We start from the raw sequence: 1,060,528 nt of genomic DNA on the forward strand, positions 1-1,060,528 counted from the left end.
TCGCCTGGAACCCAATCACCTCTGAAGACACCATCCGCCTAATGAATTCCATCCACTCTGGCTCGCCAACCGACCCATGTCCCCACCACATATACAACAAAGCAGACTCCATCATCGCACCCCATCTCCGTGATGTCCTCAACTGCTCCTTCAACTCTGCTGCCTTCCCAGAAAGTTGGAAACACGCCGAAGTCAGCGCCCTCCTGAAGAAACCCACAGCAGACCCCTCTGAACTTAAAAACTACCGCCCCATATCCCTCCTCCCATTCCCAGCCAAAGTCATTGAGAAAGCCGTCAATAGCCAACTCGCCGCCTTTCTCGAATCCAACAACTCCCTTGATCCCTCACAGTCTGGCTTTGGAGCCAAACACAGCACCGAAACCGCCCTCATCGCAGCAACAGACGACCACTACTGGACAACGGAAAAACAGTGGCCCTCATTCTACTCGACCTCTCCGCCGCTTTCGACACTGTCTGTCACAGCACCCTCATACAACGCCTCAGCAACATCGGCATAAAAGGAAAAGCCTTGGACTGGATCATCTTGTTCCTAACTGGGAGAACCCAGAAAGTCCAACTTCCCCCATTCAAATCAGAGGCCACCGAAGTCATCTGCGGTGTACCACAAGGTTCATCAGTCAGTCCCACCCTCTTCAACGTTTACATGAGTCCACACGCTTCCATCGCGTGCCAACTCAACCTCAACATTATCTCCTACGCTGACGACACCCAGCTGATCCTTTCCCTCACCAAAGACCCCAACACCGCCAACACCAATCTTCACGAAGGCATGAAAGAAGTAGCCATATGGATGAAAAACAGCCACCTAAAACTTAACTCAGACAAAACGGAAGTGCTCATCCTAGGATCATCCCTCTCTGCATGGGACGACTCATGGTGGCCTTCGGATCTGGGCTCTGCACCCATACCCACAGACCACGCACGTAACCTAGGCTTCATCCTAGACCCATCCCTCTCGATGACCAGACAAGTCAACGCCGTCTCATCCTCCTGCTTCAACGTACTTCGTATTCTCAAAAAAATCTTCCATTGGATCCCCACCAAGACAAGAAAGACTGTCACCCACGCACTGGTTACGAGTCGACTAGACTACGGAAACACCCTCTATGCCGGAATTACAGCCAAATTACAGAAAAAACTCCAACGCATCCAAAACGCATCAGCGAGACTCATTTTGGACATCCCTCGCCAAGATCACATTACCGGCCACCTGAAAGACCTCCACTGGCTTCCCGTCAACAAGAGAATAACATTCCGTCTCCTCACCCACGCACACAAGGCCCTCTACAAACTAGGACCCGAATGCCTCAACACTCGACTATCCTTCTACACACCCACCCGCCAACTAAGATCCTCCAATCAAGGCCTCGCCGCAGTTCCGCGTATCCAAAGATCCACCATGGGAGATAGATCCTTCGCTTACTTGGCGGCCAAGACCTGGAACTCACTCCCCACTCACCTCCGCCTTACACAGAACCACATCTCCTTCAGAAAAGTACTTAAAACCTGGCTATTCGATAAATAATGAACCCACTCCCCAAGCACCTTGAGACCCTCTGGGTGAGTAGTGCGCTATACAAATTCTTGAACTTGAACTTGAACTTGGACTTACTGCGTGGTTGTGCCGGCTACCACAGTCCACTTGATGAGGATTTGGGCATATTTCATGAAATTGCTGAAACTTTCTGAAACTTAAGGTACTGTTACGATTTTAATACTTTAAAGGATTCAAAGCGGTCCCCTTACCGATTCTCTTGGCCGTTGGACATTGCTCGCGCTTACTTCACGCACTGAAAGCTTGATCGTCTCTTCTCTCTAGCTGTTTCCTTGTGACGCTGCACGCAGTCACGTGATTCTGTGTTGGAACTCACAAGCTCTGCTAAAACGCTTCGTTTTACGTTGAGACGCAACATCGCGGCAATTTTCAGTGTATTGCTTAAAATCTTCACAGAGGGAGCGCTTGCAGTATTTCAATTTAAAGCGCTAACCAAGTGCGTTTTCAGCAAACATAGTGATTCGCTCACTTTAAAGCAAATTATTATTATTCTCTGCTTTACTACTACTTCAAGTTCAGTGATTTGCACACTTTAAAGTGCAATTACTTTTTATCCTATTCAGTGATTTGCACACTTTAATTTCAATTGCAATTCCATTCATCTTTTATTTTTCAGCTATACTATTTTATCTACTACTATTTGTACAACTTGTTTTTATTACAGTGATATTCTTATTATATTGCTATTGATATTAATGTTTTGTTTTAAATTTTAAAATATTCTTTATTATTTAACATGGCTCCTTCTCAAATTTGCAATCAACCTTCAGTATTTCTGGAAATTCCTGGAAAACCAAAGTTGCGTTGGAAGAAATGGTTAGAAACTTTTGAAAACTATATTGTTGCAATTGACGTAACAAAGTTTTCTGCGGAAAGGAAAAAAACTATTCTTTTCAGTTATTTAGGAACAGCTGCAATTGAAATTTTTAAGAATCTTGAACCTATTGCGGCACCAGGAGGAGAAGGAGATGTTTGGAATGTATTTTTAGAAGCTGTAGCGAGACTCGAAAAGCAGTTTGAAGACGAACCTAAAGTCATGATTGAGAGACATGCTTTTCACAAGAGGAAGCAATTTAGTGATGAGTCTGTTGAAGACTACATAGCGGCTTTGAGGGTATTGGCTGCTAATTGTGAGTTTGGAGCTTTTGTTGACCTCTCTATCAGAGATCAATTTGTGATTAATTGTTTTTCTAAAAAAGTGCAAGAAAGACTTTTGGCGTGCCGCAATCCTACTTTGGGGGAACTAAACGATCTAGCCAAAGGCATTGAAAGATCTATAGAATCTTCCACAATTATTGAAGCAGAGTCTCTTAAAGGTGCAAATGTATCTTCCATTTGTTCAGTTCAAACTCGAGGGAAGAATTATTTCAAGACAAACAGGGAGTCTGGTTTAAGTTGTTTCAGATGGGGTTCTAAATCACATTTAGTGAATTCTTCTGATTGTCCTGCACTCAAAAAGAATGGAAAGGGGCGACCACTCGGTCCCCCCGAACGTATGGCAGGGTGCCCGGATCCCCCCGGGAAACCATTTTGGGCGGGGGGCGTGTCTCGGCTGGTATGCCCGAAGCGGCGTAGCCGGGGCGCGCCTTTTTCCGCCCAAGAAGGGGTTGTCCTAGACACCTACACCGTTGGTCACGCCCCGTAGGCGTACCAGAGGAGGGTACACGCCCTCCCGAAGAGGAATAAAAGGAGCAACAATCCAGAGAAGCATCCTCTTGTTCCTGTGCTTGGAAGCTGCACCCTCTCGTTGCACGTGAGCCCTAGACGGAACAAGGAGCAATTTTGAGAACTTGTAATTTTTGTGTTTCTCTTCCAGGAGCCTTCTCTCCCAGCGTCTGCGGACCTCCGGATCCAGGACCTCGTCGAGCAGCTAAGCAGCAAGGGTCGAGTCTCTGATAACGATGCCTGGCAAGAAGGTCGGAAAGAAGGCAGGGACGGAGCAGATGCTCCGCATGCTGGTGAAAGACATGGCGAACATGAAAAAGCAAATGGCGGCAATGAATAATATGGGCAGACCGAAGAAGGTCATCGGACCAGCATTGCCGGGAGTATTCCCCGCAGGGAGAGGTAAAAGGGCCAGGAATAGGGCGGCAGGGGGGGAGTCCCCAGTTCCCGAGTCACCCCCGGTAAGCCCGGTTAGTCCAGTTGAGGCCCCGGTACCTGTACCGATCCCGGAGGCAGGCCAACCGATTCCGGTAGTAGTTACGCCCACCAGCGAGGAGGAAATGCCTCCTGAGTTGGCCGCCCAGTTGGCCGCATGGCTTGGAAAGAATACCGAGGGTGCAGCGGCGCCCGGAGACACGGCCAAAGAGGCTAGGTTACTAATGAAGCAGTTGCGGCAATCGCGAGATGCTGCGAAGGCGAATGTCCCTCTTGTCCCCTCATAGATTCCCTCGGAAGAACCAGCGGCTGGCGGTGGAAAATCAGCAGGACCAGCTATGGAGTCTGGTAAGCAGCCATTGCCAATGGCAAATGGGGGGTCTTTGCCCTCAAGGAGGGAGAAAGTAGTTCAGCATATTCCTCTGGCCACGAAAGAGATGATTTGGGCTGATAAATATGTAAATATGTTTTCGCTCCTGACTGATCATCACAAGATTGAGTATGTTAAGGCTCAGAAGGATTTGTTGCATCCGAGTGTGTGGCGCGCAAAAATGGCGGGCTTCAGGGTGGATGAGACGATCTCTAATTGGGCCAAGGCCTTTGGGATGTTTACTGCTATTATGGGTGAACGTAAGCCAGAGATTATGACTGAATTAGCCTGTTATCAAACACGTATAATGGATTTCTATGAAACATATGAGGGCGATCAATGGAGGGGTTATGATAGTAAGTTTCGTAAGGCCAAGGAGCACGATTCGTCTCTGACGTGGGACTGTCTCGACTCCGTCTCTTGGCAGAAGCAGCTCTTGCCGGGCACGACAAAGTCGTCCTCGCTTGGCGAGTATGGGTCGGCGCCTTCCCGCCATCAATCGGCGGCGCCCTTTCGAACAAACCCCGCAGGTGATCACCAACCCAGGAGTGGTGGGAATGGGGGTAGAAAAGGGGTTTGCTGGAATTTTAACAGAGGCAAGTGCACGAGGCCACATGGGACATGTAAGTTCAGGCATGAGTGTGCAGGTTGCGGACATTCTTCACACCCGGAGAGTTCGTGCAGAGCCAAGAATGGGGATACCGGGGGTAGAGGAGGTACCAAACAGGTCTAATATCGGCCAAGGGGTACCACTACCTACCCCCTTAGATATCATGGCAATGATCCCCTGGCTAAACGAATACCCTGATCATGTCTCCGCTGGGGTGTTACGGGACGGCTTCTCGTATGGTTTCCACATCCCGGCGGGGGATTTTCGGGGGGACTCACTGTGCAGAAATCAACTGTCCGTTCAGCAGCACCCGATAGTGGTAGAAAGCATGATTGCGAAGGAAGTTGCCCAGGGCCGGGTCGCCGGCCCATATAGGCACCCGCCTGTTCCTAATTTCATTTGTTCACCGTTGGGAGTGGTCCCCAAGAAGGACCCAGGTGAGTTTAGGTTAATTCATAACTTATCGGCTCCTAGGGGTCTTTCGGTAAACGATGCGATTGATCCAGGTGTCTGTTCGGTGCGGTACGCATCCTTTGATGAGGCCGTCGCCATGTTGAATCGCCTGGGGCCCGGAGCGCTGATGGCTAAATCGGACAGTGAGTCAGCATTCCGGTTGCTCCCGGTACATCCTCAGGATCAGCGTCTGTTGGGTTTTGTGTTTCAAGGACGCTATTACATGGATAGATGTATGCCAATGGGTTGCTCCATCTCTTGTGCTTATTTTGAGAAATTCAGCTGTTTTCTGCAATGGGCGTTCACCAGAGCTACGGGCTATACGCAGGTTATGCACTACCTAGATGATTTCTTGTTCTTGGGGCCAGCCGGGGACACGGAATGTGCACAGGCTTTACTTGAATTTTGCAATCTCATGAAACGATTCGGCGTGCCATTGGCACCAGGGAAAACTGTGGGGCCATCTACTTCACTCGAGTTTCTTGGAATCGAGCTCGATTCAGTGGAGGGATGCTTCCGTTTGCCCAGGGACAAAGTTCTGAAATTTAGGGCCTCGCTAGAATTATGCATTAGCAAAGAGAAGGTAACTCTCCATCAGTTGCAGAAAGCGGTGGGCCAGCTTAACTTCGCCCTCAGAGTGATACCAATGGCCCGCCCCTTTTCCCGCTCTATTGCACAAGCCATGGTCGGTCTCAAAGAAGGACACCACCGCACAAGACTGTCTGCAGAGGTTCGCCAGGATATGCGCATATGGTTGGCATTTCTGGCGGATTTCAACGGTCGAGTGGTATGGAGCAAACCACCAGCGTCCTCGGACGAGCTGGGTTTGTGGACCGACTCGGCAGGGAGCGTGGGATTTGGCGCCATCTTTGGTAATCAATGGTCGGCGCAGACATGGCCGACGTGGTGGCACACCAGTGGGCTAACAGGTAACATTGGGTTTCTTGAATTGTTCCCCATTTTGGTGGCCCTGAAGGCATGGCCGGACAATTTCTGTGATCGCTCTGTGGTATTTTGGTCCGATAACATGACCGTGGTTGAATGCATAAATAACCAGGCAGCACGCTGCAAGTTGATTCTGAGATTGTTGAAGGAAATTGTACTACTCTGCATGAGACTGAACGTTCAGTTTAGGGCAAGGCATGTGCCGGGTGTACTGAACCAGGCGGCTGATGCACTCTCTCATTCCCACATGCAGGCCTTCAGGGGTTATCTACCTTCTGCGGATCTAGTGGCGGCACCATTTGCCGAAGCTCTCTGGTCACTCGGTGCCCCGGATTACAGGACCTCGTGGGAGCCAGCTTAGCCCCCAGGACAAGGAAGGCGTACGAAGGAGCGTTTCGTTCCTATTGTGCATTTTTGGGTCCAGCAGGAGGGGATAAGTGGGGACAGGAGGAGTATGTACTGAAGTTTTTAGTAGCACTCCACAAGGCATGCCGATCAGCAGCGACGGCCAATAGGCACCGGGCCGCCATTGCATTCATGGCGCAGGCTTACGGCATTAAGGACCCTACATCGTCCTTTTTCGTTAAGAAGGCACTACGAGGGTGGCAACGCCTCGAGGGTCATGGAGTAGATGAGAGGCGCCCAATTGGGTTAGAAAGATTGTCCCTGTTGATGTCAGTGCGCCCCGCGACATGTTCCTCCCAGTCCGAAGCAGTGCTGTTCCGGGCCGCTTTCGCATTAGCATTCCATGGGGCTATGCAGGTGAGCGAGCTGGTGGCAAGAAATAAGAAGGATGTGGGGAGAGGTCTATGTCGGGAACACGTTCAGATCAAGGGTGATTCAATGATAATCACAATAGCCAGGTCTAAAACCGACCAGGGTGCGATGGGGGACAGTATTGTGGTCCAGCGCATGCGAGGGTCTCCCATGTGCCCGGTGCAGTGCGTTGAGGAATACCTGGCGCAGAGGGCGGTAACATGGGGGGGTAGCTTGCTGAGACACACCGACGCCACCCCACTGACAAGGTTTCAGTTTCAGCGGGTGTTAACTTTGGCAATCGCGGCAGCGGGCTTGGACCCGAGCGATTTTGGGGCTCATTTCTTCAGGATAGGGGCTGCTACAGAAGCTACAGCCAGGGGTCAAAGTGTGGAAATGGTGAAACAATTGGGACGATGGTCCTCGAACTGTTATAAAAGATATGTGCGGTTGCACATGTTGTGAAGCTAATGTCATGCACTCAAGCTGCTTGTCTTTTGTTTCGTTTACAGTTTCGCGAGCTTGCGAGGCGGGGCGGACTGTGCAGTCGACCCGACACCTGGGAACCAGCGGTCAAAGATCACCGGCTGAGGAAAGAGTGGTGTGGGTCGTGGGCCACTCATACGTGAGGCGTGCCGCGGACGTATTCAAAGCAGGTGACATGATTCACGCAGCTGGGGAATACGGGTACAGGGTGACCTTCCATGGAAGGGGCGGGCTCTGTATTGACCGGTTTCAGTGTTTTGTCGAGGAACTGTTAGGGCGGACAAGGTCACCGCCGTCTATAATCATAGTGCATCTGGGGGGCAATGACTTGGTGGCGCTCGGTCGGCGAGTACTCCTCGAGCGGGTTCTATCCACTGTTAGCTGGTTGGCGAAGAGGATTCCGGGGTGCACGATAGCATGGTCACACATGATTCCAAGGAAGGTGTGGCGGGGGGCCCTCTCTGTGTCAGCTTTGAATCATTCAGTAAAGAAAGTTAATAACAAGCTGGGTAGATTGTTTCGTTCAGGACAGTTGCACTGTATTCCGCATGGATGTATCCGGGGGGCTAACATGTATCTCGAAGAGGGGGTTCATCTGTCCCGGGAGGGGAATGTCTTACTCATAGGAGACTTCATAGCATGGTTACGGGGTTTGTATAGTCATGACCTTTAGTAGGAGTGTGGGTCCGGAGAGCCGGTCAACTATCTGGCCTGTGGCGGTAAGGTCATGATCGGTGAGCAGTAATTTCAAGATCCCTAGAGGGGGCGCCACCCATTATGGATGGGAGCACCCGGGGGGAGGGGGCCATTGGCCCCTCACACGGGGAGGCGGCACCCACTAAGTATGGGGTCGCCGAAGGGAAGGCGGTCATAGGCCCCTCCCAGGGGAGGAGGCGGCTCGATGCCCCTCCTCCTAGGAATTTCCCGGGGCCAGGATATCCACGACGGCGGATGTGGTGAACAGTGTGGGGTGGGAGGGGGGTCCACGCTACCTTCTAGACACCTCACACGAGTCCTCGGACGACCACTAAGATGGCGTCGAGTTAAATAAGGGGCCCCCGCTAAGACAAGGGAAATTGGAAGTTGGCACAGAGGTACAGTCCTCTGTGCGACCGACCCTCACACCGTGAGGGGGGAGTTCTGGTAGTAGGGATCTGACACCGGTTACGACCTTGCCATTGGCCCGTAATGTTAGGATGTACAATTTTTATTTAGAAAGTATGCATTTGCAGGATGTTTAGACTCGGCTAGGAGAACCTTTGTATTAGAGATTTGTTAAGGTTAGCCAATAAACGTGACTGCAGTGAAATGTATAAATGAAAAATTGTACATGATATGAAACTGTTATTTTAATGTTTTAATTTTGTTTCATATTTTTAATAAATACGGCCGGGAGGGTAACTCCCTCCCGCCTTCCGAAAGTTCAGAACTGTGTCCGACTTCCCATCCTTGGGGATTGTGTTGGGAGGGGGTGATAGGCATCCCGGCCATATGGTCATTTTAGTTCATTTTGTAAGACTCTTAAAAGAAATGTGAATACTAATACCACAGTCAGTTGTGTTTCTAATTTTGAAAATGATATGGAAAACTTAATTATTACTATTTATGATGATTGTTGGACCTGACATCATTGGCTTGAGTCTCTCCTCCATTTGTTCTGTTTTGCCTCCACTGTTTTCGATGTTTTGCTGGTATATGCTTTGGGCGCTGTGCCACGGCTGATCCGTGCCACAGCGCAAGTGCTCCCTATGTTAAATTGATGTATCTATGGTATCCATGTTTGGCTTATTTGGTTTACTGTCCGTCCCTAGTCTAGTGCACCAGGAGTGCCGGGGCTTGTAAATACAAATGCCGCTCGTGGGCTTGCAGCACGTGTTGTGTCACCCACAGGAGCGGCCTGTAAAATAATGTCTACGGGTCGGTCATTGCGAGACCCACTTACAGTCTACTACTGTCACGCCGGCTGCGCAAGTATACCTACTTGCCAGCCCCCCAACCTTCCCTTGGCTTCATGTTAGTCACCCCTATGGTAGGCCCACGGGCAGGGTGCATTGTAAGTATAAGGTAGGACACGCCTGACCAAGTTGGCATGTCCTAATAGTGAATTACCACCATCTTCGTTCTTCACTATTGCGAGGTAGCCTGCTCTCCATTCATTAGAATGGGCCGCCGGGATTATTAATGCTATGATCCTAGCTGGCTCGGGGAGCATGGTGCAATGTCGAGTTTGGTATCCCTGAACTCGGGGTTTAATTACGCATCCGTTGGTGTGGATGGTTTTTGGACTCTGGGTTCGAAAATAGCACTTTTAGAAAGTGTCTATTTTCTTGTCTAACCATATCTGGTTTCTGCTGGTCTTGCGTGTGTGTGTCAGGAGCTGGGTGGCTCCACAGGTCTGGATGAGTCAGTGTGGGATGAGTGGGACATTTGCGTTGAGAGTAGGGGGGGGGTAGTTGCTGATAGCCTGCCCTGCCTGATACAATGTTGGCTCCACCTCCTGCCAAGCGGCTGATGGCTCTGTGCCTGCCATGGATGATCCTAGCCCCACCTCCTGCCAGGAGGCCGATAGCTCTGCTCCTGCCGGTGTCAATGCTGGCTCCACCTCCTGCTGGGCGTCTGAGGACCCAGCCCTGCTCAGTGAATAGGCCAGGTGCTTCTGCCTGGCTCCACCCACAACAGACCCAGGATGTTGGGAAATTCCCCAGTATGGACAAAGGGATCAAAGCCAGAAAGGGGTATAAGAGAAGGACCCCTGAACCCAGAATTTAGATCACTTCTGACAAGGAACCCTGTAACCAAGGACAAGAGGCCTGCTGATCTAAGGACTTGCCTACCCCTTCTGCCAGTGTGCTGTTTGCTGGGGGGAATCCTGCAGTGCTTCTTTATTTTTGCCAAGGAACCAGGAGAGAGGAATTGTGCGTGTACTCTCACGCTTGCTAAGAAAATCTCCAAGGACTGGAAGAGTACCAGTCTCCTGCTGAAGTCACAGGGCTAAAGGACTTCATCTGCTAAAGTGCTATTTGCTGGAATCGTGAATCCAGCACCTCTGAAAGAGCCAGCAATCTCGACGCCGACGGACGTCGCCGAATCCAGCTCGACGCAGTGGGTAACGGCCCCAGTGTCTCGCTTCCTCGACGACCAGTCGCCGGGCCCGACCGACGCCAGCAGCAACGCCAGTGAGTGGGAGTACGGCTCTACCTCCAAGGGACCTCGTGTCTGCACCGCTGCTGATCACATCAACTGTGTGCCCTCTCGACGCCGTGAGCGGTGCTCACTCTGTGCAACCGCACCATCGACGACGCCTGCTGAGGCCTGATCGACACCCAAGACGCGACGCCGGATTGCTCGACGCCGCTGATCATCGTGTGCTTCATTTTCCAAAGGTACTGTGTTGTTGGGGGTTCGTGTGACTCCGGGCTCGACGTAGCGCTCCTCGCGGTCGACGCCGAACCTTTGGGTTAACTTTGCCTCGACGTCGTGTAGCTCCTGTGTGGGTTACCCTGTTGCTAAGAACTGTATTGCCAAGAAGAAGATTTGCTTTGATATTAAAGACTTTTGTGCTAAAGAAGAACCTACCTTTGAACTATCCCTTTTTCCTTCCCAGAGTATTTATTACGATTGTGTACATTTTGTCGCTATTTGGTCTTGTGCTAAGCCTTATATAAAAATACTTATTTTAATAATACTACTGTGTCGTGTCCATTTGTAGTGTATTCACTTTATTACTGTATGTGGTCATAATTGCTTAACTCACAGCCTCCGAGATAAGCCTGTCTGCTCTGCCAAGCTACCAAGGGGGTGAGCAGGGGTTATCGAAGGGTGTGATCCCCTTGCCCTGACTAGAAAAGGTGTGTCCCTATTTGTCAGAAGTGTATATCTCTGCCAACTATAGACAGCCGGTTCTAACATTGGATGCAGCGGTGAGGATTTGGACCTTGCATTTATGACCCATGTGCAGTGATTAGTGTGCGCTACATAGTGAAAGCAGACCATAACGCAGTCACAATCTAATTTGGAAGATTACTATTTTTGGTTCTCCGCTTTTCTGAAGCTTGATTTTTTGAACACTGCCAGTTTTGACCATGAGTGACAACGGAGTCACTACCCCTGTTGTTGTTCAGGAGGAATTCGACAGAACGAAGATAAACGACTACGGCTTGAAGAAACTGAAATCCTTCTGCAAGCAGTTTAAAGTTCCTACCAAAGGCATCACATTGAAGGAGGAATATCTCAAAGCTTTGGAAGCCTGGTTGGAATCCAGAGATCCCACTGATCCGGTGGTGGTACCGCCAGTGGAAGGGGATGAGGAGGCGCCAGCGAATGGGCCTGAGTCTTCTCCTGGAAGCAGTTTTTCCTCCAAAGGTCTTTCCCCTGAAGAACGAGAAGAAAGGGCGAAGGAGCGTGCATACAACATGGAAATGGCAAAGCTAAAGATAAATGGGCAGTTGGAGTTAGAAAATGCAAGAGGTAGAAGAGAAGCTGATTTGGAGACCAAAAGGTTAGATTTTGAAAGAGAGAAGTTAGCTTTGGAGCGTGATACCAAGTTGAGGGAGTTGGACATCCAGGCTAAGAAGTTAGAATTGAATCCCTCTGGTGGCAGCATTCCATCTGGGCCTGCAGAAAGTAAGTTTTACTTTCCCAAAGATGTGATAAAAGATTATCATAGAAACGAAGATATTGGTCAGTGGTTTAAAGCATATGAGCTAGCATTGTTGGCCCACCAGGTCCCTGAGAAGAATTGGGGAGCGGGGTTGTGGGGTCGCTTTGTGAATGAGGGGAGAGATACCCTGTTAGACATGCCTGTTGCGGATAGGATGTCTTATGCTCATATGAAAGATGCTTTAATGTTGAGGTATGGCCTAACCCCAGAAGAGTACAGACAAGCCTTTAGAGAATGTAAGAAATTGCCTGGTACGACATGGGTTGAATATGTGTCTTTTTTTTGCAGAGCCATGGATGGTTGGGTAAAGGGCAGCAAAGTGGAAAGTTATGAAGCTCTTTATGATTTCTTTGCTTGGGAGCATTTGTCTAATAACTGTTTTCCAGAGCTGCGCCAGCACCTTATTGATAGCAAGATTTCTAACCCTAGAAAACTTGCTGAGGAGGCGGACCGCTGGGTCAGTACCAGGGTCCACAAGGGTCCAGTGAGAGACTCAGCCAAAGGTGGGCAGGGTCCCCAGCAGAAGAGTGGGGGGGACAAGGGTAAACAAAAGGAGTTCCAGAAAGGGCCCCAAAGTAATCCCCAAGGGAACCAAGGGAAGGGTTCCCAGCCTCCCCCTGTGAAGAAGCCAGGGGCCCGACAGGTAAACCTGTTCAGAGGGGCCCGATGACCTGCTACGTTTGTGGGCAGGTGGGACACCGTTATTATGATCCCCAGTGTCCAATGAAGAATTCTAATGCACCACCAAGTGCACCCCCCCGTCAGTTGGCGAGTGTAGCCCTGGGAGTGGAGGAGATGGTTGCCCCTGGTGGGAGGGGTCCCGCAGAGATGTCCCTGGTCTCGCTAGGAGACATGGAAATGGTCCCTCCACCCCCTCTGCCTCGTGACATTATTAAATATAGGCAGTGGGTGACCATTAATGGCCATAGAGTGGAAGCTCTCAGAGACACCTGAGCGAGTGTGACAGCTGTCAAGTGTCACTTGGTGTGCTAAGCCTTATATAACCCCTTAAGTGCTGCCTCGGTGCATTGGCCGACGGCAGCACTACCTCCCCAGTGCTGCGCACGACCATTGGACGTCCATTCAGCACTAGTTCCAATGGACAGCGCAGCACTGGGGAGGAATGTTTAATAGCATCTATGAGGATAAAAATCCTTATTTTTATAATACTACTGTGTTGTGTCCATTTGTACTGTATTCACTTTATTACTGTATGTGGTCATAATTGCTTAACACACAGCCTCTGAGATAAGCCTGTCTGCTCTGCCAAGCTACCAAGGGTGTGATCCCCTTGCCCTGACTAGAAAAGGTGTGCCCCTATTTGTCAGAAGTGTATACCTCTGCCAACTAGAGACAGCCGGTTATAACAATGATGCATTTAATGGCTATATTAGCAGTGTCACTCTTCCTTTTAAGGCTCCTTTAGGGACTGTTTATGTCAGCAAAGTTGGGTTTGAGGCCATGGCGGATTCTGGTTTGCCAGTAACCATTTTGTCAGATGAATTTTTCAATGAAAATTGGAATGGTGTGAAGCTTAAAGTTTCTGACATAAACCCTAAAACGTTTGGTAATTTTCAAATAAAAATGTTGGGTTTCTTTGAAGATTATTTGAAATTTGAAACTCGCCAAATTTTCACTAAAATATATGTGGCAATTGATGGGAAGAATATTTTGGGTTGGTTTGATCTTGGTAAGCTTGGTGTAAATTTATGTCCAGGTTCTGAACATCCAATCCAGTTCAGAGATATGCCTGTTAACAATATTATTGTAGAAGAAGATTCTTTATCATCCATTCTTCACAAGCATGAAAAAGTTTTCGAGGATGTTGCGGGACAAGTTAAAGGATTTTCTCACAAGATTAAGCTCAAAAAGGGTACTTTGCCTGTTCAACATAAGGTTCGTATGGTACCTTTGGGAGTGAAAGATAAGCTTAAATTACATTTAGATGACCTATGTTCTCAAGGTATCATAGAACCTACTGACAGGTCTGAGTCGGTTTCTGCGATAGTGATCGCTCTTAAAAAAAATCAAGATATCAGGCTATGCGTGGACCTTCGTTCACTTAATAAAAACATTGTAATTGAAACTTATCCTCTGCCTAGAATACAAGAGATATTGGCGGCTGTGAATGGTGCAAAGTTTTTTTCAATCATTGATCTTAAATCCGCCTATCATCAGGTAACCCTTGTGGAGGATTCAAAAGATCTGACAGCCTTTATCACTCCGTTTGGCCTATATAGGTTTCTAAGGATGCCTTTTGGCCTGGCATCTGCTGCCAGTGTGTTTCAAAAGTTGATTGAGAGTTTATTTCATGGTCTCAAAGGGGTACAGTCCCAACCCACGTTGGTTGTCCGCACCTGGATCACGAGTCCAGGCCAATGCAGCCATGTCCACTGTCATCTTGAGACATGTGACCAGATTCCCAACATGCACCCAGGCGTCAGGACACGTGCAATGGGTCACATCCAGTGGTGGCTGCAGGTACCCTGTCACTCATCCATGAACGCAAGTGCAGCAGCGTAGGCCAACATCTCCAATGAGCTATCATTGTCCACCACCTCTGACATGTCGTCGACGTAACCCATCAGTGGGAGGGCAATCCTTGTTCTCCTAGATCTGTCGGCTGCATTCGACACCACAATCACATGGCGTTGGTCCGGTGACTACAGGAGATAGGAATCAGTGAGTAAGCCCTCCTCCCCTTGTTCTTAGACAACAGGAAACTCAGTCTGAACTGGGAGGGTCTACAATCGGACAGTTTTAATCTGCCTTGTGGGTTGCCGCAAGGCTCAGCTTTGTCCCCAACACTGTTTAATGTTTATGTCAAGCCACTGGCCAGGCTTGTAAGGAAGCACAGCTTTACCCTTGTGTCGTACGCGGCCAATTCACAATTGGTGACATCCGTTTCAGATAGGGTGGAGCTAACTGCGGCAAGATTCCTTGCCTGTCTGCTGGACATCATGGAGTGGATGAGTCGGAGTTTCCTGAAAATTAATACGGAGAAAACAGAAGTGATGGAATTTGGGAACGGATCACCAATCTGGAGCAACCTGTGGTGGCCGCTGGAGGCAGAGGAATGTCCTTCACCAGTAAAGAAGGTGAGGAATCTTGGGGTCATTCTCGATGATAAACTGAACATGTCAGCTCAGGTGAATAGCCTAACATCGGCTAGCTTTTTCTTACTTAAGACCCTACGGTCAGCCAATCTTGGCCTGATTTGTATCCCTAGGTATAGACGTGCCAGATGGGGGGGCTGTTTACTTTCTAACTGTGCAGCCCAATTGTGGAACAAATTGCCGGTGGCCCTGACACTTCTGTCGAATCTTTCATCTTTCGGGAATATCCTGAAATCTCAGCATTCGAGCGCTTAATAAGTATTTTATAACATTTTATAACATCAGCTGACCTGGACAGATGGGCTGACTCTAACCACTGGACCCAATGTGCACCAAAGCCCAATCGGGTAGTGGCTCAATGTGCTCCCTGTACACGACGACTCATGCAATCTTCTCAGTCCAGTTTCCAGCCAGCATGCCAAACACCCATGCATGCCATTTGCGGACATAACAGTGACACTCTTGGTCGTGGGCAAACAGGGGGCGCACACACATGTCGAAATCCAGGTCAGCTACCATTATGTTGGGGGGGAAATATTCATGGGCCACTCGAATATGCACGAGTGACAATGCACCACAGGCTGAACGCAGGGTATGTCCGCAAGTGGAAGCTCAGCCGGTAACTGATCCACAGCACTGCAAGCTGCAGTGCCCCCAGTGCATGCAGCAGACGTGCATGATACAGGTCCACGAGACTGGAGTCGAGCATGTGTCCGGGATGGTCTGCCATTGCGACAGTGGCTCTGCTTGAAGCGGCACTGACTTGCCCTGCGCCAGTCCTGTGGATGAAATGACACAGCTCGGTGTAATGAGCAGTGTCTGTGTGCAATGGGTGCAGGCCTGGGGTGGGGTGGGATAACATGTGAAGGCCATTTCATGCATGCTAACTACGACTAAGGATTTCTGCATGTGGGATGTGTACACGTTGGTCTCATGTCGGGCAGTGCATAGTGTGGTAGTCGCAGGCAAATGCTATTGTATTTGTCAGGGAGTGCCAGCTACATGCAAGTTCCTGCTCAGAGCTGCAGTTGTGCTACCGCCTGATAGTTCAGACAAAGGACCTTTCATCCCTACAGTAACTTCACCATCTGCATGCATACAGGAGATGAACAGAGGCCTGATATGGGTGTGGTGGGATGTCTTCAACCCTGGGAATCATGGATAATATGCCCAGCAGGTGGAACATGAGCGGCCTCACTGTGTGTTACGTTGCCATACAGCTGCGCCTCCCTCCAACAAGCCCCCACACTTATGTATGCACCTCTGTGGTGTTCCCGGGGGGCGGGACGGGTCCGGAGGGTGGTGGCAGGTGGGGGGTGGTTGCAGTGGGTGTTGTGGCCCTCATGGGTATCCGCGTTTCATGATCATTGTCTCCATGGCATCCGTAGGTCTTCAGGTGTGGCTCTTGGCTGGGCTCCCTTTTATGCTGCAGGTAGTCATCCTGCTTAACACCAGCAAAAGGCAGGTGTTAATTCCCTGCTGCTACCACAGCTTTAACGCCTGTTTTTGGTTCGCTTTGCAGAAATGGCAGTTTGTGTGAAAGTGGTGTTGTGGTTTTTTAGTGTGTTTTTGCATGGAAATGCCTACTCTGCATATCATTAGGGTTAGTTGGTGGTGTCCACCGTGGAGATACATTATGGGTCAGTTATTGCGGGAATACTGGCGATGTCTGCAGTTTGCACAAGCTTGTGAATGGGGTGTTAAATCTATCGCTGCTTTTGATGCGTTAAGGTGTAGATAAATCGGAGATAAGTCCTTGTGAATATCCCCCTTAGAGTTTTCATTGAGTTACTGTTTGATATATTGAGTCCTATTGAGGATAGCTCGATGGTCAGAGTTGAGTCAATTTTGGCAGATAATTTCTGATAAATAGGGAGAAATTCTATTTTTAATGGGGTTTAGTTTCAAAGAGTGTGAGTTCATAAATTTATTATTTGAATTCAAGCCTATATGTAAGGTGTTTATGTCTTGGACAGATGATAGTTTTGTGCAAAGCTGGGTGTCGTCAGCCTACTGGCACAGTTAAATGTTCTTGTTGTGTAGGAGCAATTAGAGAGGGGTTCCACATAAATATGTATTTGAATTGGGGAGAATATGCAACCCTACAGAACTCTTCATGTCAATATTTTTGTTGTCAATGTGAAGTTTTCCAGTTTAACAAGCTGGGATTAACCTTTTAGGAAGGAGCAGAATCAGCTTAGCACCAGTCCCCTTAGGCCAATACTAAGTTCCATGGGGCCATATTATCAAGAAAAGCGATAAAATTATCGCCGCTTTAGCCACTAAAACGGCGATAATGGGATTGATAATATGCCCTTGTGAATTTCCATAAGAGCCCAGGTTAACACCAGAACATGGGCTGCTATGGGAATTCACAAGGACACATTATCAAGCCCATTATCGCCGTTTTAGCAGCAGTTTCCGGCCACTAAAGCGGCGATAATTTTATCGCCGTTCTTGATAATATGCCCCAATGTTTTAAGTAGGACCTTGTGGTCCACTGTGTCAAATGCTTTTTGTAGATCTACCAGAAAGGAGACTTCTCTTTCATCAAAGATACTGTCCATGACATCTAGTATCTTCAAGGGTGCTCACTCAGTATTATTGCCTTCCCCAAATTCTGAATGGATGTTGGAGAGAAGCTATTTGTTGCTGATGTGGTTGTTTAGTGGTAGTGCAACATATTTTTCAAATACTTTTTTTTAGGCAGGGAAGGCTGCTGATGGGGTCTGAAGATTTCTAAAATTTCAGGGTTGGCTTTTGGTTTTTTAAGAATAGAAGGCATTTTGACCAGTTTCAGCATGTTAGTGATTTTGTCCAGAGTTAGAGACTTTTGATTATTGTGAGGCAAATTAGTACAAATATGCTGTTTTTTTCTTTGATTGTGTTGGCTGGGATTTGTACTCTGAAATATGGGGTAGGTTGCATTGGCTGATCATTTTGAATAGCTTTTTACAATTGAGCTTCTGGAAATACTTCAATAAATTTGGTGTTTTAGGGTTAAAGCCTGGCAAAATACCTGAACCGTTCACTTTGAGTTTTGCAATTGTCTGCAAAAAAAGCAAGAAAATTGTTGCATATCAAAGTGGTGGAAGAGGGAATTGTGCTAATGCTTGCTTTCAAGTTTTCTCAAATGAAGATGAATAATGTGTGGGATGTGTTCAGGGAACTGGAGAATAGATTCTAAATGAACATTGTGTATGCATATTTGATTTTTAATTTCTTTCTGTCCCTTTTTAGCTTGGGTTTGGAACTGTCCGAGCTATCTTTATGCAATAGTATTTGATTTCCTTTTAAAATATGTATCAGGCTTTGATGTATCATAGGTTGCAGGCTTGTGCATTTTTTTAGTTTTTCCGTGGCTGTATTTCTGACAATATTGTCAATAGATTTCAAATAGTGGGAGCAGAGGAGATATATATGGCTGATGAAAGTATGATATTGGTTGAAGGTATTACATTTAAGGTCTTAATGGAGAAACGTTTGTAGTTTCGCACAGATTCTGACTTGAATGGGGATCTAGCTGGTCCAGTCTAATTCAATGAAGAAAGGCAGATGCAGCCATCCTTACTTGTGAAAAATAGGTGTGAGCTTTTTCCCTTGCAATGCACTGGGTGGTTAGACATTTGAGAAAAGTTGTGTAATCTCAGTATGTTGTCTAGTCTTCTGAAGAGGTGCAAATATGTGTTTCCCCAGTTCATACTGAAGTCTCCTATGTAAATGTTGTATGGGGGGAGCATTTGGTTGAGGGCACCATATTTGGAGGAAGTGTTCAATAAATTTGGTGGATTATTTGGTATTCTATAAATTTTAGAGTATTTGGTTCTCTGTATACTATTTGAAGATAGATAGTTAAGGAAGCATTAACTGTGCAAACAATGTGCATGCTTTCAAATGAGTGGTATTGGGATTAATCTGGACTTGTGACACACAAGAGATTCTCTGAAAATGACTACAATCTCACAACCAATTTTGACTTCTCTCTCTGACCTCATGATCAAGTAGCACGGCGGGAGGAAGGAGTCAATGATATTTTGCGAGGGGTCATTTATCCAGGTTTCTATCATGCAGAAGAGATCTCATTATCCTTTAGAAAGACAATCTCTAAGCTGTTCGGTATATAAACCATCTGGGATGTACAAGATCGAGACTTTTAGCCTAATTAACCAAGAGTTTTTAAGACTTTTGCCTTCAGGAAAATATTTCAGTCCAGGCGGAATATCCTCCAGGAAATCTGAATACAATTGCAGATTGGTGCTCCAGGAATCTTTGGGATGCAAGCAACTAGCATCTTCATTCTTCCATTTTCAAAAAACTTTTTTCCAAATTCGGTCACTTTGACACACTTCCTTTGCTTCCTTTGCTTCTCGTTTGAATACTCAAGTTCCTTTATACTACAGTTAGAGACCAGATAAACAAGCATTGGAAACAGATGATTTCCTTCAAAACTGATCACTTCAATTAAATTATGCCTTTTACACTTTGATAATGATATCTTCAGTTTTTGCACAGATTTGAAGCCAACGGTCTAGAGTTATCAGCTCCAAACTTTGCTTCAGAATGCTCAAGACTTGCTTTATGAGCTGATCATCAACCAATCCATCTCCTTGATAGTGTGGAAGCTTTCGGGTCAGGCTGAATAACCCAAGAACTTTGGTAGAAGCTGCTCAGCTCATCCGACAATCTTTGGCCCCGGGTACAACCAAAGCATACAAACCAGCCTAGATGGTCTAGAACAGCTGGTGCTTGGAAAGGGGTGCAGATCCTGTTTCAGCAGATATAACTTCAATACTTAACTTCTTAGCTTGTTTAGCTTCCCCAGGGAAGGCTCACAGAACAGTCAATAGATACAGATCAGCACTATCAGCTGAGCATATACGTGTGGTTGGAAAATCAGTGGGTAAACACCCTTTGATATATCATCTTTAAAGAGAGTACCATTTCCAAAACCTCCTCTACCAAAATATAACTCAATGTGAGATGTTAACGTTGTTATCTTACATTTTTTCTCAATTGACTTGACAATTCCTCCTCATCCCTAAAATTTCTCTTTGAAAAACTACCTGTTCTTCTATATTTAGTTTCTTTAAAATGTCTAACTGATGTTAAAGCATTAGATGTCTCTTCTGTTCAATGTACCCCATCAGGTGAATATTTCCAAGCTTTAGACCAACTAAAAGAGTCTTTGGGGAGATTTACTAAGATATTGCAAGGTGTTTGCATCACAAAAGTGACGCAAATCGACACAGAATCTTTTTTCCCCAATTTACTTTCCAGCACTAAACTTGTTTAGCGCTGGATATAACGGAAAAGTAATGCACTCTTTGCATTACTTTATGCCATTGGGGCGTACCAAGGCTGGAGCATGGGTATTCCAATGCAACCACCCAATGTTTCTCACACTAAACCCCAATTTAATAAATAAAGTAGATTGGGTTTAGTGTGAGAAAGCGGCACCCTTTTCAAGTAGGCCCAAGGAAGGAGAATTGCTTTCATTTCTCCTTCCTTTTCCAACTTTCCATGTGTGCTGCACTGTGCAGCATGTATACAAAAAGTCACACAACGCTGTGCAGCCCGTGAGACTGCACTGCATTTGTTGTGTTTCTATCTAGGACCCTAATTCGATATTCCCGATTCATGCTCTTATGTGGTTATAATCAATAATATCCTTGTAAAGGCATAGGAATCATATCCATGTTAAGTAATAGCCCATGCAGTCCAAAGCACAGCACGTCTACTCCCATCGACTCCTAGAAAGCACAATGCGTTCTTTAAACAAACCAAGCCTCCAGCAGCCCTGGGAATCCCCCCTGCTTTTGTTTTGATTTGAACAAGAACTCCTGGAGTCCAGAAATAACTGTTAGTTCATAGTGACGTCTTATGTCCAACCTTACGTCAAACTCTGCACCTTTCAGGTATAAATATACCAACAGTTGCCTTAAGCAAACACACGGTGGTTTGGAGCAGAGCGGCTATCTACTTGCCCGAGAGCCCAGCTGATGCGAGAGCCCACGGAAGCCGCCCCTCCCATTTGACTCACTGAGAGAGACGCTGTCTTTTTCTCCAGCCGAGAAAATCCAGCTCCGGTGTTTCCAGCCCGTGATACCAGACCTCCCACATTCTATTACCAAGGTACGGAGCTGACTAAACCCTTAAGAGAATTCTTGATGCAGATTCTTGGCAAAACAATCTTAACTAACTTAACTTAAACTGCTACTTACTTACTCCTTCCCAAGTATTAGGCTTAGGTCAGGTACACCGGGGTAGGTGTAGTTAGAAGCACCAGTTGAGTACGTTAGTCAATGTTTTTATGTATGTATATATTTTATCCATTTTAAAGTACCATATGGCTAAGAAACCATATCAATGCTTTTACATTATTATTTCATAATACTACTTTTACTGTATGCACTTTACTTTATGATAAGTATTGCAATTGTGGCAATTCATTTCTCTTGCATGAGAAAGAAGACTGCTCAATAAATAACACCTTTTATTGAAAACGCCCGTCTCTCTTTTTCTCTGCACTCTGGTGAAACTAAGTATGCACGGTTGACTGAGTGAAATAGCTGCCTATTGTTTTCACACGACTCTAGAGATACACTCTTATTCTGAGGGAGCAAAGTTGTCATGTTTATGCTGTTGTCAGAAACTGAATCCCTTCTTGTCCGAGTCAGGGAAGTTCATCCCTACCTATTCATTCAAGAAAGTTTCTAGTGACCTCTGAGCTAGCTGGCGCAAACCTAAATTAAGTCTAACATAGTCAGTAGAGACCTAGATGACCTCAGTCCTACGTCTACACTGCTGTTTATGTTATTCCAATGTGCAGAGCTTATTGGGAAAATAGGAACTACACTACACATTGTGTGGCAGGGAGGGAGCATGAGAGCACAATATCTTCAGAGATATGGCTCACTCCTCCCCTTTCCCATGTGCTGGTGCTGATTTCAGCAGCTGTTCACAACACATACACCTTAGCACCATAGGGCTAGGGTGTGTGCATTAATCTAGCATACGTTTTGTACAGGATGCGTACCTTTCCAGTACAAAATACGATGCCCAGACACAATGGAAAGCTTTTCCCACTTTGTAGGCATGCTGCACAATGTAGCACGCATGCAAAGTCTAAAAAAGGAAGGAGGAATGAAAGCATTTCTCCTTCCTTGACCCTATTTTAAAGGGGTGCAGTTTTCTCATGCTAAACCCAATCTACTTTATTTAGGAAATTGGGTTTAGCGTGAGAAACCTCGGGTGGTCTCAGAGGAACGCCCATGCTCCACCCTTGGTATGCTCACATGGCGTTAATTAATGCTTCACCTCACTTTTCCAAAAGTAAATAGGAAAAAAAAAGATTTTGCGCTGAAACATGGTGCAAAATCTTAGTAAATCTCCCTCAAAATGTGAGTTTCAATCTCCAAAGCTCACATGGCTGCTGAAATGCATAAGGCAGACATTAAATTATGGACCACAGTCTTGACAATTGTGTTCAGTATAGTAGGAATCACACGTTTTATTCTTGAGTCATAGAAAATGGCCACGATTGTTCCTATCTTTAAACAAGAATTTAATGGGATTTGCTTTTTTTTATGTCTTCCATTCCAGTAGCCTTTATTATATTTTATATGTAGGCTGCAACACTTAGGCTTGTACTAGATGACTCTCGACTTTGACATAATCGCTTAATGTAGCATGCTACAAAACCTTCCACTGTTAGCAGAGTTCCATAAAAAAGACAAACTCTGGCTGCAGGAATCTGCAGAATCTTAAGCAGTTCTTCCGTAGCATATTTTAAATTGTTTTCCTGTGAACGTTTCTGGTGCTTTCTTTCCATTTTGAAATATGTGTCCAGATAAACATTATTCTACCTTGACCACTGGAATATGACCTCTAGATTGGTCACAGTAGGTTGATATAAAAATTGATTTATTGGTAGTGAATCGTTGTGTTAGATCAGCCAATGCCATGTAAAGTAAAGAGAGGGTGACCTGTAAAGCATTTCTATCGATAATGGCAACACCACTACTTAATGTTTTACACCTGTGAATCTAGTTCACAAGTAAAAGGCAGGTACCAAGTATTTATAAGTTTACTCGACGAAAACTACAGCTGCTTAAAACACACTAAATATAACAAGAAGGGTAGTTGTGTATATTTCCTGCAGGTGGCATAGTTGGACTAGGAATGAAGCCCGATTTCTAAGGACAAATGAATGCCCATATGTACTAACATTTTTTTTTCAAAGTAAAATTTATTCGGCTGGTTAAAGCCATAAAAATACACGGCACAAACATTCTATAAAACAAATACAAACCTATACAGAGATCATATTCTAAGAATCAATCAAAGCCTTAAGAATTTTAAGCAGAGAACTCAGTCTTCTACATTTTTTACAATAATCTGCAAGCACATTGAAAACATTGAATAAACAGTATCTTCATGGCACAGAAGGACAGTCGATCTAAGACTCAAGTTAACCCGAAATTCATAAACATCACACCTCTTTACAATGACCTGTTATTAAAATACAGACCGTCGTGAAGGAGACAGAAAACATTCAGAAAAACATTAGATGAAGAGTGTCTTTCTCAGAGAAGTTGTCACAAGGACAGGGTATTGATGAATCAGGTAAGAGTATCCTTTGGGAAAAGCAAGTAACTAGGGAACTATATTCAGTCTGAATCTAGTCAACACAAAAAGATGGAAAACTTTGTTTACATATAACAGATATGGTTGCATCTGCTGGCCCACTGTAACAAACCTTCTCACTGAGGGTTTGACTAGTTCATTCTCCTCCCTTAGACCTTGGCGTCTGTCTAAAAACTGCTGTTTCAAAACTCTAATAGCAGTCTTGCATAGGGGAGTGGAGGTCAAAAACAGACCAGGGCAGCCAAGTTTCTCAGCCTGATCCTTAATATATTTCAGCCTGGGAATGTGTGAGGCCTTCTCTTGGGCTAAGCAATCTAGGATGATAAGTTGATTTAGATTTGGGGTTGGATGGGCCCAGATTCTCAACCAACGTAAATGCGGCGCAAACGCAATCTGGTCTGAAATATTACCCACTCCCAATTCCTCATGTAAATAAAAAATCGGGGTGGCTGCAGGGACTGAGAGAAGTTTGCACATGAAATTATCCTCAGCCCCTTGGATTTCTTTCACGTCCTTACAAACCAAATGTCACTGCCATAGGTGGCCATGGGGATACCCTTCGCATTATAGACGTTCAGAAGTGCAGCATATGGCTTTGACCCTTTTCTTTTTGCAAAATCAAATGTAGCCCCGGCTACTCTGGCTAAAACATTCTTTTTTGTGCGCGTTGAGCGCACCAGGAGCGTTGGTCTTCGAATAATACACCTAAGTATGGGAACGTAGACACTTTTGTTAACTCGGCACCCTTGCAATAGATTTTGGGCTTGGTAGCCTTCTGTGAGCCTATGGTCATGCCATGCGATTTTAAAAAATTGGTAATTAAATCCAAAGATTCCATAAAATCTATAAAAAAAATTAAAGTAGTTGCTGCCCTCTTACTGTTCTGGAGAATACAACTGTATCGTCTGCGTACAGAAGTGCGGGAATGATTTTAGAACCAGCTCTTGGAGAATCTAAACAGCAAGATGTTAAGGAGTCCCCCCGTTTATTAATGTAGAGGGTGAACAGCAAAGGAGCCAATATGCATCCCTGCCGTACCCCTCTTCTTACTTCCCAAGATTCAGTCAGGCTCCCATCTACATTATAGCGTACCACAGCCATTGTGTTAACAAGGCCAGTAGCCAGAAAAAAGATAAAATCAGCATCTAGCCTCATATTGCGAAGGATCAATCACAGCTTAGACGTATTGACAAGGTTGAATGCTGAGGTTAAGTCCATAAAAGCCAGATGTAAATCCCCTCACTTGGTAACAGTATACTTCCAATCACCAAGTGAAGGTTAAGGCATTGATCCAGGGTCCCTTTCCCCTGCCTGAAGCCATATTGGAGATCAGATATGATGTTAGAATGATCAAGTCAGGCTGTTATGCGCTCCAGGACTACTTTTCCCAGGATTTTAGCTACAGAGTCAAGGAGCGAGATGGGTGTGTAGCATGCCGGATCATCCCTTGCACCCTTTTGAAAGATGGGGATGATGACTGCCTTTGCCCATGATAAAAGAAAACCGGACAAGCAAGGTGCATTAAAGACGTGTGTTAAGATCTTAGTCCACAGTTTTTGGTCTGCCTTATACAGGTCAGTCGGTACTCCATCGAGGCTGGGAGCCTTTCCCCCTGAGGTTGAAGTGATGGCTTTATGGATTTCATCTATGTTAAAAATAAGAGGTAAACCTTCTAATCAATGGACATTTTTTCCCACGGAGTCCTCTAAGTTAGCATCACTGTACATTTTACAAAAGTGCTGGACCCATTTCTCTGTGGGAACTAAACAATTGCTGTTGGACTTTGGAGTATCGGTGAAAAGCGAGCTGTTAACAACAGACCAAAATGTATTAGCGTTGACCAGAAAACTGGCTTGGCTGAGCTCCTCCCAGGCCATCTCCCTTAACTGTTTTTTCCAACTTTGGACCGCAAGTTTATAGGCCTTCTACGAGTCTTGATTAGTGTGGCAGGATATGCTCAGACGTGAGTCCCTTGCTCACTTTGCCACTGGATTCAAGCAAGCCGGGCTGAAGACGGCTGGAATTCCAGAAACCGGTCCTCGGAAACTTGTTTCCGGTCCAGGGAAGATATGGCTTGGCAGTTCGGGCTGGACTGTTCCCATGAGGCACAGGGTCAGACTGATTTGCATATAGCCATGTCTGAACTGGAGTGGCAGAGTGGGCTAAAGAACGGTGATGGATTAAACCCAGATCTTTTGACTGGGAGTGAGTGTTTGATTGATTCGGATACTCCGTCCATCACCACCCCCTTTTGTACCTCTTTTGACCACCATAAGTGTGGCAGGGTATGCTCAGACGTGAGTCCCTTGCTCACTTTGCCACTGGATTCAAGCAAGCCGGGCTGAAGACGGCTGGTTTGCCAGAAACCGGTCCTCAGAAGCTTGTTTCCGGTCCAGGGAAGACATGGCTTGGTAGTTCGGGCTGGACTGTTCCCATGTGGCACAGGGTCAGGCTGATTTGCTTATAGCCATGTGTGAACTGGGGTGGCAGAGTGGGCTAAAGAACGGTGATGGATTAAACCCAGATCTTTTGACTGGGTGTGAGTGTTTGATTGATTCGGATACTCCGTCCATCACCACCACTTTTTGTACCGCTTTTGGCCGCCATAAGTGTGGCAGTGTATGCTCAGACGTGAGTCCCTTGCTCACTTTGCCACGGGATTCAAGCAAGCCGGGCTGAAGACGGCTGGAATGCTAGAAACCGGTCCTCGGAAGTTTGTTTCCGGTCCAGGGAAGACATGGCTTGGCAGTTCGGGCTGGACTGTTCCCATGAGACAGGGTCAGACTGATTTGCATATAGCCATGTCTGAACTGGGGTGGCAGAGTGGGCTAAAGAACGGTGATGGATTAAACCCAGATCTTTTGACTGGGTGTGAGTGTTTGATTGATTCGGATACTCCGTCCATCACCACCCCCTTTTGTACCGCTTTTGGCTGCCATAAGTGTGGCAGGGTATGCTCAGACGGGAGTCCCTTGCTCACTTTGCCACTGGATTAAAGCAAGCCGGGCTGAAGACGGCTGGAATGCCAGAAACCGGTCCTCGGAAGCTTGTTTCCCGTCCAGGGAAGACATGGCTTGGCAGTTCGGGCTGGACTGTTCCCATGAGGCACAGGGTCAGACTGATTTGCATATAGCCATGTCTGAACTGGGGTGGCAGAGTGGGCTAAAGAACGGTGATGGATTAAACCCAGATCTTTTGACTGGGTGTGAGTGTTTGACTGATTTGGATACTCCTTCCATCACCACCCCCTTTTGTACCGCTTTTGGCCGCCATAAGTGTGGCAGGGTATGCTCAGACGTGAGTCCCTTGCTCACTTTGCCACTGGATTCAAGCAAGCCGGGCTGAAGATGGCTGGAATACCAGAAACTGGTCCTCGGAAGCTTGTTTCCGGTCCAGGGAAGACATGGCTTGGCAGTTCGGGCTGGACTGTTCCCATGAGGCACAGGGTCAGACTGATTTGCATATAGCCATGTCTGAACTGGGGTGGCAGAGTGGGCTAAAGAACGGTGATGGATTAAACCCAAATCATTTGACTGGGTGTGAGTGTTTGATTGATTCGGATACTCCGTCCATCACCACCCCCTTTTGTACCGCTTTTGGCTGCCATAAGTGTGGCAGGGTATGCTCAGACGTGAGTCCCTTGCTCACTTTGCCACTGGATTCAAGCAAGCCGGGTAGAAGAGGGCTGGAATGCCAGAAAACGGTCCTCGGAAGCTTGTTTCCGGTCCAGGGAAGACATGGCTTGGCAGTTCGGGCTGGACTGTTCCCATGAGGCACAGGGTCAGACTAATTTGCATATAGCCATGTCTGAACTGGGGTGGCAGAGTGGGCTAAAGAAGGGTGATGGATTAAACCCAGATCTTTTGACTGGGTGTGAGTGTTTGATTGATTCAGATGCTCCGTCCATCACCATCCCCTTTTGAACCGCTTTTGGCCGCCATATGTGTGGCAGGGTATGCTCAGATGTGAGTCCCTTGCTCACTTTGCCACTGGATTCAAGCAAGCTGGGCTGAAGACGGTTGGAATGCCAGAAACCGGTCCTCGGAAGCTTGTTTCCGGTCCAGGGAAGACATGGCTTGGCAGTTCGGGCTGGACTGTTCCCATGAGGCACAGGGTCAGACTGATTTGCATATAGCCATGTCTGAACTGGGGTGGCAGAGTGGGCTAAAGAACGGTGATGGATTAAACCCAGATCTTTTGACTGGGTGTGAGTGTTTGATTGATTCAGATGCTCCGTCCATCACCACCCCCTTTTGTACTGCTTTTGGCCACCATAAGTGTGGCAGGGTATGCTCAGATGTGAGTCCCTTGCTCACTTTGCCACTGGATTCAAGCAAGCCGGGCTGAAGATGGCTAGAATGCCAGAAACCGGTCCTCGGAAGCTTGTTTCCGGTCCAGGGAAGACATGGCTTGGCAGTTTGGGCTGGACTGTTCCCATGAGGCACAGGGTCAGAGTGATTTGCATATAGCCATGTCTGAACTGGGGTGGTAGATTGGGCTAAAGAATGGTGATGGATTAAACCTGGGTGGTGGGTGTGAGTGTTTGATTGATTCAGATGCTCCGTCCATCACCACCCCCTTAAGCACAGGGCTGGCTGCATGGCAAATGGCGATTAAGGTTGGGTATGGAATCCTGGATGGATGAAATGTCATTGTTGTGCTGGTAGTAGCAGTGGTACACACTGGCAGTAGCAGCATATGAAAACAAAGGAATGAAATATTGAGTGGCCTGAGCATAGCATTAGAACAGTACGATAAATAGTACGGTAGAGAACAGTGCCATAATTTGTAGCCTAAGCAGTGCTAAATTATTCAAAATATCAGTACTAGTTGTGTGGAGTATGGCTACTATAAGAAATAGTATTGAAGGTGAAGGACACAGCAGCGTAAAAGCATTAAGCATTCGATTTGTCACGTGTAGGAGGAGGATGCTGTTGATGATCAATCCACGATGGCGCATTCAAAATTCTGATTTGAATGATTTTTCTGTTGCTTTGATCTTATCCTTCCCAGCAAGTGTGTGGAATTATTGTTGTCATTTAGTCACACCTCAATGAAAACCACACTGCCCGGGGGAAGAGGGTTAGGGTTTGAAAATTGGATGGGAATTGGGGTTTTTGGGAAAGTTTTATGGAGAGATGAAAAAAGCACAGCATGGGCAAACAACAAATGAAGATAAACAAATCTTTGGATACGAAGATATCCATAAATCTTTTAAGGGACATAAAGGAAGTGCATGCACTACTGCAGGCATGAAGTTGTTTGCTAAATGGATGGTTAGGTTACTGAAAACTAAGAAGTACTTTCTACAACTTACTAACTATGAAGAAACAATGTGACAGTACAGGGCTGCCGTAATTACGCAATTTCACTTGCCTATCTGCCCTCAGAGAGAATACACACTTAGTACATTAAATTAGTTTTAAAAATAGCAAAGAAAAACGTATACAATGGCTGGAGGGATGAAATTGAAGCAGAGAGCAAACAAATGCACAGAGTCACATTCATTGAAGTTCACAACCATAACATTATTTAAAAGATAGGGAGAAGTGAAGAGGATACTGTAAATGTATGTTGTAGTTGTCCTGTTGATTTTGGGAAGTTGTATGCATCCAGCCATTCCTCTTATTCGCGGTACTCCTCCATTCCATCTGACGCTCTGTCGATCAATCTTGGTGACCAGACACACTGTCCACTGCCTGCCTGGCGGATGCGGAATTGCGGATCGCTAATGGTAATCCTGAGTTAATCATTTTTCTCATCGCACAGGGTAAATCCGGCCTGTAATTGTTGATGGAAAAACAGGAAGTGTTATTAAAACACCACTGAGAAAAAATAATATAAGGCACGCTGTGTAGTGCAAAAATAACACTTTCAGTTTCAGAGACAGTATTACAAACAAGCATCATATCTAAAGTAAGTACTATGAGTCTCCTTTTCAAGGATAGTAATTAGCACACAGCAGGCCAGGGCCATGCAGTCGGTTAAGGCAGGCACCACTGAGTGAAGCAACCTGATGTAGCATACCTCTTTGACACAGACAGACAAAGCATATCTAATTGTATGCAGCAAGCCACATAGCTGCAATTTTTTCATAATCTGCTGTCTGGACTCTGGCATAACAACATTACACTGGCTCGACCAGTCCATACCACGACTAGACAGACATGTAGTTCTGCTGTAGTACTTGCTGTTGACTGGTTTACCTGTTTGTCACTCACGAATTGGCCATAGCTCTTCCATAAACCGACGATGATGATCCATCCATCCCAGTGAGTGACTGTAAAGAAAAAATATATATTATTTAACTTTGATCATCATCACTCATCATCATCATGGCATATTGGCAAACAGTGAGTCCAAGGACATTTTGCATATTGGAAATGGAAAATTCAACGTAGTGGCCCCTGCAGTTGAAGTACAATTTGAATTAAAAATGGTTAAAAAAAAGAGTAGACTTGAGTTACATTTAGTGTGTAAAAGATTAAATAATAACAGAAGACATATGATTCATTTCATGCACAACAAACAAACAGCAATTGCTTTCATCAAAGCCAGACAGCAAATGCTGTCCACTGCATGCCATCTCATTATTCATTACCTGTTCCACTTTTTGTCCTCATCTTGTTCTTAAATTGAAGGGCCGCAGGGCAGACTCGTGTCAATTTCAGAAGTAACTGTCAGCAATCACCATATAGTCACTAATTCCAGTCCCACTTCTTTTGAGGGGACTCGCCTACGAAGCAACAGTTTCTTCATTCTGGGTAACCCAAAAATCTGCCTTGAGGGAAATGGATAGGAGGAGTCTGGAGGAGGAGGACAGAGGAGCATGACTGAGTTGTGAACTTGTGAACTTCAGGATTGCAGACACAGCGGCACCTTCAATAAGGAAATAAGACGAAGACAGTCCTGCTGATGGATTTGTTGTTATTAGAGTTTTGCTGTGGATGGTAAAAGTTGCAAAACAAAGAAAGACACACAGAAGTAAAAGTGAATAAGGAGTCAGGACGGAAAAAAGGAAGTCAGCTTCAGGGATCGATGTCAGGGAGGTAGAGCTCGTCCTCAAACTCTGTTAATTGAGATGGGAGTAGGTGAGCTAACAGAGAGGAACCTCCGTCACCTAAGTCGATGTCCTCTTCTTCCTGCGTGGGTTCACGTATTTTGTAATCTGGTGGTATGAAGTGCTGATTGCTGATTCATCTTGACCATTACCTCAAGTAGTGGCGGGTCCTTTTTGAAGTTACAATGGCACCAGCAGCACTGAAAACACGTTCAGAAGACACACTTGCGAGTGGGCAAAACAAATAATTTAGAGGTTGGTGATCAGTGGCCATTGACCCCTTTTCCCATACCAATACAGCAATGGGTTCTGATTAAGGAAGACCTCTGTTGTGTCATCCAGGTAGGCCTTCACCGTCCACTCAAGGTTCTCCAGGGGTGCTCCACTTTGCGTACCCTCTGTGGCCTTTGCATCAGCACTGGAACGAGCAAACCCTTGATGAATTATCCAATCCGCTTCCGACAATATTATGGCTGGGCCTGGTGCAGGTGAGGATGATGATACGGTTGCTGGTGTAGGTAACGGCTGTGAGGGAAAGTGACTGCATTCGGCCACAGAAGTGGACCTTGAGGCCGGATGGCCTGCTGATTCAGTAGTACTTCTGCTTCAATTTCCTGCTGCTCTTTTTCGAATCGAATGGCTGACAGAGCTAGTCAATGTTTGTACTTTGAAACATCTGCTTCATTAAAAGGAATGAATGCTTTGCTGGCCACTGCCTTTTTGTACTGTGGATCCAGAACAGTGGCACAAATGTAATGCTGTTCTGTATGTAATTTTTTAAGCCTTTCATTGTCAACCAGGTGGGTTAATAAGCTCACAGCCAACTGATATGCGTCTTGCTTGTCAGTATCACCTTTGAACGTTGAAGAGACCGCCTTCAGTTGGTGCTCTAGCATGCGCAACAATGGGATAGCTTTGCCCAAAGCACAGTCATCCCTGCTGACTTCACGTGTGAAGACCTCAAAAGGATGAAGCATGTCTGTCAGGCTTTTAAATAGCTTCCATTCCTCCAAATCTAGCCTCATGTCTTTCATAGTAGAACCCAGTACAAACACATACTCATTGATTACCAAGCACTGCTCAGACAGACGCTCAAGCATGTAGAAAGTTGAGTTCCAACGTGTTAACACCTCCTGGATGAGTCCTCTGACTGGCAGTCTACGGTCACGTTGCATGTTCCTCAGATTCTTCCGGGCCTTAAAAGAATAGCTGAAATGTGTGCAGATTCTTCGGCAGGTGGTGCTGACTGTGTTTTCTTTTTTCAAGAAATCTTGAACAACAATGTTAATACTGTGAGCCAAACACTGCACTTTGAAATAGCCACCATCATTCATGGCCCTAACTATATTACTGCCATTATCCGTGGAAACATAACCAATCATGCACTTTCTTGGATGCTGCCATTCATAGACCTTACTGTTAAACTCCTCCAAAATGTTTACTGCAGTTTGAGATTTCTCCATGGCAAACATGGCTACTGTTGCATGTTTCTGAGTAGCTTGAAAAACTGTGTCCGTGTCAACACCTGCATATAACTTGTCTCTAACCCCAGCAAAAGAGACCCAGTGTGCATTGATGCACATGTAATCAAGGGCTTGGCAACTGGTCCACATGTCTGTTGTTAGGTGGATAGTGTAACCAGCACTCTTCTGCAAAGCTGCCCCAATCACTTCCAGCACATCTTGATGTAGTGCTGGAACCGCAACTCTGGCAAAATAGGACCGGCTAAGAACCTTCCATTTAGGGCAGACTGTTGCCACAAATTCTAGAAAACCCACCCCTTCCATGAAAGAAAAAGGGAGAAGGTCCAGCGCTAACATTTTAGCCAGCATTGCATTATAAAGATGTGCCGTTGGGTGGTTGCGTTCAAATGGCGCATCCGACCAAAACATGCTTTTAATGGTGGTCTGGACCGTTTTCATACGTGATGATGATGATGATGCAGACTTCTTCAACCCAGTTAGGCTCATTGATGTACTTTTTCACATTGGTGTCTCTACCAGACTCTTAGTATGCATCATACATGTTGCTGCGGTAGAGGGTGTTGGCGCTACCACTGCAGTGCTGCTGTCAGGGGTAGTGGGTTAACTAGAAAAAATGTCTGTCGCTTCTTCTCTTCTCCCCTGCACGATCAGCCCCTCGTCACCATCAGATGCAATATGAATGGATACATTTGGATTTGTTGTACTTTTGGCTTCCCGGATCTTTCTTAGGTTCGCCTCTCAAATGATAGTGTGGTGTTTTTGGAGATGACCTCTCTGGCCTCCGGTACCATAGCTAGTACAAAGCTTACCCCGACTAACTACAGTTTTACAAATCGAAAGAACGACCATGTTTCCACCTTTTTGCTAACACTAAAGAAGTCCCAAAGTGGGGACAGGAGATGTCTGCTGGTAGTGGAGATGCTACTTTCAATGCCAGATGAAGTGGAGGATAGGCATGGCTGAATTTGATTCTGTTGTGCTCGTACACCGCCACTACTTGAGGTAATGGAGTTCGAGCTTGATGGAGGTCCCTTCTGACAAGAAAATATGTAAGCTGTAGGTCGTGTTGGTGTAGTAGTTAACTGCGTTGGTGCTGGTACCAATGCCACACCGCCCACATCCCGCTCAGCAGCAAATCGGGATAGGGTCAAAATGTCTGTCTGCTGCTTGCCCGCTGGAGCTGGAGTGACGACTGTGATGACTGGGTCATCGTCAGACTGTTCAACAGCTGCAGAATACACCACTTCTTGTTCGTCGTCATCACCCATAAGTGGAAGCCTTGCGGGAACCTCCCTTTTAGGCTTAGCTAGCTTTGTCGGCTCATGGCGTGCCTCACTCTCAGACTGCATTGGTTGGTTCCAATCCACATCAAGATCATCAGAAGGAAGGGGGCTTGAAGATGAACTTGTAGTAGCCCTCCTTGACCTTTTTCTTGCTGGGGATCTGGAAGACAATGGATCATCATCAGGAGGAGTGGCTTCCTCAGATGATACCTCAGCTTGAATCTCGATTTCCTGATGTGCCCCTCTAGTTGCGCCTTTCCATGCGCCTCTTCATGCGCTTCTCCTCGCGCCTCTCCATGCGCCTCTCCATTCGCCTCTCCATGCGTCTCTCCTTGCACCTCTCCATGCGCCTCTCCATGCGCCACTCCTTGCGCCTATCCTTGCGCCTCTCCATGTGCCTCTCCTTGCGCCTCTTTATGCGCCTCTCCTTGCGCCTCTACTTGTGCCTCTACTTGTGCCTCTAATTGCGCCTCTCCTTGCGCCTCTCCTTGCGGCTTTCCTTGCGCATGTACTTGCGCTTGTACTAGTTGCACCTGTGGTTGTCGTTGCAGCTGCGGTTGTTGAACACTCGTCAGATGAGTTACACCCTGAGTTGATTGGATGCTACTATCTTGCGAAGAGCCAACATCACTGGTCGATGGTGATTGAACAATTAAAGTGGCTGCCTCTGCAGGACTCATGGCCTTGGAACTAACTTGGCGTGGTAGCAGTGAGCCCAATGAAGCAGAGGTGCTGCTCCCAGCTTGGTCCCCGGCGGACCCCGCTGCTGCAGGCGTAGTTTTTTTTCCCCAAAAAAGTGTCTGTGGGCACACCAGTCTCCTTGGTAAGTGGCGCCACTTGCTTCTTCTGCTCCTTCTTACTGACAGTGGCACTGGCAACTTTCATGGTAGAGGAGCTTCGGCCACCTTTTTTTGGGCCCATCTTCTTCAGATGTCAGAACAGCAGGCCGCAGTTGCACGAGTTGCAGAGGTGTCTGTGGCCATACGTTACCTTGTGCTGCACACACCGCAGCAGGACTTCTTCCTGGCACTGATGATGAACGTGACTGATTTGTGGTTCTCTTGTGCACCTAAAAGCAAAGGAAGCCAGAGGAACATCAGTTAAATAAATGTTGTGTTGGACCCGGCCCTTTGGGCAGGTTCACCCCCAGACTTTTTTGCTTTTTCCTAGCCTGTTTCTGGAACCTGGTTGTGGTGATTTTAGGCCTCTGCACACTTTTTCACTGTGGTACAGTGTAAAGTGCTTGAGCTCTCTGTGAATGAGTGGTGAGTGACCTGCCCTCCCATAGGAATGAAAGGGGAATATGTATGCCCATGGTAGTTCCTGATGTGTGGGGAGTGCAGGGGCGAGTTTGGTATGTACGAACTCGTGAGAATGAATGCTGCAAAATGATATATGCAGCATGACTGTGTCTAGTCTAGAAGTACTACTTTTGGAAGTTGGCATATTTGTGTAAGTTGTTGCTGGCGTGTGATTGGCTGGTGAGCCTGGCCCAGAGTGCCTGGGCCTGCTTGTGGATTAACTGTCTGGTTTGAGGATGGCAGGGGCTGGAGAGCCCAGGAGGTTGTCTGAAGTCAGCCCATGGATGAAAGGCAGCATCTGCTGCCAGGGAAGTGGGAGGAGATGGCACCTGATAGTGAAGGGCTGTGCCTGCCTAACTACAAAGCTGGCTCCACCTCCCGCTGGGCGACTGTCACCTCTGTCCCTGATACTGAAGGGACTTCCCTATAACCAGTTCTAGCTGGTTCTCACACTGCCTGCTTCAAAGGACTTCAGAAACTTTTCACTGTATAAGAAGGGGCTGTGTCCCCTTCCAAAATGTTCTTGTTTCTGACTTGAATCTACCAGGGGCGGGCGCTGCCCAGCCCCTGGATGCCTGGAGGACTGCTGGGGGACCCCTCTGCCTTGCCTGGGCAGATGGGGGGGACACTGCTTTGCCCCCTTGAAATCTCTGGGACCTTTTTGCAGCATGGAAAAGCTGCATTTTCCTGCAGGAAGCGCTGTGCTTCCCACTGAGCGCCTGGGAGCACTCTGCCTGTTTTCTAGCGCTTTGGAGTGCTTAATTTTCGTCTGTAGCGTTGGACGCGCTGAGGTTTCTTCCCCGTATTTATTTATTTATCTGCGAGTGCCCACCTTGCTGGTATAGTTTATTCCACGAGGGAGCCCACTCCTCGGGTAATTCAGCCCCCGCCTGCCTGCCTAAGGAGAAGGGCCTCTGCGCTGCCCGCAGCGACCTGGAAGTGGTTGGCCGGCCGGCCAATCCCAGTGCGGCCGGCCGGAAGGGCCCGCCCCCGCAGCCCGGGAAGAGAGGAGGTGTTTGCCGCTTCCCCCTGCCTGGGGGAAGCCTTTGCCGGTGTTGCCGGTCTCCCATGCCTGGAGGGAGACCGGAGAGGAGCCTGACGAGGGAGGAGCAGAGGGGGCGCGGGGCACATTGTTGGTGCCCGCCCCCACCGCAAATCCGTACCGGCAGCAAGGAGAAGCCTGGCGGTGCGAGGAGGAGGGCAGCTTCAGGCGCAGGCGGGGCTCAGGTGTCGTGGAGAGCCCCGCGCTGCCTCAAGAAGAGCCTGCCGATGCCAGGAGGGAGACCCGTGGCCGCCAAGAGAAATGCTGCTGTCCGGAGGAGCCCCCACCAGAGGAAGGAGACCGGCGAGTGGGGCTCTGATCGAGGCGGTTGGGGGGGTGTCGGGCACGCTTTTGGTGCAGCCCCCGTGACCTGGGCCCTGTTCTCCCTTTCTGCTGCCCCAGCAGGGCAGCCCTTGGTGTTCAGAGTCCCCCGAGAGGGACTCCAACAGAGTTAGAACACTTTGGGCGGCCCCGGTTGGCAGAGGGCCGCCCCGACGACCTGGAGCATTACTTCCTTTCAGAGCCCTGAGAGGCTCCGGGGGTAGTGTTGGTCCTGAGCCCACGGAGGCTCCAACGAAGGGGCATATGTGTTGTAAAGAGCCCACGAGGCTCCCAGCCCTATGTGTTTTAGAGCCCAGAGAGGCTCATGGCGCCATAATTGATTTAGAGCCCAGCAAGAGGCTCAGGGGGCATTGGTTGTTTTGAGCCCTGCAGGTCTCCCCCATTTGGCGCATTTTCGGTCCTGGGGCTAGTGAGAGCCCCAGCCACAGATTTGATGTTCCCAGCTGCCCAGCAATTAGTGGGCAGCTGCACCATTTAGGCCTTTCTGTGAATTCCCAGCTGCCCAGCACTTTGTGGGCAGCTGCCACGTTTAGGCTTTCTTTTCTTGAGACAGGCGCTGCAGGGCAGCACACCCTGACATTGAGACTCAGGGTGTCTTAGCCCCAACCAGGCCAGTTGGCCTAGGGACTGCCACAAGTGGTGGCTTATGTAAGTTATGCGCAATGTGATTCCTATGTTTTTAATAGTAATTGCCTACTGTGTGTTTTTGCGCTATTGACTTATGTTCTGGCACCTCTGAATGTGTAGGTTTATGCATCATGTGTCTTCCTTTCCATGCGCTGCACCTCTGAATGTTTTAGGCATCATGTGTCTTCTTGCGCTGCACCCCTGAATGTATTTTATTGCATCATGTGCTTTATCCTTAACACCTCTGAATGTTTTAGGCATCATGTGTTTCTCTTTATTACTCCTCTGAATGTGTTTCATGCATCATGGGTAATGTGTTCTTGTGGATACCCCTAAATGTATTTTATTCTTAGGTGGTTGTTCTGTTTAGTACAGGTGGTCCTAGGGAGGTCCTGGTTCCCTGCGTGACATGCTCCTAAGATGTTTAGGGTTGCGTAGTGTGTACTGACCTGTTCCCAGTAGTTACTGGATGTGATTTATAACTGTTACTTTGTGCTACAGTGATTTTATATTCTTTTATTCTAATTTCTGACAGTATTTCATTTTTACTAAGTGTTGATTATGACAGTGGCCCGTGTGGCCCTGTCTTTTGAATAATCCCATGTGAATATTGCCCTTGCCAGTTGGCACAATGTATATGTGTGATTTTATCTGATGTGTTTTTACAATACAAAAGTTATTTTTATAATAACCTTGTGTGGAGTCTCTTTTGTGGTGTGCCTAGTATGTTGTTGCTGTTGTGCGCTGACGCAAATGCTTTACACATTGCCTCCGAGTTTAGCCTTACTGCTTGTGCCAAGCTATCAAGGGGCTGAGCAGGGGTTATCTTGGCGTGTGACTTCCTTGCCCTGACTAGAATGGTGGTTTCTGCCTGGCTTTGGCGTCAGCCTTAGCCTACCAGAAATAGCCAGTTCTAACATTGTTGGTCAGCGGTGCGGATTTGGACTTGTGTTTGCGCAGTGCCATAGCGACAACTGGCTACATTACAAAACTCTGCAATTTTTTTCAGATAGTCACATGTTTGGGATTATTGTTTTTGATTTTTTTCCTCAAGAGCGTCATTTTCAAATGTGTTCCTGGGCTTTATGTTTAGTGGCAGATGAGAGAAAGTGACAGGGCGGGACGCCAGTAGAGGGGGAGGTTCCCATAGATTAGGAATCCCTTGCTGGGTCCAGTGTCCAATCCCAAATCCTGTCCCTGTGTGGGTAGATGGAAGAGAGGGAGTGTGAGGAGAAATGACTAGCTCAGGTTGTTCCCTGAGTGTAGTGTGTGTGTCTGGATTCCCCAGTGTGGTAGGATCCAGTGGTGGCAGCTTAAATGTGTCCAGTGCGTGTGAAGTCCCAATCCCAGTTCCCAGAGTATGGTGCCTGGTGCTCAGTAAGAGGGTGACAGGTTGTGAGTCAAAGGCAGTAAGGAACTGTCTCACCAGTCTGGAGGGGGAGTGTGTGGATGAGTGGTGTCTTGAACTGGAGGAGTTGGTGTGAGTTTTTTTTAAGGAGCTTGCACATGAGGTGTACCTCTGGTGGTGTGCCGGAGGTCCTGCAGAGGCACTGGACAAGAAGGTGGATGTCTGGCGGTGTGCTAGATGTCTTGCAGAGGCATTAGGAGGTGATTCTAAAAGGAGTGGCTTGAGTATCTGATGACCCTGTGTAGGAGAAGAGGTTACTGTGTAGCCCAGCTAGATCCCAGTAGAAAGGGTAGGGTGTAGGGGCTCACGTCCTGTCTCAGCGGAGTGAGTGTGGGACGGTGTGTCCTACGTTGGCCCGAAACCCTGCCGGAGGGCCTGGAGGGTTCCCTAGGGGAGTGCCAGGTCAGGGGCCTAAGCTGTACATAGGTCATTTGAGGAGGATCTTCCTGTGTCTAGAGGACGGGGAGTGTCTGTAACCAGAACTCCGGCGGTCCTAGTGTTGGGCAGTACCGCTCCTAAGTGGAGGGTGCAGAAGTCCTGGCTCGCTGAGCATTTGACCGTCTAAAGTGCTTGACCATTTGTGGGGCCTCTGGAGGTCGTTCCCTGAGGAGGGGGGAAAACCAGGTTGGGGTTGTGGCCTGACCTGGAAGGAGTACTGAAGGAAAGTGTGTCACTGATACGCCGCTGGCGTGTGCTCTGTCTAGCCAGTGACATACTGAGAATTACCCTGTGATAGGGAGTGCTGGAGGAGAGTGTGTCGCTGATACGCCGCTGCCGTGTGCTCTGTCTAGCCTGAGACATACTGATACTGGAAGGGGGTGCAGAGGGACGGTGTCCTTACTTCTGACCCCGGTGCAACCTGAGGGTTTAGATCCTAGGTTGGGAGATTAGGAAACTTCTAGGTCAAGTGGAATATCTACCAAAGTGGATCAGCTGAAGAGACTGAGGGGGATGCCCTTGCTGTGTGTTCTGGGGCTCACCTACAGTTTGTTGTTTCCACTAAGGTAGAGGAAAGGGGACTTTGCTGTGTGCTGTGTCCCCCCACCTGCTTGAAGAGGGACTGTGCTGTGTGCTTTGTACCTCAGAATTGGAATAGTTTCCAGGTGGTAGACCAGTGATGGAGTGAGGTCCTGAGCTGGTAGGAGAATTGTGTTCTGGTGAGTGCTTCTCTGTGAGGGTGCGGAAACCCAGAAGTATAGGTAGGGTTGAGCATTCTTGCCCGTGGCCTCTGGTCAGCCTGGGGGTGTGGACCCTACGTTGTTGGATCAGTCGTAGTTTTAGCTACACTGGGAGAGAGAGTGGAGAATGGCTATTGTGTGCCAGGGGTTACTACCCCCCACTCTGTGGATTGGTTAGGACTAACCCTGGGCGTAGTTCGCGTAGCCGCACTCCGCGGAGCTACGCGAAGATGCACTTGCACTCCGCGAACTACGCATAACTCCGCGAACATGCGTAGTAGCTCGCTTGACCTGTTCGCGAGCCATTTTTCATCTTCGGGAGCGCCGTGGAACTCTGGAACCTGCTCGACACCACATCTCCAGACGTCGCCTTCCTCACGGAAGGATGGATGAATGCCTCCTCAGCGCCCGACATCGCCGTCGCCATCCCGGATACAAGATCACCCGGAGAGACCGCATCAACCAGACAGGAGGAGGCATCGCCATCGTCCACAAGAACACCATCCGCATTACGACCAACTCAGACGACACCCTCACAGCTGCCGAACATCTTCACTTCCAGATACACACTGACCCCAAGACCACACTCAGAGGCACCCTCATCTACAGACCCCCAGGACCTCGCACACAATTCAGTGAAGACATCGCGGACTTCATCAACCCGCACGCCCTCGCCTCCGCTGACTACATCCTCCTAGGGGACCTCAACTTCCACCTGGAGAACATCAACGACAACAACAGCACCACCCTGCTGGACAACCTCGCCAACCACGGACTCAAGCAACTGGGGAACACCCCCACCCACTACTTCGGACACACGCTTAACCCAGTCTTCTCCTCCAGCAAGTACATCTCCTTCAGCCACTCCACCGGACTCCACTGGACAGACCACAGCTGCGTCCACTTCAGCTTCAGAAAGACCACGGCTCACCACCACCCGCAACAGGTTCCCAGCAGGAGCTGGAACAAGATCACCACCGACCAGCTCACCACTTCACTGAGCCAGAACCCTCCCGCCAGCTCAACGGACCCCAACCAAACAGCCAACAACCTCACACAGTGGATCACCAACTGCGCTGACGACCTTGCACTTCTGAAAAACCATCCCAGCAGGCCCGGCAGCAAGAAAGCCTCCTGGTTCAACGACGACCTCAAGAACTCCAAGAACTGCCATACCCTCGAGAAAGCCTGGCGAAAAAACCTAACTACAGACAACATGACCGCCCTCAAGCACGCCACCCGCTAACACCACCAGCTGATCCACACCACCAAGAAGACAGCATTCAAGGAAAGTCTCGACAACAACGCACACAACAGCAAAAAACTCTTCAGAATCGTCAAAGAGCTCTCCAACCCCAGCGCAGGAAACAACAGCATCATTCCCTCGCAAGACCACCGAACCGACACCCCCCACGACCACCCTCCGCTACTGGACCCCGGTCAGCACCGAAGACACCATCCACACGATGAACACCATCCACTCCGGATCACCAACCGACCCATGCCCCCACCACGTCTTCAACAAGGCCGACTCCGTCATCGCACCCCAACTCCGGGACATCATCAACTGCTCCTTCAGCACCGCCACCTTCCCGGAGAGCTGGAAGCATGCCGAACTCAGCGCCCTCCTGAAGAAACCATCAGCGGACCCCGCCGACCTCACGAACTACCGCCCCATCTCGCTCCTCCCCTTTCCTGCCAAAGTCATCGAAAAGACCGTCAACAGACAGCTTGCTGCCTTCCTCGAGACAAACGGATCCCTCGACCACTCGCAGTCCAGCATCCGCGCCCACCACAGCACCGAGACTGCCCTCATAGCAGCCACTGACGACATTCGAGCCCTGCTCGACAACGGGGAAACAGCGGCCCTCATCCTCCTGGACCTCTCCGCAGCATTCGATACTGTCTGCCACCGCACCCTAGTGCAGCGCCTCAGCAACATCGGAATCCAAGAGAAGGCACTGGAGTGGATCATCTCGTTCCTCACCCGAAGAACCCAGAGAGTCCGTCTCCCCCGTACAGATCCAAGGCCACCGAAGTCATCTGCGGCGTACCACAAGGATCATCACTCAGCCCCACGCTCTTCAACGTCTACATGAGCCGACTCGCAGCCATCGTACGCCAACACAACCTCAACATTATCTCCTACGTCGACGACACCCAGCTGATCCTCTTCCTCACCAATGACCCAGCCACCGCCAGAACCAACCTACACGAAGGGATGAAAGACGTAGACGAGTGGATGAGGAACAGCCGCCTGAAACTGAACTCAGACAAGACGGAACGGAAGCCCTCATCCTTGGATCATCACCCTCCGCCTGGGACAACTCCTGGAGGCCCCCTGCCCTGGGCAGCGCACCAAAACCAACGGACCACGCACACAACCTGGGCTTCATCCTGGTCTCCTCCCTCTCGATGACCAGACAAGTCAACGCCGTCTCATCATAATGCTTCAACATCCTACGCATGCTCCGAAAGATCTTCCGATGGGTCCCTACCGAAACCAAGGAAGATGGTCACACAGGCACTCGTTACCAGCCTACTGGACTTCGGAACACCCTCTATACCGGAACCACAGCCAAACTCCAGAAAAGACTCCAACGCATCCAGAACGCCTCCGCACGACTCATCTTGGACATCCCCCGACACAGCCACATCTCCGGACACCTGAGAGACCTTCACTGGCTCCCCGTCAGCAAGAGAATCACGTTCCAACTCCTCAACCACGCACACAAGGCCCTCAACGACCTGGACCCCAGGTACCTCAACAACCGCCTGACTTTCTACACTCCCACCCGCCAGCTACGATCGACCAGCCACGCCCTCGCCGCCGTGCCACGCATCCGAAGATCCACCATGGGAGGAAGATCCTTCTCCTACCTGGCAGCCAAGACTTGGAACTCCCTCCCCATCCACATCCGCCTGACCCAAGACCACCTCTGCTTCAGTATGCAACTCAAGACATGGCTGTTCGAGCAGTAGCGGACCCCCCTCCCCCAAGCGCCTTGAGACCCTCTGGGTAAGTAGCGTGCTATACAAATATCCTGATTGATTGATTGATTGATTGCCTGCATGCTCGGGATGTGTAGCGCGCGAAGTTACCCATGAGGTTTGTCCCGCCCGCTCGCGTCCCCTTATTTCCGGTCACTACTAACGTGTTCGCGGGTTATTCTGTGCCTGATTGCAGTTTCTGCGTGTTCGGCATCTCGATCTTACCGACAAGCATCCTTGCACACGCGAAAATGCTATTGAGCGCGCGAGAACTACGCTACGCAGCAGTTTGCGGAGTATTCGACAACTTCGCGTTCTCCGCGGAGCGCGGAGTTGCCGAAACTCCGCAAACTCCGCGAACGGAGCGTAGTTCTTCGCCCAGGGTTAGTTAGGACCTGTGATTTGGATGGCCTATGGCCTGGTCCTGGCTGTGGATGACTAGTGAGTACCAGTGGGGTATCCTGGTTGTGTCAGAGAGTTATTGTTTGGAGGTAACCGGGTGGGTTCAGAGTGGCGTAGAACCGGAAGGTGTCCCTGCTGTGCGGGTCCGTGTCCGTGTTTTGTCGCCCAAAGCAGTGAAGCCCATCAGTGGAGTGATTGGTCTACCCTGCGTTTTGGCTTGAAGGGGGTTGTGTTGGACTCGGCCCTTTGGGCAGGTTCACCCCCAGACTTTTTTGCTTTTTCCTAGCCTGTTTCTGGAACCTGGTTGTGGTGATTTTAGGCCTCTGCGTACTTTTTCACTGTGGTACAGTGTAAAGTGCTTGAGCTCTCTGTGAATGAGTGGTGAGTGACCTGCCCTCCCATAGGAATGAATGGGGAATATGTATGCCCATGGTAGTTCCTGATGTGTGGGGAGTGCAGGGGCGAGTTTGGTATGTACGAACTCGTGAGAATGAATGCTGCAAAATGATATAGTACTAGAACAGAGCCACCCAATAGTCCCACCAGGACTGGGTAATGTAAATCATATAAGCTAAATGTCCAGGTAGGAATCATTCACAGTATACATTTTTAATCAACAGTGTCATAACTATGATCACTCAATTAAGGAGGGTAACCAAGGGGTTTCAACAAGAACAAAAGTGAATAGTATCAAAAATATATTTTTATTTTTTCGTATAGTTTTATATATTTATCACTTTTTGTACAGAAATCCAAAAGTCTGGCAACATTAAACCACCGACGTCAAATATCACAAATCATAGGGTGGTATAAAACACCTTTACCACATAATGTGGACACAATGAAAGGACCACATGCACAATCTTATATGTGCAACCTAATTCACACAGTGTTGTTTCAAGTGAATATATACAGTATGGTTGTATAAAAGGTGTTTAGGCGTCGACGTTTCGGTCCGTGTTGGTCACAAAGATCCGGAGGACCATCTTCAGGACAAAAACGTTGCACAGGGGTATATGTAGCAAAAACGCCTCACAGGTCGTTATACTAGTGGCCGCCCGAACCTTTGACTAGCCAAGAGACGCCGGCTCAGAAAGAGTCCGTGTGTCTGCGCTGGTAGCACTCGCGGAAACTATGTTTGACGAGAGACGCCGGCTCAAAGGAGTCCGTGTATCTTCTCCGATTGCACTCATTTCTACTAAGTGCTGATTATGACAGTGGCCCATGTGGCCCTGTCTTGTGAATAATCCCATGTGAATATTGCCTGTGCCAGTTGGCACAATGTATATGTGTGATTTTATCTGATGTGTTTTTACAATAAAAAAGTTAATTTTATAATAACCTTGTGTGGAGTCTCTTTTGTAGTGTGCCTAGTATGTTGTTGCTGTTGTGCGCTGATGCAAATGCTTTACACATTGCCTCCGAGTTTAGCCTTACTGCTTGTGCCAAGCTACCAAGGGGGTGAGCAGGGGTTATCTTGGCGTGTGACTTCCTTGCCCTGACTAGAATGGTGGTTTCTGCCTGGCTTTGGCGTCAGCCTTAGCCTACCAGAAATAGCCAGTTCTAACATGTTACATATGTCGTGCTTTAATTAATATTTGCATATATTTACAACAAGGGGTGGTGAGGGACAGAGTCTCTGAATTAAACAGAATACTCTCACCCAGTCAAGAGATCAGGGCTAGATCCAACACTGTTTTTTAGCTCACTGCACCATCCCAGTTTCAGAACCTGGCTGTATGCAAATTAGTCTGTTCCTGTCCCAGTGCATGATGTGAACAGGGCAAACCAAACTACAAAAGCCAATTCTTACACTGGGAAGGAAACAAGCTACCGGGGACCGGTTTCTGGCATTTCAGCCGTCTTCGGCCCGGCTTGCTTGAATCCTGATGGTGCAATGAGCAAGGGACTCACATCTGAGTATACCCTTCCACGCTTAGGGTGGACAAAAATATTTACAACAAGGGGTGGTGAGGGACAGAGTCTCTGAATTAAACCGAATACTCTCACCCAGTCAAGAGATCAGGGCTAGATCCAACACCGTTTTTTAGCTCACTGCACCATCCCAGTTTCAGAACCTGGCTGTATGCAAATTAGTCTGTTCCTGTCCCAGTGCATGATGGGAACAGGGCAAACCAAACTACAAAAGCCAATTCTTACACTGGGAAGGAAACAAGCTACCGGGGACCGGTTTCTGGCATTTCAGCCGTCTTCGGCCCGGCTTGCTTGAATCCTGATGGTGCAATGAGCAAGGGACTCACATCTGAGTATACCCTTCCACGCTTAGGGTGGACAAAAATATTTACAACAAGGGGTGGTGAGGGACAGAGTCTCTGAATTAAACAGAATACTCTCACCCAGTCAAGAGATCAGGGCTAGATCCAACACCGTTTTTTAGCTCACTGCACCATCCCAGTTTCAGAACCTGGCTGTATGCAAATTAGTCTGTTCCTGTCCCAGTGCATGATGGGAACAGGGCAAACCAAACTACAAAAGCCAATTCTTACACTGGGAAGGAAACAAGCTACCGGGGACCGGTTTCTGGCATTAAAGCCGTCTTCGGCCCGGCTTGCTTGAATCCTGATGGTGCAATGAGCAAGGGACTCACATCTGAGTATACCCTTCCACGCTTAGGGTGGACAAAAATATTTACAACAAGGGGTGGTGAGGGACAGAGTCTCTGAATTAAACAGAATACTCTCACCCAGTCAAGAGATCAGGGCTAGATCCAACACCGTTTTTTAGCTCACTGCACCATCCCAGTTTCAGAACCTGGCTGTATGCAAATTAGTCTGTTCCTGTCCCAGTGCATGATGGGAACAGGGCAAACCAAACTACAAAAGCCAATTCTTACACTGGGAAGGAAACAAGCTACCGGGGACCGCTTTCTGGCATTTCAGCCATCTTCGGCCCGGCTTGCTTGAATCCTGATGGTCCCCAGTAGCTTGTCTCCTTTCTGGTGAAGAATTGGCTTGGTAGTTTAGTCTGCCCTGTTCCCATGATGCACTGGGCCAGGGACAGACTGATTTGCATATAGCCAGGTTCTGAGCTGGGATGGGGCAGTGAGATAAATAACGGTGATGGATCAAGCCCTGATCTTTGGACTGGGTAAGAGTGGTCTGTTTAACTCAGACACTCTGTTCATCACCACCCCCTTTTCTAAATCGTTTTTGGCCACTATAGGTGTGGCAGGGTATACTCAGACATGAGTCCCTTTCTCACTGCTCCATCAGAATTCAAGCAAGCCGGGCCGAAGAAGGCTGAAATGCCAGAAACCGGTCCCCGGTAGCTTGTCTCCTTTCTGGTGAAGAATTGGCTTGGTAGTTTAGTCTGCCCTGTTCCCATGATGCACTGGGCCAGGGACAGACTGATTTGCATATAGCCAGGTTCTGAGCTGGGATGGGGCAGTGAGATAAATAACGGTGATGGATCAAGCCCTGATCTTTGGACTGGGTAAGAGTGGTCTGTTTAACTCAGACACTCTGTTCATCACCACCCCCTTTTCTAAATCGTTAATTAATATTTGCAACACACCCAAAAACAGAAAGACCCAAAATAAAAATTGCAATTCTAATCAAAAATGGATGTTTACATTAATAGAAGAGAGACCACACAGAGAGAGTTGTTACACAGCACTGAGTACCCCTGGGCATAATGGATGAAAGCAAGTCAAACTAGGTGCAGGCCTGAGCACACTGCCTGGCTTCAAAATGGCCCCTTGACCCCCACCCACATGGCCTGGCCCTGCCTGCACCAGGCCTCAAAATAGCCCCCACCCACATGGCCAGGCCCCAACACCACCCCAAAAAGTAGAAAAACACTCAACAATCACCACAATCCAATGCCATCCGTGGCCTCAATGATGTTTAAATTCAAGACACCCCACAGAAAGACTTGGCCCATGCACCAATGAGTACCCCTGGGCATAATGGATGAAAGCAAGGCAAACTGGGTGCAGGCCTGAGCACACTGACTGGATTCAAAATGGCCCCTTGACCCCCACCCACATGGCCAGGCCCTGCCTGTACCAGGCCCCACAATGGTCCCCACCCACATTTCCAGGTTCCAACACCTCCCCAAAAAGTTTTTTTTAAAAACAAAAGTCACCACAATCGATGTTTAAATTCAAGACATCCCACAGAAAGACTTGGTCCATTCACCACTGAGTACCCCTGGGCATAATAGATGAAAGCAATGCAAACTGGGTGCAGGCCTGAGCACACTGCCTGGCTTCAAAATGGCCCCTTGACCCCCACCCACATGGCCAGGCCCTGCCTGTACTAGGCCTCAAAATGGCAACCACCCACATGGCCAGGCCCCAACAACACCCCAAAAAGTTTTAAAAAAACACAAAAATCACTACAATCCAATTCCATCCATGCCCTCAATGATGTTTAAATTCAAGACACCCCACAGAAACACTTGGTCAATGCACCACTCACTACCCCTGGGCATAATGGATAAAAGCAAGGCAAGCTGGGTGCAGGCCTGAGCACACTGCCTGTCTTCAAAATGGCCCCTTGACCCCCACCCACATGGCCAGGCCCTGCCTGTACCAGGCCTCCAAATGGCCCCACCCACATGGCCAGGCCCCAACACCATACCAAAAAGTTGAAAAACACACAAAAATCACCACAATCCAATTCCATCCATGCCCTCAATGATGTTTAAACCCACAGAAAGACTTGGTCCATGCACCACTCACTACCCCTGGGCCTACTGGCTAGTGTGGCTCCACAGGCACCCCAAAATTTAAAAAAATCCACATATAACAGTGAGCTAAAATTCCATGACATAAATTAGATTTAAGTTCAACAAAACTCACAGAAACAGTTGTATCATGCACCCATGACTAACCCTGGGCATACTGGATATTGTGGCTACCCACAATATATATATTTTTTTAAAGTTGTGAAAAAGTTTTTAAATTGTAGTTGCAGCAACTGCAATGCCCCAAACAAACAACACTAACTTACTTGTAAAATCTCAAATCCAAAAGTGATCCAAAGTCCAAAAAGTCCTCAAATCCAAATATCCAGCAGCAGCCACAAAAAGTAATCCTTCCAGCTCCAGATCCAAATGAAAAATGACCAGGACATGGACAAAGCACTGGGAGGAGCCTGCTGGACAGGAACAGGAAGTTAGAGACTCTGAGGAACTTCCTTCCTCCACCCCCCCAAAAATGGACTCCTTGCACAAAAAAGGGCAGCCAAATGTCAATCTGAGGAGTTATTCTGATCAAAACCATCATTTACAGAAGGTTTATGCTGCCTGCGGTGGATTTCTTGTGCAGAATTGCAATGTTTGCAAGTTCGAGAAAGCGGGCTGTTCAAATCTCTGTGTTCGCAATTGTTTACTCCTGCGATGCACGATTGCGGGCCGTTATGACGTACTCGCGCTGTCAAACTCTCGCTGTGCAAGATGGCGGGCCGCGATGACGTACCCCCAGTTGAAAAACTCTCGTGCAATCACGCAGCAAGATCCAAAATGGCGCAGCGCACGCAAACCGGAAGGAAGAACAACTAAGCGAAGTCAGAATCACGATAAGTCAATGCTGCGCGCACAAGTTTGTATTTGTGAAGTGTGAGCAAGCAAAAAAACCTGCCAGCTTGCGAATTGCGGATTTTTGGACAAATTTACGCGGACCGCGAAATTGCCAAAAATCCGCAAATTCCACGAACGGAACGTATTTTCAGCCCATAGTTATTTCAAACGCCTTACATATGAGTGGCCAACAGCCCAAACAACATGTGATCCTGCTTCCCGTGGATGTGTCCGTCTTTGTAGTGGGTCTTTCTGCTGATGCGATGCCGCCACTTTCCCCCCTGCGTGACAGGTTTGAGAAATGCAAACAGAGATGGAACCTGCATCAGTACAAGGGCGAATTGGCCCACTCACAGCATGTGTAGCCGCACATAGCGCTTATAACAATTGGAGGACGACCTCCCAATCCTTTTTACACTGCTGCTATGCAAACCTCTAGCTGTTGCTTCAGTGACAGTCCCTACTCTGAACAAGTGCGTTCCAAAACACCTAGGATCCAAACCTGCCCTGTTTATTGCCATCACCATGACCCTTTTAAACTGGAACCTGGTGAGCGGGGTCCCATCTGCATGTATTAACAATGGTCCCCCCATCATACTAGTTCTCTGTTATAGGAATGCTTCTAGCTGAGTCACGGGTCAGCAAGGATTAGCATGTACGTGGTGGAATACTACCCCTTCGCCCCAGGCTTCTTGATCTGTTTTGGATTTCCTAACAGATATTAGTTAGGTGTCTGCCTGCACTTTTGCATGTTCTAGCTGCAGCGCCCCTTGCAAATCTGGCTTATTCTGCATCACCAACTCCCCTATTCTAAAGGCTCCATAGAAATCCAGTGAAACGGCGGCTCTGAATAGCAAAACCTTTCTTGTAGAGCCATCCAAAGCCGCCAGTAGAGATGTTATCAGCTCTATCCCAATAGGGCGTCTCAAGTCTGGTGCTGATCTCTGGAGGCGTTGCCACCCCTTCAGGGTCTTCCTAACAATGAAACTGTTGGTAGGATCCCCACTGCCCTTAATTTGTGCGAAGAAGGAGATTGCAGCCACATGTCGCCTGGCTGCCACGACTAAGCGAGCCTCTTTATTCTAATTACCTAAATAACGCAGGAGTGCCCCTGTGTCATGCTAACTTTCAGCCCAATCCTTCCCTAAAAAAGCGCGGTAAGCCCAAAACGCCCCTTCATAAGCTTTCCTGGTCTTGGAAGCTAGGCTAGCTGCCACTAGGTTCTGTAGTTGGGGGCACCAATCTGCCAAAGTACTTCCGGGAAGAATGTTGGGGTTGCCTCCGCAGAGGGTAGGTGTTCCCTGAAACCCTGCATCTTGAAGCGAGGGTGTGCATCAGCAGCATTATTAAAGAGCCCCGGGACATGTTTAGCCTTAAACTGTATGCTTAATTTCATACATAACAACACTATTTCTTTCAACAGGCGGAGGATCATTTTACACCGTGCTGCTTGTTGGGTAATGCATTCAACTACAGTCATGTTGTCTGACCAGAAAACCACAGATTGATTACGCAGACATTCAGCCCAAACCGTTAGTGCCACCCAGATGGGAAAAAGTTCCAGGAAACAAATATTGGCTGTCACACCATTCTCTGCCCACCACGCTGGCCAATGTTGAGCCACCCACTCATTACCAAGTATGGCACGAAAATCCCCAGCAGCGTCGGTCCATAAACCTAACTCCGCAGAAGTAGTGGGTGGACCGGGCCACACCACCCTGCCGTTGAAATCCCGCAGGAATGCCATTCAAATACGCATGTCCTGCCGAACCTCAACCAACAGTCTTGTGTGGTGGTGTTTCTCTTGGAGACCTGCCATGGCTTGTGAGATGGAGCATGAGAATGGTCGTGCCAAAGGTATGACTTTTAGTGCAAAGTTCAACTGATCCACCGTCTGTTGTAGCAGATGAAGTGTTACCTTATCTTTTGCCAGACATTGCTGTAATGCTGTCTTAAATTTCTTATTTTTTTCCGCAGCTAACCGAAAACAACCCTGTACTGAGTCTAACTCGATACCCAGAAATTCGATTGTAGTAGTTGAACCTACTGTCTTTCCTGGTGCCAGAGGAACCCCAAAGCCCACATGAGCACGCAAAATTCCTGCAATGCCCACGCACACTTCTGGGAGCCTGTTGACCCCATAAAAAGAAAATCATCCAGATAATGCATGACATATTGATGCCCCATCGTCTGTCTAAAAACCCATTCCAAAAATGAACTGAAGTTTTCAAAGTATGCGCAGGAGACGGAGCACTCCATGGGCATGCACATATCCATGTAGAATTTGTCTTGAAATTCAAAACCAAAAGGTGGAATTCCAGTGGGTGGACGGGCAGCAAACAGAAAGCAGACTCAATATCAGATTTGGCTAGCAGGGCCCCAGGGCCCAAATCCCTTAGCATATCAACTGCCTGGTCAAAGGAAGCATATTTAACAGTACAGATTTCCTCACTGATGACTTCATTCAATGAATTGCCTCTAGGGGCGGAAAGATTACAAATCAACCTGAACTCCCCTTCCTCTCTCTTGGAGACCACCCCCAAGGGAGAGCAGACAAAATTGTGTACAGGGATGTGATCAAAAGGCCCTGCTATTCTGCCCAGGCGTAATTCTTTACCAGTTTTTGTTGCTGCCACCCCAGGATTGGTCCTAACAGAGAGCTGATTTTTGCAATCTGGTGTACCTATGTAATCAAATGCAGGGATTATAAAACCATACAGAAAACCCTCTTACAATGTCCCAGTCGTAGAATGATCTGGGTATCTGTTTAACCAGGGAGTCATAGCCGTTACCTCAAAAGGTGAATGTGTTACAAGTTGTGTCCTCACTTCACTCCTGTTTCTTCTTTCCCCTATACCCTGATTTTTTGAGGCATTTGTACTCTGGGTGAGATAGGTTAGTGAGGATAGAGCATGCATGCCTGAACTTACAGGTGCCTGGGGTCCTGGTGCATGTCCGCTGATTAAAATCCCAACATGTCTCCTTTCGTTCCCCGCTACCAGGAGTAGGGGCAGTGCCTGTGGTTTGGGGTGGCCGAAGGGACTGAGGAGATTGAAATGTCTGACCTCTGTTAAAGTTTGCACTAAGTTAGCAGGCTGTCCTGGCCCAAACTGATCCAACCATGAGATCGTATCAACCCGATCCCAGGAAAGGGATGGGTCAGATGCCTTAGCCTTCCTGAAATTTCTATCATACTTCTTCCACCCTATGCCCCCATATTTGTCATGAGTCATAGTAATCCTACTCTGGTAACAAGCCATCTCTGCTTGTATGTTAGGGTAATGCTCAGCTGTTATGGCCATGAACACTGAGAAAGCCCTAATCAAGTTACTCAAATTCTCCTCGTGCCTACTACGCTTACTTTGCGAATCGCGTAGTAGGCAACATTACGTGCACTCCGTGGGCGGAGCAAAGTGCTCTGCCCAGGGTTAATATAAACGTAACTACCAGACCATATAAGTTCTTTGACTTCCTGCATTACATGCCTGGCCAAATGTTCCCTCCCGGTACGTGACTCACCCACGCCCAGTAATGGCAATGTTACTTCCTTACCTATTGCAACCACTTCAGCTGGTTCCGGCAGCTTCTGCTTCACCAGGCTGCTGACAGGCAATTCTTTGTTGATTCCTAATGGAGGAACCCCACCAGTTGGTTGGGAAAGAGATGGGGTACCCGGCCCTTCGCCTGGTGCACCACCCGGTGTCCCTAACCAATGGAGAACCACCGCTAACTGTGCCACTAATTCCTGTGGGACCTGATTGGCGCCTGCGGGGGTTCCTGATGGGGCTCCACCCTGCGGGGCCACCCCTACAGGGACCAGTGGGACAGGTACAGGGACCACTGGGACAGGTGTGGGGACCATTGGGACAGGTGTTGGGACCACTGGAACAGATATGGGGACCCCTGGGACAGGTATGGGGACCACTAGAACAGGTGTAGTGATCGGCGGGACAGGTGAAATTCCCCCTGCGGAACATCCCCCACAGGTACCACTAGAACTGTGAGTGCAAGGAGACCCTCCCCCGAAGGAACTGCACCTGATGGGCTGGGTCTTTCCCCGACCCGCCTCTAGATGGGGGACTGGCACGGGAGCATATGGTGGAATCTTCCCCTTTTTGGGCCTAGCCCACCTGGGGAGTGGGTCTAATTCCCCCCTGGGCTTGGGGGGCACTGTGGTGCGCTTAGGTCTCTCTACCGCCCCACCCTGACCCTCAACTCTCCCTCTGAGATCTGCCACGCTCTCTCCTATTTTATCAAACTTTTTTCACCTCCTATCCATAGTCACCATCTTGCACATCATGGTCTCCATCATGTGCTCCATGCGTGAGCGCTTCTCGACATGTTTTGCCTTTCTGGCCATAGCCTCTGCTCCTACTTGCAGGGTCATTTAAAATTGCTACACAATAACACTGTGTACACAATGCTATCTGCACTTAAGAATTATTCCTGCACAGAGAGACCCCACAATTTTTTACAGGCCGGGTACCTTGTCCAGGTCCTTACCTTAGCACTGTTGGAGGTACAATAACTGCCCATAAGCACCACGCAACTGGAGCCGCGCCACACCAGCTAACCTGGGGTAGGCGAATAATTTCAAGCCTGTGCGGCCCACAGAAGCAGTGAAAGGCAGGCCTGTCTATGTCCTCTTGGAGTGATGTCCTCGTGCTCCCTCCGATGCGCCACTATGGTGAGTCTTTTTGACCTTGGGCTCTGTAATCGTGACAAGGAGAATGTTATATTACTGACATCAGTGCTCCTAATACAGTAATTATCAAATAATACAACTCTATAAATGCACACCCCACACTATGCAAGAAGAAATGCACCTGAGACTCAAGAAAGTCCCCCAAAATAGTCAATATTCTGTGCCAAGCGACAAACCTCAATTAAATGTGCCCAAAACAGTATGGAATGAGTCACCTTGCTGTCATCAACAAGGCCTGATGCCCACAATAGTTGCCTAACAATCACAATTGCAGTGCTATGTAACTTGCCACTGCTAAAACGTCAATATATTGTGCTCCTTAAACAGTATGCAGACCCTTTTTGGTGTCCCCCCCTCAAAGCGATAAAACAGTTCGTCCAACGCTAATGCACTCGCTCTAAAAATTGGCACCGCTTTTCTTTAAGCTTTACCACCTGGGGATACTTTTATGGCTTTGGCAGGATTTGAACCCTGGCCTTTGAGGGCTGGCTCCACGAAAGTTAGAATACTTTCCTTTGAGCTATAGCTCCTTTGGCGACTTCAGGCTTAAAAGGGGGACTGCTACAGGCTCCCACAGGGAATCGAACACTGGTCTTGCAGGCAGAGCAAACCAACAAACCCCCTTCCCCCGGTACCTTCAAGGCGCACATGTGAACCTTCCTACACCAAGCACTTTTAAAAGTGAAGCGTGGGTGGGATCGGCAAAGGATTCCCTCCATTCTCGCCGCCACCTAGAAAAAAGGATAGCCAGCTGCGGCTCCTTTAATATCCACCGCTTACGTCTTTCGTAGATCCACTCCCCTGCACGCTAAACCTGCCAAGGGATACAAAACAAAAGGAGGGGAACAAACTCCAGCCGCACCGTTCACCCGATGCGCTCCTGACGCCTCGCCTCCTCCATCCAAAAAACCTGTAATTAAAAAGGTAGAAAAAAATTACAGCCTCTCTAGAGGCTGGTGCGAGATGCTGTGGAGCGCGGAGTCAAAGAGGCAGACTCTCGCGGTCCTCAGCCTTTTAACCCCTAATCCGTCAGGCCGGTTCTAACCGGCCTGACCTGCGCTCCTCAGGTGACTCGGAAGTGATTCAATCACTTCTGGGTCACTCTAAGGACTGGGGCCAACCAGCTTTGAGGTGCATCTGTCACTTCATTACTGCGCGACAGGCTTACTTCCTCTGTGATTGAGGGAGGGTGACCAGTGCGCCCGCCATACTTGTGGCGTGGCCGATGCCGGCCCGCCTTTCTCGACTGTTTGGCATGTGTTTGTGGTGGTCTTGCACATCTGGGATTCCAGCTTCGCTCTTCTGCTGCACATTTCACATGCCCGCAGGAGGCTTTGGTCCTGTCTGGCAGGCACCTTGGGGTTAGCAGCAAAGTACAAAGTTCCCCAGGGGGCGTTACACAGTGTGGAGCGAGGAGTAGGTATTATGAATACCGTGACTGCACAGAGGGGTTCCCTAGTCGGAACTTAGAGAGCCTCACACACCCAAGGTAATAAGCGTGAAACACACCCTTACTCGAGGGTGTCCGGTGTCATCATCGGCTCCCTGCCCCTCGTCGGACCGGCGTTGCAATGTCCGACGGAGTCCCCCAAGGGTACTCTTTTGACGGGGTTCTTTTAGTTCCTTGCCGATGGTGGATGTGGGTAAGGATGAAAGAGGTGTAGTCAGTGCAATGGTGAGTGAAGGTGTTAAAAAAGGTAATCAGTCCACTAGCAACTTTAATAACGTGGCTGATTCCTTAGTTAAAAGGGGTGGGAGGGGAGTTTAGAGACCGTAAAAAGTGTACAGAATACTAACTCTACCCCCAAGTGTGGTCAACATGTTTCTCGCCATGAGGCGATTCGTCAGGACCTAAAAATAAAGTACTACACAAAGATAATCAAACAGTGAACTCAATGCTCTATCTATATAAAGAGAAAGCAAATACAACCTCACTGGGTCGGAGGACAAGAGGGCCAGGGGGTCCTGCTCTATTTAGGCGACCTAGAGGTAGGGGAACAACAAAAAATAAACAGAACAAAAAAGAACAGCTTAGGTCAATTGAAACATAGTGACTCAGTGTTCAAATCGTGCAGCGTGACTCTCGTGACGCAGGCTCCACACTGTGAGTAGTGAAGGGGGGTGATGTTAAAAGGGAAGATCAATTGAACCGGGAAATTAGGTGCAATGTCCCTTTTCTGGCATACACCACACAGATGTCACACTAAGGGCTTTACCATTGTGTGTTTATATAAAAAAGAATTTAAAAAAATTTTTTGTGATCAATAGCCGAAGCTTTCAAGATAACACCCCGTCCACTACGGGAACAACAGCAGGCATGTAGCAATTAGTCAAGATCTTACCCTAAGGGGATTGAGACTGGGCCCCGCAGCAAGCTCCCGTGAGGCCAGCGTTTATAGGGTGTGGATACACCTATTGAATGTAAAAGTTGGTAGCTGGTAACTTAGACAGGTGAGGAAGCAGTGAATAGTGGTACATTTAGCAGTAGTATTGGCGGCCCCAGGGAGCGCGCAAACTAATCACCCAGCAGTAGTTCATACTCGTGTCAGGTAGGGGAAATAAAGGCTTACTTTTCTTGATCGTCAAAACAGCCAAAAGATTGGCAGACGCTCTGCTGGACAAAATCACAGCCATAGAAACAACGATGAAGACAGCCGTTAGTAAAAATTCCAAAACGGCCTTCACAGCTAAACTCGCAGAGATTAATCAGGAGATTGCCGATAACCAGGAATATCTCCTTAAGCAGAAATTGTCCAAACTCGAAAAAGATGTGGCAAGATTTGAGAAAGAAAAAGTTTACCCTTACCTGAAGGAAGGATACACCAATAAGAAAACTGGGTACTCCTCCGATGAGAATTCTGGCTTTGAAAGTCGAAGAGGGTCCTCAAGCAGTGACTCTAGTGCTGGCACCACCCCTAACAACAACCGCCAGCAACGGCGCCCCAACTGGAACCGGGGCTTCCATCAAGGACCCATGTTCCATGGACCCCCACAAATGCTGCCTCCATGGCAATACCCCTTCTACCCACAAGGCCCCCCACAATTCTACCCCCAGAACCCTTTTCACGACAGAGGTTGGGGCAGAGGAAAAGGGCGCAAGCGGAGCGGCACAAGAGGGGTACAGTGGCAAGACCAGCCATCGACATCAGCCCCGATGGAAACCAGGAGTACAGCGAGGGGGAGAAGAGCCTAGTGGTCAATCTCTCACACAGAGTTCTCTCTCCTATAGAAATCACTACTCTTGAAAAGGGCTTAGGGTTTGTTCCCACGCCCACCCCGGACAGTTTCACTGAAATATGCGAGATCAAACAATTTTTCCGCAAAGTGCGCCTTAGGGCCTACTTCCAGGACCAGCCTTCCAGTGAGAAAACCGATACGGGTCTACATAACCCCTCCACTTTTACCCCCACGGACGGGATGGTCCCTCCTGAGGTATTGACCTTTGAGAAGGCTGTACTTAAGTCCTTGGAGAATAAACCATGCTCCAATAGTTACAATAATCTGAGTAAAGCTGAAAGACAAGCAGTCCTATCCCTTGGCAACGACACCACCATCGTGATAAAACAAGCTGACAAAGGGGGAGCAACTGTCATACAAGACGCCATTGATTACGACACAGAGTGTAAGCGCCAACTAGCCAACACTACCCATTACAGACCCCTCCCAGCTGATCCAACTAACAGACTAATTACAGACATCTCCAGTCTGATTATGGAAGGCGAAGCCAATAGCTGGATCTCTAAAAAAGAGGCAGAGTTTCTCCTGACGAAGCACCCTGTGGTTCCATACTTTTATACTCTGCCGAAAATTCACAAAGGGATCAGTCCAGTCCCAGGGAGACCCATTGTCTCTGGGATTGGCTCATTACTGGAACCCTTATCCAAGTTTTGTGACGTTTTTCTTCAACCCATTGTAAAGGAAATACCTTCCTACCTACAAGATACAAGAGATGTCTTACGTCTCATTGAGTCAATTGAGGGGCGAGAGGATGTAGACCTACTTCTGACGCTTGATGTTGAAGCGCTGTATACTAACATTCCCCAAGCAGCCACACTAGAAGCCGTAGAATCCGCCCTTATGCAGCAGGAGTGGTCCTCGCCCACCCCCATATCTTTTATCATGGCCTGTGCCAGTATCGCGTTGACGGAAAACTTCTTCCAATATGGTTCACAGCTGTACCACCAGATCAGAGGTACCTCTATGGGTTCGACCTTTGCTCCCAGCATTGCCTGCATTTATATGGCGTCTTTTGAGAATCAGATTATCTACCCCGACTCGAACCCCTTCCGGCAACATCTCACACTATGGCGTCGATATATCGACGACATTCTGATACTCTGGAAGGGCGACCGAGAGAGCTGTAATCAGTTCTGCTCCTGGATCAATTTACAGAATCCCTATCTCAAATTCACTGGGACTGTGTCAGAGACAGCCTTGCCCTTCCTTGACCTCACGATACGGCTGGGACCAGCCGGTCTGAGTACCACTCTGTTCCGTAAAGAGACGGACAGAAATAGTCTCCTTCTGTTCAACAGTCATCACCCCAGAGCACTACGCGAAAATCTTCCTTTTGGTCAATTCTTGAGGATACGTAGGAATTGCTCCTCAAGGGATGATTATAGACAGGAAGCTAACACCTTACAAAGTAAGCTGCTTGACAGAGGGTATCCCACCAAATTGATTCGAGACTCTAGTAAGAGAGCCCTTAACAACCATAGGGAGGCCCTCCTGGAAGTACACCAGAAAGAACGCGACAATCTTATAATCTGTGTCACTAGTTTCACCAGGAATTCAAATTTCATTAAGAAGACAGTGAATAAACACTGGGACATTCTCAATGCAGGGGGCACTGATTTACCCAAGCCTAGGTTTGCATTTAAACGAACAGCGAACCTAAAAGACTCCCTGATACACACACGTCCTAAGAAATCACCTGTTGCTGGACAACGCACATTATGGGACCTCCCACCCGTGGTTGGACACTACCCGTGTGGGGGTTGTGCCGTCTGCCCCCAATCCAGACAGTGCAAAGAAATTACATTCACAGACTCTTTCACCTGGAAATTGACTAGACATACTAATTGTAATAGCTCTAAGTGTGTCTATCTCCTTATCTGCCCTTGTGGAAAATTCTATATCGGGATGACCATGAGACAGGTCAAATTGAGAATAACGGAGCATAAAAGCAACATACGATGCTCCAAGACTCATACGAGACTGTATGAACACTATCTACAACATAATCACCCGGCCGACAGCATCCAATGGCTAGTGCTTGAGTCCCAACCAGCCATGAATAGACAAGCTCTGTTCAGGCTTGAACAAAGATGGGTGCATCGTCTCCAGCTAGACACAATAGGACTGAATGACGCTATTCCCTGGGCGAGTGTCTCGAGGTAGATACCTTCTACTCCACACACCTGTCTACCCCTACTACTATGATATCACCACCTAGACACTCCTCCACGGCCCTATACGCCTGACTAACGGTGCTTCTTAACCTTCTGCCCAACCCATCACCTCTTACTGTAACGGTCCCTGCCATCCCAGTCCACTTTGATCCCCTTTTAACAGAACACCTTTAGTATACTTATCCACGGACTGACTGGGTTGAGTCACGCAGTCCCGACAGCGTATAAACTGCAGTCAGTGACTGGACATTACATTGTACGTGGGGACCATGACGCAATATGCGCTACCATCCGCACCATTGCACTCCTTTCATCCATAATATTGTTTATTGTTCTCTATAAAATAATACTTAATCAAGTACTCCCTGTGACGTTTTTCCCCCTCCTCCCTTCCCCCCCCCTCTGGCCCAATCACATCTGCCTGCCTTCGTGAGATATCGATCTCGAAGCTATTTGCGCTCTATTCAAACATCATTGCCACTCCAAAGATGGCGGCTTTACTGAGCCAATTGAGCGTCCAGCTCTGCCCACTGCACGAGACCGGGTGCTGCGCATGCGCGTGACGCATTTTAGATGCGCCTTTACTCCCTTAAAATGACGGACACCGGCAGACACCTTCACCAGCTGCTCCGCACCCTGACCAGGTGCCGCGAGCGTGAGGGGTAGGTGTTCCGCTACTCCAGTGGTTTCGTTAAGGTAAGCCTCACTCGAGACCGTTATGGCCCCTTGTCACCTTGCAGTATTTACGACGGGACAATTCCGGGCCAAGCTTCATACCATCATACCATCGCTTGGGCCCGCCTGAAATCATCTTGCACGCCGGAAGCTTTTCCGGAGGCAGCGCTGTACAGAGTTCACCTGACTCAGTATGCCCTGCTTGGCTACTCCTCTGACCCACCCCCAGCCCGTCGGGTCTCCATCTCTTTAACCTGCCCTCACCATGCCCGATCTAGTGCTTAAGGGGCTGAGGTTTGTACTGCATCTACCTCACATGCTTTTAAAACTGTCCCTTATTACAATAGAAGTGTTGTGAGTGATATCTCTCTAACATCACATAATGAGTACTGTCACTGTGATTCAGAGCTAATGGGGACTATCCTGCCCAGCCTTTATTTCCCCTACCTGACACGAGTATGAACTACTGCTGGGTGATTAGTTTGCGCGCTCCCTGGGGCCGCCAATACTACTGCTAAATGTACCACTATTCACTGCTTCCTCACCTGTCTAAGTTACCAGCTACCAACTTTTACATTCAATAGGTGTATCCACACCCTATAAACGCTGGCCTCACGGGAGCTTGCTGCGGGGCCCAGTCTCAATCCCCTTAGGGTAAGATCTTGACTAATTGCTACATGCCTGCTGTTGTTCCCGTAGTGGACGGGGTGTTATCTTGAAAGCTTCGGCTATTGATCACAAAAAATTTTTTTAAATTCTTTTTTATATAAACACACAATGGTAAAGCCCTTAGTGTGACATCTGTGTGGTGTATGCCAGAAAAGGGACATTGCACCTAATTTCCCGGTTCAATTGATCTTCCCTTTTAACATCACCCCCCTTCACTACTCACAGTGTGGAGCCTGCGTCACGAGAGTCACGCTGCACGATTTGAACACTGAGTCACTATGTTTCAATTGACCTAAGCTGTTCTTTTTTGTTCTGTTTATTTTTTGTTGTTCCCCTACCTCTAGGTCGCCTAAATAGAGCAGGACCCCCTGGCCCTCTTGTCCTCCGACCCAGTGAGGTTGTATTTGCTTTCTCTTTATATAGATAGAGCATTGAGTTCACTGTTTGATTATCTTTGTGTAGTACTTTATTTTTAGGTCCTGACGAATCGCCTCATGGCGAGAAACATGTTGACCACACTTGGGGGTAGAGTTAGTATTCTGTACACTTTTTACGGTCTCTAAACTCCCCTCCCACCCCTTTTAACTAAGGAATCAGCCACGTTATTAAAGTTGCTAGTGGACTGATTACCTTTTTTAACACCTTCACTCACCATTGCACTGACTACACCTCTTTCATCCTTACCCACATCCACCATCGGCAAGGAACTAAAAGAACCCCGTCAAAAGAGTACCCTTGGGGGACTCCGTCGGACATTGCAACGCCGGTCCGACGAGGGGCAGGGAGCCGATGATGACACCGGACACCCTCGAGTAAGGGTGTGTTTCACGCTTATTACCTTGGGTGTGTGAGGCTCTCTAAGTTCCGACTAGGGAACCCCTCTGTGCAGTCACGGTATTCATAATACCTACTCCTCGCTCCACACTGTGTAACGCCCCCTGGGGAACTTTGTACTTTGCTGCTAGCTCTACTTTAGGACATGTACACTGGACCCCATTAAATATCGTCCTCCTCTGTTCCCCTCTTGTTAAAAAAAAAAAAAAAAAAAAAAAAAAAAAAAAAAAAAAAAAGGCACCTTGGGGTGCCAGGTGGCTTTGTAGATGATGTCGCTGGATGTGAAGCAGGCACAGCTGTTCTTTGGAGGTTGGTATGTGGGCACCATAGAACTCTGAACAGATGAGGTGCAACATGCAGGAAACTAGGGGAGTCTGGTGGGTCTCGAGGATACCAGCGTGTAGTGATTACACTGTCAGGGCGGCACTGGGCCTCTGCATAGTCTCCTGGTGTGAAGGGATTCACCTCGAGGCACTCGTGTACCGGATCTCGTGATACTGGTAAACACAAGTACATCATGCCGCTGGGCTAAGAGGGGAGTGTGGTGTTGGTATATTCTGGGTCAAGACACTTGATCCTCCCCACCTCCGAAATCCTCCTCCTGTGTTTGAGGTACCTTTCTTCCAAGAGCTTTGGTGAGCCATCTTAAGGAGTCTGGAGCTCTCTACCTCTACTCTTTCAGAAGAGACTGTACACAAACTGCACTTTTCAACAACTGTGCGACTAACTGGTCTGCAGTAATTTTTTGTTTAAATCTGTTTTCTTTACTTTACATTTGTGTTAATTCACAACATTTTCCTTACCTACTCTGGCATTGGTGCCGTTTCCTGTGCAAAAAGGCAGAGCTTTAAACAGATGTTGAAATTGACAGGTCTGCCACTTTTTGATTTCCTGGGCTGATTGCTATAAATTTAAACATGAAGATAAGTAGGATTTATCTCATAGGGGGCTCGAGTTCAAAGCAGTCTTTCCCTTTATCTGAAACCCACTAAAAAGGGTGGTCCTTGTGAAATCAGACATCTATAGTGCACATTATAAATATATTTAAAGGCCGCCAATAATTGGAAACTCTTAGGGAAAAACTCACCTAACATTTTAATCATATCCTAACAAGACGTGGGTGGCTGCAAACAGATGTGACTCGGTGATCTGCTGAATACTGATGAAACAGAGACATAGCACCTAATAAATGTCTCCTTTCCTTTTACACAATTTAAGTCTGCAACAACATTATCATAAACAAAGGTTAGACAAGTGTAAGGTATAACCAACGCTAAACATAATGAATACATTGTTAAAGGGGCTTTGCAGGACGAGGCTTTATTCAGGCCTTTTATGCAGTGAGGCATTTCTGGAAACAGGACATAAAACAGAACAAGCCAACAGTCACTTGTCAGGGGCAGTCACAGGATGTAGGTAGGCAAGGCTTTAACACCATCACTGCTGCAGCAATTCCCCTCCTGTGCTGAGAACCTTTGATTACCATTGCACACGACCAGTGTACTGCATGACGAGCTGCACTCGTCATGAGCATCGAAGGGGTTAAGTGGGCTGGGTCCCACCGGTGCAGAGCACCAGCAGTTCTAAAAAGCAGGTGCCGAGATGGGTCCCTATCGGGCTCTCCATTTTTAGATCGAGTATAGAGTCGGGACGCATGCCCTGCTCTGTGAGACTTGCTGTAATGGAGTATGGAATAGAAGCCCTGCCAACTCTCTGCCCATACTTGTCATTGGCGTGTGTCATTGCCCTTCGCAGTGGCGTCACTAAGGGGGTGCGGGGGGTGCGGACCGCACCGGGTGTCACCCCATCTGGGGTGACACCAATCCGGTTACTAACGCAGGCTGGCTCGCTCTGCAGCCTCGCCCTCACCTCTGCTGTCAGTGCTACTTTAGTGTGTGCAAGCGCACACCACCATGGTGCGTAGTTTGTGGGTCCCAGGGCCGTCAATCTTTAGTGCTACCAATGACGGCCCTGGGACAGCCCCCGCGCGCTGTGTGCTCCTGCTCTGACTCATCTTGGCAGTCACGCTCCAGGGAGGAGACGAGACCGACGGCAGCGCAGGGGAGTGCGTGCTAGCTAGAATAAAGACAGATAAAGAATGAATATCGACATCATGATTCTCGGAAGGACATCTGACCGATGGTGTTGTGACCTACACTGCCCCATGAAACAATGCTATATATACACCCTCGGACACCCCTCCTGTGCTTTCTGGAAGCTTCCAACACCACACGAAGATGAAGGCCCTCCTGTTCACTGTGTTCTGTGCAGCCCTGTGTGTGCACGTGGGTAAGTGAGGGGGGCTCCCAGGGGCCTGCAGCACGTCACACCTGATCTGTTAAATGCAGGCTTTCCCCAGTTTCACAAAACGTGCTGCTGCTCAACCCGGCACATAGCAATCCAACCTTGTGTTTATTAAAAGCACTGTTGCACTGCCTGCACCATAATTATGGATTTTTTTTAGATTGCACAGATGCCCATGCAGTTGTATAGCTATATTTCTGTATCAGAATGTACTGGTGCAATTTTGGCACCTATGTATCTCGGTAAAAAAACTGCAGAGGCGACGGGGTCTTGACAGTGTTGTTTTTGCACTTTTTTGGTGCAAATTTCGTTTTTCAAATTGGCAGGTTCTGTTAAACTGCACCAGTGTAATTGTTGTGTTCTAAATGTTGGTGCAAATGAAATCATTGCCTCCCCAGGTCCTCAGCTCCCCAGAGACATACGTGAGCAAGGCTCAGAGATGGAGCCCCCTAGTGGTAGGGGATACATGCTTGGCGAACACAACTATCAGGTTACATGTCAGGGACTCGTTAAAATGCCCTGTTCTACTTGACAGTGACTATGTATCATGTTTAACCTGTGGCATTTTACCCCAGATTTTTTTGTAAGACAACTACATACAATGACACAGTGCTGCACTAGAACTTGTAATACCCTAATATGTGTGTTTCTCCTCAAGAGACCAACATGTCTTTCATCAGTGTGCAAAGTTTTTATCTCACTAGCAAAAGTCTCCCTTCCTTTAAATTTGCGTAGGTCATTACAGGCACTGTCCCCAGTCCTTAAACTTCCACCAATAAATCACTGATTTCAGGGTTGATAGTGTAATTAGCTAAATAGATGTAAAACTGTCACACAAAAATCCAGAACTGGAAGCAATGTCCCTAATGATCTGGAAGGAGGTGGTGTTGTTTCTCCACGCAAACAGGCAATATTAGAATTATCGAGTTCTAGTTGGTGCTGAAAATGGGTGTGCCTTTTTCTCACAATTTAACTAAGAATCTCTTTTCCTTACGACTTGACATTGTCTGGATGCTGGAGTTTATTCTCCAAATAACTTCAAAGGGGTACTAAAGTTTTAATTGTGATTTAACACACCATTCACCAAAGTGTCATTGGCACATGAAGTGATATCAAACACCCTTGAAATTAATGACCTAACAGTAAGTGAAATATGTGATCTTTGCCCCTCAATATTCCCAAGAAGTGGTGTCACTTGATCTTATAAAAACACAACTTTTATAAATGTACATTGTATGGTCCCGTTATTTGCCATCTGTGTCCACTGGCGGACTCGGAGCGGACTCGGTCCATGCGGTAAGTCGTGAGGGGGTGACACCGTGAGTTACCCGCACCGGGTGACACCAACCCTAGTGACGCCACTGGCCCTTCGTAAATGCTGGCTTCTGATTCGTTAATAGGCGTGTTAGTACCGCGTTATCTTCATTTATAACCTCCCATGGCAACTGGCCCCTTTACTCCCATTATTACACGGGTACGTCTTATTTAGTCTGTAAGCACTATTTTCTTTTTTAAGTTTCTCTCACTGCAGGCACAAGGTGCTTTACATACATTCAGCGCTCTCAGGTTGGTGGCAGCTCCTGGGGTTTACTCGAGTGATTCAGTGTGAGAACGAGCTGATTTTCGAGCTACTAGCTCGCCATTCTTGTTTTAAAACGTGTCAGGCCACTGTATGCACGCAGGCATGAATGCGATGTCTGGGAATTATGCATTTTAAAAATTTCGTATAAATTGTCACTTACTTTGTTGGAGCACTGATTTTAAAGCGCCCACTTTCCGCTGCATATTTTGTACATTTCCACCCTTCCTACGGCCTCCCTCGCCCCGTTCCACCGCAGCTGACAGTGCTGTTTGAGTGGAGGGCGAGGCGCCATCTTGGGCTGAGTTTCCACTGAAGCCTGGCCGGAGTTAGCGGTCTAGCGCTTCTTGGGGAGGCTGGGCTGGGCATAAAAAGACACGCAAGGCTGCGCTCTCTGTGAGCTCTCAGGTTGGTGGCAGCTCCTGGGGTTTACTCGAGTGATTCAGTGTGAGAACGAGCTGATTTTCGAGCTACTAGCTCGCCATTCTTGTTTTAAAACGTGTCAGGCCACTGTATGCACGCAGGCATGAATGCGATGTCTGGGAATTATGCATTTTAAAAATTTCGTATAAATTGTCACTTACTTTGTTGGAGCACTGATTTTAAAGCGCCCACTTTCCGCTGCATATTTTGTACATTTCCACCCTTCTTACGGCCTCCCTCGCCCCGCTCCACCGCAGCTGACAGTGCTGTTTGAGTGGAGGGCGAGGCGCCATCTTGGGCTGAGTTTCCACTGAAGCCTGGCCGGAGTTAGCGGTCTAGCGCTTCTTGGGGAGGCTGGGCTGGGCATAAAAAGACACGCAAGGCTGCGCTCTCTGTGAGCTCTCAGGTTGGTGGCAGCTCCTGGGGTTTACTCGAGTGATTCAGTGTGAGAACGAGCTGATTTTCGAGCTACTAGCTCGCCATTCTTGTTTTAAAACGTGTCAGGCCACTGTATGCACGCAGGCATGAATGCGATGTCTGGGAATTATGCATTTTAAAAATTTCGTATAAATTGTCACTTACTTTGTTGGAGCACTGATTTTAAAGCGCCCACTTTCCGCTGCATATTTTGTACATTTCCACCCTTCCTACGGCCTCCCTCGCCCCGTTCCACCGCAGCTGACAGTGCTGTTTGAGTGGAGGGCGAGGCGCCATCTTGGGCTGAGTTTCCACTGAAGCCTGGCCGGAGTTAGCGGTCTAGCGCTTCTTGGGGAGGCTGGGCATTAAAAGCAAATGTGCTTCCGGGAGCGCAGCGGACGGGCGCAGCGGGCGCGTCGATGGCGCGCCGAAGGCGCGCCTAAGGTAAGCCCGTCTGCGCCCGTCCGCGCCCCGGCAGCGCGCAGGGCCAGAGATGCTGCTCGGCCTGAGCCCCAGCAGGCGACCCCCCACATAAGGTATAGCAGAGAAGCTCTCCAATCCCTCAACAAAATCACCTGTGATATCGGCAAGGCATGGGAGGTCCAACATTGTGCTAACATGTCCTGTCCTGTATGCCAGTTCCAACTTAAACCGGACCTTCCCTCCCCATACGACCCGGGGAAAAAAGTGGAAGATCCCCTAATCCGAGCTGCTCTCATTAACGCCCGGTCCCTAGTCAAACACACGGAAGAGGTCCGCGAGCTGATACTCGACAGCTCGCTTGACCTCTTATTTGTGACTGAGACCTGGCTGCACACTCATTGTGCCCCCACTATTGAGTTAGCTATCCCCAGGGGCTTCAAAATTACTAGGGTGGATCGCAGCTCTGGTAGGGGAGGAGGACTGGCAGTTATCTATAGAGATAGATGGTCCCTAACCAAGGAATGTACTGGGGTCATCGAGGATGGGGAAGCATTGGAATTCTCAATTGCCCTCATGCCTAATTTCACCTTGGGCGGGCTTCTCATCTATCGCCCTCCGGGCGCCTTGGGCTCCTTCATTCCATCATTGGAGGAATTAGTGGTCCAGAGAGCGCTGAGATTCCCTAGGTTCCTGCTCCTGGGGGACTTTAACATACACACGGATGTCCCTTCAGCCCCTGGGGTTAGTGACCTTGTGGAATTATGCACCTTAGCACAGCTAAAAATGCAAGGACCGGATGCTACTCATTGTGGAGGCCATTGCCTCGACTTGGTTTATTCCAATTTTGGTGCTATCATCGAAACTCCTTCCCCAGTTACATGGTCGGACCATTTCTTGGTGAACTTTTCCTGGGTAACGGATAGGGCTCGCGCCACAGCGGATAAACATCAGCCCCCCTTCCCCCCTAGGATTAGTATCCCAGCCCTGGCAACCTCCCTATCCCACACCCTGCCGGATAAATCGGGAAATCTCGAAGAAGCTGTCGAGAATTTCTCGTCATGGATCAGCACCTCCGCAAGCCGGTTATCGCTTACCAAAGCGAAGATTCGCCCACGAGCCACCCCGGCTTCCCCCTGGTATACGGATCAGCTTAAAAATCTAAAAATAAATTGTAAAATGTTGGAAAGATTGTGGAGAAGGGAGTATTGCCCGTTAGCAAAGACAAAACTCCGAGCAGGGCAAAAAGATTACTATGCTGCAATTAAGAAAGCCAAGGGAGACTACTACGCAGATAGGATCTTTAAAGCTAAAAATAATAGTAAAGAAATATTTGCCATAGTAAAAAGTTTCACGTCCCCGGTTGCAGAAACTCAGGCAGCCCCCCCCTCGGAGGAGTGGTGTGAAAAACTGTCTACTTACTTTATCGATAAAATAAAGAAAATTCAAGACAGCCTTAAGATCATTGGCTTTGCCCATCCCCCACCTGCTCAGGCCACACAAGAACAGGACATCTCTCCCCCCCTCCTCATTCCTTCTATCGACATAAAGACCAAAGAAGTAATGTGTTCTTTCATAGAGGTTGAGGTGAAGGATGTCTTGACCATTCTAAAGGCGCTGAAATCAGGCTCCCCGGCGGACCCCTGTCCGGCCAGAGTTCTGAGTGGAGTGGCGGAAATCATTGCACCGATAGTCACTGACCTGGTTAACGAATCTCTTTTAACAAGTAACGTACCATCTCAGTGGAAACAAGCCAAACTTCTCCCACTAATTAAAAAACCTTCCGCAGACCCCCTGGCTGCCTCCAACTACAGACCCATCTCTCTGCTCCCTGCAATAGCCAAAGTCTGTGAGAAAGTGGCTTTTCGTCAACTTGAGAGGTTCGTGGAATCCACGGGGGCATTACACCCTGCCCAGTCAGGTTTCCGCTCCTCCTTTAGTACTGAGACCGCGCTAGTGGAGGTCACCGAGGCTATTAGAGACTGTCTGGACGGGGGCGGCAGAGCGGCCCTAATTCTTTTGGACCTCTCTGCCGCGTTCGACACGGTTCCACATGTCCAGCTGATCTCTAGGCTAGAGGACATTGGCATCACTGGCGCGGCTCTCAAATGGGTCAAGTCCTTTCTCACAGACCGTTCACAACAAATCTGGCTCCCTCCCTACCAGTCATCGATTAGCAAGGTGGACACTGGAGTCCCCCAAGGGTCGACTCTAAGCCCCCTGCTCTTCAATGTATACCTGACCCCCCTTGTACATCTTGCAGAGAGTCTGGGTGCTAAAATAATGGCCTACGCCGATGACACCCAGCTTCTCTTCACGTGGGACAAGAACAACCTCGATACAAGGAGAGTCCAATTGTGCCTGTCCTCAGTATTTGCCTGGCTGGCCAAGGCTGCCCTCAAATGCAATGAGGACAAGTCGGAGATTCTCTTGTATGGCCAATTCCCAGCGGGATTCAGGGAATCCATCTGGCCCACTGGATTGCCGTGCCCGCCTGGAAATTGCGGAGTTGCTAAAAACTTAGGGATCTGGTTTGGCGCCGATCTGTGCTTTCGAGATCAGATCTCGAGATTGGCGGGAACCTGTTATGGTACCCTTATTACCCTCCGGAAGTTCTTTCCACTTCTTCCCCAGGAAGCGAAGGAAACAGTGGCTAGAGCACTCATTCTTTCGCGTCTGGATTACGCCAACGCATTATATGTGGGCGCTCCTGATTTTCTGCTTCGCAAACTGCAAGTAGTCCAGAACGCGACAGTGAGGCTCCTATACAACATCCCCAAATGCCATAGTGTAAGAAAGCCAACTTGCGGAACTCCACTGGCTTCCAGTTGCCCTCAGAGTGCGCTTCAAAATCCTAACACTAGCTTTCAAGGCCTTACACGGTCCATGCCCACCATACCTCAGTGCCAGGTTTGCCTTTTATCAGCCCCCGCGTCAATTGAGATCTGCTTCCCTCAGACATCTGGTCACTCCCAGATTTAAGAGAGCCCGTCTGGGGGGAAAATCCATGACGGTTAGAGCCGCCCAGCTATGGAATAGTCTCCCTGACCATCTGAGACATACGACAAACCTTACATACTTTAAAAAACACCTAAAAACCTTTTTATTCAAGCAAGTCACGTAATCCACATGTCTTTTCTTGGCATCTCTTTCGTTTCTGACACTGAACTTCTCTCGCGCCAGGACAGTCTCGACTAGCAGTGCGCGTTATAAGAAATATATAACATATAACATATAACATAACATGTGCGCTTTTTCTTTTCAAGCAGGCGGGACATAGGCGTGCTTCTTTCCAATGCCATAGTTCTCGCATTTATATGCGAGAACTATTGCATTGCAAATATTTTTTTTAGCACTCCCACCATTCCCTACCGAAACCTTACAACCACACCCCTGACAATGGACAGCGCAATTATTTTATGCTAAGGTTTCCAGCCAAGACTTCCAGTTGCCGGACCACCCATCATTTGCCGGCCTATCCTGTGGCAGGAATTCATCGCTACTCTACTCCTCTTCTTTCGGTGTCTTCTACGTACACAAAAGCAGCCTCTTTTTGCATCTATAACCTTCTCACCCCTTCATACTCTCTATCTCACACACTCTTTATACTCTATCTAGAGTTAATTCCCCACTTCATACGCAAACTACGTATCTCTCTCAATCTTACTTTCTATCTATTCTATACAACTCTCACCCTTATCTATTCATCATTCTGCATAGTTCAAATATACAAGTATACTACACACCACAAAATTCCGCATCGCACAATTTGACAACTAACAAATCCAAATTAAACCACATAATTCCACTGCAAACAACATACATCGACTCTACTACAAACAATAAACATGAGTAAAAATACAATAACCTTATAACACCAATAGCTCCAACTCACAAATGCGAGTCCGATTGCATTGCAAATTCTTGTTTAAATACATTCTTACTTTACGCAAGAAACAAATGATCCTCTGGAAACTCCCACTGTCACTGCCTGGAGGGTTTCTAACACTGTGGCATACGTCACAGGCCAGAGTTGAACTCCAACCCACTCAAAGACGTGTCAAACCAGCCGTTCCGGTACATTTTCCCATAATCCCAGTGCGACCCTCAAGAATGTTGCGCAGCTGGAAGGCGGCGTAAATGAGTTTATCGTCACACGCAAAGGAAGGCTTTCTAAACACGCAGGGCTGTCAGTGAGCACCTATTGCCATGGGTGGCGCGGAAGAAGAACCCGAAATGGGCATCGGTCTCACAGGTAAAGGAAAACAACAGATACCCTCTGCGAGCGACCCCCGCTTACTTTAACTCTCATAGATAAGTTTTGCGCGTAGCCGCGGGCCATAGTGCTCCACGGGTGAGTCGAGTCCTAGGGAAAAGTGAACACCTGTGTGTCCTGGCTGAATCCCGGTGCAGCTCTGTATATGAAACATTGGCGTTGGGGGACATCGAATAAACTACTGGCATGGACGACAGACTACATTTACGGGCCACCCTGTTCTTTCACACTGGTTTGCGCTCCAATACCATTTGCACGCTGCCTTGCACAGAAAAGTCGTTCAAATTTCAAACGATGTCAGTGCGTTCTTAGAGTATGAATATTTCAAGAGTTATCCACATAGTGTACCATTTAAAAAACGCGTTTTTGCTATAGGCTGACTTTATTTGCCCTAAATTTTTACTTTTAAAAGCCATCGACAAGTGGTTTGTATTACAGACTATATTTTTTCAAAATATAGACGTTTATTAATTTGAAAGCCACGTGCGCCACCATTATTTCACGTTTTCAAATATTAAACGTGCCGCACCTGCGACGCAAGGGGCTTGCAAATAAGCCCCATAGTGTTTTCGCTTTTAAAGAATTACATCACAGGAAATAGAAAAGTTCCTTGCAATCTACACATTATATTGTGTTCTTGCCAATATACTACATCTTAAGCGCAGTTGTTTACAGCAACTCACGTAAATGACTTCATGATATGTACAGCATTCTGACATAAACATGGACCTAATACGAGATATTTAAAACTATAAAGAAGGTCAATGGAATATGTGGCAATAGTGGTACCAAATTATGTGGCAGGTTGTCAAAATTGAGGAGCAAGACAAATAATGCTGCACTTTCTTTGACAGTATTCTCTATTATGTCATGTCAACATAGTGTCTGGGCAAAGAGTCCACCTCACTAGTAGCAGTTTCGCACCTGAATGAAGCAGTCCGTTTGACAAGATATCCTTTACAAAGTGCCTGCTTCTCAGACGCATTATATGCTGCTACATTTTAATCCGTTTGAACAATGAAAGCATTTTCAGGATGGATTAAGTGGCAATTGTGACAAATTCATAATTATGCCGAAAATCCAGCAGCAGCTAATTTGCATAACTCCAGTGGCACTGACTATAACTAAGCATTTGATTTCTTTCGAATGGGCGCTGGAGCAAACGGCTTGCCAAACAATTGTTTGGTTTTAAGGGGAAATAGGTGATTTAATTGCTATAAAATATCGCCTTACCTGCAAATATTCACAAATATCTCAATGGCTAAGAAATTTGCGATTGGACCTTTCACATCCATATGAGATAAAAACTCAGTATAAACCCTTTGCAACAAGCATCCAGCAGGGGTTGACTTCTTATTATTCCTAAAAAGGATTTTGCCTTGGATGGCAGTGCATAAAAAAGTTTAGGCTTGACTCCCGCTTGTAAACTCAACCTTTTTTTTAACATTACTAAAGATGCACGTCTCTGATGAATCGAAAGAAATGCTGGCCTTTTACCGGAAATTCCTGCTTGACATTTTGATGACTCTGCACCTCTTCTCGAGAACATTTGATATTCATTCTCTGCCTGGTTTTTAGGATATCTTATACGTGGGCAGATGTGTTTTCATAATCTCTATAGTCCCCCTGCATGGTTAAATTATGTTGCTCTTTCCAAACTGTAACACAAAATCGGAGTGGCTGATTTGAATGGCACTAAATGCCACAGCATTTGGATGACAGCATGTTTTGTGTGTAAGACTAGAAGGTCACCTTTGGAGGTCAGTTAAGCACTGTGCTCCAGGAAGAGGGCAAACGTTTGGGCATGGAGCAGTATTATATTTTATCATATTTTTTATTTTGGATTACAAATCCATAAAACATACAGTAAAATATGGCAGCTAGCTCGTACTGACAGTAATAGCAAAATACACATTCCAACATTTAAAACTAAGCAAATGACTTCAGTTATTAAAAACAATCACACCATAAAATCAACATTACAATTAATTTCTTATTGAATTCATGTATTTTAAATTCCTTATTTTAACAATCCCTCATCCAATATTTAAGATTGCAACTTAATATGGTAATATCCAGCTGCAGGATAAAAAAGGAAGCACAGTCCCCAAATATGTGTAGTCCTGCTTCCAACTCGAGCAGGGACATAGTTTATTCTTCTGGTCACTTACGGATAAGCCAAGTGACATGTGAGAATTTTGCCATACCAACCCAGATCAGTTTTCTAGATATAGAGTGCGGGCTCACCTGCTCAACATACTCACCTGGGCCCATATATCTATGTGTACATTAAGCAGGCAAACCTACACTCAATCAATTTAGATTTTACTATTCGGGATCCATACCATTTGTCTTACCAATCCAAGCCACCAATACCTATAGTCCTAAAGGATCAAGGGAGTTAGCAAGAAAATAGGTAGAAAAATAACATTTAGCATTTTATAAATAACCATAAACTCACAAAAAGGTTTAAGTTCTTTTATCTAAGTAAATCTTTAAAATGTTCTGAAACCATGAAGTCAATGATTAATTGTTCTATTAAACTTTATAAAGATTAAAAACAAACATATGCAATACATTTTGTAGAAAATGATAATTAAGCACTTAAAGGGAAAACAGTACAATGACAAACTCACACTTTATAGTTACCTATAATGGTGCGGTGACCAACCCTGGCCACATGCTGAGTCAAAGAAATACGAATCTCAAAGTGCAGTTGCCAGCAGGAAAGAACAGATGCAGACCAGAATCAGGATAGGATACGGACCAAATTGGATCAGGACAGAACAGAACCACCTCAGGCTAAGACCGGAGCCAATAACTAAAGTGCAACGCCAGCGTCACACCCCTCTCTGCAGCCAACAGGCGAACCCCGATTGGGTCATCGATCTCCTTCCAAGAACCCCGATTGGGTTATCAAAACTTCTGACAGAGTGCTCCACCAGCAACTCTGCTCTCGATCACCTATTGAGTGCGTTGGGTCAGTGACATGTCAGCTATTCGGACAAGTCGGACAATTTAACTAGCTAAGCCTACCCTAGTGATACTATTTTCCAGGTCAGTGTACCACCCCCAAATGTTGCAAGTGTATGAATCCCACAATTGTATTGGACAAAGGACGAGGAGTAGTCATCACACCATATTACTATGAGGTAACTGGTCAATCATGTATTCAAAATGTTCCCTCCCATAACTTTATCTTCCCATGTACTTTTATTCCGCCCGGTAGTGAAATATAACAATAAGACATTAAAACATTTTATTCAATTCAGCTTACTCTGGCAGGGTGAGGAGCTCTTGCCATCCATGTCAGATTGGCATGGGTTCAATGCCACAGCTTCAGTGGCTCAGGTTTTCTGTCGCACAGGCGCAGTTTCTCCAAAGATGGAGTTCAGCGGTACATTTAGGCCCAAAATATGAAACATGTAAAAAATAGAAAAGAAACAGTTTTAGAGACAGAATAAAATGAATGCACTGTATACCACTTCTTTCTACTCTATTCCTATTATTTTATTTAAACTATTGCATTAGATGTTAAGCAAAAACAAACAGCTTAGCAAAGCAGCGATGCAACATTCTTGCATGTTAGGACATAGATCAGCCATCTTAGTTCTAGAGCGCAGAAGCAAAGGTTTGTCCACCAAGCATGTCACGTGAGCGTGACAGATGCATCCGCAGTAGAAAATCCCGCTTAGCAGCAGCCATTTTAATGCAAGCAGATTATAGTTAGTAAAAACACATGGTCAAGCTTCCCCTAGATGCCTAATATGACGTGTAAAGAAATATTAACATGACAAAACATGTTAGTTAGTACATTAATATTATTTTCGTGAAGATTGATTACAAGCAAGTCACTTTACGTGCGAAACCTTGCTCCATTACTAGTGTAATTAAGTAGCTAAAACTTTCTTGCTAGATTAATTAAAATTGTTACAATATGAAATACAGTGATAAATAAAATTCATTAAAGCAATAAAAACCTCTTAGTTTGTGGTGTGGGAAGGATCTAAATGCTCAGAAGTCAGTGTCCCGGCTGTAAAAATGAGTGCTATTTTTCGTAAGTAAGCAAGAGGTGGCTTAACATGTATGAGAAGTATGGCAGTTAGCTCTACCAAAGACAATCAGGATTCATGTTGTCTGGGTGGAAAAAGTGCTTTGTGCAAGGGAGAACCCTGTGCAAATGGTGACTGGAGTCAGGGCCGTCTTTAGCGCTGGTGGCGCCCTGTGAGACAATATCTATTGGTGCCCCCCCAATGACAACCTCTGCCACAGATTCCCTCACTAGCACTCTTTAACAGTGCCTCTCAAGTCTCCATAACCACTGTCTTTCAGATTTATTTAGTTTTATAACACATAGACAATCAAATGTGTGTAAATAAGTGTATAGAAAATGTTACATCAGACAGTACAACACGGTGTAGTGTAGGAGTGGCATGCCATCGACACTGGTAGGTAATTACCTACTGGCGGTCACCAGTAGGTAAATAAGGTCTAAGGTGATTTTACCATGTGAAAAAGCCTTCTCCCGGGATATCATGAATCATGTTTGAGAGAAAACTATTTTCTCATGCTTTTCCCACAGAGGTTTGGAAGATGATCTATAAGCTAAACTGAGAGCATATTGTCTGTAAATTCACATTATCTTTCTCCGTCATGTGAGAATGAAGTCATAACATGCATATGTATGCATATATCGAACTCCACAATCCTGCAGTAGAAGGGTCCGCACGAACACCAGCACAAGCAGGTACAGACCACAACGATGGATGGATGAAAAAAACGTGCTTTATTCCAGAATGGGCAGCAGCATGACACGTTTCGTCCGGGGAACCCGGACTTGATCACATGACATACCCAGAGACGTGGGTGATTCAAATACTCTGCACATCTGTTGTGACTCCACCTTCTGACCCTCATAGAAATTGAAGACATACTTATTTGTTTAACCACAGTCTGTTTTCATACATAAATGTTTGGCCAAAAAATACTCTCATAATTTGATAAATCAACTTATAATTTTGGCAATGAATCTTACTACTACTTCGGAGACATTTAAACATATATAACAGTTACAACAATTGAGGGCAAGTGCCCTAAGAAAACATGTGGTATAATATGTGATCAAAGAGGGTTAAAAGGAGGCGATAGGCAGATGTTATATACAATATTTATAAAAAAAAACACACAATTTATAAAGAGTGCTAAAAATAGAAGGTTTGTGCATGCTCATAAAAATGTTAAGTGAGCAAAATTACCAAGAACCTAATCGGTAAAAGCAGCATAGTGTCTTAATGTGCAAAGTGGCAATGGCAAAAAAGTGCAAAGAAATTTCAATACGGCTAATTCATTAATGTACAAATGGCAGCAAGCAAGTTAATCGGATGAGGTGCAAACAGAGATATCTAATAACAGACCCTAGCAGGCATATCAATTTAAAATGTTGTTTTAAAAAAGTTAACACAGAGATAGTGAAAAAATTCCATTGGCCACGTGTGGTTGTTAACTTAATAAAGGAAACATATTATTTACATTCAATATTTGATCATTAACAACCCCTTACGAAAATATCCTCAGCGCACCAAAATTTGGTAAAACCATAAAATCGGTAAAACCAAATTAAAAGATACGCTAAAAGCAACAAATGTTAAAAGCCAAAGTCTAAAAGCTATTACATATTAGGTGCATATAAGAGGAAATTCATCATTCTGGACCTTCATAGTTATCCCAAGACTTAAAAAGATTATAGAAAAAGGGAAGTTTCCAAGATATATAATCAAATATTTACAGAAAATTATGGAGGTCCTCACCCATGTTGAGGCCATTAGGGATTTTGCTATTAAGCAGTACTATGTAGTGGCTATCCAATTGTCTCAGTCTTTTTTCTCTATCCCCTCCCCTCTTTGAGATGGGGACCGCGCCGATAACAAAATATTTCAAATCGTTCAAGTTGTTCTTATGAACTAATTTGAAATGACGCGCTACTGGATAGCTAGCATCGGAGTTGACTATTGCTCGTAAGTGCTGTAAAATTCGATTAAACAGTTGCAATTTCGTACTTCCAGCGTACTGTAAATTACAAGTACATTGTAAGACGTAAACTGCATGGTCAGTTTTGCAAGTGTAATGATTGTTGATCTTGCTAATAGTCTCAGAAAAAGCCTCTTGATACTCTGTGGTATTCACTCCGAATTTGCATGCTCTGCAAGAGCTGCATTTGAAAAAAACAGTTCTATTGGATAGCCAATTAGATTTAATAGTCACTTCAGGGCTTGATTTAACCAGCGCATCCCTCATTGAAGGAGCTCTTCGAAAAGTTATTGCTGGATAATCTTCCAACAGGGGTGCTAGTGTAATATCTGTCATGAGAATTGGCCAGTTAGATTTGACAATCTGTCTAATTTTACGTTCTTGGCAATTAAAAGTGGTGATGAGTCTGATTTTAGATTTCTCTACCCCACCTTCTTTTATTTCTGCTGACATACTGGTAGGGACCGCATAATCTTTAGGGGCTATCAGGGTTTTGATCATCACTTGTTTCAGAGATTTAGTAAGCTCATTTTTATCATAACCCCTAACTAAAAATCTTTGAAATGAATCCTCTAGACAGATATTCAAATTTACCTCATTATTGAAAATTCTCAGAATTCTTAAAAATTCTCCGTAAGGAATACTTTTAATAAGGTGGCGAGGATGGTTGCTCTGGGCATGTAAAAGGGAATTACCTGCCGTGACCTTTCTGTGCATTTTAGTCATAATTTTGTTGTTCAAAATGTACACTTCAACATCAAGAAAATCAGCTTTAGAATTACTTATAGTGGCTGTGAATTCTAGGTTCAAAGCATTGCTATTAATTTCTTTGACAAAATCTTCAGCCGAAGCCTCTCAGCCCTGCCAGATAATGAAGATATCATCTATGAAACGCCACATGTTGACAATTTCTGTGTCTGTTCCAGTCAGACAGCCACGGGGCTGACCCAGAACATGCCTCTCCCACCAGCCCACGTGTAAACATGCGTAACTAGGGGAGAAGTATGCCCCCAGGCCACACCCCGCAGCTGCTGATATACCTCGTTGTTGAATAAAAAGTAATTATTGTTTAGACATAAATTAATCATTTCGACCAGCATTTTGCTATGTTCATAGAATCTGATGTCCCTTTCACTCAAGAAATATTTGATTGCTCTAAGGCCATCACTGTGATTGATAGATGTGTAGAGGGACGAAATGTTCATTACCAGAAACCGATATTCAGGTTTCCACATGACCCTATTCAGTTTATTCAAAAAATCACTAGTGTCTCTTATGTAGGTCGGGAGGGCCTCCATAAAACTGTGAAGAAAGAAATCCACATACTTAGATATTGCCTCCAATAGTCAATTCTGGGCTGAGATAATCGGTTGCCCAGGTATAGGAAAAGTACCTTTGTGGATCTTGGGCAGCAAATAAAGGATGGGGGTGATGGGATGATCTATTTTTAAAAATTCAAACTCCTTTTTGCTGATTAGGCCTTCTCTTTTCCACTGAGACAAGTTAGTGTGGATTAACTGTTTCACTTTATTAAGTTCATTGAAAGAGGCCTTCTTGTAGCAAAGTGGATCATTAAGTTGCCTCTCAGTCTCTGCAATATATTTATCTCATGGCCATAGAACAACGTTTCCACCTTTATCAGCTTTATTCACTATAATGTTTCCATGATTTTTGATTTTCCGCATGAGATTAGAATACTGTTTGTCCCTGTAGCTCCTACGTTTTTGACTCTTTGCCACAACAATATTCAATTTTTTCAATTCCTCAATCATTCGATCACAGAAAATGTCAATGGCGTCCCTGGGCATGACTGGGACAAACGACAATCGAGGACAAAAAGGGCTATTCGCTGCACTACCACTCGTGATACCCATGGATTTCAGTCCTACTTGAGTATTTTCAACAGCCTCCTACTCCGAAGCTAAAAGAGAGTGTGCAGTTTTTAGAGCCATGGTATCAGATATCGCGAACGTCCTACTGGGCTGAGATTCTTGAGAATCTTGGTTGCATGATCACTTCTTTTGTTTAATGTGTGAAATTTCAAGAGTTTCAGTTTTCGAATAAACTTAAAAACATCAATCCTCGACTGCACATATTTGGAGCTGTTTTTGGGGCAAAAGGAGAGGCCCAAAGACAAAAGTTGAATTTCCGCTTTGTTAAGGTCAAGGTCTGTTAGGTTAATCACAGTATTCTCAATATTTTTACTGATATTTTTTTCTTTTTCCAATTTTTCTTCATCATTGCCTTTTTCATAGCTTTTGTCATTTTTTTCATTATTTTCAGTGTTAGTTTCATCATTACCTGGTGATTCATTTATAGTAGTGGTAGGAGGGAAAATGCATTCTCCTGGGATATCATGAATCATGTTTGAGAGAAAACTATTTTCTCATGCTTTTCCCACAGAGGTTTGGAAGATGATCTATAAGCTAAACTAAGAGCATATTGTCTGTAAATTCACATTATCTTTCTCAGTCATGTGAGTATGAAGTCTGACATTCTCAGTAAAACGTGAACATCAAACACTGCAGCTTCCCAGAGTATTCTAAAGAACAACTAGAGCGCTAACAGTCCTACTCATGACAAATGTATGGCACACCTGAAGCCAAATTGATTGGATTAAAGTGGTAACTCTTAAAACATTTAATTTAGATAGGAACCAAACGAGGGGGTTCATTTTGCCATAGAAAGTATGAATAGTGCTGCAGAAAGAAAAATGAGGGCACATTTTGAGTGACTTCTAAAATCCTCTTCTATTTCATTAAACAATTCTGACATTCAGACTGAAACATCCACTTTCAATTCCAGCAGCAGACTACCCTGGTGAGCAGTAGCTTTAATACAGTAATCTAATAAGCAACTAGAGTGATAACATTCTGAATTTATGGCAAATGTGTGACACATCTGAATGCCTTCTTGATGGAATGAAAGTAAAAAACTAAAAGCATTTCCTACTGAGGAGACTGTAGTAAATGAGGAAATTAGGAAACTTCATAACAAATAAGTCTCGCAAGATGGTCACCAGAGGCAAAAGAGCTCAAATGTAGCACAAATATCACCCAGATGTAGCCCAATTATAGCCCAATAACAGAATGTGCCAGAGTGTTCTAAAGAACAACTAGAGTGCTAACAATCTTACTTATGACACTCCTGAAGCCATCTTGATTGGAACAAAGTGGTAACACTTAAAACATTTAATTTGCAAAGGAACACAATGAGGGGGTTCATTTCGCCATAGAAATTATGATTAGTGCTGCAGAAAGAAAAGTAGTGCACATTTTGACTTCTCAAATCCTCTTCTATTTCATTAACAAAATTCTGGCATGCAGACTGAAACATGCACTTTGAATACTAGGAGCAGACTTCCTGGTGAGCAGTAGCTTTACTACAGTGATCCAATGTGCAACTAGAGTGTTAACATTCAGAATTTAATGCAAATGTGTGACACATCTGAATGCCTTCTTGATGGAACCAAAGTAAACAAACATTCAAAATGCAATAGTTCTCGCCCTCGTTTAAGTTAAAGCAATTCTGTTTGTAATTAGGTGGCTTTTTAGCTTTGCTTGTATTAGTGTTTTTCAGACTTTCATGTATATAACATGCATATGTATGCATATATGTATATGTATGCATGCATTTGGCACCCTCAAGTCTCTCAGGAAAATTTTTCCTTTGCTTCCGCAGGTGGCTAAAGAGACAATCGCCCGAGCCTTGATCCTATCAAGGCTGGACTATGCCAATGCTTTATTCATAGGCCTGCGCGGCTATCTTCTGCGGAAACTTAAAATTAGTCAGAATGCCGCTGCCAGACTCCTCTTTAGCGCTCCGAGGAGATCCAGCGCCCAACAGCACCTACGTGAACTGCACTGGTTACCGGTCGCCCAGCGAGTGCAGTTTAAAGCAATTACCCTGGCTCACCGGGCCCTTCACTGCTCTGGTCCCTCCTACCTTGGGAAAAGGTTTGCCTTTTATGTGCCGAACCGCCCTTTGCGATCTGCCTCATTCCACCGGATGATTATCCCGGGCTTCCGCAGAGCTCGCTTGGGAGGCCGGTCACTTTCTGTTAAAGCCGCTGTTGCCTCAAACTCTTCCCCCCAGACCTGCAACTTATCCAAGAGTTTCAACTCCTTAAAAAGCACCTGAAAACACATCTCTTCAGTCCGGCCATCTAATGTACTTTTCGCTTCTGACCCCAGCCAACACCCGCGCCAGGACACTCCTGAGTATCGGTGCACGCTATAAATCCACTATAACATAACATAACATAACATAACATAACATTTATATTTGTATTTATATAGATATGCATTTTATATGTGTTTATATATGTATATATTACCTACTGGCGGTCGCCAGTAGGTAGTTATAGTTAGGATTTTTTTCAATGTTAAATCTCAAAATTCTATTTGGAATAACTTTGGCGCCAGTTGACGAATCTGCCTGAAAATTTCCTCAAAATGGCCTTGTTGAGCTCCGGTCCTTCCCTGAAAGTTTGGGGGGGATGCGTCAAGCGGGGGCCGAGATAAAAGGGGGTCCCAAAACGCGTTTTCCCCATGTTAATTTCCATAGGGCGGTCGACCTCACTTTTAGCCCGAACGGCTGAATGGATTTACACCAAATTTGGCAAAATTGTAGGGACTGGTAGCCCGATGTGCCTTTGCTATGTCTCAAGATATGTGCTACAGTGGATTTTGAGTAATTTAGGTTAAAAAAAAATATATATCTCTAAGCGCGCCCCGGTACGCGCTCCGGGCGCGACACGCGACTTGCGCGCAGAAAGCTGATTGGTTCTTGGGTGTCTGTAAACATTCGAAACAGTCCGGAGCGGCCGCCATCTTGTATCTCGGTAGGATCGAGACACAAGAGGTGGCCAAAACAAAGGGGGAATTGACCATAAGGGGGCAGGGTAGACCCCCCCTGACTCCCTAGGTTTTATGTGGGGGCTTTAAAAGGGCCCCGTGGGGCAAAAAATATATATATTATTTTCGATTTTTGAGTGGGGAGCGCCCGGTACGCGCACCGGGGAGCGCACCGGGAAGCGCACAACAGAGAAAAAAGAATGCCAGAGTTTAAAAAATTTTGGCAATATTTTATAAATGGGAGGTAGTTCTGAAAATAACTTTTTTTATTCTTTTTGTTTTATAATTTTTTAATTATTTTTCTGAACATTTTTTTAATTATTTTGTGTTTTTAAACAATTTTATATTTTTTGGGGGTTTTTTGAGGGAACAAACAAAAAACAGGGAATTGGAAATGGCTCAAAAGGAGCAAAAAAAAGAAAAGAATTACTGTTTTCTTTCCTTGCTGCATTTGTGGTTTTCTATAGTAGTATTTATTAAGGTGACGCTAAGTTCACCATAGCATAAAGTTTTGCCACACAAAATGCAAAGAAATTTGACCTTGCCAAATTTTGGTTGAATATTTGGCACCATTTACCGTTCTTCTGGTCCAGAAAGTGAGGGTACTGAAGAGGAAGTGCTGGCCACAGGGGGTGGCTTGTGCCGAAGTTCCCGGACTTCAACCTGGGCCAAATTATTGGGATGCCACCTCTCCATGTGGCGGATCATGGTATAGTTACCAAAAGAATATTTCTTGGAGGGATTGCCCCTGGAGAGAACTTTGTCATAGATGAGACAGGTGACTTTGGGGGCGTTCACCTTTTTTTGGTCATCTGGAAAAGAAAAAAATTGCCAAATGAAGTGCACTTTGACTTGCCTTTGTCTTGGTTCTTCTGGGAGGTAGACCCTTTGATGTTGATCCTCCTCCTCTTTTTCCTCCTCTTCTTCTTGTCCTCCAAGAAACTGTGGTGGTGGACCTTCTTTTCTGGGTGGGGGGGTGCACCAGCTGCAGCAACAAGTGATGCCATTCTTTCCTCCAAAATAGCTCTTGCTCTCTCAATGAAGAAAGTAAGAATGAGGAAAAAAGGAGGGGGCTTTCATTATTTGTAGAAAAAAAATGAAGAGAACCAATGAAAATTGTTATTTTCAAGTCACATGACCCGATGCCCTTACGTTACACGCTCCGGCGCGCTTAGGTTACGCTCTCCGGGCCGTGCCGCGGAGCACTTCTGGGTGCATTTACGCAGCGCGTCATAAGACGCATCGCGCGGCTACGCGATACGTCACGCTTACGCGACGCGTCACGATGTTATTTTCGATCATGACATTGGCGCTAACGGGACGCTTCAAAATAGTACGCTTTCCGGGGTGCTCACCGGGGCGCGCACCGTAAGCGCTCCAAGACAAATTTTTTTTTTTTTTTTTTTTTAAATGAAAAATTGTAAGGACTGATAGCTATGTCTCAAGATATATGCTCCAGTTGTTTTTAAGAAAATTAACTTTTAAAAAATATATATTGGCCTATATTTGGGCTTTATATATGTTAGAGCCCAAATGTAGCCCAAATGTAGCCCAATGTAGCCCAATGTAGCCCAAAGATGGCCACCAGAGACAAAAAAATACAAATGTAGCCCAAATATCAGCCAGATATAGCGCAACTATAGCCCAATGATAGTATGTACCAGAGTGTTCTAAAGAACAACTAGAGCGGTAACAGTCTTACTTATAAAGTGAGACTTTTAGTTAGGAATTAGCATTAAAAAAACCTTTGAAATTCACTGAAAAAACCATAGGTTTCACACCAGTTATAGTTAGGAATTAGCATTTAAAAAACCTAAGAAATTCACTGAAAAAACCATAGGTTTCACACCAGTTATAGTTCACTGAAAATTTTACTGTCATAAAACCAATGAAATTCCACGTTATAGTTAGTTGGACTCACTATAACTTGAGCTTGCAATGCACTGCTGATGACGTCACATATTACATCACTCATGACATGGTCAGTGACATCACTCATGACATCACTGATGACACCATCCTTGTGACAGAGTTACAGACCTCCTTTCAGTGTAATGTAACCCTTAAAACACATATTCAAAAATAGAAACTAACATTTTCAAAAAAATGGAGATACCCATACCAGTTACAACAACCAATTTAGAAATTACACCATCTATATACACATCCACTCATTCACCAACAGTTCTATATAGTCACTCATACATATACTCACTCATCATATGTAGTGATACACCTATACATCCTGTTACACACCGACAGTCATCCAAAAGTTACTCACACATGCAAATAAACTATTGAACATCCATTTATTTGCATATACAACTATACACAAACTACCACCTTACTTCTAAGGAAACTTACACATACTTACTCACTTAAACAATCAAAAAAAAGTGGAGATACCTATACCAGTTACAACAACCAATTCAGTAATTCCACCATTTACATACACATCCACTCATTCACCAACAGTTCTATATAGTCAGTCATACATATACTCACTCATCATATGTAGTGAGACACCTATACATCCGTTAACACACCGACAGTCTTCCATAAGTTGCTCACACCCATATTCACACATGCAAATAAAATATTGAACATCCATTTTTTTGCATATACAGCTATACATACACTACCACCTTACTTCTAAGGAAACTTACACATACTTACTCTCTTAAACAATCACTTATAGAAACACATACTTATTTAAACAGGAACTCTTACAATCTCTCACTCTCTCATATACTCACTTATATACATCAATACTCACATATACTAGATTAAAACATATCTTGTTACTGATAAAGACACTAGTGAGACAGACATTCACTCACTAACACACACATATACACACTCATCCACCCATACAGTCCTGCACATATGCTGTCTTCAAAACACATACAAACAGTGAGTCAGTCATTGATGCATCTATGTGCTAAGTAATACCCCCACCAATAATAATAATAATAATACTAGTATTTCTAAAGCGCGAACAGCTGCCTCAACTAGGAGGCGTCCCGGCGCTGTGAGGGCATAACAAGAAAGCTAGCTGGGAGTCTGCAGCCTAGAGAGGCACCGAGAACAGCCACGACTTAAGCTGTCTCCTAAAACTTGTTTCTGATTGGGCCTTTCGCAGCTCAGGAGGTAGGGAATTCCAGAGACGGGTCACGTTGGCTGAAAAGGTCCGGCCGCCCAATCTAGCCCTTTTGACTCGCGGCACACTCAGTAGCACCTGATCATTTGAACGAAGGGAGCAGGACTGTGTATATCTAGGCAGACGGGCTCTCAGATAATTGGGAAAGGTACCGTAGAGGGACCTATAGGCCAGAGTGAGAGTTTTAAATTCTATTCTACTGGCAATCAGGAGCCAGTGTAAAGCCCGAAGATGGGGGGAGATGTGCTCTTTAAAAGGAATATGCTTAAGCAACCTGGCTGCCGCGTTTTGCATCGTTTGCAGCCTTTGAACCAAGTATTTCGGGAGACGGCTATACAGGCCATTAGCATAATCCAGTCTTGAAGTGATGGTAGCATGGATCACGGTTTTCCGGCAAGACTCAGGCAAAAGTTTCAGGACTGGACGGAGATTCCTCATTTTGCTCAGGCAGCAGCCTGTGACTTGATGGATCTGGGGCACAAAGGAGAGATTTTCATCCCACTTGACCCCCAGATTTTTTGCCCCCTGGGAGGGGGAAGGTGGAGTACCCATCTCAGTCGGCCACCAGAGCTCAGCTGGAGGGTGACTGCCTTTACCAAAGAAGATCACTTCCGTTTTTCCCGGATTCAGTTTCAGCTTATTAGTATTCATCCAGGAAGCCACATCCTGAAGGCACCAAACCATGCAGACACTCATACTAAAAAAAACATCTAATAACCCATATACACACACATGTAGCTACTCACCAACCCATGCAGCCAGTTATACACAAAGTGAAACACTTTTACAAACATTTAAATATTTAAACATTACTTGCTAATATATGTATTCACTAAGATACACTTAATAAGCCAGTTAACCAATCAATTTTTTTTAAAAAAATATCTTTTTAGACACTTATTTAAACATTTATTTTTCCATCGACCTTTACATATACATATATAAAACATATTTATTTTTTAGAAAGACACACATTCACTGGACGGTGTCATCAGTGATGTCATGAGTGATGTCACTGACCATGTCATGAGTGATGTAATATGTGACGTCATCAGCAGTGCATTGCACGCGCAAGTTATAGTGAGTCCAACTAACTATAACGTGGAATTTCATTGGTTTTATGACAGTAAAATTTCCAGTTAACTATAACTGGTGTGAAACCTATGGTTTTTTCAGTGAATTTCTTAGGTTTTTTAAATGCTAATTCCTAACTATAACTGGTGTGAAACCTATGGTTTTTTCAGTGAATATATATATACACATGCATATATATGTATATAAATGCATATATATATATATGTGCGTATGTGTGCGTGTAGAGAGAGGTGCAGAGGTAGAGGTATAGAGGAAGAGGTGTAGAGTTAGAGAGGTAGAGAGTAGTAGAGAGAGTAGCAGAGAGTGAGTAGTAGAGTGAGTAGTGGAGAGTGAGTAGTGGAGAGTAGTAGAGAGTTAGTAGTAGAATGAGTAGTAGAGAGTGATTAGTAGAGTGTGAGGACTAGAGAGTGAGTAGCAGAGAGAGAGTAGTAGAGAGTAGTAGAGAGTCAGTGGTAGAGTGAGTTGTACAGTGAGTAGTAGAGAGAGAGTAGGAGAGTGAGTTGTAGAGAGTAGTAGAGAGTGAGTAGTAGAGAGTGAGTAATAAAGTGAGTAGTTGAGTAAGTAGTAGAGAATGAGTAGTAGAGAGCGAGTAGAAGAGCGTAGTAGAGAGTGAGTAGTAGAGCAAAAGTAGTAGAGAGAGTAGTAGAGAGTGAGTAATAGAGACTGAGTAGTAGAGAGTGCGTAGTAGTGAGTAGTAGAGTGAGTAGTAGAGAGAGTAGCAGAGTAGTATAGAATGCGTAGTAGAGAGTGAGTAGTAGAGAGTAGTGGAGTAGTAGAGAGTAGTAGAGAACAAGTAGTAGAGAGTGAGTGCTAGAGAGTAGTAGATAGTGAGTAGTAGAGTGAGTAGTAGAGAGTGAGGAGCAGTGAGTAGTAGAGAGTGAGTAGTAGAAAGTAGTAGAGGGTGAGTAGTAGAGAGTGAGTAGCAGAGAGAGAGTAGTAGAGAGTAGTAGAGAGAGAGATTAGGAGAGAGGGAGTTGCACAGAGAAGTAGAGAGTGAGTAGTAGAGTGTGCGTAATAGAGTGAGTAGTAGAGTGAGTAGTAGAGAGTGAGTAGTAGAGTTGTAGCGAGTGAGTAGAAGATAGAAGTAGAGTGAGTAGTAGAGCAAGAGCAAAAGTGAGAGAGTAGTATTGTATTGTAATTGCATTTATATAGTACTTACTACCCCTGACGAGGCATCAAAGCGCTTTTTCGGCGGGTGGCACGCTACTCCCGGACCCATAGAGGATTAGTGTTGAATTAGTATAGTGAAACATGCAAGTACATTTTAGGTGGTAGATAGGTTAGTCAGTTATTTGGATTTGGAATGATAGCAGAAGGATAGAGGATGAAAAAGAGGTGTGTATTTATATAGCGCTTGTTACCCCTGATGGGGTGTTGAAACATGCTTTTCAGGAAGCCCATATAGGATTAGGGGTGAATTAATATGGTGAAATATGAAAGTAATTTCAGTGGTGTATATCAATCAGTTATTTGGAGTGAGAAGTATAGTGGAGGGATAAAAAGGGAAAAAAGGTTTGCATTCATATAGCACTTATTACCCAGGATGGATATTGAAGCGCTTTTCTGGCAAGTAGCACGCCACTCCCGAACTCAAAGGATTAGTGTTGAATATTAGTATAATAAAATATGAAGAAATTTGAGTAGTGGATATGTTATTCAGTTATTTGGGTAGAGAAGGGTAGATAAGTGTAGAGTGAGCAGTAGAGAGTGAGTAGTAGAGAGTGAGAAGTAGCGAGAAGAAGAAAATGAGTAGTAGAGAGTAGTAGAGAGTGAGTAGTAGAGAGAGAGTAGTAGAGTAGTATAGAATGAGTAGTAGAGAGTGAGTCATAGAGAGTAGTGGAGTAGTAGAGAGTGAGTAGTAGAGAGTAGTAGTGTGAGAAGTAGAGAGTAGTAGAAAGTGAGTAGTAGAGTGAGTAGTAGAGAGTAGTAGAGAGCGAGTAGTAGAGAGTGAGTCGTAGAGACTGAGTAGCAGAGAGTGAATAGTAGGGAGTGAGTAGTATAGAGAGAGTAGTAGAGAGTGAGTAGTAGAGAGTGAGTAGTAGAGAGTGAATAGTAGAGAGTGAGTAGTAGAGAAAGAGTAGTAGAAAGTGAATAGTAGAGAGTAGTAGAGTGAGTAGTAGAGAGTGAGTAGGAGAGGGAGAGTAGTAGAGAGTGAGTAGTAGAGTAGTAGAGAGTGAGTGGTAGAGATTAGCGGAGAGTAGTAGAGTATGTAGTAGAGAGTAGCAGAGAGTGCGTAGTCGAGAGTGAGTAGTAGAGAGTAGTAGTAGAGAGTAGTAGAGAGTGAGTAGTAGAGAGTGAGTAGTAGAAAGTAGTAGAGGGTGAGTAGTAGAGAGTGAGTAGCAGAGAGAGAGTAGTAGAGAGAGATATTAGGAGAGAGGGAGTTGTACAGAGAAGTAGAGAGTGAGTAGTAGAGAGTGCGTAATAGAGTGAGTAGTAGAGTGAGTAATAGAGAGTGAGTAGTAGAGTTGTAGCGAGTGAGTAGAAGATAGAAGTAGAGTGAGTAGTAGAGCAAGAGCAAAAGTGAGAGAGTAGTATTGTATTGTAATTGCATTTATATAGTACTTACTACCCCTGGCGAGGCATCAAAGCGCTTTTTCAGCGTGTGGCACGCTACTCCCGGACCCATAGAGGATTAGTGTTGAATTAGTATAGTGAAACATGCAAGTACATTTTAAGTGGTAGATAGGTTAGTCAGTTATTTGGATTTGGAATGATAGCAGAAGGATAGAGGAGGAAAAAGATGTGTGTATTTATATAGCGCTTGTTACCCCTGATGGGGTGTTGAAACATGCTTTTCAGGAAGCCCATATAGGATTAGGGGTGAATTAATATGGTGAAATATGAAAGTAATTTCAGTGGTGTATATCAATCAGTTTTTTGGAGTGAGAAGGATAGTGGAGGGATAAAAAGGGAAGAAAGGTTTGCATTCATATAGCACTTATTACCCAGGATGGATATTGAAGTGCTTTTCTGGCAAGTAGCACGCGACTCCCGAACTCAAAGGATTAGTGTTGAATATTAGTATAATAAAATATGAAGAAATTTGAGTAGTGGATATGTTATTCAGTTATTTGGGTAGAGAAGGGTAGATAAGTATAGAGTGAGTAGTAGAGAGTGAGTAGTAGAGAGTGAGAAGTAGCGAGAAGTAGAGAGTGAGTAGTAGAGAGTAGTAGAGAGTGAGTAGTAGAGCGAGAGTAGTAGAGTAGTATAGAATGAGTAGTAGAGAGTGAGTCATAGAGAGTAGTAGAGTAGTAGAGAGTGAGTAGTAGAGAGTAGTAGTGTGAGAAGTAGAGAGTAGTAGAAAGTGAGTAGTAGAGTGAGTAGTAGAGAGTAGTAGAGAGCGAGTAGTAGAGAGTGAGTCGTAGAGACTGAGTAGCAGAGAGTGAATAGTAGGGAGTGAGTAGTAGAGAGTGAGTAGTAGAGAAAGAGTAGTAGAGAGTAGTATAGTGAGTAGTAGAGAGTGAGTAGGAGAGGGAGAGTAGTAGAGAGTGAGTAGTAGAGTAGTAGAGAGTGAGTGGTAGAGATTAGTAGAGAGTAGCAGAGAGTGCGTAGTCGAGAGTAGTAGTAGAGAGTAGTAGAGAGTGAGTAGTAGAGAGAGAGTAGTAGAAAGTAGTAGAGAGTGAGTAGTAGAGAGTGAATAGTAGAGAGAAGTAGAGAGTGTGTAGTAGAGTAGTAGAGAGTAGTCAGTCAGTGTCAGTCAGTGTCAGCCAGTCGGTACCCCTTGTTGCTACTTTTTCATCCTTGGATGTCTCCTGCTCAGGTACCGGAGGGTAAGGTGGGCAGAACCCCTATTTTTTCTAGTCAGTGTCAGTCAGTCAGTTGGTGTCAGTCAATCGTGTCAATCAGTGTCAGTCAATCAGTGTCAGTCAGTGTCAATCAGTCAGTGTCAGTCAATCAGTATCAGTCAGTGTCAGTCAGTCAGTGTCAGTTAATCAGTGTCAGTCAGTCAGTGTCAGTCAATCAGTGTCAGTCAGTGTCAGTCAATCAGTGTCAGTCAGTGCCAATCAGTCAGTGTCAGTCAGCCAGTGTCAGTCAGTCGGTGTCAGCTAGAGAAGCTCTGCTGACCTGGTTCTCTGGCTCTAAATCAGCTCTGCTGACCTGGTTCTCTCCCTCTAAAGCAGCTCTGCTGACCTGGTTTCTCTGGCTCTACAGCAGGTCTGCTGACCTGGTTTTCTGGCTCTAGAGCGGATCTGCTGACCTAGTTCTTAGGCTATAGAGCAGCTCTGCTGATCTGGTTCTCTGGCTCTACAACAGCTCTGCTGACCTGGTTCTCTGGCTCTAAAGCAGCTCTGATGACCCGGTTCTATGGCTCTAAAGAAGTTCTGCTGACATGGTTCTCTGGCTCTAGAGCAGCTCTGCTGACCTGATTCTCTCCCTCTCAGAGCAGCTCTGCTGATCTGGTTCTCTCCCTCTAAAGCAACTCTACTGACTTGGTTTCTCTGGCTCTACAGCAGCTCTGCTTACCTGGTTCTCTGGCTCTGGAGCAGCTCTGCTGACCTGGTACTTATGTTCTAGAGCAGCTCTGCTGACCTGGTTCTCTGGTTCTAAAGCAGCTCTGCTGACCTGGTTCTATGGCGCTAAAGCAGCTCTGCTGACTTGGCTCTCTGGCTCTAGAGCAGCTCTGCTGACCTGGTTCTCAGGCTCTAAAGCAGCTCTCCTGACCTGGTTCGCTGGCTCTAAAGCAGCTCTGCTGGCCTCTTTCTTTGGCTCTGAAGCAGCTCTGCTGACCTGGTTCTCTCCCTCTAAAGCAGCTCTGCTAACCTGGTTTCTCTGGCTCTAAAGCAGCTCTGCTGACCTGGTTCTCTGGCTCTAGAGCAGCTTCGCTGACCTAATTCTTAGGCTCTAGAGCAGCTCTACTTACCTGGTTCTCTGGCTCTACAACAGTTCTGCTGACCTGGTTCTCTGGCTCCAAAGCAGCCCTGCTGACCTGGTTCTATGGCTCTAAAGCTGTTCTGCTGACCTGGTTCTCTGGCTATAGAGCAGCTCCGCAGACCTGGTCCCTTAGATCTAAAGCAGCTCTGCTGACCTGGTTCTCTCCCTCTAAAGCAGCTCTGCGGGCCAGGTTCTCTGGCTCTAAAGCAGCTCTGCTGACCTGGTTCTTAGGCTCTAGAGAAGCTCTACTGACTTGGTTCTCTGACTCTAAAGCAGGTCTTCTGACCTGGTTCTATGGCTCTAAAGCAGCTCTGCTGACCTGGTTATCTGGCTCTAGAGCAGCTGCTGACCTGGTTTCTCTGGCTCTACAACAGTTCTGCTGACCTGGTTCTCTGGCTCTAAAGCAGCTCTACTGACCTGTTCCCTGGTCTCTAAAGCAGCTCTGCTGAACTAGTTCTCTCCCTCTAAAGCTTTTCTGCTGACCTGGTTCTCTGCTTCTAGAGCAGCTCTGCTGACCTGGTTCTCTGGCTCTAAAGTAGCTCTGCTGAACTAGTTCTCTCCCTCTAAAGCTTTTCTGCTGACCTGGTTCTCTGCTTCTAGAGCAGCTCTGCTGACCTGGTTCTCTGGCTCTACAACAGTTCTGCTGACCTGGTTCTCTGGCTCTAAAGCAGCTCTACTGACCCGTTCCCTGGTCTCTAAAGCAGCTCTGCTGATCTGGTTTTCTCCCTCTAAAGCAGCTCCACTGACCTAGTTTCGCTGGCTCCACAGCAACTCTGCTGACCTGGTTCTCTGGCTCTAGAGCAGCTCTGCTATCCTGGTTCTAAGGCTCTGAATCAGCTCTGCTGACCTGGTTCTCTGGCTCTAGAGCAGCTCTGTTGACCTAGTGTTTAGGCTCCAGAGCAGCTCTACTGACCGGTTCCCTGGGCTCTAAAGCAGCTCTACTGATCTGGTTCTCTCCCTCTAAACCAGCTCCACTGACCTGGTTTCTCTGGCTCTACAGCAGCTCTGCTGACCTGGTTCTCTGGCTCTAGAGCAGCTCTGCTGTCCTGGTTCTAAGGCTCTAAAGCAGCTCTGCTGACCTGGTCCTCTGGCTCTAGAGCAGCTCCGCTGACCTGGTAATCTGGCTCTAAAGCAGCTCTGCTGACCTGGTTCTCTCCCTCTAAATCAGCTCTGCTGACCTGGTTCTCTGCCTCTAGAGCAGATCTACTGACCTGGTTCTCTGGCTCTAAAGCAGCTCTGCTGACCTGGGTTTCTCCCTCTAAAGCAGATCTGCTGACCTGGTTCTCTGCCTCAAGAGCAGATCTGCTAACCTGGTTCTCTGGCTCCAATGTAGCTCTGCTGACCTGGTTCTCTCCCTCTAAAGCAGCTCTACTGACCTGGTTCTCTGCCTCTAGAGCAGCTCTGCTGACCTGGCTCTCTGGCTCTAAAGCAGCTCTGCTGATGTTGTTCTATGGCTCTAAAGCAGCTCTACTGACCTGGTTCTAAGGCTCAAGAGCAGCTCTGCTGACTGGGTTCTCTGGCTCTAAAGGAGCTCTGCTGACCTTGTTCTCTACCACTAAAGGGCTCTGCTGACCTGGTTCTCTGGCTCTAAAGCAATTCTGCTGACCCGGTTCTCTGCCTCTAGAGCCCCTCTGCTGACCTGGTTCTATGGCTCAAAAGCAGCTCTGCTGACCTGGTTCTCTGGCTCTAGAGCCCGTCTGCTGACCTGATTCTATGGCTTTAAAGCAGCTCTGCTGACCTGGTTCTCTCCCTCTAAAAGCAGCTCTATTGACTTGGTTTCTCTGGCTCTACAGCAGATCTGTTGACCTGGTTCTCGGCCTCCAGAGCAGCTCTGCTGACCTGAGTCTCTGGCTCTAGAGCAGGTTTGCTGACCTGGGTCTCTGGTTCTAGAGCAGCTCTACTGATCTGGTTTACTGGCTCTAAAGCAGCTCTGCTGACCTGGCTCTCTCCCTCCAAAGCAGCACTGCTGACCTGGTTCTCTGCCTCTAGAGTAGCTCTGCTGACCTGGTTCTCTGGCTCTAAAGCAGGTCTGCTAACCTGGTTCTCTCCCTCTAAAGCAGCTCTGCTGACCTGGATCTCTGCCTCTAGTGCAGCTCTACAGACCTGGTTCTTTGGCTCTAAAGCTGCTCTGCTGATGTGGTTCTATGGCTCTAAAGAAGCTCTACTGACCTGGTTCTCTGGCTCTAGAGCAGCTCTGCTGACCTGGTGCTCCGGTTCTTAAGCAGCTCTGCTGACCTGGTTCTCTCCCTCTAAAGAGCTCTGCTGACCTGGTTCTCTGGCTCTAAAGCAGTTATGCTGACCTGGTTCTCTCCTTCTAAAAGTAGCTCTACTGACTCAGTTTCTCTGGCTCTACAGCAGCTCTGCTGACCTGGTTCTCGGCCTCTAGAGCAGCTCTGCTGACCTGGGTCTCTGGCTCTATAGCACCTCTGCTGACCTAGTTTTATGGCTCTAAAGCAACTCTGCTGACCCGGTTCTCTGGCTCTAAAGCAGTTATGCTGACCTGGTTCTCTTATTCTAAATGCAGCTCTACTGACTTGGTTTCTCTGGCTCTACAGCAGCTCTGCTGACCTTGTTCTCGGCCTCTAGAGCAGCTCTGCTGACCTGGGTCTCTGGCTCTATAGCAGCTCTGCTGACCTGGGTCTCTGGTTCCAGAGCAGCTCAGCTGACCTGCTTCTCTGGCTCTACAACAGCTCTGCTGATCTGGTTTTACTGGCTCTACAGCAGCTCTGCTGACCTGGTTCTCTGCACTTACGATACATGCACCTGACTTCGCGAAAATATAGTAAAAAATAATATAAGTACAAATATATTATTTTAATGAATATCTTAGATAATATCTTGCCCTAATATGTATACTAAAGAAACATACATATCATTTTGGAACATAATTTTTTTTTGCGGGAGTCCCGCACCCAGCGCGCCCCAGCACATATATGACTTTATGCGGGTCCCGGCACTGTGCAAGCATCTCGTAAGGTAATGCTCATGTGTCGTGAATGTGCGGGAACAGGAGTCGTTGACTGGTCGCATACCAATCGCGCACATCACTTAATATGAAATGTATATGATGTAACTGAAAAACAGGCAGCCGTCGCACACCGTACGTGGATCCTTCACAACTTTTCTAAAATGGCGGCTAGAATCCGCGTCCCCAATGTGATGTGTACACTTTGAGTGCGCGACTCCGGAAATGTGGGAATTTTCATTTTTCAAAGAAATTAATATAAATATATTAAAATAAAAAATGAAAACAAGAAAAGTAATCAATATTTCAGTTTGAATTAAAAAAAATGTTTTGTGCAATTTTCAGAAAAATATATAATGTTATTCAATGAATAAAATATTTATAAATAAACGTTTAAAAAACTGTAGAAAATCAGTACAATAAAAGGTATAACTACTATCATATTTAAAAATTAGCTTTTAAAAAACCTTTGAAATTCCCTAAAAAACCCATAGGTTTCAGAGACGTTATAGTTAGAAATAAGCATTTAAAAAGCTTTGAAATTCACTGAAAAAAACATAGGTTTCAGAGACGTTATAGTTAGAAATTAGCATTTAAAAAACCTTAGAAATTCACAGAAAAAAACATAGGTTTCAGGGGGGTTATAGTTAGCTGACCATTTCACTCGTACCAAACCATAGAAATTCTGCTGTTATTGTTAGTTCTGCTAACCATAACTCACGCACCCACAATACACTGCTGATGATGTCACTTATCCTCGCCGGTGAGGGCTGAAAGCCCGAAACTGGTCCTAGAATGCTTGTTTCCAGTTTGGGGAGAACCTGGCTTGGCAGTTCGGACTGGACTGTTCCCACGTGGCACAGGGTCAAGACTGATTTGCATATGGCAAGGTTCAAACTGGAATGGCATGGTGAGCAAAAAAAGAATGGATTTAAGCCCAGATCTCGGTACAGGGGTGAATGTATGACATTGTTCTGCATTCTGTCCATCAACTGTTGTTTTTGCACCCATTGCACCTATTGCATCATTCATGACATGGTCAGTGACATCACTATTAACATCACTGATAACATCACTGATGACATCTCAAATTACATCACTGATGACATCATCCATGTGACAATCTGATACACCTCATCATACACTAGCATAACCTTTCATCACTCACTGTAAAATACAGAGTACCATATTTGAAACCATTGACACACCAATACCAGTTTCTACATAACCACTCACTGATTCCTCAGTCTACACCACAACTACCCATTCAACAACACAATCATGTATACATGCAGTCACTAATTAATAGAACACTATCAAAATGCACTTATATACATATATAGACATTGACACATCAGCAGTCATCTTAGTTGGTTATGCAGTCATCCTACTCAATCATGAAAAAAATTAATCACACTTACATTTACTCACTTACACAATTATCCAACAACACCTCATTTATTCAAACACATAGTAACTCATAGTTAATATGTTAAAAAATCACCATTACAATTATACACACATTCATATGGTTACTCTCACAATCACTGACTCTTACATATCCTTATTTATATACACCAACTCTCACATACAATGCCTTTTATTTTTGTACAACTAAAACATATATTCGCTCACCAACATACAAATAAATACACTCAGTCACCCAAACAACTGTTTCCACATGCACTCTTAAATCTATTCACCTAGTCAATCAAGCATTCACACAGCAATGCATAGTTACACACACCCCTTCCAAATTCACGCACATTCAGTGTCCCATACAAATACTCACCCAGCTAATCAATAACTAATATACACACTCATGTAGTTAGTGACCAACTGATGCAGAATGTTATACAACAACAGAGACAGTGATGCACACTTTCACATAGTGCAGTTACTAATCCATTTATTAAGTGAGACACTTTTAATTACTCACTTAAACAGACAGTCAGACAGCTACTAAATCCTCCATCCAGACAGTTATATATCCACTCAATTCAATTTCAAAGCTTTATTTGATTATTAAAAACAATCACAAAAGCATACAATATATAAAACACATGCTACAGACATTTCAGTGCAGAAAACAACTCATCAATAATGGGATTAAAAGGATTAAAACACCAGGCTTTTCCTATGTGAAACAGCTTTAAGTAAAAAGGTAGCAGTAAAAAAGCAGATATCTATGGTATCAAGTGCAAATAACAGTTTCAATGCTTGGGCTGTAGTATACACAGAATATTTCTTAAAAACAGGTCTGAGATAATAACGACGAAGGTGCAAATAAAGAGGGCAAATAAGCATAAAGTGCAAAGTGCTTTGCCTGGATAGGCCATCACAGGGGCAGGGGGATTGGCTATGAATTTTCATCACTGGAAAAGCTACTAGATTATGTACAATACCAAGTCTCAGCCTCGTGAGGACAAACTGGTGCGATTGCTTGGTAATAGTTTTAAGGTACATAGTCATGCCCCTGTCTTCCAACGTATTAGAATAATAAAATACATGAGTTGACATTAGGCTGCATTCCGCCCTGCGCAAGTTAGATTTGGTCCCAATAAAGACATTTTTGAGTTCCTTTTTAAGTACAATAACAGCACTATGGGGGTCATTAACAATGTCCATGTTAAAGATTTCACTATAGGAAGATGAAACGTAATTTAACCAGGGAATCTTGCGGGCATTTTCCAAATTGAGACAATCTAAAATAATCCACCTGGTGAAATCAGTCTCATCTTTAACCCAGATTGACCTCCAGACCATTAGAGGTCTCACTCCCATTAGGTCTGTAAGATGGTTCATGCCCACCTCGCTATGGCACAGTTCGTTGGATGCTGAGGAGGGTAGACAAAGGAGTCTTTTAAGGAACCGATTCTCGGTGACTTGTAGTTCCCTGTGCTTACAATAGCCCCATATACCAGAACCATATAGAGCAATAGATACACATCTATGCCTATAGATATTTAACATGCCTGGTATGCGGCGACTACCTAGCTTAGATGCAAAGCGAAAAACTCCGGAGGAGCTTTTGCCCATCTTAGCATTCATGTTTAAAATCTCAGGTGCCCAAGTTCCTCTGCTATTAAATGTTACTCCGAGGTAACAAAATCTGTCCACCACCTCAATTTTGTGATTATTAAAATGAAACGGCTTGGAAAGTTTCATCTGTTTGCCAACGGCCATAATGTAAGTCTTAGAGTTGTTAATTTTCAGTTTCCTCCCCTTGATGAAGTCATAAAAATAGTTCATTAAATTTTGGAGCCCGTTCGGAGTACGCAAGAGTAAAACCGTGTCATCGGCATATAGCAGGACTGGCACAGGGTAGCCACCAACCTGCGGAGAGTCAGCCTGTACCCTCTTCAATTCGGACTCCATAGAATTTATAAAAAGGGAAAAAAGCAGAGGGGCCAGCACACAGCCTTGTCTTATGCCTGACTTAACCCTAATTTTCCCAGTGCATTCACCTGCCTGGCCATAACGGATCTGAGCCGATAACTTATTGTAGAGTCTGGCCAGGAAGTATATAATTGCTGGGGGGGCTCCCATGTCCAGTAAGGTGGACCATAACAAAGTATGGTCCACTAAGTCAAAGGCACTCGAAAGATCAGCGAAACAGAGAAATAGAGAGCCCTGTTTCGCTTTCGTGTATTTTCCGATAAGGAGGTCGAGATTGATACACTGCTCTGTTGTCCCAAGGCCTTTGCGGAAGCAATATTGGGACTCGGCCAGAATTTTATTTTCTTCCACCCATTCCTCCAAACGCATCAGGAGAACCCTACTCATAATCTTAAGGGAGGAATCCAGAAGTGAGATAGGGCGGTAGTTCTTGGCCTCTCCTCTATCTCCCTTCTTGTAGATGGGTAGGAATATGGATTCGCTCCAGGTAGGTGGTGTACTCTCCATGACTGAGGCGTTAAACACCTGTGTTATGAGTGGACTCCAAAGTGTCGGGTTGGATTTATACAGGTCAACCGGGACCCAGTCAGGTCCCGGAGTCTTTCCCCCTTTACTCTGACTAATAGCAGTATCCACTTCTTGTAGTGTAATGTCCAAGGATAATTTCGTTTCGAACATAGGAGGGGAAAAACTGGCGCAATCCTCGCTAGTCGGATTAAAAATTCCAGAAAAGTGTGCAACCCAGTTTGCTTCACTAACCTGGGCTGACAATATAGGGAAGTCTTCTTTTACAAGAAAGGGGCTATTAACCGTGGTCCAAAAAAGTCTACTATCATGCAATATAGCTGCTTTATTAAGAGCATCCCAAGCTTGTTCCCTTAGCTCTTGTTTCCTGCGTATAAGATGGGTTTTGTAAGTCAGTCTAAGGGATATAATAGCCTCCCTGTCTCTGGGTTGTTTAGGGAGTGCCTGCTTAAGTTCCCGTAGAGATTTAGTGCACATACTATCAAACCAACCCACATTTTCCTTCTTGATTTGGCCTTTGGTAATGGTAAGACATCTTTTTATAACTGTGCCTAACTCCACAAAATCAACTATAATACACTCAGGGAGTGCCTCTGGATCCAAACATTTATATATTGCAGCGAACCCTGCTTCTTTGATTTTAAGCTGCAACTTCTCGGAGTTATCCATACACCACTTAATACGGATACCATTCTGTCTACAGGGGGTTACATCTTCGATTATCAAGCGATGAGTGTTAACTGGTAGCCCCCAGACAGAAATCGACATGGTAATAGCATTATGGTCGCTACTTCCAAAGTCGGCAACAATGGGAACCGTACAAAAAGGGACAAGATGTGTAGAAACCAATAAATGATCGATAACAGAGGCTGAATTCAATCCTACAAAGGTTGGGACAGAGTTACCATCAGCATCTGCAGCTGGAGGGTGAATCATAAGGTCCATATTTAACATAAAAGAATTAAGGTAATCACCATAGGGTGAATGAATAAAATGTGCCCGTTTTCCCCATTATCCCCATCATATCCACAAATTCTGGTGAATGAATGAGGACAGGTACGAATATTAAAATCCCCTCCCCAGATGATATCAAAAGGTTTATGAATGCCCTTGCGAATGTTACTCACGGCTAAACCCGACTCCTCCACCACACTAGTATTAGAAGCATCAAACAAGTTGTTATAGTGGTTAATCAGCATAATTACATGGCCCCTTACATGTTCTAAAATTAAAATTTGTGAATGGTGACCCACAGACTGATGTGATTTCATACAAACAGGGAAATTCACAGAAAGTAGAATTAATAGCCCCCCTTTGGCCCTATCCATAATAGACCTTTGTGCCGGGTTGTTATAAGACACAAATCCATCAAGGGTAATATAAGTAGTTACCCAAGTCTCTTGTAGACATAAAACATCAAAATCAGAAAGGATTTTGCTCCAGCCCAAAGACGACGTTTGCCGACTCCAACCTGCAACATTCCAACTGGCAAATTTAGGACCAGGGAAACAGGGGGATGGTTCAATAGTCACGGGTACATTGGAAATTGGGAGCTTGTTGGCAACTAGGGGAACCATCATAGCAGGAGAAGCGGCAGGGACAGGTAAATTAGCTCCCTGCGAGTGTATGTGCACCAGTGTAGAAATGGGAGATGTTGCAGCTACTATGCATTGGCCCATATCTGCAACTAAATTATTATCGATGGTTCCTATTCCCTGAGAGGGTGAGTAAACCGGGACAATAGTAGGAGGCATTACAGGTGGGGGATTAGAAAAAGAATTGGTACCTGATGTTACAACTAGACCATTGTCAGTAATGAGGGGGGTGGGAACTAAAGCTGGGGGCAGTCAGTCAACACCGTCCAGCCCGTAGACAGTTGAATCCATTATAATCATAAAATGGGGTCACCGGGGGCAGAAAGACCGGTCTTGCTTCATACCCACGATATTTACCCCTCCGCTCAACCCTCATCCAATTACCTAGGACTTGGTCATGGTGCCTATGGGTAGGGGGGAAGAAGAAAGGCACTGACAATGTCTGAATGGTGGAGTCAAGAGATCTATTAAACCCAGCACATATGTGTTGAACCGTCCTAGGATCTCGAAAACTCACCGTAATACAATCCCCAGTTATAGATTTTCTGTTTTTACCCAGCCAGGGTACCCATCGCACCATGATAATTTCATTATTAAAATGGGCCAGGAGGGGTCTATTCCAGTTCAACCATTTAATGACTTTACTTTTAAGTGAGTGAAAGTTCTCGCCTTCACCCACCTCAAGAGGGAGAGACACCAGCCATGACTACCATGAAGCGATTGGCCTCAGGGGGCAGATCGGGTCTAAGTGGTCTAGGGGCAGGCTTCTCTGTGGGTGGGGGAGCAATATAGTCATTGGATATAGCCCCATTGGAAGTGGTCGTAGGGTGGACTGGGCCTACTGGTTGCAGAGATGGAATAATAGGTTTGCTATGTTGTATAGGGGCTAGGTTGGCCATAAGAGGTTGCGGAGGGGGAGCAGCAGTAATCACCAAGGGAGGTCCTAAGTTAGCTGGAAGGGTTTGAGAGTTAGGAAGAGGATTAGAGGGAAGGTAAGACTCAGCGGGTCTGCCTCGGATAATAGCCGAGGTTTTCATACTACTTATGGCTGCCTCCAAGATAGTGAGTCTAATCTCCACTTTCTTTATGCTCTCACTGATGGGCAGGAGCAGTGACCTAAGTAAAAATTCCAGATTCCCTAAAGAAGTAACGCATTACGGGGTAATGCATTCAATGGTATAACCCCAGGAGCATTGTCATGGTCAGTGATGTTGGTACCCCTGATAGAAGGAGCTTCATGCACCTCCACTATTGCCCCATCAGGGATGGGAGGGGGCTTAGAAGCTTTCCCGAAATCAGAGTGGGGGATTTTGGTTTTACCCTGCCCTCCCCGCAGCTTCCTTCTTCTTCTGCCACAACTACTTGCTTCAGCTTCGTTTTCCTTGGCTTTACTGCAGTGGGGATCTGAGTGGTTAGATCAACAGCCGTGCAACTGGAACTGGAGAGGGGGGAGGCACTAGAAACCTGGTCAATAGGCAAACAGGGGTTGGGAATACAATCCCGCAATAAAAGAGGGACGCCATCCTGAGATAATAGCTCCTTACTAGTGTTAGCTGAGCCTCCCTCTTGGGTGACAGGATGAGGGATGATGTCTGTAAAGGGCCTATTTTTCATGTTCTCAATAGAGCGACGACGCTCAGCCCTGCGCTCAGCCAGAGAGGTTTCCTTATCCCCATCACCCGGCGCACTAGAAAAATAATTGTCCAGGGTCCCATTTCTGGCTCCCACCACCTTCACAGTAATTCCCTCCATAGCCGGTGATGCCAAGTCCGTCACCTGTATCAAGGTCCAGAATTCAGTACAAAGCAGGCGAAAGAGGGTAGGCCCAGCCCAGCTTACGCTGGCCTACGAGGGCCTCAGAGGGCCCGCCCTTTGCCCGGGCTTCGCCCCGTGCTCGATCCCGCGCGCGTCCCGCGGAACTGAGGTGGGTTTAGTACTAGAGATCTTTGACGTCAGGGGGAGGAAGGGGACAGGAAGAGACGCAGGTGCGCTGATGCCAGGAGCGCGATTCCTGCTGGGACTCTCAGTCCCGCCCCGACACTCCAAGGTGATGCAAAGACGCTCTCCCCAAAGTCCTCGGCACGGATTTCAGTCTCCTTCCAAGGCTAGGTTGTTCAGCAAACAAAGAGTCACGCACTACGGCTGCGAGCGGCTCCCGCGAAGCGGGGGCCGCGAGCCGTTTTAAGCCTGTGAGGGAGGAGGGGGGTGGGAAGAGACGCAGGTGCGCTGATGCCAGGAGCGCGATTCCTGCTGGCACTCGCAGTCCCGCCCCGACAATCCAAGGTGATGCAAAGACGCTCTGCCCAAAGTCCTCGGCACGGATTTCAGTCTCCTTCCAAGGTGAGGTTGTTAAGCAAACAAAGAGTCACGCACTACGGCTGCCACTCAATTTTCAATACAGAATGGTATATATATATATATATATATATATATATATATATATATAATACATATTTACATTTCAAACTAAACTACATTCACTGGATGATGTCATCAGTGATGTCATCAGTGATGTCATTTGAGATGTCATCAGTGATGTCATTGACCATGTCATGAATGATGCAATCTGTGACATCATCAGCAGTGCATTGCGGCATTCGAGTTATAGTTAGCAGAACTAACTATAACGGAGGAATTTCTATGATATGTACGAGTGAAATGGCCAGCTAACTATAACACCCCTGAAACCTATGTTTTTTTATGTGAATTTATTTAAAATAGATGATGTAGCAATCCCCATTTCAAAATCATTCTCGTATCTTGGGGTCCTTTTTGATACAAAACTTAGTTGGGGTCCTCACCTTGATAAAAAGAAAAGGGAATTGGCAAGGGTGAATTCTTCTATTTTTAACTTTGCATCGAAACTGGGGAAAAAACCTAATAATGCCATGTTGAAACTTTACAATGCAAAATCAGTGGCAACTGCCGTTTATGGTAGTGAATTATTGGGTTATGTGGCCGGTGAGCAGCTGCAGATTGTTGAAAAGTCTTTTATGAAACGTCTGCCGTGTGTCCCAGCAGGTACATCAAATTTTGTAGTACATGAAGAGTTAGGGTTGCAATATTTATGTGAATTTTTTTCTTTACGCCCGCTGACTTGTTGGTTAAACTGTGGCTGAATCAGGACATACCAATGACACATTTGATTGTGAGAGATTATCTGTCTCAGGATAAGGCAATGGGCACCCCTTGGTTAAAATATTTGAAATCCAGTTTTTCCAGGCTCGGCCGTTTGGACTTGTTTGAACACCTGAGCGGGATTGTAAAGGGTGATGTGGAGGTAATTAAGCAAGCCTTCCTTATGGACAGAAAGGTCAAAAGAGAAGGAGAGGAGCTCCTGAAACCCAGTGTAAGAAAATGTGTTATGTTAAAAACATGTGAAACGATGGAGCCATATTTGACGGGCTCGCTGACCTCCCATGAGAAGTTCCTGTTAACAATGTTTAGGTTAAATCTCTTCCATCATCTGCTGATTTGACCAAAAAATGATATTTGTAATAAACCCGCAGCATCCTGTGGCTGCAACGGAAAGTCTCCACAGGATATGCTGCATTTTATATTTTTATGTAAATTTTACGAATACCAGTGTAAACGCTATCCGGTAGCTCTTTTAAAGAAACTCAATTTTAACCAGATATGACCAGCATTAATGTATATGCAACTTTTGCATAGTGACAGTATTCTCCAAGTTACTGAATTTTGAAAATTGTCTGTTAAGTTGAGAAATTGTTTCGACCAGTGACGGTCCCTTTTGCTGACTTAATTATCTTTATAATGAATTTTTATGTATGGAATACGCTTTACCTTTGCACTTTTGCACTTTACCCATCATGTTCTATAAGTATCATGTTTTAAATTGTTTAATATTGTATATGTACTTTTATGGTTCGAATCAAAACCGAAATAAAGTCTCTATTGAATTTAATTGAAATATATCCACTCAATTTTCAATACAGACTGGTATATATATATATATATATATATATATATATATATATATACAACCAATGCCCACTCAATTATGAATGAGCCCGACATATGCTGACTTGCCAACAGGATTTATTTGAGCAAATTAAGCAGAGTTCTGGAAACACCAAGAAAAAATTAACAGAGTTCTGGAAATGCCAAGCAGACGCGTTTCAAGCATAGATGTGCGCTTTCATCAGTGCCGGTTCTCGTTTCCCTCTCTTCAGAGCCTCGCACCTGGGGGTAATTAAAGTGTCCTGAGCAGTCTCTGGCCACTCCTTTGTTGGTTCCTCCCCGCCACTGTTTGATGTTGTGCTGCCTCCCGTGCACGTGATGTCTCCAGAGGAATGCTGGTGCTGCGAGTCCAATGTGCCAGCCCATCCAGTGAATGGCTGACAAATGCACAGTGGCCTGACTCACCGCGCTGCACTCCTCCGTTTTCTGCACACAGGGAGAGTACCTGCTGGGGCCTCTGCAGACACGCTGCAGCCTCCTTCCCCGAAATTAAAGTCCCAAAATAATACCATGAGACTTCACGGGGGGTGAGCGCGCTGTATTTTCGTACCCAGTCCAATGCCGGTAACGCCAGTAACAGTGAAACAGCATACTGGCCATAGACATGCAACCAATGCCAATATATATATATATATATATATATATATATATATATATATATAAATATAATACATATTTACATTTCAAATTAAACCACATTCACTGGATGATGTCATCAGTGATGTCATCAGTGATGTAATTTGAGATGTCATAAGTGATGTCATCAGTGATGTCATTGACCATGTCATGAAGGATGCAATCTGTGACATCATCAGCAGTGCATTGCGGCATTCGAGTTATAGTTAGCAGAACTAACTATAACGGAGGAATTTCTATGATTCGTACGAGTGAAATGGCCGGCTAACTATAACACCCCTGAAACCTATGTTTTTTTTTCTGTGAATATATAGTTAAAGTTCTTATTTAGGAAAAGTACATATTGAGAATTTATAACGCAACATCATTGTTAAGGGTTCTCTTTCATAATAAGAATTGATTTCTGAACCCTTTTCACAATATTAGAATAAGGAAGGACTGGGCAAAAAATATGCATGTCGTTATCTGCATGGTACACTTTCTTAGCAGCAGGAATTTTAACCCTCTGCGCTACCTTAGGATGAGTCCAAATTTTCACTAGACAAACCTCTGGTCTCTTTACAGGAAGACAATTAATCACTGGACTTCTCTTGACATTTTAATTGATGTCTGAAAGTTGCTAGAGACCAGGAACAAGGCAGGAATTGCTTTTAAAATGATGAAACACATTTTCAAAAATGACACCCCCACCCCAAGTCAATGCCCAGTGTGGTCGCACCGATCGCACTGCCCAAGAGCGGGCCCTGACTGGAGTACGAGGACTGTGAGCAAGCCGGGGATTCAAGTCCAGTGCAGTGTTTAGTGGGCATGGTGCTTTGACTCCATCATTGGTGGAGACCGGTGATCACTGCTGAGTGTGCTGTGCAGACTGGTAATGGGCTTTCTTTAGGGCCTGGCCAACTCCCTGTAGATTGTTTATTGTTTGAGAGATTGCTAGAGGGTCCCCAAAGTTTAAATATGCTGTTATTGCTTATCTGCAGAGGCGAACCAAAGCCTGATTCCAGAAGGCCCTGAGACAGTGGCAGCACTGATATAAACTAGACCTGCAGAGGCAAAAAGTGTGGATAGTTACTTATTCTGGCTGGCCACACAACCTACAGGGAGCTTCTCCTCCTGCCCTTAGCCTGCATGCGCGTTGGTAGGAAAGCCACCAAAGCAATGTTTTCAGAAGGTTGCAATTATCCTGCTGCTGAAGTCTTTGCCCAAATATGGTTGTGGTTTGAGCAGTGTGCAACTATTTAGTACCATCAATGCATGGGTTAGGTTCTCAAGGGAAGCCTTGCCCTCTAGTGGTGTGATTAGTTTTGACATTTTCCTAGTCACCCTTTGAAACAACTCAATAGTGAGCAATTCTGACCAAAGCTGAGCTAGTTCTAGCTGATCAATGGAATATTTAAGGTATTTTCCGGCTGCTGACTAGGGTTTGTTGATTTCCAGTCAAATGTTGAGATTTATGGTGTTTCTTCAGCGGACTGGAACCTAGAGCATATGTTGGCGAATGCTACACTTCTACTTATCGCTTGTTTGGCTAGAACAAGCTCTAGGATGATCTGGGCAGCCAAGGTGTATCTGGGTAGGTAGATTTTAATGACAGCATTGTCCAGAGTAGTTGAGGCCCTCCCTAGAAAGGCTTTGCTTCCATATGCCAGAGTTGGGACTATCTTCGCCCTGGCTATTTAAAAAATGGGACTGTATGATAGCCCATTCAGGTTCCTGAGAAGTACCGAAACCCACTGCCAATGCAAGCCCTTTCCTCTTTATTTCCTCCCTATATGGTTTAAAGTTCCCTTTATTGTTGAATGTTAGACCGCGATATTTGTATTCAGTGACTTCTTCAACCTCTGTGGAGCTGAGGGACCAGCTGATTGTACAGCCAATTCTTATGCAGCAATTCATGATTTTGGTTTTCTTGGTGTTGATTGTCAGGCCATTCCCTAACACCACCACATTGGTCCTGCTGAAGAAAACCAATTCATTGGCATACAGCAAGTTTGAAAGGGGGATAGTGCCAAGCTTAGGAGGATGAGAATTAACTGAAGCCAAGGATGAAGAGTGGTCTGCCAAGAATATATTAAAAAACATCAGGACTAGGACACATCCCTGCTTAAGCCCTCAGAATATTGGGATAGCCCTGAAAGGTTAGCTCGATTGGCCAGCTTTATTCTGACCCAAGTGTCAATAAAAAGGCTTTTGATTGCTCTTAAAAGCATTGCAGTGCATCCACTTCTTTACCTTTCTTCAGAACAGATTTCGTGAGACAAGGTCAAAGGCTGCTTTCTAATCTATGTAACACAGAAAAATTGGTTGCTTGATTGTTTTGAGGCTTTTGGCAGCAGGGTCAGTACCATGATGTTTTTCAGAGTCCCTGTTCTTTTGTGAACCCTGTCTGATTGATTGGGTGATTGAATTGACGTTGGCCTAGTTTAGGAGCCGTTCCAATAGAAAGGCTATAGTACATTCTGTAGTTTTCAAGTTTTGACTTGTTGCCAACCTTAAAGATTGGGGAGATGATAGACCCTTTCCAGGAGGCTGGAATTGTGGTACCTGACAGAACATGGATGAGTAAAGGGGCCATATGCCAGGCCCATTTCACTGTGTTAGTCTTGTAGATGGCCTGGGGGTTCCATTTGAGCCAGGAGTGCCTGTAAGGCTGCCTTTAGTTATCTTATCCTTTTATCCAAGATGATCTTGGCCCACAAGCTGTCCGCAATTTCCCTCTTTTTGATCCAGCCTGCCCTTCATAGTTCCTTTTTCTTGCGCCTGAGATCAGATGTAAAAGATTAATTTTGTGAGAGCCATCGTACTGCGCTCAGTGCACTTTTGACCTCCCTTTTATTATTTTTTATATCTCTGCTCAAGGACTTGTTCCAAATTTGTGCAGGATGACCTGTTGATATTTGAGCTGTATGGGGGTTGCCTTTTGAGGCATGTTGTTGGAAGGAGGATGTTGTGAATGTTTCCAAGTTGCTTTTCGGAGAGTTCCTATCGCTGTGAGCCTCCTTGAAGTGGTTTTCAGCTTCCTGTTCCAGAGAGCCTATGTTGGTTGCTGACCAATTTACCCTCCTTAGGATGTGAAGGTAGGTTGATACTGGATGGTCTGCACTAGTGTTAGATTTCAGGATCCTTGGTGTCCCAAGGCCTAATAGTCTGCACAGTGGTATAATCGATTTCTTGCACGTTGCTCGATAAGCAGCACAGAAGAATAAAATGTGAAATAGATTCAAAAGCGTTGTTGTATGCTGGACAAGATTTGATAGATTTTTTATGATTTTCCATCTAGGAGTAAACTGTGCTAATGGAAGAGTACCTGTTAGACCTGGCATCTTTGGCGTGTTTTGACCCTATCTTTTTGCCTCTTCCTCCTGTATTTTTGATGCTATGCTGGATTTCATTGTTGCTGATTTAGATGCTTTGGGCACTTTGCCACTGCTATTCAGATTCAAAGTGCAAGTGCTCACTGTGTAAATTGTTATTATGATTGGTTATCCATGATTGGCATATTTGTGTCACCAAGAAGCCCCTAGTAAAGTGCACTGAGTGTGCCAGGGCTGGTGATAACAAATGCTACTAGTGGGCCTGCAGCACTGATTGTGCCACCCACATGAGTAGCCCTAAAATGGTGTCTCAGGACTGCCACCGCAGTGCCTGTGTGAAGTCCGTGAACTGCCATGTGCTCCTGGTCAGTGTCCCCACTGGCCAGGCCTAACCCTTCCCTCTCTGTACACATTGGTCACCTATATGGAAGGCCCAAGGTACCCCCTTGGGCAGGGTGCAGTGTATGTGAAAGGTAGAGCATGTACTTGTGCAGGTGACATGCTCTGGTAGTGAATTACAGCCATTTTCGTTTTTCGCTTTTGTAAGGCTATCTTGCCATATAGGCTATCATGGGGAATGCTGGCTACAGTGGCTACCAGTATATCTTCCCATTAGAGCAAGATAGGACATAAAAGTCTGGTATTCCCGAAATCAGAATTTAATAACACATCTTTCAGGAAAGGTTCTTTATAAATCCTGTGTTTGAGAACAGCACTTTTAGATAGTTGCTGTTCTCTTGTCTGACATTTCTGTGTGCCTTAGCTGGTTTGTGAATTGACTGTCTGGTTTGCGAGTGACAGGGGCTGGGTGGTTCCCAGAGTCTGAGTGCTCCATCCCTGGGCTGAAAAGCTCCATCTGCATCTAGAGTAGTGGAAGGGTATAGCACCTGGGCTTGAATAGGGCTGTGCCTGCCTTCCACAATGCTGGTTCCACCTCCTGCTGGGCGGCTGACGACCCTGCCCCTCTCTCTGAAAGGAAAGGAGAGGCCAGGAAAACAAAGTGCTCAAGGAAGACTCAGAACTAGTTCAGACCGGGCTCAGAGCCCTCCTGCAAAAAGGGATCAAAGACTTCTAGGGGTATAAGTACAGGACCCCTGACTACAGAAAATGAGATCATCCTGGAAACAAGAAGGAACCTCTGCCAAGAAGAAAGCTGGAAGACTGAAGAAGGAGCACTGACCTGCAACTTGTAAAAGAACCAGCTCTTCAAGCCACAATTGTCAATATAGAGGTTAGTCCGGCCCCATTACATGGAAAAAAAGAGAGAGAGTACGAAAAACAAGTAACGAACCCTTGAGTAACAAAATAAGCAACCAAAATAGGGAACCTAAACCCATACAGCTAGGAACAGATGAGACGGCACTCAAGATTACCATAAACGGAAGGGGTAGGTGAGTCATCTTAAAGAGTAATACTCATGAATACGAGCAAACAACTCAATACACTGAACAGGGAAACGTGAAGTTATCTGAAAAGAGTAACGTGGTAACCAAAAGTCAGGCAAAAGTAACAACCACAAACACATGGACCACAAGAATAAAAGATCCCCAATTGGACCGGGAAGGAAACCAAGCAAAAGAACTGGATGAGATAGAACCAGTACTCACCTTTATCCCGGAATACGCAACAAAAGGAAGACAGGATACCCTTAATAGAGGAAACATTATAAAATTAGTTAAGGCAATCCCAGAATTAAATGGAATAGCCTCAAAAGACATCGAAGCAGTGGAGTTCCAACAAAACAAAGCCAAGCCAGACACTGAAAACTCAGTAATTACCTGGATATCAAATGAGCTGGCAGTTAAAAGTTTTGCCCATAAAACAACATTCGAGAGCTGGGGAATAACCTTGCAGCAACATAAACGCCCCAGATATCCCTACCCCCTTTTTAATAGCTCAGTCCATTTAAAGGAGGAGGAATTGCAAATCCCCAAGGTAAAAACGTGCTTACACGCAGCTCGGCCATCGTCCCAGGGAATAACACTAAGGTCCAAGATCAACACCAAAAATCAGACATGGAAAAGCGGGTCCCATTGCAACAACCGGGACTGGTCATGGATTCCATCAGCGCTAAGCAAAAAGAGTTCCTAGAAAAGCCGCAAACTCCACAGTTAAAGAACAAATACAAGTTCCACTCACCGAAGAAACAAACCCGGCAACAATTAGAATATGTTCGTGGAATGTACCCGGGTTTATTAGTATGGAGCAGGATCACCAAAACTAAACATTTTTGGGTGAGCAAGATATAATAATCCTACAAGAGACCTGGAACTCGGCCCACCCAGGAATTCCAGGATTTACTGATTATCACATTTTAGCTGGGAGGGTGTCAAAATATGGACACCCACGAGGTGGACTATCAACTTTTGTTTCACAAAAATGTAATTGGGAACAGGAGGAACTGGACGTAGGGCTAAACTGGGTTCAGGTCACAAAAATCACAATAAAGCCCCAGGACCAGTTACTACTGTTAGACATCTACATACATCCAGACCAAAAAGCAAAAAATGAAAAAATGGGATTGCTAATCAAACTCATTAAAAACCTTCAAAAAACCAAATAAAACAAGCTTGATGATAATATTGGGAGATTTTAATGGTAACCTACTGAATGCCGACAAGGGCAGACCCAATAGGGTGAAAAGAATAGCACACAGGCCCAAACAAGTTCTACTGAGTAACATAAATTCAATGGGCCTAACAATTCTAAATAGCAAATAGAAAGGGTCATCCTTTGCCAGTTATGTTATGTTATGTTATGTTATGCTATTTGTATTTTTATAGCACGCAGCTGCCCCAGCAAAGGGGCGTCCTGGCGCTTTGACAGATGCTATAACATAACACACAATAAAAGAAAAGAAATTAACTAGATACTGGAAACAGGAAAGTTTTAATCGCCTGCCTGAAGGCGAGCAAATCTTCAAGAGCTCGGATGTGTACCGGGAGCGAATTCCATAAACCTGCCGCTAGCACCCTAAAGGAGCGGCCACCCATTCTGCTCAGCTTAAAGCGTGGACAGACAGCCAAATGAAGCCCCTCCGATCTCAAGGATCTCGAAGGCGTATAGGGCGTGAGTATAGTATGTACCCACCTACAGGAGTGGATATATTACATCTACTATAGACTTTACAATTGTAAGTGCCAGTATAACAATTTTTATAGTGGAATACTCAATATTTCAGCGCCTAGAAAGTGATCATTTTCCCCAAATCATACGGATGATAATCGCAGTTCCAAGCGCTGAAAAATTATGTTCGCTACAGGAACAACCAGAAAAATTTAACTTCCAGAAAATCAAGTGGAGGGGAGGAGAAACAAAGATCATCCAGTCTACAGCCAGTATCTTTGTGACTAATCTCGGGAGCCTTGTAAACGGAGACCCTGTAAACAACTGGGAAAAATTATTGGAGGTCCTGAAGAAAAAGCACTTGGTTATTGCAGGGGTGAAAAGAGAGGGAAAAGTAAAACCTGCTCCATGGTTCAATTCCGAATTAAAACTTGAAAAGAGAAAATTAGCCAGGGCACTAAAGACCCAACAAAGATCGGCCACTCAGGGAAACAAACCAAACAATAACGTCATTCGAAGCATGAGAAAAAAATACTGGAAAAAACTATGGGCGGCGAAGGCACAATATAAAGAATCAATCTGGGAAAAAATACTGTTTACAATCAAAAAATCAAACTCCCGAGACTTTTGGGCAATCATTAATGACCTAAACTCAGGCGCAGCATTGCAACAGGACCCCGGAATCGGGAACAGGACCTTGGGAGATTATGTGAAGAACCTTTACCTAAGAAAGGAACCACATAGACACGAAAACAATCAAGGTCCACCAACTAATACCGAACATGATAACCTAAAGTTATAGGCGCTAGTAAAAGAAAGCACGAAAACGCTAACAATGAAAAAGAAGTTTTTTATCAAGACACCCTGACCACCGGCACCCACTTAAAAATGCTAATCCAAAAACTCAAAGCAGAGGGGGTTCCTGGACCAAATGGTCTCCCAAAAGCAGTACTCAAAACCAAAGAAGATTTTTGGGCTGAACACTTAACAATGTTATTCAACCATACTTTCATAAAGGGAAACATACCTGCTTCATGGAAAGGAAACATCATTCATCCAATTCATAAGAAAGGGGATCAGAAACACCCTGGGAAGTACAGGTTGACCTCCCTAATCGATGTCGAAGCCAAGCTCTACGCTTCGTGCCTTTTGGAAGTGCTTCAAGACTGGGCAAAAACCATTAACATAACCCCTAGTTTCCAAATTGGATTTAGACAAGGGATGGGGACCACCACAAACTTGACCACTTTGGGCCTACTAATAGAGAACGCCAAAAAAAAGAATCAACGACTATATGGGTGTTTTGTCGATATAAAAGCAGCTTTTGGTCACCTAAGTTGGCCAAGACTCTGGGGAAAGTTAAGAAAATAAGGGTTGCCGGACAAACTAATAAACGCAATAATCATCCTGTATAGCAACACATGGGCAAAGGTAAAACAAGGGAATTGAACCAGCCTAACAGAAAAAATTGAGACCCAGGGCGGCCTAAAACAAGGCTGTGTCCTAGCCCCCAGCCTTTTTAACTTATACTTAGCAGACATCGGATGCAATCTAGAAAAAATCCAGAGCCACACCCCGAAACTAGGCAACGTTTCAGTTCCAATTCTGCAGTAGGGAGACAATATATTACTACTATGCAACACCCCAATAGGTCTGCAACGCTTAGTAAATAGGTTATTGTACTATTTAGCTCAAGAAAATCTGGAGCTGAACAAAGAAAAAATAAAGTACTACGGCTAGTGGAGGGGAAGAAGAAATTGAACTTTAAATGGACAATTAACAACTCAGTCCTAAAAGAACAGGACTCATATAAGTACCTGGGGATGACCCTTGAGCAAGGGAATTCAAAAAAGAAGCACCTACTTGTATTAAAAGGGAAGGCCCAATCATTAATCTACGCATACAGGCAACTGCAACGAAAAATGGCCGGCCCGAATTATACTCACCTACTAAACATAATGGCTTCACAAATTATACCTACCTTGTCATACGCGTTATTCTCGTAGCTAGGAGGGGAGGCAAAAATGTTAAAAAACCTACAAAACAAAATCTATAAAGTAGTGTTTAACCTACAGCACTCAGCTGCACCCGCCCAATTCCACCTCGAACTTGGCCTACAAAATCCAAAATAGCTGGTCCATGTTTGCAAAGTTGTGTCATAAAATTTTCTCTGCCCCAAGCGAGTCAATGGACAACATCTGCTGGAAGGAAATAAATCATCATGAAAACCAGCCTAATACCACTCTATGGGGAAGCTACCTTAGTACCTGTTTGAACACACTGGATCTACAAGAAGTATGGAGAAAAAAAAAACAAGTGCACTTCTGTAAAGTTGCCAAAGGATCAGCAAAAAGGAATTCCTTGTTAAAAGATAAAAAATCTTTGACACAAAACTGCACCACACATGGACAGTAATCAATTCTTACACCCATCAAAAACCACAGGGATACTTAGCCTCACATTACAACCAACATTTAAAAAAAGCTTTTTTAGCTTACCGAATGGGCATGCAATATTCAAAAGACTTAAGGCCCTTTGGAAACATCAAGCAGAAAGTCCCATCTGCAGACTGTGTGGACACCAGAAGGAAACTTTGATGCATTTGCTATGTGCTTGTCCAGCTCTAAGAATATTGTACCTACGGGCCATCTTTATTACTCTAAAGATCCGCACTTGCCGGATAGCAGTGATAGGCTGGCTAGGAGGCACATCATCTATCTTGGCATATCGGGGAGTTAAATTTATGACCAAGGTAACAAAACTGATACAAGAAATTGAACTGATAAAGGCACCCAACGCCTAGCGTAAATAGGGGTTTAATGAAGAAGGTCTGTGGGGGCAGAACGGACAATACTAAAAAACGTTGATAATGAACTTAACAGTGTATTATAATGGAATAAATACGACCAGTCCTGTCTCTACCCGGGACAAAATATTTATACTTTTACCGTTTTAGAAATTTTTAATTTTTGCCTTGTTCGAATAGTGTAAGGATTTTAATTAATCAAACAAAAAATTAAAATGATTGAAAATAAAAATTGATTGACTGTCCTGCTGTGTGATGCTGGACTGACTTGCAGTTGCTTTGCTGCCTAGGAGAGGGGATGGACTTTGTTGTTGCTTAGTCCCCTTACTTGAAGAAATCTCCAAGGGCCTGTTGTGAGCTGGCTCCCAGGAACAAAATTACTTCACCCTCAGCTTCCCTGAGCTCTGCTGAGAGAGCTCTGTCCTCTGTCCTTCTTAGAGTGCGTGGGCCAGTTGTGGTGCCTCTGGAAGTGGTACTTGTGTTGGGAAGCTGGAAACCAAGATTTGAGAGACTTTGCTACAGTTATTGCATCGCTTGCTTGCGGAACGCATGCCCGAATTGCGAGGAAATCCCCGCCGCTACGAAGGCCGAGACCATCGCAGTGCCTGTTGCCGCTGCTGGAGACATCGCATCCTTCCTTTGCGGGACGATTACCATCGCATAGAGCATAGTCGCAGAGCCTGTCATCGCTGGGTGGGATCCCCGTACTGCCTGCTTGCAGACCGCATCACGTCGCTGCGAACATCGTCGCAGAGCCATCGCATCGAGGAGCTGCGAGTTGAAGATCGCCGTTGAATCGCTCATCACCGCGCCGGAGATCGTCGCAACCCCTACAGATCATCGCATCGTGCCTTTGCGAGAGCAAACTTCCTACGGAACCTACGCACCGGAATCCATACAAGACATCGCCTTCCTCCCCATACAGACCGGATTCGTCGCAACACGTCCGCTGCTGCAGCGGAGCTGTCGGTAACGCCTCCCCAGGGACTCAGGAGCAACGCATCGCTTGTTTTCCACCGCACCAGCTTCTGCTTTGGAACTTTGTCGCATTTAAAGGTACTGTTGGCTAAACGTGTCGCAATTGTGAACTTTTCACGCAATTGTGTATTATTTTTATTGCAACTTTAAGAACTACTTTGCAACCATATTCTTGAACTGTGTATGTTGGATTTTTGTTGTTTTTAGTCTTGTGGAGTTAAGATTAAATACCTTTATTTTTCTAAACTGTTGTGGAGTAAGTTTGTTGTGTTTTCACTGTGTTACTGTGAGTGTTGGTACAAATACTTTACACATTGCCTTTGATAAGCCTGGTGCGGTGAGCGGTCGGACAAATGAGCAAGCGGCTTGAGGACGCCCAGGGGGCCGGACCACCGCAATTCATAGACCGGAGACCGCGAACCCGCTAACTAAGGTGCGAAATAAGGTCTGACATTGCAGCTTGTGTCCAAAGTCCCTACAGCTGCAGCATCCCCCCTGTCACGAGGTCGGCGGCGGCGCCAGGCAGCCTGTAGTAAGGAGCAAGCAGGCTGCGGGTGGGAGCGAGTGCGGGGTGTGGAGCGCAGCCTCGGCTGTCGGAGGCCGCTGAGTGTTGTGCCCGGGAGCACCGCAGAAGCGGCCCAGCCAGGTTGAGAGCAGCTGTGGTGTCCCAGTGTGCCCTGTTCCCGATCCCCTAGCTTTTGACACTGGGACAGAGGTCAGTGGCGGATACCAGAGGGGGTCATACGCCCCCTGCCAGCACTTTCACCAGGCGCTGCCTTTACTAACAGTCACCAACAACCAACAGCGACCAGAATTACTAACATCTCTGGAGTCACCAAGTATTCTCTAAAGAGACCTAAACAGAATCGCCCTGTGTCTGGTCATTTGCGATTTTTCCTAAAGCTAAGACCATGTGCTATCATGACTACAGCCACATTAACCTGGAGAAAGGCACGGAGGAGCACCTCTTACATACGGCATGGCAGGCAGTGAAGGGGTGAGCCTTACCTTGCCGCAATCACTTGGACGCCACGAAGTATCGCCACCAACCGCCCCTACCGCGCCGCCGCCACGGGACTACATCCCCCGGCATCCTTAGGGGCAGCGCGCATCAGTGACGCCACAGCAGCGCCAGGAGGCACATTTAGCAGTGCGACCCTTCGAGTCGTGGGATGAGTGCGGGACGAGCCGGGCGAAGCCCGGGCCAAGGGCGGGCTCATTTTAGCCTGTTCTAGGCCGGATAAGGACAGGACGGGCCATCCCTCTTTCATCACCATCAAAGGTCAGTGAGCAGCATCCTTTTCCAATTTGGTGAAGACCCCACGGCTATTATGTCTGCTTCTCCAGTAACTGGGCGGGACACTGGAAAATCTACGGGAGGTTCACTAATGGGCAACTTGGACAATTTCCTAGTTAGAGTGTCCTCAGCTCTTGCAAAGGACATTGAGCGAACAGAAAAAAGACTGCCCTAGACATTGCCTTTAACAAAAGATCATCCATGGGCTGGGCTAGCCGAAGCCCATTCTCCAGATTTGCAACGGACGGAAACCAATGCCTCTTTAAATTTACCAGGGGGAGGTGAAATGAGCCAGTCCTAGGAAATAACCGGGCCTTTGGTATGTTACCCTCCCAGTCGCTTTATTACAGCGGACAAGAGTTTGGTTAAAACCTCAAGTACATTGTACATAGTAATATTTTGCTCCCTGAAACTAGCTGGCTCACTTAAACAACTTGATGTGGACTGTCATAATTGTCAGGTAGTTGAGTTCTGAGATTTTAATATTCACCCATGTGCTCATGCGTGTCCTTATGATGTCCTTGATGGTCCCCCAAGTTCAGTTCACACGCATTTTGAACATACTAAGCAGGGAGAGGCACTTGAAAACCTTCTGGCCACAACGAATCTGTACGAATCGGCATGTTTCGTGGGAGGTTTTAGGGCTCCTACTTTTAAAGGCACAGACCTAGGCACAGTTATAGATTACATATTTGAGACAGCGCGAATATTAACCAGAGTTTTAACATATAAGGTGGGGACCTCCGCCTTTAGTGATCATAATCCTATGATTCTAGAAGTGGCACTGGGGCCCCATCTAAGTTTCTCTGAATCAAAGATCAAGGCCACTAGGCGTGAGGTGATATCAACGGACCAGGTCAGAAGATTAAAATGGACAAAAGTAGTTCCAGAAACCTTTATGGGGGAAGTCCTGACCAAAGTTGAGAATGAGGTTGCTATATGCCTGGATAATGCTGGATCGAGTTCAATGATAGTGGGGCTTTTGATGCTATCTGTAAACAAATTAAAACCGATTTGATGGTAAACATTCACCCTATAACAATCAAAGGGAAAAAATGGTTTGACAGCAATTTCTCTAGGGCACATTCGGCTCTTTTAAAAGCCTTGAAAGGAAGCACTAGAAATAGGGAGCTTGTCCTGAAGTATTATAAACATGCCATCAGGGACAGGAAAAATCAGATTAAAGAAGAGGCATGGGAGAAACTTCTGTCCCCGGAGGTACTGAGAGATAGTGGAAAATTCTGGCCCACCATTAATGAGCCTTTTTTTTCAGTGGACGAGATTTCTCCACTTGATTGTATTATCCCTGATGACCAATGGATAGCTCATTTTGAGAAGATTTATGGGAATCAGACAGCAGAGGGTTTCCAAGAGGTGATTTTGAATTCAGAATTAGCCCCCGCAGTGGTTTTTCAGGAGACAGAAGTGGCAAGAGCAATTGAGGAGACTAGGAAAAACAAGGCGCCAGGTCCGGATGGGGTTCCAGCGGACCTATTTAAAAGCTTTCCTAGATTTTGGGCCAAGATATTGACAAATGTCTTCAATTCCTCGGGTGTGAATTTTTTCCCTGCATCCTGGTCCAAATCCATCATTATTCCGGTTTTTAAAAAGGGTCAAAGAAATGACCCATCATGTTATAGGCCTATCTCCCTGATAGATTCGACAGTGGAAATTTTAGGCAGAGTTATTCTAGCGAGTTTGACAGATTGTCTTGAGGAGAGAGGGATTCTGTCAAATGCTCAGTATGGTTTTAGAGGTAAAAGAAGCACATTAAATCAATGTCTTAATCTCCAGCTCCTTATTAGCAAATACCCCATAGCGAAAGAGGGCTCCCTCTATGTGGGGTTCATGGACCTCTCAATGCCGTTCGATCTGGTAAACAGGTCGAAACTGTGGCAAATTTTACTTACCATCGGCATTGATTATGCCTTAGTTAAATTCTTGGCTGACCTTCATTGCAGCATGTCAGCCTCTATTCGAGTCACCCAGGAAGGGAGATGTACAAGGTACCTTAACTCAGATCGAGGAGTCAGGCAGGGGTGCATTATGGCTCCCCAATGTTTTACGCTTTATATAAATGCTTTAGAACCCGCCCTGAAGGGAGCTACATGAGACGTCCCGCGTGTAGAAGAAACCATTATACCGGTTCTCCTCTATGCAGATGACGCCCCTTTATTGGCGCGCACTGGTGTTGGTCTAAATAAACTGCTGGATACGTTCGGAAAATGTATGGAATCTTTAGAACTGAAAATAAACACTAAAAAATCCCATGTTATGATAGTGGGGGATCACAGTAGGGAAACACAAAAAACAATATCCTTTTTCTGTGGGAGTGATGAGGTTAAAAGGGTCCCTGTGTTTACCTACCTAGGGATCTTGTTTGAAGGAAAAGGATCCTGGGGTCCTCAAATGAAACATAAAAGAAATGTATTTGCCAGATCTACATCAGCCCTTATGGGATTTTCAAAACGTCTTGGGGCCAGACCTATGGAAGCCATTGTGAAGGTGTATAAGACCAAGTGCCTAGCAATTGCTACATACGGCTCCAACATTTGAGGGTATGGTACACAACATCACCTAACTCAAGTGGTTGAAAATATATTTCTAAGATCCCTGCTGTCTGTACCTCAGTCCACCCCTACTTTTTCTATTCATGCAGAATTGGGGCTGAGTTATGTAACTGACTTGCTGAAAATAGCCCCACTAATATGTTGGCTTAAGACCTGGCTCAGTCAGAAGATCTCCCTGAACCATATGATTTTAAAAGACTGCCTAGATCTAGATAAGGTTAGTAAAATCCCATGGCTAGCATACATTGAATCCACCCTTAAAAAACGTGGTCGTCCTGGGCTTTTCTTAGCACCGGAAACCATTAAGAAAGAAGATGTAGACCTGATTAAAAATGCAATGGCAAACCTTCTTTCTTCTGAAAGGGAGGAATTAGAGCTGAAAAAACCTATGGTAAGAGCGAACTATGGTCTGGTGAGCTCACCTGGAATCGAGCCTTACCTGAAATTAGTTATGCACCCTTTCCATCGGTATTTACTAACCAGATTTCGACTTAATATAATTCACCTTACACTGGGAGATTTCCCTAAATGGGGAATACCGGATGATGCTGAAACTTGTAAGTGCCATAACTTTTCATTACAAGATACTATGCATTTTGTAATGTTCTGCGAGTATTACGCAGACATCAGGAAAAAGTATCTGGTACCAGTGTTAAGGGGAGCAGGGTTTGTGCAGGTTAGGCCGGCACTCCTTTATCTGCAACTCCTGGATAGTACTCAAACCACTTTTCATGTTGCAAATTTTCTAGTGGCAGCGGTGCGTATTAATGGGATGAAGAAAAGAAGATTAGGTCTTATGGGAGCTGTAGCTAGACTATGAAGAAAGATGTGGTTTATTTTTAGACTACTGTATAAGGTATTGCTTGTTAATTTTATTCTCAGCATTTGGGAAAACTTTTCACAGTAATTATTAATGTTTAGCCACATATGGAATTATTTTAGTGTTATAACTGACCCTTGATTGAAGACCTAAGAAATGAAATTTAAATATAATAGATTTTATGGAATTTTTTAATGTTTTGATTGTGAATTGGTATATATGTGCTGAATATTGTATCTGTGCCTTTTTATGATAGTAAGTTATCGAATAAAGTATATGACTGACTGACTGATAAGCCTGACAGCTTGTGCCAAGCTACCAAGGGGGTGAGCAGAGGTTATCTAAAGAGTGTTTCCTCTTTACCCTGACTAGAAGCAAGGGTCCCTATTTGGACAGTGGTACCTACCTCTGCCAACTAGCGACCCCCAGTTCTAACAGTACCATAACTAAACTTCAGTTAAAGCTGCCTTGGGAGAAAGCCTTGTATGGCATCAAGCAAGGCTTCATAAGATTGCATGATCTTATGATCATGAAACTGATCTTCGAAGCTACCGGACTTTACATTTTTGATCTTTCCACCCCAAAGGTAATCCCTAAAGCGGTCCTTAATCACTAGTTGTGGGAGCCTGGGACCTCTTCTGGGTTATCCCAGAGAGTTTTCATGGCTAAAGCGTAGACCAATTTTTTCATGTAGGACAACCAAGAGATTCTTGAATGACCTGTTTTTTTTTAAAAGCTCCCTTATCGGCTGCCTATAAAATTCTATCTTGGTGGTTGACCAAAATCCGTGCCAAAAAACTGGAGGTTTCAACTCAATTGTAAAAAAAATTGGATTCAAGCCCTGTCCTAATGCATGGGAAAGGTAGGGGTGCTCTGTGGTATGTTAGTAAAATGCCACACTCCTCTTGTTAGTACCTGAGTGACCCCAGACCTCTGCACTGTAAAGAACAACAATGTTTACCTTTACTTTGTAGAGTTCTAGGGATGGTATTCAATGATTATGTTTTAGTTTTTTGGTCATCTTAAGAATTGCCCCTCTCTCTTGCAGTAGCTTGAACACACTTTTGTTCATCTCAGCCTTTCAACTTAAGTAGTGGGACAATGTCACCCACAGGTAGATACATTATTTTAATAAGTGTTGCAGGCTTGTAGATTAGTTTGGATAGACATATATGGATTGCGCATCATAAATTTTGTTTTGCTGGCATTCAGCTCTAGCCCATGGTCTGCACAGAACAACATAAAACAATGTAAAATTGCTTGGAGGGCCCGAGGTGTTTTCATGATAAGAAGCATACTGTCTGAAAAAAGCTGTGTGGGTATTTTCATACAACTAGTCGTAGGAGCATCATTGTTTCAGAAGTTTAAAACTTCAGCCAGATCATTAATAAATAGAGAGAAGAGGGTTAGGGCTAAATTGCAGCCCTGTACTCCCCTCTACATCCTAAATGAGTCAGATGACTCCCCATTCTTCCTGTATCTGACACTTACTTGTCTGTTTTCATTGAGCCTAATAAGAATGTTTAAGATGTTTGCTGGTACTGTTTAAGGCTGACACAAGTGTTTGGTCGAGGATTTTAGCACATATTTTTAATGCAGCGTGTTCACAAAGTCTTCCGTCATCCTGGGGAAAGGCAGTCATCGTCCCTATTTTTAAAAAGGTGTAGTTGACGACCCTATAAGTTATAGGCGGATCTCTATATTAGACTCTGCTTTTAAAATTATGGGCAAAGTCATTTTGGAGCGCCTGATGACTTGGTTAGACCCTTTAAAAGTTATTTCCAATCTACAATATGGTTTTAGGGCGGGCAAAGGGACTCCGGACCAATGCCTTAATTTACATTTAGTCATAGGAAAGTGTATGATTGCCAAAAAAGGGAGTACTACATTTGGCTTTTATGTATCTGACACAAGCGTTTGATTATGTAAATAGGACCAAACTATAGCTAATTTTAAGAGATATGGGTCTTGAACCCCAGTAAGTGGCTTTTTATTCAAGATTCATAAAACAACACAGCCACAGTTATATATAATAAAAATGGTGACTTGACAAGCCCTTTGGATGTAAAGAGGGTGTACGTCAGGGATGTATATTAGCTCCCCTCCTTTTTACTCTGTATATAAACAAGCTGGGGGATTTTTTTAACAACTAGCTGTATAGACAACCCCAGGGTTGTTGACAAGAAAATATCTGCATTGTTATATGCAGATGATACAGTTTTACTTGCAAGAACAGCTGTGGGGCTGCAAAAATTATTTGATGGTTTTATAGTTTTTATGGACTCTTTAGACCTTTCAATATATTTTAAGAAGTCACATATAATGTCCATTGGCTCCCGTAAACCCCCAAAGTTCAAATTTGATTGCAAGGGGGTTGAATTAACAAAAGTCCCAACATTTCCATATTTGGGGGTACTCCTTGATGACTGTGAATCGTGGGGAGCACATATTATACAAATAAAGGAATACCTTGACCAGAGCAAAGGGGGCTACCCTAAATTTTGCAAAGAAACTTGGAGCCAAACCTTTACCTGCCCTGTTGAAAATGTATAAAGAAAAGTGTATCCCCCTGGCGTCCTATGGTTGTGATATTTGGGGCTATAAGGAAGGTAAAGAGATTCAAAGAGCCGAAGATACGTTTTTAAGTAAACTATTGGTGGTACCATCCACACCCCGGCGTTTATTTTGGTACACAGTCAAAATATCGAGTTGATAATATCGAATTACAATAATATCGAGTCCTAAAAATCGAAGGTAACAAATATCGACATCCAAAATATCGACATAGAAAATATCGATTTATGTGTGTGTTAATAATATCGAAGACATTAATTTCGAAATATGAAATATCGAAGCTAAAAATATCGATCATCAAAAATATCGATATATAAAAGTGATGTTTTAAAGTATGTTAAGTAATGATATAGTACAATGGTGTCTATATATAATGTAAATTATAATTATAATAAAATAAAATTTAGTTATAAGTTTAGGAGCGGGATGTAGAGTTTATAGGGGATAAGGGTGGGTAGTGTTTTAAAAAAGTATATTGTAATTTTAGAATATAAAAAATGTAATATTTCGCGAAATTTTTAAATTTTGAAAATTAAAATAAATTATGTTAAACTGCGAAATTGTATCGAAATTTATTGATTAGTGTTTAATGTTTGGTAGTGTTTTTTGTGTATTTACTGATAAGAATGTTAAATATAAATGTAGTATTAAAGAATAAATAAATAAATTAATTAACATTTTAGGAGCGGGATGTAGAGTTTATAGGGGATAAGGGTGGGTAGTGTTTTAAAAAAGTAGAGTGTAATTATTGAATAATACATTTCGAATTTTATTCAAAATTTTAAAATTTCTAAAATTTTAAAAATATTTAGTAAAATGCGAAATTTTATATAAATTAATAGATTCGTGTTTATTGGTTGGTATAGTTTTTTTGTATATAGTGAAAAGTATTGTAAATATAAATGTAGTATTAAATATTTAATAAATAAATTAAGTACAATGTTATGAGCGGGATGTAGAGTTTATAGGGGATAAGGGTGGGTAGTGTTTATAAAAAGTATATTCTAATTATTGAAATATTAATTTCGAATTTTCAACAAAATGTTAAAATCTCGAAATTATTAAAAATAATTCTTAAAAACCAAAATTTTAAAAAAGTTAATAGATTGGTGTTTAATGTTTGGTATAGTTTTTTATTGTATTGAGTGAAAAGTTTTGTAAATATAAAGGTAGTATTACATATTTAAGAAATAAATTATTTAAAATGTTAGGAGCGGTATGTAGAGTTTATAGGGGATAAGGGTGGGTAGTGTTTTAAAAAAGTATAGTGTAATTATGGAATTTTTTATTTCGATTTTTAATCAAAATTTTAAAAAATCGAAATGTTATCACATATTTTTTAAAATGCGAAAATTTTTAGAAATTAATAGATTCGTGTTAAATGGTTGGTATAGTTTTTTAGTGTGTTGAGTGAAAAGTATTGTGATTATAAATGTAGTATTAAATATTTATTTAAAAAATTACGTAAAATGTTAGGAGCAGGATGTAGAGTTTAAAGGGGATAAGGGTGGGTAGTGTTTTACAAAATAGTACTTTAAAAATAGTAATATAAACATTGCATTTCATATAAATTTTTTAAAAGCATCATTTTGAAATTATTCCTGATTATCTCATACTAATTTAGTAAATACATTTGTGTTTGACTATGTTTTGTACAGTAGTATGTTTTATGTATAAAAATGGCTTAAATATATAAAATCGTTATTAATTATATTTAATATGTTATATGTTTGTGTTAAAGGGGTATTTTTTGGGTTCAGGGTCAGTTTTCCGTTTTTTGGGTAAAGGGGAATTTTTAGGCCTCAGGGTCAGTTTTTAGTTTTTGGGTAAAGGGGTATTTTTCGGGTTCAGGGTCAGTTTTTAGTTTATGGGTAAAGGGGTGTTTTTAGGGTTCAGGGTCAGTTTTTAGTTTATGGGTAAAGGGGTATTTTTAGGGTTCAGGGTCAGTTTTTAGTTTTTGGGTAAGGGGGTTTTTTAAGGGTTCAGGGTCAGTTTTCAGTTTTTGGGTAGAGGGGTATTTTTAGGGTTCAGGGTCAGTTTTTAGTTTTTGGGTAAGGGTGTTTTTTAAGGGTTCAGGGTCAGTTTTCATTTTTTGGGTAAAGGGGTATTTCTAGGGTTCAGGGTCAGTTTTTAGTTTTTGGGTAAAGGGGTATTTCTATGGTTCAGGGTCAGTTTTTAGTTTTTGGGTAAAGGGGTATTTTTAGGGTTCAGGGTCAGTTTTCAGTTTTTGGTTGAAGGTGTATTTTTAGGGTTCATGGTCAGTTTTTAGTTTATAGGTAAAGGGGTATTTTTAGGGTTCAGGGTCAGTTTTCAGTTTTTGGGTAAAGGGGTATTATTAGGGTTCAGGGTCAGTTTTCAGTTTTTGGGTAAAGGGGTATTTTTAGGGTTCATGGTCAGTTTTTAGTTTTTGGGTAAAGGGGTATTTTTAGGGTTCAGGGTCAGTTTTTAGTTTTTGGGTTAGGGTGTTTTTTAAGGGTTCAGGGTCAGTTTTCAGTTTTTGGGTAAAGGGGTATTTTTAGGGTTCAGGGTCAGTTTTTAGTTTTTGGGTAAAGGGGTATTTCTATGGTTCAGGGTCAGTTATTAGTTTTTGGGTAAAGGGGTATTTTTAGGGTTCAGAGTCAGTTTTCAGTTTTTGGTTAAAGGTGTATTTTTAGGGTTCATGGTCAGTTTTTAGTTTATAGGTAAAGGGGTATTTTTAGGGTTCAGGGTCAGTTTTCAGTTTTTGGGTTAGGGTGTTTTTTAAGGGTTCAGGGTCAGTTTTCAGTTTTTGGGTAAAGGGGTATTTTTAGGGTTCAGGGTCAGTTTTTAGTTTTTGGGTAAAGGGGTATTTCTATGGTTCAGGGTCAGTTTTTAGTTTTTGGGTAAAGGGGTATTTTTAGGGTTCAGAGTCAGTTTTCAGTTTTTGGTTAAAGGTGAATTTTTAGGGTTCATGGTCAGTTTTTAGTTTATGGGTAAAGGGGTATTTTTAGGGTTCAGGGTCAGTTTTCAGTTTTTGGGTAAAGGGGTATTATTAGGGTTCAGGGTCAGTTTTTAGTTTTTGGGTAAAGGGGTATTTTTAGGGTTCAGGGTCAGTTTTTAGTTTTTGGGTAAAGGGGTATTTTTAGGGTTCTGGGTCAGTTTTTGGTTTTTGGGTAAAGGGGTATTTCTATTGTTCAGGGTCAGTTTTTAGTTTTTGGGTAAGGGGGTATTTTAAGGGTTCAGGGTCAGTTTTGGGTTTTTAGGGTACAAGGGTTCAGGGTAAAAATAATTTAAAATTAAATTTACATTAAAATAATTACATGAAATTACATTAAATGAATTTACATTACATTACATTATATTGATTTATATTATTTTACAAATAAAATATTTATATATACACACCAATACTTACGTTGTAATGGTATGCGTTGTAAAGGTACCTGCGTTGTACAAATATGCCCTAATTAAATGGTGATTGGAGTTGGAATAGTAAATAATTAAGGTTTATTGCCCAGCACTTACGTAAATTACATGGTGATTGGAGTAGGAATAGTAAATTAAAAAATGTTGTGTTCTTAACCGATTTACATTATATGTAGATGGGTGTATGAATTATTAATTATAGAGGTTCAGTGTTTAGTATGTACTCTAATTACATGTGGGAAATAGTAATAGATAAAACATTACATTTCTAAAGCTTTGGAAAATGACATATAAATGATTTTGCAATAGGTATACGAAAATAATTTTATTTATTCAACATTTGAAAATAACGACAAGATATAATTTTTATAAAGCAATGTTTCGTTTAAATAATACAACATATAAGCAAAATGGACTTTGAAAAAAGAAATTTTTGAGTACTGCTTTTTATATATATTGAAAAAATAGGATAGTTAACATTATGCAATGTATGATACTATACATACATATTAAAATAATGATTTCTTAATAAAACAGTAAACGTGTTTTTAAAATAATTATTCACATATTTAAATAAAATATAGTGCTCTACAGATCACATTAACAAATGAACATTTTCACAGGTATTATAAAATATTAAGAATCTTGATCAGAACATTTAGATCACAATCATGGACATTTTTAAGTATACAATATTTTTATGTATAATTATTATTATTCATAAATAAGTTTTAATAATAATAATTAACACATATTAGTCATATTGTAAAAAAGTTATAGATCACCAACAAAAACTATATTACATATTTTGCAATATACTTATTTTCATAAATACTACATTAAATATTAAAATATTTCAATACTTAATGTAATAAATATTAAAAATATGTAAACAATACAATAATATTTTGAAAAATAATATATATAGCTCACAATGTAGCATACAAATTTTTGTACATTATACATCATTTATAAACATATATATAAAATATATGGACATTTATAGTAGTACTTTTCACACTTACATATAATTTGGGTCTTTTATTTTGTAACCGCTCTTAGTCTTTTTGCATTATTTTGGGCAAGGGAAAGTCGCGGTTGGAAGCAGGTTCACGTTTGAGTAGGTAAGATTCTACTTTTATATTTTTAAAGTCTTTAAACTAAAAATTAAAGGTAGTCCTTTGTTATTTAGGGGTTGGTAATTAAAGTATGACTATTTAGATATTCTGCAGTGCACTCAATATGTATTTCCGTTATCGAGGCTTTGTGGTATTTCAAGTAGTTGGAGTTTGTGAGTCTGTTGTATGATTTAATTTAAATTCCAACAAATTGGGATGTTATGTTTATATAATATGCTATATTCGTTAGTGTTATGCCGGTGGGATTGTTTCATGATTTTTTTTATCGTATTTTTAAACAGCTATTTCCGTTTCCGATTATTGATTTTTTTTGGGAAAGGAAGTGTGTTTCAGTTGTTAGAACGGAGATGCATAACATTCTCCCTTTATATTTTGAGTTCCCTGAAACATTTATCACATTTTAAGATTATAGTCGTCATTTTCAATGGCATTTCAAGAGTTGTTTTATTGGGATGATGGATACATTTAGCACAGTGAATTCCAAAATATTTAATGCTTTGTTTGATTAGGTCTTTGAGATTTACACACTATATTGTTGGTAAAGGATTAATGGTTATGATGCTGTATTTAAAGGTAAGTTATTTATTTTCGTTATTTTATTTGGATCGTAATAGTATTTAAACGAAATATTTTTGGTAAAATTAGATATTTATTTAGTCTATTTATAATTGTGATTAGAAATAAATTAGACTAAATAAATAATGATTTGTTATATTATAATATGTGTGGTATCATATTAAGGATATTGCTCAATGTTGATCAATTAATTTACTTATTACAATTAGTTTAATGTTTTGGCTATCATTTTTAGATATTCAAGTCCTCTTGTTGTAGGATAGAGTTGGACTTGCTGTTGAAGATATAGATACATTTGAGCAGTTTGTCTAGAGAGTTTTGGTTTTAGTTGTGTGACAGATTGCTCCATTCGTAGTTCCTGAAAGCTTTGTACTTTTTGGATATTTATGAGTAGTTTATGTAATGTGGGTGTTGTACGTCCAGTAGAAGAGAGGAAGGCATTGTGCCAACCTTCAACAGCATTGTTGGTTTTTGCCTCTTGGTTGAGTGTTGGTAGATATACATTCCACCAGGGAATTAAAGATTTAGGCTGGCGTCTGTGGCCTGACCTATGTAGTCTCCCTACCCAGTTGTCCTCAAAGTAATCTAAAAGTGGGGCAAGTCTTTGCTCATTTTGGGTGTAGAAAGGACTTTCAATTAATAGATTGTATTGTTCGTCCACGTCAGTGATTGGTACATATGCCAGAGCAATGAGATGTTTAATTTGGTATGCAAAAGTAATATTTGTTGCATACTCAACACTAAGAGCAGATTTCTGTAAATGTCTCCAGAGACATTGATTGAAATGAAAATAACATCCTTGAATGGATGTGTGTGGGTAAGTTTTTAAAATAGAATTAATCATAGCTTGTTCGAAGTCTATGATTATTTTCAATGGGAAGCAGTCAGATGTTTGTTCTTTTATTTTTTGCAAAATTTCTGTATAAGTTGTGGCTTGTTTGTTCGGTAACAAACAGTATAATGATGGGATACAGGTATTATGATATTGCCCATGAATTGTGTACAATTGGTAGAAAGGTTTTGGGCATATTGAAAAAGTTCCATCCATCATCCAAGTAGCACTTTCTTTCAATTTTTTAATGGTGTTATTTGTCGCAAACATGATTATTCTTTTGTCTTTACTATGATTATCATAAAAGATAAATGGTTCCTCATTATGAGTGATTACAAGGTCTGGTGGAATTATGACTTCCTCAAAAGTTTTAGGAATTGGTATATTGGGTCTACTTGCTTTTTTTGTCCTTGCTATTGTTCTTTTCATTGTAGCAATTGATGGTAACTGACCTCTTGCTTCTCTGGGTACTTTAGGTAGTAATTCTTTCAGAATTACGCCGCTTGGTAGGTCAGATGTGCTACTTAATAATTTGATATTCTCCATAGTGGATCTCACTTCGATTTCTGAGATGTTTGGTGGATGGTTATGTTCAGTAGTATTAATAACACTTGTTTCCCTTGTTGTAGCACGCCCATAGCATGTATTCGAGTAATATTTAGTACATTTCCAGTTCACTTTAAGGTCTTTTTGTTTCTCCTGAGTATAAGTGTAGCCCATATAGCATAATAAAAATTTCCCTTTCTGAGATGTAATAAATCTTGCATCTTCAGTCATTCTTGAGTTCTGTTATCTAGAAAAGTTATTTAAAAAAAATTATGAAAATGTGTAATTTATAAAACATTTTAAAGTAAGCATGTACTATTTCTATTTTTTTACTTACCAGCAGTAAAGTTGTATGTTTAGAAAGTTTGTGTAGTTTCAGTCAGATGTTGTTGTCCTATTGCTAGGTCAGTTGAAAAAAAGTGAAGTCTGTTATAGGATATGTTTCAATGTACATATTTGTTACACATTTGCTAGTCTCTTACGTCACAAAAAAACTAATTACTTTATTAGGATTCCAAAAGAGAAATTTGCAAGATAATACTAACTGAAGTATTAAAAGAGTCAACAATTGTTATAGCATATTCTATACAGTTTAAAATGACTAGTTATGTTTCACTTTTGTACTTACCAAGAGATGTTGAGTTGTAGCAGAATGTGTGTTCTTTGATGTGAATTGTCTATTTTCTGTTCTTTTGAGGTCTGTTTAGAGAGAAAGTTTCAGAAAATTACCAATGTGTTTATATGTAGGAAAAAGACACTTTTTCTTTGTTACTTTGCATAGCATTGCATTGCATTGTTACTTATCTGGTGCAAATAACCTGTGATCACACATGTATTAAGAGTTAAAGCAGAAGAAACATGTTAGAGAACATGAATAGAAATTTTTTTATAAAGCTTTGGCACTTATTTTGTAGAAAATAACCTGGGATAGCAATATGTCTTATGAGTTAAAGCAGAATAAATACATTAGGAAGCATGACTTTAGTACACTACTTGTAAAAATAATTTAAGAAAATAAATAAAGTATGTAGATACCTTTTTATAGTCAAAGTGTTGAATATCTTGAAGTAAAAGTAGAACTTTATGTTTTTGTAGAGTCTGTTTTAAGAAAAAGTACACAGAGAAAGAACATTTTAGTTTAATAATCTTGGTATATAAGTAATAGTCAACAAAACATTAGAAATAATTAATAGAGCTACATCATTACTTACTTGTAGTATTTGGTAGTATCTTCTTGCGCAGAAGAATATAGCAGTTGCTCCCAAAACTGGCAGTATGTGGTCATGTAGAGTATTCCCTGCAAGTTGTATGGATGTTTGTGACTGATTTATATAGGGTATGTGTAATTAGGTTTGCAATCTGATTGGTCACATATGTTAAAAAGAGTTACTATTGGTTAGTTTGAATTTTTTTAAGTCAAACAATTAGCTTATATGTGATTTAATGGTTTATATAGAGGAAGAGAAAAGATGTATGTATGTATTAAAAAACCCTTGTAATAACAATAGTATTTTTAGAATTAGTAAAGAAAAGAAAATAATGTATGTTTGCAATGAGTGTATACCAAAATATTGTTAGTATAAAACAAAAAAAATGTCAGTAATGTTATTTAATAATAGTATGAAAAAATAGTAAAGTATATAAAAATGTGTGTATTACTAAGAATGTAGATGTTTTGGGCTTATATATTTAAAAAAATAGTATTTTTAAACTATCGATATTTGTAGATAGACGAAAATAGAGTTATCGATATTTTAGTTATCGATATTTTTGTTGCGTGCTATATGTAGTATTGAGTGTCGATATTATGGTAATCGAAAATAATGATAACGATATATGTGTAAACGATATTTTTGTGCTTCGATATTGAGTGATCGAGATTTTTGTAATTTTCATGTAAAGCATGGGTACTCACAAACTTTCTCTCGGGGGCCAAATTTACATTGTGGTTTGGGTCCGAGGGCCGCACCGGTGGGGGCGGGGTCAGTGGGGGAGGGGGCGGGGCTAAAGCAACAACAAAAAAACGTGGCCATGAGGTTGAACACAGGTCCCTGCAGTGGACGCCTTCGTCCACTGAGCCACCAGACCCGGCATACACACATCTCTCTTTCTCTCTCTATCTGTTTCTCTCTCTCTCTATCTCTGTCACACTCCCTCTATCCCTCTCTCTATCTCTGTCACACTCCCTCTATCCCTCTCTCTATCTCTGTCACACTCCCTCTATCTCTCTCTCTCTCTGTCCCCCTCCCTCCATCCCTCTCTCTCCCTTTCTCCCTGTCTCCCTCTGTCTCACCCACTCTGACTCTCTCTCCCTCACTCTGACTGTCTCACTCCCTCTCTCTCTGTCTCCCTCTCTCTCCTTCCCTCTCTCCATCCCTCTCCCCTCTCCCTAACTACCCTTCCTCCTCTCCCTCACTCACTCCCCTTCCCACTCTACCTCTCTCCCTTTCCCTCTCTCCCTCCCTCCCCTTCCCTCACTCCCTCCGTCACTCCCCTTCCCACTCTCCCTCTCTCCCCTTCCCTCCCTCCCTCCCTCCCCTTCCCTCTCTCCCTCCCTCATTCCCCTTCCCTCACTTCCGCCTCCTTCCCTCTGCCTCCCTCACTCCCCTTTCCTTACTCCCTCACTCACTCCCCTTCCCTCACTCCCCTTCCCCCACTCCCTCACTCCCTCACTTCTGCTTCCCTCCGCCGCCTCCCTCCCTCTGTCGACCTCCGCCCTCTGTCTGTCTCCCTTTCTCTGTCTCCATTTCTCTGTCTCCTTCTTGGGCACTCCCAAACAGGATGAAGAACCGCATGACCCCCACCACCATATCGGACACTGCCCTTGACTCGATATTGAAGGAATTAGCTGCATTACATTTAGAGCAGTGCAACTCTGTGGCAAAATGTCACCTTTTGTAGACTGCTAACATGACTGTGTCTGCCAGGGCCGAGACAGCTTCCCGCTTCCAGCCGCACCTGAGCACTTCACACGTCTTTAGAAAGACCATTTGCATGTTAGTTGAGCTTTGTTGATTTCACCTCTTCTTAGGCCCCTGCAGCTCCGCTCTGTGGGCGCCGGTTGATTAATTCCAGTGATAGGCAGAGCGGAGCTGCAGGGGCCTAAGAAGAGGTGAAATTCACAAAGCTCCACTAATATGCAAATGGTCTTTCTTAAAGACGTGTGAAGTGCTCGGGTGCAGCTGTGTGTGTGTGAGAGACTCTGCTGCTCTGCCTATCACTGGATTAAATCACCCGGCCCCCACAGAGCAGCAGAGTCTCTCTGAGTGTCGCTGCTGCACCCGGCAGTGATTGCAGACATTCTTTAATAAAAATGTGTTTCTAAAACACGGGTATGATGTCTGCGAGTCCCGCGGGCCGCCAGGGCAGGCTTGCCGGGCCGCCACCGGCCTGCGGGCCGTACTATGAGTACCCCTGATGTAAAGTATAGGGATTCGATATTAGTGATATCGATGTTTAAGACTCGATATTTTTGTACTTCGATTTTTGTGAAATCGAAATTCTGTCAGTGATTAGTTTATTTTACATGAAGAGGTTGGCGTGGGATAAATAGAGGATGGGATAGCAAAAGCCCCTTTGCTATGTTGGCTCAGAGTCTTGGCTAGCCTCAGCACAAAATTAAATCATTTGGTAATCATGGATTGTATATCTTTGGATAGAGCCTTGGATATCCCATGGTTGAAGTATATAATGGACTTGACTTAATAGCTAGTGTGCCTTGATTTATACACCAGGCCGAAACCGATAAGCAAATCTAAGTTTAGAGCCATTAAATCACAGTGTTTGGAGAAGCAACAGGGCCTTAGGGAGGAAAAGGAGCTGATAAAACCAATGGTTAGAAGATATATCACATTACCTTTTTGTATAATCAAGTTCAACCATATTTACTTATTGTAAATAACGTTTTTCATCATTTTTGTTAACAAGATTTCGATTACATTTGATCCCTTGGTTTTTAGCTGATCCACAAGGTTTTGCAAAACAAGGTACTCGCAAACCTTGTCCTTGTGACGATTTTTCAAAACAAGATACCTTACATTTTATCTTTTTCTGTCATTTTTATGTTCAGCTGTGTAAAAGATTTATACTTCCCCTTCACAAAGACTGTCATTTTTCCCAAGTTAGGCCCGCTTTGCTATACCTACCAATGCTATCTTCACCCATGGTTTGTCTTGGTGTTGCAAGTTTTTTATCAGGAGCCATCAGCTGTAGAAAAAAGCTGTTATTTTAACCCCTTCCATGCTGATGACGAACCCCAGCCGTCATGCACTACGGTGCTCGTGTGCTGATGACGGCTGGGGCTCGTCATGGCCCGCCCCTGTTCTTTTGTTTACCGCACAGCGGCGGAAACGGGCCAGCAGGGAAGGGGTTAACTACTATTATTAAATCATCCATTTGTTATGTCAACATGAATGTTTACTGTTATTTAAACTGTAAATTTAGCACGCTGCACTTTATACTACAGCAGTTTGCACGTCACCGAATACCCCCTGTTCTATTTTGTAATTTTAAATTGCAGTGTCTACTATACTGTGAGTACGAAAATCAACTTCTTAAATATTAATATTTGTTGAATTGTTTATGATATTGTGAATGTAAAATTTTGTACTCCATCAGTTAGTAGCCGATATTTTATATGTTATCATCTGCTCGAGTCTGGAATTTTAACTTGTCCTCTTATTGTATATAGTAATATGAATTTTGCGCTATGCACTTTATATGAAACCCTCTGCTCTATCCAATAATTGTAACTTTATTTTTTGGTTTACAACACCTTAAATTTTAATTGTCATTTGTAAAGCAATGTCTTTTTTTTCAATGAAACGTTTCCTCCTATATGTTCACTTTTATGGGATTGATTTGTCGAATAAAGTATCTTTGACTTGACTCTCCATTCTTCCTGTTTCTGACACTTACATGATTGTTTTCATGGAGCCTAATAAGAATGTTTAAGATGTTTGCTGGTTCTCCCATACTTCCAAATACTTCTAACAGCTGGCTTTGAGAAACCATATCAAAGGCCGATTTTAAATCTACGAAGGCAACGTAAAAGTGGCCTTTCCCCAGTACCACTGCCTTCCAATATATGAGGCTAAACCTCAGGATTGGGCCCAAGGTCCTGGTTTTCAGTCTAAATCTAGCTTACAAATCTGAGAGTATAATATTAGTTTGGACCCAATCAGTCAATTTAGCTAGACCTTTCCTGTAGAAGATCTTCTGTAGCTCATTAAATAAACGTATTGGTATATAATTACCTGTATCCTCCCTTTGCCATTTCTTGTAGATTGGGACAATCTTGGCTCAACGCTAGGAGTCCGGTATAGGACCTTCTTCTAATATTGCACTTGATAAAATGTTTAAAGTGCCCAAATATCAGGCTCTGAAGCCTAAAGGTCAGCTGGAATGTAATCTTGACCTGGAGCCATTTTGGCCACTATTGATCGAGTGCTCTAAGTGAATCTGAGCTAGATATTTCAAGACTGTCTACTTGGTTAAGGGTACTAAATCAGCCAGGGCCAATGAGCCCTTTGTTTACTTCCTCAACATTTGGTAAAGAGTGCAATGTTCCAAACTGGTCTACCCTCCTATGCTGATATGCATGAAAAGCAACTGGGCTTGCTGAGAAATGACTACCATGTGCTACAATACTGTAAAATGCCTTTGAGTCTCCTGATGTAGCTGCTTGCGTCAAATCTGCCCAAACCCTCTTCTCCCAGCAAGCTTTAGCTTGCTTTAACGCTTCTACGTAGATGTTGTTGGCTGCAGAGATACCACTCTGGTGTTTGATTTGAGAAAATCTGCAAAGATTTTTTTTTGCCCTGCAGTGTGCATTATACTAGGGGTGTGGCTTATATCTACCCTTCATTCCTCTCCTTGTTTTTTTAGAGAAGATATCCCTCAAGTTTTCAAATAGGTGTTAATTATTAGGTTAAATGCAAAGCCTTCAACCCATAGATGGCTCCTTTTTTCCAGGGCAACACCCACATTTGAGGATACTTTACTTAAATGGTCTGGGTGTGCCTCCACAAATTCCTACTTTAGAGCTTATTTGTTGTTTGATAACACTGCATTGCCCAGGAAGCTAGGACTTATTATCTCCAGGCTGGAGGTAATCAGAACAGTAATTTCTTAGTTCAAAGCATTGTGGTCACTATCCCCTCTTTCTATGACCCTCATGTCTTTCATAGAGGACCAAATATGCAGGTATAGAAATATACAATCTATTCTGCTTGTGCAGTTAAAGCATTTACAAGTGGGGGCACCATCTTAATCCAACATAGATCTACCATTGCAGGCTCTTAACCCTGCTCTTAGTATGATACCCAATAATTGAAGTGCAAAGGTCAAACTTCTGGTTGCCTGGGGGATACCAATTTTTGGGTGAGCCTTTGTGCATCCTCCTCATCAGTTAAATTTGAATCTCTATTAACCAACGGTTCGAGCTGCACATTGAAATCACCTACATATTGTCAATGCTTCAGGGGGGAAAATCACTTAACTGGGCATTTAGGAGCTCTAGAGTAGGTGATTCCCTGTAAACATTCTGGGACGTATTGTAAACATGGTAGATGAAGACACATCAATTATCTTTGCACAGTGACAGCCACAAAAGGTAAGGAGAAGATCCGGGCAACCACTTAATTTGACATTTTACCATCGGGTAGTAATGAAGACCTGGAGGACAGAGTCGGTTGTTGCTGTGATCTGAGAAGGTAGTTGACTGATATGTATAATGAGTCCTTGCCATACCTCATTTTGAGATCTGTGAACAGCTAGCTGCTTCACATATTAGATTATGGATCAAGTGCTTGAGATGAGGGGATTTTCATAGACAAAAGTGTTGTTTATTTTTTCAACCAGCCCAAATCTATATGAAGAAGCTCTATGTGCAGCTGATTTCAAGGATCAAGACATAACCCATGGGTAGGGTGGCAGAGGTGCTAGTTCTTGACTTGTGAAATGTTTTGACACTGGTCTGTCTGCATAGGTGTCCATGGCTCTTGCTGCACTCTCTCCTACTCATGGCTGCCATCACCCAGTCCTACTGCGAAAGCGTCAACAGACCCCAATGCATCCCCACATTACCAATGTTCTGTTCACAGCCCATCAGGAGCATATCTGCAGCTCACAATACGACACCTGTGAGGCTAGGGACCTGCATTGACACCAGCCGCATAGTTATAGCACATGACTGGCCATAAAACTTACTTACTTACTCTCATGATAAATTCATGAGCACCTGAATTCATCCAGTATGACCACACAATCTCACATGAGCTGCAGGTACCTAATAGTGTCCGGTAGACCAGGTAACACTGTATGCATACGTTCACTAAAGATTTCTTAAACGCTCATGCCAGCTAGACATGCAGTTCCTAGGCTCCAAATGGGAAAAAGGAACGTGTAGGCATGTGTTTTCAAAACGCAAAGCTAAACATGAGCTACAGAAGCCGAAGAGAAGTCATACATCCCCATTTCTCGGTATAAAGATATTACCTGTGAGATATAAATCATCACTCAACCACTGAACCATTAATTAAATGATAGCTATTCCATTTGTTTCTGTAAAGTAATAGCACTCATTGGACAGTATTTTGTGCTTGTGTGTTAAAAGTAACAGAGTTTCTAAACCTACATCACCCTTCAAGTGTATCACTTTTCCCCTTGAGAGTCAAAGCCCAAATACAGTGTTCTTGGCATATAAGTGAGCTGAATATTCACGCCCTTCGGTGCCAGAGGTGATAGGCCACACTTGTTATAAAGATAATCCATCACCGCAGAGTTCCCAATGTGTTTGAGGACTTTTTCAATGGGAGGCAAATGTTAGAGAAGGTAGTGCTGGTGTGTCAGTGAATGAGGACTACTCAGATCCTTCCATAGAGGCCTTGGACTCAGTTACTATAATGATATTATGAACCAAAGACCATTTTATTGAGGGATTACCTCTGTTAGAAGGATTTGTGAAGTGAAGCTACTGCTGTTGTTTCTTCCTGACAGACTGTTTCTCACACCATGCCATACCACCCAACACAAATCGATTTCCTAGATCTATATCAACCCAGACAATACATCTTTCCACCCACATAGATTCTTCTTTAGGAAGTTCCTCCTTCATTCAGTAGATTCAGGGTGGGATATTTATCTTTTAGTTGTGAATCTCACCACCTATTTTTCACTGACGGGCTATTACATAATGGTAGAAAAGTATCAGAGTAGATGGATTTGGTTGAAAGCTTCTCTGGCATACAAGCAAGTTGCAGCTACTTAAATCTTTTCAGATTAGCTCCACCTGGGGCATAACTACCTTTGGGACTAGCTGTAGAGGGGTCAGTGTGTGGGACTTTCGCCAGACCACCACCTGGGCTTCATTGACAATTTTCATTATTACAAATTAAATGTGGAATCTTTCCCTGGCCCCCTTCAGGAATACTGTCCTCTGAGTGGTTCACTGAGTCTTGGTCATCCTTCCCAAAAAGTATTAACTCTTTCACCTGCCCGGTGCAATGATGCTGTGGTCTGCATTTTTAAGGCTAGGTCAAGTTCTTTTCAGGAATTTAAATGTATAGCCTGGTAGTTGGGAGACTAATGATACGTTATTTTATTAGATCATCTTTCATTAGTTACCAAAAGATTGTGGAAATCCAACAGAATTGAGCTTTGGAATCCATGTATGACATACTTGGCTACCTCAAGATACAGATTTATGTGGATTTGAGTTTTACTGATGGATTGTGATCACATTTTACAAATGTTTCCTTCTACAAAAAAGAGGGATAACAATACTCCAGGTACACTGTGTTGCTACAAACAGAAGTTACAAAACAGCCCCTGTTGTCCTTATTACCCCAGGTAATAAATGTGCGTATTTTGAGCTGGACCTCTTCCCTCATTTTGTTAGATGGTGGTTAGGATCACTTTTCTGTCTGAAAATTGTAAAGCAGACTGCAATATGGGACTTCAGAATCCTATATAGGGAAAGTAACTAACCCAAATGCTTGTGTGCTCTTACCAGAATTATGCTTTAATATTTTCTTAACATACTGAAGGAAAGGAGGGGATTGTACTTAAGTAAAAGAGGTAGTGCTACAGTAGAGAGTTGAACTGAAATGTGGAATTTTCTTGGGAAAGGCTTTTGTCCAATCAGCAGCCTCTAGCCATTGACTATCATAAGAAAGTCTCCCAGTTCCAAGGCTTCAAAACACAACTGTACTTTGGAAGGAACAGCAGTGGATGAACGTGCTGTCTGCATCCAACAGCTGTGGAAGGAACTGAGGACTAGAACTTGCTTTTAAATGTGTCCATGATTTGGAATCAACCTAGCTTTTTGTCTGTGGTTCCATCTACATAAAAGATAAGAAAGGGCATCCTACCAAACAAAAACCGTTGAACACTGGAATGGAATGAGACTATGCCATGCCCTGGGTGAAGAGTACATTTGAGGTTGCCTTCATGGCGGCCTGTGCCCTGGTACCCATTGGCTATCCTTGTTATGTTATGTTACTGGGTTCTTGTATAATGCATGAATCACCTGGGGAAAGACATCTAACGTTTTCAGGAGGAGTAATTTCTCCGAAGCACTGTTATGTTTAAAACAGGAAGCTTTTCAGTAGTTTCCGGAAGGACTGGAGAGATGTTGATTTCCGCAGCGCCTCAGGTAGCGAGTTCCAAAGTTTGGGGGCAAAGTATGAGAAAGCTCTGCCTCCTGTACAGCTCAAGCGGGTACGTGGGACCATGAGGAGGGCCTGGGAGTTTGATCTAAGGTTACATTCAGATTTATACTTATGTAGCTTCTCTTGTAGGTAACGGGCCATCTCCTTTGAGGGCTTTGAAGGAGAGACAACAGGTCTTAAAAAGAACTCTCTTTTTCACTGGCAGCCTTTGGAGAGCATACAGTTTTTTCTATAAGCCGGTACCTGGGTCCTGAGGCTGTCTCCAGGATTGCATTGCCGCCGTCGTCAGGAGCCGCGCTGGGAGCGCTAGCAGTGGTGTCCCTGTGTTACCACCACCACCACCAGGAGCCTGCTGTTATGTCACTGTTCCTCCCCGCCGCCGCAGTCTGAACAACGAGCGGCCGCCGAGCGGGAGGAACAGGACCAGGAATGCATTGCCCACAATTCCCTGTTTGGGCCCCGCCCACACACACAGCCAGTTCCGAGCCCAGAGGTGCTAAAATCAACCAGCCGGGCTAAGCCCGGGCATAGGGCCGGCCGTCTACGGCCGTCCAGGGCCGGGTAAGGCCGGGCTGGGCCGGGTAAGGCCGGGCTGGGCCACACCTCTGACTCTCCAACTCCTCTGGTCAGAATTTCACCATCACCTGAGTAAAATCGGTATTCTGGGAATTGACAAAGTATGGCACACACCCCAGGAAGGGGGGGGGGAACGTTTGCTACTGATCAATCAATCAATCAGGAGTTTGTTAAAGTGCGACTACTCACCTGTAAGGGTCTCAAGGCGCTAGGGGTGGGGCTAGTGGGGGGTGCAGGTTCCATTCCATCAAGGAGGGGGTCTGTCGAAGAGCCAGGTTTTGAGGTTTCTTGCGAAGATGGGGAGCGATGTTGTCTGTCTGAGGTGGAGCGGAAGGGCTTTCCATGCTTTGGCCGCGAGGAAGGAGAAGGAGCGGCCTCCCGATCTGGTCTTTCTGGTGCGGGGGACCACGGCGTAGGAAAGCTGGGCTGATCGTAGGGTCCTTTGGGGTGATTGGAATTTGAGTCGGCTGTTCAGGTATGCTGGTCCGGTGCCGTGGAGGGCCTTGTGTGCGTGGGTGAGCATCTTAAAGGTGATTCTCGCCTCGACGGGGAGCCAGTGGAGTGTGCGCAGGTGCTGGGAGATGTGGCAGTGTTTTGGCAGGTTGAGGACCAGTCTTGGGGCGGCGTTCTGGATGTTCTGTAGCTTGCGGATGAGGTTTTTGTTTATTCTGGCGTAGAGTGCGTTGCCGTAGTCGAGTCTGCTGGTGACCAGGGCGTGAGTGACTGTCTTTCGTGTTCGAGGGGGATCCATTTGAAGGTCTTACGAAGGAGGCGGAGGATGTGGAAGCAGGAAGATGAGACAGAGTTGATCTGGCGGTCCATTTTGAGCTCGGATGCACCAAAGGGAAGTGTAAACGGAACATTGGATGACTTTTTTATAAGAGCTACTGGAGTTCTTGATAGAGAGATTGCACTGACTGAAAAACGCCTATCACATGAACTCACAGCTGCAAAACGCTCCTCGCTAGGCGACTTGAAAAATGCTGTTACGCTGGTTCATGATGAACCAAAAAGTTTAGTTACGCTAAACTCTAGTGAGAGTGATTTGGATGATAACTTATTACCTTTGGATATTTCCTCATGCAGTAGTTTATCCTCAGGGGCTTCCACCCGATAGCAGCTAGGAAAAGTGTACAGGCAATTGACCTACAAATTACAGCGCCTCCCTGTCCTAAGCAAGTAGGTAAAACAAAGAGGGGAGGGGGCCCTCAACTGGGCAGGAAATCAAAAATTGCTAAATTGTCACCTAAAACACGTGTATCTAGCCCTAAAAAAGCCACCAACAAACTTAACAAACATAACATACGAGTAAAAGGCCTGATCGCTCCAGCTGTCTTGGCCCCTGAAACAAAAAATATCGTGCATCTACTGGTGAAAGAAAAAGAGCTAGAAATGACATTTTCTAATATGACACACCTTTTAAGATCCTTCACTATTCCCCTGATAGAAAGACTAAGGGTTATTAATGGGAAATTAGACGCCCTAAGCTAAGTAACCCTAGAAAATACACGTAAGTTGGACATCTTAGCTCCTCCAGTACTTAGTGAGGATAGTGTGCCTGGGCGTAGTAACACAGCAGTAAACAAAAGTATGCCAGCAACTTGTACAGCCATCAAAGCTGTAATAACAGAACAAAATAAGGGGGTTGACGATGGAACCGTTCAAGGGTTCCTTTGCCTGTAATTAATTTACCGCCTGAGTCATCACCTTTGGTATTAGTCTTGGGGGATGTACCAGTACTGAATAAGGGAATAAGGGAGAATCATGGTCAATTAAAAAATAAGGTGGCCCACTGGATTGCTAACAACACCACAGAGGGTAGCAAGATATGGCATAACATCATAATGGCACGAAGGGTGTCGTGGGTGGGTAAGACAAGAAAGAACAAAATAGGGGACTGTGTCATAGTCAACTTTAATAGCCCAGAACCAGTGGGGAGAATTCTTGTGACGTCATGTTCCAAGTACGGACAAGGAGACAAGGTATTGAGATCCTCCCTCTTGAATACTTCTATAGAGACCTGAACAGAGTAAAACCTAATAGAGGTAATAGATGGGGATACAACAGGATATTGCACCAACAAGCAGCCAGTGTTGGGAATACCCTAGAAGAAGTCATCTACGTTATCCCCATTGGATACACTGGGGAAAGTTGGGTTATGTCCCAGACTTTGAAGGACCAAACCGGTTTGCAGTTCTTTCCGGTCTTAATGACTGTGACTGACTGGGTGGCAAAGAAAATATAGTAACACAGATACCCATTCATGTACCGCAGACGGTGAAGCCTTCTACACAATATTCCACTCTTGATTACAAAACCCAGTGTAATAGAGCAATAGGGGGAGTGCACACGCTGCTCAATCCCACCACGCAGGAACCAGCCACCATTAAAGTAAATTTATTACTGGATAAACCATCTAGGTCTACACCCACTACAGGGGATGATAAGGGCACAGTATCCATAATGGCCGGAAATAAAGAACAGAAGGATGATCAAGATGTTAGTGGGCCTGTTTTAACGACAGACTTACAGCGGGTGAGCCCGGTCAAAGAGAAATTACGGCTAAATCAGAACTCCTTTAGGCAGCGGGGTGGCCAAGTGAGGATTGTCTCCTGGAATGTGTGTGGGCTAGAGAGCAAATTACACAATACAATCTGGGGGGAGTTTGTGCAGAATATTGACATCTTATGCATACAGGAAACCTGGCTCATTAAAAAGAAACACCTTGATGGTTTTAAAACTTTCCATGTCCCGGCAGTGCGTTCTCTGTTTGGTAGGCACAAAGGAGGGATATGTATATATGTCTCCAACATGTTAAAAGTTGTTAAGATTACTACCAGAAATTGTACACATTATTTCCAACTGGTCTCTGTTATTCTAAATCACCAGGTAGAGCTATTAATTGTTAATTTCTATAACAATATGAAGAATGAGGATTTCGCGGAGGTCCTACATAAATTACAGGTGGAATTGAATGGGCATAACCTGCTGAAGGGGGAAAATACAATCTTGATATGGTTAGGGGACTTTAACATGAACATTTGTGACCAAGTAACTTGTGGGTTTGAGGAATACGGAAGGGGGGAAAATGTGGTTAGGTGTCACTTTATGCACTCTGAAAATGTAGATATAATAAATAGTATAATGGCCAATCTCGACTTTGGTTTTGCTAATTTGCTCTGTTCACCGAAGGTTGAATTCAGTGCCACTTTTCTAGCTAGGGGGGCTTCATTCTGTCATTGATTTTGTTATTGTACCAAATAGATTTTCTAATTGCATTGAAGATTTTGAGATTCCCATCATTGGGCTAAGTGATCATCTTCCTCTTAGTATGACTATAAGCACCAGTGAGTTTACTAGCGTTTCTACCATTGAGTCCCTGACCTGGACCTAAAATATCGCTATAGCACGCCAAAATGGACTGGCTTTAAAATGGAGTATAGTAGATCCGAACAAAAAGTCCAAAGAAATCACAACTACGGCTCTCACACATATTATGGTATGTCTGGACGAGAATTCTTCTGATGAACAAATCTTGGAGGCCTATAGCAATATTACTAGTATTATTCAGGATAAATTATCCAGGGCGCAGAGTAATAAGTCAAACAGAGGGTTGGGATGGTTTGATTCTCGGTGTACCAAGGCGTATACTGCCCTCAAGGTCGCCCTAGGCAACAAACCAAGGGAGTTGTTCCAAAGTAGAACAAGATGCTAGAGGAGGTGACCTGGAGGTCAAGCTATCGAAACAAGAAGCAATGCTAATCATCAAATATAACACAGCCACAGAAGGACTGAATGAATTATCAGAGATCTTCAATCTCTAATATTTGTCCGCACAAATCACTCAAGTTGTCTCAACAAACATCTAGAATGCGAATGTGAACTGAGGAACATGGAGTTACGAATAGCTCTCAGGATCCAAACACAAGAAGGCCCAAGTTGCATCCTTCACAATTAAATAACGTTTCAATTACTGCACTGAAATACACAGTCCCATTCATTCATTCTTTATTATGTTTTGGCTCTCAACGAGGGCCACATAAAATACATACAACGAATTCAAAAACTAATACAGTTAAAAAGCATAATGTTCAATAAACATATTTAAATCAAATCCATAGATTGTCCATTGACAGAAATACATCAAAAAGCCGGGTTAAACCAATCCAATAACATATTAATAAATAGCTAAAAAACCTTTAAGAAAATTAAAAATATAGAAGCAGAACATTTCATTCGGAGGCCAATAAAAGGATTGAACAAAAATATTCACATTAAAGATACCTAAACGAAGACATATAGGTTTTAACCATTTAAGGCGCAATGTGCGGAGTGCAGGGCAGATCAGCAAATCATGCATACGATCCTGTATACTCAAATTACAGAGATTACACATTTGAGACGATCCGTACCATTTGGATAGAAGTACATTTAAAGGTAATAAATCATAGCGTAGAAGGAACCATAATCTTCTAATGCCATGGGGCAAATTCCATATAGCATAGGGTTGGGCTTTCTTGACGACATATGAGTTAAGGAGAAGATCACAACCCCCTTTTCCTTGTATTATATTCTTATCTGTCAGAAAGCATAGTTCCCACGATGCCTGTTTTAACAGGAATTTTAGTTGAGATTGTGAGTGCAGGAGCAAAACACTTTCATCTAACTTCAAAAGAGTCACAGCTCTTCTAAAGTTCCTTACAAGTTGTGAGAACTCTTTAAAGTTGCCCAATAATTCATTTTTAAGTAGGGCTCTCATCGTCCCCGGTTCTGCTCTAGCTAGGGAAACCATCCATCTTACCAAGGCACATAATCCCTGCACCCAACTGCTCCTAAGACCAAAAGCGAGTCTGCAAGCAGCCAGAGAGCAATTAGTGTTTAGTGAGGATTAGGATCTTAGGAGTTTCCCTTCAATTTTATGACAGAAATCCCAATGTTTCAACCCTACAAGTTCGATGCCATAAAGTAGGGTAGCGAGGATCTTAGCCCTGTAGACCTCTAGCATGCAAGCAAAATGTCTTTTTCCGGTCGCTAAGTAAAGGTAGTTTAAGCCTTTACCATGGGCGAGGGCTTTCCGAGAGCTATGTTCAATATGAGGCCTCTCACTCAGATTAGCCGCAATGATTTTCCCCAAAAAAGTGTAAGATTTAACTACCTCCAGCCTTTGGCCGCCAATATACCATCCAAAGTTTTCAGAGCGGCACTTCTTTTTCCCCCTTATGCACATAATTTTACTTTTAGATATGTTAATCTTCATAGAGTGGGAAACAGCAAAAGCATAGAGAGCTTGCAGCCTATTTGCAAGACCTTTTGGTGTTAAATCTAAGACGAGAATGTCGTCGGCATACATCAAACAAGAGATAGGGGCCCCCCCTATCACTGGAGCAATACCCTCACAGACAGGCAAGGCGGCAGGCAGGTCCTGCGTGTATAGGGAAAACAAAAGAGGCGCCAAAAGACAGCCTTGTTTTAGGCCGTTTAAAGAGGGAATTCGATCGGAGAGACCCCTTTCACCCCCTTGCAACACCCTACACCAAGTTTCCGTATAAAGTGTACGAACAAGATCTAATATGTAAGAAGGTACCCCAAGAGCTGCTAATTTTCTCCACAGCAATCTACGATCCACTTTATCGAACGCCGTGGAGAAATCAATAAAAGCAGCATAGACCACCCCCCCTCTTACGTGCGCATATTTGTCCGATATCACATGAAGGGTGGTTAAGTTATCTAGGGTGCCGTGATCCCTACGAAATCCAGTTTGTTCGAGTGGCAAATTATTGTTCTCAACAACCTAGTCGGACAGTAGATTTAAAAGACATTTCGCAAACACCTTACGGATTGAGTCGAGGAGAGCAATCAAACGATAGTTACTAGGGCTATCCCTCGCTCCCTTCTTAAAAATAGGGACTAAGATACTACCCCTCCAGGATGCTGGAACCTTTTTCGAATCAAAGCAGGATTTAAACAATGGGTGGAGGATTTTACTCCAGAGAGAGGGATCCTGCTTCAGAACCGTCATGGGGAGTTCGTCCGGGCACATTGCGCCAGAGGAGCGCATATTCTTTATGGCCGTTTCTATTGTTTCCTCCGATGGATACTTAATTACTCCTTCAGTTGTTAAATCAGGGGGCTAACATCCACTGAAATGCCATTCCCTCCATAAAGCTCCTGAATATAAGCGGACCATACATCTTCAGCTATAGGAATTGGGCAAGGGTTTAATCTATTGCCACATCCCTTCCCGATTATGGACCAAAATTCACGGATCTTACCATGCACTGTATCTTCCTTCTCCTTTTTTATTTTCGCTTTTAATCTAAGTCTCTTTCTTTTTAACCTAGATATTTCTTTTTCCCGTTCATCTGATCTACCTAGGAATTGATCTCGGACTAGTTTATTTATTTCTTTGTTCAGGGTGTGCAAGGCACTAGACAGAACTACCCTCTTCATGGGACAGCTAGCCTTTTTCACATCCAGGATAATATTCCGCATAAAACTTTCGAAACTAACAATTTCCAAACCATGCCAAGCATTTAGATCTAATATGGTTTTACATAAAATTGCATGCACCCCAGAAATTGCAGAAGGATTCCAAAAGCATCTTCCGGAGGATGCGTGAAAAGTAACATCATTACTATTAAGAGACCATGATGCTGTAGCCGGAGGTTTTAGAGAAATAGTTAGGAGCATTATATTATGATCACTCAACGTTGTGGGGACTATCACAAGATCCTGGATGCACGGGAAAATGTCATAGTCCGAGATCGCGTAATCAAGGATAGAGTGCCTACAATGGGACTTATGAGTGAATACCGCAGGTACATCTGAGGGGAATCTCCCATTTAAAATAAGCCCCTCAACTACCGATAATTCTTCTAACAGAATCTTCCCTCTTTTATTAGTTACTATTTTGTCTGGAAAGAGGGGTTGTGGTATAAAATGCGCCTCTTCTTTGGCTTTATTTCTAAAGAGGTTCAAACTAGTATTAGATATTTTACAGTTTAGATCTCCTACTAGTATAACTTCTGGTGAAGGTGAAATATTTTTGATCTGGCCAATATATTGGATGACATGCTTCAATAAACTATTAAAACGCTCTTCTGGAGGAATATACATATTAATAATTACGACCGAGGACTTCTTTAAGTATGTAGGGAGATTTGCTATAGTTATAGCTTGAAAGAGGTTACTTGGGTCAATAAAGTGAGAGAATTTCCAGTGCAATTTATTCGATAATAAGCAAGCGATTCCCCCTTTAGCATGACCTTTCTTGGATGGGACGGCCGGCACTTCCAACACAAAGTAGTCCTTTCTAACATCAATATTATTGGTACACCAAGTTTCTTGAATGCAAATCACGTTTGCTCCCAGCGTAAAAAGAAACTCGAATTTCTCTGGACTACTATGTATCCCGGCTGCGTTCCAAGAAATAATTTTCAGTTGGTTGTTAAAGATGCTGAAATAGTTTGGGGTTATCTGTGGTCTTAGACGATAAGGCATTATGCAGCCAGTTCCACCGATTAGTGTCCTCTATTAGAGAAGAGGTCTGAGTCAGTGGAAGTGGTTTTACCTGGGAAACCAAACGTTTCCCTTTTGCGACCCAAATCTTTAGATCTTTGAGTGGTGAAGCAGCCCCATTTTGTCTATCATCCTTTTGAGACATCCTATGGGGAGAATGGATGTACCCAAAGCTGAATATAGGCAGGACATCAATACCTGTACATTGGAAATTCTCTGCTTGCTGTAAAATCAAATTTACAATAATTTTAGAGTAAAATTTGACCCTTATACGTGAGACACTATCTCCCCCTAACAAAGAGACTAACTCAATGTCACTTGATTGGATAAGGTGGAGACTGTCCACCTCACTAAAGCGTTTAGGTAACCATGCTCTGTTTAATGGTAGGTCCACATCAAATAGCGGAAGGAAGTCCAACACACAAGTGTCCACATAAGACGTTAAATCTTTTCGCTCCGGTAAGGGGAATAGTTGATCCCCAGCCCCAGCTGTAAGCGAAAAAGAAGAAGCCAAAGGGTTAAGAGTCCCAAGCTTATCTTGATTAGAGCTCCTTATGTTCAACACTGGGGAAGTATTTAAGCCAAGACCGTCCTTTTGTGGTGGTTCTTCCCTAGTCGTGGGGGGAATATTACAAGAAATCTCTGTGTTTTCCATTTTTTTCCTTTACTTCTTGCTTGTCCACAGAATGCTCTTTTTTGTTTTCCGAACAGAAAATGGGAAATAGTTCTTGTGGTGCTTGACAGTCAGAGCTAGATATAATTTCTTCCTCTATCTCCAGATCCGATTTCATTGCGCAATTGGAGGCAGCTGTTACAGGCAAACCCATGACGTTATTATCATGTACTGGTACAGGTACCTTTATATTGGAATTCTCTATGCGCACCTCTGTTTCCCCCCTTATCAAATTAGTAACATGCGTGGAAAGGGGAACATTCTTCATTTCAGGTGGTTTTGTAATAGAGTTTTCAAGATTTGAGTAACAGAGTCCAAGATACAATCCGAACTGCCTACAAATTTCCCCAATAGAAATAATATGGAGGCTAACAATTGTTCCAGTGCAATCAAAGATTCCGATAAAGGTTTGTCGCCTGCCCCAACAGGAGGACAACTGCCGGAGAGATTGAGAATTGGACTCCTGGAAGTATTTAACAAGTCGGACATATCTTGCCTATTCAATGATGGAGTACTGCTATATAACAATAGCCCGGATGGAGTCGCACCCCCAGGAGGTTTACTAGTTTCTGGAGCCTCAGAACTAACTGCCTTCACATAATGGCCACAAAGTTCAAGGTCAATGGAAAGCAGTGATGAGGCTTGACCATCCATAACATTCGGGGAGGAAGCTTGAGGGGAACCAGGATTGTTCGCTTGTTTATCATCCATGGAAAGTGCGCGAGAATTAAAACCCCCATCCTCCTCAGAATGCACGAGGCAGAAACTATCAATAATTTTCACTTGGGGTGGCTCAATCATCAAGGAGAGAGTATTAGTATCAACAACTTGATTATGACCCTCCTGGATATCTGGAGCTAAAACATCCTTTCCAGCAGCAATTGAGATTTTATCCACAGGTTTTTCCCATAACTCAAAAAGCTGACATTGTCCCTTTAATAGATGGATATTCACTGATTTATTTCGCAGGGGATTAGATTTTGTTTTGGCACAAGTTCTTCCCCCCACCAATCTCCCAGAGCGGAGTTTTTTGGTCATCTTCTGCAAAAACTTCCCACACTACGTCGTTTATACCAATAGTACTTTTCCAGATGAGAGTGAAATAAAAGTTATATAAACACCATAAAATGGATATTGGATTGTACGATAAAAACCAGCTTTCAATCACTGTCAATGTGGCGTCTCAGCTCATCACGCCTCGTGGGATTACTTCATCTGAGCCAATCGGGGTAAACTATAAAACAAATGAAAATAACTGGGCCCAGCTCAGCCTACCTTGGCCACTGAGGGCCACAGAGGGCCCGCCCTTTGCCTGGGCTTAGCCCGGCGCTCCCGCGAAGCGGAAGTGTTTGTCTGTTAAATCTCGCTTTGAGCTGTGGGCGTGGTGCTGGTCCGGGCCAGGTGTGCCTGGGCGGAGGGAGTCTTGGGACTTGTAGTCCCCCGCAGAGAAGCAGGCCACCGCCAATGTACAACCAGGATTAAAGCGCCACTCGCATTCAGGGCGCTGTGCTGCAAAGATGTCTCCCAATTATAGCATGCAGGAAATAGGCACACGGGTTCTCCAAACAATGAAGAGAGCTTCAGAACTCCTCACAGCGCACACGATCTCCGCACAAACAGCTCAGCGCAGCGGCACCCGCGATAGCGGGTGCGGCAAGCTGTTATCGAAGCGCTTGAAGCTGTGGGCGTGATGCTGGTCCGGGCCAGGTGTGCCTGGGCGGAGGGAGTCTTGGGACTTGTAGTCCCCCGCAGAGAAGCAGGCCACCGCCAATGTACAACCAGGATTAAAGCGCCACTCGCATTCAGGGTGCTGTGCTGCAAAGATGTCTCCCAATTACAGCATGCAGGAAATAGGCACACGGGTTCTCCAAACAATGAAGAGAGCTACAGAACTCCTCACAGCGCACACGATCTCCGCACAAACAGCTCAGTGCAATCAAAGCACTCTAAGATAAATCAGAACCAGCCATACCGTGTACCAAACCAAATCTGTTTGAAAGAATTAAGCAACCCAACTAGCAATCTTGCCAAGTAGGCATGAGTCAGTTGAAAGGTTCAGTGTATTTTGGAAAGTGTCAATAGGTATTTATATATGGCGAATATTACCAGGACAAACCGTGAAGAACTTTATTGACAACGCCCACAAAGAAATACACACGATTGTCCTCAGCAAAACTACAAGCCCCAGAAGCCCCAAAGAAACGCCTGGCAGCATAATAGAACAAGATCTGCCGCAGTCGAGCACAGACTGGTTGAGAAAACGCCAGCCTGAGAGAGACATGACAAGGAACTGCGCGTGAGGTAAATCTCGCATACACACCCGTAACATTAGCAGCGCATGGCTGAGCCAGGACAGCAGGGCGGTTGAGTATTCGTAATACCGGCGTCTTCCAAAGGTCACGCAGCAAACTTAGAGCGTATCACAAGCCTTCGCCACTACATCGGTTTTCCTTCAAATGCCACTTAGAAAGCACAGATTAGACTATAATCCTCTGCCATAACTTCCAATTTGCCTGAGATTATATTTAGCTTGTGTTAACTTCCCGCCGATCATTGCACACTTTCAATTGAACCCCCGTTTATTGCTCACTTTTGCAGATTAACTCCAAAAATCAACAAGATATTCGGCACAACGCTCGACGAAGAGCGACTTTCGAGGTATGCAAATTAAAACCGGATATGCCCTGATGCCACCACAGCAACAGGAACAAATCGTAAATAAGACGTTTTATTTATTTATTTGTTGTTACAGGCTTTCCCAAGCCTAGCCTATGGGACAACTGAAACCTCCATTGTGACCCAGCAGAGAGCATTTAAAAGTAAGGACTTACACTTACAATTCACATTCACTGACAGTGCGGACATTCAGATAAGATTCTTATGCTGTTCTTAGATTATTTTCTAGTGAATGAATGTCACTATGGAAGCTATCACATATATGAGAATCAGCTGAGGTAAGAGTCATTGCTCGCGGTCCGGAGTGGGTGCGGAAAATAATTCCTCCTTACAACTCAATAAGACATAGTTTTCTCCTTATTTTTCAGAACCATCAGAGGTCCTGAAGAGAGTTCCTCACACAGGGAACTCGAAACGCGTTGACCATCATTGTGTTAGGCCAATCGGTGCTAATTTAGAATAAACTATTTGCGAACTGTGTTTAACAGTTTAGATGGCCTATTGTGTAAAATTTTAATTGTAAATTTTTTTTGCTAGTTTGATTCTATTGATATTATTTGTCTTATATTAGCTTGCAGAATCGAGCTACTGACTTGTTGAGATTTTCTCCCCTTTCTTTATTTTTCTTTTTTCTTTCCCAAACACTACATCCATGATGCTTAAAAATTGCATATATGAGTATGAATGCGGACAAACGAACGAATGAGTGCAAGAATGTGTTACCCAAGAAAATATAAACTTTTTTAGGAAGGGTACTTCCCCCCCCTTTCTTTCTCTCTCCTGTATATTCAATGTGAATTTTTTTGATAAAAAGAAAGATTTGATGTTTATATAAAAAAAATGTGGTTTTGATTTATAACTTGAAATAGATGGATTGATTCAAATGAACAGGTGTTCTGAAGAACTAGTTTAACTCTGCTCTTCAGTACAAAGCTGTGAGAGAAGTAGTTTGCAGTACTGGCATCTGGTTGTTGTTTCATAATTCTAAGGCTTGGCCTTACTCCAGATAAGCCAAACCCTTTGTTGGTTCACGCTATTTGTAGCGGGAGCAGTCCCACGAGGTTACAAAGGACGAGATAGGATGTCTGATCTTATATATGGTATATAGAACGGGGATTTATACAGACAAACCATGGTTTGTCTTTTTAGATTGATTTAGCCTAGTTGGCTACATCTGGACAGGCAGAGTGTGAGTGAGTTATTGCATGCAGTGTATTTATCATCTTTTTACGTTTTTTTCATTTACTTTATTTTTCATTTTTTGAAGTCAGCTTGTACATATAGTTTCAGTTAGGCACATCAAGCGACGCAATTTTTCCACCACTTGGACTATGTCAGAAAACAAAACCTTTGCGTACAGTGAAGATCATATCCAAAAGCTTATTTGCAATCCACCACTCTTTAGTTCGGCGGCATTGAGCTCTACAGCTAAAACAAACAATGAATCGGAAAAATTAATTAGGCCTAAAAAGAAGCAGATAAGAACGGACCTCCATGGACACTACCTCATACAGCAGCTACGCTCAGGCACCATTCCAAATGGACTAATAGTACGTAATATACCAGTAATCTTTACTGAGGATCCAATATGCAAGAAAGGATACAGTTTTATCTAGACCTAGTGCAGTAGGGACCTTATGGTCCTTACGATCGAAACAGCACAACAGCTTTCAATAGAACAACTTATAGAAATTGAAAAACTGGAGTCAGATATAAAACAAATCAACTCATTATCGACTCAAAAGGCTTACTGGATAAAATTGAGAAAGATATCTTAGATTTCAAGGATTACACTATAAACCAGAAAGAGTCTAAAAGAGCTTCTCCTTGGAAAAGGCCTATCCCTATTTACAATAAGATTTTTACACGAGTGCTAACTCAAGGAGCTATCTATCAGAGTACCAAGGAAGGTCCAAAAATAATTACATAACTTTTTCGGACACATCATCATCATCATCTAGTGGCAGTGAAATGAACAATACTAATAACAGAACCGGTTTCAACAGGAGAGGGAATTTCCACCAACAAAATCCCCAAGCGCAACAACAATCTTTTTTAGGGAGAGGCCAACAAAAAACACGTGGGAAAACAAGGTTCAACGACCCACCATGGGAGATGTCAACACGAACACGGACATACAGAAATTAAAAGAAACTTCTATACATAATTTGTCAACAAAAATCTTAACAACCGTAGAAATACGTGCACTAGAGAAAGGACTGGCTTTCGTCCCTATGAGATTCACCAACTACGTACAGATGAAAACAGAATTCATTGAATTCTGTAGGAAGATTAGGCTAATGACCTTCTTTTCAGGACAACAACTACCTGAAAGTACTGAGACTACGGGTCTGAGGAGACCCTCAAAATACTGCCCACCATCGATTAAAATACCAAAGGATGTCATCACCTTTGAAAGAACCATCCTCTCGGCAATTACAACTCTGGAGAATAAAAGACAAGGCTTCATTAAATATAATTTAACCAAACCACAGAAAGAAGCCCTACAAAACCTTAAAAATGTCCATTCCATCGTTATAAAACAAGCCGACACAGACGGATCAATAGTGGTATGGGGTACCTCAGAATATACAACTGAAGTCATCCGACAACTCTCAGATGTGAATTGTTATAAAAAAATCACAAAGGACCCGACATGTGAATTACAGAGCCAAGTCTTCAAGACTCTCCAGACAGGCTTTGAAAATGGTTTTCTTGGAAAGAAGGAATATGATTATCTTCAAAACGGACATCCTAGGACACCAATTTTCTACGTGCTGCCGAAGGTGCACAAAGATGAACATCAACCGCCCGGACGACCAATAGTCTCGGGATGCGAGTCCTTGTTCGAACCAATCTCAAAATTTGTGGACTTCTTTCTTAAACCTTGTATGGTCTACGTGAAGTCGTACATTAAGGACACGAGAGACTGTATTAACAAACTTGCAATGATTGAATTTGCGGAGCAAAAAGATCTTTTAGTCAGTATGGATGTCACATCCTTATACACTCAGATCCCTCAAGAAGAGGGTCTGGCGGTGTTAGAACTGTATTTAGATAAGCGAGAAAGACCAATGAGAATACCCACAGAATTCATTCTAGAACTAGCAAGTTTAGCTCTAAAAAGAAATTACTTTAAGTTTAAGGAAGACTTCTATTACCAAATCAAAGGTGTGGCGATGGGGTGCCCATTGGCCCCAGAGCTGGCAGTTTTGTTCATGTCCCAATACGAAGAGAAATTCATCTATCAAAACAACCCTTACCACCAATATATCGGATGCTGGAACCAATATATCGATGATATTTTTCTGACATGGAAAGGCCCCGAGGATCAGCTACATAAATTCCACGAATGGCTGAATAATCAAACAGAGGAGATAAAATTCAGTTTAAACCATTCACGCCAAAAATTGCCATTCCTTGACGTTGAAATTTATCCTTCTGAAGGCATCCTAAAACCACCCTCTACAAGAAAAAGACTGACAGAAATAAGTCCCTTCACTACACCAGCAACCACCCGCGCAGCTTGAAAGACAACCTACTAGTGGGTCAATTTTTGCGAATCAGGCGCAATTGCACCTACAAGGATGAATTCTTCTTTCATGCAAGTAAGTTGAAAGACAACTTACTAGTAAGGGGATTTCCCAAAAAATTGTTAAAAAGAGCAATAAAAAGAGCTTGGTGGACCCCCGGGATGCATTATTGCAATCAAGCCAAAAAAAACTACTAGATCGGATAATTTGTGTGTCCACTTATTGTCCAACATCAAACTGGCTTAAAAAAACAGATTAGAAACAACAGGCATCTAGTCCAATGGCTAGATGAAAAATTTAAGGAAATTCCTCGGTTTGCCTTCAGGAAGGACAAAAGTATAGCGAACCAGATTGTACGAGCAGCAATGCCAAAGGAACGAACTCCAACAATGCGGGATTTTGTCAACTTGCCCCCTGTGAAAGGCCACCATAAATGTGGTACTTGTGTGTGTTGTAATTCTACAATAGAAGGAGATCTGTTCAGTCACAAAGGGGTGTTCTGGAAACACGAAAGCTTTACAAATTGTAAATCCAAATACGTCATCTATGCAATTCAATGCCCCTGTCAAAAAATATACATGGGGAAAACATCGCAGGAGATACGTCACCGGATATCCCAACATAAATCCAGAATCAGGAGAAATGTACAAACTTCCCCCCTTGTAAATGATTGGTATACAAATTCTCACACAGAACAACAACCTCAATGGACCGTAATTTCCAAAGTAGAACAAGATGCTAGAGGAGGTGACCTGGAGGTCAAGCTATCGAAACAAAAAGCAATGCTAATCATCAAATTTAACACAGCCACAGAAGGACTGAATTAATAATCAGAGATCTTCAATCTCTAATATTTGTCCGCACAAATCACTCAAGTTGTCTCAACAAACATCTAGAATGCGAATGTGAACTGAGAAACATGGAGTTACGAATAGCACTTAGGACGCAAACACAAGAACGGTCAAGCTGCATCCTTATAATTAAATAACGTTTCAATTACTGCACTGAAATACACAGTCCAATCAAAGCACTCTAAGATAAATCAGAACCAGCCATACTGTATACCAAACCAAATCTGTTTGAAAGAATTATAAAAGAATCCAATCCAACTAGCAATCTTGCCAAGAAGGCATGAGTCAGTTGAACGGTTCAGTGTACTTCGGAAAGTGTCAATAGGAATTTATATATGCGAATATTACTAGGACAAACTGTGAAGAACTTTATTGACAACACCCACAAAAAAATACACACGATTGTCCTCAGCAAAACTACAAGCCCCAGAAGCCCCAAAGAAACGTCTCACGGCATAATAGAACGAGATCTGCCGCAGTCGAGCACAGACGGGTTGAGAAAACGCCAGCCTGAGAGAGACATGACAAGGAACTGCGCTTGAGGTAAATCACGCATACACACCGTAACATTAGCAGCGCATGGCTGAGCCGGGACAGGAGGGCGGCTAATACCGTCGTCTTCCAAAGGTCACGCAGCAAACTTAGAGCGTGTCACAAGCCTTCGCCACTACATCGGTTTTCCTTCAAATGCCACTTAGAAAGCACAGATTAGACTAAAATCCTCTGCCATAACTTCCAACTTGCCTGAGATTATATTTAGCTTGTGTTAACTTCCTGCTGGTCATTGCACACTTTCAATTGAGCCCCCGTTTTCTGCTCGCTTTTGCAGATTAACTCCAAAAATCAACAAGATATTCGGCACAACGCTCGACAAAGAGTGACTTTCCAGGTATGCAAATTAAAACCGGATATGCCCTGATGCCCCGACAGCAACAGGAACAAATCGTAAATAAGACGTTTTATTTATTTATTTGTTGTTACAGGCTTTTCCCAAGCCTAGCCTATGGGACAACTGAAACCTCCTTTGCGACCCAGCAGAGAGCATTTAAAAGTAAGGACTCACACTTACAATTCACATTCACTGACAGTGCGGACATTCAGATAAGATTCTATCTGTTTATTTTATTTTCTTAGATTATTTTCTAGTGAATGAATGTCACTATGGAAGCTATCACATATATGAGAATTAGCTGAGGTAAGAGAGTCATTGCTCCCGGCCGGGAGTGGGTGCGGATACTAATTCCTCCTTACAACTCAATAAGACATAGTTTTCTCCTTATTTTTCAGAACCATCAGAGGACCTGAAGAGAGTTCCTCACATAGGGAACTCGAAACGCGTCGACCATCATTGTGTTAGGCCAATGGGGGCTCATTTAGAATAAACTATTTGCGAACTATGTTTAACGGTTTAGATGGCCTATTGTGTAAAACTAAAATTGGAATTTTTTTTGCTAATATGTTTCTATTGATATTATTTGTCTAATATAAGCTTGCAGAATCGAGCTACTGACCTGTTGAGATTTTCTCTCCTTTCTTTCTTTTTCTTTTTTCTTTCCCAAACACTACATCTATGACGCTTAAAAATTGTATATATGAGTATGAATGCGGACAAACGAACAAATGAGTGCAAGAATGTATTACCCAAAAAAATCTAAACTTTTTTAGGTAGGGTACTGTCCTTTCCCCCCCTTTCTTTCTCTCTCCTGTATATTCAATGTGACGTTTTTTGATAAAAAGAAAATTTGATGTTTATATAAAAAAAATTGGTTTTTATTTATAACTTGAAATAAATGGATTGATTCAAATGAATGGGTGTTCTGAAGAACTAGTTTAACTCTGCTCTTCAGTACAAAGCTGTGAGAGAAGTAGTTTTCCTTTTTTAGGTCGCCTGAGTACCAGGGAGCAGACGGCCGCCGGGCGTCTGAGGTGCTCTTTTTCACTGGTATAGTTACATCAAAGGTTTTCTTCAGAATAGAGTTAAACGTATCAGCAAATCCATGGGATCCTGCTGGGTTTTACTTGGATCTACCCATAGTTGGTTAAAAGCTATGTTCAAGGTTTCCAAAGTACGTTTTTTCCATGGCCTACTTTTACTATATTTCGGTGGTTTCTGCGGGGTCGAGGCGGCCATTTTGGCCTCTAGCTGGAGGGAGAATTGGATCATAAAATGGTCTGTCCATAATAAGGGGAGAGGGGGAAATACTCTTACTCCTTTGGAGTTAGAAAAGATAAGATCTAATGTGTGGCCAGCACAATGAATTGGACCACTTACCCTTTGTAATAAACCGATGTCGCTCAAGATAAAAGTGAGCTTCAGGACATCCGGGTTTATTGCGTTTAAAATCCCCCAGAAGAGTGAAATTACTAGAGGCCAGCTCGTGGATAGCAATATATTCCATCAAATGATTAATAAAATGTGTTTAAGGGCCGGGGGCCGATATAATAGTGCCCCATTCCAGGATGTGGATGGCGAGACGGTGAATCTAAAAATTCCCTATTCCATAATAGTGTCAATCAACGTTGAGAGCCATTGCACTTTTAAGTGACTCTTGAAAGCAATTCCTATGCCGCCTCCTGATTTCCTAGTGCTGTTTGAGTAAATTCATTTGTAATCAGCGGGAATGGCTAGCTTAATAGCGGGGCGATTTGTAGGAGTTAGCCATGTTTCAGTTATGAAACATAAATCGGGGGAGTGGTTGGAAATCCCAGATCTCGAAAGGATGTTTTACCAGGGACTTGACATTACATAGGATATATTTTGATATGTTATGCTTTTAGGTGTAGTCTTTTAGGGGCTTAATGACCGCATGAATGGCCGAAAGGCTTTGAAATTTACATTTTATGCAGGCCACAGGGCCCTCTAGGATAGCGGGGAATAAGAGGCCACAGCAGCTCTCCCCTTTGCACCTACTGGGGGTCGTAGGTCTTATCTCTTGCAGCATACTTGCTGAGTAGATGTGGCAGGTGGGGGATGGGGCCTTGGGGATGGATTGAGCAGCCTCTCCCCCCTCCCGACTCGGTCTGGCGTGGACGGGCGCAGACGGCTTCGCCTTTGACGCGCCCGCTGCGTGTCCGAGAAGGTATGCTCATTTTGTAGGGCAGTATACTAGATTGGCTGCAACAACTAGCCCGCAAACCCAAATGAGCCCAAAGATGGCGGCTTCAGTGGCAGACCTTCAGAAAAGGGGGTGGTGATGAACAGAGTGTCTGAATTAAGCAGACCACTCTTACCCAGTCCAAAGATCAGGGCTTGATCCATCACCGTTTTTTAGCTCACTGCACCATCCCAGCTCCGAACTTGGCTATATGCAAATTGGTCTGACCCTGGCCCAGTGCATCATGGGAACAGGGCAGACCAAACTACCAAGCCAATTCTTATACTGGGAAGGAAACAAGCTTCCGGGGACCGGTTTCTGGCATTTCAGCCGTCTTCCGCCCGGCTTGCTTGAATCCTGATGGTGCAATGAGCAAGGGACTCACATCTGAGTATACCCTTCCACGCTTGTGGGGTGGACAAAAAGCAAGCCGGGCCGAAGACGGCTGAAATGCCAGAAACCGGTCCCCGGTAGCTTGTCTCCTTTCTGGTGAAGAATTGGCTTGGTAGTTTAGTCTGCCCTGTTCCCATGATGCACTGGGCCAGGGTCAGACCAATTTGCATATAGCCAAGTTCTGAGCTGGGATGGTGCAGTGAGCTAAAAAACGGTGATGGATCAAGCCCTGATCTTTGGACTGGGTAAGAGTGGTCTGCTTAATTCAGACACTCTGTTCATCACCACCCCCTTTTCTGAATAATTTCAGTGGTGTGGGCCTGGTGTTCCCGTGTCCTCCTCCAAGCAGCACCTAGTCGGCTGTTCTGGAGGGGCGGGAGGCGCGTGTGCAAGTAAAACAAATTAGCTATTTGGGAGCTCTGCAGATTAACTAGAGGAAAGGACTTCAGCAAAGAGAAAAGTTGTGACCTCCAGAGGACTAGGACAAGGCACTGATGTGAACTGAACAGGACACTACCTTTGTACGTAATATTCCTTGTCTCAGGAAACCCTACCCACTGCAACTCTCATAAATATCAAGGAAGAAAGCATGGCATCACAGATACCCCAGCAATAGTAGTACTTATACAGCTTCAAGTTGTATCTTTTGCCACACCGAGTTTTTGGTGCACAACCCAAGAATTAAGGGGGCCACGAAAAAGTACATATTTCACCTCTTGGAACTTAAGCAAGCTGGTTTTTGAGTGTTAGTAAATAATGAAAGACTCCAGTGGGAAAATATTGCAATGTCATCCCAGAAGCTTAGATGTGTCTTGTCTTTTTCTTTTGATCTTATGGACGTTTTCCATATGAAATATGAACAACTCAGTCATTGAATGTAAATAAATATTAAACAAAGTCCTACCATTAGCATTAATATCTTTATCACTAAACATTTTACAGCTGTTTAAAAGCAATTTCCAATGGTGCTTAGTCCTTTCTCAACCTGTTCACTTAAACTTGGTGTTACCAATTCATGTAATTTGGGTTCTAAATCTGAAATGTTCTTGGCATAAGTATATATTTCCTTGCTTTTGTATGTATGCACAGCAGTGGGTTCATCAGCTTCAATCTTCAGGTGATCTCAGTCAGAGTTTTTGCATCAAAACAGAGGTCTAGCTGGATCTCAACTTCATTATTGTGGAGCCCTTGTTTTTTCCAGTGTTTTGTCATTTCAGCTGGAGGATTTTTACGCTCACGTTGAAGACTGAAGACCCTATTTGTTACAAGGGTGGGTGCTGTAAACCGGCCTTCCTCCAACCCTGCGAAAACTGTGGTCCTCTCCTCCATGAAGTCAGTGGAACTACTGTTACTGGCTCTACAAATGTAGTCCCAACTCTGACCCATCGGACTTTTCACCACAGGACCGGTGGGTCATAGTTGTGGTTGCCCTCCCCTGTTGAGAGCAGTGAGACCAACACCCTTTTTCCAAGCAATGCATGAGGGACACAGAAAATGCAGAATATCTTTCACCATACACATGGATCCAGGTGTTCTTGTTTTGATGAAACAAACTTATACTGTGGTAGTTTGTTTTCTCTGAACAAAGGTTGCTGAGCAGGCTCTTTAAGTATGGTGGCTACTTAGTAAATCTTCAGGGCTATAAAGGGGCCCTTACGGAGGTGGTTTTCTTTACAGCCCAGTGATCCCTCACTAGGCATGGGTGTAGGCATTCTGGGGGGGTGCAGGGGATATACCCCCCCGGATTTTGGAGTGTGGGAGACTCGGGGCAAGGGTGGGGGGACGAAAGGACAAACATATGTTTCCTGATGCTTCCATTATTTGCAGGGCCAATAGCGCACTAAAGCGCTACCGATTATGGCCCTGCACTTGACCTGCTGACCTGCCTCCAGTTATCAGTGACAAATCTGCTGGTCATAGAATGAAGGTGAGTGAGGAGATCCACACCCAGAGCCCTTTTGTGTTAATGCTAATTGTGCTAGTTTCTGCTGACCTCGTTCTGCGTGTGGCAGGTCAAAGGAAGAGTGGAGTTGAAAGCAGTGTTTGCTTGATTGCTGTCTGCATCCTGCTACGCTAGGCAATACCCCCTCCTGATGCTTTGAAGACTAGCCCTGCAGGGCAATGAGAAAGATCTAATGAGGGAAGAGGCCCATTCAGCCTGACACCTGCAGGCCAAAAAGGAGGCTTCCTGAAATACAACATTGTCTAGGATCACACCTTTTAGTTAAATAGGGAAGCCGAGATTAGGCCCATATTTTACATTTTCACTCGCACAATTGAGATTCTAGAAGTTTGTCTCTTTCTTAATGTTTTTAACCTAATTAATGAAGGGTTAGCTTAATGCATAGGTGACAGGGAGAAGCCATGTTTTATTTTGATTCAGAAAAGGGGGTGGTGATGAACAGAGTGTCTGAATTAAGCAGACCACTCTTACCCAGTCCAAAGATCAGGGCTTGATCCATCACCGTTATTTAGCTCACTGCACCATCCCAGCTCAGAACCAGGCTATATGCAAATCAGTCTGTCCCTGGCCCAGTGCATCATGGGAACAGGGAAGACCAAACTACCAAGCCAATTCTTCACCAGAAAGGAGACAAGCTACAGTGGACAGGTTTCTGGCATTTCAGCCGTCGTCGGCCCGGCTTGCTTGAATCCTGATGGTGCAGTGAGCAAGGGACTCATGTCTGAGTATACCCTGCCACACCTATAGTGGCCAAAAACGATTCAGAAAAGGGGATGTTTTATTTTGGGCAGTTTTGCTTGCAATATTATTTATGTTGTTCTTATTGTTACATACTTGCGCATATTGAAGTATATTGTGTTTTTTTCTGTTTTTAATATTCTTGTTTGACTTGCATTATAATTTGTTTAATTCATTTTCAAATTTAAGGAGTACAGACAAAGAAAAAAAATCAACAAATAAAAATAATAAGTTACATGTTCAGGATACATTGTATTGTATTGTAATTGCATTTATATAGCGCTTACTACCCCTGACGGGGTGTGAAAGCACATTTTTAGGTGAGTAGCATGCTACTCTGGAACCCAAAAAAAGATTAGTGGTGAATTTGTTTAGTTACATATAAGATTAGTTTGAGTAGTCGCTATGTTAGTCAGGTATTTGGATTGGGAAGGATAGTGGAGGGATAGAAGAGGAAAAGGTTTGCATTTATCTAGCGCTTGCTTATGTGATGCTAAAGCGCTTTTTGGCAAGTAGCAAGCTACTCCAGAACCAGAAAAGGATTAGTGGTGAATTAATCTAGGGAAAGCCATATTCATTTGAGTGGTGGACATGTTAATCTGTTATTTGAATTAAAAGGATAGTGGAGGGATAGAGGACAGAAGGGTTTTCATTTATATGGCTCTTGTTCCCCTGATGAGGTGTTGTGGCAGTTTTTGTGCTTATCAGTCTACTCTGGAACCCAAAAAGGATTAGTGGTGAATTAGTGTAGGGAAATATGAAATACATTTGATTTGGACGGTAGACATGTTTGTCTGTTATTTGGATTGCAAAAGGAATAGTGGAGGAATAGAAGAAGGAAGGGTCGAGAAATTATATATTTTTTAAACTTTGTGGGAGTTCATAGTAGTAGGATGGGGTTTGGGATGAGAACATGGGAGGTGGAGGGGAACAGTCAGAGGGAAAGATTTAGAAAGGCTTGTTTTGGAGATCTGAATAGTAAAAAGAGGTATGAGATGATGCAAGGAGGGGTTAGAGGAGGGAAGAGTCTAATAAGGGTTACTTTGGGGTTCATAGTAGTGGTATGGGGTTTGAGTTGAATTTGAGAGTGGATGAAGGGGATATATTGAGAGAGGCATAGGGTGAGAAATAGGGTGGTGCATTAAAAGAGTAGTCACTTATATACATTTTAAACATAGACTATTTTAACTATAAGTAATATGTACATGTGTTAAGCATAAATAACAAATATCTATATTGTTAACAACATAATTATTATACATGTTATATACAGAGGGATATGCTGTATATTTATGTTTGAGTTTAGTTGTCATGTGAGGAGGAGACAATTCTTGAGTTGTCTTCTGAAGATAAGGGGGTTATCTTTGGATTTTATGTTTGGGCATACAGAGTTCATAGTTTGGCTGCTAGAATGGAGAAGGATGTGCCACCCATGTTTTTTTCTTGTACGTTGGGATTTTGAGGCAAGGTGCCACTCTAGAGCAGAGGTTCCTTTGTTGAATGCATTTTGTGATTTTATTTCCTGAGGAAGAGCGGTCCTGTTCCATGTATCGCTTTGTGGGTGATACAAAGCCACTTGAATGTGGATCTTCTGGCAACCAGTAACCAATGTAGGGCTTTCAAGGCTGGAGAGATGTGGGCTTGCAGTTTGTTATGTAAGAGTAGTCTGGCAGCAGAGTTCTGAATCCAATGTAGTTTTTCATAGTAGTTAAAGGTAATCTGTGGTAGAGGCTATTGGCGTAATTGAGTTTAGACTGAACAAGAGAGATGGTAGCCTGGACCTTGTGTGGGAATCCCAGGTGGGTAAAAATGCGTCGCAGAGTTGTTATGGTAACAAAGCTTGATCTTGCTAATTTGTCCACTTGGGCCTTCATTGATAGCTTTGAGTCCATGGTCATTCAGAGGTTTCTTAATTCCTTTGATGCTTTCGGTGGTGTTCCCAGATCATCAGGCAATGCAGTGAAATGGTCATAATTTTTCTAATTGCCGCACATGAGCAGATCTGTTTCGGATGCATTTAAATTGAGATGGCTCCATGTCATCCACTGATCCATGGCTCTGAGACAACTGAAAATTGGTGAGTTTCCAATGTCTTTGGGGCATCCCAGTTGAAGGAGTATTTGTGTGTCATATGCATAGTTATAGCAAGTGAGATGAGATTGATTGATCAGTGCCAGTAATGACTTCATGTAGATGTTGAAAATCATGGGTAAGATGAAAGAGCATTGAGGGACCCTGCTTTTGTGAAGTATGGTTTGAAAGAGAATGGATGACATTAGTTCTGTTGTGAAGGTAGGATTTGATCCAGTCAAGAACAGTCCCTCAATGCCAGCTTCATAGAGTCTTTTTACCAGAGTGTCATGGTCAACCCTGTCAAAGGCAGCTATGAGGTCCAAGAAAAGTAGTGTAGCAACCCCATTCTGGCCAACTGTGTACTTAGGGGCCGCAAGTGTCCAACAAGGGCAGATTATGTGTCTCTTTCCGGATGGAATCCCGTTTGGAAGTCTGAAAGTAAGGCATTATCTTCAAAGAATTGTGACATCTGGACGAATGCTGCTCTTTCTATCAATTTGCCCAGGAAAGGTCCATAAGTAATCGGTCGGTAGTTGTTGGGGTTCAGCGGGTCCAAGTTTGTTTTCTTCAGTAGTGAGCATATGCATGACTTTTTTAGTTCTTCTGGAAATATTCCGGTAGTTCAGGAATACTTGATGATGCTTCTTTTTGGAGTGGCAGCAGAGGTTGTAAGTAGAATTTTCTGGAAGGTTTGTGGTGGACACGGGGCAGAAAGGCTGCCAGCAGGCCTCGGTACTGCTTTAACCACCTCCATAAATTAATTGTGTGCAATGTGTTGTATAATCTGTTACGTTTTTTTAAGTGTTGTTTGTCTTGATTGGTGTTTGTTTTGAGCCAGGCATGTTGCTGATTACTGATTTGCTATTTTATCTCATTTAACATATGTATTTCTCCAAGATACTGTTGTCTTTTGTTCTGTTGTGTAGTCTATAGTGGTATTAGGACATCAAAAGCTTCCTGTAGCCACTCACTTAGTTTTTGAACAGAATGTACTGTGTCTAGATCTGTATTGGATGATAGGTATATGTCTAAGTGTTCAACTTAGTTGGTTCCACTGTCGATAGGTGGATTCACGTACGGTGGTTTACGGTGTGTCGCTTAGTGTTGTTTTGTGTGAGAGATTTTGTTGTGCTGGTGTGTGTGTTATGTTTTGTTTTTTAGGAGTTGTGAAAGGAGGTGCTGACGTATCTGTTTTCTGAGAAGATTTTGAATGTAAAGTTCTGTTAATGAGTGGAAGTTGTAAGGTAAAGGAGTGGTGGTGTGTTTGTGAATAGAGAATGTGGTGTGTAAGAGGGGATGAACTAGAGTTGAGTGTTTGATTTGATTACTGAAAGGTAATAAGTGTGGTGCAGTGGAGTGTTGCGTGGTTGTGTTATTGTGGTAAAAAGAAAAGGAGGGTATTGGTAAATGAAAAAATAGAAGGCTGAGTATATGTGTGCTGGTGACAAAGATGGGCCTGTTAGAAGTAATTAGAGCAAGGAGTGTATGTATGGATGTGATATAGTTATGTATGGTGTGGATTTGGATTGTGTTTGTGATGAGTGGATTGGCTATTGGTATAGCATAGAGTGGTGTATTGTTTGTAAATGATGGTGCAAATGTGTGGTAGCTAGTGTAGAAGGTTGTATAGGTGTGGTTTATGGGGATATGTGGTGGGTATTGAGACATTGAACTTGTGTAGGGCTAGCTTGTAGTAAATGGGTGGAGTACATTGTTCTGCGTGTGTTAATCTGGTTGTGTCAATGGGGTAGGGAAGGAGTGAAGGCAAGTACATTTGGGATGCATTTCTGGCCATTGGCCTGAACAGTCTCGAACAAGCTCAAGCAGGCAACTGCACTTGTCCACTCCGCCCTTAGCTTGGACGCCCAGTCTGAGACACCGTGAACCCTAAGCTTAAATAGCCCTAGTAAATGTGTGACCCCTTCAGCCAATGGGAACCCTAATCAGTCACAACACTAGCCTTAAACCATAGAACCAATATGACACCAGCCTCTTACAGCCAATACAGTCCTAGTCCCAGCAGTCAATCGGGCAAGAAACCTTAAGTCCTACGTCCAATAGAAACTCTAGTCCCAGACCTAGTTACAGCAGCAAATCAGGCATGAAACCCTAAGCCCTGCCTCCATAGATACTCTAACCCCAGCCCTAGTCTAAGCAGCCAGTCAGGCACAAAACCCTACGCCCTATGTCTAATAGAAAGCCTAACCCAAATCCTAATCCCAGCCTCAGTTCCAGCAGACAGTCAGGCACAAAATCCTAAACCCTACATGCAATAGAAGCCCAAGCTCCATGAAACAATTAGAAAGCCTAAACCAACCCACTGATTAGAATGCTAACCCTAAGCCTTGCTTCCAAAAAAAATACTGACCTAGGGACCAATCAGAACCCTAGACCTATCAGCCAATCAAAACCCTAACCCTAAGCCCAATAGAAAAAACAGACACAACCATCAATCAGTGCACACATGGAACATTCAATAGTATCTTACATAAGGACGTGGGACCTCAAGCAGCTGAACAGGAGGCTTGGAGCTACTCCTCTATCAGAATCTCCTTGGAGACATCCAGGCTCAACCCACACACTCTTCAGTGCTGCAGGTAAGGGCCTAAACCAGGCTTTTACTGCTATTCCCACACCTAAACAACATACTCTCCTAGCCAAAAAAGAGTGCTACATGCACTTTCTAAACACAGTTTAAAATCTTTAGAGCAGATTACTGCAATCTAAAAGCTAATGGATACTCGAACAAGGTATCAGCAATGCAGGGTTCATAACAATGCATCTGCATAAATCTGCACACATTTCACAAAGTTTCAGGGAAATACAGTGAGTGCAGTCCAAGCCCATTAGAGCGAGTGCAAAAGGCCCTAAATAGGAAAATACAGTTTGACCATCACAGGGGTTAGATTGCATATCGTATTGTAGTCTGTCAGATATTTGTACTGGCAGCACATATATCACAGACATGGAGTGTTTACCCTGCTGTGTGGGTTTGGTTAGGGGAGATCAATGGTTCACAATCACTGACTTAAGCAGCATGGAATCAAACGGTATATAGTGGGCCCCAGATATCTTTGGGTCTCAAAGAAGGGGGTGGAAGCTCCACACATATTCAATTTCTTGTGTTCCAGAGGGCAAATTCTCTTAGCCAATCTTTCGCCTTGTATCATAACTGATTAAGCATGAACAGGAAGTCAATGAACATTCCGTTCCACACAGCACCCCTCCATGTGATATAGAGTGGTAGACATGCACAGGCCAGGGAAATGGCGTACGGAAGCAGCTCAGCGTGCAGGTTATCCCAGTTTTGCACTGGGTTATAAGCAGGGTCACTGGAATTATACTGCAGGAAAGGGCCACATTATGCGTTGGGATAGAGTAAATTATTTGGCAAGAAAAAGCTAATTATGCAGAATAATGCAGCACATTTTTAATAGCATTACTTCATTATTTTCTCATTTGTAAACTTTATAACAATATCTGGACATCAGTTGCACCTCTTAAGTATACCAGTTTAATGCTCAAATGTAGCACTAAGCAACAGAAAGGTGTCCGGTCCAGATTTGCAAAGGGCTTTAGACTGCGTGAATTGCAAAAACAAGACTGCGTGGCCACACGTGTCACTGCATTTTTATTAACCTTTGACCTGCTTGAGCCAGAAACAAATTATTTTTGGGTTAAAATCTGCAGGTTATGAGGCACATGGTGAATTATGTGGCAAATCTATGATTATGCAAAAATTGCAGCGACCGCACAATCGCATAATTCCAGTGGCCCTGTTTATAAGGTTGTCCCAGTCCCCCCCCCCAGAAATGCATTGTCTCCTACAACCCTGCTGGTATGAAAATCTAACTAAGGCAAACAGTTCTCTGGGTAGTGGAGGTCATTACTTCCGCATTATTGCAGACTAGTGGGTCTTCCACCTGGGTCTAAATGATCCCATAAATCTAACTGTAAATCTTTTGACTTGGGCAACGCGATAGGCTTAGAGGGCCCACATTCCATTGATGAGCCTGAAAATCCACTTAGGATCATGTCACCTGTGATCATTGACTGTCGTTGATGCTTAGCTTGTTGACTTTTGAATTTAAAAAATGTATACCTCCTTGACAATTTTGGTGGTTTTACTTATTACGTATTTTTCACTTTAATATATTGTTGTGGGAATTTTGTTGTTTGATTTCTTGACTTAAATTGTGTTTTGTTCTGCTTTAAAGTAATTAACATGCTCTTCTGCTTTACAAGGACCTGAATTATTGATTTGAGTGGGGGCTCATACCCTGCTTTCCGAATTTATTGTAATTCAGGATCCCATAATTTACAATGTCATTATTTTTCTTTCAGATAGTCAAACACCAGAAGCATCCAAAGAGGAATGGAGAATGTTTTCAAGAGAGCAGATTTTCACACTCATCTCATGTGCTTCGATTAACTTGTGTTCATCAATCATCTTCTCCTTATTAGCCCCCTTTTTTCCCCAAGAGGTAAGTGGTTCCTTTTTACAACAAGCAGTCCATATTTGCATTATCGTGTAGTGACCGCACATTTGCCCGCTGTCAAACCATCTTGTTCTGCTATTCATGCTGCTTTTTTTGTGCTTTTGTATCCCCCATGCAGGCTGCAAAGAAAGGAGTTAGCAAGTTCGTTGTTGGATTGATTTTTGGATGCTTCGCCTTATTCAGTTTCATATCTTCGCTGATCATGGGACAATATGTGAGTAGTTTCTAATTTCTGGATGCTATTTCTTGCATATCAGTTCCTCAAATATTTAGAGCTCACCGAAGTGATTTTGTGCACCCTTTTAATATCAATACCAGTAGAAGGTTGACACTCATCTCCAAGCGTTTCTTCTGAAAATGTTGCCATGTGCTGCTATGGAGTTAGGGGAAACGCAAGGACTGCACACTGCATAAAGTAACTGCTTTCCTGGAACCATCTTTACCTTTTAGTCAAACGTCTGCTTAATGTGCTTTGAAACTACAGGCTGTAATGACAGTGCCCGGTGTAGCAAAGTACAAGCCAAAGATAGCACTTGCTACCTCTTGGCTATTCCTGACTGACATTATTCACCTTCTAGGTCTGCAAGCCTCCACATTTGCGGTTGCATTTATGGTTGCATTTTCAAGAATTTAATCCTCATAAATGCCTTAACTCGCACATCGAAACATAATTTAAGTGAACAAATACTTTTGAGAATGTTCATATTTGTACTTAGAATAGGATTAATTGATTGAATGGTTAATTGTCTATTAGTATGTTGTATCAAATGCCAACTATGTGCACTAGTTCTTTACTGAATTTGATTTAGGAAAATAATTAAAAAAATAAACAATAATCACTTGCAAAACATAGATGTCAAATAAAATGCAATTTATAGCGGCATTGAAATACACACTGTGACATTCTCGTTATGACATCACACGAAGTGATCTCCAGACACTCAACATTTGTTAATTTTCCAGGAGGTGATAATATTGAACTTGAAATGCCTACAATAAACAGAAGTTAGACAATAATAGAAAAGACCTAAAGTAGCAGTAGCATAGGAAGGGGGGTGCGGTGGATGCCGGCCACCCCGGGTGCCATCACTGAGGGGGGTGACAAAATGGCAATAATATGTGTTTTAAACACATATTTGTGCCATTTTGTCCAGCCAGGGTTGACAAGTGTCATCACTGAGGGAGGTGACAAAATGGCAAAAATATGTGTTTTATCCACATATTTTTGCCATTTTGTCAAGTGTGGGGTGACAAGAAATTTTCCGTACTGGGTACCATCTAACCTTGCTACACCATTGTAAAGTAGATAGCACTATTAAAGTTTTTATCTATATTTAAAGCACGATGCTGCATTTAATCCCCAAGGTACAAAACTGATCACCAAAAGGGAATGCCACCATAGATGCAACCATCTAATGCTCAAGTCATTTTTCCAGAGTTAGTCTAAAATGCCCGGATCTAAAATCTAGGTCAAATATCATCACTATATGTCCAGGCAAAACTTTCAAATGCTCAGTCAGAAGCTCCTTTTCCCACAGACACAACCTCTATTTAACTAGGTATAGCTTGACAAGGCCGGGTACAGGCTCATAAAAGCATATGTGCAGACACTTCTTTCAGAGAGACAGCTGAAAGAGGATAGAAGAGAAGCAGAAGCAGGCGCAATATAGCATAGGAGTTAATGGAAGACAGAATGGAGGAACGAACATGATCAAAGAGGGAATAGGGAGGGAAAGGGCGATCTATAAAAAAAGGAGGAGGAAGATAAGTAAGTGAAACAAAGGATGCTCATGGTATGGGGAGAAGACAGTCAAATAAGGGAAAACAAGAGATGGAAGTAAATTGTGGAATGGGCGGAGAATAGGCAGAAGAATAAGATTATGAAGAATTTAGGGGCATATCATCAAGGGTCGTCATTAAAATTATCGCTGCTTTTGCGTCCGTTTTGGGATGAAAAGCAGCGATCATTTTATCGCCCTATCTGCATGGACACACTAACGCGTGAATCCATGCTTTAGCTACCATTTTCTTTTCGCCTTGCATCGCTAATGAGATGCGAGGTAGGCGTTCCCCCGAGAAATACAGCGAAAATAATCGCTAAAGAAGGATCTCCCTATCAACAAGGGAATTGATAACCAGCCTAGCGACCTTAAAAGTAGCGCTAGCCGGCTATATCGCCTGTTCTTTACGCCTGCTAATTGTTTCACTTAGCATGTTTAACATAGGAGGTGGATCGTCATGCTAAGTCCACATCTCCCTTTCGCCAATGTTTTTTTACTATAGCTGTTTTTTTTATCGCAGGTAATCCTGCGATATTGCTCCTTATTGCCGCTATTGCTGGGATTTCTATTGCCCGGCTGGTGTTGATAGATATATTGTGTGGTACAGGGAGGCATAGAATAGAACTGTCCAAATGTTACCCACAACTTCCAGAGAGAGGCCTAGGAGTACCTGAATTCAAACTATACTGCATCGCAGCACTATTTTACTGGATGATTGGATGGCCTTGCCATTCTGCCTCCCTTGTAACTGGGTTCCTAGTTGCTGCCCTGGGAGGTGGAACTCTGGCAGAATATTTCCTGGGTGGGAGGTGTTATATGGGCTGAGGTGCTCTGCTGATTGCGGTTTGTGGGCACTATTGTCTCAGATTTCCAGAGCAGAAGACTGGTCTGACCCTTTGTATTCCTCAGAGATTTCTGCAGTTTTAATGCTGGGCTTTACTCGGGCTACCGTGGCAGCAAATCGCCAGACATTGTGCAATTGGGCCATCCCTTTGATGCGGGCTTATTATTGCCTTCTCTGAACTCAGGGAGGAATAAAAGTTACCAACTTGCTGCCATGCAGCGCGTTACAAAATAATGAGTCTCCTTCAGGGCTGAATAAACAACGCAAATAGCACTGACTTGGGGAGGGGCAGACACAGATGGGGTTTGACCTGGCAGCTTTAAGACTAAGCGAGGAAGCAGCAGGGTGGGACTGGCCGTGCTGGGCATCAGGCGTTTCCCCGGGAGGCTGGAGGAGTGGGGGCCAATTTTGCAGGTGGGACGACATATTCAAGTGCTGTTATTCGTCTTTTATTTTCAGTATGCAGATGATGAAACCAGCCAACGCTTTTTACCCAAACATGGGCTTCTTCATGGCTGTAATGGCATACAAATTAAGCAAACTTTAATATATTAACAAATACTGCAATGTATTTGTCCCAAGATACATGTCACAACTGTAAACAGCGAGAATTTTACAGAGAAACACCAAAAAGACGAAGGGAGAAAAAGACAATAGAAATAAATAGAGTGAAGCAAGACCAACTCTATACGCAATGAATTTTGATGATGGAAGGGAAGAACTTGCTAAGGATCTTTTTAAACCCAATTATGAGATGAAACAGGCAGTCTCTAGTGGGGTAACTAAAATTGAAGGGCTGAAATTAAAATTTCAGAAACTAGAAAGGCTAAAAAAAATGAGCTTTCAAAGTGGTGGGACGGGGTTACCCTCAAAAGATATCTAGATAACAAAAAATTCCCTAGAGGTTTGAGGATACTCACGATTCCCAACTGTGTCGATCTCGACCAGGATCTTTTGTCTGAATGGGAGAATAATCTCCATAACTCCTCATTTACAATGATGAGGATCTTGATAGCCCATGCTGAAAGGAAATGTGTCAAACTACAAGCAGAAATAAAGATCCTTAAGGATGAAATTAAACAGCTGAACCTAGTAGAGGCCACTACCAAAAACTATGCAATCCTTAGGGATCAGATTGTAAATCATCAGGCCATCGTTAAAAATAGGAAAGTGCATAAGATTATGCGTGACGACTGAGATTATGATCATGGTCGTATCTTCACATCCATAGCCAAATTTGATAATATCCAGGTTCCAAATACAGATACCCAAACTCCGTCCACCGCTGGAAGCCTTCCAGCATTAGCGTCAGCTCTGAGGCTTCATTGGTGGATGAAGTCAACAGAGATGGGGCTACAGAAGCTGGGGTGCAAGGTGTATTATCCTCGTCTTTTTTAGAGGAGGTTTGTCGTTTCAGAATTGGGAACAGAAAGCAAAGATACAAACCAGGAGAGAGGGGAGTAGAAAATCCGTGGAAAAGATTGGGTTCTGACAAGATATCAGAAGAGTCAGGTGAACAAACGCTAGACACATGTGATGTAAACACTATTACTACCATTCCTCTCAGCACTGTTGCTGACAATTTGGTTGTGAATCTGTCAAATTGTGCCTTAAATGTGCATGAAATAAATGTACTGAATAAAGGTCCTGGATACTGTCCAGTGTATCGGGGCATGTTTACTGATCTCCATGTTGATTTGTGGTAATTTGTGAGACGTGCTAAATTAAAATGTCATTTTTCTCTCAATAACTATGCTATAGTGGTTGTATCGACACCACTATCTGAAGTTAATGTCCCACACATGAAAAATGTGTCTTTGCTTCTTTCCCTAGACAATGACAATGAATCATCGTACGATCATGTGTTAGAAAGTTTGAATTTTAGCGAAAGATTACACTTGTGACAGCGGTCTCCACAACAGAAATAAATTCATGCCCCGGGGTGCACATTTAAACAGTCTAGATGTCTTTCATAAATTGGTGACAAAAGAACTGCACAATCTAGAGGATAGGCACTCAACTAGATCCAGAGGATACCATGCAGACAATTTAACATCACGTGAGAGGGCAGCAATTCAAAATCTCCACTCCAATGGTGACATAATAATAAGGGAAGTGGATAAAGGGGGCAATGTGGTTGTGATGAATAGGATCGACTATGAGAATGAGGTAGTGAGACAACTTAACAACACAGCACATTATACCAAGATTGGTCCCAACCCTTGCAGTATGGCCACCCTAAAGTTCAATGCCCAGTTGAGCCACTGGAAAGAGATTGGTCTTCTATCCGATACTGAACACAAGTTTTTGTCTATCACCAACCCCAGGTACCAGTGCATATATCTTCTCCCGAAGATTCACAAAATTCAGCCCTTCCCTTCAGGACGGCCAATAATTTCTGGAATTGGATCGATAACTGAAGCCCTAGCAAAGTTTGTGGATACCTTTCTGCAGCCACTAGTCATTAACCTCCAATCCTACATCAAAAATAGCACAGATCTACTCAATAAACAAACTTACCTGGAATGTCATGACAATAAGCATGGGCGGAAAATCCGTTTTGCTCGCGGATTTTGCGGATTTTCGGGAAATTCGCAATCCGCGAGATTCGCGAATCTCCCGCCAAATCCGCGAGCAGCGGATTTTGCTTGCACTGCTCGCACTGTTCGGGTGAGTTTGCGGCTTCCCAGTACAACTTCGCGCCCCGCGAATAAGTGCTAAATTGCAGAAATACGATCTTAGCAAAACTGAAACTACTTACCAGGTTCAAAAGTTCAGGCTCATCATTAGTAGCCATTTCCTGTAGTGCTTCCTGAGGGGCCCCTCCAGAGTTCAGTTGCCAGTTGCAACTATTATGTGACCCTGCTCTGAACCTCAGAATAGTTACACATATGCCACAAAGGTCCTGAATTACAGCTAAGGGAGACAAGCAGGAGCCAGGCTGGAAGTTAAAATCCATTAATCAGCCCCTAATTCATTATTGTCAGTTGGGGCAGGGCAGGTGTTGTAACTAATTTTGCAACAATGAAAGCACTTAGCAAGTGCAAAAGATCACTAATCAGGGCGCACTAAGGAAGCAGGTGCCAGCTAAAAAAATATTCTGTGACACATTAATCAGCCCCAAATTAATTCAGGTCACTTGAGGCAGGGAAGGTGTGCTTTGCTTTGCCGAAAATAATGTACACTGGACAACCAGAGGGTGTGGTGATGAAACAGAGGGTGGCATGGGTGGGCCAGAGGGTGGCATGAGTAGTCAGAGAGTGGCAGTGGTGACAGAGATTGGCAGTGATGAAGAAGAGTGTCCCAAACAGGCTGGACACGTATAAACAACAAGTTCGCAAAACTTGCGACCCGACAGGTAAGTTCGCAAATTGCGAAATTGTAAAAACCCTCGCGAACTGGCAGAAACACGGGCGAACACAAAAAAAAAAAAATCCGCAAATTCGCGGGAATTCGCGGATTTTGCGGATTGCGAGTTCGCAAATCCGCAAAATTCGCGAACGCGAGATTCGCAAAATTCGCCCATGCTTACATGACAACATGTGGTTTGCCACCTTGGATGTAGAATCCTTGTACACCTGCATTAAAAAAAGGCCATGGGAAACAGGCAGTTGATCTCTATCTCTCCACTAGACATGCTAGTTTACATGATCACAATCTGATGTTACTAGAGATGATTGACCTCATCCTCGATAACAACTTTTTCTTGTTTAACACCACATGGTACAAACAAGAGCAGGGGACCGCTATGGGTTCAAAATTTGCACCGTCATATGCCAACCTCTTTATATGGTGGTTAGAGCGTACCCGTGCATGGTCAAGGGCGGCCATGATATTATCATTGTGAGAAATTGGCCTGGCATATGATGTCCACTAGTTCTGGTGGGCACCTTGCACCAGTCTAATCAAACCTTATTGATGGTGGTTGTAAAGTCAACCTTATAGAAAGCTATTCTAGTGGTAGCATGAACCAGCAGTCATCAGGCTAAGACTTCAGAGAGTGTATTAAGCAAGTTGTTTTACCAATTATAATCCCTTGAGTACCAAATGAAAGGACACCACACAAGGTATATATCAAATATATATGTATTTATTCTAAACACAACCCCTCTGTACTGTTTATGAGGTCAGAGGTAAAAATACAATACAAGTCTCTCAATTAATATACGATAAGTTGCACAGTATACTGTATGCCCTCTGGCCTCACAAACCATATACTAAGTAAGTGGTATAAGTACCACAAGAGAATTAGAAAGCAGGCCTGGGGCCTGTGAAATCGCTGTGGCTCCTCTAAACAACCAAAGGTTAGGAAGTAGGAAGCCCACGGGCAGTTTCTAAACACAGGGGCGGGTTATCATTGACTTTCTATAGGAAACGTAAAAGTTACAATTAAACAATTTAAGGACACTTCCGGATGGACTAGGATGGAACCCTTTTAAACTAGGACACTTCGAGAGTCAAGACCCACGGGAACACCGGAGTACTTATGTTGCCTCACCCAGGGAAGCCAGGTGCATAGGAGTCTTTTCGTGTCGGGTTTCGTCATCGTTTTCAATGGAGAGCTGCAAAGAAACGCTGCAGGCGACCAGAGGAAAAGTGTCCGGGTAGATCCAAGGGTTTATCGAAAATCTGAAGAACCTGAAACCAGAGGGGACAGAGTCTGGGTCACTAGCCAGTTACCAGGAATGTACCAGGATGGAACCAGGCGATGTTGGGGGCTTGAAGTTGAAGAAGCTTCAGCCATGAGGTCCAGGAGGCATCGACAATGACGAGGTGCTGGATTCGAGCTGTCCTACAAAGGATCTAGTTGACTGCAGTGCAGGGGACGCGCCAAACAATCCCTCAGCTCGCCGTGAGGGGAACGGCTGCCCACACTTTGCTCTGTGCCCTGCCGTGAGGGGAACGGCTTCCTTACCTGTTATTCGTGCCGTGAGGGGAGCGGCTTCATTAGTCATCACTGCGCCATGAGGGAAACGGCTTCGCAGTAATTCCAAGCAACTGCCTACAACTCCCAGTGGCCCAAGGGGGAGCAGCATCAGCCGCACGCCGGCGCCAGCCCTCATAGCACTCCCGCCCCCACGCATCACGGGACGCGCCAAACAATCCATCAGCTTGCCGTGAGGGGAACGGCTGCCCACACTTTTCTCTGTGCCCTGCCGTAAAGGGGAACGGCTTCCTCACCTGTTAATCGTGCCGTGAGGGGAACGGCTTCATTAGACATCACTGCGCCGTGAGGGAAACAGCTTCGCGGTAATTCCAAGCAACCGCCTACAACTCCCAGTGGCCCAAGGGGGAGCAACGTCAGCCGCACGCCCGCGCCAGCCCTCATAGCGCTCCCGCCCCCACGCATCGCGGGACGCGCGCGGGTGCCGCCGGGCTAAGCCCGGGCAAAGTGTGGGTCATCTGTGGCCGTCCGGGGCAGGACGAGGCAGGGCTGGGCCTGCTCCCTGACATCTAGCCATGGATAAGCGCAAGAACACTGTAACTACAGAGGAGGGGGGGAAAAGGCCAAGGTGCCAAGATATTCCGAATCAAATATTTCCTACCTTACCTCAGCTGTGGGGGCACTTACAAAAGAAATTGAGAACGTCGAACATGAGTTGGGCATGTCCCCTCCCCCACCCTTGAACCATTCACAAGACACCGCTCATGTGCCCCACATTCCCCTAGAGCCTGAGGTGGTTGTGTTAAACCCTAACCCGATTATGGTTCCAATCACTTGTCCCCCCCTGGAAACAACCCAGCTCTGCCCTCGCCACAGGATATACAGGCCACTGGTCAAGCACCAAAGCGGAACTCAAAAAGTCTGAAAAAATGGTCCGGTAGCCCAATTATTGCCACTGGGACTGATGTTAACTTTGGCGACCACCTAGAGGCCTTGTTTGCTGCCCGTATCGAGCCTTTGTTGGTGTCCATTGCTAAAGACATCATGGAAACCTTGAATACCTGCCTTGCTGGTTTATTAAAGAAATGTACTTTAATCGATAACATTGTTAACGACCTGACCTTAGTCCCTGCATTGCATAGAGGGGGCATGGTCTCGCAAAGTACAAGCCCTAACCAGGTGACTAGATCTGCTGGCTCTATGCCGCCTAACAATGAGCGGGCCTCAGAAACAGTTAGGGACTCCCGCACAGCTTGTACCACCACAGAGGTAGCTTATTCAAATCCAGGCCACACTGATAGTTTTTCTCATCCGCCTAACAAAGCTTCAAATCGGCAAGCAAGGGGCTGACAAGTAAGATTAGACCTGCCCCCGGTGGCCGCCCCATTAACTGCAGTATTTATCGGCGTACCTCCATTAGTCGAGGGTGAGTGTGAATTTGCTTAGGATCTAATAAACAAGGCTAAAATGTGGTGTGTGAAAGCTTACAGAGGCGGGAGTAACATTTCAAATAGGATCATATTCTCTAGCAGGGTGGGTTGGATCGGGGGACGTCCAAAGATTGTTCAGGGGGACTGTGTCATAATAAACTTCGAAAGCCCCGACCTGGCTGATTGTTTATTTTGGGTCGGTTCAGATATATCAGAGGCAAGTCACATGAGACCGGTGCCTTTGGGTTTTTTCTATCCATCCTTAGGCATCCATCACGCAGACCTTCGCCCAGCCCTGTTAAGGAGGAGCATGACCCCAGTAGTGAGAGGGGCAAGATCAGATGGGTTCACACTAATACATCACCCAAGAAGGGGGTTAGGTACTCAGGCAGTCTCACTTCTGCAGCCAGTACACACACCCCTGGTGGGTGGTCGGCCATCCCTGAGCAATCGTTTTGCCCCTCTTTCGGCACTGGAGGAAAACGATTGACAGTCAGTCTCAATGCAGTCTGTCACGCCTAGGACCTTTGCCCGTGACGAGCCTGCAGTCTGCAAAATTATTAGCTGGAACATAGCCGGAATTAGAGCTAAAAGGGCAGACGTGGCCAGGGTAGATTTTGTAATTGGCCATGACATTATAGCTTTCCAAGAGTCATGGGATACTACTTCCAATTTTTGGCTAGACGGCTTCACTAGCTTTGCCGTTCCGGCTGTCCCTAGTACTGCTGGCAGAGCGAAGGGTGGCCTTATCTCCATTTTCTCACTCAAACTCAAGGGGACCCTAAATATGATCAAAACTAGCTCACCGAACCTCCTAATTGTGGAATGGGCAGTTTCCCCCACTCGTAAAATGATTTTAATTAATTTTTATAATTCTTGGACTAGGAACAATGGAATTGAACACATTGATGCCCTGGAAAATGTTCTTTTTACTTTCCGTCAAAATAATCACACTAATTTTGAGTTTATTTTATTGGGTGACTTTAATATACACCTCTGTAGAGATCTGTGCACCATTGGTGAACATGAGGACCCATTGGGTTCAGCGGCCCCACATTTTGAGCACTCAAAGTCAGGGGAGCCCTTGAAGAGTTGGTGGCAAATTTTAATCTTTTTGAACCCTGTAACACCGAGGGGGGGGGGGGGGTAAGAACAATCACCTATAAGGGTACTGACCCCGGCTCTGTGATAGATTACATCTTTTTGACCCCGGGTATTCTACATAGGGTTGTGTCCTATAAAGCAACTGTCTCGATATATAGTGATCACAACCCGGTGTTGCTCGAGGTGCAGTGGGGTGATTCCATGGGCTCAAAGTTTTCCCCAGTGCTACCAGGGCCAGCTCTACGCCCTGTGGACCAAGGGAGAAGGTTAAAATGGGCAAATGTAGTCCCTGGTCAGTTCACCGAAGAACTACCCCCGAAAATCAAGGGCAATATGGTGATATGTCAGGACCAAAATGCCACAAACCTTGACATTATGGGGGTACAAATCTCTGATGCTCTGACGGTCAAATCAGGTCAGGGTGGTAATAATCACCACAGATGGTTTGACTCCAAGTGTTCAAGAGCCCATAGAGCACTAACGTTAGCACTAAAAACCACCCCGAGAGATAAGGCAGGTGTCGCCTTTTAAGGAAGGAGTACAAGCAAATAATGCATGAGAGGAAAAAGGAAATAAAAAACGCAGCTTGGGAGAAACTACTCTCTATTGACGTTCTGCGTGATAGTACCCAGTTTTGGGCCACAATTAATCAGCCCTTTTTTTCAGAGCTAGATAACGCAGTCAGGGACTGCGTCATCCCCGATGACAAATGGCTCAGTCATTTCGGACAGGTGTATTGCGACACAAATGCTGGAACCCAAGGCTGCTCTTGGGAGGCACCAGAGTCTGCTCCCCTACTCTTTGATCAAGCCGAGGTGGAGAGAACAATCTGGAGACTTCCAAGAACAAGGCTCCGGGGCCGGACGGCGTCCCCGCTGATCTGTATAGACACTCTCCAAAACTATGGGCCAGGGTCCTAACGCATGTTTTTTCTGCTGCAAATGGCAAAGTCTTTCCTACAACATGGTCCACCTCAATTATTGTGCCAATTTTCAAAAAGGGGCAGCGTGATGACCCGGGGTGTTATAGACCCATTTCTCTCTTAGACTCTGCGATTAAGATACTAGGCAGAGTCTTATTGTCTAAATTAAGGGATAACATCGAGAGTAGGGGAGGTCTATCAAACATCCAGTTTGGATTCAGAGAGAAGAGAGGCACCCTGGACCAGTGTTCTAACCTGCATCTGCTAATTTCAAAGTATACGGTAGCCAAGAAGGGGTCATTGTTCTTGGCCTTTATGGACCTCTCCTCGGCTTTCGATTCAGTAAACAGGGCAAAATTGTGGGATATTTTACTGGAGATCGGGATTGATAAGCCGTTGGTGAAATTTATGGCGTCCCTCCATCAGGAGCTGTTTGCAACAGTAAGGGTCACCAAGGAGGGAAGGTGCACAAGCCGTTTTAAATCGGAGCGAGGAGTGCGCCAGGGCTGCATCCTGGATCCCCTCCTTTTTACCATCTATATTAATGGCCTGGGAAACCATCTAGAGGCAGTGGAGGGGGACGTTCCACGCGATTAGGAGATGCAGGGATACCGGCCCTCCTATACGCCGACGATGCAGTCCTGATAGCCCGCACTGGGGTGGGTCTCCAGCGTTTGTTGGATCTATTCGGCGCCTTTATGGGCCGGTTAGATTTAAAAGTTAACGCAAAAAAATTCCACACGATGGTTGTAGGTCTCCATAGAAATAAGTGTAAGTCTAAATCTTTTTTGTGCAACGGTGATTTGGTCTCCATGGTTACAGTTTTTCACTATTTGGGGGTTGTTTTTGATGACAAGGGTTCGTGTGGCCCCTCAAAATTAAGGCCAAGAGTATATCTGTGGCTAGAGCCACGTCTGCCCTTATGGGGTTTTCGAAACGGTTGGGGGCAGGCCCATGGAGGCTATTTTAAAGGTCTACAATACCAAATGCATCACAATTGCTATGTATGGTTCAACCCTATGGGGATATGTGTCGCAGGATATGATCCAAAGAGCATAAAACAGGTTTCTGAGACTCATCTTGTCTGTTCCTCAGTCCACCCCCACCTTCTCGATTCACTGCGAGGTGGGCCTGGACTATGTTACCGACAAGCTCAAATTGGCCGCATTACTATTCTGGGTTAAGACATGGTTTAATCATGAATCAACCCTTAACCACGCTATCCTGACCGATGTCATGTCACTGGACTATGCGAAGAATATACCCTGGCTGGAATATGTGAGATACACCTTCGCACAGCTAGGTCATCTGGAACTCTTCTTATCACCATCCAGTATCAGGAAGGAGGATGTCAATTGGATCAAAAAGCATTTTATGGATAGGGCTAGATTGGCTCGTGAGGAGCAGGAATTGTTAAAATCTACTGTAAGATCGCATTATACACTTTTAATTTCTCCCTCACTGGAGCCATACCTTAGGATTGTAACCAAGCCTTTTCATAGACTTTTGTTAATCAAATTTAGATTTAACCTGATTCACTTTTCCTTAGGCAGCTACCAATCATGGTGTAAACCAGAAGGTGGTCCATGTTGTAACTGTGATAAATTTTCCACACAGGACACCATGCATTTTATCATGTTTTGCAGATTTTATTCGGACATAAGGCAAAAATATTTGGTATCAATCTTGAGAGAGGCCGGCTTTGTTCAGATCAGGCCTGCCTTAGCCTATTTACAGTCTCTGAGTAGTACCCGCATCATATTTTGCGTGGCTAGTTTTTTAGTGGCAGCACTTAGAATAAAAACAAGAAATGTGCCTTCTAGTGGATTTATATCTCCCAATTAATTGTTTCATCCACATGGTATATAAACCGGCTCTTTGTATCGCTTTTTGCTTAAATGCCCTAGCATGGAATTTGTAAATCTATGAAATATGTGTTTTTATTTCTGTATATAAATGTTTTATGCCTTTTATGATTTTTAACAAATCGAATAAAGTGTATTTGACTGACTGACTGACTGCAGTGTTAGCATCCGGATCGGACCCAACAAGCCTTGGCAACCGCAACCCATGCAGGATGTCGAGATTGGCTCTGTTGCAGACAAGCAAGTTCTTGTGGTGCTTCTCCTTTGCAGGGAAGCTGGAGCAAGCCTGGAGCTGCCAGGCAAGTAAGTTAAGTTCAAAAGAAAGTCTTCAGGGGGCTCACTAGCCAATGGGCAAGGAACCGGGAAGATGCATCGAGCACAAATGCAAAAGCGGGGTCCACGGGACACTCGTGGAGTGTGGGGGCCTTTGCTTCAGTGAAAAGTGTGCTCAGGGCTGGGGCTTCTCGTACCCCAATGCATAACTGCAAGGGTACTTCGGGAGTTGAGCAGTTAGCAAAATGCAGGAAGTCCAGGGGTTACAGTCCCACGTCTCTCGTGTTCGCCATGGGTCTCAGCTTTGCTGTGGATGTGGGTCGGAGTCAGAGAAGTCTGGAAGTCCAGTTCCTGTGTCGCAGATTCTTTGGGATCCGATGGGAACCTCGAAAATGCAGATCAGCAAACTTGGTGTTGGTGCCTGTTGGAACAGGGTGGTCACTTCTTGACCACAAGGGAGATGTCTTCCATCTTCCAGTCGAAATGGAATGTTGAAGGCCCAGGATTTATGTTTCAGAGTTTCGTCCAGGGTGATCTAAAGTCCTAGGGACTGGTTTCCTATACTAAGTTTAGGGGCTGGACTACCTTTAAGGTCCCTCCTATGGGTGGACCTGAGAAGGGGGTGGTTACACCCCTTTCCCTTTGTCCAGTTTCGTGCCGGAGCTGCGGGTGAGTGCCCCTGCAACTGGTTTGAACCAGGCTATGCATGGAGCACCTTGTGTGCCCCAGGCAGTGTCTGGAAAAGCATCTGCTGATGCAGCCCTCCCTGCACCAATGCACAAAACCCTGTCTAGGAAGGTGCCAGCACCTCCCTGGACAGGAAACCTATTGTCTAGGCCTCCTCTGCCGGAATTTCGTCCAGCAGCAGGAGGTCAGACTCGTGTCTGTGGCAGCGGCATACATTTTGTGATGCTGGGGCTTTGTTTAACTTTAACCGGGTAAAGCAGTAACTACATGTCTTCTCCCTCTAGAAGGGTGGAATGCTACCCCCGCCGCCAGAAATGGCGGTGGGGGGGTAGTATTCCAAAGTGTTTGACACCTTACACAACATGTTTTGATAAAGCCAAACCAAAGTTAGCATTAACCGCAAGGATTATAATGCACTTAAGAGTATGGCTATATCATAGAACAGCTATAAGGAGATGGTTCCGAAAGCTGCAGAGGAGCTCAGCTCATGCTAGGGCACCCTCTCACATAAAACCAAGCACTCTGCCTCCAGGATTGTCGAGGCCTACCATAGGAGTGACCTATAGGTGTATATGTGTCTATATATAAAGGTAGATATAGGGATACTATATCTAAGTAAGGGGTGATTACACCACCTTACCCAGGCTGTGTGAACAGACCTGTGGTGTCAGTTTGGAAGGCAAACCAGGGGTGGCACAATGCATGCTGCAGCCCCTGGTAGGCCTAAGGCGCACCTATTCCCTGGGTACCTATGGTACACTATACATGGGCCTACAAGCGTGACCCAGTAGCCAATCTGGTATGTACCTAAAGTACAAGGTATCAATTTAGAGAGATAACAGCTGGGCTGTGGGTCTGGTTAGCAGGCCCACAGCCACACTAAGGTCGATAAACCAGAGAATCACAGCAAAAAGTCAGGGTGACCATAGGAAGCAGGCCCTACTCTCCTACAATCATCATCTGGACAGGCACTGGAGTGGAGTTACATGATTACTTTGACTTTTTGAATGGCAATACCCTCAATGTTTCTTTCACCCTACAAATGTCACAAACACAGAAAGTTTTCCTTGACCTGGAGCTATATGTTCAGGATAAGACAATTCACAGTACACAACAAAGGAAAGCGACAGTGGTAAACAGTATTCTGCACTATACCAGCTCGCATCCACCATCCACAAAGAAAGCCATTCCCTTTGGTGAGCTTCTGCATATTCGCAAAAATTGTAGTGAGGAAGCCAACTTCACCCTCCAATCTGGTATGGCATAGAAAGACTCAAGTAGAGGGTCTATGATCTGCGCACACTCAAGATGGCTAACAACAGGGTCCGGAACATCAAAAGAGAAGATACCCTTAAAAATAGACAGCCAAAACGAGATCAGGAAAACCCATGACTTTCATTTATTACCACCTACTCCACCTTGAATCACGAAGTCTTCAAGTCTCTGGGCAAACACTGGCCATTGCTTAAGGGAGTACCTGGGATCAGTCAAATGATCACTGACAGACCCTCCATGACCTTTAAAAGAAGTAATACTTTGAGAGATGTGCTCTGCCCTAGCTACACGTTACTGAGTGCTTCCACACAGAAAAACTGGCTGACAAAACCTAAGGGCTTCTCCACATGTAGCAGTTGCAACATCTGCCAACTTGGTTGTAACAGAATCACCAAATTCCAATACAACACAAACATTGAGTACAGCATTCGACAGTTTATCAACTGTCTTTTGTTGTCTATGTCATTATTTGTGGATGCGACAAGATCTATGTCGGGAGCACGACTAGACAATTAAAGGTTTGCATACAGGAACATCGCAGAGCAGCAATCAATGGAGATACACCTAATGCCAATGCATCAGATGAATGTAAGAGGGACACGGACAGGTGACGCTTCCGCTTTCATGGGATAGAGAGCATTGGGAACAATCAGCGAGGCGGTGACAGGGCTCTGACACTGAGACAACAAGAAGCCAGGTGGATATGCGCATTACACTCATCCAGCTTCGGGCTCAACATTGATAGGGAGATTCACTTCTTCCTTTAGAGCTTCTCACCCTTTGCCTGCCCCAAAAACTTGTGTGCCATTGAAGTTATAATACAATGGCTCCTACTTGTAGAGACCTGATCAGACTGGTCGAGTTATGGTAGGCATTTCTGGGTATTGTTACTGTTTCTAATAACATGACATTTGGCGCTAGTTTGGTGTGACTCTGAGTAACTGAATTGGGGGTTAAATTGATTAACTGTGATGACAATATCATTTCTCCGTTAATATACAAAATCTTTATTCTCCAAAATTGTTTTGGTGCCTCCACTGTTTTGTGTGTTTCCCCCACAACATACTATTATAGCCCTGCTATTTGTCTATGTGTTTATTAAAACGTGATTTACTTGTGCCTCTAACCTTTTGAGGCTTCTTTAAGTCTTTGAACTATCTGACACCATGTGTGGTTTGTCTTCTTTTAAGGATTGTTTACTGGTACCATATTCAGTTTGTTGCTCTGTGTCATTTGCTGATCAGCCTCTACGAAAGCACTGCATATACTGTGTTATGAATGTATTTGCTCTACTATATTGTTCTAGTGCCCTTTCGCTCCTTACTGGTCTATTGCCTCAGCCCTCCTCTTTCTCTTCACTTCTCCTCACACCTCTTGCACCGTGCAAACCATTGTTGGATTAATCCCAGTATGTTACCATCTCTTTCGTTGTTGCTCCATTGGCTCCAGCCCTTGCCATTTTTTCGAAACACAATTGCGCCGCGTAAATTAAGGTCCATTTAGTCTCATGTGGGGTATTATTTGAGTCATGATTAAATGTATTGTGGGTACCTCTTATGTAATGAATTTTGAGGTATGTATACTGCACACGGGAAATTGTGCGTCTTAAACGCGATGCATTTTTGGCTTACTTTCTCTTCTTGGTATACTGAAACTTGCCGAATCCTAGGCACCCCAGCCCGCAACTAATTGTACTCGGAAACATTCTCATGTATCCTAAAGTTGCGCCACAGCTGCCGCCACTGACGTTCATAGAGCGTGGCGCATTCTACTTGCCCTGGTAATCATCACATGGCCAGCAAACGGCATCGGAACCTAACCCTGAAATAGAAAATTGTCTTTCTGGTTCAATCTGGAAAAGCGCACACCACATAAAGGCGGGCTCTAGCCTTTCTAGTTGTCACGCCAAATCCACTGCCTGAAGGAGGGCCATCCGGATACAGCTCCACGGACACGTTGCGACATACACACTATTCGGGTAAGGCAGAGACCTTTAGTTTGGTGCCCTTGCTTTTTAAACTTCTCCTTGTAACACTGCTGCGATATTGTTGCATTAGCAGACGCTTTCTAAATATCACATGGCCCACCATCTTGGACTGCTGGGCTTTGTGTAAAGCGGGTTGGGATAATACCAAGTCACTCGGCCTTATTGCCGTTAACTTATGCTATTTCTTATGAAACCTCTTCCCACTCTGCCTTATTACCTCTCTACATAAATGCTGATGCCAACACCTCACGCTCTGCCTCAATAATGTTCGTTTCTACCATTAGGCAGGACTAGGCGGCCGCCTAGGGCGGCAAAATGGGGAGGTCGGCAAAAAACATGCTTGCATGAACATTTGTTAAATAAATATACCCCTTTTATTTGTGCTGTACTCGTTAGAATACAGTGTACCGCTCGGGAGACTGTGATTAGATTGAAATGTGACAGCTACCATCGGCTAATCGCATTTAGCACATCTCATCATTTTTTTTTCAATAATTGTTATGTTTTCATAATCCTGACATATATATGGAGATCTACACTGCGGTATCTGTAAAAATATGATAATAAAGAGCACAGATTCACGCTTGGGAAGAAATTGTTCACCCCCAGGGTCCGCTAAAAGAGTCACGATTTAGGCTTCATTTTGGAGAGATCTGGACTTACGTGAAAGGCAATACCGAGTGGGCCTGTGAACGAGGTATGTTCATTATTTTTGCGATAATACTTTGTATTGTGCTAAACACTGGTCTGTGTGACTTTGCATTTACATATCAGATTGATGCAACTTTTCAGTCTGCACAGCTTTTTTAAGAATGTATTTCTTTTAGCAAATTCGACAGTACAGTACAAAAAAACCACTACAATTGTAACCATCATCCCAAACACGTAGTAGATCAGGAATATTCTCACTCCCAGGGACCAGTGATTACAGAACAGTTCATTAGAAATTCACCATTAGTTTATCCTTCTTCTCAGAAATGCGCCTCACTCCCCATGATTGCCAATAAGCCCCTACCCCTCAGATTCTTACGTCTGCACAGTTATTTCAGAGTAAACAGAGTCTAAAGATTAGACATCATGTAAGAGTGCTTTTTCGGACATTGAGAGAGAAAAGCGGCAGGAGAAGAGCTAGAAATACGTAGGTGTTGTCGAGCTGTGAACAGTGCCAGACCAGTATGTTTTATGTATGACTGGAAACCCCCCTCCTGTTTTGAGTGTGTTGTCTATATGTTGGATTCTATAACTATCTGGGATGAGGATGTCTAAAATGTGTGTGAAGGAGGGAGGTTGTGCCCTAGGTTTCGGTGATGAAGAGGGCATCTAGGTTATGTTGGGGGAAGACTAAACACTGCGCATTGATAAGCACTCCTCCCACAACACCCTCAGTTGATGCGTATTAAGCAGACAGAAGTATTTACATGCCTGAATCCAGAAGTGGCCCCGAAAAAGATTATTCTGGCATTGCGTGATATCTTGTCTAAGATAACGTTTGCTCTGCCTCGAGAATCTCGCCCCATAATACAGCATACTATGGGTTGGTTAGATTTTGCGTGGGTCTGTGTTTTTACCTGTGTTGGGTGTGATTGGAGGTGGTAGAAGCCAGTAGCTCTACGGTCCTCCCAACTCAAACCTGAGTTAATAACCTCAGAACAGGGCAATAACACATACATAGGCGCAACAATTGACACAGATGACTTACTTTAATATGGATTTGATAGTCCAGACTAGATAAAGAGGCACCAAAGCTGGCCTCTATTCCCCAACACCTGGATGACAGGGGGGGAGAGTGATAGTAGTAAAAGGGAGGGGCGGCATTTTTCAATTCTCGCCTAGGGCGGCAATACACCTAGAAACGGCCCTGATTTTTACGCTGCCGGTTATCTTTTATTTAAACACTTCCCGCTCTGTCTTACTACCGCCTAATAACGCTGCTGGTTATTTTCATTTAATTACCGTCTGCTCTGTCTCGTTGCCGTCAAGTTTGACGTTGCATGTATACTCTGTTTTCAATAGCGCTGTGTGTCATTTGTTATTGGGGCTTTAGTTTCAAGTTTAGCTGTCATATGCATGACTAACAGAAAATCGTTCTCACTAGACTGGAGCGAGCCATTTTTTTACGTGCTTGATTATTTTTTAAATGATACAACGTTTGACAATGCGTGCTGCCCTTAACTTTTCATTAGGAGTATTGATTATTGCCATGCGCCTCTGTACCTTGTTAACGCACTTGTGCCAACTCCCACTAGAGCTATTCTAATCTTTTCAAACCTATTTTCTCGATGGGGAGCGAGTCCCAATATGCCCACTTACCCTTTATACCTTTGATTTTCAGACTGGTTTATTTATAGTTTGTGGCCACAAATGTAATACTACTGTGGCTTGTTAGATTTACTTTGTTTATATAGAAACCCTTAGTTATCTAGCATAATTCACAGATGGGAATGTAACCCTTCTGTAAACTTTGTAGTCAGCAACGGTTATACTATTTTCAAAGTTGCCATTTTTTAATTACTACCTGAAGTTCCTCTTAGGAATGACATGTTATTAAAACCACTGGGACTTCTCCGGTGCCAAATGATCATCATAGGGCAGCACAAATCTGAGGCACTACTCGTGATTTGGTTACGTCTCAGAAACATTGCTCTGACATTTCGTCTTCACTTTTAGGTTTACTCTACGAGAATCCCCTTCCTACCCAAGAGCTTCTTTAATTTTTAAACAGGTACGTCTAATGGACTGTTTCCCAATTTTCTGATTGCAATTATGGGAACAGTTACACTGACATACCCTTAAACTTTGTCTTTTAGAAGTGACAATTCTCGATGCAATATTGACTACGTTTGAATGAATTCTTTCATCCCCAAATAATCTTATTTGGTAAGCCAACATCCGAAGATTCTTACTTTATATTCACTTAGCACTGGGCCTGGTGTTTTCCTACTTACGGGTGATTCACTGATCCTTATGGATGCTGTGAGCAATTCTTTTTCCATGCTTTTAATCTCTGCTCATGACACACGTTTTGTCATTATTTCTCACCTAACAACCACTTTTCTTTGAATGTCGTCTTGATCGTCGTCTTTGCTTCTTTCATTTTTTCTGCTGTTCACAACAGCAGCTTTTTCCCCCTCCACATTGGTCTTGCTTCACTCTATTTATTTCTATTGTCTTTTTCTCCCTTCGTCTTTTTGGTGTTTCTCTGTGAAATTCTCGCTGTTGACAGTTGTGACATGTATCTGGTGACATATACATGTAGTCATTGTTAATATATTAAAGTTGGCTTAATTTGTATGCCATTACAGCCCTGAAGAAGACCATGTTTGGGTGAAACACGTTGGCTGGTTTCATCATCTGCATACTGAAAATAAAAGACCAATAACAGCACTTGAATATGTCGTCAAATTGAATGTTTACATATTGCTCTTGTTATATGTTGCCTCTCATCTAACTAGCTTGTGATATTTTTTTGTGGTCTACAAGCAGCAGGCCACTTGAGGTGGGCAATATACTGTCACTAGTCCTGGTGGTGCAGTCTCCTTGGACCCAGGTGCTTGGTGCTACCTAAATCCAATTTTTCAGGTGGGGTTGGTTTTGTCACTGGGGGCTGGTTTTGCAGCGGTGCTGCAATATCGGCCCCCAGTGACAAAAGCTGAGTGCTTCACACTTGTATCTGCCCCTCCTTCTCCTCCACTCCCGGAGCTGGTCCGACCAAACTGCCAGGGCTGCTTTGGGTTCCCGGCCCTGCTAGGAAGACATAGGCATGGAATGCTCAGAGCAAGACTGGGTGACCATATTCATGCATGCGCTTAACGAATCAAAGAACTCAAGGCTGAAGTTAATTCTGTTTATTTACATTGCTCGTACTAACGTCAAACCAGCCAGATAGCATACAATATTCCTTCCTGTTACAGGAGATTGACCGACATGTGGGACCGGATGCTTCTTTGTATTTTATTGTGTGAAGGCTATTAGCCCCTTATTCCATGTGGAGTGGGTGATTTAGTTCAGAAAAGGATAGGGAAAAGGATAGGGAAGTGTTGACTAGGCACACCACAAGCAAATTTGTTTGGCCTCATGCTTGCTTTATAGACTTGACCGTGTTATTCGAGCAGAGGGGTACTGCTCTTTGCTGGAAATCTCCTTGAGCTCTTCAGGTTTCAGGCTGGAGATCTCATGTTCACAAGTGGGCCCTGACGAAGGAACTGCTCTTCGTTGCTCTGACTTATGAAGCAAGAAAGGAGGGTAATGTAATGGAAGGAGACACAATCTAATGCAATGAGACGCAGTGCTGCTTATATTGAGCTAAATTGGCATAATATACTGATCATTCTTACATATGCGACCATAACCTTACTCACTTTTTCCAGGGTGAATGTAATGTGAAAAGTGCCCAGTACTGTGGAAATGTGTTGTGCACCTTTTTGGTATTGCTGCCTCTTTTGCCATTGCATTAATGATATGAAATCTGCCTGCTGACCAGTTTATTGTTTTACTTAGTTTGAAGATGTGGTTCTTGACAGTATATGAGATAACTGTGCCACATAACTGCTTAGAATTATTGCTATTTGTGGGTACTCACCACAGCCCTTATATCTATATCACTTATGCACAAGGATTCCAACTCTGTTGAAAATTAAAGAAAACAAATTGTCAGGCCTTATCTCGAAGTGAGTTTTGCACCCGGACTCATCTTACATGTTTGCATGATGTCATTGTACCATTTGAGTAGTTGGAGAAGGGTATGAATGAATGAATGAATGAAATGTATCTTATCATGTGCAAACTTAGCCCGCATGGGCGTCAAGGCGCCTACTTCAAATAATACAGCTCGCCAAATCAGACAGCAATCTCTCATAGGTAGGCTCTAACGAAGAACCAGGTTTTAAGAGCCTTTTTAAACAGATCAATTGAGGGTAGGGTTTTAATCTCAATTGGGAGGGAGATCCAGAGCTGAGGAGCGGCTACAGAAAAAGCCCTTGCTCCCCATCTGGCCAGCCTAGTGCGGGGCACTACGAGTTGAGAAAGGCTGGCCGATCGAAGGCATCTTGTTGGAACATAGCGGGTGAGCAAGGTACCAAGTGCATCATCGGGGCCCGCCATCAGTGCTCTCTAAGTCATACATAAGATCTTAAAAGAGATTCTATGCTGGACAGGAAGCCAATGGAGGTCTTTTCTAGCAGTCGTGGCCGATGATGCCATAGGAAGTGCCAGAACAAAGCGTGCTGCAGCGTTCTGCACGATTTGCAATCGATGTATAAGGCCCTTGTTGAGCTCTACATACAAAGAGTTGCAGTAATCGATTCTGGAACCAAGTAGAGCGACTGCAATCTGTTTGCGCGCCTGAAGGGAAAGGTAGTTGCGGATTCTATTTAGGATCCTAATGACACCCCAGCACGTAGCCACAGTCCTGTTCACTTGGAGAGTCATAGAGAGTGAGGTGTCGAAGACAACACCCAGATTTCTGGCTGATTGGGAGGGAGTGGGGCAGGTGCCAAGAGATAAAGGCCACCACTTGCTCAACCAAACATCTTGGTCTTTCCCGAAGACCAAGACCTCTGTTTTATCGCCATTTAGCTTAAGGGAGTTGATGATCATCCACTCTGCCACATGCTGCATGCATGACCCAAAGCTAGAGGCAGATGTACGAACAGAGGAGTGAGCCAGAGATACCATGATCTGGGTGTCGTCTGTGTGAGACACCACCTCCATCCCCTGTGATCTTACTAGTCTAGCAAGGGGGGCCACGTAGATATTAAACAGGGTCGGACTCAAGGCCGACCCCTGTGGCACCCCGCATTGCAATGACTTGGCTGGGGAGAGAAAATTTCCAAGCATAACTCTCTGTTCTCTCCCATGGAGAAAGGAGTCAAGAAGACTTAGGGCCTGCCCAGTGACCCCTGCCTCCCTAAGCCGAGATGTTAGAATGGTGGGAGACAGGGTATCAAAAGCGGCTGTAAGATCCAATAGGACCAGAACTGTGGTTTGGCCACTATCAACTTTGCGCCGAATATTATCTACCACAACAGTGAGAGCGGATTCAGTACTATGATACTTTCTGAATCCGTGCTGCGTGTTATCAAGGTACTCACTGGACTCAAGGAAGGTGGAGAGATGAGTGTTGAGGTGTGCTTCTAGTATTTTTGCCGGGCAGGGAGCAACGATATAGGCCTAACATTTTTAAGAAGACCAGGATCTAAGGACGGTTTTTTAAGAAGTGGCTTCACTATAGCCTTTTTCCATACTGATGGAAAAGAACCCTGAACAATGGCCATATTCATAACTTCCAGCATAGGCGGAAGAATGCTGTTTCTACATTCTTTAAGTTTTTTAAGAGGTAGAGGATCCATGGGAGATGAAGATTTAGTCCTGTCAAGTAAAAGGTTCAGCCCTTCCAGAGAAAGTAATGGAAACTGCGTGAATGATTCGGATGGGCCTTCACCCCAAGTATCCAGACTGGCTATAGCAGGAGGGACATCACTATCCAGAGAGTGACATTGGGCTTCTAGGGAGACATGAATGTCCGAGATTTTACTGTGAAAAAAGTCCGAGATATCATTGCAGAGATCCTGAGAGCTAACCACTGGATCAGGTAATTGCGAGAGCATAATGAGTCAGCGATTTTAAGAAGTTCCCTAGATGAGGTAAGGGAGCCTGTGAGGTTGGAGAAATACTCCTGCTTTTCCATTACAACTCTCCGTTTATATTCTCGCAAAGCGGACTTACGGACCTCCCTATCCTTCGAGTCCCATGATTTCCTCCAACTTCTCTCACTGCTCCTGCACCCCTGTATTTGAGATTTGTTCCAGAAATTGTTGTTCACTGTGCATTCTTTCCTTTGTCTAGTAGTATGGTTAGTCACTTGTTCAATTGCAGTGTTTTCAATGCCATTCGGGTGAAGAATTTCAGGTGGAAAGAGAAATTCAGCTATGGTGTTTTCTGGTGTAGATGGCTTTGCATGTCAAGTCATTCAAGTAAAGTTACCAAATCTTGAGTATTTGGAAAGTTAGATAGTGCTGAAATGAGCAGAAGTGTAGGTGGAGAGCATTCCAATGTTTTGCCGCTTCTACTCCAAAGCAGATGCCCCTGTTTCATTTGCTTTCTCTCCATGTGGTTTGGTAGGTATAGTGGCAACTTGTCTTTGATGAATTAAGGTCAATTGCCATGACAGACTTTATATGTGATACAGAGAGCTTTGAGCATCACACACAGGGAGTCTGTCAATGTACGGATCTAAAGACGTTTTTCATGTTGTACCTCGGATAGATGTGTGATAATGGTTGGACTGGTCCAGTAGACATTTAAACAGTGAGGTGGCATTCTCCTGCTATGATGAGATAGGTCTGAATATGGCATTTAACCCTTGAGAAGAGACAGGTAATAGGTAAGAGACTTAGGCCCAGATGTAGGTAAAATAGATTTACCGATTTTTCGGTAATTAAAAATCGGTAAATCTAAGGGGTGGATATGTAGGAACATCCAGATGTTCCTTTTACCGAATCGGTAAATATCTGTATTTACCGATTCGGTAAATACCGACCGGTAATGCCCCATTCATTCCTATGGGCTTTGAAGCCCATAGGAATGAATGGGGCATTACCGGTCGGTATTTACCGAATCGGTAAATACAGATTTTGACAAGGGTGCAGGGGGTGTCACTTTGACACCCTCTAGCACCCCCAAAAAAGATTCGGGGGCCATGTGGCAGGCATACCTGCCCTAAGGGCAGGTCTGCCTGTCATATGGCACAGGTGTGCATGCACACATGTGCATGCACACCGGAATCGGTATTTTACCATGAAGTTGGACTTCATGGTAAAATACCGATTCTGTAAGGCTTGTGAGACTCAGAAGAGTCCCACCTACATCTCATTGTTACCGAATCGGTAAAAATACCGATTCGGTATTTTACAGATTCGGTAAATTTACCGATCGGTAAATTTACAGAATCTGTAAAATATGTGGCCCTACATACCATTTTGTGAATCTCGGTCGGTAACGGCCGAAAATACCGATATTCGGCCGTTACCGACCGACCTACATCTGGCCCTAAGTTATTAGGAAGTTGTTTTTTGAGTGGAATAGAAGACACACTTCTGAGGTGCTGGATTGATCAGGGGTTCTATCGTAGGTAATTTCCATGGTTGTACGTTTTAATTAATTTTATTTACAGTAATTATCAGTCCTAAAGTTGGGAATGCTTGTGGAAGCACTCTTTTGACTGGTAAAGTATGATAGCATAGCTCAGGGGTCTCAAAACCTTTCTTTAAAAAGATCTACATATGTTCAAAGAAAATTGTCTTGAGCCACTAATATTATTAGTGTTGTGATAGTGGCCGCATCTTGCAAGATTACAATAGTGGCCACTCCATGCATGATAACCAGCGGTGATCACCTCTGTTCAACAGGCAGGGTTACCAGCAGTAACGTTGAATTTATTTTTTCAATTTGGCATGCCTCTGTTTGGGTAATACATTATAGCCAAAGCTGGAATGCCCCTGGCACCAAGGTAATAATAATAGTAATATTAAGTCATTTACCACTCAAATATCAGCATCAAAGATATTTTGGATATCATTTTTTTGCCAAACTTCATGTTGCAATTTCTGGAAAATACACACATTTTCAGTGCACACTCATGTTTTATATTTTTGGGCTACAGAAATAAATGTAACTAAACTAAAGCATCTAATTTATGGCTAGGCTGAATACTGGAGAGGTACTTCAAGGAAGATGGAAAGCTAACAGGAGTTGTCTAAATGCTGGTTGGAAAAGCCTAACATAGCTGTAGCCTCTCAAACCATAGAAGCAAATCGTGCAATACGCTGCATCATCTAGGAATTGAACAGTTCTGAGAAGGGTTATGAAGAATTTGTCAGAATTGGTACTTGTGATTAGTTTGTGAGGAACAAAGTAACCCATTTATGTGTGGGCGTTAAGCCTTGAGAATATTTCTTAGTGGTGCTCAGTGAGGAATTCTAGGATAGGGAGGAGAAGTGCATTAGTTGCTTTACTAGAGGTTATGGCCTTTAGGTCAACATATCCCGGCATAAGCACTAATTTATCTGCAGATCAAGCAGCAGCCACCTTGTGCATGATTTGATGGTGTATTTGTTTCTAGGTGGATAGTCTATTGTTTTACTGTGTAAGGTATGCTGGATACGGATTTCTAGATTGCCGTCTAGTTTGGGCAATAGCAGGGTTTCATTTGGCAGCTTTAAATAGATCTATTACTGTGTCTGTTTGCTGGGAGATGATAAATAGGGAGCAGAAGATATTGAAATGGAGGTATAGATGAGAATATTCTTGAAAAAGTCCGGACAGCATGGTCCAGAGTGGACATTGCCCTTCTTCTGGTCTTGACTGAATTGTTTAGAGGTAGCAGAGTGATGGTTTTGAGGTGGATGCGAATTGGGATTGTTAAAACTCTTGAAATGGGGTTAGTGAAATTCCTTGGCAATGTGGTTGTTGAACATGGGTTGGCAACATGTAGGTGGATCGTTTAGCTTTTGGTGAGGAAGTGCTGTGCAAGTTTGGTTTATTGCCCTTATGAAGAGAATATGTTTGCGTAATGAAAAGTGGGCCTGTGTAGGATGAACACAGATGTGGTTTTCAAGGAACAAAGTGATAACCTCTAGTTACATGCAATAGGGAAATATAGGGACTGGTTAGGATGGCAGTCGGACCAGCTTCCATGGTCCTGTCAGAGGTGGTCCAACCAATGCGGTCTTGTCAGAAACGGTTGGTCTGACCACCGGATTGCGATGCATGCCTCCTCTATTCCTACCAACCACTGAAAGACAGTCAACTCCGACAGCCTTTCTCCGACCGCCAAGATGGCAGTCAGAGAAAAAGATCACTCATAGGGCAGTACAGGGATCTCCTACCCCTGACCGCATTACGATGTGGGTTTATGATGACCCGACCGTGGTGGTCCGACAGCCTGCCTCGAGTCATCGGAAACAATGAATTTGGAGTGCATACTCACCCAAATCAGCTTCTCCCTGACAGTCTCCTGCATGGATATCTTTCTCCAGGCCCCCCTACACTGCGGAAGCTGAACCCTGAATGGATGCCGGAATGCAGGTAAGTCCATAGGTGGCATGTGTCTACATTGACTGGACTGAGTACAGGTCATCACACTCCAGCAATGGGGCACTTAGTGCACAAGGCATATCCCCACATATCCCCATATGTCTTGCATATGTGTCTATAGCACATGATTCCTGTGATTTTACACCCACTTGCAGCAACATATTCGAGGGCATGTGCACCGCCATGGATGAGATCGCCGCTGTAGCAGCGGTTGCATTATAATATGGTGGGGGGAACTTCTCAGCCTCAGCTGTTGGAACCCAACCGGGGCAGTCAAAGTGTCGATCTAACTGGCATCGTAATCAGGCACTATTAGTATGAATGCTAATAGTTAATTAGGTTGTAATGCAGGGATTCAAAACTACTGACAGAAAAGTACCTGTGGGGACAAGCAGGGAGTGATTTGAAAAGAACTAAGAAAAGTTCTAAGTTCCTCGAAAGGGCAGACTCATGTTTTTTTTATGAGGCAAGCCAAAAAAGATTCTGCCCCCAGAACTACTCTATATAATAGTCCCTAATTAGCTCGGTCACTGTGAAGATGTCGGACTAAATTAGGAGCAATGGAGATTTAATCAGGCTCAGATAATCATTGCCTAATGCAATAACCTTTATGAACAGCTCAGTTGTGATAAGTTGAAGAAAAGTGTTTGAATATGGCATTTAACCCTTGAGAAGAGACAGGTAATAGGTAAGAGACTTAGGCCCAGATGTAGGTAAAATAGATTTACCGATTTTTCGGTAATTAAAAATCGGTAAATCTAAGGGGTGGATATGTAGGAACATCCAGATGTTCCTTTTACCGAATCGGTAAATATCTGTATTTACCGATTCGGTAAATACCGACCGGTAATGCCCCATTCATTCCTATGGGCTTTGAAGCCCATAGGAATGAATGGGGCATTACCGGTCGGTATTTACCGAATCGGTAAATACAGATTTTGACAAGGGTGCAGGGGGTGTCACTTTGACACCCTCTAGCACCCCCAAAAAAGATTCGGGGGCCATGTGGCAGGCATACCTGCCCTAAGGGCAGGTCTGCCTGTCATATGGCACAGGTGTGCATGCACACATGTGCATGCACACCGGAATCAGTATTTTACCATGAAGTTGGACTTCATGGTAAAATACCGATTCTGTAAGGCTTGTGAGACTCAGAAGAGTCCCACCTACATCTCATTGTTACCGAATCGGTAAAAATACCGATTCGGTATTTTACAGATTCGGTAAATTTACCGATCGGTAAATTTACAGAATCTGTAAAATATGTGGCCCTACATACCATTTTGTGAATCTCGGTCGGTAACGGCTGAAAATACCGATATTCGGCCGTTACCGACCGACCTACATCCGGCCCTAAGATATTAGGAAGTTGTTTTTTGAGTGGAATAGAAGACACACTTCTGAGGTGCTGGATTGATCAGGGGTTCTATCGTAGGTAATTTCCATGGTTGTACGTTTTAATTAATTTTATTTACAGTAATTATCAGTCCTAAAGTTGGGAATGCTTGTGGAAGCACTCTTTTGACTGGTAAAGTATGATAGCATAGCTCAGGGGTCTCAAAACCTTTCTTTAAAAAGATCTACATATGTTCAAAGAAAATTGTCTTGAGCCACTAATATTATTAGTGTTGTGATAGTGGCCGCATCTTGCAAGATTACAATAGTGGCCACTCCATGCATGATAACCAGCGGTGATCACCTCTGTTCAACAGGCAGGGTTACCAGCAGTAACGTTGAATTTATTTTTTCAATTTGGCATGCCTCTGTTTGGGTAATACATTATAGCCAAAGCTGGAATGCCCCTGGCACCAAGGTAATAATAATAGTAATATTAAGTCATTTACCACTCAAATATCAGCTTCAAAGATATTTTGGATATCAATTTTTTGCCAAACTTCATGTTGCAATTTCTGGAAAAGACACACATTTTCAGTGCACACTCATGTTTTATATTTTTGGGCTACAGAAATAAATGTAACTAAACTAAAGCATCTAATTTATGGCTAGGCTGAATACTGGAGAGGTACTTCAAGGAAGATGGAAAGCTAACAGGAGTTGTCTAAATGCTAGTTGGAAAAGCCTAACATAGCTGTAGCCTCTCAAACCATAGAAGCAAATCGTGCAATACGCTGCATCATCTAGGAATTGAACAGTTCTGAGAAGGGTTATGAGGAATTTGTCAGAATTGGTACTTGTGATTAGTTTGTGAGGAACAAAGTAACCCATTTATGTGTGGGCGTTAAGCCTTGAGAATATTTCTTAGTGGTGCTCAGTGAGGAATTCTAGGATAGGGAGGAGAAGTGCATTAGTTGCTTTACTAGAGGTTATGGCCTTTAGGTCAACATATCCCGGCATAAGCACTAATTTATCTGCAGATCAAGCAGCAGCCACCTTGTGCATGATTTGATGGTGTATTTGTTTCTAGGTGGATAGTCTATTGTTTTACTGTGTAAGGTATGCTGGATACGGATTTCTAGATTGCCGTCTAGTTTGGGCAATAGCAGGGTTTCATTCTGGCAGCTTTAAATAGATCTATTACTGTGTCTGTTTGCTGGGAGATGATAAATAGGGAGCAGAAGATTTTGAAATGGAGGTATAGATGAGAATATTCTTGAAAAAGTCCGGACAGCATGGTCCAGAGTGGACATTGCCCTTCTTCTGGTCTTGACTGAATTGTTTAGAGGTAGCAGAGTGATGGTTTTGAGGTGGATGCGAATTGGGATTGTTAAAACTCTTGAAATGGGGTTAGTGAAATTCCTTGGCAATGTGGTTGTTGAACATGGGTTGGCAACATGTAGGTGGATCGTTTAGCTTTTGGTGAGGAAGTGCTGTGCAAGTTTGGTTTATTGCCCTTATGAAGAGAATATGTTTGCGTAATGAAAAGTGGGCCTTTGTAGGATGAACACAGATGTGGTTTTCAAGGAACAAAGTGATAACCTCTAGTTACATGCAATAGGGAAATATAGGGACTGGTTAGGATGGCAGTCGGACCAGCTTCCATGGTCCTGTCAGAGGTGGTCCAACCAATGCGGTCTTGTCAGAAACGGTTGGTCTGACCACCGGATTGCGATGCATGCCTCCTCTATTCCTACCAACCACTGAAAGACAGTCAACTCCGACAGCCTTTCTCCGACCGCCAAGATGGCAGTCAGAGAAAAAGATCACTCATAGGGCAGTACAGGGATCTCCTACCCCTGACCGCATTACGATGTGGGTTTATGATGACCCGACCGTGGTGGTCCGACAGCCTGCCTCGAGTCATCGGAAACAATGAATTTGGAGTGCATACTCACCCAAATCAGCTTCTCCCTGACAGTCTCCTGCATGGATATCTTTCTCCAGGCCCCCCTACACTGCGGAAGCTGAACCCTGAATGGATGCCGGAATGTAGGTAAGTCCATAGGTGGCATGTGTCTACATTGACTGGACTGAGTACAGGTCATCACACTCCAGCAATGGGGCACTTAGTGCACAAGGCATATCCCCACATATCCCCATATGTCTTGCATGTGTGTCTATAGCACATGATTCCTGTGATTTTACACCTTCTTGCAGCAACATATTCGAGGGCATGTGCACCGCCATGGATGAGATCGCCGCTGTAGCAGCGGTTGCATTATAATATGGTGGGGGGAACTTCTCAGCCTCAGCTGTTGGAACCCAACCGGGGCAGTCAAAGTGTCGATCTAACTGGCATCGTAATCAGGCACTATTAGTATGAATGCTAATAGTTAATTAGGTTGTAATGCAGGGATTCAAAACTACTGACAGAAAAGTACCTGTGGGGACAAGCAGGGAGTGATTTGGAAAGAACTAAGAAAAGTTCTAAGTTCCTCGAAAGGGCAGACTCATGTTTTTTTTATGAGGCAAGCCAAAAAAGATTCTGCCCCCCAGAACTACTCTATATAATAGTCCCTAATTAGCTCGGTCACTGTGAAGATGTCGGACTAAATTAGGAGCAATGGAGATTTAATCAGGCTCAGATAATCATTGCCTAATGCAATAACCTTTATGAACAGCTCAGTTGTGATAAGTTGAAGAAAGGTGTTTAGCAGGGTACCCCATCTAAGATTTAAGAGAGAGCAGAGGAGTTTAGGTTAGGGGCTGATACATTTCTTAATTACAATATAGTAATTTTGCAATGATATAGTGCAGAATTAAATTAATCTGGTACACCTTTATTAATCAAGTGATGTATTTTGGTGGTCTCTTCAGATGAGGAAAGTACAGAAGAAGTATACTGTCAGAGGTCTTAATTACAAGAGTCATTTGTGACAGGGTCACGAGAAAAATAGCAGGATCAATGGTTATGCTCTTTGGCTATCCATACTCAAACAGGCCCTAACAGGGAAGTCACCAAAGGCAGTCTATCCAATCTGGGCATAGTAGCAGGCTGGGTGCTTCAGGAGCAGAGTCAGAAGAAATTCAAGATGCTATGTTGGACTCGGACAGGGACCTTGCAAGTAGCTTTTACCGCTAGGGGCTGGAAAAATCTCACAGCAAAAACACATTCGCTATGGATGTAAGCATTTTGCAAGGGGCAGTCACCACTGGGGGTTTCAAAACCCACATTTTGTGGGTGCCTAGGAGGATAGTGTAGGGAGTAAACCAATGAGTGGGGGTGTCTCTCCTTTATAGGAGCAACAGGCAGGCACACCGGAGGATGGTTGAGCCATCAATGGGGTGCAAATCACTATATGGGGGACAAATAATCTGGGCTTAAAGGGAGCTGGAAGGCGGCAAAAGAAAAGAACCACTTAGGGTGGTAAAACCTCCATATAGAGGGAAGAAAGAGGCTGAAGGGGAGGAAGCCCACAGGGGTTTGATATCATGAGTGAAAAAAGGAAACTATCTGGGGTAGACCTGAGTGGAAGCACTGTTACAGAGGAAAAGAAAGAGACCACAGCGGAAGACTCTAAGACCACTGGTGAGCATGCAAAAGAAATTGTTATGCAAGACGGCTTGATGGGTGATGGAGCCTGCTAGTGGTATGCACCACAGTAGTCAAAACAGTCAAGCGGCGGCACGTGCACAACAAATTGAATGTGTGGGGAGGTTTACAATAGGAAAGCACCACTTGGGACTGTGAACTTCTCTTGGCAAGAAAAACAAATAAGCAGGTTGCAATGAAGGGATCAACCAGGGGGAAACACAGAGCAAGGAATCTACAAGGGGATGCTCTCCTTGTTTTTTGGGGGGGATAAATGGATTTGTATTAACTGTATATGAATATTCCCTGAATATTCCAGTTCTAGATGATTTGTGTTCAATTCACAAAGCCATTTAATAGAATGTGAAGTAGTACTACAGGAGTATTACTTTACATACTCCTAATACCTTTGTAAGATCCCCCACAAATGCACAAATTCCTTCAAACCGACACACACGTTGCAATCCCATTAGAATTTCAAAATAGGTGCCAGTGGCTGGACAGATAGGAAGCTGAAATAGTACCATAAGACATATAGGCCGTATTTGCTGCCTTAAAGTATTTAAGCCCCAGCCCTGGCACAAGCAGCAGATGTGTTTTCTTATTTTATTAGGTGAAGTTTCACAGAGTCCATGGAGCACTCTCCAGTCAATACAGATGCTGCACTCTTTTTTCCCAAGAACCATGAAAAGGAGCCCTGTTGTGATTCACATATTTTCTCTACGGATATTAGCACTAGCATGGAGAAGACACCCAAGTCCTATACATGACAACATTACCAAAAAGCACTTAGTGTGTGAAATCTCTCACAATGTGCAAAGCAACAGAGCCTGTAACACTTTTGGCAAGACTGCACAGTGACTAAAATACATATGAAATGTGAGAAGGCATATTGTAATGATGCATCATTAAATCTATGCATATCAGCAAAGGCATTCGTAAGTCAGGAATGATTTCGCTGACCAGTAACAGCTCTCCTTTCTAGGCACTATCAACACCTCACCCTTCTTTATTTTATTTGCGGTTTTTTATAGAGCGCATCAATCATCCCAAGGGATATCACGGCGCTAAGAGCTAGAGAAGCTACTGAGGTGAAATGCTGGAACTTATGGCTTGGTGAAGAGATACGTTTTGAGATTCCTTCTGAACTGAAGATAGTTGGAGGTGTGTCTTAGGTCGGGGGGAGCTCGTTCCATCTTTTGGCTGCTAGGTGGGAAAAGGAACGTCCACCTGTTCTGACCTTATAAATGCGTTTAGGCTTTGCTAATGCAGATTGGCAAGATCGCAAGTTTCTGTTAGGTCTGTAGAATTCGATCCTTCCTTGAAGTATCGAAGGGCCTGTTCCATGTAGAGTCTTGTGGGCATGGCTGAGTAATTTGAAGGCAGCCCTCTGACGCATCGGGAGCCATTATCATGTGATTTGCTGTAAAGCTAAAGGTCTTTAACCAGATCTAAACATTCTGCATCATACTCAAAAGGTTATAAATGTAATTGAGCCTGGATGTTGGCAGTACTCACTCAAATTGGCTGATTGTCCCTAGGCTGTAGTGCATTGAGGTGAGTCAGCGTACCTAGGGCACAGTCTAGTGCACTGGGTTTGCATCCCTAAAAATGTAATGCCGCACACTGAGTTAGTGCACTCAGATTTCACTGCATGTTATATATTATTTCCCCTATGATGCAGTTGAGTGACGTGGGCTCTTGCAGGTGCCATGTTGTTTGTTAGAATCTCTGTGAAGCAGTGCAGGGCAGTGATAGGAGGTAATGCTTCTAATCTGCAATGCAATGGGCTAAAGTCTCATAGGTGTAGTTCAGTGGGTTGGCAATTATTAGCAATAGCAAAGAAAGCAGATTTGATAAAAACACAACCTCAATATCTTCTTTTCTCCTGATTCTATGTTGGTGCTGGACCTGTGAGTATTAACGTTTACTGTGCTGTGCTTTTTTTCAGCTTGTGCAAATTGGAGCAAAGTTAATGCTTATAGCTGGAATATTTGCATCTGGAATTGCCACTATTCTATTTGGGTGAGTTTTTGTCTTATTAAGTGTTGCAGAATATATATGTAAACATATATATGCATGTATATTTATTGAAAGAACCATGGGTCAACTAATGTTATAGTTAGGTATTTCAAACAAATCACTGAAATTTGCGAGTTGTAATTCAGTGAGCTAATTATAGCAAGCGCTCCCGGAATGCATTGTTATTGACCTCACATATTGCATAACTCATGACATGTTAAATGATATAACTGATTAGAACGTTGGAATTTTGGAAGCTCCATTGAAAACAATGGAGAGCTTCGGGCTTATACTGGCTGGTATAAGCCCGGAGCTCCAACATTCCAAAGCTTCTTTGTGGTTGTGAACAAAGGTTTTAGGAAGCCTGGGGGGATTTCAATCCCCTCGCGCTCCCTGAAGCCTTTGTTTAATTTGTTAGAACATTCTGCCCTCTGGTGAATGTTCTAATGGCCTTATAGCCCTTTGTAGCAGGACTATACTGTCTATTAAAGTCCCGCTGCCTTGTTATAGTCCCTCACCTTTGGCTCGGGCCTTTAATAGCTGGTATAGCCCGCTACGGGGGGTATAAGGCTATATTACATCACTGATAGCACCTCAAATTACATCTTTGATTACATCACTGATTACATCATCCACATATGTGGCACTTAAACACTTTTCATACTGGAAGGTATCAAGGAGCTACACCTAGACCCAATATTCTACCACCTCCTTAGTGCTAGAGGTTGTAGCTAACCATGGGCGAATTTTGCGAATTCGCAATTCGCGAATTTGCACATTCACGAATTCGCAATCTGCAAAATCCGTGAACTTTCGTGAATTTGTGGATTTTTTCTTTTTTTTGTGTTTGCAAGGGTTTCCGCCAGTTCGCGAGGGTTTTGTACCAGTGCGCAAACGCGAACTTACTTGTCGGGTCGCAAAGGTCGCGACCATGTTGTTTCTATGTCTGGTTCATCACAGCACCCTCTATTTCACCACTGCCACCCTCTGGTTCACCCATGCCACCCCCTAGTACATCACTGCCACCCTCTGGTAGATCACTGTAGATTATGGGGGGATAAGCACACCTGTCCTGCTTCAACTGACATGAATTAATTTGGGGCTGATTAATGTGTCACTGAATTTGAGCTGGCACCTGCTTCCTTAGCTGTAAGTGCTTCCTGATTAACGATGAGCTTGAACTTTTGCACCTGCTAAGTGCTTTCAGTTTTGCAAAATTTGTTAGCACACCTGCCCTTCCTCAACTGACATGAATGAATTAGGGGTTGATTAATGTGTCACTGAATTTGAACTTCAAGTCTGGCACCTGCTTCCTTATCTTTAATTGCTTTCTGTTGCAGTGTAATTTTTTTTAACAGGACCTTTGTGGCATACTTGTAGCTATTCTCTGAGCCTGCTGTGAGGGTCAGAGCAGGGTCATAGACTAGTTGCAAGTAGGCAACTGAACTCTGGAGGGGGCCCTCAGGAAGCACTACAGGGAATGGTTACTAATGATGAGCTTGAACTTTTGCACCTGCTGAGTGCTTTCAGTTTTGCAAAAATCGTTTTTCTGCAATTTTGCGGGATTCGCGGGGTGCGAATTTGCACGAGATCAAATTCGGAAGCCGCAAATTCGTGCAAATATACGATTTGTTTTTTAGCGGCGTGTTAGTTTGTGTCGTTTTTTGCGTTTTCGCAAGCCGCTGGTAGAGCAACGACGCCAAGTTACCCTAGCGGTCGTACATGGGCGCGGCCATCTTGTTTGCGTGACGTATTTCCGTTTCCGGGCGCTATGTGTAATCTCGCAAAGTGTGCGGCTCGCTAGTACAAGTTCGCGTGTGATCACAGGGGAAATCTCGCGCGAACTTACCCACGCGGTCGTGAACGGGCGCGGCCATCTTGTTTTTCATTCATTGCTATGGTTCTGGGCATGCTTTCTGTATCCTCTCTCAATCTCTGCCATCCTTTGCTTGATTGAAGTTTTTTTTAATCTATTTTACTTTTTATCTATCCCTCTTTTATTCTAGCACTATATTTTTGTGTTTTCTGCTACTTTTGGTTAATTTTAAACTACTTTTTAAACTCTTTTCTTATCTTCTTACCTATTCTATTTCTTATTTATTATTTATCTTCCTTTCTGCCCAGACCATGGTAAAGGGAGCCAGGAAGCAGCCAGAGAAGGGGAAGGGTCCCGCTCCCGTGCCGGCGTTTGAGGGGGGAGCTAGTGATGCCACAGGAGATCTTCAGCGCGGAGGAAGTGGCCGCACTAGTGTTCTATGTACAGCGCCGCCTCCACAGGACCATCATGGCAGGCGGCAAGATCGCAAGCGGCCACGGGCTCCGGGAGCGCCGGAAGCGGTGGGAGAAGGTGTGCCAATCCATGTATTCTCACTCTCAGGTCTGGCGCACCTACAACCAGGCCACCCTCCGTTGGACGGATCTCCTGGACTGGGATCGCGACTTGCTCAACCTGCTCGGCATAGAGATCCCCGGGCTTGGTGAGTAGTAGTAGCTATTTCATCACTACTCTGTTTTCTCCTGCTCTGTGTGTTATTATATTGCAAATTTTTGTTTTTTACCAAGAGCAATAATGCTGCCGATTACATTGTAGGTAAATTATATTTCAAAATCGTCTGTGCATTTCAGGTGCACTGCTCTCCTTCTCAGTAGCGTTGCTACTATGCTTATTTGTTTTCGATTTTGTGTTCATTTCATTGGCCTGAGAAATTATGTATAAGTGTAGTTTACAGAACTGCGTAATGCTAGACACTAAGGGTCAGATTTGCAATTACCGGCGCATCCCTGCAAAGTAGCAGGGATGCACTAGTAATTGTGCACCAAGCCACCACCACCCATGGTGCGCCGTATTTACAATGCGGCGCACCATGGGCCCAAAACGTCACCGAAGCGTTACGCATCTGTGCCATAAAGGCGGCGCATTTCTGGAGTTGCGTCGAAACGATGGCGCAGCTCCAGCAATGCTCTGGGGTGCCCTATCCCCCCAATGCTGCGTCAAGCCGTACGTCTGCTTCAAGCAGGCACAGGGTTTGAGTGACGCATCATTGTCCTAAAAGTGACTGATTGAAATCCTGTAGATTTCCCTCAGCCACTTTTAGGATGCGTTCCTGCGCAGGAACGCCCTCCCTTGCACCGGAATGCTCCCTGATGGCGCAGGGCTTTACAACGTGAAATATCTCCCATATGTGTCACGTTGTTAATATACGCCGCACCATGGCGCCTCTTTTGTTCTGCCGCTGCGTCACAAACGTCACGCAACAACGGAGCAAAAGAGCCGCAAGGGGCTTGTAAATCTGCCCCTACAGACTCAAGTCCAGTCCTTCCTTTGTACACCTGGCAATAAGAAGAAATAGTGGTGGTGGATTGATAGTATTTTAATGACTGGTTAATGTATTAGGAAACTTTTTAGTGTTGTCACTGATCTACAATCACGATGGAGTTTGTCCGTCACTTCGCGTGCTGCGGACTGCTGCCTGCCAGTCCTAGGCGAACCTTTTTAGTAGTTTGTTTAGTGAGTTACATAACTTTCCAAGTCGACGGTCTGCAAATCAAGCAATACTAATATCGTAGTAGACCACATGAGATAGGTCAATATATCCCGTGGAATAGTTGTCTATTTGCTATTTCGTCAAAATATTTTGTTATTGTTCTTTTGAAATGTTTCATTTGGTTGACAACAATCATCCATGTTTTCGGGTCTTTCTTTCTTTCATGTTGTACATCAGGTCCCCCCAGGGGCAAGAGGACAGAGGAGGAGGGGGTATCGGCTGCTGCTGCTGTACAAGGCCAGGGTCGGTCAGGTGAGGGCTCCTTTGCTGGCCCCGGTAAGTTTTAATTTTAATATAGAGTACCTATTTTTTCCTAGCGTTCCTCATTCGATTTTTTTCTAAATCGTCTTTGATCTTCTTGTAGACTGTATCTAAATTCTTATCCTGCCTCTACTATGACTCCCTGTGGTATTACTAGATTATTCTTATTAGTCTGTCTGTGTAGCTAACTAAGATTGCACATTTGGCAAAAGGTGTTAAACGAAACTCCCATTCTAGTCAGCAATAGCTCTATGCACTGAATGCAGTCCTCTGGGATCGTCCATAATGTCTTTTCAAGTCTTCTAAATGTTTATGCTTTGACAATTACCAACAATAAAATGTGAATGATCACCAAGAAAGAATAAGATACTACATTACTTTTGGTTTGGATAGGAGGACAATCCATACTACTACTGTTGCAGGGACAAATCTGCACAAACAGAACTAAGGGCACTAAATAGTGCATTGTTTATCAATTATAATAGGCAAAGGTAGACTTTCCACATACCTCAGTGATATCAGACTTTGAAGAACCCCCAACCTCCTTACTGACTAGGTTAGTGTGGCAAAGTCTTTTAGCTCCCGAATTCATCGATGATTGATCTCCAATGATGATTATCCAACGCAGGACAAGAGTACGGAGTCAGAGTCCAGAAGTGTCAGAGGCACAGACGCATGCTTGCAAATTGCAAAACCATTTGCTCATTCACTCTTGACCAAAAACCACAGAGTCTATTTAAGTTTTAAAGCTTTATTAAAAGTAAAAGTATTTATTAAAATCAAGCTAGTCATAACACATAAACGGTTGATTAAAAATGGAAAAGTGCTTAGTGATTTATTTCACACATTTATTGTGGGCGAGCCGAGCCTTCGCCTGGTTTGAACTTTAATTTTTCATTTTGGTGCTGAATCGTTGGTCACTCCGTCCTAGTGATGATGATTTGTTCTTAGAAGTGAAGCTTCTGTCTGTTATGAGAAAAATGGTGCGTGTTAAAAAGCAAGCATTCATCAGTTGTGCCAAAAAGTGCAGCAAGACAACACCCTTCCCTGGAAAAAGGGACATTTTTACTTTAGAGTAGACAGTCACAAATTATTAGATTGGTTTCTGTATTCACATTTCTTCATTCCTAGACAAAATACTAGTTAGTGGTGTATGTCTATGACATCTAACATTCTTAAATGTACTTTGTAGGTGGAACATCTGGTGCTGGGCCCAGCGCGGAGGTGGAGGAGGACACTTCTGGGGAGGAGGCGTGCAAGTGCTGGAGGAAACTGCTGTGCGGGTTGCCACAGTTAGTAGCAGGCAGTGGTAAGCTCTTATATTCCTTACTTATTGAGATTGCAGACTGCAGAGTGTGATCTCTGCACGGGTGTAGTATATATGTTCCACAGTTAAGTTACTATACTGTTAAGCAGACTTTCAAATTTAGAACAAAGTTTTTATCAACCAGGAAGTAGACTCCTCTAAATTTACTTCAACTCAGCGGTGAATGTTTTTTTCGAGAATCCAAATCAGATCTGAGATGAACTTGATGGATGGGATGAACGAAAAGCGAAAGAAGGGTATAAGTAAGTGTGGAAGGACGAGCAAGTTAAAAGTAATGATGACTGACAAAGAAGAATGATACGTGCTTGATTGGTGCCCGAGGTGGCTGGGAAGGAATATGATGCATGGCTGGGTGAAGGATGAAGCAAGGATGGGTGGAAGGAGAACAGCCTGGGTAGGTGAAACAGAAGCTGTATGTGTGCGCAATATATGCTTTGGTTGAAATTCAAATGCAAGTCAAGCACGGATGTGTGGCTTGCGGTTTCCCAAATAAAATGAAAAGGTTGTTTTCCCGTGAGAAAACATAAGGTTTGTCCAGAGGAAAGACATGAAGAAGAATGATTGACATATAGTTTGAATAGATGGATGCCTGGATTATGGAATAACTGACTCTTAGATAGCATATGTGTATCTAGAGAGAGTAGATGGTCACTGGATGAACTAAGTGTTACTTTAAAGAGCATGCAACACCGCACCCGCACGTCCGTCCCAGTGTAGGAAAGGCAAGGAAAAGAAGTTGTCATTTTGTCCGAATACTACCATGAATAGTAGCAGTAGTTTGTATTGCAAGCACAGCATATATCCGGCTATTACGATGGCCACTCACTACCTCTGTTAATAAGTTTAGTAGAATTCGGTCATTCATATGTGGATGTATCACTGTTCACTCAATTAAAAGCAAAGCACCTAAAGTCATCCCATATGTAAGCAAATACATACCATGTGCAGTGCCAGATAATCAAATTATTTATCTTCTTCATTTTCCTTTTCTAGTATTCATTGGCACTGTAGGGTGACAAATAAATTAATTAAGCAGTAGCCCTTGTAACAGAGTATTCTCAGTGCCACCCGTAATAGAAAAGTAAGAGCATCACCACCTACATGTACTGGACTGGTACAGTAACGCAAGTCTGTCTCACTCATCATGACGGGCGTCTGTTTTTCTCGGGTGCAAGTTGACTGCGCTGGCATTATGCCGGCTTGCAGAAGTTAACATACCAATTTTGGTAAACAAGAGAGAAGAAGAAGAATAAGACTGGTGTACTGTCATAGTCGACTCTAATGGAGTGAGTCCATAGTGCTCGTAGAATTGATTCCTTAAACTCCCACTAATGTTAAAGCAAGGATGAAGAAGTGGGAGGTTAGATAGATACTGGCCACAATAGTTATGTACTGCGCTTGCAAGTTGCTAGTTCTACTGTGACACAACTTTCTGCTGAATCATTTTGTGTTAATCTTAAAGAGCATTGGTTACAGACTATGTCTTTCTTTCTTCATATAGATGCTCCTTCCAAACTAACAAGGAAGGAGCTGGCTAAAAGGGCCCGGCAACGGAGGCTGGAGGCAACTGTCACCGAATATCGGTGGCTGGTGGCCCAGGAGGAGGGGGACACGCAGTCGACCATAACATCTACCGGGACAGCTGCATACTCCTCCGCACTCCCTAGGTCAGCCAGTCAGCGCAGCAGGTCTCCAGGGGTACGGAGCCGGGATACCGCAGCCACCCGCCACCGCCGAGCAGCAAACAAATCAGCTGCCCCCGACAGCAGTACCAAAAAGAGGTTGCACCGCCTTTCACTTAGGGTGTCCTACCTCGAGCAGGAGCTGTTGAACACCAAAACCCTGCTCGAGACCCTCCGCAAGGAGCATGCCGACCTTGCCCAAAAAGTGAACAGCAGCCAGCAGTAGGAGGAGACTGTCCCTTGCCCCTTTTTTAAAGACTTCTGGGGATGGGAATTGGGAGTTGGGGTTTTTGGACTTTTCACGGACATTCGTTGGGGTTAGGGATGGGAGGTGGGTTGGGTCTTGCGGGAGATTATTTATTTTAGGGATATAAATATACTTTAAACTTTATCTTAGCATACGTGTTTTTTACTGCTTTTGAGGCTGGTGGGTGGGGATTTAACAGTAAGTTTGTTTTCCTGAAACGTAAGTGGCATCTTGATTCAAGTTGTGTAAGTAATTACTAATTGCCCAAATGTTTTCAAAACTAAGTGCCTCTCACAGAGTAAGTGAATTCAATAGTCCTAGCACTTAACTAGTACTACCACCAGTCTCTCGTCTCTCCTAATACTCCATTATACTACCTCCCCCCAAACGCTTATCTTACCTGTAATTTGTGTTTGGAAATAGAGCTAGGCACAGGGCTGGCTGCACGGGAAATGGCGATTAAGGTTAGCAATCCTGGGCGGATGAAATGTCATCATTGCGGTGGTACTAGTGGTGTTACACAGTGGCAGTTGCAGCATATGAAAAAAAAGAAAATGAAACCTTGTTTGTCCTTACCGTAGCATTAGAACGGTACGATAGAGAATATAGCAGGTGACAGTACACTAGAACAGTGCCACAATGTAGCCTAACAAATGGTAAAGTATTGAAAGTATAACTAGTACTTCAGTTGAATTTCTTTGACATTGGCTACTACTACAAGAAATAGTACTGAAGGTGAAGGACACAGCAGCGTAATAATTTGCCACGTCTAGGAGGAGGATGTTCTTGATGACCAATCAAGTTGATGGCGCACATGAAAATCTGCTTTCATTTGCCAATAGTGACTCTGTGTCAAGCTGAGTAAGAATATATCCTCTGATTCCTTCGCCAGCCTGTTGCTATGACCTTATCCTCCCCAGCAAGTGTGTGGAATTATTGCTGTCATTTAGAGGAAGAGGGTTAGGGTTTGGAAAATGGATGGGAATGGAGTTTTTGGGAAAGTTTTGTTGAGAGAAGAAAAAAAAGCACAGCATGGACAAACAATAATTGAAGATAAACAAATCTTTGGGTACAAAGCTATCCATAAATCTTTTAAGTGACATAAAGGAAGTGCATGCACTACTGCATGCATGGTTACTGAAAAGTAAGTAGTACTTTCGACAACCGTGAATGAAAGAATGCGACAGTACAGGGCTGCAGTAATAATTATGCGTTTTCACTTGCCTATCTCTGCACTCAGAGAAACACTTTGTACATTAAATTAGGTTTGAAAAATAGCAGAAGTAAAACCTATACAATGGCTGTAGGGATGAATTTAGAAGCAGAGATCAAAGAAATGCAGAGTGACACTCATAGAAGTTCACAGCAATAACATTACTTAAAAGATAATTAGAAAAGAACGGATACTGTATCTGTATGTTGTTGTAGTTGTCCTGTTGAATTTGTTAGGTTGCATGCATCCAACCATTCCTCTTATTAGCGGGACTCCTCCATTTCATCTGACGCTCCGTCCATCAATTTTGGCGACCAGAAGACACCCTGTCCACTGCCTGCCTGGCGGATGCTGAATTGCGGCTCGCTAATGTGAAGCCTGACTTCATCCTTTTTTTCCTATTGCACAGGCTGAAACTGAAAAAGTGATATAAGAAGGAACAGGAAGCTGAACAATCCACTCTTGAGCTCCAACTGCGCACAGTCACAACCTTACACGAGGCTGACCCTACAGAGGACACGGCACATACCCTTGCACTCCAGCAGCGACTGTACACAGATCATGCACGCCTCACAGTACAGGGACACATTACTGATACACAGAATCGGGTGTACGACGTAGGCGACAAGGCGGGAAAGATGTTGGCCTGGCTTGACAAGAGAGGGGGTAGCTCCAGAGGGATTCAACAGGTGAAGGATGGGAATGGTGCGATGCGGACTAACCCTGAACAGGTAGTGGAAGCACTGGCGGCCCATTTCGAACAGGTGTATACTCCTGAAAGGGAAGTGACCGCGATCATGGCCCAGAGTGCACTGAGCGGAATATATATCCCAATACTGCAACCGGAGGCAATGGCCGACCTAGATGCGGCATTGACCACCGACGAAATACAGCTTGCCATAAGGGCGCTCAAGCCCGGAAAGGCCCTCGGTCCGAACGGCATTCCGGTGGAATGGTATCAAGCACGATCTGAGGACCTTAGTCCTTACCTGCTCAACATGTATGAGGAATGCCGTGAGAAGGGGCTGCTCCCACTAGACCAGAGAACGGCCACGATCGTGGCAATACCAAAGCCCGGTAAGCCTCAGGAGGAATGCTCCTCTTACCGCCCCATCTCCCTACTGAACGCAGAAAGCAAAATCTTGGCTAAACTCCTGGCCAACCGGCTGTTGGCTCATCTGCCTGATCTTATCCACCCAGATCAATCGAGGTTTATGCCTCATAGGAACACTGCGCTAAACCTTCGTAGGGTTCATGGGGTGCTGGCGAGGGCAGACCAGATTAGTGATAGTGCAGTTATCTTGGCCCTGGACGCAAAGATGGCTTTTGACCTGGTGGAATGGGCCTACCTCTTTGAGGTGTTGTCCTGCATGGGCTTTGGCCCGAACTTTATATCATGGTTAAGCTACTATACGCGGCGCCCGTGGCACACGTGGTAGCAAATGGCCACATTTCGCGCACGTTCCCGCTTGGAAGGGGCACCCGGCAGGGCTGCCCTCTATCTCCCTTGCTCTTTGCGTTAACCCTGGAACCACTGGCTAATTGCATAAGACAAACACCCTTGCCTAAAGGGATACAATGGAGGGAGGGATGGGAAGACCGCCTGTCCCTATATGCGGACGATATGCTGGTGTATTTAACGGATCCTGAGCATGGAGTGCCGGCTCTTTTGAACTTATGCGACGAGCATGGCAGGGTTTCTGGTTACACCATTAATTGGAGCAAATCAGAGATGTACGTACTGAAAGGCCAGATCCCGACGCTCGGACCGGACTGTCCCCTGAGACTGGCATGTTCCTCCCTCAAATATTTAGGGATTCATGTTACAAGGGACCCACTTGAGTATAAGAGACTGAATTTAGTGCCACCGCTGGAACGTCTCAAGCAAGACGCTGACTTCTGGGCGGGGCTGCCACTGACCATGTTGGGGAAGGCAGCACTGTACAAAATGAAATCGCTGCCCCGCTTTTTATATATCCTAGATAATACGCCCTTTTCGGTGGCAGCAGGATACTTCAGAAAGGTAGCAGCGGTTGTTTCGGGGCTGTTGTGGGGCAATCGGCCGGCACGCATAGCTCAGGCTAAACTCTGTAGAAGCTGGTACGATGGGGGCATTGCGCTGCCGAATCTGCACTTGTATTACTGGGCAGCGCAACTTAAGCCCATTAATCAATGGCTACACGCCCCGCAGTCTGATCCGGCATTTCAAGCAGACAGGGCGCAGCTGGGCATTAACAACATACTTGCCCCACTCTATGACCGAAGAAAACTGAGACTCCTATCAGGACCCACTAAACTCACTGTGGAAACCTGGCACGCAGCGACGGCTGCGTTAGACTGGAAGGGGAAAATCACCAAACTCACCCCGCTCTGGGATACACGCGCCTTTGGCAACTTGAGAATTAGCAAGGGTTTCTCCCACTGGGATTCCATCGGAATATTCACGGTGGGCGACATGTGGGAGCGGGGTGAAGTTATCTCATTCACCCGCCTGAGGGAAATATACGACCTAGGGCCACACAAATCATACCGATACATACAAATTCGTCATGCCCTGCTCGCGGCCATCCCCTCTGGGTCGACTCTACCTGAGTCCTCCCCGCTGGAGGATCGCCTCCTGACTGACTTTATGGCGGAAAGAGCAACTTCGCTGACGTATCGTAAGCTCCTGAACAACTCGCCAGACCCACTGGCTCCCCTGAAGGAAAGATGGGAACAGGAGGTGGACGCCCTAGATGAACACGAGTGGAATGAGGCTCTGGCGTCACCGAAAGAGGTGGTCATCTCGGCTAGGATGAGACTTGTCCAACTCAAGGTTCTCCATAGGGTATATTACACCAGAACACTGTTACACCGCATCCACAGGACACCACACCCTTTTTGTCTACGTGGCTGTGGGGAGGTGGGCACCTTTTTCGACATGTTTTGGGACTGCCCACGCATACAAAATTACTGGCGGCAGGTGCTGCGTACAGTATCTCAGGCCCTAGAGATTTCGATCCTCCCAGAACCAAGGCGATGTCTCCTAAACGTGTGGGAACCAACTGATTTGCCCAGACATAGTCGACTTTGGGTAACGTTGGGAATGATTGTAGCGAAGCGAGATATTGCTCAACGTTGGGGGGCGGCAGAACTTCCTACGAAGTCACAGTGGTGCATGAACATGGACAAAATAATGATAACTGAAAGGGCGGTGTAATCGAGCCGTGCGTGTCCGGGCAAGTGGAATAGGGTGTGGTCCCCATGGAATGTGTACCGTGGCGAAATCTGTGACCCGCTGCCAGAAGATGATCTATTGGAATCGGATGATGAGGGAGGGGTGGAGTGAAGGGTGGAGAAAGAGATAGGAACACCACTTGGATAGAGATGGGGGTGGGGGACAAGTCCTTCCCCGTTCCGTATTAGATCCCCGGATAATACATAGCAACTTATACTGTCCTAAGGTTCTTCTATACAGCTAACCTGCATTATTCTTTCTCAATGACCGCAATGTGATTTCCTGTTTGTTCTTTTGGTTCTTTTCAAAAAACAAAAAATGAAAACCTCACTTAATTTGTAATGTGATTTTGACTAAATACCTTCAACTTTTTTGGTGATGTGCCCATTTACCACAGTAGCGTACTTAACGCATGAACTTCGTTTCCGCATGGCTGTCAGTGCTGTTTTCTCTTATTCTAGCGGCCAGCCCCTCGGGGTTGTAGGCGACTTGCTGTGTAATTGTGAGAAGGTACAATAAAGGTTTTCAAAAAAACAAAAAAAACGCAAAAACGTTTTTACCATGGATTTGGTCCAAAACACTTGATTCCGATATTAGACCTTCCGAGCTATGCCCTCAGACCTCTGCAGCCACCCGCAAAAAAGCAGAACACTCCCAAACAGGCAAAAAGCAAAAATGGGCCTACCTTCAATTCAGTCCAAATACGCTATGCAGCTAGGCCCTAACTCCCCTTTTCAACCATGGATTTCCTGAAAAACAAATGCAATCAACATTAGACTGTGCCAGCAGTGCTCCCAGACCCCAAAACCCACCCACAAAAACCTGGAAGCCCCCCAAACAGCACCCCAAAGACAGACAAGTGAGCAAAAACGCAAAAACTTTTTCACCATGGATTTGGTCCAAAACACTTGATTCTGATATTAGACCTTCCGAGCTATGCCCCCAGATGCCTGCAGCCACCCGCAAAAAAGCAGAATACCTCCAAACAGGCAAAAAGCAAAAATGGGCCTACCTTCAATTCAGTCCAAATACGCTGTGCAGCTAGCCCTAACTCCCCTTTTCCACCATGGATTTCCTGAAAAACAAATGCAATCAACATTGGACTGTGCCAGCAGTGCTCCCAGACCCCAAAACCCACCCCAACAGCCTAAAAGCCCCCCAAACAGCACCCCAAAGACAGGCAAGGGATCAAAAATGCAAAAACCTTTTCTGCTAACCACTTTTATCCAGTATTAGACCTTCAAAGCAATGCCCGGACCCGTCAACTCACCTGCAAAGAAGTAGAACACCCCCACAAGTGCAGAGTCTTTCTTCATTGGGCGTAATCCCGCCATCTGCTTTGAGGGAAATAGGAGTCTGGAGGAGGAGGAGGATAGAGGAGCATGTTCTTGTGAACTTGTGAACCTGAGGAATGCAGATTGCGGCACCTTCAAATCAATAAGCAAATAAGTGAAGACAATTCTGCTGATGGGCTTGTTTTTGTGATTAGGTGATTAAAGTTTTTTTATATAGATTTTGCAAAACAAAAAAAGATAGACACACAGGAATAAAATTGAATAAGGATGAAAAAGAAAGTTAGTGATTCATTGACTCATTTTCAGGGCTCGGTGTCAGGGAAAAAGAGCTCATCCTCAAACTCTGCGAATTCAGACCGAGTAGGTCAGTTAACAGAGAAGAACTGGTGTCCTCCTCGTCTTCTTCCTGCGTGCATTCTCGTATTTTGTAATCTGGTGGTATGAGGTGCTGATTCATCTTGATCATTGTTAACCTGTCCACATTTTTGGGCGAGAGGCGGGTCCTTTTGGAAGTTACAATGCCACCAGCAGTACTGAAAACACGTTCAGAAGACACGCTTGCGAGTGGGCAAGACAAGTCATTTATACCCAGGTTGGTGATCTCTGTCCACACATCTATTTCCCATGCGGATACGCCAATGGGTCATCATGAACATAGACCTCTGTTGAGTCCTTCAGATAGTCCTGCACCATTGACTCAAGGTTCTCCAGGGTTCCTCCACTTTGCTTACTTTTTTCTGGGACCTTTTGAGAAGCAAACCCAAGCTGAGTTAGCCAATCCTCTTCTTCACACAATGTAACTGTTGTGTCTGGTGCAGATGATACGGTTGCTGGTGTCGTTAACGGCTGAGAGGGAAAATCACTCACTTCTGCCACAGCCACAGATGCAGAAGTGGATTTTTTTGACGGATGGCCTGCTGATGCTGATGTACTGCCTTTTCCTTCAATTTCCTGCTGTTCTCTTTCAAACCGGCTGGCTGACAGAGCTAGCCAATGTTTGTACTTTGTAACATCTGCGTCATCAAAAGGAAAGAATACTCTGCCTGCCACTGCCTTTTTGTACAGTGGATCGAGAATAGTAGCAGAAATGTAATGCTGTTCTGTGTGGGTCTTTTGAAGACGTTCATCGCAAAGTAGGCGCTGTAATAACTTCTCCGCCAACTCAAATGCTTCTTGCTTTCCATCTTTTTAATACGTAGAAGACACCGCCTTCAGTTGGTGCTCAAGCATGCGCAACAATGGGATAGCTTTTCCCAAATTACAGTCCTCCCTGCTGACTGCACGCGTGAAGACCTCAAAAGGACGAAGCATGTCTGTCAGGCTTTTAACTAGCTGCCATTGCTCCACCTGTATCCTCAGGTCAATCATAGGTGTACCCAGTGTAAAGAAATACTGTTCGACTACCGCATACTGCTCATACAGACGCTCAAGCATGTAGAAGGTTGAGTTCCAACGTGTTACCACCTCCTGGATTAGTGCTTTCACTGGCACTTTACGTTCATATTGCAGGCACATCAGCTGCTTCCGGGCCTTAAAAGAGTGGTTGAAATGTGTGCATATTCTTTGGCAGGTGGTCAGTGACTCGCACACTGGACTTTCTTCACTCAAGAATTTTTTAACAACCAGGTTTATACAGTGCGCCAAACACGGCACTCTGAAATAGTTACCCTTATCCATGGCCTTAACTATATTTGCGCCATTATCCGTGGAAACATAACCAATCATGTGTTTTCTTGGGGACAACCATTGAAAGACCTTTGTGTTAAACTCATGCAAAATGTTTTCTCCTGGCTAGTGTTGCATGTTTCCGAGCAGCTTTATAAACTTTGTCTGTGTCAACACCTGTGGTTACCTTTGCTTTAACTCCTGAAAAATAGACCCAGTGTGCAGTGATGCACATGTAATCAACGGCTTGGCAACTGGTCCACATGTCTGTTGTCAGATGTATAGTGTGAACAGCACTCTTCTGCAAAGCTGCCCCAATCACCTCCAGCATATCTTCATGTAGTGCTGGAACCGCAACTCTGGCAAAATAGAACCGGCTAGGAACCTTACATTTAGGGCAGAGCGTTGCCACTAATTCAAGAAAACCCACCCCTTCCACAAAAGAAAAAGGGAGAAGGTCCAGCGCTAGCATTTTAACCAGCTTAGTGTTATACAGATGCGCCGTTGGGTGGTTGCGTTCAAATGGCGCATCTGAAAACAACATGCTTCTAATGGTGGGCTGGACCATTTTACGGGATGATGATGACTTCTTCGACCCAGCTTACCATGACTAACTCGAACCTTACAAATGGTACAAATGGCTATGCTTTCCCATGGTGGGCTACCACTAAAGAAGTCCCAAACTGCGGACTTCAAATATCTGTGGGGGGCGGAGGAGGCGATACTGGGAATGCTAATGCCAGATCAAATGGAGGATGTGTGTTGCCGAAATTTACTACGTTGTGCACTTACAGCACCACTCATTGAGGAAATGGAGGTCGAGGTGGATGGAGGTCCCTTCTGGTGAGAAAATATGGAAGCGGTAGGTGGTGGTGTACTAGTTAACTGCATTGGTGGTGGTCCCATTGCCACGTCGCCAACATCACGCTCAGCAGCATTTCGGGATAGGGTAAAAATGTCTATTCACTGCATGCCCGCTGAGCCTGGAGTGACGTTTATGATGACTGCGTCGTCGTTGTGAGAGTATTTTTCAGGAGGAGTATACGCCACTTCTTGTTCAGCGTCATCATCACACTCCATAACTATGAGACTTTCGGGGACCTTCCTTTTACGCTTAGCTACCTTTGTCAGATCATGGTGTGCCTCACTCTCAGACAGCAGTGGTGGTTCCCAATTTTGATCCATATCATCAGAAGAAAGGGGGCTTGAAGAAGATGTAGACACCATCCTTGATCTTTTTCTTGCTGGGGATCTGGAAGACAATGAATCATCAGGAGGAGTGGCTCTCTCAGATGATACCTCGGCTTGAATTTCGATTTCCTGATGTGCCCCTACTTCGGGAGGAACAACTATTGTGGGCACTTGTGCCGCTCCATGCACCTCTGCTTGCGACTCTCCTTGCGCCGCCTCTCCTTCCACTTATACTTGAGCTTGTACTTGCAGCACTTGTGGTTGTTGTTGCGGCTGTGGTTGTTGAACACTCGTCAGAAGAGTTACAACAACCTGTGTTGATTGAGGGATGCTGCTACTTTCTTGCGATGAGCCAACATCACTGGTCGATGGTGATTGAACAACTATACTGGCTGCCTCTGCAGCACTCAAGGGCTTAGACCTAAGTTGGCGTGGTGGTGGTGGCACTGAGCCCAATGGAGCGGGGGTGCTGCTCCCAGCTTGGTCCCAAGCAGACCCCGCTGCTACTGCAGCCGTACTTTTTTTCCCCAAAAAATGCGGCGGTTGGCACACCAGTCTCCTTGGTAAGTGGCGCCACTTGCTTCTTCTGTTCCTTACTGGCAACTTTCTTGCTAGAGGAGCTACGGACAACTTTTTTTGGGGCCATCTTCTTCAGATGTCAGAACAGCAGGCTGCAGTTGCACAAGTTGCAGAGTTGTCTGTGGCCACACGTGACGTTGTGCTGCACACACCCCAGCAGGACTTGTTCCTGGCACTGATGAGGAACAATGAGGCTGACGATTCGTCTTTCTGCACCTAAAAGCAAACAAAGCCAAAGGAACATCAGTTACATAAATGTTGCATATGTAGCGCTTCAATTAATAGTTTGCAATTAAGCATTTTTATTATACCCACCCCCCAAAATGGAAAGACAAATAAAATGCACCACTGACAGAGTACTCCTGGGCATAATGAATGAAAGCATGGCAGGCTGGGTGCAGGCCTATGGCACAACAAAGCACACTGCCTGGCTTCAAAATGGCCCCTAGACCCCCACCCACATGGCCAGGCCCTGCCGGGACCAGGCCTCAAAATGGCCCCCACCCACATGGACAGGCCCCAACAGACCCTAAAAAATCGAAAAACACACAAAAATCACCACAATCCAATGCCATCCATGCCCTCCATGATGTTTACATTCAAGAGACCCCACAGAAAGACTCAGTCCATGCACCTCTGAGTACCCCTGGGCAAAAGGCCCCAACAACAGCCAAAAAATCGGAAAACACACAAAAATCACCACAATCCAATGCCACCCATGCCCTCAATCATGTTGAAATTCAAGACACTCCACAGAAAGACTCGGTCCATGCACCACTGAGTACCCCTTGGCATAATGGATGAAAGCATGGCAGACTGGGTGCAGGCCTATGGCACAACAAAGCACACTGTCTGGCTTCAAAATGGCCCCTAGACCCCCACCCACATGGCCAGGCCCTGCCTGGACCAGGCCTCAAAATGGCCCCGCCCACATGGACAGGCCCAAACAACAGCCAAGAAAACGAAAAACACACAAAAATCACCACAATCCAATGCCATTGATGCCCTCCATGATGTTTACATTAAAGAGACCCAACAGAAAGACTCAGTCCATGCACCACTGAGTTCCCCTGGGCAAAAGGCCCCAACAACAGCCAAAAAATCGAAAAACACACATAAATCTCCACAATCCAATGCCATCCATGCCCTCCATGATGTTTACATTGAAGAGACCCCACAGAAAGACTCAGTCCATGCACCACTGAGTACCCTTGGGCAAAAGGCCCCAACAACAGCCAAAAAATCCAAAAACACATATAAATCACCACAATACAATGCCATCCATGCCCTCCATGATGTTTACATTAAAGAGACCCCACAGAAAGACTGTCCATGCACCACTGAGTACCCCTGGGCAAAAGGCCCCAACAACAGCCAAAAAATCGAAAAACACACAAAAATCACCACAATCCAATGCCATCCGTGCCCTCCAGGATGTTTACATTCAAGAGACCCCACAGAAAGACTCAGTCCATGCACCTCTGAGTACCCCTGGGCAAAAGGCCCCAACAACAGCCAAAAAATCGGAAAACACACAAAAATCACCACAATCCAATGCCACCCATGCCCTCAATCATGTTGAAATTCAAGACACTCCACAGAAAGACTCGGTCCATGCACCACTGAGTACCCCTTGGCATAATGGATGAAAGCATGGCAGACTGGGTGCAGGCCTATGGCACAACAAAGCACACTGTCTGGCTTCAAAATGGCCCCTAGACCCCCACCCACATGGCCAGGCCCTGCCTGGACCAGGCCTCAAAATGGCCCCGCCCACATGGACAGGCCCAAACAACAGCCAAGAAAACGAAAAACACACAAAAATCACCACAATCCAATGCCATTGATGCCCTCCATGATGTTTACATTAAAGAGACCCAACAGAAAGACTCAGTCCATGCACCACTGAGTTCCCCTGGGCAAAAGGCCCCAACAACAGCCAAAAAATCGAAAAACACACATAAATCTCCACAATCCAATGCCATCCATGCCCTCCATGATGTTTACATTGAAGAGACCCCACAGAAAGACTCAGTCCATGCACCACTGAGTACCCTTGGGCAAAAGGCCCCAACAACAGCCAAAAAATCCAAAAACACATATAAATCACCACAATACAATGCCATCCATGCCCTCCATGATGTTTACATTAAAGAGACCCCACAGAAAGACTGTCCATGCACCACTGAGTACCCCTGGGCAAAAGGCCCCAACAACAGCCAAAAAATCGAAAAACACACAAAAATCACCACAATCCAATGCCATCCGTGCCCTCCAGGATGTTTACATTCAAGAGACCCCACAGAAAGATTCAGTCCATGCACCACTGAGTAACCCCTGGGCAAAAGGCCCCAACAACAGCCAAAAAACACACAAAAATCACCACAATCCAATGCCATCCATGCCCTCAATCATGTTGAAATTCAAGACACCCCACAGAAAGACTCGGTCGATGCACCACTGAGTACCTCTGGGCATAATGGATGAAAGCATGGCAGACTGGGTGCAGGCCTATGGTACAACAAAGCACACTGCCTGGCTTCAAAATGGCCCCTAGACCCCCACCAACATGGCCAGGCCCTGCCTGGACCAGGCCTCAAAATGGCCCCCACCCACATGGACAGGCCCCAACAACAGCCAAAAAAACGAAAAACACACAAAAATCACCACAATCCAATGCCATCCATGCCCTCCATGACGTTTACATTAAAGAGACCCCACAGTAAGACTCAGTCCATGCACCACTGAGTACCCCTGGGCAAAAGGCCCCAACAACAGCCCAAAAATTGAAAAACACACAAACATCACCACAATCCAATGCCATCCATGCCCTCAATGATGTTTACATTAAAGAGACCCCACAGAAAGACTAAGTCCATGCACCACTGAGTACCCCTGGGCAAAAGGCCCCAACAACAGCCAAAAAATCGAAAAACACACAAAAACCACAACAATCCAATGTCATCCATGCCCTCAATCATGTTGAAATTCAAGACACCCAATAAGAAAGACTCAGTCCATGCACCACTGAGTACCCCTGGGCAAAAGGCCCCAACAACAGCCAAAAAATCGAAAAACACACATAAATCACCCCAATCCAATGCCATCTATGCCCCCAAACAAACAACATCAACTTACTTGTGAAATTTCTAATCCAAAAATGAACCAAAGAAAGTCAAAAAGGCCTCGAATCCAAATATCCAGCAGCATCCACAAAAAGTAATCCTTCCAGGTCAAGATCCAAATCAAAGTGACCAGGACACTGGGAGGAGACTGCTGGACAGGAACAGGAAGTTGGAGACTGTGGGGCACTTCCTCCCTCCCACCCCCCACCCCCAAAATGGACTCCTTGCAAAAAAAAGTGCAGGCAAATGTCAACCTGAGGAGTTATTCAGATAAAAGTCATCATTTTCAGAAGGTTTATGCTGCCTGCTGGTGGATTTCTTGTGCAGAATTGCAAATTTTGCAATTTCGAGAGTGCAAGATTGTTGCTGCCCGCCGCATCTACGAGTTTGCAATTGTTTACTCCCGCGATACGTGATTACGAGCCTTTATGACGTACTCGCAATGACACACTCTCGCAGTGCAAGGTGGCGAGCCGCGATAACGTAATCGCGGTTGACAAACTCCCGCGGGATCATGCAGCAAGATCCAAAATTGCGCAGCACACGCAACTATGGAGAAAAACAACTCATCAAATGCTGAATGACGGTAAGTGAACGCCGCACGCCGCAATATTGTATTTGTCAAGCGCGACTAAGCAAAAAAATCCGCTGCGCGCAAATTTGCGAATTGTCTGCAAATTCGCGAGAATTTGCAGATTGTGAATTTGCCGAAAATCCGCAAATTCCGCGAGCGGAACGGATTTTATGCTCATTCTTAGTTGTAGCCTTATGTAACATGCAGGGCATTAAGCATATCTGTAAAAGCACCCACATTTAGTAGAGATTATGCTCTCTTTTTAATGGTATTTTGATTGCGTTGGAAAACTTAACATCTCTGCGGACAGCAATACAATCATCAACTGATTAAATCTTAAATACTTTTAAAAAAAGTGTTTGGTCATTTTTTACCTTAATGAAATGTACTTGGTAAATACTTAATTTTACATAGAATTTTTAGTCAATTGCTCCACATCTATTCTTTAGTCACTTATAAAGCATGTTTGTAAAAATACCTTACACATATTCCTGAAATGAGTAGAATGGTGTGCAGCATTACTTTGCTCACAATTAATCTGTGACTTGAACCATTTTAAGTGAGTCACTAGAATATTATATTTTCTTTGACAATGCGTAATGCCTCAGAATTTTCATTGAAATTCTGGATATAAAACTCTGCACCTTTATAAATCTCCAGCTTAACAATTGGTGATAGCACTACATGACATCTCAGCAATATCAGCATGTGCACAGAAATCCAAAGTTCAATATGTATTGTAAACATGAACTTCAGTTTTGCTCACAGATTTTGTCTACAGGCCTTTGATTTAAGTCACAACCTTTTTGCAACATGCCTCTGTAACTCTCACTGTTGAGCTCAGTTCTACCTTGTTTAAATTACGTACTATTTGCACTTAACATTTTCCTAGTAGTGAAACTGTGTATCATATTTACTTTACCAAACCAAATCAGTCTTGTCACCAGGACTACACTATTTATATTTCAAAGATGCACTTTGACTCAATGTATGCTGTCTACAAATATGGGCCCTTATACACCTTTTTTATTTCCTCATTTGTGCAATAATCTACCAGGAAGCAAGCAAGGGGGTTTTGCACTTTCCTCAGACCGGTAAAGTAGCAAAGCACAAACCCTCAATCTTCCTGTCCCTTGAAGTCCAAACAGGAGAGGACCAGGTGTGCCAGTCCTGATCCATATACCCCGGAATTATTGCAAAATTGCTTAATCATCGGACATTAGAATCAGTGTTTACCTATTCAATTAACTTAATACACCCTTGAAGATACACTAAACTGAAAAATTCTTATCCCCAAAATCAAGCTTCTTAATTCCCTCCCTGCTCTCATCACACATTCACACCTTTCGTAAGGAGTCCAACCACTCCGTTCTCGAAGGAGGGTGCAGAGTTATCCACTTAATGCAGATCTCGCGTCTGTCTAGCAATATCAACATTAACAACAGGTTCCTCACACTTCCTATCCAGCCTGACCCTTGACTCCTCGTCCTCATTCATAACCCCAAAGATAATTAAACTTATGCTTACCTCCAGGTTTACACCCAATACTGCTGTGAGAACCGCACTTACATCATGCCAAAACACCTGGAGGCAGGGGCAGCGGAAAAACATGTGTAGGTCATCATCTTTTTTCTCCACACACTTAAGGAAGCTCTTAAACACCTGCTTGTTCATCATTGTCAGCTTTTTCAGTGACCAATATGCCCTATGTATTGTATACAGATGTTTTTTCCTGAGAGAGGCAGCACTAACAACATACCACATCATAGACATCTATACCTGCCAAAGATTTTGTATGTCCCCCGACGGTAGATCCTTTCTTCAGATCTATGAGGGAAGGATAAACTCCTCTTGTCTGACAAGCACAAACAGCCAGTACCACTCCAATACCTCTTTTTCTGTGATGGGCCTTTTAGAAATTTTCCTTCCAGGTCACCATTTCCAATTTTGTTCTTCAACAGCGATTTTGCTCAGCTAGCCAGCTGATAGTACTTGAAGCTGGAGATGCTCCCATTCGATAATGATAGCAACTGTTCCCAATCCACTGAGGTCTGTCCAGTAAATAACTGGGTCCATCTCGTTATCTCTGCTTCTGCTAACTGGGCTAAGAGTTTGTCCTTCAAGCATTCAGGGTTTCCTTGAGAAGCCCATATTGGGGCATGACTGCTGTAATACGGGATTCGAACTGCCCTTCTAATTTAAAACCATAGCTTATAGGCTGAGTAAATAATTTTTAGTTTTACATTCTTAAAGCATTTTGGTTGCCCCAATTGATACATAACCCCATCCCCCTCTGACTTAGTCATGGCTTGTAAACACGGAGGGTACTTTAGGTGGTCCTTGTTAGAAATGGGATCTCTGGTTGGCTGAGAATTGCGCCAAAGCCAATCAGAGACCACCACTCTAGTAAGGGGAAGGGAGTTACACTCCAAAGATAACCCCTGCTCACCCCCTTGGTAGCATGGCATGAGTAGTCAGGCTTATCCCAGAGGCAATGTGTAAAGAATTTGCCCACGCACACAATAGCAACAACATCCCAGGCACACTACAAAAGGAACTCCACACAAGGTTATATCAAAGATAGCCTTTGTATTCTCAAAACACATTAAAATAGTAAACACATATGTACACTGTGCAACTGGCACAGGCGATATTTAAAAGGGATTATGTACACCTGCCAGGGCCACATGGACCACTGCCAGATCCATCACAGAATGAACTTGGCAAAAGTAAACTAGATCATAAAATGTACAAGTAAAATAGGTCATAGAATGTACAACCAGTAAACAATGGTAATTACTGTACTTTGCATCAGTCTGTGACATAAACTACATTATGCACAGTATCCCACAAATCTAAATACATCAGACCCTAACCGCCTAAATAAAACTCACACTAGGGGTGTAAATCACACAGGGAAGTATAATCTCCCTAACACAAACCTAAATAGGCAACACAACCTCATAATCATAAACCCTATTTGGAGGTTTCAAACAGGGTGCATAAAACATACTATGCACAATACATTTCCTAGCACTAAAAAGCATAGTTAGCACACAAATCACAATAGGGCCTAGCGTCCTATAAATGGAATAATCCCCCTGGCCAACTGGCCATCTACAAAGGGGGCTCAAACGCCCTATGTCCCAAAGGCAGGGCTTCTGCCTAGGCAGCGAAGGTCCAAGGTGCGCCACTGCGCACAACCTAAACATTGCAGCTGCCTACTACTTGCTGGGCAGCTGAGAACAATAACTGGGAGGCTTAAACGATGCAGCTGGCACTAAGTGCTGCGCTGCTGTGGGAGGCCTGGCACCTCTGTGCCACTTCTGTCCCTCTCAGGGACTCTCTTAAAGAATTGCATCTAAACGGTGCAGCTGTCCACTATTTGCTGGGCTACTGTGAAAGGTAAACTGCGGCATTGGCTCTCACTGGCCCTCAGAACGAATTGCGCCCAAGGTTAGAGCCATCTGGCTCTAAAATTGAAAACATGTTCCTAGGAGCACTCTGGCTCCTTAAATACTGAGCCAAACGTTGGAGCCCTCGGGCTCTGGAAATACATATGCAGGGCGTTGGAACCACACGGGGCTCAGTAAATAAATAATGTACCCCTGGGAGCCATCTAGGCTTTAAAAGGAATTGGGCCAAACTGTGGACAGAACATGGTCCTTTAAAAGAAATAAAGCCCACGTTAGAGCCATCTAAGCTCGGGAAATAGTGAGGCCCATGGGAGCCATGCAGGCTTGAGAACAACAGGGCCCTGCGCTGGAGCCACGTAGGCTCTTGAAGTTCGCTATGCCCCAAAAAGCGCCGGAGCCACCGGTGCTGTACATGTAGGTGCTCATGGGGGGAGGCAACATTCAGAGAGAACACAGGCCCCTCTCGATCCTCTAAATCACATGCCCCCTTTCGTTGGAGCGAGCCCCCTATCAGGCAGGGGCCGCTCAGGAAGAGAAAATGGTACTGGGCCTCGTAGGGCACCCAGAACATGGAGACCCACTCACCGGGACTCCGCAGCAGGACTGATCTCCTCTTCCACTGTTGGTCGGGTAGCAGCGTTGCACTGCATTCTCCTCTCGCAATGCGGCAGTTGCTCCATCATCGCCGTGGAGCTCTCCCTCACTCTCAGGAGCCCCACAGCACTCCTAGCACTCGACTCCGTTCTCGTGGGCTGCCCTTCCGCTTCTGTGAGAAGGCCCCCGCCCTCCTCACAACAAGGGCTTGACTGGCTTCCGGGTCGCGCTGAGCACTGGCCGGGGGGAAATCCTTCGTCGGCTCGGGCCGCAGTGGTGAAAAATCGGGTTGGGCACCCGCTTCAGATTTAAATAAGTTTAAAAAGCGAAATTAGGGGTAGGCTCCCTCCAAATCAGGCTATAAAGCAGGGTGGGCTACTGCTATTTGAAATAGCTGCCATAGTTAAATAAAACTAAGCGGGGTGGGCACCCACCAGGCCTGCAGCACGGGGGAATCCCTATGCGAGGGGTTCCCACACCAGGAACTGCTTACAGCGCTGCACGGCACCCCAAGCTCTCCCTCGCTGTGGAAAAGTCCAAGAAGGAAAGCAAAGCGCTCACAGGGTGCTAGGGCAGCCTAAAATCCATAAGGCTTAGAAAAAGGAGGCAAAAAGGATTCAAGACATTCTCCAGGCATCCAGGGGCAGGACAGGGCCCAGGGAGGCAAGCCTTCCCCTGGGCCCCAGCAGCACCACACCCCTGGTAGATTCAAGTAGCAGAAAAAGAACATTTTATTGGGGTCACAGCCCCTTATTTATACACCTTTTTATCATTGTGACACAGCACAGGGCTAGGAGGAACCAGTTACAACTGGTTCAGGAGCACTTGAGCACTTTGTTTTGCCCAGCTCCTCTCCACTATTCACCGGACAGGCCAGGGACATCAGACGCACCACAGTGGGTGGAACCAGCATTGTGGAGGGAAGGCCCATCCCTATTCAGGTCCCAGATGCAACTCCTCCCTCCCATCTACATGCAGATCTCCCTATTCAACACCGGGCAGACCCATCCTGGCTGCTGGAGTCAAGCACACCAGCCAGCCCCTGTCACTCACAAGCCAGACAGTCAATTCACATTCACTGCACACAGAAATGCCAACTTCTAAAAGTGCCACTTCTACACTAGTCACATTAAATATGCACACACTGTCGCGCAGCATTTAATCTCACGAGTTCGTACATACCAAACTCGCACCTGCACTCCTCTCATATCAGGAACTACCATGGTCACACATATCCCCCGTGTATTCTATGGGAGGTCAGGCCAATCTCACCACTCGCACTCCGAGAGCGCATGCACTTTACACTGGGCCACAGTGCTAAAGTGCGCAGAGGCCACAAATCAAGTAACATCATGTCATATTAAAAGGCAAAAAGTTCAGGGGTGAACCTGCCAAAAGGGCCAAGTCAAATAGTCCTGCATTAAAATTCTCATTGCTTTAAACTGGAATGCTTTTCAGTACTGAAACATATCCGGGCTAGCAATTCCTGCTTGCTGTTCCCCCCCTGCAGAGTTTCTTCCACGCAATTCTGGAGGCCTTAGAGGCCCAGATAAAGCTAGTCAGGTATCACTGTAATTTTTCAAACCAAGCCTTCCTGAATTCTAGGGGTATTGAAGCAAACAAATAAGTACATTTCGGTAATATTGACATCTTCAAGATATTTGACCTACCCAAAAAAGAGAGTGGAAGCCCTGCACAGGAGCTTAGTAGTCTCTTAGTCTCACTTGCTCCCTTCTCAAAGTTCAAACGTGCCACAAGTTCTTATACACCTTGATTCCTAGACACCTTATCGAGTCCTTTACTAAATAGTTATTACCATGGGAGTTCCATTCGATCACTTCGGTTTTCCGCCAATTTATCTGGTAACCTGAAACCTCCCCAAACTTGCCCAAGATGTCTGAGAATATTGGAAGTGAGAGTGACAAGTTTATTGTAAATACCATTAGGTCATGGGGTATATCGAGCCACCCTCTTCACCCATCCCTGAAATACAAATGGGAGGATTTGTTGACTAACCCTAATTTAGTTAACAAGTGGCTCAATATAAAGATCAAATAAAAGAGGGGAGAAAGGACAACCTTGTCTTGTACCTCTTAATATACATATCTTCTGGGTAAGGTTCCCGTTCACCAATGTCCTGGCAAAAGGGTTCTTATAGATTATTTTTAGAACCCTGCCAAACGCTAACCCCAGGCCACACTTCTCTATAACTTTATGCAGGAAAGGCCAGTTAACCCTATCAAAAGCCTTTGCTGCATCAAAGTTGATATTCGCCAAGGGGAGACAATTCTGAGTTGCTTTGTCAATTGCCCCAAGTAACTTGCGTGTTAACTCATGAATCTGCCTGTCCTTAATGAAACCCTTCTGATCCGGGTGTATTAAATTATCTGCGACTTCTCCTAATCTTGCTGCCAAAATCTGAGGGAAGATCTTATAATCACTGTTCAGCAGTGAGATGGGTCTGTAAAACTTACAATACTCTGGATATTTCCCTTTTTTATGCAAGAGACAGATAGTAGCTTCCTCTCAAGATATAGGTATAGCCCACCCCTCAAGAAAAATCAAGTTAAACAGGCTTGTCAAAAAAGGTGCCCCCTACTCTTTAAGGGAGAGATAGATCTCGTTCGGGATTTTGAACATCCCCCTTTGCTTCTCTGACAGTATTGGAATTTTCAAATCCTTAAAATACTTCTCAACATGCTCCTTTGTAACTCCTTCCTCTTCTGTGTATAAGGTTTGAAAAAGCACTGCAATGGCCCCCTCTATCTCCCTGTCCTCACACCTAAGTGCACCATGCCCTTCTTACTTAATGGCTAGAATTTTATTCTGGCTTTGCTCTGTTTTTAATTTCGAAGCCTAAAGTTTGTCGCACCCTTACCCATATTCATAGTACACAAGCTTGCTTGCCTTCCACTTCCTCCTAACTACTCCGTCCAACAAACAGGACAACTCTTCCTTTCTTTATCTTATTTCCTCCTCAAGTAAACTAACACCTTGAGTCCCTTGTCCTTGGTCCTGCTTCCTAACTAATTTTTCCAGCTGTTCCAATCTAAGCTCTAAGGACCTTAATTTACTCTTAGTAGCCTTGTTCCTAAATGCAGCAATACCAATTAGCCTCTCCCTTATGACTGCCTTATACACATCCCAGATTGTCAGTGGCACAGTACTCATGCCATTTATATGGAAGTATTCCCTTGTTATCTCCTTAAACCTTATCAACACTTGTTGGTCTAGTAGTAAAGTTCTATCCAACGTCCACCTTGGAGGAGGGCTCCTATCCCCCACTTTCAGCTCCAGATGAACCGCTGAGTGGTCTGACAGATGAGCTGGCAAGTGTTCCGCCATATTGACTATCCTACTCTATCCTTTTACCACCAAAAAATAATCAATCTTAGAAGCATGACCACCCCCTTCTCTTTCCAGACATCCAACAATCCAAAGTCCTGCATGAAACATCTAAGCACTACCCTCATTTGAGGTAGGTTTGGCTCTATGGATGACTTTATAATTGGCCACTATCCTTCCTAGGATCTAATAATAAATTGAAATCACTGGCCAAAATTATGGGGCAGAAAACTCCAACAGCTGGTTATACTGAGATTATAAGAGTAAAGGGCCATCCATGTTCAGACCATAATAGCCAGCAATGATATAGGTTTTGCCTGGATCTTGACTTTGACTGCCACCCATCTCCCTCTGGGGTCCGAGAAGGCCTCCAATTTTACTACTTTCGCTGCTTTCTTAAATATAAAAGCCACCCCTTAACAAAACAGCTCTGGTTCCTACAGATTGAAATATCCACACATCCTAACTTCCTTATTGTCTCCTCCCATTCCGATTTTAGCAAATGGGTCTCCTGCAAGATAATAATCTCACTTTCTGCCACTCACAGATATTACAATATCTTCTGCCTCCTACTCCTTACCCTCAACCCGATTACATTCCAGGATAGTATTCTAACTGACATAAAATCTGGAATTGTTGATTTACTTAGGTCCCTGCTCTCGCCCCTCGCCTAAGATCTCTTTAAACCACAAAATCTGACTTGTTTTTTTCATTTTTCCCCTGTATGTTCCCTTCACCCAGGTAAAAAAAAGTGTGTATCAAAAAAATTGTGAACTCCCCCACCCCCTGGAGAAGCCTCCCTTCCTTCCTTGGGCAAAACATGTTCGCCCTTTGAGGCCCTGCCTGCTTTGGTCCCTACCTCATACCTTCTGATGCGATTTGATCTGATTTATAAATGACTCCACCTCTTGGGGATCTCTAAAGTTATGCATCTGGTTTTGCCACATAATTCTTAGGGAAGTAGGAAAACGCATGTGTGCCATTGCCCCAACGATTTCAGCTTTTGAATGTATTTGCCTATCTCCCAATGACGATCTTGGGTAACCCTGGAGATGTCAGAGCGGGTCCTAAATGACCAATCTTCTTTTGTATATATGTCAGTCTTTAGCGCCTCAACTAAGATCTTCTCCTTTAGAGAATAAGACTGAAAGTTAATTATGATTATCTGCTGGTTTTTCCTTGCCCCAGTTCTCCTGAATGGGTCTCTATGGGCCATTTGTATATCTTTCTCTTATGCTGATGATTTCAAGACAGGAATGAACTCACAGAGTAGGTCCACTATAAAGCTGTTAACATTTTCATATTTCTTCCCCTCCTGGATATTTAACAACATTAAGTTATTTGTTCAGGCAATATTCTCCAGAGATTACATCTTATCCCTGAGATCTTTCTCCCTCGATATTATTATCTTTATCTCATCCTGGTACTCCTCGACTTCCTTGCCTAGATCCGTCAATGAGGCCTCAACCACTGCCACTCGGTTCATCAGCCATTTCATTTTTTCCTCCAGTGCCTCACAAGACTCCCGAATCTTGCCCTGATTCCTTTCAGAGATAGCACACTTCTCTCTCATCTCTGAGATCATAGACTCCATCAGCTTTTCCACCCCAGGATTTGATACAGGTTCCTTGCGAATTTGTGGCTTGGCCCACGTGCTGGTTAAATCACTAGAGTTACTTTGATTTTTGGTTTGATACTGACTCTGGCTTTGACTCTGCACACCATCCTGCCCCAATTGTAATTCGGGAGCCATATTCACTTCCTGAGTCACTTCCTGATCACTCATTGCTAGTACTTGAAACCTATTGCTTAGCGCAATACCTGCCCCCGTAAGTCCTATCTCACTCACTTCAGAGAAAAAGGATTTTTTCTGAGATAATTGATTCACTAATATCAGAATCCGGAGAGGGAGAAGGTACTCTAGCTTGCACCTTAAAAAAGGACCACAAAGAGGGGATGACTTTAGGCTGAGACCCTTACCCTTTTCCCTAGATGGGGCTGATAATGTTGGGGCCAGGGGTTTGGCATGTCTCCCCTTCTGTCTCTGCAAAGTGTACACTGGGAATGGAGCCAAGCTTTTGTTTGGGGTGATGGTGGGGGGGGAATGCCTAAGTTCTTTGTTCGCAAGCAGTAGCTTATGCCCTGCGTCAAACTGCCCTCCCTCTGTTGAGGAGTTGACAGTCTAATCATCTCCCCCTTCACCTTGTCCAAATTAAAAGCTTGTGTACTTTTCCTACCTCTCTGGAATCTTACTGAAGTCATGCAAGCTTCCCCTCTGACACAAAATTCTTCTGAAGTGCAAAACTCTGCTTTACCCCAGTTTCACTATTTCCTTCAGCCACCATCTCAGACTGATATCCGTGCTGGCTCTGTTGTGGGTCTGCTCCAGCGAGACTGATTTCTTCCCAGAAGCAAATCCTCTCCACGGCTCTCCTGCTCCGCTTCGTGCCAGCGCCGCCTCTGATCACCGCAGAGAGCATTCCCGGGTCCGATCCTCCAAGACCCACCTCAGACAACACTGTACCTTCTGGGCTCCTCGCATGAACGCTGCCGGGTGCAGAGCACAGAAAATGAAAGCGGGTACGTTTTATTTCACTTTGCTGTAGTTTTAAGTAATTTTCCATCACACAACTTAATAGAATCCCCCCCTGAAGCGGAGTGTTGTAATTTCTGCAAAAAACATCATGCTCAACACTATACTACACAAGCTACTGGAGCTCCCGACCAGACCTGCTAGCCGACCACCATGTTCTCCCCGCTGGTTTGAATATCGGGCGCTGTACTCCTTACTTTCTTTTTTAAAATGATTAAGTAGTTTATACAGTCATTTAGGGAGCAGTAGCGTCAATGATGTCATCACTGATGTCATCAATTATGTCATTTGAGATGTCATCAGTGATGTAGGTAAACATGCCACAAATGACGTAATAATTTATGTCATAAGGAGTGCATGGTGGGGGCCTAAGTTATAATTAGCTTGCTGAACTATAACTGCCAATTTTCAGTGTTTTTATTTTTTAATTCAAAATGTCATGTTTTGACTGATATTGTAACTTAACTATAACATTCCTTTAGCCTTTTTTACAGAATGTTAATGTTTTTTTCAATGCAAGTTATCAATTGTTGTTTTTTTTACCTACCTATAATATCTCTTTAGTGTTTGCTTTTCAGTGAATCTCTAGAGTTATTATTAAATAAAGTATAATGTTATTGTTATGTTATTCTCAAACTTAACAGAAATTAGGCAGTCCTGTTACAGTGATTGTTATGTAAAGGACTAGGAATGTAAGGTATGTAGTGGCTTAAAATTGCAGAGTATCCAATGGACTTATGTTAAGCATAGAAAGTATGAGTGTTGCACTCTCACATCTCATTACCCTTTGTCACATTTCATTACCTCTCACATTCACTCTTTCATTATTCTGTATGGTGTAAAGGACTAATAATGGGTTAAAAACATAAGAGTACTATATTCAAAGGTTTTAACCAAAAAACTATTTTGAGATATTTACCTACACCCTACTGAACATTATCACATTGTACAGATGGGCAGCCCTGCTAACAAAATAGTATTGTTTGAAACCTTTGAAGTTTGTAATTACACCAGATTAATTTGTAGCCGTGCATTCTAAAGTACCTGGAACCTGATGCTTTACCCATGCTTGCCACTGCTTTTATGCACTCTTTACTGGCCCACATTAAGGTGGTGCTGCTGTTGTGCAGACATTCATAGCTACCAAGTGTACCTATGGCAAATGTCATACTTTAAGTCTATCCTGACCTTTTAACAGACATCACATTGTATTCTCAGAGATGTTTTTTTTTTCCTTTTGCGTTGGTCCCACGGTACTCTCTCAGGACTCTCATAAGTCTCCCAGAGCCAATGGCAATCCCTGCAGGAACTCAGTGAGGGTTTTGCTTCCTGTACCGAGAAATGGCTGTAAAAATTAATTTTACTAAGAAATATTAATTTGTATTTAATGTTACGCTTAAAGGTTATCTAACTGTGTCATGTTATGAGGATGTTTTGAGTTTTTTTGTGTAGAAAGTGCTCTGTTTTTGCATCTTGTGATTTCTGTGGGAGTACAAGGGGATCAACAATACATTTTTGGATGACTTCTATTGGTTAAAATCATTGTCGTCCTTTATTCAATGGAAGTTTCAACCTTTTGAAACTCATTTTCGTGAGTCACTCAACGTTTTTCACTTGCTTTGATAAACTCTGACTTTGTTTTTGTCATTTAAAAAATAAATATTGAAAATGTCACCAGGAGAGGAGAGAAATATCTTGGGGAAGGAGATTCCACGACCCAAAAAGAAATCCCTGGTGTGGAATTTCTTTATATTCCTTCAGGAGAATATACATTTGTAGCCAAGGTTGTCCACTGCACCACCACCAATAAACAATTTCATGTCGGACTGGAAAAAAGTACTCAAGTGGCACAAAGGACATGTGGAAACACAAGTGATCCATTCATCCCTGCCACTAGGCTAGCGAACAGATGGAATATGATGAGGTACTTCCATCTACATTCTCTATACCAACCATTACTTCTGGGAAGACTGTCCCAAAAGAGCTTTGCAGCACAGACCGGAAGTAAATTCAAAGTACGCGAAAGTGTTCATTCACTGTGTAAACTGTGAAACTATTGTTGTAGTTCAGGAGCCATCTACCTCTGCCCGGACCTCTCTCGTGATGGAGCACAAATATCCGACACAGATTTGTTTTTGAAACATCCAACTGTGATGCCCTTTTTTTTGTAGTTTTAGTTCATTACTCTTTTTCATAAATGACAAAATAACAAATGTCAAAAATACCCAAAAAATGTAAAAGTTAAGAAATAAGGAAACAACAGTTCTTTGAAAAACAGCCTAGTCTTGTTTAGGAGTAGAAACATTTCACGTTTGTCATGTATGTGTTTTAATGTTTCTACATGATAATAGTCCACTACAACAGCCAATTTTTAATAATAAAAGGCAGCTCTATTATCTGTTGAAATAAAACTCAAGCATGGATAATAATAGATTTTATCTTACAATTAGAAATATTTTTTATCTGGTTTGTGTTACTGCTGTAGTGCATACCTGATATAAAATTTCAATTTATAATTTAAAAGAAGATATTTGTGTTGTTAGTTTACAATCAGCAGTTAAACAGTACAATGCAATGCACTGCCTTGTATTTCTTTACATCAAGGGGTATTTTGTGGGTCATCTATTGGCATTCGAATGTATTCAGCCTTGCATTTTGATGCAAGTCCATATCTACAATAACTTGTAGACATGGATTAGTGCAAAAATGCTGCACCTCCCTGAGATTGGCATATCAAAGAGAAACAGTAATATTTCTCTTTGTTTTTTCCCCTTTGCATCTGTGCTACATTCTACAGTCCATAAACATAGAGGACATAGCTTTAATTGGTAGTTTTAGTGCAGGAAGGTACTCCTACTTGCACAAAAACTATTCTAACCATGACACAGAAACCATTGTAGCTGTAGAAGAAAAGTGTGTAAGGTGAAAACAGTGAACTGTGTATAGTAGCGGATTGGCTATCTCATGAGGCTTGAGAGTGTAAAGGGATCAGGCTCTCTATGTACAACAGAGTTCAGCGGGAACATGTTGGCCACCTAAAGGAGCTTGGATGTCTGAAGAGTCCGATCCCTCTCTAAAAAGCTGTAAATAAAATGAAGGCTGTGGGTACTGGTATCTTGGCTGCTTAGTGGGGCATCAATGCCTAGAGGGAGTGGGTTTTCACTGACAAGCTGTACACAGTGGAAGACTGTTGTAGAGGAAGCTTGGCTACCAAATGGGGCTTAGGTGGGGACGCATCATCTGTAAACTGCAGCAACCCTTTGACGGCGCTTACCACAAAGCAGCAAAACCAGCCCACCTCTCGCAGGACCCGCTCCGCAGGTCCCGCTTCGCTAGGGGTGATCTCAGGAGGAGTAAGGATTCCGACGCTTTCCCTGAAGGCGAGTGACAGGTGGGGCTGCAAGCGAGTGCAGGCGCCGGACCGGGACTACTGTTCCCAGGAGCGCTTGCCAGCCCCAATCAAGAACACCTGGGCCGCTCTCCCTGTCTACTTCTCCCCTTCCCTTGTGCCCTTAAGACTCCTGCGTTGGGGATTGAGCTTCGGGACGCATCATCTGTAAACTGCAGCAACCCTTTGACGGCGCTTACCACAAAGCAGCAAAACCAGCCCACCTCTCGCGGAACCCGCTCCGTGGGTCCCGCTTCGCTAGAGGTGATCTCAGGAAGAGTAAGGATTCCGACGCTGTCCCTGAAGGCGAGTGACAGGCGGGGCTGCGAGCGAGTGCAGGCGCCGGACCGGGACTACTGTTCCCAGGAGCGCTTGCCAGCCCCAATCAAGAACACCTGGGCCGCTCTCCCTGTCTACTCCTCCCCTTCCCTTGTAGACTTATAAATTGACACTGTCAGCACCGCTGCGCGGAAGCGCGCGGGAGCGCCGGGAGAAGCCCGGGACAAGGGCGGGGCCGTCTGTGGCCGTCAGGGGCCGAAAGCGGCCGGGCTGGGCCACCCCTCTGATCAGTGGACTAGATTCATATGTGGGTAAAGTGTTGTTACTTATACTGGCCCTTCGTGTGTAGTAAAATACATTGTTACCCAAAGTTTTTCATGCACCTAACTTATTTTAACTTAATTTTGATTTAAGTTAAAGGATGTCTGCTTCTACACCAAATTCCCTTCCTGACCGTGTGAGTATCTCTATACTCGGTCCTTTAGATAAATTCTTTGCTAAAGCCTCTAAGGATATTGACCGTGAATTATTACTGGCGGAAAAAAGGGCCGAATGGCGTTTATCTGTAGAGGCACTTAAAAAACAGGCTCTTCCTGTTAATAAAGGGACACTTTCCACATCCATTGTAGAACAGGCGGAAGCGGATGCTGAGCTTTTTAACACAGATAGCATACCTTTATTTTTCAGGAAAGTCAGCCACCTCTGGGGGCTCGGGATACGATTGTGGAAAGTTTGAGCGACTTGCCCACAGTAACATCAAATAACCTTATAGACCTGAATACCCCGCTATCCCCAGAATCTGACACTCATTGTGCTATTTCCCCCCCCCCCCCCCTGAAGATACAGACAGAGGTTATTTTGTTGCTTCCTCTTACCCCTTCCACTGAAACGAATAAGGTACAACAAGGTCAAAAGCGTAAACAAGGTGTATCCTCCCCAGCTAGAAAAAGAAGAAGAAAGGGAGGTAAAAATAAAAATAAAACTAGGTTTCTCAATCCATGGGAACCCTCTGAGATGGTATCCTCCAGACAAACCTTGTTAGTAGATATAAGTGATAAGGTAACAGAGGCAACATATGCAATAGAGGGTACTGATACTTTACCAAGGAACATAGATGGGGAAGATAAAAACATATCTAGTGCTGAGCTCTTGGAAGCACTGGAAAAAATGCTAAAAGCTCTTTTTCTCCCTCTTGTAGAACGGCTAAATAGTCTGGATAAAAAGCTAGATTGTCTTCTCCCCCATTCTATAACCCCAGAGAATATAATACCATTAACTCCGGCTATTAAGCCTAGGGAACGAATCGCGAGCAAAGATTCTAGCCAACAGAATTCCCTTAATAACCCAAAGATTCCAACTGTCAATAACCCCCCCCCCATCAGTTACACCAGCAAACTTGGCTTCAAAAAACTTGGAAAACGCAAATGTGCCTGCTATGGTTTTGAGGCCTACTCAAATTCATAAAGTAACCACTCCAAAAATAAAACACACCAACAAAGCCAAATTACTATACAAAAATACGGTACAACTACCCCCAGAGTGCTTTGGTTTTGTTGTTGTGTTAAAGGGAGTACCAGTAGTCGGGGAGGGGGACTTTGAATCAGATATACGTCTAAAAAACAAAGTGATTCATTGGTTGTGTATGAACAGACCATTACCTGCATATTTGAATGGGGATATTGTATCAGTTAGGAGGTGCCAATGGATAGGTATACGCCCTAAGGATATAGATGGTGATTTGATTATAGTGAATTTTAAGGACCAAAGGGTGGTATCGTACATAAATGATTGGTTTGTTGGTAGCAATGAGGGTGGAGTTTCTACACGTAGTTTGACATATTTCTACCCGGAAAATATGATGTTTCCATCAAATAAACATAGGCAGAGATATGGTCTAAACTTCAACCATCATCAGAAACCACACACAAATAATCTATTCTTCAATTATCCAAATGGAAACTCTAGAAATTCCAGAAACCCTAGTTCCCACCCTGGAGTAAACTACCCAAATTTGTACTCTGGTTCAAATAATCATTATCCAACTAATCCTAGGGAATTTTGGAATATTCCTTTGTCAAATATGTTCTACCCTTTGACTCCTTTGAACTTAAATGATTGACTCCTCCTAACTGAACATCAAACAAGCTACTTTGACCCAAGATGGGGGAATAGTATAGCTAGGTGTAGAGCTCCAAAGATGGGCAATGAATTGGATGTGGGAAATGTCGATAAGGATACCCAAATAATTGAACCACAGGAGGTTGCGGATTTGGGAATAAATGTTCTAAATGTTATAGGAGCCAAGGCAGATCAATGTGCCCAAGCCCTTCTCCCAGATAGTTTGCAAGTGGAAAAAGACGATAACTGTGAGAAGGTTTGCAATATTTGTGAGAAGGTTAGCAATTTCTGTGTAATTTCTTGGAACATAGCAGGTCTTGCCCGTAGGTTGGAGGACCCGGCCTGGGTAGAATTTGTAGATTCCTTTGATCTAGCCTGTTTACAGGAGACCTGGAGCACAGTGGATCTGAGTCTAGATGGTTTTCAAGCATTTAACACCTTAGCAATACCATCAAACTCAGGGCGAGCTAAGGGTGGACTTATGCCAGCAATCTCAGTAAAACACAATTTAACGACCGTTAACTTAGTGGTGGAAAGACCTTGGTACCAATTACTTATTATCAAGAACCTTTTCGTGGAAACTGTTCTTCTTATTAATTGGTATTACAACATATTTGACCCTAATCAAACGGAAATTATTGATAATTTGCAGGAAGAGATTACCAATGTAAGAAACAGAGTTTGCCCCCTTTTTATTATGTGGTTAGGTGATTTTAATTGTGAGTTGTGTAAACTTAGTGGGTTTAGAGCCTGCGGGATGATGGATTTAAATGACCACCCTATGGCTCATTTTTCACATACAAAACAAGGTGAAGCCATAAACAGCATTCTAATAAACAATAATTTATGTATCTTCGATACGAATAGTTTCTCGGGTAATGTGGATATACCCACTTTTCAGGGCACCAGGGGTAGAACAAGCACAATTGATTTTGCAATCATTTCCATGGGACTTTTTAATCATTTAAAAGGTTTTAAAATTGAGATAAACCCGGCTAGTGACCATAACCCCCTAACCTTGAGCTTTTCCATTGCTTCTGATCCAAAACCGTCCCAGGAACAACCGATAGTATACACTAAGAATCAGGGTATTACGGTGAAATGGAATAAAGTAGTGGTAGGACAACTGGAGATGGATATTTTTAAGGAAAACATGGCTCAGATTGACATCTGCCTTTCGTCTAATCCTGTCCCAGCCCGTATAATCACTAGCTTTGAGAAACTAATGGAAAATGTAGCTACACATTTACTGGTAAAGGTAGGGGGGAAGAACCTAGATCAGGGGCCCAAATGGTTCAATGCTGAATGCTCTGCAGCCCAAACTACCTTAACTAAAGCTTTGCGCCAAAACCCTAGAGATAGAAATATGGTTACACTAGCTAGGAAACAATATAGACAGGCAATTAGAAAAAGGAAAAATGAACTGAAATCCAAAGCATGGGAAGATTTAGACAAGGCAGTAGATTTAAGGGACAACAGACTCTTTTGGGAAGTAATAAATAGGCCCTTTTTGAAATCAGGGGACGAAAACACTATTCGAGTTCATTTACCAGAGGAAACCTGGGTAACGACTACCTCTATGTTAATGTGGAATCAGCAAAGAAGTTGAGTGAATCAATAACGCTTGCTGAAGTAGAGCTTGCTCTGACTAAGGGGGCATCCGCAAAGGCCCCAGGCCCCGATTCAGTACCACTAGATCTCTTTAAATGTAACCAAGAGTTTTGGTCCCCTTTACTTATGAATGTTTTTAAGGCACTAATACTTGGTCCTATTCCGACCTCTTGGAAAGAGGCCGTTTTGGTTCCAATTTTTAAAAAGGGTAACAAATATGATCCAAGATGTTACAGGCCAATATCACTAATAGACTCCACATGTAAATTGATGGGTAGGGTGATATTGGCTAGATTGGAAAGCTGGGCTGAGTCATTAGGGGTAATTGTGGATTCACAATATGGTTTTAGGAAAGGCAAAGGAACAAACGAGCAGTGCCTGAACCTTGCCTTGATTATGGGCAAGTACATGGGTGCCAAGAACGGTTCTATACACTTGGCATTCATGGACTTGTCCAGCGCCTTTGACACAGTATGTAGGGACAAACTATGGCGTATGATGGACTCTATGGGTTTTGAAGAACCACTGGTTACCCTGCTTCGCAGGTTACACACTGCTACAACGGTTAGGGTTAGATATGGCCGTGGTGGTGAGAAATCAAAACCTATATTATCCACTGAAGGCGTCCGACAAGGATGTATTTTAGCACCCTTTTTATTTCTGATCTATACAAACGGCTTAGAGGGTTTCTTGTTAGAAACATCTGCTGATTTCCCAAAGATAAATGGAAGAAGAATCCCAATGTTGTCTTACGCAGATGACACTGTTTTAATGGCACTTACCTCCAATAGTATGCCGATCTCTCTGGATGCTTTTGAAACATTCATGGGCAAATTAGAATTAGGTGTTAATTTTATTAAATCTTTTGCCATGACCTGTGGTCCAAAAAATGTTAAAACACGTAAATATGTGGTGAAGAATGCCACTATTGAGAAGGTGGATAACTTCAGTTATCTGGGTAACCTCTTCAACAAAAAATTGAGCTGGGAGCCCCTGCTGATAGCACGGGTTCAGAAGGTTGCACAGCTAATTGAAGCTCTCTTCCGCTTTGCTAGCAAATTAGGCCAGCGACGTGTAGCAGAAATCACATTATTATACAAAGCTAAGTGTGTTTCTGCCTTGACCTATGGTTCAGGAGTTTGGGGCTCGTATAATTGTGAAAAAATACAAACTGTTGAAAATAAGTTTATTAAACGCTTATTATCTGTCCCAATGTAAGTAAGTAAAATTCTTTATTGTGTAGTTAATAAAAACCATTACAATATGAGATGCAACATTGATTTAAGATAGATCTGAGAAAGCACTTTCTTATAGAACAAAAAAACGAATTTTTTTATCTGTCCCAATGGGTACATCTAATACATTTTGCCACGGAGAAATTGGAATCGAGTTTATAAGTGATGTTATTCACATTGCCCCTTTAACATTATGGGCTAAGGTTTGGCAATCTGAAGAATTGAAACTAACCAAAGACATCATTCAAGATTGCCTTAAGCTTGATTATTACATCCAAATCCCGTGGCTGCGATATGTTAGAGAGACTTTTAATAACATAGGTTTAGGTAAGATGTTTGCCAATCCCGAACTGCTTGGTAGGGATGCCAAGGAGACTATTAAAAATGCTTTCAGTAATTGTTCAGGTTCCTTAAAGACAAATGACCATGTGATAAGTGTAAGGGGAAAATTAGTCCCCCAGTTCTATTTGTCATACATTACAAACACGCAATGGCGTTTTTATCTTACAAGATTTCGCCTTGGAACCTTACACTTTTTGTTTGCTTTTCCAAAGCAGGGGGGTTGGTGGGAGAAGTTACCCTACTGTCCTTGTAACAATAGGATCTCTCAAAATACTCTCCACCTCCTGCTTTTCTGCACTTTGTATAAAGCACCAAGAAACACTTTCCTTAAACCATTGTTAGAGACATTCGAAACGCGTTATTACAAAGAAGCATATGATCGCTTGTTATCCTTGTCAACTGCACACATTTGTAATGCCGTTCTAAATTTTATTAGATCAGCTTTGGAGATCAGAAAAAGATACTGATGGATTTTGTTTTTAATAATTATGTAACTATGTACTGTGATTTTATGGTTGATTAACTTAAATGTCTTTTAAAATGTGTTTATGTATACTTTTATGGTTTCTATATGAAATCGAAATAAAGTTTTTGAAATGAAATGAAAATGACTGAGCAGACTGGTCTCTTGATAAAGGGCTGTGCACAGGACAAAAGTTTCATGTAGTAGATGTTTGGCCACCTAATGGGACTTGGGTTTCTGGAGAGACTGGTGTCTCTCTGAAGAGCTGTAGATGGAGTGTAACCTGTGCATAGTACAGGCTCTGCCACCCAATGAGGCTTAGATGTCTGGAGGGAGAGGATTTTCTGTGAAGACATTTGTCCAGGATAACATGTGTTTACAGTATGTCTTTTGCCACCAAATGGGTCTTGTGAGGCTAGAGAAAGAGGGCTCTGTAGAGAGTTAACACTATATAGTAGGATCTTGGCCATCTAATGTTGCTTCTGTTTCTGGACAGACTACATCTTCATGAAGATTTATGCATAATGTAAAGGCTATGCCTCATTGGGACATGGTCACATAATGAGGCATACACGTCTGCAGGGAATGGCCTCTATGTGACTACCTGTGCACAGGGCAAAGGCTGTATGTATTATAGGTTAGCCACCTAATTGTGCTCAGGTTTGTAGAGGGAGTGCATTCTCTGTGCAAAGCTGTGCTCAGGAAGAAGGCTGTGTGTAATAGGGGCTTGGTTATCTAATGTGGTTTCATGATCTTGTGGAATTGGCTCCTTCATAAACAGCTGCCCAGTATGTAAAAGCTGTGACCAGTAGGGACATGGCCTCCTAATATGACTTGGTGTCTAGAGGGAGTAGGCGTTCCTTCAAGAACTTTGCATTGTGCGAAGGCTGTGTGCAGAAGGGTTTGGGGTCTTAATTTTGGAACTGGCTCCTATTTATGCCACATTTGTAAATAGGAGCGGTGTCAAAATCATGGGTGTTGCAGTGAAACGCCAGAAACCCATTTCCCTCCCCTTTCATGCTAAGTACACCATGAAAGGACGCCTTATTTACAAGGCAGCGTTAAGCCAAGTTAAGTGCCTTGTAAATAAACCGAATCACATATCGCCAAAGGAACGTCACTTTTTGTAAATATTCCCTGCAGTGTCTTAATTCATAGATCACACTTGTGGTACTAGAGCTAAGAAGGGCAAGGCAGTGAACAAACGCATCATTTCACAAAGTATCCAGATTTTCTGTGCACTGACCAATCTAGACCCTTCAGAGGGCACTTAAGCCCACTCCAGAAAAATATGGGTGCCTCCATTGCTCTCTCCAGGGGCGTTCCGTTTGTAGACATCTGCTGTGAGATACCTGGTCATTTTTGCATACTTTTGGCAAGCACTTGTGTCTCAGGCATGCAGTGAAGCGGACTTTAGCTCTGCTGCTCTGCAAGACTTCCTTAGTTAACCAGCAGTTAATAGGAACGTATTGATTTGTGATTCATTAGTAGAGGAAACTGCAGGAAGATTTATCTACCAGAAGAAGTCCCTTAACTTTGGTCGCGATTTTCAGGTGGATAAATATTCTTCCCTCTGATTCTTCACTGCTAGCCAATCTTCCCTGAGGAGTTGGTGCTGTGAGTAATGAGATCCCAAGGAATGGAAACATGTTACGTGCTGTATTTGTTACTGTTGTTGCTTTCTGTTTCTCTCCATACAACTCTCTGGAGCATGGAAAAAGTTTGGGAACTGATGCCAACATGTTAGTTGGCACTTAATATACTGCAGTGTTTTAATGATAGGAAGCAGAGTCACGACTAACAGTGCTTGAGAAACACTGCTGGGTAAAAGTGTTTTTGACCCATCTAAAGGCTGGAGAGAGATTTCATAAACTGAGCTATCTGCAGGTAGAATATATATATACACCAGAAATATTGCTGCCAAAAGTATGTAACTCTTTATTTTTTCCTACCTGTTATTGAACTATTTGCAGCCATTTATTCTTTCATGGTGCACTTTATTTTCTGTATACTTTCAAGTAGTTTTATATCTCAAGATATACATTGCACAGTTCATTCATCCACATGCATATTCTTTCACAAGGACTTACTTAACTATTTCTTTACAGTATGTTGGACAAGGCAGCTGATGGCACCCTGTTCGTTGTTCTGTGCTTTATAGTGAGATCGGTGGATGCAGTTGGCTTTGGAGCTGCCATGACAGCAACATTTTCGATTCTAGCAAAGGCATTTCCAAAAAATATCGCAGCAGTGATGGTACGTTAATTCGTTTTTTTATTGTCTGGAAACTTAAAACAACAATGTAATATTTTCAGTGGATGCAACTGCATTGAATGGTACCATCCATTTTTTGTATAATGTATTTCACCGTAAAGTTCCTTAAGATAATATTTATGGTGGCGAAGATGTAAATCAGTAGCCAGAGGAAGAACTTGCTACTCCTGAGTTACTCTTTGGTATCCTAAATACTGCCAATGTCTGGTGCAAAGGGTCATAAAGGCTATAGAAGGAGCAGAAAACAGAGGGCATGATTCACAAAAGTAATCTGAGACAAAATCCTAACTTTACGACTTTCGGTATTCACAAAGGGCATTTAGGAGTAGAAAAGTCAGGAATCCTAACTTTACTACTCCTAAATGCCGTTTGTGAATAACGAAAGTCATAAAGTCAGGATTTTGTCTCAGTGAAACTTAAGTTTTGGTGTTCTTAATAGTTTAACTGAGACAAACTTCTAACTTTGCAACCTTCGGTATTCATAAAGGGCATTTAGGAGTAGTAAAGTTAGGATTCCTAACTTTACTACTCCTAAATGCCCTTTGTGAATACTGAAAGTCGAAAAGTTAGGATTTTGGCTCAGATTACTTTTGTGAATCGGGCCAGTATTCTTACTCTAGCTCTTCGGCATCAAAAAGGAGGATGTTGACTGGCTATTTGTTTAATGCACACTTCAAACCCTAATTACTTCTAGGTCCTAGTTAAATGGTCTTGGTTACAAAGATTTGCTCCGGCTTTGGGGAGGTGAAAAGAATGCCATTTTCAGCATCAATGCCAGCTATTTTGTCCTGATAACCTTATAATCAACAGAGTATACACAGCAATTATGCATGAGTAGTGTGTAGGTTAAACGGTAAAGCTATATCTGCAGCAGGCATGCTTATCGTTGAGGTGTAGCACTTACAGTTCTTGTGTGATGTAACGTTTGCCCAAACCAGGGTCAGGATGTCTTCTTGATGGGACGGAGGTAGTACGGTCAAGCTCTTATTAAATAGATGTGGGTAGTGGCTCTATGTGTATTAATGGACTATGCAGTATTTTTCTTTAGTTTTGTGCCTGAACACTATTAGCGTCTCCTCCGTAGAGGCGCCAAGACGTTGACCCACTGCCTCCCCATACAGTTAAATGCTTCAAGTGTTACATACAGCTTTTTACATGAAAACAAATGATCTCAGATCGTTTTTTTGCATATAAAAAGCTTTATTATCCACTTGGCAGCAGAATAGTGTTCCATTTGTATTGCAAGTGTCAGGCAGGGCTAGCAAGGACGTTTTAAGGATTTTGGAGGCCCTGGAACAAATGTATTTTGGGGCCCCTGATCCAGCGTGAAACCAAGCTATGGACAAGTATCACTGAAATACACACATCCGGGCCCATAAAGCACACTCACTTACAATATTCGGTCAATAAAACCTCACTGGAGATAAATTTTGGGACTTTCTTTATGTCCGATTTGCCTAACAAATTGAACCTATGTAATTACGAAGCCCTTCCTTACACATAGATCTATTTTAGTGGATTAGTTATAGGTAATTCATCACAGAAATAATTCACCTGGTGTATATATTAAAAGACCACAGACTCAGTTTCAAATTAAAGTTTTATCTGAAGTATTTTAGTGAATCAAATATAATTACAGTGTTAACTCCATCATTCTGAAGAGGTAAGATTTGGCTACCTTAATTAGACTAATATTTTAATGACGAGTACATGAGGAAAAAGAGGCTAGAGAGAAAAGGTACATTGACAAAATGCGCAGATTATATTTACCTAGGATGGTGCAACATCTGGCCAAGAGTTTGGGCCCCTGGAAAATAACAGGTAACAGGTTCAGGAAGGACTCAAGACAGGACAGGTTAGCTCTTCTGGATTTTACGCCAGCGTCAAAACCCTCTCTGATGCTAGTTTCCCTCCTCAAGTTTCTTTCGCAAATCTCGTTCCTAGTTTCCTCGCCTCCTTGAGTTTTTCCCACAAGTCTTGCTCCTAATTTTAACTGTGGAAATTCTAAATCTTCTTTCAGGTAAATTGATCAGCAATCGTACAGCATCTCTTTTGCTCAGTGTTCTGGCAGCGAACAGGCTACTTTATTTAGCAAACTATCCCAATTATACCTTTTGGTGGCAAGTTTTCATCCAAATGTTTGAACCTGAGTTCTGATTGGACAAGACAAGGGGATGATCATCACACCATACTAGTTTATTACTTTTTCTTAAGAGCATTGTCTTTTGTTCCCGCCCATTTCATTTGTTTTACCCAAGCTTTATCCCCACCCGTTTATATATTACTTTTTAAACATTGTATAACATTTACACATTTGTTCATTGAGTCTTCAGGATATTCCGTCATCTTTCAGACTATGAGAAAAGAAAAGGTTGTCCTTGATCGTGTTTCAAGACTTGAGATCACGACTCCAGAGTTGGTTCTAATGCAACCGCACGCATGGACCACGTGGTATTTAGCCACGTCTCTCTTTTAGGCCCTATTACAAACTAACAGAGAAGTCAAAAAGATAATATGTTAGATTAAAATAAAATGATTTCACGGTATACCATTTATCTCTACTCTATTCCCATTTAATAACATTATTTCATTATGCATTAGTACTTAGTATAACCACAGTTTAGTTTCGAGCAGAGCAGATGCTTAGCATGTGATTTCTAAAGCAGCCATGTTTGATGTTACTGCGCAGAAGCAAAGCTTTCCCTCCAAGTGTTATGACGTCATGCAGTTTGGGCATGTGCAATTCAATTCCTTCTTCATAAAACTTTATTCGGTTTTACAATGTGTCACAGTAAATATACATATTCCATAAAAATATACATTAAAAAAAGTTTAGAATTCATATCCTTAAAATGTGGAGAATTGCGAATAAAATATGACAGGAGCAATAAACAAGTTTCAATATATCAAATAGAAAACACAAGGAAAGCATACCTAGAAATACGAGTACCTCCTCCCCCTTAAACTGCAATTATTCCAAGTAGGTCCTGGTTCTCACCAGTGATTTCAGGTATCCTGCAATAAAAATTATACAGTCAGGTTTCAGCAACTGCAAATACAAAAGTGCTGTGCGAAACTTGTTAAAATTAAGCCTCTTTAAAAGGGGAAGTAAAAAATGTCTCTGTTGTACTTCATAGAATTTGCAGAGGAACATTAAATGTAGCAAATCCTGTGGTGACAGGTTGTCTCAGTCACAGGGTGCTAACACCAGTCCTCTGCTACACCCTTTTGGAACGGCAATTAAAAGATGAAAGAAGTCGAGGCAAAACCTTGTCAACAGAAACCGCTCATATGTGGTCATTGTTCCCAGAAGGTATGGCTCTGTCAGTGGATGGGTTTTTAAGGTCAGACATTTTCGGACGCTTGGTTTACAAAGTTCCTGTTAATCTTTTTCCAACTTCCAGAGAGAGATGAATGCTTTTATAACCAATTCAACATCCTTTTTTGGTATGGTTGAGGGTTTTAAAAAGAGTTCTGGGCGTCCCAACTCTGTAAGGCTACCTTTTACATACATCAGCCAGGGATTTCTAGATATATGATCCAAGGACATACCGTCATTTAGGATCTACTGAGTAAGGCTTAATTCTTTATTTGGCCAACACTTAAGCCAGAACTCCAGAGGGCGCAAAGCAGAAATGTCACATAAGAAAGGGGCCCCCAGTTCTTCATGGGCAATTAAATTTGATAAGCCAGTTGGCATTCCCAGCAGGTGCTTTAGAAAGTTGTTCACCTGCACTGAATCTGCTGTGGTATACCCCCACACCTCACTACCATAACATGCAGTTAAATTTTCAGCATAGCTGCAATTGGGCGCTTGCCCAGCTTTGCAGCAAAGCTGAAAATAGCAACAGCTATTCGTGTGAGCTCCCCACTTCAGGGGATCATGCAACACTAACACTAAGTATGAAAAAACTGACGTTGTGGGACCCTTTGCAGAACCTACGTAGAAAGAATACTTTTTTGTTGGGCGGGCCCCTACCTGCATAATATAAAATTTTGCGTTATTAATCATTAAATCTCAGGACTCCATAAAGTTCAGGAAAGCATCTAGTAAAGATTGAAGTCCTCTAGCAGTTCTCGCTATCAAGACAGCGTCATCCGCATATAGAAGGACGGTGAGACCCTGGCAACCCACATGCGGAAAATCAACCCTGTTGATACTAGGGCTCCCTCGAGGTCATTGTTATATAAATTAAACAGGAAGGGGGCCAAGGTACAGCCCTACCTCACCCCTTTTTCAATGTCAAATTCCCTAGAAACCCGAAGATTCTGTGCATATCTAATGTTTGCCTTGGTGTCCCTGTGCAGCTCCATCAGAAAGTCCACGATGGGGGCCTCCACTCCGATGGCCCTCATGGACTGCCACAGTTTGACCCGATTAACACAGTCAAATGCAGATGATAGGTCCATGAAGGCCATGCAGATTGTACGTGGGCAGGCCATTGTGTACTTGACAAGGATCAAATACAGATTTAAACATTCGGCCACCGTGGACCTCCCCGCACGAAATCCATATTGGGTATCGGCGATGATATTATGCTCCTCTGCCCAAGAGGATAATCTTTTCAGTAATACCCCACCCCCAACCTTAGCTACAGAGTCAATGAGAGAGATAGGCCGGTAACAATGCATACTATTTCGGTCCCCCTTTTTGAACACTGGCACAATGGTAGAAATTGCCCATGTATCGGGGCAACCATCCCTGGCTGCTGTGTTCAATACAGCCATCAGGATCGGGGTCAAGAACAAGGGATTCGATTTAAAAAGTCCTGTCGGAATTCTGTCCGGACCTGGTGCCTTGTTGCTGGTTAAGCCTGTGATTCCCGCCTCTACCTCTGACGTCTCAAAGACCAAGTGGTCAGTATTTATTGACCGAGGTGGCTGGTCACATTGACCCGTAGGGCCCTTAAACATGAGTTGCAAGTGGGCCACCCATTCCTCTTCCGTGATGTTGGAGCCTAGGGTATTCTTGTATCTTCAGAGAACAGGGGTCTGCTAACAATGCCTCAAAACCGAGTGCCATTCCTTAGGGTACTAGACTCCAACAGCTCCCACCATACCTCCTCCTTCAAAGCTTTCTTGATGGGTGGCTAGGGCCTGCTTATATCCTATACAACAAGCCTGTATATATATGGGATTTCTTGGCACGTTTTTCAGGGCCTCCTTTAACTTGAGTGCTGCCTGTGAGCAAGAGGAATCAAACCATCTTGGGTTAGAGTTAAATACCTTACAAGCTGGGGCGCTCAGAAGTTCCCCTACTTTGCGTGTGATGGAACTAAAAGCACCAAGAACATTCCTTGGCAGACTCTCTGGTTGAACACAGAGGAAATGTTCAGCTACACATAAGTCTCTCACCTCCCTATGCAATGCATCTGGGTCAATCTGGGACTATTTAAGACGGTGCCCACCGTCTGTGGGTCTCATGATTCCCTTTACCCTTCCCCTAGGTTTGCTGGATACAAACCTCTGGAAAAGGGACTGAGAGGCAGAAGAGACTAAGATATGGTATATAAAAGACCCGTGCCTCTCTCTTTAAAAGTGGGGATCAGGGTTTTACTGTTTGGGGCAGCAAGGGACATCAGTGGCAGTAAGTCAAATTCATTGACTAGGTTGTTTAATTCGCCCCCCTGTGAGGAATGTTCAAAATGAAACCCCCTCATTCTGTGGCATCACAAGTCAGCCATATTCGTAATCTTAGGGTCTCCACAGGGGTGGGTATTAAAATCTCCTAACACCACCAAGGGGTCTAAGCTGAAATCACATGTCTTACTTAGATAGTGACTCAGCTGTATAATGTTACCTTCCCCATTTTTACTGGTTGGTGTGTTATAAAATTTAGTCAGGGTCATTGTGTTATTCCCCTTCTTAAGTGTGATGGCCTGTAGGCCCTGTCCAGAAAGGGGGCAGTTGCGTACCAGGCAATCAACAGCGAGGGAGATATAGATCACCAAACCTCCTTTGGCTCTACCACTAGTTGAGGGGGAGGCAGGGACAAAATAACCTTTAAAGCCCTTCAAAAACAGATTACAGTCCACTGACTAGGTCTCTAGCAGGCAGATTACTGAGAATTGCCTAATAAACTGTTGCCATAGAGGATCCTGGAACTTGTCTGCCAGGCCTGCTATATTCCAAGATATGACGTTACTGTCCACCTGGGGGCTATCAACTCTATTTGTGGTGATGGAGGGGGAACCATCTGTTATATCTCTAGCTCGGTTATCGAAATCAAATGGGCCCTCTGTTGGTTCATCGGCTCTGCTACAGTCTCATCCGAGATATCCAGTCAATCGCATTCCTCTAACCCCCATAACATAAAAAAATATATTGGCTAATGCTAGGGTAGGAGGCACGGTAGGTTTGGGGTGATTAATGATTGTGTAACTGAATTTGAGCTTCAACTCTAGCACCTGCTTTACTTTATCTATTAGTGCTTCCTGTTGAAGCTGACTTTTGTAACTATTTTAGAGGCTCTGGCAGCTTGCCGGCGCCATTCTAAAACAGTTACAAAACGTCAGCTTGAACTTTTGACCCAATCCGTTCCGCTCGCGGATTTTGCGGGAAATTCGCACATCTCGCAGATTGCGAATTTACCGAAAATCTGCAAAATCCGCGAGCGGAACGGATTTTCCGCCCATGCTTACTTGTAACCCTGCGATTTATACAGATATCAGTTTAGGGCCCCCCTGCAAGACCTTTCTAGATTGCTGTCAGCCTCTCCAAAATAGGGCTCAATTTGGTGTCCAACAAAGTAGTCATTATGTCTTGAAAAGCCTTGGTAGCCATCTTATCTAAATTTTTGGCTACCGCTTTGGGCACCAAAGGTTTATTGGGAGGCTTAGGGGCCGGAGTCAGTTTTGTTCTTTTTGCTTTACTCCCAGTTGTTTGAAGTTTACATTTTATAATACCCTGAGCAGATGGGTTGTTGTAGGGCTCAATATGTTATTACTGTCCTTCCCTTGAGGTGGAGCAATACTACCTCTTCTTTCAATTATGATAATTGGGGAGAGAGATCTGTACGGGGTCCAAGAGAGCACTGGGGAGGGAACTTCGTTTACAGGCGGTAAAACTTCAGTGGCAGAAGAGACTACAGGTGACCCATGGCAGCTGTCAGAACAGACAGATGACGATTCAGCCAGGGGCACACTGGGCACACTGGGTTTGGGTAAAGACAGAGGGTGATCTGAAAAGACGCCTATTCACAAGGTCGATCTCTTTATCAATAACAACGGCTGCTCTCTGTAGGAAAGAGTCCATTGTGAGGAAGAGCTAGCCGATGATTTAGCCACTGTGGTCACCGTCTGAACCTTTCTCCTCCCCATAATTTTAAGTAGCTTTAATAATACCACAACTAAGTTAAAACAGAAGCTAGCTTAAATGTATAGAAGAAATCAAATTAACGAGCATGTGTACAAATAAAACAAAGGATTTAAGTCTTAATATATGTCCAGCACTAGGTTCAATGGTAGCTTCCTCCCTGACACAGGATTGAAATGCCAGTGCCTATTGTGAGCGTCCCCAACAATGTCTGACAATGTCTATATGGTAGGTGTTAGTACAAGCCTACCTCCTTTCACCGGTGCGAAGATTCAATGCCCAACTGTCGAAGTATCAGGTATGAATCAGCCGGCAACTTGAAAGATGGAAACCAAGAGGGTTGGCCAGGCCCGGCCACTGCCGGTCTCGATGGACTCAGATGGGCCCGCCCTTGGTCTTGGCTACGTCCCGCGAGCGTCTCATGCCGTGGTCGGACAGGCTGTGCTATAAGCGTGTTGGCCATGCCTCCCACTTAACCGCAGCAGCTGCGGGCTGGAGCAATGCACTCTGCCATTCATCATGCCTCGATGAATAGCTTTCTTTTCTTTCCCTGTTTATTTATCTCATATTTTCTTCTCCTTTTAAAGCATTTACACCAAATCATTAATATAAGGCATATCAAAGTTATTCCAATTATAGGTAGTATTATTTGAGCTACAACTCCTTTACGAAAACTAGACCCTATTTAAGTTAAACTATTTGTTAGTCTTTTACATACACTGTCAACTTCCAGTGGTTTTAATTCCTCTTCCATATTAGTAATATTCTTAATATATTTCCCAATTTCTATACTTTTATCAGGTATGTAAGTGCAACAATGTTGTGCTTTCATCATTTTACAGACTCTAAACTGTTTTGCTAATAATATATCAAGGCCAAGTCGATTCTGCAAAACTATAGATCTGATAGCAACCATTTCAGTATTAATCATTAGAAACCCTCCAGCAGTATCAGTCGATAAGCGATAAACTAATGTGGACAATTGGCAAATTCTTTAAGAATTCAGAATTATTCCCACTGAAGGTATCAATGCACTGAATATATCTCCTACAATTTCTGCAAAACTAGCTCTTTTACTACTTATTAGTTCATTATTATCTTCATTGCTTACAGTGGTTCTTTTTACATGATAAACTTTAGGAAATACTATTCCAAAATAGCAACTCCCATATCACCTTTCAGTTAGCTTAAAATAAGCTTTGTTCCCACATATATAATAAATTCCAGAAAATACTGGATCTGTATCTCCTTTTAGTCCCCATCCTTCAATAATCAAGAAATTATGTTCACATTCACTTGCACCAATAAATACATTGTTATAGTCAGTTTTTAACCTGTGGAGGCAAAGCTTCCCTTTCTTTTCGAAGTCGAGTGCCATTGCAGCCTGAGCCTTGCCAGAGGTATAAACATTTTCTTTCCCCACTCATGATAGAATTTTGGATTTCTTTTCATTGGCCTTCTTCTGGAAATCTTGTCTCCTTTCTTCTACTAAATTAAAAAATATATTTTCTTCTTCTTTTAGTGAACATGTTAAATTATGCTTATGAGCTTCTGCTATATCTTTTGTGTGTTGAGCTAGAAAAAATTCACCCATGTACTGTGCTGCTAGACTACCAAGTGCAGGAATCATATTCTTTCTAACAGGAACTTTTGAAAATATCACATCTAAATGTGAATAATAATACTGTAATTGTCCTTTTTTATAGAACAGATTTCTTAGGAAACTACATGTTATGCCATAGGTTAAAGGAAAATGGTGACATGTGACTCCTTTTGCTACTGCAGCTGGTAATTTCATGCATACACAACAATCACTAATCTACATAGTGTCTACATATTCAAATAATAATTTTGTAAAGACATTTAGATCTGTGCTATTATATATTACTGTGTGATGTATCTCTAACTCATCTGATGCTTTGAATTCTTCAATATTTCCTTTCATGTTAGCTAGCTTTCCATCTGTAACTGTAACATTTTTCTTTTCTATACTCTTCAAATATGGTATTGCTATGGTTAGTCCTAACCATACTATAATCACTAATAGAGTACTACATATACATTGGAATCCTCGGTTGGTCCTAGTTACCAGTGCATGAACTACGATGCCTGGCTGCTCAAATTAATTTAAAAATACTTGCTGCTATCAGATCTTTTATTCTCGCCATTTTAGAACTGTACTTTTAAAATTTCGCTGTGTTTTTAAATCACTAGCACTTTATCTTGGTGTGACATTGCATTGTGCATTTTGCAGTTTCGTCATTGTTTGCTCCCTACCTGCCTGTGCCCCTTTCCACCGTGGGTTTTCCCATTTGCGTGGAGGGCACGTCGGCAGACAGCTGGTCCCCGCTCCCATTGGCTGGTCAGGTGGGGCGCCAGACTCACGGCCTGCCATATTTAACCAGGATGATTTTCTCCGCGCACAGCGGGCGTGCGCCGAAGTTGCGCCAAAGTTAAGCCTGTCTGCGCCCGTCCGCGCTGAGGATGCGCCAGGGGCCAGTTGGGCTGGGCCTCGTTACACTCTCCAAGAAAACTGTGAGTTGTACTCCCATTCCACATTCTTGCTCTCAGACCCGCGCTCAAAACTTTACCTCACTCCCTGATAATATTGCTAATATCCAATGCTGCAAAGGGGTTTTAAGATCTAGACGCCCTTGACATCATTATCACAAAAAACTTGCCAAATCTGGAAGCCTGTCGCTCGTCCCTAACTGTCTAAGTGAGGCTGGTTTACTCCTAATTGCTGGGTCTCCGGCCCGTAATAATGTTGCATTCAATGACTTTGTCTCTCAAAAAAGTCCCCCCTGGAATTTTATCACCGAAACCTGGGGTTCTGAAACCTCTGGCCCAGATTTTGTGGAGGCAGTCCCTGAGGGCTATACTCTGTCCAGAATGTATAGGACTGGACGAAAGGGGGGTGGGCTGGGAATTTTGTTTAGAGATACTTTCACTTGCTGTACCAAGCCTCTTTCTTTGCCCTCAGACAAGTTTGAGGCACTGTATTTTTCTATTAACTTTCTCCCCTCTGCTTCTTTTTCTGGTATTCTTTGCTACAGAACTCCAGGCCCCAGAATGACCTTTGCCTATGACATTCTTAAACCTATAGAGCCCTATGTTGATAAGCCTTAATTTATCATTCTGGGCGATTTTAATTTTCATTTAGAGGCCATAGAAACCAACGATACGCTAGCACTTGTAGATGGCTTAGCTGCATGTGGATTGAGTTAACTGGTCAATGGCCCTACTCCTCTCGCCGGCCATACGCTAGATGGCATCTTTTCTCATGATGCCAGACTACTGACTGGCACTCCCATTCCTCTCTCTTGGTCCGACCATCTGGCAGTCCCCTTCCACTTTAACCCCTTCGATGCTCATGACGAGCTCAACTCGTCATGAGGCGCGGTTGAGCTGTGCTCATGACGAGCTCAGCTCGTCATGAACAATGGGATTCATGAATTATCAGCACAGGAGGAAAATATCTCTAGCAGCCAAGGTGTTAAAATCAATCCTACTCTATTTAATAAACCCAAGAGTAGCGTATGGGCAACTAGAAGGAACTACAAGGCAATTAAGGATAGCACTGTGTCACCTTTCCTGAATGTCCTCAGTTGTCCTCCTCTGGGTGATCCCAATTGGGCTACCTCTGACCTCTCAAATGCCCTAGCCAGTGCCATAGACTCTCTGGCTCTGGCAAAACGTTACTACTCAGCCCGCAAGAGCCCTTCTCAACCTTGGTTCTCTGACCGTTTGAGATCTATGCGTCAGCAATGCAGGCAACAAGAGAGGTCTTGGACTGCTCATCCTGATCCACGGGGGAAAGCCTGGATTTAGATCATGTGCTTGATCCGGCTGCCTGGCCTCTGCGTCTTCTCCAATCTGGTGAGAGACAAAATGCACCAGGTCAGCCAATCTTTTACAATAATCCAATACCAGATCATCAGTTATGCTTATCAATCTGTATCCAGGTATGAAAGCTAATCTCATTGTTCTTCCCATGAGTACTTCGTGGGGTCACAATCCAGTGTTTTTGTCAGGAATGTTTCTGAGTCCCATCAGAACAAGAGGCAATGCATCTGGCTTATACAGTGAAGTGGATGCGCACACTTTCGCCAATCTTGATTTTATTGTGCCATTCAATTGTTCCACTACCCCAGAATCCTCTGGGCGATTGGCACAGTGCAACTTTTGTTCAATCTTTAATGCTTCACAGATCAATTGAATTATTCCATTACTAAAGTGAGATCCTCTGTCTGATTCCACCGTTACTGGAAAACCAAAATGCAGAATAATATCCCTCGACAATAATTTGGCAACTGTTATGCTGTCATTTCTCCTGGTTGGCTATGCTTCTACCCATCATGAAAACTGACACAATGACTAATATGTATTTTAGTCCTCTACATGGTGGTAACTGAATGAAATCAACTTGCAACCTCACAAATGGTCCTTCTGCTTTTCCAGTTCTTCCCGAACTGACCATTGTTTTCCTACCTGGGTTATTTTGTTGACAAATTAAACGACTCTGGCAAAGATTCTCTGCAACAGTTCTAAACTTCGAATTTTACCAATCTTGTCTAAAAAGTCTGATCATAACATCCCTACCTTTGTGTGTATACATTTTTGTTAATTGTGAAAGTAAACAATCTAGCATGACTGGTCTACCATCTGGATACAATTTCTAATTTCAAATATAACGAATCCTAGGCAACTTGAGGTTCCTGAAAACAGTCAGGTACATCAACACATGTTTACTCAATATGACAGTGTACTAAACAAATAATGGCAAATAAGTTGAAAAGTATATTGGTCATTTATTTAAAAATCAAATACATATGAAAGATAAAAACCATATAGAGTGACAGGGATACAATAAATAACAATTATGTCTAAAACAATATAAAACATAAAATAATGTGAATACAATGCATATACAGTGATACAAAATTCAATGAATTGACAAAAATACAAGACAGTGGGTTAAAAGGTAATCTCTACGCGCGTTTCGGCGTTACACACGCCTTCTTCTGGAGAACCACTGGAAGATTCTAGAAAAAACTATTTTAAACATTACAATTACAAAAAGTACACATATTGCCATTCAAGTACACTGTCATTGATAAAAATCTACTTGTAGGTGGAGGCATTTAAATAAAGAGGGCTGGCTTGAATTGCAGAAAAGCCTGGATACATCCAGACACCATCTCCTTCTCTTCTTTGGCATCCTATTTTGATCCACTCTTCCTTCTTGCATCTACCTCATCTTGTAAATTTCTCACTTTATCCCATGTTTCTAATGCTGAAATAAGCATATCTGATTCCTGTAGTTTCAATTTTCATGTTCACTGCCATTTTTGTCTTAGCACAATGTTGAGCAACTTGGTCAGCATAACAATTACCAACCATCACATAGTCATTTCCTGACTGATGTGCAGCACATTTGACCACAGCTACTTCTTTTAGCAACTGTATGAATTCTAAAAGCTCTTTCACATATTGTCCATTTTGATAGGGGTTCCTGAAGAAGCCATGAAACGCCTTTGCATCCAAAGTTGGTCAAAGTCATGCAAACCCCGTAACCATACTGACTATCAGTGTAAATGGTTACTCTCCAATTTCTCCCAATTTTGCAGGCTTTAAACAAAGCAATCAATCCGGCTACTTGTGCAGACCTGTCTCCAGGTAAATAGGATGCTTCGCCTATTCCAGCCAATGTACAAATAGCAAAAGCAGCACTCCATCCTACTTCCTCATGCCTCAGGCACGAGCCATCCACAAAAAAATCATTTTCACAATTGATCAATGGTTCTTCTTGAATGTCTGGGTGAGGTTTTGAAGAATATTCTGTTACATCTAAGCAATCATGATCAACTTCATCCCTCACTTCTTCTCTGTGTATATCAGTTAATAGAGTAGCTGGATTTAAAACTGTGCACCTGATTACAGTCACATTTTCTGCTCCCAAAATAATTCTCTCATATTTTGTTATTGGACTTGGGGTGAGATATTGGGTTTGAGTTCTAGTCAAAAGAATTTCAACTGAATGAGGGACATATACCTTAAAAGGATGTCCCATCACAATTGGCTCACTCTGTCCAAGACTTGTCCAAGTAGCAGCTACGGCTTTCAAACAACTAGGTAATGCAGCCGCTACTGGGTCTAAAGTGGCAGAAGAATTTCCACTGGATGTGTCATCAAACCATGTCTTTGGGTCAAAACTGACAAGGCAGAATTATCTCGTTCACAACAAAATAATGCACATTCTTTTGTGTTATCTGGCATTCCCAAAGCAGGGGTTTCACATAGACAGTGTCTTAATTTTACAAAAGCTCCCATGCTTTCTTCATCTCATTCTACAGGATCTTTTGCTCATTCTCTTGTCATTTGTATCAGTGATGTAGCCAGCACGGAAAACCCTGCAATTCACTGCCTACACTATCCTGCAAAACTAAGAAACATTCTAATTTCCTTTTGAGTCTAGGGTAATTGCCTCTGTTTTATTATTTTGATTCTTTCAGGGGTCACCCTTCTGGCTCCTCTTTCTAATTGATACCTTGTGCCCTCCATCTTCCAGATGGTTTAACAATGAAATAGAGTCAAGGACACAAATGTTTTTGAGGCCACTAACAAATCACCTATATACTGGACCAAAACTGAACTCCTGGGCACTACCAATGTTTGAGGCACTTTTTCAGAATCTGATTAAACATTGAAGGACTTTCAGTGCACCCCTGAGGAACACCAATCCACACATAAATTAGATTTTCAAATTGAAATGAAAAGAGATATTGACTATCTGGATGTAATGGAATAGAGAAAAATGTATGACACAAATCAATTACTGTGAACCATCCTGCATTCCATGGTATCTACAGGACAACAAGGTACCACTATTCATTTTTTTCTAAGGTCTTGAACTATCCTATATTTCTCGTTAGGTTTCTTAATGCCAATTATAGGTGAATTACAAGGGCTGCTCGTTATTTCTTTCAAAATGCCTTGTTGGATCATTCGTCCTATTTTTGCTATGGCACCTGATTTTATTTCTGGACTCATTTTATCTTGTCTTGTATTTGGATAAGTGGAACCTTACTTTACAGTCACCTTTACTGGGTCCACATCTGCCATCAATCCTACTTCTTTTCCAGTGAAATCCCATACTTTTGGATTCACTGTTAATTTTAACTCATCTGGTAGATCCTCTTTTGTCATCGTGGAGTACATATCATCTACCTCTGTTCCTTGTTTTGCTAACATCGATTTATAGATACTATCTTCATTAGGGGTTTGGAATGTCACTCGGTCCGGTGTACAATATATGGTACAGTTCATTTTACATAGTAAATCCCTACCTAACAAATTTACAGGACTGGAATCTCAAACCACAAACTTCTGCATTTCTTTCAAATCCCCAATACGCTCCTCCATTGGTTCTGTAACTGGGGTTCTGATTTGTCTGTGGTAAACTCCAACTACTTGAATGGCTTCACCTGAGAGGGGCGGGTTTGGGATGTCTGATGTTCTCAAAGTAGACCGGGTAGAACCAGTGTCCTATAAAAAGGTAATTTCTTTTCCTTCTACTTTTCCGTCAATATACGGACCGGACTGATCTACCGGTAAGGATGCTCCAAGGACGCATTCTTCTTCCCCCCTCTTCAGGTATTGTCATAATTCATCCTCCGATGAACTACTATTCTGCAAAAGAAATTGAGAAGTTACAGAATTTGGCTTACCACTTTCTACATAAAATCCGGTGTCCACACTGTACTTTGCTCTGTTCACAAAATTTGGCATAGGGGCAAGTGGTAATTGTTTCTGAGGGTTTACAACCAGTTGTGGTTTACTCAATATCACCTCATTCTGCATCTGTGGATTGAAATTTTGATTTGGGCCATTATTAGACCCATGACAAGGAAACTTTTTCTTTGCTTCTTCTCTACTCATTTTCCCTCTTGGTTTTCACCCATTAATTTAATTCTGTCCTGACCCTCTATTTGGCTCATTATTTATTTTTAATTCTTGTTGTTCTGCCGGTTTTACTTGTGCTCATATTACATTTTCTTCTAACTTTTTCAGTCTGTTGTCTATTTCATCTCCACAATATTTTGCATACTTTAAGACCTCGTCTATAGACTACATTTGCCAGCACAGCATGTGCGTTTGAATCATCTGAGAAATCTCTGGTCTTAATCCAGATAAAAATCGATATACAAAATGTCCCATACTTTTATCACCAATATTTTCAAATCCACTATACTGCTTAAATACTTGCAAAATATACTCATAGTAAGCATGAACAGTCTCATTTATTTCTTGTGCTGTTCTATCTCTTTTTATCCAATCAGTTTCCTTTTGTGGTATTTTCGTTTTCAAGCAAATAATTACTTGATTATACTTCTTCATTACCTCTTCTGAGGGTGCACCTGTTTTCTCAACTCTTGGATATTCACCACTAGGCCAATCTACTGTAATTGTACACTCTGTCTATAAATCAGTAGGCACCACTATGTCAAACAGACCATCCAGATCTTTCAATAAAACCTTCGAAACTTTCACAAACCTTTCAACTTGTCTGTACCATTCAACAAATTTCTCTCTTAATTTTAGAAAATCATTTGTAGATGATAAAATATTGTGCCTTGTCCATGAAGCATGTACATATTCGACTCTGGGTACTTCTCTCATAGGGCACAATCTTTCTGTCTCTTTAGTTTCTCCTAATACATAATCATGTTGTAGTATTGTTTGCGTGAGCTTCCTCCTTTTTAGTCCACCTTTCTAATTCCCCCCATTTTTGCAAAATTGTCATCAATTCTTTCATCTGCAATTTCCTTTCTGATATGTTCATGTTTTCTAAATCTTTGTGAGTGAACTGTCGGGTTTATGCAGTGTTTTGGATTTCCCTATTTCAATTCCCATTTCTGAAGCAAGTTTTGTTAGTTTTTCATGAAATATTATTACATTTCTTTTTATACTTCTGCATATAAATTACAAACTCTTCTTCGCAATATGTATTTCATCTGTCATTCATTCATTCTTCTTGCCACAAGGAAAATTGTTGTCGTATTTGTAATTGTTTTTAGAAATGTATATAGAAATATTGATGTATCTATAATTGTGTACAAGAGACAAGGAACAATAGATTCATATGAGCCACACATTTTTATATTTTAATAAATAGATGTTTTTAAATGTATGCAATATATGTTGTTTTGAATGTTACACTTTTTTTAAAATTAGTTGCACTAGAATGGAATATATATATGTAGAGATCTATGACGTAGGTAAACTTAAAAATTGCCTAGGGATATACATTTCACTTGAATAGTGCCCTGCCCTAGGAATTGCTACACCAAATCGACAGGGGGTCCTTGTCATTTCTCAATTTAATCTGTGTTTTCCCACAATTACAGCTAGCATTTCTTCTACTTCTATTTTTAATATATAAATATCCAAAATCTTTGGTGTGGTCAATTGTCTTATCTACTCCCTGGGCCCATCTTTGTAATTCTTCTGGGTACACTAGGGAAGCACTTCTAGTTCCTGTGGAAGTCTCCATTCGTATTTCTTTTTAACAACTTGGGGTAACTCTTTTTGGAGTCTCAATTACCAGTTCTCTGATTGGTAGGTCCATTAATGATATTACCGACTCGCATTCACTAGCTTGATCTTCAATTATTACATTTTCTTTTCTCTGCTCCTTTACAGGAGTAGTACAAAAGGGGTGACGATAGACGGAGCATCTGAATCAATTAAACACTCACACCTAGTCAAAAGATCTGGGTTTAATCCATCACCGTTCTTTAGCCCACTCTGCCACCCCAGTTCAGACATGGCTAAATGCAAATCAGTCTGACCCTGTGCCTCATGGGAACAGTCCAGCCCGAACTGCCAAGCCATGTCTTCCCTGGAACGGAAACAAGCTTCCGAGGACCAGTTTCTGGCATTCCAGCCGTCTTCAGCCCGGCGTGCTTGAATCCAGTGGCAAAGTGAGCAAAGGAACCCACATCTGAGCATACCCTGTCACACTTATGGCGGCCAAAAGTGGTAAAAAGGGGGTGGTGATGGACGGAGCATCTGAATCAATCAAACACTCACACCCAGTTAAAGATCTGGGTTTAATCCATCACCATTCTTTAGCCTACTCTGCCACCCCAGTTCAGACATGGTTATATGCAAATCAGTCTGACCCTGTGCCTCATGGGAGCAGTCCAGCCCGAACTGCCAAGCCATGTCTTCCCTGGACCGTAAACAAGCTTCGAGGACCGGTTTCTGGCATTCCAGCCGTCTTCAGCCCGGCTTGCTTGAATCCAGTGGCAAAATGAGCAAGGGACTCACGTCTGAGCATACCCTGCCACACTTATGGCGGCCAAAAGCGGTACAAAAGGGGGTGTTGATGGACGGAGCATCTGAATCAATCAAACACTCACACCCAGTCAAAAGATCTGGGTTTAATCCATCACCGTTCCTTAGCCCACTCTGCCACCCCAGTTCAGACATGGCTATACGCAAATCAGTCTGACGCTGTGCCTCATGGGAACAGTCCAGCTCTAACTGCCAAGCTATGTCTTCACTGGACCGGAAACAAGCTTCCGAGGACCGGTTTCTGGCATTCCAGCCGTCTCCAGCCCGGCTTGCTTGAATCTAGTGGCAAAGTGAGCAAGGGACTCACGTCTGAGCATACCCTGTCACACTTATGGCGGCCAAAAGCGGTATAAAAGGGGGTGGTGATGGACGGAGTATCTGAATCAATCAAACACTCACACCCAGTCAAAAGATCTGGGTTTAATCCATCACCGTTCTTTAGCCTACTCTGCCACCCCAGTTCAGACATGGCTATTTGCAAATCAGTCTGACCCTTTGCCTCATGGGAGCAGTCCGGCACGAACTGCCAAGCCATGTCTTCCCTGGACCGTAAACAAGCTTCGAGGACCGGTTTCTGGCATTCCAGCCGTCTTCAGCCCGGCTTGCTTGAATCCAGTGGCAAAATGAGCAAGGGACTCACGTCTGAGCATACCCTGCCACACTTATGGCGGCCAAAAGCGGTACAAAAGGGGGTGTTGATGGACGGAGCATCTGAATCAATCAAACACTCACACCCAGTCAAAAGATCTTGGTTTAATCCATCACCGTTCTTTAGCCCACTCTGCCACCCCAGTTCAGACATGGCTATATGCAAATCAGTCTGACCCTGTGCCTCATGGGAACAGTCCAGCCCAAACTGCCAAGCCATGTCTTCCCTGGACCGGAAACAAGCTTCTGAGGACCGGTTTCTGGCATTCCAGCAGTCTTCAGCCCGGCTTGCTTGAATCCAGTGGCAAAGTGAGCAAGGGACTCACATCTGAGAATACCCTGCCACACTTATGGTGGCCAAAGGCGGTACAAAAGGGGGTGGTGATGGATGGAGCATCTGAATCAATCAAACACTCACAGCCAGTCAAAAGATCTAGGTTTAATCCATCACCGTTCTTTAGCCCACTCTGCCACCCCAGTTCAGACATGGCTATATGCAAATCAGTCTGACCCTGTGCCTCATGGGAGCAGTCCAGCCTGCACTGGCAAGCTATGTCTTCCCTGGACCGGAAATAAGCTTCCGAGGACCGGTTTCTGGCATTCCAGCGGTCTTCAGCCCGGCTTGCTTGAATCCAGTGGCAAAGTGAGCAAATGACTCACGTCTGAGCATACCCTGCCACACTTATGGCGGCCAAAAGCAGTACAAAAGGGGGTGGTGATGGACGGAGCATCCGAATCAATCAAACACTCACACCCAGTCAAAATATATGGGTTTAATCCATCACCGTTCTTTAGCCTATTCTGCCACCCCAGTTCAGACATGGCTATATGCAAATCAGTCTTACCCTCTGCCTTATGGGAACAGTCCAGCCCGAACTGCCAAGCTATGTCTTCCCTGGACCGTAAACAAGCTTCGAGGACCGGTTTCTGGCATTTCAGCCGTCTTCAGCCCGGCTTGCTTGAATCCAGTGGCAAAATGAGAAAGGGACTCACGTCTGAGCATACCCTCCCACACTTATGGCGGCCAAAAGCGGTACAAAAGGGGGTGGTAATGGACGGGGCATCTGAATCAATCAAACACTCACACCCAGTCAAAAGATCAGGGTTTAATCCATCACCGTTCTTTAGCCCACTCTGCCACCCCAGTTCAGACATGGCTATATGCAAATCAGTCCGACCCTGTGCCTCATGGGAGCAGTCCAGCCCGAACTGCCAAGCCATGTCTTCCCTGGACCGTAAACAAGCTTCGAGGACCGGTTTCTGGCATTCCAGCCGTCTTCAGCCCGGCTTGCTTGAATCCAGTGGCAAAATGAGCAAGGGACTCACGTCTGAGCATACCCTGCCACACTTATGGCGGCCAAAAGCAGTACAAAAGGGGGTGTTGATGGACGGAGCATCTCAATCAATCAAACACTCACACCCAGTCAAAAGATCTGGGTTTAATCCATCACCGTTCTTTAGCCCACTCTGCCACCCTAGTTCAGACATGGCTATATGCAAATCAGTCTGACCCTGTGCCTCATGGGAACAGTCCAGCCCGAGCTGCCAAGCCATGTCTTCCCTGGACCGGAAACAAGCTTCTGAGGACCAGTTTCTTGCATTCCAGCAGTCTTCAGCCCGGCTTGCTTGAATCCAGTGGCAAAGTGAGCAAGAGACTCACGTCTGAGCATACCCTGCCACACTTATGGCGGCCAAAAGTGGTACAGAAGGGGGTGGTGATGGATGGAGTATCCGAATCAGTCAAACACTCACAGCCAGTCAAAAGATCTGGGTTTAATCCATCACCGTTCTTTAGCCCACTCTGCCACCCCAGTTCAGACATGGCTATATGCAAATCAGTCTGACCCTGTGCCTCATGGGAACAGTCCAGCCCTAACTGCCAAGCTATGTCTTCACTGGACCGGAAACAAACTTCCGAGGACCGGTTTCTGGCATTCCAGCCGTCTCCAGCCCGGCTTGCTTGAATCCAGTGGCAAAGTGAGCAAGGGACTCACGTCTGAGCATACCCTGTCACACTTATGGCGGCCAAAAGCGGTACAAAAGGAGGTGGTGATGGACGGAGCATCTGAATCAATCAAACACTCACACCCAGTCAAAAGATCTGGGTTTAATCCATCACTGTTCTTTAGCCTACTCTGCCACCCCAGTTCAGACATGACTATTTGCAAATCAGTCCGACCCTTTGCCTCATGGGTGCAGTCCAGCCCGTACTGCCAAGCCATGTCTTCCCTGGACCGTAAACAAGCTTCGAGGACCGGTTTCTGGCATTTCAGCCGTCTTCAGCCCGGCTTGCTTGAATCCAGTGACAAAATGAGAAAGGGACTCACGTCTGAGCATACCCTCCCACACTTATGGCGGCCAAAAGCGGTACAAAAGGGGGTGTTGATGGACGGAGCATCTGAATCAATCAAACACTCAAACCCAGTCAAAAGATCTTGGTTTAATCCATCACCGTTCTTAAGCCCACTCTGCCACCTCAGTTCAGACATGGCTATATGCAAATCAGTCTGACCCTGTGCCTCATGGGAACAGTCCCGCCCAAACTGCCAAGCCATGTCTTCCCTGGACCGGAAACAAGCTTCTGAAGACCGGTTTCTGGCATTCCAGCAGTCTTCAGCCTGGCTTTCTTGAATCCAGTGGCAAAGTGAGCAAGGGACTCAGGTCTGAGAATACCCTGCCACACTTATGGCGGCCAAAGGCGGTACAAAAGGGGGTGGTGATGGATGGAGCATCTGAATCAATCAAACACTCACAGCCAGTCAAAAGATCTAGGTTTAATCCATCACCGTTCTTTAGCCCACTCTGCCACCCCAGTTCAGACATGGCTATATGCAAATCAGTCTGACCCTGTGCCTCATGGGAACAGTCCAGCCCGCACTGACAAGCTATGTCTTCCCTGGACCGGAAATAAGCTTCCGAGGACCGGTTCTTGGCATTCCAGCCGTCCTTAGCCCGGCTTGCTTGAATCCAGTGGCAAAGTGAGCAAGGGACTCACGTCTGAACATACCCTGCCAAACTTATGGCGGCCAAAAGCGGTACAATAGGGGGTGGTGATGGACGGAGCATCTGATTCAATCAAAAACTCACACCCAGTCAAAAGATCTAGGTTTAATCAATCACCGTTCTTTAGCCCACTCTGCCACGCCAGTTCAGACATTACCATATGCAAATTAGTCTGACCCTGTGCCTCATGGGAACAGTCCAGCCCGAACTGCCACTGGATTCAAGCAAGCCGGGCTGAAGACGGCTGGAATGCCAGAAACCAGTCCTCTGAAGCTTGTTTCCATTCCAAGGAAGACATGGCTTGGCAGTTCCGGCTGGACTGTTCCCATGAGGCACAGGGTCAGACTGATTTGCCTATAGCCATGTCTGAACTGTGGTGGCAGAGTGGGCTAAAGAACGGTGATGGATTAAAACCAGATCTTTTGACTGGGTGTGAGTGTTTGATAGATTCAGATGCTCCGTTCATCACCACCCCCTTTTGTACCGCTTTTGGCTGCCGTAAGTGTGGCAGGGTATGCTCAGACCTGAGTCCCTTGTTCACTTTGCCACTGGATTCAAGCAAGCCGGGCTGAAGACGGCTGGAATGCCAGAAACCGGTCCTCGGAAGCTTGTTTCCGATCCAGGGAAGACATGGCTTGGCATTTCAGGCTGGACTGTTCCCATGAGGCACAGGGTCAGACTGATTTGCATATAGCCATGCTGTCATTTCTCCTGGTTGGCTATGCTTCTACCCATCATGAAAACTAACACAATTACTAATATGTATTTTAGTCCTCTACATGGTGGTAACTGAATGAAATCAACTTGCAACCTCACAAATGGTCCTTCTGCTTTTCCAGTTCTTCCCGAACTGACCATTGTTTTCCTACCTGGGTTATTTTGTTGACAAATTAAACAACTCTGGCAAAGATTCTCTGCAACAGTTCTAAACTTCGAATTTTACCAATCTTGTCTAAAAAGTCTGATCATAACATCCCTACCTTTGTGTGTATACATTTTTGCTAATTGTGAAAGTAAACAATCTAGCATGACTGGTCTACCATCTGGATACAATTTCTTATTTCAAATATAACAAATCCTAGGCAACTTGAGGGTCCTGAAAACAGTATGGTACATCAACACATGTTTACTCAATATGACAGTGTACTAAACAAATAATGGCAAATAAGTTGAAAAGTATATTGGTCATTTATTTAAAAATCAAATACATATGAAAGATAAAAACCATATAGAGTTATGTTATGCTATGTTATGTTAAAGTGCATTTTTATAGCGCTCGGCTACTCTAAAAGAGTGTCCCGGCGCTTTCCACAGGCAACTTACAGTGTATAATCAACATAACAAGTAAAACAGAACCCAAAAGAGAAGGAGAAAGAAACCCACCTAAACAGAGTGATTAAAAAGCCAAGTCTTCAAATTCTTACTGAATTGAAGCAAGTTGGGAGTGCTACGGAGTGCCAATGGAAGCGAGTTCCACAGCTGGGAGGCCTTAAGGCTGAAAGAGCGCCCCCCAATGCGGGCCTTCCTCACGCGTGGAACCACAGCAGTGAAAAAGGATTCCGAACGCAGTGAGCGAGCAGGGCGATAGAAAGCTAATCTTTTCTTCAGATATCCTGCGCCTGAGCCAAACAAAGCCTTGTGCACCAGCGTCATAGATTTAAAAACAATCCGCTTCCGGATTGGAAGCTAATGGAGCGTCTGCAGCAACACAGAAGCCCGTGCTCGTCTATGCAGACCAAAGATTGCCCGGGCTGCCGAGTTCTGTGCCACCTGCAGACGCTGAACCAAATAATCCGGAAGGCCCAAAAAAAGGGCATTAGCATAGTCTAGCCTAGATCCGATGAGCGCCTGCACCGTAATCCGTCTGTGCTCCGCAGACAGTAAGGGAAGAAACTTGCGGAACATTCTGAGGATGCCGAAACAGGTGCCGGACAGGCCAAGGATGTGCGCTCTCAGAGAAAGTTTGTTATCAAGCTTAACACCCAGGTTCTTGGCAACCAAGGACGATTGTGCCGGAGGACACATGGCGGCCGGCCACCACTGCCGCCACTCGGGATCGAAGGCACAGCCGAAGAATAGAACCTCCGACTTGCTGGAGTTGGCCTTCAGACTATTTTGCTGGAACCAGCTGAAGACCCTGTCCAAGCAGTCCCGGATTCTCTCCCCATCAAATGTCTGATCTTTTTCACATGTGAAGAGGAGTTGTGTGTCATCGGCGTAGGACACGATCTGGGCTCCGTAAGCCTCAACCGCAGCCGCCAGGGGGGACATAAAGATGTTAAATATTGTCGGGCTCAACACAGAGCCCTGTGGAACCCCAACACCCAATGGCGGCATCTCGGCGGAGCTCTGGGAAACCCAGACCGTCTGGCGGCGGCCCTCCAGGAAAGATGTAAACCATCTGAGCACCGTCCCCCTTAGGCCGATGTCGTAAAGCCTGGCGAGCAATGCCTTATGGGGGACGGTGTCGAAAGCCGCCGACAGGTCCAACATGACTAGCATGGCCTTGCCACCCCCATCCAAGGTCTCCCTGATGATCTCAGAGACCTCCACCAACGCTGTTTCCGTACTGAAATTCGGACGGAAACCGGATTGGGATGGATGGAGCAGATTGTTAGACTCTAGGAAGTTCGACAAGACGCCATGAACATGTTTCTCAGTGATCTTGGCCAGAGCCGGGAGAAGTGAAATTGGCCTATAATTGGCCAAGACCTCGGCATCAAGACCAGGCTTTTTCAGGAGGGGGATCACCATCGCCCTTTTCCAGGTGCGTGGGACACTCCCCTCGCTCAAGGAGGCATTGAGGATCGGGTTGACCAGGGGATTCACCACTGCCGCCATCCCGGCCAAAAATTTGGCGGGGCAGGGGTCAAGTGGGGAGCCAGATTTAAGACTGGCTAACAGAGTCCGGGACATGTCACTTGAGACAGGTGGAAAGTCCTCCAGGATGGCCATAGGCATGGCCGATGTTCCAAGTCCTGCCCCAAGATCACAGCAACCCTCCACCGTGCTCTCCGAGAAGGAGGCCTGAATAGCCTTAATCTTGTCGGTGAAAAAGGTGGCAAGATCACGCGCCCACGCATCAGGTGATACAGGCGGAGGTGAATAAGAGGTGGGAGACGTGAACTCCTTCACAATCGTGAAGATCTCCTTACAAGAGTTCGCCGATGCCTCAATCCTCCTGGCAAGGTATTCCCGCTTGGCACCAAGAAGATCACGGTGATAGGCCTTCACTGCCGACCTATAGACGAGTTTGGCCTCCCCATCGTATTGATGGCGCCAGGCCCGCTCAGCGACCTTACATTGGCTGCGAGCCATACGTAGCGCCTCTGTAAACCAAGGCACAGATTGCCGTTTCGCCGTGGACCGGGGGGTTGCCCTGGGGGCAAGGTCATCTAACCTCTCAGTCAGCCATCGCTGCAGGGCCTCCGTGTCTCTTTCCGGATCCCCCGAGAGAGAACAAGGATGTTCCGTGAGCGCCTGCTCTAGCATAGCAGGCGTCACTCTGTGTAACGCTCTCGAGGCCGATCTGGGCACCGTGGGGGCGCAGGTGTCAGACCGCCCATTCTCCAACACAGAGAACCCAATCAGCCTATGATCCGACCAGAGCACAGGCCGCGTTTCAATGTCGACAATAGGGACAGAGGAAAACACTTGATCAAGGGTATGCCCTTTCTCATGTGTAGGCCCCGACACAAACGGTGCCAGGCCAAGCGGAGATGTAATATCCAGCAATTTAGCCCCATCCGGGTCGTCCGTGACATCAAGATGAAAATTGAAATCGCCTGCCAGCAAACAATGCTGTGCAGACAGCGCCAGCTCCGAGATGGCTGTCTGTAGGTCCTCCCAAAAGGAGCCCACCGGGCCAGGAGGCCTGTAGACCAACAGACCCTTAAGCGCTTGGCCTGGAGACAGTCTTAGCGTGAAAGCAAGGGATTCAGAGCCCCCAATGGAGTTCACGGGAAGAACTGAACAAGAAATGTTCTTCCTCACCACCACCGCGACTCCGCCCCCCCTGCTCTTAGCTCTGTCTTGGCGAAAGATGTTATAGGTTGGAGGGATCGCAGTGAAGATATCTGGATTGGACGCCTCTCCCAGCCAAGTTTCGGTCAGGAGTAGACAGAGAGGATTATCCCTGACCAATAGATCATAGATGTGCAGAGCATGTCTTCCTACCGACCTTGTATTAAGCAGCAGACAGAGATGCTTTGCATGCACCTCGGTAGCCCTAAGGGCGCTACACAGCGTCCCCGTGGGCGACCAACCGAAGGCCGGACAGCGGCGTTTACCCTTGTATCGACCAGGAAAAACTGAGCGACACTGACAAGATGTAGTACGCAAGGCGCGGAGCGTCGCCGAGGTATAATGGATCATCCTCGCCCCCGCCTGACCAGAGTCCTACGCCGCCCTGCCGCCTCCGGGACGCTGACGGGCAGGACTCCGGCACGACTCAGGCTAAGCGAAGGCGTCCACCTGCGCGTCCCGCTGCGCGTGGGGAGCGACTTTAAATATGTTCTCCAGTGAGCCCTTGGCGCGCGCGACCGGTCCAAAATGGCGGCCGTCGCCGAACAATAATCCCCAATCAAAGATGGCGCCTGAAATGGAGCCCAGGAACCCGGACCCACCAAAGTGGTGGTGCTTTAGAGGCACAGAGGTGCACTTTTTAAATGCGGTAAGGGGAGCGGGGCGCTAGCTGCAGGCAGCACAATTTGAAAACAGGGGTAAATGTAAAGCAGGCAATAACCAAAATACAAAACGAGGAAAGCTTAAAATTACACAGCGCTAGTGCAGCGCAGTCGCAGCAATGTGGTAGATGGTGGAGAACGCCACCCCACGAAGGACCGCCTTAAATAGGCTCTCCAGTGAGCCCTTGGCGCGAGCGACCGGTCCAAAATGGCGGCCGTCGCCGAACAACAATCCCCAATCAAAGATGGCGCCTGAAATGGAGCCCAGGAACCCGGACCCACCAAAGTGGTGGTGCTTTAGAGGCACAGAGGTGCACTTTTTAAATGCGGTAAGGGGAGCGGGGCGCTAGCTGCAGGCAGCACAATTTAAAAACAGGGGTAAATGTAAAGCAGGCAATAACCAAAATACAAAACGAGGAAAGCTTAAAATTACACAGCGCTAGTGCAGCGCAGTCGCAGCAATGTGGTAGATGGTGGAGAACGCCACCCCACGAAGGACCGCCTTAAATAGGCTCTCCAGTGAGCCCTTGGCGCGCGCGACCGTGAGTGACAGGGATACAATAAATAACAATGATGTCTAAAACAATATAAAACACAAAATAATGTGAATACAATGCATATACAGTGATACAAAATTCAATGAATTGACAAAAATACAAGACAGTGGGTTAAAAGGTAATCTCTACGCGCGTTTCGGCGTTACACACGCCTTCTTCTGGAGAACCACTGGAAGATTCTAGAAAAAACTATTTTAAACATTACAATTACAAAAAGTACACATATTGCCATTCAAGTAAACTGTCATTGATAAAAATCTACTTGTAGGTGGAGGCATTTAAATAAAGAGGGCTGGCTTGAATTGCAGAAAAGCCTGGATACATCCAGACACTATCTCCTTCTCTTCTTTGGCATCCTATTTTGATCCACTCTTCCTTCTTGCATCTACCTCATCTTGTAAATTTCTCACTTTATCCCATGTTTCTAATGCTGAAATAAGCATATCTGATTCCTGTAGTTTCAATTTTCATGTTCACTGCCATTTTTGTCTTAGCACAATGTTGAGCAACTTGGTCAGCATAACAATTACTAACCATCACATAGTCATTTCCTGACTGATGTGCAGCACATTTGACCACAGCTACTTCTTTTAGCAACTGTATGAATTCTAAAAGCTCTTTCACATATTGTCCATTTTGATAGGGATTCCTGAAGAAGTCATGAAACGCCTTTGCATCCAAAGTTGGTCAAAGTCATGCACAACCCCGTAACCATACTGACTATCAGTGTAAATGGTTACTCTCCAATTTCTCCCAATTTTGCAGGCTTTAAATAAAGCAATCAATCCGGCTACTTGTGCAGACCTGTCTCCAGGTAAATAGGATGCTTCGCCTATTCCAGACAATGTACAAATAGCAAAAGCAGCACTCCATCCTACTTCCTCATTCCTCAGGCACGAGCCATCCACAAAAAAATCATTTTCACAATTGATCAATGGTTCTTCTTGAATGTCTGGGTGAGGTTTTGAAGAATATTCTGTTACATCTAAGCAATCATGATCAACTTCATCCCTCACTTCTTCTCTGTGTATATCAGTTAATAGAGTAGCTGGATTTAAAACTGTGCACCTGATTACAGTCACATTTTCTGCTTCCAAAATAATTCTCTCATATTTTGTTATTGGACTTGGGGTGAGATATTGGGTTTGAGTTCTAGTCAAAAGAATTTCAACTGAATGAGGGATATATACCTTAACAGGATGTCCCATCACAATTGGCTCACTCTGTCCAAGACTTGTCCAAGTAGCAGCTACGGCTTTCAAACAACTAGGTAATGCAGCCGCTACCGGGTCTAAAGTGGCAGAAGAATTTCCACTGGATGTGTCATCAAACCATGTCTTTGGGTCAAAACTGACAAGGCAGAATTATCTCGTTCACAACAAAATAATGCACATTCTTTTGTGTTATCTGGCATTCCCAAAGCAGGGGTTTCACATAGACAGTGTCTTAATTTTACAAAAGCTCCCATGCTTTCTTCATCTCATTCTACAGGATCTTTTGCTCATTCTCTTGTCATTTGTATCAGTGATGTAGCCAGCACGGAAAACCCTGCAATTCACTGCCTACACTATCCTGCAAAACTAAGAAACATTCTAATTTCCTTTTGAGTCTAGGGTAATTGCCTCTGTTTTATTATTTTGATTCTTTCAGGGGTCACCCTTCTGGCTCCTCTTTCTAATTGATACCTTGTGCCCTCCATCTTCCAGATGGTTTAACAATGAAATAGAGTCAAGGACACAAATGTTTTTGAGGCCACTAACAAATCACCTATATACTGGACCAAAACTGAACTCCTGGGCACTACCAATGTTTGAGGCACTTTTTCAGAATCTGATTAAACATTGAAGGACTTACAGTGCACCCCTGAGGAACACGAATCCACACATAAATTAGATTTTCAAATTGAAATGAAAAGAGATATTGACTATCTGGATGTAATGGAATATAGAAAAATGTATGACACAAATCAATTACTGTGAACCATCCTGCATTCCATGGTATCTACAGGACAACAAGGTACCACTATGCATTTTTTTCTAAGGTCTTGAACTATCCTATATTTCTCGTTAGGTTTCTTAATGCCAATTATAGGTGAATTACAAGGGCTGCTCGTTATTTCTTTCAAAATGCCTTGTTGGATCATTCGTCCTATTTTTGCTTTGGCACCTGATTTTATTTCTGGACTCATTTTATCTTGTCTTGTATTTGGATAAGTGGAACCTTACTTTACAGTCACCTTTACTGGGTCCACATCTGCCATCAATCCTACTTCTTTTCCAGTGAAATCCCATACTTTTGGATTCACTGTTAATTTTAACTCATCTGGTAGATCCTCTTTTGTCATCGTGGAGTACATATCATCTACCTCTGTTCCTTGTTTTGCTAACATCGATTTATAGATACTATCTTCATTAGGGGTTTGGAACGTCACTCAGTCCGGTGTACAATATATGGTACAGTTCATTTTACATAGTAAATCACTACCTAACAAATTTACAGGACTGGAATCTCAAACCACAAACTTCTGCATTTCTTTCAAATCCCCTATACACTCCTCCATTGGTTCTGTAACTGGGGTTCTGATTTGTCTGTGGTAAACTCCAACTACTTGAATGGCTTCACCTGAGAGGGGCGGGTTTGGGATGTCTGATGTTCTCAAAGTAGACCGGGTAGAACCAGTGTCCTATAAAAAGGTAATTTCTTTTCCTTCTACTTTTCCGTCAATATACGGACCGGACTGATCTACCGGTAAGGATGCTCCAAGGACGCATTCTTCTTCCCCCCTCTTCAGGTATTGTCATAATTCATCCTCCGATGAACTACTATTCTGCAAAAGAAATTGAGAAGTTACAGAATTTGGCTTACCACTTTCTACATAAAATCCGGTGTCCACACTGTACTTTGCTCTGTTCACAAAATTTGGCATAGGGGCAAGTGGTAATTGTTTCTGAGGGTTTACAACCAGTTGTGGTTTACTCAATATCACCTCATTCTGCATCTGTGGATTGAAATTTTGATTTGGGCCATTATTAGACCCATGACAAGGAAACTTTTTCTTTGCTTCTTCTCTACTCATTTTCCCTCTTGGTTTTCACCCATTAATTTAATTCTGTCCTGACCCTCTATTTTGCTCATTATTTATTTTTAATTCTTGTTGTTCTGCCGGTTTTACTTGTGCTCATATTACATTTTCTTCTAACTTTTTCAGTCTGTTGTCTATTTCATCTCCACAATATTTTGCATACTTTAAGACCTCGTCTATAGACTACATTTGCCAGCACAGCATGTGCGTTTGAATCATCTGAGAAATATCTGGTCTTAATCCAGATAAAAATCGATATACAAAATGTCCCATACTTTTATCACCAATATTTTCAAATCCACTATACTGCTTAAATACTTGCAAAATATACTCATAGTAAGCATGAACAGTCTCATTTATTTCTTGTGTTGTTCTATCTCTTTTTATCCAATCAGTTTCCTTTTGTGGTATTTTCCCTTTCAAGCAAATAATTACTTGATTATACTTCTTCATTACCTCTTCTGAGGGTGCACCTGTTTTCTCAACTCGTGGATATTCATCACTAGGCCAATCTACTGTAATTGTACACTCTGTCTATAAATCAGTAGGCACCACTATGTCAAACAGACCATCCAGATCTTTCAATAAAACCTTCGAAACTTACACAAACCTTTCAACTTGTCGGTACCATTCAACAAATTTCTATCTTAATTTTAGAAAATCATTTGTAGATGATAAAATATTGTGCCTTGTCCATGAAGCATGTACATATTCGACTCTGGGTACTTCTCTCATAGGGCTCAATCTTTCTGTCTCTTTAGTTTCTCCTAATACATAATCATGTTGTAGTTTTGTTTGCGTGAGCTTCCTCCTTCTTTTTAGTCCACCTGTCTAATTCCCCCCATTTTTGCAAAATTGTCATCAATTCTTTCATCTGCAATTTCCTTTCTGATATGTTCATGTTTTCTAAATCTTTGTGAGTGAACTGTCGGGTTTATGCAGTATTTTGGATTTCCCTATTTCAATTCCCATTTCTGAAGAAAGTTTTGTTAGTTTTTCATGAAATATTTTTACATTTCTTTTTATACTTCTGCATATAAATTACAAACTCTTCTTCGCAATATGTATTTCATCTGTCATTCATTCATTCTTCTTGCCAGAAGGAACATTGTTGTCGTATTTGTAATTGTTTTTAGAAATGTATATAGAAATATTGATGTATCTATAATTGTGTACAAGAGACAAGGAACAATAGATTCATATGAGCCACACATTTTTATATTTTAATAAATAGATGTTTTTAAATGTATGCAATATATGTTGTTTTGAATGTTACACCTTTTTTTTAAATTAGTTGCACAAGAATGGCATATATATATGTAGAGATCCATGACGTAGGTAAACTTAAAAATTGCCTAGGGTTATACATTTCACTTGAATAGTGCCCTGCCCAAGGAATTGCTACACCAATTCGACGTGGGGTCCTTGTTATTTCTCAATTTAATCTGTGTTTTCCCACAATTCCAGCTAGCATTTCTTCTACTTCTATTTTTAATATATAAATATCCAAAATCTTTGGTGTGGTCAATTGTCTTATCTACTCCCTGGGCCCATCCTTGTAATTCTTCTGGTGACACTAGGGAAGCACTTCTAGTTCCTGTGGAAGTCTCCATTCGTATTTCTTTTTAACAACTTGGGGTAACTCTTTTTGGAGTCTCAATTACCAGTTCTCTGATTGGTAGGTCCATTAATGATATTACTGACTCGCATTCACTAGCTTGATCTTCAATTATTACATTTTCTATTCTCTGCTCCTTTACAGGAGTAGTACAAAACGGGTGACGATGGACGGAGCATCTGAATCAATTAAACACTCACACCTAGTCAAAAGATCTGGGTTTAATCCATCACCGTTCTTTAGCCCCCTCTGACACCCCAGTTCAGACATGGCTAAATGCAAATCAGTCTGACCCTGTGCCTCATGGGAACAGTCGAGCCCGAACTGCCAAGCCATGTCTTCCCTGGAAAGGAAACAAGCTTCCGAGGACCAGTTTCTGGCATTCCAGCCGTCTTCAGCCCGGCTTGCTTGAATCCAGTGGCAAAGTGAGCAAAGGAACCCACCTCTGAGCATACCCTGTCACACTTATGGCGGCCAAAAGTGGTAAAAAGGGGGTGGTGATGGACGGAGCATCTGAATCAATCAAACACTCACACCCAGTTAAATATCTGGGTTTAATCCATAACCGTTCTTTAGCCTACTCTGCCACCCCAGTTCAGACCTGGCTATATGCAAATCAGTCTGACCCTGTGCCTCATGGGAGCAGTCCAGCCCGAACTGCCAAGCCATGTCTTCCCTGGACCGTAAACAAGTTTCGAGGACCGGTTTCTGGCATTCCAGCCGTCTTCAGCCCGGCTTGCTTGAATCCAGTGGCAAAATGAGCAAGGGACTCACGTCTGAGCATACCCTACCACACTTATGGCGGCCAAAAGCGGTACAAAAGGGGGTGTTGATGGACGGAGCATCTGAATCAATCAAACACTCACACCCAGTCAAAAGATCTGGGTTTAATCCATCACCGTTCTTTAGCCCACTCTGCCACCCCAGTTCAGACATGGCTATATGCAAATCAGTCTGACCCTGTGCCTCATGGGAACAGTCCAGCCCTAACTGCCAAGCTATGTCTTCACTGGACCGGAAACAAGCTTCCGAGGACCGGTTTCTGGCATTCCAGCCGTCTCCAGCCCGGCTTGCTTGAATCCAGTGGCAAAGTGAGCAAGGGACTCACGTCTGAGCATACCCTGTCACACTTATGGCAGCCAAAAGCGGTACAAAAGGGGGTGGTGATGGACGGAGTATCTGAATCAATCAAACACTCACACCCAGTCAAAAGATCTGGGTTTAATCCATCACCGTTCCTTAGCCTACTCTGCCACCCCAGTTCAGACATGGCTATTTGCAAATCAGTCTGACCCCTTGCCTCATAGGAGCAGTCCAGGCCGAACTGCCAAGCCATGTCTTCCCTGGACCGTAAACAAGCTTCGAGGACCGGTTTCTGGCATTCCAGCCGTCTTCAGCCCGGCTTGCTTGAATCCAGTGGCAAAATGAGAAAGGGACTCACGTCTGAGCATACCCTGCCACACTTATGGCGGCCAAAAGCGGTACAAAAGGGGGTGTTGATGGACGGAGCATCTGAATCAATCAAACACTCACACCCAGTCAAAAGATCTTGGTTTAATCCATCACCGTTCTTTAGCCCACTCTGCCACCCCAGTTCAGACATGGCTATATGCAAATAAGTCTGACCCTGTGCCTCATGGGAGCAGTCCAGCCCGCACTGACAAGCTATGTCTTCCCTGGACCGGAAATAAGCTTCCGAGGACCGGTTTCTGGCATTCCAGCGGTCTTCAGCCCGGCTTGCTTGAATCCAGTGGCAAAGTGAGCAAATTACTCACGTCTGAGCATACCCTGCCACACTTATGGCGGCCAAAAGCAGTACAAAAGGGGGTGGTGATGGACGGAGCATCCGAATAAATCAAACACTCACACCCAGTCAAAATATATGGGTTTAATCCATCACCGTTCTTTAGCCCATTCTGCCACCCCAGTTCAGACATGGCTATATGCAAATCAGTCTTACCCTCTGCCTTATGGGAAAAGTCCAGCCCGAACTGCCAAGCCATGTCTTCCCTGGGCCGGAAACAAGCTTCCGAGGACCGGTTTCTGGCATTCCAGCCGTCTTCAGCCCGGCTTGCTTGAATCCAGTGGCAAAGTGAGCAAGGGACTCACGTCTGAGCATACCCTGCCACACTTATGGCAGCCAACAACGGTACAAAAGGGGGAGGTAATGGACGGGGCATCTGAATCAATCAAACACTCACACCCAGTCAAAAGATCAGGGTTTAATCCATCACCGTTCTTTAGCCCACTCTGCCACCCCAGTTCAGACATGGCTATATGCAAATCAGTCCGACCCTGTGCCTCATGGGATCAGTCCAGCCCGAACTGCCAAGCCATGTCTTCCCTGGACCGTAAACAAGCTTCGAGGACCGGTTTCTGGCATTCCAGCCGTGTTCAGCCCGGCTTGCTTGAATCCAGTGGCAAAATGAGCAAGGGACTCACGTCTGAGCATACCCTGCCACACTTATGGCGGCCAAAAGCAGTACAAAAGGGGGTGTTGATGGACGGAGCATCTCAATCAATCAAAAACTCACACCCAGTCAAAAGATCTGGGTTTAATCCATCACCGTTCTTTAGCCCACTCTGCCACCCCAGTTCAGACATGGCTATATGCAAATCAGTCTGACCCTGTGCCTCATGGGAACAGTCCAGCCCGAACTGCCAAGCCATGTCTTCCCTGGACCGGAAACAAGCTTCTGAGGACCAGTTTCTTGCATTCCAGCAGTCTTCAGCCCGGCTTGCTTGAATCCAGTGGCAAAGTGAGCAAGAGACTCACGTCTGAGAATACCCTGCCACACTTATGGCGGCCAAAGGCAGTACAAAAGGGGGTGGTGATGGATGGAGCAACTGAATCAATCAAACACTCACAGCCAGTCAAAAGATCTGGGTTTAATCCATCACCGTTCTTTAGCCCACTCTGCCACCCCAGTTCAGACATGGCTATATGCAAATCAGTCTGACCCTGTGCCTCATGGGAACAGTCCAGCCCTAACTGCCAAGCTATGTCTTCACTGGACCGGAAACAAGCTTCCGAGGACCGGTTTCTGGCATTCCAGCCGTCTCCAGCCCGGCTTGCCTGAATCAAGTGGCAAAGTGAGCAAGGGACTCACGTCTGAGCATACCCTGTCACACTTATGGCGGCCGAAAGCGGTACAAAAGGGGGTGGTGATGGACAGAGCATCTGAATCAATCAAACACTCACACCCAGTCAAAAGATCTGGGTTTAATCCATCACTGTTCTTTAGCCTAATCTGCCACCCCAGTTCAGACATGGCTATTTGTAAATCAGTCTGACCCTTTGCCTCATGGGAGCACTCCAGCCCGTACTGCCAAGCCATGTCTTCCCTGGACCGTAAACAAGCTTCGAGGACCGGTTTCTGGCATTTCAGCCGTCTTCAGCCCGGCTTGCTTGAATCCAGTGGCAAAATGAGAAAGGGACTCACGTCTGAGCATACCCTCCCACACTTATGGCGGCCAAAAGCGGTACAAAAGGGGGTGTTGATGGACGGAGCATCTGAATCAATCAAACACTCACACCCAGTCAAAAGATCTAGGTTTAATCCATCACCGTTCTTTAGCCCACTCTGCCACCCCAGTTCAGACATGGCTATATGCAAATCAGTCTGACCCTGTGCCTCATGGGAACAGTCCAGCCCGCACTGCCAAGCTTTGTCTTCCCTGGACCGGAAATAAGCTTCCGAGGACCGGTTTCTGGCATTCCAGCCGTCTTCAGCCCGGCTTGCTTGAATCCAGTGGCAAAGTGAGCAAATGACTCACGTCTGAGCATACCCTGCCACACTTATGGCGGCCAAAAGCAGTACAAAAGGGGGTGGTGATGGACGGAGCATCCGAATCAATCAAACACTCACACCCAGTCAAAAGATATGGGTTTAATCCATCACCGTTCTTTAGCCCATTCTGCCACCCCGGTTTAGAAATGGCTATATGCAAATCAGTCTTACCCTCTGCCTTATGGGAACAGTCCAGCCCGAACTGCCAAGCCATGTCTTCCCTGGGCCGGAAACAGGCTTCCAAGGACCGGTTTCTGGCATTCCAGCCGTCTTCAGCCCGGCTTGCTTGAATCCAGTGACAAAGTGAGCAAGGGACTCACGTCTGAGCATACCCTGTCACACTTATGGCGGCCAAAAGCGGTACAAAAGGGGGTGGTGATGGACGGAGCATCTGAATGAATCAAACACTCACACCCAGTCAAAAGATCTTGGTTTAATCCATCACCGTTCTGTAGCCCACTCTGCCACCCCAGTTCAGACATGGCTATATGCAAATCAGTCTGACCCTGTGCCTCATGGGAGCAGTCCAGCCCAAACTGCCAAGCCATGTCTTCCCTGGACCGGAAACAAGCTTCTGAGGACCGGTTTCTGGCATTCCAGCAGTCTTCAGCCCGGCTTGCTTGAATCCAGTGGCAAAGTGAGCAAGGGACTCAAGTCTGAGAATACCCTGCCACACTTATGGCGGCCAAAGGCGGTACAAAAGGGGGTGGTGATGGATGGAGCATCTGAATCAATCAAACACTCACAGCCAGTCAAAAGATCTAGGTTTAATCCATCACCGTTCTTTAGCCCACTCTGCCACCCCAGTTCAGACATGGCTATATGCAAATCAGTCTGACCCTGTGCCTCATGGGAACATTCCAGCCCGCACTGACAAGCTATGTCTTCCCTGGACCGGAAATAAGCTTCCGAGGACCGGTTTCTGGCATTCCGGCGGTCTTCAGCCCGGCTTGCTTGAATCCAGTGGCAAAGTGAGCAAATTACTCACGTCTGAGCATACCCTGCCACACATATGGCGGCCAAAAGCAGTACAAAAGGGGGTGGTGATGGACGGAGCATCCAAATGAATCAAACACTCACACCCATTCAAAATATATGGGTTTAATCCATCACCGTTCTTTAGACCATTCTGCCACCCCAGTTCAGACATGGCTATATGCAAATCAGTCTTACCCTCTGCCTTATGGGAACAGTCCAGCCCGAACTGCCAAGCCATGTCTTCCCTGGGCCGGAAACAAGCTTCCGAGGACCGGTTTCTGGCATTCCAGCCGTCTTCATCCCGGCTTGCTTGAATCTAGTGGCAAAGTGAGCAAGGGACTCACGTCTGAGTATACCCTGCCACACTTATGGCAGCCAACAGCGGTACAAAAGGGGGTGGTAATGGACGGGGCATCTGAATCAATCAAACACTCACACCCAGTCAAAAGATCAGGGTTTAATCCATCACCGTTCTTTAGCCCACTCTGCCACCCCAGTTCAGACATGGCTATATGCAAATCAGTCCGACCCTCTGCCTTATGGGAACAGTCCAGCCCGAACTGCCAAGCCATGTCTTCCCTGGGCCGGAAACAAGCTTCCGAGGACCAGTTTCTGGCATTCCAGCCGTCTTCAGCCCGGCTTGCTTAAATCCAGTGGCAAAGTGAGCAAGGGACTCACGTCTGAGCATACCCTGCCACACTTATGGCAGCCAACAACGGTACAAAAGGGGGAGGTAATGGACGGGGCATCTGAATCAATCAAACACTCACACCCAGTCAAAAGATCAGGGTTTAATCCATCACCGTTCTTTAGCCCACTCTGCCACCCCAGTTCAGACATGGCTATATGCAAATCAGTCCGACCCTGTGCCTCATGGGATCAGTCCAGCCCGAACTGCCAAGCCATGTCTTCCCTGGACCGTAAACAAGCTTCGAGGACCGGTTTCTGGCATTCCAGCCGTGTTCAGCTTGAATCCAGTGGCAAAATGAGCAAGGGACTCACGTCTGAGCATACCCTGCCACACTTATGGCGGCCAAAAGCAGTACAAAAGGGGGTGTTGATGGACGGAGCATCTCAATCAATCAAACACTCACACCCAGTCAAAAGATCTGGGTTTAATCCATCACCGTTCTTTAGCCCATTCTGCCACCCCAGTTCAGACATGGCTATATGCAAATCAGTCTGACCCTGTGCCTCATGGGAACAGTCCAGCCCGAACTGCCAAGCCATGTCTTCCCTGGACCGTAAACAAGCTTCTGAGGACCAGTTTCTTGCATTCCAGCAGTCTTCAGCCCGGCTTGCTTGAATCCAGTGGCAAAGTGAGCAAGAGACTCACGTCTGAGAATACCCTGCCACACTTATGGCGGCCAAAGGCGGTACAAAAGGGGGTGGTGATGGATGGAGCATCTGAATCAATCAAACACTCACAGCCAGTCAAAAGATCTGGGTTTAATCCATCACCGTTCTTTAGCCCACTCTGCCACCCCAGTTCAGACATGGCTATATGCAAATCAGTCTGACCCTGTGCCTCATGGGAACAGTCCAGCCCTAACTGCCAAGCTATGTCTTCACTGGACCGGAAACAAGCTTCCGAGGACCGGTTTCTGGCATTCCAGCCGTCTCCAGCCCGGCTTGCCTGAATCAAGTGGCAAAGTGAGCAAGGGACTCACGTCTGAGCATACCCTGTCACACTTATGGCGGCCGAAAGCGGTACAAAAGGGGGTGGTGATGGACGGAGCATCTGACTCAATCAAACACTCACACCCAGTCAAAAGATCTGGGTTTAATCCATCACTGTTCTTTAGCCTACTCTGCCACCCCAGTTCAGACATGGCTATTTGTAAATCAGTCTGACCCTTTGCCTCATGGGAGCAGTCCAGCCCGTACTGCCAAGCCATGTCTTCCCTGGACCGTAAACAAGCTTCGAGGACCGGTTTCTGGCATTTCAGCCGTCTTCAGCCCGGCTTGCTTGAATCCAGTGGCAAAATGAGAAAGGGACTCACGTCTGAGCATACCCTCCCACACTTATGGCGGCCAAAAGCGGTACAAAAGGGGGTGTTGATGGACAGAGCATCTGAATCAATCAAACACTCACACCCAGTCAAAAGATCTAGGTTTAATCCATCACCGTTCTTTAGCCCACTCTGCCACCCCAGTTCAGACATGGCTATATGCAAATCAGTCTGACCCTGTGCCTCATGGGAACAGTCCAGCCCGCACTGCCAAGCTTTGTCTTCCCTGGACCGGAAATAAGCTTCCGAGGACCGGTTTCTGGCATTCCAGCCGTCTTCAGCCCGGCTTGCTTGAATCCAGTGGCAAAGTGAGCAAATGACTCACGTCTGAGCATACCCTGCCACACTTATGGCGGCCAAAAGCAGTACAAAAGGGGGTGGTGATGGACGGAGCATCCGAATCAATCAAACACTCACACCCAGTCAAAAGATATGGGTTTAATCCATTACCGTTCTTTAGCCCATTCTGCTACCCCAGTTTAGACATGGCTATATGCAAATCAGTCTTACCCTCTGCCTTATGGGAACAGTCCAGCCCGAACTGCCAAGCCATGTCTTCCCTGGGTCAGAAACAGGCTTCCAAGGACCGGTTTCTGGCATTCCAGCCGTCTTCAGCCCGGCTTGCTTGAATCCAGTGGCAAAGTGAGCAAGGGACTCACGTCTGAGCATACCTTGCCACACTTATGGCAGCCAACAGCGGTACAAAAGGGTGTGGTAATGGACGGGGCATCTGAATCAATCAAACACTCACACCCAGTCAAAAGATCAGGGTTTAATCCATCACCGTTCTTTAGCCCACTCTGCCAGCCCAGTTCAGACATGGCTATATGCAAATCAGTCCGACCCTGTGCCTCATGGGAACAGTCCAGCCTGAACTGCCAAGCCATGTCTTCCCTGGACCGTAAACAAGCTTCTGAGGACCGATTTCTGGCATTCCAACCGTCTTCAGCCCGGCTTGCTTGAATCCAGTGGCAAAGTGAGCAAGGGACTCACGTCTGAGCATACCCTGCCACACTTATGGCGGCCAAAAGCAGTACAAAAGGGTGTGGTGATGGACAGAGCATCTGAATCAATCAAACACTCACACCCAGTCAAAAGATCTGGGTTTAATCCATCACCGTTCTTTAGCCCACTCTGCCACCCCAGTTCAGACATGGCTATATGCAAATCAGTCTGACCCTGTGCCTTATGGGAACAGTCCAGCCCAAGCTGCCAAGCCATGTCTTCCCTGGACCGGAAACAAGCTTCTGAGGACCAGTTTCTTGCATTCCAGCAGTCTTCAGCCCGGCTTGCTTGAATCCAGTGGCAAAGTGAGCAAGAGACTCACGTCTGAGAATACCCTGCCACACTTATGGCGGCCAAAGGCGGTACAAAAGGGGGTGGTGATGGATGGAGCATCTGAATCAATCAAACACTCACAGCCAGTCAAAAGATCTGGGTTTAATCCATCACCGTTCTTTAGCCCACTCTGCCACCCCAGTTCAGACATGGCTATATGCAAATCAGTCTGACCCTGTGCCTCATGGGAACAGTCCAGCCCTAATTGCCAAGCTATGTCTTCACTGGACCGGAAACAAGCTTCCGAGGACCAGTTTCTGGCATTCCAGCCGTCTCCAGCCCGGCTTGCTTGAATCCAGTGGTAAAGTGAGCAAGGGACTCACGTCTGAGCATACCCTGTCACACTTATGGCGGCCAAAAGCGGTACAAAAGGGGGTGGTGATGGACGGAGCATCTGAATCAATCAAACACTCACACCCAGTCAAAAGATCTTGCTTTAATCCATCACCGTTCTGTAGCCCACTCTGCCACCCCAGTTCAGACATGGCTATATGCAAATCAGTCTGACCCTGTGCCTCATGGGAACAGTCCAGCCCAAACTGCCAAGCCATGTCTTCCCTGGACCGGAAACAAGCTTCTGAGGACCGGTTTCTGGCATTCCAGCAGTCTTCAGCCCGGCTTGCTTGAATCCAGTGGCAAAGTGAGCAAGGGACTCAGGTCTGAGAATACCCTGCCACACTTATGGCGGCCAAAGGCGGTACAAAAGGGGGTGGTGATGGATGGAGCATCTGAATCAATCAAACACTCACAGCCAGTCAAAAGATCTAGGTTTAACCCATCACCGTTCTTTAGCCCACTCTGCCACCCCAGTTCAGACATGGCTATATGCAAATCAGTCTGACCCTGTGCCTCATGGGAACATTCCAGCCCGCACTGACAAGCTATGTCTTTCCTGGACCGGAAATAAGCTTCCGAGGACCGGTTTCTGGCATTCCAGCGGTCTTCAGCCCGGCTTGCTTGAATCCAGTGGCAAAGTGAGCAAATTACTCACGTCTGAGCATACCCTGCCACACTTATGGCGGCCAAAAGCAGTACAAAAGGGGGTGGTGATGGACGGAGCATCCGAATAAATCAAACACTCACACCCAGTCAAAATATATGGGTTTAATCCATCACCGTTCTTTAGCCCATTCTGCCACCCCAGTTCAGACATGGCTATATGCAAATCAGTCTTACCCTCTGCCTTATGGGAACAGTCCAGCCCGAACTGCCAAGCCATGTCTTCCCTGGGCCGGAAACAAGCTTCCGAGGACCGGTTTCTGGCATTCCAGCCGTCTTCAGCCCGGCTTGCTTGAATCCAGTGGCAAAGTGAGCAAGGGACTCACGTCTGAGCATACCCTGCCACACTTATGGCAGCCAACAACGGTACAAAAGGGGGAGGTAATGGACGGGGCATCTGAATCAATCAAACACTCACACCCAGTCAAAAGATCAGGGTTTAATCCATCACCGTTCTTTAGCCCACTCTGCCACCCCAGTTCAGACATGGCTATATGCAAATCAGTCCGACCCTGTGCCTCATGGGATCAGTCCAGCCCGAACTGCCAAGCCATGTCTTCCCTGGACCGTAAACAAGCTTCGAGGACCGGTTTCTGGCATTCCAGCCGTGTTCAGCCCGGCTTGCTTGAATCCAGTGGCAAAATGAGCAAGGGACTCACGTCTGAGCATACCCTGCTACACTTATGGCGGCCAAAAGCAGTACAAAAGGGGGTGTTGATGGACGGAGCATCTCAATCAATCAAAAACTCACACCCAGTCAAAAGATCTGGGTTTAATCCATCACCGTTCTTTAGCCCACTCTGCCACCCCAGTTCAGACATGGCTATATGCAAATCAGTCTGACCCTGTGCCTCATGGGAACAGTCCAGCCCTAACTGTCAAGCTATGTCTTCACTGGACCGGAAACAAGCTTCCGAGGACCGGTTTCTGGCATTCCAGCCGTCTCCAGCCCGGCTTGCCTGAATCAAGTGGCAAAGTGAGCAAGGGACTCACGTCTGAGCATACCCTGTCACACTTATGGCGGCCGAAAGCGGTACAAAAGGGGGTGGTGATGGACAGAGCATCTGAATCAATCAAACACTCACACCCAGTCAAAAGATCTGGGTTTAATCCATCACTGTTCTTTAGCCTAATCTGCCACCCCAGTTCAGACATGGCTATTTGTAAATCAGTCTGACCCTTTGCCTCATGGGAGCACTCCAGCCCGTACTGCCAAGCCATGTCTTCCCTGGACCGTAAACAAGCTTCAAGGACCGGTTTCTGGCATTTCAGCCGTCTTCAGCCCGGCTTGCTTGAATCCAGTGGCAAAATGAGAAAGGGACTCACGTCTGAGCATACCCTCCCACACTTATGGCGGCCAAAAGCGGTACAAAAGGGGGTGTTGATGGACGGAGCATCTGAATCAATCAAACACTCACACCCAGTCAAAAGATCTAGGTTTAATCCATCACCGTTCTTTAGCCCACTCTGCCACCCCAGTTCAGACATGGCTATATGCAAATCCGTCTGACCCTGTGCCTCATGGGAACAGTCCAGCCCGCACTGCCAAGCTTTGTCTTCCCTGGACCGGAAATAAGCTTCCGAGGACCGGTTTCTGGCATTCCAGCCGTCTTCAGCCCGGCTTGCTTGAATCCAGTGGCAAAGTGAGCAAATGACTCACGTCTGAGCATACCCTGCCACACTTATGGCGGCCAAAAGCAGTACAAAAGGGGGTGGTGATGGACGGAGCATCCGAATCAATCAAACACTCACACCCAGTCAAAAGATATGGGTTTAATCCATCACCGTTCTTTAGCCCATTCTGCCACCCCGGTTTAGACATGGCTATATGCAAATCAGTCTTACCCTCTGCCTTATGGGAACAGTCCAGCCCGAACTGCCAAGCCATGTCTTCCCTGGGCCGGAAACAGGCTTCCAAGGACCGGTTTCTGGCATTCCAGCCGTCTTCAGCCCGGCTTGCTTGAATCCAGTGACAAAGTGAGCAAGGGACTCACGTCTGAGCATACCTTGCCACACTTATGGCAGCCAACAGCGGTACAAAAGGGTGTGGTAATGGACGGGGCATCTGAATCAATCAAACACTCACACCCAGTCAAAAGATCAGGGTTTAATCCATCACCGTTCTTTAGCCCACTCTGCCAGCCCAGTTCAGACATGGCTATATGCAAATCAGTCCGACCCTGTGCCTCATGGGAACAGTCCAGCCTGAACTGCCAAGCCATGTCTTCCCTGGACCGGAAACAAGCTTCTGAGGACCGATTTCTGGCATTCCAACCGTCTTCAGCCCGGCTTGCTTGAATCCAGTGGCAAAGTGAGCAAGGGACTCACGTCTGAGCATACCCTGCCACACTTATGGCGGCCAAAAGCGGTACAAAAGGGTGTGGTGATGGACAGAGCATCTGAATCAATCAAACACTCACACCCAGTCAAAAGATCTGGGTTTAATCCATCACCGTTCTTTAGCCAACTCTGCCACCCCAGTTCAGACATGGCTATATGCAAATCAGTCTGACCCTGTGCCTCATGGGAACAGTCTATCCCGAACTGCCAAGCCAAGTCTTCCCTGGACCGGAAACAAGCTTCCGAGGACCGGTTCTTGGCATTCCAGCCGTGTTCAGCCCGGCTTGCTTGAATCCAGTGGCAAAGTGAGCAAGGGACTCACGTCTGAGCATACCCTGCCAAACTTATGGCGGCCAAAAGCGGTACAATAGGGGGTGGTGATGGACGGAGCATCTGATTCAATCAAAAACTCATACCCAGTCAAAAGATCTAGGTTTAATCAATCACCGTTCTTTAGCCCACTCTGCCACGCCAGTTCAGACATTACCATATGCAAATTAGTCTGACCCTGTGCCTCATGGGAACAGTCCAGCCCGAACTGCCACTGGATTCAAGCAAGCCGGGCTGAAGACGGCTGGAATGCCAGGAATCAGTCCTCTGAAGCTTGTTTCCATTCCAAGGAAGACATGGCTTGGCAGTTCGGGCTGGACTGTTCCCATGAGGCACAGGGTCAGACTGATTTGCCTATAGCCATGTCTGAACTGGGGTGGCAGAGTGGGCTAAAGAACGGTGATGGATTAAAACCAGATCTTTTGACTGGGTGTGAGTGTTTGATAGATTCAGATGCTCCGTTCATCACCACCCCCTTTTGTACCGCTTTTGGCTGCCGTAAGTGTGGCAGGGTATGCTCAGACCTGAGTCCCTTGTTCACTTTGCCACTGGATTCAAGCAAGCCGGGCTGAAGACGGCTGGAATGCCAGAAACCGGTCCTCAGAAGCTTGTTTCCGATCCAGGGAAGACATGGCTTGGCATTTCAGGCTGGACTGTTCCCATGAGGCACAGGGTCAGACTGATTTGCATATAGCCATGTCTGAACTGGGGTGGCAGAGTGGGCTAAAGAACGGTGATGGATTAAACCCAGATCTTTTGACTGGGTGTGAGTGTTTGATTGATTCAGATGCTCCGTCCATCATCACCCCCTTTTGTACCCCTTTACAGGAGTAGGCACATGTGGTGGATTACAACAGTTTTTTTTATCCCCCTATACTAGGGCAACAGGACCTATAGTTATTGGTATAGTTAATGCTTCTGGATTTAAAGTCAAGAGGGTTATTTTTCTATATTAACTCTTCCTTACTCTTATTTATGGCTTCCCTTTCATTTTCTTGTAAACTTCTTTCATTCAATGAATCATGCAATACTTGTGGATCCAAAAGGGTGTCTAAAGCTGGTGCACTTGGTATACTTCTATTGAGTCTTTCCTGATTCTATTGAGTCTTTCCTGATATGGCAGTGGATTATTTGTTAAAATATCTTCCATAAACTCATCTTCAGACTCACCACAACCTGTCTTATTTGTAGTTTTCCTTGTACATTTGCTTCTTGATTGCTCATCTGACATTAATACAGGATACATTCCTTCTGTGATCATTGCCTGTCTCCATTGTTTCATCTGATCTTCACACTTTATGTGTAGTGTCTTAGGATAGAATCCTGTATGTCTCCTAGTACTCCTAGTTCTGTCTCAGTCAAATGCCTCTATTTTCCATTCCTTCAGTGCTTCATATTGGGTTAATCTTGGTCTGGGTTCTAATTCATTCATTCTATTTCTTAAATTAAAAACAAATCTACCATTGAATGTACCATATTCTGGAAAAGCCAATGTTCCATCTCCTTTTGTCTATTCGATCCAATTTTCTAACCATACACAAGTATAATACCCTTTTACCATCATTAATGAATCTATTGTTAAAGGAGGTGGGATGAGGATTCCTTTTCTAGTTTTAATAGGTTTATCTTTTTTTAAATCATTTTTTATTTTCAAAATAGTTGACATTTTTCTTTTTTCTCCGTACATATTATAGATTCTTCTTCTTATGATTCTTGTCTCTCCTATCCTATCCGGGCGATTCCCTATTAAAGTTGGATCGTTTTTCCTCATACACATTTTATTTTAATTTCTAGTAATTCCTTCTTTGTTTATACTTCATTTCTCCAATCTTATTGACACTTTTATTCCTTTCCTCTAATCGGGTTTAATTTGACAAATTCTTTCATCCAATGCTAGCGCGGCTTTTAGTGTGACATCAGTATTCACTCCTCACCATTGGCCCCTCCTTTACAAATCCTCCGTAACTCACACGCCTGCTATCTCGACCAATCCAAGTGCGGCACCTGAAGAGGTCAGCACGACAACCAACCCCTCCTGTACAATTCCCGTCGTGTCACCCACACCCGCTGTCCAATCCTATTGCAGCACTTTGTGACATCAGTGCAACACCGGCAACTGACCCTTCCTTCACAAGGTAATACGAAAATGTATTTTCTTTACCCTTTTATCAAAATTTTCATTAAAAGCAACACAGAAACATTTGCTACTCTGTCAATTTTACGAAAGCAAATGATTAATTTCTTTCACTACGAGTAAAACCTTCCGCTTACTCTTCATACACTGTGAGTAAAACCCTTCCACTTACTCTTCACATAAGCTCAGAAGAACCTGCTACTCTTTCAGTGTTACCATTTCTAGGTGATATAACACCAAAATGTCAACAGTGAACTCTTCACTATCAACTACTCTCACTATTTCACAACTATTTTTCTCCAAATCGACGAGTAATCTCACTGCAGTGTGATTTCCATTCATCACCCGCGACACACATTTCCTGGGAATTTCCAGACATCATTAAACAATATTTAAACAAATCTGTTAATACCAAAATCTACAACCAATATTCACCAAACTAATCAATAAAAACCATCCCTCTGCTACCTGGAAACTGATCCAGCGGTACACCAACCTACGGACAAGTATCACTAAAATACACACATCCGGGCCCATGAACCAGACTCACTTACAATATCCTGTAGATGAAACCTCGCTGGAGAACAATTTTGGGGCTTTCTATAGGTCCGATTTGCCTAACGAATTGAACCTATCTAATTATGAAGATCATTCTTACACATGGTTCTGTTTTAGTGGATTAGTTATAGGTAATTAATCACAGAAATTATTCACCTGGTTTATTTAATAAATGACTACAGACTCAGTTTCAATTTAAAGTTTTATCAGAAGTATTTTAGTGAATCAATACAATTACAGTGTTAACTCCATCATTCTGAAGAGGTAAGATTTGGTTACCTTAATTAGACTATATAGTTTAATGAAGAGTTTCCCAGGAAAAAGAGGCTAGAGAGAAAAGGCACTTTTATCAAAGTACACAGATTATATTTACCTAGGATGGTGCAAGATCAGATCCCTCAGGCCAAGAGTTTAGGCCCCTCGAAAATACTAGGCAACAGGTTCAGGACAGGACTCAAGACAGGACAGGTTACGTCTTCTGGATTTAACGCCAGCATCAAACCCCTCTCTGATTCTTGTTTCCCTCCTCGGGTTTCTTCCGCAAATCTCGTTCCTAATTCCCTCGCCTCCTTGAGTTTCTTCGGCAAGTCTCGTTCCTAATTTTAATTGTGAAATTCTAAGTCTGCTTTTAGGTAAATTGATCAGCAATGGGACAGCATCTCTGTCTCAGCTTTCCGGCAGCGATTAGGTTACTTCGTTTAGCTAACGATCCTAATTATACCTTTTGGTGGCATGTTCCACCCCCAAATGTTTCAACCTGATTAAATTGTGAGTTCTGATTGGACAAGCCAAGGTGATGATCATCACACCATACTAGTTTATTACTTTTTCTGTAGAGCATTGTCTTATGTTCCGGCACATTTAATTTGTTTCACCCAAGCTTTATTTATCCCACCCGTTTTCATATTACTTTTTAAAAGGTCATCCTTGATCGTGTTCCAAGACTTGAGATCACAACTCCAGAGTTGGCTCTGATGCGACTGCGCGCATTGACCACATGGTATTTAGCAGCGCCTCTCTTTTAGGCCCAATTACAAACTAAAAGAGAAGTCAAAAAGACAAGAAGTTAGATTCAAATAAAATGATTTCACTGTACACCACTTATCTCTACTCTCATCCCATTTTATAAAATTAATTCTTTATGCATTAGTACTTAGTATGAACACAGTTTAGTTTCAAGCAGAGCCTTAGCATGGGATTTCTGAAGCGGCCATGTTTGATGTTACTGCGCAGAAGCAAAGCTTTCCCTCCAAGCGTTATGACGTCATGCAGTTGGCGCATGCACAATTCAATTCCTGTGTTTTTTAGCGACCATTTTAGTCTCAATCCTGTCACTTGTTAGTAGACACATAGGCAAGCTTCCTCTTATTCTATATTGTATACAAATTTAGTGTAAATTTGAATTACAAACATTTATTAGTACTTTTTATGATTTTATGAGAGGATTCATCCAGCAAGTTGCTTACATGCAAACCCTTTCTGCATTACCCCTGTTCGGAACAGCTTTGATTTTATGACCCAGTTTTAGCTCTTTCATGCCTTCTTTGGTCAAATTCCATATGTATGTATACCTGATATCCAGGGACAGTGATGTGTGTTTTCACTACTGTAACACAGCAGCAGCTCGCTAATAACTCTGCAAATAATCTCTGTCAAACCCTCCCATTTCTCATATATTGATCTGAAAAAAATGTATATGGATGATACATGAAACACATTTTGTCTGCAAAATGTCTGTTCTAGACTCTCACACATTAAAAAAATGATGGAAAAACGCTATTTACATCAATCTATTTAAAAATTATTCTAAGTCATCACGGCAGACTCTCTGCAGAACATAACTGGCTCTATCAGAGGCTCTCCTGAAGGGCTGGGGCCGTGGGCCAGAGCCCACTTTGTCTTGCCTTAAAATGTCTCTGGGCAGGGGCTGTTGCAGCTCGACCTCACACAGTCACTGTAGATATTTGACATGCTGCACTAGGGTCACACTGTGCAGCACCTCAGAAAATAGAGCTTCAGGGCTTGTCAATCATGCGCCCTTTTACCCTCTCAGTAGTTGGAATAGAGAAAAGGAGTTTACCTCTAACCCTATCCCAAATTCTGATTGGGTGATTAGGTAAAAGCTCTTGAACCTGGCTCTTATGGGCTGTGTAGCATCATGCTACAAAGAACCACAGACACAGGTTCTCATATCTCAGAGCTTTATTATGTGCTTCTCACTCCGTCCTTGTCCCTATTCTAACTGGCCTCATCCTGACCTGACTCCTCCTCTTCCCCTCAGCCCACCTAGCTCCACCCACCCCAGCTACTAGACTGTCAACTATATTACATCTCCCCCTTTCTTAACAAAATGAGCTTAATGTCTTCAGTGTTCGCAATTCTTCAATCCACCACACGGGCCGGTGGACAGCCTGTTCTTCAAGCCTTAGTAGTGTTGAATCAGTGGTGGGCTTGGCTTTGGTCAATCTCTCCGTTGTCTTAATCAGGGCATTCTTGACCACGTTGCGTGTGAACTGTTTACTCTCACACTCCGCAGTCATCATGTTTCCTTCCTGTGGTGTAACTGTTGGTTCAGATGCTCGGTCTCTTTCATGAGTGGATAATGTTCTGGTCCTCTTCAGAGCACCCGCATCTACTTTTACTTCCTTTTGTCTTGTCCGGTCGAGGTCAACACTGTCCTCCAATTCAAGGTCATGCATACCAGACAGTACGGTACTATCTGATGAGACTGTCTTGGTTTGGTTCGAGAACTCATTCGCAGCCTCGGGCTGTCTGGCGAACTCGTGAGCTATCAGTGCATAGGCATGTCTCTCTCTCATCCGAAGATGATCTCTCTCTACTGACATGTCCAGCTTTCTTTGCGGAGTGACTGGCTGGTCCCTTCCCATCCGGTGACTAAGGTCCACTGTCTCTGTTTCCCTTTTGTAGGTCCTTTGAGTCAGCCTCGCGGACCCCTTCAAGGGTGACGGTGTCTGATCTATGTCCGGATATACTTGTGACTGACATGACAGGTTGTCTTGTGGAGTGACTGAGTATTCAGAGACCTTAGTGTGTGACATGTTGCTCTTGACAGGAAGGATGTCCTCTGGTTCCATGGTGCGTTCGGGTGGTTGACGCCATGGCTGTTGTCGGGACCATGACTCGGTCGACTTCCAGGATTGGACAGACGCGCTCTCTGAATCAGAGGAGGTCCTGGCCATACCCCTTTTAAAGGATCGGACAGACGCGCTCTCTGAACCAGAGGAGTTCCTGGCCATAGACGTGCTTTCTGAGTCAGAGAAGTCTGTTGTCAACCTCCAGGATCGGACGGACGCGCTCTCTGAATCAGAGGAGTTCCTGGCCATACTCCTTTTAAAGCGTTCCTTTGAGAGTGTATCGAGTAATAGATTTCTGAAATGAGTAGGCCGTGACACGTTGTTCTTTGACTCAGGGTTGTCTTTAAGACGCTTCTCAGGGCGCCTTCGTTGACTTGTCTTTGACGTTGTTTCATTTGAGAAGTTGTTCAACAACCACGTGCTTGTTCTTTGTGTTTGATCTTGAGGTTTTCCATCTTTGCCTTTCTCACATATCAACGACTTCTTCTCAGTTTCTTCGTTGTCCCAGGTGTCATTGATGCGTTGGTCTTTTCCTGTTCGTTGTTGGGGAGGGTCAGTTCGTCTTATGCGACCTATTTCTTCTTCCCACTTATTTGGTGCTCGGACACGGATGATACGGGTGTGATGTGTTCTCCTGCTGGATGTTCCTTCAGACTCATCTTCACAACTTGGCGAAGAATGTTCCTGCGCCAACTTCCAGTTTTGACCATTTTGATCTCTTCGTCTATAGTTTGTCTTCCTTACTCTCTTGTTGTGCAGGTTGCCATCTTGTCCAGGAGTGCGATCTGTCCCACTTGACGCTCCCTCCTCGTCAAACTTTGAATGACACCTTGAGGGTGAAGAACTCCTTGAGGTTGTCCTTTGACTGATTGACTTGGAGTGCTCCTTGTCACTTTGTCTCTCCTGTTGTCTTTTCACTGGTTTGCCTCCCCTCTCTCTCCTTTTTGTTTTGTGCATTTTCCGAGTTTCATCTGTCCAGGCATCTTGATATTTTGCCTTCAGAGGCAGGTCCTCTGATCTGTCTCTTGCCTTGACGTGTATTCCAATTTCAGCCTTCCTAATGATTTCTCCTAATGACCAATTTCCTTGCAGGATCTTGAGCTTTGTGTCGGGGTTTGCGCAGCCTTCAATTATCCGGAGTCGAACTGCGTCCTCATTCGTAAAGGTGTTAAAATGGCAGCCTTGTACCAGGTTTTGCAACCGAATGATGAAAGTTGGCAATGGTTCGCCTGGTTTCTGCCGAGCTGTGTTGAAAGCAATGCGATCATGATCCACTTCCGCTTGTGCGGAGAGACGGGCACATAGCTTCTCTTGGAGTCTTTCATAGATTTCTGTGTCTTCTTTGGAAAATGTTTTGATTGGGCATCGGCCCTCAGGACCCACCAAATGGAGGAGCAGCATTAGACATTTCCTCTCTCTTTGTTCACCATTGGTGTCCAGGAAGTCACCCAATGTTGCCAGTCATTGGTTCCGTTTGAGACACAGACTCCAGGTATCTGTCTGCACCCCTGGGGGTGGTACTTTAATGCAGGGATTGAACCGTTGTGCTACTTCTTCCCCCGCCATGAGAGGAGTATTCTGATAGATTATATTTGCAGGGCACGGGCTGTTCACTCGTCTTCTTGTCTTCTTGGCTGATCCTCTTTAGTCGAGACCGTCGGTCTGGTCATGTGCTGGGACGTTGATAATCTTTGCAATCATCACAGTATGTGCCAGTGAATCAGTGCGTTCCGAAGTGTCCATCACCCAGCTGCACTGTGGTAGACACAAGGTTCCTTTTCTTTCGAGTCGCATGCTAGTGGCAGGTGGTTACCAACTCTTCCGCGGTGATGCTGGGCACGTTTGACATCTTTGTTCGTTCGGGCGTTCCCTGTGCACTGGCGCAAGTACACCAGTGTGTGTTGTGCTTGTTTCCGGGACTGTCTTTCGCAGTCTTGCCCTCTTCTGAACCTCGTGCGGTTCTGTCCAGCATCTCCTCCCTTTTAGGCTCTTCGGTATGTGTTCACCATCGCCTTTACCCATTGCTTGCGTTTGCTTGTGCTTGTATTCTTATTATACTCCTTGCATTTGCTTGTGATTATTGATGTCCACTCGTCGTTTTTACCTGGCTCTTGCATGCGTCTGTGCTCGTTTCTTTTCCTCACTTGCGTTGGCCAATGTTTGTTGCATCACCTTTGTAGGTGCTCGTGCTGGTTTGCTGTTTCTCGCCAATGTTTGTTTATTTGCTTTTCCAGTGCTTGTTTTGTTTCTTTTCGCCACTGCTCGTTGGTTTCTACTCACCACTGCTTGTTGGTTTCTACTCGCCAATGCTTGTTTGTTGGCTCTTGACAGTGCTTGTTTCTTTCTATTAGCCAATGCTTGTTTATTTGCTCTTATCAATGCTTGTTTGTTCTTCGCCAATGCTTGTTTGGTCTTCGCCAATGCTTGTTTGGCCTTCGCCAATGCATGTTTGGTCTTCGCCAATGCTTGTTTCTATTATGTTCGCCAATGCTTGTTTATTTGCATTTGACATTGCTTGTTTTTTTCCATTAGCCAATGCTTGTTTATTTGTTCTCATCAATGCTTGTTTCTACTGGGTGCCTGACTTCAAAATGGCCTCCTCCCCACCTCACAAGGGGATGTCTTTCTAATAGCCTGACTCCAAGATGGCCGCCGACATGGGAATCTCGTCTCCCACGAGATTTGGGCCTTTCCACACTGTCCTTCCCAGGCGCCTGATTCTAAGATGGCCGCCGACATGGGAATCTCACTTCCTACAAGATTTGAGCTGTTCCACACTTCAGGCTCACAAGACTTCAACAGACACAAAGGGGTTGGTGATGGACGGAGCATCCGAATAAATCAAACACTCACACCCAGTCAAAATATATGGGTTTAATCCATCACCGTTCTTTAGCCCATTCTGCCACCCCAGTTCAGACATGGCTATATGCAAATCAGTCTTACCCTCTGCCTTATGGGAACAGTCCAGCCCGAACTGCCAAGCCATGTCTTCCCTGGGCCGGAAACAAGCTTCCGAGGACCGGTTTCTGGCATTCCAGCCGTCTTCAGCCCGGCTTGCTTGAATCCAGTGGCAAAGTGAGCAAGGGACTCACGTCTGAGCATACCCTGACACACTTATGGCAGCCAACAACGGTACAAAAGGGGGAGGTAATGGACGGGGCATCTGAATCAATCAAACACTCACACCCAGTCAAAAGATCAGGGTTTAATCCATCACCGTTCTTTAGCCCACTCTGCCACCCCAGTTCAGACATGGCTATATGCAAATCAGTCCGACCCTGTGCCTCATGGGATCAGTCCAGCCCGAACTGCCAAGCCATGTCTTCCCTGGACCGTAAACAAGCTTCGAGGACCGGTTTCTGGCATTCCAGCCGTGTTCAGCCCGGCTTGCTTGAATCCAGTGGCAAAATGAGCAAGGGACTCACGTCTGAGCATACCCTGCCACACTTATGGCGGCCAAAAGCAGTACAAAAGGGGGTGTTGATGGACGGAGCATCTCAATCAATCAAAAACTCACACCCAGTCAAAAGATCTGGGTTTAATCCATCACCGTTCTTTAGCCCACTCTGCCACCCCAGTTCAGACATGGCTATATGCAAATCAGTCTGACCCTGTGCCTCATGGGAACAGTCCAGCCCGAACTGCCAAGCCATGTCTTCCCTGGACCGGAAACAAGCTTCTGAGGACCAGTTTCTTGCATTCCAGCAGTCTTCAGCCCGGCTTGCTTGAATCCAGTGGCAAAGTGAGCAAGAGACTCACGTCTGAGAATACCCTGCCACACTTATGGCGGCCAAAGGCGGTACAAAAGGGGGTGGTGATGGATGGAGCATCTGAATCAATCAAACACTCACAGCCAGTCAAAAGATCTGGGTTTAATCCATCACCGTTCTTTAGCCCACTCTGCCACCCCAGTTCAGACATGGCTATATGCAAATCAGTCTGACCCTGTGCCTCATGGGAACAGTCCAGCCCTAACTGCCAAGCTATGTCTTCACTGGACCGGAAACAAGCTTCCGAGGACCGGTTTCTGGCATTCCAGCCGTCTCCAGCCCGGCTTGCCTGAATCAAGTGGCAAAGTGAGCAAGGGACTCACGTCTGAGCATACCCTGTCACACTTATGGCGGCCGAAAGCGGTACAAAAGGGGGTGGTGATGGACAGAGCATCTGAATCAATCAAACACTCACACCCAGTCAAAAGATCTGGGTTTAATCCATCACTGTTCTTTAGCCTAATCTGCCACCCCAGTTCAGACATGGCTATTTGTAAATCAGTCTGACCCTTTGCCTCATGGGAGCACTCCAGCCCGTACTGCCAAGCCATGTCTTCCCTGGACCGTAAACAAGCTTCGAGGACCGGTTTCTGGCATTTCAGCCGTCTTCAGCCCGGCTTGCTTGAATCCAGTGGCAAAATGAGAAAGGGACTCACGTCTGAGCATACCCTCCCACACTTATGGCGGCCAAAAGCGGTACAAAAGGGGGTGTTGATGGACGGAGCATCTGAATCAATCAAACACTCACACCCAGTCAAAAGATCTAGGTTTAATCCATCACCGTTCTTTAGCCCACTCTGCCACCCCAGTTCAGACATGGCTATATGCAAATCAGTCTGACCCTGTGCCTCATGGGAACAGTCCAGCCCGCACTGCCAAGCTTTGTCTTCCCTGGACCGGAAATAAGCTTCCGAGGACCGGTTTCTGGCATTCCAGACGTCTTCAGCCCGGCTTGCTTGAATCCAGTGGCAAAGTGAGCAAATGACTCACGTCTGAGCATACCCTGCCACACTTATGGCGGCCAAAAGCAGTACAAAAGGGGGTGGTGATGGACGGAGCATCCGAATCAATCAAACACTCACACCCAGTCAAAAGATATGGGTTTAATCCATCACCGTTCTTTAGCCCATTCTGCCACCCCGGTTTAGACATGGCTATATGCAAATCAGTCTTACCCTCTGCCTTATGGGAACAGTCCAGCCCGAACTGCCAAGCCATGTCTTCCCTGGGCCGGAAACAGGCTTCCAAGGACCGGTTTCTGGCATTCCAGCCGTCTTCAGCCCGGCTTGCTTGAATCCAGTGACAAAGTGAGCAAGGGACTCACGTCTGAGCATACCTTGCCACACTTATGGCAGCCAACAGCGGTACAAAAGGGTGTGGTAATGGATGGGGCATCTGAATCAATCAAACACTCACACCCAGTCAAAAGATCAGGGTTTAATCCATCACCGTTCTTTAGCCCACTCTGCCAGCCCAGTTCAGACATGGCTATATGCAAATCAGTCCGACCCTGTGCCTCATCGGAACAGTCCAGCCTGAACTGCCAAGCCATGTCTTCCCTGGACCGGAAACAAGCTTCTGAGGACCGATTTCTGGCATTCCAACCGTCTTCAGCCCGGCTTGCTTGAATCCAGTGGCAAAGTGAGCAAGGGACTCACGTCTGAGCATACCCTGCCACACTTATGGCGGCTAAAAGCGGTACAAAAGGGTGTGGTGATGGACAGAGCATCTGAATCAATCAAACACTCACACCCAGTCAAAATATCTGGGTTTAATCCATCACCGTTCTTTAGCCCACTCTGCCACCCCAGTTCAGACATGGCTATATGCAAATCAGTCTGACCCTGTGCCTCATGGGAACAGTCTAGCCCGAACTGCCAAGCCAAGTCTTCCCTGGACCGGAAACAAGCTTCCGAGGACCGGTTCTTGGCATTCCAGCCGTGTTCAGCCCGGCTTGCTTGAATCCAGTGGCAAAGTGAGCAAGGGACTCACGTCTGAGCATACCCTGCCAAACTTATGGCGGCCAAAAGCGGTACAATAGGGGGTGGTGATGGACGGAGCATCTGATTCAATCAAAAACTCATACCCAGTCAAAAGATCTAGGTTTAATCAATCACCGTTCTTTAGCCCACTCTGCCACGCCAGTTCAGACATTACCATATGCAAATTAGTCTGACCCTGTGCCTCATGGGAACAGTCCAGCCCGAACTGCCACTGGATTCAAGCAAGCCGGGCTGAAGACGGCTGGAATGCCAGAAATCAGTCCTCTGAAGCTTGTTTCCATTCCAAGGAAGACATGGCTTGGCAGTTCGGGCTGGACTGTTCCCATGAGGCACAGGGTCAGACTGATTTGCCTATAGCCATGTCTGAACTGGGGTGGCAGAGTGGGCTAAAGAACGGTGATGGATTAAAACCAGATCTTTTGACTGGGTGTGAGTGTTTGATAGATTCAGATGCTCCGTTCATCACCACCCCCTTTTGTACCGCTTTTGGCTGCCGTAAGTGTGGCAGGGTATGCTCAGACCTGAGTCCCTTGTTCACTTTGCCACTGGATTCAAGCAAGCCGGGCTGAAGACTGCTGGAATGCCAGAAACCGGTCCTCAGAAGCTTGTTTCCGATCCAGGGAAGACATGGCTTGGCATTTCAGGCTGGACTGTTCCCATGAGGCACAGGGTCAGACTGATTTGCATATAGCCATGTCTTAACTGGGGTGGCAGAGTGGGCTAAAGAACGGTGATGGATTAAACCCAGATCTTTTGACTGGGTGTGAGTGTTTGATTGATTCAGATGCTCCGTCCATCATCACCCCCTTTTGTACCCCTTTACAGGAGTAGGCACATGTGGTGGATTACAAGTTTTTTTTATCCCCCTATACTAGGGCAACAGGACCTATAGTTATTGGTATAGTTAATGCTTCTGGATTTAAAGTCAAGAGGGTTATTTTTCTATATTAACTCTTCCTTACTCTTATTTATGGCTTCCCTTTCATTTTCTTGTAAACTTCTTTCATTCAATGAATCATGCAATACTTGTGGATCCAAAAGGGTGTCTAAAGCTGGTGCACTTGGTATACTTCTATTGAGTCTTTCCTGATTCTATTGAGTCTTTCCTGATATGGCAGTGGATTATTTGTTAAAATATCTTCCATAAACTCATCTTCAGACTCACCACAACCTGTCTTATTTGTAGTTTTCCTTGTACATTTGCTTCTTGATTGCTCATCTGACATTAATACAGGATACATTCCTTCTGTGATCATTGCCTGTCTCCATTGTTTCATCTGATCTTCACACTTTATGTGTAGTGTCTTAGGATAGAATCCTGTATGTCTCCTAGTACTCCTAGTTCTGTCTCAGTCAAATGCCTCTATTTTCCATTCCTTCAGTGCTTCATATTGGGTTAATCTTGGTCTGGGTTCTAATTCATTCATTCTATTTCTTAAATTAAAAACAAATCTACCATTGAATGTACCATATTCTGGAAAAGCCAATGTTCCATCTCCTTTTGTCTATTCGATCCAATTTTCTAACCATACACAAGTATAATACCCTTTTACCATCATTAATGAATCTATTGTTAAAGGAGGTGGGATGAGGATTCCTTTTCTAGTTTTAATAGGTTTATCTTTTTTTAAATCATTTTTTATTTTCAAAATAGTTGACATTTTTCTTTTTTCTCCGTACATATTATAGATTCTTCTTCTTATGATTCTTGTCTCTCCTATCCTATCCGGGCGATTCCCTATTAAAGTTGGATCGTTTTTCCTCATACACATTTTATTTTAATTTCTAGTAATTCCTTCTTTGTTTATACTTCATTTCTCCAATCTTATTGACACTTTTATTCCTTTCCTCTAATCGGGTTTAATTTGACAAATTCTTTCATCCAATGCTAGCGCGGCTTTTAGTGTGACATCAGTATTCACTCCTCACCATTGGCCCCTCCTTTACAAATCCTCCGTAACTCACACGCCTGCTATCTCGACCAATCCAAGTGCGGCACCTGAAGAGGTCAGCACGACAACCAACCCCTCCTGTACAATTCCCGTCGTGTCACCCACACCCGCTGTCCAATCCTATTGCAGCACTTTGTGACATCAGTGCAACACCGGCAACTGACCCTTCCTTCACAAGGTAATACGAAAATGTATTTTCTTTACCCTTTTATCAAAATTTTCATTAAAAGCAACACAGAAACATTTGCTACTCTGTCAATTTTACGAAAGCAAATGATTAATTTCTTTCACTACGAGTAAAACCTTCCGCTTACTCTTCATACACTGTGAGTAAAACCCTTCCACTTACTCTTCACATAAGCTCAGAAGAACCTGCTACTCTTTCAGTGTTACCATTTCTAGGTGATATAACACCAAAATGTCAACAGTGAACTCTTCACTATCAACTACTCTCACTATTTCACAACTATTTTTCTCCAAATCGACGAGTAATCTCACTGCAGTGTGATTTCCATTCATCACCCGCGACACACATTTCCTGGGAATTTCCAGACATCATTAAACAATATTTAAACAAATCTGTTAATACCAAAATCTACAACCAATAATCACCAAACTAATCAATAAAAACTATCCCTCTGCTACCTGGAAACTGATCCAGCGGTACACCAACCTACGGACAAGTATCACTAAAATACACACATCCGGGCCCATGAACCAGACTCACTTACAATATCCTGTAGATGAAACCTCGCTGGAGAACAATTTTGGGGCTTTCTATAGGTCCGATTTGCCTAACGAATTGAACCTATCTAATTATGAAGATCATTCTTACACATGGTTCTGTTTTAGTGGATTAGTTATAGGTAATTAATCACAGAAATTATTCACCTGGTTTATTTAATAAATGACTACAGACTCAGTTTCAATTTAAAGTTTTATCAGAAGTATTTTAGTGAATCAATACAATTACAGTGTTAACTCCATCATTCTGAAGAGGTAAGATTTGGTTACCTTAATTAGACTATATAGTTTAATGATGAGTTTCCCAGGAAAAAGAGGCTAGAGAGAAAAGGCACTTTTATCAAAGTACACAGATTATATTTACCTAGGATGGTGCAAGATCAGATCCCTCAGGCCAAGAGTTTAGGCCCCTCGAAAATACTAGGCAACAGGTTCAGGACAGGACTCAAGACAGGACAGGTTACGTCTTCTGGATTTAACGCCAGCATCAAACCCCTCTCTGATTCTTGTTTCCCTCCTCGGGTTTCTTCCGCAAATCTCGTTCCTAATTCCCTCGCCTCCTTGAGTTTCTTCGGCAAGTCTCGTTCCTAATTTTAATTGTGAAATTCTAAGTCTGCTTTTAGGTAAATTGATCAGCAATGGGACAGCATCTCTGTCTCAGCTTTCCGGCAGCGATTAGGTTACTTCGTTTAGCTAACTATCCTAATTATACCTTTTGGTGGCATGTTCCACCCCCAAATGTTTCAACCTGATTAAATTGTGAGTTCTGATTGGACAAGCCAAGGTGATGATCATCACACCATACTAGTTTATTACTTTTTCTGTAGAGCATTGTCTTATGTTCCGGCACATTTAATTTGTTTCACCCAAGCTTTATTTATCCCACCCGTTTTCATATTACTTTTTAAAAGGTCATCCTTGATCGTGTTCCAAGACTTGAGATCACAACTCCAGAGTTGGCTCTGATGCGACTGCGCGCATTGACCACATGGTATTTAGCAGCGCCTCTCTTTTAGGCCCAATTACAAACTAAAAGAGAAGTCAAAAAGACAAGAAGTTAGATTCAAATAAAATGATTTCACTGTACACCACTTATCTCTACTCTCATCCCATTTTATAAAATTAATTCTTTATGCATTAGTACTTAGTATAAACACAGTTTAGTTTCAAGCAGAGCCTTAGCATGGGATTTCTGAAGCGGCCATGTTTGATGTTACTGCGCAGAAGCAAAGCTTTCCCTCCAAGCGTTATGACGTCATGCAGTTGGCGCATGCACAATTCAATTCCTGTGTTTTTTAGCGACCATTTTAGTCTCAATCCTGTCACTTGTTAGTAGACACATAGGCAAGCTTCCTCTTATTCTATATTGTATACAAATTTAGTGTAAATTTGAATTACAAACATTTATTAGTACTTTTTATGATTTTATGAGAGGATTCATCCAGCAAGTTGCTTACATGCAAACCCTTTCTGCATTACCCCTGTTCGGAACAGCTTTGATTTTATGACCCAGTTTTAGCTCTTTCATGCCTTCTTTGGTCAAATTCCATATGTATGTATACCTGATATCCAGGGACAGTGATGTGTGTTTTCACTACTGTAACACAGCAGCAGCTCGCTAATAACTCTGCAAATAATCTCTGTCAAACCCTCCCATTTCTCATATATTGATCTGAAAAAAATGTATATGGATGATACATGAAACACATTTTGTCTGCAAAATGTCTGTTCTAGACTCTCACACATTAAAAAAATGATGGAAAAACGCTATTTACATCAATCTATTTAAAAATTATTCTAAGTCATCACGGCAGACTCTCTGCAGAACATAACTGGCTCTATCAGAGGCTCTCCTGAAGGGCTGGGGCCGTGGGCCAGAGCCCACTTTGTCTTGCCTTAAAATGTCTCTGGGCAGGGGCTGTTGCAGCTCGACCTCACACAGTCACTGTAGATATTTGACATGCTGCACTAGGGTCACACTGTGCAGCACCTCAGAAAATAGAGCTTCAGGGCTTGTCAATCATGCGCCCTTTTACCCTCTCAGTAGTTGGAATAGAGAAAAGGAGTTTACCTCTAACCCTATCCCAAATTCTGATTGGGTGATTGGGTAAAAGCTCTTGGACCTGGCTCTTATGGGCTGTGTAGCATCGTGCTACAAAGAACCACAGACACAGGTTCTCATATCTCAGAGCTTTATTATGTGCTTCTCACTCCGTCCTTGTCCCTATTCTAACTGGCCTCATCCTGACCTGACTCCTCCTCTTCCCCTCAGCCCACCTAGCTCCGCCCACCCCAGCTACTAGACTGTCAACTATATTACATCTCCCCCTTTCTTAACAAAATGAGCTTAATGTCTTCAGTGTTCGCAATTCTTCAATCCACCACACGGGCCGGTGGACAGCCTGTTCTTCAAGCCTTAGTAGTGTTGAATCAGTGGTGGGCTTGGCTTTGGTCAATCTCTCCGTTGTCTTAATCAGGGCATTCTTGACCACGTTGCGTGTGAACTGTTTACTCTCACACTCCGCAGTCATCATGTTTCCTTCCTGTGGTGTAACTGTTGGTTCAGATGCTCGGTCTCTTTCATGAGTGGATAATGTTCTGGTCCTCTTCAGAGCACCCGCATCTACTTTTACTTCCTTTTGTCTTGTCCGGTCGAGGTCAACACTGTCCTCCAATTCAAGGTCATGCATACCAGACAGTACGGTACTATCTGATGAGACTGTCTTGGTTTGGTTCGAGAACTCATTCGCAGCCTCGGGTTGTCTGGCGAACTCGTGAGCTATCAGTGCATAGGCATGTCTCTCTCTCATCCGAAGATGATCTCTCTCTACTGACATGTCCAGCTTTCTTTGCGGAGTGACTGGCTGGTCCCTTCCCATCCGGTGACTAAGGTCCACTGTCTCTGTTTCCCTTTTGTAGGTCCTTTGAGTCAGCCTCGCGGACCCCTTCAAGGGTGACGGTGTCTGATCTATGTCCGGATATACTTGTGACTGACATGACAGGTTGTCTTGTGGAGTGACTGAGTATTCAGAGACCTTAGTGTGTGACATGTTGCTCTTGACAGGAAGGATGTCCTCTGGTTCCATGGTGCGTTCGGGTGGTTGACGCCATGGCTGTTGTCGGGACCATGACTCGGTCGACTTCCAGGATTGGACAGACGCGCTCTCTGAATCAGAGGAGGTCCTGGCCATACCCCTTTTAAAGGATCGGACAGACGCGCTCTCTGAACCAGAGGAGTTCCTGGCCATAGACGTGCTTTCTGAGTCAGAGAAGTCTGTTGTCAACCTCCAGGATCGGACGGACGCGCTCTCTGAATCAGAGGAGTTCCTGGCCATACTCCTTTTAAAGCGTTCCTTTGAGAGTGTATCGAGTAATAGATTTCTGAAATGAGTAGGCCGTGACACGTTGTTCTTTGACTCAGGGTTGTCTTTAAGACGCTTCTCAGGGCGCCTTCGTTGACTTGTCTTTGACGTTGTTTCATTTGAGAAGTTGTTCAACAACCACGTGCTTGTTCTTTGTGTTTGATCTTGAGGTTTTCCATCTTTGCCTTTCTCACATATCAACGACTTCTTCTCAGTTTCTTCGTTGTCCCAGGTGCCATTGATGCGTTGGTCTTTTCCTGTTCGTTGTTGGGGAGGGTCAGTTCGTCTTATGCAACCTATTTCTTCTTCCCACTTATTTGGTGCTCGGACACGGATGATACGGGTGTGATGTGTTCTCCTGCTGGATGTTCCTTCAGACTCATCTTCACAACTTGGCGAAGAATGTTCCTGCGCCAACTTCCAGTTTTGACCATTTTGATCTCTTCGTCTATAGTTTGTCTTCCTTACTCTCTTGTTGTGCAGGTTGCCATCTTGTCCAGGAGTGCGATCTGTCCCACTTGACGCTCCCTCCTCGTCAAACTTTGAATGACACCTTGAGGGTGAAGAACTCCTTGAGGTTGTCCTTTGACTGATTGACTTGGAGTGCTCCTTGTCACTTTGTCTCTCCTGTTGTCTTTTCACTGGTCTGCCTCTCCTCTCTCTCCTTTTTGTTTTGTGCATTTTCCGAGTTTCATCTGTCCAGGCATCTTGATATTTTGCCTTCAGAGGCAGGTCCTCTGATCTGTCTCTTGCCTTGACGTGTATTCCAATTTCAGCCTTCCTAATGATTTCTCATAATGACCAATTTCCTTGCAGGATCTTGAGCTTTGTGTCGGGGTTTGCGCAGCCTTCAATTATCCGGAGTCGAACTGCGTCCTCATTCGTAAAGGTGTTAAAATGGCAGCCTTGTACCAGGTTTTGCAACCGAATGATGAAAGTTGGCAATGGTTCGCCTGGTTTCTGCCGAGCTGTGTTGAAAGCAATGCGATCATGATCCACTTCCGCTTGTGCGGAGAGACGGGCACATAGCTTCTCTTGGAGTCTTTCATAGATTTCTGTGTCTTCTTTGGAAAATGTTTTGATTGGGCATCGGCCCTCAGGACCCACCAAATGGAGGAGCAGCATTAGACATTTCCTCTCTCTTTGTTCACCATTGGTGTCCAGGAAGTCACCCAATGTTGCCAGTCATTGGTTCCGTTTGAGACACAGACTCCAGGTATCTGTCTGCACCCCTGGGGGTGGTACTTTAATGCAGGGATTGAACCGTTGTGCTACTTCTTCCCCCGCCATGAGAGGAGTATTCTGATAGATTATATTTGCAGGGCACGGGCTGTTCACTCGTCTTCTTGTCTTCTTGGCTGATCCTCTTTAGTCGAGACCGTCGGTCTGGTCATGTGCTGGGACGTTGATAATCTTTGCAATCATCACAGTATGTGCCAGTGAATCAGTGCGTTCCGAAGTGTCCATCACCCAGCTGCACTGTGGTAGACACAAGGTTCCTTTTCTTTCGAGTCGCATGCTAGTGGCAGGTGGTTACCAACTCTTCCGCGGTGATGCTGGGCACGTTTGACATCTTTGTTCGTTCGGGCGTTCCCTGTGCACTGGCGCAAGTACACCAGTGTGTGTTGTGCTTGTTTCCGGGACTGTCTTTCGCAGTCTTGCCCTCTTCTGAACCTCGTGCGGTTCTGTCCAGCATCTCCTCCCTTTTAGGCTCTTCGGTATGTGTTCACCATCGCCTTTACCCATTGCTTGCGTTTGCTTGTGCTTGTTCTCTTATTATACTCCTTGCATTTGCTTGTGATTATTGATATCCACTCGTCGTTTTTACCTGGCTCTTGCATGCGTCTGTGCTCGTTTCTTTTCCTCACTTGCGTTGGCCAATGTTTGTTGCATCACCTTTGTAGGTGCTCGTGCTGGTTTGCTGTTTCTCGCCAATGTTTGTTTATTTGCTTTTCCAGTGCTTGTTTTGTTTCTTTTCGCCACTGCTCGTTGGTTTCTACTCAAGTCAAGTCAAGTCAAGTCATAAAATTTCTATAGCGCACTACATACCCAGAGGGTTTCAAGGCGCTTGGGGAGGGGAGGGGGGTTATTTGTCAAATATCCACGTTTTAAGTTGTTTTCTGAACGCTAGGTGATTCTGGGTGAGGCGAAGGTAAGCGGGGAGTGAGTTCCATGTTTTGGCAGCCAGGTATGAGAAGGATCTGCCTCCCATGGTGGTTTTGTTGATGCGAGGGACAGTGGCGAATGCTTGGCTGGAAGATCGAAGTTGGCGGGAGGGGGTGTAGAAGGACAGTCGAGAGTTGAGGCAATCTGGTCCGATGTCGTAGAGTGATTTGTGTGCGTGGGTAAGCAGTCGGAAAGTGATCCTCTTATTGACGGGTAGCCAGTGGAGGTCTTTAAGGTGACCAGAGATGTGTTCGTTGCGTGGGATGTCTAATATGAGCCTGGCTGAGGCGTTTTGGATTCGTTGTAGTTTCTTCTGTAGTTTGGCGGTGGTACCTGCGTAGAGGGTGTTTCCGTAGTCCAGTCGGCTCGTGACCAGAGCATGGGTGACTGTTTTCCTTGTTTCGGTGGGGATCCAGCGAAATGTTTTTCTGAGCATGCGAAGGATGTTGAAGCAGGATGAGGATACGGCGCTGACTTGTCTGTTCATTGAAAGTGAAGAGTCCAGGATGACGCCAAGGTTCCGTGCGTGGTCTGTCGGGATGGGTGCTTTTCCGAGGGCTTCCGGCCACCAGGAGTCGTCCCAAGCAGAGGGGGATTTACCTAAGATGAGGACTTCTGTTTTGTCTGAGTTCAGTTTCAGACGGCTTTGTTTCATCCATTCGGCGACTTCTTTCATTCCTTCGTGTAGGTTAGTTTTGGCGGTGCTGGGGTCCTTGGTGAGAGAAAGGATCAGTTGAGTGTCATCCGCGTAAGAGATGATGTTAAGGTTGTGTTGGCGGGCGATGGTCGCGAGGGGGCTCATGTATACGTTGAAGAGGGTGGGGCTGAGTGAGGATCCTTGTGGTACGCCGCAGATGATTTCAGAGGCCTCGGACTTGAATGGTGGGAGGCGGACTCTCTGGGTTCTTCCGGAGAGGAACGAGGTGATCCATTCCAGTGCCTTTCCTTGGATTCCGATGTTTTTGAGGCGCTGTAAAAGGGTGCTGTGGCAGACTGTGTCGAAGGCTGCAGAGAGGTCGAGGAGGATGAGGGCGACTGTGTCTCCATTGTCCAGTAGAGTTCGAATGTCGTCTGTTGCTGCGATGAGGGCAGTCTCAGTGCTGTGTTTGGCTCGGAATCCAGATTGTGAGGAGTCGAGGGATTTGTTGGCTTCGAGGAAGGCGGCGAGCTGGTTGTTGACAGCTTTCTCGATGACTTTGGCCGGGAATGGAAGAAGTGAGATGGGGCGGTAGTTTTTGAGTTCGGAGGGGTCTGCTGTTGGTTTTTTCAGAAGAGCGGTGAGTTCAGCGTGTTTCCAGTCTTCTGGGAAGGTAGCGGAGTTGAAGGAGCAGTTGATGATGTCTCGGAGGTGCGGAGCTATGACGGAGTCTGCTTTGTTGAAGATGTGGTGAGGGCATGGGTCTGTGGGGGATCCAGAGTGGATGGAATTCATCAGGCGGATGGTGTCCTCAGTGGTGATTGGGTTCCAGGCGTTGAGGGTGTTAACGGGGGGAAGATAGTCAGCTGATGGTAGGGTGGGTTGGCTTCCGGGTTGGTTGTCAAAGCTGTTGTGGATGTCAGCAATCTTGTTGTGGAAAAAAGAGGCTAGGGAGTCGCAGAGAGTTTGAGAGGGGGTGATGTCGTTGGAGCTGGCCGAGGGGTTGGAGAATTCCTTGACGATGTTGAAAAGTTCCTTGCTGTTGTGGGCGTTGTTGTCGAGTCGATCCTTGAATGCTGTTTTTTTGGCTTTTCGGATCAGTTGGTGGTGAGTACGGATGGCGTTTTTGAAGGCGTCCTTGTTGCTGGTGGATGAGTCTTTTTTCCAGGCCTTTTCAAGGGAGCGGCATAGTTTCTTGGATTTCTTGAGGTCCTCGTTGAACCATGAGGCCTTCTTGATTTTGTGTAGGCGTTTTTTCAGTGGTGCTAAGGTGTCTGCGGTGTTGGATAACCAAAGGGTGAGGTTGGAGGCGGCTTCGTTGGCGTCAGAAGAGAGGGCTGGGGAGGTTTGAAGGAGCGATGAGGAGATCTGTTCCGTGGTGATTTTGTTCCAGTTTCTTTGTAGAGTTGGTTGGAGGTGGATGATGGGTTTCGGCTTGTTGTAGGTGAAGTGGACGCAGCTGTGGTCAGTCCAGAGGAGCTCCGTAGTGTGGTTGAAAGAGACATGGTTGCTAGAGGTGAAGATGGGGTCGAGTGTGTGACCTGCGATGTGGGTGGGGGAAGTGACCAGTTGTTTAAGTCCGAGGTTGGCGAGGTTGTCTAAGAGGGTGGCGGTGTTGCGGTCGTTGATCTTTTGAAGGTGGAAGTTGAGGTCTCCCAGGAGGATGTAGTCTTTGGAGGGGAGCGCGTGTGGGGTGATGAAGTCCGTGATGTCTTCACTGAAATTTGCGCGGGGTCCTGGTGGTCTGTAGAGGAGGGTGCCTCTGAGAGTGGTCTTGGGGTCGATGTGGATCTGGAAGTGAAGGTGTTCGGAGTTGGCGAGGTTGGCGTCCGAGCTGGTTGAGATGCGGATTGATTTCTTGTGGACGATAGCGATTCCTCCTCCTGTTTGGTCGGTGCGGTCTTTGCGTGTAATCTTATAGTCGTCAGGGATAGCGATGGCGATGTCAGGGGCGGAGGAGGCGTTCATCCATGTTTCCGTTAGGAAGGCGGCTTGTTGGTTTCTACTCGCCAATGCTTGTTTGTTGGCTCTTGACAGTGCTTGTTTCTTTCTATTAGCCAATGCTTGTTTATTTGCTCTTATCAATGCTTGTTTGTTCTTCGCCAATGCTTGTTTGGTCTTCGCCAATGCTTGTTTGGCCTTCGCCAATGCATGTTTGGTCTTCGCCAATGCTTGTTTCTATTATGTTCGCCAATGCTTGTTTATTTGCATTTGACATTGCTTGTTTTTTTCCATTAGCCAATGCTTGTTTATTTGTTCTCATCAATGCTTGTTTCTACTGGGTGCCTGACTTCAAAATGGCCTCCTCCCCACCTCACAAGGGGATGTCTTTCTAATAGCCTGACTCCAAGATGGCCGCCGACATGGGAATCTCGTCTCCCACGAGATTTGGGCCTTTCCACACTGTCCTTCCCAGGCGCCTGATTCTAAGATGGCCGCCGACATGGGAATCTCACTTCCCACAAGATTTGAGCTGTTCCACACTTCAGGCTCACAAGACTTCAACAGACACTCACCAGCAGCCAGTCGCTTTTAGGCATCAGTGTCTCTTCACTTCTTCAATCGGGAATGATCAGGTGAGATTGGGCCAACTTCCGATTGATCGTCGTCATGAATATGCCATTACTCACGCATCGGGGGTGAGATTTTCAGTTTCCTTCTCGTTTTCTCCTTCCTTTTGGCGCCAGGCAGCGCTCTGTCGTCTGGGCATTCCTCGGAGTTTCCTCACCGCTTTAGGGGCTCTCCAGTTGTCAGCACAGTAGGCAGGAGCAGGGTGGGCTCCTCGCTTCTCCTCGTTCACCACGTGCCGATTCGCACGCATCGGGGGTGAGTTGCGTTTTGGCGCGACCTGCAAATTTCATTCACCCTGCCCTCAGCGATTAGCAGCGCTGCTCTCTCCCGACTCCACGCGATTAACAGATCGCAGTATTTCCACTGGCCTCTTACTTTGGGCGGTGGGCTCACTTCTGGCACACGTGTCTCGGCAGTGTCTTCTTCTGCACTGCTAGGGACGGGACGCTCCTTCACGGGATCCTTTCAGTGGCAGCATGCACTGATCACACCCTCGTCGCCAGTTGTAGCATTTTGCTACAAAGAACCACAGACACAGGTTCTCATATCTCAGAGCTTTATTATGTGCTTCTCACTCCGTCCCTGTCCCTATTCTAACTGGCCTCATCCTGTCCTGACTCCTCCTCTTCCCCTCAGCCCACCTAGCTCCGCCCACCCCAGCTACTAGACTGTCAACTATATTACAGGCTGCTTTCTGAAGTCACTCGATTCGGAAATCGTGGGCCCTGCTGAAAGAGCATGACAGATCGTGCTGAAGAGGCCTGCCCCAGGTATGTTTTTCTTTGCAGTTTCATTTTGAATGAGTGTGTGTGTCGCTGTGTTTTTGTCTGCGTGCCGAGTATTGTGTATGTATGTCAGTGAGACTGTCATTGTATGCGTACATGGGATGTATGTGTAAATATTATGCATAAGCGCGTGTAACATTGAAAGACCTTTGTGTGGGAGATCTTAGGCCCAGTGGACGGCGATGGTAGGAGCCTGAAATTGTTTAACATATGTGTTCAACTAGTGAAAGAATCCAGGCCATATAATAAAAGATCTGAAAAAGCAGTCTGTTAAATTGGTGAAATACTCTGACTGCACCATTTACAGAGCTATCACGTTCTCCGATTCCATGCGACTGGCTGTTTCTTGCTTTGGTGAAAATCCTGCTTATTTCTCCGTGAAATCGCCACCCCCACAAAACAGAATGCAAAGAAAACTGATTCAGAGGAGCTGATAGCACTTGAAATTACATTTGTGCGCTCTCCTGTTACATCTGGGGTGTAGCTGCGAATAGAGCAACAGGTGCAGTAGCACTGGAGCCCTGTACTGTGAGGGGCCCTTTGCAACCCAGTTAATTGCGGTTTTCACAGCCAGTCGAGACAGGGAGGCCCAATTTTCTTGGTTGCATTAGAGCCCAAGGTGGACATATTTTGCCACTGTGCTACTCTGTTTGGTAAATTAAGGAAACATGATGGTCCTGCCTGTACAGGGCATGTCCTGGGGGAAGTTTGTACTATTCTCCGTGCTTCTCTTTGTGCACTGTCAAAGATCAGTCAGTCACTGCTGATGCATCACAATCATATCAAAAGGCTGTAATACAGGCATTGTCCTCTTCTGGCAAATTAATTACCTCTGTTTCTCTGTTTGCAATCGTATTACCTCTGCTAGTAGTATTTTCTGGTGGGCAAAGCCAATGAAGTCCATAGTTCCTGCTGGTACAGAGTGCGCTTTTAGTATATTTCAATCGTTTCTTCGATCAACTAGTCAAACATTTGGTGTGTTAAATAAATCAAGTTACTGCCATAAATAGAGGGGTGCAATACCAAAGTGGATTATGGACGGAGTGTTGAACAATGCAAGCACTCACCCCCTATCAAATGATCTGGGTTTAATCCATCATCATTCTTTAGCTCACTCCACCACCCCAGTTCAGATATGGCCATATGCAAATCAGTATGACCCTGTGCCTCATGGGAACAGTCCAGCCCGAACTGCCAAGGCATGTCTTCCCTGGATCAGAAGCAAGCATCCTGGGACCGGTTTCTGGCTAATAAATGGAGGGGTTGGCATCTGCATTTCTTTACTAACATTTCTTGGGGAAGGGGCGAACCCTCAAACTCACCCCAGGAGATTTGGTCACGCTCACTATGATCACTAGGGACCATCCAGTGTAGGCATTTACGACTCACTTATTTGCAAGTTCACCAGCCGCCACTGCTGAAAAGTATAACATATTTAGCATTGTAGGTGTCTTGGAGAAGGTTACTCTGGAATGGTGAGCCACCACTGCAAATTTCCTGGCACCTCTTCTCTTGTGCGTGGTAGTTTGTGTGGTTTTTAGGCAATGTCTAGTGGAGTCAGTAGGGTGTGAATGGTTGGTTTTTCTATCTTCTCCAGGAGATATTTAGGTATCTTAATACACTTGCAGATCACACAGAGAATCTTGAATTTGATTATTTTCATTATAGGAAGTAGTTGGAGATTCTGAATGGGGTATCCAATACTTTTTTGTGTTTTTTAGCCCGAAGTAGTGGTAGCCAGCAGCTTGTTCATCTTTTACAGTCTCTCTGCTATGCGGGGTGATCAGCAAATAAGACATTGCTGGAGTTGAGAACCGTGTTGACTGTATCGTCCTCCCCAACCGGGAGCATGGAAATGAAATATGCAACACATGGAGCTCTGCAACAGACATCTTCATTCTTCAGCATACTATCACACAACTACATGCATTTCGTCATGTATTTAATAGCCACACATTAATGCCTCCCAGCAGCTTGCATAATTCCTCTTTAAAGTACGCCCAGAACCTTGAGGGTCCTAGCGCTCATAATCTTAAAGAAACTACATTAACTAGTGCTCCTAGAACTATAGTACAACGTTTTGGGAAGACATATGCATTGTTTCATTTGAGTAGAATCATTTGTAAAAATGTTGCTTTTACTACTGCTATAATCTGAGTGGGGAGGCTTAGGTCACTTACTCAAATGATCCCAAGATTTCTTACTTTAGTTGTGATGGGAACTGTTTAGATGAAGAAAGTGGGGAAGGGTCCGCAGGAAGTTTATTTGCATATGGGGCATTGTGTGACATGGACAAGAACTTAAATTGTTGTCCTGTTAAATTCCAGGTTTTTGTTGCGCACCCAAGTTTCCATTGTCTGTAAACCATTTAACCTGTTTTTAAATTGGTCGAACTCCCCAATTTGAGGTGAATGTGTGTAGTGAAACCATGTTGCGGTTAAGCATGGGCGAAAAATCCGATCCGTTCGCGGACTTTGCGGATTTTCGGTAAATCCGCAATCCGCGAACTCCCGCAAATTTACCGAAAATCCGCAAATCCGCGAGCGGCAGATTTTATTGCTTGCTCCCACTATTCGCGGCTTCCCAGTTCAATTTCGCGCTTATTCGCGCCCCCGCGAATAAGCGCTAAATTGCAGAAAAACGATTTTTTGAAAACTGAAACTACTTACCAGGTTCAAAAGTTCAAGCTCATCATTAGTAGCCATTTTCTGTAGTGCTTCCTGAGGGGCCGCTCCAGAGTTCAGTTGCCTACTTGCAACTATTGTGTGACCCTGCTCTGACCCTCAGAATAGTTACACGTATGCCACAAAGGTCCTGAATTACAGCTAAGGGAGACAAGCAGGAGCCAGGCTGGAATTTCAAATTCAGTGACACATTAATCAGCCCCTAATTCATTAATGTCAGTTGGGGCAGGGCAGGTGTTGTAACTAATTTTGCAAAAATTAAAGCACTTAGCAGGTGCAAAGGTTCAAGCACATCATTAATCAGAAAGCACTAAGGAAGCAGGTGCCAGCTAAAAAAATATTCTGTGACCCATTAATCAGCCTCAAATTAATTCAGGTCACTTGAGGCAGGGAAGGTGTGCTTTGCTTTGCCACAATAATGTACACTGGTCAACCAGAGGGTGCTGTGATGAAACAGAGGGTGGCATGGGTGAGCCAGAGGGTGGCATGGGTGAACCAGAGAGTGGCAGTGGTGACAGAGGGTGGCAGTGATGAAGAAGAGGGTCGCAAACAGGCTGGACACGTAGAAACCACAAGTTCGCAAAACTTGCGACCAGACAGGTAAGTTCGCGTTTGCGAAATTGTACAAAAACTCTTGCGAACTGGCAGAAACCCGTGCGAACACACAAAAAAAAATCTGCGGGAATTCGCAGATTTTTGCGGATTGCGAATCCGCAAATTCGCGGATCGCGAATCCGCAAAATCCGTCCATGCTTAGTTGCGGTACGAAGGTACACCAATAAATTAGTTTATGGAATTTGTTTAAATGTTTATTAGAAGAAATATACATTAAGGATTGTTTTAGATATGGCCCTTTTTGCAGGTTTATCCCCAAACTCTTTTGCCTCCTATTTTTCTGATCCTGCTTTCATTGGCTATATGGTTCTGGGCACTTTACCACTGCTTATCAGTGTTAAGGAGCATATGCTGTCAGTGTAAATTGTCACAATGATTGGTTATCCGTGAGAGGCATATTTGATTTACTGGTAAGTCCCTAATAAAGTGTACCTTGTGCACCAGGGCCTGTATATCAAATGCTACTAGTGGGCTTTCAGCAATGGTTGTGCCACCCACATGATTAGCCCTATAAATATGTAGTGTCTGTGCATGAGTTATAAACTTTCCATGGTGACCTGGCAAATGCACCCACTTGCCAAGCCCAAACCTTCCCCTTCCTTACATGTAAGCCCTTCCCAAGGTACCCTCGTTGTCAGGTTGCAGTATATGTGAAAGGTAGGACATGTACTGGTGTGTGTGACATGTCCTGATATTGAAATACTGTGCATTTAGTTTTTTATATTGAAAGGATATCAGTCCCATAAGCTAACATGGGAGCTGCTTTGTAACATCTTACAAGTATTACTTTCCCTAGGGACAAGATAGAGGAATGGAGTTCAGGCTCTGTGAACGTAGAATTTATAAACACATCTTTAGGTGTGTGAGAAGTTGGCCTGGTATGTGATGCTCACTAATTCTAGTGATCACCTTGTACCATGCCAAGCAACCCTTATGATGATTGGTTGTAAGTCAACCTTATAGACCAGCTATCCTAGTGGTAGCGTGGACAAAGCAGTCTTAGGCTAAACTCTGAAAGGCATGTGAAGCAAGCTGTTTTACCATATACAACTCCCCTGAATACCAAATGAAAGGACACCACACAGATATATATTGAAAATATATATATATTTATTAACTACAAATTTCCCCTATACTCTTTGTGAGCACAGAAGCACAAGCGTTAAAACAAAACAGTGAAAATACACAAAAGTTGCACAATATGGATGAGCCCTAGGGGCCACCTAAACCATATACTAAGAAAGTGGTATAAGAGATACCAATCGAAAAGGAAATAGGCCTAGGGCCTTGGGAATCGCTGGAGCTGATCGGGACTAGCAGTGACTAAGTCGGGAAAGGCCCGGGGGACTCGGGTGCAGTGTTTAAAGTGCACGCACTCACGAATGCATTGTCTATGGTGCGTAAAAGTTATAAAGTTAGTTATTTAGGAACCTTCCGAGTGATCTAGAGGAGTGAAACTTAAGACACAGGCACTAGAGGTATGTACCAGTGTGGGAACACCAGCGTTGCTGATTTACTTCACCCACAGGACGCGGGTGCATAGGGTCGAAGTAGTGTCGGGTTTCGTCACGCTGGTCGATGGTGCTTGGAGCTGAAGATGCTGCAGGCGGCTCGATGTGAAGAGTTCCGGTAATCCAAGGGTGGATCTGAAGTGGTGAAGACCTGAAAGCAGAGGGGACAATGTTCAAAGTCACTAGCCAGTGACTACCGTGGAACCAGATTGGAACCAGGCGATGTTGGGTGCAAACAGGCGATGAGGTGTAGCTTCTCTCTGCAGCCACGTGGACACGAAGAGGTTGAGGATGTCCAGGAGTCAATCACGAGCTGTGTCACACAGGCTTCTCGCAGTTGGCGGTGTCAGAAACTTGATTGGAGCCAACAGTCCTTGGCTAATGCAAGCCACGCAGGATTCAAAAAAGGCTTATCACTGGGACCAGCAAGGTCAGAGCGGGTGCTCCCTTTTACAGGAGTGAGAGAAAGTCTGGAGCAACCAGACCCGCAGTGTAGTTTGTAGGTTTTGTTGCCAAGATGGCCGCTGACCACGTGGCAAGTGGCCGAGATGGCGCGTCAAGTGGCACAATGCAAAAGGGACCCATGCAGATCGTGGAGATGCTAGGGGGATGATCTTCGGTGCAAGGGCTGCTCGGTTGTGGGGCTTTTTAAACCCCAAAGCACAGTGTTGAGGGTGCCTCGGGTGCTGTGCAGTCAGCTTCTTGGGGGTCTTTCAAGAGGTCCGGTCCCACGTCTCTCGGTGCCTCCACGGGTCCCTTCTTTGCAGGGACTGTGGATCGGGCTGTGAGAAGTCTGGGAGTCTGGGTCTTGTCAGGCTCTAGGCTCGGGCTCCGGCGGGAGGCGGCGGCAAAGCAGACCTCGAGTTGCTGGATGGTGCCTGTGTTAACAGGGTGGCCACTCCTAGGCCACAAGGAAGATGCTCTTCAGTCTTCTGTGCAGCAGAATGTCGAAGTCCAGTCGTCTTCTTAGTTTCAAGTTGATTCAGGATGATCTGAGGTGCTATGGCACTGCTCCCACTCTTATTCCCAATCTGAGGGGTGGATCACCTGCTAGGTCCCTCCTCTGGGTGGGACCAGGAAGGAGGGCGGTTACACCCCCTTTCCTTTGTCCAGCTCCTCGCCAGGCCTGGGTCTGGAAAGTCCCAGGACCGGTTTGGACTGGCCTATGCACGGGGACACCTTGTGTGCCCCGGGCATGTCTGATTCTATTCACCCCTGTCCTACCCAATACATAAAATCCTGTCTGGGGTGGTGCTCGCACCTCCCAAGGCAGGAAACCCTTTGTCCAAGCCTCCCTCGCTGGAAGGACTCCCAGCAGCAGGAGGTCAGACTTGTGTCTGTGGTGGCAGCATTCATTTTGTGATGCTGAGGCTCTTGTTAACTTTAACCGGGGTAAAGGCTATGTACATGTTGTGCCCCTCTAGAAGGGTGGAATGCTATCCCCGTCGACAGAACTGTCGAGGGGATAGTATTCCAAATCGTATGATACCTTACTCGACATGTTTTGATAAAGCCAAACCAAAGTTAGCATATAACCGCGAGGAATATAATGCACTTAAGAGTATATGGTATGGCAGTATCCCGGAACAGCTAAGGGAGTTGTTCCGGACAGCTGCAGACGGGCTCAGCGCATGCTAGAGCACCATCTCACATGTAACTACGCACTCTGCCCCCAGGATTGCAGGGGTCTTCCATAGGAATGGCTTATAGGTTAACATGTGTCCAGTTAAGGTAGATATAGGGATACTATATCTAAGCAAGAGGTTATTACACCAACTTACCCCAGCTGAGTGATCAGCCAGTTGTGTCAAATATGAAGGCCAGGCCAGGGGTGGCACAATACATGATGCAGCCCCTGGTAGGCCTTGGAAACACCTATGCCCTGGGTACACTGTTACAGGGGCCAATAAGGTGAACCAGTTCCAATTGTGTATATACCTAAGGTACATGGAGTCCATTTTAAGGAGAGAGCAATTAGCCTGGGGCCCTGAATAGCAGGATCCCAGGCCAACTATGTCAAAAACCAGCTAAACACCAGGCAAAAAGTTTGGGGGTAACCATAGTCAGATATCCACATTCCTACAAGGTGGAGGTGATTTTTAAATTCTGTGTTTGAAAATGCCACTTTTAGAAAATGTGCATTTACTTACTTCACCATCCTGTGTACCTCTGACTGTGTAGTCAGTGTCTGGTGTTTGAGTGATAGGAGCTGGGGATGTGCATTCACTCTAGACAGTCATTGGGGGGGGGGGGGGGTTGAGGTGTGTCTGGCCTTGCCTGTGATAAAAGTGGTCTGATAAGTCAGGTCTACACCCCAGGGAGTGCACCAAGAGGACTGGCTCCTCTCATCACAGCAATACATTATCACATAGCATGGCAGAATAAAACCATGCCCAGACTGGAAAAGTACTGGGCTCAGCAGAGGGTGAACAATGAACTCATACATGAGGCATCTGCACCTGTGAAGGCAACACTGTTATCTACCCTCAAGGCCACAGAGCCGAAGCTCTGCTACTCCAGGGCATGGAAACATGTCTGCAAAACTAACTCAAGGCAAGAAATGCTGAAACATTAAGGGAGGGGGGAAACTGTACCATGAGACATTGGAGCTGCAGAGCAAATGTCACCATCAGAAATCTGTCTGCCATAGACAAGCTTCTCTCTCTTACGGAGGGAAGGCAATGTACTACAACAAGTCTTCTAACTTAGAAGGCAAAAATAAGGCAAAAGCTTAACCATTACAGAAACAATTCTATCCAACTAAAGCTTGCATATTACAAAAATAGCTCAGTGGGTTGCAGCACATGAATAATAGGCTCTAACTGCATATTGGTTAGACACATTAGGCTAACATATTCACAACATCATTAGGACATTCTGTAACAGGAAAATTACAATCTATCAGACCCTCCTTTTAGCCTAATGTGGCTAACATAAGTGCAGCCTTTATTGCTCAAGGGAGGGACTGTACAATTCTAAAGGAGAGAACGGGGACGGCATCACTCACCAATCAAATTTCGGGAAAGGAAATACTAGGATGAGCATGATCATAGAAGTAGTGCAGCATACTATAGGACAGGAAGTGCAGAGGCACCAAGTAAAAGAACAACCCCTGCAATACCTACTAAAACAATAACTATTCTCTGGGTGTGAGGCACCCTCCTTTTTGACTAATCTAAGCATATGTTCCCAGGGTACCATTGCTCTATAACACTATGTCATGATCGGACAACTTAAAAAGACATCACAGTTCAAGTCATGAGCAGGAATTAATGCAAATAATATCAAACTATCATCATCAGAGAAAACACCCTATTGAATTATATACTTAGTGTTCACTTGCATTATCAGCGAGGACCTGTATCTAACATCCATATCTAACACCCATGAAGTAGATCTTTGTCGGGCTGAGAAATGTTTTTTACTAGACTACTCAAAGTATACTAACCCTCACAGCTACTTCCATAGGGCAAGAATACAAGCAACATTATTTTTTTCACCCTTGTGTGTGTATGAAGTAAGCATGGGCGGAAAATCCGTTTCGCTCGCGGATTTTGCGGATTTTCGGGAAATTCGCAATCCGCGAGATTCGCGAATCTCCCGCAAAATCCGCAAATCTGCGAGCAGCGGATTTTGCTCGCACTGCTCGCACTGTTCGCGTGAGTTCGCGGCTTCCCAGTACAACTTCGCGCCCCGCGAATAAGTGCTAAATTGCAGAAATACGATCTTAGCAAAACTGAAACTACTTACCAGGTTCAAAAGTTCAGGCTCATCATTAGTAGCCATTTCCTGTAGTGCTTCCTGAGGGGCCCCTCCAGAGTTCAGTTGCCAGTTGCAACTATTATGTGACCCTGCTCTGAACCTCAGAATAGTTACACATATGCCACAAAGGTCCTGAATTACAGCTAAGGGAGACAAGCAGGAGCCAGGCTGGAAGTTAAAATCCATTAATCAGCCCCTAATTCATTATTGTCAGTTGGGGCAGGGCAGGTGTTGTAACTAATTTTGCAACAATGAAAGCACTTAGCAAGTGCAAAAGATCACTAATCAGGGCGCACTAAGGAAGCAGGTGCCAGCTAAAAAAATATTCTGTGACACATTAATCAGCCCCAAATTAATTCAGGTCACTTGAGGCAGGGAAGGTGTGCTTTGCTTTGCCGAAAATAATGTACACTGGACAACCAGAGGGTGTGGTGATGAAACAGAGGGTGGCATGGGTGGGCCAGAGGGTGGCATGAGTAGTCAGAGAGTGGCAGTGGTGACAGAGAGTGGCAGTGATGAAGAAGAGTGTCCCAAACAGGCTGGACACGTAGAAACAACAAGTTCGCAAAACTTGCGACCCGACAGGTAAGTTCGCAAACTGCGAAATTGTAAAAACCCTCGCGAACTGGCAGAAACACGGGCGAACACAAAAAAAAAAAATCCGCAAATTCGCGGGAATTCGCGGATTTTGCGGATTGCGAGTTCGCAAATCCGCAAAATTCGCGAACGCGAGATTCGCAAAATTTGCCCATGCTTAGTATGAAGGCAATGACCCACACACCCAATAATCTGCAGTACTATAAGTAACATGTGTCCGGTGCAACAATGGAATACTACATCATCCTAATGAACTTCCCAGTGCTCCTCCTCGTGAGGAACTAGGGTCACTCTCATGTGGTGTTGGAATAGTACTCATGAGGGTATGTGCCAAGCAACAAGAAACTAATTCTCTAAAGAGAAATATGAAAGCAATAGTTAGGATACAAACAAACACAATATTAAATTTGTAGACCATGTGAACCAAATATGGGCAGGGGCATCTGGACAAGGAGCCACAGAGGCTCCTCCTCCTGGGGAATAGGAACATTCAAAGGGACTCTTTTTCCTAGCTAAAAGTCCAAAGTAAACTAGGGGAAAAACAGTTCACACTGAGGCCAACCAGAGGGCATCTTCTCCCTTTAAGGGATCTTCTCCCTGTGTCCGTTAAAGCCTCACAGGCAGACTTCTATTGTACATTCCCTAACTCCCACGACGGAGTCGCACAGCTTCACGACTCAGAGGAGCACTTAATCTGGGCCCAGGCGCAATCCTAGTGTCCCACCTGACAATGTCTTGACAGTGCACCAGGGCTCTTCCAGCAGTCCATCCCTATCACTTTCTTTAGTCCTTCCCTACTTCCCTTACTCAGCCCTTCTTTCGGTGCCCTGCTCTCCTTTCCTGGACCACAGATTGTATTGATTGCTCCCTCGCACCTCTGGATCTGTGAACAGAATGGGGGGCTCAATGACAGGGGACTTATACGCTGATATTTGCTCACTGTGATCAAGAGAGACCTCACCACTAGCAATCAGAGCCGGACTCTTCTCCTTTTGATCAGGCTCCTCACCTCTCAATAAAGCATCTGAGAAGCGTATTTGTCATCAGCGACGCCCTTTCTCACCCACTCATCATAGGGCAACAGAAGCGGGACCCTCTTTACACGGCTAGCATGGGTGCACGACTTATGGCCCCGGATCCTGAGTGCGGTTTGGGTGGCAAGCAGCACCTGCCTCGGCTCACTTCACCTCGGCTCCAAGCAAGACTTCTGCTGGTATCTTCGGATGACGACTCAGTCCCCATGTTGGATGGTGTGTCCAGGCCCCTCCGGTTGCGGCTTCAGTGTGTCTGCTACCTACTGATGAAGGGAACGAAGATCTTTAGTCAAAGCATACAAATAGTCTGTCAACAAAGTGTCAAAACAATTTGGTCTCGGGACACCCCAAACATTTGCTAGGCAGTGTGCATTGGAATGAAAAAAAAAACATCTCAGGCCAATCAATAAATTTGTGCTGACAATAGGTAATACATTACATATCTGACTTTTTCCACTGTATTACCTGTGGACGGACATTTGCGTTAATTCTAAGGGAAGAGAAAAAATAAAACAAAACAGACATGTTGTATTCCCGCATTTTCACTTGAGAACCCTCAAAAAGGGAATTTCAAACCGCTATTCCTATAGCATGCACACAGCGTCTACTTTGTGAACCTTCACTGTTGTGCAAAACTTCAAACACTTCTAATATTCTCTTTTTTTTTTACTCAAAACAACTATATTTTGCTCATGACCATGCTCACATACTATGGGAAGCAGCAGGAAACTAACTTCTACAAAGCTATAATTTCAACAGAAAAAATATTTTGCTGAGGATCACACAAGCATCTTTCACCTTTCTCACTATTTAGACCATGTAAAATATTTTTTAGGGGAAAACCTGTTCACCAGCTCTAATAGGGATTGTCAGCTCAACTATACAGGCTAACTGATAAGAGACTTGTGATACCTGTGCACCTTTACCTAGTGCTGCACAATAATGATGTTGTTACCTAGGAATGTGAAACAAAAAAACAAAAAAAGGTACAGAACTATTGTTCCCTTCAAAGGTCAAATAAGGAAACATTAGTCTGGGGCGTCTTCTTTAATAAAGACTATCAGTTTTTTTTCACAGACTAGCTAATAAAGAACTAGCAATGTACTCGCACGACTACAATAATGGTGTTATTACCCAACACTCGTAGAGCAAAACTACCCACATCTAATTCCCCTTTTAGAGCAAAGCAGGACAGGCTAATAAAAACTTGAGAAGAGGAGGGAGCAATATACATGTTACCTAGTCCTAAGGAGCAATATACATGTTACCTAGTCCTAATTTATAGGAGAGCTAGCGGGGAGCTAGCTTCCTCCCCCATTTTTTTGACAGAAGGAAATCTGAAACATATTTCACTTCAGTCAAAACCATCAACTTCCCGGGTGTAGCACTGGGCATAAACAAAATTGTAGGAAATACATAGCACTTTTGAGAGGGCTAGAACATCTTTTAGCACATGTACAAATGTCATTGCCGTAAAATGATGTGTGTGCCTATTAATATCGAATACAAGGTAACTAAGGAGAATTCATTATAATTATTTATCTATTACAAAACACACTACTTCTTTTGAGGCCTTTTATTACCATGAAGGAGTAAGGAAAAGGAAATGGTATTGGGACACAGCTAAAATCTCCCATAACCAGGCACTATGCGACATTCATTAAGGAAATGGCGGCAAAAGGGAAATCTATAAAAGAACAACAAATTACTTAGGTAATGGTCAGGCTTGTGACACAACACCATGCGTACACTGTAGAACTCTTCTTTTTTTTTTCTTCTATACCATTTAACAAAATAGACATACACTACTAAAGTGTTCTCTGTGAAATTTAGGGACCAGAACAAATTCCTAACCGAGGAGCTTGTACCAGTATCAAAAATAGAAATGTCAAAACAATACAAAACAGAAACATACATAAAATAAGAACAAGCATACCAAGGCAGCAGGTATACTGGCTGTGCTAAGCACAGAAAGCATAGACAAATCCCAGCAACACATGCAAAGGAGCTGTGACACACAACACAATGCCATGCATTTCATGCACAGTGAAACTGCAGCCCAAAACCCAGTATGCTGGCCTCCTTAATTTGTCAGCCTTAAGATCGATCAGCATACCTACCACGCAGAACAGAACAAACAATGCACAAAAAGCCAAAGAAAATATAAAACACACAATATTTACATGCGTGTAACATAAAATAATACACAATAATACACATACCAAACACAAGGGCCACAAAAGGGAAAACACAATATTAGTTACCCAAAGGACGATATTTTTTTCCCATGCATGTCATGCATCATGCGGTGTCAGTGCACACATAATCTGTCTAGCACAAAGTTGCATCAATACTCACCATAACACAGCGATAAAAATGTTTCCCATTGCACTGAAACCGGGCCGACCAGAGGGTCCCCTGCCTTCTGCTACCCACCTACGGGTGAGAAAGAACCTTATCACGGAGTCCCAATTCGGGCGCCATCTGATAAGAGTGGCTCAAATCCACCTGAGCGACTTACCTCACTCATCTATCATTCTCATATAATAAGCCAGCCAGGCAGTGGAGAAGAATTAGAAATATATTTATTGGCCATAATATTCATCTGCAGATGGGCCCCGTCAGGTCTACACCCCAGGGAGTGCACAGAGAGGACTGGCTCCTTTCATCACAGCAATACATTATCACATAGCATGACAGAATAAAACCACGACCAGACTGGAAAAGTACTGGGCTCAGCAGAGGGTGAACAATGAACTCATACATGAGGCATCTGCACCTGCAAAGGCAACACTGTTATCTACCCTCAAGGCCACAGAGCCGAAGCTCTGCTACTCCAGGGCATGGAAACATTTCTGCAAAACTAACTCAAGGCAAGAAATGCTGAAACTGTGATTTTCTGCTCATAAGGGAGGGGGGAAACTGTACCATGAGACATTGGAAATGCAGAGCAAATGTCAGCATCAGAAATCTGTCTGCCATAGACAAGCTTCTCTCTCTTATGGGAAAGTATACAGAAATATCAATAATGGGAACCTAACGGAGGGAAGGCAATGTACTACAACAAGTCTTCTAACTTAGAAGGCAAAAATAAGACAAAAGCTTAACCATTACAGAAACAATTCTATCCAACTGAAGCTTGCATGTTACAAAAATAGCTCAGTGGGTTGCAGCTTATGAATAATAGGCTGTAACTGCATATTGGTTAGACACATTAGGCTAACATATTCACAACATCATTAGGACATTCCGTAACAGGAACATTACAATCTATCACCTGGGTGACTCATCCCTGGTCTGAATAGACCTTGTCAACATTTAGAGTGGTGGGAGGAGTTTCACTTGCACCTGAATAGGTTGTGTCTCATTTCACAATGCTGTCTCTACCCCCTATGGTCATGTTGCACCAGGGAGGACCGGACTGGTTTGGACTAGGTTCAGAGACCCTTACTGCAAAGAGAACACTGACAAAGTGGGGTATAAGTATTGGACTTAAAGCCCCCAGACTTTAGATTTCTTCAAGGAACAAGAGGACCTGGCCATGAAGAAGAGTGGAATGATTAAGTGTGAGATGTGCTGCCTTTTCTGAGTGAGTGGTGGTTTGGCCTGCAGTTTATGCTTCTGTCTGTGGTGGAAGAAAAGGACTGAATCTTTTTACCCTGCTGTGGTATCTTGCTTGTGAAGAATCTCCAAGGGCTTCTGCGTGCTGGCCTCTTGTTGGAAATCTCAGGGACATAAAAGATTTCAAGAAAAGAACCTTGCTGGATCTTAAAGTGTCCAGCCTGGTGTAGGAGAAGGACTGGACTGTTCTTCATTTTTTAATGTTGTTGTTTAATCGAAAAACTGCCAGAGCGCCTTATTGCATGGAAGTCCTGTGTGTTTTATATGAGAGAAACATCCCTCAGCGCTTGGTTTTGTAAGAAGTACATCCAGCTCTGCGGCACCGTATCGTAAGGCCCCGGGAGACAAAAAGCCTTTGAAATCCCCAACCAGCATCTAGTGAATGATGGCATGTTCCTCGCAGCACAGGTTAAGTGCTTTGCTTTCCAAATACCAAAAGCTCTGCCATGAAGGACCTCTACGTGAAGCCCAGAGGGAGAGAAAGCCCTTGTAATCAAAGCTGAGCAGCTCACCTGCTGAGCGAACACAAGGAAACCTCCAGGCATTGCCTGGCATCTAGCCCCAAGCCTCCAGCAAGTTGCCGAGGACTCACAAGGAAGCGAGGACTGCCCCTGCAGTGCTGGCAAATGCACGGCCAGCCAGTGCTATTCCTCAGGGAGCTTCCCGGGATCCAAGTTATCAGTTGCCTCTCACCTCGGAGAGCAAGAGAAGAGTGCCAGTCAGCTGGAGTCTCACCAGGGGAGTTGTGGTAAAGGCAGCAGAGGAACTCCGCCATCACCTGATGGCAGGGCTCTGGCCACCAAAAGAAGATACCAGTGCGGCTGCCGAACCGCAAGGTCGCAGACAACCAGTCCTTCACTAGGGGAGGTCCACCGCCCACGTTAGCTGTGCAGGTGTCTCCCCTCTGTGCTGTTCACATACCTGGGGTCTTGAACTGCAGTTACCCGCCTGAACGCGGGCAGCTGCCTGGATCCCTGGATTGGGAGGGTGGAAGGAATGTGTGAGGTCTCCCCCTCCTTTATGTTCTTTCTCTGTGGTTGTGTACACACCATGGGGGCATTGAGAGATTAGAAACAAGCTACTGGACGGGAGGGCAACCCTCAAAGGAGGACCCGATCCTGCGCAAGTTACTTTCAGAAACCTATTATATACCCTGTGAAAGCCTCGAAGGGGCGCTGCAACTACCTAGTGAGGGTACAAACTGGTGATTGAAGTGAGCATGCAACTACTGCATTTTGTGCCCTCAATGCTGTGTGCAGGAGCTGAATGATAATTCCCAGAAAGGTTTTTTTTATAGCGTTGGAATAAATTGTGCACTTTATAGGTTTGTGTTGAAACTTACTACTTCGTGTCTTTACTCTTGGGGTCCAGATATCAAGTTAGGAGGAATCCCCGCAGAATCAAGAGGAAAGGCTAGGTACACTCTGCTCGATGATTCCCACTCTAAAACAGCACCAGGGTGGGTCGCAATGGGAGAAGCACTTCAGGTTAGCAGTAACTTAGTCTGTAAACAATGCATCCATCTTTTATGTTCAGTGCCTTGAAACAATGAAGCTTGCGCGAGTTTACTTCACAGACATTTGGTCTACAAAAGACCATTGCTTTCTGCACGATTATTGTATTTACCGCCTGTTTCGCCTTTGGCATTCAACTTCTGTCGTATAACCATTGTCCTTTTGAAGATTTTTTACAGTTGTATTGCCTTCTGTGAATCGCTTCATGGAAATCTATGTACATGTGTTAGTCTTCCCATGCAAGGGGTCCAGAAGCCTAAACAGTCTAGGAGTGTATTGTCTTTAATTGGAGATGCACTAGGAAACAGTTTGAATTATTTGAGCCAATAGTTTTATATTCTAATCCTGCTTCCACATACAGCAAAAAAGAAATGGGATGGCATACAACATGCCAGCCCAGGTCATTTAAAAGAGAATTTAAGAGGTTACATGATACATTTGTTCTGCAGCTTATTTAAGTAAAAAAGGCTCTGTTGACCAGTTCTTTTCAACACTAGAACATCAAGCGGAGAGAATGGACGGACTTCTTTTTATTTACAGTGCACACAAACTCTGGTGAATGTTACTTTGAAAACACAACATGGATGGCTGTAGTACAGTAGCTGGGCAGAATAAACATTAGAAAACATTAAAAGAAGTCAATATTTTACCACAAGAGTGAGATGGGGACAGTCGCATAAGTCATGAAGCACAGCACTTGACTGTTTCAAATTCTAATGGTGGTTGTGGGAAGTGGATAGTTTGCATGATGAATATATGATTATTTATTTCTCATTTGCTTCCATTGCGCTCAGAGAAAACACACGTTTTCCTGAACACAAAGAATCAATGTATTCAATAAATGGTATCATTAAATGACTTCCGTTCATATGAATATCTGCATTAGATGAGTTACAAAGTTATTTTAAGCGTGTCAACAAAGCATAAACTTTATTTATATATCCATTCAGGGAACACTGGAATTTTTTACTGGGCTAGGCCTTGTCTTGGGCCCTCCCATCGGAGGAATTTTATATCAGGCTTTTGGATATGAGATTCCCTTCATTGGTGTAGGATCTGCTGTGCTATTCATGGTGCCACTGAACATGTACTTCTTACCCAGATATGGTAAGAAACATTATTTTATTTTACCTGTTGGAAAGTGGAAGATGTTGGTGGATTGACATAGTGAACGTTTTACACAGTTGTTCTTTGCCGATTTTAAATATGTGAGTAGACATTTTAATGTAACCTTTGATTTCTATGCATTGATGTTTGCTCTAACTTCCTGATTTCTTTAGATTCCTTAGTGGTTGTGAATAGTTTTAAGGTACCCAAATAAGCTGATTATAGACATAAAAAGTGTTCTTTTCCCATAGGTGTGGTCTCAATCGCCCTGCATGAGTCCTGACATTGCGGTATGATTTACCCAGTTTATCCGTTTTTTGATTACCAGTTAAAACTTGGTTCTAGATCTATGCAACATTGGCTTTCAATGCATTCCTGTATAAGTAAACATACTCTACTTTACCTTTCACCTAACATTTTGCCTTGTATTTGGTTTACAAATCTCCACCAATTAAATATTAGTTTTGAGATGCAATCGAAGGCATAATACTGTGATACTCAGTATCCATTTGTTTACCACTATTTTTTACAGAGCAACCATTAAAATGCAATATTTTTAAAATATACAATTCCTACTACTGCTAGAACCGTAGCAAAGTCTGGTAGAAACAGTGGGACATATTATCAAGAGTGGCATTAAAATTATCGCCCCTTTATCAGCAGGAAACTGCTGCTAAAGTGTCGTTAAGGGGCTTGATAATATGCCCTAGAGAATTTCTATAGAAGCCCAGGTTCGATGTCTAACCTGGGTTTCTAATGGAATTCTATATTCTATTCTGATGTTAACCCTTAAAATGACCCTCACAAATGCTTTGCCTGAGTACCAAAGTAAATAATTTGGATGCCTTTGGTTTATCATGGCACTGGATAGAGTATAACTTCTCAGACTGTAGAAGTCTATTGCCTGCTTTCCTGTAGCTGGATGGAGGAGATTTAGGGCCCGAGCTAGGTAATCCTCATTTACAGACTCTAAAATACCGAATTTTACCGATTCAGTATTCTATATTCAGTAAAGGGCACACAAGCCAAAATCAGGGGTGCAACAGGGTGTCAAAGTGACACCCTGTTCCCCTTGACAAATCGGTATTTTTACCGAATCGGTATTTACCGATTCGGTAATTGACATTGATTCCTATGGGCCTCAAGGCATAGACATATGCAGACTCTGCAGTAGGATCTGTAGTTCCAGTGGGTGCAGCATCAGTGGAATCTCTCCAGCTCGGTCCGGATTGAGGGTAAGGCAACAGGCCTGCAGCATGGCTAACGAACCCAGATCTCACAGTGGGGACTGATGCATCACTTCTAGGTTGGGGTGGCCGTCCAGGAGAGGTGGAGATCAGAGGACTCTGGTCTCCAGCAGAGACCCAGCTTCCCAACAATTTGTTGGAGCTGAGAACAATCTGTCTGGCAGTAAAAGCATACCTATCATCCATCAAAGGGGGACTGGTTCAGGTGTTCTAGGACAAAACCACCTCTGCAGTAATATTACAACAAGCAGGGCTGGGTGAGGTTGTGGACCCTCCGCCAAGAGATTCTGTGTCTCTGGACCTGGATGGAGAGCCAAGAGATTTTCCTGTTGTTCAGCATATGTCAAGCTCTTTGAACACCTGGACAGATGAGCTCAGTTGCAGGTGCCGGAGAGACCATGAATGGCACCTGTATCCTAAGGTGGTACAGATTATTTTTCTAGAGCGGAGCGAGACTTGGCTAGATCTTTGCGCTACAGCAGAGAATGTGCAAAGTCAATGCATCAGAGCATTGAAACTTCCAAGGCGGCTTTCACTCATAGACAAATCTCTTCTCAAGTGAAGTTCAAGACTCCTGTGCATTTTTCCCCTTATACCGCTACTGCCCTGAGTTCTCAATAAAATTCTGACTGACTGAGCCTAAGTTTTCTTAGTGGCCCCAGATTGGACTTCAACAAGATCTCTCCTTTTACATCGATCTCACCAGCCCCCATGGGATGGATGATCAACTCTTTATTGGGTTTGCTGGGGGAAAGAAGGGAAAGGATGTTCTAAAGCACACCTTCTCCAATGGATTGTGCTTTGTATCAAAATCTGATATTCACTGGTGAAGAAACAGCCACCTGAAGGGCTGCGTCCCCATTCTATCAGGGCAAAAGTCGCCACCACTGCATTAGCACGCATGGTCCCCAGCCTGGACATCCCTGCACAAATCTACCTAACACTACTGTCTTGACAGCCGGGTGGGGTATGATGGCCTTTTGCCCATTCGGTCCTCCAGTATTTTGTTTTGCCCGTTAGCAGTCCCATCACCAGGGAAGTATTGCTAGGGTATCTATTCTGCATTCTAGCTGTTTGCAGTGGTGAATGGAGAGTCATAGGTCATCTGTGTACCAGTTTGCTTACGGTCTAGTCTGTGAATGTGCAGTGGTTTTCAGCAGGGCCTTGGTATCTGCGTAGGAGGTGATCCAGGAGTTGAAGGTGGTGTTAGAGTGTGAGAGATTTGGAGTACTGTGGTCCAGATTTCCTCAAATATCTTGCTACAATTGTTTCAGACAATTTTGATGGGCATGGTTCTGTAATTGTATCGTTATGTGGAGGTTGAATCGAACACGGTAATTGTGGTTCAGGGGGAAGGGGTAGGCTTGTCCATTGTGGTGTTGGAGAAGTTGGTGAAAACAGGGTGAAGGTGATGGCTGGATATGTAAGTGGGGTGCCTTCCTTGTTGGCTGAGTCACAGTGTGTTCAGGTCTTCCAGGAGTTTGTTGGTGTTTTCTCAGTGTGGTCTTCCAGGTCAAAGTTATGATCACTGAGTAGAATGAAGGAGCTAGGTTCAAGCACCAGTGGGGTGATCAAGTTCACAATGGTGTTTCACACCATTGCACAGTTCTGGCTGCTTGTGTGCGATCATTGCGAATGGCACCATGCACAGCGCAAGGTTTCCTTTTCTGCCGCTGGAGTAGATTTTTACTCGAGCGGCAGCTTTCTGAAAGTGAACGGGCAGTTTCTCAACGTGAGCGGTCGTAAGCATATGCAACCGCTCATAATGAGAACCCTGACCCCCCTGCGCCGAAAAATCTGTCCGGGAGTTTTATTTTCCACTCTCACCAACTTGATTTTTACGATTGCGAACAAGGAAAATTCTCACTGGGAAGTTGATTTTCCTGGCTTGCGCTAGCCAACTTGGCATTGGTGATATCGAGCGAGGAACAAAACTCCGCTCTACTGCGCGAAGCGGAGTTTTTGGGAACTCAGTGATCTCCGCGTAACGCGGAGTGCGGAAAACTCTGCAAACTCCGCCAGCAGAGCGGAGCTCACCGCCTAGCCTACTCCTGCGCTGGTAGAGGGAGGCCCAGTTGCAAATGTCTGAATTGGTGAATGGTGTTCAGAGCATGCCGGTCAGTGTCTGCATAGCATCTAAGGCTGTGGTGGGTGGAGATAGACCATAGGTCCTCGCACTGGCTGTGGACAGGGTGAGCACAGGCACATACCAGCTTGCCTTGGGTGTGGTTCACATGTAATGTGTAATGTAATGTATGTATACTTGTAAAGCGCACTCTTACCCCGTTACGTGGCGTCCTGGCGCTGTATACCGCTGGGGAACCCGTCCTGGCTTTCCCTCTGAGAGGGCACCCCCAAGGTGAAGCCAGGCATCCCGGCGCTGCTGGGGCCGTTGTGGAGATTAAGCAAGCTATTGCCCAGAGTTGCAGAGTGGGACCCATGGTTAGCGTAGGCACCTAGGCGAGAATTATCGAGTCCGCGGACATTGACCCAAGACCCTGCCGCATCGGGAATTGAACCCTGGCCCCGGGCCGACCTCTACTTCAGGGTCTGCCGCTTCTAACCAGTGAGCCACACTTCTCCATGTGATTTAAACTAGGCCTTAAACTTATCCAACTAGCATCAAGTAACTGGTGCTCCTACAGATGTTTCGAAAGCAGATTTTATTAACTTTTTGCAAATGAAAAATTAAACTATAGCTAGCTTCTGCCCTGAGGTTCAAGGCTGACATCTGAGTTTGTTTACCCCTTTGTTCCACTCACTAGTGACAGTATCACATGAAAATAAATGTTAAGGATGAGGATGAGAGCAGGTGTAACAACCACAGGTAAAGATTTTATCGTCATTTAGCAATTAGACTCTATGAAGGTACAGCAGGTAGAAAATGGGTAAGAAAAGTGAGCTTGTTGACCCTAAACTGAGGCCAATATATTGTAAGCTATGTATGTATCTAGAGATCATTGCTATGGAAACACAAAGGCATATATGGCGACTACAGCCATGGTTTCTATGTATGTAGAATTGAGGTGATAAATAATTTATATGGTAATTGATCCTATCCTGAAGTGGATTATTGAATGGGTAGCATAATTAACTCTCCGGAGTTCCCCACTTCAAATTGCAGCCTAACATGGGGAATTGGTGTTTGCCACATTCATTACTGAATGTTTTGTATTTGTGTTTTAGCATTTTTTTCTGGTAGAATCCTTCAGGTTTTTAGGTCGAGCATGGGCAGTGTGTGTGCTGCTCAAAAAGGCATGCTGTATTCTATTCAAGTATGGACTTGAAGCTCTGCCCACTTTCCACCCATATTTTTAATTGGCTTGAGTCATTGTCCTTTGTAAAGGCCGGCTTCTGATTCATTAATATGCTTGTTAATTCCTCCTTAGTACCGCCTTGTCTTCATTTGTAACCTCTGATGAGGGCTGGTCAGTTTACTTCTGTTGTTACATGGTATGTCTTATTTAGTCTATAAGCACAGTTTACTTCAATGAGTTTCTCTTACTGCAGGCACGACATGCTTTGCTGAAACATTCAGCGTGTCATGCCCGCTTACACTTTCCAAGCAGCCAGGGACAATGTAGGCTGCTTCTTTGCAGTGAAATAGGTCTTGCATTTACAAGAGTTTTAAGCTATTGCGAGTGCACATGACAATGTCTTTTATTTAAGCGTTAATTATCAAAACAGATAAATGAAAGACATTGTCATTTACAATGTCAATAGCTTAAAATCTTGCAAATGCAAGACCTATTGCATTGCAAATGCTTGTTTCCTGGGGAAATCTGTTGGTAGAAAACTGTGCAATGTAGTAATGAATCTACAACTCTGAATTCTGATATGTCTGCAAACTTCATCTGCGCATGAAACAGAATTTAAAACACATTTTTTAATCGGGTTTAAGAGAAGTGTATATATATTTCAGAAGGCAGAGATAGGTTATGCCAATTGAGATTTATTTAGCTTAGTATTGCCACGATAAAGACCTCACAGTGCTGCAGGATACAAATATGTTTATTGTATTGTGATTGTTTTTATTCAGCAATTCATACTATTAATGAGGCAGCAAAACACATTTGCGTTGGGGTTTAGTACAATACTCCATGCATTGCTATGGATGGAAGTTAAGTTTGGCTAAGTACCGCAGTTGCATATTTATAGATGTGATAGGATGGGATAATTAGTCCTTTCATCCCTGTTGATCTATCCTCGGACACTTTAAGTAGCCTACCATGACCCCAATTACAAGTTGCATGGTAATACCAGAGTGCAAACTCCATACAAGTAACCAACCAGGACCTTGCAAGTATGAGATGAACACAGCAGGATGGAGAGTTACTGTATGACCTTGATTTACCAGCTGGTGTTCTGCCCAATATGCAAAAACAACAGTTGATGGACAGAACCCAGCCATATGCAAATCAGTCTTGACCCTGTGCCACATGGGAACAGTCCAGCCCGAACTGCCAAGCCAGGTCCTCCCTGGACTGGAAACAGCTGCTATTCAATCAGCAAATATAAAAGCTGTTTGAGAACCAGTATATAACTTTCATTTATGGAGTCATTTGTGGCTTTGTTTTAAGAGGAAATGAAAAGCTTTTAATGCTTAGTTTTGAAGTGTGTTCCTGTAATTTATAGTTCGATCACGTAACTATACCTGCTGAATTTCTATGGTTTTGTACGTGTGAAATCTGATCCTAACTATAACATCCCTGTAACCTTTGTTTTTTTCAGTGGGTTTCAAAGGTGTTTTAATTCTATTTCCTAACTATAACGTCCCTATAACCTTTGTTTTTGTCAGTGAATTTCTATGGGGTTTTTAATGTTATATCTTAAATAAAATGTCTATGTAACCTTTGGATTTTTATATATATGTATATGATTCTCAAGTTCCACACAGGAGCCCATAAACCCAGTTAACAATCTACTGTTAAAGCATGGCATATATACTTTACTATGTCAAAATTAGTAAATTATAACCCAAACACTCTCTAATGAGCAATTCTTCTATGCCACTCTTTCTTAGCTTTACAATCTACTCCTTTTTATCAACTTCCCCAACACTTTTGGCTGCATTTCCATGGTAACCATGTTTAGAACATTGACTGCTAGCGCAAGGTTAAAAGTTCATAACCCTTTCTCTGGCCACTATACTACCTTCAAATTGAAATGTAGCAGGTGTGGTTGACTGTTTAGCATTATAAGTGTATCCCAAACAGCCTAACTATTTTGATATTGTTCCAGAACCAATCACAGAAGTAATTACTTTTCCTCACAATCCTTACATATTTTAAAATCCCTGCATATTAATAGCAGCCAATTAAATATGTTTGTTTTCAAATTGGGTGCTGTCTTGCATTTTAAGTACCTTTTATTTTGAAAACTGTCTTATTCAGCTCCAGCCTTCTCCTGTGTGCTACTTCTCTTTGCCTTCAAAACAGTTAGAGTGTGGATTGCGGGTCACAGCTTTGTGCTTTAAGCCAGAGAGTGCAATAGAAAGAGTGGCATTGACAAAGACTTGGGATTTTCAAATGTGGACATAACTTGGGTTGGCTAGAGAGGGTTAAAGTGGCATCAATTTGCTACCAATCAATCAATCAAACAGGGGGTTTATAGAGTGTGCTACTCACCTATGAGGGTCTCAAGACGCTGGGGGGGCAGCGCTTACTCAGTCGAAAAGCAGGGTCTTGAGGTCCTTCCTGAAGGCGTGCAGGTTCGTAGAGCGTCTGATGCTGATTGGGAGCTCATTCCAGGTCTTGGCTGCAATGTAGGAGAACGCAATTCCTCCTGCTCTGCTTCTGCAGATGCGTGGTATCTCTGCTAGGGCGAGGTCGGGGGACCGGAGATTCCTTTTGGATGCATGGAAGCCGACTCTTACGTTGAGATTTTTGGGTCCAATGGTGTGGAGGGATTTGTGGGTGTGTGTGAGAAGCTTGAAGGTTATTCTCTTCTCGACAGGGAGCCAGTGTAGGTCGGGGAGGTGTGTCTCATGTGTTCGTGCCTAGGAGTCCCAAGCACGAGTCTGGCCACGGCATTCTGAATGGTTTGGAGCTTGTGTAGGAAGGTCTTGTTGATGCCGGCCTAGAGGGCGTTTCTGTATTCCAGTCTGCTGGTTATGAATGCGTGGGTGATGGTTTTTCTGTGCTGGGGGATCCATTTGAAGGGTTTTCGGAGGAGGCAGAGGCAGTTGTAGCTGGTGGAGGCGATGGCGTTGATCTGGCATGTCATGGAGAGGGAGGAGTTCAGGATGATGCCTAAGTTCTGCGTGTGGTCTGTCGGGGTAGGAGGGCTCCCGAGGGCAGATGGCCATCATGTTTTGTCTCAGGTAGAGGTCGAGGGTCCCAGGATGAGGACCTCAGTTTTCTTCCAGGCCGCAACGTCCTTCATTCCTTCCTGGAAGCTGATCCTGGTGTCTTCTCGATCTTTCCTGAGGGAGAGGATGAGCTGGGTGTCATCGGCGTAAGATACTATGTTCAGTCCGTGCTGTCTAAGAATGGCGGCGAGGGAGGCCATATAGATATTGAACAGCGTGGGGCTGAGCGATGATCCTTGTAGTACTCCGCAGCTGGTCTCTGTGGGTTCAGAGATGAAGGGGGGATGTCTGGTTGAAAGTATTGCGGACTGCCAACACCTCAAGATTGTATACCAGGGTGCTGCTGACCTAGGCACACTTTGGTAGGGTTGTAAATCCTTATGATGAATACCTTTGCTCAATTAATGCCACTTTCCCTCACATTGCCTTGGTGTTCTATAATATTTGCCAAAGGCAGAAATGGAAATGTTCAAACAAATTCTGTCCACAAATAGACAAATTCAGGAAACATGTAAATAAAACATGTTCTGCATTCTTCAGAGGCAATAACTTGGGCTCTATATATCGCAACACTTTACACTTTGACATGACTGTTGTGTATTGAAATTATGGAGTTCATTTTACAGAGGAAGGCACCAGGGTGTTCCTTAAAAATCGGAAAAGCTGCACCCTGTTTAATGTGTAATTATTATCTACGCACAAAAACACAATGGCTCTTCTAAGGCCCACCCTTTTTCCTAAACATTAGTTCATTTTATTTTTAAATCCCTTTTTTAAATTTCTTATACGGATAAACAGTTCCACCACGAGCTTACACAAGAAGCCCACACTGAGCGTTGCAGCAGATCTGTGGATTCACACATGTTGAAAATGTGGATAATGGACTTTTTCTAGATGTGTGAGTGTCTGAGTGGGTCTGTGAGCTGGTGAGTAATTGTATGTGTGGGTCTATGAGTGGTGTGTGAGTGTCTGTGACTGGGTGTGTGAGTGGGTGTGAGAGTATCTGAGTAGTTCTATATCTAGATGTATGAGTGTTGGGGTAGGTCTGTGAGTGAGTGTGAGAGTGTCTCTCTGGGCCTGTCTGTGGAAGGGTATCTGTGTGGGTCTGTCAGTGACTGCATGAGTATCTGAGTGGGTCTGTGAGTAGGTGTGAGACTGTCTGAGTGAGTATGCGAGTGGGCATGTGAGTGTCTGAGTGGGTCTGTGAGTGGTGTGTGAGCGATCTAGGCTTTTTCCCAACACCACTTCAAAAGCAGGGCTGGCGCGACCGCGCAGCCCTGATAGCTCCAGAGGCGTGAGCCGGGACCAGGTCCCAACGTTGCTCATCTCATTGCTGCTATTGCGATTTTTGCGCTGACAAGGATTCTGGCCATCTGGGAATCGAATTGCTGAATTTTTAAACATTTTAACATTTCGCTGAAATCTGTATTTTTAATGAATTTAACTCACCGCTAAACTTACTATTGAAGCGCATAGATAGGGGCTGTGTCTCACGTACATCAGAGGCACAGGAAGGGGGGATTGTCATCCAGCACTCGCCCGGACAGCCGCCATCTTGGGTTGGGCCAAGGTGAGCGCTCTAGGCTTTTTCCCAACACCACTTTAAAAGCAGTGCTGGCGCGACCGCGCAGCCCTGATAGCTCCTGAGGCGTGAGCCGGGAGCAGGTCACAACGTTGCTCATCTCATTGCTGCTATTGCGATTTTGCACTGACAAGGATTCTTGGCATCTGGGAATCGAATTGCAGAATTTTTAAACATTTGTCCGCGCAGCGGGCGCGCCGGCGGCACGCCAAAGGCAAGCTCGTCTGCGCCCGTCCGCGCCAGTCCCCCGCCTAGCGCCATGATGCCTGGCCGCTTCACCTCAGGCAGCTCCCCACGTAAGGTTTATGGGTGTAACACACTCCTGGGTCTGAATGTGGGGAAGAGAAAGACAGGTTGTAAAGCACTGTGGCTGGATGGGAGCACACAAGGAGGCCCCCATGTCTGTCATGTATGTCAGGAACACATCCCGGATATTCTTATGAACCCATCTCAGGCATTGACCCCGCGGACTAGGATCAGTGGAGAGACCAAGAGGAGCGATTTTGACTGTCTCCTGATCAATGCACGTCATTGATCAAGCATAGTCTAGAGATTGCCGAGTTGATTTAAGATAACGAAAATAAAATAGCATTTGTTACGGTGACATGGACGGATTCGGCCTCTGGCCCGGATCTAGTGAATGCGACCCCAGCAGAATACCTTAGCTACACATTAGACAGGCCACAGAAAAGAGGGGGCAGCCTTGCGGTCATTTATCACCCCTCGATTAAAGGTAGCTTCCTCCCTCAATCATTTGATTCATGCGAGGTCTTAGCATTTAATTTAGTTCTATCGGACCACCAATCATTCAAGGGCTGTCTGATATGCAGACCACCCAGCACCAAGACACGGTTTCTGGGTGCAGCGGTCAACTTCTTAGAAGAAGCACTGTGTGCAAAGGCTTATACTGTCCTGGGAGATTTTAACTTCCATTTGGAATGTAGTCAAGATAGCTACACAGCGGTACTAAAAGACTTAATGGAAGGGCTAGGGCTAGTACAGGTGGTCACAGGTCCTACTAATATGGCCGGCCATTCCCTGGACGGGATTTTCACGAATCACCCAGAATTAAAATTCTCTTATTCTGAGCCCGTAGCTTGGTCAGACCATGCCATGGTTCGGTTTTGTATATTAGGCATGACATCACAAAGGGCGAGACAGAACAAGAAGGAAGCCAGGATTAGCAGAGCCTGGAATAAAATAGAGGGGACTACCTGGGAGGAGTTGTTGGTGGCCTCAAAGGTCTCTTTGCCCCCAGGGGCCGATGAAGCTGTATTAACCTATGACAACTGGATCGATCAGGCCTGTACCATCTTGACCCCACCAAAAAGTTGGCACCCCTCCCGCACGGTTCCGTCAGCCCCCTGGTATTCAGAGGAACTCAGGGAGCTCAAGCTCGAGTGCAAAAAACTAGAACTAGCCTGGCGTAAAAACTATAGTGAGGCCGGAAAAAAGAAATATAGAGCTAGTCAGGGAATTTACAAAGAGAAGATTAGACAACTCAAACAATCCTACTTTACAGACTGCATCCTTGGGGTTAAAAATTCCCCTAAGGAACTTTTCTACACTGTTGCAAGACTGGCCACGCCCAAGGCAGCAGCTACGCCACCTAGCCTGGAACTCTGTGAAAACCTACCTCAGTTTTTCACGAACAAGGTTGGAAGGATTTTTGTATCCTTGGAAGCTCAGGTGTTACAGAGCCTGCAGGAATCTAGGTCTAGGAGCCTGACTGCGGACACATAGGGCATTAAACTGTTTGCTTTTGCTTCAGTTAAGGGAGAAGAGATCAAGAGGCAGCTACTGAGCATAAAATCAGGTTCACCTCATGACCCCTGCCCGGCAACTGTAGCAAAGCAGGCAGCAGCCCCCATAGCCGATACTCTAGCAGTATTATTTAACCAGCTATTCGAGATAGGGGATTTTCCATCGAGCTGGAAGCGGGCCTCTGTCAAACCCCTATTAAAGAAGCCCAACTTAGATATTACTGACCCCAACAACTATTGCCCGATTGCAAGACTACCATTGCGGGCCAAGATCATAGAAAGAATCATGAACATCCAGCTCAGTGCATATCTAGGAACCACTCAAAGTCTAGACAGCTCACAACATGGGTTTAGACCTGGCCACAGTACGGATCCACCCTGATCAAATCAACGGAAGAGATCAGGAAAGTAATGGACTCAGGGGGTCGGGCGGCCTTGGTTATGCTGGACCTATCGGCGGCCTTTGATACAGTCCACCATACCATCTTGGTGGACCGGTTAGAAGAATGCGGGGTACAGGACATCTTGAGATCTTTTCTGACTAACAGGGTCCAGGTGGTTGCGTTGGGTTACTTTGAGTCCAAACCCTTTCAACCACCTTGTGGGGTCCCTCAGGGGTCCTCGCTTATCCCGACCCTGTTTAATGTCTACCAGGGAGAGAGGAATTGCTTAAAGCTTAACTCCGCCAAAACCAAAGTGATATTGTTTGGCTCCACGGTCAACTTCTGGAGCCCGAGGTGGTGGCCGGAAGAGATGGGGATTCTCCCCATCCCGGTCAGTAAGGTTATGAACCTTTGGGGTCCTGATAGATAATAGATGATAGACTATTGTTCAGAACCCAGGAAATGCCTTAGCTACATCTATTCACTGGACACTGAAAATCCTTCGGAAGGTTCTCCCGTTTCTTCCAGTTGACTGCAAAAAAACTGTGGTGACGGTCTTGGTGCTTACACGACTTGATTACTGCAATAGTCTACTCCTTGAAGCCCAGCAAGGAGTACTCAATAAGCTACAGATATTACAGATTGCAGCAGCTCACCTCCTCACAGGCTTGCCCAAGTTTGCACCTATATTGCACGAACTTGTGAAGCTGCAATGGCTTCCAGTGCGGAAGCGGATCTTATTCAAAAGCATGTGCATTGTATTCAAGGCAGTCCATGGAATTGGTCCAGCGTTCCTAAGGCAATATTTTCACTGGTACGCACTAGGAAAGTGTGTTGGGGGGTAGAAGCTTCAGTCGAGGGGCTGCTGTTGCCTGGAATGCCCTCCCGGTGGCACTACGATTGTCTCCCAATTTGATGACCTTTCGCAGAAGTATAAAAACTTGGCTGTTTGTAAATTAAACTGGAGGCCTAGCTATAGGAGCTATCTAGACAGCGCCAGGACACCGTACGGTAACAGTGCGCTTTACAAATGTCAAAAATAAATAAAATAAATAAATAGTTATTAGAGTGTCTGAGTTGGTGTGTCAGTGGGCATGTGAGTGTCTGAGTAGGTTTCTGAGTGGGTCTGTGAGTGAGTATGTGAGTATCTGAGTAGGTCTGTGAGTGGGTGTGTGAGTGTGTTGGTCTGTAACTTCGTATGTGAGTATATGTCTGGGTCTGTGACTTGGTATCTGGGGGTCTGTGAGTAGATGTGTGTGTCTGAGTGGGTATGTGACCGTGCATGAAAATCTGAGTGGGAATGTGAGTGTCTGATTGGGTCTATGAGTCAATGCAGGAGTATCTGCGAGAGTCTGTAACTGGGTGCGCGAGTGTGTGGTTGTCTCAGTGGGTATGTGAGTGCCTGAGTGGGTTTGTTACTGGGTGTTTGTGTTTCTAAGTATCTGTGGGTATATGAGTAGGTATGTGAGTATCTGTGTGGATCTGTGAATGAGCATGTGAAAGTCAGAGTGAGTCTGTGAGTGGGTACATGTGGGTCTGTGAGTGGGTGTTTGAGTATATGTGGTCTCTGAGGAGATGTGAGAGTATCTGAGTCAGAAACTGAATCAATATTTGTTTAGCAAAATACGCAAGGATATATACAAGGGAAAAGTGCGTAACTACCAGAAACTGTAGTACCATTCGGCAAGAGCCAATGTATTCTACCATTCTAACCCGCCCACAAAAAATATTGTTAAATGAAGCAACATGAACAATCAGGTACATAATTCATTAAATACTACCAGGCCAGTGCCCTGTTACATACTGAGCATTTCATCTCACTCCTACTAGCATATCAGCATTACTTGTGCAACATGCGCAAGGGTATGTACGGAGAACAAGTGCTGAAGTGAAAAAACTTCGAATACCATTCTGCATTTGTTTAATTCTCAAGGCCTTAACATTGATTCAGGTATTGCCACTCATAGTCACCTACTGATTTTTTAGGGCCAGTGCCATACTTTGGATCTTGAATCATCCAGATAACTCTGATCCTTTGCTAATTAATTAAGATGGAGGTGAAAAATAAAAATAAAAAAAGAACAAATTTAAGACATTTTACACAATTCCTAATCCAAGTGCAAACCTTAAGTTGTTTGAAGACATTGTTATTATTGTTTTTTTTATTGAGCAGAATGGAAAAATTGAAGTTAGAACAATTATAAATAAGCAGATATATACACAACTGAATACAATTTATGCTGTGCAATAGATAAAATCGTACAATCGCCAGTTTTTTTATATAAACGTGAATTCGATCCAATCATCAAAAATAAAGTATATATTGGAAAGGGGGCCATACCCCCAACCCAAAAAAAAGTGCAAATGCAGATTCAATTGAGGTCCGAGAAATACAATTATACAGAGAGAGTTGATATTGTTAACTAGAGTGCAAATACAAATTCAAATTCAAATACTTTGCAATTCATTCCTTCAAAAAAGGTGTACATATGTCTTGAAAACTGATACTTGAGCTAAATACACAAGTACAGATGAAAGACCTCACCTATATAATAATACTTAAGAGAGACCAACCATTCTCTTCATCTGAAGTGCACAGCAGACAGAAGACATTATTCTTACCCTGTATTTTTGTCTTTACAAAGAAGAATGCAATTCTTCATCGTTATTCAACCCATTGGGTGTTTTACTGTCTAGCATGATTATGTATCTAGTTTCCAGTTCATGTAATGTTCTTGTACAGTTACCCCTCTCTTACTTAATGGTACTGCATCAATTACAAAACAACTGATTTTCCGGATTCTTTTGGTGGAATTTTTCGCAGTGATGTTCCACTGGGTCCAAATGATTGCCATTTGTCATTGCCCTCATGTGCTGAAGGATTCGTCTATGGACTTGCAATGTGGTGCTACCAACGTATCTTAAATTAATTGCAAGAGCAGGTTAATACATAAATCCCAAACACTGTTTTGCAGTGATATGCCCCCTTGATTTCCACCTTTTTTGCTTCAAAATGGTGTGTGGAATGCTGTAGTGTTTTGGCCTATTCTGCAAGCCCTGCAAGAAGTGCAATTCCTGAAACCAAATGGTGATCTTAACCAACTCTATTCACAGTCCATTTCAGGGAGGCTCCTTACAACTGCATCTCTAAGGATGGGGCTCTCAAATATGTTATGGGTGGGTATCTCAGTAGAGCTTTCCCTATTACTGGATGTGATTTCACTATATGCCACTTTTTATTTAACAGATTTCTGAGTTATTTATCCTGCATGTTGTATGTGGTTAAAAATCTCAGTGGGGCCTTAACTTTCTTTTCTCTAGGTTTTGTTTTGGAGAATAAAATTGCCTCTCTTTTTTCTTTGTTGGCTGCTTTACGGGCCTTCTCTATTACAGAAATATTAGATCTCCTTTCTAGAAATCTGTTAGTTATTTCATCCTGGCATCTTTTTAATTTATCCTCAGTGCTACAATTTCTCTTGGCACGTAGCATTTTGCCATAAGGAATACTTACTTTGATGTGATGGGGATGAAAGTTGGTAGTATGAAGGGTAGTGTTCCCTGCTGTTTCCTTTCTATGAAGAATTGTTTCCAGCTTACCTTTGGGAGCATAAACTTCTATGTCAAGTAATGTTACTTTTGTCGTGCTTATGTCATGTGTGAGTTTCAGATTCAAATAATTGTTATTCAAAAGCTTCACAAACTGTTCTGCTGAATTGGTCGTACCCCTCCAAATCACAAAAAGGTCATCTATATGCCTAGCCCACATTATTATATACTCGTCCCATATTTGTGCATGTTTCCACCTGCTTCTCCCACCAGCCTACATATAATCATGCATAGCTGGGAGTGAAACAGGACCCCATCACAGTTCCACACTGTTGATGATACAGTTCTTGCCCCAAATAGCAGAATGTTGACTTCCAAATATCTTTTTGCCATCATAATCAACATTTGGGTATGATTGTAAAGGCTTACTGGTCTATCTAGTAGGACATGTTGCATGGCTCTCAAGCCGTCCTTGTCGGCAATACTGGTATATAGAGTTGTTATGTCCAATCCCATTAACACATAATCAGGTTCAATGGGTGTGTCGTAAATAATTTTTAAGAAATCAAGACTCTCTCTTATGTAAGATGGTAAGTCTTTCACATATTTGTGCAGTAAGAAATCTATGTACTTGGATGTGTTCTCCATCATGCCTCCAATCTTTGAAGTGATAAGACGTCTAGGAGGATAACTGGCATTTTTTTGCACTTTTGGAATCAAATAAAGAACTGGAGTTTTAGGAGTGTCATTTCTCAGGTATAGATTCTCATTGTGGGATAGTAGGCCATTGTTCATCCATTGTTCTAATTATTGCTCATATTGAGAGTGAGCCTTGATTAATATCATCTGGTTGCATTTTCTATAAGATTCTCTTTGTTCCAGTTGAACACGGGCTTCATGTAAAAACATGTCCAATGGCTATAGCACAACATTACATCCCTTGTCAAAGTTTCATACCATCACATTTGTATTTTTCCTCAATTTGGCCACTAACTCGTTGTATTTCCATTCCTTGGCCATTCTTTTTGCGTGCCCCTGGTTCGTCTCCTTATATTATTATTGTTATTGCATTTCTTATATAGCGCCAGAATCGACCCCCGAAGGGGTATCTCCGCGCTTGCCTTGGGAACCCGTCCTGGTTTTTCCCTGTGAGATAGCCCCTACAGGGCATCCCCAAGGTGAAAGCCAGGCATCCCGCCGCGGGGGGCCGTTGTGGAGATTAAGCAAGCTTAATGCCCAGAGTTGCAGAGTGTGAACCCATGATTAGGTCAGGCACCGAAGCGAGAATTATCGAGTCCGTGGACATTTGAGCTCAACACCCTGCCGCGTCGGGAATCGAACCCTGGTCCCGGGTCTGACCTCTGCTTCAGGGTCTGCCTGCTCTAACCAGTGAGCCACACTTCTCCACATTTTTTTAGGCCTTTGGACATCAGCTCATGAAAAGTGTCAATTGTGTCCTTCGTTGTGGCTAGCAATGTTCTGTCGGAATGGTGTGATTGCTGCTTCTCCCACTTCTATGTCCTTTTCCTGTACAACTGTAGTGTAGTTCCTATATTCCCAATAGGCTCTGCGTATTGGAACAATATATCCTATAGATTTGGTCAGGCATATGAACATCATGAATGAACCCCCAGGGGAATAGTTGTTCATTGTAAAGTAACTGAGTTCTATGAGAAATCAATATTAAAGCAAAGGAAAGTCCCTGCTTAAGCTGGCTTTTCAAGAAATCCTGTGACGTTTGGTGAACAGATGGAAGTAGCCATGCCTGTATTTGTGTAGCATGGGCTGTGCCTAAGTAAGGGCTTTATTTCTATACCTATATAAGGGCCACAAGACTTGTACCTTTATAAGGGTATGAAGCAGGAAAATCCATTAGGAATCTAAAAAGCCATACAACACACACTCCACTTTCCTTTGTACGACATTACTATGTTTTATATCTAAACATGATGTGTTAAAAACCCACCCAAAATACATAAAAATGCATTGGTACTGGTTTTACACAAAAAGCATTTGTGCTGTACGCATTAAAAAGCAATGTTTAATTCCAAGCATATAAGTGAATTTTTCAAAATGCTATCTGAATGAATCATGAAAGTACATTTATGAAAAGGCTTGTTAATACAGAATAAAAAGATGCCGAAACCAATTCATGACAGATTATATAAAACTGTTTGTATGAGGACAAGGTCAAATATTGTCTCTGGAAGTTTTCAAAGAATGTTAGTTCTCTATGAATAGTTCTACTTTAAGCAGATTACTTTGTGCCAAAAAAGAGTAAAAAGACAAATTTGGAGGAAAAGAAATTAATCATAGGAAAAAGAGTTCCAAAGTTAGAACTTGGTTTTGAAAAAATGAAGGTCGAATTCAGAGTCTCTCAGAACACTGTCAGTGTTCTTGTTTGAAGAAACCATCAAATCTTCTAAGTCTGTAAAGAATGTGTCTACCATTGTAGGTGAGAGTTGGATTGCCTCGTTAAGAAGATCAACCGCACATAGATGTGAAGCATCGCCGTTAGCATTGGTCTCACAAGAAATGTCCAAATTGGAGTGTAAATGTGTGCCTGTTTCCTCTCGTACCTCAGCAGTAGCATTTTGTGTCTGTGGGATCTCAATGAATGCCATCATCAGAATTGGTAGCCGCTGAGGAGAACACTGCGCATGGGCCTTTAACGGGTCCAGCAAAGTATCAACATCCGTTGGCATGACTGATGGGAGTGTGAGACAGGTGTCTTACACGCATTCTTCTCTACATAGCAGGCATAGTAGAACAGGTAAGATGCAATCTTGCCAAATTTGTCTGAAAGGTAGAAACCATGTGGTATTCAATTCTCTTAGATGAGGTAGTCCCAAAATGTGGACAATGCGCTCACGACACTTCATCGCCAGTAGAGTTGTGTCCATGGTGAACTGGGTGTCGCTTGAGGATTGGCTTACCATATCGAAGCAGTAGGTGCAAAAATAGTATCCCTGCAGCGAGTCCCAAAATGAGAGGCAATCCACCAAACACAGAGTGCACGAAGGTTGGAAATATTCCTAGGACTGCTTCAAATTGTGCTAACAGTCCCAAAAAAACTGCCTTAAATACATGTACAATACCACTCGTATCAGACATGTTTAAGATACGACTTAACGTTTCTGAGAAATGTACAGGGCAATTTGTAGTTAAGAGGGAATGTATCTGTGCAGAAGTCCTTGCGACTTGCAGATCATACGTTTCTTTGGCTGATGTCAGTGGCACAGTTTTCTGTAAAAGAATGGCTTTCATTCTGCTTAAAGTATCAATTCGTATAGAAGAGATGTTCAGTGAAGGCCATAAAGGCAACACCCGGTCTGTCTTTGTTTTTGGAAACAATACTTGCATAGGCGTCCCAAGATGGCAGAGTGAGAATGCCAAGGAGCAGCAGCCTTGCTAACGGCTCCCACCTACCTGACTGATGGCTTCTTGAAAGACTAGAAGATATCTCTCGTCTTCTTCTAAATGGCGGAGAAAAACGGAGTGCTTTCCTACAGACCTGCATTGAGTGCTGTGTCCTTTGATTCCGCAAACTCCAACTTCAACCCTGTGCCCCCCGTCTCTCTCTGTGGCTCACCGTCTCCGGCTATCAGTGAACGGCGAATGCTGTGGTCGTGACTGGTTTTGCGCCCCCTGCGGATTACGCAGGACTCCATCCCATGGCTGGTCTGCAGATTGGTGTTCGGCTGGTCGGGGCTGTGTTTGCACCAAGGGTTTCCATCGCTGCCTGCAGGAGTGTTTGGTGCTTCTCTGTTCGAGGGCTCGGAGCTGCGGACACAGGGAGAAATGGCACCAAAGAATCCGCCGAGAGCTGCCCGCAGCAACAAAAATGCTATCGTAGAATCTGCTGCGGCTCCCCCTACGCCCATAAAGGCTATACTGACCGGGACTTCTATGGACTCCGCCGTGGTTGTGGCTCAGCTTCGAGTCCCAAAACCCTCATCCTCACCAGCGGGTAAGAAAGTGATATGCCCGCCAGTCTTTGTCATCATGGACCCACTAGCTTCTGGAGTAATAAGTAAGGAAAGGCCACCTATTAGTAATGGTGGGGGCCGGGCAGGAATTGTATCAGAAACTGAAACTGACACTAACACTAGCACTAACAATCTTAGCGCTGTCACGCTACCTACTGTTTCTGCTCTGTCTACTGCCCATTCTACTGAGACTATAAGGGTTGATAACTCCTGTGTCGGCGGGGCAGGAAATGACGGTGGCAATGATGTGGTTCGCACAGTGAGGGGTCAGCTTGGTCCCTCAGGTTCTTTAGGTGACATGAACGACTGCTCAACTGACTCTCTAATTCCATCTGGAGTTTCTAAAGTCGGTGAGATAGGGGCATGCAGAGACGGTGTGGTCATGTCAGTGAATTGGTTCCTGACCTTGCAAATATCACAACAAATGTTGCACTCAATGCTGAGGACACCTTCGCCAGCACCAATATGTCCGTCGCTCTTCCCGTGGCGTAGACTGAGGAGGCTGAGGAGGAGGGGGGGGGGGGTTTGAATGCAGAGTATGAGGAGGTGGAAGGTGAGGCCGACGAAACCGAAGAAGATGAAATTGAAGCAGAAGCAGAAGCAGAAGTAGAAGACGAAGAGGCTCTCAATTCCTCCACTTATCCCTTCTAAGATACGGCTAAATTCTTGGCCGGCAGAAGGGGAAAAGCCAAATCAAAGGCGAAATCGAAATAAAAGAGAGGGAAAGCGATTAATACCGAGTGTGTACCACCCATCATCATCACTGCCTCCGTTCCAAAGAAGGCCATGCTAATCGAAAAAAGACCCCTAAGGAAATGGATACAGGCAAAAGGACTCATAAAAAGCTTGCAATCGTCGGGTATTAGTCCCTCTGACTTTGACTCAGCAAATGTTTATTCTGCTTTACCATCTGGTCCCCCTCATGGGAAGCCTGGTAATGATAACATTTCCCTTACGCCGGCTGTGTCCTCTACAAGTATTACTGCGCTAACATCACTGGAGGTTACATCTGATCCCACTAGTCACAATTCAGCATCTTCAAGCTCTTTAATACTTTCAGGAGAGCCAATATCTGAGTCAATGGACTCTTCTATGCCCCCCTCCAATCATGCTCACTCTGCTCTTACAATTCGGGACTCCATAATTCTCGCTTTAGCTTAAGGGTTAAGGAGATCGGAGATAAGGAGTCCGTCATTTCTCCGCTAGATATTATCCTGCAAACCTTAACGAGCCACCATATGGAGGCACAAGAGCACTTCTTGCAGTTGCAGGAAGATAGCAACAAGGTGCAGAATTCACTGCAAGAGATGACATCTAAATTAGGCGGGATCACAAAAGATATTGTGGAAATTCAACAAAGGGTCGTTGACATTAGGGAGGGATCAGCTAGCACGAAATCGTCTCTGGAACAACAGAATGATCATATATTATCTTTACAGTTGAAGATAGAAGATTTGGAAAACCAACAACCAAAAATTGGATCAATCATCGCAGCTGGTGAACATTGCAGGTGGCAGGATAAGTTGTTAGATGAACTATTGCAGGCCCTGTGTAAATTAATACCCTGACAAAGGAGAGAACCGCTTAGTGCGTTTTCACAATTTTTACCACTAAGAAACACTTCTCTTCCCCCACTCCAACATCTGTGTGTGTACGGTAATTCCCAGGATGTCTTCATGTATTCTTTACCCAACCTTTCATATGTGCCTGCTGGTATATGCTTTAGGCAATACTGAAAATGGAAAATTGTAACAGGCAGAGTGATTGTTCAGTGTATTATCAATTCAATGGCTGGTGTTTCAGCGACTGTAAATGGCAATCTCCAGTTTTTCAATGCTCAGCACCATATAGTCTGCTCCCCTCTGTGCCAATTTGACCTGTATATCAGTGAGATTAAATTCTGAAAGCAGTGATGTAGTATTGATTAAACGCCAAGGCACATAGCCTGAATGAAGGTTTTGCAACGTCCAACCTAATAGCATGATAGAACATAATTGTGACTGACCATGTTGCAACATGACCAAGTCCTGTTCCATTATGCATATTGCAGAGGATGGGCAGACTACAGGCGGTCCAAAATCAGGCGGCGAGATTGGCCTTAGGGATTCCGAAGTGGCAATCTGCCAGGCCCCTCCTCGTCAAACTCCACTGGCTTCCTGTCGCTTCTAGGGCAGCCTTCAAGATCGGCTGCCTTATCTTCAAATCTTTGGCTGGCTTCTGTCCCATCTTTGTAAAATCTCTCATCCGACCCTACTGCCCGCTCCGTAACTTGAGATCCTCCCATCTTCATTTCTTGACTGTCCCTCCCTGTAAGCTCTGCAGATCTGGAGGCCGGAGATTTGCATACCTGGCCCCCAAGTTCTGGAATTCTCTCCCCCTTTCTCTTAAAATTTCTAACTCTCTGATCCTTTTTCGTAAATCTCTAAAAACTTGGCTTTTCCCTCAATCTGGTTAGTCTCTCTGTCTCCTCTATTTCCAACCAGCGCCAGGAAACCCATGGTGTCAGTGCGCTATACAAGCACCCCTTACGATACGATACGATACTATGTTGTCCAAAGAATATATCCTGAATGACAGAGTCGTTAACCCATTGTCAACCACAGAGAGAGTTTTCTCAGAATTAATACGATCAATTTCTTGTATTCGTTCTGCAGTCTCTGCTTGCGTAATCTTCCATGCTTCGTTATAAGCAGCATAGATACCGACATATATAAAATGTTTATGATGCAGTTTAGTAGGTCCTTGCAAGAAGTCTCTTAGGTCAGCGCCATCTTTAAGTAAAGATAAGTGTAGATCTATGTAACCATTCAAGGCACAGTTTCCCTACACTGTATGTTGTTACTATTCCTGGATGTTGTCTCTGAAAATATCTTGGATCTGGCCTAGTGAATGTGAACCCTTGTGTTTTATTTAGGAATCTATGGTGACAGTTGTTTGTGTCTGTGAGCCATATTAATCGAATGTTTTCCAATCAGGCTCTGTTCTGTTGTGAAACAAAATAGTATGTACGTTGACCTCCCCCTCTGAAGTGTTAATATCAGATGTTGGTGTAGGTAGAGACGGTTTGATTAAGTCTTTTATCTTGGCTAACCTAAGACAACATGCCTGTTGGGCAGTGTCATTCAAAAACATAATTTGCTCTTGGATGATGCAGGCTCTAAATAAGGCTTCTAATCCCTGCACTTGCCAGTCTTTTGTGCCCTAGACCATTTTTGTCTCAATGTTGTCTTTCCAAAAGTCGAAACCGAGTGAAGATAGCTGAACGTAAAAGGCAGCAGAATAGATTTGCTTGTTATTTGTCAAAATACTTTTAATTCCTGTCTTATTAACAGTTTTAAAGTAAAATGAGTCTGGATTGGAAGTATTAAAACCTGAAAAGTATGGAAATTTTCCAAATAAATGTTTTTGAGCTACCCTTTTGTGGCGTAGGACAATGTTCCCATTGGTTATACAAGAATACATTTCTACGGTTTGCAGATTTGTGCAAGAAATGATGACCATAGTGATTATAACAATACATTTGTTCATAATCTGATGCACCTTCTAAGTATTCATGATTTGTAAATACAGCAGACATTTCAAAGTCTGACATTATATTATTAACAGTCCCGAAGTCCCAATCTTCAGAAAAGGTACTAGATGAAACAAAGTCATTTAAGGAAATCTTGAACTGGTGTGGAATCTTCAACAGCTCCGCAGGGCCAAAAATGTAATAATCTGTTCTGTCCCAAGCTATACCCCCTGGTATTGGAACGGCTGTGATGTTCACTGATGACGAGTCTCTTTGTTCATGATGAGATGATTTGTGTGGCTTGAGTAGTAAGTTGATGTTCATTTTTGCTGTGTCCTTTTTAAGATATCTTCCATTTATCAGCATTCCCAAAGTTATTACCAGAATCAACCAAGTAGAAGAAAAAGGACACCCACACAATCCAAAGCTCAATCCATGGTGAAACCAGATAAGTCTTTACCAGGTCATGAAAAAAGTCTGTAGCATGTTCTTTAAAAGTTATTTTTACTGCTGTTGTTTTAGGTTCGCTGGGATCCTCTGAAAACCTATCAAAGTTAATGAACCTCTCAATCACTTGTTACATTTGTGTATTCAGATAACACTTCATTGTAGACAGGCGTTTTTTGATGAACTGTTTTTTGGGTTTAAAGAGGTACAAGTTCCATAGCTTTGTTGCTTAGTCCTTCATTTCGCACTGCAGATTCTTCAAAGGTGATGAGTCTCTCAGTTTGAATCTCTTGGATAGAAGCCAGATTAGGGCGTCTGCTACATCAGTGGAGTCCACTTGGCCTACTGCTTATGATCGACCACATAATGCGGTTTGACCAGGTCTATGGACATGAACCTGTACTCCTTTTTACCAGCAAGGGAGGGCAGTATTACTGTCCTTGATCCGTGGATTGCTAGTACAGGTACTGGTTGTCGGTAAGAAGGTCCAAATTCCGTCTTGTCTGCGGTCTTCTCTTTGACTAGATCCCCAAGCTTAGGAATCCAGAAAGACCTTGGTGGGATGGTTGGTTTTTCTTCAGTGGTGGTTGGCTTCAGGAACAAGTTACTTTGTTTCGCTCTTATTTAATTTAAGTCCTGTAAAACAGCCAAACGGTCTTTGATATCAAAGGGTTTTTGGTCTACCACTGAAGTCTGACAATCGAGGTCCGATATTAACATTCTGGTCCCAAAAAGAACTTCATATGGTGTGATGCCCCCTAGAGAACTTCTTGGCAGATTGTTAAGAATACATTAGACACTTATTAGATGTTTGACCCACCCGTCACCTGAGCCTAATACCCTAGCTGTTATAGATTGCTTTATGTCCCGTTTTTTTCTCTCCACTACCGAATTTTCCTCAGGATGGAATGGACCAGCGTATCGCAATGCAAAGCCCAATTTGGCCGTGGCCTCCTTGTAAGCTCAAGAGCTAAATGCAGGACCCCGGTAGAATGTAGCGTGCCAACAGCGAAAGTGCCGATAAGGACTCACAAATCTTTTGTAACAGTTTGAGCATCAGTTGAGCGCTGAGTCCACATCCAAATGAATCTTGAACATGAATCCACTGCGACCATGATATATTTATAGTTACCATCCCTCTGTAAGGGACAACAGTGGTCCAGGTAAACACAAGCTAATGATATATCTAAACTTAACAGGGGCGTCTGTGCAGGACGTTTCACTGTAGAGACTTTCATCTTTTTTCATATTTCACATTCCAAAACATAGTTTCTGGCTTTTTTCCTCATGCGCAGCCACCAGTATCTCTGTTTTAATAATGACACTGTGGCAGAAACACCTGCATGTGCAGAAGGAAGCCCTTCATGTGCTGCTAAGATTAGTCCTAATCTATGTTCAATGTCTGGTATTACTCTATCTCCTACTCCAGGGATTCGAGCAAGCAAAACATTGTTTGCATCAGTTATGTATGAGTATTTGAGTAGAAAGCCTTTCGGTAATGTTTTACCACTGTCTTTGCTTGAAGCATTGACAGCTTGCATTATTTCGCTGTCTATTTTCATTTGGGAACGAGTGATTGCAGCTACGGAAGCCGTTTACACAGCTGCCTTTGTGGCCTCATCAGCCAATGAATTCCCTGTAACATGAACGCCATCACGTTGATGACTCAGGGTATGTATCACATGAGCGTTTTGTAGTCCTTGTCATAACTGAACTTGTTCCCAAAGCAACTTATGCTTGATTGTGCCACCTTTTGCATCTTTGTATCCGTTTTGAATCCAGTTTTGCAAGTATTCATTGTAAGAATGATCACAATAATACGAATTGCACACTATGAGTGTGAGGAATTCGTGGTCCGTATTTTCAAGTGCCATCTTGAATGCTAGTAGTTCAGCTCGCAGAGCTGTACAATCTCCTAGAGATTGCGTTTTAGTGGCCATTGCTCTGAATTTACCATCACGCCAGCGACCTTTAACGATCGGGCACGCCGCACTATAGGCTTGTTTACCCTTCGTATTGGGTTGAGCTGATCCGTCAGTATAAATTATATATTCATACTGCTCTAGAGGCAGAATTTCAGTAGGCAGGGGATATTATTGTTTGTATGGTAGAAATGCTTGTGTTTTCAAATATGGGTCAAAAACAAATACCATGTCTGTTGCAGCAAGAGAATTAACCCATTGTATCCATCTCAGATGTAAAACTTTAGCATTTGGAATGCTCGCTTTTGTCATTGCCTCTAAGGCAGGTACAGGTATAACAACCATAATGCGCTTACCCTGTGCAAGGGCTCTCTGTTTTGCTACTGCAGTTTGAACCGCTGTCAGAATTTTTTCTGTAGAAGTGAATTCAATTTCTGCATGTGTAAGCTATTGGTACTTTTTCACCTTCGTTAAAAGTTAAGTAAGTGAATCAGCATTGTCCTGGAATGAATAGGATCATTAAGTTGCGTACGTTTACGCGTGTTTGCAAATGGTTTGTTGCTAACATGTCTCTTTATAATGAACACAACATTTCGGTGTGTTTTTGAGGCCAATTGATTGTTTTAAAATCAGGTTTGATTAATTTGTAAAGAGGTTTAACCCCTTTCTGCGTAATTTAGAATTTCAGTTCTTCCCAAATTTATGAAACCTAGAATCAACTAAGTTTTTCAGCGTTTTTGGAGGTTGGAGCAATGCACATTTCTCTAAAAAGTTTGCTGCCAGGCTTTTGCCTTCACTTGAAAGTTCATATCCTAGAAATAGGACGTTTTTAAATGGGCAATTCTAGATTTTTTTTAATTGAATTTATACCCTTCAGAGTCGAAGCCAAGTATGATGGTGTTCACCCTTTTCAAGTGCCTATCCAAGTCATCGTGTGTCAGATGGATGTAATCCACATATGATAATGCCTCATCATCATAGGTTTCTAGTAACTCTGTTACCCTCGTTGAGAATAACCCTGGACTATTCTGGAATCCCTGTGGGAGATGACAGAAGTGACGCTGTGTCCCCATAATTGAGAAAGCTGTCAAATACCTACTTTCTGGTGCATTGTTTTGACAGAAAAAACATTGGAAATATCTAATGTGGTTCTATAATTTTTCTGCACAATGGTATTCATTAGTGCTGCACTGTGTGCATATTGTACTTCAAAAGTTGTGCTACAAGAGTTTCAGTGTCTGTAATCTATACTAGAAGATGTGTATTGTCTAGTTTGGAGATGGTAAACAAAGGATTGTTCATTGACGAGGTGCATGTTTCAATCACCCCCTGGTATTCAAGTTGATCTAAGATCTACCTGACCTGTTTTTTAGCTTCTTGCTTAACTGGGTACTGCCTTTGTGCAGTTCTTGATTTTTTAATTGGATTTTATGGTGAGGAGAATCCCCATCTCATCCTACATGATTTTTATATAATGCAGGAGCCTGGCAACTGCCCATTTCCTGGCATAAGTATATTTTAATGAATTGGAATGCGGTTTGAGAAGGATGGCATACTGATTTCTTCGCCATGTGGGCACTCCCTGACAAATTCTGGTGGACAGTCTTGGTCAGCTAGAAGAATATCATAGCCCTTAGAAAGTTGCTCCCAGATGAGTGCTCTCACTTTTCTGGGTATACTCCCCTCCATCCGGAGTGTTATTTCATATAACGTATGTGGACATCTAACCCTGGTATCTGCAATTTCAACTTCATTCAAGTCCACTGTCTCCAGATGATCCTTCAAATTTTTGCGAGCAACATAATTTCAGCCCATTCCCCGTTCTTGAGTTGTGTCCTCAAGATCCTCTGCATGTCTGATTTTTAGACCTGCTAACTTCTTTTTGGTGAATTGAGTTTTCTTGTTTTTCTGAACGTGTTGATATCTTTGGACTTCACGCGTTCTTCCTTGTGTTTTGACCGTTCTCTTCCTTCAGATTTCTGTGATGAAGTCTGAAAGGTACGAGAGGAACGTGTATCAGTATCTTGATATCTATCAGGTTTTCTCAAATTATCCCTATTCCTGAGGTTATACCTCCTTTCAGAGGGCTCCTTTCGAGGAGACCTACTTCTGGAATGGGAATTCTTCTTCTTAGAAGTTTGTTTGCTATTCTCCCACTTCTTCTTAATAGGAGTAGGAATGTTTTTAGTAAATAACTTTTCAGGACTTTCTGACAGTTGGTGTTTACCTGGTTTCCTACCCAAGCTGTCTCTGCCTAATTCTTCATAGGATTTTTCAATTATTCTGGACGGTTCTTGTGGCTGCTCAGTTACAACAAATTCCCATAACTTTTGGCAGATCGCCACGGATGCTGCTTCACCTTTAATATTAGCTAATATTATTGTTGAGACCTGTTTGAAATCTTTCAGTAATTTCATACCTAGATTTAAAGCAGGCTCTGCCCCGTATTAATTTTGAATTTGTTTGAGGACGTTTGGTATACCCTGCATAGGCGGAACACCATGGGTTTTAGTGTAAATTGCAGCAAAGACTGTACCCCAAGTGCCGAGGTCCTCCAGGTGTGGTGTGATCCCCATTGGTAAACAGATTGTTAAACTTCTGGGTTTCTCATGAGGGGTAGTATTAGGAAATACTACCTCGATTTGAGTAATTGTTTGATCTATCCTGAATAGAATTTGTTCCCGTTTTGTGGGTAATTTACCAATACCGAATATGAATTTGTGGTGTAATTTTATTTGTGTTCCCCTGCTGGGGGGCTGCTGTGGAATCATTATTGGTGATTGGACTGTGAAAGTCCGCTTGACATATTGAACCAATTATCTATAGATTTTGGTTAGCTCTTTGAGTTGAGCTCGTAGTTCCACATCTGTCATTCCATTAATTTCAGGATGTGGAGTATAGCTGGCTAAAACCGGCCATGTTTCTCCTGGTCTACCTAGTGCTCCGAGCCTTGTAATGTGATTTATATGTTTTAGAGCGCCTTTAAACCAGAGCGCATGCTCCTGGTAAGTTAGTGGAATTTCAACATCCTTGAAAGGAATGTAATCCGCTGGTGGTTCATCTTCTTTGTAGAAGTGAAAAATATTTGTTACTGGATTTGCTTCAGTGTCGTAATTTGACGATGGCCGGGTTAGCGCTTAGCTGTGCTACACGTTATTCCCCTTTACTTGGCCATATTAGAAAATGCCATTTTGTATGTTACGGCGGCCATTTTAGGGAATGAGCGGCCTCGTGGTCAGCATGCCCTTTAGTCCGTTGTCCGTACCACTGACCACTCGACTTTGCCCAGCAACAGGCTATTTTTAGTAACGGTCAAGCCTGTACATGCGCAGTCCCAACTGACCAGTCACCCCTCAGGAATGTTCCGCCAAACTGACCAGTGGAGTTGTAACCCCTCCCATGAGTTGGCTGTGCTCCAAAAATGACCATATATGTACATAAAGCTCTGTAACCTTGTACCGCCTACCTTTATTACCTGTAAAAATGTATAAAAGAAGGATTCGCACCAACGTTCGGTGTAATACTTCTTGCATTGCCGAAGGGTGCTGTAGGAATGTACCACCACCCCATGGGGTCTTACTAAACTTGTCCTTTGTACTTTTCAGTTTCCGTGCCAACAGTTCTTTCGGTGTAAGTGGGTTATCTACGGAGCATGTAGGCCTTGGGAACCCGATACCACAAATTGGCGACCACAAAGGGACTCATCGGTGACTCGGATGCCCGAAGGAGAGGTCGTGACGAAGGATTGGAAACTCGCCATGGACGCGTACGCTGCCACTGAGTGACCCGAGTCTTGGCACCCACGGTGTTTTCTTCCTTTCCTTCTGATCTGACCTTCCAGGTGGCGCCGGTCTCCGACTGAGATCTTGATCGTCTGCGTTGCTGTACAGTGCCTGTTTGGCTGATTCGATTAAAGACCTTGGCAGTTGGAACCTGGATATTTGAAATTGGGTAAGATTTGTGATCAGTAAGGTAGTCTACGGGCGCTTACTGAAGTTCTACGATTTGTGATCGGTAAGGTAGTCTACGGACGCTTACTGAAGTTCTATGATTGTGTCTATGATTTGAGTTAGCTAACATTTTTGATTTTGTGAACTTTGAATATATGTGTAGTGCACTTCACATAGGCAGGCATGTAGAGATGTTTCTCTAACTGTCTTCTGTATTCTGAGCGGCACATTTGTGTGAAGTACTGTAAGTGCCATTTGTATAGTATCGCGCTTTTGTGGTACTTTTTGAACATGCCTGTTTTAAGCACACTCCGAGGGATGTGCTGTTTTGGAAATGGTACCACAATTAGGTTAGCGGAATCACAGCCGGCTCCCCCAGAAGGAACTCCAAATCGTGAGATGTATGTGAAATTCGGCCTTCCCCCTATACTGTACAGTAAATTATGGCATAAATATACCAGAACCGATCCCGAGTTGCAATGGCCACTACATGGGTCGTTTGATTTACGAAAGGTTCAGTTTGTGGAGCAATGTTTGTTTCAGCGCAGGTCTAGACAGAATATGTTTGATTGTGTACGAATGTGGGAGAAAGCGGTGCGTGAGCGTATGAAGCGTGAGGTTGCCTTGGCGGACAAAGAGCAGCGCAAGGCTGCTCGAGATAAGGCTTTACAGCTTGAGGAAAAGGAGGCGCAGGAGAAGAAAGAGAGGGAGGCACGGGAACGTAATTTGCAAACGACCGGTCAATTTCCTATTCGTCGTCCGCTTTATCCTGTCCTTAATAATGAAATTGATGATTTTTCATTACTAGATCGCTCTCCGCCTCCGTATGTCCACCCTACGGCTCCGTCCGAGGATTCCGGTGATGAAGGTCGGGATAAGTTGGATGGACAGGACAACTCGAGTGTCAGGTTACCTGCGGAAAGAGCCGCGGACTTGCATAGCCTTGCTAGGAAATTAAACATGGATCATATAACTGTAGCAACGGTTTTAGCTGAAAGGAAAATGTGGTCAGAACGAGAATTACTGTGTTTCACAAATACTTTGGCACATGAAGTTGTTACTCGATTTCGTAAATATTCGGAGACTTTAGAACCCAAAGCTGTGTCGGTCTATTGTGAGAATTTGGATAAAGGTTTATTTGCTCTTTCAGATGTTGATGACCTTTTCAAACGACTACTCCAGCTGCGGGATGAGGCGACCAGACTGCGGGATGAAAGGGGAAAAGCTAAGGAGTCCGTGCCGGGGTCGACGGAGCAGTCCAAAGAGTGTCCTCTCCGGGGTTCAGATAAGAATTCTAAAGTGCATGTTATGCCTATGCGTGAAGCTGCACCTTTGTATGTTCCCCCAAAGGGAGATGGTACAGATGACGATAAAACGTTGAAGGTTGCGAAGGGGTACTTTGTATATAATTGGGTATATACGCCTTGGAATAGAGCAGATGTTATGGCATTAAAGAACTCCCTGCCCGATCTTCGTAAAAATCCGGCTGCATTCTATGAAGGGGTGGAGGGGGCCATTTCCTCTTGTGTTATGACTCTTGTTGATGTAGACCTTTTCTTTGGATTAATACTCCCCCCTGATATGTGGAGGCTGATTCGTAAAACTAATGATCAAACGACATTTGGGGCAACTTGGAAGGACTTAGAACAGGCTGACTTAGAAAGGGAGCCTGCATGTAAGTCGTGTGCTTTGATTTTAGATCTCCCAAAGGCTATTTTGACTAAATTAAAAACTCTAGTGCCTCCTTAAAAAGGTCGATTGGACTATGTTGGCTTCATGTAAACAGAAGCCAGATGAATCGGTATCTGATTTCTTTACACGCTTCGAAGAAGCATTTCATGATTACAGCGGGCAATCATTAACAGACGATATGGGTAGGCATCTGTTTGTTGATAAGTATGTGGCTAATCTCCTACCGGAGATTGCGAAGCGATTGAAAACGAGCGAAAGTTCCTGGGCCACGGCGACCCCTGCATCTTTGTTAACTATGGCTCAGTATTATGAGCGGCAGGAATTGGAGGCTAAAGAAAGTGTTGATAAGAAAGCGAAGGAATTGAAAATGAAGGTGATGTTGGCACAGGTTCGTGGAACGCAATCTAGGGGGAATGATAGAGGCAGACGAGGAGGGAGTAATGCGTCGTATGGGCGTACGGATATAGCGGAGGACCAATGTGCCTATTGTAAGGAGTTTGGGCATTGGGCTGAAGATTGTCCGGTACTTCGTGAGCAACGTAGTCAGCGTGGTCGAGGAGGTGGAAGGTCAAGGAACAGTTATTCGGGGGCGAGAGGTGGCGGAGGTGATCGTGGTAGGGTCGAAGAGAGGGGCCGTGGCCAGGATGAACGTAATACCTTTGATAGACGGAACCAGTATCAGATATCGGAGGGTGAGAATGTGGAGCATCAGGATTATGTGCATGCATAGGACTGCGTAGGATGGGGTACGGAATCAGTTGAAGTGCCAGTAGATCAGAGAGGTCCATATGTATCAGCGGGCATTTTGGGTTCTACTGATCAGTTTTTAGTCGACACAGGATCTACTCGTAGCGCTTTGTCTAAAAACTTGGTTCCGAGGGCTCCCCTGTCTGGCGAAATGATAACATGTATAGGGTTTGATGGCACACCCTCTCCTAGCCCATTATCAAAACCTCTCGCACTTTGTCTTGATACATTTTTCAGTTTTGGTCAATTTTTGTTGTCACCCCATACCCCAGATAACATTCTGGGCATTGATTTGCTCAAATATTTTTGAGCAACGATACGTTGCGCTCCGGAGGGAGTGCGAGTTATTTTGAATGACAATTATCCAGATTCAGACAGATTTTGCACTATACAAGAAAGTGAAGCATTAGCCTCTCTCCCTCACATGTTATGGGCGACCTCAGATACGGATGTGGGACAGATGCTTATTCCACCTATTCGAATTACTGTAAAGGAGGGAGTGCTTTTGCCACGTGTACCACAGTATAAGATTTCCAGGGAAGGTGAAATTGCCTTGACACACATTGTTCAAGATTTGATCATTGCAGGAGTAGTGGAGGAAGTTCCCTATAATGTTTGCAACAGCCCTATTCTTCCGATTCTTAAGAAAGACACTGACGACAAGGTCTATCGATTTATTATTGATTTGAGAGAAATTAACAAAATTGTCATTCCCCAATATCCGGTGGTGTCCGACATCACGACATTGCTCACATTGGTTCCCCCGACGGCGACGACATTTAGTGTCATCGACCTCAAAAATGCGTTCTTTTCCATCCCCATCCATCCTGATAGCAGATATTTATTTGGCTTTACGTTAAATAATAAATCGTATACATTTTGTCGTGTTCCTCAAGGTTACACTGAGAGTCCTAGCATCTACAGCCAGGCTCTAAAAAGACAGCTTGATTCTTTTGAATTGCAATCTGGAGTAGCCCTTATACAGTATGTTGACGACCTCTTGTTAGCTGCAGACACCTATGTACAATGCGAGGAGAGTACTCTTGCTTTGCTTTCCTTCTTGGCTCAGAATAACCACAAAGTTTCTAAGAAAAAGCTTCAATACTGTAGACCCAAGGTGACCTACCTCGGTCATCTTTTGTCTAAGGAGGGGCGTGCATTAACATCAGATCGGATTCAAGCGATTTTAGACACACCAGTCCCCCGCACTCAGAGAGATGTACGTGCCTTTATAGGATTAACGTCCTTTTGTAGACAGTGGATCATGGGGTTTTCGCACATTATAAAACCTTTGTTAGCATTACTGTCAAAAACTACACCAATGCCCCTCGAATGGACAGATGAATGTCAAAATGCTTTTGATCAATTGAGACAAGCCCTTTGCTCTGCACCCGTGTTAGGTACACTAGATTATACAAAGATCTTCACGTTGTACGTGCACGAGAAAGATGGGTGCGCGTTATCAGTGTTAGTGCAGGCACACGGGGACAAGCAGAGGCCATGTGCATACTTTTCAGCGGTTCTTGACCCTGTAGCACGAGGGTTACCTGGGTGTTTTCGAGCAGTTGCAGCAACAGCGGTAGCTTTACGACAGAGTGAGGGAATAGTTTTTTCGCACAAATTGTTGGTGTTAGTTCCTCACGCAGTAGACGCCCTGTTGAATCAAACGAAAACACCGTATCTCACGAGCGCACGTTTGACAGGATATGAGCTCACATTTTTTTTTGGCGCCACACATTACATTGAAAAGATGTGCTACCCTGAACCCTGCCACTTTATTGCCCTATCCGGTTGAGGAGGGTCAGGAAGAAAAACATCACGATTGTGTTTTCCTGACCGAGGAACAGACAAAGGGTCGTGTCGACTTACAGGATATGCCACTTCCAGATGTGGATGGGGAACTGTGGGTTGATGGATCGTGTTTGAGGCTGCCAGATGGTACGACTTCTGCAGCATATGCGATCACGACACTTAAGACAGTGGTAGAAACAGCTAGAATACCATAGAAATCGGCTCAAGCAGCAGAGCTGATAGCCTTGACAAGAGCCTGCGAACTGAGTGCTGGCCTATGTGTGAACATATACACAGACAGCCGGTACGCCTTCGGAGTAGCGCATGATTTCGGGCTACTCTGGAGAGAACGTGGGTTTTTGACTTCTCATGGAGTACACATTATGCAAGGAGAACTGGAGCGTGATCTCCTAAACGCGTTGCTTTGTCCAAAGAAAGTAGCGATAATTAAATGCAATGCCCATAAAAAGATCACTGATAAAGTGGGTCAAGGAAATGCTTTTACAGACAGCATAGCAAGACAAACAGCTATGTCCCGAACTGACTCCCCCATGTATGTAACAAAATCACAGGCTGAGCGATGGTATGATGCTAGAGCGGAGATACTAGATATCCAAACATCCGCGACTGAATCAGAACTTGCGGCATGGGCAGCAGAAGGGGTACTAGATGATGAGGGTTGTTGGAGAAGCAAGGACATGGAGAGATGGAAATTGCCTGCAGCTTACTTGCAGGCGATGGTTCAGATGACACACGGATTAGCGCATGTGGGAGCTCTTGCAATCACTCGATTGTTAACACGAGTTTGGGAGCATCCCGAGATTGCCAATACTGCCAAGAGAGTAGTGCAGACCTGTCTGATATGTTTACAGCACAATCCTGCAAAAGGGACTCATACTCCGAAAGGAGGGTTCGTTCCACCTTCTGCACCATTCGAGGTACTCCAAATGGATTACATCCAGCTTGAGCGCTGCAATAACCTTAAGTATGTCTTAGTGGTGGTGTGCGCCTTTAGCAAATGGGTTGAGGCCTTCCCCACGAAAGATAATACAGCTTTGACAACAGCTAAGGTGTTGCTCAAGGAGTACTTCCCTCGATTTGGAGTTTGCAAATTTTTGTGGAGCGATAATGGGCCTCATTTCGTTGGGAAAATTGTGGAGTATGTACTGAAGGGGTTGGGGATCCAGCAGAAGTTTCATGCTGTGTTTCACCCTCAGTCAGCAGGTCTTGTCGAGCGGTACAATGCTACGTTGGAGTTGAAACTGGCCAAGATTGTGGCGTCCACGTCATTGAAGTGGCCGGATGCCTTGCCGCTAGCATTGCTCTCTCTTAGATCAGTGCCCCACTCTCGAACAGGCCTCACACCGTATGAAGTGGTGTTTGGAAGGCCTATGAACATATGGGGAGTGCCTAAGCCGCGATTGATACATGATGTGCCTTGCATAATGATGAACGATTATTTGGCATGATTAACAAATGATTTGCTTTCTATTCATCAACAGGTTCGAGAAGCGCTCCCTGACAATTCTACTGGAGAGGCTCACAATCTTCGTCCTGGCAATTTTGTGATGGTGAAGTCGTTTGAGAGGGCGAATAGCTTGGAACCGAGGTGGCGTGGCCCCGAGCAAGTCCTCCTGGCAACTCGAACAGCTGTGCGAGTGACCAACAGAAAGCGGTGGGTGCACTCAACTCACTGCCGCCGTATCTCTCCGGATCTGGTGAATCCTACTGTGCTGTCCGACTACAAAGAAATTTTGGATAAAGAAAAGAGCCCAGCTGTGACGTCGGCCGAATCTGAGGGAGCCTTCCCGGACCACACTGTTTCTGGACGACAGCGCTACGATCTGCGGCCAAGATAGGAAGAAGATTTTTGTGCGAGACTGGTTGGTCACCGCTCTGGGGTTTGTGAAACGGAAGCCGGGAATCTCAAGGGGGGGGATCAGTTCTGCCAAGAGTAGCGACACCCGTCTTGACCCCGGAGAAGAAAACAACGGCTACCTCGGAGCTCAGCACCATTGTTTTTTTTGATTTTTGTAGGTGAACATTTGAGACATTGTGAACTATTGAACTATGGCGTCTTCTGCATCACGAGATAAAAGAATTCTTGGTGCCATTTTGTTCATACTGACAATTGTGGTGATAGCAGTAATAGCCTGGGTAGTAGAACTTGTGGTGCCTGTACGTGAACACTTGTTGCTGACTACCCCGGCTCCATCTGAACATTTTCACTTCACTTTGCCCTACCATGAAGAACGGCACTGACAGACTTACTTGAACAATAGCTTCATTCAGATCTTGCATCATACTCACAATATGACGAACACTTCAAATTGTTGGGTGTGTGGGATGTTGCCTGGTCATCAGAAGAAAGGGGGCACTCCACTCATCCCACTCCCATTTTCGCATAATGGTTCCTGCAATGCCTGGTATGCTCTTCTATTCACTTTACGGTGGCCAACAAAAGGGGGGGTGCTCTTCCGTTTGAACAAGATTTGTTACCATGACCGGGATGGGTATCCACGAGCTGAGGGTACTCGATTTGAATGGGAAGAGTATCGCCCCGATAATGTGTCTGCACCCCGTGTTTACAGTAATCAAAGGAATATTAATATGTCCAGTTCACATGTTATTAATGTCATCACTACCAAGGCTGATCTCTGCATACGTAATAAAGGTACAATCCCGGTGGGGAAAAGTGAATGTAACACTACACTTACATTTGACAGTCCGAATGGTATATCATTTGTGGCATCTCGAAATACTTACTTTATCTGTGGTAATAAAGGCTATCATCAGCTCCCTTTAGGATGGCTAGGTACATGTTACGTATCTTTTGTATTGTCCCCTGTATTCATTGCCCCACCAATGTACCATAATGATTATGTGCTCTACCATGATTTTGTACTAAATCGTGTTAAACGTGCTGTGGTCTTGGACGATATTGACCAGACCGATACTGCCTTACAACAGTATGTAGACTTTAATTTGGGACTGTTTTCCTTTGTCGGGGCTGCCTTGAATAGTCGGAAAATACGACGACTGACTCGTGTTGTCGAGGCTGTAGCCAATGACACTGCTATTGCATTAGGGAACATAACAGAAGAACTCCAGATTTCTAGGATTGTTACGCTTCAGAATCGTATGGTTCTAGATGTGGTTCTAGCTGACCGTGGGGGGGCATGTAGAATCATCGGAAGTAGCTGCTGCGTGTACGTGCCAGATAATTCGCAGTCTGTTTATGATGCAATATCGAAGCTTCACAAGATAGCTGCTGAAATACACCCGGACAATGGCACTTGGACTCTTTCAGGGTGGTTCTGGTCAATGCTTACCACTTGGGTTGGAAACTGCTGATGATTTTATGTATTATTGTTGGGATACTGTTCTTTGTATGTTTATGTATACAATGTGGCCCTGCCTTATGTTCCATGTGTTTATCAGCTTGTATCCCATCCAGACGAGCTCTTGCTCAAAATGAAATGATGCTTCATAAAGAAGTTGCTCAAATAATGTTAATTGATATCGAAGATGAGTATCCCGACTACGTCCACTATGAGATAGCTTCAGCTAAACGCTAAAAGGGTCGTCTGTCGTAATTTGACGATGGCCGGGTTAGCGCTTAGCTGTGCTACACGTTATTCCCCTTTACTTGGCCATATTAGAAAACGCCATTTTGTATGTTACGGCGCCATTTTAGGGAATGAGCGGCCTCGTGGTCAGCATGCCCTTTAGTCCGTTGTCCGTACCACTGACCACTCAACTTTGCCCAGCAACAGGCTATTTTTAGTAACGGTCAAGCCTGTACATGCGCAGTCCCAACTGACCAGTCACCCCTTAGGAATGTTCCGCCAAACTGACCAGTGAAGTTGTAATCCCTCCCATGAGTTGGCTGTGCTCCAAAAATGACCATATATGTACATAAAGCTCTGTAACCTTGTACCGCCTACCTTTTATTACCTGTAAAAATGTATAAAAGAAGGATTCGCACCAACGTTCGGTGTGATACTTCTTGCATTGCCGAAGGGTGCTGTAGGAATGTACCACCACCCCATGGGGTCTTAATAAACTTGTCCTTTGTACTTTTCAGTTTCCGTGCCAACAGTTCTTTCGGTGTAAGTGGGTTATCTACGGAGCATGTAGGCCTTGGGAACCCGATACCACATCAGGGAAGACTGTACACAAATAGAATACCTCTGTCTGGTGATATTCATGTGCCTTTAGCGGTACAAAAGGGGGTGGTGATGGACGGAGCATCTGAATCAATCAAACACTCGCACCCAGTCAAAAGATCTGGGTTTAATCCATCACCGTTCTTTAGCCCACTCTGCCACCCCAGTTAAGACATGGCTATATGCAAATCAGTCTGACCCTGTGCCTCATGGGAACAGTCCAGCCCGAACTGCCAAGCCATGTCTTCCCTGGACCGGAAACAAGCTTCCGAGGACCGGTTTCGGGCATTCCAGCCGTCTTCAGCCCGTCTTGCTTGAATCCAGTGGCAAAGTGAGCAAGGGACTCACGTCTGAGCATACCCTGCCACACTTATGACGGCCAAAAGCTGTACAAAAACTATCCTACCACCTTTCGATGTCTCGATGTTAGGCCATTTTTTATACCTTTTTATAGTGATGGTTCTTGCTAAATTTGGAGGAATGATTATAGCATCATCATCGGTTTCTTGGAAACCTTAATAGTTTAAGACTACCAGATAAGCTGCATCTCCAGCATTCTCGATGTCGCTATCCGTCATTTTTGTTGATTGAAAGTTTGCAGAGCAAGTTTCAAGAAAACAAAGATAAGGTGCACAATATTTTGGAACACTGTATCCTTCCACGTTGAATAAACCAAAACTAATACATAGGATTTTCGCCCTACTACATCGATATTATCCTTTTACTCACTCCAGACGTCTATTGGAGTATTACGGAAAAAGGGGTCGCTGAGAAAAGCATGACTGAGGTACTTGAGTATCTAGCCTTAAATTAGTGCCTTACCAAATTTTGGGCGCCATGTAGTGTAGTTCCTATATTCCAATAGGCTCTGCGAATTAGAATAATATATCCTATAGATTTGACGTAGGACTTAAGTCAATAGGTCTCTATCGAATATACTAAAATTAATAGTGGGTGACAGCTGGCTCAGAGGTCACTAAAAACTATCTTGAATACACAAGAAGGGATTAGTTTCCGACAACCCCATAAACATGACAACTTTGCTACCCCAAGAACAGGAACATATCTCTTAGAGTCATGGAAACAATAGATAAGTATTTCACTCAGTCAATTGTGCATGCTTCGTTTTTACAGAGTTGTAGAGAAATAGTGAGACAGGCGTTTTCAATAAAAAGTTTTATTGAACAGTCTTCTCTCTCATGCAAGAGAGATGAACTACTACAATCGTTAGGCAGAATGCAAAGTATAAGAGTACAGCGTAGACAGTTATGTGAAATAATACTGTAAAAGCATTGTATGGTCTCTAAGCCATATAAAAATAACATAGACTAAAATACTCAATTGGTGCTTCTAAAAATACCTACCCCAATGTACCTAACCTAGGTCTAGTACATGGGAAGAAGTAAGTATGGTCTTTTGCATAGGTTTAGTTTTGCCAAGAATCTGCCAAAGGTTTCTCAAGGTTCTAATCAGCTCCATACCTTTTTAGAATGAAAGAGGTCTGGTATCTCTGTCTCGGGACTCGATTTCCCAACACCCCGCAAGGGTGCATTCAGAAACAATGGAGTCGGATTCTTGGCAGAGGAGGGCAGCTTCCTGATCAGTGCATCAGCTGGAGAGTCGGCTTCCTTCAGCACTTGCTGTAGCGAGCTGCGTCGGGCAAGTAGGTCTTAGAACTGCTCCGAACCACCGTGCTTTGCCATAGCAAGTGAAGGTATATTTATACCTTGAAGGTGTTTAGGAATGCCATGTTTGACGTAAAGTTGGGCATATGAACTCATGAATGAACCCCTGGGGAATAGTTGTTCATTGTAAAGTAACTTAGTTCTCGGAGAAATCAATATTCAAGCAAGGGGAAGTCCCTTGGGCTTAAGCTGGTTTTCCAAGAAATCTTTGTGACGTTTGGTGAACGGATGGCATTAGGATTAGGAAAGGTCTATAGCCAAGTGACAAAATAGACTAAACAAATTATTTTACTATTTTCCAAAGTGAAACCAAAGGTATTATATACCACATATATATATGATGTGTAAAGTCAAACTGTATACAAAACCAATAAGCATTAGATATTTCTGATATAACTTTATTATTCTTTTTATATATAAATATAGACTTTTATGTTCTTTTTTTCTTTTTTTCTCTGTTATCTTGTTTTGTTTTTTTGAGTGATTATTTTTTGGTATATAATATTCAGTTAAAATTACATTAGAAAAGATGCAAAATCAATAGACATGAAACTCGTGTAGAATGTTGAAGGCAAAGCGGTAGACACCACTACGCGCGTTTTGGCTCTTGAGCCTTCCTCAGGTGACTGTCTATTGTTAGAATTATAGAGAGTAAGTGACTCAGGTTTGAATGTGGCGGTTTTAATAGGTCAGTCGGAAAAAACAGCTTCTTGAAATCTCAGAATTGACGAAATATAATCCTATAGGGTATCTTGTGATATTTTGGTCCAAGAAAGGTAATGGAAGTGATTTTAATTTGGATTGAAGTTTATAGTGATATCTCCACAATTATGTTTCACTTCAAGCAGTGGAAAAAATGGCGATGGAAATGTTACTGGAAATGATTAATTATCTCCACCTGTAGAATTTACATCTGGTAGCGGAAGATGATAACGGATGGTAAATGCGAAAAATGGTTGACCATCTAGAAGTACGCTGAAAATATTTTCCCAGGAGCCAAAGTCTGTATAGTTGAGAATATGCCCATATCTTTATCCGTGGTTTTGTTGGAGCTGTTTAAAGCTCCTAGTAGCACGAAAACACTGCGAGGGCAGACCGCCGACAAACAGGGACGCTGGATGCAAGCAAACTATGGAATAAGGCATGCCTGTATTTGGGTAGCATGGGCTATGCCTAAATAAGGGCTTGATTTCTATGCCTATATAAGGGCAACGAGAATTGTACCTATATAAGGGCATGAATCGGGAAAATCCATTCGGAATCTAAAACGCCATACAACACAACATTCTAGCTTGTCAATTCTGCATTAGGATCCTCAATTCCGGTTTCTAATTGCCACAGGGTTTGTAATAGTAAGAGGTTTGCAATAGTTGTGATCTCAGTCGATGATCCCAGTGCACTAGATTCCACTCTGGCAGTACTAGTGGATGTATGCACTTTCAATATCTTAAGTTTCCTTACAAATCTGAAGTCATTTATCCTTGTATTGGGATAATCCATCATAGATTTGGGACAATATGACAATCCTAATAGAAAAATGTGCTCTTCCACATTTGTTAAGACCAAGTCAGCGAGATTCACAATCGACCCTATTCTATTAGTTTCTGTGTTCCTTATTTTTCTTCCCTGACATTTTGATGTTCTTGTTTTGTCTACCTAAGTTTCTTCCATTGTTGGTTCCTCCTGTATCTCCTCCTAATTGCTTTTGAAGCATTGGTATTCTTGGTCTTAGTGCCTGCCACCGGTCTAAGCGTAAAAAATCCAATTCGTCCAAGATAGTCATCGTTTTGAATGATGTGGCACCACTTGGACCTTTACTTCTATTGGGCTCTTCGCTGTAAGTTTCAATTTCAAAGCTTAACTCAGTTTCAGTATCTGTTTGCTTCTTCTCCTGATGTTTCCTGTGTCCTTCTACGTGTTGCTGTCGCCTGAGGCTATCAAATCTTCTGGCAAATGTAAGTATTTGCCCATTTTCATAGCCAATGTTATCCCTGGTAAACTTGTGTACTCTCCTTTGTTTGATTGTGTCCTCATGCTTCTTTAAGCAAATTTCCATCTCTGTTCAAAACTTCGTGACTGCCTATGTTTCAGGTCAGGTATTAAGATCCATCTCAAGCTATTTAATTTCCTGCAGGATCATTAATCTGTCTTTTTTGGCATATTTTAATAGGATCTATACTAATCTGGCCAACAGCTCTAAATTGCTAGCTGCCCATTTTTTGAGCATTTATGGGTCCAGGTTAGAAAAAAATGGTGGAACCAGTATTCTCAGCCAATGAGGTATCCAACCCAAATCCAAGTATTTAGCCAGGGATATCATTTCACCTCCCACCTCTTGGTGATTTCTTTTCGACTCAATTTTTCTAATGACTTGCTTAACATCTGTCCCCTGACCATGTACTCTATCACAAGGCTGATCTTTTCTTGCACTCTGTATGATCTGTTCACTGACCATGTGCTCAGCCGCTTTTTCCCTATTGGCTATTGCTGGAGCAACTACCGTCAGTTACACTACGTTTCACCAAGAGTTCATGCCGCACCCACACCCGTAAGCCTTTCCGCTCACCTGGGATTTTCCAACTGGACCAGCACACCCTCCGGTCCGCCGCATACCATAGGGATCCCCTAGTCCGGTCCTGGTTTTCAGTATGGGGGCCCAAGGCTGCTCACGCTTCGCAACGAAGGTAGTGTGTCACACTGCGGTGCTTTCGAAATGACTGTATGCCTCTGGTCCAATATATATAAATTCACTGAAAAAAATAAAGGTTGGAGGAACAACATTATAGTTCGGAAATAGAATTTAAAATCCTTAGACATTCACTGAAAAAGACAAAAACAAAGGTTACAGGGATATTATAGTTGAGATTTCACTCATACAAAACCAATGAAATTCAGTATTTGTAGTTACCTGTACTACCACTTACACACCCATAATATACATTAGAAGTAGTCTCAGTCAGTAGTAGTGCACCTAGTATACCTTTGTAGCTTTTGTAGTAGGTTGGTATACCTGTTTTAACATCTATAAACTCTTTAAAACACTTACACTCCCTTGATGATGTGATGTCATTAGTGCAATATTTGAGCTTATAAACATTGCTGAGATTTCTCTCATACAAAACTAGTGAAACTCAGCAATTATAGTTTCTTGAGCTAACTAAAACTTACGCCCGCAATGCAATGTCCCCAGGCCACCTTTGTTTCATTTAGCCCTGGAGAGGTGGTGGCCCCCGAGGCCAGGGGTCTTTAACAGACCACAACAGACCCCCTCCATTATGTCGTTTGAGCCCCTGAGAGGTGGCGGTCACCAGGTCTGCAAGGAGGCAGCGCAGGGCCCCCCTATTACTATGTTATGTGCCTCAGGGACATAGTACTTCCTGGGGCTGTAGGGGCCACGCGGCTCACCCACATTTAGTTTGAATAAAGCCCTGGGGAGGTGGTGGTCTACAGTGCTGTGGGGGGCCTGTGCTACCCCTATTAATGAAAGTTAAATCCCCAGGGAGGTGGTTAGTCCCCACAATTTATTTTGAATAAAGCCCCAGGAGTTGACGGTCCCCAGGGCAGCAAGGGAGGCCATAATGGCCTTTCTGTATCAGTTTGCTTGTTTGCCCCTGAGAGGTAGCAGTCCCCGGGATGCGGCAGTGGAACATAGGCCCCTACATTATTATAAAACATGCCCCAATGATTTGGCCCACACTGGAGCTTAATACAAAATGCTTTTAAAGCCCAGCAGAGTTCCTGTGGGGACCCCAACACTACAATATCTGGTGGTCAGGACATTCCTATCCTCCCCTCTTTTCTTTATATTTTACTTTTTTTGTGGTTCTCGGCTTCAAGCCGAGTTCCAAGATGGCTGCTAACAATTCCTGGTTGAAGTGTTGCCAGCTAATCAAATTTTAATAGAGTCCACTGCAAGGACTTACATCCCCATATCTATATTTTTTCAAGTTAAATATCTCAATAACAACTGAACGAATTTACAGCAAATCACAAAAAGAACACTTTCTGAACTAACATCTAGCTTTCTGCCAAGTGTGGTGTCATTCTGTTCAGCAGTTCAGGCTGTAGGTGTGTTAAAAAAATGAAAACCCCCATACACATATCATGGGGAAAACGCACTTTGGGACCCCCCTTTCACTCTGTCCCTGCTTGATGGTCTACCCCAAAACATTCAACACAACAGCTGAACCAAAAATGGAACGTTTTTTAAAAGTTTTGTGAACAATCCTCAAGGGATATAGGATATGGTATAGTACCCCCTATTTCATCTTCCACACAGACAAGGAAGATGAAATAGGAGGTACTATGCCACCCAACATTCAGACTTAACTCTGTGAGGACCCTTGGCATGGGATACCACCGTACACAATGTGGGATATGCAATGGAATAATTATCCAACCCTGATGAAGTCGTAAGGGACTAAATATTTTGACAAGTCTGATTTGCAATTTGTTTGATCAAAAAAAGTTGGAATTAAACACACATACAAGACTGCAGAGAAATTGGATTTACCTGAACTATCCTTATGGATATACTTGGACACTGTGATGCATGGAACTTTTCCTAAAGATCCAAAAAGAGTTATATTCTTGATACACTGTACGCTCCTTTTCAGTTGTTGTTCCAAGTACAACCATGTACATTGCCCAGCAGGCTGAACTCAGTCCTGTACCCGGTTTGCACTCATGGTCATCTTGAACTGGTAACTTTGTCCCAGTCCTTTCATGACCCGATAATCACAATAGGCCCTTTGTGCTGTTTGCTGCTACTTTTACCAAAGACTTTGAAATAGTATTTCTCCAATTCATCTGATTGGATTTTTGGCATTCTAGTATCATTTTATTTATTACAATTTGCTCTATTTTTCTAGATTGGTTTGGGATTTTACTTGTGTTTTATTTTCACTTTTACTGCTTGCATGCTGCATAAGTACTTTACACATTGCCTCTAAGATAAACCTGACTGCATTCGTGCTAGGCTTCTAGACTGTTATGTACAGGTTAATTTTGTGTCTTTTGATGGTTGATGATGACAAGGAGTGTGGCTGTTGCTTGAAAAGGCTCACACCTACCTCAGCCAACAACATGTTTCTCACAGGGGTATATACAGAGTAATTACTAATAGCAGTATGGGCTTCCCATTTGTATCCTATTTATTGCCCACTTCTAATCAAAGTGAAGGGTTTATATAGTAGGGGCTTAACCTCCTAATGATGGTTGGGTATTTGGAGGAAGTGGCCTCTCCTTGAATACTTCTGTGCAAGACTAAAGAATGCGTATAATGGTGGTTCGACCATTTAATGGTCACACCATTGGGTGTCTGGAGGGAGTGTGCTGTCTGTGAAGACTTCTGTACAAGGTGTAGCCTGTTCTTTATAGGGACTTTGCCACTTAAGATGTGTGGGTGTCGGGAGGGAGTCTGCTTTCTGTGAAGACTTCAGTACAAGGCTGAGGCTGTGAACTGTAGGAGCTTGGCTATCCTCATCTCATTCACTGCTCACAAGGTTGCCTTCATGCAAAGAGTCTGGTACAAGGCGAAGGGTGTGCATAGTAGGGACTAGGCTACTGAAGGGGGATTGGCAGTCTAGAGGGAGTGGGCTCTCCCTGACAGCTACTGTACAAGGCGTAAGCTGTGCAACATAGGGTCTTTTCCACTAGCATCTCATTGATTCTGCCTGAGAGATTGCCTACCCATAAAGTAGGGCCAAGCCCAAGGCTTTCTGTAGTAAGGTTCTGCTCATTGGATGAGGTGTTTAGGTGTGCAAAGAGGTGACTCTCCATTGAGACTTCTGTATATGGCTTAGGGTGTGCATTGTAGGGGCTTGGCCAATATCATTTATTTGAATGCATGAGAGTTATTACCTATCCGTAATTGGCCTGATGCAGGGCAAAGGATCTGCATAGTAGGGACTTTGGAACCTAAAGGGGTATGGGTGTGTGGATGGAGTGGGATCTGTGAAGGGTGTGCATAGTGGGGCTTTTCCACCCAGTGGGGCTTGGGTGACGGGCGGGCTAGGCTGTCCACCAAAACGTCTATACAATGCTAAGGATGTGCATAGTAGGGGCTTTGCCATCTAATAGGGCTTGTATGTTTTAATACTTTTTTCACTGCCCCATGGTACTCTTGTGTGAGTCAGCGTGTAAACTCTTTCAGGAGTTCAGTGGGACCACAGGGGATCCGCGCTGTCTCCCGTTAAAAATGCAGCTGAACCGGCTGGCTGAAAACGTTTTTTTTTTTTTAACCACGTGGCATTCCTTTAAGACCCCCTTCTAGCTGTGAGGTTTATCAGGGTACCACTACCCTGGCTCCCTGATATGCTATTTTATCTGAGTTTTTCAGGTCACAGGGACCAAAACTTGGTATGACCGCTGCAACATTTCTTTCAAATTTGTAGCGGATCAATCAGATTGTTCTATACCGCAGGTCATCTCCAGTCCCAAAGGACAGAGAAGACCGACCTGAAGAAAGCTGTATTAGCCAATCAGAATGCTCTATTTTATCTCCGATGCACAACTGCTAATGGGGAGCCCACTCCCTCCATCCACCCACTTAGAATGCTAAGCACATTATGCTTACCTTCACCCTGCAGTGAACTTTTTGAGGCTAGCCAGCGTCTCATGGTCAATTACCTAACACAGGGTCTCCAAGTCTCTACTGTTTACATTCTTTGTCTTGTGCAAAGTGCTCATGGAGAGTTCGCTCCCATGCTCCCATTACATATCCAAGACCCATAAGGATGCCAAATATTTTGCAAAACCTTACACCCATTAGCAGTACAGCAGCTATAGAAAATTGATTCTAGATGTACATCGCTGAACACCTTCCCGTTTCAGAAGCGTATAGCAAACTGTCACATTAATTGGATGACATAGTTGGTGATGCCATCAATGATATCATTTGAGGTGTCATGAGTGATGTCATTAAAGATATAATTGAACATGGCATGAGTGAAGTAATATGTGATGTCATTAGCAGTGCAAGGCAGGGGCACAATGAAAGTTAAAGCTGTGTTTCCATTCCCAAGTATATTGTCACTTAAATATTTGCTTTCTTCAGTGAATAGATTTTTGTCTACCTTTAGATTGCACACCGTTTATACACCCATCTAAACATACACACCCAATGTTAGCAACTTGAATGCTTTTGCATTTACCTGTGAATGTATTTGTATATATATATATATATATGTTAAAGCCCCACACCTTCAGCTTGGTGCAGGTCATTTGAAGCACTTGATTAGAAAACTGCAGTTTTGTGAATACATTTTGAAGATTTTGCATGTAACTTGGGAGGGACATGCCTAATAACTTAGGTCACCGGTGGGTAGTTCTAGTTACATCAGAGTTTCTATAGTAAGAAAGTTTTTTGTTTTAGTAATAACTTTGTCGCTATTCAACAAATCTTCACAAAACCTTCCAAAAAAAAGTTTAACCACCTCTGCTTCTTCCCTTAAAGCTTCATAGTTATTCGTCAAGTTCCGTCACGAGCCTCGGGTCCGTCACGAGCCTCGGGTGGGCTGTGCTGGTGACGGAACAGTTCCGTCACGGCCCGCTCTACTGCGCGGCGCGAATTCCACACCTGCGCTGACGTTCTGAAGAGCGGGCGGGGCCGTGACGGAACCGTTCCGTCACAAGCACAGCTCACCTGCGGACCGTGACGGAGCGGTTCCTTCACGAGCACGGGACCGCCGCGCGGCCCCACCTCCCCCTTAGCGCTGCGGTGGAATAGCTGCCGCAGAGAAGGGGTTAAAATGATAAAAAAATAAATATTATGGGCAGCCCCCCTGGGATACCACGGTACCTATCACCTGTGTGGTACAACGGTACTGTGAATATCAAACACATTTTTTCAAAAAGAAATGAAATTTCTTCTCTCTGCCTGAAATTTTTCAGGTTTCTTAGAGATTATCAGGGAGGGGCACTGGGGGATCCATTTTTGAATAAAAACCCGTAAAGTATGTGCAGTACGAGGGGTGTTAAAGTTTTCATGCGTTAAGCGGAGCTGCTCTACATGGTGGTGAGAGATAGTGATGTAGCAAGGTAGGAGGCAGGAGGCTGTATCTCAGAAACTGGTGTGACTTTGCTGTTCCTCCATCCCTCTTAGCAAGCAGTCAGATATAGTGATATCTGTACTATGGGCATGAAGTGCATTGTCTCCACAGAAACAAGCTGTCATTAAATCATTGGAGTTAGTAAGGTCCTTTTAATCACAGACTCACCTTGATCTGTAGGGCCAGCTGATTTATGCAGCGGTATGTGGAAATAATGCATGCTCTCTACTTCAGGGACAACTTCTGAGGCACAGGGCTCACCTTTCATGTACCTTTGGAGTGTGTCTGTGTATGAGCTTGGGTGCGGGCTTGACCTATGATTGTCTTGAGAAGCTGTACTTGTAGCTTTGAATTTATTGTTGGTTCCATTCGTGTTTGTCTGTGTATTATTACACATGTTTGTGTCTCTGTGTGTAGTATGTCTGTTATTGTGTTTGTCTACATATGTGTTTGTATGCATAAGTGCATGCTTGTGGGGGATGTTGTATGAGGAAATTTTACTTGGGGATTTTGGACTAGAAATTCAGCATATGTTCCAGGTTTTCCAGGAGTTACAAAGGTATGAAATACTGCTGATACCCCATTATTATTAAACACTGACACAAATTAAAAACTTGAGATGCCAAATCAGCAAAGATAGGAGAGAGGCTTCATGAGTGTACACAAATTAATTTAGTAGATTGTTTTCTAGCTTGTTTACTGCAAGTCATATGTGGATAAAATGCCAATCACTGACAACTCACACAGTAAACATCATGTGTTACATGATTTCGGATTCCTTCACAAAGTCACCTGGTGAGGAACTGAAATCACATGGTAGTAGGTAATTTGAGCTGGAGACCACTACAAACTCCACAAGACATCAGCAAAAGCCTCAGCTGCCTTTTTTGGGGGAGGGTGTGGGGGATTGGTGGAAGCTAGAATACCCCTTTGGCAGTTCTCTGCATGTGGACCGCCCCTCCAAGGTCCCAACCCCTCCTCGCACTGTGAAATATATTTATAAGTTGCCAGGTCTGAAGACCTATAAGTGGCCCGATTTATAGGTAGAGTTAACATGAAATGATTTGTGATACTTGTAATTATTGAATTAACTCTCTCTGCTGGTGCTCAGCGCTGCTGAAAAGACTGTGGGGTTTGAGCTGTGTCAGGCTCACAGCTACTGGCAGCTCTCCAGCGCTCATCTGGAATGGCTCTCCATGGCTCCTTGGGGACCCTCAGGCCTCCTCCTCCTGTTACTCACAGGCAACACTACCCACCTTAGTGGACTCACAAAGAGAGAAGCGGGCATTGCATTCTGACTTATTGCAGAATTTAAACATTGGTTAGTGTTGCGAAATAGGTTTCGCATAGTTATTGTGCCCAGATGCTTTGCTTTTTTGATTACTTGATTGTGCACTTTTTTGAGTCTCACTACTTCAAGTCAAGTCAAAATAAACTTTATTCGGCTGTTAAAGCCATAAAAGTACACAGCCAAAACATTCGATAAAACAGAATAAAAACCTATACGGACATCACATTCCAATAATCTAAAAAGGCCTTAGAATTTTAAGCAGGGAAATCAGTCTTCCCCCTTTTTTGACAATTATCTGCAAGCACATAGAAAAAAATGAGTAAACAGTTTCTTCATGGCACAGAAGGACAGTCGTTCTAATACTCAAGTTAACGCGAAATTCATAAACATCACACCTCTTTACATGACAACCCGTTAAAATACTGACCGTCTTGAAGAAGAATGAAAGCATTCAGTTCGTCAGAAGTTATCATAACACTATATACCGATCCCAGAGCAAGAGTTAAAGTCAATGGGGTGTTGTCCAGGGACTTCCCTGTACGACGGGGGACCAGACAGGGGTACCCCCTGTCTCCCCTGCTCTTCGCTCTTACTATTGAAGTACTAGCATGTGGGGTCTGGCAGAATGGAGACATCAGGGGGTTTCGATTAGGGCAGTCAGATACCGCAGAGGAAAAAATATTGTTGTATGCTGACGGTGTCCTTCTGTACGTAACACACCCTGCCACCACGATCGCAGCATTGTTTTCTGAACTGGATCGATATGGAGCAGGTGCAGGCTATCAGATAAATTGGCACAAGTCGATCCTTTATGAGCCCCAGGGATGGGAGGCCTGGAGAGATCTACCGGGGAGGCTGCAGACGACAGTTGAGGGGTTTGTTTACCTCAGGATATTCGGGACACTTGACAGCAACCTTTCCTACGAAAGGAACATCAGGTGAATATTAAATAATTTTACAGAGGATGTGGCCAGGTGGAGGATGCTCCCCCTTACAATCCTGGGCCGCACAGCTATGTTTAAAATGAAGACGCTCCCAAAGTTTCTGTACGCCTTCCAGAACGAGTACTTCCACCTCCCATGCCGGGTGTTCCTGGACATAAATGCGGAACTGAGGGCCTTTCTGTGGTTGGGTAAACAGCCCCGGGGGGCACTGACGAACCTACACAGACACCAATACAATGGCAGAATCTCACTGCCCAACATAGAAGCATACTACTGGGCAGAACACCTGGTGTCTATTAATAATTGGATACACACCCCTGCCACACACCCCACTTACGCACTGGAGAGACACTGCATGGCGAAACGCACATGCATTCACTACCTGTATGATGGGGGCAAAGGGAAAGGCTGATTGCTTCCTGCCACCAGAGTTACCCTGGGGATCTGGGAACGGGCGACAAGGACTATAGGTTGGGAACGAAAACCGACGAGGCAGACACCACTATGGTGGTGCGCTTGGCTGAAGAAACTAAGTAAATTGCGGGGTTTCCCCAGATGGGACAACATAGGTATATTGGCACTGGGTGACGTGATGAAAAGAGGGGAATTGAAGTCATTCCAAGCATTGAGGGTGGAATATGGGCTACACCACAAACAATATTTCAAATATGCACAGCTGCGGCAAGCATGGCAGGCAGAAGGGACTTTGACGGGAATGCTCCCAGAGTATGCACCGCTGGAGAGCCGCCTCCTACAGGAACAGATCCCGAGTAGGGCAGTCTCTCTGACATACAGAACCTTGATGAAAAACATACTGGATGGGCTAGTAAACCTTAAAAGAAACTGGGAGTGTGATGTAGTGGAAATGGATATGGTGGATTGGGACATGGTCCTGATGCACCCGAAAGAGGTAGCCAATAAGTCCCGCCTACGGCTTATCCAATAAAATATCCTGCATAGGACCTACTTTGATAGAGTGCGCCTAGACAAAATGGGAAGGGTTAGTGAACCGAACTGCCTGCGATGTGGCCGGGACAGGGGGGATTTTTATCACACCATTTGGTCCTGCCCGGAAATTCAGACCTACTGGGTGGAGGTCCTGAGAGAGCTGGGTGAGGTGCTGGAGATTACCCTGCCGTTAGACCCCAAATTAGTCTTTTTAGGTATGACAAATTATGAAGACCTCACTCGCCCACTGCTGATCTTTTTAGTCCTGGCTTTGGTGGTAGCTAAGAGAGACGTGGCGAGGAAATGGGGGGTAGCCACTCTGCCACAGCTGGAAGTATGGAGGAGAGGTATGGACTTATATATGGCAGCTGAAAGGGTCACATATAAGGCACACGGATGTCCTAAAAAGTTTGGTAGAGTGTGGGGCAAATGGCGTCGATACCATGGTCTGGACGGAGGACTCTGAGTTAGAGAGAGTGAGCGGGTATCCAGCACCGGACAGGAGGGAGTGCGATGGAGGACATTATGGCGTAATAGATGAGGGCCTGGGAAGAGATCTGATTGCACTAGTTGGAGCGGAGGAATGTGAATTGTTTTTAAAGGTGAAGGATGGAAGGTGGGGGGATGAAGGGTGGGGTATGATGATTAATAATGACATGCTTGTTATGTTTATGCATAATAAAAAGCAAATAAAAATGTTTAAAAAAAAAGAAGTCATCAAAACATTGATGGAGCAAGGTTTCACATATACCGAAACTTGCTTATACTCGGCCCTCTCAAAACAGCGTGTAATATATTAACCTCATAGATGCTATTAAACATTCCTCCCCAGTGCTGCGCTGTCCATTGGAACTAGTGCTGAATGGACGTCCAATGGTCGTGCGCAGCACTGGGGAGGTAGTGCTGCCGTCGGCCAATGCACCGAGGCAGCACTTAAGGGGTTAACCAACATGTTTTGTTTACTAATAGTTACACTGGACTGGGCTATCCCTCCAAAACCCATTACAGCTTGGTAAGACACTCTAACAATACATCTGTACTTCATTAAAGCCAAACTATGACTGATCATGGCCCGTAATACTGGAAAGATGGGAAAACGTGGGGCAAGTGTAACTGGGGGAAGCGTAACCGGGACATTGGACGATTTTTTCATAAGAGCTGCTGGGGTTGTCGAGAGAGAGATCGCACTCACCGAAAAACGTTTATCCCTGGAACTTCCGGGTGCTAAACTTTCCTCGTTAGGCGATTTGAAACATGCCGGTACACCGGATCACGATGAACCCCGGAGATTAGTCACGATTAGCCCAAGCACACAGGAAGGATTACAAAACAAAGATAACTCTTTAGAATGGGGAGGTGACATATCGTCTTTGAGCATTTCTTCATGTAACAGTATATCTTCGGAGGACTTCCACCCTATTGTGGCCAGGAAAAGCGTACAGGCCGCTGACTTACAAACAGAAACACCTATGTGTCTTAAACAAGTGGGCAAAAGAAAGAGGAGCGGGGCGGTCATGTGGGTAGGAAACCAAAAATTTCTAAATTATCAGGTACACTAAGTACGTCGGCCCCAACAAGGGCCACCGTCACACCCATTAAACAAGTAACAAGCTCGTCAGTATCTGACACTCTGGGACACCAGCCCCAAATTAGTGCTCAAATCTCAGGGAACGAGTTAGAAATTACCTTTTGTAATATGACCCACCTATTACGAAACTTCACACTTCTCCTGATTGAAACACCAAGGGTCATTAATGGAAAACTGGATGCCTTGAGTGAAATAATCTTAGAGAACACACGCAAGCTGGCCAATATTGCACCCTCAGAGACTAATAGGGACACAGGGACACAGTGTCATAGCATGGTAAACCTACAGTAACTAACGCAATGCCAGTTATTTGCCCAGTGCCCAAGGCTGTACTAAATGACCGGAGCAACATGCTAAGAATACAAGGGTAATGAATAGTGGCCAAACGCAGAAACCCGCTGAAAGCAAAATTACAGAAATAAGCACTCAGAATACACCACTACCAGCACCAAGTGAGAAAAAGGGGGCTGACGATGGGTTAGATTACATGGAAAATCGGGTTCCTTTGCCCGTAATTAATCTACCCCCTGAGTCGTCACCATTGGTATTAGTGCTGGGAAATGACCCAGCATTGAATAAGGGAACTAGGGAGAATCATAGTCAATTAAAAAACAAGGTGGCTCACTGGTTAGCAACTAACACATCAGAGGGAAACAAGATATGGCAAAACATCATAATGGCCCGAAGGGTGGCATGGTTGGGCAGGACACGTAAAAATAAAACAGGGGACTGCATCATAATTAATTTTAATACCCCAGAACCAGTAGGGAAGATATTAAGGGATACGGACACAAGGTATTGAGATCCTGCCATTGGAGTACTTTTACAGGGATCTGAATAGACCAAGACCCATTAGAGGGAATGGGTGGGGGTATAATAGGACACCACATCCACAAGTATGGCAGGGATGGGGACATCCCAAAACGAGGCCATCTTACCAAGCACATCGGGGGAGTGAGGGTTTAATTCCAGTTTTTGAAGGAACAAATAGGTTTGCAGTACTCTCCGGTCTTAATGACTGTGACTGACTGGGTGGCGGTAAAATCAAAGCAACTAATAAATATACATACAGACATGCTCCTCAGATTGGGAAGCCGCCCACACTGTCCGTACCTAATGATCAGAAAATGCAGGGTAAAAATCTCCTAAGGGAAGTATTAATGGCGCTCAATCCAGGCGGGCAGAAAACTCCCGCCCTTAAAGTAAACACAGCTGCGGATAAAACATTTAGGACCATGGCCACCCTACGGGACGACAATGATATTGCATTGGCGAGCCCCGATATTAAAGAGGGTAAGGCCAAGAATGACCCAGAAAGGAGGAGGCCTGCGCCAGATGCACGGCAGGGTAATCCAAAAAACGACAAAAAATGACCAAAACGAAATTTCCCTATTCAGCAGGGTGGCCAAGTAAGGGTTGTCTCCTGGAATGTATGTGGGTTAGAGAGTAAAGTGCATAACACCGTCTGGGGGGAGTTTGTGCAGAACATTGACATCCTATGCATCCAGGAAACCTGGCTACTGAATGAAAAACACCTAGATGGATTCAAGACTTTTCACATCCCTGCAGTTTGTTCTCTGCATGGTAGGCATAAAGGAGGCATATGTATATATGTTTCCAGCCTGTTGAAGGTTATTAAGATTGACAGTAGAAATTGTTCTCATTATTACCAATTGGTTTCTGTTACTTTAAACCCCTGAGTTGAGCTAGTAGTGGTTAATTTCTACAATAATATTAAGAACGTTGATTTTGCAGAAGTTTTAAACACACTGCAGGTGGAATTAAGTGGCCTAAACCTTTCGAAAGGAAAAGACGCTATATTGATCTGGGTAGGTGACTTTAACATAAATATATGTGACCTTGAAACATGTGGGTTCCAGGAATATGGTAGGGAAGAAACTGTGGGCAGGAGTCATTTTACGCTTACTGACAGAGGGGAGAAAATAAACAGTACCATGGCCTACTTTGACCTTGGTTTTGCCAACATGTTGTGTTCCCCTAAGGTCGATTTTAGCTCTACCTTCTTAGCTAGGGGACTTCATTCTGTTATTGATTTCATCATTGTACCCAATAGATTATCCAACCCGGTGGAAAACATTGAGATTCATACAATTGGGTTGAGTGATCACCTTCCCCTTAGCGTGTCCATAAGCACCCTTGAGTATAACAGTGCTTCCACCATTGAGTCCTTGGTGTGGACGCAAGACATTGCAGTAGCACGCCTAAATGGATTGGCATTAAAATGGAGTATTGTGGACCCAGTGAAAAAATCCAAGGAAATTATAGCTAAGGATCTAACACACATTATGGTATGCCTTGATGAGAACTCTTCTAACGATGAAACTCTGGAGGCTTTCGGCCATATTACAACTATTATCCAGGGTACGTTAACTAGGGCAAATATCAGTAAAACCAATAAAAGTATGGGCTGGTTTGACTCTCATTGTACTAATGCGTACACTGCCCTTAAGGTCACTTTAAGTAACAAACCAAGGGACCACAACGTAATAAGGGAATGTAGAAAGGTATATAACTTAGCAAGGCGCCAGTGGAAGAAGGAAATTAAAGATCAAGCATGGCAGAACCTGTTGAGGGCCTCACAGTTTAGAGACTCCAAATCATTTTGGCAGGCAGTTAACTCACCCTTTCTTACTAGAAAGGAGGTAGCTAGGATTGAAATAGCCATAGAGGAAAAATCATAGATAGATTTCTTATCCAATGTCTACAGAAACACAAAAGGGGATATCATGAATGAGGCTGAGGCAAAAGGGTATTCTTTAACAGAGTGCGACCATCTCCCGATACCCATGGAGTTTTCCCTTGAGGAAGTACAATTAGCAATAAATACCAGCCAAAATAATGAAGCCCCGGGACCAGATGGGATCCCTAATGATATTTACAAAATGAATGTTGATCTTTGAGCCCCACTTTGCACACGGGTTCTAGAAGACTGTTGTGCCAAAGGTTTCATCAAAACATGGTCCGAATCAGTCATTATCCCGATATATAAAAAGGGGGACAGGGAGAGCTCAACTAATTACAGACCCATATCTCTATTAGACTCCCTCATGAAAATTGCCGGGAGAGTGGTCTTAAACAAAATGCAAACGTGGGCTGAGGAACATGGTATTTTAAGCCCTGTACAGTACGGGTTCTGGGAAGGGATGGGTACTGTGGAGCAGGTCCTGAACTTTGTAATGATACAAGAGAAATGTACTCGGGCTAAAGAGGGGTGTCTTTATGCAATTTTCGTCGACCTCTCAGCAGCCTTTGACTGCGTAGAGCATGCAAAGCTGTGGCAAATTCTGGAGGAGATGGATGTTGAGCCCGCCATCATGCTTTTTCTTCGGCAGCTCTATTCAGGGGCAACGGCTAAAGTAAGATACGGGCTGAGGGGGGGTGTACGGGGTCTTTCCGCATAGAGAAGGGTGTAAGACAAGGCTGCGTGCTGGCCCCATTTCTTTTCTCACTATATACGAATAACCTGGAGGCTGAATTGGGGGCCAGTACAATTGACTATCCGAGGTACGGTAATACGCCGATTGTTTCCCTTCTTTATGCGGTATTAATGGTCAGAACGAAGGTGGGTGCTCAGAAGGCCCTATTGAAGTATGTAGAATTTATGGAAGCAAGGGGCCTTAGAATTAACGCAAAGAAAACGTTAGTGATGCGCTGTGGCAAAGGTCGCGCTAGCTGCAAACATCTTAAAGTGGCAGGTCTCAAAATCGAATACACTAAAACCTTCCCATACCTGGGGGTACTAATAGATGGCTCGGGCACCTGGGGACCTGAGGTTAAGAATAGGACCCTATCCTTTAAACCATCCATAGCGGCCTTGATGAATTTTTCTACTAAATTAGGCAAAAGACCCCCCGAAATTATGCTAAATATTTATGTGGCCAAATGCAGAAGTATTGCATTGTGTGGGGCAGGGATCTGGGGGTACCAGGATATATCATCTTTGCAAATTGCAGAAAATAACATTTTTAGATACCTGTTAGCTCTCCCTAAGGGCACTTCTGTATATAACTGTCACGCTGAATTAGGTATGGATCACATAACAGATCTGATCAAATTGCAACCTATTCTGCTTTGGCGGAGAGTATGGGCTTCAGAAGCCCTTGGTTTAAACCATGGTATCATTAGGGACGTCATGGGTCTGGATAATGCGAAGCGTATTATCTGGCTTGAGTGTGTCAGGAAAACGCTAACTGACCTGCAAAGGCCTGAGTTGTTTAGTAACCCGAACTTGATCCGGGATGTACCAAAAAAGCACTAAAAAGGTTATGCATGAACCACTTTGACCTGTTAAGGCGCTCAGGGGAGATCACAAAGAAAACGGTAATTGAACACCAATTGTCACTGACTTGTTACACAATACAACCATATTTAACTTTTAGTACCCTGGGGTTTGATCGTTTTATCGCGACTAGGTTCAGATTTAACCTATTTCATCGGCTGGTCACATTTCCAACCAAAAACGACTGGTGCAGAACTTTAGCCCTCTGCCCATGCGATAACTTGTCATTTCAATCCACCTTCCACGTGGTGCTCTTCTGCAAACTGTACGAAAGGGAACGCAGTAGATAGATAAAACAATATCTGAGGCAGGGAGCCTAGCGGCAATGTAGGCCAGCGTACCTCAGATTGCAGCAGTTGGGAAATGTCACATGTACAATGATTATGACAGGCTTTTTAAAAAATGTTTTAAGGAAACGTAATTCAATGATTAGCTAATATTTGACACGTGATAGATTAATCACAATATGATTTAATACCTTTTTAACTTAAATGTTATTTATTATCATATGGAATGTAAAGATGTATATATATGTATTGTTGCTTTTATGATCTTTATATTATGAAAATCGAATAAAGCTAATCTGAATCTGAATCTAATAGTTACATTTCACGACATTTCTAGTATCTAGGGGAAGCTCGCCTATGTGCTTTTACTAATATTAACTTGAGTGAAACTAATATGGCTGCAGCAACGGGGGAATTTCACTGCGCATGTGTCTGCCACACTCTTTTCTGCTTGGTGGGAAATCTTTGCTTCTGTGCACCAGTGTCAGAAATGGCCACTTAAAATCTCACATGCTAATGCTTATGCTGCAGCCTAGGCTAAGTTTGTTCGTTCTGCTTAACTATTAATGCTCAAGTTAATATGAAGTAAAGGGGTTAGAGTAGAGATTAGTAGTACACAGTGCATTCATTTATTTTTGTATTCTTTTATGTTTCTTTTTGACTTTGCTACTAGCTCGCACTTTGGGGCTGAACACTAACACAGCCTCTATCTTGAATGATGCCGCGCACACACACACTGACTCTGAAATTGCTGAAGCATTTGCATTGAATGATTGCCAGCACCCTTCTTACCCACAATGTTCCTGGGAACCTGCTCTACTAACCTCTAAAGAGGAAGCAAGAAGACTCAAATAAATACAATGTATATAATTTGTATGCCAATATTGTTGGGTGGAATAAATCATGTATAAATGCAGCATCTTGAAAAGTAATTTATCTTTCTATAGTTGTAAGTAAAGTGTGCATGCTTCTAGCTTAGAGACAGTTCTCTGTAAGTTTGTGTCCCCTCTAGCCATCACTCTTTTTATCCTGTGATTCAATCAGCACTTCCAAAGCAAATCTGTTGCTTTTTTACACTTGGATAGATATTGCTACTGCAGGTAACCATGGGTGGCTGGAAATAATGTATAGATACTGTCTTACCATGAAACGTCTTCCCTGTTATTTTAATATGGAACTTGCAATTGTGTGCATGGTGACACCACAGAAATCTGTGGGCTTGATTCAGAAACAACATTCTGGAGTACATAAAGTAGTTCCAAATAGTACTACTCACATACTACAAAATACAAGTCACAAATCTATGCCTCTACTATCTTTCCTGCACAGTGGCAGAAATGTGCTCTAAAGGTAGGTGTATTTTAAAGTTGCATATCAGAGAGAGTCCGGGGAAATGGTGGAAAATGGGGAATACCTACTTCTACATAGGAGGGTTTTAGAGAGGGGCATGCTAATACAAACACACACCCATACAAGAGTAATACCATTGCTATTCACAAACTAGACTGTTAAAGTTACTACAGCCCTAAACATGACAAACCAGATGTAAATGTACTCCAGCCCTTCCTTGATGTAAGTCAAACACGACACAGGACCAACCACTGTTACTGCAAAACACTCACATAGAAACTAAGGGATGCAGGTAAATATCATTGCTTCCTATAGGAACTAACATTAAATACATTACATTTGTTTGATTTTCAATGCCATGTAGATATGTGTATGGGATATCACAAGTATATATCATTATTTATTAATTACTTATTTCAAAATTGTCTATCTGTTAAATTAAGCTAAACAGTGAATTAAATTATTATTTGTAAATTACAATAATACTTTTAAATTAATTCATTATTTAACATACTAAATTCTGTAACATTGTATTTTAATTGTAGTAGGCTAATACTCCATACTTTCACTAACATTTATTTTATGTATATGTAAAGTTTTAAAGAATAATAAACTTTAATCATTTTCTATACATGAGTGGCAGCGATCACCACCAATAGGTGAAAAGTTACGAGTTGTAACTTTGTGCTCGTCTTAGAAGGCTCCACTCCCTTATTTAAAAGAACGGAATCATGACATTCTTCAACTAGGTCTAAATATCCACTCATTGGAAATGGTGAGAATTGCACACAGGCGTAGTATTAAATATACACATGAGTAAATATACATTTGCACATTTTTCTTCAGTGGATCAGGTCATGAGTATTTCTTACAAGTAATTTGGTTGCACCTCTCAAGTAGGGATCTCTTTGCTGCCCAAATAGCTAATATACTTTAAGAACATTTGTATCAGCTTTAGGTGCATACAACATCTGGTTGACCAGATTGTGTCTGACTTACATATGAAGCTAGACTAAAAGAACTCTGTTTAGATAATATGGTATGAGATTCCACACGTAAAGCCAGCCATACATTAGATTCGGTCATGTACCCTGTCAGTAGACGCTGGCGCAAGCACCACATTTAAAGGGTTTGTGCTAAGTAGCAGAAAGATGCTATTAAACAGTACCCGTGGCGAGTACTTTTATTACCAATGGTGCTTTGGGAACTATTGCAGACCAGTTGGTTTGGCACAGTAATTACAGTGACTTAAATCATTGTCCAGTCAGATGTATATTTTTAGAGTGGAATAATTTTACAGTCGAGAAAGATTAAAGTTAAAGTGAGACACCCCAAAAAAAATGTTTGTTGGTGCTATATTAACTGTATAATAAAACTCAGTGGTCAATGTTATTGTATTTAGTCAAGAATTAGAAGACTTTGCATCCTCTTGAGTCACTTTATTTCAAAGTAGGTGTCAGTAGTACTCACACTGTAGTTTGTGGAGTCTCAGTAAGTAATTGGGGGTTCACGTTTATCTCAACAGAATATTATACATGTAATTTTTCTCCTAGTACGTCCATAACCAGCTTTCAAGGAAGATAGCAATGTCAATCCGAAATAAAAACCTCCCAAAAAAACATTCTTCCGGGTCACATAGTCAAAACTTGTTCTCCTTCATGCCAGTGCACTTGCATCATCTTTTCACCATTGAAGCAGACACCATTCACTATGGATTGGAATATGTTTTAGTTGTGTTTTCGAACCAACAAAACCTTCCACTCTGCTGATGTTGCAATGAAGAACAACATGGAGGCCTTTCAAAAAGCTTGAAGATATCAAAACCGCTGGAGGAAAAAAAGAGGGCAGACTCACAAAGCTTTTAAAAAAAAGGCCGAGGAGAGGTCCATGAATGCAAGATACAAAGACCCCTCCTTGGCTATAGTATATTTGGAAATGAGCAGGTGTAAATTGATGCACTGTTCGATGGTACCCTTTTTTTCCCTAAATCCATATTGGATTTCGGACAATCCACCACAGCCCTCAACATTCTCCCTTAGCCTAGATAGAAGGACTCTGCCTAAGATTTTTACCGATGAATCTAGGAGGGATATATGCCTATAACAGCCTGGGTTGTCCCGTTGGCCTTTTTTAAAGATGGGAACAATGGTAGAAATGTTCCATGATGCAGGTATGGGATTAGCGTTCACTGCATTAAACACATTTGTCAAAACTTCAGCCCAGAGTTTTGGGGAATACATGAAGAAGTCGGCAGGCACACCGTCAGGGCCAGGTGCCTTGTGCTTTGTGGTGGACATAATGGAGCAGGTAGCTGGTCTTATCGACAGGGCGTCTGTTGTTACGTCAGCAGTATCCCCATAGACATTTTTAAAGTGGGATAACCATTTTTCGTCAGGAATGACGCAGTCCATAATATCGTTATCGTCATCTGAGAAGAAAGGCTGTTTAATGATCTCCCAGAACTTTTTGCTATTCTTCAGGACTGCCGCCGAAAGGAGATCTTCCCATGCTTCTTGTTTGATGGTGTCTTTTCGTTTTTTTATTGCTAATTTGTAGATTTTCCTGAGTCTAGTAATCTCATCATTTGCCCTGGGGATACTTTTTAAAGCTACCAATAATGATCTATGTGCTTTTGAACATGCTGAATCAAACCAGCGCTTAATTCCTGGAGTTACGTTTTTGGTCTTTGCCAGGAGGTCCTGTGACACCTGCACACATATGGCCTCAAAGGCCTCTACGATTTCTTGACCTGTGCGCAAGGATTTTTACAGACCTCAACCTGCCCCTTAATCTTTGGAAAATTTTCAGCATAACATTTTTCTGGGACCACCTTTGCCCATTTCAGGCGTCTTCCTTGTCCAGTTGTCCTTAATGGATGGGTAGTAACTTTCAGTGGGGATGGTCCAATATTACCTCCCCAAGCCGCTTCTAACTCTACAGGGTTATGGTCACTGAAATGTGATTGTGTGGTGCAATAGGCATTGACCCGTGTAAGAGTGCTTAGGCATACAAATATATAGTCAATAATAGTGCCATGTGGGATCCCAGTGAAAGTTGGCTGTCTAATGCCACCATCTGGTTCATAGAGGTCAAAATTGGCAAGAAAATCCTCCAGTTCCTCTCCCTCAATGGAATGTTCAAAATGGGGTCCCTCAGGCCCATCGTCCCCCTCAGGGCTACTTCTCCTGCAGTTTAGATTGCACGGATGGATGTTAAAATCGCCTAATAAAATATAATCTGTATCAAACGTTTTATTCTGACTGACCGTGTTTAACATCCTATCCAAATCCATAATATTACGGCCTCTGTGCTCACTGTTCCCTGAGTTATACAAATTAATAAAAATAGTCCTATTAGTGTTTTTGATCACTCTTTCGACCAACAAGATATTAGGGGAATCAGTGTCAATCTGCCTGCAGCTACCCTTTAAATCTAAAGAAAACAAAAATAAAAGGCCTCCCTTGGCCCTCCCCATGCGACTATGGACAGCGGCTTTGGTAAAACTGATAAATCCATCCCACCACAGATTATCAGAAGTGTCCCACGTTTCTTGAAGGGCAATAATGTGATGGCCTAGGACGAAGCTTGACCGGGATTTATCCTCACGTTTACCATTTAACCCCGCAATATTCCAACTCAATAGCCTACAAAAATCCCTGGGAGTCTCAGGTACTAGGCATGGAGCTGGTGCCACGTCCAATTGTTGAGCTGTGACATCTATTCCCTGGTTTGTTGCCTCTGTGTGTCAGTCGCAATCGTTTAGGCCTGACAAAACCCCGTATCTGTTTCCCATTCCCAATCCCCAATCAAACGGAGTGGGCACCTGGCCCCATCCGTCAGAGAGGACAGTCTTCTGTGGGATCAAGTAACGAAAGTGAGACTTGATATAAGAAGAATGCCTTCTGATATGCCTTAAAGTCGGGAAAGTTAACCCCACCTTCTGTTTTAGGGCGAATTAGTTTAAGTAGAGACATTCTTAACATCCTTAACTACCAGGATAAGTATAGAGGGTGCCATTTAATAGCTAACTCCGAAATCTTTTGAATGCATTTATTCATGCATAATGCTACTGTGTCTGATAATCAAGAAGTAACATGTAGCCCTAGATACTTAATGTGCTAAGGACTCCAGGTAAAGTTGGAAGCGCTGAAATCTGATTTGAAAGTGTACTTAGTTAAAGGTAAAATCTCACATTGATCGTTGTTTAATATGTATCCAGAGATATTAGAGTAAGCTTGTACTTCCGCCAGAAAGGCATGGATTGAATCACTTGTAAAGCAAGATTTTATCAGCATAGGCTGCGAGTTTAATGTGGGAGTGTGATGCTTGATAACCATGTACATTTGGGTTTTGAAGTAATTTAGAGAGAAAGCGTTCCAAAGCTAAATTAAAAAGAAAAGGGGAAAGAGGGCATCCTTGAAATACTCCTCTCCCCAAATCAAAGAATGGGGAAACCAAACCATTGGCACAAACAATCGCACAAGGGTTGGAATAGAGAAGAGACATTAAGGATGTAAATTTAGGGCCAAAACCAAACCTTTTGAGAGTATGGAACAAATAAGTCCACTCGACTCTATCAAACGCCTTTTTGGCATCTAATGCTATCGCCGCAAGGGATTGGTTTAGATGAGAGGATTTAGATAAAATGTTAAAAAGGCGTTGTGTGTTATCAGTTATTAATCTACCCTTGATGAATCCAGATTGTTCTTTACCCAGCAGTTCAGGTAAGTAGGACTCCATTTGTATAGCTAATGCTTTGGAAAGGATTTTGTAATCAATGTTAACCAAGGATTTAGTCCTATAATTTTTACAATATTTAGAATCTTTACCATCTTTGGGAATGAGGCAAATATGCGCTCCTGAGAACCAGAGGAACCACCTAATGTGTTAAAGTAATTTATTAGGGAATGTAACATGGACAATATGAGTTTAGAAAAGTGTTGATAAAATTCTACGGTGAAACCATCCGGTCCCGGTGCTTGGTCTTTTTTAAGGTTTTGGAGGGCTGTTAATAGTTCCTGGTATGTTAGATCCAACTCCAAGGAAGATAGGTCTGGCATAGTGTGTTGAGGTGTTTGTATATTGGAAAAAAGCGCAGTAGAGAGTGATCAGAGGGTTGTGTTCCAGAAGTGTATAGTTATTTGTAAAAAAGAGAACATTCATTCAGAATTTCAGCATCTTTAAATTTTAAAACTGATTGGTCATCATGAATAGATTCAATATTTATAGAAGCAAGTATTGTGCACACAATTTAAAATGACCTCATTTATTAATCATTTAACATATAAGAATTACATTTACTTTGAGGATACATGTTTATCTACCCATGTAATGTATGCACCATGTTGCTAATAATGCAAAGACCGAGCATTTTCTTGCATCAACGTTGAAGACGTGTTTTGATATAATATCAGTCATTTCAAACCTGACACAGATAGAGCTAGAGTGCCGATGTTAGTGCTTCTTCCGTGCCACATATGTGTCTCTTTCATGCAAGACAATGGAACGTTTTGTAGTAGTGGAACTTCCACTGTCGCAGGATTAATGTCAGTAATACGCATGGAATGCCATTATTGGAGAGATGTATTCTCACTGTTCCTCTTCCTCTGTAGTGTAATACCTTTGTTTTTCTGTCCCTTTACCTGTTCTTTCAACTGCCCTTTTTCTGCTTTCTATTTGCCGTTTCTCTTCACTATCTCGGTAATCTTCTACTCCGTTATATTAACATGCCTGCTTGATTATTAATAATTTTTGCAATTTTTGATTGCTCCAGTTTGGTCTTGCGCCTCACTCGTTTTTACTGTCCAGACCGTTTTTGCTCTACTTTCTCTTACTACTCCAGGCCCTCACTAGCCAGACTTACACCCCCTACATGGGACTTCCAGATACGTGAACAATCGCTTTGGTCACCTCCTTATGTTTATTTTCCTTTTCACTCCTCTACACTGCCCACTATGCTGTCCACACACTTGGGGATTCTGCCAACGCGGTCCGCGTTACATCCGCCCACAACCCAGTGCCATAAATAATCACTCCTTCAAGTTTTTTGGATGAGCTTGATGGTCTAGCTCTACCCCACTATTGTGTTCTTAAGCGCTTCCACTTTGCACAAACATTTCCTTTTACCCAGGAAATCGTGACTTTTAGACCACCCACCGTCACTACGGAGCCCAGGTGAGCCTTCGTCGAGAACACGCTTTCACGTCCGCTTCTACTGCACTGAGTAGAATTCTCTAACCCATTATTGTTCATGTTCAGAACTTTACTGCAACATTAGGGAAGGACGACCATACCCTTCCCGCCTGTCCGTTTCATAAGATTTAACCTGTCGGTACCGGGTCGGAATTATCACCGGTATTATGGTGAGTGCCCATTTTTGTTTCCCATTAGATGCTCCAACTTACTGGAAGTATTTACCTAAACAGGAGCTCCATTACATTGAACGCTTTTGGGCATTTGTTTTTTCTCTCCCTAGACTTTCGTGCTACAGTTTTTCATGATAACAGGTAGATTTGTGTCCTTTCTGTCTTCTGTTGGCTGTCGCACTGTATCGCATGAAAACCCTTTAACCGTAATCAACTTGTGATGCTTGTTTTACAACCTAATTCAATAGTTCTGCATGGGGGCAATGTTTAACCATTATTATTTTTCTGTTATGGATTACGGCTGTACTTTATGTCATGGCATGTTGAGTGCAGATTTTCAGTCTGTTTGTGTGGATGTTTAATAATTACAGCTTTACATTTGGAACATTTGGCAAGATATATGAGTTTTTAAATGTTTGAGAGTCACCATTCACTCAAGCACTCACTCTGCTGCACATCATTTCACCATGTTGAGATATATATTGTGGATTCATTCCCGATTACTAGGACCTTAATGTTTTTTTTCTTCTTTCTACGTCGTCACATATTCACCTTTTTGTCATCACAAGACGCTTCTCCTTGTGTGCTGTGAAGTCACAGTGTAATACTTTCAACACCATAGGGTTTCCACGTGATTAGAAGTGTTTTTCCATAATTTTTTGCCCTATTTTGATTTTCAATAAATGTTATTTTGTTAATTGTTTTATGCGCCAGGTTCTGGCTGTTTTTTGCTCTGAACCATATGATTTGTGTCCTTCCCAGCCCTGTAGAGTCACAATTGTACCATGTTGTGACGAAACACGTGTCGGCTGTTTTGTTCTTTCTGTATTGATCTGGATTGATATAAATACTCTTCATTAAGATATTCCTGATGTCGACCTTCACTATTTGTGCATGAAAAGTCATTTAAATAGTGGTTTTTACACTTGAACCATCAATTTTGAAACATGCACACAGGACTTGTTTTTATATTCACAGTGTGGGCCCTGACCTACACATTTGCAGGGGTTGTTTTATTTGGGTCTGTTTCCCCTGACCTGTTAGCACTGTATTTATATTGCAATATCTTTACTCCTTTGCGTACATTCTGAGCGCCATTACTTCCTGTCCTCAAATTCAAAGAGCCAGAATTTTCCCTGCTTTATTCTTACCCCCATAAAATTTTGCGCTGGACTTTAACAAATATAATGAGGCTTCCTCTGTTGATTTTTTATTAAAATGCAATTTGGCGTTTATGAGAGCTGGGAGACAATCCTTTGAGTGTGAGGTGTAATAAGGGTGTTCCAGTTGTTTAATATCCCGAAGGAGATCTTTAGTGAATTTAAGGGAGTTTCTTCTTTTCTTTACAACAAAGCCTGTTATGAAACCTTTTGCTAAGGCTTTGAATGCATCCCATAAAGTGGAGAAGGACGTGGAGTGGGTTTGATTCACCTATAAAACTCGTTAAAAAAGTTAATGAAGGAAGCCATAAACTTTGGATCTAAGAGGAGGGCATTGTTGAAACGCCGTATTCTGGGACCTGTAACTTTAGGTAAGATGTCAAGGCCAATTGAGATGGGGCATAATCAGACAATAGAATGGGATCGATCACTGTATGTCTATGTGTAAGAGTTTGCGAAATGGTAAGAGAGACAAATATAGAATCAATTCTTGATTGAGTATGATGGGGTGGTGAATAAAAGGTGTACTCTCTAGTAATCGGATTACAAAGACGCCAATAATCCAGGAGTTTATGTTGAGTGATAGCATGAACAAAAAACTTGTGAAGTTTGTTGGGAACAAAGGAGATTTTAGAAATTCAGTCAATCAACGGGTCAAAAATCTGATTACAATCACCAGCTAAAAGGATATTGTCTTCCATGCAATGAGTGATTTGCTTGGCCAATGTAGGCCAAAAAGAGGGTTCACCTCCTGTAGGAGCATAAACATTTAGAAGAGAGACCAGAACACCTATTAAAGAAAATTTAACATTCAGCCATCTACCATCCACATCTGAGTCTTGGGACACAAGTGAGAATAAAAGGGATTCACGGCATAATATAATTACTCCATTCCGTTTGCCATCGCCTGGGGAGAAGAAACCCCCCCCCCCCCAATGTTTTTTTAACTTTGATGCTTCAACATCCGAGAGGTGTGTTTTGTGCAAAAATACAATATCGGCTTCAAATTTGGCTAAGTGGGTCAAGACTCTTTGGGCCCGATGTAGGTCGGTCGGTAACGGCCAAAAATTGGTATTTTCGGCCGTTAACGACCGGTATACCTGAAATGGTATGTAGGGGCTCAATTTTACAGAGTCGGTAAATTTACCGATTCGGTAAATTTACTGATTCTGTAAAATACCGAATCGGTATTTTTACCGATTCGGTAATTCTCCAATGTAGGTGCGACTCTTCAGAGTCCCAGGAGCCTTAACGAATTGGTATTTTACCATCAAATCCAATTTGATGGTAAAATACTGATTCAGGTGTGCATGCACATGTGTGCATGCACACCTATGCCATGTGACAGGCAGACCTGCCCTTAGGGCAGGTATGCCTGCCACATGGCACCCGTGCCTGTTTTGGGGGTGCCAGAGGGTGTCAAAGTGACACCCCCTGCACCCTTGTGTGAATCGGTATTTACCGATTCTGTAAATACAGAATCGGTAATGCCCATTCATTCCTATGGGCTTTGAAGCCCATAGGAATGAATGGGCATTACCGATTCTGTATTTACAGAATCGGTAAATACCGATAGTTAAAGATTCGGTATTTCAACATCTGGATATACCTACATATCCACACTTTAGATTTACCGATTTTTAATTACCGAATCGGTAAAATTCGGTAATTAAAAATTGGTAAATCTAATTTACCTACATCTGGCCCTTTGTCTCTTGATGGGAGAGTTTAATCCTTTAACGCTCTAAGTGACCAATTTCAATGCCATAGACAATTAAAAACAGATTGGACCAATAATGTAAAACAGAGGTCCAATTTGTTGTAACAACAATATAGAATTTGAAATAAGGAAATTAGAAGGAAAATGATAAATACAGTATCATAGGAAAGAAAAGCAAACAGATCAAGTTGTCAAAACGAAGAATGGGAGTAAAATATGAGAATAAGAGAAAGGAAAAACCAGACAGATGAGTAAATAGAAGCCGAAGGAATAAAGATATTTATAGTTGTAATGACAAAATAATGACAGAAATAGAAAGATAAGATGGAGTGAAAAACCAGAAGACAGCAGCAAGACAAAAAACAAAAGACACTATGAATAATAAACCTAAGAAAATACATGGAGATAACATACCTACAAAAGAAGACTCAGGGATACAGAGGATGGGGGATGGAACCACACAAAATAGGCAACACATCCGGGGATGCCAGACGGAGGATCGAGGAGAAACCACGAGGCGGGGGTAAAAAATCTGTGAAGATGACAAATAATAAGGATAAGGGTAAATATTAGAACCTATAATTGAAACATATATTGGATCAATCAGAAACAAGAATATCAACACTGAGATTAAGCACTTTTGAGCTGAAGTGTAACTTTGTGAGATCAGCAAGCATAACAAAAACTATATATAACATTTCTTAAGTAGCGGGATGCCATGGGAGAGAAAACAGAGTCAGAGCAACCTATGAAAGAAATTACATTCATCATGTATGGAAAGAAGATGAGGGCCCAGAAGATTCCATAACATCCGTTTTACAAGAATTAATGAAGCTTTGTAAGCGCGTTCGATCTTCGCACGGTGCTGTTCTGTTTTTATACCTGACTTTAAAAAGACACAGATGAAAGAGGCCATATCAGGCTCCCATGGAACGTAGATTAGCTCCCATGTTGAGGAAAGCCTTAGGCCTGTTAGCAGTAGCTTTAGCATAGTCCTGTGAGATAATTAAAGATGATCCTGACCACATAATTCTTGGAGAAGCTCTGACCACCGAGAGAACTTTCAACAAATCTGTATATTCCAAGAAATGTAGGATGACTCCTCTTGGTCTTTGTGAGGGATTAGTGTGAGATGGAGCGCGTCCGAGCCTGTGAGCTTTTTGAATGTTAAGAGTTGTTCCTTCTGACATTTGGAATAATTTAGGAAGAAAGGATTTAAAGAAGGTGAGTGAGTCCGGTCCTTCAAGTCCTTCTCCTAGGCCATAAATACGTAAATTGTTCCGTCTGTTGCGATTTTCGAGATCCTCAACCTGTTTCTGAAGTGTAGAGAAATGGGAATATAATTGAGAAACATTAACGTATGTCTCTTTAATGAAGAAACAGTATTCTCGACAATAGAGACCCTTGTGTCTAGTTGAGACCAATTATCTGTTAAAATTGGCAGCTTGGTGTTAGTTTCTTCCATAAAAGGTCGCAGAGCCCTAATTTCCTCAAGCAGCAGTTCCATAGATACAGGCGAGATTGATTTAGGTGGCGAGGGAGGGTCTTTTTTAAGACGCTTAGTGACAGATTTCCCAGGAGTTCCAGAGGTATGATCCATATTTGTATTTAAGTGCTGAGGCGTGGAAAGTAGAGAATCTGCAATTTTAGAAAATTCTGTGAAAACTTTTGAATTCTTTATAAAGGCAGGCTTCTTGGAAGAAGATGGACACATTATTTTCCTTCTGCCCATATAACAGTAACCGAACAGTCACTTCTCCAGTCAGCAGTGAAAAAATAGTGGAGAGTGTTCTCTAAAAGGGTTCGCCGAAGAACACAAAATGGCCGCTAATCATCTTCTTCACAAAACCCTCAGTAATCTTTTGATAACATTATATAGCGCCGGACCTCAAGATTCTGAAGAGAAATACTGCAATACTTAGATGCTAGAGAATGCTGGGTACATCATGAGACACTTAGTGTAAATATTAGCTGACACATTATACTTCCTTACAGTCAGCAAAATGAAAATGAAGGTTAGTGTTCATTATGAGGGCTCACTGAATAACGCAAAATGGCCACCAAACACCCTCTCCACAAATCTTGCAATACTCATGCAGCAGCACTATATAAAAACTTATCTTAGTGCTTTGAAGAAGATTCATGCAGTGTACAATTGCTGGGATATACTGCAAATCAGCCAAAATTGCTTTGTATAAATTCGGCTCCAATTATTTCAAGATGGCGGCCGCGAAAATATGCGACCGGTTATGAGCAAAGTTTCTGAAAATAATGCTACTTGCTGATTATGAAGAGGAGCACCGAGGGTCTCATATTTTCCAACCGACCTTCATCTGCGTTAAAGTGTCTTCACTGCGTCGCGGGACGTTCTAGAAGCATGATACCTCCGAAATCCGCCGGAGAGCTTCACCCGAGCGCCGCCATCTCCTTTGGGTGCCAAGCCATGCCCCCTCCTTCCGTTAAGTACTAACCGTGCTTGAAAAATAAACAGACAGTAATTGAGGTCTGGAGGTATCAATAATAACTTTTGTATATTTTGTGGAAAAAAAGTTCTTTTCAGCATTAAATGCCACTCAAATTCAATTTCTCAAAAGTCTCAAAGTTGTTCATTCAGAATATTTTATGGCTGCAATTTAATGTTTAAGCAGAGCATAAAGTAGGCTAACACGTGTTTCTTGACTTAGATGTCGCTTTGTCAGGGCCAATAAAATACCTAAATGTGAAGTACAAAGCATATTAACAATGTAGCTGTACCTCACAAGGCGAAAACGTCCAGAACCAGATACATAGAAAAAAGAATACAAGGAACCAATAAACTCATTAGAACACAACACTTATGCTCTACAGTAATCTTGTTGGCTACGGCCAAGCTCTGGAACTCTCTTCCCAATCATGTTTCCAGCTTGAAGACTCATACTTTGTTCAGAATTGCCCTGAAAACCTGGCTCTTCACATTTTAATGGGAGGTCGAGTTGTTTCTTGTCTTAAATCTGAACCAAGTAGTCTTTAAGCACATTGACACCTCTGTGTACTTGTGCGCTCTTACAGATTTCATTCATTTGTACTGCTTATTGCGTCTTTAGCTAGATAAAGCTTGTAATTAATAAAGCGACGGAGAGAGCTAATATAGCCTAATTTAATGAATTGCTACATTTGAAAACAAGAACAAATAAAACAAAAGTGGTAAGAATAATGGATGTGTGAGATTTATCCCTAAGTATAACCATGAGAGTTCAAAGATCTATTCAATCAATCAATCAGGGATTTATAAAGTGCAGCTACTCACCCGTGAGGGTCTGAAGGGTGCTAAGGGGGGGGGGCGGCGACTCCATAGCGTGCTGGGGTCATCCGAAGAGCCAGCTCTTGAGGTCTTTCCTGAACTGGGGCTGTGTGGGGGTTTGTCAGAGGCAAAGGGGGAGGTCGATCCAGGCCTTGGCTGCGAGGTAGGAGAAGGTCTTCCCTCCCGTTCTGGTCTTATAGATGCGTGGGATTCTGGCAAGAGAGAGGTCAGCTGATCTGAGGTGTCTCTTGGGTGTATGGAAGTAGAGGCGGTCATTTAGGTATGCTGGTCCAATGTTGTGGAGGGCCTCGTAAGCATGGGTGAGGAGCTTGAAGGTTATTCTTTCGATGAGGAGCCAGTGGAGATCGCAGAGGTGTTGGCTGATGTGGTGGTGGCGTGGTATGTTTAGGACTAATCTGGCTGCGGAGTTCTGGATGCTCTGGAGCTTGTGAAGTAGTTTCTTGTTGATTCTGGTGTAGACAGTGTCGCTGTTGTCCAGTTTGCTGCTGATGAGGGTGTGAATGACCGTTTTTCTGGATATCTGCAGATGAGGGTTTCGCGGAAAGTCGTTGTATGGTTGGTCTGGATCTTGAAGTGGAGATGTTTCATAAGGGTCGTAGCCTCGGCCGGGTCAGTGGTTGTCATGAGGAGTGAGGTTTTGTCAACGATGGCGATGCCTCCTCCTGGGCGAGTGGGGTGGTCTTTTCCTAGAATCTTGTATCCGTCGGTAATGTCAGTTGCAATGTCATGCGCGGAGTTGGCGTTGGTCCAGGTTTCTGTGAGAAAGGCGATGTTGGGCATGTGGGTGTTGAGGTCCCAGATTTCCATGACACGCCTGTGTAGGGAGTGCACATTAAGGAGGATGCAGTTAAGTGGTTTGTGTGCAATGGCGTCCAGTAGTCTGGAGGCTGCTCTTGGGATCCGGGGGTGGGTGAAGGTGAAGCGGCCATGTCGGCATTGGGTGTAGCTCGTCATCAAAAGCTGGCAGTTGCTGCTGCGTCTGGGGCTGAGAGGACAAAGGGCGCTGGAGTTGAAACGGGGACGGATCGGATGTCCAGGGTCCCTGGCACTGGTTGGGGTTGGGTTGTGGATGGGCGCAGATGGGTTTGCCTTGGCGTGGCCGCCATTAGGTAAGGGTCAGGATTGCACGGTCAGCTGGGAGGCAGGACAGGAAGAACACACTGGAGTGGCCGCAGGACAGCTGTGGCAGGGAGCACAGAAATGGAAAAAGAGAGAACCAAAGAGAAATGAGAAAGCAAGAATGAAGAAAAGAGAGCAAAACGAGAAAAGAGAGCACAGAAAAAAGTCAAGAGAGGTGGAACAGCAGAAAGCCAGAGTGCTCCCCCTCTGGACAATCGTGGATGAGGCGCAGGAAAGAGCCTGTGGGTGGAGGAGGGCCTCGAACATGCAGGAGAATGGAGTGCACATGTCTCTCAGAGCAGCACTTACTGGTGGAGCTGCGTGGGGGAGAGCAGGCACACTGACAAAGGTCTATTAGATCTTGAATAGTCATTGACATCTTGTGTTGATGGATAAGGAGTGATCATTTCTAATACATCAGTAGGCTTTTAAGGGATGCCTTGACAGGCCAGATGAGGCCCGCACGTACCAGCAGTATTGCTCCTGCCGCTCCAGCACTCCTGCAGGATTTCTGATTTCCTCGTTGGGGTGGGACTCGTTCCAGCAGTTCAACGTGCCTCACGAAAAAGGGCGAGGCCATGCACTTGACATCACAAAGGCGCCAGAGCACTCCTGCAGCACTGGATGCCTTGACACGCCAGAGGAAGCCCAGCACTTACCAGCAGTATCCCTCCTGCCACTCCAGCACTCCCGCAGCATTTCTACTTTCCTTGCTGGGTCCCCCAGTGCAACAAGCCTCACAAAAAGGGGCGGGCCACACACTTGATGCACAACGGCACCGGAGCACTCCCGCAGTGCCCATCTGCACCCCTCAGAGCCGGCCGGAGGAGGCTGGGCTGGGTCCCCCTCTTAGTCTTGTTCCAGGATTCATGGAGACTTGCGTTTTTCTGAGTTTTTTTAGCAGGCCCACATGAAAAGAGGTACTGTGTTCTATTCCCCCCCCCCCCCCATAACTTTTTTCCCCCAGGTTCACGCCCTAAGATTTGTGGCTTCTTGTTCATTCTCTATCTAGTTTTCCCAGTTTTCTCTGCCTTATCCTAACCTGCTTTATCTTAACCCAATAAGTCTTTAAATGTGGTTAAGAGGAAGGGTGCTTTAAGTGACTCCAGTGTGCTACCTCCACCCCGCACCAGTTCGACTATCGACAATTAACTAACTTGGGCTGTGGACATGGTTACCAATGAAATGCGACTGGTGGAATGTCATCTTTCATTCACAACTGAAAATAACGTCCCCTTGCCTAATAACTAAAGCTCCACTGTGCCTTCACCGCTGCAGGGTGTACCTATTGCAATAAGCCCATAAGCTGTTCCATCAGGCTACATTTATCCTGTGGAGCTAGGTCAAAATTTGGGTGCCAGCACAGATTGTATTGGGGCTGGGCTCTCAGCGCCAGGAGGGGGAACCAAGCCCGGGCCTGCTGACAAGGAGGGTGGTGATCAGCACCTTGAAGCTGATGGCAAGTGTGGCCCAAAGGCCAAACGGAGGAGGAAAACTGTTTCACCAACAAAGCCTAGAAACCCTGCAAACAGCAAAATGGCTTCACATAACAAGGCCGGCAATGATGAATTGATTGGTGACACTGACTTAACGGTGGAAAATGAAAATACTTGGAGCAAACTGAGTAGGTGCATTGGTGATCTTTTGGACTCCAAATTTCGTCCCATTATCAAACGACTAGCCAAAATTGAAGCAAAACTGGTGAAGCCCTTGAAACTCAGAACTTCTGTTTGTACTCAGTATTTGTCCACTGAATTCTCCCCTATTAAATCTGCCCAGAGCATGGATGTACACCACCCACAAGTCAAACTATCTGTAAAACAACCTGTAACCCGAGTTGCTGCCACAAGTAGTCCAGGCCTTGAGTGAGGTAATGGTATGTCTCACTCTGCTTTCTAATCAAATAAAAAATCAGCTTTTTTAAATGATAACACTTCTTTCTAGCACACAGTCATGATCTTCAGCAACCTGCTCTGTTGCAGCTGAAGTTGGTCTTTCCGGTAAGTCACTATAGTTTTCACCCGTTTTATTAGTGTTTGGGCCAAGTTAATTTTTGAAATAGTATGCAGTTTTGTTACCAAGACGCTGTACTCTTTTGTATTAAGTCCTATTTGTTCAGTCCTAAGCATGCTTCCCTCATCTTTATTGCCTGATTTTCCTCGCGGCAAAGTGGCACTCATAGAGGTTAAAATGTTACTCATAATTCAACTTAAATTATGAAAATGACACAAATAGCAATCTGAAACCTTGGCAGCTGTAAATGACATGTGAAACTATCACAATCACAGAAAGAAAATTGGTTACTGAAAACATAGAAAAACGAAGGGGACGTGGCTTGGCACCAGCCAAGATTGCAGAGTAAATGAGGAGCTCCGAAGCGACCCCCTCCTATGTCAGAAATATCCATCATTAATCCGGCAGATGCGCTGAAAGCAAGCAAACGTACAGCATTGCAAAGGAGGAGTGACGAGTCAGATGCTAGGCATCTGAATCCGGGACTCGGAACAAGTGAGGAAAACGGTGACTGGCCTGAGCGGCTGGAGAACGGGGCAAGCTGGAGACGCGATCAAGTGGCATCCCGCGCCATTGGTAGGCCACATCCTACAGACCAAAGCCGGGACGCAAGATCAAACAGAGGCCAACTCACTGGGGAGGTGCGTGCCAGCCGGACTCGACAACAGAAATCCTTGGGCAGATTAATGTCCCCGCCACGAGTAAGGAATGAAGGCGGAGGGCGTTGGCGGGAGACCGTGACGAGTCTGTGGCTCACTGGAAAAGTCAGCAGCATGGAGGCAAAACCTAGTGAAGAGGCCTTCACATCTAAATAGCGGGCCTAAAAGCAATCTGACGTGGGGGGAAAGTAGACTGAAGACTGGCGGGAGTCAGGACTACCTCGGTGAACTGAACCCAAATCACCTAATCAAGGCTGGGCTGTGGAGTTGGTGGGGCCTCTCGCATTGGTGATAATAGTGGGCTGACCGAACATGGCAAGATATACGGGGTAGGAGTGCTGCCTGCCATGAGGGAATTGAGGGAGAAAGAATCTGCAAACTGGACAGGACCCACACACAGAAGAGGCAACGCTGGAGTGGTGCCAAAATCAGAAAGTGGTGCTGAGGTGCACCAGAGGGTGGGATGAACCCCTCTTATCAACACAGGAGGCGGCCAAGGCAGAAGGTGTGGCACTTGCTGCACATGCAACATCAAAGACAGGTCATGAGGCTAACCAGCAGCCAAAAATAGCTCACAACAGTGAGTCCTGGGTCTTGGGGGAGCTCCCTGAGGAATAAAAGAGGCTGGCAGAGGGACTGAGAAGGGGGCCCTATCTATCGCCTCTCATAGGCTTCTAAGAAGTGCACAGAGACTGGGGCAATAGTGAGGGCACAATCATTGGGCATTCCCCGGAGGAGAGCACAAAGGTGACAGTAAGAGTATACGAGGGACCATTGGTATTCTAATATGGGCCAACCGGCTGCACCTGTGTTGGTCTCAGAGGGTGCTAAAGGAAGAACTGAGGTGCCCCGTAACAGGTTGAAAGAGAATGCGGAGGGAAATCCACAGGGAGTAAGAGAGCTGCTATAGTACACGACCTAGGAGGCCACGCAGCAAACCAAAAGGGGCTCTCCCAGTACAATACAACAAGCTGGATAAATACACGATACCGTGATAATCGGCACAGGAGGTTGGATCAAGGGGCGAAAAGGATGGAGCAATGGAGCCATCACTCAGAGCGATAATGGCAGCCACTAAAGTCCTAAGCAAGATCCTATAGACTGAGATAGACAAAGTCACTATAGAAATTAACCTGATACGAGCTAACAAGCATAAAATCTCTGAGAGAGTCACTACAGCTGAAACAAATATCACAGAACTTCAGTCTGCCACACGTAAACAGGAAGAATGAGTACAAAATCTGGCCCAACAACATAAACAAATGGCCATGAAAGTTGAATATAAAGAGGAAAGGGCCCGCAGATATAATATAAGAGAGGTAGGAGTTCCTAAAGGGGTGGAGGGCCCAAGTGTGGACCTCTTCTTAGAAGTCTTCATACTGAATCATCTAAAACTGAAAAGGTTATCAAACTTCTTCTTATCAACATAAGCGCGCACAGAGCCCCGGTCCCTCCCACCTAAACCTGGGGTGCCACCCAGAACAATAATAGCCAGGATCCTGAACTATATCGATAGAAATGCTATCCTGCAACAATGACGCACTTTCAAAGTGATAAAATTAACTCTCAGAGAGGAGGGCCCTAAATACATGATGCTCTTTCCCGCACAGCTCTGAGTAATAGACAATGTCAGTTCATGGTACTTCACAGCGCCCTGGGAGGTACAAGACTGGCTGGAGGGAGCTCGAGTCAAAAAACAAAACCAACACCCAGGAAGAGACTGGCGTGGAGATCAAAGCCAGAATCCGGGATCCACCAGTGGACAGAGAGAGGAAGAGAATGGCGAGAATACTCAGAGGCTCAAGATCGGTGAGTCCAACAGTCGGAATGAGGAAGACAGGAAAGTAGGGTGGACACTAAGGACACCGAAAAGAAAACTAGCAACAAGCGCAGATTGGCGACAGTCCAGGAAGGTAACTGGTGCACTGGGTACCGTGAACAGCAGTACAGACTCCTTGTACCCGACAAATATGTAAGTCATGCTGTCACACAGTGGCACAGAACTTGAGCATGCATTGCATACAAAACTGGAAGACAAATGACAAGGATGGGGTCGCTAAGGTGTCAAGGGAGACGGAGTCAACTGGCCCCATCACAAGTTGATCGTTAACTGGGCGACAGGCGCTCTGCAAATTGTGGATGTGGGTATTTTTAGACCTACGGGGCAGGGTAGCTGGGAGAGGGGGATTCAGTACGGGGTTTATGTTACACAGTTTCATATTTTACATGCTTCAGAAAGTATTCCATTATATCATGGGACGGTTTGCAGGGACAATAGGCAGCATTCAGTTTTACAGGGGAGGGAGGAGGTATACCGAGTGGAAAGGGAGGGAGAGAGGGACACAACACATACAACATCATTATGGTGATGCAACAAGTTAAAGCACTGAAGGTCATGTCGTGGAATGTGAACGGGCTGGAGGACAAAATTAGGCGTACTATGGTACTGCAGTATCTCCACAGACACTCACCAGTCAATCGATTTGGGTTTACACTGATGGCACATGCGGGGTTTACAACCTGGTCTGGAGATTCAGCAATACTAACCAAAAATATGGTTCCCCTAGTGAAGCACCGCACCTGGTGCGATCCACTGGGAAGGTATGTTGAGCTGTTGGGATCCTGGGACGGCCGGATCCTTATGGTATGTATGCTCTGCATACATACCACTGAGGCTGCATGGGGAAATATTCCCAGAACTCAGCAAATTACTACTTGTAATGCCCGCAGGCATTCTAATACTGGGTGGCGACATGAGCTCAATGATACACTGGAACTAGACAGACACAAGCTACCCCTCAGGGAAACAGGACCACAGCCACTCAATCCTTTTGCAAAGGTGTTGGTTTTAGAAGATGTGTGGAGGTAAAATAATCCCACAACGAGGCGATAAACTCATATCTCAGTGGTGCATTGGAGTGGGTCATGGCTGGATTACATTTTCACGCACACCACAATGGGACTGTTTCAAGGGGGATGACACAGGGCACGGGGGATATTGGACAACTCACCAAGCGAAGTACTCCTGCATGGCCCTGTGCAGAACTGGGTTTTCCTGCCACTGCTAGATCCACTTCAATTTAGAGACCATGAGTTCAGGGAACAGTTTGTGGAATATACAGAGCAGTACTTTGCAGAAAACTCGGGCTCTGTGGAGTCATGCAGTACTGTCTGGGAGGCATATAAGGCTGTGGCCAGAGATTATGCGCAAGCAGTGACTGGGGCTAGACGCAAGGAAAGACGCAGGCTGTGCAAAGCTCTGGAACTAGAAATAGTGAATACTGAAACAGAACTGGGTTCAGATCCCAATGTAGGCCCCAAACTTAAAAACCCTCTTAAGCTTAAGCAAAAATAACTAAGAGACCTTGAGGAGGACGCGGCCCACACACACACGATCGCAGCACAGAGGTGCATATGTGACCTCGGCGATAAAACCAATAAATTAATAGCATGGTTGAAGAGAAGGGATAGGAGCTGAACTGGGTCCTGATATTCAGACCCCTGAAGGCAGAAAGTGGGGGTCTAACGCTGACATAACTGAGTTATTTGCAACATACTATGAGGGCATATACCAATGGCTCACGGAAGGAGCGTAAATGGATAGCATTGAACTGTTAAAAGATACAGCAGCGCCGACACTCAGACCAGAGGAGGTGGAGGCAACTGACACCGAACTGACAACAGGAGAAAAAGAAGGGTCCATAGGGGATTTGCAATCAGAGAAGGCTGTGGGCCCAACACGGACCCCATGGAGCTGTATAAGTGGGATAATAGCCCCGCACATGTTAAATATGTTCCACACGATGAAGGTGGATGGACAGATGGTTGAAGACCTGAGATTGGCAACTATAGTAGCTATACGAAAAGAAGAAGACCCCACGATCTATGTAGTTTGTATAGACCCATCTCAGTGCTTAATTTTGAGACCAAGGTGCTGGCAAAGGTACTAGCTAACAAACTAGGCCCAGTGATACAATCCCTAATACATCCCGATCAGTCGGAATTTATGCCACACAGAAGTACCAGGCTGAATCTCTGTTGCCTTTACATAGTAATGCATATGGTAAATAAACAAGAGGATAAATCAGCTGCACCTTTGTCACTCGATGCCTATATGGGGTTCGATAGCATTGAGTGGCCATACCTATTTGCTGTTCTTGCTAGATTGGGTTTAGGTCCAAGGTTTTATGCATTGGGGCATGGCTTTAAAATGCTGCAGGATGGCCGCCTGTTGAAGGGGCTCTGCAGGCCAGGCTTTTCCATCCTCGCAATCCATCCTTAATTACAGCTTCCTGCGGGCAGAAATAACGCTATCGAGGGTGGACATCGGTAACATTAGTCAGCCGACTACGCTGTTACGGGAAATCCACGGTAACCGGAGAACCAGAATAATAATGTGGAGACCCGACCGGTGCGCACGCAACATGGCCACCGCATTAAACACGTCCTAACCTATGATCGGAGCAGTTACCACAATGATTAAACGACTAGCGGCCCTAACTAACAACGGGAGAGACGGACGGCAAGGGGGAAGGTGCCTACCTGCTCCTGAGGCTGAGGGCATGCTGTGACTGTCACCGGACCCACATCGGCAGTCAGGAGCACGAGGGCCTGTTGGGCGTGGTGCTGCAGGCAGCAGGTCTGAACAGGTGCTGCTGGTGGCGAGAGTACAGAGCTACCTGGAATCCGCTGCCTGAACCACCTGCTGGAAGACACACCAAGGCAGCTGAGAAACGAGAGAGGCACCGAAAACGAAACCCTGCAACAAAGCATTGAGTGGGACCTGGGGTTGTCCCGGGGGGATGTGCTGTGCGAGCCTTCATCCCACCGGACCTGAGGTTGCTGGGTTGGGGCTGCAGGGCAGTGCTCCTGGGCGACTCCTGATGGGTGGTGCACCCGGGCGAAAACATCAGCTAGGGGGGGCCACCTCGATTGAAGAGGCCATGTGGGCCGGAGTAGGCTGAAGTGGACCTTTGTAGACCGTACCACTTCCTCACATAACTGCAGGATGGAGGGACTGGTTTTGCAGGGGTTCACAGGGGCCTCTCGGACTCGCAGTGTGATTCGTGTAATGTCCTCCCCATATCTGCCCTGTGCCAATGGCCAAAGATATTCAGCTACAATATTCTCAATTTGCCCTTCGCCTCCCAGGGCCACAAAGATCTGCGTGCCTCGCATTATATGGCGTGGTGTCTCCGGAGCAGACAGTCAGCTCGGACATCAAAAAAGCACTGCCGGGGATGTAGCGGTCAGAGGCACTCATGAGTTTTGCTTAGAAGACAGCACTTTTGACATAGTAGAACACAAGCACTAACCCTACCAATGTTGTTTGCGACTGAACTGTGGACTCACTCACGATTTCTTGTGGTGGAAGGTAGGGCAGGTCCTGCCTTTGAACAAGCCAAGTAGGCTCTCTAAGCTCACCCATATCTACCTGAGGTGTAGAGTAAACTCCGGACCTGCTACACATTTACACCCCGATCTGAGGGACGACCTGGACTGTAAGAATGCCTACACCCAAGGGGGCATAAGTAGGGTGAAAGTGGAGATTACAGCACCACAGTCCCTGCTGGACCTGAGACTTGCGCAGGTGATCTGCACTAACAAACATCGTCCGTCGAGAGGCAGACCTCACAGGGAGGCAAAACCTAACTTGGAAATATGGGCAAAACGGACCCCAAACAACCCAAAATCCCATTTGAAAGCAAGCAACAAACGTATATCATGGACACAGCTACGGGACCAGATGCGGCCCGGGGGCCCGGCGAGGCAGCGGAGCAACCAGCGGAAGATCTGCACACTATACTGCTAGATGTCCGCACAAGCCTCAAAATGATAGATACTAAGATCACTGCGCTCACGTCCGGACTGGACATTGTTAAGAAGAAAGTAGAGATGCATGAAACTAGTCTAGGTGTACTGGAAAATAGGTAATGGGACATGCAGGAATCTCACACTGAATCTAGGGTGTAAAAACTTAGTATGGAGAAAGTTCTAGCGGTAATTAGGTGCAAGAATGAAAATTTGGAAGCACACTCGAGGCGCAACAACCTCAGAATTCTTGGCCTGCCGGAATCCACAGCCATACCAAAGATGGAACCTTACATAGAAAATTTACTATGCAAACTCTTTGGTCCAGTGCTGCCTCAAGTAATGATAGTGGAGAGCACCCATAAATTCCCCAGAATCCCCACCACCACCAGTGGCCTTGCAATGCCCCATTATTGCATGCATCTTGAACTATGGTGACAGAGATTCGATTCTCAGAGAAGCCAGGGCAAAGAGCATCATCAAGCACCAAGGAAATCAGCTGTCCTTCTTCCCAGACTATTCTCCTACTGTGCTAGCAGCTCACCGTGAATTTAAAATGACAAAACGTCTGCTTCATACCACATCGATTTCATATGCTATGCTGTACCCTGGTAAGTTGAAGATAACTCATGAAGGCCAATCCTATTTCTTTACGGATGCCAAATCTGCTTGGAAATTTGCCAAGCATATTTGCCTGTGGCGATCACCCCGCACTCGGTGCACAATTCAAATGCTGACCCGAACTTAAGTGACTATGACTAACCAGGTCTCATCACCTTTAGTCCTGTTGTTTAAGACATCCAAACTGTTTATATTTGCTTAGACAGATTTGCTTCCACACCAATTGTAACTGCATCTTGTCTTGCATCCCGTTTCTGCATTTATACTCAAGTTAGTTTGCTGTTAGTTAATGTCCACTCCTGGGTTACTATCCCTTTTTTGGTCACATGTAGCAGGATCTGTTATGTACACACTAGCCTGGCCACACTGCCATTTGCAGGCTCAAGCCATTGATCCAGGCTCCACAGGGAGAACTTTGATGTTTATCAGTTTTATTTTTATGATTCAGGTTGATCAAAGGTGGGTGGAGGGATTGAATACTCAGCCTAATTGGGAGGTTGTAGTGGGTGGGGGTGGCAGATTCGGAAAAATAGTACTGATAGACACAAGATTGACAACTGTAACACACTTGTATAGGCAGGATGACACATCAGTACTTCACGTTGAACAGACAGCCAAGCTCATGGACACATGAATAAGGATGGCAACAGATACCACTACCCTGACTATTGATTGAGCCCAGGACCTTCTGCCTACATTGCTGTCGCTCCATTGGACCATTAGAACCGTATAATTACAGACACTAAGGGGGTTAATTAGTATGGCGGGCAGACCACCATACCCCCGGGAAATGGGACCTCCCACTAAGGGTGCAGCGGTCCCGCACATCCCATTAGGATGTGCCCGCATCCCGCATTCCTGACATTGTGGCAGCACCGCCCGCCGCAATGCCAGAAATGCAAGTTGTGCATTTGACAGTACAACGTGACAGGCACCCCCATCCTCCAGAATCCCTGGGGGCCTGCTACGGGCTGCCAATGCTGAGAACTGCAGGAAAGGCATGTCCCTGCATGTATGCTAATATGGATGGCGGTATCTACCAGACACCGCCACTAGATTACCAGCTTTTCCGTCCGGTCGACTCTTCGACTGGGCAGAAAACTGGTGGACGGTCTTTCCGTCCGCCGGGGTCCCCCCGTCATGGTAATATGGCAGGGGGAAATTTCCATGCGGGGGGGGGGAAATGTCGGCTGGATCGCCAGTGCCATGCAGGCGGTGGCAATCCGCCCAACATACTAATGGGGCCCTAAGTTTCTAACTTGGATTGTCAAAGGGCTTAATGATTAGAAAAAGTCGGGAGTAGTGCACAACTATCTCCTGAGACATCACAGTGACATCTGTTTCTTATAGGAGACTCATTTGAAATATGCCAAAGACCCTAAACTGAACAATAGATACTGGAGTGAGTTACACTCAGCTCCATTTTCAAACTATGCCAGGGGGGTTTCGGTATTAATACAGAGAGCTATAGGCTGGTCTACCAACTGCGTGTATACAGATCCGGACGTTCGCTATTTGTTACTGACTGGGCGTTTTTGACCAAGCAGGTGCCCTTAGTGGCTGTCTACCGCCCAAGCATTGATGACCCTGAATTTTTTCTCACCCTGTGGGCCAAAGACATGACTATGGGAGAGGACATTGTCATTTGGGGAGGGGATTTTAATGTGATTCTGAATAATGAGTATGATAGATTGGGATCCCCTCATAATCCACACCAAAAAGCGACACAGCAGCTGAACGAAATATTATCAGAATTTGGCCTTTTTGACCTATGACACAGCTGGCATCCCACTGTCTGTGAGAGCACCTGCATTAATTCATCTCGTAACGCCTGGTCCAGACTATATTATTGGCTCATAACATGCGAGATCGCATCCTGGACTATTGACGTCGAGCAGCTGCTGCGCACGATCTAAGACCATTGCCCGGTTCTGCTCACATGGAGTATACCGCGCACTTCTCCTCCTGCATTCAGTTGGCAACCTCCTCCATATGCTCTTCTAGATGCAGCTTTTAAAGAGGAGATCAAAGTTGAAATCCTGGCCTATTTTACTTCTAAAAGAGGGCTCAGTGAACTCTCCCTCTGTGCTTTGGTAGGCTTTAAAGGCGGTGGCAAGGGGTGTGTTCATCTCTAAGAAGTCGGGGGTACTTAAGTCTATTCGATCGACGTTGACCAAACTCGAACACAATATAAAATCTCGTGAGCTGCAACATTTTGATTCTGAGAACCCCAAACTGCTGACAGCAGTGTGGATCACCATTTCTGATTTTGAGGAGGAGGCGGAAAGGGAGACCAGATTCCTCGGAAAACACGTGAAAGCAAGATGCTATGGAGAAGGGGATAGGCCTGGTAGGACTGTGTCCAATGCACTAAAATACCACACATCGCCCTCATTCACTGCTGAGATGATTGACAATGATACGACATCTATCACTGGACAAGTGGCTATGCATCAGCGTTTGACTGCTTTTTACTCCGACCTGCACACCGCCACGCAACAGGTACACAATCCTGATTTAGGTGCATATCGAGACTCAATAGAATTAATTTAGCTAAGTGCTGGCCACAGGGAGTACTTGGACCAACCGTTCACAGTTGAAGATATAGTCTGTGTGATTAAGAGCCTCGCAAGTGGTAAGGCCCCTGGATTGGATGGCTTAACCACTTTATTTTATAAGACATATTCTGATCTACTTGCGCCTCTTTTACCTGATGTGTATCAAGAGTCAGTGGAATTAGGTGAACTTCTGCCAACTATGAGAGAGGCAGTTATTATTGCCTTATTGAAGACAGATAAAGCAGGGACGCTGTGCGATTCATATAGGACCCTTTGGCTGATTAACATTGATGCCAAAATTTTAGCTGAATTAATAGCGAATAAATTGCATTCCCTAATGCCACTCATTTCCTGACCGGATCAGTCTGGATTTATTCTGGGTAGGTCAACTGCTCACAACCTACACACGTTCTTTTCCGTGCTCCATCAAATTGATCCTGCGCTTCCAGCCATAGCAGCTTTCTTAGATGCTACAAAAGCGTTTGACTCCGTAGAGTGGCCCTTCCTATCTACCATCTTGCCCAGACTAGGTTTCAGCCCTAACTTTGTTAAGTTAATTAGCCCACTATGTACCAAACCAATGGCATGCCTCAGGACGAATGGGCTGATATCTGACCCTTTTCCCATCACTAACGGAACCAGGCAGGGTTGCCCTTTATCGCCGCTATTTTACGCAGTGGCAATGGAACCACTAGCAGCCAGACTTCGCCAGCACCACTTGTCTTGTGCATTGGTTTTCACAGATAGAAACTTGGTTGTCTCAATGTATGCAGACGACATCATGCTATATGTCAGAAAGCCGGAAGAAAATCTAAACAACATACTGCGTGAGGTTCTCCCCTTTGGCGGGATGTCGGCATAAACATAAACTGATCAAAGTCCTCACTACTGCCCCTTACTGATGCCCCACTGAGTATCGACCTGGAATTCCCGCTGACATGGGCAGGCGCACCTTAAAATTCTTAGGGATATGGCTGAGTAGGGATCTGCCTCAGATTTGGAGCCTAAACTTCGGTAGATTGATGAGCTGGCTGGGAGACAAGGCTACATTCTGGGCTGCTTTGCCCTTAACACTTGCGGGACGGATAGCCATCCTAAAAATGATAGTCCTCCCTAAGCTGCTTCACCTCTTTTTCAACGTTCCAATACCCCTCACTCATGTATTTTTCAAGTCTTTGCGATCTCTTGCGATTGCTGTATCTTGGGCCAGAAGTCAACCCAGGGTGAGTTGGGAGCTATTAACTAGACCACTGACGAAGGGCGGGCTCAGTGCACCTGATTTTGAGCTTTATGCGCTAAGTGCGCAGGCACAGTATTTGCATTATTGGGTGGATCCCACCCCATTTCAACCACATGTAGCTACCGAGAAAGACAAAGCAGACCCCACTCCACTGCATGTAGCTGTCTATCAACAATCTTATCACAGAAACACTAAAGAAAGCAACACAGTGGAAACCTTACGCTGGGCATGGGAGGTTTTAAGGAAGTGGACAACTAACCTCCTGCTGCACGCACCAGCAGCTCCACTGGCATTTCACCCATACTTTCAATGCTTACAAGATAGTGGAGCTGTAGATAGGGCATGCAAAATAGGCCTGTCAAAGGTAGGGGACCTTTACCCACAGGGTGCATTCTTAGAACCTCCTGCAAGTCATGATGGAACACAGGCGCCACTACTAAATGTGTTTCTATATTATCACTGAGAGCCACCTGTAAAGCACTGCATCCCACTTTCCCAATAGCCCTGACTAATATGCAGCCACTAGAACATCTGCTGGTGATGCAATCCCCATGAAAACTGGTTGCCAGGCATCATACCATCACGCAAGCATTCACTCTATGGCCTGCTCTGTGTGCTCTCAAACAGTTGAGAGTCAAGTTGGATGGAGCGCCAACTGATAACCAATGGGCGTTCTGCTGCTTGCAAACACAATACCTTTCCCAGAAATACAAGCTACGACTCAAACATTTTAAGTTCCTGCCTTGATATTACTAAACTCCCTTGCTGTTATTTAAGTAAAAAATCAGACCAGACTCACGGTGCTGGAAATGTAAGCGAGAGGCTGCTACATTCCTGCATATTGCATGGGATTGTCCTGTGGTTTCCACGTTCTGGGGGGAGGTCTATGCAACTGTACAAGCCATCACTGGGCACACATTGGAATACTTCCCAATAGTTGCACTACTTGGATATGTGGAGTGGATTCCTCATGAGGCCCTTGGCTCACTGCAATGCTGCTACTGCTAGCGAAAAGACGACTTCCTATACACTGGAGAGGCCCCCAAACACCCACAACTTCCTGAGTGGATCCATGATATCACTTACTGTCAAGAGCAGCTGGCAAATTTATTGGACCTTATGCCAATTGCGCCCCGTCCCAAAGACATGTTGGAGCCTTTCATAACTTGGCTCAGGAACTGGATGAACCCTCTACTGATGGTGTACGATCAATAATGACTACTGACTCTCAGACAACACCTATTGTGTAGCCCTCTGACGTGACACTCCCCCACTGGAGTCATGGACGATGCATGAAGAAGCATTCACTGGGCGGTTATTAGTTGAATGGTCTTGGACTCAAAAGATACAGATCCCTAAGTCATGACAATCTCTATGTGCTGTTCACTAACCTGGTCTCTCAAGAGGAGATGGAAATAGATGATGGGTATCGATCGACTCCTATGTGTATATCAAAATGGTGTATACTGTGCTTATACTTGATATCTATTGGTGGGATTTATGTAAAGTTTGATGTCGGAATTACTGCTTCATATTTAGTCAATGTACTTATGTCAATCTTGCCTACATTTGTCTGTGAAATAATGAAAAATAGAAACATAAAAAAAGGGTTTGTGTATGGATAGGGCTACTATATAATGGGGCGATATCTAGAATTTTTAAACTGCAGAGGGGTACACGGCAGGGCTACCCACTCTTGCTTATCCTTTTTGCACTGGCACTTGAGCCATTGGTAACTTGGGTGTGGGGGGACCCACCAGTGAGAGGCATTGACGTAGGAGGGGGTGGGAGGAAAGCATATCACTCTATGCGGATGACATCCTGCTTTATGGACACAAACCACAACAAACATTTCACAGACTCATCCAGGTGTTTCAGACATTTGGCACCTACTCAGGGTATTGAATAAACTGGGATAAGTCCTTCGTGTTCTCTCCGGCGGGCGAGACCCCAGCCCTGACATCGGCGTGTAAGGAGCTAGTCCATAGAGGTGCATTTAAATATCTGGGCATTTGAATCACTAAATCTGAGGCGGAGTTCATGCAGCGGAATGTATATGTTCAATTGGACAGGCTTCGGGGGATGTGGCCCATTGGCGGCATTTGCCAGTCTCCCTCATGGGTGGAGCAGTTCTGTTTATGATGATGGCTTTCCTTCGTCTACTGTTTTGACTACAGGACACAACACACTAGATCCCAGAAGCTTTCTTCTAAACGGTCAAGGCAGAGCCCTGCACGTTGTTGTGGGGAATAGCAGCCCAATGATTGCATTGAAGAAGTTACAGCAAGGGCTGTATGAAGGAGGATTAGCCATCCCAGACATTAGAAAATATTATTGGGCGGTACAGCTTATCAATATTACCGGGTTGGTCTTTTCTCCGAAGGAGGAGCCGGCATACTGGGTTGACTGGTTAGCATTGTAAAAAGGCAGCTATTTGGCTAAGTTATACAGTAAAAGATGCAAAATTACATTCCCGCCACACACACAGACAGTAGTTACTGCGTGGAGGAAGGTAACAAAATTGGGGGGTTGGGAGGCCAAGCTTACAGAACAAACCCCACTCTGGGAGGGTGTTATTACCCGCTTTTATGCCAATAAACAGGTCATGCAGGCACATCCCCCTTGGAACTCAAAAATACAACACTCTACAATACTCTACAATACTTACCCAAGGCAGGATTACTACTTCTACCTTGTCTCTTGCTGAGGGGACTTGTACAATAACAATCTTCGTAGTGACAGGCACTGTGCATGATGCAATTAGCCAATCCTCTCTGCTACAGAATACTCGCCTAGGAAGAACCACATACAGCAGGCACAGTACCTCTCACCACAAGAGAAAGAAACCAATTGGTATATTCTGGAGGTGAATGTATTAGTAATATACTCAAATAATTAGAATTTGCACATAACTTGCCAGGGGTAGACCAACTTCACATAACACAATTACCTGCTAGAAGGAAATTCACCCATCCTTCTACAACAAAATACTTGGCCAAGAAGAGTTCACACCTCCTGCTACAAGGAAAAGGTGAATTGGTATATCTGGGATATATATATATATATATATATATATATATATATATATATATATATATATATATATATATATATATATATATATATATATATATATATATATATATATATATATATATATATATTGGTACATGGTACACGGTAGGCCAAATCTGTACCATTTCTAGCCAACAACCAACTAACAATTAGGCAATTGCTAAATGCAATCAGGAAAACATATGTAGAAATATATGTCAATAAATGTATGGATCATGAGAACAGAAAGAGCTAGTAAGCAAGAACAGTAGGAAATCAAGAATTAGTGGAACACCTAACCACTGTCTGTTCATCCTCTTTCTACTTTGCCAGAGGGGAGTCTGTTTCTCTGGCTGAACCAGGAGGCATTGCGACACTATACGCCCCACCGTGACAGCAGCACGTCTGCCCTGTGCTGGACTACCACAAAACAGAACCCATTCACCTCCTTCAGTGCAAGTGGAAACGTAAGGTGAAGCTCCTGTGAGCCTCGCCCTCTTTTCCCATCAGAGTCCGTACCACTCCACAGGATCCGGATGTTGATCATAAAGCCCACCTCCAAACATCAGAAACACTCCGATTATTATATCAACAGAGTGTTTGAGCCATTAGGCGAGGGGTAAATACAAAATAATAAACAGGGAAGGAAAGGAGGGGGTCTGCTGGGAAAGGGAGATACCTGAAATGACAAAACATACAGAGATAAGAACACCGTTCATCCGGCACTGTCAACACCTATGTACTTTTCTAACAAACTGAATACCTGTGGACATAAACAGGAATACGACAATAGGTTTTCTCTGATTCCCCTCTTGGCAGTGATGCTTGTGTCCTATATGAAATACGAATATGGTGAGACCAATATATAACCACAACAGAGGAATTCGAATCTGGTAATATACCGCCTATCCTACCTTCAATATAACATTGCCTTTTTGTGTATGGGGTTCCTGAGGTGAGATACTCCCTGAGACACAAGAGAAAAGAGGGGAGCAAGAGTAGAAGCCTTGAAGAAGAAAAGCAGAACACGGTAATGCGTGGGAAGCAAGAACCACAGCACTCCGCTCTGTTAATTCCAATGGTCACTACCAAGTTAGTTATCAATCCACAGTTATCAAAATGAAAATGTCCCAAAGGAAAAGAACTGAATATTGTTGAATAGTATTACACCATACTATTACTATTATTGCACAACATCCTATGAATCCATCTATGGCTTACACGGCAACGCGTAGCTGCGACCGCCACCGCGCTCCGCATGCAATTTTAATAAGTACACACCCTTTAACAAGACTCTTGTTCTGGTGACACGTAGCTGCGACCGCCCCCGTGCACCACCTACTCACAGTAGTCAGGAATAAGGAAAGGTCAAATGCTTTACAATAGATACATGAAGACACGGCGGCGTGTGGTGCTTTCAACCACTTCGCTCCGCTCTTCTAAGATAACACAAAGCCAGGAAGTAACCTCCGTAACTCACAAAAGACACGGCAACGTGTGGTGGAATACCACCACGCTCCGCTCCTTCAAAATACAATCCAAGAATAATGCGCTGTAGTTTCTTCACTACACGCAAAAAGAAAAAACTGCAACGCGTGGCAGCCGCCACCACGCTCCGTTCAATGACGGTTACAGAAGGGCGGAATACCGCTCCTACCTTCTGCCGCTGGTCCCAACGACAGTGCCCAGAACGTTTCCTTGGAACAGCGAGAAGCGTCCTTCTTCTCCACTCGAACCCAAACACTGGAATAACACGCAACAGGAAGCGTGTCATGCAGACTAAAGTAGCCTCAGCCGAGGCTTCTGGGAAATGTAGTTTTTCTTGCCATATTCTGAATTAACGTAATACAGTCCTCCCAGCACAATCATACAGGCGCTTAGTCAGACCCTGACAGTACGTCCCTCTTCTCAGCGCCTACTAGGACCAGGCCGCAAGGGGAACCTACGATGGAAAGAACGTATGGCCTCAGGAGCATGGATGTTAGACACAGGTTCCCAAGAGTCATCCTCAACCGAATACCCCTTCCATGACACCAGGTACCACAGCACACCCCTACGAAACTTCGAATCCTTGATGCTTCGCACCACATATTCGAAGCCTCCATCACACAACACAGGGGGAGGAGCCCTACGCCTGGCCGAGAATGCTGGCTTCAGCAGATTACAATGAAATACCGGATGTATGCGAAGAGAACCAGGCAGTTTCAGTTTGTAGGCCACAGGATTAATCTGTTTCACCACCATGTATGGCCCAATGAATTTGGGGTGAAAGATGATGTGAAGTTTGAATCTGATGTTTTTTGTCGAAAGCCACACCTTATCACCTACCGCATACGATGGACCTTGTCTCCTGTGTCTATCCTCGTATTTCTTATACTCTCTCTTTGCTTTTATCAAGTGGGACCTGATTTTCTTGTGTATGGCCTGAACCTTACGCTTCTGTCCCAAAACAGTAGGCTGATTGGTTACAACTTCTTGAATAGTAATGGGAAGGATTTTAGCGTTGTACCCATAGGTAGCACGAAATGGAGACACCCCCAAGGAACAGTGCCAGGCGTTGTTGTAAGCTACTTCAGCCATCCACAGTAATGAAACCCATAAGTCATGAGCCTCCCCAGCGTAACACCGAAGATATTTCTTCAGGGTTTGATTCAACCTTTCCGTTTGTCCGTCTGTTTGTGGATGGAAGCTGGTTGAAAGAGAGGAGCGGATGCCCAGAGCATGACACCAAAACTTCCAAAACCTGGCTATGAACTGTGGTTCCCGATCAGAGACAATGACTTCGGGTACTCCGTGTAGCCTGATGACGTGGGACAACAGTAATTGCGCTGTCTGACCTGCCGTAGGCAGATTCACGCAGGGTATAAAATGGCCCAATTTGGAGAGACTGTTGATCACCACTAGAACGGCGGTCATCCCCTGATCCGGGGGTAGACCGGTAACAAAGTCTAGACTTATAGTCTGCCAAGGTCTTTTTGGAGTAGGTAACGGGATTAACAACCCTTTCTTTTTCCCGGTCTCATTTTTAGCCATAGCACATTCACTGCATGATCTCACCCAAGCGACAACGTCTTTCTTGACCGTGTCCCACCAAAAGTATCTTTGCAGTAACTGCATGGTCTTAAACACACCTTGGTGTCCCGACAACTGAGAATCGTGACACCATTCAAAAGCAGTTTTTCTCATGGTATCCTCTGGAAGAAACAACTTGTTGTCTTGAAAAGGTAGTCCTTTCTTTAACGTGCGACCACTACCCTGGGCGGCCCACTCTACATTTCCCTGGAGTCTTGGCCCGGCAGATGCGTTCCAAGAACGAGTCGACCTGTATCACACACACCACCTTTTTTGGATCCACAATGGCCTCAAGTCTTGGTAGTTCTGTATATGCCTCCCCCTGATGTTGTCGGGATAATGTATCCGCCTTTTTGTTGTCAGCCCCAGGACGAAAAGTGATAACAAAGTCATATTCCGAGAAAAACAGCATCCTCCTCATTTGTCTCTGAGAGAGGTTGCGGGCGGTTTTCATGTACTGTAAATTTCGGTGGTCAGAGAATACAGTAACAGGAAAAGCAGCCCCCCACAAGTGTTGGCGCCATTCTTGAAACGCCTTTTTAATAGCTAGCAGCTCTTTTTCTGCTATTGTGTAATTCCTTTCTGCCAGACTAAGCTTCTTTGACAAATAGGCCACCGGATGTAATTGTCCCGTGAGGTGATTTCTTTGAGACAGGATAGCCCCTATTGCTTCATCTGAAGCGTCGGCTTCAACAATGAAAGGATGTTCTGGTTTAGGGTGTGCCAAGATGGGAGCTGTCGTAAAAGCAGCTTTTAGGGTCTGAAAAGCTCCATCAGTGACTTCAGTCCACTGGAAAGGTACCCCTTTTCTCAACAATCTAGACAAAGGGGCTGCCACCTGAGAGAACTGTGCTATAAATCTGCGATAATAATTAGAAAACCCTAAAAAACTTTGCACTTCCTTGATGCTTGTAGGAACTGGCCACTCTTGCACCGCCTTTACCTTTCTTTCAGACATCTGCAACCCAGAATGTCTCAGCACCACCCCCAAGAATTCCACTTCAGGCACACTGAACTCGCATTTGGAAAGCTTGCAAAACAGTTTGTTATCCCCTAGCTTCTGCAATACCTGAGATACATGAACATGGTGCTGTTTGGTGTTGTCTGAATAGATAAGGATGTCATCTATGTAAACAACAGCGCAAACATGCACAAACTCCATCAGGACGTCATTAAGAAAATACTGAAAGGCCGCAGGGGCATTACACAGCCTAAACGGCATGACAGTATACTCGTATAGGCCATAACGAGTCTTAAAGGCCATCTTCCATTCATCGCCCTCCCTAACCCGGACCAGGTGGTATGCTCCCCTTAAATCAAGTCGTGTGTAAATCCTAGCATCCTTCACCTGATCCAGTAAGACAGAAATTAGGGGTAAAGGGTATCTGTTTCTTACAGTGTTCTTATTTAACACCCTGTAATCGACACACGCTCTCAACTCCCCGTTTGCCTTTTTGATAAAAACAAGGGGGAGGCAGCAGGAGATCTGGAGGGACGGATGAACCCAATGTCTACATAATGATCGATATAATCTCTCAAATGCGCTGTCTCTGGGACAGATAGGGCATACACCCGACAGGAAGGTAGTGTAGCCCCGTCCACCAAATCTATCTTACAATCGTAAGGTCGATGAGGAGGCAGCTGTTCAGCCATACTTTCACTGAACACCTCCTCATACCCCTTATATTGTGGGGGCAAAACTACCATCTTGTCTGCAGCTGTGGCCACTACCAATGGCAGATAAGACACTGCAGCCTTCCCCACACTTGAGGCAACCACATGTTCTCTGCACTCCTCGGACACAAACCGAACCTCCTTAGTTTTCCAATCAATCACCGGATTGTGGTGACTCAACCAGGGCATTCCCAAAATAACCTCATACTGAGGCGCCTCTATTAGGTTCAATTTCAATTCCTCTCTATGGTGATCTTCTGGTATTTTTACTGACAAAACAAGGGTGTCTGTTTGTTCAGTAATCTTTCCCGATTTCAATGGTTTCCCGTCCACGGCTAATACCTCTTCAGGGAAATCTCTGGGCACTCTTTCTAAGGACAAGGCGGTCACCAACCCGCTGTCTATGAAGTTCCCTGTGGCTCCGGAGTCAATCATGACTCTCACCTGATGGGTCTGTATCTGACTCTCCAAGCCCATGGGAAGGAGAATGTGTGTCTCTGTTTCTAACAGCGTCAATACAGTTAACGAAGGGATCTGGAAAGATGGGGAACCCTGTTCTGACTCAGGCTCTACATTTCCTCCTTTATCCATGGTTCCCATTGATGTGATGGCCAACCTTTTACTTCGATTCCATACACCACTTGTCTTTGGCTTGGTAGGGCATTCCCTAACATAGTGACCTTTTTTACCACGATAAAGGCACAGGCCCAAGGCTCGGCGATGTTCCTTTTCTTCTTTGGACAGTGGAGCTTTGACTGCCCCTATCTCCATAGGTTCGGAGTTCTGGTCTGTAGCCGTCACTGCCCTTCGTGGGATATAGTCGGACCGAGAGAACCCCCGATCCCATCGTCTCCTGTCACCCCCTCTATCACTCATCCTTCCATCCAGACGTAAGGTCAGATTTATCATGTCAGCACAGGTAACTGGCTGAGGGTCTATCTGTGCTATGACATCCGTGAGTCCGTCCCTCAACCCTTGATAAAAAAGGGATATCCTCTTTTCCTGTGGCCAAGCAGTTTCAGCTATCAACCTGTTGAAATCTGTCAAGTAGGATATCAGATCCCTCTTTCCCTGTCTCAGTGTCAATAGCTCTCTGTCTGCACTGAAGGAAGTGGCTCGGCGATCGAACACTCGCTCGAACTCTGCCCTAAACACCGTCCAATTGTTCAGCACAGGGTCAACATTGCGCACCAAAGGCACCGCCCAATTTGCCGCATCTCCAATCATATAGGAAATCGCAAAAGCCACTCTCAAAGGGTTGGTTGGAAAGGAGGCCGGTTTGCACGAGAAGTGCATCATAATTTGTGTCAAAAATACCTGAGTCTTAGAGGGATCACCAGAATATCTCTCAGGGCTAGCAAGGGGTATAGGAGGTGGAACAGTAACCTGGATTTGTGAGGGAGAAGCATCAAAGGGGTTTCTACTTAATCTGTCCACCTTTTCTTTTAAGGCAGTGGCCTCCGCCTTGGAAGCAACAAGTTCCTGTTGCACCAACACCAAGGCCTGAAGCACATCCTCTAAGGTAGCCATATGACCCCCACCCGGATCGGGTGTAGCTAAATTCGTGGGCGTGTTATTCTGTCATGTACGCTCCACAGGATCCGGATGTTGATCATAAAGCCCACCTCCAAACGTCACAAACACTCCGATTATTATATCAACAGAGTGTTTGAGCCATTAGGCGAGGGGTAAATACAAAATAATAAACAGGGAAGGAAAGGAGGGGGTCTGCTGGGAAAGGGAGATACCTGAAATGACAAAACATACAGAGATAAGAACACCGTTCATCCGGCACTGTCAACACCTATGTACTTTTCTAACAAACTGAATACCTGTGGATTTAAACAGGAATACGACAATAGGTTTTCTCTGATTCCCCTCTTGGCAGTGATGCTTGTGTCCTATATGAAATACGAATATGGTGAGACCAATATATAACCACAACAGAGGAATTCGAATCTGGTCATATACCGCCTATCCTACCTTCAATATAACATTGCCTTTTTGTATATGGGGTTCCTGAGGTGAGATACCTCCTGAGACACAAGAGAAAAGAGGGAAGCAAGAGTAGAAGCCTTGAAGAAGAAAAGCAGAACACAGTAATGCGTGGGAAGCAAGAACCACAGCACTCCGCTCTGTTAATTCCAATGGCCACTACCAAGTTAGTTATCAATCCACAGTTATCAAAATGAAAATGTCCCAAAGGAAAAGAACTGAATATTGTTGAATAGTATTACACCATACTATTACTATTATTGCACAACATCCTATGAATCCATCTATGGCTTACACGGCAACGCGTAGCTGCGACCGCCACCGCGCTCCGCATGCAATTTTAATAAGTACACACCCTTTAACAAGACTCTTGTTCTGGTGACATGTAGCTGCGACTGCCCCCGTGCACCACCTACTCACAGTAGTCAGGAATAAGGAAAGGTCAAATGCTTTACAATAGATACATGAAGACACGGCGGCGTGTGGTGCTTTCAACCACTTCGCTCCGCTCTTCTAAGATAACACAAAGCCAGGAAGTAACCTTCATAACTCACAAAAGACACGGCAACGTGTGGCGGAATACCACCACGCTCCGCTCCTTCGAAAGACAATCCAAGAATAATGCGCTGTAGTTTCTTCACTACACGCAAAAAGAAAAAACGGCAACGCGTGGCAGCCGCCACCACGCTCCGTTCAATGACGGTTACAGAAGGGCGGAATACCGCTCCTACCTTCTGCCGCTGGTCCCAACGACAGTGCCCAGAACGTTTCCTTGGAACAGCGAGAAGCGTCCTTCTTCTCCACTCGAACCCAAACACTGGAATAACACGCAACAGGAAGCGTGTCATGCAGACTAAAGTAGCCTCAGCCGAGGCTTCTGGGAAATGTAGTTTTTCTAGCCATATTCTGAATTAACGTAATACAGTCCTCCCAGCACAATCATGCAGGCGCTTAGTCAGACCCTGACAAAGGACACAGCTTCAGCTGGCCAGGCCTCTGTTATGGCTTCAGAGCAGAGCGAACACATTCCTCTGACAAGAACCAGTTCTCTCTAGTCAGTAAAGTGCGAAAACAAGTGGAAAGCGAAACATTCCCTTCTCACCTAGAGAAGCTCAGAAAATGGCGACAGCTCAGAAAATGGAGTCACTCAAGCATAAGCCTCTATTCACGCAAAAGAGCAAAAATAGTTTGCAAGATGGCATAGGATCATGCCAAAGCCAATAGCAAGCACTGCCATTAAACAAGATAAAGTCAGAAACAGAAAGGGACATAATCAAACCCTACTTTGTATCTTATTCTTACTAGGCAGGCCTTCACATCACTATATTATGCTAATATGCTACATAAGACTGAGATGGTGATGGGCGACGGTCATTATCAGGTTATTTATCCACATAAATGGCACATTCATTACATTCCACCCATGACAATAGTCTAACACCATCAAACATACAAAAACTTTAAACAGTATGCAAACCATCTCTGGAATAATAGGAAACATAACGTACAGAATGGGCGAAAGCAATTCTAGAACAGAGCATAATAAAAATACTAGGCATACATTGAACACAACAGCATAGTGCAATTAGAAAAGAAATAACTACGAGTGCACTACCCAAGATAGAACAAAGCATACCAAAATCAGGTAACCACCCAAAAAGCCAGTCCTACCACCCTTTATCAAGGTTCTGTTGAATTTCAGATGACAATTTATTCAAAGCTGAATATGAGACTGAATGGATCTACAGTGGTCAGAAAGATTAAAGCAACATAACCCATCAAAATCAGAACAGCCATGATCATGTTTCACCAGCAAATTACAGCAACCCTATTCTGCAAAAATAGCTTGTCGTGCACCACGCATATCAAGCGAAAATTCAGATAAAGCTATTAAGGTGTGGTTAATAGATTTAACCATAAAACAAGCCAATCTACTAATAGTTCTAGCGTCCAGGAATCCCTACAATTGAAGCAGCCAAACTAATATATTCAGATTTAGAAAACAGAATGACATTAGACCACGTCAAAGCCAATAGGCCAAAGTCATAATTCACCTAACCCAGATAACATTATACACTTAATCCCTCAGAGCACATGTGTGCAACATCACCTACAACACTGCACCTCAACATCCCACACCTTCTATTCTTGGCAAGACTATTCTACTGAAAGACAGCAAGATTATTGAACAAAAGAGAAGCAGGCATATGCAAGATCATCCTACATTAAGGCTCGGGTAACATAACACACTAAAATCAGTACAAAATGGTGGTGGTTGAGGGTCATCATAGGGTGTTAGTCCCCAAAAGTGGCTCATTCACTACATTGCACCCCATTACCCTTGATCCTCACTATTCACATACATCAAAAACAAAATCTCTTAACTAAAGGCACAACTATGAATGAAGCACTGCATCTTATAACTGCAAAATTGAATATTGCAAAGCAAATAGAAACTGCACATCATAACTGAAAACCAAACCTATCATTGAAGCACTGCATGTCTCAATTGAAAGCAAAGCTATTTAAAACTACATTTCTAAAGTGAAAGACAAAAAAACTGCAGATCATAATTAAAATCATGCCTACAAAGGAAAAGGCCTCACTTCAGAATCAAAAACACAACTGCTAAAAAGCACATGTTGAAATAGAAACTATGGCGATGAAGTGGCTACACAAAAACATATAAATCAAAGCAAATCATCACTGACTGTGTTTAAAAAACTACGGGCTAGATGTAGGTAATTTTATTTTACCACTTCTTAAATACCGAATTTTACCGATTCGGTATTTAAGAAGTGGTAAAATAGAGGGCGGGGATGTAGGTATTACAGAATCGGTAAATACCGAATCGTTAAGATTCGGTATTTACCGATTCTGTAAATACCGATTCGGTAATGCCCATTGATTCCTATGGGCATTGAAGCCCATAGGAATCAAAGGGCATTACCAAATCGGTATTTACCGATTCGGTAAATACCGATTCCAGCAAGGGTGCAGGGGGTGTCACTTTGACACCCTCTAGCACCCCAAATACAGGCATGTGTGTTATGTGGCACACAGACATGCCCTAAGGGCATATCTGTCTGTCACATGGCATAGGTGTGCATGCACACATGTGCATGCACACCTGGATTCGGTATTTTACCACCCAATTGGATTGGGTGGTAAAATACTGAATCTGAAAGGCCTTTGGGACTCAGAAGAGTCCCACCCTACATCTGGAAGTTACTGAATCGGTAAAAATACCGATTCGGCATTTTACCGATTCGGTAAAGTTACCGAATCGGTAAAATTGGCCCCCTACATTTCAAAAACCCATTTACCGGTCGGTATGGCCGAAATCGGCCGTTACTGGCCAGTAAATGGCCACCTACATCGGGCCCTACATCACATAACTAAAAAACATAGCAAAACATATGATAATCACTGTAGAGCAAGCAAAGACTACATTACCTAAATTCATGTAAAAGCAATAACACAGGTGCATCTAGAAATAGCTCACAGATATCTGGATATATGTTGAATGAATACACACAATCTTTTAAATGCTCCTAATGCCTCTAATGGTTAAACTGGAAATTCTACTGCCAAAGCAGAAAACCTAATATGGATTGTCTGCTCAAAAATAAAAGCAACATCAACAGGTTTTAAACTTCAGTCTCAAGCTCAGAAAATATCTACTCTAATTGCAGCAAAGCATCTCTGTATATAAAAAAGGTTCTTCACTGTGAAAAGAAAAAATGCACAGCCTTCTCTTGGCAGGTTTGAATTCCATGTTGATAAAACAGTTCAAAGTTCCAGCAAAGCACAACCTGTAGTTCTCTCATCTTCACTTTTACATAATCAGTTCCCCTGTGTGAAAGACACACAGTCCTCATGCATGTGAAGTCAGCCTCACATTAAGGAAACCGTTCCAATCGCAGCACACTCTGCTGATACCTCTTCGCTTGGAAAGAAGCAGGCCATCTGTGTAGGACACTGCTCTCCGGCATCCATCTTCATATGTATCTCCTTGACAAGGGAGGACCCACCCAGTCTGGTCAGCCATAGGACATTAGCTAGAGGACATCAGCTTCCATCAGCCCTCAGCCACAGGACATCAGCTTCCATCGGCCACAGGACTTCAGCTGCCATTGTCTGGTCTTGCGATTACTCCAGGCTTGGGAGAGGGGGAGGGGAGGTAAAAGAGAGAGGGAGGGGACCCACTCATACAGGACTGGGCACCACGCAAACCAAGGCGCCACAGTATGATAATCTGAAACAAGAAACAAGCATCACTTTTCTTGCAAAAAATAAAACTTCAATTCAAAAGCACACATTTTCTGTCTTGCATTTCTGAAAGTACAATATTTTCATTTCTGTCTGCATAGCTCTCCTCTAGCTCTGGAGAATTGTCTAAGAATACTACCTATGCTTTAGCCTCTGAATTCTTGGTAAAATCAATTTTTTCTACACAGCAAGAAGGTCTGGGGCAGCCTCTTCACTCACTGCATCCCTCACAGGTGCTGCCCTCCCTTCAGAAAATCTCCGGGATAAAAAAATGTTCCTTGCTCTAGCTAGCCCCTGTAGGAGAGTAGGGTCTGCTTCCTATGGTCACCCCCACTTTGTTCTGTGATTTTCTGGTTTTTCGACTTTAATGTGGCTGTGGGCCTGCTAATCAGACCAACAGCCCAGCTGTTCTCTCTCTAAATTGATTTCATGCACTTTAGGTGCATACCAGATTGGTTACTGGTTCACTCTTGTGAGCCCCTGTGGAGTGTACCATGGGTACCCAGGGCATAGGTGTAACCTATGCCTACCAGTGGCTGCAGCATGTATTGTACCACCCCTGGTTTGCCTTCCAAACTGACACCACAGGTCTGTTCACAAGGGGTAAGGTGGTGTAATCACCCCTTACTTAGATACAGTATACCTATATCTACCTTTACATATAGACACATATACACCTATATGCCACTCCTATGGTAGGCCTAGACAATCCTGGAGACAGAGTGCTTAGTTTTATGTGAGAGGGTGTCCTAGCATGATCTGAGCCCCTCTGCAGCTTTCTGAACCATCTCCTCATAGCTGTTCTATGATATAGACATACCATTTACTCTTAAGTGCATTATAATCTTCGCAATTAATGCTAACTTTGGTTTGGCTTTATCAAAACATGTTGTGTAAGGTGTAAAACACTTCGTAATACTACCCCCCACCAATTTTAGCGCCGGGGGTAGCTTTCCACCCTTCTAGAGGGAAAAAACATGTATGTTACTGCTTTACCTGGTTAAAGTTAAACACAGCCTCAGCATCACAAAATGGATGCTGCTGCCACAGATACAAGTCTGACCACCTGGTGCTGGGGGAAACTCCAGCAAGGGTGGCCTGGACAATAGGTTTCCTTTCCAGGGAGGTGCCAACACCTCCCCAGACCGGGGTTTTGTGTATTGGGGCAAGGAGGGCTGCATTCAGTGTATGCATCTAGACACTGCCTGGGGCACACAAGATGCTCCATGCATAGCCCAGTTCAAACCAGTTGCTGGGGCACTCCAGCCCCAGCTCTGGTGCAAAACTGGACAAAGGGAAAGGGGTGTAACCACCCCCTTCTCAGGTCCACCCATAGGAGGGACCTAGCCAGGTAATCCAGCCCCTTAGCTTAGTATGAGTGTAGGAGCTGTGTCCCCAGGAGATTAGATTATCCTGGAATGAAAATTTGATACAGAACTCTTGGACCTTCAATATTCTATTCTGACTAGACAACGGAAGACATCTCCCTTGTGGTCAAGGAGTGACCACCCTGTTCAAAGAGGCACCAACAGACACATTGCTGGTCTGCAGTTTCAAGGCTTCCGCTGGAACCCAGAGACTCTGCGACTCTAGAACTGGACTTCCAGACTTCTCTGACCCCGTCCCATATCCACAGCAAAGCTGAGACCCGTGGCGGACACGATAGATGTGGGACTGGACATTTTGGACATCCTGCATTTTGCTACCTTCACTCCTTTCCTGAAGCCTCAGTAAGTTGTGCATTGGGGTACGAGAAGCCCCAGCCTCGAGCATCATTTGACCTGAAGACTAGACCCCCACACTCCGTGAGTGTCCCGTGGGCCCCTTTAGATAAAGGTCTATAGCTAAGTCAAATAAACTATACAAACAAATAAATAAGTAAATTTGTAGGAAGACGCCCACTAGTTCACTTCAATTGAATGTGACATAAACATGACATATGTAGCAACACATCATTTCAAGTTGAGTATTATTTTATTTAATAGTTTTGTCATGTTTAGATTAAAGTATATATTTTTTGTGTATTTTTCTTAGTATATAAACAATCATATCAAAAAAGGATTATTTCATTTTACAAAAAGTGCTTAAAAAGACAGCACACACAACTTATAGACAGATGTTAATGGAGGCAAGGCGGTAGTGAGGACTACGAGCGTTTCGGCGTTATCGCCTTCATCAGGTCCCCGTCTTTTTGTTCTGTGTAAGACCAGGCCAATGTGGCCGGACGCCAGTGAGCAGCTAGCGAAGCGAGGCAGCTAAATGATGTTCCTCAAATGTATGTATATTGATGGTGATGAATGATGAGGGCACACTGGTGCAGGCACCTCAGTGTGTTGTACAGTTATATTCCATGAAGAGACTTCTATAGTATTGTCAAATGTTATGCTAAGCAGTTCAGAGGAGAGCAGTTGAGAGCTGCCAAATTACTTAAAAACTGGCCTCTTCAAGAAGAATAAACACCATAACTGAATGTTTACATAGTCGATCCAAATACTCTGATCAAGTTGATGTTTATCCTGGATCCACTAACTCGGATCGTGTTGGTATTTCTCCAGGATTCCGGTACGCCAGCCTTCAGTGGGTTCGAAAGAGCTGTCCCGTGGGCCCCGCCTTTACATTTGTGCTTGACGTGTCTTCCCGGCTCCTTGCCTATTGGCAGTGACCTCCCTAAAGTTGCCATTTTAAATTTGACTTGTGATCCTGGTTGCTACAGGTTTGCCCCAGCTGTTGTGAATGTATCTAGGACCCTAATTAGATATTCCCGATGTATGCCCTTGTGTGGTTATAATAAATCATATCCTTATAAAGGCATAAGAATCGTATCCATATTAAGTCATAGCCAATGCAGTCCAAATACGGCAAGGCTACTCCCATAGACTCCTAGAAAGTACAACGCGTTCTTAAACAAACCAAGCCTCCAGCAGCCCGGGAATTTACCCTGCTTCTGTTTTGATTTGTCCTAGAACTCCTGAGAGTCCCAAAAGAACTGCCAGTTCTTAGTGACGTCTTATGTCCAACCTTACGTCAAACTCGGCACCTTCCAGGTATAAATATACCAGCATCTGCCTTAAGCAAGACACAGTGGTTTGGAGCAGATCGGCTATCTACTTGCCCGACTCCCTGCTGATGCGAGTGCCGAAGAAAGCCTACCCTCCCTGCTGACGCACTGAGAAAGACGCTGTCTTTTCTCCAGCTGAGAAATTCAGCATCAGTGTTTTCCGGTCACCCTTGCTGGTTTCTGGGAGATCGAGTCCTGAGAGAGAGATACAAGACCTCCTTCATTCTATACCTAAGGTGCAGAGCTGATTAGACCAATAGAGAATTCTTGATTCATATTCTTGGCATAAAACTGTAACTCATCTACTCCTTCCCACGTACTAGGCTTAGGTTAGGTACACTGGGGTAGGCGTATCTTAGAAACACCAGTTGAGTATGTTTAGTCATTATTTTATCATTGTATGTATTTTATCCATTTTAAGTATCATGGGCTAGATGTAGGTAATTTTATTTTACCACTTCTTAAATACCAAAGTTTACCGATTCGGTATTTAAGAAGTGGTAAAATAGAGGAGGGGGATGTAGGTATTACAGAATCGGTAAATACCGAATCGTTAAGATTCGGTATTTACCGATTCTGTAAATACCGATTCGGTAATGCCCATTGATTCCTATGGGCATTGAAGCCCATAGGAATCAAAGGGCATTACCGAATCGGTATTTACCGATTCTGTAAATACCGATTCCAGCAAGGGTGCAGGGGGTGTCACTTTGACACCCTCTAGCACCCCAAATACAGGCATGTGTGCCATGTGGCACACAGACATGCCCCAAGGGCATGTCTGTCTGTTACATGGCATAGGTATGCATGCATACATGTGCATGCACACCTGGATTCGGTATTTTACCACCCAATTGGATTGGGTGGTAAAATACCGAATCTGAAAGGCCTGTGGCACTGTAAACTGTGCCACCTACATTTGTAATTACAGAATCGGTATATTTACCGATTCGGTAATTTACTGAATCGGTCATTTTACCCGAATCGGTAAATATACAGATTCTGTAATTTTCAGCCCCCTACATCTGAAAACCCTAATACTGGTCGGAAACGGCCGAAATCGGCCATTTCTGACCGGTATTAAGGCTCCTACATATGGCCCCATATGGCTTAGAAACCATATAAATGCTTTTACAGTATTATTTCATAATACTCTTTTTACTGTACGCACTTTACTTTATGACAAGTATTGCAATTGTGGCAATTCATTTCTCTTGCATGAGAAAGAAGAATGCTCAATAAATAACCCTTTTATTGAAAACGCCCGTCTCTCTATTTCTCTGCATCTCTGTTGAAACGAAGCATGCACGATTGACTGAGTAAAATAGCTATCTCTTGTTTCCGTGACTCTAGAGATATATTCCTTATTGCAGGGGGAACAAGTTGTCATGTGATATGGTTGTCAAAAGCTAATCCCTTCTTGTCTATTCAGGAAAGATAAACGCCTTCTTGTTTACTCGAGAAAGTTTCTAGTGACCTGTGAGCTAGCTGGCACACACAATTAAGTCTAACATATTCAATAGAGACCTAGTCGACCTCAGTCCTACGTCTAAGCTATCGTTTATGTTATTCCAATGCGCAGAGCCTATTGGGAATATAGGAACTACACTACATGGCACCCAACATTTGGTAAGGCGATAATTTAACGCTAGATACTAGAGTAACTCAGTTGTGCTTTTCACACAGACCCCTTTTCCCGCAAAAACTCCAATAGACGCCTGGAGTGGGTGAAAGGTTAATATCCGCCAAAACTTAGTAGGAAGAGATTCCTATGTATTAGTTTTTGGTTTAGTCAACGTTGAAGGATACAGTGTTCCAAAAGTTTGTGCACCTAATCTTTGTTTCCTTGAAACTTGATCTGCAAACTTTCATTAAACAATGTCAACCAACGGCGACAATAATGAAAACGGTGGAGCTGCAGTAGATGCAAATCAACCGGGTTTCGATGTTACAGGGTTTAATGAAAATTAACCGGATGCAATACTCATCCCGGTAAATGTAAGGAAAACCTTAACAATAAATATATTTTTGTGTGAAATCGCCGTGCTGGCACAAATGTCTACTGAGCAAAATGATACCTCTCTTGTGTGGGTGGGGTAAGGGCTTGTGACTGGCAAGAGCCCAAAACATAGGGAATAAGGGTATAGCACTGAGAATTCTATTTTTTTTAAAATACGTTTTTAGCCAATTCTGAATGGGACACCCACACAAGTGAGGTATCATTTTTCTTGGGAGACTCAGGGGAACACTGTGGGGTAGGCCATTTGTGCTGGCATGGTGATTCCACACAAAAATATGTGGAAAAGGTTTTTTTTCCAGCTAAATTTGAGGTTTGCATGGCATTCTGGGTAGAAAAAATTTGGGGGATCCACGCAAGCCATACCTACTTGGACGCCCCCTGGGTGTCTAGTTTTCAGAAATGGTTAGGTTTGGTACTTTCCCAGGATGGCCACTGAGCCTGAGGTCAAAACTCCAGGTCGTACCCTCCCCGAAACCAAGTAGTTTTGTTATAGGTAATTTTGAAGATTCCACGATTGTGGATCCACGTAGATTCCAGAACTTTCCCACACAGAAATTTGAGGTTTGCAGGGGATTCTGGGTAGGAGAATGTTGGGGGACCCATGCAAGCCATACCTCGATGGACTTCTCTGGGTGTCTAGTTTCCAGAAATGTTTTGGTTTGGTAGGTTTCCCTAAAAGGCTGCCAAGCCCCGGGCCAAAGACTCATGGGACCCCCTTTCAAAACCAGGTTGGTTTGTGATAGGTAATTTTGATGTCGCCTCAATAGGTTTTGGGACCTTGCCTGCCCCGGGTCCTTGACCCACCCACGTGAGTGAGATACCATTTTTATCGAGAGACCTGGGGCAACGCTGGGTGGGAGGAAATGTGTAGATTCATGTAGGTTCCAGAACTTTCCCACACAGACATTTAAGGTTTCCAGTGGATTCTGGGTAGGAGAATTTTAGGAAACCCATGCAAGACATACCTCGCTGGACTCCCCTGGTAGTCTAGATTCTAGAAATGTGTGGGTATGGTAGGTTTCCCTAGATGTCCGCCGATCCCCGGCCAAAAAACTCATGGGACCCCCTTGCAAAACCAGGTTGGTTTGTGATAGGTAATTTTGATGTCACCTCAATAGGTTTTGGGCCCTTCCCTGCCATGGGTACTTGGCCCACCCACACAAGTGAGGTACCATTTCTATTGGGATATTTGGAGAAATGCTGGGGGGTTGGAAATGTATTATTACTTTCTTCAGCGTGAACATTTGAGCACAATAATGCAAGGAAAATGTGACAGTCACATTTTGAGGTTTGCAGGATATTGTGGGAAAGATAACTTGTTGGGATCCACAAGAGAGACATCACCATGTACTCCCATGGGTGTTTAGTTTACAACAATATTTACAGTTGGTAGATTTTTCTTAGATGAAATGTACACCTTGGAAGAGAGACACAAAAGACAAAGATTACTGCACAGCCATCTATTCCTCAAGCATGCACACATACTGGTTGGATTTGGCAAAAGGGCGAGTGATGGTTCAGTATAAACATGTTATTAACTAGAGATTTCACAAAAATGAAATGCACGGTCAATAATTGAAAAGACAAAAAACTGAACCAGTGACTCGCAGCTTGTGATCTGTAAAGCCACGACAAGGCACCAGCCGCATTACAGGCAATTCACACACCTTTCATACATGGTACACACAAGACCATTCACACCCTCAGGTAAGAAACCAACACATTACAACATTAACAAAAATGAACAAGGTACACCCTGCTTGACAAAAACAGAAAAGACAAATATTCCTGCACAACCACCTATTCCTCAAGCACACATACATACTGGTTGGATTTGGCATGAGGGTGAGTGATGGTTCAGTATATACAGTTGTATTAACCAGAGTTTTCACAACAATGAAATGCACAGTTAATAATTGAAAGGACAAGAAACTGAACCATTGACTCACAGCTCATGAGCTGTAAAGCCAGAACAAGGCACCAACCTCTTTACAGGCCATTCATATACCTTTCATACGTGTTACACATACAAAACCATTCACACCGCCAGCCACGGTTCCAGCACATTACAACACTCACACCAGCTGACAGCGCCATTAAAGGGCCCATCAATTTCACACGCCCACTTTCCAGACACATCAACCCCACCAGCTCACATATTGCATGGAGTTGCGTTTAGTTAGCAGTGTGTGTAGTGACCAGCAGCAAGTTACTACTCACACACCGCCAGCCAAGCACTAGTCCACCCACACTGCAAGCCAAGCGCAATTCCACCCACACCGCCAGCCAATCGCCAGTCCACGTACACTGCCAGCCAAGCCCCAGTCCACGCACACCACCAGCCAAGCGCCAGTCCATGCACACCACTAACCAAGCGCCAGTCCACACACACCGCCAGCCAAGCGCCAGTCCATGCACACCACCAGCCAAACGCCTGTCCACGCACACCGCCAGCCAAGCACCAGTCCAGACACACTGCCAGTCAAGCACCAGTACACTCACACCACCAGCCAAGTGCCAGCCTACACACACCGCCATAACATTTAGGATTTTTTATACAGAAAAGAAAACACAAAGAAATTGCAAATAGATATAAATCTACTAACACAAAATCTGAATCTAAATACATTACACAAATGCCAACACTGAAACTGAACAAAAAATATAAAACAATAGAGACCAGGCAGTTCACTTTACCGCAAATGGATGCTCCTAAAAATTATTTTGCGTGTTGTACATTCTAAAACAAGCAGGCACACACAGCCCGGGGTTAGAAGGACACTCGGAGCAGTACATACGAGTCTCCTTCCTCGTACCTCTTCGGCAACAGACTCTACATCTCCTACTGGGAAAGCCTTTTGAGGGTGTGGCAGGAATGTGATCAGGAAAGTGGTAATCTTTCAATCCAGCCACATCCTGCGCCACTCCAACTCTAGGAACACTTGCCTGTTCCACTAAAACAAGGCTGCCAATTACAGACTCCTGAAACTGAGCAAAAGTAATCTTTGACTCAGGACAAGAATCCTTGAATACAACAGAACCATTAAAGGTTTCCAAGTGGAAATGATGGATAGCCAACTTCTTATTCTAAATGTAAGCCTTACGAAGAGCAGCATAAGGTTTCAACCTCTGATCTACTCTGTCAACACCACCCATGTGCCTATTAGTCTGAAATGCACACACGTTTGGACGCTTCAGCAATCTGACCCCAAACAGTCACAGGTGAAGTGCTTTCATCATGGATGGTAGTCAGTATGTAGACATCTCTCCTGTCTGAAAACTTCACAGCTAGTAGTTCCTCCCAATGCAATTCACTGCACTGTCCCCGCACAAGCTTTTGACAAACTAGTTTTTTGTGAAACCTTTCGGTTAGAGCGGATTTTGTCACAAGCAACAGTGTCCACTTTGACCAATTCCCTGAACAACTGCACACCAGTGTAAAAACTATATACATATAAATGATGACCTTTGTTAAAAAGTCCTCTACCAAGTTCCCACACAATTTTCTCAGACACTCCAAAAGTGGAGGGACAACCAGAGGGGTTAATTCTGGATTCCTTACCGGCGTACACCCTGAAATTAGAACCATATCCAGTCCTACTGTCACACAGCATGTACAGCTTAATTCCATAGTGTGCCCTCTTACTAGGAATGTATTGCCTAAAAGCCAAGCTGCCCTTGAACAAGACCAAAGACTCATCCACTGTTCTTTCTTTCCCTGGAGCATAGATCTCTGAAAATCGATCTACAAAGTGATCAAGGACAGGCCGAAACTTAAGAAGACGGTCACACGCAGGGTGATCTTGTGGCAATGCTAAGCCATTATCATCAAAATGCAGCATCCGAAGCAGAAGCAAATACCTATCACGACTCATGACTACCGGAAATATAGCTGTTGCCATCAAAAGACTAGTAGACCAATATGAAGCCATTTATGTTTTCCTTAGCAAGCCCATCAAAAAAGTTAAACCCAAGAACTTCTTCATCTCTTCCAGATTTATGGGAGTCCACCCGGTAACTCTAGAGTGGGGCCTAAGGCTGGCACAGTTGTCCCGCAAGAACTGTTCAGCAAACAAATTAGTTTGCTCATAAATCTCTGCCAAAAATACATCGTCCATAAACAACTGAAAAAAAATGTATCAGCAAAATAAACTTCTGTACTCACTCTACACCATGGAACACCAGTAAAGTCTGGCAATGCCGGCTGCACCATGCCTGATGCAACCCAGGGGTCATCACTTCCAACTGGAAGCCTTGCAACCCCAGGCTGCAGCCCAGATGCCTCTTGCTACACCTTCGGCTCAGCAATGCCCTCCTATAAACCAGGCACTTCATCCACACTAAGAGTAGCTTCATCCACACTGAGAGTGGCTTCCTCATCCGATGATTCCATGTGGAGAGAAAACTCACTCCCTGAATCTTCCCCTCCCTCCTCTGCCTCAGATGCAGAGTCAGTCTCTGGACCATGGCCAGAGTAGAATCAAAAAGCATACCAACAACCTGCTGAGTAGTAATACTGTGGCTAGCCATTATCTTTACTAGGAAAGGAGACTGCACAAAAAAGTCAACAACAACCAACAGTGCAAAATAAGCAAGTAAAAAAAATGTGTACCTTTATAACGAAGAGCTATATACTCAAAAACTATACGATTCACTTGCAAGAGACAGCTACACTCACCAGCACCTACTCTGCAGAAACAATGATATCCCACTAGAAAGAAAAAAACAAAACCAATTACTCACACAAGACAACAAAATACACATCGAGCACTCAAACAACAGAAGCCAAACATACTGCTATTATTACACCATTTGCAAAAAACTCATTCATGTAGAGAAATGAAACTCATTTACAGTGTACAAAAGAAATGCTCTTACCAAACACATGTAACTACACAAACAGCAGACCCACAAGTAACAAAACCGGAACCTGGAACAGTCTAAAGAGCAAAAGCCTTGACCCAGAACAAAAAGGGAGCAATAAAGCATTACAATTGCAATTCACCCAATTTTTTTTTACATTATAATACGCTATGTCTCAACCCAAATAGTCAATCTGCCAGATGGGCCTTCAAATAGGGCTGAGAAAAATGGGGGGTGATCTTGCCCAAGGGATTGATCCCAAGGTTGTCGGCCAGGTCCATCTGGTCCCCAGGTGGGGCAGAAAAAATCAGACAGAATCGGCCCCCCCCCTTGCAAAATAAATACATCCCTGGTGCCTAGTAGAGTTTTCTGCCTCCCCCACCTGCCTAGGGCAGAAAGGCAAAAAAAATAAAAAGGGGCAGATCTGTCCCCAGGAGGGGCAGTAAAAACATTAAGCAAATGTTACCTCTTTGGATGCAACCTCCATTACACACAAAACAAATTCCCTGGTGCCTAGTGTGGTTTTCTGCCCCCCAGAAAGGCGAAACAAATGGTCAGATCTTCCCTTAGGGGGCAGAATACACATATAAAAAAATACGCCCCTTGAAAGCTACCCAAGGGGTTGCTTCCAGTTTAATTTTAAAATTAGTCCCTGGTGTCTAGTGGGGTTTTCTGCCACCCATGGGGGAAGAAAGACCACAAAATGGGCCAGGCAGAATACAGATTTAAAAAACTAAATGCCCCCTGCAAGCGACCCTTGCCCAGGGGGTCGCTTTCATTTACATTTTAAAGAACTCCCTGGTGTCTAGTGGGGTATTCTTCCCCCCCTGGGAGCAGAAAGGGCAAATAAAGCAGCTGATCTTCCCCAGGGGGGGCAGAATACACATTACAAAAATATGGCCCCTGGAAGCAACCCTTGCCCAAGGGGTTGCTTCCATTTTATTTTTTAAATTATCCCTGGTTCTAGTGGGCTTTTCTCCCACCCCTGGGGCCAGAAGCACATAAAGTCTTAAAATGAATGTGCCCACTAAGGAAGCGACCCTTGCCCAAGGGGTTGCTCCCATTTTATTTATTAAATATCTCTGGATCTAGTGGGCTTATCTGCCACCTCTAGGGCCAGAAACACAAAAAAACACAGGTGGTCTGTCCCCGGGGGGCAGAAAAGTCTTAAAATTAATGTGCTCCGTAAAGAAGCGACCCTTGCCAAAGGGGTCACTTATATTAAATAAATAAAGAAGTCCCTGGTGTCTAGTGGGATATTCTGCCCCCCCGGGGGCAGAAAGGGCAAATAAACCAGCTTATTTTCCCCAGGGGGGGCAGAATACACATTTAAAAAAAATATGGCCTCTGGAAGCAACCCTTGCCCAAGGAGTTGCTTCCATTTATTTGTTTATATATCTCTGGATCTAGTGGGCTTTTCTGCCCCCCCCCCGGGGCCACAAACGTCCAAACATTCGGACGATCTTTCCCCTGGGGGGACAGAAAAGACTTACAATAATATTGACCCCTAAGGAAACGAACCTTGCCCAAGGGGTCGCTTTACACACACAAAAAATCCCTGGTGTCTAGTGGGGGCATTCCTGCTGCATGATTGTGATGCTGTGTGCGATCGTACAGCAGGAATACCTTGCATTGAGACATCAGGGGGGAGGAAACATTCTATCCTCTCCCCAATGCCTCAATGTGACCAGATCTGCCCCCCCCCCCGCCCCACCGGAGCCCAAAACTCACATCCTCCTCTCCTGGACGCCTGGAAACAAATGGTTTAACCCCTTCAGTGCTCATGATGGAGCAGTCCCGTCATGACCCACGGTTGGCGTGAGCTCATGACGGAACCGCTATGTTATGGCACCCACCCATGGGGAATGCACTGGTGCTCCCCCCAGTGGCAGGCCATTATCATACCACAAAGGGGGATGGCAGTGGAAGAGCTTCCTCTGAAACCCCGACCACTCCTCGGCGATCTTTTGATGTCAGGGAGCACAGCGCACGCCAACATCAACAAGAAGCGCTGACATCACAGGATAATAATCCATCTGCTATATGATGATGATTACATTATTAGAATAAGCTTCGTATTAACTTCCCATTATGATTTTCACCCTGCAGTAAATTTATAGAAAACATCTAAAATGGAAAATAAATGTTTGAGGTAAGTAACTTTTTTCTAAGACAACAACGTTAGTGCTTAAGACCAAGGTCTATTGACTAGTTGTATTTTGTTTGTTTTGTTTTCAGTTTGGAGGTAATTGCTTCCTTTGTTTTTTTCACCTTGTGTGATCTAGATGGTGTTCCAACCCGAGACTCGTTCTGGAGGCTGTTCACAATTCCAAAGATTGCATTTATGTGCCTTATTTTGACCTCATTGACCTCATGTATTGGCTTTCTGGATCCCACTTTGTCCATTTTTGTCATAGAAAAGGTAAGCCACAATGTACCTGCAACCCCATTTGCCCTTGTCCCTTGTCTCTTCTGTTCATCCACTAGACAAGCCGCTAGACCTCCTCAGAAGTCATAAGAATTACAGCTGTCCACTGTGAATCCCTACCTCTTGTAGTAGAGGAGGATGACCACCGACAATTTGTGTATCTGTGCTGAATATTTGCTTCCTGACTTTTAAGGATTTAGGATAATTTGGAATTGATCTTTTACCCTATTTTGTTTCTTCCGTCTTTTATGTATAATTGCAATCTACTCACATTGCAATGCTAAATTAAGTAAGCTTGTTCAGGGACTCCATTTCCTAGCAGCTCCTCGTCACCATCTCTGAGCATTCTTCTTGTCTCTGCATCTAAAAGAGACCAGTTACATAAATGTTGTATATAGGTGTGCTACCTGTTCAGGCTTGATAATGCACAGTAACCATCAGCCCAAGATGCTGCCTAAGCTGTTTATCATCCAGGGTTTGGAGGTAGCCAACGAGGCACTGTCTGGTCCTAGGTATACCGAAGAACCACCATATTACACTGCACAGTTTGTGAGATTGCATGATGTACTTAGGTCAACATTTAAGGATGTAGCCACGATTTTCAAACATCTTTTGAAGGAAAGGTTAATGACTGGTATTCTTCATTACCCTTAATGTTAGCCTTCCATGTCTCATGATTAGGGATAAAATTAGGGTAATGAAGATCACTGGTAAGTAATGGATTCATTGCCTATCATTTGCCCTACTAATCTCAAACCCAACTAAAATGAGGATTCAACAAGAGCACACTTGGTCCAAGAGAGGGCTTAGAAACAGAACCATGTTGTATTAAGTGATGTAATTGTTGACTTGATCACTACTAAAATCAAACTTTTCTGCTGACTTTTAGATTAAATCCAATTAATAATGATTGACAAATGTTTGTGGTGATGCCTATGTTGCAGCCCCACATATTTATTGCAGAAATGTTCCACCTGCATCTGAACATGGGGATGAAATGGGTCTTGTAGGTCTGTCCTGTACATATTCCGGGGGATCTTCACCCGCTGTATTTTATAGGATTGATTTACTGCCTTCTACTGAATGTAGGTGTTGAGACCTTCCTACCCTTGAAGTTTAGTTCCTATATTCCCAATAGGCTCTGCGCATTGGAATATTATATCCTATAGATATGACATAGGACTTAGGTCAGGAGGTCTCTATCGAATAATCTAAACTCAATTGTGAGTGCCAGCTAGCTCAGAGGTCACTAGAAACTTTCTCAAATTCACAAGAAGGGATTAGTTTCTGACAACTGCATAAATATGACAACTTTGTTTCCCTAGGACTGGAATAACTATCTTCAGAGTCATGGAAACAATAGATAAGTATTTCACTCAGTTAATCGTGCATGCTTCATTTCTACCGAGTTTTCAGAGAAATAGTGAGATGGTCTTTTTCAATGAAAGGTTTATTGAACAGTCTTCTTTCTCATGCAAGAGAGGTGAACTGCTACAATCGGTACACAGATTGTAAAGTATAATGCGTACAGCGAGAATAGTATTATAAAATAATACTGTAATAGCATTGTATGGTTTATAAGCCATATAAAAATACATACATAAATAACACAGGCTAAAATACTTAAATGGTGCTTCTAAAATACGCCTACCCCAATGTACCTAACCTAGGTCTAGTATGAGGGAAGAAGTAAGTATGGTCTTTAGCATAGGTTTAGTTTTTGCCAAGAATCTACCAAAGGTTTCTCTAGGTTCTAATCAGCTCCATACGTTAGAATGAAGAGGGTCCGGTATCTCTGTCTTGGTACTTGATTATCCAACACCCCGGAAGGGGAGTCAGAAACACTGGAGCTGGATTTCTCAGCAGAGGAGGGCAGCTTCCTGACCAGTGTGTCAGCTGGAGAGTCGGCTTCCTTCGGCACATGATGTAGTGAGCTAAGTGGAGCAAGTAGGTTGTAGAACTGCTCCGAACCACCGTGCTTTGCCATAGCAAGTGAAGGTATATTTATACCTTGAAGGTGTTTGGGAATGCCATGTTTGATCTAAAGTTGGGTATATGAGAGTCATGAATGAACCCCTAAGGAATAGATGTTCATTGTAAAACTAGCTGAGTTCTTGGAGAAATCAATATTCAAGCAAGGGGAAGTCCCTAACGGCTTAAGCTGGTTTTCCAAGAAATCGTTGTGACGTTTGGTGAACGGATGGAAGGAGCCATGCCTGTATTTGGGTTGCATGGGCTATGCCTAAAAAGGGCTTGATTTCTATGCCTACATAAGGGCAACGGGAATTGTACCTATATAAGGGCACAAATCGGGAAAATTCATTCGGAATCTAAAGCGCCATTCAACACCCACTCCACTTTTTTATGTAGGACTTCTACTAAATATTAAGCTCTAAACATGAATAAACATATCTAAATACTATTTATACAACAAGTGCTTAAAACCCACCCAAAGTACATAAAAATGCAATGGTACTGGTTGTACATGAAAGGAGCATTTCGGTGTACGCATTTAAGCAGTGTTTCATTCTAAGCATATAGTTGACATTTGAAAAAATGCTATCTGAATGAATCATGAAAAAACATTTAAGAAATGGCTCGTAAATACAGAAAAAAAGGTGATGAAACCATTTCATGTCATACTACATATAACTGTTCAGATGAGGACAAGGTCAAATATTGTCTCCGGAAGTTTTTTCAAAGAATTCCAGTTCTCTATGAATAGTTCTACTTTAAGCAGATTACTTTGTGCCACAAAATGAAAAATACAAATTTGGAAAAATTAATATTCATAGGAAAAAAGAGTCCCAAAGTTAGGACTTCATTTTGAAAAATGAAGGTCAAATTCAAAGTCTCTCAGAACACTGTGTGTCAAATCAAAAGTCAGTGTTATTGTTTGGAGAAAACATTAAATCTTCTAAGTCTGTAAAAAAGTTGTCTACCATTGTAGGCGAAAGTTGGATTACCTTGTTAGGAAGATCAACCGCACATAGGTGTGAAGCATCGCCGTCAGCATTGGTCCCATTAGCAATGTTCGTAGTGGATGATACCTGTGTGCCTCTTTCCTGTCGTACCTCACAGTCAGCATTTTGCATCTGTGAGATCTCAATGAATGCAGTCATCAGAATTGGTAGCCACTGGGGACAACACAGTGCATGGGCCGTTACTGGTTCAAGCGACTGTTGGGTGTGCATTCCTCTCCACATAGCAGTCAGCGCAGAACAGGTAAGATGCAATCTTGCCAAATTGGTCTGAATGAAAGAAACCATGTGGTATTCAATTCTCTTAGACGAGGTAGTCCCAAAATGTGGACAATGCGCTCAAGACACTTTATCACCAGTAGAGTTGTCTCCATGGTGAACTGGGTGTCGCTTGTGGATTGACTTGCCTTATCGCAGCAGTAGGAGCAAAAATAGTATCCCTGCAGCGAGTCCCAAAACAACAGGCAATCCGCTAAACACAAAGTACACGAAGTTTGCAAATATTCCTAGGACTGCTTCAAAAGGTGCTAACAGTTCAGAAAATACTGTCTTAAATACATGTACAATACCACTCGTATTAGACATGTTTAAGAATTAACATTTCTGATAAATGTATAGGGTAATTTGTAGTTAAGAGGGCATGTATCTCTGTAGAAGTCCTTGGGACTTGCAGATCATAGGTTTCTTTGGCCGAGGTCAGTGGCACATTTTCTGTAAAATAATGGCTTTCATTCTGCTTAAAGTATCAATTCGTATAGAAGAGATGTTCAGCGAAGGCCATAACGGCGACTCCTGGTCTGTTTTTGTTTTTGGAAACAATACTTGCATACAGCAAGTGACCCTGGCTGACACAGTTACTAGATAGGGTACACCTGGCAACATGCCAAAGCAGCTGTGATCGTTCAACATGAAGTAACTTCCATTAGAAAGTTGTCCAAAAATTCTCCGAAGCTGGTGAACCTTGCAGGTGGCAGGATAAGTTGGTAGAGGAACAATCGCAGGCCCCGTGTAAAATAATACCCTGACAAAGGAGGCAACAGCTTAGTGTGTTTTCATAGTTTTTCCCTCTTAGAAACACTTCACGACCCCCACTTCAACATCCGTAAGTGTACGGTAACTCCTAGGATGTCTTGATGTATTCTTTACCCAACCTTTCATATGTGCCTGCTGGTATGTGTTTTAGGCAATACTGAAAATGGAAAATTGTAACAGGCAGAGTGATTGTTCCTTGTATTATCCATTCTGTGGCTGTTTTTTCAGCAACAGTAAATGGCAATCTTTCCAGTTTTTCAATGCTCAGCACTGTATAGTCTGCTCCCCTCTGTGCCAGTTTGATCTGTTTATCAGTGAGATTGAATTCTGAAAACAGTGTCGTAGTATTGATTAAACGCCGAGGCACAGAGCCTGAACGTAGGTTTTGTAACGTCCAGCCTAATAGCATGCTAGAACGTAATTGCGAATGACTATGTTGCAACATGACCAAGTCCTGTTCCATGATGTCTATGACAGAGGATACTATGCTGTCCAAATAATATATCCTGGATGACAGAGTAGTTAACCCATTGTCAACTACAGAGAGAGTTTTCTCTAAATTATTACAATCAATTTTGCGTATTCTTTCTGCAGTCTCTGCTTGCGTAATCTTCCATGCTTCATTATAAGCAGCATAGATACCGGCATATATAAAACATTTATGACACTGTGTTCTTGGTTCTAGCAAGAATTCCATAAGATTAGCGCCATCTTTAATTAAAGATAAGTGTTGTTCTACATCCTTGAGTGTAGATATATGTAACCATTCAAGGCACAGTTTCCCTACACTGTATGTTGTTACTATTCCAGGATGCTGTCTCTGAACATATCTTGGATCTGGCCTAGTGAATGTGAACCCCCGTGTTTTATTCAGGAATCTATCTTGACAGTTGTTTGTGACTGTGGCCAGATTAACCATTTTTTCCAATCTGGATCTGTTCTGTTGTGAAACAAAATAATGTGTACGTCGACCTCCTCCTCTGAAAGTGTTATCACTAACAGGTGTAGGTGTAGGTATGGATGGATTGTTTAAGTCTTCCATCTTGGCTAACCCAAGACAAGATGTCTGTTGGACAGTGTCATTCAAAAATATAATTTGCGGGGGAGGAGCTTCGCGCGTATCAAAGATGGACGCGTGAGCACAGGGCTCCCGAGACCCTTTCCGCCTCCCGCATCTATCCTGCAATGTATCCTGATTTGGACGACGGGTACTTTTCGCTGATGCCCTGCTGATATAAAAACTTTTTCAAAAAATCGATTTGGCCGCCGGGAACCGGACTTACTGCACTTTGAAACTTGCGGCCTATACCAAAGACCATCCACGGGCTTGAGTCCCCGAGGTACCCAGGTGGCAATTGAACAACAACGTCTGGTGTGACACATCCATTGCCCCTGTGGTACTTTCTGTTTCGCTCTTGGTCATTGTTGACGGTGACTTGCTGCTGGCACGGCTGACCTGATTCTGCAGCCAGTCCTACGCTTGCTTTCGATCCTCGCCCTCTAGCCTCTACAGACTTGCCGCGAGGGGAATCATTCTGACCAGATCCCAAAGGTTCCATCAGAGCTCGTCGCCCATCATGGTGGGCAGGGCGTATATGTTCCGCCCGGTTTACAGTCCACTACATTTACTGATTTGGGTAGGGTGGTCCTAGGCTTCCCTGACGGCATGTTGGTCCTGGGTGGCGATTTTAATTCAGTTGTCAGTGGGGATGAAGATTGTAGCCCCCCTAGACTCCTCCCCGCATCGCAGCTATGGCTGGGGAATTTTTTGGACATGTTGGGTCTAGCGGATTGTTGGAGGCAACTGCACTCTGGGCAACTCCAGTATACCTTTTGCTCGGGAGCTCATGGGAGTCTCTCAAGACTCGATTATATCCTTGTACCAGCGGTGCAGACGGTCTCTGTAAGGGAAATCAAGCATTTAGCTAGGGGAATCTCTGACCACTCCCCACTCTGGCTCACTATTGACGTACAGCTGGGGGCCGGGGGTCGGATTGCCCCGATCAACCACTGGCACCTTCGTAACCCCAAAATTAGAACGGAGGTGGTTAAGTGTATGGATTACTACTTTGCTGAGAATGAGGGGTCGGTGTCCTTCCCTGTCTCCTTGTGGGAGGCTTATAAAACTGTGATCCCTGGTCAGACTCTATCCTTGATTGCTAGCGAGAGGAAGTGCAAAAATGAGGAAGTGGTGGGCTTGGAAAATGAAATCACTGGGTTGGAGGAACAGATGGAGTCTGGGGCTACACCTAAGGGACTACATTCTTTGGCCCTTAAGCAGTCTGAATATAGAGCTCTGGTGACTGACGCGGCCAAGGCAATGAATCGTGAGCAACATGGGCGTTTGTATGATGTTGGTGACAAGGCGGGAAAGTTGATTGCTTGGCTAGACAAAAGAGATAGATTGATCCGGGTGGTGCCTGTCGCTGAAAAAGTGGATGGTACGCGAGTGGTGGACCCGGTTGAGATAGTTGAGGTCTTTGCCCAGCATTTTCAGAAGGTTTATGCGTCGGTATCAGATAGGCCGGAAGAAGACTCGCACTTGTTGCTTTGGGATATCGCGTTGCCTAGCCTGTCGGAATCGGACAAGGAGCTTATGGAGGCGGAATTCTCCACCGATGAAGTAGCACTCGCTATCCGCTCACTTCGCTCGGGGAAGGCCTCAGGTCCGAATGGCATACCAGTCAAGCTGTACAAGCTGTGCCCTGACAAAATGGCGCTGCATCTTCGTCGGATGTTTTTGGCATCGCGAGATCTCGGGTCCCTTCCCCGGGACCAGAGGCTGGCGTCAATTGTGGTCATCCATAAAGATGGCAAGCCCCGTGAACACTGTTCGTCGTATCGGCCGGTCTCGCTTTTGAATGTGGAACCCAAGATCCTGGCAAAGCTTTTGGCAAACCGGCTGACTGCGGTGATCAGTGACGTGCTACATCCGGACCAATCTGGCTTCATTCCCCATCGAAACACCGTGCTCAATCTTCGCCGTCTTCATGGCGTCTTAGCAAGGGCGGGGTCTCTTGATGAGCCGGCCATCTTGGTTTCACTTGATGCCTCGATGGCCTTCGACACAGTGGAATGTCTGTGGGCAGCCCTTGCTAAGTTTGGTTTTGGCCCTAAGTTCATTGGGTGGGTCAGACTTCTGAATGAGCGACCGCTGGCTCAGGTGGTGGTCAATGGCAGGGCCTCGGAACCCTTTGTTCACGGTCGCGGCACGAGGCATGGGTGCCCTTTGTCGCCACTTCTTTTTGCGCTTGCACTTTAACCCCTCGCCGCATGGCTTCGCTGGGAACCTTCGCTCAAGGGCATTCGATGGTCCCCTGACTTCGAGGATCGTATATCGCTATACGCCGACGACATATTGTTGTACCTTACCTCTCCCCGTAAGTCACTGGGTGTCCTATTTGACGTCTTGAGTTCCTTTGGTAAAAATTCCGGTTTAGTCATTAATTGGGCCAAGTCCTGTATCTACCCTCTCACAGTAGAATTACCTTCTCTGCCTCGTGTTTGCCCGGTACCCATTTCTAGTGTTGGCTTTTAGTACTTGGGGATCTACATTTCATTGGACCCCACAGTGCGCTATGAGCGGAATTTACTACCTACGCTTGCCCGGCTCAGGTCGGATGTTGCGGCGTGGTGTGGTTTGTCGTTGTCCCCCTTGGGAAGAGCGGCCCTGTTCAAGATGATGTCTCTCCCCCGATTCTTGTATGCCATCCAAAACACGCTTGATCTGGTACCGGCTAGCTATTTCCGTGAAATTGAGGGCCTTCAGAGGAAGCTGGTGTGGGGCGGGCGACCTCGCATAGCATTGGCAAAATTGACTTTGCCCTGGTATGACGGTGGTATAGCGTTGCCTGATATTAAATGCTATTACTGGGCATCCCAACTGTGCGCTGTTAACCATGCCATGTACGGTCCTGTTCCGAATCCCGCATTTGAGATGGATAGATGGCAGCTGCCCGGGGGTGACTATAATAGAGCGCTCTATTCCAGAGCCGCCAGGAAGAACCTGACGGACCCCACTGGGGTGGTGGTACGAGTATGGGGTAGTACAAATGCGGCTACGGGGTGGACGGACAGGCTGACTAGAGCGACCCCCCTATATGCTGCGGAGAGACTGGGTGGTCTATGGACGACGAAGGGATTCGATAGATGGGACCTTATTGGCATCAGTAAAGTGGGCGATCTCTGGGCCAAGAACAGAGTTAAGACTTTTGATGAACTTAAACAGGAATATAAATTGAGTGATAGGGAATTTTTCCGATATCTCCAAGTTCGCCACGCACTTGAGTCGGTTTTCCAGCCGGTGCTACGATCCCGGAGTCTTCTGCCCTGGAAGATAGAGTGCTTGACGGGTACGTCCCTGATACCACTATCTCTCTCATCTATAAAAAACTCATCAATGACAGTTCGGACCTCCTTGTGCAGCTTCGGGGTGCCTGGACTGGTGATGGACTGGAATTGGACGATGAAGACTGGCAGGCTGCGGTATCCTCTCCTAAAGAGGTCGCTATTCCGGCGCGTCTCCGACTGGTGCAACTGAAGATTCTGCACCACGTCTATGTCACGGGTCCACGTTTGATAACTATGGGTTATTCTGCGGATGGGCTGTGTAGGCGTGGTTGTTATATGCTTGCTACCTTCCTTCACATTATATGGGAATGTCTGGAGGTAGTGGTTTTCTGGAATCGAGTGCATGCGGTGATGGGTGAGGTGACGGGTGTTGAGTTATTGCCTGAGGCCAGACGCTGCTTGTTGAACATTTGGGAGCCGAATGATTGCACTGTTGCTCAGACTCAATGGGTCACGCTGGGCAACATGATTGCGAAAAGAGACATTGCTCAATTATGGGATCTCAGAGGGCACCATCAGTCTTCACTTGGAAAAAAAACATGGACTGGTGCATGGTTAGAGAAATAATCGTATATATCTCCCATGGTAGGCCCAAGAAATGGGGAAGGATATGGGGTCAATGGAATTCATACCGAGGAGAGATCTGCACTTCCCCCTTTACTGAAGCTCCCCACATTCCTCAATTCCCTTGACTGTGCGTTCCGGTTTCTTAGCTTCCCGTTGTATGTGATGTATTGTTTTTCTCTCGGCCCCCCCCCTCTCCAGGATCTCTCCTCCTCCACAGTATTCGTTTGTCTCCCCCTGCCGTATGAGACAGTCATTACATTGCATGGTTCCGCCTCAACTCTTTTTTCTGTTTCAATTTTTGTTATTTATAAAATATAAAATGTGAAACATTTTATTTATCCTCTTTCTGCCACGAGTTCTCCATTATATCGTGCCTTTTCGCTGCCGGGCCCTCGGGTTGTCGGCTGATGAGCTGTGTATTCTTGTGCTACTGGTATTGCGTATTACTGACCAGCCTCCGTGGTTGTAGGTCTGTAACTGTATTCCATTTTTACAAAATAAAGTTTAAAAAAAAAAAAAAAAAAAAAATATATATAATTTGCTCTGGGATGATGCAGGCTCTAAATAAAGCTTCTATCCCCTGTACTTGCCAATCTTCTGTGCCCCAGACAGTTTTTGTCTCAATGTTGTCTTTCCAAAAGCCGAAACCTAGTGAAGACAGCTGAGCATAAAAGGCTGCAGAATAAATTTGCTTGGTATTTGTCAACATACTTTTCATTCCTGTCTTATTAAAATGTTTAAAGTAAAATGATTCTGGATTGGAAATATTAAAACCTGAAAAGTATGGAAATTTTCCCAAAAAGGGTTTTGAGCTACCCTTTGGTGGTGTAGGACAATGTTCCCATTGGTTACACATCAATACATTTCTAGGGTTTGCAGATGTGTGCAAGAAATGATGACCATAGGGATTATAGCAATACTTTTGTTCATAATCTGATGAACCTTCTAAGTATTCATGATTTGTAAATACAGCAGACATTTCTAAGTCTGACATCATATTATTAACAGTCTAGAAGTCCCAATCATCAGAAAAGGTACTAGATGAAACAAAGGCTTTTAAGGAAATTTTGAACTGGTGTGGAATCTTTAACAGCTCCACAGGGCCAAAAAATTTCATAATCAGTTCTGTCCCAAGCTATACCCCCTGGTATAGGAACGGCTGCGATGTTCACTGAGGACAAGTCTCTTTGTTCACGATTAAATGATTTGTGTGGCTTGAGTAGTAAGTTGATGTTCTTACTTGCTGTGTCCTTTTGAACACATCATCCATTTATTAGCAATCTTCAATCCATGGTGAAACCAGATAAGTCTTTTCCAAGTGATAAAAAAGGTCTGTTGCTTGTTGTTTCAAAGTTCTTTTTACTGGAGTTGTTTCAAGTTCGCTGGGATCCTCGGAAAACGTATTAAAGTTAATGAAATAGCCTGAGGCAGTTCTGTCAATTGTTGGGATTGCATCAGGATTAGTTGAAATCTCTGGAACCACTTGATCACTTGATATATTTGTGCAGTCTGATGCTACTTCGTTGTAGACAGGTGTTTCTTGATGAACTGTTATTTGGGTCTCAAGAGGTACAAGTTCCATAGCTTTGTTGCATAGACCTTCATTTTGCACTGCAGATTCTTCAAAGGTGATGACTCTCTCAGTTTGAACCTCTTTGATAGTAGCCAGAGCTGGGCATCTGCTACATTGGCGGAATCCACTTAGCCTACTGCTTATGATTGGCCACATGATGTGGGTTGACCAGGTCGATTGACACAAACCTGTTCTCCTTTCTACCAGCGAGGGGCGGCAGTAATACTGTTCTTGATCTGTGGATTGCTAGGACAGGTACTGGTTGTCTGTAAGAAGGCCCAAATTCCTTCTTGTCCAATTGAAAGAATGTTATCAATAACTAGAGACCCAAGACAAATACCTGTTTCCGAAATGATTTCCCAAAAGGGTAGAAAGCACCAGGCCAAACCTCAAAACAATACGATTTCAGAGGAAGCCCCGAAAGGGAACTAAAACTACCCTAAATACCAATAAAACACCCTGTATAGAGATCGATGATAGCACCCAACAGTTTCACCAAGCCCAACATCCAAAACAGTCTCAAGAATTAAACTCAAACCATCAACATGGAGAGACAGCCAGTAAACAAAGTGGCTTCTCGGAGACATCCAAATCTTTACTGAATACATTACGGTCAACAATAAGTGCGTTTAACATGCAAAATGACAAGATGGACATCCAAAAAGATCTGATGAACATCATAGCAACACAAATTGCAGGGATCAATTCGAAATTGGAGAACATGAACAATTTTATTTCAAGAGCCCAGGCAAAATATTCTGCCCAGTGTGCATGTAGTTCTATAATTGACAAATTAAGTTTGTTGCCCACACTCCTTGAACAAATAATCCAAATTAATAAACCTACTCTGGGGGTGAAGGAAAAAAATAAGTTAAAAGAAAATGAACCAATAAAACCAAATACAGAAAACAAGCAAGTTCTCTCAAGCCCAGAGCCCCGAGAAGATGAAAAAACAGACAAGCAGGTATGGACAAACAACATTCATCAAAAACTATCACGCAAACAAAAACAACGCAACAGGAAAGCACGCAACAAAACGTCCCTGCCGTCAGAGCAGCATACAACAAAGATCTATCCAATGTTCTGCCTACCAAAGTCCGGTAACATAACATCTGTCTCGGTTACTTCAGTAGACGACTTTACTCCTAACTCTACCAGCTCAGAATTGGTAGAACAGGATAAACAAGCTGACAGAAAAGGTGACATCAAACATGGGCCAACTAAAAAGGCTTCCCAAGCAGGGAACCTAACTGGTACCCAACAAACAACAAAGCCCATCCGCCTTAAACTTCCAAAGACCAAAAGAGGGCAATGCAAACAAACTATCAAAGAGGACACAAGAAGTCACGACCAACAAGGAACATCGACTACCAGCTCTTTAGCTCACAACAGCCTTGTAGAAAAAGGCCAAGGGAACAAAGTTGGAAAAACCAAGGTGACTCTAAAATAGAAATTGATCATGGCACCAAGAAAGAACTCGCAGAAGGACAGCAAGAACCAAGAAAGGCCCTCGACAAACAAGAAATCTCAAATACGGGGAAACAAAAGTGCGGTGTTAGCATGATAGATGTCGAGAAAAATGACATCCCAAAACCCCAAATGGCCAGTTTTGGTGGAACCATTGGAACGGTGGAAAATCATAGGAACCCACAAGTGATACACGAAGAAGACACAACCCAAAGACATACGGTCCAGGAAGCAGGTCGACGGGTGGATGTTCTCCAGGTCGAACACCCTGCAGTGGATTTTAAGTCCCAACAAGAGAACATAAAAGTTGAGATTATAGACAACAAAAAGCAAATTAAAGTTGGAAACAAGGTAGAAGACCTAACGCCATGGCTAGGCCCCTTTAACACTCCAACAGAAAGGCAACTACTGTTAATTCCAGAATATGATTCCAAAGGCCTCCACGATATATTGAATAGGGGGAACATACCGAAATTAACAGCAAACATACCATCGTTAAAACACTTGACCACTGTGAACCTACTGGGAGTAGAATTTATAGGACTGGAACACCAAAAAAGCAAGGAGATGACACTGACAACCTGGCTAACTGTAGAAGACGCTCAGCATATTTTGGACTCTAAAGCACAATTCGAAGCTTGAGGAATTAGACTGCTAAAACCAGAGGCTCCACGCTATCCTGGCCCCCTGAATAACAGTCTCAAACCCGGCAACGGAAATGGTCAATGGCGAGAAGACACCACGCCGAACAACCAAACATTCCTTAAAGGGGCAATTGGTGGCTCCCTCCCCACAATACAGAAAAGGGAACCACAGACAGTCCCGGTAAACAGAAGAGATAGGGCAAAGGACAACTGGAGCTGGCTGCCAGCAGTGCTAAATTCGAAATCATGGCACTGACCAACGGGAAACACCCAAGCAACTCAAGACCCATGCAACATACAGATGCTTTTGTGGAACATCGCCGGGGCAAAAAAATGGTTGGAGAATGGAGCTCACCCCAAAAAATGGGAAAATTACGGCATAATAGCTCTGCAAGAAACTTGGGCACTAGAAGCCCTCCCTTTGGCAAATTACATCCATTACACTGTCACAGCCACCAAAACTAAAACCTTTGGTCGCCCTAAAGGGGGCCTGGCAGTCTACATTTCGGCAGAGTTAAAAATCGAGAGCGAACAAATGGCAGCGGTAGGACCAAACATTCAAATGATCGAACTGACATTGGGGCCTGCTAGCAGAACAAAAACTGTCCTCCTGATGAACACTTACGCACACCCCACGGCCAGAAAAAAACTAGCCCACAACAAAGAACTAATTACTATCATCACAAATATCCGAAGTACCTTCCCCTTGTGGGAGTTGATACTCACTGGGGATTTTAACTCAAATTTAATTCATACTCCGGATGATGACGAATTTCTAGAATCTGTCAATACAACTTGGTCTGTTCCACACCAATACCAGCCAACGAGACCAAAAGTCGACCGCGCAGGCCAAGGGCTCGTAAATGCCCTAGAGTTTCTCGGGCTAAAAGTGATGAATGGTCGGACTCCTGACGACTTCCCCCCTAAGTTTACATTCCACAGTGGAAAATCAAGATCAAGATTGGACTATACAGCAATCTCAGTTTCACTGCTACCAAACTTCTCCCACTTTTCAATAGAATTTACAACTAAGAGCGACCACTCATATCAGCTGATCCATTTTAGGCTACAAATTAGCAAAAATCAGGTAAACGCAACAGTAGTAGGCAACATACACACAGTTGACTTAAAACGCCTAAAATGGTCACACAATTCAAGTGAAACCCTCCAGTCAAAAATAAAAGTAAAGCTAACTACAAGTAAAGCCGGGGCCCAGAATAAAATACAAGCGTGGGAAAACTTCACTGCGGATCTAACAACATTAATGCCGCCTGGAAAAAAAAAGAGAAACAATGTCAGCCAAACAAACGCCCGGGGAAAAACATCAACAGCACGGCTGCGAATTTTGAAACGTAGCCTTAAAAAATCCATAAGGATGTTAAAAAGAACAGCCCCCCGATACAGTTGCATGGGCTAGGGCAAGGCTGCTCAGAAAAAGCTACAAGAAAGCCCTCTGGGACGAGAAAAGAAAAAGCAACGACAAATTCTGGGCAGAACTCCTCTGCAGCTCAAAGAAAACCAACTCAAAACAGTTTTGGATAATTATAAGCAAAAGCTTTATCCTCAAATATACAAGAATCAGAGTGGGCGGAATTTTTAACCATGAGGTTTTCAGAAACATTCTACCAAGAAAGAAGTAAAAGAAACTCCTACGATTCAGTAGTGGGAAAAGGTAAACCCAAAGGGGCCATAGATACTACTCGCCCAGAAGACGCCCTTACTCCACAAAAAAAAGACCAGACAGATGTCGAAATAAACCCTATAGAGGGAAACACCTCTTTGACACCACCAACGAACTACATGTCCCCGTCAAGTGAAGGAGTCATACGTATAATCAAGAAAGGCAGAAACGATGGTGCGCCAGGCCCCAACTGCATCCCCCAAGCAGTTTTCAAACATGACAGCTCGTTTTGGGGTAATTACCTCTCTAATCTTTACCAAGAAATAGAGAATATAAATACAGTACCAGAAAATTGGAAAGGTTCGATTCTGACTCAAATATTTAAAGGAGGTGACAGAGCAAATCCAGCTCACTACAGGCTGATAGCCCTGCTGGACATAGAGGCGAAATACTACGCCACCCAGGTGCTAGAAGATCTTAAGGCATGGTCTGACAATCTTAACCTCATCCCGGACAACCAGACGGGCTTCAGGCAAGGCCTAGGGACGATGACAAACATCTTAGGTCTATCACTAATTACGAACAAATACAAGCAGAGGAAATCACCTCTGCTTTGTAGACCTAAAAGCAGCCTTTGATAGTGTTGATCGTCATCTCCTGTGGAAAAAGCTGCGAACCTGGGACATCCCTGATAGGATACTAAAAGGTATATTGCTACTTTACTCAAATACCTGGCTAAGGATCAAGATAGGTGATGGGTCCAGGCTATCGAGGAAACTGCCTACCACTAGAGGCTTAAAACAAGGGTGCGTCCTGGCCCCACACCTTTTCAATTTGTTTCTATCAGACCTCTCTCAAAGGCTGGACAGTATTAACTCCCATCCACCAAAACTGGGTGAACTGAAGCTCTCGCATCTTTCATACGCGGACGACGTGGTGTTAATGAGCCAAACAAAGATCGGTCTACAAAGAAGTCTTAATGAAATGTCATCTTATATCACAGAAAATAAACTTGAAATAAACACATGCAAAACTAAAACTATGGTGATTGGCAGCAAAAAGCAAAGAAAACAGGCAATTTGGCTTAATGGAACTCAGCTAAAGGAGGTAAAAAAATACAAATACCTTGGCCTCTACATTGACAACTCTAAAAACCTCACTGAGCAAAAAAAGTATATGTCACAAAGAACAAGTGCCCTAACATTTGCCTTCAGTCTACTGGCTAAAAAGCTGAAGGGTCCCTCCTATAAACCCTTGCTTGCTGTAATGAAGGCAAAAATCCTGCCAACTCTAGCATATGCCAGCGCTGCCTTCCACGGTGAGGATGGAGAGCTCATAAATAAACTAACAGCTTCCATCTACAAAAAAGTGTTCTAAATACAAAGGTCAGGCTCTCCAGCCCAGGTCCGCCTTGAATTTGGTCTAATAAATGAAGAAGTAGGAAGAATGTACACAACTGTGAAAACCTGGTACTGCCTGAAACTAAATGCAGCCACATCAAAAATCAACAAAGCCCTTTGGTGTGAATTAACCCCTTCAGTGCTAAGGCAATATTACTATTATTATCTAATTTCCGTTGAAATGAATGGTAAGTGCATGACGAGCTACCCTTGTTATTAGCATCCAAGAGGTTAAATGAGGATAAAACTTCTCCTTAATCAATACCTCTGCAAATCCCTCTCCACTACAGGCATAATGGAATTATGGAACGAAAACGTGCGTACCAATCTTTTAAGCAAGCTGTAAATAAGGCGTCAAAAATACATTCATCTCTATTGGATAAAAATACTTTTAGATCAAGTTCGCACGCCTGGATGGTGTTAAACCACTATAAGTCTCTGGCACCGGCGGCATACCTGAGCCAAACATTTTCACTTAATGTAAAAATGCAACTTATGACACTACGTTTTGGATCTTTTCCATCTTTGGCTGACCAGCCCGCCTGGTTGCATACAGGCACCAAATCATGCTGGCTGTGCAACTTCTACAAAGAAGATTTTATCCATGTAATCTGCACATGCAAGAAACTACAGGAGGTGTGAGTGATCTTAAAAAAATGTTTCAATGAGAGGGGTGTTAGATCTTGCAGAGCTGCAATAATGGCGTGCCTAAACCCCTCCGATCCCCCATTGAACGGCAGACTGATTAAATTTCTCAAAGCGTTTACAAAGCTGTGCTAAAAGGTTTGGAAGCATGGCCAAATGAGGGTTAGCTCATGGCACAGACTTTTTCTTTTTTGTTGTTTTTACTACTAATAATGGACATTTTAGATACCCCATGTAGAGAGAAAGTGATTGTATATCTAAATTCCTGTCTTTTTTTTTTAACCTTGTGTATAATACTGTTTTTTTATTCGCTTTTTGTTTCTTGTTTTAAAATTGTAATGGTTTTAATTAACTAAACAATATACATTACTTATCCTTGCAGGTGGAGTGATACCCCCTAGAGAACTTCTTGGCAGATTGTTAGGACTACGTTGGACACTTATAAGATGTTTGACCCACTCGTCACCCAAGCCTAATACCCTAGCTGTTATAGATTGCTTTATGTCCCAGTTTTTTCTCTCCACAACCAAATTTCCCTCAGGATGGAATGGACTAGTGTACCGTAATGCCACGCCCAATTTTGCCATGGCCTCCTTTTAAGCTCAAGAGCTAAACGCAGGACCCTGGTCAGAATGTAGCGTGCCAACTGCATATGTGCCGATAAAGACTCCAAAATCGTTTTTAACAGTTTGAGCATCAGCCGAGCGCTGAGGTCACATCCAAATGAATCTTGAACACGAATCCACTGCGACCATGATATATTTATAGTTACCATCCCTCTGTAAGAGACCACAGTGGTCCAGGTAAACTCAAGCTAATGGTTTATCTGAAATTAACAGGGGCGTCTGCGCAGTACGTTTCACTGTAGAGACTTTCATTTTTTGGCAGATTTCGCATTCCAAAACATAGTTTCTGGTCTGTTTCCTCATGCGCGGCCACCAGTATCTCTGTTTTAATAATGATACTGTGGCGGAAACACCTGCATGTGCAGAAGCAAGCCCTTCATGTGCTGCTAAGATTAGTCCTAATCTATGTTCCATGTTTGGAATTATTCTATTCGCCACTCCAGGAATTCGAGCAAACAGAACATTATTTGCATCAGTTATGTATAAGAATTTGAGTGGAACCCCTTTTGGTAATGTTTTACCACTGTCTTTGCTTGAAGCATTCACATAAATATCACTGTCTATTTTTGTTTTTGAACGAGTGATTGCAGCTACGGAAGCTGTTTGCACAGCTGACTTCGTGGCTTCATCAGCCAATGAATTCCTTTCAACGTGAACGCCATCGCGTTTATGACTCAGTGTTTTGTAGTCCCTGTCGTAACTGAACAACTTTTTCCCAAAGCAGTTTATGCTTGATTGTGCCACCTTTTGCATCATTGTAACCGTTTTGAATCCAGTTCTGCAAGAAAATATTGTAAGATTGAATGCATTAACACAAATCTCACACCATGAGTGTGGGGAATTCACGATCCGTATTCTCAAGCGCCATCTTGAATGCTTGTAGTTCAGCTTGCTGAGCTGTACAATATCCTAGAGATTGTGTTTTAGTGACCATTGGTCGAAATTTGCCATCGTGCCAACGACCTTTAAAAATTGCGCACGTCGCACTATAGGCTTGTTTACCCCTGTAGCGGGTTGAGCTGATCCATCAGTATAAATTATACATTCATACTGATCTAGAGGTAGAATTTCAGTAGGCAGAGGACATTCTTGTTCGTATTGTATAAATGTCTGTGTTTTCAAATAAGGATCAAAAACTTATTCAACGTCTGTTGCAGCAAGAAAATCAACCCATTGTATCCATCTTGGATGTAAAGCTTTAGCATTTGGAATGCTCGCTTTTGTCACTGCCTCTAAGCCAAGTACAGGTATAATGACCACAATGCACTTACCCTGCGAGAGGGCTCTCTCTTTTGCTACTGTAGTTTGAACCTCTGTCAGAATTCTTTCTATTGAAGAAAACTTCATTTCCGCTTGTGTGTACAAATGTGATTTGTAAGCTATTGGTACTTTTTCAACTTTGTTAAAAGTTAAGTATGTGAATCCGCATTGTCACTAAGTTGCGTACGTTTACGAGTGTTTGCAAATGTTTTGTTGCTAACATGTCTGTTTGTAATGAAAGCAAAATTTATGTGTGTTTTTGTGTCCAATTAACTGTTTTAAAATCAGGTTTGATTAATTCCTAGAGAGGTTTAACCCTTTCTGTGTAGTTTAGAATGTATGTTCTTCCGAAATTCAGGAAACCTAGAATTGACTGTAAGTTTTTCAGCATTTTTTGGAAGTTGGAGCAGCATACATTTCTCTACAAAGTTTGCTGCCAGGCTTTGCCTTCACTTGAAAGTTCATATCCTAGAAAGAGGACGTTTAAATGGGCAATTCTAGATTTTTTTAAATAGAATTTGTACCCTTCCAAGGCAAATCCCAATGTAATTGTATTCACCTTATTCAAGTGCCTATCCAAGTCATTGTCTGTTAGATAGATGTAATCGACATATGATAATGCTTCATCATCATAAGTTTGTAGTAACTGTTACCTTTGCTGAGAATAACCCCGGACTATTCTTGAATCCCTGAGGGAGACGACAGAAGTGATGCTTGTGTCCTCGAGAAAGCGGTCAAATACCTACTTTCTGGTGCAATGTTTTGACAGAAGAAACTGTTAGAAATATATAATGTGGTTTTATACTTTTTACACACAATGTTATTCATTAATGCTGCCCTGTGTGAATTTTGCACTGCAAAAGTTTTGCAACAAGAGACTTTTTCAGGACTTTCAGACAGTTGTGGTTTAATTGTATAATTCTATTAAATTGTGTATATTATTAAATAATTCATCATCCGACATTGCTTCAATGTCAGGGTCAGGTGTATAGCCGGCTAAAGCCGCCCATGTTGCTCCTGGTCTACCTAGTGGACTGAGCATGGTAATGTGATTTAAATGTTTTAGGACGCCTTTAAACTAGAGATCATGCTCCTGGTATCTGAGTGGAATTTCTATATCCTCAAAAGGAATATACTCATCCGGTGGTTCATCTTCTTTGTAGAAGTGAAACACATGTGTTACTGGATTTGCTTCGGGGAAGATTATCTATGAGTAGAATACCTCTGTCTGGTGATATTTGTGTGCCTCTATCACAAAAACTGCCCTACCACTTCCTACTGATAGGCCATTTTTTATATGTTTTATCGTGATGGCTTTCGTTAAATTTGGAGGAATGATTATAGCATTCTCCTCGGTTGCTTGGAAACCTGTTAGGTTGAAAGCTGGTACAGCGTTTTCAACCACAGCTCCACTGGCCCTGGGAAGTACTTAGTCGGCCATTTTTTTGACTGAAATTTTGCAATGCAAGTTTCAAGGAAACCAAGATAAGGTGCACAATATTTTGTAACACTATATTCTTCAACGTTGAACAAACCAAAAACTAATGCATAGGATTTTTGTCCTACTCAGCTATGGCAGATATTATCCTTTTACCCACTCCGATACGTCTATTGGAGTATTACGGAAAAAGGGGTCTCTGAGAAAAGCACGACTTAGTTACTTTAGTATCTAGCGTTAAAGTAGTGCCTTACCAAACATTGGGCGCCATGTAGTGTAGTTCCTATATTCCCAATAGGCTCTGCGCATTGGAATAATATATCCTATAGCTATGACGTAGGACTTAGGTCAGTAGGTCTCTATCGAATATACTGAACTTAATTGTGAGTGCCACCTAGCTCAGAGGTCACTAGAAACGTTCTCAAATTCACAAGAAGGGATTAGTTTCTGACAACGGCATAAACATGACAACTTTGTTTCCCTACGACTGGAATAACTATCTTCAGAGTCAAATTGTAGATGGATTGGAAATGTGTTGCAGGCAGACAAATATATCGGGCCCCCTAATATGGCTTGGGAGGAGCATGCATGGCTCCCCTTACCTGCCTCCAGCAACCATTACCACTGGCATCCTACATGCCCCCACACCTTCATTTATCACCTCCTCGCAGTAGGTGGTAAATGCAAGCATTAATCCACATAGAATAAGTAATTACTCACGTAATTTTCTTTGCTGAATTTGGAAATCCCAGGTTCCTTTAATTTTTTCCTGTTTCATGATAATTAACTCATAAGAGCATAGCAGTGGCAGAATGTTACCATACAGTACTTGTGTTCACATGTACAGTGTTTGAATCCTTCCATTACCATGCAACTCATATTGTGAGACTCATCAGTGTGTTGCTTTACACGCTCTGCACCCATCACCTCAAATAATTCATTTTAGATTGTAGTGCGTCTTCCATGACGTAGCTTTTATACACTGCTCTGAAGTGGCATGGCTACTTTAAATGTGACAGCATAGGTTTGTGTATTTTATTAAATACCAGTGTGGCAAACATGATTTCATTTTTGCCAGACATTTGAACAAACTACCACAATTGCCTCTTATACAAGCTGGCAAGGTGGGCAGCAACAATAGACCTCAAATTCTATTAATCTTGAGTACATTTCTGTACGGTGTCCCAGCTGTAGTTCAGGGCCTGCATTTTAGTGTCCAGAGTTCACTACCAGGTGCTTTTTTGGCCTCATGTCAGATGTTCCTGTATTGTACATAGTCTTTATGGTCCAAAATCGGATTCTGGTCTTCGACTTGGCACTCAGAATTTCCATCATTCTGTCAGTAGTTGCCTTGAGGTATTGACTGCTGTCATTTAAGCATGTCTCCTGCAGAGTCCCTGGAAGCCCATCCTGCTTAGAAGATTTAGTGGTTCTTGCTTCTCTTTCCGTGACAAATGCTTTTTATTTGGAGCAAGGTTATTCGACTTGTGCCCAATCTAGGGGCCTCATTTCTGAGGCTGTGCGTCACTTTTACGCTGCCGGTGCGTCACTTTTTGTGAAGCACCAGTGGCGTAAAAAATGCGCCTTGTTGCGGCATATTTACAAAGTCACACATCTAGGTAGATGCGTCACTTTGTAAACCCCTGCGCCTCATTATACCTGCGCCAGGTATAATGTGTGCAAGGGGGGCCTATTGATGCAAGGAAGGGTCGTAGAAGTGACGCAGTGAAATCTATGAGATTTCACTGCTTCACTTTTAGGACGCCGTTGCGTCAAAATCTTGCGCCTGCCTCACAGCAGGCGTAAGACTGACGCAGGCCCTGGACGAATTGCTGTAGTTGCGTCACTTTTGTGACACACTCCAGCAATGCCTCACTTTTGCGCTTACAGATACCTCAGAAATACTGACATATCTGTAACTCCTTGCGACATGATGCATCATACATTAAATATGACGCATCAGGAATGTCGCAAGGAGTGCGCACTGAGAAGTGACGCATTGCTGTTTTCACACAGCGATGCGTCATTTCTCATAATTGTGGCCCTAGAGGAGCAGTGAATTGCGTTTCGTCTGGTCTCTTCCCTTTGACCTGTCTGGCTTGGGTGACCCTCCCAGTAGACTTAGCTCCCACCAGAATAGTTCTCCAAGTCACTCCCACCAGAATAGTTCTCCAAGTCACTGAAAAAAAAATACCCTTTGACCACTTCAAGTCGGCAGTTCTCCGAGGGGAAAAATTGAAACGTAGCTTATGTTAAAACTCTTGTGATAAAATTGATTCTCGTAACTAAGTAAATAGACAACGTTAGTTGAACTACTTATCAGTGACCCACTGCTAAATGCAGATCCCAACTCCTAATAAATGGACTAACTAATTTGACTGTAGGATTTGTATGGTTGTATGCATTAATTAAATATTTATTTTACAAATTCCTTGTTACTTTTGATTTGTGATGGTAGTGAAAAGACTTCATTAAATGTCAGCTTCCAAGCATCTTTTTTGTCGTGTTGAATTACCCAATACAATGATAACTAAATTGATTATTTTAAAAACTGAATTAACAGTATAGAGGTAGCTTTGACAAATGTAATAATTTTGTATTTGCAGTTCCATTTAACAGTTAGCCACTCGAGCTTGGTATTCCTTGGCCTTGCATTGCCCTACGTACTATCGCCACCACTGATTGGATTAATATGCGACAAAAAACCTGTAAGTATGACATATTCTTATTCTGTAGGAAAACATTATCAAGCGTCTAAATGTTGAATTGAAGAAACAAATTGATTTTTGGTTGTCATTCGTAGGTTACTAGGGATCACCATTGCAAGAACCTTGCGATTCTGGCACCCAGCAGAGTGGGGAGATAGGGACATATGTGCACCATCACTTGACAGAAGATAAGCAAGAACTAGTGTGGTAAATTTTAATTACCTATACGGAATTTATGCGGTAAAGTTCAATAAGAATAACTCAGTCAAAATAAGAAGGCAGAGTCCGTGGTATCTGAGGTTTAAAGTGGGGTTTATTCCTTAAAAAGGAATTGGTTCGAACCAATGGTAGCATGACCCATCGCCACGAGGGTTCAGGGTTGGAATTGCAATGGACATGTACAATGATTTATTAACAAGGAATCGTATATATAGTCATTTCATACAGTAACATTGAATGCAGAAGGCGTAACAGCTGAGAGAAACGAGATAAGAGCAGAAATACGTAACAGGAGGCGTGCACTAGGGCGTACACAGAGGTGTGTGCTAGAAACGTCACAGAAAGGTGTCATAAGTGGGTGGATCCCTAGAAGGATCCTGCAGAGTCAGCAAGAACATGTGGCAGAGATGCGCGCGCAGCAGCATGACGTATGATTGACGTGGAACTGGAGGGTGAAGGGGACTTGACATTTAGCCCTACATGTGGAGACAGAAGTCTGGAGTGTCAGAACAACCTAATCCCAAATCATATCTAATATCTTGTGTTTGAGGAACTGTATTATCTAGAAGGAAAGGTCTCTTGGGCAGAGGCTATTCTATACTGACTGTTAATGCGTGTATATGCAACTGCGTGTCTACGTGTAAAGCAAGGGGGCCATGGGCCTACCATGGTAACGGAGGCTATGAATTACTTGCATGGAGACAGAAAGGCCGGGCCCTTTACTCTGCAGCTGGGAAGGATGTTTACCTAAACTACTAGACAGGAATGTATTTTTCGAGGAGCGGAGCAGATAACTTGAAGGCTGAATACGGTCTTGGCAGGCCGGCGGGCTGAGCCAGGCACCGCTAGCCGCGCAGGGAGTGAGTGAAAGGTCATGGATACAGATGCAGGTTCAGGCTGCAGCTTCCAGAGGCAGAAGGCAGGAGAAAGCTTGAATGGCAGAAAACAAGGCCCAACTCGCCAGGGCCAGAAAAACGTGAAAGTGCACCACGTAAAGACGTTGGCAAGGCACACTTAGGAACTGAATATCGGACCCATTCATGGTGGATCTGAAAGAGGACATATTAACGTTGGACGCAAATGTATTTGCGTCTTCATAGCTGGTTGTGGAGGGAACTTACATGTACTAGAAGCAGGTACATGGAGCCGTTGGGGTCTACGATAGGGGACACAATTGACCATAAAAATTCATATTACCTCATTAGTCGCCAAACATTTTAGGGTACCCTCGTAGATAGCAGTGGAGTCATTTAGGGTGTCACCGTGAGTTGCAGGTGTGACTCCTCTGCTTTCTCTTGCAATCTCTTGCATCTGCCTTTTATGTCCTACAGTGGAATTATAAAAGGCCGTTAAACAAGTAGTTTGTTGTGAGTGGATTAGAAATAATACTTGTATATAAACCTTAAAGCAAGGTGAAAAGAATTAAAAACACTAAAATACAGAACACTGAATTTAATCCAGATAAAACCGGGGAAAAACAATCCAGGGCGAAATAATGCCTGTGTGTCTGAACAATCTATTGAGAGTGTGACCCTCATTTGTTCAGGTCTCTTTCTGTAAAAGTATGCAGTTCCTTATCTTGCCTTTTTAAAATATATTACAGTCATTGAAATTAAAATGGTAAAGTTTGAATGTAATATCAGTGCTGAATGACTTTCTGCACAGCTTTGAAATATTGACAAGAATAGGTAAAGAGTCCCACAGTGATAACTACTGCAATCAGCATATTTTATTTTTTTGCAGAGTTTTATATAGCGTGAACTTGACCCGAATCGGGTATCAGAGCACTTTACATAGCACCAGTTACGTTACATTAGGGGCCAAATGTAGGTAATTCATATTTACCGACTCCTAAATACCGAATTTTACCGATTCGGTATTTAAGAGTCGGTAAATATGAAGGGGGGAGATGTAGGTATTACAGATTCTGTAAATACCGAATCGTTAAGATTCGGTATTTACCGAATCTGTAAATACCGAATCGGTATTGCCCATTGATTCCTATGGGCCTTAAAGCCCATAGGAATCAATGGGCAATACCGATTCTGTAATTACAGAATCGGTAAATACCGAATTTTGCAAGGGTGCAGGGGGTGTCACTTTGACACCCTCTGGCACCCCAAAAATAGGCATGTGCGCCATGTGGCACACAGACATGCCCTAAGGGCATGTCTGTCTGTCACATGGCTAGGTGTGCATGCACACATGTGCATGCACACCTGAATTCGGTATTTTAACACCCAATTGGATTGGGTGGAAAAATACCGAATTTGTAGGGCCTTTGGGACTCAGAAGAGTCCCACCTACATCTGGGAATTACCGAATTGGTAAAAATACCGATTCGGTATTTTACAGATTCTGTAAATTTACCGATTCGGTAAATTTACAGAATCTGTAAAATCTGGCCCCCTACATCTCAAGATGCCAAATACCGGTCGGAAACGGCCGAATTCGGCCGTTTCCGACCAGTATTTGCCACCTACATCGGGCCCTGAGACACACATTCATTTTTGTTAGACATGGGTAGATTAAGTGATTTGCCCAGAATCACAGGATGTTTAGCGTCCTTACCGAGACTCGAACCCAGTTCCCCAGGTACGTCAAATACAATAAACAAAGGACATTTTAGGGTACATCGGAAGTAACCAAGGAGGATTGTTAAGGGTCATCTAAACCCAGACCCAAGATTTCGTTGTAATGCGAATTATGCCCCCTTTTGGATAAAGCACAAATATCTCTATTTTAAAAAGTGGTCCAAATCCGTTTAAAGCTGGCGTGCACTTGGCTATTGGGGTAAAGAGTAATATTCCGGAAATTGTCCGTGTGTAGCAGTGGAGGGGAATGTATAGATTGAGGGAAGTAGCATGGGGCCAGATGTACAAAGCTATTTTGAAGTCACCCGTGGCCCGATCTACATAGTCAAGAATTTTGTGACCGTAATAAAGCATTTTACGATGTACAAATCCCTAACTTGCGATTCGGTAACCTATTACCGAAGTGAAAATTGAATTTGGAATTGGATTTTAGGAAGGGGTGTGTGGAGGGCATCCCTTCTTAGCGAATCACAGTGGTATGTGTGAATGTTTTGTAGCTGAAATGTGGTTGCAAAGCATTCACATTTTACCACTTACAAGTTGGTGGTAACCCATTTGCAAATGGGAAGGGGGTCACAAAGGGACCACTTCCCCTTTAAGAATGTTTATAAAAACATTTTTTAAGAACAGGCAATGGTCCCACAGACCCCTGCCTACTCGTGAAAAATAAAAAGAAAACTTTTCATTTTTCTTTTTGAAATGCATCAAGTTTTACTTTAATGGAAAACAGGCTGCATTTAAAAAAAATGCTTCATGTAAAAGCAAACACAGAAATGGTGGTCCGTTGACCCCAGCAGGCCACCATCCATGGAGTTTTTGTGATTCCCAATAAGTCGCAAACCGACACCTACCTCATAAATGTTAATGAGGTAGCTCTAAGAGAGGCATCGTCCTTTTCAAAAATATATCGCAACTAATTGAACCCTTGATCCGGATGCTATCTAGGCTATCCGTTATAAATTCTTATGGCCTCAGGCATTATCCTGAGACAACATTAAAAGTGCCATTGTGTGCACATTATTCATCATAATTCTCTGACCACTACATGTGTACCCGGCTGGGTTACCTGTAAGTAAGTTTTTCATTTTCACTATGCATGGGTGAATACGAGATAATATTCAGATGTCCGTCATTGTCCTGTCCTGATGAGACCCATACCCCAAAGGGTCGAAACGCCGTCGACGCAACAAGGAATTGAACCTTTTAAAAAAGTGTCTACGATTGTGTAGAATCACTTTAATAATCAATTATTTTTTCCTTGGTCTTTTTCCTTTTTTTATGTATCCAATAAGAAACCACTGCGCCCCTATGTAACCTATGTTATGTGTATTGTTATTTGGGTTCACTGAAACACTTGTGACACTGTGCACTTGTTTATGTATTGTTTATGTACTTGTATGCACCGAACTGTATGACATATTTAAACAAAGTTTATATAATGAAGTAGAAACATGATAGAAATATACATAATTGGTCGTGCATTCCTTTCTGCCATCCTTGGTAACCCTCGGTGTTAATATCTATCGCTATTACGCTATATATTTAATTCATATTATTTTTATTATACCACCAGAACCATTGTTCTTTGATAGAAATGTGGTTGCAAAGCATTCACATTTTACCACTTACAAGTTGGTGGTAACACATTTGCAAAGGGGAAGGGGGTCACAAAGGGACCACTTCCCCTTTAAGAATGTTTATAAAAACTTTTTTTAAGAACAGGCAGTGGTCCCACAGACCCCTGCCTACTCGTGAAAAATAAAAAGAAAACTTTTCATTTTTCTTTTTGAAATGCATCAAGTTTTACTTTAATGGAAAACAGGCTGCATTTTAAAAAAATGCTTCATGTAAAAGCAAACACAGAAATGGTGGTCCGTTGACCCCATCAGGCCACCATCCATGGAGTTTTTGTGATTCCCAATAAGTCGCAAACCGACACCTACCTCATAAATGTTAATGAGGTAGCTCTAAGAGAGGCATCGTCCTTTTCAAAAATATATCGCAACTAATTGAACCCTTGATCCGGATGCTATCTAGGCTATCCGTTATAAATTCTTATGGCCTCAGGCATTATCCTGAGACAACATTAAAAGTGCCATTGTGTGCACATTATTCATCATAATTCTCTGACCACTACATGTGTACCCGGCTGGGTTACCTGTAAGTAAGTTTTTCATTTTCACCATGCATGGGTGAATACGAGATAATATTCAGATGTCCGTCATTGTCCTGACCTGATGAGACCCATACCCCAAAGGGTCGAAACGCCGTCGACGCAACAAGGAATTGAACCTTTTAAAAAAGTGTCTACGATTGTGTAGAATCACTTTAATAATCAATTATTTTTTCCTTGGTCTTTTTCCTTTTTTTATGTATCCAATAAGAAACCACTGCGCCCCTATTTAACCTATGTTATGTGTATTGTTATTTGGGTTCACTGAAACAGTTGGGACACTGTGCACTTGTTTATGTATTGTTTATGTATTTGTATGCACCGAACTGTATGACATATTTAAACAAAGTTTATATAATGAAGTAGAAACATGATAGAAATATACATAATTGGTCGTGCATTCCTTTCCGCCATCCTTGGTAACCCTCGGTGTTAATATCTATCGCTATTAAGCTATATATTTAATTCATATTATTTTTATTATACCACCGGAACCATTGTTCTTTGATAGAAATGTGGTTGCAAAGCATCCACATTTTACCACTTACAAGTTGGTGGTAACCCATTTGCAAAGGGGAAGGGGGTCACAAAGGGACCACTTCCCCTTTAAGAATGTTTATAAAAACTTTTTTTAAGAACAGGCAGTGGTCCCACAGACCCCTGCCTACTCTTGAAAAATAAAAAGAAAACTTTTCATTTTTCTTTTTGAAATGCATCGAGTTTTACTTTAATGGAAAACAGGCTGCATTTAAAAAAAATGCTTCATGTAAAAGCAAACACAGAAATGGTGGTCCGTTGACCCCAGCAGGCCACCATCCATGGAGTTTTTGTGATTCCCAATGGGTCGCAAACCGACACCTACCTCATAAATGTTACTGAGGTAGCTCTATTTGTGACCCACTGGGAATCACAAAAAGTGTAAAACACACTTTCGTTCAATGGTGTTTACAATTATAAAACAGTGAATTGCAAAAATGTGCTATTTGGTAATCCAAAACGTATCCCTATATACATCTGGCTCTAGTGTTTAGATGGGATATTGGTATTGTCTAAAGGATCTTATCCATAGCTTTCATGTGCTCTTAGTTTCAGCTATTTTAGTATGTTTGTAATCAAAGAGACTTTAGCAACATATGCTTTGGCTAAAATGATTGTGCTTTTTCTGTGATTAAACATTGAATGTCACTGACCATGTCATTAGTGCTGGAATATGTGAGGACAGAAGCAGTGCATTGCAGGGGCACGAGTTATAGTTAGCTCACTAACTATAATGACTGAATTTCCCTTGTTTTGAATGAGTGAAACCTGAGCCTAACTATAACGTCCATGTAACCTTTGTTTTTTTCTGTGAATTTCTATGTTTTTTTAAGTAGTAGTCACATTTGCAGAGTGGTGAAGAAATGTAGAAATGGAGTGTGGCTTCCAACTAGCTCAATGGAACCCTGTTGTGTAGGACTTACAGGAGGTACCATGAGGGCTTCTTGGCCACTAAGATCCCTAAGGAGTAAAGTGGAATTCATCCCCCAACCAGTAGTGCAGCAGGAGGCACGTTTGCAGAGTGGTGGAGAAAGGGATCATGGCTTCTGACAACCTCTGAGCAATCCCTCTATGTGGGATTTACTGGAGGTAACAGCAGGGGTTGTTCACCCTCAAGTCCCTTCTGGAGGCAAGGGGACTTCATCCCCAACGAGCAGAGCTTAAGGAGGCATGTATGCAGAGTGGTAGGGAAAGGCGGCGGGGCTTCCGGTGAGTTGCCGGCTTTTAATTATTTATTATTTTTAAGGAAGGGGGTTGTGTAGCCCTCCATTCTTGGGCCAATTTTGGTCCAAGGGACCACCTGGGGGATCAGGATCTTCCTATCCTGCTCCGTTTTCATTATTTTAAAATTTTTATGTGGTACTCGGCTTCAAGCCAAGTCCTAAGGCGGCTTCCACCACTTCTTGGTTGAAGTGCTGGCATCCAATCAAATTTTAGTAGGATCCACTAGTCAACTTCAAGGGCTCGCGCCCCCAGATATCTATATTTTTAAAACTTTCGCATCTCTTAACCACATGGATGTTGAAGGTGGTCTTCATCTTCAGTGCTGAAGGGAACGAAAACCGATGCAACATGACAAGCTCAGCTCGTCATGAGCACAGCTCCACTGTGCCTCATGACGAGCTGAGCTCGTCATGAGCATGGAAGGGGTTAAACCACTGAACAGATTGACACCAAATCACTAAAAGCATGCTTTCTGGACCAACATCTAGCTTTCTGCCAAATTTGGTTCAATTCAATTCCCCCCTTTTTTCTTGGCCCATGCTTGACGGATCACCTCAAAACTCTTAACACAGCAACTGAATCAAACAAGGCAAGATTTTTAAAAATTTCGTATAGGTTTGTCAAGCGGCACCAAAGTTATTTTCAAAACAATACATTATTTTCCTATGGACACTTTGGTCCTAACTCTATCTATCTATCTATCTATCTATCTATCTATCTATCTATCTATCTATCTATCTATCTATCTATCTATCTATCTATCTATCTATCTATCTATCTATCTATCTATCTATCTATCTATCTATCTATCTATCTATCTATCTATCTATCTATCTATCTATCTATCTATCTATCAATCATATCATTTGTAAAGCGTACTACTCACCTGTTTGGGTCTCAAGGCGCTGGGGTGGGGAATGCTGCTACTGCTCGAAAAGCCAGTTCTTGAGAAGTTTTCTGAAGGTCAGCAGGTCTTGGGTGCCGTAGGTGGATGGGGAGGGTGTTCCAGGTCTTTAAGGCGAGGTGGGAGAACGATCTGCCGCCTGAGGTCGCTCTTCGGAAGCGGGGGACTGTAGCGAGGGCGAGGTCGGCGGAGCGGAGCTGATGGGTGGGAGTGTAGAAGCTGAGTCGTCTGTTGAGGTACGTTGGTCCAGTGTTGTGGAGTGCCTTGTGTGGGTGGGTGAGGAGCTTAAGGGTTATCCTTTCGTTGACCGGGAGCCAGAGCAGGTCTCTCAGGTGGGGTGTGATGTGTCTGCGGCAAAGGATGTCGAGGATCAGGCGTGTAGAGGCGTTCTGGACTCGTTGGAGCCGTCTTATGAGTTTGGCTGAGGCTCCTGCATAGAGGGCGTTACCATAGTTCAACCTACTACTGACAAGGGCCTGGGTGACTGTTCTTCTCGTTTCAGTGGGGATCCACTTGTAGATCCTACGGAGCATGCAGAGGGTGTTGAAGCAGGAGGAGGAGACGGCGTTGACCTGTTTAGTCATGGAGAGGGTGGAGTCAAGGATGACCCCTAGGTTGCGTACGTGGTCGGTGGGTGTTGAAGCGGTTCCCAATGCGGTCGGCCACCAGGAGTCGTCCCAGGCCGAAGGGTTGGATCAGAGGATGAGGACCTCCGTCTTGTCCGAGTTCAGCTTCAGTCGGCTGTTCCTCATCCATTCAGCAACGGCCTTCATTCCTTTGTGAAGGTTGGTTTTGGCGGTGTGGGGGTCCTTGGTGAGGGAGAGTATCAGCTAGGTGTCATCGGCGTAGGAGAGGATGTTGAGGTCATGCCAATGGGCGACGTGGGCGAGCGGTGCCATGAAGATGTTAAACTGAGTTGGGCTGAGGGATGAGCCCTGGGGTACGCCGCAGATGATCTTAGTGGCTTTGGAGCGGAAGGGGGGAAGGCGGACGCTCCATGTTCTGCCAGTGAGGAAGGAGGTGGTCCAGTCCAGGGCCTTCTCCTGGATCCCAGCATCTATCTATCTATCTATCTATCTATCTATCTATCTATCTATCTATCTATCTATCTATCTAGCTATCTATCTATCAATCAATCAATCAATCAATCAATCAATCAGTGACACTTATAGAGCGCGCTACATACCCGTAGGGTCTCAAGGCGCTGGGGGGGGGAGCCGCTACTGCTCGAACAGCCAGGTCTTCAGCTTCTTCCTGAAGGAGAGGTGGTCTTGGGTCAGGCGCAGGTCGGGAGGGAGGGAGTTCCAGGTCTTGGCGGCCAGGTAGGAGAAGGACCTTCCTCCTGTAGTCGCTCTTCGGATGCGGGGGACGGCGGCGAGGGCGTGGTTGGCTGATCGGAGGTGGCGTTTGGGAGCGTAGAATTTGACTCGGCTGTTGAGGTAGCTCGGGCCTTGGTCGTGTAGGGCTTTGTGTGCGTGGGTGAGGAGGCGGAAGGTGATTCTTTTGTTGACGGGGAGCCAGTGAAGGTCTCTCAGATGTCCGGAGATGTGGCTGGTTCGTGGGATGTCGAGGATGAGTCTGGCTGAGGCGTTCTGGATCCGCTGGAGTCTCTTCTGGAGCTTGGCGGTGGTACCGGCATAGAGGGCGTTGCCGTAGTCCAGTCGGCTGGTGACGAGGGCCTGGGTGACGGTCTTCCTGGTCTCGGTGGGGATCCACCAGAAGATCTTCCGTAGCATGCGAAGGATGTTGAAGCATGCCGAGGAGACGTTGTTGACTTGCCTGGTCATGGAGAGGGAGGAGTCCAGGGTGAAGCCCAGGTTTCGTGCATGGTCTGTCGGTTTGGGTGCGGTGCCCAGGGCGGGAGGCCACCAGGAGTCGTCCCAGGCGGAGGGAGAGGAGCCCAGGATGAGGACCTCCGTCTTGTCCGAGTTCAGTTTCAGGCGGCTGGTCGTCATCCACTCGGCTACCTCTTTCATCCCTTCGTGTAGGTTGGCTCTGGCGGCGGCGGGGTCGTTGGTCAGGGAGAGGATCAGCTGGGTGTCGTCGGCGTAGGAGATTATGCTGAGGTTGTGTTTGCGTACGATGGCCGCGAGGGGGCTCATGTAGACGTTGAAGAGGGTAGGGCTCAGAGATGATCCTTGGGGGACGCCGCAGATGACTTCGGTGGCCTCTGACTTGTACGGTGGTAGGCGGACTCTCTGTGTTCTTCCGTCGAGGAAGGAGATGATCCATTCCAGCGCCTTGTCCTGGATTCCGACGTTGCTGAGGCGCCGTACTAGGGTGCGGTGGCAGACCGTGTCGAATGCCGCGGAGAGGTCTAGGAGGATGAGGGCCGCTGTTTCTCCGTTGTCCATCAGGGCTCGGATGTCATCGGTGGCGGCGATGAGGGCGGTCTCGGTGCTGTGGTTGGCTCGGAAGCCGGACTGTGAGGGGTCGAGGGATCCGTTCGTCTCGAGGAAAGCGGCCATCTGCTTGTTGACGGTTTTCTCGATGACTTTGGCTGGAAACGGGAGGAGCGAGATGGGGCGGTAATTCTTGAGGTCGGTGGGGTCCGCTGTTGGTTTCTTGAGTAGAGCGCTGAGTTCGGCGTGTTTCCAGCTCTCAGGGAAGGTGGCGGTGTCAAAGGATGTGTTGATGATGTCTCGCAGGTGGGGTGCGATGATAGCGTCGGCCTTGTTGAAGACGTGGTGAGGGCAGGGGTCGGTCGGTGATCCGGAATGGATGGAGTTCATCGTGCGGATGGTGTCTTCGGTGCTGATCGGGGTCCAGGCGTGGAGGGTGGTGGTGGGGGGTGGTTGTTCGGTCATGGTGTGCGTTGGTTGGTTGTTGAAGCTGTTGTGTATGTCCGCGATCTTGTTGTGGAAGTATGAAGCGAGGGAGTTGCAGAGGTCTTGCGATGGGTTGATGTCGTTGTTTCCTGCGCTGGGGTTGGAAAGCTCTTTCACGATGTTGAAGAGTTCCTTGCAGTTGTGTGCGTTGTTGTCCAACCGGTCCTTGAATGCTGTTTTCTTGGCGGCGCGGATCAGCTGGTGGTGTTTCCGGGTGGCAAGTTTGAAGGAGGTCCTGTTGTCCGGTGTTGGTTCCCTTCTCCAGACTTTCTCGAGGGCTCGGCAGTTCTTCTTGGAGCTCTTGAGTTCGTCGGTGAACCATGGGGCTTTCTTGCTGCCGGGTCTGCTGGGCGGGGTCCTCAGTGGGGCGAGTTCGTCCGCGCAGTTGCTGATCCACTTCGTGAGGTTGTCGGCGGCCTGGCTGGGGTTCGCTGAGCTGGCAGGAGGGTGCTGGCTCAGGGAGGTGGCGAGCTGGTCTGCTGTGATCTTGTTCCAGCTTCTGCGGGCGGCCTGTTGCTGGTGGTGGTGGGTCGTTGTTTTCTTGAAGGTGAAGTGGACGCAGCTGTGGTCCGTCCATTGAAGCTCTGTGGCGTGGCTGAAGTCGATGTCCTTGCTGGATGAGAAGACAGCGTCGAGTGTGTGTCCGGCGAGGTGGGTGGGGGTGGACACCAGTTGCTTGAGTCCCAGGTTGGCGAGGTTGTTGAGCAGGGTGCTGGTGTTGCGGTCGTTGTTGTTCTCCAGATGGAAGTTGAGGTCTCCCAGGAGGATGTAGTCAGCGGAGGGGAGGGCATGTGGGCTGACGAGGTCGGCGATGTCCTCGCTGAATTGTGTGCGTGGTCCAGGGGGTCGGTAGATCAGGGTGCCTCTGAGGGTGGTGTTCGGGTTGGTGTGGATCTGGAAATGCAGGTGTTCGGCGGTGGTCAGGGAGTCGTCGGTGCTGGTCGTGAGACGGATGGTGCTCCTGTGGATGATGGCGATGCCTCCTCCCATCTGGTTGGCGTTTCGGTCCCTCCGGACGATCTTGTAGCCCTCTGGGATGGCGATGGCGATGTCGGGAGCTGAAGAGGCGTTCATCCAGGTCTCCGTGAGGAAGGCAACGTCTGGAGCTGTGGTGTCAAGGAGGTTCCAGAGTTCGATGGCATGTCTGTGGACGGAGCGGGTGTTGAGCAGGATGCACTTGAGGTGGTTGCTGCTGGTGTTCGGCTTGGCGGGTGCTGGTGCGAGGCAGGTCCGGATGCAGGTGAACTTGCAGGCGTGGCAGCTGAAGGGTCCGTGGGAGTGACGTGGTGTGGCTTGGTGGCACTCTGGACGTCGGCCGGTGTTGAGAGCGGTGAGGGAGGCGGCGGAGTACGTCAGGCGGGTCGGTCGGGGTCCTCGTGGGCCAGGGGTCCTGGCACTGGGCGCGGTCCAGGCGCGGACGGGCGTAGACGGGCTTACCTTTGGCGCGCCTTCGGCGCACAATCGGCGCACCCGCTGCGTGTGACCGCTGCGCGTTCGCACGGTCGCCATTTAAGGCGAAGTGCGCGGGTGGGCGGAGCAGCTGGGAGGCGGGAGCGGGGAGGGTACAGAATACAAAAAGGGGCGGGGAAAAGCGGCGGTGGCGGGAAGGGAGGGCGGAGGGCGGCGAGGTAGGCGGACAACAAGGAAGGAAACCACAACACGGGGTGAATAAAAATTAAACACAACGGGCACAAATTCCTGACAAAACAAGGAAAAAATCAAGGTTATACAAAACAAGCACAAATTTTACACAAAACAAGGGCAAAAACAACCGCAGCGGCTATCTATCTATCTATCTATCTATCTATCTATCTATCTATCTATCTATCTATCTATCTATCTATCTAGATAGCACACATATGTCTCTCGTTGCCTCCGTCCTTGTCTGGTGAGGTTCTGTAATGGGAACAGTCCGTTATATTGAAACAATTACCCAATTATTCCCAAAGAACCGAGTTGCAGACTACTTTCAGAGCTGTGAAATGTATTGGCGAAGTCACCAATGTATATATATATATAATATATATATATATATATATATATATATATATATATATATATATATATATATATATATATATATATATATATATATATATATATATATATATATATATATATTTATATATATATATATATATATGCTGTAATAAATGAATAAATGTTAAAAATGATATATTGTAAACTAAGTGTATGTTTTAAAATATTTAACATTTAATTACTACTTTAAACTCTATTTCTTTTTAAAAAAATTATATTTTGGACAATGTTAGTGGCAACAATATGATTTTTCCAATATTTCTGTACTTACCATTATAAGTCTAGTATCACAACATTTAGGAAAGCAGTATTTTTTAAATTATATTTTAGTCAACTATATTGCTTGCTTTAATATTGTGTCAGTATTCCAGGTTTTCATCAACTACCACAATTTCATTTAATGTTCAGCTGTTAGAACGTCTGGTTCAACTGATGTGCACAGGTAATGGAGGGTGATTCAAAAGCATCTACTACCTGAGTGGATTTTCTTGTGGTTTGCTAGTAAAATAATTGCGGCGTTACTTGTAGGTGTATTGTAGGCATTTCTTGCATTCATTATGAGTGGGCTGATGGACCTACTCTGGAACCAATTTTCTTGTTTTTCATGGCAGTGAGATTAACCCACTTGGATTAAGGTCTCTAGAGTTTCATTTGGCTAACCTTGGTGGGATAAAGTATAAGAGGAAGATATAAGGAGATGATTTGTTCAAAATAAGGCTGCATACAACGAGGTGTTAGATATGAATATTTGATTTAGTGAGTGGCCTATGGGGTGGGTTGGTATAAAGGATTTTGTTACAAAAATAAGTATTGCATTGTGCTGAGGAGGGACAGGGCAAGAAGCTATGACTCATTATTCATCCATAGATAAAGTAAGTTTAGGATGATCCTAGCATGCGACTTAAGTGGCTAGTGTTAGAGCTGGGGGTCTCTAGTTGGCAGAGGTAGGTACCTTTGTCCAAATAAGAACCCTTGCTTCTAGTCAGGGTAAGGGGGCTACACTCCTAAATAACCCCTTTTCACCCCCTTGGTAGCTTGGCACGAGTAGACAGGTTTATCTCAGAGGCAGTGTGTAAAGCATTTGTGAACAGACAGTAATACAGTGAAAACACTACAAATGAACACCACAAAAATTTGGTAATCTTTACTAGACTTATCACAAGACAAACCGACAAAAATCCACAATACTGTAATCAAAAATAGACTTTAAAATGGTAAAAAATAGCTTAGTTCAATGTAGATGGTACTCTCAAAGTACCTTGGGTGCGTCACACAATACAGACAAAAGGGTTGCAGGGAAGGTGATGTGTTGGTTCCTTGCTTCAGGGAGGTGATGCATCAGTTCCTGACTGCAGCGCATGGGAGGTGATGCGTCGGTGCCTTACTGGAGAGGAGGTGATGCGTTGGTTTCTTACTGTGTTCCCGTTGCGAAAACATTGGATGCGCTGCGTGCACGCCCGACGGCCGAACTTGGTAACTTCTGAGCTGTGACAGGCCCTATGACATGTTTCCCCGGTAATGCGATGGCGACCTATGCGGCGGTGTCACGCTTCTCCCGTGATGCGACACGCTTCATTGGTTTTGCGACCTCGAAAAGCTGCGGCGGCGGCAGGCTTCTTCGGTGATGCAACGGCAACTGCTGCGACAGTGACACGCTTCTCCTCATTGTGTCGAGCCTCCAGCTCCCAACAACACGCAGTCTTCTTAGAGGGCCCAAACAACAGTAGGCACCTCTTTGCAGGTGGAATTCCTAGCAAGGGAATTCAGGGAAGCTGGTGGTGAAGTCTTGCATCCCTGAGACTTCAGGCAGGAGGCAAGCACACTTCAAGCCCTTGGAGATTCTTCCTCAAGATTATGAAAAGTTCACAAAAGTCATTTTCCCCTTTCCTTGGCAATAAAGTAACCACTGCAGGCCAACTCCAGAAATAGCACAACAGCACAGCAGCAGTATCCTCCTTCAGCTTCTTTGGTTCTTCTCCTTGGCAAAGGTTCATCTTGATTCCTAGAAGTGATCTAAAGTTCTGGGGCCTTGGCCCCAATACTTATACTGCAACATCTTCTGTACTCTGAAGGCAGAGGGTGACTGTGCCCAGCCAAAACCAGTACAGTGCAGCTTCCTGGCAGGAGGTGGAGACGTCATTGTCTGAGATCAGACCAGGTAGCTGAAAGGAAATTTCCTCCTGCTACTCTCTTTTCTTATAGGGCTCAGGTCAGTGAAAGGAAATCTCCGCCCCCCACTCTCTATTCAGTTCAGGTCCTATTCAGCCCAGCCCTAACCCATCAGACTGCTGGAGCCAAGACCATATCCAGCCTCCTGTAACTCAAAAATCAGACATGGAATACACAAACCTAGCAGAAGCATACCAGATGTTTAGGCAAGAAAATACCTACTTTCTAAAAGTGGTATTTTCAAACACAGAATGTAAAAATCACCTTTACTAAAAGATGTATTTTAACATTCTGAGTTCAGGCATACTAAACTCGAGTTTCTACCTAGTTCACTGAGTCAGTTAGGATTACAAGATGTCCTATGGGAACAGGTAGCCTTGAAATAGTGAAAAACGAAATTGGCTGTAATTCACTATCAGGACAGCCCACACACATCAGGGCATGTCCTACCTTTCACATACAATGCACCCGGCCCATGGGGGTACCTTGGGCCTACCTTAGGTGTGACCAACATGTAGAAAGGGAAGGTTTAGGGACTCGCTAGTAAGTGCACTTGGCAGATCAACATGGCAGCCACAGGCTGCAGATAGGTTCTGTAAAGGTAGGCCTGAGTCACATTTTACAAGCTGCTTCTGTGGGTGGCACAACCAGTGCTGCAAGCCCACCATCAGCATTTGATTTAAGGCCCTGAGCACCAATGGTGCACTGTACTAGGGTCTGACTAGTAAAGCAAATAAGCCAATCATGGAGTCACTAATCCATTACAACAATTTGCAATAGGGAGCACTTGCACTTTGGCAATGAATAGCAATTGCAAAGTGCCCAAAACATCTAGACCTGCAAAAACACAGGAGGCAACAGTAACAAAATGGAAGGTAGACCCACGCCAACGGTGCCAGGTCTAACAGCTAGGAAGAGTAGTATTTAGGGAAACCAAGATCAATAAGAGACCATAGGGTCAATACACTAGAGGAATTATGACTAAGATGCAGTGTGACTTCACAGGTGACTAACTTATGTGTTAATGTGCAGAGGTTACTTAACTTTTCAATGATGCTGGCTGCAGATTCATAAAAAATGATGTGGCCAGCTGGTCCCTTGTGAAGTGTGCAGTTTATGCTGTGTAATTTGTGCCATGGTTTCACATCTGAGTCACTTTCAGGGTCTGCTTTCTCATGAAATCATTGTTAGATCTGTGCTGTTTTTTTTGTGTTTTGGCAAGACCTTGACCCTTAATACAAATGTCATCTTAATCCTGAATGGATGGTAGAATATGTTTCCCCTTTACCAATTGCATTGGAGGTATGAGGTCCATAGAAACACTGCAGAACTCTCTTCTTTCACCCTTAGATTTTGGTTGCTGAAAAAAGCCCAAAACCCGTTGTGAAAGTGCAACAAAAAGTGGGGAGTTGTCAAAGAAATCGGAAATAAAATTACAGGTACCTCCAGTAATTCCTTATTTTTAGTGAATTTAGAGAGTCTAACTTTTAATGGGTTGGATTTTCCCGGCCCTTAGAGTTACTAATACCCCTGTCAATGTCAACTGCTATAGATTTATCATCGGGCTACTCCAAATACGAGCCTGATTATCTCAAGTACATTACATGTATACTTAGAGAGGGCATTGGGTCAACTTTTGGTCATCCTTGGGTGTCTTTGTTGTCTAGTTCACTTTCCTGCTCAAGAATTTATGTCTTACCTCCCTGTTTTTGTGTACCAACCAGGAGCACTGAGGTCTCACAGTGTTCTGATTGAATGAGTTGTATTCTTCTACTTCGTGCTTGAGAGAACGTTTTATTTCATTTTGAGCACTCAATAGGAGTGCATATGTTTCCTTGTCACCTATCTCACTTGCTCTCTATCACCCACAACCCTCCCTGCTCCTGCCCAGTGTATTTTATGGGGGTTTTTTTTGTTTCATTTTTTGCGATATCTAGCAGCTGAAAGTGCTCCTGTGATGCTTGCTTCTTTGCCAGGCCAGTTGCTCAATTTTGCATGATTTGCTGTAGCTCTTAATTGCTTCTTAATTGTAATATCTCTTATTTCTTTTTTTTCATTTTAATATACCATCCTGCTAAGGCTGTACCTATGTCTGGCTTAGCGAAATGAATATGCCCTCATGTATTATGCCACATACATACGCATATGTCATAGCCAAAGCATCATGACGCAGGCATGTGCATATGTCTCTATGCATGCGTGCACATTGGCAGCCATCTTGGAAAGGATTCAAAGATTGAGAGTCATGACCTATTGCACACATGCAATAGCTGACACCTATTGGCTAAGGGCCTTATTATGACTTTGGTCCACCACGCTTCCATCCTGCTTTCACACCACCAAAGCCAAAACAGACCGCCTGCCAGATTACAACTTTTTAAGTAATTGGCGGGCAGTTCTTTGGTGTTCCCAAGGCAGCTCCTATAAAGTAGGCACCGCAATGGGAATTCCAAAGCATATTTCTGCCCGTACCAAAATGCACAATATTGTGCATTTCGTTCCATTCAGGAACATTGGGGTGCAGGCAGACAGGGAGACCTAATGGCACAGAGGCACCCTTTGTTTCCTTATCGCCACACTTTTCATGGAAGAGTAGGTGAGAGATTCTGAGTGGAATAGATAACACAGAATGAGGGAACACAAGTGGTGTGGGCAATGAATGAATAAGAGGCACAGATTGGGAAGAAGGTAGAGGGGAGAAAAGGGGATAGGAAATGTAAAGTGATCATCTCTAGATCACAAACACTACGCTATGATTACCAAGAAAAGAGAGAAATACTTTCTAATATGTGATTTGAAAAGGGGCCTGTGAGAAGTTGGCCTGGTATATAATGCTCACTAATTCTTAGTGATCACTTTGTACCATGCCAAGCAACCCTTATGATGATGGTTGTAATTCAACCTTGTAGACCAGTTATCCTAGTGGTAACGTGGACAAAGCAGTCTTAGGCTAAACTCTGAAAGGCATGTGAAGCCAGCTGTTATACCATACACAACCCCCTTGAATACCAAATGAAAGGGACACCACACAGATATATATTGAAAATATATATTGATTTATTAACTATAAAATCCCCTGGACTCTTTATGAGCACAGAAGCACAAGCGTTAAATCACAAGACAGTTTAAAATACACAAAAGTTGCACAATATGGATGAGCCCTAGGGGCCACCTAAACCATATACTAAGAAAGTGGTATAAGAGATACCAAGAGGAAAGTGAAGAGGCCTAGGGCCTTGGGAATCGCTGGAGCTATTCGAGACTAGCAGTGACTAAGTCGGGAGAGGCCCACGGGACTCGGGTGCAGTGTTCAAAGTGCACGCACTTTCCAATGTAAAGTCTATGGTGCGTAAAAAGTACAAAGTTAGAAAGTTAGGAACCTTCCGAGTGACCTACGGAGTTAAAACTTAAGACACAGGCCCTTGAGATGTGTACCAATGCAGGAGCACTGGCGGAGCTGAGTTACCTCACGCACAGGAAGCGGGTGCACAGGGTCGAAGTAGTGTCGGGTTTCGTCACGCCGGTCGATGGTGCTTGGAGCTGAAGATGCTGCAGGCGGCTCGATGAGAAGAGTTCTGGTGGATCCAAGGGTGGATCTGAAGTTGTGAAGGCCTGAAAGCAGAGGGGACAGTGTTCAAAGTCACTAGCCAGTGACTACCGTGGAACCAGATTGGAACTAGGCGATGTCGGGTACAAACAGGCGTTGTCGGGTAACTTCTTTCTGCAGCCACGTGGATACCCGGGGTCGAGGACGTGAAGGAGTCGGTCACGAGCTGTCCCACGTAGGCTTCTCGCTGTTGGCGGTGTCGGCGACCTGATCGGAGCAAACAGGCCTTGGCAAATGCAAGCCACGTAGAAGTGGAAAGATGCTTAACACTCGGACCAGCAAGGTCAGAGCGGGTGCTCCTTTTTACAGGAGCTTGGGTAGGTCTGGAGCAACCAGACCTGCTGTGTAAATCTTCGGGTTCGTCGCCAAGATGGCCGCTGACCACGTGGCTAGTGGCCGGGATGGCGCGTCGAGTGGCACAATGCAAAAGGGCCCCACGCAGATCGTGGAGATGCTGGAGGGCTGATCTTCGATGCAAGGGCTGCTCCGTGGTGGGGGTTCTCAGTCCCCAAAGCACAACGTCGAGGATGCCTCAGAAGCTGCGCAGTCAGCTTTTCGAGTGTCTTCCAAGAGGTCCGGTCCCACGTCACTCGGTGCCTCCATGGGTCCCTTCTTTGCAGGGACTGTGGATCGGGCTCTGAGAGGTCTGGGAGTCTGGTTCTTGTCGGGCTCTGGGCTCGGTCTCCGGCGGGAGGCGGCGGCAAAGCAGACGTTGAGTTGCTGGTTGGTACCTGTGTTCACAGGGTGGCCACTCCTAGGCCACAAGGGAGATTCTCTTCAGTCTTCTGTGCAGCAGAATGTCGAAGTCCAGTCTTCTTCTTCGTGTAAAGTTGATTCAGGATGATCTGCTGTGCAATGGCACTGCTCCCGCTCCTATTCCCAATCTGAGGGGTGGATCACCTACTAGGTCCCTCCTCTGGGAGGAACCAGGAAGGGGGGCGTTAACACCTCCTTTCCTTTGTCCAGTTCCGCGCCAGGCCTGGGTCTGGAAAGTCCCAGGACCGGTTTGGACTGGCCTATGCACGGGGACACCTTGTGTGCCCCGGGCATGTCTGATTCTATTCAGCCCTGTCCTACCCAATACACAAAATCCTGTCTGGGGTGGTGCTCGCACCTCCCAAGGCAGGAAACCCTTTGTCCAGGCCACCATCTGCCGAGTTTCGGTCAGCAGCAGGAGGCCAGACTCGTGTCTGTGGTGGCAGCATCCATTTTGTGATGCTGAGGCTCTGTTTAACTTTAACCGGGGTTAAGGCTACACACATGTCGTGTCCCTCTAGAAGGGTGGAATGCTATCACCGTCGCCAGAATTGGCGAGGGGATAGTATTCCAATTCGTATGACACCTTACTCGACATGTTTTGATAAAGCCAAACCAAAGATAGCAAATAACCGCGAGGATTATAATGCACTTAAGAGTATATGGTATGGCAATATCCCGGAACAGCTTAGGGAGTGGTTCCCGACAGCTGCAGACAGGCTCAGCTCATGCTAGAGCACCATCTCACATATTTCCAAGCACTCTGCCTCCAGGATTGATGAGGCCTTCCATAGGAGTGGCTGATAGGAACATATGTGTCCAGTTTAGGGTTAGGCACAGACATACTGTACCTAAGTAAGAGGTGATTACACCAACTTACCCCAGCTGAGTGATCAGCCAGTTGTGTCAAATATGGAGGCCAGGTCAGGGGTGGCACAATACATGCTGCAGCCCCTGGTAGGCCTTGGATACACCTATGCCCTGGGCACCTAGGGTGCACTAATACAGGGGCTCATAAGGTGAACCAGTTCCAATTCGTAATGCACCTAGAGTGCATTGGCAGTAATTTAGAGAGAGAACAGCAGGCTGTGGGTCTGATTAGCAGGCCCACAGCCACATTAAGTCAGAAACCAGTGAAGCAAAAAGCAAAAATTTGGGGTGACCATAGGATAGCAGATCCTACTCTCCTACATAACCCCCCCCCCCCCCAAACGCAGGGACATTAGACTAACCTTGACCAGTTGTGTCTTCATGTTGTAAGTGGAAGTACCTGGAGAGATCATCTGCGTTGCCATGGTCAGTCCCTGGGCGGTGCTCCACTGTAAAGTCCATCCCCTGTAGGGAAATGGACCACCTGAGTAGTTTGGGGTTTTCACCCTTCATCTGATTAAGCCATAGGAGGGGCTTATGGTCGGTCTGAATCTTGAAGTGAGTACCAAACAAGTATGGCCTCAACTTCTTCAGGGCCCACACCACAGCAAAGGCCTCCCTCTCTATAGCTGACCAACGTTTCTCTCTGGGGGTCAGCCTTCTGCTAATGAAAGCAATGGGCTGGTCCTGGCCATCTACATTAAGCTGTGAAAGCACTGCTCCCACTCCCAACTCAGAAGCATCTGTTTGGACAATGAACTCTCTTGAGTAGTCAGGACTCTTCAGGATAGGTGCAGAGCACATGGCCTTCTTCAGGTCATCAAATGCCTTTTGACAGATTTCTGTCCACTGAACCTTTTTGGGCATCTTCTTAGATGTCAGATCATTAAGAGGAGTCACAATGGACCCATAGTTCTTAACAAACTTCCTGTAGTACCCAGTCAGGTCCAAGAAATCTCTGACCTGAGTCTGGGTAGTTGGAGGGGACCAGTCCTTGATGGTCTGGATCTTACTCTCCAGTGGTTGAACTTGGCCTCCACCTACAAGGTGGCCCAGGTATACAACCTTGCTCTGCCCTATCTGGCACTTTGTTGCCTTGATAGTGAGGCCCGCCTTCTGCAGAGCCTCAAGCACTTCCTTCAGGTGGACCAGGTGATCCTCCCAGGTGGAGCTAAAGACAGCAATATCGTCCAGATAAGCTGCACAAAAGTCATCCAACCCAGTGAGGACTTGATTCACCAACCTTTGGAAGGTGGCAGGTGCATTTTTCAAACCAAAGGGCATCACCACAAACTGATAATGCCCACTAGGGGTAGAAAATGCTGTCTTGGCTTTAGACTCCTCAGCTAACCTGATTTGCCAGTAGCCAGCTGTCAAGTCAAATGTGCTCAAATATTTGGCAGACGCCAACTTGTCAATGAGCTCATCTGCCCTTGGAATAGGGTGTGCATCTGTCCTGGTGACAGCATTTAGTCCTCTGTAATCCAACAGAACCTCATCTCTCTCTTGCCATCTTTGGTGTGAGGTTTGGGGACCAGAACCACTGGGCTAGCCCAGGGGCTCTCTGAAGGCTCAATGACACCTAATTCCAGCATCTTTTGCACCTCAGTCTTTATACAGTCCCTGACGTGGTCAGGTTGCCTGTAAATTTTGCTCTTTACAGGAAGACTGTCACCAGTGTCCACCACATGTGTACACCAGTTAGTCTGACTGGGTGTCAATGAGAACATATGCCTGTATGCCTGTAGAACTTGTCTGCAGTCATGTTGCTGATGTTCAGTGAGGCTGCCACCTAAGGCCACACCATCAACTGAGCCATCCTCAGGGTTCTGAGTGAGCAGGTCTGGGAGAGGGTCACTCTCTTCCTCCTGTCCCTCATCTGTAGCCATGAGCAAGCCCATGTCTGCCCTGCTGACATATGCCTTCAATCTGTTCACATGGAGCACCCTGTGGGGGCTCCCGGGAGTTCCTAGGTCCACCAAGTAGGTAACCTCTCCCTTCTTCTCCAGAATTGTATGGGGTCCAGACCATTTGTCTTGGAGTGCTGCTGGGGCCACTGGCTCCAACACCCATACCTTCTGTCCAGGCTGAAATTCAACAAGGACAGCCTTTTGGTCATGCCAAGCTTTTTGTAATTCTTGGCTAGCCTCAAGGTTTTTGGATGCCTTTTCCATGTACTCTGCCATCCTGGAGCGGAGACCAAGTACATAGTCCACTATGTCTTGCTTAGGCTTTTTGAGAGGTAACTCCCATCCTTCCTTCACTAGACACAGGGGTCCTCTTACAGGGTGCCCAAACAACAATTCAAAGGGGCTGAAGCCAACCCCCTTTTGAGGGACCTCTCTGAAAGCGAACAAAAGGCAGGGCAGTAGGATGTCCCATCTACGCCTGAGCTTTTCAGGTAATCCTTTAATCATGCCCTTTAGGGTCTTGTTAAATCTCTCAACAAGCCCATTGCATTGTGGGTGATAAGGAGTGGTGAACTTGTAGTTGACACCACATTCCTTCCACATAGCTGTCAAATATCCAGACATGAAGTTGGCACCTCTATCTGATATTACCTCCTTAGGAAACCCCACTCTGGAGAAAACTCCAAGTAAGGCCCTGGCCACAACAGGAGCTGTTGTGGTCCTAAGTGGAATTGCCTCTGGGTACCTGGTGGCATGATCCACTACCACCAGTATGAATCTGTGCCCAGATGCTGTAGGGGGATCCATTGGACCAACAATATCAATCCCCACTCTTTCAAAGGGAACCCCCACCACAGGTAGTGGTATTAGGGGGGCCTTTGTTGTTCCACCTGATTTACCACTGGCTTGGCAGGTTTCACAGGAGCGACAAAACTCCTTGGTGTCTTCAGACATGTGAGGCCAGTGAAAGTGAGGGACAAGCCTGTCCCAGGTCTTGTTCTGGCCTAGGTGTCCTGCTAAAGGAATATCATGGGCCAAGGTGAGTAGGAAGCCCCTAAATTGCAGAGGTATAACCAACCTCCTGGTAGCACCAGGCTTGGGGTCTCTAGCCTCTGAATAAAGGAGTCCATCGTCCCAATATACTTTATGGGCACCTTGAGCATTCCCAGCAGCCTCAGCAGCAGCCTGCTGTCTGAGGGGTTCAAGAGAAGGACAGGTTAACTGAGCCTGCCCCAAGTCTGCCCTAGAAGGTCCCCCTGTCCCCAGAAACTCAACCTGATCAGGTTCAAGTTCTTCAGGGACAGTTACTTCAGGGGTCTCAAGATCAGTTTCCTGTGAAGCCTGATCCTCACTTGTAGGCAGTTGGGAAGGCGCAGCCTTAACCCTCCTGTTCTTCTTCTTGGAAGGTACTTGGTCCATTGTTCCAGGATCCAAGACCTGAGGTTCAGAGAGGCACTTTTTGGCCTGTGACCTGGTCACAGCAAGGACATGTGATGATATCCCTAACATCTCTGCATGAGTCCTGTACTCAACTTCTGACCATAGAGAGTTCTCCAGGTCATTGCCCAACAAACATTCTACTGGGAGATCAGCACTAACCACAACTTTCTTTAGGCCAGTTACCCCTCCCCAGGAAAAGTTAACAAGTGCCACACTATGTGTAGTAGTGACATTGCTGGCATTGGTCACCAGGTAATCATCGCCTGGCATGTATTGTCCAGGGTCCACAAAGTTAGGTGTCACCATAGTGACACTGGCACATGTGTCCCTGTAAGCTTGAGCCACTTTATTGTTGATCAAAGGTGTCTGTCTGTATTTGCCCAAGTTACTGGGACTTATGTCAGGGGTCAAATCTATGTCCCCTTCACAAACCAGAACAGCCTGTGTAAGGGTTCTGACTAGGTCAGAATCTACTTCAGTTCCCAAAGTGATACCCACTAATCCCTTGGCTTGAGGACCAGCACTGCTAACTGTACTAGTGGGTGCAGGTGCCTTAGGGGCTGCAGTGCTGGGGGCTCCACCCTTTTTACACTCACTTGTCCAGTGAGAGGTGTTCTTACAAGTTTTTCACCAGGGTTTTTCTGACCTTCTTTCTTCTTCTTCTTGGAAGTTTGGGACCCACCCTCTGTCTCAGTTTGGGGCCCTGTTGAAGACTTCTGGTCTTTAGCTTTCTGCTCCCCACCCTTCTGGTCTGTTTTCTTCTGGTCACCACCCTGGTTCTGGTTCTGGTTCTTTTGCTTAACTCTGGTTCTTACCCATTTATCTGCCCTCTTTCCCAATTCTTGGGGAGAGGTCAAATCTGAGTCAACCAAATGTTGATGCAACTGCTGGTTCTGACAATTATTTAAAATTTGTTCTCTCATCAGCAAATTATACAATCCTTCATAGTCTGAAACCTTGCTTCCCAGCAACCATCCCTCCAGAGCCTTAGTGGCACACTCAACAAATTCAGACCAGTCCTGAGTCTGTGTCTTCTGGGTATCTCTGAACATTAACCTGTACTGTTCAGTGGTTAAGCTTAACCCATCAATCAGAGCACTCTTCAGGACCAGGTAGTTTCTAGAATCCCCATCACTAACTGTGAGGAGTCTGTCTCGGCCTCTACCTTCAAAGGAGAGCCACAAGATTGCTGCCCACTGCTCCTGAGGGATCTGCTGTACTCTGCAGGCTCTCTCAATTGCAGTAATCCATTTATGGATATCATCCCCAGCTTTGTAGGGGGGCACAATCTTACTCAGGTTTCTATTATCAAAAGACCTGTCTTTATCCTTGTGGATATTGCTGCCACCAGTGGGTTCTATTACCCACTCTCTCTAGGCTGTCTTGCTCTAGCAAGTTTCTCTTGGGCCAGGGCAATCTCTAACTCTTGTCTCTGGACTCTCAATTCAGCCTCTCTAATTTGAGATTCTCTCAATTTGGTCTCATGTTCCCTTCTCTGAGGGCTAGTCAACTCCCTTCTGGAGTGACCATGAGAGTCTCTAGAGACATGGGAGGTATTGGATTCACCTGAGTGATTCCTCCTCCTCCTATGCCCCTGGTTGAGTCCACCTGGGGGTCTGAATGGGTTGTTACCTGATTCATTCCCAAGTAAGCTTAAGTTAGCCTGGTTCAGTCTACTGACCAGCACCTGACTATCTCTGTCATCATCTGACTCACTGCTTTCCACCTCCTCCTCCTCCTCCTCTTCCTCTACATCTACCTGAGGAGCTCCAGTGGTGGAGGCTTCCTCATCTACCAGGATGATAGGGGCAGGGGTGTCTACAGTGTCATCCTCTGAAGGATGGCCTCCTTCAGCATCCCCTGTGGGGTTTGCCTTAGAGGGCTTCAGAGTCTCAGACTGGTCTAAGAGCTCTCTTAGGTGGTCTGTAGTAGGGGAAGGCCCTGTCTTCAGACCCCTTAAGACACAAAGCTGTCTTAATTCCTTAAAGGAAAAAATAGCAAATTTGGATGGTGCCCTTGGAGGGTCACTCTCAACAGGAGTAAGTCCACTGGACCCCTCTGCTCCAGACATTGCTCTAGTGTGGGTGGATGTGTTGCAATCTACCTACACTGGTGTTTACCTACTAAACCTATCTAGTAGTTGTAGCTAGGGTGTGCTACTCCCTTTGCTCTACAACAACTAAGTTCAGTAGAACTTAAGTATACTAGTCTTGTTTTATATGTACCTAGCAGGTACCTGTATGATCTTTCAAATGATAATCTCAAAGATTGTAATGGTAAAACAACAGCAAGCTCAGATCCCAATCCGCTGCTCACCAATGTGAGAAGTTGGCCTGGTATATAATGCTCACTAATTCTTAGTGATCACTTTGTACCATGCCAAGCAACCCTTATGATGATGGTTGTAATTCAACCTTGTAGACCAGTTATCCTAGTGGTAACGTGGACAAAGCAGTCTTAGGCTAAACTCTGAAAGGCATGTGAAGCCAGCTGTTATACCATACACAACCCCCTTGAATACCAAATGAAAGGGACACCACACAGATATATATTGAAAATATATATTGATTTATTAACTATAAAATCCCCTTGACTCTTTATGAGCACAGAAGCACAAGCGTTAAATCACAAGACAGTTTAAAATACACAAAAGTTGCCTAATATGGATGAGCCCTAGGGGCCACCTAAACCATATACTAAGAAAATGGTATAAGAGATACCAAGAGGAAAGTGAAGAGGCCTAGGGCCTTGGGAATCGCTGGAGCTATTCGAGACTAGCAGTGACTAAGTCGGGAGAGGCCCACGGGACTCGGGTGCAGTGTTCAAAGTGCACGCACTTTCCAATGTAAAGTCTATGGTGCGTAAAAAGTACAAAGTTAGAAAGTTAGGAACCTTCCGAGTGACCTACGGAGTTAAAACTTAGGACACAGGCCCTTGAGATGTGTACCAATGCAGGAGCACTGGCGGAGCTGAGTTACCTCACCCACAGGAAGAGGGTGCACAGGGTCGAAGTAGTGTCGGGTTTCGTCACGCCGGTCGATGGTGCTTGGAGCTGAAGATGCTGCAGGCGGCTCGATGAGAAGAGTTCCGGTGGATCCAAGGGTGGATCTGAAGATGTGAAGACCTGAAAGCAGAGGGGACAGTGTTCAAAGTCACTAGCCAGTGACTACCGTGGAACCAGATTGGAACCAGGCGATGTCGGGTGCAAACAGGCGTTGTCGGGTAACTTCTTTCTGCAGCCACGTGGATACCCGGGGTCGAGGACGTCCAGGAGTCGGTCACAAGCTGTCCCACGTAGGCTTCTCGCTGTTGGCGGTGTCGGCGACCTGATCGGAGCAAACAGGCCTTGGCAAATGCAAGCCACGTAGAAGTAGAAAGATGCTTAACACTCGGACCAGCAAGGTCAGAGCGGGTGCTCCTTTTCACAGGAGCTTGGGTAGGTCTGGAGCAACCAGACCTGCTGTGTAAATCTTCGGGTTCGTCACCAAGATGGCCGCTGACCACGTGGCTAGTGGCCGGGATGGCGCGTCGAGTGGCACAATGCAAAAGGGCCCCACGCAGATCGTGGAGATGCTGGAGGGCTGATCTTCGGTGCAAGGGCTGCTCGGTGGTGGGGGTTCTCAGTCCCCAAAGCACAACGTCAAGGATGCCTCAGAATCTGCGCAGTCAGCTTTTCGAGTGTCTTCCAAGAGGTCCGGTCCCACGTCACTCGGTGCCTCCACGGGTCCCTTCTTTGCAGGGACTGTGGATCGGGCTCTGAGAGGTCTGGGAGTCTGGTTCTTGTCGGGCTCTGGGCTCGGTCTCCGGCAGGAGGCGGCGGCAAAGCAGACATCGAGTTGCTGGTTGGTACCTGTGTTCACAGGGTGGCCACTCCTAGGCCACAAGGGAGATTCTCTTCAGTCTTCTGTGCAGCAGAATGTCGAAGTCCAGTCTTCTTCTTCGTGTAAAGTTGATTCAGGATGATCTGCTGTGCAATGGCACTGTTCCCGCTCTTATTCCCAATCTGAGGGGTGGATCACCTACTAGGTCCCTCCTCTGGGAGGAACCAGGAAGGGGGGCGGTTACACCCCCTTTCCTTTGTCCAGTTCCGCGCCAGGCCTGGGTCTGGAAAGTCCCAGGACCGGTTTGGACTGGCCTATGCACGGGGACACCTTGTGTGCCCCGGGCATGTCTGATTCTATTCAGCCCTGTCCTACCCAATACACAAAATCCTGTCTGGGGTGGTGCTCGCACCTCCCAAGGCAGGAAACCCTTTGTCCAGGCCACCATCTGCCGAGTTTCGGTCAGCAGCAGGAGGCCAGACTCGTGTCTGTGGTGGCAGCATCCATTTTGTGATGCTGAGGCTCTGTTTAACTTTAACCGGGGTTAAGGCTACACACATGTCGTGTCCCTCTAGAAGGGTGGAATGCTATCCCCGTCGCCAGAATTGGCGAGGGGATAGTATTCCAATTCGTATGACACCTTACTCGACATGTTTTGATAAAGCCAAACCAAAGATAGCAAATAACCGCGAGGATTATAATGCACTTAAGAGTATATGGTATGGCAATATCCCGGAACAGCTTAGGGAGTGGTTCCCGACAGCTGCAGACAGGCTCAGCTAATGCTAGCGCACCATCTCACATATTTCCAAGCACTCTGCCTCCAGGATTGATGAGGCCTTCCATAGGAGTGGCTGATAGGAACATATGTGTCCAGTTTAGGGTTAGGCACAGACATACTGTACCTAAGTAAGAGGTGATTACACCAACTTACCCCAGCTGAGTGATCAGCCTGTTGTGTCAAATATGGAGGCCAGGTCAGGGGTGGCACAATACATGCTGCAGCCCCTGGTAGGCCTTGGATACACCTATGCCCTGGGCACCTAGGGTGCACTAATACAGGGGCTCATAAGGTGAACCAGTTCCAATTCTTAATGCACCTAGAGTGCATTGGCAGTAATTTAGAGAGAGAACAGCAGGCTGTGGGTCTGATTAGCAGGCCCACAGCCACATTAAGTCAGAAACCAGTGAAGCAAAAAGCAAAAATTTGGGGTGACCATAGGATAGCAGACCCTACTCTCCTACAGGGCCCATTTATGCCAGCTTTCAGTTTATATTAATTGGACTGGATTGATTTCAGTAGATGGACATAGAATTAAAGTGCATTAAAGGAAGATAGAGTGACTAGAAAGAATAGACTAAGCAAAAAATTAAGGTATTTAAGACAGTCTATTTTAGGGGAAAAAATCACATGGTTTAACTTAGAATATAGCCTCCTCCTTTTTAACATGCAACAATAAAAACATACACATTTGTGCATGTATTTTAAAGGCCAAGAAAAAGCAAAAATAGTCCTTGTTCTCTAGTTTTCAGAGAATGTTTGAGCAGCACATTATATGGCACGTAAAATCAGTGGAAAGTTGTCATACTACTTAAAATTCAAAACGAAAATATAGCATACTTCAAAATTGCTGCATAGGTAGATCAGTAGAACTGAGAAAATTACAATATTCCATGGAAATTTTTATGAACTTCTGGTTTTTAAAAGAAATAAAGTGAATCAAAGATAGCTCCCACTGTATAGAATTTCTAAAATCTCTTGTAGGAGCACCTTCTGTGGAGAGAAAAGAAGTGTCCAGAAACAAAAGGAGATGGAACTTCAGCGTTGGGTTATTGAGTTTTGATTGGGGTGTGTGTAGAAGACCACAACTGAAGTTAAGACATGAAACGAGGAGAGAACTCCCAGATCAAGGAGGAGGGAGCAGCAGGTGGCTTTATTCCATTGCAGTAAACAAGGTGGAATGTAAAAGCGCAATTTTAGTTTTAGATTGTAGTTTCTAAAATCTATGTGGTTAAACATCCTCACTTTAGATTGAGCATTTTAATGTGTTGACTTATCAACATAAAATATAAAATAATTCATGATTGTGTTTGGTAGCCTATATTTATTAGTTTTGTTACAGATTATATATAATACATGTGTGGTCATATATCTTAGGTTGTTTTCCTTATATTTTAGTAAGGCTTGCAATTGGGTGTGAAATATAATGTAGTTAGTGTTGGTATTATCTTTGGTACTAACAAAAGTAACTGACACTGCTTTGTTTCTGAAAACATATGCAATTGTACAAGAACTATGACTGGGGTTATGTGGGGTTTATTTTTATTGCTATTGTTTCATTTAATAGTCTGCAGTATGTGGATGCAGCTATTCTATTTTTAGTTAAAGTTATCAGTAATCAAACAACACATTTCCTATGGATTACCTTTCAAAGGCTGTCCTGAGTAGCTTTTGGGGGCTGAGTACTGGCAAGGATTTGCTGGAAGATGTTACTGATCCTCATATGCTATATCATTGTGTTGTAGTGCCACTGGGCCCATTTTCTTTACAACTCCTTTATCTCATAGCACTACACGTCAGGTTCATTTACATGGTCCTTCGATGGATCTTGCTCCATTTCGAGAGGGGTCAGACATAGGCGATCCAACACAGTTATCCAATGAAGACCAGGAACTGTATAACTGACTGACAAACTCGTAATCAGATTCATATATACGACTCTCAAAAGTAAGCTATAAAAATACAGTATTATTAGAGCTAGACCAAATCGCCAGAAGAAATTCAGTTGAACTAAGATCATCTAGCCTAATAATTCAGTTAAATCTTTGCAGAATAATAACATTTGTAACTGGTGTCATGAGATCTCTCTATAAGAATTACCATCCCTCATTAATACCCCAATTGGAATGCACAATCAATTATTGGGGACAAATAATGAGAGACTGAACCAGGACTTCGTTAAAGTTAGATTTATCAGAATTCTTAAAGGAGTTAGTACATACATCTCAGGCATTAGGATTCAAGAGTGAGGGATAATTAAATCAATTTCTTTGATAGCCATTAATTACCAAAACTCTGGAAAAATTCATGAAGGAACATGGACCATAATAGTTCAAAGATACTCTCCCATGAGGGAAAGACATCCGGGAATAGCGCACACAGCATATGCATCAGTAAACGGAAATCAAATAGAGTCCACAAGGAAATTCCTAAAGAAAGAAGAAGCAAATAATATATCCCAGTCCACGAGAATGAGCAAGCCCATCCTATCTGTCACATCAATGTATAATATAATCCCTAAATTCAGGAGTGTCACATTCTAGGTCACCTCATCTGGTCATACCACTTAGTCCATTGGTCAGTTCGTAAAGATTGATTGTCATGCAGCATAAAGAAGACACATATTTCAGCAAAAAGGTGGTGATCATCACGTAAGCTGTCGATTCAACTAGTATGTATAAATTCCAAACAATAGTCCTTTTGCAAAAGCACATGAGTGAGATCAAGAGAGCAGTTTCCCAAGGCAGATGTTAGCAAAGTAATCAAATGATTGCAAACAGTCCTTGTATGCAAATGGGAACTCTCCCAATGAGACATAGTTTCCCTTCACATAGTAAGTTTATGGAGCCTTTTCATGAGAACAAAATCAAGCAACTATAGAAAACGGAGCCTAAATTGAGTTTGACTCATAAGACACAGAATATAAAGTAATTAAAAATATACATTTTATTGATAACCATCGAATTCTATATATTTCTTTCAATTTATCTGCACTCATAAAGCACTTTAGTTTCATTGTAATTAACACATGTAACTGTGACATATTACTACATTTCCAAAGTACCATTGTGTAAAATTATTTTAAAACACAAATTATTAATATTGTTTCTAGTAGTTTACCTTAGTACATGTATACAGATTATTCCCTAAATGTTTCAGAGCATTTGGTTTTAGTATAGACGTACCGCACATTTCTCTCTTCTCTCACTTGGTGCACAATTTCACATGTGCAAATATGGAGTTTAGAATGAGACTCCTCAGTGATACACATAATATCCTCAAGATTACATTAGCTTCATTAGAACTTCATGAGTGTTTAGACCACATGAATGTATCACTTTATTTCTATTATGTTTTGAAAAGATTCACGAATATTAAATAAAGAGTACAATCTACGTTATTCAAATGACAAATTCCCATCTAATTTATTCTATTTGCATGCTTTTATGATGCAGTAACTAAGGGGCCGATTATGATAGCGGATAATCCGCATCTTCCGGGCCGGCGGAAGCCACCGCCGGCCCGGAGGATGCAGATTATCCACTGCGGACTGAGAAAAGACCCCCCCGCCAGATTAGGATGGCTGGGGCATCTTTTTTCAGTCCGCTGCTTTGAAAAGCTCCAAAATGGCTGGCGGTGTCTATCAGACACCGCCAGCCATATTAGGATGGCGGCGCTCCTATGCCTTTCCACTGCAGGATTTCCGCCGTGGAAAGGCATACAGTGTTTTCTTCGGGGGCCCGTTGCAGGTCCCCAGGGGTGAAGGGGGCGTGGGGGGTGCACATGGGGGGTACCTATGGTACTCCCTTGCCTTTGCGTGCACGAAGCGGAAGCCACCACGCGGTGCCTGCAGCTTCATGCATGCAAAGGCAAACATGCATTTTTTAACATTGCGGAGTGTGCTGCTTCAAGCAGCACCCGCCGCAATGTTAAAAATACAGGATGTGACTGCCAGGGTGGCGGTCACATCCTAATTAGCACGGAGGGACCGCCACTGCCCCTGCAGACGGTCCCTCCTCCTCTGGGGTGGCGGACGGACGCAGGTCCGTCCGCCATCCTAATAGGCCCCTAGGTCTCCAAGATTTTCTCATGTTTTCTGTAATGTATAGTTAGCTCAGTCATTGCACATACGTCATCTTTTCTCTCAAATGTCTTAATCCGTTTTATGTGCCAGTTACAAGGTTAAGCAGTTTATCTGCTTCATACATTACAAAACCAAAGAAATAACAGATTAAACATATGTTAAGGCAGTTTATTAAGCTAGATGTTAAGCTCTGTATCTTATCATATTCTTTTTTTCAGATTGAAAAGCTTTATTTAGGCAACTGTTATTGTATAAAGACATCAGCAAAAACAGGAAATATATTCGAAGGTATTATAGAACAATAACAGACCTGTTGTCAATATTAAAAGACAAAAATCATTTTATGAGGATTTAAAATGAAGGAAAATGGGAGGAGAGGGAAGAAAGGAGGAAGAAGGAGTGAGGAGGGGAAAGGGTAAAGATTTCCATTGCAATATATAAATACCAGTTATGGTGTACAAACACATGTTGTAAATAAACAATACATAATGTCCAGCATAAAAGATGATAAAAATAAGAAACCTTAAAAAGGGAGAGAGAGAGGCAAGATGGCGGCTGTGAGTGCAGTCGTACGAGCTAGAGCTCCCGGGCCTCCACCCATGCTCCGCTTACCGTGATCTGGTGTGGCTCTGCCTGGGGTGCGGTGGATGTGTCTGGGCTCCCTTAGCCTGTGCGCCGTGTTGAACCAGACTGAGGCACCGGCTGAGCGGGTATGCTGTGGAGCGTCAGCTGCGCCTCCCGTCTGAGTCTTTGCAGGCTCCTGTTGGTGGCAAGACTAGTTTCCGGGTGCGCGTGCGCCTCCCAGTGTGGAGAGTGGATGGTGCAGGCGAGCAAAGGACCAGGAGCAGACGCTGAGCTAAGTTGCGCTGCAATGCCCCCAAAGCCCGGTCTTGGCAGAGCACGAAATGATATGGAGACAGCGGCAATATTGAGGCTAAAAAGCTGACTTCTTCGTTGGTTAAAAGGGATGTTACTTGTGTGGAGAATGGTAAAAAGTCTGTCCCGCTCTATTTTTGACTGCAAAAGCAAAGAAAAATACGCCTAATACATCCATGACATCCCCCACATTTGCTGAACCTGAGCATGCTGTGAATATGGGAGATGATCTACAGGGGAAGATGGTGATTTGACTGCTTTGGCCATTGAGGATGGGGGTGTGGCTGGCACTCCTCAGTGTTCTTTAAGAGATGGGCAAGGCGATGGTAAAACATTTGAAAAGACACCAGTAGATAACAAGAAACGAAGGCCAGAAAGGAAAGTACAGGGGGGAGAGAACAACGCAGGGTCTGCTTATGAAAAAGGGGGAATGGTAGTTAAAAAGAAAACTGTTAAACCAGATTTAAGGAAAGAGAATGACTCAGGCGATCCTCCCTTTTATTCTATATCTGATCCCTCAGATACCTCCGGGATGAATTTGACTCTGACAAACATAGGGGAATAGATAGCCCAAAAACAGTGCACAAGCAAAGGGGCGCTGGATATCAATCTGCTGAAAGTACAGACTCTTTTCAATGGGACTATTCATTTATGGCAGAGACTGAAATGCCTAGCTGTTTACAACCTAATTCTGAATCTGCTGAGAAGTCTGAAGACATCTCCCTGGCTCTAACCTATCAGACCATCATGGCCCATAGGGAGGAGACTTGTACAGAGAGTCTGCGTATGCAGGGGGCCTGTCGCAAACTCCAGAACTCAGTATGCAGGGTTGCGAAATCTTGCTCTGAGTTTGCTGACAGGTTCAATGAGGTTTAAACCTGTATTTCAAATCTAGAAGACGAGCTTGCAGCGCAGAAGGCGACGAAAGAAACCACGAGAGTGGCCAAGGATGACACTCTTTGGAAAATCACTGACCTGGAAAATCGACTTTGATGCAATAATCTCCGGGTGCTTGATATTCCCGAGGGGGTCGAGGGGCAAGATGTGTGGAAATTTGTCATCAAACTGTTTTCCGAAGCCTTCCCCGGGCTAACTCAATGGGATTGGAGCCGGGAAATTCAGAGGGCACACATGTTCCCATTTGTTCAGCGCAACAGACAAGGGCGATCTTAATATCAATCAATAACTTTCTGGCAAGAGAAGCGGTATACGATTTGGCGCGCCCAGATAGAAAGAAGACCGGAAAAGGGATAGAATTTTATGTGCGCCCTGAATACTGCCCTTTAACTGTAGACAAAAGATGGCAACTACGACAGCTCATCACACCCTTCCAGGATAAAGGAGCACAAGCCTACCTGCTGAACCCTGCTAAGCTCAAACTTATTCACAATGAACATGTACAGTTCTTTACAGTAGAATCAGCTGCTAAAGAGTACCTGTAATCCCTATAATGAACTTGGAGCAAGGAGCAAGAAAAAGAAGGAAGAATGGAATAAAGGAAAAAGAAAAAAACATACATTGAATGTCTACATAAAATAGGAGAGGGGGGAGGGAATGAAGGGAATGAAGGGAAAAAAAGAGGGAGAGAAAAACTCCTCCCTTTATACTGTGGGATGTGGTTTCCTCTTCTTTCCTTTTTCTTTAGTTTTTTTTGTTTTCTCCTTTTCTCTTCCTTTGGGGTTGGGGGCAATGCAACATGGTGGGCAGTTTTAACACTGGGTGGGGCGGGGGGGGGGTCCAGGGGCAGGAAAAGCTTGATCCATCAAGGAGACTGTGTCTCCAAGCCTTTTTGTGTGGGGTTGGGACGGGGTAGGTCATGGCTCCGGCTGTAGCCGTGTATGGGGGAGAGGGCCGGGTGGGGGTTGGTGGGAAGGTAGGGACACTAGCAAAAATAATCCATGATGGTAAGGTGAAAAGAAGCAGGGAATTCATTGGCTTTAGGTCCACTGTCTGTAAGTTTAAGGACACAGAGAAAACAGATGGGGGATAGTGGCATATTTGGTGGTATACAGATTTGTTCCCTTAATGCTAGTGGCCTAAATGACCATAATAAAAGGCAACGCGTCGCGAATGAGTTGCGGATGCTTCAGAGTGATCTGATTTGCTTACAGGAAACCCACGTTGCATAGGCCAAAAGAAAATTGTTAGTGGAATTAGGTTTTACAGTATTGGTTTGTACAGAACAATCCACCACCACACGGGGGTTGCAATTTTAGCTAAGAACCAGAAACAAGGGACAGTTAGAGCATTGGCAGACAAACAGGGTAGGTGGGCTATTGTGGAATGTAAGATTGGAACTCAGAAGTGTACGATATTTCCAATATATGGCGCAAATTTTGATGAGGCCTTTATAATTGATGGTCTGAATGTAGAACTGACCTTATGGCCCACCCCGCTGATTATATGCAGTGATTTAAATATACACCTTAGTCTAATGCTCTGCAAGATAATAGCAAACTGTATAAAGGGAGGAAGCCAAGGGTTTATTAAGTGTTACAGTCCCTTCTGGTGGATCATGGATTAGTGGATGCTTGGGCAGTTTTAAGAGAGGATGATACTGTGTATACCTTCTATTTCTGTCCGCACTAGAAATTGGTGAGGCTGGATTATTTTTTAATATCAGGTCTTTTGCTAGTTAGAGCCAAAATACAGGTATATCCTCGGGTTTCCTCAGACCATGGCCCTCTAGTAATAAACCTGATGCTATTTAGGATTGGAATTAAACCTCTGGCTTTTTCATTTGACAGGAAGTTACTTTTAGATGAAAATTTTGTGACTCACATGAAGTCAAGGGAGGAGCAGTTTTTTCTTACAAACCGGAATAGCGCCGGGATTGGGTGTGTACGGGATACTTTTAAAGCGGCCTTCAGGGGGAGACCCTTAGCTTCGGATTATATAAACAGAAACAAATGCGAGCAGCGCTGCAGGAATTAAATGCTAGCTTAACGGTAGCAGAAGAAAGACTTATGCAGGTTATCCATGCTGGCCAGGAGATTACTGCTCTTCAAACCGAAGTAGCCCGAACAAGGCCAGAATAAATCTCCATTGGAGTAAAGAGATAGCTAAGAAGTATTCTATCAATAAGAAGTTAAACTATGAATATGGGGAGGCAAGTGGACGCTGCCTGGCACAGAGGCCTAGATCTAAAGCTGTGGCTCAGAGGATTAGCTCAGTGTTAGACTCCAGGGGCAATTCCGTAGAAACTGACGTTGGGATTTAAAGTGTGTTCCACGATTTCTATGAGACATTGTATAGGGGGAGAGGTATGAGCAGCAAGTTGGAGAATCCCTGCTGCAGAAGTATAAAGATAAAAACTTGGATATACAAGATATAGAACTATTAGTGGCCCCTATCACTGTTGATGAGTTGGAAAGAGCCATTAACAGCTTAGCACTGGGTAAAGCCGCAGGACCCGATAAACTCCCTTTTGAAATTTACAAAACTTTTTGGAGAACATTAAAAATTGATATGCTCGCCACTTTTCAACAGGCTCGGACAGGAGCTCCCCCCCTTAACATGCGATGAGGCCAGTATTATAGTCTTTTAAAAAAAGACAAACCTGCTGAGCAACCCGGCTCATATCGCCCGACATCACTTTTAAATGCAGAAGGCAAAATGAATGCCAAAATCCTTGTGACCCGGTTGGCTGAGGTAATAAACCTGTTGGTATCAACACGTCAACATGGCTTCATCCCCGAGAGGGGGACGACCAATCACATCAGCAGAGTGGTAACTTTATTAAATAGAGCCAGTACCACGGGGAGTGAACTCAGTTTGATTTTATTAGATGCCGAAAAGGCTTTTGACCGGGTCGCTTGGGAATTTTTATGGGCTACATTATGATCTCTGGGGTTTAAACAAAACTACATTACCTCTATACAAGCCCTATATCGTCACCCAAGAGCTAGAATTTGTATTATGGGCTTAGAATCTACTCCAGTACATATCACACGGGGAACAAAGCAGGGATGCCCTTGCTCGTCCCTATTATTCTCCCTGTATAACCACAAAGGAGTCAGCGTGGAAAAGCATATCGTCATGAGGAGGCGTAAAGCTTTGTCAGGAGATTGCGAGCTTTCAAAATGGTGTGCGTTGTGAAGGAATAGATGCGGCGGCGCCAATAAAATAGAAAGCGCGGTTTGGTAGAGTTCAACAAAGTGCTCACCAGAGGCAGCCCATGTTCCTCTTCATGATGATGGCATTTCTGTGCGACAGAACTCCAGAGAAATGCAGTAAAGACTCTGTAAATTGGTCCGGTACGGCGGAGAGAACTCACTAGGCAGCCATCTTGCGTGGCGCCGTAGCCACGCCCCATCTCATCATATTCTAAAGATAAGAAGAAAAACAACTTCTATTGAAGAGACTCAGTGAATGGTACACACTAGTTTTGCTGGCCTCCATGGAAAAGCTATGCAAAGAGGTAGAGGGTTTTTGTGAGTAAAGTGTACCATATGGAAGTTTACTTTTCTCTTCATGTCCAAAGACCCACTTCTCTCTGTGACAATAATAATATAACGGGCCTAACTGCAATGTCTCTCAGAAAACCTTCAATCACTGGTGCAGGCGCATTGTAATGGGGTTGTCAGAGCTGCCGACCTATGGTTTCCTTCCCTGAAACGGTGTTAGTCGAAGGCAACTTCGAACGACATCATAATTAGGCCCACAGTGTTTTATTCATCTTACGCAGTTGAATGCAGCATGACATGATCCTGTGAGTTCATGCGATATTTTAAAAATTGATGTTTGCCTTGAGGAGTTACATGGCGGTTTTTGGCATACTGTGAAACTCAGAAAATACATTTACATATATAAACAGCTGTTCCTAGGGCCCGCAATCCGAGCCCTCCTGTCTACATCCCTTCGAGAGCTCGAGGATAGCAGACTCTAAGAGATAAACATAAGAACAGACTGAAAGTCACCACCACCTCCTACCACACGTCTCAAAAACTGCTTTGTTCAAAGCACATAGTCTAGATGGGTTCCACTGGGACTGACGTGGGGGTTTCTGTTGGAAAACTGCAGTGCCCTTGGCCCCAAGACTTATGGCAATTGCTCTGAATTCTGTTAACAGTCTGCCCTCACATTACCAGAAATTGGACTGACAGTCTAGAAAGAGGGAGGATGCAGTGACAGAGGAGATAAAGGACGGCTAGAAAGATGAAGGGAGGGAGGTAGTAGAGATAAGGAGGGAGGAAGGAGAGGACAGAAGGGATGGAAAGAGTGAAAGAAAGGTAGAAGGGGAGAGGAAGGCAGATAATAAGAAAATAGAAAGGGTAGGCGGTGGGAGCAAGATGGCGTCCGCTTAGTGGACGCTAGCGGAGCTCGAAGGTAGCGGTCCGGTTGTCAGGATGTGGCCGGTGTGAAAGCAGAGCCGCTTTTTTCCCCCGAGCTGATTCCTGTTTTTAGTGCTATTACCCCACCCCGCTCTGGATGCTGTTCTGCGGCAGGCGCCTATGATCGCAGCACTCCGGAACGACTCTCCTAGTCCGGGACTGTGTAGCAGCGTATCTGATACGCTTGCTGCTCCGACTCACTGGCACCCCCACAATGGCTCAGAAGGCCGCGGCTAGTGGCGTAGCCACGAAAGCAGCAGCAGCGGCGGCTGCGAGAAGAGCGCGGAGCGAGGCAAATCTGACATCAAACGAGAATGCCATGGTACCCGCTGACAGCTCCCCGGGACGGCTTCAAAAACAATGCCCGTCGAGGAGCTACGTCTGCAAGCAAGATGGCTGCTTAGGCTCCCGGCTCCACCGACCTCCGTAACCCGCCACGATATCCTGTATATTATCCTGACTTTACGCCTAGTCCCTGTGTGCATGAACTGTTCCGCACTCCGATGGTGAAATCCGGAAACTTTTATCAGCTTGTTTGACGAAGTTCCATCGAGTTGAAGTTTGCGGCCTACTCCAGTGGTGAAGCCGGGGCCTTGGAGTACTTTCACAGCCGGGCTGTGGTGCAACAACATCGGCCAGGAGAATCGGGCTGGGTCCGGTCGACCGGAGTGGAGGCTCTAATTCAGCTCGAATTTGGCAGCGATCGTTTTCATTGCTCAGCATCGATCAAGGGGTGAGTCTGCTTGCTACCGGCTGCGGGTCGGGGCCCCCGTCCCGCGGACCCAGTTTGCGCCTGCCGGGGTTCGGTGGTTCGGGGTCTCTGGCCTGCGGCCTTAACTGGGTTGACCGTGGCTGCGGACAAAGACTGGTCACCCTTCTCATTTGCACGTTTGTGGTCCTGTCTGTCCCCCCCGAGGATGCCAGATTCACCCGGGGAGGTGATTGTGACTGATATCGGGCATGAGCCATCGCTGAGGTCAATACTGGCAGAACTTTGGGCATTTCGCTCACATGTGGATACTTTGTTGAGCAAATTGGACACACGCCTATCTGAGATGCTCCTGGTGGAACCAGGCCCAGCCTTATTGTCGGAACAGGAATCTGCAGCCATTCATACCGCGGCCATTTTGACTCCGTGCGAGAACCCAGTGAGGAAACAAGTACTGGAACCATCGGATGGTCCCCTGGGAGACGGTGTTCCAGAGGATGTCATGGTATTGCTAAACCTTCCACCACCACCGGCTTTGGAGATATCGTCAGGCGTTCCCCTCCCGGAGACTTTTGTTTGTGACTTTCCATTCATTTTGTGGTCATCTTCTCCTTCCCTGGTGACGCTACGACTCCTGTGCAAGACACATTGGGACTGTTCAACTAGGAGGGAGAATTTGTCTGCGTCTACAGTTCCTGTGGACTCACTGCCTGCTGGTAGCCATGGGCTGATTTCTGATGACTCTCTTCTCCTTTATTGCTTCTTTGTGTGCCTTTGGGTCTCGCTGGGAGGGGTTTGTGTTCTTGTTCGGAAGGGCCAAGGTTAAGATCGACTGGGTCGGGAAGGGTTAGCGTGGCTTTCATAAGTGTTGGACCTGCAACTGTTTGCTCTAAGAGGCTGTGCGGTGTCTCACGGTACCCTCTAATTTCTTCTATATTGTTGTCATAAACTTGTCTAAAGGGGCTGGGAGCACACATGGATATGACCTCCTCCATTTTTTCTCCTACCTTTGGGGTTTTAGTTATTAGGGGCGACAGGCACGCTGCTAGTGGGGTCAGGCAGTAGCCATTTGCAGGGGTGCAGGGTGGGGGGCTGGAGGTTTTTATTTTTTTATTTTGCCATTTTTATTTTCTATGGCCTTTCTTTCCTTCTCTCTCTTTTCTTAAAGGATCAGTATTGCTATGAATCATTTGGATTCTTATCGTGTGCTTGTATTTCGTGCTTATGTTCTTATGATATCCTGATTCCTGGGTGGGCAGGCTCCGAGTACTGGCGCAACATGGAATGTATATTGTGTGTTCTTTTGTACCGATCTATATGCTCTGGCACCAATTCTCCATTATAGTGGTTATTACATGCATATCCTGTTTCTTACCCTGTCCCCCGCATTCCATTTGATTGTATGGCACCTGATCCTCTCTCATAAAATATAAAATGAAACCTCTGTCTCATCCTGGAATCCAGTTGTGCATTCTAATACAAGTTTTATCCTGAATCGCTGTCGGACCCTTGGGTTGTCGGCTGATGAGCTGTGTCACACTGTGATATTGTAGATTTTAATTCGTCTAGCGGCCGGCCCCCGTGGTTGTAGGCCCATACTTGTATTTTTTACTCAATGCTACAACAAAGGTTTTCCAAAAAAAACAAAACAATGCCCGACAGAGCCAAGGAAAGGGAAGAGCGGCCCTCCGAATGCAGGCACCATTAGGATTAAACTGGCTGGACCTTCAGTGGTGGAGCTGTTACAACGGAGTAAAGAAACACCGACTACTATTGTACCCTGGAACCGGCCTGAGGGGAATGCTGGTGAAGCGGATGGAGCAGGTACGAGAGACCGGGTGGATGTTGGCGGGAGCCTCGAAATAGTGAATAACTCAGGCATTGCAAACCAGGATAATGGAGTGTTTACAGGTATATTTCGGGATGGTGTAAAAAAGGGGACTGATCAACAGGAATTAATGCTGGAACAAATTAAAGAAAATAGTCAGACACCCACAAGTACGTTACCCTCCAATCTTCACAGCAATTGTTTGAATGGAAATGGAGAGCCATCTAGTAGGAAGGCAACACAGGAACTTATCAGGTTCCCAACAACACTGCAAGAGGTTGCAAGTCAATTGAGTCACGTAAAAGAAGCTGACATCGTGGAGGAGAAAGACGGCGGGGAAGAGGAGAAAGAAAAGAGCGACTGCATTTTTTCTTTGACAGAAGAAGCAGAGTGGTCAGAGGATGCATTAAGCATGTCGCAGGGGGCTAGTAGCCTAGAATCGGATTTGGAGGAGAGTGATGAGGAATTATCCTCGACAACAAAAAAAGGCCCAGGGTGTTTAGGAAAAGAGTATAAAAGGAGAAAAGATCTTTCCTGGGATTATTCAGCGAATACCCCATTGTCAGGAACTGGCGGTAAACCGTCTACTGTTGCAAAACTCGAAGGACCCTCCACACTTGAGACCATTCATCAGGCTATACTGGCCCACAGAGAGGAGGCACGCCAAGATAGCAGTAAAACTCAGGCAGGGATGTGGAATATGCAGGGAGTGGTACGAAAACTATCTAAGGCATTTTCTAATATGGGGGAAAGAGTCGCAAATTTGGAGGAAAGGGTAATGGGTGCTGGAAGTGAAACAGTGAAAGCAGTAACAATGGTGGAGGCCCATGATGCCCTGATTAAGGACATACAATGGAAGCTGGAGGAATCAGAGAACAGACAAAGAAGGAACAACCTAAGAGTTCTTGGGGTGTAGGAAGGTGTGGAGGGGTCCGCCGCCAGGAACTATATAATTAGCCTGTTTTCTTCTGCTTTCCCTGAATTATCCAATTGGAACTGGTCATCCGAGATACAAAGGGCACACCGTATCCCTTTCAAACAACGCATACTGGTGAAGGAGGGAGACAAACCACGGACTACCCTATTTTTGGGGGAAAATTTCCTTTTGAGGCAGTCCATTTCGGACAAGGCAAGACCGGATGCCAGGAGATCAAGTGGGGAGGTATCTTTCTTTGTAAGTCCGGACTTCTGCAATATCACGGTAGAGAGACGTTGGAGACTTAGACAGATGATGAAGCCGTATCAGGACAAGAAGATTCAGGTATTCCTGGTTAACCCCGTGCAACTTAAAATCATTAATCAGAGGGTCACCTGTTACTTCTCCTCGGAGATCAAGGCGAAGGAGTATCTGGACTCCCTGGGTTAAGGTCGTGTGGGGGTGCTGTAATTCATTGATCTGAGCCGTGGAGTGAAGTTGGAAAGATGGGGGTGGGGATCAAAGGGGGTTTATCTTTCTTTTTGAGGATTTATACATATACACCGGACATTGAGGATAGAATTTTTGTTGGTTTTTCTTTCAATAGGACCTGCTACCTTCTAGGACCGCGCTTATCATATGCACAGACCTAGGTCTGAGCACTTCCAGGTAGGGGCAGGTTGCTTTCAGAGGGGTTGGGGGTGTGGGGTCACATGGTAGGGGGTGGTAGGATGGAGGCACCGGGTACTTTTTGGGGTGGGATGGGAGGGGGGTTGGGGGTAAAAAAAGAGAAAATTATTGGAATCATGTGTTTTGATGTTACAATTCTAATGTTTGAACGGTCAGCCTTTAGAAAAAAGGTATCATGAGGAAGCTTAGGATATGTACGAAGAATATAGGGGGGATGAATGACGGGCTAAAAAGGCAGAATTTAGGGCATTTTGTAGCTGTAGCTATGAATAATCTACATGCTATTTGTATTCAAGAAACACATTTGCCCTGGTCTAAGAAACATCTGCTAAATCTTAAAGGTTTTGAGCTTGTGGGTTGTTCGATGCAAACATCCACGATTAGGGAGGTGGCCATATTAATTAAAAGTAATCTTGAAGGATGTAAACGTTCATTTTGGATGTTTGGGGTAGATGGGCCATAGCGGAATTAAATATAAGAATCACCCTTTGTCCAATCTATGGCTCAAACCATGACGATGCTGATATATTCGATAGATTGGAGCTAGAACTACTCAACTGGCCATATCCACTGTTAGTCTGCAGGGATCTCAAAATTTCAGTGGTTTTTACTGGTGGAATGAACAACACTAGTTATGTTGGCCGCAAACCTAAGATGTTTAGAGCTGTATCAGCATTAATTACCACCCATAATTTACTGGATGTTTGGGGCTATAAGGAACCACAGAACCCAGGCTTTACTTTCTTCTCATGCCCCTTTAAAAAATACGCTAAGCTTGACTATTTTTTCATATCCCAAACGGAAGCAGGAAGGATAGGTATCTGTAAAATGTCCAAAGCGATATCCAACCATAGCCCACTGATCTTAACGTATGAAAAAGATAACCTAATCTGTCTGCCATATAAATGGACGTTTGAGAGGAGACTATTAGCCAATCCCGAATTTGTAAACCATCTCAAGAATTGGGCATAGGGTTATTCTGATGCAAATATGTATAGTGCCTCCCGTAATAGTGTTTGGGATGCTTTTAACGCAGCACTAAGAGGGGAGACTATTAATTTTGCAGCCTGTCAAAGAAAAAAAAGCACGAGGGATTCATGAATCCCTCTTGGATCAGTTAGTGCAGGGGGAAGAACAACACCTAAGAGATATTGTGCAGGGGAAAGATACAAACAAAAGTTTAAGTAGGATCTTAGCAATTAAGGTGCAAATCTACAAGGCAGATGCCCAGAAAAGTGCTGATGATTACCAGACATTTAAGGGGAAAATGTATGAGACAGGGGAACAGGCTGGCAAGTTATTGGCCTTGAGGATTAGGCAAGGGGTCAGTAAAAATCATATAGCCAAAATTCAGTCGGGCAACCAGGTGTATACAGATCCAGAAGGTATCAGACGGGTGTTCAAAACTTGTATTCAGAAGAGGCAAGGGCAGATCCCCCAGTTTGCCTTTCGAGGATTTTGGACATTCTCTGTCTGTCCAGGAGAGGAACATGCTAGATAGGGACATTGAACTGGATGAGGTCATATTGGCCCTTCAGAACTCACCAGCTGGTAAGGCCTCAGGGCCAGATAATATCCCCGCTGAAGTATATAAGTGCTTACAAGAAATTTTCGCCCCAATACTATAGGACTTATTTATTTGTATAATATGGACAGGAGTTACCCCAGATTCCTGGAAGGAAACTAACACCACAGTCTTCCATAAAAATGGTAAATTAATGGGGGATCCCGGGTCGTACCGCCCAATATCCCTTACAAACGCAGACACGAAAATGTACGCTAAGATCACGGCTAATAGGCTGGGAGGGGTCATTGGCGGACTGGTCTCCTCTTGGCAGCATGGGTTTATCCCGGGCAGGGGTACAACAGAGATGCGTCATTACCTTGTTTGATGCTCTTGCTGCCTTGGGGGTCGGATCGCCATGATCCTTCTCGATGCCGAAAAAGCCTTTGACCGTGTTACCTGGCTGTATTTGTGGGGATATTGGAACGGAGAGCCTTAGGCCCTAAAATAATCAAGGCCATAAAGGCAATGTATGTTGACCTGTGCGCAAGCATACAGCTAATGGGAGGAGCATCAGATAGAATTTTCATCTCCTGGGGGACCCGTCAAGGGTGTCCGTGCTCCCCCATCCTCTTTGCTCTATATATAGATCCATTAATAAGAAAGATTATGGGTATCGGGTATCAAACCAGTGATATTTAAGGGGTTTGAGACAAAGCTGATAGCTTATGCGGATGACCTGGCAGTCTTAACTTCAGAGCCCGATGCCACAATGCTTGATCTGGAGGTAATCACCGCAGAGTTCGGCTGATGCTCAGGTTATCTACTCAATGTAAACAAGACCCAGATAGTATGTACAAGTAACACCATTAAACGGGATAGGAGATATACCAACTCTGCAACCTATCTGGAGGTTAAAATCAGCCCGTCAATAGAGTCTATAGTTAAAGAGAATTATGAACCACTGATAGACTCAGTCACCTTGGAGTTAAAACGGATAGATACCATCAATCTTTCATTAATAGGAAGAACTAATGTTCTAAAGATGACTATGTTGCCGAGATTTTTATATCTTTTTCGTGCGATTCCGTTAATGGTGGGGGAGAGTGTGCTTAAATCCATTGAGACAACATTCAGTAATTTCCTGTGGCAGTATGGAAAGACAAGACGCTCATTAAAATACCTAGCGTTACCACAGGAAAGAGGTGGTTTAGGGGCCCCTAACATTAGGTGTTACTTATTAGCTTCTCTGTTTAGTCAAGTGGCAATACTTTTTAGTAGCACCCCAACATATGTCAACAGGCTTCCAGGGAGCATCCTCCCACCCACTATTTACGAATTACTGGTGGGGAAAGAGGCAGTGGGGTTATTGCTACGTAATACAGTTAGGCGATACTTGAATAAAAAAAGATACAAGGTATTGGATAGCGCATGGTGGGTGTGAAAAGAAGTTAAGTAGTCACGAGGAATCTTGAAATTTAATTATTCCACACCCTTATGGAACTCTAAACTTTTTCCGTATCTGAGTTGTGATGGAGGGGGGTCAGTTTGGGAATCACAAGGAATTGGTAGAAAAGGGGATGTATGGGGTGGCTCTGCCCTGATGGGTTTTGCTGAACTTCAATGGAAATTTGGGTTGGAAGTGAAACATAGCTTTAAGTTCATGCAAATATACCAAACACTGATGTCTATTAGACCCCGGCTTAACCCAGGTGGAAGAATTAAGATTCTTGACTATGTCTTGGGTGGGGGAACCAGGATCGGTTGATGGGGGAGCTGGGGCAGAATATCTGGGTCCCTCCTAAAAGCTGGAGGGATGCTCGAAAGTCATAAATACTGTCCTTCTCCTTCTTTTTTCTTTTCTTTTTCTAGCTATTACTGGGATTAATACTGACTTATTCTTAATTACGTTATTTTTTATCCATTTAAGATATTTAAGATGAAATTGTGCTAACCGTTCCAAAAGATTCAAACTGATGTATCAGAAACTGTGTTATAATAGAAAGATATTTTTGTGTACACATGATTTCAATTTTCAATTAAAAAAAAAGAAAATAGAAAGGGTAAAATAGCACAGTGAGATAAAAGAAAATGGAAATAAGAGAAAGTCAGTTGAGGGACAGAGAAGGAGATGCTGGCGTAAAAGAGAAAGGGAACAAGGGAGAAAGACAGAAAAAGAGCCCTTCACAGTACCGGCTCACAAATGTTTCTCTACTTGTGCAAGTTTGAGTTTTCTGGGATTAAATAATTTTTACTGTTTGCTCTTTAATGACTTTGGAGCAATCTTCTGTGGACAACTGCTCCTCCAGCAGCCTGCACTCTCCAAGTTGGTTTCTCCTCTAGACAGTGGCTGCTTCAGACCTGATCTTAGCAAAACACCGGAAAGACAGAGCGAGGCACAGGAAATACGTAACAACAAATGGAAAGGGAATCCAGTCTGACAACCATTAATAGTAGCCAAGGGCATATAAATACTATGGATGAAAGCACCCAATTGCATAGAAATAGAACCACAATGACACATGCAACCAGTGACATAGAAGAGGGACCTCATTGGCCTATGCAACCAGTGATACAGAGGAAGAGCTGCAATGACATATACAACAGAGGAAGGGCCACAATGACACATACAAGAGACAGAACGTCAAAATAATCATCCTTGAATGTAAGAAGGTCTCAACTTTTAATAAGAGTTGTATAGCTGTTGACTATGCCAATGCTCATTAGTATTGTTTAAATGCCTTGTAAAAAACTATAATATTCAAAGATGGTTGCTAGTACGCAGCACCCATGTGCAAACATGCACAGCTAGTCAGCTATAAGTAAAGGAGATTGGTCTTACTTTAGAAAGTCTGTAAATTGAGTATCTAAAATTAATTATTTTATTTTGCAAATAGAATAAAGCATCATGTAACAAAAACGGATCTATAGGAGGATGTACAAAGCTAATTTTAAAAAGTTCATATACAATACAAGCATTACTCAAAAGAAAGTGCAAAAGTTAGCGCCAGTCCTAAAATGCCGATCGTGTGACGTCAAACCGGAACACCAATAAAGCCTCACTGCAGCGTAGAAAATACATTGATAATAAAGGAAAACAAAACATACCTGTCATCCCACTCAGCGGATGAAATAATTAACGTAATAAGAAAAAGAAGAAGAGATAGGGCTTCCAGGTCAAATGGTATTCCTCAAGCCATATTCAAACACAACATAGTTTTCTGGAGCAACCATCTGGTCACACATTTCAAAGAGACAGAAATATTAAACCAAATACCATATAGCTGGCAAAGCTCAATCATTGCACCTATATTTAAAGGGGGAGACAGAACAAATCCCCAAAACTGCAGGCTTATTGCGTTGCTAGACATAGAAGCAAAGTACCACACCTCTTTGATCGTGGCTGATCCAGTTATCTGGACGGACTAAATTTAACTTGATCCCAATAAATCAGGCTGGTTTCAAAAAGGGATTGGAATGATTACCAATATTCTATCACTCTCTTAATAGCGGAAAAATATAAGCAAAAAACCCCAAAACTCCATATTTGTTTTGTAGACTTAATAGCTGCCTTTGTCAGCGTGGATCGGCAGCTTTTGTGGAATAATAGACAGTGGAAAATACCTGAAATAATATTAAGAATCAAAGGCATAGATGCATCAAGCGATATTGCAATCACAATCGCTGCAAAACAGCGTTTGCGATTGCAATTCCCACTTCCGCAATGTATCAAGTACAAAACCAGCAAATAGCGAAATTGCAAAACAAAGATTCGCAAAACCATTTTGAAACCCTGATTGCGATTCCTTAACAGCGATTTTCCACAAATTTAGCGAAATCAATAGCGAATTTGCAATCAAATTGCGAATTCCCTAACAAATCACTAATCCCATTCATTAAAAATCGCAACTTGCGAAAATACCCAAAATACGATACGAGGTGTTGGGTAAATCAAACACACTTAAGGAGACTCAGTGGGATCATGAGGAAAGTCACAATGCCAGGTCTCTACATTATGGCAAGGCGGCTGAGGCTCCATGCTGCAGCCCAGAACCGACGCAGGATCTTCCGGCTGCGGATCGCATTCCTGGGACAGACTGACGAGGAGATCTACTCCAAATGCAGGCTCAATGGGGCAATTATTAATAAGCTCATCAGAGACCTTGACCCCTGATGCAGCACCCAATACGGAGGACCAATGCCGTGCCCACCCATGTACAGGTCCTGTGCTGCCTTCACCTCCTGGCCTCCGGCAGCTTCCAGGGGATAGTCACATATGAAGGCGTTATATCACAGAGTACACTGTCAAGCTGCCTACAGAGTTTCCTGGACGCCATGCTGAGCCGGATACACCACTACATCACCTTCCCAACAACCCAACAGGACTTAATGCAAACAAAACTTGACTTCTATCACACAGCACAATTCCCTATGTATTTGGCTGCATCAACTGCACCCACATTCACATCTGTCCACCCGCAGAGTCCGAATACATGTACCGGAACTGCAAGTCATACCACTCCCTCAACATCCAGGTAGTCTGCAATGCGAAGACCATCATCACAGACATTGTGGCACAATACCCGGGGAGCATGCATGATTCATTCATCTTCCAGCACAGCGGCATACACAACCACTTGGCCAGGGGTGAATTTGGCGGGGGACAACTTCTAGGTAAGTACACATGCCCATATACAGTATGTTAAGACCATGTTGCCACGCATAACAAGCACTGACCCTCTGCTCCTCACATCAGGTGACAGCGCCTACGGACTCCATGAATACCTCCTCACCCCATACCACAACCCTGCAACACCACAGGAACGGCGGCACAATGCTGCGCATATACACACCAGAAATGTGATAGAGCGGACATTTGGCATGTTAAAGAGTCGATTCCGCATCCTCCACAAGACTTGCGGCGCCCTGAATTACCGGCCTGAGATCTGCTGCCGCATCGTGGCCGTGTGCACCATACTCCACAATATTGCCACCAAGCGGAGGATACATGTGGAGGTGTCTGGTAGTTAGTCGGAGGGGGAAAACCTGCCGCCTGCACATGTGCATCATGCACACGGGGAGAATCCTGCTGAAGGTCACAGGCGCCGAGCCAACATCACACAGAACTATTTCTAGTGCATCCATTCCCTCACACAACACTGCACTCATGCAAGCCACATGAATGATTGACATGAGGAAGATTTGTGTTCAAAATAAAGCTTTTGTTTAATTCGCAATCTCTCAATGTGCTTTAATCAGCAAACAATAGTGCAACTGTATTCAGACATACAAGCTCATGTTACCTGAGCATGCATGCGTGGTTACCTAACCACGGCACTGCGGAAATATCTAGTAATTAGCACCTCCTAGCAGACGCACCCTGTCGCCTCTTACCCTCCACGGTGGGATTGTTTTGTTATGATGCAGTGTTGGCCCAGGAACTGTGGCACTTTTCTGATTGCATCTGCACAGACTTGCTGCTGAGGCTAGATGTCCCTTCACTGGCATCACCCCTCCCCTTGCATTGCCATGGTCAGCCGCCTGTTGGTTTTCCACAGCGGTGGTGACCTGCTCCAGGGCCCTTGCAACATCAGCACAGTATTGGACCATCTGTATCTGCAAGGCCGCGATAGCTGGGAAGTGGCGTTCCCAATCAGGTGGTTTGATCGTGTGTAGGCTGATAGCCGTGTGAGCAGCTGCCTGTGGCATCTGCGGGTGATATCCTGCTGCGCCACCATCAGTTGGTTGCTCTCCTTGACCGCTGTGGTCAGCTCCTGCACACTCTCAGTGAGTAGACTAATGTTGCGTGCAGATTTATATAGCTGCAGCTGCATTGCTGCCATGTGCTGCGCCTGTTTACGGTGCACAGAAAAAATCTGAGTCTCAATGCCCAGGCCCAAGTTGTGTGCCTGTTGCTCCATGCCTGCTGTGGTGGGCACAGAGCGCTGCTGCCTCAACCTGCTGCTTGCGTGGGGCAGCACACTTGTTGGGCATATAGCCAGTGTCTGACCTAGGGTGGTGTGGAGAGCAAAAAAACGATGGATTTAGGCCCAGATCTTTGTACTGGGGTGAATGTAAGACATTGTTCTGCATTCTGTCCATCAACTGTGTTTTTTGCTTGCGTGGGACTGCACACTTGTTGGGCGTCGTGTCTGCCTCCTCGGTGGGAGTGGGATCTGCTCCACTGCCATGCGTGCCGAGTGGTGAGGTTGCTCTCCACCTGTAGCTGCAGGGGTGGCCCTGTGTCTTGGTCCAGGTGCTGGTCCAGGTGCTGGTCCAGGTGCTTGTCCAGGTGCTGGTTCAGGTACTGGTGCTGGCTGGCTCTCTACCTCGGTCTCATCAGGTGTCTCCGCAATGTGGAGTATCTCACTGTCAGACGTGTCAGCATCTGCAGCACCTGTGATGGTGATGAGTGCATGATTAATGATATGATTAAGGCACCTGGGATGTAGCAACATGCATGCAGGCTTGCATTCCCTGACTGGCTTAAGGGGTCTGTTTCACTTGACTATTTTGGCTGTGTGTAGCTTTTTGGGCACATTGACACACTACAGGTCCCACAATGCATTTGGGCGTTTGGGAGGAGCAAGAACTTGATTACTGGGGTTACAAATATGGCTTTCTCTGGGGGCATCGGCATTGTTAGTGTACGTGGTCGCTGTAGCATGGCTCTTACCTTGAGATTGGTGTGTGGCTCCGGAGGTGTCCAGTTGAGTCACTCCCACACAGGCTGCAGGGTTGATGGTGTCCTCCACTTGGTCCTCCAAGGGTGTGTTCTCAGGGACTGTGGAATGTCCTCCTCCCGTAGCCAGTCTCTCCCCCAGTCTCTCCACAATGCGCTCCTTGGCACAGCCTCTGAGGTCGTACCACCTCTTTTTTATGTCATCAATGGACCAGTGTGTGACTCCCACTGCGTTCACCTTAGCCTTGATGCGCACCCAGATGCGCCTCTTGGTAGCCTCGGCACCTTCCGGGACAGCTTCCCAAAAAGTTGGTCATGGTCCCTGCTGACTCCTTCTATCAGGTACTCCAGTTTTTCTGAGAATTTGATTTTGCGCTGCCTGGGTTTTTCACTTTGTCCTGCAGCTTCTTGGGACATTGTGGTATGTATTTGTATCCTGTATTGGGACTGCAGGGTGTGCCTCTTGGAGGTCAGTGCTCTCCCTCCTCCTGTATCCAGCTCTGTGATGCAAATGATGCATGGAGCAGACTACTTCCTGGTAGTGATGTCATCATTGTGCTCAAAATTCGACTTCACGTTTTTGTGATCTCGCAATTTGTGAGATCGCTAATTGCGATTTTGGTAATTGCGAAATCGCAATTTGGGGGTAGGAAACAGCCGATTCTGCGATTTTATACCAATTTTAGCGAATTCGCATTTGGCGATTGCGGCTGGTTGCGATTTGCTGATATTTACCGATTTTGGTGATGCATCCCATTCTGCGATTTCTAAATAGTGATTCGGTATTTTTTGCTATTTAGGATTCGCAGAGTGGGTGCTTGATGCATCTGGGGGAAAATGTTATTCTACTCTGAAACCTGTTTAAGAGTGAAGCTAGGTAATGGCTCCAGAGTCTCAAGAAAAGTTAACACTAACAAGGGCCTGAAACAAGGATGCGTACTGGCGCTGCTTTTTTTCAATATGCATATGTCTGGCTCGTTTCAAAGGCTTAATGAGGTTAATTTTCCCTCACTGCAGCTGGGAGCACTACCTCTATTGTATCTTTCTTACGCAGATGATGTGGTTCTAAATAGTTTAACCAAGGTTGGCCTCTAAGGGCTACTTTCAGGATGCTGGAATTTATATTAGTTAAAAAATTAGAAATCAATGCATCTAAAACAAAAGCAATGACCATCAGTAATCGCCCTAGTCCCCAGCTGAACATCTGGGCAGATGGGAAACTCTTCGAGGAAGAAACCTGCTATAAATAACTAGGATTTTACATACCAGGCTGAATCACCAAGAGCAAAAAACGTACATGTCACAGCGAACCAGCGCATTAACCCAAAAATTGGAGGCTCCATCCTACAAACCACTGCTTTCTGTAATAGCGGCAAAAATGCTACCAACGATATAATTTGCTAGGATATACATACAAAAAAAAAAAACATTCTGTTTCACTGGCGCAAGTCTGACTTGAATTTGGGCTGAATAAAACTGTGGGGAGAATGTACTCCCCAGTAAAGGTTTAGTTCAAACTTGAAAAAAATCTAGTGTGCTCTGCCCTCAATAAAGCACTGTAGACTGAACTTGAAAAAGATAAATAATCTGCATTCAATCAATACCTACATAAAGCATTATCAACTACATGCACGGTGGAGCTGTAGAATAAGAATGGAAAGGGGCGACCACTCGGTCCCCCCGAACGTATGGTGGAGTACCCCGATCCCCCCGGGAGGCCATCTTGGGCGGGAGGCGAGTCTCGGCTGGTATGCCCGAAGCGGCGTAGCCGGGGCGCGCTTTTTCCCGCCCTGGAGTGGGTTGTCCTAGACACTGAAGCCGCCAGCCACGCCCCCGGAGGCGGGCGGAGGCGGGTTTACGCCCGCCCGAAGACGGATAAAAGGAGCAACAAGCCAAGAAAGCATCCTCTTGTTCCTGTGCTCTGAAGCTGCACCTCCCCGCTGCACGTGAGCTCGAGACGGAACGAAGAGCCAATTTTGAGCGTTGTAATTTTGTTCTTGTTCTTACAGATATCTTCGTTGGAGAATGCCGGGCAAGAAGGTCGGAAAGCGGGTCGGTACCGATCAGATTCTCCGCATGCTCGTAAAGGACATAGCCGAGCTGAAAAAGCAGATGGCGGCAATGAACGGGGTGGGAGGCCCGAAGCGAATCATCGGACCAGCATTGCCGGGAGTAGTCCCCAGCGGGAGAGGCAAGAGGTCCAAGAGGGGGGCACCTGGGGGGGAGGCCCCGGTTCCCGATACACCGATAGAGGAGCCAATCCCGGTTCCGAAGGAGGGGCATCCGATCCCCGTTGTAGTCACCCCCGTGAACGGGGAGGATATGCCTCCCGAGTTGGCTGCACAACTGGCAGCGTGGTTGGGAAAAGATAGTGAGGGCACCACGGCGGATGACGCCAGGGCAGTAATGAGGCAATTGCGAGAATCTAGAGAGGCTGCGAAGGCACCATCTTCTGTTCCCCCACAGGTTCCGGTGGGCGAGACCGCAGCGGGCACGAGTTCGGCAGCGATTACAGCTCCTAGTTCAGGTAAGCGGCTACTGCCGATTGCGGGTGAGGGGTCTGTACCCTCACGAAGGGAGAAAGTGGCCCAGCATGTTCCACTCGAAGTTAAGGAAAAGATTTGGGCTGATAAGTATGTGAACATGTTTTCTTTGCTTACCGACCATTACGAGATCGAACATGTGAAGGGCCAAAAAGAGCTTCTGCATCCGAGTGTTTGGCGCGCAAAAATGGCCGCCTTTAAGGTTGATGAGAACATAGGTACTTGGGGCAGAGCGTTTGGCATATTCACCTCAATTATGGGGGAGCGAAGGCCTGAGTTGTTGCCCGAGTTGCCCATATATCAGACACGTATCATGGAGTATTCTCAATCATACGAGGGCAATCAGTGGTTTTGTTATGACAATGTTTTTAGGAAGGCCAAAGAGCACGACCCAGCTCTGACCTGGGATTGTTATGACTCTATTTCTTGGCAAAAAATGGAGAATTCAGGCATGTTAAAGGTACCATTGTCGGGGGGTAACGGGGGTGAGTCTTCCCGCCAATCCTCTGGGACGCCCTTTCGGACGGGTGCAGGTAATGAGCATCACTCGAAGTCGAGTGGCAACACAGGTAGAAAGGGGATTTGTTGGAATTTTAACAGGGGAAAATGTAAGAGGCCCCAGGGGTCATGCAAGTTTAGACACGACTGTGGGGGGTGTGGACAGTCCTCCCATCCCGAGCCCATGTGCAGAGCCAAAACGGGTGATAACGGTGGTAGGGGAAGCGCCAAACAGGTCTGAAATAGTCCGAGGGGCGCCTTTACCTACCCCGGTTGATACCATGGCAATGATTCCTTGGCTCAATGAATACCCGGATCATGTCTCCGCTGGGGTGTTGCGAGACGGGTTTTCGTATGGTTTCCGCATTCCAGTGGGGAATTTTCAGGGTAAAACAAGTTGTAAGAACCAACTGTCGGTACTGCAGCATACGGCGGTGGTACAGGTAAAGATTGGGAAAGAGGTGACTCGAGGGCGGGTTGCCGGTCCATTCGATTTACCACCGGTTGCTAACTTTATTTGTTCCCCCTTAGGGGTGGTCCCCAAGAAGGACCCGGGTGAGTTTAGGCTAATACATAATTTGTCAGCCCCGCGAGGTCTTTCCGTGAATGATGCGATAGACCCGGAAGTGTGTTCGGTGCGGTACGCATCTTTCAATGAGGCCGTCGCCATGTTGAATCGCCTGGGGCCCGGGGCGCTGATGGCAAAATCAGACATCGAGTCAGCGTTCCGGTTGCTCCCGGTACACCCAGACGATCAGCGTCTCCTTGGTTTCATGTTTCAGGGTCGCTATTACATGGATAAATGTATGCCAATGGGATGCTCCATATCTTGTGCTTATTTTGAAAAGTTCAGTTGTTTTCTGCAATGGGTATTCACGAGAAAGGCGGGTTTTCAGCATGTTATGCATTATCTCGATGACTTTCTGTTCCTGGGGGCAGCCGGGGATCCAGAATGTGGACAGGCTTTAAAAGAATTTTGTGGCTTAATGAATCATTTTGGTGTGCCATTGGCACCAGGTAAGACTGTGGGTCCCTCGACTTCACTCGATTTTCTGGGGATAGAGCTCGATTCGGAGGAAGGTTGCTTTCGGTTACCCAAAGAAAAGGTGGTAAAATTCAGGGCCTCCCTTGAAACATGTATTCGAGAGACTAAGGTAAACTTGCATCAATTGCAGCAAACGGTGGGCCAGTTGAATTTTGCCCTCAGAGTAATGCCAATGGCCTGCCCCTTTTCCCGCTCGATTGCACAAGCCATGGTCGGTCTTAAGGAAAGACACCACCGCACGAGGCTCTCGGCAGAGATTCGCCAGGACATGCGCATTTGGTTGGCATTTCTGGAGGATTTCAATGGTCGAATTGTCTGGAACAAGCCGGCGGTGTCCTCCGAGGAGCTGGGGCTGTGGACAGATTCGGCGGGGAGTGTGGGTTTTGGCGCCATATTCGGTACGCAATGGTCGGCTCAAAAATGGCCGTCATGGTGGCACGAGTGCGGGCTGACGAGTAACATTGCTTTTCTTGAACTCTTCCCTATTTTGGTGGCCCTGAAAACATGGCCTGAGGGGTTTCGGGATCACTCTGTGGTGTTCTGGTCTGATAACATGACCGTGGTTGAGTGTATCAATAGTCAGGCAGCACGTTGCAAATGGATTCTGAGACTGCTCAAAGAAATTGTGTTATTGTGTATGCAGTTGAATGTGCTCTTTAGGGCAAGACATGTCCCGGGGGTACTGAACCAAGCAGCTGATGCGCTTTCTCGTTTCCGTATGCAGGCCTTCTGGGGTTTTCTGCCCACAGCGGACCCGGTAGCGGCACCCTTTCCCGAAGCTCTCTGGTCTCTCGGTGCCCCGAACTACAAAACCTCGTGGGAGAGAGTTTAGCACCCAGGACAAGGAAGGCATATGAAGGGGCGTTCCGTTCCTATTGGTCCTTTTTGGGTTCTGCTAGGGGGGAGCTTTGGGGCCAGGAAGAGCTTGTCGTAAAATTCTTGCTGTCTTTACATCAGGCAGGCAAATCCGTAGCTACGGCCCAGAGGCATCGGGCCGCCATTTCCTTTATGGCAAGGGCTCATGGGATCCAGGACCCGACAGCGTCTTTCGTGGTGCAGAAAGCGCTACGTGGGTGGCAACGCCTTGAGGGTCGCAGAGTAGATGAGAGGCACCCGATAGGTCTGGATAGGTTGGCCCTGTTATTATCCGTACTCCCTGCGACATGTTAATCCCAGTATGAAACAGTGTTATTCCGGGCCGCCTTTGCGTTAGCATTCCATGGGGCAATGCGGGTAAGCGAACTGGTGGCGAAGAACAAGCGGGATACGGTGGGGGGACTGTGCCGAGAGCACATTCAGGTAAAGAGGGAGACGATGACTGTCTCGTTTGTCAGGTCCAAGGCCGATCAGGGTGCGATTGGGGATTGTGTAGTCATACATCGGATTCCCGGATCTCCCATGTGCCCTGTTGTTTGCGTAGAGGAATATTTAGCGCAGAGGGCATCATCATGGGGGGGGGACCTTGTTGAGGCACGCTGATGCCACCCCACTGACGAGGTTTCAGTTCCAGCGGGTGCTTACAATGGCAATTTCGGCCGCGGGCTTGAACCCCGGCGAGTTTGGGACCCATTCCTTTCGGATAGGGGCTGCTACTGAGGCTACAGCCAGGGGTCTGAGTGTAGAAAAAGTGAAACGTTTGGGGCGTTGGTCCTCGAATTGTTACAAAAGGTATGTGCGGTTGCACATGTTGTGAAGCTGCTATCATGTACTCACGCTTCTTGTTTTTGTTTGGCTTACAGTTTCGCAAGCTTACGAGGCGGGGCGGACTGTGCAGTCGACCCGACACCTGGGAACCAGCGGTCAAACATCACCGGCTGCGGAAAAAGTGGTGTGGGTCGTGGGCTACTCATACGTGAGGCGTGCCGCGGACGTATTCAAAGCAGGTGACATGATTCACATGGCTGGGGAATACGGGTACAGGGTGACCTTCTACGGAAGGGGCAGGCTCTGTATTGACCAGTTTCAATCCTTTTTCGAGGGCTTGTTAGGGCGGACAAGGTCACCGCCATCTATAATCATAGTCCATCTTGGGGGCAACGATTTGGTGACCACTGGTAGACGACTTCTTCTCGAGGCGATACTTTCCACAGTAAGTTGGTTGGCGAGAAGGGTTCCAGGGTGCACAATTGCATGGTCCCATATGATTCCACGTAAAGTGTGGCGGGGGGCGAATTCGGTTTCTGCTTTAAATCATTCTGTGAAGAAAGTAAATAACAAATTGGGTAGATTGTTTCATTCAAGTGCACTGCATTGTATTCCTCATGGTTGTATCAAGGGGGACAGTATGTATTTGGGTGATGGGGTCCATTTGTCCCGGGTGGGGAATGAGTTACTCATAGGAGACCTCATAGCTTGGCTAAAGAGTTTAAAGCATGACCTTTAGGCAGGAGTTTTGTGGGGGGTCCGGATAGCCGGTCAACTATCCGGCCTGTGGCGGTAAGGTCATGATCGGTGAGCAGTAATTGGAAGATCCCTATGGGGGGGCGTCACCCATTACGGATGGGAGCGCCCGGGGGAGGTGGCCATTGGCCCCTCAACGGGGAGGCGGTCCCTTCTAAGGATGGGCCGCCGAAAGGAAAGGGAAGGCGGTCAAGGCCCCTTCCTGGATAGGAGGGGCTACGGGCCCCTCCTGGGAATTTCCCGGGGCCAGGACACCTGCGACGGCAGATGTGGTAAGTTGTGTGGGGTGGGGAGGGGGGTTTACGCTACCTTCTAGACACCTCACACGAGTCCTCGGACGACCATTAAATGGCGTCGAGTTCATTGGGGCCCCCGTCAAGTCAAGGGAAATTGGTAGATGCACATGAGGTACAGCCTCTGTGCGGTCGCCCCTCGCAAGTGGGGGGGGTAATTCTGGTTTAGGGATCTGACACCGGTTACGACCTTGCCGTTGGCCCTTAACGTTAGGATGTACAATTTCAAGTTAAAATGTTTTGTAGGATGTTAGTTCGGCTAGGAGAACCTTTGTATTAGAAATATGTTAAGGTTAGCCAAACATCGTAATGTGGTAATGAAATTGTACATAATATGAAACTGGTTTTTTTAATGTTTTGATTTTGTTTCATATTTTAATAAATACGGCCGGGAGGGTCACTCCCTCCCGCCTTCCAAAAGTTCAGTACGGTTTCCGGTTTCCCATCCTTGGGGATTGTGTCGAGAGGGGGTGGCGGTAAGCATGGGCGAATTTTGCGGATCTCGCGTTCGCGAATTTTGCGGATTTGCGAACTCGCAATCCGCAAAATCCGCGAATTCCCGCGAATTTGCGGAATTTTTTTTTTGTGTTCGCCCGTGTTTCTGCCAGTTCGCGAGGGTTTTTACAATTTCGCAATTTGCGAACTTACCTGTCGGGTCGCAAGTTTTGCGAACTTGTTGTTTCTACGTGTCCAGCCTGTTTGGGACACTCTTCTTCATCACTGCCACTCTCTGTCACCACTGCCACTCTCTGACTACTCATGCCACCCTCTGGCCCACCCATGCCACCCTCTGTTTCATCACCACACCCTCTGGTTGTCCAGTGTACATTATTTTCGGCAAAGCAAAGCACACCTTCCCTGCCTCAAGTGACCTGAATTAATTTGGGGCTGATTAATGTGTCACAGAATATTTTTTTAGCTGGCACCTGCTTCCTTAGTGCGCCCTGATTAGTGATCTTTTGCACTTGCTAAGTGCTTTCATTGTTGCGAAATTAGTTACAACACCTGCCCTGCCCCAACTGACAATAATGAATTAGGGGCTGATTAATGGATTTTAACTTCCAGCCTGGCTCCTGCTTGTCTCCTTTAGCTGTAATTCAGGACCTTTGTGGCATATGTGTAACTATTCTGAGGTTCAGAGCAGGGTCACATAATAGTTGCAACTGGCAACTGAACTCTGGAGGGGCCCCGCAGGAAGCACTACAGGAAATGGCTACTAATGATGAGCCTGAACTTTTGAACCTGGCAAGTAGTTTCAGTTTTGCTAAGATCGTATTTCTGCAATTTAGCACTTATTCGCGGGGCGCGAAGTTGTACTGGGAAGCCGCGAACTCACGCGAACAGTGCGAGCAGTGTGAGCAAAATCCGCTGCTCGCGGATTTGCGGATTTTGCGGGAGATTCGCGAATCTCGCGGATTGCGAATTTCCCGAAAATCCGCAAAATCCGTGAGCGAAACGGATTTTCCGCCCATACCTAGGTGGCGGGTATCTCAGCCATATGGAAAGGGGCGACCACTCGGTCCCCCCGAACGTATGGTGGAGTACCCCGATCCCCCCGGGAGGCCATCTTGGGCGGGAGGCGAGTCTCGGCTGGTATGCCCGAAGCGGCGTAGCCGGGGCGCGCTTTTTCCCGCCCTGGAGTGGGTTGTCCTAGACATTGAAGCCGCCAGCCACGCCCCCGGAGGCGGGCGGAGGCGGGTTTACGCCCGCCCGAAGACGGATAAAAGGAGCAACAAGCCAAGAAAGCATCCTCTTGTTCCTGTGCTCTGAAGCTGCACCTCCCCGCTGCACGTGAGCTCGAGACGGAACGAAGAGCCAATTTTGACCCACCCACCAGCCCCTGAAGACAGCAAGTGGTTTTGAAATAAAGTTTTGATGTGGTAACTCTATTTCTTACAGGTTGTTACGATTGAAGTGTTATTTGAGTATGCAATAAAGTGAATGGTTCTTTTCAGTATGTTTTTTCGAATAAAGTATTTTGCACTAGTGTTGACCAGTAATCATACGTGAAGCAGTTATGGTTGTTTTTTAATTTTAGTAATTCTAGTTAATTGTCGTATTTATTTTGGTCGGGCGGTAAGGTCATGATCGGTGAGCAGTAATTGGAAGATCCCTATGGGGGGGGCGTCACCCATTACGGATGGGAGCGCCCGGGGGAGGTGGCTATTGGCCCCTCAACGGGGAGGCGGTCCCTTCTAAGGATGGGCCGCCGAAAGGAAAGGGAAGGCAGTCAAGGCCCCTTCCTGGATAGGAGGGGCTACGGGCCCCTCCTGGGAATTTCCCGGGGCCAGGACACCTGTGACAGCAGATGTGGTAAGTTGTGTGGGGTGGGGAGGGGGGTTTACGCTACCTTCTAGACACCTTACACGAGTCCTCGGACGACCATTAAATGGCGTCGAGTTCATTGGGGCCCCCGTCAAGTCAAGGGAAATTGGTAGATGCACATGAGGTACAGCCTCTGTGCGGTCGCCCCTCGCAAGTGGGGGGGGTAATTCTGGTTTAGGGATCTGACACCGGTTACGACCTTGCCGTTGGCCCTTAACGTTAGGATGTACAATTTCAAGTTAAAATGTTTTGTAGGATGTTAGTTCGGCTAGGAGAACCTTTGTATTAGAAATATGTTAAGGTTAGCCAAACATCGTAATGTGGAAATGAAATTGTACATAATATGAAACTGTTATTTTTAATGTTTTGATTTTGTTTCATATTTTAATAAATACGGCCGGGAGGGTCACTCCCTCCCGCCTTCCAAAAGTTCAGTACGGTTTCCGGTTTCCCATCCTTGGGGATTGTGTCGAGAGGGGGTGGCGGGTATCTCAGCCATACTTGCCCTTCATAACCTTTAAACAAGCCATAAACAAAGCTGCTAAATTTTACTCTCTGCTACTAGACAAAAACCTATTCTCTCACATATCTCATGCTTGGATGGTGATCAACAACTATAAAGCCCTCATACCAGCAGCTTACCTAAACCTCACTTTCGCCGTACATCTAAAAAAAACAACTGATGGCACTCCGCTTTGGAAAGCTCCAGTCAATTGCGGACCAGCCAAGCTGGCTATGCAGAGGCCCCATATCATGCCGTCTCTGTGGTAGTAACAAAGATCTCATCCATGTAACATGTATTTGCCCGAAGTATACAGTCAGCACGAGCCACACTATTCAGAAATCTCTAATTGACAGAGGTATAAGAACGTTTAGAGCTGCCATAATGAAAGAACTAGGACCATCAGATCCTCAAGTGAACTGTAAGCTGCTTACGTTTCTCAGACTTCACAACCGGGCACTGACATTGCTGCCTAATAGGTGTTTTCAGCTACTCTATGCCCTACAAGGAAATTTGACCACCATATGTGCAAAATCAAGAACACTCCGAAATAAATGAGCCCCACTGACCAAATGTGCTCTGTACAAAAAATGTAATGTTAGCTTTTAAAACTTATGGAAGCTTTTTTGAAATTGTCATTTCACCCAACTTTTTATTTGAAATGTTGTTATGGTTCTGATTAACTAAATAATAAAAATACATCACTTACTAGTATTTGAACCTGTCAGTAACCCGGTGCAAAATATAAAAGGAGATGAAAGAAAAAATTGAAACTTTCTGAATGGCTGCCCTTTATGCTGTGGTGAGGCAAATGATGAAAAACATGGAAGAAGAATGAAAGAAGAAAGGATTTTTAGAGTGCATGTAACTTTATTTAAGCAAACAGAAGAGGTTTACAGAAGAGGTTTAAATTAAAAACAGGTTAAGCAGGTAGGTCATTACAATCTTAAAATATGAAACTGAGCCGATCATAGGGCAATGTCATCTAAGCCAGTGCATAACTTCTAACATACAGGCGCTGTGTTCCCTTCAACTCTTCGCTTCATGGTGGACACTTAAAGAGAGGACATTGCAACGTGCCCTTGCAAGGAATTTTCAATTTTTTTTTAAAATGCACTGCTCTCCAAAAGTCATTTCCAATTCTCTTTCTCGAGCAGCAATGCAGAGCATAGGAATGTCAGTTGTTAGTTTGCATAGGTTAGATCGCAGTAATCACATTTTGATTATCTCACATTGCAATGTAAGTATTTACATTGTAAAGTGGATTGTAAGTATTTTTAACCCTGTGTGTGTATGTACATAAATGTATATGTACATATACATACACAGAAAGAAAGAACATTTCAAAGCCCAATTTGATGACATGCTGGTGTTTATTGCATCCAAACTGGCCGCATTGCTTTCGGTGATGCGTTTCGGCATTCACCTTGTTCACAGGTGAATAGGTTCATAGAGCCAATTGTAACATGCCTTAAATCACAGAGGTCACATGTGACCTGTAAATATGCCTTCTAATACCATAATGCACTTGCAGTGAAAATGCAGTGTAAATGCAATATCTGGGACTGTAATCCAAATTTCATCATGCTCAATACATGCAAACACAAATATATATTACCTACTGGCAATAGCCAGTAGGTATTTATTAGGACCAAAGTTTTCATCGTAAAAGTGTTTTTTATTTTGAAAATAACTGGCGCCGCTTGACGAATCTGCCCGAAATTTTAAAAAAAATAAACCCCATTTTTGGTTTAGCTGCGGTGTTGAAAGTGCTGGGGTGATCCGTAAAGTGGGGCCTGGTCCCAAAACGCATTTTTTCCATGTTATATCTATGGGGACTTTTTTAACACAACTACAGCCCGAACCGCTGAAGGGAATTACATAACATTTGTAGAAAGCTAGGTGTTGGCTCAGAAAGTGTGCTTTTCGTGATTTGGTGTAAGTCCAGTTACTGGTTTCAGAGATATTTTAGCTAAACCAATATAGATATCTGGGAGTCCAAAGTCTTACTGAAATCCTACAGACATTTGATTGGCTGCCATCATCTCCTGGTTGATGTGTTGGCAGCCTTCTTGGGACTTGACTTGAAGACGAATCCCAAACCATTTTTTTTAAGGAAAGGGGAGCAGGGTTGAAATAACCTGGCTCTCTAGACCTCTTGGGAAAGGGGGGTATACCACAAGGACCCTACAGAGCCTAAAGACGCATTTCTTTTTATTAAATCCGCGGATCCTGACAAAAATGTGACAAAAAAACAAAGCGTGTTCTAGCATGCTTTATTTCTTATTGGCCCCTGGGTGAGCCAAGTCACTGCGTCATTGTAATAAAGGAGAGGGGGTGCACCCCCGGCTCTCATTGATGCCCCCGGGGACCGCCACCTCACTAGGGCTTCATGAACAAAAAATGTGGGTGAGGCTGGTATGCCCTTCCCCACTTCCCTGGGGACTGCTACTTTCCCGGGCCTTATTTATTTAACAATGGCGGGGCCTCTTGGATCCCCTCAGCCCTGGGTACCACCAGTTCCCCGGGTATTTAAGTTTAAAGAATGCAGGATGGTGCTCAGGCCCCCCACAGCCCAGGGCAAGTAATCCTTGGAGGCTGCACTGACCCCCCAACAGCCCTCCTGGGACCTTCCCCTCCCTGGGACTTTTCTAAAATGTAATGCTAATGGCCTGTGACCTCCCACTACCCCAGGGACCACCACCTCCACAGGCACAATTGAAGAAGGGAAGGGGCCGTGTAGCCCCCGTCCTGAATCCATAGCTGGCTTTGGGGTCCGCTGGCCTCCCAGGGCTGGCTTCTGGTTTGTCCCGGGGTACCCACCCCCAGGACATAGGTTTGCTATGGCTTGGCGGGAGCATTACTGCTCAAGCCAAGCTACAGCAATCTGTGCTCTGCTCTGAGCAAACAAGAGCATTTTGCTCTTGCTTGCTCAAAGCGAAGCACAATTGCTTTGACACAGAGGAAGCTGAATGTTATAACCTCCCTCTGTGTCAAAGCAATGCCAGCTCCTGCAGGAGGCATAGCGCTGGCAGGGACAGCGGGCCTTTCAGGTTCCCCCATGGTCCCATTGGAGCGTGGGAGCCCTGGAGGCACACACTTTCAATGACCAGGCCTTGGGAGATGGGGTCCCTCGGGCCAACTTCAGCGCGAGAAGCAGCCCCCTCCCCAGCTGTACATGGCTGGGCACCAGGGGATGAAATAAACCCAAGAACAGGGGCCACGGGCCCCTCCCCTAAATAAAAACATAAAAATTGGCCAGGAATGGGGTCCACTGGGCCCCCTCTTCCATAGTAAATACAATTTTATTTTTAAAAAGGTCAGCCGGCAAGTCATCGAAAACCTCTTCCCCTTTCTCCACCACTCATCAAACATGCCTTCTGGCTCACTGCTGATTGGTGGATGAAGTCCCCTTAGGTAGAAAGGGTTCTTGGGTGCCAACAAGCCCTCCTGTTGCGTCTAGTATGTCTCACACAGTGGGATTGCTGAGGGGTCTTTGGAGGCCGCACCACCTTTCTCTACCACTGTGCAATTGTGCCTCCTGGTGCTCTGCTCATGGGGGGATGAAGTCCCCTTGGCTGCTGAGGGTCCTTGGGGGCCAACTACCTCTCCTGTTAGCTCCAGTAAGTACCATACAGCAGCATTGCTGAGAGGCTGTTGGAGGCCACACACCCCTTTCTCAATCCCTATGCAAACCCACCTCCTGGTGCCCTCCTGGTTGGGGATGAATTTCCCTTGCTCCAGAGGGTTGGTGGGGTCCAACTACCCCTCCCCTTTCCTTCCAGTAAGTTCCACAGAGCGCAATTGGTGTGAGGACTTAGGAGGCCATGCTTCCTTCCTCCACCACTCTGCAAACACACCTCCTGGCACAATACTGGTTGTGGGATGACGTCCTTTTGGATGCTGGGGAACCTTGGGGGCCAAGAAGCCCTCCTGTTACCTCCAGTAAGTGACTTACTGCAGGATTTGTGAGAGCTGGTTGGAGGCCCGTCGAGGTTTCTAACCACTCTGCAAATGCGACTACTGTTAAAAAAAACATGAAGATTCACTTAAAAAACCAAAGGTTACATGGACGTTATAGTTAGGAAACAGATTCTAAAAACCCATAGAAATTCACCGAAAAAAACAAGTGTATAGGGACGCTATAGTTAAACGCAGATTTCCCTCATACAAAACCTGTGAAATTCAGCAGCTCTAGTTACCTGAGCTAACTATAACCTATGTCCCCACAAAGCACTGCTTATCAGCTCACATATTATATCACTCATGACATGGTCAGTGACATCACGGATGACATCTTAAATGACATCACTGATGATATCATTGAAAATTATATTTGTTTTGCTAATAACTTTAGCACTGTTTGACAAATCCTCTCAAAAGTTTCAAAACCAGTTTGCCTGTCACTTTAACTGCTGTCTGAATAGCTTTGGGGTGGTTTATCAAACAGGGGCAGAGAAAAAGGGACATCCAAAAATGTGTTTTCTCTATGTTATGTTATGTTATGTTATCCGGATTTATTACGCGCGCAGATGCCCCAGCAAAGGGGCGTCCTGGCGCGAGAACAGAACCAAGGGGACCGGACAAAAGGAGAAAGCACAACACAACAACAACGGAGCTAAGGTGCCAAGGGGAAAAGGAAGGTTTTTACCGCCTTCCTAAAAGCGAGAAGCCCCTTGATGGCCCGGATATGGACAGGCAAGGAATTCCATAACTTGGCAGCAAGGACTTGGAAGGAACGTCCGCCAATCCTAGATCTCTCAAAACGAGGAACTGTGGAAAGATGGAGAACAGAGGACCTCAGAGTGCGAGTAGGCACATAGGGAGAGATAAGTTGCTGGAGAATTGGAGGGGAAGAGAATTTAAGGATTTTGAAAGTCAAAATCAAGGATTTAAACTTTACTGTGCCACCGGGAGCCAATGGAGATTATAAATAGTTCTCCTAGCTGAGCAGAATTTGGGCAAGCCAACCAGAGCCCTGGCGGCAGCGTTCTGAACGCGTTGAAGGCGGGAGAGCTCAGCCTGGTTTACTCCAAAAAAAAGAGAGCTGGCGTAGTCCAATTTGGACAGGATCATGGCTTGCACGATAAGTTGGCGAGTGGGAGCGTCAAAATATTTAAAAGTGGACCGAAGCTGACGCAGAATCCCAAAGCAAGATGCAGCAGTCTTTTTAGTATGGGTGGAAAAACTCAGTTGGGAGTCAAACCACACCCCAAGATTTTTTACTTCAGTAACGGGGGTAGGAGTGGAGCTGAGCTCTTGAGGCCACCAGCTATCGCCCCACAAATGAGTTTGTTTTCCCACAATGAGCACCTCGGTTTTCCTAGCGTTCAATTGCAGGAAATTGTCATTCATCCAGTGGGCCACGGATATAAGTCCCTCGCGGAACTTGGCTGCCTCGAGATTGGAAGCCCTACTAATCGCAACAGCCAGCTGAGTGTCGTCTGCGTAGGACACGATGGAAAGGTTCCCACGCATGGCGACATCAGCTAGCGGCTGGACATAAAGATTAAATAGGGTGGGGCTTAAAGCCGATCCCTGTGGAACTCCCTGGGCAATCGCATGTGGTTTAGATTCGAAGGGGGGAGTGGTGACCCTGAAGGAGCGATCAGATAGAAAAGATCTGAACCATTCAAAAGCCAGCTTATCCACCCCAGCCTCAACCAGACGTTGGAGTAAAATGTCATGGGAGACAGTGTCGAAGGCGGCACTTAGATCGAGAAGCACAAGTGCCGCCGTGTGACCCGAATCCACCAACATGCGAAGGTGTTCAGCCATGTACAGGAGCGCAGTCTCAGTGCTGTGACCGGGCCTAAAGCCATTCTGCGTGGGATCTAAAATATTCGCAGAATGGAGATGGTTTGCTAGAATGGTATTAACGTGAGCCTCAGTCAATTTGGCAGCCCACGGGAGGAGAGAAATGGGGCGGTAGTTTTCTGCTTTTTTGGGATCCAGAGCAGGTTTCTTCAGAATAGGGACCACCTGCGCCTGTTTCCAGGCATGGGGTACCGAACCCGAAGTCAAAGACAAATTAATAAGCTCACGAAGAGGGGGGAGGCAAAAGGAAGGGGATTCTCTAAATTGTGCGGGCCGCAGAGGGTCTTTTGGAGAGCCCGATTTCACTCTGATAACAAGTTTATCAAACTCCTCCATGGAAAGCTCTGAGAGATAGGATAATGACATAGAGGTTTTAGAAATGGCTATGGTACTCTGCCGAGGGTCAGTAGGATTAGGAAAGGCGCGATAAATACCTTCCACTTTGTCAACAAAGAAAGTAGCCAAATCCTCGCAGTTTCTGATATGGATTTTAGATACAACTACAGCCTGGCTAAACTGAATTACACCAAGTTTGGCAGAAATCTAGATCTTGGTCTAGAAAAAGTGCTTTCATATTTTGGTTTAAGTTAGTTTTAGAGGTATTAAAGTAAAACGATGTATGTATTTCTGGAGACCCTGTCCACCACAGTAAATCCACAGATCCATGTGCCAACTGCAATGCCATGATTGGCTGACCTTAACTTGAGAGGAAAATTGCGGCTGCCATTTTGTTCATTGGGACTCAGTTCTCAGCAGGGAAAATGAAATTTAAAAGTGATAGAAGGAGTCAGGTTAGAGGTTCCCTGACCCCAAGTCACTGATGGAAGGAACTGTGACGGACCCCACATGGGCAAGAAATTGTCCAAAAATGTTTCCTTTGTGTGTGAGGATCTGCTGATTCACCTAGATTCTCATGGATTCAGGAGAATTTGGGTGGATCTCCTTATCCAGACCCCAATTAAAAAAACACAGAAACCCACTCACAGACCCACACACCTACTCACACACTAACTGACACACCCACTTACACACCCACACAACCACTCACACACCCATAGAGCACTCGCACCCACTCACAGATCCACTCAGACACTCATGCATCCACTCACAGACCCACTTAGACACTCAAACTCCAACTTACAGACCCACTCAGACAATCACATACTCATTCACAGACATTCACAGACTGACTCACAGACCCACACAGATACTCACACACCTACTCAAAGACCCACTCATACACTCTCACACCTACTCACAAATCCATTCAGACACATACACCCGCTCACAGACCCATTCACATACACACTCATAGACCCACTCAGACACTCCTACACCCACTCATAGACCTACATGGACGCTCAAATACCCACTCACAGACCTACACATCTATTCAGAAAACCACACACAGACCCACACAGACACCCACAAAGCCACTCACAGACCCACACAGCCACCCACCCACAGAACCATTCAGACAATCTCACACGTACTCACAGACCCACTCACACATATACCCACTGACAGGCTCACACGGACACCCACACACCCACTCACAGACCAACATGGACACCCATACACCTACTCACAGACCCACACAGATACTCACGCAACAACTCACAGATAATCACACACCCACTCATAGACACTTACATACCCACTCAGGGACCCACACAAACACTCACATGCCCACTCACCGACACACAAAGACACTCACACAGCCACTTGCAGGCCCACACAGCCACTCTCATACCCACTTACATACTCACTCACCCACTTACAAATCACCAAACCAGTCACACACAAATATAGCCACTCACACATCCACCCACAGACCCACAATACCTTTTAAAAAGGCAGTTTGGTGTGCACACAAACAAAATCCATCATGGCGTCAGACTGAAGAGTACAGCAGGAGATACCGACAACATCTACTGACCTAAGCACAGGTGCATAAATATAGGATGATAACATTATTATGGTTGCATCAACATCTGCTACAGCACAACTCTCAATGCCTAAAAGAGTCAGTGATGTGTCACTTTCTCACACATCCAGTTGGTCAAGAAAATGGGACAATAAGTTACATTCACTGTGTGCAAGCAGGTGCTCCAACTGGTTAAAGATGGCCAGTACTCCATGGGAAAGAGTGGGGCATGGAAGCACTTGTGAGCTTCGCATCCCAACGTAGTTTGTGCGCATGTAGAGGAGTCAAGCTGCTGAAGGAGAACAGGCTGAGCCAGAGGGTTTTTTGTCTCAACACCAAAAGAAGGTTGATAAAATGCAGCATCTCACAACATACTGCAGGCACTTTCTAAAGGTTGTGACCTCTGTAGAGGAAATATAGAAGAAGCCTTTGGATGATCATCTAAAGAAACAACAGAGCGATGTAGAAAAAACAAAAGAAGTAACAAAATAAAATAGTGTAGTTAAAAAAAAAGATGTAAAAAAACCCATAAAAACTGTGAAAACAAAACCCGAAAACTAAAACAAAAGGTGCACATGAATAACACACATAAAAAAGAAACTATCTAGAGGCAAGTCCGCGTCTAATCTCCTCTGTGTTCTGGTGGTGTGCAAAAGGGGTCAGAGTGGAAGCTTGCACAATATGGAGCAAAATGTTGGGCCAAAGGCCAGGATTTGTATCCAACCCTATACGGCCGTACTCCAGTTGTAGTGGGGTTTCTCACCTGAAGAAGGAGCTATACATGCTACATTCAGAATTGATGAAACCCCTTAGAAATTCACTACAAAAACAAAGGCTAAAGTGACATTTTAGTTAGGTACGAAAATGGGACCTAAACATATGTACAAGAAATCTAGTTATCCAACTAAAAGCACTAAAAGTTAAAATAATGCTATAATTAGATGACAAGGTGAGACAACAACTAACATTTGATAAAGTAAAAAACATAGAGATGTACAAGTAACTATGAATTGTGCCCCCACGCAATACTTATGGCCTCACACATTTAATCACACACAACTTGTTAAATGATGATGACATCTCAAATGACTTAATTGGAGGCATCACTGAAGACATCATACAATGATTGTGATAGTGTTTTATTGACATTGTGGAGTGCAAATATTTCACCAATGCACACATGTACCCAACTTTGTAATACCAATCAAGTAATAATGAACACAAGGTATGACAAAATTAAAAACAATTAATATAGCCATGAACTCACCCACATTTGGTAGCTGTCGCAATGTGTTTACTGGTATTTAGCACCTAAAACACTAAGGGACATTTTACAACTTTTGGTGCAGCAGGAGCGGGCGGTACACCACCACCACGCTCCTACTGCACCAAAGCCGTGGTTGAGCCACCGCCAGATTAGGAGTTTCCTCCAGTCTGGTGGGCTGTTTGTTGGGGTTCTCACAGCGGTGCCTCAGATAATGGGTACCGCAGTGGAAACAGAAAAATAGTTCCGGTACAACATGGACTGTAACGTCCATGCTGTGCTGGAACTAGGGTGCATGCCTACAGGGAGACACATGTTGTGCCCTCTGCATGCATATACATGTTGTGAGGAACCAAAGGGCCATATAGTTCCCCTTTGTTTCCTCTCTACCAAGGGCTTTCATCAAGGTGGAACAGCCATGAAAACCATGGTGGAGAGGAAACTCGTAATATGCTTGGCAAGATTGCAGCCACACCCCCAACAGGTAATTTCAATTTCCATGCAGTATTTTTGGTTCCAGGGCAGTCCGACTGCCCATCTCGTAATGGGGCGATCAGACCGCTGGTGCAGGGTTGACTGGGCCGCCACCACTGCACCGCGATGATTCTAGCAGTCCCAGGGCACCCACTTTTTCAACTGTGTACATGCTACAAAATAGTGTTACTTTCAACTTTCATGTTCATGGAATTCACACTGTTAAAGACCTCACATGCAATGTGCAATTTTGAATGAAGAGATTGGCATGTATATATTTTCCCCTGATGAGGCACCTTCAGTCAGGCTGTATGAACAACTACTCATAGTTTGGTCAAATATATTAGACATTACAGAGAAGAACAGAAATATGAACAGGCGTAAAGATATAAATACAACCATACTCTGAGTTACAACATTTCTAATTGGGTCGAACTTACATTGTACATTAATTAATGAAGTGCAAAGCCTCAATATCCTGCGAAACGTTTTGGAAATAATTGTTCTAAATCTCCAGTTTATAAATCTCCAGCTTAATTCCAATAGATCTATATCATTATATGACATGTATTTAACAAATGACTTGACAAGGAACAAATGCCTCATGTACCATGGATTCTTCAAGGTTTGATCAACTACAGAATACTTTCTTTATCTGCAGGAGAACTTCCTTCACTTATTTCATTTTATACATGTGATTTAGCAGTACCATTATTTTGAGCCCATCTCTTCATAACCACCAGAACATACAAAATGCATGTTGACCATATCATTTTCCACTATTTTCAAAGAAAACAAAGTTACACAGTCTCAATAGCATATTTTCATACAACAAAACTCAAAATCTCTATACAGTGTTGCGAAAGCAAAACATAAAGAGCATTGACTTTATTCATCTAATTTTTTATCTATTATGCAGTCCTACTAAAATCCTGTGGTACGGGGTCTCTCCGTCAATTATGCAAAAGTTCAATGGATAATGTAAATACCAATTATATGAATGGCATCATCAATGCTGTCATCAATTATTGTGATGAGTTATGGAAAATGTGATTGCAAAAACAACAAGTGATGGACTGAATGTGGATCAATGTCACACACTCCCCCAGTCAAAAGATCTGGGCCCAAATCCATCGTTTTTTTGCACTCCACACCACCCTGGGTTAGACAATGGCGATATGCAAATCAGCTCTGACCCTGTTGCCCCATGGGAACAGTCCAGTCCGAACTACAAAAGCCATGTCCTTCCCAGAACGGAATCAAGCATCCGAGGACCGGACCGGTTTCGAGGTAACACCTCTCATCAGCCCGGCTAGCTTGACTCCAAGTGGTGTGGAGTGCCTGGGACCCACGTCTGGGCATCCCCAGCGCACTTAGGGCGGCAATTGCAAAAACAACAAGTGATGGACTGAATGTGGATCAATGTCACACACTCCCCCAGTCAAAGGATCTGGGCCCAAATCCATCGTTTTTTTGCACTCCACACCACCCTGGGTTAGACAATGGCGATATGCAAATCAGCTCTGACCCTGTTGCCCCATGGGAACAGTCCAGTCCGAACTACAAAAGCCATGTCCTTCCCAGAACGGAATCAAGCATCCGAGGACCGGACCGGTTTCGAGGTAACACCTCTCATCAGCCCGGCTAGCTTGACTCCAAGTGGTGTGGAGTGCCTGGGACCCACGTCTGGGCATCCCCAGCGCACTTAGGGCGGCAATTGCAAAAACAACAAGTGATGGACTGAATGTGGATCAATGTCACACACTCCCCCAGTCAAAAGATGTCATAAACAGTGAATGGGGGTTCTAAAGTTATAGTTATCTGAGTAAACTATTACTGGCAACATCTGTGGTTTTTCAGTTGTTGTCTCATTTTGTCACCTAACCATATACTTACACACACTGCAGGGCACCATTTTCAAAAACGTTTTAGAGTGCACTCATCATGTGGAACACAGAAAAAAAGTTTTTTTCATCATCATATCTTAAGGAGCTAAAACAAACAACTGCAATTAGTGACATTGAAACAAAAAATGTAAATAATGCAGTGCAATTTATCATTGCACACAAAAATTGCAAGAAATTCTGATTCCCTCATTGCTTTTTCAAGCACTCACAGAATGACCACAATTAAATATATTCTAGCATGAAGAAACCATATCTAAATGGAGAAGGTATAGCACTATTTGGGACTTTGTCATTCATCCCTACACACAAATCATTTTTTCATCCGAAATTTTACATTGTTATACCTTTTCACACCTTGTTGGCATTCACAAGTGTAAACTAAACAATCCATTTGCACACAAAACACACAATTAAATACAAACTGTTATGCCCCTACTTGTTACATGAACACTTGCTTATTTCAGTTATTCCTTTTGTCATTTCTTATGAGGCGAGAGCATTCCTCATGCTTATTCAGTATTCTCATGTTTTTACTAAATGTGCATGATCTTAAGCCTCTAGTAGGCTACTGACTTAATTAACGTTATTGAACCACACTCATATTTGAACATATACATTGCCTCCATTTCACTTAATATCATTAGAACATAATTCTTTTTTGTCTGACAACAAAAAACATTTTTAAAATCATCCTTCCATTAAGATATGGACGCTCCAAGTCACAAGTATCGCCGGCAATCCTTAGGTCATGTGCCGGAGCAAGTGGGTCATGTCCCCCAATTAATACATCCAAGAAAAGGCTGCCGACATGGACCCCCAACTCTACAGGGCGGTCTTGGCAAATACGGGAGACAGCAATTCCCGTAAGTAACATCCACACAAGAAATGCGCCGAGACCCGGTTCCTGGACAAACGTGCTTTAATTCAATTGGCGCAGGCAGTCACATGTCAGAGGCACCTGACGCGTTTCGGCGTTTGCCTTTATCAAAGGTGGGTCCTCTTAAAGTGCAGTGTCCCAGTTCGTATCACACGCCCCTTTGTTGCCACACTCCAACTCCCTTGGAGCGAGGTTGATGCCTCACTCAGCAGGTCCTCGACCCAGCGCTGATTCAAGATTGTATGGCAAGTACATGAGTATGGAAGTGCACCAGTAGTTCCCCACCATTGTGCCATACTCACCTGTTACATCGAGATACAAAAAAAGCAGACATTAAACATCTCGATGATTTTACAGAGAGCATGCTGCTTTACGAACTGTATTATGGGAGTTGGAGTGTGTGTGTGCGTGTGTGTGTGTGTGTGTGTGTGTATATATATATATATATATATATATATATATATATATATATACACACACACACACACACACACGCACACACGCACACACACACACACTGGAAAAAATAAAGGTTATAGTAAGTTTTTAGTTAGGTGTAATAAAAAGATCTGTTTTTGTTTAAAAACCGAAGAACATAAACTACATTTTGACTTGTACTGGTGTCAGAAGTCAATTTACCTGTTATTATATTGTTACTTGAGCTTCTCAAATTTTCTTTTAAATTTTACTTTTAGACATTTTTGGCGGAGGGCTTAACACAGTGCACTCCAATCCCTAAGTCTGACTGCTTACTTACACTTTCGATTCCACATACTTGCGTAACCAGCCTTTGCCATGTAACTCGTTCTACTGCCTCAGTGCTGGACAGAATGCCTTTCATGTTGATTTTTCCACATCAGGGTGAATTTCAGGGTAAAACAAGACTTTCTGAATAGAGAATGAAAAAATCTAAACTACTGTGAAATGGCATGAATTCTTTTAATGAAGGTGTATTGATGAAGTTGTTGTGATCCACCAAAGCCACCCACTCTCAACACCTGCATTTTGATTTTTTGTCAGTGGCCAAGAAAGCTTGCATGCACAATTAGTTTTATCAGTATTTTAGTTTTTTTGTTGGGTTTGCTAACATTAAGGGGCGTTTACAATGTGGCCCGTAAAGGCCCCAACCAATGGTCGGAGCCATTAGGGCCGCATTGTAATGGGCCTCTCAGTTTAATTTCCGACCGCCTAAGTATGATCTAGGCGGTCGGAAAACAAACCGGCTGGTCATTTCGGCTGGCTTGCTACTCGCTCCACGAGCCATTCTGAAGCCGGCCAGTAATCTTAAGGGCGGGCCTTTCCACCCTTAAGATTACGATGCATGGTTTCCAGCATGGTTTACATGTGGCCTGTCCGACATGGAAGCCATGTTGGAAAGCTTGCCTTGGGGCCTCCAGCAGGCCCCCTTGTGCTTGCGGCTTTTGGTTGGGGCCTGAGGGGCACCTATGACCTGCACCGTCCATTTCCCATAGGGCCATTTTACGGTCATAATGCATGCTCTTATAGGGAAATGCAGGAATGCGACCGAACAGGTTTTGGTCGCATCCTAATGAGGCGTTTGGGACCACCGACCAGAAGTCGGTCAGTCCCAGGTCCGAATCGTGTTGGGCGGAAGCTATTCTGCCCATCAGCAAAATCGGCCCCTATATTTTTTTCTTTAAAGAATATTTTAGGCACAAAGATATGTAACCTGGGAATGTTGTTTAATTTTCAAACCATTCAATTCGAACCATTAGCCACCAACCATATAGTAATTGGCACACAAAATATTGTTCCATATCTGTTCCACCAGAAGTGGAATTTTAATGAAAACAAAAGTGATTTTTTTTTTATGAGTATGGAGAGGCAATTGGGAGGTCTCTAGCCCTACAATTAAAAATGCAGGAGACATCGCGTACAATTACTAAATTAAAAGATCAGAATGGTAATATCCAGGACGACCCAGAGAAAATTCTTGATATTCTACACCAATTCTATACAGAATTATATACTCAGCAGATAGTTTCGGGTGTAGAGGCATCATTGGATCTTGGGATTTTTATAATACTAACAGATAGCGATAAGGAATTGTTAGTTAGCCAGTTCTCTAAGGAGGAATTAGAATTTGCTATAAAAATTTTGGTGAATGGGAAGGCGAAGGGTCCGGACTATATCCCTGGAGAAGTATATAAACTTTTTTTTGAACCATTAAAACACTTTATTCTTGAGACTTTTAGAGTTGCATAATTGGGAAAGGCCCCGAAATCATGGGATGATGCAACCATTGTGGTTTTTATTAAAAAGGGTATTAAAAAGGGTAAGCCCCCAGAGATGCCTGGCTCATATCGTCTGATTTCTTTGCTTAATTGTGATAGCAAATTATACTCTAAAATCCTCTCAAATCGTATATCTAAGGTTAATACTCCGCTAGTTTCTTTAAATCAGCGTGGGTTTATTCCAAATAGAGGTACCATTACACATATAAATAAGGTCATCACCCTATTTGATATTGCTCAAACAGATAAACGTGAACTAGCATTAAATTTACTGGACGCTGAGAAAGCGTTTGATCGCGTAGAGTGGCACTATTTATGGGAGGTTATGAAGAGAGCTGGATTTGGCAAAAAAATGTTAACAGCAATTCAGGTGTTATATACCGCTTCAAATGCAAGAATAGCTGCCATGGGTATCAAATCGGCTATGATTAAAATTACAAGGGGGACTAGGCAAGGTTGTCCCTGCTCCCCGCTGCTTTTTGCTTTATTTATTAATCCCTTTTTAAATATCTTGTCTAATACACCGCATATTAAGCCATTTATTGTGCAAAATATAGAGTACTCAGTTTTCGCATATGTGGATGACATTGCAGTAACAACAGTGAATCCGATGGAGGCTTTAGTGGAGATTGAGCGATTGGCTCATGAGTTCGGTTTAGTTTCTGGATATAAATTAAATTCTTCTAAAACATAAGTTTTATGCACCGATATTATTCAAATTCATGATCCCAGAGTAACTTCAGAAGTTACATATTTAGGTATTAAAATAAAAACAAATGTGAAAGATATAGTTGATTCCAACTGGGATACCACTACCCAACAAATAAAGCACTCCCTTGACAGATGGAGACATCTCCAAATGTCCATAATAGGAAGGGGTAATGTTATTATAATGAGTATTCTAGCAAAAGTATTATATCTATTTAGGGCCATTCCCCTTGAGATTCCTTTAAATTATCTGCAACAGCTTCAATCCTTATGTTCTAGAGTTTTTGTGGGCCCCAGGGAAACCGCGTCGGGCGATGAAATGAATGACACTTCCGATGGAAAGAGGAGGTCGAGGGATTCCTGATTTTTTGTTGTATTACTATGTATGTTTTTCTGCAAAGAATGCAACTTCTTCTAACCCGGTGGAGGAACTTGCCGAAGCACCGTCTATATTTTTTTTACTGTTAGGGTATCAAGCCAGGGGGTGCTTAATGAAGGAATTGGAAGGCAATTATTATAAACGAACCCGTTTTAAAGTTCTGGAATCAGCCTTTAAAGTCTGGAGAAAGGTATCCAGAGTGATTAAATTAGGGAAAATCACATATTACACACCATGTAATGTGGGTAAACTTCTTCCTTCTGTGTTTTGGGATCGGACTGCTAAAGATTGGACATATAAGGGTATAACGCAAATTGGGGATTTGTTTGAACCTACTGGGCTCATATGTACTTATGAGAATTTAACTTCAAGATATAATTTGCCTCATACGTCCTTTTTTAAATATCTCCAAATTCGGGATTTTTGCAACAGAATGCATATTCAACCAGTTTCTAATATTTTAGTTGAGGCAATTCAATCCCGAAAAAAAAATTGGTATTTTGTATAAGATTTTGATGGATTATTGACCTGATGACTTACAGAAACATAATGTTTATTGGCAGGTACAACTGGGGGAACCGGATTTGTCAATAGAAGATGCAATTTTGATGTCCAGAGAAGTGCTTTTGTCAGCTAATTTAAAAGCGCAATTTTATAAAACTTAAGTTAAATTATATTATACGCTGGAACGGATGGCAAAATGTGGCACACAATATGATGGTAAATGTTTTCGTTGTGGTAGCGAGAATGCTGATAGTTTGCATATTTTCTTTAGTTGTAGCAAGTTGTTTCAATTTTTGATTAGTATAGAAGAGTTTCTTGCTATGATTACTCATACTTCTGTTCAGATTTCTCCAGCTCTTATGTTATTAGGCGTAGGACAGAATGTAGGCAATGTAACTGTTTTATGTAAATATAAGCACTTCTTATTTGTAGCCATGACCGCAGCACGCTTGTGTATTGGAGCAGATTGGCTACAACCTGAGGCCCCAGCCTTTGAATTTTGGAGAGCTAAATTATATAATCTATACGAATTAGAATGGAGTCTTTATGCTTTAAAGGGGGTTAAAAAACGTTGACTAGGCATGCTGATTTGGGGGGTAATTAATGAACATTTAGAGATGTGATAAAGTTGGCTGTTATATGATTTCATGTTTTAAGTGTTATGTATCTGATGTTATTATTGTTTTATTTTTTCTTGCTGATGTTGTCAACTTGATCTAACTGTGGAATAAAAAAAAAAAATTATTAAAAAAAAGTGATATTTTTTTTAAGTGAATAATACAGTGTGGCTGTTGGCAGCTGGTGCCTTAGTTTAAATGCTGTTGTTGTATAGCGTTTTATGACCCTAGTGTAATTTTGCCGATTCATGCCCATATATAGGTATAAAATACTGTATCCTTATAAAGGCATAGAAATCATAACCATATTAAGACATAGCTCAAGTAGACCTAATACGGCTTGGCTACTTCCACTAGTTCCGAAAATCTACAACGATTTCCTGGAAAAACCCGCCCTCAGAAGTCAGGGACTTCCCCCTGCATGAATATTAGGTTATCCAAAAACTCATGGAGTTTTCAGAGAATTTAGTCTTGATTACGTTATTATGTCCAATCTTACGTCAAACTCGGCACCTTCAAGGTATAAATATGCCCACACTTGTCCAAACAAACACACAGTGGTTTGGAGCAGTTTGACTATCTACTTGCCCGACGCGTCCTGCTGCAGCAAGTGCCGAAGGAAGACGACCCTCCAGCTGACGCACTGAGAGACGCTGTACTTTCTTCAGCCGAGAAATCCAGCTCCAGTGTTTCCAGGCCACCCTTGCGGGTTGCTGGGAAATCGAGTCCTGAGAGAGAGTTACCAGACCTCCTACATTCTAAAACCAAGGTACGGAGCTGATTAGACCCTAAGAGAATTCTTGGAATAGATTCCTGGCATATAATACTAAAAAGAGGCTACGCTTTACTTACTTCTTCCCTTGTACTAGACCTAGGTTAGGTACACTGGGGTAGGCATATTTTAGAAGCACCAGTTGACTACTTTTAGTCATTATTTTATAACTATAAGTATTTTATGCATTTTAGGTATCTTATGGCTTAGAAATCATATCATGCTTTTACAGTATTATTTTATAATACTCTATTGTACGCTCGGTACTTTACAGCAAGTATTACGATTGCAGCAGTTAATTTCTTATGCTTGAGAAAGAAGACTGTTCAATAAATACCCTTCTCTGCACCTCTGGTGAAACGAAGCATGCACGATTGACTGAGTGAAATAACTATCTATTGTTTCCGCGACTCTAGAGATACATTTCTTAATCTTGGGAAACAAAGTTGTCATGTTTATGCGGTTGTCAGAAACGATTCCCTTCTTGTTCTAACCTACATGATATACTATTCCAATGCGTAGAGCCTATTGGTAATATAGGAACTACACTACACTACACTCTGAAGTGTCAGCAGGAAAATATGGTAAGGAAAACAAAGAAGGATTTATAAATGTGCAATTAAGAGATTCTTTTTCATTTTCAGGTGCTCCAGAAATGGTTTCTTGTAATTGGTTGCTTGGGGACAGCTGCTTGTTTTATCCTGTTAGGACCGGCCCCTTTCTTGCACATTAAAAGGTACATTCTCTTCATTTTTTGTGTTTTAATTGCACCACAAAGTTTAACAACATTAAATGGTGATAGGATTGTGAAATACAGCAGTTTACTATTAGCTGAATATGTGGAGGAAAGGAGACCTGCTGATTACACATTGATTCTAGCGGGCAGAAGAGTGATTAATTTTAGATACACATGCGAAAAATACAATGAACAATATTTTTGATGGTTTTGTGACATGCAAAATATTCTAATTTAAAAAGGATTGTTAAATCAGGATATGTAAGTTGCTCTAAATGCTGGACATTTGCCCTGGAATCCACGCTGCATCCATTTCTCTACGGTCAGCTGTTATACCCGATTTGTCACTAAACGACTGTACTATAGCCATAATACTTAATGACCTTCAATGTGGTACTTGAAAAGACAGACTTCTCATTTCACACCTGAGATTTCATACAGGATCACATTGCAGTTCAATGAGTACCTCAGCAGTTACTTCCCAGAGCAGAGTAAACATATAATGCGGCTGAATGCACGCACGCACCCCATTTCTGCAGGGCTTTATGTTTTCTATTCCTAGAGTTCTCCACAACCTCCTGCTCTTGACATTGTAAAGGCTGACAACCAGTGTTGGGGTTGCAGCAGTCTCCCATGTTTAGTTCCCCATTCCTCATGGACTGGCTAATGTAAACGTTTGACTTCCGCAATAATTATTTCCATTAATAAACCTTTATTTTCAGAAACTTCCTCTTAAGCTCTCATTCTGCTTAGACTCTGTATGTGTGATAGATCTGTCATATTTTACATTCACTCTTGCAAGTATCAGGATTCAATCTAGCCACAGCTTTTAAAAGCAGTGACAATATTCCCTCATAACCCTGTATGTGTCGGTCTGATGATCCTGGATAGAGTCTTTGCAGTCTCAAAAAGGATCAAAAGAACTTCAACGAGAATCTTAGTGTCTGCTGATGGTGAACACAGTAGGACCAATATAATGTTATACTCCTTTCTAGCTCTCATATATTTTCCCTATCTTTTAAAAAATTGCTGTTTAAAGGCACACTTTTTTGCAGTTTTATATGGAGTGAACTCGGCCCAAGGATATTTACGTGAACACTACACATAAGAGTCTTTTTTTAGGCACTGGGAGATTAAGTGATTTGCCCAGAATCACAGGATGTTGAGCTGATGCAGGTAGTCAGATGTGGTTTCCCAGGTTTCTAAGTTGGCAGCTCTGGCCAAAATATCACATCCTCTCCCTTATTAATCTAGGATGCCATCAAATCCAAAGATACTTACTTAAGAAGGGTAAACCCAAAACTAGTCTCTGGGACCTGGGTAAAGGACAGTACATAGGAACAATGGTCCCAGAAAACAGTGCTACAATGCAAAAAAATCACATGAATCACAACATGAATTCAAATGCAAAACTAGGGCAAGGAGTATTTGTTGCTCAAAGTGTTTTATTCACATTGGGCATCGATCTGTTATTGTAAATATTCACATATCATTACATACGAAAGTGTTCCAAGATGTGAATGAAATGCGGGGGGGAAGGAGGTGGGGCGATAGTGATTTAAGTGAGGATAGGAAAGTGACTGCAGGGTAAAGTGTGCATAAAAACAATATGTTGTAATCAAAAAGAGAGAGGAGAACTAGAGAGGCTAGTCCGTTTCCCCAGTTTATATGTTAGCAATCAATGAGAACTAGCTCTGGTTTAAATTGTTTGTATGTCTGCGGGTGGAGGAATATCATTAGGTTTTATGAAGGCCCTCACCCACCAACCTAGTTGGTGGCATGCTTCATCATCGGGCCCCACCCAAGGTACCGAGTGTACCTCAGGTGTGCTTCGACGCCAGATTACTGCGCAGCGGGTTTTTTGGTTTGTGAGGGTGCTGTGAGTGTGCTCTGAGTGAGGTTTAAAATACTTTCCTGGGTGACCCAAAGACTGTTTTAATGGTGGGCCCCAGGCAGTCAATAAAAACAAAGGCCTTCGGACGTGCACAGTAGGCTTATGGCCTCCGACGTCCTGTTTGGTCAACTAGTTTCAGCCAGGCCATTTCTTCTACTGGCGTTCATCAGGACCTTATATGTGTAGGGTGTTACAGGGGTTTGTATGAGTTTCTCAGTGCCCTGTGTGTAAAGCACACGCTACGGTGCTTTTATGTGCAAGAGGTGTTTCCTCTCGAGTTGTACCTGTGGGGGCTAAAAAAGGACAGACATAACAATTAAATCAAGGCTCCTTGTAGCGGGCTAAAAGCATTCAGTGAGGCCGCGCTGGGTGCCTAGTGGTGACCACAGACAAGGCGATAGTGTTGGCGTCAGTGGCGGGCAGTGAAAGTGTGGCTGGTCTCACAATATGCGTAATTATATGTGAAATAAGGCCTAAGTACCGTAACCGGAGTTGGCGTAAACAGTGGTGAAGAAATAAAAAAACATTAAAATGGAGTTACTTACACGTGATTTTAGCGAACAACTCAGCCTGGAGCTCAGCCGGGGGCCAGGACCATGTGCACTCTAAATTGGGGGAAGAAAAGGAAAAAGGGTGTTGGGGGATGGGGGTAGTCTGGACCCAACAAGGTAACAGTAAAAGGATGCACACGCAGACACTGCCTGGGTCAGCATGAATGGTGGCAGTACCGTTAACAAAGTCGACTTCAGGTACTTACTGCGCGATGTTGCTGGGCCCGCAATGAACCTTTTGTCCGGGCTGAGGTTCTGTGAGAAGTGAGCTTCAGTGTAGAGAGCGCTTAAATACCAGTAGAAAACGCCAGGTGTTGCTTGTTAGCTGTGTCAGTTGTTCTGGCCTGGGCACGTGTAACTGGGTGTGTTCAGCTTCCGGTTGTCTCGAGGAGATGCCTGTAGTAGAGGAAATAGAAGAAAGACTCGCATGCAGGTGTATGTTCAGCTTCCTGTTGTCTCGAGGAGATGCCTGTAGTAGAGGAAATAGAAGAAAGACTTGCATGCAGGTGTATGTAGCGCTCTCTCTATTTATTTTTTAATGGCGCAGTTTCTTGGGGCAGGCTTGTGTACAGGCTTTCAATGTCTAGTCCCACTAGTAACTGGGTTGTGGGGTTAAAATCCAGGCCTTGAAGGACGGACAGGAGATGTTTGGTGTCCTTGATGTAAGTGGTTGCAGCCTGTACTAGAGGGTTAAGAATAAAGTCACAGAACCTTGAGAGGGGCTCTAGGAGTGAGTTGCAGCCTGAGACAAGCGGTCGTCCCGGGGGTGGTCTTGTTTCCTTGTGTACTTTAGGTACTGTGTAAAAGTACGGTATCTGGGCTTGTGTGTTGCAGAGGAAGGTAGCCTCCTGTTTCAAGATGTGGTTGTTGTTTGACGCTGTGGTCACCAGGTTGGTGATTGCTAGCTTGAGTTGATTGGAAGGGTCACTGTCGAGATGTCTGTAATTGCGGTTGTCATCGAGGAGTCTCTGGCACTCTGCTCGGTAAGCCTGGGTGTCCTGTATCACAAACCCTCTGCCTTTGTCGGCAGGTTTGATGGTAATGTTGTCGTTATCTCAGAGGGTTTTCAGTGCTGCCCGTTCTTCTTTAGATAGGTTGTTGTAAGTCTCTGTTTGATTGGTTTTCTCTACTTCATTGTATACGGCCTGCTCGAAGGCAATGATTTCTACAGGTATACTGGAAAGTAGAGGCATGAATGTTGATTTGGGACGTAGACCAGTCTCATTGCTTTCCCTTGTGTCACTATTGGTGTCTTGTCTTTCAAAAAAGGTGCGGAGCTTCAGCTTCCATGTGTCAGTGGCTGAATGGGTGGGTGAGTGAGTGTATGAGTGTGTGTTTGGGTGAGTGAATGGCTGTTTGAGTGGAAGTTTGTTTAAGTGTGTTGGTATGCGAGTGGATGTACTGGAGAGTGAGTATCTGTGTGAGTAGTTTTATGGGTAAGCGAGTGGGTTTGTAAGTGTTTGTATAGATGTATGAATGGGCATGTAAGCAGTTGTGTGGGTGAATGAGTTGGTGTGTTGCTAGTTGTATAGGTGAGTGTAGGGCTGTGTTAAGAGGTTGTATGGATGAATGAGCGTGTGAGTAAGTAGTTGTATGGGTGAATGAGTGGTCATGTGACTGCCTGCATGTTTGAGTGATTAGCTGTGTGAGTACCTGTATAGGTGAGTGAGTGGGTGTTTGAGTGGCCCCATGGATGAGAGAGTAGGTGTGGGAGTAGTTGTATGGGTCTGTGAATGGTATATGTGTAGTTATGTGGGTATGTGAGGTGGTATATGAAAGATTAACGGGGTATGAGAAGGTGTATCTGTGATTCTGTTAATGATGTCATGAGTTATGCCATTTGAGATGTCATAAGCAGTGCATTTTGGGGGCCTAAGTTATAGTTAGCTCTGATAACTATAACCTCTGAATATCTATGGTTTTCTACGAGTGAAATCTGAGCCAAGCTATAAAGTCCATGTCATCTTTTTCAGTGGAAGTTTTTTAAATTCTATTTCCTAACTATAAATTCCCTGTAGTCTTTGTTTTTTTCACTAAATTTCTAATTTTATTATTCATAAAAACTAAGCACCCTTTGGATTTTTCAGAAAATTTCCAATGGGCCCGATTCACAGAACTAACTTAAGACAAAATCCTAAACTTACTACCATTTACTCATTTTGGTATTTACAGAAGGCACTTACTCATTGTTGAGTAAGTGCCTTAGGTGAATACCAAAATGAGTAAATGCACTTACTCATTTTGGTATTCACAGAAAGCACTTACTCATCAATGAGTAAGTGCCTTCTATGAATACAAACATGACGAAGTGCCTTCTGTGAATACCAAAATGGTAGTAAGTTTAGTATTTTGTTTCAAGTTAGTTCTTTGACTCTTGACCAATGTTTTTTAAAAAAAATTTCATTTTGTAGCTATGGTATTTCATTTTTTTTAAGTTTTAACATTTATTTAAAAAAATTATGTATATAATATCAAATATTGATGTAGTTCACATTTTTTGGGATTTCACTTTATTTAAAATTGTAATTGTTTTTTCATTTATACTTATTCTTTTTTTAGTTCAGTTTATTTATTCTAAAACATTATTTTAAAGATCACTTGTTTTTATTAAATGAAAAAAATAAATTCTAAATGTTTTGTGAAAAATAAGTAGTATTGTCTTTTAATATTGTTTATAACATATTTTGTTTTCCACAATTTTTGGAGAACACAGTACTTCCACGGTACAGAAACCAAGACTGAACTGCAAGAACTCTTTGGTTTCCTTTTCCGATCATGTGATTGCAATGTTTCTGCAATTTCCAAACCACAAGTTCACTGAAAATTAAAAAAAGTAATTTCTACATATATAGATCACTATATGCGGCCAGCCAATTGCAACCTTGCATTGGCGCACAAATCCGCGGATACCCAGCGGTTGGATCTAGCTACACAAATTTGGTTTTCGGTAAAAATCTCTAAAAAAAACCAATATGCATGTATATATATATATATATAACTTACTACTGGTCGGCTATAGGTAGTAATAGTTAGGATGTAGTGTCCATAGGAAGAGCTTTTAATGATTTGATAAAAACCTTTGGCATTGTTTGACGGATCCTCATTAAATTTTCGAAACTAATTTGATGCTCACTTCAGCTGCTGTCTTGAAAATGTCATAGTGATTCGTCAAGTGGGGGCTGAGAAAAAGGAGGGGTCCCGAAAACAAAGGGCGGGTTCCCACACTTCATTTGTAATTGGCCCCCGGTTGGGTCAGATCCCAGTAGCAGGTGTATGGTACTTCAGAGCGGGGCACACAGGGACCCCCTCCTTTGAGTAGTAAAGCACCAGTGACTGCCATCTGCCTTGGGAATGTTAAACTTTTTATGGGGGTTGCCCTAGGCAACTCCTATATAGCAACTCTCTGCCCTTGGGACCGCCACCTCACAAAAGCAAATTATTAATGATTGTGGGGGGCCTAAGCACCCCCTGCAGCCCCAGGGACTGCCACCTCCCGGGGCAAAATTCAACATAAATGTGCGAGGGCTTCAAGCTCCCCCACAGCCTTGGGTATCGCCACCTCCCCAGGGCTAAAATGAAATAAGTATGGGGGACCCATTGGGCACCACCACAGACTGCCACATCCCTGCAGCAAATTGCAAATCTTGAAGTAGAGGCCACCTGCAGCCACAGGGACCACCACCTCCCCAGGGCTGTATACTGTCATGCAGCCCTCTTCCTGGAGCCCTAGATGCCGTGGGGACCCTCACCCAACAGGGTTGCCTACAGCAATGTCCTGAGATGCCCACTTCCTTGACATTACAGTTTTCTATGGCTTGGCGGGAGTTCCGCTCCCGCCAAGCCATATTAAACTCTTTTCTGCTTTGAGGGTACATGGCCTCCCTCACACTCTGCAAACTCTCCTCCTAGGACACTGCTTTCGGGGGAATAAATTCTTCTTTACCCATGAGGGCCTCATGACTAAAGTAGACTTCTTACCTCAACCAGATGTTCACTATGAGTCGCATGTTGGTGGAGAAAGGGGGCGTGGCATCTAAAGTCCTCTCAGCAGTCAGGCTGAGTGGGACTTACTGGAGGTAACAGCAGGAGTAGTTAGCCCCTCAAGGACCCTCAAGAACAAAGGAGACTCCATCCTCTAATTAATTTTGCACCAGAAGGCGTGTTTGCAGAGTGGCGGAGAAAAGGAGCATGGCCACAAAACTTCTCCGCAATCCTGCAGTGTGGGTTGTACTGGAGGTGACAGGAGAGGTCGTTGGTCCCCTAGGATCCTCAAGAGCCAAGGGGACTTCATACCCCAACTAGTAGTGCACCAGGAGGGCTGTTTGCAGAGTGGTGGAGATCGGGGGAATGGCCTCCAACATCCTCTCAGCAAACTGCTGCATGGAACTTACATGAGGTAACAGGAGGGCCAGTTGCCCCCCAAGGACATCCTTGGGGTCCAACAGCCCCTCCTGTTACCTCCAGTGAGTAATAGATGTCATCAGTGATGTCATGAATGATGTCACTGACCATGTCATCAGTGATGTAATATGTGAGATCATAAGCAGTCATCGCGAGTGGCACAAATTATGGTTAGCTCAGCTATACATGCTGAATCTCACTGGTGTTGTACAAGTAAAACCTGAGCCTAACTATAACGTCCCTGTAACCTTTTTTTTTTTAGTGAATTTGTGAGGTTTCTTTTTCCATTTCCAAACTATGATGTCCCTGTAACCTTAGTTATATTTAGGACCTAGTTTCCATAGAACGAGCGTTTCTTCATTTGCCAATAACTTTGATGCCTTTTGACAGATTTTCACAATATTTTCAAAACTAATATGAAGCTCACTTCAGCTGCTGTCTTGAACGTTTTGTGATTATCCGACAAGCAGGGGGCGATGAAAAGGGAGAGTCACAAATCACATTTTCCCCATGTTAATTCCCATTGGATTTTTAGGCATAGCTACAGCCCAAACTGCTGAACAGAACTGCACCAAACTTGGCAGAAAGGTAGATATTGATCCCGGGACTTTTTGTAATTTGGTTTAACTCCATTCAGTGGTTTTAGAATAATTAACCAAAATCCAAATTTGTAGACATAGAGACACAACGGGTCGGCAAACCCTCCCATTCTCGTGCTGAGATCTGTTAGGCTGCCAACACTTCAAAACAGGAAGTGTTGGCAGCCATTTTGGGACTCCTGGAACCTCCAGTAAGTCCTACACAGTGGGATTGCTGAGAGGTGATCCAAGACCCCTCCCCTTTCTCCACCACTATGCAAACACCCCTCCTGCTGCACTACTATTTGGTATTAAAGAGAACAGGGGTCCTCAGGGAATTCAATAAACAAAACAGATAAACTTATAGGCCACAATCAGTACTATAGTTCAGTTTCCTAGCCCAGCCGGGCGAGGAATGTTTAATTTAGACTTAGAAGGAATTTGATTGACCTAAAGAGGGTCACATACAAACATTTAGATAGGGCACAATCCTGTACCTATCCCAAGAATTAGAAAGACCATAGGGTAAAGAAAGTAAGTGAATCAGAAGGAAAGTTTGTTACAGGCAAAAAAAGCTGGTTGAATATGACCAATGTTGGCAACCCTAGCGGTAATGTGGCGCCTTAATTACTCCATTTTCCATCCAATCCAGCCCACGAGACCGCCGTACTAAAGTGGCTACATTCCCCAAGGAGCTACGCACTCCCACATCCGAGCCCCATTAACAAGGAAGACTCGTGAAACTACGACCTTTCAATCAAATTCGGACCTGACAAGGTAAAGGTTCTGCCCCGGCACTCATTATGGGCACTCATACCAGACTCATCCTTTATCCCTCACAATTTATTTTCTGGTTCCAGGCACCTTGAATTCCTGGGCACTTGGCAGTACCCCTAATGTCCTACTGTGCCTGTCCAAGACCACTATAGAGACTTGGCAGGTTAGTAATATCTCTGGATTTGCGAACAGCCATCGCCGATTTCAACCGGGCACGAATAATATCACCCAACTTCGGTCACAATGGCAATTACGAAACCAGCACGCATGCTATTAGTCAATTAACGTCTGCCGCAACGACGATCACGACCCAAAATATCTGATGTACACAATGCGCCACCATTCAATGCCTCAGTAATTCGTCACCTTTCTCACCAGCACGCCAATTAAAATTGACAATGACTGTGTGCACAAATCACAATGTCGATCCTCTGCCGTTTCCCTGCGCCGTTCACTAGCCTATTGCCGCACCGCCTTAATACCTGGCTAATTAGTCACTGATAGTTCTTCAATTCACCACGCCGATTTCTGGTTACCCGATTCCTAGTTCTATCACTCACCTGTTCAAGGAATATTGTTTATAGTGATGTGACGCAACTCTCACCGAGCCCTGAGTTGGCCCCCACTTGCATGGAATTATTTCACGCAGTTCAAACACAACTATGAACAAAGATATTAGTTCTGACCAGGAGTGGCCAGTAAACCACATATTGACCTCGCTATCGCAAATGTTTTTAAGTCACTTTTTCAGGCAGATGCCTTATGCTGTTCTCTCATTTTCCTCCCCTTTACTTCCACAGGCATTCGTAATGGAAACAGGCAGTGATTAATACAGTCCTGATGATGATCCCGGTTCATTAGGAGCCAGGGGATCGAAACGTTGACGCTTAAAACAGTGTTGCATGAAATCAATTTGTATATTAATCTGTATACACTGTATGTCGAAACTTGCTGTGATTGAATATTAATTCGCAAGCGACAGTTGGCTCCAAAAACTCTTTTTTGCCTGTAACAAACTTTCCTTCTGATTCACTTACTTTCTTTACCCTATGGTCTTTCTAATTCTTGGGATAGGTACAGGATTGTGCCCTATCTAAATGTTTGTATGTGACCCTCTTTAGGTCAATCAAATTCCTTTTAAGTCTAAATTAAACATTCCTCGCCCGGCTGGGCTAGGAAACTGAACTATAGTACTGATTGTGGCCTATAAGTTTATCTGTTTGTTTATTGAATTCCCTGAGGACCCCTGTTCTCTTTAATAGCATATTACCCATGGTCCAAAGGTATCTTTTGGGTTCCCTTGTTTACATAAAAAAATAGCACTACTATTTGGGAGATAAAGTCCCCATAGATGCTTAGGGGCCTTAAAGCGACAAAAACCCTTCTGTTACCTCCTGCATGACCCACACAGTGGGATCACTGAGAACCGGTGGAGAGCCCTCCCCCTTTCGCCACCACTCTGAAAATATGCCTCCTGGTGCACCACAGGTTAGAGGATGAAGTCCCCTTGGCTCCTGAGGGTCCTTGGGGACCTCTAACCCCTCCTGTAATCTCCAGTAAGTCCAACATTGTGGGATTACTGAGAGGTCATCTGAGGCCAACCTGTTTCTCCACCACTCTGCAAATGCGCCTACTTGATGGGGATGAAGTTCTTATGGATGCTGAGAGACCTTGAGGGCCAAGAAGCCCTCCTGTTAACAGCAAGTTCCACATAGTGCGATTGCTGAAAGCTGCTCAAAGGCCCGTCCCCTTTCTCCACCACTCTGAAAATGCGCCCACTGTTAAAAAACAATAGAAATTCACTTAATAAACTAAAGGTTACAGGGACATTATAGTTAGGAAATAGAATTTTAAAAACCTTCGAAATTCACTTAAAAAACAAAGGACATATTATTAAAAATGGAAGAAATTCACTGAAATAAATTAATACAGCGACATTATAGGTTTTAAAAAAAAATCTTTTTATTGAGTTTTCAGAAAAGAAACAATACAGATAAAAGCAACAAATCCGGAGCATCAATTGAAAATGAATACATAAAACAACGAAATAAACAAATAAAGCAAAATGAGGAACAAATACCAGTCTCAATGGCTTATTGCTATCTAGCTTGGATTAGCAAAACAAAATTCGGGACTTGGGTGCATTGATACAATACATACAGCACTAATTCATGGACGTGAGTGGGCATTGCAATTTACAACAGGATAGTTTGTGGGAGTAAACAGTAGACACAAAACCTAAAAAGCAGGGGATAGACAGTTTCCGACAAATACTATAAATGGGATGACATAAAGCTCCACAGACATCTGATGTACAAATAAAGCTGAGCAACCCCTTGCCCACGTTCTGCAATCCACCGCCTACTTGTGTACAGGAGTTCCAGCAGTGCTATCGGGTATATGGGGGAATTTGCTCTGTCTCCCGCCCATTGTAGAAATGGTTCCCAGATGTTTTGGGCCTGGAAGGCAGGAGCATCAATTCCCAGTAAATACCCAACTGTGTTTGTCCATAAGTGACATCTGATAGCCATGCTTCAAATTTAGGTAATTTTGGTCTGCCCCATCGGACAGCAATTTGTCTCCGTGCATAGAGCAGAAGGAGGGCATGCAGTTTCCATCTTTGGGGCACAGTGTCACTTACTAGACCCAATAGACCCAGATATGGGGACGGGGCATCAGTTCTTCCGATTATCTGATTTATAGCGAAAAATATTTCCTGCCAGTAATCATCCAGCTTAGGACAGTTCCAGGCAATGTGCAAAAATGAGGCAGGTTCGAACCCACATCTCCAGCATTTCTCATCTTCCCTCAGGTGCATGCGGTAGAGACTAATGGGAGTTCTGTAATACCTGTGAAATTTTTTTTTAAATGAATGAGGGGCAGCCTATAATTTGGGGACAGTTCCAACAGCAGCCTACAACAGAAGGACCATTGTTCGTCCGTCAATGGGGGATCTAGCTCTCTATTCCAGTTCTGCATGGAATTGGGCATTATGACAGGGTCATGGTCTTGCATAGCAGTGTATAAACGAGACACTAACTTACGCGGGGAGGCCCTTGCAAGAATATTTTGTAAAGCGTGCAATGTTGGAGTTTCCTCCGGAAATCCTTCCCAGAGGGAGCGACATGCCGCCTTGAATTTATGATAAGCAAATTTCTCTCTAAACGAAACTTCGTGGCCCTCCTCCCCCATCGGCGGAGGCCTGAACCTGCCATCAGGGTATAGATCTGCGAACGTACGCAACTGTGTACCCCCCCATCATCACCTCACCTCCAATCTCCTCCACACAGGCCAACAAAGGGTTATTTCGCTAGGGGACAGCAGGTGCAAATACTAGTGGAAGGCAGGCACGTCTCTGTAGTTCACGCCATGCCCACCTCAAAGTGTCTGCCGTGTCTACATCCAGTGTAGTGCGAGGCGTTTTCTTATAGACTGCTACCGCCAGTGACGTCGGCGCCACTGAGTCCAGTTCCACCGCCACATGGGGTTGTTACGGTGTTTGATAAATCCAGAAATGCAGAAATTGGGCTTGCGCACAAAGTGCATAGATGTGCATATCCGGGGCGCCCAGACCCCCCTGCCTCAGTGGCAAAGTCAGGAGAGCCCATGAGCCTCTGGCTTGGCCCCCTGCTCACACAAGAGACAGCAGTTGTGAGCGGAGATGGCTGAAGAAATGCTTTGTGAGCGGGATTGGCACATTCATAAATAAATATAGAAATTTGGGCAACACCACCATCTTGGATAATGCCATCTTACCTGCGATGGACAGGGGTAGTTTGGACCAAATTGCCACCTTACTTTCCTGCCAGTAGACTGCCCGCCCAAAGTTCAAGTTCCAAATGTCCTACATATTGCGGCGAAGCCAGATCCCTAAATATTTTACTTCGTCTGCTTCCCAGTGTAATGGGAATTCAGACCTCACCTAGGGGGTACTCTTGGTTAGTGGGAAGACCTCAGATTTTGCCCAATTTATTGATTTACCGGATATACCCCCAAATTTGATGAATTCACAGAGAAGTGGGTCCACATTATCTGAGGGGTTTAGGACATATAGAGTCACGTCATCTGCATAGGGAGATATTAATAAGTTACGAGTACTGAAACCAATCCCTCAGGCAGTATGGTGCTGCTGTATTCTGACAGCAAGTGGCTCCATGGCGATTGCAAAAAGTAAAGGCGATAGTGGACAACCTTGCCTTGTGCCACGAGTTACACTAAACGCCTCTGAGATCATGCGATTTACTCTCACCCTGGCCAGTGGCTTACTTTATTTGAGCTATAAACAAAGGGCTAACACCCATGCGCATCAATATCTGAAACAAGTATGGCCATTCAAGGGAATCAAACGCCTTTGTGGCGTCTAAAAAAAATGCGGCAGCATGCACTGTAGGGTGGAGGTAGTGTAGCACCGAGAATATCGTGCAAAGGTTATGTGACGTAGAGCGACCGGGTTTAAACCCCGATTGATCTGGGAGGGCTATCATTGGGAGAAGAGGTTGGAGGCGGTTCGCTAGTAGCTTAGCATATATTTTGACGTCTACATTTATCAGGGATAGTGGTCTATACTAATCTAAAGCCGTTTCCTCTTTGTCCGGTTTCAATAACGTCGTTATCAATGCCTCTCGCATTGAGGCTGGAAGGATCCCTGCCTCTAGCGACTCCGCATAGATCACATGGAGTCTAGGAGCTAGCTCGTCCATGTAGGCATTATAGAAAGCTGTTGTCAGGCCATCTGGCCCTGGGGCCTTGTTCAATGGCAAACTGCTTATCACGAACATTGACACAGACAACATGTAGGCGGCCCACAGGACTCACAGGAATACGCTGCCCCGCCTTAAAGACAATTGCTCCTTGCTAATCAGACTGGGTTTTTCTGTGTATGCTTTTTAACGACGAGAATAATGCACAAATCTTAATGATTTTTTAATGTCTATTTTTTTACTTTTTATCTTATGTTTACTGATTGTAATACGCTTTGCACTGGTTTTAATTAACTATGCATAATAAGCTTACTTACTTACTTACTTACTTATCACTTGTGCAATATCCGAAATTGTTATAGGGCAATCCATGTAACAGCGATGTGCGTCATTAAACCATACTAATGCAATGGAATCTAGGAATTCTTGCAAGGTCTCTGGGATTGTTGACTGAGTGGCGGTGTATAGGTTAGAATAAAAGTCCTGAAACTCATTTAAGACCTCAGCTTGCCCCTTTGCGGTGTTACCATCAGGTGTTTTGATCGTGTGTATGAAATGGGAGAAGTGGATTTGGGAATCATTCCCGCCATTGTACGACCCGGTCTGTCCCCCTCCCCATACCACCTGGCTTCAGCATATTTGCCTAGAAACTTGAGTTCCCTCTGGGCCTCTTCTGCAAATTCCAGTAGTTTCCCTTTTAAGTCCGCCGCTACCTCGGGACTGGGATGAAGACAGAATTGATGCTCAAGCTCCTTGATCTGCCTCTCAAGCGCTGCTATGGTACCCCTGATGGCCTTTGGGACCCCAGCTTGTCTGGTTATGCACTTTCCCCGTATCACAACTTTGAAGGCGTCCCAGAGGGTCGCTTCAGTAGTCACTGACTCGGAGTTCAAAGTGAAATACTCTGTGATGTCAGACCTAATCTCCTCCTTAAATGCATCATCCAACAGTACATGAGGGGGGAGTCTCCAGCTGAAGGCCAGTGTAGGTGTGTCTGGGAGTGACAACGCAAGTAGACACGGGGCATAGTCCGACAGAGAACGAGCTAGGTGACAGACCTCTGCAGTCCAGGTAGCTACATCGGAGGATACCAGCCAGAAGTCTAATGTGGACCAGGCCACATGATGGCTAGAGATGCATGTTCCCTCCTGTGTGCACGGGTGTCTGACTCTCCAGATGTCCAGCAAATTACCCTCTAGTATTAGATCAGGAAGTGCTCTGCATGCGTGTGGCTGTAGCAGCCTTGGTGCACTTTTGCGGTCCAAGGTATCATTTAATACAACATTGAAGTCCCCACCCCAGATGATAGTGTCACAGTTCATGGAGGATATTCGCACCCAGATGTCCCTAAAGAACTAGGGCGAGTCCACATTCGGCCCATAGACGTCAGCCAACACCACTGGTGCACCACTCAGACAGCCGTGAAGTACAATATAGCGCCCTTCTGGATCCAGAAACACTGCATTCTCACTCCAATCCAACCCCTTACGAACAAGTATTGCCACTCCCCTTGCATAGTTGGAGTAAATCGCGGAGTGGACACCTTCCCATCGATTGTGTTTCAGCTTTGACGATGGTTGTGAATTAAGGTGTGTTTCTTGTAGGAAACAGATGTCAATGCTGTGTCTCACTAAGTACGCATGAATTAGACGTGCCTTCCTACTGTCATTAAGCCCCCGTACATTCCATGTGAGGATCCTAATTACTTCTGTGGTCACCCCCATCGGCTCACTACGAATGTGTGCTGCCCCCCCAGCCCAATTATATGTAGACCAACAGTGCATCCCAATAGTCAACCCAGAGCTCAGATACTGGTACAACTCAGAACACCCAACTACACCCACCCACCCTCCACACACTCCAACCCCCCAATCAGGTTGTGTCAAACCCCCCCATATCCACTGAAAAGGTAGAGTAAACAGAACTTAGGGAAACACCCCAGGAAGGCGAGGGAGCACAAGCATACTCCCCTGTTCACACAGGGTGGCCGAGGGGATTGTAAGCGCAACCGTGAGGACATAGGTGAAATTCACGAGTCATATTGTGTCAGGTTAACAAGGTGCAAGTAAAACATATTAACATGCATAGTAACAATGCGATCTCGTAGTCCGCCTGTAATAGAAAATACATCCTGAATAATAAACAGAACATGCATTCTTAGTCTGAAACAATGCCAACGTGGACTCAAACAAGACAAGGAGATAGTTCAGTCGTTATCACTTAGGCGGTCTCTTCCCCGTTCTCGCTCCACATTTGCTACTTACACTTTCGGACCGCAGACATGCTTGGCAAATTTAAGAGCAGATTTTGCATCTGTGAAGAAATGTGCTGTTCCATCATGAGACACTTTGAGCTTTGCAGGGTATAGAAGCGAGTAAGGAATCTGTGCTTGTAGCAGCAAGCGTTTGGCTGGAAGGAACTCCCTACGCGCGGCCTGCACCGCCGGGGTGAAGTCAGGATAAAAGGAGATGGTATTTCCCTTGTGTGTGATTTGACCTTTATCTCGCGCCAACCATAGTATGATGTCCCTGAATTGATAATTCAACAGTTTGGCCAGGATGGGCCTTGGCGTGCCGCCTACCGATGGCTTCGGCCCGAGAGCCCTTTGTGCCCGCTCGACCACGAACACCGATGATAGGTGGGGATCAAAGAGTTTGTGCAGGAGGTCCGTCAACTACACCTCCATCTTGGTAATAGCCATCGTTTCCGGAATTCCAGTGACTCGGAGGTTGTTCCCTCTCGAGCGTGCTTCCAAGTCGTCATTCTTTGCCCTGATAACTGTTAACAGTTTGTCCATCTGTAGGAGTTGCTCTTTCGTATCCTGCTGAAATTCATGGGATTCAGTATGCCTATTCTCAAAGCAGTCTAATCTAGTTTTGTGCGTGGTCACTTGAGATTTAACTGAAGCCAGCTGAGAGGTCAGAGCGTATAATTTAGCATCTATATTTCGCAAACTAGAGCGCACGTCCAGCATCAATGAACGGAGATCTCCCTCCTGTCTCTCCTCTGCATCATCTTCACCTGCAGCCCCCTGGGCCTCCAGGTCGGGCCCGGTGGGTTTGGCGACTCGTTTGTTTTCAAAGTTTATCTTAGCCTGCCGTGTATAATTTTTGCCCATGATTCCCGGGTGTTCGGAGGTCTCTGGCAGGGGGGAGATATTTAACAGGTTAGTGCGCACAGGCAATATTGCTTCACCAGCTTGCTGTCCAATGGAACACACTGGGCTACAGAAGGACAGATCCGCGCCCACAACTTGATATGCAGGCAAAGTTAGGGGCTAGGCACCCTCATCAGCAAACGTCGATGAAGTTGAGGCACAGGTTAGCAGGGCGGCCACATATCTCAAGCATAGTTATGCGTGTATCGGAAGCCAACCGGCCAGCGCAGGAATCACGTACCCAGCAAACTACACAGATTGGGTGATTACTGAGGGTTTGTACAGACGGATGTATGACGTTACAATGCATGCTTTTACCACGCATGCTCTTAAAACGCAGGTTTTACCACACATACCATTACAACGCATTACACTTGGGGGTGCTGGATAGTGAATAGTTTAATTTACTATTCCAACTCCAGTCCCCGTGGATACTAGGGAAGGTGTTGGATAGTAAATTAAACTTATTCCTTATCCTAGAGCGCCCCCCAGTGTAATGCGTTGTAATGGTTTTCGGTGTAAAACCTGCGTTGTAACAGCACTGCGTGGTAAAAGTTGCGTTGTAAAGGATGTTCCCCGTACAGACAATTGCGTCAGTCTCCAGTGCACAGGAGGCCCAACGCTACAACCCCTGCTCAGCAGAGCCAGCCGTCTGAAATACACCACCCTCACTTAACTCCACTTCGCTGAAGCACATAGGCCAGCAGACCCTGTAGGCCCCTACTGCAATGTTTTCTCAAGCAAGATGGCAGCTGCACCTCCGTGCAGCCACCGCAACCTCGGTTGAGCCAGGGGGGCCCCGTCACCATCAGTTTGTGCCTTAGCGCTTCACCGCACCTCCGCCCCCGCAGGTCAGTACATCAATAGAACCTTAGATCTCAAGTGCAGCCGGTCAGTTGGCGCAGCCCCGCATTATGCACCCACCTTGAGCCCCCACACACCCCAAGGAACAGTCTGGTCGAGGGTGCAGTACACTATGCTCTGTAGCTGCGCAGGGTCGGGTTCTGCGCAACGGGAGCCCTGTAGCCTCCAGCCGGGGTATGGCGCTCAGTAGTTTTCCTCGATGACGCCCAAAACGGCATCTCCCGCATGGCCTCCTACAGTCCCCACAGGTCGTACTTGGAATGCTGAAACAGTGGCAGCCTCAGCATATGGCCCTCGGATCATCCGCGCTGGTCATCTGCCACCGGCCGCGGTCACCCCTGTGTCCCGGCAGAGCCCTCAGTAGGTCCATAGCAGCAGAGGTGATGGGCCTACACGACCCCGGCCTCGAGTTTGGGGATCAGCGGGCCGCGAGCGGACCGTGGCGCGGCGGGTCCGGAACTCCTACACACGACGGAGAAAGTAGATCAACGCATGTGCCATTAGCTCCGCACCCGGATGCGGTATCACCATGCCCTCACACTTGCAGATTATGCAGGATTAATTTAGGATCTTTCCTCCAGTCAGCGGAGCTCGCTTAGAAAGGGGGCATGTCGCAGCCCGGCTAGCCTCGCCCCCCCAGCGACATTATAGTTAAGCTAACATTACACTCGTACAAAACCATAGAAATTAAGAAAGTTATAGTTAGCTGAGCTAACTGTAACCTACACCCCAGCAATGTACTGCTTATAACCTCACATATGACATCACTCGTGCTATGGTCAGTGTCATCACTGCTAACACAATCTACAGAACCTCTCAAATGCTGACTTATACCCTATACATCTCATTCACATACTCCCACACAGCCACTTACATACCCGTTCACAGTCACATACACTCACACACCTACTCACTGATCCATAGAGCCACTCACTCATTAATTCCCTCATACAACTACAACCCCTTACCCACCCACTCAATCTACCATATAGATACTCACACTGCCACTCACTCACTCATAAACCCACTGATACACCCATTCTCTAACCCAAACAATAACTTACACACCCACTCAGTTATGTATACAGTCTCTCACATAACCACTCACTCTTCATTATACCAATGACTCACCCACTCTCTCATCCATACAGGCAGTCCCACAACTACTTACTTTAGTTTTTATGTTTAATACTCAGTAACTTTTAGAAAACACTTACAATCGTGGAATGATGTCATCAGTGATGCCATCAGTGATGTCACTGACCATGTCATTAGAGATGTAATATGTTAGATCATAAGCAGTGCATTGTGAGGGTGTAAGTTAGAGTGAGCTCAACTAACTATAACTGCTAAATGTCTCTGGTTTTGTACAAGTATAATGTGAATCTAACTATAGCGTCCCTGTAACTTTTGTTTTTTTTTCAGTGTTTGTATATAGAGACAGATAGCTAGCTAGATAGATAGATAGATCGATAGATAGATAGATAGATAGATAGATAGATAGATAGATAGATAGATAGATAGATAGATAGATAGATAGATAGATAGATAGATAGATAGATAGATAGATAGATAGATAGATAGATAGATAGATAATTCCCTGAAAAATACAATGGTTAGCTTCAGCTACCAGTGACAAAAGGCATATTTGGAAGCTCAAGAAGGGGCTGGGTAAAGACCCCCAGGTCTTCTTGTCAAGGAGGGAAACTCCTTCCACTTCCACACACAGAGCCCTTTGTCTAGTGTCTGACAACAATACCCATCTCACCACAGGGGAGCCATCAGTAGTCAGGTGCTAGTTGAACACTGAAAGACATGCATTTCGATTTTAGATGGGAAAAAGACAACTTTCCAAAGTATCCTTTTTAAAATAGTAATGGCAAATTCAACCTTAACATAAATTGGATCTCAAATGAATATTAAAATGTGTCCTTAAACAGTTTTTCTAGCTGCTTTCAAATAGGCCTGAGCGGTGAACACTGCTCTGTTTGAGAAGTTTGTGGAGGTTTCTGCATTCCGCGGACCTCGAGGAGTGCAGAAAACTCCTCTCCACATAATGTAGTGGAGATCTTTCCATGATCGCCAACGATAAGATGGCGTTCGGTACAATTTCTACCTGGGAGGCTGGAAGATCAGTGCAGTTTGCACCGCACTCCGCTGAGTTTTTATGTCACTTTGCGGCATTCCACATAGCGGAACTCCACAAAATATGACCAGGCAGTCTTCAAAACTGAATGAAATACGTATTAAATGTATTAGTGTAATCCAGTGCTAGCCTATGGGAGACCAGCCATGCCACAGTTAAACATGACTTCAGATATATTCCATTGCCAGGAGATGTAATACATTAACACATGTACAGCCTTTAAATACTACGCACCCTGCCAATTGAGCATTACAGCCCTACATTAGGGCTGATATACAAGTACAAAAATGGCAGTTAAACTGTGCATCCATCCTGCAGTGGCAGGCCTGGGGAGATGTGTTTACATTGCTTCTTTATTGGGTGGCACAGTGAGTGCTGCAGTCCACTAGTAGTCTTTAACATAAAGGACCTGGGTACATATATCTGAGGAATTGGGCTGTTGGTTGAATGGAGTGTTGCCCTTGCTCATTCAACAGCCACAATCTTTGTCAGGTGAACCACACGAGTCAAGGTGAACCACACAAGTCACTGTACATTAACTGTAAATGTACAGCTTTTAAATACAATGCACCCTGCCATTTGAGCATTTAAGGCCTACCTTAGGGCTGAGTTAAACGTACTAAAACGGCAGTTAAACTGCACATCCATCCTGCAGTTGCAGGCCTTGAGAGATGTTTTTACATTGCTACTTTAGTGGGCGGCACAGTGAGTGTTAGACCTGGCACCTTGGCGTGAGTCTCCCTTCCACTTTTTGCTGCTGTGCCTCATATGTTTTGCTGGTGTTAGCTGCTCAGAGCACTGTGCCACTGCCAATCAGTGCCACAGTGCAAGTGCTCCCTGTATAAAGTGTATTTGTGATTGGTTTCCATGAATGGCTTATTTGGTTTACTGTTAGACACCAGTAAAGTGCTCCAAGAGTGCCAGGGCTTTTAAATCCAAATGCTGCTAGTGGGCCTGCAGCACTGGATGTGCCACCCACAGAAGCAGCCCTGTAAAATGTGTCTAAGGTCTGCCATTTCAGAACCTGCGTGTAGTCTGGTACTGTCATGCTGGCTGGGCAAGTGCACCCACTTGCCAGCCCCTAAACCTTCCCTTTACTTCATGTGAGTCACCCCTATGGTAGGCTTAAGGGCAGGGTGCATTGTAAGCATAAGGTAGGACAAGCCCTGATGTGTGTGGCATGTCCTAATAGTGAATTACAGCCATTTTCGTTTTTCACTATTGTAAGGCTACCTGTTCTCATAGGCCAGAATGGGCTGCTGGGATTATTACACCCTATAATCCAAGCGGACTCAGGGAACATGGTAGAAATTCGAGTTTGGTATGCCTGAACTCAGAATAATAAAATACATCTTTTAGCAAAGTTTATTTTAATGTTCTGTGTTTGCAAATACCACTTTTAGAAAGTTGGTATTTGCTTGCCTAACCATTTCAGCCCGCCTTTGCTCTGATGTGTATCTGATGTCTGGTTTCTGTGAGTGACAGGGCTGGGGAATTCCAAGAGACAGGCTGGGCCGCCAGGTAGTGAAAAGGAAGATTATACCAAGATGGGTGGGAGGAGTGCTCCTTGACTCTGAATAGGGCTGTGCTCTGCCACCTCAATGCTGGCTCCACCTCCTGCGGAGCGTCTGATGTCTCTACCCTGCACACTGAAAGCAGATGCCTGCATCATGTCAACAAAGTGCTAAGAAACTGGACTGAACTAGACACAGGCCCCCTGTCCTGAGAGAACGAAAGATTTGCAGTATAAATAGAGGAGGCCTGCTCCTAAGAAATGAGATCCTGTTTGAACCAAGAAGAACCTCTGCCCTGCGAGAAGGACCTGGAAAAGATGCAAGGAGGAGTACTGTCCCTGACCTGGGGGACTGGCCTGTAGTGGGTGCTTTTCTGCGAGAGGAGAGGAAAAAATTGAAGAAACTTTTATCTACTTGTGCATTTTGAAGGATCTCCAAGGGCTTGTGGGTGAGCTTGCCCCCTGAACGGAGTCCCAGGAATATTGGACTCCTCCTGCCTTCACAGCGCGCTGAACATTGACAAGATTTGTCCTGCCGCTGGACCCGCGATCTCAGTGCGACCCGTAATCCTGCCCGTTTCCAAGCCTGTGCCTGGTCGCCCGCACCGTGTGATTTCCGCTCTCCAATTCGAGCCGTAGCTTGCACCGTCAGCCAAGGGCTGCCGCCATGCCGCTTCACCCTTCCCCCCTGTGAGCTGCACTGTGAGCTGCCTCCCACCGCTGGAGTGAGGGATCGAAAGCTCCCTGCAAAGCTACGCCCGGCCCATACGCTCGCAGCCTACCGCCCGCCTAGCAACGTGCTGGTGAGATTCCCCGGCAGCGCGGCACATGAAGAGCCCATCCCGTACGTAAACCACTTACCGGCCGCCTCATGCCGCGCTGCTCCCTTTGCAAGAATCGCCCCACTGGTGAGGGTACGGCTCGTACGCCGCATCGCCCGGACCGTCCGCCTCGCTCCCCCATGGCCCCCGTTCTACGCCGTGCTCCAGGCGCCGCAACAAAGCCAGGACCGCATTGAAAGGGGGGCCGCCCACGCTCTGAGCCTGCCGTCACTTCTGCATGACTCGTCCGAGCCGGACACCTGACAACTTGAAAGGTACTGTGAGAGTCGCACTCCGACTGTGCGCGCACTGGACCAGAGAGTCCGCAACGTTGATTTAACTCTTGTTGTGATACGTTCTGCCCCAAAAAGAACCGCACAATCAGCGCGATGCGCATGGACCCTTATGACACGCATTTCCTTGAAGTAATCATTGCCTTTCCTAAGATAGTATTGTGACCTCATTTTTAAACGTTATTTGGATCTTGTGCTAAGCCTTTTATATAAAGACCACTTATTTTTATACAAACTCTGGTGTGGTTGCCATGTGTGGTGTTGTCACTGAGTTACTGTATGTGTTCACGAATGCTTAACTCTGAGATAAGCCTGGTCTGCTCGCGCCACACTGCCTAGAGGGCAAGCAGGGGTTATTTTAGAAGTTAATCCCCTTTACCTGACTAGAGGAGAGGGTCCCTGCTAGTCACAAGTACTTACATGTGCCAACTAGAGACCCCAAAATCTAACACCCTTAGTACATGTATGTGAGGAATTGGGCTGTTGGTTGAATCGGGGTTGCCCTTTCTCATTCAAACGCCACAATCCTTGTCAGGGTGATCCACAGAAGTCACTAAATTAACCTGTGCCCAACCCTCTGGTAGTTTGGCACAAATGCAGTCAGCCTTAACTTATCGGCAATGTGTAAAGTATTTATGTAACTCACAAACAGCAATAAAGTGAAAACACCACAGAAGAAAAATCCTACACCATTTTCGAAAAATAGAGTACATTTTTATCACTTTTTCCGACTAGAAATGACAAAAAATCTCATCAGCATAACTGGAGATATGCAATTTCAGAGACTTAGTTGAAAATAGTGCCTACTACAAGAACAAAGCGCCAACTGTGGTGTTCTGGTTGCACCGGACTATGGAAAAGTCACAGGTTCAGACCAAATGCAGTAGAGCATGGTCTGGATACAGGGACCAAATTAGGCCAGCTTAGCAAAAGTACCTTAAATCCTGGTTTGCGGAGCATTGCAGCATCCAGTTTCAAGGATGTGTCATGTGGCGGTAGTTCAGAGGAGCTGCAGGGCTACGATGCTGAGTCCTGCATTGTCTTCGAGGATAATGGGATGGGATTGTGATGTGAAAGTTCTGCATCGAAGATGCACGTCTCACCAGTGGTGCCAAGGAGCTGACAGGTTGCAATGCGGAGACCTGCGTTGACATCAAGGAGGCTGCTGACAAGGGGCTTCCAAGGTGAAGGCTTGCATCCAGGATCCATTGCACAGCATCAGCCCTGAGTAGACTGTGAGCTTTGATGCATGGCTTTGGGGATGCACTGCACGGTTCTGAAGACGCTGTGAGGAGATGAGTCACGCTGCGCCGGTTCCGTGTCACAGGAAATCAGCAGGGCTGGTAGAGCACCTTCAGACCCACTTCCAAGGGCACAGGGCATGGGTGGCACCACTTGACAGGTATGACTCACAGCAGGCAGAGTCCAGGTGCTAGGTTTAAGGTGGTTAGAGCCTGTTCTGTCCTTGTGCCTCTGATCAGGAGGCCAGCCTTCTAGCTCTAGGAGCCACTTTGGTGATCTTGGGTTCAAGATGCAGGTCCAGTTCTTTACTCAGGCAGCAGGGCAACCGAATATCAGTCTTTCTTTCAGAGCAGTACAGCAATCCTTTTGGTATTCCAGGGATCCGGAGGTGTACTGAGGAGTGGGGTCTGAGGGTCCTAATTATACCTGGTACCTTCTTTTAAGTATGAGATGTTTCTAGAGAATTCCCTGTGAAGTTCTCGAAGTTTCCTGCCTCTCCTGCCCTGGCTCCATGCTGGCTGCATGAACAATGTAGTGGTGACAAATCTTTTTGTGAAGGCAGGGCACTTGCAACTATTTAGTTGCAAGTGGCGCTGTGCCCAGCTTTGCCCTCATCCTGTCAGTTGATGGCCCATCCAGGCACACCTAGTGCCTCTATTGTGTGGCTCTTTGGGAGGACTAAACAAAGTCCAACTACCAAATACACCCAGTCATGTCACCCTGGAACAGACTGTAGGCAGGAAAATACAGGCTTTCTAAAAATGACATTTTCAATATTGAGACCTGAAATCCAGCTTTACCATTAAACAAGATTTTTTGTTACAATTTCTCAGATGCTAAACTCAGCCTTCCTATCTATTCCCAATGGAAAGTTCATGAATGTAATAAGTTAACCCAATGTTATACCATGGGAGAGGCAGGCTTTGCAATAGTGAAATAATGAGTTTTTCACTACCAGAGTATGTAAAACTTAGAAGTACATGTCCAACATTTTAAATACACTGCACCCTGCCTTATGGCTGTTTGGGGCCGACCCTAGGGGTGACTTATATGTATTAAAAGGAAGGTTTAGGTTTGCGAGGTTAAATTGGCAGTTTAAAACTGTATGCACAGGCTGAAATCGCAGGCGCGAGACATGTTTAAAATGGCTACTTAAGGTGGGTGGCACAATCAGCGCGGTAGGCCCACTAGTAGCATTTAATTTACAGCTCCTGGGTTCAATTTGTAAAACTTTACTGGGGTCTTACAAGTATATTAAATGAGCCAATTGAGTGTAAGCCAATTATACCATGCCTAAAGGAGAGAGCATAGGCACTTTAGCCCTAAAAGCTAATAAAAACCAGTTCAGATAACAGGAGGATGAGGGCACACAAATTGGGGATGACTCTGTAGAAAGGGCCAAGTTCAACAATGTACTACCATATAAAAGGGGCTTACAAGTAAATTCAGTTGAGTTCAATAACTTTATTTCTGTTCAATAAACCATACAAGTACACAGTCAGTCAGTCAACAATAAATAAAATACATAAAAAAGATGCACAGTCACCATAAAATTCATCTCTGTAATATAGTAAAAACGCAACTAGTAAGACACATTATCCAATAAAGGACAGTGCCTCTCCACTATAAAACAGTTCTGGTAGAAGTTTATAAAATATAGTATAATAAATGCTGTAGCCCAATTTAAAACTATTACGTTTAATGAAAATAAACCTTTTTTGAATACCACTGCTTTAAGACAAATTTCGATAAGACGAAAACCTCTAAGAGAACCTATAACTAATTCTAAAAGGGTCCACTATGTCCACCATATTGTCTAGGGAAGAGCATTCATTTGTGCAACATTCAAGCATTATCATATTACTTTTGTCTAAATTGCACAGTGCCACAATAAAAACATTTAAATCACTAAACTCCTAGGGCAGATATTCCATGTGCAATTATTTCTATACGCTAAGGTGGGCATGGAAGAGGGAAGTATAATTATATGTTTAATATGGACCATACATCCTCCTATAATTCAAAGAGCTGACTATCGGATGCCGAGCACTGGGGCCCAAATTCATCCACATCATAGTGTACAAGAAATCACAAAGACCTTTCTGCACACATCAGATTGAAAACAGATATTCAGACACTGTAAAATCAATGAGCTGGTGGGTGTACGTTTTTGAAATCCTAAAGGCCTCCTGACAATGTGATGTTCCTAGATTTCTGCAAATATGAATTAGCCATTTGGACTTACATTTCCTGTAGACTGGGCAGAAAAATAAGGCATGAGCCTCTGTTACCTCATCCATGCCACAAGACAGACATTTTGGCAATGAATCATATCCCTTTCCCCTTAAATGATTGGTGAATGTACGCAAGGGAAGTACTTGTACTTAAACTGGATATACAGCTTCCTCGCTAGTGCTGGTTGAATCTCATCCAGAAAATCCTCAAATCGATATGTTTCTTTAATCCCTATAAACATTGCTTTTAGAGTTCCTAAGGAAGCACTCAGCAGGAGGGAAGTTAATTTAAACCCCTTGTAGCATTTCACCAGCTCCCTCTTGGATGCTGCAGAGCAGGCCATGGTATTCTGCCCATCCCTTAAAGCAATATGATCTCCTCCAGGCCAATCTATGAGATCAGCTACAGAGTGGTCCATATTCTTCTCCAAAATAAAAGTGGCCTAAGTCCAGCCCCCCTCCTTAATTGATTTCACACCTAGATCAAGTCGAAGGTGGATTAGTGGTTTGCTAGCAGAGATGCTCACTAATTGCCTTAAAAAGTTGTTCTCCACCTGCACAATATTTTTAACAGGCTTGTGCCCCCATTACTCAGTGCCATACAGGGTGGCACCCAGGGCTTACGTGTTGTAAATTGCAATATTGGGGCAGACAGGTTTATAAAAAGATCCCCTATACACCCGCGTACACCCACCGGTATGTTGTACCAATTGAAGCCTTTGTGTGGCAATATGAAATGACCAACCCATGTGCTCGTTAAGAGTCAGTCATAAGTAATCAAAGATAGGACCCTCTCAAACAGAGAATGAAATTCAGGCTGGGATTTGGATGGGTAGAGTGTGATGGATTGAAAACCGTGAACTTGGTTTTGGTAACATTGATTTCCACACCCTTTATCCTACAAAATTCATTGAGGCAATCTAATGTCCTTTGAATACCCATTGGGGTTGTTGATAAAAGAAGTGTGTCGTCAGCTAACATCAATGCCGGTACTTTACATGAACTAAGCCTGGGTACATCATTGTTGTTAGTGGTATTCAAAAAATCTATAAGGCCATTAATACACAGACAAAATGGGGTCAGGGTCAACACACAGCCTTGTCATACACATCTACCAATAACAGAGGGTTCACAGAGTTCCCCCAATGTGCTACAACGCACCTGTGCAAAATTTATTCTCAAGCAACCTCTTTATCACATCGCACAGATAGGGAGGAACCCCCATATCAGCCAATACTGACCATAGTGAATCCCTCTGGACTAAGTCAAATGCTGACTTTGGTCTACAAATATCAGATAGAGACTTCCACCTTCAAAAATTGCAGTTTTCAAATATAAGAGTTGCAGCCTATAATCTTGGTCTATAGTAGATATAAATTTTCTAAAACCTGCCTGAAAGGGGCTAAGGACCATTTCTTCCTCAATGCACTCCTGCAGTCGGTCTAAAATTATTCAAACTAATACTTTTTGCATTGTCGATTAACCTAATCAGTCTATAGTTGGCAGGCAACAATTGGGAACCTTTCTTATAAATGGTTATAATCTCTGCCTCAGACCAAGAGCCGGGAATTGGCATAACTTATATGATAGCATTAAAGACAGTTCACAAGTAGGGGTCAGACTTCTGGTTCAGAGAGATAAAGGTACCTGGGAATTTATCAATGCTAGAGTTTACGAGGGGCAAGCTTACCAATAGCCCTACGGACTTCCATTAAAGTTACTCAGAAAAGCCCTCCTGTCCTGAGGAGAGTAGCTCACTATTTTGGATGCCCTTAACATTAGATTTAGCTGTATGTACCTCCTGATCATCTGGTATTCCATAAAGGGATTGATAGTGCTCATTGCATAAATCATCTGCAATGTTATGTTCTATATTGGTTCTGCTTCACGTTTCCTAAAATAAACTATATACCAGGTTTACTTTGATTACTAACACTTAGAACCGTGGAGCATTGATTCCATTTGGCTTAATCCCACTTTATCCCATTTTTTCTTTGCAGAACCAAAAGAGCTTTTATAGAAACCTCTTGCAGATCTGTAATACAACTATCCTTGCTTTTTAAATCCTCTGTTAAAGCTAGTTTGGTGGCTCTGCATTATTTACTAAACCATGATGGTGTGTTCTTCCTAGGGCCCCTATACCTTATTTCAGTATATATTTAGGGCCCGATGTAGGTAAATCCCATTTACCGAATTTGAAATACCGAATTTAACCGATTCGGTATTTCAAAATCGGTAAATGGGATGTAGGTCCCAACATCTGGACTCGTTACCGATTCCTTACAAATTCGGTATTTACCGATTCGGTAAATACCAAATCGGTATTTGCTATTGAATCCTATGGGCCTTTGAAGCCCATAGGATTAAAGTCAAATACCGAATCGGTATTTACCGAATCGGTAAACACCGAATTTGGCAAGGGTGCAGGGGGTGTCACTTTGACACCCTCTAGCACCCCCAAAACGGGCATGTGTGCAATGTGGCACACAGACATGCCCTAAGGGCACGTCTGTCTGTCACATGGCACATGTGTACATGCACAGATGTGCATGTACACAGGAATCGGTATTTTACCATGGATTTGTATTCCATGGTAAAATACCGATTCTGTAAGCCATGTGCTGATGGAACATTGGCTACCTACATTGCATTTTCGGTAATTTTACCGAATCGTTATCATTACCGAATCGGTAATGATAACGATTCGGTAAAATTACCGAAAATGTGCCCCTACATCTCGATAGCCCTTTACCGATCGGAAACGGCCGAAAATCGGTATTTTCGGCCGATTCCGATCGGTAAAGGGATACCTACATCGGGCCCTAAGTCTTTTAAATTCACCAACTAGTGAGGCATAAATATCAGCTACTCTATCAAGGTAGCCAACTTTACCATCAGGTTCAATAACTTTATATAGGGCTGTTAAGGATTTACCCACCACCTTGTACAGGGCATCAATCTAGTCTGGGGACTGCTGCATTGTGGACCAATATATTCTTTGTCTAGATAAGCTCAATCTCAGTCTGTCATCCTGCATATCTATGCCAGTTACCAAGGTACTTCTTTGGGGTAGAGCTATGTCAAGGGACAAAGCATTGTGATCACTGTCGTGTCTAGGCAATATTTCCAAATCAAAAATTAAGGTCTATAATCTTGCATCCACAAAAAAATAATCAATTAGGGATGAACACCCTATCTGGTGAAATGTATGGGAGTACATTCTAGCTGATTTATTTCGCCCAATACATGCCCATGGAGAATAGTTCAATACAAAAGTCTTAATTTGGAGGGTGTGGGTATCAATTTCTTAATAGGGGTTATAGACAGTGATGGAATGGTCCATAGCCTAGCCTCATCACTTAGAATATCATTGTGATTAACATAGAGGGGCTCAAACTGGCAATTGAAGTCAATGTCTACTATCTTAGAAGCATTCTCTGGGAGTGAAAACAGGAATGTTGACAACTGCTCTACAGTAGGAGATTCTTGTCCAATGGCCACTGGTCTAGAATAAACATTGATCAAATAGACATCAGTTTTGGTAGGAGAACATACAAGGATACACAGATTGTCATTGGAAAAAGTCTCTATCACTGTGGCCCTAAAGCCCGTTTCCCAGGTGGTTAACCCCCCTAATTTCTACCCCTCTGTAATGGCCACTTAACAAAAGACCTCATGCCTGGGCACTCAATTTCTTTTATCAACCATTTTTCGTGAAATAAACAGATGACATACTGATCTATAAATGACCCCCAAATGCTGCACTCCAATTTGCCCTTCAGTCCTGCAACATTCCAAAATACTACCTATGAGAAGTTTGGGACTTTCTGGCTGCCTTTACCTGGCTTGATCCCCCCATTGCTTTAGAGTAACTTTTGTTAATAACAGTTGCATGCCAAAAAATATGGGAGTCTGTGGGAACCAAAGGGACATCCTTCCTCATGTCCTTGCCACTTAATATGGCTAGATGTGATATCAGATTTAGCTTGCCATGGCAATCTTTTCCCCGAGTACGCTGCCGGACTATGGGAGTAGGAGTCTGCGAAGGATTATTGAGTCTATTGTGATCATATGTCCACCCTCTCACCCAACCACCCTCACATGGCATACATCCCTTGCCATCCCTGCACACAGAATATCAATCCACTCTCTCCAGTGCATCCTATCTATTGGCTATTGGAAGAATATAGGACAATGTGCCCTGCACCTGGTAATTAGAGCACCCTAACTTGTATGTTAGGTTAAGGGGAAGCAAGCTCTTCTGGCAAGTCTGACCTTGTAAGAGAGGTTTATAAAAATAACCAAGCGGTAGGAGTGTTAGGTTGGAGCCCAGTTTCTGCCACGACAATCCACCTACTAAAAGATCATGGGCTAGCTTTGGGTTCCTGAAATTAATGATAACACAGTCACCAGACCTATCTACAGGGCCTCTCTCAATCCAGCTCAGGCAATAGGTTAAAAAAAACGTTGTCACCCCTATTAGAGAGAAAGTTCACAGTACTTTGTGAGGCAAAGTCAACATTTATTTGTGTCAGGTCCGCCTGAGATTTCCTTTTGGTCTGTTTTTAACTCTGGAACCACTGAAAGGATCACAACGTACTGGGATGAGGTGGGGGGTAGATTGATAGTTGGAGGTTATATGACGCCACTGCCTGTCGTTATTATTAAAGGACCTCCCAGGCTGGTGTCGTTCAGCCACACAATGCCCCCATAGTTTCTCACACAATTGCTCCTCCCTTTTTCATTCATATTTTTAACCATCTGTGCAGCAGCCATAGGGAATAAATCAGTCTGGATGTTTTTTCCTTTGTACACTTTGACCCAGTGGAATCCACACTAGGGGTACCTCCCCTTGATTGTTCCAGCTTTTCCAAGCGAGCTAATAATGGGGCGAGTTCATCGTGGAGGACAGTTTTGACCTGGTCCACAATGGCTTTTATTAAACATGTTACACAGGGGATCTGTGGAGCTTTCTCACCTTCTCTCTCATCACAAGCAAGGGTGGTATTATCAACCATGGGGCATGTGGCTGAAAGATCCTGTCCAACATCTTTGAACGACTGGGGGGTACGTCACAAGCCATATTTCTCTTTAACAGCCAAATGAGACCTTGTTCTTCTTTCATCCATCAATGAGTGATTGTTATCACTCAGCTTTCCAACCCCAACGCCGGAAACCAAAGAGCTCTCCAACCCCAACGCCAGAAACAACGACATCACCCCTTCGCAAGACCTCTGCAACACCCTCGCCTCCTACTTCCACAACAAGATCGCGGACATACACAACAGCTTCAGCACTCAACCGACGAACACCACGACCGAACCACTGCCCCCCACCACCACCCTCCGCGCCTGGACTCCGATCAGCACCGAAGACACCGTCCGCACCATGAACTCCATCCACTCCGGATCTCCGACCGACCCCTGCCCTCACCATGTCTTCAACAAGGCCGACGCTGTCATCGCGCCCCACCTGCGGGACATCATCAACACATCCTTCGACACCGCTACCTTTCCAGAGAGCTGGAAGCACGCCGAACTCAGTGCTCTACTCAAGAAGCCATCGGCTGACCCCACCGACCTCAAAAACTACCGCCCCATCTCGCTGCTCCCGTTTCCTGCAAAAGTCATCGAGAAGACCGTCAACAAGCAGCTGGCCACCTTCCTTGAGACAAACGGATCCCTCGACCCCCTCGCAGTCTGGCTTCCGGGCCAACCACAGCACCGAGACCACCCTGATCGCAGTCACCGATGACATCCGAGCGCTGCTCGACAACGGAGAAACAGCGGCCCTCATCCTCCTAGACCTCTCCGCGGCCTTCGACACTGTCTGCCATCGTACCCTAGTACAACGCCTCAGCAACGTCGGAATCCAGGAGAAGGCACTAGAGTGGATCATCTCCTTCCTCACCGGAAGGACACAGAGAGTCCGCCTCCCTCCGTTCAGATCTGAAGCCACTGAAGTCATCTGCGGCGTCCCTCAAGGCTCCTCGCTCAGTCCGACCCTCTTCAACATCTACATGAGCCCCCTCGCAGACATCGCACGCCAGCACAACCTCAACATCATCTCCTACGCCGACGACACTCAGCTGATCCTCTCCCTTACCAACGACCCCGCCACCGCCAGAGCCAACCTTCACGAAGGGATGAAAGAGGTAGCGGAATGGATGAAGAACAGCCGCCTGAAACTGAACTCAGATAAGACGGAAGTCCTCATCTTAGGATCCTCACCCGCCGCTTGGGACGACTCCTGGTGGCCCCCCGCCCTAGGCAGCGCACCCAAACCAACAGACCACGCACGCAACCTGGGCTTCATCCTGGACTCCTCCCTCTCCATGACCAGACAAGTCAACGCCGTCTCCTCGTTGTGCTTCAACATCCTGCGCATGCTACGTAAGATCTTCCGGTGGATCCCCACCGAGACCAGGAAGACGGTCACCCAGGCCCTCGTCACCAGCCGTCTGGACTATGGAAACACCCTCTACGCCGGAACCACCGCCAAACTCCAGAAGAGACTCCAGCGGATTCAGAACGCCTCAGCACGACTCATCCTGGACATCCCCCGCCGCAGCCACATCTCCGGACACCTGAGAGACCTGCACTGGCTCCCGGTCAACAAGAGAATCACCTTTCGTCTCCTCACCCACGCACACAAAGCCCTACACAGCCAAGGCCCAGGATACCTTAACAGCCGCCTCAACATCTACGCTCCCAAACGCCAGCTTCGATCGACCAGCCACGCCCTCGCCGCCGTCCCCCGCATCCGTAGAGCCACTGCAGGGGGACGGTCCTTCTCCTACCTCGCCGCCAAGACATGGAACTCCCTCCCCACACACCTCCGCCTGACCCAGTACCACCTCGCCTTCAGGAAGCAACTCAAGACGTGGCTGTTCGAGCAGTAGCAGATCCCCCTCCCCCAGCGCCTTGAGACCCACTGGGTATGTAGTGCGCTATATAAATGCGATGATTGATTGATTATCAGGGCCCCATTGAAGGTTGTTACCCTCAATCATGTCTGAGGCAGAAAGATTATCATTAATAAGGTGCTCAGGGCTAAGTATTGCATGAGACTGGGCCCCTATCGATGTGCAGTGTGCAGTAGCTCAATCTCTGTTGCCATGACCTCTATAGCCCAATTGCAGTATCCTGTCAAATAAAGTAGGCTGTGGAGGAGGTACTGGTGCAGAGCCCCCCCTTGGCCTTTCCGTTTCCCCTTAGCCCATCCTTGCCGGTTCAACGCTATACATTACCTTTGTAAAAATCTGAAAGGGGCCCAAAATCTGAACAAGAGCACTTCCAAAACTCAACAGGATAACTAAAAGTGTCCAACAACTCACCCAGCAGTCACAATGTCACACTTGGTCTCAACTTGAGGGATGGAAGAGACTTGGCCGAGCGCAGCCTTGTACGGCCACGGACAGGCGCAGACGGGCCCGCTTTTGGCCAGGTCTTTGCCCCAGGCTACGTTTGGGCTCAAATTTATGTCACTCCTGCGGATCAATTAGGCCCAAGGGAAGCTCGGGTGTGGTTTTCCTCCCCCAGCACCAACAGGAGCGTTCATGGCACCCGCGCTGCAGGACCCTGCTCCCAAATTTATGGCGCTCCTGTGCCTGTGGATCAATTCAGCCCAAGGTAAGCTGGGGTGTGTAGTTTTTCTCTCCCCGCACCATCACCAACAACAGCATTTGAGGGGCCCAAGCTGATGGATGCCACTCCCCATTTATAGAGGTCCTGCATCTGCAGATCAATTTGGCTGAAGGGAAGCTGAGAGGTGTAGTTTTCCTCCCCAAGCACCAACAACAGCATTTGCAGCACCCACACTGCGGGAATCTGCTCCCAGATTTATGGCTTACCTGTGGATCAATTTGGCCCAAAGGGAAGGTGGGGGGGGGGGTTCCTCCACCAGCACCAGCCACAGCATTCATGGCACCCGCACTGTGGGGCGTCGCCCTCAAATTTATGGCGCTCCTGCACATGCAGATCAATTTGGCCCAAGGGAAACTGGGGGGTGTAGTGTTCCTCCCCAAGAAACAGCACCAACAAAAGTGTTATTGGCACCCATGCTGCGGGCCGCCACTCCCAAATTTATGGTGCTCCTGTGCCTGTGGATCAATTTGGCCCAAGACTACCAGGGGGGTGTAATTTTTCTCCCCCAGCACCAACAACAGTGAAACACCAAAATCTCCTCAGTTAAAGCCACCAGTCCTGCTAGCTGTCGTTATGCAGCACTCCCATTGGCATGGAGAAATCCATGCTCCCTTCATAATTTCCCAGAAATCAGTAGAGAAGCTCTATTTGAACTCTTGACCAAAGACAAATCCGGATCCCCTAATTATAGCGGTCCACCACATATTTTAAAAGAAGTCTTTTCTACAAATCCGGAGCATCTCTCTGTTGAATAAGTCATTAATACAGGTCTGTGTCCCCAGAGCCTTCAAAAAGCTAGGGCCATATTATCAAGAAAGGGCAAGACTATTTTGCCGCTTTTATCGGCAGGAAACTGCCGCTAAAGCAGCGATAATGGGCTTGATAATATACCCTTGTGATTTCCCATAGAAGCCCTGGTTAACACCATAACCTGGGCTTCTATTGGAATTCACAAGGGCTTATTATGAAGCCCATTATCCCTGCTTTAGAGTCAGTTTCCTGACGAAAAAAGTGGCGATCATGCATCTCCATTATAGTTCCCCTGTTAAAAAAACCTTTGTGCAGTCCCCTCGATTCCGATCAACTACTGCCCCATATCCTTGCTTCTCTTCCTGGACAAGGTATTGGAATATCATGTAGCACATTGTCTCATTACCTTGATTCCCACCAAGCAGGGTTCGGACCCTCTCATTCAACTGAGACAGTATAATGACAGTGTTGGAGAAGCTACTGAAGGAAGTTGACAAGGGTATTTCTCAGGCTCTAGTGTTCTTGGATCTATCAGCAGCGCTTGACACGGTCGACCATGGCATTTTGTGCACCGTGTCAGGGAAACAGGACTCCAGGGACCAGCTCTCAGCTGGATTACTTCCTTCCTGGAGGATTGCTCCCAGTCTGTTCGCCTTCATCTTCAGGATCGCAAAACACCTGCCGGCCAGACCAGACACCTGGGCCCTGAAAGAGAGGCTATTGTCAATCTGGATACCCAGATTTTTAGCAGCCCCTGAATCACTGGCAGGAGGGAACATGGCAGCAGGCAACCATTCCTTCCATCTGGGGTCCGCGGGGCAGCCGACGAAAAGCACTTCGGACTTATCGGAGTTGCACTTGAGGCTGTTGCGACTAAACCAGTCATACACAGCCCCAAGGCAACCCCGGTAACAGAGCACTCTGAAGCCCTGCACGGAGCCTCACAGCGCCCAGAAGAAGTACAACAGCAGCCACTTGGAGGAGTGGCTACAGGGCAGGGGTCTTCGACATGCCAGCATTGCAGATGTGCTGCAGCCTCTGATCCAGGCTGCAGCACGGCTTCAGGCGAAGAAGAAATCTGAGGAGGATGCTGAGGCAACCTGCAGCATGTGCACCGCCTTGCTACCTCAGCAGATCGTTAAAATTCTGAAATTGTACACATCACTGGATTTTGAGGAACGGGTTTCAAATCGATTTACAGAGAATGTTCAGATGTGGCTACAGGATCGTGTGGCACAAGGCAACAGGCATCTTCTTGTGGACGTAAAATACTTGCACCCCCTGCACATCCAGTTTGCTGGCTCCTCTCTGCCACTTGACCAGTAATCTAGCCGTGAGGGAAACGGCCAACACCTTCACTTACCTGCCAGCCTGCACCGCCTGCACTGCCTGCACCGCTGCTCCGGCGTGAGGGAAACGGCTGCACGCAGCGTGGGCACCACAACACCAGCTGCCCCGGGGGTCCGGCGCTGCGCAGCGGCAGTGACGCCATCGACGCGCCTGGAGGTGCCATAACAGCAGGGAGCGCCAAACGCTCCTGGGGGCCAGTAATCGAGCCGTGAGGGAAATGGAGAACACCTTCACTTACCTGCCTGCCTGCACCGCCTGCACTGCCTGCACCCCTGCTCCGCCATGAGGGAAACTGCTGCACGCAGCGTGGGCACCATAACACCCAGCTGCCCCGGGGGTCCGGCGCCGCGCAGCGGCAGTGACGCCATTGACGCGCCTGGTGGCGCCATAACAGCAGGGAGCGCCAAACGCTTCTGGGGGCCAGTAATCAAGCCGTGAGGGAAACGGCCAACACCTTCACTTACCTGCCAGCCTGCACCGCCTGCACTGCCTGCACCGCTGCTCCGCCGTGAGGGAAACGGCTGCACGCAGCGTGGGCACCACAACACCCAGCTGCCCCGGGGGTCCGGCGCCGCGCAGCGACAGTGATGCCATCGACGCGCCTGGAGGCGCCATAACAGCAGGGTGCGCCAAACGCTCCTGGGGGCCAGTAATTGAGCCGTGAGAAAAAACGGCCAACACCTTCACTAACCTGCCAGCCTGCATCGCCTGCACTGTCTGCACCTCTGCTCTGCCGTGAGGGAAACGGCTGCACGCAGCGTGGGCACCACAACACCCAGCTTCCCCGGGGGTCCGGCGCCGCGCAGCGACAGTGACGCCATCGACGCGTCTGGAGGTGCCATACCAGCACAGAGCGCCGAACGCTCCTGGGGGCCAGTAATCGAGCTGTGAGGGAAACGGCCAACACCTTCACTTACCTGCCAGCCTGCACCGCCTGCACTGCGTGCACCGCAGCTCCGCCGTGAGGGAAACGGCTGCACGCAGCGTGGGCACCACAACACCCAGCTGCCCCGGGGGTACGGCGCCGGATAGCACTGCAAAACGGGGGGGGGGAAACATAGCACAAAAAGAGATCTGGTTGGGAAAGAAACTAATGGCCCTGTCATAAACCCCTTTGTGTTCACTGGAAATAATGAAAGTGGTCTTAACATAAATGCTGAACAGTTTGCTTTTCTTATTAAAAAATCAGAAGTAAAATTTGTTGCTAAAATAGAGGAGTTGATGAAACCACTGACCGTTCAGATAGACACCCTTGTCACAGAAGTGGCTAGGCTTGGCGGCCTGGTGTCTGCACACCTGGCTGCACCCACCAGCGGAAGGGTCAAGGCTGGGGGAAGAGGGCAGGAGGTGACGAGTGCTAAAGACCATCAGAACACTCGTAATACTGTTGCAGTAGCTACTACTGTGAATGAGATACTAAGCACACCAGTCGTCCCAGTAGCACCTGCTTTGTTGACACAACCCAATTTAGCTCCACGGAGCGGACCAGTTCCAAGGCCCCCTAGGAATAATCGATACTTGAACTTACCACCTGACTGTGAACTGTTTGTGGCGGTATTGACTAACGTTCCACCTTGTGGTACCCATCCCGCCTCACCATATGACGAATCTCATGCTTCATTGAAAAACAAGACAGTAGCATCGCTTAATAAAAACTGTGGCTTTCCTATTTCTTACTCAGACCAGATAATGGCAGTAAGGAGGGTGAACCGGGTAGGCCCATCCAAAAAACTGGGAAGTGGGGATTGCATTGTTGTAAATTTTAAACATCCCCAACATGTGGCAACTGTCCTCTTAAGAGCATCTTCACTGGTATATAATGAGAACAGTATTTGTGTGCGCCCATTGGGGTACTTTTACGCACACCTGTGCAAACCCCCACCCCAACAAAGGATAACTAGGCGGGTGCTTGAACCTCAGACCCCAGCCATGGACACACAATTTCTATATAACATTATTAATCCATGTGGGCCTGGAAATATGGATGAAACCCACAATAGGATTACTAGCGCCGGACGCTACCACCATGGGTTTAATATCAACACACAGAATAGGTATGATGCTTTGTCTGGACTTGAGATGTGTGATTTACGGGAGGTACCTGTGGCTCAGGGCACTGTGGCTTCAGGTGAATTTGTTCCCGTAGAGAACTCACTGGACATAGTATCTGGATATTTTGTTGTTTCATGGAATATTGCGGGCTTGGCTGCCAAAATGGCTGATGAAAACTGGGTTAACTATATCAAGCAATTTAAGGTCATCTGTCTACAAGTAACTTGGCTGGTAGAGTGTGATCTTTTTCTGTATAAGGCCTTTTATGTGCCAGCTACTCCATCAGTAAGAGGCAGACCAAAGGGGGGACTTGTGATTTTTATTTCTATTTTAGTCCCTTGTAAAATGTGTATAATTGAATCACAGTACTCTGGAGTGATGGGCTTGGTTTTAAATGGAGAAACTGTCTGGCTGGTTTGGTGAATTTTTATAATGCGACTAATGATAGAGCAGGCTTTAATCAAATATCTGCATTGAATTCTTTTATTACTACTTCTATGAAGGATTTTAGTCATAATCTTATGATCATGGGAGATTTTAATGTACATCCCTGCGGTGATCCACTGAAGAAATGCTTAACAGACTTGCGTTGTGAGCGCCTGGGTGGTTTACACATGGAACATACAGTGGATGGGGAACTTTGTAATGATCTAATGAACAATTTGGACCTTGCACTGGCTATGACACTCAGGGACCCGTTAAAATGCTTTGATATTCCTACTTTTAAAGGGCATGGAAGGGGCACTTTTATTGATCATATGTTAGTCTCACTGACGATGCAGACTTTTCTGGATTCGTTCAGTATTGAGCATAGTGAATTTAGTGATCAAAACCCTCTAATAATTCGTCTGAAGGGACTTTTGGTTAACAAGGGAAACCAGAAATGTAGCTCAGGTAGGCTTGGTACAACAGATGGGAGGCGGCGACTTAAATGGTCAATGGCTACCCCAGATCTTCTATACAAAAATATTATGGACAAATGTACTGAGGATATTAAGAACTGTACACATTAGGGAGGAGATCCCAGGCAGGTCCTTACTGCATATCAAAAGTTGTCGGAGAAGGTGTCAGAACTGATGACGGCCCCCGCAAAGAACTTGGTGAAAGGGGGTCCCAGGTGGTTTAACCATGATTGTACCAAAGCTGCACATAATCTCAGGTTAGCTCTGTCAGTTATTCCGAGAAATCAGGAGGGTGTAAAACTGTGTCGGAAAGAATGTAAGTCTGTTACTGCATCCCGTAAGGAGTTTTTAAGAAAAGAGGCTTGGGATGAAATACTTGATCCCTCCACCTTAAATTGTAGCACTAAATTCTGGGCATTAGTCAAAAGACCGTGTTTGGCAGAAGACCCGGGTGATGGACTAGATTGCTGCATAACTAAGGAGGAGTGGGAACATAATTTTAAACAACTGTATTGCTCAATGGACCCTATAACAGATGACGTTTCACCTTATGTCAGGGGAGGCATAATTAAATTTGATATAAGTGAGGTCATGGATGCCATAGAAGGACTCACAGCTAGGAAGGCCCCTGGACCTGATGGAATCCCCCCAGATCTGTACAAATCTGATCCAGGTTTTTGGGCACCCATCTTGGTAGCCGTATTTAATGCAGCTGCTATAGTGGGCTGTCCCTTGTCCTGGGATTTATCAACAATTGTCCCTGTGTTTAAGAAAGGAGACAAGGGCAGCCCCCTTTGTTATCGTCCAATTTCTCTAATAGATTCCATGGTCAAGATTATGGGGAGGATCCTACTGCAGCGAATGGATCACTGAAATATTATCGACGGTCACATTATCGACTTGCTAAAATATCATTGAAAAATTATCGACGACAAAAATATTGACTTTCTATACTTATTACACCAACTACAAAAATATCGAGTCAAAAATATCGACTCTTTAGAATATCCAGTACATAAATATCGCCTTAATAAATATCAACTACAAATATATCGTTTTTCATGAAATTACCCCTAACACTACAAAAATATCAAAAAATTAATATCGTAGTACAAAAATATAGAAATTAAAAATATCGTTATTATTAATAATGTAAAAATAATTTTAAAATACATATAATTTTACAAATATTAAATAAAAACATTAAAACATAATTAAAAAATTAAAACTAATACATATACATTTAAAATAAATTAAAAACTTAATATTTTAATGTAATTTTATTTTTTTTAATTTCATTTAATTGATTTAATTCAAATTTATTTTATATTTACCCTGTACGCCTGTACCCCAAAAACCCAAAACTGACCCTGAACCCTAAAAATATCCCTGTACCCCAAAAACCCAAAACTGACCCTGAACCCTAAAAATACCCCTTTACCCAAAAACCCAAAACTGACCCTGAACCGAAAAAATACCCCTTTACCCAAGAACTGAAAACTGACCCTGAACCCAAAAAATACCCCTTTACCCAAGAACTGAAAACTGACCCTGAACCCTAAAAATGCCCCTTTACCCAAAAACTGAAAACTGACCCTGAACCCTAAAAATACCCCTTTACACAAAAACTGAAAACTGACCCTGAACCCTAAAAATACCCCTTTACCCAAAAACTGAAAACTGACCCTGAACCCTAAAAATACCCCTTTACCCAAGAACTGAAAACTGACCCTGAACCCTAAAAATACCCCTTTACCCAAAAACCCCAAACTGACCCTGAACCCTAAAAATACCCCTTTACTCAAAAACCCAAAACTGACCCTGAACCCTAAAAATACTCCTTTACCCAAAATTAATTAATATTATTTAATTACCAATTCATTATTAATTAACAATAACAATAAAGTAAATATATTAGCACATTAGCTGTAATTAATTTAATTTAATAATTAATATTATTTTTCCCAATTAATTAATTAACAATAACAAAAAATTATATATATAAAAAATTACTCTAATTAATGTAATTAACTAATTAATATTAATTAATTACCAATTAATTACTAATAAAAATATGTACAAAATTATATTAATTAATTAACTAATTTATATTAAATATTTACCAATTAATTATTAATTAAAAATATTTACAAACATATATTAATTAATTAATTAATATTAAAGTACTCCCCACCCTTATCCCCTATTAACCCAACATCCCGCTCCTAAACATTAACTACAATTTATATTACTATTAATAATTCTTTTTTTTTTTAACCTTTTTTCTACATATTATCGATATTTTTTACTTTGACTATTTATCGATATTTTGTCTTGTCGATTTTTTTGAGTCGATATTTTTTGTACTCGATATTTTTTTATCATTATTTTATTCGATATTTTGACCAACGATATTTTTGTTATCGATATTTTATTATTGTCGATATTTTTAACTCGATATTTTGTCCATTCGATATTGTGGAGTCGATATTATGTCTAGTTACCGCAGCGGATATCAAGTTGGACGTCTGACAACAATATTATGTCTATCTCCCAATACGGCTTCTGTGGAGGCCGTTCCACCATAACCCAGTGCCTTATTCTTTTCCTTATATTGAGTAAATATACTGTTGTGCAGAAGGGAGCCGTCCAACTTGCCTTCATGGATCTGTCATCAGCCTTCGACTGTGTTAACAGGGGAAGGCTGTGGCAGACCATGCGGGAGAAAGGTGTGGACATAGGGATTGTGGATTTTCTTCTGGACCTGTACAGTAACACCAGTGCAAATGTTAGGTACTCAACAAATGGGGAAACCACTGGTAATTTTAACATTAAAAAGGGAGTGCGCCAAGGTTGCATTCTGGCCCCATTTCTTTTTAATTTTTATAATAATGACTTAGATGCTGCTCTACAGGAGGTGCAATCAGACTGCCCCAGAGTTGGCATGCGGGGTATTCCTGTACTTTTATACGCAGATGATGCGGTTTTAATTTCTAGAACGGAAAAGGGTCTCCAGGCACTTTTGAACGATTTTAATATTTTTATGACCAACAGAGACCTATTGGTCAACAATTCTAAATCATATATAATGCATGTTGGCCGACAATCGAAAAAGAATTTTATTTTTAAATTAGATGATGTTCTGAGCCCCATTACTCAAACGTTTTCATATCTTGGTGTCGTATTTGACACAAAGCTCAGCTGGGGCCCTCACGTGGCCAGAAAGAAAGGGGAAATGACAAGGGTAAATGCCTCTATTTTTAATTTTGCCACGAAATTGGGGAAGAAGCTAAATACTGCAATGATGAAACTCTATAATGCTAAATCGATAGCTACCAATGTATGTGGCAGTGAGTTATGGGGCTACGTAAGTGGTGAACAATTACAGGTCACTGAAAACAACTTTCTAAAACGTCTCCTCTATGTTCCGGCCAGTACATCGAACTTAGCGGTACACGAAGAACTGGGGACTCAGTACCTATCTGATATATTTGCCCTAAGACCACTGACATGTTGGGTAAAATTGTGGTTAAACCAAGATATTCCGCTTACCCACCTGATTGTGAAAGACCTTGTGTCTCAGGACAACTCAATGTGTGTGCCCTGGCTTAAATACCTGAAATCTTGCTTTTTGAGGCTTGGATGCTTGAATTTGTTTGAAAACCCTTGTGGGATTGTAAAGGGTGATGTGGCAATAATTAAGCGGGCTTTTCAATGGGCAGGAGGGCCCAAAGAGAAGGGGAGGAGCTCAGGAATCCTAATATTAGGAAATATGGTATGTTAAAAAACTGTGACACCATGGAACTATATTTAACATGCACCTTCACTTCTCATGAAAAATTTCTGCTGTCAAGGTTCAGGTTTAATATTTTTCATCATCTTTTAATTAGACCTAAGTCGGATATTTTAAAAAAAACTGTTGCTCCCTGTGGCTGCGACGGGAAGTCTCCACAGGATATGCTGCATTTTATATTTTTATGTAGGTTTTATGAATACCCCCGCAGACGTTACTTTGTTGCTCTTTTAAAGAAACTAAATTTTAATCAAATAAGACCAGCACTTATGTATTTACAGCTTTTGCACAGTGACAACGTTTTTCATGTCATAGAATTTTTAAAATTAACTGTCAAATTGAGAAATTGCCTGGACCAGTGATTCTACACCTCTGAAAGATGATGAGCTTATTTAATGAAAGATCTTATATCATGTTGTAAACCCAGTATTAATTGCACTTTATGGCTGATCTCGTCTACTTACTCATTAATGAAAAACGCATAACTGTCTTTCATTGTAATTATGATTCTTAAAATGAAATGTTCAATGTATTTTATATGTGTACTTTTATGGTTTGAAACAAAACCGAAATAAAGTCTCTATTGAATTGAATTGATAGACGCCCCATCAAAATCGCGGCCCCTGTCGCAGGTGAACAGGAGTTGTGTGTCGTCTGCATACGACACGATCTGGGCCCCAAAATCAGCCGCCAGTGCCGCCAGAGGGGTCATATAGATGTTAAAGAGCGAAGGGCTCGAAATTCAGCCCTGCGGAACTCCGACCTCAAAAGGTGGCATAGCGGCAGAAAAAGGGGGTCCAGACCGTTTGCTGGTGATTCGAGAGGAAGGACCTAAACCATCGGAGCACCGTCCCCCTCAGACCAACCTCCCAGAGTCTAGAAAGGAGGCGGTAATGGGGGACGGTGTCGAAAGCCGCGGAGAGGTCAAGCATCACCAACATGGCTTTGCCTCCACTGTCCAAGGTTTCCTTAATAGCCTCGGTGACCTCGAGCAAAGCTGTTTCAGTGCTCAGATTGAAGCGGAAACCGGACTGTGATTTATGGAGTATGTCGTTCGTCTCAAGAACATGGGACAGGGTGGTATGGACATGTTTCTCGACCACTTTCGCAAGTGCTGGAAAGAGGGAGATTGGTCTATAATTGGCATGGGATTCGGGGTTCAGGTTGGTTTTCTTGAGCAGTGGCAGAATGAGTGCCTGTTTCCAAGGCTGGGGGACCTCACCCGTACTGAGAGAAAGATTGAGTATCGGGTTAATAAGATGGTTGAGAGTAGTACTATACTGATCCCCAAAACAAGCCTTTCTAAACTCTTCCTACTGACTCTTTCCCTCTCCATCCCTTTTATCTCATCCTCAGCCTCCCACTACTGCTATACATCCAAATAAATAAATAAAAGCCTAAAGCCTCCACTCTTCTATCCCAACACTATCCTTTTCAATCAAAATAACAAATTAACATGTTCACGTCTCACATTTCATAGTTCACTATGTTAATTCACCACTAATCCTTTATGGGTTCGGGAGTAGCGTGCTCCTCACCAAAACACACTTTAACACCCCCATTAGGGGTAACAAGCACTATATATATATATATACATACATACATATACATGCTGCTCGCCCCAAAAAAAAGAAGTGCTTCAACACCCCATCAGGGGTAACAAGCGCTATATAAATGTAAACCTTTTCACTCTTCTATCCATCCTCAATCCTTCTCAATTCAAATAACTAATTAATATCCACCACTCAAATAACTTTCCAATTTCCCTATACTAATTCACCACTAATCCTTATGGTAAGGTAAGGTACATTTATTATGCATAGTTAATTAAAACCAGTGCAAACATTTTACAATTTTTCAAAAAAAATCTTATAAGAAAATCGATTCATTAAGTCATCATTAAAAGAGCATACAATAAAAACCCGATCTAATGACCAGGAAAATTTATTTTAAGGCAAGAGAGCATATTCCTTGAGTTCTGATGAGTATCTATATATTTTCTGTGTGAATGTTCGTAATATTTTTTTGCAGTTTTTGCTCGATTATTGCGAAGAACTTTACATATCTGCAGTTCAGTTTCGTGTTTGCAGGGTTCAGGCAAGCCAGCACTGCTTGCCTTCTAGTGCGAGTTCCTATCTGCTTGAGCTGGTCCTTTAAGAGCTGTTGGCGAGCTGGCCGCAGCTCTTGGCAGAGACAGGTCATGTGAAGTATGTCACCCTTCTCTGTATTACAAAAAAAGCAGGCGTCATGGCCATTGCTTCTGAGGCATGGTGGAAAATGCTCTTTGGTGGTGTCAGGGATTTATAAGAGTTTAAAATCATCCATGCATGGTTTCTTTTGGCAAAAGTCTCTTTATTCTCTAATAAGGAAAGAGATTTGACGGTTTTCCAAAACAATTTTTTAAATGCATTGTGCCTGAGTTGCATGTCCCAGATCGCTGATAAGTTAGTGGCCCCCGGGGCTGCCTTCAGATAAGTTCTTGCCTGAGATCGGTCCCTGCTTTGTATAACTTGCCATAGCAGCAAGTTTAGAGTGTTGGTAGTAGCAGAACAGAGTTTGTGGCAGCAATTAATATAAGCACCCTGTCTTGCAAGTGTTTATTTTTGTAATCCAAATTCCAACCTGACTTGGGCGGGCGATGTGTAGGACGGGAGCGAAAACATTGTTCTATAAGCTTTTGTCTGGATTATGTCCAGGTTTTTGGAGTCTCTCCCGCGTAATGCCTCGCTGCCATAGCAGATGGAAGGTAGTAATTTAGCCTGGATGACTTTCAAATAGGGAGTCAGAATTGGTCCCGTCATTTGGTTGGCTATACTTTTTAATGTGGTGGCAATACAAGACCCTCTCCTTTTTACTTCCTGTTTTTGCTGTGAGAATGAACCATCTCGGTGGAAGGTGACTCCCAGATATTTGTAGACGGATGCCGGCTCTATTTTTTGACCACCCAATGTCCAAGAATTTTGAAGCTTTTTGTGTAAATTTATCAACATGGTGCGTGTTTTGCTCAAATGTATCTTTAGTTTGTTTTCCGTGGCATACGTGTGCATTTGATTCAGTAGCTGTTGGAGGCCGATGTAGGTATGGCTCAATAGCACAACATCATCTGCGTACAGAAGGTTACTCAGAGTTTTCCCTCCCAACCTCGGGTAGTGGGAGTTGCATGTGTTTAGTATGCCTGGCAGATCCGTTATGCACAAGTTGAACAATATTGGGGCAAGCACGCATCCTTGCTTGAGTCCTTTGGTGGTACAGACTTTTGATGACAGATGTGTGCCGCCTCCTAACTTCAGCTGCGCCCATGTATCAGAGTGAAGAAGCTTCAGCATACTTAGTGTTTGCTGCGGTATTCCCCATTGTTCCAGTTTCCCCCAGAGTCTGTCTCTCTCGATGTTATCAAATGCCGAACTAAAATCAATGTAGCACATGTGCAGCGGCAGTTTTTTTATTTTTGCTGCATCAATCATTAGAGAGAGAGACAAAATATTTGTAGCTGTTCCAGTATTTTTCCGGAAGCCAGTCTGGTTCAATGATATAATCTGATTTAAATCCGCCCATGAGACAATCTCCTCCAAGATAGTTCCCGCAAAGTATTTTGCCTCATTATCAATGAGGGCTACTAGACGATAATTGTTTGGGTGCATTTTGTCGCCTTTTTTACATATGGGGACAATCGTCAACCCTGTCCCGGATTCTGGGACTTTGTTTAACAGTCTGACTTCCGAGAATAACAGTTGCATAATAGTGGCCCATTCTATGATCTTTTCCTTAAAAAGAGCTGGCGGTATGCCGTTAGGTCCTTGAGCGCCTTCTTTCCTACCCTTGCAAATCTGTTTCTTTATTAGTATTATTTGCTGAGTGGCTGGTGCATCCATAATGTTTTCGGGTAGACCTTGCTCCCTCATGATCAGGGGCTCCGACAAAGGCATTATAGAATCGGGCTCTGTGTTTTTGGAATCTTGTGGTCCTGCCTATTCCAGGTGGTTATTGAAGTGGCTGGAGAGATAGTTGATCCATGACTGTTCTATGATGTGGGAGCCTGATTCATTGTTTTGTGGGCGGAGAATCCTGTTTGCTGTTTGCCAAAAACGTGCGCTGTTGCTGCTCTTGGAATCATGTAGCAGTTTTGCCCATGTTTCGTTTTCAGCGTCTTTTTTTATGTTCCATTTTATGCGTTTGAACTCCGCTCTTGGTTTCCTCAGCTCCATCCGAAGATAAGAATTTTCAGGCATTGATCTTAACTTCCATAAAGTCACGTTGACTAATCTTTTGTGTAGACTTAGTTCTGCTCTAGATCCTTTTTTTAAGTTCATCTTCATGCCTTCTTTGTGAAAATTGCTTTTTGGGGCGGACCTGGCTGTCAGTTCATGTGGCAGAGATCCAGTGTATTGCTCCCAATGTTGGATTTACCCGGCCGCATTTGGTTTTTGTGTGTTATATAATTGGAGGGCAGTTTCGGCCAGAGTTGTTAGATTGGTTGCAGTGCATTTGATCCTTTTTTGCTTAATTGAATGGATCGACTCTATCATTCTGTCTGGTTTGAGTACAGTGGGCGTCTTTGCTGATAAGTGGCATTCCTGGGGACGAAGATCACTTTCGCCCTTGTCCCCCATTCTGAATCCCAAGATGTGGGGAAATAGGTCCAGACTGACAAATGTATAATCCAGGATTGAGCTGCCTGTTTGTGAGTAGAATGTTTCTACTGGCAGGGAATCAGTGAGAAATCTTCCATTTAGTGTACAAAGGTTTTGATGTTCAAGCAAATTACCGAATGGTAAATACCAAATTTTACTGATTCAGTATTTACTATTCGGTAATTGCTATGTAGGTAAAAAATTCGGTAAAAATACTGAATCAGTAAGATTCGGTAATTACCGATTTGGTAATTACCAAATCGGTATTTGCCATTGATTCCTATGGGCCTTGAAGCCCATAGGATTCAATAGCAAATACTGATTCAGTAATTACCGAATCGGTAAAATTACCGAATTGCAAAGGGGGACAGAGTGTCACTTTGACACCCTGTTGCACCCCTGTAACTGGCTTGTGCGCTATGTGGCACACATACATGCCTTAGGGCATGTCTGTGTGCCACATGGCACAGGTGTACATGCACAGATGTGCATGTACACAAGAATTCGTTATTTACCATGCAATTGTATTACATGGCAAATAACGAATTATAAAGGCCCTGTAGCACTGTTAGAAGTGCTACCTACATAGGAAAATACAGATTCGGTAATTTTACCAATAGGTAAATTTACCGAATCGGTAAAATTTACAGATTCTGTAATTTTACAGAATTGGTAATTTTACCGATTTGCTAAAATTACCGATTCGGTAAAATTACCGAATCTGTATTCTTTCAGTGCCCCTACATACCAATGTCAGAATACCGGTCGGAAACGGCCGAAAATCGGTATTTTCGGCCGATTCCAACCGGTATTTTGACACCTACATCTGGCCCCTAGGGTCAGATGTAGGTAAGTATATTTTACCGATTCACAAATACCGAATCTTTCCGATTCGGTATTTATGAATCGGTAAAATAGAAGGGGGGAGATGTAGATAGAATCGGTAATTGAATTACCGGTTCTGTAAGAATCAGTATTTACCGAATCGGTAAATACCGATTCAGTAATGCCCATTGATTCCTATGGGCATTGAAGCCCATAGGAATCAATGGGCATTACCGAATCGGTATACCGAATGTTGCAAGGGTGCAGGGTGTGTCACTTTGACACCCTCTAGCACCCCGAATTCAGGCATGTGTGACATGAGGCACACAGACATGCCCTAAGGGCATGTCTGTCTGTCACATGCCATAGGTGTGCATGCACACCTGGAATCGGTATTTTACTACCCAATTGGATTGGGTGGTAAAATACCAATTCGGTAAGGCCTGTGGGACTCAGAAGAGTCCCACCTACATCTCAAAATTACCGAATCAGTAGAAATACCGATTCGGTATTTTACCGATTTGGTAAATTTACCGATTCGGTAAATTTACCGAATCGGTAAAATAGGGCCCCTACATGCCAAATACTTAATACCGGTCGGTAACAGCCAAAATCGGCCGTTTCCGACCGGTATTTTGGCTCCTACATCTGGCCCCTAGTTCTGTAAGAAAAGCGTTATTTGGATGCTTTTTCCCGCTTGGCGGGGAGCTTTGTGGTGGGATGGTATAGATTATGTTTAAAGCCAGAGCCTCTTCTTCTATTGATGAGCCAAGCATGTTTTGGTTAAAGTCCCCAGTCAAAAGGAGGAGTGGTTTTTCCATTTGAGAGACGTACTCCGCTAGTTGGATGGAAATTGAGTTGGAGTCTTTGACTCTGTGTTTACGGTGGACGTATGTGTTGACCAAGCATATCTCTTCTTCTTTGTTGCTGAGCTGTAATTTTATCTTTACTGATAAGGTTGTGGTTGTGGAAGAGTCCATAAGAGCTGCCGATGAGATTGTTGTAGTGGATATATATGTGGCCAAACCTCCTGACTGGTGACCAAATCTATTGGTTCTGGTTGCTGCTTTTGAGAAGCAAGTGAAACCTGTAATGTGCTGTATGGATGTTAGCCAGGTTTCTTGCAGCATTACTATGTCGAATAGAGAGATGTACTTTTGAAAATCCGGGTCATCCATTTTTGATGCTAGGCCATTTATATTCCATGAGCAGATGCCTATAGATGGCACCCTGCCCTTTGTGTCATCTCTTGTTTTTGCTGGTGGCATCAGGCCTCTTCAGGACGTATGAAGATCGTTCGAGACAGTGTTTCCCTTGTTAATGCTTGGTTTTGGTGGGAGGCCCCCCCTAGAGCTAGCTTCTGTCCGTCCCTGGGGACTATCTGCGTTTTTGTTTAGCTGGCTTCCTCTCATGAAGTTGGTCATGGTAAGAGTGCTGGTCTGGTGGGTCTTTGGCATTGCCCGTCGCCCGCTTGTAGGATATGCTGCTGCCACCCTCGGCCTGGCTTCCGAATGCTGCCAGGGTGTATTCTCTCTTTTTTTGGGCGAGCTGCCCAAGGCTCCTTTAAGAACACTGAGGGTTTGTGTCTGTTTTGCCGCTGATTCAAGGCTTGTCCTCCTCTGAAGTGGTGATGGATAAGCAGGTTTTAATAGAGGAACTAGCTTAATTCCCCAGGACTTGAATTGCTCCACTTCTGTTGCAATTAAATCTACAACAATACTAGAGGACCAGGTAGTCTTGGTTGCCTCCGGGGTGTTTGGATTGATGGCAGGCAGAAATTCAACAGAAATTAAGTCATTCGAACTTATTCCCTCCAGACTGGGAATGTATTCCATTAGTTTAAGAAGATTGCCGCGATTTAGCGTGTCATGCTGCCCTTGTGACGTGTATTCCAGAAGAAAGACGAGCATCTCTGTTGATTGTTTATTGCTTCCTTCCGCCTGGTATTTTTTGGTTGTCTGGTAAACTTGAGCTGACAAGCGCTGAGCTAAGGGGACTTCATGAGATGCCTGGGTAGTATCTTCGCCTGGCAGATTGGCTTTGTGGGTTATTGCTTTAAAAAGGAGTGTTTGCTTTGAGGTTGTTTGTGTTTCAGAAGTCCAGTTTGCTTGGGGATGCTCAGTTTGTCTTGGATGTGGGTAAGTGGTCTTAGCTAGAGTGTCTCTTGATTGAACTTCGTGAGTTTGGCTTAGCGTTGAGCCAATCATTGCATTCCTGTTCCCCATATCGGAAATTGGCCTAAGTGAATAGTTGCTTACTGGTATTGGCAGTATGTCTTGGTTGGAAGTTGCTTCAAGTGTTTCCCTCTCCATTTGAGGCGGAGGATCCTTATTATGCCGTGTTAGAGCTCCCGTTTGTCCCTCAAGGTCCCTCGCTGTCTTGTTCTTGGCACAGTTTTGCTGGGTGGGTTGTTTCGTCTTTGCTACCACATCTCTATGTACTTCTGTTTGTTCCAGTTGATCTTTTGGCGGTAGTCCTTGATTCGGCAGGTTACAGATTGTTTTGTGCAGCTGCTGACTTAAACTGAAGGGGGAGCGGTCTTCCTCCTCTGTGGAATGAGCATTGTTGGGAGGAGGTTTGCCCTTTGAAGCAAAGAAGATCGGAAAGTATTTAGAGGTAGATGTTTCAGTTTCAGTTTTTTGCTTCCGCCCTTTCCTTTTTTGTTGGCGCCATTGTTTGGCGTTGAGTTTCTTTGGGCGTTCCTGTCCTGTCTGGATTGTTTCTTCGTGTGCGGGAGTGAGATCGGCAGTTAACTCTGCTTTGACTCCGGATGACTCCTCGTTCCTGAGTGCTTCTTCGTCAGATTTTGTAAGGTCCTTTTCTGCAGTTGCATTACCTCTGTGTAGATTCCTTAAGTCTCCTATTAGGTCAGTTACCATGGTCGGCAGTATGGCTACTTTATCTAGTGCCTGGCTGCAGTTGCCACTTGGGAAGGTTTTTGTTTGTGCTCTCACTATTAGGTTGTTTAAGTTGCCTGACTTGTCGTTGATGCCAGCTGTAAAGACTGCCAGTGTGTTGAGGAGAGTGAGTTGGAGCTCCATTTTATCGGATTGGTATTGCAGTGCATCTACTGCTAGCTGAATTGTGTTTAGCAGTGAATTCCAAGTTCCGGTATTTTGTTCTTTCCCCCGCTCATTCTCCTTGGAGATGTTAGCAAGCTTGGTTGTATTTTTGGCTGCCAAGGGTGAATCAAGGGTTTGGGGTTCTTTGTGATCCGGTGTATAGGTTGCTAACATATCTTCCCATTCTTGTGTATTGAGATAAGACATTATTGCCCTGCCTTCTGCTTTACGGCTAAGGTCATGTGGACTGGCTGCCTCCCTGCCTGGGGGTTTGATGCTTAGTCATACGTTCCCTGGTCCGTAGGTGGTGTGGCGCAGCTTGATAGGAGTGCTGTGGGTTTGGCTCGTAGATTGTAAATCCAGCGCCGGGCCGAGTGATGCTTCCTTGATTGAAAGCGGCGCTTGTATCTGTGGGTCTGTCTGTAGGCCTGCCCCAGAAGCCCTATCAGTTAGGCAAATGTCTGTTCTGTCAGCTGTTTTTTGTGCTGAAGTAAGTATCTAATTCACATTAGCATTGAAATCGTCCAATGAGTTTGAGATTGGTGACCTGATTTCCAGGTTACATGGGGCCATGCCATCTGGGTAAACAAGTAATGAGTTCTGTTTCTGATTAAACACCACAGCAGAGTTAAATGACTCTCTACTCGCGCTTACGCTTAGAGTCTCCAAAGGAATGCTTGTATTTCTGTGCTTTGAGATGCTGCCTTGCATAGAGTCTAACAAGTGGTTTCCCAGGGGAAAAAGGCTTTTGGGTGCAAACACGGATGGTTGCGTACATGCTGGGCTCAAGGCAGCGGGAAGTAGTGGTGTTTGCAGGCCATGCAGGTGGCTATTGCTCGAAAAGATGGCAGAGCCGGCGTCCTTTAAAAATTCAAACTTTGTATATATTTTAGGCTGGTGGAGCCTTCTAATAATTTGTGGCGCACTTGCTGCAGACTCTGATGCCATTGTTAGTCCCTGCTTCCTTAAGTTTTGTTTCGGCGCCAATGCCTGCTCTAATGACGAGAGGTTCACATCTGTACCGATGGCACCGATGGCGGGATTTGCACTTGTTTTCATTTTCTTGTGCCCTTTCTCGTTTCCTGAAGTTTCATTCAATTTTGCTGTGGGCTTTGGTTTTGGCTCCAGGGGCCCCCTGACTTTTCCTGACCTCATGGCGATAGTAGAAAGTAGATGAAATGGACCGCTGTCCCGGGAAGCCGCCAATAGGAGATAAAAGGTGGTAAGCAGCTGCTGCCCCCCACCTTACTCCTTGCGCCTTTCTGGCTCGTTTGCTCGTTTGCTCCTCTGCCGAGGCCAGAAAGATGAGAAGATTGTGGAAGATTGTGGAAGATTGTGGACGACGGTTTGTAACATCGGTCTCCGTGGTGACTGATACGTTGACACAGAAGGGCTGTGAGGGCTGTAAGGGGGTCTGTGAGAAGGCTGAGAGTAGGCTGTGGCTGTGGGAATGCTGTCAGGGAAGGCTATGGGTGTTAGCTCGCAGATAGCAGCTGGTTGTGAGCGGAGCACTCGGGGGGGACCTGCAGGCAGAGCCAGACCTGGTCAGACCCGCCTAGGTCAACCCACCGGGCTCTTACTTAGCGGCTGCCTCTATCGGCAGCCGCGCTCACGTTGCGTCTCTTCAGCAGCAGCAGCCTCACCTTGCCTCCTCTGAAGCAGCTGATCCTGATCCTGAGGCCTGACGGCAGTGGGCGGCGGCAGTATCAGCAGTATCCGCGCTATTATTGAAGCCGATTCTCGCCGACGCTCGCTGTGAGCGGCTGCCGCCTTCTCTCTGCGGCTGCGGTTTTTCGGGTTTTCGGCTCTTCGGTTTTTCAGCGGCTCTGCTTCTCTGCGCCGTGCCGCACTCCTCGCTCTGCTCTCACTCCTTGCCCCTCCTCTTCCTCAGCGACACAAAGGATTTACATAATCCTTATGGGTTCTGAAGTAGAGTGCTACTCACCAAGAAAGTGCTTAAACACCCCATTAGGGGTAACAAGCACTACATGCAAGCAAAACTTTTTTCCATCTTCTATCCATCCCTTTGCTATCCTTTAAATCCAAATAACTGACTAATATCCAACATTCAAATTACTTTCATATTTCACTATACTAATTCACCACTAATCCTTATGGGTTCCGGAGTACCGTGCTATTCGCCAAGAAAGTGCTATAACACTCCCTTAGTGGTATATAAATGCCAACCTTTTTTAGGTCTCGACTATCATATTCCGCAAGGAATAAATAGACGAGAGTATAGAGGCTAAACCAGGCTGTGAAACCATTGCGGATTTCGGACAGTTCATGTGAACACAATCACGCGCATTCTCCCCACAGGCATTTGTTTTCAAGAGCTTTCATTGGCTCTTCACGTTGTGCACACAGCTGCCTAGTCCTCCCACCCCCTCCCTCTCCAGCGCGCGCTCCACTCGCCTCTGCCTGCTGCTTCCCCGCCCACCCCAACATCCCCCGCAGCAATGGAGAGAAGCTTGTTTAACTTTTCTGTTCTTGTTCCAAACTCTGCTGCTATCTCCGAGTGCCCTCCGTCCATGTTGACTTTTCTCCCGCCCCCTCCTGTTGTCCATGTTGCTTTTGATCCCGTACCCTCAAACCTGTTACCTTTGTTCACACCCCTCTTTCGCCGTAGTATGTGTTGTCATCCTTACTGCCCCCTTCCGTTGTCCATGTTGATTTTATTCCCGTCCCCCCTCCCGCCGTAGTTTGTGTTGACTCTGGTCCCTTTCCCCGTCTTGATTTCCGTCCCACATTCGTTGTCCCGCTTTCTGCCTCTTTTATGTCTATGTTTAACTTTCCTGTTCTTGTTCCAAACTCTGCTGCTTTCTCCGAGTGCCGTCCGTCCATGTTGACTTTGCTACCGCCTCCTCCTGTTGTCCGTGTTGCTTTTGATCCCGTACCCTCACGCCTTAGTTTGTATTGCCCTTCTTCCCACCCCCCTCCCACTGTAGTTTGTGTAGTCTTCTTTCCCGCCCCTTCCCGTTGTCCGAGTTACCTTTGTTTCTACCCCCCTCCAGCCATAGTTTGTGTTGTCCTTCCTGCACCTTCCAGTTGTCCGTGTTCCCTTTGTTACCGCCTCCATACTGCCGTAGTTTGTTGTCTATCTTCCCAGCCCCTTTCCATTGTCTGTGTTACCTTTGTTCACACCCCTCATCTGCCGTAGTATGTTTTGTCATTCTTACTGCCCCCTTCCGTTGTCTGTGTTGACTTTATTCCCGTTAGTTTGTGTTGACTCTGGTCCCTTTCCCCGTCTTTATTTCTGTCCCACATTTGTTGTCCCGCTTTCTGCCTCTTTTATGTCTATGTTTAATTTTCCTGTTCTTGTTCCAAACTCTGCTGCTATCTCCGAGTGCCGTCCGTCCATGTTGACTTTGCTACCCCTCCCTCCTGTTGTCCATGTTGCTTTTGATCCCATACCCTCACGCCTTAGTTTGTATTGCCCTTCTTCCCACCTCCCTCCCACTGTAGTTTGTGTAGTCTTCTTTCCCGCCCCTACCGTTGTCCGAGTTACCTTTGTTTCTGCCCCCCTCCAGCCATAGTTTGTGTTGTCCTTCCTGCTCCTTCCACTTGTCCGTGTTCCCTTTGTTCCCGCCTGCATACTGCTGTAGTTTGTTGTTTTTCTTCCCAGCCACTTTCCATTGTCTGTTTTACCTTTGTTCACACGCCTCTTCCGCCGTAGTATGTGTTGTCATTCTTACTGCCCCTTCCATTGTCCGTGTTGACTTTATTCCTGTCCCTCCCTCCCGCCGTAGTTTGTGTTGACTCTGGACCCTTTCCTCATCTTGATTTCCATCCCACATTGGTTGTCCCGATTTCTGCCTCTTTTATGTCTATCGCCCGGTCTGTGACTGTTGCCCTGGCATCTCTGTGTGTCCCTCTTTCTGCAACCACTCAATGTACCCGAACAAGTTTATGCCTCTCCCCCCCTCCCCTATCACCAGCCCACCCTGAAGGAACTACAAATCCCAGAATTCTCACCCCTTGAAGCAGCGATGCACCCTGGAGCACCTTTTCACACTGGAGCATCAGCTACCTCGGAGCAGCCGGTGAAACTGGAGCCCCCTCGGCATCTGGTGCACTTACCACCCGGGAGTTCTCACGGCCTCGTAAGTACACTTTATTAATATTTACCAGCAAAACATTCAACCTAGAATCACAGATCAGAGCCAACTGCACTATCCGCTCTGCAATGCCGAGAGCATTTCCGATGCTAATTAACACTGGCAAAACCAACAGGTGAGAGAAGAGACCTATAGGATTTTCCAATGTTGGTTTTAAATTGGGGCCTACATCATCTGTAAGTGTCATTGCAGTTTGACTTTTATCAACTTCAGGCAATTATGAATAATTATTTCTATTATTGTGTGATTTGAATACTTCTGTCCATTTTTGGAGACGTGTATCTCATTGTTAAACATAGCCGCCGCCTGTTCCCTTTCTCGTAGCACGTCAACTGCCATTCTCAATTTGTGAGCTGTGTGTAAATTGTGCAATTTAGTCAACTGGGGAATTTGTGTTAATAACCAGTGCCCACTAATTCCTCTTACTTGACAGCAGTACCACCACAGCACCACTCAGCACCACCACAGCATCACTCAGCACCACCCCAGAATCACTTAGCACCACCACAGCACAACTCAGCATCACCACATCATCACTCAGCGCTACCCCAGCATCACTCAGCGCTACCCCAGCATCACTCAGTACCACCACATTAACACTCAGCACCACCACATTATCATTCAGCACCACCACAGCATCACTCAGCACAACCACAGCACCACTCAGCACCACCACAGCACCACTCAGCACCACCACAGCATTACTCAGCACCACCACATTATCACTCAGCACCACCACAGCACCACTCAGCACCACCACAGCACCACTCAGCACCACCACAACATCACTCAGCACCACCACAGCACCACTCAGCACCACCACAGCACCACTCAGCACCACCACATTATCACTCAGCACCACCACATTATCACTCAGCGCCACCACAGCACCACTCAGCACCACCACAGCATCACTCAGCACCACCACAGCACTACTACAGCATCACTCAGCACCACCACATTCACTCAGCACCACCAAATTATCACTCAGCAACACTCATCACCACCACAGCATCACTCAGCACCACTCAGCACCACCAGATTATCACTCAGCACCACCCCAGCACCACTCAGCACCACCACAGCATCACTCAGCACCACCACATTATCACTCAGCACCACCACAGCACCACTCAGCACCACAGCAGCATCACTCAGCACCACCACAGCATCACTCAGCACCACCACAGCATCACTCAGCACCACCACAGCATCACTCAGCACCACCACAGCACTACTCAGCACCACCACAGCATCACTCACGGCCTCCACAGCATCACTCATGGCCTCCACAGCATCACTCACGGCCTCCACAGCATCACTCACGGTGTCAGGACCCCTAATTTACAAGTCGCGACAACTACCTATGCACGGAATCATTGGGCAAGGCTGGAGCCAAAGACAAGTTCCTGGTCCGAGATGTTGAGGAAATGGAACCTCAAGATGGCCGCTGGGTTTTGCTGCGGTCAGCGGTCCAGTGTTTAGACCCTCAAACAGCCGAGTCCAGGTGAAGCGCGCGATGACTAGAAACTACGCACTTCACCGACGGCGTAACCCAAAGAGGAAGCTCAGTCAGAGTCTTAGAGGAATTTTGGTTAGAGAATCGGAGTTTTGGAGAAACGGTAACATTAAGCCCCACAAGTCCGTTTCTTAAGTTCACGTGAATTGAGTTAGCCTTGAGGTGCAAAAATAAACATAAATAAATACGGAGTGAATTCTGAGGAGAATAGGTTTGAAGATTAACAGCGCATTCCGGCTGCATGAAGAGGAGTTCGGTGGCGTACTTACCCGCAAAAGCTTCACCGCATCGGAACGCCTGTCAGGAGAGAGAAGAAGACAGAGATAAGTGATAATAACGTTTATGTACTCAGTTAAGGCAAAAGAAAAGAGACTGAAGTAAAACTTACCTTGCTAATGTGGATGGTAAACTCGCACCGCTGCAAACGCTAGAAACAGGAGCAGCTAGTACTGAAAACCCAAAAAGGAAATACATGAAGAGCTGAATTAGTTTAAAAGACAGGAGAAGGTTCACAGAGAGAATAAGTCAAATAATAAGTAAGTCTGGAAACCACATATAAAATATTACAGAGTAGAGCTAAGAGGTGGGGACTTAACAGTGTAACATTTCTTTTAAATGTATTTACAGTTAACAGAACAGAATTACAGGAAGGCAGGAAAAGGCTCCCATGATAACTGAGCAGGAGAACAGATAAAAACTGAGTAAGGGGAGTAAGAATTAAGATAGAGACAGGATAGAGAAGAGGGCAGGTTAACATATAGTCTCATTGCGAATTACAGGAAGAAATCATAAGAGAAGTTCATCTGTATACAGAGCCTTTACCAAAGCGAAGAGATGGCAAGACTCTTGGCAGAAATGGCAGGTAAGAACCAAGGAGAGTAATAGGAAAGAGTAGAGAGGGAGTCAGAGACACATAGTTAAGTTACTGAAATATTTTTCCAAAGGTTTTCCAAGCCAGTGAAGGTCTGCAGGTCGGACTTACAAGCGAAGCTAACCAAGAGGATTTCTTCTTGTTGTTTGTTATTTTATCCAATTTCCCCTTCCCCCAGAGGTAATAGGTTGGAGTCTTATATATACTAAGCTCCAAGTTATTGTCTTAGGTTGATTCGGAAGCCAGCATCTTTGTTCCCGTGCAGCTACCAAGAGTATCCTTTTAAGATCTGACAGAGTGAAGTGCCCAAGTTGCACCTTGCACCTGAACAGAGATGGCAGAAGGGATAAACCTGCAGGGTTTAGGAGTGATCTTAGACACGATACAGAAGGAGTTAAGTGCAGTTAGAGAGGAGAACCAAGATCTAAAATTGGAGATTGTGAATGCCAGAAAAGAAACAGCGGAACTAGCACACAGACTTAGGCAGCCCCTTAGTACAGGACTAGAAACTCAGAACCCCTTGTCAGATAGTAAAAATAAAATGACCACCCAAGTTATCCATTCCTTGTCCCCAGTAATACCCCTAGCTGCCCCAGAGCGATTTAGTGGGGATCCACAAAGGGCGCAAATATTTATAACTCAGTGTTCCCTACATTACATGTGCCGCCCTTCAATTTTCCCTGACGCACAATCCAAAGTCGTTTTCACATTATCTTATCTGAGTGGGGAAGCGGCAGCCTGGTCCATGCCACTCATCACCAGAAACGATCCAATCTTAAGAAATTATGAGGAATTTAAAGAAGAGTTTTTACGAATATTTGACAGGAGAAGAATATCTCTAATCGTTGACAACGAGTTGCTCGATTTGAAACAAGGAAACAGATATCTGGTGGGCTACCTGGCCCAATTCAACAAGCTAGTGGTAGAGACAAACTGGCCCGAGAGTAAGCGAGCAGCAGTGTTCTACCGCGGCTTAAATGACAAACTCAAAGACGCCTTGGCCGGAATTCCAAATAAACCCACCGAGATATCTGCGTTGGTGGACCTAGTACTAGAGATAGACTTCCGGCAAGGGGAAACTAAGGGTGAAAAAAGGAGAGAGTTCGGACCGAAGGTTCCAAGATTCGATCAGGCTCGATCGGAAACTAGTCGAAGTAACGAAGGTTCCACAGGAGTCGAACCAATGAAATTGGAACTATCCGTTGACCTCTCTCCAAGGAAGAAAAGGAGAAGAGAAGGACGGGTAATTCATGCATGTACTGCAGAGCTGGGGGCCATTTTGTCAGGAATTGCCCAAAGAAACCCAAGACAAACTACAAGCCGAAGGAAAACTAGATGCACTACCTGTTGGAGGAGTCGAACAGGTGGATGCGATTTTAGAAAAGACTCCAGAAGAACATCGAGTGGCCAATACACTACAGTCGGCAGCTCCTCATCTAAATCTATCGATGGAAGTGAAATTCAGACACATAACCTTACCAGGAGTGTCAGTAATGATAGATTATGGTGCTACTGGGAACTTTTGCGATTTGAGATTTGCTCGTAAGGTGGGAATACAGGCGATAATGAAGAGTAAAAGTGAACCTGTAAGAGCCGTGGATGGAACTAATCTGTCATCTGGTCCCATAATTAGCCACACTGAAGTAATCCATCTTGCCTCCGATAGTGGCCATGAAGAACGGATCCAGTTCCACTTGATAGACGCTCCCCAGTTTGAATTAATCATAGGCCTTCCTTGGCTTACTGAGCACAACCCCACAATTGATTGGAGTAACCGAACAATTAAGATGGATTCGGAATACTGTCTGGAAAACTGTTTTGGACATAAAAAAGAGGATTAGAGATCGACCTCAGCCCGTCTCATTCCCTATGTCAACTGGAAGGATCGATATGTGTAATCAGCGCTCAAGAAGTTCCAGAAGAATACTCCGAGTTCCATGACGTGTTCAACGAAGTTGAAGCTGAACAACTGCCCCCATACAGAGACTACGACTGCAAGATAGAGATTGAACCCGGATCCAACTTGCCCTGTAGTCGGGTATATGCCTTGACTGAGAAGGAACATCGTCACCTCAAGGAATATCTAGATAAATATCTAGCTAACGGATTCTTTCGGCCGTCCCAATCCCCGGTATCGTCGCCCTTATTCTTTGTGCCGAAGAATGAGGGAGACTTGAGAACTTGTAGAGCCATTAATAGGAACACTAAGAAAAACAGGTATCCACTACCCCTAATATCAGTTTTTTTAGATCAAGTGAAAGGAGCTCAAGCATATACAAAGCTCGACCTGAGGGGAGCCTACCACTTGGTCAGGATGAGAGAGGGCGACGAGTGGAAGACGGCCTTCCGGACCCGTTTTGGACTGTTTGAATACCAAGTCATGCCCTATGGGCTCTGCAATGCCCCGGCGGCATTTCAACATTTCATTAACGATGTGCTGAAGGAATTCATAGACCAATGCGCCATTGTGTACATTGACGACATTCTGATTTACTCTGCAGACCAGGAAAGACACAAGGAGCAGGTCAGGGGTGTCTTGAGAAAGTTGAAAGAAAACCGATTATTTGTAAAATTGGAAAAATGCGCTTTTAACGTGACCCAAGTGGAATTTTTGGTTTTTATTATTTCACCAACAGGAATACTTATGGACCAACGAAAAATCAAAGCGGTGGTTAAGTGGAAGTGTCCCGAAAGTGTTAAGGAGGTTCAAAGTTTCATTGGATTCGCTAACTTTTACCGCAGATTCATCAGCGAATTTTCTCACAAAATCTTGCCACTTACCAAGTTGCTGAGGAAAGGTATTCAATTCAATTGGACCCAAGAAGCTGAGGTGGCATTCAATTCCTGGAAGCAGGACTTCACTACGGCCCCGATTCTTCAGCATGCTGATCCCAACGAACCTTTTTACGTAGAAACTGATGCTTCAGACCAAGCGGTAGGAGGAGTCCTATGTCTGCGTAATAAGGTATCTGGACAAGTGCACCCGGTGGCCTACAGGTCAAGGAAATTATCCCCGGCTGAGTGTAACTATACCATCACAGAAAAGGAGTTGTTGGCGATTAAGGAAGCCTTTAAGGAGTGGAGACATCATCTCATGGGGCCCAACATCAAGTGACAGTCTTTACTGACCATCGCAATTAAAAATTCCTGAGGACTGCTCGGACATTGACTCTTCGGCAGTTGAGGTGGTCACTGTATTTCGCTGACTATGATTTCATAATTACATTCCGACCAGGAGCACAAAACGGAAAGGCGGATGCCTTGTCTAGAATTGGCACAGAGAATCAGAAAATGCCCGTGGAAAATCAATCCATCATACCAAGAGAGAAAATTATTGGTGCCGCCACTTCAATAGGTTTGGAAACCAGTATCTCGGAGATCATGACGCCAGAAGCGATGGAAGCATGGGCAAGAGAGGAAGAAGGAAGAAAAATTGTTGGTCAACTCCCTTACTTTCATGAAAGTCTGTATATCCCTTCGGAAGAGCTACAGTTACAGGTCATGCAAGAAATTCACAATGCAAAATTGGCTGGACATAAGGGAGAGGCAAAAACCAAGGAACTAATTAAGCGGCATTACTGGTGGCCAGAGATGAACAAGGATATAGAGAACTACGTCAAGACTTGTGAGGTTTGTGCGCAGGGAAAATCTGAACCGCAAGCCCCTAAAGGTTTACTAAAACCCCTGCCTACACCACCTTACCCCTGGCACACTGTAACATTGGACCTTATCACAGAGTTACCACTTAGCAAAGGGCTATGACACTATATTGGTAGTGGTAGGCTCTTTTTCTAAAATGGCACATTTCACAGCCTTGAAGGGGATATCATCTGCAAAACAGTTAGCTTCACATTTTAGTACAGACATTGTAAAAATACATGGCATACCCAAGATTGTGATCTCTGATAGAGGAACACAATTCATGTCCCATTTTTGGAAATTTTTTATGGTGAGCTTAGGAACCGAAGTAAGATACTCCACTAGCTACCATCCCGAGACCGATGGCCAAACAGAACGAGTGAACCAAGAATTGGAACAGTACTTACGACTGTTTCTTCTGAAACAGGAGGGGGACTGGGTAGATTACTTGTGGGCAGCAGAGTTCGCCCACAATAACGCCAAAAATGTGTCCACAGGTTTCTCTCCCTTCTATATGAACTATGGAAGCCATCCAAATTCAACCATTAGACAGGTAGATTTATCAGTCCCAGCAGTTCAGGATATGGTGTCCCATCTAGAACAGATACACCAAGATGCCATAGAAAGTCTCCAAAGAGCGAAAGAAAAATATAAAGGTTATGCAGATAAGAAGAGGCGAGAGGGTCCAAAACTAGAGAAAGGAGATAATGTATGGTTAAGTTCCAAGAATTTAAGGTTGAAAGGAAACCGAAAGTTCCAGCCTCGATTTATTGGTCCTTACCCAGTGGAGAAACAGATAAATCAAGTATCCTACAGATTAACTTTACCGTCGAGACTTAAGATACATCCAGTTTTCCATGTTTCTTTGTTGAAGAAGGCCCCAAACAATTTGCGGAAGACAATATCACCAAAACCCGTCAATCTAGAGACAGGAACCGTGTACGAAGTCAAAGAAATCTTGGACTCAAAGAATTTGAAAGGGAAACTGTTCTATCTCATAGATTGGAAGGGGTACGGTCCGGAAGAGCGATCTTGGGAACGTGAAGAAGATGTTCATGCTCCCAGATTGGTTAAATCATTTCATCAACTCTTCCCCACAAAACCAAGGGGGAAAGATTCTACCTTGTTGGGGGGTACTGTCAGGACCCCTAATTTACATGTCGCGACAACCACCTATGCACGGAATCATTGGGCAAGGCTGGAGCCAAAGACAAGTTCCTGGTCCGAGATGTTGAGGAAATGGAACCTCAAGATGGCCGCTGGGTTTCGCTGCGGTCAGCGGTCCAGTGTTTAGAGCCTCAAACAGCCGAGTCCAGGTGAAGCGCATGATTACTAGAAACTACGCACTTCACCGACGGCGTAACCCGAAGAGGAAGCGCAGTCTGAGTCTTAGAGGAATTTTGGTTAGAGAATCGGAGTTTTGGAGAAACGGTAACATTAAGCCCCATGAGTCTGTTTCTAAAGTTTGCGTGAATTGAGTTAGCCTTGAGGCGCAAAAATAAACATAAATAAATACGGAGTGAATTCTGAGGAGAATAGGTTTGAAGATTAACAGCGCATTCCGGCTGCATGAAGAGGAGTTCGGTGGCGTACTTACCCGCAAAAGCTTCACCGCATCGGAACGCCTGTCAGGAGAGAGAAGAAGACAGAGATAAGTGATAATAACGTTTATGTACTCAGTTAAGGCAAAAGAAAAGAGACTGAAGTAAAACTTACCTTGCTAATGTGGATGGTAAACTCGCACCGCTGCAAACGCTAGAAACAGGAGCAGCTAGTACTGAAAACCCAAAAAGGAAACACATGAAGAGCTGAATTAGTTTAAAAGACAGGAGAAGGTTCACAGAGAGAATAAGTCAAAGAATAAGTAAGTCTGGAAACCACATATAAAATATTACAGAGTAGAGCTAAGAGGTGGGGACTTAACAGTGTAACATTTCCTTTAAATGTATTTACAGTTAACAGAACAGAATTACAGGACGGCAGGAAAAGGCACCCAGGATAACTGAGCAGAAGAACAGATAAAAAGTGAGCAGGGGGAGTAATAATTAAGATAGAGGCAGGATAGAGAAGAGAGCAGGTTAACATATAGTGTGATTGTAAATTACAGTTAGAAATCATAAGAAAAGTTCAGCTGTATCCAGAGCCTTTACCAAAGCGAAGAGAGGGCAAGGCTCTTGGCAGAAATGGTAGGTGAGAACCAGGGTGAGTAATAGGAATGAGTAGAGATGGAGTCAGAGACACAAGTAATATTTTCCCACAGGTTTTCCAAGCCAGTGAAGGTCTGCAGGTCAGACTTACAAGCGGAGCCAACCAAGAGGATCTCTTCTTGTTGTTTGTTATTTTATCCAATTTCCCCTTCCCCCAGAGGTAATAGGTTGGAGTCTTATATATAAGCTGTCTGCTATTGGTATTGGGGGAACTGTACTGGCCTGGTTGTCTTCTTTTCTCTCTGACAGGTTCCAGCAGGTCTGGATGCCCCCTCACGCATCTGAGCCCAAACCACTTCTCACGGGGGTCCCTCAAGGATCCACTCTTAGTCCCTTACTGTTCAATGTTTACATCACCCCCCTGGTTTATTTAGCGGAACAGTATGGGGCTAAGATCATAGGGTATGCAGATGATACCCAACTGCTGTTTACCTGGCCAGACGACAATCTGGATACGTCGGCAGTACACCGGTGTTTGTCCTCTGTATTTCGCTGGTTAACCCAGGCCCAGCTGAAATGCAACGAGGACAAATCCGAGGTGCTTTTTTATGGCACCTTTCCTTCCACGTTTAAGAACACACTGTGGCCCCCTAATATTCCCAGCCCGAAAGAAATGGGGAGACCTGCAAAAAATCTTGGCATCTGGTTTGCAGAGGACCTCAGATTTGAGGATCATATTAAAAAGTTGACAGGTACTTGCTTTGCCACGCTGAGAATGCTCCGCAAATTCTTTCCTCTGCCCCCGAGGGAAGCCAAGGAGATGGTTGCTCGGGCTCTCATACTGGCAAGGCTGGATTACGCGAATGCGCTGTTCAGTGGCACCCCGGCCTACCTGGTGAAACGCCTGCAAATTATCCAGAATGCGGCTGTCCGTCTGCTATTTAATATCCCAAGATGGAAGAGTGCGCGCGCTGAGATGCGCACCCTCCATTGGCTTCCGGTTGCACAGCGCATTCTGTTTAAATCTCTGGTGCTCGCGTTCAGAGCAATCCATGATCTAGGCCCCCTGTATCTGAGAAAGAGATTCATCTGCTATGTCCCCGCTCGCACTCTCAGATTATCCACCTTGTTCAAATTGTCTGTTCCCCGTTTTAAGCGAGCCAGGCTCGGTGGACAATCGATCTCTGTGATCGCGGCGCGGGCCTGGAACGCTCTCCCCCTCCACTTGCGGTCCACGCAGACTGTGGCGCTTTTCAAGAAAAATTTAAAAACACATTTCTTTAAGAGTGTAATTTAAGAGGCTTTTTCTGCTGTTTTGCTTTCTGTCTCTCCCATATCGCGCCAGGATACTCTCAAGTAACGGAGCGCGCTATAAAATGGTTTATACATACATACATACATACATAATAAGCTCCAAGTTATTGCCTTAGGTGGATTCGGAAGCCAGCATCTCTGTTCCTGTGCAGCTACCAAGAGTATCCTTTTAAGATCTGACACACGGCCTCCACAGCATCACTCACGGCCTCCACAGCATCACTTGGGGCCACCACAGCATCACTCGGGGCCACCACAGCATCACTCAGGGACACCACAACATCACTATGTGCTACCAAAGCATCACTGAATGCCACAGCATCACTCGTCGCCACCACAACATCACTCAGCACCACCACAGCATCAATCTGTGCAACCATTCAACAACAACCGGTTCAAATATGTTCTCTCAATGCTTCAAGCTTTATTACAAATCTCACAAAAAGATGTTAATATTTCACGTCGGTTCATGGATTTTCGTCTCAATAAAATGCACTAAACATAATCTTCACAAAAGTTATTTACACAAGTTTAAGCTATTGCCATTATAAATTACAATCACTTTTATTTAAGTATTAATTATTTTAAAGAATAAAAATCCATTGTAATTTGTAATATCAATACATCTAAGTCACGTAAATACAAAACATGTTGCATTACAAATGCTATAGGTGTCACATTTGTAAAAGATATAACTATTGGCATTTTAAATGACAAAGCTATTAATCTAGCTATTTTCAAAACCAACACATAAATAAAAATATTGTCATTTCCAAGACCAATAGCTCAAACGTTCCTAATGCGAGACCTATTGCATTGAAAATGCTTGTTTCTCTCTTCTATCCATCCGCTATCCTTCTCAATCCAAATAACTGACTATTATCCGCCACTCAAACTACTTTCATATTTCACTATACTAATTCACCGCTAATCCTTTATGGGTTCCGGAGTAGCGTGCTACTCGCCGAAAAAAGCGTTTTAACACCCCCTCAGGGGTAACAAGCGCAATATAAATTCAAACCTTTTTCCCTCTTCTGTCCCTCCGTTATCCTTCTGAATCTGATTACCTAACTAACCTATCCACCACTCAAATTCCTTTCATATTTCACTATACTAACTCAGCACTAATCCTTTATGGGTTCCAGAGTTGCGTGCTACTCGCTGAAAAAGCGATGTGGCGCCTCGTTAAGGGTAGTAAGCGCTTAATAAATGCAATTGCAATACAGTACAATAGACACAAGCTAACATTAAAAAAAACTATACCCTGAGGATGTTATCAATAAACTCATTGAACATGTCACGAGTGATGTAATGTGCAAGGGTAGAAGCAGTCCACAGCGAAGGCGTGAGTATTGTTACTTTTAAATGCAACCGATGTTCTGGTGGTAGATGACGGAAGTCTTTGGGTAAATGATTTCTGGTCAGAGGATTCAGATGTCCTTCCAGTCAGCCGCGGTCATTAGTAGGTGTTTCTGCAGGGCAGTGACGTGGGGAGGGGCAGGGACAGGGTGGGGGGTAATAGTCTACGGATTACAGAGCTTTACAGGTAAGTAAACATAAATAAATAAAACAAATTTCATTGTGCGCATTGCATCGCATTTGGGAATGAGTACTTGATAAAAAGCATTAGTCTGTGTGACCATAAAACATTAAAAACATTTAGAAAGAAGGGTTAGTACTAATAACGTCTTCAATGACACTATTGAAATCATGTGTGGGATCAAATGCCCAACAGGTGAAAGACAATTTCTTAAATTTGTGCACCCATTTCAGTGATGAACTGGTTGTTGGTTGTCCCATGGTCAGGCATGATTGTTTTCCTTTCCCCAGTTATCCAGATTTGAAAGCTTCACCGTGGATAGTGTACATGTCATGAATCAAGCTTACATACCCACTCAATGGAGAGGGGGGCCTGTCTCAGGGTAGCTGAGGAAGTGACAGAGTTTAATAGAACACTCCTACAGATGTCAAGGCAGCCTGCTTCCTGACAATATATGCAGAAAAGAACATGGATACTCCAGAGTGAACCAGGTCTTCTGATTTCCTTGATGTGTAACACTGCAAAACTTACTGAGGTGTGCTTTAGGAAACAGTGCTAGATTCCTCCAACTTTACAATAAGCTCGAATTCTCAATTGTGCCAGGCCTGTGCCTCTCTTTGTTTCACGGTTTCCATTTACAGGCATACTTAACTTACAACATACTTGCAGCAGGCTGATCCTGAATGCGGACATCTCAGCGGATCCCTGAATGCAGAGATGTGGATGTTGAGAAGTAGCCACACCGACATCAAGGATACATGACTGTTAATTTTGCTGCAGATGGTTAGGTGAATGACCACGAGTCTAGGAAGTAAGCTGGGGAAATGGCCTCACCAAGAACAGAAGTGGGACATGACCCCCTACCTAGAACGTAGCTCCTGCGCACAAGGAGGAAAAGGAGCTTTGATCTCCTGCGAGAGTGACAGGAGAGGCGGAGATTTGTGCACCAAGAGTACATCAGTACCAGCGCATCCTTTCTAAACAAAAAGTGGAAACAAACTAAAAGCAGGTCAGTTCAAAAGGGAAGAGTTGAGCAGAGCGAGGTTCTAGTACCTCCACTTGCCAGGACTCAGGAGGCTGGGTGTGAGTGGGTTGGGAGGTGATCCCACAATTTTTGCACATTACAGGGCCACATAAAAATGCTGAACTTAACGCCCGGCCCAAAATATCCATATTAAGAGATACACTGAGAACAGGTTCCATCTGAAATAAATATTGACTTTTGTGAATCTCAAATAGCTGAACCAAGGTAACCATCTATCCAATAAATAGTGTTCTGAAGTTTTAGTTGTCACAAGGGTCAACACAAATTGGATTGAACCAGAGATGTATGGTGGCGGCTACAACAAGGCATATCTGCAGAGTAAGGTGAGTTTTTTTTTTTTTTTGTATGTTCTTATATAGCGCTCGACTACCCGGAGGCATCTCGGCGCTTGCCTTGGGAACCCGTCCTGGCTTTTCCCTGTGAGATAGCCCCTAACGGGCATCACCAAGGTGAAAGCCAGGCATCCCGCCGCGGGGGGCCGTTGTTTTGTTTTTGAGTTGCATTTTTTTGATGCACACCACAGTTTAAAACCTTTTTTTGAACAATTCATAGCACTTTTACTGCATATAAAACACCTGAACTTTGTTTTATGAGTACCCTGATATTCAGAAAATTCCAGTAAGTTGGAAAAAACAAGTAAAGAACCTTCAGTCAAGGGTAAAAGGTAGAAGTAATATACGGAGGAAAGGCCAGGACAAGTTGTGCACACTATGGACATTATGAGCACTGTTCATCAAACAGCAATGATCTCTTTACATAGTACACTCCCAAATAACCAACAAGTTGGAGGTGAGTCACTTCAGATAGAGAACATCGGCAGTACAATTATAGCATCTTTTACATCATCTTTGGCCTTCTCAATTAAAAAGTTTGAAGTCAAACATTCCAACCCAAGGAGAGTAGGAGATACTCCAAAAATCTATATTAACAAAGATAAAAGTCTGAAAATGCAGGATGAAGTTTTATTTTCCAAACGAATGGCACAGTTTAATGTACCATTATCTACTCATATTTATATTCTGAAACCAAGGGTTCCATCTTTTCCTAGTTTGCTGGTGGAGATGCAGGGAACAACTAGCAACACAGACTGTCAGAATGGAGTTACTTATAAAAGGATTTATATTTTTTTAATTTTGTACTTGATAGTAGCTAACAGGACCAGAATGATGATGAAGTAAATACCCAGGAACGGGGAATAAATGACTTTAACAAAAGTAATATAATGTCATCCCTATTGGAGACCTCAGCCAATGAATTGTCGTCAGTGTTGAATGCATTACTGTTGATGCAGATAACTTTACATGCTATTCATTCGAGAAAGTTTCTAGTGACCTCTGAGCTAGCAGGCAAAAACTAATTAAGTCTAACATAGTCAGTAGAGACCTAGATGACCTCAGTCCTACGTCTACACTGCTGTTTATGTTATTCCAATGCGCAGAGCCTATTGGGAGTATAGGAACTACACTACAAATAAGGGCAGCGCTTTTATCACCATCATATTCGTCACTTATTCCATAATTGTACCTTGGAGAAGTGTGGCCTAATGGTTAGAAGAGGCAGACCATGAAACAGAGTTCAGACCCGGGACCAGGGTTCAATTCCCGACGCGGCAGGGTCTTGAGCCCAGAAAATGTCCACGGACTCGATAATTCTCGCTTCGGTGCCTACTCGAATCACAGGTTCACACTCTGCAACTCCGGGCAATAGCTTGCTTAATCTCCACTATGGCCCCCCGCGGCGGGATGCCTGGCTTTCACCTTGGGGGTGCCCAGTACGGATTATCTCACAGGGAAAAACCAGGACGGGTTCCCAAAGCAAGCGCTTAGAGACAGTTGGTGATAATGAGCTATATAAATATAAATTACAATTACAATTACAATTCATGAACAGGCAACAAATGCTGAGATCGAAATATATAAGATTGAGGTTCCTTTTGGTGCTACTTAAAACTTAAGAACCCCCCAAAAAAGAAAGCCAGTTGCAAGTGCTGAAGAGAGTGTAGCTGCTGCTTTCTATGGTACACATTATTTGTATTTGTCCCCGTTTATTGATATTCAGAACCCCTTTCAGAGGCTATGGTGCATGCAGAGGTTACTGAACCTAACCATGGTGGTTGAGGCCTTTTACTCCTGATGTCACAGGGCCCAACCTAATATGGATCTCACTCAACTGGGCCATGTACCCCTTCTGCACTTCACTCTCAGTGGTAGTTGTGGTCGTGTAGTCAAGGCTCCCTCGAGAGGGATGTAGATACAGGTCAAGCATACAACAAAACCCAATGATGATGCTGTCACGTTGCTAACACAAAGGCGGATAATAAAGATATACCGCCACCGAGCCTTGGTACATGAATGAGTTTTTTTTTTATTGGAACAGGAAACGATGAGAATATAAAACACTGGTTACTCAAGACAAGGGACCCTTTCACCCCCCCTTTAGTTTTTTTGGTACTGACTACAAGGAAACTGAAGGGATTATAGATTTTCCTTCACCCCCCACTTGATATAAGAAAGATACAGGTCAATGAACACAACTCATACCTCAATATGAAAATAGTACGAACAATAAATCAATGTCCAGCTTAGTATAATTATTTTAACTACGCATGCACAAAAATGTGGCATTCAAAAGCAACAAAATAATCCCCCTTGTGGTCCGTACTCCAATAGTTAGCAGGTAGATCCCTGTCCCTCCTTCCTTCGTGTAACATGTTCAGGGTTATTCCACATTCACTGGTGTCCACATCCAGGTAATTAACACTATAAGACCATACTCAAGAGTTCCTTTCGACTCTTCAACATTTTAGTCAAAAGTGTCTACAGACCTTCAGCAGCCAATCCCCCAGGAACTACCAGCCCTAGTTCAAGTCTGACCAGTTCCGACAGTATGAAAGCAGTCAGCCTTGCAACTGGTGACCTCAGCATGGCACTTGTGAGATCAGATCCTGCTCGGAGAAGTTGGGCTGCTTCTGGTACACACTGCAGCATCAGGCAGGCACAGGCTCACTCTACAGAGTGGCACTGCTGGCTCTCCCCAGCAATCAGAAGAGCTTCCAGCATCGCAGAGACTCGGTAAGTAAAGTTCAATCCTTCAGCTCCCGACTAGAAACCCACAAGGGTCCGTCGTCCTCCTTGGAGTCTTCCTGATCCTCGGGGGGGTGGGGAGGGGGGGCTCAGTCGGGGCATATCTCCCAGCGGCTTGGTCCTGCTGGTCGAAGCTTCACTCCAGTCCCGGGCGACAGCATGAAGTCTTTTATGATTTGGTCCCGGCAGCCCCTTCTGACACACAATGTTGCTGCTTTACCTTCTGTATGCAATGTAGACTCATTAGGTGCAATTTCCCACACCACGGTGGCCCCTCCTGGCATAGGGGGTTGCCACTCAGACATGCATGAGACCTGGCTGGCTGATCAAACAACCGGCCGACATATAGGCTTGTTTCAACATCACCTAGGCTCCACACCCTCTGCACAACCTTTGATACTTGCTCAGTCTATGGCAGCCCTCCCTAGCATACAGGGGTTGCTGAAAACAGTCCTGCACATGGGCTATGGCCCAGTCAGTGCCTAGCCAAATCATCATACCTTGCTGAGGGAGTCCTAACGGTAGGGCCTCCCACTGGACATTGCTCCCTCCAACACTCTTCCTCACAAGACAGTCTGGTCTCGGCAAGCAAGCAGGCACTGGCGCTTCTGGCTCCAGGACAGGTGGCCTTAGTTTCCCTAGGCAATGTTCCCCTTACCCAGCAGGGAGACTAGAGGGCCTTGGCCCCCAGTCATGTTCCCAGGCAGAGGTCTCGCAGAGCTTCCCCTTCTCACACAGCCTGTCTGGCTGCTTGGCAGACAAGATGTTTTTGTGGACACAACCTCCCCTTCAAATAATCCTTTTCCACGCACAAAAATGTGATTTACTGTCTGAGTCTTTGAAGGTTTTATATTGGGGTTGTGCTTCATTTAAAGTGGACACTTCTCTCTTTCTTCTGCACATGAAAGATGTCTTTCACAGCAGGCAAGACTCCAAAGCTGATTCTTCAACAACACCACCTGGATATCAGCCACAGTGATATGTACATCAAAATGATAATCTCTGAGCCCCTCCTTATGATTCCCTTATCAACCCCCATCTCTCTTTCCTAAGTTGTGTTAAGGCCCCTTCCTTGTGATCTAACACTAAATCAAGGATCAGTCTTTGGAAGTTTAAAGGGAGTCTCTTTGTTTTCCCTCCACTGTGCGTCCAACCCACCTCACAGCTATGCATCAGTTAACAAATCTGTCTGGTGGGAATTCTCTCCACCTCTTGCCTTCACCAGCCAGGCCTGGGCTTTCCCAAAATGGATCCCATGGACCTCCATTTAACATGCCATTGCAGGCACACTTACTTAGTGTACACTCCCAGAAATTTTACCTTCCAGTTCTAGTACCTCCGTGCGGTGTACCCTTACATGTACACATGGTTCCAGTACACACACTCAGTCTTTGCACACTGTGCAGCACTGAAGCTTTATGTATTTAAACATGTTGTGTTTTTTTTTTACAAACCATGGGTGCACTGAACAACACTTCACCCTTTATATATTGTACTTCGTGCAAGCACGCATGCACCCTCCATATGCTCTCATTGGGCACGCACTGCACAGCTTTCATGTCATGTATTCCTCATAGGCATACACTCACTCATCCTATGCACTGATCGCACATGCACTACACAGTACTGCTCTGTCACTGTACTGTATCCTTCACAGGCCAACGTACAACCAGAGCAGAGTCACTACTCCTGCGCTATACGACACTCCACATCTCCCAAATGTAGAGCAAGGGTGAGTTAATCACACAGCAGTCTAATTAGCGGACATGTGAGTGAGCCTGTAGGCCTTACTTTAGTCACATAGAGTAACAAGGTCCTGTTCACTACTATTGGTCCCTATACAATATGCTGCCACCACAGGGCTTGTGCTGCTTAACTCCTGGTGAAGGCAGAAGTGTTGCAAGGATTCTACTCAGTAACAGAACTATTCTTGGGACCATATAGAGTCACCATACCACCTCAGTATCTATGAAGCTGAGTCTGACTAGCTATAGTGCCTCACTTGCCCTCCTAACATTCCTAGAGAAACAAGTGAGTTGGAACCCTGGAACACAACACTTTTGACCCTCTCTGGGATCGCAGTACCTGGATACACCTTTTCTTTCACTCACTCGTACCTTTCCACAATAAGGTAAGTCAGAGACGCAAAGGAAATTCATAATATTTACTTAAACTATCAAGCTCTAAGATTTAGTATTTGAGCCACAATTTGAAACAAAATGCATTTGATAAATATCAGTAGCATAGTTAACAAACCATATCCCATAAAAAGCCCTGTCATATTATAAGACAGATTCACCTACCCACCCCTTCTGCTGAAGCTAAGTGATTATACAATATGGTTTGTGGGATTAGTGGTGGATCCTGTACCTTAGCATACATCGATGAAATGAAATGAAATGAAAAGGATTCTTGTATAGCGCATGGCTACCCGGAGGCATCCCAGCACTTGCAGCTACGAAAAGAAGAGATTAAAGAAGGACAAGGTCAGATATTGTTATTTTGTAGGGAAGAGCCAAGTTTTTAATTTCTTATGGAAGGAGAGATGGTTGGGCTCCTGTCGAAGAGGGAGAGGCATGGAGTTCCACAGCCTTGAGGTGTTGTAGGAGAAGAGGCGACCACCCGTACGAGCCTTATTGATTCTGCTGACTTTTGCCAGGTTAAGCTCATTGGAACGGAGGTTTCTGGGGGTTCTGTGTGGTATAATCAGATTGGCAAGAATGGGGGGGCCTTTACCCTGAAATTTTTTGTGGGCTATACAGAGGGCCTTGAAGTGTACCCGTTCCTGTATGGGTAACCAGTGGAGTGTTTTCAACGCTTGTTTGGCTGAGGAGCGGTGGTTAGTGCTCGTCAGCAATCTAGCGGCGGAGTTCTGTACCACCTGATGTTTCTGGATTACAGAGACCAGGGCTCCTAGGTAGAGCGCGTTACTGTAATCCAGCCTCAACAAGATCATGGCTTGGACCAGGATTTGTTTGGCTCTGTCGGGCACTTGTGGGAGGATTTTACAAATGGATTTAAGCAAGCAGTAACAGGTGGCCGCAGTTTTTCTAGCTTGTACTTTAAAAGTAAGATCGTTGTCTAACCAAAAGCCCAGACTCTTGATCACGCTTTTTGGAGTTGGGCTAGCGCCCATAGAAGGTGGCCATAGCGTGGGGGAGTTGAATGATGCCTTCCTGTCCAGTAACATCAATTGGGTCTTTTAGTTATTGAGTTTTAGCTGGGACAAGCCCATCCACTTTGATACCTCTCCCAGACAGTCACTCAGACTCGTGTGGGATAGTTCAGCCTGATTCAGAGAGACCTTAAGCTGAGTGTCGTCAGCATAGCTGATCAATTCAATTCGGTAGGGGGCCACTATCTTAGCTAAGGGGGACATGTGCACATTAAAAAGTGTGGGGCTAAGGGAGGAGCCCTGTGGCACCCCACACTGCAGGGGTAATGGCGCGGAGTAGCAGTCTCCTTCAAATACTTTAAAATATCTCTCAGAAAGAAAGGATTCAAACCAGGAAAGAGCTTTTTCTGAGACTCCGATTTCATTTAGGCGGGCTAGAAGGATATGGTGGCTTACCGTATCGAAGGCGACGCTGAGGTCTACGAGGTCTAGGAGGATGACGGCCACATTGCCACCTGTGTCCAGGATCCTCCTAGACTCTTCCACCACTTTGAGGAGTGCCGTCTCCGTCCCTTGGCCCGGGCGGAAGCCTGTTTGAGAGGGATGGAGTAAATTGGAGGCCTCCAGGAATTAGAACAGTTGCTGGTTTATGAATTTTTCTGCCAGTTTACTAATGCCCGGGAGAAGGGAGATGGGACGGTAGTTGGATAGGTCTCCAGGGTCCAGGTTGGGTTTTTTTAACAACGGTTTCACCATGGCCATTTACCAGTCCGGTGGGACTGTGCCAGTTTCGATCGAGGAGTTGATCAAGTTAATAACTGGTGCCTCCATGATGGGCTGGACTAGCTTCAGGGTGTTAATTGGGATGGGGTCAAGGGGAGAGCCACTTATGATTGAATTAAGAAGGGGGGGAATAATTCCTTAGGGAGAGGGGCAAAAGAAGAAAGTCCGGGGGTGGAGCCTTGAGAGAGAGGTTTAGGTAGCGGCGGAGAATCAAGGGTGGTGAAAGAAGAGTGCCAATTCTTCGCAGCGAGGACAAGATGATTGAGGGGCCACGGGGGAGTCAGGGGGTTTTAACAGACTTTTGACAATGGTGAAGATTTCTTTTGATGAGTTAGGGGATGCAGTGATTTTCTCGGTGTAGAAGGCTATTTTAGTAGACTTTAGCGCAGCTTTGTAGGTTTTGATGGAGGCTCTGTACTTAGTTTTAGTTTCTGGGTCGAAATTTTTCCTCCATAGTCTCTTCTCTTTTTTACAGCTCTGTTTAAGTTTTCGGAGCTCTGGACTAAACCAAGGATGATTGATGGATCCCCTTTTTTGGATTACGGATTTCTTAGGCAGGGTGACATCCAGTGAGTTCTCTATCCACTGGTTGAACTCTGAGTTCGCCAGGTTTATGTCATGGTTAGCGGATGGTAAAGTGATCCTTAGTGCTTCCGACCATTCGTTTATCTTGAGTTTGGACCAGGGTCTTGTCTGTTTGGTACTAGATGGTTTGGCCAGGGCTGGGGGAGGAAGGCTCCGAGAGAAAGGTATGATGAAGTGGTCTGACCATGGAATGGGGTTCGGGTGCAAAGTAGTTAGATCGGCGATATTGGAAAAAATGGGATCAAGCAGGTGTCCCTTTATATGTGTGGGATTTTGAATTTTTTTAATCATTTTGCAGGTCTCAAGATCCTGGGTCAGATCCGCGGCAGTCGTATCAAGTGGATCATCGAAGTGGAGGTTCAAACCTCCTAATATAGTGAAGTTGGAAGCAGAGCTGGCGAGGTTCACAACAGCTTCTCTCAGTGTCTTGTGAAATTGTCCTAGGGATCCTGGTGGACGGTAGACTAGAAGCCCCGTGAAGGAGGCTGAGGGTGAGAGAGTGATCGAAAAATGGACGTTTTCACAGTCCCGCAAGGGGCTATCTAAAAAGCGACAGACTAAATGCTCCTTATAAAGGATGGCGATCCCACCACCTACATTCCCTGTTCGGTCAAGATGCTGGATTAAGTAGCCCGGAGGCAGGGCCTGAACAATATCTGGGCTTGAACTGGGTCCTAACCATGTTTCGGTGAGAAACAATGCGTCCAGTGCCCCGTCCTGAAGTAATGTTTAGGCAGGGAACGACAGTTCAAAAGTGCCATATTCAGATTTTGTGCTTGTTTCTGCCTGATCTCCGCTGGTTTGATCAATTGATAAGGACAATGTCGGCAGTGATATTGATTGTGTGAAGGGTCTAACGCATGTTTGCACAGTGATTTAGGTAGGGACGTGGCAAGGTTTAATTGCAGAAGGTAGGAGCGTGAGTATGTGGTTGGGTCAAAGGAGGGAAAGACAGAGTGACTGGCCCATGGGCCCGTCCTGGCGCGGACGGGCGCAGGACTCTGGCATGACTCCGGCGTGAGTCCGGCGCGTCCGCCACTCGCGTCTGCTACGCGGAGGGGGAACGTCCCTTTTTATAGGGAGCTAGAGCGCACCAGAGCGCTCAGTCACACCCAAGATGGCCGCTGTCAATGCTTCGCCTCCCCGGGACCACACTCTCAGCGTCAATGCTCGGCTGAGAGTGGGCTCGAGCAGCGAAGAGAAGAGGCTGAAGTGTCTGCCAAACGAAACGCTGATTAATCAAGCAGAAAGGCACCACAAGTAAAATACAATAAAACGCTTCTTAAATCAAGCTAGGGTGATGGTGGCAGAGTTATGAGCATACAATTAAAATGAGAGAGAGAGGACCTCCCGGCTTCCGTTTCAGGAGGGTGAAGTAAGCGCAGCTTGCTAAGGCGCAAGAAACGATAGATACCCCTTTTATAGGGAGCTAGAGCGCACCAGAGCGCTCAGTCACACCCCAGATGGCCGCTGTCAATGCTTCGCCTCCCCGGGACCACACTCTCTGCGTCAATGCTCGGCTGAGAGTGGGCTCGAGCAGTGAAGAGAAGAGGCTGAAGTGTCTGCCAAACAAAGCGCTTATTAATCAAGCGGAAATCGATGGATGTTGTACATTTCAGCTGACCTAGCACTCTTTCCTCAGGACTCTTGCTCTGTGTGAGTTGTTTATTTAGAACCCCTGTCCTCAGTTATATGTCAAGACATGTGCGCTCACAAACAGCAGCACCATTCATGTAATATGTCTAGGTGATAATGTCTCACCAGAAAAAATAACAAGGGGCATTGTTGTTTGACCTTATCTTTGGTGTTCAAACTAAATACCAGGAAAAGAACAGAACACAAAAACATGTACAGGTTCTGTGTTAAAATACATTGTGGCACAAAAGCAAGCATATTTACACAGAATTATGTGCAAAGAAATTATGTCTACTATGTGCAGAATTAGGCTAACATAGGGGAAACGACAATGGGCCATGCAGGAAACACATGACAACCTCCCATTGGACAGGATAATAGCATGATAAAAAACAATAAATGATATAAATGTAATTAGAACATTAAAATAAACTCAAAGCACGGCCTGTAAAAAATATATACGCAAAAAATGAATAAAGGAATTGTCAGTTTTGAAAAATAACCAAATCATGGCTTTGCAGAGGAATCTATTGGGTCACTGGCCAGCTGAATGGCTAAGGTTTCCCTAAAGGAGTCCAACTGCGCAGACAATTAGGTCCAAATAGCAAACATGATACTCGGTCTCAGCCGTTGCAGAGACGATTGCCTGGCAACCTGCATCCTTGTTAGTAGAGCCTGTATCCTGTGATCCATATGCCGATGCACATATTCCTCGTTGGTGCGTAAGTCAAACTTTGCATTGTAGAGAAGTCGCAAACCCAATGGACAGTCCTAAAAATGGTCTAGCTAAGGGACTCATCAGCAGTCCAATGTCCAAGGTAGTGGGTGTCTTTGAATCCAGGCAAATATCTAGTGCCCAGTCAAAGAGGCACCAGAGACAGTGGAACTTGGGTTGGATGCAGGTAAACCAGGCAGGTAGGAATACTAGGGACCAATCAAGATCCAGCTCCTACAGCAACTATATTCCAAAGATCTGAAGCATATGCTCACAGTTGTGTTGGAGAGTTGCCATGACCAGAGGTCCTGCAAAAGGAACATCCATTGTGGAGGAGCAGAAACAGGACAAGGATGCCGCAAATGAGAAATAACAGCAACGGAAATCCTCAGATTACACTGGAAAAAAAGAAGTGAATTAAGGTTGGCATTATTCCAAAGAGAGTTTGGAACAAACTAATGAGGTTGGAGCCAACAATCATAAAGAAGTGGGTAATGCCCGCCGTACTAGAGGCATTAAAAATTGTATATACTAATTCCCTGAAATGCAGGGGAAGATTTGAATTTAACAGATTTTATTTCACTAGAAGTTCTAGTCACCTGCAACTCCAAGGTCTCATGAGCAGATATAAGAGCTACTTCTTGTTTGAACAATAATGCTTTCAGCCTGCTTAGCTTGTTGAAGTCTGCCTTCAAAGTAGGAAGGGAAGGCCACAACAAACTATATACAATCCCAACCAGAGGGGGAAACAAGACATTGTTGCAACAAGTCACTAAGTGGGAAACTGATAGAATATATGGGACTCCAGCTCGCATTCTAAAGAAATATTGATCACTAAGCCTTAAGTAACTCCCATTACAGTACTATAATAAGAGGGAGAAATTAGGGGAAGCAGGATTCCTTTCAAGTTGCAGGCCAAATTAGTAGAATTCAAATAGCGCCATGGTAAGCGCCCATTTTTAAGGGCTTGAAGTGTCCAGCTGAATTGCATGATGGACCTAAGCTGACTTTGCCCATAATATAATGTTAACAAATCACTTTGCATGATATGAATAACGGATGACACAATGTTATTTATGTTATAAATAGGAGAAGACGCATATTAATGTTATCATTAACAACAGCAAGCACTTTATCTAAATTTTCTTGGTCAATTTGTCCTAACTGCACACCAGGTTCCGTCTGGGATAGTTTACCAAATTTATTGTAGGTAGCATATATAGATCTTTTAGAACATGGAGATATGGGACCCAATAGAAAATCTGACAAATGTATGTCTTCAGATAGGAAAGAAAAAATCTCCTTCACAGCAGACAGTGTGGAATGTTCCAACCATTGTTGTCACGGTTTTCCCCCCGAATATGTGGTAACTATATCAGGATGCTGTGACTGAGAGTATCAGGGATAAGGGCTACTTGATAGTAACTTCGTATATCCACAGGTCATCCTTCCAGCCTGTCCAGGATGAAATGATAAGCAATATTATCGCCTCCGCTAAACCCTCGTCTCACTCCCTCGATCAGCTACCCTCGAGACTGACCAGGGAGCTGAAGCTCACTCTAGCCCCAATCTGGGGCAATATCATCTACAGCTCCTTGAGCGAGGGTTCCATTCCTGACTGCCTCAAATTAGGACAAGTCACGCCACTTCTAAAAAAAAACCTGGCCTTTACCCCATGGACATGAATAACTTCAGACTGGTCTCGAACCTTCCGCTCCGATCCAAAATTCTTGAAAGATGTGTACTCTCACAGTTAACCCAACACCTAGAGACCACTAATCTACTGACCCACACCAATCAGGGTCCAGAAAGGGCTGCAGCACTGCAACCGCAATCCTAAATGTCCTAGATGATCTGCTCATGTCACTTGACTCCAACCAATGTAGCCTTCTCATCCTATTTGACATCTCGGCTGTGTTCGACACAGTTGATCATACCCTGCTACTCAATGTCCTCCAGGAGAAAGCGGGCATTGAAAAGACAGTCTTAAAATGGCTCTCCTCTTTTCTCAACAACCGCTCTCAAAGAATAAAGATCAACAGCTTTGAATCAGACCCCCTCTCCATCAGTAGAGGAGTGCCTCAAGGGTCAGTACTCTCCCCGCAACTCTTCAACATCTACATGGAATCCCTCACCTCACTTCTAAGGAACTCTAACATCCCCTTCCAACTCTGCGCGGATGACACACAACTTTATTTGGAAACCACATAGATCGCAGACATTCACAGACTAAACGGTACACTCATGGAGGTCCAACATTGGCTCTCAGCCAACCACCTCAAACTTAATGAAGAAAAAACGGAAGTGCTCCTCATTTCGAATAAAGATGAATACCCCCAAATAGTGGAATGGCTCAAAGCCTTAAACACCCTCAATGTCTCTCTATCACCAACGGACTCCGCAAAATCCCTAGGGATCACTCTTGACCCCAAACTGGACATGAAAAAACACATCTCAAAAACCGCTAAAAGTGTGTTCCTTAACCTGAAACTTCTCTAAAAAATTAAACCCTTCCTCCCCCAAAAAGATCTGAAACAGGCCACTCAGTCACTGGTGCTCTCCAGAATTGACTATGGGATCGCAGTGCTGACTGGAACAGCCAAATTTCACCTGGGACCTCTTACCTCCACCCTCAACGCAGCAGCAAGAATGGTCATAGGAAGAAAGAAATATGAACCCATCTCTCCGGCACTCAAGGAACTGAAGTGGCTCCCGATAGACCAACGAGCCCGCTTCCGTACAACTTGCTCCACACATAAATCCCTGCTTACAGGCAAACCAGAATATCTGGCCACCAAACTCAAAAGGGCTGGTCAGTCCAGGAACCTCAGAAGCTCCAGCTCACTCCTACTCATCCCTCTGAAATCACAGAAACACAAAACCTCAAATAAATCCTTTGCGGGTAATGCGCCCAGGATCTGGAACTCCATTCCCCCCATATCAGAATGACTGCCTCCTTCCCGCAATTCAAGACGCTTCTCAAAGCCCTCTTCCTTGAGCGTTCCAGTTCGTAACGAGAACCGCACGCCTGACTGTGAAAGACCGTCATCTCTTTGAACCCAGAGCTGGATGATTCACTCCTGATCTCCGTCCCGTAGTGCGCTCAAGTTGATGTTGTGCCAACTTTACTTCCTGCCTGTGTTCATTGTTCTTGTTTTTCTATCCACATTTTCCTTTGTTGCATATCTGTATTTGTTGTGAAGCGCTCTGATACCCTCGAGTCCAGTCAGCGCTATACAAAACTTCAATTAATAAATAAATAAAAATAAATAAATGAACCCTAGTGTGGAAATGATACTTTGAGCTAGACAACCACCAGTATCTACTGGCAACAATAACCACCCATTAGGACCTGAAGGTGTGGAGTTGAATGTACCATTCTGCACCATGGTATTCAGTTGTCCTTTGGTGTAATTACTCAAACTTTGCCAGTCATCAAAGCAGACAATAGAGGGAATTATAGAAGATTTATTTCTTTTATTTTTGCCAAACCCAGACTGCTGGATTGTATGACTGAGAAAAATCAAATCATTTGTGTCGGAGTTAAGCAGGATCAAAACAATGTTTTTGTTCCCCGAACATGCCATGATTGTGTTCCCCAAATTGATTTTAAATAAATCAATTATAATTTTCTAGTAATCATAGCCATCAACAGCTAACAGGTTAACAAACAAAGCTGTATATATTAGCTTAGTCTGTGTCAACATATATATTTTGTTGGACTAGGAACCGATTTGAAATACTATGACATTTGGGCCTGAAGTGTTACATCCTATAAACTACATACATTTGTCTCTGTATTTGTTTGGGTACTAGCTTGTGGGGGAGTCAGACTATGTTCCCATTGTGTAAAATTAAAATAAGGAAGTTGACTACTGGCACTGTGTATCAAATTATGTCCTTAATGTTGATAACAGAACGTATCAGCATAGTTAGCAGAATTAAGATATAAATCTTTTGATTAAAAAACAGTATACTACTCCAAATCTGTGAGCATAAAATGTACAGTTTCAACATCCCAATCATCTGAATGTAACCCTGGTACTATTACAACCCCCATAGAAACTTTGAACACATCTGGTATCTGCAGGATCTCTATAGGGCCAAATATGTTGAAAGGAACTTTATCCCAAACAATTTAATCAGTCACTGGAATGGCTGAAATGTTGCCAAAGGACAAGTCTCTTTTCAGTCTATACAAAGAAGAATAGGAGGTCAACACGTCATCAGCCAATTCCATAACAGTACGTTCTGGGAAGTAGTGGCTATTGATCAACAGAAACAAATTGTCACAAAATCAATCCACATGAACAAAAAAACAAAGAAAGTATGATCCAGACATATATCCAAGTCAGGACTAGATTAGTGCATTTCAACCATGAAATGAAAACACAAAAACACAAATCTGTGTTGGAGGTGGATGGAAAACAGAAGAACCGTCTGAAGAAACATTGTCTTGATTTATATACTAGCCGGAGATAGTAAGTTAGAAACCCGGAGGCTGTGATTCAGCAGCAAGACTCAAAAAATCCAATTGGGATGGATTCACCAATGGTGTATCCATATAAATGACATCTGCCGTAGAAGGCAGCATAGTAGAAACAGTTATTGTTTCTGTTGAGGTGTCTACGGAGGATCATTCCCCCACCCCCAGCCGGGTAGAATTAGAATTGGCGGTACTCACTCAATCAATTATTCAGGTATTTATAGAGCACCCTACTCACCCTTGAGGGTCTCAAGGCTCTCACTGGCTGCAAAGGAAAGTCTTATCGAAGTGTATAAACACTTTGTGGTCTACTACGGAGATTTGCCCACATGGTGTAGTTTCACATGTTCAATGGAGACAAATTGTTTATCCTTAGAACCAGGAAGTGATGGCAAGATCACAGTTATTGTACCATGTAAGTCAAGGACTGGAGCAGGAGCACGGTAGGATGGTCCAAATTCCTTTTCAATCACAACCTTTTGTTGAATGAGTTCTCCAACTTTTGGAAGACAGACGGAAATTGCAGGTTGCATGTCTGCTGCTGGAGAGGGAGATGCATGCATACATTTGCTGGATTGAGCATCACTGATCTTGTGTATGTCCTGTAAGACAGCAAGACAGTAAGATTGATGATCTACATCAAAGGTTGCGGCAGCCACCACAACGTATGGACCGTCAAGGTTTGGAACATATATCTTGATGCCAAAAAGCACTTCGTAAGAGGTCTGTCCAATCAGAGATCTTTTAGGAAGGTTATTAAGGGCTTGCTGAACCCCATAAAGATTGTTCAGCCAACCATGCTCTCTGCCTAATACTCATGTTGTTAAGGACTCCTTTAAGTCACAGTTCATTCTGTCTACAACAGATTTGACCTTAGGCCTAAATGGAGAAGATTATTGCACTTGTATCCCAGGGACGTCATCGAATCAAGAAAGTTCAGAAGTGAAAGCCGGGCCCTGGTCCGCATGGAATGCACAACATCCATTAGTACAGACAAAGACTTGCAAGTCTTTCAGAACAGTTCAAGTGTCTGCTGAGCGCTGTGTCCAAACCCAGAGGAATCCAGAGCAAGAATCAGCTGTATCCAAAATACATTTTAATGCAGTGTCTGAAAGTAGTGAACCACAATGATCCAGGTAAATACACCCAAAAGGCTTGTTGGAAATAAAGAGGTGTGGTCTGTTGAGGACAACTCACAGTGGAACTTTTAATTTGTTGATAGATGTGACAACACAAGACATATTTTTGGGCTTGTTCATATAAGAATTTCCACCAGTAGCACTGCTGTAGCAACAAAATTATGGCCACCACACCCACATGCGCAAAAGCAACACCTTCATGTGCCACTACAATCAAGGCATGTATGCAGTCTAGGTTGGGAATCAAAAAATCGCCAACCCCAGGAATAATTACAAAAGGAACATTCTGGTTATTTAAATATTAAGAGTATTTTGAAGGAAAAGTCTTTGGTAACGGTGAGCCATGTTTAAACACATTGACGGCAACCAAGATACCATGAGTAATACGTGCTTGAGGGCGTATTAATGCTGCTATTTTAGGTGCGGCTACTGCAGATTTGGCTGCATCATCAGCAAGAGAATTCCCTTTTGCATGTGTCCCCACACTTTAATGCATCAAGCGAATGTTTTACATGAGCGTGTGGCAATCCATCTATAAGATTTGCCACCTTAACCCAAAGCAGTTTCTGCTTGATTGTGCTACCTTTTGAATCTCTAAAATCATTTTGTCACCAAAAACGTAAATTATCATTAAAAGATTGTAAGCAATAATACGATTGCACACAATAAGTGTGGGGAATGCTGGATCTGTATTTTCAAGTGCAAGAAGCAAAGCCTTCAGTTCAGCTAATTGTGCAGTGCAGTTTCCTAGAGACTGTGTGCGAGTTGTTTGAGGGTGAAAGAAAGTGCCATCTAACATGGCTCCAATAATGATGGCACATTCAGCAGAATACTGTTGCTTAGAACCTATAAAAGGTTGACCTGAACCGTCAGTGTAACTAATACATTGGTACTTATCAAGAGGCATAAAAGTAGATGGAAAGGGAGAAACATGTTCACACTGTAAAAATTCCTGCATTTGCAAAGAAGGTTCTAAGACAACGTCTACATAAACAGCTATTAAGTATGTTGTCCTTTGTATCCATCTGGGATGGAATGGATTTAGTGCGTCACTTTTAATTGTGCCCTCCTTGTGACATGCTGGATGCGCCATATTTACAGTTTGATGCATCATGTCGCAAGGAGTTACAGATACGTCAGTATTTGTGACGTATCTGTAAGCACAAAAATGACGCATTGCTGGAGTGTGTCACCAAAGTGACGCAACTCCATCAATGGGTCATTTCACATGGGCAAGTCCCATTACAAATGTGCCTGCGTCAGTCTCACCCCTGCTGTGAGGCAGGCATAAGATATTGACGCATTTGCTTCATAGAAGTGACGCAGTGAAATCTCATAGATTTTACTGCATCACTTCTACAAGGCTTACTTGTGTCAGAACGCCTACCCTACATACAATATGCCTGGCGAAGGTATAATATGGCGCAGGTGTTTACAAAGTGATGCATCTACCTAGATGCGTCACTTTGTAAATATGACGCAACATGGTGCTTTTTTACGCTGCTGGTGTGTCACAAAAAGTGATGCACCGGTGGTGCAAAATTGATGCAAGGGCTCATAAATAAGCCCCAATGGCTTTACTGACAGCATCTAAGGATGGCACTGGAGTACCAACAAAAACATGTTTCCTTGAACAACTGGGCTTTCTTTAAGGATGTCCATCTGGACAGCAGTCAAACTTTTTTCAGTGGAAGCAAAACGCATTTCGGCATCTGAATATAAATGCGATTTTTAGGCCGTAGGCAGCGTTTCACATTCATTAAAGATGATGTATGTGAATCCATTCACACCCAGTAAAAATCAGATGAATTATTTGGTGGTAATTTCCTGATAAAGGCACCTCCCAGTGCCGAAACGTTCGTCGAAGACACCACTTCCACCACTTATAATTGTTTATCTTGTATTTTTTATCCAAGGTTTGATGATATGTACCCAAAAAATCATTGGTGATGATTTTAAGTATGGACGAATTTTGCGAATTTGTTGTACGCAAATTTGTGCCAAAGCGTACTCGCGGTCCACAAAACTTTTGCGAAATTGCGGATTTTTTTATTTTTGCGTGTTTGCAGGATTTTCAGCCCGACTACCGCGAAGTTACCCATGCGGTCATACATGGACGCGGCCATCTTATTTTCAGTGTTCCAGTTGCGTATTTCCTTTTCCGGGTGCTAGTTACATGCTCACGTTGTGCATTTCCACGTGCAGGGTGCAATTGCGTGTTCGCGTCCGTTTTTGCGTGCTCACAGGGGAAATATCGCGCAAACTTACCCACATGGTCGCAATGGGCGCAGCCATCTTGATTTTCATTCTTTGCTATGGTTCTGGGCATGCTTTTTCAATCCTCCTTCAATCTTTGTAATCCTTTGTTTGAACTTTTTAAAAATCTTTTCTACTAATTATCTATCACTCTATGTTTGTATATCTATATTTTGTGTTTTTTTCTACTTTTTGTTACTTTAAACCTACTTTTTTTAACTCTCTTTTCATTTATTTACTTTTTCCCTATTCTTTCCTTTAACTGTCCAGGACCATGGCAAAGGGAGCCGACAAAAACTTGAAGGGGAAGGCTTCCTTGCGGGCGCTTAAGAGGGATGCTGTAAGTCCCAGGGAGATCTTCAGCGCGGTGGAGGTGGCCGCACTGGTCTTCTTCGTGCAGCACCACCTCCCCAAGACCGTCGGGTCAGGCGGCAGGCCCGGTACCAGGTACGGCCTCCGGGAGCATCGTCAGCTATGGGGTAAGGTGTACGGGGCCATGTATCGGGAGTCTGGGGTCCGGCGCACCTACAACCAGGTGACGCACCGTTGGTCGGACATACTGGACCGGGAACACGACCTGCTCGACCTGCTTGGCATTGAGATCCCTGGGCTTGGTGAGTACTAGTAGCTATTTAATCTCTACTTTGTTGTCTTCTGCTCTGTGTTATGATATTGCAAATATATTTTGTTTCGGAGAATGCTGCTGATTACATTGCAGGTAAATTATGTTTCAAAAGCTTCTTGTTTTCAATTTTGTGCTCATTTGGCCTGAGTGATTATGTATGAGTGTACTTTACAGAACTGCGAAATGCTAGACACTAGAGACTCAAGTCCAATCCTTCCTTTATACTCCTGCCACTAAGAAGAGATAGTGGTGGTGGATTGAGTATATTATGACTGGTTATTTAGTAGGACATTTTTTAGTGGTCTGCAATCATTACGGACCGTGTCTGTCACTTTGCGTGCTGTGGAGTGCTGCCTGCCAGTCCTAGTAGAACCTTTTTGTAGTTGGTTTAGTGAGTCACATACCTTTCCAAGTAGACGGTCCGCGAATCCAGCAATACTAATATCCTAGTAGACCACTTCAGCTAGATCAATAAATTTAGTGCAATTGTTGTCTAATTCCCCGAAATAATTTGTTATTGTTTTTTGAAATGTTTGATTTGGTTGACAACAATCATCCATGTTTGTGTCTTTCTTTCATGTACATCAGCTCCTCCCAGGGGGAAGAGGACAGAGGAAGTAGCGGCACCGGCGGAGCAGGAAGGCCAGGATCGGTCCGCCGAGGGCTTATCTGCTGGCCCAAGTACGTTTTCCTGTTAATATTAATAATTATACTTCCCTAACTTTTACAGCACCTATTTATTTCACACGCTCATCATAATTCTATTTTTTCCTAAATCGTCTTTGATCTTCTTGTAGACTGTTTCTAAATTCTTATCCTGCCTCTACTATGACTCTCTGTGCTACTACTATATTATTATTAGTCTGTCTGTGTAGTTAGCTAAGCTTGCACAGTTGGCAAAAGGTGTTAAACAAAACCCCTATTCAACAATAGCTCTAGGCACTGAGTGCAGTCCTCTGGGTTGTCCATAATGTCTATTGAAGTCTTCTTAATGTTTATGCTTTGACAACTCCCAACAATAAAATGTCAATGGCCACCAAGAATAAGATACTAGTTTACTTTTTGATTCAATAGGAGTACATACTACTACTACTGTTGCAGGGACTATTCTGCACAAACAGAACTATGGACAAAAAATAGGACATTGGTGATAATAGGCGCAGTTAGACTTTCCACATACCTTAGTCATAACAGAAGTTTAACCCCCAATCTCCTTACTGACTAGCTAGTGTGTCAGAGTTATTATTTAGCTCCCGAATGCAGCAATGATTCCCAATGATTATACAACCCAGAACATAAGACTACGGAGTCAGAGTCCCGACCTCTCAGAGTCACAGATTAATGCTTGCAAATTGCAAACCCTTTCGCTCACTCACTCATGACAAAAAACCACTGAGTCTATGTACGTTTTAAAGCTTTATTAAAAGTAAAACAACTAGCTCTGTGTGTACTCTGTATATCAAATTTCAATTGTGCATATAAAACATTTATTAAAATCAACTTCATATAAGATAAACGGTGAACTCTTGAAAACTCAACAGTGGCTGACTTTACACATTAATTGTGGGAGAGCCCTCACCTGGTTGGAACTTAAAGTCTTGGTGGTGATGATGACGACTCAGAGTAACATATTGCTCTTGTTCGTAGAAGGGAAGCTTCTGTCTGTTATGAGAAAAATGGTGCGTGTTAAAAAGCAAGCATTCATCAGTTGTGCCAAAAAGTGTAGCATGTTATGGCTAAGCATAAATTAAAAACACCCTCTCCTTACGTAAGGGGAATTTTCAGTTTAGACTAGAGAGTCACAAATAATTACATTTGTTTATTTAGTAACATATTCTTTTCATTCCTAGGCAAAATAGGGAGTGGTGTATATGGCAACTAAAAATATTAAATGTATTTTCTAGGCATAACACCATCGGCACAGCCACCACCAGTGCCGGGGTCAGCGCGGAGGTGGTCACTCCAGGGGCGGATGGGGTGCCAGCAGGAACTGCTGTGGTGGATTCCACTGTAGTGGCGGGCAGTGGTAAGCTATTATATTGCTTACTTATTGGCTGCAGGGGTGTATATGTTGTACAGTAAAAGTACACTTTACTGTTAAGAAGACTTCGGAATTTAGAACTAAGTTTTTGTCAACCAGGTAGAGGACAGTCACCCTTGGCTTCGCATTAGCAATAGCATTAGCGGCAGGAGTTGATGAGTAACCAATGGCCTCCTCTAAATTTGACCTCAACTCAGCTGTGAAAGTTTTATCAAGAAGCTAAGTCAGATCAGAGATGAACTTGATGGATGGCATGAACGAAAAGGGAAAGAAGGGTGTAAGGAAGGACGAGCAAGTTAAATTATTGACTGGCAAAGAATGATATGTGTTTTTGAATGCAGGCACAGGTGGCTGGGAATCTGATGCATGGCCGGTTGAAGGCTGAAGCAAGGATGGGTTGAAGGAGAAAGAAAAGAGGACTGCCTGGGTGGGTGAAACAGAAACTGTATGTGCGCGCAATATATCCTTTGGTTCAAATTCAAATGAAAGCCAAGCACGGATGCATGGCTGGCGGTTTACAAAATAAAATAAAAAGGGTGTTTTCGGTGAGAAAAAGTAAGGTTTGTCCAGTTGAGACATTAAAAAGAATGATTGACATTTACTTTGAATGGATGGATGCTTGGATGGTATCTTCCTCATAGATAGCATAGGTGTATGTAGACAGAGTAGACGGTCACTGGATGAAGAGTGTTACTTTGAAGAGCATTTAACACCGCACGTCAGTGTCAGAGTAGCAAAGCCGAGGAAAGTAGAAGTTGTAATCTTTCAGAATACTACCTTGACTAACAGTAGTTTGCAAGCACAGCATATATTGTGTATCTATATTGTATAGTTCACATTATCAAGTCAAGTCACAACTCACAAGTGCCTTCCTCCGGCGATTACGGGTACCACTCACTACCTCTGTTAATAATTTTTTTCAACTCTGTCATTCATGTGTGGCATATCGGTGTTCACTCAATCAATAAAAACAAAGCACCTAAAGTCATCCCTTATATAAGCAAATATCCTGTGAAGGGATAGATGATCAGAATATTTATCTTCTTCATTTTCCTTTTGTAGTAGTCAGGGTCAGGGCAGGGTGAAAGTTAAAATAATTGCGCAGTAGCCTTGTAACAGAGTATGGCCAGTTCCACCCATAATAGAAAAGTAAAAGCTTCACCACTTGCATGTACTGGGCTGGTAACAGTAACGCAAGTCTGCGTCATCATGGCTTGCGTCTGTTTTTCTTGGGTGCAAGCTGACTGCACTGGCATTATGCCGGCTTCCACAAGTTTACCTACTAATTTCGCTAAACAAGAGAGAAGAAAACTGGTGTACTGTCTGAGTCTAATGTAGTGAGTCCATATAGTGCTAGTAGAATTCCTGAAACTCCCACTAATTTTAGAACAGAGGCCGACGAAGTAGGAGGTTAGCTAGACAGATGCCACAAATGTTATGGACTGTGCTTGCAAGTTGCTAGTGCTACTGTGACACAACTTTCTGTTGAATCATTTTGTGTTAATATTAAAGAGTATTGGTTACAGTATGTTTTTCTTTCTTCATAAAGATACCCCTTCTAAACTAACAAGGAAGGAGTTGGGTATCCGGGCCTGGCTACGGAAGCTGGAGGCAATTGTCACGAATATCGGCGGCTGGTGGCTTAGGAGGAAGAGGATGACTCCAAGTCGCAGTCAACATCCACAACAGCTGCATCCTCCTCCTCTGCCCCTGGGTCATACAGCCAGCGCAGCACTCTAGCGGTACGGCACCGTGGTCCGGCAGCCACCTGCCGCCAAGCAGCGAAAACAACATTTGCCCCCCACAGTACCTACAAGGTGCGTATGCACTGATTGACCCTGCGAGTGGCCTACACTGAGCAGGAGGTGGCGAGGCAGAAAGCCCTGCTCAAGTGCCTCCGGAGAGAGCTTCGTGACCACCTGGCCACAGGAGGACACTGCCGGCGAAAGTAGAGAGACTGTCCCTTGCCCCTTTTTTAAAGACTTTTGGGGGGTGGGAATTGCGCGTTGGGGTTTCTGGACTTTTGGGGACATTTGATTTCATGGACATTGGTTGGGCTTAGGGAGGAGGGTGGGTCGGGTCTTGCGGGATAGTTTTTTTTTGTTAGGGTCAAAATTATTATAATATTTTCTACTTAAACAAAGCATATGCGTTTTTACTGTTTTGTGGGGGAGGCAAGGGGGGGTTAACTGTTTGTTTGTTTTCCTAAAACTTAACTGGCTGCTTGATTCAAATTGTCTAAGTAATCGCCCAAATTTTTACAAAAGTGCCACTGACAGAGTTAGTGAATTCAATTGTCCTACTACTTTACTAGTACCACCGTCAGTCTCTCCTCTCCTCCTACTCCATTATTCTTCATCCCCCGAAATGCCTATCTTACCTGTGATTCATGTTTGAGAATAGGGCTAGGCACAGGGCTGGCTGCATGGCAAATGGAGATTAAGGTTGGCTATGGAATCCTGCACGGATGAAATGTCATTGTTTGGTGGCAGTAGTAGTGGTACACACTGGCAGTAGAAGCATATGAAAAAAAAGGAAATTAAACATTGAGTGGCCTGAGAGGAGCATTAAAACAGTACGATAGATAGTACAGTACATAAGAACAGTGCCATAAATTGTAGCCTAAGCAATGTTAAAGAATTCCATCAAAAGTTAACTACTAGTTGCGAGGAGTATGGCTACTACAAGAAATAGTACTGAAGAACACAGTAGCGTAAGCATTCGTTACGTGTAGGAGGAGGATGTTGCTGATGATGAATCCACTCGATGGCGCACATGGAATTCTGATTTGATTTGCAAATACTCATGGGTGTGTGTCAAGCAGATTAAGAATATATCCTCGGATTCCTTGACCTGCCTTGAAATTGATTTTCTGTTATTTTTGACCTTATCCTCCCCAGCAAGTGTGTGGAATTATTGTTGTCATTTAGTCACACCTCAATGAAAACTACACAGCCCGGGGGAAGAGGGTTAGGGTTTGAAAATTGGATGGGAATGGGGGTTTTTGGGAAAGTTTTGTGGAGAGAGAAAAAAAACCACAGCATGGACAAACAACAAATGAACAAAAACAAATCTTTGGATACGAAGATATCCATAAATCTTTTAAGGGACATAAAGGAAGTGCATGCATGAAGTTGTTTCCTAGATTGATGGTTAGGTTACTGAAAAGTAGTACTTACTACAACTAACTAACTATGAATAAACAATTTGACAGTACAGGGCTGCAGTAATTACGCCATTTCACTTGCCTATCTGCCCGCGGAGAGAATAAACACTTATTAGTACATTACATTAGTTTTAAAAATAGCAAAGAAACTTATCAATAGCTGTAGGGAGGAATTTGAAGCAGAGAGCAAACGCACAGAGTTGCACTCATAGAAGTTCACAACAATAAGATTATTTAAAAGATAAGGAGAAGTGAAGAGGATACTGTAACTGTATGTTATAGTGTCCTTTTAAATTTGCGAAGTTGCATGCATCCAGCCATTCCTCCTATTCACGGGACTTCTTCATTCCATCTGATGCTCCGTCGATCAATCTTGGTGACCACACTCCCACTGCCTGCCTGGCGGATGAGGAATTACGGATTGCTATGGTAAGCCCGAGTTAATGTTTTTCCCATCGCACAGGGTAAATGCCGGCCGTAATTATCGATGGAAAAACAGGAAGGGATATTAAAACACCCTGGAGGAAAAATATAAGGTACGGTGTGTAGTGCAAAAATAACACTTTCACTTTCAGAGGCGACAGTATTACATACAAGAATCATTTCTAAAGTGCATATTCTGAGTCTCCTATTCAAGGATAATAATTAGCACACAGCAGGCCAGGGCCATGCAGACGGTCAAGCTAGGCATCACTGAGTGAACCAACCTCCATGCAGCATACCTCTTTGACACAGACAGACAAAGCAGATCTAATTTTATACAGCAAGCCACATAGCAGCAATTTTACATGAACTGCTGTCTGGACTCTGGCATAACAACACTACACTGGCTCGACCACTCCATACCATGACTAGACAGACATGTAGTTCTGCTGTGGTTGTTGTTGACTTGTTTACCTCTTTGCCACTCACGAAATGGCCATAGTTCTTCCTTAAACCGACAATGATGATCCATCCATCCCAGTGAGTGACTGTAAAGATATTATGTAACTTTGATCATCAAGACTCATCATAATCATCATGGTATTGGCAAACTCAATGTCGTTCATGCAGTCACAGTCTACAGACAGCGAGTCCAAGGACATTTTCCATATTAAAAAATGCAACGTCGTAGCCCCTGCAGTAGAAGTACAATTTGCATTAAACAAGGTAAAAACAGAGTAGACTTGAGTTACATTTAGTGTGTAAAAGATTAAATAATAACAGAACACACAGGATTCATTTCATGGACAACAAACAAACAGCAATTGTTTTTATCAGAGCCAGACAGCCAGTGTTGTCCGCTCTGCATGCCATCTCATCATTCATTACCTGTTCCACTTTTTGTCAGCATCTTATTCTTAAGTGAAGGGCCACAGGGCAGCCTCTCGTGTCAACTTCAGAAGTAACAGTCAGCATAGCTCAAAAAAGAAAAGGAGGTCTCCTTAGAAATCCAATAAGGGACAAGGAGGAAAATGCTTGAAACAAACAGGTCCCTAATATCTGGCCAACAGTTATGGCTTCAATAATCAATAAAAAGTACTTGCATCCATTTAAGGCTCAAAAAAGGTAACCACTAGTGCCACAGTTATCAATACAGAATCACACAAATAGTATCAAAAGAGCAAAGTATAATCTTAAAAACACATGATTGATTCAATGCAATACATTGTTTTGTACAGAAGTACTATAACACTTGTGTAAAAAATAAATCACTGGAGAAAAACTGAAGAAGGTGTAAAATCTAAAAACCGAAACGCTGTGTCGACAACCTGTTTTTCCTTTTTTATGTGATTAATAAAAATTATATGTTTTTAATATGTTTTTATAGTACTTCTGTACAAAGCAATGTATTGCATTGAATAAATCATGTGTTTTTAAGACGGGTCCTTTTTGAAGTTACAATGGCACCAGCAGCACTGAAAACACGTTCAGAAGACACACTTGTGAGTGGGCAAGCCAAATAATTTTTAGCCAGCTTGTTGATCAGTGGCCATTGAGGCCTTTTCCCATACCAATACACCAATGGATTCTGAGCAAAGAAGACCTCTGTTGGGTCATCCAGATAGGCCTGCACCATCCACTCAAGGTCCTCCATGGGTGCTCCACTTTGCGTACCATCTGTTGCCTTTTCATCAACACTGGAACGAGCAAACCCATGATGAGTGATCCAATCCGCTACCGACAATATTATTGCTGGGCCTGGTGCAGGTGATGATGCTGATGTCGGTAATGGCGGTGAGGGAAAGTGACTGCCTTAGGCCACAGAAGTGGACCTTGACGTCGGATGGCCTGCTGCTTCGGTGGTACTTGTGTTGGTTCCTTCAATTTCCTGCCACTCGTTTTCTAACTGAGTGGCTGACAGAGCTAGACAATGTTTGTACTTGGAAACACCTGCTTCATAAAAAGGAATAATGTATTGCTGGACAGTGCCTTTTTGTACAGTGGAATCAGAATAGTGGCACAAATGCAATGTTGTTCTGAATGTATTGCTATAAGCCTTTCATTGTCAACTAGGCGGCTTAATAAGCTCGCCGCCAACTGATATGCATCTTGTTTTTCAGCATCAACTCAGAACGTGGAAGACACCGCCTTCAGTTGGTGCTCTAGCATGCGCAACAATGGGATAGCTTTGCCCAAAGTACAGACCTCCCTCCTGACTTCACGCGTGAACACCTCAAAAGGACAAAGCATGTCTGTCAGGCTTTTAACTAAGTCCCATTCATCCACGTCTAGCCTCATGTCTTTCATAGAAGCACCACGTGCGTTAAAGACATACTCATTGATTACCAAGTACTGCTCAAACAGACGCTCAAGCATGTAGAAGGTTGAGTTCCAACGTGTTGCCACCTCCTGGATGAGTACTCTGACTGGCACTCTACGGTTACGTTGAATGAGCCTCAGCTGCTTCCGGGCCTTAACAGAATGGTTGAAATGTGTGCAGATTCTTCGGCAGGTGGTCAGTAACTTGCTGACTGTGTTTTTTTTTTTCAAGAAATCTTGAACAACAATGTTAATACTGTGCGCCAAACATGGCACTCTGAAATAGCCACCATCAGACATTGCCTTAACTATATAACTGCCATTATCCGTGGAAACATAACCTTACCAATCATGCGCTTTCTTGGCTGCAGGCATTCAAAGACCTTACTGTTAAACTCCTCGAAAATGTTTACTGCCGTATGAGATTTCTCCATGGCAAACATGGCTACTGTTGCATGTTTCAACGTAGCTTGAAAAATTGTGACACTGTCAACACCTGCAGCTAACTTCTCTCTAACTCCCGCCATAGAGACCCAGTGTGCAGTGATGCACATGTAATAACCGCTTGGCTACTGGTCCACATGTCTGTTGTCAGGTGGATAGTGTGAATAGCAATCTTCTGTAAAGCTGCCCCAATCACCTCCAGCACATCGTGATGTTGTGCTGGAACCACAACTCTGGCAAAATAGGACCGGCTAGGAACCTTCCATTTAGGGCAGACTGTTGCCACAAATTCTAGAAAACCCACCTCTTCCCAGAAAAAGCGAGAAGGTCCAGTGCTGACATTTTAGCCAGCATTGCATTATACAGACATGCCATTGGGTGGTTGCGTTCAAATGGCGCCTCCGACCAAAACATGCTTTTAATGGTGGTCTGGACCGTTTTCATATGTGATGAGGATCCAGACTTCTTCAACCCAGTTAGGCTTATTGATGTACTTTTTCGCATTGGTGTCTCTACCAGACTACTGTGCTTCCTAGATGTTGCTGAGGAAGAGAAGGGTGTGGGCGCTACCACTGCAGTGCTGCTGCCAGGGGTACTGTGTGTACCAGAAAAAATGTCTCTCTGTTCTACACCTCCCCCCTGCACGATCAGCTCCACGGCATCAGATGCAATATCAATGGATACATTTGTATTTGTACTTTTGGCTTTCCGGATGTTACTTAGGCGCGCCTCCCACTGAATAATGTGGTGTTTTTGGAGATGACCTCTTTGGCCTCTGGTACCATAGTTGGTACCAAGCTTACCCCGACTAACTACTTGTTTACAAATCGAACAAATGACTAGGTTTTCCGCCTTTTTGCTAACACTAAAGAAGTCCCAAATTGGGGACTGGAGATTTCTGGTGGTGGTGGAGGAGCTACTTTCAATGCCAGATGAAGTGGAGGATGGGCGTGGCGGAATTTGACTCTGTTGTGCACTTACAGCACCACTACTTGAGGTAATGGAGGTCGATCTGGATGGAGATCCCTGCCGGCCCTTCTGACGAGGAAATATGGAAGCTGTAGGTCGTGTTGGTGTAGTAGTTACCTGTGTTGGTGGTGGTACCAGTGGTGCCACGCCGCACATATCCTGCACAGCAGCATTTTTTGGATAGGGTAAAAATGTTTGTCTGCTGCATGCCCGCTGGGGCTGGAGTGACGACTGTGATGACTGGGTGGTCATAGTCAGAATGTTCATCAGCAGCAGAATACACCACTTCTACTTCTTCTTTGTTATCACCCATAACTGAAAGCCTTGCGGGAACCTTTTTTTTACCTAGCTTTGTCAGCTGGGGTGCCTCCCTCTCAGACTGCATTGGTGGGTGCGAATCAAGATCTAGATCATCAGAAGGAAGAGGGCTTGAAGAAGAACTTGTACTAGCCCTCCTTGACCTTTTCCTTGCTGGGAATCTGGAAGACAATGGATTATCAGGAGGAGTGGCTTGCTCAGCTGATACCTCTGCATGAATCTCGATTTCCTGATGGGCCCTTACTTCTGGAGGAACAAGCATTGTGGGCAGCTGTGCCTCTCCATGCGCCTATACTTGCGCCTCTCCAGGCACATCTACTTACGCCTCTCCATGCGCCTCTTCTTGCGCCTCTCCTTGCGCCTCTCCTTGCTGCACCTGTGGTTGTCGTTGCAGCTGTGGTTGAACACTCGTCAGATGAGTTACACCCTGTGTTGATTGGATGATACTTTGCGATGAGTCAACGCGAACATCACTGGTCGATGGTGAAAGAGCAATTAAAGTGGCTGCCTCTGTGGCACTCCTGGGCTTGGGCCTAACGTGGCGTGGTGGCAGTGAAACCAAGGAAGAGGAGGTGCTGCTCCCAGCTTGGTCCCTGGCGGACACCGCTGCTGCAGGCGTAGTTTTTTTCCCCCAAAATAGTGTCTGTCAGCACATCAGTCTCCGTGGTAAGTGGCGCCACTTGCTTCTTCTGCTCCTTCTTACTGGCAGTGGCACTGGCAACTTTCTTGGTAGAGGAGCTACGGCCACCTTAATTTGGGCCCATATTCTTCATCAGTTTAGCAGGACACAGTTGCACGAGTTGTCTGTGGCCACACGTGATGTCTCATGACATTGTGCACACACCGCAGCAGGATTTCTTCTTGGCACTACAACAAGTGATGATGATGAGGATGATTCCTGGTTCCCAGTCTTTGTGCACCTAAAAGCAAAGGGGGCCAGATGAACATCAGTTAAATAAATGTTGCATATGTTGTGCTTCAATTAATATTTGCAACTAGCAATTTATTATTATTAACACAACACACCCAAAAACGGAAAGACCCAAAATACAAATTGCAATTCTAATCCAAAATGGATGTTTAAATTAATAGAAGAGAGACCACACAGAGAGAGTTGTTTCGTGCACCACTGAGTACCCTTTGGCATAATGGAGGAAAGCAAGGCAGACTGGGTGCAGGCCTATGGCACAAAGCACACTGTCTGGCTTCAAAATGGCCCCTAGACCCCCACCCACATGGCCAGGCCCTGGACCAGGCATCAAAATGGCCCCCACCCACATGGCCAGGCCTTGGACCAGGCCCCAACAACACCCAAAAAATAGAAATACACACAAAAAGCACCCCAATCCAATGCCATACATGCCCTAAATGATGTTTAAATTCAAGAGACCCCACAGAAAGACTTGGCCCATGCACCACTGAGGGCCTACTGGCTAGTGTGGCTTTAACACGTGCCCCAAAATTACAAAAAACTTCCACATCGATATAACAGTGAGATATTCAATTCCATGCCAAATGATATTTAAGTTCAACAAAACTCACAGAAACAGTTGTATCATGCACCCATGACTAACCCAGGGCCTACTGGATACTGTGGCTACCCACAATATATGTTTTTAAAAGTTGTGAAAAAGTTTATAAATTGTAGTTGCAGCAACTGCAATGCCCCAAACAAACAAAACCAACTTACTTGTAAAATCTTAACTCCAAAAGTGATCCAAACAAAAAGTCCTTAAATACAAATATCCAGCAGCAGCCACAAAGAGTATTCCTTCCAGCTACAGATCCAAATGAAAAGTGACCAGGACATGGACAAAGCACTGGGAGGAACCTGCTGGACAAGAACAGGAAGTTGGAGACTCTGGGGCACTTCTTTCTTCCCAACTCCCCCAAAAATGCACTCCTTGCACAAAAAGTGCAGCCAAATGTCAATCTGAGGAGTTATTCTGATATAAATCATCACTTTCAGGAGGTTTATGCTGCCATCGATAGATTTCTTGTGCAGAATTGCAATTTTTGTGATTTTGGAAACAAGATGTTCAAATCTCCTGCTGGATGTCAGCTATGCAGCGCATCTAGGTATTCGCTATTGTTTACTCTCGCGATAGGTGATCGCGGGACCTTATGACAAATTCACTAAGTATGGGCGAAATTAGCAAATTCGAAATCGAATCCGCAAAATCCGCGAATTTGCGGATTTTTGATTTTTTGCGTGTTTGCAGGGTTTTTTGCATGTTCGCAGGGCTTTTTGCGTGTTCGCGGGCTGCTTGCATGGCGAAGTTACCAAGGCGGTTGTGTATGAGCACAGCACCCTCTGGTTCACCACTGCCACCCTCTGGTTCACGACTGCCACCCTCTGGTTCCTCACAGCACCGCTGGTTCACCCCTGCCACCCTCTGGTACAGCACTGTCACCCTCTGGTTCACCACTGCCACCCTCTGGTTCACGACTGCCACCCTCTGGTTAATCACAGCACCTCTGGTTCACCACTGCCACCCTCTAGTTAACCACTGCCACCCTCTGGTTCAGCACTGCCACACTCTGGTTCACCACTGCCACCCTCTGGTTCATCCCTGCCACCCTCTGGTTCACCACTGCCACCCTCTGGTTCATCACAAAACCCTCTGGTTCACCCCTGCCACCCTCTGGTACAGCACTGTCACCCTCTGGTTAACCACTGCACCCTCTGGTTCACGACTGCCACCCTCTGGTTCATCACAGCACCTCTGGTTCACCAACTTGAAGCAGGCGCAAGGCTTGATGCTGCATTGGGGAGATAGGGCCCCCCAGATCATTGCTGGAGCTGCGTCTCAAGCTCGACGCAGCTCCAGCAATGCGCTGCTTTTACGGCACAGATGCGTGACGCATCTGTGCCGTTTTTGCCACATGGTGCGCCGCATTGTAAATGAGGCGCACCATGGGTGGTGGAGCTGCTGCGCACAATAACTGGCGCATCCCTGGGGATGCGCCAGTTATTGTAAATCTGCCCCTATACATTTAGCCAACGAGGGAGTACTTACTGATTAGACAGTAGAAAGTACTCCAGTTGAGTAGAGGAATTGCACAAAAAGTTGGCATCTTCGTGGACAAACACGCTGGGCGGGATTCCTTCTGCCCCCGTTAGACTCGTTTTTTGTGCCCTTCTGCCCTCTGTTAGACTCGTTTTTCCCTTGTTTTTGTGCCCTTCTACCCTCTGTTAGACTCGTTTTTCCCTTGTTTTTCTGCCCTTAGGCCCCCTGTTAGACTCGTTTTTTGTGCCCTTCTGCCCTCTGTTAGACTCCTTTTCCCCTTGTTTTTCTGCCCTTCTGCCCTCTGTTAGACTCGTTTTTTGTGCCCTTCTGCCCTCTGTTATTCCCTTGTTTTTGTGCCCTTCTGCCCTCTGTTAGACTCGTTTTTTGTGCCCTTCTGCCGTCTGTTAGACTCGTTTTTGTGCCTTTCTGCCCCGTTAGACTAGTTTTTTGTGCCCTTCTGCCCTCTGTTAGACTCGTTTTTCCCTTGTTTTTCTGCCCTTCTGTCCTCTGTTAGACGGGTTTTTTGTGCCCTTCTGCCCTCTGTTAGACTCGTTTTTCCCTTGTTTTTCTGCCGTTCTGGCCTTTGTTAGACTGCTTTTTGTGCCTTTCTGCCTTCTGCATCACCACATCATCACTCAGCGCTACCCCAGAATCACTCAGCACCACCAAATTATCACTCAGCACCACCAAATTATCACTCAGCACCACCACATTATCACTCAGCACCACCACACAAACACTCAGAGGCACCACAGCATCACTCAGCGCCACCACAGCATCACTCAGCACCACCACAGCACAAATCAGCACCACCACAGCACCACTCAGCACCACCACAGCATCACTCAGCATCACCACAGCATCACTCAGCACCACATCAGCATCACTCAGCACCACCACAGCACCAATCAGCACCACCACAGCACCACTCAGCATTACCACAGCATCATTCAGCACCACCACAGCATCACTCAGCACCACAACATTATCACTCAGCACCACCACAGCACCACTCAGCACCACCACAGCATCACTCAGCATCACCACAGCATCACTCAGCACCATCCCAGTATCACTCAGCACCACCACAGCACCCCTCAGCATCAACACAGCACCACTCAGCACCACCACAGCACCATTCAGTGCCACCCCAGCATCAATCTGCACAACCATTCAACAACAACTGGTTCAAATATGTTCTCTCAATGTTTCAAACTTTATTACAAATGTCACAAAAAGATGTTAATATTTCACTTCTGTTCTTGGATTTTCGTCACAATAAAATACACTGAAGATAACCTTCACAAAAGTTATTTACAAAAGTTTAAGCTACTGCGATTTTAAATTAAAATAACTTTCATTTAAGTATTAATTAATTAAAAAAATTAAAAGCCATTGTATTTTGTAATATCAATACAGCTAAGTCACGCAAATACAAAACATGTTGCATTACAAATGCTATAGGTGTCACTTTTGCAAAAGTTATAACTATTGGCATTGTAAATGACAAAGCTATTAATTTAGCTATTTTCAAAACCAACACATAAATAAAAAAAATTGTCATTTACAAGACCAATAGCTCAAACTTTCCTAATGCGAAACCTATTGCATTGCAAATGCTTGATTTTATATCTGTCTGTGCTTCCTGTTGAGGTTTAATTTTCGTGACAGGCGCCTCATTGCCTACTTGTAACTATTCTCTGACCTTTCTTCAAGGGTCAGAGCAGGGTCAGAGAATAGTTGCAAGTAGGCAACGAGACGCCAGGAAGCACTTACAGGCTTACAGCAGCAGGTGCCCAAGTTGTAGTTAATTTCTTTGTAACCCTTTTGTAAAAGGTTACAAAAAATTAGCTTCAACTTTTGCACCTGCTGCTGTAACCCTGTAAGTGCTTGGCTGAAAATTCGTCCCCGCTGATTCGTGGATTTTACCGCGATTTCACGAGATTCGCAGGTAGCGAAATCGCGGAAAATCCGCAAATTCCGCGAGCGGAACTAATATTCAGCCCATGCTTTGTATTCACTATATGAAAGTCTCGCATTGCAAGATGGCGGGACTCCGTGACGTACTCGCGGTTGAATAGTCTCGCGCGATCATGCCATGACATACTCGCGGTCGAAAAGTCTTGCGCAATCATGCAGCAAGATCGAAAATGGCGCACGCAAACCGGGAGGAAAACAACTCGGCGAACTCAGAATCACGGTAAGTCAGCGCCGCACGCGCGAGATTGTATTTTTGAAGCCCGACTAAGCAAAAAAAATCCGCCAACTCGCAAATTGCGAATTCTTTGACAATTTTGCGCGAATCGTGGACCGCAAAATTGCCAAAAATTTGCTAATTCGGCAAGCATAACGGATTTTCAGCCCATGCTTAATTTTTAAGTAGAAATGTATTTGCTTAAATAATTAAAACTTACTGTTTTTTAACTTTTGTAATTTTTTGAACTCATTCCCCACATTGCGTACGTTTAAAATTGCCTGGGAATTTTAGTTTTCATTACATGTTTACCCTGTCCCAGGAATTAAATCAATTCTCAGGGGGTCCTTGATATTCACACAACCATACGTTTGTGGTATTTACATATGCATGTAAGTGACATGTTTCAAGCAAATGAGATTGTATTGATCTAAGTGTGTGTGCCTGTTCTGTTGTCCAGCATGCAGTGGAAAAATCGAGGCGTATTAATGCATAAAGAGGTTTTATGTGCTGTGCATAATCAGGAATATATGTACTTCCAACATTTTAAAATCCTAGGAGGGACTGCAATTTTTGAGTGAGTTTTGGAGTTTGCAATTGCGCTTATTTCTCAATAAAATGGTTAGTTCATATCCTAGAAAAGGGCACTTTGAAAAGCTATATGAGATTTCTTAAAGTTGAACATACAACAAAGTTCAGAAAACCTCAATATTATATGATCTATTCGGGCTAAATGAAGATTCAATTCATTCTCTGTCAAGTAGATATTGTCTACTTAAGAAAGAGCATAAGGGTCAATGTCATGAAGAATTGACAACATTTACGCTGCAAAAACTCCAGGGCTGTTCTAGCCTATTGGAAGTCATGCATAGTACATCTGAAAATGTAGGGGGCTAAAAGGGGTCCAGTCTCGACTGGCAGTAGCCAAATTGTGACTGAAGAAACCATTGGATATGCCCAAGTTAGATTTGTATTTTTTGCGCACTACATTGCTAATGAGGGCTGTGCTGTGTGTGTTCTGTACTGCAAATGATCGTATACGACTATTCAAATGTCTATATTCTAAGACAATGCAGTAGGAATTATCTGGTTTTCAAACAGGAAAAAGAAGATTATTGATTTGAGAGATATAGGGCTCGATTACACCCTTGTTCTCCACTTGAGAAAGAATATCTTTAACTGGCACTTTCACGCCCTGCTTAATAGGATATTATGGGTGTATCATATAGAAATACCATGATAAGGTACTAAGTAGTGGGGAAGCAAGATGGCGGCTGTGTGAGGAAGCCGCGGAGCTGCAGCGTGGGCAAGGCGCAGTAACCCCCATTCCCCCGCGGCTTACCTGGACGTTGTGATCGGCGAGTGTGAGCTGATGCGGTGTGACTCTTGGCGGACCGGGGTGGTGGGCTACGGAGGGAGGCAGCTCACATTTGCGGGCGAGATCCTGAGCTGCTGGCTGCTCTGGCTCTCTGGGCTCGGCGTCTGCAGCGTTGGGGGCGTGTCTGCAGCAGGTCCAAGCAGGCTAGGCGAGCCGAGGAGAGAGCTCCGGGAGGAGTGGCTGCAATGATCAGTTTCATTCAGCAGAGCCTGCAGTCAGCAGCTGCCACACCGAGAATGGCCCCCAAAACGGCAGCAGGTGTATCAGCAAAGGCTGCAGCAGCATCAAAGAAGAAGGCACAAGCTGCGCAAACAGTGCAGGCACTACAGGCGGCCCCTGCCCCGCCTCCAATTCCAGAGCAGGCACAGCATGAGCCAGCAGAGGCATCCCGGGCTACAGGGGGCCCGAATATAGGTGATTCAGGAGAAACACCGGATCTGCCCAAGAGAGGCAACAGGTGATACAGCGCCCACGACAGTCCCCCTCTATTTTAGAGCTGCTGGTACGTGGTGGAAAGGGCCAGAAGAGTGTGGTTGCGAAGGCGCCTCATCCCCCAGCCCAGGAGACAGTCGAACAGGAGGCCATGGAGGCTAAAATGTCAGGTACCAATCCTGCATATACCCCTCTTCCAGATGATGATAAGATAGAGATAGAGATAGAGGGGCTGGAGGATGCACCCATGCCGACTGTTTTACTGGTAGAAGGTTTGGTTGACGCAGGAGAGCAAGGAGAGCCAACGGTTGCTGAGGGATTTCTGGAGGCTACCGGGACCCATGAACAACAACCTGATGGGGCTACAGTTGTCAATGAGGGGACTATTGAAACCATCTCTCACCCTGTACAACCTACACACATTCCTTTATTGCCAAGTAATCAGCCGGAGGGGGCTTCGGGGGTAGCTCTGGCAGTTGAAGGGGATTCGGGTAGAGTAAAGGAGAAAGAGATTACACTATTGTGCCCTCCCCTGGCTCAGCTGACTTTAATGGATGACAGGGATAAGGAACAGGATAAGGAAAAGGATAGTAGTGAGTGTTTCTTCTCGCTGTCAGAAGGAGCAGATTGGTTGGATGAGGGGAGGACCTCCTCGCAGGAAGAGAGTAATTTTGAATCAGACAGCGACTTAGAACAGAACCCCCCCAGCACGGCTAAAAGTCCTGCCGCCCAGGGGAGTGTCTATGTACAACCAATCCAATCCAATCCAAAAATCTTTATTTTGGCCGTTTAGACCATAAAAGCTACATGAAAATACATACAACAATATTAAAATCATCATTGAAATGTATACAAAAGCAAGTAATTTCTCAGCCATTTAAAATCGAATAGATAAAATGCATAAAAAAAGGAACAACACAATTCATATCAGTGGGAGTAAAATAGTCAATATGGTGGAAGGCATTACCAACGGGGGCCAAAAGTTACAGTAAGACAGCGGCAGAGACATTCATCCTATGTTGGTTTAGCCTTAATCAACTTGGACCTAATACGCCACATGGCGAGGAGATATTTTGAGACTGCAAAAACAATGTGGGGGGAGGAGTCAGATTTCAGTATTCTGTAGGATGTCAAGCAGTTCCTTATTGCCATGTTCCTGCATAGGGGCACCAACCAATATTTCCTTGGGGACTTGTAGGTGGGGCAAAAAAACAGAACATGGATTTCCTCCTCATCGCACAAAATATAGCCAGGGCATAGTTTATCCCCTCCAATGGTCCATTTGCTAGTGAACGACTTGATGGGTAGGGAGCCAAACCGCCACTGTATAAACAGCTTCCTTGCCATAGGCGGGTAAATGAAGTCCATAAAAGTTTCAAACGTATAAGAATTTTTGGACTGAGTAAAACAGTGGGTTAGGGTGCCGATACTAGGTGCAGTCATGTGGGATGCAACATTTTGTTCCTTGTATGCTTCCACTAGTCTTTTCCGGGGGACCTTGTTGCAACCAATTTCTGTAGCCACCCACAGCTCATTAAAACCAAGCCGGTACAATTCTTTTTTAAGAAAGGCTAGCCAGGGGATCTTGTCATTGTGATTTAGGTTCATAACATGGACAAGATCTTGCCTATAGTGACTAAGCTCCTTTGTTGACCAGAGTCTATGCCAAAATCTTATGGGTTTGGATTCAAGGTCCTCCCTGATAGACAGTAAACCCAAATCAAGACGTAAGGGAAACAGGGGAGTTGCAGTTGGGAGGGCCAAAAGAAGCCTCATGAAGTTATTTTCAACACGTACCAGCTCAATTGCAGCTTGGTGCCCCCATAGCTCGCTACCATAAAGTGCAGCAGATTTCGCTTGTATTTTATACATCTCAACTGCAGGGGCTATAGGTTTGTATGTTGAGGTATTAGTAACCTTTAAAATAGCCCCAAAAAGTTGAGAAAGCCTTATTCGCGAGCTTGCGATCTGTGGTCCCCATGAAAGGTTCTCTTGGAGGGTTACACCCAGGTACTGAAAAGTTTTGACCCTCTCTAGGACCGTGGAATTTAGGGATGGGTTGGGTCTAGTTGTGGAGGAGGGGTTAAAGATCATGTATTTGGTCTTCCCTGCGTTGATCTCAAGGCCATACTGCCTACAGAAAAGATCAAAGCCATCAAGGATTCTCTGGATTCCCATGGGTGATTTGGAAAGCAGGAGGGTGTCATCAGCAAACATAATTGCTGGTACCCTCCTGCCTGCCAAGACCGGGGCGTCATTGTCCCTAACGTTAGCTAAATGTGAGATGACGCTGTTCACATATAGACAAAAAAGAGTAGGGGCAAGGACGCAACCCTGCCTGACCCCCCGGGAAACGGGAAACCTTTTTGTCAGTGCTCCACCCCGCCCACATCGTACCTGGGCAAAGTTGCCCTGGTGGAGTCTAATTATGGCCTGGAGTAGATTGATGGGCACTCCCATCTCCTTCAGGACCTCTCAGAGTTTTTTCCGCGGTACCAGATCGAATGCTGACTTCAGGTCTACGAACACCATGTACAATCTCCCGCCCTCGATGGTCACCGTTTTCCAGAAGAGGAGGACTAGGCGGAAGATTTGATCCATGGTGGACGTATTTTTCCTGAAGCCAGCCTGGAGAGGACTTAAGATTTCATTTTCCTCCATCCAGTCCATGAGTTGATCCTGTAAGAGTCGTGAATAAATCTTCTGGGGGACATCTATCAGGCTGATCGGCCTGTAGTTGGATGGGAGCAGAGGACAGCCCTTCTTGAAGATTGGGACTATCTCTGCCCCCAGCCAAGTACAGGGGATCGCCATTCCACGTGCAAGTGAATTGAAAAGGATGTGAAGGTAAGGCGCCCAGATCTCTGGATGGGACCTAAAAAGGTGGCCAGGTAATTTGTCAAGGCCAGGGGCCTTGCCCAACGCTAAACCATCTATTGCGCTGGCCACTTTCCCTGGCGTGAACTCCAAAGTATCTCCAGGAAGGGAGAGGAGTGTTGCAACAGTGGCATCGGTATTCTCTAGGACATCTGCATAGAGTTTCCCAAAGTGATCTTCCCATATTTGTGCTGCTATATTGGGTTCAACTGCAGCTTTGGGTTCCCCTGAGCCAGTAGTGACTAAGGACCAAAATCTTCTTGAGTCCTTAGTTGTTAGGGCTGCTGAAAGGTCCTGCCATCTATCCCAGTCCCAATCTGACCTCACACGAGCCATTGTGTCCTTGTACTGTCGTCTCAAAACGGACACCCTGGTACGGGGTACACCCTCTTTGATTGCGGTGATAAGGTCAGATTTGGCCTTTCTGCAATCAGAGTTGTACCAGGTGGACGTTCTAGTCTTGTGCTTGGGCTTAGGCACCTCTGGGTATGTACAACCCATGCGGGATCTGGCCTGGGACCACTCTTCAGCTACACCCCTTCAGGGAAGCCCTAATGCGGAGGCCCCAGCTTCCTATCCTCCACTATTAGATGTCATATATCAGACCATCCTCACACATAGGGAGGAAGCTAGACAGGACACCTGGAAGGCACAGACGGCAATGTGCAAGATGCAGGGTGTCGTCAGAAAATTATCTAAGGCATACACTAATGTGGGGGATAGAGTCACTAATTTGGAGGAACGGATTGTGGCAACTGAAGCTGCTATAGCTTCATCCAAGGTAGATTCCCAGAGAGCCCAGGTCATCGGCATCCAGTGGAAACTGGAGGACATGGAAAATCGCTTAAGGCGCAATAACCTGCGAGTCCTTGGTGTTCCGGAAGGGGCAGAGGGCTCAAATATCAGGGCTTTTATGATCAACATTTTCAAGTCGGCATTCCCTGAACTATCGAAGTGGAACTGGGCAGCGGAAATGCAGCAAGTACATCGCACTCCGTTTAGAGTCCGCCGGGGGCTCGAAGTGGCGATAGGCCAAGGGCAGTTCTGATATTTTTTGGGAACTTTGTCCTTCGACAGATTACATTTGAAAAGGCCCGTCCTGACGCAAAAAGATCTAGCGAGGAAGTGACTTTTTTCGTGAGACCGGACTTTTGCCATGCAATGGTCGAGAGGCGGTGGAGACTTTGTCAACTGATCAAGCCCCTCCAGGATAAACATATCCAGGTTTACCTTGTGAATCCGGCACAGCTTAAGATAGTCAAAGATGGGAGGACCCTATACTTCTCGTCAGAAGTTAAGGCAAAGGAGTTTCTGGACTCTATGTGAATTAAAAAATTCTGTCTAGTTAAATGTCTGGTCTGGCGAGGGGGGGGTTTAAAATCTACAATCTGTTTGTTGTTTTAAATACCCGAACTGTCCGGCTTAGAAGTATGGTTCCTTCTTTTTTTTTCTTTTTTTTTTCGATTGCCTGTATAGCTGGTATTTGGTTTAGGCATATGAATTTAAGCTCTGTGCTGGATTTTTCACTCAGCTCAGGCTGGATTTGTTTCTCTGTTTTTTTTTTGGTTTAGCTATCTTGGTGGTTTGGGGGGGTGTGGGGGGGTAAGACAAGGCTTTCATGATTGTTATGTTCTAACCACAGCTGCGCCCATGCTCACGCTGCTGCACACACTCATCATAAGCCCAAACCGAGGTCTGAGTGCTTCCAGTGGGAGGGGAGGCAGGAAGAGGGCAGGGTGGGGGGGTGGTCTTGAGGGGAGGGGTCACGTGTTGGGGGGTGAGGAGGGGGGGAAGCATAAAAAAAATGAGAATCTTTGGTACAGTTTTTCTTTTAGGTTTTGTGTTTTTAGGAAATGGTATTTATGCTATAGAAAATGTCCTTTTTCATCCTTTGCAGACAAAAGTAAGGTGTTTTTTAAATAACAGGATATGGCGAGCCTTAACGTATACTCAATACATATGGGGGGGGTGAACGATTGGAGGAAGAGAGCTAGATTGGCACAGTTTGTCAAATCTGAACCAATCGATATCCTGTGCCTTCAGGAAACCCACCTACCATGGGCTAAAAAGCAGCTCCTTAGGTTGGAGGGTTTAATATTCTGTTCCTCCCAAACATCAACAGTAAGGGAGGTAGGTATTTTGGGGAAAGCTATATTGGGGGTGGCGAAAAGGGCTAAGTCTGATGCACGTGTTAGATGGGCCCTGGCGGAGCTGGAGTGTGGCCTAACAATCTGTTTCATCTATGGCTCAAATCAGGATGACCTGAAGGTTTTCGAAATTTTAGAAGAGGAATCGTCAACATGGCCAGTCCCCATTCTGGTATGCAGGGACTTTAACATTTCTATAGACCTTTCGGTTGGAAGCCCGCACGCCGGCAGGAAACCTAGGGTATCTAGGGCTCTCCGTTCTATGGTGATGTCGCATGGTTTGACGGATGTCTGGGGGGCAAAAGAACCTAGGGATCCAGGCTACACATACTTTTCTTGCCCCCACCAAAAGTACAGTAAGCTGGATTATTTCCTTATCTCATCTACGGAAATTAGTAAAATCAGCATCAGGAAACTTCCCAAGGTCCTTTCGGATCATAACCCTTTGGCTATTACATACACCGGTATAGGATTAGTTAGAAACTGCAGGGCTTGGACCTTTAATCGGAAACTCTTGACTGATGCAAAGTTTGTGGAACATTTGCACAAATGGGCCTGCAAATTTTTTGATGCTAATTGCTATATCGCATCAAGAAACTGTGTGTGGGACTCTTTTAAAGCAGCATTGAGGGGGGAGGTCATTAGCTACACAGCCCAGGCTAGGAAAAAAGCACAGACTAATAGGAATAAGCTTTTGGCAGACTTAACTAAGGCAGATGAACCGCATTGCCAAGATCTAACGCAAGGAAGGGAAGGGAAAGAGAGTCAAACCAGCATTTGCGTGATTAAAGCAAAACTACAAAAACAATTGGCAGAAAAAGCAGCAGCAGAATATTGGACACATAGGAGGAGAATATATGAGACTGGGGAGCAGGCTGGGAAGGAGCTAGCGTTAAGGGTTAGGCAAAGCTATACTAAAAATATAATAACAAGCATCCATGAGAATGGACGTGATGTAGTGGAACCTCAGGGCATCCTTTCAGTCTTTGCAAATTACTATCACACCCTATATAAGGAGGAAACGGGTGGGGCGCGTCCGTATGGCAGATATCCAGATAATGGGCCCAGATTGGGATCAGTTGATATTGAAAAATTGGAGCAGGACATAACGCTGGTTGAGATCCGGGAGGCGCTGTCTGACCTAGCCGCCGGGAAGGCTGTTGGACCAGACGGTATTCCTCTCGAGCTGTATAAGTGTCTTGCGGCTGAGTTGACCCCAATAATGTGGGACCTATTTAATGGCATCATATGTATGGGTGTGATCCCGGAAACATGGAAGGACACAAACATCATTGTCTTTCATAAAAAGGGAAATCCAAGGGAATACCCTGGGTCCTACAGACCTATTTTGTTGATTAATTTGGATAATAAACGGTACGCAAAGATCCTGGCTACGCGGTTGGGGAGGGTTATCGGTGGGCTTGTTTCCCCCTGGCAGCATGGGTTCATCCCTGGTCGAGGAACAGCGGACCATGTCAGGAGAGCAATTTCGGTGTTTCTGGCCTATGCTGCTAGGGGGAGGGGGGTTGCCATGATCCTCCTCGATGCGGAAAAGGCGTTCAATTGCGTCAGGTGGATATACCTGTGGGACGTCCTGGCGGAGAGAGGTTTTGGCCCAAAAATCCGGATGGCCATAAGGGCCATGTATTGTGACCCAAAGGCCCGAATACAGATAATGGGTCAGAGCTCAGATAGGATTGGGATAAGCAGGGGCACCCATCAGGGAGGCCCCTGCTCACTCATCCTGTTTGCATTTTATATCGACCCGCTGGTGAGGCAAATTCTGGGGAACGAGGGAATTCAACCAGTAATAAGCAATGGTTTTGAAAGTAAAATCTTGGCATACGCCGATGATCTGGCAGTGATTACAGCAGAGCCCGATGAGGCAATGCGGGTCTTGGTGGAAGTCACTAGGGAGTTTGGTATGCACTCTGGGTACCGCCTAAATGAGTTAAAAACTCAGGTAATTTGTTCAAAGGATGTGGTCAAGTCGATCAAAGATACGTTGACTCTGCGACATATCTCGGGGTAGTAATTAACGCAGAAACAGGTTCTATAATTCAGGATATTTGTGCCCCCTTCTCAAAAAAATTGAGCTAGATCTGAAGCGGATGGACTCATTGCATCTATATCTTATAGGGAGGACCAACGTGTTAAAGATGACGATGTTACCTAAACTCCTTTACCTGTTTAGATGTATACCTTATTTAACGCTGACATCGCACCCCACCTGCGAGACATCATCAACACATCCTTCGACACCGCCACCTTCCCTGAGAGCTGGAAGCACGCCAAACTCAGCGCTCTACTCAAGAAACGCACAGCGGACCCCACCGAACTCAAGAATTACCGACCCATCTCGCTCCTCCCGTTCCCAGCCAAAGTCATCGAGAAGACCGTCAACAAGCAGCTGGCCGCCCTCCTGGAGACGAATGGATCCCTCGACCCCTCACAGTCTGGCTTCTGTGCCAACCACAGCACAGAGACCGCCCTCATCGCCGCCACCGATGACATCCGAGCCCTGATGGACAACGGAGAAACAGCGGCCCTCATCCTCCTAGACCTCTCCGCGGCATTCGACACCGTCTGCCACCGCACCCTAGTACAGCGCCTCAGCAACGTCGGTATCCAGGAGAAGGCTCTGGAATGGATCATCTCCTTCCTCGACGGAAGAACACAGAGAGTCCGCCTACCACCGTACAGGTCAGAGGCCACCGAAGTCATCTGCGGCGTCCCTCAAGGATCCTCGCTGAGCCCCACCCTCTTCAACGTCTACATGAGCCCCCTCGCGGCCATCGCACGCCAACACAACCTCAGCATAATCTCCTACGCCGACGACACCCAGCTGATCCTCTCCCTGACCAACGACCCCGCCGCCGCCAGAGCCAACCTGCACGAAGGGATGAAAGAGGTAGCCGAGTGGATGACGACCAGCCGCCTGAAACTGAACTCAGACAAGACGGAGTGTCGTAATTGGCCCGTTCGCATTAGCGATTAGCTGAACCTACACGTTGTCCTCCTTAACTTGGCTATATATGATAACGCCATTTTGAATGTTACGGCGGCCATCTTAGATCATGAGCGGCCTCGTGGCTGACGTGCCCTTTAGTCCGTTGTCCGTTCCACTGGCCATGCTTGTCTGCCCAGCAACAGGCTATTTTTAGTACTGGTCAAGCCGCACATGCGCAGCTCCCACTGACCCGTAGATCTTCAGGAATGTGCACCAAACTGACCGGCGGAGTTGTGCCCCCTCCAATGAGCTGGCAGTATTCCAAAACATGACCATATATGTCTCGAAAATGTGCCTTAACTTGTGCCGCCTATCTTTTATTGCCCCAAAACTGTATATAAAATGAGGTCGCACCAATGTTCGGTGTGATATCTCTTGCATTGCCGAAGGGTGCTGTTTGAGTGTACCACCACCCCATGGGGTCTTAATAAACTTGTTCTTTGCCTTCTACAGTTTCCGTGCCAACAGTTCTTGAGTGTGAGTGGGTTATCTCCGGTGCGTGTAGGCCTTGGGAACCCCCAATACTTCAATTGGCGACTCTGGTGGGACTCATCGGCGACTCGGATGCCCGAAGGAGAGGTCGTGACGAAGGCTTGGAAACCCGCCATGGGCGCGCGCTGCCACGAGTGACCCGAGCCTTGGCTGCCACGGTGTTTTTTCCTTTCCTTCCGATCTGACCTTCCAGGTGGCGCCGGTCTCCGACTGAGTCTTCGAAGCGTCTGCATCGTTGAGAAAGTGCCGTTTGGCTGATTTGGCTTACAAGACCTTGGCAGTTGGAATCTGGACAGTTGGGAATTTGGTAAGCTTTGTGATCGGTAAGGTAGTCTTCGGACGCTTACTGAGGTCCTATGATTTGTGTTCGGTAAGGTAGTCTTCGGACGCTTACTGAAGTTCTACGATTTGTGTTCGGTAAGGTAGTCTTCGGACGCTTACTGAAAATCTGTGCTTTGTGATCGGTGAGGTAGTCTTCGGACGCTTGCCGAGTCCTATGAACTTTGATTTGAGTTAGCTAACATTGTGAATTTGTGATCTTTGAACTTATATGTGTAGTGCACTTCACATAGGCAGGCATGTAGAGATGTTTCTCTAACTTTGTTTTTTTTCCTTTGAGCGGCACAATCGTGTGGAGAACTGTAAGTGCCATTTTGTCCGGTGTCACGCTTTCGTGATACTTTTTGAACATGCCTGTTTTCAGCACACTCCGAGGAATGTGTTGTCTAGGAGAAGGTACCTTAATTAGGTTAGCGGAATCACAGCCGGCTCCCCCAGAGGGAACTCCAAATAGGGACATGTATATAAAGTTTGGCCTTCCCCCTATTATGTACAGTAAATTATGGCATAAATACACCAAGGCCGATCCTGAATTGCAATGGCCTCTACACGGGTCGTATGATTTGAGTAAAATACAATTTGTAGAGCAATGTATGTTTCAACGCAGGTCTAGACAAAACATGTTTGATTGCGTGCGAATGTGGGAGAAAGCGGCGCGTGAGCGAATGAAGCGTGAGGTTGCCTTGGCGGACAAAGAGCAGCGCAAGGCTGCTCGGGATAATGCTTTACAGCTTGAGGAAAAGGAGGCTCAGGAGAAGAAAGAAAGGGAGGAACGGGAACGTAATTTGCAAACGACTGGTCAGTTTCCCATTCGCCGACCACTTTATCCTGTCCTTAATAATGAAATTGATGATTTTTCTTTGTTAGATCGGTCACCGCCTCCGTACGTTTCACCGACGGCTCCGGCTGCGGATTCCGAGGATGATGGACAGGATCAGTCGAGCCAGAAGGGGGTATCGGCTCTCAGGTTTACTGCGGAGAGGTCCGCTCATTTATGCAGTGGGGCTCGTAAAGTGAATAAGCATTGTGTTACTCAGGAGCAGTTGTTAACAGAAAATAAAGGGTGGTCGGATCTTGAATTAATGTATTTTCTGTCCAGTCTGGCGGATGAAGTTGTAAACGCATATCGTGAACTTTCTGATACGCTAGAGCCTAAAGTGTTGTCGGTGTATCGTGAGAATTTAGCTAAAGGTGATTTTGATCTTTCAGATGTTGACGACCTGTTCAAGCAATTGATCAAGCTGCGGGATGAGACAACCCAATTGCGACAGGAACGAAAACGGAGGCAAAAGGAGTCCGAGCCGGGAAATAGCGGGCAGACTAAGGAGTGTTCTCTCCGTGGTTCAGATAAGAGTTCTGCGTTGCATGTTATGCCTATGCGTGAAGCCGCGCCTTTGTATGTTCCACCAAAAGGGGAAGGTACGGATGATGATAAATTGTCGAAGGATGCGAAAGGGTATTTTGTGTATAATTGGGTATATACGCCATGGAATAGAGCAGATGTCATGGCATTGAAAAATTCTTTACCTGATCTTCGGAAGAATCCGGCGGCATTTTATGAGGGGGTGGAGGGGGCTATATCGTCTTGTGTGATGACTCTTGTGGATATAGATTTGTTTTTTGGACTAATTTTAACACCTGATATGTGGAGGCAAATTCGTAAAAATAATGATGAAACGATATTGGGGGGGACATGGAAAGAGATAAATGCTGCAGATTTGGACAGAGAACCAGCATGTAAGCCTTGTCAGTTAATTCTAGACCTTCCGGCAGCTATCTTGAATAAATTACAAACGCTCGTCCCCCCCAAAAAGATTGATTGGACCATGTTAACGTCGTGCAAGCAGAAACCCGATGAAACGGTCTCAGATTTCTTTACACGCTTCGAGGAGGCGTTTCATGATTACAGTGGTCAATCTTTAACTGACGATACGGGTCGGCATTTGTTTGTAGATAAGTATGTAGCTAATCTCCTACCGGAGATTGCAAAGCGATTGAAGTCGAGTGAGAGTTCCTGGGCCACGGCGACCCCTGCGTCCTTGTTAACTATGGCTCAGTATTATGAGCGGCAGGAGGTGGAGGCTAAAGAAGGTGTAGAGAAAAAGGCGAAGGAATTGAAAACGAAGGTGATGTTGGCGCAGGTTCGGGGAACGCAGGGTAGAGGGAATGAGAGAGGTAGACGAGGTGGAGGAAACGCATTGTATGGTCGTACGGACATTGCGGAGGATCAGTGTGCTTATTGTAAGGAGTTTGGGCATTGGGCCGAAGATTGTCCGGTACTCCGTGAGCAGCGTAGTCAGCGTGGTCGAGGAAGTGGAAGGTCAAGAGGAGGTTATACTGGAACGAGAGGTGGCGGAGGTGATCGTAGGCAGGTTGAGGAGAGGGGCCGTGGCCAGGACGAACGAAATACGTTTGATAGACGGAATCAATATCAGATTTCGGAAGGAGAGAATGTGGAACATCAGGATTATGTGCATGCATAGGATTGCGTAGGGTGGGGTAAGGAATCAGTTGAAGTGCCGGTAGATCAGCAAGGTCCATATGTAACAGCGGGTATTTTGGGTTTTACTGATCAATTTCTAGTCGACACAGGAGCTACTCGTAGCGCTCTGTCGAAAAACTTGGTTCCGAGGGCTCCCCTGTCTGGCGAAATGATTACGTGTGTAGGGTTTGATGGCACGCCCTCCCCCAGCCCATTGTCCAAGCCCCTTGCACTATGCATTGACAAATACTTTAGCTTTGGCCAATTTTTGTTATCACCTCATACCCCAGACAATATCCTGGGGATTGATTTGCTTAAATATTTTCGAGCAACAATACGCTGCGCTCCAGAGGGAGTGCGGGTTATTCTGAACGATAATTACCCTGACCCTGATGATTGCCCTGACCCTGACAGATTTTATGCCATTTTAGACATCCCTGCTTTGGCTTCCCTGCCGCACACGTTGTGGGCGACTTCAGATACGGATGTGGGAGAGATGCGCATTCCACCAATACGCATTACTGTTAAGGAGGGGGCCCCTCTACCACGAGTGCCCCAGTATAAGATTTCGAAAGAAGGTGAAATTGCACTGACGCATATTGTACAGGACTTGATTTCTGCAGGGGTGGTGCAGGAGGTCCCTTATAATGTTTGTAATAGCCCTATTCTACCGACTCTTAAGAGAGACTCAGATGGCAAGATCTATCGATTTATTATTGATTTGCGTGAGATCAACAAAATTGTCATTCCCCAATACCCGGTGGTGTCTGATATCACGACTTTGCTTACTTTGGTTCCACCGACGGCCACCACCTTTAGCGTTATTGACTTAAAGAATGCGTTCTTTTCCATCCCTGTGCACCCAGATAGCAGATATCTGTTTGGTTTTACGCTCAATAATAAATCGTATAGATTTTGTCGTGTTCCCCAAGGATATACTGAAAGTCCTAGCATCTACAGCCAGGCTTTGAAACGACAACTAGATTCCTTTAAATTGCAGTCTGGCGCTTCATCGGAGCCGCGTTGAGGGAAGGCAGGCGATTAGCTGTTGCTGTAACCGTTTCTGATTAGAAAGGAAGGATTCCCCAATATACGTTAAAGGCTCATGAAGTCCTGTATTTGGGAACTTTAAGTTCTTACGCCAACTGGGCGCAACTACACTCACTTACATATATAACATTGTGAGGAACATTACACATTGTGGTAATTTTTAATTTTCACTTTTACATCTTACATGTGAGTAAGGGGAGGGTAAGTGCATTCACCCTTGTCCTGAAGAAGGGGGCTTTGACCTCCGAAACATGTTGACTTTTAACACAGTGGTTTGATACCCTAACACGTATCTTTCAAAAACCACGCCTTGCACTTTAATTTTAACAATACCAGCCGGGGATTTAATAAAGTTTTTTTCTTCCCACGTGCCAGGTATTTTTTAAACCACTCACTTTTTTCACCTCACCTCACTCACATCTTGGTATTAATCACACACCCCCACACATAGTTCACTTCAAGTGCTCCTGCGTATTCGCGAGTCGTAGCACGCCGCATCCCGTAGAGGGGTGCGAAGGCCCCGATGATGAAGCATGACACCAAGGGGCCTGTTGGTGTGTGAGGGGCATTTAAACAACACTGTGTGTTCCCCATCACTCTAGGGATCACTATCACTTGAGTGGATTCCACTTTGTTTATTTAGTCTGGCGTTGTGCTCATCCAGTACGTGGATGACCTTCTGCTTGCCGCCGACTCCTATGCACAATGTGAACAGAGTACGCTTGCATTGCTTTCCTTTTTGGCACAAAACAATCACAAGGTTTCCAAGAAAAAGCTTCAATACTGTAGACCCCAGGTGACCTACCTCGGTCATCTGTTGTCTAAGGAGGGGCGGGCATTAACATCTGATCGAATTCAAGCAATTTTAGACACACCAGTCCCCCGTACGCAGAGAGATGTGCGTGCCTTCATAGGGTTGACGTCCTTTTGTAGGCAATGGATCATGGGTTTTTCACATATCATAAAACCTTTGCTAGCATTACTGTCCAAAGCTACACCGATGCCTCTTGAGTGGACAGATGAATGTCAGAAAGCTTTTGAACAGTTGAGGCAGGCCCTTTGTTCCGCACCCGTGTTGGGAACACCAGACTACACGAAACTTTTCACATTGTACGTGCACGAGAATGATGGGTGCGCGTTGTCAGTGTTAGTGCAGTTACACGGGGATAAGCAGAGACCATGTGCATACTTCTCTGCCATCTTGGATCCTGTAGCACGAGGGTTGCCTGGGTGTTTTCGAGCGGTAGCGGCAACAGCAGTAGCCATACAACAGAGTGAGGGCATAGTGTTATCACACAAATTGTTGGTGTTAGTCCCTCACGCAGTAGATGCCCTGTTAAATCAAACAAAGACCCAATACCTCACGAGTGCACGACTTACAGGATACGAGCTGACACTCTTAGCGCCACACATAACATTGAAAAGATGCGCTACTTTGAACCCTGCCACCTTATTGCCCTATCCGGCCGAGGAGGGTCAGGAAGAAAAACATCACGACTGTGTTTTCCTGACTGAGGAACAGACAAAGGGTCGTGTTGACTTACAGGATGTGCCACTTCCTGATGTGGATGGGGAACTGTGGGTTGATGGATCGTGTTTAAGGCTGCCAGATGGTACGACTTCCGCAGCATATGCGATCACGACTCTTAAGACGGTGGTAGAAACAGCTAGAATACCACAAAAATCGGCTCAGGCAGCAGAGCTGATAGCCTTAACAAGAGCCTGCGAATTGAGTGCCGGATTATGTGTGAACATATACACGGACAGCCGGTATGCCTTTGGAGTGGCCCATGACTTCGGGCTTCTTTGGAGGGAACGCGGGTTTCTGACATCACACGGGGAGCACATTATGCACGGAGAGCTGGTGCGTGATCTCCTAAATGCGCTGCTTAGCCCTAAAAAAGTAGCGATAGTGAAGTGCAGTGCCCATAAGAAGATTACGGATAAAGTGGGTCAAGGAAATGCCTTTGCAGACAGCATAGCAAGGCAGACGGCTATGTCCCGAACTAGCTCCCCTATGTACGTGGTACAATCACAGGCTGAGAGATGGAGTGATGCTAGAGCAGAGATACGGGATATTCAAAAATCAGCCACAGAATATGAACTAGCGGCTTGGGCAGCAGATGGGGTACTAGATGACGAGGGTTGTTGGAGAAGCAAAGACATGGAGAAGTGGAAATTGCCTGCGGCTTACTTACAGGCGATGGTCCAGATGACACATGGACTGGCCCATGTCGGAGCTCTTGCAATCACTCGGCTTTTAACACGAGTTTGGGAACATCCCGAGATTGCGAATACTGCAAAGAGAGTAGTGCAGACCTGCCTGGTATGCTTGCAACACAATCCCGGAAAGGGTACCCATACTCCGAAAGGAGGGTTCGTTCCACCTTCTGCACCGTTTGAAGTGCTTCAAATGGATTACATCCAACTCGAGCGCTGCAATAACCTGAAGTACGTCCTAGTGGTGGTGTGTGCTTTTAGCAAATGGGTTGAGGCCTACCCCACGAAAGACAATACGGCTTTGACAACAGCCAAGGTGTTGCTTAAGGAATTCTTTCCTCGCTTTGGAGTTTGCAAATTTTTATGGAGCGATAATGGGCCCCATTTTGTTGGAAAGATTGTGGAATATGTACTGAAGGGGTTAGGGATTCAGCAAAAGTTCCACGCTGTATTCCACCCTCAGTCAGCAGGTTTGGTCGAACGGTACAATGCCACGTTGAAGCTTAAGCTGGCCAAAATTGTGGCGTCTACATCGTTGAAGTGGCCAGATGCGTTGCCGTTAGCACTACTATCTCTTAGATCAGTACCCCACTCACGAACTGGCCTTACGCCCTATGAGGTGGTGTTTGGCCGCCCTATGAATATCTGGGGGGTGCCCAAGCCGCGATTAATACATGATGTGCCTTGTGTTATGATGGATGATTATTTGGCACGATTAACAAATGATTTGCTCTCTATTCATCAACAGGTTCGAGAAGCGCTCCCTGATAACTCTACTGGAGAGGGCCACGATCTTCATCCTGGTGACCATGTAATGGTCCGCTCGTTTGAGAGAGCCAGCAGTCTGGAGCCCAGGTGGAAAGGCCCCGAGCAGGTCCTCCTGGCGACCCGCACCGCAGTACGAGTGACAAACAGGAAGCGGTGGGTGCATTCGACACATTGTCGCCGTGTCTCTCCGGATCTGGTGACTCCTGCTGTGTTGACTGATTATAAGGAGATCTTGGAGAAAGAAAAGAGCCCAGCTGTGACGTCGGCCGAAGTGGAGGGAGCCTTCCCGGACCAATCTGCTACCGGAAGAGAGCGCTACGATCTGCGTCCACGATAAGAAGATTTTTGTTCCTTTTTAATGACTGGTTGGTTACCGCTCCAGGTTTGTGAAACGGAAACCGGGAATTCCAAGGGGGGGGGATCAGTTCTGCCAGAGTAGCGACACCCGTCTTGGCCCGGAGAAGAAAACAACGGCTACCTCGGAGTTCAGCACCGCATTTTTCTTTTTTTAGGTATACACGCACGTGTATCTGGGACAATTTGTGAACAATTTGTGAACAATTTGTGCCACTTGAGACTTTGAACAAACTTTCTTGAACTATGGCATCAACGGCATCTCGTGATAAGAAAATATTGGGTGCCTTTCTCTTTGTCTTGACTATTGTGGTGATAGCTGTTATAGCCTGGGTAGTCGAACTTGTGGTGCCTGTACGCGAACATTTGCTGCCGACTACCCCGGCACCGTCTGAACATTTTCATTTTACATTGCCATTCCATGAAGAGCGCCATCGCCAAACGTATTTAAATAACAGCTTCATTCAGATTCTTCACCACACGCATAATATGACCAATACCTCTAATTGCTGGGTGTGTGGAATGTTGCCTGGGCACCAGAAGAGAGGGGGCACCCCACTTATTCCACTCCCGTTTTCACACAATGGGTCATGCAACGCCTGGTACACCCTCCTTTTTACTCTGAGATGGCCAACTAAAGGGGGGGTGCTTTTCCGTCTGAATAAAATATGTTCCCATGACAAGGATGGGTTTCCCCGGGCTGAGGGCACACGTTTCGAATGGGAAGAGTACAGGCCTGACAATGTATCTGCTCCACGTGTATATAGTAATCAGCGAAAAGTGAATGTATCTAGTGCCCATGTCATAAATGTCATTGCTACAAAAGCCGATTTATGTATTAGAAACAAGGGCACGATTGCAGTGGGGAAAAGTGAATGTAACATTACTCTCACGTTTGATAGCCCGAATGGCATTTCATTTGTTGCATCTCGAAACACATACTTTATCTGTGGAACGAAGGGGTACCATCAGCTTCCAGTGGGGTGGTTGGGCACGTGCTACGTATCGTTTGTGCTACCTCCTGTATTCATTGCCCCTCCAATGTACCACAACGATTACACATTGTACCATGATTTCGTTTTGAACAGGGTTAAACGAACTGTTGCCCTAGAGGACATTGATCAAACGGACACTGCATTACAACAGTATGTGGATTTTAATCTGGGACTATTCTCCTTTGTGGGGGCTGCATTGAACAGCCGGAAAATAAGACGACTGACACGCGTTGTCGAGGCTGTTGCGAATGACACTGCCGTTGCCCTGGGGAATATTACCGAGGAACTACAGATTTCCAGAATTGTCACCCTCCAAAATCGAATGGTTTTGGACGTTGTTTTGGCTGATCGCGGGGGGGCATGTAGAATTATCGGAAGCAGCTGTTGCGTATACGTCCCGGACAATTCTCCATCTGTGTATGATGCTATTTCCAAGCTGCATAAAATAGCTGCTGAGATACACCCGGACAATGGGACTTGGACACTTTCAGGATGGTTCTGGTCCATGATTGCAACTTGGGGCTGGAAACTGTTGACAATTCTCTGTATACTTGTGGGAGCAATGTTCTTTATATGCTTATGTATTCAATGTGGCCCCGCCTTATGTTCAATGTGTCTATCAGCTTGCTTACCATCGAGGCGAGCTCTTGCCCACGACAAAATGATGCTGCACAAAGAGGTGACACAAATTATGTTAATAGACATCGAGGACGAACATCCTGACTATGTTCATTATGAGGTAGATTCAGCTAAATGCTAAAAGGGTCGTCTGTCGTAATTGGCCCGTTCGCATTAGCGATTAGCTGAACCTACACGTTGTCCTCCTTAACTTGGCTATATATGATAACGCCATTTTGAATGTTACGGCGGCCATCTTAGATCATGAGCGGCCTCGTGGCTGACGCGCCCTTTAGTCCGTTGTCCGTTCCACTGGCCATGCTTGTCTGCCCAGCAACAGGCTATTTTTAGTACTGGTCAAGCCGCACATGCGCAGCTCCCACTGACCCGTAGATCTTCAGGAATGTGCACCAAACTGACCGGCGGAGTTGTGCCCCCTCCAATGAGCTGGCAGTATTCCAAAACATGACCATATATGTCTCGAAAATGTGCCTTAACTTGTGCCGCCTATCTTTTATTGCCCCAAAACTGTATATAAAATGAGGTCGCACCAATGTTCGGTGTGATACCTCTTGCATTGCCGAAGGGTGCTGTTTGAGTGTACCACCACCCCATGGGGTCTTAATAAACTTGTTCTTTGCCTTTTACAGTTTCCGTGCCAACAGTTCTTGAGTGTGAGTGGGTTATCTCCGGTGCGTGTAGGCCTTGGGAACCCCCAATACTTCAATTGGCGACTCTGGTGGGACTCATCGGCGACTCGGATGCCCGAAGGAGAGGTCGTGACGAAGGCTTGGAAACCCGCCATGGGCGCGCGCTGCCACGAGTGACCCGAGTCTTGGCTGCCACGGTGTTTTTTCCTTTCCTTCCGATCTGACCTTCCAGGTGGCGCCGGTCTCCGACTGAGTCTTCGAAGCGTCTGCATCGTTGAGAAAGTGCCGTTTGGCTGATTTGGCTTACAAGACCTTGGCAGTTGGAATCTGGACAGTTGGGAATTTGGTAAGCTTTGTGATCGGTAAGGTAGTCTTCGGACGCTTACTGAGGTCCTATGATTTGTGTTCGGTAAGGTAGTCTTCGGACGCTTACTGAAGTTCTACGATTTGTGTTCGGTAAGGTAGTCTTCGGACGCTTACTGAAAATCTGTGCTTTGTGATCGGTGAGGTAGTCTTCGGACGCTTGCCGAGTCCTATGAACTTTGATTTGAGTTAGCTAACATTGTGAATTTGTGATCTTTGAACTTATATGTGTAGTGCACTTCACATAGGCAGGCATGTAGAGATGTTTCTCTAACTTTGTTTTTTTTCCTTTGAGCGGCACAATCGTGTGGAGAACTGCAAGTGCCATTTTGTCCGGTGTCACGCTTTCGTGATACTTTTTGAACATGCCTGTTTTCAGCACACTCCGAGGAATGTGTTGTCTAGGAGAAGGTACCTCAATTAGGTTAGCGGAATCACAGCCGGCTCCCCCAGAGGGAACTCCAAATAGGGACATGTATATAAAGTTTGGCCTTCCCCCTATTATGTACAGTAAATTATGGCATAAATACACCAAGGCCGATCCTGAATTGCAATGGCCTCTACACGGGTCGTATGATTTGAGTAAAATACAATTTGTAGAGCAATGTATGTTTCAACGCAGGTCTAGACAAAACATGTTTGATTGCGTGCGAATGTGGGAGAAAGCGGCGCGTGAGCGAATGAAGCGTGAGGTTGCCTTGGCGGACAAAGAGCAGCGCAAGGCTGCTCGGGATAATGCTTTACAGCTTGAGGAAAAGGAGGCTCAGGAGAAGAAAGAAAGGGATGAACGGGAACGTAATTTGCAAACGACTGGTCAGTTTCCCATTCGCCGACCACTTTATCCTGTCCTTAATAATGAAATTGATGATTTTTCTTTGTTAGATCGGTCACCGCCTCCGTACGTTTCACCGACGGCTCCGGCTGCGGATTCCGAGGATGATGGACAGGATCAGTCGAGCCAGAAGGGGGTATCGGCTCTCAGGTTTACTGCGGAGAGGTCCGCTCATTTACGCAGTTGGGCTCGTAAAGTGAATAAGCATTGTGTTACTCAGGAGCAGTTGTTAACAGAAAATAAAGGGTGGTCGGATCTTGAATTAATGTATTTTCTGTCCAGTCTGGCGGATGAAGTTGTAAACGCATATCGTGAACTTTCTGATACGCTAGAGCCTAAAGTGTTGTCGGTGTATCGTGAGAATTTAGCTAAAGGTGATTTTGATCTTTCAGATGTTGACGACCTGTTCAAGCAATTGATCAAGCTGCGGGATGAGACAACCCAATTGCGACAGGAACGAAAACGGAGGCAAAAGGAGTCCGAGCCGGGAAATAGCGGGCAGACTAAGGAGTGTTCTCTCCGTGGTTCAGATAAGAGTTCTGCGTTGCATGTTATGCCTATGCGTGAAGCCGCGCCTTTGTATGTTCCACCAAAAGGGGAAGGTACGGATGATGATAAATTGTCGAAGGATGCGAAAGGGTATTTTGTGTATAATTGGGTATATACGCCATGGAATAGAGCAGATGTCATGGCATTGAAAAATTCTTTACCTGATCTTCGGAAGAATCCGGCGGCATTTTATGAGGGGGTGGAGGGGGCTATATCGTCTTGTGTGATGACTCTTGTGGATATAGATTTGTTTTTTGGACTAATTTTAACACCTGATATGTGGAGGCAAATTCGTAAAAATAATGATGAAACGATATTGGGGGGGACATGGAAAGAGATAAATGCTGCAGATTTGGACAGAGAACCAGCATGTAAGCCTTGTCAGTTAATTCTAGACCTTCCGGCAGCTATCTTGAATAAATTAAAAACGCTCGTCCCCCCCAAAAAGATTGATTGGACCATGTTAACGTCGTGCAAGCAGAAACCCGATGAACGGTCTCAGATTTCTTTACACGCTTCGAGGAGGCGTTTCATGATTACAGTGGTCAATCTTTAACTGACGATACGGGTCGGCATTTGTTTGTAGATAAGTATGTAGCTAATCTCCTACCGGAGATTGCAAAGCGATTGAAGTCGAGTGAGAGTTCCTGGGCCACGGCGACCCCTGCGTCCTTGTTAACTATGGCTCAGTATTATGAGCGGCAGGAGGTGGAGGCTAAAGAAGGTGTAGAGAAAAAGGCGAAGGAATTGAAAACGAAGGTGATGTTGGCGCAGGTTCGGGGAACGCAGGGTAGAGGGAATGAGAGAGGTAGACGAGGTGGAGGAAACGCATCGTATGGTCGTACGGACATTGCGGAGGATCAGTGTGCTTATTGTAAGGAATTTGGGCATTGTGCCGAAGATTGTCCGGTCCTCCGTGAGCAGCGTAGTCAGCGTGGTCGAGGAAGTGGAAGGTCAAGAGGAGGTTATACTGGAACGAGAGGTGGCGGAGGTGATCGTAGGCAGGTTGAGGAGAGGGGCCGTGGCCAGGACGAACGAAATACGTTTGATAGACGGAATCAATATCAGATTTCGGAAGGAGAGAATGTGGAACATCAGGATTATGTGCATGCATAGGATTGCGTAGGATGGGGTAAGGAATCAGTTGAAGTGCCGGTAGATCAGCAAGGTCCATATGTAACAGCGGGTATTTTGGGTTTTACTGATCAATTTCTAGTCGACACAGGAGCTACTCGTAGCGCTCTGTCGAAAAACTTGGTTCCGAGGGCTCCCCTGTCTGGCGAAATGATTACGTGTGTAGGGTTTGATGGCACGCCCTCCCCCAGCCCATTGTCCAAGCCCCTTGCACTATGCATTGACAAATACTTTAGCTTTGGCCAATTTTTGTTATCACCTCATACCCCAGACAATATCCTGGGGATTGATTTGCTTAAATATTTTCGAGCAACAATACGCTGCGCTCCAGAGGGAGTGCGGGTTATTCTGAACGATAATTACCCTGACCCTGATGATTGCCCTGACCCTGACAGATTTTATGCCATTTTAGACATCCCTGCTTTGGCTTCCCTGCCGCACACGTTGTGGGCGACTTCAGATACGGATGTGGGAGAGATGCGCATTCCACCAATACGCATTACTGTTAAGGAGGGGGCCCCTCTACCACGAGTGCCCCAGTATAAGATTTCAAAAGAAGGTGAAATTGCACTGACGCATATTGTACAGGACTTGATTTCTGCAGGGGTGGTGGAGGAGGTCCCTTATAATGTTTGTAATAGCCCTATTCTACCGATTCTTAAGAGAGACTCAGATGGCAAGATCTATCGATTTATTATTGATTTGCGTGAGATCAACAAAATTGTCATTCCCCAATACCCGGTGGTGTCTGATATCACGACTTTGCTTACTTTGGTTCCACCGACGGCCACCACCTTTAGCGTTATTGACTTAAAGAATGCGTTCTTTTCCATCCCTGTGCACCCAGATAGCAGATATCTGTTTGGTTTTACGCTCAATAATAAATCGTATAGATTTTGTCGTGTTCCCCAAGGATATACTGAAAGTCCTAGCATCTACAGCCAGGCTTTGAAACGACAACTAGATTCCTTTAAATTGCAGTCTGGCGTTGTGCTCATCCAGTACGTGGATGACCTTCTGCTTGCCGCCGACTCCTATGCACAATGTGAACAGAGTACGCTTGCATTGCTTTCCTTTTTGGCACAAAACAATCACAAGGTTTCCAAGAAAAAGCTTCAATACTGTAGACCCCAGGTGACCTACCTCGGTCATCTGTTGTCTAAGGAGGGGCGGGCATTAACATCTGATCGAATTCAAGCAATTTTAGACACACCAGTCCCCCGTACGCAGAGAGATGTGCGTGCCTTCATAGGGTTGACGTCCTTTTGTAGGCAATGGATCATGGGTTTTTCACATATCATAAAACCTTTGCTAGCATTACTGTCCAAAGCTACACCGATGCCTCTTGAGTGGACAGATGAATGTCAGAAAGCTTTTGAACAGTTGAGGCAGGCCCTTTGTTCCGCACCCGTGTTAGGAACACCAGACTACACAAAACTTTTCACATTGTACGTGCACGAGAATGATGGGTGCGCGTTGTCAGTGTTAGTGCAGTTACACGGGGATAAGCAGAGACCATGTGCATACTTCTCTGCCATCTTGGATCCTGTAGCACGAGGGTTGCCTGGGTGTTTTCGAGCGGTAGCGGCAACAGCAGTAGCCATACGACAGAGTGAGGGCATAGTGTTATCACACAAATTGTTGGTGTTAGTCCCTCACGCAGTAGATGCCCTGTTAAATCAAACAAAGACCCAATACCTCACGAGTGCACGACTTACAGGATACGAGCTGACACTCTTAGCGCCACACATAACATTGAAAAGATGCGCTACTTTGAACCCTGCCACCTTATTGCCCTATCCGGCCGAGGAGGGTCAGGAAGAAAAACATCACGACTGTGTTTTCCTGACTGAGGAACAGACAAAGGGTCGTGTTGACTTACAGGATGTGCCACTTCCTGATGTGGATGGGGAACTGTGGGTTGATGGATCGTGTTTAAGGCTGCCAGATGGTACGACTTCCGCAGCATATGCGATCACGACTCTTAAGACGGTGGTAGAAACAGCTAGAATACCACAAAAATCGGCTCAGGCAGCAGAGCTGATAGCCTTAACAAGAGCCTGCGAATTGAGTGCCGGATTATGTGTGAACATATACACGGACAGCCGGTATGCCTTTGGAGTGGCCCATGACTTCGGGCTTCTTTGGAGGGAACGCGGGTTTCTGACATCACACGGGGAGCACATTATGCACGGAGAGCTGGTGCGTGATCTCCTAAATGCGCTGCTTAGCCCTAAAAAAGTAGCGATAGTGAAGTGCAGTGCCCATAAGAAGATTACGGATAAAGTGGGTCAAGGAAATGCCTTTGCAGACAGCATAGCAAGGCAGACGGCTATGTCCCGAACTAGATCCCCTATGTACGTGGTACAATCACAGGCTGAGAGATGGAGTGATGCTAGAGCAGAGATACGGGATATTCAAAAATCAGCCACAGAATATGAACTAGCGGCTTGGGCAGCAGATGGGGTACTAGATGACGAGGGTTGTTGGAGAAGCAAAGACATGGAGAAGTGGAAATTGCCTGCGGCTTACTTACAGGCGATGGTCCAGATGACACATGGACTGGCCCATGTCGGAGCTCTTGCAATCACTCGGCTTTTAACACGAGTTTGGGAACATCCCGAGATTGCGAATACTGCAAAGAGAGTAGTGCAGACCTGCCTGGTATGCTTGCAACACAATCCCAGAAAGGGTACCCATACTCCGAAAGGAGGGTTCGTTCCACCTTCTGCACCGTTTGAAGTGCTTCAAATGGATTACATCCAACTCGAGCGCTGCAATAACCTGAAGTACGTCCTAGTGGTGGTGTGTGCTTTTAGCAAATGGGTTGAGGCCTACCCCACGAAAGACAATACGGCTTTGACAACAGCCAAGGTGTTGCTTAAGGAATTCTTTCCTCGCTTTGGAGTTTGCAAATTTTTATGGAGCGATAATGGGTCCCATTTTGTTGGAAAGATTGTGGAATATGTACTGAAGGGGTTAGGGATTCAGCAAAAGTTCCACGCTGTATTCCACCCTCAGTCAGCAGGTTTGGTCGAACGGTACAATGCCACGTTGAAGCTTAAGCTGGCCAAAATTGTGGCGTCTACATCGTTGAAGTAGCCAGATGCGTTGCCGTTAGCACTACTATCTCTTAGATCAGTACCCCACTCACGAACTGGCCTTACGCCCTATGAGGTGGTGTTTGGCCGCCCTATGAATATCTGGGGGGTGCCCAAGCCGCGATTAATACATGATGTGCCTTGTGTTATGATGGATGATTATTTGGCACGATTAACAAATGATTTGCTCTCTATTCATCAACAGGTTCGAGAAGCGCTCCCTGATAACTCTACTGGAGAGGGCCACGATCTTCGTCCTGGTGACCATGTAATGGTCCGCTCGTTTGAGAGAGCAAGCAGTCTGGAGCCCAGGTGGAAAGGCCCCGAGCAGGTCCTCCTGGCGACCCGCACCGCAGTACGAGTGACAAACAGGAAGCGGTGGGTGCATTCGACACATTGTCGCCGTGTCTCTCCGGATCTGGTGACTCCTGCTGTGTTGACTGATTATAAGGAGATCTTGGAGAAAGAAAAGAGCCCAGCTGTGACGTCGGCCGAAGTGGAGGGAGCCTTCCCGGACCAATCTGCTACCGGAAGAGAGCGCTACGATCTGCGTCCACGATAAGAAGATTTTTGTTCCTTTTTAATGACTGGTTGGTTACCGCTCCAGGTTTGTGAAACGGAAACCGGGAATTCCAAGGGGGGGGGGATCAGTTCTGCCAGAGTAGCGACACCCGTCTTGGCCCGGAGAAGAAAACAACGGCTACCTCGGAGTTCAGCACCGCATTTTTCTTTTTTTAGGTATACACGCACGTGTATCTGGGACAATTTGTGAACAATTTGTGAACAATTTGTGCCACTTGAGACTTTGCACAAACTTTCTTGAACTATGGCATCAACGGCATCTCGTGATAAGAAAATATTGGGTGCCTTTCTCTTTGTCTTGACTATTGTGGTGATAGCTGTTATAGCCTGGGTAGTCGAACTTGTGGTGCCTGTACGCGAACATTTGCTGCCGACTACCCCGGCACCGTCTGAACATTTTCATTTTACATTGCCATTCCATGAAGAGCGCCATCGCCAAACGTATTTAAATAACAGCTTCATTCAGATTCTTCACCACACGCATAATATGACCAATACCTCTAATTGCTGGGTGTGTGGAATGTTGCCTGGGCACCAGAAGAGAGGGGGCACCCCACTTATTCCACTCCCGTTTTCACACAATGGGTCATGCAACGCCTGGTACACCCTCCTTTTTACTCTGAGATGGCCAAATAAAGGGGGGGTGCTTTTCCGTCTGAATAAAATATGTTCCCATGACAAGGATGGGTTTCCCCGGGCTGAGGGCACACGTTTCGAATGGGAAGAGTACAGGCCTGACAATGTATCTGCTCCACGTGTATATAGTAATCAGCGAAAAGTGAATGTATCTAGTGCCCATGTCATAAATGTCATTGCTACAAAAGCCGATTTATGTATTAGAAACAAGGGCACGATTGCAGTGGGGAAAAGTGAATGTAACATTACTCTCACGTTTGATAGCCCGAATGGCATTTCATTTGTTGCATCTCGAAACACATACTTTATCTGTGGAACGAAGGGGTACCATCAGCTTCCAGTGGGGTGGTTGGGCACGTGCTACGTATCGTTTGTGCTACCTCCTGTATTCATTGCCCCTCCAATGTACCACAACGATTACACATTGTACCATGATTTCGTTTTGAACAGGGTTAAACGAACTGTTGCCCTAGAGGACATTGATCAAACGGACACTGCATTACAACAGTATGTGGATTTTAATCTGGGACTATTCTCCTTTGTGGGGGCTGCATTGAACAGCCGGAAAATAAGACGACTGACACGCGTTGTCGAGGCTGTTGCGAATGACACTGCCGTTGCCCTGGGGAATATTACCGAGGAACTACAGATTTCCAGAATTGTCACCCTCCAAAATCGAATGGTTTTGGACGTTGTTTTGGCTGATCGCGGGGGGGCATGTAGACTTATCGGAAGCAGCTGTTGCGTATACGTCCCGGACAATTCTCCATCTGTGTATGATGCTATTTCCAAGCTGCATAAAATAGCTGCTGAGATACACCCGGACAATGGGACTTGGACACTTTCAGGATGGTTCTGGTCCATGATTGCAACTTGGGGCTGGAAACTGTTGACAATTCTCTGTATACTTGTGGGAGCAATGTTCTTTATATGCTTATGTATTCAATGTGGCCCCGCCTTATGTTCAATGTGTCTATCAGCTTGCTTACCATCGAGGCGAGCTCTTGCCCACGACAAAATGATGCTGCACAAAGAGGTGACACAAATTATGTTAATAGACATCGAGGACGAACATCCTGACTATGTTCATTATGAGGTAGATTCAGCTAAACGCTAAAAGGGTCGTCTGTCGTAATTGGCCCGTTCGCATTAGCGATTAGCTGAACCTACACGTTGTCCTCCTTAACTTGGCTATATATGATAACGCCATTTTGAATGTTACGGCGGCCATCTTAGATCATGAGCGGCCTCGTGGCTGACGTGCCCTTTAGTCCGTTGTCCGTTCCACTGGCCATGCTTGTCTGCCCAGCAACAGGCTATTTTTAGTACTGGTCAAGCCGCACATGCGCAGCTCCCACTGACCCGTAGATCTTCAGGAATGTGCACCAAACTGACCGGCGGAGTTGTGCCCCCTCCAATGAGCTGGCAGTATTCCAAAACATGACCATATATGTCTCGAAAATGTGCCTTAACTTGTGCCGCCTATCTTTTATTGCCCCAAAACTGTATATAAAATGAGGTCGCACCAATGTTCGGTGTGATACCTCTTGCATTGCCGAAGGGTGCTGTTTGAGTGTACCACCACCCCATGGGGTCTTAATAAACTTGTTCTTTGCCTTTTACAGTTTCCGTGCCAACAGTTCTTGAGTGTGAGTGGGTTATCTCCGGTGCGTGTAGGCCTTGGGAACCCCCAATACTTCAGGAGGTCCTCATCCTGGGCTCTTCACCCTCCGCCTGGGACGACTCCTGGTGGCCTCCCGCCCTGGGCACCGCACCCAAACCAACAGACCACGCGCGCAACCTGGGCTTCATCCTGGACTCCTCCCTCTCCATGACCAGGCAAGTCAACAACGTCTCCTCGGCGTGCTTCAACATCCTACGCATGCTACGGAAGATCTTCTGGTGGATCCCCACCGAGACCAGGAAGACCGTCACCCAGGCCCTTGTCACGAGTCGACTGGACTACGGCAACGCCCTCTACGCCGGCACCACCGCCAAGCTTCAGAAGAGACTCCAGCGGATCCAGAATGCCTCAGCCAGACTCATCCTCGACATCCCACGAACCAGCCACATCTCCGGACATCTGAGAGACCTGCACTGGCTCCCCGTCAACAAAAGAATCACCTTCCGCCTCCTCACCCACGCAAACAAAGCCCTATACGACCAAGGCCCGAGCTACCTCAACAACCGAATCAACTTCTACGCTCCCAAACGCCACCTCCGATCGGCCAACCACGCCCTCGCCACTGTCCCCCGCATCCGAAGAGCGACTTCAGGAGGAAGATCCTTCTCCTACCTGGCCACCAAGACCTGGAACGCCCTCCCGACCGACCTGCGCCTGACCCAAGACCACCTCTCCTTCAGGAAGAAGCTGAAGACCTGGCTGTTCGAGCAGTAGCGGCACCCCCCTCCCCCCAGCGCCTTGAGACCCTACGGGTAAGTAGCGCGCTCTATAAATGCCATTGATTAATTGATTGAATTAAGGAAGGGATGCTAAAAAAGATCGAGTCCATTTTTAACAGCTTTCTCTGGAAATATGGAAAAATCAGGCGGGCAGCAAGATATATGATTCTTCCACAGGAACGCGGAGGTCTAGCAATCCCTAATATAAGATTCTACCATTGGGCCTGCTTGTTGTCGCAGATGGCTATATTATTTGAACCGGTACACAGTGGGAGACATACACATGACCCGACCTCTGATCTATATGTTCCACCATGAATTTATGAACTATTGATTGGAAAGGAGGCCATGGAGGCACTGCTGAGAAAAAACAGGCGTAGTTTTAAAAAAAAATCCCGGTATAAGGTGTCGCTTAGTGCTTGAGATCTGTGGAAAAATTTACAGAAATTGCTCCATATCCCTAAGATTAATATGCACACATCACTGTGGAACTCAGGTTATTTACCAACGTTGAGTATGGATGGGGCCTAGAAATGCTGGGAACAGCTGGGTATCAGGACGGTGGGCGATGTGATGCTGAATGGCAGCATTACGAGCTTTAGTCAGCTACAGGAGAAATATTGTTTGCCCAGTGGCCAAACCTTTAAATACACACAGGTATCACAAACACTCAGAACTGCTATCTCGGATATTGCCCCTGGCATCTGTTGCCCTGTGTTGGAATATTTGTTGAGAAGAGGCGATAGGATTAGGAGCATATCCCAAGATCTGATAGAAAAATTGCCTGATGATCTCGAGAAGCATGAGGCTGCCTGTGCAGCTAGACTTCAAGATCCGGATACTGATATCGATAAGGCTCTGTGCTTGGGCAAGCAGGTACTACGGTCCTCAAACTTGAAGGTTTAGCATTTTAAAACACTCTTTAATTTGTACTACACACCATCCAAGCTACATGATTGGGGTATGAGGATTGATAGTAACTGCCCTAGGTGCCAGAAAGGCCCGGGAGATCCCTTGCACATGTTTTTTATTGTGAGAAGCTCAGTCTGATAATAACTGAGATTGAGAAGTTTTTGGAGAGGCTGCTAGGCTTAAAAATCTACGAATCCCCGACGGTAATGATTCTTGGGAGTGATAGCAAAACGGCGCTCATTAACAAGGAAACAGAGGCTTTTGTTTTTCTGGCTGTCGCTCTTTTGCGTATCTTACTATCAGCCGCTTGGAAGGATTCAAATGCCCCAACCTTTAAAATGTGGCTGACTAGGCTGCTTGGTACCCATAACATTGAATCTACTCTATATATCCGCAAGGGTAGGAAAATGCGTGATTTTAGCAATAGGATATGGGACCCCCTCAAAAAATGGGGCTGCTATAATAACTAACTGGGGTTGGATCCTCCTATTTGTAAATGTATGTTTATATGTATGTGCAAACATGTATTTATATGTATATTTATTGTATGGATTTATATATGCTGCTTCTCTGCTTCTCAAAGGTATACTACTATACAATGTATTTTTTCTAAGGGTTTTGCTTTTTGTAAAAATTCTATATGATCTACCCATTTTTGTATCAATGAATTCTCAATAAAAAAAAGAAAGAAAGAAAAAAAAGAAATACCCTGATAAGGGGAATTTATATCCCAACCGACATGGTTGCGGTAAAAGGCAGGGGCCAATGTTAGGGTCCATTCTGAGGCATAAGCTTATTTGACTTTGTCAGGGACAAGATGTGGAAAAAAAGAAAGAATTAAATCCTCACCTTGGGGGATGCAAGCAGAAATGGTGGGGGCCAATAGATCTCCACCAGTAGAATTTCATAAGACGTAGTTAGTTGGTCCCAGAATGTCTTTGCTTTAATGGTGCGTTTAACATCACCTTCAATTTGAATTTCTAAGTGATATAGATTGTCTGGAGGGGCCACTGGGTTATCACACTAGAAAGACATCAAAGATAGGAAATCGAGACAACTCAAACAGGACGAGATTGATTACAGGACCGGGAGAATTTTTACTTATCCACGCAAATATGATTCTCTGATTCCCCAAAATTCTAATAAGGACACAACAGTGGAAACAGACACTATCTCTATTTCCTCTAGCTCCATGTCTACAAGTGCTATAGCTTCTAGTGACATCTAGGCTCAGAGCAATAACATTACATCCGTGTCCGCTTTTTTGCGGGAGGTTCGCACTGTCCGCAAAGGGAACAGGAACTTAGGTACAGAGGCAAAACCCGCAGAGGCCAAAGGGGCAGACAAAGTAGACAGAGAAGATTACAGGAGGAAGCTTAGATCAGGCAACGACAGGAACAAATAGAGATAGGAGACGATTCTCTACAAGTGATTAATCTTTCCTCCAAAACACTTGACACAAATATGATTTCCCTGCAGAGTAAAGGGATGAGTTTTAACCCCAAAGATTCAGGAGATTTGTGCAAAATGAAAATGAAAATGGACTTATTCAAATTTATTAGAGGACTGATTTTGAAGAAATGTTTCACTTGTAATCCTTCCTTAAATAAAAAAGTCCCAAATGCAATTATAAGCAATGTGTCTAGTGTTCCCAGTATTCATGATATACAAGCGACTAAACTTTTATTATCAATCACTGAGGTGGAGGACTCTCCTCACACTATGACTCGTCTCCTGGAAGAGCTTAAAATTGACATGGATCTTTCTATCTCTAGCGGTCTTAAAAATAAGTCCAGTTGGACACCCACTCTCCCGGGTGGAAATTCGATTGATACTTTCTATAACAGAGTACTACATGATCTTAATGATTGGGACTTTAACCAAACTAATTAAAAAAAGGCATAGATTCTTTAATTACAATCTTAACACAGGAACAACATGCTTTAAGAGAACTTAGCAATGACAAGGATATCCTAATAAGAGAGGCAGACAAAGGAGGAAATGTGGTCATTATGAAAAGTTCAGATTATAATAAGGAAGTCTTGTCCCAACTAAATGACACTGACTGCTATGAACTGATTTCACATAATCCGATGGGTCCACTAAGCACTTTGATCAATAGACACTTAGTTGAGTGGCACTCCAAGGCTTACTTGATGATGACGAGCTGGCATACCGTAAGGTTTTCAGACCCACTTGCCCTTACCTTTATACCTTACCTAAGGTGCATAAACACCAGGCTTTCCCTCCTGGGAGTCCAATTGTTTCGGGCATAGGGGGGCCTACAGAAAAACTGTCGGAATATGTTGACCTGTTCCTGGGTCCCTTAGTACGGACCATACCTAGCTATATACAAGACTGTAAACACAGTCTGAGTGTTCTTTCAGATTTGGACTGGCAACCGGGATTGTTACTGGTGACGTTTGATGTGGTATCACTTTATAGGAACATCAAACCAGACTTGGGGCTACATACATTACCACATATGCTTAGCTCCAGACCGGCCACTGATTGGCTGCACAATGAGATGCTGATCATGATGATGCATGACTACTGGTCATGTTGTGGATACGGTTGGCCTTTATTGATGTTTTTGCACATAATGATGACGACTATATGTATTATGTGATTTACCTTGACTTATTTCTATTTGGGACTTTCTTTAATATGATGTCTACGGGACTTATATGGATACTTTTGATTACAGCCACATTACCCGTGGACTGTCAATACGATACAGGCCAGAGCTAGTACATTCGTTCTTATGTGGGTTCATACTTACCTGTTTACCAATAAGGCCATGGTAATCCGCTTAACCTTATAGTCTTCTTGTCTATTGAGGGTCATGAATATGGGGTAGTTTCCCGCACTGTACCTTACATTGATGAATACATGGAACATTTTGGGCCATGGAACTCACTGGTGTCATTATGTCTTTTCTTTCACTTGGTCTTCTTTAGCTTGTATTTCTGTCTTCAAACACTTCTATTCAAGGATTTAGTTACCCTGCGGGGTTGGAATTATCACCAGATGTGGGGTAAGTGTACGTTTAGTGATGCACACCAGACTTAGTTTTGAACTACTAGCCTTCCCTATTAATGAAGACGTATCATACCCCTTCTCTCTGTTCTTTCCTTTCTCTCTCCGCTTTTTTAGCTTTCCAATTCTGGATTAAGCCATAGAGGTATCCATTTTAAGAAATGTTTACAAATGGTGAAAATGAGGTCTTTTGTATAGTTTTTTGATACTTCCTCTAACTAGCACCTTGTCTATGTACTCATTTTTATACCTTTTCTTTTCACCTTTATAGACACCTGTAGTTTCTTTCACTTGGATTGGCCTGTAATGTGGATACAATACAAGTAACACTAATTGAGGACCTCTGTTAATATCTTTTTGATTGTTTTTTCCTTATGTTATACAACAGTATGATCATTTCTCTTGTGGTTTCCACGCGTGTTGGGTGACGGTATTTTAACTTAACACTAATGTGAGCAGAACATTCATACGTTTTGGAGTCTTTTTAGAAATGTTTTATTGGGGACATGAATTTCCGTGTCTTGTTCTGAGATTATGTTTATCTATTTCCCAGCCCTGAAGAGTTGTAGAACACTCTTTTCTACAGCGAAACATGTGTCTGCTGGCTGTTTGTAAATTGTACCTGATGCACAATTAAAAAGACAAGATAAAGAGCAAAGACTCCACTGTTGGATTGTCCTATTTTTCTCAACATACTCATCTATCTGATTTATTATTGTATATGTGTGTGCAGGACGATTGCTAAAGGGCTATCCACTGTTTTCATGGTAACAAATGTTTCAGTTGCCTTCAATTCCAGAAACTGATAGACTGTCCGGTGTACTATGGTTGACTTTTGCTGCGCTGTCAAGGAGAGCCCCTGCTAAACTCCTGCTCAGGAGTAGGGTTCTCACCGTCTTTGACATATTTAGCTGTTAAAGTTGCAGCTTGCTTTTTGTGGAAAGAGGCTGTATACAGATGTTTATCCTCCTTCTTTCTCTTCACGTCAGACGAGTGTTATGCCTCCTTTTGATTTCATGTACTTGTTTTTTCTGAATGTCTGACATAATATCGACAGACAGAATATCGAAATGCAAAAATATCGGAGCAAAAATATCGACAGCAAAAATATCGGAATCCTATCTTCATTAAGGTAAGTACAAAAATATCGAAAAAATAATATCGTAGTACAAAAATATCGGAATCAAAAATATCGTTTTTTTAAATGTATTAATAATAATGTAACAATAATTTTAAAATACATATAATTTTACAAATATTAAATAAAAATATTATTTATTTATTTATTTATTTATTTACGCAACTTTTATAGCGCAACAAATACCCGAAGGTGACTCGGCGCTGTGGAGCAACAAGAGTTCATCATCCTATCGTCTTCTCACTGGTTAAACAACCATGTTTTCAGAAGCCTACGGAAGCTAATCAGATTCGGAGCGGCTTTTATGGCAGTTGGCAGAAGGTTCCAAAGTTTTGGAGTGGCCACAAGAAAGCGCCTATCACCCCAGGTAACTGATCTTGTACGTGGCACCGGCAGAAGACTGGTATTGGCCGATCTAAGGTGCCTTCTGGGGGTATAGAGCTGAAAGGCTTCGATCAAGAATCTGGGTCCTGTGCCATGTATGGCCTTATAGGCAATACAGAGGGCCTTAAATTTGACACGGCTCTCAACTCTCAGCCAGTGAAGCTGGCGAATAGCAGAGGTGGTAGATTTGCGGCGAGGGATATTAAGAAGAATCCTGGCAGCCGCGTTCTGAATAGATTGCAGCTTCAAGATGACACGCTTCTGAGTGTGGAGGAAGAGAGCATTCCCGTAGTCTATTTTTGAGAAGACTAAGGTAGAAACCAGAGTCTTCCCAGCTGACGGAGGGAGATAAGGTAGCAGCTTCTTAATCTTTTTCAAGATGTAAAATGAAGATGACACAACCTTATTAACATGGTGGTCAAAGACCAGCTTGTTGTCGAAAGTCACTCCCAGGTTTCTGGCTTTTTCCACTGGGACAGGTGGATGGCCGAGCTTATCTGGCCACCAACCGAGAGACCATTCAGGGGAGAGTTTTCCAAAGGTCATGATCTCGGTCTTGTTCGAGTTAAGCCTGAGGCAGTTCAAGGCCATCCAGGTACTGACCTCAAGCATAGCTTTCTGGAAGTTGGCTGCTACAGTAAGGCCATCCTTATGGATACCCAGCACCAGCTGGGTATCATCTGCATACGATGTTAACTGTATCCCATAGGCCTTTATTATCCTCGCTAAGTCCGCTACATAGATGTTAAAGAGCATGGGGCTTAGCGAGGAGCCTTGTGGGACTCCACAAGGGAGTGCAGAGATGGGAGAGTAATAGTCTCCAAGCCTTACTGTCTGGGTACGGTTTGCCAGGAAGGATGAAATAAGATCCTTAGCCCGACCATTTATACCCAGGGTTGTGACACGGTCGACAAGAGTGACATGGTCGACCGTGTCAAAGGCTGCTGACAAATCCAGAAGGATAAGGACAGCCGCCCCTCCCTGATCCATAATCGTCCTGATCTCATCAGAGGCCTTTATTAAGGCAGTCTCTGTTCCATGCCCTCTCCTGAATCCAAACTGCGTCTCGTCGAGAAGTTGGTGAGTCTCGACGAACTCTGAGAGCTGCTGATTCATCAGATATTCGCATACTTTGGCAGGAAAGGGCAGGCACGCAATAGGTCTATAACTTGCGACAGCAGTAGGATCTAAGGACGGTTTTTTTAGGAGGGGTTTAATAACAGCCTTCTTCCATATACTAGGGAATTGGCCTGTTAGGAATATGTTATTGCAGATTTCCATCAATGGGAGTGAGATCACTTCTGTGAGTTTCTGCATCACGGACGGGGGACAGGGGTCCAAAGGAGAGCCTGATTTAATGGTGGAAATGATTTTGATCACATCCTGATGTGAGACAGGTGAGAAACAGGAGAAGGAGTTGGGATTAAGGTGTGACAGTATTTCTTTCCTGCTGTCACCTCTATGTTCAGCTCTAATATCGTTTCCAAATGAAGCGTAGATATCTGCAACCTTAGTATTGAAAAAGATGGCCAATTCATTGCAAAATGTCTGTGAGGGCTCCACTCCAGGTCCAGTGGAGGGGGTGGACAGGGTGGTGACAACGGCAAAAAGTTCTCTGGCAGAGTTAGCAGCAGTCTCAATTTGTGCTGAGTAAAAGACTGTTTTTCGGGCCAGGATCGCCTTTTTATAGATCGTAAGAGCATCTTTATAAGTTTGTCTAGCTGTGTCACAGTAAGCTTTTCTCCAGCGCCTTTCTAAATTCCTACAATGTTGGCGATGTAGGCGGAGATCTTCATTATACCAGGGGGCTGAAGGAGATACTCTATTTGGTTGCATAAATTTCTCTGGGGCCACTAAATCAGCGGCACTTCTGATCCAGTCCTGGAACTCTGAAGCTGATGGTGATAAGCTGTTTCCTCCCCTATTAAAACAAAATTAACACTAATACATATACATTTAAAATAAATAAAACACTTAATATTGTAATGTAATTTTTATTTTTTTCATGTAATTTATTTGATTTAATGTAATATTTTTTTGTTTTTACCCTGTACGCCTGTACCCCAAAAACCCAAAACTGACCCTGAAACCTAAAAATACCCCTTTACCCAAAAACTGAAAACTGACCCTGAACCCTAAAAATACCCCTTTACCCATGAACTGAAAACTGACCCTGAAACCTAAAAATACCCCTTTACCCAAAAACTGAAAACTGACCCTGAACCCTAAAAATACCCCTTTACCCATGAACTGAAAACTGTCCCAGAACCCTAAAAATACCCCTTTACCCAAAAACTGAAAACTGACCCAGAACCCTAAAAATACCCCTTTACCCAAAAACTGAAAACTGACCCTGAACCCTAAAAATACCCCTTTACCCAAAAACTGAAAACTGACCCTGAACCCTAAAAATACCCCTTTACCCATGAACTGAAAACTGACCCTGAACCCTAAAAATACCCCTTTACCCAAAAACTGAAAACTGACCCAGAACCCTAAAAATACCCCTTTACCCAAAAACTGAAAACTGACCCTGAACCCTAAAAATACTCCTTTACCCAAAATTAATTAATATTATTTAATTACCAATTAATTATTAATTAACAATAACAATAAAGTAAATATATTAGCACATTTGCTGTAATTAATTTAATTTAATAATTAATATTATTTTTCCCAATTAATTAATTAAGAATAACAATAAATTATATATAAAAAAATTACTATAATTATTGTAATTAAATAATTAATATTATTTAATTACCAACTAATTAATAATTATAAATATGTACAAAATTATATTAATAATTAACTAATTAATAGAAATTAATTACCAATTAATTATTAATTAAAATATGTACAAACATATATCAATTAATTAATTATTATTAAATTACTTCCCACCCTATTCCCCTATAAACCCATAACCCGCTACAGAACATATTTATCAATTAATCAATTAATTAAAAATAATTAAAAATTATTTCTCAATTAATTAATTAATAATTCCTACTAATTAATAATTAATTTAACATAATTAAATTACTTCCCACCCTATTCCCCTATAAACCCACAACCCGCTACAGTAGTAAAAGACAATATTTAATTAAATTACATTAAAAATAAATAATAAAACATAATAAATACAATATAATATACACTAAATTTATTTAAAAATTGATATTAGTAACATCGAAGTTATCAATTTTGATATTATTGACATCGATATTTACAACTTCGATATTACTGATATCATACTAATATCGATATTAAGACTGTCGATATTACTTACCTTCGATATTTTGTCCCATCGATATTTAAACTTCGATATTTTTGTATATCGATATTTAAAAATCGATATTTTGTCTGTGTACCGTTTTTTCTACAGTCAGATCGCCCTCCTCTTTCGTACTGCTGGTCAGACGATTCCTAAAAGGAATGAGGAGAACATGTATCAGGAACCTAATACCTGTCTGGAGTCTTGATTTCAGTGTGATCACGAAAATCATATAGTTTTTCAACAGACTCCAGGAGTGGAGAACTTCCGCGAGGTTTACTACTCTATTGTTGTTTAGATTCATGATGTGCTCTGGCATACATATGAGCAGTAGGTTTGCCAAGTGGTAGTAAAGAAGGACTTGTTCCCAAATTATTGTGTCCCATAGATGGATACACATTAGTCAAAACAAAAACCTACTCCTCAATTTCATTCCCAAATCGAGGGCAGGACCTGCCTCATGCTCATTCTGTATCAGTTTGAGGAGGTTCGGTACAAAGGCCATTGAGGGTGTCCCATGGCAGATAATATACACTGTAACAAAAACAGACCACTAGATGCTGTAGTTAGCTAAAGTGGGAACCAGTCCTGTGGGTAAGCATGTATTTAAAAATCTGTGCTTGTCTTGTGGCCCCATAAGGGGAAACACAGCTTCCGGGTGGTCGATTTTTTGGGCAATCCAAAATTATATTTCCTCAAGATTAGCGGGTCTTTTACCCATAACTGAATGAGCAATAACTGGACTTATGATAGGAGCTGCATGCAACATGGCTTGCCCTGGCATCCCAAGCCTGGCAAGGTTACAAGAACGGTATACAAATCTTGGGTCTGAACAATATTAAGATTCATTACATCAGGGTATGGTGTATACCCAGCAAATTCCGGGCAAGTAGACCCCTCATCATCACTGAGAGGACCCATTCTTTCACATTAACAGAACGTTTTACATTTTTCAACTTTAAATTTTGCTTTTTTATTTATATGCAGTTCAATAATCTATTAATATAATTTCACTTTCTAAGCTCTGAGTATGCTTTGCGGATTCCTATAGGTCCCTGGACCACTAGTTAAGAACCACTGGGTTCGACCTGCAGATGATCAGACGATTAATAAAAAATCTGGAATTGGCAGTATTGGAGTTAAAGAAAGTGGAGAGAACTGTTCACGCAGCCTCATGTTTACAAAAAGTAAAACTTAGCAGCAGGAGGAGCTTGTGTAATCTGCTTAAAAACACTGCCACATGTAGTTTTGTAGTTCTGCAGATCAAATGGCAAGTATCTTTCACAAATGCAACTTTGCACAAAATCAAGGAATTAGCAAAAGAAAATCAACGGCATATTTGCACATTAATGTTTAGAATTTGAATAAATTTCGCAGGGCCGGTAAGCTCAATGTTGGTAATTAGAGGTTCCTTGAATTATTTGAGCTAAGTGTTTAAGTATTGATGATCTGATTAATCTTGCTTAAGGACCGGCTTCAGCTTTTATACTGGAATGGTTTTATGGGTATGGTATTAAAAGATACTTACAATGTGGAGGGCACTTTCTACAACTCCTCTTGCTCAAGGAGCCGGAGGGCTTTGTCTTAAACACTCCCATATTTAGATGAAGTTTGACCTATTTGTAGATTTATAGATTAGCTGGACACTATTCAAGTTGGCTCATCTACTGCAAGAGCACTTTGGAGACTCTGTTGTGCCGTTAGCGGCGCTGACTGACCTGGTAACCCACCACTTGCCACGCCTGACACCGACATCAATGCTGTATGATCCAAACATCGCTGGGAGAAAGACCAGCGAGACACCATCGGACGCGAGGAGGCTGCACGTGTGTTCTTTTGCGGCACCTGCTACCGTGAACGAGACTGCAGCCACACATCGGGGACAATTTCATGTGGAAGCCAGCTGGTGCATGGAGGTGAGAGCACCTGCTGAAGTTGAAATAAGGGTAGTTGAAGGCAAGCCATGGAAAGGGTGCTGTGAGACTTATTTAGGTCCAATTTCCTGGTCCTCTGTCCCACCTGGTAATTAAATTAAGTTGAGCAAAAAACCTCTTTGCATGTTTACTTATTTATTTATTTATTTTAAAGGTTTTATATAGCGCTGGCTCAACCCGGAGGTCTCAGAGTGCTTTACATGAGTATCAGGCGATAGTTACAAGTTACATTGTTACAAAGGGGACACAGTTATTAGAGCATAGCTAGATAGTTACATGTTAGGTCGAGACAAGCATTAAGGATAATAGGCGTAAGGGAAAAAGCAGGCAAGGGGAGAGATTAAGGGGAGAGGGGGTAGGAGCACGGGAAGTAGACAGAGAATGAAGGAGGGAAAGGGGAGGGGCAGGGTGACGGGGGCACAAACCGGTAGACGAGTAATAGCTGCATCCAAAGTCCAGTAAACTGTGATCCCAGGGGAAGTGGTATCATTCCCCCACCTTGGTAGCAAGAGGCTCCCTTTATGCAGAGGACTCTCTCAGAGTGGTCTCTGAGACTCCAAGGCCTACCTACTGGATCCTTCCCTAAAAAGGGGAGAGGGAGTGCTTTGGCAGGGCGTGCCATACAATACCTCAACTGTGAGTGGCTCCCTTGGCACTGTGGACTCTTTCATAGGGATCCCTGAGACTCCAGAGTATAAGTAATTGGATCTTTCCCCTACAAGGGGAGACTGAGTGCTTAGTTAAACGGCACAAGGGACAGGGGCTAGGCGGCATAACAGGCAAGGGGAGAGATTAAGGGGTGAGGGAAAAGGGGTAGAGGAAGTGGACAAGGAATGAAAGACAGTAAGCGTAGAGAGCATGAAAGGGGGGAGGGTGTAGGATTACAAACCGGTAAATGGGTAAAAACCTTGTCTAAGGTCTGGTAAGCTGTAATCCCAGGGGAAGTAGTATAGTTTGTACTGCTCCATCTTCTAAGTTCGAAGTGAGGCCATGACAACTGGCATGTGCTACATGACTTGACACATGGTAGTGCCTTTTGGGCAAGCTGCAAGCTGCTAAGCTATAACTGTGACAAAATTGCAGCTTATTGAAAGACGCATAACGCTGGAGCCTACTTGGGTGAGTTGATAGCCTAAACCAAGGAATAAAGGAAGACGTACTTGTGGCCCTTCTGTGGCCCTACTCAGGACATAGTCTGTGAGCTTTAAGCACAACAGAGGTAAGTGATTGGTACCTTTTTGTTATGGTACTTATGGAATATAAAGGACCTAGCCTTCACTAAATCTTACAGTAGGACCACTAACACTGTGTAGTAGTCTGGAAGGGTGGTGGCGGCTAACAGCAAAGCTAAATTTTTAGTGCGATACATGCTGCAATATCTAGATCTACAACCTAATTCAAAACTAACTTAAGTCTACAACAAGTTCACAATAAGTACGTGCTAGTTAGTGATGGCCCCAGGGAAGAATAAAGTGTGCAAAGGGCGAAAAGAGCACCCACAGACGATTAATGAGTCCTCAATGGAAAACGGCACATTAGTAGAGAGCACAGGAAGCTCCAGAGAAAGAGAAAAGAGGCCATCAAGGAGAGAAATAAAGAAAAAAGCTGCAATTTGAGTCTCTCCGGAAGCAAAAGGGGGAGCACTAGTGACTAAGTCAATAAAGGGCTTTGTGGGTAAACACTTCAAGAGGATAAAATCCCCAATGAAGTCCCTGGACACTGTAGTTGAGCAGCAAAAAGAGCATGAGACTACTGATCACTGCGCACTAATTTTAGACTCATAATATTTGAACTATCAAACCATTTTAAGCCAAAATGGACCAATCCTGAAACCAAGAATGTCTTCATCTCTACAGATTTTCTCCATGCTGGATAAGGAAAAGCCGGATCTGATAGCGAATATTACTAAAGGAAAGTGGAGTGACCAGAGAGATGATTCAGATATAGCCACGAGGTGAAACCATGATAAGAGTATGGAGCAGCCTCGTAATCTAGGGACTGAAATTACAGAAGGGTCTGTGCGTAACATTACATTATGCCTAGATATCTTGGTAACTCCCTCAGCCTCAATGCTGGACATAATGCTGATGTTTCAAAAAAAATTGCAAGATTGTGGGTGAGCTACAAATTATTAGGGGCCTAATGCCCACTATGATAAGACCAGTCCCTGACACTCAGAGATAGGATAGTGTTGGTGAAACCGTGCAGCTAGAAGACTTGCAGATAATGTACATCTCAAGATGTCAAATGCTGATAAAGAGACGGGGTGAATACACTTGGCATAGGCACTATAACCTATAGAGAAAAATAAGAAGGAACTTACAAAAACAGGGGAAGGTAAAGGTATCAAGGAAAGAGAAGGTAGATAGGGGTGCACTACAAGTAGCGCCTCAAGAGAGGAGAGCCACTAGTATTTTGGGGGAGGTCAGGAGTGGCGGGGACTATCAGGTGAAACAAAAGTGAATGCTGAAGTGGGAATAAAGAAGGCCCAATCAAAAACCTCCTTGAAATACTGCAGGGAGGCTATAAAGGACATCATTTATGGAAAAGTCCTGGGAAGAGATATTAGCACCAGGAACACAGTAGAAGGAGGAAGAAAACCCAAAGCAATTACTAGTGAGAACAACTTGCAGGGAAGAGCGAATGCCCATATTGCAAAAATTGAGTCAGTAGGTAATAAGTGGCTGCGTTATGCACCCTCACACATAGAGAAGGAGAAGAAAAAAATACGGAAGATTCTACCCCTTAATCGTTACCAGCTTTTATATTCATTCTCAAAATGCCCTCATTTAAGAGGAGTTGGGACCAAGAACCTGAGACGGGATGGGTTTCAGTTAAAATAGTAAAGGGAAGGAAATCACTAAGGTTTTAGTGTATTCAGGGCTGGTAATGGCAGCAATTGTAAAAGCAGAGAGAGAGGTACTGAAAAAAGGGTTAAGTATAATCTCAGATGAAGAATTAGAGGAGAGTAGCCAAAAAGGAAGAGATTTTTTGAAGTGTCATGCAGTTTTAGGAAAAAGGCAGGTGAGGTTGTTAGATGAAGAGTGTGGAGAAAAGATCACATCAAAATAGTTGTTGATAACTAAGATATTAGTAAACTTTTGGCTAATTCGAGTCCAGAAAACAGTTGTACAGGCCTGCCCCAGTGGAATCATGAGGAGACTGATTGCCAAAGTGAAACCGACTAGGACATTGTGTTGTCGCATAGCCTTAAGATTACATCATGGAACATAAATGCGCTTGGAGGACCAGTAAAAATAGATAGGATAAAAGAGCTAGCCCAGAGTGTTGAGATGATATATTTATAAGAAACTTGGCTAAGCGATAAAACCCCTATATTTTAAGGATTCATCAAAATTCACAGACCAGCAAACATTGCCCAACTGGAGGGATTATGACACTAATATCAACATAGGAATGCGAAAAAGGTGACACCCATGAACGTAAAATGCAAATGGTGGCATGTCTCCAGGGTATCCTTGTCGGCTTCAGATAAAATGTGTGTAAAAATTAGATCTCTGATTTAAAGAAATATTGTCAGCATATAATATAATGTTTGCAAACAAAACAGGTGATGGACCGAATGTGGATCAATGTCACACATTCACCCCAGTCCAAAGATCTGGGCCCAAATCCATCGTTTTTTTGCACTCCACACCACCCTGGGTTAGACAATGGCGATATGCAAATCAGCTCTGACCCTGTGCCCCATGGGAACAGTCCAGTCCGAACTACAAAAGCCATGTCCTTCCCAGAACGGAATCAAGCATCCGAGGACCGGACCGGTTTCGAGGTAACACCTCTCACCAGCCCGGCTAGCTTGACTCCAGTGGTGTGGAGTGCCTGGGACCCACGTCTGAGCATCCCCAGTGCACTTATGGCGGAATTTGCAAACAAAACAGGTGATGGACTGAATGTGGATCAATGTCACACATTCACCCCAGTCCAAAGATCTGGGCCCAAATCCATCGTTTTTTTGCACTCCACACCACCCTGGGTTAGACAATGGCGATATGCAAATCAGCTCTGACCCTGTGCCCCATGGGAACAGTCTAGTCCGAACTACAAAAGCCATGTCCTTCCCAGAACGGAATCAAGCATCCGAGGACCGGACCGGTTTCGAGGTAACACCTCTCATCGGCCCGGCTAGCTTGACTCCAGTGGTGTGGAGTGCCTGGGACCCACGTCTGAGCATCCCCAGCGCACTCATGGCGGTATTGCAAACAAAACAGGTGATGGACCGAATGTGGATCAATGTCACACATTCATCCCAGTCAAAAGATCTGGGCCCAAATCCATTGTTTTTTTGCACTCCACACCACCCTGGGTCAGACAATGGCGATATGCAAATCAGCTCTGACCCTGTGCCCCATGGGAACAGTCCAGTCCGAACTACAAAAGCCATGTCCTTCCCAGAACGGAATCAAGCATCCGAGGACCGGACCGGTTTCGAGGTAACACCTCTCATCAGCCCGGCTGGCTTGACTCCAGTGGTGTGGAGTGCCTGGGACCTACGTCTGAGCATCCCCAGCGCACTTATGGCGGTATTGCAAACAAAACAGGTGATGGACCGAATTTGGATCAATGTCACACATTCATCCCAGTCAAAAGATCTGGGCCCAAATCCATCGTTTTTTTGCACTCCACACCACCCTGGGTTAGACAATGGCGATATGCAAATCAGCTCTGACCCTGTGCCCCATGGGAACAATCCAGTCCGAACTACAAAAGCCATGTCCTTCCCGGAACGGAATCAAGCATCCGAGGACCGGACCGGTTTCGAGGTAACACCTCTCATCAGCCCGGCTAGCTTGACTCCAGTGGTGTGGAGTGCCTGGGACCCACGTCTGAGCATCCCCAGCGCACTTATGGCGGAATTTGCAAACAAAACAGGTGATGGACCGAATGTGGATCAATGTCACACATTCACCCCAGTCCAAAGATCTGGGCCCAAATCTATCGTTTTTTTGCACTCCACACCACCCTGGGTTAGACAATGGCGATATGCAAATCAGCTCTGACCCTGCGCCCCATGGGAACAGCCCAGTCCGAACTACAAAAGCCATGTCCTTCCCAGAACGGAATCAAGCTGGAATCAAGCTAGCCGGGCTGATGAGAGGTGTTACCTCGAAACTGGTCCGGTCCTCGGATGCTTGATTCCGTTCTGGGAAGGACATGGCTTTTGTAGTTTGGACTGGACTGTTCCCATGGGGCACAGGGTCAGAGCTGATTTGCATATCGCCATCGTCTGACCCAGGGTGGTGTGGAGTGCAAAAAAACGATGGATTAGTGCCCAGATCTTTTGACTGGATGAATGTGTGACATTGATCCACATTCGGTCCATCACCTGTTTGGTTTGCAATACCGCCATAAGTGCGCTGGGGATGCTCAGACGTGGGTCCCAGGCACTCCACACCACTGGAGTCAGGCTAGCCGGGCTGATGAGAGGTGTTACCTCGAAACCGGTCCGGTCCTCGGATGCTTGATTCCGTTCTGGGAAGGACATGGCTTTTGTAGTTCGGACTGGACTGTTCCCATGGGGCACAGGGTCAGAGCTGATTTGCATATCGCCATTGTCTGACCCAGGGTGGTGTGGATTGCAAAAAAACGATGGATTTGGGCCCAGATCTTTTGACTGGGATGAATGTGTGACATTGATCCACATTCGGTCCATCACCTGTTTTGTTTGCAATACCGCCATAAGTGCGCTGGGGATGCTCAGACGTGGGTCCCAGGCACTCCACACCACTGGAGTCAAGCTAGCCGGGCTGATGAGAGGTGTTACCTCGAAACCGGTCCGGTCCTCGGATGCTTGATTCCGTTCAGGGAAGGACATGGCTTTTGTAGTTCGGACTGGACTGTTCCCATGGGGCACAGGGTCAGAGCTGATTTGCATATCGCCATTGTCTGACCCAGGGTGGTGTGGAGTGCAAAAAAACGATGGATTTGGGCCCAGATCTTTTGACTGGGATGAATGTGTGACATTGATCCACATTCGGTCCATCACCTGTTTTGTTTGCAATACCGCCATAAGTGCGCTGGGGATGCTCAGACGTAGGTCCCAGGCACTCCACACCACTGGAGTCAAGCTAGCCGGGCTGATGAGAGGTGTTACCTCGAAACCGGTCCGGTCCTCGGATGCTTGATTCCGTTCTGGGAAGGACATGGCTTTTGTACTTCGGACTGGACTGTTCCCATGGGGCACAGGGTCAGAGCTGATTTGCATATCGCCATTGTCTGACCCAGGGTGGTGTGGAGTGCAAAAAAACGATGGATTTGGGCCCAGATCTTTTGACTGGGATGAATGTGTGACATTGATCCAAATTCGGTCCATCACCTGTTTTGTTTGCAATACCGCCATAAGTGCGCTGGGGATGCTCAGACGTGGGTCCCAGGCACTCCACACCACTGGAGTCAAGCCAGCCGGGCTGATGAGAGGTGTTACCTCGAAACCGGTCCGGTCCTCGGATGCTTGATTCCGTTCTGGGAAGGACATGGCTTTTGTAGTTCGGACTGGACTGTTCCCATGGGGCACAGGGTCAGAGCTGATTTGCATATCGCCATTGTCTGACCCAGGGTGGTGTGGAGTGCAAAAAAACAATGGATTTGGGCCCAGATCTTTTGACTGGGATGAATGTGTGACATTGATCCACATTCGGTCCATCACCTGTTTTGTTTGCAATACCGCCATAAGTGCGCTGGGGATGCTCAGACGTGGGTCCCAGGCACTCCACACCACTGGAGTCAAGCTAGCCGGTCTGATGAGAGGTGTTACCTCGAAACCGGTCCGGTCCTCGGATGCTTGATTCCGTTCTGGGAAGGACATGGCTTTTGTAGTTCGGACTGGACTGTTCCCATGGGGCACAGGGTCAGAGCTGATTTGCATATCGCCATTGTCTGACCCAGGGTGGTGTGGAGTGCAAAAAAACGATGGATTTGGGCCCAGATCTTTTGACTGGGATGAATGTGTGACATTGATCCACATTCGGTCCATCGCCTGTTTTGTTTATAATATAATGTTAGCCTACTTCTCAGACTGTATCCCCTCTAGACAAGATCTAGACTTAAGGAAGTATTTGGGACGAAGGGGTTATTCCACTTGATTGTTAGGATAGAGACTGATTGCCCAGACAAACAAACATTTAAGATAGGTATACAATATTGACCAATTGATTACGGCTTTGTTCATGCATGAAATTTTGCATTAATAAAGGGGTTTCAGGTAAGCCAAAGAGAAGGTAGCATTTATAAACCTTTGCAACGCGAATTGTTTAGTGATGACATGAGTCCACGTGATATAGCAATTCCTCAACAATTAGAGTATCCCAAGCGTTTGACAACAAGACTAACTAATATAAGAAACTTGGCTAAGCGATAAAACCCCTATATTTTAAGAATTCATCGAAATTCACAGACCAGCAAAAAAAAAAAGGTTTGGGCACCCAGCTGGTAAAATTGTAAAATTGGCTAACTTTCAACAGGAGCTGAACATGGAAAGTGCACGGGGTCAGACATTGGAATGGCTTTAAGGGAAAATTAAACAGGTAGTACAATGCCTCAGAGTAAAACTAAAAAATAATAAATCAAGCTCGATCAATCATCAAACAACCCTGGAAAGGAGAGCGAAGTGGTTCACTGCGGAATGTATGGAAAAGAAAATTGTGATAAGGAGAGAAGAAAGAAACCTCAGAGTTACATACGATCTGGGTAGATATACAAAGCTTAATAAGCTGAGGAGGGAATACAAAATGTTAGTAAGGATCCAAAAAGAGAAATGCTGGGAAAACCTGCTGGAAACCATTGAAGCAAAAAATGTATGGAAGTTCTGGAAGCTGTTACATGAAGCATCAGAACAACCACAAGGGGCTATGAGCTGTGTGATAGAAGAAGCAGCTTTTGAGGAATAATTGGGTGAGTTGTATGGTATATATAAAATGCCTGAAGATAGCGAAAAAATGCACTGGGGTGGGGTAGCTGAAGATATAAAAAATGTACTTCACTGTAGAGAATGTGAAGTATATCAAAAAGAAGCTAAAGCTAACTTGAGCAGCAGGATCTGATAACATTCCTGCTTTTATAATAAAGACGCAGCTAAATGGTGGTCTGAATCCCTATCACATATATTCTTGGCTATGTTAGATTCCTGCAAAATTCCAAATAATTGGAAGGGAGCAGTAATTAGACCAGTACATAAGAAGGGATATATGAAAGCCACGAAAAATTATAGTCTGATTAATTTGCTGGATGTTGGTGAGAAAGTTTTTGCCAAAATAATTCTGGGTAGATTGAAGTACTAGGTGGAGCAGCGGTCAGTTGTGCCTGTGGAACAGGGTGGCATTAGGGAAGACCACTCCATGATTGACCACTGTTTTGACATATGGGTGGCTATGCGGGAGTCAATTGAGAAAAGATGTAAGCTGTATTGCTGTTTTGTAGACTTTCGGGTAATGTTTGACCTAGTACATCGGACTTCTGGTCATAATGCAGGAGTTACATAGAGGGAATTTGGCGAAGATCATTGAGGATACGTGGGGGACTTCGACATCAAACAGAGCAATCAATATTGGTCTAAAACAGGGCTGCATGCTGACCCCTCTACTCTTTGCCATATTCCTAACCGATCTGTGCTGGAGGTAGATAGAAGTGCAAGCCCAAAATTGATCGGGAAACAGCTATCATGTTTATTGTATGAAGATGATCTAGTAATTCTTGACCAGACAGAGCTGGGCCAACAAAGGAAGTTAAATGCATTTAGAGAACACTGAGTGGTAAAGCTTTTAATTGTAAATTTTGATAAATCTAAAACATTATGCTTTGGAACAAGAGATCCTAAGTGCAATTGGTATTAGGGCCCATTAACACTAGAAATCGTGAATAAGTACAAATACCTCAGCATCTGGTTTAACAGGACCCTAAAGCGGCATACGTATTTAGAGGCGCTGAAAGCAAAGGCCCTTACATCGGTATGTGGGCTGAAAATATGTAATCAGGTCTATACAAACATGTCCAATAGATTGCTGATATAGGCCTACGGTGCAATGATACCCCCTCATCTACTTTACGGGGCACAAGTACTCTACCTAAGTGGTAAATGCTGTTGGGATTTTGAGCAAGGGAGTGCATAAATCCCTAATGTCGCTGCCAGGCTCATCTATGATCCAGGCAATCAGATTTGAGCTAGGGATGACATCATGGAATGTACAGGCTCAAGTTGTCCTGCTAAGGTTTTTGAAAAGATTGGGACCGGGAACAGACCAGGGGCCGTATTACCGATGCCTGCACCAGCGCTAATTGTCGCTGTGTGCCAGAGTATGTCTGTTTTTATGTGCGCTTGTGTCTGTGCGCTAATACAATCTGTGCACAGACACACACAAACACAGAGTTCAAAGTCTGCGCCAACATCACGCCAGCATTACAGACCGATCGTATATAATGCCATTGGGCTCATACTATGTCCCACAGCAACAAATACCGCTGGTGCAGTCATCGGTAATACGGCCCCAGATGGTCTCGCAATGGTCTAAAAATGTGATGCAGTATAGTGATTAAAAAGGGGCCAAAGAGACCAAAAAGAAACTGTATTCTGTATGTGGAACCTGAAGGCGAGAATATGTCAATATACATTACAAGTAAATGCCACTAAGTGTAAACTCTGATCCCTAGGGAAGGAACTGTCTAGAAGGGAGGATGGGGAGTATCTGAAAAAGAGGAAATCGGTACAATTTATGATGAATAGTTGGGCGAATGAAGCCTGGTATCCATACCTGGATACATTACTTAATCGTTGGCTCTGATGCGAAGTATTAAGATTGAGAATCGGTATCAACCCTTGGATGATAAATGAGAGAATAAAAACAGAAATGATGCAATCTGATGGCAATTCTACGTGTATGATAGGTACAAAATGTGACATCCTGCACATATTAGTGGATTGCACAAAAGTAAAATGCGGAAATTGTTTTTATGTCCCATCGTTTTTAAAATATGGTACTGTATCCCGGGGACACGCAGTAGATCTTCTTGCAGATATGCCTACCCTGGGCATCGCAATAGCAACTGGGAAATATATGAATGCCGTAAAAAGGTCTTTTATGGAAAAATGAATTTGAAGATTGTAAGTTTTGAAGGAATTGGGATTTAAACAGCTTTAAATGATGCAAAATGTTTAGATAACAATTTTTTGATATTTCTTAATAGGAATTCTTATAAATATTTTTAATAAGTACACAATTATTTCACATATGGGTGTGAATATTGAATATATCGAGTAATTGTGCAATTATGTAATTCAGTGTATGGAAATCTGCTCTCTTCTTTTTTTTCTTACAGGATATGTAGCTTAATGGTAAATGTTCATGATATTGTGATGATTTTAGATTATTTATAAAAATATCATGATTTTAGGTTGTTTAAAGACAGGTCTAATTTCTACTTACAGTCTAAATTAACGCTACTTTGAGTGACTGGACACTATTAGTTTTAAATGCAATTTGCACAAAAACGAAACCTGGTACATGAAACGAATAAGCATATTTGAACAACTGTGAGTAAAATGAAGGGTATATTAGTTGGTCGATATGCACAAAAAATGTTCACAGCAGTACATAGTATGAGTAAATTGTTTTGTACTAAAGTATAAGTACTGATGACTTTAAACATTTTGAGGATCTCAATTGAAGTTCCACAAAAGCAGAATCTGTTTTATGAAGAGTAAGCATATTTGCACAATAGTAAGCAGTAATTAAGGGAGTATGAGTTGGTCGATTCGCACAAAAAATGATTACTGCAGTGCTTTGAATTATTTGAGTATATAGGGGCAGATTTACAATAACTGGCGCATCCCCAGGGATGCACCAGTTATTGTGCGCCATGCTTCTGCCAACCATGGTGCGCCGCATTTACAATGGGGCAAAAATGGCACAGATGTGTGACGCATGTGTGCCGTAAATGCGGCGCATTGCTGGAGTTATGTTGCAACCACGACGCAGCTCCAGCAATTCTCTCGGGGCCCTATCTGTCCAATGCTGTGCCAATCCTTACGCATGCTTCAAGCAGGTGCAGGGTTTTGAGGCAGCATTGGCCTAAAAGTGACTGAGTGAAATCTTGTAGACTTCACTCAGCCACTTTTAGGAGGCGTTCCTGGGCAGGAACGTCCCCCTGCGCCGGAACGCCTGCTTATGGCGCAGGGCTTTACAACGTGACACATCTCCCAGATGCGACACGTTGTAAATACCCTGCACCATGGCGCATCTTTATCACCACCGCTGCATCACAAAAGTGACGCAACGGCGGAGTAAAAGAGGCGCAAGGGGCTTCTAGATCTGCCCTCATAGTGTTGTAGGATAATTACAAGCACTGTTGGTTTTAATAATTGTATTGATCTTAACTGTATTTTATTGACATTGTTTTTATTAACTGAATAATAAAACTTTACTTACTCTAAAATCTATGGGAAGCAACAACATTTTCACTCTCAATGCACATGTTAGATATTTTTACAATAGAACTTTTTTATTAGTGATTAAAAAGGCTAATACATAGGTTGTTTTTGTTAAGAGATTAAAAATATAATCTTGGGTATAACGTATTTTACTTTGGTTGTTTTAATGACTACGGTCTTAATAAACGCATGTTTGAATTTAATTTAATTGAAAAGGTGCTTCATGAAGATAGACCCTCTCTGGTTGTGGACCTGCAGGCCCAGTTCCCTCAGTGACTGGAACTCGCCTGCGCTGCTCTCCATTTAGTTTAGTTTTCACTCAAAGACCCTGCGCAGAGTACTTTTATTTATTTGACATCAGGAAGTCAACATTTGCAAATAAGAGTGGATGGAAATGCCATCGAGAGACCAGTTATACTTATTACATACCTGTTGATGAAGGCGGTTTCATTACAAGTGACACGGACGACAGAAGCTGCCATCAGTTATGTACAATTCTTCACAATTTTGATTATCATTTTCCAGTTTACATGAATTGTAAAACGTTGAAGTGAGACATAATATGTTTATAGAGGAAGAAGACTTTCGTGTTATTTATTTCTGCGTTGGCAGCGTGTTTGAAATACGGCAGGCTATAAGAATTCAACGTTGTGATATGTGTTGTTTTGATATTTGTTTTCACAGTTCGTTTTGGCTGTTCATCATAATACTGGTCATGCTGGGCTTTTTTGTCGGGTTGCAATACCTTCCAATCTTTCCTGAAATGCTTTCATGTGCATAGTAAGTAATAAATAATGCCCTTTTGTCTGGATGAACTGTTATCTTTACAAAGTTTTTAAAGTGCTTCATTTATTAACATGATTTCTCCATCCTCCATCTTTTTTTGCAGTCGAAATGCAACCAAAGGCCACTCTAACATTGTGATAAACTACTCTAAGTTGCCACAGATGTGTTCTGATTGGTCCTCATTAGTTCTATTCCCTCAACTTTATTTCCTTGCAATAGTTCTGTATTAGATACATTGAACGCATTTGACACAATGTCTCAAGGCACTGGAGCCATAAAAATAAACTTCCTTATGGAAATAATTCCTTTCGAAAAATGTGAGCTATTATCTTACCTCCAGTATATATGTTAGTGGTGAAAGCAAGCGCTCAAGCGGGCATATTATCAAAGGGGGCGATAGGAAATTATCGCCGCTTTAGCGGCCGTTAAGCGGCAATAATTCTATTGCCCTATTAGCAAACTGTTGCTAACAGAAGTTAGCGACAGCTTGTAGGCGATAGCGAGCGGTTTGAGGCCCGCTTTGCATGTCAGCGATATTTATCGATAAGGGCGTACCCAACCTGTTAGCGACTGAAAGCAGTCGCTAACATCGCTATCGCCTATTACCAACACAGGCGTAGCGATGGAAATATTTGCGCTAAGCGCGAATATCTCCAAAAACGAACCCCTGCTCAGACCATTATATCCAACGGGATGTGGCTATAATGGCTAAGACCCTGTTAGCGATAATGCGTGAATATTGCTGCATTCTCAGCTTTTGAGATAATCATTGCTAATAGCACGTTATCTCAGCGATAAAATCCGGTGATGTGCGGCGATAATTTTTTTAAAAAAATGCCGCTAAGCCTACTTAGCGATAAATACCGCTATTTGCTGATAATAAGCCCCAAGGTTTCTAAAAGAAGGCAGCTTCCACGCCAAAGGATTTGACAGTTAAATGCCTAAGAGCCACCACTGAGAACCATAGGCACCAAACCAGGATAATGGAGTATTATTCTTTTGTAGAATGGCGCATCCAAGCTGTATACAAGAGGTGTAGAGAAAATGTTATTTTGTAGGTAGGGTGGATTTATCCTTCCACTGATGGGTAGGAAGATCAGGGATTTTTTCTTGACGTGTTCACATAGCTAGTGTAGACTTTGGGGGATGAGATGCAAAAGCTTTTTGCTGCATGGAAGAATATGATAAACATACTTTAGCAGCCACTGCAAAAATTGGAAATATGTTAAAGCAATATTTCCATCGCAGTTTAGCTCGCATGAGGGATTTTATAATAGGACCTTCTCCATGTAAACCAGTTCAAGTCACCACAAATGAAGAAGTGTTGACAGTACCAGGCAAGATGTTTTCCTGCAAGAAACAACAAGCAAGTGAAGTAGAGATTGGATTACCTGGAACAGCAAGCAATCTGTTAATAGGTTTATCTACCCGATCCATTTAAGGAGAGAACACATGAACTGTTGCTTTTAGACTTAATAACACATTTCATGAATTCGGTCATATTTACAGCTAATCTGTGCCAACGAGAAGACCAAATACATGTAAACCAGTTCAACCACATCTCAGAAGTACAAACACCTACACTTTATTCACAATCAAAGAGATAATTACAACTCAATATGTGCTGTGGCCTAACCTTTAGATAGCTTTTTAAAATCAGTCTACGCACTTTTATTTGAACTTGCTAGTGGGTTCTATTAGAATAAATGTATAACTTTTGCCATTGAACCAATTTAATTTCAGCAGTTTCCCCCCCATGCATTTAGTTATTTGGATAGTCCAGAGAAAGAATTTGTAATACTGTTGACTTGCTGCATCTCGTAGATATAGAAATGGAGGATGCCTGCTCTGGCGAGATCCACAATGGGCAGAATGTAAATGTCACTGATCATTAAAGAGGAGACATTCCAAAGCAACTATCTGGAAGGTAATCAAGAGATGGTTACTGTCCCATCCTGATGCAGTTCGTAAAACACATCTAATAAAAATATACACCATAGGGATGCCTTACACTTTGCAGGCTAGACTATTGGCAGTACCACATTTTCAATAGGCAGATGGGGGCATGAATATGTCCAGGTAGAAGACAGGTAGTTGCATAAATACATTTTGCAACAACAGGTGCATGACATTTGAAGGAGCTATAACGGCATTTCATGTTAGTTCAGGTCAGATTCTGCATTTTAGTGGTGTCTCAATAGCTGCAAGAGACGCCTTATGCACATCCCCATGGGAAACAGCCTTTACAACGCAACCATTACATTGCACTACACTTACAATACAGGCATTACATGGCAACATCATTTACAACGAATGACACTACAACGCAGGCATTACAACACATACCATTACAACGTTTGACACTACATCGCATGTCACTACAACACAGGCCTTACAACGCATACCATTACAATGCATACCATTGGAGTTAGAGTATTAATTTTTAACCGCTACATTATCCAACACTTACCCTACTGTTGCCCCTCCCCCCGGAGTTAGAATATTAATTTTTACCCACACTCTATCCAACACTTACCCTACTGTTGCACCTCCTGGAGTTAGTATAGTACATGTTCCACCTATACTATCCAATACCTACCTTAAATGCATTGTAATGGTATGCATTGTAAAGGTAGTATGCGATGTAATGGAATGCTTTGTAAAGGTAGTTTTTTAAAATGCGATATAGTGCCATGCAATGTAATGCAATGAGTTGTAGTGGATGTTGTGGTGTAAAAACTGCGTTGCAAGTGTATGCGTTGTAAATGTATGCGTTGTAACATCCTACATTCTGTCGCCATTGGCACCACACATTCAATTTGATGAAAGCAATGATGGATCTGCAGTTGTCCAAGGGCATTCACAACACTTTCCAGGGCACCCAATATAAAAGGTAAACAGCAAATTAACAGAGTTTGCAGGTTGGTGCTCACAGAAAAAGATTGGAATTGAGTCCTGGTATGTTTTAAGTAATTGCCCAGCAATCCCAGGTGTTGCTTAATAGAATACAATGCACAGGATGTATGTAAAGGCAACATATCCAAAACATGCCCAAAATATGAGATTTCTGGGCCAAAACATTTAAATATGGCCATGTCCGAAATGTTTGATGTATACTGGGAAAGACTTATGAATATGTACGTCCATGACATAGGGCTGGGAGCCATATTGGAACCAAAGGCCCTTTGGAACAAAAGCTGTTCATTGAAAATGAGCTACAACTTTTAACTTGTTGCTGACAAGGGTAGAATAGATGAGCACCGATTCACTCACAATAGAGTAATGGATTAATGACGGACAGGAGGGGATACTCCCAGAGGAAATGTATATGCAGCAGATATGATCTGATCACAGAGTAGAGGACGTTTTTCAAAATGAATAACTGTTATGAAGGACTTGCTATACGCACTTGACACAATATCGCCACAGCCAGAATGAATTGCATGATACAGGCTAACAAGGCTATTTTGAAATGGCTTACTGTTAAAAATATGTAAGCTAAGCATGGATGAAACAACAGAAGGGGAGCAACGTACATCAGGGAAAATAATCCTAATAACTGGAATTGCAATAGGAGGCAGTGGATTTCACAATCAGTAACTTATTGTGGGCCCTATTAGTCCATCATAGTAGCCAGTATACTCATTGTAGAATTTGACGTGTGCTCTCTGTAACTACCCTTGAGTCTACAGTTATCTGTAATTGATGATTTTTTTTTATTCGGTAAGTGAAGATGGATAGATTATTTGCTTACAACCCAATAGGTACATTTACAGATCACTTTAACGAAAAATGTGGAAAGCATGGAGCACTAGGAAATAACACAGATGTTGGAGGTAGACTGTCACTGTTAAAGTCATTCGTAAACTCCGTTGATCAATATTCGTGCTCGCATGTATTTGCATATATTTGCATCCTCCACAAGTGAATTTCCAGAAGATCACAAAACCAGTGATATTTGCAGAGATTATTCAACGCATGAAAGGAGTGTTATGAAGGCTATCAAATGAGGCATATTTGAATAGATTAAGCAGCACAATTGCAAACATAAATTAAGCCGTTATTACTGGAAAAAAACGTTATTCTAGAAAAGTTAAGACATCAAAGGAGAAAAATCTATCGAAGTGATCAAAGATTTTGCTATTGGGGGGGGCGTGGCTTGGCAGCGACCAAGATGGCCGCATAATCCTGAGGCGCTCCGGCTGCATACCTGAAGACCCCGACACATCCGTCACTGATCCTGTAAATCCACGACATTGCACACGAGGATTGGAGAGCTGACATCCTCCGACGCCCAATGGTGTGTTTTTCATCCGGATCCGACCCCGGGAAGCCGAGTACAGGGGATCGGCGAGTGCGGGCCTGTTGCAGCCTAAGCGGTGGAGGTCCACCAGTGAAGCACCGGCCTCGAGCAGAGAGCTGGCCGCCTAGAAAGCGCAGGTGGGCGGCTGAGTGGCGCAAGACACAGGGGGGGGGTTGCGAAGTAGCAGCGATCCCCAGTGAGGGGGACACAGCGGTTGGAGCACCCTCCCACCCCCCTGGTGTGTGCCGGTGTGATGTGCTGCCCTCTCCGGTGCCGCGGTGAGTGGACTTGCCCGCCCAGGGAGAGTATGCAGAGAGGATAGGCCGGTGTGGCGGCGCCCCTACCACGTGGCGGAACAAGGCAGCGGAGAGGCCTCAAAAATCCTTGCTAGGCGGCCCCAGGATATGGTGGCAGCAGGGACGCACTAATTCGTGGAGGTAGCAGCAGCAGAGGCCCTTGGTGACCACAGTACCGATGCCGGGGGCGACAACGGACAGCAGACCGGTGGGTGAGGTCAGAGACCCCCGGCAGGCGGCCCTAACGACTGACAAACGGCTGGCTGGCATCAGTGGGATAATCCTGGTCTGCGAGGGCCACCCCTGTCTCTCCCGGGCGCGGTGAGGTGCGGAAGGAGGCGGAAGGGCCCAGTGGCGGGCACCATATATCACGCACTGCCATGAGAAACAAGACCCAATCTAACACTATGGACAACTACACGGAGAACAAGGAGGGGTTGCCGGATCCCACTGCGGGACCTCGGAGGAGCCCCGTGAGCCAACCCTGTCCTCCATAATGCAGGCCATACAATCTTTAGGCATCACTCTTGAGTCCAAAATAGATAAAATGTCTATCGAAATGACGCTTCAACGGGCGGACTTGAACAAGACGTCCGAGAAAGCCACACAGAATGCTGCCGCCATTACGGAACTACATGGGGCTACCAAGCAGTTACAACAACAGGTCCAACAGCTCACCACCAACAGAGACAGATGGCGGTGCGGCTGGAGGACCAGGAAGGGAGGGCCCGAAGAAACAACCTGCGGGCGGTGGGAGTGCGGGAAAAAATGGAAGGGGCTAGCATGGAACTGTTAGTGGAAGATCTCATTTTAAACCGCCAGCAACCCAAAAGACTGTCTAAATTCTTTGTCGTAGAGCGGGCGCATAGGGCACCGATCCCACCACCACGCCCGGGGGCCCCACCGCTCACCATCATCGTGCGGATTCTCAATTACAGAGACAGGGATGCAATCCTACAGGCAGCCCGACAACATGGGGGCATTCGTGTGGACAACGCCACGATACGCCTCTTCCCAGACTTCACACTTAAGGTCCAGCAGGAGCGCCGTTCGTTTGATGCCGTCAAGAGAGAACTCCGAGAACGCAGAGTTAAGTACATGATGTTCTTTCTGGTGCGGCTCAAGGCGGAAGGGAAATCCTTTTTCTTCACCACCCCGGAGGAGGTGCATGCCTGGCTTGAAGAGCGTGGCCAGCAGCGGAGGGGCCCGGAGCGTGGGGGGCGTTGGTGAAGCACGGCGCCCCAGTCTCCGGCCTCATCTGTGGGATCAGTGGGGGTTGCACGACAACGCCAGGAGAGTCCGCGCCCAGAGAACGGGAGGAGGATCCGCAGCCTTTCGCTGTCTCCGGACCTGGGGTGACATGAAGGACCACATTGGTTTGGACTGCCCAGAAATCGTGGACACGTAATGTATATGGGGGCTATTGATACTGGTTCTACAGGGCCATTGAGGGATGGGGGGTCTCAGAATGTATGGGGGACATGCGAGGGACAGACTTGAAAGCCCCGAACATTATTTGCTGTTACTTTTATACCGTGTGGGCAGTGAGCCCGGGTTGAGTCTCCTGGAAGTACTCCAACCGGCAACCGGTTGAGTGGATGATGAACTGTAAGGGGGGGCGGACGGGAGCCCCGGATGCTGAACTTGGTTGCACCACTTGCCCCTGAGTTTTTTGTTTTACGGGCTACAGGCGCTCTGCTTGTTGGGGATGTCTGGCCCGGTTGGCCGGAGTAGCAGGGTAGCAGGGTGGGGGGTGGATGAGGGGGGGCATGTTTTTTTTCTAGTTCTTATTGTTTGTTTCTCTATTATATAGTTGCTCTGACTCCATTGACACAATCAGCTGGCAGATGGGGGGTGGAAGGGAGATTTGGTTACTAACCATTATAATTGGCGGGACTGATGGCTGGGCTACACACGACATGGTCGCAACACATTGATATAGTATCCTGGAATGTGAATGGCCTTCAAAACAAAATCAAACACACTGTGGTGCTTTAATACCTTCGCAGTTACACCCCTGATGTCGTACTCCTAAAGGAGATGCATCTGTTAGGGAACCACTACAAGGCCCTAAACAGATTTGGTTACACCTTACATGCCCACTCAGGCTTTACTACGGGCTCCAGGGGAGTAGGAATCCTTGTCAAAAACTCCCTGCCACTGGTACTGGGGCGGTGTTGGTTGGATCCCCTGGGTCGCTATGCGGCGGTGTCTGCACAATGGGAGGGCCGAACTCTGAACCCATGTTCCCTTTACATTCCTCCAAAGCTCCACACAACTACTCTCCCCGATATTGGAAAGTAGCTGTTGGAAATGCCCACGGGGACACTGATCCTGGGGGGGGATATGAACAACGTGATGGCTAGGGAATTGGACCGGCTGCCGCCTCAACTGGGTAGAGGAGGGGCGACCCACCTAAGGGACTTTGCACAAGCGCTGGGTCAGGTGGATCTCTGGAGGACACATAACTCGCAGGCTAAACAATACATACATGTCTCTGTGGCCCATGGCTCGTCTTCTAGGATTGATTACATATTCACACAGACAGACTGCATGAGCCTCTTCAGGGACGGACATCATAAAGCTAGAGGGATATCTGACCATTCAACTGTGGGGGTTCAGATGGTGGGTCCCAGGCGAGATTGGAGTGTCCCCCCTCTGCTTGATACCTTTTTATTTATGGAAACAGAGTTTCAGGAGAGGTTCCGGGAGAGGGTGGATCATTACTTTGAGGACAATGTGGGATCCGTAAGCTCCCCCGGGGTAGTCTGGGAAGTGTACAAGACAGTGACCAGGGATTTTGTGCAGGCCGAGGTTGGGAGACGGCGCAGAGAAAAACATGCACAAGTGGCAAAACTAGAATTGGAGCTTCATGCTCCGGAGGCTAGGATGGGGCTTACCCAGGAACAGGAGCAGGACAGGCAGCATAAAGTACGCCTCCTAAGCAAGGAGTTAAGGGACATTCTGACGGAACAGGCAAAATCACATGCACTTGCCACCCAGCAGCGGGTGTATGACTTGGGAGACAAGGTAAATAAAATGATCGCCTGGCTGGAAAAGAGAGATCGGGAACGCAGTTGAGTACCGGGAATAGAGCGACCGTACGAGTCAGTGAGCACCACTAGTGTGGCGATTGTGGAGGAATTCGCACGCTACTATGAGGAGGTCTACCGCTCTCAAACGACTAGGGAGGAGCGGGAGTGTCGTGAATTCCTAGCCCCTTGCGGCTACCCCTACTGGAGTCTGCTGACAGGGATATTCTGGAAGCAGATACCACGGTCAAAGAAGTGGAGGAGGCCATGGGGGACCTGCAGACGGGTAAGGCTCCGGGACCCAACGGGTTCCTGGCAGAAGCGTTTGGGTGCGTGGCAAGTCGCACGGCACCACACATGTGCAATATGTTCCAAGAGGCGCGAGAGACTGGACAGCTAGAGAGGGATTTACAGCTTGCAATGATCCATAAGGCCGGTAAGCCGCAGGGGGGATGCAGCTTCTACAAACCTATCTCCCTCCTCAACTATGAGACGAAGGTCTTTGGGAAGATCCTGGCCACGTCCCTGGGTGCGGTGGTACAAGCACTGGTCCCTTGCTCATTGCACCATCAGGATTCAAGCAAGCCGGGCCGACGATGGCTGAAATGCCAGAAACCGGTCCCCAGTAGCTTGTTTCCTTCCCAGTATAAGAATTGGCTTGGTAGTTTGGTTTGCCCTGTTCCCATCATGCACTGGGACAGGAACAGACTAATTTGCATGTAGCCAGGTTCTGAGCTGGGATGGTGCAGTGAGCTAAAAAACGGTGATGGATGAAGCCCTGATCTTTGATCTGGGTAAGAGTGGTCTGCTTAATTCAGACACTCTGTTCATCACCACCCCCCTTTTCTGAATCATTTTGTCCACCATAAGCGTGGAAGGGTATACTCAGATGTGAGTCCCTTGCTCATTGCACCATCAGGATTCAAGCAAGCCGGGCCGACGACGGCTGAAATGCCAGAAACTGGTCCCCGGTAGCTTGTTTCCTTCCCAGTATAAGAATTGGCTTGGTAGTTTGGTTTGCCCTGTTCCCATCATGCACTGGGACAGGAACAGACTAATTTGCATGTAGCCAGGTTCTGAGCTGGGATGGTGCAGTGAGCTAAAAAACGGTGATGGATCAAGCCCTGATCTTTGAACTGGGTAAGAGTGGTCTGCTTAATTCAGACACTCTGTTCATCACCACCCCCCTTTTCTGGATAATTTTGTCCACAATAAGCATGGAAGGGTATACTCAGATGTGAGTCCCTTGCTCATTGCACCATCAGGATTCAAGCAAGCCGGGCCGACAACGGCTGAAATGCCAGAAACCGGTCCCCGGTAGCTTTTTTCCTTCCCAGTATAAGAATTGGCTTGGTAGTTTGGTTTGCCCTGTTCCCATCATGCACTGGGACTGAAACAGACTAATTTGCATGTAGCCAGGTTCTGAGCTGGGATGGTGCAGTGAGCTAAAAAACGGTGATGGATCAAGCCCTGATCTTTGGACTGGGTAAGAGTGGTCTGCTTAATTCAGACACTCTGTTCATCACCACCCCCCTTTTCTGAATCATCGAGGTTGGGAGACGGCGCAGAGAAAAACATGCACAACTAGAATTGGAGCTTCATGCTCTGGAGGATAGGACGGGGCTTACCCAGGAACAGGAGCAGGACAGGCAGCATAAAGTACGCCTCCTAAGCAAGGAGTTAAGGGACGTTCTTACGAAACAGGCACAATCACATGCACTTGCCACCCAGCAGCGGGTGTATGACTTGGGAGACAAGGCAAATAAAATGATCGCCTGGCTGGAAAAGAGAGATCGGGAACGCAGTTGGGTACCGGGAATAGAGCGACCGTACGGGTCGGTGAGCACCACTAGTGTGGCGATTGTGGAGGAATTTGCACGCTACTATGAGGAGGTCTACCGCTCTCAAACAACTAGGGAGGAGCGGGAGTGTCGTGAATTCCTAGCCCCTTGCGGCTACCCTTACTGGAGTCTGCTGACAGGGATATTCTGGAAGCAGATACCACGGTCAAAGAAGTGGAGGAGGCCATGGGGGACCTGCAGACGGGTAAGGCTCCGGGACCCAACGGGTTCCCGGCAGAAGCGTTTGGGTGCGTGGCAAGTCGCACGGCACCACACTTGTGCAATATGTTCCACGAGGCGCGAGAGACTGGACAGCTGCAGAGGGATTTACAGCTGGCAATGATCCATAAGGCAGGTAGGCCGCAGGGGGAATGCAGCTTCTACAAACCTATCTCCCTCCTCAACTATGAGACAAAGGTCTTTGGGAAGATCCTGGCCACGTGCCTGGGTACGGTGGTACAAGCACTGGTGCATCCGGACCACTCAGGCTTTATGCCCCATAGAAGCACGCGACTCAACCTGCGACGCCTGTTTGGGGTCCTGCAAGCAGTAACGAAGCGGCCGGGAGTGCCGGCTGCACTGCTATCTCTTGATGCCTGTATGGCTTTTGATAGCATTGAATGGGGTTACCTATATGCAGTTTTGGAGAAGCTCTGATTTGGTGATAACTTCTGATCATGGGTGAAGCTCCTCTACACAGAGCCACTGGCGAGAGTCCGTGTCAATGGGGCTATGTCACGGGAATTCCAACTGGGGCACGGCACGAGGCAGGGCCGCCCCCTTTCCCCAACTCTCTTTGCCCTAGCGCTGGAACCACTGGTGCATTGCATTCGAACGGACCCTGGGGTGTGGATGGGAGGAACGCATATCGTTATATGCCGACGATATTTTGCTGTATGCCCAGAGACCGCCTGAGTCCATACAAAGGCTGATGGCCATACTGCGCACATTTGGGGAATACTCCGGATATCGCATCAACTGGAGCAAATCCCAGCGCTAAGTCCTGGCGGGGCCCCAGCCTCAAATTATGGAAGACTGCGAGGGCCTAATCTGGCGTACAGAGTTCCGGTACTTGGGAATATGGGTCACACTATCTGACACCGAATTCCTCCATTTAAATGTGCAGAGGCAACTGGAACGCCTTCACAGCGACGTGATGCACTGGGGGACACTCCCAATCTCCCTGATGGGCCATGCCGTCTTATTCAAAATGATGGCCCTGCCTCAATTGCTCTATGCACTGCAGAGCTTGCCCTTCCTGATCCCAATACACATATTTAAAACAGTAAAGTCAGAGCATTGCTCCTTATTGTGGAGTGGAGGGTGCCAGAGAATAGCGCTTAAAAAACTGCAGCAGGGACTGTATGAGGGAGGGTTGGCGGTGCCAGACATTTGTTTCTACTACTGGGTGACACAGCTGGTCAATATAAATGGTTGGGAGTTTGCCCCGCAGGAGGAACCCGGTTATCGGGTGAAGCGCATGGCCCTGGGGGAAGACTCCTACTTTTACTCTAAAACCAGACACATTCAGACCCTGCCTCCCCAGACAGCGGTGGTGGTAGAGGTGTAGAGGTGTGGAAACGGGCAGCAAAGTCACTGGGGTGGAAGGCGAAAGTTACAGACCATACACCTTTGTGTATGGTCTTCGGGAGTTTTTGCAGCTGCGAGACCTGCGCCAGTGGAGCCTGATAGGCATCCACACACTGGGGGACATATGGAAGAGGGGAAAATTGGTAGATTTTGCGACTCTACAGACGGAGTTCCACATGGGTGATGGGGAATTCCTGCACTACCAGCAACTCAAACACGCCATACATGCACATCTGACGGAGGGGGAACAACTACCTGAATATGCCCCACTTGAGGATAGGCTACTGCTAGATCCTATGATTGACAAAGCTATCTCCCTTACCTATAAAAAAGCTCGTTAATAACCTTCCGGACACAATGGGACCATTGAGGGAAAAATGGGGGTCGGATTTTGGCATATTGGAAGACGATGACTGGAACGAGGCCTTGCAGTGCCCTAGAGAGGTTGTGATCCGGGCTAGATTCAGACTGGCTCAGCTGCGTATCCTCCATAGGTCCTACACCTCACGGACGGTGCAATATAAGATGGTGTTTGCAGCTTTGCAATTCTGCTTAAGGGGTTGCAAGGAAGGAGGGCACCTTCTTTCACATTCTATGGGACTGCCTCAAAATCCGCTCGTATTGGGTTCACCTGCAGGAAATTATGGAAGGAGTGATTGGGGCAGAGGTGCCGCTGGAGGCCCGATGGCATGTTCTGGGGGTGACAAGTGACGTTACCTGGCCCAAGGGGGACAAGATATGGCTAGCCCTTGCCAGTATGGTGGCCAAGAGGAACATAGCTCGCCTCTCGGGGAGTGACCTGTCACCAACGGTGGAGGAATGGGTGCGGGACCTGGACTGGTGCCAAAGGGCAGAGAAAGTTATTTATAATAGCTGGGGTTGCCCTAATAATGGGAGAAGACATGGTTGGCATGGAGACAATACAGGGGGGGACTGGTTGAATACCCCAGACGGACCACCACTGGGTTGAGTGAGGCCCTTATTGGAATTCACCCTCTGATTAAACTGCTCTGCGAGCATTTACTGGACCCTACTGTCTGAGGGACCACCCATCCACAGTCGCGAGAGGGAATGGTCGCAAAGCGGAGGGGGGGGAGGGGAGTAAGGACACAGAACAGGGGGTCTGGGCAGGGAGGGTGCGGGTGCCTAAACACAGAATTTTGAATTTCGTAAGGGGTACGCTATGGGGGTAGGCCAACATGGATCTCGCCAAGTGATTTTTATATTTGTTTGATGTAACTGTACCAATGCACTTCCACTGCTATCTGATCTGTATTTTAATGGAGCTGTTATGTTTCAATAAAAAGATTTTTAAAAAAAATTTTGCTATTGGTTTTCTGAATCATGTATTTCAGAAGGCAGACCAAATGAGTGCATTGACAAACGAAAGGTGGGAAGATAGCAGGAACGATTAGCCAAAATGTGATGGAAACAATGGTACTTTTTTTCCTTTGCGATCTGAGTGAAAAAAGGGAAATTTATGTAAACAAAGGCCAGGAACAAGCTGCACTGTTGAGCAAATATTTTTATTACTTTATTTTAAAGAAACACATTCATATATGTCCATGTGAAACTAAACACATTTTCAATAAATGTCTGATAGAAGCTAGCAAAAATAAATTCAGATAAGGAATTGTGGTCAGATGAACTGCACCTTAAGATAATATGTGAAATTAGGGTCATAGTACCCTGACATTATACTCTCAGGAGGGCCAAGTGGCCAACATTTGTTTTGCCCAACTCAAAGCCTCACAGCTGCCCTTCTCATTGGTCAATCCTTGACCCAGTGAAGGCTGGATTATGCAAACTCAATTTACCTAACATCCCATACTAAGCTGGTCTCCTACCTTCAGCTGATGCAGAATGCTGCTACTCAGCTAATTTTGGGGTTTCCCATACATGAACACAACAATGCTAATTGTTCAGATGGCATATACCAGAGGATCCTGTAATTGATGTGAAAGGATTTTGCCCTTACCTCCCCAGCGCTGTGGTTGATCACAGGTTCCGCTGGCTTCTCTGTGGCTTGTTCTGCCGTCTCCCGCTGCACAATGATGATTTTTAGTTCAAGGACACAGTGGCATCCTGGTGGAGGGCGATCATTGTCTTTCCCCAAAGACATCGGCTTGAATTGGGCCCACCCAGAGGATTGTGGGTACTTTCTTTTGCCATATGCAGGTCTCTTATAAAGTCTGCATGAAGGGGAGTTATAGTATCTACAGTGCTCCTTAACAGCATAATGATATATTTGTGTCTATATTCATACTCATTGAAAAAACATAGGTTTTAGGGGTGTTATTGTTATCTGGACATTTCACTCGTACAAAACCATTGAAATTCCTCCGTTATAGTTAGTTGTACTAACTATAACTCACGCGCCCGCAATCCACTGCTGATGATGTCACATAATATATCATTCATGACATGGTCAGTGACATCACTGATGACATCTCAAATGGCATCACTGATGACATCACTCATGACATCATTCAGTGAATGTGCTTTGGTTCGATATTTAAAGAAGTATTATATATATAGAAATTTGCATTGAAGAGTGAGTGGAAGTTTTAGTGCCTGTATGAAGAATTTACTAGTAGTGTGATTAACTGTCTAAATTTCTCACTAAATATATGGGATAGTGATTATATGTGAATTTCTATATCAATCTGTGTCTTATTGTGTAAACTACTACATAAGTTGGTTACTGTGAGAAGTTGGCCTGATATATAATGTTCACTATTCTAGTGAGCACTTTGTATCAGTCCAAACAACCCTTATGGTGATTGGTTGTAAGTCAACCTTATAGACCAGCTATCCTAGTAGCGTGGATACGAGCAGTCTTCGGGCTAAACACTAGAGGGCGTGTTAAGCCAGCTGTTATACCATCACATATACCCCTTGAACACCAAGTGAAAGGACACCACACAAGTGCTATGAAAATAAACAGTGTATTTATTAGAATCACAACAGCCCTGTACTCTTTATGAGGACAGGGTACTAAGCACACAACAAAACTCTTATGAAAATACTTCAAGTTGCACAATTTACACAAATGCCCGAGGGGCACGAAAAACCATATACTCTGAAAGTGGAATGCGAAATTACTAGCAGGTAAGTACTATACTAATAGGCTTTGTAATCGCTAGGACTACGTTACTGAACCTTCAGATTACTAGTAGGAGGCCTAGGGGACTCGGGTGCAGAGTGTGCACTCTCACGCGGGATGCAGGACAAAGTCTATGGGAGCTAGTAAAGACAAAGTTAGTGTTCTCGGGCGAACCCGATAAGGTAGATCGAAAACGACAGTGGATCCTGACCCTTGGATAGTGGGGCTATGCTGGGGCACCAAAATGCCGAGTTTACCTAGCCCAGGGGCTGCAGCTGCATATGTCTCAAAAGACGTCGGGAATCCTCGTAGACGAACCAGGAGCCTGAAGAAAGAAGTTGCTGGCAGGCGACCAGTGAAGATAGTTTGAGTTGATCCAAGCCTGGATCGAAGATGGATGACACCTGAAAGCAGAGGGGACCAAGTTCGTGACTACTAGCCAGTAGTCAGGTGGCACCAGGAGGGCACCGGATGGTAGTCACCTGGACTAGGTGAGTGGGCGACGCTGTGCTCTGCAGATCTCACGGACCAGGAGGTGTTGTCGGCGAACAGGATGGAGGTGCGAGCTGTACCACGATGGATGATGCTGTCGACGTCGCTGGACCCAGGATTGGGGCAACAAGTCTTGGCAAATTCAAGCCCACGCGGTGGACTCAAAATGGCGTCTGGAGTGGCCAGGAGGGTCCGGGGTGCTCCTCTTTTGGAAGGGAGCAAGGGCCAGTCTGGAGCAACCAGACCAGCAGCAGTGATGTCGTCGGGCGTCGTTAAGAAGGCCACAAGCCAGCGGGCTAGTAGCCAAACAACGCGGTGATCAGCAAAAAGCAGAAGGGCCCCACGCAGATCGTGGAGATGCTGGGAGGCTGGACTTCGGTGCTGGAGCTGCTCAGGGTCGGGGCTTCTCGGACCCCAAAGCACTCACCAGAGGATCCCTCGGCGGTCGTGCTGGATAGAAGTCGTGCAGTTCTGATGATGGCCGGTCCCTCGAGGTCTCGTCGCACCTACGGTTCTCAGCTTAGCTGTAGAGGTAGGGAGAGGTCAGAGGTGCCAGGGAAGCCGGGTCTCGTCGTGCTGGTTGGTCGGATTCCTGAGGAAGGACGTGCAGCAAACCGCAGAGTTCTTAGATGGTGCCTGCAGATGCAGGGTGACTACTCCTTAGCCACAAGGGAGAAATCTTGAGAAGAAGTCGAGAGTTCCTTTCGTAGAAAGTAGTTTCTTGATTCAAAGATGATCTAATTTGGAAGGGTCCCCGCTCCTGCCTTTATCCTAAAGAAAGGGGTGGGTACGCGACTAGGTCCTGCCCTAGGGGTGGGACCAGGAAGGGGGGTGGTTACACCCCTCTCCCATGCCGAACTTTCCCCAGGCCAGGGGCTGGTGCGCCCCTGGAACTGGTTCTAGCCGGTAGATGCGTAGTGAGCACCGGGGAGCCACTCTTCAGTCACCTTCCTGTAAAGCCCTGCCTACCCAGGATACACAAAACCCTGTCTGGGATGGTGCTAGCACCGCCCCTGACAGGAAACCCTTTGTCCAAGCTCTCCTCGCTGGAAGGACTCCCAGCAGCAGGAGGTCAGACTCGTGTCTGTGGTGGCAGCATCCATTTTGTGGAGCTGAGGCTTCGTATAACTTTAACCGGGGTTCATAGTTACATGCATGTTGTGTCCTTCTAGAAGGGTGGAATGCTAACCCCGTCGCCAGAATTGGCGAGGGGTTAGTATTCCAATTCGGATGACACCTTACTCGACATGTTTTGATAAAGCAATACCAAAGATAGCATTTAACCGCGAGGATTATAATGCACTTAAGAGTATATGGTATGCGTTATCATGGAACAGCTATTAGGACTTGGTTCCGCAAGCTGCAAACGGGCTCAGCTCATGCCAGAGCACCATTTCACATGATTCCAAGCACTCTGCTTTCAGGATTGTCAAGGCCTGCCATAGGAGTGACTGATAGGAATCTGTGTGTCCATTTTTAGGGTTAGATATAGGTATACTATATCTAAAGCAAAGGGTGAGTACACCACCTTGCCCCAGCTTTCGTGCAGCCAGTTGTGTCAGATTTAGATGGCCATCCAGGGGTGGCATAATACATGCTTCAGCCCCTGGTAGGCCCTGGGTACACCTATGCCCTGAGTTACAGGGTCTGATAAGGTGGCCCAGTACCAATTGGAAATGTACCTAAGGTACATGGAATCCATTTTAGAGAGAGAGCAGTAGGCCTGGGGTCCTGATTGGCAGGGCCCAAGGTCAACTAAGTCGGAAAACCAGCAAAACACCAGGCAAAAAAAGTTGGGGGTAACCATAGTCAGGTATCTACCTTCCTACAGTTACTACATATGTGAAACTCAATATTAGTTTTTAATTAGTTAAGTGTCTATTTGTATGGGAGAGTGAATGTATCTGTGGTTGTGTAAGAGGTGTGTGACTGTCCAAAGATGTGTAAATAGTTGACTTAGTAGGTATATGACGTTAAGACTGCATGTGAAAACAGTTGTTTGGGTGAGTGAATATCTTTATGGGTGAGATGATGATTAAAGATATTTCTGACTGATACATGTCCAATAAAGTAGAAAATATAAAAGGCAGTGTATGTGACAGTTCTTGTATTTAAATAAATATATATAAGACTCAGTGATTGTATAAGTGGCTGCATGGAAAACAGTATACTTATAATAGTGATTTTATAACATACTAAGTGTGATTTTCTATATATATGAATAAATAAAGTACTGTTTGTATAAGTGTGTAGATGAGTAAATGTAAGTATAATCAATTGTTTGCATAAACCTTATGTCCCTGCTAGAGATCTCCGGTCCTCCTCCAAGTCCCTCCTTCAGATCCCCCGCTTCTCACGCAAAAAGTGGGGCGGGTCCAACTTCTCAACCCTGGCCCCTACTTTCTGGAACTCACTTCCAGACAATCTTCGTTCTGCAACTCAGTACCTCTCCTTCCGTAGAGACCTGAAAACTTTCCTCTTCTGCCAGGCTTTCCCCGCCTAAACTTACCTCACCCTTTCCCTGGTCTTTCTCCCTCAGTTGATGAACCCCCAGCGCCAAGAAACCGCAAGGTGTACGTCGCGCTTTACAAGTGTTTTAAATTAGAAATTAAGTGAGAAGGATGGCTGTATAACTGAATAGGATGTGTGCTGGTGTGTAATATCAATATAGGTGTATAAGTATTTTTAATAATGTTCTATTGATCTTTCTTAGCATGTATATGTGAATTTATAGGTAAGTGTTTAGATGTGTGTGTAGATCTACAAATCAGTGAGTGGGATTTTAGAAAGTTGTATTAGTATGTGATTGTTTTAAATATGGTACTCTATATTTTATAGTGAGTATTGAAAGGTTGTACTAGTGTGTGATGAGGTGTATCATATTGTCACATGGTTTATGTCATCAGTGATGTCATTTGAGATGTCATCAGTGATGTCACTGACCATGCCATGAATGATGTAATATGTGACATCATCAGCAGTGGATTGCGGGCGTGTGAGTTATAGTTAGTACAACTAACTATAACGGAGGAGTTTCAATGGTTTTGTATGAGTGAAATGTCCAGCTTACTATAACACCCCTAAAACCTATGGTTTTTTTTCAATTAATTTCTAAGGTTTTTTAAATGCTAATTCCTAACTATAACATGTCTGAAACCGATGTTTTTTTCTGTGAATTTCAAAGGTTTTTTCAAAGACAATTTTTAAATGTATTAATTGTTATATTTATTTTTCATACTGATTTACTACATTTTTATTCGTGCGTTTCCACATGACGTCATATACGTGTTCGACGCGGTGAGTGCACGACTCCCACAAAATTTTTAAATGTCTAAAATGATATATATATATATATATGTATTTAATGTACATATTAGGGCAAGACATTATCTGAGGTAATCAGAAAAATAATATTATTTCACTTTTAGTAAACTTATATTACTTTTAAATGCAATTTCGCGAAGTTGAGTTGGGTGCGTGCTGCCTGTGCGCAGGGTTAGCGGACCCCATGTGACCTGAAAAAAAAGATTTGATTGGTTCATAACTTTTCCCATTGTAACTATTGAAGAACCCCACTCATTTCAGTCATTCTTCTTAGAGCTTCTTTGGAGACAGATCTCTTAGCTGAGAAGATCTTCTTTTGGAATATTTCTTTTCCGATATTTTCCAATTTGAGGACACAACGGCTTCAGGACAACATCCACCACAAGAATCGGACCATTCTTTGGACGAACCTCCACGTCCAAAAAGACCTTCCTCAGTGGTGTCGAAGTTCTTTACCTACCCTGAAGGACAAAAGAAGGTGAATGCAACAAAAGTCACTTGTAAAATCTGTGATAGCATTCTTTCAAGAGGCAGTACCAATAAGAAGTACTCGTGCAGCACTGCTAGTATGTACAAGCATACTAAAAGTCTGCACCCTGTCAATCTGTCTCGGGAGGAGTGCAGGAGACTACAAAACAATCCTCCACCTGCACTGCCAAGTACTTCTGACAATTCCTCTTCGCCAGCACGTCTGGACATACGTTTAGAATTTGCACATCTAAAAATACACTGCATCAAGTGCAACCAACTTCTGTGCTATGGAAAGCAGTCTGTGGACTTAGTCTGTACAGCACAACAGAACCACCAGTGTTAGACTTTTTTTTCTGGGCTGTTAGTTCCTGAAGTTCACTGTTTTTTTCGTTCTTTTTTCTTTTGCAAAAACAACAAAAAAATCACAAAATTGTTCAAAAACTCTAAAAAAAATATAAAACAAAAAGGAAGTTCTTTTCAGAACTAACTTCTCTGGTTAAAGAAAGAGCTATATTTGTATGATAGTGTATGAACGTTTGTTTGAATGTATGCATAGTGCATAATTGACCGAAAGAATGCATTAGTAGTGTATGGTGTATGGATAAGTGCAGAACTATAAGGAAGTGCTGCAGCATGACACTTTTAGCTCTTTAGCTGCAGTGTGCTGTGGTACTTTCAAAGCACAGGGATGCAACATATGTACATACATATGTTGCAAGTCTATGCTTCCCTCTGCACTGCTGCTTAAACTGCAGCCATGTGGTGACACAGGCACCCTTGCACAATGCCGCAAGGATATCTGTGTCATGCAGAATTTGTTTTTTGTGCAGGAAGACACACCTTCCTGCACAAAAACAATCTGTGAAGGCATTTTTCTCCTTCAATGTTTGCTGTGCATTGTAGTATACAAAATGAGGATAAATTAAAATAATTCTCCTTGTTGTGCCTTGCTACACCAATTGGAGGATGGTGCAGCATTCACACACATGTCCAGATTTATGATTTATGATAAATCTGGAGATGTGCCTTGTTCTATGAGAATTCTGTGCAAACACGCACAGCAACACCTATGGAACGCCCCTTCAATGCAAAGTGGTGTGTATGATGAGGTTGTATTTACATGGAGAAGAAAAGGTACATAGAGTACCTTGTCCTCTCTTTGTAAATAAGAAAGAGTGTTTTGCGCTTTAACTATGTTACAAAAAGTGACATATTGTTGGCACAGGTTGCTTCTAAATTTGCCCCATAAGTGCTTAAGTATTAGCAGATTGTTACAATAAGAACATATATCTAGTTCATTGTTTGAAAAACTGCATGAGAGTGACATGAGGTAAAGACAGAGTTATCTCTCCAAAGATGATCAAAGAAGAATGATTGAAATTATTGCGCTTCTTCTATAGGTACAATGGGAAATGTTATGAACCATTCAAATCTTTTTTTTTCTGATCACACGTTATGGATACGGACTGAAGGATTAAAGTACTACAAGGAGAGACACTCGGTGAATTCATAATTGGTTGAGTTTTACTTTAGTGAATGTATTAGTACATGGTACTGAAAGAGTCACTGTTTGAACCTTAGCTTTGGAATAGATATTTGTTGCTTTTCTGACTTGGGTTGGCAATTAACCCTCCTATTGTACTGTAAGCACGAAATCAGGGCATTGCAGCTGCAAGCCTAAGTTCTTCCCTAATGCTGCTGAGCTTCATCATGGTTGTGACCTTCATGAAAGAGTAGCGTCTGACGCTGGCCAAGTCAACACACATCTGGGGGGATCTAGGAATGATTTCACTTTTACAGTGTAGCACAGATATTATGGGGCCCATTAGGTTGGCAGGCAAATTGCCCCCGCCAGGCTGGCGGTAGCCACTGCTGGCCTGGCCGGGGCAATCCACCCGCCATCCACACAGAAATGACCCCCCGCCACATTAGGATGGCTGGGGGGTCCGCGGCATATGGAAAGACTGCCGGCCCCGCTTTTCCGCCTCGGTCGCCTTGCCACCGGGGCGGAAAATGTCTAATATGGTGGCGGTGTCTATCAGACACCGCCAGCAATATTAGGATGGGCTTTGGGGAATTGGGGAATGCCTTGCCGCCACGGAAAGGCATGCGGAGACTCCCTGCGGGGGCCCGTTGTGGGCCCTCTGGGACTCCGGGGGGGGGTGCAAATGGGGGTACCATGAATTTTCAAAGTGCAACATGGCAGGCACTGCGCGGTGCCTGTCATGTTGTGCTTTGAAACGCACAACATGCTTTTTTAGCATTGCGGTGGGCGGTGCTTTCAGAACTGCCCACCACAATGTTAAAAATGCGGGATGCACCCGTCACTGTGGCGGGTGCATCCTAATTCCAAGGACGGGACCCTCGCCCTTATGGCAGGCGGTCCCATTGTCCATCAGGATATTGGGTGGTTCTACCTTCCCTAGGGCTTGAGTAAATGCATGAAAATCTACTTTTCTAAGAGTCATTCATTATTTAGTTTATATTTTATTTGGAACAATATTAATGACCCTTCTCATGGGTTGCATGTGTGGGGCTTAATGCTTTACACAGGCAGGCATGTGTTGCCAACTAGTACTCTACTAGCTGTGGGTGCTGTATACATTTCAAGAGTTGTTAACATATATTTTCTGGCAGTTACGGATTGCATGGTCTTACATTGCTGTAGTGGTCTTGGGCTTTTGAAGTAGGTGTCCTTATACTGCAGTGCTGGCCGAGTCTGCAATACTAGCAGTGGGCATTTATAGAACCACCAAAACATTTTCTAACACCGGTGTACACGTGAAGAGTGCTGATTTGCTAGTGGTGCTGTACACAGCCGTGCATGAGCTGTCTCATAGCTTTGGAATAGATATTTGTTGCTTTTCTGACTTGGGTTGGCAATTCACCCTCCTATTGTACTGTAAGCACGAAATCAGGGCATTGCAGCTGCAAGCCTAAGTTCTTCCCTAATGCTGCTGAGCTTCATCATGGTTGTGACCTTCATGAAAGAGTAGCGTCTGACGCTGGCCAAGTCAACACACATCTGGGGGGATCTAGGAATGATTTCACTTTTACAGTGTAGCACAGATATTATGGGGCCCATTAGGTTGGCGGGCAGATTGCCCCCGCCAGGCTGGCGATAGCCACTGCCGGCCTGGCCGGGGCAATCCGCCCGCCATCCGCACAGAAATGACCCCCGCCACATTAGGATGGCTGGGGGGTCCGCGGCAGATGGAAAGACTGCCGGCCCCGCTTTTCCGCTTTGGTCGCCTTGCCACCGTGGCGGAAAATGTCTAATATGGTGGCGGTGTCTATCAGACACCGCCAGCTATATTAGGATGGGCTTTGGGGAATGCCTTGCCACCACGGAAAGGCATGCGGAGACTCCCTGCAGGGGCCCACAGCCACTGTGGCTGGTGCATCTTAATTCCAAGGACGGGACCCCGGCCCTTATGGCAGGCGGTCCCATTGTCCATCAGGATATTGGGTGGTTCTACAGTCCCTAGGGCTTGAGTAAATACATGAAAATCTACTTTTTTAAGAGTCATTCATTATTTAGTTTATATTTTATTTGGAACAATATTAACGACCCTTCTCATGGGTTGCATGTGTGGTGGCTAAATGCTTTACACAGGCAGGCATGTGTTGCCAACTAGTACTCTACTAGCTGTGGGTGCTGTATACATTTCAAGAGTTGTTAACATATATTTTCTGGCAGTTACGGATTGCATGGTCTTACGTTGCTGTAGTGGTCTTGGGCTTTTGAAGTAGGTGTCCTTATACAGCAGTGCTGGCCGAGTCTGCTGAATTGCTAGTGGTGCTGTACACAGCCGTGCATGAGCTGTCTCATAGCTTTGGAATAGATATTTGTTGCTTTTCTGACTTGGGTTGGCAATTCACCCTCCTATTGTACTGTAAGCACGAAATCAGGGCATTGCAGCTGCAAGCCTAAGTTCTTCCCTAATGCTGCTGAGCTTCATCATGGTTGTGACCTTCATGAAAGAGTAGCGTCTGACGCTGGCCAAGTCAACACACATCTGGGGGGATCTAGGAATGATTTCACTTTTACAGTGTAGCACAGATATTATGGGGCCCATTAGGTTGGCAGGCAAATTGCCCCCGCCAGGCTGGCGGTAGCCACTGCTGGCCTGGCCGGGGCAATCCACCCGCCATCCACACAGAAATGACCCCCCGCCACATTAGTTTGGCTGGGGGGTCCGCGGCAGATGGAAAGACTGCCGGCCCCGCTTTTCCGCCTCGGTCGCCTTGCCACCGGGGCGGAAAATGTCTAATATGGTGGCGGTGTCTATCAGACACCGCCAGCAATATTAGAATGGGCTTTGGGGAATGCCTTGCCGCCACGGAAAGGCATGCGGAGACTCCCTGCGGGGGCCCGTTGTGGGCCCTCTGGGACTCCGGGGGGGGGGGGGTGCAAATGGGGGTACCATGAATTTTCAAAGTGCAACATGGCAGGCACTGCGCGGTGCCTGTCATGTTGTGCTTTGAAACGCACAACATGCTTTTTTAGCATTGCGGCGGGCGGTGCTTTCAGAACTGCCCACCACAATGTTAAAAATGCGGGATGCACCCGTCACTGTGGCGGGTGCATCCTAATTCCAAGGACGGGACCCTCGCCCTTATGGCAGGCGGTCCCATTGTCCATCAGGATATTGGGGGGTTCTACCTTCCCTAGGGCTTGAGTAAATGCATGAAAATCTACTTTTCTAAGAGTCATTCATTATTTAGTTTATATTTTATTTGGAACAATATTAATGACCCTTCTCATGGGTTGCATGTGTGGGGCTTAATGCTTTACACAGGCAGGCATGTGTTGCCAACTAGTACTCTACTAGCTGTGGGTGCTGTATACATTTCAAGAGTTGTTAACATATATTTTCTGGCACTTACGGATTGCATGGTCTTACATTGCTGTAGTGGTCTTGGGCTTTTGAAGTAGGTGTCCTTATACTGCTGTGCTGGCCGAGTCTGCAATACTAGCAGTGGGCATTTATAGAACCACCAAAACATTTTCTAACACCGGTGTACACGTGAAGAGTGCTGAATTGCTAGTGGTGCTGTACACAGCCGTGCATGAGCTGTCTCATAGCTTTAGAATAGATATTTGTTGCTTTTCTGACTTGGGTTGGCAATTCACCCTCCTATTGTACTGTAAGCACGAAATCAGGGCATTGCAGCTGCAAGCCTAAGTTCTTCCCTAATGCTGCTGAGCTTCATCATGGTTGTGAGCTTCATGAAAGAGTAGCGTCTGACGCTGGCCAAGTCAACACACATCTGGGGGGATCTAGGAATGATTTCGCTTTTACAGTGTAGCACAGATATTATGGGGCCCATTAGGTTGGCGGGCAGATTGCCCCCGCCAGGCTGGCGATAGCCACTGCCGGCCTGGCCGGGGCAATCCGCCCGCCATCCGCACAGAAATGACCCCCCGCCACATTAGGATGGCTGGGGGGTCCGCGGCAGATGGAAAGACTGCCGGCCCCGCTTTTCCGCTTTGGTCGCCTTGCCACCGTGGCGGAAAATGTCTAATATGGTGGCGGTGTCTATCAGACACCGCCAGCTATATTAGGATGGGCTTTGGGGAATGCCTTGCCGCCACGGAAAGGCATGCGGAGACTCCCTGCAGGGGCCCACAGCCACTGTGGCTGGTGCATCTTAATTCCAAGGACGGGACCCCGGCCCTTATGGCAGGCGGTCCCATTGTCCATCAGGATATTGGGTGGTTCTACAGTCCCTAGGGCTTGAGTAAATACATGAAAATCTACTTTTTTAAGAGTCATTCATTATTTAGTTTATATTTTATTTGGAACAATATTAACGACCCTTCTCATGGGTTGCATGTGTGGTGGCTAAATGCTTTACACAGGCAGGCATGTGTTGCCAACTAGTACTCTACTAGCTGTGGGTGCTGTATACATTTCAAGAGTTGTTAACATATATTTTCTGGCAGTTACGGATTGCATGGTCTTACGTTGCTGTAGTGGTCTTGGGCTTTTGAAGTAGGTGTCCTTATACTGCAGTGCTGGCCGAGTCTGCTGAATTGCTAGTGGTGCTGTACACAGCCGTGCATGAGCTGTCTGATATTGCTGTGCTGGCAGCAGAAGGGGACATGGGTGGGAGTGTCTCTTGGTGTGCTTTGGGACTGCAGCAGTAGCAGCTCTGGCCACCTGAGCAAATAAAAACCGAGTTGCAGAACTGCCTGACCCGTGCTCCTATACAGACCTGCTTCACACGGTTAATACTTGTATTTTCGATCGTATTTAAATGTGTCTTTCATGTTATGGGATTTACTTATTGCATTTTTCTCTTTACAGTGAAAATGGATTTCAGGAAGGATTAGGCACGCTTGGTCTAGTTTCTGGGCTCTTCAATTCAATGTGGTCGATTGGGTAGGTACAAAATTACCTTGCTCTTATAGTTGTTATTTATATGAATCATGTTATTTAGTTTTTTCTACCACAACATATACATACAGCTATATTTTTACTTTTCAATAAAAGCACTGGACTGAATTAAGAGCTGTCCACTTTGCTCATTTTTAGATTTTGCGATTCCTTAAATGCTATGTAGGGGTGCTTTAAAAATTGCGATTTTTGCATAAGTAATCGCAAATTACCACCTACTTCAAGTAGATGGTATTTTGCGACTTCCTTCAAAAATGCATTTTTTTTTTATTCAAAGTGCCATATGGCGCACAGACATGCCCTTAGGGCATGTATGTGCGCCACATGTACTTACAGGCACATTCCATGGGTGCAACAGGTGTCCTTCGGACACCCTGGCACCCTTGGAATTGCGATTCTCAAATTGCGATTTTCTCATAGAAAATCGTAATTTGAGAATGTATCCCCATTCATTCCTATGGGCCTCTTAGCCCATAGGAATGAATTGGACACTCATTCCTTAATTGCGATTCGCAATTTGCTAATCGCAATTAAGGAATGCTACAGATCCGCAAAACAATTGTGAATTTTTACCTACATTCCATTTTGCTATTCTCAAATAGCGGTTTCCTTAAAAATTGCTATTTGGGAATCGCAAAATGGAAATTACCTACATATGCCCCTTAATCATTGTTTTAAATGTGCACTGCTGTGTCTAACAGTGTTGAAACCACACTGGGGAGTTGATTATATGGAATTAAAGTTTCTTCTGAGAAATTTCTCAAGTGTGACCAGACAATCAGGCCATTCGCAGTGAACAAAAGACATGAAAGTATATCTGAAGAACAAAACTGTAGTCTATAGCCTCAGAAGTTGATTAGCCACACAACCTACTGTAGAGAGTGGATTGGGCAGAATCATTTGACATTGAGAATACATCAACAAAAGGTTTAGAGGGCTATAAAAGTCAACTATTGGCAAGCTCATGATTTCACTTACAGGAGATGGATGGCACGTGTCAGTGAGGTAAGTAGGAAATAGGTTTCGTACCAAGCACTCGCAACCTCCAGGATACAAAACCGAGACTCTCACGTTTGATACTTAGAAAAAGAATGTACCAACATGGGATGCCGGTTTACTCTTTCTCTCTCGCCCACTGCCACATTTAGGAAAGTATTTCCATTCTGGCTTTCTACCTGTTAAATTTTAGGCATAATTTTGTCACGCCCATCACATGGCCAAAATGAGATGGTAGAGTGGCGGGAGAGAGAAATTGTCATATCAACTTTACCTGTTGTATTTTAAAACATTTGACAGTCTTCTCAATGTCATCACAGGGTAGTGGTGTGTGAAAAATCTAGACACCTAACCTGACCTCATTTGTGAATCCCAAAGAAGTTTTTCACTTCAAGCCCATTCCATTTGGTTTGGCATCTGCTCCGTCAATATACAAAAGGCCCATGAAAAAAAAGTTTAAAGACTATGTTGGGATCCAGATTTCCAGGATCACATACTCGTGCTTGGAAAGTAGATGGAAGTACACTATGCAAGAATAAACAAGGTTCTGCAGATTTTGCATCACAGGGGTCTAACAGTGTGCTGTGATAAGTGCAAATTTGAGCAATCTCAAGTGAATTACTTGGGACATCATATTTCCAACAAGCATTGAAAATGCAATAGGCCTCACATTTGTTTAAGTTAGTGCTATTAGCCCCTTTCCGGCGGCCCCGATTTTCCCGCATTGCGGCACTTCCGCAAAACGGGCGGGGCCGCGTCGGCCATTGGCCGACGGCAGCACTGGGAAGGTAGTGCTGCCGTCGGCCAATGGCTGATGGCAGCAAGGAAGGGGTTAACAACACATAAGGTGTGGAGTGGATTTGGGTAGTGGATGTTGCATGGTGTTCTTGAGGAAATAGAAATTCTTATGTGGCCAATGTGTCCCCTGCATGTACCCACGTTCACCCATGCACTTTCCCTCTCATGCCTGTAATAATAATGCATCTGCATTTCCGTCCAACATTAGTATGTCAGTGACCAAGCCTTCCATGAAAGAAACGTTAATTCTGCACTGAGGCCTATGTTGCCAATGTATTTGCATGGTGCACGTTTAAAAGTCGAGATGAACCCGTTTTGTGGCTCAGCTAAGCCAGGACCCGAATTCAGGCTCCAAGCCTCCCAGACACTCTGAAAGCTGCAGTTTAGCTATGTATCCCTGACCTCTCGCATACTTCCTGCTCAGCCGAGAGGGGCCCAGTCCGGCCTGCCAAGACAGTATTTTTGCTTACAGTTATCTGCTCTGCTCCACAGAAACACATTCCTGCTTAGTGAAGAAGGTAAACAGAACCCGTCCACAGAGATAGAGCCCAGCCTTTCTGTCTCCATTTATGTGATTTACAGAGCTCGCATCCATAGAAGGCCCATGGCCCCCACGCAATCCACGAAGAAATATACCCACACACTGGCATTTAGTGATGAGCAACCTTTGCTCGAGCGACTGTTACTTCAGACCATACATCCTCCAAACATTCAGATACCGGATGATACCAGGCGTGCAGGTCGTCCTGACACTCAAGGCTTCTCTACTAGAACAAAAGTCAGCTCCCCCCAGCTTCCCCCAGTTACACGTCAATTCCACGTCATGACCAAGTGGCGCACACAAGTAGGGTAAAGGTTCCAGCTGACCACGCAGACCCCCCTTCATGTATCCACCCACCTATGACACACCTATGACTCCTCAAGTGAACGCCCATGTGTACGCATTCTTACACGCCCTTTTGCACGCCCATGTGCTCTTATCTCTCTTTCTCTGCCTGGAGCGCTCCGCCTTCTCTATGCAAGTTAATGTATGTTTAACTTATAAATAATGTACTCTGTGAATAAAGTTCAGATGACGATCCTTTCTGAACCTTAGTGGTGATGGAACCCGATTCTCCCTTAACTCGAGTTACTGAAATAAAGCCCTTTTGAATCGGACACCACGGACTCTGCCTCTCATTATATGCATGACCCTTTGTTGAAGTATAGAAATTCCGACAGGGTAATTATTTTATTTACCACATTTGATAACGTTATATGAGAGTCAATATTCTGATCCCGGTCCCTTGTATAAATTACTGGACGATATACTTCTAGAAAGATGGACGGACCTAGGTACTGAATTAATTAATGTCATTCTGGATCAACGACATAAGTACTTGACTTCTCTGACCACATGCATGATTCCCGCCCCACACCACGACAGAAAGAACTTACACACAGACAGACAGAATCCCCTACGAGAGGTGCATCCCGTTAAAAATACAGCGGGTGAGCTTCAACGAGTATATGTTTACACACCCTTAACGAAATTAGAAATACTGGAAATGAAAAAGATGCTGCCCTGCCATGATGAAGATCCGGGGGGGTTTCATTGTGAATTAAAAGACATTCTCCGCATAGGGGATTACACGTATGCTGACATTATTAAATTATTAAAAGTACTGTTGCCTGCTGGTATTTACGAAAAGCTTAAAGAAAAAGACTGGGAGGTGGGAGAGAAAAAGTTAAGTTGGGCAGAATTGAAAGCAGAGGATAAAGGCCGGGACCCTGGTGTTGGTCTTGGGGACAAAGCTAAAGCCTTACCTGAACTCCTGATACAGGTTTTGCAGAGATTATTGATTACTAAAAAGGAAGATTGGGATGCTATTTCAGCCTGTAAACAGAAACAAGACGAGGACACAAGTGATTTTTATTCTAGATTTGAGAAATGTTTTTCTATTAATAGTGGCCTTAAGCCAAGTAGTGAATCATATCCACATCTTTTTGTGAGCAAATTAGTAGAGAATTCCTTGCCCCAAATCAAGAATAGAGTACTGAAGGTTGAGAGTACTTGGCAAGCAAACAGCCCTTCCCAAATGTTGCAAATGTTACAATATCATCAGAACAGAATTAGAGAGGAACAAGATCATGAAAAGAGACGCATGAAAGATACGAATATGAAAGTGCTGGTTGCACAATCGGTACCAGCTAATGCGAATAAAAAGGGCACGACACCTGTTAAAGGGAACTGTAATTATTGCTAGCAACCAGGTCACTATGTAAATGAATGTGCTGTCCTGAAACACAATATAGCTACAGGCAAGACAAAAGAACAACCGCATCCTCCTAGACAGAATAGCACCCCACACAACACGCAACAGACAGTAGCGATTTTTCTACCCACACCACCACCTGCCACACAACAAGTCACCCAGCAAATGTACCAGTACACACAGTCGGACTATCCAGAATTCCAACAGTTCTCATGAAACAGCCTAGAGAGGGAAGTTGGCTTGCCCCTTATTGAAGTTCCTGTAGATCAAGAGGGTCCCTATGTACATAGTCGTGTATTGGGAAAAGACAGAAAATTTCTGATTGACACAGGGGCGAGCAGAACTACCATCAGCCATGACGAGGTTCCAGGGGCACCCCTCTCAGGCTCACAGAATGTTTCCCTGGGATTTTCAGGAAACCCTATTGTTAACGAAGTGTCGAAACCAGTTTCCCTAGGGGTTGGTCCATTGTCACGTACCACAGACGTGTTACTTACTAAGTCATGTCCAGAAAACTTGCTTGGCATAAAGACATTGAAAGAACTAGGAGCAGTTATATGTTGTTCTCCAGAAGGAGTACGATTGTTCTTACGTGATTTTAAGGGACATTATGTGTTGAAAGATTTTGACCACAGACTCCAGAATGTACCACAGCACTTATGGGCACAAGGTCCGACTGACGTTGGTTACATGCACATTACAACACACCGTGTCACTCTCAAAACAGGAGTAGTACTGCCATGTATCCGACAATACAAGTTACCACCTGATGCCGTAGTAGCCTTACTGAAAATTGTTGACGAACTCATTGCACAAAGGGTGGTAGTAGAGACTGATTCGAATGTATGTAATTCACCTGTCATCCCTATTCTTAAACGAACAGACCCTAATGCACCACCAGTCTACAGACTAGTGGTTGACCTTCGAGAACTGAACAAATGTGTAGTTCCTCAATACCCAGTGGTCCCAGACATTTCTTCATTACTGACTGCTATTGATTCTGAGGCAACGTTCTTTACGGTAATTGACCTGAAGAATGCCTTCTTCAGTGTACCAATTCATCCAGAGAGCCAATATCTCTTCGGATTCAGTTTAAATGGACGCAGCTTTAAATTTACGAGGGCTCCTCAAGGTTTTACAGAGAGTCCTAGCATTTACAGCCAAGCATTAAAGAGACAGCTGGACAGTATTCACATGCCTGCTAACACTGCACTGCTCCAGTATGTAGACGACATCTTAATTACAGCACGATCAGAACCAGACTGCGAAAATGCATCACTGACAGTATTACACTTCCTGGCAGACAAGGGGCACAAAGTGTCCCCTTCGAAGTTGCAATTCTGTGCACAGCAAGTGGTGTACCTTGGACACTTGCTGTCCAAGAGGGGTAGACAGCTAACACAAGAACGTATCCAGTTAATTGCTAACCTTTCACAGCCCAAGACACAAAAGGAAGTGCGGGCCTTCATTGGCCTCACTTCTTACTGCAGACAATGGATTCCCCAGTATGCTTATCTAGCCAAACCACTCATACAATTGACAACACAGGAGGCAGCGTCTTCCACTGTCCTCCCTTGGACACAAGAACATACCCTTGCATTTGAAGAATTGAAAAAAGCCTTATGTCAAGCACCAGTTTTAGCGACTCCTTGTTACAGCAAACCTTTTACGCTTTTTGTCACTGAACGAGATGGAACAGCATTATCTGTCCTCACACAGGATAAAGCAGGAAAACACAAGCCGTGTGCTTATTTTCCTAGTACACTGGATCCAGTGGCACGGGCTCTGCCTGCGTAATTATGTAATTATGTGGATAGTAAATATGTGGTATTGAGTGTAATGGAATTATTTGGAGTGGGATTGTGTATGATGGAGTGTTATTATGTGCAATAGTATTTTGTGTTGTGGATAGGTATGTAGTGCAATTTAGTTATGTGGAGTGCTGTTGAATTTTGCGGTATTATGTGGTTATAAAGAAAGTCCGTGGCAAGCCACACATTAGCAGCAGCAACTAAGGGGCAGGACTGTTAGGAGGCATAACCAATAGATCTCACCAACTGTGAGAACTATTGGTTTTGCAAAGGCAATGTCTTTGATCCATGTTATGGTAGGATTCTTTGCCAGATAAGCAACTATAACTCAGTAGAGAAGTGAAGGACTGGATGTGCATGTGGTTTGCAAGATTTTATGTCCTACTGACAGACATAGTGAGAAACTCATACTGCCTTCAGCACCAACTTTATAGCTGTTAACTGTGCACCGCCATAAATCCCCACATGCAACCTGAACCCAGGCAGCTGGAGGCATCTCAGTTCAAAATATGAGCTATACAAGACTCATGTGATGCATGACCCATCAGAGATAGATTGAGCAATGAATGAGTGAAGCGTTGTATATTAAAAATGGCGTTTAGGCCTGCTTTCTATCGGCTTTGGGAGAATTCCCCCCTTGGAGGTTAAGGGGTTAATACAAAGCAATGCTGAAGTCCTTTTCTAATATAATAGCTTTTGAACCGGAAAACAGGGAAGGCAGGTGGAGGTTTCTAGCATGTGGCAAATAGAGATCCTTGAAAAGTTGGTTAAATAAAACAGAATCAAACATATGCTGATTAGGAAATAACATAAACAGTCAGTTTCAAAAGCATACCCAAACTCCAAATCTTCAGCATCAATTCATTTGTAGGTGATTAGCACTTGTGCTGATGTCTACAGCACTTCAACCTGTGACTCGTGGAATGTCATAGGTTAATATAAGTCTCTGCGTTGCTTCTGTTTGACATTAGTTTATATACAATGGGGTAACCCAGCATCCCTCAGAACCTTGGCAATCACGTATTAGGATCTAAATGGTTCTGTCGGGTTTCAAAAATATTTCTTTAGGCAGTATAGTTACTCAAAAACTTAAGCATACAATAAAAAATTTATTGTAAACCAAACACAAACCATATCGGGTGTTTAAGAGCTTTTATAAATTGCTTCATTAATAAAGAATACCAAAAATGTACATTTGCAAGGCTGTCAAAGAATATATACATTGTGACAATATGTGACAGGAGGTGACATGTAATGCTCAGTGCTGTGGTGACTGTGTAATATATACAAAAGTGATTAGGAAAAGGGAAAATGGGCGTGGTGGCCAGAAAACAAAATGATTTCAGAATACTCTGCGGACTGAATTAATAAGTCTCTTCGCAGGGTATCTTGAATGGTTCACGATTCAGATTGGAAGGACAGCCTGTTAAGATTAAAATGGCGGTCAGGTTTGTGTTACAATGAGTGGTGCCCTAAAAATGGTGTGACGCACCCAGGGGTAATGACTCACCTAAAAAAGAACTGAAGGGCTCATGGGGTACCATTGAGAAGACTTGCAATGATGAGGCTGTTATCCTAGCAAGAGTCCGGAGTCCCCTTAACAATGTCAGGCTGGGTAGGAAATGGGCAAAAGGATTATTCTCCTATTCAAAATGTTACTCTTTTATAGTTATGAACAATGTTGTTCAGAATGAAACTCACCTATATTTTGTTGATGTGGAGGCTCTGTGATTCAAGTCTCAACAATTAAACCAAAGGATCTGTTGAGAAGGAGAATAAAAAATCTAGCAGGACTCATTACCATCTCAACTCTCCAGTGCATGCGAAGAGTTGTGCAGCCCACACTCCAATGATTAGTCTCTGCATGCATCGTCTGACTTATAGCGCATCCCTGGGCTGATCCTGGGAAGTCCTGATTATTTTCCTGAGCCACCTACAACCCTGAACCAGGTAGATTACTTCAAAGACCACATGCTTAAGATTTATGAGGTGTTGCTGGTCCCACCTGGTGTGGCTTATAGGCACTAGGGAGCCTTCCACCTCTATTTCTGCAGACAGGCCCACCCCTGGCATCAATTGACCACATTGGGCCTCCTTCCAGTTCCCTGCCAATGCCGGATCATGTTTCCACTCCAGCCTGGAGGCCACACCTGTTTTTACTGCTCTATTGTTGACCCTGGCTCCAGCAACACCGCTCCAGATCAAAAGCTGTTGTCAACTCTGGCTCTCATGAGATAGCCAAGGTGCACCCTCCAACCTTGGATAACCCTCAGTCTCTTTCTCAACACCTGTACTACAGGAGGCTGGAAGCCCTATTCTACTTGGCGTAGACACATTTTCAGAGCTCCAAAGTTTTCTACATGATGATTATGCGTAAGCAGACAACCCCCCCCCCCCCTCACACTCTCGCCATTATATAGTGATGCTGGGTATTGCTAGGTTCGCAGAATGTTAGCGGCCTGGACCTTGGTCCTGAAATGAACTTCCTATCTCCACCATGACCTTCCCACTGACAAAAATGTTTGTTTCTCTTCTGTTGTCTTTAGAGCGTCAGAAGTACTAGATATAAAACGTTCACCTATTGAAATAAAAGCCAAGCTATTTTTGGAGATCTTGCAGCATTGGCCAACCGTGTCAGAGCCCTATTTATCTTTTAATGAAGCCTTAACAGACAAAATGATGGCATCATGGACAAAACAGTGTTAAGCTCCAAGTTAATCTCTCAGTAGCTAGGCAGCAGAAGCCAGCATCTCAAACCCAGGCTTTTCTAACTCAAATCCTAACTCGTGAGAGCTTAATGGTCCACACTTCTAAGAGCAAGGTCAACCTTAGAGTTTTTCCTTTTGTACCCTGCCCACGTGATGATATGAGCTGACAATCTATTTTACATTTTTTGTTTCTTTGTAAATACTATTTAAAATATACCAAGTGGCTTTTAACTCCTTTTTTTTAAAAAGCGGAGGCCTATTAGCTTGGATAATGCTTATTTGTGGTTACTCTCTCTGGCCGATGAAGAGTTGGTCTTCCGTACAAGCACGTTTTTGAAAACTGTCACCCGAGCACGTAAGATGATTTCCAAGATGATTATTTTGTTAAATTGATGTATGAACTGGTATTTTATATAATCACAAACTGTTTATTATTAATGAATTTTATTATTACTCTCCATTTGTTAAATAATTTGTTATGCTGCGGTGCTTTTATGGATACTAAGTTATCCGAATAAAGTTTTTTTAACTAAATTGAACTACAGAGAGGGAGTCAAAGTGTATTGACAATTTTGGCAAAAGAGTATTCATCTTGGCCCTTAAGCACCTGAATGATCTGTGTCACAATCGGTATTACTCCTACTATTTCTAGGTGCCCTAAAAATATGTAGGAATCAGGTCAATTTTAAGTCTTTGTCCTTGAACTCCTTCCTACATAAGGGTAAATTTCAAATGCACACTCAGGCCTACTTTCTTTGGAACCTGGATCCGAGGGATTTGGTTGGGGTCCTTGGACCTGTAGGAAGCAAAGTTTAGTGTGCCATTTTGGAGTCCCAATCACACTTCCGTTGGTTTGTACTAGATGCAAAAAAAATACAATTTACTGTTCTACTTTTTGACCTCACCTCTGCTCCTCTGGTGTGAAAGTTATGGTGATGGTACATATTCTTGTATCTCAATGACTGGCTGCAGAAGGCGGGTTTACTGCAGTCAGTATGATGACAGTGGTGCTTCAAAAGTGTACCAATCCCTCATCTAACACCTATATGGAGGATTCCCTTCAGATGGGTCTTGGAGAGGTCAGGGCCTTGTGGCCCCCTCAATGAGTCTGGTACATTCAGAATATAATTATATTTTGGGCTTAATCTTGGGTACTAGTGGTGTTGGCTCTGAGGCGTCTTGGACTACAGCACTCATGCCTTCTCCTTGTCTTTCATGCTCATTAGCAAATTTTGACCTGGCAAAAGAACCTCAACTTTTATTGCACACAATACCAACACTGTCTTTTGTAGAGCATCTGTAACTAGAAAGACACATCACAAGACCTCCATTGGCTGTGGACACCAACCGGGCAAGCAGGCAATTATCCCTACACCAGAGCTCATGGTGGTGACAGATGCATCGTCTCTGGGTTGGTGTAGTTACCATGAAGAAGTAAAGATAAAGTGACTATAGATCACATTAGATTGAAAAATTCAACATTCTGGAGTATTGTGCCATTTGGATTACTCTGAAAACCCTTCTCCCATTCATAAATGGGTGGCCTGTGCAGTTCTTACTGGACCGAAAAATCAATATGTGGTGGTGGAATAAACAGGGTGGCATGAAGTATTGAGCTGTGTGATAGGATGCACTTCACTCTTGGACATGGTTGGACAATCAAAGGATCTTCATAGCAACCAATCATCTGGCTGGATTAATTAATGCTACCTAGGGCAGGCAAGCTCAGCAGTTACCAGTTGGTGGACTATGAATGTTGTCTTAATCCAAAGGTGGCTCAGGGCTGATCTTTTTGTGACTGCAAAGAATGCACAATGTAACAATAATTGATCACAGAGTTCCCATCAATAACATCTTTGGGTCCAGAACTCCTTTACACCTTTCCACTGCTTCCAGTCCTGCCCTTAGTTCTGAAGAAGATCGGAACAGACAGGACTCAGGTTATCTTAGTAGATCTAGTTTGGTCCAGGAGAGTGCGGCTCCATGATCTGTTTGCCCTCCAATCTATCTACCTCTGCGGATGGACTTTCTCAGCAATAAGGCATGGTCTTGCACTCAAATCTCCACAACCTAAGCTTCCATGCATGGAGATTAAGCAGCGATAACTGAGCAGTTTTGAATTACCTGCTAAAGCAGTGAAAATGATTCTTGCAACTAAGTGCCCTACTACTAAACCAGCGGTTCGGCAAACTTTGTGGCCAGGCTTTCGGGTCATCAGGTGGATCCTTTACACCCAAGTTATATGAAATTGTTCTTAGTTTAGCCTGAAAAGGTTTTGCAGAAGACACAGTTAAATACAATATCTTGGCCTTGTTGCGCTTGCCCATCAACCTTCGTTATTCAAGTCAGCAGTTGTGCTGAGATTTCTCAAAACACTGATTTACACTCTTCCACTGAAGCCTTTGTTTATTCCTCCATGGGACCTCAACTTGTTCCTTACATGTCTAACGTGCACAAATTTCTAAGAGATGAACAACTGTTCTTTGATACTGATCACCATCAGTATGGTTTTGCTTATCATGATTACATCCCCATTATTGAACTGCTGGTGATCTCAGTACAATCCCTGTACTTCAACCTTTTCTCTGACAAATTGATGCTGAGGACTCATGATTCAGTTCTGATTAATGTTGCTTCATTTCTGATGAATGTTGCGTTATTCTACCGTATGTGGGTCATATCCTCCCTGGAGGAGCTACGTCAACTGTTAGACAAGAAGAGAACTCTAAGTTTGTACATCAAATGTAAAAGAAAACATACTGTTGATGACTTGCTTTCAGTCAGACTTGAGGGTGCTAAGAAGTATAAGGTGGTATGTAAACAAACCCTTTTCATGTGGATTGTCCTGGGCATAAAGAATTGCTGTGTGCTGGCCAAGAGGGTGCTCCTCAAGGGCCTATAAGCTCATTCTACCTGATCTAAGGATTCTTTAAAGGTATTGGCATGGGGTGGCAGTGCTTGATCTTCTGCAGGATGATACATGAGCATTAGTTCATACATTCGCTAAGCAGTAGTGTTGTTTTATATGAATTTAGAACCCTAGTGTAATTTTTCTGATTCATGCCATATATAGGTATAAATCACCCTATCCTTATATAGGCATAGAAATCATAACCATATTTAGACTTAGCCTATGAAGTCCAAATACGGCATGGCTACTTCCACTAGTTCCACAAATCCACAACGATTACTTGGAAAAACCCGCCTTCAGCAGTCAGGGACTTCCCCTTGCTTGAATATTGAATAATCCAAGAATTCATGGAGTTTTCAAAGAACTGAGTCTTTGATGACGTTATTATATCCAACCTTACATCTAACTAGGCACCTTCAAGGTATAAATATGCCCACACTTGCCCAGGCAAACACACAGTGGTTTGGAGCAGTTCGACTATCTACTTGGCAGACGCCCTGCTACAGCAAGTGCCGAAGGAAGCTGACCCTCCAGCAGACGCACTGAGAAAGACGCTGTCTTTTCTCTTGCCGAGAAATCCAGCTCCAGTGTTTTCAAGCTACCCTTGCGGGGTTTTGGGAAATCGAGTCCTAAGAGAGAGATACCAGATCTCCTTCATTCTAAAACCAAGGTACCAAGCTGATTAGACCCTTAGAGAATTCTTGGATTAGATTCTTGGCAAAAGAATACAGAAACTAAGCTACACCCCACTTACTTCTTCCCTCGTACTAGACCTAGGTTAGGTACACCAGGGTAGGCGTATTTTTGAAGCACCAGTTGAGTACTTTTAGTCTTTATTTATTAATGGATGTATTCTATGTATTTTATGGCCTAGAAACCATATCATGCTTTTACAGTATTATTGTATAATATTCTTCGTACTGTACGCATTGTACTTTGCAACCAGTATTACGATTGTAGCAGTTCATTTCCTATGCATGAGAAAGAAGACTGTTCAATAAATACCCTTTTATTGAAAACGCCTGTCTCTCCGTTTCTCTGCACCTCCGGTGAAACGAAGCATGCACGATTGACTGAGTGAAATAACTATCTATTGTTTCCACGACTCTAGAGATACATTTCTTATTCTTGGGAAACAAAGTTGTCATGTGTATGCGGTTATCAGAAACTAATCCCTTCTTGTGTATTCGAGAAAGTTTCTAGTGATCTCTGAGCTAGCTGGCACTCACAATTAAGTCTAGTATATTTGATAGAGACCTAGTAGACCTCAGTCCTACGTCAAATCTATAGGATATATTATTCCAGTGCGCAGAGCCTATTGGGAATATAGGAACTACACTACAGTGCCTTGACATGACTCTCTAATAAAGGGTTTTTAGTAAAAAGGGATGAAAGGCGCACTGCTGTGTGATGTAAATATAGGTGTATCGCAAAGGTAAGAAGGTGCTGCTAGAGGAGGGGACGAGCCCTATAACCCCTCAATGATGTGTGTGGACAGACCCTCACACTACTCAATTGTATCCTTAACCTAGGCACACTTAGGATACACAGTGAACGTCTCAGAGTATTTCAGAGCGCACACGCCTCGAAGATCTGTCATTGATTTCGGTGGATTTCCCTCACAATTTGGCTTCACATCGCCCTCTAATTGACAGAAACTCAATACCTTGGTTCATTTATAGTTTGTGTTCCTTATCTAAAGACTTTTCTGAGCCGGAATGTTTGGTCTACTGGCATCGCGGTCCTCTTATTCTTCAAGTCCTTAACTATTGGACCTTTCCGGAGACGTGACACTCTCTTTACCGGCTGCATGGTCTCATCTTACTTACAGAAATCAATACCGATAGTGCCACGTTACATTTGAAGTTGAATTTCAAACCGTCTTCATTGATTAGCCCAGCCGGGTTGGAATTACCATGGGCAACGCGATTACAAAGACCACTTTGTTCTACATTAAGCCCTGAAGAAGTCGCCAAACTATTTCCACTTGCAACGAAACACGTGTCGACTGGTTTCTGTTGTGGCTTAATGAAATACGAATTAAAGACAAAGCAACATCTTATCTATTTCTTCATGTATTTTTTCCAGTTATTTGTCAATGTTGTAGCAAATATACATACTGTGGATTTACTTTAAAGTGTGCCTAGGTTCAGGATATAGTAGTGCCTTAACAGTCAGTTCCACATAGTGGGGCAATTTTCAGTTCTACACTAGTTGTTAAAGCAAACCCACTCCTCAGACCATCCACATTTTAGGGGTAGTGCTTTGGTATCTATTAGAACCGTGAGGAATCTGCCATTAGAACTATTCATCAGAATAATAAGTTACTTACCTTTGGTAGCTCTCGTTCTGTGTAAACTTTATTCAACTGCAGATTCCTCACCGCCCCATTTTGTAGAGTGCATCTTCGTAGCTCAAGTTAGACATAGTACATAGTACACTGTCCTCTCTAATCCATCATGGGTGATCTGTGTCTGACGATGCGGAAAAGTTCAAGTAAACCGATGACAGTGTACAGGCGTGGAACCTATATAGAGCTTAGCATTGGGACTTCTGGAGACAGTGCGCCTGGCACTATAGGATATTCCATAAGGTGAGGAATCTCTTGGTTAGAGCTTCCAACAGAAAGAGCATAAACAAAGGTAAGTAACTTATTTGTGTGACAAAAGACGATTGACACAATAACATAAATGATCCATACATCTATACAGTCCACACCTCTCCTTGCTTTGCTTGGTGATGTCACTGATATACCAAAACACAATAGGCTCCTGATGGCAATTCTACTTCTACTTTACATGTGTACAGGAGTAATGGCGTGGTTAAAAGGCACAGTCACCAAATGAAAGGATTTGCTGAAGCAGCATGCATTGTTCTGTAACAGCACAGTTGATGTATACTTGTCACTTAATGACCACAAGACTGGGTCCTTCTCTGCATATTTCTATCAAATCTAGACCAGTCTTCCCAGCGAGGGCCCAAGACATCTATTGAGTGACATAAACTGGGAGCCACATGATCTTCTCAGTGCCACATTTACTGTCACTCTCAGTTGCTTTCATTCATGTCTATCATTCCTTTAGGACATGATATGTTGTCATCATATACAGCATTTAACACTGCAATTGTTTGACCATGATTGGATAGTGTTGAATTGTACATATTGCACCTTTCTCACTATGTGCTGTATTCTTTATTTACTAAGTAACAGTAAATCATGAAAAAAAATAATTAATTGCTCATTGATTCCAGAATTTTGCTTCAGAAACTCAGGTCTACATAGAAAGAACCAGGCTCTCCTAAGTAAACATTGTTCCAACTCCGCGAACCCAGATATTTAGATTCATTTTAACACAACCTATTTTACTACTACCTTTTGCACTTACATTCTCCACATTTAACCACATAAATCTGAGGGCACAATAGTGGAGTACTGTCTACATGCTTGTTCGTCTGTGGAACATGTTCACACTCATTTTAGAATTTCAACTCACCTCTTTTGAAAAATGTCTGCTTTGTGTGTAGCATAGGTAGTCTTAGTGGAATTGTGAATGCTTCATTCATGAATTGAAGTTTAGCGCCACGAGGAACCTTTTGTGTGCACTTGCCTGTCATCGCCTGTCATCGCAGCTACAGCTCGCCGGACCGGCTTCGCTGGTCCCGCTTCGCTGCTTGGAGGGGAGTCTTCAAGGCACCAGGCTTGAGGTGGAGACTAGGAGGTTGTGATAGCTGCAGGGCTGCGAGCGGTGAGGCAGGGACTCGGAATCCCAGGAGTCCCTGCAGGTCTAAACCATCTGCACCTGGCCCACTCTCCCTGCTGCCACACACCCCGCCCGAGGTGCATTTAGATCCCTGTATTTCTGAACTCCGTGGGACGCCAAGAGGAATTGCAGTTTAGCGCCACCAGGAACCTTTTGTATGCACTTGCCTGTCATCGCAGCTACAGCTCGCCGGACCCGCTTCGTGGGTCCCGCTTCGCTGCTTGGAGGGGATTCTTCAAGGCACCGGGCTTGAGGTAGAGACTAGGAGGCTGTGATAGCTGCAGGGCTGCAAGCGGTAAGGCAGGGACTCAGAATCCAAGGAGTCCCTGCAGGTCTAAACCATCTGCACCTCGCCCGCTCTCCTTATTACCGACATTGCAGCCCGCTGCGCGGGAGCGCCCGGGAGAAGCCCGGGAGAAGGGCGGGCCGTTTTGTGGCCGTTCAGTGGCTGAAGGAGGCTGGGCTGGGCCAGGTGTCTAACATCTACTTTAACCCCTTCAGCGCGGCACGAATTTTCGCGCTGTGCTGAAGGTTCTAATGAGCCTATCGGCTCATGACGGAACGGTTCCGTCATGAGCACAGCTCAATCGACGCTCATGACGGAACCATTCCGTCATGAGCATGGAAGGGGTTAACATAGTAAGACTGTCCCGTTATCGACATTGTACACCCATGTTATGCGCTTATACCGCACTTATCTATTGGAATTGTTTATTTACTGTCTCACTCTATAGAGTCTTTCATACCCATTGTTAACTTTTAGGACCTCCCCCCTTGTTGCCCCACTAATAATATTCACAATCTGGGTACAAGGTTGGAGGGGTATTTATCTGGGGTTTGTATTTTTTTTATTACTTAAGGTTACTCCTTGGAAAATCCAAGTAATTAATTTAGATAATACTAGTCCTCTAGACTCTCTTAGTCCCCATGGCTACTATTCACGACAAAAACCTGTTGCCTGACGTAGGGGGAAACAGCAAAGGTATCTTGGATAATTATTTTAGAAAACCTGCTTCCGACATGGAAAGGGAATGTGATCTGGCGGAACGAAGGGCTGACCGTCGCCGTTCTTTTGAATCTATTAAAAACAGAGCTCCTGTGGTTGTTTTATCCCAGATTAACCAAGTGGGTGTAGTTCTGACAGAAGGAAGCCAGGACCCCCTATCTACACAGGGAATTCCTACGCTTCTGCGTGATACGCCCCCTTCATCGACTGCCCTTAATAGTGTGGATGAAAATAATACATCGATCATTAGCGATATTAGCACTTTAATAGAAATAATACCCAACAATCCTCGAGTGGCAGTGGGGAAAAAGAAAGCTGGGATGCGGGAAGTTGTTAAAGTCTTTGGACCGCCACCAAATAAGAGACAGAGGAGGGGAGCGGTTCAACAAAGAGTTAAGATCAGTCCCACTGACTTTGGAAAGGGTAGAAAGGTTATTGCTACATCTGCACCCACTATAAACGCTACCTTATCACTCGACCCGGCCCAGGAGGTATCACATGAAACAATATCCCCTATAAACACCCCCACAATGACTGGAGCTAAACCTGGTTGAATACCTACCAGAAACAATTGTCTACTCTCTCCCTCGACAGCATTGAACATTTACTCAGGGCATTTAGATCTCCCATATTAGAGAGGCTGAAGAGGTTGGAGCAACGACTGGAGGACATAGAAATGGCCATTACCAAAAAAGCAGGTATATCTAAAGTACCAGCAAAGCCAGCCTTAACCCCCTCAGCCATATGTCCCAACCTCTACCCCTTCAAATCTAAAGGATTCAAATTCATCTAGCAACCCGGTGAGTCGTAACCATCAAGGGGTGAATCCACCCAAGGCAACTCATCAGCCCGCCCAACGCATTTCTAAGGAAGTCCCGAAGGGGGCTGGTACAGCTGCCATTGGAAATAGGCAGGGGGCAGGGGGGACGGCACATCCAGACAGAGCAGGAACTCAGAGAGGCCGCCAAGTCGAACTACCACCTGACGTGGTCCCCTATGTTGTTGTACTTATGGGTGTGTCTACTTTAGAAGACTCTAGGAGGGAAGGCTTCAGTCAATTAAAAGTTAAAACTATGCACTGGCTCAGCCAGCACAGACCGCTTGCATAACATCAATGGAGAGATTGTCCACGTGCGGCGGCTCTCCTGGCAGGGGAGCCGACTGAAAGATATAGCGGGTGATTTAATAATCGTAAATTTTAGAGACCCAAGTGCAGTCAGACACATCCTAAATTGGATGCCAAGGACCTCTGGTTCAACCATTGTTGCTTATGATCTAACCTACTTCTACCCAAGATCCCAGGTGAATCCCATAATGTCCTTTGGGGTACCTTCTGGTCTTTTGAATAATCCGCCCGTAACACTTAACAACCAATATATGTGGCAGGCCCCCAATCCCACAATGCCAAAAAAACGTATTCGGGTGGAATACCGTACCTCACAGGGGGCACAGGAATAACTACAGAAGTTCAGACTACCCGCAAGGAACGAAGGGAATGGACCATTTGTTGCCTTTTACGCCCTTTGAGACAACTAACAGATTTGAAGTATTCTCCGGCCTGGATGACTGCGAATGACGGTTGGGGTCCCCTGTTAATAGGCTTGAGCTGAGCCGAGTTTCTAGCAATTCCACTATCACACTATCCGCCCCATAACTGGGAGTTTGCAGGAGGAGGGCAAAGCATTATGCAAATTCCTTAGTTGGAATGTTGAAGGCCTGAGAGCTAAAAGGGAAGATCCGCTATAGATCCATTTTATCTCTACCTTTGATGTGATAGCAATTCAAGAATCCTGGGAATCCTCAGAAAACATCTGGCTAGATGGTTTTGCTAGCTTTTTTGTACCAGCGATACCCAGTTCGGTGGGGAGAGCTAAGGGGGGTTTAATTTTCCTCTTCTCCCTACATCTAGTGGGGTCGTTTTAGCAACTAGAGTCAGGCTCCTCTAATCTTTTGATCGTGGAATGGACTGTTTCACCGATCTGTTCCATCCTACTAATTAATTTTTATAATTCCTGGGAGAGGGCAATGAATACTGATCACATTGCACCCCTAGAATTTCTTTTACATAACTTTAGTCTTAATAAGCCCACTGCTTTTGAGCTCATCGTGTTGGGCGATTTTAATACCCATTTATGTAACCTTCCCTGTTATATAGATGAACACGCAGAACTTTTAGGGGTATCTACTCCCCATTTTGAACATACAAAATCAGGTGAAGTGCTGGAAGAACTATTGGCCAGTTTTAATCTCTATGAATCTCTCAATACAGGTGGGAGGGATAGAGTCCCCACCTATAAAGGAACGCCACAAGGGTCCATAATCGATTATATATTCACCACCCCTGAGATAAACACCAAGGTGAAACCCTATAGGACAATTCCCTCATTCTATAGTGATTATAACCCTGTGCTATTGGTGATGTGTTGGGGAGACCTTAAATGTGAGGGCTTGGTCCGCCCCCATGTGCAGGCGGTACTTGTGCCTACTGATCAGGGTAGGCGGCTCAAGTGGGGTAAGGTGATCCCAGATGATTTTATGGCAAATGTATTGCCTAAAATCGAGGGAGACATAGAGACATGCCTAAATCAAGAGGCCTTCAATCGTACAATCATACAGGCCTTTGAATCTATATGTGTCCAAATATTGCGGGATCTGACAGCCAAGCCCACCAAGAGAATGCCTAGTGGTTTGACGCCGACTGTTCACGAATAAATACTCGTTTGAAGCGTGCGTTAAAAGCCATACCGAGGGACAAGGCTCTTATTGCCAACTTGAGGAGGGAATATAAACTGACCTTAAAGGGGAGAAAAAATGTAATTAAAAGTGAAGCGTGGGACAAACTTCTCTCTCTCGATGTCTTGCGAGACAGCAAGAAATTTTGGGAGATCATAAATCACCCATTTTTTGTCGGGACACATAACCCAGTCACCGACTGCGTCATCCCGGATGAGAGGTGGGTCCTTCATTTCAAAGACGTCTATGGTGATAAGAATAGTACAGCCCCGCGCGGTCAATTGGTTGCTCGGGTGTCCCCCCCCCCCGTAGAGCTTTCTGAGGAGGAGGTGTTGCAGGCCATTTTGGAGACCTCACAAAACAAGGCGCCGGGCGCCGATGGTGTACCTGCAGACCTATATAGATATTCTCCGATAATTTGGTCTCAGGTACTAACCAAAGTTTTTAGGGCAGCAAATGACAACGTGTTCCCCAAAACCTTGGCAACTTCCATTATAGTGCCAATCTTTAAAAAGGGACAACGTGAGGACCCGGGGTGTTACAGACCAATTTCCCTCCTTGACTCGGCCATCAAAATTCTAGGTAGAGTCTTATTGTCTAAACTTAGTGGAAATCTGGAGGTCTGTGGGGGGCTCTCAAACATACAATACGGGTTCAGAGAGAAATGAGGTAGCCTGGACCAATGTTTGAATTTGCACCTAATAATCGCCAAATATGCGGTGGCCGGGGAGGGGTCTCTTTATCTGGCCTTCATGGACCTCTCCTCGGCCTTCGATTTGGATAATAGGTCCAAATTGTGGTTAATCCTTCTTGAGATGGTCGCTTTTATGGACTCTTTACATCAGGAGCTATTCGCCAAGGTTAGGGTCCCAAATGAGGGGAGGTGTACGGACAGTTTTAGGTCGGAGAAAGGGGTCCGCCAAGGGTGTATCTTGGCCCCCCTCCTTTTCACCATTTACATAAACGGGTTGGGAAAACATCTGGAGGGGGGGGGGTAGACGCTCCGCGTGTGGGAGGACTGCAGGTTCCGGCCCTCCTATACGCGGACGATGCCGTACTGATTGCCCGCACAGGTATCGGTCTACAGACATTGTTGGATCGTTTTGGTTCCTTTATGGAAAACCTTGACCTGAAGGTAAATGCTAAAAAATCGCATTCTATGATAGTGGATAAACAGAGAGGAAAGTTTAGAACTAAAACCTTTATATGTAAGGGTGCGGTAGTTTCAAGGGTTCCGGTCTTCCCTTATCTGGGGTCCTCTTTGATGAAAGGGGGTCCTGGGCCCCTCAGATAAAGGTGAAGAGTTTATCCTTGGCCCGCTCAACATCTGCACTGTTGAGTTTTACAAAAAAGGTTGGGGGATAGGCCTATGGAAGCGTTGTTAAAGGTTTATAACACCAAGTGTATTCCCATTGCCACCTATGGGGCTGCCTTGTGGGGCTGCGCTGCCCAAGGCAAAATCCAAAGGGTAGAAAACGGGATAATCAGACAACTGCTCTCAGTCCCCAAATCGACCCCTACCTTTTCCATCCACGAGGAAGTGGGTTGGCCTGACATTGTAGATAAGTTCAACCTGGCACCCCTCCTATTCTGGGAAAAGACATGGCTAAATCCAGAGTTAACTTTGAAAAACTTATTCTGGAGGATGTCACTTCTTTGGACCATGCCAGGAAAATACCTTGGCTGAAATATCTAAAAAACACATTTTTTGCTCTAGGTAGACTGGAACTTTTTTCATCTCCATCTAATATCAGGAGAGAAGATGTAAAGTGGATGTAAAGTGGATCAAGGTCCATTTTATGGAGAGAGTCCGTCTTAATAGAGAGGAGAAGGAAATAATGAAACCATCTGTAAGAGCACACTCTATGTTAATCACTACTCCCTCCCTGGAACCATACCTGAAATATGTTACAAGACCTCTTCATAGACTCCTATTAGTAAAATTTAGGTTTAAATTGATTCAATTTTCTTTAGGCTGCTACCCATCATGGGAAAATTCAGAAGATGCCCCTCCTTGTGAGTGTGATAATTTTTCAAAGCAAGATACCATGCATTTTATGATGTTTTGTGGGTTTTATACTGCCGCCAGGAAAAACACCTGATACCTGTTTTGAGGGAGGCTGGCTTTATTCAAGTCAGACCCGCACTAATCTACCTCCAGATGTTGGGCAATATTTACATTACTTTTAGCGTTGCCAGCTTTTTAGCGGAAGCTTTTAGAACTAGGAATAAACGTGTACCACTGAACATTTAATTGTAAACATGGTATCGTTTTAACAGATTTTAATTTCATGAGCCAAACAAGAAGCAGTAATTATGGCTTTCACTGATTTTGTACATAAATGAACTGTGATTTTAATGTAAATGTACTGTTTGTGGCTTTTATTATTTTTTTTAAATCGAATAAAGTGTGCTTTGACTTGACTTGAATGCTTCATTATATCTTTTTAATAATATATTTACAGACTTAAATCCCGCATATGGTCTTGGCAGATTGTGGTTGGGCAAAGCCTTCATACAGCCGAGATAGAAAAAAATGATCAGGAAAAAAATAATTATGAAAATGTAAAAACATACAGCACACTTTTTAAATCTTACTTATGAGCTTAGCTAATATGCAAACTGTTGTTAACAGCTGTTTGAAAAAAACACAATAAGAAATAGAGAGATAGTGTGATTGAAGTTAGCTGCTCTCCCTCATTGAGCTTCTTGTGTTTTTTGTTGGCTTGTCATTGCTTGAATGAGCTGTCCATCAAATCCATGGTATTTCAAGGATATAGTTACATTGTCCCATTTGTATTCCCTTTATGTTTTCATGATGGAAGAATCAACTAGTCATTTGACTACAGATGGCACGTTTAGGTAGTCTAGTAACTGAGATGCAGTGTATGTTCATTGATGGACATACTTTGCTAACAGCATTTCAAAATGTGTTTTATGTTTTTTGTTGTTTAGGATGTTTGTAAACTATGTAAATGTTTTCACTGCCATACATAAAGGATGCTGTGCAATATTCAACCAATTTAGAAACAGGAGAGAAGCACTTCCCCTAGACACCAAAATCATTTCTCAACGTTTAATATCAAGAAACATGGTAAAACAGCAAATTGGACGTACCAAGGTCCCCAAATGTAATGGTCCACGGATAAGCCAATAGTAAATGTACTGACATTTCTATAGTACCGGATCACACTCAATAACGTAATTTTATAAAGGTCAAATTACTACAGTGATGCATTAGCTATACATAAACAAGAGGATTCTCTGTGTATATAGCTCGGCGCCTGATGAAGTCTCATGAATGAGAGGATGAAACTCCTCAGCTGATTCATAAACTCTGTCGCATCACGTACATTGTAGAAGAAACAGCAAACAACCCTCCCATTGGAAGACAAATGAAAAAGAATTGTACAAAAAATGTTTTGAAGTCACATTTTTAGACAACTAATAACACAGATCAAGATTTTCAAAACTGATTGTGTATTTGTTCTTTTTTATTTGAGCTTCTTGTTTGTTTCAAAAACATTATCCTAAATTTACAGGCAACTTGTCTGTCACTTTCTTGTGCACACTGCATTTTACTATGGCTTTTCTTCTAGGGAGTGTCAGTACAGTCAGAAGCTGGTGTACTAGTTCTCCATACATGATCTGAGTTCCATGTGATGTCAAAAAGCCCCTTTCCTTCCAGAGCAGGCCGAAATCGTGCGCTACTCCGAAAGCATAGCGGCTATCAGTGTAAACATTCACACATAATCCTGTGCTAAGCTCACAAGCACGTATCAATGCTATCAGTTCAGCTTCCTGTGCTGATTTCTGTGGTATGCGGGCTGTCTCCACTATCGTGTGTAATGTGGTAATTGCATAGGCCGCAGAAGTGGTTCCATCTGGCAACTTTAAGCAAGACCCATCCACCCACAGTTCTCCATCCACATCTGCAAAGGGCGTGTCCTGTAAATCAATGCGACCCTTTGTCTGTTCCTCGGTCACAAAGACACAGTCATGAGTCTCTTGTGCCTCAGGCTGGGTCGTTGGAAAGGGCAGCAATGTGGCTGGATTTAATGTTGCGCATCGTTTCAAAGTTGTGTGGGGGGCCAGTAATGTCAACACATATCCTGTGAGACGAGCACTAGTCAGATGCTGCGTCTTTGTCTGATTCAAAAGGGCATCCACAGCATGGGGGACCAACACTAACAGCTTGTGGGATAAGACAATCCCTTCACTCTGGCGTTTTGACACAGCTGTCGCCGCAACTGAACGGAAACATCCAGGTAATGCTCGGGCAACAGGATCAAGTACTGCCGAGAAGTATGCACAAGGGCGCTGCTTATCGCCGTGCATCTGCACTAACACTGACAACGCACATCCATCTCTCTCATGCACATACAATGTAAAGGGCTTCGTGTAATCAGGGGTGCCTAACACTGGTGCTGAACAAAGGGCTTGACGCAATTGGTGAAAAGCATTCTCACATTCATCTGTCCATGGAAGGGGAACTGGGGTATCTTTTGTCAAGAGGGCTAGCAGTGGTTTGACTATGTGTGAAAATCCTAATATCCATTGCCAACAAAAGGAGGTAAGACCCAAAAAGGCTCGAACTTCTTTCTGCGTGGAGGGTACTGATGTATCTAAATTAGCTTGAATACGATCTGGTGTGAGCGCACGCCCCTCCTTAGACAAAAGGTGACCTAAGTAGGTTACCTTTGGTCTACAGAATTGCAACTTCTTTTTCGATACTTTGTGATTGTGGGATGCCAAAAATGTAAGTAAAGACAGAGTGCATGTTTCACATTGCTCTAGGGTGTCGGCGGCCAGCAAGATGTCATTGACATATTGTATGAGCGCCACGCCGTCAGGTAAAACAAAAGAATCTAGTTGTCGTTTCAATGCCTGGCTATATATACTAGGACTTTCAGTATAGCCTTGAGAAATTCTACAAAATCTATACGATCTATTATTCAAAGTGAAACCGAAAAGATATCGGCTGTCAGGATGAATAGGGATCGAAAAGAAAGCGTTCTTCAAGTCTATAACAGAGAACGTTGTTGCAGTTGGTGGGACCAAAGTAAGGAGTGTCGTAATATCTGAGACCACAGGGTATTGAGGTATCACAATCTTATTGACCTCCCTTAGGTCGATAATAAATCGATAAACTCTGGTGTCAGTGTCTTTTTTCAAAATCGGTAGGATAGGACTGTTGCACACATTGTAAGGGACTTCTTCAACCACTCCGGCTTTAATCAGATCCTGCACTATTTGAATAAGCGCCTCCTCCCCCTCCTGTGAAATCCGATACTGAGGCAGGCGCGGCAATACAGCTCCCTCCTTTACACTGATGTGTACCGGAGGGATGATCATTTGTCCCACATCAGTATCGGACGTAGCCCACAAGGATTCAGACAGAGAGGCCAATGCAGCTTCTACCGTAATCAAATACACCCTCTCCATGGATGGATAATTGTCATTCAATAAAACACGCACTCCTTCAGGGGAGCACTGTATCGTGGCTCGAAAATACTTGAGCATATCCAAGCCAACAATGTTGTCAGGGGTATTCGGAGAAAGTAGAAATGAACATGGTGCAGCAAACTGATCAACATAAAGTGCAAGAGGTTGTGATAGTGGGCTAACAGAGGGAGTTCCATCAAACCCTATTGACGTAATCGATGAGCCAGACAGGGGTGCCCTCGGAACCAATTTTCTAGACAAAGCGCTACGAGTAGCTCCCGTATCAACCCGGAACTTATCAGTAGAGCCAAAAACATGTGCTGTAACATAAGGACACCTCTGATCTACCGGCACTTCAACTGGTTCCTTACCCCATCCTACACAATCCTATGCATACCGGGAATCATGTTGTTCAGGAGGTGCATAGTCAGACATTTGATGTTGATTTCGTCGATCAAAAACATTGGACCCCTCACAGGATCGCAAATTCGAATCAAATCGAGCCCGGTCATTCGTGTTGGATCGAGGACCTGAAAAGTTTCCTCTACCCCTCGCAGACCATTGCCCTCGATGAGTGCATAGCACCGGGCAATCACAAGCCCAATGTCCCTTCATTTTACAATACGCACATTGATCCCGGGCTACATCAGTACGACCCTGTGAAGGAGTAGAAAAATTCCTACCACCCCGGTCACTTCCTCTACGCTGCTGCCCATAGACTTACACTAACATAACTTTCGTTTTTAAGTCTTTAGTTTTCTTATCCTCACTCCCTTTCGCTTCTAATTCCTGACGCTCGTAATACTGAGCCATCGTCAGGAGGGATGCTGGCGTCGAGGTGGTCCAAGAACTTTCACTCACTTTTAGTCGAGCTGCTATACTTGGTAATAAGTTTGAAACATATTTATCAACAAAGAGATGGCGGCCCGTGTCGTCTGTAAGCGACTGACCGCTAAAGTCATGAAACGTTTCTTCAAACCGTGTAAAGAAATCCGACACGGATTCATCTATTTTCTGTTTACAGGACGCTAACATAGTCCAATCCATCTTTTTAGGGGGGATAAGCGTTTTCAATTTAGTAACTATAGCAGCGGGAAGATCTAAAATCACTTGGGGCGGTTTCTGTGCAGGTTTCCTCTCCCTATCTTCGTCCTCAAGGTCCCCCCATCTGGCTTTAAAAATCGTAAGATCATCCACTTTTCGGATCGACCTCCACATATCTGGCAGCAGAATAAGCCCAAAAAACAAATCAATATCAGCCAAAGTCATAGTACAAGAATTCAAAGCCCCCTCAACTTCCTCATAAAACGCTGCATGATTCTTTCGGGGATCAGGTAATGCTGCTTTTAATGCCATAACATCTGCTCTATTCCAAGGAGTATATATCCAATTATAAATAAAATACCCTTGCGCATCAGGCGACCCCTTATCTGAACTAGTACCCGCTCCCTTTGGGGGAACGTACAACGGCGCTGACTCCCGCATCGGTTTAGCATGCACAGTGTCGGTCTTATCTGAATGAAAGATGGGTGACTGCTTCCCGGCGCCAGACAGGCCCGAAGACTCGTCGCCGGCATTCCGTTTCCGTGCCTCTTCTCGGAGTCGAGCATTTCATCCCGCAACGCAAAAAGTTGTCGAACTGCATCGGGCACCTGGGAAGAAGGAAAAAGACCTTTACGCAATTCTTTAGCATCAGCTACCACAGCCTCTGGTTCAAAAACATCGGAGTATTTCCGAAAGGCAGCCACTACTTCATCGGAAAGAAAGCTAACAAAATACAATCTTTCTCTATCCTCCCATGTTTCAAGGTCAGTTAACACATCAGTTAGAGACACAGTGTCTTTGGTGACCCGATAAGCAATCTTACGAAGATCAGTCATACGATCGGCCGATAACATAGACCGCGTATCCCTCTTCTGATCGGGCGGTCTGGAATCTGAATCTCCTCCATTCGGGGCGGACGGGCTAGCGTAGGGCGGGGGTGAACGATCTAATAACGAGAAATCATCAATCGATTTATTAAGGACAGGATAGAGTGGCTGGCGAACAGGGTATTGGCCGGATATTTGCAACCGCCGTTCTTTCTCCTGCTTCTCCTATGACTCCTTAGCTTCACGCTGTTTCGTCTCGCGCGCCTTCTCACGCTCACTCTTTCGCTGCTCTTTCTTAATCAGTGCTTGCTCACGCTTCTCACGCTCTCGTACTTCTTTCACCCACATGCGTATACACTCGAACACATCTGGTCGCACTCTCCGCTTACACATACACTGCTCCACATACTCAATTTTCCTCAAATCAAACGATCCATACAAAGGCCATCGCAACTCAGGATCCTTCTTGGTATATTTCCTCCACAACGTGCTGTACATTATAGGGGAAAGACCAAACTTCACATACATATCTCTATTCGGCGTTCCCTCTGGGGGAGCCGGCTGTGATTCTTCGGGTACCAACCGGTCACTTCCAAAACAGCAGCACCACTTACGAAGTGCGCTAAAAACGGGCATGTCTCAAAATAATGCAGAATATGCAATATTACAATAAAATGGCACTTAAAGCGTTGCGCCGTTCAAATTAAAAAAAAATAAGGAGAAATGTCCCCACATTGCCCGCCTGTATGGGTTGCAACTCATATATCACAATCAAAGACACATTCACAAATGACTAGTCAATTTCAAATTCAAACAAATTAGTCGGGGCAAGCGTATCCTAAAACTGCCTTGCCAATCAAGACTCAAAAGGCTCGGGCAAGTAGCGTACAGCGATTCTTACCAATCAAGAGCGTCCAGATTCCAACTGCCAAGTTCTGAATTCGCCCAAACGGCCACTACGTGGCAAACCGACAGAAGAGGTCTCTGTCGAGGACCGGCGCCACCCAGACGGTCAGATCGGAAGGGAAGGAAGAATACCTCGGGATGCCAGGACTAAAGGCGCCTCTGGCAGTGATCACGTCCCCGGCAAGGTTCCAATCCTTCGTCACGACCAGTCCTTCGAGCATCCGAGTCGCGGATGAGCTCCACGTGACAGGCGCCAATTGATGAATTTAGGCCTCAGCCAGGCCCGCAGATTCGAAAGGTTCGCTCTTCTGTACACAAGTAGTCCTCAGACTAAATAAGAAATTGGCACGGAAACTGGAAATACAAAGACAAAGTTTAATAAACCTTTAAAGGTGGTACTACATCCCACACAACACCCTTCAGTATTGTACAAGGTAGCACAAAGAACACACGGTCCCCTTTTATACACAAAGAAGGGGCTCATAAGTGGGCGGTTACGGCAGAAGAACATATAAGGACATTTCTTGAACATAATCAATACATGGGTGGAGCGAATAGTTTCGTGAAGCCCCCTGAATGCATATTCCAATCCCCTCTAATCAGAAACAGATGTTGCACGTACTGAGCATGCGCTAGATAGAATGGAACTATTTATAGCTTGTTGCTGGGCAAACACCAGGGGTGATGGTCAGTGAGGTAGGACTTGCCTCGTGGCGAGCACATGGCACGATGTAGCCTACAAGATGGAGGCCAGAAAACAAAATGGAGTCTGGCCGTAAAGTAGTAAGACATAAGAAAACTACACTGAAGACACAACAATATGTCTTCAGCGGATGCTTAACATTTATCGCTGTTTTATTTACAACAGAATTGTTATGTGCACCTGTTCCAATAAAGCGGCCTTTTACACACAAGAAGTTGTTTGTGGTCTGTTCCCCCCCCCTCCACCCCTCCTTCCTAAACGCTAGGACCACAACATGGCTTTCAGGAAATAAATCGTTCTCGCATGGAATCCCAGCATCCGCCTTTCCGAATCTTAACTTATTGCTACCATTTATGTTATCCCCTGTTTATAGGTAAATGCATGGCAGAACTTTCCCTGTCCACATGTTAGTAAAATCGACAAAACAGTACATTAATCATGAAATTACAGCATTCCAGAGCCCTGCTTCAACACTCACCTCTTCGCCGGTACTCCGCACTGGACTAAGGGCCAGATGTAGGTAAATGAGATTTACCGATTTTTAATTTCCGAATTTTACCGATTCGGTAATTAAAAATCGGTAAATCTGAGGGGTGGATATGTAGGAACATCCAGATGTTCCTTTTACCGAATCGGTAAATACCGATTCTGACAAGGGTGCAGGGGGTGTCACTTTGACACCCTCTAGCACCCCCAAAAAAGGTTCGGGGGCCATGTGGCAGGCATACCTGCCCTAAGGGCAGGTCTGCCTGTCATATGGCACAGGTGTGCATGCACACATGTGCATGCACACCAGAATCGGTATTTTACCATCAAATAGTATTTGATGGTAAAATACCGATTCTGTAATGCTTGTGGGACTCAGAAGAGTCCCACCTACATATCAATTTTACCGAATCGGAAAAAATACCGATTCGGGATTTTACAGAATCGGTAAATTTACCGATCGGTAAATTTACCGATTCTGTAAAATACAGGGCCCTACATCTCAAATTGCATGCCTACCTACATCTGGCCCTAAGCCTATTACCGGAGGTGAGAGTCAAGAGGCTCCGGCACTCTAATATGTGGCTGAATCAATTGGGAAACACGGAACCGGTGTGTGAAAACCCTCTCTCAGTCCACAACAGGCATGCATCAGGATATGATGCTATTCCACAGCGCATGGAAAAACACAAACTAGCATGACGGGAATTGTAGCGCAAACCCGTGCACGGAAATTAAGAGGAGCACATTTTATGCGTGTGTGAACCAATGGCACCAAGAGAACCGAGACCACTCGATATGTGGTCTGCTATTGGGAAAATGTGCCTAACTTAAAAAGACCCGCTAAAGTAGCCACACTAGAATGCACACAAAGGCCTGATGGGAATTGTAGTACATGCTGTATTGAATCCATGGTTTTGTCATAATAAGTCATACTGCCTCTGCTTTATATTATTCAGATGGTATGTTCTATCAATTTCCAAATAATTGAATGTACACAAAAAAGGAGTTTATTAAAGTCGGCTCCTATTAGAACCCATCCATATATTGACATGATGGCAAGGTAAATCTCCGAAGTGGAATCCACCACCACTCCTGATGCCCCCCCCTCCCATTGAACTGTGTAAATAGTCTCCAATACCGTGAGAACAGTTCAATCCAAACTACATTGCCAAGGTGGACTAAAACCTCCTGACCGTGCTGTCTAGAGATCCAGTGCTGCCCAGCAGATCAGCTGAAGAGACTCAATGGTGACTTGTGGTTTGTTTAATTTTCCAAGAAAGTCTGGAAGGGATATAGTGTCTTGCTGGACACTTTCTAGTGTTCAACCTTGTGCTGTAACCACACTTTACACCAACCCATCACTGACGTTACCGGTCAGGTGACCCTGCTAATAAAAGGGTTGACCGCAAATACCCTGGGCCAGTTCTAGTACCACAACACCACACTAATTATGGACGTAAGTTCTATATTTACTACCTTTTCTAATACCTTTGCCGGGAAGGGTAGTCTAGAAATTAGAGTGTAGCTACTGGATTCTCATGGATCTAAATTCAATTTTTTCAAGAGCGGAAGGCCTAAGGCTATTTCCAAAGGTCTAGAAATATGCCTGATTTGGTTATCTCCTTATATACAACAACCAATTGTTCAGTCATTATTTCTGCAGCAAGATGAACTATTCTGGGAGGGCATGGATCTGAAGGGGCACTGTACTTCACTGTCCTTACCAGCTGTAAGATCTGCTCTAAGTTTAGTGGAGAGAAAGAAGCAAAAGTATTAGAGGTGGAGGTTAATGAGACATCTAACTGCTTTCCGTTTACGTTCAGGTTGCTATAAATAAAGGTTTCGTAGACTCCCTCCACTTTTCTTTCAAAACCATTAGCGAGGAAGTTACCGAATTCTTCACTACCATCAGAGTTACAGGGCTCTGGTAATTTGGCCAAATTCTTTACTGTCGTGAAGAGTTCTTTAATAAAACTCATGTCCTGTTGAAATCTAACGTAGGCATATTTACTATTTGCCTCCTTTATTAATTGTTTATATTTAGATAGGGACTGTGAGTAGCTTTCTTTTTCTGATCAGTCATAATTTGCTCTCCACCCTCTCTCCAATCTGTGAATCTGGGCTCTGAAGGAGTTTTCCGCCTGGTAGACAGGATTTTTCCAGAAGCGAATGGGTAAATAGCTGCTTTGATCCAAGGTGAATACATGCAGGCTGCAGTATCAACATTCAAAGCAGGATTGGGCTTCGAACTGAGTAGTGATGTTTGATATTTAAGGGAATCAATATTATTCCATTCACGACCTTCAGTTGCTGTGCGAGAGTTGTGAGATCTCGGGGAAAGGCTGGGAAGTGATGACTGTGAACTATATTGCCTTACGGTCTGACCAAAAGATAGGCAATACTCCCTGTTACCTTTAGATGTGGCTTTGAAGTAAAAATACCATCCAATGTGTGTCCTGCAACATAGGAGGGGTGCTAAACTAGCTGCCTCAAGGCAAAGCTGCCATAGTATTCACCTTACCGGTGGTATCACAGTCTTCCAAACTTTCAAGATAAAAATTAACATTCCAAAAGATATTGAAAAATCAGCTGAATCAATACTTGATTCAATAAAAGGGCTTATGAGATTTAACAAAGCATTTGTTGGGTCTGGTGGCCTATGTACCACGAATCAGAAATGTTTTTCATGTAAGGTTTTTCCTGATTGATAGTCAAGGACCACTGTTTTTTCTTTAATTATGTACCAAGAGGCCTCTAAAAGTGTAGTTTTTACGAACTAACTTGACGGTGGAAATCTCTAAAGCTTTTTCCAAGTATGTGGTGTCAAATTTGGACCATTGTCGGGTGGGTTTCACTAACGCGCTATTGGATTTGGGCTCTTCCGTTTTATCTCTTGTCTGTCAAGAGTAACTCCTTCCTTAGGGGAAACTCAGTCAATTTTCTAATGGAAAAAGGATGTTTCTTTCTCTTTTTTGTTATGACCCTCACCCATTCTATTAGTGGCATGCTTCATCACTTGGTCCACCCCGACCCTTAAAAACCAGGATGGGCTCAACCATATTTCAGGGACCTCTTTTGATGTTGTTGTTACCAAGGAGACTACACAAATAAAAATTCCTCAAACAGACCAATGTGGGTGTGGGTCATAATAATAAAATAAAGAGTATATGGACTACTGTGTTAGCCTACAGTGTTTCAACTTACACTGTGTTTCAGTTGTGTGCTGTGTGTATGCAACCATGAGCAACTGGAATTTGTAGTTCCTTTTGTTCCATGAGGGTAAATAGTTGTTCCTTTCTTTGTGAGATTTGTGGTGTTGTTTTTGGCATCTCATTGCCAGGTACATGGCTTTTGCTGCTGTACCTTGTTCTCAATGGGCCTCATAAAGTTGTGTGTTCTATCAGTGATGCGTGACATAGGTTAGGGAGTTAGGTGTGTGTTGTACTGTCATAGAACATCTCTTGGCCAACTACATAGCTTTGCTGTTCTCTTGCTGATCTGTACAATTTGTTCTTTGGTTTCTGTAAATGAGGTTTCTGTGAGGAATGGGCTGGCAGTACTGGTGAGCTATGTTTTGCCAATTAAATGGCCTTGCCACATGTTTAACATTTATCGACTAGCAGTGCACATCTATGTTTAATATCCACAAATCAGCATCTTTCAAAGACATCTGAAAATCACACATTAGCGCAATTCAGTTATGTTAGAAAATCATAAACTGGTAACTCTCCAGTATGTTAAAAAAAAAAAGTTGTCACCTCAAAGGATAGGAAATAGTGGCCAATTGGGTGCATAACTGATATGAAGGGAAAGCGAGTAGTCAAATACATTGGGAAATTGAGCAACATGAATATTTAAAGAAATGTTGTGGAAGTCAGGAGTTTGCTGACATTGAGAGAATTAAGAGGCTGACAGAGAGAAGCCCCAGGGATTATAGGGTGGGCCAGAGGGAGCCATGGAGGGCTTGAGACTGCTTTTTGCTCAATTCACAAATGTCACAATCAGGTTTTCAAATAAACCTCTTCATAATAGAAACATTTCGCTAAAGATCCACCTTTGAAGAAACAGAAGAGGAAGTAGGAGAGGAAGAACTGCAGTTTTGATTATTCCTCTATGTATTTGGGCTTTAACAAGGAAGGAGCAATCAGGGTTTGTGAAGGAACTCTACAAAGGGTGCTGTAGGCCTGGCCTAGGTCTAAACTGGCCCACGTGTAGCACATGCTGGAATATCAGTGTAGCATGCTAGCTTGCTCCTCAATGAGACCCATGTAGACTTAGCGCCAAAAGAGCTGGAGTAAGCTTTCTGGACAAGTCAAATGCAAACTGCCACCTGATTATTTTGCAATGGAATTTAATGTACAATGGCAAGTAGCCAGATGTGAAGGGCCTGAGCCTAAGCAGGCTCCTGGCACAAAAGTGGGCTAGCATACATCTGCAAAACTACACCACTCTGTGCAAAATATTTTATTGCCACAATATCCTGTACAAACCCCGACAATATAATGACATTGACTATAATGGTTGAAATGATGGCCTGTATATTGCCTTCCCAGGATGCGCCCTAAAAATGTATGATTTTTTTCTCAGTAATGAGTCTCTTCCGGGGCAGCAGAATCATGCTTTTCTGCCCTCCTGACAGATGGATTTTGCACACCATCCTACCTTCCCGCCCTCACATACTCCCTAACAGATTAGTGCAACTCGTGTCCCAGACCTGCTTCCTTTCAATAGCGCTTCAGTTACATCATTCAGGGGTTCTGCCTTACCTCTTCTTGCGTGACTTTTTGGTCATGCAGTATCCTGAAACTATCTAGTGCAGAAGGGTTCATAATTTATGCATATACTTTGTATTCTATATGTACTTTGTGCACTAAACAATTTTCTTTTTGCTCATTTTAGAACCTTTATTGGACCGACACTTGGTGGATTCCTAAACGACAGATTACATTTTGAATGGACTTCAGCTATACAAGGCGCTGTATCTTTGGCAGTTGTGAGTACATCTTTATTTTCTAAGGAACTGGAACTGTAGGACTTTAACCTTATTTGGTATTGGTTTATTCAAAATATAAACAGTTAAAGTACAATTCCTGAGAGCTTTCTGAAATCTATGACATACCAAGAACCCACTGCTTAAGTATATGGAATAACTCTAAAAAAATCTAAAGGTGAACAAAATTAGCCATCAAACAACAAAATTGAGCAAGTCCAAATGTTCTGTTGAATAGTAGTCATCATTTACACCCCTAGCTTCCAGACTCTACAAAAAACCATGCCAGAATCCCTTTTGCATCTACCAACCAAGATAACAACGTAGATACACCAAATCAAATTAACACAAATTCAATAAACCATGGTTAGGCTTTACTCTGCTCCTTTCCCATGTTTGCCTTCTTAGTGTCAGCAACCCCACAAGTCTGCTTTGTCCTACAAACTAGGAAGTACAAGAACAAATATCACATTTAAGACTACGATCAATAAACACTGCATATAATCACCACTGCCAAACATATTAGGATGCATTAGAAAATCACTATTGAACTCCAGAGAAAGCACAAGGGTATCAATGTTCCTCTTGGTCTGGTTCCCCAACTTGATCTCCTTCGGAGCTGTTTCAGAATTTTGTCCCAACCAACCCCACATTTCAGAGTCCATTGGTGACACTGAAGCAAATCCCAAAGTTTTGTGAGGCCTTGGGGCCTCTCTTTGCCACACTACTGTCTCCTTCTGGCAAGCCTCTGGGCCCAAAAAAATGTCAAGATCTTCCACCTGGAACCCTGCTGCTCGGTCTGCTCTCAGTACCAGCTGGAACCTTCGGAGACAGGTCAGGTCTCACACCAGCTTCAGTGATGATTTCAAACATGGAACCACGATCTGTGTCCGACGATCAAGGTCTATGCTGGGGCCCTCAACTTTTCCCAACACAGCACATCCAATAGTGCTTTCAGAGCCAACCTTTTTTTGACCAGTGACAAAGCTGTGTACCAATCTCACCAGGCTGCAGCTTTCCAGCATCCAATATGGCTCTGACACATTTCCCTTGCCTCATGGAAAGGCTTAGGTTATCTAAACCCTATTTAATAATGTACATTATTATGAGGGAATGAACTAGTCCACCAATACGAGTGGCATGAGGAGCTACCAGTGGCCTGGGTACTTTGTCAGACACTGGCCTCGTCTCTACTCTGTCCACCCATTGAGGGTAGCACCTTTTTCGTGGTGGTGATGTGAAGTACTGGACCTTCAATTTTTCGCCATGAGGGTAAAACCAATGTCCTCCCAGAGGTCCTACAACCTAGAATGATAAATACAAAGCCTCTTCTGCCATTTAGTGAGGCTTTGATGGATACTCTACCTCAGAAGGGAAAAAGCCATTTTCTGTGCAACCAGTGAAAAGACAGATAGCTCATTGGCATCACCCAGCTCCGAGTAACCCAGTCTTCAGGACGCAACATCCAACATTGAACAGTTCGGTACTTCAGGCATCCATCAGCAAAATCAGCCCTAATGCTTTCCCTGCTACCCCACCAGACCCTAAGCTCATTGAAACACTCAGCAAGCACATGATTTTTTTCACTAGCCTTGTGCTCGGCCAGTACCAGCTTTTTCCTTGGCTGTTACTCCAACAAACTTTGTGACTCCCTTGCCCTGGTTTTACCTGCTACACCAGAGAACTTGCATCTTGTCCTTACAAAGGCCATTCAGGATGTCTGTGATATGTGAAATTCACCATCAGATGCAGTCTGGATGCCTTTGACTGCATAGGCTGAGTGATTAGCACTGGTGTAGTACACAGGTGACATGGCTGGATGAGGACCTTTGGCTTCTCTGGGGACGTCCAATCTTCTTTCATGTACATGCCTATGGTGCCTCTCCCCTTTTCATTGAAAAAGCAAATTTGCACCTTGAGCAAATTAAAGAGAGCCAGGCCAGGGCTTGCTATTTGGATATAACTACCCCAGTGCAGCAGTTTAATTCCCTTGTGGATATGGTGGGGTCTTCCAATTCTTCCAGCACCAACCTTTAGAACCACTCCAGAAAATGACACATCCATTTTGTGGCTGAGGCTAGGCATCCCAAAGACAACATGACCAGCAGGAGCAGCGTGCAGACCAGTCTTCTGCCCCTACAGATGCTCCAACCGCGAAACCCCTTTAACGTCTTTTTTGTGGCACATTCAATCTTGTTGGAGGCATGATTCATCGTATTTTTCCAATGTGGCATTCAGTCTCTTTGGACAAGTGGGTCCTGCAAATTATTCTACTGGGATACGCTCGTACATAACTTTCCTTACCAATACACCTTCCACAGCCATCAGAACAGTTGATGAAAAACCACCTGTCTATTTTACAGCATGAAGAGTTAAACATTCTGGCCAAAGGGACCATGGAGAGGGAGCCAACAGCAGAATTAGGAACTGTTTGTTATACCTGCTACTTTCTGAAGGACAGAGGCCTTTGTCTTATTTTAGACATTTGTCCTCTGAAAGGTTTTCTGTGGAAAGACACATGACCCAGGTCTTTCCTGCCTACAGCCTTGGAGACTGGATGGTAGCTTTGGACCTGCAAGATGCTTATTTTCATATCCCTGCCCTGCAGGCCTACATGCATTATCTGCGGTTCACAGTAAGGCAAGAGAACTTACAATTTCCAGTGCTTCCCGTTGGCCTTACCATTGACCCTTTGGTGTTAATGAAAGGGATGACGGTAGTTGCTGTACAACTTCGGAGGTTCGGGGGTGCCAGTCTTTCCATATCTCAATGACTAGTGGCTGAAGGCGAGCTCATGCCAGGCAATTGTAACCAACTTCCAGACTACAGTGAATTTCCTTACATCTTTGGGGTTCACTATTAATGTGCTGAAGTCTCACCTGATTTTTTTCACTGAAACTCCCTTTCAATGGAGATGTTCTGGACATGGGGCAGTTTATCCGCTGTTTCTGTGGCTCCTCGATCTAAAGATAGTTGTTCTCATCCACGCAGTGGGTAAGTAAGTTACAAGTCCACTCTGTCAACCTGCCATACACAACATTCTTTGCAGAAGAGCTGGTTTTAAGAATCCAAGCCTCCATTCTCTCTGAAAGTGGTAACTCCTTTTGAAGTTGGGCAAAACATTACCCTCCCGGCATTCTTCCTTACACCTCACCCCTCTAAGAAGAAGTTAAGACTCCATTGGCTGGATCTCAAACGAGTTATCAGCTCATACATTGATTGTACCAGAAAACATTGTTTGAACAAAGAGTCTTTATTTCAAAAACTGGAGCGAAGAAGGGCAGAGCATTGCAGAAAAGGATCATTTCTCACTGAATTGTTCTCTTCCTCAAAATCTGGTATACACTGACGAAGAAGCCATGCCCAGAATGGTTGGGGGCCGATTCCATGAGAGCCAAAGCTACTACCACAGTAATAGGCACACAGAGTGCCTGTTATGGGCATTTGCCAGACTGGTAGGCGGGCATCACTTCATACATGTATGAAGCACTACAGTCAGGACAGCCGGTCTGACGAAAGGGACACTTTGACTCCTCTGTCCTGCTGACATTTTGGTCTGAGCCAGTGCACCAACCTAGTAGGTACTGTGTTTGTATCTATCCAAAATCGAAAAGTGCAGAATTTTCTCTTAGAAATATCCTTCAGAAGAACAAGTTACTTACCTTGAATAATGCTCGAGGATTCCATGTGTCACTTTGTGGTGCACTTTTATGTGTCACCCTAAGTGAGACGGGTTTGCCCATATGCAGGACCCATGCAGACTGTGTCACTGGTACCAAGAGTATATGTGGTTAATGAGCAGGGCTGGGCCTGCCTATAGGGCTATCAGTCAGTGCCCGAATGGCTGGTCTGACAGGTCAGTGTGTGAGACTATTTTGGGGACTATTAGGGGTCTGACTTTTGTGCTGCTGGGCTGGGTTTTACTGTTTATTTCTCTTATATCAAAATAAAGATTGCCAGGGGCAAACTCCATGCTGTCTTCCAGTTCAAGGAGGATCTAGCCAGGCAGATTGAGCTTAACTGTTTCCATTAGAGCATGGTCATGGCTGATTTATACATTACTGGGTTCAAACTGAGGTGGCATGGTGTACAAAATAATGTTGTACTGGGATATGGCCCCATGTAATTACCAGTGGGCGAGATTAATGCGAGAATATCATCCATCACTTTTTTGTAGACTTAGTGTGTTGCCCCAAGTGGTACAGGAATGTCCAGCCGTGGAAACCATGCACACTGTGTTAGTAGAACGAAGCTATACCTGGCTGATGACCCCTAACTAGGGCAAAACCTATTCGAGTAGAGTTAAGACTGGTTTGCATATGACTGTGTCCAAACTGAGGTGGCATGTTGTGCAAAATAACGATAGACTGGATTGAGGCCTTGAGTAAATTACATTGGCTGAGATTAATTCAAGCATTCCATCCATCAATTATTTGTATACACACCAGCTAAGAAGCAGTACTTAGATAACCTGCAGGCCCATTTCACCAGAGCCAAGGCTACTACCACAGCATTGGCACACGGAGTGCTTGTTCCCATTTGCCAGGCTGCTACATAGGAATCACTTCATAAGTGTATAAAGCACTACTGGACAGCCTTCTCTGATGAGAGGGACACTTGTCCCGCTCTAGCCTGTCGTTCCTTTTGGTCTGTGCCAGTACACCAACCCGCCTTCTGGGAGGTGCTGCTTAAGTATCTATTTTGAAAGCAGAAGGTGCATAATATGATGTTAGAATTATCCATCAAAAGAAAAAGTTACTTCCCTTGATGAAGGTTTTTTCTTGTGGATACTTTGTCTATGTACAGATTCCTCACAGACTCCCCCATTCTGTAGACAGGGTACCTTTTCAATCTAATAAGGTTTCTAGTCTAGAGATATGTACACTGCTCATAGCTAATCCGCTGTTGGACTCTGAAACTGGGGGCATGGATAGCTTAGAAAACAACTGATGTCAGTGCGCATGGGATGCGCTTATATGCAGCACTGAATGCCACTTTGGGAGTAGAACGGCATCAGTGTAGAGCCGCACAATGCCATCTAGCAGTGCATAGGATTATTGCTTGAAAATGTCATGCTCCAGATTGTTACTTGGGGAAATTCAAAAGTCGAGGAACATGAGAATTGATAGATTATCAACCAGAAAGAGTGTTACCATGGGTAAGTAACTTGTTTAACACATTTAATGGTGAATATTTGAAAAGCTGTGGCAAATGGAGACAACAAGATTATTCAAGAAACGATTGAGTACATATTACCACATTTTGTTGAAATTACAAATCTAAACTGAAGTTCAAAGTACTTGTGAAAGTGAGTTTATGCCGTAAAAGTGTGAGCTATTCATAGCACTGACTGTATAATATCCCTTCTATGTACATTCAGAAATTCAGTTAGATTACAAGCACACCTTCAGATAGATCAATATTGTTGCTTAAATGGCCAAGATTTGCCTGAAGTATTTATGCACATAGCTTCAATCGTCCCAAGATGGTGACTTTCAAAAAGCTCACCCAATATGACATCTGCAGTGGAGAAATTAATAGAATAATTTCTTAACGTGTGAATTGAATGTGAATTTCTTGTGGTTAGTGGGTCACTGGACTCTTTAACTCCATGATGGTGACTAAACCATCATGGAGTGGTGTGGCTCACTGGTTAGAGGCGGCAGACAGAGGACGGCCCGGGACCAGGGTTCAATTCCCTAGGCGGCAGGGTCGTGAACCAGGGTCAGCAGACTCGATAATTCTCACCTCGGTGCCCACTCTAACCAGGGATCACACTTGGCAACTCTGGGCATTAGCTTGCCTCATCTCCACAACGGCCCCCCACAAACACTGGGGATGCCTGGTTTCACCTTGGAGATACCCAGGAGGGAACATCTCACAGGGAAAGCCAGGACGGGTTCCCCAGCGGTCTATAGCGCCAGGACGCATCCGGGTAGTAGTGCGCTTTACAAGACACACACATTTAAACCGCTGCTATTGAAAACGTATAGGTCCTATTTGTTATATAAATTGGGAATTAGTTAACAGAGATATCTTCCTTTGCTGTCCTGGAACAAAAATCATAATTGATACGTGAATAACTGATTTCTCCGTTAAATTATGGGGTTCGTACTCCCGTACCTGGAGATCTGTGGCTAAGGCACAGGTAGTATTTCCAGTCTTCTCTTTCCCTAAAAGCTTACATTTTTATTCGTATGATACTCGCAAATTGAATAAACTCCTTCTCACCTTCCTCTTTACTTTCTAAACATGGTAGAATCCTTTCTAAGGTTTCAATTGCTAGGCTGAACTGTCACTGAGGCATTCATACTGTGACACGTGTGACTTTTTTCTGCATCAATATAACTTTATAGTGTACAGTCCCAGAGCAGGGAGGGACTCTCATACGCCCACGTTGCACAAGAGACAGGGAAGCAGGGAAACCATAAAAAGTGTTTGAAGTATTCCAGCACCAGTGAAAATATAACAGGTCTAACAAAAGATTAACAAACCAATACAAATTGGTATTTGCATTGGCGTATGGAAAAGTGACGCAAAGCAGTGTGAAACGCTGCTTTGCATTACTTTGCATCAAGGGGGAGTTACATGGGTGGTACTTGGGCGCTCCCATGCAACCACCCATGGTTTTTGCGCTAAACCTTATTCTCTGACATTAGTAATCCGGGTTAAGCACCAAAAATTAACGCCGCTGAAAATTGGACAGTAAAAAGAGAAATGCTTGCTTTCCCGACTTAAGATGTGTGCTGCACTGTACAGCACACATACAAAGTAGGAAAAGGTTTTAAACATGTCTAGCCACAGTATATTGTACAGGAAGGGTAATCTTCCTGGAGAAAACCTAAGGTAGACTCAGGCATACATCCTATCACTATGGTGCTGAGGTGTGTGCATGGCCCATGGCGGCTCAAAGCAGTGCTGGTGCTCGGGAGAGGGGAGGAAAGAGCCATATCTCTGTAGACATGGTGATCTCTGCTCTCTCCCTACCACGCAACGCAGCACAGCCCCGCATTTTCAGCTGCTGCGCTGCATTCCATGATTCTTTTGAGAATCTGGGCCAGCGTCATATATTGTAGTTGCATTTATATTGTCAGTCATACCCTAGATGAGGTGCTGCAATGAAGTTGTAGATGGGTAGCATACTATTCTGTAGGAATTAATTGTATGGAAGAACACATGTCCTATATGGGTAGTTTTTTGATTTAGTGTGTAAGGACCAAAGTTAAACTCTTTTCTTATTTTTTTGCTTCCTCTATGCATGCACTGATTTAATAAAAAGGAGAGAGAAATAGCATTAGATTCTAATGTAGAAATGCATTGCAGAGATGAGTGCAGTGTGGTCTAGCTGGGAAGTATTTGTCTGTACAGCATGTATGGCAGAATCTGCCTTTGTCACAGTGAACATGGGACTTTGCATAAGCATGGGTGCTGCTCTTTGGATCTGCAGACTTCAATCAGCTGTGGTACATTCTTAGGAGAATCCTCCTAGGAGAGTCAGTAATTAATCCAAAGGAATGGGTATAATAAAACCAGCCGTATTCATCCATACCCTGGGGACTCTACCCATTAGTGCAGAATACCACCAATATTTGAATGCCAATCAGAACCCATTCCCGATAGTGCAAGACTAGTCCGGACAACTGGATCTCAACTGTTACAGACCTGCAATGTGAAGTCCTGCATTGGTGTCAGGGGTGCCGCCGATAAGACGCTTGCAATATGATGACCTCCGTCAAGGATGCATCACACAGCAGCGGTTCCGTGGAAGTTACGAGCATGGATGCAGAGGCCTGCGCCGAAGATGCATAGTGCTGCAGAAGTTCCAAACAGGAGCTACGACGGGATTCATTGTACTGCATCGGTTCTTCCCACAGGACCACAGCTGGGCTGCCAGAGCACCTCCAGGCCCACTTCCAAGGGTCCAGGACTAGGGTGGCACCACTTGGTGGGTAGGAATCACAGCAGACAGAGACCAAGTTCTGGATTTAAGGTGGGTGAAACCTTTTCTGTCCCTGAGGCTATGATCAGGAGGCCAGTCAACTAGTCCTTGGAGCCACTTTGGGGGTCCTGGGCTCAACATGCTGCTCCATTGTTTTTCACTCAGGCAGCAGGGCAGCAGAACAACAGAGTACCATCCTTTCGGCAGAGCAGCACAGCAGTCCTTCCAGTCTTCCACAGGTCCAGAAGTGTATGGAAGAGTTGGGTCTCGGGGTCTAATATTTATACCTGGCTCCAACGTTGAAGTAGGAGAATTTTCTGGAGGTTTCCACCTCCAAAGGGGTCTGGAATTTCCTGCCTCCCTGCCCTGGCCCAAGCCTGTTTGAGGTCAGAAAAGACTAGTGTCAAACCGTTTGTGAGTGTGCTCAGTCAGAGCCTTTGTAATCTGTAAATGTGGTAGGTGACTGCTCTTCAACCTCATCGAGACAGAAATGGTGCATCCTGCCAACATCTATTTCACCTTTGACCCACTTGTTTGGGAGCAAAAATAATTTGTTGAAGATGGTGCTACATTTCTCTGATATATGCATGCTGCATCTTTTTATATCTATTTTCCTCCCACTGACCACTTCTTGAAGCAATTGTGTTGTAGTGTGGTATTGAAGCAGGTGGTTGGACGAAATTAGTTTCCACACCGAAACGTGCATTGACTGTATTTTGAGTGGACGTTGTTTGTGCTGCTGCCCCTGTCGGGGGACTCCAAGCCCCAGAATCCTTTGCTCTTTACACTCCCAGGAGGGAGGAGATTTCCTGCACTTAAAAAGCACCAATGATCACCTCAGCGCTGGATGTGTGCGGGCAACTCTGTGGGCAAGCCCAGGCCAAGGGCGGGCCTTTCTGCGCCCTTTAGCGACAGGAAGAGGCAGGACAGGACTACCCCCTTGTTTCTACTACATGACTGAAGGACTTGAAGTAATTCGTGTGTGCCAGCCTGCAGCCAAGGTCTGCTCTTCTGCTTTGACTTTCGAGATCTGTCTACATAGACCCTGTTCCAATCGATCCTCAATCCAGATACCTGTGGACTGGAGTGGCTTTTAGCTAATTAATGATTTCTATTTTTAAGCAGATGCATTTATTATATTTTTAAGGACAACATGTATATGATGTCTTATCTATTTGGTCTTTTGACTAACCTTGGACATGGTAAAAAGGAAACACCCGGGTGGGGTGGCGAAGTCATCAAGCAATACTCGGCCCTCCTACTCCATTCTGAACTATATTACAGGCGCAAAGGGGGTATTGGAAAAACAGATTATGAGGGTGGAGGAGTCTCTAACTAATTACACTTATAACATCTCTGCTTTGCTTCCAATTGAAGCAGTTGCAATCCATATTCCTATTCCTGACAGTTTATTAGTAAATGGGCAGCAGGAAGACAAGTGCCAGAGAATTGTAACCCAAAATCCCCCTCTTAAACTCAAATGGCTACTCCAGCCCAAAGGAAACATTTTAAAACTCCATCAATTGCTTAAAATCGAATCCCCTCTGTGTCTGAGGTAACAGACGGGAGAGGCAAATGTCCGACCTGTTTCTAGAAACCCCGCTTCCACATAATATAACAGTCCTCAAAACGCAACAGTCACAGTCAACCACTGATTCACTGTGCATTTTTCCCACTTCAAAAATGGATGGTCTGGAGCTTCCGCCTGCAGCCACACCTTATTATAATTCTAGCTAATGTCTTCTGCGCTTCTACCTCCGCACATGAATCATGAGAGTCTCTTCGGAACATCTCTTTAAATTGGTTCAACACGAGGGTAGGACTTGGAGGGGCACTTTTTGCAGATCTGAAAAATGATCAGGAGAGTCAAATGGGTGGGTTTGGTGTAAAACCTTGAAGGGATATTGGGGGGTACTCTAATTTACATCCCCTAATTTAGTATAACTAATTCTTGAGAGAGTCAGTTCTCCATCTCTTACCACAAAGCATATTGCTGTCCTACCCCTTGGCTATTTCTACCAGCCTCCCTCCCCTTTCCTAACCCTGCTCCAAGCAGTCCGTACATACCACCAGGAGCAACTGCCAGCGCTTCAGCCCCCAATCGAAATGTACAATAGGTTTGATTGCTTTTCCACACTCGGTGGTGTGGATTGACTAAAAAATCCTGATAATCTAATCAGGGGTAACCAGAGTGGATCTTCTACACCTCAAGAGCGCAAATGGGTCCCCTGGTTAGATATAGATGATGTTTGCGAGTCTCCCGAGCCTTGTATAGCTGAGGAGCCCACAGATCCGCGGCTATCACCCGTCGTGGTTAAGATCCCTGTGGCTGCTACTACAGTTCTTTATTGGAATGTTGCTGGACTACGCCATAAATGTACCATGACCGGCTGGACTGATTTGACGTCCAAATTTCACATTCTTTGCCTTCAGGAAACCTGGTCAGTGGACCAAATTCGTCTTAACGGCTTTAAAACATAACACTGCCCAACGATCAAGTCCAACTGTGACCCTTCTAAAGGGAGCCTATGCATTTATTTGACAAACATGTTGGCTCCTCTGGACACTACAGTGATTGCTACCAGAGTGTTTTATCAAATTGTTACTCTCTAAATTTCTCCGCGTTTTATCATGGCCATTGTAAATTTTTACAATAGCGCCTGTACACGGGAAATTATTACTGTCCTCCACCATTTAGATCATGACTTGGAGACAGCTTTCCCACTGGCTGCAGGGACTCAATTATTTTATGGGGCAGAGACTTTAATATACGTCTTTGCCTACAGCCATCTAACAAGGCATGTGGCATGACGTCTCCTGACAATAGTGACATCACCCATTTTTCTCACTCAGAGTTTGGGGATACCTTAAACAATCTAGGGGCATATTCTCAAGAAACTATCGCCAAGTTATTGGCACTTTATTGCAGCCAAAGTCGTGATAAATTTATCTCCCGATTCACAAGCTGGTGCTAACAGCCCATATCACCTGTTTACCTGCGATAGCAGCTCCAAAAACGTTGCCATAGATGCCCCCCGCAAATATCACAAATCAGATGCAGAGTAGGCGGTCCCGTGCCAAAAGCCGCAACACCACCACTCTGCAACATTCTCAACGACCAGCCAGATAGGCTAAAAGATCGCAAAACATGCCATAAGGCACGTTAGCAGCAGGAAAGTAACACCTGCTCTGACCTGGTGTAAAGGTGAACCACAGCCTGCACCAGAAAAGGGAGCCCAGCCCACAGCCACACCAGAAGTACAACCGATGCCATGGAGCCACTGATCATGCAGCTCAGAGCCCCAACAGGGCCACAACACCCACTGCCACCACCCCCAGGACCCCCCCTCCCTGGGCACACCCCGGTCAAAGACATGCCACATCAATGACACGGAATCATGTACCAAATAGTCCGCCTGATGCCGCACAACCACATTTGGTGACATGCATGTGTCTTCACAAAAATGAGCTTCACACATTCACCTTCAAATTAACAAATTACAATGTATTCAAATAAACACAGAACAGAAATGAAGACACATGGCGACTCCCCTTGGGAAAATCTGTAGGTCACAGCCTGCAAGACAAAAATCCAGATGAGAAGGTGTGTCTTGCACACATCACAGGAGAGAGAGAGAGCGAAGGAGAGAAAGAGATGCAGAGAGAGAGAGAAAGAGAGGGAGAGAGATAAAAAGAGGGGGAGAGAGAGAAAAACTGAAAGAGAGGGGTATAGAGAGATAGACAGGAAGAGAGGGAGAGAGAAAAAAACTGAAAGAGAGGGTGAGAGAGAGAAACATGGAAACAGAGGGGGAGAGAGACACAGAGAAAAGAAGAGAGGGACAGGTAGAGAGAGTGCCGACAATGTTCACCCAGACCTCACTGCTCACCTGCTGACACCGGTGTGTCTCCAACCACGTGCCGGTATGTAGTGAAGTTCACCAGGTCCCACATCTGAAACAGATCCGTAATCAGAAACAGGGTCCAGATACATGAATGGCAGAGTACAAACATTTGCTCACAACATCATCGCATGTCTGCCCCTGCGCTCCCAGGCAGCTCCACCCCAGCCCCTCCCACCACCCAGCGGTGCATGCCTGATCCTGGGCACCCATGCAGCTGTGCCCCTGCCCCTCCCACTGCCCAGCGGTGCATGTCCACCCCTGCGCACCGAGGCAGCTCAACCCCAGCCCCTCTCGCCGCCCAGCAGTGCATGCATGCCCCAGCGCACCCAGGCCTCACTGCTCACCTTCAGCCAACAGCGTGTCGCAATGAGGGCCCACCACATGCTGGTGCAAGCCGCAAGCCTGGGGCCTGCGAACACGACACCCTATACATCATGCAGCCCCACTCCGCAGGCCACCAGGTCTCACGTTTGATTCTGGGTCTTGATTTCACCATGACAGAGGATACACCAGTGCACCCAATATCATCGCAGGCTGCACACCCGCTCAGCCCTTGAGGTGCCACTAACTCTCTGATCTGAGAGGCAACGCCATGTGCCGGTAGGCCTGTGCGGCCCGCTGGCTCTGGGCTATACTGCGGTCCAGCAGGGCACACAAATCCTGATCAGTCCGGTCCCCCATGGGATCGGGCATCATTTCAGGCTGCACACCCGCTCAGCACTTAATGTGCCCCTACCTCAGTGCACCAAAAGTCACCGTCCGTGGCAGTGTGCCTGTGCTGGCCGCACTGTATCCTGTGCCATCAAGCCTACGCCCCGCTCGTCATGGCCCTGTATGATTGGGTATTGTGGTGCAGCCGCCATCATTTCACCTCCAGGCCGGGTAAATGTGACGTTTGCAGGGCCCTAGTCCCTCATGCCTATTTTAACACCACACGATACAGCCAGATAGAGTGGAAATGGCGTAGAGCATGTGCGCCCGGCCCTTTTTATTGGCATGGTAACTTGTCCTGTGACGCGTGTGCTGGATGGGTGTGGGTGTACACCAGCAATGAGGGAGTGGCTGTGGCATGCTGACAACTAGACCTGTGACCAGCAGATCACTACAGGGAAGACCTGGGAAATGTAGCATTTCCGTCCCCCCTTTGAGCATAAGCAAAGTGGGCTGGGATGGCGTATGCCAGTCCAGCGTAAGGTTGTGCGCGATGACCGTACTGGTCTGGACAAGAAAGTAACTAATGCGTGTGTTCCTGTTGATGTGTCAGGGCTACCTGGACCGCATTCGGCAATGTGTCACCCTGTGACCCCAGTTCTACGACATGAGCCACATGGACATAAGAGGAATCCACTGAGCATACATTCATCCATACTTCCACACTTGAAAGACCATAGACATGGTACATCTGTGTGATTAGGAATGTTTAATGCACATTCAGTGAAGTGTTGCATCTGGAGCAGTACAGGGCCATGCAAACCCCACATGATGATGCTGGCCCGTGGAGGGCCAACCAGAGTCCTTCAGGGAAAGACAAGTCTAAAGGAAGAGGAAGAGTTCAGTCCGCAGCCTGTTTGCTGTGTCATTGGTGATCAAACAGCATTTAGCAGTCCATGTCAAGGTCCAAAGTGAGTGTCGCAGAGTGCATCGGGGACAGTGGAATGTGATGATGCAGAGGGCAGAACCAAGCAGAAACAGGCCATATGGCGGAGATGAATGCTACTGCGTCCTTCTTAACACAGTGGCAGGTTCATCCGCATCTAAGTCCTCTGCTGCTCATGTGCCTCATATGTGAGTGGTGGTGTTCTGTCTCTTGCCTTTGTGACAGTGACACCTCTGTGGCCGGAGGTGGAATGTCTGCCACACTGTGTAGCACTGATGTGGATGTAGTGGTAGACGCAGCATTCATCAGCGCCATTCCTTGTGGCAGCAATGTCATGAGGATGGTCTTGAGGTCATTGTGGAACCCAGGTACCACTCACTGGCGTGCAGCCATGGCAGCCGCTCGTTCTTCATTCTCCGCTCCATGGTCTCCATTAACTTCCGCAAATTTCCCAACTCCTGTGTGACATCGCTAGAGCCACTCCGACTGGCCAGTGTTTCTATTCTCTGAATCTGGGCTCCAGCAATGTCAGCCATGGTGTATTGGAGAGCATGGAGCATACTTTAGGTGTCTGTTAGGGACTGTGAGTGGTCCCTGATGGGACTTAGACACCCACGTATGGCATCTAGTTTGTCTGCCATGCGGTCAAAGCCCACCCGCACCTGTTCAGCCAGGCACCCCACCTGGCTAAACAGGTACCTCCTGGAACCCCAACACAGCGTTGGAAGGCTATGTGTTGTTTGTGGGAGTCCTGGGAGGTAGCCCTGGTGGTGGGTGCTGCCGGATGTGTGGTCTGTGCAGGGGGTGGGGTCTCCTCGTAGCAGCTGGGTTATCCTGCTTCTGGAGGTGGGCTGCGGAGGCTGTCCACGTGCTGTTGGCATCGGAGTCGAAGCTGCAGTGGACCTCTTCATCATCAGAGAAGAGAGATTTGGCCTACTCTGCAGGAGGTATTGATTGTCCCTCTGCAATGTGAAGGGGAGATGGAGTTTAACAATGTGTTCACATGTATGTTGTCACATTATACATCTTTTCATCCAGTCTGAATACGTGTGTACATTGTGGCTGTTTGGGAGGAGCTGTGGACATTTTGACAACATGATTGGCCAGTGTCTACACCCATTCAACACATGTTTTGTCCTGTGTTCTGTTGTGGACGTGTTGCGGTTTATACCACATTTTTGTCAGTGTTGATGTGCTCTGCATGTTATGTCCGTGTGCTGCATTTCAGGGTAGTCACCCCTGCAGCTCTTTATTTGCTGCCCCTTATCCCTTTCATGCTGTGTGCCTTTGATTTCTGTGCTTTTACAGTGCTAAGATGTGTCATACTTGGGAACATTGGTCTCTTGGTAGGAGTTGAGGGCTGGGGCATGGTTTGTCGGCAGATGTGCTCAACTCAATTGTACATGTGTGCCACTGTGCCCATCTCCCCCGTCCCCAGAGTCCCTGGTCGTTACTCACTCTGGTGCTGTTATGACCGGTCATGTTGAGCAGTGTCCGGTGCCCCAACACCTGCCCACTGATGACGGTAGACACCATTTCCTCCATATCGTCCAGCTCCTCCTGTGGCGCTGGACTCCCTCCTCCAGTCTGCTTTGGTGCCTTCCGGTTGTTGGTGAATTTCAGCTTGGTTTTGTGCTTGACATCATTCCAGCGCCTCTTAACCTCTTCCATTGTCCTATTCAGCACTCTGACTGCATGCACCTTGTCCACGATGGACTGCCATAGTCTATTTTTCGTTGCCAATGACAGAGTGGAGGTGAAGAACAGTGGTTGATGGTGTTCTACTGAAGCGCTTCTTCATACTCTTCTTTTCTTTGGCCTTCTCTGACCCTGAGGTCCCAGGCAGGCCCTCTGGGGGCTTGTGGGGGATCTGGTTCTCCTCCATACTTGCTCCGGCAACATCCATTGTGCTTCGCTGTTGTTTGGCATTTGTTTGTCTGGTTGTTTCTACTTTTATGGTGATTTTTCCCGGCTGGCGCATGTGAATTGCAGGCCTGTGGCTGATTTTCGCAGATATTTGTATCACGATTGGCCTCATTGCAGCTTTTTTTGCTTCTGTGTTTCACATTTTTGTGGCATCGCGTTGGTTTTAACATGTTAATTTGACATGCTATCATGAGACTATAGCATGGTACCGCTGTGTTGTGAATACTTAGTTAACACTGCAAAATGTTCCCAAGAGAAACTGCGATGTTGAAAGTTGCGTTAAGCTAATTTTGCTATACTTATCACATGTTCTTGAGAATTCAATTTGTGTTTTTGTAATGAACTTACCAGTACTCCAGTCTTTGTGAGGAGCACCTACAACGGGAGGGGTGAGAACATTGTGATAGATTTTTTATTATTTTCCCATCATTACTCTGAGTTGGTCTTAGATGTTTCCATCCATGACATTGCGATCACTTCCCTCAAAGTGATGCTTTGAGTACCAACCTTTATACACAGAGGGGGTTGCATTTAGCGTTATCACATTGTAAAAAATTGACATTTTCTGCAGTAACGGGTATGCCTTGAGATTGTCCCTGGTGGATCCATCCAATTTTTTAGAAAAACTAATCCACAAGGAGAGGGAGGCTTTTGAAACATGTCTAGATGAGACTACAGAGGTGCATGATTTTATTCTAGCGTTTGACATTATAAAAAAAGGCATTGGAGAGGGGCTCCACGCAAATCGGAACAAAGCGAGGACAGGCCATTGTGGTTGGTTTGATTCAGCATGCACAAAAACCAATAGAAATCTGAAATTAGCTCAAGCCACAAAACCGAGATACTCACAGGAGGTCCAAGAATGCAGACTCACATATAAATTAGTCATTAAACAACAGAAAAAAAGCTTAAACAAGAAATCATGGATTTGATTCCACGAAGCCAGTCTGTCCAATGATAACACCATGTGTTGACGTATTAGCGATTCTCCTTTTTAAAATACCCCTGACTGTTCTCGAGCTGAGATAGCCATTACTGAGGCTGCATGGCTATCCCATTTTACAAACCTGTATTCCACTCAGGAAGATACTGTGATTCCCTCTCCCACTGCATCTTCCCCTAGCGTTTCCGATATGACCCTATTACTGATTAACCGGAATTATCTGGAACTTTCATTGGATGAAATAGTCTTTGCTCTGAAAGCAAGTAAGAGTTACGGGATCCTTATTGATCTGTTCAAATCCAACACTGACTTTTGGGGCTTCATCCTTACCTTGCTCTTCAGAGCCTGCCGGAACTAAGGATTCTTGCCTACATGGCCCGAGTCTCCTATTGTCCCTATATTTAAGAAGGGTGATCGTAAACGCCCAGCATAATATAGGCCAATTTCTCTTTTAGATTCTCTAGTAAAGGTGGCTGATCAAATTCTTCTAGGCCAACTGTAGTTTTTGTAGACTTATCTTCCACTTTCGATTTTGTTGCTCACGATAAATTATGGTCAATTATGGCTAACATGTGCGTTGACTACGCTATTGTGAACTTTCTTAGAGATCTGTATGCCCTAGGACAGATTAGAGTTCATTACGGCCTCAACGGCAATTGTACTCAGCCATTTAAAATAGGAAGAGGGGTCCGTCAAGGCTGCATACCCCTTTCTGTTTAATCTCTACCTTAATAGTGTAGGCAACATATTGGCAAGCAAGAGGGTAGATTTACCTCAATTGGGTCATCGTACAATTCCGGCACTTTCTATGCTGACGATGCCATGTTAATGGCCTGCACTCAACTTGGCCTCCAGAGTCTAATCGACGAATTTGCCCAGTTCATGCAGAACCATGGTCTAAAAATTAGCGTCAACAAAACTTTTGCAATGAAAATCGTGAAAAAGGTCTCTCGCACCGTGATTTTTATATTGAGGGATCTAAAATTCAGTTCACAGCCACATCTTCATATTTGGGGATTCTGTTTAATAAATCTGGGAACTGGCCACAGGCAATTAAATCAAAGCGGCTCCATTTTGTTAAAACAACAACAGCCTTTTGGAATTTTGCCACAAAAATAGGCATTAGGGAATTGATGACCATCTACAAGACCAGATGTAGACCTACTGCCATGTACGGGTCTGAGCTTTGGGGATATGGGTAGATCGACAATCTCCAACTGGAAGAAAATGCATTCTTAAGAAATCATCTTGCCCTTCCGAAAAGCAATTCAATCCATGTCTGTCATTCTGAATTAGGAGTCCCTTATATAGCAGACTTGATTAGGATCCAGCCAGTATTACTCTGGGATAAATCTGGTCATCCGACCACACTACGCTAAATCGATCCAATATTGTTGACTGCCTTAGATCTACGTCTGCTCTCAAAATCCCCTGGCTCAAATTTGTACCCAATTGTCTGGCAGACATTGTCTATCCTGAGTATTTTGGCCGCCCTGAGAACCTGATCACTGTTCAAAGAAAGCCCTCAAATTGAAGTGTATATCATTACTAGAGGAAACTAGACTATCTTCTGAAATTATGAAACCTTCTGTTCTGAGGAACCAGATGATCCTGACTAGTTACAACATGCAAATTTATCTAGCCAATGTGTATAACCCGTCTCACAGGTTTGTGTTGACCCGGTTTCGGTTGGGTATTTTTAATCGACTAATTAGTTTTCTCACCATTAACAACTGGCCACCCGACTTGATGAAATGCCGCTTTGAGGATATCTCCTCGCAGAGTACCATGCACAATGTTCCTTTTTGTAAATATTTCTCTTGGTTGAGGAAAAAAATATATTAAACCTTTGTTATTGCAGCTGGGCTTTGTACGATGTTGACTGGCTTTTATGTATCTGCAAATGCTACAGAATATATATATTTGAGCTGTAATGTCCCTGTTTTTGCTGGCCGTTATTAATTGCAGGAAGCAGTGGTAAAATGTAATTGTTTGTGCAGTCAGCAACTGTTTTTTATGCATGGAAGATTTTAGATTTCTGTTCTTAACATTTATAATGTTTTTTTTAAATTTGCTATTTATGTACTTTGTAGCCTTTATGAATCACTTTGTGCTTTCGAATAAAGCTTATGTTTTGACTGAGTGTGACTACAGCTCACAATGCTACAGCAGCTAAAATCAAAACTGTCTCCCCATTGTATTTTATCTTCATGTATTGTAGAGTGGCTGGGTTGGTGTGTATGGAGAGTATGATAGTTGGTGATTCTGGATATATGTAGGAGCAAGTGGATATTGTGTGGCTGTATCTCCAATTTTAATGTGTTGAATGTATTCAATAATTTGGACGTCAATTGTTTCATCAAAGCAAGCCACAGGATAATATGTCAAACCTATGTTAAATTTGTGTTGAATGTATCTTTTGGTGATATTAAGCAAGATGTAAATTAAGAAATAAAGAACAAACTATGTTTGACAAATGAGTATGGATATTGAGGAGAAAAAATGTTTTGGGGGTCAGAACCATTAGCACTGATCAGGAATTTAGGAAGGAATACATGTCAAGTGAGATTTTATTTTTTGCTCATTATTGTTTTTCCCCCCTTGTGCCAGACCTAGAAATTGTAGAAATAGGGGGTACCTTTGTTTTTTCCATCCAACGTTTTAAATACACTGCACCCTGTCTTATGGCTGCTTATGGCCTCACCAAGGGTAACTTATATGCATTAAAAAGGAAGTTTAAGGTCTGGCTAAAGGTTTACTTTGCCAGATCAAATTAGCAGTTTAGAACTGCATGCACAGGCTGCATGGGCAGGCCCAAGACATGTTTAAAAGGCCACTTAAGTAGGAGGCACAATCAGTGCTCCAGGCCCACTAATAGGTACTATAGGCACAGGGTACATGTAGTACCACTGTACTAGGGACCTCTGTTCACTGTAGCCTGTGTGCATGTACAGCCTTGCTTCTTACAGTGCCTTGACACTCTCCCAGGCGAAAACGTCCCATTTGGTGGCAGGCTGTGCACCAGGAGGCCCAGTAAATCAATTAAATGACAAATTGCTGCTTCTTTGAATTAATTTAATTGAGCAGACTGTTTCAAGAGCCCATAGCATACAGTGTGAAACAAAACATGTGTGATTGTGTTTCAGCCAGCAATGAGAGGGTGAGGATGTGGCATTATGGCCAATGCGGCTGCCTTTGGAACTGGGGGAAAAGGTTCCATTCTTGATGCTTAGGTAAAGCGCTCAATACTTTCTGGTCAAGTTTGCTATATAAAACTGCAAAAAAACTAAACTTTCACTTTAAAGAATGGACAACTACTGTTTCACCGTTCTTCCTTTTTCTTTAGCATCACATATGAGGGCTCATTCAAATATACGAGTTCAGGCTGTTTACTTTACAAAACAGCTCTTGCGTTTTATTTCATAGCCTATAAAGTTGCTCCATCTGTAAATATAACCTATAGGGAACACATGTCATTTTAGCTTACTAATAGAAATTGCCATCAGAGAGGGGCAGGAGTGTTTCTCAGTTTTAACACTATCATTTATGATAAATACTTCACATATAAACTGATGTACCAAGAAGAGGTGCTTCCGCATTTTATTTTTGGGATTTTTGAAGACATCTTACTATAGTCTCAGGGGGGTAACACAGGCCCCCGCAGTCCCACTGTGCAGGAGGCCCCCAAGCTCCAGGGGCCCCCCTCAGGACAGCACTCTGGCCAGAGAGCTCCTGATTGAGCTCGGAGAGGGCTCCTCCACGTACCTTGCAGAGAAGCCCCCTCAAGTTTCGTTACGCAGGTTTATAGTCCAACATGATCTGTGCAGCATAAATAACATTCCACAATATTTTCAAAGTTCCGCTTAAAAGTAACACCCAACCCTTGGGTCAGCTGTCCCTAGTAATTGAGTTGCTCACCCACCTCTACCCTGCACCAGAGTCATGGCCACTGGAATAATGCAGCAGAGAGCTTTACATGTGCGAAAATAAGAATACAGTTGTTAAAGAGCACAGTATAAACAATAAATAAAATAAAATGCTCCATTGAGGCCTAATAAACAGAGACACAGCAAAAGCAGATACATTTACATATTTAGTGGCAGAGGGGGGGGGGAGATTCAGGGCTGAGCTGCAGGTGAGGTAGAAGTTAGAAAAAGGGTAGGCGGGGGAAACCAGGTTGGGGAAGAAGGGGGATGGTCAGCCGGGCGGGGTTTTAAGAGGAAGGAGGAAAGGGAGGTGGGAGTAGGGGGGGAGCAAAGACGGAAAGTATGATGTGAGGGAGAGAAGAGGGGAAGGGAGTGGAGAGAGGAGGAAGTGATGTAGAAGAGGATAAGGACAGAGGAGGTCAGGGGTCCGATTAAGGACCCCAGTATTTGCAGTGGAGGTGCAGATTAAGGTCTTTTTTGAAGGCAATGTAGGAGGGGTTGGAATGCAATTCTTTTGGGAGGACATTCCAGACGATTGGCGTATTTCCAGAGAAGAAGCGAGATGGAGGGGTTTTCTTTTTGAATAAGGGGAGATGAGGAGGAAAGTGTTAGTGCTCCTCATTGTTCTGGAGCCGCCTGCTTTTTTAAGTTTGTTTGTGAGGTACTGCGAGCATTCTGGTGTAGGGATTTATGTGTGATTCATGCTGTCTTGTAGGAGGACCTACCTTCAATGGGAAGCCAGTTGAGAGCCTTCAGGGATGAGAGATGTGGTCAAAACATTCATAGTTAATGATAAGCTTGGCTGCTAGGTGGAGCACAGATCTGAGTGGGCCTAGGTGGACTTTGGGGGTTCCTGTGAGGCTAGCGTTCCCATAGTCAATTTTTGAGAGTACCATGGATTGGACAACCCATTTGAAGTCTTCAGGTAGGATGAAGGGTTTGATTTTCTTCAGGTGACGGAGAATGAAGAGAGCTTCTTTAGCAGAGTTGTTTATGTGGTCGTTGAGGGTTAGATTTTTGTCAATGCTTATACCAAGTGATTTCACTGAGTTGGACAAAGAGAGCGAGCAGTTGAGTGCATTGTGGTCAGATATCCAGGTTTGGATGGGGAGTCTGTTGTTTTTAGGGGAGAAGAGGATGATTTTTGTTTTCTTTGGGTTAAGTTTGAGATGGTTGGAGTGGAACCAGTGTTGGATCTTGTTTAAGGTATGGTTAAGATGAAGAACATCAAAGTGGGACATAATCTTATAGTAAAGTCGGGTGTCATCAGCATAGAGGTAGTAGTTGATTCCAGCTTGTTTCAGGAAGAGGTTCCATAAAGAGGTTAAAGCGAGAGGAGGAGAGAATAGAGCCTTGGGGGATGCCTAAGGAAACCGGAGAGGGGTTAGATAGACAGTTGTTCATTTTGACTTGTTGTGTTCTGTGTTGGAGAAATGAGGTGAACCATTTAAGGATCTGACCGTTAAGGCCAAAGCGGGACTTGAGTGAGTTGAGTAGGGAGTTGTTGTTGACTGTATCAAAGGCAGGACATAGTGCTACTATGAATACCATTGGCAACTTTCCTACACACATCACAAGTTGCTTTGGAAAGTAATCCCACAACAGCACTTTGTGCTGTGTTTGTCTCACTTTTGTGATGTAAACTCAGCGCAAAGTGTTAATAAATCTGGGTCTGAATCTCTAAACAGATAATTGTCAATATTAGAAGGATGATTTGTGTTCTTACTGCAAGCTAATGTAAGGTTGCCAAATGACCAGTGCAGAGCAAATGTTACCGTACTGTGCAAAATCCGAAGGCAATGAAGAAGCCAAAGAGAAGGGGCCCTGAATCATGAGTGAAAAATGACTGGCATTGAGCTTGTTAAATTTTTGTAGACATGTTTCTGATTGTAAAGAAGGTCTAAACTTGCTCCAACAGTTTAGTTATGGCTCTTGAAGAGCACTAAATCATAAAATTTCGGAACACGTACATTTTCAGGGGGGACCCAAACTGTAGATACACCAATTCACTAAACTGCACATTAGTGTTCTAGCAAAATAGTCGGCCAATTTTCACTCTCTCTGCGGCACCTCATATTTATCTGCAGCGATTTTCATAAATCATGTTTGAATCATGTCTTTGAACTTCATGCCCCTCACCCATATACGGCACACTTCACCCAACATCCTTCTCAACCATGCAGTTCAAGGGAGTGCCCATAATCACAAGGCAAGTCAAAATACATCACAGCTGTGTCCAGAGTATTAAGCACTACATAAATACAAGAGAATGAAACAACCACTTTATTGTTTCTGTTCCATAGCCATCATAAGTTGTGAGGTATGGATGTGGACCTCTTAGTGGTGGCAAGGGTGGTAGGACCTGGCCTAGCCAAGGCCGCCTGCCCCATTACCTTGCGAGGATTATAGGGGGGGGTTATACAAATTGGGTAGAGGAGACAGCGACTGCCACCTATGATGTTAAAGTGATTTTTGTGATGGGGTGTGGCTATTTTTACTACAGCAAAGGCACTACAACCTAGACTTAAGAGAGACCCAGTCTTCTCTGCACTGGCTACAGTTTATATAACATCAGAGACACAAAAGGTGATGGGATAAATGCTTGCAATAATTATGACCATTTGGAATCACCCTGGGTAGTATTCCAACCTATGTTCTTTTGCCCACCAGGCCACCTCTGTTTGGAGCCCAGCTATATGCAAATCAGTCCTAACCCTACTCCAATAGGAATATTCCAGATCAGGTTCTCCCTGAATCAGCACACAAGCAACTCAAGACATGTTTCACCCTTATTTTGTTAAGTTGTCTACCTGGGTTTATCTCTGTGTGGTCTCTTCTTCAGGGTGGGGTTTAGGAAAAGTCATTTCCATACAGTGAAACCGGTCCCAGAAAGGTAAAACTCAGAACAGAGAATAGACTGGAGTAAAGTCCAAACATGTCATGAGGTGTAAAAGACAAAAAGGAGATAGTGTGGAAGGTAATGAATGAGGCAAAAAGCCAGCAGGAATAAAGAAGAATAGAAGGGTGGATTGAAATAAAGATGGGTACAATGAGATTGGGCAGCTATGGATGCAAGATATTAAGGGGGGAAAGAATGGAGACATGAGATGGGATATAAAGTAGAGAAAATAAAGGAAGAGGAGGGACATCATTAGAAAATGAACATGGAGATGGGAAAGACAGATTGGAAAAAAGATGGGAGAATACAGAAAAGGAGAACATATAAGAACGAGGATTGGAAAGAAAGATAGAAAAAGAGAAAAGTAGGAAGGCCAGAATTAATAGAAAGATGGAGACAAACAAAGATTTGGGAGTGTGATGGAAGATTTGAGTGTATGGAGAAGATGAGCTATGGAAGTGAAAACAAGAAAGATGTAGATAAGGGAGAACAGGAGAGAAATATATAGAAAGGGGAGGGAAACATAGATAGGAGAGGAAAAAGGGAGGGAAAGAAAGAATGAAGAAAAAGGACGATAAAACAACCAAAAGGGGATCGGTAGACCAAGACGTGACAAATAAGGAGGTTGGAGACAAGGAGGGGAACAAGATGAGTGAGAGAGAGAAGAATAGTCAAGGTATAGATTTGATAAAGTAAGGGAAGAATGAGAGAGAACAGAGAGGTTAGAGGGACGTTGTGGGAAAGAGAAGGGGAAGGCACAGTTTGAAGAGAGGAGACAATATGAGGGAGAAGTGGAGCAAATAAGAAATAGAGAAAGAAATGGCAGGAGTTTGATGAGCATGCCAGAGAAGAAAAAACTAAAAGGAGGGAGAAAGAAATAATAACAAGTGAAGAGATCGAGTGGAAGCGGAGAGATGTAAGAAAAGGTGTGAGGAGAAGGTAGTAAATAGAAATAAATTATAGGTAGAAGGATTAGGGCACATGATGTGATGGCAGCCATTCCTGATGTGCAAAAAGCCCATTGCACTGCAGTAATATGTGTTTTTTTAATACCATCCCAGAGGTGAGGGGTGGTCATTTTTTCTGGTTTACATTAGGGCCTATGGCACCCTTACTATGCCACTGACTTTGGCAGCTTGCACACCTCATGTTCTTGCATATTAGGTTGTTGCTTGTCTTCGGTGCACGCAGCCCCTATATTGCCACACATAGAGGAAAGAAATAGAGGGAACATTGCTAGGCACTTATAAGTAAAGTAAATTAGCAAATTGGGTGTAAGTCAATGTTACCATGTTTTAAGGAGTGGTCACAAGCACTTTAGCACTGTTTAATAGTGGTAAAATGCGCGGACTCCTAAAGTCAACAAAATAACAGGTTCATAAAACAGGAGGATGAAGTCAAAAAAAGTTTGACCCTGCAGAAGGGACCAAGCCAAGCAGTAGTCTGGGAGCATAGTTTGGGGGTAGGGCCAGGAACCGGTGTTGCAGAAGAGAAAGCCAATAAGGCAAGGCAGTAGCTATTTAGACATGCCCTCTGTGATTCGCTCAATTCTTACTTTATAGAAAAAATCACAACAATAAAAAACAATATCCCTACCCCTTCTTCTATTCCTCCTCCTCTTCCCCCTACAAACACTAGTATCCTGACTGAATTTCCACCCATATCCTTACAAGAGTTCTCCTCACTCCTTCATAAAGTCAGCTCAGGATCCCCCAATGATTGCTGTCCCTCGCAGGTCTTGAAAGAAGCCTTTCTTGCTTGCCCCGGCCCCCCGATAGCGCTACTTAACAACTCCCTTGCTACCGGGGAGGTCCCATCTTCCTTCAAGCAAGCTGCAGTCTTACCAATACTAAAGAAACCCAATGCAGACCCCACTACACTCAGCAACTATAGACCCATCTCCCTTCTCCCCTACCTAGGTAAGATCTTGGAGACCTACGTCACCCGCTGTTTGAGCACTTTCATAGAGAAATCATCTTTTTTAGACCCTCAACAAGCGGGATTTAGACCCCTCCACTCCACCGAGGCGGTCATTGTAGCAGTCATGGACACCCTCAGGAAAGGAGCTGACAAAAACATCCCTCAAGCCCTTGTCCTATTAGACCTCTCAGCGGCATTCGACACGGTCGATCACACCATCTTGATCGACCGTGTCCACAATGCCGGCATTCAAGGAGTGGCCCTTGACTGGCTCAGATCCTTCCTTCACCAGCGCTCACAGTCTGTCCACCTCTCCACTTTTTCCGCACCTTTCACTTCCCTCTCCTGCGGTGTCCCACAGGGCTCTGCACTATCCCCTCTTCTTTTTAACTTATATCTCCAACCACTCTTAGCCTCCCTCCGTAACTCCCCGGTCACTATTTTTAATTATGCAGACGACCATCAGTTAATTTTCCCCATAGACTCCCTCCCTTCCTCCCGAATTAATTTTCAGGCCACCATGCTGACCATTGCAGAGTGGATGTACCACAGCCACCTAAAGCTGAACCCCACCAAGACGGAGCTCGTCTTGGTGGGCGGCCCCAATCACCCATGGAATACCACCTTCTGGCCTACATCTTTGGGGACTGCTCCTACTCCTGTGAGCTCAGTTAAAAGCCTGGGGGTGATTATCTCCGAAGATCTATCAATGAGACCTCATATCAACGCGATCACCTCTGCCTGTTTCTTCCACCTCAGGCGGATCCGCAAGATCAGCAGGTTTCTTACTAAAGAGGCCCTGATCCAGGTTGTCATTGCGCTCATCACCTCCAGGCTTGATTACGCCAACATTCTGTATGCAGGAATTCCTGCATGTCACCTCCACCGTCTTCAGCTGGTGCAGAATCAGGCTGCTCGCCTGATCTTCCGTCAGCCCAAACACCAGCACGTCACTCCCCTCCTCCGCAGTCTGCACTGGCTCCCTGTTTCCAAACGCTGCACTTTCAAACTGGCATGCACTACCTTTAAGGCCCTATCGGACGCAGCTCCTAGGTTCATCTCTTTAGCCTTGTCCCGTCACATTCCTTCCAGAGCTCTTCGCTCAGCTTCATTAAACCTCCTGGAGGTTCCAAGATTTAAAAGAAAAAAGCATGGAGGTCTGAGTTTTTCCGTACTGGCTCCCTCCACCTGGAACGCCCTACCTTCCTCTCTCCGCCTCTGTCCATCGTACGACTGCTTTCGTACACTTCTAAAAACCTTGCTCTTTCAAGCTGCCTATGATTAATTCCTCACCCTGATCAACGCTATATGTTCACCCTTGACCATCGCCATATGTCAACGCAATATGTCAATGAGCGCCAAGAAACCGCTGGTGTTAGTGCGCGTAATAAATAATTTTAATAATAATAATAGAAATAATAATGCTATATGCTCTAGGAGTCCACCTGGGAGTTGGTAGAGGAGTAACCCAGAGGAATGGGCAGTACTCATTCAGCCATGATGTCTATTAACACCCTTTCCCAATTCCTGGGCTGAGGCACAGAAAGGCTTGTGGATTATGCTGGGTTTCAGGGATTTGGCATTTATGCTGTGTGTGTGTCTCTCCAAGCATGTCATATATGGTGGTGGGGACTTCCTTTGAGTAAAGTATGGCATCATCAATCTTTCTGGAGATTGCCTCAGTGCAACAGTCAGAAGGTCCATGCTGTGAGCATCAGCTGTTTCTAAACCCCACCCCTTTGGTAGGATGTGAAGGTGACATCCTTAACACCGCACAGGTAGTACTAAGGATGTGCCCTTCACCTCCCTAGCAGAGTTGAAGTCCTTTGCGTTAGTCAAGTACTCCTGTCTCTCACTGTAAAACCTTCTTCAAATGGTAATTGTTATAATTAACATGTCTTTTCTCTGATGTGCTTTACATCATCAGTAGTCAGTAATTTGTTTTTCATTAATGTATTTGTTTATTTTGTTATGTTCTGGCTTGTGAAAGAAGTCACTTCATGGCGCTATTGTAGGAGAACGTGATTAACATCAAATACACTTCAGAAGAAAGGCAGACAATTGATTGTGGCATAGTAAACTCCAGGAGAGTAATCATGAATAGATTTGTGGCAATGGCCATTCTGCCTTTCATGGACCTCTATCCCCAAAACTACAAGAGTAGATTTCACTTTGATGAAAGCCTTCTTGAAAGTCTTCTTGGATTGGTGGGTTTCAGATTGTTCTGTCCTGAACAGTGTTATACATGGAAGGTTCTACAAGTTCCCTAGTGGTGCTCCCAACACACGCATTGATTTCCCTCAGAGGTGCTTTAAATGAAATCCATACTGAGTGATCATGTTGCCTTAGCTTAGTCTTAAGGTGTGGTATGGAATACTTGAAGGGAATGGAGCCTGAATTGATGTTAAATTTGTGCACCTCCTGTGCCTTGAATATGATGGAAGGTAACTTGAAGTTTATCCTTTCTATCACAGAGAGCAAGTGTAAATTTAGCTAAAGGAGACCTCGGGGAGAAAAACGACATAAATACATTTCAGTGTAAAGTTGTAAGTGGCAGAAAGTCAATCCTAAATAGTGACGCCAAAAAGGTAACTTGATGCCCATATACATGAAGATACATCCAATCTGAGGTGGTGACATCTCCTTTTGAGAAGTCACAGTAGACAAAAACAAGAAAGCGACTGGAAGCATGAGCACCACCAACTGTCTATGGAATTCCTACTCCCTAAGCATGATTATGATCTGCAGTTTGGTTTTAGCTCCAATAATAACACAATTTGTAAATGAATCTGTTTACTCAGGCAGCATCCCCAAAAAATTGAGCTAGGTATGGATTGCTCTACCAATTAAAGAGAGCCATACCCGAACTAATTGCCTTGAAGATCTGTAGACTGATACCAAAAGTACTGTCTTTTTAAAATAAATGAACAACCTACAGCAATACAGCTACAGGTAGATGTAGAATAACATTATAAACTAGGTGACAAGCAGTTAAGTTGTCACCCACATAGGAGCACAGAGACATCTATATATGATGTGCAATCCTAGATGCTGAAAGAGAATAGAATGGAAACCCAGCTAGGTTAACATGGCTGGATTTGTCTGCTGCCTTTGACACCCTCGACAACTCATTGGTAATCTTTAATATGCAAATGTCTACGGATTGATAGACTGATGCTGTTGCATTCACCCACCAGCGCAATCTCAAATGATTACCTGGAATCAAATCAGATAGAGCAAAGCATGCTCATAATATAGAGTGATCAAAGTTAGACTATAGTAAATTGATGATGGCAGGGATTACTGTTTCATAAACTGTGTTTCTAGCTCAGTGCTACAAGGTGTGCTTCCCCATCCAGGAGCGGCAAGAGTGAATTTAGTTCAATGCACCACGCTTGAATGTGAAAGACAGGTTTTGGTAGACCTGCAGAACTCCATCCAATATGTCCCCATAAAACCTGATATCAAGCCACATCGCAGGAGCGAAGATATACCCAGTCCCCTATCTCTGCCCTGGCAGCTACCAACTATGTACCAACAGTGAATAGCTACCAGGCATAAAAGGAGAGGGTGGGGAAAAGGAAGAAACAACTCCAAGGAAAAACACAGCACCCCACACTGGTCTTCTGGGACCTTGGATACTGCTATCACTGGGAAGGAACCGCCAATTCCGACAGGAAAACAAAATGAACAAATCATGAGAAAAACCCACCCCACATAGAAAGTCCCAGAACATGCATGAACCAGAGCTGTAACGCACAAAAGTACTTCCTCTTACCAAGGTTAGATATTCCTGTAGGATTGCAGTTTTTGTCCAGAAAGATATGTCCAGGTCAAAAGGAAAATAAGTGCTGGCTCAACTGAAAACAGGCAAGGGGAAAAATACTATGTAGTATAAAAAACCCTCAGAGGAAATTGCACGAGGAAAAGAGAAAACACTATCCTACTAACTATCTAACTATACCTCATGCCCATAGAAAAGCACCCAAGTGTCTTTGCTTTATCCAACGAAATGAAGAGCACACAAAAAATGTCCCAGGAAGTATGGGCATCCAGTAGGCTCAGGGACACAGCCGCATACCTTAGTCTCCAATAGAGAAAAGATGCCGAATCCAGCGCTCAAAAAGGCCCAAAAATACAAATGATACTGGAAAGGATATTAAAGGAATGAAGTTCGTGAAAACCACGTGGCGCCTGCAAGCCTGCAGGCGATAGCGTCGTAATCCCAACAGGAAGAAAGGAGGAAGATATCCAGGCGATCCCACGTCGACAGGAAACTGAAACCGAAACCAAAAGCCAAGCACTTACGGGTAACAAGACCGGAAAATGAAACCAAGCAACGACGTGTGGTAAAATGCCCCTTTTTATACACAGGAGACGCATGAAAAATGAGGTGCTCGCGTGCAGCTCTGATCATGCACGCCCCCTACAGAGGTAAGCCCTTCAATTCCCAACACAATAGATAGTTGAAATGGCATCAATGTATGTGGTTTACTAATAGTCTCTACACAGGTATACATGGACACAGTGGGGATCAGAAACAAACCTTTCATATTCTATTTAAACACACACATTCATACAAGATGCGCTAAAGAAAAGACACTTTAACTAAAATGTTTATTTAGTTCAATTGGTGCACCCTGTTGCTCAGCACATCTCAAATAACAACACAGAATATGATTAAAATAGCACAAATGCATGTTGTATTTTTTTTTTTAATTTAAATTTGTTTTTATTGTTGCAGTAAAAAAAGGGTACACCAGTACAGTAAACAATCCGCCGACGTGGCCTCAACATTCAGCCACGAACAGCCATGTGTGCAACATTTTCTCGTTTTATAGAACTGGTACACTTAAACATGACATCGGGTAATCCGTGCATTATACGCGTGTGAGGGCGCCTGCGAGCTGGGAAGCGATGGGACGGTACTGCCGTGGGGGCGGTGAGTAAGGAGAGGCGGGCGCTCGCTTGCCACAGCGGCGCAGGATCTGGGTCTGTACTGTGCATATGATAGTGTGACCAGTAAACAGAGGGGAAACAGAACTGTGGGAGGGAAGCATGTAGGCGCTAGCAGGGTCCAAACGGGAAGATATTGGCAGCAGGGTGTAGTAGGGGGGGGGGTGATCGGCAGGGGGGGCCTGCTGTATCTCGGCCAGCGGGGTGGGGGTCAAGTGGCTGGACGTACGAGAGGCCGCTCCAGATGCGGGGGTTATCGGGGTTTGACCCTGGGGTGGCTCACATCAGATAAGGGCCACCGGCCTTCCTGGGCGGGGGGAGGGGAAGGGTCAGGCTGGTCTCCCGCCTGCGTGGACTGACGGAAGTTGTGAAGGAGCATGGCCCATTCCATGGAGATGGGAATTTTACGCGCACCCTTGGCTTCTTCTTCTCTTAAGGCGTCTTCCTCCGCTGCTGCCCATTTGCTAACCGCCCCTTTCCACTGTGCTATGGGGGGGCCCTCTGGGGATCGCCAGCGCATGGTTATACACCTATTGGCTAACAAGAGCGCCAGGGGCACGAAGCGTCTGTGGGCAGGTTCCTGCTTTGAGATGTGGAGGATGCCTAGTGCACTGGACTCCCAGGTGGCTAGTGTAGTAAGGCCCGTGAGTTCCCGTAGTGTGTTGTGTACTGCCCGCCAGAAGGGCTGGAGGTCAGGACACGCACAAATGCATGTTGTAAACAACAACAATAAAATAAAAATGTCTAATATGGTTAAAAACCTAACACCCTTAAACTTACTTTTATGTGCTACACTAGGAGGTCATGGAAAGTAAAATACTTTCAGCAACATTTTCTTAGGGATAATGGGCATACTGCATTTCTTGTTTATAGCAGAAAGCTATAATTATCAGGGGTCATGAGGCTGTGCACCCTTTAAAGGGAACACATGCGTTCAGCCTCAGCATCAACTCTTCCCAAGGTCGGGCTCAGTATCTACTTTTAGTGGAAAGGGCAATACGGCGGCAGCATCTTGTAGGCACAATGTCTTCTGATATGGCTGTATATTGCTTGCCTTAAACTGAGGCAAAGGACCTACCAAGACAGGTGATCAAGTGGCAGTCTTTATAATTGTATCTAATCTAAAATAAATTTTGCAATGTCACATTAGGAATATTTGATTTAACAAATAAGCATCAAATGCCCTATATGGTGCACCCCTATGGGGCTATGCACGCTTGGATAAAATCCAACTAGCGGAGAATAGGTTCTTACGTTCTCTTTTGTCCCTCCCCCAATCTTCAGCGACTTTTTCTATTCATATGGAACTTGGCCTGGATTATGTTCAGGATAAATTGAGACTGGCACCTTTGACATATTGGCTTAAGACTTGGTTAAACCCAGAACTAACGTTAAACCATATGATCATGAGGGATGTGATGAGTCTGGAGAATTGTTTTAAGTGCCCATGGTTGGTAAAGCATCCCAATGCTTTAAGGTGAATGTATGACAATTCAGGCTACACTATTTTGACTATTATTCTTTGTTGTACCTTGAAATTGAGATAACAAGGCACTTGTTCCACACTGAAGTCGCATCTGGTGTTTTAGTAATGTCTATATCTAAATGCTTGACACTTTCACAGTTGTTGAAAAGATAAGGACAGACGACCCCTTCATCAAAGGCAGACATGTTGATGATTCTGCAGAAATTCTTGAAATGGAGTTAGGCTCTTAACGTCAGCAGAATAGTTGAAAACATGCAGAAAGGTTGATTAAAATATATCTCCTATGGAGACCATATATCAGAAATGTTCAGATACTTGCACTGGCCACCTTTTCAAACCAGAGTTAATTTCAAGTTTTTCACAACTGCACACAACATTTAATATGGGCAAGTCCAACGTTATCTGAATAAAGTCATAACCCTCATAGAGACATGCATTCCAGAGGCAAACAATTGAGAATGCCACCTAAAGTAAAGGCTAGCACCAGTTGGGACAATCTCACAGACAACATACAAAAGAATAACCAACTACTCCCATTTGTGACAGCATTGGATACCCTTCTGTTACTTTACCTCTAGGAAAATGTGAGCCTTAACATATTTTATATTTATGCACTGTTTTTTTTTTTTTTTTTGCGCAAGTGGTAAGTTAACTACAAGTTTTTAGTGCTGTACAAATAAATGAGGAAAGATGGATGCTAGATTCCAGACTTTTATGTATTTCTTTGCCGTAATTCTATAAGGAAGCTCATTTTTCCAAGTGCACATTTATGGTTTTATGGGCAAATGTGTTATATGGTGCCAAACACTTTTTTGTGATATTTACTTGATACAGGTTTTCTTTTATTTGTATTTGATAGATTTGTTTAGCGTAGCACTTAACTATATTCTCTTTGGAGCCCTGGAAATAAAATTACAAGCAAAACTGCAATTAAAGTGGTTAGAGTCCAGTCATGTGTGAGGAAGATTCCACATTTAACCGTCTTCCATTTTTTGGACAATTGTTCCCTTGAAGACTGCATTGATATGAGGAGTTAGGATTAACCAGAGTTGAAAATAACCTCCAGGTTTCTCACTAACCAAGGGAGGCCCAGGTTAGTGCGCCATTGAAATTTGGGTGATTCAATGCCAAATCCTCTTCTGAGTAATAATTTGCTATTTGCTACATTCAGATAGATAAAACTCTTCCTCCTGTGGTTGATTCAATTTTAGAACTCCAGCATTTTCACATGTTGGGAACACATCTGGGCTGCCAATGGACCTCAGTCTAACCTGTTGACCTCACTCCAAAATTCTGCGTCTGCAGAAACCCCTTTGCAAGAATGTGAGATGGCCGATCGTCTAGGCGTTTGGAGATAGTGAATTTTGCTGCCTTGAAGCTACCCTTCGTTCTTGTGTGTCCTGCCCACGGACTGTGCTGCTGGGAAGCCGTCATCTGAGAGGAGACGCTGCGGAAAGGAGTCTGCAGAAAACGGGACTGCGAGGCCCACCAGGCTGTGCGAGCATCACCAGGCACACCTGCCGCCTCTTCCCGTAACCCCTCCCCTTTGGCTGACTTCCTGTATATCAAGAAGAGCTGCTGCGCGTGAGCGGGACGCGTGTACGGGACAAGACCCGGGACAAAGCCTGGACTAAGGGCGGACCCTCTGAGACCCTCCGAGAACCGAGGAGACTCGACTGGCCATAAATCCTTGTTCTACAGGTATTGTTTGCTTTGTCATCTTCCCCTATTAGCCTCGACTTCCTTGCTACATTTACCCAGGCTCTGCAAATGTCTTCGCTAAACATAGACCAGCCTGCACTTGACAAACAGGGAGTGATGTTAAATGGTACCTTGGACAATTATTTTTCTAAATCATCCCCCGACATTGCAAGGGAAATTGTCCTGGCGGAGCGGCGGGCGGATCGAAGCTGCTCCGTGGAAAGCATAAAAAATGGGTTAGCTCTTTTGCCCTCACTTCCCGCTACTGGCTCTGTCGACACTGACACTGAATTAATAGTAAATGAGTCGATTATTTTACTGGATAGCCAGCCCTTGGAAGCCAACGTGGTTGTGCTCACACAAAATTCTTTACCTATGTCAGATGCGATTGGGTTATCTTCACATGTAAATAGTCCAAGTACATCGAAGGGAGAAGTTTTGCCTTCTGTGAAAATACCTTGTACTAAGGCTAAAAAACTGACTCCCCTTCAAAAAACCTATGGACCACCACCAAATAAAAAACAGCGGAAAAGGGGGGACCCTCTACAACCTAAACTAAGCTGTCGTGACTTTGGCAAGAAAATGAGTAATGTTGTAAAAGAACCTAGCAATTCACATATACATACCGAGGGGGGCATCACACCATTAACTTCTTCAGCCTTGCCAATTATTCCGACAGCTCATGAGGACTCTATGGACACTAATGTGGTTGTTAACGCACCTACTGTGAACAAGGATCCTGTGTCACTACTTGATATAGAGAGCTTGATTAAATCTTACTCGGCAAGTATATTGGAGAGGTTGATGGAGGTGGAATGTAGGCTGTGCAAAATTGAGCGTGCACTGAGTAATAAGGACGTTGTAATTAACACCGGTTTAAACAATGTAACCAATGCACCTCCAGACAATGTATCAAAAAATATACCAACTTCAGCCAAACCACCCAAACCTACCCCTATTCCTATCATTATCCCTCCCTCAATTGCATCCAGCTCCAAATCTATGGGGAACAGGGTGATGGCGACTGCTCAAATCCATCCACCCCCTAAACCTCCCCATGAAAACAATTCTGATCAACCATCATCAAATGTCACAAATAAAAACATTGGTAACATACCCAATCCACCTTTGGGGAAACCAATAAGGGAGGCGGGGGAAATTAGTCATGCTTGGGGGAAACCTAGAAGGACTCCTCTGCCTGAACTTCCACCAGAGGCAGTACCCTATGTGGTAGTTTTAACAGGGGTGCCTGTGCTCGGACAAAATAAGAGGGAGGGTTTTGCCCAATTAAAAAATAAGATTATGCATTGGCTTAACGTATATCGGTCAATTACAAATCATATTAATGGTGAAATTGTCCATGTTCGTCGTCTCCAATGGCTGGGGGGCAGACCCAAAGACATTGATGGTGACGTGGTGGTGGTGAATTTTAGGGACCCTAACGCTGTCCAATTCGTATTGAATTGGCAGACAGGTAGTTCAAATAATATAATAATCCCTAAACCATTAACCTATTTCTATCCGAGGTCAGTGGTGTTTCCACCACAGCACCATCTGCCGCATGATCAGCCATTACAGCATATACCCGTAACCCAACCAAATAACCATCCCATTGTACAGAATGCCAGGAGAAATCATTATGTTTCATATCCCCCCCTTCTGCAGAATGTAAACAATATGCATTATATTCCATGCCCTGTGGTAGCACCAGACTCTATGGGATGGAACTACGTATCGGCCAAGACATATAACACCCAGAAAGGTAGGATGGACAACCTTAAACCCTTCACACCACTAGAAACCTTTAATAGGTATGACATCTTTAGCGGTCTAGATGAATGCGACTGATGCTATGTGATGCGGGGGTGTGTGGGGCTAGACACAATGAGTTTTGGTGATGTGAGCATTGATAATCCGAATGATGTACTGGTCAATACTGTGTCCTCTTGTGTGGGTAAAACTGTCTCTGACGATGTTAATGTACCCCATGATGTAAAAAATCCAGAAGAGCAGGTTTTGCCCTCAACTATTTCAAACAACAACTCACTTTTAGAGGTAATGCCCTTGGTAATACATTCTGTGCTTCCCATTACTCACGAAGAGATGCCTAGGGCTTCTACTGAGAGACCAGTTGTTCCTGAAATTCCGATTAAAATGATCTGTTGGAATATAGCTGGAGTTGTTAAAAATCTGAGGGACCCGGAGTGGGCAAACTATATAGAGTCCTTTGATCTCTGCTTTCTTCAGGAAACTTGGGCAGTGGAGACGCCCGATAGGGTGGGCTACAAGACCTACGGGATTGGTGCGATACCTTCTAGAAGTGGAAGGCCGGCAGGGGGACTTTTGATATGGGTGAAAATAAACTTAAGGGTAAAAATTGAGGAGATACCCACAAACTCTGTAGACATATTAGCTCTAAAGACCACAGTTTATAATGGGAAGAATGTATTTTTTGTAAATGTCTATAATAGGCCCCTACCCTCTTCAAGAGAATCACCAACCATTGCCAAATTAGATTGTTTTTTGAGCACTTTAGACCCCAGGGAGGATTTCGTTATCTTGGCTGGCGATTTGAATTGCAACTTCGAGCCAGTCTTGGGTCTTAGTGAAATCTTTAATGAGGAAGATCAAGCAAACAAAATCCCCATCCTGTAGAATGTAAAACCGGTTAAATGTACAACATTGGGCTTACAATTGATTAATCTATGTACGGAACACTCTCTTAGGGCTTGTAATGGACGGTTACCATCCGATAGCTCTAAGAAACCAACATTCACCAGGAATAATTATAAAAATAACTTAGATTTTGTGATTGCTTCTATCCCCCTCTGGCCTCATCTTTTGGACCTTGAAGTAATGGAACGGTCTGAAAGCGATCATTTCCCTTTAAACTTGACGTTAGATGCCTATCTGTTCAATGATATGGTCCAGCAATTTACATCTGAGGAAAGTGGTGCTGATAACTCTGAGATCCATATCAGCAACAATAGAAGGTCCCTAAAATGGCCATTCATACTGGACCACTGTGACATTCTAAGCGAAATATACTCACTTCTGGCAGGTACTTTTGGTCCCTACTTAGCCGCAATGGTTGATGATGAAAGTGAAATTTCATTCCTTCAAACTCACCAGAAATTGTTTACTGACCTAAGTCTATTAGTCACTAAGATGCCAAAAAAAAACCAGCAGAAGACCCAGAATCTGTCCCATAGTAAGCCATGGTATGACAGATCCTGTAGAGAGTCAAAGAGGGAATTATTAATGGCAATAAAGACCAAATCTCCAACAGATGTAAAAAGAGCAAGGAGTATATATAAATCTGTCCAAAGGGCCTCAAAGATAGCATGGGAGGAAGACAAATGGGCCGATTTGTTGCTAGCCGCCAGGTCACGTGACAATGTGGCCTTTTGGAGGCTGGTCGCAAATGGGAACCATGTAGGTAGGGTAGTCAAAGACGTTTTCCTGGATGAGCAAACTTGGGTCACCCATTTCACGAATCTATATAAAAAATACGATGACCCACATACGAACACGAGTGTAGCAAATCTCGAACCCCCAGCAGACCACTTGGTTTTTACTTTAGGGGAAACAGAGTTGGCAATAACACAAATTAAATCTGGGAAAGCCCCAGGTTTGGATAAAATCCCGGGGGACCTATACAAGCACGACCTAGGAGTTTGGGCACCTTATATTAATTATCTGTGCAATACATTTTCTTGCACTTTAGAATTCCCTGAAAGTTGGAAGGGAGCGGAAATTGTTTTAATTTTTAAAAAAGGAGATAGGATGGACCCAAGTAACTATCGGCCAATAAGCCTAATGGACATTTTACAGAAAATCTACTCACGACACATTCTATTACGCGTGAGTAATTGGCTAGATGAAAATTCAATTCTAACTAAAATCCAAGCCGGATTCAGATCTAAGGTCAGCACAATAGACCAAATTTTTAGATTCTGCTGCCTCTACTGGAAGTACGTAGTGATTAAAAGGTGCCATCTATATGTTGCCTTTGTAGACTTAAGGGCTGCATTTGATTTGGTGCCTCTCAATCTCTTATGGAAAACCTTGAGTGCAGCAGGTATGCCAAATAATCTTGTCGTTCAGATTAAAGAGTTACACAAAGGGAACTTTGCGAGAGTTAGATGGGGTCCAGATGGCGAACTAACTCCAAAAATACCCATCGAACGTGGAGTACGCCAGGGCTGTGTCCTGGCCCCGACGCTATTTTCCCTTTTTGTAAACGATATTCCCTCCTTTTTAGGGAGATGTAAAAATGACTCTCCGAAACTGAACGGCGAAAAGGTGGCATCCTTACTATTTGCTGATGACACCATTCTGATCTCCCAAACGAAAAATGGCTTACAGACATTATTAAATACCTTTAATGAATATTGTAGCCAAAAGGGGTTAGAGATCAATGGTAAGAAGACCAAATGTATGGCCCTAAATCCGATTAAACCGGACAAGGGCTGTCTAACATTAAAAGGAGTTAAGCTTGAATCAGTGCCTCATTTTTCATACTTAGGGGTGACTCTGGATTCAAACTTTACTTGGAAAGCCCAAATTGATAAAAGTAAATTAATCTTTGCCCAGAATGCCAAACCAATTCTTAGGGAGCAAAGTAGGAGCACTAGTAAAGCGGTGTCCCCAGTGATGGAACTATTCAAATTCAAGGTCCAATCATCCGTCCTCTATGGTGCTGAAATATGGGGTCCTGGGTCCAGGGAGACTTTTAGTGTTCTAGATAATAACTTTATGCGTAGTCTGGTAAGGGTCCCTAGAGGTACCCCACTAGTTCCCCTGGAGCTTGACCTAAACTTCAAAAGGACTGATCACCAAATCTTGATTCGACCTCTAATGCTGTGGGTGAGATTATGGCATGTGCCCAAACTTCAAGATTACAGAGACGGGTTGAAGGAAATTATGACTCTCGACAGCCAGAGTACCACCCCATGGCTAAGGCATATTAAGACTTGGTTGAATAATATAGGATTGAAGCATTTTTGGGAGAATCCCGAACAATTACCTGTTAATCCCAAATTAATCCTAAAAAGGGCCTTTTGGAGTTTCATATTAAGGACTGTAAGTACTATAACCAGTGGTACCTTAGTTGCAAAGTTTCTAAACTTTAAGGATGAACCCCTTTATGAGATCTTTATGGACGAGATAGAGCCCCCACTTGCCAAAATTTTATTTTTTAAATTTCAGTATGGAAATTTATTAATTAAAACTACTTTGGCACGTTGGGCCAGGAACCGCGACTCATCATCCCCAGTAATGGATGAAATTTGCCCCATGTGTGACCACAACCAGACCGAAAACGAGCAGCACATTCTCTTTTTCTGCCCTTTTTATGTTCAGGCAAGAAAGAAGTGGATTAAACCAATATGCCTACTTTTAGGCTTGAGGTCATGTTCACAGGCTCTGAGAATCCTAACAACAAACACATCTCAACATATAATATTTAGTGTCAGTAGATTCTTACTTTCTATCTTTTATCAAAGGAAAAAAATGGGGCATCAATTGTAATTGAACTGATTGCTTGGGATTGACATGATGGTCCATTCTATGTTTTACGAATGTATGTGGTTCCTTGGGTGGCGGACATCTTGCTCTGGGGTGAGTGGCCCATTACATCGGACAGCGCTGCATTGCGCATGCGCCCGCGGGGGAACGCGTATTTAATGCTCCTCCCCTAGCGCAGCGGGATCGCGCAGCAGGCGTGTCCTCGCTTGGCCGGAGTCGTGCCAGAGTCCTGCCCGTCTGCGCCCGTCCGCGCTAAGGACGCGCGGGACGTGGCGGCCCTGGCCTGCTCTCGTCTACCCAGCACTGTTGCCATGCTTACATACTCTAGGGAACGCTTGTACTCCATCGGCAAGGTGAGCAGTCATTGCACTCTACAGCCCGTCCATCCTTTATGCGGCCCCTACCGCTGCCCCTGTAATGGTTTGGTGCTTGACCCTCCGCAGTTTCTCTCCCGGCGTTGTCCCTCTGCCGCCCGGTTCAACAGGGGACTACCTCCCTCACTGCGGATTTTGAATCTTAATGTCAGGTCGATCCTTAAACATCAGCAGAATGTGTACGACCTGATTGAAAATGAAGCCCCGGATATTTTAGCCTTAACCGAAACATGGCTTCAGGAAGCCGACACTGCCATTCCCAATCTTGTTTGCCCTCCCGGCTACTCTATGTATATTGCAAATAGGCTATCTAGAGGTGGGGGTATAGCCCTGATAGTGAGATCTAGTTTTTCCTGTGTGTGGACCATTCTTAAGATCGCTGGCTGTGAAAGTGCCTCTTTTAAAGTCTCTGTCAGCCCAGAATTTACACTCTCTGGGATGGTGGTGTATCGTCCGCCGGGCAGTGATGTGGCGTTCAGGAATGCTTTCCCGGACACTGTCGCCACCTTGGTCACTGACTGTGCTAATTTTTCCATTCTGGGCGATTTAAATTTGCATTTCGATGCTCCATCCTGTCTGACAGCACGTAGTATTCTTATGGACTTAGAGGCCTTTCAACTTTCTCAGCTGGTCTCCCAGCCTACTCATTCCGGGGGACATATTCTTGACCCTTTTTTTACCAACTTGACCGAGGCTAAAGTCACGTCGGTGGCTCCTGTAGAGTGGTCTGACCATTCTTTGGTATCCATCTATTGCCCTATGATAACCAACATTTCCACTGCTTCAGCCAAGCGGGTACCCAGGAAACCCTGGAGTAAACTCAGGCTGGATGACTTTTACCATCTTCTGTCAGTGGAACCTCTGGGCCCATTTAACAACGTAGAGGAGGGGTATGATCTCTTCTGCTCTTGGCTCACTAGGGCTCTGGATGCTTTGATACCTGTCGTAACAACGAAGATCAACCCTCGAGTGTCAAGCCCCTGGTATGACGACGCTTTGCGCGCTCTGAAGGGAGCCTGTAGACGGGCGGAGAGGGCCTGGCGGAAGACATATGGGGCCGAGTTAAAAGCTACATATGTCGCGACCGTCAAGCTCTATCACCGGGCCATTTGTCGTGCCCGAGCGGCATTTTATGCCGAGGAATTTCGGAACAGCACTAACCCGTCGAAGGCCATCTTCAAGGCGGTGAAAGATCTTATGTCTAAGCGGTCTATCTCCACGGCTGAGAGCTCTGTCACACACTGTGAATCCCTCGCTTCCTATTTCTTGGGAAAAGTCCAGTCTATATATCGGACTTTCCCGAGCATTGGTATAGTGCTGGGTAGTCCTAAGGAGACACTTCACCAGCCCGCTTTGCTCTCATTTCCCCCTCTCACCTTGGAAGGGTTTGACAAACTTGCAACGCAAGTTAAATCTGGGTCTCCATCCGATCCAGTGAGGCCTGCCCTCTTTCGAGACCAGACCTTTGTGGGGCGCGTGGCTATACGCTCCCTTGTCAATCTCTCCCTAGAGACGGGGGTCGTCCCCATCAGCTGGAAGCAGGCGGTGGTGTCTCTGATCATTAAAAAACCATCTCTTGACCCGTCTAAGCCGGAAAGCTATCGTCCCATCTCACTGCTGCCCTGGCCAGCTAAGTTGACAGAGGCCCATGTCAATCTGGCCCTGTCTGAACACTTAGCCCGGTCCAATGCTCTCGACCCCACACAGAATGGCTTCCGTGCTGGCCACAGCACGGAGACTGCCCTTCTTGTGATGGTGGAACATCTCTGTGCAAGGTTGGATGCTGGTCAGACGGCGGCGCTGATTTTGTTAGACCTCAGCGCCGCATTCGATACTGTATCGCACAGCATCCTCCTTCGGCGGCTCGAGGAGATTGGTATCGGTGGTCAGGCGCTGCAATGGTTCCGCTCCTTCCTAGATAACCGCTCCTTCTGTGTTGCCGTTCCTCCCTTCAAGTCCAGGTTCCAGCCTCTGGCCATGGGGGTTCCGCAGGGATCCTCGCTGAGTCCCACGCTGTTCAATCTCTACGTGAGACCGCTGGCTGATGTCGCAAGGCAGTGGGGCCTAACCATGGTCTCATATGCCGACGACACACAGCTGGCGGTTACTCTCAGCGGGGATGCGGAACAGGATGCCCCCAGGTTTCAGTCTGGACTGAAGGCGGTGGCCAGCTGGTTGACAGGTAACTGTCTCCAGCTTAATGCCACAAAAACAGAGGTTATGGTTGTCGGGAAGGGAGTGGAGCTTTGGGGCGATCAGTGGTGGCCTTCGGAGTTGGGCCCCACTCCGACCCCAGTGTCGGAGGTGAAGAACCTTGGGGTCTGGTTAGACGCTGGTCTTACATTTATAGGGCACACCAAAAAAATCGCAGCCTGTTGCTTCGGTCTCCTAAGAGGGTTAAGGCCGGTGCTTAAGTTCTTCGATGCCCCTACCAGACAGCTTGTGGTCCAGGCACCCATCATCTCTCGTCTGGACTACGCCAGCTCTTTGCTGGCGGGGGCTAACCAGGCTGAGTTAACCCGTCTGCAGCGGGTGCAGAACGCCGCGGCGAGAGCCATTGTTGGACTTCTTAAGTTCTGCCCGGTGTCTCATATCATCCGCTCCCTGCACTGGCTCCTGGTTAGGAAGCGTATTCTCTTCAAGGTCTTGTGTCTGACCTTCAAAATCCTAAGAGGCATAGGCCCTGAGATCCTGGCCAACTCCATTTCTTTCTATGTCCCTACTCGCAATCTTCGATCACAAGGTCAGGCCCTTGCTGTTGTCCCCAGATTCAGGCTCAGCAGGATGGGGGGCCGCTCCTTTAGGGTGAGAGCCGCGTTAATCTGGAACACCCTTCCAGTTGAAATTCGGCTGCTTGAGGACTTGCTGTCTTTTCGTAGAGCCATAAAAACCTTCCTGTTTTAGCCTCCCTGTCTTAGTACTTTTCTGTGGCATTATCTCCATGTTGTGTTATGATTGCTCCGTGTCTCTGCGCCGGGATGCTCCTTCGCTGGAGTCGCTGTGAGCATAATAAATTGTTATAACATAACATAACATAACATGTTCCCGCTCAAATTATCCTCCGACTTGAATTGTATCTTTTATGTACTGTGTTTTATGTACTTAAGTGGTAACATGTTTTTTTTAATTACTAATGAAATGCAATGTAATGTATGCACTGTCTTTTATGGCATTTTAGCCGAAATAAAGAATTCAATGAATGAATGAATGACTTGGAGCAGGTTGTAAGACAAAGGGAGATTCCCAGGTGGCATTTGTGGAAAGAGGGATTTGGAGAACAGTCTGTCAACATCTCAGTATCCCAGTTTTTGTTTGGACCAATTAAATTACAAAGAAGGGAATTAAAACAATTTATTGTCGTATCAGAAGATTTTGGAAACTGGTCAGTTACAGATCAAACTTTTTACATGATTTTCAGACCTGTACAAAATGGTAGTTTACATTTTCTGTTTCATGTTTTTTCAAACCAATATGGCGTTTTTTAATTCCTGTTCCGGCATGTAATTTCTCTATACCATGTATAAAAGAATGTCCCACGATGAAGCTCCTTTTAACACAATGCAGTTGAAGTTTGTTTCTTTTCAAGCTTTCTACAATCTTTGGAACTGCAGTCTGTTTTTTAAGCCAGAGATCTTCAGCTTCTTTGTCATCTGGGAGGTTTATCTCCCTTTGGCTTTTCCCCTGAAGGTCGCAGCAGTTACCACAATCACTTATTTTAGTAGCATGTCTAGTGCTGTGCAAACAAACATGGCAATTGGAGAACATCACCCTTATCTCAGCATCTACAAATCAAAGTATTTTTGAGAAAGCAGTGTCCAACCTTTGACATTACATGCTTCGCAGGGATGGTCTTCAGACAGATGTGAATCTGAATAACATCAGGTGCATTTAGAGATCAAGGGGCATATTTACCAGGGCCTTGGATCATGCTTGCACCTCGCAACATAGTAAAATGTACGATGCAAAGTTCCAAGTCATATTTATGAAGCAAGCAAAGCCACTTTGCATGGCTTTAAATGGCTTATAAATATGGCGTAATGCAACGCCGTGCAAATTACTATGTTGCATTACTCTGCCTGATTAACCCATTCCTAACGCCTTGGGAAAGAAAAGGAGGTTACCAGCTTTGCCGCAGGGCACCTGCGGCATGGAGAGTCTTATTCACATCATATGTATATGCAAGAACTTAAAGGACATACGGATCTCCTTATTGAAACCTTTCTTTAATCTGCATGGCATTAGGTCTTGTAGACAGGCGGTGATGGTGTGCTTTAATCCAACTTTAGTGCAGCTAAATTGCCGTCTTGCAAAATTCTTCGAATTAACTGGAAAATGGCTGAAAAATTTACCTTCAGTTGTCACGGACTAGATCCGTTTAATGGCCCTGGTTCCTCAAGATCTTTCCCAGTAATGCTACATTATGGTTTCCCAAATTGGCATCGTGAAACTACAAGCAGGGACACCAGGCAGTCATCTCATGCTGCGAAGGAGCATCACATCAGTTCAAACTGATAACCCTAATCAAACTGACTTTTCCAGACTGAGCATTAATTGCATCAGGAATTTTAGCACGTATGATTCAATTAGTAATGTCATTTTAAAACGAATTTTTCATGGATAACACAATGCAGTTATTTTAATCTTGTGAATTCTTCATTTACTGTAATCTTGATTTTATTGTTCATGTATTATATACAAGGTTTTAAATAATGAAGCACAATAACATTTACAAATTTAAATGTAAGCGTACTCATCACATGGTCATTTTGGTGGTGGTTTTTAATGCATTCCCAAATTTACTAAACCTAGTTAACCTGGGAATGCACCAGGACCATGCACCTTGGTATGCCTTCCCAGGTGAGGCATACCAAGAAGAAATATCTTTATTTTTCCTTGTGCGTTCCTCTTACTAGATGTGCTGCATTCTTACTACATGTGCTGCATTCTGCAGCACACATAGGATGAGGAAAACTCTTCAATTCATTGTTTTTGTGCAGGAAGGTGAACCTTCTAGCACAATAACAATCCTGCCTACAACACAGGCACCCTAGCACCTGCGTTGGTGGTAGGCTGACAAACAGGCTCCAACACATGGGGAAATGATAGGAACGCACTAAATTTGATAAATATGGTGTATTCATGCCCTTTCCCTGTGATGCAGAGCATCATAGCAAGGTAACTTGCTGCTCTGCCCTGGACCACAATTCCCATAAACATGCCCACAAGTGTTTGCATCAGGGGAACATGTAAATGTTTAAGCAAAGCGAGCCACTAGTACTCCACACTTGACTATGCGAGTGGCGGATGCTGAATATCATATACACACTTGCTGGCACTGATTATGGAGGATGGATCGGATCCATTCAGGGAGAATATAAAAGAACATAATGTTGATGAATGATATTTATACAAATATCTTCCCATTGGTTTTAGATTTTCTTTGATCAACTCCAAGAGGGATGGGTTTTGCGTCATGCAAATCGCTGGTGCAAATTCAAGTACAAGCTGCATTTGAACAGATGGACCTTTGTCTCTAATTGAGGCTTATCATCAACTCATCGCTGGTACATCAATGACAGTGAAGCATATTTAGTTCCACAGTAGTGACAGAGAAGAGTATATTTCCAGACCATGAAACTTTATTAGCAGATTAGCAAAGTTACAAAGTCAAATCATTCAAATTAGTAATAAATCTTCAATTATCATGCAAATCATTGGTTAGAGTAATTTCAAAATGATTCAGAATACCAAGTAGAAAGAAAGACTGTTGAAAATCATCGTAAGCAAATCAAGCAAGTTTTAGTTGGCCATGAAGGGAAGTACCCTAATATTAATCTAAGAATTCAAAAGGTTGCAGGAAATCAAGCAGCAGGTGTCAGCAAGTAAAGCCTCTAATGGCACAACCAAATAAAGATTCTGTCAGGCAACTAAAAGAATGTATTTTCTCAGGAGACTAAACGTTTGAGGGGGATCAATGTAAGTTCTGTAGGAGAGTGAAAAGGAGCATACAATTGACCAACCCGAATTAAGCACTGCACCATAGAACACATTTCAGCCTTCTTCCCAGACATCACACAATGGAAGTTTTCAGTTGCGTGGCCTTCTACTTATATCTCATAATGGATCAATGTCAACCTGTTCTTGGCACAGGTGCAGACGTACATTATTCAACTCTCAGTTAGACTCACACAGACAGACATTTCCGACAGAAACCGACAGAAACCAAAATATTGGCAACATTGAGTTACCTGGTGTAGCTGGGCTCCTGAAACAAGAGAAAGAGAGAAATGTACACCAGCCAGAGAAAAGGACAACTTCTCATGAGGGTACCGTGGCAGACGCAAAGTTTGTCCGCCGCTTCATTGCCAAAGGCAATTGTACCGATTGCTGGTGGATGGTGCAGGGTTTCTAAAATGGTGGCGGTGCCTAGCAGGCACCAAATTAGGATGTTGTTATGAAACGGCCTGTCCATGGCGGCGATGCCGCCATGGAAAGGCTAGCGGGGATTGAGTTTGGGGACACGTTGTGAGCCCCCCTTGTTTTGGGGGGCGGTGTTGCTGCACTGGGGGTACCCATGGTACCCCCCTGCATTCCCTGTACTGCGTGGCAGGCACCGCGTGGTGCCTTCCAAGTAGTGCTGTGAGGTTCTGTGACGATTGTAAGTGGTGTTTTCGACTCGCACGAATATGGTCGAGTCTGGTATCTATGAACCGCAAATGACGAGTTTAGTAAGTGTGCGCAGTTTCGCTGTGCTAACTTAAACCGTTCGTTTGTGATGTGGGTTTTTCATCTGTACCCACGGGTTCCATCTTAGATACGGCATCCATTTTGTCTCTTGCCCTCAAGTAGCCAGCCAACGGACGCTGTCCGCTTCGCGACCCTGGGACTCCCAAGATATTTGCGGAAGACACATGTCCTTTGTAAGTGTCTTTATGATGAGGGGGATGATACTGTAAGGCAGATGGCCCCGCTCGAGGCTCATCTCGCCGTGCCGGTTTATTGTCTCAGCCGTGCATCTCATTAGGCACGTCCCTTTGATGCCTGTATCTTGTGTTTCCTGATACCTCCCTTTTTACACCCTTTCCGATCTCCCCACTGTCTCCATCTTCCTCTGCACCTGTCTTTGTTCCTATTTTGATCTGTTTTACTGCCGATTGGAATGCACTAATGTTGGGAAGATGGGTTTTTACAGTTGGGAACCGCCAAATGTTTCCGCCCTTATGTTCCGGACCTTATGTGTATCAAAGTGACCAAAGCGACCCCTCTGGGGGATAATTATGGGAACCGGGTTGTAAACTTTTGTGTACCATGTTGTCCTATGGGTAAATTCTGTATAAAAGGAGCGATCCACAGAACCAATTTGAAGCAGTCTCCCCAAGTTGCACGTGTTGTACTTGTCGTGACTTCTGCGTTCCCTGCAGTAAATAAACCTTGAATCTTTGACGCAGAAGGAAGTGTCCCGTGTCTCTGTCACTCGTACGCCGGAGCAGGTTACCCACGAAGGTTTCAGGTGTTGTGCCCTGGCACCGCTGGGTCTTAAAGAACCCAGTCCTTCAGTTGGCGCCCAATGTGGGGCTGCATCAGTGGTACCAGTCCAAGCCCGACGATCGTGAGGAACTTCGTGTGAAATCTCCGAGGGAAGGTGCACTCCGCTTCATCGATCCTGTTGTCGAAACTAGTGGCCCGAAGACTTTTCCCGCGAAGATTCCCGCCTCCTGACGGCTGCGACGGACTGCTGCCCTGACTGTAGACCTGTTTTGGCGCCTGGCGTAGACCTTGGTATAGCGAGACGATTGACGGGCCTTCCTGGTGACGCCATCGATCTTTGAGTTAAGTATTTGTGGGTCGCTCCCAGAGTCCTTAGTTGTTGACACTTTAGCGAGTGTTTTTGTTGTTGACGCTGTGTGAGTGTTTTTGTCGGTGACACTTTGCTAGCGTACTTTGTTGTGTTATTTGACGACTGCAGACGCCAAAAACCGAGGGTATTAGCTCTTTGCTGGGACTTGGTAAATCCCGTAACCCTTGAAGTTTGTGAAACTCGGCTAGTGTGCAAGATGCCTGGTCGTAGTACTTTGTTTAGTTGTTTCAGACCTTGTGGTGTGGATTCCCGACTGGAGGACTCGTGTCCGATACCTCCGGTTGGAACTCTGACTTATGAACTGTACAGTAAACATGGGCTAGGCCCAATTACCTTTAATGATTATTGGATTCGCTACACAAAGAAGGACGGTGTCCTTAGTTGGCCACCTCATGGTAGCTTTGAGACCCCGATCTTAGATAACCTAGAGGCTAAATTGTTCGAGAAAAAGTCAAGGCCGGCCATGTTTGATGCCTTTCGGTTGTGGCGTAAAGAAGCCCGACAGAAAGAAATCAGACAGACTAAACGAAATCAAAGAGATAATGTTGCTACTATTGTAAAGAAAGCAGAGCAATTTCAGCATGATAAGGAGGTTAAGGAGAAGGAAGTGTTTGATAGATTACAGCGTATGACTATAGATAAGTGCTATCCTGCTTTGCCTACGGAGTCGGAAAAGAAGGATGAGTCAGTTGAGGATCCTTTAATGTCCTATCTAATGAAGTCGCCACCTCCGTATGTACAGGGTACCACAGCCCCTGTGATTCCCCCTGTACCTGTTCCTGCACCTATTCTTCCTTTGCCTGTTCCTCAACCTGTACCCGTTCTTCCGACTGTTTCTGCTCCTTTGGCTGTTGCTATTCCTACTGCTCCTCCGCTTCCACATACTCCTGCTCACGCTACTGCTCCTGCTCTGTTAACCCCTGCTGTTGTTTCTGTCTCTACTCCTTCACTTGTTAGTCCTGTGTCCTATACTTCTCCCTCTACTCGTAGTCGTAATTCTCCTCTTGCGGCTAATTTCTTTCATTCGCTCGGACCTGTTCTTGGGTCCGCTGGTTCAGATGGTCCTCAGAGACGTAGTCAGCTTCCTGGTAACAGGGAACGCGCTTCGCTATATAATATGGCGATGGGTTGGATGACACATCCTCTTAGAAATCCACCACGTGTCGTACTCAATACGTTTTGTCAATTTAATATACCAACCCAAAGATTTGTGTTCGAAGAAATGTGTAAGGTCCTTCGTGATCAGATATCGGCCGACGCACCTGACGAGGTGCTGACCGCTTTGTCTGATCTACAGCTTCAGTTTTCGGCTGGACTGATAGTGGATACCAATGTTCGACGCGCTGTTGAACGGTTGCTATCTTTTCGTCCCACTCCTATACCTCAAGCCTTGTTTGTTGAGGATATTGAAAGGCAGCCAGATGAGTCTGGTCAATTTCCTATGCGAGAAGTTCCACCGGTATGGATGCCAGGTGATGCTACTGCTATTCCTATTATTCTGCCACATTTCCAGAGAGTATGGATACATCTCCCATGGAAACGCTCAGAAGTGTTGCAGGTGAAGCAATCCTTGCCTGACCCTCGCAAAAATCCTGCAGGGTATTATAAAGAATTATCGCAGCTCATAGACGCTACGATAATGAATCTTGCCGATATTGATATGCTGTTTGGCAATGTCGTACCACAACCGGTATGGGCTAAGATTCGTCAGGAGAATCATCCAAATGAATTAGGTGGCGATTGGGCTGCTCTTATTGCGGCCGATACGCGACAAGTTGGTGGGGCTAAGCCTGAACAACTCATTACTGCTCTCCCTCAAAGAATAATAACGTTAATGAAAACTCTTATGCCAGCTATGAGAGTAAATTGGGACAAATTGTCAGCTTGTAAACAGAAGAAGGACGAGAGTGTCTCCGACTTCTTTACGAGGTTCGAGGAGGCATTCATTGATCATAGTGGTCAGGATATGATCACTGAGGGTGGTCAAAGGTTGTTCGTGGATACATTTGTTTCGAACTTATTGCCCGATTTGGGCAATAAATTAAAGAATTCGGAAAGTGCATGGGCCGTTTCTACTTCAGCTCAGATATTGGCTACGGCACAATATTATGAGAATAGAGAGAAAGAAGAGAACGACCGTGCTGATAAAAAGACGAAAGAGCTTAAAACTAAAGTGCTGCTTCAGCAAGCGTATCCTCCACGTTCGAATCAGAACGCTTCGCAACAAAATAGATCGCAGCCGCAATCGAACAGATCACAATCTCGTAATGACTCCTCTTCCCAAAGATCCTCGTTAGGGTACAATCAATGTGCTTATTGTAGACAAGAGGGTCACATTAAATTCAATTGTCCTGTTCTTAACGAGCGTAATAGTGGTAACTCATCTAGAGGAGGTTGTGGTGGTTCACAGCAGGCACCACGTGGTAGAGGTCGTGGAGCTCAGAATGATCGTTCAGATAACTCATCAAATTCCGATAATTGTTTTGATCAACGTGGATCGTCGCAAGGACGATCTGCGCAGTACAATGTAGACGATTATTACGTCGATCAGGGAACTGACGATAGTAATTACTAGGACAGCCATAGACAAGGAGAGGGAGTGGTATCAGTTCCGGTTGATCAGAGAGGGCCTTACGTCGCAGTTGCTACATTGGGCGTCGTTGAGCCTTTTCTGTTGGACACTGGTGCAGCGAAAAGTTCCATTAAGCATTCGAAACTCCCTGGCCCACCTTTGTCTGGCTTAACAAATGTTTCCGTTGGATTTTCTGGCGCCCCCGTTCGCAATCCAGTTTCGCGCCCTTTGCCCCTTACAATTGGGCCGCGTGAGCTAGAAGCTCCGTTGATTCTAACCACGGGTTGTGGTAAAAATCTTTTGGGCCTGGATTTGCTTAAACGTTTGTATGCGACTTTGTATTGTTCTCCTGCGGGTGTAAAGTTTACGTTGGGAGAGAGGGTTGTCTCTCCCATGTACTTGTCCCTCGATAAGCTTCCGCCGGAATTGAGTTCTCTTCCTGCGTCTTTGTGGGCAACAGGTCCCAATGATGTGGGCCTACTTGATATCTCACCTTATGTTGTTCAGTTGAAATCTAATGTGCGATTGCCACGTATTCCCCAGTATCGTATCTCTCTTGATGGTGAACGAGCATTGTTAGCGATCATCTATGATTTGATCGAGAAAGACGTTATTGAGGAAACACGGGGAAACGTGTGCAACAGCCCTGTATTGCCCATTCTAAAACGTACTGATCCTTCGAAACCCCCTGTTTATCGTTTTGTTATCGATTTACGGGAGGTGAATAAAATTGTGATTCCTCAGTTTCCCATTGTGCCCGACATCACGGCGCTACTGACTCTGATTCCAGCCTCTGCATCGTGGTTTTCGGTGATTGATTTGAAGAATGCATTCTTCAGCATCCCGATTGCAGAAGAGAGCAGAGACCTTTTCGGTTTCTCTCTTGGTGGACGCAGCTTCCGGTTCAAACGCGCTCCTCAGGGCTACTGTGAAAGTCCATCGATTTACAGCCAAGCCTTGAAGGGTCAACTGGATGTGTTTAAGTTGCCGGCTGGTGCGGCCCTAATCCAATACGTCGATGACCTATTGGTAGCTGCAGATACTCAGGACATTTGCAAAATTGCTACGGTGTCGTTGCTGCAACATCTCTGCGAGTTAAATCACAAGGTGTCACCTTCTAAACTCCAATATTGTTGTCAAGAAGTAACCTATCTAGGTCACTTATTGTCAAAGGAGGGAAGGCGGTTGACCCCAGAGAGAATTGCAGCAATTGCACGGATGGCTGTGCCAACAACCCAAAGAGATGTGCGTGCCTTTTTAGGTATCACGTCGTACTGCAGGCAATGGATTCCAAATTTTTCATTGCTAGCGAAACCATTGGTGGCTCTTACGTGCAAGGATGTTTCGACTCCTTTACCATGGACGGAAGAATGTCAGAAAAGTTTTTCTGAACTGCGTGATTCATTGTGTTCGGCTCCTGTGTTAGGTACTCCTGACTATAGCAAGCCGTTTACATTATATGTTCACGAGAAGGAAGGTTGTGCGTTGAGTGTCTTAACGCAACCTTTTGGTGGTAAGCAACGTCCATGTGCATATTTTTCCTCAACCTTGGACCCAGTAGCTAGAGCATTGCCGAGTTGCTTGAGAGCAACAGCGGCAGCTGCGGTCTCTATCCGACAATCAGCAGGATTGGTCATGGATAATATGCTTACGGTGATGGTTCCGCATGCAGTCGACACTCTTTTGAATCGTACGAAAACTCAGCACTTGACGAGTGCGAGGTTGTCTGGGTACGAGTTGACGCTGTTGGCAAGCCACATTCAAATAAAACGTTGTAATGTTCTGAACCCGGCAACTTTGTTACCAATTAGCTCAGAGTCAGATGAAATAACAGAACACGATTGTTATTTGAGGACAGAGGAGGAAACGAAAGGTCGAGTGGACCTTAAAAACACCCCATTGGAAGACCCAGATGGTACACTGTATGTGGATGGTTCATGTTTCAAGTTGCCGAATGGCGATGTGACTACTGCTTATGCTGTTGTGACGTTGAATACTGTTGTTGAGACGGCGAGGTTAAATCAGAATTCTGCCCAAGCTGCAGAGCTGATCGCTCTCGCTAGAGCGTGTGTGTTAGCAAAAGGGAAACGTGTGAATGTGTTTACCGATAGCCAATATGCCTTTGGCGTCGCACATAGTTTTGGACGGTTGTGGAGAGAGAGAGGTTTTCTAACATCGCATGGTACGAAGATTCAGCATGGCCAGCTTGTGAATGATCTTTTGGATGCACTTACATTGCCTAAGCAAGTGGCGATTGTTAAATGTAGTGCGCATCGTAAGGTGACGGATGATGTGGGTCGTGGTAATGCTTTTGCGGATGAGATTGCTAAGGAGACTGCCCGAAACCTTAGCACTCGAATGTATGTGACGAGTTCGGTTAGGTGGCCTACAGAATTGTGTATGTGTGAAGACACTATCGAGAGTGTGAAAGCAATTCAGAATGAGGCCGCCGAGACTGAAAAGATGAAGTGGAAAGAAAGTACGGGAAAGTTGGATGCGAATGGTTGTTGGATCGACTTATCGGATCAGAAAAGATGGATGTTGCCTGATGCATATGTGCTGGCTGTTGTGACAATGGCGCATGGGTTAGCACATATTAGCGCGAAAGGTATTTGCAAGTTGTTGTCTCCTGTGTGGAAGAATGATGGTATTACGAAATGTGCTGAACGCTTGGTTAAGAACTGTATGGTGTGTATGATGTGCAATCCTGGCAAGGGAACCCCAACTCCTCCTGGCAGTTTTTCTCCCCCTTCATGCCCCTTTGAGGTGATCCAATTGGACTTGATCCATATGGAGCGATGCAATAACCTGAAATACGTTTTAGTTGTGGTTTGCGCATTCTCCCGATGGATCGAGGCCTATCCTCTCAAAGACAATACTGCTTTGTCCACTGCGAAAATCCTACTGAAGGAATACTTTCCTCGGTACGGAATGCCTAGAGTCGTGTGGTCAGATAACGGAAGTGAGTTCGTGGGGAGTGTGATGAAGAGTGTATGCAAGGGCCTTGGAATTAATCAGAAATCCCATAGCGCCAACCATCCCCAGTCAGCTGGTTTGGTTGAAGGGTATAACGGTACCCTTAAACTAAAGCTAGCGAAGATTCAGGCTACGACTGGTCTCTCGTGGCCTGACGCTTTACCCTTAGCATTACTGTCAACTAGGGTGACTGTACACTCCCGAGTAGGGCTTAGTCCCTACGAAATAGTGTTCGGTCGTCCTGCGAATGTTTGGGGGGTTCCTAGGCCAGGTATTTTCTGTGATCTTGAGTATCCAATGTTGATCGATTATCTTCATGACTTGACTGCTAAACTGAGGTTAATTCACCAACAGGTTCACGAAGCATTGCCGACGCAGACGGAGGGTCCAGGCCACCAGCTCCAGCCCGGAGATTGGGTGGTGACGCGCAACTTCTCGCGCAAGAACAATTTGGATCCCAGGTTCACTGGACCCTACCAGGTCCTCCTTGCCACGAGAACTGCAGTTCGTCTTGAGGGACGGAAGAATTGGGTGCACGCCACCCATACCAAGAAAGTCCCTATTCCGTTGCCAGCAGACTCGTGGGTGAGGAGAGGCATTGCATCAACTGAAACCGAAGGATTGCCGGCGTTTGTACCTTTCAGCGACGCACAACCTGTCGGAGAATCCTCAGTGCAGCAGAAAGGCACTGTTGAACATTTGTCAGCAAAAGACTCAAGACCAGAACATTCAGCTGATCAGCCGGACGCTGTCCCTTCAACGGATCCTTTGTTTGACGAACAGACACGTCCTGGGAAAACCCGATACTTTTTGCGATCTAGCACCAGAGACTAATAAAAGATCCTGTTCTGTCCCTTGACAATTGCATTATCCCGTTTTCCACGATCAGTTTGAACATTCGTATCATTGTAATTATTTTGTATATATTCATTGAGTTTCATTCCTTACACTTTTTGCTTCCACAGCTGAGAAACATTGTTTTCGCATATATACACTTGTGAAATAAAGGCCGTAGGGCCGCGCGTGTACTTCCTTCTGGTTAGTAGGTCTTGACGCTAGGTTAAAGACCGTCGGTTCCTGGGAAATCCTAGGGATTGACTGCTGCTACACAGAACGAAGTGCGTCAAGAAACGTTGCGGACGGTCATAGGGAATGGCATTCTCGAAGCTGATGAACTTGGAAGAAGCTCAGGCTCATAGATTCAAGCTGCAGCAACTCAGTCGTACCAAATGTTTTTTGTTCCAAATATTCGTGTTGTTTTTGACTGTTTCTGCATTATTGGCGGGTGGGGTGTATTACACGATGTCTTACTTCTTACCTTCTGCTACACCTACTCCTACCCCTGACCCTAAACTTACCTCCACTGCTTCTCCTCATTCTTTTCATATCTTACCTGAACACGAGCAGGCTAGACGTGCAGAATTCCGCAACAATTCCTTTATTCAGCTCCTCCATCAGCATCAGTTAGTGGTCAACACTACTAATTGTTGGGTGTGTGGGTTGATGCCACATACTACGGATAAGGGAATTCCATATCTGGTGTTACCGTATAGTTCCCAAGGGTCTGCTCGAGCATTTCAAACAATGTTTCGAAGCGCACTGGGTTTCCACCCCATTCGAGAACCACGTTCCCCCTACTCTGGGCCTACCTCGTACCAGAAACCTTTGTCTATAGCAATAGAGGATTTGGATAGCGATATCTATGATCCCTCGCTTATTCCTGAAGAAGAGGTACAAGCCTATAGGGTCCTAAGTAGAGGCGAATATAGTGTGTTCACTAGTGAAAAACAGCTTAAAAGCTCGCCTCCGATATGGGTCGTACCCCACATTGGTAATTTTTGTCTTATAGGTCGTGGCCGAAGATCGAAAGCCCGACTTGGAGAGAGTACTTGCACTGAAAATTACATTCTGCCGATGGTCTCGTCCCCTGTGTTCCTGGCTGCCAAGGGTACATACTTTATCTGTCATGATCGTGCGTATGCATGGTTGCCCTCTGACTTCATGGGCTCATGTTTTATCGCAAACTTGTTGCCTCCGACGTTCACTGTAGATGCAGATTATCACAAGACTAGAGTTGTGAGAGGCGTAATTAGCGAAGAGGATACTGCCGGTCAAGAGGCAGGAGACTTTTTCAAGGGTTTCCTCCCGTTTTGGGGACCTATGGTAAATAGTAGGAACCTGAGACAGTTGACTCGAGTGGTAGAATCGACAGCTAACATTACTGCCAGTGCCCTTGGTAATATCACCACTGAACTTCAGGCGGATAGACTTATGACGTTACAAAACCGTATGGTTTTAGACGTGATCTTAGCAGATCGAGGTGGGGTATGTAAGGTGATCCATTCGAGCTGCTGTATTTTCATTCCTGATAATGCTCCGACTGTCTATCAAGCCATCTCGAAGTTGCATAAGATCTCCGAATCCATACACGTGGATGTAGGGGATTGGACGCTACTTGGGTGGTTTTGGGGCCTGATGTCGACTTGGGGTTGGAAGATTCTGATGATCATCGGAGTCGTAGTGGTGTTCCTGTTCACGTGCTGCCTTTGTGTGCAGTGCGGTCCTGCCTTATGTGGCCTCTGTGCTACAACGTGTATGAGACAGCCACCTGTTACCAAGGGGACTCGGTTGGACAGAGCTATGCTACAACAACATCTGGATGGTCTGATGAATATCGAGTATGATTCCGACTAGTGCTTGCCTACATGAGGGCAAAAGGAGCGTCTGAGGTTCTGTGACGATTGTAAGTGGTGTTTTCGACTCGCACGAATATGGTCGAGTCTGGTATCTATGAACCGCAAATGACGAGTTTAGTAAGTGTGCGCAGTTTCGCTGTGCTAACTTAAACCGTTCGTTTGTGATGTGGGTTTTTCATCTGTACCCACGGGTTCCATCTTAGATACGGCATCCATTTTGTCTATTGCCCTCAAGTAGCCAGCGAACGGACGCTGTCCGCTTCGCGACCCTGGGACTCCCAAGATATTTGCGGAAGACACATGTCCTTTGTAAGTGTCTTTATGATGAGGGGGATGATACTGTAAGGCAGATGGCCCCGCTCGAGGCTCATCTCGCCGTGCCGGTTTATTGTCTCAGCCGTGCATCTCATTAGGCACGTCCCTTTGATGCCTGTATCTTGTGTTTCCTGATACCTCCCCTTTTACACCCTTTCCGATCTCCCCACTGTCTCCATCTTCCTCTGCACCTGTCTTTGTTCCTATTTTGATCTGTTTTACTGCCGATTGGAATGCACTAATGTTGGGAAGATGGGTTTTTACAGTTGGGAACCGCCAAATGTTTCCGCACTTATGTTCCGGACCTTATGTGTATCAAAGTGACCAAAGCGACCCCTCTGGGGGATAATTATGGGAACCGGGTTGTAAACTTTTGTGTACCATGTTGTCCTATGGGTAAATTCTGTATAAAAGGAGCGATCCACAGAACCAATTTGAAGCAGTCTCCCCAAGTTGCACGTGTTGTACTTGTCGTGACTTCTGTGTTCCCTGCAGTAAATAAACCTTGAATCTTTGACGCAGAAGGAAGTGTCCCGTGTCTCTGTCACTCGTACGCCGGAGCAGGTTACCCACAAAGGTTTCAGGTGTTGTGCCCTGGCACCGCTGGGTCTTAAAGAACCCAGTCCTTCAGTTGGGAAATGCACAGCATCACATTTTAAGATTGTGGATGGGGCTGCAGACAGCAGCACCGTCCGCAATGTTAAATGCCCTGCAATGTGCCCTACAGTATGGCGGGGGCATCCTAATTGCAGTGTTGGGTCCGCCGCATGTCTGGCGGGTTGTCCCTAACACCACAACATGTCCGCCCACCATCATAATGAGCCGCTCTGTGTCTCATCACATATTACATTAATGCGTCCTCTTCAGAGTAATTTCTCACTGCCAGTTGATGACTTTTGCTATTTAAATCTAGACTGCTCAGGATCCTTTAGTTCATCATGTGATGTCTCTACATCTAATCAAGTTCCAAATCTTTTCTCTTTCATTTTCACACATTTTCCTTTGTCTGCAATTCACCTCCTTAACGCTTTGATCCATTCTTTCCAGTCATCACTCTGATTCCCTTTATTAAAATAAACAAGCATACAGCTTGGAAAGCAGCAATCAATATGGGGGTCAATATAGTTCCTTATAGTCCACCGACCAATGTCATTAAGCCATCTACCCACTGAACATCATTTCCCAATTTGCAGGCACCTGCTGCTTTCAAATCCCTTGAATCAGTTCACTGACAGAATACCAAAACCTAAAATATCCGCTTACCAAAATATTGAGTCATAAATATTGAAGTCAAAAATATCGACATCCTATATTTATAATGATAAGTACAAAAATATCTCGAAAAAATATTGATGATTGTTTTTCATATATATATATATATATATATAAAATGAAATAATAAAAATATATTAAATAGTAACATTCATTAAAAAAATTAGATGTCATATAGATCTTAACAAATATACCAAATAAACTTAATTTAAAATAGTTAAACACACATATATAATTTTTGATATATATATGTTCATATATTTACTTTAAATCAGTTATTAAACTAATAACTTTAATGTATTTTATAATTTAAAAAATTATATAAAATATGACAAATAAATAAAATTGATAAAGAAAACAAACCATTCTAATTAAATTAAAATAAAATATTTAAAATTCTTTACATTTAGTAAAAAATATTATAATGATATTTAATATAATATTTTCAAATAAAATAAAACATTCTATAAATTGCTACAATACAAAACAAATTCTACCATATAGGGGTTGATTCTGAGTCAATAAAATCCCCTACGAAGCGCTGTACGGAGCAATTTTCCCCTACGACGTACACCTTCAACGTCCCCGTACGTACGATGAAGTACGATCCGACCCAAAAGCTGATCTCCGTACGAATCATACGAAAGACCATACGACTCAAAAATACGTACAAATCGCATTCGGAACACGCAGTAGGTGATGTCCGTACGGATTGAAGCAGCTTTTTACGAACTATCATGTACGATTCGTCTCGACAAAACTCCGTACGGGAGTTTAAAACGTCCATAAAAGCAGATTTCGACTTGAACTGCGGGCAAAACGGACCCCCCGGGTACCCGAGTGCACCCCATGATTCCAGGGGTATGGTGCGTAGGGGGACGGTGCATCGGGGTACAGTGCGCAGGGGTACGGTGCATCGGGGTACGGTGCATAGGTGTATGGTGAGTACGTGTACGGTGCATAGGGTTACGTGTGTAAGTGTACAGTGCATAGAGGTACAGAGCATATGGGTACGGTGCATACCCCCATGATTGCAGGGGTACGGTGCATATGTGAATGTGTTGCTCTCCATACGAATTGCTCATACAATGTTTTCCATACAAATCACATTCTCGTTCCCCGGTCCAGATCGTACTTGTCGGGTCAATCAGCTTGCTTACGATTCGTAGGGTTCACCGTGAGGGTCCTATATCGTACGGATTTTCCCTTGCTTTTTGTACGGTTCGCAAACATTTGTACGTATTCTTGTCCTACGGATCGTACTACGCGATTCGGAATGATTTGTACCATTCGTATGGAAACGGCTACGAATTTGAATCGTCGTACAGATTTGTTTCCCGAATCGGATTCGACCCATAATACACAAACTAATTCTACTACAATTTAAACAAAACCACTCCTACTTTGCGTAACACATAAATAGCAAGACTTGATAAAAATAAAATTTACAAATCTCCCTCCAATACATGCAACAATAGTAAAAGTGATAGATTGCACATAGGTAATATTTACTACACCCATTCCAGCCAATACAGTACCAGGGAGATTGTTAAAGAGAAAGGGGTAAAATTTACTATTTCCACTCCACTGAGTGTAACAGTAAAGAAAGTGTTGAATTGCAGAGGAAGAAATGTACTATTCCCTCTGCAGTCAGTACAACAGTAGGGAAAGTGTTGGGTAGCGGAGAGGTAATGTTTTAAATACCCACTCCAGTCAGTCTAACAGTAGGGAATGTGTCATATTGCAGAGGAGTAAAAATTACAATTCCCACTCCAGTGAGTGCAAAGATAAGGAAAGTGTTAGATAGTGGATAAATAAACTTTACTATTCCCACACCAGTCAGTACAACAGTAGGAAAGTGTTGGATTGCAAAAGGGTAAAATGTATTATTTCCACTCCAGTCAGTACAACAGTCGGGAAAGTGTTGGATATCGAAGGGGTACAAATTACTATTTCCACTCCAGTGAGTTCAACAGTAGGAAAAGGATTGGATAGTGGAGGGATAAAATGTACTATTCCCACTCCAGTCAGTACAACAGTAGAGAAAGTGTTGGATTGCAGAGGGGTACAGATTATTATTCCCACTTCAGAAAATGCAACAGTTGGGAAAGTGTTAGATAGCAGAGCAATAAAATGTACTATTCCCACCCTAGTAAGTATAACAGTAGGGAAAGAGTTGGGTTTCGGAAAGGTAAAATGTACTATTTTCACTCCAGTCAGAACAACATTAGGGAAAGTGTTGGTTTGCGGAGGGATCAAAATTACTATTTCCACTTCAACGAGTGCAACAGTTGGGAAAGTGTTGGATAGCGGAGGGGTAAAAATGACTATTCCCACTCCAGTTAGTACAACTTTAGCGAAAGAATTGGATAGCAGAGTGAAAAAAAGTACTTTTCCCACTTCAGTCAGTACAACAGTAGGGAAAGTGATCGATTGCGGAGGGGTAAAAAGTATTATTCACGTTCCAGTGAGTGCAACAGCAGGGAAAGTGTTGGATAGCGGTGGGATACGATTTTACTATTCCCACTCTAGTCAGTAGAACATTAGGGAAAGAGTTAGATTGCACAGAGGTAACATTTGCTATTCCCACTTGTCAGTTCAAAAGTAAAAACAAACAAAAAATCATCAACAAAATGAAAATATTTAAAAACAAAGTAAGTACAAAAATATATAAATATATTAAAAATTAAATACAAATATATTTAATATCAAAATATTTAAAAAATAAAAAAATAATATTCTTAAATACGTATCGCAAATACCTACAAATATTTTATTAAATAAAAAAATATATTTTCATACAAATACATATTTTTATTTAGAAATTATGTGTTACCAAAAGCATTAATTATTTACATAAATTTAGTTTATTTAATTCCTACCCTATATTACCACAAAACTCAAAACCCGCATCTAAAAACTGAAAAAAAAGAATTTGCACAATTAACATAATTAATTATCATTTAAACAAATAATATTAATTAAAAAACAAATTAAAATTCATTAAAAATGATTAATTTCCCACCCTTTGCCCCTATAATCCCCACAACCCGCACCTAAAATGTAATTAGAAATAAAATTAATTACACAATTAAAAGTAATTTTCAATAAACTAATAGTATTTAACAACTAATTATAAAGTGAGTAAAATTAATTTAGTCCCCACCCTTTATTACTATTATTATGTTTCTTATATAGCGCCAGAATCGACCCCCGAAGGGGTATCTCCGCGCTTGCCTTGGGAACCCGTCCCAGCTTTTCCCTGTGAGATAGCCCCTACAGGGCATCCCCAAGGTGAAAGCCAGGCATCCCGCCGCGGGGGGCCGTTGTGGAGATTAAGCAAGCTTAATGCCCAGAGTTGCAGAGTGTGAACCCATGATTAGGTCAGGCACCGAAGCGAGAATTATCGAGTCCATGGACATTTGAGCTCAAGACCCTGCCGCGTCGGGAATTGAACCCTGGTCCCGGGTCTGACCTCTGCTTCAGGGTCTGCCTGCTCTAACCAGTGAGCCACACTTCTCCACACCAGTGAGCCACACTTCTCTACCTTTACCCCTATAATCACAAATCTCACACCCAAAGTAGGTAATTAAACAATTAACATAATTAATTCTCAATTATTTAATTAATATTAATGTATCACTATTAATGATTTGAAAATAAATTGCTTTCCTAACTTTAACACCTATTTACCCAAAACCCACATCCAAACAAAGTAATTAAACAAATAGCATAATACATTATTAATTAATAAATTAATATTAATTATCAAATAATTGGTAATTACTTAATTAATTATAAATTAATGGAAAATAAATTAGTTCCTACTCTTTGCCCCTGTAAAGCCCACAACCCACACATAAAATAAATTACACAATTACCATAATTAATTATCAATTAGTTAATTGATAACTAATTAAATAAAAAATAAATTACTTACCAACTTTTCCACCAGTAAACCCCACAACCCACACATAAAATTTACCCCCAAAACATTAAAAGCACAATTAACACTATAAAATATTAATTAAATAAATATTATTAAATGAAAAATAAGCATTAAAGTATTATATTTAAATAACTTCCCAAACTATTACCCTATAAACCCACAACCTGCTATGGAAATAAAAACACAAAATGTAATTAAAATAAATGTAATAACTACTAAAGATTTAACACATATATTACAAAACATTAAAAACAATACAAAAAATACATCTCATACATTTAAAATATAAACCAAAATACATAACACTAATTAAAATATCAATAGTTTGCATAACTATATTTTTGCAAACAAAATAATGACTTCTACATTTTAGAAATTGATATTTCTTACCTCAAAATCGATATTCTTGTCCACGATATTCTTACTGTTGATACTTCTGTGTCACGATATTTACAACTCGATAATTGTGCCCGTCGATATTACTGACTCAATATTTTGTCTGAAGGCCCTTCAAGTATTTAGAAACTTGAGAATGGTAAGTAATGAACTTATTAATAATGTTATGCTCTTGTTAGACATGTATGGGCAGCACTGCTGAATGTCTAAGATGTGACAGACTCTGCCCTCTGTTTTTGAGTAAGATATCTGAAGTGAACCTGCTCTATTTAGCCATTACTCTAAGAGCCACTAATACTGCATTTATAGCAGTCAGAGCACCAGTTTGATTGCTGGCAAGATGGTTGATTAATATAGATATCTCCCCACCTTTAGGTCATTCAAAACTACTCCTACAGAAGGAATCATAGTGCCAAAGATGTCACCTACTATTTGTGAAGCACTGCACTTCACTATCACATGAAGCATGAGTTCCTTATGACCTATCTCATCTACATATTAAACCTTAGGAAACAATAACGCTAAGAGGCAGCTACCCACCCAATATAAAGTCAGCTAACAATAAGCATTTTGCACACACTCAATAAACTCCGGAAATAAAAGGATACTTTACACCAAACACCTGCTTTCCAAAAACCCAGATCTCTGCACACATTAACTGCAATCCAACATCTAAGGGTTTCTAGTCTTTTCCTTTCTTCTCATTAAACAAAGCTCTCCTTGTCGTTGGCAACCTAAACTCATCTTGGGGTATATCCCAGCAATATTTAATTTCTCTTCTGCCTTTTCCCACTGAACCTTTTCTAAAGTTTTTTTAAAATTCATTTTAAATGCAAGGTAGTAGTCATTCAGCTCGTAATCAAATGTTGCGATGGCAAGAGTGATTCCCTTACACATACAGTGGTGAATTGTTCATGTTACATCAGCTTTTCCAGCAAAAATGTTCCCATTGTTCTGTGGGAAATGCTGATGTTTACCACCGTAAACCTACCCTGGGCAAGCCATGGTCCCATATGTCCCTCACAAAGCCCATTTCTAATAATTTGGATTTAGAACAATTAATGCAAAGACCCAATAATCCTGCAAACTCTGCTAGTGTGTGTAGTAATATTAGCATTAAGAATTATGGGCGTGTGTCTCAATCAGTCTTAAGTACTGTCTTTCCCTTGAAAACTGATTTCTAACCTACTGTCTTGCAATTCCTCAAAACGTTATTGTCAATTCTAGTCATCTTACATGTCATCCCTTCTTTCTAAGTACAGGAGACATCAATCTTTGTGGAAGACCTAAAGACATGCAATAAAGTTCCCATATTTTGGTCTTGACCTTTTCAGAAGGAAAATCCCCAAACCATTTGCTTACACCTTCTTGTTTAATGAACCTATTTTTGTTAGCTTTTAGGACTCTGCACACTTTACCACAGCTATAGTGCGTGTGCACCCTCCTTTAAACATAGGAAAATTGTCTTACACCCAATTGGCATATTTAATTTACTTTTAAGTCCCTGGTAAAGTGGTACCACCTATACCCAGGGACTGTTAATTAAATGCTACTAGTGGGTCTGTAGAACGTATTATATCAACTACTTAAGTAGCCTTTTTAAACATGTCTAAGGCCTGCCATTACAAAATGTGTGAGCGGTAAAAACTGCCATTTTGACCTTGCAGGATAAACCACTGCCAGACCTTAACCTTCTCTTTCACTATGTATAAGTCACCCTTAGAGAAGACCCTAAACTGCCCACCGGCCAGGGTGCAGTGTATTTAAAAAGTTGGATATGTACTTTTCATTTTTACAGGTCCTAGTAGTGAAAAACTCTTAAATTTGCTTTTTCGCAACGGCAAGGCCTGCCTCTCCTATAGGATAAAATAGTGTTAACATATTCCATTTAATATGGCCTTATAGCCCGCCATTGCGGGCTATACCAGCTATTAAAGATCTGCTCCAGCGTTAAAGGCCCAAGACGAAGGCGAGGGCCTTTAACAAGGGCTCTGAGAGACCTTTGTTTAAACAACATTGTTATGTTGGAATGTTGCTCTGTGGGCCTTTACTGCCCGTAGAAGCACAGAGCACTCCATTGTCTGCAATGAAGTGCTCGACATTCCAATGTTTTAATATGTGATAACTTTAATTTGGGAGCAGGGGAGGAATGTCGAGTTTGGTGTGTGAAGAATTGTAATTTTAATCCCTTCCTAATGATAAAGTCAGATATTATGTCGCAATTCTGAAAATGCAAACTTTTCGAAAGTTTGCATTTTCTTGTTGCAACCATTTGGTTTCTACAGCCTGTATCCTGGATCACATGACTAGATGTAGTTGGCAGTTGGTTGTTGTGTATTGCTCACAACAGTCAGATGAAGGAATTATAGACAAAATGGGTCACCTATTACTTGATTAAGGGGAGAAGATGTCTCCTATCATACTTGCACACCATAAAGGCTCTGCCTGAGCTCACTCACAAAGGTTTGACACTAGTATTTTGTGGCAAGCTGGGATTACGGCAGGGAGGTGAGAAATTCCAAACACCTGTGCATGTGAAAACCTTCAGAACCTTCTCTTACTTCAAAGTGGACACCATGTATACATATTGGGCCCTCAGAGACAACTCGACAGGACACCTCTGGACTTGAGTAACACTGGAAAGAACTGGTTCACTGCTCTGCTAGAAGGAATATTAATGTGTTGCAATGCTACCTGAGTGAAGGACTGGACCAGCATCTTGAACCCAGGACCACCAGAGTGACTCCAAAGGCTAGTTGGCTAGCCTTCTGATCAGAGCCTTCGGGACAGAAAAGGCACTAACCACCTTTAACCTAGCACGTGGATCCTGTCTGCTGTGAGTCCTATTCCCCAAGTAGTGCCACCCAGTCCTGGAGCCTTGGAAATGGGCCTGAAGGTGCTCTGCCAGCACTGCTGTTGTCCTATCAGCATCACCTCTGACTCTATTTTTTAAAATTAGTGTGGTATTTTCTTTTGTTTTGTTGTGTTTTTACTTTATTACTGTTTTAATGGCTGCATAAATGGTGGAGAAGTGTGGCTCAGGGGTTAGAGGCGGCAGACCCGGAATCTGAGATCGGTCCTGGACCAGGGTTCAATTCCCCGCCCCGGCGGGTCTTGGGCTAAAAATTCCACGGACTCGATAATTCTCGTCCCGGTGCCTCCTCGACTCACGGGTTCACACTCTGCGACTCTGGGCAATAGCTTGCTTAATCTCCACAACGGCCCCTCGCGGTGGGATGCCTGGCTTTCACCCTGTCGGGGCTTCTCACAGGGGAATACCAGGACGGGTTCCCTAGGCAAGCGCCAGGATGCCCTTTGTGGTGACAGGTTGCGCTATATAAGTATACCTACATTTACATTTACATAAATACTTTAAACACTGCCTCCAAGTTAAGCCTGACTGCTTGTGCATAGATGTAAACCAGCCCTGTTTTAGTAGCAAGAAGGGTTTCTAGGCCCAGAAGAAATGCCACAATTATTTTGACATCTAATGATATGAAACATGTCGACCATTATCCTCACTTAAAAATTTGAATAGACTACTAGGATATCTTTCTTCAAGTACTACTGTTATTAATCATGACATGGAACCCGCCACTTAAAGTTGGTTCAGTTGCCTCCCATTGTTATTTGTAATCCACCTATTTACCACATCCTACTCACCTTGTATTTACACCACACACCCCACACACACACGCTTCATCGATGGCCAAGACCATGGACAAAAAGATCTTTAGCAAAGAGCTCCCCTGCGTTGCCCTTTGGGCATTGCAGCACCGGCCCAACGAGGGGCTGCCTTATGATGAAGCATGACACCTTTCGGGCATGTGAGGGCCCTTGCTCCTTACAGTCTTAGTGTATCACAATTAAGAAAAAAAAATGTATTATCCAACACCGCATAGCTGCCTTTCCCTTTGGGATAGCGGCACTACGGTACTTAACGGTCCGCTTTCAGTGTTCGTTGTAATTTAGTAATTAGCTATCTCTGTTAAATAACATATTATTTAGTACTCTTTACTATTTTTCCTCCCACAACACTCCAATATTCAAATGAAAAAATTACATCGAACATATAGGATACATGCATCATAGACCAGATATTGAGGCCTGTCTTGTAACCAATATACAAAAAACATTAAACAGAAAAAAATAGACAGAGCACCTTACATTCATCCAAAAAAGCAAAGACAGGCCATATAAATGACTAACACTGTGTTTTTACCAGCACTTCACTTCATGGTATGACACACACTACCAGCTATCAGAACGCACTACTCTGATTTACTGACATGCGGCCAAGACAACATAGATAAAAAAGTATCATGGCATGTAAAAGCACCTGCCACATCTCCGTTCATTAGGGAGTGTGACTATCTAAATTATAAGTCGCAATCCTGCAAATTAAAAAGCCCTCAGGTCTTTGCCCTTAAACATCATAATCCCAAATCCCATACCTGGACCAATAAAACATGCTCCTTGTCACGAACAAGACCACATTATAATACAATAACCTATCATGATGCTGGGTCAGCAATAGAAACTCAGAATTGGGTTGAAGGTCACCGAACTGCCACAATAGATATGCGGCCATATAAGTTGTAGAATGTGCAATGTATAAACGTGAATGACATAACATATTACAAGGACCTTTTATAGTAAATGGTAAAAAAAAGCTTGATAACCCCGGAATAGCATGTGAACCTTGTGTAAGCAATCTGTTGCCTGACAATGTATCATTCGTGGAGTAAAAAAAAAAAAGCTCGAAAATGTAAAGGATGTGTTATTTTTAAATAAACTGAGTGTCCAAATCATCAAAATCATATTTAATATATTCAATATCACACTTGCATAATTTGCCAACACATTTTAATGGGCTATTTACCACAAAAGTCCATAAAATAGCGTTAAATGCTAAACGTTTGTAATACCTGATTGTTAATGTATGACTGTATTTTCCATACACTTAAATGCAAACTGCTTATCAGCTGTGGGTGCTTATGTGCATTTCAGCCAACGTACGTAAACTATGTTTTTAGCATTCAGGAATAATAACTTGTGATACTTTTTTAAAGGGTCTGGCAGTAGGAACATTCTACATCAGAGAAAGCCTGTTAAAGAAAAGGTGAGTCACTCGTTTTTAGGTTTTCATATATACATTGCTGTATTTACCAAAAAAGGTTTTTTTTTAGGTCTATAGCACAGTATAGGCAATAACTCCAGGTTGATAGGAAATAGGTGTATTTTCAGAAATGCCTTTGTTTACTTTCCTTTTATACAGATAATTTGTTTGCTATTTTGTATATTTTTTTGTGTTCTTAGTATATAGATGATTTTCGCTCCTTGCATTCCTTCAACTGTGTCTCAGTTCTTACTTGGGGATCCATTAGGATGGTGGACGGACAAAGTCCGTCCGCCATCCTTTCAGGGGTTGGTACCATCTGCCACAAGGGCGGAGGAACCGTGCCCCCAATTAGGATGCACCCGCCACAGTGGCGGGTGCATCCGCATTTTTAACACGCTGCTTGTTAAAAATGCTGCTGCTTGTTAAAGCACCGGCCGCCGCAATGTGAAAAAGGCTTGTTGTGTGTTTCACAGCACAACATGATAGGCACTGCGCGGTGCCTGCCATGTAGTGCTGTGAAACGCACGGGGGTACCATAGGTACCCCCCATGTGCACCCCTCACGCCCCCTTCACCCCAGGGGGCCCGCAACGGGCCCCCAAAGCAGGAACCGTATGTCTTTTCGTGGCGGCATTGCCGACACGGTAAGGCATTCCTCCCAGGCCATCCTAAAATGGCTGGCGGTGTCTGATAGACACCGCCACCACATCAGGCTTTTTCCGACGCTGTCGCAAGGTGACTGAGGCGAAAAAGTGGCGGACGGTCTTGTAATATGGCGGGGGGAAGAAAGGTGGCGGACGGGCAAGGATGGCGGACGGATTGCCACCGTCTGCATGGCGATCCGTCGGCCATCCTAATGGACCCCTTGGTAGGAACTCAACTCAATTTATTTATGAAAATACTTTTATAGCATGTATGTTTGCTCATTTAGATCCACATTTATCTTTCATAGTTAAAAATATATTGAAGTGATTTAATGCTATTATGGAAACCACCACAAGTTGATGACATTGTGGAACAGTGTTAAAGAGTTGGGATTGGCTGACAACGTTTTGATATGAAGTCATGCACGTAGACATTCCGATGGCTGTTAGCTACCCTTGAGTAAGAGTATTGATATGTGTTTTTTTTAAAACATTTATTGTGCGGGAGTGAAATGTCTGCCTATTTGTGTTGCTTATATGTTCCTCAACGGACAGGGGTTTGCCAGTGAAAGTCACAGAACTCTGCCAGTGAGTCCATCTGGTTCTACTTGAAATAAATAATTACTGAATGGTGAATGTAGAGTGTCTATGCAGATGGAAAAAGAAAATGGTTATTTGTTGACACAAAGGGTACAGAGGAATAAAATCACTCACATAATGAGAACTCAGAAGTTGGCTTTTTCTTTCATTGGATTGCGAGGAAAGTGAATGATTGTTTGTATATATATATAAGCATCACGGGACTCGTTGACTACAGGTACCATCATGCTGTGCTGATCACCACCGTGGAAGTCCACCAGAGGTCGGTAATGACAAATAAGAGACACCTGGGACCAACTAACATTTCCGCTTGTGGATGTACCTCAGAAGAAGTTCAGAGTAACTGAACGAAACGCACCAGGAAGACCGCCTGCAACCTGCTCAATAAATGCGTCTGCAGTGAAGTTTCGTGTGCGGCTCACCTTTGTTCCGAAATGGGAATAAAACTACAGACATATCAAGCGACGAGGGTTCAGTCGCAGAGCTACCGCACCGCCAGTTAGTGTGCCGACAACAGCACCCGCCTTGGATCCAGACTTTCCAACTCGGTCGCACGAACATTACAGGGTGCTCGGCACTACCAGACACCAGAGCCTGGTATGGTTCCCCAAGGTCTAAGAAATGAAGACAGTGACGGAGAAACATTTCTGGATGGTTATATTCCAGTGAGAAAAGGAGAAAATGCAGGCACAACCCAGCGGGAATAATAATAGCCTACAGACAACACGGTGATTGCAGCACCACAGGTATCATCATGCCGCTCGACTCACCATTGTGACAAACCACTAGAGGTCGGCAACATCACACAACAAACACCAGTAACCACGAACGATTCCGCTTGCAGGTGAAACTAAGAAATTGTACAGAGAGACTCAGTTCACCAAGCAAAGCATCACGGGACTCGTTGACTACAGGTACCATCATGCTGTGCTGATCACCACCGTGAAAGTCCACCAGAGGTCGGTAATGACAAATAAGAGACACCTGGGACTAACTAACATTTCCACTTGTGGATGTACCTCAGAAGAAGTTCAGAGTAACTGAACGAAACGCGTCAGGAAGACCGCCTGCAACCTGCTCAATAAATGCGTCTGCATTGAAGTTTCGTGTGCGGCTCACCTTTGTTCCGAAATTGGAATAAAACTACAGATATATATATATATATATTACCTACTGGCGATAGCCAGTAGGTATATATAGTTAGGATTTTTTCTCTATGGAACTTTTGAAAATTCTATGCCTAATAACTTTGGCGTTTGTGGACGGAATTGGCTGAAATTTTCAGGAAAATGGCACATTTTGTTTCTGAGCAGCTCCTGGAAATTTGGGGGGGGGGTTTGTCAAGGGGGGGCCGAGAAAAAAGGGGGGTCCCAAAACGCGTTTTTCCCATGTTAATTTCCATAGGGCGGTTGGCCTCACTTTTAGCCCGAACGGCTGAATGGATTTCCACGAAACTTGGCAAAATTGTAGGGACTGTTAGCCCGATGTGCCTTTGCTAGGTCTCAATGTATGTGCTTCAGTGGATTTTGAGAAATTAACGTTTAAAACAAGATATATATCTGTAACAGCGCTCTGGGCTGCGCTCCGGTTCGCGTACTTTTCGCGTATCGGAACTTTGCGAAGCGAAGCTGATTGGCTCTCCGGTGTCTGTCAACATTCTAAACAGTCCGGAGCGGCCACCATCTTGTTTCTCGGTAGGATCGAGAGACAAGAGGATTTTTTCGCCGTAGAGACGCGTCTTGGTACGCGAACCGGGCAGCTAACCGGGCAGCTTACCGGGAAGCTAACCGGCAGTGTAACGGGAGTCTGAGGAGTAGCTGATTGGCTGTCAACATTGTAAACAGTCCGGAGCGGCCGCCATCTTGTCTCTCGGTAGGATCGAGAGACAAGAGGAGACCAAAACAAAGGGGGAAATGAAGGAAAGAGGGCAAGGTAGACCCCTTCTGACCCCATAGGATTGATGAGGGGGATATTATAAAGCCACGCGGGGCCAAAAAAAAAAAAAAAAAAATCAGATTTTTTCGCCGTAGAGACGCGTCTTGGTACGCGAACCGGGCAGCTAACCGGGCAGCTAACCAGGAAGCTAACCGGCAGTGTAACGGGAGTCTGAGGAGTAGCTGATTGGCTGTCAACATTGTAAACAGTCCGGAGCGGCCGCCATCTTGTCTCTCGGTAGGATCGAGAGACAAGAGGTGGAAAAAAAAAAGGTGTAAATGAATGAAAGGGGTAAGGCAGACCCCTCCTGAACCCCTAGGATTGATGAGGGGGCTATTAAAGTTCCCTGCGGGGCATAAGAAAAAAAAATTGCGATTTTTCGCGGTAAAGGTGCTTCCTGGTACGTTAACCGGGCAGCTAACCGGCAGCGTAATGGGAGTCCGACATATTGTGTTTTTTGAACGTTTGTGATATGTGCACGTGTGGATTTTGTCTAATTAGGGTTAAAAAAATATATATATATCTTTAAGCGTGTTCTGGCGCGCTTACGTTTTGGGTTTGGTTTGCGCTGCAGAGACGATACGTCACGGTTATGCGATGCATCATGAGGCGTCTCACGGGCTACGTGATACGTCACTTAATAAAGAATATATTTTACAGCTATAGATATTAGCTTTTAAAAAACCAATGAAATTCACAGAAAAAACCATAGGTTATAGACCATATATAGTTAGGAATTTGCATTTACAAAACCTTGAAAATTCACTGAAAAAAACATAGGTTATAGACCATATATAGTTAGGGATTAGCATTTAAAAAACCTTATTTTATTTGCACAAAACCATTGAAATTCCATATATAGTTAGTTGCACTAACTATATATCGCGGACCCGCAATCCACTGCTAATGATGTCACATATTACATCATTCATGACATGGTCAGTGACATCACTGATGACATCACTGATGACATCTCAAATGACATCACTGATGACATCACTGATGACATCTCAAATGACATCACTGATGACATCACTGACATCTCATTTGACATTACTGATTACATCACTGATGATATCATTTATGTGATAATACATCTTCAGACTCTAATATAACCTTAGACACACTCAGTGTAAACAGGCACTCACAGACTGTCACACATCCATGGAGTTACTCACACACCTAGTCAGTCATGCAAAGAATCAATCACATCTCCATTTCCTCAACTATACAGTTATACACACCTTACTTATTCAAACATATAGTAACACATATTTACTCTCTTATACAATCCTTGATACAAGTTCACAATGATTCATACAGCCACTCACACATTCACTGGCTCTTATGTTCAGTTATTTATATATGTCAACTCTCAAAGGGGGGTGTTTTACATATGTACTTACTTTGACATGTAGCACTGAGATATCCATTCACTCACCAATATACTCATGCACACAGTCAACTGTCCATACAGCTGTTTCTACATGCACTTTTGAACCCATACACCTAGGGAATCAACTGCTCACACATCTATGCACAGAGTTATACACCTCCCAGCCACCCACACACATACTCAGTCTCCCATACACATACTTGGGCAACCATTCAATAACCCATATAGTTACTGATATAGCTACTGATTTAAACATGCAGCAGTTTACAGAACAACATAAATAATGATTGCCAAATTAAGACACTTTAATCACTAACCCATACACTCAGTGAGACACATTTAATCATTCTCTCATACAGTCAGTCATGCACCTACTAAATCCTTCATCCAGACACTTATACATCCACTCATTCTTCAATATGTAAGACATATTTTAACTTTACAGAAACATACAGTCACTGGGTGTTGTCATCAGTGATGTCATCAGTGATGTCATTTGAGATGTCATCAGTGATGTCATCAGTGATGTCACTGACCATGTCATGAATGATGTAATATGTGACATCATTAGCAGTGGATTGCGGGTCCGCGATATATAGTTAGTGCAACTAACTATATATGGAATTTCAATGGTTTTGTGCAAATAAAATAAGGTTTTTTAAATGCTAATCCCTAACTATATATGGTCTATGACCTATGGTTTTTTCAGTGAATTTTCAAGGTTTTGTAAATGCAAATTCCTAACTATATATGGTCTATAACCTATGGTTTTTTCTGTGAATATATATATATATATATATATATATATATATATATATATATATATATAGTCAATGCTCTCTTCCAAGTAAGTAGACAGCGCGACACAACTCCGGGGAACAAGATATGGCTTTAATGATTTTTCATGTGCAAAAGAAAGCTGTCCCTGAAACGCTCGGCATACGCGTTTCAGCCTTCAAGCGGCCTCGTCAGTGCCAGTCTCAAGGTGTCTTTGGAGTTCCTGGGGGGGTAAAACGCTGTTATGCTGTTCCCGAGACCACTCCCAGTCAGGTGGTTTCGTGCCCCTCCTCCACTCAGATGATGTTCAGCTGTTTTGCTAACATTCTCCAGTCCGGTGCATGCTGGTCTTGGTAGTCCGTTGAGGAAGCCCATTAAGTAACAGGGTAAACCTAGCACCATGTGGTACCCCAATAGCGATTGGCATCGAGTCGCAACACCATCCCCGGGTCCTGGAGGGTCCAGCCATACCTTTGTCCCCTTATCAGGCACACAGTGATGCCTCCTCTCTCCCCTTGCATCCCAATTCACACCTCGTGGTCTTCATATGCTGGGGGGGTTCCGCGGAAACAACAACACTCCAGGTGCAGGCTCACCGCGTGACTCCAGAACGAGAGGGCGCGTCGCCATCCAGCGCCTGCTTACTGGTAAAAACATAAAGTCAATGCTCTCTTCCAAGTAAGTAGACAGCGCGACACAACTCCGGGGAACAAGATATGGCTTTAATGATTTTTCATGTGCAAAAGAAAGCTGTCCCTGAAACGCTCGGCATACGCGTTTCAGCCTTCAAGCGGCCTCGTCAATGCCAGTCTCAAGGTGTCTTTGGAGTTCCTGGGGGGTCAAACGCTGTTATGCTGTTCCCGAGACCACTCCCAGTCAGGTGGTTTCGTGCCCCTCCTCCACTCAGATGATGTTCAGCTGTTTTGCTTACATTCTCCAGCCCGGTGCATGCAGGTATTGGTAGTCCGTTGAGGAAGCCCATTAAGTAACAGGGCAAACCTAGCACCATGTGGTACCACAATAGCGATTGGCATCGGGTCGCAACACCATCCCCGGGTCCTGGAGGGTCCGGCCATACCTTTGTCCCCTTATCAGGCACACAGTGATGCCTCCTCTCTCCCCTTGTATCCCAATTCACACCTCGTGGTCTTGATATGCTGGGGGGGTTCCGCGGAAACAACAACACTCCAGGTGCAGGCTCACCGCGTGACTCCAGAACGAGAGGGCGGGTCGCGATCCAGCGCCTGCTTGCTGGTAAAAACATAAAGTCAATGCTCTCTTCCAAGTAAGTAGACAGCGCGACACAACTCCGGGGAACAAGATATGGCTTTAATGATTTTTCATGTGCAAAAGAAAGCTGTTCCTGAAACGCTCGGCATACGCGTTTCAGCCTTCAAGCGGCCTCGTCAGTGCCAGTCTCAAGGTGTCTTTGGAGTTCCTGGGGGGTCAAACGCTGTTATGCTGTTCCCGAGACCACTCCCAGTCAGGTGGTATCGTGCCCTTCCTCCACTCGGATGATGTTCAGCTGTTTTGCTTACATTCTCCAGCCCGGTGCCTGCTGGTCTTGGTAGTCCGTTGAGGAAGCCCATTAAGTAACAGGGCAAACCTAGCACCATGTGGTACCCCAATAGCGATTGGCATCGGGTGGCAACACCATCCCCGGGTCCTGGAGGGTCCGGCCATACCTTTGTCCCCTTATCAGGCACACAGTGATGCCTCCTCTCTCCCCTTGCATCCCAATTCACACCTCGTGGTCTTGATATGCTGGGGGGGTTCCGCGGAAACAACAACACTCCAGGTGCAGGCTCACCGCGTGACTCCAGAACGAGACGGCGCGTCGCCATCCAGCGCCTGCTTGCTGGTAAAAACATAAAGTCAATGCTCTCTTCCAAGTAAGTAGACAGCGCGACACAACTCCGGGGAACAAGATATGGCTTTAATGATTTTTCATGTGCAAAAGAAAGCTGTCCCTGAAACGCTCGGCATACGCGTTTCAGCCTTCAAGCGGCCTCGTCAGTGCCAGTCTCAAGGTGTCTTTGGAGTTCCTGGGGGGTCAAACGCTGTTATGCTGTTCCCGAGACCACTCCCAGTCAGGTGGTTTCGTGCCCCTCCTCCACTCAGATGATGTTCAGCTGTTTTGCTTACATTCTCCAGCCCGGTGCATGCTGGTCTTGGTAGTCCGTTGAGGAAGCCCATTAAGTAACAGGGCAAACCTAGCACCATGTGGTACCCCAATAGCAATTGGCATCGGGTCGCAACACCATCCCCGGGTCCTGGAGGGTCCGGCCATACCTTTGTCCCCTTATCAGGCACACAGTGATGCCTCCTCTCTCCCCTTGCATCCCAATTCACACCTCGTGGTCTTGATATGCTGGGGGGGTTCCGCGGAAACAACAACACTCCAGGTGCAGGCTCACTGCGTGACTCCAGAACGAGAGGGCGCGTCGCCATCCAGCGCCTGCTTGCTGGTAAAAACATAAAGTCAATGCTCTCTTCCAAGTAAGTAGACAGCGCGACACAACTCCGGGGAACAAGATATGGCTTTAATGATTTTTCATGTGCAAAAGAAAGCTGTCCCTGAAACGCTCGGCATACGCGTTTCAGCCTTCAAGCGGCCTTGTCAGTGCCAGTCTCAAGGTGTCTTTGGAGTTCCTGGGGGTCAAACGCTGTTATGCTGTTCCCGAGACCACTCCCAGTCAGGTGGTATCGTGCCCAATGTTCCCTCTAAGTTTTTTTCCTCTGTGTGCGGCAGTGTAGGGTCTCTCTGCGCTGCAGCCATGGCAATGTGCGCCAGGAACCAGACTGTGCGTGTGTGCAGCGCCAAATATCCCTCCAAACATTTGCTTAAAAATCTGGTGATGGTGCATTTCCACACATGCAGTGTCACGTTAAACTATACTGTGTTGTGTGGTTAGGTTTGCCGTAATTTTTAGCTGACAAAATAGCAAATACAAGTTAAAAGCACTTAAAATTATTTTAAAGTTGTGTAAACTAATTACATCGGTGGTACTCATAGTACGGCCCGCAGGCCGCCAGAGGCCTAGCAGGCCTTCATTGGCGGCGCACACACCTTGCCCTGTCCTTTCTAGGCAAATTGGAGATGCATGGGCTGTAAGAAGGTGTGAAAAAAACAAGAAAGCCTCATTAACAGTAAAAGGAAGCCCTGTGAAGTACTCAAGTACAGCTGTGTGCGCACCCAGGAAGCTGTCTCACCCAGGGCTGCCACAAACAAATGGGTAAGTGGGGGGAGGCTGGGGCTTCAGCCCTTTGAGCCCAATGGGCATTGCACGCCTGGATGTAAGCACATTCAAAATTTGGACAGATAGGGACAGAGACAGACAGTTAGAGACAGAGAGGTATAGAGAGAGAGGAAGGTAGAGGGAGGGAGGGAAGTGGAGGGAGGGAGGGAGAAGGGGGTAGAAGGTGGGAGAGGGAGGTTAGGGAGTGGGGGTAGATGGAGAGGGAGATAGAGGTAGAGGGAGGTAGAGAGAGAGGGAGAGGGAGGGGCAGAGGGGGAGAGGGCGGAACAGAGAGGGAGAGGGAGGGACAGAGGTAGATGGAGAGGGAGGGACAGCGAGGTAGAGGGAGGTAGAGAGAGGGAGGTGCGGAGGGATAGGGAGGTGGAGGGAGGTAGAGAGGGAGAGGGAGGGATAGAGAGGGAGAGGGAGGGACAGAGAGGTAGATGGAGAGGGAGGGACAGCGAGGTAGAGGGAGGTAGAGAGAGGGAGGTGCGGAGGGAGAGGGAGGTAGAGGGAGGTAGAGAGAGAGGGAAAGGGAGGGGCAGAGGGAGGGAGCGGGAGGGACAGAGAGGGAGACGGCGGAACAGAGAGGGAGGGACAGAGGTAGATGGAGAGGGAGGGACAGCGAGGTAGAGGGAGGTAGAGAGAGGGAGGTGCGGAGGGAGAGGGAGGTAGAGAGAGAGGGAGAGGGAGGGGCAGAGGGAGGGAGCGGGAGGGACAGAGAGGGAGAGGGCGGAACAGAGAGGGAGAGGGAGGGACAGAGGTAGATGGAGAGGGAGGGACAGCGAGGTAGGGGGAGGTAGAGAGAGGGAGGTGCGGAGGGAGAGGGAGGTAGAGGTAGGTAGAGAGGGAAAAGGGAGGGACAGAGAGGGAGAGGGAGGGACAGAGAGGTAGATGGAGAGGGTGGGCAGCAAGGTAGAGGGAGGGAAAGGGTGGGAGAGGGAGAGGGAGCTAGAGGAAGAGGGAGCTAGAGGGAGGGACAGAGAGGTAGGAGAAGGACCAAGGAGAGAGATGTAGAGGAAGAGAAAGGGAGAGGGAGGGGTTGGCTTATATAATTTACTTCACTCCCTAGTCTGACAGTTACTCTAGGCTTACCCTGATCCAGACTTTATAATTTTTTGACTTAAAGCCAATTGCTGTTGACTGACAGTTGCCCTTAAACTGAACAGGAACAGGGTTATGATTAAAATATTAGTGCAGCAATATCTACTGGGGGGGGGATACTCAAACTGCTCCTTCTGTGGACAATGTGCAGCCTTTAATTTTAAACTTGTGTGTGTTCTAGGAGCGAAGTTGAATGTTTTCAGATAGGAAACGATGACTTGTCTTGCAGCATTTTAAATACACGTTCTTCCAAAGCTATTGCAGCGTTTTTAAATAAAGGTGCTTGCACTTGCCTCTCCCCCTTCTTTCTTTCCTCTATGTTCGTCGCTCCTTTCTCTCTTTCTCCTTTCATTCCACTTGATCACCCATCACTGACCTCACCTCGCTTCTCGCAATCTTAATCTCTGTCACATATTCCTGAATGAAGAGGCTCAGAGGTCAGGGCAGGGCAGAGGCCCGGCTGGGGCCGCTCGTGCACACTGCACTACTTAAATGTAATGAGAGAGAGGCTCGGCTGTGTGTGTCAGGAAAAGGCAGGCTGAATGTGATTGGTTGCAGATTTCGATTATGCAGATTTTTAAAGCAGTGAGTTACCCAGGATCTACTGAGAATGCTTTATTTCAAAGAATGCGTCTGCCTGTACATCTTTAGATAGTTATTTTGTGGTGTTATACATCCCTAAGTTTTTGTTAGAGTTAGCGATGTTGAAACATTTCTTACTGTATGTAAGAACGGTTTTTACTTTTCTGTCGCTGTGAGCTGCAGTCGTCTGTTTTATCACCAAACTATCAGAGATTGTTTCCATAGTGCCAAAGTAAGGAAATGAGTTTCTATAGTTTGTGGCATTAGCAATCTGCGAGGAAGAGTTTTTACTTCCGAGTGTGATCGAATGCCGCGTGTTTGACACTCTGCATTACATTGCTAACAGTGCCCAGCTGCTGATGTGCATTGCAAATAGCATTACTACTATTACATATCCCTCAGCTGTGCACTGTAAGAACTGTCAGTCTCCCACACACAAATGGCATTTTTTTGCGCCGCTCGCATTTTTAAAGCAGCGGTGGCGCGAACGGTGTTGCAGGGAATGCGCGGTAAATACAGTTCACTGCGCGCTTAGGGTGAGCTCTCTGCGCGCGCGCTCACCCGCGCGGCTTATTGGGAACAGTGATCGTGCCCCTCCTCCACTCAGATGATGTTCAGCAATTTTGCTTACATTCTCCAGCCCGGTGCCTGCTGGTCTTGGTAGTCCGTTGAGGAAGCCCATTAAGTAACATGGCAAACCTAGCACCATGTGGTACCCCAATAGCGATTGGCATCGGGTCGCAACACCATCCCCGGGTCCTGGAGGGTCCGGCCATACCTTTGTCCCCTTATCAGGCACACAGTGATGCCTCCTCTCTCCCCTTGCATCCCAATTCACACCTCGTGGTCTTGATATGCTGGGGGGGTTCCGCGGAAACAACAACACTCCAGGTGCAGGCTCACCGCGTGACTCCAGAACGAGAGGGCGCGTCGCCATCCAGCGCCTGCTTGCTGGTAAAAACATAAAGTCAATGCTCTCTTCCAAGTAAGTAGACAGCGCGACACAACTCCGGGGAACAAGATATGGCTTTAATGATTTTTCATGTGCAAAAGAAAGCTGTCCCTGAAAACGCTCGGCATACGCGTTTCAGCCTTCAAGCGGCCTCGTCAGTGCCAGTCTCAAGGTGTCTTTAGAGTTCCTGGGGGGTCAAACGCTGTTATGCTGTTCCCGAGACCACTCCCAGTCAGGTGGTTTCGTGCCCCTCCTCCTATATATATATATATATATTACCTACTGGCGGTCGCCAGTAGGTAGTTATAGTTAGGATTATTTTCAATAGAAAATCTCAACATTCTATTGTGAATAACTTTGGCGCCGGTTGAGGAATCTGCCTGAAATTTTCCTCAAATTTGCCTCGTGATGCTCTGGTCCTTCCCGGAAAGTTTGGGGGGGATTTGTCAAGCGGGGGCCGAGATAAAAGGGGAGTCCCAAAACATGTTTTCCCCATGTTAATTTCCATATGGGGGGGTCGACCCCACTTTTAGCCCGAACGGCCGAATGGATTTCCACCAAACTTGGCAAAATTGTAGGGACTGATAGCCCGATGTGCCTTTGCTATGTCTCAAGATATGTGCTCCAGTGGATTTTGAGTAATTTTGGTTCAAAAAAATATATATATCTATAAGCGCGCCCCGGTACGCGCACCGGGGCGCGAACCAGTACGCTACGCGAGTTCGCGCACGGAAAGCTGATTGGTTCTCGGGTGTCTGTAAACATTCCAAACAGTCCGGAGCGGCCGCCATCTTGTGTCTCGGTAGGATCGAGACACAAGAGGAGGGAAAAACAAAGGGGGAAATGACCATAAGGGGGCAGACTAGACCCCCCTTGACCCCCTATGTTTGATGTGGTGGCTATAAAAGGGCCCCGCGGGACAAAACCAATTTTATATATTTTTTTATTTGCGCGGGGGGAGCGCCCGGTACGCGCACCGGGGAGCGGACCGAGGAGCGTACCATGGGGAAAAAAAGAATGACAGAGTTATAAAAAAATGTAGCCTTTTTTTATAAATTGGAGGTAGTTCTAAAAAGAACTGTTTTTTTCTTCTTTTTATTGTTTTATATATTTTTTTATGTTTTTTGAACATTTTGTACTTTTTTTGGCTTTTATGAACTATTTTATATATTTTTTTTTATGGGGAGAAACAAAAAACAGGGAATTGAAAACGGCTCAACTGGAGCAAAAAAAAAACATGAAAAAAATTAAGAATTTTTGGGGCATTTGTGGTTGTCACCAGCACGGATGATGAGCGTTACGCTTTGCTCACCATAGCTGATGGTCTTCCCCCAATAAATACAAGTAATCTTGTATCTTCCAAACTTTGGCTGAATGTTTGGGACCATCTCCCTTGTTTCTGGTCCCGATGGAGTGGGTTGCTTTCGTTTGGAGGTGCTGGGTGAAGATTGGGGAGGGTTGCTGGCCAGTTCTCTCACCTCTGCCGCAGCATAGTTGTTGGGATGCTTGCGCTGCATGTGCCGGATGATGGTGTTATTACCAAAGGAGTATTTTTTATTAGGGTTCCCCCTTGAAAGTTCAATGCCACAGATTTCGCAAGTCACCTTTGGCGCATTCACTTTCTTCTTTCCCTCAGGGATGGAAAAAAACTCCCATACGATGTGCTGCTTGGGCCTGTATGGGGTATTGTCTTCTGGCAACCACCTCCTCCCCTCCTCCTCTTCCTCCTCCTCCTCCTCTTCTTCTTCACAACCAATGTGATGTTGTGGTAGACCTCTTGGTGGTGGTGGTGGTGGTGCAGATGCTCCAGCTGCTGCTGCTACTGTAGCCATTTTAAAGTACAAAATATAACACAAAGATCTCCAAACAGGTCTTCCTCAGTCAAAGGACAAAGTCAGAATAAGAAAAAAAGGTGGGGTCTTTCATCATTTGGAAAAAAAACTGTCCTGAACCAATGAAAAATGTTATTTTCAAGTCACATGACCCGGGCTTTCATCATTTGGAAACCAAAACTGTTCTGCACCAATTATCCTTCTGGGACCCCCTGAGAAGGGCTAGGGTGTCAGGGGATCTCAACCCTGCCCCCTTTTCGCCTTTTCCACTCTTGTTTTGTGCTCTCTTGTGCCTCACTTCTCCTGAGAAACAAGATGGCTGCTCAGGTGGTCCCAGAAGGATAACGACATATATAAACGTTATCCGCTAATAGAATTTGCATTTACAAAACCTTTGAAATATATTGAAAATATAGGTTTCACGCCTGATATAGTTAGGAATTAGCATTTAAAAAACCTTGCATATTCACTGAAAAAACCATAGGTTTCAAGCCTTTTACAGTTAGGAATTAGCATTTAAAAAACTTTGCAAATTCACTTAAAAAACATAGGTTTCAGGCCTCATATAGTTAGGAATTAGCATTTAAAAAACCTTGCAAATTCACTTAAAAAACCATAGGTTTCAGGCCTTATATAGTTAGGAATTAGCATTTTAAAAACCTTGCAAATTCACTTAAAAAACATAGGTTTCAGGCCTTATATAGTTAGGAGTTAGCATTTAAAAAACCATTGAAATTGCTCCTATATAGTTAGTTGTACTAACTATATTTCGCGCACCCGCAATCCACTGCTGATGATGTCACATATTACATCATTCATGACATGGTCAGTGACATCACTGATGACATCACTGATGACATCTCATTTGACATCACTGATCACATCACTGATGATATCATTCATGTGATAATACGATGTACCTCCTCACACTCTAATATAACCATTGATACACCCAGTGTTAAATACAGACTACCATTCTTGAAACCATTGACACACCAATACCAGTTACCCGAGAAGGGCTAGGGGGTCAGGGGATCTCAACCCTGCCCCCTTTTCGCCTCTTCCACTCTTGTTTTGTGTTCTCTTGTGCCTCACTTCTCCTGAGAAACAAGATGGCTGCTCAGGTGGTCCCAGAAGGATAATGACATATATAAACGTTATCCGCTAATAGAATTTGCATTTACAAAACCTTTGAAATATATTGAAAATATAGGTTTCACGCCTGATATAGTTAGGAATTAGCATTTAAAAAACCTTGCATATTCACTGAAAAAACCATAGGTTTCAAGCCTTTTACAGTTAGGAATTAGCATTTAAAAAACTTTGCAAATTCACTTAAAAAAACATAGGTTTCAGGCCTCATATAGTTAGGAATTAGCATTTAAAAAAACCTTGCAAATTCACTTAAAAAAACATAGGTTTCAGGCCTTATATAGTTAGGAGTTAGCATTTAAAAAACCATTGAAATTGCTCCTATATAGTTAGTTGTACTAATGGAAAGGGGCGACCACTCGGTCCCCCCGCACGTATGGCAGAGTACCACGATCCCCCCGGGAAGCCATCTTGGGCGGGAAGCGTGTCTCGGCTGGTATGCCCGAAGCGGCGTAGCCGGGGCGCGCTTTTTCCCGCCCTAGAGTGGGCTGGCCTAGACACTGACGCGGCTGGCCACGCCCTCGGGGCAGGCAGGGGCGGGTTTACGCCCGCCCTGAAGACGGATAAAAGGGGACGCAAGACCAGAAGGCATCCTCTTGTTCCTGTGCTCTGAAGCTGCACCTCCTCGCTGCACGTGAGCTCGAGACGGAACGAAGAGCCAATTTTGAGCGTTGTAATCTTTCTTTTGTCTTACAGATACTCTGTCGGAGAAATGCCCAAGAAAGGCGGAAAGAGAATGACGACTGAACAGATGCTTCGGGTCCTCATGAAGGAGATGACCGAGCTGAAGAAGCGGGTGGCGGAGAGAGAGGGGGAAGGGGGGCCGGAACGTCCTTCGGCTGGAGCAGCCCCAGGAGGGAGAGCCAAGAGGCCAAGGAGGGGACCAGCTGGGGGAGACGTCCCGGTTCCCCGTACCCCGCTCGAAGCGCCAACCCCAATACCCGTGGAGGGGAATCCGATTCCCGTGGTGGTCACCCCGGTGTCCAATGAAGATATGCCGCCCGAGCTGGCAGCACAACTTGCAGCGTGGTTGGGCGAAAGTAGTGAGGGCGCCACGGCTGTCGACGCGCAGGCGCTGATGAAGCAATTGCGCGAGAAACGGGATGCAGCCAAGGTGTCCGCGCCGGCTGCAGTAGTTGACAAGCCACAAGGGACGATTACGACCGCAGAGGCAGCGTCCGGTGCAGGTAAGCGGTCATTGCCGATTGCGAGGGATGAGTCAGCACCCTCTCGTAGAGAAAGGTTGGGTCAACATGTGCCTTTGGCAATTAAAGAGAAGATTTGGGCGGGGGAATATGTGAACATCTTCTCGTTGCTTGTTGATCACTATGAGGTGGAGCATGTTAAGGGCCAGAAAGACCTCATGCATCCGAGTGTTTGGCGCGCAAAAATGGCCGCCTTTAAAGTGAATGAGAATATTGGCAATTGGGGCAAAGCATGGGGGATTTTTACGTCGATCTTGGGGGAACGTAGGCCCGAGTTGCTTTCCGAGTTGCCGACCTATCAGTCGCGAATCATGGGGTACTCGACGTCACACCAGGGTAACCATTGGTTCTGCTACGATAATCTTTTTAGAAAGGCTAAAGAGCATAATAAAAGCTTAACCTGGGATTGTTACGATTCTTTGACATGGGATAAAATGAAGGAGACAGGTATGTTGAAAATGCCATTGGTAGGGAGTAATGTTGGCGAATCCTCCCGCCAATATGCGGGGACGCCCTTTCGATCAGGTACGGGTACCGACGATTACTCGAGACCTGCCAGCAATACAGGGAAAAGGGGGTTCTGCTGGAATTTCAACAGAGGTAAATGTACTAGGCCCCAGGGATCGTGTAAGTTTAAACACGAATGTAGTGGGTGCGGGTCGTCCCATCCTGAGTCCACGTGCAGAGCCAAAACGGGTGATAACGGCGGTAGAGGAGGCGCCAAACAGGTCTAACATAGTCCGAGGGGCGCCTTTACCTACCCCGATTGATACCTTGGCGATGATTCCCTGGCTCAGTGAATACCCGGATCGTACTTCTGCTGGGGTGCTGCGGAACGGGTTTTCGTATGGTTTCCGCATCCCAGTAGGGGACTTTCAGGGTGTGGAGAAGTGTAAAAATCAACTTTCGGTCCTGCAGCATACGACCGTGGTACAGGATAAGATCCGGAAAGAGGTTACTCGAGGTCGGGTTGCCGGCCCGTTTAGTGTACCCCCGGTGCAGAATTTTGTTTGTTCTCCTTTAGGGGTGGTCCCCAAGAAGGACCCGGGTGAGTTCCGACTGATTCATAATTTATCAGCTCCACGTGGTCTTTCTGTAAACGATGCAATAGACCCAGAAGTGTGTTCGGTGCGGTACGCATCCTTCGATGAGGCCGTAGCCATTTTGAATCGCCTGGGGCTGATGGCGAAGTCAGATATCGAGTCAGCGTTCCGATTGCTCCGGGTACACCCAGACGACCAGCGTCTCCTAGGTTTCAAGTTTCAGGGTCGTTATTACATGGATAGGTGTATGCCGATGGGGTGCTCTGTATCTTGTGCCTATTTCGAGAAATTCAGTAGTTTTCTACAATGGGTCTTCGCAAAGAGGACGGGTTTCCAACATGTAATGCATTACCTTGATGATTTTCTGTTCCTTGGGGCAGCCGGGGATCTCGAATGTGGCCAGGCCTTGGCCGAATTTTGTGTGTTAATGAAGCAGTTTGGTGTGCCATTGGCACCAGGTAAGACGGTGGGTCCTGCGACTTGCCTCGAGTTTCTGGGGATCGAGTTAGACTCCAGTGAGGGTTGTTTTCGTTTACCAGCTGACAAAGTGGGGAAGTTCAGGGCAGCCCTGCAAATGTGTATAAATGGATCTAAAGTTACGCTGCATCAATTACAGCAGTTGGTGGGACAGTTGAATTTTGCCCTGAGGGTTATACCGATGGCCCGCCCCTTTTCCCGTTCAATTGCCCAAGCTATGGTCGGCCTAAAGGAGGGTCATCATCGCACGAGACTATCGGCTGAGGTCCGCCAGGACATGCGCATTTGGTTAGCATTTCTGGCGGATTTTAATGGTCGAGTCGTCTGGAACAAACCGGCCGTGTCCTCTGAAGAGCTGGGGCTATGGACAGATTCGGCAGGTAGCATAGGTTTTGGTGCCATCTTCGGCACAAAATGGTCGGCACAAAGATGGCCGGCATGGTGGCATGACAATGGACTGACAATATTGCTTTCCTGGAACTTTTCCCCATTTTGGTGGCCCTGAGAACCTGGCCCGAAGGGTTCAAAGATCACTCTGTGGTATTTTGGTCTGACAATATGACCGTGGTCGAGTGCATCAATAGCCAGGCAGCACGATGTAAACTGATTTTAAGACTGCTCAAAGAAATTGTTTTACTGTGTATGCAACTGAATGTGCTATTCAGAGCAAAACATGTCCCGGGGGTAATGAATCAGGCGGCTGATGCACTGTCTCGTTTTCATATACAGGCTTTCTCGGGTTTCCTTCCCACAGCGGACCCAGAGCCGGCACCCTTTCCCGAAGCTCTCTGGTCTCTCGGTGCCCCGAACTTCGTCACCTCGTGGGAGAGAGCCTAGCACCAAGGACAAGGAAGGCATATGAAGGGGCGTTTCGGTCCTATTTAGCCTTTTTGGGGACTGATAGAGAGGGGCTTTGGGGCCACGAGGAATGGGTAGTGAATTTTCTGATGTCCTTACGTAGGGCTGGGAAATTGGTGGCTACGGCCCAGAGGCATCGTGCTGCCATTTCCTTTGTTGCCAGGGCTCATGGTATCCAGGACCCGACAGCGTCTTTCGTTGTACAGAAAGCGCTGCGTGGGTGGCAACGCCTTGAGGGTCGCAGAGTAGATGAGAGGCGCCCGATAGGTTTGGATAGGTTGGCCCAGTTGTTGGCCACACTCCCTGCCACATGTTCATCTCAGTTTGAGAGGGTGTTGTTCCGAGCCGCTTTTACGCTGGCATTTCATGGAGCGATGCGGGTAAGCGAACTGGTGGCAAGGAACAAACGGGATGTGACAGGGGGTTTGTGCCAGGAACACGTTCAGATCAGAGGAGAGACAATGACTGTCTCCTTTGTCAGGTCCAAGACCGATCAAGATGGGATGGGTGACTGCGTAATCATACGCAGGATTCCCGGGTCCTCCATGTGTCCGGTAAAGTGTTTAGAAGACTACCTAGCACGAAGGGTGGCATCATGGGGGGGGACCTTATTGAGACACGCGGACGCCACCCCACTGACGAAATTTCAGTTTCAGCGGGTGCTTGCGATGTCAATTGCCGCTGCGGGCTTGAACCCGGGCGAGTTTGGGACCCATTCCTTTCGGATAGGGGCTGCTACGGAAGCTACAGCTAGGGGTCTTAATGTTGAACAAGTGAAACGAGTGGGGCGTTGGTCCTCCAAGTGTTATAAGAGGTATGTGCGGTTGCACATGTTGTGAAGCTGTAATGATGTACTCACGCTTCTTCTCTTTGTTTGGTTTTCAGTTGCGCAAGCCTACGAGGCGGGGCGGACTATGCAGTCGACCCAACACCGGGCCAGCGGTCAGACATCACCGGCTGTGAAAAAGGAGGTGTGGGTCGTGGGCCACTCATACGTGAGGCGTGCCGCGGACGTATTCAAAGCAGGTGACATGATTCACGTAGCTGGGGAATACGGGTACAGTGTGTCCTTCTACGGAAGAGGCGGTCTCTGTATTGACCAGTTTCAAGCATTTTTCGAGGGTTTGTTAGGGCGGACGAGGTCACCGCCGTCTATAGTCATAGTACATCTAGGGGGCAATGATTTGGTCACCACCGGTAGACGACTTCTCCTGGAGGCAATGCTTTCCACTGTAAGTTGGTTGGCGAGGAGAGTTACGGGGTGCACAATTGCGTGGTCCCATATGATCCCACGAAAGGTGTGGCGAGGGGCTATTTCTGTTCCTGCTTTGAATCACTCTGTGAGAAAGCTTAATAACAAAGTGAGTAGGTTGTTCCGTTCCAGGACATTGCATTCTATTTCGCATGGCTGTATTAATGATGACAGTATGTATTTGGGGGATGGTGTGCATTTGTCTCGGGTGGGGAATGAGTTACTCATAGGAGACTTCTTAGCATGGTTAAAAACGTTAAAACATGACCTTTAGGTAGGAGCTTTGTGGGGGGTCCGGATAGCCGGTCAACTATCCGGCCTGTGGCGGTAAGGTCATGATCGGTGAGCACTAATTGGAAGATCCCTATGAGTGGGCGTCACCCAACACGGATGAGAGCGCTCGGAAGAGGTGGCCATTGGCCCCTCAACGGGGAGGCGGTCCCTTCTAAGGATGGGTCGCCGAAAGAAAAGGAAAGGCGGTCAAGGCCCCTTCCTGTGTAGGAGGGGTTACAGCCCCCTCCTGGGGAATTTCCCGGGGCCAGTGACGTCTGCGACGGCAGATGTGGTAAGTTGTGCGGGGTTTGGGGGGGGGTCTACGCTACCTTCTAGATACCTCACACGAGTCCTCGAACGACCTTTAAGTGGCGTCGAGTTTTATTGGTGCCCCCGTCAAGTCAAAGGGAAATTGGTAGTTGCACTTGAGGTACGCCTCAGTGCTGTCGCCCCTCACAAGTGGGGGGGGTATTTCTGGTTAGGGATCTTGACACCGGTTACGACCTTGCCGTTGGCCCTTAAACGTTAGGATGTACAATTTCATAATTTCAAGTAAATGTTTGTAGGATGTTAGTTCGGCTAGGAGAACCTCTGTATTAGAGAATCTGTTAAGGTTAGCCAAACATCGCAATGTGGTAATGAAATTGTACATTAATATGAAACTGTTGATTTAATGTTTTAATTTTGTTTTAATAAATACGGCCGGGAGGGTCACTCCCTCCCTCTTCCAAAAACTTCAAGAACTGTTTCCTGTTTCCCTCCTTTGGGGATTGTGTTGAGAGGGGGTGGCGGGTATCTCAGCCATATGGAAAGGGGCGACCACTCGGTCCCCCCGCACGTATGGCAGAGTACCACGATCCCCCCGGGAAGCCATCTTGGGCGGGAAGCGTGTCTCGGCTGGTATGCCCGAAGCGGCGTAGCCGGGGCGCGCTTTTTCCCGCCCTAGAGTGGGCTGGCCTAGACACTGACACGGCTGGCCACGCCCTCGGGGCAGGCAGGGGCGGGTTTACGCCCGCCCTGAAGACGGATAAAAGGGGACGCAAGACCAGAAGGCATCCTCTTGTTCCTGTGCTCTGAAGCTGCACCTCCTCGCTGCACGTGAGCTCGAGACGGAACGAAGAGCCAATTTTGACCCACCCACCAGCCCCTGAAGACAGCCAGTTGTTTGGAATAAAAGTTGATGGATAACTCTAATTTCGTTTACAGGTTGTGGTATTATCGTGTTGATTTTGAGTGTGTAATAAAGAATGGTCTATTTCATTTATGTCTTGTGATTAAAGAAATTCGGCTTTAGTGTTCATTTATAAGCATGCTTTTAATACGGCGTAGTAGCCAATGTATTTTTAGTTTAATAGGTTAGTTAGCATTGTCGTATTTATTTTGGTCGGGCGGTAAGGTCATGATCGGTGAGCACTAATTGGAAGATCCCTATGAGTGGGCGTCACCCAACACGGATGGGAGCGCTCGGGAGAGGTGGCCATTGGCCCCTCAACGGGGAGGCGGTCCCTTCTAAGGATGGGTCGCCGAAAGAAAAGGAAAGGCGGTCAAGGCCCCTTCCTGTGTAGGAGGGGTTACAGCCCCCTCCTGGGGAATTTCCCGGGGCCAGTGACGTCTGCGACGGCAGATGTGGTAAGTTGTGCGGGGTTTGGGGGGGGGTCTACGCTACCTTCTAGATACCTCACACGAGTCCTCGAACGACCTTTAAGTGGCGTCGAGTTTTATTGGTGCCCCCGTCAAGTCAAAGGGAAATTGGTAGTTGCACTTGAGGTACGCCTCAGTGCTGTCGCCCCTCACAAGTGGGGGGGGTATTTCTGGTTAGGGATCTTGACACCGGTTACGACCTTGCCGTTGGCCCTTAAACGTTAGGATGTACAATTTCATAATTTCAAGTAAATGTTTGTAGGATGTTAGTTCGGCTAGGAGAACCTCTGTATTAGAGAATCTGTTAAGGTTAGCCAAACATCGCAATGTGGTAATGAAATTGTACATTAATATGAAACTGTTGATTTAATGTTTTAATTTTGTTTTAATAAATACGGCCGGGAGGGTCACTCCCTCCCTCTTCCAAAAACTTCAAGAACTGTTTCCTGTTTCCCTCCTTTGGGGATTGTGTTGAGAGGGGGTGGCGGGTATCTCAGCCATACTATATTTCGCGCAACCGCAATCCACTGCTGATGATGTCACATATTACATCATTCATGACATGGTCAGTGACATCACTGATTACATCACTGATGACATCTCATTTGACATATTTATATATATATATATATATATATATATATATATATATATATATATATATATATATATATATATATATATATAGATATATATATATATCCATCAAGCAGGTAGCACCAAACAGGAGAGAGACCTCAGGAAGACTGTTAAGTTCATTCTCATTTATTGTCGACTGCATTCATTGCTGTCCGACTCACAGATCAAAGCAACCAAATATCAATGACCAGACGCGTTTCGGGAATTCTTATTCCCTTCTTCAATGGCAGCAAGGGGAACAACGTCACATAAGCATTCACGTACATTTGTACAAACAAACCTCCTGCCTCAGTGGGCGTGGCTGTCACACAGCCTCATAGTTGTTGTAGTCCGCTCAAATAATGGCAAGTAGTTGTGCTTTTGATTCCCTAATAAAAAAGCAATTGTTAACCCCAGTGGGCTGGTGCAATGTTCTGTGAGGTGCCAGCCCCGCTTTGTTGCAGTCAGCATGAAAATGCGAGCACCAACCCTGCAGTGGCGCACGCATTTGCTTCCTCCTGATTACTCCAACTCAGTCTGAGAGCCGGAGCGGGCCCTCCATCCTGCAGTGGGTCTCCTCCTCGGCCGTGCAAAGCCACGAAACATCCATCAAGCAGGTAGCACCAAACAGGAGAGAGACCTCAGGAATACTGTTAAGTTCATTCTCATTTATTGTCGACTGCATGCATTTCTGTCCGCCTCACAGATCAAAGCAACCAAATATCAATGGCCAGACGCGTTTCGGGAATTCTTATTTCCTTCTTCAATGGCAGCAAGGGGAACAAAGTCACGTAAGCGTTCACGTACTTTTATACTAACAAACCTCCTGCCTCAGTGGGCGTGGCTGTCACACAGCCTCATGGTTGTTGTAGTCCGCTCAAATAATGCCAAGTGGTTGTGCTTTTGATTCCCTAATAAAAAAGCAATTGTTAACCCCAGTGGGCTGGTGCAATGTTCCGTGAGGTGCCTGCCCCGCTTTGTTGCAGTCAGCATGAAAATGCGAGCACCAACCCTGCAATGGCGCACGCATTTGCTTCCTCCTGATTACTCCAACTCAGTCTAAGAGCCGGAGCGGGCCCGCCATCCAGCAGTGGGTCTTCTCCTCGGCCGTGCAATGCCGCGAAACCTCCATCAAGCAGGTAGCACCAAACAAGAGAGAGACCTCAGGAAGACTGTTAAGTTCATTCTCATTTATTGTCGACTGCATGCATTGCTGTCCGCCTCACAGATCAAAGCAACCAAATATCAATGGCCAGACGCGTTTCGGGAATTCTTATTCCCTTCTTCAATGGCAGCAAAGGGAACAAAGTCACGTAAGCCTTCACGTACATTTATACAAACAAAACTCCTGCCTCAGTGGGCGTGGCTGTCACACAGCCTCATGGTTGTTTAAGTCCGCTCAAATAATGCCAAGTGGTTGTGCTTTTGATTCCCTAATAAGAAAGCAATTGTTAACCCCAGTGGGCTGGTGCAATGTTCCGTGAGGTGCCAGCCCCGCTTTGTTGCAGTCATCATGAAAATGCGAGCACCAACCCTGCAATGGCGCACGCATTTGCTTCCTCCTGATTACTCCAACTCAGTCTAAGAGCCGGAGCGGGCCCGCCATTCAGCAGTGGGTCTTCTCCTCGGCCGTGCAAAGCCGCGAAACATCCATCACGCAGGTAGCACCAAACAGGAGAGAGACCTCAGGAAGACTGTTAAGTTAATTCTCATTTATTGTCGACTGCATGCATTGCTGTCCGCCTCACAGATCAAAGCAACCAAAATATCAATGGCCAGTCGCTTTTTGGGACTTCTTTTTCCCTTCTTCAATGGCAGCAAAGGGAACAAAGTCACATAAGCGTTCACGTACATTTATACAAACAAACCTCCTGCCTCAGTGGGCGTGGCTGTCACACAGCCTCATGGTTGTTGTAGTCCGCTCAAATAATGCCAAGTGGTTGTGCTTTTGATTCCCTAATAAGAAAGCAATTGTTAACCCCAGTGGGCTGGTGCAATGTTCCGTGAGGTGCCAGCCCCGCTTTGATGCAGTCAGCATGAAAATGCGAGCACCAACCCTGCAATGGCACACGCATTTGCTTCCTCCTGATTACTCCAACTCAGTCTAAGAGCCAGAGCGGGCCCGCCATCCAGCAGTGGCTCTCCTCCTCAGCCGTGCAAAGCCGCGAAACATCCATCAAGCAGGTAGCACCAAACAGGAGAGAGACCTCCGTGGGATGCGTGGGATGCTGTGGATGCGTTTAGCGAAGCCATGATCAACGACCTCATGAAATACCGCAAGTCACACCACACCAGTCACAATTTCAACATCACTGAACAGCAATATGAGGCGTTAATGAACCTAAAGAAAGACAATAACATCGTGGTGAAACCCTCTGATAAAGGTGGGAACGTTGTTTTAATGAGTAGGGATTATTATAAGGCCGAGGCATTGAGACAGCTTTCTGATGAAAACTTTTACATCAAGTGTACCATGAACACGTACCAACAGAGTATCAAAGAGTACGATATTCTCATCAAAAAATGGTACGATCTACAGATGCTGGGCAAAGATGAACACGTATTCCTACGCAACAACTGCCCAATGATTCCCACCTTTTACCATCTCCCTAAGCTGCACAAAAGCAAAGACAGTCCACCTGGACGCCCCATTATCTCTTCAATTGGCAGCTCGACAGAGAACATGTCGCGCTTTGTAGACAACATTCTTTTCCCTTTGGTGTTGAACCTGAAATCGTACATCAGGGATACAAAGGATTTCCTGGTGAAAATACAAGACCTACAGTGGAATTCAGGATATTTGCTTGCGGTGCTGGACATCACAAGCTTATGTACAATTATTGAACACCAACATGGTCTGAAAGCAATAAGACATGCTCTTGAACAGCGCCAGATGCGATTCGCCAGACATAACCTGATGATACTGGAATTTGTTGAATTCTGCTTAACCCATAATGTATTCCTGTTCGAATAACAACTGTATTTACAAAAGTCAGAGACGGCGATGGGTACCTGCTTTGCTCCCAGCTACGCGAATCTTTTTGTGGGCTGGTGGGAGGAGCAGGTACCCAGGAGCTGTAGGGTTGGGCAGGAGGTGGGCACTATCGTGTGTTGGCATCATTACATCGATGATCTTTTCATCGTCTGGAACGGTAATGTTGCAACAGCTACTGAGTACATTAAGACACTCAATGATAACAATCTCAACCTACACTTTTCGGGTTCTATTAGTCCGGTGGCAGCTGAGTATTTAGACCTGAAGGTGTTTGTTGAGGATGGACAGCTACACACGAGCTTATTCAGGAAAGAAACTGCTGGCAATTCAACACTCTTTGCCAGCAGTAGCCACCCACCACAACTTATCAACAGCATTCCCTACGGAGAGCTCTTGAGACTCCGTAGGAATTGTTCCAGAGATTCGGATTTCGAGGCGGCTGCCTCTGAATGTATATCCTGCTTCAAGGTAAGGGGATATGGCGAAGATTTATTGCATGATACGCTGAGAAGGGTCAAAAAGATATCAAGAGGGAGTGTACTCACTGCCAGATCAGATGGATCCGGCCGTGATAAGAACAAAACCACTAATTGCAATAAATTTAGAATGATCACCCCCTACTCCACCGGGGCGAATGATCTGAGAAGAATGTTCAAAAAGAACTGGCACATTCTGCAAATGGACACTGTACTAAAGGATGACCTTCCCCCTAATCCATTAGTAACATTCAGTAAAGCCAGGTCTGTGGGAGACATGCTCGTTAATACTTTAAAAGATCAAAAAGGGTTTTTCCCCTGTGGGAGGTATAAAGCCTGCGCGAGCAGTAAGAGGGTTCTCTTGTGCACTATACCAGATACAGGAAGAAGCATGCCTATTAGGAAGTTCATTACCTGTAGCACGCAATATGCGGTTTACTGTTTGCTCTGCCCATGTGGCCTTCGCTACATAGGCAGCACAATTAAAGAACTGAAACTAAGGATTATGGAACATTTGAGAGCCATCGACAAAGCAGACCCCAGCTACCCAGTGGCCCGCCACTTCGCGGAGGTTCATGGACGAGACCGGAAATTATTACAATATTTCGGTCTAGACACCATACCCCTAAACGTGAGGGGCGGCGATCGTCTAAGACGACTCCGTAGACTGGAATCTAGGTTTATCATAGATCTCTCTACAAAGTATCCCAGGGGTTTAAACGCTGGGGAGGAAATGGCGTTCCATTTGGGTAAATAGGGAATACATAGTACCATCAAGGCCATACAGTTTGCAAGAAATTCCCCCACCTGTAAGAACCAAAAGAGAAGCATTACAGTAAGAACTCTGGGTGAGCAGACAGCCTGCATAGGATCCCTAATATTGTTGGAATGTGATGTAGAACTTGACGTATGCTGAAGTATTTGTTTTTTTTGGAAACCGGTATGCATAACTGCTTATCAAATGTATATATTTTTGTCTACTATTTTCGCATAATCTGTACGCTCACCAGATTAGGGCCCTATGCTTTGTTGAATGGATTTTGATCAATTCCCTGAGATTTTCCTTTGCTTAAAATTAATACATGCTAAGGAATTGAATAATGTTGTGTTCAAGGGATCCTGAAACTCTTGTTTACAAAACAACGTTGATGAACTGATATTCAGCATTTGGGTCGCACAGCTTGGTGATTTATTCAGTATTATGATAGGTTGAATGCCTGCAGATATTGGTGGATTATTATTTGATACAACTAGATAGAGGACCTTAGCCGATCCACGGCTTTATTTTATTTATTTAGAACATAAACATTTGATTTACTGCATATACCCACTTTCTGTATAGATTTGCCCACCTATGGGCTCTATTGCACAATCTGTGATCATCTTGAGGTTGTACTTTTGACATTCAAAGATGGCGCCCATAGCGACATAGGTGGGGTTGTCCTCTGTCTATTTCAATGTCAATGGAAAGAGAAAATGTCTTATTTAATCCGCCAAAAATGTGTATTGTTGTTACCCACACTGACGAAGGCAGCACGCCGAAACGCGTCTGTGTAGAGTGCCTGCGACAATAAAATCTGCATGGTAGAAAGTACCCCTCGAGTGCTGTTGTCTTCTTCAGATACGAGGAGGAGTTGGAGCGTTATATATATATATATATATATATATACATCCAGGTATTCCGCCGCAATTGCGCATTGTTTTGCAGGCAGACAAACGGATACGGGCCACAGTTTGGTTCTAAGTTTTATTTTGTGCAAGAGGTCGCCATGACGCGTTTCAACCCTTCCCACGGGCCTTGATCACATGAAACAGTGCAGACACATACATTGGTTTAAATAACATGGTCATGCGGACGTAATCATTGGTCATCGAGGCATACATAATCTATTGACATGGAGAACAGACTTTACTTAGAACTACAAGTCTGTTTTTCTTTATCCTTTGATTTCGTTTAAAGTTTGAATGTGCAAATATAGCAATAGAGCCTCTAGTAAAAGAACTTTGTCTGCAGTTAGATGAAAAAAGCGAAGAAATCAATGTTAAGTCTCGTTGCTACATCGCAAATTATGTTTTTTAATATAAACACGCTACCACACCAACCAATGTAAAAACCGATGAAATAGTGCAACATTGTGCAGAATAGTGCAAAAAGGAATTGAAATATATTCAGAGAGGTTTCTTTAGCAGCTAAACACACCAACCAGATGATTCATTTGGGCCAAATGGCACCATAAGTAACTGTATGAATACTTTGGATTTCTACTGGCAGACATTTTCACGTGTACTATTAAAGGTTTTAAGAAACACTGGAGCCCCAGTGATCTTCATTACCAAATCAAATCACTCGCGAAATACAGTAAAGTGCAAGTGCATAAAGCGTATGACGATTTTTCAAATGGTGGTTATCTTACGCAAGTAAGAGCAGGACCTGATAGGATAACGGTATAAATACCTTGGAGCTAGATGTAAGACAAGTGACATACTGTTGATATCGATAGTCATATGTAGGACTGGAGGTAAGCTATCCTCCTATCAGCCATGGGAAGATAATGAACCCTATACACATAAATAAATGGATACATGCATAATAGATATTAAATAAGCAAATATAGTGCAATCCATTGTAGATAAAATATGCTTAAATATTCATATACATAGTAAATAAATACATGTATAAAAGGTCACTAGATCATTCATAAATAATCAATAAATATAACAGTAAAATCCACAAGTTCAAAATATCATATGAATAACTCTCAAGGAGATATAAAGTTCCTAGTATGAAATTATGTCATAAAATTGGTCAACAAACTGGAAAGTATTCTTATAGGCATGTAAACAGATCCTCAGTGACATTAGGACATACAGTTGTTTCGTATTCAATTCCAAAATATATCTGGTTTCCATTTGGCGCAGTTTTTCTTCTCTGTTACCACCCCTTTACTCGCAGGAATGGAGTCAATTACAAAGTATTTCAGGTCTCTGCTTTTGGAGTCATGTTTGGCTTTAAAGTGCTGCGCCACTTGATATGTATTATCTTGATTATTGATCGCCCTTAGATCTTGTAATATTCTTTTGTGCACTTGGAGCTCTGTGCTCCCTACACAGAGTAGGTTGCATGGGCATGACAATACATAAACTGCATACTCTGTTTTACATGTAAGTAATTAACCAATCTTATGCTCTCTTTGATCGAAGGGAGTGAAATATGTCAATCTGTTGTCACCCTGTTGGCAAGCTTTACATGATTTACAGTTAAAAATGCTGGTGTGGGTTTGTAACCAATTAGTAGACTCAATGATTTCTGGACTAGTTCTAACAAGTTCATCTCGCATAGAGCGTCCTCTGCTGTAGGTTATGGAGGTCCTTTTAGGTAGTCTAGGTCCTATTATGGGGTCACTTAGAATCAAAGGCCAATTCCAAGTTATTATAGATTCAACCTTTTTGCATTGTTGACTGTACTGAACAATAATTCTGAATTCATTTGTAGTTTCCTCCCTGTTTGTCTGAGTTTCAGTTGTAATAATGTCAGTCATGCTCCCTGCCCCGCCTAGTAGCTCAACCCTATTCTTGCGCATGGATTTTGCAATAGCGTTATCAATGATATTGTCAGAGCAGCCCCTTACCTTAAATCTCTCTCTGCTTTCATGTTGGGCTACCTGCAGATCACAATCTTTACTGTGAATCCGTCGAAGCCTCAGCATCTCACCATAGGGAATACTATTGACCAAGTGTTTTATATGGGAGCTACTTGCAGAAAGCGATGAATTCCCAGCCTTTAACTTACGATGGAGTTCGGTTTCAAGCCTGTTATTCTCAACATAAACCTCCGTATCCAGAAAACTCACTGAGCTGGTGCTTATGTTGGCAGTAAAGTGCAGGTTTAAATCATTTACATTAATTGCCTGCCCAAATTCCTGAGCTGTATCTAGACTGCCATCCCATAAAATAAATAGGTCACCTATTAAGCGCAACCATGACTTGACATTAGTAGTCATAACCTCCTTGTGTTCCGTCATGAGGACCAGTTCCTCCCACCGGCCCATGTGTAAACATGCGTAGCAATATATATATATATATATATATATATATATATATACTGAAAAAACATAGGTTTCAGGGCGCTATAGTTTGTTGGAAACAAGGATGATGTCATCAGTGATGTCAGCAGTGATGTCATTTGAGATGCCATCAGTGATGTCACTGACCATATAATGAGTGATGTAATATGTGACGTCATCAGCAGTGCATTGTGGGCGCGCGAGTTATAGTTAGCTGAACTAACTATAAAGGGGGAATTTCTGTGGTTTTGTTACAAGTGAGATGTCCAACTAACTATAATGCCCCTGAAACCTTTGGTTTTTTCAGTGAATTTCTAAGGTTTTTTAAATGCTAATTTCTATCTATAACGTGCCTGAAACCTATGATTTTTTCAGTGAATTTCTAAGGTTTTTTAATTGCTAATTTGAAATGACTAACTATAACGTGCCTGAAACCTATGATTTTTTCAGTGAATTTCTAAGGTTTTTTAATTGCTAATTTGAAATTACTAACTATAACATGCCTGAAACCTATGGTTTTTTAAGTGAATATATATATATTTATTAGACTATGTATATATGTGAAAATGTCTTGGTCTGCCTATTTGCCTCTGTGGCACGGAAAAATTGAGTGGAACTGACGGCAGCACGCCGAGGAGGTCCTCTTATTGCTCCGATCATGTCATACAGTGTCACTAGTGGAGCTGTGCTGTAATGACCTCCTCGTTGACGTGGGAGAGCTAGGAAAGAATTTCCGTGGAATGCTGGTGCAGGGGATATTCACCTAAGGGTTCAGGCTAGTCCTTTGGGAGGAACTATTTAGTTGCCACTCTAGAAACCAAAACCAGTGATCCGAAGGCAGAGGCCCTGCAGATGGTACACAAGGTGGGGTGCCCAGTCATGTGCACCGGCGGGGCAGCAAAGTGACAAGCATCACAACCCACAAAAAAGGTAACAAGGGCACTGAATAACACAGGATCTTCTCTTTGTATCTGGCAGGAACAACAAAGTTAAAATGCCCTAGTACCAAAATGTAGAATTAGTGCTACAAAGGTCTTCAAGAGGACCTGCGATGCCTCTTCTGCCTCCCGTACCCTGGAGGCGGCACATGGGTCATGCGGTACGGTCATACTGCAGTGGGACACACACTCATTGACCTCTCATGGCACTGCTCCACACTTCAGGGAGGATGCTTCCCATTAGCTACGTTTTCTGATGACGTGTCGCTCCGGCCCCATCCAACAACAGAATTCCTTTAGATCCAAACAGACTCTTCCACTCTCTCACCAGAAGTGAGACCAGGCCACGCGGACACTTTCACAATACAACAGCAGGGAATGTACTGTTCGGTAAAAAAACACATTCCTTCCTCCTAAAACATCAAATAATCGCCTCACTGAAGAAAAGGGGCCAGCTTCGATCGGTAAAGAGCTGTTACAACAACTTTTTTACTTCGCAATACCATTGCAACGTATGCAACTCCACGCATGCATTGTACATCACAAAGTCATTACTATGCATTTTTTTAGAACGCATGGTCATTTACCACACATACCTTTACAACAAATTTTGTTGTAAAGGTATGTATGGTAAATGACAATGCATTCTAAAAAACATGTAGATGATCCACGTCGTTGTAAGAAAACAGAGGCTATTCCATTTCCTCACATTGACGTGCACTGCCCTCCAGGGACGACATGAGCAGGAACCACGAGGAGAGAGGAACCACGAGGAGTGAGAGGTTAGGGGGATTGAACATGGGGTGAGGGTTTCGTTTCTTGGGTTTGGGGTAGTGCAGTGGTGTTTGGATAGTGTAGGGGGTTGTGCTGGAGGTAGTGTTGTAGGGTTTAGGGTAGTGCAGTGGTGTTTTTGTAGGGGGTCATTCTGAGAGTAGTGTTTTAGGATTTAAGGTAGTGCAAGTGTAGGGGGTCATGCTGGGGGTAGTGTTTTAGGGTTTAGGGTAGTGTAAGTGGTGTATGGGTAGTGTAGGGGTTGTGCTGGGCTAGTGTTTTAGGGTTTAGGGTAGTGCAGTGGTGTTTGAGTAGTGTAGGGGGTCATGCTGGTGGTATTGTTTTAGGGTTTAGGGTAGTGCAGTGGTGATTGTGTAGTGTAGGGGGTCATGCTGGGGGTAGTGTTTTATGGTTTAGGGTAGTGCAGTGGTGTTTGGGTAGTGTAGGGAGTCGTGCTGGGGTAGTGTTTTAGGGTTTAGGGTAGTGCAGTGGTGTTTGTGTAGTGTAGGGTGTTGTGCTAGGGGTAGTGTTTTAGGGTTTATGCTAGTGCAGTGGAGTTTGGGTAGTGTAGGGGTAGTGCTGGGGTAGTGTTGTAGGGTTTAGGGTAGTGCAGTGGTGTTTGTGTAGTATGGGGTAGTGCTGGGGGTAGTGTTTTAGGGTTTAGGGTAGTGCAGTGGTGTTTGGGTAGTGTCGGGGTTCATGCTAGGGGTAGTGTTTTAGGGTTTAGGGTATGACAGTGGTGTTTTGGTAGTTTAGGGGATCATGCTGGGGGTTGATTTAGGGTTTAGGGTAATGCAGTGGTGTTTGAATTGTGAGGGGGTCATGTTTTAGGGTTTAGGGTAGTGCAGTGATGTTTGTTTAGTGTAGGGGTAGTGTTTTAGGGTTTAGGGTAGTGCAGTGAAATTTGTGTAATTTAGGGGATCATGCTGTGGGTAGTGTTGTAGGGTTTAGGGTAGTGCAGTCTTGTTTGTGTAGTGTAGGGGGTCGTGTTTTAGGGTATAGGGTACTGCAGTGGTGTTTGGGTAGTGTAGGGGTTCATGCTGGGTTTAGTGGTTTAGGGTAGTGCAGTGGTGTTTGGGTAGAGTAGGGGGTTGTGCTGGGGGTAGTGTTTTAGGGTTTAGGGTAGTCCTGTGGTGTTTATGTAGATTAAGGAGTCGTGCTGGGGGTATCTTTTTAGGGTTTAGGGTAGTGCAGTGGTGTTTGGTTAGTGTTGGGTTTTGTGTTGGGGTAGATTTAGTGTTTAATGCAGTGCAGTGGTGTTTGGGTAGTGTGAGGGGTTGTGCTGGGGGCAGTGTTTTAGGGTTTAGGGTAGTCCTGCGGTGTTTATGTAGATTAGGGTGTCGTGCTGGGGGTAGTTTTTTAGGGTTTAGGGTAGTGCAGTGGTGTTTGGTTAGTGTAGGGGTTCGTGCTGGGGGTACTGTTTTAGGGTTAAGGGTAGTGCAGTGGTGTTTGTGTAGTGTAGGGGGTCATGCTGGGGGTAGCGTTTTAGGGTTTAGGGTAGTACTGTGGTGTTTGGGTAGTGTAGGGGGTAGTGCTGGGGTAGTGTTTTGGGTTTAAGGTAGTGTAGTGGTGTTTGTGTAGTGTAGGGGGTCGTGCTGGGGGTAGTGTTTTAGGGTTTAGGGTAGTGCAGTGGTGTTTGTGTAGTGTAGGGGGTAGTGTTTTAGGGTTCAGGGTAGTGCAGTGGTGTTTGTGCACTGTAGGGGGTTGTGCTGGGTTCTAGTGTTTTCGGGTTTAGGGTAGTGCACTGGTGTTTTTGAAGTGCAGGGGGGTCGTGTTTAGGGGTTTACGTTTGTGCAATGGTGTTTTGATTGTGTAGGGGGTCGTGCTGGGGGTAGTGTTTTGGAGTTTAGGGTAGTGCAGTTGTGTTTAGGTAGTGAAGGGGGTCATCATTCTGGGGTAGTGTTTTAGGTTTTAGGGTATTGCAGTGGTGTTTGTTTAGTGTAAGGGGTCATGCTGGGGGTAGATTTAGGGTTTAGGGTAGGGCACTGGCATTTGTCTAGTGTAGGGGGTCGTGCTGGGGTAGTATTTTAGGGTTTAAGGCAGAGCAGTGGTGTTTGTCTAGTGAAGGGGGTCGTGCTGGGGTTAATGTTTTAGGGTTTAACGTAGTTCAGAGGTGTTTGTGTAGTGTAGGGGGTTGTGCTGGGTGTAGATTTAGGGTTTAGGGTAGTGCAGTGGTGTTTGGGTAGTGCAGGGAAGTCGTGCATGTGATAGTGTTTTAGGGTTTAGGGTAGTGCCGTTATGTTTGGGTAGTGTAGGGTGTCATGCTGGGGAAGTGTTTTAGGGTTTGGGGTGGTGCTGTGGTGTTTGGGTAGTGGAGGGGTAGTGTTTTAGGGTTTAGGGTACTGAGCCCAACCAGCCACAATATCCATGGACAAAGGGGATCCAGACTCCTTCGAACTCTCCGCCAATTTAATAATTTGGGTCAAGGGCCATACCACATCCAAGACCTATCAATTCCTTTCTTGGGATCCTTCATATACTTGAAGAAAAAGGTACATAGTGTCTCATCAATTTTAGGCGTGTGTGCCACTTTCCTCTTCAGTGAGGGCCTGGGGCATTCTACCCTCATCCTATTCCTGACCTCCCTTTCAAGGAGTTAATGGATTTTCCCCACCACATACTCTGCCACTTTGGCATCAGGGGTCTACTCCGCCAACCTAGGATGGTAAATTTGGGAGGGCTCGAACATGTCCGAGAGTACACTGTTCCCAACTGTGGACTGAGAGAAGTGGGACTCTGGAAGCCAGGGATGCCCCAAGTCCTTATCCTCATCGGAGGAGAAATCATCCTCAGATACACCTTCTCCCTCCGAGGGAAATCCGCCTTCGGGGTTTACAATAGTGGTGATAGCATCACAATTTTCTCCAGGCTCCTCTTCCTCCCGCCAAGGTGCATGTTTTAGCGTTCGTGCACCCTTGAGGAAGGTCTCCGTAAGTTTATCAAATCCTTCCAAGTGCTCCGCGTTATGCTTAACGGCCCTTTTATTCCCCATCTGGGAGCTACTGGGACCCGCCACCACCAGAATTGGGTCACTGAACACCCCAGGGATGCTTTTCGCCAGCTTATCAACCTGATCCCTAGGAGGAGCCAGCGCCCTAGAACTAGCCGGAGAGAGGGCTTGGTCCACTGCTGAAGGGAGAATTTGGGGGGCCATTTCTTCTCCACTTCCTAGTAGGAGGAGTAAAAATGGTCTTCTGGAGAAGACATGATAGCGGAGGGTGTGAGCACAGAACAAATGCCCTTAAAATCCTTAAGGCAGCCCCCTCGCCGGTGATCCAACAACTGGGATTTCCATGAAGCTGTTATAAGAATAGACTGAGGCGCAATACCAATTACCACCACCAGGTGGCGCTGGTCACTAACGTGGCCGTGTGGGGAAATCACTGTGTAGCGGTGTCAAAATTAGGCGAGGATTGGTCGGAAATCAAGCGGACACTAAAGGAGTGATCGGATTTCAAACGTGCATAAAGACCAGCAGGAGCCCTCGAGGGAGCTGCCTCACTCGGATCAGGCGCGCCTGACAGGATCTCACTGTGCACAGAGTGCACAGCAGGAGAAACTGCGTGGGGGAGAACACGCTCGGGCAAGAGCATGCTGCGCAGGGAATATGAAACAATACCAAGACAATAATGCTAATAACGTGCACAAGAAACCGCTATACAAACAGCAACAACAACAGATTAAGCCAAGAATGTAAGGAATGCACTTACCTGATGAGCAGTGAAAAAAGAGGAAGCGGAAGGGACGTCACAATATTATATACGATGGACTGTGATATGATTGGACTATAGTTGCCTTGGAGACTACCCTCCTAATGGTTCATGGGTTGTGTAGTCTTTTGTTTAATGATTGTTATGTTACATTTTCTTTGAACTGCCATGCAAATAAAATGAGGAAAGATATGCATAATCCTCGCCTCCATCCTGCCATAGAATCCATTAAACTTTATTCGATTTGATTTTGAAGCATAGATCATAAAAGTGTACCTAAAAACAGTAAATCCTCTTTCTTAATACAATACAGTGAGAATTAATTAAAACCAGTAGGTAACAACGGGTGTTACAAAGCCAGGTTCCGAGCAACTTCAGGTTAACAGAATCCTAAAATTCAATGTTTTGCAAGATCAATCTCAGGTACTTCATGCAAAATACGCAATAAAGGGGTCCAAGTAAGATGTAATGCTCCAATACCTGACCAGTCTGCACTATATAAAACTGCAGATACTAAAAATAAAATGTGTTTTGCACACATCTGTTATTGGTCTATATGTGGGCTACATCTGGATGATATCTGTGCTACATTTGGTCTCTTTGTTCTTTGGTGGCTATCTTGGAAGACTTATTTGCAATGAAATTTTCTAATTTCCTCATTTACTACAGTCTCCTCAGTAGGAGATGCTTTCAGTGTTTTACTTTGATTCCATAAAGAAGGCATTCAGATGTGTCACACATTTGCCATACATTCAGAATGTTAGCACTCTAGTTGTTCATTAGATCACTGTAGTAAAACTACTGCTCACCAGGGAGTTAACTGGAACTCTACTGATGGTAATGAAAGTGATTGTTTCAGTCTGCATGGCAGAATTTTCTAATGAAATAGAAGAGGATTTGAGATCTCACTTAAAACATACCCTAAATTTTCTTTCTACAGCACTAACCATAATTTCTATGGCAAAATGAACCCCCTCATGTTGTTTCTTTTTAAAATAAATATTTTAAGTGTTACCAGTTTATTCCAATCAAGATGGCATCAGGTGTGCCATAATTTTGTCTACGTAAGACTGTTAGCTCTCTAGTTGTTCTTTAGAACACTCAGGGAAGCTGCAGTAGAACACAAAGGCATCAACTGACAGGCTGCTCCTGTTGAAATATAACAGGAAGATATTTGATATCTCACTTAAAACATGTCCTAATTTGTCTTTCCACAGCACAAACCATAATTTATATGACAAAATGAACCCCCTCATTGTGTTCCGTTTTTTCAATTAAATGTTTTAAGAGTTACCAGTTTATTCCAAATAAGATGGCTTTAGCTGTGCCATAATTATGTCATGAGTAAGACTGTTAGCTCTCTAGCTGTTCTTTAGAACACTCTGGGAAGCTGCATTAGAACACAAAGGCATCAACTGACAGGCTGCTCCTGTTGAAATATAACAGGAAGATATTTGAGTTCATACTTGAAACATGTCCTAATTTTTCTTTCTACAGCATTAACCATAATTTCTATGACAAAATGATCCTCCTCATTGTGTTCCATTTTAAATTAAATGTTTTAAGAGTTACCAGTTTATTCATATCAAGATGGCATCAGGTGTGCCATAATTTTGTCATATGTAAGACTGTTAGCTCTCTAGCTGTTCTTTAGAACACTCTGGGAAGCTGCATTAGAACACAAAGGCATCAACCGACAGGCTGCTCCTGTTGAAATATAACAGGAAGATATTTGATATCTCACTTAAAACTTGTCCTAATTGTTCTTTCTACAGCACACACCATAGTTTCTATGACAAAATGAACCACATCATTTTGTTCCTTTTTATATTAAATGTTTGAGTGTTACCAGTTTAGTCCGTTCAAGAAGACTTCAGGCATGCCATACTTTTGTCATGGGTACGGCTGTTAGCACTCTAGTTGTTCTTTAGAACACTCTGGGAAGCTGCAGTAGAACACAAAGGAATCAAATGAGTCCATGCCCTTGTTGGATGTACATGTTTTACTTAGAATGTCAGACTTCATTCTCACATGACTGAGAAAGATAATGTGAATTTACAGAAAATATGCTCTCATTTTCGCTTCTGGAGCAGCTTCCAAAACTCTAAGGGACAAGCATGTGAAAATAGTTTTCTCTTAACATCATTCATGATATCCCAGCAGAAGGTTTTTCATAGGGTAAAATCACCTTAGAACACACCACAATTGGTATGGTAACATTAACAAATGAATTCTAATGTAACTAAAGTCTGTTATCACCTTTTACAGTTCTCCTTTTGGTAACCCTCAAAATCTTTGATTCATGACAATGCATTTCAATGGGGTACTATCATGTATATAGGTCCCAAGATGGCTGCCAGCAATACCAGGATGAAGTGCTGACAGCCAATCAGATCTCACGATGACATGTGTGGTTAGTCTCCGCTTAGATACCGGTCTTTATTCCTTTTCAAATTTCTCAGAAACTACTCAACAAATTTACACTATTTAACAGAAAGAGTTCTTTCTGAACTAAGGGCTACCATTTTGGCAAAGTTTGTGTAATTCCGTTCAGCACTTCGGGCTGTAGGTGCGGCTAAAGTTTACTATGGGAAATTGCATGAGGAAAACACGTTTTGGGACCCCCCTTTTTTCTCAGCCCCCGCTTGCCGAATCACACCGAAACTTTCAGGATAGGAGCGGACCTGGGCGGGCCATAGGTTTTGAAAATTTTGAAAAGATTCGTCAATCAGCGTCAAAGTTATTAGGAATAGAATGTTGCGATTTTCCTATGTTAACTAGGTGCTAACTATAACTACCTACTGGCGACCGATATATATATATATCCCAACAATCCTATTTACACAGGACCCGAGCCGCTTTACGACGGCGGGCAACAGAGGGGTGGGTAGCCCCTATATTTCCAACAACAGCATTGTTCCCTTTTTCGTATGAACAAAACATCGCGGCCCAAAATACTTTTCAAAGCGTGTTTATTTCTGGCAATGCAAATCTACGCGTTTTGGAGTACGCTTCTTGCTCACGAATAAGTTTCTTGCAGCTACATGTAGTCCTAAATAATACACCATGTGACCAAACAGTATTGTAGACAATGAAAACAGACTTCCAAGTTGAAAAATACATTCTTTGAGTGAAGTAACATACCGCAACATTGTTTCAATGTTAACAAATTGGCAAATTCATATATTTGGCAAGTGTTACTGCTGTGTAAAAAAAACAATCTTTGTTATTCAAGAAAGGTGCAGAGTCAATATATTGAAGCCATTTCATATTAAATTAATGAAGTTTTCAAATTTAATCTTAAAACTTTGTCAATAGCAGAGTTTGCAATTCCTCCCTTGTAGCGCGGGTAATTAATTTGCTACCTCTACGTTGTGCGCAAGTGCGCAACACCCAGTTCTATCATTAGCAAATGTTATGCACCTGGGTAGTTTTTGCACCACAATTTCATTCCTTTTCACATGGAACTTCTTAGTGAGAAAACCACAGTCAGGATAAAAACAGCAAGTTTGCCTTGTGAGGTTGTAGGCTTGTGGTAAGTATTTTACTATATCATAAAGCCCCCTGGTTAATACCCCACTTCTCATCCTATCAACACACTCCAGGAGGTTTTTATCACTTACAGTTAGTGCACTCTATGTCGCCCATGAGGGCATAACCTACTTAATTCTGTCTTTTGTTGTGTACTACAACTTAACCCCTTGTGCGCTTGTGTTATTGTGTATGTGACAGTTCTTGCTATCGATCAAAGAGTGTATCCTATCTACTGTGATGGTTTCCACTTCCAATTAAAGATATCTTTTATTCATTTTGCCTTCCACTTGCATCACAATCATCATATGGAAATCTGCCAAAAATATGCCAAAAATACTATTTAAAACTAAAGTGAAACAGCATAATTTGTGCAACAATTCAATATAAACTAAGGGTAGTGAAAATAAAAACATTCATTAAAATCTAGAGGATCTATTAGTTTGCAGCTTATTGTTGTACATTGCGGATCTGGTTATCTATTCATCCCAGATGTACCACCAGTGCTTCATCGCAATTATGTCCTAAAGGGTGCATAGTTGATATTGTATTATCATCCTTGATTCAAAGCGCCTAAGCTCCTGAACATGGTCACCCCCTTTCTCTTATTGGGATGGTGTCTAGAACACAAAAGAATAGAAGATTACTGTCTGGTTGTATTGAGTTTTTAAGTGCCTGGTAATGGGATATTTTTTGTCATCATTTTTAATCACTCTTAAGCGTTAAAGAATATGTTTTCTTACCTTGTGTATTGTGCTCCCTATGTAATATTTCTCACATGGGCATCTGATGGCATACACTACATGATCAGTATTACACAATACATGTTTAGTTAATCGAAAGGGTTGGCATTCAGGTGATAGTTTAACCTCCTTGCAATTGTGGCTGCACTTACAAGCTTTACACTTGCCACATGTACAAAACCCTTGGATGTTGGTGCGTTTTGTTTCATGAGAAGTGAGGGGTCGACAGATGATGCCTTTAAGCAATGTGGCTTTTCGGTATGTAATCTGAGGATAATTGTCTATGTAAGAAATCAAATCTGTGTCTGTTTTTAATACATTCTAGAATGTATCTAAACCTTTCTTCACTAGTTTAGATTGCCTGTTGAAAGTTGTGATAAACTTGATTTTATTTTCAGAGTCATTCCTAGCTATCTCTTTCTATATCATGTATTCACTCCTGTCTTGCTTCTCTGCCTCTACAATGCTTTAGTAATCATGGTTTGTATGTACCCTCTGCTTAGAAACCTCTCAACCATTATGGCTTTCTCTTTGTCATATCCATCCTTTGTGCTACAATTGCGTTTTGCTCTTAATAGCTCACCCAGAGGGATACTCCTAATCAAATTCTCTGGGTGGCAACTCTGGGCGTGCAGTAAGCTATTTACTGCTGTCTCATTTGTAAACAAATAGCTGTCTGGGTCTTTGTCATTGACTATGAGTCTCAAATACAGCAACTCAATGGTCTCTTTGTCAAGGTGGCTGCTAATTATCAGATTGAGTGTGTTGTTTAAAATCTCCTTAAACGGCTTGGCTTCATCAATACTGCCCTTTCAGATACAAAAGATATCATCAATAAATCATACCCACAAAATCACATGCTCATTGAACAGGTGTATGCTGCTTACTACCTGCTCCTCCCACCAGCCAAGGTAAAGATCTGCAAAGCTGGGGGAGAAGCAGGTCCTTAAAGCAGTTCCTTGTGTTTGTCGGTATATCTGTCCGTTAAAGGTGAAAAAGGTTTTGGGTTAGACACTTATACATCATGTTGATCAACATTTCTGTATGAAACAGGTATGATAATGACCTGTTTCTTAGAAACTGGCAACATGCTTCAATTCCCAGCTTGTGTGGAATGCAAGTGTAGAGACTATTCATGTCAAAACACTTGAGTAATCCTCATTCCACTCGATGGTATTGAGACATCTCAAAAAGTCACCTGTGTCTTTGATAAAAGACGGAAGGCCTTGAACCAATGTTTGAAATAAAAATCAACATACTGTGATGTACTTTCCAAGGAGCTACCTCTAGACGAGACTGTAGGTCTACCTGGGGGTTTTTGGCTGCTTTGTGCAATGTAGATAGTAAATACAAAGCAGGTAATTGGGGAAACTTGCATTTAAAAAATCCATATTCCTCCCACTTCAGGAGACCTCTCTCTCTCCATTTGCCTACTTGCTTTTAAAACAGCCTATTTGCCGTTTCATATTTCACTTTAGTGCTTATTTCATATCTGTCTTTAACATTAAGCTGGCAGTTACCTTCCTTTAAATACATTAACTTTGACAACACCACAACATTTCATTCTTTATCTGATTTTTTGACAACTATGCTATCATCCTTCTTAAGAGCCTGCATAGCCTGCATATGTGTACCTATGATGGTATTCACACCAGAATCAGAATCAGAAAATGCTTTATTTGATTTTAGTCAATTAATAAAATTATAAAAGCAAGATTAAAAAGACATATTACTCAGATAAAAGTTAACAGTACAGTATATAAAAACATCTTAGCCAACAGTACACAACCTTCAAAAATTTAAATCTATCCAGTGATACTTTTCCTTTTCCTCACAATACTTTTCAGAAGTCCAGTCACAATATCTATGCAATAGATATTATCCAATAATTGAAGATATAAAAAGGCCGGGCGACATTGCCGCCGGGCTCCCTTCTTCAAAAAAAGGCATGATCCATCTTGTTCTTTCCTTGGAATAAAATTCACTAAATAAGGTTACATGCATTGTTGTTTGTACAGATATATATTCACAAGGACAGTAGCAAAGGTCCCTGGACCAGTTATTGATAGCTGGAAATGTAACCACATGATGGATACTATTAAACCTAAACCTAGTGAGGACGTATCTGTGGTATCCACCGATACACCACACTGGGTAAGGTTGAATACAGTAGGTGGCCAGTCAATTGATGCTGGATCACTGAACTTTTATTAATTTCCACCGCAATTCTAAGAGACTCAAGATGTTTCAAACATAAAACTTTAAACTCTTTCTTAGATATAGAGCACATGTTTTCTGGTTTATTATAAAAATCTGGTCTACTCAAATCATTTAAGAGTTTTTTTACATAATTTAGCCTGGGAATTTTTTTAACCTGATCCAGCCTCATAGAGTCAATGATAATTTCTCGATTCAACCCTAAACTAGGGGAAGTCAAGACTCTATGCCAGAGCAAAATTTGTTGTATTTTATTTAAATCAGATATGTATATGTGAGAAATCCCCAATTCACTGTGCCAATTATAAACGTAAGTGCTATGGGGAACTGCTAAAATAAACCTTAAAAAAGCATTTTCTACTAAATGGGTTGGGGAAGCATCATAAAAACCCCAAACTCCTGCCCCATATATTGCAATACTAATGCATTTTTCTTGATTCATTTTGAGAAGGATCCCCGAGGGCCTTTTGCCCATTTTTGGGAAAAATTCATCACCACCGTGGTTGACCTCTTGAAAAGAAGGGTCCTACTTTTGACCGCCAGCCTCCAGGATCCTGAATACTCAAATAAAACACCAAAGTGGGAGAACATTTTTGTATGTCTATACTTGCAGTCCCAGATGTGATATTTCTACATTTGATTTTCCAGTTCCCAAATGACATCACAAAAGTTTTCTTTACACTGAGTTTCAGGCCCCGATTATCCATAAAATCAATGTAAGTGCCAAGGGCTCTCTGTAGGCCAAGCTGGGTTCTAGCCATTAAAACACCATTGTCCGCATAGAGAAGGGAGACAATCGGCTTGTTGTTAATTTGTGAAGGATCCCTAGCCCTGGTCACCCAATTCCTCTTCCAAAGCATTAGTGTATAGTGTGAAATGGAGTGACGCCAGGACACATCCTTGTCTGACGCCCCTCTCCATACGGAATGGATTTGTACACTCCCCCATTAATCCATACCTGACCTTAGCTGTGGCCCCTGCATATATTTGCCTCAAAAATTGCCCCAATGCGGGATCAACGTTTAAAACCTCTAGGATGTACCACAAACTACTATGAGCAACACAATCAAAGGCAGCAGTAAGGTCAACAAATATCACATAAAACTTCCCTGCCTTAGCTTGGGTATACTTCCCCATTACATTACTAAGATTTAAAACCTGGTCAGTTGTACCCATCCCCTGCTTAAAACTGTTTTTGATCGGACATAAAACGTTATTATCTAATGACCACATTTGAAGCCTGTTCAAAACTACCCTTCCTGCAATTTTCATGAACGAATCTAAAAGGGATATGGGTCAATAACAAGCCCGGTATTCACGATCCCCTTTTTGTAAAACAGGAATTATCTTGGACTCTGACCAAAAATTAATAAAACCCTTTGCACAACATGCTTCTAAAACTCGAGATAACAGGGGAGACCATAGCTCTGTGGTGCTTTTATACAGGTCTACCGGTACCCCATCAGGTCCTGGTGCCTTGCCTTCTTTGCTTGCATTAACAGCCGCTGAAACTTCATCAAGAGTAATGTTGATATCAATAGACAAGAAATTAGTGGAATCTAGAGGTCGTTGTGAAACAGGGACTATAGTAGTAGTATCCTCGTTCCCCTTCTTACTATAAACTTTGGAAAAGAAGTAAATCCGCGAATTCTCGTCAATCACAACCTCTATCTTTGCTCCCTCGTTATTTGAAAAAAATGGGGCCTTCATCACCTGCTAAAAGGAGGTACAATCCTTACGCAGGAACGATTCATACAAATTAGTCCAAGCTTGATCTTTAATTTCTTTCTGACGATTTGTTCTAGCGAGGTTGTATGATTTCCTACAAGCTCGAATTTCCTCTCTCTGTTCTATGTCATGCAGCCTTTAGACATAAATAAGTTTTAGTGCACATGGTGTCCAACCATCCATTATTCCTTCGAGTTGAGCCCTTAGGGAGGAGACTCAGCATATTTTGTACAACTGTTGTAATTAAGGAGAACACACTCAATATGTCCATATGAGAGGTGCCTTCCTGTAAATACTCAACTATAGGGCCCATAGCCTCGGTGATAATCTGTTTATTCAATACCTCCGGGTCTTTCTTCCCCCAACTTAAGGAATAGCCATTATGGCGGGCCAAGACAATATCTTGGGTCTAGGCCAGACTATTTAGAATTGATTGAGTACCTGAAGGGGGAAGTACTATATTGAAACTTAGGGGAAGATGGTCACTCAGGACATTAGGGTGAGTTGTATATTTATCAAACCAATTTGCATATTGATTTGGAACAATAATAAAATCTATCAATGAATCGAAACCTCGACAAATGAATGTGTGCCCATAATCCACTGGTGGGGAGCAGAACATATGTGCAAAAGCCAGATCATAAGTTGCCATGATTTAATTAAATATTTCACTCCTGTCTGAGTGAGCAAAATGGACCACGTGGTCATTCTCTTCTATTTCTGTACCACATGACCCGCAATCAACAAGAGAACATATACTAGTATTAAAATCCCCACCCCAAAACATAATCACATCCATCCCCTTTGGGACTCCTATTTTGCACAAATCATTACTTAGCTTTTTTAATACATCACCCATTTGACCATTGTCTATATTATTATCAAAGTTTACAACCACTACCTCAACTTGCAGAAGCAAATGAATGGTAACAATTTGGTAAAATGTAGTTGGTTTTATCATTTAAATATTTTGGACCCTCAGGACATTTGAAATGTAAACACAAATCCCTCCTTTATGTCTCCCATGAACTGATTGCAATGCTGGGGTGTAGAAAGTCTTAAAACCATTGATAAGGATCTCGTTCAGCAGCAACGACTCCTGGAGACAAATAATATTGAAGTTACTGATAAAATTCTTCCATATTGGATTATTCACCTTTGTTTGCAAGCCAGTAGTATTCCAAAAAACACACTCTATCAGTCCCTGGGAACGTTTTATTTACTATGCTAATCGCTGACCACTCAAATTCTGGCCTTGACTCCCCGTCCTCCACGCTTCTCAAATCAAACTGGAGTCAATATTTGCACAAGATGGTGCATCTATAGATTCTCCCTACTTAATAGCTTGCTCTGATTAACCTTTAATGACCCCACAACTCCTGTTGATGTTATGTCACATGACTTTTGAGAAGCCAGGGAAACATTGGGGTAATAATAATTATTGGTAATTAAGAGTGAATGGTCTGTTGAAGCTCCCCCACTAGTGTCTTCTCTCTGAGCTGTATTTAATAGCCCATATGATTCAATAAAAATTACCCTTGTGGGTTCTTTAGCAACCAAATGTGCAACAGGATTATATTGATCTTCAGCAGCTTGAAGTCAATCAACTTCATCAAGAAATTGAAGGGGCCCAAATCTGCTTGTTACCTCTAGATTATAAGTCGGGTTACTGTTAGACTGTGAAAGTGTGTGTGAGGCTGTGTATTTAATATGTATTCTTAGCTGATAAAAATAGCCCAGAGGAAGAACTTTAATTCCCTCTTTTATAAAATTATTATCGCCAGATCGAAGAAGGATTTCATGAACCAAAGCTGGGGAACCCAAAGTGAGAACCACGCAATCTAAAAACTTTTTTGCTTGTTCCGACCCAGGAGACACGTCTTAACATTATAAAAAAAAGAGAACATCTCTTACGTCAAACCTGTTTTCCTCCCAAGTCAGTGGATAGCTTTGTTTCTAAGAGTAACCCAGGTTTCTTTTTTCCCCTCGGGGGATGGAGGAACAGTAGCCAAAACCATTGTATAAGGAACCGCAGCAGGGGGAAGATATAAATTGTGTTGTTTAGGAGAAATATCCTGCTTGTTTGCCGCGGGTGCTCCTAGGCTAGGATGTGAGTCACATACAAGTAAATCCCCCCGTCTAGCTTCAACTCTATCTCTAACACTCTCTCTAGTTTCCACAACATTTTTTAGTGAACCACTGGATAGAGTATACTTCGTATTCATGGATCAAAGTACCTTGCTAGTTCTCTCCCTCTCAGCTAACTGATCTCCATTACCTAGATCTCTAGCTGATAAAATCTGGCTGGAAGGTTTAGCAGTTCTTTCCTCACCATAAGTCTCCGGCTGTCTAATTATCGCGTCCTATGTAGGGCTGATACACCCTAGAATGGTCTCCAGGCCTATTTCTATTTTATATAATCTCTTCCCCAAAGTGCCAATAGAATCTTTAAAATATTTATAGAGGTCAGTTAACAGACTCATCATCCCAGTCGAACTGTTAATGGGGTGGGCCTTACATTTGCCTTTATTTTTTGTGCATAATGCTCGTTCTTTTTCATTGTTGGTAGATAGAATACCTTTCCCTTGTTGTAATTTGAGAGGGGAATTTTGCTTTTTTAAGACAAGAGGAGCTTTGATAGAATTGTGGAAGTAACCTTCATTTTAGAATTGTAGACTCTTTTTGACAGTGGCAAAGGTTCAGCCTCCAGAATACGTAAAGAAATCTCATCACTCGTGATCTGGACACAGCCATTTTGATGTTCAATGGGCATACCATGTAAAATAACAGCGTCCCCCTGTGCATTATGAGGAGGCGTCTTGACACTGCTATTTAGTAATGTACCCTGTGAGTCTTTGTTCAAAGCCTCCTCAGCATTCGATATTTGTTTATCAAGTGCTCCAACTGCCCCAGTCAAATATCTCATCAGGGACATATTGGCATTGTTGGCCTTATTTACAGTTTGTCCAGAGTTTAAATTAGGCAGCGTTCTCTTTCAGATCTCACTAAAAAAAAAATCACCCTCGACATGGGTAAAGTAATCCTACCTCATAAGCACTGTGTTTGAGGAAAAAATGGAAACTGTTCCACTAATCTCTCGAGTCGCAACACCCACAAACTATACAATGCTCTGAAAAAAGCAGTAACAAGTACCTCCTACCCTCTAACAAGACCCCAATTAAATAAATACGGGTGAATCAGTCCATAGTTTTACTAAATTCAAAGTCTGTGGTATTGTCCTGTTTCCCGATATGTAGAGCCAAAAGAGATTGCCCAGCCTCTTTCAGACTCTGACGGGCTCAGACGGGCCCGTCTTGGCCCGGTCTTCGCCAGGGCGCCGTCGGTGCGTGTCCCACTTTGCGTGACTGGGTTATTTTTTAAAAACGTGATGCAGGGGCCATGCATAAAGTGGGGTGTGCAGGTAGCCCAGGCAGGGGCTTCTATTAAAGTGCAGGGTGCAGAGCAGCAAAATTGGTCCATTGCGGAGTGGCCTCCCACCTTCCATGACTGTCTCCGATTCAAATAGGGTAATGCAGGGGCCCGGCAGAAAGTGCAGCATGCCGGTAGCCCAGGCAGGGGCTCTCACTAAAGTGCAGGTTGAAGAGCAGCAAAATTGGTCCGTTGCGGAGTGGTCTCACACCATATTTTTTTCTTTTTACACAATTTATTCAACTCCAGAATGATGCCTTCTTCAAACACATAAATCACCGTATTCACTATCTGTGGCTAAAAAATTTATTTTGGTAAAGCCACTACCATGGCTATGATCTAATATGATATTTTCATTAATCAGGTTTAAATAGGGATCCTGTATAAACCCTGGGTCATCTTCAAGTTCATTCATAGTATGTAATATTTCAATATCCCTAACAGTGATATTACTAGGTGCCTAATTTGTATTGTCCAGTGTATCAGACACCTTGGTGGCAAACCATTTCTTCAGTCTTAGTTTTCAAATGAATTGGAAAAGGCTGATGAGGCCTTGAGTGTAGCCGAAGTCAGTGGTGGGACAGAAAGATAACCTCAAAGAAAGAACTTCAGTCTCCGCTATGCTGAGGTTTCGCCCTGATAGGTTGATTAATGATCTGGGATCCATTACTTTGTTTTCTTTTACCCTCTTCTTCTGGTTCCTACTTGGTTTTCCAAATCTTCTCGAATCTGACATTTGCTTTTGTGTCTCCTCTCCTCTCCCTCCTCAAACTTGACCTCTGTAGTATGTGGCACTCTGTTTGTTTTGGGCTGAGATTCTTCCTTGTGCCATCAAGATAAATTACTTTAACATTTTGGTATTTGCTCCTGCCTGTTCAGAGATCACTGACACGTCACTATCAGTGTTGTTGCTCTCCCTATTTCGCTTTGTTGGTATTTTATTTATTTTATTTTATTTATTTATTTTGAAAGTTTTATAGAGCGCAAACATGATCCTGACGGATATCAGAGCGCTATACAACCATTAAAAGTTACTTATACATGAAATATAACATATCCACACATATGTACAAAAAATATTGTAAAAACGGCATAGTAAGATGTAACATCCAAAAAATGTCTTGTGGTTGAGTGCGCGTGTGCATCTCGGCACAGGGTTTCAAAAGGCCATACTCCTGTGAATATGGCCATGAGAATGGATTTTACTTCCTTTTTAAAGTAGGTAGTGGATGGGCAAGTCTGGATTCTGGGGGGTAAGGCATTCCATATTCTGGGTGCCATCCCAGAGAAGCATCTGTTGTAAGTTTTTTTCTTATGACATTTTTGTGGTTTTAGTAGTAATTTTTCTGCATGCATGAGAATCTGGATCCACCAGAGATCATCAATTTCCGTGCCAGTCATCTGGGTGTCTTGTGATGCATGGCTCTGTGCATCATGCACGCAATTTTCAGTTGAATTCTAGCCTCCAGGGGGAGCCAGTTTAGGGATTGTAGGTCCGGGGAGATGTGGGATCTGCGTTTAGACCCAGTTATAAGTCTTGCTGCGGCGTTGATAGACGCCCTTAGTGGTGCAGTTGATGCTTTGGGTAGGCCACAGAGAAAGACACATTCATATTCCACTCTAGGAATAACCAGAGCCTGTACTGCTTGCTTGAAGTCATTGTGTGGTAGGAAGGGTTTCAGTTTCCTCAGTGTGTTTATCTGGAAGTTTGCTCCCTTTGTGGCACTGCTGATATGTTTTTGCATGTTGAGGTTACTGTCTAAAGTTATTCCCAGTGACTTAGCTGAGTCCACGATGATGGGTTGAACGTTGAACGCCGTAATATGTTTGATCCAATCTTGCATTTTGGGGATTTGGGCCGGAGGAGCTATTATTAGCAATTCAGTCTTTAGGGCATTCAATTTGAGATGATTTTCTGCCAGCCAAGTTTGGGTATCCCTAAGCGCTATATTAAGTAGTTTGACATCCTCTAGAAAGTGGATCTTGAGGTATAGTTGTGTGTCATCTGCATACATGTGAAATTGCACATTAGAGGTTTGTAAAAGTTTGGTGAGAGGTTCCAAGAAGATATTAAACAATGTTTGGGATAGTGCGGATCCTTGCGGGACTCCCAAAGATACAAGGAAGGGCATGGACAGGGTGTTATTGACTTTGAATTGTTGTGTCCGATTTTGGAGAAATTAAGTGAACCAGCTTAACACTGTCCCCGATATATCCATTCTGTGTTTCAGGAGGTCTAACAGGTTCTCATGCTTGACCGAAGGCCGAGGAGAGGTCAAGTAAGATGAGTAAACAGGATCTGTTTTGATCAAGTATTTGCAGCGCATCGTCAATAATGTGTGTCATGGTTCATTTTGTGCTATGGCCTGCCCTGAAACCTGATTGGTGTTTGTTGAGGAGGTTAAAGTGATCAATATGCTTCGTCAGCTGAAGATGCACTCATTTTTCCAGCAGCTTGGCTAAGGTAGAGATAATGGAGATGGGGCGGTAGTTTTTTAGGTCCGAGGGGTCTGCCGTTGGCTTCTTTAGAAAGGGTGATACCTGGCCTACTTTGAGGGTATATGGGATGCACTTCTGTTGAAGTGAGCTGTTAATGATCTTGGACCAAAGCGGTAGCAGCAGTGTAGTCAGGTCTTTGACTGCGTTTGCTGGAAGCGGGTCACAGAAGTGGTTAGCGGGGTTCTAAGCACTGAGTATTTTGCCTACGGCATCTTCAGAGTAGGAGGTAAATGATGACCAGTCAGCATTATTTTTTGTGTTGGACTTTGATGGGCTGTGGCATGGTGCGGTTCGGGTAGTAGGAGGGGTTTGTGCATTCGGTCTCGCGTATAAGGTTAGATTATTTAGGAGGTCGTTCTTGATGGTATCAGTCTGCACAGTGAAGAAGGTGGAGAATTCTTGACAATTTGGCTGCAGGCATTCTATACCTCGCGGACGATGAGGTGCTTCCTTGGATTGGGTTTTGATCAGATCAAGGAGTTTTTTGGGACGATTTCTTGCCTGGTCAAGTTGAAGGCTGAAAAAGTCGGCTTTGGTGTGCTTGATTTTTCGGTAATATGCGTTTCTCTTTATTCTGAGAATCTTGAGGTGGTTGGCGGATGGTATCGGTCTCTAGGCATGTTCCGAAGTTCTGAGTGAACCCCTGTCCTCGTTGAGAATACCGTTGTACCAAGGTTTAGAACCTTTCATAAAGACTCTTTTTAGTTGCAGAGGTGCTACCTCGTTTATTATTGATGTCAGGGTCGAGAGGTAATGGTTGGGGAGATCATGTACTCTGGCAGATCCTGCGAGGGCAATAGTAAGTTGTGACAGGAGGGAGGCAAGGTGTTGGGGTTGAGTTTTTTCAGGTCTCTTTTCCACACCTTTGGTCTTGTGGATTCAGCTGAGTTCCGTTTCACTTTTCATTAATGGTGAATCTGATGATATGATGGTCTGACCAATCGCAAGGTTGGATCGATTCTAGCTGAATGGGGTCAGTTTTAGAGATTTTTAAGTCCAGAATCGAACCTTTGTCGTGTGTTGGGATGTTGCAGAATTGCGTTAGGTCTAGGTCAACTAGGAAATTCTTGAGACTGTTCACCGCTGTATTGTTCAGATCGTCCCAATGGAGATTGAAGTCTCCGTTGAATATTTGGGTATTTTGTCGCCCTGTGTTTGAGGATACCATGTCCATGAGGTGTTCGGTGAAGGTGAGGGTCTCGCCTGGTGGGTGATAGATGATGTGCAGAGAACAGACAGGATTGCCCTTGCTAATGACGTCAAGGCACATGCATTCGCAGGACTGGAATGATGGGGAATTGGTTCTGTTTATTGAGATATTGTTACGATGAATGCAGGCAATACCTCCCCCCCACTTATCGGTTCTGTCTCTGTCTAGTCTGATGTTGTTGTAATTGGGTGGTACTAAAATGTCAATGATTGGTGCGGAGAATTCCGTTAGCCAGGTTTCAGGTAGCATTAACAGGTCTAGTTCATGTGTAAGGATGAGGTCAGCTATGTCTGCTGCATGTCTAACGGCCGATCTGCAGTTTAGGAGAATACATTTGAGTTTGGGCGTGCTGATGGTTGAGGAGGGTTCCTGAGTGATAGGGATTCTTCTAAGGTTGTTGTTTGTGACGCCTCTAGAGTTAGGTTTAATGGTCCTATGGGGATTGGGGGACAGAAGGAATCAACGATGATGCTGTGTGTGTGTGTCTTCATTTGAGTGGGTTCATAAGAGCTCAACAGGGAGAGTAAATCACTCTCTGAAAGCGGATTGGTGCTTCTAATTGGTTCGATGAGTTATTGTAGGAGGGCACTGAGGACCAGATAGGACAATGGAGAGTCGTGTTAGGTGTGAGTTGGTTCCTGAGCCAGCCCGTTTTGGGGTTTCTTGTTGCTCTAGTTCCCCATGGTTGTCTCGAAAAATGATCATTGAGTGCATGCAGTTCTTCTTTGATTTGATTCAAAGAGATCATGGTCTCATCTAGTCTGGAGTTGTTTTGTGCATGCCGGCGTGTGGTATGTAGCTGTGTTATGGGTGTGGCTATGGACGCATGCATTGATATCTGGCCTGGTGTGCAGTTGGTTGTATGTATGAGTGTAGATGGGAGGGGTGCTGCGGGTGGGAGTGTGTGTGTTGGGTGGGCTGTGGGGATGACTACGAATGGGGAATAGGTCTGTGTTGTGGTTGTAGATGTAGGTGCTAGGAGCTGGCCTGGTATGAGGTTTGGGACCACTGTGTGGGGGCAGGTAGGGGTGCTGCAGGTGTGAGTGTGTGTAATAGGTGGACTGTGGGGGAGGATGGCTGGGGTGAGTGTGTGGGTAAAGATGTGGATGGCTTGGGTGAGGGTGTGGATAAAGATGTGGAAGACGGCGGGTGGGCTGTGGGAGTGGAAGGCTAGAATGTGGGTTTAGGAAGTAAGCTAGGGGCCAAGGTGATAACGGAAGGCCACATGTTCTCTATGTCCACTAAGTGTGTTGTCGTAATTAGGTCTGACAGCTGAGGTAAGGGTGGTGGTCTAGCGTCAGGGGGGTGGTTAGTATGGGTGACGGTATTTGGCCAGGTTGCAGAGGCGTGAATGTTAGTGAGGGGCGCGATGGTATTGTCTATAATGGGGATCTTCTGTAGTGGTTAAGGGGTGTTTGGTGTTAACTGGGGGTGCGTAGGTACCTTCAGTTGTGTTGGGTTGGGGGTTCGGTGTGATGGATTGGCGGATGTTAGTGTAGGGGGAAGCCCGGGAGTGTTTTTTAGAGTGTGTTCTTTAGAGCCGTCCTTAATGGCTTTCACCTTGTCTCTTTGTTGTGTTGTGTTATTCTGAGCCATGGTGCGTAGATGATCATATCGTTTTGCAAAATTTAGAATTTGGACTTTGTCGAAATCAACCTGATCATGATGACATTTTCTTTGCTTTTTGGCCTTAATTTCTTCTTCTATTTTTTCTAATCTTAGCTCCATTTTTGATGTAATATGTGACATCATCAGCAGTGCATTGAGGGGGCGAAAGTTACAGTTAGCTCCACTAACTATAACAGCTGAATTTCTCTGATTGTGTATGAGTGAATTGTCCAACTAACTATAACGTCCCTGAAACCTGTGGTTTTTTCAGTGAATTTCCAATGTTTTTAAAATGTTAATTTCTAACTATAACGTCCCTGAAACCTATGTTTTTTTCAGTGAATTTCTATTTTTTTTAAAAATGTTAATTAGTGAATTTCGAAGGTTTTTAAAATGTTAATTTCTAACTATAACGTCCCTCAAGCCTATGTTTTTTTCAGTGAATTGCTGAGATTTTTTAAATGCTAATTCCTAACTATAACATCTCTGAAGCCTATGTTTTTTTCAGTAAATTTCGACGATTTTTCAAACGCTAATTTCTGACTATGCCTACAGAGGTAGGACATGTGCAGAAAGACAAAGAAATGTGCAGAAAGAAGCAAGAGATATGCAGAAAGAACCAACAGTGGTGCAGAACGAGGCCTTGTTACAAAGTCATCCTGTGCCCCCAACTTTTTGCTGACTGGTATTGGTGGTAACTGACTCTGACTAACCAGGCCCGGAGCCAGTGCTATGCCGAAAGACCCTCAGAATATGGTGAAAACACCTAAATACAATAGGGTAAAGAATGGGTTAGGGTACCCCTGTGATTGGCATGACCTCTCCTGTAAGGCCCTACTACATAATTTAAATTACCTCTAAGTCAGAGGTGCAAAAAGAGGCAAGAGAAGTGCATAAAGAAACAACAGAGGTGTCAACACAGGCAAGAGAGGTACACAAAGAAACAATTCAAGTGCAGAAAGAGGCAAGAGAGGTGCACAAAGATGCAACAGAGGTGCAGAAAGAGGCATGAGGGGTACAGAAAGAAGGAAGAGAAGATCAGAAAGAGGCAAGAGAATTGCTGAAAGAAGCAACAGAGGTGTGAAAATAAGCAGGAGAAGTGTTAAAAGAGGCCTATAGGGTGCAGAGAGAGCGAGAGAAGTACAGAAAGAATCAACAGAGGTACAGAAAGAGGCAAGAGAGGTGCAGAAACAGGTATGAAAGGTGCAGAAAGAGGCCAGAGAGGAGCAGAAACAGGCAGAAAATGTGCAGAAAGAGGAAATGGGTACTGGGTGAGGCAAAAGAGCTGCAGAAAGAGAAAAGAGGGGTAAAGAAAGAGCCAAGAGGGGTACAGAATGATGCAAGAGCAGTACAGAATGAACCAACAGAGGTGCAAAAAGAGAAGAGGCAAGAGGAGTGCAGATAGAGGTAGGAGAGGTGCACAAAGAGGCAAGAAAGTTACAAAACGAAGCAAGAAGGATGGAGAAAGAAGGAAGAAAATAATTTCTGAAAGAAGAAACAGAGATATAAAAAGAAGCAAGAGAAGTTCAGAAAGAGGAAAGTGAGGTGCAAAAGAAGCAGGAGCAGTGCAGAAAGAACCAAGAGAGGTGCAAAAAGATGGAAGAGCGGTAAAAAAAGGTAGAAGAGGTGCACAAATAGGCACGAGAGGTACAGAAAGTGGCAGGAGGGGTACAAAAAAAGAACAGAAGTGTAGAAAGAAGCAACAGAGGTGCTGAAAGAAACAAGATGAGCACAAAAAAATGTAGGAGTGGTGCACAAAGAGGCAAAGAGAGGTACAGAACGAAGCAAGAGGGATGCAAAAAGAAGGAAGAGAAGTGCAGAAAGAGGCAAAAGAATTTCTAAAAGTAGCAACAGAGGTGTAGAAAGAAGCAAGAGAAGTGCAGAAAAAGGCAAGTGAGGTAAAGTAAGAAGCACACGCAGTGTAGACAGAACCAACAGAGGTGACAAAAGAAACAAGAGCAGTACAGAAAAAGGTAGAAGAGGTGCACAAAGAGGCAAGAGAAGTACAGAAAGAGGCAGGAGGAGTGCAGAAAGAAGGCACAGAAGTGTAAAAATAAGCAACAGAGGTACTGAAAGAGACTAGAAGAGTACAGAAAGAGTAAGAGATGGGTGGAAAGAACCAACAGAGGTACATAAAGAGGCAAGGGAGGTGCCAAACAGGCAGGAAAGTAGCAGAAATAGGGACCGGGGGTTCAGAGAGAGGCAAGAGTGGTGAAGAAAGAGAAAGGAGGGGTGCAGAAAGAGGCACGAGGGCTGCAGAAAGAAGCACGTTAGTTGTAGAAGGAGCCAACAGAGGTGCATAAAGACACAAAAGAGGTGCAAAAACAATCAAAAGAAATGCAGAAAGAGGCAAGAGAATCGCTAAAAGAAGCAACAGAGGTGTGGAAAGAATCAAGGAAAGTGCAGAAAGAGGCAAGTGAGTTACAGAAAGAGTCAAGGGTGGTGCAGAAAATGGCAAGAAAACCTCAGAAAGATGCAAGACTGGTGAAAAAGGGAAGAAGGGTACAGTAAGAAGCAATAGAAGTACAGAGAGAGGCAAGAGAGATACAGAAAGAGGCAAGAGAGGAGCAGAAAGAGGCAAGAGAGGCGAAGAAACTGCAAAAAAAAGTGCAGAAAGAGGCAAGAGAAGTGCAGAAAGAGGCAAGAGAATTACTGAAAGAAGCAACGGCGGTGTAGAAAGAAGCAAGAGAAGTGCAGAAAGACGCAAGTGAAGTGCAGAAAGAACAAGAGCAGTGCAGAAAGAACCAACAGAAGTGCAAAAAGAAGCAAGGCCGGTACAGAAAAGGTTGAAAAAGTACACAAAGAGGCAAGAAGGTCCAGAAAGAGGCAAGAGAGGTGCAGGAACAGGCAGGAAAGGTACAGAAAGAGGGGACAGGGGTGCAAAGAATGAGGCAAGTGCAGAAAGTGGCAAGAGAATTGCTGAAAGAAGCAACAGAGGTGTACAAAGAAGCAATAGAAGTGCAGAAAAAAGCAATTGAGGTGCTGAAAGAGGCGCAAAGGTTGCAGAGAGAGCAAGAGAAATACAAAAAAAGCAACAGAAGTACATAAATAGGCAAGAGAGGTGCAGAAAGAGGCAGGAAGGGTGGAGAAAGAACCAAGTGAGGTGCTGAAAGACCCAGGAGAAGTAAATATACAGCAAGAGACATGCAGAAAGAGTCAAGAGAACTGCTGAAAGAAACAACAGAGGTATAGAAGAAGCAAGTGATGTCCAGAAAGTGGCAGGTGAGGTGCAGAATGCAGCAAGAGCAGTGAAAAAACCCACAGAGGTGCAAAAAGAGTCAAGAGGGAATCAGGTTGCACAAAGAAGCTAGAGAGGTCCAGAAAGAGGCAGGAGGGGTGCGGAAAGAAGTAATAGAAGTGCAGAAAGAGGCAAGAGAATTGCTGGAAGTAGCAACAGAGGTGTACAAAGAAGCAACGGAAGGACATAAAGAGGCATGTGAGGTGCAGAAAGAGGCAAGAGAGGAACAGAAAGAGGCAAGGGAAGTACAAAAACAGGCAAGAAAACTGCACAAAGAGGCAAGAGAGGAGCAGAAACAAGCAAGAGATGTGCAGAAAGAGGCAAGAGAATTCCTGAAAGAAGCAACAGAGGTACAAAAAGAGCCAAGAGAGTACAGAAAGAGGTAGGAGAGGTACACAAAGAGGCAAGAGAGGTACAGAAAGAGGCAGGAGAGGTGCAAAACAAGTAAGAGAAGAGCAGAAAGCGGCAAGAGATTTGCTGAAAGACGCAACTGAGGTGTACAAAGAAGCAACAGAAGTACCGAAAGAGGCAAGTGAGGTACAGAAAGAGGAAAGAAAGGTAAAGAAAGGGGCAAGGGAAGTACAGAAACAGGCAAGATAAATGCAGAAAGAGGCAAGAGAGGAGCAGAAACAAGCAAGAAAAGTGCAGAAAGAGGCAAGAAAATTGCTCAAAGAAGCAACAGAAGTGTAAGGTGTAGAAAGAAGCAAGAGAAGTGTAGAAAGAGGCAAGAGCAGTGCAGAAAGAACCAACAGAGGTGTGAAAAGGGGCAGGGGGGGTGCAGAAAAAGGTAGGAGAGGTTCACAAATAGGTAAGAGATTTACATAAAGAGGCAGGAGGGGGTGCAGAAAAAAGGAAGAGAAGTGCAGAAAGAAACAACTGAGGTTTTGAAAGAGGCGTAAAGGTTGCAGAAAGAGAAAGAGAAAATAAGAAAAAACTACAGAGGTACAGAGAGAGGCAAGAGAGGTGCAGAAACAGGCAGGAAAGATACCGGAAGATGGAACAGGGGTGCAGAAAGAGGCAAGAGAAGTGCAGAAAGAGGCAAGAGGGGTGCAGAGGAAGCAAGTGAGGTACAGAAATATGGAAGAGAGGTACCCAAACAAGCAAGAGAAGTGCGGAACGAGGCAAGAGAATTGCTGAAATATGCAACAGAGGGGTAGAAAGAAGCAAGAGAAGTGCAGAAAGAGACAAGTGAGGCGCAGAAAGAAGCAAGAGCAGTGCAGAAAGAACCAATAGAGGTGTAAAAAGAAGCAAGAGCAGTACAGAAAAAGGTACAAGGTTGCAGAAAGAGAAAGAGAAATGAAGAAATAACTACCGACGTACAGACAGTGTCAAGAGAGGTTCAGAAACAGGCAGGAAAGATACCGGAAAAGGGAACATGGGTGCAGAAAGAGGCAAGAGAGGTTCATAAAGAGGCAGAAGGGGTGCAGAAAGAAAGAAGAAAAGTGCAGAAAGAAGCAACAGAGTCACTGAAAGAGGCACAAAGGGTGCAGAAAGAGGAAGATAAGTGCAGAAAGAAGCAACAGAGGTACAGAAAGATGCAACAGAGGTGCAGAAAGACGCAGGAGAGGTACAGAAAAAAGTAAGAGAAGTGCAGAAAGAAGCAACAGACATGTAGTAAGGGGAAGTGGGGTGGAGAAGGAGGCCAAAGGGATACAGAAAGAAACAAGAGAGGTGCAGAAAGAGGGAAGAGGGGTGCAGAAAGAGGGAAGAGTGGTTCAGAAACAAGCACGATTTGTTTACACACCATTAGTAACAATTTAATACCCAAATTTAGCAATGGATAACAGGTGACCTTTCTATGTTTGCACAGGTCCTTCCACCATGCTGTAACACTTGTTGCTGGATTTTTGGTAACGTTTGAGCTAGAAACAATGTTTATTTGTTCAAATCTGCAGATTATGCAGCAGATGATGGATTATGTGGCAAATACGGAAAATTTATAATTTCGCAAAAGTCCGTACAGTCAAACAGTCACAAAATTTCAGTGGTCCTCTTCATGCCTCTAACTAGGTCCAGAAGTGCTCCTCAGTGGTTCCTTCTTTTTTGTCTCATTGAGTTGATAGGTTGAATATTCCTCCTTTCCATAGAAGTTAAACTGAGGTTACAGCTCCACAACACAGACTATCGTACCACACAATTACTCTCCATAACACGTAATTCCACTCTACATAATTCCTACACTCTAAATACCACATAATGTCACTGCAGAACATACCACATAATTCCACTACACATAACCTATATCCACTTCACTCCAAGAAACATTATTAAAACCCTTTTAAATTTACAATGCCAATAGCTCCAACTCTTGCAAATGCAAAACCTATTACGTTGCAAATGCCTATTTAACTAATAGTCGCGTTTGCAGAGTGGTGGAGAAAGGGTGGTGGGCCTCTGTCCAGTGCTCAGGAATTCTGCTGCGTAGGTCTTATAGGAGGAACCAGGAGTGCTTCTTAGCCCCCAGAAATCTCAAGAGTAAAGTGTACTTCATCCCCCATCCTGTAGACTGCCAGGAGGCGTGTTTGCAGAGTGGTGGAGAAAGGGGGCGTGGCCTCCAAAGACGTCTTTGCAATCCCATTGTGTGGGACTTAATGGAGGTAACAAGAGGAGTAGTTGGCCCAAGGATATCCTTGGTGCCAGCCATCTCTCCTATTACCTCCAGTAGGTCCTACACAGCAGGATTGAAAAATTCTTATAGCAGGGCCTCCCCCTTTGCCCACTACTCTGAAAATGCACTCCCTAGTGCACTCTTGGATGGGGATGGAAGTCCCTTTTGCTGCTGGGGGTGGTTAGGGGCCAACTAGCCTACCTGTTACCTCCAGTAAGTCACACAGTGGGATTGCTGAGAGGTGGACACAGGCCACAACCCCTTTGTCCACCACTCTGTAAACGTGCATCCTGGTGTGCTCTTGGTTGGGGAAGGAAGTCCCCTTACCTACTGGGGGTCCTTGGAGTCCAACTAGCTCTGCTGTTACCTCCAGTAAGCCCCACACAGCTGTATTGCTGGGAGTGGTCGGAGGCCATGCCCTCTTTTTATACCACTCTGCAAACGTGCCTACTGGATCACTGCTGCTTGGGGAATGAAGTCCACTTTAGTCTTGAGGTTCTCAGGACCCAAGAGGACCTCATCACCCCAAAAAGCAATGTGTCAAGAGAAGTGTTTGCAGAGTAGTGTAAAAAGGGTTGTGGCCTCGGACTACCACTTGCAAAACAGCTATGTGGTGCTTATTGGAGGTACCTGGTGGGCTAGTTGGCCCCCAGGGACACTCGAGAGTCAAAGGGACTTAATCCGCAATTTGTAATGCGCCAGGTGCAGGGAGCCACGATGCCCCCTGCACTTAAATATTGGAGCCCCGGATAGGTGGCGGACCCCGGGGCTGCAGGGCCCGCGTGCCACCCTGCATTTGAATAAGGATTGCCTTAGGGAGGTGGTGGTCTATGGGGCTTCGGGGGACCCTTATTAAATATTGCCCACGAAAGCTGGCCCACCCGGGGGCTTTGAAAAACAAAGTGCGGGACACGCACTCCACTTTTAAAAAAAAAATCCCCTGGATCCGCGCACCCAGTGTGGCTGCGGACGAGTTTGTTTTAAAAAAAATGCTTTTTTGGGGCTGACCCCCTGAGCAGGCCTAGGGGGCCAGGGTATTTCTCACTTGTCCCCTTTTCTTCATTTGTAAGTTTTTTTCCCTTTTTCTTTGGACTTGGTTCTACCGAATCACACCATGGCAGCCAATCAGTATTAAGCATGTGCTCTGCAGTATTCGCGTCTCCTCCTCAGTGCTCAGATATCGACATTTTTGTTTTTTTATTTTCTCAGCTGAACAGATTTACACCATTTACAAAAAAGAGTGCTTTCTGAACCAAGAGCTAACTTTTTGTCAAATTTGGCGTAAACAGTTTGGGCTGTAGACTGTTTCAAAATTCCTATGGATATTAACATGGGGAAAATGTGTTTTGGGACCCCCCTTTTTTCTCTGCCTCCGCTTGATGAATCACCCCCAAACTTTCAAGACAGGAGCTGTCCTGAGATGGTCATTAGTTTTGAAAATTTCACGAAGATTTCCGAAGGCCACAGACATTGTAAAGACGGGGATAACTGTGTTGGTTGCCTTGCATAAGTAAACCGGATCGTTTCAGCAGCGTGCTGTGTGCATCCTAAATTGTTTGGAGGGTGGTTTGGTGAACTTATCTATGTATATTTAAGGGTATTAATAGCACCGTAGTTCGAAAATCCAAAATCCCCTCATGCTTAAGGAGTGGGCCCAGCATAATCTAGATGCATCCATGGGAATGGTGTGCATCGTGGTGAAATACTCCGAAATCGACAGAATCTAAATAATGTCCCAAATTGAAACATTAAACCTCGAGCTTAATAATAGGGAGCAACAGGATGTCATAATTAAAGGGCGTGATGAGATAAAAAAGCTCCTGGAGAAATATGAGGAGACTATTAAAATACGTAAAGCCTTCAAATTTACAAGGGATAAGTCTGACTATGAGAATGGGAGAATATTTACGTTCTCAAAGAAATTCGAGTCAGTTAAGAGACAAGCTATTACCACAGCTGTATCTACATCGGTGGTTCAAGCTCTGTCGATCCAGCAATCAACTGCCCTTGCACAATCAGATACTGACCAGAGCTCCATTTACAACAATGTAGGCTCTGAGGACGAAAACAACGACCAACAGAGTGTTGTTAGTAGCTTCACCCCATCTGAAAAATTGGTTTTCATGGTGGAAGATCGGCGAAACACCTTGAGGTCGAGGGGCACACCGCAAGTGAGAGGCAGAGGAGGAGAAACAAATCTCGCAAAGAGAGGAGGAAACGCCGGCGGTTTCACGAAAAAGAAAAGAGGAAAGGGGAACCCACAAGCGAAGTAGAACATAACAATTTCCCCTCCAAATCGACTTTACATTATGCTATTATACCAGCAGAAAATGAACAGAATAAAGACAAAACTAAAGAAAAAGATAAAAATGAAAAAAAGAAAAAAATGAAAATAACGAATTAAAACTTCTAAAAAATACTGATGTTGAGAATACGGTGATTAACCTAATGGAATTGGATTTAAACACTGCCGAGACCCAGCTTCTTGCTTTGGGGCTTTCTTTCTGTCCGAAGAATGGGTTTAAATATGTACAAACTAGAATTGACACTTTTAAGTTTATCCGGAAATTGAAACTTTTGAAATATCATACTCTCAACAAAAAGAGTGATTTAGCCGCTGCCATTCTGAAAGAATCTCAAGCGAGCAAAACATTCACCATATCAGATACCACGGCTCTGAAAACCGCTCACTCTCTTGTAAATGATGACACAGAATCCATAGCCAATACTCAGGAAGTTTTTAGGTCTATGGGAATAAGGAGTGGCAGTGCTGGTAACAGTCCTTTTTGTCCTAGGTCCACATTTGTCCCAGTTATGCCTAGTGACCCCATTGACATTTTTAATGATTGTGTGATTGAGGACCTAAAAAACCTAAATTGAACTGTTGCCAGGAAGGATAAACATAGAAAATACAGAGATAAACAATATTCTACACTCATCTGCAAGATCAACTCTCATGGCAACATAATTATCAATAAAGCAGACAAAGGTGGCAACGTCGTCTTATGGCCACGAGATATGTATGTTAAGGAAGCCGAGAGACAATTGAGTGATCCAGCCTGTTACAGAAAAGCCTCCTTCAACGAACTGAATAAAGTAAAACTACTTGTGCACACAAACTTAGCACAATGGAAAAGAGAAGGCTTAATAAGTAAAAAGGAGTTCGAGTTTCTAAAGAAGGATTTTCCTATCACTCCAACCTTGTGCTTATTGCCAAAAATCCACAAAGGTACTTCACCTATACCTGGGCGTCCCATTATCTCGGCCCAAATGGACTATTAGAACCATTATCTAAATTTGTGGATTATTTTCTTCATGAATTTATGGAGGCTCTTCCAACTTACCTAAAAGTCACTGGAGATTTTTTAACCAAATTGAAAGACGTCAGTTGGAAGCCAAATTATATGTTTTTGGTTTGGATATAACCTCTCTCTATACCTCGATCAATCATGGTGATGGTTTGACGGCTTTTGAATATTTTCTGTCTAAAAGGGACATTAAGTATTTTGAGCACAGTAAAATGCTGATCGCTATGATAGATTTATGTCTCAAAAACAATTACTTTCTGTTTAACAATGAAGTCTACCAGCAACTGCGGGGTTTGGCCATGAGAGCATGCTTCTCCCCAAGTTACGCGTGTTTGCACGTGGGCTGGTGGGAGAGGCATGTTCTTGGTGGACTCCGTGATTGTTTGGGAGACTCTGAGACGGGCATTGTAAACATGTGGCGTTTTATAGACAATGTGTTTATAATATGGCAAGGGTTAGACTTTTTGGATGTAGAGGTTTACATTGTGAACAACAATAGCATGATAGGGATGCATAGAAAATCCACGGCAGGGAATTCGATTTTACATGCTCAACGCAATCATCCTCGCCATCTTATTAAAAGTATTCCTTATGGGGAATTTTTAAGAATTAGGCGTATATGTAACAATGAGATAGACCTTGAAACATATCTTGATGGTTCCTTTCAAAGATTTTTACGCTGGGGATACAATAAAGATGCCCTTATTAGTTCCCTTAAAAGAGTGATGTTTAATCAGACTGATTCTACAGTCAATTCTGGGGTTACCATTGATGACACACTTAAGTTGGTACCCACTAAAACTGAGAAAACTACTATTCGTTTAATTACCACTTTTAATAATCAAGAAAGGAAGATCAGACAGATATTGAAATCCAATTGGCCTATCCTAAAAACAGATACCACATTAGCTCCCCTGTTGGAGGACATGCCGGGTATTACTTTTCGTAGAGCACTCTCTATGAGGGATGCTCTGGTAAAAACGAGTCCAGAGATCAATATAAAACCTAACTGGCTGTCGAATAGAACTGGGTTTCGTAAATGTAGTTCTTGCAGGGCTTGTAAATTTGGAACCAACACTACTGAGTATCATGAAGGACTCACTAAGACTGTCATTAAGATTAACAGTCTCTATACCTGCAAAACTGATCATGCGGTTTATGTTTTAAAATGCACTTGTGAGCTGCTATATGTTGGTAGCACTAAATTACAAGTGTATAACCGTATTTTACAACATCTTCGGGCCATAGTCAATTCCGACCCAAGTTACCCAGTGGCGCGTCATTTCAAATTAGTTCACAATAACAATTTAAATGATTTACAGTATTTTGTAATTGACGCTGTTCCTCTGTTCAAGAGAGGTGGTGACAGAGAAAAGAAACTGAGACAATTGGAAAGTCACTACATAGTCCTCCTCAACACTAAAATTCCCAATGGTCTGAATATGGGGGAAGATCTTCATAATTTCTTATGAATATTTTAGCTTTTTTTCATTATAAGCACAGTATTTTAATGGTTTTACCTATATTTATGGTTTTACCTAATTTTATATCGTGCTGAGGATGATTTATTGCTAATTTATTGGGCTTACCTATTTGATTTTTAGTGAGTTTTAAAGACTTTACCAAATATTTTTATCATGTTAGATAACTGGATGCAATGTTTACCTTTTCGTGAAAAACATATTAAGTGTAAATTACTTTTTTATTCTCATTATAAATTCTCTTTAAATTTGCGACAGTATTACATGTTTTTAATTCACATGTACTTTTCGGCTAAAGGTGGTATATTAGCCTTTTTTTGCACTTTTTTGCACTTTGCACTTTTAACTTTAAAGAAACTTTCTTGCTCCTGATAATTTGTGAATTTTTAGAAGTTATCACTGCTCTAGTCCATTTTATGGGCTTATATTATTGCACTATTTTTTGCACTTTTTATTACAATATGTGGTTTTTTGTCTTTTACTAAATCGTGTCCCCTTGACCTCCTTGGATAACAACCATAAATTGATAATTCTCTATTGTTGTATTTGCTGGCTGTAACATTGGGCACTTGCCCTGTATTTTGACCACGTTCATGGATTTTATCATTGTATTTTTATGTTTATACATGTGTTATTATTTACACATATATATAAATATTTGTATTTATATAAGGAATTATTATGTTTTTAAACATTTTCCTGGAATATGAATTTTGTAATACAATGATGTTATGAATACACATCTTTGGAGTTTAAAACTATATATATATGACAGCCAGTCGATATTGATGAAATAGTATTTCTACTATGTCTTTGTTTAGCAATGGGAGGAGTCAAGGGAAATGACCATCGGTATTTAACCGCATGTATCTCTGGGATTGTCATGTGATCAAGTTCGGGTTTCCCGAACGAAACGTGTCATGTTGCCATTCCCATCGATGGAATAAAGCACTCTACTAATCCATGAAACCCTCGCTGTGGTCTGTACCTGTGTTTGTGTTGGTGACGCTGGTGGGTTGCTCGCACTGCAGGATTGTGGAATCCTAGATATATATATGTACATATATATATATATAGCTGCAACACTGTCGAAGTAGTAGACCCAGGATTTAGTGCAAACGTTTAGTTTATTAGTTAAACTCCTGCACCTCAGCAAATGTATATATACATATATTGACAAAAGAAAAAAGGCTTTTTGAATAGAAACAAGTGCCTAAATATATATATATATATTTAATATATATATATATATTTTTTTTTCCAGAAATGTCGATCCGTTGAACCAACAGAGTGAGCCGTCACAAACAACCAATATTCTTGCCAAAAGGTATTTATTAAGCACAGGAATCCAACGCGTTTCGGTAGTTACATCTATCTTGTTCACGGTCAGTTTGAAATACACAAACCATTGTTTAAATTGCCCCTGTGTACCCTGGAAGTTGTATGTCACTTCCGCCCACAAGGAATTCTGGTCCATGTAGTTTACCAATTAAAGCATTATTTTGCATTAGTTTAATGGGGGCCCCCATCATACTTGTTCATAGCAACTGTGCTTTAAAATAAAATTCAAATCATCTATGCAAATAATGCCCTCCAGTGGGCTTTAAACCAGAAATTGTTTATAATCATCATTGTCAAAAATGAAATTTCATAAGTTCTATTTAGTGCTGCCCTCCAGTGGGCTTATACTTAAGCATATTTGTGGTGAACAACTTCATTGTCCATCAAGGGTTTTTTTGAAAAAAAGAGAGGGGGGGGTTGAGGGGGAGGGGTTGAATTTAGAAGGGTACCATAACAGAAGGGGAATACATTAAGTCAATTGTCAATGGAAAGAAGTAAGGATTTCATAGTTTATAAGTGAATGTACATTTCTTCTGACTAGTTCAAACTCAAAGGTGACAAGGTCCGAAAATTCAGTATATGGCGTGACTCTCTTTGTCTTAATAGTTTCTCCTGGTGGCCACCTCGATCTGATAGGGACATTGTCTCTAAACCCCAGAACTCCAGGAGTTTCCAATTGCTGTTGTGGTGTTTTTCCATATGTTTGGCTACAGCGTTGTTTCTGTCCTTGTTAGTAGTTGCACGGACATGTTGAAGGATTTGTGTTTTTAGTTCACATATGGTACTGCCTATGTACCTCAACTTGCATGGGCATTCAATCATATATACCGTGTATGGACTTTTGCAAATGATGTGTTCTTTTATTTTCCAAGTTTTTTGGTTGGCCATTGTTAATTCTTTCATTGGTTTGGCAATCTCACAAACTTTGCAGTTAAAACACTTTAAGAATCCTTGTGTTTTCAGCCATAAGCTTTTCGGTTTGTTGCTGTGAAGATGGCTGTGGACCAATTGATCTTTTAAATTGGTTGCTTTCCTGTAAGTAATTACTGGGTGGGTCCCCATATTTGCCCCCATCATGGGGTCTAATTGAAGTATTTTCCAGTTTTTTTTCAGAATCTGGGATATTTTTTTGGATTCTTGACTATAATCCAGTATCAGTCTTATTGGCTCATTTTCCGGGTCATTTTGCTTTTCTTTGTTTCTGAGGCAATCCTCTCTGTTTTTTTCTGCCGCTTGTTTCCAACATTTGTTGATTAACCGTGTGCCATATTTTCTGTTTTGAAAACGTTTAATTGTGCCTGCACTGTGTTTTTTCCACTCCAGGTCTTCACTGCATATTCGTCTTAAACGGAGAAATTCTCCATAGGGAATACTCGAAATCAAGGAAGGTTGATGGAAGCTAGTTGTTTCTAGGGTTGCATTTGTTGCAGTGGTTTTTCGAAAAAGTGTTGATTCCAACTGGTTATTTTTAACATACACCTCCGTGTCTAGGAAAGTCACTTTGCTATTGCTCATTTGATAGGTAAATTTAAGGCACAGTGTGCTGGTGTTCATAAATTCAAAATATTGTTGGAACTCTTCTGCACTTCCACTCCAGATGATGAAGAGATCATCAATAAACCTTTTCCAGGTCACTATATTGCTGGTGAAGTGATGATTTTGTTCATTCCAAGCCACTGTTTCCTCCCACCATCCCATTGCTATGCAAGCATAGCTTGGGCTGAAGGAAAAGCCCATAGCGGCCCCATTTCGTTGCCTGAAATGTTTTTGTCTCCGAATAAGAAAACATTGTTTTCTAAACAAAAAGAAATCATATCCATTAACATTTTGTTGTGGTCCGTGTAGTGGATATTCCGATCTTGCAAATAGTATTGGCAGGCTTGCATGCCCAGGTTATTGTCAATGTTCGTATAAAGGGGAAATTACATCCATTGTAATCATCTGAAAGTTTGGTTGCCAAGTTAATTTTTTTATTGTGCAAAGAAAGTCAGTGGTGTCTTTTATGTAAGATTTTAAATTTTGGACATAAGGGTTAAGAAAGTAATCGATAAAGTTGGCCATTGGTTCTAATACTAAATCCTTTGCAGACACTATCGGTCTCCCTGGCGGTGTTTTTGGATCCTTGTGTATTTTTGGTAAAAAATACATTGTTGCAGTTCTTGGGAAATTCACCAAAAGGTATTTCTTTTCATCCAAATCGATTAAGTTCTGTGATTCCCAAATGTCAAGTTTTCTGTCAATCTCCCTTTTGATCTTGTCCGTGGGATTCTTTGATAGTTGTTCATAGTAAAGGGGGTTGGATAATTGAGACATTGCTTCTGTAATATATGCGTTCCTGTCCCACAGAACCACATTTCCCCCTTTATCCGCTATTTTTATTTAAATTTCTTTGTCATTGATCAGTTTCGAGAGTGCTGCTCTTTCTTGAGGGGTTAAATTATCTTTGCCTTGGGTTTTGGTGATGTTGTACAATTCATGTATCACTGCCTCTTGAAAAATGTCTATTTTTTTGCCAGGGGGTAGTTGTGGGTAAAACATTTTTTTTGCCTTTTTCTTGCTCATCCCAGCCCCCAATTGTGTTTTGGCAGAGTTTAGTTCAATTTCCTCACCATCCTCCGAATTAAGGTTTAGTAATGTAAGGTAGCTTTCAGCTTCTTTGACTTTCAATGTGGATGTTAATTTAGGAAGCTCTTGGATTTTTTGTGGTTTGTTTTTCATTTCCAAGAAATGTTTTTCCAGTTTGATTTTACGTATATATAGATAAAAATCTATTCGTGTTTGGGCTAAGTCCATCCTTTTCGTGGGACAAAAATTGATGCCCTTTTTGAGTAGGGATGTTTCTGCTGGTGTTATTTCTCTTGTGGATAAATTTACCACTTGTAATTTGTCCTTTATTTGTTCTGCTTCTGTCTCATAATGCGCGTCTTGGTGCCAATCCTTTCTGCGGATCCACCTTCGTCTCCACCCTCTTCTGGTTGTTGAGTTCCTTTTCTTTGTTGCGCTCCTTCTTCTTGGGCTCCTTTGTGAAAACCGGAATTGACAGTCTTTGCTGGCTTCCCATCACTATCCCATCACGCTACGAAAGCAGGAACGAACATTCACTACCAAGTGGAATGATGGGGAGCCAGCAAAGACTGTCAATTCCGGTTTTCACAAAGGAGCCCAAGAAGAAGGAGCGCACAGTTCCGAAACGCGTCGGCGGCCAAAGGAGATACCTTTCCCTTGTAATTTGAGAGGGGAATTTTGATTTTTTAAGACAAGAGGAGCTTTATGTATCAATGGTGATAGAATTGTGGAAGTAACCTTCATTTTAGAATTGTAGACTCTTTTTGACAGTTCAGCCTCCAGAATACGTAAAGAAATCTCATCACTCGTGATCTGGACACAGCCATTTTGATGTTCAATGGGCATACCATGTAAAATAACAGCGTCCCCCTGTGCATTATGAGGAGGCGTCTTGACACTGCTATTTAGTAATGTACCCTGTGAGTCTTTGTTCAAAGCCTCCTCAGCATTCGATATTTGTTTATCAAGTGTTCCAACTGCCCCAGTCAAATATCTCATCAGGGACATATTGGCATTGTTGGCCTTATTTACTGTTTGTCCAGAGTTTAAATTAGGCAGCGTTCTCTTTCAGATCTCACTAAAAACAATCACCCCCGACATGTGTAAAGTAATCCTACCTCATAAGCACTGTGTTTGAGGAAAAAATGGAAACCGTTCCACTAATCTCTTGAGTCGCAACACCCAAAAACTATACAATGCTCTGAAAAAAGCAGTAACAAGTACCTCCTACCCTCTAACAAGACCCCAATTAAATAAATACGGGTGAATCAGTCCATAGTTTTACTAAATTCAAAGTCCGTGGCATTGTCCTGTTTCCCGATATGTAGAGCCAAAAGAGATTGCCCAGCCTCTTTCAGACTCTGACAGGCTCAGACGGGCCCGTCTTGGCCCGGTCTTCGCCAGGGCGCCGTCGGTGCGTGTCCCACGTTGCGTGACTGGGTTATTTAAAAAAACGTGATGCAGGGGCCAGGCATAAAGTGGGGTGTGCAGGTAGCCCAGGCAGGGGCTCCTATTAAAGTGCAGGGTGCAGAGCAGCAAAATTGGTCCATTGCGGAGTGGCCTCCCACCTTCCATGACTGTCTCCGATTCAAATAGGGCAATGTAGGGGCCGGGCAGAAAGTGCAGCATGCCGGTAGCCCAGGCAGGGGCTCTCACTAAAGTGCAGGTTGAAGAGCAGCAAAATTGGTCCGTTGCGGAGTGGTCTCACACCATATTTTTTTCTTTTTACACAATTTATTCAACTCCAGAATAATGCCCTCTTCAAACACATAAATCACCGTATTCACTATCTGTGGCTAAAAAAATTACTTTGGTAAAGCCACTACCATGGCTATGATCTAATATGATATTTTCATTAATCATGTTTAGATAGGGATCCTGTATAAACCCAGGGTCATCTTCAAGTTCATTCATAGTATGTAATATTTCAATATCCCTAACAGTGATATTACTAGGTGCCTAATTTGTATTGTCCAGTGTATCAGACACCTTGGTGGCAAACCATTTCTTCAGTCTTAGTTTTCAAATGAATTGGAAAAGGCTGATGAGGCCTTGAGTGTAGCCGAAGTCAGTGGTGGGACAGAAAGATAACCTCAAAGAAAGAACTTCAGTCTCCGCTATGCTGAGGTTTCGCCCTGATAGGTTGATTAATGATCTGGGATCCATTACTTTGTTTTCTTTTGCCCTCTTCTTCTGGTTCCTACTTGGTTTTCCAAATCTTCTCGAATCTGACATTTGCTTTTGTGTCTCCTCTCCCTCCTCGAACTTGACCTCTGTAGTCTGTGGCACTCTGTTTGTTTTGGGCTGAGATTCTTCCTTGTGCCATCAAGATAAATTACTTTAACATTTTGGTATTTGCTCCTGCCCGTTCAGAGATCACTGACACGTCACTATCAGTGTTGTTGCTCTCCCTATTTCGCTTTGTTGGTATTTTATTTATTTTATTTTATTTATTTATTTTGAAAGTTTTATAGAGCGCAAACATGATCCTGATGGATATCAGAGCGCTATACAACCATTAAAAGTTACTTATACATGAAATATAACATATCCACACATATGTACAAAAAATATTGTAAAAACGGCATAGTAAGATGTAACATCCAAAAAATGTCTTGTGGTTGAGTGTGCGTGTGCATCTCGGCACAGGGTTTCAAAAGGCCATACTCCTGTGAATTACTTCCTTTTTAAAGGAGGTAGTGGATGGGCAAGTCTGGATTCTGGGGGGTAAGGCATTCCATATTCTGGGTGCCATCCCAGAGAAGCATCTGTCGTAAGTTTTTTTCTTATGACATTTTTTTTGGTTTTAGTAGTAATTTTTCTGCATTTCTTGAGAATCTGGATCCACCAGAGATCATCAATTTCCATGCCAGTCATCTGGGTGTCTTGTGATGCATGGCTCTGTGCATCATGCACGCAATTTTCAGTTGAATTCTAGCCTCCAGGGGGAGCCAGTTTAGGGATTGTAGGTCCGGGGAGATGTGGGATCTGCGTTTAGACCCAGTTATAAGTCTTGCTGCGGCGTTGATAGACGCCCTTAGTGGTGCAGTTGATGCTTTGGGTAGGCCACAGAGAAAGACACATCCGTATTCTACTCTAGGAATAACCAGAGCCTGTACTGCTTGCTGGAAGTCATTGTGTGGTAGGAAGGGTTTCAGTTTCCTCAGTGTGTTTATCTGGAAGTTTGCTCCCTTTGTGGCACTGCTGATATGTTTTTGCATGTTGAGGTTACTGTCTAAAGTTATTCCCAGTGACTTAGCTGAGTCCACGATGATGGGTTGAACGTTGAACGCCGTAATATGTTTGATCCAATCTTGCATTTTGGGGATTTGGGCCGGAGGAGCTATTATTAGCAATTCAGTCTTTAGGGCATTCAATTTGAGATGATTTTCTGCCAGCCAAGTTTGGGTATCCCTAAGCGCTGTATTAAGTAGTTTGACATCCTCTAGAGTGTGGATCTTGAGGTATAGTTGTGTGTCGTCTGCATACATGTGAAATTGCACATTAGAGGTTTGTAAAAGTTTGGTGAGAGGTTCCAAGAAGATATTAAACAATGTTTGGGATAGTGCGGATCCTTGCGGGACTCCCAAAGATACAAGGACGGGCATGGACAGGGTGTTATTGACTTTGAATTGTTGTGTCCGATTTTGGAGAAATTAAGTGAACCAGCTTAACACTGTCCCCGATATATCCATTCTGTGTTTCAGGAGGTCTAACAGGTTCTCATGCTTGACCGAAGGCCGAGGAGAGGTCAAGTAGGATGAGTAAACAGGATCTGTTTTGATCAAGTATTTGCAGCGCATCGTCAATAATGTGTGTCATATTTCATTTTGTGCTATGGCCTGCCCTGAAACCTGATTGGTGTTTGTTGAGAATGTTAAAGTGATCAATATGCTTCGTCAGCTGAAGATGCACACATTTTTCCAGCAGCTTGGCTAAGGTAGAGATAATGGAGATGGGGCGGTAGTTTTTTAGGTCCGAGGGGTCTGCTGTTGGCTTCTTTAGAAAGGGTGATACCTGGCCTACTTTGAGGGTATCTGGGATGCACCCCTGTTGAAGTGAGCTGTTAATGATCTTGGACCAAAGCGGTAGCAGCAGTGTAGTTAGGTCTTTGACTGCGTTTGCCGGAAGCGGGTCACAGAAGTGGTTAGTGGGGTTCTAAGCACTGAGTATTTTGCCTACGGCATCTTCAGAGTAGGAGGTAAATGACCAGTCAGCATTATTTTTTGTGTTGGACTTTGATGGGCTGTGGCATGGTGCCGTTCGGGAAGTAGGAGGGGTTTGTGCATTCGGTCTCGCGTATAAGGTTAGATTATTTAGGAGGTCGTTCTTGATGGTATCAGTCTTCACGGTGAAGAAGGTGGAGAATTCTTGACAATTTGGCTGCAGGCATTCTATACATCGCGGATGATGAGGTGCTTCCTTGGATTGGGTTTTGATCAGATCAAGGAGTTTTTTGGGACGATTTCTTGCCTGGTCAAGTTGAAGGCTGAAAAAGTCGGCTTTGGTGTGCTTGATTTTTCGGTAATATGCGTTTCTCTTTGTTCTGAGAATCTTGATGTGGTTGGCGGATGGTATCGGTCTCCAGGCATGTTCCGAAGTTCTGAGTGAACCCCTGTCCTCGTTGAGAATACCGTTGTACCAAGGTTTAGAATCTTTCATAAAGACTCTTTTTAGTTGCAGAGGTGCTACCTCGTTTATTATTGATGTCAGGGTCGAGAGGTGATGGTTGGTGAGATCATGTACTCTGGCAGATCCTGCGGGGGGCAACAGCAAGTTGTGACAGGAGGGAGGCAAGGTGTTGGGGATGAGTTTTTTCAGGTCTCTTTTCCACACCTTTGGTCTTGTGGATTCAGCTGAGTTCAGTTTCACGTTTCATTAATGGTGAATCTGATGATATGATGGTCTGACCAATCGCAAGGTTGGATTGATTCTAGCTGAATGGGGTCAGTTTTAGAGATTATTAGGTCCAGAATCGAACCTTTGCTGGTGTTGGGACGTTGCAGAATTGCGTTAGGTCTAGGTCAACTAGGAAATTCTTGAGACTGTTCACCGCTGTATTGTTCAGATCGTCCCAATGGAGATTGAAGTCTCCGTTGAATATTTGGGTATTTTGTCGCCCTGTGTTTGAGGATACCATGTCCATGAGGTGTTCGGTGAAGGTGAGGTTCTCGCCTGGTGGGTGATAGATGATGTGCAGAGAACAGACAGGATTGCCCTTGCTAATGACGTCAAGGCACATGTATTCGCAGGACTGAAATGATGGGGAAATGGTTCTGTTTATTGAGATATTGTTACGATGAATGTAGGCAATACCTCCCCCTGACTTATCGGTTCTGTCTCTGTCTAGTCTGATGTTGTTGTAATTGGGTGGTACTAAAATGTCAATGATTGGTGCGGAGGATTCTGTTAGCCAGGTTTCAGTTAGCATTAACAGGTCTAGTTCATGTGTGAGGATGAGGTCAGCTATGTCTGCTGCATGTCTAACGGCCGATCTGCAGTTTAGGAGAATACATTTGAGTTTGGGCGTGCTGATGGTTGAGGAGGGTTCCTGAGTGATAGGGATTCTTCTAAGGTTGTTGTTTGTGACGCCTCTAGAGTTAGGTTTAATGGTCCTATGGGGATTGGGGGATAGTAGGAATCAACAATGATGCGGTGTGTGTGTCTTCATTTGAGTGGGTTCATAAGAGCTCAACAGGGAGAGTAAATCACTCTCTGAAAGCGGATTGGTGCTTCTAATTGGTCGGGATGAGTTATTGTAGGAGGGCACTGAGGACCAGATAGGACAATGGAGAGTCGTGTTAGGTGTGAGTTGGTTCCTGAGCCAGCCCGTTTTGGGGTGTCTTGTTGCTCTAGTTCCCCATGGTTGTCTCGAAAAACGATCATTGAGTGCATGCAGTTCTTCTTTGATTTGATTCAAAGAGATCATGATCTCATCTAGTCTGGAGTTGTTTTGTGCATGCCGGCGTGTGGTAGCTGTGTTATGGGTGTGGCTATGGACGCATGCATTGATATCTGGCCTGGTGTGCAGTTGGTTGTATGTATGAGTGTAGTTGGGAGGGTTGCTGCGGGTGGGAGTGAGTGTGTTGGGTGGGCTGTGGGGGTGACTACGAATGGGGAATAGGTCTGTGTTGTGGTTGTAGATGTAGGTGCTAGGAGCTGGCCTGGTATGAGATTTGGGACCACTGTGTGGGGGGCAGGTAGGGGTGCTGCAGGTGTGAGTGTGTGTAATAGGTGGGCTGTGGGGGAGGATGGCTGGGGTGAGTGTGTGGGTAAAGATGTGGATGGCTGGGGTGAGGGTGTGGGTAAAGATGTCGAAGACGGCGGGTGGGCTGTGGGAGTGGAAGGCTAGAATGTGGGTTTAGGAAGTAAGCTAGGGGCCAAGGTGATAACGGAAGGCCACATGTTCTCTATGTCCACTAAGTGTGTTGTCGTAATTAGGTCTGACAGCTGAGGTAAGGGTGGTGGTCTAGCGTCAGGGGGGTGGTTAGTATGGGTGACGGTATTTGGCCAGGTTGCAGAGGCTTGAATGTTAGTGAGGGTCGCGATGGTATTGTCCATAATGGGGATCTTCTGTAGTGGTTAAGGGGTGTTTGGTGTTAACTGGGGGTGCGTAGGTAGCTTCAGTTGTGTTGGGTTGGGGGTTCGGTGTGATGTATTGGCATATGTTAGTGTAGGGGGAAGCCCGGGAGTGTTTTTTAGAGTGTGTTCTTTAGAGCCGTCCTTAATGGCTTTCACCTTGTCTCTTTGTTGTGTTGTGTTATTCTGAGCCATGGTGCGTAGATGATCATATCGTTTTGCAAAAGTTAGAATTTGGACTTTGTCGAAATCAACCTGATCATGATGACATTTTCTTTGCTTTTTGGCCTTAATTTCTTCTTCTATTTTTTCTAATCTTAGCTCCATTTTTGATGTAATATGTGACATCATCAGCAGTGCATTGAGGGGGCGAAAGTTACAGTTAGCTCCACTAACTATAACAGCTGAATTTCTCTGATTTTGTATGAGTGAATTGTCCAACTAACTATAACGTCCCTGAAACCTGTGGTTTTTTTAGTGAAATTCTAATGTTTTTAAAATGTTAATTTCTAACTATAACGTCCCTGAAACCTATGTTTTTTTCAGTGAATTTCTATTTTTTTTAAAGATGTTAATTAGTGAATTTCGAAGGTTTTTTAAAATGTTAATTTCTAACTATAACATCCCCAAAACCTATGTTTTTTTCAGTGAATTTCTATTTGTTTTAAAAATGTTAATTGGTGAATTTCGAAGGTTTTTTAAAATGTTAATTTCTAACTATAACGTCCCTCAAGCCTATGTTTTTTTCAGTGAATTGCTGAGATTTTTTAAATGCTAATTCCTAACTATAACATCTCTGAAGCCTATGTTTTTTTCAGTGAATTTCAAAGATTTTTCAAACGCTAATTTCTGACTATGCCTACAGAGGTAGGACATGTGCAGAAAGACAAAGAAATGTGCAGAAAGAAGCAAGAGATATGCAGAAAGAACCAACAGTGGTGCAGAACGAGGCCTTGTTACAAAGTCATCCTGTGCCCCCAACTTTTTGCTGACTGGTATTGGTGGTAACTGACTCTGACTAACCAGGCCCGGTGCCAGTGCTATGCCGAAAGACCCTCAGAATATGGTGAAAACACCTAAATACAATAGGGGAAAGAATGGGTTAGGGTACCCCTGTGATTGGCATGACCTCTCCTGTAAGGCCCTAGTACATAATAGGGCAGGGGGATTAAAACTAACTCTAAGTCAGAGGTGCAAAAAGAGGTAAGAGAAGTGCATACAGAAACAACAGAGGTGTCAACACAGGCAAGAGAGGTACACAAAGAAACAATTCAAGTGCAGAAAGGGGCAAGAGAGGTGCACAAAGATGCAACAGAGGTGCAGAAAGAGGCATGAGGGGTACAGAAAGAAGGAAGAGAAGATCAGAAAGAGGCAAGAGAATTGCTGAAAGAAGCAACAGAGGTGTGAAAATAAGCAGAGAAGTGCTAAAAGAGGGCTAAAGGGTGCAGAAAGAGCAAGAGAAGTACAGAAAGAATCAACAGAGGTACAGAAAGAGGCAAGAGAGGTGCAGAAACAGGTATGAAAGGTGCAGAAAGAGGCCAGAGAGGAGCAGAAACAGGCAGAAAATGTGCAGAAAGAGGAAATGGGTACTGAGTGAGGCAAAAGAGCTGCAGAAAGAGAAAAGAGGGGTAAAGAAAGAGCCAAGAGGGGTATAGAATGATGCAAGAGCAGTACCGAATGAACCAACAGAGGTGCAAAAAGAGAAGAGGCAAGAGGAGTGCAGAAAGAGGTAGGAGAGGTGCACAAAGAGGCAAGAAAGTTACAGAACGAAGCAAGAAGGATGCAGAAAGAAGGAAGAAAAGAATTTCTTAAAGAAGAAACCGAGATATAAAAAGAAGCAAGAGAAGTGTAGAAAGAGGAAAGTGAGGTGCAAAAGAAGCAGGAGCAGTGCAGAAAGAACCAAGAGAGGTGCAAAAAGACAGAAGAGCGGTAAAAAAAGGTAGAAGAGGTGCACAAATAGGCACGAGAGGTACAGAAAGTGGCAGGAGGGGTACAAAAAAAGGAACAGAAGTGTAGAAAGAAGCAACAGAGGTGCTGAAAGAAACAAGATGAGCACAAAAAAAAATGTAGGAGTGGTGCACAAAGGCAAGAGAGGTACAGAACGAAGCAAGAGGGATGCAAAAAGAAGGAAGAGAAGTGCAGAAAGAGGCAAAAGAATTTCTAAAAGTAGCAACAGAGGTGTAGAAAGAAGCAAGAGAAGTGCAGAAAAAGGCAAGTGAGGTAAAGTAAGAAGCACACGCAGTGTAGACAGAACCAACAGAGGTGACAAAAGAAACAAGAGCAGTACAGAAAAAGGTAGAAGAGGTGCACAAAGAGGCAAGAGGGGTACAGAAAGAGGCAGGAGGAGTGCAGAAAGAAGGCACAGAAGTGTAAAAATAAGCAACAGAGGTACTGAAAGAGACTAGAAGAGTACAGAAAGAGTAAGAGATGGGTGGAAAGAACCAACAGAGGTACATAAAGAGGCAAGGGAGGTGCCAAACAGGCAGGAAAGTAGCAGAAAGAGGGACCGGGGGTTCAGAGAGAGGCAAGAGTGGTGAAGAAAGAGAAAGGAGGGGTGCAGAAAGAGTCACTAGGGCTGCAGAAAGAAGCACGTTAGTTGTAGAAGGAGCCAACAGAGGTGCATAAAGACACAAAAGAGGTGCAAAACCAATCAAAAGAAATGCAGAAAGAGGCCAGAGTATTGCTGAAAGAAGCAACAGAGGTGTGGAAAGAATCAAGAAAAGTGCAGAAAGAGGCAAGTGAGATACAGAAAGAGTCAAGGGAGGTCCAGAAAATGGCAAGAAAACCTCAGAAAGATGCAAGACGGATGAAAAAGGGAAGAAGGGTACAGTAAAAAGCAATAGAAGTACAGAGAGAGGCAAGAGAGATACAGAAAGAGGCAAGTGAAGTGCAGAAAGAACAAAAGCAGTGCAGAAAGAACCAACAGAAGTGCAAAAAGAAGCAAGGCTGGTACAGAAAAGGTTGAAAAAGTACACAAAGAGGCAAGAGAGGTCCAGAAAGAGGCAAGAGAGGTGCAGGAACAGGCAGGAAAGGTGCAGAAAGAGGGGACAGGGGTGCAAAGAATGAGGCAAGTGCAGAAAGTGGCAAGAGAATTGCTGAAAGAAGCAACAGAGGTGTACAAAGAAGCAATAGATGTGCAGAAAGAAGCAATTGAGGTGCTGAAAGAGGCGCAAAGGTTGCAGAGAGAGCAAGAGAAATACAAAAAAAGCAACAGAAGTACATAAATAGGCAAGAGAGGTGCAGAAAGAGGCAGAGGGGTGGAGAAAGAACCAAGTGAGGTGCAGAAAGACCCAGGAGAAGTAAATATACAGCAAGAGACATGCAGAAAGAGTCAAGAGAACTGCTGAAAGAAACAACAGAGGTATAGAAGAAGCAAGAAATGTCCAGAAAGTGGCAGGTGAGGTGCAGAATGCAGCAAGAGCAGTGAAAAAAACCCACAGAGGTGCAAAAAGAGTCAAGGGGGATGCAGGTTGCACAAAGAAGCTAGAGAGGTCCAGAAAGAGGCAGGAGGGGTGCGGAAAGAAGTAATAGAAGTGCAGAAAGAGGCAAAAGAATTGCTGGAAGTAGCAACAGAGTTGTACAAAGAAGCAACTGAAGGACAGAAAGAGGCATGTGAGGTGCAGAAAGAGGCAAGAGAGGAACAGAAAGAGGCAAGGGAAGTACAGAAACAGGCAAGAAAACTGCACAAAGAGGCAAGAGAGGAACAGAAACAAGCAAGAGATGTGCAGAAAGATTCATGAGAATTCCTGAAAGAAGCAACAGAAGTACAAAAAGAGCCAAGAGAGTACAGAAAGAGGTAGGAGAGGTACACAAAGAGGCAAGAGAGGTACAGAAAGAGGCAGGAGAGGTGCAAAAACAAGTAAGAGAAGTGCAGAAAGCGGCAAGAGATTTGCTGAAAGACGCAACAGAGGTGTACAATGAAGCAACAGAAGTACCGAAGGAGGCAAGTGTAGAAAGAGGCAAGAGCAGTGCAGAAAGAACCAACAGAGGTGTGAAAAGGGGCAGGAGGGGTGCAGAAAAAGGTAGGAGAGGTTCACAAATAGGTAAGAGATTTACATAAAGAGGCAGGAGGGGGTGCAGAAAAAAGGAAGAGAAGTGCAGAAAGAAACAACTGAGGTTTTGAAAGAGGCGCAAAGGTTGCCGAAAGAGAAAGAGAAATGAAGAAAAAACTACAGAGGTACAGAGAGAGGCAAGAGAGGTGCAGAAACAGGCAGGAAAGATACCGGAAGATGGAACAGGGGTGCAGAAAGAGGCAAGAGAAGTGCAGAAAGAGGCAAGAGGGGTGCAGATGGAAGCAAGTGAGGTACAGAAATATGGAAGAGAGGTACCCAAACAAGCAAGAGAAGTGCAGAATGAGGCAAGAGAATTGCTGAAATATGCAACAGAGGGGTAGAAAGAAGCAAGAGAAATGCAGAAAGAGACAAGTGAGGCGCAGAAAGAAGCAAGAGCAGTGCAGAAAGAACCAATAGAGGTGTAAAAAGAAGCAAGAGCAGTACAGAAAAAGGTACAAGGTTGCAGAAAGAGAAAGAGAAATGAAGAAATAACTACAGAGGTACAGAGAATGTCAAGAGAGGTTCAGAAACAGGCAGGAAAGATATCGGAAAAGGGACCAGGGGTGCAGAAAGAGGCAAGAGAGGTTCATAAAGAGGCAGAAGGGGTGCAGAAAGAAAGAAGAAAAGTGCAGAAAGAAGCAACAGAGTCACTGAAAGAGGCACAAAGGGTGCAGAAAGAGCAAGATAAGTGCATAAAGAAGCAACAGAGGTACAGAAAGATGCAACAGAGGTGCAGAAAGACGCAGGAGAGGTACAGAAAAAAGTAAGAGAAGTGCAGAAAGAAGCAACAGACATGTAGTAAGGGGAAGTGGGGTGGAGAAGGAGGCCAAAGGGATACAGAAAGAAACAAGAGAGGTGCAGAAAGAGGGAAGAGGGGTGCAGAAAGAGGGAAGAGTGGTTCAGAAACAAGCACGATTTGTTTACACACCATTAGTACCAATTTAATACCCAAATTTAGCAATGGATAACAGCTGACCATTCTATGTTTGCACAGGGCCTTCCACCATGCTGTAACACTTGTTGCTGAATTTTTGGTAACGTTTGAGCTAGAAACAATGTTTATTTGTTCAAATCTGCAGATTATGCAGCAGATGATGGATTATGTGGCAAATACGGAAAATTTATAATTTTGCAAAAGTCGGTACAGTCAAACAGTCACAAAATTTCAGTGGTCCTCTTCATGCCTCTAACTAGGTCCAGAAGTGCTCCTCAGTGGTTCCTTCTTTTTTGTCTCATTGAGTTCATAGGTTGAATATTCCTCCTTTCCATAGAAGTTATACTGAGGTTACAGCTCCACAACACAGACTATCGTACCACACAATTACTCTCCATAACACGTAATTCCACTCTACATAATTCCTACACTCTAAATACCACATAATGTCACTGCACAACATACCACATAATTCCACTACACATAACCTATATCCACTTCACTCCAAGAAACATTACTAAAACCCTTTTAAATTTACAATGCCAATAGCTCTAACTCTTGCAAATGCAAAACCTATTACGTTGGAAATGCCTATTTAACTAATAGTCACGTTTGCAGAGTGGTGGAGAAAGGGTGGTGGGCCTCTGTCCAGTGCTCAGGAATTCTGCTGCGTAGGTCATATAGGAGGTACCAGGATTGCTTCTTAGCCCCCAGAAATCTCAAGAGTAAAGTGGACTTCATCCCCCATCCTGTAGACTGCCAGGAGGCCTGTTTGCAGAGTGGTGGAGAAAGGGGGCGTGGCCTCCAAAGACATCTTTGCAATCCCATTGTGTGGGACTTAATGGAGGTAACAAGAGGAGTAGTTGGCCCAAGGATATCCTTGGTGCGAGCCACCTCTCCTATTACCTCCAGTAGGTCCCACACAGCAGGATTGAAACATTCTTATAGCAGGGCCTCCCCCTTTGCCCACTACTCTGAAAACGCACTCCCTAGTGCACTCTTGGATGGGGATGGAAGTCCCTTTTGCTGCTGGGGGTGGTTAGAGGCCAACTAGGCTACCTGTTACCTCCAGTAAGTCACACAGTGGGATTGCTGAGAGGTGGACACAGGCCACAACCCCTTTGTCCACCACTCTGTAAACGCCCATCCTGGTGTGCTCTTGGTTGGGGAAGAAAGTTCCCTTACCTACTGGGGGTCCCTGGAGTCCAACTAGCTCTGCTGTTACCTCCAGTAAGCCCCACACAGCTGTATTGCTGAGAGTGGTCGGAGGCCATGCCCTCTTTTTATACCACTCTGCAAACGTGCCTACTGGAGCACTGCTGCTTGGGGAATGAAGTCCACTTTAGTCTTGAGGTTCTCAGGACACAAGAGGACCTCATCACCCCAAAAAGCAATGTGTCAAGAGAAGTGTTTGCAGAGTAGTGTAAAAAGGGTTGTGGCCTCGGACTACCACTTTGCAAAACAGCTATGTGGTGCTTATTGGAGGTACCTGGTGGGCTAGTTGGCCCCCAGGGACACTCGAGAGTCAAAGGGACTTAATCCGCAATTTGCAATGCGCCAGGTGCAGGGAGCCACGATGCCCCCTGCACTTAAATTTTGGAGCCCTGGGGAGGTGGCGGTCCCCGGGGCTGCAGGGCCTGCATGCCACCCTGCATTTGAATAAGGATTGCCTTAGGGAGGTGGTGGTCTATGGGGCTTCGGGGGACCCTTATTAAATATTGCCCACGAAAGCTGGCCCACCCGGGGGCTTTAAAAAAACAAAGTGCGGGACACGCACTCCACTTTTGCAAAAAAAATCCCCTGGATCCGCGCACCCAGTGTGGCTGCGGGCGAGTTTGCTTTAAAAAAATGCTTTTTTGGGGCTGACCCCCTGAGCAGGCCTAGGGGGCCAGGGTATTTCTAACTTGTCCCCTTTTCTTCATTTTTAAGTTTTTTTCCCTTTTTCTTTGGACTTGGTTCTACCGAATCACACCATGGCAGCCAATCAGTATTAAGCATGTGCTCTGCAGTATTCGCGTCTCCTCCTCAGTGCTCAGATATCGACATTTTTGTTTTTTTATTTTCTCAGCTGAACAGATTTACACCATTTACAAAAAAGAGTGCTTTCTGAACCAAGAGCTAACTTTTTGTCAAATTTGGCGTAAACAGTTTGGGCTGTAGACTGTTCCAAAATTCCTATGGAAATGAACATGGGGAAAATGTGTTTTGGGACCCCCCTTTTTTCTCTGCCTCCGCTTGATGAATCACCCCCAAACTTTCAAGACAGGAGCTGTCCTGAGCTGGTCATTAGTTTTGAAAATTTCACGAAGATTTCCGAAGGCCACAAACATTGTAAAGACGGGGATAACTGTGTTGGTTGCCTTGCATAAGTAAACCGGATCGTTTCAGCAGCGTGCCGTGTGCATCCTAAATTGTTTGGAGGGCGGTTTGGTGAACTTATCTACATATATTTAAGGGTATTAATAGCACTGTTGTTCGAAAATCCAAATCCCCTCATGCTTAAGGAGTGGGCCCAGCATAATCTAGATGCATCCATGGGAATGGTGTGCATCGTGGTGAAATACTCCGAAATCGACAGACTCAAATTAATGTCCCAAATTGAAACATTAAACCTCGAGCTTAATAATAGGGTGCAACAGGATGTCATAATTAAAGGGCGTGATGAAATAAAAAAGCTCCTGGAGAAATATGAGGAGACTATTAAAATACGTAAAGCCTTCAAATTTACAAGGGATAAGTCTGACTATGAGAATGGGAGAATATTTACGTTCTCAAAGAAATTCGAGTCAGTTAAGAGACAAGCTATTACCACAGCTGTATCTACATCGGTAGTTCAAACTCCGTCGATCCAGCAAACAACTGCCCTTGCACAATCAGATACTGACCAGAGCTCCATTTACAGCAGTGTAGGCTCTGAGGACGAAAGCAACGACCAACAGAGTGTTGTTAGTAGCTTCACCCCATCTGAAGAATTGGTTTTCATGGTGGAAGATCGGCGAAACACCTTGAGGTCGAGGGGCACACCGCAAGTGAGAGGCAGAGGAGGAGAAACAAATCTCGCAATTTAGAGGAGGAAACGCCGGCGGTTTCATGAAAAAGAAAAGAGGAAAGGGGAACCCACAAGCGAAGTAGAACATAACAATTTCCCCTCCAAATCGACTTTACATTATGCTATTATACCAGCAGAAAATGAACAGAATAAAGACAAAACTAAAGAAAAAGATAAAAATGAAAAAAAGAAAAAATGAAAATAATGAATTAAAACTTCTAAAAAATACAGATGTTGAGAATACGGTGATTAACCTAACGGAATTGGATTTAAACACTGCCGAGACCCAGCTTCTTGCTTTGGGGCTTTCTTTCTGTCCGAAGAATGGGTTTAAATATGTACAAACTAGAATTGACACTTTTAAGTTTATCCGGAAATTGAAACTTTTGAAATATCATACTCTCAACAAAAAGAGTGATTTAGCCGCTGCCATTCTGAAAGAATCTCAAGCGAGCAAAACATTCACCATATCAGATACCACGGCTCTGAAAACCGCTCACTCTCTTGTAAATGATGACACAGAATCCATAGCCAATACTCAGGAAGTTTTTAGGTCTATGGGAATAAGGAGTGGCAGTGCTGGTAACAGTCCTTTTTGTCCTAGTTCCACATTTGTCCCAGTTATGCCTAGTGACGCTATTGACATTTTTAATGATTGTGTGATTGATTACCTAAAAAACCTAAATCGAACTGTTGCCAGGAAGGATAAACATAGAAGTTACAGAGATAAACAATATTCTACACTCATCCGCAAGATCAACTCTCATGGCAACATAATTATCAATAAAGCAGACAAAGGTGGCAACGTCGTCTTATGGCCACCTGATATGTATGTTAAGGAAGCCGAGAGACAATTGAGTGATCCAGCCTGTTACAGAAAAGCCTCCTTCAACAAACTGAATAAAGTAAAACTACTTGTGCACACAAAGGGGTCGATTAGGATCGCGGACGGACTTGAGTCCGTCCGCGACCCCAGAGTATGAGGGAACGTCCGCATGGGCTGCGGCGTTCCCTCATGTGCGATTAGGATGTGACCGCCACCCTGGCTGTCACATCCTGGATATTTAACATTGCGGCGGGTGCTGCTTCAAGCAGCACCCGCCACAATGTTAAAAGTGCATGTGTAACATTTACATGCACAAAGCGGCAGGCACCGCGCGGTGCCTGCCGCATTGTGCATGTAAATGCTGGGGGGTACCATAGGTACCCCCCATGTGCACCCCCCACCCACCAACACCCTGGGGGCCCGCAACGGGCCCCCAAAAGCAAAAGTACACATGCTTTTCCACGGCGGGAAAACCGCCGCGGAAAAGCATGTTTTCAAATGCATCCTAATTTGGCCGGCGGTGTCTGATAGACACTGCCAGCCAAATGAGAGCTTTTCCGCCGCGGTTGTAATCCGACCACGGCGGAAAAGCAACGGACAGAAACCAAGACCCACCAGCCATCGTAATGTGGCGGTGGGTCTTTGGTGAGTCCGCAGAGGATTTTCCGCCTCCTCCGGGCCGGAGGTGGCTTCCGCCGGCCCGGAGGAGGCGGAAAATCCTCCATCCTAATCGGCCCCATACTTAGCACAATGGAAAAGAGAAGGCTTAATAAGTAAAAAGGAGTTCGAGTTTCTAAAGAAGGATTTCCTATCACTCCAACCTTGTACTTATTGCCAAAAATCCACAAAGGTACTTCACCTATACCTGGGCGTCCCATTATCTCGGCCCAAATGGACTATTAGAACCATTATCTAAATTTGTGGATTATTTTCTTCATGAATTTATGGAGGCTCTTCCAACTTACCTAAAAGTCACTGGAGATTTTTTAACCAAATTGAAAGATGTCAGTTGGAAGCCAAATTATATGTTTTTGGTTTGGATATAACATCTCTCTATACCTCGATCAATCATGGTGATGGTTTGACGGCTGTTGAATATTTTCTGTCTAAAAGGGACATTAAGTATTTTGAGCACAGTAAAATGCTGATCGCTATGATAGATTTATGTCGCAAAAACAATTATTTTCTGTTTAACAAAGAAGTCTACCAGCAACTGCGGGGTTTGGCCATGGGAGCATGCTTCTCCCCCAGTTACGCGTGTTTGCACGTGGGCTGGTGGGAGAGGCATGTTCTTGGTGGACTCCGTGATTGTTTGGGAGACTCTGAGACGGGCATTGTAAACATGTGGCGTTTTATAGACAATGTGTTTATAATATGGCAAGGTTGTAAAGCTTCTGCTGAAGAATTTGTGAAAAACATCAACACAAACTCATTGAATCTTGAATTTACAGCTAACATTAACAATGTGAGTGTAGACTTTTTGGATGTAGAGGTTTACATTGTGAACAACAATAGCATGACTAGGATGCATAGAAAATCCACGGCAGGGAATTCGATTTTACATGCTCAACGCAATCATCCTCGCCATCTTATTAAAAGTATTCCTTATGGGGAATTTTTAAGAATTAGGCGTATATGTAACAATGAGATAGACCTTGAAACATATCTTGATGGTTCCTTTCAAAGATTTTTACGAAGGGGATACAATAAAGATGCCCTTATTAGTTCCCTTAAAAGAGTGATGTTTAATCAGACTGATTCTACATTCAATTCTGGGGTTACCATTGATGACAAACTTGAGTTGGTACCAACTAAAACTGAGAAAACTTAAGATTAACAGTCTCTATACCTGCAAAACTGATCATGCGGTTTATGTTTAAAAATGCACTTGTGAGCTGCTATATGTCGGTAGCACTAAATTACAAGTGTATAACCGTATTTTACAACATCTTCGGGCCATAGTCAATTCCGACCCAAGTTACCCAGTGGCGCGTCATTTTAAATTAGTTCACAATAACAATTTAAATGATTTACAGTATTTTGTAATTGATGCTGTTCCTCTGTCCAAGAGAGGTGGTGACAGAGAAAAGAAACTGAGACAATTGGAAAGTCACTACATAGTCCTCCTCAACACTAAAATTCCCAATGGTCTGAATATGGGGGAAGATCTTCATAATTTCTTATGAATATTTTAGCTTTTTTTCATTATAAGCACAGTATTTTAATGGTTTTACCTATATTTATGGTTTTACCTAATTTTATATTGTGCTGAGGATGATTTATTGCTAATTTATTGGGCTTACCTATTTGATTTTTATTGAATTTTAAAGACTTTACCAAATATTTTTATCATGTTAGATAACTGGATGCAACGTTTACCTTTTCGTGAAAAACATATTAAGTGTAAATTATTTTTTATTCTCATTATAAATTCTCTTTAAATTTGCGACAGTATTACATGTTTTTAATTCACATGTACTTTTTTGCTAAGGGTGATATATTAGCCGTTTTTTTGCACTTTTTGCACTTTGCACTTTTAACTTTAAAGAAACTTTCTTGCTCCTGATAATTTGTGAATTTTTAGAAGTTATCACTGCTCTAGTCAATTTTATGGGCTTATATTATTGCACTATTTTTTGCACTTTTTATTACAATATGTGGTTTTTTGTCTTTTACTGAATCGTGTCCCCTTGACCTCCTTGGATAGCAACCATAAATTGATAATTCTCTATTGTTGTATTTGCTGGCTGTAACATTGGGCACTTGCCCTGTATTTTGACCACGTTCATGGATTTTATCATTGTATTTTTATGTTTATACATGTGTTATTATTTACACATATACATAAATATTTGTATTTATATAAGGAATTATTATGTTTTTAAACATGTTCCTGGAATATGAATTTTGTAATACAATGATGTTATGAATACACATCTTTGGAGTTTAAAACTATATATATATGACAGCCAGTCGATATTGATGAAATAGTATTTGTGCTATGTCTTTGTTTAGCAATGGGAGGAGTCAAGGGAAATGAGCATCAGTATTTAACCGCATGTATCTCTGGGATTGTCATGTGATCAAGTTCGGGTTTCCCGAACGAAACGTGTCATGTTGCCGTTCCCATCGATGGAATAAAGCACTCTACTAATCCATGAAACCCTCGCTGTGGTCTGTACCTGTGTTTGTGTTGGTGCCGCTGGTGGGTTGCTCGCACTGCAGGATTGTGGAATCCTATATATATATGTACATATATATATACATATATAGCTGTAACAATGTCGAAGTAGTAGACCCAGGATTTAGTGCAAATGTTTAGTTTATTAGTTAAACTCCTGCACCTCAGCAAATGTATAAATATACATATATTGGCAAAAGAAAAAAGGCTTTTAAATAGAAACAAGGGCCTAAATATATATATATATTTAATATATATATATATATATAATTTTTTTTTTCTTTCCAGAAATGTCGATCCGTTGAACCAACAGAGTGAGCCGTCACAATCAACCAATATTCTTGACAAAAGGTATTTATTAAGCACAGGAATCCAACTTGTTTCGGTAGTTACATCTACCTTGTTCACTGTCGGTTTGAAATACACAAAACATTGTTTAAATTGCCCCTGTGTACCCTGGAAGTTGTATGTCACTTCCGCCCACAAGGAATTCTGGTCCATGTAGTTTACCAATTAAAGCATTATTTTTTATTAGTTTAATGGGGCCCCCATCATACTTGTTCATAGCAACTGTGCTTTAAAATAAAATTCAAATCATCTATGCAAATAATGCCCTCCAGTGGGCTTTAAACCAGAAATTGTTTATAATCATCATTGTCAAAAATTAAATTTCATAAGTTCTATTTAGTGCTGCCCTCCAGTGGGCCTATACTTAAGCATATTTGTGGTGAACAACTTCATTGTCCATTAAGGGGTTTTTTGGAAAAAAGAGAGGGAGGGGGATGGGCGGGAGGGGTTGAATTTAGAAGGGTACCATAACAGAAGGGGAATACATTAAGTCAATTGTCAATGGAAAGAAGTAAGGATTTCATAGTTTATAAGTGAATGTACATTTCTTCTGACTGGTTCAAACCCAAAGGTGACAAGGTCCGAAAATTCAGGATATGGCGTGACTCTCTTTGTCTTAATAGTTTCTCCTGATGGCCACCTCGATCTGATAGGGACATTGTCTCTAAACCCCAGAACTTCAGGAGTTTCCAATTGCTGTTGTGGTGTTTTTCCATATGTTTGGCTACAGCGTTGTTTCTGTCCTTGTTAGTAGTTGCACGGACATGTTGAAGGATTCGTGTTTTTAGTTCACATATGGTACTGCCTATGTACCTCAACTTGCATGGGCATTCAATCATATATACCATGTATGGACTTTTGCAAATGATGCGTTCTTTTATTTTCCAAGTTTTTTGGTTGGCCATTGTTAATTCTTTCATTGGTTTGGCAATCTCACAAACTTTGCAGTTAAAACACTTTACGAATCCTTGTGTTTTCAGCCATAAGCTTTTCGGTTTGTTGCTGTGAAGATGGCTGTGGACCACTTGATCTTTTAAATTGGTTGCTTTCCAGTAAGTAATTACTGGGTGGGTCCCCATCTTTGCCCCCATCATGGGGTCTAATTGAAGTATCTTCCAGTTTTTTTTCAGAATCTGTGAGATTTTTTTGGATTCTTGACTATAATCTAGTATCAGTCTAATTGGCTCATTTTCCCGGTCATTTTGCTTTTCTTTGTTTCTGAGGCAATCCTCTCTGTTTTTTTCTGCCGCTTGTTTCCAACATTTGTTGATTAACCATGTGCCAGATTTTCTGTTTTGAAAACGTTTAATTGTGCCTGCACTGTGTTTTTTCCACTTCAGGTCTTCAATGCATATTCGTCTTAAATGGAGAAATTCTCCATGGGGAATATTCGAAATCAAAGAAGGTTGATGAAAGCTAGTTGCTTCTAGGGTTGCATTTCTTGCAGTGGTTTTTCGAAAAAGTGTTGATTCCAACTGGTTATTTTTAACATACACCTCCGTGTCTAGGAAAGTCACTTTGCTATTGCTCATTTGATAGGTAAATTTAAGGCACGGTGTTCTGGTGTTCATATATTCAAAATATTGTTGGAACTCTTCTGCACTTCCACTCCAGATGATGAAGAGATCATCAATAAACCTTTTCCAGGTCACTATATTGCTGGTGAAGTGATGATTTTGTTCGTTCCAAGCCACTGTTTCCTCCCACCATCCCATTGCTATGCAAGCATAGATTGGGCTGAAGGAAAAGCCCATAGCGGCCCCATTTCATTGTCTGAAATTTTTTTGTCTCCGAATAAGAAAACATTGTTTTCTAAACAAAAAGAAATCATATCCATTAACATTTTGTTGTGGTCCGTGTAGTGGATATTCCGATCTTGCAAATAGTATTGGCAGGCTTGCATGCCCAGGTTATTGCCAATGTTCGTATAAGGGGCGAATACATCCATTGTAATCATCTGAAAGTTTGGTTGCCAAGTTAATTTTTTTATTGTGCAAAGAAAGTCAGTGGTGTCTTTTATGTAAGATTTTAAATTTTGGACATAAGGGTTAAGAAAGTAATCGATAAAGTTGGCCATTGGCTCTAATACTAAATCCTTTGCAGACACTATCGGTCTCCCTGGCGGTGTTTTTGGATCCTTGTGTATTTTTGGTAAAAAATACATTGTTGCAGTTCTTGGGAAATTCAACAAAAGGTATTTCTTTTCATCCAAATCGATTAAGTTCTGTGATTCCCAAATGTCAAGTTTTCTGTCAATCTCCTTTTTGATCTTGTCCGTGGGATTCTTTGATAGTTGTTCATAGTAAAGGGGGTTGGATAATTGAGACATTGCTTCTGTAATATATGCATTCCTGTCCCACAGAACCACATTTCCCCCTTTATCCGCTATTTTTATTTCAATTTCTTTGTCATTGATCAGTTTCGAGAGTGCTGCTCTTTCTTGAGGGGTTAAATTATCTTTGCCTTGGGTTTTGGTGATGTTGTACAAATCATGTATCACTGCCTCTTGAAAAATGTCTATTTTATTGCCAGGGGGTAGCTGTGGGTAAAATTTTTAACGGGTGGAACAACATTTTCATCTTTGCAATAAAGCGTTCATTCACTTACCTGCTTGTCGAGTGCTATTTTAAGCAGCGCAGGCGATTTGGTGTACAATACAAACTCGGCAGTTTCCGGTCGTTAAAATGGCACCACCTACGCAAAACGATAGCGGATTGAGTAGAGGCCGTGAAAGCAGGCAATTTCCTACTTTAACCAGCACAGCAGGGGCATTTTACTAATGAAGGTGCTCTTTCATCCGGGGCACACTGGAGTGCCTGTTGATGGGAGGATTCGTACAGAACCCCTTAAACCCTTTTAAAATAAATTGAAAAATCACAGAACTCACTATGGGTGGTAACTGTGTCAGATGGCAACTAAAAATCCCATCATACCTGCTACTAAAGCAGGAACACGCTATGAAAGCAGGAACGAACATTCACTACCAAGTGGAATGATGGGAAGCCAGCAAAGACTGTCAATTCCGGTTTTCACAAAAGAGCCCAAGAAGAAGGAGCGCACAGTGCCGAAATGCGTCGGCGGCCAAGAGAGAAAAATAACGGGTGGAACAACATTTTCATCTTTGCAATAAAGCGTTCATTCACTTACCTGCTTGTCGAGTGCTATTTTAAGCAGCGGAGGCGATTTGGAGGACAATACAAACACAGCAGTTTCCGGCCGTGGAAATGGCACCACCTACGCAAAACGAGAGCGGATTGAGTAGGGGCCAGAAAAGCAGGCAGTGTCCTACTTTAACCAGCAGAGCAGAGGCATTTTACTAATGAAGGTGCTCTTTCATCCGGGGCACACTGGAGTGCCTGTTGATGTGAGGATTCATACAGAACCCCTTAAACCCTTTTCAAATAAATTGTGAAATCACGGAACTCACTATGGGTGGTAACTGTGACAGATGGCAACTACAAATCCCATCATACCTGCTACTAAAGCAGGAACACGCTACGAAAGCAGGAATGAACATTCACTACCAAGTGGAATGATGGGAAGCCAGCAAAGACTGTCAATTCCGGTTTTCACAAAGGAGCCCAAGAAGAAGGAGCGCACAGTTCCGAAACGCGTCAGCGGCCAAGGAAGAAAAACAACGGGTGAAACAACATTTTCATCTTTGCAATAAAGCGTTCATTCACTTACCTGCTTGTCGGGTGCTATTTTAAGCAGCAGAGGCGATTTGGAGGACAATATATATATATATATATATATATATATATATATATATATATGCATGCCGAGGGCATATTTAAGCATGCAGAGCACTCTGGGGGGCTTTTGTATCAGCAGCCTATGAAAAAGAAGGTAGTACTTCGAAACGCGAAGGCCACAGACATTGTAAAGACTGGGATAACTGTCTTGGTTGCCTTGCATAAATAAACCGGATGGTTTCAACAGCTTATAATATATATATATATATATATATATATATATATATATATATATATATATATATATACTGGCACACGCATGGACGCATATAGGTTTGTAAGAAAACTCAAACTGACCAAATTTCATCGCTTGCGCCCTAAAAACTACAAAGACGCTACCAGCATATCCTTGAGTCCTAATTTGTTAACAGCCGGAGATGCCTCCTCCTTTGAGGAAATTTGGGAATTGCAAACTGAACAAAACACAGCGAATTCAGATACACCACCTACTGTTACCATCGTCAGCACTGGTAAAGACAAGGTAACAACACCTTTTAGGCCGAAGTCCACTTTTAACCCTATTTCGGCACATGATAATCTGGACATTTACCAGGATCTGATGGTGGAAGATCTTAAAAAACTTTATACTAACACGAACAAAAAGAGCCAAGCCATTGCACGACAAAACCAAAACTACAATCTACTGATCAAGAAATTGAAATCAGATGATAATTTAGTTGTGAAGCAAGCAGATAAGCGGGGCAACATTGTCCTATGGGCAAGAGACAAATATGTAGCTGAGGCCGAAGAACAACTCAGCGATACTGCCTGTTATCGGAAAACCAACATCACAACTATTAAAATGGCCTGGAATGATCTTAATGCTAAACTTATGGGATGGCGTAGCTGTGGATTGATTTCTTTGGATGAATTTAAATTCCTTAAAAAAGAATTCCCTGTAATTCCTACGTTCTATCTTTTGCCAAAGATCCACAAGGACCCTCTTGTTCCACCGGGGAGACCGATAATATCGGCAATCGATAGCGCAACAGAAAACTTGTCCAGGTACATTGATTTCTTTTTTACAAGAATGGGTTAAAGGATTGAACTCTTACATTAGAGATACAAGTGACTTCTTGAGTAAGTTATCTCGGCAGAGTTGGAATGAGGACTATTTACTTATGACATTGGACATCTGCTCTCTGTATACATCTATCAGGCATGTTGATGGCTTGAAAGCAACCCAATTCGTTGTGGATAAACGCCCCATACACAACGCACAACACAACAAGATGCTTATGGGGATGCTTAACATATGCCTACAACAGAATTTCTTTATGTTTGGGGGCCAGACCTATCAACAATTGAGAGGGGTGGCCATGGGGTCTTGCTTCTCCCCCAGATTCACATACATACACATGGGGCTGTGGGAGGAGCAAACACTAATGGGACAGCACAGAACAACAATGGAACAACATGCAATTCTGTACCTCAGGTATATTGATGATTTGTTTTTTATCTGGAGGGGTTCCATGAAAAGTGCTACTGATTTTGTTGACAAACTCAATGTAAATGATTTAAATCTTCAGTTTACCTCTACAATCAGTAATGTCTCAGTGAGTTTTCTGGACGTAGAAGTATATGTTAAGAACAGCAAAATAGAAACTAAGCTACACAGAAAGATTACCGCTGGTAACACTGTGTTACATGCCTCAAGCAGCCATCCTCGCCATCTTATTCATAGCATCCCCTACGGTGAGATGTTAAGAATAAAACGTATCTGTAGTAATGAAGAGGAATGTAGAACAGCTCAACTACAGTGTAAAATGCGTTTTTTGGAAAGAGGTTACAGCTCAAGAATGATAGATGAGGCTATCAAGAAAACTACAAGACTTGAAAGGGAACAGTTATTAGATAGTTGTCCTGACCCTACTGATGTAACTGAAACTATGATTCCATCAACAGAAAAAAATCAGTGTAGGGCCATAGTCACTTACAGCCAACAACATGCTGAGATCCGTAAAATCTTCTCAAGAAATTGGAATCTTGTACAAGGAGACCCAGTCATTGGTGATCTAGTGAAAAGTAGACCAGAGATCACATTCAGGAAATCTCCCTCTTTAGGCAGTGCTATTGTAAGCAATACCTTAGACATTCCTAAAAAGTGGTGGGAGCGTATCACAGGTTTTAAAAAATGTCAAGTTTGTAAAGCCTGTAAGCACGCCATTAATAAAACCCACTATACAAGTCCTTTCCATGACAAGCCTATTGCCATCAGACAAAAGCTGGGATGTAAAACAGAATTTGTGGTATATGTATTGGTATGCCCATGTGGCCTACAATACGTGGGAAGTACTCGTCTTCCAGCCCACAAACGCATCCTCCAGCATCTAAGGGCAATCTCTGGAAAGGACCAAGCCTATCCAGTAGCGAGGCATTTCGAAAAGTGTCACCATAGCAACCCAGAAGTGCTGCAGTATTATCTGGTGGACTCTGTTCTACCTTTGAGGCGGGGGGAGACAGAGACAGCAAATTGTGTCTACTGGAAACCCGATACATCCTCGAATTAAAGAGCAAACAGCCTGGGGGGCTCAACAGCACGGAGGATCTCTATACATGTTTATGAAGGGATCTCTGTATTTTCCCACCGGTACTCTTAAAGCTGATGAAACAGTATAAGATCTGTATGTTGTGTTCGGCAGCCTGTATTTTAATTCATGAAACTTACAGCATCAGTTTTATTATATATAATTTTTTGCACAGTCACTTTAATTTGAGTTCATATTAACAACCCGCAGGAGGTAACTAGCGAGAATTATACATTTAATATGGCACTGGTAGTTAACATTAGGTATCATCTTTACCCACTTGGGTACTATTCAATAAACACTGCCAAAAGTCATCATTTATCTGAAACATTTTACCACGTATGACAAATCAGTCGGAGTCCTAATGTAAATAAGTAGTTTAAACAAACTGACAGATTCTGTTTAGGACTAATGAGGCATACTTAATGTGAATGTTTACAATGATAATCTGTGTAAATAGCCGTATATTTATTGTACATTGTGTAAATATATGAATTTAGATCTATATATTTTTCTACAAAAAGGATTGGTTTTAGAATTTTTTCTAAACATTGAGATTCATGAATTTTTTGCCTCTTGTTGTATACCAATGTTGCAACTTTGACTGACTGTTTTAGCACAAATGAACAGTGTTATCATGAATTACTTTTGATACATGATTGTGGTGTTAATAAGGGCACTGCGCCCTTGATAATGATTTGATGTATACCCCTTTAATAGTAACAGGATATACTACCGGTCATGTGACCAACTTTGCTATTTAAAAGTTACTTCCCTCCTTCTTTTCATGACATGTGATCAAGCCTCGGCTGAGGTGAAACGCGTCATGGCGACTGGTGGGCTGTTTATTCATCACGAATAAAAGGCACTGATAACGAGAGCACGGAGTCTGTGGCTTTACTCAATTTTCCGGTTTTGCTGTGTGGCGTGGCGTGGCTGCGCTCTGCTGTGCTGCATCAGACTAAACGCAATATATATATATACATATATATACACACAACAGGAATCCGTCACCACAGCTGCAACACTGTCGAAGTAGCACCTCTGCCAAAATATATATATATACTGTTATATATAAATACTGCTCACCTACTGGCAGTCACCAGTAGGGAGTTATAGTTAGAACCTATTTTTATTTTATTTGCCAATACCTTTGACCACGTTTGACAAATCTTTGTAATAATGTTCAAAACTAATGGCCCGCTATGTTCAGCTTCTATCTGGAAAGTTTTGGGGTGATTCGTCAAGTAGGGGCCGAGAAAAAAGGGGGGTCCCAAAACACGTTTTCCCTAAGTTAATTTCCATAGGATCTTTAGAAACGGCTACAGCCTGAACTGCTGAACAGAATTACGCAAATTTTGGCAAAAAGGTAGCTTTTTACCCAGAAAGCACTCTTTTGTTTAAATGATGCAAATCCATTCTGTAGTTCTTGATGAATTAAAAAAAGAAAAATATAGATATCTGAGCACCGAGGAAGAGTTGCGACTCCTCCGGAGCATGAGCTGACTTTTGATTGGCTGCCAACACTCCAAACCAGGAAGTGTTGGCAGCTATCTTGTAACCGAGTCACAAGAAAAAAGGGGAAAAAATGGTTGACAAATAAGAAAATGGGGCAGGGTAGAAAGACCCTGACCCCCTAGGTCTGGTCAGTGGGTCCCACAAGGACCCCCAGGCCCAAAAAACACATTTTCTTTTTAAAACGTCTGAAGTCGTGCCGGGCGAATGAATCTGGATGTAGAATTTTTTTTTTAAATTAAGCGCGGTCTCTCGTGCTTCGTTTTTTATAAGCCCCCGGGTGGGCCAGGTCCCGGGGCAATGCGCAAATTATTTGCGGGACTTGTGGGGGCTCTCGCATCCCTGGGAACTGCCACCTCTCCAGGGCTTATTGATTAAATGCGTGGGGGTCGTAACCCCCTCACCCTGCACCGGGGACCCCTTAGCAGCCAAAGATGACAGACTTCCTGCAACTCGGCGCTGGCCCATTAATAATCATGTCCGGATCATTGACTATTGTGGCACCATGAATGATGGCCTGACGTCAAGGGTACAGTGACACGAGAGGACAGTAGAGGTTATTCCTGCCGTTCTAAGGCTGGGAGTGGCACCATGTGGGAGCTGACACCGGCCAAGATGGAGGGTTGAGCAAGCAGATTTTCAGACCCACCCAGGAAAATGGTCATACTGGGCGGCGAGACTGAGGGGGTGAGCTCTGCGATCCACTGTAGCGAGAGACAAGGCGGTGGTCCCGCTTGCTGAGCAGGGATGAAGGGCTAGACAAGAGGAGCTGGGTACAGCATGGGCCCACATCGGCTGTGGAAGGAGGGAGAAGCACTACCTCCAATGGAGTGCCGTGCAAAGACCAGCAGATGCACAGATGATGCTGGAGTGGACACCTGAGGAGAGAAGGTCCCGTATACAGGTAGGAGTGGACTCCTATCCCCATCTGGTAGGGAGTAACATCTGCCTGCAACTTTGTGCTGTGATCACAGGGACAGCAAGAGGGCCTGGTCAGCAGCAGCAGGTAGCAGCCCCAAGGTTTGGAGTCTAAGACCGGCGTTGCTGCAACCCTGAGATCCTGGGCAGGGGGTTCCTGATAAAGGTAAGGGAAGAGGCCCCAGTGAAAGAGGAGACACAAGACCCTGGCTGGGGTCTGGTGCCTTAATTGCAGTGAGCAGCTATGGTCGGGGGGAGCCTGGTGTACGGCTACAGCTCACTTCCAGTTGCATGTCTTAAGGCCTCAAATCAAACCTGGCAACCACTATTACCCCAAGAACAGGTAGTGGAGATTTGAGTAGGTAACTCTGATGATCGTGGACACGAGCTGCTTATAGAGAAAAAGTTTGCACCTGGGAGCTGCAGAGTGACGCCATTGTGTGACGCTGAGGGCTAATGTGAAGCACTGATAGTGGTGAGGGGGAGTTACTCATCAGGGGTGCCCATATACTGTAAGACAGCCATGCTTTTGGAAAGTGATGCAAACAGATTCGGCAATGTGGGAGACGGAGAGCAACAGAAGCATCAGATTAAAATCCCCCCGGGGACACTCTTGGGATTCTTCATTTGTTGGCGAGGTCACTGTGACTGGTGCACTGCGTTACCTGACAATATTACCGGCTGTGCCAGGATTTCCATGTTTTGCCACAAATTGTATCCTCATTGCCCTCTTGAGAGACTAGAGTGAGGAACCTTCTACAAACCTGATTGGCAATATCTCTAGAGGAAATGGGCAAGAGCAGGGCCAGGCCAACAAAATAACTGCTGGACAGGTGGAGACTCCAGATACGTAAAGGCTGGAACTGGGGTCCCTCTGTGACTCAGTGCAGCAACAATTGACTAAAATGCTTGAGGCTATAGTGGATACTAAAGCTGCACTGCAAGACAATAGCATTGTGGCTGTGGGTCTGGGTCTGCTTCAGGCAGAACACCATAAGCTAGCCAACAGAGTCAAAGCGGCAGAGTCTTCCCTTGTCGACTTCTACCCAGAAAAGTTAACAACTTCTCTCCAGATAGCAGAACTTACAGATTGAATGCAGAGCGGAGGATGCAGAAGGGTGTAATAGGCGCAACAATATCCAGGTGGTTGGACTACTCAAGGGGGTGGAGACCACAGGCATGGTCCCCATTTTGGAACATTGGCTTCAAACAGTGGTGGCTTGGAGAGCCTCTCTGACTTTTACATGCTTCAACGAGTGGACAGAGTGCTGGCCAGGCAGCCGGTGCCCTGCCATCCTCCACGCCCGGTGGTGGTGTGGCTCCTTTACTACAAGGACAGAGACATACTGCTCCACAGAGCTAGGACTACAGGCCCCTTCATAGTTAACAACAGGAAGAACTCCATATTCCCGATTACAAGATGGAGGTACAAAGGAAGAGAACATCTTTTTTCAAGTTTACAAAGGCCCTGAGGATGGCCTACAATACTCCTTGATGTTTCCTGCAAGGCTACAAATTGTGCTGAAAGGCAAGACTTATTTCTGTGAAGCCCCTGTGGTGGCCTGGGAATGGATTGAATGCTATAGGGCTGGGATACAGCCCCCCGGGATGCAGCTGAGCCTGTGCTGGTGGGGATAGTGAGGAAAAGATCCAGGAGATGACCCAGGAGTGGCCCAGCAAAGAAACCCAGCCTATCACAAACTGAGAGAGAAAGAGCATCTACCCTCCAGGCATTGGCAACGATCATGAGGGGTTCATGAATGTATCATGGTCTGGCTCCCCTTCTGTGAAAGGAACTGGGAAATCTGATTCTGAGTTCTCACAGGCAGACAGAACCCAGATGCCAAATGTTACCCCCAGGATGGCGGATGACATCATTTAATGAGACGACAGAGGAGAACAGCGGTGCCCACCTGCCAACACGATGTCCTGATGTTGATCGAGGCGAAGATATCAGCCAACTGATATGGGCATGGCCTAAAACATTTGGAGTGGGAAATACTGCTCTTGGACTGTAGTCTGCCCCCATTGGAGGACTGAATCTGAACTTGATTTGGGTCTTCTGATTCACCACGATGGTTTATTTACGGTTTAGGTGGCTGGAGGTTACCAGACTGCTCTTGGGAAGGGGAGTTACAGCTTTTGTTGCATCTGTTCGTTTTACATGCATGGGTAGCCAGACACTTTGTTTTCTGGTGAGGCAGGAGATGGTGTATGGGGAGAGGTGTGTCAACAGTGTCTGATTCACAATTAATACACCACATTACATGTGAAGCTGTATGACATGGGACATCAGGGGTTGGAATCAGAAAACAAGCGGCACACAGTCCATAGATATTTACATAGGCGTGATATTTACGTAGGCATGGAGTGCAGATAGCCATGCTACAGGAGATATATCTTATCCAAATTAAAGTGGAAAAACTGCGTAGGCTGTGGAGGGGACAAGTATTTGCCATTTCCTTTTCAGTGTGCGCAAGGGGGGCGTTGATATAGGTGAGGGCCGGATTCCCATTGGAGCCTAAGCGTACACTCATCGATGCAGAGCACTGTTATGTCTTGGTTATGGGAAGGCTGTTGGCATGAGAGGTGACACACAGTAGTGTGTATGCCCCTAATTAGGACCAGGTTCCCTTCCTACAAACACCCTGGCCAACCTAGCATCAGTAGATCTGCACCTTGGGGGAGACTTTAAAAGTATATCTGATGTTCTATTGGATTGTTCGACTCCCCCATTGCTGGAGCCCCAGCCCATCATAATGCTGCTGGGTTATGGGATGACACACTGGGGGCTAGAAGACATATGGAGGACACAACATCCCTCCACAAGGAACTAATCCTTCTACTCACCCATGTATCCTGTACACACATGCCGGGATGCCTTCTGTGCTCCCATGTCCTTGGAAATGCTGTTCCCCACACTGAATACTTAGGACATACAAAATTGGGTCACTGTTCCTTGTTGCTAGAGGTTAAACCCTTGTAGACCCACCCCTAATCCCCTTATTTCAGCGTAATCCATGCGTTCTGAAGGTTGTCTGTTATAGGGAAACCTTAGAGATCACTATTGACAATTATTTTGCAGATAACACACAGACAGCATCTACAGGACTGATGGAGTGGGATGCATTTAAGATAGTGGTATGTGGATATTGCTGGTGTTGTTGTTGTTGTTGTATGACTTTATTCAATATAAAAATATCATAACAGTATAAACAAACCAAATTCATCGCTTTAGGACAATCCAATATTGGAAAAGAAGCGGTATCTCATTGTCATACAAACAGTACAAAAACGACATTGGTCATATTTAAGAACAAGTTATACAAAATATAAAAGTTCCTTGAAATTTATACAGTGCTAAAAACAATTAATATACAGTAAAAACCACAATATAGACGGGGGACCTCACTTATGTTCCTGGTTCTAAGCATTATTTACCCTCAGTAACTTGCTTCTGGTTAACCAGGCACAACCCAATTATTTAGCTGTCCCACAAATTGTGCTAAGGGAGGATGTGTCTGTTTTTAGAATGCGCAGCACCTCCCAATAGTTCTTGGCCCCCAAGTTTTTGCATACAGGTTTCAGCCATTTTCATCTTGCGTGTTTGTACGCCGGACAGGCAAAAAAGAAGTGAGGAATAGATTCAGTGGGAGAAGCACAGCCAGGGCACATGCTACCTTTCATTGTTAGGATTCCACCCTACTGTGAAATCATTTATTGGGAGTGTTCCGAACCTCAACTTCAGGTATAGTACCCTTTCTCTCGGAGATTCAATAAAATCAAGAAAGGGTTCCAGTTTAGAGGTGGACTTGTGATCTAGGAAATGCTCCGTCAAGGTGCCCCGGTTGGAATTTCCTGTGGCTTCTATAGTGACCCACTCCCAGTAAGCTTTCTTTACTGCCTGTTTTGATGGTGGGGTCTGACTTTCTCATGCCTCTACCAGTACAATGTCCCCCACAAGCTGTTTCAGTTTGGATATCCAATTGATCTTGTGGCCCGTGTCTAGTCGGACTAATACAGTCAAGGTGGAAGCATAGTTACACAATTCTGGGGTCCTTCTCAGGTGCACCCAGAATAATAAGGGACGTAGCCTTGCTATTTCATTAATTGGGTATTTCCCATAGTCATGAGGGAGCGGAACTAATGGGGTAGATGGAGGAAGCGAGACCAGATCTCTAAAAAACTTGTTCTCTGATCTCACTAAGTCCATGGTGTTCTCAAAACCCCAAAGTTCCGTCCCATAGAGGGACAAAGGCAGGGATTTTCCCTCATACACCTTGATTGCAGGGGCTACTGGTCTGCTGTGGGAAAGTCGCTGGTGTCTTGCAATTGCCCCCGAGACTCGTTTGTGGATAAGCAGCATTTTTGAGAGGTGGGAGTTCCACTTCATCGAGTTGTTGACTCGTACGCCCAAATAGCCGAAAGCTTCGACTAGTTGTAACGGGGAGTCATTCAACTTGATGGTGTTCTGAACCGTTTAGATGGTGTCAGTGCCATTAGCTTGGTTTTGGATGTATTGATACATAGGCCCCTGGAATCACAGAACTGGCTAAACCAATCTAATAATTTTTGTAGTCCCATCGGGCTTTTTGCAAAAAGGAGCTTGGGGGATTTTTCACCTGCCAGGGTTGGTGCATCGGCTGGGCCCTCCCTCAGATGGTCTACCACCCCATAGCAAAGAGGGAGAACAAAGTCGGGATCAAAACACAACCCTGGCGAACCCCTCTCTCTACCGCTATCTTTTCTGTCAGGTGGCCCTGGCAACCCCACCTAATCCTAGTGTAATTCCCCTCATGGAGGCGTTTAATGAAGTCCAGAATCAGGGGGGGGTGATGCCTAAGTCAGACAATACCTGTCAAAGCTTGGCACGAAGGGCCAGGTCGAAGGCTGTTCTAAAATAAATGAATGCCAAATATAGGCTGCCTTTCTCAATAATCACAGATGTCCAGTAGAACGTATAGAATATGAAGAACTGATCCATCGTGCCAACCCCCTGTCTGAACCCTGCCTGGAAATGTGACAGGACATTATCCTCATCCATCCACGACCTTAACCTCGTAAGGAGGACCCTGCCTACCACTTTCTGTACTACATCCATTAAACTAATCGGTCTGTAGTTGGCAGGGTCCTCCCTATCCCCCTTCTTATAGATGGTCACTACCTCAGCGCCTTTCCAGGAGTCTGGGACAGGATGTCTTCTGGCAATGAGGTTCATTACCTGGAGGATGAAAAGGGCCCAAAGCTTTTAGTCATGTAATATTAAATTGCCAGGGAGGCCATCAGGGCCCACCGCCTTGCCTGGCACTATGCTTGCAATGGCGGATGACACCTCATTAAGCCAAAATATTTTACCTGATTTGGGGAACTCAATGGTGGAGGACTGAGTCCCCTGATCAGAGGGTGTACTCCCTACACCATGAGAATACAAGCCAAGGAATTGGTCAAACCATTGGCGACCTGAGATACGATTGGGAAGCAGATCTTTTCCCCTCCTCGTGCTTATATTAATGAGCTCCCAAAATATAGTAGAATCCTTCAGCTGTGCAGCCGATTTGAGCTCCTGCCAGTGTGATTCTTCCCACAAACGCTTCGCTTGTTCTATTGTCCTAGTATAGATATTTCTTGCTAGGCTTATTTTAACCTGATCTTTTGCCCTAAGGGCTAAAGATAGGTCCTGTCTTTTTTCCTTGCATATAGCAGAGTACCACAGATTAGTCGCTTGTGGGACGTGGGCTTTCCGATCCCTATTGCCTTTTATACAGAAGAACTCACCCAGCCTTCCTATGGTCTCCTGATAGAGCCTGGGGAACTTAGAATCCTGTGTTTCCTCAGGGATGATGTTAAATAGTTTGAGATCCAAGATCCTCTGCTCCATGAGGTCCCTAATATTTGCAAGTGTCTCACCCTGTTTAGCAACCAAGTGCTACCTGAGACGTCGGTTTCAGTTAGATGGTGCTACCTCCATTTTCGACAGCCTTGAAGTTCTGGCCATCACGATGGATGTGGTGTCCTCCTCCCGTCTAAGTTGCATAGACAAATGGTTGTGGTCACTATTAAGGCTTGGAATGACCTCCATGTCAATGAGGTCAGCCCATAGACACAAATCCAACAATATATAATCGATACGGGAGGGGGAACTGATCCTGTTTAATGTGTTTGATCCACAAGGATCGGAGCGGGTCCTGCCTTTAACTGCTCTTAAATTGTGTTCCAAGGTCAAAGCATTGATTTGTATGGCTCTTTAGGTCCATTTCTTTATTGGCGCTATATTGAGTGTTGGAATGGCTCATTTGGTGTCCACCTCTCCAATACCCAGGATGTATTCTCTGCTCAGGGGTTCAAAAGTACAGTTAAAATCACCTGCAACGATGATCCCCGCGTTGGCATCGATAGAAGACAGTTCTAGGTCTAAGACTGTTAGAGTGGATGTTGCTTGGGCACCTGGAGACCCTCTAGCATAGATATTGAAGATCTCCAAGTGAGCAGCGTTTTTGTCCCCTCCAATTGTCAAATGTAAGATATCCTGGGAAGGGGTATTGGGTTTAATTACAGACCAATTTAACCCAATGTTGATCCATACAAGGAGCCCCCTCGAAGGGCGTCCTCTGCCTGAGCTAGTCGCAGGGATGTAATATGTGGAAAACCCAGGCATATGTAGGGGGACCAAACTCCACGTCTCCTGGAACAAGCAGATATCGTATTTGCAAATAAATTCATTCCGTTCAGGAAGAGCTAATTTTTTTTGTAACTCTGCTATGTTCCAGGAGAGCAATTGGATCATCCCTACAATTTTGTTGATGGGATCGGCGTGTCTCGTCTCACCTGGCACTGGTAGATCGAGATTATCTTTTATGATCTCCCTTGCTTCACCTCCTAGCTCGCACGTACCAGGACCCACAGCATTTTCTCTTGATGTATAACCATCAGGGACAGGGGGAAGATCAGATGGCCAAACATCCTCTAGCAGTCGACTAAACTCAGCCCAGAATCCCTCGCCTCCCGGGTCACTGACCAGAGCGGGAAACGTCTGATCTGGATAGAAGAGTGCTCGGGGGGTGGGGGGGACATTCTAAACTCGAGAGACAATAGGTTCTCTGCAATCATAGAGTCAAAAAACTGTTTCTCAATGCAATCGGTATTGGAATCGGCCATTGTAACCCGCCTCACTTTTGCCATGTCCTCCCATATAGTGGATCTACAACCCCTTGTGTGCCTCAACCAATGTATTGCTTTGTTGTGAATACACTCACTACTTTCATTGCCCCTAGCTGTGATAAGTCTTCGTACCTGCATCATATATATTGTTGGCATATGATTGTAACGATAAGTTAAGTCACCTTGTGGTCTTGAGCTGGTAACTTGCTTACTCGGGGCTGGTTTGGGGGGGGCGAAGCAATGATTGCCTACCATGGAAGAGGCATGGCCCATAGGTCAGCCCTTGGGCTCCCTAGCTCTCACAGAATCAACATATGTTCTAGCTTTGGATGGTATAGTGTTTGTGCCCAGGGAGCCCTGTGGCAGATGGCCTACTGAAGGGGGAAGACGGAGAGGAGGGCCCCTAGGAAGCTCTGTTCCAGCACTTATAACCGTTGTATTGGGCCATGGGGGTAGGGATGAGGCATGGGCAGCGGGTGAGGCCTCCCGACCGGCAATTAGACCCTCTACCTTGTCTCTTAAGGATGCCATATCCTTTTCCAACTCTCTAATCCTCTCTAGAATCTCCTTCTTGGTAAACCCACACAAATCACAGCTAGTCACATTCTCTGTCGTTACTTTATCAATGTATCCCCTCAGTGATAATGATAATGGATATATGTGGATATTGCCTAAGACACTTGAGAGGGGTACAGCGGGAATTATATTTAGAATTACAGACATAGAGGACAGATTACACCAGCTGGGAAATGCAAAGGGAACGGAGTCTGAGAATCCAAAGGCCCTGAGAGAGGCGCATTAACTCTATAGCGAAGCCCTAGAGTGGTGAAAGTGCCATGATCTCAGAGAATACCACACAAGAGTACATGAGGAGGAAGGGAAGCCGGATCGATTGCCGGTGTGGCTGATACAGCCGGAATCCTGTGGGTCCCTGATTACACAGGTGAGGGATGGAGGTAGAGCCATTGTTTACCAGCCTGAGGGGATAAATGTCCTGTTCTGTGAATTTTATAGCAGTCTATACAGTGTGCCACTCCAAATCCCACTGACTTAGCAGAGGGAATTTCTGGGATGGTTACCGCTGTGGAATCTGGACCCCCAGACTAGGGAAGCACTGCATGGACTGATAACAGAGCATGACGTCCGAGTTGCTATTAAAATAATGGCTAAAGGGAATACCCTGGGGCCAGATGGCCTCCTGGTAGAATTCTACTCGGCCTAAGCTTCAGTACTGCCCCCGAGATTAGTGGCAATATATGCAAAATCTTTAATACTTGGCAGCTTCTAGACTTCCTGCGTGATATAGTGGTAATTCCTCTCCTGAAGACCACTACCCCAGGAACCTTGCCGCAAGACTCCTGCCAGCTCTCCATGCTTAACATGGATTTTAAACTCCTTAACTAGCATCAAAATCCTGAAGTCAGGTTCTCCCTCCAACCCCTGTCCAGCAAAAGTGCTAGTTTCTAGATATATAGAACTAATCTGGTGGTAAATAAAATTAGCAACACTTCATTAGAGTCTGGACACATGCCATCTAGATGGATGCAGGCAAAAATTCTGCTTCTGCTTAAAAAGCTATCCGCTAACCCAACAATTTCCGAAAGTTATAGACCCATCTCCCTTCTCCCGCCTTCTCTAAGGTGTTGGAGAAATATGTTAACTTGGTTACTGACTATGTGGAAACCAACACCCTTCTCCACATTAGTCATTCCCGGTTTAGAGCCAACCATAGTAGTGATTCTGCCCTATTAGAGGTCTCCGAACACATTAAGGAGAGCCTGGATGGGGGGGGAAAGCCATTTTGATCCTGTTAGACCTATCAACAGCCTTCAATACAGTGACTCTTGATAAGCTCTTGGACAGAATCCAGGCGCTCGGTATTAGAGGCTCAGTTTTAAAATGGCTCACCTCCTATTTGGAAGACAGGGATCAGGAGGTTTGGATGCCTCCTTATGCAGCTGGAATCCCGAGAATGGATGTGGGAGTCCCTCAGGGCATCTTTCTGGGCTCCCCATTATTCAATCTATATATGTCCCCTTTAGCTGTCCTGGATGAGACATACGGAGCTAAAATTATTTCATACTCTGATGATACACAACTCCTTTTCACCTGTGACAAAAGGAGGAGTTTCAAGGGAACCAAGATCAAAATCTGTCTATCAAAAGTGTTTGCATGACTAAGATTGAACCACCTTAATTGCAATCCGGAAAAGTCAGAAATCATCTTTTTTGCCACTCAACCAACAGACGATTAGAGACTCTGGTGCCCAGAAGATATGTCGCCACCTCTCGCTGCACAACAAAAGGTACAAAATCTGGGCGTCTTGATAGATGATCACTTATCTATGAAGGCCCAAGTCCAATCTGTGGTGGGAATATGCTTTGGTCTCCTCAGGATGCTGAGGAAGTTCCTTCCACTCTTGACTTTAGACTGCAGGAGATCTGTGGTCCAGGCACTGATTACTTCAAGATTGGACTATGTGAATCTCCCAGAATATCTTCTCAAGCATCTGCAGTGTGGCACAAAATGCCCCGGACAGAGCCATTCTCGAGCTTAAAGCTAGGACTCATATGTCCCCCCAGCTCAGAGTGCTCCATTGGCTCCTGGTAAAGAATAGAATCAGATTTAAGGCCCTGGTGCTTTTCTTTAAAGCCTTTCATGGAGTGGGGGCCAGGTACCTTTGCAGAAGGATATCAGTGATACAGGGCTCCCAATCCATGCATACCAATCTGGCACCATGCATGGTACAAGTAGCAGATTGAATGAATAAATGCAGCCTAAAGTTGAATGGAGGAAAAACTGAGCTTATTTTCTTGGGTAATAAGGCGGTCCCAAGAGACTTTACCTGCTGGCCTCCAGAACTAGGATAACCTCTGGCATTAAAAAATCTGGGAGTATGGCTAGACGACAGTTTGACAATGGAGACTCAAGCCAAGAAACTATCAGGCGCATGCTTTGGTACTCAGTGCATGCTACGAAATAACTTACCTCTCATCCCTGAGCATACTCGCAGAACTGTAATTCAGCCCTGGTGGTGTCGCGGCTGGATTACGCTAACTTTCTTTATCTTGGCGCAGCCAAATATGTCATATAGTGATTGCAATTGTTTCAGAATGCCGCAGCTAGGATATTGATGCATATTCCTAGACAACAGTCAGCAAAAGCAGCCCTGAGGACACTGCACTGGGTCCCGATCCAGGACAGGGTCAAATTCTAGTCACTCTGTATTGCCCATAGAGCCATGAATGACTAAGGTCCAGATCTAATTAAAAAGCTTGTCACACCCTATGTCCCAGGCAGATCATTAAGATCCTCTGCAGAGCTTCTCATGAATAAGACAAGAATAAAGAGATCCAGGTGGGGAGGCAGATCCTTTTCACATCTGACTCCTGGTCTATGGAACTCCCTGCCTTTGGAAATTCGTCTGATAACTAACAAACTGGCATTTAGAAAAAAAATTCTAACTTGGCTCTTCCCGTAATTTCTGCACCCTGACTGCACCTTCTCCTTAGCGCTGGGAAGCCTTTGGACAGCCATGCCCTTTATAAATCAATAAACATAAACATGGCACTTGGTTTACTCCCACACATGCCTACCTTGATTCACCATGATCAGAACGGGTTTATCCCCTCTTGAAATATATCCCTTAATCTGCAGAGATTGTATTCAGTCCTGTTTCATTCAGAGGGCCAGACCCTTCAGTGGGTAGCTATTTTGTCAATCGATCTGGGGAAGGCCTTTGACATCGTGCAGTGGTATTACCTGTTTGAGACCATGCGACAGGTGAGCCTGGAGGATGACTGGCTGAAAACGATGAAGTTATTTATGAAGGCCCAATGGCGTGGGTTTGAACAGGCAGTAATATATCCCAGCAATGTGGAAACTTTCAGGGGACTAGACAGGGCTGCCCCGTATCGCCGCTCCTGTTTGTCCTAGTAATTGAACTACCCGCTGTTCTGAATGGGCGGAGAGGGAATAGGGATACCCATACGAGGACATACGCATCTTATCTCCTTAAATGCAGATGATCTTCTAAACTACCTGGAGGACGCAGTGAAGGGCACAACTACAGCACTTGAACTACTGGGGAAATTTGACTGAATGTCTGGTTTAAACGTCAGTAGAAGCAAGGTATATTTGTTTCCGGTGGATACTTTGCTCCCCGACCCCAGGAACTCCAGGTGGAACTTAATTGGGAACAATCCACTTTTAGATACCTGGGAATCTATGTTTATCACTCACTTGAAGATGTCCGAGAGGGCAATCTTGTTAGGGCTCTTCAGTACTTTAGACCATGTATCTCCATCTGGTACTCCTTGCATCTACATATCATGGCCCAGATCTCCTTAACTAAAATGGGCATGCTCCTGCACTTTTATAATATTTCATTAGACCAGGGGTACTCATAGTACGGCCCGGGGGCCAGTGGCGGCCCAGCAAGCCTTCCCTGGCGGCCCGCGGACCCCCGAGACGTCAAACGTGTGTTTCACGAGTTTTTTTTTTAAAGTGTCTGCAGCAGCGAGAGAGACTCTTGCTGCTTTGTGAGGGCTGCCTGCCGGGCGATCCTAGGAATGGCCAGAGTAAAGCTGCAGGGGCCTAAGGAGAGGTGAAATACAAAGGCATCATTAACATGCAAATGGTCTTTTAATGACCTGTGAATTGCTCGGGTGCGGCTGTGTGTGTGTGCCCCGGCTGGCGCACAGGCAGGGTGAGGTGACAGAGGGAGTGGGAGGGAAAGGGAGGGGGAGAGGGAGGGGGATGGAGAGGGAGAGACAGAGAGAGAGTGAGAGGGAGAGGGAGAGGGAGAGAGAGAGAGAGAGAGTGAGAGGGAGTGAGTGAGTGAGAGGGAGGGAGGGAGAGGGAGTGAGGGAGAGGGAGTGAGGGAGAGGGAGTGAGTGACTGAGAGGGAGTGAGTGACTTGGAAGGAGTGAGTGACTGAGAGGGAGTGAGTGACTTGGAAGGAGTGAGTGACTGAGAGGGAGTGAGTGAGTGGGAGTGAGTGAGTGGGAGTGAGAGGGAGAGTGTGAGAGGGAGAGAGAGGGGTTGAGAGGGAGGGAGTGAGTGAGGGAGAGGGAGTTAGTGAGGGAGAGGGAGTGAGTGAGGGAGAGGGAGTGGGAGAGGGAGTGAGTGAGGGAGAGGGAGTGAATGAGGGAGAGGGAGTTAGTGGGAGTGAGTGAGTAAATGAGTTGAGTGAGTGAGAGGGAGTGAGTGAGCGGGAGTGAGTGAGAGGGATGAAGTGAGTGAGAGGGATGGAGTGAGTGGGAGGGAGGGAGTGGGAGGGAGTGAGTGGGAGGGAGGGAGTGAGTGGGAGGGAGTGAGTGAGAGGGAGTGAGTGGGAGAGAGTGAGAGGGAGGGAGTGAATGAGAGGGAGTGAGTGAGTGAGAGGGAGTGAGGGAGTGGGAGGAAGGGAGGGAGAGAGAGAGAGAGAGGGAGGGAGGGAGAGGGAGGGAGTGAGAGAGTGACTGAGAGAGTGAGAGGGAGTGAGAATGAGTGAGAGGGAGTGAGTGAGTGAGTGAGTGAGTGAGAGTGAGAGGGAGTGAGTGAGAGGGAGTGAGTGAGAGGGAGTGAGTGAGTGAGAATGAGTAAATGAGTTGGAGTGAGTGAGTGAGTGAGAGGGAGGGAGTGAGTGAGAGGGAGGGAGTGAGAGGGAGGGAGGGAGTGAGAGGGATGGAGGGAGTGAGAGGGATGGAGTGAGTGAGAGGGAGTGAGTGAGTGAGTGAGTGAGAGTGAGAGGGAGTGAGTGAGAGGGAGTGAGTGAGTGAGTGAGTGAGAATGAGTAAATGAGTTGGAGTGAGTGAGTGAGAGGGAGGGAGTGAGTGAGAGGGAGGGAGTGAGTGAGAGGGAGGGAATGAGAGGGATGGAGTGAGTGAGAGGGATGGAGTGAGTGAGAGGGATGGAGTGAGTGAGAGGGATGGAGTGAGTGAGTGAGAGGGATGGAGTGAGTGAGTGAGTGGGATGGAGTGAGTGAGAGGGAGGGAGTGAGTGAGAGGGATGGAGTGAGTGGGAGGGAGGGAGTGAGTGGGAGGGAGTGAGTGAGAGGGGGGAGTGAGTGAGAGGGATGGAGTGAGTGGGAGTGAGTGAGTGAGTGGGAGTGAGTGAGTGAGTGAGAGGGAGGGAGTGAGTGAGAGTGAGAGGGAGGGAGTGAATGGGAGGGAGTGAGAGGGAGGGAGTGAGCGAGTGAGAGAGAGGGAGAGAGTGAGAGTGAATGAGTGGGAGAGGGAGGGAGAGGGAGTGAGTGAGACGGAGAGGGAGTGAGACGGAGAGGGAGGGAGAGGGAGGGAGATGGAGACAGAGAGGGAGGGAAAGGGAGAGAGTGAGAGGGAGGGAAAGGGAAGGAGACGGAGAGGGAGGGAAAGGGAGGGAAAGGAAGGGAAATGGAGGGAGAGGGAGGGAAAGGGAGTGAAAGGGGGTGAGACAGAGAGGGAGGGAGAGGGAGGGAAAGGGAGGGAGACGGAGAGGAAGTGAGAGAGAGGGAGTGAGAGAGAGGGAGTGAGAGAGAGGGAGTGAGACAGTCGGAGTGAGACAGAGGAAGACAGGAGAGAGGGAGGGTGAGAGGGAGAGAGAGCTAGAGAGAGGGAGGGAGACCGAGAGAGATGTGTGTATGCCGGGACGGCTCAGTAGACGAAGGCGTCCGCTGCATGGACCTATGATCAACCTCATGGTCAGTTTTATGTTGTTGCTCTAGCCCCTCCCCCTCCCCCACTGACCCTGCCCCCCCACCGATGCGGCCCTCGGACACAAACCAAACTGTAAATTTGGCCCCCGCGAGAAAGTTTGTGAGTACCCATGCATTAGACTCTCAAGCACAATTCTGGTTGGCTGGTTTTGTCAACTGGACTCTCTACTGAGGGTCCTTATTTGGTATACTGAAAGGAGCAAAGTATCTTTGACAACCCTACAATGTCCTATGAGAGAGGGAGGAATCGGAATCCCAAATTTTGAACAATATTTCTTAGCTTCCCAAGTGCAGTGGGTTGCCCAATGGTTGGAAGGTATGTGGTTGGAGGACATTGACCAGACGGGGAGGGAGGTGGGCTCCTCTTGGCTGCTGGCCAAGTTACTTAATCCAGCTGTGGACTGCCTGCACCACTCTCCGCTATTCGTTACGGCCCTGCGATGTTGATGTAGAGGGGTGGTTTAGGACGGCGGGTACACCAGTGTATTCTCTTGTTCTACCACTGACTGTATTACCACAGTTGGACCCAATTGCTATATTTACAGCAGAACAGTTCTCATATGTGTCCAGATCCCTTCCTTGTGATCTATCACTAAATCAAATAGCAGTCTTCTGAAATGTAAAGGGCGTCTCTTCCTTTCCCCCCAGTGTGTCCCCACCCAGCTCACAGGAATGCAGCAATACACAAATGTGTCTGAGGGAATTCCTCTCCTCCTCATGTGTTTACCAGGCAGGCCTGGGCTTTCCAAAATGAAACCCAGGGTCCTCCAAACAAAGACCCAGTGCAGGCACACGGACTCAATGAACATTCACAGCACAATGTTAGTCCTGCACAGTTCCACCATGCCGTTTACCTTTACATATACCCAGGCATACAGCACACAAACACAGTCTGTCCACACTGTTCAGCACTGAAGCTTTCCTATATTTAACCATGTTGTGCTCTTTACAAATACCCACACTGCCATAACACACACTCACTATTTGCACTCTGCACAATACTACACCCTTCATATTGTACTTTGTGCAAGCACACATACACCCAGAACATGCTGTCCCTGCGCACGCACTGCACGCATTACATCTCTCCTGTAATGCATTCCTCCCAGGCATTTATATACCTGGTATATGTACTAACCACACATATACTGCACAGTACTGCTCCGTCCTTGTACTGTACCCTTTGCAGGCAATGATACAACCAACACAATCATTACTCCTGCACTATGCAGCACTCCACATCTACTTGATGTAGGCCATGGGTAAGGTAAATACACAGCAGTGGAACTTTTAAAAAGGTGACTGAGCCTGTAGGCCTCAATCCAGTGACACAGGGTAAAAATGTCCTGTTCGACACTACTGATCACTACACTGTTTACTGCCACCTCTGCGCTCATGATGCTTAACATCCTTGTGAGGCTGGTAGCCTACAAATAGTGTTTGGGCACCCTCCTGTCCCAACAACACTACTGTCCATGAGACAGGCTTTTGTCATGGTCTATGTCATGGAACACCCACATGATCTGTGTTCGCCTAAATGAAAAATCACCTTTAGGCATCTAGACAACAGTACAGTTGGGCACTCAGTGTTATAGTGTTAATTGTGTAAATTATTTATTAATACTTGTTTTATATTTAGTTGTTAATTAATTTAAATGTAATAATGAGTACTTATTTATGGTAATTGTGTAATTAATTTTATGTGTATTTTGGGGTGTTTATAGGTGTAAATGGTGTGAATGGTGGGGAGTAATGTATTTTTTATTGATGAATTCTTAATTAGTTGCTAATTAATTTAAATTATTCAATTAGTAATGAATTATTATAATTGTATAATTAATTGTAGGTGTGTGTTGTGGTGTTTGTAGGTGTAAATAGTGGGAAGTGTGGGAAGTAATTTATTTTTTATTGATTAATTATTAATACTTTGTTAATTCAAATTAATTAATTAGTAATGAATAATGTTAATTCTGTAGTTAATTTTAGGTGTGTGTTCTGGATATTATAGTGTTAAAGAATGTGTGTAATTAACGTTTAGTATCTTTTTTTACTAATAATATATTTGTCAATCATTTTTTAATTATGTTAATTATAGAAATACATTTCAATAAAAATGTTGATGTCTTTTTTATTGGTGTGGTGTTAAAGGGTTGGAAATAACATAAATACATTTATGTTTTTTTAAAAATTGTTTGTAAATATTTGTTCCTTTTAAATAAATATTGTTTATAAATGTGTTTTATATCATATTTGTAAGTTTTTGTTATATGTAAATAACATTGTAGTATGTGTTCTTTTTAATGTTTAATATATTTAATTGCATAGTTTTTAAAAATATTGGTAATTTTTTTAAGATTATTTAATTTTCTTAAATTATTTGAATGTTATTAGTAATTTTTGTTTTTTATGCTATCCAATACTTTCCCTACTGTTGCACTCACAGAAGCATGGGGATTAATCACAATAGCCTCAATCAGTCCTGCCCACATATGGAGTGACTGTTCGGCTGCGCACCAATGCGCTCGTGTGGCTCAGGTTCTAGATGACTCCAGGTGCGCACTTGCGGATGGAGGCAGGGTAGAGCGGGCTATCCCTTCCTCTGGGCTGTAGGTAGTCCTGCCGTCGATGCCACAGACTGTATTTGATTCTCAGGGGCCAGCCGGATCACGCAGCTTCTGTGACAGGGGAGGGGTGGTCAATGTGAATCCTACTTTCCCCATATTGGGACACTTATTCAGGCCGTGTTCCACTACGTTGTTGGACTAGCTAACGAGGGTTAACATACTGTCATTTACCTTGCCTTCAACTCTGTAGGACACCACCACACTGGTGTCTGGGGCCGAAAAGACGGAATGGAGTGAGTTTTACCCTTCAGATAGGTGAGTTGTGTTCTCGACATATTGACTCCCTATCTAGGGAATGATTTCAGTTTTACCACTAGTCTCTCTTTTAGCAGTTGCTGTAATCCAGTCACCCTTTTTAATCATTGTATTTTTTTTTAACTTGGGGTGTACTACACAACCCTTGTTTATTCACTAGATGGACAACTGTTATGAAGCTGTCAGGGAGATGTGGCCTGTCTGCTAGATCGATGTATCTAGTGACTATGTACGGCTTTCATGTCATCCCCCTATAGTTACAAATAGAATTGGTGGGACTTCATGCTCACATCCATGAAGTGTGGTAGGTAGAAACCTCTTCACCCACCACCACGTGTAGATAGTTATGCACTAGATCCTGATGAAATGCAATGGATCAGTATTGACCACAATGCATGAAACATGTCGACTACACTGTGAGAGTGGACCACAGAGCCATAGAGCAGCCACTCTTTTTTCTTTTAAGAAGGTGGATAACCACCCTAATAAAAAGTTTATTCGGATTGTCCAACCTTTTTTAATGTCACTCACCCACATCGCATATACACTGTTTTTTAGGGCCCTCACACCAGCACCACCATACGGCAGGGAATAAAAGACTCTTCCTAAGAGCCCCTTCATGGGTGCCCGTCATGTATTGCAGTGCCGACCTGACGAGGAGCAAGTCCATATGATTAAGCATGACACCTAACATGCTGGGTGCGGGAGGACTCTAGTTCCAACAAGAAGGATCTCCCTCCTCCTGTTTCTGTAACTCGTTGTCCACCCTGCGGAACGGCATACTCTTTGTGTAATGTATTGACTGGGCACATATGCTGGTCCCCGTTAACAAGCCCTATCAGTCCCCCTTCTTTGCTAGAGATTCCTTTCAGCAACACAGCAGTCCTTCCTAGCAGAGTATCCACAGGTCCAGAAGTGTACTGAAGAGTTGGTGTCTGAGGTCCAGTATTTATATCCAGTTGTGCCTTTGAAGCAGGGAGACACTTCTAAAAGCATGCATTCGAAGTGCACTGGTGCCCTGCTCTCCCTGCCCTGGTTCCAGATTAACTACAAGGGTAATACAGCCCTTTGGATGAAGGCAGTACACAGTCTATTCAAGTGTATGTGAGGCTGTGCCCAGCTCCTCCCTCCCATATAGTCAGTGATGGCCTATCCAGTCACACCCAAGCTCCCTATTGTGTGTGGCAATCTAGGGGAATACACACAGCTCACCTGGAAACTACAACGAGTCATGTGACCTAGAGACAGGCTGCAGACACCAAATGACTAAGCTAGGAAAATGGCAACTTTCTAAAAAATGTATACCTTACCAAAGGTTCACAAGAGACTGGATAACTCTCCAGGCCGTCCCATTTTGTCTGGGTGTGGGTCAATTTTGGAACCCTTGGGACAATATGTCAACTACTTTATCAAATACATTCGTATTGTCCCTTTCACTGAATGCTACATTAGGCATGTCCATGATTAATCTCATAGAAAATCACTCCTTTGATCCCAACCTTGACATTTTTTATACATTGGAAGTCGAGTCCCTGTACACAAATTTCCCACAGAAGGACTCCCTACTGGTCATGGAACTCAATTTTTAACCAAAGACCGCTACCACACACAGTCCTTACTAGCTTTATTCTCCAACTCCTAGAGGTCTGTCTAACCAGAAATGTATTTTTATTTGAAGACCAATTCTACCAGCAAGTGAAAAAAACATCTATGGGGGCTATTTTTGCCCCCAATCTGGCTATTCTATACATGGACCCGCTAGAGACCAACCACATCCTATCCAACCCCAATCCATTCAGTACTTGTATTGGCAAGTGGAAACGAAACATAGATGATATTTTTATGATTTGGCAGGACAATGAGAACACACTTGAATCATTCCTCCACTGGCTTAAAAACAATTTTGGAGCTTTAAAATTTACTTTGACTCATGACACAACATCTATCTCCTCTCGTGACCTAAATATTAGGCATAAAAATGGCACTCTCATTACCGGGCTGTTCAGAAAACCTACAGAACGCAATACCTTACTAAGCTATGACAGCAACCATCCCCAGGCTCTTAGAGACTCCCTTCCATTTTCTCAGTTCTTACACATTAGGAGGAACTGCTCACTTAAGACTGACTACTTTTGTGAAGCAAAAATACTATGCACCATTCAAGGAAACCCACGTAGACTTGTTCGAACTGCAATGAAAAGAGCATGGTACTGTCCTCTTGAGGTTTTATTGGAGCCTAAGATAAAACCTAACTCAAATCAACTGGTATGCGTAACTACCTTCTTCCCAGTCTCAAATGTAATACGCAAAACTATCATAAAAAATTAGGCTGTTCTCAATGCTGGCAACCTTAGTCTAGAAAGCCCAATGTTTGCTTTTAAGAAAAGCAAAAACATTAAAGACCACGTGGTTCATGCAGCACTAAGCATGGGCGAATTTTGCGGATCTCGCGTTCGCGGATTTTGCGGATTTGCGAACTCGCAATCCGCAAAATCCGCGAATTCTCGCGAATTTGCAGATTTTTTTTTTTTTATGTTCGCACAAGTTTCTGCAAGTTCGCGAGGGTTTTGTACAATTTCGCAAATTGCGAAATTGTACAAAACGCGTGCGAACTTGCAGCAACCCGTGCGAACACAATAATATGAAGAGAAAGAAGCTCCTGGTCACAGGAATAGCACGGGGATTGCGCTCATGAAAGTCAAGGATGCAAAGGCCTCTACCCAGCATCACAGCTGACTTTCCACGGTAGATTTGGGAAGAGGCACACCTGTCCAGCCTCGAAGACGCTCATGATTGTTTTTGGGCTAATGAATGAGTCACTGAATTTGAGCATCAACTAGTTCGAGCGACCATGTGTGTGTTACTATGCAATCGCCCCGAAGGGCGCAGGGGTCCCTTGAGTGAGCTGTCCATCATAGTGGGTGAATGGCGGGAAGACGTGCAAACCGCGAGTGTGTGCGCGGGGCCAAACGGGCAGGGCTACCATGCGAGTTCACATGCCTCTTGTGTGCATAAAAGGTCAGAGAAAGATCAGTTCAGCAGATGAAGAGAAAAAGCTCCTGGTCACAGGAACAGCACGGGTATTGCGCTCGTGAAAGTCAAGGATGCAAAAGCCTCTATCCAGCACCACAGCTGATTTTCCACGGTAGATTTGGGAAAAAGGCACACCTGCCTCGACGACGAATGAGTCACAGGAAGGGTCACAGGAAGGGCATGTTGTAAATATTTTAGGATGGCGCCGGCAAGCTGCCAGCGCCATCCTAAAATACTTACTAAATTAGCTTCAACAGGAAGCTCTAATAGATAAAATAAAGCAGGTGCTCGCACCTGCTTTATTTTATCTATTAGAGCTTCCTGTTGAAGCTAACTTAGTAACTATTTTAGGATGGCGCTGGCAGCTTGCCGGCGCCATCCTAAAATAGTTACAACAGGCCAGGCTTGAACTTTTACCCCCGGAAAAATCCGCCGCTCGCAGATTTGCGACTTTCGGTAAATTCGCGGGAGTTCGCGGATTGCGAATTTACCGAAAATCCGCTAAATCCGCGAGCGGAACGGATTTTCCGCCCATGCTTATGCAGCACTACCAAGCAACAAAAAAAAGTAATCCTACAGGTAATGATCTTTGGTCCCTTGCACCTTTTAAGGGGCACTCCAAATGCGGTAACTGTGTGGTATGTGATTTCACAAGTGAGTGTAAAGAGTTTGTGTTTAAAGATATTAAGACAGAATTAAGAATGCTTACCAAGTGTAACACATGTAATGTTGTGTACGCAATTTTCTGCCCCTGTGACAAAATATACGTTGGACAAACCACTCAAAAAATCTGCCTCCGAATTTCCCAGCATTGGAGCAGAATCAGGTGCAAAAAAGTAGATGCAAGAATGGACATCAGAGAATGACATTCATTGGACTATTATTACTGTGGTAAAACTACTTCCTAGAGGAGGGGCTATTTAAAAAATATTGAACAAGGAAGAACTAAAATGAATACTGAAAACCGACAGCCTCAATACAGGACTGAACCGGCTCGAGGATTTGATTTCATTGATATAGCGCAATTCCGAATAATGTAAATTATGTGTGAAATGTTGCCTTAATGCTTCCGAATGACGGGGACCAATTATCAGCATATAGTTCTCTCCCTTATACACACTTCCTGTTAACACTCCTTAAGATGGCACCTAGTTCCCTGCCACGACAGATAATGTGAATTATGTGTGAAATGTTGCCTTATGTGCTTCGGAATGACTAGTACCAAGTGTCACCATATGTTTCTCTCCATTATACACACTTCCTTTTGACACTCCTTAAGATGGCACCCAGTTCCCTGCCACTCGCTAGTCCATTTTCTATTTTGACTACCCCCATGGGCCTCGAACACCAGTCCTTCCTCAATCTTCACCCCTCCCCACCTGACCTCCATGGCCCAATCCATGCTCTAGTCCCACCTCCATATATGTGGCACCGTGTTCAATGGGCTTTCCTGTATCCACACATGGAAAAAATCCCGCTATTCAGCCAACTTCATCAGATACCCAGTAAGCACTGACAGCGAATAATTATATGAGACCGTGCACTGAGGAAAAGCTGCGTCTAACCCGCACATCCCTCACTTCCCTTAAGGCGATTGAGCCATATGAGTATGCATCAGCGACTCCCTAATCTCCCGCCAGGAACTCCGGATTCCTAAAATTCTTGTGAGTCCCTCTCTGTTAACCGGCCACACCGCTATTGGCTTAATACACATGGCTGACCCTTCCCTTCCTCACCTAGGGACCGCCATTACAGAAACCTCCTCCCCGATCAAGCTCTCCTATTCCGGACTTGGCGGTGAGACTTGCAACATTGGGCATGAATTGTATGTTTCCCCCTCCCCTTCTCCTCAGTATCACTCCGTCACTTTTTTATGAATAGCAGAAATGGTACCAGCTTTATTTAATTCATTCCATTGTACCTGTCTCAGTATGATTATGGCTATAGTTAATTCATATAACATACCGTGTTGAATGTTAACGTTTATTGGTTCTCCCTATATGTGGCTAATTATTTATTCATACCGTATATCTCGCTGAATGGTAACCTTACCTGTAAGCTGAAATTAATCTGCTGTTATTGTTTCTCTCTATGTGTCTCATTATGTATAAGGTCATTGCCAAATTGTGTATAATTAAGTTGTATTGTAATATAGACTAATCATGTCACTTTCACCTTATTGGAGCTTGACTACCTTGCTCAAGTTATTACAGGGCTTTGTGCCGTATGCCTCACATTGGTCTGCATGCCATACGCTTGGTTTTCATTTATGCTTGCTCATGAGTCCCCCGCATGTGAAACCAACGGTCCTAATACTGCTTATGGTTTCTCATAACCCTATGCCTAAACACACTACACTCCCCAATTCAATTACGTCTTGATACAAATGCAATCAGTAGCAATCACACTGCCCACCGGTCTATTCCGCGGCACAGACCAAATAGCTGCACCTTTTCCTACACCCTCCTTGGTTTAGTCATGCATGTCAATCAGTACTCACTGTGTTGCATGCAACGTTGTCGTCACTGACGACTCTATAATTGTACTGTCCCTAATTTTTCCGCCTGGATATTTTCCCTCCCTAATTTTTTCCCCAGGCTAAAGAGGCTCTATCTTAACAGGCATGCATTCTATGTCCTGATGATGATCCGCGTATTCTTTTAACGGATCAAAACGCCGTCAATACCTTAAATACACCTTATACGCCTAAAACTTTCATTTACTTTGCTGTAAAGGTGTTCTTTTGCGATTTGTTCTCACAGTAATATGTATTTCCTATGTGTAACAAACCAAAAAAGCTTTGCCTGAGCCCCCTTTTGTATGTCCTTTTTCCCTGTTCTGCATTTCACTGGATTGTAGGACACAGGCTTGTGTCCCATTCCCATTTTAAGTATTGTTGTGCTTTATTGACTTATCTGCTCTCAAGTAAATATTAGCCCTCTGTCCGGCTGGACAAGTCTACTAAATATAGCAACGATTGAGTCTATATTCCTTACTTGGTTTCCTATTCTTCCTTTCCGGGGGCCATTATTGTTCTAAATAATTGATTCCCAAGGTCCCTGGTCGACTTGTTTGGGTTCCTTTGTTGTTTCTAAATATATAACTTTCTAAAATGACATTTTCAAAATTGTACTTTAAAATCTGCTTCACCATAAGTTAGGATTTATCATTACAATTCCAAAGACTCCAAACATGAACTGAATATCTCTTCTCATTTGGAAATTACAGCTTGATTAATATATTAAGGTAACTTCAATATTATCCAATTGGAGAAGTTGGTCTAGCAGCAATAAAAATCCAATTGAAGAGTTTTTCAGGACATTTAAAACTTAAAATCACGCGTGCTACCTTTTATATATATATTGCACTCTACCCTCTAGGCAGTCCAGGCGCTAGTCTGGGTGTGACTTACATGTATTAAAAAGGAAGGTCATAATGTCAGCTCATAACTGCACACAGAGGCTGCAATGTCAGGCCTGAGACAGATTAAAGTGCTTCCTAGGTGGGTGACATAATCAGTGCTGCACCCCACTAGTAGAATTTAATGAACAGGCCCTGTGCTCAGGAGTGCCACCTAACTAGGGACTTACAAGTAAATTAAATGTGCCAATTGGGTATAAGCCAGTTCCACCATGTCTTAAGGAGAGAACACAAATAATTTAGTATTGGCTAGTAGAGGTAAACTGCGAAGAGTCCTAAGGCCAGCAAAAAACACAGCAGAACAGGAGGTCTGAATGCAAAACGTTAGGACCAAGTTAAGCATGCCAGGTCTAACAGTGTGTTTAAGCCGTTCAACCCACTATCATTGATCAAAACTCTATCAATATTCCTGAATTTCCTTACGTGGAACCTCTGGTGTGTATTTGTATAGCACTGCCCCTGGTTCCAGGTACCATTTGAGCTGCCCCTGTTACGTATAACTTCAAAATGGAAGGCATTATCCTTGTCTTGGACATTCTTCAACAGAATCACTGGATGGATAGACTAGATCTAAAGAACACCTATCCATCCATCCTAATTTTCGCTCCTCATCAATACTGTCTACAGTTTTCTGGGAGGAACCAGATTTTAGAGTTCACTGTGTTTCTCTTCAGGTTACCATTGGCTCGTTTGTGTTTCACCAATTTAATGAGGCCACCGGTAGAGTCCCTAAGCGCAAGGAGTATTTGATTGTGCACATAGATGATCTTCTCCTCAGGAATCTAAAAATCAAGATTACTCTTCTACCAAGTCTTGGCTTCATGACCAGGGAAGGCAAACCAGACATGACTCCCCTTCAGCAGACCACCTTCATGGGTTTTCTAATCAAGTCAATTCCTGCCTCTGTTCATCTTACTAAAATCAAGATTCTGGCCATCAGGTGGAAGTTATAAGAGTCTATCTTTTCAGATATCCCTACACATTACAGCATGCATTGAAGGTCTTCTCTTCTCAGCTATGCAAGCAGTTTTCCTGGTCCCTCTCTGTTACTCTGCCTTCAAATGCTAAAGGCTGTTTGTCTTCAGAAGGGCATGACATTGTCTGACATGTTCCCCTTCAGGGAGGAAGCCAAAACTGAGTTCTATTGGTGGCTAGACCACCTGTAGGCCTGGTATGGGCGAGTAATTTTTGATAATGGCCCAGACTTGGTCATTGCATCTGATTCCATCTTTTCTGCCAGGGGCGCATGTTGGGGTGGCAACGCCACAGGCTGTTACTTGTGAGCAGGAGAGTTTGGCCTCCCTATAACTGCCTTCAATAGTTGGCAAGGTCTTTTGTTGTAAAGGTCCTGGAAAAGACAGCCCCTTCTTTTGCATTATTTGTCAGACTGCAATATTTCTGTGGTTAACATCAATAGGCAAGGCGGAACAAGGTCCAAGATGCTGGCGAGAGTTGGCAATGTTTATTGCCATTTCTGTCCTGCCAATGAGATATCTCTGATACTGGAGCATTTTCCGGGCTATTTCAATATGGTGGCAGACTGGAAGATACCTGAAGGGAGCAACTGACACATCTTCTTGACACGATAGACAAAATGGACGTATTAGTCCCCCTTCTGAATCATCAACGGGAGAAGTTCTTCAGTAGGGGCCCTGACCCGAAAGCTTGGGCATGGGATGCCTTATTACAAGACTGGGGAGAGACAAGCAATTACACCTTTTTCTTCCTTTGCTATGATAACAAGAACCAAGGCACGAGTCAGTAGGGAGTTGACAGAAGAAATAGAGAGTACAAGTTTGGTTTCCAGTTCTTCCAGAATTTTCTAAGGAGACTCCAATCCTTCTCTCTCTGATTGGAGCATTATGACGAATCGATGAGGAGAACCTCATCACATACAAGTTTTTTTTCACATCACGGCATGGATGATTTCAGGGGACTTTGGCTGCTCCTGGCCTTTAGCAACAGGCTCACATCTTCAACTACACAGCTTGGTCAGATAGTGCCAGCAAACATTACAACTCCAATTGGTGGAAGTGGTCATGTTGGTCTAGAAGATGAGGTTTGGATCCCTTGGGGCTGAGAAGAAGGGAGGGTCCCAAAAAGTGGTCCCCCATGCAATTTTCCATTGAGAAACCAAATATAAAGAAACTAAATATTTATATATATCTAGAGACTCAAATCCTCCATGGACCTGACAGATCTCAAAATGAGATCTGATTGGCTGACACCACTTTAACCTGGAAATGGTGGCACTCATCCAGGGACTCGGGACTCAGTCCCAGTCCTATGAAAAAAGGCAGAATACCACAGAAGGGAGCAGGGTTGGAATACCCTGACCCCCTAGACTTGATGGTGGGGCCCCAAACTATTTAAAAACAAATTGCAACAAATTCACGGAGGATTCACAACAATTTTTTTTTTAAACCAAGTGCACTCTCGTGCCTATATATATATTCACTGAAAAAAAGATAGGTTTCACACCAGTGATACAGATACACTTAATAAGGCAGTTAACCAATAAATTCTTATATTAACAAACATCCATTTACACACTTATTTAACCATTTATTATTCCATCGTCCTTTACAAATATATATATAAAACATATATGTTTTTCAGAAAGACCCACATTCACTGGATGGTGTCATCAGTGATGTCATGAGTGATGTCGGAGAAGTGTGGCTCAGGGGTTAGAGGCGGCAGACCTGGAGCTTGAGTTCGGCCCGGGACCAGGGTTCAATTCCCCGCCTCGGCGGGTCTTGGGCTCAAAATTCCACAGACTCGTTAATTCTCGCTCCGGTGCCTTCTCGACTCACGGGTTCACACTCTGCGACTCTGGGCAATAGCTTGCTTAATCTCCACAACGGCCCCTCGCGGTGGGATGCCTGGCTTTCACCCTGTGGATACCCTGCCAGGGTATCTCACAGGGGAATACCAGGACGGGTTCCCTAAGCAAGCGCTGAGATGCCCAAGGGTAAGTCATGCGCTATATAAGTCTCATTCATTTCACTCATTTCATGTCACTGACCATGTCATGAGTGATGTAATATGTGACGTCATCAGCAGTGCATTGCAGGCGCGCAAGTTATAGTGAGTCCAACTAACTATAACGTGGGAATTTCAATGGTTTTATGTCAGTAAAATTTCCAGCTAACTATAACTGGTGTGAAACCTATGGTTTCTTCAGTGAATTTAATAGGTTTTTTAAATGCTAATTCCTAACTATAACTGGTGTGAAACCTATGGTTTTTTCAGTGAATTTCATAGGTTTTTTAAATGCTAATTCCTTTCTATATCGAGTTTCTAACCTATGTTATTTTTTTACAATTTGCTGTTTTGTGTAAGTATTAATTTTTAAGTTATTATTTTTTTTTAATCATTTTTTCTTGGGGTGCTCTGGGTGCGCGCTCCGGTAAGCTCTCCGGAAAGCGCACCCAGAGCGCTACTTTCGTTCGTGAAAAAAATATGAATGAAAAGTTAATAATAATGCAAAACATTTCATACCATACAAATAAAAGCAGTTTTTTTTATAAGGAAATGAAAATGAGTTTGCATTTCCGTAAAACTATGAAGACGTCACTTCGGCGCGCAACGTAAGCGCCCCCGGAAGCGCCTACGTTCGCGCCGTGTATGCGCCCCGGAAGTGCCTACGTTTGCGCAGCATATGCGCCCCGGAAGCGCCTACGTTCGCGCCGCGTATGCGCCCCTGAAGCGCCTACGTTCGCGCCTCTTATGCGCCCCGGAAGCGCCTACGTTCGCGCCGCGTGTGCGCACCCGGAAGCAATCCAGTGCGCGCAGCGTCAGCGCGTGAAGTCATGTGACCTTAAAATAACACTTTTCATTGGTTGCTTACATTTTTTTTTACAAAGAATGAAATCCCCACCCATTTCCTTCACTTCTTCTTTCACTTTTGTGACTGAAAGACCTGTTTTTTGCTCCTGGATCTTTCTTGGTTTACCATGGCTGCCAGAGAATCCAGCAGTGATGAAAAACCTGAATTAATCAATGAAGAGCCTCCTCAACCAAAGGTGAAGGAACATTTTATTTGGAAATTTTTTAAAATACCACCTAACCAAAAAAAAGGTGAATGCTCCAAAAGTGGAGTGCAGGATCTGCAAACAAGTCCTGTCACGGGGTGACCCCAAAAAAATATACTCATTTGGGAACTTTACGATGATCCGGCATGTGGAGAGGAAGCACCCCCAGAATTTTGCCCGGGAAAGTCTCAGGGCTCTGGCACAAGAGGTTCCCAGTGATGGGCCTCTACATCCACCGGAGGAGCAACTACTTCTGGGAGGGAGCAATCGCAGGAGCTCGTGCCAAATATTCAACCTGCTTTCAACCATGGTGTCCTGAGATGCAGATACTGCAATCAACTCCTTACCTTTGGGGAGCAAAGTGTCCAGCTCATGGTTCGAACATTGGAGAACCATCACTGCCCTTTCCACCCCTCATTTTTTTTGCTCCTGTTGAGCAGTTTCCATTCCCTGTTTTTGTTCCTGTTTTGAAAAAAGAAGAAAACAAAAAGTTCTTTTCAGAACTACCTCGAATTCGCATCAAAGAGATATATTCTTTAAAAAATGAAAAAGTGTAAGTGAAATTGAGTGCATTGATAATGGAAAGGAAAATGAGTAAGAAAGAACAGAAAGGTATGAGAGGAGAAAGGAAGTGAAGTAGGAGGACTGAAAGAAGGTGAGTGTTGGGAAGGAAAGTAAGGAGAAGAAGAGTGAATATGGGGAATGTTGATATTCAAAGAAAATGTTGAAAAGGAACGGGGGTGTGGAAGAGTAAGAAAAGATGCATTGCTGGAGCTGAAGGCTGAAGGCCTTATTTATGAAGCCATGCGTCACCTTAACACCACCAGAGCGTCACTTTTTGTGACGCATCAGTCCAGTAAAAAATGCACCTTATTTATTCATATTTCCAAAGTGGCGCATCTAGGTAGATGCGTCACTTTGTAAGCCCCTGCGCCACATTATTCCTACGTCAGGTGTAATGTATGCAAAAGGGACGTATTGACGCAAGAAAGGGTCGTAGAGGTGACGCAGTGAAATCTATGAGATATCACTGCGTCACTTTTTTTACGCTGTTGCGTCCAAATCTTACGTCTGTTTCACAGCAGGCGTGCAGGCCCTTTCACATGGGGCTTGGCCCCATGTGAAAGGATACATTGCTGGAGTTGCTTCATTTTTCAGACACACTCCAGCAATGCATCACTTTTGCGCTAACAGATACGTCTAAAATACTGACGTATCTGTAAGAACTTCCAACATAATATGTCATAAAATTAATATGACGCATGAGTAGAAGACTGAAGGACTCATTTATGAGGCCATGCGTCACTTTAACACCACCAGAGCGTCACTTTTTGTGACGCACCAGTGGTGTAAAAAATGCACCTTATTCAGTCATATTTACAAAGTGGTGCATCTAGGTAGTTGTGTCACTTTGTAAGCCCCTGCGCCACATTATTCCTACGTCAGGTGTAATGTATGCAAAAGGGACGTATTGACGCAAGAAAGGGTCGTAGAGGTGACGCAGTGAAATCTATGACATATCACTGCGTCACTTTTATGACGCTGTTGCTTCCAAATATTATGCCTGTTTCACAGCAGGCGTGCAGGCCCTTTCACATGGGGCTTGGCCCCATGTGAAAGGATGCATTGCTGGAGTAGCTTCATTTTTGTGACACACTCCAGCAATGCTTCACTTTTGCGCTTACAGAAACGTCTGAAATACTAACGTATCTCAAAGAACTTCCAACATAATACGTCATAAATTTAATATGACGCATGAGTAGAAGACTGAAGGACTCATTTATGAGGCCATGCGTCACTTTAACGCCACCGATGCGTCACTTTTTGTGACGCACCAGTGCTGTTAAAAATGCACCTTATTCAGTCATATTTACAAAGTGACGCATCTAGGTAGTTACGTCACTTTGTAAGCCCCCGCGCCATATTATTCCTACCTCAGGTGTAATGTATGCAAAAGGGATGTATTGACGCAAGAAAGGGTCGTAGAGGTAACACAGTGAATAAACTGGGGGCCTCATTTCTGAAAAGTGACGCATCGCTGCGTGAAAACAGCGATGCGTCACTTTTCTGTGCGCACTCCTTACGACATTCCAGATGTGTCATATTTAATGTATGACGAATCATATCGCAAGGAATTACAGATACGTCAGTATTTCTGACGTATCTGTAAGCACAAAAGTGACGCATTGCTGGAGTGTGTCACAAAAGTGACGCAACTCCAGTAATGCGTCCTTTCACATGGGGACAGCCCCATGTGAAAGGTCTTGCGTCAGTCTTACGCCTGCTGTGAGGCAGGTGCAAGATTTTGACGCAACAGCATCCTAAAAGTGACGCAGTGAAATCTCATAGATTTCACTGCGTCACTATTACGAGGCTTTTTGCGGGGGAACTCCCCCTCTGCATACATTATACCTGACGCAGGTATAATGTGGTGCAGGGTTTTAAAAAGTGACCCATCTACCTAGATGCGTCACTTTTTAAATATAGCGCAACGAGGCACATTTTTTACACCGCTGGTGCGTCACAAAAAGTGACGCACAGGTGGCGTAAAACTGTCGCAAGGCCTTCATAAATGAGGCCCTGGATTTTCCCCATGCTTTGCTCCCCGGTGCGCTTCCCAGTGCGCGTACCGGGCGCCCCCCCGCGCAAATCAATTTTTTTTTCTTTTTTCAAAGCCCTGCGGGACCTTATTTTAGCCCCCACATCAAACTTAGGGGGTCAGGGGGGGGGGTCTACCCTGCCCCCATATAGTCATTTCTCCCTTTTTTTATGTCACCTCTTGTGTCTCGATCCTACCGAGACACAAGATGGCGGCCACTCCGGACTGTTTTGAATGTTTACAGACACCCGTGAGCCAATCAGCTTTCCGTGCGCAAGTCGCGTGGCGCGCCCGGTGCGCTCCCCGGTGCGCGTACCGGGGCGCGCCTATAGATATATATATTTTTTTTAACCTAAATTACTCAAAATCCACTGGAGCACATATCTTGAGACATAGCAAAGGCACATCAGGCTACCAGTCCCTACAATTTTGCCAAGTTTGGTGGAAATCCATTCAGCCATTCGGGCTAAAAGTGAGGTCGACCGCCCTATGGAAATTAACATGGGGAAAACGCGTTTTGGGACCCCCCTTTTATCTCAGCCCCCGCTTGACGAATCCCCCCCAAACATTCAGGGAAAGACCGGAGCTCAAAGAGGCCATTTTGAGGAAATTTTCAGGCAGATTCGTCAACCGGCGCCAAAGTTATTCCAAATAGAATTTTGAGATTTAACATTGAAAAAAATCCTAACTATAACTACCTACTAGCGACCGCCAGTAGGTAATATATATATATATATATATATATATATATATATATATATATATATATATATATATATATATATATATATAAATGAGGTATATCCGGTTCCCAGTGAAAGCAGTGCAGCGCAGTCAGCAACACTGACAAACAGGAACCAGCGAGACCCAAAGTGGTGCAATTTGATTTTATTTAAAGTTCAGCCCGGCACCAATCCGCGATGACGCGTTTCGGCTAGAGATAGCCTTGATCACATGACATGATATACATATATACATATTGTCTAGAAAGAAGAAGGTTTTTGGATCAGTTAAATGGGTGCACTGCCCGTTCATACGCATACAGTTCTAAGTAATATGAATTTTCCAGGTGCTATTCGGCGAGTGGACAAACCCAAACCACTCCTGTGAGTAGAGAACTACTACTATCAAGTAAACGGTTTGCCGAAGCACTCTGTTGAGTGAAGACGATTGTTCAATGACAATAAACAAGTACACTCAAAAACACCAATTTGACAGAAGTGACCAAAGTTCCACAAGATGAGTAAATCTTGGAGTCTTTAATGAAGATTACAGCCAGCCGGCACGTGTTTCATCGCCTTCGCGATTCCTCAGGGCTGAAACAAACAAATAAGTAGCATCTAGCATATTCTTTGAGCAAATAAATTTCCATACCAGACCATGCTGTCTGGTCATTATAGACATACAGTAAATGCTTCCTCCTGTAGTGAACATACAGTGATTTGTTCAAGTTTGTTAAACTAGTGCCACCACAACACATCCGTGTCGAAAAGGGTGTCTACGATCGATGTTCTATGAAGACGTGGGTATACGTGATAGTGATTGTGATGGGTCTGTGTAGGAAGGACAAATTACTCAATTTATGTGCTCGGCGATCCCCAACGACACAAAATGACAAATACCCTGCGTCGCAGCGGAAGTGTCCTACCCGTGTGCGGCTCTTACATCCTACATGCCAAACTTGTGATATAGTGCAAACATGTGTCATTGGGAAGGCATACCTAGATGGCCGTGTCAACATCGGAAGGTCTGTAAAATTGTTGAGAAGGAGACAAAACCGGAAGAATCTCATCACTAACCGCGCTTGAGTGATATTTGGGCAAGATATCACCACAATGAGACTGTCCGTCAATAAGTGTAAGTCGACTCACCGCTTGTCTGGTGATAATTCCGACCCAGCCGGGCCTTCCACTAGTAGCACTGGTTCGAGTGCGTCCAGCAGCGGTGGATGTCTTTATGTCTGTGACACAATAAGGGTAAGATATGTCACTTCAAATATGTAGTATTTGAATCGTCATCTAGGAGAACTAGGCAGGGCCTTACCTATGCAATACAATGTCACATGGACTATCTCCTTGGAGTCCTATTATTACAAAAGTATGTGATGGAATTCCCTATCTTTTATCCTTGCCGTAATATCATTATTTGCTTCAACTTCTCAAACATGCGTAGCGAGTCATGCATTACCCTAGAAGGTAAACCTATTCAACTTACATAAATCTAGAGATCATGCGAGTGTAAGTTGGGCTCGGAAACCACTCGATATATTTCACCAAAAATGTTGGAACTTCCGTTACCGAAAAGAATGCTGTTTAGGGAAAGTAATACTATCGTCAATAATAGAATGGTTCATTACAATTAAGTGGAATTACACATCGGAAGGTATTAAATACATCTTACCGACTTATTTTCTTATGCGGGGAAAACGGATGCGGTTCCGAATTGACTGGGTACCAAGCTACAGAGAAAGAGTGAAGGGGGGATTTAGATATCTGCTCGTTGCTAAAGAATGGATAAAATAAACATCCTCATTAGTATCCGTGTACGTTTGTAATCCACTTACCCGTGTACGGCTTCTCCGATAGTATCAGGCGAGTGCACCTCTTCCGGGCCCGGTTCTGTGTTTGGACACGTGATTGTGTTCCAACCCACGTATATGCGCGTCTCGACGTGAGGCGTTCGCTCCACTAGAGCGCATGAAAGAGTAACGATACCGGCCATGTTTGAAAGGATAATATATATTATATCCAATCCTCCATTAAATATATAGTTTTGTTGATAGGATGTTCATATATCGTATAAGAAGAACAGTGTTAAAAGGAAATATGAATTGAATCCCATATGTCCATTAGATGCGAGTGTATTGTTGTCGTTATGCGATCAGTTGATCGCAATATAAACCGTTCGAAGTGCTCTAATCGACGCATACAGAAATAAATGTTTACCATTATTCATAGGGAACTCCGGTAATTACCATGGCGGATTCATGCTCCCGAGTGCAGCGTGACATAAGACTCTAATATTGTGTCCCATAGTGCAGTGCGCACCGTGATTGAGAAGGGTAACTTGTATGAGTGAATGGCCCAATCATACTGTGACTGCCTATCACAATACAACGTGTACAGTATCATAATCACTGTTTGAGTTATTCATAACTGTAATTATCCGTACAGGAGACTCATCCCAGCGTTAAGAAAGATATTGATATCAAACATTTCCACAGACACAGTTCTGCAACATTACTCATTCTTATGACAATCACATATAAATGCAATATTATAGTGTCTCTATTCAATCACCCAAAAAGTATTGCATTTCCTGGTCATAGTTTAACCCTAACTCCACAGATTTCAAGCGCATAATCCAGGTCGCTTCAGTGCGTCTCAGTCTTAATTCGCGATTCCCACCTCTTACTGCCAGAGGTACAGTTTCTATGCCAAAAAATTGCACATTTTTGCTTTTCTGGCCTTGTTGGCAGGAGGCTACGTGCAAGGCCACAGGATATTTGGGGTCACAGTTTACAATGGCTCTCACATGTTCCATCATTCTCTCTTTCAATGGTCTAATCGTGCTCCCCACATAATGTTTACCACATTCACATTCAATAATATAAATGACAAATTTGGTTGTGCAATTGATATTACTTTTGATGTTATAACATACTCCCAAAAAAAAAAAAAAATTTTATGGGCCCTAATGGAGTATGCAATGCAATACTTTTTGTGTGATTGAATAGAGACACTATAATATTGCATTTGGATCTATGACAGAATTTCGACAGACAGAATTTCGACCTACACAAATATCGGCGTAATTATATCGATAGCAAAAATATCGACGCCCTATGTACAACATGGTAAGTACCAAAATATCGAAAAATTAATATCGATGTTAAAAATATAGTTGTTAAATATATCGATTTTTTTCAAATTTAAAATAACATTAAAAAACTGTAAATAATACTTATTAATTACTTAAACATATTTAAATATATGTAATAATTGTTTAAAAAAATAATAATACATATTTAATAAAAATATAAAATGATAAATCATATATAATATATAATTACTTAACAATAATTACTATTCCCACTCCAGTGGGTGCAACAGTAGGGAAAACTGACCCTGAACACTAAAAATACCCCTTTACCCAAAAACCTAAAACTGACCCTGAACCCTAAAAATACCCCTTTACCCATAAACTGAAAACTGACCCTGAACCCTAAAAATACCCCTTTACCAAAGAACTGAAAACTGACCCTGAACCCTAAAAATACCCCTTTACCAAAGAACTGAAAACTGACCCTGAACCCAAAAAATACCCCTTTACCCAAAAACTGAAAACTGACCCTGAACCCTAAAAATACCCCTTTACCCAAAAACTGAAAACTGACCCTGAACCTTAAAAATACCCCTTTACCCAAAACCTGAAAACTGACCCTGAACCCTAAAAATACCCCTTTACCAAAGAACTGAAAACTGACCCTGAACCCTAAAAATACCCCTTTACCCAAAAACTGAAAACTGACCCTGAACCCTAAAAATACCCCTTTACCCAAAAACTGAAAACTGACCCTGAACCCTAAAAATACCCCTTTACCCAAAAACTGAAAACTGACCCTGAACCCTAAAAATACCCCTTTACCCAAAAATTGAAAACTGACCCTGAACCCTAAAAATACCCCTTTACCCAAAAACTGAAAACTGACCCTGAACCCTAAAAATACCCCTTTACCCAAAATTAATTAATATTACAAATAAATTACTTCCCACCCTATTCCCCTATAAACCCACAACCCGCTCCAGTAGTAAAACATATAATTTAGTTAAAAATATACATAAATTATCAATTAATTAATCAATTAAAATAAATCATTGCCAATTAATATTTAATTGCAAAATAAATTAATCATTGAAAAATAATTATTTAAGTACAAATAAATTACTTCCCACCCTATTCCCCTATAAACCCACAACCCGCTGTGGTAGTAAAACATATAATTTAGTTAAAAATATACATAAATTATCAATTAATTAATCAATTAATCAATTAAAATAAATCATTGCCAATTAATATTTAATTGCAAAATAAATTAATCATTGAAAAATAATTATTTAATTACAAATAAATTACTTCCCACCCTATTCCCCTATAAACCCACAACCCGCTTTGGTAGTAAAACATATTATTTACTTTTATATATTTTTAAATTATAAAAACATATTAAACACATATTATAACAATTAATTTAAATACTTAACTAATATTTCTAACACATATTAGTAAATCGAAATTACTTACATCGATATATATGCTATCGATATTAGTAATTTCGATATTACTTACCTTAGGGTCGATATTCTGGCCATCGATATTCTGGACATCGATATTCTGTCCCATCGATATTAGCAACTCGATATAAGTGTAGGTCGAAATTAAGAACTCAATATTTTGACTGTTTACCATTGCATTTATGTGTGATTGTCATAAGAATGAGTAATGTTGCAGAACTGTGTCTGTGGAAATGTTTGATATCAATATCTTTCTTAACGCTGGGATGAGTCTCCTGTACGGATAATTACAGTTATGAATAACTCAAACAGTGATTATGATACTGTACACGTTGTATTGTGATAGGCAGTCACAGTATGATTGGGCCATTCACTCATACAAGTTACCCTTCTCAATCACGGTGCGCACTGCACTATGGGACACAATATTAGAGTCTTATGTCACGCTGCACTCGGGAGCATGAATCCGCCATGGTAATTACCGGAGTTCCCTATGAATAACGGTAAACATTTATTTCTGTATGCCTCGATTAGAGCACTGCGAACGGTTTATATTGCGATCAACTGATCGCATAACGACAACAATACACTTGCATCTAATGGACATATGGGATTCAATTCATATTTCCTTTTAACACTGTTCTTCTTATACGATATATGAACATCCTATCAACAAAACTATATATATCATATGGAGGATTGGATATAATATATATTATCCTTTCAAACATGGCCGGTATCGTTACTCTTTCATGCGCTCTAGTGGAGGGAACGCCTCAAGTCGAGACGCGCATATACGTGGGTTGGAACACAATCATGTGTCCAAACACAGAACCGGGCCGGAAGAGGTGCACTCGCCTGATACTATCGGAGAAGCCGTACACGGGTAAGTGGATTACAAACGTACACGGATACTAATGAGGACGTTTATTTTATCCATTCTTTAGCAACGAGCAGATATCTAAATCCCCCCTTCACTCTTTCTCTGTAGCTTGGTACCCAGTCAATTTGGAACCGCATCCGGTTTCCCCGCATAAGAAAATAAGTCGGTAAGATGTATTTAATACCTTCCGATGTGTAATTCCACTTAATTGTAATGAACCATTCTATTATTGACGATAGTATTACTTTCCCTAAACAGCATTCTTTTCGGTAACGGAAGTTCCAACATTTTTGGTGAAAAATATTGAGTGGTTTCCGAGCCCAACTTACACTCGCATGATCTCTAGATTTATGTAAGTTGAATAGGTTTACCTTCTAGGGTAATGCATGACTCGCTACGCATGTTTGAGAAGTTGAAGCAAATAATGATATTACGGCAAGGATAAAAGATAGGGAATTCCATCACATACTTTTGTAATAATAGGACTCCAAGGAGATAGTCCATGTGACATTGTATTGCATAGGTAAGGCCCTGCCTAGTTCTCCTAGATGACGATTCAAATACTACATATTTGAAGTGACATATCTTACCCTTATTGTGTCACAGACATAAAGACATCCACCGCTGCTGGACGCACTCAAACCAGTGCTACTAGTGGAAGGCCCGGCTGGGTCGGAATTATCACCAGCCAAGCGGTGAGTCGACTTACACTTATTGACGGACAGTCTCATTGTGGTGATATCTTGCCCAAATATCACTCAAGCGCGGTTAGTGATGAGATTCTTCCGGTTTTGTCTCCTTCTCAACAATTTTACAGACCTTCCGATGTTGACACGGCCATCTAGGTATGCCTTCCCAATGACACATGTTTGCACTATATCACAAGTTTGGCATGTAGGATGTAAGAGCCGCACACGGGTAGGACACTTCTGCTGCGACGCAGGGTATTTGTCATTTTGTGTCGTTGGGGATCGCCAAGCACATAAATTGAGTAATTTGTCCTTCCTACACAGACCCATCACAATCACTATCACGTATACCCACGTCTTCATAGAACATCGATCGTAGACACCCTTTTCGACACGGATGTGTTGTGGTGGCACTAGTTTAACAAACTTGAACAAATCACTGTATGTTCACTACAGGAGGAAGCATTTACTGTAAGTCTATAATGACCAGACAGCATGGTCTGGTATGGAAATTTATTTGCTCAAAGAATATGCTAGATGCTACTTATTTGTTTGTTTCAGCCCTGAGGAATCGCGAAGGCGATGAAACACGTGTCGGCTGGCTGTAATCTTCATTAAAGACTCCAAGATTTACTCATCTTGTGGAACTTTGGTCACTTCTGTCAAATTGGTGTTTTTGAATGTACTTGTTTATTGTCATTGAACAATCGTCTTCACTCAACAGAGTGCTTCGGCAAACCGTTTACTTTATATATACATATTGTCTCAGCTCGAACACACCTTCTGTCTTACCCAGAAAAGAAGAGTGTGGACCCAAGTATTTGTGCAGATTTATTTTATTCAGCCAGCTCTGCCACTACACGTTTTGGGCGATCCCGCCCTTGATCACATGACCAATATATATATATATATATATATATATATATATATATATATATATATATATATATATATATATATATATATATATATATATATATATATATATATATATATATATATATATATATATATATATATATATATATATATATATATATATATATATATATGTATATATATATGATATGTATATGTCCGGAAGCTTGTCAAAGACCAAACCTCACCTATTGCTCGTCACTTCGAAGAACTGCACAAGAGCAACAGAAACTTGTTGAGGTTCTTCGTAATTGACAAGCTTCCGGACATGAAAAGAGGAGGTGACAAAATTCGGAAGTTAAGACAAATGGAAAATAGATACATTCTCGAGCTGGATACTCTTATGCCCAGAGGTCTTAATTCTGAGGAAGAAATGAAATGGCACTTAGGTGATTAAGAGCTAATAATAGGGTGTCATATATAAGGATCTCTGAGATATTTTCCTAGTGGGGTATAGACGTCGATTATGTTTCAAAAGATTTTGTTAGGACTGTATATGTCAGTTGTTATGAACTGTTTAGGCCCAAGGTCAACCTAGTGCTTCCTGCAGATTTTAATATGTTCAATTTTATGTTACACTTTTTTGTTTCACTAGTACTAAGACTCAAAACCCGCTTAGGGCCATATGTGGTGATCAATAGAATACAGTAATTTTTGACTGGCCCACTTTTTGTGTTTTAATCGTAGGTAATGGGAGTGTAGTGGTGTACCGGACGAGAAACCCACTGGGGTGATGATAATGGATAAAATCGTGTGGACTTGTTTTGTAAATCTCACTTGGGACTATACACTATATACAGGCAATATATTTTGTGATATTATACGTAGTATTGCCATTAACGAAAAACGCTGCTCACTGGAGAAGATACGACAAATTCAAATGAATTTAATTTGATTTAACTTGGCCATAATGTTACATAAGTTGCAAGGAGTTGGCATCTTATTGCCTGATGAATTATATTGTCGTCCACTAGGAAATGTTAACTAATTTTTCTGTACTAATATAAACAATCTCACTATATTGGACAATATGTGACATGGCACCAGTTATGGAATTCGAATCAGCAAATACAACTGTTATCACATAAGCAACTCTCATGTGCTCACTTAGTTGATAATGTTGATTGATTGAAGCTTTCACAATGTTTTGGAGCAGGTCATATGTGAGAAACAACATTATACTCCACTCTAAGAGGCCGCGGTAATGTGGGCTTGAGTCGTCTGTCTATTTTGATCACTTATCACGTGTAACTTTATTTATTGTTTGTGCACTGTTAATGGAATCACCCGTGACCAAGGCGAGTGTTTCGCCGAAATGCGTTGGGGTTTTTTCCTTGTTTGGACTCACGATGCTGCATTTGAAAAAATAAATCCAATTGGAATGCGCAAAAAGTAACTGGAGTGATCATCTTCTATCGACGAGAGTGCATTTGCGTAGCGGTGACTACGCGCTGTGAACTATAATTTGAATACAGGGTTACCTTTGCCCCTGAAATGCACCGTTGTCTTGGTGTCCCGGCGCTGATGCGGAGGATGTGAGCCTGATATATATATATGCGTTTCGACAGACCCAGCTGCCTGGTTCACTACATCTACTGCTCCCAAAGTGCATACATGTTTGATAGTGTTCACAGACACCATGTGACTCCAAAATGAAGGAAAGTGAAAACAGTTCTAGTGAGCGGAAAATTAGAAAGCAGACCATTGATTGTCATGGTAACAGGCACCTAAATGATAAACATGGTGGAGTTGAAATGATTCGATTTTGGAAGTCATGGTAAAATAAATCAAAATTAGCAACAACTTCACGGTATCTTTTGCAGTGTTCAATTAACATATTTCGACATTTGCTCTTTGTAAATACAAAACCGATAAATAGATAAAATTATTATATCGAAATCCGTGAGTTAAGATTATTTGAGCGCGTGAAGGAGAGTGGGAACCTATTGTCAGCCCCTTGTATAAAGTTTTACTTGCGCGCGCATTCTGTAACTTCATTCTGTAACAGCCTCAGCTTACAACAGAGAGGGTAGTGCTGCGCTGTGTTTTACAGGGCGCTTTGCCGGGAATTCAGCCGTGTTAAGGTAAAACGCCGATTTTATTAATACTAAAATAGTAGGAGACTCGTGTGTGTGAGTGGATGTTTGGGCGTATGGGCGTATGGCCATGTAGCTTGGGACCTCATTCGGGACTATACGCATGTGGGTTCCAAGGTGGGTTCACGCGTTTGGCGAACCCGGATCCGGGTCCAGCAGTAGTTTGTTGTTTTAGTGGCATATAATTTTGTATGGTAGCGGGACCCCTGCCTGCCTGTTGATATGCATGCATGTTAAGGGAGACAGTGGAAGCCGTTATTCCGGATTTCTGCTAGGGATAGTGAGTACTAATCAGAATGGTGTTCTCAGATCGGGAGGTCTGTCAGAGATGCACCTTTAGAGCTTCATCCGCATTAAGCCCATGTGGGGCTCTGCTGTTTAGTAAAATTATATATTTGGATTCCAGTCTCCTTAGTGTCAATAGTCTGTTTCCCCCCCTACGAGGTTTTTGGACACTGTCCAGCACAAAGTAGCTCAGGTCTCCTGCTCTGCCATGGTGGTCACTGTTTATATATGTGTATATATGAAAAAAACAAAGGAGTGCCCCAGTGAGGAGGTCGCACCTGAAGGGGTTACAGCACACCACCGCCGGCAGCAGCAATAACAGGATCCTCACTCAACTCCAAAAGTCAAACGCGTTTCGAGCAAAACTCCGCTCTTCGTCAGTGGCAGAAACGCAAATGCAGCGATTTTTTTAATCCATGATATTTATTGTATAAGTCCCGCCCCATTCCGCATGCTAGTTATGATAGTCCCATGAAATGAATGCCAAGACTTAGGATTCTATTAACCCCAGTGGGTGCTGCAAAATTGCATTAAAATGTATCAATCCAAGTGGAAAAATATAATATAACATCTTGTCCCAAGTGGGTGGAAGTTTATGGAAGAGGAAAACTGCTTGCTCCCAATGATATGCCGGACAGCGAGGCCCCCTTCGGTCCAACTGGTCCCGCGGTTGCGAGAACCAAGGATCCACTCTCGAATATATATATATATATTTAGGCGCTACAAATGGCTACCCCTCCCAGGCCAATTTTGACCCTGGGAATCCCATACTCGGGGCTCATCTGAGTGTGAAAATGGGAGGAGGGCATGGAATCCTCACCCACTGATTTCCTCCTCAGAGACCGTAATGCCCTGGGGCCCAGCCGCAAACAAAAAGATGAGGGGGCTGCACACTCCCTTGAGCTGTTAATGTCCTGGGGAACCACCCCTTAGACATAGCAATTTGCCTGCCTGCACTGTCGTGGGCAGGGAAACCTGTATTTGCTCTCACTTGGTTGGAGCAACTTCAAAGCATCTGCCAAGCGGGAGCAAACACCAAGTCTGCTCCCACGGACAGGAGCATGAAAGACTCTCCCACCTGCTTGGAGCAGATTTTCTATCAATTTCCCTTCCCGCAATGAAGCGCGCAAGGAAACAGATGAGACGATCATTCTTGCCCGTAGGGAGCAATGCCTTCTTCCACTGGAAGTGGCGAGCCTGCTGTGGCCCCGGGGCTCCCCCTGTGGCCCCAAACCTCAGTGTGGTGGGGTCCCTGGGTGGGCACTGGGTCATCCACCCTTTATTGACCTGGCCCTGGAGGATGGGGTCGCCGGGGTTTAAATTGGCCCAGGTTAAGGAGCTGTGTGCCCCCCAATTCCAATCTGCTCAGACCTCTGAAAATGGGGTCGCCTGGACCGAAATTGGCCCAGGAGGCTTTTCCCTTTAAGCAATATGACTGTACCACAGGGCATTCAAGTTCAAGTTCAAGAATTTGTATAGCGCACTACTCACCCAGAGGGTCTCAAGGCGCTTGAGGGAGGGAGGTGGATTTACTTATCGAATATCCAGGTTTTTAGTTGCTTTCTGAAAGAGAGGTGGTTCTGAGTGAGGCGGAGGTGGGTGGGGAGAGAATTCCAGGTTTTATCCGCTAAGTAGGAGAAGGATCTTCCCCCCATGGTGGATCTGTGGATGCGCGGGATTGCGGCGAGGGCTTGATTGGACGATCGTAGTTGGCGGGAGGGGGTGTAGAAGGATAGACGCTTGTTGAGGCATTCGGGTCCTAGGTCGTAGAGGGCTTTGTGTGCGTGGGTGAGGAGACGTAACGTTATTCTCTTGTTGACAGGGAGCCAATGGAGGTCTTTCAGGTGGTCGGAAATGTGAGCTTGCCGAGGGATGTCCAAAATGAGCCTGGCTGAGGCGTTGGAGTTTTTTCTGTAGTTTGGCTGTGGTTCCGGCGTAAAGGGTGTTGCCGTAATCCAATCGGCTTGTGACCAGTGCGTGGGTGACTGTCTTTCTTGTTTCGGTGGGGATCCAACGGAAGATTTTTTTGAGCATTCGTAGGATGTTGAAGCAAGATGATGAGACGGCGTTGACTTGTCTGGTCATCGAGAGGGAGGAGTCTAGGATGAAGCCCAGGTTACGTGTGTGGTCCGTAGGTATGGGTGCGGTTCCGAGGGCTGGTGGCCACCATGAGTTGTCCCAGGCAGAGGGGGATGTTCCTAAGATGAGGACTTCTGTTTTGTCCGAGTTTAGTTTTAAACGTCTGTTCTTCATCCACTCTGCTACTTCTTTCATTCCTTCGTGTAGGTTGGTTTTGGCGGTGTTTGGGTCTTTTGTGAGGGAGAGGATCAGCTGGGTGTAGTCTGCGTAGGAGATGATGTTGAGGTTGTGTTGGTGCGCAATGGATGCGAGGGGACTCATGTATACGTTGAAGAGGGTGGGGCTGAGTGATGATCCTTGTGGCACGCTGCAGATGACTTCGGTGGCCTCTGATTTGAAAGGGGGAGGCAGACTCTCTGGGTTCTTTCGGTGAGGAACGATATGATCCAGTCCAATGCCTTTCCTTGTACTCTGATGTTGCTGAGGCGTTGTATGGGGGTGCTATGACAGACTGTCGAAGGCTGCGGAGAGGTCAAGTAAGATGAGAGCAACTGTTTCTCCGTTGTCCAGTAGTGTTCGGATGTCATCTGTTGCTGTGATGAGGGCGGTTTCGGTGCTGTGTTTGGCTCGGAAGCCTGATTGAGAGGAGTCGAGGGATTTGTTGGATTCGAGGAAGGCGGCGAGCTGACTGTTGACGGCTTTCTCAATGACTTTGGCGGGGAATGGGAGGAGCGAGATGGGGCGGTAGTTCTTAAGTTCGGTTGGGTCAGCCGTGGGTTTCTTCAGAAGGGCGCTGAGTTCGGCATGTTTCCAGTTTTCTGGGAAGGTGGCGGAGTTGAGGGAGCAGTTGATGACGTCTCGGAGATGGGGTGCGATGATGGAGTCTGCTTTGTTGAAGATGTGGTGGGGACAAGGGTCGGTTGGCGATCCTGAGTGGATGGAATATATCAGGCGGATGGTGTCTTCAGTGGTGATTGGGTTCCAGGCGCGAAGGTTGTTAGAGGGGGTTTTGGTTCTGGGGTGGGTGGAGTGGGCTGGTCTTCGGACTGGTTTTGAAAGCTGTTGTGTATTTCGGCGATTTTGTTGTGGAAGAATGATGATAGAGAGTCGCAGAGGTCTTGGGAGGGGGTGATGTCGTTAGTGCCTGCGGAGGGGTTAGTGAATTCTTGGACGATGTTGAATAGTTCCTTGCTGTTTTGGGCATTGTCGTCAAGTTGAGCCTTAAATGCTGATTTCTTGGTGGATCGGATGAGTTGGTGGTGTTTGCGGGTGGCGTTCTTGAAGGAGGCCAGGTTGTCAGTGGTAGGGTTTTTTCTCCAGGTTTTCTCAAGTGTCCGACAGAACTTCTTGGATTTCTTAAGGTCATCGTTAAACCAGGGGGCTTTTTTGTTCCCTTGCTTGATTAGATGGTTTTTCAAGGGTACTAGTTCGTCTGCGCTGTGGGTGATCCATTGTGTCAGGTTGGTGGCTGCTTGGTTTGGGTCTGATGAATTGGCAGGAGTGTTTTGTTGAAGCGACGAGAAGAGCTGGTCGGTGGTGATTTTGTTCCAGTTTCTTCGGGGAATAGGTTGTAAGGGGGTTATGGGACGTGGATTTTTTGGAGTGGAAGTGAACGCAGCTGTCGTCCGTCCAATGGAGAGCTGTGGTGTGATCGAAGGAGATGTGCTTGCTGGAGGTGAAGATAGGGTCGAGCGTGTGTCCGGCGGAGTGGGTGAGGGTGTCAACGAGTTGTTTGAGTCCGAGATTGGCCATGTTGTCCAGAAGGGTGGTGGTATTGTTGTCATTTTTCTTGTCCAGGTGGAAGTTGAGGTCTCCCAGTAGCATGTAGTTCTCGGATGACATGGCATGTGGGCTGATGAAGTCAGCGATGTCTTCACTGAATTGTGAGCGGGGTCCTGGGGGTCTGCAGATAAGGGTGCCTCTGAGTGTGGTTTTGTGGTCGGTGTGAATCTGGAAGTGAAGGTGTTCGGCGGTAGTGCGTTTATCGTCGGAGCTGGCCGTGATGCGAATGGTGTTCTTATGGACGATGGCGATGCCTCCTCCTGTTTGGTTGATGCCGTCCTTTCGGATGATCTTGTAGGTGTCCGGGATGGCTATGGCGATGTCGGGGGCTGATGAGGCGTTCATCCATGTTTCGGTAAGGAAGGCGACGTCCGGCGATGTAGTGTTGAGTAGGTTCCAGAGTTCGATGGAATGTCTGTGGACTGAGCGGGTGTTAAGCAGGATGCACTTTAGTTGGTTAGTGTCGGATCTCTGTGTGGAGTTTGTGGATTTGGTCTGGGTCCTGATGCAGTCGAACTTGCAGGAGTGGCAGGTGAAGGGTCCATGGGTGTGTCCTGGGGCGGCTTGGTAGCAGTTTGGGAGTTGGCCGGGGTTAAGGGCATAGAGGGTTGCGGCGTTGTATGTTATGCGGGTGGAATGGGTATTGCGGGGGACAGGGGGTCTGGCACTGGGCGCGATCCAGGCGCGGACGGGCATAGACGGGCTTACCTTTGGCGCACCTTCGGCGCGCATGGGGCGCGTCTGCTGCGCGTGACCGCTGCGAGCAGAAGCATCTGTCATATGTGGATAGTGGAGGGGGCGGGGGCGAGGGAGGGTCAGCTGGGTGGCGGGAGCGGGGCTGGGAGGCAGAACAACAAAATGGTGGCAGCAACAAGCAAAAGCGAACCATCACAAGCAGGGCTCTGGTAATGTAAGCAATGCGAGCTTTGCAGTAAGCGCTACGAGATAGTCAATCACCAATCCAAATATGCAAAGTGGGCTATGCGCTATAGCGCTACGCTACTACTCAGGCGCTATTAGATTTTAATGATTGAGAATGCTATCAGAGGGAGCAGAGCAACTTAATGGCAGCCAAGAGCAGTGAAGCGCTACGATATCAGCGGAGCACAATAACTTGTTGGCAGCCGAGAGCAGTGAAGCACTACGATATCAGCAGAGCACAATAACTTAATGGCAGCCAAGAGCAGTGAAGCGCTACGATACCAGTGCCAGGGAGCGTGGGGAGCGACCGCTTCTGAGCCAGATGAAACCAGCCAGGAATAGGAGCTGGATGCCCCCTCCTTTGTAAATATACTGGTGGGCCCCGGGGGATGGGATTCCCGGGCCAAAATCGGCCCTGTGGTGTCACATCGCCCTCACCTAAAAAAATGCACCAGGCCCCTGGGATGGGGTCTATAGGTCCAAAATCGTCCGGGGCCAAAAGATGCTCAAAGAGGGAGCCCGCCAGCTGACATCCTTTGGCGGGTTGGCCACAGGGCCTGGCCTTGTGTCCAACTCCCCAATGCGCGTAGCCAAAGGCAGTGTGCAGCATGGGGTTGGTTGCATGTGGGGGTTTATCTGAAGGGCCTGGCGTGGGAACTGTAAAGGATGAGTTATTCCTAAACAAACGTGACTGCCCAAATCAAAAAAATCACATTTGAAGTATTGAATATCAAATTCAGATTATTTCTCAGTACATTTTGCAATGCTATTTACCACAAACTTCAATAAAATAATGTTAAATGATAATCATTGGTAATACATTATTGCTAATATTCGACTATATTTCCTATGCACTCTAATACAAACTTATTGGCAGCTGTACATTCTTAAAGTGATTAAGTCAACTGAAATGAACTGCATATAATAAATTATGATACTTTTTTAAAGGATCCATCTAAAGGAATATTCTACATCAGAGAAAGCCTGGTAAAGAAAAGGTGAGCCCTCCCATTTTTAGGATGTCATATCAAGTTGCTGAATTTCGGACAAATTGAGAGTGGTGCAAGTCTGTACCTCAATGTCTAGTTACCAACGAAAATACACAGTTAGGGAAAAATACATTTATTTTCATGTATTTCCAATAATTTTCTTCATTAACTCTTGGCATTCAGACCATTTATTTGTTATGGTTTAAAACCTTTTTTTGGTCAGTTTATAGATAACTAACTGTATTTTCTTTGCTTCCCTAACTTTGTATGGATGGTTTATTTATTACAACACTTTTAAGTCACATGTGTTTGCTCAATGTTGTCTTTCTTATTTAGACATACAGGTAGCCAATATGATGGCTGTTAGCCACTGCTGAGTATGGGCATTGATGTTTTTTTCACCGTAACATTTCTGGAGTAAAATGTCTGTTCCATTTTTGTTGTTTATATTTTCTTTCATGGGTCAGAGTTTACCAATGAATGCCAAAGAACACTGTCTGTGAGGCCATCTGGCTTCTGCTTTAAAACCACAAGCACCACATGGTGAATGAAGAGTGTCCTTGCAGATGGGTCATGTAGGATTGAGTCAGGTCTGAGTTATCATTTGTATTTGTGACTAATGAGTAAAATGGATTGGCTGAAGATCTGTGTAACCTTCTCTCATCACAGATTAGCCTACATTAACGAGTGTGTCTGGATTGAATTGTAGTTTGATTGGTGAAAGGGTATCTGGCTGCCTGGTTTATATGCTCTTGCACTATGCTTGTATTGTAAAAGGCCATCGTGATTAATATTTGTCATAGTTAACGTTTTGAAGACTTTTTTCTGTCATATTTGTAATGCTGTATGTTGTATGTATTCATTCTTTGGTAATGTTCTGTGGAATTTTGCATTTTTATTAATAAACAAATGGTAAATATATTTGAGTGAAGAACTGTTTGTAGCTGTTTTTCTGGTCTTGACAGTTACTAGTGTACGTCTTCTGCCTAGTAATAATTAATGAGTCTTCATCATTGCATCCTCTCATGAGGGATTGTGTATTCTTCAGAAGCCATGCCTGTAGAGGGGCTCTTTCTTCCAATTGTCTTATGTCCTCGTCTACAAGAGCCTTAGTCAAATTCTTTTATGATTGGGTATATTCCTAGTTCAGGAGCCGGACACTGAAAAGGTGGGTTGCCCAGTGGTAGGCTGTTGTACCCAAGGTAGTCAACTGTTGGCTAAGTGTTTAGAAAAATTCCTTTTTCACTCTCAATTAATATTTTTGTCATAAGCGTAATTCTAGAAATAGCATAAACCAGGGGAAAGTTTTGATTTTTGCCAATTGGTCAAGTATGTCGTCTTTTAGATTTTCCTCAGTCCATAGGTTACCATGCTGCATATGTGTGCCTCCTGATTCTGAATTGTGCAATGAGATCAGCTTGTTGATGCATCTGCCTCTGCAGAGATTGACCACTTTGAATTTGAAAGTAGTTAAGAAAAAACGCAAGTAACAGATGGTTGTCAAAGGAAATTAAATGTCTGAATTCTCATGTGAGGAACAATTTAGGATGTAGCTGACTGCCCATTATTTAAAAAAAAACAATTTTGTAGAGTTGAGAAAAAATACTGAAAGGTGATTATTTCTCCCATAGTTACTTTTCTTACCTCTCAAATCAATACCTTTTGTGAGGATGCCTGCCACTTAACAAAAAAAATAGAGAGACTCCAGTAGAAGAGTGTGGCATGTTCAAGTAGCTCTACAATCTATCCTGAACTGACTTTAACTCCTCACCCCCAGATGTCAAAGCTACCTGGAGGGTTTCTTTCAACATTCTGTTGACACTTTCCACCATTCCATTGCCTTGTGGGCTGTACAAGGGCAACAGAAATGTGTTTAATACCATGGCAACTAACAAACCATTGCATGGCACTTGACCTAAAACTGTACCCCATTGTTGGTAACCAGAGCTTGGGAAAACCATCACTTTTGAAAAGGGAAGAGAGGAGCTTGATGACAGCCATGGTGTTAGGTTACCTCATGTACTTACATTCAATCTATTAGGAGAAGTAATCAACAACCATCAAAGCATATCTCATGGCCGATCGTACATGTTTCCCACAAAATCAATGCCCCGCTTTACTTTGGACCATTAGGGAAGTCAACCGGGCACAAGGGAGTTTTATAAATATGCCAGGATTTGTCAGCCTGACTACCACCACTGAGCTTTCCAACAATCAAGTACATTTTATGGTCCATACCAGGTCACCAGTAAAAACTGCGTACCCTTTTCTTTTTACCTGTCATACCAGCATGGCCACAATGTGCCATTCTTACCAAACAATGTCCGAGGGAGACTGGAGGTATCAATAGACTTCCATGCAGCACCAAATCACCCTCAATGCAACAGAGGGTAACGTTCCTCTCGCCGCCAAAACGTGTATGAGGAACGGTATGAGACAAGTAGGGAACTGTAAAGCTGCCTTTAAGATATGGACAGCACAAAGCCACACCTGCTTTCCATCCCAGTTTTCACCAAATGTAATGAGCCAGTGACGTATTTTCAGAATAGCGGAACAAGTGTTCTACAAGAAGGATTCCATAAGTGAACTCCAAGTAAGTAACCAAATATACCAATAATGCTTTGAACTCTAGAATGTTTTAAAAATCTTGCTAAATTTGAATATTTCAGGAATCCCTTCATGTGCCCCCAATCCCTGGCCCTTCATGCTTTATTTTAAAAGCTGTATGTCCTTTTTCACCAAAAAACTGCCAACATTAGGATTACTGCACGTCACAGACAGTAGGCGATCCCTAAAGACTGTATCTTTGCATATTCTCAAGCTGATGTAAGCACTCATAGCAGGTTTGGACAAGTGGTCGCTTTGAATCCATCAGAGGAGGAAATTGTGGATTGCATTGAGAAACTTAGGAGGATATTCACAAGGATGTGGTGGAGAGAGGTGTTAGCCAGCTTGGCTTAACGCCTCTCTCCGCCACTTCGGAAAAAACAATACTGCACCATATTCTAAAAGATATGGTACAGCCTTGCATATCCCCCTGCGATGGCGCTAAGTTTCACAACTTAGTGCCAAACGCAGGCACCCTTGCAAGGGTGTCTGTAAGCAGGGAGGTTTGTTTATGTACAGGAAGGTATACCATAAACAAAAAAACGAAAAAAGCAAAACTAAGGCGAAATAAAGCATTTCTCCAACTTAAGACCAAGTCTTAATTTTGGCGCTACCTCCTATTTACGCTGCCCTCGTGAATAGGGGGCAGCATCAAAATCAATGGGTGTTGCTGTGGAACGCCCACCACAACACCCACTGCATGCCCCTTTCACGCTAAACACAGCGTGAAAGGGGGCCTTATTTACAAAGCAGCGTTAAGCCACATTAAGTAGCTTAACGCTGCCCTGTGAATATGTCTTGCCCCTTATCGCCACCACAACTTCACTGAAAGTGACGTTGTGCTGGCAATAGGGATTTGTAAATATGCCCCTAAATGATCCTGTGCAAATGATCGCTGCCCAAGTGAAGTCTTGGAAGAATTATCCCCTGTGTTGGCTCTCTTTAAAGCCAATTTGGTCAATGCCTATTTTAGTGATGCTCCTGTTTGTGCTTTTCTTTAAATCTTCATATCTCTAATAGAGAAAGTAAAAGCTATTTTAGAACCTGTGAAGTTCTCTAGTTATTAACTGATTACCAGTATTCCTTGCATGATCGTCATTTCGCAGAGGGTGACTCTATACCATGTGCATATCCCTTCAGAATTTCAGGACTTTTTAAGTAGTGTTTATTAAGAATCTGGGTCAAAGTAAGAGACAGGAGCAGCTCTGCAGAATGTACACAATTGTGTACTTTAAATGTTTGACCGGCCAATGGTGACTCTCCCTAGCTGATTTGTGAGTTATGTTTAGCCCCCTCAACCATGCAGTGCTAGTAGACTGTTCAAGGTTAGTGGCAGGGTATCGGCATGGGAGGTGATGGCTTGCCCAACTTCTGTCTAATGGAATGATTTGGGTCGTGCTGGATGATATTTAGTATAAGTGGTGGACATTCACTTACAGTCTTGTCCCCTGGCAGTTAAAAATGTATATCTAGCCTTCACAAACGACGTCATTTCTAACAAAGAACATAGCTTCACACATACAGTGAGGTGATGTTCAGAGTCACAGTCTATGTCTTGAGACAGACTTGGACCACCTATTTTCAAATTCATGAGAATATTCAAAGGTTGATAAGAACACAGTGGCTGAAGTAGATTGATGCCAAAGCTGAAGTACTTCTCTGTACATTAGAGTTATGGGTGCATTCTTTTACCATCTTGTATCCTTTCTTTAAGTTTGATAAACTTGGCATTCTGACAGCAACTAAGGTCAAATTACTGGGAATTTACCTGAATGCTAATGTGTCCATACAGGCAAAAATGAATGCGGTGGTAAGTTGAGCTTCATAATGTCTTGCATGGATCCACAAGATGAAGACATGTTTTATCCCAATGACACATTTTCACTAGTTTGTTTCAGGGATTGGTACATAGGTTTGAAATATTTCAAAACCAAGCAAGGTAGGGTGGATTGTGATGAAGATTCTCTATGAAGTTCATTTGGACATAGTTTTTCCCCAATTGCACCGGTTACTTCCTAAAGCCTGAATAGTTTGTAAAATCTTACATATTAGTCATCAATGTTTGCTCAGGATTTCACCTATATGAAGAAACATTTTCAGATCTACTGCACTGCCAGAGCTTTGGGGTCACACAACATAACTTATACCCAAGTTTACATTCTTCATGAAACCATGCATAGTAATGGCTTCCCAAAAAATGGGAGGAGGGCTTCCACGAGTTTACACTTGGAGACAATGGTAGGGTTTATTTGCTGGAATTGGCTTTCTTGCAATTGAACTGTAGGCGAGTGATGTCATGGGCCAAACATTGAATTAGCAATTTCATCCCCTCTTAATTCCCTTCATGTGCTTTGCTGCCTCTTTGGAGCCATAGTGATCCAAACTGCATGTTCCAAGCTGCTTTTGCAGGACCATTTAGAAACTATTTCATTTACTTTGTTCCAATGTTGTCATGTCTGGTGAAAACAAAGAACTTTTGTGTATGACGCACAGTGGGCCTTGCGCCAGTCTTTCTCAGCAATGCTTTGTTTGGGTCAGCCTCCTTAAATCAATATCATAGACATCTTTTTTCAAGGTAGAGTATTATTTGTTTCTCACCATCCTGCCATTGGTGTTTTAGGTGTATTATTTCGCCGCCGAGGAAGCAGCAGCTGAGACTGACTTTTTGGTGAACTTTTACGCCATTTTGGAAAGAAGGCTTCTCCAATCAAATGTAACATATGCAAAGTGTTAAACAAATGCTTAAGTTTGATGTAAGAATGTATGTAAATACACAGTAATATTTGCTTGGTATTGTTTTGATGAAGATCATTGTGTTTTTGTGTAAAATAAGACGAAATAAAATATAAAATGTAAAGTTTTTATTCTAAAGTAAGACTTTACAAGTATTGGAGGCGACTGCTTGCATTCCTATTTACATCATATTTCAAGTGTTTTCTTTTTATCCCGTATAACTAAGAGAAATGGCCTTTACTAGATGATTATACTGGCATATGACCTACTTCTGACCTCCCCTTAAATCACCCTTTGTTTTTAGAAGTTTTAGATAAGGTCACCTACCCTCAGCCACTGAAGTGTCATTCACATTTTGAATCAGCCCACGAAACAGACAGGTGGTGACAGAGTGTGTAAGTCATAATAGGAATTCCATGGGTATATCTGACAATGATTAGTGGTCAGAAAGACTCCTGAGGCATCCCTCTTCTCCCAGCAGAAGATTACTGGCCTCAGTAAAGGAGACAGGTACTGTATTGAGGCTTTCAGGGTTCCCTCGCTGAGCACCTCCGGTGTCTGTAGGCATCTTTGCAGTGCATGGCGCTCTTCGTTCTGCCTCTGGCCAGGCTATACATGGAGAGTGTAAAGACGGATGGCAGACACAGAAGTAGTATCTCCATGTTGCATTTATTGAAAGAAGAGAGCCGTCCCAACTGGCACAGCTACAGCACAAGTCATACCTGACAAGCTCAGAATCCTACAGTCTCAGCACTCCAGATAACATCCCATTCTATACAAGATTCTCTGCCAGCATCATCACATCACCACACCTCCCCCCTTTTTGACAATAAAATAAAGGCTAAACAATATTTCAATAATAACGAAATACATTTGTATTTAAACATAGTCTTGTAGTCTGCTAGGTGTAGTATGAATTCTGCTGCTCTTCCGGATGTCACTATCTCTTCTCGAAATATATTTGTAATTTTTCACATTTTATGAGAAGAGCAAGGGTCATTTGCTACACGAGAAATATTCCACCAATTGCCATTGGCTAATTTAATAGCATTTCTCCGAATATCTACAACCTGCTGACAGTCTAAAAATTTTGAAAATCCTTTTCTAACAGAGTTTGTGTTTTTTACTTGTTGGCAGAATTCCACATACTCTTCATGTCACAACCATGGTGAAAATATTTCACCATCCAAAATGTATAAACTTGTGAAGTTCAAAGGGGCTAAAATTGGTAGCTACATGAGGAGAAGTGCGGTATGACCAAACAAGATCTTTCATTGCTTGGAAAATACATGTCTTTGATCTAAAAGCTGCTTGTACACATTCTACTACAACTCTAATAAACCTTTCAGTTTTTCCATTACTTTGCGGATGGTAAAGGGAGTTCTGGTGTGTTTAATACCACAGGAATGCAAAAAGGATTTCATTTCTTGTGAAATAAATTGGACTCCATTGTCCATAAGAATTTCTTCTGGATAACCTTCTCTATGAAAAATCTTGTTAAGACAATTGATAACACTTTTTGAATTAGGAATACTGATTAGTTCAACTTCAACCCATCTAGAAAGATGGTCAACAAAAACCAAAAAATACTTTAAAATGGAAGGAGGAACATAAAAAAGTGCATGAAAATCCATGCCCAACTTTTGCTAAGCTCTCCCAGGAGGAGATACAGGGTGTTCAAAAGCACCCTCCAAAACAAGAACCTTATCACTGGTACTACATCATGCACATTGTTTAACTAACTCATCAACTTGGATGTCCATTCTAGGCCACCAAAAGTCAGATCTGACCTTTCTTTTGTAATGGTAGTGGCTAGATGGCCAGAATGAGCAGGCAAAATGATTTTCTCTTGGTAACAAGTCGGAGGTATAAGCTTGTCACCTCTAACAACTTTTCCACCTTCAAGAGAAAGTTCATTGTTCCAAAACAACAAAGGTAAAAAGTACAGGAGATGAAAGTAAAATGAGAATGGGCAATGCTCTCTATGTGAACAAAAACAATTACTCACAGTTGAGTAGAGGTTAGAAATTGCTGGTAAACGGAGTATGCTGCTTGTAGATAACTGGAGATGCAATTTGGAAGTAACTGACGGTTAAAAAGAAGTTTATCCCATCCTCGTCGAAACTGTAAAGACGGATGGCAGACACAGAAGTAATATCTCCAAATTGCGCTTATTGAATGTAAAAGAGAGCCATCCCAACTGGCACAGCTACAGCACAAGTCATACCTGATAAGCTCAGAATCCTACAGTCTCAACACTCCAGATAACATCCCATTCTATACAAGATTATCTGCCAGCATCATCACATCACCCCACCTCCCCCCTTTTTGACAATAAAAACAAAGGCTAAAAAATATTTCAATAATAACGAAATACATTTGTATTTAAACATAGTCTTGTAGTCTGCTAGGTGTAGTATGAATTCTGCTGCTCTTCCGGATGTCACTATCTCTTCTCGAAATATATTTGTAATTTTTCACATTTTATGAGAAGAGCAAGGGTCATTTGCTACACGAGAAATATTCCACCAATTGCCATTGGCTAATTTAATAGCATTTCTCCGAATATCTACAACCTGCTGACAGTCTAAAAATTTTGAAAATCCTTTTCTAACAGAGTTTGTGTTTTTTACTTGTTGGCAGAATTCCACATACTCTTCATGTCACAACCATGGTGAAAATATTTCACCATCCAAAATGTATAAACTTGTGAAGTTCAAAGGGGCTAAAATTGGTAGCTACATGAGGAGAAGTGCGGTATGACCAAACAAGATCTTTCATTGCTTGGAAAATACATGTCTTTGATCTAAAAGCTGCTTGTACACATTCTACTACAACTCTAATAAACCTTTCAGTTTTTCCATTACTTTGCGGATGGTAAAGGGAGTTCTGGTGTGTTTAATACCACAGGAATGCAAAAAGGATTTCATTTCTTGTGAAATAAATTGGACTCCATTGTCCATAAGAATTTCTTCTGGATAACCTTCTCTATGAAAAATCTTGTTAAGACAATTGATAACACTTTTTGAATTAGGAATACTGATTAGTTCAACTTCAACCCATCTAGAAAGATGGTCAACAAAAACCAAAAAATACTTTAAAATGGAAGGAGGAACATAAAAAAGTGCATGAAAATCCATGCCCAACTTTTGCTAAGCTCTCCCAGGAGGAGATACAGGGTGTTCAAAAGCACCCTCCAAAACAAGAACCTTATCACTGGTACTACATCATGCACATTGTTTAACTAACTCATCAACTTGGATGTCCATTCTAGGCCACCAAAAGTCAGATCTGACCTTTCTTTTGTAATGGTAGTGGCTAGATGGCCAGAATGAGCAGGCAAAATGATTTTCTCTTGGTAACAAGTCGGAGGTATAAGCTTGTCACCTCTAACAACTTTTCCACCTTCAAGAGAAAGTTCATTGTTCCAAAACAACAAAGGTAAAAAGTACAGGAGATGAAAGTAAAATGAGAATGGGCAATGCTCTCTATGTGAACAAAAACAATTACTCACAGTTGAGTAGAGGTTAGAAATTGCTGGTAAACGGAGTATGCTGCTTGTAGATAACTGGAGATGCAATTTGGAAGTAACTGACGGTTAAAAAGAAGTTTATCCCATCCTCGTCGAAACTGTAAAGACGGATGGCAGACACAGAAGTAATATCTCCAAATTGCGCTTATTGAATGTAAAAGAGAGCCATCCCAACTGGCACAGCTACAGCACAAGTCATACCTGATAAGCTCAGAATCCTACAGTCTCAACACTCCAGATAACATCCCATTCTATACAAGATTATCTGCCAGCATCATCACATCACCCCACCTCCCCCCTTTTTGACAATAAAAACAAAGGCTAAAAAATATTTCAATAATAACGAAATACATTTGTATTTAAACATAGTCTTGTAGTCTGCTAGGTGTAGTATGAATTCTGCTGCTCTTCCGGATGTCACTATCTCTTCTCGAAATATATTTGTAATTTTTCACATTTTATGAGAAGAGCAAGGGTCATTTGCTACACGAGATATATTCCACCAATTGCCATTGGCTAATTTAACAGCATTTCTCCGAATATCTACAACCTGCTGACAGTCTAAAAATTTTGAAAATCCTTTTCTAACAGAGTCTGGGTTTTTTACTTGTTGGCAGAATTCCACATACTCTTCATGTCACAACCATGGTGAAAAGATTTCGCCATCCAAAATGTATAAACTTGTGAAGTTCAAAGGGGCTAAAATTGGTAGCTACATGAGGAGAAGTGCGGTATGACCAAACAAGATCTTTCATTGCTTGGAAAATACATGTCTTTGATCTAAAAGCTGCTTGTACACATTCTACTACAACTCTAATAAACCTTTCAGTTTTTCCATTACTTTGTGGATGGTAAAGGGAGTTCTGGTGTGTTTAATACCACAGGAATGCAAAAAGGATTTAATTTCTTGTGAAATAAATTGGACTCCATTGTCCATAAGAATTTCTTCTGGATAACCTTCTCTATGAAAAATCTTGTTAAGACAATTGATAACACTGATTGGTTCAACTTCAACCCATCTAGATAGATGGTCGACAAAAACAAAAAAATACTTTGAATTGGAAGGAGGAACATAAAAATAAAATCCATGCCCAACTTTTGCTAAGCTCTCCCAGGAGGAGATACAGGGTGTTCAAAAGCACCCTCCAAAACAAGAACCTTATCACTGGTACTACATCGTGCACATTGTTTAACTAACTCATCAACTTGGATATCCATTCTAGGCCACCAAAAGTCAGATCTGACCTTTCTTTTAGTAATGGTGGTGCCTAGATGGCCAGAATGAGCAGGCAAAATGATTTTCTCTTGGTAACAAGTCGGAGGTATAAGCTTGTCACCTCTAACAACTTTTCCACCTTCAAGAGAAAGTTCATTGTTCCAAAACAACAAAGGTAAAAAGTACAGGAGATGAAAGTAAAATGAGAATGGGCAATGCTCTCTATGTGAACAAAAACAATTACTCACAGTTGAGTAGAGGTTAGAAATTGCTGGTAAGTATGCTGCTTGTAGATAAATGGAGATGCGATTTGAAAGTAGCTGACGGTTAAAAAGAAGTTTATCCCATCCTCGTCGCCACTGTAAAGACGGATGGCAGACACAGAAGTAATATCTCCAAATTGCGCTTATTGAAAGGAGAAGAGAGCCGTCCCAACTGGCACAGCTACAGCACAAGTCATAACTGACAAGCTCAGAATCCTACAGTCTCAACACTCCAGATAACATCTCATTCTATACAAGATTCTCTGCCAGCATCATCACATCACCACAGAGAGTCTCTTATCCAGTGGAGGCTAGGGAACTTTAATATAGGTGGGGTGTAAATGCCTAAACGGGATGGCCTCGAGTGACCATAATGAGCTACCCCAAAGTTCCTGAGGTGCGTTTGGGGGTTTTCCCCTTTCTCAAAATTCTTTAGCAAAAAACAGTTGATTCCAACAACCACATTCATTGCATTTTCATAAATTATCTAACACCCAAAGGTTTAACACATTGATCTGAGGAGGAACCATTGAAACATACTAAAAGCTCGGACTCTGTAGCAGCTGAAGCTATGTACTTCACTTACTTTGCCAGAAAATACTGCTGAGAGAGGTAATTCAATCGCTAGGAGAGGAAAAGGCCTGTATCTTTGTCAGTGCACAAAGAGAAGAGACAGAAAATATCACAAACTGCACCCAGATCCTGACCTGTACAGACAGAACCATAATGTTTTCTTAATTTACAAAATACAGAACCACAGTGGCATAGTAAGGTCACCTAAAGCCTATAAAAGAAAAGGAAATTGGGATGTCAAAACGGCAACTAATTGTGGTGAAGAGGGCCCCTCATCCTACAGGGCCCATTGCAGCTGCACCTGTTGCATTATTGATAGCTACAACCCTGATGTAAAAGGAGAGCCCTCAAATTTAATCTCAATTGCTTGCAGCTCCTCTATTGCACAGTTTATCTTTTGCATTCTGGTTTATGTGATGGTGATTTCACAAAGAAATAAACAGGATTATCACCAAGGTAAAAAGCTGCAGGCCTAATTCACAAAGGTAAACGTACATTTTTGTGTTAGTTTACGAATGTTTGCTAGTCACAAATATATTTTACATGTAGTATGTTAACAATTGCGGAGTCTCCGCACATATAAAGATATGACTGTCCTGTCTTATTTTGTGCGTAGACTCAGAGGTTATAAAGATACTACTAGGAAAATGCCCTTGTGAATAGCAACCAATCATAAAACTACACACCAGTGTATGTTTACCTTTGTGATTCAGGCCCATCCAGTTGCATAAAATCAGAAAGCAAGAAAGATCTGTAAGTGCTGCAGTCCAATTATTTCACCAATTTAGCAGACCGTTTTTCTCAGGTCCTTTATTATACGCCTGGATTATTTCACTAGTTTAACAACTTGCACTCATGCATATAAACATACAAACACTCCCAGTCACAATGACATACATATACAGCCCCTGGTACACAGACAAACAAATGAACTCATACAAAGTGAAAGTGCAAAAGATGCAAGCATTGTCAAAGTCAATGGGTGTCGCCTCTGCAAAATCTACTGTTTTTGCCAATGTGCTTTTTAGACATATTACACAGCAGCAAGAGCTGCTGTGCAGCATGGTTTAAAGTTTTTTATTAAAGCGTTATGCTCTTTTTAAAAATAGCTGTACGCCATGTTGTACAGTGGCTAGTGCCCCTGTGCAACTTATGAATAATAGACAAACAATTCAAACAAAATGGTACTCCAAACTGTATATTGCTTATTCTTAAAAACAAAGAAAATACGAGTTTGCTCATTCAAACTAAGAAGCACAGACACCAGAATCTTTTTTAAGCGACCAAAACTCTAAATAGGTTTAGCAAAATAACAACAGTAGTATAAATTGTTTTAGCTGAAAGGCCTCAGCCAGGGGTTTGTTTTGTTAAATGCAGTGTGTTTTAAAGTGAGGCATAAGGGTTGTCCTGAGGAGAAAAATGTCAACAAAGACTGTATTTCAATGCTGGCTGGCAGATAGCTGCAGAAAGGATTGCACAGCATGAATTTACGAAAAGACGAAGAATATGCAAATGCTGGGAAATGTTGCTTTGAAAGCAATCTTCAGAGAGAGGGACCGAGGACATTGGCCCTAGCAGTGCCAAGTAGATGGTCTGCCCTGAGGTGTTTTTTGATTGGAATGAAGAGGTAACATTTGCATTCCAATCAAAAAACACCTCGGGGCAGACCATCCCATAATGCCACAGCATTGCTTTTATTTTATGAGAGGCAAAAGAAAGAGGAGCTGACGCGAAGACTCAAACCTTTTCTCAGGTCGAAAGTGAGCAGCTCTGGCTATTATGCCAGCTCTTCTCCTCTGCTGTTAGCCACTGTACTGCAAGTGCATTTATTTGTGTCTGAACATATCCATGTTTACTGTGGTTTACAGAGTTTTGAGGTTACCGTCACATATCAGCCAGCATTTACGAAGGAGGCAGCAAAACTCTAGATTCTAGTGCAATAAATTCAGGCAAATAATGCCCTGACATCTTATGTGCATTGTGATCAACATTTGAATCCATAGCGTAGCGTTTATAGGAGCGAAACGTTTTTCGCACACATTAATGAAAAGCAAGGACAGGGCAGCAAATGATGCAGGTGGGGAAGGGGCAGCAAACTGCGTGGGATGGTGTTGCTCTGGAGGAGGCAGCATAACAATGGAGGTCAGGATTGGGGCTGGGAAGACATAGACACGGAGAGGGCAGATTCAAGAAAATTAAGAGAGCAAAGATGGACTGAAGGCTGGTTGGCTGAGACAGCAGGGGTGCAAAAGGCAGTGAAGAAAAGGGGATGAGGAGAACACAGGGAGAGAAGAGCAGGGGCAAAAAGTGGAAGGGAAGAGAATAGAAAGGAAAAGAATGGACGAGAATGTCAAAGAATGTCTGAGAGAAGTTGTTGGGAGAGTTGGTGGTTGGGGGTGAAGTCCAGGGACTGCTCAGACATGCACTCTTCAAAAAGTGCATGCAGAAAAGTTTAAAAAGAGTACCTGCAGGAGACTGTGGCTAGAGGAAGGACACTGGCCACCAGAAGCAGTCTTTGAGTTAGGCTTCACAGCAGGGATGGAAACAGAAGCCCAGGATAGAAGACTGAAGTGAAGAGTAGGTGCTGACCAATAGGAAGCAGGCAAACAAGACCCACGTGGGAGCCAGTCAATGGGTAAGTAAAGTGAGTAGGAGCCACATGATAAACAGCCAATGGTAAGTAAAGGTAAGTGATGGGTGGGCTCCAAGCCCCTTTTAAGATTTTTTTTAAATACGAGAGATTTCGCAAGCACTGTGCACACAAAATCTAAAAACATACTTGGGCAAGCCTCTTCAGCATGAGCTGAAATGCTCTTTCACCAGGGCACACATTTTCTAAATCAAGTGCCTTCAGCAAGCAGCTCATCATATCCAGGTCCATTGGATTGTACCAAATCAGATTACACAATAAGATTAGAGGTGAGAGAAACGACAGCAGATTTAGAAATCAACATATTTTAGAACATTAGAAATGCAATTCAGAACATATTTTAATATAAGTAAAACACATATTTAGAAATGCTTTAGAAAATGTGTGAATATCTATTAGTAGAACAAGTCAATAAAACCAAAGCATATTGTATAGTGACAAACATAGATATGTAAAATGCTATTAGAAAAACCTAAGTGAAATTGCATGTATGTTTTAAATTTGCCCCAAGCAACTATACTTTCACCTGTACAGCGACTAGGCCTGAAACTTCTTTTCAGCCTTTGCTCATAGTAAAGTGTTCTGTGCAACAACTTAACTTTGATGTCATCTTAGAAATGTGCTGACTTTAGTATTATTTTCATTTGGTTCGTCTCACCCCATATTAAGTCATTTCCATTGAGAATAATAAACTTATGGAAACAGAATAGATTAAATGGTGATGTTGACTTATAATGTTGTTTGAGCAGCCTTTGACAAAGTGAACAGATCCCGGCTATGGGAAAAACTAAGATCATGGGGTATCCCGAAGAAGTTATTGGAGGCTATTATAGTCCTGCACAGCAACACCTGGGCTCGAGTAAAACTGGGAGTCGGTAGCAGCGTAATGGCCGAAATAAGAACACAACAGGGCCTAAAACAAGGATGTGTACTGGCCCCAAGTTTATTCAACCTGTACATGGCAGATATTGTTAACCACATGGAGATCGGGGAATGCCATCCACCCCACATGTCAAAAATCCCTATCCCTTTCCTGCAGTACGCAGATGATATTGTTGTTCTGAGCCAAACACCAATAGGGTTGCAAAGATCGATCAACAATTTGACAACTTATTTAGAACACGAATGTTTGGAACTGAATAAAGACAAAACTAAAGTTGTCCGCATTGTGGATCCAAAAAAGCAAATATTCAAATGGTATGCAAATAGTTCCCCAATAAAGGAGGAAACATCATACAAATACTTAGGTTTGAAATTGGGGCGAGGGCCGACGAACAAAGAACATAAAATCGAGCTAAAAGCAAAAACACAGTCTTTGATCTATGCATACCGGCAATTACAAAAAAAACTAAGTTGTCCAAATCATACACACCTGCTGAAAGTGATAAAGGCTCAAACCCCACCATCCTTGTCATACGCACTGGCCACCTGGTGTGGCAAAGAAGCAGGGCTGTTAAACAGCCTACAAACAAAAGTATACAAGGCAGTTTTAAACCTTCCAAAATCGTCGGCACCGGCGCAGGTTCGTCTAGAATTCGGCCTTCTAAATCAGAAGTTTCACAGTATGGGAACCTTTGTGAAACTCTGCCATAAAATACGCATGTCGGAAGACAATTCATTGGACAACCTGTGCTGGAAAGAAATTGACACCCAGCAGAAACAGCACGTCCCAAACAGTTGGGGAAGCTACCTGTCTCAATCCCTAATCTGCATAGGAACTGAAGAAACGTGGGACACGAAGCCAGACAGATACACTTTTGACAAAATTGTAAACAATGCGGTCAAATGGGAATCCTACCTTGAAGACAAAATAAATACCGCAAAAAGACGACACGGGTGGACCGTGATAAATTCATATTCCGGGATAAAACCACAGACCTACCTAGAAAGCCACTTTAATAGTTCGTTAAAACAAAGATATATAAAACATCGACTAGGTCTACAGTTCTCAAAGGACTTGTTACCAGCCTGGAAAAATTGTCACACCGACCCCCATTGTCGTCTATGTGGATACCGAAATGAAACACTAACGCACTTACTATGTGTGTGCCCGGCACTTAAGGACTTGTGGAGACGGCTTTTAAAGAACATTTTTAACAAATTGAACATTCGGACTTGTAGGCAAGCCGTAATCTGATGGCTAGATGGATCATGTCCTATGTTGGCCTGCAGGGGGGTCAAATATATGATGAAAGCCCAATCTCTCTTACAGCAAGCTGACCTTGGAATCATACCACCAAACTAAAATATATGACACTTACTTTGCCATTTGACAAACAGTTTTTTTTGCCAATATTTTAAAAAGTGTTTTATGTCCTATGATGATCTAAATGCATTTTGTAATAATTTTTAATAATTTTATACAATAAAAATTGACTTGACTTGATAATGTTGTTCAAATAATAACTAGATATATGTTTTCACATTTGCTGACTAGCCTTTGCTTCTGTGCTGAAACTCACAATGCGTTTCAAGCTTAGGTAAGAGGGTTCTCATGGGAACCTTCTTTCATGAAGCAATTGTACCAAAGGACTATATCTATTCAGATGACGAGAATGCAGACTGTGGGAGTCAGAAGAAGATGCATCGAATGACTGACAAAACCACCCTATAAACCGCTCTGATTAGACATCAAGGAATTGCATCAATATGAACTGATACATCTGTTGAAAAGTTATATTAATGAGTTTCCTAGCTAGTTAACCAACACATCTCTACTTTCCCTCTTACCTGTCCGGTAGTCTTGCTGCAGGATTTTCTCCTTTTGCCCAAGACTCTTCTATATAGAGAGTTGATTCCTTAAATTCTTGAGGAGACATCTTTTATTCATTTCTCGATAGATGCTACTACACAGTTGCTACTGCAGTTAAAGGGAATTTTTCTGAGTTTCCTGAGTTACACTTTAAGAGGAGTTCACCTTTCTATTACCTGCTCTCATCCATCAAAACTCTTTAGATGTTGTCATTTAGAATAGGTCCTTTAGTTAGGTCAATAGGTTTGTTCATGGAACACATGTCTTAATTGCTAATTTCTAACCTTCATTTATATTTCTGTATTTTTTTTAATTGAACAAAGATACTTGACTATAACCATGTAAATAAATAAAGCATTTAAAACTGAATTCAACCTCCCATCATTGATGCAACACAGTGCTCAATGTCAATGGTATTTGATTACCTTACTTTATAGGTGGCTCCAATTCTCAAAATGGTGGAAAAGGTCCATACAATCTCCCCGGAGCCTGGAGGTTTCCCCATGGTGATGTTTGTAAGTGGGTGTATGTTAAGGTCTAAACCATCAAGGAGAGTCTTTTTGGGCTCCAGCAGAGGTAAACTTATTTTCTCTATTCTGACTTCTGAGTGGGTAAAAGGGCACATGATTGACATGCACTGAAGCTCCATTATCTGACATGCTGCAATGCTTAGCCTGAGTGGAATGTTCCTTCATGAAGCTTGGTATTGTTATGTCTGGATTCTACATGGTAGGATAGGCAGTGAATCTAGTGACAGTTGATGTTTGCTGATAAAGGAGCTGATAAATTGACCATCTATATACTGCAAATGTTGCAGAACGCAGCAGCAAGGCTTTTTAATCGCTTACCCAAGCTTGCCTTTGTCTCAGGTATTCTGCATGACTTACACTGGTTGACAGTGTCAAATCAGGTTAAGTTCAAAGCACTGTGTAATATGTTATATGTTCAAGATCAAAGCAGGTTCGGCCCCTAAACACTTGAAGGATTTGGTCCAGCTATATCATCCCTCTCGCTCCTTACATTCTGCTCCACAGATCCAATTTGTGGTTCTGAAAATCAGACGAGCCTGTATGAAGGCTGGTCTTTCTCCTACCTTGGGGGAACTTTATGGATTCCCCTGTCTGCTTCTCTGACAGACAAGACATCTCCTCTCGCATCCCGCAAGTTTTTGAAGACCTTGCTGTCTTAATCGAGCTTTTCATGTTTTCCCTCTTTCTCTCCCTACTTTTGCCTTGTGCCAGAAAATCTTTTGGGGTAGATGTGCGCATTACAAATTTTGAAATAATTATAATTTGCTGTGTGCCTCCAGCAGTTCGCTGAGTTTATGTCTAAATAAATATTCATTCGCTACTTTGAATCCATGCCGTTTGCTTCAGCGGGTCACCATGTCGTCCCCAAGTCATTTCTAAATACTCGTAGGACATGACAGCCCTGAAGAAGTCTCATTTGTAGAGACGAAACGCGTTGGCTGGAAAAAAAGAAAAAAGAAAATCCATTGTGAATTGGATCATTTTTCTACTGTGAAATCAAAATAAAGGATTGAAAATATACGATTGCCAAGCTCGGACCTGTTCATTTGATACGGATGCTTACCACTGTTCTAAAGGACATTATTTGCAATTGTACTTTGTAGATGGGTGCTGATTCCACAGCTTATGTTGTTTGTTTAGGACTCTGTCCTTAAAAGGAACTTATAGGGTTGTGTTCCTAGGTTTCCCAAGCACCATCACACTATTCAAGAGTCACTGACTACGACAGGTGCAGGCATCTTGCTCCAACCCTTCTTTTGCTAGATTGCCGTCTAAATAAATATATTTGGAAAAACCTACCTTGAGTGACTCAAATTGTTGAATACAACATCGTTTTGTTGGCGACGAGTGGAAGGCGGACTGCTGACAGGCACCTGCGAATCCCAGAGGAAGGAGATGCTGTTTACCAATTCAGTTTTTCACGGATTAGTTCGACCATGCATCCGAGCAACGGAATGCTGAACAGGTGGAATTGCAGAAAAACAGCTTAGCCAGGAATGGCCATTTTGTGAGGAGAGGGATATGTGTACCCGAGTTGTAAGCGTGTTGTGCGGAGAAAGTGTTTAGCATGCTAGTAATCCAGCAGAGAGTAATTCTTCATGTTTATAGGATGGAGGTGTTGCTAGGTGCTGTAAGGGATGGTTTAAACAATGTATGAACAGGTGGAGATGGCACAAGTGTTTCCATTTCACTGAGTGGCCAATTTTGAGGTACTTTTTGTAGCTGATTTGAGTGCACATGGGCATTCTTCACCCCTTACAACATATTCATACGCTGATGTGCACAGAAGACAGGTGTTGCAATGTTTGTTCAAGCTGCTGTGCACAATCTTTTCCCAACGGAAATGCACTATATTGCTGATGCGCACAGCATGTTTTGAAGTTCAACATTACATATAGTAGTAATTGAAATGTGTGATTTGGCAAAAATATTGTTTTTGTTTGAATTTTAATAAGTTACATTTTTATTTTTTGTTTTGTTTCTCAAACAAGGGATGCATGGTTGTGTAGTCAGATCAGAAGTTCACTGGCAATAGGATTGTACTAGTAGGTTTTGCCAGTGCCAATGGGAGTATCAGTGATGTTTGACTATAATCTATTTACCCTATAGTGTATGTGTGTACTTTTGTATTTAGATTGTTATTGGTCTGATATTTGCATATTTCCTCCCTTAATATTTTGAATGTGCACTGTAAAGGTACATAGAGAAATGCAAGCTGTAAATCCTCCACCTCATTTTCTACAAGAACCAGGTGATCCTCCTACTGTTTGGAGGCAATTGTATGATGCCTTTTTGAAACATATCTGGGTGCCATTGGAGCACTGCGTTTTCACCCAGAGCGTAGGAAGTATCTGTTAATGCACTGTTAGAAATGGGGATCTCTTGTTGGCTAAGGCTTACACCAAAGCCAGGCAGAGACCACCACTCTAGTTAGGGAAAGGGAGTTACACACCAAAGATAACCCCATCTCACCTCCTTGGTAGCTTGGCACAAGCAGTTTAGGCTTATCCCGGTGGTGATGTGTAAAGCATTTGCACAACTCACACAGTAACAACATACTAGGCACACCACAAAAGGAACTCCACACAAAGTTATATATAAAAATAGCCTTTGTATTATCATAAAACACATTAGATGGTAATCACACAACATACACTGTGCCAACTGGCACTGGGCAATATTTACAGGTGATTATTTACACATGACAGGGCCACGTGTGCCACTGTCAGAATCCTCACTTGGTAAAAATAGTAAAAGTAAGAATATATCATGAACTTAGAACACAGCCAGTAATCACTGGCAGACATTATACTCAGCGTCAACCTGTAACATAAATCATATCCTGCACAGTGTCACATAAGGCGAAAAATCTATTCTGCGCCAAACTTAGTGGACCATAATCTCCTAAATATAACTTGCATTAGGAAAATAACTTACTAACATAAACCGCAATAGGGAATAAATCAAACCTAGACCACAGTAGAGAATCAAATAAAACATAAGACGATAGGTAAATAATCATAAAATCACATCTAGAGCATAAATCAAGGTGCATAAAACATAGCATATACATTACATTTCCTAGCACCTATATAAATCATACTAGGGCCTGGCGCCCTAAAATCTAATAGTCCCACTGCCAACTGGCCATCTCTAAGGGGCTCAAATGCCCTCTGTCCAAAGTCAGGGCGCACAACCAATGCAGTGACAGTCGAGGGTGCGCAAACCTAAATGTTGCAGCTGCCCACTACTTGCTGGGCAACTGTGAATCTCAAATGAAGGCCTAAATGTAGCAGCTGGCACTAAGTACTGTGCAGCTGTGAAGTTTAAGATGGGAGCGAAGGAGTGAGTCTCACTCCTGAATTCAGCATGTCCCCTAAAAAGAAAGCAAGGTCTAAACGGTGCAGCTGCCCACTACTTGCTGGGCAGCTAGAAAAGTAAAAATGTGGCATGGGCTCTCAATGGCCCTTCAAATGAATGTGCCCAACGTTGGAGCCATCTAGGTTCTTGAAATACATCTGTCCCCAAAACGTGGAGCGCACTGATGCTTTAAATAAACATGCCCACGAGGTTGGAGCGGCCCGCTGCCATCCGGGGTCGCTCTAAATGTGGAACTGGCCCTTGGCCTCGAAGGGCGCCACCCCGGGCAAGAACACGGGACCCTCTGGTCCTGTAAGCGATTATGGTCAAATGCCAAGATAAGTGGAGCAAACCGCTGCAAGACGGGGCTGCTCAAAACTAGGCAATGGCACTGTGCCTCGAAGGGCACCAAGCAACATGGAGCCCCTACTCACCTGACTGCTTAGGGGTGCTCCTCTTCATGCTGCGGGACTCTTCTGGAGTTGGTGCAGGGCATCTGCGGGGCTCTCTCCTCACTAGGAGAGCCCAACACACCGTCAACACCAGGGACCGGTTTCCCTGCTGACAAAGAGCCTGCGAGGTTCTGCGCGGCTTCTCGGTCGGGAGAAGCGGAAATGGAGCCTGCGAGGCTCCAGCCGGCGTCTTATTACTCGCTGGCTTCCCTTCCTTCATGAAAGACCCGCCCACAGGAGACGTCACAGGGCTTGCCTTTTGGGTCGCACTAGGCAGCGGCCCGGAGGGGATCCCTCTTGCGGCTCGGGCTGCGGCGGTGAGATGTGGGGTGGGCACCCGCTCTAAATTAAAAGCGCATAAATCAGGCTATATGCGGGGTGGGCACCAGCTCAGTAAACAAGGCAAAGTCGCGGGGTAAGCACCCGCACAATTTAAATAAAGATAAGCACGGTGGCCATGCAGGGGAGGCACCCGCAATGGACACAAATAAGTGGGGTGGGCACCCGCATTGCAGGTGTCACAGGGGAATTCCTATGTTGGGGATTCCCTCATACAGGGCTAACAAGGGAAATAAGCACAGTGCTCCCAGGGTGCAATAGGGCTCCCATAGTTTCCGTAGGGTCATGGAATCAAAGCAGAGCAGAAGGGTCCCAAGAAAAATAAAGTTTTTAAGGCATGAGGCAAGCCCTCCCCTAGCCCCAGCAGCAGCATGCCCCTGGCAGATTCGAGTTCAAGAACAAGAACATTTTCATGGGGTCACATCCCCTTCTTTTATACTACTAAATCCTTTCTTGTAACAGTGTATGCAATGGGAGAACCAGAAACAACTGGTTCAGGAGCACTTTGTTTTGCTCAGCTCCTCTCTCCCTTTCGCAGGCCAGGGACATCAGACGCACCACAGGGGGTGGAGCCAGCATTGTGGAGGGAAGGCACAGCCCTATTCAGGTCTCAGGTGCAACTCCACCTTCCCATCTACGTGCTGATCTCCCTATTCACCACTGGGCAAACTCATCCTGCTCCTGGAGCCAGTCACACCATCCAGCACCTGTCACTCACAAACCAGACAGGCAATTCACATCACACAGATATGCCAACTTCTAAAAGTGGCATTTCTAAACTAACCACAATAAATCTGCGTACACTATTGCGCTCTATCACAAAAGACAAGGGAAACCCTACTCACAAGGAACCAGGGCAGAAAGTTATATCAAGAACAATGGTTCCAGTGGTGAAATCAAAACTAATAACACTTAATTTATATGGCTCAATGGCGATAAAAATTTCTACTGAGGATTGAGGATGGCTAAAAGAAGAGGCATACACACAATTCTCTATATTCCTCTCTCGTTTTTACTTTATAATACAATTGTCATATTGAATTATGTCATACAGAGTAATTCATACAAAAAGACATAAACAATACATAAAAGTGCAATGTGTCCCAAGTGTATCAAAAACAACCAAACTGAACAATACAAAACACATAAGTACTCTAAAGGCACAGTGGTTTCTTAAATGAATATATATACTGGAAAATGACCCAAAATAGATATATAATTATTCTGAGTGAGTCTACACAATCGTAGGCACTCTATTTAGGGGTTCTATTCCACGTAGCGTCGACGGCGTTTCGACCCCTTAGGGTAGGGGTCTCGTCAGGACAGGAAAATGAAGGACATCTTATTTCTGCTTTTATGATCACCCATGCGTGGTATAAAGAAGAAAAACACGGAAGCGGGAAGCTGCAAGACGCGATCGAGCTCTGCAGTATTGAGGTATTATCCTCTACTAATATATTGATACAGACACTAACCTCGTCTGTTATAAATACTGGGACAAATATTCGAATATTCGATCCATGATACACCCATTGCAGGTGTAATCAACATTACTGCAGATCATAATACAATTGCCTTGTGCTACACATTGTGCCTTCCCCGACCACTACAAGTGTGCCCGGCTGGGTCACTTGTAAGTGTTTGAACCTTTTTCTTCTTTATACCACGCATGGGTGATCATAAAAGCAGAAATAAGATGTCCTTCATTTTCCTGTCCTGACGAGACCCCCACCCTAAGGGGTCGAAACGCCGTCGACGCTACGTGGAATAGAACCCCTAAATAGAGTGCCTACGATTGTGTAGACTCACTCAGAATAATTATATATCTATTTTGGGTCATTTTCCAGTATATATATTCATTTAAGAAACCACTGTGCCTTTAGAGTACTTATGTGTTTTGTATTGTTCAGTTTGGTTGTTTTTGATACACTTGGGACACATTGCACTTTTATGTATTGTTTATGTCTTTTTGTATGAATTACTCTGTATGACATAATTCAATATGACAATTGTATTATAAAGTAAAAACGAGAGAGGAATATAGAGAATTGTGTGTATGCCTCTTCTTTTAGCCATCCTCAATCCTCAGTAGAAATTTTTATCGCCATTGAGCCATGTAAATTAAGTACACTATTGCGCAGCATTTATTCTCACGAGTTTGCACGCACTAAACTTGACCCTGCACTCCCCTCATATCAGGAACCACCTTGGACACACATATCCCCATGCATTCCTATGGGAGGGCAGGTCCATCTCACCACATGCACTCAGAGTGCGCATGCACTTTACACTGGGCGTCAGTGCTAAAGTGCGCAGAGGCCTAAAATCACTACCATAATGCCAGAGGTTAAAGGCAAAAAGTCTAGGGGTGAACCTGCCAAAAAGACCCAAGTCCAACATGCACTCTTCGAGGGCAGAGCCATTCTAAAAATGTTCCTGGATTTGAATATGGATGAAGGGGTGGAGGAGCTGGATGAAAACCAAGAGATGGTTAAGAAACTCCGAAATAGGCTTGATATTCAACCATGTATTGTGGTGCTCAGACATACATTTTTTAAAAGGGTGCATGCAGAATTCAGGGGAGGATGTAGACACATATGTTACAGCACTAAGGAGATTGGCGGGATAGTGTCAATTCAAATATTTTGTGGATCAGTTGGTGAGAGATCAATTTATTGGGCACTGTTCTGGCAAAACCATTAAACAGAAATTAGTGTCCATGGGAAACCCAACATTTAAAGTTACGATCATCACTACCAAAAGTATTGCGATGTCTCAAGTGTCTGCAAAGAAACAAGATTGCAAAGTTGTGGATCATGTAAGAGCAGTCAATACTAATATGGGTAAAGTTGCTAGGGATGTCAAACTAGGGGAAAGAACTAAGTCATTGTTCACACAACAGGGTCTTGTGTTTCACTGTGTGAATCAGATGCATGTTAAAGGAGGTAGACAATGCCCTGCAATAATGTGTTGTGTAGGCAATGCAAAAAATTGGGACATTTTGCTAAAGTGAGTCAAAGTCAGAGATCTAAGGGAGGTTCTTGAATCAAGTTTGTTACAGGTGAGTCTGTAAATGATGAGAAAGAAAGTCTTTGAAGAGATCTAGGAGATATGGTTTGGTTGTGAAGAGTGATATTATCAGAATGGGAAATCCTAGTGTTTGTGTTGATCCGTATGTTGAAATCGCTGTGGGCAATACGTTCTTAGAACTATTGGCGGATTTGAATGTAGGATTATCAATGATTACACTAGAACTATTCAACAAAGTTTGGCCAAACAAACCTTTGTTACGCCAGATCAAAAATCTGTGTTGTATCTTAGACGCAGTAATGATTTGTGTGGGTTTGTTGAGGATATTTTGGAATTTAAGGGATGAAGAGTTGCAGGAAAAGTTTATGTAGTCCAAAAGGGATCAGAAACGTAGGTTGGTTTCACCAGGGACTTTTTGGGATGATTTTGAGACCAGGCACTAGTGAACAAGTTATTGCCATTAGGGATTATCAAGATCTAGAAGAAATCATTAACAAATACCTGCATGTATTTTCCAGTGAATTGGGTAAGATTTAAAATTTTCAGCACAAGCTTGTAGTAAAAGACAGAGCTAGGCTTGTGAAACATAAACAAAGGAATGTGCCCTTTAGTGTTCACGGAGATTTGCAAAGAGGGTTGGATACATTGTGTAAGAAAGAGATGATGGAATCAGTGGATTCTTCATTCTGACTGTTTCCTTTGGAGGTAGCAGGCAAACGTTCTGGGGAATGAAGGGTGTGTGTTGGTCTCCGGTGTCTCAATAGGTAGATTTGAGTTGGTGCATATCCTTTACCCAACATCTCAGAATTATTGGCTGAATTGAAAGGTGATACATTTTTCTCCAAATTTGATTTAGCATCAGCATACCATCAGGTGGAGCTGGAGGTAGAGGCAAGACACCTGAAAGCATTTGTGTCCACGTTCAGGATGTATCAATATTGCTGCATATCGTTTGGTCTTACCTCGGCGGCTTCAATCTGATGGTCAATATGCTCAAACTTGTAGAAGGGATTTCCATTCTTCAATATGATGTTTTGGTCTTTGCTCCAGATAGACAAGCTCATAATAAAAATTTGGATGAGGTGTTGAACAGATTGAGACTAATGGCGTTGTGCTCAGGAGAGACAAGTGTGTTTTCCTTGCTGACAAAGTAGAGTATTTGGAACACCTTATAACAAGTGAAGGTCGACCTTCACTTCCTTGTGAGCAAAATGGCAGCTGCTTAGAATGCCGTGTTACTCACCCAAGGCAGCTCCGCTGATTATGGTGCTCAGAGATGGCTCTCCAGAATGACTGAAAAGACTGGCTGTGTCTTTACTTTCCAGAGGCAATCTTTCATTCAGCAGATCTCTTTTGGCAGGCTCTGCTTGCAGCTGGGCTTCTTTGCACGTTCGGAGAGAGTTTGGCGAGTGATCGTGTTGGTGCTGGCAAGACTGACCGGGCCTGGCTTCAGGGGCTCACGCCGCTGAGTAACTGTCAGAATTATACAATGCCGTCTTGCACCAATAAAGCAGCAAAAGAGAAGGAGAAAGGTTAGAGGGAAGCATCACTGGTGGCTCCCCCTTCAACTTGCTGAACCACGGATGGCCTATAAAATGAGAGGAAATCAATATTGATGCCAAACTGAGGTCGATAGCAGAGAATCCAAGGTCACTGAAGGATTTCCGGGTCGCAACCAGCAAGCATACACAGGCAGAAATGAAACAGCCTGTAATATTTAGCTCAGCTACACAGCGTACTCTGCTTGCAGATTCGTAAAAGGGTGGAAAACAGATGCAGACAAGATTGGGTCCATGAGTACTGATAAGGCTGTGTCAGAGGATGGTACTATTTTTCACTTCATCCCAGGGTTATTGAAATATTCGCTGAAGGGGGGTCTGGAGTCTGACTTGGAGGGGGGTGTTAATAGTGCAAAAAGCCTGGCAATAAAAGACATGGCCCTTCCACACCATCTGAATTCTTGGCTGACCTAGAAATGGACGGTTGTGCATTCCCGATTGGGACAACAGCCTTCCCACTACATATACCTGATTAAAGGCTTGACTCATTGCAGGGAAGCTCTGACTTAAGATATACAACCCCTCCAGATTTTTCATTAACTGATGAGTCCGAAGGCTCATGCATAACTGAAGACTTCTCTGAGGAAGGTTCGGGTTCTGGAGGCTCTGACAGTAGCACAGTCAAAGGAGCTAGACCTCTGAGTACACAGAAACGTCTCTTGAAGAAGCAGAAAACAAGGAGTAGTTAGAAGGAGGTAAGGGAAATACACAAGCAGACAAATACCTAAATATGAGAAAACAAATGGGAGTTAATCTTTTTGAAATCCATTCTGGGCATATAAGTCAGGCTATAAGCCTAGGGCAGGCTTATCCTTTTGGTTTGATAATTGTTTTAAATGAGTAAACTCTGTATTGCATCTGTCAACATATGCAGGCTTAATGATAGCCGAAAAAAGCAAAGAGTGGCTTTTGACCGAAAGATCTTAAAACATGATATATTATGCATACAAGAAACGCAAATACAGAACTCACGTAAAAATTTACTCGGTGGGTTGAGGTTTCAGATTGTTTGTTGTACCACCCAGGGAACTCGTACAAAGGGGGTCGCTATTTTGTCAAAAAGGGGGGTTTGTGATTTTCCTCAGTCTCGGTCAGATTGATTAGGCTGATGGTTTATCACGGAGTATCGCTACTGCTCATGCTCTTTTACTATATGATCTATATACGGCCCAGTGCTAGTTTATCCTAAAAAAAAATTGGGGCTAAATAGGGAGCTGGCGCTTTTGCCTTTACTGATTATAATCTGTGGTGACTTTAATATTAATCTGCCTTGCAGCAGGTCTAGACAAAGGAGCAGGATCTATTATGGTAGGAAACCAAAAGTATATAGGGGATTTACTGACCTGCAGAGTATTCATGCGTTGGCCGATGTATGGAGGGAGACTATGAAGGCAGATCCTGGTCTCAGTTTCTTTTCGGGCCCCCACAAGATGCACGCTAGATTAGATCATGTTCAAGCCTCAAAAAGCCTGGTGCCGAACTCGCATATATCGAAGTTTCCCAGGGTTATGTCAGATTACAATCCTCTTGTATTTGAGATTGAAATGACACAGTTTTCTAAAGTGGACTGATCCTGTTCATTTGAAAGGACACTTCTCTTAAATGCACAGTATGTGAGTCATAACCAGGCATGGATTCCTCAGTTTATGTCAGATAATTATGGCAGTGCTTCAATTAGCATTATATGTAATACATTTAAGAATTGCTTGTGGGGCTAGACGTTAAGGTATAGACTAGTGCAGCAAAAGAGAGAAAAAACGTTAATGGAGGGGCTATTTTCAAATTTAGCCAGAGCTGAATTAGAATTGGCAGATGAGGTCTCCTCAGGGTGGGAATCCAACATGGCTCTCCTGGAAATAGCAACTGCTGAAGCAAGGATTGTTGATATATCTGCAAAAAACCCTGTGGATAAATATTTAGCATGGTGTGAAAAATGAGAAGGAGGGGCATCTTTTGGCCTTTCAGAACAAGACAAATGACTGTAGGGGGCAGATAAGGGAACTAACGGCCCATTGTTTAGTGTGATATCCGACTCTGCTCATATAAGTTCTGAATTCCAAAGCTTATATCAGCAACTTATTCCAAAGAGACAAACAAATCAACTAACATAATGGGGGAATATCGAACTGCTACCTGTGAAGAGGACCTAGAGGCAGATGACAGGCAGATGCTTGACCAGCCCATCTCAGCAGAAGAGATAGGATTAGCCATTAGCAATATAAAATCAGGGACAGACATAGGCATGGATTTTATCCCTGGAGAATTTTATAAAATCTTTTCCAGTGTGCTAAAAAAGTATTTGGTTGAGTTGTTCCAGGAGATTCAGAAAGGGAATGCTCTCAAAGACAGTTGGGCTATGGCAAAGATAGCTGTCTTTCAAAAGAATAATAAATCACCTAAGGAACTGGTCTCATATTGGCCCATCACGCTCATTAACAGCGACTCCAAGATCTACTCAAAAATTTGGGCTACAAGCCTATCGGCGGTTATCAGCCGGCTTACGTCTCCTGTTAAGCATGGTGTCCTCCAGGGAAAGGGGACCACTGATCATATCCATCGAGTCATCACCCTCTTTGATGCGTCCAGAACAACACAAGAACCCATGGCATTAATATTAGGGGTGGGCGGAATTTGCGCAGTTGCGCTACGCAAAACTCTGCGAAACAGTAAAAAATCTCGGCGAGCACGCAAAAGTTACATGAACACGCGGTATTGCTTGGCCTGCCCATTCGCAATGGTTTTTTTCTGTTCGCAAACACAGTTTGCGTACTCGGGGAGATATATCTCACGAACACGCATTTTGAAAGCATCAACAAGCAAACAATTCCGCGAAGCCGCGGATCGAGGAATTTTTGGCAATTCTGCGTTCTCTGCAGAACGCAAAATTACCCAAATTTTGCAAATTCCGCGAGTAGAACGGAATTTACTGCCCAGGCCTATTATTATTATTGGGCGCTGAAAAAGCTTTTGATAGGATATCTTGGCCGTATCTCTGGGCAGTGATGTCTAATAAGGGTATTGGATAGGGATTTATTAGATCTGTGAAAACCCTCTTCCAGAACCCTAGAGCAAGGATTTCTCTAATGGGCTGATTTGTCATAAGAAGTGATTATAGAACAGGGTACTAGACAAGGCTGTACTTGCTCCCCCCTTTTATTTGCCCTATATATTGATCCTTGGCAATCTTGTCAATTAGTTTGCTGGGAGGGGAGACAAAATCCTGGTTTATGCCAATGATTTGGCCATTGTTACCCTCAAACTCAGTTGTGCCTTTTCAGAAATTGAAAAAGAAGCCATGAGATTTGGGCGATTCTCTGGCTATTTGTTAAACCAGGAGAAAACTCAGATCATAATCAATGAAGAGGAGCTTCACTCTGATGGACGGGTTACAGAAGAAGCATTATTTTTAGGCGATATTATTACGTCAGAAATAAGAAAGATTGTGGAAACCAATTTTTTACCCTTACATAAGACTAAAGAGGATTTTGGGAGATAAAATCACCTGAGACTCTTGCTGATAGGGTGGAGTAATCTGATTAAAATGATAACTCTACCAAAAATCCTGGGCTATCCCATTGAAGAGAAACAACAACTGGTTTAAAATACTCAATGGGATGCTAACATGATTTATTTGGGCATTTGCTAATGCCAGGAGAGCTTTAAGATTCATGACCCTGTTGAAGGAATGCGGTGGGTTAGCAGTGCCCAATCTTAAATTATATTAGTGGGCTCCTGCCTTGCAACAATTTGCAGTCCTATTATGTAAGAAGGAGGCTATTTCTTGGCAGGATATCTTGACCCCATCTCTATATGAGCTTTTACAATGGGAAAAAAAGCTGGGGATGTCTTCTTCAACAAACCGAATTCGGGTATTATAAGAGAGTCCGGTTCAACGTTTTAATGACGGTTTTGCGCATATGGGGTAAAGTCCGGAAAACAATAGGCTTCGGGACATTAAACTATTATACTCCGATATAGAATCCTCATTTACCTTCACAGACCATTTACACAAGGGGATTTTTTATCCGAAACTCGATAAAGACATTTGATATTATTTGACAAAATTTTAAGCTTGACCATAAGGATTTTTCTTAAAATATCTACAAATCAGGGATTTTTTTAAGGGAGAAAGATGATGGGATGATGAGATATACAAGATAGAGTCTATTGAGTTGTTTATTGCTATTGGTAAAACCCCATAGGGGCACTATATAGAGTTCTGAATAAAACACTGCAGGACATTCCAAGGACTGGGGAGATAAGACTAACGCTGAACCTAGCAACCTAGCTAGGACACTAGAAGGCTCAGATGCTTTTAATCTCGGCTAATTCACGGTCTCAGAATTTTACAAAATGTTTTAACCTGTACAAAACCCCTGGGAAAATTGCTAACTGGGGAGGAATTACAGGGACAAGATGTCCAAGGTCTAAGGAATATGGAATGGATATAGTTCACATGTTGGCCACCTGCCCAGCGATTGTCATTCTTAAAGCTGAGATTATTGAGTTCTTGGCAAATAAAATAGGGGTGAAGCTATTGCTATTAGGGGTTCGGGATGAGGTAGTTCCACCTAATACTCAACCCTTTATGCTTGTCACTATGGCCAATTATAGTTTATGTCTGACAACAGATTGGCTTGACCCCTCCTCTTCGGTGTTGCATCAATGGTTTGCACGCCTATTATCTGTCTATTATCTGGAAAGGACAATATATTCCCGAAAAAGTAGGAAGGCCCAGGAACAAAATGTCTAAATTCTGGCTTCTCCTCGGCAAATGGAAATTGATAAGTGGGCTATCACAAGGAGGTCTCCTGTCTACATGGCTTTTATGGATTTGACCACAGCCTTTGACCTAGTGAATAGGTCACGGCTGTGGGCAATCCTTTTGGCTGGTGGACTGGATGCTACCTTGGTAAATTTCCTGGCGTTTTTGCACACAGATCTCAAGGCCCAAGTAAGGAATGGTGTGGGTGGAGAGGTATCTGGGCCTATTGAGATTGGCAGGGGGTCAGACAAGGGTGTGTGTGTGTTGGCCCCCCTGCTTTTCATCATATACATTAATGGCCTCAGTACCTCTCTGAAACTAGCCACCCTAGTCGTTCCATACATTAATAGAGAGCCCATCCCTGTACTGCTTTACACAGACAATGCGGTCCTTTTAGGCCACACCCCAAAAGCACTGCTTCTTCTTGTTCAAAATTTTAACACTTTTATGAAAAAACTAGACCTGCGGGTACATTTTAAGAAATCTTCTTTAATGAGAACCGGTCCGGGGAAGCGTGATATTGGCCCGATTACAATAGATGGCCAAAAACTGACCTCAGTAAAATCCTTTGTTTATTTAGGACTGGCCCTTGCTGCGAACGGCTCCTGGAGCGAGCATTTAGCTCACGCCAGAAGCAAGTTCTCAAAGGCCATTAATTCGATTTTAAGCTTACCCCGCCCAAAGACTATGGGTGCGCTCTTAGCTGTTGAGAAAATTTATAACATCAGTGCACCCTGGTGGCTACGTACTGCGCCGAGATCTGGGGAATGGGTAATTGCTCTGTAATCCAGCAGGAGAACTGGTTTTGTAGAAAATTATTGAACACTCCAATCTCTACCCCCAATATATATGTCACAAGGAGCTCAATATTAATTTTATAACTGATTTTATTAGGGCCCGTCCGGCACTTATGTGGGTTTCAGTGTGGAAGAATGAAGCGGCCTCTCTAATACAGCAGATTATCAAGGATTGTCTACGCTGTGACAAGGGCATAGAGATTCCCTGGTTAAGCGGTGTGCTGAGTAGCCTGAGTAGTGTAAATAGAGGAAACGTTTTCTGGGATCCTACACTAGCAGCTGCAGTGACAAAAAAGGAACTGCGGAATACCTTGTAGTTCCTATTCAACAAGGAGCGGGAACTGGTAGAGGCAAGAAAACCAACTGTTCATAAGTACATGTCTATTGAACATTATTGCCATCTGCTTCATGTGTAGGACCCTACCAATGAGCCGCTGGGAAACGAGTTTACTGTTCCTACTAAGAGCAGGCACAATTCAATTTGCACTCTGCTTCCCACTGAAAATCTGAATTCTAATTTGTGTCATTGTGATGGGAGGAGTGAGCAAACTATAGTGCATTTTATATTTTTCTGCAATTACTATTTTAACTATTCTAAGCAGTTTTTATATCCTTATTTTTATAAAAGAAGACCATTCACCTTGGTGGTGGACTTGGACGATGCTGATCTTATCTTTCGCATTGACACTTTCTTAAAAACTGCGATAAAGGCGAGGAGATCAATGATGGCCCCTTGATACCGCATGATAAAACCTGTGAACTGATCCCAAAAAGTTTAAAAAACTGATATATTGGACAGTTTGGCACATGGCACTTTTGAATCTTGTACATTGTACTTCTATTCTTCCCTAATGAGTACCGTAATGAACTCATGTTTGGTGTACTTTATGGGCACTTGCATCCAAATACATATTGAAACGTTAGATAGTTTTGCACAATGCACTTTTGAAACCTGTATATTGCATTTTTTTTAAAATCTTCTGATGATTGTTGTATTGTATTTGTGTTTTGAGTGCTTTTATGGGTACTATTGTATCTGAATAAAGTTGAACTGAACTGAACCAAACTGATAAGTGCTACTGGGAATAATAGGGGAATATTGACCTGACCATGCAGGGTGGGACTCACAGTTCAGATATGCACCTTTCTGCCTTCTATATATTTATGTATGTCCTTGTCTGAAATTTTGTATCTTTTCTTCCCTATAGAAACCTGTTGTTGTTTATAGAAGTATGTACTTGACTCAATTTATAGAACTATGTACTGTCAACTGCTTTATATATTGGCTGTATTTATGGAAAGTGTCTGCTTGGGGGATGGGGGAATATTATTTATCAGTGTGGAAAAATCAAATAAAGAAAAAAATAGAAAAATAATGACAAATGAAGGTGTTGAACCCACACCTGCCCTAGTAAAAAGTATCATACAAGCTATACCATCGGTAGAAAAAGGGAGTTTGAAATAGTTTATTGAGAAGCTCCCATGTCAGACAGGGAAGCAGCCTTACTAGCCGCCACCTACGACCCTCCCCATTGCTGATTCACCTAAATCCAAAATCCAAGTTATCACAGGTCACCGGAAAGTTCTACCCATCGTCAAACCACAGAGATTACCAGTCCTCACCGCTATACCCAGAGAGACTAAAGATAGAACCACCAGCAATCAGGAGAAATTCACCAACTGCCTCCTAATCAACTGCAAATCGGCCTCACTACATGCAACTGACTTAGCTGAAGCCATCCTCACACATGACATTGACGTTGCGTTCCTCACGGAGACCTGGCTTAATAAGACATCCCCTCCCTGCCTAGATATGCTGGTTCCACCCGGTTTCTCCCTCATCTCCAAAGACAGGATCAAACAACAACGAGGAGGTGGGGTCGCTATCATCCACAAGGATAGCTGGAGCATCACAGAAACCTCCTCCTTCGAGTACAACTCGTTTAAATGCCTTTCCACCATCATCAAGACAAAAGACAACGACTCTCTACTGTGCCACCTACTCTATCACCCCCCGGGCAGAAATAATGAGTTTGGAGAACAACTATCAAACCTGATTGCTCAAGACGCACTTGGCGATTCCAAAATCTTAATTCTTGGTGATCTGAACCTCCGATGGAATGAGACCCATAACCCTCTATTCAGATCGCTATCTAGCCTCCTTGATGATAACAACCTCACCCAACACTGTACCGAGGAGACTCATTACAAAGGAGCCACACTGGATGCCATCATTGCCCAAAAGAATTCTATCACGGTCAACCACATACTACCCGTTGACTGGTCAGATCACCACATGATCCTATTTCATATCAATCACCCCATCATCTCGCTTAAACCTCCGCAAGACCCCCCCAAATGGTCAAGAAACCTCTCCCAAGTACCCCAAGATATCCTGGAAGGTCAGCTAAGTTCACTTCTTCCAAATAACACACTGCACCCCTCGACCAATGATCTCGTCGACCACTACAACGCGGGGTTAGTCTCCATACTCGACAATCTAGCTCCTCTAAAGCTCAAAAGAAGCCGAGCCACTCCATCTAGAACCTGGTTCACTGCAGACCTCAACGCAGAAAGAAGAAACTTGAGAGCCAAAGAAAGAAAGTGGAGAAACAACCCTACCGCCATTCTCCGCCTCCAACTAAAATCTGCCGGCAGGAAGTACAACAACCATATCAAAAACAAAAAATCCAGCTTCTTCCGTGAGGCACTGGTCTAATCCAAAAACAGACCCAAAGAGCTCTACAACATAATCAGACAACAAACATCCAAACCCCGGCCCTCATCCCTGCAGGCATCCAAAGAACTCTGTGATAACTTCGCAACTTCTTCAACGATAAGGTCTTAAAAATCGAACTGTCTCTAGACATCAACAACCCGCACCTCCAGAAGAGCAACCCGGCCTTCCCATTGGCAATCCCAACCAACTCCTTTCCTTCCCCCTGGCTAAGCTTTCGCCCCGTCCAGTAAACTGAGATAATCTCGCTGATCTCGACCTCCAAACCATCAGCACACGTCTCAGACCCTTTTCCCCCTCTTTAATCAAAAAAATGAAGCTTACCTTAGCGCCCATCTGGGGAAGAATCATAAACAGCTCCTTACAAAGCGGAGTGGTTCCCGATTGTCTACAAATGGGGCAAGTCACTCCTCTGCTGAAAAAACCCGGTCTTGACTCAAGTGACTTGAACAATTTTAGACCGATATCCAACCTCCCTTTGCTTTCAAAAACACTTGAACGCTGCGTACTCCTGCAACTGACGCAACATCTGGACCACATCAACCTCCTGGACCCCCTCCAATCCGGCTTCAGACAAGGCCGTAGCACAGAAACCGCGATGCTGAACATCATAGACGACATTCATAGCTCTCTTGACGCTGATAAGTGCTGCCTCCTCATACTCCTTGATCTCTCCGCAGCGTTCGACACGGTGGACCACAAGCTCCTCATCATGACCCTTCAAGAAAGAGCCGGCCTCGGCGAGGAACTTCTCAAGTGGTTCTCCTCCTTCCTACATAACCGTACGCAAATAATAAAAATGAAGAACTTCACCTCCGAAACCCAGCAGGTCAACAAGGGTGTCCCGCAAGGATCAGTGCTCTCTCCTCAGCTCTTTAACATCTACATGGAACCGCTCGCCAAGTTACTCAGGAACGCCAACATCCACTTCCACCTCTTCGCGGATGACACGCAGATTTACCTGGAAACCTCTTCTCTTAAAGACATCCACAGACTTAACGATGTCCTAAATGAAGTTCAAGACTGGCTGACAAAGAATCACCTGAAACTCAACCCCGACAAGACAGAAACACTCCTCATCTCAAACAAAGAAGACAACCCTCAAATCACCGAGTGGCTAAAATCGATCGATGCTCTCAAAGGTAACCTCACGCTAGCTGACTCCGTCAAATCCCTGGGCTTCGACCCTAGACCCCAAACTAACCCTGACAAACCACATTAAGAACTCGGCGAAAAGCGCATTTCTCAACCTCAGACTTCTGAACAAAATCAAACCTTACATTTCCAACAAGGACCTCAAACTAGCCACGCAATCTCTAGTTCTATCAAGACTGAACTATGGGAACTCAATCCTAACAGGCATCCCCAAATCGCACCTGGCCCCTCTAAAAACAACACTTCATGCGGCAGCGAGAATGATCACAGGCTGCAAAAAATCTGACCACATCTCCCCGGCACTCAAAGAACTCGAATGGCTCCCTGCGGAAATGCGGAGCACCTTCAGAACGGCCTGCCTCACCCACAAGGCCCTCCACACCGGCAAACCGGAATACTTGGCAAACAAGCTCAAAAAAGCAGGCCAAGCCAGAAGCTTGAGAAGCTCCAACTCCCTGCTGCTCATCCTACCAAAAACCAGAAAGAAAAGAACTGCGGACTGCTCGTTCTCAGGAAATGCTCCCAAAATATGGAACGCCATCCCCCCGCACATCAGAACTATACCGTCCTATTCAGAATTCAAGAGCCAACTCAAATCCTTGTGCCTGATCCGTTCCCTTGGTTCCGGGTAACCTGGATCAGCAAGCGTCCCCTGAACCCATGCAGTAACATTGAATCCTGCTACCAAGAAGTTCTGCTGTCCGAACTTTTCCGCATTCCAAATTGTCGCTCGCTGATTGCTTTATTGGATTTGTGACATGTTGTTCTCTTTTCATTCCCTCTATTGTAAAGCGCTCTGCTACCTTCGGGTCTTGTTAGCGCTATAGAAAACTTCTAAATAAATAATAAATTTGTGTGGAGTGCTGAGTGTCAGGAAGTTTTTTAATGGGTGAAAGAACAGCTGGTGTCCAAAAAGTATGATCCAGAAATGGAATGTGTGCTGACATTAGATGAACGTAATGTGGGATTGGGGGCTGCTCTCAGCTGAGTGAGAGATAATCAAACTAAGACAATTGGTTATGCTTCTCGTGTGTTGTCCGAGACTGAGGGCAAACTTGGTTATTGAAAGAGTACTAATGGTGTGCTGGTGGGCAGTGATGATATTTAAAAACTATTATATTCCGAGTGTGAAGAATTCAAAGGGTTTCACTCTCTGCTTTGCTAGGCTTTCTGCAAAGTTGTTGAAATTTGACTTCACACCAGAGTATATCCCAGATGGTAAATGGTTGTGCTCATTTACTTTCACGTTCACCTACACACGAGGATGATATGGTATTGAATGATGATGTGGATAAAGAGGACTGTATTGTGGCATCCATAGATCTACACCAGTCAAGAGCTTATAATAAACAAGAATGGAGGAAATCATTTAAGGAGGATGCTACTTTATATTTAGTTATGAGATATGTTCAATCAGGTTGGTCAAAGGAGAGGAACCTTGATTTTCATCCTAAAAAGTTCAACAAAATGGCAGAAGAATTGTTTGTGGACAATGGGTTATTGATGAGAATGGATCTTTGTCCCACCCATTACTCTGAGGAATTCCATAATAGTACATTCTCATGAAAGTCATCTGGGCACCACCATGGCAAAACGACTTATAAGGTTGTCCTTCTGGTGGCTGGTTATGGATCCGGAAGTCAATCAAACAGTCAGAAAATGTGTGATCTGTTTGAGTTGTGATAATTCCATTAAGGTAAGGACTCCTCTATTCTGTCCCATCGAGCTTCCTAAGGGACCCTGGCAAAAAGTAGGTATTGACCTTGTTTGCACTTTCTATTCCCTAGCTAACACGCCAAAATGTGTCATGATGGACTGTCATAGTAAATAGCCAGAGGTGAAGTTTGTAAGTGAGGTGTCATCTAAAGTAGTGGTGGAATTCTTGAAAGAAGTCTTTTTGAAAGAATGGTTTTCAGCTACTTTAGTATCAGATAACAGAAGCTAATTTGTTTCTAATGAGGTGGAAAATCTACTGGAATGTAGTGGTGTGATGATGCATCTCAATAGTTCACTATATAATTCCCAAATGAACTGACTAGGAGAAAGGATGATCACTGTTTTAGAGGAGTTTATTCAGTGGGCTATCACTAATCCGTGTGTGGTAGCAAATGCAATGAAAAGTATGCTATGTTTTTATTGTACCACTCCTCATGTGACAACTGGTGCTTCACCTTTTGAATCATTACGTGGAAGAAGAGCTACTACTTGTTTTTGTCCAGCATGGATGAATACGTGGGTGAAAGTGAGTCAGGATATGAGGTTGGATGGTACAATCAGGGCCAGGTAAACAAAATAGAGCAAAATGCATACTTTGATGAGAGAAACAGCGTAAAAGCTATGGATTTTAATGTGGGAGAAATTGTTAGTGTGTAAACCTGTACATGTGATCAAAGCTGGGACAAAGTTTGGGTCTCCAGTGAAAGTAGAGGAGGTGAATGGAAACAGTGTAAAGATGCAAGGTTGTCAATTGTGGAATGGAAAGAATGTGGTGAGAGTAAATGGAAGTGGGAATGAGTTGAACAGGAATAGAAGAGATTTGTGTGCTTCTGACCCAGGTTTGAAACCAGAGAAAATGGGAATGGACTTGGGAATCAGCGTGAGACGTTCTGCTAGAGTGAGGAACATGACACAGAGGTTTATGTGAACAGATTTAATGTTTTTGATCAATGTGCTTTCATTCTATGTTTCTGTAAATATTAATGATATGTTTTTATTTTAGTTTTTGTATCTTTTATGTGGGGGAAGTTAAGTATGGGTTTGCATTTCGTTAAAGTAGGCTTTTATAGGGAAGGTTTCAAAGGTACATATATAATGTTATTGTGTCTATTGTTGTTAGTTTCTATATTACAATGTATTTCATTTTTTTGTTGTAAAGGAACGAGCCATGTAGTAGCCTAAGTGGAATGTTCCTTCATAGAAGCTTGGCATTGCTATGTCGGGGGTTCTATGTGGAAGGATCGGTGGTGAATCTAGTGACTGTTGATGTTTGCTGTGTGCCTCCAGCAGTATGCTGAGTTTATGCTTAAATAAATCTACTTGGTAAATCCTACCATGAGTGACTTGGACTGTTGAATATGACACTCCAGCAGAGGTAAACTTCTTTTCTCTACTCTGACTTCTGAGAGGGTAAATGGGTGCATGATTGGCAAGCCCTGAACCCCTATTATCTGACATGGTGCAATGTGTGATGCTGGTGCAGCATGTCAGATATGAATTATGACGGTGTGTGACTGGATTGTAACAGCCCCTACTTGACACATGCACAATACAAATATTTTAGCGCTTTTCTGCTGCCAAGTGGGCATCCCAGCTATTTTATGCACACAAAAAATCTAAGATAATTTGTTTTATATAAAATATGTTACACCTGAAAGCAATTAACTGCAGAGCGAGGTAGTGGGTCATCTCCCTAGCGCCCCCTATGGAGTAGCCAATAATACTAAAATCACCACCCCTGGTAGGTTTGACAATAAAAAAATCATGTGCCTAAAAATGCCCTTCCATAGGGTTCATTCTGTGTCTATATGTACAGGTAATGGCCTCAGCCTAATCCCATAGGCCCACCTGCCCACAACGTCGAAAGCTTGACAAAAGGGAGATTGATGCGAATGATGGTCAGACTGTGCTGCACTTCTAGGATACTTGTCCCCCAACGGATGCTGTACCTGAAGACATGAAGGAAGAGCATGTCTTCCTGCTTCCAAAGACCTGTTGTACCATGGGCCTCTGATTCTCGGCCTAATACATGCAGACGTGAGGTTCTTTGGTTTCCGACTTCGTCCCGTATTTAGCCACCATATTGTGTCTCGCGCCATTTTGTGTTGCCCTCACTCAGGCAGCACGGAAAACGGAGTGTTTTTGCTTTTCTCAGCTGCTACGTGTCACTTCTGTTAAAAAAGTAACCCCCTGCCCTTGTTTACGAAACCGATGTCAGGGTCTGGCCGAGTTCACTAATCCATGTCTGGTTTGATTGATCCCTATCTCGACTGACTATTTGGCTTCTCCTATTCTTTCCTCACATTATCTTATCCGACTGGCCGTCACTATTCTCTCCTTGTATTCTCTTGTTACACAACTATCCTTTGAGGCACTCAAATACGTCCTGCCACCTGCAAATTGGATTGTCAGTACTAGCACTGATTAATTTGTGGGGAGGGGTGGCACCCGGTGTCTGAAAGAGGGGCGTATTTGGGACACCTTATAGCTTGTTTTCCAACTTTTCCTATTGGTTTGCTTTGTATGTACTGGGAGTAAACGTTGTAAATATGTGTGCTATAAAAGATTGTACGCCACGGACTAAAGAGGCAGTCTCCTAAGAATCTAGGCTGTACGTTCTTCTTGGACAACTTGCTTAGCTGCAGCTAATAAACCTGGTTTTCTATGCCCAACAGAGAGTCTTGTGTCTCTGTTCTACAAGGCAGGTGAACTCGGGGATTTAAGCCGTGCCCTGCGCCACCAGGCCCATAAGGCCTGGTTCTCCAGACTGCCAGCAGCAGGGGGATCAGGATTCAGCTTCCTCTTCAATATACTAGAGTCTGCCCATGTCCATGATGGATGCTGCAAGCCTTTATTTAGGAGCAGCCCAGGGTCCATTGATTTGGTGGAATCAATGCAGTACCATTTAATTCAAGAGCCCCTTTGTCTGCAGTCCATAAAAGTTACCCTGATGGATGCTAGTGAAGGTAAGGTGTAGCTGTAAGATTGCTATAGGATAGTAGCCCTCATGAGAGCAGACTTGACAAGCATGTCTTTACAACATCAAGAACAGCCATGTCTGGAGAGTAAATGCAGATTATGAAGAGGACATACTTGTGTTTGCTGCCTAGACATGAGGTAGGGGTTACCTGGCACTGGGTATTCTCAGAGGAGCAGTTATGTGAGCAGTCTTTGTACTAAACTTAAAAAACTGCAAATGTCCCACAAAATCTTCAGCTGTTCTGGCGCCTCTCTTTGCTACTCTTTATGTAGAATACAGTGCGGGCGCAGGCAGATATAGGAGGGGGAAAGGAAAAGAAGGGAACTGAAGATCTCAAATGCAGATACACATCATGTAACAGTTACTGCTCTATAGACCTTTATCCATAAGCCCCAATCTTTCACTCCCTCCAAAGGGAGGGAGAAAGGGGGGTTAATGTGGAGAAAAAGTTAATGAGAAGCTTGGCAAGATAGAGAAATAGAGAGGTAGGTGTGTAGAATGAGAGAGAAAGAGACTGGAGGGACAGAGATTGAGAGAGGCAGAGGTGCAATCTGAGAAAGGAACATGGATGTCATTTAGCGGTCACAGCGGCGATCCTAGGCCTGACCCTTGTGACACCTGCCACTGCCTTTGCAACCCCTAGCCTCAGAAGTGGAATAATCACAACCACAAACACAGTGGCAGATCTTACTTATGGAAGTGGGTTTGGGATCCACACGCTTTGATTTCTGTCAATTCTGTTATTAAACCAATGGTTTATAATATTTCATTATTCACTAATAGTGTAATCAAAAATGGTATACAATGAGGTGGAATATGACATTTCCTGGCAGCTGAGGTAAGTAAAAAAAATACTATTAAGTGTTTGATGTGCGAGTGCTTGTGGGTGAGTGTGTGTTTATGTCAGAGAGAGAGTGTATGTAAGTGTGAATGTATGAGTATATGTAAGCATGTATGTGTAAGTGAAATTGAAGGTCAAAGGGTATGTGATGTCACTTCCACTACCCCTGAAATTTTGGTGAATTGAGATCCATGGAAAGAAACAAGGAGAGTATTGCTCTTTAGGAAAATCTGAACAAGTTCCAAACTAAAGGCATCCCTTTAACCTCAATGATTGTTCCAAAAAGTCAAAAGGGTCTTTGATAGGTGTCTATCTCTCAGAAAGAGGCAGGCTCGTGTCTATTCGTCCCCAGCTTTGCCGGACCAGGATCATGGAATCTATGACATTGGAATAACTGAAAAGAACCATGTAATCCATCAAAATGTGCATATGTTGAAAGAAGGTAGCAAGTAGCAATGAAAAAGCAAGTGTAGCAGATAGATTACGTTATAGGTTGGGAATCTTCCATTTGAGGCATGCAAACACAAATGGGTTTTGCATACTCAAGTGTATAAGTGTTGGAAGAAACCATCTTAAAAACAGATAATCTTTTTTGTACCTATTTACTTTATTCAGGGGCAGCTACCAGGCAAGACATTGAAACCGAGGTTCACAGAAAGTCTATCGTTCAGTAGAGTCAATATGTTTTGTTGCATCTTGCTTAGCAGGTTTTGAAACCTAAAAATTGTATTTCTTTGTTAGTTGGAGAATGTTTGCAAGTATGTTCTACTCATTACAATGCATACTTGTTCATGTGTTAAAAAAATGGCCTGTTGAAAGTTTTCTTCTATTTGCTAATCTTAGAATAAAGATGAGTGTTTGATTATACATGGAGAAGGATGTGGGGCTATAGACTGGGGGCTTGGCTGTCACACCTGCCTTAACCACACCAACAATGAATGACATCATTTGGAGCCCCCCCCCGCCATGTCGTGAAGATATTTGAATCAAAGTCCAGCTGTGTAGAGAGTTCACACCTCACCTGGAAAGCTATCCGGTTTAAGCTCACTGTGCGATAGTGTCTCTTCAACAGGTCACTGATTGATGAGTGAAAAAAGCTTGTGGCATTATCTATTGCATTTCATGAGACATCCTGCTGCTTTCCATGCGGACCTGAACCAATAAGAGATTCCCTTTCAGGTGGGCTTCACTCATTTAAAGCAACAGATGCAATCAGTTGTGGCAGACATAAAACAAATCCTTACAGTGGGCCTAAGCATATTTTGGGGTAATGGACCATAACAGTTGACTTGTGTTTCTTTTACTCTTCTGACATTAAGTGCCCAGCATTAGGACGTCAAACCAATGCCACATATGCTTGTGAAAGTGTAAAGGTTTGAAAGGTAATAAGTAATATTGATTTGATACATACTTCTATCTGCAGCTTACTCACCTCTTTAACCCTTGCCACAGACTGGATCTGGAAAATGAAAATAGCTCTCCTGCACTGATAGGTGGCACCTTGACTTCCACTTTCCCCTGGACCCATCCCAGATAGGACACCATTGAGTCATATAAGTAATATTATGCACCACGCTGGGGTACTCTCGTTAGTTCATTTTTTCTGCACCCTTTGATGATGTTCCAGAGTTTCTGTCAAGACATTTTCCTCTCAGATTATCTTTTATTTTTGATTGGACAATATATTTTCCCTAAAGATGTCAGTGTGGCCCCATGCATGCCAAGACCAAGAATGAGTGAGAGGTGAAGCTATTCATGATGCAGGCCCAAGATTGATACAAGTATTGTGCCTTCCATCAATAGGGATACATATCCCACACAAGATTCTCACTCTGGCTTGCCTTCGCCAAGCAAGAGGGCTGCTTCTCCTGCTCAAAGCATAGGTCTTCTAGTCAGTAGCTTCACTACTAGATTCTGCTCTCCATATCAGCCTTGGAGCTCCAGTTCTATTATTCATGTTCATAATGGTTCTGGGGTGCCAGTCCATGTACAATTGCCCTTTGCAAATGCAAACCTTGAAGACTGTGTTCTTGATTGCTTTGATCTTGGTGTGGTGTTTTAGTGAGCTGCTGACTTTGTCTGATACTACTCCTTTGCTTACTTTTTCTCAGACACTCTGACCCTTTGGAAAAGGATTCGTTCCTACCAAGGGTATTTATCCCAGTTTCACATGCGTCAGTACATTATTCTATCCGTAGTCTACCCACCTCAGAAACAGAACCACATAGATTCTCACCTGGCCCTCATTTTCTTTGCTGAAAGGACCGGTAAAAACTGGATTGAAAATCAGTTCTTCTTTGGCTGTTTGTTCCAAGAAAGGCAAGGCATTTCAGAAGCACATCGAAAAGGGTGGGGCTTAAGGAAGAGCCCTGTGGAACACCCCATTTCAGTGATTAGGCTTGGGAGGAGCAGGGGTTCATCCAGACACCTTGTTCTAGGTTTCCTAAGAAAGAGGTCAGCCAGCCAAGGGAAGGCCCAATACTCCTTGATGTTCCAATATTTGTAATAGAATGCTGTGGTGAACCGTATCAAAAGATGTTGATAGGTCCGACAGCACCAGAGCCACATTAAGCCAGAATCCAGAAGGAATTTAGTGGATTCTGAAACCTCAAGGAAAGTGGGTTCAGTACTATGATGGGCTTTGATGCCGGATTCGGATGAATGGAGGAGACTATTGTCTGTCAGAAAGGTGGTGAGTTGTCGATTCACCATCATTTCCAAAACCTTTGCTGCTGCTGGCAATAAAGAGACCAGTCTGACGTTTGCTGGTACTTCTGGATCCACGTTAGCCTTCTGGAGAACTTTCATCCCCGAAAAAGGTTTTTACAAATTGAAAACTGTAAATCAATGCACATAATGGACCACAAGAAATCCCTGGCACTGAAGGATGCTACTTTTATGTGGAGGACAACGTGCTTTGCCAGAATGGCATCATTCACAGAGAACAGAACCAATTGCTGAAGTAAGCTGATCTATTGCCTCAAGCTTTATGCTGTGGTGGGTGAAGGCAAAATATGAAAGACAGGAGAGCAAACCAGTGGTTTTATAGACCAGAAGTGCCCTTAAATGCAAATTTAAGCCATTTTGTAAAATCAAAATGTCATAGATAATGGCAGATATAAAAAAGGCACAAAATGTGCCTTTTAATGCATACACATGATATCAAAAGGACCCCTATTTAATAAAACATTACAAAAGACAAATGACTGACTGTATGACATTGGATATCCATTACTCGCTTGGGTGCAACCGTAATGAATGATGAAAGGTCCACCATAGGCTTACCCCAGAGAAATGTTCCCAAATGATTACTGTAACCATCACAACCTTTAGCATGTGGAATAGTCTAGTACCATTGTCTCCCTGCAACTCTGGGACTGCCCCTCTTATTGCTATCTACTAATGCTAGTTTGGCATATCTAACCCAGCTACGTGGCACACACTCTCCAGTATTAAAATGGTATTGTTCTGTTCTAAATATGGGGAAACAAACACCTCGGAAAGGTGGATTAGACAAAAAGCAGGTACATCAATTTCAAACATTCATCAAGATAACATTACTTTGAAAACCACACACAACCTGGTATCATATATACTTCATATACATCATTTATATTTTCACTTTTTTTTAATAAGAGTGTATACTCTATTTTTTTATTACAAAAATATATATCCAAATGTTAACAAATAGTTTTGAGAAACACACAGAATATATTTATCTTTTTGTTTAAATTGATATGCACCTTTTATTTACATTCTGGAAGTCAATGTCCAAAAACTCACAGTTGTCATATTTCTCTATTCTTTGTTACTCTAAATAACATTTACATAATATCTGTGATCATATAAGCAATATTTGGAACCGTCCATCACATTATTAGTCTAAAAAGATTGGCAGTTTGTTGAACAAATTATCATTTAATCAATATTTTAAAACCATCCATCATTTTAATAGTATGAGGATACTGGTAGCTTGTTGACATACTACGCGGGTTTCGGCATAGGCCTTTGTCAGGACCCCGTCACAGTTGTTACTGAAGGGCATGTACAAAATTGCACAGCCCTGATCTCCTGTTTTATGGCAAATCTTTTGGTTGGTTATCAACTTTTATTTGTTCTTCAGAGGTGAATGGCTCTATTCGAATTTTTTTCTGTGTTGACAGGATGTCTGTATGAATGGCAATATTCGAGGCACTGCCCCAAACTGATTGGGGTCGTCCCACAAACTAGAATTAAACAAGGTCCTTAGTACACCTTTTTCAGAATAGGCAAACAATCATCTGTATCAGACACTGAGCTTCACCTCTTGAGAGACACTTTGCTTTGGTGTTTAATTCTATGGTTTTTCTTAGCCTTATTATTTTAGTGATGTCATAGTTTCGAGTGAAGACCACAAAGGTAAAAAGAAATCATGTATTTTTTTTAACCAGTTTGACATTACCAGTTAAAGATTTTTCCGATGTTCGATTTTGAGTGACAAACTAGTAGCGCAAATTAGTAATTTTAAGAATTTATATGACCACGGACGGTTCCTCCATTATGGCGGAGGAGCATCACCCCCCTAACCGAAAGCCGGCAGAGGCAACCAACAAAAATAAAATAACAATAAAACAATTTAGGCTAGATGTAGGTAATTGACATTTACCGATTCGAAAATACTGAATTTTACCGATTCGGTATTTTCGAATCGGTAAATGCTATGTAGATAATTTTTCGATAAAAAATACCGAATCGTTAAGATTCGTTTTTTACCGAATCGGTAATTACCGATTCGGTATTTGCCATTCATTCCTATTGGCCTGGAGATCCATGGGAATGAATGTTAATTACCGAATCGGTAATTACCGATTTGGTAAAATTGGGAGAAAGTCAAGGGTGGCAGGGTGTCACTTTGACACCCTGTTGCACCCCTGATTAGTGCTTGTGTGCACATGTGGCACACATACATGCCCTAAGGGCATGTATGTCACATGGCACAGGTGTAAGTGCACAGATTTGCAGTTACATAGGAATTCGTTATTTACCACCAACTAATAGCTGGTGGTAAATAACGAATCCCTAAAGCCCAGAAGCACTCTTTGAAGTGCTTCCTACATTTCATTTACCAATTCGGTGAATACCGAATATTTAAATGATGATTTGGTAAATACCGAATCGGTAAATACTGACTCGTTATTTACCGAATTAGTAAATGTGCCTCCTACATAGGAAAAGTTTTTTACCGGTCGGTAGTAGCCTTCCTACATCTGGCCCATGATTATCATTTATTTGTTGTCCTGAATGCTGCTAGCCGAGGGAGGGGCAGGGCCATTCATCCTGACAATACAGTTGTAGCACTAGGGAGGAGGGGGAAGTGGTGGGCACTGCCAAGTGTGCATGAAGGTTTAGCCAGCCCTCAGAGGCCAGTCAAACCTTCATATGCACTTAGCCTTTCCCCACCTGGCTGTGTTGGATGTATGACGTTACAACGCATGCTTTTACCACGCATGCTGTTACAACGCAAGTATTGCAACGAAAACCTTTACAATGCATTACACTTGGGGGTGCTGGATAGTGAATAGTTTAATTTACTATTCCAACTCAAGTCTCCGTGGACACCAGGTAAGGTGTTGGATAGTAAATTAAAACTATTCCTTATCCTAGAGAACCCCCAGTGTAATGCGTTGTAATGGTTTCCGTTGTAATCCATGCGTTGTAACAGCACTGCATGGTAAAAGTTGCGTTGTAAAGGTTGCAAACCTTTGTGTTGTACGGCTGGGTGTAGAAACAAACACAGGCCGCCAGTCCATGTAGGAGCGCCAAACCTAGGTGTTCAGACCAATCCCAGCACTGCTCACATGTTGGAAATAGCATTGCTAGATTGGGAGCTGGGAGCCTGCGCAGTGTGCAGCAGGCTCCTGACAAGCAAGTAAGGATCAGGAGCAAGGGGTCGGCAGTCAAAACAGGAAAGTGTAATTTTAGTATTTATAAATCTTTTTTCTTCAGTTTGTATTCTCCCTCCTCACCACTTCACAATATCAACGACCGCTACTGCATACGACCGTAACAAATTAATTAGTGATTTTGTGCTTAAAATAATATGGCTATCACATTCAGAACTGTGATGAATGATGTATTATAGTTATGCCACATTTTAATGCAACAAAAGAGTGTTCCTATTCTGTTTGAGGTGGAAAAAAGCACAGAGCACAAGGAACCAACAAAGCCCATTTAGTTTTCCTAACAAACTAAATGGGCTTTGTTGGTTCCTTGTGCTCTGTGCTTTTTTCCACCTTAAACAGAATAGGAACACTCTTTTGTTGTTGATGTATAATATAGTTTGGGGACTAAGAGTGTCCATGACTCTCCCTATCTCTCTTGTTGTTTATGAACATTTTAATACAAGACATCATTTAACTAAAATGAATGCAGTTTCTGAAATAATGCTCATCTTGCTCCTGCTCATACCCCTCCTAATTGGCTACCTGCTGCAAGTCTTCCCTCCACTGTTTCCACGGAACACAGAGCGCTATCACCCAAATAGATTGTAGTATTGGAAAACATCTATTGTGAATGAAATGTTTTGTCGTGTACCTGATGTACCATTTCGAAGAATTTCCACTGGAAGTTCCAGGACAGGTGGCAGAAGAACATAGTTCTATAGCTGTTGTTAAGAAATGTTTCATATCGGGTCATATCGGGTTGTGGATCTTTAGAGTGCAGTTGCTGAGGAAGCAAGTGGATGATTTCTCTTACCTTATTGAATGGGTTAGTGTTAGGAATGTTACAGATTTACTAATGGGTTTTGATTAGCCAATGTGACCTAACCTTGCTGGTACTATGCTATATTTCCAGTTTTATCAGCTAATATGCATACATTTTGTATAAAAACCTTGGTTCTGTGGAACTGGGGCATCTTACCATTTTACCTTCCAGACTATGGGGCCGATTCACAGAACTAATCAGAGACAAAATCCTAAACTTGCTACTTCTGGTAATCACAGAAGGCACTTGCTCCTAACTTTACGTCCGCAGTTGGTCAGGAATATCCATACCCGGACCGTACTCTCCACACTCTGACCATACTCTGCGGGTAGGGCTCTACTCTCCGCTCGGGCCGTAATCTTCGCCTTGGGCCGGATAAAGTGTAATCAACGGGTTGAAATGGAATTTTTACAAAAAGGCATGTGTGATAAATTGTAGAGGAACCATGAAAAATAGTGTGGGCGTGGAAAAGGGTGATGCCAGACAAATCATCATAACCCAGGAAAGTTTGAATCTTTTTTTGTACAGTCTGAAAAATCAATTTAGTGAAGAAAAACAATGACCCTGGACTTGTCAAACTTTACCCAGATGGTCAGTAATGTTTATTCTTTTGACAGTAAATGACTATTGCATGTTAATTATCACATCTGGAACTAAAATAAGTGTGCTTAGAGTCATTTTCCTACCTGAAATTGGTCAAAATAGAAGCTTTTGAGTAAAAGGAAAAGTCTGTGAAAATGGCAATTTTTGTCACTGTGTCGAACTTTCTCCAGATGGTCAGAAGTGGTCATTTTTTAATGTTTTCTTTTCTAACTGCAAATGACTATTGCATGTGAATCTTACATTTGGTAGAAAAAAAAGTGTTTAGAGCCATTCTCCTGCCCAAAATTGGTCGCAATAGAAGCTTCTGAATAGGAGGAAAAGTCTGTAAAAATGGCAATTTTTGTCACTGTGTCGAACTTTCTCCAGATGGTCAGAAATGGTCATTTTTTAGTTTTCTTTTCTAACTGCAAATGACTATTGTATGTGAATCTTACATTTGGTAGAAGAAAAGTGTTTAGAGCCATTCTCCTGTCCAAAATTGGTCGCAATAGAAGCTTCTGAATAGGAGGAAAAGTCTGTAAAAATGGCAATTTTGGTCACTGTGAGGCTTTTAAACATGAGGCAAAAATTCAATTGACATTTGAATCTTTACTTTCTACAGTTGAAAAAATCTATTTTTGGATGAAAAACAATGACCCTGGACCTGTCAAACTTTCTTCAGATGGTCAGATATGGTCATTTTTTAACACCTTGGCTGCTAGGTGTTTTCCCCCCTCCTGTGCTGGAAATTGCCATTTTGCTGGTGTCATGACGAGCTCAGCTCGTCATCAGCACAGCTCAACTGTGCATCATGACGAGCTGAGCTCGTCATGAGCATCGAAAGTGTTAATGTTTTCTCTTTTGACTGTAAGTGACTATTGCATGTGAAGTATCAATTTTGGAACTGAAATAAGTGTGTTTAGAGTCATTTTCCTGCCCTAAATTGGTTGAAATAAAAGCTTTTGAAAGGGAAAACAGTCTATGAAAATGGCAATTTTGGTCACTGTGAGGCTTTTAAACATGAGGCAAAATTCTATTGACATTTGAATCTTTATTTTCTACAGTTGAAAAAATCTATTTTTTGATGAAAAAACGATGACCCTGGACCTGTCGAACTTTCTCCAGATGGTCAGATATGGTCATTTTTTAATGTTTTCTCTTTTGACTGTAAGTGACTATTGCATGTGAAGTATCACTTTTGGAACTAAAATAAGTGTGTTTAGAGTCATTTCCTGTCCGAATTTGGTCAAAATAGAAGTTTCTGAGTAGGAGGAAAATTTAGTAAAAATGGCAATTTTGGTCACTGTGTGGCTTCAAAAAGTGGTTATTCAACATGAGGCACAATTCAATTGACATTTTGGATCATTTTTTTACAGTTGAAAAAAAGCAATTTTTTGGAAAATAACGATGACCCAGACTTATCATTCTTTCTCCAGATGGTAAGAAATCGTAATTTTTTAATGTTTTCTCTTTTGACTGTAAATGACTATTGCATGTGAATATATCAATTTTGGAACTAAAAAAAGTGTGTTTAGAGTCATTTTCCTGCCCGACATTGGTTGAAATAGTAACTTTTAAATAGGAGGAAAAATCTGTGAAAATGGCAATTTTGGTCACTGTGAGGCTTTAAAAAGGACTTTTGCAACATGAGGCACAATTCAATTGACTTTTGAATCATTATTTCTAGAGTTGCAAAATTAATTTTTTGATTAAAAAAAAGATGACCTCGGACCTGTAGAACTTTCTCCAGATGGTCAGAGATGGTCATTTTGAAGTATTTTCTCTTTTGACTGTAAATGACTATTGCATGTGAATTATCACTTTTGGTACTAAAATAAGTGTGTTTAGAGTCATTTTCCTGCCCAAAAGTGGTTGAAATAGAAGCTTTTGAAAAGGAGGAGAAGTCTGTAACAATGGCAATTCTGATCACTGTTGTGATCAATTGCAATTTTGCAATTTTGAATCAATGGCAATTTTGATCACTGCTGTGGTCAATTTTGATCACCAAGTGGTTATTCAACATGAGGCACAATTCAATTGACTTTTGAATCATTTTTTCTAGAGTTGAAAAAATTTACTTGGATGAAAAACAATGACCCTGGACCTGTTGTAATTTCTCCAGATGGTCAGAAATGCTAATTTTTTAATGCTTTCGCTTTTGACTGTGAATGACTATTTCATGTGAATTATCACATTTGGAACTAAAATAATTGTCTTTAGAGTCATATTCCTGCCTGAAACTGGTTGAAATAGAACCTTTTGAGTAGCAGGAAAAGTCTGTAAAAATGCCAATTTTGGTCACTGTGAGGCTTTAAAAAGCGGGTATTCAACATGAGGCACAATTCAATTGACATTTTGAATAATTTTTTTACAGTTGAAAAAAATCTATTTTTTAGTAAATAACGATGACCCCGGACCTATCGTTCTTTCTACAGAAGGTAAGAAACTGTAATTTTTGTATGTTTTCTCTTTTGACTGTAAATGACTATTGTATGGGAATTATCACTTTTGGAACTAAAATAAGTGTGTTTAGAGTCATTTTCCTGCCCGACATTGGTTGAAATAGTAGCTTTTGAATAAGGAGGGAAAGTCTGTAAAAATGGCAATTTTGGTCACTGTGAGGCTTTTAAAAGGAGTTATGCAACATAAGGCACAATTCAATTGACATTTTTAATACTTTTTTCTAGAGTTAAAATAAAATATTTTTGATGAAAAACAATAACCCTGGACCTGTCGATCCTTCTCCAGATGGTCACAAATGGTCATTTATTAATGCTTTCTCTTTTGACTGTAAATGACAATTGCATGTGAATTATCACTTCTGGAACTAAAATAATTGTCTTTAGAGTCATTTTCCTGCCTGAAACTGGTTGAAATAGAACCTTTTGAGTAGCAGGAAAAGTCTGTAAAAATGCCAATTTTGGTCACTGTGAGGCTTTAAAAAGCGGGTATTCAACATGAGGCACAATTCAATTGACATTTTTTTTACAGTTGAAAAAAATCTATTTTTTAGTAAATAACGATGACCCCGGACCTATCGTTCTTTCTACAGAAGGTAAGAAATGGTAATTTTTGTGTGTTTTCTCTTTTGACTGTAAATGACTATTGGATGGGAATTATCACTTTTGGAACTAAAATAAGTGTGTTTAGAGTCATTTTCCTGCCCGACATTGGTTGAAATAGTAGCTTTTGAATAAGGAGGGAAAGTCTGTAAAAATGGCAATTTTGGTCACTGTGAGGCTTTTAAAAGGAGTTATGCAACATGAGGCACAATTCAATTGACATTTTTAATACTTTTTTCTAGAGTTAAAATAAAATATTTTTGATGAAAAACAATAACCCTGGACCTGTCGATCCTTCTCCAGATGGTCACAAATGGTCATTTATTAATGCTTTCTCTTTTGACTGTAAATGACTATTGCATGGGAATTATCACTTTTGGAACTAAAATAAGTGTGTTTAGAGTCATTTTCCTGACCGACATTGGTTGAAATAGTAGCTTTTGAATAAGGAGGGAAAGTCTGTATAAATGGCAATTTTTGGTCACTGTGAGGCTTTTAAAAGGAGTTATGCAACATGAGGCACAGTTCAATTGACATTTTTAATACTTTTTTCTAGAGTTAAAATAAAATATTTTTGATGAAAAACAATAACCCTGGACCTGTCGATCAGTCTCCAGATGGTCACAAATGGTCATTTATTAATGCTTTCTCTTTTGACTGTAAATGACAATTGCATGTGAATTATCACTTTTGGAACCTAAATAAGTGTGTTTAGAGTCATTTTCCTGTCTGAAATTGGTCGAAATAGAATCTTTTGAGTAGGAGGAAAAGTCTGTAAAAATAGCAATTTTGGTCACCGGGAGGCTTTAAAAACTGATTATTTAACATGAGGCACAATTCAATTGACAATTTGAATAATTTTTTCTACACTTGAAAAAATCTATTTTTTGATTAAAAACGATGACCCAGGACCTGTCAAACCTTCTCAAAATGGTCAGAAATGGTCATTTAAAAAAAAAATTCTCTTTTGACTGTAAATGACTATTGCATGTGAATTATCACTTTTGGAACTAAAATTAGGATTTTTAGAGTCATTTTCCTGCCCAAAATTGGTTGAATAGAAGTTTTTGAGTAGATGGAAAAGTCTGTAAAAATTGCAATTTTGGTCACTGTAAGGCTTTAAAAAGTGATGATTCAACATGAGGCACAATTCAATTGACATTTTGAATCATTTTTTCTACAGTTGCAAAAATCCATTTTTTGTAGAAAAATAATTGACCCCAAACCTGTGGAACTTTCTTCAGATGGTCATACATGGTCATTTTGTAATGCTTTCTCTTTTGATTGTAAATGACTATTGCATGTGAATTGTCACTTTTGGAACTAAAATATGTGTGTTTAGTGTCATTTTCCGGACCAAAATTGGTCGAATAGAAGCTTTTTATTCGGAGGAGAAGTCTGTAAAAATGGCAATTTTGGTCACTGTGAGGTTTTAAAAAGTGGTTATACAATATGAGGCGCAATTCAATTGACATTTTGAATCATGTTTTCTACAGATGAAAAATTCAATTTGTGGATGAAAAATGATGACCCCGGACCTGTTTAACTTTCTCCAGATGGTCATTTTTTATTGCTTTCTCTTTTGACTGTAAATGACTATTGCATGTGAATTATCACTTTTGGAAAAAAATAAATTTGTTTAGAGTCTTTTTCCTGCCCGAAATTGGTCTAAACAGAAGCTTCTAAGTAGGAGGATGAATTTGTAAAAATGGCAATTGTGGTCCCTGTGAGGCTTTAAAAAGTGGTTATTCAACATGAGGCACAATTCCATTGACATTTTGAATAATTTTTTCTACAGTTGAAAAAAATATTTTTTTTAATGAAAAACTATGACCCGGACCAGTCTAACTTTCTCCAGATGGTGTTAGACCTTCCATCTTTGGTGTGGTTTCCCCTGTCTTTTTGCCTCTACCTCCTGTATTTTGTACGCTGTGCTGGATTTCGTTTTTGCTGGTATAGAGGCTATGGGCACTTTGTCACTGCTCATCAGTGTCAAAGTGCAAGAGCTCCCTGAGTAAATTGTTATTGTTATTGGTTATCCATGATTCGCATATTTGTGTCACCAAAAAGTCCCTACTAAAGTGCACTGATTGTGCCCGGGCTGTTGATCCGAATGCTACTAGTGGGCCTGCAGCACTGATTGTGCCACCCACATGAGTAGCCCGAAAATGGTGTATCAGGCCTGCAAGTGCCTGTGCACAGTCTGTGAACTGCCATGACAATCTGGCCAGTGTCCCCACTGACCAGGCCTAACTCTTCCCTATCTGTACACATTGGTCACCCCTATGGAATGTCCAAGGTACCCCCTTGGGCAGGGTGCAGTGTATGTGGAAGGTAGAGTATGTACTAGTACAGGTGGCATGCTCTGGTGGTGAACTACAGCCATTTTCGTTTTTCACTATTGTAAGGCTATCTTGCCCATAGGCTATCATGGGAAATGCTGGCTACAGTGTTTAACTGCATATCTTCCCATAGGAGCAAGATAGGACATAAAAGTCTGGAATCCCTGAACTCAGAATTTAATAACGCATCTTTTAGGAAAGGTTTTTTTTAGATCCTGTGTTTGAGAACAGCACTTTTAGAACGTGGCTTTTCTCTTGTCTGACCTTTCTGCGTGCCTTGGCCTGTTTGTGAATTGACTGTCTGGTTTGTGACTGACAGGGGCCGGGTGGCTCCCAGAGGCTGAGTGGGCCATCCCTGGGCTGAATAGCTCCATCTGCATCTAGAGTGGTGGGCGGGGTAGCACCTGGGCCTGGCTCCATCTTCTGCTGGGTGGCTGATGACCCTGCCCTTCTCTCTGAAAGGAAAGAAGAGGCCTGGAAAACAAAGTGCTCAAGGAACACCCAGAACTGGTTCAGACTGGGCTTAGAGCCCTCAAGCACAAAGAAAACAAAGACTTTTAGGGGTATAAGTACAGGACCCTGGTCTACATAAAATGATATCATCCTGGAATCAAGAAGGAACCTCTGCCAAGGAGAAAGCTGAAAGGCTGAAAAAGGAAGACTGTCCTGCTGTTGCTTTGCTGGACTGACCTGCAGTTGCTTTGCTGCCAAGGAGAGGGGAAAGACGTTGCTTTGTGCTGTGTCCCCTTGCTTGAAGGAATCTCCAAGGGCCTGAGTTGCACTGGCTCCCTGTTAAGAAGTCCCAGGAACAAAAGGACTTCACCCCCAGCTTCCCTGAACTCTGCTGATAGAGTTCTGTCCTTCTTAGAGTGCTTAGGCCAGTTGTGGTGCCTCTGGAAGTTGTACCTGTGTTGGGAAGCATGAAACCAAGATTTTAAAGACTTTCTGCAAGTTTTAGCGGAGCGCATCCCTGTCAGTGCGAGGAAATTCCCGCACCTGCAAGGGCCCAGATCGTCGCAGTGCCTGTTGCCACTGCCAGGGGCCTCGCATCCTTTGCTTGCGGGATGCACCAGTCTGGTGCTGGAAGATTACCATCACTGCGAGTACCATCGCAGAGCCTGTCATCACTGGGTGAGATCATCCCACCGCTTGCTTGCGGACCACATCACGTCGCTGCGAGAATCGTAGCAGAGCCATCGCATTTTCAGGGCCGCGAGAGGAGAAGATTGACACTGAGCCATGCATCTTCCCCGCCTTGAAGATCGTCGCATCGTACCTTTTGCGAGCCGCTTCCACTGGAACCAGTGCACCGGGATCCACGCAAGGCATTTCATCCCTCCCAATACAGACCGGAGTCACTGCAACACGCCCGAAGCGTTCAGTGGGGTTGTCGCATCGCCTCCCCAGCGTCTCAGGAGTGAGGTGTCGCTTGCTTTGCAACACTACAGCTCTCCCTTGGAACTTTTGTCGCATCTAAAGGTACTGCTGGCTAGAACATGACACAACTGTGGATTATTTTAACGCAACCTTAAGCAATCTTTTGAAACCATATTCTTGAACTGTGTATGTTGAAATTGTTGTTGTTTATTTTTCTAAACTGTTGTGGAGTCAGTTTGTGGTGTTTTCACTGTGTTACTGTGAGTGTTGGTAAAAATACTTAGCACATTGCCTTTGATAAGCCTGACTGCTCGAGCCAAGCTACCAAGGGGGTGAGCAGGGTTTATTTAAATAATGTATTCTCCTTTTCCTGACTAGAGGCAAGGGTCCCTATTTGGACAGTGGTACCTACCTCTGCCAACTAGAGACCCCCAGTTCTACCAACCCAGGACCTGTCGAACTTTCTCCAGATTGTCTGAAATGGTCATTTTTTAATATGTCCTGTTTTGACTGTAAATGACTATTCCATGTGAATTATCACTTTATGTACCAAAATAAGTGTATTTAGAGTCATTTTCCTGCCCGAAATTGATTGAAATAGAAGCTTTTGAGTAGGAGGAAAAGTCTGAAAAAAATTGCAATTTTGGTCACTGTGAGGCTTAAAAAAGTGTTTATTCAACATGAGGCACAATTCAATTGACATTTTGAATAATTTTTTCTACAGGTGGAAAAATCAATTTTTTAATGAAGAACTATGACCTCGGACCTGTCGAACTTTCTCCAGATTGTCTGAAATGGTCATTTGTTAATGTTTTCTCTTTTGACAGTAAATGACTATTGCCTGTGAATTATCACTTTAAGAACTAAAATAAGTGTGTTTAGAGTCATTTTCCGGCCCAAAATTGGTTGAAATAGAAGCTTTTGAGTAGGTGGAAAAGTCTGTAAAAATGGCAATTGTGGTCCCTGTGATGCTTTAAAAAGTGGTTATTCAACATGAGGCACAATTCAATTGAAATATTGAATGATTGTTTCTACAATTGGAAAAATCCATTAAGATGACCCCGAACCTGTCGAACTTTCTCTAGATGGTCTCTTTTTAATGTTTTCTTTTTTGACTATAAATGACTATTGCATATGAATTATCACTTTTGAAATAAAATAAGTGTGTTTAGGGTCATTTTCCTGCTCAAAATCGGTGGAAATAGAAGCTTCTGAGTAGGAGGAAAAGTCTATAATAATGGCAATATTGGTCACTGTGAGGCTTTAAAATGTGGTTATTAAGCATGAGTCACAAATCAATTGAAATTATGAATAATTTTTTCTACAGTTTAAAAAATAATTTTTTTGTTGAAAAATAATGACCCCGGACCTGTTGATCTTTCTCCAGATAGTCAGAAATGGTCATTTTTTAATGTTTTCTTTGTTGACTGTAAATGACGATTGCATGTGAATTATCAGTTTTGGAACTTCAATAAGAATGTTTAGAGTCATTTGACGAAATAGAAGCTTCTGAGTAGGAGGAAAAATGTGTAAAAATGCCAGTTTTGGTCAGTGAGGCTATAAAAAGTGGTTATTCAACATGAGGCACAATTCTAATGACATTCTGAATAATTTTTTCTACAGTTGAATAAATCAATTTTTTAATAAAAAAACGAGGACCCTAGACCTGTGGAACTTTCTCAAGATGGTCAGAAATGGTTATTTAGTAATGTTTATTCATTTTACTGTAAATGACTATTGCATGTGAATTATCACTTTGAGAACTAAAATAAGTGTGTTTAGAGTCATTTTCCTGCCCAAAATTGGTCAAATAGAAGGTTTTAAGTAGATGGAAAAGTCTGTAAAAATGGCTATTTTCTTCACTTTGAGGCTTTAAAAATGGGTTATTCAACATGAGGCAAAATTCTTTTGACATTTTGAATAATTTCTTCACAGTTGGAAAAATAAATTTTTTAATGAAAAACAATGACCCCAGACCTGTCGAACTTTCTCCAGATGCTCAGAAATGGTCATTTTTTAAAATGTTTTCTCCTTTGACTGTGAATGAGTATTGCATGTGAATGATCACTTTGAGAAGTAATATAAGTGTGTTTAGAGTCGTTTTCCTGCCCAAAATTAGTTGAAATAGAAGCTTTTGAGTTGGAGGAAAAGTCATTAAAATTGGCTTTAGAAAGTGGTTATTCAACACGAGGCACAATTCAATTGACATTTTGAACATTTTATTCTACAGTTGAAAACATATGTTTTTAATGAAAATTGATGACCCTGGACCTGTCAAACTTTCTCCAGATGGTCAGAAATGGTTATTTTGTAATGTTTTCTCTTTTGACTGTAAATGACTATTGTATGTGAATTATCACTTTTGGAACTATAATAAGTGTGTTTTAGAGTAATTTTCATGCCCATGGTCAAAGAAGGTTTTGAGTAGATGGAAAAATCTGTCAAAATTGCAATTTTGGTCACTGTGAGGCTTTAAAAAGTGATTGTTCAACATTATGCACAATTCAATTGAGATTTGAATAATTTTTTCTACAGTTGTAAAAATTTCGTTTTTGATGAAAACCGATGACCCTGGACCTGTCGAACATTCTCCAGATGGTCAGAATTGGTAATTTTTTAATGTTTTCTCTTTTGACTGAAAACGACTATTGCATGTGCATTATCACTTTGAGAAGTAATATAAGTGTGTTAAGAGTCATTTTCATGCCTGAAATTGGTTGAAAAAGAAACTTTTGAGTAGGAGGAAAGTCTATAAAAATGGAAATTTTGTTCACTGTGAGGCTTCAAAAAAGTGGTTATACAAGATGAGGCACAATTCAATTGACATTTTGGGTAATTTTGTTACTGTTGAAAAAATCTATTTCGTGATATAAAACGATGACCCCGGACCTGTCGTTCTTTCTCCAGATGGTAAGAAATGGTCATTTTTTTATGTTTAATCTTTTGACTGTAAATGACCATTGCATGTGAATTTTATGATGAAAAACGGGAACCTCACACCTGTCGAACTTTCTCCAGATGGTCAGATATGGTCATTTTTTTACTGTTTTTTCTCTTGACTGTAAATGACTATTGCATGTGAATTATTATTTTTGGAACTCAAAAAAGTGTGTTTAGAGTCATTTTCCTGCCTCAAATTGGTCGAAATAGAAGCTTCTGAGAAGGAAGAAAAGTCTGTAAAAATGGCAATTTTGGTCACTGTAAGGCTTTAAAAAGGGTTTATTCATCATGAGGCACAATTCACTTGACATTTTGAATCATTTTTTCTAGACATGCAAAAATCTTTTTTTAATGAACAACGATGACCTCAGACCTGTTAAACTTTTTCTAGGTGGTCAGAAATGGTCATTTTTTTAATGTTTTCTCTTTTGACTGTAAATGACTATTGCATTTTAATTATCACATTTGGAACTAAAATAAGTGTGTTTAGAGTCATTTTCCTGCCTGAAATTGGTCGAAACAGAAGCTGCTGAGAACAGTCTATAAAAATGGAAATTTTGGTCACTCTTTGGCTTTACAAAGTGGTTATTCAACATGAGGCCCAATTCAATTGACATTTTGAATAATTTTTTCTACAGTTGAAAAAATAATTTTTTTAATAAAAAACAATGACCCCGGACCTGTCGAACTTCCTCCAGATGCTCAGAAATGGTCATTTTTTTTAAAGTTTTCTCCTTTGCCTGTAAATGACTATTGCATGTGAATTATCACTTTGAGAACTAAAATAAGTGTGTTTAGAGTCGTTATCCTGCCCGATATTGGTTGAAAAAGAAGCATTTGAGTAGGAAGAAAAGTCTGTAAAAATGGCAAATTTGCTCACTGTGAGGCTTTAAAAAGTGGTTTTCAACATGAGTCAACATTCAATTGACATTTTGAATCATATGTTCTACAGTTGAAAAAAAAAATTTTGGATGAAAAACCATGATCCCGGACCTTTCAAACTATCTCCAGATGGTCAGATATGGTCATTTTTTAATGTTTTCTCTTTTTACTGTAAATGACTATTGCATGTGAATTATCACATTGAGAAGTAAAATAAGTGTGTTTAGAGTTATTTTCCTGCACGAAATTGGTTTAAATAGAAGCTTTTGAGTAGGAGGAAAAGTCTGTAAAAATCGCTATTTTCTTCACTGTGAGGCTTTAAAAATGGGTTTTCAACATAAGGCAAAATTCAATTGACATTTTGAATAATTTCTTCTACAGTTGAAAAAATACAGGGGCATATTACCAAGCAATAGCGATAATTATTGCTATGCATGGTTAGCGGGTAAAATTATATCGCCGAGCACCAAGGAGTTTTACCGCTGAGATACCTTGATATTATCAAGGTTTATCTCAAAAGCGGTAAAAATCCTGCAAAATGCATGAATATCGCTGAAAAATCAGCGATATTCATGCATTATTGTGCCAATGCTCTTAGCCATGTTATCCACCTTCCATTGGATAACATGGCTAAGAACTGCTTTTGGCAGGCGTTAGCTTTTGGAGATATTCGCGCATAGCGCAAATATTTCCAAAAGTAGATAATAGGAGATGGCGATGTTAGCGACTGTTTTCAGTTGCTAACATCTTGGCACGCCCACTTTGCATGTCATTAGCGATAATTATCGCTGACATGCAAAGTGGGCCCCAAGATGATCGCTATCTCCTTAAAGCTGTCACTAACTGGTGTTAGCAACAGCTAGGTAATAGGGCGATAAAATGATCGCAGCTTTAGCGGGAAAAATTCCTGCCAAAGCAGCGATAAGGCCCTTAGTAATATGCCCCACATTTTTTAATGAAAAACAATGACCCTAGACCTGTCGAACTTTCTTCAGATGCTCAGAAATGGTCATTTTTTTAATGTTTTCTCCTTTGACTGTAAATGAGTATTACATGTGAATTATCATTTTGAGAAGTAATATAATTGTGTTTAGAGTCGTTGTCCTGCCCAAAATTGGTTGAAATAGAAGCTTTTGAGTAGGAGGAAAAGTCTGTAAAATTGGCAATTTTGAACTCTGTGAGGCTTTAAAAAGTGGTTATTCAACATGAGGCACAATTCAATTGACATTTTGAACAATTTTTTCTTCAGCTGTAAAAATTTCGTATTTGATGAAAAACGATGACCCTGGACCTGTTGAACTTTCTCCAGATAGTCAGAAATTGTCATTTTTTATTGTGTTCTCGTTTGACTGTAAATTACTTTTGCATGTGGATTATCACTTTTTGAACTAAAATAAGTTTGTTTAGAGTCATTTTCATGCCCAAAATTGGTCAAATAGAAGGTTTTGAGTAGATGGAAAAGTCTGTAAAAATTGCAATTTTGTTCACTGTGAGGCTTTAAAAAGTGATTGTTCAACATGATGCAAAATTCAATTGACTTTTTGAATCATTTTTTCTACAGTTGTAAAAATTTCGTTTTTGATGAAAAACGATGACCTGTCGAACTTTCTCCAGATGGTCAGAAATGGTCATTTTTTAATGTTTTCTCTTTTGACTGAGAACGACTATTGCATGTGCATTATCACTTTGAGAAGTAAAATAAGTGTGTTTAGAGTCATTTTCATGCCTGAAATTGGTTGAAAAAGAAACTTTTGAGTACGAGGAAAAGTCTATAAAAATGGAAATTTTGTTCACTGTGAGGCTTCAAAAAAGTGGTTATACAAGATGAGGCACAATTCAATTGACATTTTGGATAATTTTTTTATTGTTGAAGAAATCTATTTCGTGATGTAGAACGATTACCCCAGACCTGTCGTTCTTTCTCCAGATGGTAATAAATGGTCATTTTTTAATGTTTAATCTTTTGACTGTAAATGACTATTGCATGTGAATTATCACTTTTGGAACATAAGGAAGTGCGTTTAGAGTAATTTTCCTGCCCAAAATTGGTCAAATAGAAAGTTTTGAATAGGTAGAAAAGTCTGTAAAAAATAAAATTTTGGTCCCTGTGAGGCTTTAAAAAGTGGTTATTCAGCATGAGGCACAATTCAATTGATATTTTAAATCATTTTATCTACAACTGAAAAAATCAATTTTATGATGAAAAATGGGGACCTGTCGAACTTTCTCAAGATGGTCAGATATGGCAATTTTTTTAATGTTTTCTCTTTTGACTGTAAATGACTATTGCATGTGAATTATCACTTTTAGAACTCTAATAAGTGTGTTTAGAGTCATTTTCCTACCTCAAATTGGTCGAAATAGAAGCTTCTGAGAAGGAAGAAAAGTCTGTAAAAATGTCAATTTTGGTCACTGTAAGGCTTTAAAAAGGGGTTATTCAGCATGAGGCACAATTCAATTGGCATTTTGAATCATTTTTTTCTAGACGTGCACAAATCTTTTTTTAATGAAAAACGATGACCTCAGACCTGTTAAACTTTTTCTAGGTGGTCAGAAATGGTCATTCTTTTACTGTTTTCTTCTTTCACTGTAAATGACTATTGCATGTGAATTATCACTTTGAGAACTAAAAGAAGTGTGTTTAGAGTCGTTATCCTGCCCGAAATTGGTTGAAATAGAAGCTTTTAAGTAGGAGGAAAAGTCTGTAAAAATGGCAATTTTGCTCACTGTGAGGCTTTAAAAAGTGGTTATTCAACATGAGTCAAAATTCAATTGACATTTTGAATCATATTTTCTACAGTTGAAAAAAATACATTTTTGGATGAAAAACCATGACCTCAGACCTGTCGAACTATCTCCAGATGGTTAGATATGGTCATTTTTTATTATTTTCTCTTTTCACTGTAAATGACTATTGCATGTAAATTATCACTTTTGGCACTGAAATAAGCATCTTTATTAAGTATGGGTGAAAATTTGCGAATTCGCGGTACGCTAATTCGTACGAATATGTACTCGCTGCCCGCAAAATTCGCATATCTGTGCGAATTTGCAGATTTTTTATTGTTGCGTGTTCACTGGTTTTTTTTCAGTACAGCTACCGTGAAGTTACTCATGCGTTGTACATCTTGTTTTCAGTGTTCGCGTTGTGTATTTCCGTTTCCGGGCACTAGTTGCATACTCGCGTTGGGCATTTCCAATGGGGGGGGTGCAATTACGTGATCAAGTCTGTTTTTGCATGCTTGCATGGAAAATATCGTGCAAACTTACCCACATGGTCACAATGGGCGCGGCCATCTTGTTTTTCATTTATTGCTATGGTTCTGGGCATGCTTTTTCTATCTTGCTTTAATATTTGCAATCCCTTGTTTAGCTCTCTCTTTCCTTTTATTTTATTGTTTTCCCTATTCTTTTCTTCTTTCACCCAGGACCATGGCAAAGGGAGCCGGCAAGTCTAAGGAGAAGGGTCCCGCACCCCGTAGCCGGCTCCCTTGCAGTCGCTTAAGGGGGGAGGAAGAAACAGCCTGGGAGATCTTTAGAGCGGTGGAGGTGGCTGCACTGGTTTTCTTCATCCAGAGCCACCTCCCCAAGACCATCGTGGCAGGCGGCCGGCCAGGTACCGGGTACAGGCTCCGGGAGCGTCGCCAGCTATGGGGGAAAGTGTGCCGGGCCATGTATCGGGAGTCTGGGGTCCGACACACCTACAACGAGGCGACGCACCGGTGGTCTGGTGGTCTGACATCCTGGACCGGGAAAACGACCTGCTCGACCTGCTTGGCATTGAGATCTCTGGGCTTGGTGAGTAGTAGCAGCTATTTAATCACTACTTTGTTTTCTCCTGCTCTGTGTTATTATGATATTGCAAATATTTGTTTTTTCCGGAGAGCAAGAATGCTGCCGATTACATTGCAGGTAAATTATGTTTCAAAAGCTTCTGTGATTGCAGGTGCTCGCCTGCTCACTGGCGGTGCTACTATGCTTGCTTGTTTTCAATTTTATGCTCATTTGGCATGAGTGATTATGTATGAGTGTACTTTACAGAAGTGCGTAATGCTAGACACCAGAGAAAACATTGCAGGTAAATTATGTTTCAAAAGCTTCTGTGGTTGCAGGTGCTCGCCTGCTCACTGGCGATGCTACTATGCTTACTTGTTTTCAATTTTGTGCTCATTCGGCATGAGTGATTATGTATGAGTGTACTTTACACTACTGTGTAATGCTAGACACTAGAGACTCAAGTCCAGTCCTTCCTTTGTACTGCTGCTACTAAGAAGAGATAGTGGTGGTGGAATGATAGTTTGAGCATATTATGACTGGTTATTTAGTAGGAAACTTTTTAGTGGTCTGCAATCATGACGGACTGTGTCTGTCACTTCGCATGCTGCGGAGTGCTGCCTGCCAGTCCTGGTAGAACCTTTTTGTAATTGGTTTAGTGAGTTACATAACTTTCTAAGTAGACGGTCCGCGAATCCAGCAATACTAATATCCTAGTAGGCCACATCAGATAGGTCAATAAATTTAGTGCAATCGTTGTCTATTTCCCCGAAATAATTTGTTCATGTTTTTTTAAAATGTTTGATTTGGTTGACAACAACCATCCATGTTTGTGTCTTTCTTTCATGTTGTACATCAGCTTCCCCCAGGGGCAAGAGGACAGAGGAAGAGGTAGCGGCGCTGGCGGAGCAGGAACAACAGGAAGGCCAGGATATGTCCGCCAAGGGCTCCTCTGCTGGCCCCAGTATGTTTTCCTGTTAATATTATTAATTATACTTTCCTATCTTTTACAGGACCTATTTATTCCAAATGTTCCTCATAATTCTATTTTTTCCTAAATCATCTTTAATCTTCATGTAGACTGTTTATAAATTCTTATCCTGCCTCTACTATGACTCTCTGTGCTACTACTAGATTATTATTAGTCTGTCTGTGTAGCTAGCTAAGCTTGTACAATTGGCAAAAGGTGTACTGTTAAACAAAACTCCTATTCAGCAATAGCTCTAGGCACTGAGTTCAGTCGTCTAGGTTGTCCATAATGTCTATTGAAGTCTTCTAAATGTTTATGCTTTGACAATTCCCAACAATAAAATGTCAATGGGCACCAAGAATAAGATACTAGTTTACTTTTTTATTGAATTGGAGGACATACTACTACTGTTGCAGGGACTATTCTGCACATACAGAACTATGGACAAGAAAAAGGGCATTGGCTATAAATTATAATAGGCGCAGTTAGACTTTCCACATACCTCAGTCATAACAGAAGTTGAACCCCCAATCTCCTTACTGACTAGCTAGTGTGTCAGAGAGTCATTATTTAGCTCCTCGAATGCAGCGATGATCCCCAATGATTATACAACCCAGAACATAAGACTATGGAGTTAGAGTCCCGACCTCTAAGAGTCACAGACTCATGCTTGCAAATTGCAAACCATTACGCTCACTAAATCATGACCAAAACCACAGAGTCTATGTAGGTTTTAAAGCTTTATTAAAAGTAAAACAACTAGCTCTGTGTGTACTCTGTAAAAATTAAAATTGTGCATTATATAAAAACATTTATTAAAATCAATGTCATATAACAAATGGTGAACAACTGAAAAGTGGCTGATTTCACACATTAATTGTGGGAGAGCCCTCACCTGGTTGGATCTTAAAGTCTTGGTGGGGATGAATCGTTGACGACTCCGCCTAACATATGATGATGATCGTGCTCTTGTTCGTAGAGGGAAATTCTGTCTGTTATGAGAAAAATGGTGCATGTTAAAAAGCAAGCATTCATCAGTTGTGTCAAAAAGTGTAGCATCACATGTTATGGCTAAGCATAAATAAAAAAACACCCTTCCCTGAAGCAAGGGAAATTTTTAGTTTAGACTAGAGAGTCACAAGTTATTTAATTTTTTTATATAGTACTAGTAACATTTTTTATTCCTAGACAAAATAGGGAGTGGTGTATATGGCATCTAAAAATATTATATGTATTTTCTAGGCGTAACACCATCGGCACAGCCATCCACCTGTGCGGGGGCCAGCGCAGAGGTGGGCACTCCAGGGGCAGATGCGGTGCCACAGCCAGCATGAATGGCAGTGGGGGATGCCACGGTAGTGGCAGGCAGTGGTAAGCTATTATATTTCTTACTTATTGAGATTGCAGAGTGGGCTCCTTGCAGGGGAGTATATGTTGTACAGTACAAGTACACTTTACTGTTAAGAAGACTTACAAATTTAGAACGAAGTTTTTGTCAACCAGGTAGAAGACAGTCACCCTTGACTTCTCATTAGCAATAGCATTAGCGGTGGGAGTTGAGCAGTAAGCAATGGTCTCCTCAAAATTTGACTTCAACTGAGCTGTGAAAGTTTTATCGAGAAGCAAACTCAGATCAGAGATGAACTTGATGGATGGGATGAACGAAAAGGGAAAGAAGGGTGTAAGGAAGGACGAGTGAGTTAAAATTAATGACTGGCAAAGAATGATACATGTTTTTGAATGCTGCCCGAGGTGGCTGGGAATCTGATGCATGGCCGTTTGAAGGCTGAAGCAAGGATGGGTGGAAGGAGAAAGAAAAGAGGACTGCCTGGGTGGGTGAAACAGAAACTGTATGTGTGCGCAATATATCTTTCGGTTCAAATTCAAATGCAAGTCAAGCATGGATGCATTTACAAAATAAAATAAAAAGGTTGTTTTTCGGTGAGAAAAAGTAAGGTTTGTCCAGTTGAGACATTATGAAGAGTGATTGATATTTACTTTGAATGGATGGATGCCGGGATGGTATCCTCCTGGTAGATTGCATAGGTGTATGTAGGCAGAGTAGACAGTCATTCGATGAAGAGTGTTATTTTGAAGAGCATGTAACACTGCAACTCCGTGCCAGAGTAGCAAAGCCGTGGAAAGAAGTTGTAATTTTTCAGAATACTACCATGACTACTAACAGAGTTTGCAAGCACAGCATATATCCGGTGATTACTGGGAGTCGGGGACCACTCACTACTAATTTTTTTACAACTCTGTCATTGACATTGATGTGTGCCATATCGGTGTTCAGTCACTCAAAAACAAAGCACCTAAAGTCATCCCATATGTAAGCAAATATCCTGGGAAGGGATAGATTATCATATTATCCTCTTCATTATCCTTTTGTAGTAGTCAGGGGCAGGCCAGGGTTAAAGGTAAAATAATTGAGCAGTAGCCCTTGTAACAGAGTATGGCCAGTGCCACCCATAATAGAAAAGTAAGAGCTTCACCACCTTCATGTACTGGACTGGTGACAGTAACGCAAGTCTGTGTCATCATGGCTTGTGTCTGTTTTTCTCGGGTTCAAGTTGACTGCGCTGGCATTATGCCGGCTTCCACAAGTTTACGTACCAATTTCACTAAACAAGAGAGAAGAAGAAGACTGATGTACTGTCTGAGTCTAATGTAGTGAGTCCATATAGTGCTAGAAGAATTCCTGAAACTCCCACTAATATTAGAGCAGAGGCCGATGAAGTGAGAGGTTAGATAGATACGTGCTACAAATAATATGTACTGTGCTTGCAAGTTACTAATGCTACTAATGCTACTGTGACACAACTTTCTGCTGAATTATTTTGTGTTAATCTTAAAAAGCATTGGTTACAGTATTTTTTTTCTTTCTTCATATAGATGCTCCTTCCAAACTAACAAGGAAGGAGTTGGCTAGACGGGCCCAGCAACGGAAGCTGGAGGCAATTATCGCCGAATATCGGTGGCTGGTGGCTCAAGAGGAGGAGGACACGCAGTCGCAGTCGACAACATCCACAACAGCTACATCCTCCTCCGCTGCCCCTGGGTCATACGGTCAGCGCAAGCCTTCAGCGGTACCGAGCCATGGTCTGGCAGCCACCCGCGGCCTCTGAGCAGCACAAAAATCATCTGCCCCCACAGTACCTGCAGGTGCAAGGCTTATGTGCACTGCTTGACCCTCAGAGTGTCCAACGTTGAGCAGGAGGTGGCGAAGCAGAAAGCCCAGCTCCGGAGAGAGCTGCGTGACCACCTGGCCACAGGACACCGCCGCCGGACGTAGAGGAGAGCCTGTCCCTTGCCCCTTTTTTAAAGACTTTTGGGGGGTGGGAATTGGGCGTTGAGGTTTTTGGACTTTGGGGACTTTGATTCTATGGACATTCGTTGGGGTTTTGGGTCTTCTTGTGGGATAGTTTATTTTTGTTAGGGCTCAAATAATTATTAATTTCTACTTAATCATAGAATACGCGTTGTTTTACTGTTTTGTGGGGGAGGCGGGGGGTGGTGGTGTTAGCTATACGTTTGTTTTCCTGAAACTTAACTGGCTGGTTGAATCAAATTGTCTAATCGCCCAAATTTGTACAAAAGTGCCACTGACAGAGTTAGTGAATTCAACTGGCCTACTACTTTACTAGTACTCTCCTCCTACTCCATTTTTCTTCCTCCCCACAATGCTTATCTTACCTGTGATTCGTGTTTGAGAATAGGGCTAGGCATAGGGCTGGCTGCATGGCAAATGGCGATTAAGGTTGGCTATGGAATCCTAGACGGATGAAATGTCATTGTTGTGGTGGTAGTAGTAGTGGTACACACTGGCAGTAGCAGCATATGAAAAAAGGGAAATGAAACATTGATTGGCCTGAGACGAGCATTAGACCAGTAAGATAGATAGTCCAGTATGCAAGAACAGTGCCATAAATTGTAGCCTAAGCAATGCTAAAGTATTCAAAATATACTTACTAGTTGCGTGGAGTATGGGTACTACAAGAGAGCACTGAAGGTGAAGGACACAGCAGCGTAAGCATTCATGACGTGTAGGAGGAGAATGTTGTTGATGATCAATCCACTTGATGGCGCACATGAAATTCTGATTTGATTTGCAAACACTCATGGGTGTGTGTCAAGCAGAATAAGAATAAGAAGATATCCTCGGATTCCTTCACCGGCCTTGAAATTGATTTTCTGTTGCTTTGACCTTATCCTCCCCAGCAAGTGTGTGGAATTATTGTTGTCATTTAGTCACACGTCAATGAAAACCACACAGCCCGGGGGAAGAGGGTTAGGGTTTGAAAATGGGATGGGGATGGGGGTTTTTGGGAAAGTTTTCGGAGAGAGGAAAAAAAACAGCATATGAAGAAAAACAAATGTTTGGATACGAAGATGTCTATAAATCTTTTAAGGGACATAAAGAAAGTGCACTGCATGCATGAAGTTGTTTGCTAAATGGATGGTTAGGTTACTGAAAAGTAGTACTTACTACAACTTACTAACTATGAATAAACAATTTGACAGTACAGGGCTGCAGTAATTACACAATTTCACTTACCTATCTGCCCTCAGTGAGAATAAACACTCATTAGTACATTAAATGAGTTTTAAAAATAGCAAAGACATTCATGAAATAGCTGTAGGGATGAATTTGAAGCAGAGACCAAATGCACAGAGTCACACTCATAAACGTTCACAAAAATAACATTATTTAAAAGATAAAGAGAAGTGAAGAGGATACTGTAACTGTCATTCCTCTTATTAGCGTTACTACTCCATTCCATCTGACGCTCCGTTGATCAATCTTGGTGACCAGACACACTGTCCACTGCCTGCCTGGCAGATGCGGAATTGCGGATTGCTAATGGTAAACCTGAGTTAATGTTTTTACTATCGCAACAGGGTAAAAGCCGGCCTGTAATTGTTGAGGGAAAAACAGGAAGTGATATTAAAACACCACAGAGAAAAAATATAAGGTCCGGTGTGTAGTGCAAAAATAACACTTTCTGTTTCAGAGGCAACAGTATTACATACAACAAGCATAATTTCTAAAGTGTGTAATCTGAGTCTCCTTTTCAAGGATAGTAATTAGCAAACAGCAGGCCAGGGCCATGCAGACGGTCAAGGCAGGCACCACTGAGTGAACCAACCTGATGTAGCATACCTCTTTGACACTCCCAGACAAAGTATATCTAATTGTATGCAGGAACCCACATAGCCGCAATTTTACATGAACTGCTGTCTGGACTCTGGCATAACAACACTGCACTGGCTCGACCACTCCATACCACGACTAGACAGACATGTAGGTCTGCTTTGGTTTTTGTTGACTTCTTTACCTGTTTGCCACTCATGAAATGGCCATAGTTCTTCCACAAACCGACGATGATGATCCAGCATCCATCCCAGTGAGTGACTGTGAAGAATAAAGATATTATGTAACTTTGATCATCAAGACTCATCAACATCATGGTATTGGCAAACTCAATGTTGTTCATGCAGTCACAGTCTACACACAGTGAGTCCAAGGGTATTTTCCATATTAAAGAATGCAACGTAGTGGCCCCTGCAGTAGAAGTACAATTTGAATTAAACATGGTAAAAACGGAGTAGACTTGAGTTATATTTAGTGTGTTAAAGATTAAATAATAACAGAACATATATGATTCATTTCATGCACAACAAACAAACAGCAATTGCTTTCCACAGACTCAGACAGCCAGTGTTGTCCACTGCATGCCATCTCATTATTCATTACTTGTTCCACTTTTTGTCTGCATCTTGTTTTTAAACTTAAGGCCCACAGGGCAGCCTCTCGTGTTAATTTCTGAAGTAACAGTCAGCATCAGCAATCAGCATATAGTCAGTAATTCCAGTCTCACTTCTTTTGAGATGACTCGTCTACGAAGCGACAGTTCCTTGATTCTGCGTAATCCAGCCATCTGCCTGAGGGAAATTGATAGGGGGAGTCTGGAGGAGGAGAATAGAGGAGCATGACTGAGTTGGGAAATTGTGAACTTCAGGAATGCAGACAGCAGCATCTTCAATAAGGAAATAAGACGAAGACAGTGCTGGTGATGGATTTGTTGTGATTAGAGTATTCTTGTGGTAAAAGTTGCAAAACAAAGAAAGACACACAGGAATAAAAGTGAATAAGGACGAAAAAAAAGGAAGTTAGTATTTAAGACCTAGGTGTCAGGGAAATAGAGCTTGTCCTCAAACTCTGTGACTTTCAACGGGGGTAGGTCAGCTAACAGAGAAGAACTTCTGTCATCTAAGTCGGTGTCCTCCTCTTCTTCCTGCATAGATTCACATATTTTGTAATCTGGTGGTATGAAGTGCTGATTCCTCTTGATCATTGTTAACCTCTCCACATTTTTGGGTGAGAGACGGGTCCTTTTTGAAGTTACAATGGCACCAGCAGCACTGAAAACACGTTCAGAAGACACGCTTGCAAGTGGGCAAGACAAATAATTTAGAGCCAGCTTGGTGATCAGTGGCCAGTGACCCCTTTTCCCATACCAATACATCAATGGGTTGTGATCATTGTAGACCTCTGTGGGGTCATCCAGATAGGCCTGCACCATCCACTCAAGGTCATCCAGGCCTGCTTCACTTTGCGTAACAACTGTGGCCTTTGCATCAGCACTGGAACGAGCAAACCCGGGATGAATTATCCAATCCGCTTCGACAATATTATGGCTGGGCCTGGTGCAGGTGAGGATGATGATGATACGGTTGCTGCTGTTGGTAATGGCTCTGAGGGAAAGTGACTGCCTTCGGCCACAGAAGTGGACCTTGACACCGGATGGCCTGCTGATTCAGTAGTACTTCTTCCGGTTCCTTCAATTTCCTGCCGCTCTTTTTCGAACCGAGTGGCTGACAGAGCTAGCCAATGTTTGTACTTTGAAACATCTGCTTCTTTAAAAGGAATGAATGTATTGCTGGCCAGTGCCTTTTTGTACCGTGGATCCAGAATAGTGACACAAATGTAATGTTGATCACAATGTATTCCATTAAGCCTTGCATTCACAAGTAGGCGGGTTAATAAGCTCTCCGCCAACTGATATGTGTCTTGCTTGTCAGTATCATCTTTGAAGGTGGAAGACACCGCCTTCAGTTGGTGCTCCAGCATGCGCAACAATGGGATAGCTTTGCCTAAAGTACAGTCATCCCTGCTGACTTCACGCATGAAGACCTCAAAAGGACGAAGCATGTCTCTCAGGCTTTTATCAAGGTCCCATTCCTCCATCTCTTGCCTCATGTCTTTCATAGAAGAACCCAGTGCAAAGACATACTCATTGATTACCAAGCACTGCTCAAACAGACGCTCAAGCATGTAGACGGTTGAGTTCCAACGTGTTGCCACCTCCTGGATGAGTCCTCTGACTGGCACTCTACTGTCACTTTGAATGATCCTCAGCTGCTTCCGGGCCTTAAAAGAATGGTTGAAATGTGTGCCGAATCTTCAGCAGGTGGTCAGTAACTTGCTGACTTTGTTTTCATTTTCTAAAAAAATCTTGAACAACAATGTTAATACTGTTCACCAAACACGGCACTCTGAAATAGCCACCCTCATTCATGGCCCTAACTATATTACTGTCATTATCTATGGAAACATAACCAATCATGCGCTTTCTTGGATGCAGCCATTTAAAGACCTTACTGTTAAACTCCTCCAAAAAGTTTACAAGTTTACTGCATTATGAGATTTTTCCATGGCAAACATGGCTACTGTTGCATGTTTCCGACTAGCTTGAAACATTGTGACAGTGTCAACATCTGCAGATATCTTGTCTCTAATCCCAGCAAAAGAGACCCAGTGCGCAGTGATGCACATGTAATCAAGGGCTTGGCAACGGGTCCACATGTCTGTTGTCAGGTGGATAGTGTGAACAGCACTCTTCTGCAAAGCTGCCCCAATCACCTCCAGCACATCTTGATGTAGTGCTGGAACCGCAACTCTGGCAAAATAGGACCAGCTAGGACCCTTCTATTTAGGGCAGATTGTTGCCACAAATTCTCGAAAACACACCCCTTCCACGAAAGAAAAAGGGAGAAGGTGCAGCGCTAACATTTTAGCTAGCATTGCATTATAAAGACGTGCCATTGGGTGGTTGCGTTCAAATGGCGCCTCCGTCCAAAACATGCTTTTAATAGTGGTCTGGACCATTTTCATATGTGATGAGGAGGATCCAGACCTCTTCAACCGAGTTAGGCTCATGGATGTACTTTTTCGCATTAGTGTCTCTCCCAGACTCTTAGTGTGCCTCATAGATGTTGCTGGGGTAGAGGGTGTGGGCGCTACCACTGCAGTGCTGCTGCCTGGGGTACTGTGTGTACCAGAAAAAATGTCTGTCGGTTCTTCACCTCCCCCCTCCACGATCAGCCCCTCGTCATCATCAGATGCAATATCAATGGATACATTTGGATTTGTTGTACTTTTGGCTTCCCGTATCTTACCTAGGTGTGCCTCCCACTGGATAGTGTGGTGTTTTTGGAGATGACCTCTCTGGCCTCCGGTACCAAAGTTGGTACCAAGCTTACACCGACTACAGTTTTACAAATCAAACAAATAACTTGTTTTTCTGCCTTTTTGCTAATACTAAAAAAGTCAAAAACTGTGGAGTTGAGATTTCTGGTGGTGGTGGTGGAGGTGCTACTTTCAATGCCAGATGAAGTGGAGGATGGGCGTGGCCGAATTTAACTCTTTGTGCACTTACAGTTACAGCACCACTACTTGAGGTAACGTAGGTCAATCTGAAGAGAAAATATGGCAGCTGTAGGTCGTGTTGGTGTAGTAGTTACCTGTGTTGGTGGTGGTACCAGTGAAACGCCGCCCTCATCCCACTCAGCAGCAATTCGGGATATGTTAAAAATGTCTGTCTGCTGCATGCCCGCTGGGGCTGGAGTGACGACTGTGATGACTGGGTCGTCATCGTCAGACTGTTACTTAGCAGCAGAATACACCATTTCCACTTCTTGTTCATCGTCATCACCCATAAGTGAAAGCCTTGCGGGAAACTTCCTTTTAGGCTTAGCTACCTTTGTCGGCTCATGACGTGCCTCCCTCTCAGACTGCATTGTTGGGTTCCAATCAAGTTCTAGATGATCAGAAGGAAGGGGGCTTGAAGAAGAACTTGTACTAGCCCTCCTTGACCTTTTTCTTGCTGGGGATCTGGAAGACAATGGATCATCAGATGGAGTGGCTTGCTCGGATGATACCTCCGCTTGAATCTCGATTTCCTGATGTGCCCCTACTTCTGGAGGAACAAGCATTGTGGGCACTTGCGCCTCTGCATGCACCTCTCAATGCGCCTCTCCATGCGTCTCTACTTGCTCCTCTACTTGCGCCACTCCTTGAGCCACCCCTTGCACCTCAACTTGCACCACTCCTTGCGCCACTCCTTGCGCCACTCCTTGCGCCACTCCTTGCACCTCTCCTTGCACCTCTCCTTGCCCCTCTCCTTGTGCCTCTCCTTGTTGCACCTGTGGTTGTCATTGGGCTGTGGTTGAACACCCATCAGATGAGTTACACCCTGTGTTGATTGGATGCTACTTTCTTGAGATGAGTCAACACCAACATCACTTGTCGATGGTGATTGAGCAATTAAAGTGGCTGCCTCTGTGGCACTGGGCAACATGGAACGACAATTTTATTTATCTTTCGAAGGTCTTGGACCACCCTGTACTTTCCATTTGGTTTCTTTATGCCAATTATAGGTGAATTAAAAGGACTGCTCATTGTTTCTTCTAAAATACCTTGTTCAACCAAACGCTCTATTTATTTTGCGACACCTGCCTTTATTTCTGGACTCATTTTATACTGTTGAATATTTGGTAGACTCCACCTTCTTTCAGTGTCACTTTTATGGGATCGACATTTGCCATCAAACCTACTTCTTTTCCAGAAAAATCCCACACATCAGGATTTACAAAGGTTTGGAGTTCTTCCGGGAAATCTCCTAGGAACATCTTTTTAACTTCTATTCCTAGTTTAGCTAACATACTTTTGTACACTCCGTCCTCATCTGGAGTCAGAATGTCAACACTGTTTGGTGTGCAAAAGATTGGGCAATTCATCTTGCATAGTAGATCCCTCCCTAGCAAGTTTACAGGGCTAGAGTTGCACACAACAAATGTGTGCATCTCTTTAAAATTACCTATACACACTTCCATTGGTCCGATGACAGAGGTCCTTATTTGTTTATTAGAAACGCCCACTACTTGGATCGCTTCTCCGGAGAGTGGTAGCTTTGGAATGCCTGCTGTTCTCACAGTAGAACGGGTAGCACCAGTGTCCAACAAAAAGGTAACATAATTTCCCTCCACTTTTCCCTCAATGTAAGGAACTGAATGATCTACAGGTAAGGATGTGCCAAGTATGCATTCCTCTTCCCCCCTCTCAGGCACCGTCAGACGGGCTCGTCCTCAAAAAATGTGTCCTGTAAAAGAAACTGTGGTGTTACCGTATTTTTCTTACCACTTCCCTCCCGAAATCCGGTGTCCACACTGTATTTGGCTTGACTCACAAAATCAGGCATAGGGGCAGGAGGTAACTGATTCTGTATTAACTGTTGCGGCTGTGTATTTTAAACCTCATTCTGCGTCTGTAGATTTAAATTTTGATTTTGGACATTATTATTCTGTATTAATTTACATTCGTTTGTCCAATGACCCATTTTTCCGCACCCATGCGAGGGAAGCTTTTTCTTTGCCTCTTCTTTACTCATTTTCCTTTGAGTTTGCCCCCACTACTTTCACCTTGGACTTCTCCCTTCTTCTGATTATGTGCTAGCTGACTTAACTGAAGTTCCTGCTGTTCTGCCATTTTTACTGGGGCCCAGATTACTTTTTCTTCTAATTTCTTTAGCTTATTATCAATGTCATCCTCACAGTATTTTGCATACTTGAGAATCTTGTTGACAGGTTTCGCTTGCCAACATAGTTTATGTTCTTTAATCATTTGGGAAATTCCTGATTTTAATCCGGAAGCAAAACAATATATAAAACGTGTCATGTCCTTATTATCAATTTTTATGTATTGTTTAAATACGTACAATAGGTGTTCATAATATGCATATACAGATTCATCTGTATTTTGGGTGGTTCGGTCTATTTTTGTCCAATCTGTTTCTTTTGGAGGTATCTTTCCCTTTAAAAAGGTTATTACTTGATTATACTTTTTCATCACCTCTTCTGACGGGGGCTCCTGTCTTTGGATCTCAAGGGTATTCATCATTTGGCCAATCAACTGTAATTTTACATTCGGTCCATACGTCAGCTGGAACAACTATGCCAAATAAACCATCCAAATCTTTTAAAAGTACCTTTGAAACTTTCACAAACCTTTCAACTTGCCGGTACCATTCTACAGGTTTCTCTCTAAGCTTTGGGAATTCATTAGTAAATTATAAAATATCCTGTCGGGGCCATTGGACTTGTACATAACCTCTTCCTGGCACTTCTCTCATCGAACACAACCATTTAGCCTTTTCTGTTTCTTTTAGCAAAGACTCAGATACATTTCTATTTGCCAGTGCTTCTTCCTTTTTCTTTGTCCATCTGGCTTTCCATTTGTCTAAATCTCCCCATTTGTACAATAACAACAATAATTCTTTTATCTGCAATGTACGTCCTGACACATGCATGTTTTCTAAATCTTTGTCCAAAAATTCAGCTCTATAAGGTTTCTGTAATACCTTTAATTTGCCATTTTTTTATTGTATATTTTTCATTTTTGAGTAATACTTATGCATATAAACAACAATTCTTCTTTAATTAAAGAATCCAATCTTTCCAATCCTACATTTCCAGCTATCATCTCTTATATTTCTACCCTTAATTTGAATATGTCCAATACCTTTGGCCGTGATTTTGACTTTTCTATGTCTCGAGTTCATCTTTCTAATTCATCCAGGCTTACTACAGTTGCACTTCTCATTCCTGAAGATGTCTCAATCTGTACTTCCTTTGAGCATCGGGGAGTAATTTTCCTGATCGAGTCAATCACTGGTTCTCCTTTTGGTAAATCCATTAAGGAAATTACTGACTCGCACTCACTTGCTTGATCATCAACTATTAGATTTTCTTTCCTGGGCTGTATTATGGGTGTAGTTAGAACGGGAGTGTTAGGACTGGTTTCCTTATCTCCATATAAAGCAACTACGGGACCTATAGTTACTGGTATTGTCAGAGCTTCAGGACTGGTATTTAATTGAGTGATTTTCTGTATTAACTCACTAAACTGTTTGTTTAATGATTCTTTCTCTCTTTCTTGTGGTACCTTTTCCAATGAGGTTTCATGTATAATTTGCGGAACCAAGGGTGGTTGTAGAAATGGAGCACTAGAGATTACCCTATTGGTTTCTTCTTGATAAGATTTTTGGTGGCAGATTTTTCATTAATAAATCCTCTAAATAATCATCATCTGAATCAACACCACTAGTCATTAAGTGCTTTGTTTTCTCGGTGCTTTTACTTCCAGGTGGTTCTTCGGCGGTAAAGACAGGATATAATCCTTCCACTAGCATAGACTGCCTCTATTGTTTCATTTGTTTATCTCGAGTTTCTTTTCGAAATCTGGGATAAAATCTGCAAAAATGTCGGTCCCTTTGAGATGTATCTCGCTCAAAAGCCTCTGTCTCCCACTCTTCTAAGGGTTCATATTGCGTTAATCTTGGTCTGGGGTCTAATTTATTCATGCAAATTCGTAAATTTTACAATATTCTGTCATTAAATGTACCATTTTCTGGAAATGCTAATATGCCATTATCTTTGCTATACTCTATCCAATTCTCTAACCATCCACAAGTGTGAAAGCCTCTTTCTATCATCATGTATGATGCGGCCTGTTAGATTTGGCGGTCTCTAGTTGGCACAGGTAGGTACTTGTGACAAATAGAGACCCTCTACTGTAGTCAGGGTAAGGGGGTACACTCCTAAAGTAACCCCTGCTCACCCCCTTGGTAGCTTGGCATGAGCAGACAGGCTTATCTTAGAGGCAGTGTGTAAAGCATTTGTGCACACATACAGTGATCCAGTGACAACACTACAAATGGACGCCACACCGGTGGTATGTTTATAAAAATAAGTATCTTTTATATAGAGGTCTACAATGATCACAACCCATTGATGTATTGGTATGGGAAAAGGGGTCACTGGCCACTGATCACCAAGCTGGCTCTAAATTATTTGTCTTGCCCACTTGCAAGTATGTCTTCTGAACATGTTTTCAGTGCTGCTGGTGCCATTGTAACTTCAAAAAGGACCCGTCTCTCACCCAAAAATGTGGAGAGGTTAACAATGATCAAGAGGAATCAGCACTTCATTATTTTATTTGAACTATAGCATTAGTGATTAAGCTAAACACACGAGTTTTAGTACAAGCAGCAGCATGTGCATTAGTATGAGAAAGCATCAAGCGGCCATCTTGGCACTAGTACGCAGATGCAAAGATTTCCCACCAGAAGCGAAAGACGTCACACCACGTAGATGTGCAGACGCATGCGCAGAAGAATTCCCGCCTTTTCGGCGGCCATTTTAGGACACTCGGGTTACTGTTAGTAAAAGCACATACGCAAGCTTCCCCATCTTACTAGAAATGTTGTGTAATGCAAATATTAGTGACCAAAACAAGTTGATTAATCAGTTACATGTTATTTCAAGAGGACTGAGGCCAAGCAAGTTTCTGTATGTATGAAACCTTGCTACATCAGCACCAGCGACATCCTGGAGGCACACAATTATCCCCAGAGGCAGCAAAAACAGCGGGCACGATGCATGCGAGCTTCAGGAGCTTTGGAGAAAATGTTGTAGCCCTAGGTTTCCAACAGGAGGCCAGCTCTTCCCAGGCCCTTGGAGACAGGTTGACCTCAGAGGGAAAAGGCACACAGCACAGTTCTTCTTCAAGTAGGGGGACAAAGCACACAGCAGAAAGTCCCTTAGTCCGCTTCCTCAGCAATAACAGCAACTGCCGTTCAGCCCCCAGACACACAGCAATGGCAGCACTTTTCCTCAGTCTTCCTGGCTGTTCTTCTTTGGCAGGGATTCCTACTTGATCACAAAGTTTTTCCTAGTGTAAAGTTTAGGGGTTTCAGCTCAGATATTTATAACCCAAAAGTCTTTGTTCTTTATGAGTGAGGGTTCCTGGACCCAGTCCAAACCAGTTCTGAGCACACTCTGGCAGTACACTACTTCCTTTGTGATTGTGGGCCAGGGTCATCAGACGCACCACAGGAGGTGGAGCCAGCATTGTGGGAGGCAGGCACAGCCCCATTCAGAACCAGGCGCTACTCCTCCCACCGCTCCAAATGCAGATAGGTCTAGTCAGCCTAGTGCTGGCTAACCCAGCCTCCTGGAGCCACCCCATCACCTGTCACTCACAAACCAGACAGTCAATTCACAAACAGGTAGTGGCACACAGAAAGGTTGAACAAGAAAATAGCCACTTTCCAAAAGTGCTATTTCCAAACACTGAATTTAAAAACCATCCTCTCTAAAAGATATGTTATTAAATTATGAGTTCAGGGATACCAAATTCCAAATGTATATCTTGCTGCTATGGGAAGATATGCAGGTACACATGTTACACAGCATTCCCCATTCTGTCCTATGGACAAGATAGCCTTTCAATAGTGAAAAACAAAAGTGGCAGTATTTCACTTACAGAACATGTTATCCACACTAGTACATGTCCTACATTTCACATACACTGCACCCCACCCAGGGGGTACATTGGGCCTACCATAGGGTCGTCCAATGTGTCAGAAATGGTAAGGGTTAGGCCTGGCAAGTGTGTACACTGGCCAGGACAACATGGCAGTTAACAAACTGCACACAGGCACTGCATTGGCAGGTCTGAGATCTCTTTTCAGGGCTACTCATGTGGGTGGTTCAATCAGCGCTGCAAGCCCACTAGAAGGATTTGAATTACCAGACCTGGCACACTCAGTGCACTTTACTAGGGACCTACAATGAAACAAATATGCCAATCATGGATAACCAATCACAATAACAATTTACTCAGAAAGCATATGCACTTTAGCACTGATTAGCGGTGATGAAGTGCCCAGTGTCCTATAGCCAACAACCAAAGATCAGGAAAAACAAAGGAGGAAGAAGCAAAAAGTTTGGGGATAACCCTGCAGAAAGGGCCATTTCCAACAAGGACATTTCTGCTTGATCTATTTTTAAGCCAAAGAAACAAATGATGGATGGAATGCCGAACAATGCAAACATTCACCCCCAATCACAAAAATAATGATTTAATTCATCGTTCTTTTGCTCACCACGCCACCCCAGTTAGAGCACAGCCATAAACAAATTAGTTTTGACCCTGCTCTTCATGGGAACAGTCCAGCCTGAACTGCCAAGCCAGGTTCTCCCTGGACCGGAAACAAGCATAGGACCAGAGATAAAGTGGCAAATAATAAATATTGCGACTGTGCCACAGAGAGGAGGTGACATAACCAACATATTGCAATGAATGGACTGTCAATGGATAGACAGGGTTAATTCCATTGAAGAGGGTCTCAATTCCTCCAAAGAGTGGAGTGGTTATGTCACCACACTGCACTAGATCCAGACCCCTCAATTACAAGACATGAATTCATTGCCAACACTGGTTCTAAGTAACCAGTGCATCATACTGTACCTTTACCCTTAACTGGCACTGCGCAGGAAAATTACATTTTTGATGACAAAAGTAATTGCACTCAAAGCATGCCCTGGGGAATTTACAAAACTGTTGCATTGTTTGACCATGATCAATGTACTGTTTACATGCACAGGAGTAATATGCACTTGATGACAATAGCAACTGCACTCAATACATGTTTTGTTCTTTACCAAAAGGTCGCACTATAAGCTCTTGATAAATGTACTGTTTACAGTGCTTCTTCCAACTGAAAAAAATCCGGAAGGTACGTCGTCTGCTCACACCCGAGGCAATCACCCAGATGGTGATTTCTACTGTACTGTCCCATCTGGACTACGCAAATGCTATCTATCTAGGTCTTCCCAACTACCTAGTTAAGCGACTCCAGATGGTACAGAACCATGCCGCAAGGTTAATCCTGAACCAACCAAGGCGTCAGGCAGCTACCCCCCTCCTAAGGAAACTACATTGGCTCCCAGTAGCCCAGCGCTGTGCCTTTAAGACTGGCTGCATAATCTTCAAGTCCCTCTACTGTAAAAGCCCATCATTCATCAATTATTTGATCTCCAGATACACCCCTTCCCGCAACCTACGCTCACTCCATCAGAGCCTCCTGCAGACGCCTTCTTTCAAACTAAAGCGCGCAGGAGGCCGTAGGTTTGCTACCCCCGCTTCCTGCTTGTGGAACTCTCTCCCCGTGGAAACCCGGAATTGTCAAGACCTCCTCTCCTTCCGGAAAGCATTGAAGACCTTGCTCTTCAGACAAGCATTTCAATAAACACACCCCCCTCTATGTCCATGTTACTGCTGATCACAGCGCGAAGCAACCAATCGGTGATAGCGCGCTTTAGAAATATTTTAATAACATAACATAACAACATAACATGTTTCTCGGGGTATGATTATGGCTTGGGAAAATGTATGTACCCTTCAGAGCGGTGCAAAATCATAAGATAAGTAAACATGAAAAACGTGTCTTTAGAGATAAGATAGCGCAAACAACTGTTCCATGCGCTTAGCAACATATACAAAATTGTTCAAGGCCAATTCCTGACACGTCGATGCTATAATATTTAAAGTGAGAATCTGAAGAAGTAAATTGGATGCTCAGGCAAACCATAATGTTTAAAGTGAATGCCAAACAATTGTATGTATCATGCGAAAGTAATCACGATATTGACAATAATTTGCAATGTACTAGGTGTAATTATACAATAATCATACTGGCACAACTAGAACCCCACAGGCACAGGGGTCCTGAATACCGCACGTGTACAGTCCGTCCGCGCATCTGCGGAGGTCTGTTTTCCGTTTCCATTGACAGTAACCGATCACCTGATGGAACGATGATGCAGTTATCTCCATCTTGACCTACCATCGTTTGGAGGGAATACTATGGCCTTATAGCCCGCCGTAGAGGGCTATACCGGCTAGTAAAGGCCCTCTCTAGCGTTAAAGGCCCCGAGCTGAAGGCGAGGGCCTTTAACAAGGGAGAGGGACTTTAATAGCGGTATAGCCCATCTACGAAGGGCTATAAGGCTATTAGAACAGATGTAGGTGGCCAAATACCGGTCGGTAACGGACCAAAATCGGTAAAATCGGCCGTTACCAACCGGTATTGAGAAAAAGAGATGTAGGTGTCAAAAATATACTGAATCGGTAAATATGAATCGGTAAAATACCGATTCTGTATTTTCCGAATACATATTTACCGAATCGTTATTTACCAATACCTTATTTATCGAGTCATTCGGTAAATAAGAAATCGGAAAAAAAGCCCATCGAGATGTAAGAAAGCCCAAAGATACCGAATTCAATGAAATTCGGTATTTAAGAGTCGGTATTTACCATGGACTGAAAGCAGGTGGTAACCATGTGCATGCTATAAAAAAGGGCCCAAAATGCAACAGTGTTGGAAAAATGGTGGCACTCTATGCGATTGCGAGGAGGGGAAGGCTACAGGCTGCAGGTCTGAGGGTATGGCAAAGGGAGGGGCAGGCGTACAGGCAGAGGATGACTCTGTTCCAATTGACTGAGCCTGAGATACTCCAGAGGTACAGGCTTCACCCCACAACCATCATGGACCTAATAAGGGACCTCCACCCATACCTGGATCACCCAAGACCCAGGGCCCACGCCATTCCATCCCATGTTCAGGTGCTGTGTAGCTTACACCTGCTGGCTTCTGGGAGCTACCTGAGTTTGATAGCTGCAGTAGGAGGTGTATCCCAGAGCTGTCTGTCCCGTTTTTTCAGGAAGTTCCTGGATGCCATGATGCAGATAATGGGACATTACATCCAGTTACCTGACACACCTGCGAAACTTGCAAAAATAAAAACTTACTTTTATGGACTGGCACACTTCCCGCATGTGATAGGCTGCACTGATGGCACCCACATTCCCCTATGCCCACCTGCAGCCACCGAACACATATACAGAAACCGTAAGTTTACGCACTCCATCAATGTGCAGATGATATGCAATGCAGGGAACATCATCACCAACATAGTTTCCAAATTCCCTGGGAGCACGCACGACTCCAACATTTTCCAGAACAGCGGAATATACACACGGCTAGTTGCTGGAGATTTTGAAGATGGATATCTACTAGGTAAATAAGTGTAACACACCCTGAAATGAATGTCAGCTGAATGTGCAATGTGAATATAACTCATGTACCTCTCATTCCCTCCCAGATGATAGTGCATATGCCCTGCGTTCCTTTGTGCTCTCACCGTACCTCAACCCAACCAACAGAGCAGAAAGGCGATACAATGTGGCACACAGGTCTACTCACAACGTAGTGGAGTGAACATTTGGACTCCTCAAGAGCAGGTTCCGCTGCCTCCACAAGAGTGGAGGTGCACGACAGTACACCCCCATCCTGTGTTGCAAGATAATAGTGACCTGTGCCATTTTGCACAATCTTGCTACCAAGGAAGGCACAGAGGTGGAGTTGACACATCACAAGAACATCGATGATGACCAAGAACATGCAGAGCCCCAGGCAACAGGACCAGCAGCACTAGATGGTAGATTGAGATGGACAGAAATTGCACGATGATATTTCTAGGTAATGTATGACACATAGACAGGTGTAGTGTTTGACAAGTGTAGTTTAATCTTCACTACATCATCATTGTCACATCTAAAGACGATCCATCAATCTAAGTCAATGTCTCTGGCTGCTCCTGTTCAGTTGCCGTCACTGTGTGCAGTTGAGTCAATCTGCCGCATAGGTCAGTGCTTGCATCCACGCACTACATTGCGGGATTGTTGTGCCTGGCCTTCAGATTCCCTGCTGGCGCCTGACTCAGCATGGCTGCGCCTACCACTCCTGCGCACCTCTGGTACAGGTGTGCTGGAGCCACTCCTGCTGGTTGACCCCTCTGTCTCCTCCACACCCGTGTCACCAGCATTGCCTGTGTTGGTGTTGAGCATCTGCCCCATCGCAGAGGTCACCCTTCCCATGCCCCGTGTCAAGTCTGTGCAGCAGTGCACTATTGCATCCTGCATGGAAAAAGAGCTTCTGCACAGTAGTGATGTATTAGTTGCAAACCTATTCATAGCCTTTGTCTGTTGGCGCATATACTGTCGTTCCCTGCCACGCTGTAGATGATCCCTGTCCAACTTATCCGACAGTACTCCCATGTATGTGGAGATGTCTGTAATCCCCTTTGAAATTTGCTCCAGACTCGATGCAATGTGGCCTATGCCCTTGTCCATGTTGGACATTTTGTTGTTCATGCAGCGAACCTGCCTATGCATGGCTAACAGTGTTTTGGCCTGCTGGAACTGTACCTTTAACATTGTGCCCTCAAGGCCACAGAAGATGCTCTCCCCTTCCTGCCCCTCCCTACCCTCACGTGCCCTCCTGCCAAGAACACTGGTGCGCGCAGCGCCTGCTGCAATCGGTGGTCTTGGCCTATCAGCCACAGGTGCGCTCTTTTGGGGGACATCATCCTCATCCTCAGAATCAGAGGTTTGCAGGATCCTCTGAGGGGGCTCCGCATGCCTACTTGCCCCTCCCGGCATGGACGCCCTGGACATTGCAATGGGTGTGTTTGATAGGTCAGGAGATCCAAACAACAGAGGGGAAAGTGGGACAGGTGTTGTGGGTCGGTCTGGAGATGAGGCTTCCTGGGTGGTGTCGTTGCCTCCTTCTACCGCACTGTGACCAGATTTTCTCTTCTCTTTCTCCCCTCTCTTAGTTGCTAGTGCCCTCTCCTCCCTTGGTGGTGCTGAACTGCGTGACGACTCTCCTGTGGAATGAAATTGACATAGGGTCAATGTTGTTGTTCATCTGTGTGTAGTTATTAATTAAATCGTCTACACACCTTTGCACAGTGCACATTGTGTGTTTGGTGATGTGTGTGGCATGCCTTGCAGAGTCATGTGTTGTATACTTTGCATCTATGTATTCATGACTACGTCTACCATGATGCATTGCTGCCACCAAGTCTGAGCTGTTATGCAGTGTGATGTTTCTACACAGTGGGGTACGGGGTCAGGTTGATGGGTGTGGATAAGGGTACATGCCTCTTACCTTGTTTCTTTGTAGCTTTTGCTGTGCTATCCAGGTCTCTTATCCCTTGGATGCATTCTGGCTCCATGGTGGTTTCCACTTGCTCCTCAATCACAGTCAGCTTTGGTGCTTTGCTCCTGCCACCTCCAGTCACAAGAGCATCCTTTTTCTGGGCAGCAATCTTTTTTTTGTCACGATGCGCAGGTCATACCACCTCTTTTTTATGTCCTCAATCTCCCGGTGGGTCACACCAATGGCATTCACTTTGGACTGTATTGAAATCCAAATGTTCCTCTTGACAGTCTCTGCTACATGCAGAGACTGTCTCGCGAAAATGTGGCTGTAGTGGCTTACAATTTCATCTACAGCCACCTGTAGTTCCTCTGGGCTAAACTTGATCTTCCTTTTTCTCTCCCCACCATCCTTTTGGCCTTCATGTGTCTCCATTCTGTCGCACTGCTTGCCTGTGGATGCTCTGCTCCTCTCACCTCTGCTGAATTGTTTTTTCTGTTAGTTTGCACCTGCATGGGTGTGGCCACTCCCAGGTACTGGGGTGGGGTGCTTCAATCTGATTGGTTGGATTCACAGGGCCTTGGTTGTGGGGTGTGTAGGCTGTCCCTGATTGGTTGGCAGGCTCACATGGCGTTTTTCAAACTCCTGATTCACTATTTACCGATTCGGTATTTACCGATTCGGTAAATTCCGATTTGGATTTATCCGATTCGGTGAATCCCATTCATTCCTATGGGCCAGGAGGCCCATAGGGATGCTTGGGTTTCACCGACTCGGAATTTACCGACTCGGATTTTCCGATTCGGTAATTACCGATTTGGGTTACCGAGTCATACCGATTTGGTAACTTTTACCGATTTTTTACCTACATACCATTTACCGATTTAGGAATGCCGATTCGGTATGAGTCGGTATTTATGAATCGATAAATGGAAATTACCTACATCTGGCCCTATGTCACTAGAGGACTGAATGTTCTAACAAAAAACAAAGCCTTTTGGAAGCGTGAGGGGATTGGAATCCCCTCAGGCTCCCTGAAGCCAGAGCTGTGAACAAAGAAATATTGGAATGTTGGAGCTCCAGGCTTATACCAGCCATTATAAGCCCAGAGCACTCCATTGTTTTCAATGGAGCTCCCAACATTCCAATGTTCTAATAGTACTTAACCACCCGCCTTCCAGGCAATCTCTGTCATAGTACCGAAGTGCTGACGGCAGTAGCACACCAAGGCCGACCGAGGAGGCTTTCACCCAGCAGAGATCGCATCGTATTATCCACGAACCTGGTAAGAATGCAGATAACCCCCCTCCCGTTCATCTGCTTAACATCCCAACCCACTGCCAGCCTTCTCACCTCATTTCATCTGCCCCCTCCAGGTGCAAACAGTCCACCGTGACTACTTTGAATAAAGGGAACATCAACCCGCTACAGCTGTAGCGTGTTTGAAAAGGAGCACCAGCCCAACAATATTTCTTAACGTACACCTTGCCTCACATTCAGGTAAGTGATACTCCTACTTCTCCTTAGTTGATGCAGTATAACCCTGAGTGCAGTAAAGTGATTCCTTCCTTTTTATCATTACATGACAGAACCCAGCCGGGGGCTCATGTGAGTTACTTTTAATCGTTTCACCTTCCACAGTGTCACACTTTCCGCAAGGCTGCGCTATTACTATACCAGGTACTCCTTCTTATAAATACCTTTCCCGTCCACTCCAGCATTAGTGCCGGTATATGGGCCTTATGCTATCTTCCTTTTTTATTGTAGATGTCCCAGTTATCAAATTCCTGAAGAGACCCCCCACCCAAGTAGGGGTCGAAACGCCGTTGACAAGTACAAAAGAACGAGCCACCACTCAGCATGCATTATCGTATACTGGCGCTGCTAAACATGGATACATAAATGGTCGTTCTTTGTAATTGTGGAAACCTTGTATATAGTAGACCACGTTAATATTCATATTTAGGTTCCATTTTCACATGGGGACAAGATGCACAATTATTTCTTTTGTTTAAAAATGTATATAAACTGAAAATCTGGTTATAAATCACCCCCTGTGTTTGACTGGTTCCTTGTCCTCTGACATTATAGTACCTTATGTATTGCCATTGAGGCTTTTTTATTGCTACTATTAACTTTACTAGCCACAGGAACCATTGTTTCTTTTATTAAACTAGTACCCTGGTTCCTCCGTGAGTAGGGTTCCCCATGTTCTTGTCCTAGGTGTTATATTTGGGATGGTAAAAGAATCCCAAAGATAAAACAATAATGTTACTATGGGAAATATTTTTAACCCATATTCTTTGTAGGATTTACCTTACCAACTGGGGTTTCTAAAAATGAGTACAACACAGTCACCTGGTTGAGTTTCGTACTATTTTCCTTCCCAACCGATCCACCTCACCATTTTGAATTTGTCAAACATAGGTTTTGTCAGCCCTGGCCAAGTCCCTAGATAATGTATAGCCTTATTTCGTAGTGAAAACCACGTTTCGTTTTCTCCTGGAGAGGGACTTGGAACATTAGCCAGGATTACGTTGAATTGAGTGGCATCAGGGGATAAGTTTAAAACGTGCAGGCTAGTTAAACTTTCCCTCTATCTAGGAGGTTTCGATTATATTCTTGAATGTAGATCTATCACTTGTCTTTCACCCATTTGTTCTCATGGCCCACCTGACATAATATCGATAGTCTTTTCTCCCCTGGCTAATTGAGCACCTTGGGTCTTAGCTGATGAATTTAAATGTGTCCCAAACATCCTGCCCTCATCATGTTCACCAATTTGCAATGATGTTCATAATGATGTGTCTTTCTCGGTCGAAGTCGGGGATCTTAGGGAATTATTTGGAGGATTTAACTTGTGCCCATTACCCATCCGAGTAACCATATTCTGGCTATCAAGAACTTTCTCCAAGCCTATTTTAATCTTGTCCAATAGAGTAGTCAGAGTACTAATTAACCCTGGGCGTAGGACTACGCTACGCTCGCATAGTTTGCGCAACTACCCGCTATGCAAATTGCACGTAGCACAGTGCAAAAACATGTAGCGGGCATTTTTTGCTTGCTCGTAGTCCTCAACGTTCAGTTGGCGACCGCAAGCGAGCAAAATAACATCCTGGCGAGACTTTTTCTTTGTTCGCGATCAGCAACATTAAGTTGCCGATCGCAAGCGTGGAAAATAAACCTCCAAGCAAGATTCTCAATGCGGGGAGGTCAGGTTTCTCACTGCGAATGTGGTAACGTATGCTCGCCACCTCTCGCGATAAGAAACTACCAGTCAGCGTTGAGGAAGCTGCCGCTCGAGTACGAATCTACTCGAGCTGCAGAAAATGACTGCTTACACTGTGCAAGATGCAGTTAACAATGATTGCACAGTGGGGATAAGCATTCGGCACTGTGCAATCAGTGCGAACAGCATTTTGCACTGTGCACTACGCAGTTCACGTAGCTTGCGTAGTATGAAGTGCACTTTGCGTAGCTACGCGTAGCACTACAACGCAAACTACTCTCAAGGTTAGTACTAATAGGCTGCTTCACAAACTTTGTCAGTTCCATTACTGAAGTAAGCAGGTGCCCAATATCACTTGGTGAGGTATTACATTTATTTTTAGCACAGCATGCATTATCTGTGCCCTTTTGGGTCTTGGTTTTTCCTTTTTTTCCCCTGTTTTTTTTTTGCATTAGTTTTATTGTCACTAGGTTCAGAGCTATCCGTATGTGCACCCTGTAAGGGAGTATCAGTTGTAAGTGTTCTCGCTGGGTTGCATGGTCTTTTAGGGGGTGGTAGAATTTCCATCTCAACATCACTAATAGATATATCATCAGAGATATTCTGTATACAACCATTCCTAGGTAACTCAACTATCGTATCACCCAAATTACAATTTACAACCCTCTCCGAGACTTTATCACTAGATAATGTCCCCAATGAGTCCATACTTAAAGTTTCTTCTACAGAAGAAATCTGTTTCTCTATTCCTTTAACAGCTCCAGTAAAGTAGTTAAGCAGGGTCTGATTTGCGTTTTTAGGGTTACATTGTGAGCTAGTTGTGGTCTATGTTTTCCCCATCTTTAACTTCCGAATAATCAAAATAGACAATGCAAAAGTTGGAAGTAGGAAAAGCTTATCAAGATTTATCAACAATGCTCACGCAATATTCTGAATAACAAACATTCACTACCATGTAATATCTAAGATCAGGAGATAGTATAGGCTTATTAGTGTGTACAGTTCCTCTTCAATAACAGTAGTATATTTATATAGCCTTACTGTTACTCCAAAGGTCCCTGCGGTATCCACAGTATATTGTCACCTTGTTTTTAAACCAGTCATGTTCGCAGGTCTTAGAGGGGGGCCTAGCCCAGCCTCCTCCGGCCTCTGACGGGCCAAAACGGGCCTGTCTTGGCCTGGTCTTGGCACGGTCTTGGCCTGGTGCTGCGGGACTGGCTCCGTGAAGTTATAGAGTACTCCAGGGATCAGGGGTAAAGTATGGTGTGCCCAGAGAAGTCAGGGTCCTCCCGTCAGCTGCTCGCTGCAATGCACAAGATAGCCACGTCTGAGCCTTCTCTGTCCCTCCTGTCCACACCTGAGGGTTCTTCAGACTTTCAATCCGTTGGACACTTACTCAGAGATGGATGGTAAATTGTTCCAGTGCCAGGGATCCGGTGCTCTCTGTCAACGGTGCGTGAGCATATCGCTCTAAGTCCAGGCTGTCTGCAGAAGCATCGGGGGCCGGAGATTGCAGGTTGCTTCCCAGTGCCCCCTGCTCCTCCTCACACACCTCCTCCCCCTCCAATTAAGGTGCATTGGACAGAAGATATCTGATCTCTCTTCGCGGGCTTCAAACTACCTGTAAGCTTTTGATGGGTTCTCCGAAGATTCCAGCCTCGTTTTTGACTCAGAAACGCATTTGTCAAAAAAACTGTTTCGGCAGCGCTGGAAGTTGCTGTGATATCAGTACTCTCGAATAGCAGGCGACTACCAAATGAAGAAATTTCATTGGTTTACTCAGTCTCTTTTATGAAAGGAGGTACACACCCATTTCACCCTTTTTGAACTTTCCCGGTACTGGTTAGTTAATTATAGAAGCAGTACCAAACTGATTTTGAAGAGTTACCGTTTTGTAGTTGCTATTTTTTTTTTTAAATGGCATCAGAAGAACCAGAGGAAGACCTACAACTGGTTCAAGTTATTGAAGAGCAGGAGGACTCAGCTGCACACCAACAGTCCTCTGATGAAGAACCACCAAAGAAGAAACAAAGCATAGCTCGGGATTTCTTCACTATTCCATCTGGTGAATTGAAGAACACAGCTAAATTGGTGAGGTGCAGCATATGTGGGATGACATTATCTTGGTGCCCAGCAACAAAATATTCATGTGGCACACCAAGCATGTTGTACCACTTATAAACATATCACAAGAAGCAACATAAAATTACACAGAGAAATGGAAGAACAGGGATCATCAGCCTCCAGCCCCCCAGCACCTGCTCCTGGCAACAAAGTTCCAGCTGAAGTGGATAGAAAATGCAGGGTAATTTTGACAGAACTAAAGCATTTTGATACCTTCTGCATGGACTGTAACACCACCGTAACAGCTGGGGAGCAGTCTGTGGAGGTAATTTTACAGAATGTGGAAAACCATTATTTTTTACAGAATGTGGAAAACCATACATAGCAAAATTTATTAGGATTTAGTTTTCAACATTAGGCAACAAAAACAAGATACAATATTTTTTCACCAAAATGTTAATACAACATAGTAAAATGTTTTCAGCTTTTACACTTCTGCACTTTCAACAGTGGTCTGCATGAAGCATCATCATCAAACAATGGGGAAAAACAATCAATGGATTGAAAAAATAATTCAAATGTGCACAGTACAATATTACAATATGTGATACTATGCATTCCATTCACTCCTTCGCTTTTAAATAGTTTTTTGCTGATAAATACTACCTTAATGAAAGCAATTATATGTTAAGACTGTTTCTGATATTTGTATATCTGGTACACAATATCTAACAATTATGAAGCAGACTTCAGTTTTTAATATCCTTTTGAAAACATCATCCCTGTTAGGCCAAATGATGTCTAAAATGTTCTTGGTCCATTTATGAAAAACATAACAACAGTGCAACGTAGAAGTTGCTGTAGCAGAAATAAAAGGGGTATTTTTTTAGTGATGACGAGATTTCTTCGATGCAGCTCAAGACTGCTGGTATTACAGTACCTCTATGTAGTTTTTAACTGTAGTAACAGAACGTAGTCCTGTTAAGTTTTATAAATTCCTTTCACTGCTGATATTATAGAACCTCCACTTAGTTTTTATATGTGGTAACAGAATATAATCCTGTTATGATTTATAAATGCATTTCCAGAGGTGTAACACAGACTCCAGCATTCCCTGCATTGCGGGGGGGGGGGGGCGAGCTGCAGGGGGCCCGAGCTGCAAGGGGCGCCCTCAGCACTGTACTCACACCACAGAGACAGCCTCTTATCCCCACCCTGTTCAATCGCAAACATCAGCCAATGCACCAGATTGTCAGAGAAATCTTTGCTCCTGCCGAATTGGGAGCCAGGAAATTTGTATTTAAAAAACAAATGGTCTTCAAATCACAGAGCTAGGCAGCAAGTTAGCACCCTGTGAGCATAAAAGGTAAAGCACGCAAGTGCAGAAGGCAGATTTATACGTTTCCATTCGCAGGGCTTCGAAGGAGATCATGCGACATAATAAAAAAAAGAACTGTGTAGGTGCAGAAAATGACATTGAAAAAGTGACCTTCAAACCGGTAGAAAAATGTAAACCTTCGGACCTGAGAAAAGCATTCGAACATTTTGCGTCTACAATGGCAGGAGTGAGTGTGAGACGTTACATGTCAGAGAAGGGCACGACTTGGCAGCATTGGCTAGCACTGAGCAAAATGAGGGCAGCATCTTTTATAGTTCCGCTAAGGCATGGGTGCTTTTTACATCAGCTCCTGCATGCCGTACATTAGATAAGTATGAAAGAGTAAAGCTGGAGTAGCATATTAAAATAAGTGGCAGCAATTACGTTTCGCAATTATAAATTTATACATTTTAAATGTGATCAGAACAAACCTTGAGCTTCTGAAATTAGCGTTGTTTGCTTCATGCCTCCTACGACTACATGTTTAAGTGCAAGTAATATTTCGTTAGGGTGCAGCAGCTTTTACTTGTCAGAATATATGATGAATTAACTTTTATGTGGGTTTCCAGAATGCATCTCTTTCGACCATGTGTAGGCTCAGCATAATGGAATTCCTAACTTAAACAGAAAGAGAAAGACATATTTACAAAGCGAGCCGTTCAAGAAGGCTGTGCCTTGCTAGATTTGAATCCAACAATAAATTGGTATACAAGCCAGTGTTCATCGTCAGTTCACCTGAAGGCACATTTTCAGAAGTGGTTTTCTAAGGTGATGCCAAAGTTGTAATGCACTATGTAGCGTAATGTGTTCTTTAGGTCTCGCTTCCAGGCAGCTTTAGCTGTTTCCTGTCTAGGGGGTTGCCTACAACGCAATTAACAAAATACATTGAGTTCACTTAAGGTCAGCACCTTGCTTATAACAGGATGGCTTTCTTGTCTGTCTCACTTCCCTGACTCTTAATCTGTGGATTTTCACCCAGGTCTTTCATTTGACCCTTCCCTGGATCATTTCATCTTTACTGTGCTTCTTATTGATTGAATAAGTTCTATATTTCCACCGTTTACATTTTCATTTGTGTTTCAGCACTCCATGGAGGTGGAATCTGTTTTGGATGCTCCTGCAAAAACAGAGCACCAGATCGATGTCCCAGGACAATGATAGTGCATTGCTCCCATTACTGAGTTGAATCATGTGTCTTCAAACACTTAAGTTTGGAAGGTTATTTATTGTGCTCCAGTTTGGAGACCACATCATCACTACCTGCTCCAGGAGTCATCACCTTCTACAAAGTCTGTGTTTGCTAAGCAGAAGGAGAAGGCAATCTGGAAAGGGAATTGCTTCAAATTAGTTCCAGAACATCAACAGTGGGATCAGCATCCCTTGTCCAGATCAGGACAAAATCATCCCACTTGGTTCCAGTTCCAGTTTCCAGTGACCATGGAAGGGAATGCTTCAGAGACTACTTGAAGTACTACTTAGATCCAGGGCTGACTCCACGACAGCCACTCTCCTAGAGATGAGGGCACATCACCGTAAGTCTACGCCATCTTGTTGGAAGAGCTATGGGTCTGCCTAGTGCCTGGAAATCTACGTGTATTGCTGAGAGAGGAGAAGGAGTACCTGCCCCTGCAGGGAGATGATTCTTCTCCTCAGGCAATACACTGCGCGTGATGTATGGCACAGCACAGAAAGGTATTCTGAATCGAGGAAATGTAACCAGCACACCACGAGACTAGGAGTGGATCCCCCAGGTGGTTCATAACCAGGTTTCTTATGCCAGTACTTCCAACAGCATGCCAGATGGACCATTAACACAATCACAATATTGCAACCCACTGGCAGGAGAGGACTGACTTGTGCTGGCTCTGCTAGGACTTGACATCACTATGAAAGGACGTCTGATTGCCAATTGTGGTGGGCTAATGGGTGGATTATAGTTGTTTGAGCAGTGAAACCATATGGGTCTGTGCTGCCGCTTTGTCAAAGCCAGTGCATTTCTCAACTAACATGTGTAGAAGGAGACAGGGACAGCAGCAGCCACTGCAGCTCTGAAATGCAAGCACAACCATTTCCACTGCTGTTGTCTGTGTGTTATGCACTAAAGATTCCCCAATACTTTAGATAAACCAATTGAGTGCACTTGAATATCGACTGTGCGACTACTACTAAGCAATGGGCTGAACTGCATTTATTGTCCCTGTTGCTTAACTTTTTTATTTCTGACATCTTGCTGAGAAGCCTTTGCCTGCTTGTCTTCGAGGTCAAGTGCGAAAATATTGTTCTCCAAGATGCATTGCCACAGTAGGTGTAGTCCCAGTGATAAAAGGATCAGACCACTGTAGGAGAGTAGGGTCTGCTATCCTATGGTCACCCCAAATTTTTGCTTTTTGCTTCACTGGTTTATGACTTAATGTGGCTGTGGGCCTGCTAATCAGACCCACAGCCTGCTGTTCTCTCTCTAAATTACTGCCAATGCACTTTAGGTGCATTACGAATTGGAACTGGTTCACCTTATTGGCCCCTGTAACAGTGTACCCTAGGTACCCAGGGCATAGGTGTTTCCAAGGCCTACCAGGGGCTGCAGCATGTATTGTGCCACCCCTGGCCTGGCCTCCATATTTGACACAACTGGCTGATCACTCAGCTCGGGTAAGTTGGTGTAATCACCTCTTACTTAGGTATAGTATCCCTATATCTACCCTTAAACTGGACACATATGTTCCTATCAGCCACTCCTATGGAAGGCCTCATCAATCCTGGAGGCAGAGTGCTTGGAAATATGTGAGATGGTGCTCTAGCATGAGCTGAGCCTGTCTGCAGCTGTCGGGAACCCCTCCCTAAGCTGTTCCGGGATATTGCCATACCATATACTCTTAAGTGCATTATAATCCTCGCGGTTAAATGCTATCTTTGGTTTGGCTTTATCAAAACATGTCGAGTAAGGTGTCATACGAATTGGAATACTATCCCCTCGACAGTTCTGTCGACGGGGATGGCATTCCACCCTTCTAGAGGGACACGACATGTGTGTAGCCTTATCCCCGGTTAAAGGTAACCAGAGCCTCAGCATCACAAAATGGATGCTGCCACCACAGACACGAGTCTGGCCTCCTGCTGCTGACCGAAACTCGGCAGATGGTGGCCTGGACAAAGGGTTTCCTGCCTTGGGAGGTGCGAGCACCACCCCAGACAGGGTTTTGTGTATTGGGTAGGACAGGGCTGAATAGAATCAGACATGCCCGGGGCACACAAGGTGTCCCCATGCATAGGCCGGTCCAAACCGGTCCTGGGACTTTCCAGACCCAGGCCTGGCGAGAAGCTGGACAAAGGAAAGGGGGTGTAACCGCCCCCTTCCTGGTTCCTCCCAGAGGAGGGACCTAGTAGGTGATCCACCCCTCAGATTGGGAATAAGAGTGGGAGCAGTGCCATTGCACAGCAGATCATCCTGAATCAACTTGAAAACAAGAAGAAGACTGGACTTCAACATTCTGCTGCACAGAAGACTGAAGAGAATCTCCCTTGTGGCCTAGGAGCGGCCACCCTGTGAATACAGGCACCAACCAGCAACTCGACGTCTGCTTTGCCGCCGCCTCCCGCCCGAGCCCAGAGCCCAACAAGAACCAGACTCCCAGACCTCTCAGAGCCCGATCCACAGTCCCTGCAAAGAAGGGACCCGTGGAGGCACCGAGTGACGTGGGACCGGACCTCTTGGAAGACACTCGAAAAGCTGACTGCGCAGCATCTGAGGCATCCTTGACGTTGTGCTTTGGGTACTGAGAACCCCCACCACCGAGCAGCCCTTGCACCGAAGAAGAGCCCTCCAGCATCTCCACGATCTGCGTGGGGCCCTTTTGCATTGTGCCATTTGACGCGCCATCCCGGACACTAGCCACGTGGTCAGCGGCCATCTTGGCAATGAAACCGACAAACTACACAGCGGGTCTGGTTGCTCCAGACTCATCCAAGCTCCTGTGAAAAGGAGCACTCGCTCTGACCTTGCTGGTCCGAGTGTTAACCATCTTTCGATTCCTGCGTGGCTTGCATTAGCCAAGGCCTGTTTGCTCCGATCAGGTCGCCGACACCGCCAACAGCGAGAAGCCTGCGTGAGACAGCTCGTGACCGACTCCTGGACGTCCTCAACCCCCGGTGTCCACGTGGCTGCGGAGAGAAGCTACCTGACAACGCCTGTTTGCACCGAATATCGCCTGGTTCCAATCTGGTTCCACGGTAGTCACTGGCTAGTGACTTTGAACATTGTCCCCTCTGCTTTCAGGTCTTCACAACTTCAGATCCACCCTTGGATCCACCGGAACTCTTCACATCGAGCCGCCTGCAGCATCTTCAGCTCCAAGCACCATCGACCAGCGTGACGAAACCCGACACTACTTCGACCCTGTGCACCCGCTTCCTGTGGGTGAGGTAACTCAGCTCCGCCGGTGTTCCTACACTGGTACACATCTCAAGGGCCTGTGTCTTAAGTTTCAGCGTTCTAAGACACTCGGAAGGTTCCTAACTATCTAACTTTGTACTTTTTACGCACCATAGACTTTACATTGGAAAGTGCGTGCACTTTGAACACTGCACCCGAGTCCCGCGGGCCTTTCCCGACTTAGTCACTGCTAGTCTCGAATAGCTCCAGCGATTCCCAAGGCCCTAGGCCTGTTCCCTTTCTGATTGGTATCTCTTATACAATTTCTTAGTATATGGTTTAGGTGGCCCCTAGGGCTCATCCATATTGTGCAACTTTTGTGTATTTTAAACTGTCTTGTGATTTAACGCTTGTGCTTCTGTGCTCATAAAGAGTCCATGGGATTTTATAGTTAATAAATCAATATATATTTTCAATATATATCTGTGTGGTGTCCTTTCATTTGGTTTTCAAGGGGGTTGTGTATGGTAATACAGCTGGCTTCACATGCCTTTCAGAGTTTAGCCTAAGACTGCTTTGTCCACGTTACCACTAGGATAACTGGTCTACAAGGTAGAATTACAACCAATCATCATAAGGGTTGCTTGGCATGGTACAAAGTGATCACTAGAATTAGTGAGCATTATATACCAGGCCAACTTCTCACATTGGTGAGCAGCGGATTGGGATCTGAGCTTGCTGTTGTTTTACCATTACAATCTTTGAGATTATCATTTGAAAGATCATATAGGTACATATAAAACAAGACTAGTATATTTAAGTTCTACTGAACTTAGTTGTTGTAGAGCAAAGGGAGTAGCACACCCTGACTACAACTACTAGATAGGTTTAGTAGGTAAACACCAGTGTAGGTAGATTGCAACACATCCACCCACACTAGAGCAATGTCTGGAGCAGAGGGTTCCACTGGGAACATCCCTGTTGAGAGTGACCCTCCAAGGGCACCATCCAAATTTGCTATTTTCTCCTTTAAGGAACTAAGACAGCGTTGTGTCTTAAGGGGTCTGAAGACAGGGCCTTCCCCTACTACAGACCACCTAAGAGAGCTCTTAGACCAGTCTGAGACTCTAAAGCCCTCTAAGGCAAACCCCACTGGGAATGCTGATGGAGGCCATCCTTCAGAGGATGACACTGTAGATACCCCTGTCCCTATAATCCTGGTAGATGAGGAAGCCCCCATCACTGGAGCTCCTCAGGTAGACCCAGAGGAGGAAGAGGAAGAAGAGACAGAAGAGGGGGGGAGCAGTGAGTCAGGTGATGACAGAAATAGTCAGGTGCTGGTCAGTAGACTGAACCAGGCTAACTTAAGCCTATTTGGGACTGAATCAGGTAACAACCCATTCAGACCCCCAGGTGGACTTAACCAGAAGCCTAGGAGGAGAAGGACTCACTCAGGTGACTCTGACAACTCCCATGCTTCTAGAGGTTCTCATGGTCACTCCAGAAGGGAGATGACTAGCCCTCAGAGAAGGGAACATGAGGCCAAAATGAGAGAGGCTGAATTGAGGATCCAGAGACCAGAGTTAGAGGTTGCCCTGGCCCAAGAGAAACTTGCTAGAGCAAGACAGCCTAGAGAGAGTGGGGTAATATAACCCACTGGTGGCAGCAATATCCACAAGGATAAAGACAGGTCTTTTGATAACAGAAACCTGAGTAAGATTGTGCCCCCCTACAAAGCTGGGGATGATATCCATAAATGGATAACTGCAATGGAGAGAGCCTGCAGAGTAAAGCAGATCCCTCAAGAGCAGTGGGCAGCAATCTTGTGGCTCTCCTTTGAAGGTAGAGGCCGAGACAGACTCCTCACAGTTAGTGATGGGGATTCTAGAAACTACCTGGTCCTGAAGAGTGCTCTGATTGATGGGTTAGGCTTAACCACTGAACAGTACAGGTTAATGTTCAGAGATACCCAGAAGACACAGACTCAGGACTGGTCTGAATTTGTTGAGTGTGCCACTAAGGCTCTGGAGGGATGGTTGCTAGGAAGCAAGGTTACAGACTATGAAGGATTGTATAATTTGCTGATGAGAGAACAAATTTTAAATAATTGTCAGAACCAGCAGTTGCATCAACATTTGGTTGACTCAGATCTGACCTCTCCCCAAGAATTGGGAAAGAGGGCAGATAAATGGGTAAGAACCAGAGTTAAGCAAAAGGACCAGAACCAGAACCAGGGTGGTGACCAGAAGAAAACAGACCAGAAGGGTGGGGAGCAGAAATCTAAAGACCAGAAGTCTTCAACAGGGCCCCAAACTGAAACAGAGGGTGGGTCCCAAACTTCCAAGAAGAAGAAGAAAGAAGGTCAGAAGAAACCCTGGTGTAAAACTTGTAAAAACACCTCTCACTGGACAAGTGAGTGTAAAAAGGGTGGAGCCCCCAGCACTGCAGCCCCTAAGGCCACTGCACCCACTAGTACAGCTAGCAGTGCTGGTCCACAAGCCAAGGGGGTAGTGGGTATCACTTTGGGAACTGAAGGAGATTCTGACCTAGTCAGAACCCTTACACAGGCTGTTCTGATTTGTGAAGGGGACATAGATTTGACCCCTGACATAAGCCCCAGTAACCTGGGCAAATACAGACAGACGCCTTTGATTAATAACAAAGTGGCTCAAGCTTACAGGGACACATGTGCCAGTGTCACTATGGTGACACCTAACTTTGTGGACCCTGGACAATACATGCCAGGTGATAATTTCCTGGTGACCAATGCCAGCAATGTCACTACTACACATAGTGTGGCACTTGTTAACTTTTCCTGGGGAGGGGTAACTGGCCTAAAAAGAGTTGTGGTTAGTGCTGATCTCCCAGTTGAATGTTTGTTGGGCAATGACCTGGAGAACTCTCTATGGTCAGAAGTTGAGTACAGGACTCATGCAGAGATGTTAGGGATATCATCACATGTCCTTGCTGTGACCAGGTCACAGGCCAAAAAGTGCCTCTCTGAACCTCAGGTCTTGGATCCTGGAACAATGGACCAAGCACCTTCCAAGAAGAAGAACAGGAGGGTTAAGGCTGTGCCTTCCCAACTGCCTGCAAGTGAGGATCAAGCTTCACAGGAAGCTGGTCTTGAGACCCCTGAAGGAATTGTCTCTGAAGAACTTGAACCTGATCAGGTTGAGTTTCTGGGGACAGGGGGACCTTCTAGGGCAGACTTGGGGCAGGCTCAGTTAACCTGTCCTTCTCTTGAACCCCTCAGACAGCAGGCTGCTGCTGAGGCTGCTGGGAATGCTCAAGGTGCCCATAAGGTTTATTGGGATGAAGGACTCCTTTACACAGAGGGTAGAGACCCCAAGCCTGGTGCAACCAGGAGGTTGGTTATACCTCTGCAATTTAGGGGTTTCCTTCTCACCTTGGCCCATGATATTCCTTTAGCAGAACACTTAGGCCAGAACAAGACCTGGGACAGGCTTGTCCCTCACTTTCACTGGCCTCACATGTCTGAAGACACCAAGGAGTTTTGTCGCTCCTGTGAAACCTGCCAAGCCAGTGGTAAAGCAGGTGGAACAACAAAGGCCCCCCTAATACCACTACCTGTGGTGGGGGTTCCCTTTGAAAGAGTGGGGATTGATATTGTAGGACCAATGGATCCCCCTACAGCATCTGGGCACAGATTCATACTGGTGGTAGTGGATCATGCCACCAGGTACCCAGAGGCAATTCCACTTAGGACCACAACAGCTCCTGTTGTGGCCAGGGCCTTACTTGGAGTTTTCTCCAGAGTGGGGTTTCCTAAGGAGGTAATATCTGATAGAGATGCCAACTTCATGTCAGGATATTTGACAGCTATGTGGAAGGAATGTGGTGTCAACTACAAGTTCACCACTCCTTATCATCCACAATGTAATGGGCTTGTTGAGAGATTTAACAAGACCCTAAAGGGCATGATTAAAGGATTACCTGAAAAGCCGCTCCAAACAGCTGACCCAGTCCTGAGGCGGAAGCCGGGAGCTGGAGGTACGAAATCGAGCACTTGGTGATCCTTTGTTTTAAAACCTTGTGTGGTGTCACTCATAACTCTGTTTATTTTAAAAATCATATTTGCCAACTGCCCCGAGCACACAGCGGTGCAGACGCTGTCGCGCTATTGTGAACTACAAAGCGGCCGCCATTAGACCAGGCGCGCTCGCCGGAAACGCCCACTAGAGGCCACGCCCCCCTCCCCTAACTACTTAAACGCTGCTCCTCAGCGCAACGAACAAACAGCTGACCCAGTCCTGAGGCGGAAGCCGGGAGCTGGAGGTACGAAATCGAGCACTTGGTGATCCTTTGTTTTAAAACCTTGTGTGGTGTCACTCATAACTCTGTTTATTTTAAAAATCATATTTGCCAACTGCCCCGAGCACACAGCGGTGCAGACGCTGTCGGGCTATTGTGAACTACAAAGCGGCCGCCATTAGACCAGGCGCGCTCGCCGGAAACGCCCACTAGAGGCCACGCCCCCCTCCCCTGACTACTTAAACGCTGCTCCTCAGCGCAACGAACAAACAGCTGACCCAGTCCTGAGGCGGAAGCCGGGAGCTGGAGGTACGAAATCGAGCACTTGGTGATCCTTTGTTTTAAAACCTTGTGTGGTGTCACTCATAACTCTGTTTATTTTAAAAATCATATTTGCCAACTGCCCCGAGCACACAGCGGTGCAGACGCTGTCGCGCTATTGTGAACTACAAAGCGGCCGCCATTAGACCAGGCGCGCTCGCCGGAAACGCCCACTAGAGGCCACGCCCCCCTCCCCTGACTACTTAAACGCTGCTCCTCAGCGCAACGAACAAACAGCTGACCCAGTCCTGAGGCGGAAGCCGGGAGCTGGAGGTACGAAATCGAGCACTTGGTGATCCTTTGTTTTAAAACCTTGTGTGGTGTCACTCATAACTCTGTTTATTTTAAAAATCATATTTGCCAACTGCCCCGAGCACACAGCGGTGCAGACGCTGTCGCGCTATTGTGAACTACAAAGCGGCCGCCATTAGACCAGGCGCGCTCGCCGGAAACGCCCACTAGAGGCCACACCCCCTCGCTCTATAAATGTGCATCTACAGGAAGCGCAGCGGACGAGCGCAGCGGGAGCGCCTAAGGCAAGCCCGTCTGCGCCCGTCATCGCCAGACCATCGCCTCTCGCCAGCCCCCCTGGTCCGACCAGGCCCTATCCACGCATATGTTATGACAGTAAGGAACTCTTACACCTAAACCGTCACCAAAAGTGTTCCAACGCCACTGGCATCTTAGGTCTTACGCATCTCCACTGCAACCGCTGCCATTTCTCCACTAACTTACCCACTAGGGTGCGGAGTGACCCCCCAATTGCAATTATCCCGCCATTGACGATACTCCAACTCAACTGCAGATCCCTCGTTAAACACCACCCTGAGGTGAATACACTTCTACAGGAGGAAAACCCTGATGTACTGTTTCTATGCGAAACATGGCTCCGAGATGGCATAACCACCATCCCCAATCTAACACTCCCAGATGAGTTCCACCTGGTCACCATCAACCGTGAATCTCGAGGCGGCGGCATCGCAATTCTCTATAAAAAACACCTGACTTGTTCGTTCATCAAAGAGCCCCTCCAAGACTGTGAATGCGCCCAATTTAAAATCAGCGTGACCCCCCAATTTACGCTATCTGGTCTTTACATCTACCGCCCTCCAGGCCAGGCCACTAGATTTATCAATGCCCTCCTCGAAACGGCCACAGTGCTCATTACTAAATCCGCTAACTTCACCATCCTAGGTGACCTAAACCTGCACTTTGATGCAACTGGCGACCATACCATTACCAACCTCCTCGCAGACCTCGCGGCACTGCAACTTAACTCACTGGTCCTCACTCCTACCCACATAGCTGGACATACCCTAGATCCGATCTTTTCTAACATACAAGAGGCAGCTACAGATACCCCCACCCCCTTGGGATGGACGGATCATCACCTTGTTAAAATGAGCATTCCATCACCTCAACGGCAGATCAGAACTGAAGCCAGTCAGCGTCTAAAGAGACCCTGGCACAAACTCTCCCCCCTCGCCCTACATGAAACCCTTGGAGAGTTCCAATACGATGTGAACCAGGAAATAAACGCAACCTATACCTCGTTCACCAACTGGATCAGCAACGGCCTCGACACTCTTATTCCGGCTAAACTGACCAAAGGACGGAATACACCCTCCAACCCGTGGTATGACGACACCCTTAGAGCAATGCGTAAGGAGTGTAAAAAGCTGAGCGCCTATGGAGGAAACACTACGATAACCAGGACAAGGCATTATACCTAGCCAGGCTTAAGTCCTACCATAAAGCTATCAGATCTTCCCGTGCTTCGTTTTATGCCAACAAAATTAACTCCAACACGAACCCATCTAAAGTCATTTTTAAACTAGTGAAAGAGCTCCAAAACCCTAGGGCGCCCCTTCCTAAAATTTCTTCCCATGAGCAATGTGAGCAGCTCGCTACATATTTTGTGGAAAAAGTCCAGAAAATGTATGCGTCCTTTCCACAGACTGCGCCTCTCTGTGGAGCTCCCAAGACCACAGCTCCTAATATCTTACCTCTGTCCCAAATTTCTGCCATTACCGCTGCAGACCTGACCAGACTTGGTAAGAAAGTGAAGTCTGGCTCCCCAGCAGACCCCATGAGTCCCTCCCATTTCCTGGACTCGATGGACTTTTTTCTATCCCCCATGCTGAACATCCTCAACCTCTCCTTTTCTACAGGATCTGTACCCACAGCTTGGAAGCAAGCGTGGGTATCACCAATAATTAAAAAACCTACCCTTGACCCCTCCAAACCAGAGAATTTCCGGCCGATATCCCTTCTCCCCTGGATTTCCAAAATAGCCGAAACCCATGCTAATAGCATCCTTTCGAAACACGTGGAAAGTCACGGAATCCTAGACCCCTCCCAAAACGGCTTCCGTGCAGGCCATAGTACGGAGTCTGCCCTATTGGCCACTACGGAACATCTCCGGACGATTTTAGATTCCGGTCATAGTGCTGCGCTGATTCTTCTTGATCTCAGCGCAGCCTTTGACACGGTTTCCCATGACATCCTTCTAAAACGTCTGGAGCTGACCGGGGTGACTGGTCTCGCCCTTGCATGGTTCCAATCCTTTCTTAAGGATAGATCCTTCAAAGTGTCGGCTCCTCCATTTCTTTCGAAATCCCACCCTATCGCTCAAGGTGTCCCCCAGGGATCAGCGCTGAGCCCCTCCCTCTTTAATCTATACGTCCAGCCACTCACAGACGTGGCTAGAGAGTGGGGGCTCACGCTGGTCTCATACGCCGACGACACCCAGCTGGTTGTCACCCTCTCGGAAAGCCCGTCCCTCGAAGCATCCAAGTTTAAAGAGGGTATGACTGCTGTGGCCCGTTGGATGACGGACAACTACCTCCAACTCAACGCCGGTAAAACCGAGGTGCTCCTCCTAGGCCGTAACACCAGCCTCTGGAACGAGCACTGGTGGCCGTCATCCCTAGGCGCCACCCCACTCCCCAAAAACTGCGTCAAAAATCTGGGAGTCTGGATGGACGCCAATCTTAGCTTCCAGTCCCACACCAAAAAGGTGGCAGCCACCTGCATAGGCCTTCTAAGGAACCTCAGGCCCATACTCGGGCTCTTCGATTCTAAGGCTCGCCAGCTTATCGTCCAGGCCACCATTCTATCGCGCCTGGACTACGCTAACGTCCTCCTTTTGGGAGCCAACAAAACGGAAATTGCTAGGTTCCAACGCATCCAAAATGCGGTGGCCAGAACGCTGGTCGGCCTCCCACGCAGATGCTCAGCCAGAGCTACCATCCGTAAGCTCCACTGGCTGCCCGTGGACCGTCGAATTCAATTCAAGGCCTTAGTCACACTCTTCAAGATCGTTAAATTAGGAAATCCCCCTCTGCTTCGCAACCTCGCCCAACCTTACGTTCCTGGCCGTGCTTTGCGCTCTGCCAGCCAACTCCTCCTGACTATCCCTAGGACCCGCCTCTGCCGAACTGGAGGCCGTTCCTTTAGCGTCCTTGGCCCCAAACTTTGGAACGATCTCCCCCTCAGCATTCGTTCCATCGACTCCCTTCCAGTATTCCGCAAAGCAATTAAAACTCTTCTCTTCCCCGCCCCCTAGTTTCCCCTTCTCCCCATCTCCCCTCAGTCTGTGCACCTGTTCTTAGCGCCGGGACACCCCTTTGCCGGGGTAGCTGTTTGCGCTTCACCAAATCCTGAAATAGAAATAGAAATAGCTCAGGCGAAGATGGGACATCCTACTTCCCTGCCTTTTGTTTGCTTACAGAGAGGTCCCTCAAAAGGGGGTTGGTGTCAGCCCCTTTGAATTGTTGTTTGGGCACCCTGTAAGAGGACCCCTGTGTCTGGTGAAGGAAGGATGGGAGTTACCTCTCAAAAAGCCTAAGCAAGACATAGTGGACTATGTACTTGGTCTCCGCTCCAGGATGGCAGAGTACATGGAAAAGGCATCCAAAAACCTTGAGGCTAGCCAAGAATTACAGAAAGCTTGGCATGACCAAAAGGCTGTCCTTGTTGAGTTTCAGCCTGGGCAGAAGGTATGGGTGTTGGAGCCAGTGGCCCCAGCAGCACTCCAAGACAAATGGTCTGGACCCCATACAATTCTGGAGAAGAAGGGAGAGGTTACCTACTTGGTGGACCTATGAACTCCCAGGAGCCCCCACAGGGTGCTCCATGTCAACAGACTAAAGGCATATGTCAGCAGGGAAGACATGGGCTTGCTCATGGCTACAGATGAGGGACAGGAGGAAGAGAGTGACCCTCTCCCAGACCTGCTCACTCAGAACCCTGAGGATGGCTCAGTTGATGGTGTGGCCCTAGGTGGCAGCCTCACTGAACTTCAGCAACATGACTGCAGACAAGTTCTACAGGCATATGTTCTCATTGACCCCCAGTCAGACTAACTGGTGTACCCATGTGGTGGACACTGGTGACAGTCTTCCTGTAAAGAGCAAGATTTACAGGCAACCTGACCACGTCAGGGACTGTATAAAGACTGAGGTGCAAAAGATGCTGGAATTAGGTGTCATTGAGCCTTCAGAGAGCCCCTGGGCTAGCCCAGTGGTTCTGGTCCCCAAACCTCACACCAAAGATGGCAAGAGAGAGATGAGGTTCTGTGTGGATTACAGAGGACTCAATGCTGTCACCAGGACAGATGCACACCCTATTCCAAGGGCAGATGAGCTCATTGACAAGTTGGCTTCTGCCAAATATTTGAGCACATTTGACTTGACAGCTGGCTACTGGCAAATCAGGTTAGCTGAGGAGTCTAAAGCCAAGACGGCATTTTCTACCCCTAGTGGGCATTATCAGTTTGTGGTGATGCCCTTTGGTTTGAAAAATGCACCTGCCACCTTCCAAAGGTTGGTGAATCAAGTCCTCACTGGGTTGGATGACTTTTGTGCAGCTTATCTGGACGATATTGCTGTCTTTAGCTCCACCTGGGAGGATCACCAGGTCCACCTGAAGGAAGTGCTTGAGGCTCTGCAGAAGGCAGGCCTCACTATCAAGGCAACAAAGTGCCAGATAGGGCAGAGTAAGGTTGTATACCTGGGCCACCTTGTAGGTGGAGGCCAAGTTCAACCACTGGAGAGTAAGATCCAGACCATCAAGGACTGGTCCCCTCCAACCACCCAGACTCAGGTTAGAGATTTCTTGGGCCTGACTGGGTACTACAGGAAGTTTGTTAAGAACTATGGGTCCATTGTGACTCCTCTTAATGATCTGACATCTAAGAAGATGCCCAAAAAGGTTCAGTGGACAGAAATCTGTCAAAAGGCATTTGATGACCTGAAGAAGGCCATGTGCTCTGCACCTTTCCTGAAGAGTCCTGACTACTCAAGAGAGTTCATTGTCCAAACAGATGCTTCTGAGTTGGGAGTGGAAGCAGTGCTTTCACAGCTTAATGTAGATGGCCAGGACCAGCCTATTGCTTTTATTAGCAGAAGGCTGACCCCCTGAGAGAAACGTTGGTCAGCTATAGAGAGGGAGGCCTTTGCTGTGGTGTGGGCCCTGAAGAAGTTGACACCATACTTATTTGGCACTCACTTCAAGATTCAGACCGACCATAAGCCCCTCTTATGGCTTAATCAGATGAAGGGTGAAAACCCCAAACTACTCAGGTGGTCCATTTCCCTACAGGGGATGGACTTTACAGTGGAGCACCGCCCAGGGACTGACCATGGCAACGCAGATGGTCTCTCCAGGTACTTCCACTTAGAACATGAAGACACAACTGGTCAAGGTTAGTGTTATGTCCCTGCGTTTGGGGGGGGGGGTTATGTAGGAGAGTAGGGTCTGCTATCCTATGGTCACCCCAAATGTTTGCTTTTTGCTTCACTGGTTTATGACTTAATGTGGCTGTGGGCCTGCTAATCAGACCCACAGCCTGCTGTTCTCTCTCTAAATTACTGCCAATGCACTTTAGGTGCATTACGAATTGGAACTGGTTCACCTTATTGGCCCCTGTAACAGTGTACCCTAGGTACCCAGGGCATAGGTGTTTCCAAGGCCTACCAGGGGCTGCAGCATGTATTGTGCCACCCCTGGCCTGGCCTCCATATTTGACACAACTGGCTGATCACTCAGCTGGGGTAAGTTGGTGTAATCACTTCTTACTTAGGTATGGTATCCCTATATCTACCCTTAAACTGGACACATATGTTCCTATCAGCCACTCCTATGGAAGGCCTCATCAATCCTGGAGGCAGAGTGCTTGAAAATATGTGAGATGGTGCTCTAGCATGAGCTGAGCCTGTCTGCAGCTGTCGGGAACCACTCCCTAAGCTGTTCCGGGATATTGCCATACCATATACTCTTAAGTGCATTATAATCCTCGCGGTTAAATGCTATCTTTGGTTTGGCTTTATCAAAACATGTCGAGTAAGGTGTCATACGAATTGGAATACTATCCCCTCGACAGTTCTGTCGACGGGGATAGCATTCCACCCTTCTAGAGGGACACGACATGTGTGTAGCCTTAACCCCGGTTAAAGTTAACCAGAGCCTCAGCATCACAAAATGGATGCTGCCACCACAGACACGAGTCTGGCCTCCTGCTGCTGACCGAAACTCGGCAGATGGTGGCCTGGACAAAGGGTTTCCTGCCTTGGGAGGTGCGAGCACCACCCCAGACAGGGTTTTGTGTATTGGGTGGGACAGGGCTGAATAGAATCAGACATGCCCGGGGCACACAAGGTGTCCCCGTGCATAGGCCGGTCCAAACCGGTCCTGGGACTTTCCAGACCCAGGCCTGGCGAGGAGCTGGACAAAGGAAAGGGGGTGTAACCGCCCCCTTCCTGGTTCCTCCCAGAAGAGGGACCTAGTAGGTAATCCACCCCTCAGATTGGGAATAAGAGTGGGAGCAGTGCCATTGCACAGCAGATCATCCTGAATCAACTTGAAAACAAGAAGAAGACTGGACTTCGACATTCTGCTGCACAGAAGACTGAAGAGAATCTCCCTTGTGGCCTAGGAGTGGCCACCCTGTGAATACAGGCACCAACCAGCAACTCGACGTCTGCTTTGCCGCCGCCTCCCACCGGAGCCCGAGCCCAGAGCCCGACAAGAACCAGACTCCCAGACCTCTCAGAGCCCGATCCACAGTCCCTGCAAAGAAGGGACCCGTGGAGGCACCGAGTGACGTGGGACCGGACCTCTTGGAAGACACTCGGAAAGCTGACTGCGCAGCATCTGAGGCATCCTCGATGTTGTGCTTTGGGGACTGAGAACCCCCACCACCGAGCAGCCCTTGCACCGAAGAAGAGCCCTCCAGCATCTCCACGATCTGCGTGGGGCCCTTTTGCATTGTGCCACTTGACGCGCCATCCCGGCCACTAGCCACGTGGTCAGCGGCCATCTTGGCGACGAAACCGACAAACTACACAGCGGGTCTGGTTGCTCCAGACTCACCCAAGCTCCTGTGAAAAGGAGCACTCGCTCTGACCTTGCTGGTCCGAGTGTTAAGCATCTTTCAATTCCTGCGTGGCTTGCATTAGCCAAGGCCTGTTTGCTCCGATCAGGTCGGCGACCCCGCCAACAGCGAGAATTGTTTATGTGCAGAGGGAAACCTTCCTGCATAAAAATCTTCCTGCATAAAAACAAGCACAAGAGGCTTTTTCATCTTTCTTTGCGTGCTGCAGAATACAGCACACATAGAATTCCTCATTGTGCTCCCTTTACGTCTCCCCAGGGAGGCATATGTTTTTGGCGCTGCCTAAGATTTACAATTTCTTGTAAATTAGGGTAGTGTCAAAAGCTGGGACCAGCCCCAGCAACACCCCTTTAACACAGAAAAATGCATTAATGGAAACAATATTTACGAGGCAGCATTAAGCCAAAAAAGTGGATTAGTAATGCCTCATAAATATGAAGCAGGCTCCTGCACCATGAAATGTCTCAAAAAGAGACGTTCCAGTGGCGCAATGGGCCTCCTAAATAAGGCCCTCAGTTATATTATTATTAGATTAAATTAGCTATTGGTAGTGCTGGTCTTGGCAGGGAAGAGATGCAAGGTGAATCTGAAAACACCAAATAAGACTGTTAATAAGGAGGGATGGAGTTTGCCTATACCACATCATAATACATGCAACACGGCTGAAGAATGTAGGTATATGGTTGGACTAGATAGAGAACAGGGAAAACAGCTGCTGAAGAATATGCATGAAGAGACCTGGTTGAGGACAGGGCCGGACTGGCAGTAGTGGGCATCAGACGTTTCCCCGAGAGGCTGAAAGGGTGTGGGCTGATTTTGCAGAAGTGGGGGGCATTTTTTTTTACCCGGGGCTGGTTTTGCAGCGGTGCTGCTACACCGGTCCGAGTAACAAAGGGGCGCTGCGCCTTACAAATTGGCAGGGCTGCTTTAGGTTCCCAATTCAGCCCTGTTTGAGGATGCTCTTAATGATGGGAAGGCAGCACAAAGCTTTGTACGCCTTATTTGATACGACATGTGGGTAGTGTATGTGAGACAGTAGTAAATAAACAGCTTACAAAACCACCACTTGCACCACATATGCATATTGGGAATTTATAACCTTTTGAATGTATTGAGCAGGATATGCCTAAAGCCCAATGGAAAAGAGGAGGATGCAGACTAGTAGATGATTTGTATCCTCAGGGAACATTAATAGTGTTTCAGGAAGCCCTAGAAGCCTTTGGTGTAGGCCAAGGTCAGTTCATACAAAAGCAAAAATAAGAAATATGGAGGAGTTTCCCCTGCTGCTCCCAGAACCTCAGACGAATTGACAACCATGATCAGCCTTGCTCAGGGGAAAGGTTAAAATTCAACATATGTGGAGCATTTAAAGCATAAGAGGTAAAAATTGAACTCAAGGATAGAACACAATGGGAGTAAGACAGAGAAGAGCCCATTGAAGAGAATAAAAAGAGGGGAGCATGGCTGCATGTGATAAACATGTCTAGTAATGCAAAGTGTAAATTGGTGCAATGTAGTGAGTTGAACAGAAGACACTTACAGCCTGATTCATCAAGCCGAAATCGGCTCGCAAAGGGCCAGATTCTGAGAATCTGGCCCTTTGCGAGCGCTATTTTTGCATTTGGGATTCATCATCCCAAATGCAAAAATCGGTAATAGCGATTTCGCTATTTTGCGAGGAATTACATTTAAGGAATCTCTATTTGAGATTCCTTAAATGCAATTCATCATCCATGTAAAAATTGCGAATTCGCAATTTCGGCCCGCTATTTACCGCGAGGTCAAACCTCGTGGTAAATAGCGAAAACTTAGAAAAATGCTTTTAAAAGCATTTTTCTAAGTTGCATGTTGCACACACACATGTCCTTTGGACATGTGTGTGGGCAACACCTGTTTCAATTTGCATTTAAGGGGTGCTACAGGGTGTCCTTTGGACACCCCTGGCACCCTTAAAATCGCTATCTTATTTGCGATTAGCTAATTGCTAATCGCAAATAAGGAATACTCCCCATTCATTCCTATGGGCCTTTTGGCTCATGGGCTCAAAAGGCTTCTCTGGTCTCAAAGTTAAGCAGAGTTTAAAGGGTGATCCACACACCAAACGGAAGAAATATGAATTATAACTTTGCAAAACTGTGGCCAATGACCACAAAGCATAGTGCACACTGGATAATTCCTTTGCGACCAACACTACATACACGGATAAAGAACATGCAGTGGCGGGGGACGAATTAATGGTAAAAGTAAGGTGAGAAAACAAATTAGCAGATGATGTATTAGAGTGGGCGGCGTGCAGCAAAGTTTAACGGATCCTCGGCACGAGGCATCCCTGCTAAAGTAATCAAGCCAAGGTAACGTGAATATGATTATACTTGTAGAAGGGTTTAGGAATATAGACCCACTGCACAGAAGCGGTAGCCACTCATCAGGGAGAAGGTGCTGTGAACTCTTGCCATGAGATTATAGGATAGAAAGGAAATAACAGAGCACAAAAGCCTGGTTAGGGAAGTGAGGTGTGGGAGGTAAGGAAGGCTAGAGCTAGAGGTCGCTGATAATACTTTGCAATTACTTTGGTTTACTAGCTCCATTCCACAATACACAAACAGAGAA

At 44.4% G+C, this 1,060,528-nt stretch overlaps 1 protein-coding gene across 2 annotated transcripts; it reads left to right on the forward strand.

Annotated features, from left to right (window-relative positions):
- The first annotated feature begins 69,931 nt into the window (after positions 1 to 69,931).
- LOC147708819 (MFS-type transporter SLC18B1-like) lies at positions 69,932 to 956,875 on the forward strand. 2 transcript variants are annotated; one of them, XM_086925398.1, is made up of 15 exons: positions 69,932 to 70,072; positions 165,211 to 165,350; positions 165,484 to 165,579; positions 199,392 to 199,465; positions 240,876 to 241,023; positions 324,167 to 324,323; positions 434,677 to 434,813; positions 457,030 to 457,131; positions 535,378 to 535,469; positions 687,372 to 687,467; positions 712,243 to 712,317; positions 745,625 to 745,718; positions 811,920 to 811,969; positions 951,391 to 951,440; positions 956,659 to 956,875. In XM_086925398.1, the coding sequence occupies exons 1-14, from the start codon at positions 70,027 to 70,029 to the stop codon at positions 951,431 to 951,433; spliced, it is 1,350 nt and encodes a 449-aa protein (XP_086781524.1). In that variant the 5' UTR covers positions 69,932 to 70,026; the 3' UTR covers positions 951,434 to 951,440; positions 956,659 to 956,875. The 2 variants fall into 2 exon arrangements, with proteins under 2 accessions (XP_086781524.1, XP_086781525.1); XM_086925399.1 differs by lacking the exons at positions 745,625 to 745,718; positions 811,920 to 811,969; positions 951,391 to 951,440; positions 956,659 to 956,875 and having other exon boundaries at positions 712,243 to 712,321.
- The last annotated feature ends 103,653 nt before the right edge of the window (positions 956,876 to 1,060,528 follow it).

This window comes from Lissotriton vulgaris, chromosome 6, assembly GCF_964263255.1.
Source record: "Lissotriton vulgaris chromosome 6, aLisVul1.2, whole genome shotgun sequence".
In the NCBI taxonomy this organism is placed as follows: Eukaryota; Metazoa; Chordata; class Amphibia; order Caudata; family Salamandridae; genus Lissotriton; species Lissotriton vulgaris.

Coding starts and splice junctions, on each gene's coding strand:
- LOC147708819 (XM_086925398.1), top strand. CDS start 70,027: ATGGGTGGCGCGGAAGAAGAACCCGAAATGGGCATCGGTCTCACAG. Junction 70,073..165,210: donor AATGGGCATCGGTCTCACAG/GTAAAGGAAAAC, acceptor TTTTTCTTTCAG/ATAGTCAAACACCAGAAGCA. Junction 811,970..951,390: donor GAAAGCCTGTTAAAGAAAAG/GTGAGTCACTCG, acceptor ACTTTTTTAAAG/GATCCATCTAAAGGAATATT.